This window comes from Rhinolophus ferrumequinum, chromosome 15, assembly GCF_004115265.2.
Source record: "Rhinolophus ferrumequinum isolate MPI-CBG mRhiFer1 chromosome 15, mRhiFer1_v1.p, whole genome shotgun sequence".
Classification (NCBI taxonomy): domain Eukaryota; kingdom Metazoa; phylum Chordata; class Mammalia; order Chiroptera; family Rhinolophidae; genus Rhinolophus; species Rhinolophus ferrumequinum.
In genome coordinates, this window is record NC_046298.1 from 8,594,504 (window position 1) to 9,725,386 (window position 1,130,883).

At 45.7% G+C, this 1,130,883-nt stretch overlaps 19 protein-coding genes, 2 long non-coding RNA genes and 1 pseudogene across 31 annotated transcripts; 17 read left to right on the forward strand and 5 right to left on the reverse strand.

Annotated features, from left to right (window-relative positions):
• The first annotated feature begins 53,993 nt into the window (after nt 1-53,993).
• IRX6 (iroquois homeobox 6) lies at nt 53,994-60,895 on the forward strand. 2 transcript variants are annotated; one of them, XM_033127013.1, is made up of 6 exons: nt 53,994-55,465; nt 56,511-56,768; nt 57,475-57,584; nt 57,787-58,094; nt 58,883-59,491; nt 60,427-60,895. In XM_033127013.1, exons 1-6 carry the CDS (start codon nt 55,421-55,423, stop codon nt 60,429-60,431), a joined length of 1,335 nt encoding a protein of 444 aa, XP_032982904.1. In that variant the 5' UTR covers nt 53,994-55,420; the 3' UTR covers nt 60,432-60,895. The 2 variants fall into 2 exon arrangements, with proteins under 2 accessions (XP_032982904.1, XP_032982903.1); XM_033127012.1 differs by having other exon boundaries at nt 53,995-55,465; nt 60,424-60,895.
• A 123,137-nt stretch (nt 60,896-184,032) lies between these two features.
• Nucleotides 184,033-208,280, forward strand: MMP2 (matrix metallopeptidase 2). Its single transcript, XM_033129072.1, has 13 exons — nt 184,033-184,523; nt 187,122-187,348; nt 188,279-188,427; nt 189,303-189,431; nt 189,644-189,817; nt 192,417-192,590; nt 193,434-193,607; nt 195,447-195,602; nt 196,640-196,781; nt 200,321-200,457; nt 201,546-201,705; nt 205,806-205,915; nt 207,388-208,280. Exons 1-13 carry the CDS (start codon nt 184,368-184,370, stop codon nt 207,489-207,491), a joined length of 1,992 nt encoding a protein of 663 aa, XP_032984963.1. The 5' UTR covers nt 184,033-184,367; the 3' UTR covers nt 207,492-208,280.
• Nucleotides 208,281-210,498: 2,218 nt separating this feature from the next.
• LPCAT2 (lysophosphatidylcholine acyltransferase 2) lies at nt 210,499-265,354 on the forward strand. The gene is made up of 14 exons (XM_033128649.1): nt 210,499-210,826; nt 217,672-217,811; nt 220,270-220,487; nt 221,791-221,903; nt 223,806-223,866; nt 224,792-224,850; nt 226,205-226,239; nt 229,112-229,166; nt 237,226-237,308; nt 239,338-239,463; nt 240,795-240,948; nt 257,738-257,836; nt 261,426-261,561; nt 265,026-265,354. Exons 1-14 carry the CDS (start codon nt 210,656-210,658, stop codon nt 265,208-265,210), a joined length of 1,635 nt encoding a protein of 544 aa, XP_032984540.1. The 5' UTR covers nt 210,499-210,655; the 3' UTR covers nt 265,211-265,354.
• On the forward strand, nt 240,814-252,266 carry CAPNS2 (calpain small subunit 2). Its single transcript, XM_033128650.1, has 2 exons — nt 240,814-240,948; nt 251,305-252,266. Exon 2 carries the CDS (start codon nt 251,333-251,335, stop codon nt 252,077-252,079), a length of 747 nt encoding a protein of 248 aa, XP_032984541.1. The 5' UTR covers nt 240,814-240,948; nt 251,305-251,332; the 3' UTR covers nt 252,080-252,266.
• A 26,499-nt stretch (nt 265,355-291,853) lies between the features above and the next one.
• Nucleotides 291,854-336,902, forward strand: SLC6A2 (solute carrier family 6 member 2). 3 transcript variants are annotated; one of them, XM_033127128.1, is made up of 15 exons: nt 291,854-292,124; nt 292,652-292,976; nt 305,210-305,341; nt 307,079-307,316; nt 316,657-316,795; nt 324,822-324,956; nt 326,632-326,735; nt 327,941-328,065; nt 328,858-328,970; nt 330,242-330,370; nt 330,824-330,923; nt 331,902-332,002; nt 332,510-332,677; nt 334,411-334,482; nt 335,120-336,902. In XM_033127128.1, exons 2-15 carry the CDS (start codon nt 292,703-292,705, stop codon nt 335,141-335,143), a joined length of 1,854 nt encoding a protein of 617 aa, XP_032983019.1. In that variant the 5' UTR covers nt 291,854-292,124; nt 292,652-292,702; the 3' UTR covers nt 335,144-336,902. The 3 variants fall into 3 exon arrangements, with proteins under 3 accessions (XP_032983019.1, XP_032983021.1, XP_032983020.1); XM_033127130.1 differs by having other exon boundaries at nt 330,290-330,370; XM_033127129.1 differs by lacking the exon at nt 291,854-292,124 and adding an exon at nt 292,459-292,565.
• A 9,668-nt stretch (nt 336,903-346,570) lies between these two features.
• On the reverse strand, nt 346,571-370,951 carry CES1 (carboxylesterase 1). The gene is made up of 14 exons (XM_033129073.1): nt 370,820-370,951; nt 367,171-367,375; nt 366,046-366,190; nt 363,543-363,676; nt 361,170-361,323; nt 359,594-359,698; nt 357,692-357,796; nt 355,319-355,357; nt 353,640-353,780; nt 352,011-352,091; nt 351,646-351,793; nt 348,240-348,371; nt 347,191-347,263; nt 346,571-346,937 (listed from the first exon to the last, which is right to left on the reverse strand). Exons 1-14 carry the CDS (start codon nt 370,869-370,871, stop codon nt 346,754-346,756), a joined length of 1,698 nt encoding a protein of 565 aa, XP_032984964.1. The 5' UTR covers nt 370,872-370,951; the 3' UTR covers nt 346,571-346,753.
• A 9,293-nt stretch (nt 370,952-380,244) lies between these two features.
• CES5A (carboxylesterase 5A) lies at nt 380,245-619,971 on the reverse strand. Its single transcript, XM_033127274.1, has 12 exons — nt 619,834-619,971; nt 402,903-403,041; nt 401,317-401,450; nt 399,715-399,868; nt 398,143-398,247; nt 396,132-396,236; nt 394,684-394,824; nt 392,408-392,476; nt 389,605-389,752; nt 383,178-383,327; nt 380,916-380,988; nt 380,245-380,828 (listed from the first exon to the last, which is right to left on the reverse strand). The coding sequence occupies exons 1-12, from the start codon at nt 619,926-619,928 to the stop codon at nt 380,597-380,599; spliced, it is 1,545 nt and encodes a 514-aa protein (XP_032983165.1). The 5' UTR covers nt 619,929-619,971; the 3' UTR covers nt 380,245-380,596.
• LOC117034703 (tigger transposable element-derived protein 1-like) lies at nt 464,869-559,372 on the forward strand (annotated as a pseudogene).
• A 1,849-nt stretch (nt 619,972-621,820) lies between the features above and the next one.
• On the forward strand, nt 621,821-771,609 carry GNAO1 (G protein subunit alpha o1). Of its 2 annotated transcripts, XM_033127275.1 has the most exons (9): nt 621,824-622,692; nt 622,913-622,955; nt 702,605-702,746; nt 745,491-745,651; nt 750,837-750,965; nt 752,876-753,005; nt 766,236-766,389; nt 769,585-769,800; nt 770,844-771,609. In XM_033127275.1, the coding sequence occupies exons 1-8, from the start codon at nt 622,575-622,577 to the stop codon at nt 769,770-769,772; spliced, it is 1,065 nt and encodes a 354-aa protein (XP_032983166.1). In that variant the 5' UTR covers nt 621,824-622,574; the 3' UTR covers nt 769,773-769,800; nt 770,844-771,609. The 2 variants fall into 2 exon arrangements, with proteins under 2 accessions (XP_032983167.1, XP_032983166.1); XM_033127276.1 differs by lacking the exons at nt 766,236-766,389; nt 769,585-769,800; nt 770,844-771,609 and adding exons at nt 757,014-757,167; nt 758,786-763,130 and having other exon boundaries at nt 621,821-622,692.
• A 2,944-nt stretch (nt 771,610-774,553) lies between these two features.
• On the reverse strand, nt 774,554-807,448 carry AMFR (autocrine motility factor receptor). Its single transcript, XM_033128346.1, has 14 exons — nt 806,988-807,448; nt 798,817-798,909; nt 795,634-795,798; nt 794,154-794,306; nt 791,842-791,882; nt 791,550-791,682; nt 789,971-790,104; nt 789,058-789,168; nt 788,292-788,482; nt 786,402-786,505; nt 781,155-781,289; nt 779,451-779,534; nt 776,950-777,134; nt 774,554-776,134 (listed from the first exon to the last, which is right to left on the reverse strand). The coding sequence occupies exons 1-14, from the start codon at nt 807,252-807,254 to the stop codon at nt 775,987-775,989; spliced, it is 1,944 nt and encodes a 647-aa protein (XP_032984237.1). The 5' UTR covers nt 807,255-807,448; the 3' UTR covers nt 774,554-775,986.
• A 3,498-nt stretch (nt 807,449-810,946) lies between these two features.
• Nucleotides 810,947-831,238, reverse strand: NUDT21 (nudix hydrolase 21). The gene is made up of 7 exons (XM_033128133.1): nt 830,979-831,238; nt 827,591-827,791; nt 826,658-826,721; nt 821,978-822,067; nt 817,535-817,610; nt 815,824-815,938; nt 810,947-814,561 (listed from the first exon to the last, which is right to left on the reverse strand). The coding sequence occupies exons 1-7, from the start codon at nt 831,092-831,094 to the stop codon at nt 814,540-814,542; spliced, it is 684 nt and encodes a 227-aa protein (XP_032984024.1). The 5' UTR covers nt 831,095-831,238; the 3' UTR covers nt 810,947-814,539.
• A 182-nt stretch (nt 831,239-831,420) lies between these two features.
• On the forward strand, nt 831,421-862,743 carry OGFOD1 (2-oxoglutarate and iron dependent oxygenase domain containing 1). Of its 3 annotated transcripts, none has more exons than XR_004425125.1 (14): nt 831,426-831,649; nt 833,239-833,384; nt 836,619-836,665; nt 837,309-837,409; nt 839,908-840,024; nt 840,571-840,662; nt 840,864-840,992; nt 841,293-841,406; nt 842,787-842,866; nt 843,146-843,459; nt 846,909-847,031; nt 847,488-847,546; nt 848,042-848,293; nt 862,630-862,743. XR_004425125.1 is itself a non-coding variant. In XM_033127864.1 (14 exons), the coding sequence occupies exons 2-14, from the start codon at nt 833,350-833,352 to the stop codon at nt 848,201-848,203; spliced, it is 1,410 nt and encodes a 469-aa protein (XP_032983755.1). In that variant the 5' UTR covers nt 831,511-831,649; nt 833,239-833,349; the 3' UTR covers nt 848,204-848,786. The 3 variants fall into 3 exon arrangements, 2 of the variants coding, with proteins under 2 accessions (XP_032983754.1, XP_032983755.1); XM_033127864.1 differs by lacking the exon at nt 862,630-862,743 and adding an exon at nt 835,442-835,478 and having other exon boundaries at nt 831,511-831,649; nt 848,042-848,786; XM_033127863.1 differs by lacking the exon at nt 862,630-862,743 and having other exon boundaries at nt 831,421-831,649; nt 848,042-848,786.
• Nucleotides 854,089-878,543, reverse strand: BBS2 (Bardet-Biedl syndrome 2). Its single transcript, XM_033127862.1, has 17 exons — nt 878,201-878,543; nt 873,402-873,629; nt 871,261-871,386; nt 870,941-871,003; nt 870,072-870,149; nt 867,206-867,310; nt 867,037-867,123; nt 864,415-864,550; nt 864,032-864,171; nt 862,976-863,120; nt 862,715-862,886; nt 861,960-862,089; nt 860,269-860,400; nt 859,645-859,782; nt 858,904-859,016; nt 855,269-855,417; nt 854,089-854,557 (listed from the first exon to the last, which is right to left on the reverse strand). The coding sequence occupies exons 1-17, from the start codon at nt 878,315-878,317 to the stop codon at nt 854,451-854,453; spliced, it is 2,166 nt and encodes a 721-aa protein (XP_032983753.1). The 5' UTR covers nt 878,318-878,543; the 3' UTR covers nt 854,089-854,450.
• LOC117034655 (uncharacterized) lies at nt 878,132-889,532 on the forward strand. Of its 2 annotated transcripts, XR_004425127.1 has the most exons (4): nt 878,132-878,233; nt 881,386-881,547; nt 882,769-883,316; nt 889,017-889,532. It is a non-coding gene; the product is annotated as an uncharacterized LOC117034655 (long non-coding RNA). The 2 variants fall into 2 exon arrangements; XR_004425126.1 differs by lacking the exon at nt 889,017-889,532 and having other exon boundaries at nt 882,769-883,342.
• Nucleotides 889,533-903,592: 14,060 nt separating this feature from the next.
• Nucleotides 903,593-906,529, forward strand: LOC117034663 (metallothionein-4). 2 transcript variants are annotated; one of them, XM_033127879.1, is made up of 4 exons: nt 903,593-903,640; nt 904,519-904,585; nt 905,814-905,879; nt 906,414-906,529. In XM_033127879.1, exons 2-4 carry the CDS (start codon nt 904,555-904,557, stop codon nt 906,503-906,505), a joined length of 189 nt encoding a protein of 62 aa, XP_032983770.1. In that variant the 5' UTR covers nt 903,593-903,640; nt 904,519-904,554; the 3' UTR covers nt 906,506-906,529. The 2 variants fall into 2 exon arrangements, with proteins under 2 accessions (XP_032983770.1, XP_032983768.1); XM_033127877.1 differs by lacking the exon at nt 903,593-903,640 and having other exon boundaries at nt 904,481-904,585.
• Nucleotides 906,530-911,507: 4,978 nt separating this feature from the next.
• Nucleotides 911,508-913,190, forward strand: LOC117034664 (uncharacterized). The gene is made up of 3 exons (XR_004425129.1): nt 911,508-911,781; nt 912,028-912,093; nt 912,946-913,190. It is a non-coding gene; the product is annotated as an uncharacterized LOC117034664 (long non-coding RNA).
• Nucleotides 913,191-922,153: 8,963 nt separating this feature from the next.
• On the forward strand, nt 922,154-923,072 carry LOC117034665 (metallothionein-2). Its single transcript, XM_033127880.1, has 3 exons — nt 922,154-922,316; nt 922,588-922,653; nt 922,838-923,072. Exons 1-3 carry the CDS (start codon nt 922,289-922,291, stop codon nt 922,927-922,929), a joined length of 186 nt encoding a protein of 61 aa, XP_032983771.1. The 5' UTR covers nt 922,154-922,288; the 3' UTR covers nt 922,930-923,072.
• Nucleotides 923,073-924,263: 1,191 nt separating this feature from the next.
• Nucleotides 924,264-927,931, forward strand: LOC117034753 (keratin-associated protein 5-3). Its single transcript, XM_033128015.1, has 4 exons — nt 924,264-924,275; nt 926,482-926,773; nt 927,347-927,412; nt 927,697-927,931. The coding sequence occupies exons 1-4, from the start codon at nt 924,264-924,266 to the stop codon at nt 927,786-927,788; spliced, it is 462 nt and encodes a 153-aa protein (XP_032983906.1). The 3' UTR covers nt 927,789-927,931.
• A 1,445-nt stretch (nt 927,932-929,376) lies between these two features.
• LOC117034754 (keratin-associated protein 5-2) lies at nt 929,377-933,043 on the forward strand. The gene is made up of 6 exons (XM_033128016.1): nt 929,377-929,445; nt 929,947-930,025; nt 930,834-930,919; nt 931,317-931,557; nt 932,046-932,111; nt 932,804-933,043. Exons 1-6 carry the CDS (start codon nt 929,377-929,379, stop codon nt 932,893-932,895), a joined length of 633 nt encoding a protein of 210 aa, XP_032983907.1. The 3' UTR covers nt 932,896-933,043.
• Nucleotides 933,044-949,134: 16,091 nt separating this feature from the next.
• NUP93 (nucleoporin 93) lies at nt 949,135-1,039,686 on the forward strand. Its single transcript, XM_033128270.1, is given in 25 exon segments — nt 949,135-949,389; nt 956,531-956,723; nt 967,298-967,415; nt 1,003,154-1,003,216; nt 1,008,856-1,008,984; nt 1,018,858-1,018,932; nt 1,020,989-1,021,078; nt 1,022,622-1,022,761; nt 1,025,792-1,025,924; nt 1,027,380-1,027,537; nt 1,028,560-1,028,725; nt 1,029,009-1,029,102; nt 1,029,850-1,030,041; nt 1,030,663-1,030,789; nt 1,030,906-1,030,978; nt 1,031,265-1,031,309; nt 1,033,001-1,033,020; nt 1,033,022-1,033,109; nt 1,033,861-1,033,979; nt 1,034,785-1,034,813; nt 1,034,816-1,034,875; nt 1,034,878-1,034,900; nt 1,035,340-1,035,423; nt 1,036,903-1,037,031; nt 1,039,522-1,039,686. Coding segments are annotated over 24 exon segments (2,445 nt in total). The 5' UTR covers nt 949,135-949,389; nt 956,531-956,544; the 3' UTR covers nt 1,039,633-1,039,686.
• Nucleotides 1,039,687-1,056,327: 16,641 nt separating this feature from the next.
• Nucleotides 1,056,328-1,090,806, forward strand: SLC12A3 (solute carrier family 12 member 3). Its single transcript, XM_033127107.1, has 26 exons — nt 1,056,328-1,056,620; nt 1,057,047-1,057,193; nt 1,058,485-1,058,560; nt 1,059,288-1,059,383; nt 1,059,702-1,059,841; nt 1,060,240-1,060,350; nt 1,061,292-1,061,403; nt 1,061,609-1,061,739; nt 1,063,339-1,063,423; nt 1,063,947-1,064,101; nt 1,064,387-1,064,494; nt 1,064,904-1,065,027; nt 1,066,788-1,066,889; nt 1,067,759-1,067,914; nt 1,068,603-1,068,702; nt 1,069,746-1,069,857; nt 1,070,068-1,070,208; nt 1,071,246-1,071,352; nt 1,072,807-1,072,889; nt 1,074,012-1,074,089; nt 1,074,654-1,074,755; nt 1,075,714-1,075,825; nt 1,078,025-1,078,111; nt 1,081,004-1,081,139; nt 1,082,690-1,082,757; nt 1,088,456-1,090,806. The coding sequence occupies exons 1-26, from the start codon at nt 1,056,348-1,056,350 to the stop codon at nt 1,088,595-1,088,597; spliced, it is 3,084 nt and encodes a 1,027-aa protein (XP_032982998.1). The 5' UTR covers nt 1,056,328-1,056,347; the 3' UTR covers nt 1,088,598-1,090,806.
• Nucleotides 1,090,807-1,097,016: 6,210 nt separating this feature from the next.
• Nucleotides 1,097,017-1,106,530, forward strand: HERPUD1 (homocysteine inducible ER protein with ubiquitin like domain 1). 3 transcript variants are annotated; one of them, XM_033128253.1, is made up of 8 exons: nt 1,097,017-1,097,270; nt 1,099,920-1,099,997; nt 1,100,086-1,100,160; nt 1,101,158-1,101,288; nt 1,103,450-1,103,572; nt 1,104,139-1,104,489; nt 1,104,830-1,104,935; nt 1,105,765-1,106,530. In XM_033128253.1, exons 1-8 carry the CDS (start codon nt 1,097,136-1,097,138, stop codon nt 1,105,927-1,105,929), a joined length of 1,164 nt encoding a protein of 387 aa, XP_032984144.1. In that variant the 5' UTR covers nt 1,097,017-1,097,135; the 3' UTR covers nt 1,105,930-1,106,530. The 3 variants fall into 3 exon arrangements, with proteins under 3 accessions (XP_032984144.1, XP_032984145.1, XP_032984146.1); XM_033128254.1 differs by having other exon boundaries at nt 1,100,089-1,100,160; XM_033128255.1 differs by lacking the exon at nt 1,105,765-1,106,530 and having other exon boundaries at nt 1,104,139-1,104,332; nt 1,104,830-1,104,909.
• Nucleotides 1,106,531-1,130,883: the final 24,353 nt, after the last annotated feature.

Here is a 1,130,883-nt window from a genome sequence, read left to right on the forward strand (position 1 = left end):
CTTAGTTCCTTCTCACCCCATTAATTCACTTCCATGACGTATCTGCTCCCCAGACCCATCTTCCAATCCCACAGGCTACATAGTGCTTTTCCTGCTGGTCTCCCTGCTTACCGCCTCTCTCCTTCTCTACCCATAATGTTAGTCTTTCCAAGGCACATCTCAGATCTTTTCAGTTTCTTTTCCAAAGCTTTAAATGACTCCCCTCTGCCCACAGAACCAAGTCCTAGCTCCTAGACACAACCCTAGATTCTCACTCTCTTCCAACCCCCTCCAAGTACCTTACGTTCAAGCCAAACCTGACACAAATTGTCCTGCCTCTGGATCTTTGCTGAGACTTTTTCCTCCACCTGCAGGACTGTTGTCTGGCACAACTCCAAGGGGCCCATTTGCAGCAGAGGCAACATCCCTGGCACTCAGTGCAGTTAGTCAGTGCACAACCTGCACAGCTATACCTGGCGCTCTGCTATCCGGATTATATATACCGCCGTACCCATGTCCTTTCATCTAAAGCGGAATTTCTCAGTAGGGGAACGATTGACATTTTAAGCCAGATCGTTCTGTGCTGTGGGGAACTGTCATGTACATTGCAGGATATTTAGCTTCATCCATGACCCTCTCTCCTCCTGGCTGTGACAACTGAAAATGTTCCCAGACATTGTCAAGGGACCCCCTAGCAGGCAAAACCACCTCTGGTTGATAGCCACGGCTCTGAATCCTCCCCAAATTTGAAGCTTTACCCTCAAAGCCACGTACTCCGCAAAGCTGAGTGCACTCACTTGCCAGGGAACAAACACCCCCCAGGAATGTGCTCTCTGGCCCTCCAGTCAAAAGCTGAGTCCTTTCCATTTCAGATTTATGTCTGTACTTCTATCTGTATCTATCCCCTACCAGAACAAAACCTTCTGAGATCATGCTTTTCAACTGGATATTCCTCGAGGACTTACAACAGAAGCTGGGCAAACATGTATCAAATGATTGAGGGCAACGGACAAAACAGTGGCTGTGCAGCCCTCTCACCAGGACAGCAAGTTTCAGACATGCCTCGTGACAGCCGCTGTACCAGTCACTTCAAAGCACAGCCTGTCGCTTGGTTCGATGCAACAGAAACCTAATATTTTACCTGAAACCCTGATTTATATGTAACCACTCTGCTCCTTACTAAAACAGAGCTTGTTTTAGCAAATGGGTCCAGATTTAGTCCATTAGCTTAAAATAAGTGAAAAACTCTAGGGTTTGGTGAAATCACACAATAAAATATCATTAAGCAGTATAGCCTGTCAAGGCAGACGGCAGGGTTGAGTTGAAAGTCAGAAGACCGTCTGAAGTAAAGCAAACTGCACAATGGATGGGAGGGGGGCAGCTGGCTTTCATTTGGGGGAGGTCGTCAGAGGACTCTCAAGTCTGTGATGTAAATGAAGAACAGAGGCCCCGACAATTTAACTGTCATCGGTAGAAATGCTTCGGCTGGCACTGCCACAGGCTCTGGCCTTCACTCCATCTGGGCAGCTCCTGGTCTGCATTATGAGATGGGACCCTGGGGCTGGAAGATGAAAGAACCAGCTCAGACCCTTCGAAGACAGAAAGGTCCTGCCAGGGTGCTAGGCTGAAGGCGGATGGGCAGCTAGTGTCTCAGGGACACAATGGGGGCCACCACCACTTCTGCAGGTCCCTGAGTGAGCATATCTGAATGTCCAGAGTGAATTAGACTCCATTCCCTATTTCATCAGGTTTGAGAGCTATGGGCAGCCATTGGACTCTCCGTCCTCTCTCTCCTCTATCTCTCCGTGTCTCCTACGCTAGTATCTCTCTGTGTCCCTACTTCTGTCTCTGTACGTGCATCTCTCTGTCTCACTAGCTGTCTCTGTCTCTCCTTGTCACCATCTCTGTGTCTGTCTCAGCTTCTGTGTCTGCCCTTGTCTATCTCTCTGTGATTTCTCTCCTTTTCTCTCTCTTACCTCCAGAGAACCAACCTAGAATAGATGGTTTCCCTGGAGATTCCTCACCAGGTTCCTTGAGATGCCAGCAGCACATGGAAACAAACACCCAGCTCAAGGTTTGGAACATTTGGTTGGCTGTTGGCAGTTACGCGCTATGGCACCTCTCTACCCTGTGCGTCTTCTTTACCAGCTGAACCTGTGTAGGCAGCGGACTTAATGTCTTCCCTGCTAGAGTCTCAAGCAGGATCATCATACACACTCGTGTGCCCCGCTGCTCACTCCTGCCCAGTCGCTCTTTCCCAGCAAGCCCCAGGTAACTCCTTCTCAACAAACTGCTCCAGGCTGCTCCAGCCAAGATCAGACCAAACACAGGAGACAGAAAGGATGTGCCACCCAAGACCTAGATAGTAAAGGGCTCAAACTCCCGCAGAAGTCACCCAGCCAGGGCTGTTATGGCATAATAGCAATGGGGGCCTTTGTGAGTACTTGACACAGTGCTATGTGCTTTATAGGTAGTGCTTCAGGGAGTCATCATGAGCTATTATTAATCCTATTACCCAAATTCAAATACCGAGGCTCAGAGAGGAAAAAAATAGCGTCCCCAATGTTACCCAGACAGCAAGTCACCTAGCTGGGACACAACCCCAGGACTGGCTGACTCAGCGTCAAAGGGAGCTGTGCTTCCTCTCATTTCAGCAAAAATACCCTAATCGCTCCATTTATTAAGCACATACCACATGCCTATCCTTGTGCTAAGCATTTCACATGCGTCATCTTGTTTCACATTCAACATACCATAAGGTAGCTACTGTGCCTATCACCTCCCATTGAGCAGATGAGGAAACTAAAGACCAGAGAGGTTAATTCACCTGCCCAAGGTCACACAGCCAGTGAAGCAGCCGAGCTAGGGTGATGGGCTGCAAGCAAATTAATAGATTCCAACTGGCATCTCTAAATTTGTATTTCCGCCTCTACCGAGGTCCCTACCACTGCAAGTAATCCTGAAAATTCGTCACGAAGCTTTCAAAACAATTTATGCCAACAAACCTCAAGCGGAGCTATTTGTATTGGCAACCCATTTTACTTAACCGCCCACAACAAGGAACAGATGGCCAGAGCGCTGGAATCGCCTGCAAAGAAGACAGGAGGGGCAAAGCCCGCAGAAGCTGCCTTCCTTCCCCCGCGCCTGCCCAGCTTTGTGCCGATTACAGGCTTGTTCTTGTTTATGTCTTTGATTCTGTTGTTATTTTATGTACTTGTGAAACCGACCCGGCATTTCATAAGACAAGTTTGTTCAAAGACCATTTGCCAACCATCTTTGGTTACCAGGAGCCTGGCTTTCGACACTGAACTTGGAGTCCGTTCCTGATTGAGCCTTCTGGAAGGGGGCACAGCAGGAAGTAGAAACAGCCTGCAGATGTTGGATTAGAGATTGGCAAAACTTTCAAGGCAAACATTGGGAGAGTCGTATTTACCTGCCTTTTTTTCACCTTTGTTTCAACTGGGCATTTGCCACTCCATGTGGGGACGAGTTCGGGACAGGGAGGCAAATCCTGGATTCAGATCTGTCCCTTGCCAGCTGTGTTGACATTAGACAAGTTGTCTACATTCTCTGACGCCTCCGTGAACCGAGTGAGGCCACCAACACCTCCTTGGCAGGGCGCTTGTGATATTTAAATGATATTTGAATGAGGCATATATCTGAGTGATATGTCCATTATAAAACGCTATTCAACGCCAATTGTATTCACTCATACGAGTCATGTGACTCTCTCCATCACAGGCTAGTTAATCAACCAATAAATATTGCTGAGCACGTATTATTTTCGAGATACTGTGTAATGGGCCTGGAAAAGATTCAAAGAAAATTGAGCCCGGGTGTCCACCCCAGAAGGAAAGTTTCCAGGACTGTGGCAGACGGCATTTTCCAAAGATTGCTGTAACAATGCCTCCCACCCCAAATGCTTCTACAGTGGGCCTTGACACTCTTCCCACCGGGAGGTGGGGTCTATGTGTCTCCCCCTTGAGTCTGGGCAGACTCAGGACTTCAGGTGGGAATGGCATGTGCCATCCAGGCTAGTTCATACTAGGCAATAGTGCTTCTGCCCGGTTCTCTTTGGGCGTTTCCCTTTCGAGCCCTGTGCTGTCACATAAGAAAGCTGATGCTGCCATGATGGGAGGAAGCCCCGTCCACATGTGGAGGCCATATGTAGGCGTTCCAACCACAGTCAGCCCCAGAAGCCAGACATGTGGGTACACACAGCTCCCGGTGGTTCCTGCTGCAGCCATCAAGACACCTGCGTCCTTCACATAGGGGTTCTTCCCAGAAGAGACCCCAGCCGTCTTGGCACAGAGACAAACCATCTCAGCTCTCCCCTTCCTTGCGCCTGACCCACAAATCCCATAAACATACTACAGTGACTGCATTCAGGGCTAATTTGGGGGGTAACTACAATAGTAGGTAGCTGTAAGATGAGAGCAAAATGACATATAGGCACATGAAAAGTTCATTTAGATAGATGATAGATAGATAGATGGATAGATAGATAGATAGATAGATAGATAGATAGATAGATAGATTGATAGATGATAGAAGAAAGATAGATGATAGATAATAGTAGATAGAAGATAGATAGATCAATAGATGGATAGATAGATAGATAGAGGTATCATAGAGAGTAGTCAAGACAGAAGCGAAGAGGAAGGAAGAAATATGTGGCTGGAGGTCAGGAAATAGTTTTGAGTCAGAAAGGCAAGAGTTAAGCCTTAATTAACCGGGTTTTATTTGGACAGGGGAGCACAAGGTGAAGGCTCACTTATTAATAAAAGAACCCATAAGTCAACATGTCTGTAACGATTATAGTAATACAATTATAGTGACCGCTAACGATGTGGGTGATAATTTTAAATACTTACCAATTGTTGTTTGTCCCTGGTATTTCCTGTTACTCCATGACCCCTTCTTACCTTTTCAACAGCCCACCCTATGGCAGCCATTGTGCCGGTGAGAGGATGTGAAAGGAAAAGCATAGAAAAAGATATCTGCGAACCAAGCGCCCGGCCCCGAATCTCCTTAGAAAAGATAGTAGGCTGGGGCCATATTTACTGCCTCCCTGAGATTAGATAAATAGTCCCTGGGGTAGAGGAACATCTGAGGGAATCAAGAGGAGCGCTTCGATATCTCTAGATCAGGGTGAAGGGCCTTAAACTTGACCCACCCAGCCCATCCCCAAGCAGGTATGGGTAAGGAATTCCAAAGCTGAAGATACCAGTGTCCCTGTTCCCACAGAAGGAGCAAGACTCCAGCATGGTGGGAGAGCAGAAGAAAGAGGTGTGTGTCTGGATAAAGGGGCACACAGGCTCATACAGGCTCCCGTCGCTGGCCAAGGACAGTGGGTCCCTCTGAGGCTTACAGCAGCCCCGCGACATGAGGAAGGAAGGGCACGGCGGTGATGAGTATGGACACGTGACCAGAACCCTTGTAGGAAGGAGGATGAGTCAGCAGACCAGCAGAGGTTTCAGACGGCCGCCGTTCTCCCCCTGCACCCTGCTGGAACAGAGACACATGCCAGAGAAGATGGACAGCACTACGTTGGCCGGTGTCTAACTCTTGGCTTGAAATAGATTGAGCTGTTTAGCAAAGCAAAGAAAGTTATGCTTGTTGCACTCTGTGGAATGTGTTTCACTCTGCTTACATCCACGTTTATGGAGCGTTTACTAAATGGGAGGTGCCTCCCTGGCTCTTGTATTTTCTCACTCACCCCTTACCACAACCTTATGAGGTGGGTCCTAGTCTCATTTTTCAGAGAAGGGAAATGAGGCCCAGAGATACTAAGTAACTTGTCCCAAGTCACTCAGCCTCTAAGTGGCAGAACAGAAATTCAAACCCAGGACTGCCTGAGTCCAGAGAGTCTGCTCTTTAACACTCCAAAGGCCCCTCTGTTGTCCACATTGGGACTCGCTTCCATTCAAGTCCCTAAATAAATATTGTAACCTGTGTTCTAAAATAAGCACATGTGCTAAGCAAGGTGAGGTAGGTGAGGCAGCAGTAGCACACGACGGGGCATCTCAGTGCCCTAGCCCAACGGAGGAACACTTCTGCTGGTGTTGCACAGAGGTTGGAAGTCAGCTGGAAGGTCATGTCCATCAAACGCCTCATTCACGGACCCTGGACACTGAGCTCTCCTCTACCCACACGTCCCTGCTGCTCACTTTCTATTGGTCAACACAAGTCAATGCTACATGGTTAGAGGGTGAAGAAATACAGATCTCCCATGCGATGGAGGAGAACTTAGTGGTGACATTGCTAATGACCACCACATGGGACAACTCCAATAATCACACAATTACATGGAACAGTGGGAGGAGAGAAGGTTTGATGTGGCCTCTGACGAAACTTGGCTCCCCAGCAGTTCAACCAAGTGACAAGACCACTGTCTATTTTGACTAATTGTAAACCTTTCTCTGTGGTGACTTCTCACAGTGTCAGAGCTACAAGGACAAGAAGGCTATTTAAAAGAAGTTGCAAATGATATTGAGAGAAATCTGAGGTCCTGGGAGGAAAAGGGATCGTGAAGGACTGACATCTCCTTTCTCCTTCTGCAGGGCCCCCCTCAACACTGATGTGAAACCATCTCGGCTCAGCAGTGGGCCCCCAAATCCTCCTCAGCCCTCTGAAGAGTAGGTATTTTTCAAAGCCACATACTGTTTCAGAGTGGGGAGCACGTTTTCTGCTGATGTTCTAAATGTACCACTTGTCTCTTTGATCCCATCTACCCTCAGAGAGTATGAGCCGGGGATGCTGCAGCTGTAACGTGACTGAAGCCAGGAGCATTTCCCAGCAGTGGCTTCACACGCTCCCAACACACTTCCCAGCCATCAGGAGGACCAGCAGGTCAGCAAGCCTCAGATTGTGGCAAGAGCAGACCCTCAGGTCAGAGATTACAACTTCTCCTGGGGATTTTGGTTACATCATTAACACCAAATGAACGTGAATTCTCTGAAAGGTCTCAGATGTAAATCCCCAGGAACTCTTAATTAACCACTATTGGGATTATGCTAGTTCTGAAACTTGGGAGGAAGTAACAGACACATCCATGTAATGTTGAATTGTGAATGCATCGTTTTTCATACATAGTTTTTCTTTCATCTATCCATCCATCCATCCATCCCTCCATCCATCCATCCATTTCTCATTCAACCATAAGCAAATGTACACATGGTTCCTGCCTCAAGGAAGTTATATTCTAATGGAGATGGAGGGAAGGACAGACATCCATCATACAATTACCACAAATATGTAATTACAAACTGATATGTAAAAGGAAGGTACATGTGGATAGAAGAGCAATTAAAAGGAAACCTGGTCTAGTGTGGAGGACGTTAACTAGTGTTTTCCTCTCCTGCCTGGGCCCTTTGGGGTCTTGTGACTTGTTCTGGCCAATGAAATGTGAGCATAAGTGACACTTTGAAACACATTTCCATGGTTCTCCAGCCTCTCGTTCCCCTTTGAGGCAAATGCGTTATGAAGGTGGAGCCACCAGATGGAAATAACCTGGAGTCACCACATGTAGGAGCAGGGTCTGCAGAGTTGCCTGGATCTGCAGGGGACTTGGCATGATTGAGAAGTAAGTTTTAGCTGTGATGGCCCATTGAGCTCTTGAGGTTGGTGATTCCTGCAGCGTAACCTAGCCTAGCCTCACCTGACTAACAGCCTTAGGGCAGGAAAGGCAAGGGGGTCCAGTAAAACTTCTCAAGGAAGTGGTAACTCATTTGATATTTCCAGGATGAGTAGAAGGTAACTTTACAAGAGAAAGTAGGTCTGTTTCATGAAGTGATCCAAAGTCTCTTCCATGACCCAAGGCAGGTCTCTGAATGGGCCGATGCCAGACAAGAGGGTACAACCCATAGAGATCATCCCTGAAGGCCTGGTCCTACAGGAGAACAAAAGAAGCCCATGGGTGGGGGTGTTTAGAGGGCAGAGGCACTTACCCTCCAATGAGACCCCATCTCACAACTAGCAAGACATCAAAAGCTGAGGCTTTAGGGGAAAAAAGAGAGACACATGACTGCAGTGTATCAGACCATGGTCTAGAACCACACCGTCTAGGTTCAAATCCTGATCCATCACTTTCCAGCTGTGTGGCCCTGGGCAAGCTCCTCAACCTCTCTGTCCCCAGTTGATAATAATACCTACCATCTAGAGTTTTTCTGGGAATTACTATAGGTAATATTTGGAAAGGATTTAGATTGGTGCCTCATACAAAGGAAGTATTACGTGAGATTTTGATAAGTAAAGTAGAAGAGAACAGATACAATCCAGCCCTGGGCGCTAAAGGCCCTTTCTCCACTCTGGGGGGAAATGTGCCAGAGAGTAAGCCTGCCCTGTGCCTCTGCCCACTGCTTCGTCACCTGGTGATCCTGACGTCAGATTCCTCGTAGATGAGGATGCCGTTCCCTGGGGAAGGACAGAGGAGACAGAGGGGGAACTTCTTCCGTCCAAACGCTAAACACCTTTATCGTGGAATAACACTAAACTGGACCTTAAATCTCAGCTAGTCGAACCTCCCCTTTTAAAGTATTTATTCTTTCCAGAATATTCCTATCAGGCATCGTTCCTTTGCTTGCATACCTCCAGGGACAGGGAATTCACTACTGTATGAGTCAGCCTTCTTCACTGGAGCACAAGTTTTGCCGACTGATTTCTGCTCCTTGGGCTTAACTCTGCCTCCCAAGACCCCGTAGGTGGAGTGCATGCACTCTCTTACCTACACTCCTCCAGCAAGGAGAGCGGGTTCCGAGATGGAGCCAGGACCCAGAGCTGGTAGGAGAGGCAATGAGGAGGGGCCTGGATGCTAGTCTCATGGAATGGGAAGCATGGGGAAATTGAAAAAAATAGTGACCTCATCATCTTTCCATTTTAAACAGATCTCTCTCAGTGGCAGTGCCAAGAACGGGCTGCAGGGGCGCAAGGGTGAAAGCAGGGAACCAGGTGCTCAATTACTGCTCATTAATTAATATTGAACCCCCCAGAAAGACTTGCCTGCAGCAATGGCCAGCAGATAAAAAGACACTTCTTTGTGGGGCACCCTGAGCTGCTGGGCTGACTTCTCCCCAAGCTCTAATCACACTGTGCTAATAATTATCTGCTTACTTGTCTGTCCTCCCTTAGAACAGAGTTCCCTGGATGCGACAGCGACGTCTTACACATAACTGCAGCTCACCCCCGCCCCCGACCCCCATGCTCAGGAGCCACAATTTGAGCCATATGCATGGCACATGGTAGTTTCTGGAACAACCTAACAAACGCTAGTTGTTCTGTGGTTGTTGGTGTCATAATATCAGGACCATAAGAGCAGGCTTTGATTATAGCTGGAAGGATATAAGTCATAACCAGTGGGAAATACTTTGGCAGCTCAAAACCCACCTGCCCAAAGATAGGAGGTGATAACACAATTTATCATCTGAACTGGGCCACTTGTGTTGCAGACAAAGGCTAAACAAGTGGGACACCAGGACCACAGGTAAAGTCCCAGGGGTAGACTGGGACTCTCCTGGACAAACGAGGATGGTGATCACCCTACCGGAGACTTGCCCATTGTTTTCTGTCCCTTAAACCATGATTTGGCTTGAAATTATTGTTAATGGCACCACCAATCTCCTACCACCAACCCTCTGATTCCAAAAGCTCAAAATCTTGACTTTTCTTTGTCTCCATCCATCTCACGTGGCAAGATCTGTTCACTGCCTATTTTCCCAGATGCTTCCCACTTCCTGTGTCTCCCAACAGCACCCTCACTGGGGCCTCTGCTACCTTTTGCCCAGACAACCACAGCACAGAATTAGTGAAACAGTTGTGTTCACAGCTGTGAGGGTTAATTTTCTGTGTCAACTTGACTGGGCCACCGGGTGCCCAGATATTTGGTCAGACATTATTCTGAGTGTGCCTGTGAAGGGGTTTTTGGATGACATGAAATCTGACTTGACAGGCTGAGTAAAGCAGATTGCCCTCCCTAATCTGGGTGGGCCTCAGCCAATCAGTTGAAGGCCTGAATAGAACAAAAAGGTTGAGCATCCTGCGAGTAAGGGGAAGTGAGTCCTGTCTGCCTCCCTTTGGGCTAGGACATTAGTGTTTTCCCATCCTTTGGACTTGAACGGAAATATAGGTTTTTCTGTGTCTCTAGCCTGTTGGCATTTAAACTGCAATCACACCATCTGCTCGCCTGGGTCCCCATCTTACCAACTGCAGATCTTGGGACTTGTCAGCTCGTATAATCACATGAGCCAATTCCTTATCATCAATCAATCAAACAATCAATAGCCTGTTCGTTCTGTTTCTCTGGAGAACATTGACGAGTACCATGTTTCCCCAAAAATAAGACCTAACCGGAAAATAAGTAAGCCCTAGCATGATTTTGCAGGATGATATCCCCTGAGCATAAGCCTTCATGCATCTTTTGGAGCAAAAATTAATATAAGACCCGGTCTTATTTTCGGGGACACACAGTACTACAGCTCTATTTCAGTACTAGCGCAGTATTTAGCACTTAGAGCTTGATCGATGCTGGTTGAACGTGGGACCAGGTTTCAATGTGTTCGAGGCCCCGAGCTGTGTCAGAGTCCTGATGTCAGAGTCCCCACCTCTCTATTTGTCATTCAAAATAAAAACACAAAAGATGTGTAAGCAGGCTACAATTTACTTTTTGAAAAGCATATTTCTAGATTTTTGGGTTACAAGAGTCAGGAAAAGTCTGTCGAAGCTGAGCTTTGAGTTCCCCAGCTTTGCTTCTGCCCTTAGCTCAAGCGTGGTCTACAGTGGGATGATCTCACGCTGGTTAAAGGAATGAATATAAGAATGAATGAATGAATGAATGAGCACACACATGTCTCTGGCAGTGCATGAAAAATTGACCTGTAAATTGCACGTTATAATTATTTCGCTCCTCTTCATTCCAGCATTAGCCTAATTCCACTGGGGAGCTTTCCTTTTCCTCTTTTTTTTTTTTTGATAGCACTGGTTACTTGAAACCTGCCCTTTAATTCCTATGATGCAGCGTTTAAACTAATTAGCTTCTGGATCTGACTCCTTCCCTGCTCACCATCTGACCCCGGAACTTGAGCTCCGGCTGGACCCCTCGACAGGGCTCAAGTGCAGATTTCTCCCCGCGGCAGCCTACCCCTCAGGGAGGATGGTGCACGGTGACACTCAGAAACAGTAGAGAGCTGCCTCCTCCCTGCCCCAACTGCGGCCCCCACTTTGCAGAAGAGCGACCTTTCTCTTGGACGTTCTCTCTCGAGTCCGCCCATGGTGGAGCAAGAGAGGGAAACCAGACGCCACTCCGGGCAGTGCGCCCCAATAGGGCACCAGCTCTGAACCAGCCACCAACAAATGACTCTCCTCTGAAGGCCCAGGGCTGATGTTAGCACTTGTACTCATTTTTGCCCTTTGGAGGCACTCATTGTCATAGATGACAGAGGCTCCCGTGGCCCTCAGCCATTCTTGGCTCTTAAAAAAAAAAAAAATAGTGAATGGAGCAAAACCCGGCCTGACTCTCTGCCTTTTGAATCAGCCCAGAGGGAGGCGAAAGAAAATCTCTTCCAGTCAGGCTGGTATGCAGAGCACTCAAAGGCTGTGAAATGGCGGGGTTTTCTCCAGACGATTTCGAGTTGTGTTCCTCGGGTCTTTTCTGAGGATGTTCTCAGCCCTTCACGGGGCATCAGGCGCTCCTTGGAGCCATTTAAAGGTGTTTCGGAGGCAGAGGTGCTCCCTGTGCAACCTTCTGGAAGGTACTTAACTTGTCTGAGCCTCAGTTTCTCCATCTGTAAAATGGGGATGGTAATAGTGACCTACTCCATGGGGCTGTTGTGAGGACTAAATCACTTAACTGCAGCAAAGTGATTAAAATTGGGCCTGGTCATTAGGCAGAACTTAATGTACTTAAGTACCGATTCTCCTATTTTACAAGTAAGGAAGTGGAGGAGGCTCCGGGAGGGTAGGCCAGTTTCCCAAGGTCACAAAGCTTGGAAATGAAAGACTCCAGAGTCACCCACAGGCCTATGTGACCGCAGAAGCCATGCTCATAACTGCTGCTGTTCCATGGTTTAAAAAATCCAGAGGGAGCCTTGCCTTGTGTAATTCAAGGTCTGCTAGATCAAAAGAGAATGACAGATCTAACATGTCACCGCATTAGACTTGTCTGACAGGACATTTTCTATGTGACTGTTCGCCGGAACCTAATACCTTTCCAAGAATGTGCCCCTTGATTTTAAAATACCTCTCTCCGGTTGTTTCTGTTTGCTTTTTTGCTCTGTATGGGATTTAAGCCTCCTATTTCCACACATTGTCCCTTTTCAATACAAAGTTAGGTATTGTGTCTTTCCATGGAATTATATGCAGGTTGGGCCTGGAGGAGGCTCAGTTCACACATGAGGAAACTGAGGACCGGAGAAGGCAAAGGACTGGTGTAGGGTCCCGCAGCCTCGTGATGGGCAGGGCTGGGGCTAGAACCCAGGATGTGCGCCCGAGTCCACGTAGCTCTCAGTGCTGAGACGCCAAGCCCCATTTGCCACCTAATTTCATCCACAAGATCCCCACAATTATGGCAGCCCCTGCAGAGCCTGGAACCACCAAACATGACGAAGAGATAGCCAGGTTTGCCTTTTAGTCTATTATTACCACAATAATGCAGTGACCAGCAACCACATCTTGCCAGAGACATACCACAAGAATGCATTTCCCATGGGACTGGATCAGCTGAGAATTGGCTGATCCTGCTGGGCTCGGCTGCTTTAGGCTTTAGTGCTTAGCTCAGATCTGCCACTCACGTGCTCCTTCTGGGGCCCCAGACAAAGGGGCAGAAACCCCAGGGTCTCCCTGAAAACTGAGACAGGGAGAGCTCTGGGCCAGAAATCGCAGATCTGGGTTCCATTCAGCAATGTGCTTGGTTATGTAACCCTGGGCAGTTTCCTTCCCTTTACTCTCGATTTTCCCTTTATAAATCCAGAGGCATAAATTGCTGCCAAGGAGCTCTGGATTTCAAGGGGAGAAAAGAAAGCTACAGGAGTGGGCCTTTTCTAGCTTGGGCAATAAACAAAGGGCTAGAGGCCCATTTCATATGGTTTAGGCACAACCGTAACTGGATGTGACCGGACAGCGGTTTTGTCCTCTGGAAAGCTCATTTGTCCACCAGTAAACATATATTACATCCCTACTGTGTGCCAGGCAACATGCTGGGCACCAGGGACACTAGAAGTTTCCATGAACATAGTCTGAAAAGAAGAAACTGAGTGTCTGTCTTCCCTGGGTCTGCAGTCAAGGATATGACTGGCAATGGTAAGTGCTAATGTGGCACTACTATGCACAGGCCCTCTGGGAAACACTGTGTGTGTATTATTCCTTGAATCCTCATGACAATTCTTCAATGCGTACGTGTGTTTTCTTTGTTTCCCTTTGCAGATGGAGAAAGCTAGGCAGCAAGCATTCAAGTGACTTGGCCAACGTCACCCAGCTAGAAAGTGACCAAGCTTGAACCAGAACCCAGACGGTATGTTTTAAGAGTCTGTCCCTGAACTACTCCGTCAAGATGCCTCCCGGAACGCCAGTGTGCTGTGATGGTACACTGTGGGGTGAGACCGCCGTGCGGTGGCGGGTCTGGGAAGGCTTCCTGCAGGGGGTGACACCAAGGGGAAATGCTCTGCGAGACCGTACCAGACAGTGGGGACAGCACGAACAAAGGCCTGAGGTCAGGGAGGAACTAGCTGTGGGGGGCCTGGGAGCACTCCCCCCACCAGGTCGATCGCTTCAGAGGGAGACGTCATGCGTTCCTCCACAGACTCAAGCTCCCCAGCAGCATTTGGAAGAGATGAGTTCTGCCTGCAGCTGTCCTCTGGGCCAAGGACAGAAAGCCTGGACCACGCCTACACCCCGTGGGCAACGTGCAGGGTCTGTGTCGGACACTCTCTGCCTCCCTCGCCCCACCACGGTCTCCTCCTCCTTTCATTCCAGGGGACAGCCCAGCAGCTGGGGGTGACCCTGGGGTCTGGATCCTTGTGGTCCACACCTCAGCTCCACCACTTTGCAGCTCTGTGACCTTGGGCATACTACTTAAACCCTCTTGGCTTCAGTTTCCTTGTGTAAAATGAATATTACTAATAATAGTGTCTACTTCATGGGAGCATTTTGAGGGTGACATGAGGCAATGTACACAAAGCACTTTGAACCCTAGCTGACACACAGTAGGCGCTCCCTGGAGGTTGGTTATTGTTAGTCTTCCGCAGGGGGATCCAGGTCCCCATTTGATCTCAGTGACATCCCCAGCCCACACTCACCCCAGCCAAGAGAATCTGAAACACCAAGCTGTTTAGGACACGAGATAGTCCTTTCTCTAGTCATTTGCATAGAAAAGTATATCAAGGAAAAAGGGCAAGACTTAACTCCAAGAACAACTTGCTAATGGCTCCAAAAGCCAAGATGTTGAGGAGTTACTCTGGTGTGTGTGTGTGTGTGTGTGTGTGTGTGTGTGTGTGTGTGTGTGTGTGTGTTGGGATAAGGTACAAATGCACATTTCTTTGCACTTCCAAAACACCTCCTCTGATTAAACACAAAGCCCCCTCTTCCCAAGACGGCCAGAATGGCAAGGATATTCTCAGCAAAGGGCCCACCCTGACTTTCAGGAGGACACATGATGTTTCTAAGAACACATGAAGGGAGAGGAGGGGGACCCCTGCTACATGGCTCTCTCTAGAACCATACAGCTTCATCATGTTCTAGGTTAACCTGGGGCCACTCCCAGTGTTCTCCTCTGACCCACCCGCAGCCAGTTAGAAAGGCAGAAACCCTCCTGCGCCAGACCTGCAGAATCAGAATCTGTGTTATAACAAGAGCCCCAGCCACTCACACGCACGGTACAGTTTGCGAAGTCCTATTCAGAAACTTGGACTAGGTAAAATGGGCCATGAGCACTTTAAGAGGAGTCAATATGAGCCAGGTGTCAGATTGCACCAAGTTTCCTGTAAGCAGGGGTGTTGGGGATTTAAGGAGGCAGGCGAAGAAAACCAGGCACACCGCAGGGTCTGCTTCCGGGATGGAATAAACATGACGGGTAAACAGGAAGGGTCAGGAGGCTGTGACACTTCTTTGGGGTGGGTCTCCCCGGAGGTTCCCAGCAGCCTCACTGCCTCACTGGAGTCGCCTCCCTCTTACAGTTTCTTTCAAACCTCACTGAGTATAGAGTGTCTTCCTTAAGCAATAAGATGGTTGGGCCCATGAAGCTGCACAGTGACAATGTCCTGCAAGCTAGTCCCAGGCACACAGGGAGGCCCCACCCCACCAGTGGAAGCCCCTGTAGCACAGGAGACAGGAAGTCTGGGCTGGGCTGCTTTCTGTCTGCCAGGCATGCTCCAGCCTCTCTGAGCTGGCTCCCACATCCAGACATCATGCTCAGGAGGCTTGTGAAGGTCACATGAGCAGTTTGGCAGGAGCCGTGCAAATTCTAACAGCGCAGCCACTCCCATCCTGCAGTTGCACTTCTAGGAACATGACCTTGGACTCAAGAACACACATCCACAGGAGCTGCCTAGAGGCCTACAAGCAGGGAATTGGGGCATCAATGAGGCTTCTTCATGATGTGTCATCCTAAACTGCATCCATTCTGCTTCCGCACCAGGAAGGGTAGCCGTGATAAATTAGGGGAGAATAAGCACATTGCAGACAGAGCACAGAAACAGTTTGGGTACACTGAAAACATCTAGATGCTTTTTTAAGGGCTTGGAAGGACACACACAGAGCTAGCTGTTAACCTTGGGAGAGAGGTCAGAACAAAGCTTCTCAGTCTTCATTTGTTGCCCCTCAATGTCCCACCAATGAAATTTTAAACACATGTACTATCTATCTCTTAATTCACTGTATGTGTATCTGTGCTTCATACATAGAAGAGTTAGATTTTTTAGACCTCTGCCCCAAGAAAATTTTTGCCCCTTGGGGGTATCATGTTGAGAATGCATAGGTAAAAGGGGACAGATGTCAGGCTTTTTTCCCTTTATTAACATTTTTGTTTCTTGATTAAGTTTTTATTAAAAAAAAAAAAAAGCAAATATTTATATAGCACTTAGTACATGCCTGGCAGTTTTCTAAGCACTTTACACATTTTAAATCATTTAATCCTCATAATGGCCTATAAAGTAGGTGCTATATTATCCCAATTTTATAGATGAGAAAACTGAGGTTCAGTGAAGATAAGTAACTTGCCCAAAGTCACAGAGCTAGGAAGTGACGGAGACAAGATTCAAACCATGGCGGCCTGGGCTCAAAGTTGGTGTTCTTAAGGAAATATAACTGTTTATCACATTTGCCATGAAAGGGAAAAAGGCAGAACGAGGATGAGTTTTCCGTGTGTAAATAGGTTAATGTAGGTCAAAGTACTTTTCAAACTTGAAGTCGTTTGTAAACACAGGACTATATTCATTATCATGATTAATATGTGAATATTGCTATTACACTTATAAAATCAAGTCCAAATAAAACCACAGTCAAACTTAGCGATTTAATATCAAGTTGAGGGAGAGGGTGGGGATGAGCCTACAAAAAGCCAGAGGCAGAATAAAAAAGCCCCTTTAATTAAGATGAACCAGAACATGGGCAGCTGTGGGGACGAACCTGCAGGCAAAATATTTAGGCAGCTGCACAGCGTTCAGATGGCAGCCCTGCTGGTGGGAGCCCAGCTCGCCCCTCCTCTGCCCAGCTCCCCCGGGGTTTGCTACAGCCAGATGGGCCAACCTCTCAACAGGCAGGACCGCCTAGTGGGGAAGTGGGAGGGGAGCACTAGAGCACCACTTTGGCTCATGGGAGATCACTCTGGGGGAAACGAGGAAAGGGGCCCCACACACTCAGCAGCACCCTCCTCCCCCAAATCATCATCTCTGAATCTTCAGGATCCAAGGAACACAGTTCAGAAAACCATGTATCTAGTCCAAAACCCCCTATTTTACAGATGAGGAAACTGAGGCTCAGAGAAGGGATATAATTTGTCTAAGGCCACACAGCAAATCGGCAACAATGTTGGAACTTGAACCCTGACTCCTAACTATAGGATACAGGTCTCCCAGCGTTTGAAAAGATGAGTTAGTTTCCTTTCTCTGGGCCACCTTGGTGAAATGGCTTATCTTTCCGAGTTATATCGAAATTGTTTGCTGAATTCAGGGCCTCTGAACACATCATTTCAACTTCTTTAAAAGTCTTTCTCTGAATCAGTCTGACCTGGTTAGAACTCAACTGGAACTTTTTTCCAGGGTCAAATTTATTAGTATTTCTTTTTCACTTATCTCTTTTAGAATAACCTCGCAAAAAAAAGAACGTGAAAACCTGGATAGATTTTCCAGGCATCCATAAGGCAGACATGCTTGGTATCTTTGAAGTTCAAACTGCTAAACTAAGGGTGTCACTAGAGGTGGATTGACCCCCAGTTGTCCAGTCTCCAAGGTCACATTTGTTCCTCCAGCCCTGAAGTAATCTGCCCATATGACTCATAATAGATGACAGAGAACCCTGGTGTGCTATGACGGCCGCCGATGTGCAGGCCCTTTCCTGTGCCTGGATCGTGAACTGGCCGTGGTACTCTCTTGAAGAACCATGACAACCTCAGAATCCTTCTGAACGCAGTGCTTCAAGCAGCGCGTGCCAATCTATCCGTGTTGACCCTCAAAACGATGTGCACTTGCTTTTCTTGATCTTGTCCAACATCCCCATTTTATAGGTGAGGAAGCAAAGCCCAGAGAAGCAAATTGTGCCAAGCAACCCGGGGCTGTTAAGAATCCCCACAGATTGATAAAGGCTAGCCATGGAATCCCCACAATTTTGTCTTCATCTCATATATTATTCACCTATATGTCAGTATAGGGGGTCACTCAGGCCCCATGTCACCCAATTATTGGCTCTAGACTACCAATCCTGCCTCATGCCTTTGGCGGCGGTTTGATTCTGCATCAGCTAGGCAATCTAGTTCGAGGTAATAGACCCCAAAACATGACGCCTCCAACACAATCAACTTTACTGTCTTTACATAATAGCCTCAAGCAGGTAGGTATTCTGGGCAGTGCCTTCCCTCCATGTCCTGATTAAGAGACCTCAGCTTTTTCTGCTCTGCGGCTCTATCAACCCCTGGCTGGGGGTGGGTCTTGTCCAAATCAGTATGCGGCCAGAGGAAGGGGAAAGAAAGCATGGAGGGGCGTACATCTTCCACATAGTAGCCTTGGCCCAAAACAGCATGTATCATTTCTCCTCACATTCCACTGGCTGAGCTCAGTCACACAGCCAGACCTAAGGGTAGGGGAGACCCAGGAGTGAGGTCCAGCTCTGTGATGGTGACAGTGACAAATGAGGCGGAGGAGGTGAGCAGGAGAAGCAGAGGAGGGGAGAGAGGAGATGATGGGGGAAGGGAGGAGGAGAAAAAGAAAGCGGATTTTTGGTGACTAGCAAGCAGTCTCTACCCCAGTCTCAGCTCTCTCAAATGACTCAGTTTGACTCACTTCTCTGTCTTTTTCCCTAGTTGGACACCCTATTTCTGGTTGTAGTTTCTCAGAACCTAATCCCAATGACTAAGCCAGAGTCCAAACCACAACTAAGAGAATGATTTGCCCAAGTTCACACAGCAAAATGGGACTAAATAATGACTCCGGGACCACCATGTTCCAAAGCTTAATTGAACAAGCATGTTTTAGGAATAAGATCTCCAACACTTAGAACATTATAAATAAGACCCACAATAGCTTGGTATTTACATGAGGAAGGTAAGACTCTTTTATCATTTCCATAATTTTCTAAGTTACCCTCAAAACACAATAATTTTCTAAGTTACCCTCCCATAGCCATTCAGTCTTTGGATGGCATGAGGGAATCACTCAGAAAGACTAAGAAAAAGAAAACCAAAGATGAATACAGGAGAGACAGAAGGAAAGCACAATGCCATACTAAGTAGATGCTCAGTAAAAGTGTTTTGATTCATTTGAAATAAGGTTGCCTCCTGTGCACCGAGAACAAAATAAAAACGCAAAACTACGTATGTGTTTCTATTTTGCTTTGTCTTAAGTGCCTACTTTTAGTTCTAAAGCCATATTCTTCTATTATAAAAAAAAAAGTTTAGAAAACACAGATAAACAAAGGGATGAAAAAAATCTCTCACCACTCCCCACGCTGGAATGGCCACTTTGAACACATCGATGGGCTTTCCGCCAGATTTCATACACATAATACTCAATAAAAATGGGGTGTGGAGCTTTTAAGAGATTTTACCTAATTAGGCAAAAGTGACCGAGTCCCACCCAGCTTCTCGGGAACCCACTAATGTTTTGCAAGCCATGCTTGATGAAATCTTCGAGAGAGCACAGGGGCAAACGCGTGACCTGCATATATTCTTAATATGCTAATTTTTGTTTTGGTTTCCGAACAAAACCCGTCTTTTAAAGAAAAATTTAACAGATTTGAAACCAGAAACCCTGTCCTCCCTGGAGGCATGAAAAATGCAAACTGAAGGCTCCCCATGTGTGGAGGCTATTACCGACTTCCTTCCAAAAACAGGAGAAGTGTTGCCCGGGCTGTAACGCTTGAGGTCCCAGAGCCAGAAACTGTTTGCTTTCCGCGCACTCATTAACCATGGTGTGGGATCCAATAACTGCTCTAATTTCCTACTTTAAATGTTTTTCTTTCCCCCCGCATTTCAAAAATGTCTTTTTATGTTGTACATTTCCATACTCGTATTCAGCCACTTACGCTGATAGGCTGGTCGCTGTCAGACACAATAAAAAGAGACAGAAACCACGGCAAATTACAGTAGCATTAGTGTTGAAAATGGAAATTTAATTTCCAGAAATGAGCCTCAGCAATAAAAGCTCCCTTTGTTGCTGTTCAGATCAGAAATGAATCAGGTCTGAAAGGAAGCTAACGTGCAATTAAAAACATCTCAAAGAGGTATTTGTTATGTGTTAGAACAGATGCGTTGGTCGGGTGTTTTGAACACAGGGGGCCCTGGATGAATGCTTGGGATAAGAATAAAGGTAATAGTAATGCCTTACTTGTGTATCGTGCTTTTAGGTTGACAAAGCACTTTTGCCTTCCTGACATGGGTGGGTTCTCACAGGGAGCCTTGGGAAGGAGGCAATGCAGATGTGGAAACTGAGGCTCAAGGAGGTGAAGTTCCACAGTTTCCCCAAGGTGACCTGGCTAGAACCAGGTCTAGAATGAGGCCTTCAGTGCTCCATTTAATATTCTTCAAATGAGGGAAATATCTCAAGCTTCTGACTAAGTACTTCCCGAGTACCATATTTATCGGGGTTGTGGCATGGGAAAGCCATATTTCAAAATACTGACCCAGCCTCCTTGCTCTGTATTTCCTGTCCTTTCTGCCTCAGATCCCCACACATTCTGACAGCAGTGACCAGCATTCTAGGTGACTGCCCGCATGGTGCAGAAGGGAGAAAGAAAGAGAACATTCTCAGCTTTCAATTTCCAAAATAGACATTAGAAATTCAAGTCAAAAGCAATAGTTAGAGAGAAAAGGGTCTTGAGTCTCTGAAACCTAAGATTTTTGAGATTTGAATATTAAAATATGCAGCCCTAAATATCTTTTTTAAGAGCAAAAAGATCAGCCAGGGCTATCCCCCAACCCAGTACAAGCCAAGACCTGAGGGCAGCAATTGAACCCCCCGAGAGCAGAGGGGACTCCCGAGGGGAATCCCTGTGGTTCTGTACCTGGGTTGAGACCAGGGAGACACTACACCATTGATTGTTTCTTGGGGAAAACATGACTGAATTTACTGTAAATTGGCTAATGCTGCCACCACATCTCGAGTCAGCACAGAAAAAATGGACTGTCCAATATGTGAAGTTGGAACAACTGCACAACCAATGGGAAGAAAAAATAATAATGTCATTGGACATCTCACACCTGGACGTTTAAAATTGATCAAATATTTAAACTTTTAAAATTAAGTCCAAGAGATTTAGAAGAAAACATTGGAAAACTTCTTGATCACCTTGGAAGGGCAAAGATCTTTCTAATTATGACCCAACCAAGGTGTCATTCAAAAAAAAAGATCAATAAGTTTGATTAAGATTTTTTAAATGTCTACAGGATCAAAAAAAAAAAACCCAGCAAAATAAAAGTAAAAACTATTTACAGGACTAGATAAGAAAAAGACAGGCCATCCAATAGAAAAATAGGCGAGAGAAATACATGACTTTTATTGAAAGTGCATTGAGCGACTGTTTTTCACCTATCAGACTGGCAAAAATCTGCAAGTGTAATACATTCTATTGTCAAGGGCAGCGGGTAATAAGCATCCCTCGTACATTATTGATATGAAAATAAGTTTTACAACCCTTATGGAGGGTAAATTGGCAATATTCATCAGAATTACTAGCGCAGGTATCCCTTGATCCAGCAATTGTAATTCTGAGAACTTATCCTACAGATATAAATTTCCAGGGAGAAATGACATAAACACAAAACTATCCATTATAGCATAGTTTATAACAGTAAAACAGTAGAAACAACCCAAACGTCCCTGCATTTGTACAAAACTAAGAAATTTTCCTATGTACAGATGTAGAAAGGTTGTCACAATATATCAAGCGAAAAATATTTTTTAAAAAGTGCAGTATTTTATTAGGAGGGGGATAAGAAAATAAGGTCATATTTATAAGTATGCAAAAATATATTTTGGAGGGCACACAAAAAACAAACGAAAATGTATACCGGAGGAAAGATGGGAACTGAACAGACTGGGGAAAGGGTGAGTGAAAAAAAATTTACTATGTATTTTTAAAGTTATACTCTATGAATGCATCACTGTACAAATGTACTGCTATTCAATGCATTTTTTAAAGTGAATGAAAAATCCTTTAGGAAAAATAAAGATCTATGTTATTATGGGGGATCAAAATATAAATTAGATTAAGCTACAGAAGACACTTTAACAAGTTATATTTTGCACAGCCTGAGTTTCTGGCCAGTGAAATTTGTGTCTTTTACAGTATTGTGTACAAGAAAGATAAAAAATAACAGTCCTGTAGTAAAATATAACTGGAAGGTATTGAATAAAATGAGGCTGCATTAGGCAGACCTTTCCAGAGGCTTAAATAAGCCAATGGGCATAGTAAGTCTCTAAGAGTAAAGTATGGAATGCATCATTGCACAAACATATTTGCCTCAAAAAAATTTTTTTGGGACCTTGCAGAATTTTTTTTTCATGGAGTATCTTGGGGAGTATCTATGAATGAGGGATGAAAATTTGTGCAGTTCTGGACAGAGATGCCCCCTTTCTTCAAGAATACAATATCATCTGCGACCATTTCTAACCAAGATAGAGTAACTGGTACTAGAGTTTCCCTCCCACTATAACCAACTAGAAAACTGGAAGAAAAAAATACATAAGTCATCTATTTTCAGACATTGGACAATGTAGTTCTACAGGCAATGTCAAATTTTGTGATCCTTTAGTAGTTTTGCCAGATTTGGTAAACAACAACAACAACAAAAACATGGTGTCAAGTTAAATATGAATTTTAGATAAACAATGAATAGTTTTTGTATGAATATGTCCCAGGCAATATTTGACACACATTTATGCTAAAAAGTATTCACTGTTTATCTGACATTTTAATTTAAGTAGCTGTTCTGTATCTTATCTGGCAACTCTATCCCTAAGAGAAGAGAGATATAGGAGGTGAGCCCACCTGAGCTTTCTACCAGGAGGCACCTTCTGATCATAAAGCAGGAGAGGAGAATGAAGCAAAAATAAAATATATCTGGAAAATTCTCAAGTATATGGAAATTAGACAAAACACTCTACACAACCTATGAGTCAAGGAAGAAATTAGGTGAAAAATTAGAAAATGATTTGAATGAAATGATAATGAGCATATAACATATAAAAATGGCCTGAAGGTAAAGCAGTTTAGAGGAAAATATTTAGCTGTATATGCTTATATTAAAAAAGCATAAAGGTCTAAAGCTTATATCTTAAGAGGCAAGGGAAATAAATAAGATATTAATCCCAAAGTAAATGGAAGGAAGTAAAGATGAGTGAACACCTGTGAAATAGAAATATACAAACAAAAAAATAAAATAAATGAAACCAAAACTTGATTAATCGAAAAAGAGCAATACAAGTGGTAAATTTCAGGAGAGATCAAAGATGGCAGAGTAGGTAAATACTATGTCTGCATTCTTCCATGAACACATTAAAATTACAACTAAATTATAGAACAATCAACCTGCAGAACCACCTAAAGTCTAGCTGAACAGAAGTCCTATGACTGAAAATATAAAGAAGCCACAACGAGACTGGTAAGAGGGGTGGAGTTGCAGAACAGGCCCCACACCTACCTGTGGTGGTTGAGAATCAGGAGGGGTGTCTCAGCCACCTTGGTTCTCCTGGAGGAGCGAGGGACCCCAGCCCCTCATCAGGCTCCGCAGCCTAGAACACTGGTGCCAGGAAGAGGCGCCCCCACAACATCTGGAAAAACAGTGAGGATTTTGACCATTTGGGTAGGACAGAGGCTACAGGAAACCCAGATGTCCTTTTAAATGGACGGCACACAGACTCATTCGTTTGCAGGCACTCACCTTGAGCTCCAGCGGAGTGATGGTGACATAGAGGTCAGCAGAAACATTTGGAGGAAAGACTGAGGTGTTTGGTTTCAGGAGGAGGACTGGAGGGTGGTCGGCATTTTCCTGGTGCGGGGGCCTGTTCCTGTGCAGCCAGCAGGGGGGCGCCATCTTTCCTATGTTGAGCCCGCCCCCAAGGGCCAAATCTGAATCTGATTGGCCTGTGAGCTCCACTGCTCTGCCCTGCTGACTCAGCTGGGACCTGCTCAACCCAACTCAAACACTGCTGGAGGCACTTTCGCCGTGAGCAGCCAGCCCTTCCCACATTGCACGCTTTCTTGGGGAACTATCGGAGTCCAAGGGCCCCGGGTGGATGGTGACTGGTCGCAGTGTGCTCTGTTCGGGCCACCCTGTTAACCACATAGATATCCCTAAATAAACGTATCCGCATCTGTAAAATGGGGCCTGTGATCATTATGAAATGCTGCATACACCGTCAAATACTACAACCCTGCACATCATCTAACAAAGCAAAATGTTCATCGATGTAAATGCCATACACGTTTCTGGGTGCCAAGGACCATAACCAAGCTCTTAGGGGTGGTCTTGACTGACGTATAACCCCAGTGTTTGCAAATGGCAGCCCTGGTGGCCCTCAGGCACGTTTCACTGGGCTGTTGCATCCCATGAAACTCCAAATTCTAGCCTGGCAGCAGCTTCCTGGGGCTGAGTAAAGGTTGTTTTCTGATGTGGAGACAGGCCCCACCTCTCACAAAATGCACGTGGGTACGACAGCCCGGTGGTTGTGTGTACTGCAACTGCCATGAGCACTTCCATCTTCACCACCTGACATATAACATGCCAATATTGTTAAGGAGTCACAATAAAAGACAAAAGCCTGCTTTCCACTGTATCCATAGTGATCTTCCACATTTGCCCTACCAGCTTATGGCAAGTCTACTGGGCCCAGGGGTCGGGGATTAGTTTCACAAAGGTAGTGATGTGGACCCAGGGCTAACAGAATACAACAGAAGAGGGGCTTGGAGAATGCTGACCTACCACCAGTTCAGGCAGCTTTTGAAATCTTAGGGACCGTGTAGAGGCAAGTAAGAAATTCCCACTGAGCCTCCTGGGGGTGGTGTGGGGTTCCCAGATACCGCCTGCACCCAGAGTCCGGCATGGGCCTCCATACGCGTGAGAGGCCAGTCCTGTCTGTGACTCTCACCACAAATCTAGAGCACATGCCTGTTTTTATTTTGAAAAGCTTTAGTACATTTTCTCTCCCAGATGCTAAACATGAAATGGCAGAGTTGATAGAAACAGACCCATGTGACTTTGATTTTTGCATATGCCATCATGCTCTGCCGGAGGTGGTCCTGGGGGAGTGGGTCTTTAAAGAGAGTCTCAGGGCCCCCCACCCCTCCTGGGAAGAGTCCATGCCCCTCTCAGCCAACAGCAAGCTCAACTGCTTTTCATTCCAATGAGTTGTTTTCTTTTATCATTAATTTTGGCAGTAGAAAAATAACCCTTTGATATCAAAGAAGGCAGGTCTACTAGAAATTATTATTATTAGATTAGTAATAGCAGTGGTAATAAATTGGACCCAACAAGAGTTGATGTAATGGACCCTCCTGGCCCCAAGCACAGGGCTGTCAGCTCTGCTTAACTTGCTCTTCTTTCTGCCCTGGGTTATGAGTGCTTGTGTGTCTGTCTCTCTCCCCGCTGGAGTTGTCAGCACCTGGAGGGCACAGGCCTTGTCTTGTTCACTTTTTTGCCTCCCAGGCCTCCATGGCACAAAACACAGAGAGGTGCTTCATCAATGCACCAAATAGGATATTCAGAAAAGCCTCAAGTATCTGGAAACGTCATTGAACTGAATTTTATAAATTACTCCCTACTCAAAGGAGGACAGGGGAATGGGAGGGGAAGGCTCAAGGATTAGATGGTTTCTCTTCTGGTTTTGATTTTCTCTGGAAAGCTTTTTTAAGAGGTGGCCTGGGGTCTGCACACACTTAGTTCAATCTGTACACCACGTACGTACTTCCTTCTCCAGGCCGGCAGAGTTAGACAGAGGAAGGCCTGATTGAAATGAATCCCTCGTCGTCGCCAAACCATGATGGGGTGGAGGCAGGGAAATAGTTTCAGACATTGAATAAAGGTTTTCCTGGGGCCTACCATTCATTCATTCATTCATTCAGCAAGCGCTCACCCATCACTTACTATGTGCACTGTTCCAAGCAGTGAGGATACAACACTGGCCCCCACATCCTAGTGAGGAAGGCAGACAGACAATCAACAAGGAAATATAAGCGTGCTATGCTAAGCAGTGCTAAGTGCTGCAAAGGAAAATAAAGCACCCTAAAGGAGTAGGGTGGGGAGGGCGTGCTCCTCAGGACAGGGAGCTAAGGGGGATCTCTCAGGAAGGAAGTGAAACCTACAGATAACAGAGAAGAGTTCCAGGCAGAGGGAAAGGCAAGTGAAAGTGGGGTAGTGCCCTGGATTTGGGGAAGGAGCCTGTGTTAGCCAGGCTCCCTAGGAATGAGATGGGTTTTGAGCAGAGGCATAATGTGATCTGATTTACGTCTTAAAAGTACCACTCTGGTGGCTGCTCCTTGCAGGTTATACATGATGGCGACCTGGAGTCACAGACGAGGTGAGAGTGATCAGTTTCCAGATAGCTTTTCATGGTAGAGCCAGCAGGATTTGCTGATGTGTGTGTGTGTGGTGGGGGGTGGGGCGTGAGGAGAGAGTATGAGAGTCAGAGAGAAGTCAAGGATGACTCCAAGGTTTGAGCCTGAGCACTGGAGACCCAGTGTGGGAGGTGGAGGTGTGGGGTGGGACAGGTGAGTTTACCTGTGAATCTAAATGTCTTCCCGGGTAAAATGAAGTGAGGCTATTATCAAGCTTGAATGCGGCTGCTGTGAAGAGTAAAAAGATGTGGGTGAAGACAGATTTTAAACCCATCAGCTTTATGTAAAGGTTAGCTTTCTCCCTCATCATTTTTGTTGATACTCCTGCCACATTCCTTCAGGGTTTCTTACCTGAATCATGGTTTCTCTCAAGGGGACAAATCAGAACTACAAGGGGAGGGTTTTCATTACCCAGATGCCAGGGCCCACCCCTCACCGATGAGTGAGCGTCATAGCTGTGGGTGTGGGTAAGTCACAGAGGTCTTCAGGTGTGTCACGTGTGCACTCTGATAGAGAACTGGAGATGTCAGAGGAAACATGCAAACATGAAGACGAGATACAGTGTCCTGTCTCAGAAGGGGCTCTGCCCTGGGGGTTAAGACCCGAGTTTAAAGAAATTGTATCAGCTTATTATTATTAACAAGATATACTAAGATTCACCCTAACAGAGGAATAAAATTTGGAAGGAGAGGAAGAAATGGAGTATTTTTACTGTCTATATTAAAAGTGATATTAAAGTGATTTTTATATGAGAAAAATATTACTTCATAATTTTACTATTTAATATTTTATTATTATAAATACAGTGGGCTATATATTGGAACTGAGTAAAAAGTCATAATTTCTGGCTATTCAGTAATCAATCACCTCTTCCAAGAGTATAAAATGACAGCATTAAAAATTATATATGTGTATATGTGTGTGTGTATATATATAGATAGATAGATAGATAGATAGATAGATAGATAGATAGATAGATCAGTGAATCTGGAGAGTAGCAGAAAGAACTCAAACTCTAATCAATGACATGACTTTTTTTTTTTAACTTAAAAAACATTTTACAAAGTGAAAATTTACCAACTGCCGCCACTACCAAAAGGCAAGGGTCCTTTTATCTTTACTGTGAAGTTTTGAATTACCTAACTCTACCACTAGGGGGTAGCATCTTCCATTACTTTCTCTCTTCAACCCTCATTTCCACCTGGAATATGGGCCCATTGGACACACAGTAGTTTGAGGTGTGTGGAGGAAATACGGGGCGATGTGTCTTATGTTCCAGCAAACTTAGTGCATCTTTTTATCATCTCCATTCGAAAGATGAGGAAACTGATGCTCAGAGAGGTTAAGTGACTTGCAGGAGGCCACACAGCTGGAACAGAGCTGATGCTGAAACTCAGTTCTAACTGCAGGGACCAATTTGCTAACTGCGATGCTAAGTACCGCTCTGCATCCAGTGAAATTATTTCAATCTGCTGTCAAAGGAGTCCTAAGGGATCAGTGGGTCCACCTACTTGTGATTCCTGAAAGGTTTTTCAAAACGACGAAGTGCTATAGAGATATAAGGAGTTTTATTGGTAATGAAATTGCATCCTGGCTGTTTCACATTGCCCTACCAACATTACAAACGCCTCGAGAATGGGGAGCTCTGCCTTTCCCTTCTCTTAAGTCTGTCTGCTGGTGCCTACACCCAGGGGGTGCACCAAACATACTGAAGTGTTCATCGGAATTTGTCCCTTCTGTGAAATCAGAGGAACCAAAATTAATTCAGTTGCTCTGTATTATTAATGTTGCAGAGATTAATATCAGTGTCGAATGCCAGAGGAGCAGTACTGCCTGTCCTCTAGAATAGGAAAAGAAAGATGAAACCATTTCGAGTTTCCCTAGTGAGGTCCTGCTTCGCATGGATTCATGACTTCTGCTCAGACTTCACACCACAGCCTGCAGCAAATTCCTCCCCAGCTGCACCTATGACAACAGCTTAGACATTATGGGGTGTCTACCGGAAGCCAGACACCGTGCTAAACACTTCATGCATGCATTTACTTAGTCTTGACACAATCCTATGAGGCAGGAACTGCCAAGTAGGATCCTTGTTTTAAAGCTGAGGTTCAGAGAAGTTAAGTAACTTGCCCAGTGTCAAACAGTTGTAAGGCAGAGTTGTGCTTCAAAGCCTAAATTGTTAACCAGAACACTTTCTGACGTCTGGACATCAAAGATGAATCAATATTACGGTTCCTGACCCAGGTCACCAAAATCTGGACATCCAATAAGAAGCCCAAGATCCAGAGAAATAGACAACACCCCCCTCCAAATAAAGCCAAGGAAGGGAGAACTGATACATCTAATTATCTATCTATTTATCTATCTATCTATCTATTCATCTATTTATCTATCTATCTTCTATCTACTATTATCTATCATCTATCTATCTTCTATCATCTATCTATCTATCTATCTATCTATCTATCATCTATCTCACCATCATGACACAAGGTATTTCTTTTGTATGTGAGTAATTTGATAAATTTCGTCTGGTATATTCTGTTTGTACACCACAACATTAAAACGGAAAGGCACTGGATCACTCTTACTTTAATGAATTAAAAAGCAAGGGACATCATTTGAGTTATTGAGGTTCAAAAGTATCTCAAGACACATTTACCACTGAGTTAGGCCTCAGCACTCTCGGGAAACAATGCCCAGGTAATTATTTTAAATGAGCGTTAATTATGTCATTATTAGAAATAGGGAGAAAATGCAATTTCCTTCTGTCACTTCTTGATATCTTAACTAGAGGAATATTTGCCATGCTATTATAACAAGCCACTGTTCGCATAATGGTGCCCAGGCAATAATACAGAGACATGTACATTTTCATATGAATATATCATGCCTAACTAATGAGATTGCTCATTTCATAACTTCAGTTCCATTTTTATTATTTCATAAAACTGGAAGTCCTTATCCATTTTATGAAAAACACCAAACCTTTGTGAAATTCATTAAATAAGCATAAAAAATTCATTAAACAAGTGAATTGCATTCAGGGCTGCTTTGATGCAAATGCCCTTTAAGCAATGTAAAACTCCATATTGATTTAACCTTTCATGTTCTGATATTTCCATGTGGATATAAAAAAAATTCTTTATTCAGGGAATGAAATTAAGTGCTGATCCCTTGATCTCTAGCTGGGCAAGATAGATTGGTCAATTTAAGTAGCTGCCGCTGATCAGCAAACAACTGAATTTAAAAGTATTAAGGCATGTCGATATTTTAAGTATTGTCACCTGCACATCAAGCAAAGGGAAAAAATTATTATTCCAGCTCAATTAAGTTTGTGTTTGCCATCAAGCTGACCTTGAAAGGGCTAGCCCATTGGGCCGTGGCTTCACGCCCTTGGAAGTGACAAGGGCAGCAGTGGCAAGATGTAAAACACCAACAATAGCCTGAATATTTTGAGTTGTGTGGTCAGAGCAACCACAAAATAATTAGCCTGGAGACATGGTCCCCTTGGGGTGTGTCCCCTCATTAGTGGGGACACAGCCTGCAGAGCAAACACTAGTTCAGAGGAGGAGAAAGGGGTTTGCCCTTCACCCAACAAATGCTTCTGGAAACCCTCATTAGGCAAACAGTATAAGGCAGTTTTCAAAGAACTTTAGAGATGGATGGGTTCTTGGAGTTCCTCTAACCACTCATATATATAGATAAATATATATATATATATATGTTTATTTATTTATTTTTCCTATTCTTTGCCAAGTGTTATGCTTGATGCTGGGGGAAGTGTAAATAGCTATGCCCCAGTCCTCCTAGAGCTCACAGATCATGAGAGGAGTTTTACAATGAAGAAGTTGGCATTTAAAAAAAAAAAAAAAAAAAGCTGATCCATAATGTTAGAGGCCTGAATCAAATCTCAGCTCTGCCATTTACTAATTGTGTTATGCAGCCTTAAGCAAGTGATTTAATCTCTCTGAGCCTCAGCTTCCTTATAGTATTACTTCATGAGGCTGTTGGAACAACTAAATGTGAAGTTGCACGTAAAAACCATCAGCAGAGCAGATGGCTAGTAGGAAGTGCCGGCTAACTGGGTCTGCTGAGGCTTCAGGTGAGGCGTGATCCAGGAGCCCAGGGATGTCACCAAGATCCAGCTCCTCTCTCTTGATGCTCCATTTGCTTGGTGAGAACTCCTACCTCAGCAAATATCTTCTCTCCCAGTCCCAGCGTGGCTTCCAGTAGCTTGGAGAGCTTCCTGTTTCTGTGTGCATGTCCTAGAAAGGAAGAAAGAGAATCCTTGTCTCAGCATTCCCAGACGAGGACCTGAAAACTGATATAATCAGACGAGCTGAAGTCACACAGCCACACCTGAACCAACAGCTGCGGCCAGTAGATGGAATGCACTGATTGGCCTAGCCTGGGCTCAGTCACATCCCACCGTAGGCCAGGGGTGCTATCCACCTGCCCAGAATCACAAAATTCAGGGCATGTTGGGAAAGTGGGGAAGGGTAGGAAAATGCATACTGGAGATGTAACCACAGACGTCCTCACACAAACTTAAAAGCCACACGACACTAGAAGGTGAGGATTCCACCATGTCTAACTAGTGTTTATAAAAACAATGACATGAGAAAGAGCTAAGTCTGGATTCCTATCAACACACACTGGACTGTGAGCTGCAAGAGGACAGAGATTGCACGTGTCCTACCTCTCCCAGGACATGGCACCGTGCATCTGGGGTCGTTAAGTTGTGGATTTGTGTCCGGTGAACTGGTAAGAGTCTGAATCCCAGCCCCACTGCTTATGCACGTGAACTCTTATGTGAACAGGGAATAATTCCGAATCTATCCACAGAGCGTTGTAAGGCTGCCAGTGACAGACTAGCTATAAAGAACACAAAGAAACCTGACTAATAAGAAGCATTCAAAGAATGCTATCCATTATTATTATCGCTTGGTACTGCCAGACCCCAATCTGTGCCTTCAGGGATGTCTCACGTTAATCGTGCTCCACAAGGAAAAGATGCTCTCTCCAATGCATCCTCTTGACCCAGTACCTGTGTCCGTCATGTTCCCCTTCTACTCCAGACCCAGAGCAAAACCATCTTCTCTGGGAACTCTTTCCTAACCCCCAGAGCTGGAAACAATCCCCTTTTGCCCTACACTCCCCCCAGATCTTTCTCTCTTATCCCTTCTGGAGCCCCCTTCACACTATATTGCTGTTTATCTCTTACTTTTCTAGAGGGACTCAGAAAATGTTTGAGACAATGCATTAAATTCTGTCTATAGATTAGCCCAATTGTGGTATTTCAGTAAAAGACATGGGGCAACAGAAGGGAACTCAGTCTTTGGGGTTCAAACTGGGGTCTAGATGTTTCTAAATGCGTAGGACTCTCATGGTTGTATGGGCTAAAACCCCAACAGCAGCTGGTCCCGGTCTGCAGCTGGCAGAGTGTAAGGAAAGAAAACAACAAGAGTATGGTTGCCACAATGGGGTGGGGACATTATTCATGAAAAGATGCTCACAGACTCAAAGAATGTTAAGATTTTATAATTTTGAGGGAGTCAGAAATTTACAGAGATGCTACGCCAAGCAGAAGGTAACACAGCATGCACCTACCGGGGCCCCTAATTCCCCAGCTGTGGAGAAGACTACCTGCTCGGAGGGCGGAATTACCAAGTGAAGGAAGCTCCATTTGCCATTATTATGGGGAACGGGATGGGATCAGTGGTTAATACTCTCTGGTCCCCATCTTCCCTGACAGTTCTGCAGCCTCTGGCCTCTTCCATGATCACTCATATAAGTGCATTCCTAAACAGACAGATTGAGTGAATTGAAGGTTGATTTTCCAGGACCAAGTCCTGGAAGTTGAGTTCTCACCAAGCGTTTAACTGCAATGGCTCCATGAGACATGTACGATTATCTTCCTCATTCTATAGATGAAGAAACCGAGACACAAAGAACAATGAGGTGACTTGCTCTAGGTCAAGACTTAGTGACTCTCTTTACATGAGCCCACAGCCAAACCCTCCACCTCCAGCCTGCAGTGCCCTGTGTATTGCACACAGTTGAAGGGAGGGTGAAACAGCCAGGGCACGGGAGGAAGTGGGGAGCAGCCGGTCCAGGTCTGCAACTAGTAAAAGCTGAACAACTAACCGACTCCAGGAGTTTTCTTCCTCCTCCTCAGACAGCCTCAGCAGGTAGAATTCATTTGCTCTCCCTGTAAATGAGAATCCCCGCTGGTTGGGAACATGGCCGAGTTATAGCTCCTGCACCTCGTATCTTGTGGTTCCATTCAATGTCCAGTGCTAATAATCTGAGATCCATAGGGTTCTGTAAGAACTGGGCTGCTCCTAGTTCTTACAGAAGGAAGAAGGAAGGGTTGAGAGGAGCTGAGCCTATAAGACCATAGATTTTCAAACTGTAGCTAAAATCCCAGCTTCTCTACAGAGTTATGGTAAACCAAAAAGATGAAATAAACATGGCAAATACTAAAAAAATGATGAGGTGGAACTAGTCACCAGGGTTATTTGTCGTCTCTAAATCTGCCTGATGAGAAGTAGTCCTGCTCACTTCCAAGAAGAATAAAGCAAGAGATGGGAAAGACAGAAGCATGGCTTCTGAGGCTGGCAAGCCATGACCAGTGAAGCAGGTTATCTAAATCTTAATAACTAGAGCATGCAAAGCCCTTGACTGGCATTACTGGTCCCTCTCTGCCCCGAGTTAGCTGTGTGACTTTGGAGAAGTCACTTCCCCTCTCTGAGTCTCGGCGCCTTTCTCTGTGATTGGGAACAAGTGAAGCTAATAAACACTGGTTTTAAAATTATGTTCTGCTGAGCCCTCAGGCACTCCACAGAAGCCATTGCAGGAGGAGGGAGAAGGCTCAGTGGGTGGGATTCTGAGGCCCCCATCCCCGCTCTAACCAGAGCATTCTGCTTTTATCTGTTTTATAATCAGAGTTCTGCATAATATTTTGAGGGAAGAAAGAGTTCTGAGGCTAAAAAGAAAATGAAAACCACTCTGCCAACTTATTATCTCTGAGACCTTCCAGCCCCTCCCATCCTAGCTGCCCAGGGAGATAATTGTCTGTTTTTTCTAGTCCTTTGGCCTCTTGTAAATGATTTAGGCACCAAAAAGAAACCACATCCAGAGGCCTGTCTGCGTGCTGACTCTGGGGGTAACAGATGGCTGTTACCCCAATGACGATGACGAGGAAATCTCTCCCTTCAGGTGTGAAACCTTTGTAAGGTAAAAGCTTTCTCCTGGGCGGGACCCAGCCCTATGCTATCTCATGGGGGCAGCGTCCTTTCTGCCTTACTATTTGTGTTCCCCTCGGAAAACCCAGCGGAGTTGCGGTAAGATGAGGACTAATTTTCCCTCTTGGCTAAATGGTTTCATGTGTCAGTTTCTTGGTGTCCATGAGCTTGAAATAGATCTTTTAGAGGCCCGAGCAAAACTATCTATTCATATGAGTTAATAACAATTGCTGACAAACATTATCTTCTCCATCGCGCTGATAAACTATGCCTTTCATGATGGACATCTGATTGTAAAGGCCCTTGGCAGTACTTGAAGGCATTTAACTTAAAACCATTATTAGATTTTAGTTCAGCTCTCCCTTGATACCCCAATCCAACACTAAGGCCTTGAGGTACCTCTGAGATATTTAAGTATACGTTGTCTTAGGAGACCACCCTCATACCAAAGGCAAATACTTTAAAAGTTGCTTTGTAATATTAAAAAGAATGAGAGAGAGAGAGCACGCACAAGCGAGAACTGGCTGGGTTTTTCATGATTACTAATTTAGCAGACTCTCAGTTATGTTTTATTGATAGCTCTAAACATAAATTTGCCTTTGGTATACTTTGCTGCAGATGCCTAAAATAAGACGTGTAAGAACACATAATCCTACGCCTACGGCTTTTCGGAATAATGTACAAAGGCTCTTTGTGGCACCCCAAGCAAGAGAGATTTAAATGGAGAAGTGCAGGGCTCCGGCAGTGCTTCAAATGTGGGCAGAAAGAGAAGTCGCTGGCTGCTCACTAGTGGATTGCTCTAAGTCCCAGCGTTCGTGCAGATTTAAACACGATATTTCTTCTAGTTTATTCTTGAATTAGGAAGACTGATCTCGCCCACATTTTATTATCTGCAAGTGGAGAATCATATGTGTGAGGCCCCCAAGTTCACAGGAGAAAAAGAATACATATTGAGGGCACTTAAGAAGGGGGTTATTTATGACTAAAGCCTACCGAGAACAGCATAATATGTGTTACAAGATGCCTTTACATACTCACAGAAACACAAAACTGTGAACAGGGCCCACAACAAGCAATCACTTTAAAGGATTTGCTGTCAGCGTAGTTTTTTGGGTTTTGTTTGTTTTTGGTTTTTTTTTTTTCCTTCTTCCTTTTTAAATCATGAAGTGCCAAGGGATAATCAAACGTATATATTTTATCTTCCAAATACTAATGGCTTGAACACCACGTGAAAGACAGGAGAACTGATTAACGGGGGGGGGGGGGGCAGAATAATGCCATTATAGGCACTATTTTCTTTATAAATAAATGATCTCGATAAAATCTTTTATCCACGAGGAGTGGTACTGTGAACGATTTGATAGCAGTTGTTACAGGAGCTGGACCCTGCAGCAGTATCTTCATCGTGGTGGATAAGTCCATGTTTTCACAAATGACGTGTTCAAAATCAAACCGGTTTGTTTCCGCCAGCTGGCAAACTGCTGGGGATCAGGCGATCAGAAAGACCTCAGTTCAGGCTACGTGTATCAGGGCTCTTCCCAGAAAGACAAATGGTCTCTTCTCCTGGCCTGGTTTCTGCAGGCGGCAATATAGGGCAGGAGCAGAGAGAGAAAGCCTGGCTCTTAGTATTATTTTATAGGAGACAAAGTATCTAATAGTACGCTCTAGGCAAACACACTCTCAGAGACAGATCAGCTTAACTCCCTGGTATCCTGAAGCACAAAGCATTTTAATAAAAAAAAGATTTTGGCTGCTGCATGGGTCTGAACCATGGGCCTCTTTCACAGATATACGTCCTCCAAGAGAGGCAACCGGTAGCATAGCTGATGTTAAATTGAGCATCAGAGCCTCTCCTCCAACGCTTCCTCCCTAGACTGTCCCTATGGCCCTGTGAACCTGACTGGGGAGCAGAGAGGAGGCTTCATTGTTGGCAACATTCCTTGGCAGTTTCTTTAAGCTCCTCGAAGGCTGAGAGAGAGGGCATGAGTTCCAGGGGTACTGGCTGCTTTGCCTCGTTGTAATAAAGGTTTTCTGCACTCCTACTGTGTGCCCGGTATGGTTCTGGCTATCAGTCCCCACCCTCAAGCAGCTCCAAGAAAGAACCATGGTGTAATTGGACCACTAGGTCCAAAGGGAGAAGATAAAATGGAGTCTAAACATAGGACCATTCAGTCACTCATTTTTAAAAGGGCCTACTATGTGCCAGGCCATTTTCTATGTGATAAGGTGTCCTAACAATGAATGAACATGATTCCTATTTTTAGGAGAAGCACCTACTGCAACATGACATAATAACATATGTAATATAATATAAATAACCATCAGAGGCTATGAGACAAAGAGCAATGTTTTAAAGTAGACCCTTCTTGGGAAAAGCCCCGTGTTATTTAAAAGGAAATCTTGATAGGTCACTAGGGCTACATACAGGGCTTCCCCCTGAGAAAGGTCAAGAGAAAAAAATGTGCTACACTAGGCACTTAAGTAAGTCCTTTTAACTAAAGGAACATGTGTTTGCTGAACACTGTAATGATTTGGAAGTTTGGGGCTAAACAGTTCATTCCATTGGTCAGGGAAATAGTAGAGTGGGTAGCGAGGAGAAGAGAAGACAGAACAAGAACATAGCCTGGAGCCAGGTCACTTCTGAGGCCCATGAATACATTACGTAAGATCGTAATTTTAATGACGACAAAGTGTGGCTGATCATAGCAATCACCTTGGGAGCTGATCCAGGACGAGGGTGACCAGGGTGGGGCACCGAGGCCATGTTCACTTTCACGGTCCTGCAGGTGCATGGCTGGCACCTGACAGTGGACACCTCCTTAAATTTGGCAAATTAGGCAGCTCATTTGAGCTTTACCCTAGTCCCACTCCTGTTGGGGAGCTTTAAAAAAAATACTGATTCCTGGGTCACATCTCCGAAGTTCTGATTTCACTGGTGTAGGGATGGACCTGGCCACTAAGATATTTTAAAGCTCCCCAAAGTTTTGTGATGTGCAACCAGTTTTGAGATACAGCAGGACTCCCCAAGCAGGGCGCAGCAGTGGTGAGTGAGCACAGCTGTTCATTATTGAACGTGGAGGCTTGGAGCAACAATAAAATGGTCAGATTCTGAGCGTGCACTTGGCTCTTGCCTGGGCAATTTCGCAAGACTTCAGATTTCCCTCGTCCCATAATGCAGCTCAATCAGAGTAGCCACTGGGCCACCTTTCACACACTAGCTCACTTAACGCTGATGACAAACCTGAAAAATAGCTATTACCATGTTTCCTCGAAAATAAGACCAGGTCTTATATTATGGTTTGCTCCAAAAGACACAGTAGGGCTTATGTTCAGGGGATGTCATCCTGAAAAGTCACGCTAGGGCTTCTTTTCCAGTGATGTCTTATTTTCAGGGAAATGCGGTATCATCATCATCTTATGAAGAGGAAACCTAGGCCCAGAGAGGTACACACAGAAAGGAAGTGGGGTATAGTACTCAACCTCGAGTTTGTCTTTTTTCACAGCAGGTGCTCTTAACCTCCCACCAAGCTACACAGCTTCTCTTCTGAGCAAGTGACCACCTGTAATCAATGGTAATGGTAAACATGGTTCTGAATTTGTGGTCTGGGAGTAACTTACAAAAGGCCCCTTGCCCTTGAGCTAGGAGAAAATAAGCCATGGTGTGCCTTTTTACCTCCAGCCACTACAATTAGCACGTTTCCAGTTCTATAGCCCTCGTCTGTTAAGGCTGGATTTCAGGTTTGTTTCTGGTCCCATGTTGCCATGCCCACACCTCCGGCTGACGGCAAGTGAAGCAACGGGGATGCTAGGTCCATGCTAACTCTCCAGTTTCCAGAGCACTCAGCCAATGGTAGCTGCCATGCAGGGACACTGAGGTGACCACTTACAGGAGTCCCTGGAATGACAGGCCCCTTCAGCTTGGAGATGCCTAACAATCACAGGACATGCTGGGAAGGTGTCCTGATGGACTAGTGCTTGGTTTCCTGAAAGGCTCAGAGGATTTAAGAGCCCGTAGCAAAGGCAGCCCCTGTAAGAGTGTCTTTCAAAGGCAACACCATAACATGTTTTAAAGAGAAAGCTATGCGCCAACACCTTAGTACACTTGAGTTGAAAATGGGGAGAACCGATTGATGTCGGACTAATCGGGATTTGCCTTCTCCGTGCTGCCAGTATTTAGCCACAGAACTATAACCATCCCTTCCTTCTTCTGCTGCTGAGAGCATTGAAATCTCTACAGACTCCCCACTGCCTTCCAAGCCAAATATAACATAAGTTTGGGTTCTTCACTTACCAGCTACATGAACTTGGCAAGACACTCAATTTCCTACATCACAGTTTCTTCATTTATAATATAATAGTAGCTACTATGTGTGGTGGCAGGATGACAATGTGATTTTGCCGCAGCTTCTGTCAAGAGCTGGAGCCCTATTGCCCCTTTCCTTGAATCTGAGAGGATCAAACAAAGTCGTGACTGTGTGTCAGTTCCAAACCGAGACCTTGGAGGCTTTGCATGTTTCCTGCCTCTGTCTCAGAATCCTGCCGCTGGCATGTGAACAAGCCCAAGCTAGCCTGCTGAAAGGATGTGAAAGCATTCAACAGAGGCTGCCCAGCTTGGGTCATCTTAGACCAGCCACACCCACGCTAACCCATCAGTGGAACACCGACTTGTGAGTGAGCCTAAGATGGGCCAGGCTTAGCCCAGATCTGCAGAACCTCTCTAGATGCATGATAAATAATAAATGATTGTTATTTTAAGTCACTACGTTTTGGAATAGTTTGTTACACAGTGATAACTGACTGATACACTACTTCATAGAGTTTTGTGATTATCAAATAAGACCATGTATCTAACATGCTTAGTGCGGTGCTTGGAACAGTGTAAGTGATGAATAAACATCAGTTAGTGCTAGTAAGAGTACTAGTGATTGTACTAATAGTAGCAGCAGCAGAAGAAAATACGCTAAACTTCTTATAATGTTCAGCTATCTTCTTTATCCTACAATTCACTACCTGGATTTAACCAAGACTGAGTTACTCTCACACAAACACTGCACGTCTCGCATCTTAAACTTGATTATACGCTTCCTCTTACCTGAAATGTTCTTCACTGCCTGTGTACCGCCCAAATCATCTCTGACCTTAAAGCCTAAAAGGAACTTTCAATGATGACCTTCAATAGAATCAATGTCCCATTCTTCTGCGCATCCATAGCACTCATGAGATTAGACTTTGTCTTGTTTCGGAGTTAATTATGTCTGTCTGTCCTGCATGATTTTAGACTTTCGGAAGGTAACCCTGGGGACGTGTTCATTTCTGCTCTTCCCCCAGTGGACCCAGCACAGTGCCTAAATCAGGAATGGGAAATAAGAAATTGGGGGTGCAAGTCCACTCTAGTCAGTTGGTCATCTTCCTGGAGTGCTAAATTGAAAAGGATCATGAGTCTGTGTCCAGCTCAGCTAGCAATGTCTTTCATGGGCACAAAATGGGAAAGGGGCTCCATCAGAGCAGGTCCTCAAACGTTTGTGAATTACATTCAGTTTTAAAGCTCCGTATGTGAAACAAACAAACAAAAATATGATACAGGGGTATATTTCTCTAGCATATCTACTGATGATCTCATCTTAGCTTATGACAACCCCGTATTTATTATTCTCCCCTTTACAGAAGAGGTTACATGGCTTGGCTGAAATCACCCAGCTAGCAAGAGGCAGAACCCCCCACTTGAATCTCGATCACCCGCCTCTAAACTCAAGGTTGCTTTTACTGTGGGATACGAATTGTCCTAATTGACATCACAGTCCTGAGTTTATATTTTCATGCACCATGGAAATTCACTTCAATTATGTAAATTGGAATACTTATTTAAAACATAGCGAAGTACAATATAGCCCAAAGCACACATGTGTATGTATACACATAACAGAGAGACATAAAATCAAAGAACTTGCTTTTAGTTCTTTCCTGCTATAATTTCCTACCATAATTCTCTGTGTGGGCAAGTAGGCATGTGCCATTGTTATTACTATAATAGCATTATAAGGTCATAATTTAATGACTGGTTTACTCAGTACAAAATGAAGACAATATTTCCAGTATAGTAGTCTTGGCTGGGGAATAAAAGTATTCTGGGAAATCCAATTTTCTGGTTGATAAAAAGTGACTACATAGAATATTATACAGTAGCGAGGAACAATGAAGTCAATGTACATAGAACAATGTGGACAGGTCACAAACACAGAATGCTTCGTGAGAAAAGTAGAAAAGAGAGCAAAAGTTTCAGGACCATCCAGTTCACATAAATTTTTTTTTTAATTTGTTGGGGTGACAATTGTTAGTAAAATTACATAGATTTCAGGTGTACAATTCTGTATTACATCATGTATAAATCCCACTGTGTGTTCATCACCCGGAGTCAGTTCTCCTTCCATCACCATATATTTGATCCCCCTTACCCTCATCTCCCACCCCCCTCCCCCTTTACCCTCTGGTAACCACTAAACTATTGTCTGCAGTTCACATAAATTTAAGACACATACACAAAACCACATTCCGTATTTTACCTTTATCACCCATATGCTTATCATAAGAAGGGGAATAGAAATGTGAATCATAAAAAGAAAAAGAGAGAGGAAATAAAGGTAGCAAGAAGGGACCTCACTCAAACAGTACTTGGCTAAGAATTGAAAAATAGGAGTCACATGAATTCTATGACAGAGGCCCAAAATTTATTAATTAAAAATAAATGAGTGAAAGTAAATGAACGTTTCTGCAAAACCAAAAGTGGATTCCAAATGTACAAATAGCTGAAATACCAATCAAAAGTGCTTTCCCTCGAAAGTGTTTTATTGAGGAAATAAATTTTTTCTGCCTGCAATTCCATAAATACACGTGGAGCACTTTCTCTGGTGCCAGTGTTGGGAGGACAGAATAATGTAGAATCTCAAGGAATTTAAGAACTGCTAATATTTATTGAGCACCTATTAAATGCTAAGTTCTGCCCAAGGTATGTTACATGGATTGTAATTAATTTTCATAGCACGGTAGCTCTTACGATCTCCTTTTAAAAATAAGGAACCTAAGGTTGACAGAGGGCAAGAATTTTCCCCAAGCACAGCCGGAAAGCAGTAGAGCTGGAATTCAGACTCATATCCCTGGGTACACAAAGTCCAAATTCTTTCCATGGAATCACACTGTGTACAATTTGGTACTGGGGCAAAGTGAGGATAGAGGAATCAAACTTATCCTCCTGTTTTTCAGCATCTCGGTGTAATTATTGCAAACATCTTGTGGACTGCGAGCTCCTTGAGGGCACATACCAGTTCTCATTCACCCCTACATTGGCAGCTCTTGACGTGATGTCTGACTTCACGTTCTTGTCAAATGAAGAGTCAAATAACACTAAGAACAGAAGGGCACATTGCTGGCTGAACTTCCTGGTTAATAGCTTTCCTTTTATAGTAGGTTGCTGCAAAGGTAATCATGGTTTAAAAGGTTAAAAATAAATGCAGAAACTGCAATTACTTTTGCACCAACCTAATATGTAGGCTAGGAAGTTGCTTAGACACCCACAGATGTTGGCACTTAACTGGTATCACATGATAAAACACGTACTGTCCACAGTGAAAGACTATCTGGGTTCTTCCACTTAAATAAAACGGTTGGAATCCAGTCACTACATCCAGCTTCTGAATCACCGTCATCGTCATCATCATCACCACCATCACACCACTGCTATTATTACCATCACTACTGCCGTCGTTCATCAAGCATATCCTATATGCTGAACCCTGAGCTAAGCATTTCACATGCACCATCTTATTTAACAACCTTATGAGTCAATGCTATTATGTATCCTATTTTGCAGATAAACAAAGTAAGACACGGAGAAGTTAAGTTACTTGCCCGAGATCACATAGGTTGTAAGCAGTAGAGTAGTGTATTAGCTGGGATAGGTTAGAATATGATGCACTAACAAACATCTCTCAAATCTCAATGGCTTAATGTTTGCAAAGCTGGCTGCGGGTCTGAGAATCTTAAGGCCACTCATCCTCCACGTAGTGACACAGGGATCCAGTGGCTCCGCTATGTCAACAGGATGCCTGTATACTTGCAGACGCAAAGGAAGAGAAGGATGGGCATCTCATACAGACTTCTGGAAGTGAGTTACATTACCCACGTTTCTGTGGCCCAACTAGGAACATGCCCTTTCTAACTATGAGGAGGCTTGAAAGTGTTGTCTCCAGCATGTCCAAGAAGGAAAGGAGAAGTGTGTATTGATAAGCACAAGAAATATCTACCATAAATTGGGACTTCAAAACCCTCTTAGTCTCAGAGACCTGCATCCACTATGAATGTTAGACTTGACTTCTAGAACACATCCATGGGAGGAGGGGAGGATTGTCACATGTTGTACCTTGACCCAACGCTCAGACCCTTAGAAGACCACTTGCGTGAGTTACCATTTAACTCTCACAATCACAACATGAGAGAGGCACTATTGTCCCCATTCTATAGATGAGGAAACTGAGGCTCAGAGAGGCAAGATGACTTTCCTAAGCAAGAGCTGAGACCGAAAGCAATAGTTTACTGCTTCCTAAACCAAACTACAGCAAGCTCACAAAAGAATCGCATTCACTCATTTGTTACTTTACAAAATGCTTTCAAATCTGTTCTGGAGTTTGCATTTGTGATAGTCCTATGGAGGTTGGTAGGAACACCCCAGCTTCCTAAGTGAGGATGCTGGAGCTCAGCAAGGTTAGGTACATCACCTAAGAGACCATGGGGCCAAGTCCATCCATGTGCAGAGATAAAACAGCCACAATGCAAAGAGTTCCAGTGCTGGGAGAAGAAAAGGGAGTAGGCCCCCGACTTCATTCTGGCAGCCCCATCCCTGGTGCAGAGAAAGCAAGAGAAACTCCAACCTTTACAGAGTTCACGCTCTTAAACACTTATAAAAGCTTTAAGATCTAGACAAAATCCAGACCTAAGTGCAAAGGTTACTTGAGTTGGGATTTTATTACCAGATGTAAATCCATCTTCTCTAAGACCTGCTCCAGGTCCCTTGTGTCTCACTTGAAATATTTCATGTGTGCTGAATGGATTTGTTGGCTCCTGTTGCCTTCGTAAATTATGAAGTCCAAATTTCTTAGGGCCGGGATCCAGCAGGGGTAGCTCTAACTGCCCCCCTCCAAGCACTGAGTGGACAGCTTTGCTTCATTCCTTGGAATTGCCCTGAGTCACTCTTTGGTCCCCCATTTTGGATTGGTGGGGCTGCTGCTTGTCTTACCACAACCCTCTGTGCCCAGTTGAGGCCATCACCCCCACCATTCTGTGGCCAAGCTGCTTGGTGCAGCCACAGATACTGGACCAAAAATGAACCAATCAGATTCTCTCAGGAATATGACACTTAGTAAAAGGGACATTGCTATTGGAGGCTGAGACTCCTTAATGGCAGCCCCTGGATAGAAAGTCCCTAGGCCTCTTGCTAGCTCTCTGGATATGACTCCCCCAGGTAGGATGTCTAACTTGCCCTTTCATTCTCCCTCCTTTTTACTTTTTTGTTCCACTTAGCCAGGAACCAAAGAAAATCTTGGCTAATATCTGTGTTACACGTAATATCTGTGTTAACCCACACACCCTCAAGACAGAGACACATCGTCTTCAGTCTTCTTACTGCCCATGAACTGCTTTTCTGTATTTATCTCCAAAACTCAGTAACTTCACCTATTTTCTTTTGGACACCCCCATAGAATGGTATAGCTGGGTGAGTGGGACAGGAAAGAAGCTGAGAGTGTGTGCCTTGGCAAGGGTCAGCCTTCTAAAAGATGCTGTATCTCGTCAGCGTTGTTATGCACGACCCTGTGAAAATCCAGAGCTGCTAATCAGAGACTCAGTGGGACCCAACACCCTTCTTGGTCTGCCGGCATCAACTTCTCTGGCCCCATCCCATCCATTCCTTCCCATCTATCCTACTACCATGTTTCCCCCAAAATAAGACCTAGCCAGACAATCAGCTCTAGTGCATCTTTTAGAGCAAAAATTAATGTAAGACCCGGTATTATATTATTATATTATATTATATCACATTATATTATATTATATCATATTATACCAGGTCTTATAGTAAAATAAGAACAGGTCTTATATTAATTTTTGCTCCAAAAGACGCATTAGAACTGATTGTCTGGCTAGGTCTTATTTTCGGGGAAATAGGGTATTATGATCCCCAAATCTCTCACTCCCTGGCTTTGCAGCTCTTATTTTCTTTATCACCTAGAATTCCTCTCCTCCTTCTTTGATTCAAAACCTAACGTGTCTGTCACAGGCAGATTCTTTCTTCATTTTCTGCACACAGCTATAAGGCACGATTAGTTAAGATTAATCATTCTCATTGCCCTTTTATGTTTATTCTCCCTCATTGTACTGAACATGTTGTATTATCATTATCTGATTTATTTGTTGTCTGTGCTCCCCATTGGACTAGTTGTTCCTTAAATACCCCCTTCCTTCATAGGATTAATGCCACCAAATCAGCTATCGTGCCCCTCTGTACATAGAGGACATCTGTGTTTATTTCCTTTTTATTTGTTTATTTATTTTTAGTCCACCCTAAAATAAGAGATGCAGACTCCTGGGAGCAAAGTCTGCACAGGCCCAGCTGAAGTAGAACGTATCATCGGTGCTGCCCCGTGGGTGTGCCTGGCCTCACACGTAACTAACGGGGAAGGTGTGCAGGGTGGGATGAGAGCGTGGGAGACGGTGCTGTGTGAAGGGGAGGCTAACGAGAAGAAGGCCAGTCTCAGCAGATCCCCCAGATTCTGTGAGAGCACAAATGCTTTTAATCCTCTCTCAAGAGAGCTCATCAAAATATCCCATAGACGTGAAGAGAAATAAACACCGATGGCCTCCACGCTGAGGGGTATTACTGCACAGGTGTCAAACAGGAGGATTGTCTGTGTGCATGTTGGAAAGATGTACAAGTCAATTGTTAGGCAACTAGGATGATTCTCATTGTACATAAACTAGCAAACATTTCTGAGTGGTTACAGTGTACCAGGGACAGTTCTGTGTGTTTCACAGAGTCATGTATTAAATCATCAGAAGAAACATGTGTGGTAGCCTTATGACCCCCATTTTACTGATGGGGAAATTGAAAAACAGGGACTAAGAAACTTGTTCAAGATCACATGGCCAGTAAGTGGTGGAGTCACCATGCAGGCTGCCAGGATACCATGCTGTACTGTACATCCAGACTCTCAACCGTGCTATACCATCATTGGGTGTGCGTGTGTGTGTGTGTGTGTGTGTGTGAGAGAGAGAGAGAGAGAGAGAGAGAGAGAGAGAGAGAGAGAGAGAGAGAGATTGTATATATCGTTTATACTTTTATGACTTGTATTAACATAGAAAATTTCTGGAAGGCAGCCAAGGAACTGTTAGGAGTCCATGCCTCTGGAGAGTGGGGATGAAATAATTAGATGACTTATTTGTCTCTTTGCGCCCCCACTACACTGTCTCAGGAATTTATTCTTCTGTAAGTAATAGAAAACCCAATTAACACAGACTTAAACAAAACCAGTTTATTTGTCTGACATAACTAGAAGTCCAGAAGTAGTGGTTCATTGGCTCCCTGATTACGGGCTACTCTGTGCAGTTACTTTGGCCTTATTTTCACAGTAACCCCCTTCCTTGCTTTACTTTTTTTTCTTCCATAGCATTTATCTTCATCTAACATCTCTCTATTTTACCTGTGTACCTTATTTATCGTCCATCTTCTGCTTGAGAATGTCAGCTCCATGAGGATGGGGACTTTTTGCTCACTGCTGTATCCCAGAGTCCTCCCTGGTACAGAGTAAGTGCTCAATAAACATTTGCTGAACTAATGAATAAATAAATGCTGCCGTTTCAGTCATCATGTCCACATTCAAGACTCAAAAGAGAGAGGAGGTGTCACCACTGCCTCTGTCCTCTTTTATCACAAAAACAAATGGTTTCCCAGTACCCTCCATGCAGGTTTCCTCTAAGTCTTATTGGCTAGAATTGGTCCACATGGGACGCTCCTCTCTCCTGCAGCAACAGATGCCAGAAAGCCAGAAGCAAGGGGCCATGACTGCATGTGGCCACCCCAGACAGCATCAGGACGCGCTCTCTGGAAGAAGCAGGGAAGCAGGAAGAAGCAGGGAATGGGTGTCAGTGAGCCAATCAATCATATCTGCCACAGGTACCTTGGTCTTTTACTTTGTAGATGTTCTAGTTTTAATTATGATTTTCCCTGGATATAAATGTCCAGGCCCCACTGTAGGCTTGTGCAGAATCTCAGAGCATGTGGCTGAGCATGTGTGCTTTTCAAAGATGCTCAAAAGATTTTGATGCCATCCAGGATAAAAGGACATTTCCAGAGAGCCCACACTTATAGGTGGCAGAAGGGTTTTCGAGTCCTAGAAAAGGAAGTATGACCTGACTCCCATAAAGATGTAAGCCGGAGGGGCCTTTGTGGATCATTGAGTTCAAGCTCTCCATTTTTCAGATGAGTAAACTGAGGCTTCCAGAGGGACAGAGGCTTGTCCGAAGCCTCCTAGGCCTAGATTCCAGTGTTGTCTCTCAAACCAGTGTTTTGCTCCCTTCAGCTTGTAGCCGTCTTATTTTCCATTACCAAGTATTTATTGCCGGGGCAGGACCCTCCTGTTACTCACATTTAACGTTTACAGAGAAACAACCAAGTATATTTTTCCCTTTCTCTGTTAACTGCATAATCTAGAGTAATAAATTAGTCCCAGAGCAGAAAGATGCCCTTAATCCCCACACTTCTTTCCGTATCCCTGTGGTGTTTATAATGTAAAGGGAGTTTTTGTGGTTAATATCTACTCTCAGGCTTTCCCTTTATAAATGTATAAATTTATATTTCGTAATTAGAGTTGCAGGTTTCCCCTCTGCTCTACCCCTGCCCTTGAGCTGGAGAGTGATACAGGAAATGGTTTATGTTCTCCGGTCTACACTGACAGTCTAATCCTGCTCATGTATTTCATGCTGTCTCTGTCAAGTTCATTTTCTCCCAACCACGAGACAGACACTAAGCCCAGTGCCTCCGTCTTCACAGACTCAAAGCAGCATGAGCCTGGAGCAAAGCTGGGCACGGCTGCAGAAAGATGCCAGCTTTGGAGCAGAGGAGAAATGCAGGCAAGGAGACCCACACCAAGGTCATGTTGGTGGATTCGTTACTGTTGGTTAAATGCCTCCTACTCAGTGTCATGCCTGTGTGATTGCTGTGAACACGGCAAACTCTCTTTCTCTTCTCAACTCATGGCTAGAGCAAACCTAAACAACCAGAAAGCAGAGGCATCTGTGGCTTTAAAACTGCCAGGGGAAATCCAATCGCAAAACCAAAATGAAAGAGCAAGGTGTCACCTCCTCAGAGCTGGGAAGAGCTGCAGGGCTACCTCCCAAAGCCTGTATGGAACTCCAAGGTCAGACTTTATGCTTTCTTGCAAAAGCTGCTGAAGCCCGTAAGAGGACCAGGAAGCTCAAAGACCCAGTGATTTCTGGGCTTGTCTCAAATGCCAGTCGGTTATGTGACCTGAACCAGTGGTTTAATCCCTCTGAACCTCAGTTGCTCACCTGTGAAAAGAGGGTAAGAAGAGCTACCTTATTTCACCCCCGGAGGGAGAATGGGAGAAAGTTATGATCATGTAATACATGTAGCAGGTAATGTGCGTAGACTTGAAGCCACCAAAGCACTGATGCCCTAAAATTCCACCCCGCTCTGCTCCCTCCCTTACCCCCTGCAACCAAGATTTATGTGTCTTCCTAATTATTTGGACATTATATATGGCGCTGGGCATCAGTTGAAGGCAAATATGAACAATATCAGCTGAGTGTTGAACGTGTTAGTGTCAAAGAGACAAAGCATCTATTGGCTGCCCCAACTTTTCCATTTCTATGCAGATATTTGGTACTGCGTAGACATAAAAGGGTAGCGGAAGACAACCGCAGGACAGAAAAAGAACAAAGCAGCTCAGGTCAGCTACATATTAAGTGAGTGGTTATTGCTTGAAATGGCATCGTTTCAGCAGTTAAGCATTTAATCAGAAATATGTTACTTTCCCTGGACTTTGAAGCCGGCAGCTTGAGTTTAGACCCCAGAATTTCAATACTAGTTCTATGACACTGGACAAGTTAAGCTCTCGTAGGTTCCAGCCTCTGTAAAACGAAACAAATGATATCTGATTCCAGGTAGATATTACAACCAAACTGTAAATGCCACAGGAGCGGAGATTTTAATTGTCTTGCTGACCACAAAATCCCAGCCCCTACCTCAGTGCTAATAACCAGCGCTCAATAAATGCTTGCTGAAGGAATGCGTAAAGGGTAACATAAAAAGTGCTTAACCTCACGTCTAGAGTCTTACGAACATTCAAGAAACGTTAGGCCACCTTTCCAAATTCTTGTGGTGCTAGACAAATGATTCCAGGATGATGTAAGAATATTTAACTTGTTAGAATGGAGCCTGCATGAGGCCAGGGACCTGTTGTGTTCAAGTACTGAATCCTTGCCTCCTAGAACCAGGCTCGGCATTTAGTAGACACCCAATAAATGCCTGTGGAATGTACACAGACAATCTGTGTGCTACTTGAAGAGAAGGGCCAGCACCCTCAGATTCTCTCATATCCTCACTAGCACCTCGTACTGTGTGTGCACAAAAGGTATTCAAGCATTCAGAGTACCCTAGGACCACAGACTATCAGGGATACAAGATGGCTCAGAAGCACCAAAATCTGTCAATAACAAATAATGGTGACGGGGGGCCATGCAATAGCTTTGACTCCAAAGTAACAGAAATATCTCTATTGCCCCTGAAACTTTTCTGGCAGACAGAATTGCAACAGACAATTGCAACAGAAAATACTCGCTGTGAAATTCCACTACCTCTGTCACTATGAAAAATGTTATGGAAGGTGTTTTTTCTTATAAAACAGCAACATGCAAAAGTAATCAGTGCTGGAAAACTCAAAGATAAATGAGGAAAACAAGAAGAACGGATCCAATAGCTCTGGTTTTATGAATAGACTGTTCCGCCACCCCGCTCATTTGTAAGACCCTCCTGAGATCTTTTTTTACAGTAGGTTATGAATCATCTTCATGATATCTTTAAATGGATGATCAATACTATATTTTCCCATAAAATGTTTGGTTTGAAATCCGATTTTAAGTGCATTAGAGTTTTTGTGCACCGAATGGGTGAATGCCATAATAAATTGTCATCAAATATGAAAGAAATATAGCATAGATTAATTGCCGTATTTATTTATGAGTCTATAAAATACCTTGTGAAAGTCCTGGCACATTTTTGGGATACCAATTTGAACCTTCAGGAAAGTTAAAAGCATTACAAGAGACTGCAAGGAGATTTATTATCAGAATGTTTTTAATTGCAGACCCAAGCAGACATGCAGGTATTAGAATGGCTGTGCCCTTAATGGGTACGTCTCATGTGTTTCTCTCTTTTTTTTCCCTTTAAAAATGATATACTTCCCATATTTTTATTGATTTGTGAAGATTTGTCATAAATTACTGTGGCCAGCATGTGACATCACAAATGGTACCAGCTTCCCTAACGTAGTGGGCCCCAGGTGGCACCCGAAAAAAGGCTACTGGTTGGTTCTAATGCTCAGCTTTAAAAGTAGGAGAAACCACAATGAAAGCGAGTGCCACTAGTAAGACAAAAAAGTATATGGCTTGAAACTGCTCATATTTTAATTGAAGGCTTCAAGTCTATGAAGTGAAATCCTTTAGGGGGAAGAACGACAAAATATCATCCTTATAAACTGTCTGTTAGCGGTGCTGTATGCAAAATTGCACAGTCTTTAGCTGTAGTCAGAGCCAGCACCAGCCCAGCTCCTTTCCCATTTGTCTAGGTCATGACTCTGTTTCTAATTATACACTCAAGACCACACCTAGGCCCTGTCACAAAGGGGAAAAAGGACACAGCATCCTATCTTAGTGAGTCCTTACATGTTGTCCCTTTAAGGTCTTTATTTCTTCTGTGCATTTCTTTTCCAAAGACTCGAGCTTCAAAACCTGTTCGCTGGTTTTCAAATGCATACATCTGCTGTTTACTTTCAATTTTAATTCCTTGAAAACACATGAGATGCCTTGAGCTTATTCGAAAGATGTCACCATCCACAGGATAAAATAATCAAGAATTTCAATACATAAAAACCACTTTGAAAATGAGCACTACATGCCCTACACTTCCCAGTCTACAGATGCAAAAACCAAGATTAAAAAATGTTTTCTTTTCTTGAAAATAGTCACTAACTAAATTCCATTAACTGTTTTTTAAACCAATGTACATATAGAAACATAACCTTGCTTAGATTTTTAGAAGGGTTTGTTTAATTGCTGTTTTATATATATATATATATATATATATATATATATATATATATGTATGTATGTATGTATGTATGTATATATATATGTACACATACATACATATATATGTATACACACACACACACACACACACACACACACAGAGGGTGCCAAAAAATGTGTATACAGTTTAAGAAAGGAAAGAACTTAAAAGGACGCTGATGGGAACCACTCTGAGCACCTCTTATAATTGCAGAAGTCAAACGTGACTTGTATTCATCTTTTGTTATCAGTATATATTAATAGTTTTTTCTTTTCTTAAAATGTTTATACATTTGTTTTTTGGCACCCTCTGTATATTTAGTCACAGCGGGGTCTGCTTGCTGTTTTCCATTTTAATTAATGATCCACACCACATCTCTATCGTATTTCCCCGAAAATAAGATCTAACTAGAAAATAAGCCCTAGCATGATTTTTCAGGATGCTCGTAATATAAAATATGCCCTATCATATTTCTCCAAAAATAAGACCAGGTCTTATATTAATTTTTGCTCCAAAAGACGCATAAGGGCTTATTTTATATTACAAGCATCCTGACAAATCATGCTAAGGTTTATTTTCCGGTTAGGTCTTATTTTCAGGGAAACACAGGAAAACTCCCAAATTATTATATATGTTGTTTCATAATACAGGGTGATATAAAAACACGCAGCAGAGACCCTGAACTTGGGTGCTTACAGTGGCATCTCTTTACATATTTTCTCTGCTACATTATGCTGTGTCATCCAGAGCACTACATGTGAATTCTCTCAGTCCAACTGGAGTTAGCAAGATCCCCTGGCAGTGTCTGGCTTTGTATGTGTTTGAAACACGTTCTTGTGGAAAGAGCCAAAGTCAGGAGGTCTGGATTCTAGCCGTTCCTATGGCATCTACTGGGCTATGTGATCTTGGATTTGCTTCCCACCTCTCTAACGTCCTTATCATGAGCCTTAAATAAGATAAAGCAGAGGTGTTTAGGAAAGCTCCAAAGCATCCTATGAATGCAAAGGCATTTTGTTATTAATGAGCTATCATTTTGAACGCTATGCTCAGGTTGGTACCTGGTTTGCTGACACGCCAGGATCTCTTCCTTCAGTCTCATCTTTTCACTTTATCCAGAAGTTCATTCTTTCTTTCTAGTTGCCACATTCCTGATGGGCAACATCAACACCCTCATCTGGGAATTATTGTCCATTCATTTTCCCCTCCCGATGCCAGAGTCGCTGTTGACAACATGTAGTAGGCAAGGCAGGTGCTCACTGTGCTTCACAATCAGATGCCACGGACACTATTTCTGTCAAAACAATTAGTGTTCATTTCGGCTTTACTCGGGGAGACCTGCGGTGACTGGTCAGTATAAATTATAGATGCATTTGTCCAGATGGGCTCGTTCATCCATGCATAGATTGGAGGGAATTTCATTCTTTTCAATTCAAAAACAGTCCCTTAAAAAACTCCATACTTAAAAATTTTAATGTAGCACATTTTCATCTATGTTTTTATGCCTGTATACTCACACATTCCATCTGTGAGGCATTTCAAGTCGATATGGGGTATTTCTGGGTTGTTATCTGCCCCCCTCACTTTTCCAGGTAAAATCTACTGTCTTTATGAATCATTAAGAAATGATGGATAGTTAACCCAAAATAATGCACCATGATTTGGTTTCCTTTGTGTGTGTGGTACTTGTATTCAAGTTTACTGTCAAAGACACGTCCTTTACTCTGCCTGCTGGAAACTTCAATGGTTTAAAGCAAAGCAACATGGGAATAAACAAGGTGGATTAGTATCCTCTCTGCTCCAAATAGGCCTTTGACTGTTTGCTTTGTTTCATAGTTGTTTTAATGAATAGCTAAAAGAAATATCAGGGCACGCTGCGTAATACAACAAAAGAATCTGTATCGTTGTTTAAAATACTTCAGGTGAAATGACTCCCTTCAATATAACTGGAAGGGTCTGTATTTGATAGGTTTATTTACTTGCTTCAGTAAAATTCTCTGTGTACACATATACAATTGGGCATTTTTCCTGAAATTAAATTAATCAGCGTTGAACAAAGCAATGCAAATCCAGCATGGTGGAAAAGCTTAAAGCACTGGGCTGGGGAAGTGAGCACCTGTCAACAGTCGGGAGGATGAGAGCAAATTCCACAGCCACAACCCTGAATCAGACTTTCCAAGAAACAGACTTCTTTTCTTTCACCTGAGGTCTCTGCCAGATAGAGGTTGATACTGGTTTAAACACTGGCTTTGTTTTGTTTTTGTTTTTGTGGGGGGGAGGGGGTCCCAAATGCGGTCCCAAAATGATGGGATAGGCACACTTCATTAAAAACCAATTTTAGGGAACCCTACTAAATTCTCGAGGTGGTAACAATCACATGTCAGCAGCCCAGGGTAGGTTTGTTATGGGTACAACCTCTCCCTGGGAAAGACATGTTACATCTAAGTCTGCCATGCTTGGAAATGGGAGCCTTCCTGGAGGGAAAGACATCCCTGATACCACAAAGCAACTCTGAAGACAACAGAAAGGTGCCTTCACATAAAGCCTGTCCTGCTGTTTGTTTTCTTTTTCTACAGAAGAAAAAAAGCCAAGTACCTTCATAGTCCTTCCTCCCAGTTTACTTCACCACTGTTCTTCCTCCTCTTTTCTTTTTCTTTTGAAAAATCATGTTGCTTTTCTCTAATCCTAGAGAGCAAAGAGGAGAGGGAGGCCTGCAGGCCCTGCACACGCATTGATAGCACAGAGGTCTTATAAATCAGCTAAAAATCAATACATTCTATGTGGTAGTTTCTCCTTTGCAACCAGATCGCCAGGGGACAGAACTAATGCTTTTTCTCCACCACCATCCCCATTTTTCTGTCATAAAAAAAAAAAAAAAAATCTGCTTAGGAACGAATGGGCAATCAAAGTTGCTGAGTAAGGATTTCAACTATCTAATTTTATTACTTTACAATTGACATACCTTCCCTCTGGAAATGTTTGCAATTAATTAATTAGCAGTAATCTTCCCCAAGGGACTAATTTAATAAATTCTCTCCAATTCTTACTTTAAAAAAAAATAGTTTAGATGTATCCAAGCTGCAAATGCATGCATAGCTCCAAAGTGCATTTTGAAAAATCAAGGGATCTATCTATTATGGTGAATTTTTATCACTAAATCAATCTGGCGACAACTATAATTCTTTTTCTAAGTAGGAGTTACCCGGATGAACGCAAGGTTTCTGCAAGGTAACGACCCTCAGCAGCACAGCCAGGAACCCTCGCTGGGTTTGTTAGTATTTAGAACGGAGTTTGTCCTCCTGTTAATCTCAGGCGAGCCGTCTGCGGTTTGCGGCTTCTTTAAGCGCCTAGCGGTTCTGCAGAATCTGTGAAAAGAAAAAAAGAAGCTAGAGATGTCGCTCTAAAGCGGTCGCTGGCTTCCGGGCCTACCAGACCCCTCTATAAAATGCCAAAGGCAAACTCAGTGGCTAGGCATCTTGGGTCAGGTCCCCAGACCTTGTCAGTTCCCTGAGCTCCTTCCATGCCTCTCAAGGATCCAGGGCAGAGACCTGGGCTGTCCCTAACTTCAGGTCCACATGTTCTTGTGTTTCAACCAGAAAATAAAACTGGGCCCTTGGACCAACGCCTCTGATTATTCCGGGGAAGTGCGGTGAGGGCTTGGGAGAGCGTTTTGTAAACTGTAAAGTGCAGTGACCCCGTGAGTTAAGGGCGAGGCTTTCTAAGGTTGCTGGCCTGCAAATCCAAAAGCGAGTTCCACTCTCCTTCCTGCAGCACCTGCCGAACACTTCACCCCCACCAGACTGGTCGACCCTTTTAACCCCGGGAAGACGCAGGGAGAGGCTCCAGGCCTGGGGGTTGAGCCTTCCGGAGTGCGGAGTCTTTGGTGCTCGCAAACCGGAGCTGCTTATCCGGGGAGACCAGGCATAAAGGACGCAGCCCTCTTCCCGGCTCCAACGAGCTCCTCCGCCCATCAGTGCCCCCTTGAAAACCTCTGGGATGCAGAAGGGAGTGGTCAGACCGCTGGGCCCAGGCAGGCGTCCCGGCGTAGAGCAGAGAATAGGCCGCTGAACCGTGGCTCGCCAGCGCCACCCCCAGCGGAGCGCAGAGTCTGCAGCTCGGCCCCGGCGCCTTCCTGCGGGTGCCCGCTCTGGGTGGACACAGCAGGCGGTGTGCGAGAGGCAGCCAAACCTCGCCTTCCTACGAGGTACCCAGGGGTCTAAGCCCGCCCACTGCAGATGCCCAGGGTCAGATGTGGCGCGTTTTCAGGTAGACTCCCAGGGGACCTGAACCCTGGCCTCGAGGGGGCGCTCTTTGGTCCATTCCAGGGCCAGACCGCTGCAAAGAAGCCCGGAGGTCAAGGCCCTGGCAAAGGCCAGAGCTTGCAGAGCCTGAATCTACCTAGTCTTGGGGAGACTGCGGCGGGGAGCCAGATCCCCGAGGACAAAGACAGGCGGGCCAGTGGGATTCACCGACGCCGCCCAGCGCGGGGCCTCTGGCGCGAACAAACTTTCCTGCAGCGGAGGGCGGGGAGGCTGGGCTGGAAGCTGCTCCCCGGAGCTTCTGCTCTTCTCCACCTGCCGGTGGTCCAACCTCCGCCCAGCCTTCACCCACCCCAGTTCCCTCCCATCCCCCGCCCACCTCTGTTCACTTAGACTCCTCATTTCTCTCTCCTCTCCCGTCCTCCTTTTCCCTCCTGCCTTTCTCCCCCACTTTTCTTCCCTTCTCTCTCTCTCTCTCTCTCTCTCTCTCTCTCTCTCTCTCTCTCTCTCTCTCTCTCTCTCTGTCTCTGTCTCTCTCTGTTTCTCTCTCATTTGTATTCGCCGCCTGGGTTGCTTCTCTCCTCCTAGGGCCTCAGGGAGGAGATAAGTGCGCTGCGCCCCGGGCCTGCGTGGCGCAGAGGGAGGCGTTTCTCCTACTTCTCCCGGGTAATTTGGAGAGATTGTATGCGCGCGCGCGCGTGAGTGTAAAGCAAAAAGGGGTAGGATCCAGCGTCAAGCAGAGAGGGTCAGGGTCTCTGACATTCCTCACCAGCTGCACAAACCTCCCAGAACAAGTGTGAGTGTGGGTGAGCGTGCGCGCGCGCGCACGGGCTGGCTGCATTTGGCACGTTTGGTGGCCCGGGGCCCCAGGGCCCGGGGGCCCGCCTGGCGACCTGGGATTACCGTGACGTCACATTGAGCCTCTGGCCACCTTGGACTAGGACACCTCAGGAGCCGCACAGCCCCCGCGCCGCGCCTCACCTTGCCTCGCCACCGCGCGCCTTTGGGAACCCGCATCCTCTCCCTTCCCCTGCCCATCCATGGGCCCTTCTGTCTTCCGGACCACGCCGGCCGGTGGAGCGCCTTCTGGAGCGCAGGGCTCGGCAGCGAGGCTGCCCTCGGCTCTGCCTCCAGTCGCGCAGAGCAGGCGGAGGACCCCGCGCTGGGCACCCGCAGCCGTGTGAGGAACCCAGGCGGCACACGGCTGGAGGCGCAGAATCAAGGGACCGAAGCGGGAACAAGCAAGAGAAGAGCGAGGCGGGCCGGTGACAGCCACCATGTCTTTCCCGCACTTTGGACACCCGTATGGCAGCGCTTCCCAGGTAAGAGGCGCCTCCGTGGGGGATGGGGACATAGTGGGTGGAGGGGATGCCCAGTGCACGCTCCTGCCCCTGTGCGCTCTCCTCTCGCACGAGTCTCCTGGGAAGCCAGAGGGAGCAAGGACCAGGGTAATGTACCACAGTCCACTCTGACATCCCCAACCACTAGCTGAGAACGTTCAACTCCCGCAGTACAAGCTGGAAAATTGAGTGACCTGAAACTTAGGCACTCTGGGCAGGCCCTCAGAGAGGTGGTTTTGATCTCAGAGAACTTCCAGACAGGCCTCTTTTTGTACAGATATCCGAGGTGGTCCGGGAAATCTCAGAAAAAAAAGACTTCCAGTCCAGAGCGTTCTCCATCTCACCATTTTTCTGTTGTTGATAGTTAACTTCTGTTCTTATCCTCCCCCTTCCTTGGGTCGGTCCAAACACTCTGCTTCTGGTTCCTTCATGTCCCAGACCAGTGTGGGTGTTGTGCAATGACAGGGGTTTCCTGGGGAAATTCTGGGGACACCTACCACTGTTCTCCAGCCTTTCCCAAGAGTGCAGGGTGTATTTTCCTGGGGTCTACTCCCAGCCCGACCTCTGACCCTCTTTGTGATCTTGGACAAGTCTGCACACTCTCTGGTTCCCATTCCCTGTCTATAGAATGGGAGTCAGTGTGAGACGTAATGGTGATCTCTAAGGCCAACTTCTCGCTCTGCCTTTGTGATATCCTGTGATGGAGAAGGTGGGGGGCGGGGGTCTGCGAGGGAACCCGTGAAATTTAGCTTCTGTAATTCGGGTTTCAGAACCTTCCCATTGCCTGAACCTTCTGGGGCTCTGAAGCCCTAGCAACCGCTTAGGAGTATCTATAAGGGCAGTTTGGATCAATTGCAGTTTGGAATTATTCTCAGAATTCCCGTTCCCGTGCTCCGCAGAATGCTCAGCACACAGTGGCATTTAGTTAATGTTGAATGGAGGAGAGATTGGGCAGTTACGGCGCTGGCTCCCGCCAGCCTCAGGCGCCGGTCTCTGACCTCCGGTGCCCCCTCTCTCGCCCCCGTAGTTTCTGGTGTCTGCAAGTTCAAGCGCCACTTGCTGTGAATCCGCCCCGCGCTCGGTCCCAGATGTGGCCCCAGGCTCCACCCCGGCGGCCGCTCTCTGCTGCGCACCCTACGATAGCCGGCTGTTGGGCGCTGCGCGGCCCGAGCTGGGCGCGGCCTTGGGCATCTATGGAGCCCCCTACGCGGCCGCTGCAGCTGCCCAGAGCTACCCCGGGTACCTGCCCTACAGCCCGGAGCCTCCCGCGCTGTACGGGGCGCTGGTGAGTACGCCGGGTGGGGCCTGGGTCTGTGAACCGGAACCCACCCAGCCTGGGGGCAGGAGCGGCAGCCGGGTGAAGTCCACTGTGACATCTCCAGGGAAAATCTAGAAAGGACGCACAACTCAGAGTAAAGGAAATGGTTAGGATTGTGTATAAGGGAAAAATACATCTTTACACCATTTTACAGTCTGCGGAACTCCATACTGTTTAGAAAATATTTGCACTTCTATTAATTGTGTGAGGTAGGCAAGTCATCACTTTCTCAGTTTACACACGAGGAAATTGAGGCGCAGAGGTGAATAACGTACCCAAAGTCACTGAGATACAAAGGGCCAGGTAATAGCTCTGGATGGAGAGTAAGGCAGAGAAGTTCCCCAACTGGTGGGAAGGAGGGCTGGGGGAGACCCAAATAGTAACAGTAATAATAACAGCTAATATTTAACTACCTGCTTATTCTACACCAGGAATTCGGCCAAACGCTCTCCTTCATTAACTTTTAGGTACTATTGTTATCCTCATTTGCCAAGGGGAAACTGAGGCATACAGTGGTTAACAACTGTGCGCGCAAGGTCACACAGCCAGTACAAGTGGTGGTCCAGGGATGTGAACCAGACTTGACCTTAGAGTTTACACCCTTAGCAACTACCCTCCTTTCTTTTCTCCCCAAATGTAAGTAGTTCTGAATTCTTTCTTCCTCCCCCACCAGAATCCACAGTATGAATTCAAGGAGGCTGCAGGAAATTTTACACCTGGTCTGGCGCAACCAGGAGCCTATTATCCCTATGAGCCGACTTTGGGGCAGTATCACTACGACCGGTAAGATGTGGGCCACATCGGTGGCTGGCATCGAAAGTCCTTCCCTCTCCCCTACCAATATAGGGCTGATCTGGACAGAGCAGGAGGAGAGGGGTGAGCAAGGAGGGAGAAAAACAGAAGCTCACTTGCAGGCCGCAGACTGCCTCCTGCCTGCCGCCTCAGGCTCCGAGCCCCAGAACTGTGAGCCAGGTTCTCCCCACAGGTACGGAGCTGTGGAGTTGAGTGGCGCCGGGCGCCGGAAGAACGCCACGCGAGAGACCACCAGCACGCTGAAAGCCTGGCTCAACGAGCACCGCAAGAACCCCTACCCCACCAAGGGCGAGAAGATCATGCTGGCCATTATCACCAAGATGACCCTCACCCAGGTGTCCACCTGGTTCGCCAACGCGCGCCGGCGCCTCAAGAAGGAGAACAAGATGACCTGGGCGCCCAAGAACAAAGGCGGGGAGGAGAGGAAGGTGGAGGGTGGAGCAGAGGAAACGCAGGGCTGCCTAAACGGTGACACCAAAGGTACCAAAAGTGTTCACCACCCCACCTGACATGGGTGTTTCCAGCCATCAAGGAGTCTGATTGGATTTCCGAAGCCACCCTGTGGCTTCGCTTCTATGGAAGGCACTCGTGCTTACCCCTGCACTTGCCTCCCCTACATGCCGCAGGGCCTTTGCCTGCACGGTTCCCTCTGCCAGGAATTTCCTACTGACGGAGCTTCTTTCCAACTTTGAAGTGTCCTCTCTGAAAACCTTCCCTGGCCACCCAAGCCAATGTAGAGTCCCAGTTATTCTCTACTGTCATCTCATTTTATTTCTTCCCCCATACTTATCACTATGACCCCCTCAAGAAGGTCACCTGCACTAGAAGGTGTTCTATTCACTGCTATAGTCCCTAAATTCGTGCCTAAAGATGTCTGGCACATAGCAGACACTCGGTAAATATTTGCTGAATTAAATAATACACACCAGCCACCCGTGGGTGTGAAAATTGGGTCAAAACTGTCCCCTTGCTTTTATATGGCTGAAAAGCTGAATCCCGGTCTTGGGGCAACACAAAGTGTTGGTTTCCTTGGCCTGGGGGTGCACGAAGAGGAGGAGTTTTCCAAGGGGTGAGGGCAAGGCTGGGATGGGAATCCTTCCCCGGGGCAGGCCGCCAGCCCTGGGGACAAGTGTAAGAGGTGGTGTAGCCAGCCTGGTGAATGCCCTGAGTGCAGGGCGCATCTTGCTAAAAGCTTCTCAGGGATGGGCACTCCAGCAGATTTCCCTTGGGGCCTGGGGCTTTTCTCACTCGCTCCTGATTTCCTGCAGACATTGCTACTAGCCAGGAAGCTCGGGGGCTCCGTCTGAGTGACCTGGAAGACCTGGAGGAAGAGGAGGAGGAGGAGGAGGCTGAAGAAGAGGCAGCGGTCATAGCTACGGACAGGCTGGCTGAGTTCCAGGAGGACGCGCAGTGGCTGTCAGCACCATGCGCTGCAGCTCGAGGGGGCCGTCTGGAGCGCAGGGAGTGCGGCCTGGCGGAGTCCCGCTTCTCATTCAATGAGCCTCGGGGATCCGGAGAAGCTGAATACTTCCGGGCGGAGCCAGGGGGCCCCACATTGACCGTGCACTACCCAGGCAGTGAGAAACCGCGCATCTGGTCTCTGGCGCACACTGCGGCAGCCAGCGCTGTGGAAGGTGCACCTTCATCCCCGCCCAAGCCACGAAGTCCGGAGTGCCATCTCATTTCCCGACAGCCTTCAGGCACTGGCAGGCGACCCGCGGTCCCCAGAGACTCCGCGTGTGAGGAGTCTTCCCGCATAGCCAAAGCCTTTGGAAACCCCACGTTTGCCCTGCAGGGGCTGCCCCTGAACTGTGCGCCGCAGTGCCCGAGGCGGAGGGAGCCTGCAGTGCAGTGCCAGTACCGGTCCGGAGCAGAAGGTAGTGGGCCCCCAACGGTGCTGGGAGTGTCTGTCCAAAAGACACCTGCCCACCGAGCTGCCCAGCCATTGCACGCCCTCTCTGCCTCTCGGGCACGCCCAGGTTCAGACCTGGTGCGAGATTGTCCCACAGCACTCTTTGAAATGGAAGCTTAGAGGTAGTATTTCTAGTTCCTCCTTATTATGAAGTCAAATAATAATAATAAGTTCAGAGGGAGACAATAACTTACCTAGGATCACTAAGAAAGTCATTGAAATGATGGGCAACCGAGATCTCTGCACTCATGTCCAGTGTTTGGTCAAGTGTACCAGGTGGGAACCATCATGATCCTCTGGCACAGGTGCCTTTGTTCCCTGCTGTAGAGGAGGGCGGCTGGCCCCTGCTGTGCTTGTTGTACCCAGGGCTTGCTTGGACTGGGCAGGCATAGGGCTTTCTGAGAAGGGTGAGGGGTGGTCCCGACACATACAATTGTTTTATGGCCAATGCTTAAGTCACCTTGCAGCCCTCTGGCCCCACCATGGCTGGGAGTGTAGCCCAGGTGCTGCCGCTGGAGACTATCCACCCCCAAAATTGCAACAGCAAGCCGGTGTGACTGCCAATCAGTGTCTCCTGCTCCTGGGTGGTTCTCTGGCTGTGCCTGGTGGAAGGGAATTTCACCCCACAAAGGGACAATCTCCAAGCATTTGGCAGCCTTCAGCAATTACTGCCAGATTCTGTTCTTTGTAGTAATTTCTCTCAGGATTAGCTACTGGCTTAGAAAATTGGGTTACATTGTTATTTGAATTTACACATAACCGGGTCCAAATGTTACCTCTGGCAAGCAAATTGCTTCTAGACCTTTGATTCCCTTCGGACGAGCCACCACTGACCTCCGATTTCCTAGGAATCACCACCAGTGGCCTTTGGGTTTTAATCAACCTTTCCTCTCTCAGCAGGTTAGCGCAATGGCTGCGATTTGCGATTTGCAATTTGCCAAGAATCTTGGAAATTAGCCCTACTATTGGAATTCACCTCCACGCTAAGAAGCTGGGAAACCTCGCCAGGAACTGGGGGAATCTCCTTTCGCCTAAGAAACAGACACACGGAAACCCTCCTACAGGCCCTCCTTGCACACAGAGCTGGGAGTGGCGGGCAGACAAGCGACTGGTCAGATCCCAGAGGAGGTGGCACAGGGCACCTTGGGGGAAGGCCAAGTGGGAAGGCTGGGTGGGGACTCTGCCCAGTGCACCCCCTGGGTATACCACGTCTCCCTCCCTCCTCTGGATTCAGGGTCTGAAGCTGCTCCCTCCCCTGCTCACCCACCATCCCTCACGTTGTAACTTCTGCTCTGACCTGGCCTCCAAGGACCAGAAGACTTTCGTCTTCTTCCCCTCCCCACTTCTTGTGTCCTTAAAAATAATCAAACCCAACCTAAGCTGTGTGGCCTATCTGTGCCAGGCGTGCTTGGAGAGATGGGGGTGGGAGGGAGGATGGACTGAGGCTAGGGGCTCTGGGGACCCCGGCGTGGGCTGCATCTCAGTGCCTTTCATAGCAGGGAGGGAAACTGACAAGGTACCGGCCAAGACGGAGGCGCCTGCCGCTCAGCCCTCCAAACTGCGGTGTAAGCAGCTCGCTGAGCCCGCTGACGCCCGGCTGCTTCGTGTGTGCGGGACTAGGGGACGCTGGCGGGATATTTGTCTAAAAGCTGCATATGTGTTTTAGTTCATACTTGGGTTTTAAGCTCATTAGGAGGTGTGGCGTGGGGGAGCATCTTGGCAGTCCCTTGGCACGCTGCTGGTACCCCCGCGCTCCTCGGGTGGCACAGAATGGCGAAGTCTGACAGTTGGCCGCGTCGATAGGAGGCATACAGGGTATTCTTTCGGTTTAACCAAGTGTCAGCAAACACTTCCGGTATAGGCCAACCAATGGGAACTGATGGTCGGGGAAGGGGGCTTTGTTCCCCTGGGGAAGCAGTGTCCGGAGTAGGGCTGGGGGGATGAACCGCCTGAGTTCGGTCCAGGCCTAGTGGCTTTGGCTTCAGCCAGCGCACGAGCTCGCCGCTGCTCACAGGGAAAGAGGGAGGTGAACCCGGGACCCAGCCCTAGCCGGGAGCAGATGGGTGCGGGAAGGGCAATTGGGGTGTGTGCCTACCGGCTGGATCCTTGGTAGCTGCGTCTCCACTGCTGAGCTGTAGCCCCACCCGCGCTGGTTGGGGGATGGCCTTTTAGACCAGCGTGGGGGCCAGCCTGCGGGTCACTGAAGCCTGGGGCGGGTAGGGTCCTCATCCTCGGGGAGAAGGGAGGGGCAGACATTTTAAGACCCTTGGAGGTTGCCGACCGGAAGGTGGGGGTTGGAAAACTGGGGAACAGGCGGCTGGCCACCTCCCTGCCCCACTCTGTCTTCTTTCCTGTAGAATGATTGGCATTAGAAGGGGCTTTAGAGATCACGAATGACAAAAATACAAACCCCTTCCTTAGATAAGGAAACTGAGTCCAAATGGGATTGCAAGGGACTGGCTCAGGGTCACACAGAAACTGTGGTGGACGGACCCCAGCTTTCCACTCGGGGTCCTTTTCGGATCACCCTCCCCTCCCCTCTGGGAAATCCCCTCCATGCTTTCCTTTTGCTTCTGGGCAACAGCTGCTCTTACCTCCAGGTCCCAGGAGATCCTCCAGTCACCCTCACTGACCCGCGGCTTAGGGTCCTGAAAATTAAACTGCGAAAAGATAAACATTATTTCCAGTCGGCTTTGCAGGATTAACGCTTGTAATAAAGAGCATTAGCTGGGGGTTTCTTGCAAGGCGCTCTCGACCCCGCCCCCTCCGGGGACCACGTAGATCCTTTTGGAGGCTACAGTCTGCAGAGGCCTGATCCTTCGGAGTGGAGCTCCAGCTTGTCATTTTGTGAAGGGGAGAGGAGCCCTCAGGATCACATTGAGTCAGCACTTGGAGAAGGGACCCACTTAAGCCTGAGGTTACGTGGCTGAACAGGGAGTGGGATCCAGAGAGTGAAAGGGGGAGGGTGGGAGAGCCTGACCTGTGCTCTGCCTCCAGCTATTCGGCCTGGTATAGGAACAGTCAGCCTTGGGAAAGGAGGCCCACCTGGATCTGCCTGCCTTACCACCACCTCAGGAGGTGGTTTCTCCATCTATTGTCTAGGAGGCCTGGGCTCTTCCTGCCTCTGCCAAACCACAGCAGGAGCCTGCAGCCAGGGTTGTTCCCAAGATCTGGGCCTGGTCGGCTAGAGACAGTGAGGTGTAAGAAGGGCTGAAAAGAGGAACCTGGAATCCCAGAAAATGGCTTCACCATCTCAGTCCTATTACTACCTTGCTGTGTGGCCATAGACAAGCCCCTTCCCCTCTCTGTTTCCCCTGATGTAAAATACAGAGGATGATCTAGTTCTCCACCCTGGTGCTCCATGTTTGCTCCAGATGGGATGGTACACTCCAAGAGTACACATGAGGGGCCTGAGAATGGCCAGTCTGAGCCTGCGATTATCTCAGCTTCAGGCCCGCAGTGGCAATCTGTTCCTACCTTCTCTCCCCACTGAGAGCTTCTTGCTAATCTCCCAATACAATCTCCCAGAATCATACTTTGAATACTGTTTTGATTAAACACCCAAGCCAGAGGAGGGAGGTTACAGCTCTGCTCTCCTGGGCTGAGCCTGCTGGGGCCCACGGACAGCTGGCCTGTGAGCTCTGTGAAGTGAGTGTCAGGAAGTGCAGACAGGTGACAGTCTCAGGTTTGGAGTCTGTAGGACCTAGACCTCCCAACTCCCTTGATGGCTCCCCTCCCTCTGCTGGAGAGCAATCGCTGGGGGTGGGGTGGCGGTGGGGGCCTAGGTTGAGATAAGTTGAACCAGGAAGCCACAACACACCCGTGTCTGTGTTGATTCCTCTCCCTCCAGGAGTCACTTCATCAGCATTGGACTGACTAGGTGACCTCTCTGGTCACTTTTGGTCCTTAGGTCCTATGACCCTGGCAGTGATAATAACTTCTGGAGTCCTACCACGTGCCAAACCCAAATCATGTCCTTTAAATGTCCTGACTCATTTACATATCATACCCGTCCTAGGGAGCATTGTATTATACTTACTAGTATTCCATTCAATGAGTGAGGACACGGAAGCTCAAAGAGGTTAAGTAACTCGATGTCAGTCATCCGGCTAGCATGTAAAGAAGTCCAACTCTGAGTATCACTGATTGTTAACCACTAAGCTCTGCTGCTAATAGATTCTATTACTTTAAGATTCTTTTATTCCATTATGAATAAGAGCCTATGTTTCTGAGACTCTAAATGTCTATGAGTCAATTATCTCGTGCTTCTGGAACTCCAGCTCACCCTCCTTCCTTCTCAGGAATGTCCAATGGAAAAAGATGTCAATTGCCTCCTGGACCTACCCCCATATCTTGGCTGAAAATATCTTCCGTCTTTCCCCCTGCCCACATTTCCCTGGGACATGGCTGTCTGCGACACCTTTGATCAGTGTTTGGCAAAATGTAGCTTGTGGATCTCCACCATCAAAATCAGCCCATAACTGGGACTGCTGGATGACCAGCTCAGTTGGTTAGAGAGCGAGCTCTGAACAACAGGGTTGCCGGTTCGATTCCCACCTGGGCCAGTGAGCTGCATCCTCCACAACTAGATTGAAGAATAATGACTTGGAGCTGATGGGCCCCGGAGAAACACACTGTCCCTCAATATTCCCCCGCAAAAAAAATTTTTTTAAAAAATCAGCCCATAACTAAAAAATCCTAACCTGGGAGGTGAGCTAGAATATCTACCTTTGTAACAAGCACTCTAGGTGGTCTGATAGGCCTCTAACCTGAGTAGCAGTGACTGAACCTCAAGTGGCCAGACTCTAGAGTCAGCATGAAGGGAAGACTTAGGGCACCTGCTGTTGGCCAAGAACAAATCACATCCCACTAACATAACAGGTGCAAACATTTCCTCCAGGATTTAATCTGTATTCACATTCAGTCTCATCTGGTCTCATCTGTTTCGGCTCTCTCCTTCCCCATCCCAAAGCTCAAAGGCTTGTTGTTATTGGAGGAGGAGAAGGTGCCCTAGGAAACTAACTTGCCTCTCACAGCTGTCTGAAGACAAACTAACTAGGATTCTAGGGAAGCGTCTTAGGAGTCCCCTGTACCTCCGAGTGTAAGAATTCTATCCCCAAACACAAGCATACAGTCGAGAGAATCTCTACACATTTAGGGAAAGCCAACACTAGGAAGGCAAATAAATAAACTGATGGAGGAGGTGGGCCTCTCTCTGTCTCCTGACACAGCCAGTTGCAATCTCAGCAGCATTGGAAAGTTCTTTCTTTTTTGAACTGAACTCTTTCTCCATGTAACTTCTGAAAACTGACTCCTGAACCAACAAGTCTTAATATTCTCCATGATTGTTTCTTTCTCCTACCCTCTATGCCTCCTCTTCCCCTTTCTTCCTCTGTGGGACTTATTCGGCCCTTATTCTGAAATCCAAATAAGAATGGAATCTAATGGCTATCTCCCAGTTACTTGGCAGAGGACCCCTATATCAGCGTGATTCTCTTCAGTAAGCATGAAGTTGGAGAGGGGACAGAGACAGTGACCTGAGTCCTCGGGCCACTCACCAAGTGTCTCTGAGACTCTGTTTTCTCCTGGAAGGTTGGGATCATATTAAACCATGTAACTCTTTCATAAGTTCCACAATTCTCTCATTTAGCTGCCATGGGGACAAAGATTCAGATTGGTGTTACGTGAATTTTAGTCATTGGAAAACCAACTCCCTGATTTTTGCCAAGAGTTGAAGAGATGTTAAAAACAAGCTAGTGGCTTCTCCCTTGTGGATCAGAGGATTGAAAGGATTGAAAGAGAGTTGCAAAATGAATAATTTGGGTCACTCGGAGATTCAGCATTATTTACTGCGACGACCAACTCACCTCTCAGCTGGTACAGAATCTAGTCTTTGACAAGTAAATCTCTATTAATGTAAAGGGTGATTATTATTGGTGAGATGATCAGAGACTGATGTCTTTTTTCATTGCCTGGAACTGTCTCCAAATTCCAAATGGGTGTCATTGAAAGTTGTAAAGCTCCTGCTCTAGAACAGTGCTGCCAATGTTGGAATGACAATGAGCGTAGAGCAGTAGTTCTCAACCCTGGAGGCCTGTACAATCAGCCAGGGAGGTGTTTTATTCTGTTTTGATTTTTAGTACCGATATCTGATCAGTACCCCAGACCAATTAAATCCACTCTCTAGTGGTAAAGGCCCAGCAGTATTTTTGTTTAAACTTCCAAGTGATTATAACGTGCAGCCAAGGTTGAGAACCAGTGAAGCACAGCCAGGCTGTTTCTCTTACCGGCTTCAGCATTTTCCAGAAGCTGTGTAAGGTGAGGGGTAGAGGTTGGCCGACTGAAAGTCTAGAAGCCTACGGTTTTCCCCTTGAGGCTGTGGATTTCTTGTTTTCCCCAGGGGGACATCAGGTATAATATTTACATTTCCCCACATGGTTTCTGAAGGAGCCCAAAGATGGATGTAATAATCCTGGATATCCAAGGCCAGTGTCAAGCCAGGGGAGACGTCCTTGAGCCCTGCCCATCCCGTATCCCAGCTGCCTGCACACAGAGTGGAGCTGCGGAAGGAGAGTCCTCCAAGCAGGGCATCCTAGACACATGTGCCAAGTCACCCCTGGGGTGGCTCAGAGGGGGCTCTGAGCAGGAGTGGAGGCCCTTCAGAAGTTTTTCTTGGTGTCCCCATTATGTATTGCAGAGGAAAAACCAACCCCAAACTTAATGGCTCAGAACAACAGCAGTCAGTGATTTTGCTCATGGATCTGCAATTTGGGCAGGTTCTGTGGAATGATTTGTGTCTGCTCCACATGTGATTTAAGGAGGCAGCTCGACTGGAGCTGGTGATCTACTCCCGAGAAGGATTTACCCTCTGCAGAGGTTTCCCCTTCTCCATGGGCTGTGTGAGCTTCCTTACGACACAAAGTTTCTTGTTACCTATCCTCAGAAGTCCCAGAATGTCACTTTCATTGTGTTCTGTTAGTCAAGCAAGTCCCTAAAGCTTGTACAGAGTCAAGAGGAGGGGAATTCAACTCTACCACTCGATGGGAGGAGTAGAATAGAGCTTGTTGCCATCTTTACCCAAGTTGGTATCATTGCTGAAGGTACAGTTTTGAATATACTTCCAGACTTTACTCTCCTAGGATTCTGTCTTAGTTAGCTTGGGCTGCCATAACAAATACCACAGACCAAGTGGCTTAAACAACAGACATTTATTTTCTCCCAGTTCTAGAAGCTGGAAGTCCAAGAGCAAGGTGCCAGCTAATTTGGTTCCTGGTGAGAGCTGTCGTCCTGGCTTGCAGATGGTCACCTTCTCATGCTGCCTTCTCATGGTGGATAGAGAGAACTCCGGTGTCTCTTCCCTTCTTATAAGGGCACCAGCCCTATTGATCAGGACCCTACACTTATGACCTCATTTAACCTTTATTACCTCCACCCAGTTCCATCTCCAAATACCGTTCCTTGGAGTTAGGGCTTCAACATATGACTTCTGGAGAACCGCAAACATTCAGTCCACAACAGACTCTAACCAAGGACCCAAGATGGACAAGGCCAGTTATGAGGCAGGTGATCAGGCAGATGGTACTGACTCTCTGTCCAACGGCCTGGGCCAGCCCCTAGCCACAGAGGTGCTGGACGGGGCAGGCATCTGGCTGTCTATCACATTCCCCCATCAGAGTCTGTAGCCTCAATGTGGAAGAGGACGGCAATGACATATACTCAAGCGCTGTTAAGTGCCTGACACTTCATATAATCTCAGAACTCTCTACTCTATAAATGAGAAAACTGAGCCTTAAGTCTGTGAAGTCCTTCGTTCAAGGCCCAGCAGCCAAGAAGTGTCAGAGTTGGGGTTCCAATCCTGGCCTATGTGACCCCAAAGCCAAGGCTATCCCCCAAGCAAAGGTGGAAGGAGGCTGAGTGCACCCACGCTAAGATGGGTAAGAGCACAGCCTCTGAAACCAGACTACCTGGGTTTGAATCCCAGCTCTGCCAGTTACTAATGTGTGTGACCTTAGGCAAGTGACATAACCTATCTAGACCTCAGTTTCCTTGTCTCTGAAATGGGAGGAGTATGAGTACCTGCCTCACAGAACTGTTTGCGGGTTAAACAGTTACTAGTATGTAAAGCATTAGGACTGTGCCTGGCCCATAGTAAACATTGTATAAAATGCAGCTGCAACTCCTCTCTTACTACCATACCTCAGCTGCCCCTGCCACAGGCCTGCCTCCCCACTGGTGTGTCCCCACCCTCAGCTGCCCTGCCTACCTCACTCACTTTGCCAAGTCGATGTCACAGTTCATACGTGTCCCTTTTACCTAGCGCAAAGACATGGGGTCATTCATACGGGTGTCCATTTAGGGAGAAAACTCCCCAAGCGGATTTTATGAATAGCTCACACTTCCCCTTATCAAGATTAATGGCACAATTGCCCACGGTCAGTCCTTCTGTGGTCGCAGCTAATGACTTCAGCCCTCCACACGTTTCCTCTGCATTTGCTTCAGAAATATCATTCTGAACAGCAAGACTGCTTTAATAGCCACTTGGTACTAATGATGCCTTTTAAGTGCATAAAGAGAGTCTCTAAGTACCAAACGGGAGGCCCATTGACTGGTGACAACAGCTATTGACATTGACACGGAGGCAAGGTCAGAAAGCTGCAGACCATGGGGACTGTTACTGGGCCTAACAGTGGGGCTGGTTTTTTAAGTACATTGGAAAACTCCCCCTTATTCCCTATGGCTCCTCACACACATCCACTAGCACCATTTACTGAAGCCTGCTAGGGACAGTTCAGAGTTTACCAGCCTTTGCTAGTTTCCACTTCACCTTCCAGATTCCAGCCATATCCAAACTTGTGCTATATTCACTTGATATTTTTCTTTAAATAGACTCACTTTTACGTTTTTAAAGACGTGTTTTTAAAAAGAAAACATAATATTGCTTCCCGCTCTTTATGTCCTCCCTTCCCTTACTGCATGGTCACCATGACAACGCTCAACTGGTCAAGAGGCAGCTTGGTACCACGGTTAAGAATATGATACAGGAGGCAGAACAAGCTGGGTTCACATTCTGGCCCCTCGCACTCGGCTGATGGGGAGCGAGGGCCTTCATTTCTCTGATCCTCAGCGTCTTCATAAGTAAAACGGGATAAAACTGGAACCTCGCTTGTGCGGTGACGGTGAGAATGAGTGGTAAGTGTTCACTTCAGTGGCGGGCACACGTGCTCAGCAAAAGTTGGCTCTCACTGGACGAGTATTAACTTGCTCCACAGCAGTTGAGCTCCCTGGGGAAGTGACAGTTTCAGCTTGCCATTCCTGTCCCTGCGATGGTCATGACACAGACTACAGTCCCCAGTATCTCATGTGCCACCTCACTGTGAGGTCCCAGTTGTGTCGGCAAAGGTCTACTCCCAACGATGTAATTTGGACATGTGGTGTCACTCTTGGACCAAAGCATTGTTTCACTGCCACACTTTTCTCCTCCTCGGGTACTGATCTCCTCCCTCACCCAGGAGAATGTTCCTTTCATTACCAGCTATTACCTCACCATGATGCTCCCAGGGACCTGGTACATGGTGTGGCGTCCGCCATCTTGCCTGGTCCTTGGTCATTCCTCTCATTCCTTTCCAGGACTCCAACCCATTTCTGAACCACCTGGTTCTGGTCCCGCTTTCTGCTCAGTTTTGTCTTGTCAGTGGTTGGTGTCTAGGCCCTGTCTGTAAGGGTGGGGCAGGGCGGTGGGTGAGAGGCCACCCTCAGGAGGGGTTTCCTGGGGGCTGGTTGGAGCCAGGAGAGGAATCGCTGAAGGATGATCTGTAAACTTTCAGAGAGCAAGAAGAAAGGGGAAGGAATATGTGGGAGAGGAGCAAAGTGGAGCCCCCAGAAGGTTAGGAAGTGAAATGAGGCATGAAGATGAATGGGCCCTGAGGATCCCGGTTCAGAGACTTCGGAGGCTGAGGAAGTTGTGGGGTGAGCAAGGTTGGGACATTAAGGAAATTAAGTCCCTTAACACGACACCCAGTAGTCTTTTTTTAGTGTGCAACATGCTGTGTGTTGAACACATAAGGCGGAAGAGAGTAGGCTATTATTACATTTTTACAAAATGAAATTCTCCAACAGACATTCTCACTGAAGCACACATTCTGCTAACCTGAGATGTGGGCGGTATCCCTTTGTGGTGGGCAAGGGGGAAGCAGGCCCCAGGGATGGGCGCAGAATCTCTGCAGCTCCTCACACACTCTCTTCATCTGATTCTCAGCTACTATTCAGCCCCGTCCCATAACTGTGACATTTGACATATGACACCCATGAGTTTCACTTGACCCCTTTGTCAGGTGCCATTAAATGGCCTGAAGTTAAAATGTTAATTATCATTAATCATTTTTTATGAAATGGCTTTGCCAAGCCATAAATTCAACAGAGAGAGGCCTCTTTCATTTAGCTGACAGTTTATGGAATACTGACCGTCAGTGAAGATACCTGAATATGTGGATGTTTCTAGAGGTGTAAGTTATAAGGAGAAAAACGAATGTCTGTCGGTGGGATGTGAATGATAGAGAGGGACTTGGAACAAAAAAAGAAAGAGATGGCAGGATGAAGGCAGTTAGGAGGAGACCATGAACTTGGCTGGGGTAGGGAGGGGTCAGTTTTGTCCCACCTTGTTCCCTACACCAACCTCAGTGACCCATTCAAGGTAGATGCCAAAACAAAACAAAACAAAAAATGCCAACCAACCAAACAAAAATAACAATGTGGAAAAGTGAATGAATGAGGAAGGTGAGAGGAGGGTCAGAAAAGAAAAATAGGAAAGGACCAAAGGAGGAGGGAGTTTTACAGAAAGTTGGAGAGTACATCAAATCCATATGAAGAGGAGAGTCCAAATTTCTGCTTCTGAGTTCAAGATCCTGGGAACCTCTGGATTTACATATATGCTTATTTGTTTATTTATTTATTTGCTAGACTTCCTAAAGTACAATTTATCTGTCTTATTTCTGCTTAAGAAAAAAAACTTTTTTTAAATCAACAAAAGAGTTGGAATTAATATTTTTAAAAACACAAGCTTGTATTTTAAGGTAAACTCAGAAGAAAATCAGCCTCCTTTCAATAGGTGTAAAGCTTCAGTTACGCAAGATGAGTAAGTTCTGGAGATCTGCTGTAGAACAGCGTATCTGTAGTTAATCTAGAGGACTGTGCACTTCAAAATTTGTAAGTAGGGTAGGTCTCATGTTAAGTGTTCTTACCACAAAACAAAACAAACAAATAAACAAACAGAAAACCCCACAGGACACTTTGGAAAACTTTGGAACGTGATGGATATGTCGATTACCTTGAACGTGGTTTCACAGGCATTTGCATATGTCTAAACTCATCAAACTCTACACATTATATATGTGCAGTTTTTCTGTACATCAATTACCTCAATAAAGCTGTTAAAGTAATCTTTTCGTGGGTACAAATATGCATAGAAAAGCAGATTGCAAGGTCACTTGCCAAAATGAGATCTGAAAGATGAGATTATGGGTATTTTAATTTTTCTGGCTTATACATTTTTTTATATTCCCCAATTTTTGCAAGATTGTGCTTTATAATGAAAAAATACATAATCTTTCTCTCTCTCTCTCTGGGTGTGTGTGTGTGGGTGGGTGTGTGTACATGCACAAATGTGAACAATGAAGGATGGAAGGAAAAGATGGTTGTGCTCACTGGGGCAGTTGAGTTGGGTGACAGGAGAGCACCCACTATTTTGGATCCATTACTTTTGGCTCAGGAGGTCTCCAAGAGAAGGAACACGATGTCCTGCAACACCAAATGCCAGGCCGCTTAACTGAGGAGCCTGCTGTGTGCCCAGATGCTGAAGTGGCCTAGGGACATGTTGGGATAATACCTGAATGAGGAAACTTGAAAACAAGAACTCTTTCCCCAGGATCTGGGATCTGCAGGCGGACCTCAGAAGCTCTCTGAACTCCCTAAAACTGTTTGCATAACTGTGTGCACACATGCAGTGTCCTTTTTTTCCATCAGATTCTTAAAGAGGGACTTGTGATCTCCTAAAAGGACCTCTTCTCTAGAGGGTGCATATTACTTTTAGTAAAAATTTTTCAAAGGTACACCCCAAATATAGGTGTGTGTTGGTTTATAAATTATATGCATGTACTATAGTACATGCAACATAAATACATGCAACGTAAACACATATAAAATATTCATTTTTAAAAGATAGACAGCAAATGGAAGTTCCAATATTTTCATCCCATATCCCAAAGGATCGTATCCAACTCTCCTAGATGCTCTTTCGTGAAAGCCACCTCGGTTCCACCAGCAGGAAATAAGAACTCTGGGGTCAAATTTGACATCTACAAAACACTCCACAGCATCATGAAGATTTCTACGTACTTCCTCCTGGTCTAGTGTTTCTACTACCCGCAGCTTACTGGTTGATGTGTTCACGTTTCCAAAGTCGCAGCACTGTCTCAGCTTTAAATTCAAACAACAGTGGCTTTCATTTTAAGGCTTAATATAACCACACGGATGGAGATCACGGCATGGATGGTCCACCAGGGTACATTCACCTCAACCCCACCCTGAAATGACTGTAGCTGTCACCTTTCTGACATATGCCAGGTCTCTCAATGAATTTCAGACCACGGAGGGGCACTAGCAATTTGGCATCATCCCTCCATTCATGCCGCTAACTGGAATAGTGAAGAGGAATTGCCAGATCAGGTTGATTTGGACCCACTTCTGGACTTAATGTCGTCTGGTTTCATTTGCCCTAGGATTCTGGTACCCACTGTCCTTAGTGAGCAGTAAAGGAGTAAACTCTAGGTAACTTTATTTATATTTCCGTTTGTTTTGGGTGAGTGTCTGATACAAATTGAAATCGTCTCACATGGGGAGGCTCTTTGATTGACGCAGCTCTCAGATTCACCACCTCAGTTGGTTCTCCCCCCAACCATGGGACGTAGGCGTTGGCATATGTGGTTCTGCTCAGACCCACCCAACCCCAGGACTGAGGCACTCCTTCCCTAGCTGCTGGGAGTGTTGGCTGCTGTCAGCTGTCAAGGTCCAGCCCTTCCCCAGGGAAGCTGCACCCAAACGCTGATCTCTTAGGGAGGAATTACAAAGGCTTGGCCACCTTGCCCAGATTTGGGACAACTGTGAAAGTCCATTCCCACTCTCTATGGAATCAGCTGAAGTCTTTGTTTCGATCACATCACTATTCAGCTTCTCCCTCTGTCCAATCCTGCTTCTTTCATCCCTCACAGGTCAAGATCATTCCCTAATTAACCTCAGAGTCTCACAGTCTGCTTCCTGGGGCTTCTCAGCACGCCACAGGAGAAGTTACAACAGCTACAGTTGGGACCTATTTAACCCCTGTTGTAGGTAGAGGTTTCTGGTCTTTTCTAGTTATGGGGCTACCCAGGTATCTTCTCCATGCAGGTCAGAGAGTTGTCACTGCCAGCCTGGGCTGCTCCCAGTATTTAAAAAATATCTTTCTAAAAGCCAACCGCACCCTTACATTTCAAACACAGCACTGACAGCTACATTCAAACCGTGTTATGATGATAACATGTTCACAGCCAGCTTTATAGTTAAGGGCTACAGGTTTCAACCAATTTAGGGTACAGTCTTATAGTGTTTGACATTTTTTGGTAAGGTTTAGGTCTCGGGGTCCTGTACCAGTACAACCAGGAATCACAGGCAAAGATTAGCACCACAAAAAGGGGGGATGACCAGGAAAATATCAGGAAATCCACTCTCATAGAATGTGGGTACACATGTGAATAGTAGGGAGGAAACTACCAAAATTTGGTAACTAGCAAGGGCAATAACTGAAGGCAGACAAAGAATCAATTTCCTAACAAGGGACAAGGGAAGGGCCTCCAGGTGAGACCACAGGGGTGCCAGGGGAAGGTAATTCCCGGAAAGAACTGCTTGGGAGATGTACCAGTGAAGACCCTCTGGAGGTAAGCAGAGAAAGTCTCACTTGAACCAAAAAGGGATTGATTGGAAGCTTCTGGGGAGACTCACAGGATGGAGGGGAAGGTTGCAGAACCAGCCCTGGAAAAGCCACTGACCAGAGCAGCCCTGGAAGTCTGAGCAAGAGGAGGTGTGCGTCAGCCCCTCCGGTTGTGCTGCCAGAGGAATGAGCTTCAGGTGTGTGGTTGCTCTGCTCTTAGTCTGAGCTCCAGAGAGACGGCCTCCAGGTGGGCTTCCTCCACACCATCCTCATCCTGACTGAAGAAACACAGGGCCCTGGATAACGATGTCCTGCTAACTCTATCCAGTGGGACGAAGGTAACATCTCAAAAGGAAATTGGGGTGCTGTGTCAGCCATCAGGAAGCAGAGGGCACCCTTGAAGGGGTGGCTGAGAGAGTTTAGCATAGCACTGTTTACAGAAGTGCAGACCCAGAGAGCAGACAGGAGTGGTGATGTACCCAGAGACTAGCAACCGTGAAAAGCCATCACCGCCCCTTCCACACAACTCCGGGAGGCAGGAGTTATTAGTAGAACCAGAGAGATGCTGTAGGAAAGGGGAGGTGGGTAGAGGAACAAGCCCCCTACCAAATAGCAATTTAGCAGGAACGGTACTGGGCACCTAAACACTCATACCCTCTGAGCTCCTGCTAGCACTTTCCAGTGGTAAGCCAGAGTGCTGGGGAGCTTGGTAATGCAGTCTGTAGAAATCTAACTCAGGGGCACAGAGCAGGACAAAGAATGGGAGCCTGGATTTGGAGGGGGAGCTGGGAAATACCCAACACAGGTGCCATTATCAGAAGAAGGTAGAATGGGTACCAGCCAGCCCCAGGACAGCCCAGACCCACGGCAAGAGGTCACGAGAAGGCCAGGAGAAAACTACCAAGGAAGTGATAGGCGTTAGGAGAACAGGACCTATAGTTTCCCAGCTTGGAGGTCAAGGTAAAAAACGCAACAGCAGAGAAGAAACCTCAAGCCCTATTTGATGAGACTTTCAACTACATGGAAATAGATGACTTTGCTTATTTTTAAAAGCCTGGTTTCATTAAGGTGATTGTATCCAATACATCGAGGTGCCTTTTTTCCCCTGTGGAGAAAATGACACAGGGATAAAGTTTTTTGAGGCAGTCCCAAGAGGTTTCCAGTTGAGTACCTGTGACAGAGAATTAACTGTTTATCTTTGTCAATATACTGAATATTGAAAACTATAATGCAACCGTGTGGACCATTTTATCACCTCCTCCCCGCCAGCGCTAAAGAATAATAGCTATTTGGGATCCTAGTGCAGTAAAAACATAAAAGCAAGGCTCTTAGCTGAGATTGAGGGAAAGTACCACTTAGCGATTACACTTCCTTTACCTGTCAAAGGAAGGCATCTCTGCTCAGTCTCCGTCCTCGGCAAGTATGGGCAAAATTACAGAAACGGAATCTAAACTGATGGCTTGAGAGAAAAGGCACATGGTTTTCTAGCTCACAATATCCCTGTGTCCGTGTAAGGCGTTTGCCGTTTGCAACATGTTTTCACGTGTGTTTTGCCATTGATCCTCACAAGTGGCCCATCTGAGTGGGGATTATTATCTCCCTTCTGTAGTTAGAAGAACTGAAGTTGAAGAGGTTCACACAGCTAGCATCTTACGCTGGATTCCCCCCAGAAGCTAACTCTAACACAAGACTTGAATATAAATGGTTTATTTGGAGGATGATCCTAAGGAATCCAGTGCATGGGGTAGAGGAGAGAGGCAGAGAAGTTAAGGAAGTCAATTCAGAGTGTATTGATGGACAAGCGACCTCTGTGCGATCGGGGTCACGATCCCACTGGGAACCAGTGAGAACCAATGTGAACTATGCGTTCGAGTTATCCTACTCAAGGGAGAGGAAGCTAAGGCAACTCTAATTTGTCCTCCATGTCCAATTTGCACGCAGGGGCATGACTCTCCAGCATCAAGGGCCCGATAACTTGTAGCCAAGAGAAAGCCCTCAGCCACTCCCAGAAGAACACAACTAGCAAGTACAGAAAGGTGAGTGCCAAGGGGATCAGGGCTGGGCATTCTGCTAGCAGACTGTATGTGGTCGTCACTGCTGGCCACCAGTGAGCTGCGTGCCTAACCCCTTCGTCCTGTCTGCCTCTCAGCAAAGAGGCGTTCTTGGCCTCCTCTGCAGCTAAGGGTGGCTTCTTGTGGCCAATGAGATGAAACAGAATGTCCCCTGGGGGCTTCTGGGAAAGCTTTTTCTTTCCAAATAAAAGGAAAGACATGTATAAAGAGACCTCCTGCCTCCTGGTCTCCCTGTGTCTCCTGCCTTTGGACAAGTCCTATGAGGTCATGAGGTTTGGGGCAGTGGCACCAACTATGGTGGCACCTGCGGCCCTGATGTCATTTATATTCTGAACCAGTGCTGAAATGGCAACTATCGGATTTAATGTAATGTAAACAATGACTTGTCCTGTGGGTTAAACCGCGATTGGCTGGGTTTTCTGTTACTTGCAGCTAAATACATCCCTAACCAACACAATATATAATTTTGTCTCTGAATTCAAAGTCCATACCATTGTCCATTTAACTGCTCTTCCGCCTGCTAGGTGATGTAAAATACAAAGACAGTCTTTGCCTGGTATTTGTTAATAATCAAAATGAGGCTGGTGGTTTAAGCAGATGGAAACGTATGTCAAAATTTAACAAATTGCTCAGTCGAAGTAATTAAAATAGAAGAAAGTTATTATTTTAATGAACTGATTTACGTTGTTATTTTCTCAAAGCTCTCTTCACATTTTCAACCTCAGAATTTATTCTAAATTATAGAATTCCTCCCCACAACACACCCTTCTCCCGACCCTTGTCCCTGAGAACACATCACGAATCACATGTACTATAAGCTGATCCTCCATGATGGGAGGAAGGGACACAGGGTAATTTTGGGCAGAAATGAAATCCAAGGTGAATAGAACACAGACAGAAATAGAAAGAAACCAGTACCAACAAAGAGTAAAGTGTTGGTTATTTAAGGAATGTAGGAGCAAGCCTTGGAATGGGGAGGTGGTGGCAGACAGGATAGGGGGTCCTGGGTTTGAGGGGAAGCTCAGCTGAGTACAGATACTGGGCTCTTGGGGAAGTCATTTGCCCAGTCTAAGCCCAAGTTCTCTTCCCAGTAAAATGAAAGGGTCATGAGAACTACCTCTGGTACTCTGGGATTCTAGTAATCTGCCCTGATCTATCTTTATTTTCAGGTTAAATTTTTACGTATCTGTTTTTCTCAAAATGGAGCACATCTGTCATTAGAAGTTACAACCAAAGGCATCACACATCACTTTTAAATCTTCATTCCAAATATTAGTTGGAAAAGTTTCTAGAGACAGAAAAAAAAAATTAATCAACCATGTCAGAAATGGCATCTATTTATTTTAAAGTCTTTTGGTGCTACAAAAGCAGGCAGCATGTTAATATGACATTTACAAATCACCCCCAACCATTCTCTAATTAACTTATTGTGTGCCTTCTCTAAACTAATATACACAGAATTAGAGGAGAAACATTTGTTCTGTTGCTAAGGAACCAATATAATTTGCATAGTGAAAAAAATCCTTAGTATATTTAAGCTGAAATTCTGTCTATTTATAACAGCAAGATTTAAAACATGAGACCAAAATCTCAGCATCATTTTTTTCTCCATTCTTAAGTGAGAAGCCCAAAGCAGCAGTGTGGTTGTACCTAATACATCATATTAGCAAGACGTTCTATAGCACTTTTTGTTACTAACTGCTCCATCGTCACACGTAGGGACTGACCTGAAGAAGGTCAGAATTGTACAAGGTAGGTGGACAGGTGGCTTCACCTGACACAAATGTGTTGCACAACTCAACATACAGCCGGATTCCAAATGAGTTCAGATTGGCTGATTCCTTTTCAGGCTCTCAATACAGATGACTGTATTTCCCCCCTTCACTTTACTAAACTAATTCCTTCATTTATACTTGTCTGGGGATGATGGAAAGAATACTGGATTTAGACAGAAAACTTTGGGTTCGAGCCTTAGGACCTTACCGTATATGAGCTGGGTGACGATGAGCAAGTGTCATCATTTCTCTGAGCCTCGGGTATTTTTGCTTGAAAAGGGATTACTAGAATTATTATGAGAAATAAAAGAGAAAATGGGTCAGAGAGTTTTTCAAAGAAGGAGGTGATGTTTTTCCAGCTTGACTGAGGTATGATTGACAAATAAAATTGTAAGATATTTAAAATGTATTAGGGTGGAGAAAAGGAAAGCCCTGATTTCTAGTGTTGGTGGATTTCTGTAGTGTGAATACTCCTACCATGGCCAATTTCAAGCTACCAATGTGACAGCACACAACATGAAGTTGGAGAGAGTGAGACGCACAGTAGGACTAGCCCATATGTATATACGGATACAAAAGATGTAAATAATCACCAATAGTAAAAATAACTAGGAAGTGATGACTTTTGAGTATACCTTTGTGTTTAATATGCTTTACTGTATGGGTTTGATATGATTTACTGTTCCAGGAGGCTTTCCTGATTTATAAGCTCATGGTGCCACACCCATCTTCTTCATGGCACTCACTCCTGTTCCAATATTATATATTATAATATCTATCCATAAATTGTGTGATTCAGTGATTGTCTACCTCCCCCACTAGACTGTAAACATTTTCAGGTCAGAATATTTTGTTTGCTTTTGTTTTGTTTTCCGTGGGATTAGGGAGGCCTCGTTATTTTATCCCCAGCTCCTACCCCAATTGCCTGACACATAATTGGGGCCCAAAAAACATTTGTTGAATACCTTTGGAGACAAATATATCAACACTGACTCACTAGGAAGGGTTTCTGAATGGGGCATGCTGCAAGTTAGAGCAGCTGTGAGGTTTGGTTTGCTTTTATTTTTGTTTTATGGGTTTTATTTATTTAGTTGTCTATTTTGTTTTATTCTGTTTGTTTGCTTAATTCACGGTTGCCAGAGATAGCAGGGACTTTAGAAAGGACTGTGTTCATCTACCTCTCATTTCACAGACAGGAAAACTGAGGTCCAGGACTGGGGGGTGGGGTTTCTCAAGGACACACAGCCGTTTAGCAGGAACAGGCAGATCCCCTGAATCTCAGTCCAGCTCATGGTCATCGCAGTTGTGTCTCCAGCAAGCCATTTATCATAATCCCAGTAATAAGAAGAGAATCTGAAAAACAAAAGACAACAGCAACAATAACAACACTCCCGCCCATAACACATTAGGGCTAAGAAATATTTTGGAACTTTGATATATCTGAGTAGCTCTTTAATGATTCCCAGTGGCAATTATGGAATCGAGGGTTTGATTTTTTTCACATGTATTCGTGTGAAAAGGCCCAATCACAGTGCATTTCAGAACTACCCTTTTCTTCGGCTGAGAATAGAGCAACCACACTTTTTCCCAGACATGAAACTGTGCTGTGTTTTGCTAACCTCACATTTTAAAGGCATGGCCTGAGTTCAGATGTAGGAGAGAGAAAAGAGGACAGAAAGAGAGATTTGTGTTTGCCAGGCAGACTCTGGGTTTGGTGTCTGAAAATGAGACAGTACAGTTACATAAACAAGAGAATCACATGAGGTGTTGATTAAAAATTGAGATTCCTAGGCCCCACCCCAGAACTACTGAATCATAATTGATGAGGGAGAGACCTCTTTAGTTTTACATGACCACATGGGTTTCATATGATCAGATAAGTTGGGGAGACCCTGGCATAGTGTTCCAGGGTGTGGACTTGGGAGTTGCCAGTGCTGGATCTTACTAAGTGGGTAACCCTGGGAGAGTTACTTAACCTCTCTGGACCTCAGCTTTCTCATCTGTACAATGGGAATAATAATAGCTGCCTCATAAGGTTTCTGAGACTCTGTTTCAGATTTGAGAAAAGTATCTAAAAAAGAGCTTACCTAATGAGTTCCCTAACTAAGACAACTAAATGTGTTTCTACTAAAAAAGGAATGTACATTATTATGGTGTATAAAGGAATGGGGAAACAGTCAGTATGATGGAACTAAGTGCTGGTGTTAGTTACATGGCTGCCAAAAAGCATGCTGTATTATAGGGTGAAATTGAAGAGCATATGCCAATCGGGCAGTGGGGGCTGTGTAAGAGCACTGATGTAGGAAATCTTAGCGTGAATTTCAGCTCCAACACTCACCAGAAGGATGAAATTAAAAAAAAAAAAAAATCTCTGAAGGGAATGATAAGGTGTGCTTTACCTGGGCTGCTAGAGGCTGTAGTGATCAAATGAGATCATAGATGTCGTATGACTTTTATTTTGAAATGAAAGGCTGGTTCTATAATAAACGCTCATTTATATATATATATATATATATATATATATATATATATATATATATAAAGAACCTCCCAAACACAGTTTTAAAGAACCCTTACCTATAATCTACCCAAGCCAAGACAACCAACGATGTGGGTTTCTTTCTTTATTTTTTTTTTTTTTCCTAGCTTTCTGATATGCATGAGCTGCGGTTGGGTTTTGGGGGGTAAAAAATTGCATTTTCATGTTGTGATCCTAGTGGAGGGACAGTTTTGCATCTTACTTTAAAACATTTTTATTGTACTGCTCTTTGAACTCAAATGAGACCTCTTGTTCTCTGTGGAGTTCAATAACTCCCTTGTTTACTCGGGACAAAACAACAAGAAAAGCTCACTGATTCTCACCTCATTGGTTTTGCAGAGCAGGAGGCAGACGGGATGGGAGAGGGGAATCCGGGCCTGGTCCATCTTCTGCCGCTCATTCATTCTTTGACCTGGAAAAGGCATTTTTCTCTCCTTAGACTTCCGTTTCTTCAAGATGGAAACCGAAAGAGCCGCTGGAGCCACTTGGGAACAAAAACCTTTCCTCCTTTCTGTCGTCTGATACTCTTGTGATGGAACGGGGGTTGGAGTAAGACATTCCACGTATCTAAAAAGAAAGTAACCAATAAAATTATGAAGATAAACAAGAGAGAGACATCCTCCTGTGCTTCAAAAGAGAGAGTGGAGTGTCTGATAGTGACCTGATACATCACCCTTCCCTGTGTCCATGCCTTTCGTCATTGTCATATTTGTTGTTTATTTCCCTGACCTTTGACTCTGGGCGGAGCCCCGTGACTCTGGGCGGAGCCCCGTGACTTGCTTTGGCCAATGGGATGTTCACAGTCATGATGTGCTCAGAGGCTTGAAATGTGCTTGAGTGGTTGTGCTTGCAAACTTGCTCTTTGGCTTCTCTGCCACCATTCGAGCATCATATCCTGACCAGCCTGCTGGTCCCAGGAGGAGGATGAGACACAGGTGGCACATGTAGACCCACAGATGCATGGGCAATAATAAATGATTGTTCTTTCAAGCCACTGACTGAATTTGGGCATGACTTGTTACACAGCACTGTTGTGGAAATAGCGAAGCAATCCGGAAAGCACGTGTGTTTCTAGAAAGGAGCATGTATTTGCCTACACACAGAATACCAGATATAAATAAGTTTTTTTTGTTGTAAGATGCAGACATCTAGACTTTTGGTACTGTAGGTAGCCTAACTTGAATTGTCGCCTGTGTGACATGGGGCCAGTTCGCTTCTCTCGGCCTCAGTTCCACATCTGTAAAGTGGGATATCTGTGTAATTAGATTTACTGTGAGGATTAAATAGGAGAGCACATGAGAAACATTTAGCATGGAACATCCTGCATGGAACAAGTACTCAAAAACATAAGAGCTGTTAATTAGTCTACCATTTTCTAAATTTCTAGAGAACTTAGAGGGCATACGACAAAATTCAGCACATATGTAGAAGAATAATGTACATGTATCAACAGATAGATAGATAGATGGATAGATAGATAGATGATAGATAGATAGATAGATAGATAGATAGATAGATAGATAGATAGATAGATAGATAGATTCTGAAGGGCAAGTATTTTCTTACCCAACAGACATAAGCATTTTAAGGGCAAGACTTGTTTCTGCTACCAGCCCAGAGGAACCGGCCACCGAAGGCACTTGGAGTGAAGACAAATCATTTAGTCCTTTTTTCACTTCTCTTTACATCCCTGTGATTATCAAAGAGATATTCTCCACTGGCACTGATACCTCTTTAGCACCTTGCTGACACAGGATAATCTCCCTTTTTAATGAAGAAAGACAAGGCCTGGGGCTCAGAGAGCTGCAGGCAGGCAACAATTCATTGTGATGGTAACTTTGTATTGGTGATAAGTGGTAGTGTTGTGTTTTTTTTTTTCCATTTGTGGAAGTGATACAAACTTTCTTCTTAAAATAAATGTGTTTAATTTAAAAAGTAAGGTTTTTTGAACAGAAAAGCAGGTAAATGATAGTACAAGTGGCTTTTGGATGTGACAAGAAAATCCAAAGGTGGTAGTCAAATGAGTAATGCTCAGAAATTGCTGAGTTAATAAACACTTAACTGATTAAAGCAGAAGTTCTGTGTATAAACGGAAATCAGAAACTAAATACTGATTGGCTCTATTTTCCCAACCCCGAATTTAGCCAGAATAACTGAGCTTGGTGGTGTTGCTGGTCTATACGCATAAGGAATACTTCTTAAAAATTCAGCATAAGATTTCTCGCTTCAACACCCAGGACAGTGACAACCAGCCCTTTTCAATAGTCTGAAGGGGAAAAAAAAAATACAAGTTTTGAGTTTTCCAATATTATTGAAGCAGGCAAGAACCATTTGCACACATGCAGACATGTGGGGTCACACTCATGAGTCCAATAGGCCTGCAAATTAGGCCAATTGTATCTTTGTGTGTACAATTATCAATTCCAAATCATGGAAAGATGTCTGTAACACAGAATCAGAGGGAAACGGAGCTCTCTCTCCTGTCTCCATGCAAACAGCCCTTGTTAAAGACCAATTAGCATTGCTGGAGGTCCCTTCTTCCTGAAGCTTCCACTTCTAGGCTGGGAGCATCTGCTGTACATTTTTCATTTCTCTCCCATTTTGAACAATTTGGTTCCTAAGCTCTGTTTCCTTGTGGCTTCCTGGAGGTTTGATGACAAACCACCATACTTTGTTCCTGTCCTTTAAGGCCTGCAAGGGCACTGGAGAACACATGAAATTTGTTTCTAATTTTGCGTCTGCCAAAACATTCCTTGGGTAACAATACAAGCCTGTAAAAATAGGATGCACTATCCCTCTAATTCCACAAAATAAACAAATCCAAAAGGAAATCAAACACAGTCCTCAGAAATGCACCATAAACATTTTCACACCCATTCCCCCTTTCCTTAACGGATGAAACTTATTTCTGAATTATGATTTGAGATTGCCTATTTATCCTTTTGTGTATACCACGAATAATCATGACGTAAGCAAATGGAAAGAAACGCTAGGGCTTCCTTCTTCTTCTTGGTTTCATGTTTTATAAAATGAATGTCCCCAAAGACAATTTTAAGAGGATATGGAATCCAATTTCCTCACTGGTATGGGGAGTTTTATTTTTAACTCAACTACTCAGAATAATAGACGTTCTCAGTGTACTCTGATTCGCAGTTGGGAGGCACATAGATACAAAGTAGAATCATCTTTCCATTTTCGTGTTTAGATGATTCAGAGTAAGTTAGAGTTCTGAATTCCTGAATCTTGGCCAAGGTGATGTCATTAAATCTATAATGAAAACAGTGTCACTGAGAGAATTAATTCATTATGGTGGAATTAAGTTAAATCCTTTATGATATGCCATTAAGCAGCCGTGCTAACTCGCTTGCATCAACCCAAATGAAGCACATTCAAATACAAAAAAGAAAAACAAGTTCCAACCTCAAACCTCATAGAACATTAGGTAACTTGCAAAGTTAAATTCATTTAACTATTAAAAATATTTATAAATCTCATGGTATTTAAGCATCTTAAGATGTCTTCAATGTTGCAGTGGCCAAATATTTTGTGGTTTATATAACATCTTTGCCTGAGGGAGTAAAACTTCCTGTATAAATCATTATTATGTATTTTATAAATGTTTTTGCCATGTTGCTCAGCTCCTACAATAGCCAAATAACACAAGAATTGCCCAATATTTCAATAATCCTCAAAATATTATCTCAGTCCAGATAAGATAAAACAGTGTTGCCAGAGTTGGAAGTAGCTTGGTCAAGATTTTAAGGACATTTCTCATCCCAAAATTTATCATGTAATCAACAAATACTTATTTTGTTAGGTTCTGCAGAGAGAAATAAACAAATCGAATCTACTTGCTGTCCTCTAGGATTTTATAGTTCAGTCTGGAGCCGTAATGTATTCGTGTAAAAATCTATTCCCTCAAACCTGGGCAGAAAAGGAAGAACGACATAACTATTAACCAGGCACTTACAAGGGACTATTCTGCTTCTGACACCAAATTTCTGCTGAGTGCAGGGAAAGTTCTCACTTCCTCCTATATCCTGGCTCACCACATACTTATCTAGAATAATGACTGCTTATGAAGGGGGCTGAGTTTCTTAGACAAAAAAAAAAAAAAAATTATTTGCTATTCAATATGAAAACTTGGATGTTAATTTTTTTTTTTTAAATAAAGGTTATTGCTTCAAAAATTAGGTCATTTTGTACTGGTGAAAGAACATGCATTTTAAGAAAACAACTGGGAAAAAAATCATAATTCGTGTTCAAAGCATCCTGCTTTTGACACTTGGCTGTTAAATGACAAATGGAAATTTCCTGAGCTCAGTAAAATGACTTGACAATAGGCTGAGTATAGTTTTTACCCACGCTGGCTGTCAAAAAAGTTGTAACAATCACACCCCATCCTTAATGATGACCAGCCAGGCTCTGTCTACAAAGACCATGGACCAAATATTATCATTGCCCATCACTGGCTGTGCAAGACTTTTTTTGTTGCCACCTTCCAAAAAAGAAATTTTATTTTCATAGATTGGCTTTCCTTAGAACAAATATCACCCCAAACCCTTGAAATAACAAAAAGAATTCCGAGGCTTAGCCAATGACTTGCTTGTTTATACAATATTGATAGGACAACCTCTGGACAACAAAGGAATTCTGATGGTGCCTCATTTCTTTTGTAACGGGATTTGGCAAGGATCAGGAAAAGCACGTATTTATTTTTTATTTATTTAAAATGTCCAGTCTGTCTGCTTCTCAAAAGGTTTATGATGGCTTGCAAGAGCAAAAAGGAAAACCAAATCAAAACAGAAAAACCATATGCATTAAGACTGGTACAAATACAAAAATAAAATTTGTTGAGAGAGAGCGAGGAAGGAAGGAAGGAAGGAAAGAAGGGAGGGAGAGGAAGAAAAAAGGAAGGAGGGAAGGAAGGAAGGAAAGAAGGAAGGAAAAGAGAAAGAATAATCAAACACATTAGCCTAGAAAAATACAGCTCATATAATTGAGCATTAAATGAACTTAGATGTAGCATTTCCTGCTCAAGAAATAAGCTACACAAACTCAGCGAGTACTCCAGGAAGACTTACCAGCTGTTTTGTTTTCAGCTGGCATCCACTCCACTTGGTTGATGCTCATGCTGTACTAGTTGTTGTTAAATATTTTTATCATCACCCCAGCAGGCAGGTACAGCATAGGCACTCGATAAATGGTAGCAGTTTTCAATACGTTTGTCCTACATTGTTAGTAGCCATATCACCAGCAACACTCAGTTAATATATGGGGTGGGAGGGGAAGAATGTATACACATGACTTGTATTCATCTTTTGGTATCAGTACATATTGAGTATTACAATTTTAATACAGTTTTTTCCTCTCTTAAAATGTGTATACATTTTTGTGGCACCCTCTGTATATTTGAAATATGCAGAAATATATTTCTGTTTTTCCTTCAAGCAACTGCATGCTAAGGGCTCTCTGTCAGAAAAAGAAAAAAAAAAAGCAGCAAGCAGTTGATCTTTCTTTGGGCCCTATTTTCGTCAATAGGAGAAATTAGTGTATTAGGGCCTCAGCTCAATTGATCTTCACCAAAAATCTGATACTTGGTCTTAGCAGAGACCTTGTACCTACATTATGAATAACCGGAAGACCACAGTGGGGTGCCCCAGTTCTGGTCTGGTGCTGAAGAGTATATAAACTCCATGGACGTTTTGTCAAATTTGCCAAAAATGGGGGTGGGCTGCGGGGACGGGACAAGTCTCTCCTTTTCTAGTTGCCCTTATATTTAAGCTTCCCACCCTTGGAAGATTTCATAGAGCTAATTGTGCATATTCCCCGGGGTGAATAAAGGACAAGGTGTCTGCTTTCACTTCAAATTGCTTGGCTCTCAATCAACATCACCGTAAATGTGACATATGAATATTAAATCCAAATATTTTATTGGTGCAGATAAATATGATTTGTAAAAAGAGTCAAATTAACAATCCATTACATACTAATGGGTTCTAATCAATAAGTTTAATTTGACTAAAAGGAGAGGGGCGGGGGTGGAAAGAGACTCATTTACACCCAAACGGTGCAATTTGAAATTATAAAGGTGACTGACTTGTACAACTTTTGAGCTATGTTCGAACTTGAGGGCTCGTGGAGCCAATGCCTGAGCTATGGTGAAAGCGTATGTGGTTTACACACTCATATTTCCAATTTTTTCTCCCAAAAAAACAGTGCTTTGAATATAAAAAAAGTACAGAGAATAATAAAAACAAACAAGCTCTCACAATCTGGAAAGAAAATATCTTTTAAAATAAATGTCACATGTGCTTCAGATTCTTTTAATAAAAATAAAACCATGTACACAAAACTGGAGTCTCTTTGTTCCCTGCCTACCTCACCGCTTTTCTTGCCTTCCTCCTTCTCAGGAGACTGGACTAAACGTTGTGAATTTCCTTCTTGTCCTTAATTCTGCACTTGTACTACAGACATAGGGAATAGTAAGCCACGCATAGTATTACTTGGTGTGTTTGTAAAATTCTACAATTTGCTTTTTCCACTTGACAGTTGAATTCATCCCTTTTACTATTCCCCTATACGATTTTTAAAAATTATTTTTAAGTTTTTTGTTTATTCATTCCCCCTACTGATGGACAATTAGAATGAGCCTGTTTGCTATGGTTATTCTGGCATCAATTCTGACAAAAATGTGTCCAGAACCCTTGATCACAGAAGTAGATTTCAGGTCCTTGGTCAGGCCACAGCCTCACCTTTGGGAAAGTCTCTATCTTCTCCTCCAGGGCTCACCCGCCACGAGAGAACTGAGAAGAAATATCCCCTCTTCTCCTTGGATTCTGCTCTTGCACTTTATCTGAGTACCCCGTTCATGGACGTTTGGCTCAGTAGACTAGCAGGGGCCCTTGAGCGTGAAACCTGTCCTCCTTCGCTCAGCTCACTCCAGCCCTGTTTTCTCTCCCACTCCGTGGCAGTATATAGAGCAATAGGCAGGAAACAGATAACGCTTCTGCCTCTTCCGACAGGGCGTCTGCGGCACGTCCAAAATCCTGGTGTCAGTCTGCTCCCTAGCGTTCTCGGCTGGGTCCAGCATCTGACAGCAGCCAATGTGAAGCCGCCTGCAGCTCCTTTCTAAGAAGCAGCTCCCAGCTCCAGCCGCCCTCCCCTCCCGCAGAAGAGGAACAAAGCCCAGCGGACTATCTTGCTATCTTCTGGGTGGCAAGGAAATCTCAATTATACACCCAAGGGATGTGGTTTATGGAAAACTAGAAAGAATGTTTGAATTGTATACATAAATTGTTTTGTTATACAAGCTGGGGTAAATCAGCACATTTGCAGCCCATATTTATCTGATCCACTCCCTAAGACTCTTTTCGAATGTGTGCCATTGATGTGGGGTGGGTGCCTATGCAAAATATAACCCACCCCTAAATTCAATTAGGGCATTAGAGAGGGAAAATGGAAATTTTGCTCTGGGGTTAGTCAAGTCGGCTGAGAACTTCTCGGAAGAGTTCCTAGGCTGTAACTGAAGATGGAAATGGAAGGATACGATTTCTAGCAGGATCCCCCGTCGTCAGAACATTGGCCCAGCCTCGCTCGTCCTTTTCGGAAAAAGATGGCACATGAAATGCCCCTTCTTTCACCTGATTTCCAGCTCATTTAAAAATCTATCTTTGTGTTGCCCCCCCAACACAGCATGTTCCACATTCACGCCACAGAACAACCCAAAAATTGGCAAAAAATACCCCAAGGAAAAAAAATATTTGAAAGCAGTGTTTTATTTTTACGCAACTCTTAGCAGAGTGCACCCCAGGGATGTGGTTGATGAAAAAGTAGGAATGTTTGCATTGTATATGTAAACTGTTTTGTTTCGCAAGCTGGAGTACATCATGGTTAGAGGTCACGACCATGAGAAAAGTTGGAGATGGCGGTGTGGCGGCCTCAGCAGGAATCATCTCCTGGCTTTGGCTGAACCAGAATAATCACTGATAACAGCCATCATGCAGCCAAGGAGCTCCACTTCATATCGATGTGGCATTTACTTCTCCAGAAAGTCCGCCACTCCTGTCGGCACTTATGGCAAGATAATTAATAGTCCCCTGAGTTATAGATTCTGAGCTAAAGGTAACAGTACATAATAGAAGTCAAGGTCACCCATAATACGGTAGCTTCCGTAACAAAGGGGATTATTACTGCAATTACCGTCCCATTGGAAAGATTTTCTAAGTTTTCGTCCTTTTAATTTTTAAATCTTCTTCTTGCCCGTGAAGTTTAAACTCTTTGATTTATAACGGTGTGAATAAAAGCCTCTCCCATACCACCACAAAAGCTTTCTCATCAGGGCATTTACATGGCTTCTAGTGAGTTCAAGAGACGAGACAACCGTCAGCCTGTTTAGCAGGCTTCAAAGGCCTTCAAAGGATCTTCACAGGCTGATCTTCTCTCCTCTGTGTTATCCCTTCCTATGAAATGTCAAACATACTAAAACACACACAGCCCATGTTAGATGTACATTTTTATTTTCTGTACAAAATGGGAGAGCATTTTCTAGTTTTGTTTATAACATTGTTTGTTTTCAGTTGATCGTGTTCTTTTTTTCTTTTAGAGCCCAGAGTTTTTCTTTTCCCCCTAGGTCTCACATGTTTGCGAAGGGCCTTGAAAAGTTTGAGCCTCTGGCCCTTTGCCTAGTGTGTCCAGGGAAGGCAATACCTCTGTTTGCCAAGACCTAACTTGGAGTGGAACGCAAGAGCACATTCCCCACCCAAACTATTTAGTGTCTAAATTTGCTCCTGGCTGGAAAAACTCCAGTTCCTGTCATTTCAATCAAACCAAAATAAAACAAAACAAACCTGTTTTAAAAGCTTCTAAAAAAAAAAAAAAAGGTTCAGGTCTAAAAATTGTAATGAATAATAAGATATCCTGCCCACAGCAGATCAGAAGCTATGTGTGCTGTTTGGGTGAGCCCCCTGAGCGTGGTGACAGACAGCGTCACTCCTAGTGCTTTCTGGAATGGTTTCTAACTAACACAGCTCTCGTTTTTATGACCTGGACAGTCTCGCCGTCTTTCTGCTCTGGACAAAAGAGCGAGCGGACACAATCATCTTTTGAGAATGATGGCATCGTCATTGTCTGCATAGCAGGACTGTAATTAAGCACCCGAAATAGGACAGCTGAGAACGGACAAAGAGCGGGGAAGGGAGGGACAGTGAAACGGCGTCGCGGTGAGAGGCCTGAGCAAAGATAGTCGCTGAAACCCAGTACACGCACGGATGAGGTCATCTTGGGAAACAATGTGTGTCCAGATGGAAAAAACATGTGAAGCAGGACAGAGAAAGAGAGGCCCAGAGAGCTGCTCAGTGTTCTGGGCCCAGCTCACATGCCCCTTCCTCCAGGTAGACCTCAGGGGTGTCAATCGGAAGAATTACTCAGGTATCAAAAATTTACTGAGGGTCTTCAACGTACTAAGTATTGTTTTAGGTGCTGGGGATTCTGAACGGGGACTGAGACGAACCAGTCCCCTGCTTTTGTGTGCATCCCTGAATGTTGACCCCAGAAAGAGCCCGTGCATGCAAAAATCCCAGAGAAGAACATTCTATGCAAAAGAGACAGCAATGGCAAAGGCCTAGCATGGGCATAAGACTGGTATTTCCCTGCAGGCTGAAGAAGGCCAGGTGCTAGAGCTGAGGATGCTGGAGAAGGGGGTGAGATCAGAGAGGTGGGCAGGATCTCATCACGTGGGACCTGTGGGCCCCAGGCTAGGAGTCGGAATGTTAGTCTCAGTTCAAGGGGCTGCTGCTGGAGGGTTTTAAGCACGGGGCTTATGAGATCCTTCGCTTGCCTAAAGGCCTTTCTTTCCAGACTCCTGTCCTCCCACCTGGCACTTACACACAATGGACACCCATAGCAGCCACCTGACCACCATGCATGGAGCAGAATAATGAGGTAGGATTTGGTTGACTACATAGGCTGTGAATGCCAACTTGCTCTGTGCCACACCACAGACCTCACTTATACTCAATAGGTTGGTGGATGATGGCAAATTAAGTAAGAACTGATTCTGAAACTAAACTTGCCAGGAGGGTTCAAAAAGGACATCAGCGAAACCTTAATTATCTTTGATTTCTCTCATCTCATGGCTGATGAAGCTACATAAACATAAATTTCTTTCCAGAAATCGAAAGGTCAATAATGAGTCATTTTATACTCACCCAGTATAGAACTTCATGGAGGAATGATAAGAATACATACTTAAGTGGTATGCAGGAAGTGGTTGCATGAATGAGCAAATGAATGGATGGATTTCATCATTTGTGCCTTAGAAGACTCCAAGGGTTTGAGGCCTAGATATTCTGTTTTGGGGCCTGAAGAAAGAAGACTAGCTTATTCCAGCTCCCAGCAAGTCCCCTGAATGATTTAGGGATCCTCTTTAGTGAGCAAAATCATGGGGCATCAGAGCAGCAAGTCTAGGCCCAGTGGGAAACTGAGAGGCCCAGAGAGGGGAAGTGATTTGTCAAAGGTCACACAGCCAAACCAGGACTGGAATTCTACACAGCATTCCTTCCAGTGTGCTCTGCTTCTCCCTTTTAGAATAAAGAAGGACGGGGGGAAAGGCTCAGCATATACACCATGTGAGCATTAACTAACAAAGGATGACTGGATGGCAGATAGAACTCTCTCCCACTTTCCTCACGGGCCCAACTCTGTAGGCCCACCCATAACAGGTCCCTTTCGGCAGGGAACACTAGGCTCCTTGGTTTTCAGGTCATGAACTAGAAGAGAGGCATGGGCTTTGCATGAGCACATCCTTAGTTTCCTCATCTGTAGAGTGGGTATAATTATAATGCCTATCTTATAAGGTAGTTGTGTGAAAAATTAATCTATGAAGAGTTTATCACAATGCCTGGCATGTAATTAAGTCCTAGTAAATAGTAGTCATCATCAACATTATTTCTTTTATGATAGAAAATGCAGAAAAAAACAGACAAAAAAATTACACATTACCCCAAATCTAGAGATAACCACAGTTAATATTCTGGAGATTACCCTCCCAGTCTTTCTTCCAAAATATATAATATAATATAATATAATATAATGATACAATAATCACACATATACATACATATGTATATTACACGTGATCTACACACTATTTCATAATTGCCTTATTAATTTGGGGTATATTATAAACATTTCCCATGTCATCAAATTCTTCTAAAATATGATTTTCATGGCTCTTTTAACCTATCCTCTCTCATTGGAAATTTAGGCTTGTCAACTTTTTGCTATTGCAAATAAGGGCTTCAGGAATTATTCCTGTACATAAATATTTATACATATTTATGATAATTTTTTCAGGAGAATCCCTAAATGTTGAGTTGGTGGGTCATAGAGCATGCATATTATTGAAGCTTTTGATAGAAATTGCCAAAGTGCCCTCCACAAAGTCAGACCACCTCATATTCTCCTGAGCAACGTACAGGAGTCTGCCCACATCCCCACCAACCCTGGGTATTATCCCTTTAAATCCCTTTGGCTTCTTTTACATAGGCCAAAAATACTGCATCTTGTTTTAAATCTCTTGATTGCTATGAAGCTATGAAGGTTGACCCTTCATCTGTGTTGATTCATTTATGGACTGCCTGGTTCAGTCCTTTACCTGTTGTTCTACTGGGGTATTTGTCTTCGAACATAGTTGTGAGAGAATGTTGGTTAATGGAGATGCTAATGTTTTGTCATTGTAGCAACTGAAATGCTGCACCCTTATTTTGCTTGTGGCCTTTTAGTACCTTAATCAAAACGTCGGAAGAACATGAATTTGGCTTGAGGTCCGTCTGGCTCTCACGTTCGGTTATTGGCAAGGAGACATTCTCAACGCTGTTCATTCCTGTTCTCAAAATGGTTGTCCATGCTGGGCAGGAGCCAGTCCTGTAGGGTTCCACCTTTCTGACCATTTGAGTTCATTTTACTTCATATCAGAGCACCACCCACCTTCCTACGAGGACACTTTTTAGGGCTTGTCGGTATCACTACTTGGACTCCTCATGTCCTATCCCCATGATACACACACATTTAGCAGCCAAAGGCTCATGTGGGTCCCAGATAAGCAATATTGTCTTTGGACAAAGTGGGGGGAAAGGAGGGGAAAAGGAAGAATAGCTAGTGGTTGTTTTCTTTCCTTTTTTTTTTTTTTAAGCAACCTAAGTTAAGTGTAAAAATCAACTTTCCTTCTGAACAATGCCAAGAACCTGAAAGCTGTGAATGATGGTGCTAAAGCTAGGGAACTTGTGAGGAAAAGCTTTTATCAAAAGCCCAGGGGAGAAGCTGACTGTTTCTGTGCTTACAAAGGACATTCCTGACCTGTACAGATAACCTGCCAGGCTGTTCCTTAACTCTTCAGGAATCTTTTCATTGTCCCTATCGGTGACCCCTGAACAGAAGCCATGACGTGTCTTCAGTTGCTATAACGAACATACACACCCCCAGCTTCCATTCTCCCTCCTATTAGGTTGGTGCAAAAGTAATTGTGGTTTAAAAGGGTAAAAATAATTACAAAAACCACAATTACTTTTGCACCAACTTAATAGTAAGAGGACTCCCATTTTCCTCTGGCAAATCCCATCCTCGGTTGTTATGTCTGGAGAGAGGTTGGCTCCAACACCAGCCCCAGGGGTTGGGGTTTGACTCATGCTGGGCCAGTCAGAGCGCCACAAAATGTGTGGCCTCAGCTATCTGTGCGGGGATGGGCACTCGACCCAATTCAGACCAGTGACAGTCAGGCCCAGAACTTTGGCCCAAACGCCTACAATGAAAGCCTTCTTTTCCACTGGGCTCAGAGCTATGAAAATCGAAGTCTGGAACTGTTGGTGGCCATCTTACTACCTGGGAGCCCACAGAGAGGAGCAGAGTGGAAGGATGGAGAGAAAGAAACTGGGTCGTGAGGACATTAGTGAGCCTCCTGATGAAGCCAAGCCCACGACCCACCGCTGACTTTTCAGGGGTCTGGGCCATCAGCTCCCTATTTTGATATAAGCCCTTTTGAGTTGGGTTGTTGTCACTTACGATAGAAAGAGTCCTGGTTAACCTATTCCATACACTGGATCTCTGCCTTGAATGACTGAATTGTAGACCCCCATTAACCCAAATCCAAACAAGGTTCCAGGGTTCCCAGCGGTGTGTGTGTGTGTGTGTGTGTGTGTGTGTGTGTGTGTGTGTAGCACTGGCAGCTCAATGGGCTCATAAGAAAGGGACCTGGAAACATGCATGTGAGGAATAGTGGAGAAACACACAGGAGGACTCCAGGGAGATGTGACAGCCTGTTGTCATGGAGACCCCACAGCATAGACCATTAGATGAAGGCATTTTCAGAGCTGGATTTTAACTCAATATGAAGAAAAGTTACTGACTCTCAGATGGGAGGAGGTAGTGAGCTCCCCTTCCCTGGGGGCATATAAGAAGAACGTGCCTAACAGGATGTCATGCAGGAGATTCAAGCATCAGGTACAGATTGAACTACATACCTTGACATTCCTGCTAACCCTGAGCCAGGATGACACCGTTTTCAGGATGAAGAGGTCAATGTTTGAAACAGGTCTTTCTCATTTGTGTCCCAGCTTTTCCAGCAGGAAAATTATGTTTATGAGGGTAGAGTTGCTATGGAGATGATGAAAATGACAGATTCAGTGCATAAAGCAAAGAAACAGAAATTCCCTTTAAGAGCCTGACCCCGACATGCCACCCCAAACCCCTACCCACGTCTCCTGTTACCCAACACTAACACATACATTGGGGGCTCCTCCCAGAGACCCCAAGTTGCAGGCTGGGTAGAGTAGTGAGCAGGGTTAATAATCTGGACACTGCCTTATGGGAGTGTCAGGAGGCCCCTGCTGGGGGTTCCCGCTAAGGGCTCTTTCCTTCATTGGTTCCTACTATGAAATCCTTGGTTCTGCTGCCATTTTCTCTCCTCTCAACCCAGAACCACTGGTTCATTTCCAAAATGGAAGCAGAGCGGTTCAGTCCCCCCACGCTCTCGACATGGCACTGCTGTGTCTTTCAGGCTTGTCACTTTTTGGAGATCTTATAAATCACCATCGTACTGTGCATTCATATTTGGAGCATTATTTTCAGATTGATTTAGTATTGAAAAAGTACTTTTTTTCCAGTTCACGGTGTTTGGTTTTCCATTTGGATGCTTTTAACGTGTGTGCATATGCACGTGTCTGTGGGTGCACAGCACTTGGTTACTGTTGGAGGAGTCCAGTTAAAAGATCATGGAAAAACCATTTCCGAAATACAGATTAGCTGTTTATAGCCTCCTTTTTTGAAAGGAACCTATCTATTTTGCCATGTCAGCCATACCTGAACCACAGGTGTTTTGTGGTATTTTTGTAGGTCTAATAGAACCATAGGGAGAAAGCTGTCTTTACATTAAACTTCCTTTAAAACAGAAATTTGAAGGTTTTCCCTTATCTCGGCATCTTCTACCTCTCCTTTTCCTGTTAGTGATTTTTCCCCTCTTCCTCATTTGGGTAAATACTTACCATGCCTGGGACTCTTATGATCCACAACCCATCAAAAATAAAATGTACAGATGTTTTTAAATGGGCCAAAATGGACACTTTTCACGTCTCCCTCCTCAGGGTATTTTATTGTTGATTTTTATTTTAGGAAAGGGATGTATCATCCTTTTTGGCAATGAAACCATAGCTATTGTCTATCTTTAAAAGCTATGTCCTTGTAACCCTGACGTGAACACCTTGTGTGAATGGACTGGTGATTAGGAAACTTCCTAAAATAAAAATGCCAAAACACACACACACACACACACACACACTCACACACACACACACACACACACACAAAATCTCAACTCTGAGGTGGGAGAAGTGTGATTAATATTTATTTGTAGGTTTATACTTTTCTGTGGTTTCTGGATTCTCTACAGCGATCATGTGGTAATTTAAAATTAATTAATATGTGAATACATACCCTTACAAAAATTAAACATTACGTCTAAGGTTAAAGTCTCCTTTGACTTCACCCCTTCCCATTCTGGTTTCTTCTCAAGAAGTAACCAGTATTATCAGTTTGGTCTGTATCCTTCGAGATCTTTCTTTTATTAATTTACACACACACACACACACACACACACACACACACACACGTAATTATGTATTTCTTTAAAAATCAAAGGAAAAAAACAAACGACAAATTTGGTGAAAGTGTAGCCCGGCGTACGTACAAACGTTAGAACAAGATGGGGTTTTAAAGACTCCCGAGTCCACTCCCTCATTTACCAATCGTGGTCTCAGTCCTCGCGTGCCTCTTTCCCCGTGACACTGCACTCTGATGTGAGCCACATTTTGAAATGTGGGCCTTCAGATGAGCAGGCAGATGTGTAAATACTCGTCTCCCAGGCCTGAGTATGATTTTTAATAATCGAATATGGAGCTCGAGCCAACATTTTATTCAGGCACTAAATTTTAAAGTGGAGCCAAGAGACTTTAAAAAATTTATGATTCCACAAACGCAGAGAATTTCCCCCCACGATCGCTATCTCAGAACGCAAAGTGTAAAATGGGCCCTATGTGGCTTGGCTCTCTTTTCCCGAGCTCCAGCTTAGAGTATTCTTAAGTCTCAAGTGAGCTTTTCCATCTGGGGTCCCTCCAGAGGCTGGATGGGGGGAAACCCTGTGCCCACTCCTACCCCCATCCCTGCCCCAGGCCCAAGGAGACCTCCTGAGAGCATTTGGCTGGGTTACCACCCTCGGAGTAAGTGTCTGAGTAGCCTGTGATAAAGACAGTGTTTAGACTTGAAAGAGTAATTACTGATACACATTACCATTTCCCCGGAAGAAATCAGTCCAGAAAAGAATCCTCTATAAACCTAGGACAGCAAACTCAGCAGTTTATGATGGGTGCTTGCTTTGCTTTGGGTCTCCCTTGTGAAGTAGCTCTGTCTCCTTTTCAAGATTTGCGTCCAAACACCTGCCATGCCAACAACACCCTCAATCCTTCTCATCATACCAGGCCCGTCACCAGGGTCTGGATCTCCAGGGCTGGAGCAAAGCCCTGCATCCCCTTCTATGCTCCTTGGTGACTTGAGGAATACAGCAAACCTTTCCTCTACGAGGCACCAAGGATTGGGCGCCAGTGGATGTTCCCTCCATCCAGAAAGAGGAAGCTCCCTGGACAGACACGACTTTCATAGGTATCCGTGCTTGCCAGGCTTCATTCATTCATTCAACAAGTATTTATAAGCACCTACTAGGTGCCCGCAAAAACAAATATGCATTAGGTCATGACAAGATCAAAAAAGAAAAATAAAGGCAAAGAGGATAGCAGAGGCAAAGGAGTGGGTGTGCTACTTTATAAGTGGTCGTCAGGGATGACCGCACTGATGAGGGGACATCTGAGCACAGACCAGAAGGAAGAGTGTCAACCACGTACCTGTCTGGTGGGAGAAAAGCCTAGACAGGGGGAACAGCAAGTTCAAAACTCCAGAGACAAGAGCAACAAAAAGACAGATCTGGCCAGAGCAGTATATGTCAGGGAGAAAATGGGAGATTCGATTGGGGACGGTGAAGGAGATCATTTATGGCCTTCCCTGCCACGGTAAGGATTTGACTTTTCCTCCAGGTAACAGGAGAAGCCACTGGAGGGCTTTGAGCAGAGGAATGACATGATCAGATTCAGACGTTGACAGAATCATTCAGACTCTTAGTGCTATAAGAGATCGTGACAAGAATGGAAGGAAAGAGGCCAGATAGGAGGTCATTGCTGTCATCTAAGCAAGAGATATTGGAGGCTTGAACCAGGTTGGTAGCACGGAGGTGGTGAGAAGTAGAAAAGGGGCAGATATACATTAAAGGGAGAGTCAGCAGGAATAGGGCTTAAATGATTGGGAGAATGGAGTTATTTTATGAGATGGGGCAATTGCAGGAGGACCAGATTGCAAGGATGGGGTAGTCAGGAATTTGGTTTGGGGCATGCTAAGTTCGAGGTGTCTTTTAGATGCCCAAGTGGGTATATGAGTCTGAAGTTCGAAACAGGTCTCACCTGAAGGTACGTTTTAAGATGGGATTTAAAGCCATGAGATTGGATTATGTCATAGAAATGGCAGCTGTGAGGTGAGATTGGATGAGTAGCCAGAGAAGAAAAATCGCCAAAGGCATGAATATATGCAGAGAAGAGAAGAGGGTAAAGGAAGGGGAGGGCAAGAGAAGGAATGGAGAGGGAAAGGGAGAGAAGGAATCCGAGAATTGAGCCCAGAGATGCTCCAACATTTAGAGGTTGGGGACATATGGAAGACCTCCAATTAAGAAAGGGTTTCCATTGAGGGAGGGTGATATCCAGGAGAGTGAGGTATCCTAGAAACGATGAAGAAAAAGTGCATCCTGAAGGAGAGAATGGTCAACATGTCAAATACTGTCGAGAAGCTAAATAAGGTGACATCTGAGACCTGACCATGGGAAGCAATATGACCTTGACAAGAGCTCCCTCTGTGGAGAGAGGAGTCTGATTGGGCAGGGTTCAAAAGAGAATGGAAGAAGTAGAAGTGATGATAATGAGAAGAAACAATTATTTTGTGAAGTTCCATCACCTCAAACCTAGTGTGGTGAAAGTCACTGAGTGTCAACATGGATTTCCATGGAAGTGCAAGAAACCAGCTGCTCGTTAGGCATTGCATTTCTGGTGCCTGTACTTGAGAAGTTACCAAGTGTCCCAACTATTAAAAAAATAAATAGGAAGGGTATTTCTGAAGAGTACAGCATCCCCTGCACCCTCTTTTCTTTTCCGTAGAGAAAAATCCTTAATGCAAATGAAACTAACCATATTGCTGTGTAGTGAACGGGTTCTGCCAGACACGTTCCTCACTATTGGGGTTTGGAGGATTCTGTAACTCTCGCTTCAACTTTTAGAGGCTGTTGAACAATCTTTCTTTTCCAAACTCAGTAAGGAAAGAAAAATATCTGGTGTTCAACAATTCATCTATAAAAGGAATTGTGCTCCAGGTGTAGTACTCATAACTATATTTGTTTAATTGTTTAGGCTATAGAGTCTTGTGTTTTCACATGGTATCTTCTCAGTTGATCTTCCCAGCTGTCTAGAACAAGAAACAGAGGTTCAGAGGGATTGGAAACTTGTCCAAGGTCTCTAATTCAGAAAGTGACCCTTCACGGACACTACTGCTGGCTCCAGATTCTGAGAGGATTTCAATGCTTCCCAATGCATACCTGCTATGGGATGGGTGGACACAGCACTGGGTATGAGACAGACAACCAGAGAATTTCTCACTGCGCGTTCCCCAGGACCAAGTGGATTTTGCCACATACTGCAATGGCTTCCTCTGCTCAATCTGTATCATGCGCTGACATTGGGTGAGCATGGAAAACCATCTCTACATGCCTCTGCAGGCGCCAGGAAGCAACGTAAACCCACCATATTCTTAGTGCTTCCCCTGACCAACTTGTTTGTCCTTGGCTTGTACAAGTGTCCGATGATGGTTGCCAAGACTTCCCACCAACCACTGGGACAATCAGTCAAATAACTAATTGGCAAACGCAGTGTTTTCAATCAAAGCCTGGATATACCCCTGCACTCTTCTGATGGAAGGCTGCCCAGGCATGCCAAGTCCTAATGCTAATGGGGCCATGTTGGGTTTGACCTCACATCCAAAGTTCTTGGTTTTGAATATTATTAATGTGCAGACATTAGGAATAGATTTATTTTCATCAACCCACTACAGCCATTGTGGTATTGAAACATGAGTAGACAGATGTCCACAAATTAAGAGAAAGTTCAGAAACAAACTCAAAGGTACATATCCATTTGTTTGATAAAAAAGGTATTTCCAGTAAGTTAGGAAATTAATAATGATGTAATGAAATGGGGCCAAAGAAATTAATTATTTAGAAAATAGCAGGTTTGCGTCTCACCTCACTCTCTACGCCCAAATAAATTCCAGTCTAATTAAAAGACGTAAATGTAAAACTAAAATAATACAAGAAACAGATTGCATCATAGGGAGCTTTGTAGCTGACCTTGCACTGGGGAGGATCTTTGTAAATATCTACACAAGGAGGGGAGCCGTATATGAAAATATTGATGGTTTGACAACTTAAAATATTTTTCTGTTTTTATTAAAATAGGCTCTGCTCCCCTTGTCCTTCTCCTTCCTTATTGCTAAAATCCTTTCACCTCCTCCTCACTGTTCAGGCCTTCCAGGATACCAGGGCATCAGGGAAAAACTACTGGCTCATCTTGGAAAAGGGAAACCAGAGGCCCCGAGAAGGGAAGCAACTTATCTAAGAACAAACAGCTTGAGAGCAGCAAAGAGCTAGCAGGCCTGGTTGAATCTCAGCTCTACCATTTCCCAGCTGTGTGATCTTGGGCAAATCACCTCCTCTGTGTGAGCCTTAGTACCCTCATCTGTAAACGAAGAGGGAAATAATACTGTCGTCGTGGTTGGTTATGAGGATTAAATGAGTTAGCCTGAGACATGCTGGGAATAGGGCCAGCGCTATAGCAAGTGCTCAATCAATGTTAAGTGTATTACGAGGCTAGGGTTGGCCTTACCTTATCCTGGAGGACAAAAGTTAGACTCTATGTGTCTTTACCACAGTGGTAGATGCTGGGCTGGCACTGAGCCCTCAACAAATATTTTAGGTAGAAGCTGAGAATTGTGTATAGTGTCATTCCTCTTAGATCTGTTCTTTTGTTTTAGCCTCACAACCACATGGGGATGCAAATGGGCAGATATGATTGTACCCATTTCAAAGAGGATAACACTGAGATGTGAAAGGCCTCGCCTACAGCCAGAGAGGTGGGATTGTACTCAGATATCCCGGCTTCTCTACTGTACTTTTACATTGAAATCTTAAGCCTGCCTCGCCCACTCCCACCAAACAAACAATAGGCATGGTGTGTTTGTTCTTATCATCAAACGCCTCCATGTTTAGAGCTTATTATGTACCCAATCCAGCACTAATAAAGCCCATGTATCATTGCATTTAATCCTTAGAAGAGTCCTGTGGAATATGTGCACATCTTGTGCACATATTATGCATAAGGAATCCAAGGGTTAGATAACAAGCCCAAGGCTATAGAGGACCAACAAAATCCCTGCTCAAGTGGAGGCCTAGGTGATGACAAAGCCCATTCTCTAAACCAGAGCCTGAACTGGGAAGCATGAAGCCCAGTTCCTGCCTTCAAGTAGTCAATAATCCCCCTTGGGAAGGTGGTATGTCTGGAAGTAGGCAGCTCCAGGATTTAGACCCAGGTTGTCTGATCTGAGGGCTTGTGTTTTAGTTCCCATGTTATCCTCCCAATTAGTCCAAAAATTACTAACACTAAAATACTAAACGATATGAAAATACTAACATAATAATACTGAAAGAAATCAGTGCACACCTACTATAAACAAAAGCCCTGGGCCAGGCCATATAGGAACCACGGAGAGGGAGCCATTGATTATGAATACACCATTGTATTAATAATGCTCAATTAATACACCATTGAGTCAACCAGTGTATGCTGAGCACCAAGCCCTGGTCTAGACTCCCAGGTGACATAAGCCACATGTTACCAAAGAGTTTGCATAAAAGACTGGAGAGAAGAAACACAGTTAGAAAACTAGGTAAGTGGTAATTAATGATGAAAGTACTAGTTCAGGAAAAGAAATGCTTGGCTTCCTGATTCCAAGAGATGGATCCGTGGTCCCAGCCCTTAAAAATACTCAAGACCTTTTGAAGGACACAAGACACAGAAATCACCAAGAGATAAACGTTCAACCCTAACTCTAAGCAGTGCAGATGATTGTAGGGAGGCAATAAGTGAATCGCCAAGTGAGGAATTTGAACAAAACATAATTATGGCAGGGTTAGTGAACTTGGGTAGCTGAAGAGGTTTCCTGCAGGCTTTAGGACCTAAGCTGGTAAGTCTGCGGCTTAGATCCATATTTAGCTGTTGTGTTCCTGAGTTTAAATTGAAAAAGAAATTCCTAACATAAAAGAAAAGAGGAAAGATGTTGGTCTCCTTCGCCACTGTCCTTCCTCCCCCATCCTTCATGTCGCATTGTCACTCATCTCTCTCCTTGTTTGCCTGTTCCGTAGACCCCCACGTCTGATGGAAATCGCAGCGGGGAGAAATTGTGGGGACGTGGTCCCTTTGCCTGCCGTGCCCTTCCCCCAAATCACTTCCGACCTCACTGTAAGGAGACAATATTGAAAATAGTCAAAAATAACCCCACTAAAAACATGAATCAAAAAGTCGCAGCTCCTGGACATGTTTTTAAAATTGCTTAGTTGCATGCAAGTCCCTTTAGTGCTGGAAGGACTTTAATAAAATTGATTTTCTGAGTATAGCCTTTTAGCAGCTACTGTATAAGCTTGAAATATGAACCCTTCATTGTTGAAAGTGTTTCATTTTTGCCCTGTTACTAATGATGAAGGGAAAGTGTGGGTTTGGAATTCTCCATGGCTGACATTCTCATAATTAAATAGCGTTAATAATAAAGCTTTGCAGATTTTCAACAAACTGGCACAGAGGTGGAACAGTTTGCCGTATTTCATTTAGAGACACCTCAGCAATTAGCCCTTCATGGATAGTACACAGCCACATAGAAGGGAGTTATTTCTACACGTCGTTTATTTGCCAAATCACAAAAGGCGACATTTTCATTCTGCTGATTGAAAATAATTCTCAGGGTTTCTTCTGAAGGCCCCTTAAGTAATTGCCTAGTGGAACTTAAAAATAAATAAATAAAACGGCAGAGAAGAACATTAATTGCTTTTAATATCTACAGTCTAATTTCGGCAAAGCTTAGTGCGCTAGTATCTCTGGATCTGAAGCCACACAACAATGGATCAAATATAGAAGGCTCATCATTGTTGATATATTTAGAGGCTGATGTTTTTCTTTTATAATTTTAGGAGAGATTTGTTCCCAGGTACCTTGTTACTCCTCTCTGTGAACTGACATGGGGGTGTTTCTGTAGAGGACTCTTGGGTGGGGTGACTGTGAAGTCATTGCCAAAAGGAAAATGACAACGCTTATCCTGAAACTGAGGCAACAAAAAGAGCTGTTGAACGGTCACGGTGGTGATGACAAAGGAATGATTATCCTATTATGGTCTTCCTCCAAGCTTTTGAAGAGCAGGATAAATTATTTTTAAAAAGGTAAGTGGGTTCTAGATCTATTTTTACACACTTGAAAATATTATTTCTTATCTTTGAGACTTGCTTTTCTTATCTGCAAGTGACATGGAGGAAGGAAAGGCAGGAAATACTGACTTTGCTGGGCAAATCCTAAAATCACCTGGCTGCTGTTAAACATAGATTCCCAGTTTCCACATGGGATCTCCTAAATAGGAACTTCCAAGGAAAGGAAAGCATGCTACCGATAGCCGAGCCTGAGTATCTGGTAAGGGTGGTAAACACTTCCTCTGGGATCTTTGGGCCTTTCAGTCCCGCAACTGTTAACAGAGCAGGGCCAGGCTATGAAGCAGCACATGGGAGAAGGCAGGGCTGCCGATATGAGGAAATCACAGGTGTCCAATCTAAGAGAGCGCTTCCAACCTGTCTACCACAGTGCTGCAAATGTCCCCATCAAGGTCAAATTGACCCTTCAAATGTGACTCAGAATAAGCAAGGGTTATGCTGAGATTAATTTCTAGGCCCCAGCTGAAGCCACTCCTGCCCAGGGAGCACGTCAGCAAACGTTCTTGTCCCTGTAAACACCCCACATGACCAGAAAGGCAGTGTATACGTCCAATTAGCCAGTCCCCAAACGCCAAGCCAGCTCTGGGCTCTATACTTACTTCCTGGCTCCTTACTCATTTTCCGTTTTTCCCTTCCTTGTTCCGTACTCTCTATCCTGCAAACGGTTCCTGCCTCCCGCTTTATTTTGTAGTTCTCTGGACCCTTGGGAATGAAGACTGCCTGCCTCATGAAGTGTTAAGTAATTTGTTTGTGTCATCTAAATGGTCTTCTTTAATCATTTTTAACAGTTATAAGGAGCAGACGAAGAGGGAAAAAGTAAGTTTTAACAGGACTGGATGGAAGATCAGCCGAGGACCCCAGGAGGCAGAGACCCCCGTGGGGGCAGGGGGTAGGTGCTCAGTAGGATCAGCACAAAGATAGATGAACAGACAAGAATGTCACAAATGCACCCTCCTTCTGTGCCTTAAATCCCTGAGTGATGTGGAGACCCTTCCACTTTCAAGGCCACAGATTCCCCAGCTGGAGGACGATATGGTTGAACCAGACACCAAAGACCCCTTCAGGTTCTGACGTTACAGCTCATAATGTTTGGCAGCTTTGCTGAGGGCTGGTCCTGACTCCTGCTCGGAGAGTCTAAGCTAATTCTGCCTTCAGTAAGGGCCTGGGTGATGGGCCTTAGTGTGGCCTTCTGGCGAATGCCTGATGGGAGTGACAGAAACAGGCCTAATCGAGGGTGGCCAGTGCTAAACTCACTTCCAGGTGTTAGAAATTAGACACAGTCTTAAAAACTGAGAAATAAGGTAGGTTCCCCCCGCCTCCCCGATATCCTGGTCTTTCTAAATGAAGAAAATTGAAGAACCACCTGATATAAATACCTGTCATCAGAAACCAACCTCCTTTTGAACATTTCAATCTTTTAGTTTAACCTTTTCCCTATCCCTCCTGCAAGGTCCTGGGTAGGACAAGGTCCATATGTCCCAGAGCACCTAGCACTTTATTTGGCACACGGCAGGTGCTCAATATGTGTCAGGTGAAGTCATTGATATGTTAGAATTTAGTACTTCACTGTGTTAAACACTTTCAATGTATTATTGTCCTTTAATCTTCATAATCATCCTTTGAAATAGGTAGGTAGGTGGGAGGTGGTTTCTCACATGCTTTTGATTTGCATTTCCCCCAGTGATTAGGGATGTTGAGCCTCTTTCCATGTGCTTACTTGGCCATTTCTGTATCTTCTTTGGAGAAATATCTATTCAAGCCCTTTGCCCATTTTTGAGTCTGTTTTTGTTTTTATGTTGTTGAGTTGTGGGAATTCTTTATATATTCTGGATATTAATTCCTAATCAGATATATGAGCTGCAGTCCCATTTTGTGTGTTGCCTTGTCAACTCTGTGGATAGTGTCTTTCGATGCATAGAAGTTTTGAAGTTTGATAGTTCTCTTTATCTGTATTTTTCTTTTGCTGCCTGTGCTTTTAGTGTTATATCTAAGAAGTCATTGCCTGCGTGATTTTGATGTAGCCAAATTTAAGGACTATGAATCTGGTCCGCATTTTAAACTTTTTTTAGTTTAAATAGTGTAATACCCAACTCCCTCTTTTGCTGTTTATCCAAACAAAAACTCATCTAGGAAACCTATCTGTAAAAGGGAGAACTGCTTGAGTGAACAGTCCTCTTCCAGAGGAGTAACAGATCCCCATCTTACAAATATCCCCCCGCAGGAACTCCCAAAGGACCTCCCCAGTTTAAAAAACATTGCTCTAGAGATCTAACACCTCAGCTTTTCAAATGGGGACACTGAATCCTAGGGAAGGTAAGTGTGTTTCTAGAAGTGGACACTCCTGCTGTCTGACCCTCAGTGCTGTGTCTGGAGGCAGCTGAGGGAATATGTGGACTTGGCCAGAGGAGACCAGAGCCCCTGGATTCCCAGCTGGTCAAGATGACCAGTTGGTATAAAGATCAGTGAAGAAGATATTTCTGTGTGTACAGAGAGCTTTGGAATAAAAGCATAAAGCTAAGGGAAAGTAAGACAAGTTTTCTGCCTTAAAAAAAAAAATCACTCAAGTTTAACTAGGTAATTAATTAATTCAGAAGTAGGTCCAAAGTGGGAGCAATTACTAAACAATGACTAATGACAAAGAATAAACCCTAAGGTAAGTGATGATCAAGAAGATGAAACAGTTTTAGTTTGGAATCCTATTACAATTCTATTTCAGGATAAATAAGCTGACACCAGAAGCAACCGATTAACCCCAAAGCCGCTGGCTGTTCATTAGCTGAGGCTTTATTATTCATGTTGGCTAAATTTCCATTAAAACCAATTTAGTAAACTGGCCTTCTGATGGGCTTGAAATTAAAAAGAGGAAGAGAAGGCAGGGAGGGGACAAAACAGAAGCCATCATTTGAGCATCTAGGGACTGGAAAGCTCATGGGGGCAAATTGCCACTTTAATTAAAGGTAATGTCTCAATTCACTTTCAAAATGAGCCTCTGGAAAGTGCCTGGGAAATTTTCCCAGGCCAGAGTGCCTGGCGCAGTCACCAAGTGGACGACTTGTTGCCGGGATCTCTGACTACAGGGAGGAATGGCCTGCTCAGTCCCCAGTCAGCTTCCCACATTCCGAGCTCTGCGGAACAGTCTTCCGAGAGCAGAAAGGGCCTGGGCTGGGGAGTCGCAGCTTCATTCTTTGGGCCATTACGCAGCGGGCTTAAGGACTTCTATTTAACATATTAATGTGACCAAAATGCCTGGGACTGGTTTACTTTGCATTTAAGGAGCCCTCACAGTTGACCAAGCCCTGTCCTAAGTATGTTTAAGAATTAACTCGTTTAATTCTCCCGACCTCTCTAATGAGGGACATTCTATTATTAGCCCCATGTTACAGAGGAGAAAGCTGAGACACAAAGAGAGTCACTGATGGTACGCAGCCAATATGACACAGAGCTGGGATTCAAACCCATGTCATCTGACCCTAGACCTGTGTATTTAAACCACTAAGCTACACTGCCTCTTCATAAATCACTGTCATGCAGGGTGTCAGGCGGGGTCTCTGGTCCTGCTCCCCACATAAGAACGCAGGACATGGTGAGGCCAAAAAGGAACACCCACGGAGCCATAGATAGGGGAGTCATACTACTATATTCTCACTGGTGTCACTATAGTCTCACTGGAGGCTGGATCCATACTGTCTGCAATCCGCCTTCCTACGGCAGTTATATTAGTGGCCAATGGCTCACTGGTTACAGCTGACGGCCAATTAGCCACAGCTGATGGCCATCCAATCACAGTTGATGGCCATTTACTACCTGAGCCAGCACCTTTCCACGTGAGGCCGAGAGCCTGGAAACTGCACTCCTGGTTCTGTCCCCACAATCACAAAACAACTTCGTGTGTGTTAAGTACATAAATCAACAGAGCACAAGGCACGAGGTGAGTTGTTAGTGGGAAACAATGCTGCAAAGGTGAATGGGGATCAATTTGTGGGGGATTTTGAATGCCCGGCCAAGTGGTTTGAACTTGATGCTTTGGGGGTTCCCAGAGTACAGTGCCCAGGGCACTGGGAGTCCATGAACAAAATTTAAAACACTGTTTAACAGTTATGTATTTTTAAGTTTATTAGAAATAAATTTAGCTTGCATGTATAATTGGATAAAAAATATAATCCTTATTTAAGAAAAAAGGAAATTTTATTTAACACTTTACACACACACTTTGTATCAGACATTGTTCTAAGTTCTTGCATTTTAACTCTTTTAATTCTTTTTTTGAATTTTTATTTTTTAATTACAACTGATTTTCAATATTATATCAGTTTCAGCTGAACAACATAGTGATTAGACATCTATATAATTTACAAAGTGATCCCTCCAATTAGTCTAGTACCCGTCTGGCACCATACATAGTTATTACAACACTATTCACTATATTCTCTATGTTGTACTTTACATCCCCACGACTGTTTTGTAACTGCCAATTTGTACTTCTTAATCCCTTCCCCTTTTTAACCCAGCCCCCAAGCTCCTTCCCATCCGGCAACCACCAATTTGTTCTCTGTATCTATGTAACTCCTTAGATTCTTATAACTCTAGAAGGTGAGTACTATTGTTTTCTTCCCTTACAGATGGGGAAACTGAGGCCAAGAGAGGTTAACTGATCCTAGATCTCAGAGACTGCAGACGGCAGAGCCAGGATTCGAACCCAGGTGTTTGTCTCCAGACTCTGTTCTCACGATTAGGTTAAGTGATTAAGAGTTAGGAGGATGGGATGTACAAATCATGAAGGTGACTGATGTGGAGTGTCTGCTGCAGGTGGGGCGGGCTGAAACACATGTGTCCTGCTGACGGCCAGGTGATGTTGCTTAGGCCCAGGTGAGAGGCACTGGTGGCGAACGTGTACTTCTTAGTCAATAGGCAGAGTTCCCGGCCCATTTCAAGGATCAGGTGTTCACCTCCGAAACCCACGCCGATCTGGCGCCTCACATCCCTTTGGAGGGAGTGCAGCTTTTCCTTTCATGTGCCTAGACCAGTGCTGTACCCACTCTGGAAGCCAGAGTCCTCGGGGACCACCCAACCCAGCTGCTTTGGAATGTGGCAGAAAAAAGAGCAAGAGTCTGGTTTGGGATGGTTACGATGCGGAAAGTACTGTGCGTCCACAGGAGAAAGACTTGTGCCTCCTCTCAGACCTACGGGAGCTCATGAATTCTCACTCATCAGCAGGCCCTGAGCAGGATGGGAGTCGGCTCTCTACTTCACATCAGTGGATAGTCCATCTTTATCGGGAACCTTATGGCTGGTGAGTTCCCCTCTTGGACCACCCTCGCCGAGGATCCCCACTCCCACCCCAATCCCCCTGTGTCCCCATAATCCCCACAGAGGCATAGAACGGATCATGTGTGGTTACCGTAAGCTTCCGATGCCTGATCCAGAACAGGGTGGCCACCGGCCCAGTCTCTGCCACCCCCTGCTTTTCTGCCTTCTAATTAATGGTCCCGGACAAGCCCCACAACCACTCCGTGCCCATTCTCTTCCTCTGAGAAGCGGACTGGTAGCAGATTGATAGCAGACCAATGTCCTATGGCGGTGTGGCGAGGGTTACCTAGATAACGTGTCTAAAATGTTTAACCTGAGGCCGGGCACATATTAAATACTAAATAAGTAATGGCCATAAGTCCTAATGGTATTAATACAAGTTCCAAGTTCGATGGCCGAGAGCTGGAGTTTGGAAACATGCAGGCCTAATTCGCAAGTTACCACTCAGGCTGTGTTAGGTTTCGCCCCTTAAGCTCCCAGAGCTGAGGCCGCTTCCCTTTAATAGATCTGCTTCTCCTCCTGGCCCCAAAGCCCGTGCTGCTTTACTTAATAGGAGGAGCGATTCTTTGCCAGAAAGCGGGAGACCTCCTTAGAAAGGGCTCTAAAACGCTGCCATTTATGGTGCAGAGAGAAGGCCATAGCTACCCTTTCAATGACACCTGCACAAAAGCTCTTGTGGACACAAATAAGAAAGTTGAATTCTTCGCCCGGTGTAATTCACTTCATTTGTTGACCGGGATTCTCTCCCCCAGCCCCCTATTCCTTTGCATTTGTCATGGGTTCAGAGACCCCTGGCATTCAGCATGATTTGTAATGTAAATTATATAATTGTACTTTCCCATATTTTAACATCAAATGAAATGATTGACTATAGAATCGGAGCTGTCTACAGGTGGGTGTCAATTACCATCTGAATAATCACAGTGCCACACAAGAATAGCATAGCCGCTGAGCGTGACATATTTTTATCTCTATGCATTTCAATGAAGTCAGGCTGGTACATAAAAGGTTATCACCTAGGAAACATATTTTCCTAAGCACAAGTTAAACATGCAAGTGAGATCAGCAAAGATATTCAATTTAGCCAGTCAACCCTAACCTATTAATATTTTAACAAAATCCAGTGAGGATAATTTTTTCCTTTGATCCCATTTCATGTGAGCAGCCGGGAAAGGGAAGAAAAATTAAAAACAAAATAGTCAAGCATACAGAATGAGGTTATGTATTAAGTGGGCTATTTAATGTTTCTGGCATTTCATAGCCCAGGGGAAAGTGTGGATGGATTTAACAATCAAGCGCTGTGTTCCCTTGGCCACAAAGTTCGAGAAACATAAAATAATCTATACTTCCAAGCTGACAAATCGTACCTGACACACAGCTTCATCTCACCGGGACTCCAGAGATCAGCATTAATCATATGTTACAGGGAGTAAAAGGAAAAGTAAATCACGCCATGCTGAAAAGTGAGATGGAAGGTCTTCGGGCAAGGATTTTAATCAATAATGTGGGGGATGATAACCAGAAGCTATTGTTTTAATCTTCCAATATGAAAAGAAACGAATGCAGAACACAAAGCTACCAAGAGCCGACGTGGCTTCCAGGAAGACTCAGAAGAACCAAAAACAGTTTGGCAGCTCAGCTTCCCTTTTTGATTTATGACAACACACAAATGATTTCTTTTTAATGGGCTAGAGTCAAGCCCATCCTTTAAGCTGCCTATTTCCGGAGCCTCAGCTATTGCCCATGTCCTAGCTCATAGGTTTGTTCAGGTTTCCTTGTGTAGTAGATATCTACGGGTTTTGCGTATCAGGTATCCATTCATGCTTCTTCCAAAGGCACCTCCATTTTCTTGGAAACCCTTCCTCTCCCACTGTCAGTCCCTGTGTTTTGGGTTGTGTTGGCTTCACAAACGTGTCTTAGGCCTGGTATCATAGTGACGGTGTGTGAGTCATTGGAGCCCATGAGATGCAGCCTTGGAAGTTCTTGGTAATATTATGAATGAGACTATTATGGGTTGAACTGTGCGTGTCCCCTTTCCCCAAATTCATGTGTTGAAGTCTTAACTCCCAGTCCCTCAGAATGTGACCTTTTGGGGGCAGAGGGTCATTACAGATATGATTAGTTAAGATGAGGTCATACTGGAGGAAGGTGGACCCCTACTTTAATATGACTGGTATTCTTATAAAAAAGAAGAAATTTGGACACAGACAGGCAAACACATAGGGAGAACGTCATGTGAAGATAAAGAGACGGGGGTGGTGCGTCTATAAGCCAAGGAACACCAAAGATTTCCAGCGAGCCGCCAGAAACTAGGCAAGAGGCGTGGGACAGATTCTTAGTCACAGCCGTCACAAAGACCCAACCCTGGTGACATTTCCATCTCAGACTTCTAGTCTGTAGAATCATGAGACCTTCAATTTCTGTTTCTTAAGACACTTAGTTGCGGTACTTTGTTACAGCAGCCCTAGCAATCTAATACAGAGGCCCACTGTCTTCCCATGTACTGAGAAGTTTGAAAATTTAAGCTCGGTACGCGCTGTGCTCTGAATGTGTTCTCCCAAAATTCATATGTGGGAATTCTAGCTGCCACAGATGGTGGTATTAGGCGGTGTGGCCTTTGGAAGGTGCTTAAGCTATGAAGGTGGAGCCCTTATGAGTAGGATTAGTGTCCTAAGAGGCAGGGGAGATCTCTAGCCCCTTCCATCATGTGAGGACACATACAGATGTCTGTGACCTGGAAGAGGGCCCTTACCCTTCTACAATAGCACTCTGAGCTTGGACTTTCCAGCCTCCAGAACTGAGAAATAAATGTTTGTTTTTTATAAGCTACTCAGTGTGTGGCATTTTGTTATGGTAGCCCAAAAGGACTAATATAGCATGGCTGGTATTGGTTACCTGGGAATGAAGCCAATAGTTGGAAAGCTGAGCAAACACGTACAGAGATACATCTGTCAGGCAGACATGGCCTGAGCCCCTGGATCCATCCCTACCTGAAGTCCTACCCCCAATTTTGTGGTTATGTAAGCTGTTCAAGCCCACTTTTACTTAACTTGGTTAGAATTGAACTTTCATCACTTACAACCAAAGGAACCTTAACGATGGATTGTAAAAGCAGGCAGTGTGGCCTTGGGATGAATAAATAGACATGAAGTCGTTACAACAAAGGAAGAGAGCATGTTATTAGGTTGGTACAAAAGTAATTGCGGTTTTTGCATTTTTAATCTGTTAAACCGCGATTACATTTGTGCCACCCTAATAGACCATAGGACGGTTGGGTTCAGTTTGAGCCATCATAGTTTCAAGAGGGATACGGATAAATGTGAGCAGAGCGATAAGGTGGTGAGAGAACTGGACAGTGAATCACAGGAGGTGTGTTGTAGGCAAGAAAAACAGCTTATAGAAAACATGATAAATGACCTTGAACATCCACAGGAATGATAATTAAAGGGAAGACTGGGATTTAGTCACGTGTCCCTAAGGATAGAACTAGGAAGGCATGGGAAGACAAAAATAAAAACAGCGGTTACTAATGCTCCCAGCTATCAGAGTGAGATGGCCCTGAGCATAGCGAGTGCCCTGTCATGGGAGGTGTCCCCGGAGCAGAGGGGAGTTCTGTCACCTGCTGTGTACTCATTGAATGGATAGATTGGCTGGATGACCTTAAAGCTCTTCCAGTTTTGACTTTTGGTTCTGTAATTCTTATATTAAAACCCCAGCGATCTTGGACATGTCCTTCCCCGTTTGGGGACCTCAGTTTCTCCATTTGTGAAATAAGAAAGTTGGATCTGCTGACCTATAGAGATTTTTCCAGCTAAAAGAGGCCATGATATCATGATTCCAAGTCATTTCTTTCTACCTTAACTTCCATCCAGAGCCCTGGGATGTCTTGGGCTCTTCTGAACATACAATGTCACACCCTTGAATTTAACTGAATTTGGCTGACACTGTAGATGTGGGACAGTTGGTGGCAAGGGAAACATAACAAAGCAGGGTTGTTTCCAATCTTTTCCCCTTTGCTTTAATTAAAGTATCCGCTCCCCAGCTGAGAGTTAAGGGATGATATTAAACTTCTAATCAATCTGGTTCTAGTTGTGGTTTTTTTTTTTCCTCAGATGGCCCATATAAGGCACACACTGTACTTGAAATCAATTGGCCAGTTCAGGCACAAACTGAATGAAACTGCATATTGCATCATAAGCCCTTTCTAGTCTCTTTTTGGAAGATCCTGGGACTTTCTACTTAGGAACAGGGAAGGTAGGACATTCAGCTTATCTCACAGCTCCCAGTTGTCACCTTCATTTCTACTGCTACCCTTTGTAGCCCCTTGTCAGATTGCCAGACACCCAACTGACACATCAGCCCAGCCTTTAGATGAGATATTGCAACGCCAGAACAACAACAAAAACCTTGGGCAATGCAAGAGAAAACGGTCTAGTTTTCTTCAGCATAGATGTGGGCGGGACTAACAGGGAAAGAAACTTCTGTTTATAATCGGGAAAGAAATCAAGAGCCGATCATGGGAGAGTTTCCGTCTACTGTGCTGGGGAAGCAGCTCTGAGATTGTGTTCACTGAGAAAAGTCCCAGACATTTTGAAGAGACCCCATGCTATGTCCACCATTTTAACACTCACTTCACTGTCCTGGCCTAATTAAGCCCTTCCTTGATGTTAAATTAGTTTTCAAGACGACAATCTTTTTAAAAAATATAGTGTTTGAAACTCATCCACAGCATGAACAGGAAAGCAAGCTGTTAAGAACATCCCCAAGTTGCTATTATTTTGAGAGTTTCGCCTACTACCGTAAGTGACCCTTTTTCTCAGGCTGGGAGTTCTTGGAGACTGAGGAAGTGCCAGTGTTTTCTCTCAGAAAGGATGAATTCTTCATGAAAATGAACCTTTTGATCTCACATTCTGAGGATCTTTCACCTTAAAGTAGTCTTACAGTGGAGGACTCACCAGAGCAAAAATCAAGAACAGACTGGGAAACAAACACGTAAGGTCCCACGTGCCTGAACGAAGGTTCCTTGAGCATGTGCACACCTGTGCATGAATTGATATTTGTGATTCTCAAAGTGTGGTCCGTTCTGGACAAACAGCATCAGCATCACCGGGGAATTTTCCAGAAATACAAGTTTCTTGGGCCCTATCCTAGTCCTTCTGAATCAAAATCTGGACGGGGAGCCAGACACCCATGTTTTTACACCCTCCAGGTGAGTGTGATGGCACGCTCAGCTTTCAGAACCTCTACCTTAGAAAGTGGTGAAGCATTGTGAGTTTGCCTGAAGGGCTGCTTTAAAATACAGGCACTGAAAATTCAAACTCATCACCTCTGAATTCCATTTCGTGAAGGCCGGAGTCCAAAGCCATGAAAAGCTTGTTATGATTCAAAGCTGCCTTAGTTGGCTCTGAGAACACAGGAATAAAGACTCACACTCACATATAGGCCCGGCCACAAATCCTCTGCCAGTCACTCACCATTGGTGCAGAATTGAGCCCAGCTCAGCTGTGCGGCTGATTATATTCTGGGACAGGGTGACCAGTTACTCTAATCCTGTAATCTTTGGAAAACAAAGAGCCAAAGTCTCCTGGATGTCTGGGGTAAGCAGAGGAGGCCCGAGGGGTTCTGGTTTCATCTGTATTACACCAGACGGACTATGAACGTGTCTGTATGTTCCTTCTACTCCCCGTGCCTGCTCCCTCTCGGATTTAAGCATTCTGCTGAGAGACATATTAATATGCAAAGAAAACAAACATCACCAGAAAGATGGAGAGTACAAAGAGTCAGTGATTATTAAAGTTGGGGGAGCGGGCACGAGTGATTTTCCCCACGCTCAGATGCACTCCAAGGCCCACCAAAAAGCAGGCTGCCATGGAGAGGATTCAATAACCCAGGCCCACCAGGCCTTCCAGTAATGCAATGGTTCGGCACAGAAAATCTATTCACAAGGATTGCGGCCGCAGATGATGCTGGGAAAACAGAAAAAAGGAAGGAAATTGCAGTGTCTTCAAAAGACAGGGCAGTTTAGGACAAAGTTGAAAATTACACGCAATGATATAAACCAAGGATCTTTGCAAAGTGTCCTTCTCAGGCTGCACTTGGCCTAGAGACAAGTCTACGCTACCCTTTGGCCTAGTGCAACAGTTTCTTCTTAAAGGTGAAATTGTTGCCACCACACAAAAGTCAGGAAATTTCATACAAAAATGCTGGATCGCCCCCATCTCAAAAAAAAATAGCAGAAAAGCTGGCTGCACTTCTTCGTGTAGGTCTCCCAATTCTAGCCAGCTGCCTTGTTTTATGTGACCCACCAGACCTCAGCAAGCATTTGAGTTTGCAAGCCCTAATTTAAGCAAACCCTGAGTTTATACTGTTTAGTGTCTAAAACCCAAATTGGTTTTAGTCTTAAGTTGTAGTAGAATTATTGTCTCCCAGGCAGTTGCTTTCCAGTGAGCGATTGGCTTTGAGACATTGGTATAAAATTGGAACTTTTTGAAGCCAGTACATGTAGAAGTCTAAAATCGATGACCCAAGAGGTCTTCATATGCCCTGTTAACAAAATCAAATGAAAAATGTAATAATCTAGGGCCGGCCCGGTGGCTCAGGCGGTTAGAGCTCCATGCTCCTAACTCCGAAGGCTGCCGGTTCGATTCCCACATGGGCCAGTGGGCTCTCAACCACAAGGTTGCCAGTTCGATTCCTCGAGTCCCGCAAGGGATAGTGGGCTCCGCCCCTGCAACTAAGATTGAACACGGCACCTTGAGCTGAGCTGCCGCTGAGCTCCCGGATGGCTCAGTTGGTTGGAGCGCATCCTCTCAACCACAAAGTTGCCGGTTCAACTCCCGCAAGGGATGGTGGGCTGTGCCCCTGCAACTAGAAAATGACAACTGGACCTGGAGCTGAGCTGCGCCCTTCACAACTAAGACTGAAAAGACAACAACTTGAAGCTGAATGGCACCCTCCACAACTAAGATTGAAAGGACAACAACTTGACTTGGAAAACAGACCTGGAAGTACACAGTGTTCCCCAATAAAGTCCTGTTCCCCTACCCCAATAAAATCTTTAAAAAAAAAATGTAATAGTCTACACAATGACAGTTATTAAGAAAAGCTAACCAAATTATTTAAACGTTTCTATGTATTTATGTGTTTATTATGTGCCTCCCTGTGTGACTATAAGCCCTATGAAGGCAGGGACTCTGCTTAGATCATCGCTGTGGGCCCAGCATCTGTAACAATGCCTCGTACACCGTAGGCATTTTCCAAATATTTGTTGTGCAAATGAACAGTAGTTTTGTTGAGCTTTTACTTACCCTCAGCATTGTTCTGAGCACTATTAAGACTTCAGAGAAACTCTTTAACAGATGAAAAACTGAGACAAAGGGCAGTTAACCCACAGGCCGAAGGCTGTCCGGCTGGTAAGGGGGCAGCAGGATAGGGGCAGGCTGCCCCCACCCCGTGCCCAACCACTGGGCTATCCTGCCTCGTCCCTGAGCTCATGCTGTAGCTCCATCCCTTGAGTAGGAACTAATAAACCAAGGTTCCCTGAGCCAGTCCTGGACTTTGAATCTCTTTCTGATGCAAAGTAGGCAATCACCAAATGCTTGCTGAATTTGAGTTACTAAAATTATTATTTTTCTGAGAGTGAGAACAGAAAGGTTGCTAAAGAGATCCTATAATCTAATGAAAACGCAAGAAGGTAGGAAGTTAAAGACCCTCTCAGGGCCGTGTTTCTATGTCTGTTTCCTCCTTAAATCTGTTCCTCAGCCTTGCTAGGTTCCTGTTTCTCCATATATAAAAACTGGGAAAATACTTTCTCTGGCATCCTTTTCATGGGAACATCTGAAGGAGAAATGGAATGGAGGAAAATTCAAAACATGTAAATATCGATAGCAACACAGCTTATTGTATGAGTTTAAAACACTGTTTCAATCCATTATCTCACTGTCATCCTTGCCCCAAAGAACTGTTAACAGAACATGAATAGTTACCTGGTTCCATCAAAATGAAGAAAGTGAGGCCAGAAGCATCGCATCACTGGCCAAACATCACAAAATTTACAAACAGTAGAACTGGGGCTAGAACCAACCGTGTCTTGTAAGCCAAGTGTAATGGTTGAACAAGAACGATCAGGAAAATGAGATATTGTTACAGATACGCTGTGTGAAGGCTGGGGGGGGCAGGTAGGGGGTGGTTCAGTAAACCACAGTACCAGGCAGGATACGCCACAATAAAGAGGAGACAGCAGGCTGCCCTGAGCTGGTGGCCAGCCATGAGCAGGATAAGAGAGGAGACATGAGAGCACAGGATCCAGGTAAAGGCCATTCACAAGGTGATTCAGGGAGGGTTCCAGAAATGTCAAGTGGGAAGGCAGTCTCTGCTTGAGTGAAGAAGCTGGCAGATAGAAGAAGGGACAGAGGAGTTGAGACCTTGAATGCCGAGCTAAGGACTTACACTTCTCTTTTTTTCCCCCTAAACAATTGGAAGCCCGGGAGTGTTTCTTAGTGGAGAGAACTTGGGTATTAGAGGTAGTGAGACCTGGGTTCTAATCCTGCAGCTGCCTCGGTCTGTTTGCAAATCTCGATTTCTTATTGGGTTTGGTTGATTTGAGGCTGGACAGAGGGTATGTCTGTAAACTCCAGAGTCTGGCACTCAACACACAACTGGGACTGGGGAGCCAGGAGAGGCAGGCAGAGGAGATGAGAGGCTCTGAGATGCCCAGCTGTGAATTCATCAGTGATGTGAAAGGAGCATGATGTCCCCCCTCAAGGTTCTGCTGAAATACAGAAGCATCTCAGTCAGAAGGGGCAGGGGGTTGGCGGGGGGGAGGGTTCAGGCTCTGGTGTTGATTTGCGTTCCAGTGTTTTGTACAAAGAGCGCTCTCTCTTCAGACTTGCGCCAGGCCCATAATTGGGGAAACACTGCGATGGGCTCTCTCCCCCAGTTGATTATTCCAACCTTTGCGTCATCTTTCAAGTGTGTCTTTGAGGCTCCCCTTCCCAGATAGTACAGGGGAGTCTTGTGTGAATTGATAATTGCCTCACCGGCACGGTCCTGACCATATTTCCCTTCCCCACAGTTTGCAAAGCTGCCTCTATCATCAGTCTTCTGACGTGGAAAGGCCAGCTTTATTGATATTATTATTTTTTGAGAGCTATAGTCTAGGAAACTGATTTATTCAAGGGGAAACAGGAGCTACTAGGCATTAGAGGGAAGGGAATAAATAATTGCTTTTTAATCCATTATTTATCGCCTATTCAAGTCTAACATCTTTCTTGGGGCTCAGGACTTCAGCCACATTAAAGGCAGCTCTTACTTACCGTTGTATAAATATAGACAATAAAAGTGTATTGGTGGCAAAAGTGGGGATGATTTAAGAAATTTTTGTTCTGCTGTAGAAATTTTCCATACTGCTCTGATTTGAACATTTTCTTTTTGTGTCACGTCATTTCACAGGTGGTAGAAAATAACCTCTCTCTGGGCTCAAACACAGTCCTTAATAAAGAGCATTTTCATTCTCGTATGTTTGCGGGATGTGTGTTTGCCCATGGGCGTTCGTGTCTAACTGTCCAGTGAGGGTTGGTGACTTTGCTGGGGTACAACTGGGGTCTGAATGTGTGGGATGTTGGCTTCACTGAGCTTCCTCTATGGGGTTGAAAACTCTCCAATACCCCATGAGGATGGGTAGGAAGGAAACTCACTGGGAGACTGGTGCTGGCTGCCCAAGCTTTGTGTCTGTGAAGCAGCGCCAAACTCATGCCCTACCATTTTGAAAGTTCTCTCAAGGACCTAAATAAACATGTCTCCAAAGAGGACATACAAATGGCCAATAGACATATGGAAAGATACTCAATGTCGCTAATCATCAGAGAAATGCAAATTAAAACCACAGTGAGATACCACCTCACCCCTGTCAGAATGGTTATCATCAGTAAATCAACAAACAACAAGTGCTGGCAAGGATGTGCAGAAAAGGGCACCCTCGTGCACTGTTGGTGAGATTGCAAATTGGTGCTGCCACTATGGAAAATGATTTGGAGGTTCCTCAAAAAATTAAAAAAGAGCTGCCTTATGACCCAGCAATTCCACTTCTGGGCATTTATCCAAAGAAATCCAAAACGCTAATTCGAAAAGATAGATCCACCTCTATGTTCATTGCAGCATTATTTACAATAGCCAAAATATGGAAACAACCTAAGCGTCCACTAATAGATGATTGGATAAAGAAGATGTGGTACATGTATACAATGGAATATTACTCAGGCATAAAAAAGAGTGAAATCTTACCATTTATAACAACACGGATGGACTTGGAGGGTATTATGCTAAGTGAAATAAGTGAGACTGAGAACGACCAATACCATATGATTTCACTTATGTGTGGAATCTAAAGAACAGAATAAATGAACAAACAAAACAGAAACAGACTCATAGATGCAGAGAACAAACTGATGGTTGCCAGATGGGAGGTGGGTTGTGGAGCTGGGTGAAAATGGTGAAGGGATTAGGAAGGACAAATTGGTAGTTACAAAATAGTCATGGGGATGTAAAGTACAGCATAGAGAATCTAGTCAATGATATTGCAACAAATATGCATAGTGCCAGGTGGATACTAGACTAGTCGGGGGGAATCACTTAGTAAATTATATAAATGTCTAACCACTATGCTGTACACCTGAAACTAATATAATATTGAATGTCAACTGTAATTGAATAAATAAATAAATAAAACAGCTTTTCTACGGTTAAAAAAAAAAGCTCTCTCACATTCAATTCTTCATTTCATCCTCACACCCACTATAGGGCAGGACGATGATCGTCCCCATTTCATAAATGAGGAAACTGAGGCTGGCCTCAGGCCAAGCATCCCATGCTTACAAAAGCCCAGGGCTTTTTCCATTTACCATGGTGGCTGGCTGGCGCCATGACTGTCCCACTGGACAGAGCCACTATGTGCAGAGTCACCTCTACCAACCCGGAATAGACCTACTGCGTGCATGCAAATACATATGCAGTGGCTGCAAGAGTCCCAGGCAGAGGGTCCTGAAAGCTGAAAGGAGACTTCATAATTGCTGAATACGGCAATTCAAACTGGATGCCAGGAACCAATGCGGGCCCCAGCCTTTTCGGACCCATGGTGTTTTGTTTTGCTTAGGACAGTTTTAACCAGTTGCCAACACTGAAGCATCAGAAGGGTTCACGTTAAAATGTGAATCTTTGTTTCTCTTGAGAAGTCAGCTCTGGCCATGCTGGCCCCCTGTCCCGTGGCCATGTTTGAGGGGGGCTGAGTGACAGCTATCCCTTTTGCGAGGAACTTGAGCACCCAGTTCACCAACATCCCCACTGTTCCCTGTTGTTTCACACCCAGCCCATTTCTGTCACTGATGTTACCTATCTGGTTCTATAGGCATTTAAAACATTTTTAAATTCAATTAAGTTATTTAACCATGCACGTGGGGAAGAAACTTCAAATCGTACCAAAGGAACATATGTAGTGCAAAGGAAACCTCTCTCTCATTTTGTCCTGCAGGTTTCCTGGACAACCACTGTCGCCAGTGTCTTGTGTCTCTTTCTAGAGAGAACAATAAGCAAATGCAAGCATAATATGGCATCTCCTTTTTAAAAAAACATAATGCACACGGTACTTTGCTGTTTTATATAACAATTTATTTTAGGCGTCATACCTTATCCCTACATGTCGATCTACCTTGTTCTTTTCAAAGGCTGCATAATATTCCTTTGTATGGATGCACTATAATGTATGTAACCAGTTCCCTGTTGATGGACATCTAGGTTGTTTCCAGTCCTTCGCCATGACAATCAGTGCTAATATGAATATCTTTGTGCCTACCTATCTGTTCAAATGTGCAAGTGCGCCCGGAAGAAAGATTCTTAGGGGTAGAACTGCTGGGTCAAAGAGAATGTGCTTTTAAAATGGTGATATTGTCAAGTGACCCTACAAGAAGATGTACCAATTGTCACTCCCACTAATTAGTAGATAAAGATGCCTCCTAGATCTGGGGCCCCTGATTCTGTCCAATCCATTTGACAGTTGAGGAAACTGAGGCCCAGAGAGAGCAATTGATGTGGTTTGTAAATAGCACAGCCCAGACTTGAACGGATCCAGCATCTGTGATGTTGTTGACCACCCCTCCACTAGGCCCCAGCTATTCTGCTGTCCGCTGTCAAGTCCCCCTTCGTAGGAAACGAAACCAAGGGGCCCTGGGATGAGCTCTGGGGTTTGGCAGCTCGACCCGGGCCAGCTCTGGGGCAGCAGATGTTCTGCTAACAAATACTTCCATCGTGACTGGCACACCCTGTCACCCTGCTCAGCAGCCAGGGCCAAAGAGTAAATGGACCATGGACGCTGAATTACCAGCCCAACCCTTGGTGGTTTTTAAATTATAGATTTTGAAGCAAAGCTAAATATAGAGCCATTAAAAAATGGCTCCATGTTCTACCCCAAAGAACAAAAGAGCTGAACTGGAGCTAACGCAGTGCATGCATGTGCATGTGAAATGGGAGATGAACACTGGGAGGGTCTGGGAGTACAATCCAAACTGCCCCTCGGTTTCTCTGGCGTAGCCCACACATTCCTGCCTCGGGCCTTTGTACATGCAGTTCCCACCACCTGATTGCCCCCTCGTCATTCCATTCTTCTCTTAGCTGTTTTCCTTTCTTTAGAATACAGTCCTCCTTAGATTTTTACCACTCTCCCAATTCCTATCTCAGTCCCATTTTATCCTTTCTCCTGGCTTTCATGACACCAGGACGTTTTTTCACTTATTTACATGTTTTTAGTCTAATTGGCCAACTAGAGCTTCCGTTTCTTCCTCTGTACCATTATTATAATAGTTCCACACTGCCTATTACTCTGAGGACGATTGAGACACCGAAGGCCAACCACCCTCAGGGGTCTTCTCTTGGAATATAATAGGATCTCCAGTCTGTGGCGTGAAATTTAAATCTTCATTTTGTTACAGCAATCCTCTAAGTATACCCAGACGTCTGTTCAGTGGGACATGGAGAAACTTTTAAAATACCTCTCTTATGGCATCTACCCCCTACTGCCACCCTGGTCAAAATGCCATAATTTCTGGGATTATTGCATCATTTCTGTCTCCTCACTGGTATCACTGCCTACCTACCTTGCCTCTTGTTGTCTGTTCTACCCTCAGAAGCCAGAGGAATCCTGTTAAAGAAGCCTGATCATGACACTCCTCTGCTCAAGTCAGACCCCTCCCACGGCTCCCATCTCCCTCAGGGAAAAATCTCACGTCTTTACAATGATCTCCTGACCCTACACCGTCACCACCACCTCCACCCATTCCTTACCCCTTGGGCCTCATCTATTGTCCTCCCCTATGCTCAACTCACCTCTAGGCACATTGGCTCCCTCAAATATGCCAGACGCACCTCGTCTCAGCACCACTGCTGGACCCTATACCTGCACCCTCTTTTCTCCCAGTTATCTTGCATGGGTTGTATCCTCCACTCATACAAGTCTTTCCTCAACCATCAATTTCTCCTGTGGCCTTCCCGGATCACTTTATTTAAAATTGCTACCCACCCACCCCCACTTCCTGTCCTTTTTCTCTGCTTCATTTTTCTTCAAAGCACTTCCACCTTTCCATGTTCCATCTATTTTCCTTATTTCTTTTCTGCATTGTCTGTCTCTCCTACTAGAAAGTGAGCTCCAGGAATTCAAAAATTTTCTGTTTCGGTCACAGCTGCATTCCTCATACTTAGAACAATACATTCATAGGAGCTCAATAAGTATTGTCAAATGAAAGAATGAATCTGGATCTTTGAGAGTGAGCAACGGAAACTGACTCTGGAGAGTGTAAACAGATGCTGTTAGTTCCCAGGAAAGTTGTTGGGGTTCAGAGCCTGAACCAGAGCTGGGAATAGTGGACTCAGAACCAGCAGGAACCCAGCAATCTCCTGAGAGCTGGGCCATAAAACTATAGCAGAGCTTCCTGGCAGAAATGATAGGCAGAAGAGTCATTGCTACTGGTGACAAATGACTTACTTCCTTGAGGTGTAGAGTCACCTGCTCGAGTTTCAGAGTCCAGGGAGCTGTGCCTGACTGCCTAGGTCTGTTTGTGTTTACCACTGTCCTGGCCAGGGAAGGTGGACCAGGCCTGCTCAGCTTCCACACAGTGGGACGTTCCCTAAAAGGGAGATCGCAATGGTTTTAGCAAGGAGGAAGTTGGATGCTGGACAGAAAAAATAAATAACAACAATAAATATTTTGGATATTTATTCTTTATGTAGTCTATTGATAGCAAGTATAGCTGTCAAGAGTGTAGTCTCTGCTCTAAGAATTAAGGGAGAAAAAGATGAAAACCTCCAAAATGGGTAAATCTACTTTGTTGTTCACAGGAAAAGGTATACAAATGGTCTCTAAACATATGAAAAGTTGCTCAATTGAACTCATAATAATAGAAATGCTAATTGGAACTAGACCTAGATATTGTTTCTCGCCTATCACATCGCCAAAAATTCAAAAAATCCTCAACACACTTTGCTGGAGGTGTTGCCGGGAAGTGGGCACTCGCAGGGATTGCTAGAGGAAATGCAAGAAGACGTGACTCATACGGAGGGAATGTGGCACTATCTGACAAAATTATATATGCCTCTACCCTTTGCCACAGCCACCCCCTTATAGGAAAATCGCCCCAAAAATACACCTTTACAAATATAAATACTGAGTTTCTCTGAAAATAAGACCTAGCCAGATACTCAGCTCTAATGCATCTTTTGGATGCATTAGAGTCTTATATTTTACTATAGTCTTATATTTTACTATAATATATAGTCTTATATTTTACTATAATATAAGACTGGGTCTTATATAATATGATATAATATAATATAATACCAAGTCTTATATTAATTTTTGCTCCAAAAGATTCATTAGAGCTGATTGTCCAGCTAGGTCTTATTTTCGGGGAAACATGGTAACATTTATCCACCGTGACATTTTTTGTTTTAGTCAAATATTGAAAACAACCTAAATGCCCATCCACAGAAGACTGGTTGAATAAATTATTGTATAGCCATACAACAGAGTACTATGCAACCACAAAAAAAGAATGAGAGAGACCTCTATTAACTAATATGGAATAACTTCCAGCAAATATTGTTAAGTCATGTAACAAGGTACAAATAAATCCGTATATAACCTTCAGGGCACTATGCTAAGTGAAATAAACCAGTCGTAAAAGGAGAAATACTGTATGATTCCACTTCTATGACCTATCTAAAGTAGTCAAATTCATAGTAACAATAATTGTGGTGGTTGCCAGGGGTTGGTGGGAGAGAGAAATGGAGCATTGTTGTTTAATGGTATAGACTTTAGTTTGGCAAGATGAAAAAGTTCTAGAGCTCTGTTCCACAATACTTAATATTACTGAACAGTACACTTAAAATAGTTAGGATGATAAGTTTTATGTTAGCTGTTTTTTACCACAATTAAACATTTTTTAAATGTATGTAATTTGCTATATTATATGTACATAATATGAGGGAATAAGAACATATATCATATTTGCTTATCTCTGTCAAAAGAAACTCAGGAGAGAACGGTTTCCCATGGGGATGGGCTGGAAGAAGGGAAAATGGAGGGGCATGGGATCCTGAATAGACCCTCTTAAATAAGGCTCTGACTTATGAACCTTGTGACTATTTTAAAAGAACCAAATTAAATTTCAAAAGGTCTAGAAAGCAAACCCTAACATTGAACTCAAATAGAAATGAACTCAACTGTATATAGGCACACGCCTATAAAGAAACAATTCTGGTAACTTTTGAACACAATATTCTGACTGTCCGTCCACGCAGAGTACAGTCTAAGAACAAATACAGTATGAAGAAAGCTTGAACTTCACTTAGAGGTTTTTTTTTTTAATTATTATTAGAGGTATCAATGTAGTAATTCTGAAACTATTTTGTGTGTATTGTAGGATAGGGCAAATGAGTAAATATATCAATATTGTTGGGATCCAGTGTCCTCACTGTGAGAGAGGGGGAATATATATATATATACGTGTATATATATATATGTGTATATATATATATATATATATATACACACACACTACACACACATATATATATTCTGAATATAAATATGTTTGGTGTGTATGTATATATATATTCAGTATATATATGTTCAGAATATATATATATGTGTGTATATATATATATAGAGAGAGAGAGAGACAGAGAGAGAGAGAGAGACAGAGAGAGAGAAGGACCCGTGATTTGCGGAGTCGCATTGAAAGTATCCTATAAACTCAGGAATTGTAACTGAACAGAAATGGCATGAGGTCAAAATTGGTTGGAACTATTCTCCCTAAATATGATTCCCAGAAGAAGCATTCTGTGTACCTTGCTACTTGGACTTGGACTTCGAAAATAGCCTTTGATCCTTTCCATGTGGTTTTTCCTTCATCCTTGGAACTTCTCCGTGCCCTTGGTGACGGTTAGTTGTGTGGCAGCGTGGCTAGGCCGTAGTCCCAGTTATCTCCTCCAACACTGAGCTCGATGGCACTGTGAAGGTGTTCTATAGATGTGATTAAAGTCCCTAATCAGTCGACTTTAAGCTTATCCTAGATGATCTGGGTAGGCCTGATTCAATCGGGTGGAATGCTTCAAGAGCAGAATGGTGGCTTTCCAGGAGAGAAGAAATTCTGCCCATGCACAGCCGTTCCATCTGAGCCTGAGAGTTCCAGCCTGCCCTCCCTGCCAGCCGATCCCACAAATTTAGGACTTGTCTAGCCAGCCCCACCATCATGTAAGCCAATTCCTTGCAATAAACCTCTTCTACTGGTTCTGTTTCTTTGATTGAACCCTGGTTGATACACCTCACAAACTTCTCTTGTTTCTCCCTTAATGTAGTCAGTTGCTGCTACTTATCACCAAGTAATAGAACCCCACTTAAGCTTCAGTGTTGAGAAGGTCCCCATCACACTTCCTGTAGAGACTTCTCAGCAGGGGGACGGTCAATTATAACCTCTACCCCATCAGACGTGGGCTCCTTGTTTGCGAAGGCCCCCTTCTTCCAGATTTGGGAGCCCCACTAGGATTCAATGAATAAATAACTAGTTTTATTAGCAACAGGTTGTAAGGTCAGGCGGTTCTGGTTCCTGCCTCTGTGCCCTGCTGATCAGTCTCAGGATTTGTCAGAGGCCCTGAAATATTCATGAACAACTGCTTCAATGATTTTAACAGCTGCACAAATAGAGAGGGGGCCCACAGGGGAAGCAGGAAGGCAGGGGACCTGGGGTTTTCATGTCATCTTCTCACCTGTTCTCAATCCCATTAGACAAAGAAAGGAACTCTCATAGCCTGACAGTGGAAACTGCTGGAGCCCAGGGGCCAGGGCATCAGCATTCCCTGGGGGGGGGGGAGGCTTGTTAAATACAGGTTGCTGGGCCCCACTGTAGGTAATCTGATTCTGGGGTGGAGCCTGGGGTTTGGCATTGTAACAAGGGATGCTAATACTTTAACCACTCTACAATATTAGAGCAACGGTCCCAAAAGAGAAAAGTGTAGGGAGTCAATGCTTTATCTGTCTGAAGAAAGCCAGCCTGAGTTGGATGCTCTCAGTCTCTTCTCTGAACTGCAGGGTTTGCCTGGAGCTGTTGGAGGTGCCTGGTTGTTCCGGGATGTGTTCAGAAGCCCCTGAGTCATCAGTCTGAGCACCATGTTCATCCAGACCCATCTCACTGTCTTCAGATGCCAATCACTCTTATGAGATCTGATTTCCACCACTTTCTACCTGTGCATCTTGGCAAATGATTTAACCTCTCTGTCCTTAGTCTCCTCATCTATGAAATGGGTGTAACAATAGTCGCTGCCCTGGGGACTGCAGTAAGGACTCCAAGGGTTGATGTGCATATGTAGTGGCTCATGGTGAGCAATTGTACCAGTCAGGATCTGGCAAGAAACAGAATTCAACGCAGAGGGGTCAAATGAGAAGGTTGCAATGAAGGAACTGCTCAGAGATGTGTGGGCAGGGTTGTAGGAACCAGTGAGGGATGTTCAGCCTTCTGGAGGCTAGCAATAGAGAAAAGCCCTTCCATCCCTTACTGTGGAAGAGGCCAGGAGAGTTAATGGCGCTACTGGAGGCCAGAGAGGTCTGGAGCTTGGAGGAAGAAGTTGTAACTACAGAAGGGAGAAGCCATTGCCAGAGATGCTGTGCCCCTGTAGGGAAGTTGCACGGAAGAAATACTCTGGCTTCTCTCTCCTCCTGCCCTCTGGTCTCCTGCTAGGCTTCCCATTGGCTGAAGCCAGAGAGCAATGAAACTGAGAGAGGCAGTGCACAGGAGTTCACTTCCTGGAGCACAGAGTGTGGAGAGAAGGGCAGAGTGAATGGGGGTAGAGCAGTGACAAACAGAGAATCAGGAACAGTGTTTCATAAATGTGAACTGTCAGTACTGGTATACGGTTGTTACTGAATGTGCATCCACCCTAGCTTCCTGGGACAATTTCAATGAATGCCTGTTGTACATTTTCACTCCCAAAGGGATGCCAGTTAGGAATTATATGGTCACCCTACGTATTAGCCATTCCCAAAGTAAGAGAGCCTCTGATCTGCAATGGGAAGAGAGTTCCAAAGAAATAATTTGGTCTTTTGCATGTAATGTGTCCAAACTAATGCTCTCTTCATTGATGTCCATGATGGTTACATGAGTGTGTTCAACTGGTGAACACACACATATAGAACAGGGCACATTTATGTTTTACAGAAAATACTTTTCTGTATTTATAGTATACATCCATAAGTAAGTTTATTGTTTTTAAGTATCTGAGCCACACCACTTTTGGAAGCTATCAGCTTAGCTGAGGCAAGAGCACCGGGGATAATTATATCACGAGAGCATTCTAGAATGTTCTGCAAAAACCCATAACACAGGAAACAGGGCAATAGGTACCCCAGACCCGTGTACAAGAAATTCCCCAAGGAGGCTGTAAGGAGCCAAGACGGAGTTAAGTCCCTGCCTCCACGTCTCCTACCTACTGGCTTTGTCTGTTTAGCAAACTCCCTCCATGCCTCGTCTCCTCTTTGCGCCTGACATCTAGCAGGATCTTTGAAATTTATTTTCTCCTTTTAGCCTGCTGTATTTTTAATGTCTGAGTGAAAGAACAAAGGAAGGCGAACACCAGACAAGATCGTTTCATTCCTCCAACGAGCTGTTGTGTAGCCCAGCTCAAGCTCAGCCAACATAAATGTTTTAAAATTCCGCCCTTGCACGGAAGAAGTGCTGGTGTACTCATCAACTCCAAAGTCAGGCCCCTGTGTCTGTCTTTCATTTGGTGACATGAAAGGGCCCCGCATCAATCATTAACAACCTATTAACACAAGCAGCCCAGAGAAGTTTTCCTGGTCTGGTCAACCGCAGTGGAAGAAATTTCTGTCGTCCAGCTGGCTGGCCATCCGCGTGATCGGCCCGTGCAGGCTGTTTGCAGCTTTGAAAGGGCCTACTGATTCCCCTTTCATCTCTCTCCGAGTAACAGATACCTGGTAGGCCTGCTTTCCCCCTCCCCCACTGCAAAATTATCCACCTGCCTCCTCGGCTTCTGGCGTTAAGAGATGCTTGCACAAACACCGACAATATTGATTGTGTGCAACTGGAATGCAGGGCTGGAAGATGTCCACCCAGCATGTGGGCCAGAACTCAGGGCTGTTTCATCCACGCATGTCAGGATGAGGCGGATCTTCAGGGGTCTCGAGAAGGCACTTGTCTGCCTGGTATTTCTGATTCTTGTATTTAATTGGTTTTCGTTCAAAGCAACACCAATCAACATGAAGAGGTTTTGTTAGTCAGCCCAAACCTGGTATTTTACAAAGCCCATGTGGCTTGGACAAGACACATCCAGGAATGTCGCAGACCTGGAGTATTGGATTCTAGTCTTGATTTTAACCCTGATTCACCAAATGACCTTGAGGACAAGTCCCTGGACTGCGCTGAACTGGTTTCTTTGCCTAGAAACGAGAGGGTTGGTCTCCTCTGACTTGAGACACTCTGACCACTAAGTCCCTGTGACAGCTCTGACACTGACGCTGCCTGAGTGTCTCACTCCCTCAGTGCTTCTGTGTCCTCGTCTTGCAAATGGGGACAATAGGACTGGTCTTTCCTTCCTCAAAGGGCTACTGTGCTGCTCAAGGATGGGGAAGCAGATTAAAGGACATTGGAGGAGTAAGAAATGAAAGCAGCAAGGACTTGAGAGCAGAACACATAGTTACGCCATTCCCTCGCCGCGGCCTGGGCCTCGCAGCCTTTACCTGGAGGCTTTCTCCCTATGCAATTGTGAGTTTCTTAAAAGATGAGATCACATTGTATCCACCTGGTACCTAACCCAGGAGCAGGCACCCAGTAACTAGTACTCACAATATTTGTGGACTAAATTGCCTTGAGAAATGTGTGACTAGTTAAGAGCAATGGCAGTAGATAAATTAGCACATTTACATTAAGCCCTGAGAAAGAAGGGAATGGGCGTGGGGGGAGGAGGCGAATACTATATACGCCACCTGCTGGTTCTTCTGCCTCCTGCTATCTCAGCAGTCGAGTAGTAATTCTTTCTTCTGCACTGCTAAAGTCAATATCCTAAGCACTGCTAAAGTCAATATCCTAACAGCGATATTTTAACCTCTAAATCTGCAAATGAGACAGGATTAACAAGAACCAGTGTTCCAGTTGGGGAACTAGACATTCTACTTGTACACCCGACGTACCCTTAGCACTGTCTTTATTCCCACCCTCTCCCCCTTCCTACTCAGCTGACTCACATGATAACTGCTCTTTTTGAAGGTAAAGACTCTGTCTTCATTCATTTATTCATCCGGCAAGTAATTATCGAAGGCCCCCAGTATGTCAGGTACTATACTGGATCCAGGAGCTAGAAGAGTGAATAAGACATGAGTGTCCGTCAGGAGAGGCGGGCTCATGCTGCAAAGCCAACAAGCTCACCATCTCAGAAAAATAAAACCGTGAGTTAACGTCTCATTCGTGCTGCACGTCCATCACCGGTCATCAAGGGTGCTGTACCTTGGAGCCTCTCAGAGACTCAGGCTGGACAGGTGCGTCTGCATTTCTGCACCAATGGGAAGGGGATGTAGGAAGTCATGTACTTGCTCTTTAAGCGTCCTCCTGGAAGGGACACATGTCACTTTGGCTCACAGGTCATTGCCTATGCCTAACTTTACAAGGGGCCTGGCAATGCAATCCTACCATGTGCTGGAAGAAGGGAGGAGCTGGAGTGTTTGCGATCTGCACTAATGACTCCCTTACCCTCTGGGAGGTTAGAACCTGTGAGAGATTCAGGTGTGAAACTTACAAAGTCCTGGAGCCTGGTAAGGGCTGGGCTTGCCAGAGGGCCACGCAGGCAGCCGTGGGAGGAGAGAGAACGGAGGCCTGGTCCCATGTATCTGCAGCTGCAGAGGTGAAAAAAATAATCTTTATCTTTTCCTGTTTAACGAAGATTTCTGAAGTTAAATGGGATAAAATCTATACTGGTCGATGACAATGAAAGGACATATCGTTTTGGTAGTGCAAGCAAAATTTTTAAACACTTTCTCTGTCTTTCTTATTTTGTTTTCCAATATATTTTCCCTTTTATCCCAAAGGAAGTAAAGCTAAGTTTTCTCTTTCGAGTTTAAAGCACTGAGAAATTTGGAAGGCCTATCTATTGTCCATTTAACAAAGCTATCATGAGCTCTTACAATATGCTAGGCACTGTGCTGTGCTAGGAGAATGCAGTGAGCTAAACAAACAAATCACTCCCTGCTTTGCTGCTTGAAGATGAAGACAGATATTAATCAAATAAACATGCAAATAGCCATATGATTATACATTGTGACAAGTGCTATGTAGGCAAAGAATGGATTCCTGTAAGTTGTGTCAAAGAGATAGATGACAATCTCTACCTGCCAACTTATGAGCTCCCGGAAACCTGATCTAACCTATCATTTATTCATTCAGCCACCAGACATTTAATGTGAACCTCCCATATGAAAGGCCTTGGAAAGGGCAGGGTGGGAGAGGAAAACTCCAATAGGGAAAGAGTTACCTAAATTCAGTAAAACACAGTTCTTGCTCTCTCCAAGTTCACCAGCTCATTGGGAGGCAGAGAGGTAAATAGATGAATGGTGATACAGGGTGGTTGGTGCTACAACATAGGTATTTAAATCGAATGGGCTAAGTATTTAACACAGAAGGAATTTAATATAGGGAATTGATTTCCCATGATTGAGGAAATAAGAAGCCAAACATGTGATTGTGCGGAAGCCGAGAGATTGACAAGAGAAGGATGAAACTATCACCCCTAAACTGGAGAGACAAAGGGAGGAGGCGGGCGTGGAAGCCAGGGACCAGGGTGACCCAGAGAAAGATGGAATTACCACAGGCCTGCTCACTGGGAACTGGAACTATGGAGGAGACACAGCTGCCGCTGCTGCTGCTGGAGGCTCCACCAGAGGCAGAGAGGAAGGGCAGAAATACCCTGGCTTCTCCCTTCCTCCCGCCCTCCAGGCTCCAACAGTGCCTCTCATTTGTCGCATCCAGCTTGACTCAGGTCCTGGGAAACATAGCCTTGGGGCTACGGCCCCTTCTCCCTCTGCCCTGCACTCAGAGTTGGGGAAGGATGGGGAGTGGGTCCTCAGCACCATAGGTATGAAAACAAATGCCAGAGAGCCGTGAAGGATGAGGTACATAGGCTGAGAGAGGAAGAAGGACATGGGTCATAATTTAGGTGTAGCAAAGCGCTTTTTGCCTGGCCCCATAGCAAAGGCATACAGTATGGCTAAGGAGAGGCTACTGTCAGCACACACCCTCACCTCTGGATACTTGCACTCAAACAGTCACGTACACACATGTACACACCACAGCACTGGGTCCCAGTCTTGCTAGAACATGCTCCCCAATTGCAATCTTCCCTCCACCTAAGTCTGAAGTCTCTTTCGTCCTCACTGGGCTCATCTCTGCTCTCTCTTCTTGTACAGTCTGTGCTGTTTACGGGTCAAGATGGCAAAGCAGACAGGGCCCATCACACCCGCTGGTCCTGTCCAGAGGCCTGGAGCAGGCTCCTAAAGGGTTCTGCCATGAATCAACACTTTAGTTGCTGGATCCAGAGGAGATTCAGGAAATCCAAGGGAGGAGACAAGAAAGCCAGGACATCAGAGGCATTCAGGGGGTGTTGGATGCTGTCCCCCCAAAATTCAAGTTAACCCACAACCTCAGAAAGCTGACCCTATTTGGAAATAAGGTCTTTGTAGATGTCATTAGTTAAGGATCTCAAGATGAAAGCATTCTGGATTTGGGGTGGGCCCTAAATCCAGTGACTGGTGCTCTTATAAGAAGAGGAGGGGACACAGAGAGATACACAGAGATGGAGCAGAGATTAGTCATACTGCCACAAGCCAAGGAACATCTGGAGCCCCCGGAAGTGGAACGAGGCAAGAGAAGACTCTCCCGCAGAGCCTTCAGAGGGAGCATGTCCCTGATGACCCCTTGATTTTGGACTTCTAGCCTCCAGAACAGTGAGAGAATAAATTTCTGTTGTATTAAGCCACCCAGTCTGTGGTCATTTATTATAGCACCTCTAGAAGACTAATACAGGAAGGGGCTTTTTACCAACCAGTGATTCAACATTTAAGAATTCGTACAGCAGAATCACAGCATATCAGCCCGCATCTGGTATAACCCTCTTGTATTCCTGATGGAAAACTGAAAGCCAGGATTAACAATGGGTCTGAGGGGAAGACACTGAGAATGCAGTGGGGGACGTCTCTTCTTTGTCCCCTGCTCCTTTCCCAGTCCGCTTCCCCATGCCCAGCCTTCTGGTCTGTTTGTCTGTGCTTTCCCAGCCACCCCAGGCCACCCTGCCTTGTTTGACTGCTAGAACCTCTGCCAAAACCCATATTTAGTTGTTGAAAGTTCCTTGCCTGGGCGCCTCTGAAGTTAATGATGGAATCTTTGAAAATGACATTCGAAGCAAAACATAAGCAGCAGAGACATGAAACCACCTCCAGTCCATCTGTTTGAGCGCGATCCACCTCAGAGCTCCCATTTCCCATGTAAAACAGAAGATATGATTTATAATTCATATCTCACCGGTACAACCCTGATTGAAGCAAACCACTTTGATGAAATGTTGGTTTCATGCTAGTGGAACACCATTCCAAATCAGAGAATATTTAGAACTCTAACTCCTCTGCTGCCACTTTGAAGTAGAAAGATTTGTATTTTATGTGCTTTTTCTAAAAAAAAGAAAAGAAAAATATGTACATGCCAATATGCATGTGGTGGAAATATAAAAACATTTACGTGTGAATCAGCCCCAGAATGTAATTACTGCTTTAAGCACTGAAAATATTTATAGACTCGTATCTCGTGCTGAAGACCTGGTTCCAATAATTCTCAGAAAACTGCAAAATTCATACTTTGTTTTCTTGGGACTAACTTAATTTATTTGAAATCTACAGCACATGAAGAACCAAATCAAAGAGCGTCAACTTTCCATCACCTCAGCTAATGAGCTAATAAAGTTGTTCTGAGTAGATGTATTATATGTGTATACTCGTATATGTATGACTTTGGTTAGCTGAGAAAGTGAGAGACGGAGTCAGAGAGAGAGACAGAAATGGAATAAGAAATAGATAGAAATTTGGAAGACAATTCCTCCTATCCTTATGGGAACAGCTAGAAAAATACCTATTACAATACACCTAAAATATCAGGCAATCAAGTTAAATTTCTTGTTTCCCCCAGTGACAAAAAGCCGCCAGTTTGTTGACATCCTAATCAATAACCATTCATTCCCAGGTGTTCATTGAGCCCCTTCATGCCAGGCATTATTCCAAGGCCTGAAGAGGCTGAAGATTTTGTGGTAAGCAAGACAGCTGGCTCCTCCCCTCCTAGAACATGTATTTCAGTGAAGGGTCAGAAAATAAACAACTACATATGTAACATGCCTTTATAAAATCTATAATGAACAATTTAAAGAGCAGAGAACAATATAAAAATAGAGAGGAAAAAGTGTATGCTATTTTCAACTGGGAAGACCTTTCTGGAGAGATGACATTTGAGCAGTTGCCTGAATTAAGCGAGAGAGACGATCATGCACAGACCTGAGGGAAGAGCATTCCAGGCAGAAGAAACAAGAAGTGCAAAGAGCCTGAGGTTGAAACAAGCTTACATTGTTTGAGGCAGAGTAAGAAGGCTGTGGTGGCCACATACACATTCGGTGTCCCTTGTACAGAGGAGATATGGAGTAGAGCTCCGGCGGACCTACTGGATTTATAGCATGAGTCAGAAATCCACTTCTGACATCTTGACCCTCTGAGATCAGGGAATTGCTTGTTACTGCAGCATAACCTAGCTTATCCTGCCCCTCCCAACCCTCGCAAAAAAAAGAAAAAGGAAGGAAGAAAGAAAGAAAAGAAAGGGAGAAGGATGGTATGACTGGGACATAATTGGAGGAATTGGAATGGAAATGACAATTCTCCTGAGATCTCTCTGGTGCTTCTTTGCAGACTGTTTCCAAGCACAACTCAGCACTCCCAGGGAGTCTCTGCTCTTGTCCCCTCCAAAAGCAATCTGATGCGATTCCATGTGACAGGAAGGGAAGCGAATCTATCTTCAGCAAATGTGGCCTGTAATGGTAGCAAAGTGCTTTGAAGATGAAAAGTTCCCTGTGAGTGCTAAGCATTATTATTCTGTATGAGATGTCAGTAGGCACTTGAAAAAAAAAAAGATTCAATTAAACTGCCGTGCCATTGTTTTATGATACAACCATCAGACATTTTCAAAAGGGTCAAGTCATGACAGGAATATTTAACTCCTAGTAGGAGCAGAGAGTAATTGGAGTGAACTGGAGGATGAGCCAGGAAAGACCGGGTGCTAATTTAGCAGTGGGATTTGTGGGCGAAAGTGTAGTGGAGTCAGTGTACTCGCTTAAGGGGCCTGAGAGTACAGAACTGGGGGGGATGGATTGAAGGGAACCTGGGCCCTAGCCTCTGTACGTGGTCAGGTAAGACTGAGATAACCCATCTTGGACATAAAGAAGCGCGATGGGTGCAGACAGACACACTGGGATCACTGGTGTTTTCTGTGCATCAATGTCTCTGATATAAGAAGCTGGGAAGCTAAGCTGGAACGCTAGGAAATTTACCACCTCAGCCCCATGCCCCATTTCGTGTTTGCTATTGGACTCCTACCGTCATTCCGTGCTGGGCTTTTCATTACAAATGAGATGGAAGAGGATGTAGAGGAAAATTACAACATGGAGGAGAAAGCACTCTTGAGATTGTTGGGTGGCTGGAGGGCGCCAAAAGGTGTAATCGTCTGAGCCTAAGGTTCTACTATTACAGGGTGTGAAGGGAGGCCGTGGCGATTTCAATCATACTTCTACTGTACAAAGAAAATGCACCTGCTTTATTCTGTATGATCGGCTTGATTGCCTGTGCAAGCCTCTTCCTATGGGACATGTGTGTTGGGTGGTAGGTCCAGGAATGCATTTGTTAGGCTTGCTAATTAAAGATGATGCTTCAGTTTGCAGCATCTCCTCTCAGTTCAAATAGTCCCTCTAGTCCTCACGTTTATGACAACGAGGGGAGGGGCCTCTTATCCACACTGTGCCCTCGAGGACTCCCCAGTGCCAGCTGCAAAGTGGCTGCTGGGGTCTGCTTTGCTCCCAGTGATCTATGCCATCTGGCCATTCGAGCTGTTGCTGATGTGGAGATCGTGGCCCCCGCATTCCCCCCACCCTAGGAGGGTGGCCAACACTCCCGTGGCACATGGCTTGCTTCCCTACACGTCCAAGCCCTTCATTGTCCTCTTACTTCTCACCTGGCAGGAAGGGGCGCTCCACTTCCTCTTCCTGCCTAGCATGGACTTCCCCTGCCCTCACGCAATATTCCTTCCCAAGGTGCCATTCACCCTTCATTGGAGCAATCGGGGTGGAACGGCTGCAGACAACGTTATTTATAGGGGAACTGGATGAAAACCACAGGCATGTAAGATTTTAAAAATAATTTTTCCATTACAAGAGGTGCATTCCTTTAGCCTGTGCTCAAAGACCCCTTCTTGCTTGAACCTGCGGCAAGAAAAATGAAGCTCTACCCGCAACCGAGCTCTCATCCAGGCTGCAGATTTATAACATGAATAATCATCTTTATTAAGTGCTAACTATTATATATGCTAAGTGTTGTCTGTATGTGTAATGCTTACAGTACCGAGATGAAAAGGGGAGTTATCAGCCCCATTTGGTAAAGAAAGTGATGATCAGAGAGGTTAAATGACTTGCCCAATGTCACACACTAGATAAGTGACCAAGCTGGGATTTGAACCCAAACAGTCTAACTCTAGAATGGGGGTTGGCAAACTATGGCCCACTCCAACCCACTACATGTTTTGCACAGCCTGCAAGCTAAGAATTTTTAATACTCGGGGAAGGAGGGAGCATATGCAACAGAGACCATATACAGCCCACAAAGCCTAAGATGTTTATGGGAACAAATATATCAAATCACGAACGCCCTGGGCACACCCCATGTGCACACAGCAGGTGAGGAGAAGAGAGGCATATTTAAGTAGCATCTTCCGGGCTTCTCTTATGTTCCAGGCACCAGCTAAGCCCCTTTGTGGTTATTATCTTGTTGGATCACATCACAGCCTCCACTGTAGAGACGAGAAGGAAAAAGAGGCCCAGAGAGTACGTGACGTGGCCAAGGCCATTTTTTAAGGCACAGAACTGAGTCTCTAAAGCTCCTCTGTTCCAAGCTCCTTGCTTTATGGATTCAAAACAGAGAGCAGCCTCTTGGGAAGGCCAGGAGCAGCCCCTATCCTGTCCCTTGACCAGAAGTTTACCCCAATTCTGCTGGTCCTCCCCTCCCCCTCACTTCCAAATCCTTCTGTGTCTACCTTCGGCACAGCCCATTCCCTCTCCCCTCCTGACCTTCCTTCTCACCCACCACTGCTGTGCCTGTGAGGACAACTCCAACTACAAATTAAGTGAAGGGGAAACTGAATTGATATGATCTGAGTGAGGGAAGCACAAGGCCCCCATTTCCTCTCCACATTACACGGGAAGCTCTGGGCTGTGTGGGGTGCCGGCGTGGGGCCTTTTGATGTTTGCCTTCCTGCAAGTAACAAGCAGAAGCACACAAGACACCTTCACCTCCTCCATGCAAACTCTCAACAGCAGGTTTCCAATCACGCTTGAAACAAATCCAGAGATGAAAAAACGAAGAAAGGAAGCAAAGAAGGAAGAGAGAGAGACGATTGTTGTCTCCCTTAAGGACAATGAGACCTTTAAAACTAACTAGAGGACACGTTAAAGAGCTTACAAGCACCCCCAGTGCAGCCCTGGGCTGAGCTCCTGTATCAGCAGAGGAATCAGCTTGAGCCAGGGCTAGGCTAGGCTCATTCAGGTTGGGGACGTGAGACCCTTCTCTACACACCTGAGCTGGGAATTCTGAAAACCAGGACCAGGATGCTGCCACCCGCCACAGTTAGACACCAGCTCTTAGTAACTGGGGACCAGTGTGTGAATATCCTTTGAGACCCTTATACCCAACTTGGGTATTAGTGGTTCAATTTGTAACATGTGCCAGAAGTCATGGTGACATTTGGCCCTAAGGGAAAGAACCAGTGAATCTCTCTCTCTCTCTCTCTCTCTTTCTCTCTCTCTCTCTCTCTCTCTCTCTCTCTCTCTCTCTCTCTCTCTCTTCCTCCTTCCCTCCCTCCCTCTAACTCTTAATTGCAATGAGGTGGAGGAAGGTTAATGTGTGGCTCTCTGAGATTTTTGTCAAAACCACACTGAGCTTATTCTGTAGCACCAGAAGTTCTGGGACTTTCCAAGGTGTCAACTTAAGATCAAAGCTCTTACATCATTGCAATACCTTCCTGTCTTCACTCACCACATTGACACCAAAATTTATTCAGGAACCCTGGAAAAAATACATACAGACAAGAAATAGCAGCAGCGTTTTCCATTCGAAGAGAGGGGGGAATTAAGTAACATTCATTAGTCCCTTCTCTTAGTTGAATCCTTGATGGCATGATTTTTTAAAAGATTTTTATTAAAAATACAGCTAACATACAATATTATATTAGTTTCTGGGGTACACCATACTTATTCAACATTTATAGACCTAAAGAAGTGATCACCACGAGAAGCCCAGCAACCATGTGACAATGTACGATGCTATCACAGTATTATAGACTATATTCCCTGTGCTGTACCTTACATCCCCATGACTTATGTGTTTTAGACCTGGAAATGTGAACCTCTTATTCCCCTTCACCTTTTCCCCCCTTTTTTACTTTTTCAATTACAGTTGATATTCAATATTATTTTATATTAGTTTCAGGTGTACAGCCTAGTGGTTAGACATTTATATAATTTAAGAAATTACAGTCCAGTACCTGACTAGTCCAGTACCCACCTGGCACTATACATAGTTATTACCATATCATTGACTATATTCTCTGTGCTTTACTTTACATCCCCATGACTATTTTATAACTACCAATTTGTACTTGTTAATCCCTTCACTTTTTTCATGCTGCCCCCAATCCCTTCCCATCTATCACCCCAACAAATCCAGCACTTATCTGACACCACACATAGTTATTACAATATTATTGACTATATTCCTTATGCTATACCCTACATCCCCATAACCACTTTGTAACAAACAATTTGGACTTCTTAATCCCCTCCCCTTTTTTCACCTACACCCCCAACCTCCCACCCTTCTGGTAATCATCAAAATGTTTTCTGTATCTATGAGTTTGTTTCTGTTTTGTTTGTTAATTGGTTCTTTGATTACACATATAAGTGAAATCTCATTGTAACTGTCTTTCTCTATCTGACATACTCCACTCAGACCCATCCATGCCACTGCAGAAGGCAAGGACCCATTCCCTTCCCTGGCTGAGCAATATTCCATCGTATATATGTACCAACTCTTTATCCGTTCTTTCATTGATGGACACCCAGGCTACCTCCATATCTTGGCCATTGTAAACAATGCTGCAATGAACATATGGAGGCATATGTCCTCTGGAAGTCTCATTTTGGGTTTCTTTGTATAAATACCCAGAAGTGGGATTACTGGGTCCTTCATTGTCTTTTCTTATAGACTTTGTTTTAAATTCTGTTTTGTCTGATATAAGTATTGCTACCCAGGTTTTTTTTTTCTTCTTCTTCTTTTCATCTCCATTTTCATGAAATATGTTTTTCCATCTCCATCCCTTTACTTTCTGTCTGTGTGTGTCTTTCAATCTGAAGTGAGTCTCTTGTAGGCAGCATATGTAAGGGTGTTATTTTCTTATCCATTTGGCCCTGCTATGTCTTTTGATTGGAACATTTAATACATTTACATTGAAAGTAATTGTTGATAGATATGTAGCTATTGCCATTTTATTACTCATAATTTTGAATTTTTTTTTCCCCGTCTGAAAGAAGTCTCTCTAACATTCCTTGTGACACTGGTTTGGTGGTGATGAACTCCTTTAGCTTTTTCTTGTCTAGGAAGCTCTTCATCTGTCGTTTGATTCTAAATGATAGACTTGCTGGATAGAGCAGTCTTGGTTGTAGGTCCTTATTTATCACCATGTTGAATTTTTCATGCCAATTCCTTCCAGTCTGCAAAGTTTCTATTGAGAAATCAGCTGACAATCTTATGGGAGCTCCCTTACAGGTTACTAGTTGCCTTTCTCTTGCTGCTTTTAGGATTCTCTCTTTGTCTTTAACCTTTGTCATTTTAATTATAATGTGTCTAGGTTTGGGCCTGTTTGGGTTCATCCTGTTTGGGACTCTCTGTGCTTCCTGGACTTGTATATCTATTTCCTTCGCCAGATTAGGAAAGTTTTCAGTCATTATTTCTTCAAATAGGTTCTCAATCTCTTGCTTTCTCTATTCTCCGCCTGGTACCTCTATAATGCAAATGTTGTTACGTTTGATATTGGCCCAGAGGTCTCTTAAATGATCCTCATTTTTTTTTCTTTTTTTGGATTCTTTTTGCTGTTTTGATTGGGTGTTTTGTGCTACCTTATCTTCCAAATTGCTGATTTGATCCTCTGCTTCTAGTCTGCTGGAGATTCCTTCTCATGCATCCTTCATTTCAGTATTGTATTCTTCACTTCTGACTGGTGCTTTTTTTATGGTTTCTATGCGCTTTTGTATACTTTCAATCTCTTTATTGAAGTTCTCACTAAGTTCCTTGAGCATTCATATAACCATTGTTTTGAACTCTGTCTCTGATAGGTTGCTTGCCTCCATTTTGTTTACTTCCTTTTTCTGGATTTTTCTCCTGTTCTTTCATTTGGGATGCATTTCTTTGTTTTCTCATTTTGGCTGCCTCTCTGTGTTTATTTCTATGTATTATATAGATCTGCTATGTCTCCCAGTCTTGGCCGGGTGGCCTTATATAGTAGGTGTCCTATGGGACCCAGTGGCACAGTCTCCCTGGTCACCTAAGCCAGTGCTCCAGGAGTGTCCCTTCTGTGGGTTGTATGTGCTCTCCTGTTATAGTTGAGCCTTGATTGCTATTGGCATGTCAGTGGGTGCGATTGTCCCTCAGGTTGACTGGCTGTGGAGTTTGTCCATGTTCACAGTTTGTGGGTTGCTGTGTGGGAGGCTTACCCCACTGAGTGGGATTTGCCCCAGTGGGCTCTGGTTCCTGTTGAGACCACCCTTTGTGTGTGCCACTTGTGGGGCTAATTGGGTGGTGCTCTGCTGTGGTCTGAAGCCAACCTCCAAGTATCTTGGTTCTGGGGCCTCTTGGGAGGGGAGCCGGTGCAAGCCAAGTCAGCCACTGCCAGTGACTGGCCAAGGGCTACGTGGTAGGAGCTACAAAGTGATCTGCAGTTGTTTGCTGCCTGTGTTAAACCTGGAGGTGTGTGGGAGAGGCCACGCTGTGAACCGAGGATCGCTGCCATCAGTACGAGGCCTGGGGTAACTCCACAAAAAGCCAGGACACCCGGAGGCCTGCTGCCACCTACCAGCTCTTTTAAGGTCCAGCCACTGATAAAGCCTCATGTAGTACGTGAGTTGGGTGAGGCAGGGTCTCAGGAAGTTATTAAAGTGGGAAGACTTGTGGTCACCAGATTAATGTAAACTCTGGTTTGGTACCAGTTCTGAGCCTGGAGCGACTCAGCAAAAGTCTCAGAGAACACCGAGGCCAGTCGCCGCTCACCTGAGGCCCATGGATTCCCATAGTTTTCTAAGAAAGCGTGCAATATGGGACGGGCTGGCTGCTCGCAGAGAAAGTGCCTCCAGCAGTGTATGAGTTGGGTTGACTGGGTCCAGCTGAGTCAGCAGGGCGGAGCAGTGGAGCTCACCAGACCAATCACATTCAGATTTGGTCTGTGGGAGTGGGCGCAACACAGGAAAGATGGTGTCTATCTGCTGGCTGCAAGGGAGAAGGACCTCTCACTAGGAAAATACTGACTGTCCTCCAGTCCTTCCCCTGCAACCACACACCTCAGTCTGTCCCCTGTATGTCTCCAGTGACCCCCAAGTTACCATCCCTCCGCTGGAGCCCAAGGTGAGTGCCTGCAAGCGAGTGAGTCTGTGCACAGGCCCTTTAAGAGGACGTCTGGGTTTCCCGCAGCCTTCTGTCCCACCCAGTGGTCCGAATCTTCACTGTTTTTCACAGACAAATATTGTGGGGGCTCGTCTTCCTGGCATCAGTACTCCGGGCTGGGGAGCCTGATGCAGGGGCTGGAGACTCTAGCTCCTCCAGGGGGAACCAAGATGGCTGAGATATCCCTCCTGATTCTCAACAGCCACCAGTAGGTTTGGGGCCGGGCCATGTCTCCACCCCTCCTACCAGTCTCGACATGGCCTCTTCTTTATATTTTCAGTCATAGGACTTCTGTTCAGCTAGACTTCAGATGGTTCTCCAGGTTGATTGTTCTATAATTTAGTTGTAATTTAATGTCTTCAAGGCAGGCACAGTATTTTTCTGCTCTGCCATCTTGGATCTCTCTTCAGCGGGATTTTTTTTTTTATCTTACTATCCCAACAAACTCCGTTGTTGTTATTTTACAAGTGGTGGAATTAAGGCTCAGAGAAGTTAATTGACTTGTCCAAGAACAACATGTTACTAAGTGATGGAGCCAGACACCCAGCAAAGGCCTGCCTGATTTTAAAGCCTGAGCTTTTTCAGATAATATCCACTTGTATCCATTTTTAAATGGCCATTTGGCCCCTTCACTTTCGCGTATTGTGAAAGCAAGGTCCTGTTGCGCCTGAACGTTCCTGAAAATGATATCAAAATTACTTAGACTTGGCACCTGCCTAGATTTATCCTTGTCAGCATTGTCCACTCTGCCAGCAAAGTTGGGAGGCTCAGCTGGGGCTAAAGAATGCACTTCCAGACTTACTTACATGGTTGTTGGCAGACCTCATCTCCTCACTCACTGTTGGCTGGAGGCTTCAGTTGTTTGCAATCTCTCTGTAGGGCTGCTCACAACATAGCATCTTGCTTTCTGCAGAGCACAAGAGCCAAAGGAGAGAGGCATGGAAGAAAGGTAGAGAGAGGGAGCGTGGGGGTGGTAAAAACCAAGATGGAAGTCACATTCTCAGAAAAGACACACCATCACATCTTCCATTTTCTTTTGGTCGCACAGACCAACCGTGGTGCAATGCGGGAGAGGACCACACAAGCATGTGAATGCCAGGAGGTTATATTGAATATGTATGGGCCATCTTGAAGGTTGGCTACCAACCATGGGTAGGCAAAGGAGAGCCAGGGTTTGGACACAGAACATCAGTAGAAAGAGTTCCTTGCATTCAGGAAGACTGCACAGGTTTAGGAAGGCTGGCTGGCCCTAGACAGCAGCAGAGAAACAGTTAAGGAATGTAACAGAATGTCCTTTGTGATTGCCTCCTGGTACCTACCCTGAGGGATAAATCTTTTTTACTAATGCAGAGAGAGAAAGAGAGAGTTTTACAAGCATGTAGTAATTAGCACTCCTACCCACAATACACACAGCTCAAGCCTCCCCAGATGCAAGGCGAAGTCCACTGAACAGATAAACATCCTGGTTGAGTAAGGGCACAGGGCATAATCAGGGAAGTGAACATACGCGGGACTTTGCCAACTTCTCAAAGACGACTGCTTGTCTTTGAAAGTCACTGATATGGACAAGCCGGTCATTCCAAAGACTGACAGTCTCCACTGGCCTGTTACCTGAAACTGGGGGCCCAATACCACGTGGATGGTCTCAGTTATTATGAAGGTAGTTAAGTGATCACCTCCATAGCCAGATGCCAACATGTAGGCCTTCATGCATGGTGAACTTGGCTCTTTCTGCAGGGAAAAAAATCTTTAGTCTTATTTTCTCCCAAACCTAGGGGTTACTTAGGAAGCCAGCTTTGGTGACTTGTACACAGAGGCTAATTTGTACGGCCATTGCCCAAAACTGGGGGACGCAATGACACGCAAAGCACACTGCTCGAGACAGTCAGCCATTGAATTCGATCTTAGTATTCTAGTCCATGAGCCAGCAGTTGTACTAGAGCCTGGTTTAAAAAAAAAAAGAAAAAGAAAAAAAAGAAGAAAAAAAAAACAGGCAGGAAAAACCCACACACATTCTTTCAATTTCTAAAGGGAAATTTGACTCGAGCTGTAGAACAAAGGACGAAGAAATAGAAGTAAAAGAAAATCAAAGAAAAAGTGATTTGGATTCAAGGGGATCAGATGTTTTATTTATTGCAGGTTGGAGACCTTCAATCAGTCAAATGAAAGGAACATTTGTATTAAAATACCTACGAGGCAGAGAGAAAGGCTTGACCGGGTGCGGGAGAGTTAAGTTACAGCAATGTTGCTGAGAGATATGAACCCACCTTCGAGGCTATCTGTTCCCAATATTGAAGGTTTTCTGTGTTACAAACCTGAGATGAAAGGTAGTTGTTTTGACGTCTGGGTCTGGAAGCCAGACGCTGAAATTAGCAGTGATCTCGAAGTATGTGTTGCAGGGATGGGGAGCCCAGGACGGGGTGAAAATGTAGCTGCTTTATTAAAATGAAAAGACGTTAATGTAACACCAAGGGCCCAAGTCACCCATGCGGGCAGGGTGTGGATAGGGATATGAAAACACCTTCCACCAGATGGGAAGGAGCAGTAGACGGGGTCAGGGTACCTGGGGTACAGTCCCTCCTCCGCCCCTGGGATGGTCACTGCATGATGACCGGGACTTGGGTGTCTGGTGCCCGGCTTACAGGAGACGTTCCGTAGAGAGACGGCAAATGAATGCGTGAATGAATGCATGAAAGTGACCTTGGGAAAGCCCTCCTCCTCTTTGGGCCTAAGTCCTATAAAATGAAGGGGTTGGGTAGCTGAGGATTTCCCCAGGAGCTTGAGTTTTGGTAAACACATATTGATGGGTTTGGGTGATAAACATGAACACAGCATGAAATCATGCTGGTGCATACAGGGCGGAAGGCATCGCTTCGGAACTCGCTTTCAAGATTTCTGGTTCCCTTTAAGAGACAGTCCAACGTGAGTATTCTTGAACAACCTCTCCCATAAACCTCGCATCATAATCATAAGAGTGGAAGGCTCAGGCTCCCATCGCTTCACAGACAACGGCACCCAGCTACATTTCATAACGTGACGTCTTTCCTTTGTACTGATTTTCACCATGACCTATTTATGGTAAACGATAGCTTTTCCTTTACAGAACTTATTTTTTAAGGTTTCATTGTCAGACAAATGTATATAAGTCAGCACGCATTAATGTTAAAAAATAGTTCAAGAGGGATGTAGATATGGCAAACGTCTTGCTGGTGAGACCCGAACGCCTTTGGCTTGGGAAAATCTGTCCCCGAGGACCTCCAAGGTATCTTCTGGAAACACTGATCGTCTGAAGGTTAGGAATACACCTCCCTGATTTGTGTAGTGCTGACTCAGCCGTCCAGCGAAGAGGCAGCTCTACAGCCTGGACCTTAGGAGACAGGCTTCCTTCCTCCATCCACTCATCCATTGTTTCAGAAAATGTTTATCGAGGATATACTGTGTGCTCACTGCTGTTCCATGTACTGGTGGGGGGGAGGACAGCTTGGGGGAAGCAAACAAACAAACAAACCCCTGCCCTCCAGGCGTGTCTGAGGCAACGCAGGGACTGGGGGAGGCATCAGGGCACAAAATGTAAGGAGGTCCCCACTCTCAGTGGCTGCACAGCCTGGCTCTGGCTTAAGGACAGAACCCCACCCTGACCGTAAGCTGACATAGCTGTCATCGTTACGGGGCCCACGGGCTCTGCCTCCAGAGGTTCCCGTGTAATTGGTCTTGGGTGGGCTCCCAGAATCAGTATTTTCCCAGAGTTCTCCAGGTGATTCTGATGTCCGTCATGGTTGTGAACCACTGAGTGAAGACCAAGGGGTTTTAGACCTTTAAAGAGTGTGGTCTGGCATTTTTTCAGTGGCATCTACCTTCTTAATCAGTAAGTCAGAAATTATTTACCAAATGAGTTAATTCATGAGTGAATAAGTCAATATGTTGTCACTCACCATAATGATAAAAATAGCTTCTTTCCTCTGTGTACTTACAAAGTACCAGGTGTTGATCTGCTGTTCATGCTTCTTGCCTCATTTAATCCTCATAACGCCCTACAAGACAGGTATTATTATTATCATCACCCCATTTTGCAGATGAGGAAAACAGAGGCAGAGAGAGGTTAAGAATCTTGCCCAAGGTCATCTAGAAAGCCCACTGTTTCTGTGGGATGAGCTTTGATGCCTGGGTCCTTGGGCACAGGAATCACCGTGAAAATGAGTAAAGTAGGGGGTCATTTGCACTGTAAAGACGGCATGTCAGAGTAGCCATGATTTCCGCTAAAAAATACGTGCTCCCTCATTCTCCAAATAGGAGGCGCAGTCCAGCTTCACTTTGCGTCCATGTTTGTTAAAGCCATCACTATGCAGAAATGTTTCTGTAGGAAAAAAAACAGTGCCAGCACAAAACTACATAGCAACTGTCCTTCCTGCCAGTGTTAGGGGAACTTTCGGGAATGGTGGGTCGTGTGGAAAATTGGGAAGAGGAGCCTGTCCAATGTCTCCAGATCGGACTTATCAAAAGCAACAAGAAATTCGAACTTCGTTGTTAAGACTCCCAATTTTCACATGGGCTCTAACTTACAAATAACGGTGTGGAGCAAATATGTGTTTTGTAAAACATGAATGAGGTCTCTAGGGAAAGGCAAAGCTGGGGAAAAGTTCTTCGGGTCCTGGCCTAAGATCATTGTGCGATCAGGGTAAAGCTCTTGGGTTTCTCTGTGCCTTGAATCTAAAGCTGTAAAAAGGATATAAAAATATTATTTATTTGTTCTTCAAGTTTTAGTGACAATTTCTATATATTAAACACTGTGCCAGATGGCGGATTTAAAGATTAAATCAATATGCTTATCATTGAGAGCGAGACAGGAACAGTGAACTCGAGGTTTACAGGACAAGGGCTGCTGTGAAATAAGAACGTGGGAGCAAGGGGTCGGGGGTGGGGGGCAAGTCAGTTGTTCTGCCTGGAGGAGATGACATTTCCACCAGACCTGGACGGCTGAAGGGGATTGTCCCTAGCAGCAAGGGTAAAAAGACAATGACTCTTCCTTGATACCAAAATGTTCTATATGCCAACACAGAGTGAATCTTTTCTGAGTTCAAATGCATGCATGCACACCCATTAATAGTCTGTAGTGTGCAAATCGAGACTCCAAACTGCCTCTCTGTCTTGCATATCAATTATTAGGTTGGTGCAAAAGTAATTGCAGTTTTTGCAATTATTTTTAACCTTTTAAACTTTTGCACCAACCAACCTAATACTTATCTACCTGTAAAAGCAGACCCATTGGTTTTTCCCCTGAGCTGTCTCCCTTCCTTTGTCTTACAGGACTCATGTTAGACATTTTCAGGTCATCTCCGATTCTTTCCCTCTCTTACCCTCCACATGCAAACCAGAGAAGGGTCCCTCAGGTTAAGTGGGTGTCTTCACCCACCCCCCGCAGTCATGCTGCCACCATTTATTTGTTCAGCCACTTGTCTCCTGGGTGGACTCTCGCTGTTGTCTTCTCTCTGCTCCTCTGGTCTCTTTTCCAGTCAAACCACTGCTGCTACCCTACCCAGATGTGACTACATTGTTCTCTGTAAACCCCCAATGGCGCCCGCTGATCTTAGGACAAGGTCTAGCATGACATCCACAGCCCTTGGCCCTCTGCCCCCCCCAGTCATACTTCTTCGCTGTCCTTTAGTCAGCACCCCTAAAACAGACGCTCACAGGCACCTTACCTTCCTGCCTGCCAGATGCTCCCCAGAAAGTGCCTGATGCTTGTCTATCTTGGCAGCCTGCCACAAGCTCTTCTCTCTTCCTTGTGTGACTTTTCTAACATGTTTAGCTGTAGACCCATGGCCATGTTCAAGCATTCCCTCCCCTGGAAGCTTTCTCTGGCTATAGACCCCCACTCCATTGTCCCCTTCTTGCCCTCACTGAGGCCCAGCAAGCTGGGGATATGAGTTGGACAGTTAAGAAGGTAAGATAGGCAGGGTCTTGAAAATCTGGGAGGGAAAAGCCTTTCTGAAAAGTCATTTTTGCAAAAGCCTCAACCCAGAAAGTCATTTTTGCAAAAGCCTCAACCCGCAGAACCCTTTCACCAAGCATGGAGACCCACCCACAGAAAGAAAGAGAAAGCAATTTCACACGTTGGAAAAAGGCCCGGGGCAGAAGAAATGAAAAGCCACCAGTTGGCAGTAGGTGCTGTGGAGGTTGAGCAGGAAAGCCAGATCAAATGGGAGGTGGGGACGTTTCTGAGAAGCATATGGACCCCAGCCCTGCACAGGCTGACACTGGCTTCCGAGGGGCGGGGCAGCCAGGCCTCCATAAAGCTCCAGCAGCCTCCAGTCCTCAGGCTTGTTCAAGGCCAGCAATGGGGAGGGGTCGCGGGCAAGGCCGTTCTGAGCGGAAGCAGGTAGGCTGACCATTTGAAGGCAGAGCAGCCTGTGTCTGCATTAGTCACCAGCAGGAGAGTAATACTTCCAACAGGACCTCTCCCTTCCTGCCTTGAACATCCAGACATTCTACTTGTAAAGCAAAGCCTCAAACAACACCTGGGCTGGGGGCAGGTGACAAGAGAGAATAATGTCACCTAGCAGGGGCTAGGACGCGCACACTATGGCCGTGAAGGGCTGGTGCTCTCTGCTCAGCTCCCGCTGATTGTCACCAACTCTGCTGATTTTTCTATAGACGTCAGGTATTGGAATTTTCATGGGAAATCTGTTATTAAAAATCTGCTATTTAAAAAGACTGTACAGTTCAAAGAAAGGCCACCAGTGTCTGAACGCTGATGTATAGGCTCAGGTTAAACTCATTATTGGGAACAAATAAACATGGCCTTTCGGTCTGCATGACTCCATCTCTTTAGCTGATAACTGAGATTCTGTCATCGAACTAGATGTTTCTTAATATTTGGCCCTACAGGGTTTGGCCCTACAAGGCTTCAGTGTGTAATACTATTCACAAGTACTTCTCTGTGTGATCCCTGTGTATCTGTATTTCGACGTGAGGGCAGTGTCCATATCATTGTTATTATTTTTAAATTTGAGAACAAAAAGAGCTCTTGGACACCCAGTAGCCTTGTCTCCCTCCGCCATCCCCCCCCCGCCCCCCGCCCCCCGCACCCCGGCCACCACTGCCCCGCACACACAGTTTTAAAGTTCAGGAACCTGAGGTCCAGGGAGGCGACAAGCTTGTTCAGGCCCAAAGAGCAAGTTAGAACGTCCACTCTCCGGCTCCTCCCCCACCGTGTCTTTGCGCACCCCGGGTGTATTTATACAGCGTGTGCACCCACGCGCCGCTGTGTTTGTGTTTTCTCTGGTGCTGAAGAAAAAGCCCACCAGGTTGCCAGATGTGCTGAGCTCAAGGGAGCCTCAGGAAGTGGTTTGCCAGCGATGAGAAGCAGGCTGGTCTGGGATGTAATCTGGCCTTCCCATCAGCCTCGCCTTTCCGCCCACAGGAGATAAGAAGCCAGAGTGGAGGAAACTGACGCACAGTCACGCGCCACAGGAATGGTTTCCTTGGCGTCCTTTCATCTGGGCGCTTTGGAAGGCTTCCCCTCCCCCTCTTAGACATGTACGAAGCCCCAGGACCTCTCAGTACATGTGTGAGAGAGAGGTATCTACCTCTGGTGAGTCCTGTCCTTTTCCCCTTCCTTCCGTTTCTCAGGGTCCCCCCTTTCCTGAGGTCCTTGTTGAAAGAAAGCCCCTGAAACATGCATCTCTTCTTTATGAGTCAGCCCTTGCATTTCTTCGAGAACTTGCAGAAAAGAGGGCCATCCCTAACTCAAAGGCATGAGGTTCTTTTCTAATGGCAGAATCTCAGCGGTTTGGCTGTGAGGGACTTCCCGGTACATGTCAGATGATACCTCTTGAGGGACCCCGTACTTCAGCTTCTGGTAAGATGCCCTGAAGCTCCAAGGGCTCTATCTGTCTCTGCCTTTCTTGTCCCACGTGTCCCATTTATTTTCATGTGAGTGCAGACCTCGGCTACAAACTCCCTGTTTTCACAGTAAATAATACACACATCAGTGTGTGTTTGTGTCTATGTATGACAGAGGGAAGGCGAGGGAAGGAGAGGGAGAGTGAAGCACCTACTATGTGTTCAAATCCTCCCAATTCATCCTGTGAGGTAGGTTTTGTAACCCTCGTTTTCCAGATGAAGACCCCCAAGGCTCCTCTCCTTCTCTCCACCACTTGCATCCATTTCCTCCCCTTCCTGTCCATTCCTCCTTCCTCGTATCAGTGCCATCTTCCCTGGCTAAGTCCAAGATGATCCAGTGTTGCTGGCTGCGTGCACATCACTGTCACACGATGTGGGGCTGCGAACCTAGAGTGCATCTCACCATAGGGTTTCATACCAGGAAGTTTGTACCTGGATGGATGTCTGGTCTTGGAAGATCACAGGGATTCACAGGTTGCTGCAAAATACTCTTTTCCTGGGAAGATGTGGCCACAGAACAGAATACCACTGTGGTCAAGCCTCCTGGAAGATGGGAGCTCCAAGTCTGGGTCAAAGAAAACACGGTGTCCCTGCTGGCTGTGCCACCTCAGGCTAATGGAGCAGCCTCTCTGTACGCATCAAATGGGGCAGTACTAACTAAGACAAGTACTAACTAGTACAAGTACTAAGTAGGACAAGTACTAACTAGGACAAGTACTAACTAGTATAAGTACTAAGTAGGACTAGGACTAACTGCATAGGGTAGTTATGAGGATGAACTGACATAATAGTGTTTTGAGACTAACAGAGATCACAGATGATACAAAATGATTTTAAATGCTGCTCAGACAGGGCATTAAATAACATTGACTCACACAGTAAGTACATTATGTTCTTTCTAACTCTCTCTGGACCCTCCTAATTACATCAAGAAAGTCTCTGTTTGATGCCAGTGTGTCTTGAAGAGGTTCAGAACAGACCTCTCCAAGAGGAGCTACTTTGGCGTGTGGATTATTTTAAGCTGAAGGCAATTGAGATCCTGTAGGCTCAAGAGAAACTTTTACCTCTTTCTTAAAGAATTTAAATTTGGGGCCTTGCCCATAATAAGAGTTATCACCAAAAATAACTTTTTATGGCCTATCTATAGGACATGGAAAACTTCTAATTACTGAACATCTGCTCTTCTTATCATCCTGCAAATTACCCTTCTCCCCTCTGAAGCTCCGAGGCCCCTTACCTCATCCTTAGCTCAGAATGCCACATATGTCTTATTTTCCTTTCTGTCTCTGAAGCTCGCCTATATATGGGGTTCCTGTATGTACATATGTAATTAAACTTGGTTATTTTTTTCTCTTGTTACTCTGTCTCATGTAGATTGAATTTTTTTTTTAGATTGAATATTTAGACTTTCCTAGAATTGGAATCACGCAGTGTTTGTCCTTTTGTGATGGGCTTTTATTTCACTTAGCACACTGTCTTGAAGGTTCATGACAGAATGTTTTTACAGGCATAAAATAAAGAGCATAGGATTACAAAGTAAACAACTTATAATAAATAATGATTATCCAAATAATTTTAAAAGATACAGTAATTCATGGGTTTTTATTAACCTTTAAATAACAACATATAGAGGTGTATCTGATAGTTATAATTTCAAGATAGTAGTGAGTCTATTTTAAGATATCTGATAGTAATTATAATGTGATATGAAATATCTGTGTTTTCTGTTGATGACAAAGCTATAAAAGTCACCCAGATGTAGTGCTGATACAGTTGTGGTTTGTTGCCTACATTTAGAATGGAAGAAAATGCTAACTTTCGGTTAGAAATTAGTACAAAAAAAGTGTGTGTGTGTGTGTGTGTGTGTGTGTGTGTGATATATATACATTTTCCCCATCCAAACTCACAGACCCTCTGAATTCTTCCCATGGATCTTTCAGGGATGCTCTCTGCACCATGAACCCCAAGTTAAGGAGCCCCACCCCAGAGAAGAGACATTTTTATTCTCCAGCAGCTTATTTTAGTCTTGGCTCACGGGTGGGGCAAAGGCCAGATTCTCCCAGCTCCACCTGGCCCCAGAAACTGACCCATTGGCATGGACAGTAGGCAGGTTTCTGGAGACCAAACAACCTTCACTAACCCTCATCCCCACCCCTGGCGTTGTGTTCTTGCAGCAGCCTATGAAAGGGAGTAACTAAAATAGAGAACAAGCCTAATTTTCTCTGAAAGCTGTTCCTTGTGGCTCATTTCTATTTGTGGTACCACAAAGTACTCAGATGAAGATGATGGGATGGCCTGAAACACAGGAGACCCTCAACATATGTAGACAGTGGTTTTCTAACCAACAGAGGAGACCCAGTAGTTAATTTTTCTCATCTGCAAACCCGCTTTGGATAACCAATCTTTAATTAAGATGCAGTTTTGTTTTGTTTTTTTTTTTCAAAAGCAATGTGTTCTAATAAATACCATCTGAGCCAGGGTGGGGGTGCCACAGAAATTATAACTGCAGCTGAAAAACCATGAGACTCGCAGCAGGCTAACCATGGAGGCCTTCTGGAAGGGAATAGTTTCCATGTGCTTCAGAAATGAGGACATGCCTCATGGACCACGTTCCCTGGCTTCAAAGCCAAGCCACCGTGCGGTGGGTTCTGCCTTCGTGTGGGGAGGGAGGAGAGAAAGAAGCAGGGCATTGGCTTAGATGACCTCTGCCCTGGCATTTTATGACTTAAGAATCAAGAAAGTACAGGAGGTGAAGTTGGAAGTATTCTTCCTGTGGGTGAAACTTATCAGCTTCGGGAAAGGGAATTCCTTGAAAAGAAAGTGTTTCTGCAGTATGAAATGTCTTGGTGTCCCTGCGACCTCTTCATACCCCCTACTTAAAGTTGCCAGATAAAATACAAGATATCCAGTTAACTTTAAAATTCAGATAAATAATGAATAATTTTTTAGTATACATATGTCCAATGCAATATGCTAAAAATATACAAAAGCATTATCGTTGTTTACCTGAAACTCAAATTTAACTGACTGGCCTGTATTTTACTTGCTACATCTGGCGACTCTACCCCCACTTAAAGCAGAGTCTGGAACCTCTCCTCAGGATCTTTGTGAATAAATGCTGGAGTAGCCTGAGCCACACCGAGGTCAGCTTAGAGACATCTCCACATTCGGCACAATTCTTAAGAACATGAACTTTGGAATCTTAAAGACGGGAAGTGGCTGCCAATTCGGGCCTGTCTCTTCCAAGGGGGTTGACCTCGCAAAGGTTCCTTGGCCTCCCAGAGACTCATCTTCGTTCTCTGCAGAATGGGGAGACTCAATCACGACGAATGTTCGGCCATAGCCGATGGTACAGCCTGTGCTGCTTGTTTAAAAAGTCAGGTACTTCCCAGGCAAATTTGTAAATAGACTCCCAAGGCCCCCTCCACCTTACCAGCCATGCTGTCTCCTCCTCTAGTCCCCGCAACCCCATCTGGTCTTCCTCTTGCAACGAATCCCTGGCACAGACAAGGGCTTCCAGTGCTCTGCCTGGTGTCCTTCCTGATTGGCAGGTATCATGGTTTATTGATAGTTAAATTGACTATCACTCCTGTTAGGAATCCCCACGTTAAACGGTTGTTGTAAGAGTTAAATGAAATGATGTAGAACTGTGTGGTATAAGAACTGGCCCATAGATGACACATACACACACACACACACACCATGGATGAATGAATCCGTATGCTACTTATAAGGAAAAGCCCTGGTTTCCTTGTAGATAGTGAAGTTCTCTTGATACAGATATAGCGATAGATCCAGGCATACCTTATTGAATTACACTTTGCTTTATTGCTCTTCGCAGATAGGCATTTTCATCAACATCGAGGCAAGACCCTCCTCCAGCAAAAAGATTATGAGTCACTGAAGACTCAGAAGATGGTTAGCAATTTTTAGCAAGAAAATATTATTAAATTAAGGTATATACCTTATTTTTTGGACACAATGCTGTTGCACGCTGAATAGACTACAGTATCACGTAAACATAACTTTTCTATGCACCAGGAAACCAAAAAATTTGTGTGACTCACTTTATTGTGATACTCTGGAATCAAACCTGCAGTATCTCTGAGGAACGCCTGTAGAGATACAGAGAGAGATACAGATTATGTACACACACACGCAGGTATATGTGTATGTGTGTGTGTAAGAAGCAGTCATTATACCGGCTTTAAGAAATCTTAAAACTCATTCTAGTTACAGTTCAGTGCCTTCCACTTTACACAGAGGAAAACTGAGATCTGGCTTAATGTCCTGACTTGTTTAAACAAGGCCATCTCTATGCATTGGAGGAGATTTGGCTTGAAGGATAGCTAGAAAGATTTTTGCTCAAAAATATCCCTTTCATCCAACTGCAACAAGCCTGAAATTCCATTAGCATTTTAGCCGTCTTTTAAAATTGAACTAAAGCTTGCCAAGGTGTTTCTGAAAGCCCACTCTCTTTAAGCTACAAATGACCCAGGGCCATCCTGAGAGACTTAAGCACTGGGCTAGATGGGTGGTAGAGAGGAGATTTTAAAAAAAAAAAGCTGAAAGGACACCTACGACTTGCCAGAGATACATGTAGCCAACATTAAAGCCTTGTGACAGGCTGGCTATGGATTAAATTGTCCCACTGTGACAGTTGTACATTTATGCTATTGCATAATACAGAAGAACAAAATGCATAAATACTAACTGATCATTTCATTCAAAAAAAACTTTGACAAGCAAGCCGGACCCCTTGATGCTGTCGTATGCTACACAAAGCTAAAAGTCTTCCTTATATTGTTGGTCAAGGGTGCTTCAGCTGGGTGAATGGAAATCTTTTTCTCAGATCTACAAAGCGTGGATGGTAAAACAAAGCCTCAAAATATCCAGGGGCAAAAATGTAGCTGAGACTGTTTCTGTTCACAGACACAGGTTGTTTCTCCCACCTGAGTAAATGCTAACTGTGGGAGTTCAGACACATTTGGATGTGTCTTATCTGCTGTCCTTTAATTCAGTCTCCCTACATGTTACACTGGGGATAGTCAGGGAGAGCTATAGATTAGACCGATCTCTACAAAACATAATAAGTATAACCTCTAATAATTTGATGGGTGTAGTTTGGAAGATTGGAGTCCAAGGAAATGAAGAAGGAAACTTCTAGAGAAATAGAGCTAAAATCCTGTCGTTTTCCTCCAATATCAATATTTGCAACTTATTCATTACCGATAGATGATCACTAAACGAGGCAAGACTTTACCCTCAGCATCTAGTTTCATTGTCTTTTTTCCCGAATCCTGTTGTATTCCACTCTACCCGCCGGATGCCTGTTTTAATTAATTTTGCGCCGCATTCAAAGGTTTTGCTTTTGTGCCTCTCTGTTTGATTTAAATTCCTTTTTGCAAATAAATAAATAAATATCAAAGCTAATGAGGCTCTGAAGATTTGAGATGTAAATATCATATGCAGATTCTTTTTGGGGTCCCAGCTCAGCGGAAGACCAAAAATAAAACTTGGAAGTTTGATTAAGAAATCTCAGGCATGTCTCCCTCTAGACAATCCTTCTGCTGGCAATTTCAGTTATTTGACAAAAAATCATGCCCCACACACTCAAAGCCCCGGAAGCAAGTTCCTTTCAAGAGCATCTCAGACGGGCCCAAGACTGGGCTGAGCTGCTGTTTCTGATCCATCTTCAACTGACTGACTCATGTGTATCTTGAGAGGTTTCCTTCTATGTGTGTGTCTATATGTACACATTCACACACTCATACAACTCACCTTCTATACACACACTTTCTCACAGGCACTCACCTACACACACACACTAACTCATACGGGCACAATCTATATACACACTTTCACATACTGTGTTTCCCCGAAAATAAGACCTAGCCGTACAATCAGCTCTAATGCGTCTTTTGGAGCAAAAATTAATATAAGACCCGGTCTTATACTATATTATGTTAGATAAGACCCGGTCTTATATTGTTGTAAAATAAGACCAGGTCTTATATTAATTTTTGCTCCAAAAGACGCAGTAGAGCTGATTGTACGGCTAGGTCTTATTTCCGGGGAAACACGGTATATACACCAAACACGTGTACACACACATGCAAAATCATACACAGTTACACTCAAGCTCCCCCATATTCATACACACAGACACTCACATACATACTCATACAAACTTACAACATGCACATTTACACAACACTCGCACACTCTTCATTCACTCATACCCACGTGCACATTCACACACAAATTCTCTCTCTCTCTCTCTCTCTCTCTCTCTCTCTCTCTCTCTCTCTCTCTCTCTCTCTCTCTCACACACACCCAACACATGTAGCATTGTTTGACCAGTCAAGGTTCTCTCTCAAACCTATGCCATGTAAGTTTGAACCCGATTTCCCAAAAGACATCCCTGCCATCCCAGGGCCCCTCCTTTCGGTGTGTCATGGGGCTGCTGGGGGCACAGTTATTAAGCTATCTGCAGAGCGCTTCCATGGGGCAATCTGCTTTTGCCCGGGATATTCATATCCTTTGCTGAGAAAGTCTGATTCATTTCCCAGAAATTTTCATCTGCTATTAATCTTACAGGATATGGTTAGTGTTGTGATATTTCAGATATTGTTTTCTTGTGACGGGGGGAGGAGAGGGTGGATTTCGCATGTCTGTCCCCTGGCAGCCTCTGAGATTACTCAGTGTTCATAAGCAGCTCAGAATTGTGTGACAGCATTTCCATGCAAGGGACTTACAATCATGTTTCATTAATTCGACGTGAATGAAGCCTCATTTCTGGCCTTGAGGAGCTTAAGATTTATGTGAAATTAATAACAGAACAGATGTCTCACAATTTGGTTCCTCTGGAAAGAAAAAAAAAAAGGACCTGATTACTTTGAAAACTTCAATGCTTTAAAATGCAGACCCAGGGAGTTTTTACTCCAGGGTAAAGAGTTATGCCTTGATATCATCCACATCTCAGAACTAAGTGGAATTTAAATGTCAGATTTATATTAAATAGTCATATTCCCCATTATGACATATATAAACAACAGCTTATTACTTTCATTAATAAGATGTGTTGGACATTTAAACTAAAGCTTCCGAGATAAAGCTGATACCTCATAAGAAGGGGACACTGGGGAGGTGTGGGGGGAATCTGCAAGCAGCCTGCTTTTTAGTTTAGTTTCTGATAATTTAATCATTGGTTCCTCAGAGGAAAACAAAATGCATCTGTGCTCACACAAAACTCACCACTTTATAAAGTGGTTGAGTCATCTCCCGCAGATGTATGTGCTGTGCGCTCCATTTCACGGGGCATTTTAAGTCTTGCCTCTTTGTTTTATGTTTTCCTCCTGCCTGAAATCCCTTTCCTTTATCTAGGCTTCTGTCGCACTAGGTGCCTCTCTAGCTAAATGTTAACTCTCCTCCAGGCTCCAGGGTGGCTGCACACCAGTGGGGGCTGGGTGTTTCCTTCTCAAAGTCCAAAGAGGGGAAGTGTCGTGGAAATGTCAGCCGTGGACATGTTCTGGAGGAAGGGCTGAGAGAACAAAGACCCCCCAGGCCGGGCCAGGAGTACCCATCCCTCTGGCTAAGCAAGTTAATGAGGGTTGTTTTGTTTTTTTTTGGGGGGGGGACATTAAATGGCAAAGCCCAGAGCTAAGGTGTTAAGTTCCAGAATCAGGTCCCTGCAAGCACTGCGATGATCCTTTTCTCTGTTGCAACCTACTGCGTGCCCTTGAACTTCTCACCCTCCCCATTTTCCTCATGGAGAACACAAGAGCATTGAACCCAATCATTGGAAAGCTCCTTGATGTCACATTCCCTGTTTCCTCCAAATGTGGGCTTTCCTGACACTTCTCCTCTCCACCGCCCTCCTTTCAAAGCCGGACGGGGTTAGGGGGTCCCATGCTCCAGTCACCTCCGCTGATTGACCCACAGATGGTGGTCAACGGAAGCTCTCAGGCCCGGCCCTAAGGGTGTGGCCTTGGGCAGGACATAGAGTATGTTGGCCCCTCTGTCTCCTCATCTGAAAGCGGACAGAATAACCCTCACCCAGGGCTGTTGTACAGAGGGTGCTGAAGGAGGAGAGGGTGAGGAGATCCAGGACTCTAATAAGGAGACACACACACACACACACACACACACACACACACACACACGTGTGCCCCATAAATGAGGGTCAGAGCCCTCCACCAGCAGGTTTATTCTGAAGAACCCATCACGTATCTTTCCTTTTTCTCTTCTCTCTCACTCCTCAGGACAGGCCTCTACTGATGCTGGCACAGAGTTAGCACTGAACCCATGTCACCAAGATTATCATTGTTAGTTATTATTTCTAGTACTATTACGTACGTATCCTCACCCACACTCTCCTGGGCCAAACCTAGTCATTAACCCCGAGGTACAAATGATTGAAAGCAGAGGGAGTATGAACAGCTGAGAAGAAGGACCAGAGTTGATATTTTTTATAGGGACCAAAGCCTGATTTCAGCACAAGGCATGAAAGCCCTAATAATTACGAACGTGCTTAGCTCTTTCCAGTGTGCAGACCGCTTTCTTTTCATCACCTCATCTGATTCTTAAAAAAACAACAAAGCCCAATTCTAGGAGTGAAATCAGGAAGGGAAGATTATCTTCAATCACAAGTGAAAACGTGGGGCCCCTGCCCCCTAAAGAAGCATTTACCTAAGGTTTCCCGGGTCCTAAATAGTGGAATTGGGGGAGAACCTGAGTCTTAGTTCAGACGTTTTTCTACTGAATACACGTGTGTATGCGTGGAACACAGACGCTGAAAGAGCTACGCACGTGCAGAATGACTAGGGTTTTCATGCCTTTTGCTGAATTCATGTCCATACATACACTAGTGGAAGTACAGAGAAATAGAGATACAAATTAACTGATGGGTCAAAAAGCCTAGCAAGTCACAAACACTCATAGGGCCTCACATTACCCATGTCTTGAGTCAACTTTACATAAAAGGACCAAAAGCTCCCTGGGCCAGAAATCTTTAAGGCTTGTGTCAAACCAACCTCGATATCAAATTCCCCAACATTTCTCTTCTCTGCTCTTCTTCCGTCACCCAAGGTAGGGCCACTGCACTGATGCTTTTTCTTATTTCCACCCTGATTTATCTCAGTCATGACCAAGAGGTTTCTCTTCCCTTGGCTGATAAGAACTCGATTCATTCAGTTAGCATTTTCTGATCTCCTGGGAGGTAGTTTTTATTATCTCTATATTACTGACCAGGAAACAGAGACTTGAAGCGTTTAAGTAACTTGTTCCGAGTTGTACATCTGGACCCAACCATTTCCTCCTGTCATCCTAGGGCCCAGGTGGGCTGTCATTGATTCTACCCAACTTTCCTCTATTTGAAACTGGAAAGAATGAGGGTTTGGGACCTATCCTTGAAAAAAGTGGAAAGGCAGTGGTGAAGCATGTGTCAATGAGATGACTTATTTCTCCAGAACCTTCCCCAATGTATTATCAAACTTTGTCATATTTGCCACCCTGATCAATGAAAAACAGTATTTCATTTATCTTGAATTGCCTGTTCATAGTCTTAGAACATTTATCTGTTTAGTTTTTCTTACTAATTTATAGGAACTCTTTATATATTCGATAAATTCAACTTTGTATGATATAAACTGCAAATATTTTTCCATGTTTAGATTGCTTTTAATGTTTTTTTTGTTAGGCAGCCTTCAAAATATTTCTTTGTAGGCAAATTGATCAATATTTTCTTTTACGGCTTCTGGTGTTTCAGTCATAGTTTTAAAACTCCTACCTATTTTGAGATTATTTTAAAGTTCTCCAATACTTTCTTCCCATTCTTTTATGTTTTATTGAATGTATAAAAATGTTAATTTATCTGGAATTTATTTTGCTATAAATTGTGAGGTAGGGATCCAACTTTATATTTTTTCCAGATGAGTCCCCAGTTATTCCAAAGACATTTACTAAATAAACCAAGGCGATAGAGTTGTTTCAGATGATACTATCACTCCCAATGCTTGTGAAAACCATTTTGCACAAAATTTAGCTGATACAAACAAAACGGTTTGTAAACAACAAGGGCTGTAAGCACACACCCGTCAGAGGGCGACCTCGACAGTGCGATGGATGAAAGCCTGGTGGGAACACTTCATATCGTGAACTTCGGACTGTGTTCAGGTTGCAGCCACCAAGAGTAAAACTCTGGATACATAATGAGATATGACAGCCCGTAGCTCTGTAAACAAAACCTTGTCAGGTGAGGGTTGAGGAAGTTCTTGTGTGAGGTACAGGTTGGGTTCCATGTGGACACAGCCCCAGCCAGGACAACTTCTGGAACATGCTGTTAAGCTTGTGAGTCCACAGCCAGGAGCACAGTGCTGCCCCCCTCCCCGGGAGCCCACCTCACCCTTGACAACAACCATTTTAATTATTGGGCCCTACCTTGAGCTTGAGGTGAGTCTGAGACTTCTTCCCACAGGAGAAGGCCTGAGTGCCCTTTAATCTTCTTAGAACAAAATTAGAATTTGATATGGCTACGCTCAGCCAATGGAAACTCAGAAACCGTCTTACCATCATCCTGCATTGTGAAAAAGAATCGCTGAGTACCATGAAACATATGAGAACCCCAGGCTTCCATTCATCTCTCGCTTGATGCTAGGGCTGCATATTAAAGTGATTTCAACTTCAGAGCAGAGCTCCCCAAAGAGTGCTCCTGTCTTAATTAAAATGTCAATGAAATACAAACGTGTGTGAGGGACATTTTCAGAAATCGTTCCCTCTTAGCTTCCCATAGCTGGCTGCTCCTTCCCCAAAGCGCGCCTGCTTGTCCACTCAGTGGAAGCACTGGACCCACCGCCTTCTCTGCCTTGGGAGAGCCCTGTCCAGACACTTGACCATCTCCAGGGGAGACTGGAGGGAGGGGAGCTGCAGACACCTGCTTGAGGCTTCCTGTACCTTGAGCCGCCTGAATTATTAGGCGAGGGTTAGCAGCACCTGGGGGCACAGCCCAGAACTGCAGGGTGACAGGTGGGGTGGAAAAATAGGGGGATGTTCCAGGAGAAGACGTGGGGCTCAGACGGGCTAGAGCAAGCATCCGTGAACCGAGGGACACAAGAGTGACACGGGAATTTTTTGAACTCAGGAGTTGAAAACGCAGATGCCTATAAAGCTGGACGCGTAACATAACTGAAGACGTGGGGAGGTGCAGGATAGTAGGGAGGGGCGGGGCTTGTGGTAAACTAGAAATCATTCTCCCCTCAAAAGGGGCAGTTGTTACTCAGCTTCAAAACGTTTTACACGTGGGGATGCAAGCCTGTTATTCCGGTCTTCTGATTTTTTTCAAGAAAATCCAGAAATCTGATTTTTTTTTTAATGTGAAATCTCCTGATTTTGTAGTGGCTCCTTATTAAATATTTAAAACCCTTGTGTGGGATGAGTCTGTGACCAAAATAAAATGTGTATGTAGATGAACTCTGGCTGTCAGTCCTCGAAGGGGACTATTAGACCTCAAGCTTGTTCCTTCCTTAATTTTAACATCCATCCATCCATCCATCCATCCATCCATCCATCCATCCATCTACCTGGGTACCCATCCATCCACTGAATATTAATTAATGCCTTCAGGTACAAGGTAATGTAATAGAAGCCAGAATGAGTCTAACCCAAGTTCAATCTTATCTCTAGCCCCATTCTGGTCTTCTCTTGACTTTAGTGAGGGAGGGAGGCAGACACAGTTTTTAAATAATACTGTGTGTATGTGTTTTAAGCACAAACCAGGGATCAAAAGTCAAGGTCTTTAGCCCTATCTTGGCTTCTAAATTGCCTGTGACGTTGGGCTAATGTCTTCCCTTCTTTAGGCTTGTCTTTTCCTATAGCACTTGCTGGAGAAGCTTTTATGAGACTTTAAGCTGTCACAGTGACATTTCTGGTCTGGTTTTTCACCTCATTTCAGGCCCCAGGCTAATGCTAACCTGTGTGCTGACATCCCCTCGATTTGGTGGGCTCGTCTTCACAGATTCTTCTGCCTGAGTCTGCCATGACTTCCTCCCTGCATCCTGCCGGGACCATAACCACAAGAAATGCCTCCAGCATTGCTGAATTATATGTTAGCCAGAGGAGGACATAGGAACGTGGCATCCATCCTCTCAGAGATGAGTGACTGCTGGGACTTTAGGCGGAAGAACTCCTGCTAAGAGGGGGGACTTCCTCCTGTGTCCCCGAAACTCCCACCTGTCCTCGTGCATGGTGGGGGTGCTGGAGTCTTTTAATAACACATGCAAGGCAGGCCCTATTTTATGGTGGTGGCCTTCCTTGTTGCAGGTGTAAGGACCCCGGCGTGATGCCAGCCCTAAACTATCCCCTACCTGAGGCCACTGATCCCTTGTGAGGACAGGACCTTGACTTCTGCCTTCTCTATCCCCAGTGCCTAGCACAGAAACTGCACATAGTAGGTGCAACATTTGTAGATCAACTGATCACTATCTTCACACACACACGCACGCATGGCACTCATACCTGTCCTCATAATCTTTGCGCCACCTTTGGCTCCTGGAGGCCACTTCTGCAACCAACCCCCTAGGTCCCCTACTCACAGCTCCCAAGTGCAGAGACTGCGCTTTCTCTCACACCTCTGTCAAAAGGTGTCCAGGTTCATGCTAACTATTTGACTTCATTCATGTGGCCCTCCCAGGAAAAGTTGTCAGTTTAGCAGGGAACTCCTAGGCCTCAGGCAGAGGAATAAATCTGGGAGGACATTTCTGCTGATAGGCAGAAAATTCCCCATCATTCTCAAAATCCTGTCTTTGAGGAAGTGTTTACTTCTCTTGAGGCGCGCAGAGGGAACACACCCGTTTGTAGTGTGTCCAGCCTTGACTTTAACAGGAGTAGAAAGCATTAGCTCGTTCACGTCCAGAGTTACAGAACTGCAGCGCAGTGTCTAGGCTATTCTGTATCAAAAGCTCAGGGTGGTAGTGTTAAACCAGGAATGCCTGCTCTCAAGTGTCTGTTTGAGTTCAAGGTTTCCACTTCCCTTACCTGCTTATCTTTTCCTTTACATCTCAGGGGTTGGTTCTCTATATAGGAGATTGACAATTAAGTTTGTGAACTTGTTACAACGTTGCTAACCTTTTATATATATATATATATATATATATATATATATATATATATATATATATATATATATATCAGAGGGATTATTCCATGATGAATTTGTACCAACTGAACAAACAGTGAACCAAGTTTACTCTTTGGAAGTGCTGAAAGCGCTGTGTGAAAAAGTTAGATGATCTGAACTTTTCGCCAACAATTCATGGCTCTCGCATCACAACAATGCACCAGCTCACACGGCACCGTCTGTAAGGGAGTTTTCAGCCAGTAAACAAATAACTGTATTGGAACACCCTCCCTACTCACCTGTTCTGGCCCCCAATGACTTCTTTCTTTACCCGACGATAAAGGAAATATTGAAAGGAAGGCATTTTGATGACATTCAGGACATCAAGGGTAATACAATGACAGCTCTGATGGCCGTTCCAGAAAGAGTTCCAAAATTGCTTTGAAGGGTGGACTAGGCTCTGGCGTCCTTGCAAATCTTCCCAAGGGGAGTACTTCGAAGGTGACCATAGTGTTATCCAGCAAGGAGGTATGTTGCACTTTTTCTAGGATGAGTTTGCTAACTTAATTGTCTGACCTCATAAGTCTCTCACACATATTCACTGATTTGGGGCCGTTCAGGGCCTGTTTTCTACTCATCCAGCCTGGGGCCTTTACTCAACTGCTTTTCAAAATTTATGGGTCTGCATCTTCTCCAGCAGATAATTTGGCCATAACTTAACATTTGTGTTTTTTTCAACTATTTCAAAAAATTCTTCTTCCAAGGTGCTCGCTGCCCTCTTTGAAAGGCAGGGATGGGAGAGACATGCTCAGGTTTGCTCTGTCTTTGTTTAAGCCTGTTGCTGAGAAAGCGTATATATTTTGTTCATCTTATCTGTCTTTCCAGCTTTTGATCAATAGTAGAGTGTGTGTGTTTTTTTGTATAAGAACTAACCAAATTTATTCAACAGATTATACATTCATTTTACCATTATGACATCTTACGAACAGATAATCCACAAAAAATACGCTTTGGATTTCTTAAGAGTGAATTTAATTATAAGTAGTAATATGTGCTAGAGAATTATAATTATGAAAAGTCATGTTGTATAAGTCTGAAATGATGGATTATATTTCAAAGGCTTATTGCAGAGGAATTAAAGGACCCAATTTATTAGTTGTAAATGTATGATTATTGCAGCTTTGCTTAAAACACATACACAGACACACAGACACACACAGGCGCACACACACTCAAGATCACAGTATATTCTAGCTGGATTTAGTCTAATCCTTTCAACAAGAATCGTATTTTGCACCAAAAGCTGCCATTCCATTAATTTGTTTGTGAGACAGAGACGAGCAACTGATCTTTGTCTTCTGATCCCGAATGGCAATAATTTCAAGTACTTTGCAGGTGTGTTTTGCATCCCTCCCGTCCTTGCAAAGTGCTTAAGAAGTGGACATGGATCAAAGAATGGAAATATTATTGTTGTGGAAAAAAATGGAAATATTTGCTGAGCACCTACTATTTTCCAGGCATCGTACTAAGCACATTCTATGTGCTGTCTCAAGTAAGCCTCTCACAACAACCCCCTGAGATAGATATATTGTGAATTTATTTTACAGATGGGGAAACTGAGGCTCCGAGAGGTCATCCAGCAACTTGCCCGGAGTAACGGTTCATGAGCGGTGGAGCCAGGGTTTGACTGCAGGCCTGTCTGGCCCCAAAGCCTATGTTTTCACCGTGGCCTCCTGAGCTTCTTGAAACCATAAGTGACCCACCCATGTGGGACTCACAGCCTCACTGGAGAGAAAAAAGGTGGTGGGCAGCAGGCATGTACGCGGTGAGAAGGGTAAGAGGGCTGCGTTTACAGCACTTTCGAAGGCAAAGGGACAGCATTAACTGGGCTGCGTCAGGATGGGGACGGTGGCATTGGGGGAGGCCCACAAGGATGAAGCAAGACTTTGTAGACGTGACACTGAGCTGGGCCCTGCGGGGAGGAAGGATCCAGACGGAGGAAGAGCATGCCCAGGGGAAGAATCAGCCTGTGAACCAGCCAGATTCTGAGGTGAACAAAGAAAGTGTTTGCAAATATGTGACAAGAGCTTAGGGTGTGAGGGGAAGCAGGGGAGAGGGATGGAGAGCAGAGCAGGAAGTAGGCCTGGAATAGTCACCGTGAAAAGCTGTTGATGCCACACTAAGGAGCTTAGACTTTCCCCTGTAGACGATGGTGAGCCATCGGTGGTGACTGAGCTCGAGTTGGTAGCATTAGGGGAAGAGGTTGCAATTCACTTATCTAACAGGGGCCCGGCGGGTAACGGATATGGGTGATGCAGTCCTGGAGAGGACACCCGTCTAAAGGGTGGCCACCCCTTGGCTCCAGTCCACCGAGGACAGTGACAATCCACATCTTACAACTCGTTAAGAGAAGCTAGAAGAATTAGCAACTTAGGAAAGTGATTGCAAAACTAGTGCACCTCTGTCTTTATCCCTGCCCTGTATAACGGGGTGCCCTAGCTCTGCCCATCACGCACTGCAGTCTGTGTTCTCACCCATGGAATCTGCTTTGACCCACTGAAAGGGACAGAGGTCGAAGTGTGCCTGTTCTGAGCCTGGGCTTCAAGTAGCTTGGACGCATCCACCATCCCCCTTGGAAGTGTTTCCCCCGAGGACGAGCCTGGGCCAGCGTGCTGGAGGAAGGGAGACCTCGTGCAGTGGATCCACAGCATCCCAGCCTGGCCCACCTAGACCAGCCCGCCCCTCACTAAAGTCACCAGCTCTGCAGAAAAGAGAGAGAGCCAGCCCAGAGCACAGAACCACACAGGCAGCCTGCAGACTGACGACAAATAACGTTGGTTGTTTTAAGCCCCTAAGTTTTGGAGTCATTTGGTATGCGGCGATAGCTAACTGTTACTGTAACTAATTCACGTTTTAAAAGCACAACGCCATGCTGATGTTCCCTGCCCCCCAAAATAATGGAGGGATCAGAGACTCAGTCAACAGCATTCCTGGATCAAAAAGCATCCAAAAGTGTTCAGCTCTGAGTTGCTGGCTGGGATGCCTAAGAGCATTTCAGACAGTGCCTCGGTCTCTCCCTCAGCCCTGACCCCCAGCTCCTCTTATCTGGAGCTGTGACACCCCAGAGCTCGGGGCCCCAAGCATTGTAATGTGAAATCTCTCCCTTTTTTTAGATACAACAGGGTTTGAACCCTCTGCAGGCAGCGTCTTCACTCCAGGTGCATTTGTGGCTCAGAGGGCAGAGAGGCTCGGGTCTCGGGATGGGCTCTCAAGCTGATCCTACAGCTGGATCTTACTCTGTCACCAAGGCTGGGCTGCTGTGTGAGTTAGAAATGGCCCCTCCAGCAGACATGAGCAGACACAGCATGCCAAAGGCTTATCTTAGCTGGATGTAAGCCCACTCAACCCCTCAGCTAAGGCCCTTGGTTCAAGGCTCAACACGACATATGTCAGAACTTAAACCAGCCCAGGCTCTCCTGGCACCTGTCCCCCAGCTTGGAATGATTTTCCTCTTCAGTCTTCAAGGCTCCACTCCAGTGATGCCTCCTCTGTGAAGTCCTCCCTGATCCCCTCCCTCGACTGAGATAATCATTCCTCCTGAGCTTCTTGAAACCATAAGTGACCCCTTTTATCAGTTTCTGCCTTGTCCTGGGGGGTTTTCAGCACCTGTTAGTCACCCCAGCAGACTTCAGGCTCCTCTGTGGGCAGGGAGGGGTGGACTTCAGGCTCCTCTGTGGGCAGGGAGGGGTGCTCACTTGTGATTCGTGGGGGGGAGGGGTGCCCATGGGCTGTGTAGCAGAAGCCTAGGGAGAGAGGTGGCATCTCTGAAGGAAGGTGCTGGAAGTACCCCTCCCTTCACCATCACACTTATCACCACCCCCACTCCACTGCAGAGGAGCCAGTGAGGGGTCCTGGGCCGGGTCCTCTGGGAATCTGAATCAAGGGGAACCTAGAGGCTTAAAAAGGAGGCCAGCTTCCCTCGCCCCCGCTTTGCACAGCTTGAGGTGATGTATCTGACGACTATTCCCTCAGGAGGCTGGGGCGTTGCCCCCACAAGGTGCACTTTGGAAACCCCCATCCCTTCTCCAGTCCTCCCCCAAACCCCCAGCTACCCGCCTGCAAGTCCACCGGAAGTCCCTGTCGGGTTCTGGACAGAGCTCTTATCTCAGTGAGCTCCACGAGGTGCAGAAGGGCAGTGCCTGCTGTGCTGGCCGCCCTTAGTGCTGCTCTCTGACAGGGAAGGCAAGGACCAGTTGAGTTTGATGAGCGTGGCACAGGACAGAGAGAAAGTTCCAGAGTTGGAGACTGGGGCACCCAGTTGGGCCTCCAGGAGATGCCAGCCTTTCATGGCAGTCTGTGGTCCCTGGGCTGTGGCTGGGCAGGCAGTGGACTCAGTCAAACGGTCGCTTTTCCTATTGGAAAGGAAAAGGGTGAGGAGGGAGGCTGACGCTCTGGGCAGCAACAGGGAGGAGGCAGGCAGTGTGTGCAGTGACCTCGGTGCGGGGAGGATGGGTAGTGCTTTCAGGAAAAGCGATTGACTGGATTCTTAGAAAAGCAATAGCCAGGGCTTGTTGCTGGCAGAAGGATTGGGGTCAGCAGCTGGATAGTGTGATTGGTTCCTGATGCTTTGGAATTCAAGGGCGGGAGGCGCTTGGGGCACCTGCTAGCCGTTGGGCCCCCCATCTGGTCCCACGCTATGTAGGAAGTTCTGCTTGTCCGTTTCTCCTTCTTTCTCACTTTACTCTTCTTTCGCTGGAGTGTGTTGTGGGGATAAAGTCTGAGGCGTTGCTCTGAGCCATGCAGAGACCTCATGGAAGTGCCCAGGAAATGGACAAATCATCTCACACTCAAAGCCACTGGCTTCCTGGTGTTTGCCTGGGTGCCTGTGGAGGGCAGTCACTTGCCCGTCTCAGAGTCGGGTAGGGGCCTGGCGTGGCTGGGGAAGGGAGACATCCTGGACAGGGGATGGTAGGGTAAAGGTCATCCCTACAAGTCAGAAGCTACCCACACACATCATGGGATCTCAGAAGGGCTGTGCCCGGAGAAGCCACAGGGACCCCGTTGTCCTCAGGACACCATCCAACTCCTTAGCTTGGCCAACCAGCATGATGTGGCCCCACTGACACCCCAACTTCGTCTTTCTTTATTCCTGCTTCCTTTATGGCCTGTCTCTCTTCACTCTACTCCCACATGCAAGCACAGTGACAGCAAGGGCTATAGTTAATAACTGCTGCATATTCAGTGCCCAGCACAGGGCTTAATAAACATTTACTAGGTCAATAAACAAATAGGGAAAAGAGATCCAGACAGGGACGGAGGCGTGGCCAAGGACGCCCAAAGAGGGTACCGAGAGGTCATCGAGGGTGCAAGAGCCAAGCCTTGTCTGCTCTGGGTTCCTGAGTGGCAGTTGGCTACGAGTGTCGACTCAGAGTAGTACATTGTTTGGGTCAACACTCACTAACTGTGCCTCAGTTTCCTCATGTGTAAAGGAATAGTCATCATACTGATATAGTCTCAGGAGCTTGTTTGTAGGATCAGAGGAACTAATACATATAAAACGCTTGGAATAGGCCTGACAATAGCATAACACTTACCAACAAATGTCAGTTATTATTATTCTAAACCACCATGTCCTTACCTTTGATTGACAGGTCAGGGCCCACCCCCACCCAACTGGGATGAAAGACGGCAAGCAAGATCATTATAGTAATAATCAGACAGACAAATGGATAAACTGCAGCATCATGTGACCAGAGGCCAAGAGGTCCTGTCCTAGTGACACCATCTCACCTTTGCAGAGCCTCTGATTTGCAGAGTGCAGGTCGGGGAACTTCAACTCTACCACATGCCACAGAGCTGGGAGAGAAGGTGCCTGCGGGCTCGCTGTGTGGCAGTGGGTGAGTGACTGCTGCTCTCTGGGCCTCAGCCTTCTCACCTTTAGATTGGAAATGAGAATCTCGGATGTGAAGTGGGTGGCGACTTTTTATTACTGAACAGGTGGGGAGTGGGTACAAACACATTGGCCGAAGTCCCTTTAAGGTCATACTTCTCAAACTTAACTTTCCCAGAGTTAAGAATCACCTGGGAATATTGTGTAAAATGCAGGTTCTAAAGATGCACCCCTCCAAAATTCTGATTCAGTAGCTGTCAAGTGGAGTCCTGGAATGGCAAGAACTCCTCAGATGAAGTTAAAAACAGATAGACTGTGATTGCGCATGATTGCCGCTAGAGGGAGCCATGAGCCCAGAAAATGGTCTGATTCGGGCGTCTCTGAGCTTTGAGGCTGCTTTGCCAAGAGGGGCCACCAGATGGCGCAGTCTATCTGCAGAAGGAGCCGCTCATCTGATCTGGAGTGGGGAGGGATAATTCCGCCATACAAAATCAGCATTCTGAGGGGCACACACATCCTTGTCTGCTGAGGTGGTTCTAGCCCTCAGGAGGAGCCCTGAAGCAGGAGGAGGCGCAGTTATATTTCAAGGTGATGGGTATCCAAACCCATGTCCCCAGTAGAGCCCCATCTGCCAGTGGTCTTGGCACTTGCCCCCAGTGTAAAGGCCTTGCATTCAGCAGGTGCTCAGCAGAGACTTTTGATGATTTGAACAGAAAGGCGCATGTGCACACATATACACACACACCTGTTTGGTGAGCCCTGTGGGGAACACCATTATTATAAAGATAATGATCAATTAATTATTAAGTGCCTACAATTGAGGAGGTACCAGCTGCTGGGTGGGGGAAAGAATCTACTCGGTTCTGGCACTGCACTTCTGTGCTGTGTGTCCTTGGTCAAGCTACTTAACTTCTCTGGGCTCACTTTCCCTCACATTCACAGCCTAGTCACAGGGTCATTGAGAGGACTGCGTGAAGGTGACTGCCACAGTTCCTGGTTCAGACTGTGCCCCTGGGGCTTGCTTGTTTTGTTTTCCAGGGAAATCCTTCTCTGTGCCTCAGTTTCCCCATCTCTCCAGGGTGGCCATGTAGTGTGGTGGTGGGGTACAAGGACTCTGCTGTCAGAGCGCCCCGAGGGGTATCCTGCTTCTGATGCTGGGTGTATGACCTTGAGCAAGTCCGCCTCTCTGTGCCTCAGTTTCCTCAACTATAAAACAGAGATGCTAACCATCCCACCTGCTTCAGAGGAGCACGGCTGGAATCCAACCTCCATAAAAGACCCGGCATAGTGCGTGCCCTGCAGTCAGTGCTCAGACTCTTCCAGCAGTGACCTTCATTACACAGAGGTGTGATTGAATCATCTCTAGGATCCATCCCACGCTGACATGCTAGATCGTCTTTTGTTAGTGGCCTCTTCCTTCCTATTTTCTTCCTTCCTGACCACTCCTGCCTCTCATCCAGGGTCCACCGTTAGTGCCCGAGTGCTTGGACAAGCCCTATAACCTCTGGCAATGACCCAGAGTTGGGCCACCCCTCCCCAGACCATGTGTAGCCTCCCATCTTCCCGGAAGGTCAACCTACAACACAGCATACACAGTACAAGAAAGGAATGGGCTACCCCTCCCGTGGAAAAGCATTTTCCCCAACCTGCCCACATAAGGGACAGTGTCTTAACCCAAAGGAGCCCACGACTCTGTGGGGGGATTGTCACAGGATGGATTGCCTGGGAAGCCCAGAATCTGAGGTGGAGATTAGTGAGTGGGAGATTCACGAGGGATGCTATCGGGACCACCCCTGTGGAATGGCAGGAAAGGAGGCAGGATGGGGCCGTGTGACCTCAGCAAGGCCTCATCCAGGCTCCTGGGGAAACTCTAAAACCGGGATGCCCTTCACAGGTATTCAACTGGGGCAAGGAGATGGAGGCTTTATTTATCCTGCTGTACCAACCTGTCATGGGTGCCGGCTGCTCCAGGAAGGGACGTGACCTTGGGGGCAGGGGCCAGTGCTCTTCTGCCAAAGCAATTCCCAATTGCCTGCAGCATACCAGCAGCTGAGGGAAAAGGTCTTCCAGTCCAAGGGGGCCTTGGCAGCCCATCACTACACCCACTGCAGAGGTCATTTCACGGAGGCCCAGCTTGTTTGAACATGTCCAAGTACGGGGAGCTCACTGCCTGCTTTCCGTCAGCCTTGCAGTAACCTGCGCCTGTCAGGGCCACTCAGACAGCAGGGGAATGTGGTCCTTTCCTCGCGGATGCACTGGAGCCCCTGGGGGCTGGATCTCTACTCTGACAGCTCTTCCACCTCGTGGTGCCTAGACAGGAAGACCTGCCCCAGGAGCACAGGAAGGGGTGGTTCTCTGCCTACAGACAGACAGACTGACATTGCCACAGACTGGCACCGCCTCATCCACTGGGGACTCCTACCCCTCGGGTGGCATTGAAAATGTACCCCCAAATTGGACGAAGGCTCATGAAACTGAGAAATCCAAGGCGTCTGATTTTAGGGGAAGCGGCATCCAGGGTCTCAGTGTCCCCAAGTCGGATTTTTGCTTCCTCATCTACTCTACGGGCCAACTTTACCCCCCAGACAAAAATCTGTCAAGTGGCTGCAGTGCCCCCAGGGCTCCGACTGGCCAGGCCTGGGCCACCTGGCAGGGAAGTGTGATTTCCCAAGAGTAGCTGAGTGTGCTGTGAACAGGAGAATGGAGAAGGGAGGTGCAGAGCAAGTGCGAACAACAGCTGCCCCAGCACTACTCCTGTCCTGAGCGTGCCAGCCACAGGCCACACCTCTGGACAAACACAGAGGCTGCAGCGGAGCACAGCAGGGGGAGAAAGGGGAGGTGCCTGGGGCAGAGCCCTAGGGGAGGCAGTGACCCAGGGACTCAGGGACCCCACTGGGCATGGTAGGGAGAGAATGGAGGGCCAATGGGCAAAGTGGGGTGGCAAGGAGAGATATCAATGGCCTACTTGTTCTTCCCAGCCCAGCCTTGATCTTTAAGCTGTCCAAAGGTCCTGTGTCCACCCAACTAGTCTGGGCTAGGCCAAGCATGGTTTTGCCTCTCCTTTGTCTCCCTTAGGGAGTCAGTTGTCTCAGCCTAACTTATGGACCTTTTAAGGCCTCATTTCACTGTTGGGAAGTCCCATCTGAAGTCTCCCCTAAGCTCTTCCTGCTGTTGATCACAAATTAACAACTCTGCTCCCAGACTCCCCAAAGTCTAAAGTGGTCTGTTCTCACCCGACCTCCACATGGAAGAAAGGGAGGAGCTAGGCTGGAGTCTGAGCCTTTATAAGACAAGAGAAGCCCCAGAGTCCTGAGTCATCCGAAATGACTCCTAGATAACCCAGCTCGTGACATTCTAAGATGGAGTTAAGACTTCTATTTGTTTATCCGGATGGTATTCCACCTCCCTCCCTCCCTTAGATGGCATTGCCCAGCTCCTGTGTCCCTGGCTTTGGTCTGGGGAATCCCAGCAAAGGATCAGAGGGAGGGAAGAGAAAAATGCCAGGACGTTTATTCCTGGGTCCCTCCTTGGGAGGTCTCTTGGGCTGGCTGCTTCATTCACGGTACCTGCTCTGTGCGATTCTCTCTCCTTCTGGGTTCCTGTAACTGCCCTCTTCTGTCAGTCCTCAGGGCCTGAGATGGTCACAGTCCTGGAGCTTCTAGCTCGGGTCCCTGCACCATAGGTTGGTTCCCCCTACACCCCACTCACACACTTCGGATTTAATCCCTTTGCTAGTAAGCTTTCCTCAAATTACACTTATCCAGCAGTGCCATCTGCTCCCTCCTGGGCTCCTGACAGTTTTGGAGAGGCCATGGAAGGTTATATAAGGTCTGCTGTCCATGGCAAAGAAATGGGGTTTATTCTAAGAATGAGTTAAAATCAGGGAAGCGTTTTAAGCAGAGAGTAGCCAGACCTGCTGAGCCTCTGAGCCTGGAATTCACAAGTCTGGGCCTGGGTTTGGGGTCCTGGCAGGAAACCCAAAGGTTCCTGGGACTCCCTGGTCCCAGAGAAGGTTCTGTCTCCACCCCTCTCGGGCTGTGTGTGCTGGCACACTGGTGTGTCCTGAGAGTGCTGCTCAGATGTCCCTGGGACCTGAAGCAGAGACAAAATTAGGGAGGGCCGTGACCTCCGGCAGCAGGTCTGACTGGTCCTGCTTTCTCAGCTAAGTCTTTCACTACGTTAGCTAGGGCTCTCTGGTTGCAAGCGACAGAAATTCAATCCACACAGGCCTAAATGAAACAAAACAAAACTGAAAGGGATTAAGAAGTTCAAATTGCCAGTTATAAAAACAGTCGTGGGGATGTTCAGTACAGCACGGGGAATATAGTCAACAGTATTGTAAAAACTAGGTATGGTGTCACGTGGGTACAAGACTCATTAGGGTTAGCACTTTATAACGTATATAAATGTCTAATCACTATGCTGTAACCCTGAAACTAATATAATATTGCATGTCAACTGTAATTGAAAATTTTTAAAAAGAAGAAAGGAATAAAAACCCCACACAAAACATGAAGTTGGGAGGAGGGGATGTATTGGCGCTGGCTGCAGGCCCAGCCGGGTTCAGGAATTCAGCCTGGAGGCAGCGGGAGCTCAGTGTCACCATTGCCACTCTCCGTGGTGTGACTGCACCTCAGGAGGCCTCTGTCCTTATGGCACCACCACCCTTGCGTCACACCAACTTCATTTACAGCTGAAGGTGTAGGCCGCATCCCAGATACCGCCATCGAAAATCCTGGAATTAATTAATCGATTAATTAGAATTAGTCGATTAATTAAATTGATTAATTAAAATTAATTTTCATTGGCTCCAGTGGACTCACAAGCCCAGCTGTGAGACGTCGCCTAGCCAGCAGTGTTAGATCCACTTTTCCGCGAGGCATAGGTCACGTGGACCCAGGAGCCAGGAGAGAGGCCACATCCTCTGAGCCTCGCAGACCAAGAGTTGAACACAGGAGGTTCCCCAAAGGAAAAGCAAGCAGCATCTTCCGAAAGCAGGAAGATGGGGCCTTGGGAAGGCATACACGTGGGTGACCACTGCCTCCCAGAGCTCCGTGTCTTCCTCTGCTCGGCATGTCGCTTATTGTCTTTCTTCTTCTTCAATACAAACGTGATCTTGATGCTGCTGTGCCCCAGATCTGGAATAGTGTTCACGAACGTTCTCCTGAATGAATGAATGAATGACAGAAATGTATGCCATATCCTGGTGTCTCGTAATTGTAATCTGTATTAATTTCCTCAGGCTGCCATAATCAAGTAGCACAAACCTGGTGCCTGAAAACATCAGAAATTTATTCTCTCACCTATCTGGAGACCAGAAGTCCAAAATCAAGGTGCCGGCAGTGCTGTGCTCCCTGGGAAGGTTCTAGGGAAGAATCCTCCCGTATCTCTTCCAGCTTCTGGGGGCTCCCAACAATCCCTGGCATTCCTTGTCTTTCACCTGCAAGACAGAGATTCCGAGCGCGGCCTCTGTGGTCACGTGATCTCACTGTCCGTATCTGTGCGCACAGTCCATCTTCTTATGAGGACACCGGTCATTGGGTTAGAGCCCACCTAACCCAGTGTGACCTCGTCTTGACTAGATTATATTTGCGAAGACTCTTTCCAAATGAGGACACATTTACAAGTATGGGGGCATTAGGACCTGAACTTTTGGGGGGACACAATTCTACCCACTCTATAGCCCCTTACAGCTGTATTAGGACAGACTAAAAGAGGTAGCGGTCACAAAGGAATCTAAAGAGCAAAATAAATGAACAAACAAAGCAGAAACAGACTCATAGATACAGAGAACAAACGGATGGTTGCCAGGTGGAAGTGGGGTTGGGGGTGCTGGGTGAAAAAGGTGAAAGTATTAAGAAGTACAAAATGGTTGTTAGAAAGTAGTCATGGGGATGTAAAGAACAGCATAGGGAATATAGTCAATAATATTGTAATAACTCTGTACGGTGCCAGGTGGGTACTAGATTTATTATTGGAGCAATCACTTCGTAAATCACATAAATGTCTAACCACTATGCTGTACACCTGAAACTAATATCAAATAATATTGAATGTCAGCTGTAATGGAACCAAAAAACATATCCCCAAAATTCAGTGGTTGTTCTGTAAAAGTTTGTTTTTCACTTACAAAGTTTACAATGGGTCTGGCTTCTTTCAGTCTGGGGTTCTCTGCCACATCAACATAGAGCTCCCAGGGTTATCACGGCATGGCAGAGAGAGCTACAGGGGGACACAAGGACACTGGGTGTATCCCATGTGCTCCCCAACAGGTCCGTTACCCGTAGGCTCTGCCTGTGCTCTCCAAGTGCCTTGGGCTGTAGCCATTGCTGGGCACTGAGGCTTCTCTCACTGACAGCTGTTTCTGCAGCTGTTCCCGTCTCTGAACGGGCACCAAGCAGCTACACTGGACACCGATGCCCTTAGAATGCCAAAGCTGCTCAGGTTGTGAAGAGCTACCATCAACGCTGCCTTCTGCCAGAGGAGCCCCAGGCAACGCTGTTTAAGCTCCAATGTCTTACAAAGACTTCTGGGCGAAGGTTAAACATCAAATGGAGTGTCAACGAAAGAACGTTCAGCTGAAGAAAAAAGTCTTATAAGAGTTTATTTGAGCCAAACTGATGACAATTGCCGGGAAGCAAAATCTCAACAGACTGAGAAAATGCTCCAGAGAATGGCAGTTTTGCAGCTTCTTTTATACATTGGAATCAAGGGTAGAGGACATAAGGAGGGTTATGTGAAATACATTAGTGTTAGATTAACAAGGCGGGAGAAAGCAAAGCAGTGAAATCGCTGGGATTGGATAAAAAGTGAAACGGAGAGAGACACACACTTCTCTTACATCGGTGGGTGCAGGAGAGTTAATAATTAACATTTGGGGCACACAGAGATGGTATTCGGGGAACAAGATGATGATGAGGGTGCTGTGGTCTCTAGATGGTGCTTGCAGTTGTGCCGTGAGGGGTCTGGCAGAGATTATGCTGACATTTCAAAAGTATGTTATCTTACAGGCAAAAAAACAACAGACAGGCTCACTTATGGCAAAGACTGACCTTTGTCAAGGAAGCCACAGGCCTAGGACGTGACGACCCGCCATGACCTGCTCTCAGTTAGGAGTTTTTATGTTCAGGGCCCTATGTGTAGGGCCCGCCATGCTGGCCTCAGGTTTAGTGTGTGGCTCCTTTTTTATCCATAGTTCCCCCTTTTGCTTATATATTAATCCAAAGGGTGCACTGATAACCAGCCTTTTGGTTGGAAAATGTGGGACCACAGTGCAAGGAAGGCTCACTTCTAGGAACTCTTAGTGTTGTCATTTGTCTTGCTGAAGGGCTGGACCATTAGAGATGGGGCAAGACCATGACCTTGGATGGAAGTCAAGGTCGAATTTTTCTCAAAAAGGAAAGGGTGGTAAATGGGAGGCAGTCAGACCTTATGGGCCTTCATTAAGTTTTCTTAACACCAAACCCTCTGGGTCATTTCTAACCTGAAAGCTATCATGCAAGTTTTGCTCTGTCTCACTTTCCTGTATTTGGCATCCATTATAACATATAGTTCAAGGGCACGCCATATACCTTTTCAGATTTTATAATCGGACCACGAGATGGGTTCCCATGTACTGGTATTAGTATTGTTGTTACTTTAATATGGCCCACCTTCTGCCCATTGGAAGCGCTCAAGTGTCGTTCATTATTCATCCGATTCCTGCTAGTTGTGCAATTGGGACCTGTGACCTTAAGGTTTAACAGGGGCCGCGGCTGTATGAACACAATGGTTTACATTACAATTACCATCTAAACACGTCCAGCGGGCAGGAGGACAGTGCGGGTTTCATAGGTAAACTTGCTGTGCCTTAGCAGCCGCTATGGGGTGCAATTTTTTTTTCTCTTTTTTTAGCCACTTCAGCTTCCATCTGAATTAATATAGTTAGCAGCAGTCCTTGTTGGGTTAGCGGGTAAGCACGTTCCCATAATTGGGGTCTAGTGTTTACACGTAAAATTCCTTTCTCAATATTCCTTTCCCACTAACCTTCTACAGCTTCCTTTGTTCTTCTCAGTTTGTCTCTTATTTTACTCATTCAAAAATCACCAACTTATTAGGACAAACTGCTTCCTTTTAACTTCTCTCAAAAACCCACACATCCCTTTCCTTCCTTCTGTAATAACATTCCTTCTAAATTTCAAGTGAGAAACTATATATATATATATATATATATATATATATATATATATTACAAAAGTTACCTTATATACCTTCAGCAATGATTAATAGTTGAGCTATATAAGAAGAAGTTTTGAGAAAAGCCCAGAGAACAACTATTATTATGACTGATCGTTATTAGCAGACAGGTAAAGACAATCAAACAAATGGTTCTTTAGGTTCAACATCAATTTGTAGGTATGCAGGCCCTCTCCATGTCTTGGGATAGCTGTCTGGCTCTGAGGACAGCAGCTTCTCATCCTTGGGGACTGTTTCATGTCCTGTAGGCAGAGGCGAGCGTCAGAGGCAGGGGCAGATGTCCGTTCGTGGTTAGGCATCTTTTACTTTTGGTGAGAAATGTGAATCTTTGAGTTAACACCTTTAAGTTCAGCTGCACATGGATTAGTTGGTAATACCTGATAAGGTTCCTTCCAACGCGCTTGGAGAGAATCTTTAACTGATGTTTTTTCCAATGGGCAAAAATCTCCTGGTTGTGAGGCATGGTCTTTGAAGTCTTCCTCTCCCGGGAACACAGTGTGAAGTATATCAGTTACTAATTTATCGATTTCTTTAAGCTGGTTGTTAAGTCCTTCGTAATAATGCAGAATGTCTCCTTTTAGTAAGGTTGGTTCGTATGCCCCTTCATCCAGAGGCATAGAGGGACCAGTGACTGTTTAATGAGGAGAAAGGTTATGTTTACCAGAAGGAGTAGGTCTCAGGTGGAGAAGCACTATCGGGAGAGCTTTTGGCCAAGGGAAATCAGAAGGTTCTGAAATGTTACCTAGTTGAGTTTTAATTGTACCACGTGTACATTCCCCCAATCCAGAGGACCGGGGTGACAGGCGTAATGAAAATGCTGTAGAATGGGCCAAATGTTACCGATGGATTGCATCCTTTGCCCAGTGAAATGAGTCCCTCAGTCACTACCCTGTTTCCCTGAAAATAAGACCTAGCCGGACCATCAGCTCTAATGCATCCTTTGGAGCAAAAAAAGTAATATAAGACCCGATCTGATATTATGTTAGATAAGACCTGGTCTTATATTATAGTAAAATAAGACCGGGTCTTACATTAATTTTTGCTCCAAAAGATGCATTAGAGCTGATGGTCCAGCTAGGTCTTATTTTCGGGGAAACACGGTATGTAACTCAGAAGGAATTCCCCAGTTGGAATTTTCTCCCCCAGTAATAATTTATCTCCCATTAAGGCCCTCCTGAAAGAGAATGCCTCAACCCAGTGAGACAACATACAAATCATACTGAATATACAGTTGTATCCTTGAGATGGTGGCATTTGGATAAAATCCAATTACCATACCTCGAATGGACCTAAAGGAAATGGGAAATGTCCTTGGGACCCTTGGAGTGATTTTCCAGGGTTATATTTTGGACAGATAGAACATCTGCTATACACTTTGAGCTACAGTAGGAGAAGGTTTCCAATAATATTCTTTACTCCATGAAATCATCTTTTCAAGACCCCCCATGTGTGAGCTCCTGCACATGTTGAAGTGTAAGGGTATTAAGTCCCTATAAGTAAGATTGCTTTCTGATTGGGGCCAAGCTACATCTGTTTGTCTGGGTCAAAGGCTCCCCCTCTTTGTTGCCGTATCCCCTTTCTTCTTCTGTAGCTGTCTGTTGGAACCCTAAAAGAGAGTCTCTTATTGATTTAATAGAACACAAGGAGCATTCTTGGGTCTGGATAATTTGGCTGCTTATTGCCGCTTGTCTAGCTGTACCATCAGCTAAAGTATTTCCTTTTGCTTCCACAGTGGCAACGTTAGAATGTCCTGGAATTTTGATAATTGCCAATTGTCTCAGTTGCTGCATGCATCTAATAATTTTGCAACCTGTTTTCCATTCTTCATGGGCTGCCCTGAGAAAGTTAAGAAGGCTCGCTGCTTCCACAACATTCCAAAGTTGTGAGTTTCACCACCGGGACCATCAGTGTACACATTAGCTATTTGATCTTGGGCCACTGACAAGCTCAAGTTAGAGGAATTAATTTAGCTTGTTGTGCAGATCTTATTCAGATAAATAAAAACCTTCAGTGATGTCCACCATGGATCTTATTGCATATCCAGCTCAGTAATGTCCCTGTTCATCTTTCAGATCATCTGTAAACCAGATTATGTCAGCATTACTGATAGGCATTTTCGGTAAATCATTCTAGGCGCAAGAAAGGTGGTCAGTAAGCAAAATGCAATCGTGGATGTCTTCATCCTGCAAAGAAGGTAGCAAAGTCGCTAGGTTAAGACTGTTACATCAAGTTAAGGTAGTATTAGGCACAGACAGCAAGAGTGCTTCATAAGAAGCCAGTTGACTGACAGAAGGGTTGAGTGTGATGAAAGAAAGGTCAGTGGGGATTTAACAGAAAGAGGAACATACATAAAGGAGAGCTGATAACTGTTTCTTCTGTTTGTTTGCATAACGTGGCTGTAGCACAGATGGCGGTCATGCAGGGAGGAGTCCCTTTGGCTACTGAGTCTAATTGTTGACTATAATATCCTATAAATCTAAGATGAACTCTATGTTTTTGAGCTAAAACTCCAAAAGCTGTTCCTTTACTTTCATGTAAAAAAGGAAGAAAGTTTATCAGTAAAGTGTCTCAGAGCAGGAGCTTTAGAAAATTTTTCCTTCGGAGCTTTATAGCTTGTTTCTCTTCTGGGTTCCATTGAATTGGATCAGGTTGAACTGATTTTAATAAGACTTATAGAGGATGGGCGATTGCCGAAACATTTAACATCCAACTGTGACAGTAACCAGTCAGACCCAGGAACCCACTAAGCTGCTTTTGTTTCTTTTAGAAAAGGAAAGGAAATTATTCCTCTGAGCCTTTCATGGTTCATTAGGAGCTCATCTTTAGATGTTAGATGACCAAGGTATTTTACTTGGGATAAACAGAGTCAAAGCTTGTCCTTTGAGGCCCTATGTCCCTTTATAGCTAGTAGCTCTTGTAATAGGTAGATAGATTGTATCCTCCTGGGAATCTACTATATCCCAGAACATAAAGTAAATCATCCACATACTGGATTAGAGTGGAATTTCTGGGAAATTCAGTATCATTCAAGTCAGCATTTAGTATTTGAGAGAAATAGGTGGGACTCTCTGTACACCCCTGGGACATTACTGTCCAAGTAAAGCCCCGATCTTCCCAGGTGAAAGCAAAGAGGTCTTTTTTTTTTTTTTTTTTTGACAGGAATGCCGAAAAAGGTAAATCCATCACTGAAAAATATTGGCAATCCACAGGAATAGCTAATAATAGGGTATGTGGATTTGGAACCACAGGATATCTTTATTTATAGCTCTGATGTCCTGTGCAAATCTCCATCCTTTCCCATTGGGTTTCTTTACTGGAAGGTTAGGAGAATTACAGGGGCCCATGCATGGAGTTATAAGCCCCCTTTTTATGTATCTTGTAGAATGGGCTTAATTCCAGCCAGTTCATTAGGTCTTAAAGGATATTGGTGAATATTAGATAGAGGCAAAGTACTGTCAATAGTTATTTTAATAGGAGTGGCTTAGTCTTGCCAATATCTGTACCGGAAAAGGCCCAGAATTGCATTGGAACGTCCTGTAACAAACGTTCAGTCAGTCTCAAGACTAGTTTTCTCTTGTGCAGTTTCCTTTAAAGTCATTATTTTCTCAGTTGGTTCAGTATCTGATTCATTTAGTTCTAAATACTTTTCATCCTTTTGGGAAAAGGATATGTGGGTGTCATCGGTTTCAAGAAAGTCTCACCATATCAGGTGAATTGGGACAGATTTGACTAGTAAAAAATATATGTATGTTACACATAACATTCCCAAGTTGGAAGGGAACAGGTTCTGATTTAAAAACAGACATTGGTTGATCAGATGTCCCTACCATTTGTAAAGACGCTTAGTCCAAGGGCTAGGACAACTCAGTTGGGTAGTGTTAAGAATAGATAAAGTAGCTCCGTACCTACAGTTCTCTTTACCTACATTCTCTTTTTATGGTAATTTCAAAAGTATTTGTAAGGAGAAGGGGAAATGCCCTCTCATAGTCCTTGGAGCAGCCCAATGCTTGCTTCTGTTTCTTTTCTTCTTCTAGATCCCATTTCAGTTTTCTGCAGTCCTTCTTAAGGCAACCTGACTTTTTAAGATAAGAACAGATTCCTCTCTCCCCTTATCTAAGAGACCTCCGGGGAGGTCTGACCTGATTGCTTAATTGCTGGAGCTGTAAGTTCATGATTTTGGCAGCTTTGTATTTTTGTACCTTTTGAATTGTTTTAGATAGTTGATCAGCCAGAATTACCAATTCATTAGTACACGTGGTCAGCCAGTTTAATTTATGCTGTTTAATCAGAGTTCCAGCTCTTCATCTTGTCCTTCCAAAAAGGCCGAATTTATTATATTAAGGGATCATTTTGATGATCCTTAAACTGTCTGGAGACAGACCTGTGTATTGTTTGAACGTTTCTTTGTAAAGTTCAAGGAAATCAAGCCCTGTTTCATCAGGCTCTCTTTTACATTGCTGGATCTTAGTCCTGTCCATTTTCTGGGGCAAAACATCTCAGATATGGCTTGGTAAAGCCACAGGGCTAATTCTCTGCATTTTTCTTGGTCTGTCTCTGTTTTAACAAGTCCTCTATAGGGGCTTCCCAGTGAACCTTATTTACCCAATCTGTTGCTTTCCTCTCAGAAACCAGTAGGTATATTAACTGGAAAAGGTCAGAATAGCCAGGATCATATGTTCTAACAGTTAAATCAAATTCCTTTGCAAACTCATATGGTCCCAGAGAGTGAGGGAAATTTTAAGGTAGAGTCCTTAATTCTGTTCTAGTCAAGGAATGTGTACAATCACTGGTTTTCCTTTGCCTGGCGTTTCTCCAAAGGGAGCTGCCAGAATTTCTGTTGGATTTTGTTTTTTTCCCCTAGTCTACCGTGGTCTGGTTTTCTAGTCTGAGTGTCCCCTAGGTCAATAGAGAGCTCTGGTGAAAGAGGTGGAGGAGAGAGAGAGAAGGGGGAGGGGAAAAGAAAGTCCAGACAACGAAGTAAAGAGCTACAGCGGAGCAGTTGGAGAAGAGAGAAAAGTGGGGCTGTTGGCACTGAGCAGTGTCAGAAACTTTCCTTACTTAAGAGACAGTCTCTAAAATTTCCTTATTAACTTCTTGGAGATAGTATCTCTGTGCTCTGTTTCAGAGGCTTCTATTTGCCAATTGAGGTAAGCCTCCCATTCATTCTTTTTGATTTTAGAGATGGCTTTTTTCTCCTATGGTGCATGCAAAAAAATAATAAGAATAAGAATTTAGGTGTAAAAATAACTCCATTTCGGTCATCTTAAGTTGATATCACTTCTAGTTAAATCTTTTTTCTGTAAGTACTTGCAAGTAGAGTTTCTTTATGAATTGTACATCTACAAGAATATTAATGGGGCTGGAGGCTGGGGGCTTGTTGTCCTGGGAGGCAAAATTTCCCAAGTTCATTTTAGTTTTCTTCTGAGATCTGCAAAGCCTGAACACATTTCTAGGGCTCTTGGGTAGTGGGCTGAAGTGGACTGCTTATGAGCTCCAAGGTGCTGTCACCTCCCGAGTCACTCCAAACTTCCTATGTGTCTCAGCTTCTTTCCATACTATCTAATAAAACTGTGAGGACCCAGAGCGCGCTAGGTAACAAGCTTTTATATGCGTGTCCCAGGGCAGCCAATTGTTTAATTGCAGGGGTGTTGGAATTTCCTATGGGGCCCTGCTCATTTTGAGGACTACCCTCAAACACCTCCACATAGTTTCTTAGTCACCTCGTACCCGAAATTTGAGCTGAAGGGAGTAAGTGCCCCTTATCTTTGGAGCCGAACAAGTTCAGACTCTCATTTATCCAGCAAAAGGTTTTGTTCAGACTCACAGTAAGTAATTTCCGTTGGAAAGCCGAAATTAAAAACCAGCCACCCGGTGGCTCAGGCAGTTGGAGCTTCGTGCTCCTAACTCCGAAGGCTGCAGGTTTGATTCCCACATGGGCTAGTGGGCTCTCAACCACAAGGTTGCTGGTTCGACTCCCTCAAGGGATGGTGGGCTGCACCCCCTACAACTAGCAACGGCAACTGGACCTGGAGCTGAGCTGCACCCTCCACAACTAAAACTGAAAGAACAACAACTTGGAAAAAATCCTGGAAAAATACACACTGTTCCCCGATAAAGTCCTGTTACCCTTCCCCAATAAAATCTTAAAAAAAAAGAAAAAGAAAAGAAACAGCCACCCATTTCTTTTTCTCTGGTCCCTGAGTTATCTCAACCCTTGTCCTTAGCCTGGGTTATTTCAACCCTTAACCTTTAGTGCCACCTTGAGGATTTATTCCCCCCTAAGATCAGCTCAAAGTCAGGGCCTTAAAAAAACTACCTTAAAATAGGGAGGTTCAGAATTCCAAGAAAAACTCACCCAAGGTCACCTAAGGCAAAGTGGGGAGCCCATAGGGCACAGTGGGCCCCTGCTGGTACCGAGCACCGGGTCAGGGTCCACAGGGTAGTCCTGGGTGGGCTTCTTTGGAATCCTGCCAGCTGCACCAAGTAAATGTCAATGAAAGAACACCCAGCCTAAAAAAAAGTTTTATAAGAGTTTATTTGAGCCAAACTGATGACAATTGCTGGGAAGCAAAATCTCAACAGACTGAGAAAATGCTCCAGAGAATGGCAGTTTTGCAGCTTCTTTTACACATTAGAATCAAGGGAGAGGACATAAGGAGGGTTATGTGAAATCCGTTAGTGGTAGATTAACAAGGCGGGAGAAAGCAAAGCAGCGAAATCGCTGGGATTGGATAAAAAGTGAAACGGAGAGAGACACACACTTCTCTTACATCAGTGGATGCAGGATAGTTAATAATTAACATTTGGGGCATGTAGAGATGGTATTCGGGGAATAAGATGATGATGAGGGGTGCTGTGGTCTCTAGATGGTGCATGCAGTTGTGCCGTGAGGGGTCTGGCAGAGATTATGCTGACATTTCAAAAGTATGTTATCTTACAGGCAAAAAGACCAACAGACAGGCTCACTTATGGCAAAGACTGACCTTTGTCAAGGAAGCTACAGGCCTAGGATCTGACTACCTGCCATGACTTGCTTTCAGTTAGAAATTTTTATGTTGATCATCCTATGTGGTTACTTTGGTCTCTGAGTTTGTCGGGCCCGCCGTGCAAGCCTCCGCTGAGCTTGTCAAGTTTAGTGCGTGGCCCCTTTTTCATCCACAGGGGCAAGTGATGTCAATGAGCAAAACTAAGCTGAGTGAGTCACATGCAAGGCAATAGAGAATGGTGGGGACTGTGGCAAACCAAAATGCATGCCTCATCTAAAAGGAATAGCAACTATTTAGCTTCAGCTAATTGTTGCCAGGTGGAAACCGGATTGCCAGAGCTTTGGGAATTTTTAAAAGGATAGCAAAAAGTCAGATTTTGACATCAAGTTTCCCAAGTTTCAAAATGCTGTTCCGACTGGATTCAGCCCACAGGCCACGAGTTTGCAAGCCCTGCTTTAGTGAGACAACTTTTTCCATTTTCACTCCCAGCTCTGGCCTCTCCAACTTGGCTCTCTGACTCTCCACAGGCCATGGACTTGGGCCAAGTGGGGCCCAGACAGGAGGCAACCCCCTCCCCACTGACCTCAGACTCACCCTCCCCAAAACAGCCAAGGCTTCTCCCTAGATCAGGCTGATAGGCCAGCCTCCCTCTTGCAGGACAAAGTCCCTCCCAAGTGGCTCCTTTCACTCTGACCTCTTGTAGGACAGGAGAACATGCCTGCCAGGCAAGCCTGTATTTTGTTTTAAGCCCACTGAGATCCAAGCTGCAGACGGCTTTTACTGATATTAAGATAAAGGCCAGGTTCATCACCACGACCCCCAAAGCCCTCACAGGCAGATTGTTGCTGACCCTTTCAACCCATGATTTTCTTCCTCAAATTGGACCCTGCTGACTGCCAGGCCCATCTCATCACCCTGCCCCCTACCTTTCTCAGATAAAGGGAACTCCCTTCTCCAGTGCATCCTGCTGTGTTTCATCTCTGGACCTTTGTATGTGTTGCCCCAGACTGTGCCTGAAACATCCCTTTCACCGCTCCCAACCCAAACCTTTGTTTTGTAGCTCTTCAGGTCTCAGCTCAGAAGTCACTTCTTCCAGGAAGCCTTCCCTGACCATCTATACTAGTTTAGAGGCTGAGGTAAGGTGTTGCCAGGACCTGCTGGAGATCCCCCATCACAGCTTAGCACTTAATTATTCTTCCTGAGAGAGGGAGGGGACATTCCTGAGAGACAGGTAGCAGGACTTCTGTGTTTCCAAGTGTATATCTATTAGGTTGGTGCAAAAGTCATTGCGGTTTAAAAGGTTAAAAATAATTGCAATAACTGCAAAGACTTGTGCACCAACCTAACAGCACCTAGCATTATGCCTGAGGCCCAGTAAATGCTTAAATATTTGCAGAAGGAAGAAAGAAAAGAGGCAAAGAAGAAAGGCAGGAAGGGAGGAAGGAAAGAAGGGAGGAAGGAGAGTGGGACACTCCAGTTTATCTGTTTCCATCTGTCGCTTTCCATTTTGTCCATCTCTCTCTATCTTCATCTCTAAACATCTACAATCTTTCTCCATCACGTAGCTGACGTCTGCTTCTGACCCTTCCTTTCCATCTCTGACCCGTGTCCCTGGAAGTGCTGACATTCTTGCCCCCCGGGCGTCCTTCCAAGAACCGCCGTTCTCCAATATCGTGAGTCTACAGTGGTCGTGGCAGATGTTTCCCCGCAGGGGGTCTCTTAGGCTTTGTGCCCGGATTGGTGTGTAGGGGTAAAAAGGTCGCGCCCTGCTGCTGCACGCAGAGGCCTGGAGCAGCAGGCGGCAGGGAAAAGAGGCGGAGAAAGGCAAGGAGGATAAAAGAGGAGGGCGAGTGGGGGAGTGGTGCGGAGAGAGGCGGGCCTGAGCGCCCCCCGCCCCCCCCCACCTCCCTACATTGCCAGCGCCCTCCCAGCCCAGCCGGCCACATCTGGCGGCTGCCCTCCCTTGTTTCCGCTGCATCCAGACTTCCTCCGGCAGCGGCTGGAGGCTGCGCATCTGGGGCTTTAAACATACAAAGGGACTCCGGGACCGGCAAGCACAGGCGGTGGTGGCACGGGCCGGGGAGCGGGGGCCGGACCATGCGCGGCTGAGCGGGCAAAGCAGAGGCCGCCGAGTCTAGTGGTCCCTTGGAGCGCAGCGCTGCGCGGCGGAGCAAGCGCCAGCCAGGAGGCGACTCAGCCACACGCGCCGAGCCAGTGACCCCTGGGCGACGTGTGGGCCCGGGAGAGCAATGACCGATGCGCGAGTGGCCCGGGGCGCGCTTGCCGGCCCCCTACGGGCGCTTTGCGTCCTGGGCTGCCTGTTGGGCCGGGCCGCCACCCGGCCATCTCCCATCATCAAGTTCCCCGGAGATGTCGCCCCCAAAACGGACAAAGAGTTGGCTGTGGTGAGTTGCTCCGCGGGCCTCAGCGAGCCAAGTTTATAAAAACTAGGAGGCGGAGGGTGGGGGTCTCCCAGCCATACCTCCTCCCTACCTCTGGGGACAGACAACATGGGGGAGGGGCTTCAGTAAACAGCTCGGTGGGGGTGGGGGTGGGGGTAAAGTCGGCCTGCTGGAGGAGGGATCTGTTTTGGAAACCATAGGGGATCTTTGGTAAGTGGAGAAGGTCTTTGATAAACCACTTGGCAACTTTCAGGACACAGCAGGGAGGAGAGAAACACTCAGGGAAGGGAAGGAGGTGCTTTGGCAAACAGCTGGAAAAGGCCCCTTTTGTAAATAACGGGGACGTTGTATAGTATCTGGGGGATTTGGCAAGGGGGCTGGCTTTGTAAACAACTTTTGGACACATCTGTAGGGTTGGCTAACCAGGCCCTTGGCTAGCCTCTTGGTAGGCCTTTGGCAAAAGGCCTAAAGGGGTCCCTTTTGTAAACGGTGGAGGATCTTTTTAACCCCCTGCAGCACTTTGGGAAGGGGATTCTTTGACGCACAATTTGGATAAACTCTTGCACACGTTAAGTTCGAGTTCCAGGCCAAGCAGGACTTGGCAAACATCTGGTAACCTTTGGCACACATCTGGACAGGGGCCTTGGACAGACCTGCGTGAGGGAACCTTTGGGCAAATATTCAGGGCAGGAAGGAAAAGGAGAGCGCATCTTTTTTGCCTGGCTCAGTGGACAAGTTGGCCTGGAGAGTCAAGGGTTGGACCTCAGAAAGTTTCCTCGAACTTCTGCAAAGAGGTTGGAGGGCAGGAGAGAGGTGGCCAGCGGGGCGGGGATGGAGAGAGGGGCAGGCGCAGGAGGCCTGGCGCGTGGGGCGGGGGCGGTGGAACCCGCGGGTGGGAGAGTGGCCAGCCAGCCCTCCCTCCTGGCGGGGCTCCGAGCTGCGGCTCAGATGTTGTTCTGAGAGGGAGCACGCCTGGCTCCAGGCGCACCCAGGCCTCAGCGGGATTCGGGGGGCAGCGGAAGGGCACTACCCCTCACCCTGTCAGTGCCTCAAGCAGGAGACCCCTCAAAATGTTCCTTCTAGCCCACAAGACATCTGCCCCTTATTGCTTTAACTCCCTAGAAATCCCCTATGCTCCATCAGCCTGATCCCCAACCTGCCCAAGACAGCACTTTTATGCCCCAGGTCACCCTGGGCACCCCTTCTCAGGATGTGACCCCCCCTTTTCCTGCATCTAAGCCTCTGTCCCTTCTGCATAAATGGGTTGGGAGACTTTACATTTTTAGGGGGCTACTTTTCTCACAGGTCTGGAGCTGGCTGGCATTGTGATGTGGCTCTTGGTTGGGGGTGAGGGTAGAATTTTGGAGCATTGACAAAGCTACCTGGGCCCCCACACCTTCCACAGCGTGTGCAAGTCTATGTCGCCTATAGGCCATGCAGTGGGAGGTTTGAGAAGTGGGCTTCAAACGCCGGAGTGCACTCACCAACTGGCCTAGTAAGTGTGGGCAAATGACCACCTCTCAGTCTCAGCTTCTTGTGCAAAGGGAGGATGATAATGATACCTCTTGGACACTTTGAAGTAGCACATGGTAAGCCCTCCATCAGTATTAGTCATTATTGTTATTATTATTATTCTTATACCCTGTATCTTCCCTTTTCTAACTATCCCCCCAAACAAGGTTATGGCCCCTGTAAAAGGGTCTCCTGACTCCTTTCACCTTTCTAATGCAGTACCCAGCACATATTTAATTTTGCATTTATTTCTGGTCCATCAGCCTTCTCCCATTGGGGTTTGAGCCCTACAGACTAGAAACATCTGTTGTGTTCACCAGTTTATCCCAACACTAGCAACAGGCCTAGAACATGGGACATACCAAAAAGTATTTGTTGAACAAATAAATGAGCTGCTTGGTTCCTGACTCTTTGTACGGGCCTGTTTGGTTTTGGCCTTGGTTTTGGCAGAGCCACTGCACAGCCCCTGAAGGACAGGACTATTTTCTTTTTGAAAATGATCATTCCAGGATATGAACCCAGGTCTCTGCGGCTGGAGCCCATGCACATAGCCCCTGAATCTCTCTATAAGAAAAGTGAGAAAAATAATCCTTATGTCATCAGCAGTTAGGTGGATTAAAAGAGGTGATGGAGGTAAAGAAGGGTGGTGGAGCGTTACAGTTCTGATCATGGCGCTGGAGCCAGATTGCTGGGGTCCAAATCCAGCTCTGCCATTTGTGAGCTGTGTGATCTTAGGCTAGTTTCTTAACCTCTCTGTACTTTAGTTTCTTCCTCTGTATGATGGGGAGAGTAATAATAAGTACATTATAGAGTTACTGTGAGCATTACAGTTACGTGCTAGCTTCAGTGCCTAGGCATATAGTAAGCACCCAGTGCATGGTAGCCATGCTCTCTGTGGCTGTTAAGTCTCTCAGCTAGTGGGTGTCAGAGCTGGTTTGGGAACCCAGGACTCCACCTAGTGCCCTGGGGCCCCTGGATTATGTCCTCTCTGAGCTATGGGGCTGGACGGGGGACTAGTTATTGTAGGGCTTTGGTCAGTACTATGCCATCCTAATGTGGCTGCTTGCCTCTGTTGCTCATTTCTTCCAGCAATACCTGAATACCTTCTATGGCTGCCCCAAGGAGAGGTGCAACCTGTTTGTGCTGAAGGACACACTGAAGAAGATGCAGAAGTTCTTTGGACTACCTCAGACAGGTGCCCTTGACCAGCGAACCATCGAGACCATGCGGAAGCCACGCTGCGGGAACCCCGACGTGGCCAACTACAACTTCTTCCCCCGCAAGCCCAAGTGGGACAAGAACCAGATCACGTACAGGTGCCGAGGCAGGGCTGGGGCAGCAGGGCCTCTGGGCTACGGGACACGGGGTTTCCTTGGGCCTCTCCCCACTCCGGGCAGCCAGGAGGTGACTCAGGAGGACTTAGCATCTTAAGAAGTTTGCATACAAAGTTCTTAGGAACCGGAGTCAGACAGACCTGAACTAGAATCTCATACTTACTAGGTGTGGGGCATTGGGCTACTTATTTTTCAGTGCCTTGAGCCTTGGCTTTCCAATCTACAAGATGGGAAACAAAACCTTCCTCATAGGTTGGTTGGGAACGAAGCTAGGTCACATTTCTAAAGGGCTTTCACAGTGTCCAGCATCTAGTAACAGTGTAATACCTGCTAGCCACCATTGTTACTAGATGGGGTCGTTGGTGTCGGTGGAGGGAGCTGGATGATTGGTTGCTAATTGGTTTTATGTTACAGTATAGAGTGGCTATAATTGGCTGTTGATTGAGCTGAGAGCTCTGTTCTGTACAGCTCATGCTGGATTCCAAGGATGAGGTCTCTGCCCTGTGTCCCATATGCACTATTCATGTCCCTGTGTGTCCCCGCAGCCAGAAGTAAGGGATGGGAGTCCTGAGACAGGGCCTGAAGGTGTTGGCTCATCTAGGACTGCACGGAACCTCAAGCCGTTCTGGGCAGGCTGTCCTCCCCGTGAGCTCTGCTCAGCACACGCCGTATACCTGCACAAGCATGGACACTCACAGGCACACACTTGTGCACACTCCAACGCATGCACCCCTCTTGCTTGTGCACACACCCACACACCTGTGCACATACACCCACCCTTGCACACATTCATGCACTCACACAGTTGCATATACACACACTTGCACACATGCATGTATGCTTGCATGCATGTGTATACACATGTTCCTTTGCACACACGTACACACTCATATGCATTTCTCCTACCTCCAGGATCATTGGCTACACGCCTGACCTTGACTCTGAGACGGTGGATGATGCCTTTGCTCGTGCCTTTCAAGTCTGGAGTGATGTGACCCCCCTACGGTTTTCTCGTATCCACGATGGAGAGGCTGACATAATGATTAACTTCGGCCGCTGGGGTAGGAGAGCTGGGGCCAGCAGGGGTTCAGTAAGGAGAGGGGGTGATCTGGCCATTAGAGAGGCACAGGGTCCCGAGGGCAGCTGAACGAGGAGAGTAGGTGTAGACACTGGAGCGGCTTAGATGGTCCATGTGGATGTGAGGGCAGATGACATGACACTGGGCCTTCCCTGGAGGCCGTGTAACCCTGAAAGAAGCAGTCTTCCTGCATGTCCAGCATGGTAGCCCCTAGACACCTAGGGCTATTTACATTTAAGTGAGTTACAATCAAATGAAATGTAGAATTCAGTTTCTCGGTCACACTAGCCACATTGCCAGTGCTCAGGAGCCCTATGGGCCAGTTGTGATGGACTGAAACAGCACAAAGAACATTCCCGTCGTCGCAGAAAGTGCAGTTGGGTGACACTGGGAGACACTGAGGGACTCTAGGTGTGAGAGTGGATCTGAAACAGCGGAGCAGTGTAGACATGAGTGAGTGGAATAGAACCTGGGGTTGGGGGTGTGAACACTGGCTGTAGTGGAGGCACGAGGGTAGGTAATGTAGACATTGTGAGTAGTATAGTGATGTGGGTAAATAGCACAGCACAGAAAAGAGTGTAGACGTGTGGGGGGTGGTATGGACCTGGGTGGCACAGTGGGCTTGGGGGTTGGTGGTACGGATATTCGCGGTGGACTTGCCAGCACAGTGTAGACCTTAGGATGGTAACCATCAAATCAGCAACTCTCTACTGACTTGCTGTGTCCCCGCTTCTGGATAACAGGACAGGGAAGGGGACAGATGCCAGGTGGGCTAAAGCGCTCCAACTGTGGATGGGGTGTGGCTGGGTTTCAGGGCCCAGCTTGGGCAGCTAGTAGCTGAGACCCAGTGTGTTGCAGAGCATGGAGACGGATACCCCTTTGATGGCAAGGATGGACTCCTGGCTCACGCCTTCGCCCCGGGCCCCGGTGTTGGAGGAGACTCCCACTTCGATGATGATGAGATGTGGACCCTGGGAGAAGGGCAAGGTAAGCGAGTGACCACCCACAGGCCTCCTCTCTGGTCCTCTGCATGGCTCCCTGTAGCCTAGTAAAAGGACTGTGCCTTCCTTAGCAATCTCAGGCACCTCCATCTGCTCTGGTGGGACCAGAGAGATGGGAAGGCGAGAGGAGTCGCGCAGAATTCGGGTCTCCCAGGAAAGGCCTGCAGAGACTCACCCCCATCCTGTGTCACCCCTCAGTGGTCCGTGTGAAGTACGGGAATGCTGATGGGGAGTTCTGCAAGTTCCCCTTCCTCTTCAATGGCAAGGAGTACACCAGCTGCACCGACACGGGCCGCAGTGACGGCTTCCTCTGGTGTTCCACCACCTACAACTTCGACAAGGATGGCAAATACGGCTTCTGCCCCCATGAATGTGAGTCCACCTGGCTTCCCACCTCAGACTCTCGCCTTCCCGGGCTCCCTGCTGTCCCCCGCCATCTACACGCCCCAGGTCTGGCACTGCCAGTCAACCAGCATCTCCCCAACTTTCTTCAAATCCCACTGTCCCTCTCACCTGTACAATTATTTATTTAATGTTGTCACTAAATCAATACTGTTTTAAGTGTCACCAGGAACAGTAAGATTTGTGAAATCACAGGTTTGATATGCTAAATATTTTTTTCTGACATACATTAGAATGAACTTAGAACTATTAAAATGCTTAATGGTTTTCTGTACACCCACACTCTCCCCTCCAGCCAGGATTGGGGGCTCAAAAGCATGAGTACAGGCTTGGGATAGGTCAGAAGTCTAGCAGTAGGATCAGGCGTGAGACTCAGACACCAAGGCTGGTTGGTACCCAACCTGGCTTGGGGATACCAACCCCTGGAATTTCAGCCATTACCCCTGGTTCTGATGACAATTCCAGTGGAGTGTGTGTGTGTGTGTGTGTGTGTGCGTGCGCGTGCATGCAAGGGGACAGTTCATCTGCCTCTTTCCGTTGCTGTCTGTCTTTGCTTGTGTCTGCATCTCTCTATCTTGGTAAAGGCATTAGACTTGACTCAATATTTGTGTGTGTGTGTTTGTCAATGCTCAAAGCATAAAATTTTCAAATATTTTGAAACCACATAGAAGGAAAAACATTTTTAAAGATGTAGGGGTATTGACATACACACTCAATTCTTTTTAAAAATATCCTTGACACACTTTATAATCAGAAATCATAAAACGATAGTATGTATAACTTTATACTTGGTCAAGCTGTCATAGTTGATGATGCTGGAGATTGAAAGCCCAGAACATTAGAGAAAAATGGGAGAAAATCCAAACGTTTTTCTAAATACTCCTTTCTCCTCTATCCTATGAAGACTCGTTGATCTATATATTTTACATGTTTGTGAATCTCTCTGACTCCGTCGCAACTGAACACTGACCACCAGCCCCAGGAAACTTTGTATTAAGTATGAATTCAAGCCGTTGACTATTAATACGTCAGTAATTTTAAATAGAAATATTTTAGGTATCTTGAATTTCCAACAGGGATTCAAGCAGCATTAACCCTCCCATGTGTCAACCCCTGTGATTAGAACCGAATGCCTTGATGATAGAAGTGGAAACAGCTGTAATTCATTAGTTTGGGAAGGGTTTTTCCCTGCATTGGACACCAGCCACGTACTTGGTCTTAGCCAGATGCAAGTACGCACAGCGTGCACGTGTTTGGGTCTTGGGGCAGAGGTTCTGGTGGTTCAGCCCCTCCTGACTGCTGAGTCAGTGTCTGTTTCTCTTCATCCTTGTTGGGGGCAGGATCTGAAAGGATATGGGGGCTTCCTGGGCGGCAGAAATGCAGCCGATGGGAGGCCAGAGGTGGAGGCTGGCCTCTGTGGAGGTTAACTCTTGACCTGTTCCCCCTCAGAGGCCACCGAGGCATCTGGCCTCAGTTTTGCCTCTTTCCTTAGTTCCACTGTGTCTGGGATTGTAGGAGAAGGTCCCTTGACTGGGGAGAGGGGAGCAATGAGGATAAGGGACCCACGTCCTACAATGGGTGGCGGGGCAGGGATTGGGCTCCATTCTGGTCGTGGTGGAGTTAACAGGGGCTGCTGAGGTCACCTCTGGCACCGCTATACACAGATGGTCCTTGTTACTCACTTGTGGTTTTGCTAGTTGGCAAATCTAGAGACGCACCATTTTGTAGCTTTGGGGTAGATGAGGGCACGGGAGCAGGGGGAGAACTCAAGACAGACAAGCCTAGGCTCTGAATCCCACTCTCTCCCCAAATTCTCCAGTCACGGCCTCTGTCGTGGGGAGGTCAGCGTGAGGGCCTGACGTGTGTAATAAAAGGTCCCCGAAGACACCGCCTCCTCTCCCTCCCCTGTCCTCCTCCTCTGCTTCCTGCAGGGACCACAGAAGAGTCATCCAGGAAAGTGCCTGGGGTTTAAAGGAGGTGAAGCTGTGTGTGTGTGTGTGTGTGTGTGTGTGTGTGTCAAAGAGTGAGCAAGACAGACTGAGATTGGTGTGTTTTGTAATTTTCAGTTACACCCTTTATCCGACTCTTCCATTTATGGGACCATGAACAGTGCTGAAACCAACTTTCTTTGTGCCTCAGCTTCCCTACCTGTCAAATGGAGAGACCCTTGTGGTCCTGCCTTCCATGGATGATATATTTAGTCATCCACACAGTGTGGATCAACATCCTCCACAGTCTGCATCAACCAGGCAGAGTGAACAGGGAGCTTGGGGTGGGGGCAGGGTTCTGGAGGCTGTGTGCCGTGTGCCCTGTAGTCACCATGTCACTGTGGGTGGAGGGTTTATAAGGTCCCAGGGAAGGATGGGGTTGGCCAGGAAGCCAGGGGTGGTCCCCAGGAGAAGCAGCAATGTGTAGATGCGTTTTACTATTTTGACCACCTTGCTGGTGTGAACTGGCAGGTTGGTGGCCAGCCAGCTCTGTGCCCACACAGGTGCCCATCTGATTTTCAGGTGGGCAGGTGGGTGGTGTCCCTGACATTCACATCCTCCCCCTCTCTCCCTACTCCTAGCCCTGCTCACCCTGGGTGGCAACGGCGATGGACAGCCCTGCAAGTTCCCGTTCCGGTTCCAGGGCACAAGCTACAACAGCTGCACCACGGAGGGCCGCACGGATGGCTACCGCTGGTGTGGCACCACCGAGGACTATGACCGCGACAAGAAGTACGGCTTCTGCCCCGAGACCGGTGGGTGTCGCTGCCTCTCCCTGCCGCTCAGACAGCACCCTGCCTTCTGATAGAAAGCCCATGAGAGGCCCCAACCTCCTTTCCCCAGCATGGGACACTGGTTAGAATACTGAACAGCTGGCACAGCAGGGGCACTGAAATCACAATAGACGTTGGGTACCAACCGCCATCACAGCCGCCCTGGTGATGCGTAGTGTCATGCCCACCCAGGACCCTCTCCGAATGACCCACACTCTCTCAGCCTCCCTGATAATTGTTTCTCTCTGCTTCTGTCTGATCTCGAAGTCTCTCTTTCCTGCCTCCTTTGTCAGCAAGGACTCTCTTCTGCTTTCCGCCCTTCTTCTTTCCTTCCTTCCTCCCTTCCTCCAAAAGGTATTTATTGAGCACCTACTTTCTGCAGGAGACACAGATAGGTCTCCTGCAGGACCCTGTGTGGTGAAGCTCATGGTTTAGGGAAGCGTGTTGGCACCACTAGCTCCGCCCTGCCCCCTTTGCCTCTGGACCTTCTGTCCCCCATGCATGGGAGGCTAATTAAAGCTCTGGGTTCTGGCTGCCTGGGTTTGAACCCCAGCACTGACCCTCCCTAGCAGTATGTGCTCAGGTAAGTTTCTTAATCTCTCTGAGCTCCGGTTTCCCCATCCATGAAACGGGGGAAACACACGGTCCCCACTGCACAGGGTTGTTGCGAGGGGGCTGAGGTGTGTGTAGAGCACTTAATCCAGTACCCAGGACTGAGCGAGCACTCAGTGAGTATGGTTGTTGACGTCCAGATAGTGTCGTTGTTCCCTGGTGGTGGTGGGCTTGGGTCCTCACTGCCCCTGACCCGTGTCCCTAACTCCACAGTCATGTCCACGGTTGGCGGAAACTCGGAAGGGGCCCCCTGTGTTTTCCCCTTCACCTTCCTGGGCAAAAAGCACGAGCGCTGCACCAGCGAAGGCCGCGGTGATGGGAAGATGTGGTGCTCCACCACGGACAGCTACGACGACGACCGCAAGTGGGGCTTCTGCCCTGACCAAGGTACGAGGCTCTGGCCATGGGGCCGACACACCCCCCCACCCCCACGTCTGGGCTGGAAACCTTCCTGAATCCCCACCCACCTCAGGCATAAACAGTGCCCTCCAGGTACCCACTGACCCTGGCAGAGACATTACTCTGGCTGAAGCCCTGCCCATCTGTGGTGGGGACTGTCCACTCTAGACCCACCTGCCGCAGAGACACGGCCCATTCCTGGTGCGCGCGGGGCTTAGGTCATCCAGGCAGAGACACAGCCTCTGAAATGCGTCCCTATCCAGCCTGGTACCTGCTTTCACTGAGTCTACCCCAAATGTCGTAATGCTGGGATCAGGGTACTTCCCTACCAGGCATTCCCACTTGAATGGACAGCCGCCTCCAAGGAGCTGGGTGGGCAGAAGAAGAGAGGAAACCAGGAAGCACTCATCCCTGCCCCAGCCCCGCTCTCTGTGCAGCACTGGAAAGCCCCGGAGCCCTCCCTGCCCCAGTGGCACCAACCTTTGCCAAGATGTGAGTGGGGGGTCCTCGTCAGCACTGCATGCTGAGGACACAGCCAGCGAGGGCAGCTCTCTGCCCTCTCAGACTTACAGGTGGGATGAGAGAGTGACCAGAAGATCGGCCATGACCGTACTGTGGGGTCAGTGCAGTGAGCAGGGTGCTTGTGCCCACTCTAGTCTGCAAGGCTCAGGGTCACTGGGCTCATGGATGGACCAAGATGGCCAGGTGAGAGGGCTGGTCCAGGGCCGGCCAGAAATAGGTCCGCCTCCCTTTATGTTACTTGTCTTTTTTATTTACAATGAGATGGAACTTGGAGAAGGCCAACGGACAGAGGCTGGCCAAAGGAGTTTTCTTATCCCCGCCAAATGTCAGGCTAGGACATAGCCTAATTTTACCTGCTCTGCTCCAGTTTCTACCTAGCAGTGGGATTCTCCATCTCTCAGATGGTTAGGCACACCTGGGCTGTACATCAGTTTCCTATGGCTGCCCTAACAGAGTATCCTAAACTGGGTAGCTTAAAACAACAGAAATGTGCTGTCTTGTGCTTCTGGAAGCTCGAAGTCTAAAACCAAGTAGGGCCACGTTTCCTCTGCAGGCCACATCACCCCACTCCTGCCTGTCATTACGTGGCCTTTTCCCCTCTGTGTTCATCTCTGTGTCTTTCCTTATAAGGATATGCGTGGTACTGGATGAAGGGCCCATCCTACACCCATCTGACCTCATTTTCACTTATATCTTAACTACCTCTGCAAAGAACCTATTTCCAGATAAAGTCAGCTTCACAGGTATTGGGGGTTAGGACTTGGACATCTTTTGTAGGGACACAATTCAACCCATCAACAGGGTGTGAGATAGGGTTTTCCTGCTGTCTGTGGCTGAGTGTGGACAGCCACTCCATGTAGGAATGGTTTCACTACTTTCCCTGGGGCAGGAATGGCAGACCCTCAGGGCCAGCCTGTCCCCACTCTTACCTATTTGGAGACCCTGCGGAGCAGGTTTTGCTGCTCCTCTGTATAGAGGAACACAAAAAGCCAGGAAGTACAACTTTTAACGAATGGGACTTTAAGTAGAGAATTTGCAGATGTTGCTGCTTCTCCCTTACAGCACGCGTGCAGCCTGCCCTGGAGAGGAACAACAGGGGACTTTGGCTGACCCTGCGTGAAAAGAATAGGCATCGTCTATTAATCCCAGAATTGTCAGGAGAAGGAAAAATCAATACGTGCCATTTCCAGGGCTGTCAGTCCCACCATGGGATGTCGTCATAAGTTTCCATTGCTGGGGCCAGGGCCTGACTCCTCCCTTGTCTCTCCTTGTCTTTCTGCCCCCTCCCCTCTCTACGGCCCTCAGGGTACAGCCTGTTCCTGGTGGCAGCCCACGAGTTTGGCCACGCAATGGGCCTGGAGCACTCGGAGGACCCTGGAGCCCTGATGGCACCCATTTACACCTACACCAAGAACTTCCGCCTGTCCCAGGACGACGTCAAGGGCATTCAAGACCTGTATGGTAAGCCCCAGCTTGGGGCTGTGAGGTGGGGGTCTGGGAAGCTGTGCAGCCTGGGATGGAGGCCCAGCGGGTGGAACCAGTAAGGTCCCATCTATCCAGGATTGCAGGACACAAGTGCAGGAGGCGGGAGTGTTGACCTGGTCTGGGGGCCCCGGGGATAGTCCCTTGCCTCTCCAAGTAACATCAGTGTTGGTGCCCCTGTTGGTTCCCCAGCGCCATGCTGTGAGACAGGTGGGGTGGAAAAGGGGCTGTCCGTCTTCTAAGCAAGTAAACTGAGGCCCGAGAACAGTAACCTTTCTGGCCCAAGGTCACCAGTTTCTAGCAACTGAGTTAGGTTTAGAATCCAGAAGAATTAACTAAATACAGTGTAGAAGTGTTCCCTGTGTGGGGAATGCCCTTAATGATACAGGGGTGCAAGTTTCTAGTTTTCATAATTATTCCTTTATTTTAATATGTAATGGGAACAATACACCTTGTACCTGAGACCAATGATTGATTTATCATTAATGCTTGCAGTGAGGCTAGAGTTTAAAAAGTAAGTCCATGTTTTAAAAACAGTAGTAGATATATGGTACCTGGACCATGCCAAAATAGTGAAAGTGGCACTTGAACCATGAACCTGGGGAAACACTGGATTTGGAAAGAACACGAGACTGAGTGAGAGATGCTAGATTCTAGCGCTGCCTCTGCCACTCACCAGCTGCAAGAGCTGGAGCAGGTCTTTACCTCTCTGGACTCAGTTTCCTCATCTGTGAAATGGGAATAATAATGATGCCGACCTCCCAGGGATGTAGTGCGGACTGATTTGGGTGACGTCAGTGAAGCATGTTATAAAGTGCGAAGGGCCCTGGGATTCTGGTTTCTCTTCAGTCTCCTCTCCACATCCAGGCGTTGTCTCCCTCTCACCCAGGCTTACGCTAGGCCAGAATAGTCTTTCTTCTGATGCTTAGCAGGGTGGGTGGGCGGCCCTGGGGGCTCAGCCTGGTGGGAGAAGCCCTGGAGCTGGGCAGAGTCTGATGTCAGGTGTCCTCCTCCAGGGGTCTCCCCTGACATTGACCCTGGCACTGGCACCGGCCCCACCCCCACGCTGGGACCTGTCACTCCGAAGCTCTGCGCACAGGACTTAATCTTTGATGGCATCTCTCAGATTCGTGGGGAGATCTTCTTCTTCAAGGACCGGTGAGTGCGGGAGCTTGCTTCTTGTCCTCTACCCTCATTCTTCTTGTGTCCCACCCGTTGCCCAGGGACCGCACTGGGGACTTCGCAGAATGCCCTGTAGAGACAGTTTTCCCCTCCAGATCGCAGTGGCTTACCACCCCAGGCATTTCTTTTGCTCTCTCTTCGTCTGTGGCTCGCCTGGGTGTCTTGGCTTCAGGTTGCAGTTTGGGGTAGGTATGCTATGCTTTGCTGTCACTCATTCTCCTGGGATGAGTGGCTACTCGTGGCAGATGGCAGAAGCCCAAGAGGCCAAATCAAACCACATGAGCACATTAAAGCATCATGTTGGAGAATATCCCATTGACTGAAGCAAATCACATGGCCAAGCCCAACACCAGCTCTGGGGGTGGGGGTGGAACTGTGAAGTCACATGACAACAGACATGATGTGTGTTTCTAAAGAGGGATGGAGGGAAGAATTAGAAACAATAATCCGGGCTACCACAGGCCTTCTCCTGTAATGACCTTGACCTCACATAGCCCAAGTGCTCTATGTACAGGGAGGAAGTAACTGGAGGGTACAGAAAGGGGGTATCCTTCATGCTATAAAGGCCTGCACTTAATTGACCAAGCGCCGAGACTCACCCAGCTGCCCTTGGCCTTCTGGGTAATGGCAGACAGGATCAGGACTGCATTAAAGGACGCATCCATCATCCATCTGTACATACGTACTCGTACACATATCCATCCATCCGTCCACCCACCCATCCATTATCTATCCATCATCCATTATCCATTATCAATTCGTCATCATCCATCCATCCATCCATCCATCCATCCATCATCTGTCCATTTATCCATTCATAGAGCATGGTAGTTGACAGAATGGGCTCTGGAGCCAAATTGCCTGGGTTAGAATCCTGGACCTACTACTTACTGGTTACATGATCAAAGGCAAGTTAATTACGTATCTTCTTTGTGTCTCAGGTTCCTCATCTATAAAATGGGACTAACTTTCCAACCTATCTCACCACTCTGTTGCGAGAATTAGATGAGCTTAGTGCCTAGAACAATGTCTGACACAGAGTAACTGTGTTCAGTCCTACTAGCTATTATTATCAACAAATAAGTCCTTGGTCTCTGCTGTACCACATGCTTCTCTAGGCTTTAGGAACTGGGGAGGTGGATGACATGCTTGGGGCAGAGGAGCTTCTTAATGCCTAGATCGGTGTTCTCGAAGAGAGGTCCATGGGCCTCCTACCTCAGCACCCCTTAGGGTGTGAGTGTTAAAAGTGTGGGTTTCTGCTCCCACCCCCAGGCCCTCTGGCTGGTGTCTCTAGGAGTGGGCTCCGGGAATCTGCATTTTAGCAAATGAAGCATCAGGCCCCTGATGACTCTGATGCACATGAGAGTTTGAACATCACCAGTCTGGTTTGGGAAACAGAGGCAGAGAGAACTGACAGTCGTAATACATGGCAGAATGAAAGGAATGTGGTCGCAGAAGCACTAACAGAAGCTTTGTGGACACATCCGAGTCAAGGAGCCTCCACAGGTGAGGCAGCACTTGAGGGGCCTGTAAGGAGAAGTGGATTCGGATGGATAGTGATGGCGCTGACAGGTTGGGAGGGTGTTTGAGACGAGCGGAACTGCAAGGGCAGAGCCGTGGAGAGGTGAAAGTTCCTGGCTTATACGGGGAGGAGCAGAGAGCCTGGTGAGGCTGGAAGCTGTTCCACACACTCTTGGAAAGGGCCTTTTCTACTCCCAGCACTGGGTTTGGTGCTGGGGCACAGATGCCAGCAGAGAGATAACAAGAGAGAGACTCAATGCAGGGAGAGAGAGATGAGACTCAAAATGCAATGAGAAGTCAGGTACCGTCAGGCCTTGAATGCCCAAACCAGGATGTAAGAACAGACGTCCATGCTGTCCTGCAGCCCCCATTACAGGGATGGGGAAGAAGTGAGTCTCGGGGGTCCCGCTTCCCAGCACCGTCTTAGCCTGGAGTTCTTCCCACGAAGGGAAGCCCTGACCACACCTGCTGACCTGAGATGTGTGGACCTAGGACGGGGTGCAGAACCCAGGCCCAGGTGCAGCCATCCCTGACCTGACACATCACACTTTCAAAGGGAAGTTGATGAGTATTTAGTGGGCTCATTAAATTAAGTGGTGACTATTTAAGCACCGATCAAGTACAAAAATTGGTGCTAGGCCTGGGGTGGGGAATGGGAAAGGCAGTACTGCAAGATGATTCAACTCGGACTTGGGAGTGAGATCTGAATTCGAATCCTGGTAACCTCTCTGAGCTTCATTTGCCAAATAAGGATCATTGTGATACCTTCCTGTACCAGGATGTTTTGGCTGCACGTATCAGAGAACCTCAACTCAAACCAGCTTAAACAATGGAGAGAAATTTCTCTCACGTGGCATGAAGTCCAGGGTTAGGGCTGCTTCCAGGGACAGAGAGAGGGCCTGTTATAATTTTGTCCATTGCCGTCCTCTGACTTCGTCCTAAGGCCAGGTTCCTCATGGTTAGAGTGGCTGCCAGTGGCAACTTGGGTGACAGGCTTCCTTGCCCACATCCAGCAGAGGAGAGAAGGAGAGAGAGAAAGAGAGAGATCTCCACATATGAAATATAAGTCAGTCTGTTCAATCTCATTGTGCCAACATAAGCCATATGACAACGGCCAAATCAATCACAGTTGCCAGGGAATGTAAAACTCTGATAGGCTGAAACCAGTGGTTCTCAAACTTTGGCATGCAGCAGAACCATCAGGAAGGCCCATTGAAACACAGTGCCGGACCCAAGCCAAGAGAGTCTGATCCACAGGTCTTGGGTGTAGCCTAATAATTTGCATTTCTAATGAGTTCCCAAGCAATGGTCTGGGGATCACACTCTGAGAACCAATGGCTTAAACTAATCGGAATGGGGATTCGGTCCACCTGCAAGTGATGATGGATCATAACCGGGGGAGTTCTGTAAGGAAGGATGGTAGGAAAATTAATAGATCGTAGATACTGGGTAGACCACCAAGAGTGCATGTTATCTTATGGTGAGGATTACAGTTTACAAGACATATAAAGTGCAGGCACTTAGCAGGCCCTCAATAAACGGGAACTCCTGCCGACGTGTACAAATCCATTCCGTTTCAGTTTAGGAAATGCTATCGAGTGCCATCAGCCCCTGCCTCCGTTGGCTTCTAACATAGTAGTAGAAATAGGACATTTAAAAAACCCATCGAACTATCATTCCAGGCACTCAGTGTTGATGATTTTGAGAGGCTCAGAAGAGGGGGAATACAGTATGGACAGCAGTAGTTAGGGAAGGCTTCCTGGAGGAGGGAGCAAGTGAGGGAGAAAAAATGTTGCTTCTCAGTGCCAGCACCTTGCAAAGGGGGCTCTGCCCATTCTGCAATCCTTCTCCAACCTTCCTTTGATCTTGTTTCCACCTCTCAGGGCGTGATCTCTAGGATGTTTCTGAAGGGGCTTGGGGAGATAGCTGTACCTGTGGTTACAGCTGCAGAGTGACTGACGGGGTGGTTTCCTGTGTCCCTTTCCTCTCCTCAGGTTCATTTGGCGAACAGTGACGGCCCATGAGAAACCCACAGGGCCCCTGCTGGTGGCCACATTCTGGCCTGAGCTCCCAGAAAAGATCGATGCTGTGTACGAGGCCCCACAGGAGGAGAAGGCTGTGTTCTTTGCAGGTGTGTGGGAAGGGTCCTGCCTGGCCCTCGGCTCCACGGAGCCCTGCGCCGTGGCACCTGTGTACCTGTGGGTGCTCCCTTCCACATTATGGACCCACTCTTTCCACCATCATTTCCCAAAGGGTGGGATGCATGTGGGTGCAGACACCAAGCATCAAATAGCACTGGCCCACCAAGGGAACGTTTCATTACCTTTTAATTATTTTTCAGTCCTTTCAGTTCCTTGTCTAGAAGGAAAATTGCAGTTCAGTGCTTGGTGTCTCTACCACCTTTCTAGAGCTAGAGCCTTTGGCAGGCAACAATTTTAGTTAGAATTTTTTTAAAAAGCCAATTTGTTTTTGTCTTTCAATTTTAAAGTATGCTATTTGTAAAGATTTCGTAATGAACTCCTTGAAAGTCAAATATTAACTAAATCATTGTACAAGGAGTCACCGTAAGTGGTAAAAGTCATCAAGGGTCGCGTGGCTAACATTTGGGGAACCCTGCTCATTCAGCCTTTATTTGAGCACTTGCCATGTGCCGGGGACCCAGCCCCTGCCCTCACAGAACTCAGAAACTAGTTGGGGAAACAGAAAAGCAGGCTGTTGTGGGGGAGAGCAGTAAGGGCTGTGGTTCAGGAGGAGGACCGGCAGGGTCCCTGCCCTGGTCTGAGCTGGGGGCACAGGGGCAGCTTCCTGGAGTTGCCGAAGGCTTGGCCAACCCTGTGGGTGCATGTTCCCCAGTTTGGCTCCCCATTTCCTCCAACCCAGAACAGTCATGGGTCAAGGTCAGGGCAGTACTGGCCCCCAGGGCATCTTTGTGCAAATTAGGAAAAGGTGCTTCTTCATGGCAGGCGTGGCACTTAGAGGGCATGGCTTGATGAGGGGAGCGAGGGCCGGGCTCATCCCCCACTCTCCTCCTTGGCCAGGAACATTTTCTAACCAATTCTAAAACTGTCTATGTGGGCTCTGATCTGGGCTCTGAATCTGGACGTGAGCAGGAACTTGTCTCCCTGTTGAGAATGGCTACAGACGATGGGAGGAACAGGCTGACCTGGGGCATTTCAGCACCCGTCACCGTCACCAACACACCATTTGCTTCCACCCCAGGGAATGAATACTGGGTCTATTCAGCCAGCACCCTGGAGCCAGGGTACCCCAAGCCACTGACCAACCTGGGGCTGCCCCCTGATATTGAACGAGTGGATGCTGCCTTTAACTGGAGCAAGAATAAGAAGACATACATCTTTGCTGGAGAGAAATTCTGGAGGTAAGGGGGGTGGTAGAAAGGAGGGCAGCATAGCCGGCTGCATGGACATAGAGGAGACACTCCTGGCTCAAGTTCGGAGGTTGGTGGGTCATGGATGCCCCATCTCTGGTCTCTAACCTGCCAGGGCTGCAGCCCCGTTGAGAAGTCACCAAAGGACGACCCATCCTTGTGCACATTACTGGTACAATTCTGGTTAGAACCTCCCTTCCCTTCTCAGAAATTTTTTGATTGGGCTCATGTCTGTTTGGTCTGGAGTGTCACAATTTGGGATTACTCGCTGAAGAAGTGGGTAATAAAAATAAAGATAATAGTTGCTGTTACTGACACTCTTCCAAGGGCTTTATGAGGTGGGAATTATGATTATCAGTCCCATTTTATAGGTGAGGACACTTGGGTTCAGAGAGGTTAAATATCTAGCTTAAAGTCACACAGCCAGGTAATGGTTGGATTTGAACCCTGGAATTCTGGCTCCAAGAGAACATGCTGTTTCTCACTACTCTACATTGTACCTGAGATAGTGGGGTTCCAAGAAATGGGGGGGGTGGAAGCAGGGATGGCAGAGGGCAAAATAGGGTGAAGACTGACAGACAGATGCACCCATTTCCCTCAGGATCCAGCGTCCATATCAGGCCCCATGGAATCCGCAGGCAGCTTCTGGCATGTCTGCAACAGGCCCATTGGCTGTGGGTGCAGGCTGGCAGGGGGCCAGCTCGGAAGCAGGTAGCTCTCTGCTCCAGGTCATCTAAAGGGAAGGATTCAATTCGGAGAGACCATGGTCAGGGCTAAGGGTCAGGGAGCCCAACATCTAGGAATGGTCGGTGAGAAGCAGCCCAGACCGCAGGACTTTGATTAAAATTCTTCATATTCCCCAGATAAGGAAACTGTGCTCCAAAGAAGTGAAATCATATGTCTAAGTTATTAATATGCTGGTGTGTTGGCCACAGAGCCAGGGTGAGAGCTGCTTCTCCTGTCCTCTAACCCTGTCCCCCTCCACGGTGCCCTCAGGGTCATTTGGTGGGGGGGCGGAGGGGTGGTGGGGTGTCTGCAACCACCCTTCCTCCTAGTGCTCCCATGTTCTTCCTGTGGCTGCCACTGCATCCGGGCCCTTTGTCTCTCACCCCTTAATTGATCCCGCTTTCCTCCTAAGGCCCCACTCTTCTCCCCTTCCCACCACTGCTACCTCCAGCTTCCCTGCATTCAGAAGCTGGTTTTGTCCCAGGTTGCCCGTGTCCGGGTGGAATTCCAGATGTATTGCTGAGATACTTAGCAACGTAGGCCGATTGATATCTCAAGCCTCAAAAATAAATAAATAAATAATAAATAAATAAAGTCAGGAAACCACAGAGCGGGCTTTCTGCCCACAGGCTCCAGAATACTCCCCGGTACTGCAAATGGTGTCTTGGCCTGACAGGTGCTCTGAATCTCCAAATCTTAGAATGTGGACAGTGAGGGCACAGACTCACAGAGACGGGAATCGTACAAGCGTAGAACCCTAGTGTCTTCAAATCATGGTGGTAGAAGGACTTTTATAATCAACCTCCATTGCATTCTGTGTATGTAAACATACAGGAACAGACGTGTCCATGTGTGACTATGAGTGTGCACACCCACGCATGTACACACACACACACACACACACACACACACAATCAGGCTAAAGCAATGCTTTGCTGGGTTTCTAGCAGAATTATCCGCCTCCCAGTTCTTTTCCGAAATAAGCTCACCTCCCAAAGCCAGGGTCCAGGGTGGACAGCCTGCTTTGTAAAGGAAGCTCCATGAAACTTCCTTAAAAGCGGCAGAGCTGCAGGGCCTATCAGAAGCTCTGGGCTGCGTTGCCAGAGGAGACAGATCTCTCTCCCAGGAGAGATGCTTCATGAGCTTGAGGCATTGGTCCTAATGCAGCATCTGTAAGGCTCTTGCGACCTCCTTGCTGGAGAAGGAGAGAAAGCCCTAGAGTGATAGAGGACGAGCAGCTGCCTTCAGCCTGGGCATCCCCTACTTCATGCCAGGGAGTGCTCAGCCCCTGCTTCTGGACGCTTCCACTAAACCCTCAAATATCTATTCAATATCTCCTCTGTGCCTGGCACTTAGCTAGGTGCTGGAAGACAGTGATCAAGAAATAGTCACTCCTCTTTCATGGAGTTTACAGTAGGGTGAGGGAAAGAGACACGTTTGAATAAAATAATAATAGCTCTCGTGATGGGTCCTGTACCACATTCCAGGCTGTGCATTTTACCCGTACATTTCAGTTATGGTAGATACTATTTATTAGCTCCATTTTCCAGGCGTGGAAACTGAAGCTGATGTGCTTCAGAATACACCAGTTGGAAAGCTCAGACACAAATGTCTGTGTTCTTAAACACCTGATTTACTGTAATTTCTACAGTCTCAGAGATGTAGAGGGTGTCACAGAGAAAACTTTCAAAACAGTGTACCAGTGAATGGGAAACACTGTAGGAGGAGACTGTGGGGACAGAGAGGAAAGTGAAGAGAGGTGGTCCCCTTCAGAGCCAGCATCTTCTGATGCCACAATGTCATGTTCTTCCTGCAGGAAAAGAACTTGGAAGCAAATTGATTCACTTATTTGAGCCTCAGTTTCCTCATCTTTAAAATGGAGTTGATTCCTGTCCTCCCTACCTTCTGTGGGTTGAGTGAGAAAGAACTGAGGACAAGTTCACGATCACCGAACTTTGAGCCATCATCACTTTAGAGAGTGTAGTTGGAGGTGTCAGTGGAAGTGATGCAGGTGGTGTGCTGGACTTGGGAGGTGGGGCCCTTGATTTTCATCTCCCAGGTCGTGAGGAGGCATGTTAGGTTTTGCAAAAAGAAGTCTTACGAAGCAGCTGCGATTAAGGAAGGCTTTTCTGGCAGTTTTTAGGGTACTGGGCAGAGAGGAAAGACCCCTGTGGAAGGGAGTTCAGAGGAGAAGCTGTTGTTGGCGTCTGAGGTAGAGCTTGTCGGGCTGGTCGTGGGGAAGAAGGGAGTCGGCTATGAGGCGCTGTAGAAGCATGCGTGGCTGTCACCAGGATGGCATTCAAACACAGATGTTATCTGGTTGACTGCAATATCCACAGGCACATAGTGGGATCTTGTTAAATATTTATAGAATAATTAATAGGTTGAGTGTAAGTGGAGAAACAAAGGAATCAAAAGGACCCCAGCATTTAAAAAGTTCTCCAAAAAATTAAAGACACAGGTGTTACTAGCCAGGAAGAAGTATATGCCAACTAATACTCAAGGTATTTACCTGAATTAAAGGCAGAGCCCAGCATAACGATCAGCCAGGACTGGGTGGGGGAGGTCCTCTTCGTGACAAGCAGGGCTTGGACTCATGCACCAGCTGGCATTGTAACCTCGCTGTCCCAGCTGACGTCATCTCCCAGGACACAGACTGTCATCTCCACCTGACAGATAAAAAAGTAGCAATTTGTCTGAGCTACGCAGGAAAAGAATGATGGGGCAGCTCCCATCCCTGGACTCCTAGTCCAGTGCTCCTCACACTGCACTAGCGATCAAAGTTTGTAAAGGAACTAGTATTTCCCAAATACCCACCAATGACTAGACATGGGGCAAGTCACTCTGCATGTTATTGTATTTCGTGTATCAGTATACATTAATTAATACATTAAATTAAATAGAACCCCATCTTCCAGATGGTAAACCTGAGACTCAGAGAACACCTCACAGCCCTGGGGCCAGAGAGACCTGGGTTGGACCACCACTTCGAAGCTGGGTGTCCTTTTTAAGGGTCTGGTCTGTAACATGGGTATTGGGGTAAGAAGAGTGTCATAGGATTGCCCTAAGGATTGACTGAGGAAGTAAATGAAAAGTGGTTAACACTCTGCTTAAAGATTAGCAATACTCAAGATTGTTTTTCTGGGGCTGTGAAGGTCGTACAATGGCTGAGCGGTGGAGCTGGGATTCAGACCCAGTTCTGACAACGTGTCCTTCCAGTCCAGTCAGCGGCTTGCCTCCCTGAAGGGCTAGGTCTGCTTTCCCAGGCCCACCCAGAAGCCATCAGCTGGGCCCTCCCCTCCAGGTCCAGGGAGGGATGGCTTTTAGGGAGGCCGCACTGCTTCACCATGTCTGGGTCCTTGCAGATACAATGAGGTGAAGAAGAAAATGGATCCTGGCTTCCCCAAGCTCATCGCAGACGCCTGGACCGCCGTCCCTGATAACCTGGACGCCGTGCTGGACCTGCAGGGTAGTGGTAAGCTGCCCAGGCCTCTGTCCGCTTTCTAGGACTCCGCGCCCCCAGCCAGGGCCCAGCTCCTGCAAGCACACAAGCCCTCATTGTGCGTGGAGGCATGCAGTGCCCGGGAAAACAAACCAGCCCCTTCAGCCCAGTGCTGGGAAGGCATCCAGACCCCTGACCTTTGCTCACTCAGTGGGCTCCAGGCAGTAAGACCCAGAAAGGCCCCTCACAGCTGCAGGGCGTGGAGCCAGGGAAGGGGAGGGCGGGAGGCCTGTGGGGGACGGGGAAAACACGAGCTCTGTGCCCTGGATTCATTCCAGGGTTTCATCCAGGCCCTTTTGGTTTCCACAGGAGGCCTCGTGACCGCCTCCCATTAGCAGAAGGATGGCTCCATTTGAGACAGGACAAACTTTGTCATGGCCTCTTGCTGATGTGGCAAAGATCCCCCACTCATCTCAATTTGCCTCAATTTGCCTGAATGAAAACAACCAGCATCATCGAGGGATAGAATTTGGAGTTTGAAAACCATATTCCTAAGGAGGCTTCTGTGAGCTCTCTAGGGTGCTGGAAATGGTCCAGTTTGGCTTTTTAGAGGATAATTTAATTAAATTCCACAAAGCTTTTTTGTTTTGTTTTGTTTTGTTTTTAAGCCCCTATCATACGCTGGCTAAGTACATGGCCCTGACCTCCAGTAGCTAAAGGTCTTACAGGTCCAACAAAAAGCAGTGTACAGTCATGTGCTGGGTCAAGGATTATCTTCAGGAATAAATATCTATTAAGCACCTACTATGTACTAGGGTTTTAAAGGAAATAAATGAGATCATGTATGTCAGGAGTCACAATTCCAAAGCCCATAATGGCCAGGCCAGTAGCACAAATGAGTGAAGTAAGTGAGGCAGACAGTAGGGAGTGGTGGGGTCTGTAGTGAACCAGAGAGCACATGGCTCGTTTACAGGGCAAAGCTGCTTCCCTGCTTCTGGTGGCTGCTGTCCTGCAAGAGCTGGGTCCAGTGTAGCCGGCTGTTCTGGTTCTTTTAAAAGGAAGCAAAACACCTGTGTTTTCATGTGAAATTTCCAGATGTTTACACATTGGCAACTTTTTCAGAATTCAAAACAAAACAAAACAACTTGTGTGAGCCAAATCAAACCCGTCTGTGAGCCTAGTGGAATGAGCAGCCCCCTGGTTTACTGCCTCTGGGATGCAGAACGTGCTTAGTTTGGTGATTATGCACAGTGAAATACTGTTATTTATGTTAATAATAGCATATATTATCTAACTTCATCCTCACCACAAGCCCTACGAGGTTGCTGTCTTTATAGAGAGTTTACTTCCACAGCCATTTCCCTTTCTCCAACCTGAGAGGGGTCCTCTGTGGTTTGAAAGACGCTTCCCTATGGCAGGCAGAGTTTCAAAGCTCCCAAGAACCTTCCATGTGCCAGACTGTCCGAGGATGGGGTGGTCACAGCCTTTCCTCTTTCTCGTCCCAGGTTACAGCTACTTCTTCTACGGTGCCTATTACCTGAAGTTGGATAACCAAAGTCTGAAGAGCGTGAAGTTTGGTGGCGTCAGATCTGACTGGCTGGGCTGCTGAGCTGTCCCCTGCTCCCACAGGCCCTGCCTCCATCACTTCTGCACATTGGGCCTGAGCATCAGGGAAGGACCCAGAAGGGCCTGGCAGCCTTCAGCTCTGTGGTTAATCAGCATTCCTAACCCCACCTGGTAATTTAAGATTCCGGAGAGTGGCTCTGCCCTGTGCCCAAGGAAAGGTGCTGACTGTACCCCTCCCAGGTTCCCCTTCCCCCTTCCATATCCCACTAGCCCTCCAGAGCCACCCCCAAAGAGATGCTTTGATATCCTCCATGCGGCCCTGCCATGGGCTGCCCTGGTGCTGTTATACTTCAGGCTCCTCTCCCTCCACAACCTTCTGTGGCTTACAGCACCCTCAGAGCCAACAGAGACTGTCTCAAGAGGGCACTGGTGGCCCAACAGCCTGGCCTGAGGCAGTGGGAAAGAGGCATGGCCAGGAGACCACCCAGACCCTCGGCTTCTTGCTGCTGGCTGCCTTAGAACCTTCCCTACATTAGCAGTTTGCTTGGTATGCACTTTGTTCTTTTATTTTGATCGTTTTTATTTTTCCACTTTGAAATTGCATTTCCTGACAGAAGGACTCAGGCTGTCTGAAGCCACGGCACGATGCGTCTCAGCCCACCCAGCAATGGTTTCCTTGTTCACTCTATTTAGTATGCTCCCACCCCGTCACTTCCTCCACTGGATGGAGGAAAACCAAGCCATGGTTTCCCACTCAGCACTCCCCTCCTCGCCCTTCAACAATTCCCCATGGGAAATGTCAACAGGTATGAATAAAAACACCAACTGAGTGGCAGTGTTTGCCTCTGTTTCTGCAGAGCCTAGAGAGGGGCCATAGCCCCAGCCGAAGAAGGAAACTTACACCGTCTAACTCTCTGCTGGGCACAGGTGACTTGCTGAAAAGGTTAGAACAGCCAAAATAAACAGCAACAGACCCTCAGAGGGGATAAGCTGGAATCTCTCTGTCCCATAGAAAAAGCCTGTTACTGTAATTGCAGCATCTTGTTCCAGGTTCCCTTCCTCTTTGAGACTCAGTTTCTTCATTAACAATAATCCCAATTCTTGAAATATATGGTGATGGAAGGAGAACTGACTCTGGGTGGTGAACACACAATGGGATTTATAGATGATGTAATGCAGAATTGTACACCTGAAATCTATGTAATTTTACTAACAATTGTCACCCCAATAAATTTAAAAAAATAATAATAAATAAATAAATAAAAATTAAAAAAACAATAATCCCAATTCTAACACTACTAATAATACGGAGCAACAATGTCCCCCTCCATTAATAGAGGGCTTACTATAATATGTGCTGGGCACTGTGCATGCATTACTTCATTTAACCTTGACAACAACCTAAAGAGAGGGCTGCTATAATTAGCCCAACTTTTACTGATGAGGAAACTGAGGCCTAGAGAAAAGTGATTTGCCCATAGCTGTTAGGTAACAACCCAAGTCAAGGCCAAAGATGGCCTAGAGGCAGAGCTTTTGCCCTCAGCCCAGAACCTCCATCAGTATCCACCTTAAGTAAACAGCTAGGGGACAGATGTGGGTTTGCTTTCTAAGCACAGCTAGCACAGCTTCTATTAATGGGTAAGCTCCTTACCCTTCCTTCCCACCAGATTGTCACCCCTAAAATCCTCTTCTCTGTAGAAATTCTGTAGCTGCTGCGAAACAGAAATTTAAGGCCTACGAGTGTTTCAGAGGCCGCATCTGGCTTCAATTGTCTCTTGCTTCAGACCTCTCATGGTAGGGTTGGAGGGAAAGACGATGAGGAGTGGACAGGACTCTAAAGGTGACCTTGGTGGGACTAGAGTCACCTTTTTTCCTGTGGCCCCCCCAATGGCTCAGGCCCTTGAGAGCCCTGGGACCCAGCCTTCTGTGCAGGTATCTGGCTACAAGGGTCTGCCAGCCCATATATGAAGACCCCCGAGGCTGGGGAAGCTTATAGCATGGCTGTAATACACTGTTACTAAGGTTCTCTGTTACACTGAGAAACTTCAGCTGCTCCACAACATAATACCTAAAAGGGGCCATTTCTTGATTGCTTTTCTATGAAAACTATACGTGCATTCTTTTAATTGTTACTACAACCCTATGGAGTAGAAATTTATCTTTTACCATTCCTAGATGAGACTACAAGCTCAGAGAAATTAAGTGAGTAGCTGAAGGCCATATATCTATTGTGGGGTTGGAAGATTCTAGAATTTCCAATAGATGAGTTTGAAGGAGCAGCTGTCCCAGGGCCCGCCGACTCAGATTCTCATCATGCGTACATCCTGCTGTGAGAAGTTGATCAGAAAGGATAAGTCATTGACCCTCTCCATCTGACTCTCAGCCACTCAGGGTTTGACCAACTGGTCTCAGGTTCGCAGAAAACCCCTCTCTGCCCGCTTTCCCCGACCACACATATAGGTCCAGACAGGCAACTAGTGTGGAGGACAGTAGTGGTTTTTGCCTTTTTCTAGTAATAGCAGCTCAATATTCCTTTGGAGAACCATTTCCCCACTGTCAGTCCATGTTTTCAGTGGGACAGATTCCACTCCTGGTATCGATATATTAGGACTCTTTCAGCTATAACATCCAATCAGAAGCCAAAGCAAAGCGGACACCAGATATAAAATCCATCCTGGATATATTATCTTACTTAATGGAACAGCCCAGGGGTTGCTCTTCTAATTGCTGGATTAAGGTTCTGTTTATCTAAGTTCTGCTCATCCCCATTTTACAGGAGGGGCAACTGAGGATCATAGAGACAGTAATCTGGCCAACATTACAGAGACATCAAAAGCGATTGGAAGTCCAGGTGTGCCTGACCCTAAAGCAAAGAACTCTACCGAAACTGTCTGTCATTGGGGTGCGTTGCTCTAAAGGAGAAACATTCACTTCCACGGGGCGGAGCTACATTGCCCAAGAGGAAGAGCCAGATACCTAAGAGGGTGGGGCCGGCGCTCAGGGGGTGGGGCCAGAGCTTGGCCGAGTTCAGAGTCAGGGGGCGGGGCGAGGCCAGATGGCGTTAAGTAACTTCGGCGCCTGCGCTGAGGCCCCGTAGTGGAGCCTCGGGCTGGGACTCCCTTGCGATTCCACTCAGCGTTGGCGGTTTCGCTGGCTTCCCGCGTTCCGCGACGGTCGTTTCTGTCCGTTTCGACGCCCGGCTCTGCCATGAGCAGGTGCGGCGAGGCTGCGGCCGTGGCGGCCACGGTGCCGGGCGCGGACGTCGGGAATGCGGGGCTGCGGCCGCCCATGGTGCCCCGCCAAGCGTCGTTCTTCCCGCCGCCGGTGCCCAACCCCTTCGTGCAGCAGACGCGGATGGGCGCTGCGAAGCGCGTCCAGGTGAGGGGCGTGGATCGTAGAGAGGAGGCGCGTCCAGGTGAGGGGCGTGGGTCGTAGAGAGGAGGCGCGTCCAGGTGAGGGGCGTGGATCGTAGAGAGGAGGCGCGTCCAGGTGAGGGGCGTGGGTCGTAGAGAGGAGGCGCGTCCAGGTGAGGGGTGTTGGTCGTAGAGAGGAGGCGCGTCCAGGTGAGGGGTGTTGGTCGTAGAGAGGAGGCGCGTCCAGGTGAGGGGCGTGGGTCGTAGAGAGGAGGCGCGTCCAGGTGAGGGGCCTGGGTCGTAGAGAGGAGGCTTATGCAGGTGAAGGGCGTGGATCGTAGAGAGGAGGCGCGTCCAGGTGAGGGGCCTGGGTCGTAGAGAGGAGGCTTATGCAGGTGAGGGGCCTGGGTCGTAGAGAGAAGACAGATCTAGGTGCGGGGTGAGGGCCTGAGAGAGGAGGGGCATTCAGGTGAGGGCTGTGAGCCTGAGAGGAGGCAGATTGAGGTGAGGGGTCTGAGAGGGGACCCGTTCTGAGGGGCCGTGTGTCTGTCAGTGGAAGTGTGTCTGGGGGGGCGGGGCGTGAGTCTGAGAAGCAAAGGCTCAGAGGAAGAAAGATGTAAATCTGAGAGGGGAGGGCTTATGCAGGGGCCATGAGTCTGCCAGGGGCAGAGACGTGGGTCTGACGATTGAGGGCACATGGAGCGGGTGTGCGAGAAGATGCAGAGAACATGTGGGTCTGAGAGGAAGGTCCTAAACAGGAGGAGGCTGAGCAGGCCAGTGACAGAGGAAACAGTCTGTGCTGAGAAGGGGGAAGGAATCTGTGAGAACGGCAACTGGAGTGAGAATGTAGTGGGAGGCCAGCCTGCCACAGGGAAGTCTCTCTCTCTCTCTCTCTCTCTCTCTCTCTCTCTCTCTCTCTCTCTCTCTCTCTCTCTCTCCTCCCCACTCCTCCCCTTAGGGAAGGAGAGAAGTCAGTCTGGGTTGGGAAGACGAAGAGACAGTGCAGAGAACCCAGGTCTGGAATTAGAACAAGTGAGGCTGTGAGGATCTAGCTGAGCAGGGGCATCAAGGGTAAGAAATCAGAATCTAGGAAAAGCGGTAACGGGAGGCAGCTTAAGATGTTTAAGGGTTTTTGGTTCTGAATCAGTCTTCACCCAAACCCATCTCCTAGATTCAAGGATAAGAGGGAGCCTAACTTTCTTCCACTGTGAAAAATGGCTATATACAAAAAGGAAGTTTCCTTTCCTTTTTCTTGTAAAGTGCTGTAATGTGTTGCATTCACTCTTTGGACTTCCTCTTTTGGTGAAGTTAGCGATCAAAGAACAAGATAGACTATGCAAGCTACATTTGTCCTGGGTGTTCTGTGCGAAAAATGGTTTTGATGTTTTCCATCTCACACGTTTCTTTACTTTGGATTTGAAGTAGTGTAATTTTTGCCTAGCCTACTTGTATGCACTGAGACCTTTGTTTGCCCTCTACAGTAGAGGCAGGTTAAGTGCTGGGCGAAGCAGCATGGGGTGGTGGTTAGAGTGATGATAGATGGGTGTCTGGTTCAAGAAGGGCGTAGGAAAGGAAGAGGAACATCATGAAGTAATACCTCTTTGTAAAGAACCTAAATGTTTACAACTTAGACCTTCGTGACTTTAAATATCTCAAAACTTTCGAAACACTTCTAAGTACGTTGACTATCATTTAAGTTAATTTTCGTCCTTTTTAGTCAAATCAGTCATACTTAAATGATAGTATGTCCATCTATTTGGCTTTATATTTTGGACAGAGGATCAAAGGGACATACGATAAGTATACTGCTCCTAGAGTAAATTATTAAGTGTCTTTTTTTTCTTATAGCATGGCCTGTTACTGTTTAGAGAGCACTTCCAAATAGCTCTACAAGAGCTGTAATACAATGCAAAGATCACTAGTCTTAGAACGTATCTCAGGCCCTGCCATTTATTAGTTGTATGACTTTGGCCAAATCACTTAACCAAGATGATGAACTTCGCTTTCATCATCTACTAAATTGTAATAATAATACATTAAAGAAGGGTTAAAATTAAACAAGATAATGTGTGAAAGAATCTGGTATTGTTTGATGATCTTAATATTGATATTTATGTTATTTGTTGTCTACAAATTATATACTACAAATTAAAAAGTACTTAAAATTTACTACTTGGGTCGAATGGAATTGAATATAGTCAGGTATTTTTTTAAAAAATTAAAAATCCATACAGACCAGACACAGAACAGGTTTCAATGGCTTAAATGGTCTGGATAAAGGGAAAATTTAAATAGGCATGATTGAAAAACAATGTTGGCTACATTATCCAGTTTAAAAGATGGATATACTTTCATTTAACTTAATATGATTAATTCAGACGAACCTTAATTTGAACTCAAATTTATCTTGAATGATGATCAATGTCTTGCTTAAGGACTGTTTTTGCATCTCATTGTAGGGCTTAGCTTTGCTCCTCCCCTTCTCTTTTTGACTATTTAAGGGTCTGCTACTTAGTGGCATAGAAAAAAGTAGCCTAGCTTTCAATTCCTCCATAGAAATGGTAATTGAAATGAGTGGTAGTAATTGTGCGGTAATTTACCATGTCAAAAACAATTCTTGAATGCCTACTATGTGCCAGACACAACACTAATCTCTAGAGATATAGCAGTGAACAAGAAAAATAAGGACCCTGCCTATCTAAACCTTCTATTTCACTGAAAAAATTAAACAAGTACAAAAATATACAATTTCATGTTTTAGTGCTATGAAGACAAACCAGAAAAGAGGGTAACCTTGACAGAATACTGAAAGAATGCCTCCCTACAGAGATGGCATATTACCAAATGGAAATATAGAAAATCCCCTTAATTTGTCAAAGAGTAACTCAAAATTGGTTTACTGTTAAGTACTATTATTTGTTGCAAACCTGGAAATGGCACAGAAAACAAGTTGTGCAACATTTGACAACTTGTCGATTAAAACCCACCGTTAGCTGCTCATTGCAAATGTTAGTGAATCTTATATGAATGTGTCATTACTTCGTTCTAGCTCTATCTTCCGTGTCTATGCTATTGTCCTTTCTTACAGTCAAAATTATTTCTTGCTCATTTGCAAGGCTGTCTTTATTTGACCTTGGAGCCCACCCACTGTACTCTTTCCTCTGAGGGTGTTTTTGTCAAAAACAATCAGAGGCAGTTCCTTAACAGCACAGCTGCCTGAAGCAGTGAGTAATTATCTGAGCAAACAATAAGCTGGCCCAAAAGCTTACAAGAAAAAGCTTGTGACGGTATGCTATCTAAAATATACACACTTTTGATCCAAAGACCCAAATAGGTTGAAACTCAAAGGATGGTGAAGGTATCCCCTACAAACAGTAACAGAGAGAACTAGAGGGGCTCTATTGATATTTGGTAAAATAGACTTTAAGACAGAAAACTAGAGAAAAAGGAGGCCATTTTATAACGTCTTGATTTATCGAGGAGATATAACAATTGTAACTATGTATACACCTCACAACAGAACGACAAATACACAAAGCGAAACTGACAGATTGAAGCGGGAAATAGACAACTCAAAAATAGTAGTGAGAGGCTTCAATTCCCCACTTCTAATAACGGTAGGACAATGAAACAATATCAACAAGGAAGTAGAAGACTTGGACAACACTATAATCATCTGCACCTAACAGATTACATTGAACACTCCAACCAGTGACAGCAGAAGACACATTCCTCTCAAGTGCCTACGGAACATCCCAAGATAGACAATAATATTAGGCCGTAAAACAAGTCTCACTAAAGTATTACAATAATGCATCGTTCTCCCACCACAATGGATTGAAATTAGAAATTAGAAATCAAGAAGAAAATGTGGGCAATTTGCAAATGTGTGGAAATTAAATCACATACTCCTAAAATACTCATGGTTCAAAGAAGAAATAAAAAAAGCCAGCAAATACTTTGACATGAGTGAAAATGAAGACAATATATAAAAAACATGTGGCTAGCATTGTTTCAAAGTCTGAAAAGATGTTATAAGAAAAGGAAATTATAGACCAATTTCCCTTATGATCACAGATATAAGAAATGTTGGCGAACTATCAGCAGGTCAAATACCACAATATGTGGACAGGATAATATATCCTTCCAAGTTTGGTTTATACCAGGAATACGAGGTTGGTTTAACATACAAAAATTTATATTTCAACATAATTCATCACATTAGCATATTAGATAAGCACATGATCATTTCAGTCGATGCAGAAATTTTAACTTATTTGACAAAATTCAACATCTACTGGTGTTTAAAAAAATTCTCAGCAAAATAGGAACAAAAGGGAACTCTTTCAGTCTAATAAAGGGCACCTATTTTTGTTTGTGTGGAAACAAATTAATTCTGAAATTTATGTGGAAATGCAAAGGATCTAGATTAGCCCAAAAAAAGTTTGAAGAAGAAAAGTTGGAGGACACACACACACTACCTGACCAACAAACACTTGGAAAATGTTCTCAGCATCATTTGTTCATCAAGGAAGTGTGAATTAAAACCACAATGAGGTATCGTTTTTCACCCACTTGAATGGCTGCAAAGACTGACAACACTGAATGCTGGTGAGGATGTGGAGCAACAGGAACTTTCGTCCTTTGTTAGTGGAGATGTAAAACAGTACAACCACTTTGGAAAACAGTTTGGCAGCTTCTTTATATAAAGTTAAGCATACCCTCACCCAACATTTCCACTCCCAATGAAATGAAAATATATGTTCACATGGAGACTTGAACATGAATGTCCATAGGAGCTATATTCATAGTGGCTCAAAAGTTATGATAGCTAACTGTCCATGAACAGTTGAATGGATACATGAGTTGTAATATATTCACACAGCGGAGTAATACTCCACAATTCAAACGGCTGTGCTACTGATACATATAACCGCAAGGTTGAATCTCAAAAACATGAAGTGAAAGAAGCCAGACATAAAAGATTTCATTCACATGACAGTCTAGAACAGGCAAAACTATGGTGAAAGAAAGCCTATCAGTGGTGGCCAAGGGCTGGGGAGGGTGTATTGACAGCAAAAAAGCAGGGGAGAGCTTTCTGGGGTGATGGCAATGTTCTGTATCTTGATTGTGGTGGTGCTTGCATCACAGTACACATTTGAAAAACTCATAATTTGTACATCTACAATAGGCACGTTTTATTTTATGTAAACTGTCTTAATAAAGTTGATATTTTAAAAAGACTCCCAACACCAAGTGTTGCCAAAGATGCACAGTGACTGAAGTTCTCATACATTGCCAGTGACCCTTTAAAATGATACAACCACTTTGGAAAATGGTTTGGCAGTTTCTTATAAAGTTAAATTACGTCTGTGACCCAGCAATTCCACTCTTAGGTATTTACCTAAGAGAAATGAAAGCACATTCACAAAAGGCTTGTATAAGAATGTTTGTGTTGGCTTTATTCATGATAGCCCACAACTGGAAACAACCCAAATGTTCAACAGGAGATTAGGTAAACAAATTGTCATATAGACATACAGCAGAGTAAAATTCTGCAATCAAAAAAATGAATTACTGATATACAAAACAACAGCATTAAATTTCAGAAACCTTAAATGGAAGAAGCTAGACACACAAGAATGCATAATTTATGATTCCATTTATGTGATATTCAAGAACAGACAAAACTAATCTATGGTGATACAAATCCAGCATTGGTTACCTAAGAGGGTAGTGAGAGATATAAGGTGACTTTTCTGGATATGGGTGTGTTCTGTATCTTGATTGGGATGGTGGTTAAAAGAGTATATTTTTACATTTATCAAAACTCATTGAATTATACACTCAAGATGTGTATATTTCCTTGCATGTAATTTTTACTCCAGGAGCGCACACATGCATACAAATAATTTGGCAGAGTGCAAAAATAACTGGAATATTTTTGACATGTCTTTAAATGATACGATCATGCTTAAATTCACATTAAGGGCCTGAAGAGAGAGGAGGACAGCACTGTTTGAGTAGTGTAATGAGCCAATAGACAAACCCGCAATTTGTTATACAGAAGGGCATTTTGTTTCACTTAAAAGGCAATATGGTATAGAATTAAGAGCAAGGGCTTTGTTACCAAGCTGTGTTCAAATCCTGGTGCTGCCACTAAGTAACTGTGATCTCAAGCAATTTAACTTAACTCCCTCGGTGTCACTCCTTTCTTACATGTAAAACAAGGTTGTAAGAATGAAATAAGTTACTACATGCCAAGTGCTTAAAGTGCCTGGTACATAGTAAGCATTCATATATTATTTGCTATTCTTATTTAGTTTTCATTCCTATTTTATTTTATTTTATTTTTTCCTTCCCCCATCTCCATTGGTGTTATTAGTTAAAAAGGATGGGCCAGTATGTAAAACGATAACATTTACCTCTTCACACTCTAATCCTTTCATTAACACTTCTTGGACTTACAGCTCTCACAATGCAATTTGCCCTTTTACCTTGATAGCTTCTGATTGTCTTTTAAGACTGTCCAGCCTTGAACTCCTCCAGGAAGCTTTCCCTGACTGTTAAGTCAGACGCACCTTTTCTCTCTTCCTCCACCATTCTCTACTTTCTGACATACGGATCAAGTTGTCTTATAGTACTTGGTTTTCTTCACTGTTTCTTTTGCTGCATGTGAGGCTTTGTGGGGTCAGCTCCAATGTCTTATTTTCCTTTGGCTTAGATTCCTCGTCTAGTGTAGGCTAATACTCAATTCATCCTTGAGTGACCGCAGGAAGAGTATAAAACTTCCCTCTTCCATGTTTTGGTTTGATGCTACAGCATTAAAATAATGTCCATTCATCTATTTTTATCAACTTTGACTTTCAGATGGTCTTTCTTGGAATTATCCTGCTTCCAGTTCGTGCCATATTGGTTGCAATAACTTTATTACTGGCATGGCCATTTGCTGCAATTTTAACAGCATGCTGTCCTGAAAAGTTGACCCATCCAATAACTGGTTGGAGGAGGTAAGAAATAATTAGATCTAAATGTTAGGTAAATCAAGATGAAGAAGAGTTTATCATAGTTTAGTCGGTGATCCAGTTAGTTTAACTGCTACCTGCTCAATTTTAATCATTTAGTTTTGTTTCTCAGGGGAAACTGTTCTTATTGCATGTAGACATTACTGCCCACGCGCATTCCGATCATCCGTTGAAGTTGTAATTTCCTAATATTAAAATATTTTGTTTTCTGAGTTATTGACAAAAACGATAGACCCCTGCTTCTCAAAGACCCAGTGAATACACCTGCAACCATTGCCACTGAAAATACCAGGATTTCTTTTGCTCTTCTTCCTCAGTTTTCACATTTGCTTTTGTCCCTTTATAATAACTACATACTTAATTCAGTGGCATTATTAAGTGGACCTCGTATAGTATATGTATTCATTACTTCAGTGATTATTATTCGCAGTTTAATTATTAATCAAGATAGCCTCGCTTTTTAAAACATTAGCATGAAGGCTGAGTGGAGCTGCTTCTCAAGCACTATGTAATTACATGGTGTTAGAGAATGCGCCTGAGAATGTATTAATAGTCAGTGGAAAAAGTTCATTCCTACTGGGCAGAACCAACTCGTTGCCATAAGTATGTCCCAAAAGGGAAGGCTTTTCACGTGGACTCCTTGGATTTCATAGGAATGCATAGATGGGTTTCAGGGCACTGTTGACATCTCTGAAATTGTGCACTTTTTTTTTTTTTTTTTGTATGCAAGGGCCTATTCTTTCCATCCAACTCTCAAATGAGAATATGTCCTCCCAAAATTTTGAGAAGCACTGTTCTAGAAAGTTTTTAAGAAATATGCAATTTGCTGCTCAATTCATGTTCTGGTGAACAAAGGTCACCATTAAGTGCCAGGCTGGTTCAAAGTGGAACTACCTCCAAGGCTGGCAGTGCCCCCGGGAAATAATACCACCAGAGTCCTTGCAATGCATACGCATTTGATGTATAACACAAGGTTGTGTGTCATTAAAAAGATACTGCAAGAGACATTTTTTATCACTCACTGATTCCTTTCAATTATCTCTTTGGTTTTTATTGTTGATAGTTTTATGAGAACCTAGTCTAAATATCCAGAAAACAGATGTAAATGTTGGAAAAGAAAGTTCTGCTTTTGTCAATTAAGCCAGTATGTCTCCCTGCTCTCAAACAGGTAGTATTGGAGTTACTATGCAGCAGACCTAGACTATTAGCCATTTTTTTTCCATTTTTTAAAAAAACATTTAAATAGAAGTGTCTAATGACTTTGAATATAGGATACTTTGGAATGTCGTTGTCAGAAGCTACATCACTATAAATCAAAAATAGCAGGTGTGGAAACTCCATGAAAGGGTGAGCTTCTTATCTTTACATAAAAGACCTCAATTCTGAACTAAAGTGCAAGAAGGAGAGACACAGTCATTTGTCTGCAGCCTCTGGAAAAGTACTTGGTTTTGTGTGTCTCACTTCTTTTTACTGTGAAATGAAAGTCGGACCAACTTCCTCAGTAGCTACTTAATTGCTCCTCACAAGGTTATTACAAGATTGTTGAGAGAATTAAATAAGAAGCCCATTTTTAAAGTTCTCATTAGCTGTCTATGGGAAAGATGCGTCGTATTTTATTTTCATGAAAAAGCCGTATGCTTTATTCACATATTGAGAAGTCCATCCTCTGTTTGCCTTTCTAGGAGTCTGTTTTTGTTACCCTACTCGCTTGAGGTTATCAAGGACAGAGACTGGACTTGTCTGTGTGTCCAGCACAGTACCCTGGCACAGTTTGGTGAATTAATTAATCTTTAGTGACAGATTCTTTTTCAAAAGTAAGCAGATAGATTTCTGGCATTGTTTAATTGCATCACTGTTCCAAGGAAGTGAGATGGTGAATTTTCTTGAGTTTCTTGATGATGTCTAAGAGCTGTCATCATAGAGGTACCAAGGCTTACTTTTAAAAAATTCTCCCTAAATCACTTAGAGGACAGTTTCAACATGGGAGTTCTGAAAGTGTTTGGGAGATAGCACCATCTTCCTTAGACAGGTATAGATCCCCCAAGGTGATTACTTTGAAGGGCAATTCTGATTTGAATTCCTCAGAGAGGATGTGTGTTGAAAATTCACTCTCTTCACTTTATAATCACAGAAGAATGGAGCCGTTTATTGGCCACACGCCCGTGGGAAAATTACTTCTCTGTGCCTCGGTTTTCACACCTGTAAAATGGGGGGTAGTAATAAATAATACCTATTTCATAAAATGGGGCTGAGGATGAAAGACATTAATATATGTAAAGGATTCCGAATAGCACCTGGCAGGAAGGGCTCCACGGCACTGTTAGCTCTGCTTCTTCAGTCATATTTTAAAATGAAGTGTTCTGATATATTTTGATTTTCATACTGTGGTTGTTAGCTGCAATGACCAAAGCTAATTCTGTCTTTTTTATATGTATTTTCAAAGGAAAATGGCTCAACCAGTTTTGAAGTTTCTGGGTCACGTCCTGTTCTTTTCAATGGGATTTATAGTTTCCGTGAAAGGAAAGATCGCAAGCCCTCTGGAAGCACCAATTTTCGTTGTTGCCCCTCATTCAACATTCTTTGATGGAATTGCCTGTGTCGTAGCCGGGTTACCTTCTATGGTATCTCGAAATGAGAATGTGCAGGTCCCTCTGATTGGCAGTAAGTACTTGTAAGATAACACAAAAGAAATATTTTCATGCTCATGCTATAAATTTAAGAAAACGTGTATAGTTTACTGGTAGACTTCTAAAATACTTTAAAATAACACAATATTTCAAAACATATTTCCTTTCTTTAATGAGGTACTGTATTGAAAGAATGAATTTATGAAAAAATATTAGAGACTTCCCTATATGTATCCTTATAATTCTTTTAAAATCTTACCTTAATCACTGTACCATGGCAGCTTTCTGTTCTTGTATATGAAAGAGCAGTTTTTCCGATCCCAAACTTGCTTGATTTTTTTTTTTTTTTTGAGAGAGAATTTTACGAAAGAATTTGTGAAAACAATGGTACGTGCTATTTTATGAATTTCTCTTCAGGGTATTAGGCTGATAAACACACTACATTTTTTTCTCTTAACTCTGTTTTCTTCATTATTGTCCCCAAATGTCCACGAGGGACCCACGTGTGACTCTTTGAAAATTATGATGTGGAACAATAAGTGCTTCCTGCCATAAAAAATAATGAAGTAAGGGCAATGTTTTTCCCACCAGATGATTGGGTCTCTCCCTAGGGTATTAGTCTCCATGTAACTGCTCCCAATTGTCCCGAGGTCATAGCAAGCATCAAATGATGAGAGAGTGGGTGTGAAAGTTTCCTAATGTTGCCTTGATACTCTGACGAAATAATAGTTGTTCTTGCAGCTAAGAAGGACACACACTCTTTTCTTTTTTTCAATGTAACTCCCTGCTTTGTGTAATAAGGCGTTTCCCTGAAAAATTGTGTAGCAATAGATTTGTGGTAAATTGAGATTTAGTTTGCAGGGGCTAGGATGTTATGTATTTAGAAGACTGTTGGGCTGAAAATTTTTATAAAATGAATAATAATTGCTTCCTACTCCTGTGTACTAGGAATTCACATGATCAGTTTTCAGGCTATCCCTAAAATAAAACAAGAGAATCATGTAGTACATTCCAAAGGTCTAATGTCAACTGAGGAAGAATACCTTTAGGAGAAAATTGCATTTGCTACTTTTCATATTCCTGCCGCTAACTTCTGTTAAATCAATGAAACATTTTTAGGCATAAATATCCCCCTCCCCTTTCGAAACTGGAAGCTTTGAATTAGAGGGTTGTTTTTCTTTTTTTATGTTGTCATTTTTTTTATATGCTGTCATTTTAATTTTGCATAAAATTTGTTTTATGATTTATTCAGTATTATTTCTTTGGTAGCTTTAGCAAAAAAAAAAAAAAAAAAAAAAAAAAAAAAACCTGGTTGTGAATTTTCATTTATTTTAAAGGACTGTTACGGGCTGTGCAACCAGTGTTGGTGTCCCGTGTAGATCCGGATTCTCGAAAAAACACAATAAATGAAATAATAAGGCGAGCAACATCAGGAGGGGAATGGCCCCAGGTAAAACACAGTAGGTGTTGATTTAAGATACTGAGATTTCATTTATTGTACATTTGTAAGCGTATTCATTTGGATCCACAGATAGCAGTGTCTTGGGGACACCTATGCCAGATGTCTGTCGCATAATAAAAACAGAAAAATTAGTGAGCATTATGAACTCCCCTTCCCATGAGATACTCCATGGAATTAAATGAATCACCCTTTTCTATTCTCCAAACTCTTTGAACCCATTTTTACTTTGTGTTACAAAAAGTCATTCTCTACCTCTAAATTCACCTTTCAAAAGGTGCAATGCTCATGCTCAGTTGTACTCAACAATATGGTGGGCTTACTGAAGAAATAATTAAGATCTTTAATCTTATCTGAAATGTATTTAGATAGTGCTTCTCAGTTCAGGGGGGCCTGTCAGAATGTCAGGGCATGCAGAACATTTTCAAACTTCGCCATCTCACCACCCCCTTCCTCTGTGATGCATGATTTCTGAGGGTGAGAGGGTGGCAACATTTGTGGGATAAAGAAAGCCTCGTGGTGGTGCTGATTAGTATTTCTCTACCTTTGCCCAGGTGCAAACAAATGATCGCTAGCAGAACGAATGGTCTCACGATGATGTGTAGGGGTTAGAATACCCAGAAGACTAGGACCAACCCTTAGGTGTTAGGAACCACGGCGCGTGAGGAGTGGTTAAAAAAGTGACTGGGAAGAAATGGCATTTAGAGTCAGGGTTTTGGTTTTTCTTTTTGGACCCCAGAAATACATCTGGGACTGGTAGATGAAAGTTAACACATAGGTAGATTTCAGCCCATTTTACTCATCTCGAGGAACTTTCCTGTCCAGAAGTAGGATGGTCTGCTGGGGAACCCTTTTCTGGAATTTTCAGGCATTGGCTAAGCAACCACTTGGGGGGGATGTTGTAGAAAGAATTCAAGCATTAGAAATGCTAGATACCTTTTCATGCCCCTTCCAGCTGTAGCGCTTTATGATTCTTTGTTAATAGAGGCGCTATAGACTTTGCACTGAGTGAGTCATATTTGCTATTGTATCTCATTGTCGTAGGAAATGGACTTTTTTTAACTGAAAGATGGAATTTCACCTATTCATAATTTTATTTTACAAATAACCCGTGAGGGTGACAATTTGGCCTACTGATGTTTTCTTGCTCTAATTATTATACAATATATGTCACAAACTACTGGGAGTGCAGGAATTTTCTTTTTTGTTTTATGTACTTAGTAATTTATGCATTGCTAAATTCTAAATCCTTCCAAAAATCAAGCTAGTTTATTCAGCTAATGGAAACTACCTGTACTGCATGTCGTTCACATGGAAGACAAAAAGGAGTATGGTAAAAGCTAAAAACACTGCCTCAAAAAAAGATATTAAATTGTGTTTCGTATGTCAACTGATTCAAAGGAGCATAAAGCATGTTATAAACAGTCCCTCTTTTTTCCTCAGTACGTAAACTGTATGTGGTGGGAGTGAGTATCATTTCATGTGAAAACTGAAGCAAAAAAGTAGGAAATTATTTGGTTAAGGATGTATGAGCAGTGGAAGGAAGAATTTAATATTGCCCAGATGTACACTTTGAGCATGACTTAGGTCTACATCTTCTTTTAAGTCTATTCAGATCTTAAATATCATCATTAAGAAACCATGGCTACGTGTATACTGTATTCAAAGCTCTAAGACGTTTTCTAATTATCTTAATGGTCAGACTACACTTGTTTCAGCAAAAAGCCAAATACATGTAATCTGATTCTGGCTTTCATTAGACTCAAGGGTTAGCCTTTTATTTCGTCTTTGTTATATAAGAATTGGCAGCTATTTGTGAAGTAATAAGAAAGCAAACAACAGGTTAACCTATTAATTGGACTGAAATATTAAATCTATTCCTTTTCTCCCAAGATACTAGTTTTCCCAGAAGGTACTTGTACGAATCGTTCCTGTTTGATTACTTTTAAACCAGGTGAGATAAATTAAATTATGTATTGTGACAAAGCAGTATGAAGATTTCTCAAATGATTTGCTAGAAATAACATAAAATAACTATGTTTGCCCTGAGCATTTCTTCTTTTCTGATAGGATGTTCTAAATGTTATGAATGCATAGGACTTACTCCTTTACCTTCTTTTTTGCTATATAGCCCCTTCTGCCTTGGAGTGTCTGTGTCGGGGTGTGTGTGTTTGTGTGTGTGTGTGTGTGTGTGTGTGTGTGTGTGTCAGACCAGAACCAATCAGTGGCGGATTTTTCTTTTCCTCCAAGGATACCGTCTGAAACACATGGGGTCCTGTGTTATCAAGTAGAAAACCTATTTCAATTATCATTATAATACCTTCAAATGCCTTCCAAGGTTCTCTCTTTTTCTTTTTTTTTTTTTTAATATTATCAAGCCGTGAATTTCACAGTAATGTGTAATTCCATAATAATTGGCACTAGTTTACAATGTCTCTGTATTAGCTGCCAGAATACTCAGAGCCAGGTTAGAACTCACGTCTGGCAAGCCTGGACGTTCTGGCCTCAAGCATTTGGTTTCATCTGGATTTTCTTCTCCTTATTTCCTCTTTCTCTTGTTTTTTGTCACTTCTTAAAAAACAAAACAAAACAAAAAAACCTGTTAAATAATAGGTATCTGCAACATGAAAACAAGTGGAGATGTAAAGAGAAATAAATACTGAATTGCCTTAGGTACATTTAATATCTTGTTCATATAATTCTGAATTTTAAAAATCTCTCATTTTGGTAAACAGTAGGGATTTACTAACGTTTGACAAATGGTTTACGTGTAATTCTTAAGACATTCAGTACACGTGCACCATTTATTATGTTCGCCTTATTTGTAAAACTTGTATTCATAGAAAGAACATGTTATAACACCTCGTTAATGGTTACAGGAGCCTTCATTCCAGGAGTTCCGGTGCAGCCAGTCCTTCTCAGATACCCAAACAAGCTGGTAAGCGTCGTGTTTCACTACGGGAAGACTTTCAAACCTTCTAAACATCACACATTCTCTAGGACCCCTTTTACTTTTTGTAAAAAGTTATGAATAGACCAATGGTGGAAGCAGGTAGGGGGGACTCACGCTCCTTGCCACATTTAGTTTTTAAAAGTTGGCTAGATGGGCAGGCAGTTGTGGATAGCAGCATTCCAGACTGTGTTTGCTCCTGTTGAGCTATAGGAAAGCATTTCCTTGGCTCCTCTGTTGTCGCTGTGATGGTATGAGTAGGTCTCCAATTCAGGATCGCATTAGAAAACTTGCATAAATGTGCGACTTTTATTAAGCCTAGAAGGAAACTTTTCCTGATTCAATCAATAATCATTACTGGTTTAGCAGGACTGAAGTAGCAGCTTAAATTGGGAATAGGCTTGGTGTTTAATGATTGCCTCAGTACTCACGAGTAGCTGTGTGACTCTTGGTAAGTAGCTTAAGTAAGAAAATATCTGGGAAAAACCTAACATCCTATAGCAAGTCCACAGCTGGCTCAGGAAGTAAGTAGTCCCTTCTGCTCCCGCTAGGTTCATTGTTGTCTTCTGCGTATTATGTCACCATTTCCCTAAGCGTAGGTTTTTGGAGGATGTTTTGGTTCTAAGAGGAGCTTTATTTACTAGAGAATTTACACCAGAAGGCAAGATATAATTGTTCATTATCTATGTTATTTCAGATTAAGAGTTCTTGATCAATTCAGCTTTCGATTCGGTGACTAGTTTGTCGACCGTGGACATCTGTAATTAAAAAATTAAAATCTGCCAAACTTTTACTTATTGTACTTCTGCCTACGGGTTTGCAGTTGCCGTTTATTCAGATTCTTTCACTATGAACTTCTTTCCTCTTTCTTCCCCATAACTTTTTTTTGGAGGTGGGGAGAACTGATATATTCTGTTCTTTCACTATGTACTACTATAGTATTTTCTCCCACATAACCCTATTTTTTGGGTGAGGGGGAGAACTGATGTATTCTGGTTTTGTAAGTAAATTATCCAGCTGTGTTCGTATTAGGAGAAAAATCAGTAAGCATGCACAATAGTTTTTTTGTGTGTGTTTCTTTTTTTTAAATTTGTATCAACTTAATTCCATAAAAAGATAGGTAGTTACATATGGAAAACAGCTCTTTGCCATGTAGACATAATCCAAGAATGCATAGACAGGACAGTGATGTCTAATAGCAATGATATGCGTGTTTTGCTTTTCAACATATTGCTTTTAATTCAGAAAGGAAATATGAGAATACCAATATTAAAATAAAGTCTTTGTTTTATGTGGTATTTTTTTCTCTGAACTGACAGTTTAAATATTTTTGTTGTCCTAGGATACTGTGACGTGGACATGGCAAGGATATACATTGTAAGTCGCTCATATCTATTATTTATAAAGTAAAAATTTCTACTCAGATCCTTAAATCTTGTAACTGATAAATATCTGTAGAGAACATAACTATCTTTCCCATTAGCGCCCAGGGTCTCCCACGTGCACAATTCTAGTTTGTCTGTCATGTTCTGATCGGTCTAAAAGTGTTGATCTACCAATTCTTAACAAATATTTCAGTGACCTAGTTTGTATCATACTTAGCTCTGATTCTGTAGTTTCATCTTCATTGCAGATTTAGCATTATCTAGTGTCTTCATCGCTGTTTTACGGTATTGGTTTAAGCAATCTAGAGCAATTTAGTCCTGTGGCCTGAAATTGTTGTGATGTGTCTGATCTGAGTTGAGAAAATGGCTAACCAAGCTTTCAGTTCTGTTCTTGGATGTGAAAAGCACAGGGCTCAGCAGTTTCTAAAAACCTTTAGGAGAGGAATACAGTTTCACTATTAAGCAAGCTGACGTGAAATAAGCCTTTAAATAGAACAGAACATGGAGAGTCTTACTTTCTCTCCGGAAGCCTGTTTACATTTTGGTGAGAACCTGGATGTTAGGACGTTAGCCAGGGTCTTTCCCAGTAATGCCTTTCGATTCTATTATATACAGAATCCACATAACCTTGTCCATGGGTTGCCAGTCAGGTGACAACCACTTGGAAATATTTAAAAGAAATTCATTATTTGCCTTCATGTACAATGTGGCTTTCTTAGATACCTTTTAGACAATCCAAACAACTTCTGAAAGTCAGATTTCTTTGCACTTATTTTCTCCATATTGTGTGTGTGTGTGTATGTGTGTGTGTGCATTTCTTTGAAATAATAAATTTAAATCATAATAGGTAACTGATGGGCCAGCTGTGTCTGTTAAGTGTTTATTAATGTGTGAGACATTTTATGTTCCTCTTATTCTGTAGTCTTTGGGAGCTGAAGTTAAGTAAACGACACCAAAAATAGCATAAAATTTAAAGGATATCTAGACATTATGTTATCTCTAACTCTTCAGGAAATCTGTTTATTCATTTGGCAAGAATACATGTTTCATGGCACTACTGGTTTTGGACGACTGTTTTTCAACTTTTATTCAAGGGAAAATTAGGAGAAACAAGTAGTGTGAGGGCATTTTAGAAAAAGACGTGCCTGCAAATTGGGTGGATAGTGTGTTTGTATTTCCTAAGATGTGCCGTCCGCGGGGCTTTTCCAAGTTAAGTTCCTGAAGGAGACAGTGACTTTGGGTTCACTGTTCAGTAAATAGGACTTTTTTTGGCTTTGCAGCCATCTGGGTAGCTGTGAAGGTGAAACAGGAGAAGGTTTCTGGAAGGGGAAGGAATCAGGGTTAGAAAATAGAGGGCTTTCATTAACCGAGCCTTCTAACTTGGGGAGTGTGAGATAAAGGGGAAAAGACAATAGGAGAGAGAACTCAGAAAAAGAAAGAGAGGAAAAACAGTATTTTCAGAGTTAAAGATTTCTTAGGGCTTAAAAACAAACACAAAATCTTCAAAAGGTACCACTCTGTTTTGTCCAAATACCACATTGCACTTACCTATGGGAACTCACATTTCTACCTTATCTTCTGGTCTACTTCATGATATATTTAGCATTGTGTCTGTTACTTCTAAATCAGTTTCTCAATTGCCCTTGCCTCAGGTTCTAAGACATTCTGCACCAAAGCAGATACCCAAAGTGAGAGGAGTAATAAACTTAGGAAATAAACTTAGCGAAGGGGAAGCAAGCTATGGAAAAGCTGTTTTATGTTGTTTGGTTTGTGTGTCGTGTGGATGAGATCTTAGGTGTTTTCTTTATTTTTTTACAGCATTCAGAATTTTCAGAATAGAATTATCTGCTCAACTCACTGAATCCCAAAGCTCAATTTAAATAATTAAAGAAATTATTATTTTATTGTAGATACTATAGATTGATTTTGTTTGCTAGGGGTTGATAGGAAAGGATTTTTTCCTTTTCAAGATGAAGGTTTTGAGAACTGATACTTGTATTAACAATTTGTAATTAATTATGGAATTGGTAAACCTATTTCCTAAATTCCTTCTTTAACTAAATTCCTTGTTTAAATTCCTAAGTTTGTTTTGGTCTTAAATAAGTCTCTCCAAGTAATCTGTACAGATAAATCATATTTTAATTTCTTAATAGCAAAAACAAAAATGCTTGGTTGGTTGTTTTCATAAACATGTAATGTAATCCGCTCTGCCAGATTTCTGGGTCATCTCTCTAAATAAGGCTAAATAAAAAAATCCGATGGAAATCTTATCCAGAAGCTGCAAGTTGGAACAACCGTTTCAAAAATTATCTTTGAGAAGATTGGTTATAACCACCTTAAAGAAAGCCTTGTCTAGTTTTACAATGAAATTTGAACATTTTCAGAAAATTTCCCCGTAATGAAAACATTTACTAGTAACTCAGACAATTATGATAAACTTTCTACCTTTAAGAAAGACCCTCTGATTATTGTTTTTTAAATATCAGAAAAGAGTTTAGTATTGTACTGTTCTACTCAGGAGCTTTCCTGTAAACACATTTATGTACCTTCAAAGGTGGCCTTGGGGATTTTCTCTAGGGACTTAGGCCTAGGAGCCCGAGTCGTCAAAGAGACTTCACATGTGCGGTGTGGTCTGCTGAGCTGTGTCTCTGACTCACAAATACCATATGGCGTTGCGTGTGGTGATTGAACTTTTGAATGTCAAGAATAGTTGTCTCAGCCCAAGAAGTGTTACAACCACCCTGTGGCATTTATAAACACAAAATACGTATAACGTGTGACATGGGTGCTGCCTGTTTTGTGAAATAATGTTAGCAATACTTGTAACTGCCATATAAAGGGGACCCTCTCTTTCTTATCTTCAGCATTCAGCTTTGTATCCTTACTTGGTGCCAGCCCTTCACAAAGGTGGAAGTTGAGGTAAGTCCTTCACAATGTGGCTGTGGAACTTGAAATTTGGCCTTTCCTTTTATTTTGAATTTCTTGTCTAGAAAGACCGAATATGCAAAGGTTGGAAGTTAAATCCACCGTCTTTAAAATAAGCTCTGTGTGCAAATTGTGTATCTAAACCCAGGCTATCAGATGCAGGCCTTAGAATTGTATCAAGAAACACCTCTAACTTCTGGGAACTCCTACCATGTTATAAGCAGCCTAACCAGTCTGGCTGGTCAGATTTGCATGGCCTGTTCCTATCTTTTTATTCCTTTTTATGCTGACCTCTGCCAAATGGAATGGTACACCTTCACACCCCAACAAAAGGAGCTCTAGAGGTTGATGGGGCCCCACACTCCCGGAAGAGGAGGTTCTGTGAAAGCTGACAGGTGCTGCCTGGGGTGGGAGAAGTGCAGAAGCCAGAAGCCCTCACTTTTGGACTCATTCTGCATAGGGAATGCTTGAAATCATATCTGGGGGGCGGCTCATATCACCATTCACAGGACAGTCTTTTGGTTGGAGTTGCAGGGGCAGGTGGGGGGAGTGGGGGAGTAATTGGATCCTTCTGAAAATTCTAACCAGATTGTTGAGACTCTTAACAGAACTTTTCTTAGTTTCTAAGAATGATGTGGAATGGACCCCTGCATTCAAAATCTAGTTGGTTTCAGTGATACCCCCAGGTAGGCGCTGGAGAGAGAGGTCAGAGACAGATATATATGTATGTAAATTTAACCCTTCCTCTAAATTTACCCCTCTCCCGCTAAAACAAGATCTAGCAACAGATGTGGAAATGCACCTAGAACTGCACTTTTATGTGTAGTATATATCAGGGGTCAAACTGCATTACGACACAAGCATGCAAATTCCTCTTTTTTTCACCTTGACCACTATTACCACATTTTCTTTCCGTGTCATGGCTGGCTGGCTGGCTGGCTGGCTTTTTTTTTCTTTTCTTTTCTTTTTTGTTTTCTTTCCTTCCTTTCTCCCTCCCTCTCTTCCGTTCTCTCCTTTTCTTTCTTCTTCCTCCCTCCCTTCCTTTTCAATTACAATGTTTGTGTTCTCTAGCTCGTTCTTAGCCCTGTTTGGATAATATATTCTGGCAAAGAGAAGAATATACCCTTTGTTCAATAACTTCACAAACAAAATGGCTTTCACACAGTTTAAAATACCTGCATCAGAAGGGATTTTTGATGCCTTAGAATTGTGTTGCAGGGAAACAGGATGGGAATTTGCGACTTCAAATTTGGTATTCTTAGTTTAATCGTAGTATTTTAGATTTTTGATGCTCCCTTTCACCCAGGGGGCTCCTAACAACTTTATGCTTCTTGAATATTTTAATTCCCTACTGTATAGATGAAACTGAAACTGCATGCCAGCAGCTCTTCGGGCTCTAAGCACATCCACACCCTGGCTCAAGGCTGGGCCCTGTCTCTGAGGCGCCAACCTTTCCACCATGTCTGAAGAGGCTCAACTTGTGCTGCCCCAACACATAGTTTAGTTAGAAGTCTCAGCTCACTTAGCTGCGCCACTTTCAGCTGTCTTGGTTGTTCAGTGGCACCCATTTCTCTTTCCTTCTTCTTTAAAATTGATGGAAATCCTAGGTATTATTTTTAATATATATTTTAGAACTTCGTGGATATTAATTAGGTGAACCTGATTCAAGATGTATTATTCGAGAATATGGCATGGGTTTTATGGTTTTTAAAATTCACTCGGAGTGGGTTATTAAAGTGCCCTTTTAGACACTCTGCTGTTATGGTCACAGGTTATCTCACTAGGTTGACTGCTGTAGCCTTTAGTGTTACAAGTCTCCCATCAAAATGATGGCTGTCAAACTTTTTAACTACCCAAATCATTGGGCTTCCAAAATCTAGAGAATGTAATGTTGAGGAATATTTCTTTACCTCCTCTCCTCTCTCCCTCTCTGCTTTCCAGACACAGAGACTTGTTTTTAAAAAGGTTGTTGTTTTCTTGACTCTTTGATCTTAGAAATACAGTAAGTGCCAAACCTCATGCCCTATGTGGTTGGTCTGCTGGGATCCTTGAGCAGTGCTGCCATGTGCGTCTACAGAATGGCCCTGCTCAAGGTCAAGGACCAGCCACTTCACAAGCGTGTGGCTTAGGGGCATAGGCAGTAAGAGAGCTGGTCGGAAAAATTCCCAAACGTGACATAAATGCAGAGCCTGCCAATTTACCTCAAGAGAAGAAGACATGCAAAGTCAGACTCTGTCGTGCTCTGTGGGCAGCTGCTAGTTCGTGAATGGAAACATGGCGTTCATGTTGCCTGTACAGTCCGCTTCCTTCATCAGAGGCCATATCTCAGTTGGCATTCAAAGCATGTGGACTTTAAAGTCCATGCATTATATTGTAAATGCATCAAAGTTTTTTTTCTGTAGGCATGCAGACATATTTTGCTTCAGGAAAGCTCCTTTGCGAAGCTTATGGTGAGCTTCTCGTGGCTCACATTAGACCGACAACACTTTATGGCAGGCAAGTCATTGCCTTAAGTAACAGAAAGAGATTTTCTTTTTTCATTAAAGTTTTTTTCTGATTTAGGACAGGATTGTCATTAATAATGAGTGTCAGTATCGACATTTATAGATTTATATCACTTCTAAAATCTCCAAAGAGCTAATTACTTAGGGAAAGTTCACGTACATTTATGTAGTTTATTTAAATATCCAAATGCACTAAAATAATTTGCAGTTTTGATCCAAAATGAGCCTTTTAGAAAACCTCCATCGCACAAACACACACACACACACACACACACACACACACACACCACCACATCACATCACATCACAAATGTACTTGTTCTAACAAAGCTTATTTCTTCTGGAACTTGGTACAGTTCTGGAATTGGTAAGTCATAGTAGTAGAGAAATGGAGTGTTACAAAATGTGTGTTCACTGCGGTTTTCGTTTCAATTCTGCCACGACCTACCTGTATGTGCTTGAGCAGATTACTTAAACCTCTCCAAGCCTGTGTTTTCACGGGTAAAATGGGGATAACATGTATTTTACAGAGCTGTGAGAATTTAATAAGCTTACTTATGTGCTGGCGCACAGGAAGTGTTTCCTAAGCGTTACCTTATTTCCATTATCATCTTGATTTTTCTGTTCTTTTGGAAAGGAAGCAGCAAATGTTGTTCATAAGTCCCCTCCTTGTTTTGCTATTTATCTTTTTGGAGACTTAAAAGGAGGCTCATGGACGCACATTTGTTAAGAAGGGCCTGTTAAAATTCTTCTCTGTTACTCGGAAAAAGATGAGATTGTATATGTATTGCCATTCATCAGTCTCTCTCCTTCTCATAATCATATTTTTAGGAGAAAGGAATGTGCTTGATGTGGTCAGGAAACAATGAATAAACTAGTTTCACTGGGACCGAGGGTTTGTATAAAGGACTGGCTCTGGATAACAGGTGGCCCTACATAATAGGCTGAGGAATTTTTACTTTATCTTGTGAGCAGCCCAAGAGGAGGGAGGAGGCTCTGGGAGCAAAAGTGCAAGGAGAGCTGTTGGGGTGGAAGCAGGTCAGTTAGTCTCCTCCTCATCTGGGACAGGGTGGTGAGAGTCAGCATTCTGAAGGGGACAGAGGACAGTGAAATGAGGAGGGCAGTGGAGCTGTGCAGCCCAGGTCCGTGGGGAAGGGAATCGCGGTTCACACAGGCTGTTGGAGGGGAGGAAAGACGACCTCTCCTCACCTAGGTTCGATGGCTGGGACAGTGAAATAAATGGACAACAGGTAGATTAACCGGGGAAAAGGTGTTAATATTAATATAAATATCAACCATATTTATATTATATCATCACTATTTTATTAATTAGGTTAATTAAGCATTAAATATTTTATTAATCACCTCACTAAATTATTAGTATTTTATGGATTATTTTAATCATTAGCATTTTAATCGTTGATATTATTAATACTATATTATTAATATAAAATTCATTAATTTTAATATTATGTGCACAAGGGCATCACGGGGTTTAAAAAGTGAGCCCCCACCCCCAAAAAAGTGGTGAGATTTGAGAGCTCATATACCATCTTAATAGAGGAAGTAGTGGGGAGGATATAGGCCACTTAGGAAAAGGAAATGATTCTTAGGGAAGACAAATGGGCCCTTCAGAGACTAGATAGGAGATATGTGAGTGTGTGATAAAGTTTGTCTGCGTGTGATGTCGGCTTCTAGTCTCTTTGCCTCTGGTAAGAGTCAGTCCCTCTGTTGGATGAATCTCCCCAGGAGGGGATTTGTGCCAATTGAGTTCCTTTTGGAAGATCTGTCTTTAGGCAGACAAGGGGTTCAGAGAAAGCCTCTCCCTGTATTTGTTGTTTTTCAAATGCCTTCGGCTTAGCATAATACATATACCAAAGTGGCGTATTTTGGGGTGGCATGTCCTGACCTCCTTCACTGTCTTCTTTCTGAAGTTGAAAGTAAAGTGCCATTGAGATGAAAGTGGAATTCAACCTGAGAAGCATGGACTGGGTTGAAACAGTAAAATATGATGGCAGGAGATCAGAACGGGACGTCAGAGGGTTGCCAGGCAGCAGTGCGATGTGATTTAAGTTAAGTAACTTGATCCTCCCCCATCACAGGGACATTAAGGAAACAGACTCAGAATTAAGAATACATATTTTGGCACACCTGCAAAGGTAAAGGGAGATCTCCGGCAAAAAGAAAACAAACAAAAAACAATTTTTATATTTTGAGGCAGTGTGGTCACTGTGGGAAAATAGCATAGTTTCCAAGCAGCTATGAGGACCCTGTGGGAGTTAACATGGATTTGTAGTAGCCTCAACCCATATGGTTTTGTGCACCCCTCAGCAGTCTGCAATAGGAGTGGGGTGGCAGGATCAGGAGATGGGACCGAGGGTTTGTGCTCGGTGCCATAGGTGTGGCAGAAGTGAGAGAGTCTAGATGACAGAAAGGCCCCGTGGATGTGTCTGACTCCCTAAGACCAGATAGATGGGCAGACAGATGCTGCAGGAGGGGCTGGGTAAAGAGGGGCGAGTGGCTTCTGAGCGTGACCGTCAGGTTCTCGTAGTGTAGGTCAGACTAGGTTAGGGGAGAAGTAAATACTCCATGAGGGGAAACTCTGACTGAAGAACTTGTCAGAGGAGAAGATTAGAGTCATATATTCGTTTCCATGGCTGAGAAGAGTATCTGTGGCCAGGTGAAGGGGCTGTGAAATCAAGATGTCAAATGGTCAGTCAGGGTGGCTACTGCATATAATGAAAGAAGATGGAGGTGACAAGGAAAACTTGGGGACCTGAAGTCACTGGAGTATTTAGATGTGTCTTCAGGGACAGTAATAGATAATGGCCATCATGGTCCCCTATTTTTGGTTGATCTTCCCTCCCAAATAAAGGGTACGTTCATGCTGTGAGCCTTGAGTGGAAATGTGCTATAGAGGGCAAGGTCTGACCCAGGGAGGGATGGCTTTTCATTAGAATTTCCGTTGCACTGCTTCTCGGGAGGCATGGGGGCCTCCCGGGCCCATGAGTGTCAAATCTAGACTTTTAATTATTGTGTCCTCTCAGTGGAATGGTTTTCCTCAAGAATAAAATGCCACGCCAATATGAGAGTTATTAAAAATCATTTTATGGAAACTATTACTTACACTACCAAATCCGTAGTTCATTGTAGTATGTTTGGTTAACAGTATAGCTATAATTTATTTTTCACGGGTTTCAGTATGTTCTTTCATGACCTGCAAATCGAATGTGTTATAAATGATCATTTGGCTTTTTAAAAAAACAAAGAATTATATGGGAATTTAAAACTTTAATTTATTATACTATTTTGTTAGAGATTTTATGAACATTGATTTTAACATAGTATTTTCTTCCTTGGATTTCATACTAAGCAAATATAAGGGATTTTCCTGGAACAGGACGGAAGGAATTTTTAGACATTTATTTGCAGATTGTTGCTCTGGATATATAAGTGATGTGGGGACCTCTGGTGGCTTAGTGTATTTTTCCATTTTCAAGAATAACTGGATACTAAGTAGAAAGCTAGATATAGAATTCTAGTTGGACAGGACCTTAGAAATTATCTAGTCAAACTTTTTCATTTGACAGGAGAGGGAACTGAGGCCCAGAAGGCTAAATGACTTTTCCAGGATCACACAGCAGAGTCCAGGCAACGGTGCTCTTTCTGCAGCCTGCCACGGTCCCCTTAGAGAGGATGTTACAAAAAATAAACGTGCAAAGGAAAATGACATAGACTTGTTATCCTGTGATTCCTAGCCGGTCCATCCTAAAAATGCCACTTGGGTGCTTGCTGTCCTCTACTTCCTCACTTCCTCGGTTTGTGGTCTTATCATCTCTCCAAGGTGATTGCAGATGCCCCCCGCCCCAGGGGTTTCCCCTGCTCCTAGCTGCTTCCTCTTGATTTATCCACTCCCTACAAAGTTATTGCTCAAAAGCTTGGACTGGGTCATGTCACTCCCTTGCTTATCTCTGAGTCACCATTGCTGGAGGCTTCTTAACATGACTAACAGGACTTGAAAACAGGTCCACCTGTTTTCTGAAAGGGGTGTTATTTTAGACAAATCTTTCTTTTAAACTGTGGCTCTGCCACTTGTGTGTGGTTTTAGCTATATTGTGTATCCCCTTCTAGCCACATTCTTCTATCAAATGGAAATTCGATAGAACTTACTTCAGGGAAAGTTAAGAGAGTTAACGGATGGGAGCTGTTCTGGGTGGATGTAGCTGATTGTCATACATTTCTCCCCCACTGTGTGGAGAGCCCTTGGAGGGCAGGGGCTTCACTGGCATGTCTTCAGGGCTTAGTGCAGGGCCTGGCACACAGGTGCCTAAGCAATGTTTGCAGAAAGGAAGTAGCCATGAAATCTTGAGCAAGTCATTTAATCTCTGTGAACCCCAATTCCTTGTGACTAAAACTTGGAGGGTTAAGGAAATGGAATAATGCATGTAAAGCACCTAACGTGGTACCTGGTTCGTCATTATCATTCAATAAGCAGGAGCTGTTGGTGAAATCATGTTTATCCTTAAAAAGCCAAGATCAACTATTAGCTCTTGTGTGTAGCCTCTTTGGCTGCTTTTCCCTGCCCCGTGGCCAAATTAATCCTTTCCTATCCCTCACTCTCATACTCCAGGAAGGATGGGTTAGTGGGGAAAGCAAGGGTTTTAGCATCTGACAGACCTTTGACTGAATCCTGGCGTTGTGACCTGTATGCCTTCAAAGAAGTTATTTAAGCCTTTCAGCCCTATCTGTAATTAGGGGTGATAAAGGTAGTGATACTTAGCACGTGTTATCTCGGTCTATCCTATTAAAATGTCTTCTTTAGAATAGGGATAGAGTCCTCTTGATCTGGTATATAGTAGGTGTGCAAAATAAGTCATGACTTAAATATGACATCAAAACCTTGTTAATGTTAGAAAACCATGTATAAAAACGAGGACGGTACAAATGAGGCATCACAGAATATCAACTGGAGAAAAAAAGTTAAAACGTTAAATGATAAGGCAAAACGTGGTAGTGGGGAAAAGCTAGAAAGCCAGTACTAAGGGTTAAAAAAAAGCAGGTGAAATGACAAAACATGAACTTTGATCAAATGATAAAAAACAGTGGCTGATGCAGGAATGGATAGAGAAGGTTATAAAAGACAAAATAATAGTAATAATAATACTTTCACACAAAGAGGTGGGAATGGTAGAAAATGCAGCTCTGAGAATGAGGTCTTAGTAGCTACAGCTTTACAGCTTCCAGAACTCCAGACACTGGCTCATTTCATCCTCACCACAACCGGGGAAGTAGGTGGTCAGAGCCTTCCTTTTGGAGTCGAGGAGACAGTTCAGAAAAATTATAGGACATATCACTTAACACACAGGGAGACCAGGGCTTGGTGGCAGCTCTCCTGAGTCCAAGCACAGTGTTCTTTCCATTACATCCTGTAACCTATGGGCTAGAAAGGCAGACTTAATTGAATGCTAGATCGCTTATGAATTAATGTATTTAGCATGTAATGTCTGAGGCCTTTTCCATTGTTATAGAAAAGTGTATTTGTCTTTCAGTTTATGCCTGTCCAAGTCCCGAGTGATGAAGAAAAAAGTGATCCTGTCCTTTTTGCTGGCCGAGTCCGGAATTTGATGGCGGAGTACGTGTCTGTATGTGATCAAAATCAGTAGACAGATAGATTGAACATTATTAGTAAATAACATTTAACGCAGCTTTAAGGTTTGGGGTTTTTCCGTACCTGAGTTCCTCATTCCCCAACTTCTTTTGGTAAGTAAAATAACGTGCCCAGGAGGAACACGGTCCCTGAGACAATCTACAAATACTGTCCCCAGCTGCAGCCCCAAACTAATAGAAATGTGTCTTTGCCAGAAGGGGTGCGGGAGGGTACAGTAACCAGAAGAGAGCAGCCAGTGCCTTCCACACACAGGGTGGACTCTCCCAAGCTGGCCGTCACCATCACACGAAGCCTGTGACAGTGGTAGCGTTCCTCCCGCTGCCCACCTTCTGTCCCCGCGGCCTCCGTGGAGCTGCCAGGGCCGAGGGTTTCAAAGGCATCAATGATTATAGCACCAAAAGGAGAACGTTTGCAAGGGAATATAACAGAAGTGTAGAAAAGGGAGAAAGTCATTCCATTAAGGGATGACTATAAATTGAGGATTTAGAAATTGCAAAACGTAAGGTAGATGGTTTTCTACACGGAAAGGAATTTGAACTGGCCGCCATACTGATGAGATAAATCACCTGTCATCCTGCAATGAAAGAATGTGTGTGACGCCATGTACCACCTGGCAGCCTCACGGCCGTCCAGTGTGCACCCGCTCCCCAGCCACCACCTCTGCAGTCCTGTCCAGTAGTAGGTTTGCAGGTAACAGGCCAGTGGACTTTATTCTCTGAGTAAAAACTCGATGGGAACTCTGAATTCAGCTTCATAGCGAAATTTGGCTTTATAGCAAGCATGCACCTATATATTCATATATACACACACACATTTATTCATAGTAATATTCCACAGCAGAATAACTTTACTTTCAAAAAAGAATAGATGTTTAGCAAAAGAAAAAAATTGCGTTACGTGTATCTAGGTGTGCTTGTTTCAGTTACTTCCTTGTCCGACTACAGTTTTGCTCGTATACTGTTTTCTTCCTTCGATTTTCATACCAGCTAATGTCCAAAAGTTAGGAACGAAGATAAGTATTAATATTTATTAATCAAAACATCCTAGTTGTAGATAGAAAAAAGGTTTTACTCTTACTGCATTCATTGAAAATGTAATGTTCTTAGTAATGATTCAACAAAATCAAATACAGGGGAAGACATAATTTTATGATGTTCCCTGACTATCTGTGAATAAAAGTTCAGGGAAGAGGAATCTTCAGGGAATTATTTCATGTACTGCACAGCCTTTCTTCTTGGTACTCAGTGTTTTCTTTTAAGTTATTATTAATGTATATGTTTTTTTTGTAAATCTAGGTCACTAATTATTAGATCTTTCAGCTGGAGGGAGGGAGTATGGAATGCGCTCTCCTTTGAGCATGGAGGATGTTTTAGCTTTGGAAGAAATATGAACTTCTTATCAGTTCTCTTCAGTGTATTTAGATGATTGCTATGTAGCAAGAAGGTGATCTTCATGTTTTAAAAGATGAAAAAACACAGATGGCTAGCAATTGAGGTTGTTCATTTATATTACGTACAGATGCCATTTATCTTTTTAAATGGTTCTTCCACGGGCCATCTTGGTTTGTCCTTAGAATAACCCCGTGGAATAAGTAATTCTTCCTATGTGCGGGTGAGAACAGTGAGGCTTAGGTTAAGTGCCAGAAGGTCCACGGCTGGCGAAAGACTCCCCCAGGACTCGAACCTAAGTCTTCTCGTTACTTTCCATGAGACTGACATCCACTGTTATTATAGTTACAGTAGTTAAATCACAAAGCAAAAATAATCAGCTGACAGAAGCATGCAGACATGAGGAGATTCACTTGGGCCATAGTAAGTCAGTGAGGAGGTAGTAGAGAAATATGTCTCTTTGGCAATAAAAAGCCAAAGCTGCTGGTTTAAAAAGTAGGAAATATGTTTCCATTTACTTTTGCTTATAGACTAGTTCAGGCCAAATGAAAAATCATCACCTTTAAAAATTGTTTGAACTTCAGTTTGCTTTTTAATGCTTTTAGAGCTCTGGGAATTCCAGTAACAGATCACACCTATGAAGACTGCAGACTGATGATTTCAGCAGGACAGCTGACGTTGCCTATGGAAGCTGGCTTGGTAGAATTTACCAAAATTAGCCGGAAATTGAAGTAAGTATGTTTTTAAATTACTACACTTTCATACAGGTGTCCAAAACAGACTTCTTGTCTGTTTATTTTCGTTAATGCTCAGCCCTGGTGTTTATTAGGGAAGCCAGGGTTGTGAATGTATGTTCCATTTAGTTCATCTGGTTTTGTTTTTTCAAGAACAGTTAACTGAAAATACGTGTATTGGTCATAGGGGACCAAGAAATAGTAAATGTGGGTGAGGACAGATCTGCCTCCCTACTCACAAATGGTTCGGAGAAGTTGTCCGTCCTGGCACCTTCTTACAAGAAGGACAGCATAATTGGATGATACTGGCCTGTGGTGATCACACCTCTTATGAAATAGGAATCGACTTGTAGAGTAGCAATTCTGACTAAATTTGAAGTACCCTAGACCCACCTTTTTCTTCTGGGTATGTAAATTTTATTTTTTTAAGGCAAAAACACCCCTTTGTGCTATTATGATGTAGTTTAAACCATTTAGAATATTCCCTTTGAACTATCTGGTATGAAAGGAATAACTCCCCAAGTTCCCCTGTTATGACAGTTCATTCAGTTTTCATCCTTATAGGGATTTGCAGAATTCATTGATTTAACAGACCCTGGCACCCTCCTTAGGAGGGAGCTGCAGAACCAGTATTAAAAATTATATTTTGATGATAACTGATACAGCAAATATTACCTGTATCTTCTACATAAAATGTTTTGATGTTATGTTCACAATTGTCCTATAGGTTTGAAAAGTTTAGATAGTCTCTGAAATTGGAGACAAAAAAGTATGTGTTAAGTCACGTGTTTCATCTCAAAGATAAAGTTTCTGATGTAAGCTATAGTACATTTTCCAGTGTTAATCACCCTGATTTTTCATAACTAATATCAGAGACAGTGTGTGTAGTCTAATGAATCTCCCTATCACAACATTTTCTGACATATGAATTCATTATCAGCCTCATAGCTCCTTGAAAACAAAAGTTGTATTTTTTTTTAACAAGTCAGTGAGTACTATTGACTTACCAAGTAATATTTAGATTAAAATGTGATTTCTTATTTTCTTTTCATGAGTCCTTTGTTCTTCTACCACATTGCTCTTCTTCTCAGTTACTTTTCTTGCCCTCAGGTATTCGGGGAAATTACAGTTACACTAATATCCTTTAAAAAATGAGAGGCCTGAGTACATGTTCAAATGTACTTTAAAATACCCATTTTATTTTCCTTTTCAGTTTTAATACATAAAATATTTTTCCGTCAGACAAATGAATAAAACAGTGTGCATCAAAATATCACCTGGATTGTAAAGCACTGGATTGTAACACGTGTTTGTAATTCTTTGTTTAGATTAGATTGGGATGGTGTTCGTAAGCATTTGGACGAATATGCAGCTATTGCGAGCTCCTCAAAAGGGGGAAGAATTGGAATTGAAGAATTTGCAGAGTATTTAAAGTTGCCTGTTTCAGATGTCCTGAGACAACTTTTTGCACTCTTTGACAGGGTATGTTAAAATTTGATCTTTAACACGCAAACGTTTTTATGCTCCCCTCAGAGCACCAATATGGCAGGCAAGGAAAGCTTGTTAGGTCAGTGTTAGAAGAAGCAAGACTGAGCCTAAGGAGTCATTGCATGATTTTGGTTTTTCCGCCTTAATAGTCATAATAATACGCCTGTGTGTGTGTATGTGTGTGTGTGTGGTTGTGTGTGTGTGTGTGTGTGTGGTGTGTGTGTGTGTGTTTTGTAACAGTTATGATAATGTCTATTTTAAATACCAGGTCAGATATAAATATTGTGACAATATAATCATGTTTGTAACTGGAAAGTTTTATATAACTGGCAAGAATTTTTAAATTTGTATCAAAAGTCATATATTGAGGACCTGGGTGGTACTATTCTATTCTGAAGGTTTCTGGACTTTCTCAAAAATGTGTGACCACCAAATAGATTTTATTTTCAAATAACATTTTATAACAAAGGTTTCCCTTAAAGCTTGGCCACTTGCCATTATATTGGGGATACAATTTCCTGCGTATGAATATATAAGTACATGAAATTAGATAAATCAGTTGTCAAAAAGTTGCCTTTGAAAAGTGTATCAAAATTTCAAGTTCTCTATTTTCTTAATTTGTTTTTAATATATAAAATTCACTCTTTTGGTTACAGATATATGAGTTCTAACCAATGTATAGAGGCATGTAACTACTACCACTACTTTCAAGATACACAACAGTTGCAAAAAAGGATATTTTGCAAAGAAATGATAGCTCAAGGACAGAAACCAGGGCAGGCTTTTTTTTTTCTCTCTTTTCAGAGCACTCTCTTGTTCTCAGTGACTTACTCTGTAATCACATAGATGAACTATCTTTAACAAGATGCAGTCAAGCAGCTTTCTCCTGTATGTGGTGCACAGGCCTCTCTCCTGGGCTTGCTCGCAGCATCCAAATAATCTGTCCTTGTGCATGAAAAACAATCTTCACTGCACCGTATGGTAGTACCGCTCTGGTACGACGACAACGTGTAATGAAGATTTTGGGGAAAGGAGAAGAAAATTATTGGATATAACTGTGCAAGTTGGGAAGACACAGGAACTTTTGTGCTGTTACTAGGGTTTCTGGGAGATTTATGTAGCAGCTCCCAGTATGGCTCTAGAAACCATGCAAGTAATTTTAAAGAAAGTTTCTACAAAGATGAACTTGGTGGCAGGAAGGAATGTAGCAGGGACATGCAAATGAGGACAGAAGATGGGGAAGTGGGAAGTGACATGAACAGGGACCAAGGGGGGGGGGTTTAGAGCGTATCTTAGACTTCCTGCTCACAGTGATTTTTAATCAAAATTAAAAATAGTATCTGTAAAAGTTGCCCTCTCTTTCAGGTGTCAGACTGTCACAACTAGCAGTTACAGGATTGTTAGGACACCAGTTCTGTCTTGTGGTGACTGATGATACCTGCCACCAGCCCCATTGTTCCTAGTGCACTGTTAAGGATGGGAAGATTTGGGAGTGGGGAAGGGGGTGGGAACCAAGGATTAAAAGAACCCCGAATTAGCTGATTGACTGACTCTGAACTGGAGAAGACAACTAGCTCCAGGCAGTCAGAAGACTGGTGAGCGTCTGTAGCCGATTTGGTCAGTCACGTTTCTGCATGGGCTGTTTCAGTCAGCTGGCTCACATATCAATTATAACTGTGAGTTTTCTTCACTTCTTTGTATAGTGTGACTTGGCTTTAGATAGAGACCACGAGCTGGTCTTAAAAGCACTTTTCTTTTGATCTCCAACATACTGGAAGGTAGAGAAAATAGTCTGGAGAATTAAAGACTAATGCATTTGACCTTCCTTCCTTCCTTCTCTTTTACCCCCTCTTCCCTTCTCCCCCTCCTTCCCTGACTCCCTGTCTCCCTCTCTCCCTCTCTCTTTCCTTTTTTGTTTTTAACATACCTGCATGTCTGTGCTTGTGTAGGTTTGCTTCGTTTTGAGAAGACGTTGAATTGTGCACTTGCTGCCACGCCCTGCACACATACCCACTTCCATGCCAGGCTTATTTTTTCAGTCTCTTTAAGTGATTGAGCTGGGGAGTTTTCAGTGGGAAAGACCAGGAAGTTCAGTAACTTCCTAGTTTGTTTCTCTCCGAGTAGCTTATCTTTCTAAACTCAATGCTTCATGAGGGGTGGGGGGCAGAGGGAGGAAGGGTGGGAAAGAGAAAGGGGTGGGGTGTTCCTGTTGCTCTTTCAGTAGCTATCAATGTTTGCAGCGCCAACGGCTCCCAGAAGCCCTTCCCATGCTCCTTTCCCACTTTAGCCTCCTTTTCCTTCTCCTTCTTTTCCTCTCTCAATCTTTCCCCAAGTCCAGTGCAGTTGTGCTTGGTATTTGGCGGATGGAGGAGAGACCTGAATATCTCTCCACATTCCCTTTCTCTTTTTTCCCACTTACATTCTTGGCTCGTCTCCAAAAACATCATCATGGCTTTTGTTTCCATGTCCTAAAAAATATGCTATCTATTTAGCTCCTTCTGAGATTCTGACACGTTCTTTTAGATTCTCAGATGTTTGACAGCAGGTAAGGTCCAACAAAAATATGATATTCATGATCCAAAGCATGGGATAAGTCACTGCTTCGGGATAATCCCCTTGGAGAGAGGTCCAATCTTTGTGGGGAAAAAGAAAAGGAAAAGAAAAAGACCCTTTACATCTTTCGGTTCAACATAGCTTCTTTATTTTCATGAATGTATACTGAACTCTCTAGATCACAGGATAATTTGGGATTGGTCAAAAGTCCAGATGAGTTAGAGTTGGCATTTTTTGTATTCACAATTCAGTGTTAAATACTACATTTTGTGGCAGCACACTTGGAGAGATTTAAATACACTTACTGGGTTAAGAAACCGCTCTGTCTAAATCAGGAATGATTATCAGACAGTCATTTTTACAGCTACAACAATGTCTGGCAATGTCCATGCCAGCATCATCGTTCCTTTCCCCCACCACCCCCCGTCATCACAGTTACTGAGAAACCCATGGGCTGCCCGGCCAACAGTGTCTTATATACCTGGGAGATGAGTCCTCCAGCAGTTTAGTATGCATGTCGTCTTTGTTGCTCGTTTGACAATACACCATGTTTTCTGCCTCTGACCTCTTACTAGTAGCCGAGTCGTATCTCTTCTGCATTGCATCTCACCATACATTCAGCTTGCTGTCCCACCTGACACATGACACCATCACGGTCTGTACCCTCCCTGGTGGCAAAGCTACCAGTATATTCCAGGGGCCAGCGGACTTTTACTGTGAAAGAGCCAGATAGTAAATATTTTTTGACTTTGCGAGATAGATGGTCCCAAACTTTTAGAACAACATGTAAATTGAATAGAAAAATTCATCTATGCCACTCACAAAGATTTCTCTGTTTATTTCCAATCAGTGAAGCCATGTAAGTGCCTTGTTGTAACTCTCAGCATGAGCCTAAAATCAGCATACTGCGGCACCATACCTTCCCTAACAGGAAGGGGCAAGCAAGGATGCTTGTTATTATTGGCACTGATGATTTCACATTTGAACGAAGACCAAGAACAGGGCCGACAGGAAGAGCTCAGGATAAAGAAACGCATTCATTCCACATAATGTGAAACGGTAATAAAAGATCTTCAGAAGTTTACAATAGCCACAAATGCTGGATTGTCAAAGTGCTAAAGTATACTCACACCTTTCCTGTCTAATATTTAAACAGAGTGTAGTCATGCCAGAAGATCCCAATGCCAGTTAGAAGGCAGAAATGGGAAAAATCATGACAGTTTTCAAATTTTTTGCAGAATGGAAAAAGTAGCCATCTACGTTTTATTAGGCTATGGTCTGTTATGCGCATAATGGTCTTGGTAGAAAGAGAGAGTGAGCTCATGCCAGACTTTAGCTTAGGAATTAGGATTCAGTCTCTCTCATCTGTAAAGATAAACGATATTCCACCAGTTAGAACTGTGGGAGGATATCAACAAGAGGTAGACGGGTTAGTCAACAATAAAGATTCGGACTGAGCCCCTTTCAATCAGATGTGGGCAATCCTACAAAGCACCAGTGCTTATGATAAGCGCTGACTACAATCCTCCAGTCCACTCCGTAAGCCTTACCGGCACTCTTGGTTCTCAGCAGCTTACCAGGGGTCAGCAAACAGCAGTCGCTACACCAAATCCAGTCTGACACCTGCTTTGTGAATAAAGTTTTATTGGGACGTGGCCATACCCATTCATCTATGTATCGTCTCTGGCTTTATCGCCACAGTGGCAGAGATGAATAGTTGCCACAGTGAAGTCTCCCATCCTTTACATTTCCCGTTCAGGTTTGATATGTAATAATAATAATATTTCATAGCTCATGTGAAGAGAACTCATCTTGATTCCATCTCAGCTAGCCAGAATTTGTTCTATGAAATCTACTCTATAACGTCTGTGATACAATGAACAGGAAAAGACTATAAACTTTCTGAGTGGGATGGAGGACATTTCCTATTCAGTTGTACAAGTTGCCCTGAACGTTTGGTTGTCATACATGTCGGAGCATTTCCCTCTTCAAGTCTCAGATTCACATAGCCCCCCCTGAATCCCTCATAGTCTGTTCTCTCACTGAGTGTTGTTACCCTAGGAATATCCACTGAAGCATGAGAACTCTTTATTTCTGCCTCCTGAATGCAAGGATACCGAAGAGATGCTTCAAGGAAATGGAAGGGAGACTGCAGCAATGAAAGCATAACTTTTTGACCAGAGCAAGGGAGCAATGAGAGCATAAGGAAGTAAAGAGCAGGGCTTTGTAAAGAGCAAATTGTGGCAGACCAATTTAATGTCCTCCTATGGCAGAGTGACAGTCCAAGGTGGTAAAGAAAAAGAAATAGGTATTATCTCTATGGACTCTAGAAAGGCTTTTGATTTCATCCAGTATGACATTCTCACCCATAAATTAGGACGGTCTGGTCCAGATTGTGGTGCAGTTAGGTACAAACCCCACTGAGAGAAGGGCTTCGTTCACAGGAGGGGTTGTGTGTCCTTCTGTGTTATTCTAGACCTGGTTCAGTCCCCGCACCTTGAAATTCTCTTTAGAGGTGCAACACACTTGATAGGTGGCAGTCAGCAATACTTTTAAAAACCAGACAATGTGTCAAAGTGGGGATAAGGGGAAGTAAGCATGTCTTTGAAAGTTGTGGAACCCGACCAAAGATAAAGAAAGATTGAATTAAATTAATATATAGCATAAAAAGACACAGGCACCAGAAGGAAACTAAGTGCCAGGTAAGAATGCTGCTGCTGTCACTGCTTCATGGCACGTGAAATTCCAGACTCGCAGAATTTTAGAGCTAAAACGACCTTTGATGTCAAAAGCCATCTTCCTCATTTCGCAGAAGGCTGCCAGCCCTAGAGAGGAAGGTGCATGCACAAGGCTGCATAGCTAGTTATTTGCAGGACTGAGACTAGAACTGTTGACTTTGTTTCAACATAACTTTCTTAAGGCAGAGTTTACATACCATATGATTCACCTGTTTCAAGCATACACTTCAATGATTACTTTTAGTAAATTTACCAAGTTGTGCAACCATCAGCATGAATCAGTTTTAGAATAGTGCCATCAACCCAATGTGATTATTTGTGTCTCTAACTGTTAGTTCCTGTCAACTACCTACCCCCCAGTCCTAGGCAACCACTATAGAGTCATGAGTCCTTCTGTGTTATTCTAGACCTGGTCTAGAGTAGAGACTTTCTGTCTCTAGATTTGCCTTTTCTAGACATTTCATATAAATGGAATGATACAATATATGGTCTCTTGTGCCTGGCTTCTTTCACTTAGCGTCGTGTTTTTGACGTTCTTCCATGTCATGGAAAGTAACTCCATGTAAAGGAAGTAATTCATTCCTTTTTATCGCTAAACTGTGCTCCATGTATGGCTATATCACATTTTGTTTTCGATTCACCAGTTGGGGGATATTTCAGTTGTTTCTGCTTTTGAACTATTCTGAATAATGTTGCTCATGGTATGCATGTGTCACTCTTTACTTTTTAAGTCCAATAACACTTCCCCCTCAAATTGAGGTTAATTTTTCCATCAGATGTGGCCTCTTCCCCTACCCTTTTCCTCCAGATTTATATAGTAGAACTCCCCAGACAGCAACCAAAGTTCCTATTAATGTTCTAATAAATAGCCTTAGGGGATTAAAGAGGCCAGAGAAGGAGAGACTTGTTAATCTAATAACTTGTCTTTTATTCTGTGATGGCTTATGAGGGACTGTTAGCCAAATGCCCTCCATCTTCACAGAAAACAAATGAGAGGAATTCGATTTAAATCTCAGCAAAAAACACTTCAGTTGGGCATGCGGAAGCACATTTTATATGCCAGTGGATGCTATCACGTTAATTTCCCATATTATAAAAATAAAGCCCATGTAATTTACTCTGAGTATATGAATGGGTTTAAATCTGTCAGAGGCCAGATGGCCCCTTGTGATCCTTGAAAAGGAAGACAGTTCTGTTGTGGTGCTGCTTCCTTGTGGTTATGGAAGGTATTTGGCCTTTGGTGTTCCCAGAGGCCATTTCGTTGTGCCCATGAGACCAGTTATTGGAGTCATTATGCCATAAAAACCAATCATACGAAAATTTCGCATAAACCACTGGGTGTGGCGAAAGGAGACATTGTTCCCACGTCCTAAACAGAGCCGTGTTCCGCAGCTACTGTTTTCTCTCTTATGATAGTTAGAATCATCATCATTCGGTTCTAGAACTGGACAGTTTACAAAGTAATTTCACATCGAGTCTTCTTTTGACTTCATATTTGAGCTGTCAGGGGTTCCCGCAGTAACCTAGGAGGTAGACTGTCACGTGGGAGTTCAAAGCCCTTTCCGTTCAGTTCTGTGCTGTGCTGCCCTTTCATAGTCCACGTCTATTTGGAGAACTCTGACTCAGCCTAGAGTGAGGCCTACACATCGTCTCTTCTGTAGGCACATGCTCTCTTTCCTTTGCCTCAGCAGAATTTATTGTTCCCCCTTTGGGGACCCATAATGGTTCGATGATCTAGTACAATGTCTTAGCTGTATGACCTTTAAAATGGAGCTTCTCTAAGGATTTCTTTCCTTATTTCAAACACTTTTGTATTCTTCAGAAGAATTGCATGAAACCTAAATACCAAAGAATATTATATACAAATGTCATAGTTTAGTAATGATAGTAGAACTATGAACGGAGAGTTCAGATTGTAATCACAACTCGTTTTCTGTGGGTGTACTTGAGTCTTGAGCACAGCAGGCCTGAGATCGTCATCTTTGGATCCTCAACACTGAGCCCAGATCCTGATCTAGAATAAGTAAGATCGAATCATTATGAAGTAGGTAGGCGAGATACCTCTTATCATCCTTTTGCAGATGTGAAATTGAGGCCCCAAAGTGCTAAGTGATATAATGATTTAGTTCTTAGTCCTGACCACGTTTCCCAAAGTTCACAAATAGAACTTCCAGAGACCTCTGGAGGACTTATACTCTGACTCTACCTAGTATCAAAGACAAGGTTTCTCAAAGTATTGTCTGGGGCTACTTGGCATAGACTGACTTTTGAAGATACATATTAAAAATATAAAATCAAATCTCACAAATATAGCTTTGAGGGAAAAAAAAAAAGCCAGACGCACGAAATGAGAAATGAAAGAGAGGACAATATTACCAATTTTATTGAAATAAAAAGTATTATAAGAGAATACTGTGAGCAACTGTATGCCAATTAATTGGATAACCTAGAGGAAATGAGCAAATTTCCAGAAATACATAACCTTCCAGTACTCAATCATGAAGAAATAGGAGACTGAATCAGTAATTAAAACAAAACAAAACTGTCAACAAAGAAGAGCCCAGGACCAGAAGGCATCACTAGTGAACTAGTTGGAAGTCTTCTCTTTTCCTGATTTCAAAACTTACTACAAAGCTACAGTAATCAAAACAGTGTGATATTGGCATAAAGACAGACATGTAAACCAATGGAGTAGAATAGACAGCCCAGAAATAAACCCGATGATTTTAGACAATGGCGTTAAGACCATTCAGTGGGTAACGACAGTCGCTACAATAAATGGTGCTGTGGGAGAACTGGGTATCTACATGCAGGACAGTGAAGTTGGACCCTTATGTTACACCATATATAAAAATTAACTGAAAATGGACCAAAGACCTAAACTCATGAGCTAAAACTATTATTAAAAAGAGCTGAAACTGCTATGTTTGTCTTAGACAGAAACACAGAGTAAAAGCTTTGTGGTATTAGATTTCTCAGTGATTTCTTGGATCTGACACCAAAAGCACAAAATAAATAAGTAAATAAATAAAAATTAGATAATAAACTACATCCAAATAAAAACTTGTGTGTCTCAAAAGACACTATTAACAGAGTGGAAAGACAGCCTATGACTGGAAGAAAATATTTACAAATCCTATACTTGACAAGGGGTTAATATCCAGAATATGTAAAAAACTACAACTCAACAAAACAACCCAATTGGAAAATGGGCAAAGGACTTGAATAGACATTTCTCCAAAAAAAAGACATGTACATGACCAACAAGTGTATGAAAAGGGGCTTGACATCACTAATCACTAGGGAAGTGTGAATTCAAACCCCAGTGAGATACCACCTCACACACATTAGGATGACTAATTAGGATAGGGAAAAATAATAATAACGTTGCTGAAGATGTGGAGAAATTGGAACTCCTATGCACTGTTGGTGGGAATGTAAAATAGTACTGTGTTTCCCCGAAAATAAGACGTAGTTGGACCATCAGCTTTAATGCGTCTTTTAGAACAAAAATTAATATAAGACCCGGTCTTAATATAAGACTTATTTTTGGGGAAACACGGCATAACCACTGTGGAAAACACTATGATGGTTTCTTGAAAAATTAAGAACAGAATTACCATATTATTTAGCAATTCAACTTCTGAGTATATATGCAAAAAAGCTGAAAGCAGGGACTTGAAGAAATATTTGTATACCCATGTTCGTAGTAGCATTATTTATAATAGCCAAAAGGTGAAAGCCACCCAAGCGTCCATCAACATATGAATGGATAAATAAAATGTGTTATATACATGCAATGGAATATTATTTAGCATTAAAAAGGAAGTAAATTCTGACACATACTACAACATAGATATACCTTGAAGACATTATACTAAGTGAAATAAGTCCGTCACAAAAGGACACATATCACATGATTCCACTTACATGAGGAACCTAGAGCAATTTAACTCACACAGACATAAAGTAGAGTGGTAGTTGCCAGAACCTGGTGGAAGGCAGTATCGGGAGTTATTATTTAATGATTACAGAGTTTCAGTTTTGCGAGATGAAAAAATTCCCGGGGACGGATGGTGGTGACGGTTGCATAACACTGTGAATATACCGAACTCTACACGTAAAAAAACGGTTAAGACGGTAAATTTCATGATATATGTATTTTACCACAGTTAAAAAAAATTTTAATAAAAAAAAGACACAAAAAAGTATTTACTGTATGATTCCATTTATTTAAGGGACAAAAATGAATTTGTGGTGTTAGATGTCAGGATAATGGTTACCCTTAGATGAGGCGCGTAACTGGAAAGAGGCATAAAAAGACTTTGGGGGAGCTGGTGATAGATACTCTGTTTCTTGACATGGGTGTGTAGTCTGTGAAATTCTTTGAGCTATTCCTTTATGATTTGTACAGTTTTCTATATGAATGTTACGCTTCAAAAAATATTCCAAAAATGTAGCTCCTGAGCCCCACAGCAGACTACAGAATCAGAATTGCTACGGGTGGGGCCTGAGAACACTGCATTTTAAAAATTCCCCTTCCAGGTTTTTTCTTAAGAACATCGGAGTTTGGAAATCTTTGCTAAAGGAAGGGGATTCTGTAAATATGCTTCTATTGCCCAAGAATTCTGCTTTTCTACCCTACCCGTAAATATTCCTTAGAAAAAAAATCGTTGCTCTCCTTGAGTCATTTACCCGTGGTTAGGAAAATACATGTCATATTTCAGGTGCTGGGAAAGAGAACTTAGATCAATGACATATGGAAATGTATAGTTTAATAAATTCATTTATAAATATTATTTCTTCTAATTTGTCCTATGTACTATAATTTATGATTATTTATTAGATATGTTAGGAATATTTATGAGAAGAGCTCACAATTTTATTGAGGCCCCTTAAAAATGGCAGGTGCTAGGACCTAAGGGAATCCAGGCAACTTCTGTCTGAGGGAAGACATCACACCGTAGGGCGTGGTGCAGCGTAAGCAGGTACAGAAAAGCCAGTTCTTCCACAGGTACGCTCTGTGGACTCCATTTCAGCTCTCTTCATCTATCTGCAGGACTTTGGCAGTTTGTTACACTGAAAGCATGTTTCTTGCAAAGGCTATTTTGGAAGGAGCCGATCGAGGTCTTGGGGGAGCTCTTGGAGGCCTTCTTGGAGGAGGTGGTCAGAGAAGAGGAGGAGGAGGAGGAAATATTGGCGGGATAGTTGGAGGAATTGTGAATCTTATCAGTGAGGCTGCAGCAGCTCAGTATACCCCAGAACCACCTCCTACTCAGCAGTATTTCACCAATGTGGAAGCCAATGAAAGTGAGGAAGTTAGGCGTTTTCGGCAACAATTTGCCCAGCTGGCTGGACCGGACATGGAGGTGGGTGCCACTGACCTAATGAACATCCTCAACAAAATCCTTTCTAAGCACAAGGACCTGAAGACGGACGGCTTTAGCCTTGACACCTGCCGGAGCATTGTATCTGTCATGGACAGTGACACGACTGGGAAACTGGGCTTTGAAGAATTTAAGTATCTGTGGAACAACCTCAGGAAATGGCAATGTGTCTATAAGCAATATGACCAGGACCGTTCTGGGTCTCTGAAAAGTTCTCAGCTGCGGGGGGCTCTGCAGGCGGCAGGTTTCCAGCTAAATGAACACATTTACGAAATGATTGTCCGCCGATATGCCGATGAGGATGGAAGTATAGATTTTAACAACTTCATCAGCTGCCTGGTCCGCCTGGATGCCATGTTTCGTGCCTTCAAGTCTCTGGATAGAGACGCAGACGGCCTGGTTCAGGTGTCTATCCAAGAATGGCTGCAGCTGACTATGTATTCCTGAAGCGGACACTGAGAAGGCCGGACCCTCCCTGCAGGGCAGGACCACTGGAAGCCTGTCCATCCTGTCTGCACAGAGGCGGACACCCCGTCGCACAGCTGTCACTTCCCGGCGAGCTCTTTCCCCACCCTCCATATGTCTGAACTTGCACTGCTTTTCTACTGCTCCATTAAAACAGATTTTCTTTCATGAAAAAGGTTTTGAGTGGTTTGTATGCCAGCTTTTTGACATACTGGATTTATATGGATTTATATATGTGATGGGGGTATAGGGCAAGCTCTAGGAGAGTAGATTTTAGTAGGTTGTTGCTTATTTGGTGAATGAATTCCAAGGAACAGGAGATTTGCTATTGTCGTTGAGATTGTTACGCATGAAATTGTGGAGAAAAAAATGGAATCAAGAAAGCACTGAGGAGATACATTTTTCCCATTAAAAGGGTGAAGGGGAGGGACGTTCAAAATCTGGTTTTCTCTTAATTTTACATCTGGTCTCTCTATTACATAAAAGAAAGGAGAAGTGTTTTCCTGGAAACCTATTTTGCTGTATAGAAACAGGTTCAGAAATGTGGAATTAAGCAATTTCATATAAGGGTAGAGTTTTTTGGTACGGTGAACAACTGTCTGAAATTCTAGAATTCGTTGTCGTAAAATAAGCATGCAGCAATTTTGTTTTGTTTTGATCCATTTGTAAAGAGGGTCGGGCATTGGAGAATGAACGGGCGTGCCCGTAGCCCGCAATGTCTCTGGCTGCCTTAACAATCAAAGCGATCAGTCTTACGTGTACTTCATATGAATCACATTTGCCCTGCTGTGTCAGCCAGCGCCTGTTATGTCTTGCCCTGCCTTGAAGCAAGGAACGTGTTTTTGTTCCTCTCTGAAAACTGCAGGCAGGAAAGAAAGAAGTAAACAAAGAAAAAAAAGAAAAACTTACATAAACCCTAATCAGTTATATGGTATATAAAGCAATATAGAGAGATGTAAATATATACAAATATCGCTGACTCTTTCTTGCAGTGGTTCTCAGCCCGGGCTACAACTTAGACTCACCTGGGCAGTCACGCCTTTCTTGTGTATGGTTTGGTTTTATCATTTTGATTCAGGCGGTTATAGTGGGGCAAGCAGAACCCAGAATCCGGTTTGTATAGACTCAGCTCGAGAGGCCGCATTTCCAAGAGCTCAGGTCCCTGCCTACTTCGCTGGTTTTTTAATGCATTCCCTCTGTCTCCCAGGTCACTTTGGAGGATCCTCCTGAGTTGGAAGATCAATGCTTCCTCTTTTGACTCCTTTAGAGGAAAGTTCTAACTGTGGAAATGATGAAACGTGCCTGTGAACCGCCCTCAGCTGCCTGTGGGAAAGGCCCAGTGAAATTAGGAGAGGGTGGCATTTGGCCTCCGTGTTCACCTTCGTCACCATCATGTAATATTTATGAAACCACATGAATATAATTCTGCACTAAGCCGAGCCCAGAGGTCACATCCACTTCTCCTCCAGGGACTTGTAATTTAAGCTTGGTTTGGTGTGCTGCTAAGGCCAGGTGTGGTTGTGTAAGAATGAGGCCGCTGCCAACAACCACACGTTAATGTCAGGCTCCCCATTTGAGAAGAAGCTTTCTAATATGTTAGGCTCAGGTGTAGGAACATTGCCTGGAAAGGGGAAAGCTGCCAGCACGCCTTTGAAGGTCTCAGAATATTAAGTTATAATTTCACCTTTCCACACGATGGTTGTGGAAAGGGCAGTGTAGCCACACTTTTCCCGCCTCACTTCGTTTTAAATGTTTTATAATAGTTAAGACAATTATCTCATGCTGAGGGTGGTATGGAGTATTTTTCCCTCGTTCCTCAAAGTTAAGGAATCACCTGCTTTTATGATTCTTTTCCATGCACAGTCAAAACACCCTGAAGGTACCTACATTTTTCTTCTGTTCTCTTCGGGGAACACAAAAGTTTGTATGTTTATACAAACAAATTTTGTACGAACAAAGTTTGCATAAAATTTGTACCAAAATAACCTCAGTCATTGGAGTGAACGCTAGAAAATTTAGTCCAAACTGGATTTTTCCAAATAACCAAATCTTTGGCATTGTGTAGAACGAGTAATTGAGTTTCTTCGTTGTCATCCAATAGTTGATGTTTTAAAGGTGCATTTTCAATGTAAGAGGGAGTATTTATGTGATACTTTTTAAAAAATTTTGCCGTTTCTACATGGAAGACTACCTAAGAATTTAATGAATTTGAATAGTAATATCCCTTGGGTTTGTAGAGTATCTTCAAAGACTCAAGACATTTTCCCATTGGCTGCTGCATGCCACGCTTCTCCGAAAATAAGACCTAGCCAAACCATCAGCTCTAATGCATCTTTTGGAGCAAAAATTCATATAAGACCCGGTCTTATTCTACTATAAGACCGGGTCTTATCTAACATAATATAGTATAAGACCGGGTCTTATATGAATTTTTGCTCCAAAAGACCCATTAGAGCTGATGGTCTGGCTAGGTCTTATTTTCGGAGAAGCGTGGTAGTAGGTTCTGTTTTATGTAAGCATTTTCAAATTATTTTGAAGGCGTTGACTAGCTAATTTGTAGGGATGGTGTCATATCGATTATAACACAACCAAAAGAAAACAGTCCCTGTCCTTGGGAGTCTACCACCTCAATATGTGTTCAGAACCATATCCTTAAATGTTGGCAGACATAAAAAGTAGTAAAAGCATCTGATGCTGTAGGAATAAAAATGTTGAATAAATCCAACGGTGAGAAATCTTAGGGAACTGACAGCTGGGAATCAGACACAGGAAACTCACCATTTATTCCTTCTGGAATTTTAAATGGACCAAGTGGCCTGGACCTTCCTGCTGGTCTTAGAAGCCAGGGGAGGGTGACCGTGGGGATGGAAAGGCACTGGGGTGCTGTGAGCCCTCAGTGAGCCCAGCCCTCAACTTCCGTGCTTTTCTCATCCTGCTGACCGCCAGGGAAGGGATGGGGCCCACTGTCTAGAGTTTCGGTGAGGCTTAGTCACTCTTTTTTTTTTTTTTCTTTTTTTTCAGTGACTCAATGTAACTCCTTGGTTCTAACTCTGGGCTGTCCTGGCCTCCAGATTAGCACAGATTAAGGAGGGATCAGGCCCCCTTTCAGAAAGCTGGTCTCCTCCTTTGAAACGTGGCCCTGAATTATCTTCAAGTATAGACTTTTTTTTTTAATTCACAATTCTTCCTGAGAAGTTGGATAGGTTTTTAAAGGAAAGAACAAGACATTTGGGGAATAATTTTTATCGTGGAACCTATTTGCAATTGAAAACTTAAAGGAGTGTATTTTGCTGTCTTCTTTTTTTCTTCTCTGTTTTTGAATAATATATTTTATCAACCTACTTGCCTTAATTTGAATGACTGAGAGTCAGATTACCTAAATTTCAATTGTAGTTATGATAGTACTGAGTTGTAGGACCACAAGTAAAACATCTGTCTGGTTTTTTATTAGTAAAAATGAAGAAGTTGAATAGATGATTTCTAAGACTTTTTTTTTTTCAGTTCTAAGTTTTATTCTCAATTTGGAACCTTAACAATATATTATTTTATTAATCCAACCATAAAATCTTTCAGAATAATTTCCATGCCGGTGTTTTCCCCTTCACATCCCTAGTATGAAAACTACATATAATTTCTCATGTGATTGATTATCAAGGGTCTGCGTTCTTTTGTCAGTCAAGAACACTCATACATAAGACTGTTAATGAAAATCAGGGATCCATAGATTACCTTATATTTTGAATAGTGGTAATATTAAGGGTCCATTGCATTTCTATTTCTCCATCTGAAAAAAATGAGTTATAATGCTCGACCTGTGTCATACATAGAGTTTGGTAGCATAGATAAAAATTGGATGCCTCACAGTAAACATACAACATAAATTCAATCTGATTGTATTTTCAGTGCCCATAGATCATTCTTGTATCTGTTCTTCAGAACTTCTAGTCAAGATTTCCATGTTGCTTCATGGAGGAAGCCGATTGCCCAAGAAATTTACCTAAATTGAGCGATATATTCACGGTTCAGTGAGCTGTCCCACCTCTAAGATGAATGGACAACAGCCCTCCTTAGTGCTTAAGAAAATTAAATGGTGGCGGCCCAAGGAAATTATGTCCCTTAAAACACTACTTTCTCTGAAACTTCTGGGATGATGAAAATGTAGATATTGATTGTGGTGTATACATTTGTCAAAACACATCAAACTCTACGCTGAAAAATAGATGCTTTTTGTTGAAAGTCAATGGTACGTCAAAAAAGTAGATCCAGGAAAAGGAAGAAAACAGCTCTCTTATAGGTGACCAGACAAAAATGGAAGTCAGATGACCTGAGTTTTTGCCTTAGCAATAAACCCTGTTACTTTAGGGAAATCTTGAAACCTCTTTTGTTTCTGCCTTCTCCGATGGGAAAGTGAAATTAAATTATTGATCTTTTTAGTTCCCACTCTGCAGGAAGATAAAGTAGTATGGTGAAAGTGATGCGTGACCTTTCGAGTCTTGGTTGCTTTGAGACGCTAATAAAAGCTACAAAATTTTTCCCTATTAAAATGTACTACACACAAAAAAATGCACACAATTTCAGCAACTTCCCAGTCTCCTCTTTCCCCGGGCTCACCCACAAAACCCCAGTGAAGCATGCTTGCATTCGTGTTTTAAGTGAACCCAAAGCAGTACGTAAGGATAAATAAGAAAACGCATTTTTAGCACTTACCTATGTGTGCAAGGCAGTCGGAAAAACAGCCACAGCAAGAAAGCAATCCTTGCCCTGAAGGAACTCTTGATGGTTGAAATGTAGACACTTCCTCAGAGTAAAAGATTACGCTCTTATTGATGCCAAACATTTGTTAATCTAGCAAGTACTACGCCAGCTTTGTTGCTACTAGTTCATAGTTTATCTGGGACTTCATCACTTGAAGATTTTTGTGCCAAACTGATGCTAACACCTGGGATTGTAGTCAAAGTGCTGTTTACATTTCTCTTTCTCCCTCCTCCTCCTCTCTTTCTCCTTCTCCACTTTTCTCTTCCACTCCCCATCTCATTTTTAATTTCTCCTCTTCCCCTCCTTTCCTTCCTTTTAGTTCTGTCCGTCTTAGCTCTTGCTTCCGTCCTCCCTCCCTCTCTGCTTTGCCTCTCTCTCCCTTTCTTCCTCCTTTTCTTAAGCTTTCTCTTCTTTCTCCCCATTTCTTCCTCTCAGTGTGTCTGTTAGGTGAGTAGTTAATGTGTAGGGAAAACTCTGCATTCAGCCAGCCGGGGTTAGAATTATCCACCCCTTCTCTTACAGTGTCATCACGAAATACCTCCTGAGGTGATGGAAGTCCTAGATCCTGCCTCCCAGAGGGGCTCCCCACAAGGCCTGAGCTCAAGGACCCACTGGGTGCCATAGAGCCACTGTCATGGAGCCTCAGTGAGGCAATGTTTACATTGATTGCTAAACAGAAATATAGTTTTCTTCCTTCTGAACTGGAAATGAGTGAGCCACCTGCCTGCTGTCCCATATCCAACCGGCTCGACTCAGGATGATGCTGAGCTGCGTGACATACCTGAATCCCCCGCAACTGCACCCCCACCCATCCCTGCTCCGGGGTGTGATTGACAGCAGTTCAGCTGGTGGCGCTGCTCACTGATGTCTCCCGTCCTTTCACAGAACCACGATGGCAGCATCGACTTCCGAGAGTATGTGATCGGCCTGGCTGTCTTGTGTAATCCTGCCAACACTGAGGACATCATCCAAGTGGCATTTAAGGTACTGTCAGCCCCACTGAAAGCATCTTGGTCTGCCTCCCCAACAAGTGTTGACTCTAACTGTGTTATTTGAGAAATCAGTCAATCTATTACATGAGTTTGTAGATCTGCCATGACGGGTACACGAGGGTAATGGGATTAAGACAATTTCTACTGAGAAGAAAGAAAACACAAGCATCAGTTTAAGCAAAACAGTGTCTTTGGAAGCAGCCCAGGTAGCGGCGTCAAGACTCAAGAGCAGGTGATTGCGCAAATTAGCTTAAAAAATTATCTCTTTTCAGCCTCCCTATGTTGAAGCCCCAAAGTGAGGTTTATAAATAAACACCTGTCACCAGTCCTGATTCATCACGTGGAAAGTTCTGATCTGTCCTGATTCTCTCACTTTGTATGTCCGAGATATTGTAGTGGTATTTTCCTAAAGGAGTTTTATTTTGTGGTGGAGGTGTCAGGTGAACTCCATCACAAATGTCCCAAGTTTCCACCCTGCGTGTTTTCCAGTAGTAGCACATATATCCTCACAGCAGTATTGGGCGACAGTATTGGGGACCATGGCCTCGGTCCCCAGCAGAACTTGTTGGAGATTTTAATTATGAGGACTCCAATTCCGTTTATCACTTACCTGAGCCAAAAAGGAGGGAAGAATACATTCCCAATTCCCAGCGTGTGTTTTGGCTCTTCTGAGATGAAAGGTGCTTCGTGTAGTTAGTATTTAAATGGGATGCCCCCTTCGGAGTCCTAATCTTGTGTGGTCTGCTCTACAGTAAAACGAAAACTCAGTCTCCCTGCTTGTCTCACCAAGCCGTGGGTGCTGATCTTACCACTCGGCCACACGGCGGTCCCCTGGCTTCTGTCACCAGGACAGCTGGAGGACCGTCTCTATTCCTGTTGCCCACTCTCATTTCTTCCTGATTCTCTCTGAGAAGAATATCCTGTTGTGACCCCAATAAGTTTTTTTCCCCCCCTTCTATTATCTAGAGTGACTCTGTTCCTCCCAGAGCCCTTTCTGACGTCTTGGAGGCCATCAGGGATAGACCTAGGAATGTCCGTGTGCTCTGTCATTCCCACAGCAGTCCCCACGTGTACTTTTGATGTCAGATTGGTTTAAGGCGAGTTAACTGCGAGACCTGTAAAGAAACTACATGCTGATGCATCGCAGATGGTCAGACGGCCAGTGCCGGGACTTCTCCAAGTTTAAAACTTTTGGCTTTTACAGACTTGTTCATCCCCAGACCTAAAATTATACACGCAGCTAACTTACCCGATCCAGATATTTCTGTTTTGGGATTGTGCGTGTAATTATAAGTTTAGTTGGGCAAACCTTCACTTTTGGTTTACCAACGAAAGACCTGATAGAATGTTTAATCACAGTAATTACTGTTTTTAGAGAAGTCTTGAGATTTTATCTAGCCTAGACCTTGGTTTGGGGCATGGGGGCGAGGAAAGGAGGACCTGAAACTATAATTAGCTCTTTTTTCAGTAAGACGAGGGTCATGCTTTATATTGGGTGTTTTGTAACCTTCTCGGCTGTGTTTACTGTGCTTGAAACTATTTCGGCATACTTCATATGTAGGATCCACTCACGTCCTTTTATCTGGGTAGCACTTCACCGTTCACTTGCCAGCTTTGATCTCATTTCGTCATCACAGTGACCTTGAGCGATTGTAACGAGAGGCATGGACTCCGGCTGAGGAATCGGTTGTAAGGATGGGGAGTGTCCTCACGGGACGACAGACCCGGCCGCTGCAGGGACGTCGCTACACTCTTCCTTGGTCACTTGAGCGAGAATGAGCAAAGTCCAACTCTGTTCATCACTCCGATGGCAGGAGGGTCCAGATGGTCTTGGGCCGTGTGCTCGCTGGGGGGGACAGGGTGTTTTGAGTGTCTTCTGTGCAACGGGGGAAAGTTCACGCCCTCAACAGAAACTGGGGTGTTCAACTTTCCACCAGAGCCCAGAGCCTGAGATCCATCTTAGACCTGGGAACTTTGTAGCAGGGCGACTACTGGGAGTGATGAGTCATGGAGGGAAATTGAGGGGTTTTGTGAAGGGCGCAATGTGGGGTAGTTGTGACAAATGACAGATGATCAGGAAGTCAAAGTCCGCAGTACGGACATGTGCAGGGAACTCATACAGAAGTGAGAGCTGCCAAAGCACCAGATGTGCTTTGGTCGATGAGTTGGTGAGAATCGTTTAGGACTGGAAGACCTTGAAAGGAGCTTAGAACTTGTGTGTCTGTGTGTGGGCTGCGGCCGTGGGGCTGAATCTTGACAGTTAGCATTTGAAGCCCCAGGTCCATAAAGAGTCCTGAGGCCAAAGTTTGCGAAAACAAATGCTAATTCACTTTTCACTTTCCAACTATCTTAGCCTCAATTCAGGAGCTAAGTGGAAGAAAATGGATTAGAAGTCAGGGTTTTCTTAGCTGGGGGCAGTGAATCACAACTTCAAATTATATTTTTCTCCTCCCACCCTAATGGACAATTATAACACTACTCAATATTTGCTTGTTGTTCATTTCGTGATTACCACACCTTATCTAATGTCTGGGTGTTTTTTCTTCTGTTTTTGATCATATATTTGGTCAGAAGTAGATACCTTAACAGCAGGAACTCTAAATATTATCTGCCTGGATTTGGATCCCAGCTCTTACCAGTTGTGTGACTGTGGGAAAGTTACCTGACTTCCTGGTGCCTCAACTTTCTCACCTGTAAGATGGGACTGATGATAGCACCTACCTTACATAAAACTACTGTAAGGGTGAAATGAGTTAGAACATGTAAAGTGATTTGAATACTTTTGATCAGTGCCTGCACAGAACGAGTGCTTATATCATTAAAATTTTTTGATACCCGGGAGAGGATTGAATATGGGATATTAATTACCCATCAGTTATCCTGGTCTGCTGCTTGATGTAAAAATCCTTCCGTTCTATCAGCACCGACCTCTACTTGATATACAAGTCCTGTCTTTGCTTCCTTATAAATTCTGGCCTGTCCTGGCCTTCCTGCTTCTCCACTCCAGACTCTTAATTGGTTTTCCTGTCTCTAGTCTTCTCAACCTTCTGTCCCCGGTCCGTCGTCCATTCTGCCTCACAGAGCTCAGTGAGTTCACGTAGATCACAACACACTCCCTCCCATCACGGCCCTACAGGGTTAGGGGAGGTATTGTGTATCCATCGTGCTCTGATTCCTTTGTCCCTCTTAGCTCCTGACTTGAACCCCCGGCAATCACCTGCCAGTCCTCATAAATTCCAGGAAGATCTCTTCAGGTTCTAAAACCCAATTCAAATGTCCACTGCCCTGTCCAGCCTTCCATGCCCTCTTTGGGTAGGACTCATCTTGTTCTCCTCCATAGGACTCCCTGGTCCCTTTGTGCTTACATGGCTGTCGTAGCCCCTCCTATAATCCTGTCTCTTTTCACCACTAACCCGGAGGGGTTGCAAGGGCAGCAAAGCCCATGCTTTCTTCATGTACGTACCCCTAGCCCTGGCACAGTGACTGTCTGAATTATTAGAGAGGTTATTTTCCAAGACTATTCCGTACCACTATTGCTCTGAGGGAGCTAATTCTTACGTTTTCCTTTCTATTCCCTGCAGCTCTTTGATGTCGATGAGGATGGCTACATATCCGAGCAGGAGTTTTCTACCATTCTGCAGGCTGCCCTTGGAGTACCTGAGCTTGATGTTTCCGGTCTCTTCAAGGAAATAGCCCAGGGGGATTCCGTGTCCTTTGGTGAGTGAGCACTTGGCTTCCTCCTTCAGCTTCCAAGGAGGGCATCAGACTATAGATTGAGACTCTTACAGCGTGTCTTTGCCCTCTACTAATTATATTAACAATAGAAATAGTAGTAATCATGATGATGATGGTAGTAATAGTCGTGGTGGTGTAATGGGGGGAGCTAGTTATTGAGGGCTTCCCATATGCTAAGTGCTCTTCTAAACATTTCGTATACTTGGCTCATTTATTCTTTACAGCAAGCCAATTTAATCGGTACTTTGAATTATCCTTCTTTTACTGAGATGCAAGGAATTTCAGTAACTTGCGTAAGATCATCCAGCTGGAGAATGTCAGAGACAGGACTGTGTGGCTTTGCAGCCTGCACCATGGACCTCCACACCTTAGCTGCTCTCAGATCTCTCAGAGCTGCTGCCACTCCTCTCTCCTGTCACCGTGGCCAAGCAAAATGGAGCAAGTTAACCCACCGGGGTTGTAACCGCACTAGAAACCTGGGCTGAGATACCAACACTAATCGTGGTAGCTAAGCCACCGTTTGGTGCTGACAGTTAGCAGCTTAAGTAAGCTTTCACGTTAAATGTCTCGTGTCATGTTGATGGCACTCCTGTGACAGGGGGCCTATCGTGGAGGAAGACCTTATGGCCGCATGGAAGGCTCATCCATCAGTGACCGACCTTTCTCGCAATGGCTGAAGTCCACATATCAGAACAAGTCCCATAGGGCTGAAGGATGGTGCCTCAGTTTCCACAGATTTCACAATGCAGTTGTTGAGAAACACAGGGCAGCAGAGAGACCTAGGTGATTGATGCCCTGCCTTAGCTTTGATGTGGTCACAGATGGAGGTCGGCTTATCTTCCCTAATGGTCTCCCTTAGGCTGGAAGAGGCTTCCTCTGGAATATCTTTTTCCTTATGGTGTTCAAAGAGTTTGAGCTTATTAAGTTTTATGGGATGGGGGAATTAGATCACGTACTTCTCTTACTCTGTTTTTAATTACTGTCATTTTGGCTGCCCTTTATTCTATTTTAGGTAATTAAGTGCCTAGAGCACTTACTCTATTGAGTTCACTTAAGAAAGACAGGAAGATACAGAGGGAGGGAGAGAGGGAGAGAGGAAGAAGGGAAGGAGGGAAGGAGGGAAAGAAGGAAGGAAGGGAAAATGGAGAACTATATACTGAGATAACACTTACGACTCATAACCCCATGTGTACTAATTCTCCAACCATTTTTCTTTCTTAAGTAAGATTCTCTATTACTCTGAACTACCAAACTTTGCAAAGCTATTTGCAATAATTATGTCAATGGAAATAATACTAAAAATTATTTGTAGGGAATATTTTTGCCTGTCAATTTTAATAATTTTTTAGGGGAAATCTTTGTTTTTGGAGTTCAACTTTTTTTTTTCCATAATGTATAAAATAGATCCTTGTTTCCAATGTTATACAAATCTACTTTTTTTTTTTTTGCAGGAATGTTTGAGCTATTTAAGTATGACTTTATTAAAAAAGAGGTATTGAAGTGTATCATAAATATGACCATTTAAATTGTTTTCATTCTTGGTTTTCCATGAGCCAAATTAATGCCCAAATTCCACTTATAACCACTTCACAGCATTTCTTGTAGAAATGAATTACTCTTTAATGCCACTGATATCCCCAAAGAGGACAGAGCACAAATCTTGAAATTAAAGCTTTTGTTTTCAGTAGATCAACCCTTCTGCTCACTTATCCTAGAAGGCACTTAAGTCCTCAGTGTTGCTCCATAGCTGAAACAGACTTATGCAGATGAACCTTTATTTGGGGTGTTAAGAAAACAATTCGTAACTTGCCTGATTTGGAAATATACAGTTGTCTAGTAATGCAAAATTATGTTACAGTTGCAAAGATTTGGGCTCAGTCTGGTGATTTTCCCATCACTAAGACCTGTTTTTATCTTCAAGTGTTTTAGGTAGTCTGATGCGCAATGACTCTTTGGTTAACAGGATTTTAAGAAAATAAATGGCTAGAAATAGGATATTCGGTTAAAATCCTTTTATTATAGACCCAAATAGCAAGCTGATTCAAAGGCCAGGCTCCCTTTGCTCTATAGGTCAGTAAGTTTTCTCTACCTAAACAGAAGAGGATAGAGCAGGGGCGTCCAAACTTTTTTCAACGTTTTTCACCAAGGGCCATATGCGGTAAGATACACAAACAGCCGGGCCACTCACTCGAGGTGAAGTACGTATTGCCTCACCTGGTTTATTTAAGTAAACTAAATATATTTTTGGAATTTGCTGCGGGCCAATAAAAAATGGATTGCGGGCCGCACTTGGCCCGCGGGCCGCAGTTTGGACGCCCCTGGGAGTGAGGAAGTTTTCTAATTGAGGGTAGCATCACGTTTCAGCATTTAAGGGTTATTGGAGCCTTGCAGTTCAAACTCCGATGGTTAACTTAGTAAGCCCTCTGTACCTCTACCTCAGTTCCTAAGCCTAAGACACCTGAGATAAAAAGAGGTCCGCTACTCAGAGGTTTTGTGATATGATTATTATATATTATATACTCTACTGGTCTTTATGGATGGTAAGTCAGTGCTCGGCTTTTCAACACTAGCTATTTCTATACCAGAATTAAGGGTTACAATAGTTTTAAAACCCAGTAATGAAAAGTCCTGGGTAATTGAATTTTTAAAACTTTTTTTTTATTACTATTACAAAAAAGTAACAAAGATACAGAAAACTGAATAAGATCTAAACAGGGGGCATAATGAAGTCTTGTATAGTGAACACTTATGTCACTACTGCTTCAAGCCAAGATATCGAGCTTTTCAAGAACTCTGGGTAACGCCTGGGGGCCTCTTCCCAGCTCTAACCCCTTCCTCTCCCTCACAGAAGGGGGACGCTGACCTGACCCAGAAAAGAGTCTCTATCCGGCTTCCCCTTAGCCTTTCACCACAAAAGGAGGCATCTTTACTTGTTATATTTTAGTTTTGCCTACGTTTTTGAAATCAGTATCATACACTCATACAGTAGGTGTGCTTTTTGTATCTGGCTTTTTTTCATTCAGCCTTATGGCTTTAAGATCCATTTGCATTGTGACAGCACAGCTATTGCCGTATAGCGTTATGTGCCATGAATATGCCATGGTTTATTTATCCATTTCTACTGCTGACACACGTGAGCTGTTGCCATTTTTTACTTAGGGGTAATATTGGCATGAACGTTCTCATACATGTCTCCCACAATACAATATGCGCAAATTTCTCCAGGTTATACACTTTGGAACAGAATTAGTGGGTCACAGAACATGCGTATCTTCAACTTGGCTAGATCATGGAAAAACTTTCTTCCAAAGTCGTCGTATAAATTTATGAGGGTTGAGTAATAGCATTTGCAATCATTATATTATTAAAGTCATATGTTACTCTGTCTCATTGCCAAAAGAAGATTCAACTCAATTGACTGGATTTTGTTTTGTCTCTTCTTCTAGAGGAATTTAGAAGTTTTGCCCTAAAGCATCCAGAATATGCTAAGATATTTACGACATACTTAGACCTCCAGACGTGCTATGTGTTTTCATTGCCAGAAAAAAGCCAGCCCCCTCCCTCCGTTGCAAGTAATAAAGTCAGTCCTGAAAATTGTGATGAGAGTACCTCAGACAAAAAAGATGACTGAAAGTGTGTATTCCCAGTAAGGAAAGCACAGTGGCCTTTACTTGAAATTGTAAAGTCACTTATCCATAGTATTGTAAGTATGATGACTGAGTAATGACGATGTTGAAAATGGAAAGCTTTTTAGTAAATGTGATAGGTTTTATTAAGATGCTTTCATTCACATGTGTATAGCGAGTAATATTTTTTCTTTCCTGTTACATTTGTGCTGAACTGATTGGTTTACAGATGGTAAATGTTTTTATGGGTTTTCCCGTTTAATTTGCATACCCAAATGAATGCAATAGTCTCATTTACTTCCTGGTAAGCATTAATCAATACTGTAGAGTTTAAAAAATGCAAACACTCTTTAATCTACTTTCCTCTAAGGAAATAAAGTAATAGTGCGTTATCTCTAGTGCCTTTCTATTCTGGAAATAAGAATGAAGAGCCTGAGGAATGAGGCATAATTTTACACCTTTAATGTCACAGATTCATTTTTTCCATTTAAATTTCAGTTTCTTGACTATGGATGGGTTGGAAGGGAGAGCTCCATTAACTAGACGAGACTTCCTAAAACTCATCTTCTCTTTAGTATGCATCCCTATTGTAGATTTCCTTAACCACCTGATGAGGAAATCATACCTTTTTGCTTGATGTTTTACAGACAACGGCTATGGCCAGAGGCTAACATCGATTGCCTAAAGAGAAAATGAATTGTTTGCCCCAGAGTTTCGTTTAATTTGAGTTGGATAGTTCAGAATGCAGTTCTTGCCTAATAAATGAATCAGATTTGCCCTAGTGGTGTAATATTAGAAGTAATATATTTTGCCATCCACGTGAGACTTTTATTTTGTTAAGTGTCCTCTCAAATTTTAGAGCTTGTCTGAAATATCTACAGAGAAAGCACAAAAGGTTCCAAAATATCACCAAAAGCTAGGGAATCCCAAATCCTACTTAATTAATGCAATCCCACACTTTAACCCCCTGGCAGGAGTCCAACGGTGACATTTATACTTTAGGTTAAGCAATCATTTCCCTCAAATGCCTTTTCTATTGGATGTTGTGCATGTGTGCATATTGTCAATATTGTTTATGTTTGGAATTTTGAACCAAGAACCAATTTTTTAATATAATGTACAAAAATAGTTGGTTCAAATTCTGAATTCAGTTTTTGAATTTAAACTCTTTGTTTTGGTTACTGTTTTTGAATACAATGGTGATGCACCCCAAGGTGGTGTTTTAAGGCCATTTTTGAACTTGAAAGTCTCATGAGAGGTGTTGGAGTTCATATTCAAGAGTCATGATTTCAAACTAGTTGTACATATTAAGCACTTAGTGTTCTAATTTAATGAGCAAATATGTATTTGGATAATTACTAAAAACTTCATATAAGTATACATAATTGTTTGCTTTTTCTATAAAGCTATTTAGACAAAGCATTGAATGAGCTGAAAACAATTGCTTACGTAATTAGGAAAGTACATGTTTACAATAGTGTCTGTCATGTGCAATTGAATGTATGTAATACTCAGGTACCATGATTGTCTTTTATCATAGAAAAGCCACATGTTAATCCTATTAGTCATGAAAATAGCATTGAAAATTAAAAACTTTCTATGAAGCTCTTGAAAGTGATCCCATTGTTTTCCTGTTTTAAAACAATATTTTATGCTCTTTAATCCGACTTCTGCCAATGTAATATTCCTATTTTATTATGTTACTGAATATACAGAATTGCTACATAAAATTCTTGGCAATTAAAAAATTCTGGTTTTGCCATTTTGTCTCAAATGTAATATACCTTTTTAATATCATGGTTTGAATTTGTTTGCATATTTATGAATATGATTAATCATTGTTGTTTGCATTTAAGCTTTATGAAATGTCAGACATGATTTTACTCTAATGAAAAACTCAGATTTTAGCCAAAGTTGCAATACTTAGTATTTATAAAGTAGCTGACTTTTCACTGGTGGGGTGAACGTAATAACACAAGTCATGATCCTCCGTGTCACTGCAGATGAGGCCACTACTTTTATGCCATCTTAACAAAGGTTTCCTTCAAAGAGGCTTTTCTTCTCTTAGGGTTTAAAGTAAGGAATTGAATTTCATTAAATCAGTCAAATGTGGTGTTATATCATAATTGGGAAAAATAGATTACTCTTTGAAACGAGAAATACTAGACCCTAAAAACTTATAAACCTTAAAAATTTCCATCAGAACAGTTCTATTGGGGCCTACTGACATCCTGAATGCTTACAGACCAAGTTCCTGACCTCCTCTCCCACTGCTGTTAGAGTTCTGGAAGGCTGAGTGTGATAGCTGGTAGTGGTACCTGTAAAGGATGTTTAAAAGAGACCACCTCCCTTTTAGAAGACACTCGGTCTGCTCTCAGCCTGAGGCGTAGCACTGATGGTATCTGATTCCAGACTTGGGACCTCCCCCTTCAGACTGGCACCAGTGCAAAGTGGTTAACTGACTACAATTGATTGATACCCCAAGGTTGGGGCATTGACTGTATTGGAACATGTGTGCTTCTTATCCCAAAGGTGCTTGTGTGTTCGTTTTTATATAGCAATCACTAAAGAGGATAAAAAGATACAAGGAAGAAACCCTTCCTAGGAAAGCAGACATATTTACAATCTTTTTTTTCTTTTCTGTTCACTTGGATAAACTTTTCAATTTTAGGGGAGAAATTGTTAGACCAGGGTATTAAGTCAGTATGATGTTGTAGCTTCATAGAGGTGAAGGCCCTCACAAACTTCTTGATATACCGGGGGTGCCAAAAAAATGTAAGCAAGTGGACACTTTGTCAACGTTGCTCAAACAGTAGTTTGCTGTAATCAGAAGTGTCTGGATGCTGATGGTAACCTCTTTGAGCCCCTCTTGTAATTGCAGCAGTCAAACGTGATTTGTATTCATCTTTTGTTATCTGTATATATTGAGTATTACAATTTTCATACAGTTTTCCTTTCTTAAAATGTGTATACATTTTTTGGCACCCTCTGTATATTCAATATACATGTTATAAACTAGTAAATAGTGTAATAACCTGAAAAGCTTTTGCTCTTTTCACCCCATTTAATGTAACTTTTTTCTAGGTCATCATTCTTTCCCAACAGAATTCTCAAGTGTCTGCGTAAGGAACAGCGTGTTCTAACAAATTGTTTCCATTACATTTTGACGCCCAGCTTGCTATACTTTTTTCTAACATGTTAACTGTTATCATTCTTATGAAATAATCTGTGCACATTAGAAAAGATAAAAAGTAGAGAAAAGAATAAACAGGAATAAATCAAGTTTACTTCTACTACCCCAAATCAACTATTACTAATTTTCTGACATATTTTATTTTACCCTTTTTTTCGTGATAGTCTTACATTGTCAACATAACAATGTGTATGGTATTTTATATCCTACTCTTTCACTTGCAAAATAGCATTTTCCAATGTCATGAAAATTCTCTGTAAATGTAAATTTTACAAAGTATATCTAATATTCATTCAGATAGCTATGACATAATATGTGTTATCATTCTTCTAATATTGAACATGGGAGTTTGATTCTCATTTTGGAACTATGAAAAATATCCAACTCAATACTCCATAATAGTTCATAATTAGAAATAGTTTTCTCAAGGACTTATGTATACTTTCTGAATTCCAAACTGAAAAATTCACTGAACATTTTATCATTATTAAAATTTGTTTCAAACTCATTTTATTACAGGAAAAAAATTGATATTAGATTATATACAGTCTAGTAATTTTAACTTCAGGTAGTGGTTAACAGGTTCAGTCTCTTAAAGGTAAGTAGAGTTCATGTTTTTAAGACTATTTTTCCCTTTGCAAAAGTAACAGACTTACTAATTATTACAGTCAGCGATAAGAATAATGGTGATAACAATAGCTACCAATTTGGTCTGCTTACTATTTATCAGCGTTGTGTTAAGGGATTTACAGGCATCGACTCATTTAAACACTCAAGCATAGGTATCGTTGCCCCTAGTTTTTGGTAAACAAAACTTAGAACCATCTCCAAGTCACTCAGTCAGTGGCACAGCTTGGAATTAAACCTGATTTTATCTGATTCCAAAGTCCACGCTTCTAATCATTTATATAAAGCAACACAGCTACCTGATCGATAGTTTATAGATTTAGCATTTGCCGTATATATTCCAACTTGTGGGTTCTGGACATCAGATTTCGCCCGTTGTGGAGCACCCCGTTTCCTGCTCTCCCCACCTATGCTTTTGCGCTCTTATAAATTCTCTTGCCGTACAGAAAACACAGTGATTGTTTCAAAGCATAAAGCAGATATCACTTCTCCAGTTTAATTTTTTTCCAAGGTTACCCAGTGCAATTTGGAGAAAATCCCAAATACCCTACAAGGCCCTCTGTGGTCAGGCCCCTTCCTGCAATCTAGGTCCCAACCATCTCCAATCTCCTCCCTCACCTAACTCCCACCACCCAATCTTCCTTTTCCTCAATCTGACTAAAGCACCTTCCAGCCCCGGGGTCTTTGGGCTGCTGTTCCCTCTGGTAAGAGTCTTCTTTCCCAAAGATTGTCACCTTGCTTTCTCTTCTTCATTCACACTCAAAAAACAAATCAAAACAGAAAAGCTTCATCGAGATATGATTCACGTACCATACAGTTCACGCATTGAAAGTGTAAAATTCAGTGCTTTTTTAGCATATTCACAGTTGTGCAACCATTACATCTTTTTTTTTCTTTCAGATTTTAAACCAAATGTCATATTATCAGATAGGAATCCCTCATCACCTAATCACCTAATCAGAAAAGCCCACTCTCTCTACAGACATGCTCAATCCCATTACCCTTTTAATTGCATTTAAATTTCTGTGAAATTATTTGTTTATATATTTATTGTCTGTTATTCCTAGCACTGAGTAGGTATGCGTGACATAGAGTAAACGCTGAGTAATTGATGGATGAATGAATAGCATTATTTTTCACTTGTGCCTTGCAATGTATTAAAATGGAACTCATCTTTACAACAAACTTGAAAACGTGGCATTAGGATTCCTAAAACCTGCTTAGAAATTAAGGCTCAGAGAGGTTTCCTCGCTTGCTCAGAGTTACATAACTGGTGAGTACCACGGCTGGATTTCAAGCCCAAGGCTGTCTGGCTCTAAATGTGGGGACTTTTTTTAAGCCAAGGTAATTTGAACCCATAAAATAACTAAGGAATTGTACAAAAGGCTTCGGGTTCCAGAAACATGGAAACTCAATAATCTGAGAACCCTGTGGGCCACAAAACCCCTAGAATGCTGAACAAAATATCAGAAACATATTTAAAATGCATAGCTAAGCATGTAAAACACTAATGGAAATCCTCAAAGTCCAAAAATGAAAGGGGAGCTGAAAACCAGAACTGAAGGCACCAAAGTTACGGTTGACCTGTGGACACTGGTCAGTCTCTGTAACAAAGAGGTTTATTTAGTATTTTGTGGCCATGGGAGGCAGAAGACAAGGTTTGAATATGAGGTGGGGGCTTGGAACTGACATCTCAGAGTGGGAAAACCAGACATTTCAAGGGCTGCGATCTCAGTAAAAGAATGAACTAGAAAAATTCTTCTTCTGGAAAAGGAAGACAATGAAGACATTTTCCTGTCTCGGCTTGAGTTCTAGGTTGAGGAGGGAAAAACAATCTTCCTCTGATCTTTTTTTTTTTTTTTTTTAATTTCAATTCTTTGAAATGTTTTAAGACTCATTTTATGGCCCGGCCTATGGTATATCTTGGTGAATGGTCCACGTGTACCTGGAAAGAATGTGTATTCTGCAATTGTTGGGTGTAGTGTTCTATAAATGTAAGTTAGAGCACATTAGGTGATAGTCATGTCGCTACATCTTTACTGATTTTTTTTTCCTATTTGTTCTATTAATTACTGAAAGAGGGATGTTGAAATCTCCAACTATAACTGTGGTTTTATCAACGCAGGTGTTCGGAAGCTCTGCCATGAGGTTCATGATCATTTTTGATTGTTACGTCATTTTGATGAACTGACCCTTTTATCATTATGAATGTTCCTCTTTAATTGTGGTGATACTCCTTGTCCTGCTGTGAACATAGGCACGCTAACCATGCCAGCGTTCTTATGATTAGTGTTTACATAGTGTATCTTTTTCATCCTTTTTCTTTTAACTTCTCTGTTTCTTTATTTTAAATATGCACCTCTTAAATGAGTACTTCGTGGTCCTTTTGAGTCTTGCTTTTTTATCTTGTTTGACAATTTCTGTCTTTTAATTGGAACATTTGGTCCACTCCCATTTAATGTAATTATGGATATGATTGGGCTTGAGTCTACAGTCTTACTTCTTGTTGTATTCGATCTTTTCTCCTCTTTTTCTGACTTATTTTGGATTAAACAATTTTTTTTAGTATTTAATCATTTACATTTTCTTTTGGCTTATTAGCTATACCTATTTCCTTACTTTTAGTGATTTCTCAGAGCTTACTATGTATCTTTCATTTAATATAGTCTACTTTCAAATAATAGTAAACTTTTCCACTTATAACATAGGGACCTTGCCACAATACACTTCCATTTTACCCCGTCCCATCACTTGTGCTGTTGTCATGTATCGTCTATGTGTTTTAAACTCCACAGACATTTTTATCATTTTTGTTCTGAACAGTCAAGTAAAAATTTGAGAAAAAAAAGATCTGTTTGTTTACATTTTTTCTGTTTCTTTCACTCTTCATTTCTTTGTGTAATTCCACCTTTCCGACATTTTTATTCAGCATGAAGAATGTCCTTGAATATTTCTTGTAGTGCAAGCATCCTGACAATGAATTCTTTCAGCTTTCTTTTGCCTAAATATATATTTTTTGTTGAGGAGTTTTTGCTGGGTACAGAATTCCAGCAAAATTGACTTTTTCCTTTCAGTACTTTTATTGTCCCTGTGAGAAGTTAGAAGAAATTCTCTTCATAGTTCTCTTGTATATAGTGTATTTTTTAATCACCTGGCTACTTTTAACATTTTTTTTCTTTTTTACTAGTGCTGAGAAATTTTATTATAATTTGCCTTGGCATGATTTTCTTTATGTTTATCCTTTTGGGGTTCATAAACTTCTTTGATCTGTAGGTTTAGAGTTTTCATCAAATTTGTAAGCTTTTTAGGCATTATATCTTTATATAATTGTTCTGCCCCTGATCTTTCTTTTTTGTCTCCTCCATTTACACATATGTTAGACTACTTGGATAATCCCACAGGCCACTGTCTCTGTTGATTTTTTTCTCAGTTTTCCTTTCTCTGTGTCTTTCAGTTTGATCACTTCTGTTGCTCTTTCTTGAAGTTCACTGATTGTTTCTTCTGCAGTGTCTAATATGCACTGTAAATGTTTCACTTCAGACACTATCTTTTGCTTCTAGAATTTTCATTTAAGTGTTTTCATACTTTCTCTTTGGCTAATAAGAAATCCCTCTTTTTTCCCTCAGTATGTTCACATATTCTTTAACATTCTGGAATATATTTGTAATAGTAGTTTTAAAGTCTTTGTTTCATGTTTCATCATCTCTGTCATTCTTGGATCTATTTGTACTGACTGATTCTTTTCCGAGTAATGGGTCATATTTTCCTCCTTCTTCACATGTTTTATACAAATTATTTTGTATACAAATCTGTACAAATTATTTATACAAATATTTTGTATTATATTCTGGACGTTATAGATACCACTTTATTGAGTGTCTGGATTTGTCTATCATTCTTAATAGAGTGTTGAGATGACGTCATAGGAATGGCGGCAGCAGGGCGCACTTTCTGAGTTCTCCTCCGGATCTTATTACAAACGGGACCTATAACTCATCAAAGAACTCTTTGCTCATCACACAGAACAGCTAAGAGACTCGTGGAAGGATTACTTAATAGAGTGTTGAGTGTTGTTCTGCCAGGTGGTTGTCACATGAACTTTGACCTAAACCTCACCTACCCTATACAAAAATTAACTGAAAATGATCAGAGATTTAAATATAAAATTCAAAACTATAAAAATTTCAGAGACAAATATATGAGAAAATCTTTGAGTTCTATGTGTAGACAAAGAGGTTTTAGACTTAGCATAGACACCAAAAGCATAATTTCATAAAGCAAAAATTGGTCAATTGGATATCATCTAAATTAAACTCTTTTTCTCTGTGAAATACCCTGTTAAGAAGATGGAACTAATAAGCTTATGAAAAGATGTTCAACATTATTAGTCATTAGGAAAATGCCTACAATATGATTTCATGTATACGACATTCTTGAAATGACAAGTTCTAGACATGGAGGTTGTCAGAGGTTAAGGGGGATGTGAGAATGGAAGAGAAGTGGGAGTGGCTAACAGCTAATAAGAGCAAAATGAGCAATCCTTGTTGTGATGGAAATGTTCTGTGTCTGACTGTATCAGTGTTATCATCCTGGCTGTGACACTGTACGATAGTTTTGCAACCTCTAGGAAACCTCTAGGAAAATTAAGAGAAAAACAATTGTAGAATTCTAAAGTGGGCACAAATACGTATAGAGAAAGAATTTTAAAATCACAAGAAAATACGATGAAACACATTATGTAAATATATCTGACAATTTAAATCAAATGAATATTTGAAAGAAAACTAACAAATCTAAGAAGAAGAAATCCTGAAATTCTCTATATTTGTTATAAAAATTTAATTAGTAGTTTAAAATCAAGCCTCCCAAAGTGACCTCCAGATGGTGTTATAAACTAGTTTTAAACATTGAAGAAATAGATAATCCCAATATTATACATACCTGACAGAGAAAAATAACTTTGATACCAAAATCCAATAAGGGAAATATGAGAATGATCAGTAACTATTGTGCTTCACTTATAAATATAGATTCGATTGCCAAATCCAATCAAACTGCATTAAAAATTCAATCATGATCAAGTAGATTTATTCCGGGAATGCAAGGATGGTTTAATATTAGGCAATATTGTTGTATAATTAAATTTATACTGTATTAGTTTCCTGTCTGTAACAAATTGCCACAAACTTAGTAGCTTAAACAATTTAAATGTATTGTCTCATTCTGGAGGTCACTGGGTCTCACTGGCCTGAAATCAAGGTGTCAGCAAGGCTGCATTTGTTCCTATAGAGGCTTTTGGGGAAAATCCGTTTTCTTGCCTTTTGCAGCTTCTAGAGGCTACCAACATTCTTTGGTTCATGGCCCCTTATCTCCATCTTCAATCCTAGCAAAGACAGAATTTTTCTTACATCCCATCATTCAGATCTCGTCTTCCTCCGTTTTCCACTTTCAATGCTGCATCGGGTAATCCAGGATAATCTATTTATTTTAAGGTCAATTGATAAGTAACTTTAATCCCATCTGCAATCTTAATTCCCCGTTGCCATGTAAGACAACATTTGTCATGTTTTCACTTCTCTTGAGCAAATACCTAGAGGTAGACTTACTAGGTCATTGAGTAGCCGTAGGTTTAGTTTTATAAGAAACTGCAAAACATTTTCCCCAAGTACCTGTACCAATTTACATTCCCATCAGCAATGGAGAAGAGTGCAGATTGCTGTACCACCAGGGCCTTTGGAGAGAGCTGATGAGACACGAGATGGGAGAGGCTGAGGCCACGTAAAGGTAGAAGTGCTGCTATGACCTTGAATGGAGACCCGCTTAGCTCGGACCCCTCAGGGGGCAGCCCTTGAACCACATCAAAGGCGGGGCTTCCTCAGCCATTGTCTGTGCGTTTATGGATTTGTTCCTGCGGAGGTCACCCAGCCCCAGGGCATTGACAACAATGACGCAAGGCTCCCTGGGTGGGGTCGGCACCCACAGGGGAGATTGAATGTTCTGGGGATGAGAGGAAAAGGCTTGTTTATTTCTGGAGAGCTCCATCGCCAGGCTGGGGGCCAGGGCTTCCGGGCACATTTGGCAGGGGTAGGGGTGGGGCAGTGCGGGGAGGACTGCAGCACGTTGCAGAAGAGGCGACAGAGGGTGATAGCACTGGAAAGAATCCAGGAGGCACCCATCCTAGAGTTCAAGACTTCCCCATCCCACCCTCTATTTTTGCCTCAGCTCACCTTCCTCTAAGGGAACCTGTAAAGCAGAAAAAAGAATGTCAGGGTCAGGATACAGGGTCTTATCCCTGTGTTCATCCAGTGACTTATTGTCACATCCCTTACCCTCCCTGGGACTCAGTTTCCTCATCTGTATAATGGGGATATTAATTCATCTATATACTGTTCACTGAGATTTTCTGAGTCAGTTCAGACCAAACTCGTGTGTGTGTGCGTGTGTGTGTGTGTGTGTGTGAGAGAGAGAGAGAGAGAGAGAGAGAGAGAGAGAGAGAGAGAGAGAGAGACTGGCCCTTCACAGCTGTCCTCCTATATATCGTGCCCAACTATTGAGACACCTTCAGAGTCTGGCATCACTGCCACATCTGATTTCATCCTCAGCTGCAACAAGGAGTCCGTGGGCTCAGACTCACCTTTGCAGGCAGTGCTTGACCTCAAGAGGGCGCAGTGTACCTGTCTGCTTTCTGCTCCGAGCCTCCTGGTCTACTTGCAGCCTGAAAACGCCTGGAAATTGATGCCCTTAGACTTAGCCCCCAACCAATCCTGGGTAGGGGCTGCCGGACAAATATCCTGCCTTCTGTCCGTCAGGGGACAATGTTGGGAGGCAATCTGTACAAGGAGCATCTCCGAGGAACCCCAGAATTGAGCACAACACTGAGAACACCCATTTGTTGGCCTTTCCTCTTTCCCCAGGTCACTCGTCCTGTTCCTTCACTCCTGCTTCCTGGGGTCACCTCCCCAATAAAACCGCTTGTGTCCAAACTGTCATCACAGGCTAGCAAATAAAAACTCTGATGTCAGTTTAAGAAACTCTGATACCAGTTTAAGACTTTCTCGTCTGGAACTATTCAAAACCCCTGTCTGTTAGGAGGCTTGGAGCCACAAGACCTGCTCCCACATCCAACAACTCCATCCTGCTGGCCACCTGTCACCTCTCCCTCTGGGCCACCGCCCCAGCGTCTTCATCCCTCGGGGCTGCTCCCTGTCTTGAGGCCACTTCGCCCAGGAATGGCCACCATTTCCTGGTTCCCGGAAGCATGGTTCATGCCCAGACCCAGGGCTTAACAAAAGCGTTCAGAGGGTTCGAGACCTTTGGAGGGAATTAGATTGGCGAAAACATACATATACACGCATGAAGGGCGTTCACGAGGTCCTCCTGCCCTTCCTGACCCTCTTTCTCAGCGCAGGTGCTGGCAGTCAGCGCACTGCAGCATGGGGGCCTCTCTCCCTCAGAGGGGAGGCCCTGCAACTCCCCACTCTGTCTAGGAGCCTAGAGGGGAAGAGCCACACCCCCTCCCCAGTTGAAAGCCACCACCATTCCTCTCCCTGGGTGGTCGACGGGAGTAGCCTCTTCAGGGGTGAGTCCTTCACTACCCCTCACGGCCTGGGCAAGACCACCCCATGAGTCCCCACATATTCCCCTAAATCTGGCTCTTCCACCCCAGATAAGGCCGGGGAGCGGGCCCCAAGCCACATTCAGTTTCTTCTACAGCCACGTCCTTCGGCTTGAGGGAGAGAAGAGAGTTCTGCTTGCCCTTGATGTGTGTGTTGGGGAAGGCAACACTTTCTGGTCTTGTAATCTGCTCTTGTAATCTGAGCAAATACCTGAAAGCAAAAGAGCCAACAACTTCTCTTTTTTCCGTATTTAGGGGAAAACGATCAGTCCATCAGGGCAGGGTCTTGCCAAGAGACACCATTTGTGTTAACGTCTCTCAGCCTGCAGCCTCCGTGTTTGGGTTTCTTCACTGGTTCACCCCAAGAACAACGGGTGGGGACTCGCTCGCCAGCTATAAGGTTAAGAATGGCCAAGTGCTACCTCTTAGAGCCAAGAGTGCGTTTGGCCCAAGAAAAATGCCAGCTGCAGCCTCCTCAGCTCACAAACACTGCTGCTGGCCCTCAAACGGTGGAGGTCACACCGAGTGACACACCTTCCACCTCTGGCAGCACCAAGAAACCACTCAGATGAGTTGGTCTCCAGCCCCTGGCTCATGTTTGCAAAGTGGAGAAACTGCCTGTTGCCAGGTACTCGCCGGGTTTGGTCTGGGTGCCCTGGGGGTGGTTAGGGAACACCTGGCAACGCTCACGTAGGTAGGAGTTCAGACAGAGGGCCACTGATGGCCAGGGAGGTGGGTGTGGCTGGAAAGCCCTGCGTGCTCATGTAGAGGCAACGCGATGACATTTTCCCAGACAGCTCCCCCCTCATGGGGGCAACGCTGGTGCCCAGGGCAGGGGTTGCAAACTCCCCAACATCGCGGAGGTCAGCAGAAAGGTTAAAGTCAGACCAACGAGAGGGGAGGCGTTTGGAGAGCCCCAGCCCTCTCCAAAACTCAGGGTGGCCAGAGAGAGCACCCGATGCTTTTTGAGAAGCCTGAGACTCAGAATTTTATGTGCAACTTGCTGATTTGTAAGGCGGTGGGTGGGTTACATAAAATACTGAGGCCTCGAGCTGGCCCGCAAGGCGTTGGTTGGTGATTCCCTGTAACGGGGGCAACTCCTTGCACCAGCCATCCTGCCATCTGGCTGTGCTATGCCACTGTTGCCTTAGTGATCGCTCGGGCACCTTCCTGAGTGATTATGAGTGATTAGGGCCTGTCCCTGGTACGAGAGCATGGTGGACCCCTCAGGGGTGATGAGGCAGTGCAAATATTTGTGTTTCACCAGGATGCAATCGGCACTAACCGGATCAGCGAAACCTGAGAAAGTCAGTGGCTGAGGAGGAGAAAGTAAGGTATCCCTGTGGCCTCTTAAGCAGTTAGCTTTGGTTCCCTGGCAGCTGCTGAATTCCAAAGGCAATTCCAGGAGTTTTGATTTGGAATCAGTCTCTAAAGACACTTAAAGGTATCTGTGACAGAGAAAGGAAAACCCAACATGGGTGGGTAGTGATGGGGTGGGACAGGGCTTTTCCTCAAGGGAAAGTTTCGGGGTTGTTTCATAGAAGGAGAGATCAACTTCTCTGTGTGAGCACTCCATCACGGGAGGCATTCAAGTCATGTTAAATGGCTACTGTTTGTGGATGACAGGGCGGAGAGAAGGGCTAATTGCACAATCTCTAGAGTCTGTCCAGAAATTTTGTGATTTACCTAATTACCACACCTTCTGATGTTCATTTGACCAGTTTGGCGGGGGGAGGAGAGGGACTGTCCACTCTAGAGGGACTTGGAGCTCTCAGCACAGAATGGAACATGACCAGCGGAAGGTAACCCAGAATTCTGGTACTTTAGAGGCGAACGTAGCAGGGCATCCTCAACATTGGCTTAATTTGTAGCTGCTCAGAAGAGTTCAAGTACAAGCAACGCTTTTGAGAAACAAGGAGAATGGACAGATAGAACACAGGGGCCTGGAATTAATAAGAAGTCAAATGGCTGAGTCACTGAGCTAATTTCAAAGTCTGATGGTAAGAGAAAAGGAGGAAAACAATCAGACAATTGGAAAGTAATGAAGGCTTTGCCAAGACCCCAGGTGACCAAAACAACAGGAGAAGTCGGGGAAATGTAATTACACACGGACATGTGAGTCCTCTCAGCAGCCGGACCATCCTGCCCTGGCCTTCCCCGCTCGTTTGATTCCTGCCTGGTCGATGGCAGCCACCAACCCCAGGTCCCAATTAGGCAGGCAGAGGGCTCACCATTTGCTCAAAGCAGTCTCCTTCACTCCCGGTTATAGTGCCGAGAAGTCTACCATTTATCTGTCCCTCTCAATAAGGATATAGAATGTCAGAACACGAGTGAACACCGGGAAGCATGTTGCCCATTACACAGAAGGAAAGGATGAGGCCCAACAAGTGATTGCTGTGCTGAGTGCAAAGGGGAAGACGGAGGTGTGCAGGAGTCAATCCATTTTCTCCCCTGAGCTAACAGAAAAAGAAGTTCATACCGCTAAAGTCAGAGCTGCTTCTTCTGCTTTAAATACACCTTCTCGGGGACTAATACAGGCATCTCCTCAACTCAATGACTGGCTTTTCAGGAATAGAGATTTCTCCTATCCCACATACTAAAAGCCACCTTTTTTTGTTGACAGGGTGACATTTGGGGATGTACTGAAGAACAATGAAAATCTGTGTTCTGCCCTGTTCACAGACCCATCCAGAGAGCAGGCCCATTCCTGGGGGGGGCAGGGGCTGGCACCCTTTGAAGCTGATCCAATTTGCCCGACGTTGAAAGACAGAGAGGGGCCCCCAGATGGTTTCCCAGCAGGAAGGGGCAAGTCAGGTAGTTTTCTGAGCCAGGGCAGTCATATCTGTAAAGAACTAGAGAGAATGTGTCCATACGCTTTACGGATTTCTCTATATTTTTTCAGAATCAGAAAGCGTCCCCAGACTGCTCTTACAGGGGTGCTTTCTAGTCACCACAGCCGCCTTGCTTTCCTGCCCATCCTCCTCTTCCTGTCTGGGAGGGAAGCCTCAACCCCTTTTCCTCACCACCTTCTCATGGCTCCCAGTGCCCCCAGAACCTCCTGAACAGCTCTCTGCTCCATCCCAGCCCACGACCTGCACGCAGCAGTGAGACAGAGCCTTTAACTACAATTTCGGTAGTGCTGCTCTCTGTGTAGAGCCGCCAAAGGCTTTCTCCCTGCGTTGAGTAAGCGCCATCCTCCTCAGAGTGGCCAGAAGGCACCTTAAAATCAGGCCCCTGCTCACCTCCTCACCTCTTCTCCCACCGGCCCCGCCCTCTGCCTGACTCACCCCTCCCTGCCCTCTGCAGGGATGGAGTCCTGCTCACCTTTGGTCTCTCATCTTGGGAGGCCTCAGAGAGGGCTTCCCAGAGGCTGGCCCATGGCCCTTCAAGACTTTCTGAGCTAACCTCCTGCTGCGGTATTGTGTCCAAGCCCTTGTCAATAATCATTGCTATCTTGTTTACGTGCTTTATTGTTTCTAGACTCTTCCCCCCCGCTGGAGTTTAAGCAGGGACCTTATCTGTCTTGTTTACCACCAAAGTCCTGGCTCTAGAACTGTTGCTGACACATAACAGTCGCTCAGAAAGTACTTGTGGGAAGAAAGGGAGGGAAGGAGGAAGGAAGGAAAAACAGAAAGGACGGGTGAAGGAAATCTCTTGTATCTACATATTCTAGTTGGTTTTTAGCCTAAAGAGGGTAACAGTGAAAGCAAAAGGGCCGAGCAAGGGCTTTAAGGCGTCAGAAGCAGTAACATCAGGGGCAGGTTGGGAGGGTTGGGGAGCCCCCAAGTGTCCCCTCCCAAGCAGACAGCTATGTCATGTCACCCAGTGGTAGTTCAGACAGGAGCAGGCGGGCGGAGGGTGGGACAAAGGAAGCTGCCAGTGTGGGGCGATGGACGAGATGGAGGAGGTGAGACGTGGGTGTCCTCGCAGGTTTGCAGGACCTGCCCTGCCTAGGAGAGCCTCTGCCATTTTATGACTGCGCCAGGACAAGCGCTGCCCCCAGTAACCTGGACTTAATAAAAGAGTTGGTGCAGGGCAGGTATTTAGGCCCCGGGAGAGGGGTAGTTTCTCTCCTTCAGCTCATGAGCTCCCTGGAGATCGGAGCCAGGTCTTCCGAGGTTGTGCAAAGGCAGCACATCCGCTCAAGCACTGGCGTAGGTTGGCATTCCACACACAGCTGTGCGGTGACAAATGGTGGCCTGGGAGGGAGGGGTGGAGGCTGGTTCCAGGGACTGTGCTGGCCTTTCGTGTTCCAGAGGGCCCCACTCATAGGTGGACACAAGCTACACAAGAGCAGCTGGCCAGCCATCCGCAGACAAGTCTCTTCTAAACAAGAATGCAGACACTGGACAGTCTGCCGGGTGGTGGTGGGGGGGTCTCCCCCACACTGGGGGGCTGGGGGGAGCAACAGGGCTCAGGTAGTAGGGAGGGGATAATGAGGATGGGGGTCGGGGGTCCCTGCCAAACCTCGGGCTCTGTGAAGCTCAGACAAGGTCCATTTTCTGCTAATGCTCAAGTGGCCTCAGAGCCATGGGGTGGGGGAGGGGAAGGTGCTCTGCTCGTCAGAGAAAAGTCAGGTCCCTGGGGCTTTTACTTATAACTTTGTTTGCAGATAGCGAGGCTCTTCCGTCCGGCTCCTCCTCCTGGTCCTTTCTGCCTGTGACAATCACATTATTTAATTTAAACGAGTGAAGTTACCTTAGATCAATTATACTTATTTTTCCTGGGTAATTTCCAAAGCTTAATATCTCCATTCAGGCCCAGCCTGGGGGACAGGTTGTCTAGCAGAGTCCTAAACGATTTCAGCCCTTAATTCAATTGTACTTTTACCACAGCCCAGGCAGCGAGCATAATTCTTTTATCCCTAAGATGTCTCATTAGCAATAATCTAATAGCACATATTAAAATATAGGTCACTGAGGTGGGCTGCCAAGTGGAAGACTTGTCATAACTTGGAAGGCTGGACAGCTGTCTCGTGCCCCCAACAGCACGACGCCCCAATCCCAGGCTTAATTCTAAAACAATCAACTCAACAAAAACAGTTTATTTTCCGCAGTTCAAGGTTAAGGCCTCACCCTGGCTAGGAAACACACTTCATATCTGCGGCTGTGGAGTGGGTGGAGGGGGCCGTTTCTTGCCAACGTGACATAGTGGAAAAGATCTCTGGCCTCAGACATTTGGGGTTGAGGCCCTGGTCCCACGAACTTGCAGAATGACCTGGGGGGTGCGGCTCTTACTCTCTCTGACCTCAGTTTTCACACCTATAAAAGGGGAAAGTAGTGGAGTGAGATCCCCTGTTTCCTAAATTCTGGCTCTCCCGGTTCAACTTGTCTTAGTATACACTTGACCTTTGCTTTAAATCAACTCACTCATCTTAATTAAATACATTTGTTTTAAAAAGGAAGCTCAAGTATCAACATGGAAAAGTCTCAAGAACATTTGCGGAAAGATTCATGAGAAATGATACCATTCGTATAAACTTTAAACATGCACAAAATAATACTTTCTATTGTTTCCAGGCAAAATGAATTACGTCATAGAGGTCAAGACAGGGGTTACCTTTGGGGAAGAAGGAGGAGATGTTGGCTGGGAGGAGGTACAAGGGGGACTTCTGGGGGGGCTGGTCATTTTTGTGATGGCCTGGGTGGTGATTATATGGGTGTATTTACTATGGAAAAAGAACACTTAGGATCAGCGCCCTTCTCTCTGGGTATTAAGCCTTATAAATATACACATACAATTTTAGGAATGTATGTCTCCTGTCTATCTATCTATCTATCTATCTATCTATCTATCTATCTATCTATCTGTCATCTAGTGGAAACATACATACATGCTTGGAAATAATCAACACTGCACAGGATGGGGGCTGGCGGGGGAGGTGGGAGGGAGGGAAATATGACTGAGGAGAGATACACGGGACATCACCCATGTTTCTAATGTTTGTGTTTCTTAAGCCAGCCAGTTGTTATAGGATGGTCTGTATTTTTATGTAAGCCTGAAACACTTCATACATTTTAAGTCATAAAGGTAAAAGTAATAAATCATGGAAAAATCCCTTATGTCACTACCATAAATTGAAAACCACTAGCACGTGCCATAAACAGATGGTAAGTGTGAAAACAAATGCAATGAGAAGAAAACGCTGTTATTCAATTGTACTTTGACAATTGTTTGGGCTGAAGACTCTGCCCCCCAGCCCGGCTTCCTTCTGTTGAAATGGAGGTCAGTGAATGAGAGAGAGGCACGCCAGACATGTTAGACACGAGCTTTCAGTAATCGGGGTTAAAAGGGCTTCCTCCCCATGTGACTCAAAGTCATTTCAAGTAGGACCCGTGTGACCCTGATCTATGGGCCGTCTCATCGACCTGCTGGGCTGCTCCACTTCAGGAAAGGGCGGTGAGGTCTCGTCATGGTCTAACTGTCCTGGCTTCAAAGTGGTTTGGGGGGTGTGGAGAAGTCTTCTTAAGAGAGGGAAGGGTGGCAGGGAGAAAGAAAGAGGTTATTATTAGCAAACTCATTAGCAATTATTAGCAGAATTTGGAAAGCCTTGAGGAAGAGCCCCCTTTTCTCCCATGACCCCTTCCCTGGCCTCACGGCTGCCTGGGAAACTGTCAGGCACACAGTCCCCTCTGTGTGATTTGTCCTCACACTGAGGCTCCAGCTGGAGGCCTCTGGGAGCCTGGCAGGGCGGCCTGTTCCATCCCTGACACAGCCCTGCTGTGCTCCGTCAGCTGGGCCCTGACTCCCTGCAATGTGTCCTTATGGGCTCTGGTCCTGCTCCCGCTCTTGGGCCACACTGAATATAACTGTGACCTCCCTTCTCTGACTGCATGTCCCCCTTGGGGCCAGCAGGTCTGCCCCTCGGCCTTCACCTAAAGCCACCAGGTGCTCATTGCTGCCTCTCCTCATGCTCCTCAGCGCACGTGCACAAATGATACAAATGATACAGAAATGTGTGTTCTATTGGGGGGGGTGCCGAGCGCCTAGACTGACTTCCACTCCACAGCCCCCATCTCTTCATGGGCAGAGTGAACCAGCTCCCCGGTCTCCCCACAGGGCGAGCAGCACAGTGGAGGTTTAGCGTGTGTGCTTCTATGTCCCTTGGAACAAGCAGGGATGGCCTAATGACGACCTGTCTTCAACTCTGTCCTCACCCGGCATCCTACCTGGCCTGGACCCTCTTCTCCCAGGACCTCAAAGTCCTCCCAGCCGCCTCATCTCAGCGTCCCTGTCCCACGCGTCCTTCCTTCAGGGGTGCCCAGACCACCAGTCTCATAAACACTCTACAGCGAGGATGTGGGGTGAGGGAAGAGCCATGCAGTGTCAGGAGCCAGGCTCTGAGTTCTTGTTCTGCCACTAAGCTGTGTGATCTTGGGAGTTGGGAGTAAGCCTTGGAGGCAGCCAGGGGCAGGTTTCCCTGCGAGATCGCTGGGTGTAAGGAAAAGGAGCACGCTACAGCACTAAGCAGCAGGGGTGCCATCAGATGGAGAAGACCTGGACGGGTGGGCAGGCCAGAGGGAGAAAGAAGAGAGAAGAAAAATAGAAGAGAAACAAGATGGTGTTGGGGCAGGGCCTGGAGGTGATGGGTGGGGCGGGCAGGGTGGGAGGAGGTGAATTTGGAGAGGGTAGGACTCTGGCTCCGAGGAGAAAGGGCCAGAGAAGATGGTGACTACAAACAGACAATGCTGGCATTCAGAAATGCATCAGCCACAGCCTCAAGGACCCCAGCACGAATGGGGGCGGGGCCCTGATGAGAATGGGGAGCTAGAGTGTGGAGGGAGGAGGTAAGGAGGACGAAGAGGGTGAGGACCAAATAGGGAGCTACTGAGCCACTGGGATAGAGCAGTGGTTGAGAACATGTACCCGGGAGCCAGCCGAGATCTGGGTTCCAATCCCACCCTCTGACCCATCCTAGCCATGTGACCCTGAGCAAAACATTTAACCACTTTCAGCATTAATTCTTTAATCTATAAAATGGGGACAATAATCGTATTATATGACATAATATGGTGCCTGGAACCAGTAAATGTTCAGGGAATGGAAAGACTGCCAAATAGATAGCATATACCACAGTGTCCTTAGTATGTGCCAAACACTGCTGAAGCACTTAACCACTACCCTAGGAGATGAGCCCCATTGTACAGAAGAGAAAACTGAGGCATGCAACAGCCCAAGATGACACAGATAGTATAACTAACAGAACCAGGATTTGAAGCCCCAAGCAGCCAGCATGAAAGTTACATGCCCCTGTGCCTGCTCCTCACATTAGGGAGGCCAGTGGGTCAGGGGTCTCCTAGGACATTAGAAGGGGAGGGTCATGGCAGTTACCATAAAGAGGGGCAGAAAAGCCCTACCCTGAGCCCTGCTCCCTGGTTCCCTCCCTAAGACTACTCAGCTTTCATCTTGGGGACCAAGGGTAATAGAAGCGGGGGGTGGGGGGGGTGGGGGGAGAGGCAGGCAGGCGTTCTCTGTGTGTGGTCCACAGAGCACGGACTACTGCCTGCCTCTCCATCACAGAGCAGCTTGTTAGATCCAGGTTCCTAGGCACGAGGGCAGAGCAGGACAAGCTCCACCTGGGAAAGCCTCTCCCGGGCCTCAGCCTCACTGCGGACGGGCCTGTTCTGAGGCCTCGTGATGATCACGCTGGTGAGGGTGAGTTCCCCCCTCCAAACACACCTGCTCTGGAGGTTTGATGGCTGCTCCTGGTACCTCCAGGACTGTCCTCCAGTGAGCATGAGGCAGCTTTTCTCCCTTCCATGCCCTAGAGGGCACCCGTTCACACTTCTCAGGGAAAAGACAGCTCAGCCCGGAAGGGGCTGTGTGTTTTTTGCTAAGTGTGCTCAGAGCAAAAGGAAGCAGTGCTGGCACTCAGGTTGGTCAAAGAGAATGTAGATCGCTACGGCCACTCTCAACCTGAAATTGTGGTTTTGAAACATAAGTCACTGATACTGGGATTATTTTATTTAAACAGGAATTAGATATGCTACATATATACAGATTCCTGGATCTCACAGCAAATCCATTGAATCCAGATTTGGGGTGGGGCCCAGGAATCTGCACTTTTACCAATCTGCTAGACTGTCATGAGTTGGGAAAGCATGGAAGAGGCAAAAGGCCTCTAGGAAGAAGCAGTGCCTTTCAAGGACATGACTGCTACTGGCGTCACAGAGCTTTGATAAATGGGTCTCTTCTGATTGTGTTACGAACTCTTTCCCATGGATCATCTTAACTGGTATACTATCCCCGTTTTACAGGTGGGAAAACTGAGGCTCCTCTAGCAGGCAAATAGTAAAACCAAGGTTTGAACTAAGTTTTTTCTTTTTTTAACTCCAAAGGCCTCACTCGTAACTGTTATACCAACCCACATTTGCTATTTCATTCCAGTCTAGGAATTTGAAGTTATTATAGATAAACCTAACTGAAAATTCTGGAGGAGATCCTGTCTCCCACAGACATGGAGAAATTAAACTTCTTGAAACAACAATAAGAAGTGACACATGTGCTATACCAGGCACTGTTCTAAGTGTTTTACATGTTTTCATTCGTTTGGTCCTCTCAACAATTCTACGAAGTAGGTACTGTTAGCGTCACCATCCTACCCATTTTACAGATGAAGAAACCGAGACGCAGAGAAGTAGGAGAACTTCGCCAAGATTTCACAGCCAGTAAGTTATGGAGCCGGCATAAAAATTCAGGCAACGTAGCTCCTAAGTCCGTGCTTTTACCCCCCACCCCCCGTCTACCCCGTTCTCCTCTCCAGGCTGCAGGAAAAGCTGAATTGGGTAAGCCCCCTAGGAATAGATGTCCAAGGGCCAGGGAGACAAGTGGGAAGGGGGAGAAGTGAGAAGGCAGCTGTAAGAATCACTTAGGTCATATTTATTAATATTACTGGCAAAACCATTGGGAAGTGTCTCTTGAGGAAAAAGAAAAGAGCACAGAGATTGGCAGGCAGTCATTTTAAGAAATTCTGAGGTGGAGTTCATGCGGGAATCTGCAAATCTCCTAAAACTGTATTTAAAATGAAGTGTACCTTTAAGATGACAAATACATGGAGGTATATACTGTGTTCATGGATGGGAAGACGGAATGCTGTAAAATGTCAGTTCTTCCCAAATTGATCTATAGATGCAATGCAATGATAGTTGAAATTCCAAAGCGATTTTTCATGGAATTCAGCAAGCAAATGCTGTAATGTGTAGGGAAGAACATTGCTAAGACATTTCCAAAGAAAAAGAGCTGCAGCATCTTGCCCCAAAAGATTGGAAAACTTGTTAGAAAGTGATGTTAGTTTGTTTTCCCAGGTTTATTGAGGTATAATTGACAAATAAAATTATACATATTTGAAGTATACAACGTGATGATATAACACACATATACAGCGTGATATGATTACCATAATTGAGTTAATTAACCCTTCCATCACCTCACGTTGTGGTTGGTGTGTGTGTGTGTGTGTGTGTGTGTGTGTGTGTGTGTGTGAGGGGATATGCAGAGGGAGGGGCTCACAGGGTCTTTACAGGGTCGGAAATTGTTTTTTTTATTTGGGAAAGGGGAACATGACTCTATTGGGGAACAGTGTGTACTTCCAGGACTTTTTCCAAGTCAAGTTGTTGTCCCTTCAATCCCAGTTGCGGTGGGTGCAGCTCAGCTCCAGGTCCAGTCGCCGTTGTTAGTTGCAGGGGGCGCAGCCCACCATCCCTTGCGGGAGCTGAGAAGTCGAATCGGCAACCTTGTGGTTGAGAGCCCACGCTCCAACCAACTGAGCCATCTGGCACTGGCCCATGTGGGAATCGAACCCACAGCCTTCCGCGTTAGGAGCACGGAGCTCCAACCGCCTGAGCCACCGGGCCCACCCTGGAAATATTCTTTTCCTTGCTCTGGGGAGGGTGCTCTTGTGTGTTCTTATCATTAATATTATTTAAACTGTTCATACACATCTTATGTATTTCTTATGTATGGTACATTTTACACTGAATTTAAAAATTCTGTGTGTAAGTGCATATTTCTGGGAGAATTCACCTTTCCTCGGATTATCTAAGGAGTGTCTGGTCTTCTACCAGAGCCCAATGGGGCATAACGGTTTCTGAGGTCCCATCCTGTTTCAATATTCCCTGAATGGACAGAGCCCTTGTACCAGCCTGATTACGGCCCATGCAGGTGGTCAGCCGGCCACAACCCCCTCTGCCCTGAGAGGGATGCAAGTGTGAGTCCCCTGTCTCCATAACTCATGTGACCACCTTAGCGCCTCTGCCCCTGCCTAAGCCACAGACCCATGCGACCCAGGCTTGCCTAGGGTGCATTAGTGCGTCCATAAAGGATGTATTTACTCCTTTTGTGAGAAAGAGGAGTCAAGGTCGACTCCAAGGTGTTTGTTGGGAGGAACTAGAAGGAAAAGGGCATCACCTGGATTGAGGGAGTCAAGGAGGAACAGGTGTGTGGGTGGGTCAGAAAGGGGAGGTTAAAAATTCCGTTTGGAACATCGTGAGCCCCAGATGCCGTTTAAGAGCCATGTAGCTGGATCCAGGCAGAGAATGTACACGTGAACATCAATGATGGACTGACGCTTTTTAAAGCCAGCGCCTGACCTTTTGGAAGAGAATTCAGATCCTATCCCTTTCTCTCTCCAATGGCTCCCGTCTGGTTCAGAATAAAAGCCAATGTTCTTTCACAGCTGAGATAGATGAATGAGAGAATGCATCCTTATGTGGACTTGACAACGCAAGCCCAGGCAGGCTCGCAGCCCCACTGGATAGCGGGAAGTTCAGGTAGGAGCTCAGTAGAGGAGACTCTAAGGACTCCTCTGAGCCACGTCTAAGTGGGCTGGAAGCCTTGAGGAACCCCTGGGAGCATTAGTGGGAGGTGTCCTGAAGAAGACTGATTTCAGCTCATGGGGGGGGGCGGGCGGTCTTTCATTGAGGATATTCTTGTGCTGTTTGTAAATGCAGTGTAAGTTTTCACCAGTGACTAATGACCCTGGGGCAGGTCAGCTGCAAGGATATATAGCTCTGTTGCCCCCTAACCGCCAAACAAACAAGTAAAAACCAAAAAAGAAAGAGAGGAAGGAAACAAATATACAAGCAAACCTCCTCTCTAGCTTTAGTCGCCCCATCAGTGCAGTGGAGGTGCAGGTTCTGAGCGTATCCTCAGCACACTTCCAGAACCCAGCCCCCTGGGTTCCAAACATCCTGCAGTCCAGCCTGTGTGTGTCTGGGTCTTGGCGTCTGCGGGGAGATGGACAGAGCTGTACTGAGAGCACCAGCCTTTGTCTTGTGCCCATGGCCTGTGTCACCGAATGCCATGGTAAGTGGAAGTGACGCCTCCCCAGAGATCATCTTAGCTCTGATAATGCTCCAGCCACCTGCCCACCCACTTGCCCTCAGGCCACCTGGAGGGGCAGGACGCAGGGCACAGAGAGAAGCCACATGGCCCCGTGGCTCTTGGAGCTGTAGGCAGGGAATCGGACCAGAGATGGAGAGGGACGCCTTCCTCTCAGCCTGCCCCAGCCTGGGGTCCTCACTGCTATCCCCCAGAAGTCTCTGAACCCACAAGGTGGAACTCTTAGGACGTGCGGATTGGGCCTCTGATGGTGTGTCATGGGGGTGGGGGATGCCTTCCTCCATGCCTGTAGCAAACAGTTCCAGTGCCCTGCCTACACCCCTCATTATTCACTGTTCCTGCCAACACAGACCCGACCCATCAGCTTCCTACTGCCAGCACCTGGGGCTCTGCTGCAAGTTTTTTTCTGGTGACAGAAGTGTCCACACACCAGGCAGGCTGGAAATGTCAGCAGGTTAGCACCCTAGGAGTAGCCCTAATGGATAAATGCTCCAGCTTCCTGGCCTGGGAGTGGAATGTCTGAAGCATTGTCAATGCAGTCACCCAGGGGTCCCCAGTGGCACTGACCACCAGCTGCCCACAGCTGGAACTGCCCCTTCAGGGTCCCTCTATTGGTTTCTTTCCCTTTCCTGCCTCACCTCCCCACGACTCCACCAGTGTCTCCAGGGGTTGGTCGCCTCCTAATTAAACTACTTGAATTCAATTCTTTCTTTCAGGTTCTGCCTCTGGAGGAATCCAACATAAACCACCCCAACCAAAGACACCAAACGCAACCAACGATGGCGATCGCTCCTGGTGCTATCTTGCACACATCTCTAGAGCACAGGCTGTGGAACCGGATACATCCTTGCCCTGGTCGGGAAGTCACACGGATAACTACTGGACAAATACACAAAGCAGTATAAAGGAAGAGTTTACTCGGTCGTGAGATATCATTATTAGGGAATTATATCCCTAATATAATTAGCTTCGCAATGGAGTTGGCATCGGAAGTTTTGAAGGGTGACTAGGAGTTCCTTAGGTTGACAAGAGAAAGATGAAAACAGCATATTTAGAAACCCAGAGGTATAAAAAGGATCAGTGTCCAGGGAACTACTACTGGTTGAGTATCTCCCATGTTGCTAAAAAATAAAACAAATTTTGGAGGCAGTGAAGGGTTTGTAGGAAGAACGAGGAGAAAATTAGAATAGGAAGAGACATGGCTAATTAGACAGGCAGGATCGTGTCTGTACTGCTGACGGTGTTTAGATATTATCTTGGAAAGATTGGAGGATTTTAAGAAATTGTGGGTTATCTTCTGATTGCAAAAGTATCAAAAGCTCATTGTAGAAAAGTTGGCAAATAAAAAGAATTACAAAGAAGAAAATAAAATGAAACTCAAATCCAGGGTTAATTAAATCGTGTTGCTGTGTTGCTGTCTCTCAGAGGAGTTTTAGACAGAAGCGTGAGGTGATCAGTCTTGAGTTTTAGAAGGAGCTCTGGCAGCTGGTGAATATCATATGACTGGAAACATACTGGCCGTGGGGTGACCAGCTAGGAGGCTGTGGCAGTGAAAGCTGATGGGGTCTTCCATGGGGACGCTGAGGCCTCCCAGAACCTGGGAGTTTCAGGACCAGTTGGATGGAGATGGCATAGAGGAAGGGGAAGGGGACGTGATTACTAGAGAGATCCCCAGGGTTTCCATCCATAAATTGGTGAAACTCAATTTTTTCTGGGAGCCAGGAGACCTGGGTTCCCATCTCAACTTTCTTACTTCCAACCTGTGGCACCACAGACAGATCCCTGGATTCCTCAGAGACACAGTTTCCTGACCTGCAAAATGGAAAGATGATTCCATTCCTGCTTTCCTTACAGGCTTGTCAAAATAGTCCATGGGTCAAAGGAGATCAACATCCTTGACGGATGGGAATCTGTGGTTCCAGGCTCTCCTTTGCTCATCCTTTCCCTGACCTTCTTCCTCCAAACATCAGCTCCCAGAAGGCCAGGACAGACCCACCCCCCCCCCTCGTTTTCCCTTCCTCTCCTCTCTGCATCCTTCACAGAGGACATTTGTCATCCTCGACCCTCTGGTGAAAAATGCTCTAAACACCCCCCTGCACCCTATTAATTCATTCACTTTGAATGACTCTGTGGGGATCCCACAGATCACCTTCTCACATCCGAGGTAATGCATTTATTGGTTAGGTTTCTTGTGTTCCCCTGTCTCCCCCTGACAGTACGTAAGCTCCATCACGTCAGGGATTTCTGAGCAAACTGTCCACTTGTGCATCCCCAGTGCCTAGAACAGTGCCTGGCACATAGCAAGCAGATGTAGGAAAAAGGAGTGCAGGGGTGAACGAATGATAGTTCTGAGTCTCATAGAACAGGGGTCACAACCTCCAGTACCTTACTAGCCTGCCCATAACAAATAGATGTATGAGTAAGGGCTGGGCTGTGACTTTTCAGTTCACACCAGCCAAACAAAACCCACCCAATGCCCTGCCAGCATCAGTTTGGCGTCCTTGGCACTGAGCAGAACGTTCCCATTTTGTTGGTGGAGAAACTCTAGCAGGGTAGTTTAATAAGAGGCCTGACGCGGAGGACAGAGCAGGTACTGAAACCGGATCATTTGCTATCCCTAGTCTTTTCCCGGTCCCCCCTCAGACGGGACTCAGCCCTCAGTTCTGGAGTTCCGTTCTCTTCGCGTAGCTGGGGGTCAGAGTTTGGTGCCTCAGGAGCTGTGTCTGGTGCCTCCGTGCTTGCTGGAAAGGGAATGCCCGCCTGAGTCCAGTGAGTCGCCGAACCCGGGCTCCCGCCACACCCGGAGCCCGAGCCGCGCCCCCACCCCTACCCATCCTCGGCCGCACTGTCACTCTCCATTAGTGCTAACGGGCTCCAGACGGAGCGGGCCCGGCGCTGGGTTAATGCAATCGGCGCGTTACCTGGGGCGCAGGCTACATTACCAGCCCGGCCCCCGACCGGCGCGGCCAGAACCAGCCAGCCCGCACCCCGCCGGCCGCCCCACGCCTCCAGCGCTCTTTGGGCCGCGCCCGAGCGCCACGCGGCGGAGCCCAGCTCCAGCCGGCGCCCCCACAGCTTGGCAAGGCGAGGCGGGTCCCCGGCGGGCAGGGCGCACGGCACCAGAGATCCCACCACTGCCGGACATGTGAGTGCGCCCTGCGCGCGGGACCCATCTAGATGGGCCGAGGAGGCCCAGGCTGAGGCATGCAGAGCTAGAGTGACAGCGATTTTGAAGTGTAGAGGTGTACACGTCTGGGGAGGCCCCTGGGGCTGTTGGAGGTGGCGCAGACCCAAGCTGGGGGGAGAGGGCAGACAGCTGCACTGGTTGGTCCAAGTCATCGCCCTGGGAAACCTCTGACTCGGCGTGTCCAAACCCGGCCGTTTGAGATCGTTTGGGACCCAGAGGGAGCTGCCGAATGAGGGAAGCGCTACCAGGTCCCAAGCCGAACCTACAGGGAGGGCAGGGGCGGTCTCTGCTTGGAAGTTCCGTCTCAGTGCCGGCGCGCCACTACCTGTTTCCAAATCGTCCAACAGACGCGCGCCTTTTGCTGGGAATCCTGCGTCGGTTGAGCGCGCGCTGACCGAGGTACCCCTGGTGCTCCCGGGAAGTCTCGGAAGGCGCAGCAGGGCGGAATGGCTCAGTGACTATATCTTTTCCTTTTATCCAACCAGAGCCTCGGCGTGCTCCCAGTACCGCTGACATCCCTCCCGCCAGCCGCACCCATGCTTCTGGCGCGGATGAACCCGCAGGTGCAGCCGGAGAACAGCGGGACGGACCAGGAGTCCGAGCAGCCCCTGCAGGCGCGCAAAACTGCGGAGCTGTTGGTGGTGAAAGAGCGCAACGGCGTCCAGTGCCTCCTGGCGTCCGGCGACAGCGAACAGCCACCCCGGGAGACCTGGGGCAAGAAGATAGACTTCTTGCTGTCGGTGGTGGGCTTCGCGGTGGACCTGGCCAACGTGTGGCGCTTCCCCTACCTCTGCTACAAGAATGGCGGTGGTGAGCCTCCTGATGGGCTGGGTGGGCGCTTGGTCTTGGGAGGTTACCTGTCCCCAGCGGTGGCAGGAAGAGGAGCTGGGATACACACGGGGCAAGTCTGGGGTCGGGAAGGGACTGGACAGGGCTCACGGAAAAGGCACTGGAGTCCCCAAGGAAGAGGAAGATCGAGGCAGGAGCTAGAAAAGTGATAGGCGCATGGGTGGAAGGACAGAATCTGAGGCACCAGGTTGGGTGAGGACCCTGACCTTTGATGATCCACAGGAAGGGAAGTGGAGATTTGGAGAGGTCTGGAAGGGGCGGCCAAAGTGCACAGGAGGTAACACCCAGGTACACAGTGTCCCTAAATTCAGCACTCTGAGTTTGTAGAGGACTTGGGTTCCTTGGAGGCACTTGGAAAGCCCTGTGCTCTTGGGGACATAGAGACACACAAAGGGAAGCTGGTGTCAGACAACTCCACTCACAGTTGACACTGTTTTGCTGGAGGAGCCAGAGTGCACTGCCAAGGTGGGATTGGTTCAGTAGGTCCCAGAGCTGGCCTGGTCCTGGAGGAAGGAGGCCTGGGTGATTGGGACAGAGCCTCCACCTCCTGGGGTCCTGGCCACAGGGCAAGGTGGAGTGGATCGGGGGCCTGGAAAATACGCCAGTCTGCAGCCAGACTCTCTCCCTCTTGCCCTGCTGGGTGACAGATTATCCACCTGCCCTGGGATGAGAGCTTAGAGATCAACTATAGCCCAACCAGGCGGCAGAGTCCTGGGGGAAGCCGTGCCGGGACAGGATATTTGGGTCTTAAGGCCCTAGCTCCTTTCTGAGGGCCTCTGCTCCTGGGTACCCAGACCACCCAGTCCTGCCCCTTTTGCTGGGATCAGCTCAGGGGTGCCCTGCAGGCAGCCCGGGAAAACTGACCTAGAAGAAGTTGCTGAAGGAGGTCCAGCTCTGGAATGCTCTATCCACTAGACCTGCCTGCCTGGTAGGGCCTCTGGCTCAGGACTCCAAGGGGTCAGAGGGAGGAAGGGCCAGGGTTTGGAGCTGGGGGAAGGGAAAGTTCATGCCCTTGTCCCATACGGTCTGGGACCCAGCTGCTTGCCTCAGTGTGTGCTCTAGACACGTGCTCCTGTCTTTGGGTGAGAAGTAGGAATATGATGCAGAGGTGAAACTTGTCCGCATTTGGCTAATGTTTCTTCTCAAGGGCTTCTGGTCAGGTTTAAGCATTCTGGCCCTTTACACCCAAGGAGGGAAGAAATGGCAGATTCTATGTTACGTTTGCAGGCAGGGAGATAATGAATGAAAGACATACTGGACACGCCATCTCATCTGTCCTCAGTGACCGTCTGAGACTGCTTGTCCCTAGACAACGGAAAGCTCCACCATTAATGAGCAATATTTATCAGGTTCCTCTCGGGGTGCTAGTCTCTGCAGGGCTCACCTAGATGGACAAACCACCCCATCTGCCTTCCAGGAGCTTTAGTCACCTAAGGCCTTCATTGTCATGCTGTTACAAGTCATTTCCACTGTTATAAGTGTTTGTTGAAACTAAAAGCACCCCAGATGGCCAAATAGACACATCAGCTAGGTGGGAGTCCTGGAACTTTCACTGAGACCATGTGCTCACTTGGCCATTGCCACTATCACAGGTAGAGAGCGTCTGGGTCACATACCAGATGCCTAAGGCACACAACAGAGCAAATTGGTCACAGGTTCCAATTTTTAAGCGAAATTGGCTGGAAGCACTGTCTCCTGGGCTTGCTAGCCCTCCACAAAGCTTGTCCCCAGTTGTTGGGTCCTGTGTCTCTTCATGGGTCTGTCTCCCAAACAGGCTGGAGCACTTTCTTCCCTGTATTCCTAATGCCCAAGATGAGGCCTAGGTCCTAGGAAGATGGTAGAAGATGCCCCAAAAACTTGCACAGTGACCCACACTTGAAATGGCTCAGACCCTCAAAAATCTAATGCCTCTCGGGAAACTGGCAGAACCCCTGGTGGTAGCTAACAAAGTGAGGACCTGGCAGCCTGGACACCAGGAGCCTTGGCTGTGGAGTCTAGGGTTCCAATTTCTAGCTGTGTGACTTTGGGTGACTCACCAAGCCTCAGTTTCTTCATCTGTCAAATGGAAATAATGGTGTTTAACTTAGAGGCTTGTCGCGAGGACTAAACGCAACTGTGCCTGTGGAGAGCCTGGCATGGAGGGTGGCCTAGGAAAGGAAGCCGCTGCTGCTTCTCCAACCTTATTATAATGACATGTGAAATGGATGGTGGAGGTGACAAGCCCTCTAAAGGCCTGCTGAGCGGCTGCTTAGGAAAGATGTGGAGAAGTGGGCTGTGATTGGAGCTTAGCTCCTAGGGACCGGAGGAGTAGAGACAAGCCTCGGGAAGAAAGGCGGTATTCTATTTATGCGAGACTACACGTGGAATTAGCTCAGAGACCAGGAGTGCAGGCTGAAGGGCAAGGGAGAGGCAAGTTGGGGCCGAGCCGTGGAGACCTTGAATGCCAGGCTAAGGGGTGGGGAAGTGTTCCCAGTGAATTTCCACTTCTGGCCGGGATGTCCACGTTTGGCACCACAGGGCAGTGCAGCCTCACCTCCGTCTGGGGCAGCTCCTTTTCTGACTTGCTCCGAATCCTTGTGGGGGATGCTTAGTGAGACCCGTCTGGGCGTTATCTCTGCTAGACCTTCAGGCTGCTCTGTGGGCCAGTTCTCATCCAGTAATTCTGAAGTCAGCCCCGGAGAAGGGCAAGCAGGCTGGCAGGTAGCGATTGTGGAAGCAATCAAAAGATACAAATTCGAACCCCAGCTCTGTTACCCTGGGCAGGCACAGCCCCTCTCTGAGCCCAAGTTCCTCTCTGCAGCTAGAGGTGAGCTGAGATGACCCCCCAAGATCCATCCCTCTCCTGGCCCAGCACTGTACCCAAGCCAGGACTCACTGCCCTGTTATTTTATTGCTTGTCGGTATGCTCTCTTGGTACAAGCATTAACATGGTAACCTCCAAGTCCAGTTTACATTGTCCCAGACTGGAGGATGTTTTGAAATTATAAAGGTGCTAATCGTTTAGGCCCCTGCCTAATATCTTCTGAATGAATTACTGGGAAGGATCAGCCTGTCTGAACACCTTCCCGTGGGCCAGCTGCTGGGATGCATGGGTGCGGCAGGCTTCCGGTGGGGAAAGTCGCTCTTAGAGAAATTCCAGGGCTTCGTTCAGAACCCTCTCAAACAGGGAGGCAGCACCAGGCAGTGGGGCTGTGTCCAGGGTTCTAGATTCTCTTTCTGCACCTGTGGTCTTGGGCATGGCCTGTGCTGGTCCCCAGGGAGGAGTGGGTCCCTGTGTCTTCCTCCCTGCGAGGAAACAGGCCACTGTGATTTAGCCTTTGCAAATGGCTGCTTCTGTTTGAGACGTGACCTGCGCTGTCTCTGAGCTGTCAGAGACAAGGCCTTTCGGGTCAGACAGAACTGGGTTTAAATATGGGCTTGGCCTTTCTGGGAATTGTGGCGTTGGAGAAGTCACTTATCCTCTCTGGGCCTCAGTTTCCTTGTGTAGAAAAGGAGAATAACTGTACCTTCCTTCAGGGTGACATGACAGTACGGAGAATACATGCAAAGGACTCACAACAGTGTCACAGAGTAGAAGCTCAGTAAATAGAGTTGTTACAGTTATTTTGATTGTTCGATGATTTTTTTTTAACCATGGGCTAGAGCAGGGGTATCCAAACTGCGGCCCACAATCCATTTTTAATTGGCCCGCAGCAAATTCCAAAAATCTATTTAGTTTACTTAAATAAACCAGGTGAGGCAATACGTACTTCACCTCGAGTGAGTGGCCCGGCTCTTTGTGTATTTTGCCACATATGGCCCTTGGTGAAAAACGTTGAAAAAAGTTTGGACACCCCTGAGCTAGACCTAGGAGTAAGGCAGGGGGCTGATTTTTTTTTTTTTGGAGGCACAGAACCGATTCTAAAAGGAAATTGGTAAAGGGAACTAAGGCCAGAATTAGTCACACCTGGGTCTGGGGAATCAAGAATCAAGAGGCGGGTGTCGCTCTATATTCTGATGGCCTAACCTTGTTTCACTGTAGTTTCCTCACCTGCAGAATGGGGGTTAACATTCCCCCATTTTCATGGGGTCCCATGTGGTTCGGGGTCCCAAATGGGGTTTTCCTCCTTCCCCAAGTAAGCTCAGGGTCTCAGATACCCATACCCCTTTAGGAACCCTCTTGGCCAAAATAGCTGGGTTTGTTGAGACCAGGTAGGAGGTAGTGGCTGCTATGGAGGGCAGGAGTTTGCAAACGCAGTGTCCTTACTTCTGACCTGGCTGTGAGGGGGCTGTCTGCACCCCAGGCTTGCCAGGCCAAGTTCAGTTCAGATGCACGTGAGCCAGGCAGCTGGAGTGGCCTTTCAGCGGACAAGTTTGCAGGAATGAGGGGTTCATCAGGGGCTGGAGTTGAGACCTGGATCTGAGGTCACGAGCATGATTTGGCCCATTGCTCGGAGCCGGCCAAAAAGATCTAGAGGGGCTGTTTCCAGCAAGATGGGATTTCATGGGGATAAATGTTACATCCTGCCCTGTGGTCCCAAACCCAATTGCCTAAGTAAGGATTAGGTCACAGCATGAGTGGAGAAAGGCCCCGGGGAGTTCATTAGCTTCATCCTGTGTGTGACTCACTGCTGAGATCCATTTATTTAACCAAAAAATATGTACTAAATGCCCATCATATGTCAGGAATACCAAGATGAGCTAAAGGCAATCCCTGCCTTTAGGAAGCTCATATTGTAGGTACCCTAAAAGTTAATGTCAGTTTAGATTCTATTGTTGGAGATATTACATCTCAAATGAGGGAGGTGAGGTCCTACTCTGCTCTTTGTGGGTTATATTTCCCTATATAACTATAATGTAGTTCCGAGCATCCCAAAGGCCCTCTAATTTGTTCCTTTAAAAAAGACCGGGATGGAGGGGGTGGGAAACCAGAACATTCAAGCAGCTATATGGAAAGCCCCAGCTCCATTAATAAAAATCTAGTGCAGACTTTGCAAAGCCACAGCAGAGGGAGACTTGTCTCCAGTACTAATTTGCCTGAGTTCCACCCCCATTGCCCTCAGAGGAGGGGGGTTAACCTATCAGGGGAGTGGGTATGTTCTCTCGCTAGGGCTTTTCCCAGGGCTCAGAGCTAAGGCCCAGCGGTCAGCTGGAAGGATCCAAAGTTAAAGTGAGGGAGTGACCCTTTGGGGGCCAAAACAGCCAGCTGTCATCGTTTTGTGTGGCGTTTCCTCTTGGAACAGCAGGAACTCACACGGAGGCTTGTAAAGATGCTTCTGGCTCGTCCCAGTAAAGTGCCGGGGAAGGCATGCGGGGCGTAAGGGCCTCACTGGCACGGAGGTGACAGGGACCCTCAGGCCAGTGGGCAGGGCCCACAGTGGCTGTTGAGGGCCCCAAGGAGAAGATCAGAAGAAGACGAGTTGGCACATGGCTCTGGGTTGACAAACTTGAATGATCTGGGCTTGGTTTATTGTAGGAACTGGAGTGTTTCCCTACAGAAGTGGGCGCAGGAAGCCAGCCATTTAACTGGCAAAGACTCAGAGGGGGACCCTGTACCTGACACCGAGGGCACAAAGAACTGCTTTGGAAAAGACCGATTTCTCTCCTTCTCCAGGGCACTGAGGACAGAATGGGGGCGTAGGTCAAGCAAGGGATGTAGGGAAGGAAGCAAGGGATGTAGGGAAGGAAGCAAGGGATGTAGGGAAGGAAGCAAGGGATGTAGGGAAGGAAGCAAGGGATGTAGGGAAGGAAGCAAGGGATGTAGGGAAGGAAGCAAGGGATGTAGGGAAGGAAGCAAGGGATGTAGGGAAGGAAGCAAGGGATGTAGGGAAGGAAGCAATGCTGGCCAGATGGAGAGGATGGGCTGCCAGGTTCAGCAAGGCCTCAGCTGATCAGGGACCTCCAGACTCGCCCTGAGTTGGGGCGAAGGGGCTGGGACTCTATGTCCCCGGTTGATGGGTCGCTGGATGCCAGCTGCCCCGGGAAGGGGATGTGGCCATGAGCAAAGTGGCTCTCCGCAGCCGAGGCAATTCCCAAACACTGACAGCTGAGGCCTGACCCGTCTCCACTGCGGGGGGCAGGTCCTCATTACTGAGGGGGCCCGTTTTGGGCATGGGGCTGGAGGTGCTTGGGGGAATCTTGGCCCTACACTTGCTCGTGGTCAGCAGTATGTTTGGATATAAGTCTCCCTTGGGACAATGACATGGGGGAGCCCAAGGGACAGCCTCAGAGTCCTCTGTGCTTGCCAGCCTCCAGCAGGCATTTGTGGGTGTGCTCTGCGAGGGCCCAGGCCACCCTCAGCCAGCTGACAATCCTTGGCTTGTGATTTCCAGTGTCCAGAAGTGCATCCCACCTGCTCTTGTGTGTGACGGCAGGACACGATTCCCATTTGTAAAGCACCTACTAAGTGCCAGGTACTCTGGTATCTCTAAGTATCACAGCAAACCAGTGACGCAGGTGTTCCTATCCCCACTTACAAAAAGGGAACTAAGGCTCAAAGAAGTTCCATTTACTCAAGGTCACATAGCCGTAAGTAGCAGGACGGGGGACCAGAATTGTCTCTAGATCCAGGCAAGGGCTAAGAGGAAAATTGTTTATATTTACATGCTACATTCTTCTGACACCAAATGCCTGGGGGTTTCTCCCACACTGACCCATTTTCCAACTCTCGGGATATCAGCTGGGTGTCTTACAATTCGCTCTCTACCTGGAGTTGGTACAGACCACCCACAAGACTGTCCCCACTTCAGACGCCAGTCGCAAGTCCCAAGTTGTCACCCGTGCTCCCGAGCAACCCCTAAAAATGAGAAGTTCATAGAATCCCCTCTTTAGATTTGATAATTGGCTATAATAGCTCATAGAACTCAGGGAAACACTTACCTACGTTTACCAGTTTATTATAAAGGACATGATAAAGGATACAGGTGAACAGCCAGATGAAGAGACACACAAGGTGAGGTCTGGCAGGAGCTTCTGTCCCCATGGAGTGGGGTGGTGTCGCCCTTCTGGTGGATGCGCTCACCAACCTGAAAGTTCTCCAAACTCCGTAGTTCAGGGGTTTTTAAGACGGTGTCGTCACATAGGCATGGCCGGTGTTAACTCAGCCTCCAGCCCCTCCCCTCTCCCTGGAGGACAAGAGATGGGACTGAAAGTTCCAAACTTCCCAACACCGTTTGGTCTGGCGGGTGCCTGCCTCCATCCAGGCACCCACCAAGAGTCACTGCACTAGAACTAAAGGCACTCCTACCGGGTTTCCCTGAAAATAAGACCTAGCCGGACCATCAGCTGTAATGCATCTTTTGGAGCAAAAATTTATATTAAGACCCGGTCTTATTTTATATATATATAGTAAAATAAGACCGGGTTTTATATTAATTTTTGCTCCAAATGATGCTTTAGAGCTGATAGTCTGGCTAGGTCTTATTTTCGGGGAAACACATTATCACCCAGAAAATTCCAAGGGATTGAGGAGCTCAGTGTCAGACACTCGTGTCATCCCCATCACTCGGGAAATGACAAGGATTTAGGAGTTCTATGTCAGGAACCCGGAGCAGAGACCATATGTGTTGTGTCACAGAGGGTGTGCTCTGGGCCCTGCGCGCTAGAGAGCCCTGCTCTGCCCTCCCCCCCCTTCTCACGGGGGTCAGGGCCAGAGGGCTTCGCATCCCCCACCACACGTCAGGTAACTGGACTTAGGAATTCCCTGCTCAAGTCCCCCCGGCCCCCCTGGGGCTGCGTGGGCATTGCCCTCAGTTCCTTCTTCCGTAACATGGACTATGCTACAAGCTGGCCCAGTCTCAGGCCCAAAGGGGGGACCAGGGGCCCATTATCTACAGACGCTGTGAGCAGAGGTTCGATCTGCGGGCACAGGAGTCCACACGTATGTGCAAGAGGCCTCGCACATGTCTGGATGGAGCTGAGGTGGGGATGAAGGGGGTGCAGGGCAAACGGGGCTCCCCCGTGCCTTCACGTTCTAGCCCAGAGCACCAAGAGCTGAGGGTTCCAAACTTGAACTTGACACTGGAACCATTACAAAGGCCTAGTTATCAAGGTAAGAAGATAGAACATGTTTGAGTTAGCAGCTGCAGCCTGATTTGTCATCTTTAAATGTGTAGACGCGTGTGGTGTGCCTTTGGCCCCGGCCCAGCTCATGTCTGGGTCGGCCTGCTGGGAGCGGCACTGTCTCCTGCTGGAATCTCCTCCTTTCCTGCTGATGTTTACTGTACGCTTCAGATGTTTGGGGAGGAGGGACAAATCCAGCTACCCTAGGCCCTGACCTAGGTTTTCTTGGGACTCTGGTCAAAGCTGTGGCAGTGACAACCCATAAGCCGAGCCGTGGGTACCAAGGGAACAGTTCTCTGTGGGATTTTGCCTCTTAGTATATCAGGGTGTGGCCAGAATTCAGTTTGTGGAATCCTGCCGTCAACAGTCTGGGAAGCTGGTCCAGCGAGGTCTCAGGAGACCCTCCTCTCCTCCCTGCAGCCTCTCCCTGGTCACACCGCCTCCTCCTCCCCTCAATTCCCCACCAGGCCTGAGCCATTCCCTCCCCTTTCCTGGGGTCCTCCTCCCCCGCCCAGGCTCTGCTCCAGCACACCCCACTCAGAACTTGGCAACCACTGGGCTTCCCTTACTGAGGACATGGCTTGTGCACTGAGGATTCCAGAACTCCTCTGCAATAGTGGGGTTCCTCTCTAATGGTGGGGTGTCAGGCAGTGTGTGTTGGGCTAGAGGTGATGGACAGATGCTTTCCTTGCTAAAGTCATCCAAAGGCCACTGGTCAGAGTCCCTTTCACAGTTGGCAGTGGCTTTACTCGTGTGTTTGTGTCAGTGTGCAGAAGTGTACGGGTATCTTTGCATGAGTGTGCAGTGTGCTCTTGGGGACATGTCTGTGTGTTGGAGAGACCCAGGAGCTGAGACAGACCCTCGGGAGGTGTGCTCTGCCTGCATTGCTCTAGGTCTGCCCCTGTCACCCAGCACCTGCACAGACAGAACATTCCAGAGCCAGGATTCTGGGCTTGTGGCCCCTGAGCTGAAGCTCTCCACACTCAGGCCCCGTGGGAGGCTGGCTGCAGCTGGCGCCACCACACATGGGGACATAGCAGGGCTGTGGACATGTGATAGTTACAGGCCCGCCAGGGCAGTAGGAAGTGTGCGAGCCAGCCTCGGTTTCCCAGGAGCTGCTTCAGGATTGTTTCCAAGGGAGGCGTCCTCAGCTGACCCCTTTCTTTTTTTATTGAATGAAAAAAAAATTGTTTTTCAGTTACCATTAACATTCAATATTGTATTAGTTTCAGGTGTACAACACAGTGGTTAGACATTTATATAATTGTTCGCCTTTTACTGAAACCGCTTTCTGACTCTTCAGCTCTGCCCTGGCTTCCTCCAGCTCTTTCCGCAAGGGGGCTTGGGCTAGCTCTCCCAGTGATGTCCTCTTTCAGAAGAAGGCACTGGCCACAGGGCAGCTTTCTGGTTTTCATTCATATTTAGCTGTTTCATCCTTCTGGCATGTTCTCGGTCTGTTTCCACCTGACGCCTTGGCTGGCCCACATCACACGCTCTCACAGAGAAGGGGCCTGGGCTTGTGCAGACCCATCACCTCCCTCCTCCCCTCTTTTGGCTAGGACTCCCAGCCAGCACAAGAGGAGACAGATTCCAAATGGGGCGATTCACCCACCTGTTGGCGGTGCCACCCAGAGTTTTAGGGTTGAGAAGACGGGCCAACGTGAGATGCCGGGTTAATTGACTGATGCTGCTCTTTCCCTTCCTTGTGGAACAGAACATCGAATCACCAGTGGCAAACCATTGCCAAGACCTGAGCCATGACTCCTGGCTTTGTCCTTCCCCATAGTCCCTTGGGCCACCGATTCCGTCTTCAGGCCCATTAAACAGTTTCACATGCCTATTTCCCCTACTTTGTGGCTCCAGGCTCCCAAGGGGAGAAACAGGTGGTCACAAGGCAAAGCTCAGACAGAGCCAGGTTTGAAGCCAAGCTACATCCTTACTAGTTTGGACAAACAACTTGACCTTTCTAAGCCTCGGATTTCCTCATCTGTTAAATGGAATTAGTGGTAATTATCTCTCTGGGATGGTTTTAGATGAATAATTATGTAAAAACTTAGTGTGTGGCTTGACATATAACAGCTGCTCCATAGATGATCCTTGTTACTTTCACCAACCCAACCCACCATCAGTACCACCATTGCTGTCAGCAGTGAGGGCAGACATGGGATCAGGTGCCAGAGCAGCTGTGTCTGTGTGGGGGAGGGACAAAGGCGGAGACTGAAAGCAAAAAACGAAGGAGGGGAGAGAGGTTGGCTTGTGGCTGTTTCAAAGAGGTTCAGCCTGAATCAGGGGCTGGAGCACTGGACCAGCCTCTGACCAACAGCCTGGGTGGCTTAGCTGCCACCAGATCCCCAGTTTCAGAACACCCTTTCCCAGACTCTGTCCTTTACCTAGGCTGGAATGTTCTGGAATCTGCAGAATATATTGAGAATGGCTCTGAAGCTCTGGAGCCAGGCAGACCTAATCCCAGATCCCTCACTTACCCTCTGGGTGAGCTTGGTCAAGTCACTTAATTTCTCCAAGCCTCAGTTTCCTCCTCTAAAAAATGGGCATAGCAGTTGCTACCTCAGACAATTTCTGGGAACGGTCAATGGGATCACAGATATCCAGTGCCCAGTGCTCTGCTTGATACATAGGAGGTCCTCACCTCCCAATAGTTTCTTCCCTACTGCCCACCATGCTGCATCTCCTCCTGCTACAGAAGGGACTGGGTTTCAGACCACTGGGGCCAACTCTTCATGCTTTGCCCATAAGAGTCTTGGGCTTCCTGGGAAGAAAGTGAAGAACGGATAGTCTGAGGAGCTGGGCAAGTCTGACCCTGGGTGTCATATGATGGCCACAGTTCTCTGCTAGCTTGGAGTCTGAGTTTTCACATTTGTAAAATGGAAGTATTAATAATCTTTGCATTTTAGGGTTTTTGTGAAGATTGAATGAGACATTGCATGGAAACTGCCTGGAACACAGTATGGGGTGTTATATTTCTAATGTTACCATCCTTAAGTATTTCCCAATTTCTGCACTTTCCTGGTGTGGGCAGGACGGAGAGTGTTTGGTTTCCAAGGTTACGATAACCCAGCCAAAGGCCAATGGTGGGACTCTGCATCTGGCCTGGCCACCTCCAGCCACATCAGGAAAAGGAGCTGGCATTTTACTTTGGTCAGGTTTGCAGCCAGGGCTGATGGGGGCATGAATCCCGGTGTGTGAACTCATAGCATCAGAGCCCACTCAGCTCACTGCAGGCTGCCGGGCACACCAAGAATTGTCTCTGGGACTCAGACATGTCTGATTCCACCGGGAATTCTCCCTGGGATCCGTTGTTGCCCATTGCCGAGGGACCCTCTAGTTTCTGTGACACTCTGGGCAGGCGCGTCACAGTTTTCCCTGTTGTCTGTTTACCTTCCACTGCCTGAATTCGAATTCTGCTTCTGTCACTTACCAGCAGTGCAAACAGCACCTATCCAACTCCTTTCTCTGCCCTCAGTTTCCCCGGGAGAGGGGGTGGGGGGGCGTAATGACCCTGTCTGATTATGTCTGTGCGCTGTTGTGAGGCCAAGAAGAATCCAGTGAGCTCGTGTTGGGGAAAGCCCATGTGACCTTAAAGTGATATCGGTATGAGCAGAAGGAGAAAGTTAATCATATGCCACTTGGGGCACTGTGTCTCCCTCTCTGCTCTCAGCCTTCTTACCTATTAAAGGAAGGGTTTGGGGCAATTGGCATTCCCCAGAGTGATGACTCATGAAGGAGAAGTGTCTGTATTTGAATCAGTGTGGTACAGACTGCACCTGTGATCCTTGTCATGACGCTTCCCAGGGTGCTTGTGTGCCAAAGGCTAGGTGAGTCCTGCAGACGACACACCTAGTTAGCTTTGATTAACCCAAGTTTTACTAATTTGATTACAGAACTTCGTGATTACAATTATTACCATTACTCCAGCTGTGATTATTACTATTATGATTACGTGTATAACTGTTCTGCGTAATTCTATTTACCTGCCACACGACACTCCTTGGGAAGGGGCGGGGCCAGCAGAGTAATGAGGACATTCCCCCCACCCCCACCTTCCACCTATCCCCCCTCCCCCCACCCACTCTGGCCGACATTGGTCCAGTCCGCACAGGCTCTAGGGGCTCACGCGCTGCCTCTGTGTCCCCCAGGTGCCTTCCTGATCCCGTACACACTGTTCCTCATTATCGCTGGGATGCCTCTCTTTTACATGGAGCTGGCTCTGGGCCAGTACAACCGGGAAGGGGCGGCCACAGTTTGGAAGATCTGCCCACTCTTCAAAGGTAAAGGGTGTGTCTGGGGGAGTCAGAGGTTGTCCAAAAGGACTTCCGTGGTGCCCCTGGAGAATCTGTTCCAAAGGTGGGATCTGAGGTAGACCAACTCTCTTGTTGGATTCACAGATACGGGCAAGGTCAAGTACGTCCACCATTCAAAGTTACATGGAGAGCCTTTGGTATTTCAGGAATAAACTCAGCCTAGGAAATCTGGACACCTGGGTCCCAGTACAGGCTCCACAGCTAAGTGACCAGAGAGTATCTGTTTCCTGTAGAGGAAATACTTACATGTCAGAAGTGTCTAGCACACATACCACTACTCTCCCCTCTTGCTCCCATGGCAGACGTGATAAATTGATTACAGACCTTTTTGGGTTCAACCAGAAAGCAGCCTCACAATCCTTAATACCACCGCCATAATTAATTGATCACAGGATATAAGATGAAGTTTACATGCAGGACTTAGGGCACATCTGGAGAAAGTGGCCATAGCAACTGCCATTTCTTGGCCCCTATACAGCTGTGAGAAGGGAATTACTGTCTCCCAAGCACTGTTTCGAGAATGGGGTCCAGATGGCACTGAGCACCAGTGTGACTCCTACGAGCCTCTTCTCAGCTGGCATATGTCTCCTGAGTACCTCCTCTGTGCTCAGTCCTGTAGTAGATACAGGCTGGCATAAGAGGCTTACGAGACATGTGTATAGTTAGGAAATTTTTGTTTAATTTCCAGAAATCCCACTCCAAGTGGCTTGAATATAAAAGAGAATGTATTGGCTTATGATACAATACAGCTTGATCTAGATTCTTGAATGACGTTATCTGGAATCTCAAGTTTGTTTTTTCATCAGCGTTAGCATCAGTCTTAGGCATTCTTCTCAGGTGCTAGCAGAGCTGGCCATCAGCAACAAGATTAAATCCTACTAAGTTTAACAATGACAGAATAACCAAAAACACCTTATATCGACCTTTAATGATAAAGGGCCCAGAAAAGACTCTCATTGGTGTGACTTGAGTCATATGATTATCTATCAACCAATCACTGTGTCTGTAGGGAAGCAGAACTCTGATTGGCCAGGCCTGAGTCATGTGCCTTTAGCTAGATCAAAGAAGTGAGGGATTAGCGTCCTCCAAACCTTACAGGTTAAGAATACTTAACAGCTACTCCCTTAAAGCAATGCTAAGTAGGCAAAGCCATGGAACTAGCTCTCAAGGAGCTTCTGATGTGTTCAGGAAGATGAGATTGGCAAACAAACCAGGTGGTTGAGAATTAGACCCAGAAAACACAGAGGGCTAAAGTTCTGATCAGGGGGTGCTTGTTTGGGGTTCCCCAGAAGCAGGTTCTGAGAGAAGGATTTCAGTGTAAGGAGTTATTTTGGGAGGTGATCCCAGGGAACACCAGCAGTGGATGGGGAAGTGGAGGGGCCCAAAAGCAAGTTCCACTGTGGACCAGGGGCTCATTCCCTCTGGGACAGTGTTAACACACCTCAGAGTTATCCTGCCCAGGGGCCAGGGACTGGGATGCTTTTGCTGCAATGCCTGACCCAGCTGCTCCCCGGGAGCGTTACCGCCCTGGCACAGCTGGCCTGTCCATGAGTAAGCGGAAGGGGATCCAGGGGGCTCTGAAAATCTGCTATAGAAAAGGAGAGGCATAGGGGTCGGGTCGTGGAGGTGGGAGCCAGCTCCCCAGGAGAGCTGGCCCTGGGGTGGCCTGGGAAAGCCCCTGCCTGACCCCTCTGCTGCCACCAGGAGTTGGCTACGCTGTCATCCTCATCGCTCTGTACGTCGGCTTCTACTACAACGTCATCATCGCCTGGTCACTCTACTACCTCTTCTCCTCTTTCACCTTCAACCTGCCCTGGACCGACTGTGGCCATGCCTGGAACAGCCCCAACTGCACTGACCCCAAGCTCCTCAACGCCTCCGTGCTGGGCAACCACACCAAGTACTCCAAGTACAAGTTCACGCCGGCAGCAGAGTTTTATGAGTAAGTCGTCGACCCCTCACCCTGTTCACGTGGGCGCGCTGAGGCTTGTGCTGGCAGGACCGGAGCCACACGCTAAGGAAAACCACAGGAGAGAAGGGGGACATGCCGGTCATTGTTTGTAATGGATACGGAGCAGCCACCACAGGCCTGACCCTGGGCAAGGCTGCGTGGGGAGCTTGTGTTCTGGCTCAGGAGAGTGGGGCTGGGCTCTGGAAGCAAGAACATTTTAGAGAGTGGCAATAAAACACATTTTAGGGAGTGTAACTGTCCTTAAGGAACTAAAACCAGGGATGTGGTAGGAAGTGATTGTGCGGGGGGGGGGGGGGGGAAGGTAGTCAGGGAGGGCCTCTGTGAGGAGGTGTCCTTAGAACGGACAAAGTCAGCCAGGGGAACATTTGGGGCTCAACCGGCAGGTGACAGAGCTGGAGCTTGAACCTAGGCCAATCTGATCCTGAAGCTGTTGTCTGGCCCACCCAGCACTGCTCTTTCTGGGACTTCCATGGGGAAAAGTTGCTGTGAATGAGCTCAGGGAAATTATTTGGACCATGAGAGGCACTGACTGGTGGTGGAAGCCAGAACATCATTTTAAAAAGTCACTGTTTATGTGGAAATAATTTTAGACACAGAGAAGTTTCACAGAGCTCTTTCACCCAGCCTCCCCTAATGCTGACATCTTAGATAACCATGGTGAAATGAGTGAATCAGAAAACTAACATTCATATACTATTAACTAACCTACTGATGACCTGTTTTGAATTCACCAGTTTTCCCAATAATGTTCTTTCTGGTCTAGGATCCAGCTTAGCATCCCAAATGACATTTAGTTGTCCCGTGTATGGCCTGGGGGCCGTGGTTTGCTGCCTCCGAGTCCAGAGCCGTCCTGCCCAGTGAAATTTCCTATGATAATAGAAAGGTTTTATGTCTGCTCAGTCCAGTGCAGCAGCCACTTGCTGCACATGGTTATGGAGCTGCTGAAATGTGGCTGGAGTGACGGAGGAGTTGAATTTCTAATTTTATTTAATTTTCATTAACTTACTTTTAAATAGCCACATGTGGCCAGTGGCTACCATATTGGATGGTGCAGGTCTAGAGAATTAGAAAAGACAAATTCACAGACTTCAGGGTCAGTATCTTCAGTCTTGTGTATTCCCTAAGCCAAGGACCTGGGAGTGAGTCCTGATTATCCAAAGATGGGGTGACTTAAGACTATTTCCATCCCTGCTCTCTCGGTGTAGCAGCGCCAGGGAGATTTGGTTTGGTTAAAAGTGGCTTCTGGAAAGTCTGCGGCTGCCTTGGCTTCAGGGAAATTAGGGTTCTCAGGACCCAATACGACCTCACAGAGGATTTGCGAAGCGTCCTGGACTTGTGTGTCCACCTGCCTCCATCTGTGTTTCCTGTGAACTCCAGTGGGCATGTGTAGTTATGTGTGTTTGGGCATTTTCTGGGAGAGGGTCCATAGTTGTCACTGAATTCTAAATACATCTACGGTCCCCAAAGGATCTGAGGCCCTGCTGTCACTTAAAGCGAGCACCTGTGTAAGTCACAGCGTCATTCCTGGCTCCCTCACCCGGACAGCTAATAGCTTACCGTGCGTATCTGCTAACTTCTTTGTGTGTATTATCTCCACTGAAGCTTCAGACTGATGAGGTTTCTGTGACTCTTACCCTCCTTGCTCACGCCAGGAGGCTGCAAACATGAGCTTCGTTTTGCAGATAAGATGGTAGATCACTGGCCCATGGCCACACGGCTAGTACTGCACAGAGCCAAGATCTGGACCCAGGCAGCTGGCTCTTGCAGGACACCGAGAGTGAGCGTCTCCTTACGCTGTGCCCCGGAGAACTTACTCTCCTCACCCTGCCCCCAGCTTTTCCAGGCAGTGAGACTCCAGAGCCTGTACTCTTAACCTCTCTGTTACATTGGAGTCGAAACTTGGTGGCTGTTAATATTCAGAAATATCGTCATAGTCACAGCTAACATTTATCCAGCTTAACTTAGGTCCCAGCCATTGTGCAAAGTGCCTTTACTATCTTTTAATCCTGACCACTGTGGTCTAAAATCATTGTCATTTTATGAATGAGGAAATAGGCACAAGCAGTAAGTGACTTGTCCAAGGTCATGCAGTATAGAAGTGGCATTTAAAGTGGGTTTGAGCCCCGGCAGTCTAGTTCGAAAGCCCACACTTTTAGCCCAATGATGCTAAAGCCAGGTGGTGCCACCTGGAGGACTTTCAGACACCTTGATACCTGGCCACTATGCCCAGAGATTCTGATGTCATGGGTTAGCGCGCAGCCAGGGCATGGGGACTTTATTAATAGCTCCTCCACGATTCTGATAGCCAGCCAAGATTGAGACCCCTGGTCTTGGCCATTGCACTCTCCCATTTCAGACAGAAGGAGGTTCTTGCTGGGGTCAGGCTGACATCCCTACAGTGTCATGGAGAATCTAGAGCCTCCTTTGTTCTTCTCCTGTAGGAGCATTGCCTCAGAAAATCCCAGAACCCAGAGCTTGCGGGCGGAGGTTTTAGGACTTCCTAGTTTATGAGTGTAGTTTGGACCAGGGGACGTGCAGGATAGTGAGACTGAGGGTACCGCTCGTATGTGTAATTGGTTGCATACTTTCCCCTTTGTCATCTCAGGGGAAAGGAAAACGCCTGATTGTTCTTTTTTCGCTCTTGGCAACCCCTGTTACAAATTAAAATGGAAAAAGATAGCCTCGCCTCTAGTCCAGTTATTATTTTATACCTCCTCTGACGTCTTAAAGGCCAGCAGATCTGCCCCAGCAGAGAGGCACAGCAGGCGGGAGAGGTGAGGTAGGTTTTGAGACGCTGGTTGCTTTCATCACTGCCCTAAACAGCAGAATGTGTTGGATAAAGATGACATTCTTATGTGTGGGCCTGAAGGAGCTAGGGGACATAGTGAGGAGCAGAATCCAAGGCTTATTTCAGCAGCTTTCGCCTCTACCCAGCTGCCCTCTTCTCCTGTTCTCTCTCCTCTCCTGTTCAGCCCTCCACCTTCCCTGAGCTTCATAGCTGCTGTGAGCCAGGCACCGAAGACCCTTCACGTCCAAGTCCCATTTAGTCATCACAGTTTATGTTGGTGAAAAGTATTCCCATTTTATAGGTAAGAATGGGGAGGCTCAGGTTTTAGATAAGAGGCAGAGCCGGGATCACGTCAAAGCTCTCACCCCATACACAGGCCCCTGTCCCTCTTTCTCCTCATCTTGTCAGAGACTCCAATAGGGCGTATCTGGGAGACGCGTGCAGGGGTCTCTGCAGGTAAAAAGGAGCCATCCTTGCATCTCTTGCTCACCTGGAGCCTGCTTTTGTGAGCTTCTAAGTCACTGAGTCATGAGCTGCCTCTAGATGTTTCTTTCAATGGCACATGGCCCTTTTATCCAAATATTTCTGCTTTAAAACAGTTACCCCGTTTCTGTCTGGGGACCCATCAAGTAGGCCTCCTCCTGTGCCAACCCTGAGGAGATTAGTTGTTTCTTTTTCCTCAGAGCCTGCTGGCCAATTCTGTTGCCATCTTGTACTCATTTAAGATGATGGATCGAACATACCATTGAAGGGAACAAAACCATTCTTCTCTCCAGGCTCCAGGCCTGACGCCAAACAGCCAGTGGCTAAGAGAAGCCCTGATGCTCCAGAACTTTATCTGTAAAAGGGCACCTTGGTGAGCATGCCCAGTCATAGAAAGCCTCTACCCCCTGCCTGTTCCTGGCAGGGAGAGGACTCTCCCTCTGCCACCAGCACCCTGTGCTGAAATGTCAAGTGAGAAAGTGAGCCATTTTGGCCCGTAGACATCGGAAAGCCTGGACCGTATGTACACTTCATGATGATTCATTTTCATTAAGCTGCTGGAAAACTCCAGCAAACCCAAACTATGTGTGCCAACCCCCAAGGCTTGAGGCTGCTGGGGAGAGGAGGCTGGGCTCGCACTCCTCTTGTTGGGAAATATATCAGGAGTCTGGCCTTTTCACCAGCGCGATATCATGACAACCACTGCAACCTGCACGTGGGGTCTCCTGGGCCCATTGGGGGGCATTTCAGCCATCTGATCAGTCCCTAGAAGCGTTTTAGTACGTTTCAGGGCAAGAACAGTTGGTTTAGTGCCTTCTCTTCACAATTTTAATTGTCAAATTGAACAAAGGGTTATTGAGCCATTCAACACTTGGCCCATAAAGCAATGGGAAGAAGCAGAATTAAGAATCAGAGGGGTTCAGTACCTGATTCTGGTTCTCTGTCTTTTTAGACAGGCTCAGCCGCTGCCCCCCGCCCCGCCCTCCACCCTCTTCCCCTCATTTCCCTTCTTCTCCTCTCCACTTCCCATTTGTCTCTTTCTCCCTCTCATAGGGCACAGGAAAGGAGCCTAAGTTAGGAGGACATCATTTTTGAGTTGAGACCAGCAGAATGAGAAGTCTGCCAGGCAGACAAATTGGGCTGGCAAGTGTGTTCTAGGCAAAGAGGGACAGACAGTTCCAAGGCAGAGAGTGCTGAGAGCTTCCTCTGATAAGGGAAGGACAAGTGGCTGGCCATTGCCAGGAGCCAAGGCCAGGGCGTGATGAGGCAGGGGACATATTTGGCATGGGACGATTATGAAAGGCCTGAGATTCTGATAGGCTTACATTTGTATCCTTTAGACCAGGATTTCACAGCTTTGAGACTTTTAACACTTTGGGTAGATAGTTTTATGTTGGGGGTGAGTAGTTGAAAGCCACAACGTCCGGCTTGGGGGCTGTGGGGAGGGGTCCCCCTGGGGAGGAGGGACGAGGATATGTCGGACCTTGATCACCCACACAGCTCTGCATGTACGTTCATGCATGCTCACCTGCAGACCTGTATCCTGTACACATCCCCCTTTCCCCAGCATTCTCTCTACCTCACCTGTGCTCCCACAGGCTGGCACAGAAGGTGCCAGCCCCCTCCTCAGTGGAGCCGGCCCCCTAACTCCCTCGGCGAGTTTTCTGGAGGCTCCTTAGCTCCTTGGCAGATGCCTGCTGCTCCAGAAGGCTGGGACTCAATCCTGAAAGTTACAGTTACCATTTGCTGAGCATTTCCTGGGTTCTTGGCATCGTCTCCCATTCTGATTTCATCCTCAGGAGAGAGCCATTTTCCCGAAGAGGGAAGCAGCTCACCATGGGAATGTTTGCACCCTCACCCACTTGTCCACAGCCCTGTCTCCAGCCCCCAGGACACCGCCTGGCTCACAGCAGCTGTGCAGAAAGAGTTTGTGGAATCAGTGAAAGAATCCAGGCCACATTGTAGCTGGTGGTGTGGCAGGGCCAGGACGGGGGAAGCCTGCGTCTGTGTGACCCCAGAGTCAGAATAATCCCTGCCACATTCTTTTATTCCTGCAAATAATAGACACCGATTTTGAATGAATGAAAAAATGAATGAATGAGGGAAGGAAGCATACACAGCATCAGTGGTGGGGCCTCCAGCCCTTCATCTGCCCAGGAAAACATTTTAACTCCTGCCCAAGGATAAGCTGACCAAGTTTCCAGACTCGGTACACCTTCTCCTCCCAAGTCTAGCATCTTCCCATGTCTGATGCACGGCTCCCAGCGAGGACCGCCACCTGCCCCTGATTCTGTGGGCACATTTGACGTCCAGGCTTCCAAAACATTTCAAGCCCACTTTTTATGAGCCGCTCTGCACCTTAGTTTGCTTTAGATCGCCAATTTTATTTTGTCAGGAAAGTAAAGACAGTTTCTGGAAGGTAAATTTGCTCTAAAGAAAACCCATCCTTTGGGCTGGTCTCTAGTTCGGTGAGTCTCACTCAGCTTTGACTGCCCGAAAAATCACTGGGAAATTTAAAAGGCAAGGATGCCCAGGCCCCATTCCTCAATGGTTCTAATTTAATGACCCCAGGGCCCAGATAGTAGTAATTTTTAAAAGATCTTCCGTTGATTCTAATGTGCAGGTTGAGAACTCTGTTCTTGTCAAAAATAGTCTCAAAATTACATTATTTGATCTCATATTTCTCTTTGGGGAGGTAGGTAAAGAGGAAGGGAGGAAGGAGAAGGGAGAGGTAAGGGACAGGGGAGAGAGAGAGTGAGAGAGAGAGAAAGAGAGAGAGACTATGTTGTCTATCTTCTAGCTTATCCGTTGCGTTTGTGTAACTTTCTACCACCAATGTGTCTTTCTTTTGGGTTAAAGCCCCACCCCAGAGACAGACAACATATTAAGCTACTTTTTGCCTTCAGCACTAAGTATGAATGGATTAACGTGCCACTTTCTGATTGGACCCCTGGCCGAGAGCAAACCCTGTAGAATGAGACACAGGGAAGTAAAGCTTCTACATGGGGACATGGGTGGTCCCCCTGGGCAGCATGAGAGAACTGGACAGAAGGGTTGCCCTCCTTGAATTTATGACAAGTCAGGGGAGGAGTTGCTAAGAAGAAGTGCGTGTGGGGGAGACTGACTCTCTTTCCTTCTCAGTTCCCCTTGGTGTGGTCCTGGGTCTCCTTTTTTCTAGAAGATAGGTTGTGAGGTTAGCAAGAAAGGCTGTGAGCCTTTGTTTCTGATCCAGCCATCCTCTCTGAGCTAAGAGGCCTGCCTGCCAGGTCTGGCTTAGCACTGGGGGCCCAGACATGGTTCATCCACCTCCTCATCCTGGGACAGCCTGCACACAGTAGCCCTAAAGCTGGAGGAGCACGCTCTGTGTGGGAAATGAGCCAAGAGCCACAGAACTGACAGGGTTGAAAGATTTCTATTGGGGTGATCTCGGAGGCCTCCCAGAGGAGGTGACATTGGCGATGGGCCTGGAAGAGTGTCTGGAAAGTTGCAGCTGACTGCAGCCTCTGAGTATGAAGTGCAGAGGAGGGCAGAGACCAGGTCTGGATGCCCTTGAAGCTCCCTCGGCCCTCCCAACACTGTGCCTCTTGACTGGAATTGTGGGTTTAGTGCTAACTCCAGTGCTGGAACAGAAGCAGCCCGCCCCCCAAAGTAGGCACTGTGCACGAGCGGTCCCCCAGTGTGATCTGAAGCCCAGGACGGGTCTGCTTATAGCAGGCACCAGAGAGGCATGAATGATTTGGATGCAGAGGCAATACCATTCCAAGCTGTTCCCTCTTCCATCAGAACAGTTCTGCTTTTTTATCTTTCAAAGGCGTGGAATTGTGGTGGGGGGATCTCCCTGCCTTGGGACCTGGCCTCCTATTTTATCAGTTGGTCTTATTTGACCTTGTTTAGATCCTAATAGACTTTGACTAGATACCAATCAGCAGTTGGTCATTTTGTTTGCCAGTCTATTTATTGCCAGTCATACATGCTTCGTTGTAGCATGTATGAGGGGCCTGATATACTTAAGCCTCAAGAACATGTATTCCTTTTTGGGTTTTTTTCTGGAGGATAACATGTTACAGAGACGTGAATGTCATTAAGTGACAGCTCAAGAATGTCACACACTGAACACAGCCATGTAACCGGCACCCAGGTCTGTGTGGACAAAAAAGTAGGCTCGTAGTAAACTTGATAAGCTCAGCAGAGGCCTGCATGGTGGGCCCTACAAACGCAGAGACCAAAAGTAACCACATAGGATGGTCTGAACATAAAAACTCCTAACTGAGAGCAGGTCATGGCGGGTCGTCACGTCCTAGGCCTGTGGCTTCCTTGACAAAGGTCAGTCTTTGCCATAAGAGAGCCTGTCTATTGTTTTTTTGCCTGTAAGATAACATACCTTTGAAATGTCAGCATGATCTCCTTTGCCAGACCCCTCACGGCACAACTGATGCGCCATCTAGAGACCACAGCACCCCTCATCATCATCTTGTTCCCCGAATACCATCTCTGTGTGCCCCAAATGTTAATTATTAACTCTCCTGCATCCACCGATGTAAGAGAAGTGTGTGTCTCTCTGTTTTACTCTTTATCCAATCCCAGCGATTTGCCCCCTTTGCTTTCTCCCGCCCCCTTAATCTACCAGCAATGCATTTCACGTAACCCTCCTTATGTCTCCTCCTTGGATTCTAATGTGTAAAAGAAGCTGCAAAACTGCCATTCTCTGGAGCGTTTTCTCAATCTGTTGAGATTTTGCTTCCCGGCAATTGTCATCAGTTTGGCTCAAATAAATTCATAAAAATTCTCTCCAGGTCTGGACGTTTCTTAAGTAACCAACTGACTGGTGTCTCTGAAGTCCCCACTGTGTCCTGTCAGCCAGACCCACCCCCCCCACCCAGGGTACATCCATCCTGACTTCTAACTTAGGTTTGTTTTTCATGTTGTACTTGACATGAATGGAATTAGACAGAAAGAACTCTTTTGGTTTTGACTTTGTCATAGAATTATGTGTGAGAGATTCAGCCATATAGAGCACATTGCTGAAGAATATTCCATTTTATGCATGCATCATAATTTCTATATCCATTTGCTTTTGATGGATATTTGAGTATTTTGCAGTTTGGGGTTATTCTAAATAATGCTATTATGGACATGCTCGAACGTGTCTTTTGATGAACTTACATACATGTTTCTGTTGGGTAAATACTCAGGAGTGGAATTGCTAGGGCATAGGATGTGCATACCTTTAGCTTATTAGACTTTTCCAAATAGGAGAAACATTACTCTTGTCTTGCTCAGGCTCTAGACAGGGATTCATAACCTCAGCAATGTGGAAATTTTGAACTGGATAATTCTTTGTTATCGGAAGCTGCTCTGTGCATTGTAGGATATTTAGGCTGTTGCGTGCACTGTACGATGTCCCTAGTCTCTATTCTCTAGATGTCAGTAACACCACCGCGTCCCCAAGTTGTGACCATCGAAGACATTGCCACACGTTGCAGTGTCCCCTGTGGGGCAAAATTGCCCCACCACTCCTGTAGAGAGCCCCTATTCTAGACTGCGAGGGCAGGGACCTTTCCGGCTATTTACCAGCCTCTCCCCAGGACCAGATATGCAAGAGGCACTCAAGAGATTTTTGTCACTGTTTAAAAAGCGGCCTTGGGGCAGCTGGTTAGCTCAGTTGGTTACAGCGCAGTGCTCTTAACAACAGGGTTGCCAGTTTGATCCCCACATGGGCCACTGCGAGCTGCGCCCTCCACAACTAGATTGAAACAACTGCTTGACTTGGAGTTGATGGGTCCTGGGAAGAAACGCACTTAAATAAATAAAGTTTTTTTTTTTTAAAAGCAGGCTTGAGCGGGAGGCTCCCCCGATGATTTGCTGGTGCAGGGCAGGGCTGTCCTAGGACAGAGCAGGCACATATGAAGCAGGACTGTGCTGGGCAGCCGGGGACCGTCTCCAACTGTGCACCTTCAGGGACTGGCCTGTGGCCCAGGTCGCGGTCGTCCTCCCTGTCTGATGGCGTCTTCCCTGCTCCCGCCCCTCTCCTCCTGGCAGGCGTGGCGTCCTGCATCTTCATGAGAGCAGTGGCATCCACGACATCGGCCTGCCCCAGTGGCAGCTCTTGGTCTGTCTGATAATCGTCGTCATCGTCCTGTTTTTCAGCCTCTGGAAAGGCGTGAAGACATCAGGAAAGGTAACATCTCTGTTTCTCTTTCAGGTGGGAGGTTGCCCTCAAAAAATTATTTTTTTCTACCGGTAATTATTAGTTCTTGAAAAGAAAGGTGTAACTGGACACACAAAGCTTGGGTTTGCTCCCAGCTCTGCCACTGGCTCGCTGGGAGACCTTGGGCAAATCCCTGTCCTTCCCAAGCCCAGGCTCCCCAACAGTTGGGTGGGGTGGTGCAAGTGGATTCAGGGGTCCCTACGCGTTTCCACCAAACTCCCCCTAAGGGACCTGGGAATGGGGACGGGCCAAGGGCCTAAGGAAAAAGCCTAAAGCAACCTATTGACATGTGTTTGATAAATCTTGAATTCTGGCTTAAAAACTTCATGCAAATGTTGCCTCCTCCTTTGAATATAACCATCGCTTTATGGAGCATCCCCACCCTCTGAATTTTTGAAAAAAAGAGAATGCTCTAGAAGATACTTAGATATATCCTGGGGCTTTGCGCTTCGTCTGACACAGTGCTGGATGCCCCCCAAGGGTCTAGGTGTCCTGGAAAGAGGAGCTCAGGGTTAGAAAACCCAGGAGAGCCTGGCCGGAGTTGGCATTCTGAACCTAGGTGATACTGCCCTCTGTAGCCAGCCCCTCAGTGTGGAGTAAACTCAGGTCACGGCCCCTGTTGACTCTTAGACTTGGATGATGATGGGACCCTGTGATGTCCAAATGCAGCGTGACTGTATTAAAGAGGATATAGCTGGGAGCTGTTCTTTCCAGTGTTTTGGTTAGCTATCGCTGGGTAACAAACCACCCCAAGATGTAGTGAGGTCAAATACCAACCGTTTTATTCTCTCTCCTGATTCTGCGGATGGACTGGGATCAGCTGGGTGGTTCTTCTGCTCTTCTGCGGTTTCGCCTGGGCCACGTAACTGGGGGCTTGACTGGGCTGGAATGTACAACACGGCACACACGTGGATGGCCGTCGGTAGTGGCTGGGAGCCCACCTGGAGCTGTCGACTAGGACACTTTTGTTGCTTGCGCACAGCCTCTCTGCGTGGCTTGGGCTTCTCACAGCATGGCGGCTGAGTTCCAAGAGCATCTTCCAAGCAGACAAGCCCCAATGTGCCAGTATCTCTTTCAGTCTCTGCTTGTGTCATGCTTACTATTGTCCCAGTGGCCAAGACAAGTCTTTTGATAAAGCCAGAGTCGATGTGGGAGGGAACTCCACATGGGCATGGATTCATTGGGGGGGGCGGGGTCACAAGGCAACAATAACCATAATCAGGTATGCGTTGAATTTGTGAGATGCTTCATTAGGCAATGATTGGGAAAGTGGGATACATCAGGGTTCTCTCTGGGACTCCTAGAGTCCTTGGTCAAGCCACTGAAAGCAAAGATAGTGGCAGGAGTCTAGCAACCGGTGGGGATGAAATCTCTCAAGAAGAGCTTGAAATGGAACTCTTATCAGCATGTTGGAGACACAGTGTCTGCCCCAAGGAAGAACCCAAATAGAATGCAGACCACGTCTAGAGGAATTCTGGGATGGAGCACTCACTATCCCAGCATTTAACACACTGTAGGTCTTCAGTAAATATTTATTGAAGGATTAATGAGGAAAGGAGGGAAGGTAAAAAGAAAGGAAGAAGGTTGGGTAGGTGAATAATTCAGGGGAACTTCATTAAGTGTTTTTCGAATTCAGTTTAACTTATTAAACATTTATGGACACCTACTATGTGCCAGGTGTCCTAGTTGTGCTAGTGATGCAAGAATCAGACAGATTTCTTCTTCAATTGTTTTAGAGTCCATGTGTATTACAGACAGGTGTGGGTCAACCAATGTCATTAATTTCTTGAGTCTCTATCCCCCTTTAAATAAACACTTAGTGGTCACAAACTATAGACACTATTATATAGCTTGCTTTTTTAAAAAAAAAAAAAACTTTATCTTGAAGATAATTTCACATTCGGTAGTCAAGTTATATTTTAATAGAAATACAAACTGTGGGTTTTTCACTGTTATTAAATCAATTTAGGGGGACTCCACAATTTTTAAAAAAATGAACCAGGCTAGATAGTAATAACAGAGTGCATCACACATAGTAAAGCAAGAGCTGTCTTGTGGACTTTGTGTTTCAGTTACAGCATCTATGTGTTTATGTGTATTTTGTCTCAATATAGAAGGTATTTCTTATCATGAATTCTCATGGTCAGAGTTACTACAGAGTTAGTGGAAGAAGTTTTTTCAGCTGAGAGGGTCTGCAAAGAGGATAGCGTCTGGCTTAGGTCTCTAAGGACAGATGCAGGTAGAGATAGGATGGAGGAGGGGGTTTTCAATGGAAGGCACTGCCTGAGCAAAGCCACGGAGGAGCGGCACCCCCAGGCCAGGCTTGTCCAGCCTGGCTGCACCCTTCCTGGGGATCAGGGCCAGCGCTCTCCTGGTCTCCTTAGGCCGAGAACTGAAGAAGATGTCTGCATCTTACTACTGTTTCTGCCTGCCACAACCTTCTAATATTGCACTCTGAGATTAAGTTCCCTGCAGCCATGACAGAGAGGTAGAGCCCACCCCACCTAGGTTAGCACTAGACTGGACCAGAGCCTGACTTGTCTGCAGGGAGAGTGAAGCTAAAGAGAGAAGGAGCAGAGTGCACTCCTCCCTCTTTCAAAGGCACCTTTGGAGGAGTCATCCCCTCCCCAGAGGAGAGTAATGAGGGGTGTAGCAGGAGTGCTACACTCCCGAAGCCCCCCAGCTGGAAACACGTCAACAGAAACCACAGCCCACATTTGCGTAAGTCTCCCAGTCCATGGGGAGGGGCTTTGCTCGGCACATTCTTGTTCCCTGTCTCTAATTGTTTTTATAAACTGGCTCAGGAGAAAAACAAGAGCATTGCTTATTTATTCCAGATTGCATCTGGAACAGGACGCGGAGCTTTTCTTAGTAGGCTTGCACAGCCAGAGAGGGGCCTGAAATGAATTACAAATGTTCACACTTCCCATCTTGGCAAGTGAAAGCTCTGCGTCTGGGAAGATGTATGACTCCACTACCAGCAGCCGGGATGGTGGGGAACAGGGTGCAGTCTGAACAGGGGAAAGGGAGGGCTTACCCCAGACCACACATTGTGACCTTGGCGCATTGACCACCTCAGGGTAAAGGGTGGAGATCTGAGTCAGGAGTTAGCCCCAGGGAGCCCGGCAAGTGTGTGCACACCACTACTTCCCATCCTGCCTGCCTCCCCCATCTCAGTCCTTGGCTGAACTGGCCCTTAGCAACTACAAGCCCAGTAAGCCAGCAAATGTGGAGCTGGAAGGTCCATCTCAGGGTCCATCTACTCCAGCCTGGGTCTTGTACAAATGGGGGAACTGGGGCGTAGAGAGGAGCAGGGTTTCATAGCCATCTGTAGCACGGCTAGGACTTGAACCTGAGTTGCAAATATCCAGGAGGACGAGTGATACAGCACAAGGCCTTGTGGTCAGATCCAGGCACCATCATGTCCTACTGGGTGACCTCAGGATTAATGACGCTTGCTAAACCTCAGTGTCCTCACCTGCAAACAAAGTGAGGGCAAGTAATGATGGCGCCAGCTTCTAGGGCTGTTGGGAGGTGGAGTGAGAGGTCCCTGGTGTGGGGCTGGCAGATAGAAATTGCTCGTTAAATGATCCTCGCCTGCCTGTCTTTGTCCCTTTCTTCACACCCCAATCCAGTGCTCTGCTCCCCACCTCAGTGGTTTGCAAACTCTGCAGACTTCCTGTGGGGCTGGAAGGGAGGTGCAAGCCCAGGCTCCTGCCTGCTCTGTTCCCACTGTTGGACTAAACTTTTAGAAACATTGGACTCCTTTGTGCCTGGAGAGAAATCACGACCACGGAACCGGCCAGGGTCAACCACCAAACTCTAACCACTCTACTGCCAGGTTTGGGGCTCTTTGGGGCATGAGGAAAGACAGAATACCTCTTGCATTGTGGCAAGGGTGCTGGGGTTGAGGAGAGAGAAAGACAGACCACTTCAAAGTAAACCCAAGTTCTAGAATATTTAAGTAGAAAGGTCATTTTGTTACTTTTGAGTTCAAGTCATAATTCTAGCCAAGTCTTCTCACTCGTGTGTCAAGACAGGCTGGTCCTGGCTTGCTTTCGTGACTCAATTGGACCCAGTTACAATGACCAGTGTCATTTGCATATGAGCAATGAATGGGCTAAAATATTCACCGCTCAGTGTTTTCTTGAGTAACGTCAGTGCATACCCCTCACCCCATAAATCTTACTATGTCTTCATGATTAGTGCAAATATCGCTAGAGCCCAGTTCCGAGGATTACAAATTCTAAATCATTGGAGGTTAAATTCATGCAGTTTGTAGGGATGAAGCACGTGCATCTATCATTTGTGATTGAGAAGACCTCAGAGGAGACTCCGAGCAGTGCTTCTCATCCTTTCATGCATGTAAGAATCCCATGGAGGGCCTGTTAAAACTCAGAGTCCTGGGTCCCGCCTTGAGAATGTGATGCTGTGGGATGGGAATTGCATGTCTGACAAGCTCCCGGGTGGTGCTGATGCTGCTGGTCCATGGGCCTCACCTCGACCCAGGCAGTCCTTTGCCTAGTACCTGGATCCCTAGCAAGGCTTGCACACCTGCAATGACAGGGACCTCACCACCATACTAGGCAGCTTACTTCCTCTTTAGAGATCTCTATTCATTAGAAAGTTCTTTCTTTTGTGGAGCCAAGATGATTGGCTGTGATTGTCATGGTGATTGTCAGCCATTGAGTTTGGCATTGAGTTTGGGACCATGCAAATTCTAACCTGTAGCCACAGAAGCACAAGATGGAGAAGACTTTGGATTTGAGGTCATAGAATAGTGATCTTCCTTGGGGACTGATGTTGACATTTCCCCAAACCAGTGGGCTTCTCATTGTTCTTTTCATCTCATGCTCAAAGATAGACCAGGTTTGGCTTCTCATGGCCAGAGATGCACGGCAAGTTGAAATTTTGAGAGCAGAGAAGCCTGGGGTGGAGAAGACCCAGTCCAAGTGTTCCCTCTCTTTGCCCAGTGTGCATAGAGGTCACATGTGTGCCTGAGCGAGCTAGTGGCCAAGGACACAAGAGCCTCCCTTTTAACACAAGATCTTAGGCAGCAGAATTCCCTTCTGCTATCGATTCTGGGAACTTTCAACAAGACTTAGATGGTTTCCTTTGAACACGTGTGCATGGACGAGGCAAACTCCTTTTTCTTGATGTTTGAATGCAGTCAGGGTCACCTCTGTCATGCCCTGATGTGCTCCTTGGGGAAAGTGAATCCACATTGGAGCCTGAGGCATGGCCAACACAGGGCTGCCTCCAGACCCCAGGGGACAGTCCTTAGGTCAGACCAGGGGATGTCGTTGTTTTGATGGGTGGAATATCGTTTTCTTGGTGCTCTGCTGGGCCAGCAGCTGTTGACAGGAGTTGTAGGGGAACACAGCAGTTAGCACCCAACAAGAATATGTGAGGGATCCTCCTTGTGCCTGTCACCAAGGAGTTAGGCCCGTGCGTCCCAATTTGGGAAAATAAATCCAGGATTAATGTGAGGCCATCCAGATACAATGACTTCGCTTTCTAAGGCATGTCTTCCTCCTCATTTGCTTTTGGCAATTTGCCCTCCGTGTGCCCCTGGGCCCCTGAAAGAACAGAAAATAGAATCTAAAGCTCATAGCAGCAAAGACTGTCCCCCCCCCACACCATGTAAACGAGAGAGATGTACAGAGGAGACTGTTTCCTCTGCCAATTCCCTCAGAAGATATGACCAACCATTGATGCATTTAATTACTCCTGGACTTATTTGCTCTTTCATTCACTTATTCTTTTACTCATGCTTTGACTTAGTCATTCACTAACTTTCTAATTTATCAATGACCCACTCATCTATCATCTATCTATCTATCTATCTGTCCATCCACACTCAACCAGGTACTTACCTAACCATCCATCTATCCAGTTAACCATCTACCTAACTATATATCCATCCATCCATCCTCCCATCCATTCTTCCATCATCCATCCATCCATCCTTCCATCCATTCATCCATCCATCCATCCATCCATCCTTCCATCCATCCATCCATCCATCCATCCATCCATCCATCCTTCCATCCTCCCATCCATTCTTCCATCCATCCATCCATCCATCCATCCATCCATCCATCCATCCATCCATCCATTCCATTCTTCCATCCATCCATCCATCCATCCATCCATCCATCCTCCATCCATCCTTCCATCCATCCATCCATCCTTCCATCCATTCATCCATCCATTCTTCCATCCATCCATCCATCCATCCATCCATCCTTCCATCCATCCTTCCATCCATCCATCCATCCTTCCATCCATTCATCCATCCATCCATCCATCCATCCTCCATCCATCCATCCATCCATCCATTCTTCCATCCATCCATCCATCCATCCATCCATCCATCCATCCATCCATCCTTCCATCCATCCATCCATCCTTCCATCCTCCATCCATTCTTCCATCCATCCATCCATCCATCCATCCATCCATCCATCCATCCATCCTTCCATCCATCCATCCATCCATCCATCCATCCATCCATCCATCCATCCATCCTTCCATCCTCCCATCCATTCTTCCATCCATCCATCCATCCATCCATCCATCCATCCATCCTTCCTTCCATCCATCCATCCTTCCATCCATCCATCCATCCATCCATCCATCCATCCATCCATCCTTCCATCCATCCACGCACGAGTTCATCAATCCAATCATTCACCTATACAACCATCAAGTCCTTCATCTACTCACCAACCACCATTTTTTTAAGCACCCATGTGTGCCATGTGCTGGGGGTACATTTTGAAAACTATAGGGATTTTGCTTCTAAGGAGCTTATGGTCTGGTGGGAAAGACAGAGGAGGAGGATAAACCCCAGTCCCTAGACATAGCTGGAAAACATGACTTTTCTTTCTGCCTCTCAGTTTTTGTGTTGAGCCCATATCTAAACTTCACCCTCAGACATGTTTGAGGGCTTCTGTTTTTTCTCTAGGGATGTGTGAAGATTCTTGGGGCTGCCAGTGTCAGGACTTTGGGAGGAAGGGCCATCTGGCCCTTAAGTCATATGTCCTCTTGTGTCTCACTGAGTCCTTCTTGGGGCTGGTTACCCAGCCCTGAGCTGCTGTTCTGCAGGGGTACGTCTTCTTTCTGCACGGCTGAACTCCTTGGTGACAGGAACGTGGCTGCCTGGATCAGTGATTTTTAACCTGACTGCACATTCACATCACCAGGGGCAGCTCTGAAAACATACTGAAGTGCAGGCCCCACCCCAGACCAACTGAATCAGAAAATCCAAGAATGGGATCTGAACTTTGACAGGTTTATCTATAACTTCCCCAAGAGTATTCTAGTGTGTATTCGAGGTTGCAGGGGAACACTGGGGAAGCAAACACCACCTACCCTCTCCCCACCTTCCTTCTGTGTTCCTCCGCCTTGGGCAGGGTGGGGGGCAGGGCTTCTCTCTTTAGTCTGGGGATCACCTCTTTCCTTATGGGTTTCTGAACAATGCTGCTGTCCATGCCGCAGACACATCTCCACTAAGATGAAGAAAGGTCAGAAATTTCTGCCCAGCCATTCCCCTCCTTGGGCCCTGAGCTTTGGGGGACGAGATGCTTGAATGAGGGTAGAGGATGGGAGAGAAGTGGGCATACGGGTGGGTGTACTTAGTTCTCCCTGGACCAACTTGCACATCAGGAGAGGCGGCTTGTGGAGGGCGAGGTGTCAGGTGCTGTGAGAACCGGGTCTAGGTCCTCGCACCCTTAGCTCTGACGGCGGCGCTGTGCCTGCCAAGTGCCGCTGACTCCCACTCCGTCAGAGCTGCCCGCGGGTCTGTTCACTCCATCCTGGAGTCTGGCCCAAAGCCTGGCCTAGAGATGGAGCTCATGGCCTGTGCCCTGTGTGGGGGAGGGGGCAGGGTGTGACTGGCTCCAAAGGAGAGGCCTGTGCCCCGCCCCCACCTCCAGCTGCCACCAGGCTGAGGGCAGAGCCAGGCTCCGACAGCGAGTCTGTCCCCTGCTAGGTCGTGTGGATCACAGCCACGCTGCCTTACTTCGTGCTGTTCGTGCTCCTGGTCCACGGCATCACACTGCCTGGCGCGTCCAACGGCATCAACGCCTACCTGCACATTGACTTCTACCGCCTGAAAGAGGCCACGGTCAGTGCCAGGGACCATCCACCCATAGGCCGGGGTGGGGAGGGTCCCCGCGGCTGGCAGGGACAGGAAATCTGCTCCTAGCTCTGCCCCTAACTTTCAGCGCAGCCTGGGACGGTCCTTCCCTGGGATGCAGCTTCTCCACCGGGCCAATGCCAACTGGATTTGCAATGCAGGTCTCCATAAGACCATCCAGCTCTGATGGTCTGGGATTCGGTGTCCATTTAGTGGCCGTCCTAGACCCCTCTTTTCAAGGAGAGCAATACTCTGTCCTGGGTCCCTATCCCTGCCCTGTTCCATGGCCGCCAAACCACCCCAGCCACCCGCGTCCTAACCCCAGTCCTGTTTCCACTTTCTAGTCCCCAACCCAGGCCTTTGCCACTGTCCTGTAATGATGGATAAGGGCCAGCATCAGCCACAGGGAGACCCGGACCCTGCTGACTCTGCCCCCCGTGACCCCTTCCAGCTCCCAAACTGTCCTGCCCAGAGACACAGATTATAATGAAGGGGGGCGAATTTGGAGTGGAGTCCCAAGCGGTGGGGCAGACACAATCCTGGAGGTACCCACTGCCTTGAGCGTCTTCAAATCATGGCTGAGATGATTTCCACGCACCTCCCTCGGGCCCACCTCCGTGGCGACACCTCAGCATTTTCCCTCACGATTCCCAAAGGCTTTTTCACACTCTCTTTGAACCCACGATGGTCCTGGCAACACAGGACTAGGAGGGACGTCTCAATACATACCTCCCTTAGTTATAACGTCCCAACACACCACAGTGTTACAGCACAGGAACCAAGAGAAAAGCCTGTTTTCTTAGCAGAAAGATAACAGCACATGAGGCACGAATCAGCCTTGTAAAACGTCCGACTTCTGTTTGTTCTGCACGTGTTGAAGTATCCTATGTCTTTCCAACAAGTAGACTCTGAGCCTGGGTCTCAGGCAGCAGCTCTGTGTTCCTCCATCAGATTGTCTCTCTCATTATATCCTCTGCTTGCAAAGTAGAGGAGCCTAGAACAATGTGAGTGGGGAGATGACAGAAATCTCAGGAATCCGAATGGCAGCTCTTAGTTCGGGCGGGCTAGGTATAATTATCCCCATTATACAGATGAGGAAACAGACACAAAGAGGAAAGAGGTGAAATTGGCCAGGGCCAGACCGTGAGGCCGAGAGGTTGGAGAGGGGCTCATATCTCCAGGCTTTCAGCCATGTGCTTTCATCACCCAAAAGGTGGAATAGATAAGCTCCATTGGCCCCCCAAGAGTGACCACTGTGTGGGTTGATAGAAGCTTCTAGAAATCACATCCCTTTCTGAAGTTGTCATTTCCCTAACTCCTGAGATTTTCTTAAGCCTTTGCTCTCACTCCATCCATGTTCTAACCTAGAACTGTTACTTTATTAACTTTCTTTGACAATCAAGACATTAAATTGAGCCAGTGAGTTCCTCCAGGGTGAGCTCACTCATGACCACTCAAGGCCGGGAGATGCCAGGGAGACCCCAGCCTCTCTATTTTGTACAGGCTCTGGGGGTGGGAAAGGATTTGCATGGCTGCCATTTCAGGCTCAGACCTTGTTTCCTTGGGTCTGAGCATCCCTGAGGTGTCCCAGCCCTTCTGGAGCCGTAAGGTGGTCCCAATCTCGAGGAAGCAGAAGGTGATGACTTTTGTCTGCTCATCTCAGGTATGGATTGACGCTGCAACTCAGATATTTTTCTCCTTGGGGGCTGGATTTGGAGTCTTGATCGCATTTGCCAGTTACAACAAGTTTCACAACAACTGCTACAGGTAAGATCCTTCTCAGGGCTCCGGACAGCTGTAAATCCTGGGGTTCGACCCTTGCAGGGATGGGAGAGAGGGCGCTGGTGTGGGAGAAGTCAGCTCTTCTTCTTGGGTTTCTTCCTCTGTGAAATGAGGCGCCATCCCGAACATTCCATGAACTCTGACAGGCCCCCTGGGGGTCCCGATGGACTCATTTCAATTCAGGACACTTCTTAAACAGATGCAAGGTGAGAGGCTGGGAACGTGGAGGCCACTAGTGCGGGGAGATCATAGAGGTGGTAGCTGGGACACAGGGACACTGTGGCTTTCACAGCAGACAGCACGACTCGTCTGTTCATCTGATGCCCAGACAGGCAAGGGTAAAATGTCCAGGCGGGTCCTGTGAGGGGTGAGGGCCTGGCAGGGTCAGAGGTAAGACCGCAGGCCTGTTAAGAAGGCTGCACACACAGAGCAGCTGTCAAAGAACCACGCTCGAAGAGCTTCAGTAAGCACTCAGTGCTGCCTCCTGCTGGCCGAGGGCTGTGAGCGCCTCAGACACGAGCCCAAACTGGGCCTGCGTCCATCACTCCCTATCAGAGGCCTAAGACAGAATCACACCCCCGCTGGTACTAGACAGAGTAGGATGGATGTATAGCAGCGGGGCAAGCTCCTGGAAGGCTGAGGAAACGGGGTGATCAACCCTCTGACAGGGGATCAGCCCGTGCATGGAGGTGAGTCTGAGGTGAGCCTTGGAGGCGAGGTCTGTGACCGACGGACAGGGAATGGACGACACGCATGGCAGGGGACAGCACCAGCCAAGCCAGGGAGGTCATTTGGTTGTGGGCCAGCAAGCTGACTGGTTTGGTTGGTTCAAAAAGTACGTGTTGGGGACTCATGGAAAATGAGCCTGGAAGGAAGGTTGGGTCACCTTAGCAAAGGTCTTGAACGCCTGGGTGAAAGAGGTTGAGAGGCGCTGACAGCCATGGAAAGTTTGTTGAAGAAAAAGGATGGTGACTCCATTTCCCAACAAGAATTTGATACCAGACTCTGGACTCAAGGTATTTCCTCCAGAAGTTGTTGACTTATTTCCTGTTACGGGAAGGCACTGGGCTCCACGGGGCAGCAAGGAAACGGAAAGCATTTGAAGCTGCGAATCCCGCAGATGGTCCAGCGGTCCACGAGCAGGGTGGGGGATGAAGGCGGCTGGAACTAACCGTGCTTCTCTCCCCCAGGGACGCCCTGCTGGCCAGCACCATCAACTGCGTCACCAGCTTTGTCTCCGGGTTTGCTATCTTCTCCATCCTTGGTTACATGGCCCATGAACACAAGGTCAACATTGAGGACGTGGCCACTGAAGGTGGGTGGGCTGAGATGAGAACCCCACCCCATTCGTGGCTGCCTGGCTCTCTAGTGGCTGCAGGACTGAGTGGGCTGGACGCAGAGGTTTCCAAACCACCCGTGTGGTGGACCCTCTTTGAGTATGTTGGTGGGAAGTCCAGGCAGCACTGGGCCCTGCGTATGTAACAGAACTTTCCTCTGAGTCTGACGGGGCAGGACAGATTTCGGAGCATCCACTCTATGCCAGCCCCATGCTGAGTGCTTGACATACCTTCATTTAGTTCTCACAAGTGAGAGTGTGAATAGACCCATTTTAACGATGAGAACACTGAGACTTAGGCTGTGTAAGTTGCCCAAGGTCACCCAGCTAGTGAGCAACGGTGGCAGCACTCAAGCCCTGACCAATCCCACTTCCTCCCCACTCCTTCCCGTATTCTTATGGCCACAAAGAAGCTGATACCTGGGGAGGGGCTACCTCTGACGGATTCTGAGGACCACAAGGTGTGAGAGGAAGAGGACCCCTCATGGTGTGCAGGAGGTGGGGTTCGCAGCACGTAGCCCATAGCCCCCAGGCGAGGCACTGCTCTCTGCTCTGGCTGCTGGAGGCCAACCTCCTGGTGACTACCAGGTGAAGTGAGAGCTGCAGCTGGCTTCGCCTGTCGTCTTCAGGTCCTGGTTCTCTCTGTCCACCCATGATGGACCAAGTGCCATGGCTGACCTGGGGCTGGTTGGCCCTCAGAATCTTCTCCTGTCACCTGCAGCTCAGACTGACAGTCCCGGCCATTGAGGAGATTGCTGATGTTTCTTACAGGCGCCGGCCTCGTCTTCATCCTGTACCCGGAAGCCATTTCCACCCTGTCGGGATCCACGTTCTGGGCTGTCGTGTTCTTCATCATGCTTCTGGCTCTGGGAATCGACAGCTCAGTGAGTGACCCTGCTCAGGATGTCCCAGCCCCCCACAGCCCTGGGCCTGACCCCACCACACACACACACACACACACACACTGCTCAGCAAAGTTCCCACCATTGGAACCGCTGGTGAATAGTTGTTTCCAGAAGGTTCTGTTTAAATGCAAACAAGGAAGTAAGTCCTCGCTCAAAAAAGCGAGACTTAGGTCAAAGCCAAGCACCAATAGAAACCCACTGGAATCACGGAAACCCACACCGGAGGGACCTCAGGTAGGCAGCCCACTACTCTCCTCCTGCAGATGGGGAAACTGAACTCAGAGAGGGTGTGGATGGAACTCCTGTTCTCGAGCCAAGCACTCTTCCCATTATATTTCCTCATCAACACCCTACAAAAACGCTTTGAGCCTCATTTGTGTCTTAGAATCTTTTGTTATCCACGTGTTAAGATGCGACCCACTGGCCTCTTTTTATGTCTACGTCCATTAGTATATCATGCCTGGAAGTCTGCAAGAAGTCACAGAGTGGGGCTGGCAAATAGGTGTCCTCTCACTGCCTTTCATTTTCAGTTTGTAGATCTGCCAGGAGCCATGTGTTAAGAAGGGTTCTGAGGCTGTTTCCCGACACTTAGGAAGGAGTGCTAGTTGAGATGAGCAATGTCTGCCAAGGGTACAGGCGACATGCCTGAGGCTGAGGCGTGGCAAGCATGCAGCCTGTCTGCCACCCTAGCCTTGGGGTATCACGTAACGAAACACGTGATTATTACTCAGTTGAGGCCATAAACAATCAGTGTGCCCATAGCTGTGGGCCAGGGGGCCCTTTCTCACTCTGAGAGTGGAGTTTGACGTGACCACTTTGCTTGATAATGAGAAAGGCAGCCAGCATCCCTGTCAGAAGCTGCTGCCCCAAGTTCTTGCCTCTAGAAGCCCTCCTTTGGTAGCTGTGTCCAGAAGGCCCTGATCTACTTGCAAACGTACTACAGGGGAGTTTTGGCATTTTACCCCTCTCTGCTCCCCAGCACCCACTCAGGCTGAGTGAGTGGGACAGGTGACAGGCACCTGTTGATTAGGGGGAGACAGAGTTAACTCTTCACCCTCTCCCATGTAGTTTCTGGGCTCTGAGTTTGGTTGAGAACAGGGCAGAAGCGAGGTGAGATTGCTCAAGAGCGTCAGGGCAGCTGCCGGGGTGCCTGAGTCCCAGGCTGCAGGAGGTCTGAGGGAGCCTGGGGCCTGAGACGGGGGTACTGGGGGCCCCTCCTTCCTGCACCCTACCCTGCCTGGTTCCCTCAGATGGGAGGCATGGAGGCGGTCATCACGGGCCTGGCCGATGACTTCCAGGTCCTGAAGCGCCACCGGAAACTCTTCACATTTGGCGTCTCCTTTGGAACCTTCCTTCTGGCCCTGTTTTGTATCACCAAGGTGAGGAAGGGTGGGCTCTGGGTCACCTGGAGATTGTGGGGCTGCATTTCAATGCAGTCAGATGTTCGCAGCCTGGGAGCTGGGTGGCAGAGCCAGAGTGAGCTCCAGGGAGCCATGGCAGGAGCTGCATCCATTGTCATCTCCCACCTCGGAGCCTGAGGCTCTCCAGGCAACCCTCTTAGCGGCTTATTGCTTTGAGGGGCAGCAAAGGCCTTTTGAGACCCATATCTCACTTTTACCGGCTGAAATACCCACCCTCAGACCCTGTGACTCCGAAGGCCTTTGTTAGGATGCAAACATGTAAAGTCCATGCAATAGCGCCGCAACCCACCGTTCTCAAACTGGGTTCTGTGTGCGTGGGACAGGGGATGGACAGGTACGTTGTGATGGATGTAACCGCCGGTGGCCGTTTCCAGCCAAGGTGGCCTCAGGCTTTCTCCCTCCATGCCCCAGGGTGGAATTTACGTCCTGACCCTGCTGGACACGTTTGCAGCGGGGACCTCCATTCTATTTGCTGTGCTCATGGAAGCCATCGGTGTCTCCTGGTTTTACGGTACGTGCTGGGCCCTGAGCGCGTGGAAAAGCCTTGGCCCCCTGTTCTCCTGGAGCTGTGTCACCTGGGGAGCAAAGTGGCTTCCATTTCCAGGGCAGTCACTGGCCGGTTCCAGACTTGAGCCAATTCCTTATTGGGGTGGCTCTCCCAGCCCCCGGCTCATCTTTTCATGAACCCCCTTTAACGGGCCCCAAAGCCACCCACTGTCAGCTTTTAAAGAGGAGCTCAGAGGAAGCTGCCCCTCCCTGAGCCGTGTAACTCATTCTAGAGTGGGGTTGCCACGTGTAGCAAACACAGTACAAGACACCCACTTACACTTGAATTTAAAATAAACACTGCATAATTGTTTAGTATAAGCATGTCCCAAATAGTGCGTGGGACGTACTTAATTAAAATATTTTTCATTGTTTATCTGAAATTTAACTGTAAGTGGTTCCCTATGTTTTATCTGGCAAACTTACTCTGGAGCTGAACCGGAGAACGTGTTACTAAGTGTCACATGTGCTGTCACTGATTGTTTTTTCCCCACGTGTCACATAAGGGTTAGTCCTGTTCCCACTCTTCTACCCATCAGAAAGATTTCGGTGTGAGTCTGTGCTCCTCTACGAGACCGAAGTCAGGGCAAGGGCTGCATCCACAGTCATCATCGTTCAGGAGAGGGAACAGGAGGAAAAGTCCAGGCTCTGGAGTCAGGCTGACCTGGCAGGATAACCTGGGACAAGTCCCCTCCCCTCCCGAGCCCTGTCTCCCTCTGAAAAATGAGTTGGGGTGGCACGTAGGTGACACCATCCCTGAGTGTGTCCTCTCCCTTGTTCTGAACCAGCCAAGTGCCCCGCCCAGGTTTCCTAAGTGCCAGGGCTTCTCTGTCTTGCCTCCCTGACCTGCTCTCTGCCTGGGCCCAGACCCTCACGGGAGGGCAGCAGAGCACAGCCTGGGGCTCTGTGGCAGCCCCCGTGACAGGCCTGCCTGTGTGCGCAGGTGTGGACAGGTTCAGCAACGACATCCAGCAGATGATGGGGTTCAAGCCGGGCCTGTACTGGAGACTGTGCTGGAAGTTTGTCAGCCCAGCCTTCCTCCTGGTATGTAGTGTGGCCAGGGCTCCCGGGCGGGGGCTGTGTCCCAGGTGGGGTGTGCTGGGTAGATTTGCTTCTCAGGGGAGGAGGTTCTGGGATGCAGAGTCCCGGTCGTGCAGACGGGACCCTCAGGATGCTCAGGCCTGTTGACACATCGTGGGCTTCCACCTCAGTGGGATCCCCAGCCTGGGGCCAGGGCCTGGGGGGCAGGGGAGGGGAGGGCCCGTGTGTGGCCCCCCTCGGCCCAGCTCCAAGGACACCTTTCTGCTCTTCTTTTCTCACTGCCGTTGTCTTGGTCTCCTTTTTGTGATCATCCGCTTCTTGAATTCTTCTCTTGTCTCCGTCTCCTTTCTCTTTCCCCCTCCTTCCTTGTGTCCACTCCCTGTCATCCGTCTCATGCACTGCACTGCTCCCCACTTCTCTCTGATCTGCCCTGCTTCTCTCCCTGCATCCCACCCCATCCCTTTCCTCTCTCCCTTCTCCGTCTTCCTTCTGCCCCCCCGTGTCCCCCAGTTTGTGGTGGTGGTAAGCATCATCAACTTCAAGCCGCTCACCTACGACGACTACGTCTTCCCGCTCTGGGCCAACTGGGTGGGGTGGGGCATCGCGCTCTCCTCCATGAGCCTGGTACCTGCCTACATCATCTACAAGTTCCTCAGCACGCGGGGCTCCGTGTGGGAGGTAAGCTCCGGGCCGGCTTCGGGACGGGCGGGGGCAGCGTGGGAGGGGGCATCTGAGTCACTCCCGTCGGGGACACAGAGGGGAGGCAGAAGGACACGGACACTAGCGTCACACAGACCCAGCATGTTGGCCAAGCCACGTATCCCTGTGAACCTCAGCTTCCGCGTTTGTAACCTGGGGATCGTAACACGGACCTTGAAGGGGACAAGTGTGTTTCGCCGGGTGCCTGGCAGGTGGCAGACGTCCGACACGTGTTACCTGCCATTGTGTTATATGTCATGTGCACTGTGTCCTCCTACTGCCATTCCTACTGTTACTGACGTGACAAGGTGACACGTAGCCCTGTAACCCTCGAAAGGTGAATAAGGCGACAGCCTTCACTGGGCCCGTTCCCGTGCCTCTTTTAGTTTGTCATGGGCCCAGCAGCCCCAATCCTCCCTGTCCGAGCTCACCGTGACCTGCTGTCTTGGCTTTTACCTGCCTCTTTCATGAGCCGGAACCTGTCAGCCGGAACCAGAGATCTCCAAACTCTATTTTCTTCTCTTACATGCATTGCGTACGCACACGTATGTGGATGAGTATTGGAGAAATACCGCGTTTCCCCGAGAATAAGACCGGGTCCTATATTAATATTTGCTGCATTAAGGCTTATTTTTAGGGGATGTCTTATTTTTTCATGTACAACAATCTACCTGTAATCAAATACAGTCACGTCATCTTCTTCTGGAATCGTCATAACACACTAACTGTGTCCGTCTGGCTGACAATCGTAACTGGGCTTATTTTCAGGGTAGGTCTTATTTTTGGGGAAACACGGTAGTGCCCTTTACTCTGAAATTACATCTTCCTCCTCTTTGGTTGTTCAGCTGCCTCGTCATTTACAAATACTGGGAAGGTCTTTTCCTCTCACCCTCACTACGCAAGATACAGATTTCGTTCCTTGATCGCGTTGTCCACTTGTTTCACAGATCATTGTTGAAGGTCTGCGCAGCCCAGGCCGAGTTCTGGGCACAGGCAGAACGTCCTGGAGCTCACATTCTAACAAGGGGACAGATGGACCTATGAGGGCATAAGGGAGCAAGCCCCACAAGAACTTAGGGCAGAGGGGCCAGGCAGGGCTGTGTCCGCCCCTCCCCCAGTTCCTTGTGATGTGTCCATGAAACCTAAGTCTGGGGGCCTCTGGGTCACCTGGAGAGTTCGTGTTCTATGAGCTCATCCCAGACATGGGAACCAGGACTTGCTTCCAGCTTCTTACTCTTCACATGTTGGGAGCGGGGAGGACTTCCCTCCACCTGGTTATCAGTCACTGATTCCAGACACAGTCCCTGAGTCCAGCCGTGTCCGAGGCCGGCCCTGATCCCTGGCAGGGCCAGTCCCACCTGCTGTGCTCTCACTGTGCTCCGGGAAGGACTCACTCCCATCGTGGTTTGTTTGTCCAATGCCTGTCCCTCCCATGTGCTGTGAGCTCCTCCAAAGCAGAGACTGTGTGTGTCTCCTGAACGCGGGCTCCCCAGGGTCTGACTGCAGCCGTTGGCTCAGTTGACATTTGCTGGATGAATGAGTCACAGTAAACTGACCAGAGTGGGGCGTGCTTTGTATGGACCTCACACGCTGTCCCTGGGGGACCTCAGGGCCTAATAGCAGGTGGCCCTTACCCGGGGGTGCCTGCTGGGCCCCAGGGAAGGTGTCCCTGGGTCTAGCTGAGGCCTCCCCACTTCTCCATCCTCTTACAGAGACTGGCCTATGGCATCACACCCGAGAACGAGCATCATCTGGTGGCCCAGAGGGACGTCAGGCAGTTCCAGGTGGGTACAGCCTGGGACATGCGGGGTGGGGGCCCCGGGGAGGGTCCTAGCTGCTCCCTGCTCTGAGCTGGATGCCCAAGGCAGGCCCACATGCCACACACCCAGAGCGGCCGTGGGCAGTAGCCCACAGCGGTGTGGTGTTAGGAGTAGGGGAGGGGCCCGTCCTCTGCCTCCCGCCACCTCCACCCGCCTCTCTGCTCCTTGGTGCTGGAGTGCCAGGTGCCCAAACTTTGCATAGTAGCGTTATTCTCCCACCATGAGTTGTCACCCTGGAGTGGCACCAAACGAGGCTGAAGATTCCTTATCTTGAAAGAAGCGCTGCAGGTACCTCAGTCACTCGGTGAACTGAGTCCTACCTTTTTCACCTTAAAAAACGTCCAGGGCAGGGGGGTGGGGGAGGGTCCCAGTGAGCCCCCTGCTTCAGAGTTGCTGTGTGGCTTTGAGAAGGCTCCTTTGCCCTTTCTGGGGCTCAGTGACAGTTAGGGACTCCGCCTGCATGCTCTCTGGGGGCGTTGAAGGGAGGGGGCTGTTTTCTGCCTCCTCTGGGCTTCTTGCTGCCATTCGCAGCCGGCCCCTGGTCCTCCTGTCCCAGCCTGGCTCGGCCCTGGCGTTAAGGCCTGGCCATCTTTCCCTGCAGTTGCAACACTGGCTGGCCATCTGAACCTGGCCCCGACGGGGAGCCCCACCGCGCCACTGGCCAGGCACAGCATCTGCTTCACCGCCGCCGGACGCTGTCTCGGGATTCCTCTCCTGGCAGATGCTCTTCTCCACCCTCTTCCTCTCGTCCCAGTTACAAATGATTTCAGGATCTGATTTTCCTTTACCTTCTGTTCATCGGGCCTGGGAGCTGTGAGCTTGGACTGGGAAGCCCCGAGGGAAAAGAGGCGAGGAGGGAACAGGAAAATTGACTTCTGTTGAACCTCTTTTGTTTTGGGGATGTTTCACCTACGTTGAGAACTGGCCCAAGCTGAGTCCATGGCTCGGGCAGAATTCCCCACCATGTCTGTCTTTTGGGCCACAGAAGGAATCCTCAGTCCACCCCGCTGGAGGGAGGGTGCTGCTCTTGGTCAGACACCTGAAACCAAATGCTAAGAAAAAGTCCAGCTGAGTTTTTGTTTGTTTGTTTTCGTGGGGGGTACATGGATCTTGCCCCTCCTGCCCTCTCTCCCCAGTTGCCCTCTGGTGTCTGAACCGTGGTCGGGGAGGTTGGCTTCACCTGTCCCTGTCGTGAAGTCCGTGGAGCAATGTTTTGGGGGGTCACGAGCAGAAACCGTCTTAGTTATTTTTCACTTTCACTAACCTGAGTCTGATTTGTGTGTTCTGGAACATTCTTTCGGCTTCTGGTGGTCAGATGGTCCAGAGCCATGGGTGTCCCGGGGACAAATGTAGAGGAGCCCCAGTGAGCAGGTTTCACAGAAGTGCCAGACAAGCTCACAGAGGCCACATGTCATGTGGCTGTCGCTCTGTCAGGCTCGTGGAGCCCAGAAACCTCTCTCTGGACTTCCAGGGAACCCAGCGAGGTCAGATGTGTTTCTGCTGTCCTCATGAGACCAGCTGGGTCCCCAAGGGCAGCCTGACAGCCTGTCTATTGATGTATTGTTCATGGATACCCGCAAAGTCTTTCCCTGGGAATCCCACCCAGCACGAACCAGGGGTTCTGAGTGCTGGAGAGTCGGCCCTGAAAGCTCCCTTTGTCTTTCATCATGGACTAGACTCAGCACCTTCCAGGGCAGGGTGGAACCAAGCAACCTGGTCACTGAGGTTGAGGGGACAATATTCTGAGCTGATAGAACAGGTTAGTGGTGGTTGCAGAGAATTTCTCACTTGACTTCTGATACAGACTCCCAAGTGGTGCCCTCTGGTGGTGGTGGTGGTTAGTTTCAGCTTCTTCGGAGAGTTGGTGGCATCTATGTAGGGTTTCTGTTTATGGTGTGAGTCTCTTATGACCTCGTTGTAAACCTAGACTTTGTAGGTTCTTATTGGAATGTGGGAGCCCCTGTTGCAGAATCCTGGGGGGAAAAAGAGGCCTCTTCACTTCCATTGGGAGTGTAGGGAGACATACAACCAGAAGGTGCTTTGCATAAAACTAGGGTGTCACTGAGCCTGATTGATCCATCAATTGATCATGCCATCTGTGGAAGAAGGTTATGTGAGGGCCAGCTCGGGGCAGGAAGATGATTTTCTGCTGAGTCAGGGCCCTTGGGTCATTCTTTGGAGAAAAGAGGGAAATCAGGAGACTTTTTTGATCTTTCCATATAAAAAGACCAGCTCAAAGTCTGAGGCAACCCGAGTCAGGTGGGGCCTGGGGGCATCCCAGGGAGTGGAACAGTGAGGTGGGGTCTGGGAGATGAGAACAGGGTGACCTGTCACTGATGGAATCTGGCCCTGTAAGTGACTTCAAATCCTCCCAGGAAGGGTAATTCCTCTCTAGCTGTTACATTTCTTTTAATTTTTTTTTTTTTTTTTTTTTATGAAGCTCTTTCACCCACATCGCTTCCCATCTATCCAGTAAGGATTGCAGGGCTGGTTTCTCTCTCCCCATTTCCTAGGTGAGAAAACAAACGCCCGACATTGCAGTTTCTCAGCTACTAAGGGATCCAGTCCTACCCTCAAGCCAGATGTCCTCTCAGCCCACAGCGCTTTGAAATGCCCTGCGCAGTACGGTTGACCCCACCCAGGGCTGTCCTTAAAAAATAAACAAAAATGCAGTCAAGGGGCCAAGGAGTATTTCTTCACAAAGAACAATGTGTTGGAAGAAGGAGAGGGGAGAGGATGTAATTTACTCTTCTCTAGCTGGTTGCCCAAGAGGAAATGATTTAGCTGCTCTCTGATGAAGAGAATCACTGAAACAGTGGGACATGAAAAGCTGAGTCTACTTGGCTGAAACGAGAGCAAAGAGTCAGGGGAACGTGTGTGTTAGAACAGGGACACACTTCAGAGAGAGCCTGCAGTTTGCTCTCTCCACCTGCATGTGGCCCTTGTGCCTCCGTCATTTGTCCCAAAGGCAAATCAATCAGAGATGTGGTGCTAGCTGAACCAACGGCAAACCAACGCAATGGTGCTGCCTTGTGAAGGAAGTCGGCTCCTGCGCCTGGGGTCGGGGGGACCTGGCCCCTAACCCAGGATCCCTGGGGAGGTGGGGGGACCCTGGAAGCCCTTGAATGTTCTCGTGCAGGTGCTGGGAGACCCCTGGGCTCATCTACCCACGCTTAATGGAGAGGAAGTTCGCACTGTATCTTAAGTGATGTCTGATTTCTTTTTTCCAGCTTTTTTTTTTCTTTTCTTTTTTTTAGTAGCAGAGGTTACCCGGGAAAAGGGTGCTCCTGTGTACTATATAATGCACTTTTGATATTTTACCAGATTTTCAGAGAATTATTCTTTTCCATGAAATGTAAAAGATCTGTTTAAGGCCATCGCGTTAACACCTACTCAATGTCTAGTTAGTTAGCGTCCACCTGTTAGTCGGTCTTCACTCAAGAGGCAAATGAGAGAAAGGAGAAAGGAGTAGCCAGCCCTTGCCAAACCTCCTGCCAATTGAAAGTCCTCACAGCTGCCTTAATTCTCAGAGGGGGTTTCTGCCCGGGTGGAAGCGAGTCTCTTGCTGTAGGATCCACTTTGCAGCCCTTGTAACGTCAGACTGAAGCATTCTTGCCAAAGAAGTCATTTCTTAGTAAAGAAGCCCACCATGCTCATTTCCTTTGTTTATTTATTTCTTCTGAAAGCCATGGAATGGAGAACAGAGAGGGAGTGAGGTACGATGGAAACAGCACAGCAGTTAGAGTTGCACAGACCTGGGTCTGCAGTGGACTGGCTGGGTTCCTGATGAGAATGGTTTCATCTCTTTGAAACTTCACAGTTCTTTGTCTGTAAAAACAGCAGTTGGGTCAGATAATCAAAGGTCCATCCAATTAAAAAACAACAAGAATATCTCCATGACAATGTTCTCATGCTAAGTTTATAGCGAAGGAAGCCCATCGTTTATGATAGGACTTCCAGAAGGATCTGGTGACTAATAATCTGTGGAGCAGAGAAATCCCAGATTTCTGGCCTCTAGCACTTTAAATTTTTTGGACCTTCAGTACTTCTTTCTCCAATATTTCTTCAACTGGTGCCAGGAACACTTCATATTTAAAAAATAAAGTCCAGGGGCGGACAGGTGGCTCAGTTGGTTAGAGCGCAAGCTCTGGGCAACAGGGTTGCTGGTTCGATTCCCACATGGGCCAGCGAGCTGTGCCCTCCACAACTAGAATGAAAACAAGTTGCCGCTGAGCTTCCAGAGGGGCGGGCCCAATGGCTCAGTTGGTTAGAGCAGGCGCTCACCAACAAGGTTGCTGGTTCAATTCCCACATGGGCCTGCATAATGCGCCCTCTGCAACTAGAATGAAGTCAATGAGCTGCCACTCAGTTCCTGAGCGGCCAGATAGCTCAGTTGGTTAGAGCATGGGCTCTCAACCACGAGATTGCCGGTTCGACTCCCATCAGGGATGGTGGGTTGCTGCGCCCCCTGCAACTAAGAGTGAACATTGGAGCTTGGGCTCTCAACCACTAGGGTGCCTTTTTGACGCCCCCAAAGGATGGTGGGCTGCGCCCCCTGCAACCAACAATGGCAACTGGATCTGGAGCTGAGCTGCGCCCTCCACAACTAAGATTGAAAGAACAACAACTTGACTTGGATGGAGCTGATGGGTCCTGGGAAAAACACACTGTTCCCCAAAAAAGTCCTGTTCCCCTTCCCGAATAACAATAATTTTTAAAAAATCTTTAAAATAAAGTCCAACCCTTGTGTTTTGAAGATTTTGAAGGAAACATGTTGTCATGCCCTTGTAAGTCCCAGGACCCACAGGTCTGTGAATAGGGCAGCAAAACTGCTGCAATCAAGAAATCGCCAAAATGCTGGTGCACGTGAACTTGACCTTGGGGTACCCATCCTCATTCTGTGTAAATAAGGACTGTTTCAGTGGTGCCCTCTCTGTGTCATGGACTGTTCCAATGTCATGCAGATTTCTATATCTGGTGTGAATTTGTTTTACAGGCTGTTCTCTTCATGGAAAAAATAACTGTACAGAATAATAAAGGATATTTCCCGTGCCCTGTATCTGGTAGTGAAGTCCTTTCTGCCAAGAAGGTAAAACGCTACAAATTATGTAGGGCAAATATGTTTGTTCATGATCATCCCCCAGCTAGTAAAGAAGAGCTTCTGGTCATAGTGGCCCACCTTTCACCCAAGTAACTACGTGTATATTTATAACCCATGATGCAGGACACTGAAGGCAGTTAAAACTATCATCCTAGCTCTGAGATTGACACATATTTTTATTGAAATAGAAAGTGGATACCATATGACACCAGGTGAGTTATCTAGTTTTGCTTTTTAATTTCTAGGGATGAATTTCTCCATCACCCCGCATTATGATGACTTTTCATTTTAACCCACTCCACATCAAATATGTCATTTGTGTTTTGGACAATCATCCTGCAAGCTAGGCAGCACCAAGAACAAAGTACCCACTGGACAGAGGAGGAAATTGAGGGATGGGGTTGAGAAATGACTCACCCAAGGTCACACAGCCACTCAAGGACAAAGTCCATGCTCCCCTCATTGTGTTTGTTGCCTTGTGGAAGTGAGCTATGGGGGAGCTAGCACAGTGATGAGTAATTCACACTAAGAGGTGAAAGACTGCCTTTCTAGGCAGCCGCTGATAGAGGTGGGAGCTGCTGCCTTTCCTTAACCTACAGATTCAGTTCAGGGGTTGGCAAACATTTTTTATACAGATCTCTGTCCCAACTACTCAATCTACTGTTGCAGCATGAAAGCAGCTGTATTTAGAAAACAGGTGGCAGGCTGGACTTGGCCTGTGGTCTGCCCTGATGTGATGGCAAGAACAAAGGGTTTGGAGTCAGACTCGACCTAGCTTTGGATCCCAGCTCCACCACTTGCTGCTCTGGAATCTTGGACAAAGTTACATAAAACCTCTTGATACGGTGCTGGCTGCCTGCCGCTTGCAAAAGTTAAATAGTTAAACATCGAGAGACATGGTTGGCGGAAAGAAAAACAGGTTTACTCAGAATGCCGGCATTCGGGGAGGAAGGGGGACCCCTGTCCAAAGGCCACCTCCCGTCAGAGGGTTTTATAGGCAGGTAAGTGGGAAAGTAGGCCTCAGGGCTAACAGTTGAGAAGTCGTCTCCCGGGGTCTTCTGAGACCTCAGGCTGCCTCAGTGGTATCCTAAATCTCATTGTCTGTAGCCATCTGCGAAAAACTGCTAGGGAGTTGTGATCTTGGGTCCTGACTTCTGGGCGCCTGAGGATGAAAGAAGCTGCTCTTTTCAGGTTAAGACGTTTGTTCATTAACGAGGTGCGGGTAAGTCTTGAAAAAGGGAACAGAGTTCTTCAGTTAGTCAGTGGGAGGAGAAACAAAGAGGAAACAGCTGACTATCAGGATGGATCACACTGCAAACTCGCTACGTTTAATTACATTATCGCTCTACCAAATTTTACCCTTGCACTCTGAGGTGTTCTTGTTTCTGAAGACTGGGAATAAGACTCCAGGAGAGAGCTGTCAGGACGGTCAGACGAGATGCGGTGCCCTGACAACAACCTCCCCGCTGGGCCCGGATACACACCTGGTCTCTGGCACTCACAGTGTGAAAACCTGGGCAAGGTACTTCCCTGCCTTTGCCTCAGGTTATCGACTATCGATATCGGTGGGAAAGACACCCTGGTGAGATCATGGAGAGGATTAACTGTTAACATTGTATTCAGCCTAAGAGCTGCTACACAGCTTGTTGTGCATTTACTATGTATCAGCTACATAATGAACGGTTTCCTCTCCTTCTCACCCACCGCTACCCATTGCAAAGGCAGCCCAGCTACGGCTGTGTTTTCATGTAACCAAAACAATGTCTCTGTCCCCTTGTCCCCTCCTTAAGATGGTGTCCCTGGGGTTTCAACTTGGATGTGAGTAGCCAAATCCAAGTGTCCTTGGGCCCGAGTGTATGAGAACTCCTGGGTAGGAAATTCAAGCTTTGGGGAAGAGCTGTGTCCCTGGACCTCGCCAGGCGCAGACACTCCTGCAGGACTGTATGCCCCGTACGCCATCCACATCAGCCCTCATTAGGCTGCTGGCAAGGGCGTGCTCCTCCACCTGGGCCACCTGTGACCCAGAGAAGGAGGAGATAGAATTGGGGTGACCAGAGACTCCTGAAAAAACTGGCAGCTACCTGGCTTCTGGTGTCCTGTTTATCAGCTCCTGGCTCCGTCAGCCTCCAGCCTGGGAGGGCCTGAGCTGGGCCAGACTAGCAGGGTATGAGGTAAGGGGTTGGGCTGTGGGAAATCAAGGGAGGCCATCTTTGTCCCCAGAGAAAGCCCCAGCAAGTGCCATGGCCTGGACACATCCAGCACCACAGAGCCACGGTTTCTGAGGGAGAATGGCTTCTTACGAGGGGGGACAGTCCCCACACTCCCTGCAGCTTCAAGCTCTAGCCCAGAGTCCCCACCTAGGAGGGGCAGGCTCAGCATCAGAAGAGTTGAGGCCTGAAGCAAGCCCAGCCCCTGGTGTCACACAGGGTCTCAGCTCCCGCTCCCCACACAAGAACGCAGGATATGGTGAGGCCAAAAAGGAATAGGGAGCCATGGATAGGCGAGTCATACCACTATAGTCTTGCTGGCGGCTGGGTTGGAGACACAGGAAGCAGGAGCCGCACAATCCGCAACCTGCCGTCCTCTTCTCTACCAAGCAACGCCCCTCTTACTAGCTGCAATCCGCCTTCCGCTTCTCTGCCAACCAACCTACCAACCAACCCCACCGCCGGTGGAGCCACGCAGTTATATTTGTGGCTATTGGCTAACCGGTAACAGCTGATGGCCACCCAGCCACAGAGGATGGTCATCTGATTACAGCTGATGGCCATTTAATAACCAAGCCAGCACCTTTCCACGTGGGGCCGAGAGCCAGAAAACTGCTCTCTGGGACTCTGTCCCCACACCTGGTCACAGTGCGGCTGTGCAGACTTGACAGCCACGGTCGGCCCAACAAGAGGGTCCCTGCCTGCCGCCCTCCCTGTGTCCCAAGCCATGGATCCGCAGTGCTGAGCCCTCAGCATCAGCACCTTGGACAAGGCCAAGCACTGACGGGCGGTCCATGAGCAAACACGGGTGTGTCCACCTGTGCCACTCTTCCTAGTGCTTTACTGATTGCAACTCCCGGGGTCCTCCTAATACGTCCATAAGGTGGTGTTCTCATCCGCATTTACAAGTGGGGGGAACTGAGACACACAGAGATGAAATAACTTACTAGTTGGTGAGACTGGGCTTTGAACCCAAGACGCCTGGTTCCAGTCTGGTCCCTAGCCATACAGACATGACATGGCCCAGCCGGTAGGGACACAGGTCCTCAACTAGTACCAACACCCTCTTCATGATATTTATATAAAAATAAACGTTTTTATTTACATATACATATATGTAATCTGTACATACACATACATGTGTATATGCATACGCATGCTTAAATATTATATATGCATTATATATAAGTGCATATATATAATGCATATATATTTAAATGTATATATATATTTAAGTGCTTACAGTGTGCTGGGATACAAATGACTTGCCCCCGGCCACAGAGTAGTAAGAGGGAGTCCATCTTGAACAGAGGTCTCCTCTCTCCCGGAGGAAGCACGTTTGCTGGCTTTCTGCAGACATAGCCCAAGCCCATGCTCTCTGGTTCTGTAGGCCAGATCCAGGTTCCTGGGCTCACTATCCAGAAGCACAGGGATGACACATATACATGTTAGGGTGACAAGGCATCCTTGCTTCGGAGGACTTTAGTGAGAGCCTCGGGCTGCACAAGCCCAGGAGTCTGGGGTGGCCCCGGAGGTGCTTAAGAAAGTCATCGAGACTTTCCTGTTCTGCCGTCCATAGCATGTGGTTCTCATGCTCGTGGAGAAAAAACGGCTGATCCACCTGCAGGAAGGAGGGAAATACAGAGAAAAGGAAAAGGGAAGAGGCCGGCTGAGTCGTTTCTCCTCACTCTGGAGGAAAGGAGCTTTCTTAGAACCTCACCCAGATGTCTGCCTGTATCTCATGGCCCAGATGCATGTACCCTGGTGACCTCTGGCATCTGTAACTGGCAACATCGGTGCCCTGGACAGAATCAGGGTTCTCTCAGGAAGAGGACACGGGGAGGACGCTGGTCCTTGCCTCCCTTCCCATGGCTTCCTGCCCCTCAATTCCATCACCTGCTGACAACAGGGGCCCTTGTGGAAAGTACCAAGGCCTGAAGGGCCGTATAATTTCCGTGTCCTGTGGGCTGAGATCAGTGACGCTGTTGCGCTCACGTGAAGGACTCAGGTGTTGCGGGGTGAGGACAGACAGACCCGGCGTCAGCGTTCCCAGAGGCCCCTCTCAGCTAGCTGAGCCGCTATGTATTCTGCTGAGCAAGCATTTCTGGGGACTGTAGGGTGTCTCTCCCCTTCTCTGCCCTGACAGAAGCAGCTGATCAAAGTAAGTTACGGGCACTGTGGCCAGCAGGGGGCACCAACGCACACTTCTGCTGCCAGGCAGAGACAGGGAAGCCAGGAAGAGGAGGGCTCTTTGTTCACTGGACCCGTCTCAGAGCCGATTTGAACCCTCAACACTTCCCGGAACCAGGGAGCTGAGAGCTGGCAGGCCATCACTCCTGCCATATTTTATTGTCAAAGCAAGTCAAGGGGCGAGCCCAGACTCTGAATGAGTAAGCAGCTGTGGCCATTCACATGGACCTTCTGGTCTGTAGGTGGTGACTCGGGGCAGGGAGACCAGAAAGGAGTCTTAGACCAGCCCGGGTGACAGGCAAAGGACAGAGCCTTCACAGAGCAATGCTATGTGAGTGGAGCTTCCTGCGCATTCCCCAGGTGCCAGGAAGTGGATTAGTTTTGTCTTGGAGGCTGGAGAGCCTACCTGGGCCAGAGGATTTAATTTCAGTTTGAAGAAGGAGTAAGATCTGGGAAGCTCCCACCACACAACCCCTGCATGGCTAGGACTCTGGAACCAACAAGAGGCCGGAGTGGATGCTGTCCCTGGATATGTGAGCACAGGCATAGCCAGTGCTACCGTGTTTCCCTGAAAATAAGACCCAGCCGGACAATCAGCTCTAATGTGTCTTTGGGAGCAAAAATTAATATATGACCCGGTCTCATTTTACTATAAGACCGGGTATAATACAATATAATATAAAATACCTGGTCTCATTAATTTTTGCTCCAAAAGACTCATTAGAGCTGATTGTCCAGCTAGGTCTTATTTTCGGGGAGACACCGTATTTGGGGCACCTTGCTGGGCGTCTTGGCCTGGGCCTCCTCCTGGCTCCATCCTTGAAGCAGGGGTGGCTATATAGAAATTGTCCACAAGAGGGCAGCAGAGAACCATCAGCCAAACGGGGAGGTGAAATTAGATATCAGGATAAGCACAGATAAGGATTTTTAAACTATGTGCACGGCAGGAAGGAAGGATTGCTCTGCACTTATGGATTCAGGCTCTGGAGCCAGACTGCCGAAGTTCATATCCCAGCTCTGTCACTAGGGCTGGCTGCATGGGAGGATGTGACACCTGTGCAGACACACACACACACACACACACACACACACACACACACAAACACTGCTCTGGGAAGGGTTCCAGGCTCCACGGTGGCTTTAATGTTCTGCTGTCATCATCTTAAATTCTTAAAATTTTAAAAAATAAGGTGTGCTGGGGTTTTGTTTGTTTGTTTTTTGCACAGCAAATTATGTAGCTTGTCTTACCTGTCACTTCCCAGTTGACTTTTCTTGAACCTTGTGTTGTTCTCAAGCCTATCATATGGTTGCGGTCAAGTACTTACCTCATAGGGTTGCGCTAAAGATTATTTGTATTAATATGCAAAGTAATTTATTATTAAGACACATCATTTCGATAACTTTCAGTAACTATTATCATTATAGGAGTCAAAGGTATAATCAATAGATGACCAAAGGCGGCTGTACACCTCCACCTTGGAAAGACCCATCCAGTGTCCCTCTGTCAGTCCGTCTATCCAGTCCCATTGTCAAACACTTGCTAGCGGACCATGAAAATGAACCTGAGCTTGGCCCTGACCCCAAGGAGCTCACCGTCTAGAAGGAACGCCTCTGCTCACTGGCTAACTGACCTTCCTTTTTATTCTTGGTGCCAATGTACCGATGAACACAAAGCAGCTAATGGCTACAAGGACCGAACTGCTTACGGACACCGGGATCTGAAAACAGACACCTACTCCTATGTGTTCGCTCTGTCAAACCGTCCGTGTGACCTTGGATGGGACATTCTCCCCGCTGAGCCTCAGCCTAATTGAAAACAACCACCTTCCTGCTCCAGGCTTGTCAGAAGACTAAGAGGAAATGCTGGCTGTGAACAGGCTGTATCTGTCACCCAGGGGATGCGTGTGTGGTGGTTACGACCAGATGGCGAGCTCTAGAAGAGCATCCTCTCTTCCACTCCCCTGTCAAAGTCCCAGGCCACCCATGGCTGCCCTAAATGGGGGGGAAATGTAAGTTCGATACAGTCGGTTTCAAGCCCTGGAGCCAGGGTGTGGGGTGGTGAGCCACTGTCGGCCGACACAGGGGGCCAGGCGGTAGAGAGGTCAAGAGGGAAAGGCCATTCCTGCTGAGGGTCAGTCTGGGGACGGCCAGGCATTCGGTTGAAAGAACCCCAGCTTAGGGGTGAGGTGGTCTCCGTGTTGCTCCAGGAGGTGGGACAATGATTTCTGGGCGACCTGGAGCCAGTTCCTTGCCCTCTCTTGGTCCATATGTAGAGGGGGTGCCCTTCTAGCTTAAATAGGGTAGGAGACACTGTCCATGCCCAGCTCATATCCTCTCTACGCTCAGTGCCCACATGCCCTGGGGGCTTCTCTCTCTGCACCTAGGACTCCCCGCCTGAGCCCTTTCTCAGGGGAAGGTCACGTGCTTGACAAATGATAAGGTGACTCTCCCAGCCATCCCGCCAGAGGCACCTTCTGCCCGTGGTACTCCCTCTCTTCATCCTTCTCCCTCTGAGGAGGATGAATTAGTCTCCAGCTCAAGACACAGACACTGACTTGGTCACCAAAAGAACATTATTTCCAAAAGTGAGGCCAATTCCCGCTCCACAGCCTCTGCCCACGGCCACCAGATTACTCGTCAGCCTCCACAACAAGGCGCCTCCTTGGCTCCAAAACACCTTCTGTACAATTACCCATCGAAGTTCCCCTAGATCGTCAAGGCTGGCAGGGCCTCTCATTCACAGCTCAACGTGTTCCGTTTGGGGTGACTTCTTCGCTGTCTCCTTGGTGAGCAGCTCAGTCCAGAAAGCCACTTCCTTGTCTTTCAGCTTCTGGGCTGCCTGCGTGGTGACACCAATCTGTAGGTACATTTCCTTCTGGTCGTACTCTGGCCAATGGGGCAGCCCCTCTCCATTGGGATTCCTGGGAACAGAAAAAATCAAATAGAAATGCCCCAAGGCTACTGTGCGGCCCCAACAATTCTCTGAGGTTTGCAGGGATCTCGTAGCTTCAATCTGCCTCCAGAGGCAGGGAGCTCACCATCTTCTGGTCCATTTTTAGAGAGCTATCATGTCAGAGGTCCCAGGGCTCGGTGACTGACTGTCAAGTGTTAGAAGCTGCCCCTTTCCAACAGATATGCCCTGCCCCTTCCCAATCCTGCTCCATCTTTGCTCACCCATTTCGAGCAAAGTTGGCCCAGAATTTCATCATCATCTTGCTGAGTTGGGTCTCCTCTTCTGAGACAGCCTCTGGAGGGAAGAAGAGAAAAAGCCTTTCTACTCCAAGTGTGGTTACCAGCCAGCAGGTGCTGCATCCCTCGAGAGCTCGTTCACAATTCAGAATCTCAGCTCTTACTCCAGATCTGCTGAGTCAAAAGCTGCATTTTAAGAAGATCCTGGGTAATTTATGTGGACTTTTAGCTGGAGAGTTACTCATCTCGGACTCAGCGAAGGACTGCAGTCAGTCAATCCATGAGCTGGCTCCCCTGTGTATTGTGCCCGCCACCCCTCCCCCTTTAGGACTGCAATGCCACACCGCAGCGTTTCCGCCACAGCCACCCCACCTCCCAGGATCACCCCCCTTTGTGTCTGTTCTCAGTCTCCTTCACCCACCCACATCTTCATAGAGTCTGCAAAACAGAGCTGCAATGACCCTAAGAAGTCACCTGTCCAGGAAATGGTCACAGGCACTGGCATGTCCCAAACAGCCCTGAGGTAAGGCACACACAAGTCACCTGTAACTGCTGTTTGTGAACATTTTTCTTTAAAATATTATATTCCTGAATATATTAAATTTAAGAAGATACGAGCTTTAGATGATAGATGATTGGTAGATAGAAGGCGGGGTAGATAGACAGAGGGACACACATTAGCCCTGACTCAAGGTTGACACCAATTCTGACCTCACTCTTACATTCTGATGTGCTCCTGTGAGTGGGGAGTGACCGGTGGCACTCTAGCCTCTGAGCAGGGCCGTGCAGGTGATCTTATCACCTGGCTTACTGATGTCCAGGTCTGGATTGTCAGAGACCAGGAATAGGGCACATGCACACATTCTCCATCATGCGTGCTAAAGCAAGAGAAAGGTGGGAACCTTTGTAGCTCAACCTGTTATAGTGACTTCAGGAAACTAAGACCTGGAGAGAAGGAGGAACTGGCTCCCCCAAACTGAGCTTTGACCCCAGATTTCCTAACTCCAAGCGTATAGTCACCAAAGGGCCATCACCTTTCAAAAACGGGGCGCCGAAGACTGAGAAGATCTCGTCCCCGTGGTCTCCTATCACCGTCTTGGGTTTCATGTCTGACGAGAAGCTTGGGTGATACTGAAACTCATACATGTAGGTGGGGTTGCCGGCATCTGAGAAGACACGATTCACACACAGTTCACTTTACCAGACGCATACCTGGATGGTGTCAAGGTCTCCGGGGGCGTGAGCACTCAGGGACCAGTGGTACACCTGGGTCCTGAGGACACAACAATAATATTAATAGCAACGGCCCATGTGAGTCCCAACTGTGTGCTGGACCCTGTGTGGCCATGCAGGAAACCCCTGGTTATCAGCATAATAAAGAAACAGTTTCTGAAAAAGTTCTGCGACTTGCCTGAGCGTGAAGAGCTGGTGGCACTGGATTTGAGCCAGCTACTTGTTGAATGAATGCATGCACGAAGACTGAATGAATGAATAAATGAATGAATGAACGTTGAAACCTTGGGTAAATCCACTCAAAATAACTAACATTATAGGGCCCTTTGCCTACTGATGCATTCACAAGAGAACACCGGTACACACACCATTGACTGCATTTCATTGATAACAGACTACTTTTCATTCCTTGGAAGAATACCCGCAGCCCATTAGGGACCCCTCGGGTACAGCAACAAACTTGGAAAATGCAGAAGAAAGGAAAATGAACAAAAAAATCACTTATAATCCCACCACTCAGAGAAAACACTGTTGCTATTTGAGCATTATGTCCCTTCTGTGTAAATAAAAGTGGGATGATATGGTACACATTATCTTGTAGTGATTATCACCATTTCTTACACCATTAAATATTTATCCACCAAATAGGTTAACGATATACGCCATCCCAGCTGGAGGACATAAAATAATGCGTGTGACGGCCTCCCTCACCTCCCATCATTGCACCCTTGGTTTCGCAAGAGGTGTTGTTTGGGAAAAGCAATCTTCTGTGGGTCCAACCCCCTTCTTCAAGGGCAAGCAGAGCTTTCCTCTGCCACCTTTCCTCTGCCACTCAGACGTTTTAGAAATGAGCTCAGAACGCAGCCATAAAGGAAAGACCTTTTGTGAATGAGAACTTACTTTCGGCAGGATGCTGCCCCAATGTTGATGATGTTATTGATTATTTTTATTATTTCTGTTATTGACTTCTGCCTTAAACCACTGAGCTTGGTAAAATTCCTACAATTACAAGTCTTCAAAGGAAAGTAGGGCATAGATTTGGAGAATAACAATTAGGAAGAAGAAGAGAAGCAGAGGAAAGAGAGATAGTAATTGAAACTATGCAAAATATGACAGTGTGATTTGTTGTTTTGTTGTTGTGGAGGAAAGGCTTCTGAAATTGGCAACATTATTATTTTTTTTTTAATCTTAGTATACCAAGCAATAGAGTTAAGAAATCCACACTCTTATGCTCTGGAAACCCATTTTGCAGTCAGCATTAAGAACTTTAAAATGCTCCTGTGGCCCAGGTCAGAGATTTCATTTCTAATAACCAATCCTAAGAAAATTATTACATACCTGGATAAAGATTTATGCTCATAAGAATGAGCAAAATGGTTTTTGTAGCATCAAAATATAAGCAGCCAGCCTAAATATCCAATGAGACAACTACTAAAGTAAATTTTAATCCATGAACTAATGGATGCTTTTTGATGAATTTTTATGGACATTGAGGAAATGCCTACAACAAAGTGTCTATGAACAAAATCAATATAAAATTAATTTTTAAGTTATATATGAGACATGGAAAGATTATTAGAAGAAAATACATCAAAATTTATAGCAGATACTTTCGGGCAGAGGAATTATGAGCAATATCTAGTTTCTTCTTTATGTGTTCCCATATTTTCAAAACTTTCCACAACTGTAAGATATTAATATTATATTCAGAAAACTTTTTTTTTAATCAAAAAGAGAGTGAGACGTGCAAAACATGAAAGAATAGTGTTGATAAAATCTGTGCAGTCCTGGTAAAAAGACCCAGAACTCAAAGTCAGGAGATATCAGATAAAAAACATGAATCCCGGATGGCTGGGACCAGCAAAGGATGCATAAAAGGACACCACAAATTAGATACATAGCAACAGGCAGGACTAAGTTTATGAAAGAGCCGATTTGACCCTTTCATCAGGACCCTCAAGAGGAAGAAGCAGTAACTAGCAAGTACCTGACGGTACTGAGTGTTTTGAAACATAGTAGGTCAGCTGTAGCAACTTTTTATTATAAAGTCTTGAATTTATTTATTTATTTATTTTTTAAGGAGGGCCCACGCAGAGATCGAACCAGCAACCTTGGTGTTATTCGCACCACGCTCTAACCAACTGAGCTAACCGGCCACCCCCAAGACTTGAATGTTAAAACCCTTCCAGCACCGTTAGAGAAAGAGGCCTGGACCAGAGACCCATTTCCTGGCTCACGGACTAGGTGAAGGAGGGCTCCTCGAAAAGGAAGGACCCAGAAGGAGAGCCCTGCTCTCTGGGTGAGTTCCTCCATCCCTGACCTCACACCCCAGCCACACAGCCTTGGGTCAATGTGGGGAGGCCCCGATGTAGACCCAGCACACACAGGAATGGACAAAAGCCGGTCACAGTCATAGCCCCTCTCTAGACCACCTGCCCCCACTCTTCGCACTGCTCACTCCTTTGGGCTTTCTTCGTCCCGGACAATCCTCCTCCGCTTGGCTTCATTCTTTCCGCAGCTCTACTGGTTAGCAAACTAGTTTACGGCTAGCTCTGACCTTGGAAACCTTCCAAGACACATCTTCCAGGATTAGCTCTCTAGCCTCACAAACCACCATCATCTCAGGCCAGGAGCCTGTGACTGACGCTGGTCGGTGCCTCACCATATTCCCAAAGGACGCCCGCCTGACTTCACCTCTGGCGCCTCTAGCTCTTTTGCCTGCGGTCTTTGGCCCCCAGAGACCGCACTGCCCATATGTGCAGTAGGTCTAGGGAATTCACCACCCCTGGGGAACAAGCAGTGACTCGTGGAGATGGCGGATAAATCCCCCAGCTCCCTTGCTGCTCAGGATAACCCTGAGGCCCGTCTTCTGAGGGGTTCCCACTGCTCCCCAGCTCTAGTTGTCCACAGTAGGGATTTGCTAGTCAGTGTAGCTCCCCTCTCTTCCCATGTCAATTCTCCACTCCTCTACTGTGTTTTCTGGGATCACCTCCAGAATAAACTAATAAACTAGCTGCATTGGGATCCTTTGCTCCGAGTCTGCTTTTGGCCCAAACCAAACCAGGACAGTGCCCTACCCCAGGCCATATGGAACTGGCCTGGGGGCATGACCTTCGGCAGGTCCCATAGATGTGTCCATCCTGAGGGGTGGGCGGGACAGAGAGCAGAGTTGGTGTCCACTCCTCTCCTCCAATGGCTGGGACTCACCTCTGTGGCCACGGGCCACAGTCACAGATGGGACAACAAATACCACGTCTCCAATCAAATCCAGGAACAGGTCTTTCTTTTTGACAGGGTCGTCTGTCCCTCCTAAATACCGTTCCGTGGCAAGTGGCGTCAGTTCCTCAGGGATGTTCTGAAATGCAGCAAGAGTGAAAGTGACCTGTGAGGAAGGCTTGTGGTAAAGGTGACCCTCTCAAGTCCGGGCAAACCCCGCCCCTCCCCTAGTGGCAAGGTGGGAAAGGCAAAAAATGGGGACAAAAACCCTCTGGCCCCAGTCCTCATTCTGCTGTGATTTGGGGCCATCCCCCACCCCTCTGTGGGTCTCGGCCAGCGGTTCCCCAGACCCTTACGGTGATGGGGTACGACTTCCACAGCAGTGACGTGGCTGTCTTCTGGTCTAGCTTGCCTTCAGAGAGAGGATAGCCCATCATCTGTTCAAAGAATGGTTTAGCATTTGTGAATTACGAGTAATTGACAGGAAGAACCACCTGACCAACCCGCCAAACCAATGCAGGCTGGAGGTCAACTTGTCGTGTCTTGACAGGCAGGGTCTTTGATGAGCAGGGTAACATCAATGAATCAAATGGACTTATATCCAGAGACTCAAGGAGTGCATACTGGATAAAGCAAATGTTAGCAGAAGCTGTCCAAGCCCTTGGCAATCTAATGCAGGCTACTACTGAAGTAGAGGGCTCTGGGGCAGACGACACAGACCTCACAAATACCCCCACCCGTCTCAGATGACCAAGGAAGCCCCAAATCCTGCCGTTATAGCTTTGGTCCTTCAGTATAACCTTTGAAGCCATTCTGAAGTGAGAACTACAGGACTGCACAAACAGCTGCATGCAAACCTCTGCACTAAGGGGCCTGACCAAATTCTAACACGGCTTCTAGCAGCTTAGGTGGGGTCCCGAGAACGACCCCAGCCCCCCTTAAAATGCCTGCCTGAGAAAGTTCCGTGTTGCCAGAATGCACCGTTTGTTCCAGCCCAAACCTGCCGATAGGCAGATAGGTCCCCGAACCTCCCATTCAAACAGTTTGCAATTATAAATCCTGTCTCAGCCCATGGAGATGTAACTCTACCACCCAAACTGTTTCCTCAAGAACCTGGAAACCATCTCTGAAATGCAAACCCTCAGGTGCTAACTCTTGCGCTCTCTCCCAGTCCCTGTGGGAGGATAATGGCTGAACTTCAGTGGACACCTTGCTTCAAAGCAAACCACTCAAAACCTACCATAAAGACAGGAGAGGTTTGCCTGTCCTCCAGGTGAGTGCCAGGTAACAAATTCAGGTGGCCTGGTCACAGGACAACCCCCGTTCACACCCAGCAGTGCTTTCCCTTAGCTCATCCAGACTTCCAATGGCTCCAGCCTTTGGTTTCAGGGTTTGAGTTCAGTTCTCCCGGCATCTTTTCCCCATTATAGTGGTGTCACTGTATCAAACCCATCCTTACACTTCAACTGGTGCCCAGCTTGGTTTCCCTTTGACAGAAGGGAGCCCTTTCTAGTCTTCAGAAGTCAATTTGACCTCAAGAGGAAGCAAGCTCCTCTGAATCTTTCCAATCTGATGACTAAGAGCGAATTGATGGAGAAACTGGGGAGCACCAAGCACAAGGGGAGAAGCTGCAGGGCCCCAGGACCCCCTCCTCTTACTCCTGAGTTCTTTCCTCTTCCCAGGCCTCAGTTTCCTCCTCTGCACAATAATTACCTCTCTAGGCCCTCCCGGCACCTACATTTCAGGGTTGGAGACACTCGGAGAGTTTGGGAGAGGAGTCCCCAGCACTCCATCACCCAGGTGACAGTTGGGCCATCCCAGAGAGGGCTTCCATGGAAATGTGAAGGGGACAGCTTATGCAAAGGGGACAGCTGACCTGGACCCAGATGGGGGTCTGGAGAGGGAGGAGATCCTGCGACCAGAGGTGGGAGGGTCATGTGACGGGCAGGGAGGAGAAGCCAGTTAAGAGGTGTGCACATTCTCACCACCGGAAGAAGCCAGCCGAACTCTTGCTTATTGACCCCAATGATGTATGGGACATGGTTGAAATCCTTTTCAGCCAGAATCTCTTTAGGCATCTTTGGCAGCAGCAGTCCGTCCACCACAGTGGGCAGGAAGGGTTGGCTCTGGGGAACAGGGTAGAACAATGTGTGCCTCCCCACGGCAGGTCACCCCCACAACCTCCCGCATCTGAGCTCGAGGCCAGCACCACAGACCTGCGTGCCCGTGGGCAGTGGCCAGAGAACTCAGGGTCCTAAGAAAGGGGCTCACCTAAGTCTGTGACCCCAGAGAGCAGAACCAGTCCCCAGGAGACAAGCAGTGGGAAAGCGATGGGGGAAAATCGCACTCAGATTGAAATACATAGAAGTACATTATGTAAAACATATTACATTAATATTTATATGCTCTATAAACTATAAAAATACAGGTTTTATATATTTCAAGGTGAAGTGTGTGTACATCTAGCAGTATCTCTCTAGCTACAGTCGACTCTCATGATTCCCTGTGGTTAAGTTCTGTGAAGTCACTGTGATCTCTGCGCTGGTGAATACCGCGCCACTGCTCCCAGGGGAAACAGGAAACAGCGTCCGCCCCGTCCCTCCCACGCCCTCTTTAGCCTCAAGCCGCTTTTCTCCCCTCACTCCCTCCACTCCAGCCACACTGGCCTCTTGCCTCAGGGCCTTTGTGGTTGCTGTTCCCTCTGTCTGGAACACTCTTCCTCCAGTTTTCCTGACAGCTGGCTCCCTCCACTCCTCCAGACCTCGGCTCCCATGGCATCTTGTCATGGAGCAATTCCCGACCCTGCTGTGTAAATTCAAATCACTGGCAAACTCTGTTCCCATTTCCTGCTTTCTTTTCCTCTGTAATGCTGACCATCATTAAACAGACTACATATTTTGTCTGTTTATTGTGTTCTTTCCTCACTCCAGGAGGGCAGGAGAGTATGTCTGCTTTTCACTGGTATAGATAGTCCCCAGTTCAAAAATCAGCTCCTGGCACATAGAAAGTGCTAATTAAATCCTTGCTGGATGAATGAATGTCATTTAATCCTCACAATGCCTTCTAAGGTAAGAGGTACTGTTCCCAGGGAGAGAGCAGAGAGGACAGGACAGTAAGATGTTGCCGAGGTAATGTCATCAGAACCTGCTGACACTTGGGAGGCGAGAGGGGCAGAGGAAGGAGATGCGGGATGCTGTGGCGGTTTCCTGCACGGCTGCAAGGAGGGTGGTGTCCTCAGGGCTAAGCTTCCTGGCACCCTCCCTGACGGCCCTGCAAATGGTGCCGCTTGCACAGCCAATGCACCCTGCAGACTCCCAGGAAAAGATCTGGGTTCCTTCATGAAAGCTCCTGGAGAACTTTATCCAGGTACCTCCACGGCCCCTTGGTGGTTTCCAGTCCAGCCTTCGCCTGCTGGGGCATTTTGAGGAGCAGGAAATGTAAACGAGAAGGGCTGTAGGCTGGGCCTAGGGAGCAATGGACCAGGAGTTCAGTCCTACCTCTGGTCCTCCTGGCTGTGTGACCCAGGCAAGACACTGTCCCTCTCTGGGCTTCAGTAATCTAAACAAAAGGAGTTACTATGCGTCCACAAGGAACAATTCTTTTATTCCTCCTTAGCTGGAGCTTAAACATATCAAGTTTTAAAACTAGAATCAAAGGTCCTTACCTCTCTGGGGTCTCCATGTAAATCCAGAGTGAAAAATTTCTGTGAAAACAAAGGCAGAGGATATGGTAAGAAGGCTTCCTGGGAGCAAAGCTGACCCAGAAGTATCAGGTTGTCCTCCCGGTGCCACTCTGGCTGGGCCAAAAGGAAGTCAGCAGGTCACTGGCTCCCCGGGGCACGGCACAGGCTGCAGGTGTGGGGTGGGGGAGGGGAGCTCTGGAGAGGATGGATGTCTGTTGTTTGTGCCTGCCCTACCCTCCATCCATTTCTTCTTCTTTTTCTCCCAGGCAACGACACCCCAAGTTTCCTTTGGGGGAACCTCCCTCTTCCCCACTCTCACCCTATGAATCCAGGCATATGTATAGGACGTGGCGTACCCCATTTTCCTGACCACAGACATCAGTGCATGCATGAGTGGGCATATGCCCGTGTCAGGCCAATAGATTTTACCCCAAAATTTTGGCTGGAATTATTGGGAAACAGGGTGTCTAAGCAGGTAGGATGTATGTTTAGAGTGCTGTTGTTGTCTTCAACCTCCCCAGGGGACAAACCTGCCTGGGAGTGAAGCTACCACTGAGAGGTCAAAAGTTGAGGGGTAGAGACAGATTCTTAATAATATGTGCATCTGGATCCAGCCATGCCTGAAACCATCCACTCCGGAACTTGCCAGTTCCCTGAGGATTCTGTTACAACACATTCCTTTTTCTGCTTAAGGCACTTTGAGAAGCATTTTCTCATCTTGTATTAGCAAGTCCTGCCTCATACGAGCTCACTGAAATTCACCCCACCTCACGGAAATTCTCCCCTTCTCTTTGTTGTGTGCGCTCCAAGACTGCACTGATTGTAATGTTATACTATAGCTAACAGGTCTGACCAGGAGGCAGAAAACGACCAGTAGGGTCCCTCCATTATGGGTTGTAGCTCTCCTGGCCAGGTGTGTGTGTGTGTGTGCGTGTGTGTGTGTGTTTGGGGGAGAGTGGACAATCATGGAAAGACTTCCACATGATCTCAGCAAACCTCAGAAGGGTACCGTGAGCGCTGAGTTTTCCCAAAGTCAACAACTCAACAACTCTCCCCCTATAAACTGGGTCCTCTTGTGCCACATGGAATAAATTTGCCTCTTTCTAGGCCTTAGAAAACAGTTGTGTTTTAATTTTTTGAATACACTGGTCACTTTATTTGAGCCTGAGAAACCAGGATCCAAGCCCGAAGGCCACTCTGGACTCAACCCATGGAAACAGCACCAAGTCCAGTGGTAGAGACCTGTCCCTCGGGACCCAGGAGTATCTTCAGGAGCCCAGGGTCCAGACAGAGAGTCCAGGAACTCAGGCGACTCCTGGGCTCACATTCCCAGCTTCCGGTCGCAAAAGGAATAGTTCCCATTGGCCCAGGTGTGTTTTCTCTGGGTGTCTGTCCTGCTGTCGCTTTTCTGTGATGACCCAGGCCATAGCCATCCATCAAGCCTCACATGTCACCTTGCATCCCTGCTGACTACAAGGAAAGCTCCCCTTCTCTGCCCTCCCACCACACTTCATTCACGAAGTGCTGGGTGTGTTTCTCCTGGGATGCTTCCTTGTGCTTCCACGTCCAATTCATGCTGGGATCACCTCCCTGTCATGCGCCCCCACACACTGATGATGGATGGATGGATGGATGGATGGATGGATGGATGGATGGGTGGATTTAGTCAATACATGGAATATAGGTGAATTGGATGGATAAGTGGATAGATGGGTGATAATTAGCATATAGTGATGGATGGATTATTGATTTTAGACAGATGGATGATGGAGTGAAGATATATGGTGGCTAGATGGTGCATGAATGATTGATAATAGATGAATAAAAGTTATGGATGAATTGATATTAGATTGCTGAAAGGATATCAAAGAATTGGATGTATTGGTGGATGGATAGGTGGATATGAAAATAAGATGATGAATGGATGGTTGGACGGATGAATGAGTGGATGTATGGTTATCCTAGAATCACAACCAAGACAGTCTCAAAAAATCTAGAAAATTGGGCCACTGGGTTATGACTGATCATTTCTAAATTAACAGATGAATGTTGACAACCTTTCTGAAAGCCTTTGTTCTTAGTATCCCCATCCTCAGAATTCAGGATGGTAGTTACCTCTGGGCCTAGTAAGTTTTGACAGAGCTGGGGGATTATTACACTAGTTTTCATTATGTTAGTTTTTGACTTCGCTAACATTTGACATTTTTCATAATAAAAAAGAAAACAAGAAATTCCCCATTCAGAGCTAGGGGTGACCCTGCTCCTGAGAGACAAAACACTGTCCCAGGTAGTTATTCCGGGGCCAGGGTTACACGGAGGTGGGCCTTGTGCGGCCACGAGAGTGGAGGCACCTACCAACTTCAGCGACGTCTCCAAGAGCTCGTCCTCGGACTTCTGGCGCAGGCAGTGCACAATGACAGCCGACGTGGTGGTTTTACATCCAGCGAAGGAAGCAATTTGCTGCAGAGATCACAGGCGACAGCAGAATTCAAGAGCTATGTCCCTTCCCTGGATCGATTGGAGGTATTCTATCTGAGCCTCAATTTCTAAAGGCAGCAGGGGGAGCAGAAGCTTCTCTAAACCAGCAGGTGTGGATCCCGGGTGTCAGTCGTGCCAATTACACAACCCCTGTCTCAGTTACCTCATCTCTGTTAAAATGGGCAAAATGATCCCAAAGCTGAATGTCTAAAGAAGGGCACGATGGAGGAGGCTTAAGAGCGTGAACTCTAGAATCACACTGACTGGTTTCAAATCTCAGCTCATCCACTCACTAGCATTTGGCCTCAGGAAAGTATTGGGAACTGCAGCCAGAGGGAAAGATGAAATGGAGAGAAGGCAGGCTCCACGATGGCGGGGCCGTGGACAATGCGCACAGGCTCCCCAGAGCCTGGTAGCGTGTCTAACACAGAATCAATGTTCAGGATGTAGAGAGACAAAGAGAGAGGGAGAGAGGGCTAAAGGCAGGGAGAGAAGGAGGGAAAGAGAAAGAGAGAAATAGAGAAAAAGGGGGGGTGTACAAGAACAAGGAAAAATGTTTTAAATTCCTTCATTTTGCCAATTTCTTGTTTCTGTTTGGTAGTGAAATCCAGTCCGATCTCTGCCACCTGTTTTGTTTTTTTTTTAAATAAGTGTCCTTTCCTGACTTAAGCCTGGTCAAGTGGGCCTCTGTTGTTTACAACCAAAGAGTTCTAAAAAACATTCTCAAAATTTTCAAAATTCTCGGTGTCTTCATTTCCTCCCCTGCTACTTACCAGACTGGCTGTGTCTGGCTGCTCCTCCCACCTCTCCACAAAAGCACTCTCACAGCTTCACGTCACCCCTGTGGGCAGACACCCCTCAGCAGAGCCTCCACTGCTACCCTTCCTTGGCTTCCTAACAATCTCCAGATACAGACAAAGTCTTGCCCAGGGTGCTACCCAGCACGGCCCCTGCCAGTGGCCCCACCTCAGCTGACTCCCGGTTCCCTCTGCTCTTTCTGTTTTGGCCTATGAGATACTTCCTCCTGCCACAGGACATTTGCACAGGCTGTTCCCACTTCCTGGAATACTCTTTCCTCACCAAGTAAATGATGGCTCATCCTTCTGATCTCAACTTTATTACTTTCTTCAGGAAGCTGTTCCTGATAACGCCGCCCCCGTCATGACATTAAGTACTTCTCCTTATGTTCTTGTCACAGTTGACATTTTATAATTGTGTAATTATGTAATCATTAGTCTGTGTCTTCCATTAGAATGGAAGCTTCATGAGCTTGATAGATGTCTGGCTCTATCAAATTTATTTGTTGAGTGAACGAATGACTCAATGAATAAATTCTCCAGGAATCCACCCCAGTCCCAAGGCCCCCAGGAAGGAACCACTCCAGGCCCATAGACTGCAAGGGGGGTCATCAGGACTCAGACCCTCAGAGAGATGAAACATGATGGCAGTCTCCTTCCCCCTGTCTGGCCCAGCACCCCACCCTGGTACACTCTGGGAAGTGTGCTCAGGGCACACTGGCCGATGCTGGCAGTCCAGAGTCATGAACTTGAATCCCAGCTCTGCCCTGATCACTTGCTGACTTGGGCAAGTTGCTTCTGCTCTTTGGCCCAATTTGCTCAGTGGTAAAACTGGAAGGGTGAGGTGTTTCCTTGCTCTTCCGCTCAGCCATTTTTCTGTGATTCTTGGAGCATGTCAGCTGGATCCCACGGCAATGAAGGCCCCTGAAGACTCCAGGGGAGCAAAGCCAAAGGGCTGGGGGCTGTGCAGGGCGAGACCTACCTGAGCTGTGGCCTTTATGTCTTCCGTGACCAGGGCATCAGTGAGGGCCACACCACTCTGAGAGATGGCCCGGTGGAAGAGATTCTTGGCCAGCGGAGATAACACCTGGGAGGACAGTGGAGAGGAAGAGACTTTATGCTCATGGGGGGGCAGGGGGTCTTCAGAAACTTCCCTAGCTCTGCCGTGGCCCTTTGCCCTGAAGACTCTGAGCTCAGTGGACAGGACAGGTCCTCACCTGGGCTGACCCTGGGGCCCAGTTTCTCTGAGAAAACCTCAGCTGAAGGGAGCTAGGGCCAGAGTGAGGAACAGAACAGGAAATATGAGGCAAGTGAGGATTATAACAATCAAAAGTATCTGGAAGACAATTTGGCAATTCCTAGCAAACTTTAAAGATATCATTCTGAGTCTGCATTTCCATTACTAAGAATTCATCCTAAGAAACGTGATCACAGAGGTACACAATGATTTCTAGGAGTTCTCATGCTGTTTATAATGGGGCAAAATGGAAGTGACCCAAGGTTCCAATATTATGAGATTGGGTAAACAAGCTAGTTTTCATTCTTACCATGGAATACCGTGGAACTATAAAAAATATAATTATGGAAGAGTACTTATACTTATGGAAATATTTGTGTTGTGTTGTAATGTTAAGGAAGGTTTTGTTTTTAATCATAGATAGATAGATAGATATGGAAAAAAGGCTAGAGAAATGAGTGTAAAATGCCCATGGGATGATCCCTGGGTAATGAGATTGTGGATGACTTTTTTTCCTTCTTCGGGCTTATCTGTACTTTTCCTTTTCTCCATTGCACAAAATATAAAACGTCACCTCTGAGTGTTTACCTATGAAAGCAAATATGCTATAAAAATGTAGTAATAGCACTGATCCCTGCTCAATTCCACACAGCTGGAGGGGTTCTTACAGCTCTCAGCCCCTTCTAACCTGGTTTTCTTTCTGTCTTTGCCTCTCTCAGTGTCTCTTCCCCCCTCACCACCCCGCAATCCCTTCACCAGGCTCCCAGGTGTGTCTGCTTGCCATACCCCTCCTCCCTCTCTCCCACTTCCCCCAGCCCAGCTCCATCCCTCAATCCCAGAGATTGCCGTCCTCCTTCCTGGGTGGGAACAAACCACCAGACCCCTCAGAGAGGCCTCTGACTGTTCTAAGTGCTCACATGCTCTTGACACGTAGATCTGCTTTTAAGCAAAACAACCACACTCGGCCCACCTCTCTTGGTTACCTGCTGTTATTCATAATATATACCCACCCCTACTTCCCAAGAGAAGTCAGGTGAGTCCTAACATAAAAATTATTAGGAAAAAGAGAGAGCAAGCTCCGCCAAGTTAGGAGAGGAGGAATGCTGCAGGCTGGGCTGGAGCTTATGTGGCCCCGGGATGCTCGCTGAGCTCTGGGCTTCCTGGGGGCCGAAGAGACTTTGGCCATTAGCTCTCCACCGCCTGATTTTGCACAGAGTAGGGTCCGCCTTCACTCTAGGTCTTGTTAATACAGGTGCTCACAGCTAGATGGGCAGGTCTCCCACAGGTCCCGTCAGCAGGACACGGGGCATGGAACACTTACGAGGACAGACACACTTTCACCTCCTGCTGACTCTCCAAAGATGGTCACCGAATCTGGGCTCCCTCCAAAGTTGGCGATGTTGTCCTGGACCCAGCGCAGAGCGGCCAGCTGGTCCAAGTGGCCCCAGTTCCCCCTGCTGTGTTCATCCCCTGTGCTGTGAGGAAGAGGACAGGTGGGGCGGGAGCAGAGACTCATGGCAGGGCTCTCAGGAGCACAGAGTGGGCTGGGGGCTCTGGGTGGGCCTGCCAAGGCCCCGACTCAGGGGTTTCCCCCTGCCTTCCACTCCTGTAGCATTGTTCTCTTCAGGGCTCTACATGCATTCATCTGGCGTCTATTTATGGAGCATCTCCTATGGGCCAAACACTGTTCTAACAGCCAGGAGCACATATGAGAGCAAAACAGGCGAAGTCTCTAACGACGCAGAGTTCATACTATAGATCATGAACAAACAAACAAGTAAATATAGAATATAATGCCATAATGTAAATATAGAATATATGGAAAGTACTTTCAGGAAAAATAAAACAGGGTAAGGGAAAAGGCAGGGGTGGGGCAGTGGGGTTCTGTTTCAGATCATATGTCCAGGGAGGGCCTCTTCGAGGCAGCAACACGTGAGTAGAGACCCGAATGAACGAGCACATGAGCCTTGCAAATATCCAAAGGAGGGAATTCCAGGCAGCAGAAACAGCAAGTGCCAAGTCCCTGGGGCCCAGTGAACAAACGTGTGAGTATAGGACGTGCAGCTCGAGAGGGCCCTGTGGGCCTCAGGAAGGACTTCAGTGTCATTGTGAGTGACGTGGGAAGCCACTGCAGGGGGATGAGATGGTTCTGTTTGTCTGAAATGATCCCTCTGCCTATTATGTGGATCAGACATGGTATAAAAGTGGCAAGGTGATGAAAGTAAGTGGCGATTCAGATGATCCAGGGGAGAGACACAGAGAGCTTTGATTAGGGTGGGTGCCAGGGAGGAGGTGAGAAGTGGTTGGATTCGGACTATATTCTAAACGTGGAACCGAGAGGATTTGCTGGCCGGCTGGAGGTGGGGTGTGAGAAAAACAAGAGTCCAGCCTTGTCACAAGGCTTTTGTGCTGAGCAGGGATGGAGCTGCCAGCAGCCGAGCAGAATGCACTGTGGGGAAAGGAGCGCTTCCGGGGGCGGGGCGGTGGGGGTCAAGGGTCAAGCCTGTCATGTGAAGTGTCAGGTGCCCTTTGACATCCAGGGCAGACAGCAGCTGGTCTCTAATGAGTGCATCTGGGTTTCAAAGGAGAGGCTGGGGCTAAAAATAGGGAGCTGTGAAAGTGCGTTTGAGGTCACTGAGGGAACCAGTGGACACAGACTGAGAAGCACTCTGGATGGGGGAGGGGGAGGGGCCGGGACGGGGAGGGGGAGGGGCCGCCCAGTGGTCCTGAGTGGCCAGGAGCCCAGAGAAGGAAGCCTTTCCACGTGGTATGAGTGACCTTGTGTGGATGCTGCCAAGGTTGGGCCCAGGTCACTGGTGAGCTTGACCAGAACAGTCCAGGGGCGTGGTCGGAGCAGAAACCTGACTAGTGTGGGGAGAGGAGAGACTGGGACGAGTGGAAGCTTGGAGAGTTAATGGAGCAGTGTTTCTGGAATGGAGAGCAGAGAAAGGGGTGCAAAAGATGAGGAGTCTCAATGAAGGAGATCCATCCTGGGACGTGGTAAACCCTCCTCCAGCCCTACAGGTCTTTCCGTCCCCTCAGCCGGCCCATCTGCCATCTCAGAATCAGAGGTCCTGGGGCCGGTGCCGTCAGAAAAGCTACCAGCAACTGTGTCCTAAGGAAACCTGGTTCCTGTCTCCATGGAGGCTTGATGGAGAAGACTCTAGCCTTGACTCATCCATGTACCAAATGCAGAAATGGGGTGAGTGGACCCCACATTCCTCCTGTCCCCTGGGGTCAGATGCTCTGACAACCTCCCAAGTGCCATCTCCCATAAGCATTCACTGAGCTCTTGCCCTGAGTCTGCCCCTTCCTTCCTTTCCCATGGGAGGTAAGACGTGTAAACTGCTGCTCTAACTCCTGTGCTGCTGTCATTTCAGAGGTGTGGAATGTGCTGTAGCAGCACAGGTAAAACGGAGGTGAGCATTTCGGAGCAGGTAACACTTGGGTTCGGCCTTACAGGATGAATAGGAGTCTGTCGGGTAGAATAGGGATTCCAGGAAGAGGGAAGAACACCTGCAAAAACTGAGAGGCAAGTGGACCAGTGTGGCTGGGAAATGAGATGGTAGGTGGAGCCCAATTAGGAAGGGATTTGGATGCCTGCCTAGGGGACTGAGGGCTGCCATGACCGCAGGGGGGTCCTCGCACCCTCGCTTAGGGGCCAATGTGCAGTGAGCAGAGTCCACTGTCTTACCTGAAGAATCCCCAGATGCCCAGGCGGTACTGAATGGTCACCACCACCACGTTTTCATGGGCAGCGAGGGCCCGCCCATCGTAGGTTGACGCCCCACCCACGATCAGGCCACCTCCATGGATCCACACCATCACCTGGACAGGGAGGAGGGACCATACCGGTTACAGGAAGCAGAGCTGGGAAGGACCTCCAGAGCTTGTCTAGTTTGGTCACCTACCTCTCGGCCAGGACTCAAGGAGGCCGTTCTGCGAAGCCCGTCAGTCTCCAGCGAAACTGGAGCAGGCAGGCACTTTCCGCCCCCATCCTCCCGGCTGGGGCCAGGTCCCCACCCCACTCAGGGCACCCTGGCTGCCCCGGCCCCAGGGCAGCCTCCCCCAAAGCTCTTCACGCTGAGAACACCCTCGTGGGAACAGCCAAGGCGAAGGGTGTCGCCTTCTCCCCAACACGCCCGTCGCCTGGACCCCTCACCAGCTCAGCACACTCTGCTTGCATTTCAATCCCTTAATTTCAGAGTCATCTTAGTTACCTCTTGTGTGGTGAATTCAACTTCTCTCGTGTGTGTGTGTGTGTGATTATCTCAAGAAGCATACATGCTGCCAGTGGTATCTCTTCCTAATATTCCTTCCCTCTCCCTCCTCTGCATCCCTAAATCTCACCCATCCTCCAAAGCCCAGCCTAAAAGTCACCTCCTCCAAGAAGTCTTCAGTCATCTGATTAACATGAACCTAGAACCTATAGGAGTCTATAAATAAGACTTGAGGATGAGTGTGGACATCACTCACAATGAATGGCTTTTGCATTTCAAGAGCTCACTTTGCAGGGAAGTGAGAGTGGCTAAAATAATAGTGTAATTGTTTTGTTAACGAAAAAATAAAAGAACTCTTAGCAAGAACTATGTGCCAAGTACTGTTCTAAGCACTTTAAAATAAACCATCCATGAGGTAGGGACAACTATTGTCCCATTTAACAGACAGGAAAACTGAGGCATCTAACCTGTCCTAGGTCATGAAGCTAATAAGTGGTGGAAGCAGGATTTGAAACCACGCAGTCTGGCTCCAGAGTTAGTATGTTGAGCTACCGAGCACTCTGCAGCCAAAGGCCATGGTGCAGGAGGTCAGCTGTTAGGTTAAGAGTAAGACCCTCCCTACAACTCCAACTAACATGTCAGGGGTACTTGCTTTGTGTACTGTGCCAGGCACTGTGACATTCATCATTGAATACTCATATCATTACTCCCTTTTCAAGGAAACCGAGCCAGTCTCTCAGCCAATAAAAGGCAGAAGCAGGATTCAAACCCAGACCTTGTAGTGCCAGAGCCTGTGTCCATAAGCAGAGGTTGTCCTGCCTCTCGGTTCTCAGAGCCCCTCTTCCTCCTCTACCTCTGATCCCGGCCCACCTCTGGGCAGGGAGACTGAGTTCCATCACCTGTGAGCTAAGGCTGAACCAAGGCTGGGCAGCAGGGATTTGCTGAAGAAGCTGGTCTGTCTGTGCAGCCCCGATGGTAAGATCCGCGAAGGCAGGGGCTGTGCGGTATTAGTTTTCTGTTTCTCCTTTCTCCTAACCCCAAGTCCAGCTATGTATATGGGGGGCCACTGAGTACATAATAAAAGAATGAATGCATGAATGAACCTTTGTCCCCACTTCTTTGAGCCAAGTATGTGCAGTGCTGCTTCTAGTCACAAGTTCAGGGACAACCTCCCCAACCCCTGGGCATCACTCCAGGGGTGTTCCTGGGAGGTGGTTGGGTGCTCCCTCTCCACCAGACCCACCCCAACCCTCCAGCCTAAGCCTGGAAGCCTGCCCCATCTCTATTTATTTCAGAAATGCTGACTCATTTCTGTTATCAACGGAGCCAAGGACAGGTGGGGAGGGAAAGTGGCTACAAGAAAATCCCTGAGAGTTGGCCAAAGACAAAGAAAGTGTTTCTTGAATTACCCCAGGCTCTGCCTCCACACCTCTGGCACCTTGGGACTTGTCAAAGCCCCATCTTCGGGTGCTGAGAAAGACCACACACAGGCTCCATGTCCCTGTCTGTGGTGTGAAGGTCAGAAGACTTTGGCTCTGGTGCTGTCAACCCTACAGGGTGACCTCACCTTCGCCTCTCTGGGCCTCAGTTTCCCTATCTGTAAAGAAAGGGCTGGGTTGTTGGCTTCTCCCTGAGATTCCTTCCAGCTCTACCTTTATTGGCAATTAGGCCTCAGCTTCTCTGGGTACCAGATTCCTAATCTAGCAACTAAGAGTAATATTCCTATCCTTCTATTGGCATGAGAGAACTTGGAAAAATTGAGTGTGGGTTACAGATATACAGCAAAGTCTCCCAGAGGCCCTACGGCCATCACGAGGGGAAACCATCATTCCTGTGGTCACATGGCCTGGCTGTGGTGGGTAAAGGAAGCCCTGGGCCCCTGAAACAGCCGTGGGTGTGCTACCCGCACCCCCAGCTGCCTTCCTCCTCTTCCGGTCTCCACCAGAAGATTCCACAGTGCTGGAACTCTCCGCTTACCGGCAGCCTGCTTTTCTTCGTCAGGTCAGCGGGTGTGTAAATATTTAGGTAAAGGCAGTCTTCAGAAATCTTGAAAGGGATGTTCTCCTTCGTGTTGGTAAAAAGCTCTGAGATCACCTGACTGGCCACTGCGTCTTGCGAGCACCTGGGAGGGGTGGGTGGGAAGGGTGGGGAGAAAACAGTCCTGAGGTTCAACCAGAGGTAAGCACAGAGACACCTCCTGCAGCCAGGTGGGGGCTTGAACTGGGGGCTCTAGGCCTGTATCAGAGCTCTAGAGCTGAAAGTACCAGCCTGAAGAGCTTGGAGTGGGGCGGATGTTATCTGGTTGGGGGTGGGGGTGCCTGGGGCTCCCTAAGTTCTCCCAGGACAGTATATAGTGAGAAGTCCTGGCACCTCCCCATTCTGGAGCCTTCTGATGGACTGGGTCAGTGAGACGAGGCTGCCATTGCCCCACCCTGCAGATGATGCAACCTGGCTCTCTGTGGGCTGCCATGGTGGGTGCAGGGGGATCATGTTCCTTCACCAGGAAAACCAGGTGGTCCACAGTCCATGGGAGACTTCTATAAACCATGAGAAGTCACTCAAATGGCAGACATTTGCGGACTGCAACAAGTCAGGGTGGAATATTTGTAGGGTAACATCAGGAAAACTACCTCGGCCACTAATTGGCTGGGCGACCTTGGGTGAATTCCTTCCCTGCTCTGGGCCCCCGTCTGCCAAGTCTAAGTGAGGGGAGTGATTCTTATACGGGTTTTGTGGCCCTGCCATGCTAAGATTCGGTCATCAACCCATCCATCCCAGGCAAGCAGTGCTGGTTGACCTGATAACAGATCTTCAGGATCCGGCAGAGATTATAATCAGTAACATTTACTGAGCCCTCCCAGCACAGCAGCGTGGTCTGAAGTACTCCTTAGGTAGTAAGTCATTTAATCCTGACAGCAGCCCCACGACCCACATTCTATTATCATCCCCAGTTTAGAAATGAGAAAACAGAGGCACAGACGGGTTAGAGAACTAGCCCATGGTCACACAGTGTAAGCCACTCAGAGGCCTGCCTGCCTCCTTCCTGCTTGCCTCAGAGGCAGAAATTCCCACTGAGAGGTGCCAAACCACTGCCTGGCTTACATGGGCGGGTAAGAGGTGGTGTTCTTCACGAAGAGCCAAGGTTCTGCCGGCTGCGGAGGAGCGAACCTCAGGGATCCGAGCGGAGGCTTGGCAAAAGGGACTCCCAGGAAAACAGCCACAGGCTGTGCAAATCCTTCCAAGCTGACATACTTCCCCAGGACCTTGCCCTGCACGGTGTCCACAACAGGTGACGAGGGTGGGTGCCCTGCGGACATGGAGGGGAAATGAGGCCACATCAGCGGTGAAAGGTGTGAACTGGATCCCAGGTGGGTCTTGTCACTTTTGGCAGGTGACCTTAGACGAGTCACCTCAACTCTCAGGCCTCAGTTTCCTCTTCGTTAAAAGAGAGGTGAGGTGAACTCCCCTTCCTAACTCACAGGGCTCTCTGAAGGAGCAAATTGGACTTGGGGGTATGACAGCGTAAGTGAAAAATAAGTGCAAGTAGGATAGCTGCTGGGTGTGAACAAGACATTCGGGTTCCACTCTTAGAAACCTCTGGAAACAATCGCCCATGAGGCTGCTGGCCCTCAGCTGCAGGCTGGATGGAAGCATGAACAAGAGGCAGGCCCTCTTCTCAGAAGCCTGAGCCTTGGAGGAAGAATGAGTCCCATACAAGCTTGACCCTACTGCTGGGATGACAGTGGTCAGTGTCCGAGGGAGAGGTGCCAGGAAGGCATGACAGGGGTTAGAAGAGGGAGCAAGGCCTTCTGATTGGTGCATCACAGAGGCGGTGACCTTGGTGCTGAGCCGTGCCACAGGGGAGGACACAAGGAGCAGAGAGGCAACAGAGGGGATGAGGGCTAAAGCAGAGAGGAGAATGTGCCGAGACCAGGCTCTGAGTCACCAGCAGGCAAGCCTGCCCGAGGCAGAGCGAATGGCCCATTCAGGCCATGGGGATCTATGCGGAGTGGGAAATAGCCCTGGAATGGGAGAGGTTCATGTCTGCGAGGTGCTCGGACACCTCGCTAGGGGGTTGGGCTTTACTTAGTGGGTAAATGAGCAGCCGTGACCAGGTCTGGAGTACGGGAGTGTGACACGATCAGTTTCGAGAAATTCTTCTGGTGGCTCTACGCAGGGTCATCGAGAGGGGAGCGGGCCTGGGCCCCGAGTCCTATCTGTTCTATTCCCGTGGAGCAGGCAGTTCCTCCTCGCTGAGCTGAAACTCACCTCCTCGCAGCTTCCACAGCAGGCCTGGTTCCACCTTCTACGGAGCACCCTGAACTTTCAACACTCGATCGTGCCCACCTGTCACAGCCCCTCTTGTCTTTCTCCAGTGGCCTCGGTTTTTAAAAGCGCTTCCCATCAGAAAGGCTTTCTAGCCTGGCATGCTCCCCGTTGTCCTTCTTTAGATACAGACAACAGGTCAACAGCTCCCTCAGAGTGTGTGGCCAGAACAAGAAAGAATAATCCAGACTTGGTCTTACAGAAGACCATCCAATGACACTGGAGACACTGTACTCAAAGGCAGGTTACAAAACAGCATCCACATCTCACATTATTAATAACCAATCCCTCCGTGTGGCCATTTAGGTTGTTTTCCTTCGTTGTGGTTGCTAACTATTACCACTAACATGGAGATGGACTTCCTTGGAAGGATGTATATCCAGATGTCAACGGGTACTGCAAGTGACTTTTTTCTTTGTGCTTTCCAAGTTTTCTGCATTGAACATAGATTCTTTTTCTATGATTAGAAGGACTGTATTTAATGACTGAATACAATGACGTCGATAATGAATTTTGAAGAAGGGTTTGGTCCCTGATCAGAGGTGGGGGACACAGGAGGGGAAGGAGAAGACAAAGAGCAGACTTGTGATTCTGCTCCATTTCAGACAGACCCAGTGGAGAGGCCAGTAAGGTATCTGGGTAAGAAGACGCCACAGGAAGTGGGCCCTGGAGGACGCCAGGTGAGAGGCAGGGGAAATCATCAACCTGAAGATGAAGGTGCAAACCATGGATGTGTGTGATGTCGGGGGGCCCGTGTGAGGAGAGAAAGAACTGCAGAGAGCACACAGGGAAAGCTGCAGCTGGGACTAAGCCATCAGAGTGGTGGGAGGAGAGACCCATGTGGGGGAGGGAAGGGGGGAAAGGGAGCATCAGGTGGGCCCTGGGAAAAAGCGTGTCAAGAGTGCCGAGTCCGTCAGAGAGGGGAAGATGACAAAGTCTGAGAAGAATCCAGGCTTCATAAAGGCCCGGCCTTTATAACTCAAGGATAACCTTCAACGGAGATGGAGAGACTCGCAGCCGAGCTGGCAAGGATGAAAAAGTGGGCATTTGGGTGAGTTGGCCTAAGCAACAATAGTACCAGCAGCAGTCACCACTCATGTTCCACGTAATGTTTATACACTTCCTAGGAACCAGATGTGCATTCCAGTTCATTTAATCTTCACAAAAGCCTTGCTAGGTAGACATTAATACACCCATTTTACAGATGAGAAAATGGAGGAAATGGAGGCAGCCAGAAGAGACTTTCTAAAGATGGAAATGGGATGGCCTTGCCAGGGCGTAACCAGCAGTTAGGGAATGTTCCACTCCTAATTTGGTTCCTTTCTCACGCTGCCCTTATACTCAGTTCTAGACCTTACAGAGTGTAAACCACCAGAAAGAATATACAATCCAGATGGGTTCTGGGCTATTAGGACACTGATGGCCACAACACTGGGTGTGGATGCAGGAGCCAGAGAGAGGTTCCAGAGCATGATTTTCCAGTTGACATCGGACAAGTACATTTCCCTCTCTGAGCCTCAGTTTCTCAGTCTATAAAATGGCACAGATGCCTTCTGAGGTCCCTTGCTGCACCCGCGTAGTAATCACGTCTTGATTTTCTTTATTCTGATGCACTGACATGTGGAGTCTTGCTAATCAGGAGGGACTGCCCCTCCCAGAATTAGCCAAGAGATAATCATCAACTTGCCCTTCCAGCCAGAGCCCATACCTGCCACCACCTTCTTCCTCTGACTCTCACACTCCAGGCCACTACCATCCTGCTGTAATTACTCCGGGGCCAGATACCTGACAACTGCCATTGAAGTCGGCTGGTTTGCAAATCTTCAACGTGCTTACCTCTTCCTGACTGGCAGCCGCCATACAGGCTCTTGTCCACAGTCCTCCCCTCCCCCCGCCTTCTCTTTCACCTGGTACTTCCCCACACTACACCATGGTGGGGTGCACCCTCCTGGTGGAAACTGGGAGTAACAAACTATTTTTTCAACGGTAGTTGGCTCCTGATCTGTTGGCCTTCCCGACGTCACATTTTCTATTAATACATAACACATGAAAACAACCCCTTTCTTTACAGAGCCTTCGGTTACACTTCCTCCATCCCAGGTGCTATGCTCTTTTGGAAAAAAAAAACCCAACCCATTTCATTCCCACAACAGCCCCATGAGGGAGGTATACTGTCACCCCATTTTAGACAGGGGAAATCGAGGCACAGAAGGGTGAAGGGTGAAGTACCTTGCCTAAAGACACACAGCTAGTAAGTCTGAGCTGGGATTGACACACACAGCCTCGGGCTGCAGAGTCGATTTTAATCTGCTAAACTCCCCCATGATTTGGCCTTATCTGGATTGATGATCACTGGGAAAAGAAACTGAACTCTTCAAAGTCCTCATCTGCGAGCCCCTGCTACTCGTATTTCAGAAGGACTCACCCCAAACCGTGGAAGCAGCGAGGGAGATCAGGCCTAGAGCGAAAAGCCACATCGTGGAAGGACCGCCACCCCGGGGCTTGCAGGTCTCCTTACTGCTGGGAAGAGCTGGACTGATCCTGCCCCCACACTCCCTCCACCACACCCTCAGCTCCAGCCCTCCCCCTTCCAAAGAGTGCCCTGGGCATCACTGCCCTGGACTTGTAGGCCACGCCCTCTTTCACCAAAACCTCCCGACAGAGCTCTCAGGTTACAGAGTCACTGAACAGCTTGCTCCAAAGCGTTTCTCCCTATCAGACTTGAACTTTGGTGCAAGTGAGCGGCCCAAGGCAGGTGGGCATAAGCAGATGACTTTAGGCCAAGGGAAGGCTTTGATCTGGGGCCTCAGAAGGAGTGTAAAAATTTAAAGAACAACTCCCAGGGCCACAGCTGCTCATGGGAGAATTTAGGACAAATCTCCTGCTTGCCGGGAGTGGGGGAGTGGACTTTGTGAAAGCTTCAGAGTCAGTCCCCAGAGGTGATTGCTTCTACAAAGACTGACCTGGGCTGGGGTTCCTCCCTTACTTTCATTTAGAAAAGAAACACTGGTCACCCTAGTACCCATTTCAATCCACCTGGAACAATTTGGGCTGTCTTCTAAGCACTCAAAGAGGTTCGTTTTAATTACTTAGCACAACACACACACACACACACACACACACACACACACACACACACACTGACCTTTGCAATCTGGGAACACAGCCAAGCCTATTAGCCTATGAAGATTGTAGGGTGCTGTATTAGCAAAATATAAAACGTGCAGATGAATTATTCTCCCAATCTCACTGTTCAATCACATGCCCACTTGTGACAGCACCCAACTCCACAAACATGGACAGCCACCTCCAGAGCTTGCCGCGTCTGACTGTAGCCGGAAAGCCCATTTCTGGCTCATGCTGACCCTACAGAAGGGATGAATGAGGCTGGAGTCTACTAAGCCTGAAGGCAGACCTCAGTTTTGCTTAACGTGCATAATCCCTCTGTATCATAGTAGCCATTTCCTTTGAGCTTTAGGGAACATTTTCCTTTTGACACTCAGATCATTGGGAAGAAATCACAATACTGTGTTTCCCCGAAAATAAGACCTAGCTGGACAATCAGCTCTAATGTGTCTTTTGGAACAAAAATTAATATAAGACCCGGTATTATATTATATTATATTATATTATATTATATTATATATTATATTATAAAGACCCGGTTTTATATTATAGTAAAATAAGACCAGGTCTTATATTAATTTTTGCTCCAAAAGACGCAGTAGAGCTGATTGTCCGGCTAGGTCTTATTTTCAGGAAAACACGGTGTGTTCACCCTTCTCAAGGCCTTTCTTAGGTGGTTGGACTCCCTGCTGGGATCCATCCAGTCCTAGGACTGACTGGGGCAGAGCACCTATGTGAAATTTTGGCCTGGGGGTGGGTCCCTGGTGCGGGGAGCTCTGCACTCCCTGTGGGCATAAGTGGTCATCCTGCATGACACAAACTACTGATGTTCAGGCCATCTCCATTTGTCACCTGGAACTGCCTAATTTAGCTCCTGCTGAGTAAGCACGTATTGTGAAATTAGGGTAAACTCCAATAGCAATAGTCCCAGAATGTCAGTGGTTTACTTCTTGCTTATGCAAAGAAGTGGGGTGCTGTTTAGATCAACCCAGTGGCTGTTCTCCATATGGTCACTCAGGGATCTACCAGGAAGTTGACAAAGTTTTTCTGTAAAGAGACAGCTGGTAAATATTTTAGGATTTTCAGGTCATAGGGTCTCTGTGGCAGCTACTCACTTTCACTGTTGTAGCAAAAGCCTCATAGACAACACCTAGGCAAATGGGCATAGCTGTTTCAGTAAAACTTTACTTTAACAACAGGTGCTGGGCTAGATTTGGTACATGGGTCAGAGTTTGCAGATCCCCGACCTATCTGGTGGCAGCTCTGCCATTTTTACCTCCTGGTTTCTAATGTTGTCACGGGTATTGATTCCAGTCAGCTGGCGTGGAAAGGAGCGTGGAGGACAGAGATTTGGGGCTGGCCTGGATGTGGCACTCCTCACTTCCACTCACACTCCACTGGAAAGAACTTAATCGCATGGCCAATGGAATTGCAAGGAAGGCTGGGAAATGTGGTCTGGCTGTGCACCAAAGATGACAGGATGGATTTCACGGACAGCTAGCGATTTGTGCCACAAATAATACCCATTCAATCATTAACTTGATACTAGGGATTCCCCCCCGCCCCGCCGCTATCACATAGCAAAATAAACACATAACCATTATATAAATGCTTTCAAGTTTGTTTTCACACCTTCTAAAATGACCTTGCATAAATCCCGGAATACGTGTACTACACTTTGGTAAACACTGACCTTTTGTATTTTTTTTTTAATTTAAATTACAAGAGCCTGATTGTAAATCTAGTTCCTGTTTGCTAGGGCTACTCTATAAAAGTTTCCTTCAAACTTTTAAGAATAAAAAAGGAAAATGCGCGAAAAACACATAAGAATTTTGGCCCAGAAAAGTTAAGACTGAATTATAGTTTGCAAACGGCTCAGCAAACTCAAATTATTATTATAGATTTTATAGAGACATTTGGGTGAATACAGTGACATCAGACTAAAGAAGCGTTTTGTTCATTTTCTTATCCCAAGAATGGTCAGAGTTTATTAGTACCCCAAACTGGTCCATGAGTTCTTCTGATTATCCTAGGCATTCAGAGGTGAGCAGGATTTGGAGGAACAAAGAAAGAGAAAGAAAAGGAGAAGGAGAAAAAGAAGAAGAAGAAGGAAAAGAAGGAGAAGAAGAAGAACATTAGTAGTGGTGCAAGGTGGGTTTCTTGGGGAAGTCAGCAGGGGCTGCAAGGGTAAATAGAGAACAGAGGGCTTGCATGCCAAGCTAAGGAGAGCCAAGCCGGCTTTCAGCCCCAGACAATAGGGAGCCTTGGAAGGCTTTAATCCTGAGAATGGCAAGATATCAAGGCATTTCCAAAAGTACAAATCTGGCAGAAGCAGATAAGCCACCAGAGAGGCCAAGAAGGTACCTCTGAAAAGGAACCTCCTAAACAGTCATTGGGAGGGTAGGTTCTCTGCATGTGAAAGCTGGGCCTTTGGGGCTCCCACAGGCCTCAGCACGAATTATGACACAGAATCTCCAAAATGGGGGACTGTACAAAGGTTTGCAAATCCCAGGATAATTGATGCTGGTTCTCAGTGCTGACTGGAGTAGGTCACAGGAGTCACAGGGAAGTTGTAACCCTCTGAGATCCCCTAAATCACTGTCTGTCCTGTGTCTTCTTCTCTTTCTATGGAAGCAGGCCGGGAACATATCGGGGGTGGGCAGGCACAAGTGTGTATGTGAGAAGCACGCATCAGTCCACGGTACTCTCCATTCCATCACATACTGACAGTGTCATTTCAGTGCACCAATAAGCATGAGCATCAAGACATGCAGAGTAAAACCAGATACTCAATTTGCACCTAGAGAATTGGCAAGGATTTTTACCCTTACGATTTTAGCAGCCATGCCAAGTGTTGGCAAAGAGTGTGGAAAAACAGAAACCGCACCACTGATATGGGAGAAAAACGAGTGCAGACTTTCTTGGGGGCCGTTTGGCAAAATCTACCCGAACACTTAAAAGGGGCATTTCCGTTGCCTTAGCTCGTCTCTCTCTAGGAATAATTCTGAATGAGCCCAAAGGTGTATATATCCAATGGTTCTCCTCAGTGATATTGACAGTAGTAAACAGTGTGAAATAACCTAGTGACCAAAAATAGCAAATGGTTAAATAATTTATTAAGTATTCCTACTATGGGATGATATGTGGCTGTCAAAAACATAGAAACATATATGCTCGTTAAAAAAGCAGTTCTCCACTTCTTATTAAAGAAGGAACAGACACTTGGATTTACTTCCACTCCCTCTCTGACGTCTTCTAAAAGGATATAAAATAGTCTTTAAAGGCACAAGCCCACGTGTACAAACAGAATGGAAGAGGAGATGATGGCAACAGCATTTTAGAAGTTGGAAAATGAACAGAGCAATGACAACTGCTTTTTGAGTAGAGAAAGTGGAAGTCAGTGCATAGTTGGGGGCAGCCCAGACAAAGGGATTCAAAATGGGGACAGTAGAGAACTCTCTGGGTTTAGAGTTACTAGGTACCTGTGGGAAGGGGCGTGAAGAGATCCCCCACTGTGCACATGGGAATGGAGCTCTTCCCTCCGAGGCCAGCCCCAGGCCAGATTTCCCACATGGGCTCTGCCTCTGCCAGTCCTAGAACTGGACTCCATCCAGGGAATCCAATCACCTGACTACAACAGAGTTCGGAAGCCTTAGCAGCATCAATGTAATACGATTTCTGTCCAGAAATCTGAGTGTCAAAAGGAGGATGTTCCCTGAAGCTCAAGAAATGGCTGTGGTAACATTGGCCCCGATGAAGCCACTGTCCGGTCACCTACCTCGGGGTCCTGATGATGGACAAAGTTGTTCCCGCCCTTATATTGCTAACTGACCGTCAGTGGTCCACTGTTCCCACGGACTCAACTTATTTTCAGGAATGCTATTTTGTAAATCAGTTGTTACGTCTAATAAAACTAAACAAAGAAATACACAGTAATTAATAAGAATAAAGTGTAGCAGTTCTCCAGAAAACACCAAGGACTGACAACAACATGGAGCCGTTGGAAATCTCTCAGTCTGCTGGTAGGAGGGCAAATCTATCCAACCACTTTATCAGGGAATGTCTGATAAAGTTGATGTATGTGACCCAGCAAAGCCACTGGTAGATAAAACTATCCAGAAGAAATGCATTGCAGTAGTCACTAAATGACATGTTCTAGAATATCCCTAATATTCTTTGCATAAGAACCTGAAACTGGAAACTATCCAAATGCCCAACAAGAGTAGAATGGATAATTTATGGCATATTCACACAAATAATAACTCCACAGCAACGATAAAGAACAAACTACAACCAAATACTCTACGGAGAGTGTCATAAACATGACTTTGAGAGAAAGAAGCCAGAGACAAAAGTACAGGATTCAGTGTATATGAAGTACAACACCCAGAAAAATGACAACACGCTGTTAGGTATCAGGACAGTGGTTACCGTTGTGGATAGAGAGGTGGTGGGCAGGGCCTCGAACTGAGCTGAGATGGCTTCTGGGATGCGGTCTTCTGTGCCTTGATCGGGGTGCTGGTGACACAAGCATGGTCAGTCGGTGAAAATTCATCAAGACACACTATATATTGCATATATATAATGTAATTTATATTATAGTATATATTACTATATATATATATAAACACACACACACACACACATATGAGAGGGTGCCAAAAAATGTATACACATTTTAAAAAAGGAAAAAACTATATTAAAATTGTAATAATATATACCTATAACAAAAGATGGATACAAGTCACATGTGACTTCTGCAATTACAAGAGGTGCTCAAAATGGTTCCCATCAGTGTCCACACCCTTCTGATTACGGCGAACTACTGCTTGAGCAACGTTGACAAAAGTGTCCACTTGTATACATTTTTTGGCACCCCTGGTATACACTTCCTTATATGTATATTATATACAATTAAAAACTTAAAGATTTGTACCAGGTCTTAAGAACTTATTATCTAATAGAGGAGACAAGATTGCTATAGATAAAATTACCGAAGACTATAAATTACAGAAATAGAACAGAATGTAAATAGTCTAATGTGCAATTATTTCAATCAGGACTCTATCATCTGTACTAATAGAAATCCTACTTAAATTTACCTATAGCATGTGTTGACTATATTGGCTCTTGTATATGAGAAATCCAGGAGGTAAATAGGGCTCCAAGTGTAATTATATAAAGGGGCCCAGATAATTGATAAACAGATACATGACAGATGGATGGATAGTTAGATAAGTGAAGGATGGATGGATAGATGGATGGATGGATGGATGGACAGTTAGATGGGTAGATAAATTCACCTTTTATCAATCATCCCTCTATACAGAAAGAAATCTGTTTCCTGCAGGTCAAGGTTAAGAATTATTCCTCTAGGCCTCCGAGGTGAGCTCCAGCAACCTTGCCAGTGGCAGCCATGCTCCTGCTTGGTTGGCCGCCTGGCACCACTGTGTATCTGTGGTCCAGCTTCCCCCAAACCTTTGCTGGCCATCCTCCTGTCCATCCTTTAAGACTCAACTTGAGCTCCGACCCATCCATGGAGGACAGCCATCTCTTTGCCAAGGAATTGCTTTGTATTTTGACACAATCAAGTAACAAGTTAGGTTTTCCTCCCCCTGCTCCTTCCTCCCTTCCCAGGGAATAAAATGAGCTGCACTCTTAACACAGATTTTAGCAAAACGCAGGGCTCTGACCCAATAGGTCTGTCTCAGCTATGTGAAGGGAAGTTCACCTTATATATGTGTTACCTGGGGCAGCACCCACATTGCCACCCTCTCCCTACTTCTGCTGAAGGAAAAACTTTGACTTGCAAGCAGGGCCTGAGCTGGGAGGGATCCAGCTGGACTTTGGGATCCAGCAGAAAAGTCCCGAGTCCAAAGCACCCTTGAAGGAAGAGGAAGGAACAGGGGCCATGGGAAGGGACCCTTTCGTGCCTATCTGAGGCATCTGGGGACTTGGTGGGGATGTACAACATTAGGAAAGAAAAACCTGCTGGCCCCAACTTCCGCTCTGCCTGTGGGTTGAGTCATTTCAGTGAGACTTTTCAGGTAATGAATTGGACTTCCCCACTTTCCAAATGTTACAAGGAAAAGGGACAGGATAAATGGTATTGGTTTGTGATTTACCAGTTTGCCCCAGTTTTCTTTTCCTACCAAGTTCTGCAGTATCCATCCCATCACAAACACCTCAGGAGCCTCCGAGTGGAGAACAGCATTTTCCCCTTTTTATGCTGCTGCCCTCTGCTGGACATTAGGAAATTCACAGGGGAAGACACTGGAGTTTTGTTGGTGTTTGATTTAGTGACTCAGGTCCAAGATTGTTTGGGGGAGAAAAAGGATTTTCTGTAACAAATCAATAAATAAATGTTTAATTTACAACAAGAAAGTTGTTAAATATTTTCTGTTTTTACAATGATGGAAAAGTAGAAATGATTATGAAATACATGTATCGGTGTTGCCGATGAGAATGAAGTGATGTGACACTTTAGGGAAGTGAATTTATAGAAAGTAAGAAGAGTAGGTTTAAAAGGACATGGACTTTGGACCCTGTCCATCCTCTCCTGCAAATCCGGGTGCCAGAAATAATTTAAAAAACTAAAATACTCACTCCCAAAGTTGCTCTACAAATTATGTTCACAAACAAATGTCCAGGAGCAGGCTGAAGAGATTGTGACGTCTCCACATCAGGCCGATATGCAAGCTGATTCTTTTAAGATCCTCTAGCAACTTGGAAAATACACATGCCACACTATTAATACTCAGTTCTTAGTCAGGGACGTGCACTGAACACTTAACAACTGAAAATATAGATTTCCAGGTTCCAGCCAAGAAGATTCTGCTTCAGATGGACAAGGGTGTGACGCGGCCATTGGGATTTTGGGAAAGCCCTCCAAGGGAGTCCCTAATTATACACCTGATAGAAATCCCTGAATGAAATGAAGAAAGCAGGATGCCAAGTGGCATTTATAGTTCAATTTTAACTCAGTAATACATCTGATTGCACGTGGACAGGAACAGGGGAGAGCAGAGCCCGGTAGCCGGATGACTTGGAAATACGTTCTCTCTTGCAAGACATCTACCAAAATTAGAATCATGTTTGAGGATGCTGACACTGTGTGAAGTATATAAATCTGTAATGCTATTTAATACGATAGTATTTAAAAAAAAATGAGTTGAGTGATGTTTTCGAGCTGTTAGTTTAGTCTAATATCAATGTAGAAATTAGTCCTCTGCAGCTGCAGAGGCAATTGAAGTTCCAGCTTGCTTGTATGTGGTTCGGTCCCTCTTCCTAGAGCCACAAAGTAGCCTCAGCATCACGATCCACCCCTTCCACAAACACCTAAACCAGAGACAATCCAACAGCCTAAGACCATCTCCTGAGGCCTGGCAGGAAGACAGAAAGAGTCCTGCTCTGCAGAGACAGGAGACCAAAGGTCTGGTTTTGATTCATACTCACTCACTGAGAGATCTTGGGGGAATCCCTTCACCTCTCCACAGATTACTATAAAATGGAGGTCAGGGGTCCTAACTTAAATGCCTTCAAGGGCTAGGCAACATCAGTGAGTGAAACAGGCCAGGCACAAGGCTAAGGGGAAGAGTGAAGACTGTGGAAAGTTGGGAGCTCGTGCCTTTGTAAAGGGAGTAGCCACTACTCAGTTCCTGCAGATTGCTCTATAGGGTCACTGAGAACAGTTGTGTAGGTTGTGCACTGCACAAGGGCACTACTTCAGAGGTGGTGTCATTCACATCATAGACGTAGATATATATCAATGACAGTTTCCCGGAAGATATCTGTAGGGGTTTTGAGGAAAGAACACCTTCTAACATGCACAAAAGTGCTGCATGGGCTGTCAGAAGCCCTGGTTACCATGTGCAGCTCCAATGTTGCCTATTGCCAGCTCTCCTTCCTTTTTCTTCTAGCGTAGCTAGATACACAGCTTTTAATGTGAAATTCATCTAATTTAAAATTAGTTGGAAACTAATTCCAAAACACTTTTTGACATTATGTTGGCAAAACAAAGCACGTTTGGGGGCCAGATTCAGGCTACGAGTTGATCTCTGACCAGATGAACCCCAAGTTACTGACATCTCAGAAACTCTCCTCTGCACTTCATGTGTAATCTTGACGCCATCACAAAGGAAAATGAATTACTGTGGTCAATTATATGAAGATATAATAGGGATTATATGGACAGAAAATGTAAAAGTGTACCCTTTGAATGCAGCTATGTACAATTTTCCCTACCTATCATCCCAACATCTGGTTAACTTTAATTCATCCTTTTTTACTATAAATGTTATTTCTCCAGAGACAACCTCCTAAGACTTCAATTTAAATTAAGTTCCCCTCTTACACTTTCTTAACACACCTTATTTTCTCTGAGTGAACTTATCACATTTACAAGACACTCAGTTGTGTGAATGTTTGCTTCCTGTCTGTTTGCTTATTGGATGATGGATTAGTCTGGGCCCCATCAGGGAAACATGTTTTCTCCTTGGTGTCCCTGACCTGAACTTGCTGCCTAGGGTTTGACTTCTGTGTTCCTGACCTTGGAGGACGTCTGGTTTCCATTGCTGAGAAGGAGGCTCTCTGGCGTGTCTCCCTCCTTCACGTATCTTTGATCCAGAAAAGGAACCCAGTTCAACCTAGTGAGGTTCAGGACGTCCATGCTTGGCTTGTGGCTGAAACTCACCTGGATTGGGAATGGAGGACTCATATTTCCGATAACACACACTGACACCTTCTCTGGTAGACAGTCCACTTCAGCTTGGACGCTGGGGTGGGAGCTGGAGTTTTCAGCCCAGAATTAAATTCTATTCCTGTATCCGTTTTACATTCTGATTTTATTTCATAGGCATAACAAGGTCGTTATCATATCTTGAAGAAATCTGGCAGCCTTCAGGGCAAATTGCATTTTTTGATGTTGAAAACCGTTCCCTAAGGATCATCCCCAAGTTGGTAAAAGATCAGCTAAAGCACGTGATTCCATAAAGTAGCTAAAAACAGAATGAAGTCAAAGGTGGCGAGAGAAATTATAGAAGGAGAAGGATAACCAGAATCATATAAAGATAACTTCTCAAGGAGCAAAAGAGAAAAAGAAAGGCAGGAGCAGAGAAAGGAAGATTAAGGAGGAAAGAGGAGAGTGGAGCACTCCGGAAGTGGACATTGTCAGGGGGACAGTCTTCGTCCAAAAGTCCACATCCTGCTCTTTCAGTCTCTGTCCCACGCTGAGGTCCAAGTCCAGCTGCAGGTACTGCTCCATCTGATCATAGACCGGCCACAGAGGCAGGCCTCCCCCATTAGGGTCCCTGGGAGTGAACGGAAACAGGGGTGAGGCTTCCATCCCCAAACACCCGACCCGGTTGGCTGCAGGGGAGGCCCGGAGGGTCACATACCCGGTCCGAGCAAAGTTGGCCCAGTATCTCATCATCTTCCTGCTCAGCAATTTCTCCTCCTCTGTGGCTCCTTCTGAAGAAGATAATCACAAAATCTGGTTCTCAGTGATTTGCCAGATGCCCAAGGTGCCTCACATTGGATTAAGCTCTTTCACATCTCTCCTCCAGTTGGCTCCTCACCAACCAACCAAATCATGTTATTAACGTTGTATTTGCAGATACTGAGGCCCAGAGCCACTGTGCTTTGCCCACGGAATCACGGCTTCCCGGTGGCGGAGTCTGGACCTTGTCCACCCATTGCTCTCCCAGCCACTCCCACAAGGCTGCAAGTTCCTCAGGGAACAGAGACCACCTCTCTCTCTCTCTCTCTCTCTCTCTCTCTCTCTCTCTCTCTCTCAAACAATGACTTAATTATTGTATTTATTTGAAACAATAATATTTGCTCAAAAGTATAAAATCCAAAATGCAGAAAGAGTAGCTAATGAAAATAGTTTCTCTCTCTTTTCTCGCCACCGTTACCAGCCTCAGAGGTGGCACCATGGCTGCCAGCTTCCTGAGCACCCTCTGAAGACCAGCTAGACATGGACAGGAGTTTAAGCGGACAGGTCTTTACACACACAGTAGAATAACGGACACACATTCTGTAGCTGTCTTTTTGCTAAAATTCTATGTAGGACATAGTTCCACGGGGCTGCCTATAGAGCTTCCATATATATATATATATATATATATATATATATATATATATATACACACACATCTATGTGTATGTATGTGTATATATATGTACACATACATACACATATATATATATAATTGCATGTATATAATTGCATATGCATATGCAATTATATATAAATATATAATTTGTGTACCCACTGCTCTATTAATGGATCTTTATATTATTTCCAGATTTTGCTGATAAAAACAATACTTTAGTTTGCGTGTATATTTTTGCACATGTGGAAAGTATAATTGCACCAAAAATCCTAGAAGTTGAATTGCTAAGGTAAGGATCATATGCATTTCAAAGTTTCATAGTTTTCTATTACTTTATGAGGTTGTCTGTTTCCCTACACCTGCTTGAAGGATTATGCAAAACATATTGTTCTTCCCAACCCTGACCAATGAAAAATGATTCCTCAGTCAAGGTAAGTTTGCAGTCTTCTTGTGGTCAGGGAGGTTGAGTGGATTTTCATGTTTAAAAGTCATTCGTGTTTCCTTTGCTATACACTGTCTATATCTGTTACCTGGTTTTTGACTGGGTTGTTCCTTTGCTCGTTGATTTTAGGAGCTCTTTAGATATCAAGGAATTTAACCCCTTGATGCATATGTCCTTCATTTTTTCCAATTTGGAAAGTCCATGGGCTCATCAAATACTCCACGCTCAATAATGGGTGCTGAGTAATAATAATAGTAACATTTAGTAAGCACTTCTGTGCTTACGACAATTGTTTCATTTAATCTTTATGACAACCTAGGAGGTAGTTCTGTTATTATCTGTATTATAAGATGAGCATAAATAAATGAAACAATGAATAGACCACAGTACACAAACACACACTATGTGACAAACTCTGTCCTTATCTTCAAAAGGCCAGCATGAACTTGTTAAAAACCTGTATGGTACTATTTTTTAAGCTAAATATTTTAGTGACATCTCCTGTGTGTAGTTCCTATAGCTTTCTCTATTGATAACCTCATCTGATTGGCTTGTTCTTTCAGGCATTGGACAGGTTGTAAATTCAGGAATAAATGAGCTAATAACCTCACTAGTAACAGTTCACAAGTGTATACATTAGATCACCTGGATCCAGACACTTTGGGCCAGGATTATGAAAAATGAGGTCCTTGCCCTTTACAGCCCTGGGTGCTAGCCCTGTGGGAGTTCTGAAAAGGGTAGGGAGGGTGAGATCAGCAGTCAGGGAGGTAGAAGAAAGTGATTCTAATATTCTTTAAAAACTGCATTCCACAAGTGCCCCCAAGCCCACCCCACAGGCTTTAGTACAAAGGGAAACATTCATCAAGCAAATATTGGCAGCTCTTTTTCATCCTGGTTTCGAAAAATACGCATTTTCCAGCGGAAGGTCTTGTTTTTAAACCATAGATAAAATAAGTAAATTAAAAGTAGTCCTCCAAGCACTTGCACAGTGTTGGGGCCGGTGAGGGGCATCGTGCAAACAGTGGGGAGTCGTGTTTCTCCCCACGCTTGTCCCAAGCTTGTGTTCCTGCAAGTGCAGCAGCCTGGGGCCAGTTCCTTACCGAACATGACAATGTCGCCCGTGAGGAAGGAACCTCCGAAGACAAAGCGAATTTCATCAGAGTGGTCGGCTTTGACGAAAGCTGGCTTCGTGTCATTGAAACACTGGGGCCGGTGCTGAAACTCGTAGAAGTACACAGGTGCGCCAGCATCTGCAGAAACACAGGAAGGGGCCTGTGGCAGGCAGGTATGCATGCTCGCAGGGGAAGCTGGGGCTGGTCCTGCTTCCCTACCCATCTAGTCCTGGATGCACAGACCCATGGGTGGGACAGCCTGGAGACAAAAGGTGACTTGAATCAAGCTAACATTCTTCTTCCTTATTTGACCCCAGTGTTCCTGCTCCAGGGGCCCTGACATCTCTGGCGACAAAGAATTCACTACCCCTTAGAGCAGCCAGAGAAGGCAAGAGTTCTGCTCAGAAAAGCCCTTCATACTGATCCAAGATCTACCTCTTTGTGACTTCCTCTCACTGACCCCAGGTTCAACTGTCTGGAGACAAACAGAACAAACATATTCTCTGCTTCCAAGATGCTCCGTGCATCCTACATTCATCACCTCTCTTCTACTAAAGGTTCTTGCTCTCTCATTTTCTCTCTCTTTCTCCAATCATCATTTTTTTCTCTACTGGATCATTGCAAACATTCTCTCTCAAACACACATTTGCACACACGCATACAGGCACGCACATGGGCACATACAAACACATGCTCTTGGTCTCCTCTTCTCCTCCAGTGACTGGCTTATTTCTCTAAATCCCTTCTAGCAAGAACCCACAATACAGTTGCCTTGTATTCATTACCTCTGCTTCCTCTCCTCTCATTCTATCTTTTAACTACAGTACCATTTACGGACAATAAAAAGCACAGATTGTAACTATACAATTTGATGAGTTTTTACAAATGTATACACGTTCATGTAACCACCACCCTCGTCAGGATACAGAGTATTTCCATTGCCCCAGAAAGTTCTTTGTGTCTCCTAGTCACTCTACCAAGAGACAATGTTTTTATTTTGCCTCTGTTTGACCTCTGCATAAATGCAGTAACACAATATATACTCTTTTGTGTCTGGCTTTTTTTGCTCAGCATGATGTTTTTTGAGATTCATCCATGTTGCTGCACGTACCAATAGTTGATTCTTTTTTATCATCAGATAATATGCTATTGCATGAATATGGTTGACTAATAGGCTAGGGGTATGTTTAACTTTGTAAGAAACTACTGTTTCCCAGAATGATTGCACCATTTTCTATTTTCACCAGGAGGATAGGATACTGAACATTCCACATCCATGGGGTGGCACTACTTCTTGGTAGGGTTTGGGTTTTTACTATTACTATTTACAGTAGGTGTAAATGGTTGCCTCATTTGGGGTTTACTTTGCTTTTCCCTGATGACTAAAAATGTTGAGCACTTTTTCATACACTTTTTGGCTTTTGTATACTTTCTTTTGTAAAGTGTCTTTTCAAGCCTTTTATTCATTTGGAACGGAATTGTTTGTCGTTGCATTACCAAACTGTAAGAGTACTTCTTCTATTCTGGATATGAATTTTTTTGTCAGATAATTAATTGTACTGTAAATATTTTCTTCCAGTCTGTGGCTTGCCTTTTCATTTTCTTAATAGCATTGGGTTGTTGTAGTTTTTATTTTTATTTTTTGTAAAATACACATTTTAACCATTTTAAAGTGTGTAAACCAGCAGCTTGTACATTCAGGATGTTGTGTAACTATCACCACTATCTAGGCCCAGAGCACTTTCAGCACCCCAAACAGAAACCACAGACCAATTGAGCAGTCACCCCCATTCGCATGGGTGAATCCCCCCATTCATCCCCCTGTAAACTTTATAACTCTCTAGATTTGCCCATTCTGGACATTTCATATAAATGGAATCACACATGAGGCCTTTTGTGTCTGGTTTGCTTCACGTAGCATAATATTTTCAAGGTTCATCCATATTGCAGCACATGTCAGTGCCGCATTTCTTGTTATGACCAAATAATCCATTGTATGAAGGTACCACATTTTGATTACCCATTCATCAGTTGATAGACATTTGGGTTGTTACCACTTTTTGGCTAGTCTGAATAAGGCTGCTCTGAACATTCACGTACAATTTTTGTTTTCAATCATCTTGGGTATATCCCTAGGAGTGAAATTGCTGGGTTATATGGTAATTCTATGTTTAACATTTGAGTAGCAGCCAAACTGTTTTCCACAATGGGCATACCATTTTACATTTCTGCCAGCAGAATATGAAGGTACCAGTTTTCCCACATTCTCACTAGCATTGTTATTTTCTGTTTTTTGGTTTTGTTTTGCTTTGTTGTTTGTTCTTTTATTATAGCCACCCTAGTGGCTGTGAAATGGTATCTCATTGTGGTTATGATTTGCATTTCCCTAATGACAAATAAGGTTGAGCATCTTTTCATGTGCTTATTAGCCATATGTATATCTTCTCTGGAGAAATATTCAATCCTTTGCTCATTTTTGAATTGAGTTGTTTGGGTTTTGTTGTTGAGTTGTAAGAGTTCTTTCTAAATTCTGAATAATAGACTCTTATCAGATATATGATTTGCAAAGATTTTCTCCCATTCTGAGTTATACCTTTACTTTCTTTCTGTTATCCTTTGATACACAATAGTTTTTAATTTTGATGAAGTCCAATTTACCTATTTTTTCTCTTTTTTATTATGCTTTTGGTGTTATATTTAACAATCCATTGCCAAATCTGATGTCATGGAAATTTGCCCCTCTGCTTTCTTCTAAGAGGTTTACAATTGTGGCTCTTACATTCAAGTTTTTGAACCATTTTGAGTTAATTTTTGTAGATAGTGCAAGGGGAGGATCCAACTTCATTCTTTTGCATGTGTCATCCAGTTGCCCTAGCACCATTTGTTGAAAAGACGATTCTTCCCCCACTGAAAGGTCTTGGCAGCCTTGTCAAAACAACAGACCATAGGTGTATAGGTTTATTTCTGGACTCTCAATTCTATTCCATTGATCTATACATCCATCCTGTGCCAGCACTGCTTGCTGTGTCTTGATTACTGTTGCTTTGTAGTGAGTGAGTTCTGAAATCAGGAAATGTGAGTCTTCCAACTTTGTTCTTCTTTTTCAAGATTATTTTGGCTATTGTGGGCCCCTTGAAATTCCATATGAATTTCAGGATCAGCTTGTCCATTTCTGCAAAAAAAGGAATCCCTACATTGCATTGAATGTAGGGATTGTTGCCATCTTAACTATACTAAATCTTCCAATCTATGAACACAGATGTCTTCCTATTTATTCTTCATTTCTTCCAAGAATGTTTTGTGGTTTTCAGCATACAAGTCTTATACCTCCTTGATTATATCTATTCCTAAATATTTTATTTTGTTTGATGCTATTATAAGTGGAGTTGTTTCCTTAACTTCATTTTTGGATCATTCATTGCTAGTGTGTAGAAATACAATCAATTTTTGTATATTGATCTTATCCTGAAACTTTGCTAAATAAGTTTATTAGCTTTTATAGGTTTGGGGGATTCTTTAGAATTTTCTCTATATAATATCATTCCATCTGTGAACAGAGATAGTTTTGCTTCTTTCTTTCCGATTTGGATTCCTTTTAATTTCTTTGTCTTCTCCAATTGCCCTGGCTAGAACTTCTAGTGCAAGGTTAAATAGAAGTGGTGACAGGAGACATTATGTTCCTGATCATAGGGGTAAAGTTTTTGGGTTTTGACCATTAAGTAAGATATCAGCTATGGGTTATTCATAGAAGCCGTTTATCAGGTTTAGCAAGTTCCCTTATATTCCTTGTCTGTAGAGTGTTTTCATCATGAAAGGGTGTTGGATTTCATCAAATGCTTTTTCTGCATCTATTAAGATACTTGTGTATTTTTTCCTTTATTCTATAAATATGGTATATTATATTGATTGATTTTCATGTGATGAACCATCCTTACATTCCTGGGATAAATTCTAGTAGGTCATAGAGTATATATTCCTTTTACTATGTTGCTAGATTCAGTTTTCTAGTATTTTGTTGAGAATTTTTACATCAATACTCATAAGGGATATTGGCCTATAATTTTCTTTTCTAGTATTGTCTTTATCTGGCTTTAATATTAGGGTAATACTGGCTTCATAGAATGAGTTAAGAAGTGTTCCCTCCTTTTTCACTTTTTTGAAGGATTGGTTTTAGTTCTTCTTTAAATATTTGCTAGAATTCACCAGTGAAACCAACTGGTCTTGGGATTTCCTTTATTGGTAGGTTTTTGTTTACTGATTCAGTACCTTCTTTTGTTATAGGTATATTCATATTTTCTATTACTTCTTGAGTTGGTTTTGGTAGTTTGTGTGTTTCTAGGAATTTTCTAATTTTATCTAAGTGCTGTCATATAATTGTTCATTGTATTCTATGATAATCCTTTTTATTTCTGTAATTTCTGTAGTAATGTCCCCATTTCAATTCCTAAATTTAGTAATTTGAGTGTTCATTCTTTCTTTGTTGATTAGTCTCACTAAAAGTTTGTCAATTTTGTTGCTTTTTACAAAGAACCAACTTTTGGATTCACACCCATTCTCTCTATTGATTTCCTAACCTCTATTTTGTTTATCTGTGTTCTAATCTTTATTATATTCTTCTTCTGTTTGCTTTGGGTTTTCTTCGCTCTTTTTTTCTAATTCTTTGAAAGGTTAAGTTATTGATTTGGGATCTTCTTTTTAATGTATGCATTTGTGGCAATAAATTTCCCTCTAAGCACTGCTCTCACTGTATTCAATAAGTTTCAGTATGTCGTGTTTTTGCTTTTATTCATCTCAAAATATTTTCTAATTTCCCTTGTAATTTCTTCTTTGATCTTTTGATCATTTAAGGGTATGTTGTTTGTTTAAAAACTTTTGTGTATCAAAGCGCTTTATCAAAAAAGTGAAAAGGCAGGCCGCAGAATGGGAGAAAATATTTGCAGATCATATATCTGGTAAGGGATTAATATCTATAATATATAAAGAACTCCTAAAATGCAACAACAAAAGAAACAACTGAATTAAAAAATGGGCAAAGGACTTAAAAAGACATTTCTCTAAGAATACATACAAACGACCAAAAGGTGTATGAAAAGGTATTCATCAATAGTACCAGCATCACACATCAGGAGGGAAATGCAAATTGTAACCTCAGTGATACCACTTCACACCCGTTTGGATGGCTATTGTAAAATAAATTTTAAAAATAGCAACAACAAAATAACAAGTGTTGGTGAGCACGTGGAGAAATTGAAAACTTATGCATTGCTGGTGGGAATGTAAAATGTGACAGCCACTATGGAAAACAATATGACAGTTCCTCAAAAATATTAAACATACAATTACTGTATGATTCAGCAATTCCACTTCTGGACACACATCCAAAAGAATTGAAAGCAGAGACTTGAACAGATATCGGTATACCAATGTTCACGGCACCATCGTTCACAATGACCAAAAGGCAGAAACAACCTAAATGTCTATTGATGGCTGACTGGATAAACAAAATGAGTTATATACATACAATGGAATATTGTTCAGCCTTGAAAAGGAAAGAAATTCTGATACATGGTGAAACATGAACGAATCTTGAAGGCATTATGCTAAGTGAATTAGGGCAGGTACAAAAGGACAACTAATGTATGATTTCACTTATGTGAAGTGCCTAGAATAGTCCAATTCATAGTGACAGAATGCGTGGGGAGTTATTGTTCACAGGGACAGAGTTTCAGTATAGGATGATAAAGATTCTGGATATGGATAGTGGTAAGGGGTGCACAACATTGTGAATAAACTGTAATTCCACTGAATTGTACATTTAGAAATAATTAAAATGATAAATTTTGTTATACACATTTTGCAACAATTTTTTAAAATGTAAAAAAAACCAGTGTGTTGTTTAATTTCTAAATATTTGTTAATTTTCCAAATTTCCTTTTATTATTGATTTCTAATTTCATTTCATCGTGGTTAGAGAAGAAACTATGTACGAGAGGAGGGAGGGTGGGAGAGAGGAAGGAAGGAGGGTGGGTTTGTATGCCAACAAGCAATCTTCTCTTTCTGAATGCGACATCCTCCTTATAGTTAGGATGTTTGGAAAGACACTTCCAAACAGAAAGTCATCTGGGAGACTGGCCCTAGAAAATTATGGGGAGGTAAGAATTTTCTACAGGGGCCTGAAGAAGGAGAAGGAACAGAAACAACAAGAACTGATGGGCATTCCTGAACTCCGGAAGGCAGGGGAATTACAAAGGTCAGCGTGCAGGGTTATATCCCAGATGGCCTGGGGAGTCCCTCTCAGTGAGGGAACAGAAGGCAGGGCAGGCAGCCAGTCAGCAGGCAGCCAGGATCCCTGCAGCCAGAAGGCTCTCCACGCTGTGGCCCTGCAGGGAGGGGGTGGGGAAGCTCAGAGACTCACCTCTGTGACAGCGAGCTGTGACCAGCCCAGGGACCACAAAGAACACATCTCCCAGCAAGTCCAGAAAACGATTTCGTATCTCAAACTGGGAGTGCTTGTTGTGGAAGTATTTATCAGCCAGAAGGTATAGATACTGGGTGGGGAAGTGCTGTAAAAAAATCGTGGTCACAGGAGATCCAGGTCAATGACAACAGCAAGCACGTGGAGCATGTGCCTGTGCAGGCGTAACTCTGAGGCCTTTACGTGCATCGTCGTATCCACACACCCACCCTGTGATGTAACTATCATAATGAGCTGTTGCACAGAGGAGGGAACTGAGGTGCAGAGAGGTCAAGTGCTTTGTCTGAACTGGCGGAACCACGATTCTTTCACAAGTGTATCTGTATCTAAATCCCATGCTCTTAATTATAGTACACATGCTTCTCTGAAATGTTTCAGAAACAGCCACCGCTGGGCAAACCTGGCTGGATCCTTTGCAGGGCCCAGTGAAACTGTGGGGGCTCTTGTTCAAAAATTACAAGAATTTCAAGATGGTGACAACAGGACATTCAACCAAGTGTAGGACCCTTCTGAACATGAGGTCTTCTGTGACCGCACAGGTGGCACACCTGGGAGCCCCCCCCCGCTCCTTGTACCAGCAATGCCTGCCGGCCTTTACTCTTCCATCTAAGCTAGTTTGTCTCTTGGAGTTCCCTCATCTATTAGGTTGGTGCAAAAGTAATTGCGGTTTAAAAGGTTAAAAATGCAAAAACCACAATTACTTTTACACCAGGCTGATATAAATAGATGGGTTGTTTACAGGGTTACAAGAGAGGCAGAGAGCAAAGCACGCTGCCTGACGTGGCGTAGGTCGCCAGTTCTGTCGGTTCCCCAAGACCCGTTGCCATGTCCTTTAACAGGGCATCTGTCCCATGCTTTGTTTGACCTGGCACCAGGGTGTCGTCAGTCTTCAATCCCTCAGCTCGCCCCAGAGGGGGAAAGGGAAACTGGGGAAGGTTCAGGGTCTGCCACACTGGTGATGCACTTGGGGGTCTTGTGCTCTAGGAAAAGCTGGGGCAAGTTGTTATACCTCAAACCCCCAATCTAAGACCGAGGCACAGCCCTTCAGGGTTTTCTTTGGGAGTTGGAGGCACCATATCCCACAGCAGCAAGTGCTGCTCAGACTGGTCCGTCGGGTCCTGCAAAGGCTGACTGCTTTTAATCAGGCCCAGAGCACGCGTGCCCCCACTTTTGCTGTATGACCAGCAGACCCCTTGGTGTTCAGGGTACCCAAGGTGGGTACAGATGCTGTGTGGAGCCTCTGGAGAACCCCAGCAGGCAGTCACAGCTCTGGAGCTCTGGAGCAAGGCTATGCCATCTGAGTCAAAGAACAACTTAACATTTGAAAAGCATCACCTGCCCTGCTCCTGGGCCCTGGGAGAGACTGTACGCCCATCCCGTCCTCCTGCACCTTCCCGCACACCTTGCTTCCCACTCCTGGGACCTAGCTCAACACACCTCCTCCTCTTGGAATGCCCTCCTGCTCCAACGTTCCCCTTCCCTAAGGCCGAGATCAACGACTTCCTCCTCCATGAGGCCATCTCCCATCTAGCCTCAGAGATTCCACTGTCTGACATATTTTAAATATCTTTCAAATCTTAGTCCCAACTCTCACCACCAGACAGCCAAGGCTCCACCCACATCCCTTCTAGGCCTTAGGGCCCGAGAGACCCCCTACCTCCAGTCTGGCCCACTCTGCAGCCACAGGGCCCTTTCTCAAATGCATATGGCATCATGTCGTTCCTCCCTGCCAAGTCCCTGGGATGACTTTATATTCCCTCCGTAGTCTGTAAGCATCCGCCACTGCTGCGGCCACCCCTCCAGCTGAGTTCTTCACACTTCTCTGCTCCTAATTGGGCCTCTTGGTCCCTCTGGCTTCCGTTACCCCTGCTCCTCCAGCAGCCAGACAAACCCAACTCTTCCTCCAAAACCCTTCCCCGAGGGACCACCTTCCTGCCTGTGGACACCACGGGGACTCGGCCATCCCTCTGCCCTGGGCTGTGTAGCAATGCACTGAGGTGCTTCGTCATGTATGTTCACAACAGTCTACAGGTTCCTCAAGTGCAGGTGGGGCGCGTGCTTGTCATTGCACCCCAAGGCCCAAAGGGATGCTGGGGCATGGGGATTCTCAATGAATGTTTGTTCAATGGAAAAATGAATGAAACAAACCTGGCACAGAGGACACACTGAATGAATATTTATGGAAAGAAGGAAGGAAAGGAATCTATCCCTATATCCTCCAGTCTAAGAGGTATTTGTGCAGAGAGTGAATGAATGGTTGAATAATGGTCGCTGAACATAGTATAGAACATAGTATAGAACCTGGCTGGCATGCAGGTGGGTGTCAGAATTCAGGACTTTTCAGGTTGTAGATAGGTAATTCAGTACATATGCTACATATTATACGACACGCTGGGGAGAGGGGCAGCACTCCAGGCCCCCCATTAATATGTCCGCAGAGAAACATATGAATAGTGAGATAAACAAAGTGAATGAATGCGTGGAAACAATAAAGACTGATGGATTACGTATCGGTCTAGGTCGTTTGGTTGCCATGTGGGTTACAAAGAGCCTTTGGGTTTTCAAAGCTCTTTGGATTTTGAGATTGTGGATAAACAACTGTGGAACTCTACTTAGTAAAGATCTGTTACATAAATGAATGAATGATTGGGGACCACCTATACTCCCAGCCCCCACCTGAGTGTGATCCAGGGAGGCATGTTAAATGAATCTCTGAGAGTCACTATTGCCCAAGCTCACTTACCAGGATGGTGTGAATCAAGTGCAGGGCGAGAGACTTGTTGGAGCCCCCAAGGATCTGAGGAATCTCGCTCTGTGGAGAGAAGCAGGGCACCAGGTGAGCACATCAGATCACCAGAAGGGAATTGGTCTCCGTGAGGCCCAGCCACCTGCCTCTCAGAGGGGAGGCTGGGAAGAGCGGGAACCCTTTCAGTCCCCAGGGGGCCATGTGCAGCAGCAACACAATTTCTTCTTCTCATATTTGATCAAAGGCAGCCATTCCCGGTCGTATCTGTAGTCTTAAGGGACCTGAGTGGCCGCTTTGTGGAAAGGCCATGCTATGGGCTGGGGTTGTGCTCCCCACCAATTCCTACCTGGAAGTTTTAACCCCAGGGCCTCAGAATGTGACTATGTGTGGAGATAGGGCTTTTAAACAGGTGATTGAGTTAAAATGAAGACATTAGGTAAGGCCCTAATCCAATTGACTAACGGCCTTATAAGAAGAGGAAGTTTGGACGTTCAAAGAGACACCAGGAATGGATGTGCACAGAGAAAAGACCACGTGAGGACACAGAGAGAAGGCGGCCATGTGAAGCCAAGGAGAGAGGCCTCAGAAGAAACCAGACTGGCCAGCACCTTGATCAGCACTCAGTGTCCAGAACGGTGAGAAAATAAATTCGTCGTTTAAGCCACCCAGTCTGTGGTCCTTTGTGATAGCAACCCTAGCAAACTAATACAGGCCACAAATTTGGCCTTGACGCCAAGTTCCAAGAGAGATCAGAAAATCTCAAGACCAGTGGTTTGCTTTTTAAAGACCTTTGTAATCAGGGATTCTGAGAAGTCAGCAGTTGGCAGGCAGCCAAGAACACAGGCTCTGCTTGGTACATAACAAGAGCTATGAGTGATTATTTGTGAAATGGCCCTTCCCTAACCAATATTATATTTTACAATGAAGAGGGTAGAAACACTATTCTCTTGTCAAATGAATTTCCCTGGTACATTTTCTGCTGAAAATCTCGGAGGTGAAGAATCCGTAGGGTAGATATTTAAACCTGTCTGTCTCTTGGAATCTGAGGGAAGCCCCAGCGTCATTCAAGGTATCCACAAATATATTTTAACTACTAGAACCCTCTCTGTATGTTCCGGAGCTGGGTTTGTGGCCGTCAACTAGCCTTGTCACTTGACGAACCTCTGTATTTCATAACCTCATTTCCCCCAGCTTGAAGGGAGGAGGTTGGTCTATGTAAATGAGCTCTGATAGTAGCGTGAACGTGAGGACAGATGAAAGATTTATTTTGAATGTAGAGGGTCTTCTCACACCACAAGGTCAAGAAATCATGGCTCCTTCTCAGCATTCTGGCCTCAGCTCAGATGCTCTTTCCTCGGAGAAGCCTTTGCTGATCCTCCCTCTTCCCTTCAGAAGCCTTCTCTGCCCAGTTTATGTCCTTCACAGCACTTATCACTCATGAAACCATCCTTCCAACGTTGCATTTCATCTGTCTCTGCCCTCGAGAATGGAAGCTTGCAGAAATACGGAATCATGACTTGTTCACTGCTGAAGGCTCGGCTTTTCTAAGAGTTTAGAGCGTCTACCGTGCTTCCCTGAAAATAAGACCTAGCCGGACAGTCAGCTCTAATGTATCTTTTGGGGCAAAAATTAATATAAGACCTGATCTTATTTTACTATAAGACAGGGTATAATATAATATAATATAATATAATATAATATAATATAATATAATAATGTAATACCGGGTCTTATATTAATTTTTGCTCCCAAAGACGCATTAGAGCTGATGGTCCGGCTAGGTCTTCTTTTCTGGGAAACATGGTAGTAAATGTTCAGTTCATTCTTGTTGAGTGCATGACATGATTCGATGACTGTGTAATTTGCAGCAGCCTAGAGAGCATTTTTGGAAGTCCAAATACCAGAATGGAGGCTGGACACGGAAGTGTGAAGGCCTGAAGTGTTTTAAACCTACAAGAATTTCAGCGTGGAAGTCGGAACTGTGCTTGTTTGAAACACTAATTTGTAATGTTTTGAACAAAGCTCAAATGGATCCCATCCTCTCTTGGTGTTTCACAGTCGTTTCTTTCGCTTAAACCTACACAAGGAGCTCTGGCTGACCCCAGTCCTCAGTGACCCTCCTTCAGGGAGAGGAAAGATGACCACCGTATCTATTGGCTGATGGGCTGCAGCCCGCAAAGCGCTTGGTGTCATCTTTGGGAATGCCCCACTCTGGAAGCCAACAGCTGCCTCGCTGCTAAGGGCGCCAGAGGAGGCACAGCTGGAATTCTTACCATAGGCAGCAGGTAGCCACACTCGTGGTTATTGACTCCGATGATAGAAGGAATTGGATTGAACGCTTTCTGAGTCAATAGGGTTATGGGCTCATCAGGAAGGAAAAAACCATCGACCACTGGAGTGAAAGACTTGGTTTTCTGAAATGAGAAGAGAAAAATTAGAAGCTGTCTGTTCACAAAATCTGCTGTCCCCAAACCTTAGCCAGCCTCAGCCAATCCACTCTAGTAAAATGTGGGAACAAAGGAAAAACAAGCCACTCCTGGCCCCATGTCAAAGGGGGCTCAACTTCTCTGTGCCTCAGTTTCCTCCTCTGTTAATCGGGGACAATAATAGCATCTACCTAAGAAAAACTGCAGCCCAGCACAATGTTTCTCAGAGTGTGGCCCCGACGGCAGCATGAGCACCCCCTGGAGCTTCTTAGAAATGCACATTCTCAGGCCCCACCCCATGCCTCCTGAACACAAAACTCTGGGGGTACAGTCCAGCCAGCTTTTAAAGATAAACCCTCCAGGTGATTCTGCTGTGTGTTCAAGTGTGAGAGCCACTGGCCAAACGCAATGGGCAGCGATGGCCTGGTGAGTGGGGCTGGCACCTCTGCCTGAGAGGCCTTCCTTGACTCTGCCTTGGATCTGGCCGGGTATTTCCCGGGTCTCAGGAAGCAACACCTGGCTCCATTCATGGCTTTTGTTGTCGTTGTTGTTTTGTGGTTTTGGGGTGGTTTTTTTTTTTAAGGTCTCTGTTAGGGAGTGGTGGTAGAAGGGAGCACAGAAAAGAGCTTTCACCCCACATCCAGTCAAGGACTTGTTACCCGCTTCCTGGACTCCAGCAGAACTCACAGCAGGTCCTCAGTTCATGCCCAATAACTAGGTAGTAACTTGCAATATGACAGACCTTGCTCGTCCAAGGCCTATCAGAGGATCAGAAGGGACATAAAAGATCATCCAGTTCAATGACTCGGCCAGTGATTGACATTTGTCAACGGTCGTGTGGACCCGCTTGCACACTTGCAGAGGGGGGTATCACCGCTTTCTAGAGGAGCGGCTCCTGTTTCAGACAACTGAGTTGTTAGAAAGCTCTCGGTCACAGCGAGCCACAGTGGCTTCCTAACAATACTTCCAGCTCTTGACCTTGACTTTAGCTTCTGGGGGCGTATGAAACCAGTGTGGTCCCTTTTCCCAGTGAGATGCCTGCAGTGACTTAGGTAAAACTTTTTGTGATTTGCATTTTGCTGGATCTTCTCCAGGCTAAGCAGGTACCCCTGGACCAGCAAATCCCTTACATTACCTCGAAGGGGTCTATAGTCCATATTTGTACAGCCATTACTACAAATCCCCAGCCCCCATCTTTCCAAGTCCCAAGTCAAAATAAACAAGAGAGTGATAGGATTTGTCTCCCACGCCATTCAGAGGGCAGCCCTGCCCCCACACGCTCTCCTCCACTTCACCTTGTTGATTCTCAGCAGCTCCTGGGAGGGCTTCGCCCTCAGGCACTGCAGCAGGGCCTCTGAGTCGGCTGTACTGCAACCACAGATGTCCGCAACCACCTGCAACTATTTCCAGAGAAGGACCACGTAAGAACACGGTCCCGAAAGCCTCCGGGAAAATGAAAGGTGGAAAGAGTCCTGGATCCAGGCTCCTGCCTCTCCACAGCCCCATGTGACTACAGTGGAATGGACACAGCGGGTCAGCTTGGCACTGCATCATCCTTACTCTCTTACCCAACCCTCTTTGTCATCGTTATCAATCACCAGAGCTGGGCGTGGGGATTTGTCAGTCTGTGGCCATGGAATAGAGGCAAGATTCCTGGTCACAGAGAGACATGCGATGTTGGCTCCATTGTGATGTCACAGTCCTGTAATGTCAGCTCCATTGGCACTAGGCCTCACAGAGCCTAGAAGCCCAAGTCTGGGGTGCCAAATAGAGCCAGGAGCCCCCAAGACTGAGGAGCAGCTTTACAAGCTCCTTAGTTGTCTGGTGAGGCATGATTCCAGCTCAGAGTCTCGGCTTGTCAGCTCTGCTCAAGCCTCACCCCCAGCTCCAGGCTGGAATGCCTGATGTCTTTATCTGTTTCCACACCAATTTCACTCCTTCTTTAAGGCCCAAGTCCCACATTCTCCAGGATGTCCTTTTAGACTATTGCAGCCCCTATGAATCCCTTCCTTCTCTGATCTCCCGTTCCCCCAAGGATCCCCACCTTCTCAACCTAGCCCTTTGCTAAACACCTTCTTGCCCTGTCACTGAACTTTCCACACGTGTAGAACTTGTCCCTGGAAAGTGGTGGCCCTTAATCTTCTGAGGTTCGTGGATGCTCTGAGAAGCCAATGAAAGCTCCAGACCCTCTCTTTGGGAAATTGCACAAACATGTAGAGTCTGCACGCAATTGTAGGAGTTAGAGGACCACCTCCCAAACATATCCATGGGTTGCAGGTTTAAAATCCTTCTCACAAAAACATAGTCTTCTCAAGTTAGTATATGCCTTCTCCACTTATAAACCCACAGGCCCTAACATACAGCTGGGAAAACGAGGGGCATTCAATATGTGTGTGGTGAATGAATAAACATATGCACGCACCGACAGCAGCTTGCATCGTGTTATTTTCTATAAGGTGATTAAGAAGATGCACCATTCACAGGAATAATACCCAGGAGATGGCTCCACAGCTCAGTGTTTAATTAATATTCATTGAATCAATCAGCTCGTTTGTGAACTCATTCATTCAGGAAACTTTTATAGTTGTTTAATATACACCAGACATTATTCTGGGACATGAAAGATATAGAGACCAGGTCTCACTATCTGGTAGGGCACAAAGACAAGATGACAGATGACATATATCTGGGACATATGCCTCATCTCTGCCTCAAAATCTCAGACAATATTAATAACTCACAGTGTTGTTTCCCACTGAGCTGGAAACAGCCTCAGAAACTTCCTTATCATGGTACTCTAGGTAAAATAGAGTAGGTACAGAGGATTGTATATACTACAGGGGACTGAGTTATATATAACAAGCAAAGAATAATGGACAAGATATAAGAACTGTCACACACACACACACACTCGTGTGTACCAGCAGTATTGCATTGTGTAGCTGGACCCATTTTCTGTTGAACCAGGCATTCCACGGAGTAACAACTGTGTTTCCCTGAAAATAAGACCTAGCCAGACCGTCAGCTCTAATGCGTCTTTTGGAGCAAAAATTAATAAAAGACCCGGTCTTATATTATATTATATTATATTATACCCCATCTTATGTTATATTAAAATAAGACCGGGCCTTATATTAATTTTCCCTCCCAATGATGCATTAGAGCTAACGGTCCAGCCAGGTTTTCTTTTTGGGGAAGCACGCAGACTCCCCTTGGGCCAGCACCAGGCTCTTTGGCCATGGAGGGTGAGGACAGCCTCTCCTGACCAAGGAGAGGAAGCTGGAAAGTTGCTAACAATATACCTACATCCTCATTTCTCTCTTCATCAGGGGCCTTCATGAAAGGCATGATGGCCACTCCACTCTCCATGATGGCTTTGTGGAATAAGCCATTGGCCATGGGGGACAGAACCTGGCAAGAGAACACAGGAGACCCAGCAAAAGTTATCCGGGGGCTCCCCACCCATCACACATACCATCCATCCCTTCTTTAAAAAAACCTTCCCAGGATGCTTCCTGAAGAGCTCTAACCTTAGAGGTAAAAAAAAAGTCCTGGTTTAGGGGGTTCAATGACAGCCTGTGAAAGTTCGGGCAAATTATTTCCCCCCTCTGAGCCCCAGGTTCTTCATGAACTAAGTTAAACATTCTGGCGTGTGAGTGCCGCCAGCTCCTTTACTTCCTAGCTGAGTAACCCCAGGCACTTTGCTCAATATTTCTAAGCATCAGCTTACTCTCCTATAAAATTGGAGTAAACCTTGAGTCCATGCCACAGAATTGTTTTGGGGAGTACAAGAAGTAATGAATGTAGAAGGCTTTGCCCAGTGCTTGGTGAAATAATAAACACTCATGAAATGGTGGCTGTCATCATACATGTAAAGTTGAGTTATAAGGTTGTTTTGAAGGTTGAAAAAAATACCTTGTATATCGTCAAGTGTTACACAGCAGCTCTCTTAACCCACCTCCAAGGAGCTGATTTCTGTAACCAACAGGTTCACTGATGCCCAGGAAATGCTGCCCACTCGCGGCCAGTCGGCCCCTGTCCATCACCTCTGTTCCTTTCTATTCCCATCAATTTCTTGTCAAGTGCGAGGTGTGTTTGTTTCCAAACCTGTTTCGTCAGTTCCAGTTGCTATTGTAATTACGTAATCAATGAACTATCATGGGAACCAATGATGTACGTGTGTAAACAGAAAACAAAATTATGTGTGTGGGGGGAAAATCCCTGATAAAGGCAGGTAGCTACAAAATATTGCTGTCGAACTAGGGGGTGAACAAGATAAGAGTAAATCATGTGGGGGGGAGGAGTAGAAAACTCCACACGTGTGCTGCATTCACAGACTGTTTTGCAGGCATCTTTAAGTGCAAGCTCGCTGTAAAGAAACTGAAACCACAATCTGGGGGCAAGGAATTCTGTGGGGGGTTTATGCAAGAGAGTCATGCTGGACCTGCAGTCAGCAGAGCGACTCTGGCAAGAGAAGACCGTGTAGCAAACCACGGTGAAGGAAAGTACATGTTATGTTGTAAGTGAAAACAAAATATTTACATGCATCCTTTGTTATTTTATGCTTTAACAGAGTTTTCCTATTAAACAAGTAATTACCGATCCTGATAATATGCTACCAGTGCTGTGATTCTACAAATTTAAATGATTTTTCCTCAAATGATCACTCTGTGATCTTGGGTGATTCATTTAAACTCTCCGATGACAGCCTTCATCCTTAAGATGAGACTGAGCCCCTAACTCACGGTGTGAGCCTCAAGGGAGAGGATGTATATAAACATGCTGGTTTGACATGAAGCACCAACCAGGTGGCCCATCGTCCTCCTTTTTGTAACCTCCCTCCCCGAGGTTCATTCGAGTCCCAAGAGGAGAACTCACAAGGTTGGACACACTTATGGCTCCCGCTGACTCGCCGAAGATGGTCACAGAGTGTGGGTCCCCACCAAAGGACTCGATGTTCTTCTGGACCCAGGTTAGGGCGGCCAGCTGGTCCATGAAGGCCCAATTCCCAGGAGCGTGCTGGTCCCCTGTGCTGGGGGAAAAGGGTGGGGTCAGAATGCCGAGGAGGCCACTGTGTGTTTTCCGCAGCCCAGGGCATTGGTGGCAGAGGCTGGGGGCAGATGTCAGGGCATCACTACTCCTGCTGGGGAAGGGCTGAGAGTCAGAGACCTGGGGTAGCAGGGAAATCCAGGCTTGGTTCTCTCCCTCTGCGGGGATTTGGGTTTGAGAATTTGAGGAAAGCTATAGACCCCAGAAAAATGCACAGGTAACTTTGTATGTACAATTTCAGGGTGTCCATAGGCATCTGTGAATCCACGGACTCCAGAAGAGTCTGCATCAGGGAGTGAGATCTCTCTTAGCACAGAAGTGCCAGTGAATGACTAAAGGAATCATAATGACAATAACTGCAGCGGCAGCACAGTGCATGACACGAGCCTGTAATCCTCCCAACCTGTGAGGGGGGTGACGATGGTTTTTCTCCCTTTGCCCCTCTGGGTTTTATCTCCACCTTCTCCACCCTTCTCCCAAAACTCTCACCTCTGTGAACTGCAGCACCCAGGCTTCCCCCTGTGTGCGATCCGTGGGAGGCACGGCAAGGACTTGGGGGTGGGATATCCAGAGACTGGGACGTTTATTCTACTGCCTCATACCCCTCTCTGCTGGGAAGAGGTTTGGGCAGTGGCTGCATTTCTCCAAGGCCATGGCTCACGCCACTTCCCTTCAGTGAAATCTGCAAGTAAGTGCTAAGGATACCGCTGGATACATCGGCTCCTTCTCACAGACTGGAAATCGGGACACAGAAAGGGCAAATCCTTTGTCCCAGACCTGAAAAGTTGCCGATTCGGGATTCAAACCCAATGAGTCTGGCCCCGGAGGCCATGCTCCTGGCTGTGGCCCCAAGATGTGGCCCGTTTCCCAGGATGGGTGGCAATTGATGGGGAGGGAAGCCAATGCAATGGAACATTTGAGAAGCCTAGAGGCAGGGCCCTGTGGCAGGGACGACTAAGTGCTCACATGCCCTGTGTCCTCATCTTGCAGGGCACACAGCTGGGCTACATGTCCCTGTCTCCCTCGTGTTGGGTAGGGCCATAGACTGAGTTCTGCCAATGGTATGTGACCAGAAGTGACGAGCACCACCTCTAAGCTGACCTGGAAAGACCTTCCTCCCGTGACCTTTCAATCCCTTTCTCCACCTGTGGCCAAATGGAGAGGGTGCCTGACGGATTGTGTGGAAGGATGTCTGTCAGTGAGGAACACTCAACTGGGCTTTACTTGAGTGAGACGAGATTTTTATTGTTCTAAGCCACTTGGGAGTTTTATCTGTTATAGTCGCCAAAATCACACAAGTAATTTGGGTCACATTTGTTCAATGTCACTGAAGGCTCATTTCTCCTCGAGATGCTGAGCACTGAATCCCCTATGGCTGCTGCACAACTGTCCCTTGGGGGTCAGGGGTGTCAATCACTTGGGGACACTTACTTGAAGAAGCCAAATATTCCCAGCCGGTGCTGGGTCGTCACAACCAGCACATTCTCGTAGGCAGCCAGGGCAGACCCATCGAAGGTGGAGGCTGAGCCAGTCTGGAAGGCGCCCCCGGGGATCCACACCATGACCTCAGGAGGGGAGAGGAACCTTCCAGTCAGTCTACCAAGCCCACATATCCCCTCCCTATGCATGTTGGAACCTTCTTTCTTTATGGAAATAGAATGTCTCACTTTCCTTTTTAAATAGCATCAGAGGTTTTGTCTTTTGAAGTAGACCCAGGGTGAAGCCTGTGGGCTCTAGTATATGAGTGCCTAGGTTTGATTCTGAGCTCTGCCACTGACTAGCTGTGTGACCTTGAGCAGATTACTTAACCTCTCTGAGCCTCATTTTTCTCATCTGTAAGATGTGAAGAATGACAGTATCTCACTTAAGAGGTTATCATGAGGTTTAAACAAGATTCTGCCTCTAAGGTTCATAGAACAATGTTGGTACATTTCAAGTCTCAAAAAGCATTAACTAAATATCATTGAATTTGTGACCCACAGGAAGATGGAAATCATCGTAAGCCATATACAAGAGCAAAACAGCATAAGCTGTTTTAATGTAAGGCTTTTTCCTACCTACAAAGAGAAGACAAGAGAGGAGAGAGGAAGAGGGAAGACAAGTGTGGAAACTTTATTGATTAGAAAATTGGGACCAGGAAACATATAACATTATTCCAGTGGTACTATCACTACTTATATACTCAATAATAAATCCTTTCCATTCTCTTTTTTAAGGTCAGGTTAGCAACTAAAAACACTTGGGGCAGGAAAAGACAAGAAAGCCACCAAGGAAAAAGGAGAAGTGGACAAAGCATTGGCTTTGGCACCAACCCTGACGCTTCCTGTAGGTAGAGCAGGGAGCAAATCACTTACACCCTTCCTGTGCCCCATCTTCCTCATCTGGAGAATGGGTCCAATGCTCGTTACCCACTGGGTTCTTGTTGGGTTAGATAACTATTGTGCCTGGCACATAGTTAGCACGCAATAGATGTTGCTGTTGATACAAGGGGACAAGTCTCCTGTGGCAGTGGCACAGGGGAGAGAGGATGACGGAGGGGGTGGTTAAAAACTGGATGGTAAGTTGTACATTTTCCACTCGCTTATACAGAGATATTTTCCATTCTTAACTGAAATACTTCACTTTATTACCTGACTGTCTTCATTGCAAACAGAAAAGCAAGAGAATGCAACTATCCTCTTTAAAACAGGATTTCCCAAACAACAACAAAAAATCAGTCCTTTTAAGTGGCGTCTTTCCTAAATGTTTACAGACCGTTCGATACTCAATGGAGGGAAAAATAAACCAAAATAAAGTCAACGTTTCAGTCGCTGCCAATAAAGAAGCAATCAGAAAACAAGATGAAGGAAATCTGTCATTAGAAGGACTTTGTAAGAAACTTATTAACACGTCAAGTGACTACATTTCCCTTTTACCCAACATGGGGCTGGGTCTGAGTCCAGACACCCAGCCCCTCTGCCTGCGTCCCAGCCCAGGGAGCTGCTAGCTGGAGCCCCCAGCATGGCAGGCGGCCTTACGGGGAGCTTGGAGCCAATGTCTGCGTGGGCCGGCGCATAGATGTTAAGGTACAGGCAGTCTTCCGACACTTCCAATCGGGGGTACCGCACCTTGAGAATGCGTTGACTTGAGAGCAGCCACTCTGTGTCCTGGAGGCACCTTGGAAAAGGGGAGGAGAAACCCCCAGAGTTTCTGTCAGCCAACTTGCCTAGGAGGGGACAGTTCTTGTGACAGCAAGGAGGCCTGGCAGTCTCGTGTGCCTAAGCAGACGGCTCCTAGGGGAGCTCGGGGTACAAATTTAATCATGCAATCCCCACCCCCGTCCCCGCACGGGGGCATAAACAAGCTGTGATCCTCTTTGATCTGGTGCCCGGGTAGGAAAGCACACTGCGCATGGTGATTGTACCCCGAACCCCGAGGCTCCCCTGTGCCTACACTCATCACCATAATCCGACACACACAGAAAGGCTCAGACTGGCTCAGCAATTCCCCAAACTGCAGAGGACAGGACACCGGGTTGCATATGAAGGGCTTTGCTCTGGCAGCTCTCTCTTGTGCCCCGAGAGGAACAAAAGGACGTTTCCAGGCTTCTCCAGGAAACAACTGAGGGCGGTGTGCAAGGAGACTCCTGCATCTAGGCCTTTGCTCAAGCTGGACCCTCTGCAAAGACTGCTCTCCTCCTGTGTCTGTTTGCTCACATACTTCCCTTTCTTTCAGATTTGGTTCCAAGGCTACCTCCTTCCGGAAACCTTCTAAGATTTCTCCGGTTAGCCCAGAGCTCTCTTTGGAAACACCGACATATTTTGTGTTCTTTCCTAGAACTTCGTCTAGACCTATAGATGAGTGCTTTCCTATCCCCAACTCGACTGTGAGCTGCCGGAAGCACAGGACTCTGTGTTAGTCACCCAAACCCCTCGTAGCCCCTCGCACCGAGCCTGACACATGGGAGGATTAAGTGAGATTGCATATGTGAATATTTCTAAAAAGTGCTCCATTAATGTTAGTTTTTTAAATAAATATAATGAATATTGTACAGATTTGCTGCAAATCTACCCCGACAAGTTTTTTTTTTGTTTGTTTAATGCCTTTTTGCCCCTTTGTATGTTGTTTAACAGACACTGAGGCCCTGTGCTTTAACAAAGCCGTCTCTGACATCCCCTCAAAACTGGGCTAGGTGGTTCCCTGTGCTTCCTCAGCTCCCTTCTCTGGTCCTTTATGCTGGCCTTTGTCACTATATTTTAATTGTCATTATTTATGTCCCCCACACCATCACTAGCGTACAGGTTCCTGAGGGCAGCTGTGTCTAACCCACTGTGGTGTCCTCCAGGGCCTGTTGGAGACCTAGTTTTGGAGTTGGTTCTCAATAGATATGAGCTGAATGAATGAATGAATGAGTGAATGAGTGAATGAGTGAATGAACAGATGAGTTTCAACTTAGTGTCCTCTGTCCCTGGGGTCTTCTTCTGTGGCTTAGGGAGATTCCTGGCACCGGGGGACTCCTTCTGTCTGGGACCCCAATGCCAGGAATATGACCAACCAGCGGGCTTCACAGAACCTGAGAGTCCGAAGACTCTTGGGGACTTCCAAGTCTCAGCTCCCATCTAGCACACGCAGCCCCTCCACAATTCACTGGGGAGCTGCTTGCCTACCTAAGCGTGACAGTTTGCAGTGACTGGGGGCTCCTTACCTCCCCATCACCCTGTGTGACAGAGACACACTCGTGTCCTCATTCCACAGGTATGTATGGATTTCCCACTGTGGGCCAGGCTCTCTACTGAGCACAGTGTTGACAGCTAGACCTAACGTCCCTCTAGCGTGACTTCCCTCTATAGCCCTTATCCAGTCTGACCACGGAGACCATGCCTAGCTGAGAGGTCACACGGAAACACCGGACGGTACCCTCCAACCCAGAGTCAGTAAGCCCATCCCAGTGGTTCCCACACCTGACTGGTCTCAGAATCCCTAGAGAGCTTTCAGACACCCAGCTTCCTGGGCCCAGCTCTGGTGATTCCAACTCAGGAGGTCCCAAGGGAAGCCCATGGGCTCTGCATGCTCTGAACGATACCTCCAACAACTCTGCCCATCAGCCAGTTGGAGAGTCATGCGGTCACTGAAGCCACTTCTGTGCCCCCACCCCACCCCAACGCCCTGCTTTCCCACCGGGCTATACGACCTTATGCCTCCTCAATGCTCTGCCCCCACTCCCAGGTCATAGGCTAACCATGGGACCGAGCCTGGTCTTACAATTTAGGGTAGGATGTGGCATCTCGGAAGTCATCCCAGGGCAACGCAGGCTCCGGGTTTGCAAATCGCAGGAGTCCTAGAGGAGGTGCAGCATAGGGGACCCCGAGGAACACATTCGCAGGCATGTCGCTTCCCAGCACAGTGGCTTGCTTTCCCCGGACCCATCCCAGCCTGGTGTTCCTCACTGGTGCATCTGCAGCTGGCCCTGCGGGGACACACGGGGAGCAATCAGCTGACTGCCAAGAGGCCAGCAATAAGCCGGACGCAGAGCTCCCCCAGATGAGCTCCCCTCAGCTCTTTCTCTGCCCTGAGGCTGTGCAACAGGAAGTATCTGGATTCCTTCTCTGGGAAGCCATCAGCTGCCCTCAGACTGCCTGAGAAGTCACCTGCGTCAGAGCACCATCTTAGTGCCTCCTGGGAGCACAGCAGGAAGCCACAGCCTTCACCCCGGTTCCCGTGGGAACCCATCTCCCTTCTGGGCACAGAAGCTTTCCTTTCCTATGAAACTCACACACACACACACACACACACACACACACACACACACACGTGAGGCTCTGTAGGCCCCAGGACTGCACGGATTCATCTGGACCAGAGCTTCCCAGACCAGTCTTTTCCATACCTACCAGCACACATGTCTGTGCGTCATCTCTATGACTACTGACGGTTTAGTTTTCTTAAAACTGCATTGAAGTACACTTTTCAAATTTACCCAGAGGAAGCTTAAGCAATAACACCTGTGGAATTGTGGTTTTGATGAGTTAGGAGTACATTTTTGAATACACATGAAAATAAATATACAGTAAGGAAAATAAAAAATTCTCACACAGATGCCACCTGAAATCAACTCATCCACCTCCAGGGTCTGAGGAATGACACTTCTGAGACTGAGAATGCAGGTTTCTCAGTTTCCACATGCAACGAGGAGCCTTGAGAAATGAACTGCCCGGCTATCTACTTGGCAGGACCCAGGTGTCTCAGTGCTCCCTCTGCTAATGTTATTTCAACAGTGAGAGTTCTGCCTGGGCAGCCAGCATTGCAGAGGCATGGGCTGCACCCCATGCTGCACCCCAGTGCCCAGGACACAGGGCTTTCTAAGCCCCTGCAGGGTGCGAGCAACCCAAGGACAGGAGCAGGTCTTCTATACTTTACCCGTGTGCCCAAGAAGGAGATCTGGCCCTGAGGCTTTCCACAGCCCCCGGACAGTGATCAGCTGACCCTCCGTGGGCCCTCAGAGAACTCTGAGCACTAAGTTCATGTCCGCCAAGGAAAAGCCTCCAATGTGGGGAAGTCCCCCCAACCCCTCTCCTGAGAGCCCACTCCCATTGGGTGTCTCACCCTCGGTGGCCACTGCAAGGATCCAAACAGCCCAGATCAGCATCTGGCCTGGGCGCTCCCACTCCCCAATCCTCTGGCTGGCCTGCCTGATCTCCCTGGACATCCACGGCCGCTGCTGGCCTCAGAGAGCTTCAGTCAGGGACAAAAAAGGGCTTCCTGTTGGTAAACAAATGTTGGGCAGGAAGACCCAGGGCGCAGGATTGGTGAAGAATATCGTCAGACCAAGATTGGAGAGAGGACTTGGCCAAGCCAGACTTTCCTGTTCTGATTTACATAAGAAGATGCTGATGATTAACTGTGGAGCTGCGGAAAGACAATCTGTTAGGCACTGGGCCCCTAAGGTGGTAGAAGAGAAAGGCCATTGGGATTGGTCAGCCAGAGACCTCAACTCAGATGCCTGCAGGGGCTGGCAAGGCAGCAAGCAGCAGTGACAGACGGCTTCAGGAGAGACAATGGGGGCGGGGGGGGGGGCTGTGGGAAACTGGGCAGCACATGCTCTATCTAAAGGGGCAACGACTCCTCAACCCCAGGAAATATTTATTTGGTTTGTGACCATGTAGGTAGGCCAAACCAGAAGTGTACAATATCTCTCAAGTTTTAAATGTGGCTTCAATTAAAAGTCACGATATGTCCAATGCAGCATTTCTTCCGGCTTGAGCTGCGTTGTGGGCAAAGCCGGCAATTCTGATCTAGACCCGGGCCCTCCCATGTGAATATGTGGTGAAAAGCCCAGGGAGGTTCTGCTGGGGCTGGTCCTCAGCACTTTGGGTTGAATGCTTGGCAGCCATTACCTCATTTAATGTAATTATTCCCATTGCATAGATGAGTAAATTGAGGCTCTGCAAGGTAGGATGAATTGTCAGGTATCACAAAGCTGAGAAGCAGCACAGCTGGGACTTGAGCCCCAACTTCCCCCTCCAAACTGCAGGTTTTGCCATGTAGGGAGGAAGGCAGTCAGCAGTGCAGAAACAGGCCATGAGAATCACTTAATTTTCTAGCCAGCTGAGTAAGCACTTGGCATCACCCCCTAGGCCCTTGATGTCCCCATCAGTAGCTTAGACTAGTTGCCTAGAGAGATACAGACCTTTGATGGGCTCTCTCTGTTCTCCCAGATGGCTCTGCTGAAACCCTGAGGGAGAAACTAGAATGACAGAGGACCTCAGTCCAAGGCCTGGCGTAAGACTTACGCTAACCTACTGCTGCTAGAAGACAATGGAGATCAAAGCCCACTTTCCGCTTCTCATCAGGAGGTGGAGGCCAGCCTGCAGGTAGATGAAACGAAGGAAGGATGCTCTGGATATGGAACCAGGTCACTGGGCAATGCCCCTCGCACCCCCATGGGCGCAGAGCTGGACCCTTAGACCTCCTGCTCATAATCTTTCTTTAATCCCAACTCACATTCATGTTAGACCAAACACGTTAATAGGATGTTTAAATCTTTTCCCATCTGCCTCTATCCTGCCATTCCAGATGGCTGCATCATTGCCACGCATCACTGTACCCCCGTCACTGCACCCCATAACTACACCCATCACTGTACCCCCGTCACTGCACCCCATAACTACATCCATCTCTGTTCTCCCATCATTGCACCCCCATAGCTACACCCATCACTGTACTCCCGTCACTGCACTCTGTAACTACACCCATCACTGTACTCCCGTCACTGCACCCCATAACTACACCCATCACTGTACCCCCGTCACTGCACCCCATCACTATACCCATCACTGTACTCCCGTCACTACACCCCGTAACTACACCCATCACTGTACCCCCATCACTGCACCCCATAACTACACCCATCACTGTGCCCCCGTCACTGCACCCCATAACTACACCCATCACTGTACCCCCGTCACTGCACCCCATAACTACATCCATCTCTGTTCTCCCATCATTGCACCCCCATAGCTACACCCATCACTGTACTCCCGTCACTGCACTCTGTAACTACACCCATCACTGTACTCCCGTCACTGCACCCCATAACTACACCCATCACTGTACCCCCGTCACTGCACCCCATAACTACATCCATCTCTGTTCTCCCATCATTGCACCCCCATAGCTACACCCATCACTGTACTCCCGTCACTGCACCCCATAACTACACCCATCACTGTACCCCCGTCACTGCACCCCATAACTACACCCATCACTGTACCCCCGTCACTGCACCCCATAACTACACCCATCACTGTACCCCCGTCACTGCACCCCGTAACTACACCCATCACTGTACCCCCGTCACTGCACCCCGTAACTACACCCATCACTGTACTCCCGTCACTGCACCCCGTAACTACACCCGTCACTGCACCCCATAACTATACCCATCACTGTACTCCTGTCACTGCACCCCGTAACTACACCCATCACTGTACTCCCGTCACTGCACCCCATAACTACACCCACATCTGTTCTCCCATCATTGCACCCCCATAGCTACATCCATCACTATACTCCCGTCACTGCACCCCATAACTACACCCATCACTGTTCTCCCATCACTGCACCCCCATAGCTACACCCATCACTGTATCCCATCATTGCAGCCACTTCTTGTTAATTACATTTCCTCTCCTAAAATGTTTTGCCTTGATTTCTTCACCTGGTGAACTCCTACTTGCCTTTCAAGATCCCATGAAAATACCGTCTCCTCCACGCATACCTCCTTATTCTCAAATGCTAGAACCACTTTCTCCTCTCCTCCTACACACTTTGTTGATGTCTCTACTATACTATTTTCAATCCACCGTCCTAGTTCTATAGCTCGTGTAGCCACAGATAATAATGATGACAATGACGATGGTGGCGTTGCTCCTCCCCTGGCCACTTAACCTCAGCCGCTTCTGAGTCACGTCATAGCCACAGTGGCCAGTTCTGTGCAGGCTGAGCCTCGCCTTGCACTGACAGCGTGCCACTTGAAGCACGGGTGGGCCATGCGACTTTCTATTTTCCACCCCAGCATCTTCTCCCCACGTCACCAGTCCCTCCTTTTTTTGCTCCAGTGAGACTGGAATTACAGGACAATAAAATCCACCAGAAGAAACCCTCACGAAAAGGAGCATGAGGTCTGGGAGATGCATGCTGCAGCCTCTGGAGGCAGTCTGTCCGCTGTCTGTCGGGGGCAGGAGGTCCTAGAGAAACGCGGCTGTCAGCACTCTAGCAGCAGCCTCAGTGACAGAGCCTTATCTTGTCTTTTCCTCCTCCCCTTCCTGCCTCAGGCACTGCTCTCAGGGAAGCAAAGTCAACTGGTGCTAGAAAGGGACCTAGGAAGAAGACCCTCAACGGGGTTCTGTAACTGTCACTCACCAGTCAGACAGTATCGTGTCAGGAAGACTCTCGGTGCTGGGCAGGGGTGCGGTGCAGCTGGAGGGGCAGCGCTGAGGGACACACTGGCCCCACGCCTCTAAGGCAATGGTAATTATAGAGAGGCAATGGTCATTATAAGGATTGCGGGGCGGCTGGACTTGTTTTTAACTTCCTTGGAAACCTTAAAGAAAATAACAGGCTCGGGTCAATCAGCTATCAACAGAGCATGCCATGAAAATGAGAAAGCCTCCTGGCAGCTTTTAAAGATAATTTTATCTCTTTGCCACATCTACTGAGGGGATGAAGACTGTTCTCAGCAATCAGACTGTGGACATTCCAGAAAACGTGGACATCGCTCTGAAGGGCCCACAGTTGTTGGGAAGGGCCCAGCGAGCGGCACCTTGTGGAGGGAATTCAATCACATCAGTGTAGAATTCAGTCTCCTTGGAAAGGAAAAGAAGAGGCTCCACATTGACAAATGGTGGAGAAATAGAGAGGAACCGGCTCTTGCCCACGCTCTCTGTGGTCATGCACAGAACGTGGTCAAGGGTGTTACTTTGGGCTCCCATTACAAGATGAGGTCTGTGTGTGCTCACTTCCCCATCAACGTCGTTCTTCAGGAATATAGTTCTCTTGTTGAAACCCGAAATTTCTTGGGTGAAAAATACATCCACAGGGTTCAGATGAGGTCAGGTGTTGCTCGTGCAGTATCTCAAGCCATTTTAGAAAGATGAGTTCATGCTTGAAGGGGACCACATTGAACTTGCATCAAATTCAGCTACTTTGATTCAATAATCCACAGCAGTTAAAAACAAGGGCATCAGAAAATGTGTGGATGGTAGCTATGTGTCCGAAAAAGGAACAGTTCAGCAGGGTGGTAAAAAAGATCTAAGTTGTCCAGCTACCGAAACACCAATGTTGTCGGGTGATTCCTCAGACTTGTTTGTGATATTTTAAAGATGGAGTAAAACTCATGTATTGAGGGGGGAAAAAAAAGGTAATTTTATCTCCTGGAATCATAGTTAGACCATGCTGAAAATGAGACCCAGGATTTAACCAAAAGAGTGAGAGCTACAAAGAAGGTCGAATGTGCAGCTTTGGAATGTTTCCACTGCTAAAGTCAGAGCCCAGACAAGGAATGAGGAGGACCTGAGACCTGGGATGGAGACATTTGAGAACCATATACACTCAGATTCTCGTAAACTCTCCTAACTAACACAAACAGCCCTCTCCTTCTTACTAGAGGAGAACAGACTTGACCTGTGACGTGTGTCTCACGTGAAAATGCATTTCCTCACCAAGAGCACCCTACTCCACGCATCGCCGCAAGGCAAGAACGAGGGCCACGTCTCAGCATAGCTGGAAAAAGGAAGTACAGTCCCTCTGCTGGGAGCACACGGTTTCTCCGTGAATTAATTGCTTGAGGTGACAAATATGTCCTGGTAGAAACTCAGAGAACATGCGGGAGTAGATTGAAGGTGAAGGTGAACCTGAGGTGGGGTGCAGAAGATCAGACTGGGTAGGAGAGAACGGATGGATCCAAGAGCACATTCTCATGACTCAGGCAGGGTTTATTGTTCCGAAAGATGCCTTGGGCTGGTCTCATATGCTGCTGGGGGCGACTCCTTGAAGCTTGGACATGATAACAGCCCGTAGTAAATGAGATGGAAATGCTAGAATTGCCATGGCAGAGTATTGATGAAGAGATCAAAAGGTTCAGGGTCTATAAGAAAAGATTTATTGCCTAGAATAAGGGAGCCCACCTCTGGTGATGTTTGCCAAGAGCACCCAGGAGCTCCCAGCGTATAGGAGAATAGAGACTACACTAGGGTAGAGGGCGCCCGCACCTTTGAGAAGCCTCATGTGACGGTCCTTGTGAGATCACAGCTGACCGCAGCCAACACCACCATGAAAATCGGCTTCATTCAGCTTCACTGTGAATGAATGTGGAATAGCAGAGGCCAGGTCGTGCTACTTACCCTCAGAGATAAGGTGGAAAGAATTGCCTTAATGTGCAGCAAAGACAAAACGGCAACCAGGATGCCTTGTCTCACAGAGATCTATGACAGCGACTAATGGTATTCCTAGAAGGGAGACAGGCAGGCAGCCAACTGGAGCATTGTTTACCGTGTAAAACCAAAAAAAGTCAAAAGCTGATGAGTAGATGTTTTAGATCAGCCGTAGCAATGACAAAGTACAATCCGTTTCCGGAGCTGTTCGGATCTAAACCACTTCTCAAAACAATGGAGCCCATGCATTAAAGGATACTGGGTCCTCTTAAGGAAGAACGATGCAATGCCACTACACATATATAAAATAATTATTCCCCAACCCTCTCTAAATGGATTTGTGGCCAGGATCCATCTCATAATGGGAAGTTCTACACGCACGGTCAGGTGGGGCCCCTCGTTTAGCATTTCTTCTTTACCAGGAGCCAGTGACACACCAGGAGATGCTTCTCAAAGGGCGTGTCATTCTCTGCAGCAGTTGGCATGGCCACAGTCTGGAAAGCCTGGGGCGGGTATCATGATTCTCCCGCTGGACCTTGCCATAAGCTCCACACTGCTTCTTTTCCTATCCCACTTCTAACATCGTAGGGCCTGGCAGATCTCATCACCCAAACAGCAGGGCTGGTTGCCCCCCCAGTGCCATTTCCTCTCCAGACCTGCTCAAAGCTGGCAGCCTTTCATGTCACCACCCAATACTGGGGCCAGAGCAATATGCCCAGGTGTAGAATGTGATGCCCACAGAACCCAAGGACACCTTGCTTCCTTCTTTTTGACAAAAATTGCAAAGTGCATAAATTTATCTTTTCCTTTAGAGGGGTGATCCTGGTGTGCCCCTACCCACTGGAATGCCCCTAAAAACCTTCACGGAAATGTCCAGTCCTTGAATTTTCATGGGATTTATCTCTTGTTCTCCAACATGCCAGTCACCTCTTGCTCAGCATGCAGTTGTAAGTGTGACCGGTGAGTGTGAAGGGAGTGGGACGCCCAGCAGACTAGATGTCTTTGGACTACACTCTGCCGGACAGTGGGAGACTTAGCCCTGTGTGTGTAAATTGTTTCAGAGCTTCTTTCCCAACTGGAATGGAAAAGACTGAGTTTGCCAAATCAGGGGCTGCATACCTTGTAACCAAGGAATTATTAATCTGCTTGATCAAGGTTACCACACTTAGCATAGCAGCTGCCATCAGGGTTAATGGCTGGTTAAGTCTGGTCGTCTACAGTCATTCTCAGGATCCATTCCATGTCTGCCAGTGCTAGACTTGAATTAAATGGAAGTGTGAGAGACACCGCCATCCCTGCATCTTTTAGGCCCTTCATGGTGTACTAATACTGTACATACTGCTCTCCAGGTGACAATATTATTCCTTTATTATCTTGGTCATGGGGTGGGAGCCTCCTGGATTCTGGCAGGTTCGGAGGTTTCCATTTGGCCTTCCCTGTTGCGATGGCCCTCACTCCATAGACCAGGAACCCAATATAGGGGATTACTTTAATTGCCAAGTATATCAATCACAAATTACGTACTTGGGCACTGGGAAAATGACTACTGGGTGGGGTCCAATGACCCAGTGGGCCCACTATGAGCTGGAATTTATCTCTATTTATTTCCTGACTGCTGAAGGCCCCCACTCCAACGGGGTCAAGATGACACTTTGGGGCTCCACATATTAATGTGCATTTAAACTCTATGTTTAATAGTCCTGGCAATATGTGCTGACAGTCACCCAAGTAAATAGCCATAGGTGCTTTGGGAGCAGAACTAAGGAAACTGTCACAGTATATATTTGCCATAATTCTGCAGTCCTTTTTCTTAGGGACCCAGTAACCTTTTCATTTAATGTTTCCAGATTGGAAGAATTAATATTGTTAAAGTGTCCATATTACCTAAAGCAATCTATAGATCCAATGCAATCCCTATCAAAATTTCAATGGCATTTTTCACAGAAATAGAATTAAAAATATATTAAAATTTGTATGGAACCCCAAAAGACCTCGAATAGACAAAGCAAATCTGAGAAGAAAGAACAAAGCAGGAGGTATTACACTCCCCAATTTCAAACTATATTACAAAGCTATAGTAATCAAAACAGTATGATATTGACAGAAAAACAGACTTGCAGACCAATGGGACAGAACTGAGAGCCCAACAATGAACTCGTATCTATATGGACAACTAATTTACTACAGGGAAGCCAAGACTATACCTTGGGGAGTGTTGGGACCTCCCGTGAACTTTGCTGAGTAACTAATATGTTCAAGACTCTGTGGGCAGAAGGTTGGGGGGGACGTGGAAATGAGGCATAAATGTTGCCTTAGAGAGCTTAGATTCAGGTGAGAGAGTTACCATGTAAATGCAGGTAACTCTAATAGAAAATAGAATGTGGTAAGGGCTCCAGCTGAGATTTGGGCAGGTATGGGGTGCAGAGAAAGATGATTAAGCTAACCCAGAAGATAGCCACTTATGTCTCACCCTGGTACTCTTAGCTGTTGGATCAGTGGCTTCAAGGCTTTTCATCAGGGAGCTCCCAGCCCCTAGCCTGGCCTTTGCCATAGCATTAAGGGTACTTTGCATCCTACCTTCCCACTGTGAGCTTCAAAGCATGGCATCTACCCCCAGGAAACTGCAGGGCTGTGTCAAGGCCCAAAGGGTGTTTGAACCCCTACCAGAAGACAGGGTAAGACGTGGGAAAGGGCTCTAGTAGATTACTGCCGTCCAGGCGCAAACTCATCCACACCTACAACCACCGCCTTGGTATACACTCTTCTTCTACATTGACTCTGAGCCTGGCCATGTGACCGGTTCGGGGCAATGAAACAACAGCTACACAAGTGGAAACTTGAAAAGTGCTTGTGGCTTGAGGTTTGCCTACTCTTACTGCCCTTGGGGACCCACATGTGAACCAGACTAATCTGCTGGCCGAAGAGGGTGACTGGCACAGTGTCCCTGCCACTACAGCAGACAGCCATTCAACCCACAGGTAAGGTCTCCTAGCTGCTGACAGCTGACTGGATGGACTCGTGAGGGAGGCAAGCAAGGAGCCGCAGAACGGCCTGAGCAAGCCCCGCCCACACTGCGGACCCACACAAACGTGAGCTGAATAAGTGGTTATTCTTAAGCCACTGTGTTGTGGGGTGGTTTGTTGCATAGAACTGTATTGTATACAACAGAGACATAAGTTGGTATGTAGAAGTTGGATGCTGTCATACAAAAGCAAATTCATGAGGCCGAATGTTGTGTCATGAGCGTACTCCTAGCTGCTTATCATACGATACAGGATGCATGTGGTGAGGCAGAAAAAGAATCTATTCCTGCCAAACACTTTAGTTCTAGACTGTTGTTTCCGGAAGGTCAGGCCCCAGAGGGGGCAGAGAAGGGTGGGGGAGACGGACAGGAGGAGAAACCTGTGAGTCTTGAACAGAAGGAATCTGCATCATACTTCCTGGCTAGTGAGGGTGAATCCTGGACCCTACAGGTGGAATGGTAAACATGCACCCAGGCTGAAGACCCTCTAAGCCAGGGCTGTCCAAACTTTTTTCAACGTTTTTCACCAAGAGCCATATGCGGTAAAATACACAAACAGCCGGGCCACTCACTCGAGGTGAAGTACGTATTGCCTCACCTGCTTTATTTAAGTAAACTAAATATATTTTTGGAATTTGCTGCGGGCCAATTAAAAATGGATTGCGGGCCGCAGTTGGCCCGCGGGCCGCAGTTTGGACACACCTGCTCTAAGCTATCACACAATTGGCCAAATCCCGTGCCCCAAATGTCACCCCCAAAGGACATGAATCTTCTGGGTCTGTCGGGCCACTGGATGATGGATCCTACGTGGACCAGTGTTTAAGAAGTAGGCGGCCCGGCAAACCTTTGTCCCCAACCCATGCCTTGGCACCAAAGCCCAGGGATTCTGACCTAATCATCAGAATTAGGGGACCCAGAACAAGTTCAGGCTAAACTTTCCCACCATTGGAGCAGAGTGAGTGCTCTGCATCCTAACTTTGCATTATAAGCAATAAAGAAATCATATTTTGGTACTGACTTTGGGGTAGTTACATTACAACACACTCCTTTCCTCTCAGTGATTGTCATGGAATTTAAAAGCTCACCTCGTTGCAATGAGAGGACATTATTTAAATGATATGAGTAATCAGATTAATCTTATCCAATCATTATGTACTATTGACTGTTTTCTGTAGGGGTGAGATTCAGGAAATCAGCAGCAGCACGCTTGCACTTGGCTAGCTTGCGGTTTGAGTCACTGTATAGCTTGTCTAGCCATCTGTAATTAGACTTAATTTGTTTGCTGTTTGATCCATCCTGATATTCATCTGTTTTCTCCCCTCACTGATTAACTGAAGAACTCTGTTCCCTTTCTCAAGGCTACCCGCCCCTTGTTAATCAACAATATCCTAACCTGGGAAAGAGCAATCTCTTAATCCTCAGGCTCCCGGCCACTGGAATCCAATTTTCAACTTCCTGCAGTTTTTACTGGTGATGCATTCAGGTCCCAGGCCTCGATGGCCGAAGCCGAGTCTGGAGTCCGGAGATAACATCGCCTTCAAACAGACCAGACCCCAGGAAGCATGTCAGCCCTCAAACCTGCCTGACTGACTCCCCCTTTCCTATAGCAGTCAGTGCAGCTGTCCGCTCCCAGACTCTGGACTCTGCCCTGGCGACCTCCCCCACCCCTACCGGTGTTTCTCTCCTTACAACCTGTGGCAACCATCCTCTTTTGACACGGCCATGGGCATTTTCTCTCTGCCCTAACTTTCATTAAAAAACTTCCTTTGTAGAGTCTGTGAATGCTTTCATGTTTTGCGAATAACCAGGGGTTTATTCCATGCCACGACATTTTCGTTATTATTATCATGGCTTCCGCTGTGCTTTACATACATTACTTTATTTAATCTTCCTAGAACTGTATGAAATAGGTATTATTATTCCATTTTACAGATGAGAGCTTTAAGGCTTAGGGGAGGTAAATACCTAGTTTCCTGACCTCTGAGTCTGAGCTTTTTTACTCACTACACTATGTTGCAAATTTGTCTTCAGAAGAAATAACTCTGGCTGCACAGATTCCAAGAGAATTATAATCAGGAAGGGTATAGAGATGACCAAAGCCAGACTCCTTATCACAGGGATGGGGAAACTGAGGGATAGAGAGGGAAGGGCTGAGACTTGAGCCTGGGTTCCTGACTTCTGACCGCTGTTCTCCGCACAGATGGTAAAGGATTCTCACTTCCCTACCCCAAGGTGCTGACCTTACAATATGCCAGCAAGTACTGTGGACTAAAAGGGTGACATGCATTGTCTCATGTAATCCTCATGACAACCCCGGGAGAGAGGATTTATCCTCATTTTAAATATGGCAAAACTGTGGTCTCTGAAAGTTATTATCTTGCCCAGGCTCCTGGACGCTGAATGGTACAGTCAGCATTTGCAAGTAAGACTCTTTTAGGAAGCTTGTGCTTTTAGCTCCTATTCTGTCTGCCTGGGGAGAGCAGTGCTCTCCAGGGTCAATTCCCAGAGGTTGATTTTCTGTTAGGTGGGGCCTGCAGGAGCATTTCCACATCTTTAGACCAGCCCCTCCCTCTCCCGCTGCACCGGAGGCCTGGGTGAGGCCTGGCCTGCTCACTTGTGCGCAAAGAGCTCTCATTCTGTTCTTCTCCGGTTTGTGTCTCCAGGGGACTGCTAAGTGTTCTGCTGGCCGGAGGCTCCAGGCTCGTGCCAAGAGCGTCTAACTGCCAGTGACAGCTCCCTGCCTCCCTCTGTGGGAAACAAAGCATTCTGCTTGGGGGCAGGGGAGGGGAGAACCAGCAGGAAGCCAGGGCCTTGGGGAGTGACCTGTTCATTAATCTGACAGAAAGGCCAGGACACCTCCAAGGCTATGGGAGCTAGGGTCTTCCGGGAAGGGGAAGAAATGGTCCTTGGACCCTCTAAGCGACCCAGGGTCCAGGAGGGAGGCCAAGATGAAGGTTTGCTTTGCTTTGCTTAGGAGGTAGTGGGCCTTTCTTGTCAGTCAACACCCAACCCAAAGACTATGGAAGTTTGCCCTGTGGTTAATTTTAGGTGCCAACTTGACTGGGCCAATAGCTGGTAAGACATTATTTCTGAGCGTGTCTGTGAGGAAGTTTCTAGAAAAGATCAGCTTTTGAATTGGTCGACTCCTTAAAGAAGAAGCCCTCACCAACATGGGCGGACATCACCCAATCTGTTGAGGGCCTGAATAGAACAAAAAAGTGGAGGAGGAAAGGTGAATTTGCTTTTAGCTTGAGCTGAGACATCCATCTTCTCCTGCCCTCAGACATCAGTCTCCTGGCTTTTGGACTCAGAAGGCATACCATCGTCTCCCCTGGTTCTTAGGCCTTCGGACACAGATTGAATTATACCACTGGCTTTCCTGGTTCTCTGGCTTGCACATGGCAAACCTGGGACTTCCTCGCCTCCATAATAGTGCATACCAGTTCCTATAATATATCTCCTCTTATATATCTCTCTATATATATCCTATTGGCTCTGTTTCTCTGGAGAACCCTGACTAACAGATCTGCCGTGGACAGGAACAGTACCAGGCACATGCCTGGAGGTAGAGATGCACTCCCAGAACCCTCTCGTGTCCCTGACAGAAGGACCCAGAGAGAACAACTCTTCCCAGCCTCTCTCTCAATGCACAATGGGGAAACCCAGATCCAGCATGAAGCAGATATGTCTGCACCTCCTATTTGCTCAAAAGGCAGTGGCAGGGGATAATGTGTCTTTACCATCAGGCTTTAGAAAGTTCATTTACCATGCATAGCAGCATTATTTCTAATAGTAAAAAACTAGAATCACCTCACATGTCCAGCATTAGTAGAATAAATAAATGATTTAGTAGGATAAGTAAATTGCGATAGACAGGCAGCTCTCCTTTTGTTGTGCTTTATTGTGCTTCATAGATGTTGCGTTTTTTACAAACTGAAGGCAAGACCCTCCACCAGCTAAAGCTTATGGCTCACTTTATTTTGATATTTACTTCATTGCAGTGGTCTGGAACTGAACACTCAATATCTCTGAGGTACGTCTGTATCCATACAACAGAATGCTATATAGCAATGAAAAAAGAATAAATTGCCATTATAGGTCATGAAATGAATGACTCTCCCAGGCAATGTCAAGCTCAAAAAGCCAGGACAAAATAGTATATACTGTGTAAGTCCTATAATGTAAAGTTCAAAATCAGTCTAGCTAACGTATGGCGGCCGCGATCAGAACAGGGGTTGCCTTGGTTAGATAGGTAACGACTGCACAGCTTCTGGAGCGCTGGGGACGGACGGTGAGTTGATCGGTGTGGTGTGGTTGCACGAGCAAAAATGTGTAAAAATTTGATTTGCACTCTAAGTATTTGTACTTTTCTATATGCATGCTATACCTCAATAAAAGGGTAAAGGCACACGGTGAATGTCCCTCGAGTGTGTGTACGTAAAATCATGTGTAGGTACATCCAGAAACTCTGAAAGGCGAGACACATGCTATTGCGAGCGGGTAGATCTTTGCGTCAGAAATTGGAGTGCTTTTTACTTTTGCTAAAAAGAAACCCACATGCCCCCAATTGCATCACTTGTGCTCAAAGCCCACGATACCAAACCGAGATTTAATACCTGATTTCATTGTAGTTTCAGCCTCTCCCAGAAATATGATCTTAATCAACCAGTCTGGAATTTTCTGCTCTAGTACCAGGAAGGTAATCTGTCACCTGGGCCTTCTCATCCCTGACCCCCAAAGGAAGAAGAGGCAATCTGCATGATAAAACCTTGCCTTTCCTTTCCACCCACAAGAATATGTCCTGGTTGAAAAGTAACCCTTTCTTTTCCTTTGCTAATCACCCCCAGCCCCCGTACCTCACCCTTCTACCTATAAAATCCTTCCATATTTTGTCCATCCCGTGAGCACCCTTCCAGTTGCTAGATGGGCTGCTACCCAATTCACGCATCACTTAATAAAGCCAACTAGATCTTAAAATGTACTCGGTTGAATTTTGCTTTTTGAACACCGTTTTCCTACTTTTCTGTGTTGGTTGAAACTTTGTTTATAATGAGCATGTCATATTTTTATAATAAGAAAAAAAGTTACTTTTATCTTGGGCAAGATATAATTGAAGCAATTATGGGGAATGTATTACCCGTTGTTTCATTAGACCTGGACGTGGAGATTCGGTGAGAAGGCCTTTGAAGCTTCTTCTCTAACTATAGAAGAAAGGTTTTAACCTCGTAAAGGGGTGTGTCCTTGGGAGGCATTGGGGCTCAGGAGCCCTGCCCCAGTCTGGCCAGGTCTTGGCCACTGTAGGAGAGGCTGGGCCTTCTTGGGAAAGTTGTCTGAGCACGGAGACTGGGGTGTGGGGGTGCCAACACCAAAATCCTCACAGGCACGGTCACCCTCATGACCACTTCCAGGAGACCACTGTGTGTCTGGCTCTGTGCAGGTATTTAAGTAGGTCATCTATTCTTCAGTCCTACACAGGAAGTATTAATGGCTGCATTTAGTAGATGGGGAAACAAAGGTTGGCCCACGATCCCACAGACGGTGTGGCAGAACCAGATGGAGGCTGAGAAAGAGGTTCTGGGGTAAGGGCTTTGGAGGTACTGCATATGACAGCGTGGGTCCAAATACACACAGAGATGTTTCCTACCAAGCCTGACGCCTGGACAAGCACAGCACGTGCCTGGCCTGCCTTTCTGGACATCCCCATGCTCGCGTACCAGCCATAGGTCCCGACGCCAGCCTCTCAAAAGGCCCGAGTGCCTGAGCCTGTAGCAGGGAGAAGGCAGCTGGGCTTTTTGGGAAAGAATGGACAGGCCCTTTTCAGGATAGATTCGGGAGTCGAGACTATGTTCTCTCGTCGCCCTTATGATGGAAGACTTCCTGGAGAAAGTGTCCAAATGAGGACGCTTAGAAAACAGACTGCTACACATCCTTCAATCTGGGACCTGGGAGCACTGAGGAAGCTGCTGACTAACCCTCCAGAGCCACCTCCTCTGCCTGTCCAGCTAAAAGTCTGACTTGGAAAGACATCTCTGGATTCACATGGAAGCTTTGAACGGAGAAGCACAGGGGCTCTGAATCTATCAGGTTTTAAACTTTGTCTCCTGAAACACGGGTATGTCAAGAGTCTCAGAGGCCACAGAGTATCGATCTAGGTAACACTCCCTCCTACCTCCCTTCCAAGGAACATCTTACTTAATTCTTTTATTAGATTAAACAGTGGGTCTCAACCAGGGGCCGTTTTGCCTCCCAGGGAACATTTGGAAATGTCTGAAGACATCTGTGGCTGCCATGGCTTGGGGAGTGCGACTGGCATCCAATGAGTAGAGGCCGGGGTGCTGCACAGCGCCCTCCAGGCCAGTCTCCCACAGTTACCTGTCCCCAAGGTCAGCCGTGCTGAGGCTGAGAAATCCTGGGCTAAAGCCTACGATATAGCCCATAGTTGACACTTGTGATTTACAAAAACAGTGATTTCATGTGATTCATATTGTGTTGTTACAGATTTCAGTTTGAGAGCTCCAAATTGTTCTTACACATTGCAAACTACACGTATTCATCAAATCCAAACCCCTCACTGCACAGATGGCAAGAATGTGGTCCAGAGAGGATAAGGGGATTTTCCAAGGTCACACAGCAAGTGAGCGTGGATCCAGACCTGAACACGGGCCCTTGCTCCCCTATGAACCCTTCCTGTCAGTATACACAGAAGCCTGACCCCCACCACAGGTTGCTTCCAGCCGTGGGAAATGGCTGCTTCCCCATTTGCTGCTCTGATGCCCGGCCCAGCAGTTGGTTCAGAGAGGGCTGCTTCCTACCAAAAACTTGGTCTGACATTCATCCAGAACGCAAAAGAAAATCTGTTTGCTTAAAAAGACAGAAAAGAGGGAACAAAAGAACCTTATCCGCAAGCAGCCAGCTGGAGGAAATTCAGTGAGATTAATACCCGCTCACGTGGATCAAGAGAGAAAAGGCCTGAGAAGCACATAGAGAATAACAAGGCTTTCCTCTCGAGGAATAAATAGCTTTGCGTCAGATGGACAAGGAGCTTTCACTCGGAAACAATGAGCCGGGTGCCATCCCATAATAAAACCTGGGCAGGGGCCCGCGGGAGTCCAGGGCCACTTGTCCTCCAGGAAAAATACAATTGTAATGCCACAGCCACTTCAAGGGGCTGAGGACACGCAGTCGACAGCAGAGTTCTGCTTGTCAGAGTGGGGAAGAAACTTCGAAATCACCCAGGGGAAAAGATGCAAGCGGAGCGAGGCAGACTTGGGCAGAGAAACACGAGTCCAACTTGCCCGCACTCTGCAGCCAGAAGCCGGGCCTCTGCGTGGCAGTTTACGTGCCACCTTGAACTTAACCTGCACACACGCATTTTAGTACTAGGACACGTAAATTCCATCTACCCGGCGCTTCGCCCAGGCTTTATTTAAATGCTTTTCTAAAAAGTGCTTCTGGAAAGTGCATTTAGTCTCACGTCCTCATTGAATGATGGGGAAACTGAGGCATAAAGAGAGAGAAGGGTTTGACTGAGTCAGGGGAAGAGCTGCTCACCTCTCCTATTTCCCACACAGGGAAAGAAATAGAGGCAAGTAAAGACTTTGGAAGCGTCCTATTCAAAGTTTTGGAGTTTCGTTGTTTTAAAAGGTTTACTCGAAAGTTAAAATAAACACCTACAGCCACAAACACACAAAGCCACCGACCATTCGGTTTGGGAAGCAGGTGCCCCGTCCTCATGGAGGAAGTCTTCCCCTTACAAAATGCACCTCAGCTCTGGCCTCTCCAGATTTCCTATTTATTGAGGTCCCAAATATTTCCCCTAGTGTCCTGAGCACGCGCCCGCAACACTGGCAGCCTGGAATCACCTGCCGAGACCTGGATTCCCTCAGCTTCCCTCTGTTGGTTTCCATGGTGAACACTTGCACCTCCCATTTTACATGCAGGATATAGGCCAACCCGAGGGTTCTTGAAAATGGGTTTTCTGACCCCACTCATGTTGACCCTCTTTTGCTCTTATACATCAATGGGTTTTATTTTAATTTCAAGGTTTACAATTACATTGCAGCTGCTCTGGGATTGTTTGTGAGTCAGCACGTGGCTTTAGCAGCCAGCCACAGCCCAAATTCCTCACCCTGGTTCCTTTCAACAGAGAACGACAGAAGCCTTGGTGAGCACAGTGATGAAGAGCAGGCGAGTTTACTCTCAAATGAAGCCCTTCCGCTTTGATCTCAGCCTTTTTGATTATGCTTTTGACTGTTGAGCGCTGCTTTGATCTTTCACCTGCCAGAAGCCACCAAAGATTTTCCACATCTTCTGCTCTGCGTAGAGTGAAATGGAAATTTCACCACCTGGCAGGCGAGGGCAGCCAGTGGCAGGGAATGAGAAATGTGACCATCCACCCTCTAACGGTGACTGGACACTTTGGGAGGCTATGATCAACGGGGCATAGAATGGGCAGTAGGAATATTCTTACATGCTGCCTTTTGTCCACTTGGGGACAAAACCGGTGGGAAGCGATGGCACAGCTTCCCCACTGAACACCAGCACTGACCTCCTAACAACCTGCCCAGAGAAGACGTGAAGGTAAGTGGAAGAAGAGGTCACTCTGGTTTCTTCTCTCAGTCCTGACAAACGTTCTGTGAAATCATTGTTTATTTAAAGCTTCCCCAAAAGGTATTCACAATGGAGTAGGGTTATTATCAGAGGCATCACTCACAGCTGTCTGTGTCCTGGGCCTGGTGAGGTTTGAAGGGGACTCAGAGGACACAAAAGTGTGGTCCCTGCCAGATACAAAACTTAAGTCCCTTGGTTTACAGGAAAACATGGAGGGCATCATCAGAGTTTCCATCTCCCCCTGCTGCCTAAAATGGCACCGCTGGTGATTTCTTCTTTACCACACAAGTGCCTTAGAAGAGGGTTAGGGGGGGTGAAGCCCAAGGCCCCCAGGTGAGGGGGATGAGTTTTTCAGACCAAAAGAATCCAGGTCAATATGGAAGTACCGGGAAGAGAAGGAAATATGGGGAGGAGAAATTTAAAAACGACATAAGGAAGAAAAGGCAACAAAGACTAACTCTGCCCTTTTTTTCCACAATTCTGACAAAAGGTCAGCATGGGGGACAGTCATTTTATTCCTTTCTAATCTTCAGTCTGAACTAAGACCCCTTCAGACACAGCCCTAGACCAGGACCTGTTTTAAAGATACGCAGAAAAGTTGCAGACCTACTGGACTCCCAGACCTGAAACAAGAAGCAAGTTCAACTCCTAAAGCCTAAGAGGGGAAATGAACTCCTCATGTAAGGTTCCCAGACTGCCAGACCTGTATCCGGTCTAAGAAAAACTATTATTTCTGCCTGGGGCTGTGGCGCATCCCAAGCTGCCTGTCTGTGATGAGTCTGGACAGGTATGGGAAACCCCAGCAAGCAGGACTTGTCCAAGTGATGTGCTGGCTCAGTCAGTTAGTTTGCAATATCCATACGAAATAAGATCCCCCACACATCTCATCATGGGGGCTGGATCTGAACTGGGGGCCAAAGTTGCTGAATGGGAGCACCGCCACCACACATACACACATATACACACAATCAGAGAATGGTGAGCACAGAGAGAAAAACGAAACAAAAACTCTCACCAAAAAATGAGAACTCACAAACAATGTCATGGAAAAGTAGCCAACAAACTCAAGAAATCTGAAAAATTATACTAGCAGAGGAAGGAAAGAGGAAAGAACAAAGAAAACATTAACAAACAAACATAAGGCAGTAAAAGAAAAAAGCATGTAAAGTAGGAAATACAAGATTGTAAAAATAAAACCAAACACAATGGCAATCACAATAGATGTAAATGGCTTAAACTCACTTATTAAAAGTTGGAGGTCATTAAAAGATGTAAATATATGTATTTATATGATGGAATGTTATTCAGTTATGAGAAAGGAGGATATCTCGCTGTTTGCAACAACATAAATGGATCTTGAGTACGTTGTGCTAAGTGAAATAAGTCTGACAGAGAAAGATGAGTACTGTATGATATCGCTTCTATATGGAATCTGAAAAAGTCAAACTCGAAAAAACAGAGAGTTTTTTGGTGGTTACCAGGGAGTAGGGAGTGAGGGAATAAGATTGATGCTTTTTGGGTACAAACTTGCCACGAGTAGTAAATAAGCCATAGAGATCTAATGTACAGCATAATGAATATATTAATAGACAACAATATTGTTCTACAATCATCAAACTTGCTAAGAGACTAAAACTAAACCACTAAAAAAAAAAGGATAATTATGTAATGTGATAGAGGTGCTAAATATGACTACAATGGCAATCATATTACAATATATAAATGTGTCAAATGAACATATTGTACATCTTAAATTTACAAATGTTATGTGTCAAATATATTCAATTAAAAGAAAGTTGGACGTTGTCAGATTGGACTTAAATCTAGCTATATGTAGTTTACAAAAGATACACCTGAATCAAAATAAGAAAGGGGTTGAAAATAAAAGACTAGAGAAAAATATTTCACAATACTGAAATCAGACAAAATGGAATTTAAGTTGAAACACAAGAATGGGGATAAGGATGGATAGTCTATGATGAAAAAATCTAAGAAGCTATTGCAATCATGTAAACAACAATAACATAGCTTCAAAATATAGAAAGCACAATCGGCCAGAAAAATAAGGGGGGGGGGAAATGACAGGTTAATTGACAAAAAAAATATGGGGAAATTGAAGTGGTCTATATTTATAGTGAGTATATCCCATTACATAGAAAAGGAAAGTGAGGCTCAGAAAAATTCAGTAACTTGCCTACGGTAACACAGCAAATAAGTGATGGAGTTGGGATTCAGCCCAGGTTTGTCTGATTGCTCTTAGCCATTACATGACACTGTTTCTTCACTGCTGAAATGAAAACACTCACCTGGCACAGCATACGAGCAACAGACCCCTCATTCTACAAGTCTCAGGTCAGGTCTCCCGGTCCCCCTAGGCAGAAGGCAGCATCCATGTTTCTAGTTCCTACCTTCCCCTCCACCTCTCTAGAAGACAGGGAGCACAAGACTGGCAACTTGTCTTGTCTTTCTCTGGATCCCCAACTCCTATCATTACGTCTGAACCAAAGAGAGTATCAGGATATTTTATTAAATTGAATTGAATAGACTGGCAAAAATAAGCCAAATTCTATCACACCTACACTCCACCCATGCAAATAGAGGCACCTGGCCACTTGAGTCTCAAGTTTTATAAATTTTCTTTCTAAACAGGCTGCTAAATGAGCCAGGTCTTCTTCCTAAAGCAGCGAAGTCTGTCCTCATCACCCATGGTGCTCCTGGGCCCAGCATCCAGGCCTTCATCACACAGGCAATTTCCTCTGCAGACAAATTATGGATGGTTCCCAAGATGGTGTGGTCAAGGGAGCGGAGTTTCGTGGTTGGGGCTTTTGAGTTCCTAGTTTTCCTTTTCTCCAGGATACCCTAGCACCCCACGAAGGATCTATAAATCAGATGTTAAACGTGATTCTTCCTTCCATGACCAGGTCAAACCCCAATTTTGCCAAGAAAGCTCTCTACACAGGTTCCTCTGTGTTCTGCAAGAAGGCCTGGAACGTAGGTAGATTTGGGACTTCATATCTAGCTGCTGACACAAAGCCCTTGTGATTACAAAGCCATACGCTCAGTAGAGAATAAAGAACGCAATCATTAATTAAGAAGTGGGAGGAAAGGGAAGTGTTTTGTATTAATCGCCTGTGAAATCCTTTGATGCTTTAAACAGGCTATCTCATTTAATTATTGCATTATTGACTCCATGTTACTTATGAGAACATTGAAACTCAGAGAAGTTAACCCTCTTCCTCTACGTAGGAGCCTGCAGTCTCAAACGACACAGACAGTACATTCGACAGACTCTGTTACCAGTCGATGGTCAATGAGGGGGTCTCTTGTGTATCACACACTCTCTGGGCACCAGAGAGACATTTGGACTGAAACAAGACAGTATCTTGCTGAGATTGTCCCTGTTTCCTAGAGAGAGCATTTCGGGAGAGGGACGTTGATTGATGTGGATTGTAATAATACTTATTTGTCTGTTAATTACTCCTTGAATTCCAGACAAAATGGGCCCCCCTGAGCTGCAGCTGTACAGAATGTCTGGATTGTCCCACATAGCAAAGAATGGGGGCTTTGCTGAGAAAGGAGCTGAGTGGGGACAGACAGGTGTCTCCATTCAATAAATATGTATTGAATCCATGCTCCACACCAGACCGCGGCGGGGCAGGGAGAGGAATGACACAAAGTCGAACAAAAATGCAGCTTCTTTCTATGTCAACTACATGTTTGCTTAAGAAATGCTGCAATTTAGATAAACAAGAGTGCTTTTTTGCTTTGAAGGGAATACCAGGCACATGAGCGCAAACAGTGCCTCATAATTGAGGTGTGCTGGGGGAGCCAGCGAAGACTTCGCAGAAGAGGTGACAGTGCAGCTAGGTCTTGTAGGCTAGGTCTCGTGTGGCTGTCCATCAGGTGGACAAGGAGCCGAGAATGGGGGCGGGGTTCCAGGCGGGGGGGGGGTCACCTGGGGGGAAGGCTGCGAGGTATGAGTGAGCGTGACATGCAGGGAGTTCACTGTCCTGCCACGTGCTGGCAGAGAGACCTGTTTATTTCTCTGTGCCTCAGTTGCCTCTTTTATGAGATAGAGAGAATAATCGTTCCTACCCATAAGGTTGTCGTAAAGATGAAATGCTTTCTGCACTGTTCTCCCAAACACCGGAGCTTACTCGTCCTGCTTCTTTTCTCATCCTGCCCGAATCCTATAGGTCGACATCTGGGTGATTTCTTGCTCCGTGGCACCCTCTCTAACTACTGGAGTCCACACTGACCCTTCCCTTCTTGTATGTTCAGACTCCTGACCCCACAGTTTAGTACATCTTGGGTGCTGTATCGACCATAAGCACTGACGTGTACGTCTGATTCTGCATGTAGACAGGGGTCCCACAGAGGCCTCTCTGCTTCCCCACCCACACTGGGCACAGACACTCAGCACTAGCCGCAGAGGGTCTCCCCTTCTCCCTTGGCGGCTGAAGGCGACACCCCTTCCTCTCTGTCTCTTCATTCCACATACAAATTTCCCAAAGAGAACAAAGAAAAGCTGCTCTTATTTTTCCAAAGAGAATTAAACATAAAGAGAATCTAGAACAGGGGAAAAGACTCCACATTTATAGGCATAAGGAGTGAAGAAAGGTGATGGGATTTGTAACAAGCCCGCAAAAGACGGTTTTCATTTGCCTGGGTTTGGCTCAAGGCTATATAACCCATGGTCTCTGAGAGACACTGCCCTCCACCCCTCCGGCCACAGTTTTGGGGATGACTATGCCCCAGGGAGCTTGGGTGGACTGCCTCATTCTTTCCTATGTGTCCTTAATCCGCGAAGGCCAGGGGCAGAGGGCTAGAGTCTCCCCTCCACACCACTTCCCACAGGAACAGGAGAGAGAAGGAGGGCAAAGTAGATTTACTGATTTCAATACACTCCTCACAGTCATCAGCAAAACCAACCTGTATCTAGAGGTTAAAATATATCAAAAGTAAAGCAGGAACGACTGCAGTTAGACACCAGGGAGAACTGGCAGACAGTTGTGATAGAACACACAAAGGCGGCAGAGAGAAGCTATGGGTATTGAAGCAGGGAAAGGTAACCTCAGGCCAGCAGCGGTGGCTGAGGATGTACATATGCCTGGAGAGAGAGGGACCCATCTGATCATCTCTTGAGTTCTGTTCTAGTTCTGAGGTTCCATGAATAAGTAAGAGGGGCCTCCAGGTGGAGCAAACGACAGAGGTGGCTGGCAGCTGACACAAGGCCTGCACCCCCACCCCCACCCCGACCCTGGGAAGTCAGGAAATCTGGATTCAGTTTCTTCTGCTGGCCTTGGAAGTTCATTCCTTCTCTGGGCTCAGTGCCACCACCCTGCAAAGAAGGGAGATCTCTAAGGGACCCCCAGTTCTGCCTTCCAAGACAGTCTGAGGGTTTACTGTATGCTGAGACCATTGGACACATTGCCACATGAGTCCCCGGCATGGGCTGGTCACCCCGTGCCAGCACATTAAGAGACAGCGTCGCTCCCTCACTATGGGTGGGCCACAGTTTCAGGGAGCCCGACATGCCACGTGGACATTAGTGGCACCAGGTGTGTGATGAGGGAGACATCTGCTACCAGTCTCCCCACCTCAGAACACAGGGAGCAGCGGCGACGTGCCCGCAGCTGGACCCCCTCCACAAGTCCCTCCCAGCTAAGGGGAATCCTGCAGCCCAGTCCTCTATCTAAATGCATAATGCAGCCGATTCTAACAACTGCTGGTCGGAGAGACACTGCAGTGATACCAGCCAAGTACCTGCTTACTCCACACCTGCAGAGCAGCCATGACCCCGTGACTCAGTGAGGACGCCCTCTGTCTCATCTCTCCAAGTCCTCTCCAGCACATGAAGCTCAGCTTCAGTCTGCCTCCTCCGGGAAGCCTTCTCTGACTACGCCGGTCCACACTCATCTGCCCCTTCTCTGAGGACCTGTACCACTTACTGCCCGAGCCCCAGAAATGACATGGGACGCACACTCTGTTGAGAATCTTCTGCTCTTTACCATTAACTTTGTTGCCCCAATCATGACATAACCTCCATGAATATCACATGGAGTCCAGGAGCTTGGGGAGATGACGTAAAACCCAAACTTCCCACATGCATAGCATTTGGAAGTGAACTTAAACTGCAAAGACTCCTCACTATCTAGTGGTTTGAAGAACATAGAAGTTGATTTCTCCTCCTGAAGAACCACAGCCGCCGCCGCTGCTGCTGGGCTCACACCCCTCGGCTCCCCTTACCTCTCCATGCCCACCAGCCTGGCTCCTGACGGCCAGCATCTGTGTCTTTGGCAGAGGGCTGCCCTTGGGCTACTGGCGTTCACTGTGCCCACAGCACAAAAAACCGGAAGTGCCTGGGAGCTGATGCAGCCCAGGGACTGGTGGGATGACAGTAAACGTGGCCCAGTTCCCTCACCCTTGGCTGGGCCTGAAGGTTGTGTTTTACACTCTTGCCAGAGCTTCCCCGTGGAATTAGGCCCTAGTCATCCCCTGTGGTAGCTAGGCCTTACTGGCTGCCTTCTCTCCCCTTTGTCATCTCCCCACTCACCTGCCAGTGCCCTGTGCCCTCCCCAGCAAACCACACGCACTCAATCCTCTTCTTAGTACATGGGCCCAGGTCCCCTCCATCTTGTTGCTCTGCCACCCTCTGCCCCATCACCAGCACGTCACCTTGCTCTGCAACATGGTGTTACAGGAGCTTCCATGCCCTGGCTTATGGAAAAGAGAAGAGAGAAGACCTCAGGGAAGCCACTTCCTATAAGTGAGTGCGTAAAAGTTGTACCCATCCCTTCCTCTCACGTGTCCTTGGTGACAGCGTCACTGCAGGGAGGCTGGAAACAGGCCCAGCTTAAAGTCTGTCAATCTGGGTGAGGAGAAATGATCGTGGTGGAGGCTTTACAGTCTGCTACAGAAATGGAATAACACCTGCGCATTTCCTGGGCTCCAAAATGTGCCAAAATACAGGTACTCTGCCACGTGCTTTCATGTGCTGCCTTGTCGAACTCTCACAACACAATGAGAGCGTTACTGCTGTCTTTTATTGATAGAGAAACCGAGGCCCTGAGAAGCTCAGTCTCTCACCTGACATTACACATGAGCACTAAGGGGAGAAGTCAGGATCAGAACCCAGGTCCGGCTAATGGATCATTTCACTCCATGTTTATTCTGCTTTTTCGCTCTATAAATGCATTTTATCTGATTCAATATCCTTACTTGGAAGGTAGCAAAATTGGGGGCCAGAGAAGGGCAGGGACTCACCCCAGATCACCCAAGAGCAAAAAGCCAGACGCCAGGGCTCCTGGCCACCCGCCAGCTACTTCGTCCATGGACCCTGCTCTGGGCCGACCGCCTCCCTCAGTGCTGCTATGACTCAGACCAGGCGGAGCAACGTGCATCCATCCTGTGGACTCACGGAGTCCGGAGCCTTAAACCACAGCAGCATGTAAAGGTTCCAAATAGAAAATCTACCAGTCAAGGTGGCAGTGATGGCCCAGTGTCCCTTGTTACTGGACAGCATCCTCCGCGCTCAGCTCCCAGGCCTAGAAGCGGCTCCCTGGCCTCTCCCGGGAGGAGGGGAGCGTTTATTCCCTGGAGTCTGGCTGCAGACAGGCAGGAATTAGATGGGGAGGAGGGATCAGGCCACCAGGGTCCCCGGCTCCATCATGAAGTCATTCCCCTTGCTGTCGTCAGTGTCAGTTGCCTAGCAACTGCCTCTGGCAGATGGTGGCACTGAGAGCATGCCAGTCTCTCCCGCAGCTAAAAATACATTCCGACGACAACGGGTCTATTTTAAAAGATACAATGCGCTCCCGACGTCTTTCCTTGTCTGCGAGGAACTGTGCTGTGCCAGGTCTCTCTGGGCATCTGATTTTGGCTGACAGGGTAGAAGGGAGCATTTGAGGAAAGGGACCCAAGGCCAGGCACCATGGCGGGGCTTAGAAAATTGTCATGGAGCAGGAGGAGGGAGAGGAAGAAGAGGAGGGAGAGGAAGAAGAGGAGGGAGAGGAAGAAAAGGAGGGAGAGGAAGAAGAGGAGGGAGAGGAAGAAGAGAAGAGAGAAGAAATAGCAAGCAGGGAAGTAGACATCTGGTAGTCGGCAACAAGCCCTTTACTTTGGCCGGATTTTTTAACACTCAGGAAAGTGGGGTTAGGAAGAAACATCATGGAATCACAGAAGCCCGGAGCCGGAAGAGACCCAATCCCATTTTCCAGGTGGGAAAGCAGAGGCGTGAGGTGAGATGGGTTGGCTCTTTGCTCTTGCTCAGGGTGCAAGGACGAGGATTCCCAGGTGTGGGCATCAGGCATGAGGCCCTCAAACTCCGTTTGCATTTCTACTGTCAAGTTTTCCCATCCCACCTCACCGTGGGCTTAGCCTGTCCATGTAACTACTAGGTTTCTTCTGTATAAAGGGAGTGGTGAGTCCATTCGTGCCTGCACTTAGCCATTCATTTATCTAACAAATACTTATTGAACACCTACTGCCATATTGTGCCAAGCTCTGGAGATACAGTGGGGCACAAATACACATGGTCCCCGCTTCCTGGGGCTTGTGTCTCCGCAGGCATTGAGCCAGTAAACACAGGGCGTCCCATGCTAGAGACGTCAGAGCCAGATCTCGGTTGAAGCCTGCTTACCAGCTCTACAACCAAAGGACACTTAATTAGGGTTGCAAGATAAAATAGAGGAAGCCCAGCTAAATTTGAATTTCAGATGAACCCAATTTTTAAAGAAGTAAGTATGTCCCCTGTTCTGCATCATCTGATTATGTCCCCTGTACTGCATAGATAAAACTTAGCTGAGTCTCCTGTATTTTTATTTGCTAAATCTGGCAACCCTACACTGAATATGACTATTGATCAGTTTCCTCATCTCTAAAATGGGAAAAATAGGGGTTAAATTGTGGAGTCAATGGGAAAATGGATATCTCTGTGACTGGCAGGTACATGGTTTTCCTCTTCTCTCCAAGTGGGACTTCTCTGGGGTTTCGCCCTGGCCAGCAAGTTAGCCCAGCTCTCCTCGCCCCCCGCCCCCACCTCCGCCATAGGTGACAGGTGGGGGTAGCCCTGCTTTGTCCAAAGGCCAAGCCAGGGAATGAGGGAGATCTGCAAGGTGACAACTGACTTGCCAAAGGAACTAGGAAACAACCCCATTTTGTTTGGAGTGTGGGTCAGAACAGCAATTCTCGGTTGCCTGGGGTGCTTGGTAAACATATAGATGCCAGGGTTCTACACAAGACTTAATGAAGCAGAATGTCTGGGGAAGGATGTACCTTTTAAACAAAATCCCTGGTAATTCTCTGGATTCGAAGGTTTGAGAACCACTGGCCGAGGGCGCGGGGAGGGATGGCTACCTCTGCAGAGGCCTGATCTCAAAAGCCGGCTTCGCAGTGTGGCATCCTGGATTGGATCCTGGCACAGACAAAGGACACTAGTGGGAAACTGAATGAAATCTGGAAAACATCAGTAGTTTAGTTAATGGTATTGTACCCATGCTAATTTCTTAGTTTTGATCATTGTACCATGGTTATGTAAGACGCTAACTTTAGGGAAAGCTCAGTAAAGGGTATATGGGAACTCTCTGTACTATTGTCAGAGCTGTTGTGTAAACCTCAAATTATTCCCAAGTTAAAAAAAAAAAAAAAAGAAGCTGCTTTGGCTCCAGGCCTGCCTTGGGCCTTTTTCCCCAGCCCCATGATGCATCAGAAGGCCCAGCCCGCAGGCCTGCACTGGTTGAGCAAGTGCAGGCAGCTGAGAGGCCCCGCACGAGGTCTGGGAGATCACCGCTTCTCTTCCCTGCCATTCACACTGGGGCTTAAATGTCAACCTCAATGAATTACATTTTAATCCACGGTATCAACCTGGCCACAGCCCTAATTGGATGCCAGGCACACCCGCTGAAGGGGATGCATAATTCATCAGCTGGGAGGGAGGCCACAGAAGGCTTTTCATCACAGGCCAGGAGGAGGGAGAGAAGAAGGGAAAATGGGGTGGGGAATGGGGAGGAGTTGGCAAAGGAGGGACAGCTGGAGGGGTCAGAGGGGAGGGGAGAGAAGGGACCTGGAATAATCTGCCCAGCACCGTGCTAGCCACTCAGTCTTTAGGCCTCTGCTCCAGGGCCACCTCCTCCAGGAAATCTTCATTCGTTCCCCAGGCAAGCTCGGACCCTCCTTCCCTCACTTCCTCATAGCGCAGGACATACCTCTGTCATATTTCACTAATCTCAAGGTCCTATAATGTTTATTTAAATGTCTGCCTTCCCCTAGACCTTGAATCCTCTCCCTACGGGGTCATGTCTGACCTGATGACAGATCACCCCTGCCCCTACACATAGTTTGTTGAGCGACTGAAGGACAGATTTCCAGCTCAGGCCATACAAAGAAACTACCTTAATTAATGAACCTTTCCGTTGGAGCTCCCTGGCTCTGCCACCAAACTCTCTAGCGGTACCCTGTTCCCCAAAGCCATGCTCCATCCTGCCCACCCTCTCTCTGTCTTCTCTCGCCTGTCATCTCCCAAGGCCAAGACCTGCACAGGAAAGCAAACACAGTTACATTGGAACTGAAAGGGAAAGTCCATATTTCTCATGTCTTGTGCTACATAGTCAGGTGGACGAATCACCTCCCTGGCCCACTTTCCTCAGTCTCCTCCAGGTAGGTTACCACTCTGCTCAGATTGCTCTTGTCCTGGTCGGCAAGAGACTCCACGTGGTCAAAGCCAACGAGCTTTCTGTCTTTACCATGACGGACCTTTCAGCAGCATCAAGCCCTCCCTTCTTCTTGACACGTGACCTTCTCTTAACTCCTGACACCACACCCTCTGCTTTGCCTCCTTCCACCTTAGCCACTTCACGTCTACTTGCTCTGCTGAATCTCTCTCCTTTGCCCAATTGTTGGTTGTTGGGAAGACCCAAGGTCCCAAGGCTCATTCCTGGACATCTGCTCTCTTCTGGCTATTGTTTCTACTTCAATAATATTATCCAGTTCCATGGCTTTAAATACCATCATATACGAATGATTCCTAAACATATGTGTCTGCCCTTGACGTCTCCCTTCAGCTCCAAGCACAAATATCCACTTGAGAGTCTGTATCCGTTATCTGTTGCTGTGTCACAAACTATCCCAAATTTAGCTTCCTGGCTGTTGGCAGGATGCAGTTCCCTATAGGTCATTGGACTGAGAGTCCCAGTTTCTCACTGGCTGTTGGCCTGGGGTTTCCCTCAGTGCCTTGTCATGGGAGCCTTTCTACAGATTGCTCACAACATGGCAGCTGCCATGCTTCAGAGAAGGTGAGCCAGAGAACCAGAAAGAACACCCAGCACAGCCAGCCATGGTCTTTTTGTAACCTCATCTCAGAAGAGACATTCCATCACCTCTGCCAAATTCTGTTTGCTAGAAGTGAGTCTCTAAATCTAGCCCACACTTAAGGGGTGAGGATTACAGGATGTGAACATCAGGACACGGGTCACTGGAGGCTTTCTCAGATTAAACAAATCCACGATAGAACTCCTGATTTTCCCACGTGGAACTTGCTCCTCTCCAAGTTTTCCCTGTCCTGGTAACTAGTGTACCAGCATTGGCATGGATTGTGCTGTCGATGGGAATAAGCAGGAACTACATCTCCCAGCATCTCCCGAGTACACGGTTCTGGGATAGAGTTGGCCAAAATGGGAACTTGCTCAAGATTTGGAAGGAGGAAGTGGAGCCTCAGCCATTATTCTCAAAAAATCATAGCAGTCAGATCAATGCTGACGAGGGACCTGGAGCATCTCAGCTTAGCCTCACTCTCCTCTGCTCTGTGTCCAGCTCATCTTCCCAGCCGCCCATCTTGGTGACCAACAGCTACCGGAGGCCCACCTCCAGGTGCCTGACTACAGGCCCAGAGAGGTGGAAGATACACCGAAGCAACAGCACCCCACGGCCCTCTCCACGATAGATGTTCCTACAGATCCAGCTTATCCACCCACACCAGGCATCAGGACTGTTACTGGCTCTAATCCTGGTCCTCCAATTCCTCCTTCCCCTTCCAGACTTCATTCTCTTCCTCGGTTCCTCCCATTGTAAGACTATAATGAATCCTGTGGCCCACAATATTCCCTTATATCTTAATTGAAGTGTCACCTCCTCAGAGAGGCTTTTCCTGAATTCCCCACCCTGTTTTGTTTTAGTCCCTCTAGACCACTGGCTCCTGAATGAGAGAATAGCCAGCCATCTTTATCTCCTTACCATGTCCCACCCACTGCACTATGTACTTTAATTGTGCTACCATGAGTAATTTTAACATCAGTCCTGCAAAAAGGGTGTACTTATCCCAACGTTTTGAATGAACGCATCAAGAGGTGACGTGATTTGCCCATAATCTCACAGAGAAAGCAGCGAAAGAGATAGTAAGAGGGGGATGGCTTCCGCCTGGCTTCTGGTCCATTCTCTTGATCCCGCTGTAAATGCCTCCTTATGCCTGAAGCTGGAGTTGGGAGAGTTTCTCAAGCTCTCACGCTCAGTGTTGTTTGTGAACCACAGGTACCTCAGAGATCGATCGTGAGCATTAAGAGTACGCAATAAACTTGTATCCTTTCCCACTTCCCCACCACTACAGATCTCAAAAGCCAAGGTCGACATCTCCCCGGGGCTGGATTTCCAGAATGCAATCAAGGACACCAGCATTCCTCTGAAAGAGGTTTCTCGCCAAGACTCTGGCAGATTCCACCCTGGAGCCTTGACTGTGCCCCGTCCTACCCCACTCCCGCCTCAGCTGATGGTCTCAGTTGGCTGGTGGCCACACACAGAATTCATAACAGAAGGCCCCAGGCCACGGACCACGCCTCTCGTGTGACTCCCAGGCAGCCTTCATCCTGTGTTCCCCGCACAGGGCTGGGCTGTGTCAGGCCGTCGAGGCCTAACGTGGAGCTCTTCTGAGGTTTGTACAACATGGAAGCCACACAGTTGGAGAAACAGTTCCAGAATCCAGCAGGTAAAGGGCCACAGAGAAGCCAGTGTCCCTATGATTAGCTCTGTCTCTAGTGCCCGCTGGGTAAAGCCCAAAGTCCTCGCCTAACACCAGGCGTCTCTGGGGTCTGTCTTCAGCCAGGACAGCCTGTCCAAATGCTCTGCTCCTCTCTCTCCCTAGAAGACATGAGCCCTTTGTCCCTTTGACTCTCAGCTCAGCGCATTGCCCCCTCTTGGTGAGCTCTCTTCTTTACCTAGCTCCAGGTCACAACCAACCAACTGCTACCCACATACACATGAAACAACCCTTGCGAATGATGATAAGATTTAGAAAACATCACTACTTTTTCATCAATTTACACATTCTAAAAATGTTTTCCCATGTGTCGTCTCACTTGATCTATCAGAAGTTATTAGATGGGGTGAACGTAAAGCAGCCCCACCATAGAGTTGTGGAAATAACTATCACTGATACATTTTGAGCACCTCCTCTTCCCCTGACAGTGTGCCAACCACTTCCCACAAATTAAATACACTGAGTCCTTTCAAAGGCCCTGGAAGGCAGCTGCTGCTACTACCCCCATTCTCCAGAAGAGAAGACTGAGGCTCTGAGGTACTTAAAAACACACCTGTTCATTGCCCCTCAACTCGTAAGTAGCAAAGCCAAGATTTGCACTCTGGTCCCCAACTCCAGTCAACTGCTAAACTGTACCCAGTCCCAAAGGAAGGCTTGTCCTACTCCTCAACACAAATGCCTCTCAAATTTTAGCATGCATGTGAATCACCTGGGGCTCTAGTTAAAATGTATTAAAATTGAGATTTTGATGCTGCTGATCTGGGGAGGGGCCCAAGATTCTGCATCTCTAAGAAGCCCCTAAGCGATGCTACTGCTTCTGATCCAGAAAACACACTTTGAGTAGCAGGCGCTCCACCACCCTGAGGCTGGGGAGTGTCTGCCACCCTCCCTTCCAAGTGGACAGGTAAGCTCTTGCATTAAGCACAGACCGCTCTAGCCATTGTAAGCGACAGAAAACCCAGTTCAAATGTTGGTTTAAGACAAAGAAGGAATTTATTGACTCATGTAACTGAGAAGACTTCAGGCACAGCTGTATCTAGGGGCTCTGATTATATACCAGGATCTGGTCTTTTGTAACTGCTCAGCTCTGCACTTCATGTTGGCTTCATGCCCAGGCTCTGCACAGTGTGACAAAGGCTGCCAGAGGAATGATGACACAGTGGGATGGTCTTGACAACTGAAGCTCGGGCTGGCAGGCTGACACCAGGTTTGGGAAAAACAAAACAGCTGGTTAAAAGCAGCTACGGAGTCCCTCTAGTGTTGTCTCCAGTATGGAAGGTCTGGGTCACATAACCTGGCTGTCCTTGACGTCTGAGTTGGCTAGCAATGCCAATACCACTGGGCAGATATGAGACTGTCAGCTAAGGGGCAGGCAGAGGTGGACTGGCCACATCTTGAGGGGTGGCACCTTTTCATAGCTCCTGGGTTATTTGTGTCTTCCCCAACTGCGGTATGCTGAATTATTGCTCCAATTCTTCACTCTCCTGTAGCAGTATTATATATCCACACCGTAGCCATAGTTGTATGGTGGGTGGAGCAAACGTCCCCACTTCTTGAGTTGGGCCTTGGCCACATGACTTGCTTTGACCAATGGGCGTTGGAACAGGTGAAGTGAGCAGAGCTGGACACCTACTTGCCCAGGTTGACTTACTACCTTGGGCGATGGTGACCATGGAGCAGAGCACATGTCCTGTACCTGTGGCATGAACCTGTAACCAACCTGCAGCCTAGAGCCTGGGAGCCAGCCTCGCCCACCGAGTGGCAGCTGACCTGCAGAACTGGGAGCATGAGCATAAATGATTGCTGTGCAAAGGCACTGACACTGAGCCGCACTGTGACAACAGCTGCAAGAACAGAACCATATATTCTCCTCTCGAGCTCCTCCTACCTGACCTAGTGTATACTCTGGTGTCAGAAACACTGGGGCCCCTCCAGCCTAATCTCCTAATATGACACACGGAAACTGAGGCCCAGAGAGTCAGAAAGGCAATGGGATTTGTTTAAGATCACACTAAGCAGTTAGCCCAGCAGCCAGGACTAGAAGCTGGGTCTGCTGACTCCTGAGCCAGTGCCTTTCCCGTCCCCTCTGTCCCTCTTATTTCTTTATTACGAGCCTGAGCAGCACGCTCCTAATCTGACAGTTTTGACAATCCTACCCATGTTCTTCATACTCAGAGGGCCCGCCTGACTCTGACCTTGCATCATGGGATGACCTTGTAGCATGTGCCCAAGGCCCTAAATGGATGCCGGGATCTGCTTCCTAGCCGCAGCCTGCAGGACCACGGAGGTAGGTTATGCTCAAGGTCTGGGCACAATCTGAGACATAGGTGACACAGACAGGTCCACGCGCTCATGCGGTCTGGGGACCTGTGGCTCGTGGGCTCTGCACAGACCTTACAAGAGAAGTCAGAGCCAGGACCAGGGTTGCTGTGTGGGCTGTAATCAAGGAGGAGAGTGGGTCCGGGCGAGCACAATAAGGGAGCAGATAGGGGCCCATCGGTTCCTGGGGACCACCTCAGATCAGCCCCAAGGCAAGGCCTCATCTAACCAGAGGTACTTCCCACCTCCTGGAAAATGGTTCCTCAGCAGCCTCACCAGGAAAAGTGGGTGCTTGGCTCCCAAGCCGGGTTGGCCGCTCACGGTACAGATGGGCAGCTAGCTGACAACATCCCCCTTTGGCCCCCTCCTCAGAATACATGAAGGGGGACTGAGCAGCTGGCCTGCCTGCACATCTCTTCCCACCAGCATTCACACAGTATGGCTGCAATTCTCACGTGCACTCCTTCCCTCTCACTTCCCCCGTCCACACTGGCCCCACAGGCTTCCACTCCCCACGCGCCCTCCTGTCACCTCAAATCCAGAGCAGGGACTAGGGTGAGGTGGGTGCAGCACAAAATTTACGGAGGCACCTATAGTATCCAGCCATCAAGATAAACACTGTTTTCCTGCAATATTTTTAAAATGCAAATTAACGCAAAAATAAAAGTCCATGAGCAAAATATCAAAAATGTACATAGAGACCACCTTTGACAGGGCAGTGATTGGGTTGGGGTAAAGGAGTCCATGTCTTGCAAGTGCAGTGCAGGGTTAGATGTCTTTATTAAAAATTTTGGTATTTTGCTCTCAGTGGATTTTTTGCGTTACTTACAAATTTTTAACTATCGCATTAAAATATTTATTGTAATTACTGATACTGCACCCAAGGCAAGTGCCTCACTTTTCTCACCCAGGTCCTGATCCTGTAAAACCCAACAGTGGTCCTGTCATCCAGCCTCGTCAGCCCCAGCAGTGGCATCATTGGCCAGAACCAGTCACATGACTCAGTGACTTTGCAATCTGACTGCAAAGGACAATGGGAAATGCAGGGGAGACCGTGGGCTATCTGGTGAGTACTCTACCTGCCACAGAAATGGACTTATTCAAGGTATATTTTGGAAATAGAAGTGATCTGACTTGTTGATGAATCAGCTATAGGGTTTGGGTGGATGGTAAGAGAATGCGAAGAGTAGGGAATAGCTCCCAGATTTCTGGCATTGGCAACTGGGTGTAGAGTTAACATATCCAAAACTAAACTAGTGCTCTCCCCACCTCATGAACCCGCTCTCTTCCTCCATCATAGCAGGTGGCGATTCCATGGTTCTGGTTGCCCAGTTCAAAAACCTTGGCATCTTTCTTGAACTGTATACTTTAAATGGGTGAGTTATATGGTATGTATGAATTATGTCTCAATAAAGCTGTTTACATAGATACACTATTAATATATATTATATACGCATATACTTATATATTTATATTATATGTAACATATACCTATGTATGCTATATATGGTATATAGACATATCTCCAGAATCTGATCACTTCTTTTACCTCCACTGCTAACACCGTGGTCCAAGCCACCACCATCTCTCACCTGAACCACTGCAGCATGGTATCCAGAGTGATTCTGTTACAATACACAGCAAATTCGGTCTTTTTCTGTTCACAGCTCCACAAGGGCTCCTAGCTCACATCAGAGCCACATGCTTTACAATGGCCTACAAAGCCCTACACACTCTGATCTCCCCCTCTTTACTCCTGCTCTCACCACCTCTACTCTCCCCCTCACTCACCCTTAGCCAGCCACTCCAGCCTCCTTTCCATTCCTCACAGGCACCTGCCATGTTCTCACCTCAGGACCTTTGCACTTGCTATTTCCCTGCTTGGTCTGTTCTCCACCAGATATCTGCAAGGCTCACTCCTTTGCCTCCCTCCTAATTCTTTGCTCAAATCTTACCTTCATAGTGAGGCTTCCCTGACTATTCTATTTAAAATTGAAACCAAGCCCCAACCCCAATATATTTAATCCCCTTTACTATACTCAACATTTTCTATAGCATTTCTTGCCTCCCAACAGACTGTATAATTATAGTTTTGCAATTATAATTATTGTATCTATCGTTTATTCTTCTGCCTCTCCTCGCTAAAAGGTAAACCTCAAGAGGGATATGGATCATTATTTTGTTCACTGAGGTATTCTAAGCATTTAGTAGACATCCAGTAAATATTTGTTGATTAAATCAATGAGTAGGTAAAATGTGTCAACACATAGGATGGAGAAACCCTCCCCCCATAGCAGGTGCTCAAGAAACATTTGTTAATTAAATATTGAGACAGACTCAGAACTGTATTCAACTCTTCATGCAGAAAGTGACAAGCACAGTACCCAGAGTAGATTCTCAATACGTATTCCTGTACTACAACTTTGCTTCAAAAATTATGTTCCTCATCTTGAAATACCATCCCTTCTCCTTCCACATATCAAAAGTCCAGCGATTCTTCAAGGCTTAATCAAGAACCACCTCACCTCTTCCTAGAAGTCTTCCAGCTCACGCTCTCCTAGCTCTGAATTCTATGTTTTGTTTTGTTTTGCTTTGTTTTAAAATCAGGAAACCACAGATTTTTTCCGGGTAGATGTCTGCGTGGAACCGCTCTGTCAGTGCATCTTTCCATGAACTCTCCTGGGAATCAGTTTCATTAATCAACGCTTTTTTTGGCAGATCCTCCCTTCTACACACACACTCCACCTAGTCCTCCTGGGGCCCCATGACATATGAGACGAGTGTGCCTGCCAAAGTTCTCATCACAAGGTTATCAGGAATAGAATTTAATAAACATGAGGCAACACATAAAAACATTGAGTCAGAAAAATGACACACAAAAGCTGAAATTGCCTTTGCTGCCAAAATTCCAGTCTGTAGATGGGTCCCTCACAGTCGCCAGGGGAGAGTCCATGTTCTCAGGTCTTTTCTCCTGACTTCAGTTCTGCGTTCTCTGAGGCGACACTTCAACTCCCACACCTCCTTGGGGCCTCTGTCCTCTCCAGTCTTCCCAGGAACCCCAGGAACCGGGCTGTTCTTTCTGGACCACCCTCAGGAGCATCCGTGGCTTCCTGTAATATTTAGAAATCTACTTCCTATGCCTCAAAGGATTAATGGAGAGAAAGAGACAAGAGAGCCCTGGCGTTTGCTTTGCCATCTCTGTAGCCCTACAGGCCAATGCCTTCCCCATCTTAGTGTGTGTGGTTGGAACACTTGCTGGAGAATCCGTGTGAGAATCCACTGGGATCTCTCTGCCAAATCAGATAATTCTCTCATGTTCACCTTCCTGGTGACGACGCTCTCTAGGTGAAAGCACTTTCAAGCTGGAAATAGGTAGGGTTGTCCTATGGCGTCTCTTCAGAGTTGTACCCAATACATCATGTTTCTCTAGCTAGTTCCTAAGTCTCAGAGACAGGCCTTAGACATCTTCTTTTGTGTCTCTGACGTTTAGTAGTAGGTGCTCCTTCTTTCCTGGCCGATTAGTGAGTGACGCCAATACAGATCAGAGAATTCGCGAACGCAAGGGAGGAATGCCCTTTTTGGAGCAGGCATGAGGCCGTTAGAGGCTCCCAACAGCTAGAATAAAATGTTTGCCTTCGATGGGAGGTGACTTGAAGTCAAGGAGCACTTTAATGAAGGAAATAGTATTGGAGCTCATATATAAAGCATTGTACTTTTTAAACATTTACTCTGTGCTCACCATACCCTGGAATCTCTCACACATTGTTCATGCGTATCCATACATATTAAATGATGTAACCCTTAGAACAACTCCAATGAGGGAACACTGTTAGTATAGTCACTTTACAGACCAGGAAACCGAGGCACAGAGAGGTTAAGTAGAGCAGCAGATGGGGTGCAGGAGACCGGGCAGACACGTGGGAGATATCAAGAAGGGCAGAGTAAGGTAAATGTCACAAGGGAAGAAAGTGGAGAGGGCAGTTCCCTTATGTGCATTGTCTATCTGGAGAACTTGAAGTGTTCTTCCGCCTCTAGTTTTTTGAGAAGGCCTTCTCTAACCCCTGCCCCCAGCAGAGATGGCCACTCCCTTCGCTGATTCATCCTGCCTGGGACATAGTGCTGGCCCACCCTAATCACCCTGTGTGACAGTGGCTTCCACATCTGTCCCCTTGCTGGGCTGTGAGCTCCCCGAGGCCAGGGGCAGTTTGTACCCCCAGTTTGTGCCTTCCCAGCATAGAGCATGGCAAAGAATAGGTGCTCAATAAGTCCCTGTTGGATGATACAGCAGTAAGCCAGGCTTATTTGAAGGCCTCCATCCTGAAGTAACCTCCACTCACGCTCCATCAGCCAAATCTAGCCAAATGCTTCTGGTTGCACTTTCCACACCTCAGAACTTGCCTGGTCAAACTCGGCTGTGCTAGGCAGACCCCTGTGGAGACTACCAGATGGATCTGTGACAGACAGGAGAACGGTAGCCAAGCCGAGTCGACATATCCATACTTAGGGACCCCCTCCTCCCCGAAAGGGGCACTTCTGGAAATGTGGGAAAGTTGTAAATGAGGTCTGTATTGTGTGAAAGGACTATGAAAGGAAGGCTTTGGACCACCAATGGAGGAGGCTACCCTGGAGCACAATTCTTATTCAGCTGCTAATTCTCCATATCACCTTAGACACAGCCCTTTCCCTCAAGAGTCCTCCTTCTCTCCATCAGTAAAATATTGGGGTACAAGCTCACGGTCTCCACGATTCTAAGGCTCCGTGATCCTGACAATCAACCTGGGCATATGCTCCACTGACCTGTCAATATTATATACCCCATAGTTTGGGAGCTTGATGAATCTTAGCAAATACAGCCAAACACTACAGAGAAACAGATAATATTCCTTTCCTATCTTTAAAAAGTCTGTCTTTTTTCCACCTTCACCCATTTTTTTTCCTTCCTGACTATTGAGTCCTGGAGTGAATAAGCTATGTTATCTCCAAATTCCCAGAAATTTAGATTCCATGGGGTGAAGGAAAGGAGGGATGAGCCATCTTTTCCCTTTCGTCATAGGAAGCTGAGGAAAATTTCACAAGTAAGATGGGCTTCTGATTATTAAAAATAAACCTGGCCCACAGCCTGCCTTACACATTAATCTTGCCAACAGATGCAGACGTGCACACATGCTTTCTGGCTCTGTGCTTCTCTGACCAGTATTCATGCTGAGATTCTCTAAGGACAACCATTTCTGTTTGCACAACAGTGAAATCAGCTGTTTGCTCTCTCAAGGAAGGGGACTCTACCCTAGGGCTTAAGGGGGTAAAGGGTCCCTAGAATATTGACTAAGGAACTTAAGGGGTTTGAAAGGAAACTTAAGATATGCATTAAGATTCTTTCAGTGTTAAGTGACAGAAACACCATCGGATACCGCCTCATGCAGAAAAGGTAAATTTTTTTTTTCTCTCATGTACCTTACCAGTCCAGAATGTGGAGGTGCCTCTAGCTTCAGATATGGCTGGATCTAGATGCCTCAGCAAGCTCATTGGGAGTTCGTCTTTCTCCCTCTGCAGCCCGCTTTCCTCAGTGCACCTTTTCACTCTCAGGCAAACTCTTCCCAAGCTTGAGAAGATTCTATTCTAGTACTTAATTCTAGTGAGGAGAAATTCTGGTTTCCAATGGTTGCCACAAGTCTCAGAAATGACTCTTGCATAATTTGAGACATATGCCCATTACTAAACCAATCATTGTAGCTCAGGGTAGCATACACTAGCTGGCACATGGAACTAGGGGTGAGGGCCACCATTCTCACCTCACGAATTGAAAGTGTGAGGGGTTAGCTCTCCAATGACAGCTTTAAAACCTGGACAGAATATGTGGAGCATTCTATGGACTCTCTATGGTAAGTCATAACCGGTGGATAGGAAAATAAGACCAAAATTTGAAGGACCACTGAACCAATTGCAAATTACCTTTCCCCCCTCTGGTATCCCTGGATCTGAACGCAACACAGCCTGACACCCTGAAGTGGCCGTTCACATGAACAGAGCGCTCTGGAAAAGCAATATAGTTCTGACTGAGACTAGGAAGGGAAATTCCTAACTGTCACATACAGATGAACCGAACACCACCACCGACAAATTAGATCTTACTGGCCTTCATACATTCCTGTTTTTCCCAAACAAAAGCAGAATACACGTTCTTCAACTTTGTTTTCTCTTTAAATAACTTTCTATTTTTCAATTACAGTTGACATACAATAGTATATTAGTTTCATGTGTATAAGATGTAATTAGACATTTATATAACTTCCAAAGTGATCAGCTGGATACATCTATTACCCATCTGACACCATACACAGTAATTACAATATTATTGACTATATTCTCTATGCTGTACTTTACATCCCCATGACTATTTTGTGACTACCAATTTATACACCTTAATCCCTTCCCCTTTTTAACCAATGCCCCTCACCCCCCTCCTATATGGCGACCATCAAAATGTTCTCTCTATCTATGAGTTTGTTTCTGTTTTGTTTGTTTGTTTGTTTTAGGTTCCACATATAAGTGAAATCATATGGTATTTGTCTTTCTCTATCTGACTTATTTCATTTAGCATAATATCCTCTACGTCCATCCATATTGTTGGCAAGATTTCATTCTTTTTATGGTTGAGTAATATTCCATTGTACATATCCACTTTTTCTTTATCCATTCATCTATTGATGGACACTTAGGTTGCTTCCATATCTTGGCTATCGTAAATAGTGCTGCAGCGAACATAGGGGTGCATATGTCTTTTCAAATTAATGTTTTGAGTTTCTTTGGATAAGTACCCAGAAGTGGAATTACTGGGTCCTTGTTTGTCTCTTGTTATAACCTTTGTTTTAGAGATTATTTTGTCTGGTGTAAGTATTGCTATCCCAGCTTTTTTGTTGTTGGTTTATTTCCATTTTCATGAAATGTCTTTTTCCACCTGTTTACTTTCAGTCTATGTGTGTCTTTTGATCTGAATTGAGTCTTTTATAGGAAGCATATGTAAGGATCTTGTTTTCTTATCTGTTCAGCCATCCTATGTCTTTTGATTGGAGCATTTAATATTTACATTTAAAGTAATTGTTGATGATATGTAGTTATTGCTATTTTATTATTCATTTTCTTTATCTTTTTTTTTTCATCTTCTTTTAAAGAAGTCCCTTTAACATTACTTCTAATACTGGTTTGGTGGTGATGAACTCCTTTAGCTTTTTCTTGTCTGGGAAATTCTTTATCTGTCCTTCAATCTAAACGATAGCTTTGCTGGGTAGAGTAATCTTGGTTGTAGGTCCTTGCTTTTCATTATTTTGAATACTTAGTGCCAATCCCTTCTGGCCTACAAAGTTTCTATTGAGAAAGCAGTTCACAGTCTTATGGAAGCGCCTTTGTAAGTAACTAACCGCTTTTCTCTTGCTGCTTTTAAGATTCTCTCTTTGTCTTTAACTTTTGGCATTTTAATTATGATGTGTCTTGGTATTGGCCTGCTTGGGTTCATCTTGTTTTGGATTCTCTGCACTTCCTGGGCTCGTATGTCTATCTCCTTCACTAGGTTAGGGAAATTTTTGGTCATTATTTCTTCAAGTAGGTTGTCAATTCCTTGCTGCCTCTCTCTTCTCCTTCTGATACCCCATGATGCGAATGTTGGTATGTTTGATGTCCTAGAGGCCCCTTAAACTATCTGCATTTGGGGGGTTCGTTTTTCTTTTTTGCTGTTTTCATTGTGTGTTTTCTGCTGTCTTATCTTCCAAAATGCTAATTTGATCCTCTGTTTCATCTAATCCACTCCACTCCCTATAATCTAGTCTTCATTTCAGTTATTATATTCCCCATTTCTGACTGGTTATTTTTTATATTTTCTATCTCCACTTTTTATGTTTCCTTTCTTTTCATTGACGTTTTCATTGAGATCATTGAACATCCTTATAACCAGTGTTTTGAACTCTACATCTAGAAGATTGCTTGTCTCCACTTTGTTTAGTTCTTTTTCTGGAGTTTTGTCCAATCTTTTGTTTGGGACATGTTTCTCTGTCTCCCCATTCTGGCTGCCTCCCTGTGCTTGTTTCTATGTATTAGGTAGAGTTGTTATGTCTCCTGGTCTTGGTAGAATGGGCTTATGTAGTAGGTTTCTTGTGGGGTGCAGTGGTGCAGTCTCCCTGGTCACCTGAGATAGATGTTCCAGATGTGTCCTTTGTGTAGGTTGTGTGTGCCTTCCTATTGTAGTTGAGCCTTGATTGCTGCTGGCACATCAATGGAAGGGACTGATCCTCTGGCTGATTGGTTGTGACTGGCCATGACTAAAGTGGAGGCGTTGTTGTGCAGGGGTGACCCTATAGAGCAGGATTCATTTTAGCATGGCTTTGGTGCCTTCCCAGTCTTCCTTTTGGCCTTGTCATTTGTGGACATGGTTGAACAGTGCTCTGGAGTGGTCTGAAGCTTAGCTACCAGGTATGTTGGTTCTGGGGCCTCTTGGGAGGGGCTCTGGTGCAAGCCAAGGTCAGACGCTGCCTGTGTCCTTCCTGAGGCCACTTGGTACAAGCTACAAAGTGATCTGCAAATGGTTGCCACTTGTGCTGGGCTTGGAGGTGCCTGGAAGAATCTTAGGTGCAAACTGAGGCTGGCCGCTATTAGTGCTGAGTTTGAGGCTGCTTAGCAAAAGATAGGGGGCATGCTGAGGCCAGATGCTGCTTGGGGTTTGTGAACCTTTCAGAGATTTGTATAGAAAATTTCAGAAATTTCCCATACAAATGGAAAAGCCACTGGAAGCAGGCCAGCAAGTTGGGTGGCCAGCAAGTTGGGTGGGGTGGGGTCTCAGGGAGTCACTGGGGCAGGGCAAATGGTTTAAGCCAGGTTGATGGAGACTCAGATATGGTACCTGCCTGTACATGAAGGCTAGGTGGGAGGAAGCTCAACAAAGGAATAATGGATTTTGCCGGCACATCTGTTTAGGAGAAAACTGCCTCTCTAGCCCTCTCCCTGAAGCCAGACAATTAAGTTCCTCCCTGTATGTCCCTGGTTCCTTTCAAGCTGCTGTACCGGCACTGGAACTCAGAGCAAGTGAGTCCATTAGAGCAAGTAAGTCTGTACATAGGCTTTTTAGGAGGAATGCCTGGGACTCCAACTGCCCTCTGTCTCACTCAGCCACAATCTCTGCTGGTTTACACAACAAGAAGTTATGGGGGCTTCTCTCCCTGGCACTGGAACCCTGGGCTGGGGAGCCTGGTGTGGGGCTGGGGCTTTTCAGGGGAGACTCCTCAGGGGAGACCTCTGCAGCCAAGATATCCCTCCCAATGTTTAACTGCCACACGTTTGCATGGGACCAACCCTTTCCATCCCTGCATCTCCTCTCAGTCTTCTGTATATCCTTAATTGTAGGGTTTCTGTTCAGCTAGACTTCAGGCTATTCTCAGTGATGGTTGCTCTGTAGTTTAGTTATAATTTTGATGTGGTCATGAGAGGAGGCAAGCACAACATTTACCTACTCCTCCATCTTGACCAGAAGCCCCATGCTAGCCCACATGCTCTTCAAGTGCACATTAAATAGCAAGATAGACCACATCCTGGGTCATAAAACAAACTTAAAATAATTGAAATCATAAAGTATGTTCTCAAACTATAATGGAATTAAAATGGAAATCAACAAGAGAAAGAGAAGAGAAAAATCTCAACACTATCATATTAAATAACATACTTCTAAATAATACATGAGTCAGAAAAGAATTCTCAAAGGATATTAAAAAATATTTGAACTGAATGAAACAAAAATACAACATATCAAAATTTGTGGGATGCATTTAAAGCAAATTTGTGGGATGCACTTAAAACAGTGCTTGGGGGAAATTTATAATTTAAATGCTTACACTAATAAAGTAGAAAGATCTCATACCAGCAGTCTTAACTTTTACCACAAGAAACTAGAAAATAATAAAAATAAAACCAAAACAACCAGAAGAAAGAAAACAATAGAGGTTATGCAGAATCAAGGAAATTGGAAACAGAAGGACAACAGGGAAAATTAATCAAGCCTAAAGTTGTTCTTTTCTCAAATCATTTATAAAATTACAATGTATCTTGTAAGACTAACAAAAAAAGAAATATGACACAAATTATTAATATCAGGAATGACAGAGGGGATAATATCACTACAGATGCTGCAGCTATTATAAGAATAATAAGGAAATACTACAAACATATCTATACATATAAATTCAACAACTGAGATAAAAATCAAACAATTCCTAGAAAACCACAAACAGCCAAAACTCACTCAAGATCAAATAGATAACCTAAATGGTCCTATAAATATTAAAGAAATTGAACCTGTAGTTAATAGCCTTCTAAAAAAGAAATTTCCAGGCCCAGTGGTTTCACTGGAAAATTCTACAAAATATTTATAAAAGAAATAAGACTAATTCTACACAATCTCGTCCAGAAAATTAAAATGAAAGGAACATATCGCCATTCATTTTATGAAGCCAGCATTACCTTGATATGAAAAACATACAAAGATAATAAGAAAAAGAAAAATACAGACTAATATCCTTCATAAACATGGAAGCAAAATTTCTAAACAGACTCATAGCAACAAAATCCAGCAATATATAAAAAAATGAATAAAACACAGAACCATGTGAGATTTATAGCAGAAATACAGGCAAGTTCAATATTAGAAAATCAATCAATGTAATTACCACATTAAAACTTTAAAGGGGAAAAACACATATTAATTGATCCAGAAAAATAATTTGACAAAATTCAACACCAATTCGTGATAAAAACTCTTAGTAAGAATGAAAATAGGAGGGAGCTTCCTCAACCTGATAAAGGGCATCTATTAAAAAAACAAAAAAACCTACAGCTAATTGTATGTATACTTAATAGTAAAGGACTGAATGCTTTCCCCTCAGATCAGGAACAAGGCATGGATGCCTACCAGAATGGCTATAAACAAAAAGATCCGCAGTACCGAATATTGAGTCTATTGAACAAAGGGGAACTCTCATGCATTGCCGTTGGAATGATACAACCATTTTGGATATCAGTGTGGCAGTTTCTAATAAAGTTAAACATACACCTATATATGCTCCAACATTCCACTCCCATTTCAACAGAAATGTATACATATATGCATTTAAAATACGTACAAGAATGCTCATTGCAGCCTTAAACATAATAGCCAATAACCAGAAATAGCTCAAATGTTTTCAACAGGAAAATAAACAAACAATGGTCCATACAATGGAATACTAGTCAGCAGTAAAGAACAACCTGGGTGAATCTCCAAAACATTATCGTGGACAAAAGAAACGAGGCCTAAAATAGTACATACTGTGTGATTTCATCCATTCAAAGTTCTAGAACAGGCACAACTAAGATGATAGAAATCAGAACAGTAGTTGCCTGGGGGAAAGGTTGACTAGCAATGAGCACCACGGAAATTTCTGGAGTGACGGAGATGCTGTCTTGTTTTGGAGAGTAATTTCATAGCTGATGACAATTGTCTGAGCTTATAGAACTGGACTGTGCATGTCTATTGTGTATACATTGTACCTCACTGAGAAAAAAGAAACCCTTTCTGAATATAGCCCTTGACTGTCTACAAAACATTTTCACACCCATCCCTTATTCCCTTTCACCCTTTTCACCTTTTCACCCTTATTCCCTCCATCTGATCGTCTCAACAACCCTAGGAAGTAGGAAGATTGGGTTACTTAGGAATGAGGACACTGGGGGAGGGTCAGAGAGAGGACATCACCACCAAGGCCCTCCAGCGTGTGCCAGAGCCTGGACCAGAGCCCAGGTGTTAGGTTCCCACATCCAGTCCTCCTCTCACAATGCCTTGATTTCTGAGCTGCATCCTCCCTCGTGCTCAGGCCTTGCAGAGATGTCTGGGGGCAGTGCAACTGTCCGCCTCCACATCGCTCACCACACTTACCCCTTCTACGTACTTGAGTTCTGCCTAAGATTTCATTTGAACAGTCTGAGAATTGCTGATGTTACAGATGCTAAAACAAACATCATTATCCAGGGGCTCTTCTCTTCCTTTGCACCCTGTGTGGTTTGACTGCAAGACACCAGACTCTGATTTTCACTCTGGGCTAAAACAGTTATATCTGCCTGAACGACTGCAACCTCCACACACCAGCTATTACAGCGGCATGTATAAAATACAAAGACCCGTTGGAAAGAAAAGTCTATAACCATGATTCTGGCACTCTGCGATGTCAGCCTAGTCACTCCCTCTCTGAGTCTTGATTTCCCGTCTTTAATACAAGGGACCTGAACTAGATAAGTTCTAAGCAACTGTCCTGTACTAACGTCTAGCTCAAAGGGGCAGTTTTCAGCCTCTGAAACCTCCCATATGAACACAATTGGCCCAGATATCTCACTTGAGGATTCTCACTCCAAGGAAAAATCTCACCAGTCGTTAAACTGAAAAGGTGGCGAATCGCCTGAGACATCCAACATAAATAATCTTCCACTCCTTTGTCCAAGGAGATTTCAAAGGACCTGACAGTACCTCCAAATATCACTTCTGGGCCAGAAATTGGTATTGTGAAGACTTGGGTCCTAGTTCTAGCTTTTAAGCAAGACCCCTCCCCTGTAGGGACTTGATGCCTCATCCATAAAATAGAGTTAATGACCCCTGCCCACCTCCCTGGATTGGTGAGAAGATCTAATGAAGTAAAAAATATAGGCATGCCTTGAACAAAATAAAAGTCCCTACCAGGCTAAGGGGCTCTTATCTTGGCAAGGAGGGAGGCTAGAGCCATCTTCTAGGTTCCTGTGGTCCAACCTTTTTTCCCCCATGCCTGTGCAGTGCAGCTCAGACCACTAGATGGCGGTAGATGTCACTTACAGATTCAGAGAGAAGGGTATGGGAGAGCCAGGGGGCTGCCTGCTTTAAGAAAACTAGGCCAAAGCCTGCTTGTTACATCACTTCTAATGGAAGCAGCCAGTTAGTCTGGATTTTTCTTTATTGCAGGCGACAATGCAAGGAAACTTCCTGGCTTCTGCGCATTTCGATGCTAATCATTTGGCCTGAAATCAGTCTTTATTTCCCAGGGATTGGTTCTGGAGCCCCTGTCCCACCTTCCCTAGGTACAGGCCTTTCTCCCTCAAACCTCTTGCCCCCTCTCTCCAATTGCTCCATGCCCAGCCCTCAGCCATGTTTGAAGTACATTTCTGTCCTGCCTTTAAATCTCAACTGAATTCCCCAAGCACTTATGTCTACTTATACCAGGTGCTATACTGAATAAATATGACCCAGTCCTTGCCCTCAAAAGAAAGAACTACAGAGTTCAAATTCACCTCTGCTCCTCACTTGCTACCTGCATGATTTTGAGCAAGTCATTCTAATTTCTTCACATCCCTTAATTTTAAAATGGGGCTAATAATAGGCTTTTTAACATCATTAAATAAGTTAATATAGGTTATTATGGTCTTGGAATAGGGTCTGGTACTTTGTAGGCAATAATAATTATTATTTGAGCACTTACTAGGTATAGGTACATTATTTGATTTAATACCCTTCTCAATGGCTCAGAGAGGTTAAACAATTTGCCCAAGCTTGCCAGTCAGAAGTAAAGGCAGGATTTGAGCCTGACTCCAGAACCCCTACCTTCGGTTGCTCTTAAAGAAAGAAAACAAACAGCCAAAAGGGAATCAAGAGACTAGTGAACTTGCAGACTACACTGTCAGTCCCAGGGTGGCTGCAAATCGACCATCTGAAACCGTGCCGTTCGGCTCTCAGCGATCTTTTCCTGGATTAACGCTAGCACTAACTGGGGCTTTGCAATTGGGACAAAACCCCTCGTCGGCGCTCCATTTATTCGTATTAAAATGAGGCAGCTTGATAGGTCACTATTTTCCACCCATGCCTAGTTTTCAGAATCACCTGGGGTCCTCCCTCATTAAACGTACTGAATTTTTGGACCCCACTTCATGCTACTAAAATCGACTCTCCAGGGGAGGGAACTGGACATCTGTATTTTTAACAAATGACTCATGATTCTCAGGACCAGGAGAGTTAGGAAACTATCCTAGGCCCAGACGATGTTAGAGGTTCTTCCAGCTCTGTCCATGCTGATCTCACTACCACTCAACCGGGGTCCCGATCCCCTTCCCTTCAGACACCACCATGACCACCTCGGATCCTCCCTGTCCCTGCGCCCTGCGATCCTGCCTCCTGAGCTCTGCCCCACACCACATGGATTTGATGCTCCTTTCTTCCGGTAAGGCTCTCAGGTTCTCAAGGGAGCTGACGCTGTATAAATAATAAATGGAATTTATAGTAGCATTTGGAATTCACTTAAGCACTAGAAACATCATCTTTTCATTGGGTCAGAAGGGAAAAAAAGGAGCTTCTCCCTTGACATTCCTAATATGCAAAGCAGGATATTTTGACAAGACTTGATTCTAAACGTCCACAATGTCCATTTGGAAGGTGTCATCTCCACTGCCAGAACAGCAGTACCCTGCTACCCCCGTCTGATATACCCAAGAACCCGAGTCAGACCACAGTCCAAGCCAATGGCAAGGTGACCAGCCCCATGTCCTGGAGGGAGGCCTTGTAAAAATAATGGGACAAAAGCCCCAAGGCACAAAGCCGTCCCCAATGATCTCCTCCTGTAAATCTTTTCCATCCTTGTTCTTCTTGTTTGCAGAGTCATCAAATGGCATAAAATTGAGTAACAGGGGCTACCCCTTTTTTCCTTTTTTCTGCTAGAGTCCCTCTCTCAGTCTCCACAAACCTCTGACTTGAAACAGACCTGAAATTCTTACTGTTAGGTGAAGTCTTTGAGTTAAGGGGATGTTTTCTGGGAGAATGAGTGCCCTGGGCTGGGTTTTGGAACACTGTTGTATCAGTCAGCTATGGCCACAATAACGCCGTGTCACAAACCACCCCATTCCTGTGGTTTAAAAAAATCCTTTATTCTCATTCATACATGTGTGGGTTGTCTGGGGCAGCTCTGTTGATCTCACTAAGTTGACCTCAGCTGAATTTGGCTCTGGCCTTGGGTTTGGTTCAGGTCAACTCAGGTAACGCTCAATTCTTCTTGGGCCAGTGGACTAGCCAAGGCATGTGTCTCTTACTGTAATGACAGAAGCCCAAGAAGGCAAGTCTACAAGCAAAGCTTATTTCAAGTCCTTGCTGGCATCACACCTGCTCATATCCCATTGACCAGATCAAAAGGCAAGGACTTACACTCTGCTCCATGTGAGGGCAAAGCAAGTTACAGAACACAAATGGTGAGGGGTCGGGGGGGAGACAGGGGTGCTGGAAAGTTAAAATGGAAGAAGAGATTCAAGTACCATAGGGCTATTCCCTGTAGGTAGGATGACACAGGGAAGGGATCCTGGAGAAGCTGGAGCTAGGCTTCATGTGGGATTCACTCAAGCAGTAGAAACCTGGCTGCAGTAATGTCTCCATGGGGAGGGGGATGGTATTGAAGGAGACAATGTAATTCATAATAATAATAATAATAATAATAATAATAATAATAAAACAACTATCTTCAACTATACTGCATAGCACTGCCTGAACTCCAGCTTTTTCAATGCCCTCTCCCAATCTTCATGTGAGAAAACCCACATGAGCAGTATTTGACTTCTTTTTCATCACAGCTGGTTACTTGCTTTAGACAAGTCACAGCTTCATCAAAGCTCAGAGTAGGAAGGGACCCTGGATGACCATCTTGTCCCACCCTATCAGCTTCCAGAGAGGAAAGGGGGCTTGTGGAAGGTCCCTGGGCAGAATGAGTACTGCCTTGCTTAAGTGATTTTCCCACTCGAGACATCCCCAAACAGCCAGGTAATTGAGACTTCATTTATTCAACAAGCACTTTATTTAGCACCTACTCTGTGCCAAGCACAGTTCTAGACGTTGGGGATAAAGAAGTGAACAAAACACCTCTCCTGAAGCTTCCATTCTATCGGAGAGAGGGACAGACAATCAATAGAAAACAACTAAATGAACTGTATGGCGATACGTGCTACTGGAAAAATAAGCAGGGTAAGGGGGATTGTGAGTGTCAAAGTTGGGGTTGTAGGGAGGGGAGGTTGGTGTCGTATATTAATGGTCAAGGACGATCTCACACGTAAGAAGACATTTGATCAGTGCTGTGGTCTGAATGTTTGTGTCCCCGCCCAATTTCGTATGTTAAAACCCAAATCCTCACGGTGATGACATTAGGAGGTGGGACGTTTGGGACGTGACTAGTCCATGAGGGTGAAGTCCTCAAGATTGGAGTTAGTGCCCTTAAAAAAAGAGGCCTCACAGAGCTCCTTAGCCCCTTGTTCCATGTAAGGACTACAACGAGAAATTGGCAACCTAGAAGACGGCCCTCACCTGGTCATGCTGGCAGCCTGATCTCAGACCTCCAGTTTTCAGAACTGTGAGAAAAAAATTTTGTTGTTTAAAAGCCATCCAGATGGTGGTATTTTGTTACAGCAGCCTGAATGAACTAAGACATTCAGGGTACTGAAAGAAGCAGCCGGGGAGCCATGAAAATGTCTGGTCCTTTTCAGCAGAGGGAACCACAAGAGCAAAGGCTCTGAGTCAGAAACAAGCTTGGCATGGAGGAGGGTGAGTAGGGTAGAAAAGCTTAGCAGGACAGGCTGGGGGTGGGGTCAGGCCAGAAAGGGCCTTGGGGCTGCTGTGGTTAATTTCTGTGTCAACTTGACTGGGTTACAGGATGTCTAGATAGCTGGTAAAACATTATTTCTGAGTACGTCCTTTAGGATGAAATTAGCATTTGATTTAGTAGACTAACAGGATCTACTGTCACCAATGTGGGTCTGCATCATGCAGTCAGTCCATTGGGGGCCCAAATAAAACAAAAAGGTGAAGGAAGGGAGAATTCTCCCTCGATCTTCTTGAGCTGCGATGTCCATCTTCTTGTGCCCTCGGCCATTAGAGCTGCTAGTTCTCCAGCCTTCAAGGCTTATCCTAGCGGTTCCCTGGTCCTCAACCCTTTCATCTCAGATTAAATCGTACCACTGGCTTTCCTGGCTCTCCAGTTTGCAGACAGCCAATCGTGGGACTTGTCAGCCTCCATAACCATGTGAGCCAATTCCGATAATAAATCTCTTTGTATCTATAGTGATATCCTATTGGTTTTCTTTCTCTGGAGATTAAAAAGGATTCCTGCAGCTAAATATAGGCACGGTGGCACTTTATTAGATATAATAATTTCTAGTAAATGCTTAGTCCTAGGTTGGGATCCCCAGGAAGCAGACTCTGAGATGAAGTGTAGCATGCAGGAGATTTATTAAAGAGCTCTGCTCTCAGAATCAACACCCATGGAACGAAGGGAAGAAAGCAGAGTGGGCAGAAGGAGACATGTAGGTAAGACACAGTGTCAGTGGAAGTGTGAGGAGTCCTGAAAACGACATGATCCTTCAGAACTGCTCAAGATGGGACAAGAAGGCTGGGCAAGAGGGCTGCTCCCTGAGAAAATGTGCTCTTTATTCCAGAAGGGGGTCTGGGTGGGACATCACAGTGTCCCCCCATTCCCTTATGTCAGACAAAGGGAGACAGGCTAGTTTCTTTAAGTCCGGCACTAATAATTTATAGCTGGTCAGCAAAGGGTAAACCCATCTGAGTTCACACATATTTCAACCAGAGGTAAGGCAGGAAAATACCTTAGCAATAGAAATAAACATGGGGGGAATTCCTGGTGGAAGGATGCCACCATGGAGCCATGGACTATCATGCAGCTGAAAGCCAGACCAGAGGGCAGACCCAACCCTGGTTATATCTAGTCTCATAACTCACTCTCACCTTTGGAGTCCGTCTCCAGTACTTAAAAGCTTAAGAGTTTAGGTAAAAATTGTGAACCAAGCACAATCTCCACATTCTCTTTACCCTAAACTACAGAAAGAAGGGGGGGAAGGGAGGGAGGGAGGAAATATTAATCACTGATTATGATAATATAATATAAATGTTTAAAAATGTAAGTAAATGAAATGTATAATAACACAATAAGACATAATAAAAATCCATAATAGTGTTGGAAAAGAAAGAAGGGGTGCCCCAATTGGACCAAACAGTATTAGGAATCCCTGAAAGGAGAAAGGCAGATAGGGAAGACTGAGGAAGGAAACCACCTCCCAGTTGCACAAAGTAGAGACCAGCTGCGAAAATGTAGAGGAAGTAGCTCTAGGGGCCCTGAAGTCAGGGGCAGCAGGAGGGCCCAAGAAAGACTGACAGGTGGATAAAATCAACACGAGGGGGGAAAAGTACATTTAACAACTTGAAGAGCTAAATTTAACAAACTGAAGAACTAAGAACCCTTGAAAAGAATCAATGGAACAAAATAGAAAAAGATTCGGGGAAAGTCTAATTAGTATTCTCATGTAAGGGGATATTGCATACATACAGAATAATCAACTAGAGGCCTTGAAAATGATGAATTTGAGTATTGAAATGAAAAACTCAACATATGGGCTGAATATCAGAATAGATAAAACTAACAAATAAATTATTAAACTAGGATTTTTGAACCAAAGACTTCTCTCAGAACAAAGCACAGAAAGCAACATAGATGGAAGGCAAGAAAAATATAGAGAAATGGAAAATGAATCAAATAGTGACAAAATCCATCTAATAGTTCTAGAAAGAGGGAATAACAACAGCAGAGGAAAAGAAATAATCAAGTAAGAAGTAGGGGTAAAAATTATGAGGGAAAAAAAAACCATGAAAGGCTCCAGATTGAAAGGGCCCATCAAGTGCTGAGCAAGTTAAATAAAAATAAGATCTACATTTAGGTATCGTGTTGAAAAATCTACAAGGAAGAAGAGAAAATTCCTCCGTACAGACAAAACTGATTCCTTGCAAACGAATAAGAATCAAACGTCATCAAAATTCTTACCGACACCATTGAATGTAACAGACAATAGACCAATAATAGTCTCAGAGATCCGAGGGAAATTATTTTTAACCTGGAATTTGATGTGCAGTAACACTATCTTTGAAGTAAGAGGAAAAAAATAAAGATATTGTCAAACATGCCAGAAAGAATTCTTAGACAGGATGGAACCATGTAAAATAAAAAAGGAATTGAAGAGGAATTCCCATATTCTGTATCCAAATATGGGATACAAAAAGTCACGTTAAACAAAGGAACCTAAAGAAATTAAGAAATTTTACTAACTGAAATAAAGATGATATTAAAACAAAATCAGTAATATTTTGTAACTAAAATCTCAAATCATATCAACATGGTAAGTGTTGGGGAAGAAAGTAAAAAGAGTAGTAGGAAAAAAGAAGCAGTGTGAAAAAAAATAGTAAAAGAAGTAAAAGGTTTTACTATTTTTCACTAGAAGGATCCAGGTACTGATTGACTCCAGGTATCATTATGCCTCTTAAAAATGCACCCAATCTACTGCATTCAATTGGAAGTATACAAAACCATTAGAGAAGGAAGAATAAAATGAAAATTTATCCAATAATAATAATAATAAAAGATAGAAGAGATAGAGGAAAATACCAAGAATTTATGATAAATAAAATCACCCCAAAATGGCAGGTATAAAAATAAGCCCAAATAGATTAGCAATATCAATAAGTGTGAATGGTTTAAATGCCTACTGGATGACAGACACTCTTCAATTAGGTTTAAAAAATAAAAGCCTGATGTATGCTGCTTGTAAAATACATCTACAGAAAAATGACAGAAGGAGGTTAAAAATAAGAGGATGGAAATAGCTATGCCATGCAAATATCAACAAAATCAAAGTAGGCAGAACTGTAATAATATCAAACAAAATAGAACTCAAGGTAAAGAACAATGAAAAGACATTAGGGCAAAGACATATTTCACATTGATAAAAATTAACATCTACAGAAAAGCTGTATCAGCCATGAACTTTTATGCACCCAATAATATAGCTTTAATACATAAAGCAAAAACTACAAGATATACAAGGAAAAAGTGATAATCCACAATCATGGTAAGAGACTTTTTTTCATAGCTTTCAGAAGTCACCAGATCAAGTAGTTGTAGACCAAGTACAGATAGAGAGGACCTGAATAACAGAGATACCATAATTTTAAAGTGTGATTTAAAAGATAACCTGTTAATAAAAAGAGACTGCTCATTATTTTCAGCCACACATGAAACATTAAAAAAAGTAATTCATGTATTAGGTCACAAAGGAAATCTCAACAAATCCCACAAGAAAGAAATTAAACAGGTTACCTTCTAGATGAAAATACAATAAAATTAGAAATCAATAAGAAAGAAATAGCCAAAAAGAGTCTATGCACCTGAAAATGCTAAATATCTTTTAAATAATTCTTAGGCAAACAAGAAAAAATTAATATTACTATTTAGAAATAAATGACAAGGAGAGGCCATAAAAAACCAGAGGTATATACCTAACTCAGGAAAATTTATACTCTTTTAAAAAAGTTCTTAAAAAAAGAGAAAAAAGTTGAAAACAAAGTAACTAAGCTTTTCAATTCAAGACATTAGAAAAAGAGAAACAAAATAAACCATGAAATTTGAGAAAATATTGATAAAGATAAAATGCAAAAAAATTAACGAACTAGAAAACAAACCAATAGTATAGATTAATAAAACTAAAAGCTGGTTCTTTGAAAACACCAATAAACTAGAATACCCTCTGGCAGGGCTGAGAGACTCGGGATATGGTGGAAAAGAGTGATGGAAAAATACAACATTAAGAACGTTGTATGAAAAATACAACATTAAGAAAAGATACGTAATAGACAAAGCACATTTTAAATTAAAGAGAAAATATGTGCTAATTTATACCAAAGCATTTGAAAATCTATATGAATTGGATAATTTTCTGGGAAACAATAAATCACAGCAATTGGCTCAAAAAGAAGAAAATCATGAAAGACCAATAATCATAGAAGAAACTGAACAGTAATTAAAGCTCTACCCCTCAAAGTGTACCAAGGTAAGAACAGTTATAGTCTCAAATGTTCTACCAAACATTCAGGAAATCCAGAATTCCATGCAACACACTATTCCGGGGCTTAAAAGAAGATAGAAACTACCCAGCTCATTTGATGTGGCTAGCATAACCCAATTCCAAATTGGAAAATAGAAACACAGACAAAAGGGAAAGAAAAACCATAAGCCAATATCATTTCTGAGCAAAAATCCTAAACGAAGTATTAGAAAATCAAAACCAGTAAGTAATGCATTATGAGCAGAAAAAGAAGAATGGTTCAACATTAGAACACCCTCCATGTTTCTGACTAGATTGAAATCATCTCAATAGATGATCTCAATTGATACTGAAATTTAATAAAATTCAGCACCCATTTCTGCCTTAAAAAAAATAAACACACAAAACTTGATAATGTTTTCTACTATGGACCCACAGCACACATCATGGTTAATGGTAAATTATCAGAAGCAACCCTGTTACAGCTGGGATCAAGGCTGCCCACAATCGCTGCTACTTTTCAATATTGGGGAGGGGCACTCCCAGGGAGAAAGACAAGAAATGAAAATAAGAAATGCAACACTGAACAGAAAGAGACAAAACTGTTAGTATTTGCAGTTAATATAACCATTTACCTAGAAAATCCACAGAAACCAAAAGGCTATTCTAATCAAATATGAATTCATCACGGTGAGATATATAAAATCAACACACAAAATTGATATACCATTAATATTATACAAGATAATATAGCATTTGATAACCTTATTCACAAAAGGAAACAGAAGAACCTGAAAAACACCTCAGACAAACCTAATAAGAAATATGAGCAGAAGAAATGTATGAAGCTTTAGGACAGGGAGGAAAACCAAAATAAATATAAAGACTGTGTTACTGCTTGGTGGTGTAGAGCTTAAATAGCTGTCTTTTAAAGCTCCATTTCTTTAATGCTAAGACTAGACTCAGAGAGCAAAGGTCAAGAGCAAAACCCTGTCTTTTGAGCCAAGTATGCAGGGATTTGCAGATTGAGGACTTCATCAGCAATGGAGGAAATTACGAGATGTTCTTTCAGGCAGTTAAGATGAGGGTATGCATCAGGAAAACAAGGGAAAGAAAGGCTGGGGGACATGGAAAATAAAACTTGCCGACTTGATCAAGTTTCTCATTATGGCCTCTGATCACGGCGAGATCCAGGAGTGGGAGAGGGGAGGGTCTCTCCCCACATACACCCCAAAAGCCTTGGTGGCCAAACAGATGGCACGACACATTTTTAAACCACTTTTTAACACTGTTACTTTTTTTGCCTGCTTGCTCTTTCTCCCTTTAGTCAAAAGTCACACCAGCTGTCACTGTCTTGAAAAAAATGTCAGAGGCTTGTGGCTGCCTATGCATCTCCTCAGCTCGGTGGGGGTAGGGGATGGGGGTGCCTGGGGACCTCGCCAGCTGTAGTCCTGGCTGCAGAACTGGTGAAAATGCTGAAGGGTGGGCCCCTTACCCAAATGAACCCACTGTAGAGGTTCCCAGCCAAACCTTCTAAGTATAACAATCCTCCCACAATAGCCCCTTCTAAGTACTAAATGTGTACACTTCCCAAAACACTTCCCCTCCTATTCCCTGGTCTCCTCCCCACACACCACAGAGGTCAGCATTATTATTCCCATTTCATACAGAGAGCAATGAGGAAACCTGGCTCCCAGCCTTGCAATCTGCAAGCTCTGTGACCTTAGAAAAGTCCCTCTCCCTTTCTGGGCCTTAATTTCTCCATCTGCACAACGAAGGTCCTCCAAAGTCCTTCCAGCTCTAAGTTCTGGTCCCTTGTCTAGTCTCAGAAAGACAGCCCTGGTCCTGCCCTCTGCACAACAGTTCCTGCTGCCCCCTAACTCCTTTTTCCTGCGCCAGGGAGAGCCAGCCCACTTACACACCAAGGAAATTGGAACACGGGAACTGCCGGAAGCTACCAAACTAGGTCCCGTTCCCGTAGCTTCTTTTTGCCTCTCCAAACACCAATCTGTAACCTCTTTAAATGGCAGCCAAATAGGGCAGTGGTTTCTTGTGGAATTAAAAAAAAAAAAAAAAAAAAAAAAACAACTTGATGAGTAATTTGCTGAAACTAACACTCTCAACTTTTTAAAATCACACATTTAAACGGGTTTAGAGAACTTTAAAGATGCATTTAAATGTTCTTTCCTCCGTGTTTAACGATATCACTGTCTTCACTCACAGCAATCCTCTCTTGGAGGTGTATGCTTGACTTATTTAATAAATCCTTCTCCACATTTAAACTCATCCATTAGCAAATAAGGAGCTTGATACTCCATTGCCCACAATAAATTTTATTGTCATTAAATTGCCACATGCCGCGTGGAGGAAAGGAGACACCAGGATGGCCTCCCCGAGCCAAGGCAGATTCGGGGCTCAGCCCCAAACCTGGCTCTGGGATCCTTATTCCTGGATCCTCCTGGGAGTCAAGGTATTAATCTAGCCTCCCAAGGGGGCTGACCCAGAGAGAGAAAGTAGGGTGGGTAAATTCACACCTGCTCTAAGGCTCATCTTTCTCATTCCAGTGGGTTTGGGGCTGGGGCCAGGCAGTAGCTGCCTGTGGCTAGGACCAGTTTTGGGGCCAAGGCAGGCAGTAGGCCAACAGAGCAGGGGCCAGACCTGCCCGTGGCCCTGACCCAGTCCTCTCGCAATCATGTACGCAGCACAGCTGATAAAGAAAGGTCTCATGTGTTTCCCACTTTCCTCCACTGTGCCAGCGGGCTGCCGTGTCGGGGCACAGAGGCTTAGCTTACGGGTTGATGACGTCACAACTTATCAGCCAGGGGCAGCTCCAGCATGGGGAGCAAGGACAGAACCATTGACGGGGAGAACCTTGAAGTCGGAGCTGGAAGAGGCCTCAGGGCCATTGATTCTAGGAGTTCTCAAGCTTTGCTATGTGTCAGCATCTGCCGTACATGAGAGAGAGCAGCGTAGAACGCAGGTGTCCAGCAGCTCGCCGTGCAGCTAAGGCACGTATGGGTGAAAAATAAGTACAGCTCAGCCTGACCGGTGACATCCAGGAGGCACTCAATGCCCTGGAATGACAGTCACCCTGCAGGGGATGACCTTTCAGAAAATCATGCACCTAAATGACTCAGTGCTGCTTGTCTGGAGACTTACAGTAGCGAGAGACCAGACCCCTTTTATAATGCTTCCCCCGGACACTCATCAAACAAGTATTGAGGACCCCCTATGGCCAGGGAGCTAATTTGCGTCAAAAGCTGGGGATATGAATCTGAACGATGACATGGTCCCCACCTCAAGGAGACGGGGCAGAGGCAGAGCTGATTTCAAGGGCCCGTCTCTTTCACAAATCCCCAGTAGCCCTTAGGGTCAGAGAGATGTCTCCTTCCATCTAGACCTTTCTTGAATCCATTTATTTTGCTCCTGTCTCATGCTCAGTGCACAGTGGAATAGATGACCAGTTTTACCACGTTTCTTTTGATCACCAACAGGTCTTTGGCTTTTATGGCTCTATGTGACCTTCTGTTTTTCTAAAAGAGTACAGGGAGGAGGAAATCATTGATTCTCTCCTGCCTGATGTGTACCAGGGAAGCTTCAGAGGAAAGGTGGGTATCGAACACGATGAGAAGGAAGCTGGCAGGATGGGGCAGGGCAGTGCTTTTATGCCTTCACACAAAACGATGTCCCCCAAACCCTGACAACCACCTCTACTCATCCAGCCACTAGCCCATGGGACAGCTTCAGGAGCCCCTGAGGCTAATGCTCCACCTCCCAGCTTGCCCCCAGAGGTCTCTTCTCTGTGCAACAGCCAGAAAATCTTCCCAAAATCCTCCAATGGCTTCTCATCTTGCTCACAACAAGGGCCTCTGGTCTGGCCTGTGCTTCCTCTCTGCCCCCTTCTCCCGCTGCCTCTCTCCCAGCTCACTTCTCCCCAGCCACACTCACCTCTGTAATTTTTCTTGTGCACAGACAGCAAGCACCTTCTCTTTCAGCGTCTTTGCACCTTTACTTCCCTCTTTCCAGATAGACGTTCCCCCAAATATACTTCTGGTTTGCTTCCTCCCTTGATGCAGTCCCTGCCTGATTGTACCTTCTGTAAAGCGGTGTGAACACCTCATCTAAAATTGCACAACTCATTACTCTCTCTACTTTCACTGTACTTTGCTTTTTTTCACAGTATCCACCACTTTGTGATAATGTACATGAAGACATTTGCTTGCTCATTGTCTGTCTCTCCTAGAACAGGAGCTCCATGAGGACAGGGACCTTGCCTGTTCCCTAGATAGCAGCACCCCAAAGTATAAATGACATATGACAAATGCTCAGCAAATATTTGTTGAATGGATGAATCCAATACATGAATAAATTGGTGTTAGCTCTTTCTCCAGCAACAACCTACCTCAGCTATGGTAGGTACCAAACGTCCCTAGAACTGTCTATAGGCTTCATGCATCCTTCAAGAAGAGCTGGACCCCGAGACAACATTGACAATGGCCTGACCGCATTTCAGGCCCTCCCTGTGGCTGCTCTGGCAACTTTGTTTAATCTCCACCCTGCATCACAGGTCTGAGGGAGCCAAACCAGGGGCCAGGAGGAGGCGCTACCTTGTGCCCCTAGAGCTACGGTCTCCGGACAAAGCCCTGGCACTGGCGCCTGGACCAGGAGCATGAGTCTAACTGGATTCCTCATAATGCTCTGGGGCCTCCTTCATGAGGATGGCTACCTTGAACCAGTTTCCTACTTGGCATGGGTCCCCCGCAGTCTCCTGCGAAGGGACCTCATGCACCCTGAGAATTTCCCTGAGCACAGGAAGTACATGGCCTTGCTTTGTCACAGGCCCACCCTGTCGAGAGCTGTTCTTCTGGTTCCACGCGAGGAATCTGAATCGCCTCTTCACTGAGGGATGAACAGACCTTAAAAAGGCAGCTAATATAAGACAATGGTTCCAACAAAATGCAGCCTATCAAAGGGACCATAAAAGAAAGTGGGGTTAATGGTTAATGGTTATGCTGCTTAGAATCTAGGGAGCAGCTCTTAAGCCCAACACATTTAATGTTAAGAAAACCTCCCAGGAGCCTACGGCTAGCTGGTCCCCTTGCCTATCCCAAAAACCCGATAAAACTGGCAGGAATCATTCTCTCCACCTCACATATGGGAACATGGATCCTTGGAGATCGGAATATGAACTAGCAGGAAATGGCTCCTTCAAAGGCATCCAAATAGCCCCTTCGATGAGGAAAGTGAGATCCAGAACCAGTGACGCGTGGCACCAAGGTCATACAGCTGGTAAGATGCCCAGTTGGAATTCAAACCCAAGTTTGTCTGGAAGTCCAGTGGTCTTTCCACGACACTGCATGATGATGTGCTTCGTGGCTTGCCCAGGTTCTCACGGTTAGTAGATATTAGAGTGGAGACGACAACTAGGACCTTCCAACTTTTGGTCCAGCCTCCTTCCCACTACCTCTCTTTGAGCGTCAAAGGGAACTTTCACCCATTCACCAGCTTTTCTCCCCATCTTGCTTCACCCTCATAGATGGTCACTCCAGGACTCTCTCCAAGGGTCTTGGAAATGGCGGGTCCACGTAGGATGGGAGACCCCAACACTAATCACCACTCTCTGGAACGACAAGTCCTGTTCTTTACTACACAACCAGGCCGTGTTCTTGAACTGGGCCACAGCATTTATTATTTTGCACCAACTCCAACACTAAATAGAAGAGAAAAAATGGGATATTTTGGAACTCGCTTTCCTCTGTGCCAACAAAGTGCCATTACTTTAACTTCATTTGTGTGGTATAAATGAGAAGGAGATAAATGCCGTGCTCCAGCCAGAGTCTATTAGTGAGTATCAACTGCAACATGGAAAGATTGTGCAATCTGGCCGTGTTAGGAATGGGGAAGAGCTGCACGCAAGGATCTCACCTCTTAAATTCCTCTGCCTGGGATTTCTCAACTGTGATGCAAGATAAAAACCCACACAGTGAATTATACACCTACAGCCAGTTGCCTATAATTTTTTTAAATTACATACAACTTCTAGCGGGGTAACCTTGGGTGTGTCCGTCAACAACTTTAAGCCTTAATTTTTCTCATCTGTAAAACTGAGATAATATCTGGCCAGCCTGGTGCACTGTTTTGTGTGAGAATTAAATAAGAAAGTGGGTGAGAAATTGCAACTGTTCCACAAATGTTATTAATTATGCAACACATCGCATACACACAAAATTATTATGCACCTAAGTAATCTGGATGCATGTTATAAGTGTGCAATTCAAAATAAAATCTATTGCCCTTTCATATCCCTGATGTCACTGAGCCTATGAAATCCAATAGATAAAAGAAATGTTTAAACATTTATTCTTTTGTTTTGTTTGAATCCATTTTCATTAAAGGACAGCATATCATAAATATTTGATGAATTTTTCCAGAGTGAGCACAGTCAGACCACCAGCACCCAAATCAATAATTAGAATAATATCAGCCCTTCCGAAGCCCCCCCATGTCCTCTCGCTCACTACCACTGCCTCTTCCAAGCGTAACCATTACCCTGACTTTTAATATTATACATAAATTTGACAGTGCTTGAGCTCTGAGCAATAGGATCATATGCTGTGCACTTTTTTGGGTCTGGCTTCTTTCAACACCACGTTGGTGGATTTCATCCACATGGTTCTGTGCAACAGTAGCTTACTCATTTTCATGGTTGTACAGTATTGCATTATATGAAAATGCCGTAACTTATCCATTCTACTGTTGATGGATACGTGGGCTGTTCTCAGTTTGGGGCTAATACAAATAACAGTTCACATGTATATCGACATCTGTTGAAGATATAACTAGGCGAGGAATGCCGGGTCACAGAGTAATAAGTGTTCAGCTTTATCAGATATCGGCAAACCATTTTCCAAAGTGATGGTTCTAATTTGTACTTGAAGCAAGAAGGATGTACGTAGAAGTTCCAGCTGCTCTGCATCCTCACCAGCACTTGATTCTGCAAATCTTTTTTATTTCAGTCATATTGCCGGCTGTGGACTAGTATCTCATTGTATTTTTAATTATTCTTTCTTGATAACTAATGAGGTTGAGCAATTGGTCACGTGTTTATTGGCCATTTGGGTCTCCTGCCTTGTGACATGCCTGTTCAGGTCTTTTGCATATTTTTTATTGTGTCGCTGGTCTATTTTTTAATTTGGTAGGAGTTCTTTATATATTCTGGATATTGTATTAGAAAGATCTTCTTCCTCTCTGTGTCTTGGCTTTTCACTCTCTTAATCCTTTGTCTTTTAAAAGATGGGAAATCTAAGGCCCAAAATAGGGGAGCAACTTGACCAAGGTCTCCCAAGTTGGTGATATAATGCAGGGAAAAAAGCTCATAATACTCGAATCCAAGGATATAGCTCTATGTAATAAGAAATGATTTTTAAGTAAAACTTGGGAGAATCAGTGTAATCAGACCACAATATTTTTTCAGAAAGCAATAACAAAAATTAAAATTGTGTCACAGAAAGTGAAATGCATATACAAAGAAAAGTGAGTCAGCTATTGGGACAATTATCTCAATCATGCAAGCCGAAAGCTGTCATTGTTTCAGTTCCTTATTTTTTAATACTTAAATATATTTTAATTCATTTTTTCCATCTTTGTATTTTGAAAAAAGGCAAACCTACAGAAAGATGAAAGAACAGCACATTCACATATACATGTGAACACATGTATTCCTTTTACCTATTAAGAGATTCACTGATTTTCCCACTTTTGCTTTATATAGTATGTGTGTGGGTATAGAAATATATATATATATATTTCTATACATATACATATATATGTCAAGCCACTTTAAAATAAGTGACAGACATCATGACATTTTATTCCTTAATACTTAAATGTATTTCAAAGAATGGGGGCATTCTCCTACATACCAATAATACTGTTATTACACATAAGGAACTTAATATAGATAATATTATATAACAGTCAGTCCATATTCAAATTTCCTCAGTTTTTCCAATGATACCATTATGGCTTAAAAATAATCTAGGATCCACTCAAGGATGGTACATTGAATTTAGTTGTCACAACTATTTCATCTCTTTTATCTAGAACAGTAGCCTTTTTATTTAATCATTGATGACGTTTATATTTTTGAAGAACCCAAGGGTGTAGTCCCATAGAATGTCCTATGTTCTGAATTTACCTGATTATTTCCTCATGATTCGTCTAAACAATTTTGCTGAGTACCCCATTCTGCTTTTACTTAGGTCGTCAATGCTTTCCAAACCTTGGGGTGCATACCATTGGTCATATGTAGGATTGTTTTAGTAGCACCAAGATGATTTGGGGTGGTACCAAGAATAAGCTCTTTTTTTGGGGGGGGGAGTAAAAATAACAGCTTTATTTTTTGTATAATTGTTTTGTTTTCTTGATATATAATTTGTAACAATGTAATTTGCCTATTTAAAATATATACAATTCAGTGGTTTTTGGTGTATTCAGACTTGTGCAACCATAACCACAATCAATTTTAGAACATTTTCATCACCCCCCAAAGAAACTGCATACGCTTTAATCATCACCCTCTAATTCCCCACCATTCCCTTAACTTCCCCCGTTCTCCCTCTTCAGTCCTAGGAAGCCACGAATCTACTTTCTGTCCACACATTTGCGTATTATATTTCATATAAATGGACCATACCATATGTGGTCTTTTATGACTGGCTTCTTTTATTCAGCATAATGTTTTCAAGTTTCATCCATGTTGTAGGCATGTGTCAGTACTTTATTTCCTTTTATTGTTGAGTAATATTGTGTTGTATGGAGGTATCACATTTTCTTTATCCATTCATCAGTTGGTGGACATTTGGGCTATTGTCACTTTTTGGCTATTATGAATAATGCTGCTGTGAACATTTGCGTACAAGTTTTTGCGTGGATGTATGTTTTCAATTTTCTTGGATATATACTGAGGAGTCATATTACTGGGTCATGTAGTAAGTAACTCTGTGTTTAATCTTCTGAGGAACTGCCAGACTGTTTTCCAAAGAGGCTGCACCATTTTGTGCTCCCATCAGTACTGCACGAGGGTTCCAATTTCTCCGAATCCTTGCCAACATTTGTTATTATCTGTCTTTCCTACTGTAGCCATCCTAGTTAGTGTGAGATGGCATCTCGTTGTGGTTTTCATTTGAGTTTCCCTGGTGACGGATGATGTTGATAAGCTTTCTTATTCTTCTTGGCCATTCATATATCTTCTTTGGAGAAATGTCTATTCAGATTCTTTGTCCATGTTTTGTCTTTTTATTATTGGGATAAGGATTTTTAAAATAACAGAAATTACTGCTGTAGTTTTAAGGGTTTCAAATAATTCTTCCCATTTACTTCTTTATTTTTCCTCCATGCAGAGGTTTTAATAAAATTTAATTTATCGATCTTTTTTAAATCCATTTTTTTCTGGTATGGCTTCTAGACTGAGTGAAAAAGACCTCTCCCTCTCCAATGTTGTAAGGAATTCTTCCATTCTTTCTGTACTTTTATGGTTTCATATTTAGAATGTAAGTCTTTGATACCATTGAAATTTTTCCAAGTAGCTATCCAATTGTTCCAAAATCATTAATGAATTGTCCATCCTTTCCACTATAATTCAAGATATCGTCTTTATCATATTCTGAATTGCCACAGTATTTGTATCTATTTCTGGATTTTCTACTTTGTTTAATGGGTATGTTTCATTCACCACAACTACTATGCTTTAGTTATTGAGGACTTATAACATGTTTTTATATCTGGAAAGCCTAGTCATTTCTTTTTGTGTTTTTTCTCACTATTCTAGTTTATTTTTTCAAGTGAAATTTTGGATAAGCTCATCTGATTAAAAACAAAACCCTGTCTATCTTATGATCATATTAAATGTATAAAGTAAATTAGAGATATTGACATCTTATTATGATAACTTTTCCTGTCCAAGAACATAGTAAGTTAATTCCATTTGTTCAAGTCTTTGGTACCCTTCCGGATTTAAAACTTTGTTCTCATACATGAATTGCACATTTTTTATCAAGTTTGTTCTTAGGTATTGTATGTTTATATGTGTGTGGCGAATGTAATGGAGTAGCTTTCCCATCACATTTTCTAATTGGCTGTTACTTGCATACATGTAAGTATTGATTTGTATATATTAGTTTACTTTTATTAACAGGTCAAATATGTTTGGTCTTTGATCTATCATATTATTTGTACTATGTTGCTGTTGAATAGTTCTATTTTTTTTAATCTTTCATTACATAGCCTATAGCTTTTTTAATGTGTCCAGTTATTCAGATGTTTAGGAAGGTTTGTATGTTTGTTCTAATAGTTGCCTCCACAAATATAGTATTACTTTAATGCCCTTAGCTCTCTATTTCCTTAGTTAGTTCCTTACCACAAGCAATAATGGAATAATTATATTTTCTCTTCCTTTCCCCTGTCATATTTCTTAGTTTTCTCACATAGCTCAGAGATGAGGACACCACTGATAATCAATAAACACTGACTAACTTACTGTTTTCTAAAAACAAAACACACCCACACCATGTCAAGACAAAAATGTCTTCATTCTCTTTCCTCTTTTGGATATCCCAAGCTCATTTGTCTAGAACCAGCCACCAGTCCTGTTTGAAAACATTCTCCCTGGACCTAAAGACAGTAATCCCAACATCGTGGGGAAAGAGAATGGTTGTGTCAGTGTAGGAGCACTTGTCACATCTATGTTCTCCTCTCAGGTCCAGCTCTTGACTTCTCTGTTGGCCCAGGCTTTGGATGTGGCATAAAACCAGGGATCCATGGGAAAAATCAGGACTGGATCTCTACTAAGAAGCTGCTGCACGGGTCTGTCCACACCAAACGCAACGGTTATAAGATCCACAGGACTGGAGATACAAGTCATGAGATAGAAGTAAATTTCAGAGACACACCTGATTATCAGAATGAGTCCAAAGGTCTCCATGGTCTATTGTGCCTGCTTCACCTACACATAGGGTGACATAGGTCTTAGTGGACAGGTTTGCTTTATGCCTGTTGAGTCAAAATATTTCAGTTTGGATAACAAATTTTAGTGTCACCCCACCTGTAGACCACACACGTGTGATTGACAAAGGGACCAGGCAGCCCAGCCTTCATGATCACCATAACTGGAAAGCATACACCTTGATCTGCCATCGATTAGCTGCCTTTCTGGCCGAACTTCAATTTCCCTATCTGTAAAATAAAGACCAAACGGGTCTAAGTTCATTGATCTCAAAAGTCTCTTTTGTTGATATATCAGAATTGTATTTTTATGAAGTTGCATCGTTTTCATTTTGATCAAATTATTTGGATCAAGGTTATTGTAAGAGTCAGAATCAAAACAGACAGGAAAGTGCTAAGCTGGGTGACGCTATTGCAACTGACAAGCACCATTATTACTGCAGGAGACTTCCCGGCACTTTATTTCAGGACAAAAACAAAAAAGAAAATTAAACAGTTCTGTTTATTTTTAGAGTTGGGTTCATGCAAAGGTCTTTTTCCACCAACCCAGGGATGTGTACAAGGTATGTGGTGTCCCGAAGGATGTAGGAACTGCCTGAAAGGAACCAGGATTCCAGAGGAATGGCTCGTGGGCTCACAGAAATCTCCAGCACACAAGAGTTTCAGGGGAGAGCCAACATGTGGGAGGCTCTGAGGGCCTTAATTAAAAGGTTAATAATTTTTTTTCAAGGTAATTTTACAGTGTGCATTAAAAGAATTCATGATCTGTTCTCTCCGTTTGAGTGGAGTTCAAACCTACTGAAGCACACAGTTCTGTGTCTAAGGAACAACAAGTAACTAAAAGCATTCGTTAGACAAAAGTAACTGAACCTGACAAATATCCCAGTCCACCCCTACCCCCAACCTTTTCTGTAGAATCTATCTTTAAAGAGGAAAAGTCTAGAGATGAGACTCAGAGCTTTGGATTCGCCTACTATTTGGAAAATTTTTCCAAGTGTCTCATTTTCTAAACATGTTTTCTCTTTCCCTTACCTACCCTGTTTCCCCCAAAATAAGACCTAGCTGGACAATCAGCTCTAATGCATCTTTTGGAGCAAAAATTAATACAAGACCCAGTATTGTATTGTATTATATTATGTTATATTATATTATATCATACCATATTACATTACATTATATTATATTATATAGACCAGGTCTTATATTATAGTAAAATAAAACCAGGTCTTATATTAATTTTTGCTCCAAAAGACGCATTAAAGCTGATTGTCTGGCTAACTCTTATTTTCAGGGAAACACAGTAAAATGAGTTGTGCATTTATGTAATCCCTCTCTAAACTCCACCCCTGTAGAACAGAGGTCAACAAACTTTTTCTATAAAGGCCCACGTAGTAAATATTTTTGGCTTTGCAGACCATATAATATCTGTTGCAACTATTCAGCTCTGCAGTTGTAGTACAAGAACTGTCACAGACAATACATAAACACATGGGCATGGCTGTGTTCTAATATAACTATATTTATGAACACTGAAACTTGAATTTAAATTTCATATAAAATTACTACAGTCCACGAAATATTATTGTTCTGATTTTCTCTCAACCACTTGAAAATATAAAAACCATTCTTAGCGAGCAGCATGTACAAAGGGCCAAATCTGGCCCATGCGCCGTCGTTTGCCAACCCCTCCTCTATATCATGAACCACTTGAAAGCAGGGACTGAATCATAACCATCTTACTAACTCCTCAGCCTTGCTTCAGTTCCTGAGATGTACAGACAGCCACACCCTGGAGGGATAAGCGAGAGATGGAGACCCTAGAAAGGCCAGGAGATGTAGCCATCACGCACACAAAAATAAGCCTTTCACGTGGTCAGTACGGTTGTTGGAAGGGAGAAAGCACAGAAGCTAATAGCATCACTTTGCACTTAGAAAGATCTAGATTTGAATTCCAGCTCCACTATTTCCTGGCTTGGCCCCAGGCAAGTAACTGAACATCAGGATACATTTGTCTGCAAGTAACAGAAAACCCAACCAATGGTGGCTTGAACATGGCAGATATTTACTGTCTCACTTATCAAGAAAGCTGGATGCCATGGTTCCCAGGCTGGTTTAGTGGCTCAACGATGTCACCGACGTTACATACTCTTTCTGTCTCCTGCTCTGACACCTTGAGGCTTTTCATCCTCATGTGTGTCATCTATGGAAACAGATGGCTGCCCCAGCTTTAAGCACCAAATCCAGCGTGGTCAAGCCATGAAGGAGGAGACAGGAAGTGCCAGCTCAGTCTCCTCTGACACTGCTTTATTCTACCAGGAAGCCAGTGTCTTACCTAGAACTCTCTAAACAGACGCCACTTATGTTCTCACTGTCAAGACCTGGGTTACATGGCCACCCATGACAAGGGAGGTTGGTGTTTATTGTAGGAAGTAAGGGAAGATGGAGCTGGCAGGAGCTGGGGGAGACCGTTAACAGGGTCCATCGGAAAGATTCTTGTGAGGACAAGTGAGGTGGCATGTGAAAAGCTTTGGCACATGAGCACTCAGTCGATTACAGCTACTATCAACAGTCGGACTAGCTTAGATGTTTTCAAATCCTAAAATACAGTCCTCACACTGTCGGTAGTAACACTAACTTTTCAGGTGAAGTTAGAAAGCCTCATACCTTTATTTCACAATATCCATAATTACATACAGTTAAAGTGGATGAAGACTGAAATGGAATAGTGTTTGTATATGTGTGTGTGAGAGAGATTAGTCTAATGATTTCTTTTATACTGTTCTATAACAACATATACACCTATATGTACACATATATTGTGGAGCAATATATACACATATATATGCGTTAAAAATAAATGAGAAAAGCCTGGTTTAGTCGCTAGATACGAGGTCTGATAATTAAGTTCACAAACTTGTTTCAATGATGTTGCTAATCTTTTTTGATATCAGAGGGATTATTCATTATGAATCTGTACCAACTGGACAAACAGTTAACCAAGTTTACTATTTGGAAGTGCTGAAAAGACTGCGTGAAAAAGTTAGACGACCTGAATTTTTCACCAACAATTCATGGCTCTTGCATCACGACAATGCACCAGCTCACACGGCACTGTCTGCGAGGGAGTGTTTAGCTAGTAAACAAATAAGTGTATTGGAACACCCTCCCTACTCACCTGATCTGGCCCCCAGTGACTTTCTTCTTTACCTGAAGATAAAGGAAATATTGAAAGGAAGACATTTTGAAGACACTCAGGACATGAAGGGTAATACGATGACAGCTCTGATGGCCATTCCAGAAAATGAGTTCCAAAATTGCTTTGAAGGGTGGACTAGATGCTGGCATGGGTGCATAGCTTCCCAAGGGGAGTACTTCAAAGGTGACCGTAGTGATATTCAGCAATGAGGTAGGTATGTAGCACTTTTTCTAGGATGAGTTTGCTAACTTAATTGTAAAACCTCGTATATGTATTACATATATGTATTTACGTACACACATGTGCATGCATACCTGTGTGTATACACACACACGTGTACATGTACACATACACATGTATGTGTGTATACATAATGTGTATATATGCACATATATGTCTAACTTGGCATACATACAGACAGCCATGAACAACACTTGGTATCTCTGAGTTGAACAGACCACCCAGGAATTGTGGGCTTCTTCACATTCTCACACATTCTTTTTTGAAAACAGGCAGAAAAGCCATTTGCAACCTGTAGTCAAAGATAAGCCTCCTCTCTAGCATTTCTCCCTTACTTGATATCCAAGACCCCAGAATTGTCACCAGGGAGGTGGCCAAGGAATGGAGCTGTGCAGCTTCAGTCTTCAAAAGCAAGAGACAAACCTTGAGGGTTTGATCCACCAGTCAAAAGTGTAAGACACGTACCCGGTTTCTCCGAAAATAAGACCTAGCTGGACAATCAGCTCTAATGCGTCTATTGGAGCAAAAGTTAATATAAGACCAGTTTTATAGTAAAATAAGACCAGTTATTATAGTATATTTTAGTATAGTGTATTATATTATATTATATTATATTATATTATATTATATTATATTAATTATATTAAGACCCAGTCTTATATTATAGTAAAACAAGATCGCATCTTATATTAATTTTTGCTCCAAAAGACGCATTAGAGCTGATTGTCCAGCTAGGTCTTATTTCCGGGGAAACATGGCAGCAAGGGGAACATCCTCAGGATGGCCCAGAAATATTTTAGTAGCTGAAACCCTCAGCCCTTCTGTTGGCTGTTTGAATTACTACTCATAATCTGCTGTATCTCCCCATTGTCTGGAGGAAAGGGTCAGCATCTCAATGTGTGTGTGTCTCTCTCTCTCTCTCTCAGGGTCTCAATCTCTCTCTCTCTCTCTCTCTCTCTCTCTCTCTCTCTCTCTCTCTCTCTCTCTCTCATTTTCTATGATTACTTCCCTGAGTGCAAAATGCCTACTAACTCCCTCACAAAGCTTCAATTCTTCATCTACTCTTTGATTTCCTCCCATTTCCTGCTCTTGCTGCATCTTTGCAATGAAAGCTACAAATGCTGTGGGCAGTAATTATTTAATACATTTGCACTCAATTTTGCAGACCTGACGAGAGTGCCATCCAGGCTCCCCAAGGGCTCTAAGAGTGCTCTCCTAGAAGCTGAGGCCTCTTGCCTTACCCACTACCGCCGGTCCTCAGGGGGCTTAACATCCAATGGGCCTCTCATCACCTGTCCCTGTAATTCACCAGTCTGATTCATCATACTTGGCTGAGGGCCCAGAACTTAATTCAGAAAAGATTTCCAGTGGTATACTTTGCAACTCAATAGCAGATCTCTAATGCATGGCAGCTTGACTTATGGATGGCAGCAGAAATTCAAATGTCTTCGCTCCTACTGGTTTTTGTGAGTGTCTTGGTACATCACTAATAAACGTTTGAGGTCCTACAAATGTAGCTGTTAAAAAAAAAAAATCTGGATTTCGGACACTTTCTGGAGCGAGTGGATTAATCCAACAAATATTTATTGTGTAGCTAAGATAATGGTCTGGAGCAGAGGTGGGCAAACTATAGCCCATGGTTTTTGTAAATAACATTTTATGGGAATCCAGTCACACGCATTCGTGTATTGTTGCCTACGGTGGCTTTCAAGACAAAATGCCAGGCTGAGGACTTGCAACAGAGATCACGTGGCCTGCAAAGCCTAAAATATTTACTATTTGGCCCTGGTCTAGGCACTTGGCTGCAAGTGGCCTGAAGAATCTTACTGGTTCTCCTGCTATTCACTGTAAACTTTGGTGACTCCTAAATCTATAGCTCTATACAGACGCTCTCCCAAGTTCCGTAGTGGGATTTGTGACACTTTTTTAGACATCTCCACATTCCAATATTCTACTGTGCTCAAGCCCAAACCTCTTTGTACAGTGTCACCTGTCTTATGGCATCACCACCACACATCCTGTGAATCAGTCAGTCACCTGGGAGCCAGCCCTGGATCTTCCTTTCCTTCAGCTGCACATGGAACCACCATGATCCCTCCAATATATGGACAAATCCGGCCCCTTTCGTCCACCCTTGCTGCCACACTCCCTTTTTCTCCTGCCTGGACCAGAGTAGAGGTTTCCCCTTTCCACCCCCAGGCTCAGCTCATAACACAGGCCCAGGATCAGTCAAACTGAGGCACAGAAGAAGCAAATGATACACAGTTTTTCATATGTTTTGGGAGACTAGCGCTTAAGGCTCAAAAATAATAATAGTCAACACTTACAGAGCATTTACTACATTCTAGGTAATTTAACATCTTTGATTCTCATAAACATCTGATGAGGTAGACACTCTTACTACCATGTCCCCATTTAACAGATGGGGCCCCTGAGGTTCGGTGAGATTGATTGATTTGCCTAAGGTCACAAGCAAGCAAGGGGAACAGATGGGAGGCAAATCCAGGGCGTCTGGCTCCAGAGTCCATGTTCTTAACCACTGGGCTACACCGCCTCTGCTGAGCCCAAAGCGTTATTTATCATTCTAGAGTCATCAACATGGAACCCAAAGGCATTTCGGGTGACAGCTTCCTTGCAGCCTGGACCACTCCTGAGAAGAATGCAGATAATTCTTGCCCAAAGGACCTTAGCTGGCATGCCAGGAGAGTTGCTACCCAACCACCAGGCCTCTCCCTCCACTGTCAGGAGTAAGGCCCAGGGGCTCATGACAAAGATGAAACCCAGAAACTCCAGTGCCGCATTCCTGAGACAACAGGACTTCAGACCGAGCCAGAATGGTTAGGAAAATTAGAGGCCTTAAGCAGCATTTCTCCTGAATTTGTCTGAAACAAATCCATTACCAAGTTGTCTTTCTGCTTCCTGATCTATGATAAAGCTCTATGAGCTTTTATCATGAATAGCAACATACTTAAATATTCAGCAAGCGCCCTGCAGAGCACTAAATACCAAAAGCACATAGAAAAGGTCATGGTCTCCATCCCTTCCCTACTCCCGGGAATTGCAATTTAAGAGGCAAGACCCTAGCTCTGAACTCTATACAACATGGCTAAAAATGAAGGAAAAAAAATTAGTTCTTGCCCTGTTGTTATTGTTTTACCAGTGACTTTCCTCTGACTTTGTTGGATATTACCAACAAAGGTAAAATAATTCATCTGAACAAAACGTATAAAGAATCTGTTCTGCCCAAAGCTCTGCGCTTAGCATGAAAAGTGATAAACAAGAGTGCCAAATAACTCCTACCTTTGAGAAGTTTTTTATCCAGCAGGGAGAAAAAGTGTATGTCTGCATAAATACAGTGCTCTGTTACTGCCCCCAAAAGGTATACATAACGGAAATAAGAGTTAATGCCCCTGCAGGACCCCTGCTCTATGCCAGGCACTGCCGCAAGCCTCCTGCCATCGCATATGATCTTTACACAACGCGGCAAGGCTGATATCATTAGCCCCATTCTACAAATGAGAAAACTGAGGCTACGAGAAGTGATGTGGCCTGCTCTAAGAAAGAGCAGAGCTGGGATTTAAACCCCACTCACGTAGACAACACAGGAGAGGCATCATTTGAGATCCATTTTTCCCCAAAGAGAGAATCAAATGGCAACAGGATTGACAGGGGCCAGTGTATCCCAAGGAGAGGGAAGAGCTTCAGGGAAAGCCCAGGGCAGAGAAGTGGGGGGGGTTAGACTGGGGGGAGAGGAGGGAATGTGGTGGAAGCATGGCGGAAGGGCAGCTTGTTGAGGGTGTGGCTGATTATGAAGGAGGTTCTGTCATCTGGTGGTCACTGCATAACCAGAATGGTGGCTTCACCAAAAGACCTCACACTTTAGGATACGAAGCCACCTTAGAAAGCTCTGGCTTTTTCTGGTTTTATACCAAATTATGTCCATCTCCCTCAACACTGTTCCTATAACTTTGTTCAACACTCAAATCTTCAGCAATTTGGGACTGAGCCAACATGGACTTCCGGGAGCGACCGCGTGGAAGGACCGCGTGTCCTTGTAATGGGCCTTCATGCTCTGCTGATAGAAGAAACTGGGACTCAGCTGCCCTCCAGCTAATCACTTCTCCCCCCAGACGAGTAGTCAAAGGAGAATCAAATTGGTTTGTAGGCATACTATTGGGATTGGTCTGTGGCACTCGGCATTAATAGAGTGTTTGAAGTACAGTCTTCAGAAAGCACGCTTCCCTTTGTTGTACTTTGTCATCATTAGAGACTCTGAGCTTCGACCCAAAGGAAGAACAGGGTCTGAAGTCTACTTATTGGATGAAAAGGAAATAAGCCGGGGGAAGGGTGGGAGGCAGATTATAGAAGACACCCAATCCATGTTTTTAATAACAATACACACTTCAGCGTTGTCTAGATGATGTCTTCCGAGCAGGAATACTCAGGGTCATTGGAGACAATGAGCACGAATTGACCAGACACATTTCTGCCATCTCTAGTGATGGACAAAAGTGAATGACCTCAAAGGTCAAAGGACTTAGATCATAGAACTACAGCTGGAAGGAACAATGGAGACACAATTGTGTCTCATTTTAAAATTGGACTAAAGTTCAGGGGATGCAAAGACTTCAAGGTCGCACAGATAATTAGCAGCAGGACAAGATTTGAAGCATCTTGACTTCCAGGCCAGGGTGTGTTTCCAACATCATGCTGCCCTCTAGGAGAATGTGACTATAAGGAGAATGTGACTATAAGCAAATGGTAAATGTTTTAAGAAGCCAGGCATCTGAGTATCAGGAAAAAAAGGAAGCAGACTCTTATGACAAAAAAGTTTGCTACAGCAGTAAAATTAAATCCCCTTTCTGGAAGAAATATAAACCCTCATAAGAGATGAGAAATCTAAACCTTTTTGCCCTAGCTTATCTGTTTTAAGAAACCAACAACTCTGAAAGATTGAAGAGAGGAGAAAAATCTTGGTTTGCCTCCCCGACTAAAGGAAGAGTATTTCCTGCCCGCAGCAAGAAACATTTATGAAGCGCCCTGAGGGCTTTATCCCCCGTAAGGCAGCCAGGGCAGAGACAGCTCGGAGAGGCCAGGTTCGGCTTCCCTGGAGGCTTACTCACTCACCAATGGGTGACAGGGAGGCAGGAGTCCTGAGTCACCCTTGCTATTCGTGCTCAGCTCATTGGCCCATAACAAATCTTCCTCAGCCAGAATTGGACGCAGCCTCTAAGAATGGCAGGCAGAGACAGCAGCTAATGTGGAGAAGCAGTTATAAAATGAGTCTGGATGAAAAGTATAGAACCCATGCTTAAAGCAGGATGATAACAGACAGTAAAATACATGTCAGGAGAAAGTAAGGTTGGAAAGAGAAATGAACACAATTGTGTCCAGTTGGTGGGATTACACGTGCTTTTGGAATCTTTTAAAATAATTTTTATTATAATTATATGTGATTTAAATAATTTTCATCAACTGTGTTTGCTTGTCTATCCAACCCCACCCCCAACACATACTAAACCAGTAAAGGAAGTAGGTAAAGTTTATCTTGAGCAGTCACCTCCCACACACCCTCTCCCGAATATCTTCATTTTATACTCTATATTACCTCCCCCGGGCCTATTTCCTAATCCGATGTCAGACTACGCCTTCTCCCTCTCCTTCTTCCTGCCACCTCCCTTCCCAAATATTCCCAGTGTTACAGCCGTCCCAGGGCTCAGTAGTTCATCAGCTAACCTGATGGAGGAAAGTGCTCTTAGAGATGGGTTGCTCTCAGGATAATATATTTGTTCGACAGCTGGATAGTCTCCAAAGACAGACTATGTCAACACCTTCCTTCTCTGTACGTATTTGTTCTTCCCTCTCCTCATAATGGGGCTGACTTTAGTAACCAGCTTGACCAATAAAATGCAGTGGAAGTGACATTCTGGAGCTTCCGAGGCCAGGTCATACGACCTGACAGCTTCCTCCTTGCTCTCCTGGAATACTCATTCTTAGGGTGCTCTCCTCGGAAACCCAGCTGCCATGCTGTACGAAGCCCAAGCCACATGGAGAGGCTTAGTGTAGGTAGTCCAGTCCAGTCAACAGTGTGGTCCAGTCCAGTCAACAAGTAGGTGATCCAACAGCTGGCATCGGCTGCCAGCCACGTCCATCTCGGACGTCCAGCCCTGTCGAGTCTTCAGATGACAGCAGCCCCAGTCTCCATCTGCCTAAACCTGTATGAGGGACCTCAAGTGAAAAACACTCAGCTGAGCTCATTCAGTCCACAAAACCAAGAGCGATAATAACTTGTCATTTTAAGACACTAGTCTGAGGGTGGTTTTGTAATGTAGCAAGACATAAGGAGAACATTTTTAAACACTTTTTTGTTTTAAGTGGGACAAAACCTCAGTGTCTACGGTCCTTGATTTGGTAAAAGATTCTGGGAAGGATTGCTTTTTTGTTCAATCATTTACTTAATCATTCATCCATGCATTCATCCATCTAACATACGCATAATGAAGAAAAACTCTGTAGAAGGCACTGTGCCAGACGCTAAGGGGCATAGCAAGGTGGATCAGAAGTAGCCCACGCAAAAACTGTATTTCATCAAAGGCATTGATATGTGGCAGAAAATTGGCAAAATGAGTTGAATTTGGATGGGCCAGGTGAGTAGGAGGTGAGTAGATGCATTTTGGGGAGCGAGGGCATTGAGGACACAGAAAATGAGAGTAATATGATCAAGGCAAAGCCACTGAAATAGGACAGCAGGGAGCGGGCAAAGAAAGCAAGAGAAACCCCTGCCGTGTGATTAGAAAGTAAGGCGCCCCAAGGAGACCCGAGGGCAACAGGGCAGAGTAGGAAGGTTGGGATCCAGCCCTCGAGCGGGTGTCACCAGGTAGCAGCTCTCTGAGTCACAGTGTCAATATGTCCCTGAAGGCCACGGTCAATGTGATCTATGTTCTCTGCCACCGACCAGTCACTGATTGTTCCCAGCTGCAAGCTCGTTGCTTTGCCAGGAGACTAACGAATGCAAGAATCAAGTCTAAATAAATCTCCACGGCATTCAAACTGCACATTTCCGTGTGTAAATTGCAGCCCCCATTGCATTTATGAGCTGTAGCGGAGTCCACACATTCACCAGCCGTTAGTATTGACAATGGGCCCATGAAGATGCTGTTAGGTGGGACAGTATGACCGTCACAGAGTAATGGGGGAGAGAATCAATCCGATTTCAACCTCTAGGGAAAGGCTGCAGTTGGAGCTGGACGAGGGTTCCAGGCATTGCCCCCAAAGTATTAGCTGAGTGAGATTCCTCACTCTGCTGGTAACTTGCAGTGTGAACTTGGGTAAGTTACTCTCCCTCACTAAGCCCCAGTTTCTCCATCTGCACAATGCAAGCACCTCTGGGGTTGCTCTAAACTTTCACAGTTCTATGGAAGGGACACATGTTAAATGGAATGGAGAAAAGGAAGGAGTGAAGTGTGACCTGACTCTCACACATCTGTCATCAACTTCAAACACGTGCATGGGATTCTGACCAAGTCCTAATGGCCTCAGTGTTTGGCTAGGACCGGGCACAACTGAGTATTTGGGAGGAAGACCAAACTTCAGATCCCTACAGAGAGGACTTTCCCCCCAGGACATCTGGAGACCACGATTCCAAGTTTCTCCTTATATAGCTCATTCTGCATGTCAAAGTTCATTATTGCGTGCTTAAATGTAATCCATTTAGACTTCGCCTCATGCATAAAACATAGTCAGATTTCACTAGGAAAGGGGAAATTCTCTTCATCAGATTTTCTTCTCTCCCTTCTCAGGAATGTAATGTAACTTCATTTCACCGCACCATAAATTTATTTCAATGAGTTGGAAAAACGATGTTCAGCTTCTCATCAATATTTAAATAGCTCATTAAGAGCTTATATTTTACTATAAGCAAGAAGTCATGAAGCTCATGACAAAATGAATTGCCAGCTCACTGACTTACAAGCTGAGTGCTTTCAATTCTTCAATTTGAGGAGACAGTAGAGTCTTATTTAAGATCACGGGAAACCTCATAACAATGCAGGTCCCAATAGCCCCAGGTTTGAGCACTAGGATATGCTTTCTGCTACAGCAACAAGGGCTCCCTACCTCAGGGTTTAAGGTGCAGGTAGAGAGGTACTCTTTGCTAATACTAGGATGTGGTCAGCCTATGCTGCTTCAGAAATGACGTTCCCCCCACCATCTCTGTGAGTTGCCATCCTCACCTGTGTCAGCTGGGCTAGCCCCATGAACCACATTTGTCTCTTGTTGAGCAACCAGGTAGAATTCAGAGGAGAAAATTGAGGATGCCACTAGGACCCCCCACCACCTTCATCAATTCTGACTTGCGAGAAGTAGCAATGAAATGGGCCACCCAAGCAAGTTCACTTTGGACCCTTCACTTTGACATATCCCTTGATGTATGCCCCAAAGCTTTCCCTTCCTTTCTCCTTTGAGAGGGTGAAAGTCTGGGTAAGCAAGGGTAGGACTTGGGGCAAAGACAACTATGTAGGAGAGGGCCATCCTAATTCCTTGTTCCAAAACCTAAGACACAGTTCCAAGAATCAAGAAAAAGTGGCTAACATACTGGAGCCTGACGTTCTGGGTTCAAATCCCAGCTCTGCCACTTGCTGTCTGTGTGATATTCCTTAACCTCTCTGTTCACGGATTTCCTCATCTCTGTAACAGGGAGAATAACAGTGCTTACCACATGAGGGTGCGGGGACGATTAAATGACAACACACCTATGAAGCACGAGAGCAGTTCCAGCACACACTGCATGTGTACTATTTTATTGCTGTGGGGGCTTCTGTAGTTACCAAGATGGCCATAAAATTGAGCTGGTCCCATACCTGCCGGCCTCCTAGTAGAACGTGGCCAGGCAACGGGAATAACCTTTCCAGGTCCTCCCCACTGGAGAACTACACAAGTCGTGAACAGCTCCTGGTCTCCTCCCCCGAGTTGGGAAGGGGGAGTAAGAAGTAGGAGGGTTGGGAGTCGGACCTAGTACATGCAGTGCAGTGACAAAAGCAATGACTGGACCCTCAAGACACTTGGTTTCAGTCCCAGTTCTGGCTTGGATTACACACGGGCTCCCTGCCGTGGGTGAGCTGGATGGCCTCCATGGTCCCTCCCAGTTCTAAGACTGGGACACCCGGGAGTCCAGCACCCTTGCCCAACACCTTACCGCCGGGAAGTGAGGTGCTGACCCTATGGCTGCTGTGCCCTTTTGAAAATCCTGATCTGCAGCCCTCACGTTTGCTTCATCACACAGGATTGGGTGCACTCCAGGATGTAGCTGCCTCAGATATATACCTGCTTCTGACCTAAGGTGAAAGGACGGCGCTGGAGAGTTTGTGTCCGTTACGTCTGCCACGTTTGTGGAATTCCCACCTTCCTAAGTATCCAAAAGCTTCTAGGATCCCATGGACCCCAGCCCATTGACCATGGCCTTTCGGCCTTCAATAAAGTTAGCTTTTCTCAGGGGAAACTCTGAAATAACTAAACTATACTTGCTTTTCTATCCTGCCCAAAATAACAGCATGTTTTCTGGGTTATGGCAGCTCACTGAGCTGTCAAAGACACTTGAGAGAAATCAAATGTTCTTCATGGATGGAGTTATCACACCACACACACACACACACACACACACACACACACACACACACACTGCTCTTTAAATCACCATACAGTAACAGTCAGTAAAAGATGGAGGGTTGGAGTACAGGAAGAGGAGAATTTTTTTTTTAGAATATATTTTTTTAAATACATTTTTATTTTCTTATTCTCATTCTTCTTACTATTATTATTTTTAAAAGAGGGTGCAGGTCACAGTGCCCCATGTGGGGATCGAACCGGCAACCTTGGTGCTACCAGCACCACGTTCTAACCAACTGAGCTAACCAGCCATCCCTATAGGAGAATATTTTATATACACTCACTCATTCTTCCTTCAGGTTGAATCTGTGGGCTTTAAAAATCCAATTGAGTCCTAATTATTATCTGAATCAAGCTGAGTAAAATATTTCACAATGAGAATTCAGTAAGCAACTTCGCTGAGTGGGCAAAAAGGAGAGTGGGCCCCTGTTCACTCGGGCCTTCCCTTTTTCTTGTCCCCTAATATTAATGGGCTATGCAGTGATAGATGGGGACATAGAGTGACCTCCAGCATTTGTACTATAATGTGAATGTCTTATTTTGGGAGCTTTGTTGACTTTTAGGCAGGTGAGTGATAGCCTTCTGACATTGTGAGCTCTCGTCAAATATTTCCTGACTGATGGGTATCTTTTCTCACTTTATAGTCTCTCTGAGGGAATACATCCAATTGAAAAGGACAACACACAGCTTCTACTTAATTAGGCATGTTTCCTCTACAACTAGAATTCTTTATTAAAACATACAAGTAGAGGCATTAATTTGAATTAGCATAAATGACATACTTAAATGGGTTGCTTATTTCAAACCCAGAAATATAAACATATTGATATAATCAGATGCTTTGCTCATTGAGATTTAACTTTCTGGAGTGACTACTATTTAAACAACTGGGTCTTTACCTTATGGATATCCCCGGACATTGTGAGACTCTCTTGAAAGTTATCAACCCCTCCCTGTAAAAATGCATCCACAAACAACATGCTGCTTACATTCTGAAGGTATGCATAGATTCCCTGGAGGCCATCTAGGAACCTCTCTCCTTCCCCACCCCCAAGGGCTATGGACCCAGGTCAAAAACTCCTGACTTGGATTTCAGCTCCAATCCAAGCTTAGATACTATGTCTCTGTCCCCTTGAGTCTTTGTAACATTAGAGTTTGAGCAAAAGCCCTTCCCCAACCCAAATACTGTTTTAGATTCTCAGATTTAGCAATGTTTGGCATCAAAACCTTACATGCATTTTCCTTTATTATGGTTTCAACTGCCCTACCAAATATTTCTTCCAGTTTAATGAAGGATGAGTATTTTCCCTCTGTCTTGGAACTTATTTTTATTTTTTTACCTTATAACCAAGAAAAGACAAAATTGTTAAAAATTAATGTCTTGCTAATCTTCACAAAAACCCATGATTTGCTTTGCTCTCATTAGAAGAGGTTAATTTTTCCTTCTTTTTAACAAACATGTTCAAAATTCCTACACTCCTTTCTAATCAATAGTCTGAAATATGGGTGGACGTGCTTAATCTTTCTCGTCAGACTCCCCTGTGGCATAAGCTCTGTTGCCTTTGGTGTAGGGTTCCTCCACCAACACCTTTGAAAGAAACAATATCGCTTTGCATAGACTAGAGAAAGAGTGTTAAACAGATATGCTCTCTTTGTTAGGCTGGAAATCCTCAAAGTTGACGTCTGAAGAGGTTGCTCAGGCCATTCAAATTGGACAAGGCAGAAAGCGAAGCTCAGAGCATTAGTTTCCTCCTCTGTCGATTACAATACTAACCTTGCAGGGTTGCAAAGGACACAATGTGTGTAAAATGCCTCGCACAGTACCTATCACAGAGCAGCTAACAGAAACTGTTTAATGGGTTCAAGCCAGGACAGCTGTAGCACCACGGACAGCGCCGTAGGGCAGCCATTTTGGAAAAGGTCTTCCCAGACCCGCTGACGGCTGCCTCCTCAGGCAGCCCTACTGTGTGGAGAAGGACTCTCTGTTTCTCTAAAGGACTGTGGCCACTTGGACAAGGAAATCGTCCTCTTCTCCATCTCTATCGGAAGGTGCATTCCACCACCTCCATTGGAAGGGATCTAAGTGCTCAGAGGTCTTGCTGGATTAGATACTTGCGTTTCCTTTTCCCGTCCTATTGCTAACTCCCAGCTGACCATTCTTTATAGATCCTTCCTCCCTTCAGGTGTGTACAGAGGTCTTAGGGCTCTTTGTTCTGGCTCCATCCCTAAAGTCTGTATTTCTTGACTAACATTGATTTCTCAGGGAAAGTGATCTGGCCCCACCCTGCACCTTCTTTGGCCTAATGTGTGGGTTTCAGAGTAATTTCCTACTACATTTAGGACAGCCAGCTCCTACGAGTGAAAATACCAGCCAAGGCACTATCTTTCTAAATAAAACACCGAGTAAATGTTAGCAGGCTTCTTTGTCACAACGGGGCAGGAGCTGTGAGAGGGGGTTGAACAAACATGTGGACGTGCTCTTTGGTGACAGTGACCAGCTGCTTGCGTTCCTGTCAGGTGCTCCTCCGTGTGGCTGCCCACATACGAGCATGTGCAGCTGTGTCCTATTCCCCCATCCCTTCTCTGAGACAGGTTCTTGATTCCTCAGCGCCAGCGCCACTGGGCAGTACAGTTGGGCTCTATAGTTTTGCTCTTGAAAAAAATACATGGTAAAATCAGAATTTTGTAAAGTGAGTGTCACCTTCTCATCAGTTGACATTAGGATTCAGTGCCTCTTTTTAATTTCCAATTGTTCCTGACTGTGAGTGGCTTCTAGACACTTCTGTTTCTGCCTCCTGCCAAGCTAGTTCTGTTGGGTGGTAGGAGTTTGATTGTTATTCATCAACTTTCCCCAAAGCAGGTCTTGTTACTATTTCCATGGACAATAGTAACAGCCTCATGCCTGTTTTTCTACCCTTTCCCCCACCTTCAATCCCTTTACACAAAGACGCCAGATTAATTTTCCTAAAGTTTTCCTAAGCATACATAGCCCTGCTTAAAATTCTTTGTTTAAAAAATATATTGCTCTTCACTGTGTACAAAATTGCATATAAACCCCTCAGCCTGGTATTCATGTCTTTCTTGCTATGGCTTCTACCAGCCTTTCCTCCTCTTTTTCCAAATAATTAGCCCCCCACATACCAATGGATTGATTAATTAGCAAACCCACTCCTAAAGAAGTATATCCTTGTACATGTATCCATGTTCCTCTGTCCTTCTGGAATGATCTCGCCCTTCTCATAAAATCCTCCCATTCTTCAAGACCACAACAAACCCCATTCCTTTGTACAATCTTTGCTAAGTAACAATAAAAGCTAATATTTAGTAAGTACTTCGGATATGGTAAGCACAGGGCTAAGCACATTACAGGCATTGTATGTCATTTATTCCCAGCAAAAGCAACTGATCACAGCCCGTGCTTTGCAGACCAGGAAACCAAAGTTCAAGAAGTTAGGCTTCTTGCCCAAGGCATTAGAACTATTGAGTAGTGAAGCAGGATTTAAACCCAGGCAGCCTGAGCCTGGGGCCCTCACCTTTAAACGGCTCTACTGTTACACTCAACACTTAGCACTTCACTAACGAAGTGCTTGTATTATAATTATCATCTGTGTGTGTGTGTGTGTGTGTGTGTGTGTGTGTGTGTGTCTTCCTTTCTTTCATTCTGGATAGTTAATGCATTGCCAACTTTGCCCTGTTCATCTAACCTGCACAGTGCCTAAAACTTTAGTGGAGGGAACTTTGATAAGGAGGGGAGGGCTGTCAATGTGGGAATTTTGGATGAAGGAGGAAACCTGCTCTACCTCCAGGGGTCTGTGACCCTAAGATAGAAATAGTGAATCTCATTCTAAACACAGCCCTTAAAGAAATGCCTATTTGCTGGGGCAGGTGGTCAAGGAGCTAACATCACTTCAGCCAGGCAAAACCCACAGCCCAGCTGCAGGGGCTGCCTTTTCCAACCAGCTCTTTCCTCCACCCTTGTCTAAAGAGACTGTGATGGGATAATAGCAAACCCACTCAGAGAGCAAGAGTCAGGATGTGGTTCACCTCAGAAAAAGAATGTGTGACCTGAGAGAAGTCAGCCAAGCCTCTGCCGGAGGCAGAGCTATCTGGAAAGTGGAGCAAGTAGAGTGAGGATGGAAAAGAGGAAGTGCACAGAGGACCATTGATACGGTTCCCTCATATCCTGGTTATCTCACTCAGAGTCCCAGTAACCACAAATTGGGTGATTCGAGAAAAGTATAATAAAGGGACTCTCCTCGAGAGTGTGGTAAGGTGTAGTGAAGCCATGGGGTGGTGCTGTGTCCTGGGCTGTGTAACAGCAGATCATTCCCGCCCCCCACCAGGTCTGAGGGCCAGGGAAGGAGTGGGAACGTGGAGACAGACAAGCTGTCTGACCAGAGCAGTGACCATCAGTCAAGGGACATGGCCAGCCCATGGCAACCTTGGTACAAGGTTGCTGGGGGAAATACCCCAACTTCATATTCTTTTCTCCCTCTAGTCTGCTTAGTCATAAAGCAAGGAAGTGCACTCATGTCATTAATAGATTTTATAGAGGTCAGCCTCCCAAGGTACAGAGCAAGGTGCAACGGGGTGAAGGGTGGATTTGTAGGGGCAAAAACAGCTGAGTCAGAGTGATGGGCTAGCCACAGTCAACCAAATACAGACTCTCAGAGCATGTTATGGACTGAATTGTGTCTCCCCACCCCCAAATGCGTATGTTGAAGACCTAACCCCAGTGTGACTGTATTTGTAGAAAGAGTCTATAGAGAGGTAATTAAGGTTAAATAAGGTCATAAGATGGGCTCCGAATCCTATAGGGCCGGTGGCCTTAGAAGAAGATGAGACACAAGGGATGCGCGCATACAAAGGAAGGACCACGTGTGAGCACAGCGAGAAGACAGCCATCTGCAAACCGAGGAGAGAGGCCTCAGGAGAAATCAAACTTGCCAACACCTTGCTCACGGACTTCTAGCCTCCAGAATTGTGAGAAAATATGTTTCTGTTGTTTAAGATATCTTGTTTAAGTATTTTGTTACAGCAACTCTAGCTAACAAATACAGAGCAAGAGTGATCCTTAGAGATTGTCTCTCCTGACACTTAATTCATAGAGGAGGCGTCTAAGCAGCAAGAAGGGATGTGCCTTCCCCAAGACTTCACGGTGACCTACAGGCAGGCTTTGGACTAGAACCCAACATGGCAGACTCCCAGGCCAGGACCCCCCAACACAACTCCACCCGGTGATCATGAGTTTAATGCAAGTTGGACATGTATTTTGTTACACTTGTATCCAGTGTTGCGTTTTAATGAAATTCGTTTCCAACTCGGAAAAATCAGATCTCATGTTAATATCTAGATGTTCAACATCTCTTTAAACATGAGACGATCTGGACCCACATTCTAACCTGGCTATAAATAGCCAGAGCTAAGAGGCAGCTGTGTGCTTCTAAGGCATCCACACAGCCAGCCGTCATCATGCCTTCTTCACTCATTGAGTTACTGTCCAGCCCAATAAGCATCGTGATTATCAGCCTCCAACCACACCCAACCGTTTTTCAAAGGAAACACACATGGACAAGAGTAAGTAATTAATACGCTAACCCCCACAGGAAATACAAGCAGATAATCCAGTCTTTGGAAACAAGGGGAATAAGCCTGTCCTCTGGGAGTAAAACTGTGGAGTCAACCCACAGTTGTGCAGCATAGAGGTAGGGTAAGTTGTCTTAACGAGATAAATGTCACCCAGGTGTGCAATACAGGACGTGGACATGACTATATGCGTAACATAACTAAAGAAAGAATGTGTCAATGGGTGTGGGGTTGGTCAACCATGAAAACTTAGGAAGTGTAGTCAGAAGTGAAAACTGCTGATAGCCACCCAACCACCATTTACAAAGAGAGGGCCATAGTCAGAAATACAGCCCAACCATCCCCAGGGCAGGTAAGGTCCACTGTGCAATGAACCATCTGAATCATCTTACGCTATGGTACCTGTTCTGGGTCCATGCTCACCAAATCACCTCCTCTGAAGACTTTGGTTTCCATGTAGAAAATGCCTGGGCCCCCACCATGCCCCACCAGTTTCCTTGTCCTTCCATGCGCTAGCTTTCTGATGGATTGCATCCGTTTTGGGAGCTTTAACAGACTCATACCTCTGAAGATCAATTTGACTCTCCCTGCCCTGAAAAATCTAGTCTCTGAGCCTGCAAAACTAAGGGCCAGATGTTCCCTGGAGGCCTCTTGGGAGTCAGCAAGCTGGCCTTGCTGGCAAGTTTCCTCTCCCTTCCCCTGTGCCCATGCATATGGCAGAACCCCATCTTTGGCCATATGGCCTCACTTAAAAAAAAAAGTACATGAGCAACTTAACAGGCGTTTTCTAGATACAATGCCTTAATGAAAAGGAGAAAACTTGGATCTGAATGTCCATGTGGCTACTTAAATGAAATGCAATTTAAAATTCAGTTCCTCAGTCATACTAGCCACATTTCAAGTATTCGCTAGCTACAGGCAGTTAGTGATGGCTGTGTCGGACAGCTCAGCTATGGAACATTTTCATCATCTCAGAAAGTTCTTTAGGACACTGCTGATGTTGAAAATGGAATTCAAGTGTGTGTGTGGGGGGAATAAGTGTGAACACAAGCACTTTCTGAAGGCTCTCAAATCACACCTCTTGGGTTTCCAGATGCTGCATCTATGGGTGAGGCCTGGCCACTTGCAGAGTCAGAGTGAGTGACTGTGAGTGGCAGGAGATGCATGTCAGGCTCCCCGGGAGAGAAAGAGGTTCAGGTCATGCCTCACTGGCCCCCAACTTGGGATGAATTGGGAAGGAGTTCTCAGATGCTTCATCACTCCGGCAGCTAAGTGCCGGCAAAATGCTAAACCTCAGACCAAGCTCCAAACACTTCTTTGCTGGGATTGACGCTTTCTGCAACTCCACACAGGGGGTCCCGAGGACAGACGAGGACCAACACTCTCCTCCGGACGACCCTGCAGAGGCTGCCCTATCAGTTAGCTCCTTCCTTCAGCATCAGAACTTGGTGAGGATGGCAGGGCAGGATTACCAAGGCCATTGTACAAATGGCATTGACGCTCAGGGGATTTAGTACTTGGTAAAAGGCTGAGGAGTTTCACTGGACCCAGGATTTGAGTCTTGATTCCCCAAACCCTGGCTTAATGCTTCTGCTTCTTATATCATGTTGCCTCTTTACAGCGAGCTTCCAAGATTGCAAACACATCTTCTCAAGAGGCCGAGGGTTGGGACACATGGTATGCAACCTGGGAAAGGAAAGATGCCTCTGTACCACTGAGCTCTTGATGGCAAGACAAAGGAGGAGAACACCAAGGAGATCCAGCTTAGATTAAGAGGGGATGGGAATGAGAGAGTGGGGGGAAGTGGAGGATGGGAGAGAAGGAGGAGGGCCGGGGAGCTTGGGAAACACACTTTCCTTATGACTGGAGCTCCACTTTCCAGTTCACAGTGTGAGGATGATGCTACTTGTCTCTTTCCAGCCACATAGAGATGGTAGAACCGTAGAGTGAAACCATGGATGAGAAAATCATTGGGAAGATGGGAAGAAGCGCAGAGGATTATAAGCCTCCTGCTTCTCAGAACCCAAACAAAAGTAAAGCTAAAATAAACAGACATCTTTTTCTCAGCCTTTTACTTTCATGAAGGAGATAAATGTCAGAGAAATCAAGCGTACATCAGACAGATTATATATAAATTTTCCCCCGGGAGTCCACGTGTCAGCAGAGGTTCAGCTAAGCCTCCTATATTCACCCAGTTGGAGTCCTAAATAATGAGAATTATTCGTGATGAAGTAACGAGGCCCTAGCAGACTGTGATGGGCTTTCTGAATCACCAGAAGCAGTCAGTCCTTAGATTTTATACAGCAGATTTCACTGTACTATTAGTATCTGGACTTTAGTAATCGGTGTGCAGTACAGATCACTGTCCTCGTTTAACAGAATATTTTAATTTTTCTAATTTTTCAAAATGAAGGCAATTTTATTTTATTACTGAAAAATTATTTAGGTTTGTCATTGACTTTTTTGAAGGGGAGGGGTGTAGTAGGGGAGGGAATCCCATTTTCCCTGAGCTTTAACTTTTGGTGTAGTTTTGTGTTTCCTATTATTTTGGGTCACCATGGACAGTGCTTTAACAATATGGAAGGTGGGCAGTCTCACCTAACGATAGACTTCCAGGGAGAAAAGAGAAGAACAGAAAGGAAAGAAAAAGTGTGTGTGTGTGTGTGTGTGTGTGTGTGTGTGTGTGTGAGACAGAGACAGAGACAGAGACAGAGAGACAGAGAGACAAACTGACCCAACAATAATGCATCTTCTAGTAAATTCTGTACCATCAAGTTCCCACCTGTGAGGGAAAAAATTTCCAAGCCTCCCAGAGAGTCTACAGGGCTTGATCCAATTCTCACAAAGCAAAAGCCTACATACATCTAATAGCCTTCCCAGCCACGCCAATTCCAATCTACACAAGACTCTTCCTGATGCAAAGGTAGGGCAAATAGCTGACAAGGCCAAACTTTACTGAATTTTATGCTGTCTAATGCAATTCTCCAGGTGATATTTCTTAGCTTTTCAGACGGTACTCATTCCAGCTCCATCCTCTTGATCTCCAGCCAGATGATATAGACGCTGTTTACTGAGGTGTTTCAATCAGTGCCCTGTGTTGACTCCCCTTCAGCCAAACAGGGGTCCTTTTCCTTCCACCTCTCTGCTTTCTCCCTTACCTTCTCATTCGAACAGATGTACACCTGGAGGCTTGTATTACACTTCCAGTGAAGTGGCTCTTGCCCTAAATTACCTTGCTGTGGTCTAAATGTTTGTGTCCCCCACCAAACTGATATGTGAAAACCTAACTCCCTCTATAGCTCAGAGACTATTTCTGTTTACTTTGCTTATGTATTCAGCTCTTTAGACTGATGGTTGCCAGAGGGGAGGGGCGGGAGAAGGGGGGTGGCTTAGACAGCACAAATTGGTAACTATAATATTGCCATGGATATGAAAGACAGCTTGGGGAATATAATCAACAATGCTGTAAAGATTTGGTAGGGGGTCAGACGGGCACAGGTCTTATTAAGGAGACCACTTCATGGACGGTGTAGATGCCTGACCACTGTGCTGTACACCTGAAGCTGAAGCTGAATAATATTGTATGTCAACTACCATGTTTCCCCGAAAGTAAGACCTAGCTGGACCATCAGCTCTAATGCGTCTTTTGGAGCAAAAATTACTATAAGACCCAGTCTTATTTTAAAGAAGATAGGGTCTTATCTAACATAATATAAGACTGGGTCTTATAGTAATTTTTGCTCTAAAATACACATTAGAGTTGATGGTCCAGCTAGGTCTTATTTTTGGGGAAACATGGTATAATTATATATATATATATATATATATATATATATATATATATAGTCACAGGATATGGAGTACAGCATAGGGAATAGAGACAATGGAATTGTAATAGAGATATATGATGTCAGAGGGGCCATAGATTGGGGGAGGGGTAATCACTTTGTGAGGGGTGAAATGTCTAACTAGTACATTGTTTTGTGCACCTGACACTAATATAAATAAATAAATAAATCCCAATTCCCAAGGTGATGGTGTTAGGAGGTGTGGCCTTTGGGAGGGAATTAGGTCATGTGGGTGGAGCCCTCATGAATGGGATTAGTGCCCTTATAAAAGCTGTCTAAGACAGTTCCCTTGTCCCTTCTAGCATGTGAGGCCACAGAAGTAGGTAGTCTGCAACCCAGAAGGTCTTCATCAGGACCCAAACATGCTGGCACCCTTATCTTGGACTCTAGCCTCCCGAACCGTGAGAAAGAATTTTCTGCTGTTTATAAGCCACCCAGTGTGAGGTATTTTGTTATGGCTGCCCAGACTAAGACACACCTCTTCTCCCCAAGTTAAAACCATCCCATTCATTCACTTAACAAATGTTTTAGAAACCAAATCCCATTCCTTTAAATTCCAGTTAAATTATTAGAGCTCATCTAAACCTAGTTTAGTGTGTGTGTGTGTGTGTGTGTGTGTAGGGAAAGGGTTGATAAAGTACTGTATTCAAGTGTAAATTACGCTCTGTAAATAGACAAGAGAAAAGTCATTGTGACTATCTAAGTATGAGGTATGATTGAAAAATACAGTGAATGTTTAAATAAAAAAATTATTACAGTAAAAGACACATTAGGATTAATCCCCCTCAAAATACTCCCCTTCACTTTGAACACACTTATCCCATCATTCTTGCCACTTTCTGAAGCAGTTCTGGAAGTCTTCTTTCATGAGTGTCTGTAGTTGCGCTGTCATGGCTGCCTCGATGTCCTGAACTGATTCAAAACGTTTACCTTTCATGATCATTTTGACTTTGGGCAAGAGCCAGAAGTTGCACAGCGCCAGATCCAGTGAATAAGGTGGATGAGGACACACCATAATGTTTTTATGTGACAGAAATTGCCATATACCAGAAGCAATGTATGACACAGAGCATTGTCATGATGGAGGATGAAGTAAAGACACTCTCGAAAGAGGACTTCCGGAACTGCTTCATAAAGTGGCAAGAATGACGATGGGATAAGTGTGTTCAAAGCAAGGGGGAATATTTTGAGAGGGATTAATGATAATGTGTCTTTTACTATAATGACTTTTTAAAAAAATTTAAACATTCACCATGTTTTTCGATCACACCTCGTATTTCTGCGTTTCTCATTATACTTACTTTGCAGTTGGTGATACACTTGCTAAAAGTTTTAGCCATCCCAATATGGTCACCAGGCATTTTTACCTATTTGGACAGGTATATCAATCAGACTACTGGAGAAAAAGAGATGGTACACACACACACACACATACACACACACACACACACACACACACACACACATTATAAGCTGAAGGTAGTTTAATAAAGGGACTATTTACAAATTGCAACTGAGATGTAGAGAAAACACAAAGAGATAGTGCAGTACCCAGGGCCAGTAATAGAGCAATTACGAACCCCGTGCATGCAAGGAAGGCATAGGGACCAGTCGTGGATCCCAAAAGCAGAAACCATCATGTGGAGAGGACCACCTGATAGGATCTGTGATTTTTAGTGGAAGGCAGCAGCTAGTCCATAATGAAACCATAGGGAGAGAGATGCAGAAATAGATACCTTGACTTTGCTTTTCTCCTTGCCCTCAATATTTCCCACCAGGGCTGCCCACTGGCCAGAGGACAGGGAAGCTCTTAGATTTAGTCCAAACAGCTTACTCTCCTGAGTCAGAAAATGATAGAAAATGCACCTGGAGAAGCAAATGGAAGATTTCTAGCACAACTTATCCCAACACTCTTTATTTCTAAAAACTGTCTTGCAATCATCTCCAAAATTAAAGATTATTTCTCCCAAAGACCAACTCCTCATCCTGCCTTCACATAAAATACCATACACAGTCCTGAAACCCCAGAACTCAGTCTTAAAGATTTAGAGAAGTTGTCCAGCCATGTTCATTCTTTCACAACTGTCACTTATAGGAAACATATTCTTGTCTAACTTAAGCCCATTTTGCTGCATGTTAAGCTTATTTTCATATATCCTGTAATTGAGGAGCTGAAACATGGTGACTCTATCGGTAATGAAAAGCACAGTGGATTAGAGGTGAGAAGATGAATTCTAGTCTTCTCTCTGATGCTGTCAGTGGTCCACAAGGCAAATCTCTTCATCATTCTATGCTTCTCTTAACCTTTGGGTATTTCACCAGAAGAAAATTATTGCCTTTTAAGTGTTCTAGGGAAAAAAAGCACACTTATCTCAGGGAAAGAATTTTTGATGACTATGTCATAAAATATACAATTTCTCATGGTATCCTTGAAGATAATCATTAAATATTTCCTTCCACCAAATCATTAATTTAACTTTCCTCAGTTTTTCCTCATAAACTTTGTTTTCAGCTTTCTAGAATTTTCACTTCCTCACCAAGATTTTCATTAATTTATTTTTAGTATAATTTCTAAGAGAATCAATCTCAGCTGCTTAAAGTTTTGCCCTGAACCCCCTCTCGGAGCACTTACACCTCTTGTGCTCTGCTCCTCAACTCACTAGTGACAAATTCTCTTAAATTTTTTTCATTTGAGAATGTCTTGATTTCCCCATTCAGTCCTGAAGGATATTTTCACCAGGTATAGGATTCTGGGTTGGTAATTCTTTTCTTTCAGCATTTGAAAAAAAAAAAATACTGTCCCACTTTCTTCTGGCCCGCATCGTTTAATATAAGAAATCTACCATCATTTCATTTGTTTTCTCCTATAAGTAAGATGTCATTCTCGAGTCCCTTTCAAGATTTTTCCTTTGTTGTTAGTTTTCAGAAATTTAACTATTATACCTCTTGCCATGATTTCTTTGAATTTATCCTGTTTGTGGTTTACTCAGCTTCTTGAATGTATAGGTTTATGTCTCTTGCCAAAATTGGGAATTTTTCTACCATTATTTCTTTGAGTGCTTTGTTAGCCCCATTCCCTTCCTTCTCTTCTTCTGGGATTCTGAGGACATGAATGTTTGCTGCTTTACCATCATCACACAAGTCACCAACGTTCTGTTTGGCTTTTCTTTTTTCAGCCTAATTTTTTCTGCTGTTCAGTTTTTTTTATTTCTGTTGTTTTATCTTCCAGTTCACTGATGCTTTCCTCTGTCACCTCCATTCTGCTATTGAACCTACCCCCTGAGCTCTTTCCTTCAGTTATTTTCTTTTTTATTTTCATTTTCATTTATTTTCATTTTCATTTTATTTTATTTTCATTTTATTTCATGAAAATAAAATAGCCTCAGCTATTTCTTTGCTGAGGATTTTCATTAGTTTCAAGCATGTTCATAATTGCTCTTTGAAGTATTTTTATCATGGCTATTTTAAAATCTTTGTCAGATAATTCTAACATCTCTGTCATTTCAGTGTTGGCATCCATTGATTGCCTTTTTTTCTCTCAGTTTGAGATCTTCCTGGATCTTGGTATTGACAAGAGATTTTTCTAGTGAAGACTGGACATGTTTGCATTAAGTTATAAGACTCTAAATCTCATTAAAATCTTGTATTTTAACTGGCTTTCTCTGACAGCACTCCAGCAGGGGAAGAGGTGGCACCTACTTGTCACTTTCTGATGGAGGTAAAAGCATGCTCCTCAGTTAGCCTTTGTTGAAACCCAAAGTGGTGGTGGTGGTGAAGGAGCTCCTTGTTACTAAAAGGCAGTGGCAGGAGCTCTGACTCTCTACATGGTCTTCATTGACACCATGGCGACATGGCCTCGTCTCTACTGCATGATGGTGGAAGTCCCGACTCTCCACTAGACTTCTGGCACCACTTTAGCAGAGAAGGAAGTAGGCTCTCATTACTGCCAGGTCGAGGTAGAAGTCCAAACTCCCAAGCTCCCCAAGTGGTCTCCACTGATACCATGGTAACAGAGGAGGAGGAAGAGCTGGTCACCAGGTCACAAGATGGAAGTTCCAGCCCTCTATTTGGCTTTCTCAGATACTACCCCTCATGAGGGTGGTGATGGAGGCTCCTCACTTGGCCTGTGCTGGCATGTGTGGGATGGGACCACAGTTTTTCCATGGTGTGTGGCTGGAGTGTAAATTTGTTATTGTCTAAAGGTATTCTGTCTTCCTAGGGTGTCCTTTTCTTGGTATTTCGGTCAGAGAAAGTAGGTTTTTGTTGGGCCTTTGTGTTTATTGGTATTTCTAGGTTGCTGAATTCTTCAATTCCAAACCTAGGGTATATGACATGTAAAGAATACTGAAGGAATTCTCCAACATGTCATGCCTGAGATCAACCAGTTTGTCTCCTCTCCACTTCAGAGTCTTCTTATGCTGGTGTTATATATGGTATCCATGTTTTTAGTAGTATTCAGCAGGAGTAATAGGAAAAAGCATGGGTACTCCATCTTCCCAGAAACAGGAGTCACCCACAGTACATATTTAAAATGTGCATTTATTGGCAACATTTAAAAATCAGATTTCAAATAAAAATCCAGAGATCTAGCTTCTCTTAAACACTTGTTTGATTATCTGGCAATATTGGGCCCATGCTCCAGAAGGGAAACAAACAGCTAGAGCTGCATTGTCCTATGTGATATCCTACTAGCCACATATATAGGTTAATAAGTTAGAATTTAATTTAGCTAAAATTAAATAAATTAAAAATTCAATTCCTCAGTCACACTAGCCACATATGACCAGTAAGCTACCGTAATTGGACAGTGCAGATGTAGAACATTTCCATCACTGCAGAAAGTTCTATTGCAAAAGTTCTGCATGGCAGGGGTACCTGGTAGGGGCTTGTACATCATGGGGGCATACCTGCTTCATTTTGCCAACTCCCCGCCACTTGATAACATATGAGGCCATGTCATTCATTTATCTCAGACGCTGACAAATTTGTGTTTATAATCTTTGGCTTAATGGGCCAGTAGAATTTTTGAGTTGTGGAGATACAGAGGCAGGCACAGCAGGTGGAACGCACAGTGTGACCAATGAGCTAAGGTGGAGGAGCTGTGGTTCTGGAAGTCAGAGCAATTGGATAGAGAGTAGAAGAATCAGGGGAAAAAAACACTGTAGAGATGAGAGTCTTGGTAGAAAGGAGACATGATTGTAGTCTCCCCTTGGCCTCTAGCTCTCTGTGGGAGCGAGCCAAAACATGAACCATCCTCACCTGGGCTCACTCTCCCCTTTGTGCTCTGTGTTTCAGCTGAGTTGGCTTTCTCTCGGGTCCTTGGATGTGCCAAGAAACTTCCTTCTTCAGGGATTTCATATTGCCGGCGCCTCTGCCTGGATCACACTGCACCCCGACTTTCACCCCACATGCTGGGCCAACTCCACATAAGCAGCTGACCTCAGGGAAGCTTCCTGGGACCCTCAACCAGGTGTGATCCCAGCCATCTGTGCTCATAGTGCCACGTTCAACTTCGTGGCATGCATCGCATGTACTTGCATTATCTACTGACATAGGTACTTATCTGTTTGTGTCTCCCTCCCCCTGCACATGGATGTGAGACCCAGGACCACGGCTGTCTGGTTCACTGCTGTATTCTCTGAACTAGCAGAGGGACTGGCACAGAATGAACACCAAGCAAACGCTGATTGCCCGGAGATATGAAAGTTCTTCAGACCTTAGTTTCTGCGTCAGCAAAATAGACCAAGAGTAACAACTACCCTGGTATTACAAACACATTAGAAGGACAAAACAAGGCGCAGAGATATTTTAAAATTTAAGATCAAAAAGCATACACATTTTAAGCATTGAAAGGAAAGCTGGTAACTGTTTGTTATCAACCATGAGACTCTGGTGACCCTGTTAAAAACAGATACGTTTTAGGACTCAGGCTATGTCACATGCTGAAGCCCCGAGTTGTAAAAAAAAGTAGCTGGACAGCCCTGCTCTGAACGCTCCTCTTGTAACATCTGATTGGCTGCCGAATGTTTTGTGTGGCATTAACTATCTCGTAGTTAAGCTTGTTTTATTTTAATCTAAATCCTGATGAAAGTGCCTTTTATGTCCTAGCTAATCACCTCCAAGTCAAAGAATGACAAACCTTCTAGACCTCCACTTCCCCATCTGTTAAGTAAAAATAATAACCCCTACTCTGTTTAACTCACAGGTTTGTGAAGATCACCTGAGACAAGTAATGGGAACACAGTTGACAAATTACAGTGCGCTGTGCAAATGTGCGGTGTTCTTATCTGGAAGCAGTACTTGGGCTTCTTCTCTCAGGGAGCTGTGTTTGCAGAAGTGAGAGGATTGGCCCAAGGCCAACACGAGCTTTACTTTTAAAGAGAATTCAATCAGAGAGGCGCTGGAAAAATTCTGAATGTTGACCCCAATGGGGCCAGGAAGATAAAAAATGCACTGTGAGTGTTGCTAGCACATTCCCGCCTCTTCAGACCCTGCCTGGGAAAGCCTTGGAGCAATGACTGCCTCTGACGCACAAGGAAGCACCTATAACCAAACACCAGGTGCTTCTGCTTCACCAACTGCATCTAAGGACGTCAAAGGCAGAATGGAATGACCCCAAGAGGGGATCAGCGGAGCCTCAAGACAGGCACAGCCTTTTATGTTATCTCCTTGTCCCTGCCCCTATTTGGGACAAGGTGAGGCGAGCACATCTGCAGCATTCACCTCTCGGTACAGCAGAGGGCAGTGGTGCCCTCATCCAGGTCCACACCCAAGCCGGTCAGGAAGGGCGGAGCAGGTCGGGCTGGGTGTGTGCACAGGGCAGCAGCTCAGGAGCAGGCGCCCGGCCCTCCCATACCTGGGATTAGTTCTGACCATCCTCCTCCTACCCAGCCCCAGTGAACACCCCGCACTGCAGCCAACACACACACACACAGACACACACACACACACACACACACACACATACACACACACAAGCACAGTGGAGATTTTCCAAATTAATCCCTACAAACTATGGCTTTAGCCATTTAACATCTATATTGAACCAAAAATAAAAAAAACGGGGGCAATTATTGCTTAAGGTCGGAAAGCCTGGAAGTTTTTATCACTAAGGAAAGAGATGAGCCCATGCCACCAGGCAGCCAGGAGTTGGTTCGATAAAGCAGCCAGGGCGGTGTTGTCTAAGGGTCAGGGGACCTCATTCTAGCTCCAACTCGGCCAGTCTGATGTGACCTGAGACCCATCGCTTCTCTCCCTGTATCCCTGTTGCCTCTAACATGAAATGCAGGCGTTGGTCTCAACATTCCATATTCACTTTAACTTCCGGCCCTGTGCTCTCCCTGCTTTCTTCGTCTTCCGAATGGAAGACAGGGGAGGTGTCCCCTCCAGTCCCTGAGAAAGAAGGCCCTTAAGTGCAGGAAGCCAGCTGGGCGGGCAGGCTCCCGTCCCCCTGTCCAAAGGTACTTAAAATGAGTTTAGGCACCTGTGGAGTACAGGGCAAGTTTTAAGGTATGTGGGTTTATTTGACTAAATTAGAAATCAGGAAAGAGGTCAAAAGGAAGTCAAATGATGATTTTAAAGGGAACTGAATTCATTCTGTCTGTCACCTCTGGCAGTGGGATCCCACAAGGGGCTGTTTCTGGAGGGATGTGGAGTTGGGATATTAAACCTGCAGGGTTTTGCTCTAGGAAACAGGCGTTAGAAGGATGGGCTGAGGGACGCAGGGCCAGATTTCAGTAAAATTATGAGGTTGGTGACATTTCCGTTCCGTTCCTCCCTCCCATTGAGGACACCTTCGTGACCCATTTTCAGGACAGCCATCCAATGGCTTCGTGACAGACACAACTCCCTCCTGACTGCTCCCAGGCACACGCTTCCCATCCCCACAAAACTGCCCTGGTTAAGTCTAGTTCTCTAGATGTCACCTGATTTCAATATAGGGATATGCGTATAGGTCACTAAAAGCCACTTTATTTCAACAAATAGGTATTCCTGTCGATGAGGGGCCAGACCTATGCTAGGAGACAAAATAGGACATGGCCCTGCCCTCAAGGGACAGCTCCAAGGGTGACAATCGACAATGTCCCTTCTCTTCCCTGACAATTCTAGGCGGTGAACTTGAGCACTTCAGGTGGACTTCAGATCCAAGTTGGCTGCAGGCCTGTCCTTTCCCAGTCCTGCCGTCGTCCAGAGGAAGCGAGCGTTCTGCCAGGGCCTGCTCTTCCCATCTCCTTTGAATATTGAATTGCGCGTCTGAACCTAAGAGCTCACCGTGTCTTCTCCATTTCCAATCACAGGATCCAAATGTCCTGCTTATTGATAATGCATTTGGAAATCTGTTTTCTGCTTGCTCTAAGGGAATTGTGTAAAATGTCCATTTCCTCAAATCAAAGCATTTCCAAGAGAATTAGCCAATTTGTCGACTTATTAAAAATAACAGCATAATAAGGGAAGAGATGGCTTGGACTCTACAGGAGACAGTCATAAAATTAATTCTTCACAGACTTTGGACTTTCAAAGCACAGTATTCTATTGTGACAGAACAATAACACGCCTCCCCCAACTTTGCAACTGTCTTCCCCTCTGTCATTCCGAAGACCCGGAAAATTATTCTCCATGCTTTCGGAAGGTTCGGGGCTAGAGCCCTCCTGACAGAGCTCGTGGCTTTGGGCGTTGCCGTGGTTCTGCTCTTGGTGTGCTGGGTGTGGCTGGGAGGTCACAGCAGCCGTGCCCAGTGGCTCTGCCCCAGATATGTTAGTGGGAGGCGCCTGGAACACCAGGCTCTTCATCAGAACCTCATAGAGGGGATGCAACCAGACATCAGGACATTGGGTTCCAGCCACAGCCTCAGCTGGGACCTGAGCCAAGTACCCTCCTTCTCCAGGTCTCGATTTCCTCATCTATAACATTCTGTCTTTGGCTTGGAAACGGGCTACTCTCGAACAAATCCTGGTACATAATAAATTTCTCTGTGAAATGAGGCAAGATCGGGACTATGTAGAGAGTTCCTGTTAAGCCACGTCTGTTAAGTCTAAAAGACTGTCCTCAATCTTGATGTCAGGTCTTTCTTACATGTAATGATAAAACTTTAACACAATGAAGTGACAGTGCAAATGAATGATAGTTTTGTTTTGCTTGGTTTTGTTTTTACTATCTTACTCGGCAAAAAAACAAAACAAAACAAAAAACCTGCAACTCTTTGTCAGTCCTGAACTGTACTGGTCCACCAAATTGAGAGGATTGGGAACCACTGAAGTGGATGCCCTCTAAGCACCTTAGACAAGAGTCCCTCCGGGTCTGATTGCCACACCAGCTGGAGGTAAGCTCAGCACTGCCCTTCCTGAGAAAATGAGTAGTTTGTCTATTTTATGATGGTTCTCCACTATGGCTGCACTTAGATTCACAAGGCAGCCTTTAAAAAACTACCACATCCCCAGCACTCCTTCCCCCCAATCAATTGGATGCGAGTCTCTGGGCGTGAGGCTCAAGCAAGGGGACTTTTGACAAAGCTCCCCAGCCAGTGCTGTCAATGCACAGCCAGTAACAAGAACCACAAACTGAGGTGTTCACAGGCCTGACTGTGTAGTAAAACTACTCGGGAGAACGTTCATAAAAATTCAGATTCCTAGGCTCCACTCCAGATTTACTAAATCAGAAGAAACTCTAAGGGCCCAAGGAATCTTTGTTTTCCAAAGATGTCATTGCAGCCAGACCCCAGACTGCTGTTTAGAATCACAAGTACCTGTTACACACTAAACGTTGAGGGGTCCCAGGAAGGTTCACTGCTCCTCCCTGTGTCTGTCTGACATCAGGGTCACATCTGAAATGTCAACATTTAGGGTCCATTCCTTGCCTCGGAGCCTCCTCCTTTGGGATGTCTCTGTCCAGGACGTCCATGGCTCCATCTACTCCCTTTCATTCCAGAAACCTCTGAATTCATGGAATCAAAGGAGGGATGAGCAGACAATGCAGAAAGACAGGGTGGAGTGCCAGAACACAGGTTTTCCTTTGGCCTGCCTGGCCCTGGGTGTGTCATATATTTGAGCTGCTTTTCAGGAGCTCAGATTTCATGCAAACCACCCACAAAGCCTCCCGCACAGACCCGCGAGCCCCTAAGCACCATTCAGCGAGGCCACTGGCCGCCATGGGTCAAGGTGACTTCCCAGTGACAGCATTCATGGCAGACAACTTTCTCTGCATACAAGAAGTGAGATGTTCAGCAAAGCTCGGCTGTCTACAATTCGTATTTTTATCAGCTTAAGCCTCTTCCCTTAAGGAGGAGATGCTGAGAACTTCGTTTGTTATGTTCCTAAGCAAAGCCCAAAGGAGTTAGAAACCTTCACAAAATTATATTAAGTGTCCAAAGGCTTTTGCATGAATGAAGTAGTTGAGACAAGATCTACTATAAAACAGACCAGTGATAAACAAAAGCAAGGAATTGCATCCAGAGCTCAAAGACCGTGCTTCTGCCTCCAAATCCCTGTGAAACCCTCATGAAAGGACCCAGGGTTGGACTACCGTCCAAGAGAGTCACTACACCCAAAAGGCCTCCAACCAAAAACATCAGCCCCACAGCTCAGCCTCCCCAGCCCCCACGGTTAGGACATGGTTGTTTAGAAAAGGGAGTGACAGATTAGAGGATAGCAAACTGGCCCCTGAGGGAATAAGCATAGAATCATTCATTCATTCATTCATTCATTCAGTAATAATGGTAAGACCAACACTTATTGAGCCCTTACTCTGTAAAAGGCACTACCCTAATCACTTGAAATGTATTAACTCATTTACTCTCACAGTATCTTTTAAGACAGGTTCATCATTAGTTACATTTCATAGAGAAGAAAACTGAGACACAGGTGGCTAAATCGGTTCCATAAGAACACACAGGTACATATTGGAGCCAGGATTCAAACCCAGAGAGCTTGGCTCCAGAAACATGTGCCAGGCATGGAACTAGACTGTTGGGGATATAACGGTAGTCAACACCACAGAGTCCCAGGACGCTAAAGGGTTAAGTCTGAGGCCAGGGAAGCAGTGGGAAGGGTTATAGGAGGTAGATCTCTCACTGATCTACCTCTGGCCTTGAGAAAGTCTCTTCCCCTCTCTAACCTCAGTTTATGCATCTGTAAAGTGAGAGCATGGTCTAAATATTCTCTAAGATCTTCTTAGTGCAAAAAAAAAAAAAAGACCAAAAACACAAAATAATAAACTAGGCAGTAGAACACAGATAGGAGATTTTGTATTAAGGAATTGTTTAAAAAGGAGAAGCAAACCCCAAAGAAAGATGGAAATAGCCATTCTGTCCTTCTCTATAATCTGGGGGGATGATCCACATAAGGCACCGTTCTCTCTAATTTGGAAGACCTGTGTAGGACCCATGAGAGAGGTTAAAGGGAAAAAAACAATGACGACTTTCCTTCTGCTCCCCAGTGAGTTTCCTTTCAATGATGTATCAGCTGTCACCATAAAGGGAATTAGAGACGCAGGGAGTTTGAGGCAGGGACTTCGCTGGTTATTTCAGGGGACATGTTCACAACAGCCACCAGCATCAAATATCCATCCCCATCTGCAGTAACCCTGCCAAGGCACCTGAAAAGTGCACTTGCTAAATACCTCAACATCTGGACAGCAGCCTTTCCAGAGGAATCAGAGCCAGAGAGAGCAGAGCCATAGCTCAAAGTGACAGTGTAACTAGCTTAAGCAGATGAAAGGACAAAGGTGGCCAGAAAACGTTACCCCCGCCAGGCCTGCCGTGGAGTGGAGTGGGCTGGTGCGCGGAGACCAGTTATTTGGCCATGAAGCCCTTCTTTACAGCAATCTCCTTGGCTAACAAACAAAATGTGTTGGTCTCTCTATCTTGTTTCAAGGTCAAAAATGAGCCTTCTGTTCCATTTTTATTCCAATCAGAAGATCTAATTCCAGGCCACTCTGGACTTGGCAAAGCACCACCACTGTCCTTTGAGATGTGCTGTACTTCTGTAGATTAAGTTGGGTTGGTGCCCATGACAGCCACCAGCCTGGGACGCGAAGCTCCCGGCTGAGCATCACCTAGCGCTCCCGGCGGCATCACCACCCCGAACACCCCCTCTTCCTATCTTCCTCCCCTCTTCTCTCCTCTGTCTCTCTGTTTCTGTCTCTCACTCATAAAACTACCATGAAATCCTTTCAAATGAATAGACTGAAAATTGTTTGGAAGTTCCTCAAAAAGGTAAACATCGTGTTACCATATGCGCCAGCAGCGATTCTCCTTCTAGGTATACCCAAGAGAACTGAAAATATACGGGCGTAAAACCGTGCACGTCAATGTCCATGGCAGTATTATTCATAATGGCCAAAAAAGTTAAAACAACCCAGATGTTCCTTGATGCATGAATGAATAAACAAAATGGGGTAAAACCCATACAATGGAATATTCTTTGGCCATAAAAAGGGATGAAGTACTTATATGCTACAATGTGGATAAACCTTAAAAACATGCTAAAGGAAATCAGCCAGATACAAAAAACAAAACACATATGACATGATTCTACTTATATGAAATGTCCAAAGTAGATAGGTCTATAGAGATAGAAGTAGTTAGTGCTTGCTTAGGGCTGAGGGTTGTAGGGGGCTGAGTGCTAGTGAGTAGGGGATTACCTTTAAAGGAGATAAAAATATTCTAAAACTAGGTTGTGGCAATGATTGCACAACTCTGTAAATACAGTTTTGAAAATGAGTCAAACACTCTAAATGGGTGAATTGTATAGGATATGAACTGTACCTCAATAAAGCTATTTAAAATCAATATATTACTTGAATGCACCTTATAATGCAATATAATAAAGTTTACAGGGTATTTAAGTGGATTAAATTCTTACACAGCCTTGGAGGAAATGGAAGGAGATTTTCTATTACCTCCTTCTTCCTTTTCTCACTGCAGAGATGTTCTCACAAAAGTGGGAAATAGTTGCCTAGCACCTTTCGCCTCAAATTTCAAACAGATCTAAAACAAACCTTTTTATGGTTATAGAAGCCCCCCCAAAAAATGATATTTGTTTATCCAAAAACAAGAATGATGGGAATTGGATATATTGATGGATTTCTTTATTTTTGATGTGATATGATAAAATAGACATTTAAATCAGCTACAGAAGTTTCAACCCAAAGAGCAATAGAAAACAGGAAACAACCTTCTATCCTGTATTGCTAAATATTTGCCTGCCAGGAGGCAAGGTGAGTGTCCTAGAACTTCAGGATTCTTCTATCCACACTTCCCCGAGGCAGGGACAAACTGTTCAGTCTGCCTCTCAGAGCAGAGAGGGACAACACCAGAGACATAGAAGCTTCTCTGGTTCTGTCTTCACTGTGGCTTCCTGATTCCTTGGCAGGTTTGCTTTCAGATTTGCAGTTGCTATCTGGTGTCACTGGTGCTGTAGAACCGTGGCGGCATGACCTTGGGCAGCTTGCTTAACTTTGGTGGAGCACAGCTTCTCAACAGGAAAATATTTCCCACCATGCCACCTTGGAGGCTCATTCTGAGAATCAAGTGAGATCATGGATGGGAAACGCTTTGAAAATTATAAAATACTTTTCACATGAGAATGTCTGTTATAACTAATCTCCATCTTGAAACAATGGTAGCATTGGCTATAGGGCATTAACTTTCAGGCCTGATAATATCTACGGCCTTATGGAGGCCACGCCACCGCAACACACACAGACCCATCACTATTCAGAAAACCACAGCCTTGGAATAAAAGAATCTTGAAATCACGAGGAACTTACAAAGCATCCACTTAGCAGAAGACATCACTGACATTTGAATCTTCTCCCCAACTACTCTGACAAACAATGCAGTTCATTTTGTGTTCTGACCAACTGAAGCACCATTTTTCTACTTAGGAGGCAGATCTACCCATTTGAGAGATGCAACTAAATTTAATCCAACAAATCTTTTGTGCCCACATTTGGGCTAGAAATTGGGGGAAAAGCCCTGTCCTCTTGAAGCTTTCAATATGGCTGGAGAAGTAAAATCTCATTTGAGTCAAAAGACAACTCAAGGCAGTATTTAAACCAAACACCAGAAGGGAGGTAGACTCCTTCCTTACATGTGCTTTCTACGGCTATTGTAACAAATTACCATAAGCATGGTGGCTTAAAACAATACAAATTTATTCTCTTACAGTTTTTGGTGTCATTTACTAGGCTAAAGTCAAGGTGCTGGCAGGACTGGTTTCTTCCGTAGGCTTCAGAAGAGAATCTGTTTCTTGTCTCTTCCAGCTTCTGGTGGCTGCCAGAATTCCTTGTCTTGTAGCCATGTCACTCTAATCTCTACTTCCCTCGTCACATGGCCTTCTCCTCTTCTGTAGTCAAATCTCCCTTTGCCTCCCTCATATAAGGAGTTTTGTGATTACATTTAGGGCCCATCTGAATAAGCCAGAGTAATCTCACCATCTCAAGAACTTTAACTTGATCACATGTGCAAAGTCTCTTTTGCTATATAAGGTTCCCTTCACAGGTTTGGAGGATCAGAACATGGATATTAAACATTATTCAACCTACCCCACTCGCTGGCGTCAGAGATCTGGAGGGGGATAAATCAACTTTGGCCAAGAGAAATGACTTAAGGAGAACAGACTTAGGATAAATTTCAACATGCATAGAATTTGATCAAGAAGAGAGAAAGAAGATCATTAAATTGATTAACAATAGGATGAAAATAATCAAGTAGGCTTGAATTAAGCATCATGTACGACCACGTATTTGTGTGAAGTTCCTCCATCTGTAAGGAGACCAAATTCTCCAATACTTGCTCTCTGTCTCAAGAAGCCGTAAGGGATCGGAAGAAGAAACATATGTCACGGGGCGGTGACGAAACTGCCCTGGGCTTCCCACTGGGAAAGGAGAGTTCAGCAAGAGCTACGGTCTGGGCAGGCTTACTGCGAGAGGTGGGCCTTGACTAGGGCATCACCCACTACTTCTAACAGCCACGTGAGGGGTGGGGGGCCGAGGAAGAAGACCAAGAAAGGACCGGCAAGGTTGGTAAGACGAACTCCCTGGAAACCTTGCCAGGGCAGGTACAGCACAACAATGGGATTGAAGCCAGGTTTCAGCAAGTTGAGAAGAGAATGGATCGGTAAGACCTGGAGATCCAGTAAAGAGAAGGGGAGAAAAATGAAAAGGAATGGCTACCAGGAAGAGTGACAGGTCAGAAAAAGGAAGGGGAAGGGTTTAAGAGAAGAGAAACCTGAACAACATAAAAAAGGAAAAACACCAGAGGCAAGGGCAAAATTGGAAATGGTGGAGAGCACGGTAATGCTTGTGGACTGCAGCTTGTAAAAACGGCTTTGGTTGGAAACACCATCCTCAGCATTAGGAAGGTCTGAGAACACGACTCCAGGATCAGTGCTTCCTGTCCCCATCGGTCACTTGGTGAGGGTGGGGAGGCTGCATCCTGCTCGCTCACTGTGACATTTTCCTAAAGTTGGCAAAGTTTGTTTGCAAATACTTTTCAGCTGGCAATAGGGGTAGGAGAGGTAAGAGTTTCCCTGTAACCATCTCAGCTAGATCCAGTTCTAATGAGGTGTCAAATGGACACTGGTCTCATTAGGGAGACCACCTCAGGGATGATATAGATGCCTGATCACTGCACTGTACACCTGAAGCTGAACAATAATGAATGTCAACTACAATTTTCTATATATATGTATAGTTACAAGAAGTGGAGTACAGCATTAGGAATAGAGACAGTGGAAATGTAACAGCTGTGTGCGATGTCAGAGGGGTAGTGGATGGTGGAAGGGGGGTTATCACTGTGTGTGGGATATAAATGATAAATGTCTAACTATTACATTGTTTTGTGCACCTGAAACTAATAAGAAAAAGTTTTTTAAAAAAACTCATTAGCACATGGAGAAGCCTGTCAGCCTTGGCTTCTGAGTTTTTAGAGGTAGTGAAACTGTTCTTAACAGTCTGGTTCATTTGTGAGCAATGTCCACCCTTTTCGGTTCTCTCTAGGGTACAGCTCTAGTAGGGTCTGGCTGGGAACTAGCACATCATTATTTTCACCCCGTTCTATTGGCTGAAACAAATCACATGGTCCAACCCCAAATCAAGGGGTGGGAAATATTCTTCCCTTTCATGAGAGGAACTGCAAAGTCCAAGGCAAAGAATGTGGGTACAGGGAAGAACGAGAAGTACGTTAATACCATCGTCCACACTAAAGATTAGGTGTCTTAAGAAGATAACTCCGCCAACAATGTAGAGTGGATGAAAGGAAGGGAAAAGCACAGGTAGAGAAACTAGTTTGGATTATGGTTATGATTAACCCAGAAGATGACAAGATCAGGAAGTAAAGCAGTGACAGTTGCAATGGAGGAGAGAACAGACTCAGGATGTCTTAACTGCGTCTCCTCTGGGAGACCTTTGACTCTGAGAAATCACTAGGTGAAAACCCATCAATGGGCATTGTGTGCTGGTATTGATTGAGCCGTGTTGGGCTATCAATTCCTAACATTTCTTCCGCAGGTTATAAGACATGGCTATTTATCTTCTGTCTTTGATCCTAGGCAGGATGATTCTTTGCTAGAAAAGTCTAAGAGATAAATGGGGGCTTGCGGTGGCTGCACGGCAAGAAACATGATAGAGCTACCACTGAGGTCGGAAGCTTTACTAATTCTTTCAGTCCTTCCTTGATAGCTATGGCACACAGCTATCACAGCCCCTGTAGCACTTACGGTCTCGGCCATACTTTACGACACTGATTATATTCTATTGTTCTTTCACTATCCTGTGGGTGAACCTGGTCTCATAAAGTATCTTAGGTTTCTCAGTTACAGAGATTCCAGCTTCTCTGCTGGAATCCAGAGTATAGATACAATGAAGGTGGGTTTTTTTTTTTTGCCTTAATTGTCTTTTGTTCCAGTTACTCTTCCTCTCTCAAGTATTATTTACTAATATCTCCCACCTATGGGACACCTGTTGGGAATTAGATTCAGTAGTCAGACTGCAATGTCTTGGGGAAACAATAGGCTGATGTCATCCTCTCAGGAAAGGCTGCCGTCAGTCAGGCTGCCTTGGTATTTCTGAGCCCTGGTGTTGAATTCATTAATGATTCTTCAGTGTGGTGATGGGGGAGAGACCTGAAATTAGTAGCTCCACTCCCCATAACTTTAGTTACACCTTTTTAAAGGTACTGAGATACATTTGGCACCACAGAAAGAGAAGAAGTTTTGGAGACAGATTCAAATCCTCCCCATGTCACTTAGCAAAGAGATATTCATTTAATGTCATTGAGCCAATTGTCTTGAGTGTGAAATGGGGCTACTGATAACATTTGCGCTACCCAATGACTGTTAGAATCAAATAAGATAAAAAAGATGAATTTTTTTATAATTAGGAACGTTCCACGCACAAGCACATTCTAAGAGGTTCTCAGGAAATCTAGAATCTTTCTCCATATCCCAGTTCCTAGCCCTTTCAATCCCAATCAGAATCATTAGCATCGAAGAGGTCTTCTCAATATGTCTAATCCAACCTAGTTTCACTTCCGTTTGCTTGTCTTTCTTTTTCTTTCTAAAGTACAGAACAAATGATCTCAGCTTATTTTTCTTATAAGAGCGAAACTTCCTGTCATATGTGATATTCCATTCTGAGCATGACATTTCAGAAGGATATTGACAAATTAGAGCCACTTGAGAGAAGAGGGTTCAAAATCACAGATTGACATTCTGAAAGAGGGGAAAGAATACCACTTTGCAGGTAGAGATACTTTGACAGATTCTTAAAGGACTCCTGTGAGTTTGGAGGATTAGAGTTTTTTCTGTAGGCCCTGTCTTAGCTCAAGTTTCCTAGACAGACAGAGAACCTGAGGCAAGGATTAAGTGCTGAGACTATGTGAGAGGTGCAATCCCGAGGCATTGAGAGTGAAGGAAAGGGAAGCGAGGCAGGGAAAGAACGCCATGTGATGGGTTTATATACCGAATGATGCTTTATCATGAACCATAAAGAGGCACAGCTGGCCAATTGTTAGGTAAAATTGCTCAATCACAGGTTGTCCCCAGAGCTGAAGGCAAAACTGTGTTTTGGAGGAATCTGTGAGGATATTTACCCTCCTATAATCTGTTTCTCATTGGTCACATTTGACCCCAGGGAGTTAACTTCCTTGCTTTTCCAGGTTGCATCATCTGGCCCCTCAGCAGCTAGATGTGTTTGGAAAGTCACATCCCACACGCCATGCTGTGGCATTTCATCTAAGTCTGGAAGCGGCAGAAGGAACAAAAACTTGAGATGCGTAATCAGTTGGCCACGTTGCACAGGACTTTACTGTGGCAGAAACTAGCGGACCTCAGGAAAGAAGCCCTCATGGACCCAAGCTGAGCCAGTGGCTGTAGTGGAATAACTGTGAATGGCTGCACAGAGAAGGACAGACAGACACAGTGGTGGCGGACGTGGATACGCAGCGGAGGGTCCAGGAAAGCACGGCACCAAGAGAATCAGAAGAGGTACATAGAGGTGTTCTACATAGCCTCCTGTATTCGGCATCTTTTGATCCTACTAGGTACCGGACACGTGCTAAAACCTGAGAATACAAAAAACGAAACAAAACAAAAAACACTAAGTTAGGGCCTCTTCCCCAGAGGCACACACAGCCCTGTATACGCCACCGAGCCATGGGCATATTACTGGAGTATAAAATACATAAGCACTAGGCAGATGTACATACAGGCTACACTGGAGGCATAAGTGGAGGTGACAGAGAGAACACTGTTGCTCAAATAGAAGGAAAAGGTATAAAGATCACTGATAGATGTAGACTGGGCTGTTTCACAAAGTAGCAAATTTCCTGTTCCTAAGGCCTTCAAGCACCAGCTGGTCAGCCACTGAGCTAATGCGCCACAGAGAGGACAAAAGCATCCAACACATGAACTAGGTGACTCCTATGGCCATTTCAGCTCAGGAGTTCTATATTCCTATGATGGATTTAGACTTGACATTCACAGACAGATAATTCAGGTGGTTAGAAACTTTCATTAAATGTCCACATTTGAAGGTCCCAGGTAAGCTTCCAGTTTTGTTTCAATTTTGTTGAGATCACACCCGGGAACCTGTCTCCTTATGTTGTAAACATATGCCCTTGGTCACCACTAGGGAAGGATGAGAGAATGTGACAGACTGTCTTATTGCTCCTACTATGGGAAAAATAACTCTTACCAGCAACAGCCAACTGGCAATCTAACAGAAAATAAAAGATCAGCCAAAATAGCAACACAAGTATAAATATCTCTAAATTAACCTTACAACGGATGGATATAATTTTTATACATATATTTAAAAAACCAAAACAGTTAAAAGGGTATCAAAGAAGATATGAAAAAGTGAAGAGATATGTTATGTTATTAGAGGAGACAACTTAGTGTAAAAATGTCAATTCTCACTAAATTAATCTATACATTCAATGCAATTCCAATAAAACATTCCAGCACAAAATTTTGAGGGATTTGACAACTTGACTGTCAAATTTATATGGAAGAATAATAGTGCATGAATAGCAAAATCAACTTTGAGAGCAAAGAGGGGGTAACTTTTCTGTCAGTATTAAAATATACGACAAGTCAAATATATTTTTTTTTATAAAGGATGCTAGTAGTAACACAGAAACAGAGAAAGATCAAAAATAGAGAACTCTGGAAAAAACAGTGAAATAGAGGAGCATGAAAAACCAGTGAGAAAAGCATAGGCTATTCAGTAAATATTGTGGAGAAAAATGACTGAATATATAAAGAAATATAAAGTTGGATCCCTGCCTCATACCATACATAAAGGTAAGTCCCCAAAATGTTAAGGACCTAAATGTGAAGGAAGAGTAGGGGACACCTTTGTGACAATGGGGTGGAAAAGGACTTCTTGAATTAGATGCCCAAAATCATAACACATGCAAATATTGATAAAGCTACTACATCAGTGCATTTATGTTTGAGCAACAACTCCACAAAGTTAACAAATAGGTGGCAAGTTGAAAGATTCTTTTCATCATCTAAACAAAATGATTGATATCTACACTATAATATGAAGTCCTACAAGTAAAAGGACAGGAAATCCAATAGCAGAAAGGACAAAGGATGTGAACAGACAAATCTCAGAAGCAGAAGTGGCCATATCATTTGTCAAACAAACCAGGACACTTTAAGAGTGAAAATGGGCACTGTGAACAACTGTGCCAGTACAACAAGCAAAATCCTTGGATGTCCTAGACAAACCAAGATGTACAGTCAAACCCTAATAGTTGATAAGTATACGAAAAGATGCTTAACCTTACCAGTAATAATACAATTACATAAATTCAAATTAAAGTAACAATGAAATACCACTTTGCACCTGTCAAGTCTATAAAAATTAGAAAGCCATATAATACCAAGTATTAGCTAAGATGAGTACTGTTGGTGAGTGTAAAACCATGTAGTCTTTCTAGTGAATAATCTGACAGTACTGAATGGGATTAAGCAGACGTATAACCTAGGACCCAGAACTCCAACTCTTGCATATATACCCCAGGGAACCTGTACAAAAGACCACACATGGAGATATACAAGGATGTCCATTTGCAGCACCATGATAATAGACAGTTAGAGGCAATATAGGTGTCCATCACAAGGGGAGTGGATAACAACAAAGTGATAGATGCATATGATGGAGTCTGATACTTCAGAATGAAGCAACGACCTGGATGAATATACAACAACACAGATTTCAAAATCATAACATCAAGACTTATGGTATTCCAGTATCTGCTTGGAAGTCACCAATCCATCCTAATGGCAAGTATAAAGCCAAACAGATTGAAAAATTAACAACTCTTCTTTGATCCATAAAAGAAGTGAGGACAAAGGGCAAACTGCTGTCCCCAAAACTGGAGAGACTGACAGGTGAATACAGGGAGTCACAGCTTACCGGAGCAGAGATTCATGAACAGAAACCACAATGGGAAACAGTGCCTGAAACCGGTTCCTGTCATGGTTGAAAAAACCTGAACCATAATTGGTGAATTGCTAGAGGATCAGTGAGGACAAGTTTGAGAATTAAAAACTCCTGGAGGACCCAGTCAAAGGAGACTCCCACACTTCCATGAGTTTTACCTCCAGGAGCGTGACCAGATTGTCACAGTGAATAGTGGAGGAAAATCCCCTTTTGCTTCCAGCAAGAGTTGGGGGAAAAGACTCGTTTTAAAATATGCCGGAGCTCTCTGTCCTAATAAGGCCTGCCCTCAGGAGAAACTAGTTAACCAGAGCCTAATCTCCTGGGGTATTATCAGAGCCTGATAACCTAGAGGAGAAGAAATATCAGTCAGCTCTAGCCTTCCATGTGGGAGAAAGGAAATACCCAGCTCCAGCCCACAATAACTATCCTGTGCCACCTAAGGGCAGAAAAAACTGAAAAACACATGAAGTTCACAGTCCAGAGGCATAGTCTCAGTAAAAGACAGACCTAATCACAGGAGCTATAGAATGCTTCCCCTCCCACTACACCTCATCACCACAGTCCTAAAGGCCTGTTTACAACAGTTCCTTTTACCTGGTACATCATGTCCGGTTATCAAGGAAAAGTTACAAGGCATACTAAAAGGCAGAAACAAAACACAAAAAAACAAAAAATCCTCAATTTGAGACAGAGCAAGCTTCAGAACCAGACATGGCAGAGATGTTGGAATTGTCAGAATGAGAATTTAAAAGAACTGCGATTAATATACTAAGGGTTCTAATGAATAAAGTAGATAGCATCAAGAACAGAGAGGCAAGGTAAGCAGAGCGATGGAAATTCTAAGAGAGGTACAAAAAGAAATGCCAGAGATCAAAAACACTGTAACAGAAATGAAAAAATGCATTTGATGGGCTTGATGGCTGACTGAACACAGCTGAGGAAAGAATCTCTGAGCTTAAGGCTATCTCAACAGAAACCTTTAAAACTGAAAAGCAAAGAGAAAAAAGACTGAAAAGAGCAGAACAGATTATCCAAGAACTGTGGGACAACTACAAAAGGTTTGATGTATATGTAATGGGAATATCAGAATTAATGTCAGACATGAAACCACAGATACAGGAAGCTCAGAGAATAACCAAACTGATGAATGAAAATAAGTTTTAAAAACCACCTTACACCTAGCATATCATTTTCAAACTTTTTTTTAAATTTTTTTCCTTATAAATTGTATTGGGGAATATTGTGTTTCTCCAGCGCCCATCAGCTCCAAGTTGTTGTCCTTCAATCTAGTTGTGGAGGGCGCAGCTCAGCTCCAAGTCCAGCTGCCGTTTTCAATCTTTAGTTGCAGGGGGCGCAGCCCACCATCCCATGTGGGACTTGAACCGGCAACCTTGTTGTTGAGAGCTTGAGTTCCAACCAGCTGAGCCATCCGGCTGCCCCTCCGGAAGCTCAGTGGCAGCTCGTTGTCTTCGATCTAGTTGTGGAGGGCACAGCTCACTGGCCCAAGTGGGAATCAAACCGGCAACCCTGTTGTTCAGAGCTTGCATTCTAACCAACTGAGCCATCCGGTCACCCCCCATTTTCAAACTATAGAAAATAAAAGATTAAAAAAAAAATCCTAAAAGAAAGCCAGAGGGAAATAATATCTTTCCTATAGAGGAACAAACATAAGAATTATATCCAACTTCTCAGAAACCATGCAAGCAAGAGAGTGATGTGAAATATTTAAAATGTTGAGAGAACAAAACCACCAACCTAGAATTCTGTACCCTGTGAAATTATCCTTCAAAAGTGAAGGAAAAATATAGACTTTCAGACAAACAAAAATTGAGGGAATTTGTTGCTAGTAGCCCCACCTTGCAAGAAATATTAAAAGTTCTTTAGAGAGAAGGAAAATAATACAGGTCAGTTCAGAACTACTTAAAGAAAGGAAGAATATCAAAGGAATAAGTGAAGGTAAAATGAAAAAGTTTATCTTTCTTATTCTTTATTGATTTAACAGATAATAGTTTCCTCAAAACAGTAATAGCAACAATATTTGATTATGTATGCTTATGTATTATACATATCTTATGTATATATATGTATACATTAGATGAATGGATACATATATACATATACTTATGTACGTTTATACTCGTATATAGGTAAAATAAATGACAGCAATGATACAAAGGACAGGAGGAAGGAATTAGGATTCTTTTGTTATTATAAGATTCTCACACATTTTGTGAAATGGCATAATGTTATTTGAAAGGGGACTTGGATTAGTTGTAAATGTATGTTGCAAACTTAAGGGCAACCACTAAAACAGTTTGAAAGAGCAGCATAATTGATATGGTAAGAAAGGAGATAAAATGGAATCATAAAAAATGCTCAATTAAAATCATTAAATGAGCCCATTTGTGTGTACTTTGGGGTCCAAATATTTATCACAAACAAAGCTGGCTGATATCATTGCTTTGATACATACGACCATCATCACCTCTTGTATTTCTCTACTACGTATCCTTCCAAAGTATATTCACAGCTATGGTCTCATTTTATCCTAACAACTCTGTGAAAGAGGAAAGGGAAGTCAAGAATAGATGGGAATTATTCTGATCCCCATTCTAGAGATGCACAAACAGAGTCCCAGAAAGAAGCGACTTTCCCAGTGATGTCATCAGTGAGTGAGCAGGTGGTCCTGGCCTCTGGGTTGCTGCCCAGCACTCTGAGGACTACTCAGAGTCCTCACATTTGAGTAACTCTGAATGCTGATAAGAACGCAGCTCCACATGCCTCTTATACAAACTACCTCAGCTCCACCCTCTCTTGGGAAACTAGAGCCAGCCTTTCACAGGTGACATAGACTCACAATCACACAATGGGTATTGCTTCAAAAGGACACCGATGAGACTTTAAAGATGAAGTAATCGGGCTGATAAAATATTGAGCCCCACAGTGGATAATAATATTGAGCTCTAAAAGGAATACTAGTATTGATCTGCCTCATCAGGTCCGTTGGGAGGATTAGCTCACTGGCAATTGTGAAGGACTTTGCAATGAAGGAACATACATGATAGCACATTTGGGAGTCCCTGTGTCTTCTTCGGGCTGACTCTGCCTGGAGTGATTTCAGTGGTCATCTGGATGCCATGGCAACCAAGACCTGCCTGATGGAAACCTTCATCCCTATATTCCCTGTGCAATTCTGTATTCCTTACCTCAACCATAAGGTGAAGACTTGCCCTTCTTTGCAAAACAAAGCACAGCAAGAAAGCTTTTGCCTTTGAGGCTCCTGGTGGAAAGCAGAGGCATGTGGGAAATTCCAGATGCTTTTAAGAACTCTGCCGAGATGCAATACTCTTGTCTGTGGCCACAGAAGCTATGGGTGGAAGAGTGACCCTTAGAAGAACTATCAGAAATGGCCGGGAGAAGCTCTGCCAAGTGGAGGCTTGACAGAGGCTACGAAGGAGGCACCGAGTTTGTGGCTCTGATCTGGAGTGCCTGTTTACTGCCTCAGGAAAATGTTACTCTCTCTCTCCCCCACTTCAACAGCCAGCCTATGTGGGAAAGCTGCTCTGGGTTGTTTTCGCAATGTCATTTTTATAGTAATACTGGTTTCAGAGTAGGTGTTCAATAAACACTAATTGATGGATGTTCTGGTGTTTGCATGTGCATCGTGTGCTTACTCATAAGCAAGCTTTTCCAATTTTGGCGATGCTTTCTAATGGGTCATGCACTCTCTGTCCCAAGCCCCTTGTGAAAAATACATAAGTGAATGGGCCACATAGCTCAAAAGTAGCAGAACCAAGATGGCCCCAGAGAGGCCAGCAGCGAGCTAGAGCTCCTGCCGGCCAGTGCTCCGTGGCCATGCAGCCAGCCAATCACATGCCTTCGAGGGGGCTGTAATGGAAAAACTACACTCCTGTGCTGCTCCTTCATTCTCCCACTAGTACCTCACTCGCAACACTTCTGACACCAGCAATTGGTTGGTTCCCCACACCCATTCTCTGTGATGCCAGCTGGGTGCCCTGTATAATTCAATTCAATTCTAACACAGGAGTTAGTGCAGACCCCATGGGTTAAGGACTCAGTCCCACAAGACTGCCCCCTATTTCAGGCACCAATGTCAAGTACTAGGTCCCAAGTTACCCACAGATCCTGTCCAACTTGGCTACCAATCAGAGATTCCTATGGCTCCCCTCCTTAGATGACACCATTTGCTAGAACAGCTCACACAACTCAGGGAAACACTTAGTTATGTTTACCCATTTATTATTTAATAAGGGATATGATAAAGGATATGGATAAATAAACAGTGAAGAGATGCATAGGGTGAGGTCTGGAAGGGTCCCAAGTGCAGGAGCTTCCGTGCCCATGCAGTTAGGGTGTGCCACCTTCCTCATATGTGGATGTGTTTACCAACCCAGAAGCTCTCCGAACCCCATACTATGGGGATTTTTATGTAGGCTTCATCACATACTCATGATCAATTATTAACTCCATTTCCAGCCCCTCTCCCTTCTCCCATCTATGGAAAATGGGGGGAGAAAGCTGGAAGTTCCAAGCTTCTAATCAGAGCTTGGTCTTTCTGGGGACCACCTTCCATCCTAAAGCTATCCAGGAGCCCACCAAGAGTCACCTCATTAGAATAAAAGATATTCTTATCACCCAGATAATTCCAAGGCATTTAGGAGCTCAGTGTCAGATGCTCCTATCACTCTGAAAATTACAAAGGTCTTAGGAGCTCTGTGTCGGGAACCAGGATCAAATACTAAATGTTAGAACAAAAGATTCCCCTAGCACTCCTATTTAGATGGGTTTCAGGCGCTCTGTGTCAGGAGCCGGTGGGGGTGCAGGTGGGGGATACACATGTATATATCTTACTATTGTGCAGGACATGTCCCCCGCGCGAAGCACTTACCATTAGGAGCAGCCATAACAGAGCCCAGCCTTCCTGGCACCCCAAGGAGTCCCCTCATGGACACCTGCAAGCCTCCTTTTGCACAAAACATTCCCCTGCCATCCCCTCAATTTCTCCCTTCTCAAAGGCATTTTAAAGAAACGATTTAAAATTGCTTGGAAATTGAAGCAAGATTGTATGGTTATCGATTCAAATTCCAGCATGTTTGACTCAGAGCTGTCTCCCTCATTCCTGCCACCAGTTCGGATGGCTAAAGAGGAACTCCAAGGAGTTGGGCTGCAATCAAATTGCCCAACCCAAGAATCCCCACCCTCTCCCCATGCAGGGGAATTTAATGTTTCCATTCTAGATGAGGCCTCATTGCCAAAATGTTAACTGGGATTTCAGTTTGCCCCTCTCCCTTCGAAGATTTTGCTTAAACTAGTATTTTTGGTTCTGTGCTCCTGTCTCTTGACAGCAGACAATAAACAACCCTGAAAATTCACAGAATGGCAAGAGCTGAGTTTAGCCAGCAACTTGGCAGATAAACACAGTAACAGTGGCTTCGGAAGCACTGCTCTCGGGGATGTGATAGAGAATGTGCTGTGGCAAAGAAATCCTATACTTTGTGTCATCCTCTGCATAGAAAGAGTCTGGGACTATTGTATCTTATAAGAAAACAAGATATTAAACAGACAAGATAATAGTAATAAGAGTCTGTTTGTGTGTTAAAGCGTTTGAGACATAATCATACAGACCTGGATCTACTTATTTTCTAGGCTTCCTTTAGCAAATTTTCTTTGCTTGGTTTCTATGGAAACTGGAAACTGCACACGAGCCAGAGACACTCAATAGTCTCTAGCAGGCGTGTCCATTTTAGGTTTCTCTGCTTTAAGTGATATTATGTTGCAATCACTAAGATTAAAAAAAAATGCTAATCCATATACTGGACTCTCAGATTCAGTGCTGAGAAAGAAGGTCAACGTTCACAGCTACCATTTGCTGAGCACTTGCTATGTTCCAGGACATGTACTAAACAATTAGAGACCTTAATTCAATCCTCCCAATAGCTCTGTGGGTTTGGTTGGTGTCTGTTTCTGTCAGAGTCCATCTAGGAAAATGGAAACCACTCTAGGTCTTTCAGATGGAAGGAACTGAATACAGGGAATTAGTTAGACATGTGACAGAATCAACTGTATAAGGGGGTCGGGGGCTGTGAGGCACCTTATAGACTAGCAATCATAGGAAGCTGCTAGAAAGCGTGGGGCTAGAAAGACAACAGGACAAGGCAGTGTTTCCAGTGCCCATACATTGGTAAGAACTAGAACCACCATGAGGACAGCATGTAGGACCCGAGACCATGGAGAGAGAGACTCTCTGGTGGGCAATGGAGCCATGGAGGGAACACAACTATGACCAGCACTCCCCAGGAAGCACAGAGAGAGCAACAGGGAGGGAGGAATACCCTGAATCTCTGTCAAGACCTATTGAAAAACAACTTGCACAGAAGCCAGAGGGCAAAGGATCCTGGGAAACAAGTTCCCCTGTGATACAGAGGAGAGCACAGGAAGTACAGGGATGGAGCTGCAAACAAACTAGCAGTTGACTAGCAGAGTGTTACTATTCCAGTTTCATGCCTGAGAAAACTGAGTCAGGGAAAGAGTTTTAAGACAAACACTAGCAAGTTAAACAACTGATTATTTGGTCAAGAGTCCGTGTTCTTAACCACCGTATGACACCTCTGTAGAGAGAAAAAGGGCTTCTTCATACTCATGGCATTTCTATATTACAGGCCCAGTTGATTACGAAAACCTTTAGTTGTCAGGGTATGTCCACCTGAAATTTGCTTATTTGCGGGGTTCTGGATATTTACTTGATGTGTGCTTATTCCAGAAGATTCAACCTAACCACATATAGACATCTATACCTTAAGTTATAGAATTACGCAAAGGCCACTTACTCACTGATGACACGGACCTGGGAGTTAGGGGAAAACAGGATGGATGACAAAGCTCGCCTTTCTCATATTTGCTAGAGAACTGGACTGTGATTTCAACTGGTTAGAGCGTTGCAATAAGGTAATGGGGGAAAACAGGCAAAAATTCCCAGTTCTTATCTTCTCACTTAACGTCTAACCATTTGCCACTGCTAAACTTGTAAGAGAAATTTATCAGGGATAAGCTAAGATTTCTAACTATCAACTTCATCTTTTGTCTGAATTGGGGCATAAAGACCGTTAGTTGAGAGACACCTTGGAGCATCTTGGAGAAAACTGTTTCCTCTAATAGCCAGAGTAAAGGCATTCACGTTTTAACAGAGTTTACTTAAAAACCAAGACACTTTCTAGTGTAAGGATCTTCAGTGACTGGTAGTGGAGGGGCACATTTCGGGATAAATCTTTGTACAGTTTTCCTTTATATTTATGTTCTGTATTTGTAACACCAGCTTGTAACAGTGGTCAACTATGCGAGTCAACTATGCGAGTGGCCTACTGTGTGGAAGCTCTGTCTTCCTTCTCCAAGGTTCAGAGTGCTTCCCTCGTTAATGACCGATGAAGCGGGATGTTTCTCTCCCATTGATACCCTGAGGCCTTCTAGGGAAAATGGTGAATTCTGCTCCTTGCAGGCCTGGGACAGCATCCAATCTTGATCCCAGAAAAGAAGCAACTTATGGACAATGGAAGCAGGCAGAGTATATGCCTCCTAGCCCTCTCCACCCCCAAGATTTTTCCAGAACCACTAAAATTTCAAATAGCTTTGCTCTTAACGGCAATGGGTACTTAATGACCAGAAAGTCTTAATACCCACTTTCTCACCACTGACATAATATAGAACACTTTTGAGGAACAAGGGTACCTGTTGATTTTGTCAGATGCTTGCCTAAGATAAAAGGGAGAAATCCCTCATCTATGACTTCCTTGGTTTTCCTCCACGGCTGGGTCCAGGCTTTGTGGGGCCCGATACTTACCCAATTCTAGGGTCTCTCTTTGAGAAAAAGAATGCAGAACAATGAATGCAAATTTAGGTGTGGAGATGGATCTTTAGAATGAGAAAAGAGTTCACAAGAAATTATAAAATTATAAAAAGCTGACAAATCAAAAATCTAGAATATAACACCTTTGTTAGTTAACTGCCTGACACTCCTCTATAATACTTCTTCCTAAATTTTTCACTTTTCAGTCATCCCCTCATATAACAATAATTTTGTGACATTTTCTATCAAGAGGTTAGAAAACTAAAATTCAGCCTTTTCTCTGGCATAGTTGAAGACATTTTCTATTTTCCTTTTGGTAGTTCACAAAAGTTTCTTTCAGCTTTACTTGTTATTTGCAGTGCTGAGTCAATTTTTAAGATTGTGGTCAAATATAGAAAAACTTCAAGTAAGTCTCTTCTACATCTGAGCTAAGATTTCAGGTTTTCCTGTGAAGTGACTAATCTTAAATACCTTTTGAAAAGTCAGCATTTATAATTCCTTGTCCTTGGTACCTCGTTTCTTTACCTGGGTGACTTGACCAGAGGACAGAGGGAGTATTCCTGGATGCCACAACTTAACTAGATTATGAATTAATAGAACACCTCCTCAGTACCCCCGCTAAATCCAAGCTAGTGCATCCCCAGCTCGGCTTCCCCTGGTGCATCCTAAAGTTGCCCAGAGCCACTGCAAAGCCACTTAATACAAGGGGATGGTGACAGGGGGGATCTTGACATGAAAAGAGACAACAGTCTTAACTGGTTGCAGGTAAGAGATTTTACCTTTGCAAAATTTACAAAATATGTAACCAAGTAAACGTTGGTAGGGCCTCTTGCAGGTCCTTGAATGGGGGCCATGCAAGTGAGGACCTGTGAAATTTAAAATTTAAGCTTTCTTAGCTGCATGTTCAATCTGCCTCTAGTTTCATCATCGTCATCCTCATCCTCATCGTCACTCCTGCATCCTGGGGCGTTTGTGGGGATTACAACAAGATAATGCAGACAGAGCTCCTGGACAATAACGGGCTGTTAATCTATTGTATTTATCTTCATCATCATCATCATTATTGTACTTGGTTCTCAAAAAGAGGTGAAGGAAGCCGGGCATGATCAGAAAGCTTTCTGGAGGACGTGGGCCTTCTGCTGGGTCAATGGCACTCCTTTTACTTTTAATACCTGCAAGTGTCTGTCGTCTTTTCAGTCAAGGACAGGCGATAACCAATTTCCAGGATTTGGAAATCCAGATGGGGGCAGAAGATATTTTTGACAGGTACATATTTGCTACAGTTTCAGTCTGGACTGAAGAAAGAGCATTTGATTATTAAAGTTATTTTAAAACTGCTTTGCTTATCTTGTTGAAACTCTAACAGTAACAGAAGTTTAAAAAAAGAATATTATATTAATCTTTTCAAAGAACCAGCTCTTTGTTACATTAATTTTTCTATTATCTTTTTGTTCTCTGTTTCATTTTAATTCTGCTCTAATTTTTATTATTTTCTTCCTTCTGCTGACTTTGGGTTTCATTTGTTCTTCTTTTTCTAGTTCTTCAAGATTTGAAGTTAGGTTGTTTACTTGGGATTTTTCTTGTTTCTTGAGATAGGCCTGTAATGATATAAATTTCCCTCTTAATATTGCAAACTCCTGGCTTGACTCACTAAGGAAAAAAGAAAAGACACAAATAAACAAAATCAGAAATGCAAGTGGAGTAGTTATGATGGATACCACAGAGCTACAGAGGATCATACAAGAATGCTATGAAGGACTATATGCCACTAAATTCAATAACCGAGAAGAAATGGACAAGTTCTTAGAAATATATAACCTTCCTAGACTGAATCATAAAGAACTGGAAAATCTAAACAGACCGATCAACAGTAAGGAAAATGAAACAATCATCCAAAACCTCCCCAAAAGCAAAAGTCCAGGACCAGATGGTTTCACTTAGTGAATTCTACCAAACACACAAAGATGATTTAATACCTCTCCTCCTCAAACTCTTCCAAAAATTGAAGAAGAGGCAATACTTCCTAATTCATTTTATGAGACCAACATTACCCTGATACCAAAACCTGGTAAGGATAACACAAAAAAAGAAAACTAAAGACAAATATCTCTGATGAATACAGACACAAATACCCTAAAAAATACTAACCAATTGAATACAACAATGCATTAAAAAGATTACACATCATGATCAAGTGGGGTGCATTCTAGGGGCACAAGAATGGTTCAACATATGCAAATCAATCAATGTGATACGCCACATAAACAAAATAAAGGATAAAAATCAGATGATCATATCAATAGATGCAGAAAAATCATTTGACAAGATACAATATCCATTTATGATTAAAACACTTAATAAAAATGGGACAGAAGGAAAGTACCTCAACATAATAAAGGTCATATATGACAAACCCTCAGCTAATATGGTATATTAAGTATATTAATATTAATTAATATGGTATATTAATGGTATATTAAGCTTTTCCTCTACGAGCAGGAAAAGGACAGGGATGCCCCCAACACAGTGTTGGAAGGCCTAGCCAGAGCAATCAGGCAAGAGAAAGAAATAAAAGGCACCCAAATTGGGAATGAAGAAGTTAAATTGTCACTTTTTGCAAATGATATGATTTTTAATATAGAAAACCCTAAAGACTCCACCAAAAAAAAAACCTATTAGAAATAATAAACAAATACAGTAAATTTGCAGGGAACAAAATCAATATACAGAAATCCATTGTGTTCCTATCTATTAACAAGGAAATTTCAGAAAAAGAAATGAAAAAAAAACAATTCCTTTTGCAATTGCAACAAAAAAGTATAAAATACCTAGGAATAAACTTAACACAGAATGAGAAGGACCTATTCTCATTGTAGGAGGATTAGTATAGTTATGAATAGTTTTTTTTGATTTAGTGGCTCGTTGGATAGGTGATGTTGGCTGGCGATTAGTATGAGTGGTAGGAGTCAGGTGGTTAGTATGAGCAGGGGTGTTGAGAGGGAGTCAGAAAGGAATACTAAAAAGGAGTTTAGACTATTGTCGGTGAACTGGTTTAGCATGGGTAGACTTAATAGGCTGATTATTAGGCTATATATTGTGGGGTTGATTCAGATTATGGTGTGTTTTGACAGCCACACGAGGGGAATTAGCATAGTTGTGGGGATAATGATTTTTAGCATTGTAGTAGGTTGAGGTTTTGTACATCGTCAACACCATAGGTGTTAGACACTATAACAAGCAGAGATAGGCCTAGGGCTGCTTCGCAAGCTGCGAATACTAATAGTACGATTGGTATTATGCTTGATGTTGTTAGATGTGTGTTTAGGATTATTACTGCTACTATGACGAATATCGATAGTATTATGCCCTCTAAGCATAGGAGCGAAGATATTATTAAAAGAAATTGGAGAAAACACAAAGAAATGGAAAGATATTCCATGTTCATGGATTGAAAGAATCAACATGGTTAAAATGGCCATATTACTCAAACTAATATGCAGATTTAATGCAATCCCCATTAAAATCTCAGTGGAATTTTTTTTAAAGGAATAGAACCAAAAAAATCATCAGATTTGTATGGAATCACAAAAGACCCCAAATAGCCAAAGCAATCCTAAGAAAAAAGAACAAGGCTGTAGCTATCACACTCCCTGACTTCAATTTATAATACAAAGTGACAATAATCAAAACAGCATGGTATTGGCAGAAAAACAAATACATAGACCAATCAAACAGAATTGAGAACCCAGAAATACACCCACATACGTATGAGCAGACAATTTTCGACAAAGGAGCCAAAAATATACAATGGAGAAAAGAAAGCCTCTTCAATAAATGGTGCTGGAAAAACTGGAAAGCTATGTGCAAAAGAATGAAAGTAGATTGCTATCTGTCACCACACACCAAAATTAATTCAAACTGGATCAAAGACCTAAACATAAGACCTGAAACAATAAATTGCATAGAAGAAAGCATAGGTACTAAACTTATGGACCTTGGGTTCAGAGAGGATTTTATGGATTTGACCTCAAAGGTAAGGGAAGTAAAAGCAAAAATAAATGAATGGGACTATATGAAACTGAAAAGCTTCTGCACAGCAAAAGAAACCATCAACAAAACAAAGAGGCAACCAACCAAATGGGAGAAGATATTTACAAACAACACCTCTGATAAGGGACTAATCTCCAAAATATATACAGAACTCATACAACTCAACAACAACAAGAACAAACAATCCAATTTAAAAAATGGGCAGAGGACCTGAATAGACAGTTCTCCCAAGAAAACAAACAAATGGCCAACAGATATATGAAAAAATGGTCAACTTTGCTAGCTATTAGGGAAATGCAAATCAAAACCACAATGAGATACCACCTCACACCTGTTAGAATGGCTATTAACAACAAGACAAGTAATAACAAGTGTTGGGGAAGTTGTGGAGAAAAAGAAGCCCTCATACACTGCTGGCGGGAATGTAAATTGGTATAGCCACTATGGAAAATAGTATGGAGATACCTCAAAAAATTAAGAATAGAATTACCGTACAACTCGGCAATCTCTTTTCTGGGTATCTATCCAGCAAGTCTGAAAACATTTATCTGTAAAGATATATGTACCCCTATGTTCATTGCAGCATAGGGGTGGTCAAGACATAAAAACAACTGAAGTGTCGTTCGATAGATGACTGGATAAAGAAGATGTGGTACATTATACAATGGAACATTACTCAGCCATAAGGAAAGATAAAATACTGCCATTTGCAACAACATGGATGGGTCTTGAAATTATCAGTCTAAGTGAAATAAGTCGAACAAAAAAAGTCGAGAACCATATGACTTCACTCATACGTGGAATATAAAACTGAAGTAACAAATGAACAAGACAAACAAACAAAAAAATCATAGACACAGACAACAGTTCAATGGTTACCAGAGGGTAAGGGAGGGCGTGGTAGATGAGGGCAAAGCGGGTCAAATATGTGGTGATGGAAGGAGAACTGACTCTGGGTGGTGAACACACAATGCAATATATAGATGATGTATTATAGAACTGTACATCTGAGATCTATATAATTTTACTAACCAACGTCACCAAAAAAAATTTAATAAAAAAATTTTAAAATAACAAAGACCTTCAATATTCTGTTTGTTCAGTTGGTTTCGTTTCAAGAAATGCTGTTGATAAAGCGATCCGATCTACTTGCATCAAACTATCCTACAGAGAAAAGCTTTCTGGGGAGACACACACACAGAGAAAATAGGTTGAATCTTTCCTTCTCAGAACCAGCTGAAAATACAGTTTACTTTTTTATCTTATGGGAAGTTGCCCCATCTCAGCCCTTTAAGTTGTTCCAAGAAGTAGTACCAATGGAGAAAAGCCATGTGTCCATCTTCCCGTGGAAAATTCCAGTTGGAGAAAGGGGAGGGGCAGAGGGAAGTTTCCTACCCAGGAAGGCAACCACGCTGCCAACCAGCTCCTTCAGCAGCAAGGGCCTGTCTACCTTCACTCACACCAGGCCAAGCACAGCCACAGACGCAGCACCAGCCTTAGTGTGGCAAACAGCACGGTGCATGGTGGTGACAAAGCTCCCGGGTTCCCAAGGCAACAAGCTCATCCATCTCCCCAGGCCTGAAACTACTCAACTCTTCATACCATTAAAATACCGACGTGGAGAGGCCTCCTCTGGTCATTAACACTCCAACTGAAAGTGGACTATCTGACGGCCTAACTGGACAGCAGGGCTGTGAAAGGACGGGCTGTTCCGGCACCTTGTATGAGCGTCTCCACAACGCTTTGCAGGTCTGGTCTCTGCTGTGATTGGTTAGGCCTCTTCCTCCTGGCACTTCCATACCCTCCATCGAGCTCCCAAATTTTCTGTGAATTCCATTGTCCCAGTCCCTCCTCTCGGCCCATTTATGACACCTATGGAGCCTTTCCAGTCCCACAATGGTCATTCCTACCTCTGACCTCTCATGGCTTTTAGCTTATTTTAAGAAATAAATTACTTGTTACATTGGTTCTTAGAAATGTCTTTATTTTCCCTTTGCTGATTGCTGTGTTTCCACCATATTTATGCTCAATAAACACTTGCTGAATAAATGAACAAATGACAGTTTGGAATCAGAGGAGGTGTTCCAGCCATAGCTCTATGGCAAGTGCCTGAGGAAGGCCCCAGGAAGGCTGCTGGGAAGCTCGGAGGGGGCCTGCGGGTGCCCTAGGGCAGCAGGGGTTATCAAGCAGGGCGTCCCTAGGAGACAAAAGCTCAGGGAAGTGTCAGAGGACTTTGGTTTTGCTGCCTGGAAATATAACCCTAGTCTTGATGTCGCACTTGTCTGAAGTTATTGCCATGTCCTCTCCTTCAGCCCTTCCAAGGCTCTTTCCCAGGGTTCTTGTTTTTGGCAGCAAAGTGAACTGCTGGTGTTCTTTCTCCATGTGGCCCTAGCGCAGCTGTCAATCATGGTGACCAGCCCCCTTCATCACACTGTTGGACCCAGAAGGTGTCACATCCTTGGACACAGTAACTTGTCCAAGGGGTGGACACAAGAATCCAGGCTGATTTGGGGCCTCCAATGGAATCTTTGGATTGGAGGTAGAAAGCTAGTTTTTCTTAATTTTAAATCAGTAAGTGTTCATGGCTACAGTGACTAGGAGCTATTTTTTCTGACATGCGGAAAGAAATTCTCTGATGTAAAAAAGAATGGGATTAAGTAGAGATACTGTGAAACTGAAATGAAGGAAGATAGGAAAGAGAGAAGAGGGAGATGTGTGATGTGAGCTGAACATATCTGGGATTCAAATATAGGGAGGAGGGGAAAGGAAGAAGAGAGGAGAGGGAGAAGAGGGAAAAGAGAGACATTTTCCAGGTCTTTGGTGGGTTTGCACTTTCTGTCCTCGGGTTTTGATTTCTGGAACTCTGCTTCCCATTTTATGAGACACTCCAGTATCCTTCCCACCCATGAAAGCCAGTAATTCCCTTCTTGCGTAAGCCAATTTGAGTTGACTTTCTGTGATTTGTAAACTGAAGGAGACGGCAGGCATTGTTGGGTGTGAGGATTTGCTTAGGGAATCCCTCTTTCTTCCTGGCCAGTCCTCTACTGCCAGCCAGTGACTGGAATGTCAGCTTCCACGCCCAACAACGATTAACCTGCAACGACAGGAACTGAACTCCGAGATGGTAAACAAAAGAGAAAAACCCAATATCCAAAATCGCAATCTTTCAATGGACTTGGAAACACCTGCCTCTTCCAGGCAGACTGCCTGGGCTGAGGGAATAGTTATAATCCCCCTCTCCACCCCAACGCCATACATACCAGACATTCCATCTATATCCTGCTCGTGAGTGCTACCAAAAGGTATTGCCCTGTACTTCAATATGACAGAAACGCCTTTTCTTTGCTTTGCTTATTGATTCCATGGTTGCTATTCTGATGATAACGTATCTTCTTGGGGCAGTTTCTGTGTGTTCTGAATGGCTAAACACTTGTGGCACCAGGTCTAATATAAAAAGTGGGGAGAAATGGATTTTTGATGAGATCAAATTAAGTTGAGAAGGACAGAAAAGAAACCTGACAGACTTCCTTGTTGAAAACCAGAATGCAAGCATTTGAAATAATGTGAGTCTTCTTGAATCTTGTATGTGTTTCCTAAAAGTGAGAGGAAAGACTTGTATTTCTATAGCACTTTTCTTCAGAGGGCATCCCAGGTTTTTTTGGGTTTTGTTTTTTTAATTGGAGGAAAGAAAGCAAAGGCACCTCACCTCATAGGAATATTCCGGTGCCTGTGTGGCAAGCCCATGCAGCTGAGCTGTTATTTAAAGACATGAAAACACAGATCCCTGGGTAGAGTGGAGCTGAGTTCAAAAGCTGGGCTAGGACGGACCAAGGATTGCTTTCAAAGCCCCATGGCCCCACCACGAAGGGCTGAGCTGCTGGGAATCACGGTCTCCACAGGTGCTGCCACAGTTCTCCTCCCATCCACCAGACGCTGGGGTTTAAGAGATGAAAGATGGACCAAGCAAAACAAGGCCAGAGAGACTGAGCCAAGACATGGTTCCCATTATGACTGAAGAAAACAAGTATATCAAATTTGCCAGAGCTCTAATTGGATGGGTTTTATAACAGGCAGCATAGCAAAGGGGGCTATCTTTTGAGAGCTGATGAAAAATCAGAGGTGGGTTTTTTGGTTCAATGACATTTTTATAAATAATAGCTTAAGGTCAAAAAACCACAATGTCCTGGCCACAGTTTCCTCCTCTGCTGATGAAAAGCCCAGTGCTAGTCAAATCTCCTCTGAGCTGCAGGCCTACTGCACAGCTGGAAAAAAATTAGGCTCTGCCATGGAGAAAGGCCACAATGAATTACTTGAACACGAGCTGCCACATCAGGGCCACCCTGAGACTGCAGAGACCCAAACGGAGAGAATCCCAGAACCCCACCAACCCATGGAAGGGTCAGTGAGCACTGTGGACAGAGCTGTGGACAAAGGTAGAAATTTCCACAGGGATAAAAATATCTTACTGGAGATATCAATTATAGGCTAGATGATTATAAAGTTCCCTCACCCCCCAAAAATTCACTCTAACCACAACCACACACATAGTTGGTTACCACCCATTCACTGATGTGAAAATAAGACACACCTGGTTGTTTTTGGTAAATTTCACACTCTTTCTGAAGAGAGAGAGAAAATGATTGGTAAAATTATGGGTGTTTCCTTTTTCTATATTTAGGTTTAATTTATTAAACTTCCTCCCAAAATGTAGGAAGACTCTCCTATAGGACCAGGGCCACCATGTAAGGATGTGCAGGTTGTGCACTGAACAACTCCAGGGTATCCTCACATCGTGGGCAGTGGCCATAAATGACACATCCCATTTCCAGGTGCTATGGTCACAAAACTCCTCATAAAATGTCTACAATGAACAAGCAGTACCAATTGATATCACCACTAACTATAGAGTCTGGGGTTCCCTTCTCTGGGTTTCCAAATAACTATCGAGACCAGGGTCTATTGCCAGAAACAGAGACCTGGGTGCTGTGGATACTGTAGGGTTGTCTCCTGGCAGGTCTGTTTCCCTGAGTCTCCACTGCTTCCTGAGTCTGCAGCTTCCCCCAGCCTCTCTGGGGACAGCCTGGCCAGAATCCGGATGCTTCTTTCCTGATCTGGTTAGGAAATGTCCCATCCCCACCCCCACACCCATGGAGGGTACGGCAGTGCTCTGGCTTCTCGGCGCTGGCTACCTCCCTGGTACCACTTCTGCAAGTGTGCAGCCAACCACACCTGGGCTCTGAGGGCCATGGAAGAAGAGCCTGGAGTCTCCTGAGGGCTCTGCTCTACCCATCCGCGGAGGTCAGCCCCCACTTCCGGATCCATAAATTAAATACACAGTCTAACCTTGTCCCACCTGGTATTCATCTCAAGCTGTCAGCAAAGCCATCGGAAATCTGTCCTCAGAGAATTACACCCCATTCTCCATACAAGAACAGACCACTCACGCTGCTTCTAAACCTCTCCCTTGGGCATTGAGGGGCGTCATGGACACTGGGCACTCACAAACCCAGCACACTGCACGCGGATGTGATATGATGACCAGAAAAATACATGTTTACATTGGCAATGCAACACAGCAGCTGCTTATCCAAGCCTTAAAGACACCAGACATATGAGTTTTGGGTATTCTAATAAAAATCTTTCCGATTCCAACTTTGATTCTTCTTGGTTATAATCACACTCTAGTAATGCCACCTGTGGGATTCTATTTTCTTTCCCTCATCTTTATTTTTGTGAAGATAAAAGCAGTTGGAAATGACTAGTTGAAATTACCTCCATTTAGATCACTCTGTTGGAAGTTGAAATCTCTTTGTTTTTCTTCTTGATTTCTTTGTATATAAACACAGTGCTACATAGAGTTGTCTTTCATGATCAAAGATAATGGTGATGCTTCCCCAAAGACAAATGAGAATGCAAATCGTCATCATCATCACCATCCATCGTCTATCGATGGTCATAGTGATTCTTTGCATCATTCTGACCTGTGCTATCCAGGGTCTGATAGCCTCTGTCAGGTAGCTAAGCATCCTTAAAGCAACTCACTTCTTTAAGCACTTGCGATGTGCCAAGCACTGTTCTGTTTCCGTGCATTATCTCATTTAATCCTCCTGAAATCCTAAAATGGTAGGTATTCTCAATACCCCCATTTTACAGACAAAGAAACTGTAGCACAAGAGGTTGTGTCATTCGCCCCAGATCACGTGGCTGGTAAGGATTCAGACCTAAGCATTCGAGCTCCAGTGCACACAGGCTGGGCTCTGACACTGTGACACCATGAGGCTGTATGAAGAGCCATCCCTCAGCTAAGCTGGAGGCAAAGCGAGGCACAACTCTTCACCGTGTATCCACAGATTCCTCTTTAGAGATGTAGGGTCCCCAAGATAAAGCGAGTCCTGAACCTCCCTGCCTCCAGCATCCCCCTGCACCCCATGGTGGCACCCTGCTGCTAGTCATATGCACTCGCACAAAATGCCCCTCTGGCCTGCCCAGGTTCTCTCCGCATGTGCGATGCCCCCCTCACTCCCACCTATTCATCTTTGAAGCTTGGTCCAAACACCACGTTCCCAGGCAGCCTCGAGAGTTCTGACAATCCACTACCTCCTTCCCTCCCCACCCCACAATCCTCACACTCTCAACCGGGCCACATGTCCCATGCTAACTGCCCTTTCCAAAGTTAACATTTCCAAATGGCAAGATAAGTTCAGAGTCATTTAAAGGGAAAATAGGCGTACTTGAGACATACCATGAAAATGTTGGCCTTTTGAAAAAAACAACAACAACAACAACAACTCATCCTTACCCTCCCTACAGAAACAGTGAGCTCAGGTGGCCTCTTGTGTATTGTTTTTCCCAGGGAAGCCAATTTCCGTTCAGTTCCCACTGTTTCATAACACGAGAGCTCAATTTACAGACTTCCAAACAGAGGGATGGGTGCTCAGTTCTGTTTTATTCTTCCCTCAAGAAAAAGCCTCTATCTCAGTTGCAGGCTTAAACAGACTTAACAGCCATAAGCCCCATAAGCTCTGGCATGCCATAAATAGTCCTTTTCATCCAAAACTGCAAATCACAATTCTCCCATAAAAACCAGAGCTACTCGGAGAGCTGCCCACGGCACTGAGCGTGGAGCTTTGCATTTTAGTGGCATTTAATAAAGATTTGTTGACGGATCGATTTATCTGGGTCTCCCATATCAGGTGTAGCCTGAGTTTCTTACATTTTTTAAAAGGGATTAGAACTAAGATTTAAAAGCAACTCTTAATGCACCAACCTCTCCATTCCCACAGTCCTTTGGGCCCAGAATCGTAGAACCTATTTATAATGCATGACTTTCAAAGCCCCTGTGGGAGCCAGAGGGCAAGAAGGAACACAGGACTGTGCAGTAAAAGCCCCTAAGCCATCTGGACTATGGCACAATGATAAGTGGTGTCCTCATGAAAGCCTGAAGGCCATCAGAAAGGGGCCCTTGGGATCACCAAAGAAAAGAAAACCAAGAATGTGCTCATGACGGTTGAGCGTTTTGCCATGAGGAATCCTGATCCCACCACGCGCGATCCTGAAGCCTCAGGCAGGTTCCTCGGCATCTCTGTGGAGCGATTTCCTCATCCACACCAGCTCCTAGGCTTTCTGTCAGGATTCCATGAGGAAATGTGTGGTAAAGGTAACACTATCTGGCATGGAGAAAGCATCGCTCGTGTTTTAAATCACCAGCTTAGCAATACAGCAAAGGAAATTTCACGGTGCTTTTAATTTTATGAAAATTGGGGGTCCGTGTGTCCCAAGTATGGTAACTCAGATAACCAGAATATTCAGTCCAACAGAACACTCTGCTCCCCCCAAATGCCACACAGACGGCAGCTGACATCAAAGTACTCGCAGGAATCAGGAGTAATTGGGATTGCAAACACCAGGGGTGCTCAAATAAAACCACGTCATAAATGTTTTAAATGAAGTTACAACTTCGGGAACAGGCATGCCACATGAACTATCCGACTTTGTAAAAGCCCTTCCATCACCGTGGCGAGAACGGAAGCTGACTGAGTTACCGTGCTCCTGTTCTAGTCATCAGAATTTAGTAAGAAAAATAAGGGGAGAGGGATGGATAGACACAATCCATCTTACAATGAGGAAGTAATTAAAGCCAGGATAAAAACACAGGTAAGGGAATTCTTTAAAAACTTAAACGTAACAAATAAGCAGGCAGAATAAAATGGATCCCTAGGCAGTGAAGAAACTTGTTAATAAACTTGCTGAACCACCAACAACCCAGAAAAATAATAGTAAGTGAGGACGAGGACATTTGGCATTGATCTTGAAGTGAGTTTGGGAGAGAAAAGCTCTTTGGGCAACTGAGTAACTAACTTTCAGGGAAAGAGGGTCGTGAAAGAACAGGGGAGGAAAGGTGGAGCGTTTCCCTTGCTTGCCCTCCCTCTGTGGTTACCACACCATGTTTCAAGGATGGGTCATCGTCAGGGTTAGAATGACCTGGGCTACATAAAGAAATCAATTCTGTGAGTATTTACTGAGCACCTCCCACGTCCAAGTCACCATGCCAAATGAGAGATACAAAGATGTGTAAGGCTGGTCCTGGATCTCTGGAAACATCTGAACCACAGGGATAATAGCTGCGAACACATAACAGGCAATTGATCTGCAGCAGAGTTACATGCAGCACACAGGGACACAGGAAGGAGGTGAATATCCACCAAGAGTATGAGGGAAGGCTTCCTGCAGGAGGTGGCATTTCAGGTGACCCTGAAGAGTGTGGAAAATGTTTCAGGCAGAGTAATGGCATCCATCCATCCATCCATCCATCCATCCATCCATCCATCCAACAATCCATTCAATTAACAAATAGTTACTGAGCACTTACTATCAGACACTGTGTTACTTGCTGATGACAGAATTTTGAGTTAAAAGAGACAGAATTCTTACTGTTAAGGAGCTACTGGGGAGGCAACTATTCACTGAAGCATCAAACCTTCAGATGTAAATTGCAGTGTGGCAATGCCATGAAGGTGGTCCAAGTTTCTGCCTGAGGTTCGAACAGGAATGTTTGACCTGGCAGAGAAGTCCAGAAAAGTCTTGCTGAGGAAGTGATGGTGGAACTGCGGTCTGAAGGGGAGTCAGAGATGTCCAGGCAGGGAAAGGGGACTGCAGCATTCCCACCTGAGGGAATGACAGGCTTCAAGGTAGGAAAGAAGCGTGATGAGAACAAGGGGCTGAAACTGTCTGGGAGGCTAGAGCATGGTGTGGGGGAAATAATGTGTGGAGATGAGGCCAGGGAGCCAGCAGGGGGTTGTGGGGTCTTGGGGGGGGCGGTCTTGGCGAGGAGCTTCCACCCTGTATTCTAAGAACAATGGACAGTCTTACAAACAGTTTAATTGGTGCCATAATATGGAGGAGGAGGAGGGAGTGGCATGACAAGAGTTTAATTTTGGAAAGATTAACTGGCTGGTGTAGAGACTGGGTTAGGGCTGCAGTGGATGAACTGGGAGTCCAGCAAGAGACATGGTAGTGGCCAGGCCTGGGCGGGCAGCACTGGGGATGGGGAGAAAAGGTGTCAAGATAGTTAGGGGTAAGTCAGCACGACTGGAAGCTCAATGGTGGGGCTTCGGTAAGGAAGAGGGAAGTTTCATGGATACCTCTGGCTTTCTGAACTGAACAGATGGCGGTGCCAATTGCCTAAAAACAAAGGACAATGGCAAAGGGCCATTGTGGTAAAGAGAGATGAGATGAAAGGAGTCAGAAGTTTGGAGGGGTGGTCAATATGTATCTCCCTCAGTAAACTAAAAGCCCTCCGAGGGTAGGACTCTGTCTCTTTTTACTCAAAACTGTGTCCTTGGCAACTAGTACAGTGCCTGACAGATAGATAGCAAGTGCTCGGCAACCGCGTGTTAATTGAGGGACTAGTTGGATCAATGGATGATTTGGGTTTGGGACATGTAAAGTGTGAGGTGCTTTAAGACACCTCAGAGGAGATGTCAGGTAAAAAGCTGGGTAGGTGGACTCCAGCTCAGGAGAGAAGTCAGGACAGGAGCTATAGGAGCGTGATCACATAAGGGGAGTAGCTGGGAGAGAAGACGAACAGGCCTGGCTGGATTCAGCCTTTAGAAATTCCAACAGGTCAGGGCCAGGTGGGGGTGGGGGGAGGTACACAAAGGAGAAAGAGAAAAGGCAGCCAGAGTCAGAGGGAGTATTGCAAGAAGGAGAGAGTGGTCAACGGTGTCGATTGCAAGTAAGATGAGAACTGAAGAACGTCCTTCGGATTTAGCAGCACTGAGGTCATCGGTGACCTTTGTGGGAGCTGTTTCTGTGGAGCGATGGAGTGGGAGCCAGATTGGAGGGGGTGAGGAGTGGGAGGTGATGACACGGTGACAGGGTGTAGACACAAGTCTTAGGAGGAGTTTGGCGGTGAAGAGGAGAGAGGTGGGGCGAAAGCTGAGCAAAGGAGGGCGTGTGGCTGGCAGGTTTAAGTGACAACAGCCCCGTGTGGCTAGAATAGTGAATTTTGTGCCTTTTTTTCTGCCCCAACATCCCCTGAGGAACAAATACCCCAAGTCATTAACAGAATCAGACTATCAGGAGGAGTGATGAACTTGGTTTTGGGTGAAGTAAATGGAGGGGTTTATGGAGGGGACAGGCGGAGAGAGATGTTGGCAGGGTAGCTGGAAATAGGGTGTAGGGCAGCGCGGTCCAGCACCAGCTACTGCCAAATCCAGCCCCCACCTGTTTTTATACGGCCAGCCCACAAGCTAAGAATGGCTATTACATTTTTAAGTGGTCGGGGAAAAGTGAAAGGGAGAATAATACTTCATGACAGTAATAAGTATATGAAGTTCTAATTTTAGTGTCCATAAATAAAGTTTTATTGGAACACAGCCACACTGGTCCATTTATATACCATGGATGGCTGCTTTTGCGTCACTAAGGCAGAAGTGAGTAGTTGCGACAGACCAACTGGCCCACACAGCTTAAAATATTTACTATCTGGCGCGTTACAGAAAAAGTTTGCCAATCCTTGGTCAAGGGCATAGGAAAGCAATCAGAGCAACTTTTTGACAGTCAACATTATGGGAAAGAATCAAGTGAAAGGGGACCGGATTACACTGCACATGAAGGAAAACAGGTGGTTGGCCATTCGTGGATTGCGGACGGGATGGGAACAGCCTAACTAACATCTGTGGGCCTAGGATGGACATTTGTCTCCGCTCCACCAGTGTTCCCTCCCCTTGCTGATGTCATGAGCAGGCCCCCACGAGGCTCAGCCTAAAGGATGCTTCTTCAGGGAAACATTCCCCTTCCCTTCCTGACTGAGTCTCCCAGCCCTCTTAGACAAAGCTTCTGCACTTCTCCTTTACATCATTTATCACCATGGTAATTAAATAATTATTTGTAGAACCCTTGGTTGACTTCTCGTCTCTTCCCCTGCACTGGGAGGCACAGTGGTGTAACGACTGAGGGAGCAGATCGCAGAGATCGGCTGTGAAGTTCAATCCTGGCTGTGCCATTTCCTGGCTGGGTATCCGTGGCTCACTTACTCTCTCCTGGCCTCAGCTTTCTCATTAGCAAAATGGGAACAGTGAGAGTCGGTATCACTCAAGGTTGTAAGGAGTAACTAAGATAATAAGATGCAAAGTGCCTGCAATATAGTAAGTGCTCAATAAATACAGCATCGTTAGTAACTAGGTATGTGGATGAAGGGAGTGTGGTAAAGGAGTGGGAGAAAACAAAGATGAAACCTGAATTCCAGGGCAACTGGGTGGACGGTGATGTCATTTCCAGAGACAGGGAACACAGGAAGGGGAGTGGGTTTGGGGGACTTGCCATGTCTTAGGTGCCTGGGCTCAGCCCAGGCGCTACGAAAGGTGGACAGACGAATGTGGAGGTAAGCATAGTTGATGGGTGAGCTAAGGACTTGGAGAGTGTGAAGGCTTGGAAACGCTGGGAAAAACAGCTGAAACATAGGATGGCTGGGTTGTGTTTTTGGCCCTTGTGAAAATGCCCTGGCTTTATCATTGCTGCTGTGTGATGATCTATCTACACCTTAATAAACATGAGCTATTACTTGCATTATGTTCCTTGAGCACTGGGTCTGGTTTGTCTTGTTAATGACTGGATCTCCAATCCTTCTAGCCCAGTACCTAGCATATAGTAGGTGCTCAATAAATATTTATTGAAAGAGGAAGTAAAGGAGGAAAGGAAAGGAGAGAGACTTAGAAGTACCAGTTTGATTGTTGGGTTGGGGGATACAGCGAATGCTGGGGCCCATCCTGGACATCACCAGCTGTCCCCATACATATTGGCAGCAACATCTGTGTCTGGCTGCCTGAGGGAATTCTCTGGCGACAGGAGTAGACGGCCCATGCCTGAGGCAGCTGGAAGTGCTGGGGAATGACCGCCCTCAGGAAAGAGCAAGTCTCAGCCACTGAGGGATGGCAATTGGTGGATAAATACCCAGCACTCTCAGCCTTCAGTCGAATGTTCCGTGAGCCACGCTCTTGCCAAGGAATTGTGTCACAGTATCCCCTGTCGAGTTTTGCTCCATTTATAAGTTCATTGGGCCCGTGATCACCGCACAGCAGTCAGAATGCGGGATCACAGGAGGGTGAAAGCTACACTGAAGTCATCAAAGGGACTCCCAAACATCTGAACCTAGGTCCTCGGAACAAGGCAAGGAAGAAAACATCGGCTCTTGAGGTGTCTGCTTGGATCATAGCCATATGACCCTCGTCTGACCACAGGGAACCAGCCCCCTGCAAGCCAGGCTGGCAGCTACCTGGACTCTGAGGAAGGTCTGAGACACCTCTGTCTCAGGGCCTGGTCACCCTGGGCAGGCCACCCAGGTTCAGTCTCCTGATCTATAATTAGCAAAGGAACCAAACAAGCCATAGCTCCCTTCGCACCCCCCACAACTACATCCTATTCTCTCCCTGCATTTTGGCGATTTTTGTTTTCCCACACCGCCCTGGCTTCACTTCCCTGGGATCCTTTGTTATTATAATTACAATGTATGTGTCTCAAATAAAGAGGCAACCAACTGAATGGGAGATGGTTTTTGCAAACAGTGCCTCCGATAAGGGGCTAATGTCCAAAATATACAAGGAACTCATGAAACTCAACAACAAAAAAACAAACAACCCAATTGAAAAATGGGCAGAGGACCTGAAGAGACATTTCCCCAAAGAGGACATACAAATGGCAAATAGACATATGAAAAAATGCTCAACATCACTAATCATCAGAGAAATGCAAATAAAAACCACAATGAGATATCACCTCACACAGGTTAGAATGACAGTCATCAACAAGACAAATAGTAACAAGTGTTGGAGAGGCTGTGGAGAAAAAGGAACCCTCATAAACTGTTGGTGGGAATGCAGACTGCTGCAGCCGCTATGGAAGGCAGTGTGGAGTTTCCTCAAAAAATGACGAATAGAATTACCATATGACCCAGCAATCCCTCTCCTGGGTATCTACCCAAAAAATCTGAAAACATTTATCCATAAAGACACGTGTGCTCCAATGTTTATTGCAGCTTTGTTTACGGTGGCCAAGACATGGAAACAACCAAAATGTCTTTTGACAGATGAATGGATAAAGAAGTTGTGGTATATATACACAATGGAATACTATTCGGCAGTAAGAAAAGATGATATAGGAACATTTGTGACAACATGGATGGATCTTGAGAGTATAATGCTAAGCGAAATAAGTCAGACAGAAAAAGCAGAGAACCATATGATTTCACTGATATGTGGTATATAAACCAAAGACAACAAAAGAACAAGACAAACAAATGAGAAACAAGAACTCATAGACACAGACAATAGTTTAGTGGTTACCAGAGGGTAAGGGGGGTGGGGGGTGGGAGATGAGGGTAAAGGGGGTCAAATATATGATGATGGAAGGAGCACTGACTCTGGGTGGTGAACACACAATGGGATTTATAGATGATGTAATACAGAATTGTACACCTGAAATCTATGTAATTTTACTAACAATGGTCACCCCAATAAATTTTAAAAACAACAACAAAAAACAATGTACCTGTCTCAACCGATACTTCAGTGAAGACATTACATTTTCAGTGCCTGATACACTATAAGCACTGAAAATGTTTAATGAATGGATCAATATGCTCATCCTCCCTTTCTTTGTCCCACTCCTGTCCTCTAAACCTGAGAGATTGTCCCCCTTTTCCTGTATATGAGGGAAACCATGACAATGCCGCCTGCCCCACCCTCTTTTCTTTGACTTTCAGTTCTCAAGTCTTCCTGGGTTCTGCAGTCACCTGCCACCTCCTGGGCCCTCTTGCCCTTATGTTTCCAAATCCAATATCTTTTACTCCTGTGAGCATATTGGCTCAGCTGACTCTATGAAGCTCCCTTGGCTAATCTTTCTGCTCGACTGCTGAGCCATTTGTGACCTGCAGATAGAATAAACACAGAGGCTGCACAATCATCAGTCACTCCTGGAGAGAGTCATCTGCGTGACATGACCGGACTCCTCATGAACGTGGCCTTTTATGATGGTTCCAAGACACAATGAGTCTTGACCTTAGAGCTCACAGAGGAAAGGAAGAGTGATCGCCAAACCTTGTAGCGAAGACATTCTGTTCCCAGATGAAGAGGCCCAATGTTTCCAAGGCTTCGATCCTTCCAGAAACGCCTGTCCCGATGTCACGTTCTATCCCAGAACACCAGGAAAACATCCCCGGTGGGCAGACCCACGGGGTTTCTCTATTTTTTCCTGTTTTTGCTTTTTTCTCTCTCTCTTTTTCCTGTTTTGTGCTCAGCACTCAGTTAACTGTCTGATAACCAAAGAAGAAGTTTATAAAGTGGTTCCTAGAACTCTGCTTTTGGTCATGATGGAATAACTAGCACTAACTAACCCTGCCACTATACACTTTTATGATACTGGAGAAAATTTATGAACAATTCTTCAGATATTGGAAAAGAGGTGCACAGGACTGTGATGGCCGAGAGAAGAGAATCCGTCGAGGTGAGTCCTCTGATCACCTCGGCTTCCTGACTATCGGCACTTACTAGATCCCAGGACAGGGAGGAAGAACCCAGGCAGAGGATGGGAGTCTGCCTGAGCTTCACACAAAAGGATCAAAGTTCAGGGAGGTAGAGGTGGCTGGAATTTGAGGGACAGGCTGCCAAAGAAGAAGTAGCTCCAAGGAGAAAGAGCTTCAGACGTCTTCATTAGGTGCCCTTGGTGTAAATAAGAAACTGCATATTTGTAGGCGTGACTCCATAAGACCACACAAAGAACCACCACCAGAGAAAGAACTACTGGAGAGCAATAAGCTGAACAGCTATCAGAACTCACTCCTGGTTGGGAAGCGTTCAAATCCCAACCAACCAGAAAGAAGAAAACTTGCTCAACACCCAGGGAATTCAATAGACACTCTATCCAAGTCAAGTCTTAAAAGTAGTGCTGAATGAGCACTCCTCACAAACCTAACCGGGTATTCACCTCGTGCTAGTAAATGAACTGCCTGCCGGAATAAAACTCACCACTCTTTGAAAGAACAGAAAATTCAATTAAAAACTTAACATTCACAATGCTCTGTGTTCAATTAAAAAATATTAGACGTGGAAAGAACCAGAAAAATGAAAACCGCGACTCAGAAAGTCTATAAAAACAGTGTTGGTGAGGATGTGGGACAACTGGAACTTCACACCTTGTTGATGGTGGGGGAGGGGTTAAAAGGGAGTACCCACTTTGAAAGCAATGTGTCAGTTTCAAATAAAATCAAACATGCTTCTTACTTTATGACCTAGAAATTTCACTCCTAGGTACATACCCAAGAGAAATGAAAACATGTCCACACAAAAACTTGTGCATGAACACTTACAGACACTTTATTCACAACAGCCAAAAATTGAAAGCAACTCCAATATCCATCAACAGGTAAATGGACCCACAAGCTGTGATACAGTCACGTGCCACTTAAAGACAGAGCTACTCTCTGAGCAGTGTGTCATTAGGCATTTTTGCCATTGTGCAAATATCATAGAGTACCTTTACAGAAACGTAGATGCATTGCCTATGGCTCCTAGCGCACAAACCTGTAGAGCATGTTCCTGTACAAAACAACACGAGACTAAAACAAGCACAAGAGAAAAGGATGCAACCAAGAGACATAAACGGAAGATGTATGCAGCTGCTGCCAGTGCAACGCGGCATACTGTTTTACAGCAAACTAGTTTTATGAGTAGAACGAGTACACTCTAAAATAACAGTAGAAAGCATAGCATAGTAAATAAATAAAGCAGGAACACAGTCGTTATCATCATCAAGTATTACGTACTGTGCATATTGTATGCGCTGTACTTTTATACAACTGCCAGCAGCGCAGTAGGTCTGTTTATACCAGCTTCACCACAAATACATGACTGAGGAATTGCATGGTGACATATGACAGCTGTGATGTCACTAGTTGATAGGAAGTTTTCAACACCATGATACTATTACAAAACCTCTGTCATATATGCAGTCTGTCATTGACCAAAATGTCATCGTGGGGAAAATATCTATCGAATGGAACACTACTCAGCAGCAAAAAATAATGAACTGTTGAGACACACAATATGAAAGAATCTCTAAAACACTGTGCTGAGCAAAAAGGAGCCAGATACAAAAGAGTACTCTCTGTGATTATATTTGTGAGGAGTCCAAGAACAGGTTCAAAAGCGAATCTATAATACTAGAAATCCAATGAATAGTTTCCTGGGTCAGGGGGTGCAGGGATCAACTGCAAAGGGAAACAGAAGGATTTCTGGGATGATAGAAATGTTCTATGTCTTAGTTGTGGTAGGGGATACATGGGTGTATGCATTTGTCACAACTTAAACTGAAAACTTAAAACAGGTGCATATATATATATATATACATATACATATATACACACACACACACACATACACACATATATACGTATTATATATTCTACCTCAGTAGAGTGATTTTTTTAAGTGACGTTTGGTCTTCAGGAGACTGTGATTAAAAATACAAGGGAACTCCCTATGATCATGCACAAGCCAGAGCACATTCGACACTAATTTATGCCGTGCACGCCCAGGTGTCATGGGAAGCTGAGAAGAGGGCAGGTGGTGAGGGACTAGTCAGCATACATTGCAGAGGGAAGCTGTCCAGGAGCTGAAGGGAAAGGGAGAATTGGGGGCATGGAGAGAAGGCTTAGACTCCAAGGACAGACTGAGCACATAGAAGTGGCAATATGGGTGGCCTGCATAGGGACCATGCAAAAGACTGTGGCTAGTTCAGATGAGGTCAAATATAAGAAAGGAATCGAGTATAGGGTCTTGGAAGCAAGACAAAGATGGGCATTCTTATGAGTCCCGAGTAGGGCAACGGCAGCGCGGGGGTGATCTGCCTGCTGCAGGGAATCCAAGGCCAGGAATCCAGGAAGGAGGCTCTTGCAGGTGTATATGCATAGATGGATGGGGACCCGGGACCCAAAGGGAGGAGGAGATCTGAGAACATTCTGATGAGCACAAGCCATAGAGAGGTGCTGACTCCTTCTTACAGGACTTTCTGGACCACGGAGAGCCCCCTGTCCCAGTGGATGGAGCTCAGACTCGGAAGTCCACAGCCGTAGTTCCGAGCCTGGCTCCCCCACAGATCTGGGCAAATTTCAAAGCACTCCAAACCTTACTTTCCTCATTTGAGAGAGGGAATAATAATTCTCAACTTGCAGGGTCACTGAGAGGATTGGAGGTGAGGAAGCTGAAGCACCTGGCGCAAAGCAGATAATAAATGATAGACATTATAATTCATTTTGTGATTGATCAGAGATTCCTGGGACCACGACATGAGAAGTCTCCTCCCTTTGGGTCATGGAGTGGAGTCACACCTACACTGGATGAATGAAAAGAAAGAAGTTAACATTCACAAACCCCCAGGTCTACTAATCATGAAGGACAAGCAACCCCAAATGGAAACATCACTCACATATGGCGGTGTGTGGGCCAAAAAAGAGTGAGGTGGGTCCCTTTCACTAGATAACAAAAGGTCCAGGGGCCTGATTGTGGAAATTTGGGCCAAAGGGTTCATAACTTGAAGTTTCTCTATTGGGAGAAGGATGCCTTTTTAATTTGCAAATTGACCGAGAGTAGCCTACTTAGCCCAACTTCTCTGTCATTAAGTGGCCCCCTTGACGCTTTGACGCAGGTATCTGTGGCTCTCGGGGAATCCTAGGAGACCACTGCTCCAGAATCCTGCTGCAGGTGTTGGAGGTGTTGGGCAAGCACTAACTGAATATAGTTTCTCCGATCTAGGGAAGATTATTGTCTTGGTATTGGAAGAGACAGGCATTTACTGAGCATTTATTGTTTATAAGGCAGGTACTACACTAGGGGTTTTACCTGGATTGCCTGGAATAACTGTTCACTTATTCGACAATTATTTTTTGAGTTCGAACAGACACTGTGCAAGACTACAGTTGCACTGGGATCAGGGAGACATAAACGGATCAGAACTACAGAGTGACAAGTGACCCCCGAGAGTGGGTCCAGGGCAGATCGCCAGTACCTGACCCGGCCTTAGTGGTGGAAGGGGTGTGTGTGTATGAGTACAACACCCCAGGCAGAGGAAAGAGAGAGCGCTAAGCCTAGCAGTGAGAGACTGAGAGTGGTTCATTAGGGCAGTTGCCAGCAGTTCCTACGTGCGGAGCAGGAAGTCGGTAGCAGTAACCAGCAGCCTGGTCATAAAGGAGTCATGTGCCTGGAAGAGAGTTACCAGGTTTAACAAACGAAAACACAGGATGTTAGACCTGAAGAAAACTACCTCAGCCAGGTGGTCAAGGTCAACGTCAACACTGATAAATCATGTGGATAATACATCCCCTTAACATGATGGAAGGAGAATGATACTTGATCTCTGTGGTCTTCCACCCCAAAACACATTACCCCTGTCTCGTCATGAAAACATCAGACAGACCCCAACTGAGGGACATTCTACAAAACGCCTGGCCAGTGCTCCTCAAAACTGTCAAGATCATTAAAAAGAAGGAATGACGGACAAACTGTCACAAGCAGGAGGAGCTGAGGGGAACATGTCAACTAAATGTGATGCTGTGATACGCTATCTTGATGGGATCCTGGAACAGAAAAGGACATTAGGTAAAAAGTAAGGAAATCTAATAACTAAATCTAAACTCAATCTAAAAACTAAAGTTGGACTTTAGTTAATGACAATACATTAACATTAGTTTATTAATTGTGACAAATGGATGCTACTGACCTAAGATATTTTTTATGGTAACTCTGGACTACCTTCAGAATTTTTCTATAAATCTAAAACAAGGATCGAGAGTAGCCATTGTGTCTGGAAGCTTCCAGCAGAAGCAGGTGAATACTTCTGAGCACCAAAACTCAGGGCCACTCCAAACACAAGGGCGTGCTTCCCACTGGGTGCCCGCTCCCCACCGATGCCCACTGCCCCCCTCCCTCTCACCTCTCACCATCAAGGTCGAACCAGACATACTCAGAGCCATGAACAGAACATTTAGAAAGGAGCTTCAGAGACATTCATCCAACATCCCCCTTTGAGTAGGATTCCCATCCAGAGCTGTCCCCACAGATGTCACCTCTGTGGTCTAGCTCTTAACTACTGGTTCTGGCTTGTGGTTGTCTTTCCCCATCTTTAATTCCCATTTCCAATCTGCTTAGGTGTGAGAAAGCAGCTTTCCAAACTAACGAGAGCTATATGTTAAGTAAGAGTCAACGGTCTTTAAGCAAGGGCCCAAAAGGCTCTTCTGTGTAGAGCGAGCAACTCTGTAATGTGTATTCCAGCTGCTCAGGGATCTTTCTGTCTTACCTCCTCGCCATCTTGTTCCACATAAATGCTACTATTTTATACCTGGGTTCCACAGAGAGGAGGTTAAGTGACTGAATTTGGCGGAGCACAACCCAAGGGTTGCTTTAGTTTATTTTAGCAGCACATGAGAGAAGGCAGAGGGGCAACAGAAGGATGAGGCGTACTTAACTGGCAAAATCTCCTGCAGGAAATTACTGATGCCAGCCAGCTGCTCCAGGCCCCTGCCGGGCTGTTTCTCCTCCTCTCCCATCTCTCAGGGGATAGCCTTTCCGAGGTGGCTTGCCAGGAAGACAAGGAGGGCAAAGGTCTTGGCCTGCTGTGTGCCCACCTCTAACACTTCCCCCCATGGAACGCCTGACACACAGGGCCCTGCTAGGGGTGGGGATCGGAGGAAGTGTCCGGCAATCCTCTTTTCTTGAGAAATGGGATTGGAAATGGGGTAATCGTCTAAATGGGCAGTCCTGATGAGTCGATAAACATAAGTCCCATTTTTATTACGGTGATAAGGCTGCCTGAGCGAGTGTAATCCCTCTCCCGGGCTCCGAGAAATTGCCAGGCCGCCCGCCGCCAGCCTGCCCTTCACCACGGCTGCATTAGTCTGATGGGAAGAGGCACTGAGCTCTAGACAAACTGCATTTCATAATGGCGTTTAAAAGCATGGATCCTGGGGTCACGCCAGAGCCCAGTACACTGCTGACTGAGCTCACCGTCCCCTTGCCTCTGCCTTCCTGCTCCCCCCGACACTGATGTGGCAAAGTTGGTGCAAATGCAGGGCCACTAAAACAGTGTCAGGAAAGACTGCAATTTAAAGCGGCTCATGGAAACATGGAATAATGGGGAAAACCTCTGGCCTCTAGCCCCAGCCAATCCACTAACTCCTGAGGCCTCAGTTTCCCCAAGTACATTATGTGATTGCTAAGGTCCTTCCCCACTGTCTCATGTAAAAGACCTACAGATTCACGACTCTCCCCGCCAGCCAGGAATTCCAGCCTTACAGAGTAATTCCTCTGTGTTTTAAGGGCTGTTTTATCTTCTCCACCTCCCTACTGAATTACAACCTTCCGTTTTATTAATGAACCCCTTATGGGAAAGGATGACCTAGAGGAGCTGGAAGCGAGGCCCAAAGGAAATAGGACAGGCAGGAGAGGTGTGGCCTTGTGTGCCAGAAAGAGGCAAGGGGCTCAGGAAAGAAGGTAGCAAAACACCCACAGCCCGTCATCGGGGAATCACCCTGTGGGCAAAGCCACACTGGGAATGGATGAAGTCCAGGCAGGTGAACCACAGAGCAGGACAGCTGGTTCTGCTGGTGGCACTCAGGGACCTTCAGAACAAATTACGGCCCTGTGTGCCCTTTGCCTCCTGAATGGAGGAGTCACCTTTCCCATTCGCTCATTTACTCAAGCACCGATCAGCCAGGAGGCCGGGAGGTACAGCAAAATTAAGACTGGATTTAGATTCGGAAACTGGGCCCTAGCTGCAGTGTCAGCACTTATTTGTCACCTGACACTGAATAAAGCATGTCACCATTCTGAGCCAGCAAAATAAGGTGAGTGCCTGCCTTGCACACCTCCAGGGGGTGCCATTCCCATGGGACGCTACGTGAATAGAGCTGGTCAGAACTGGGCGATGTACAACAGGCACAGCTGCATTCGGCCCTACTTGTAGTTAAAAACATCAAATGACGTAAGTGCTACTAACATAGCACTATTATTATATTGGTAGCATTCTAGAAAGAGATACTGGATCCATAAAAGACGTTCACAAAAAGCTAACATTTAGTGGCATCAAGTTTTGCATTCTATCCAATTCGACCATGGTGGGACAATGGAGCAATTCATTTTGTCACCCTAGTGCTGCCGGTATGGTTCAAACAACAGGAACAATAAACAATAAATGAAATAGGAGGTGTGGCCCCAAGCCCAGAGTGAGGCAAAGACCCTTCATTATGTGTGCCCCTGGTCCCAAGACCACGCTACTCTCCACACTATACCCCTCTCAAAATACCCTTCATTATAAGATATTCAGGATGTCTCCATTAAAACAAGCTTCTCAAATCAGAACAGGAAGATGGGAACCAGGCACGTTTAGCTCCAAAGAAGGTTCCCCGGATCTCACACCCCTCACACAGAAACTCACCGTCAGCTCAGGGCAGCGCCCGTTCCTCTCCACCTTCCAGGGGCCACTTTGGCCTGGAAGAGGAGGAAGACCCACAGATCCATGACTCTGCCACACTGCCCACTACCCCACAGACTCCAAACCCCTTCTCACTGGTCCTGCGCATCGGCGACCGTCAGGTCAGACAGGTCAGAAATGTTAAAATTATGTAAAGCCCCTTGATCCACTACTGCCTTTTTCACAGGGGGTGGGGAATGGAAGTGGGAGATGTTCGCCCTGAGAGCGTTTGTCCCCACCTCTCTATTTCTCCTTTCATGGCTGCAGTTCAGCTTGTCCTCATCACATGCCTCCCGGTGTGACTCCCTGGTTCCAAGACCCTTTGCCCGCTACGTTACACCCCTCTCGGAGTTCCTGCTCTAAAACATGCTGTTAGACCACCACATACACGTGTCACAGGCTGCACAGCGTCCTCGTGCCCAGACATCTCAGCCACAACCTTGTTCCCACCTCACCTCTGGCTACTTCCTCCCACGTAGCTTTCATCTCAGTCCCACGGGTGGCCCTACCCATTCCCGAATAAGTGTCGTGCATTCATCCAACGCACGATTAAATGAGAGTGTGAGGTGTATCGGGCAGAGAGCAGGGCCCTGGAAGGGTAGTAGGGAGCAAACCCAGCCAGGCATCCCAGAGCTTACAACCTTTCTGGGAAAACACACAGCAATCACACAAGCACAAAAACAAACGTACGCTCACAAACTGTGACATTTGATAAAGAAATGGGCTCGGAGATGTACCAGGAGGAAGGGCTGAAGTCGTCCGGGAGAGCAGAGAAGGATTCCCTGACGATGTGATGTTTGAGCTGATACGTGAACAGCGAGAAGGAGGAATTAGGCAAATGGGGTGGGAATGGCAGCAGCAACAGGAGAGAGGGTTCCAGGCGGAGGGAGCTGCCTGGGCCCAGGGTCGGTGAGGAATACAAAGAAGGCTGGTGTGTCTGAGGACACGGGGAGGGGTGCTATGGAGCTGGCAAAGGTGCCAGGGGTCAGATTACGAGGAGTCTTACAGGCTCTCCGGAGGATAAGGCTCTTTATCCTGAGAAATGAGGAAGCATTAAGAGGTGTTAAGTAGGGACCGTGGGACATCATCAGACCTGCATTTTGAAATGCTCGTTCCAGCTGCTGGAAGGGGCAGGGGCTGGGGGCTCAGAGCAGGTGTGGGGACCCAGTGAGGAGGACATCGCATTCATCCCAGGCAAGAGATGCAAATACAAATATGGACTGGGGCCTGGGCGTGGAGAGTAAGCCGAGCAAATCAATTTCCCAAACCAGATGGATGGGAGGAGCCCTCTGGAAAGATGGAATACCGGAAGAGGGCCAGATTGCGGTGAAAAGATCCTGAAATCCGTTTGGGACATAATGGGTTTAGGGGGCCTTTGAGGCCTCCAAGAGGAAAGGTCAGTGATCGATGGGTCTGGGGCGGAGACGGACATTCTGAGAGCCATCTGCACACAGATTTTAATGGAAGATGGGGACACGAATGAGCTTGCTGTGCGGCACCGCGCGCGGTCACCTCTCTCTCCAATCGCTCCACCTCCGCCTGCCCCCACACACAGGAAGCAGGTCTCTGCTACCTCACAGAACCCCTTCGGCTCCGTTCCTCCTCCTGCGGCTACAGGGCCTCTTGTATAATTTTATGACCGAGCCCTTACAGCTTCTCCCCACTAACAATCCAAGAACATGCTGGGGACAGAGACACGTGGCTCTCGCCCTGATGTCCTCAGCACACGAAGGAGAGCCTGGCTCTTGGGTGAGCTGTAAGATACAGGCCCATTTTCCTGGTCCACCAAAAAGCCCAGTGCAATGTGGCTCTGAAAGTAGGAGAGAAGCAGGCTCAGACCCAAGCGCCTCATCTAAAACTGGTCTCAGAGTCCTCAGAAGGCAAATGGTCGCATTCCTTACCTCTGCTTCCCAGAAACCCAGATAGGAACTGAAGAGTTTTAAAGGGAGAACGACATGGATGGTTTCCCACTGTTTCTATAGGGAAAGTAAATCTGATATTTACTGGGGATGTAGTTCTCTTTTGTTAAAGACGTTATGTGCAAGGCACCTGACAGGTAAAGAAATGAGTAAGCTCTGTCCTCAAAGAACTTCTAGCACAATCTCTTACAGAACCCCGTGCCCTGATTATAATTCAAAACCAAAGTTGTGCATTATTCCACGTGAGATATCTATAAGAAAATCAAAGCCTGAGTCCTCAAGGTTATACTCTCAAGAAAACATAGGACAAACGTAAAGGAGAAGTTAACTTTACCAACCTACGCAGAGCCACCCTACCTTGTCCAGTGCCTTTTTTGCAATTAGGCAAAGGTACCCTTCCTCCAAGCAGACACTGCCTCTCAGGGGGTCCTATGACTTGGCTGGATTTCAGCCCACGTCCCCTGCCCTGGCCAGATGTCCTTATGCAATGCACATCCTGCACATGTATGTGTGACACCAGTAACGGGTGTCATTCCTGGGCAGGGATCAATACGGGAGCCAGGGAATAGGTAGAATTGACTGGGTAAGGTAAGAAGAAACACCTGCAAGGAGGGCCAGAGGCACGCCCGGTGACAAATCAGGTTTGACCCAGGTGAAGGGTGCCCTGGGGAGTAGGGAAATGACACTGGGCAGTTTGGTTGGAGAGTGATTACGGAAGGCCCCAAACACCAGGCTGAGGGGGTCCCACTTGACCTTGGAGAAGCTGAGCACTGCCTGGGGACAGACCCCCTGTGATGGTTAATTTTATGCGTCTACTTGAATGGGCCTCGAGGTGCCCAGATCAAACACTGTTTCTGGGTGTGTCTGTGAGGATGTTTCTGGATGAGATTAGCGTTTGCATCAGCGACCTCGGTAAAGCCGGCTGCCCTCCCCAGCACAGGATGGCACCATCCCATCCATTGAGCACCTGAATAGGACAAAAGGTGGAGGAAGGGAGGAGTTGCCCCTTTTTTCCTGCCTCACTACTTAAACTAGTACAGCTCAGCTCATCTCCTGCCCTCAGACTGGGGCTGACATCATCAGCTCCCCTGATTCTCAGGCCTCGGACTCAGACTGAATGGCCCCCTGGCTCTCCTGGGCCTCCAGGTTGCAGACAGCAGATGGTGGGGAAAAGATGATAGATAGATATATAGATAGATTAGGTTGGTGCAAAAGTAATTGCAGTTTTTGTAATTATGTTTAACCTTTTAAACCGCAATTACTTTTGCACCAACCTAACAGACACAGTAGGTATCCGACTGGTTTTGTTTCTCTGAAGAATCCTGACTATTACACCCCCTTCCCAAAGCAATGCCATGGAGAGTTGGCGGCCAGCCTTCGTGCTCACCAAAGTGCCCACTTGCATCTGAAGGTTCATGAACGATAACATTGGACAAGAAAACAACTAAATATCATGTGCTGACACGAAACCCTAAATAACAACATTTAATCCCTTGCATTTATAGCCTGCCTAAAAAAATATTTTTTATACCCAGTATATTTATTTTTACAATAGTGTCATTTGATTAATAGATGAGAAAACAGAACAGTGAAGGGCCTTCACGAAGGTCGAAGAGAAAATCCACAGCGGGGAAAAAGTTGGGACTGGGACCCGGGTCTCTTATTCAGAAATCGGGGCTCAGCGCACATGGCTTTCCTGTACTTGCTTCAGCAGGGTCCCTCTTTCACCAGTCACCACACTGATGACTTAAGTCTGCCAGCCCTGGGTCCTTTCCAAGAAAAGACGGAGCTTCTAAACAAGCAGTAATGACATTGATTATGCCAAGCCAGAGGCAAGGGCTTCTGGATTGTTTTCTTAAAACACTTGCTCAGCAGCACCCCGTGCCCTCATCCCTGCCACCCTTCATCCCAAGAAAGAAATATATGGTAGGTGCTTCATTAACATAAAGGGGGAAATAATTCCCTGTGGATTTTTGCAGTCTCATTTTCCTAGCTTGTCAAATGCCAGCAGCAAGCAGGTCTGGCTGCATTGCTAGCTTGGCTCTGTCTCATTTTGTAGTGTTTTGCAGATCGCAGCACTATTTGTTTTTTTCCCCCCAAATGGACAAAAACATATCACCTTTGAGTTTCCTGGTGTATCATTCAAAAGATTTCCCAGTTCAATTTGGACTTTATAATATAGTATTCTCTTTTGCTATCACAAGCCATATTTTTTCCTCCAAGAAAGAACATAAAAAGTTATTTTTAACATCATACTACAAGATACGTGATCAAAATACAATAAAAAAAAAAATCTAAATGGAAGACTTTCCAGTATGTCGTGCAAAGCATGAAAAGCAAACTGTTCCACAGCTAATTTTCAGCTATCATATTCACATTCCTTCCCCCAACCTTTTTTTTTCCTACTTTACCCTTTTCTTACTAAAGAAGCTGGAATGAAAGGAGATTTGTCTCTTTTTCTCAAAAATCCATCTCTCGCTGCTGAGTTTCTCCACACCTGGATTCACACATCTCCCACATCACGACAATTACCTCCATGGTAACCACTCATGACGTCATAAACGCAATGTGACAGCAGAAGAAACAAGAGCTAGTTGAGACCCTGCTGGAGGCAAATGTCCTTTATGATCTAAGGGACTCACAGGAACAAAGGGAATTTTGTCTTGAGATTTTAGCAGAAAAGTAATTCTTAAAATCTATTCTTGTATTTCAGTATTTACTGGATTTCAAAGCTTCTTGCTTCCCAGGAGCTTGTGAATATAGTCAAAGGGCCATAGCATGCTAAAATGGCACCATATCACCTGTACCTGAAAGCAAACTGGTGGGACCAGTGGGTATCAGCCTAAAGGCATAAATCCTTAACAACTGTGAGATCTCACAGGTATTTCAATGGTCAAAAGAGGGGCTCTTGGAATGGCTCCATGGTTTTGTAGAAAACAATGTGTTCCTGGAAAGTCTTTTTGTCTTTCTACCTTTCCTTAGCCAAAATCAATGCCCAAAGCCTCAAGCCAAGGTTAACAGCTATTAATAACTTGGTGGACAGCAGCCAAAAGCGGAGTGGCCACACCAAGAGTATGTGACATGCACACCACACACACACTTCACAGAGAAGAAGTGCTTTGTTGTGAGACAGCAGTGAGATGTGAGATGAATGTTAACATCCACTTTTCACAGGTATTTTTCTCTGCAAACGACCCCAGCTTTAAGACTTAAATTTGTATTTCAAATACTATTAGGTAAATCAGGGCTCTCAAAACATAGATCTCAAGTTGGAGATGTCAAAGTACATTACAGGAATACCTTGTTGTATTATTCTTTGCTTTGTTGCACTTCTCAGATATTGTGTTTTATACACATTGAAAGTTTGTGGCCACCTTGTATCGAGTGAGTCTATCCAATAGCATTGGTTCACTTTACGTCTCTGTGTTACATTTTGGTAATTTTTGCAATATTTCAAATGTTTCATTATTATTATGTTTATTATGGTGATTTGTGATCAGTGATCTTTGATGTTACTGTTGTCATTGTTATGGGATCTCACAAACCACACCATATAAGACAGCAAACTTAATCCATCAATGTTGTACGTGTTCTGACTGCTCCACTAACCGGCCATTTTCCCGTGTCTCTCCCCATCCTTGGGCCTTTCTATTCCCTGAGACACAGCACTATTGACATTTGGCCAATTAATTATCTTACAAGGGCCTCTAAGAGTTTAAGTGAAAGGAGGAGTTACGTGTCTCTCACTTTAATTCAAAAGCTAGAAATGATTAAGCTTAGTGAGGAAAGCACGTCAAAAGCCAAGATAAGCCAAAAGCTAGGCCTCTCGCACCAAACAGCCAATTTGTAAATGCAAAAGAGAAGTTCTTGAAGGAAATTAAAAGTGCTACTCCAGTGAACACACAAATGAAAAGAAAGCGAAACAGCCATATTGCTGATATGGTGAAAGTTTTAGTGGTCCGGATAGAAGATTAAACCAGATGCAACATTCCCTTAAACCAAAGCCTGATCCAGAGCAAAACCCTAACTCTCTTCAGTTCTATGAAGGCTGAGAGAGGTGAGGAAGCTTCAGAAACAAAGTCTGAAGCTAGCAGAGGTTGGTTCATGAGGTTTAAAGAAAGAAGGTGTCTCTGTAACATAAAAGTACAAGGTAAAGGAGCAAGTGATCTAGAAGATCTAGTAAAGATAATTAATGAAGATGGCTACACTAAACAATAGTTTCTAATGTAGACTAAACTGCCTTATACTAGAAGAAGATGCCATCTAGGACTTTCATAGCTAGAGAGAGAAGTCAATGCCTGGCTTCAAAGCTTCAAAGGACAGGCTGACTCTCTTGTTAGGGGCTAATGCGGCTGGCGACCGTAAGTTGAAGCCAACGCTCATTTACCATTCCAAAAACCCTAAGGCCCTTAAGATTACGCTAAATGTACTCTGCCTGTGCTCTACAAATGAAACAACAAATCTTAAATGACAGCACATATGTTTACAACCTGGTTTACTGAATACTTTAAGTCCACTGTGGAGACCTACTTCTCAGAAAAAAGATTCCTTTCAAAATATTATAGCTCTGTGACAATGCACCTGGTCACCCAAGAGCTCTGATGGAGAGGGACGACGAGATTAACGTTGTTTTTGTGCCTGTGGACACGTCACCCATCCTGCAGCCCATGGATAAAGTCGAAGGAATCATCCGACTTTCAAGTCTATTACTTAAGAAATACAGGCAGTAAAGCTATCGCTGCCATTGATTGCCATTCCTATGATGGGTCTGGAAAAAATAATTGAAAACCTTCTGGAAAGGATTCATCATCCTAGATGTCATTAAGAATATTCATGATTCATGGGAAGAAGTCAAAATATCAATGTTAACAGGAGTTTGGAAGAAGTTGATTCCAACCCTCATGGATGACTTTGTGGGGTTCAAGACGTCAGTGAAGGAAGTAACTTCAGATGTGGTGGAAATAGCAAGAAAACTGGGATTACAAGTGGAGCTCAGGCTGAAAATGTGACTGAACTGCTGCCATGTCATGATAAAATTTTAATGGGTAAGGAACTGCTCCTTATGAATGAGCAAAAAAAAAGTGGTTTCTTGAGATAGAATCTATTCCTGGTAAAGATTCTGTGAAGATTGTTGAAAGGACAACAAAGGATTTAGGATATGACAAAGACCTAGTTTATACAGCAGCCGTAGCATTGGAGAGGATTGACTAATTTTGAAAGAAGTTCTGCTGTGAGTAAAATGCTATCAAACAGTATCACATGCTACAAAGAAATTGTTTGTGAAAGGAAAAGTCAATTGATATAGCAAACTTCATTGTTGTCTTATTTTAAGAAATTGCCACAGCCCCCGCAACCTTCAGCAACCACCACCCTGATCAGTCCGCAGCCATCAACATCAACATAAGACCCTCTACCAGCAAAAAACATGATTTGCATTTTTTAGCAACAAATTATTTTTAAATTAAGGTCTACATTTTTTAAACATAATGCTATTGCATGTTTAATGGACTGTAGTAAAAACAGAACTTTTATGTGCACCAGGAAAACAAATAATTCATGTGACTCGCTTTATTACAATATTTGCTTTATTGTGGTGATCTGGAACTGAACCTGCAATTTTCCAAGGTATGCCTCTATTTACTAAAACCACTGCACCTTTCCCCCCCCCTCTTCTTTCACAAGATGCTAGTGTAAAATTCAGGCTACTTTAATCTCTGTGATTGCAAAAGAAAAAGAGCGAAACAAACAAAAACTGAAGCTTGAAGAGGAACTGAACTCACAATCTGGGAGCAAAAAGGTAAACATTACCCAGTGAGCTTCTCAGTTTAATTACTGGCCTGAGAATTTCAATTTACATGTTTTTAATTAGCCACAGCAAAACTCACCTATTATTCCCTGAATACAGAATTTTCAAAGCAAACAGAAAACAGGGGAGGAAAGGCTTATTTAAGAGCCTCCAAGATTTACTCTTTGCATTCTTCTCATTCTTTTTCCCAAATTTGGGGTTAAAATTTGTCACAAAGTGTTTCTATGAACAAAAATTAATTCTGGCCATTATTTTAGCAAACAATTTCAGAAGCACATGGCTGTCGTAGAGGGCTATATAGACTTTTGCATAAACAAAATAACACAACTGTGTTTCCTCCTGAAATGCAGAGAATCGTACTGCATGGGTATGTTTGCTGATTGAGTGAGTGAGGGACTCAGGGCTCCTTCACTCATCCTGCCTTTTCATGTCCTTAATCTTTTACTTGCATTTTTTAAGTATATTAACTTGTTTCTTGTCTATCTTGGGTTCTTCAGCTTCAGGAAGAAGAAGGAGGAGGAAGAGGAAGAGAAGGAGGAGAAGAAGGAGAAGAATGAGAAGAAGAAGAAGGAGAAGAGCAAAATTAATTTTAATTGACTTTATTTTCAAAAATGTGTCATTCCAGATTTCTAAGAAGTAGAATTTTAAAAATGACTGTGCATTGCCAAAGTTTCCAGGAGCCTTCAAATGGCTGTCACTGACTTATCGTGGGCTCACAATGACACCTAGGGAGAAAGTACTTTTGATCATGAAAGAATAACCGTTTTAACTAGGCTACAGCCCTTTACTTAACCCCACTAAAAAGTCCACAATTGTTCAAGCAGGTCTGAGTCCCTGCAATGGGCAAGGAATTCTGCTAAATACCTTGCGGGAGGAAAAAGATGCCAGTTTATGGTTCTTAAGCAGCTTGTTAGGGAGATAGAACACTACAGACGTGTGGAACCCATTGGTTACCATTGACCCGTGCTATGCAAGTTCTAAGGAGCGGGAGACCACTTCTGAGTATGGAGACCATTGTTGCTTCATAGAAATGTCATAGTTAATCTGAGAGGATGCAGCAATAATCAGTGGACAGACATAATAGGTGCAATGAAGCAGAGCCAGATACCTAGGATATACGAGCAGAGGACTCGCTCTGCTGAGTACCTGCTGGGGCCAGGGTGCAGAGCAGAAAAAGGATGTTGCAGGCCAAAGCCATGGACCCAAGAGTGGATAATCGAGTCGACCTATCATTCCAGGATCTGAGCAGCAGTGAGAGGAGAGAAGGAATGGGGTGGCCAGGGCCTCCAGGGAGCGTTTAAAAGGAGACAGCCACAGTTTAACATAGACACACCATCACTGTGAGTTTCTCAGTGACTCACAAAAGGGAAAAGAAACATGGTCAATTATTAAGCTGCTGGGCTTTAAAAAAAATTTTTTTTTTTTTAAATACATTGTCCTGTCAACCTGGAAAGAGTTTTCTGGGACCTCCAAAGAAGCATCACTATGCTTCTGACACTTACATCAACCATGACATACTAGAATGCACTGGCTGCTGCTTTTGGAATGGCCATAACCCAAAGGCAGCTTGTTAGGAACCATTCTCCTGCCAACCCCAAGTCTTCAGGTCTTCAGCAGAGTTGGGGACACTTGGCAAAGTCTTCTGTGCCCAGAGTAATGATGAGAAGAGCTCTGGGCTACATGTCAAGAGAGGGGGTACTGGCTGAACCTGGCCTGGACATTAACTCTTTGTGGACTGTGGACAAGCCTCTTCCTCTCTTGAGGCCCGATTTTAAATGCATAAAACAAGGAGACTGGACAAAATACTTCTTCTGTGTCTTGCATTCTGTGAGTTGGGATCAAGTGACTGTCCCAAGTTCATGCAGTCATACAAAACTGAGAGCCTGGACCAGACCCTGACTCACTGACCCAGTGTTCTCTCCACACTGCTGGGCCACACGAGTGGGAGATGTTCACGGTAAAAACTAACATTCACTGAGTGCTACTGCATGTCAGTGTGTCTATTCTATATCTTATTAGTTCTTATATCAATCATCTGAGTTACATAAATTTGTCAAATCCCTTTGCAGATAAGAAACAAACACAGAAAGATTAAGTCATTTGCCTGTAACCACAAAATTAGTAAAAGCAAAGCCAGAATTTGAAATCAGACAGTCCAGCTACAGGACCCATTATCTTCTGCTCTCCACCCTACACAGCAGAATAAGAAGCAGCAGCAGAGCGACATAAGGGACATGGAATCTTAAAATAGAAACCATGGCAGACTTCCAGTGGTGAATTCGCACTGCAAGTATGAGAGCTTTCAGAAGAAGTATTTTGGTCAGCGTGGCTTGCCTGCATACCTCCTCGTTCCCTCCCCATAGATGACCACATGAACAGTCCCTGGGGGGTCATTTATGATCCAGTGGTCTTAACTGTGGTCTGAATGGAGTACGGAAAATGACCACATAGAAAATCAGAAGCTAGTGGCCTCCTGGCTGACTCCCCCAGCTTATAAGACAAGGAAAACCAAAACCACCACAGATTATTTTTACTACAAAATAAAATCCAAGAGAGGGCATCCTCTTAAAATCTCCAGGGAGCCACACTGACATCAGCCCTAGCCACACAGGTGCTCACTCAGGCTTACCCAGTGGAACACGTCTCAGATTTGCGGCTGTGCCAAGCCAGACATTATTTTAAACACAACAAAGGAAAAGGGTACTTAAAAACTCTAACTCTATACCTTTTTACTTATGACCTCTTAGATGTCAATTCCAGGAGATATGAGTTATTTTTTAGAAGATTTTCCTATTGCTAATAAAAAATGGGCTAGCATGGTTGCCAGAATCCTGGATGAAGACTGGTAACCTTACTTCCAGTCCAGCATTCTTCACCAACTAGCCACTAGACCATGGCTGCTCATTTGACTTTCTCGAGCCCTGGTTCCTCATCTGTAGTGACGGGACTGATCTCAGAGTTCTGTAGCTCTGTGAGCCAGTCAAGGACCAACAGCCCTTGAATTGTCTGTTTTGCTAGATGGATCCACAGAACAAAATTGATATCCATGGGGATTAAATTCAAACAAGAAACAAGAGGCAATGAGTGCTCTTCTGAAAGAGGCATTAAATTCAGATAAAAGTGAGCCTCTGTCTGGTTCTGGAAGCTTGGCTTGGCACTGACCTGCTGCCAGGCTCTGGGGCTTCTCAATCTGTCCGCACAGCAGGGAAAGTGAAGGCTCCCTCCCTGGGGGGATGTTTGCATGAAGCAAAAGCACTGCAATCCTCAGTGACCTCCCTGGAGGGCAGGTTTGCCTCCTTCTCGGGGAGAGCTTCAACAGCACAGACAGTCGAGGACATGAGGTAATGAATTCGGCAGACATGGCCGAGAGGAAAGGCAAGCGTGAGACCCCTGAACCGTTCTGGGATGGGGGCAGGAGCCCCTTCATCACACTTCACGATTCTACTTCATCAGACTATGGGTCTGCCCATAGCTTTGCCAGAAAGACCCTCTGCTGCATTCTTGATGGTCACACACCTGGATGATACATGGCTGTTTCTTCCTAACCTTCCAATTCCGGATTATATTTACCAAAATTTGTATTCTTCTGAGCCTCTGGTAGCAGACTAGCTTTATTCAATGCATAGAGCCATGCTTAGGTACTTTAAAGAGAACTTCCCATTTCCAGCCGTCCAACAGAGGAAGGCACTGCTCCCGCTCATTGCTGCACGTTTTCCTGGACATATACAAACAGAGGAGAGAGGGTCAGCGTTCGGGGCATTGGAGCAGGGCGCCTGCACGACAAGAGGGAGGGCGGACGGCCCAGTCTCTGCCACTAAAGTATAAAGCTCCTGATGGCAGCAATATTACAGTCACTGCATGGGCCCAGCAACTAGTATCGCTTCTGGCACACAGTAGGGGCTCAGTATATGGGATGGATGGATGGATGGATGGATGGATGGATGGATGGATGGATGGAGTCCGACTCTAAAATCCTAGGATTCTCAGATTCTTTGGCCTATATCAATCATACTATCTCCTAAAATCTCTCACTCTCATTCCATCTCCACATTTATCTGGCCTCAGGGATCCCCCACTGGTGGACTGGCTACTTTATCTCTTGATAAGATCACTTTTAAAATAATCATAGCTATCCTTTGTTGAATGCTTAAATAAATGAATCACTATGCTAGGTACTGTAAATGTATCATCGCTTTTCATCTACAAAACAACCCAAGGAGGTCATATTATTACTTCCCAAGAGGTAAGGAAACTGAGGCAGAGAGAGTATATGTTTTGCCCACGACCGCCCTACCCACCTGGTAGGTGGTGGGTTTAGCTTGGAACTCAGGCAGGGTGACTCCAGAGGTAATGTCCTTAAACCCAGACTTGATGTGTAAGCTTCAGCCTTGCTTGTACCTGGAGCATTCACTACAGAGCTTTCAACCAGAGGAAAGGGTGCCCCAGGTGTGTGGGCTTCCAGAATCATCCGGGCACTACATGCTCTGTCTTCAAGGTTCTCCAAGGACCTACGGGCTTCCTCTGTTCATTTTCATCTGACTCATTGAAGAGTATTCTTCAAATAGAAGAAGTGTACGTGACAGCATAAAGTCTATTCAAGACCAGGTACCAAACTTTGTACCTGTTCAGACCTACAGGTAGAGAGAACTCAGTCGGATGAGATGTTTACATAAGCCTTGCATCATCATTGGACACCAACACCTACTATGCTTAGCCTGTAATGGTATTCAATGACTATTTGTGGAATTAATAACTTATTAATAAACTAATGAATGAATGAATAATTTAGAAAAATTCCAGTAAAAAACTTATTTTTTTAGACCACAAAATGCCATTATTCTTTTTGAAACATATATCTTCAGTGTCTGCTGTGTTCCTAGCCCTATACCGACCATTGTAGGAGACAAAGGGAAACTATTCACAGAGACCCTACCATCAGAAACTACAGTTGAAGTGGGAAACAACAGTCAAAGGCTGGAAACAACTAGCCTACAATATAGTCTAACATCATAAAAGCATTTGTCACTATCCTGTGTATCAGGATAATCAAACGTGTTCCTCTAGAGTTTTTTCTATGCATTTAAAATAATTTGCGTTAGGTAAGATCGTCAAATCCACTTTAGAGAGGAGAAAATGAAGCACAGAAAGGTTATTTACCCTTAATCACACATGTAGTAAGTGTCACGCCAGGATGTGAGTCCGTGTGAATCCAGAACCCATTTCTTAATCTCTACTCTCCACACTGCACAATAGAATAAGAGCGACATAAAGTGAAATAGGTCCATTACAAATTCATATACAAATATGTTGTATAGGTAGGTATGGTTTTTGTTTCATTTCTGTGTGCGTGCGTGTGTGTGTGTGTGTGTGTGTGTGTGTGGTTTTATCATAAATGAGATCACACATTATGTACTGTTTTGTGGACTGCTTTTTCATACAACCTATGTCTTGAAGATATTTCCATGCAATTGCAGAATCCATCAATCTATTTGTTTATAGTAGCAGTGTATTCTGCGGTATGGGTACTAATTTAACTTTCTTCCTACTGATGGAAAATTAAGGTTGTTTCCAGTTTTTCAATTACAGTGCTTCGGCTAGCATTTGTCGTGATAATACCCATGTACGAATCGTTCTGCGGTACAGGTTTCTAGCAGTGATATTGTTTGGTCATAGTAAATCCACATTCTTGCAGAGGATTTATAGTAGGATTTTTGCCACCGTGGCCAACAGTGCAGTGCAAGCCACGAGGCTGATGTGTCCTTGCAGAGACAGGCACTGTGGGGGGTGTTCACATACCTCAGACTCACATCGAGTACCTCTCACTCTCCTCCCAGCCTTCACACACATTATCTCACTTATCTTTATAATACATTCTAAAGAATTCTACTCTCAGAATACTGCTTACAGGCAAAGAAACGGAGCCCTCGCAAAATTAAGAGGCTTGTCCAGGGTCATTCATGAATTAAAATCAGAGCTAGAACTAGAAAAAAAGCTCTCCTTTGTAATTTAGGGCTGTATCCTTTCAGACCACAGTGGTATAACAAATTTTATATAATAAAATGTTTGGTTTATGCTCAGCCGTTAACAAATTCATGTATACAAGTTGTAAAAAGTGGACGACATGAGCATAGTTAGGCATTGCAAGTTTTGAGAACAGAAATGTATAAGAGGGTAGAAGGTGTTTTCCAGCTTAAAAATAGTATAATCTTGTGATCCTAGAGAACTAAAAAATAAAATAAAATGAAGAGAAGAGCTCTTTGCTGATAAAATGGGGATAAAAAACAAAAAAGAGTCCAGAAAGGGTGTTGGGCATGGGAGATGCCTACAAAAATTGGTCCCAGGAGTCCCCACAAACATATGCCAAAGAGAAGTCCGCAGAACATACTCACTGTCTTGTGGAAGCCCGAGTAACCCAGACTCAACTTCCACACATAGAAATTTCTTCTCTAACTGAAAGGTGGAAGTGACAATTCGATTCGTGAGCATTCCAAGTTGAATTCTTCTCAAAGATAACTTGCTCCAAGTAAAAGATTTTACTGTTAGATATTATCTATGATTAAACAATAGGTATCATTTGGTAAGAGAATTTTGACGAGAAATGAGTAAGCTTCTCGGCAGAAATGAATACAAAAATCTGTTCTTCATCATCTTGATCAGAGTAATGACAGGAGCAGGAAACCTACAATGATGTTTCAAAAACTTACTCAGTCAGATGCCCTAACATTTACACGTAAGTTTCAACGAAGGATTCTGTAAGGACTTAAGATATCTCAACAGCTATAAAAGACAGACTGCCCCTGTCTCAGTTCCTTTCACTTGGCTAGCACGTAATTTATCTATAAATTGTTACACTCCTCCAGTTCTGACTGTATACATGGCAGATTAAATTAGGAGAGAAATAAATTAGGAGAGAATCAAAGACAAGGAGTCGTGTTGCACAGTGTCTTAGAAGGGGGTCGTCTATCAGTTCCAACCAAAGCTTTTGAAAACATGTAAGCTTTCACCACCAGTCCATGCTGAGGAGGAAATAAAAAAAAAACAAAAAACAGGAAGCATGTCCCTTCAAGAGACATATTTTCTGAAAACAACACTGTTCTTAAGGAGAAGGTCTTGGACTGTGAAAAAGAGTTGGCAAGAGATTGCACCCCATTACTGCATACCACTGGGAGTCTGGGCTAGAATCTACAGTTCTGGCTTTAAGCAGGACACGCAGTGTCCTGTGAACTTTGCCAAGGACTTCTTCACATTTCTGCTGACCAAAAGTTTCAGTAAATGTCTGACTTCCACACCACCTATTCTGAGGTTTTCTGCAGCAGCCCATGGGAAACAAAAGCCTTCATTTTCATTCAGGTATCTCCTTTGACTGGCTCCAGCAAAGAGTCTCCTCTCTAGGGATTCTTGACAAAGATGTAGCTCGTAAGGAGAGCAAGAGAGGGGTTCAATCTGTGACGGGAAGGATAGAATGTATGACACCTTCGTAGGCTCTCAGCAGATGTTCACTGCATCGAGGGCTTGAAGGAACTATGAGATTGTTGTTGCTGTGGCAACCATGCCTGCCCAAATGAACAACAAAATTAATAGTCCTAACAGGCTTTGGTGGCATCAACAGGATGACAACACTTCCCTTTACTGGGGAATGTGTAGATTCAGTAGTGATCCTACTTAGATATGATTCTCATGCCAAGGAAAATAGTGTCCAATAACAGCAAATAAAAAGAATAACCAGCATATACTTGCCATATAAACTTCTCCAAGCCAAGGGCAAGGACCATGTTATTTTGCCTCCCTGCTGAAGTTAAGAGGCAACCTTCAAACTCCCAGGTTTTTTTTTGTGACATCCTACTTAATTTTATCACGCTTTTGCTGGTCTCCTGTTGAGCTTTTGTGGTAAGCAGATAAGGCTAAAGGGTGGTTGAGGGGGAGCAGAACGAGATACAAAAAAGCAAAAGGTAAAATTAGCTGTAGCAAATAATTGGACCCTGCTCGGCCTTGAAGAAGGCACAAAACATGTTAATTAAGTAGATTCATATGTTGCTTGCTAAAGGGGCTATTCTAGACAGCAGGAAGTAAGTTTAAAACAGGTAAGAACTTTTTTTTCTGGATTAAGGTTAGTTGAGCCATTGCTCTGAATAATGGATGAATTTTATCATTAGGTGGAGATAGGGAATGAGAAAAAAATGCTTTCTTAGGATGTTAGATGTTATTAAAAATCCACTGGACTCAGCACTTTTTAGATCATCAGAGAGTCTTCAAGCAGTTGCCCAATCACTGTTATATTAATTGAACTGTACAATGATAATGTTCATTTAATATAATGGCTTTTCAGATAAGGGTAACATTCTGATCCAATTTTAGGCAGAAGCTTCATTCCCCAAATGTTTAATATAATTATGTGACAAAATTGGTTATTCCAGTAGTTGGAATGAAGAAAATATCTCAGGTTAAACAGTTTGTCCTAAGTTTGGGGCAACGTGTGCAGTGGGAATAAAATTCTGTATCAGGTAATCACAAACTGGACATTTAAAGCCTGGTGCTGAGGAGCTGGGTCATAGGCATGGATTAGTTGGCTTAAAACAGAGTTAGGTCAGCTCTACAATCAGACACCCTAAGGCCAGTCAAGTCCACTCAGAATTACATTCAAGCTTGCCACAAAGAGTACGCAAAACACGCAATGAGTGCCATGCAATCCCATCACGGCTCAGAGTATACACATGGCTAACAACAGATTCAAGATTTCACCTTGTTTTAAAAAGAATGAAGCACATACACCTAGACTTACAAATCCATGTAACAAATCATCAAAAAAAAAATGCTCTAAGTCGATATGTGAGTACTGCAGACTGAGTCAGTAACGTAACTATTGCTCTTTATGATTTTATAGTATCAGACTGAACACACACATTAATGTTGCAAACAAATGGCAAATAAGTAAAACCCATCTTCATTAAACAAAAGCAAACACATGCTTTAAATATCGTAGTATAGGGTGGTGAGAGTTGCATATGAGGATAAATTGTCATTTTAAAAGTTTCTTCCCAACAGTATGGAGGTTCCTCAAAAAAAAAAATTAAGAATAGAGCTACCATATGACCCAAAATCTGTCTCCTGGGTATGTGCCCCCAAAATTTGAAAACACTTATTCCTAAAGACATATGTACCCATCTGTCCATTGCAGTGCTATTCACAATAGCAAAGGCATGGAAACAACCTAGGTGTCCTTTGACAGATGACTGCATAAAGAAGATGTGGTACGTATACATAATGGAATACTGCTCAGCCATAAAAAATGATGAAATGTTGCATTTGCAACAACATGGATGGATCTTGAGAGCATCATGCTAAGTGAAATAAGTCAGATGGAAAAGGATAAGAGCGATATGATTTCACTCACAAGTGAGATATAAAACTGAAAGCAGCAAACAAACAAACAAAACAAACTTATAGACACAGACAACAGTATGGTGGTTATCAGAGGGGTTGGGGGTGAGGGAAGAATGAAGAGGGTAAAGGGAGTCAAATTTATGGTGATGGAGGGAGTCTAGACTTTGGATAGTGAGCACACAAATACAGATGATGTATTATAGAATTGTACACCTGAAACTTACAGAGTGTTATCAACCAATGTTACCCCAATAAATTTAATTAAATACAAATAAAATAAATAAATAAACAAAAAAAGTTCCTTTCCCTCTCCACTCACCCCCAATAAAGACTTCCTGTTATTATAAGCCTGTGATGTATTTTAGAGAACATATTTAAGATATAATATAAAAGTAATTATATATTATTTATATTAACATCTTCCATTGTTAATGTCTTATTTCTTGATCTGGGTGCTGGTTACATGACTGTATTCACTTTATGAAAGTTCATCAGGCTCTACACAATTTTCTGAATGTATGTCAGATTTCAACAAAGGTCTCTGAAAACCTTTTCCTGTGTCTGCACTGCTGATGTATACAAATAGTTGTGTTGTTTTAGAGCCAACACATTTATACCTATAAATATAAAGGCAAAAAAAAGTTTTGTAATCATATTTATGTGCAACAAATAAGTTCATCATTTAAATAAAAGAGGTGGATTATAGCTCTGGCTTGGCCACTAACTAGGGGTTGAATTTGAGCTTCTCTGTGCCTCACTTTTCTCTCCTCATTAAAAAGGGTTGGATGAGCTACAATCCAGTGTCTCCTCCGGCTTCCATGTTACTCGACCCTGGGTAGCAGGTCAAAGGAGAAGTGAGAATCTTTTGGTAAATCTTTCCATAAAGCAACAAGCCACTTCTCTTTTATACACAAGAATTTAGCGGGGAAAGACAGCAGGAGTGACAAAAGCCTGATTGAGCCAGAGCCTTGACCCATAGGACTAGGCTCTGTTAACCACAAGAAAGCCTCGGTCTAGTCACTTAATTCTGGAGCCCAAAGAAAGAAGAAGCTACTGAGTATTTCCTCCATGAAAGTCTAAAAATCAGTAAGACAAGGATTAACCTTTTCCTGCCAAAAGAACTGTGCAGGGATTTCAGTGGAGCTAGATGTAATCAAAGGGCCATAAACATTTACTGAGCTCCTGAACGCCAAGCTTCTGGGTAGCTGTTGGGGGTAAAATGGCGGGGAGGGGGGCAGATGGGATCCTACCTAGTGGGTCTGGAGCTTGTGGGGACCATGGACAAGTAACAATTACAGGAGGACCTGTACGTTCAGTGTTGTAAGGGGAAAAATGGAAGGTGTCATACAAAAAAGTAGAGGAAGGGCACATCACCCACTGGGGTGAGGCCGTATCAGAGAGGGTTTCTGGAGCAAGTGGTGTCTAAATCATGAGCAGGAGCCATCTAACTATGTTTAGCTCCCATGCTGGGAGGCATCGCCGCCTAGAGCAGGCTCCAGATTCAAACTGCTTAGCTTCAGCTCTCGGTGCTACCGCTCTTTAGCTGTGTGAGCTGGGGTAGGACTCTTATACTCACTAAGCCTCAGTGTCCTTATCTGAGAAATGGGAATAATAATAGTACTCGTGGGTTTTTGTAAGGAATCAATGAGAGAATCTGTGTAAGCCCTACTTAGCACAGAGCCCAGAGGGGGCCAAGCCCTACTTACCCCAGAGGGGACACAGAATATGGCCACTTGGGTCCTGAGAGTAGTCCAGTCCGGAAGGAGAGAAGAGAGGGTGGAGAAGGCGGGGGGAGAACGCTGGAGCAGAAGGCCGGCACCACAGGGTACAAGGCCCTGCAGCAAAGAGTTTGGAGTCCATCCCAAAGGAATGATGAGCACGAACGTGTTCTAAACGGAGAGGCTCATGATATTCTTATCCACTTTTACCAGTAGCGGAGGAGTGTGCTGCCCACAGAAAAAATATTTCTTTTACCCCAAACCATTTAAGACTGCATCCTTTAGCTACAAGTTGGTGCAAAAGTAATTGCGGTTTTTGCAATTATTTTTAACCTTGTAAACCGCAATTACTTTTGCACCAACCTAATATTTTCCTCTACTGAGGATGAGGCCCAGTTGGAATTTAAAAAGCTCACTAACATCCGGGGATTCCCTTCCCTTGGTGGGTTGGAGATGCTGGACACTCAAATAACTGCATTTCATTCAGGAGAGGTGTCAGCAAAATAGTGTGAGTCAGCCTAAGAGACCCAGTTCAGAAAATTAACATACTATATCTTTTCATGAGCCATGAGCTGCAATATACAGCAAGCCTCTCTCGAGTCATTAAACTTACTCAATTAGATTACAGAAAATCCCAGACAACTAGCCCTGCTCTAGTCAGAGTTCTGCAGAATGCAGATCTTTTTTTTTTTTCCTAGGAGAGGAAAAGCAAATGGAAACCACAGCAGCAGAGCATTGCATAATATGGACACAAGATACACCTTCTCCTGCACCTCCCATCTCTTTAAACCGGACTTCTAAGGAGAACTTTCATAAGAACAAACCAAGGCTTCTCGGGATGAATACGTATTAGAGTCCTAGGGATGGATGGAAAGACTGACATGATTCAACACTTAAAAATGATCTGGAAGAAGAAGTAAGCAGTAAGTCTCTGATGCAGACCACCTAAGTGCTTCTGGGTAGTTTAAGGCCAAGGTGCCATGGACCATTGGCAGGGTGAGTGAGCAAGAGAGTGGCAGACGTGATGAAGTGTATTTGGAAGAGAGCAATTCAAATCCTCCTTGCAAAAGGATGAACTACCAGTTAGCGACCAAAAACAACAACTGAAATTATGGTGTGGCCCCTGTTTGACTATTGGAGCCAGAAAAGTTGGGGTATCACCGTGAAGAGCACTGAAAGCAAAAGAAAAAGCAAGCCACCGTGCTTCAACCCTATCAACCAAAATGGAGGCACATCTGCTCCCGAAACGCTGTGCAGCTTTTGGCTAGGCACCAAGAAATAAAAAACAGAACCTGCTGGCACATTCGCATGTCTCCTGATTGTCCACCAGACTCAATGAAATCATATATAGTATTTTGCACAGAGCAATGAGACTGAAATAGCAGTAACAAAAACCAATCTGTTCATGCATTTAGTGAGTAGTTACTGCAAACTGGCTAAATGCAAGGCACCGTGCTAGCAAAGGCAAGCAATATCCAGGAGGGGATAACACACACTGACCTCAAGTGGCTTCCTGTCTAGTAGATGAAATGAGATATGGACGTCATCAATAACAGAGCACAAAGCAATAAAAACCAGAATAGAGGAGCACATAAAGTGCTATAGAAACATCCTACACACATATTTAAAGAATGTTATTATGTCGGTAAACCATGTATAAGATCTATATTTATTAACCTCATTCATTTTAAGGCTTCACCTGGACAGCGATGGTCACTGTGGTTTTACTGACAATCCCATTTTAATGCCCACAGCCAAGGCCTGATATTGATCAGCAGGTCATAGGGGCATAGGGAAGTTTCTGAATAGGGCGAAACTTGGGGGCTACTATTAATAGTGGATATTAAGAAGATGGACTTTTTTTCCTGACGGCAGAATAGAAGGGAGAGTTCGGTCAGTTTTTGAGTGAGATCTGCCATTCTTTCTGCTGCCTTTGCCCTCAGGTTTATCCTACAACTGCAGCAAGGTGCAAGAGCCAGGCCCTAAAATGCTCTTTAATGGAGGGGAATAAAAGTCAGGCTCATTGTCAGGATAAAGTAGCTAACATCCTGTTTCCAACCAACTCAGCTTAGAGAAGCCATTTACTATATTAATACCAACAACTCTGTCCTCCGTTGCCCTATTCCATGCCAAAAGGTACACACTGGATTTAGGAGATTAATTCTGTTTGTGGAACTGCCAGCTCTCTCCAGCCTTTATAATCAGAGTTCAAGGGGGAAAATCAGTGGTACTGCAAAAGGTGATGAAAGATAAATAAATGTCTTTGGAAGTATGACATTTCTATACCCCCAAAGTAAGATGCGCCAAGGAAACCAGGTATAGAAAGAGTTTTCATTTTGTTAAATACAAAGCCCTTTTACTCCTCTCTCTCTGTGAGCTCTGAGGCAAGAAACAAGCTTATGTTGTTAGCTGCCTTTGCAGTTATCAACGTCTCCTTCATGGGCCTCTTTAATTTATGAAAATAGATAGACTTACCCCCTTCTCCATCACTTCCACAATTATATTTACTTTCGCCTCTGTGTGTTAGTAGAGGGAGGGGCATAGTTATACAGGTGTCTCTTAGTTAATAGAATGCATTTAACTTAGTTAATAAAATGTATTAATCAAGTTCCTAAATGTAATGAAATCACATTTCAGAATAAAGCAAACCTCTTAAGGTCACATATTTAAAGAAAATGAAGATTTTTCAAGCATATGACATTATTAAAAATATTAGCAATGAAATTAATGAAGAACTAGCTATCTGTTTGATTTCTAATGTATCAAGGTATGTTATCAGATGCTATGTAAGATTTTTTTTTTAAGTTCAATATATGGTCCCTATGTTCAGGGAGTTTCTAATCGAGTTGGGAAGACACATTTAAAAATATATGCAAATAACAATAAGAGTCAAATATTAGAACAATACCAACATACCTGCTAAGTCCAGAAAGTTTAAGAAATGGAAAAGAATGAGTGTAAATGCTAAACTTCATTTCAAAAGAGCCTGGAGTTGCTGTAAATCACCAAAGCTTCAGGCGTTTCCACCTTTCAGCAAGATTCACTTCATGAAACAAGGCAAAGCTCATGGCACTACTGGCAAAAGTTTCAGTTTTTATGTTCTGTTTTTGTATTTTGGATACTTTTAATTTTAGGATTCATGTTAAATAATTATAATGTTTTTAAATATTATAATTATTCTCCCCATCCAATCCCTAAAGATAATTATTTTTAAGAAGAATTTCAATTCATTAAGGAATACTTGTATTATTCAAATCATATTTCATCTTGTTTCTTTTATTTTAAGAATGCTTGACGTGAGCGTTGCCTTCTCTGGGTTCTCTAAAATAGTAGGAGCTACAGCATGACCAACTGATTCTGTGCTGAGTAAGCTAAGGATGTTGTTTGGGAGAAGGTAGAGATTCCATTTTTGGGGTGCTTTAATTAACAATTCAACTTCTAACTTCAGTTCAAACAAAATAGAAATGTTAATTGTTAACCAGAATAACTCTTCAACTTGAGTTATAAAATTGTTTGGGATTCTTAGTTCTCTCTCTCTCTTTTCATCTCTAATATGCAAAGAGCCCAGAAAGGTGCAAAACTTAGAAGAGAAATCAATATCAAAGCTGAACATTTGAATTCAAACTGCAGAGGAAGAAAAGGAACAGCTTGAAGAATCACAAGGGATATGACTGTTGTTATTGCTTCAAATCAGTGAAAGCACATGCTGCATTTTAAGTAAGTTATTTGCCTGGTTTGTGTTATTTTTTATAAATAAACATAAAACTATAATCTTAAATGCATGTTGAGAATCCAGATAATTGCTTTTACTTTTATAATTGGGAGTCAGCTGTGTCTCAAAACAGAGAATCTGAAAGGTGGTCCAGGGATGACATACTGTACGCATTCAAAATAACATGGGAGGCGGACTTCCTTTGTAAAACATCAGAGCACTAGTGGCCACTGCATAAGTGTTTCAGAGTTTTTGTTTTATCCTTGTAGAGTTCCCGGAAATATGGACCAAGATGTTCATATGTTGAGAAAAATGAAGGATCAATTGTTTTGTTGCTAAATTAAAATCTAAAGTGTCCCCAAGCTATCCAATTTCACAACCACACACACAAATGATAACATCTTAGTTCAAAGCTTCTAAGTCTAATTACTGTGCCAGTATTAGAATTATAATGCACCCCATTCTTGATTATTCAAAGACTAATTATCTAGGCCAGGCATTTAAGCTTGTCCCTATTCCCTTGGTTTTCTGCCATTTGGTTATTTTAAGGTTCACTGGCCTCTTCACATGCAGGGCAGAGGAAACAATAAAAGATGAAACTCAAGTCAGCGAATTTTAACTTTCCACCTGATCTACTAAAAATTGTGGGACAGAGGAGGAATGGTTATCCTGACAATCGAGGTTCTCTATGTATTTGATTTATTCATAGTGTTTTCTTTCTTCAATGATAAACTGACCAGATGTCTTGAATTTAGTAAAATAACACTTGATTTTGACTCTTTGACCTTCCTATTGTTTCACTCTATTGATTATTTTTGTCCCCCAGATCCCAGTTCTTCCTCTCTTTGTCCTTCCTTCTCCCTTTCCTTCCCAACTGTCAGCAGGAATTACTAAACGACAGTCTTCTTATTTCTGACTTTGAAGGGGAATCCCTAGGATTTCCAGGCCTTTCCCATCATGCTCTTACCTCCACTAGCTTTGCTAGACTAGACCCTCAACTTTCCGTGCTGATACGCTCCTCCTGGCAGAGACTGGGGTGCAGCCCTCTCCCTGCTCCCTCAGCTGCAAGTTGTATCATGTCTTCAACCCTCTACCTAAAGTCATGTCACCTTAGCTATTCTTTAGGTATTTAAGAGGAAACACTGTCTAGCTCTTCCCTTACCCCCAATCCCACCATGTACCTCTCTAAGTGACAAAATTCTCAGCCAATAGAATATAAGTCAAAGCATTACTTCTTTCAGTCCTGCCTCCCCATCAGTGGTTGTTCACCAGCTAAAGCCACAATGATTTTCTGCAGCTCAGACTGTCAAAGATTCAGTCAAAAGCTCAGACCAAAGGGAGGATGGATCCCCAGGGAAGAATATGCCTATGAATAAGATCCCCAAAACTCATAGGATTCATCTTCCATTAATTCCGTGTGGGAACCAAATGCCTGTACTGAACTTGGACACACAAATTTGAGATGTTTTCAAAATACAAAGAAAATTATTATTTAAAAAGTAAAGGGCCAGGAAACACGAAAGAATGGAAGAAGCTCCCACATGTATCTCGTGTAATTCCAGAAGCACGAAATAGAGGAAGAAGCAGAGAGGCATCATTGGCAGAAATAACAGCTGAGAACAGCTAAGAATTTTCCAGGCCTGAGGAGTGAAGAAACACATGAGTCCTTGGAGTAAATGTTTACATCAATTGCTGAGACAGAAAAATAGAAATAAATCCACATCCAAGCATACCATAGTGAAAATTCAGAACAGCAGGGATAACGAGAAAATCCTCAATGCTACCAGGAGAGAAGACAGATTACCTACAAAGAAGCAGTCATTACACCGAAAGCAGGCTTCTCATGGGTGAAACGATGCCAGCAGACAGGGGGGGAATAGCTTCCAAACGATAAGATACAAGAATTGTCTATAGAGCAAAAATCAGTGCTGTGTGACTGCAATAGGTCATGAAAGCATATTCTGCAGTAAGAAGAAAAATGAACCCAGAAGAAAGGAATGGGCGACAAAGAGCATAATTAGCAAAGAAATTAACAAAATGTATCGGTAAATCTATTTAAGTAATGGCTGCTAAACATAACAATAACAACTAATTTTGTACCTCTAAAAACTGGTAAAACTAAAATTCTACATGACAATAAAGTGGCAGATAGTAATCTGTGGATAACTACAGCCTGCTAAATTCCTAGTCTTATTCAGAAGGAGAATAGAGAAATTGAAGACTTACAGACTTTAGCTTGAAAACTTAATGTGTATGTTATAAATGTAAAGAAATCATTTTAAAAAACAGAAATCTAAAATTTTCAAACTGCTGAGGTGGAGGAAAGAATAATGAAAATGTAAAATCCAAAATAGAGCAAGAAGGATAAAAAAAAAAAAAAAAAAAAAAAACCAAGTAGGTAAAAAGCTTGGTAACTATAAAATAAGACGGTAGAAATAAGCCCAACTATGTTATTAGTTACAATCAATGGAAATAGATTCAACTCAGCAAATCAAGAAACTTAACTGTAACTGTGGATTAACAAAAATGTAGTAATGGGCTACTTCCAAGAGACACACCTAAAACAAATACAGAAAGGTGGAAAATGAAGAGATGAAAAAATATAGACCAGGCAAATACTAACCAAAAGAATTCTAGTGAGTAATACTGATAGAAGATAAAATGGAATTTAAGACTGAAAGAAATCACAGAAATAAAGAGCTTCTATTGAAAGTTCACAAGAAAATAAAACTGTCATGATCCTGTGTACATCTACTAATACAGCTTAGAGATATATATATATATGAAAAACTGATAGAATTACAAAGAAAATTGGATAAATCCACAGTTATAGTGGGATATTTTAACATGACTATTGTCGTGCAGGGGATCCTGCCGACTACGCCAAGTGTCATGCAGGGTGTCAGGCAGGGTCTCTGGTCCCACTCCCCACATCAGAACGCAGGACATGGTGAGGCCAAAAAGGAACACCCACGGAGCCATAGGTAGGGGAGTCATATCTCCATACTCTCACTGGCGGCTGGGTTGGAGACACAGGAACCAGGAGCCACACAATTCTCAACCCTCACTGTGCCGCTTGCAGACTCAGCCACCATCTTCTTGCTAGCTCCCCCTTTTCTCTCTTTTCTTCTCTGCTAGCCTCCTCTCCTAGCCTAGCCACGGCAGTTATATTCATGGCTAATGGCTCACTGGTTACAGCTGACGGCCAACTAGCCACAGCTGCTGGCCATTTGATCACAGTCGATGGCCATTTACTACCTGAGCCAGCACCTTTCTATGTGAGGCCGAGAGCCTGGAAACTGCTTTTTGGGGCTCTGTCCCCACACTCCACCCCTACAGGCTCTCGCCTCACAATCTACGCGACAAGCGTCTTCCGCGAGGGGCCCTGTGCGAGGAACCTGGAGGTGAATGCTATTTCCTGGACACAGCCAAGCTCTCTGGTCACAGTCAGGGTTTCTCAGGGCACCACCAGTACTCCTGGGCACAGCCAGACTTCCTGGACTTCTTAGGGTACCACTAGTCTCCCCGGGCACAGCCAGGGTTTCTCAGGGCACCACCAGTACTCCTGGGCACAGCCAGACTTCCTGGACTTCTTAGGGTACCACTAGTCTCCCCGGGCACAGCCAGGGTTTCTCAGGGCACCACCAGTACTCCTGGACACAGCCAGACTTCCTGGACTTCTTAGGGTACCACTAGTCTACCCGGGCACACGAGGGCCTCTCAGGGCACCGCCACTCTCTCTCTCAGCACAGCCCGGCTTCCTGGACACAGCCAGGGCCTCTCAGGGCACCGCCACTCTCTCTGGGCACAGCCCGGCTTCCTGGACACAGCCAGGGCCTCTCAGGGCACCGCCACTCTCTCTGGGCACAGCCCGGCTTCCTGGACACAGCCAGGGCCTCTCAGGGCACCGCCACTCTCTCTGGGCACAGCCCGGCTTCCTGGACACAGCCAGGGCCTCTCAGGGCACCGCCACTCTCTCTGGGCACAGCCCGGCTTCCTGGACACAGCCAGGGCCTCTCAGGGCACTGCCACTCTCTCTGGGCCTCTCAGGGTACCGTGCTGGAACAATAGCGACTCACAGTCAAGGTGCTTACATATTCTCAATGGTGGCCGGTCAAGACACAATAGCAAACATCCGCCAGTTCCACTACATGGTGGTATGTTCCCAAACAGTCAAGTGGTCCATTAAATTAGGGATGGAAGGCAATTCCCCATAGTCCATAGTCATTCGCCAGGGCTGTCCTGGGGCTGAGGGATGACCTTGACCTCACCCTCAGCTCCCACAGAGGACTCAGCAAGCGTTTCCTCCTGGGACCCCTAGTCCTGCATCCGGGCTGCCTCAGCAAGCACTTTCCAGCCCACGGGGCCGCAACAACCTTCGCTTTCTCCGGCCTTTGCTGGTTGGGGAATCGTCCATGTCTTCCCACCCCTCCACAGGGATCCAACTCTCAGGCAGCTGCTCCTCCTCGTCTTCCTGCAACTGAGTGTTCATATGCACAAACCGCTCCACCGTTCTTCGGAGAGCCTTGGCCGACACCGTACCCTGCTCGCTGCGCCATGTGTCGTGCAGGGGATCCTGCCGACTACGCCAAGTGTCATGCAGGGTGTCAGGCAGGGTCTCTGGTCCCACTCCCCACATCAGAACGCAGGACATGGTGAGGCCAAAAAGGAACACCCACGGAGCCATAGGTAGGGGAGTCATATCTCCATACTCTCACTGGCGGCTGGGTTGGAGACACAGGAACCAGGAGCCACACAATTCTCAACCCTCACTGTGCCGCTTGCAGACTCAGCCACCATCTTCTTGCTAGCTCCCCCTTTTCTCTCTTTTCTTCTCTGCTAGCCTCCTCTCCTAGCCTAGCCACGGCAGTTATATTCATGGCTAATGGCTCACTGGTTACAGCTGACGGCCAACTAGCCACAGCTGCTGGCCATTTGATCACAGTCGATGGCCATTTACTACCTGAGCCAGCACCTTTCTATGTGAGGCCGAGAGCCTGGAAACTGCTTTTTGGGGCTCTGTCCCCACAACTATCTCAGACACTGATAGATAAATTAGACAAAGAATCAGACAACACAACTAACAAACATGATATATTGGACAGATACATTAAAAGAACACTAGACACCCCCATGTATTGGAGAATATCATTTTCATGTATATGTGGCATACTTACAAAAAATTAAGTCACAAAGAAAGTTTCAACAAAATTGAAAAAGTTAATAGCATACAGTTTGCATACTCTGCCACACTGCAATTAAATTAGGATCAAGGAGAAAAGAGAGCAAACATAAAACACCCTTATATTTTGAAGTGAAAATTGCACTTTTAAATAATCCAAGGTTAAAGTGAAAATTATAATGGGATTATAAAAGATTTAGAACTAAATGACAGTGTAAATGAAAACATTTGTTCTTTGAAAGTGTTCTTTCAAAACTTGTAAGATGCCCAATACCAACCCGGGACCTTCTCCTCCAGCTCCCGCAGCCCATTCTCCTAGAACCAATGCTGAGACAGGCAAATTTCCTTTCTGCCTACCTAGAGAATGCAGAGGGTGGGAGGGAATATGGATGGTGTGGGGAGTCGTGGGGAGAGCAGGGTTCCAATCACTGTATGGGTCACCTTTCAGGTCCTAGACTTATCCTTTAATCCAACCATCTTGCTTCGGACCTAGGCTTTCTCTCCTGCTCCCCATTAAGGGTCTATTAAAATTGAAGTTCAAAGGATAAAAACAAGGGAATCTAAGAACTTTCCTTATTTTCTTTCAAGGTTCACAATTCATCCTGAGATTTTTTTAAATGTTTCATTCATCACTTTAGATGTTTGTATTAGAAAGGATTCTTGGGATATATAGTCTACCATTTTGCCCAAATGGAGTGTCACCATTAGTCCAGTTACCGATCCCCTCTGTGTCTCACTTTTCTCTTCTATAAAATGGGGGTAATAATAAAATCTACCTTCTAAGTTTGTTGTGGGAAGTCAATGAGGGAGTGGAGTGCATGTAAAACTCTTGGCACTAAGCAAGTGCTCAATAAACGCTGAGTATTAGCAGAACAGTTGTAGTATGAACTTGGTATCAATAAGGAGAGTACAAAACAATTCAGTATCATAGAGCAATCTCACCTATAAATATACATGAAAATTTCTAATTAAAAAATAAAGTTAAGCAAATGAAATCAAGCAGGATATAAAAGAGTGCAAAATGGCCAGGTGAGTTTATCTCAGGTGGTTTCACATTTAAAACAAAAAACAAAAAACAACAACAAAAAAAACTAACCAATATGGCTGACCGTACTAAAAGATTAAAGGAAGAAACTACATGATCATCTTAATAGATGCAGTCAAAAGAATAGAATTTAATCTTCGTTCATTACAATTACTGACAGCAAAGTAGAAGAGAACCTCCTTAAATTCATAGAGCAGCCACAACACAGCAAGAGCAAACATCAGAAATCAAGGTGTTATCACTTTGTGAGGGGCGTCAATTTCTAATCAATATGTTGTTTTTATACACCTGAAACTAATTTAAAAAAGAAAAGAAAAAAGAAACCAAACTCAATCTTTAGAAGGATTTCTGCTGAAATCACAAATAAAACAAAGAAGTCTACCTCCACCACGATTATTCAGTATTATACAGGAGTTTCTAGACTATTCCAATAGCAATGTACTGAGAGCTACATGTGCATTTTTAAATTCTCTAGTAGGCATAGTTTTAAAAAAGTAAAAAGAAACAGAAGAAATTAATAATATATTTTATTTAACCTAATTATTATATCCAAATGATTATCACTTCAACATGTAATTAATATAAAAAATTACTAATGGGATATTTTTTCATATTACATTCTTCAAAATCTGGTGTGTATTTTTACTTACAACACAACTCAGACTAGCCACACACATTCCAAGTGCCTAATAGCACATGTGAAAAGGGGCTAAATTTCACATGTGATCAGGGAAACCTACCAGTTTGACAAAAATTTAAAAGTCTGACAATGGCAAGTATGGGCAAGGATATATGTAGAGGACTCTTACACATTGCTGGTACAAGCATCCTTGGAGAACTATATTGGAAAACAATATTTAATATCTGAAAATGTGTATAATATTCAGCCCAACAATTCCATTTCTAGATACCTACTTTAGGAAAATACTCTCCTAAGTGTGTAATTATTTTTGAGGATGTTCTTTCTGTTCAGTATTGTTTGTAATAGGAAAAAAATCGGAAACATTCTCAATAACTATAAAGAGAGATAAATTGAGGTATACTCATGCAATAGAATAATCTATGCAGATAAAATGAACTAGATGCACGAAAAAGGACCAAGCTCAAAAACAATAATAGGACAATATGTATAGTATGATAGCACTTATGTAGAATTTACAAAATGTATAAAAATAATACTACACATATTTTAGCCATATTATATAGTTAATAAAAATCATAACAGTGATGGCTCTGGTAAGGAACAAAGGGAGGGAAATGAGAATGAGAAAGGAAGAGATCAAAGATTTATCAGTAAAGCATTACTTCTTTGATTTTAAAAAATCTGAAGCCACTATAAGAAATATCATTTGGAAATTCTGCTGGATGGCAACATAGACATTTCACAGGATTGTCACTGGCATATTTCTGTATTTTTTGAAAGATTTATAATTATAACCATATAATGCTTCTTTCTATCTATCTATCAAGGATGAAAAATTCTTACTAGCTCCAGAGAATCAGAATAGCTGCCATTAAAAGGAAACTTAAAGGAAATGAAATTCTGTGTGTACACAAAAGTAAAGATCTGTGTCAACACCTACATTGGATGCACACGTGTAAGTGGCAGAGGCCCAGTCGGGTATCAGACATGCCACCGCCTGTGTGTAGCGACGGTGGCACATAGCAGACACTTACTCCATCAGTACTGGTGCAGTGAATGCATAGAGTGTGTTGCACTGGTGGGTGGGACCTTCAAGTTGATCTGCATGAAAGGAGGTTTGCCACTGTTGTGCTGTGATAGCTTAAGATGGCTTTGCAGGTACATCTGAGGGTTCACCAGGGGGAACAGAATATGTTACCTGACCCGGATATTGGTCTTTAGTCCAATAAGGTCATTGCTTTATGGAAAGAGGAAGTATGTCTAGGCTACAGGGGAAGTGACTTTTCCCCATGTTACCCTGAAAACAGCAATTGTACTTTGGTAAACAAGTGACAAAGTGTGTCGCACACTGAATGAGCATGTGTGAATCGGAGCAAGGATATTTTCCCTTCTTCCTCAAACCCAGCATGACTTGGCTCAGGTAGGACTCCAGAAGACTCCGATTTCCTTTGGTACCTCAAGGATTCGCTACAGAAAACTGTATGTATTTCTACTGATAGAGCCCCCATGGTAACTTGACATGGCGTTAGATAGTTTTCAGTATCTCCACATCAAACCACTTCCCCACATAAAATATTTATGTACCATAAAAGCTGATCTAACAACAATTTGTGGAAAGATATATGAATAAATGAAGGATAGGAAATAGATGATATGTAAAGAGATGATAGATAGATAGATATGATATGATATATGATATGATATCGAGATACCTTTTCTCCTACTGGAGATTTCCACTCTATTAGATAAAATTTAGCTGCTAAAACATTGAACAAATATGCCAAAAACTCATGAAAATTTCTGTTTAAAACAAAGATCCTCAGGAATGTTTCACAATTAACTATGTTCCAAGCATAACAAACCTAAATATGAGAATTGGCAAGCAGACCTACAGATAGTGGAAAGAAGGGGGCTTTGAGTGCTTCACGTGGTCTTTTTTGGCTCCAACTTAAGAGGGCCAGGATGTGGTTGCAATTTTGAATGTGCTAATTATGTTTGTCAATTGTGAGCTTTGCTTAATTAATTAGTCATGCAAATTTAACTTGAGTATTTTTTGCACATCTAAATCATTACTATAGCAATTAAAAGGCTGCTTTGATTAGCTCCTTTCACAGTGTGTAGCACAGCATAGTTTTGTCAACTTCCTTTGGACAATCTAGCATTTGAGTACTAATATTCTGTATGTTTGGGGGGAAATAACAACTAAGACAGGTGACAAGAAAAGTGGCCTAGCAGCAGAAGGTAAGTCAGCAACTGTCGGCACCATAAAAATCAGTGGCTACAGACTGGCAATTGTAACAATACGTGTTCAGGAGGAGTTCCCGGAGGTGGAGAGATTTGGTGTGCTGAATAAACCAGGAACATGTTTCTTTTGGTAAATTAAGGTGTGAAGAAGTTAACAGTCAGAGATTTATTGGTCTGGAACAAAATCAATGTCAAAACCTATAAAACACCATAGGAACCAGGCTTGTTCCTGTCTGGAAGACCTAGCCTGACTCTCATAATCACTAATAAATCCTGTGTCCAGGTGAAGCCTGCGCCAACTCAAGCTCTCCCCAAGGACCATTTCATACTTTAAAACAAGCCCAACTGTCAGGAACATGATATGATATTAGGTTGAACTTCCTCTTAATTGATAAATAGGTGTTGCATTCCCCTATGAACCACTCGCAGATGCTGTATCTCTCCTTTCTGCAGAGTGAGAACCTGACACATAGTGGGATTTAATATATTTCTCCCACCCCACACTGGAAACGAATTGCAAATTCAAGAACAAATATAGGCTTTTAGTCCCCCATTCAGAACTACCTGTCACACAGAACTTCCCATCCATTCCCCCACCATCAGTCCTACCCGCAAGATCATGGGAAACAACAGCTCACCGCTTACTAAATATCCAAGAAGTGTTCAAAGCACAGAACTAACGGCAACTATTTAGAGAATAGAATGCCATTTCTCATTTTAAAGTCATCCCAAAGGCTAGTAACTTCACATATCTGGTTTGTCTCAGAAGGTCACCAGCATCTTTGACAGAATCCAGCTGTAGAAAAGAAAATAATATTTCATCCCAAAAGTGGAAGATCGTTTGGTGATAAATAAAAAAAAAAAAAAAAAACCAATGTTGAATGCTATAAGGTACATTGAAAGCAGTGGGGGGAATGGCTTTGGGTGACACATGGAAAACTCAGCACCAATGAGAATAAAGGGATGGAAAAGGGTGAAAGAGGAAAGAGTTTTTCAAGGCGCCATCAATGATAAAAATGTATGCATTTCCTGAGCCCTCCGGGACAAATAACTAAGGTATCAGTTAGGCTTAAACAAAGGTGGCCCTGTTTTTGAGAAATCTGAATATCCTAGAGAAATTTAATAACTAAACTGACGTGATTTGGATTCCAAAGTTTCTTAATAACCCAAATCCTCCAGTACCCTGATAAAACTGAAATTTATTTTTGAACTTTTCTCAATAAATTTCCCCAAAAAATACCCCAAAGATGTGGACATGCAGATACATGTACACATATGCACTGAATACATTCCTATTCAATTCTTTTATAGTTAGGGCTTCTCAATGAAGACTGTGCTGGAAACTAGTTCCCTCCCACCTGCTAAGGGGTCTCCCTTAGCAATTACATACACACACACACACACACACACACACGCACGCACGCATGCACTGCATTATCTTCAATTTCCATCCTTCTGGATTTCTCTACTATGTATATTGATAAACTCATGCCGTCCACCCCAGCCTTTTCTCTAGCAAACATACTGTCGTGCGGGGTGTCAGGCGGGGTCTCTGGTCCCACTCCCCACATAAGAACGCAGGATATGGCTAGACCAAAAAGGAACACCCACGGAGCCATAGGTAAGGAAGTCATACCACTATGGTCTCACTGGAGGCTGGGTTTACACGACATGCAACCTGCTGTCCGCTTTGCTGCCAACCGACCGACTCTCCTCCACTCTCCTCCACTCTCCTTCAGTCTCCTCCTCTCTCCTCCTCTCTCTCCTCGACTTCCCTCCGTAGCCGCGGAAGTTATATTAGTGGCCAATGGCTCAATGGTTACAGCTGACGGCCAACCAGCCACAGCTGATGGCCATCTACTACCTGAGACAGCATCTTTCCACATGAGGCCAAGAGCCTGGAAACTGCTTTCTGGGGCTCTGTCCCCACACATGCTCTCTCCCTTTCTGCCTTCACAGTCATTCTCATGAAGATAACTAGTTTTACTGCCTCCACTTCCTCACCACTTCCTCACTTCTCAGCCCACTGCAATCTGGTTTCCACAAAAATGATCCCGCTGAAGTCATCCAACCCTCTCCATTTGCCAAATCAAGTGAAAACTTCTCGGTCTATCTCATGAGGTCTTTCTGAAAGCAGTGGACTACTGATCGCCCAGGCTTCTTTGGTGACACTCTTTCCTTTCTCTCTCTCTCTCTCTCTCTCTCTCTCTCTCTCTCTCTCTTTCTCTCTCTCTCTCTCTTCTCCTTCCTTTGTCCTCCAACCCTCCCACTTCCTCACTGGCTCTTCCTCTTCCAACATCTCCCTAAAAGTTTAAAGTCCCAGAGTTCTTTCCTTATAGAACATACATTCATCTAAGTCAGAAGCCTGGGACTTATCCTATGCCATCATCTTCTTCTTCACACTGAATGTGCCTCAAGTCCTGTTGATTGTATATCTTCATTTTCTGCCTGACCTCTGGGCTCTCTAACCTATTGTCCAAACTACAACTACAGTGAGATTTCTAAGAAGCAAATCTGATCATATCACTCTCTTGCTCAATACTCTACAGTGGTTCCCATCAATTATCACTGTGGATTTCCAACTATTTTTTTTTTAAAAAAAAGGAATCTTTTCTGCACTGGGAAGCTATGAATTATGTATGGCAGCACAATGCCTGGCAACTAGTATATGCTCAATAAACAACTGCTGAGTAAAATGAAGTCCAACTGAAAACATGCGCACATGTAGGGCTGAGAGGTTCCTGCTGCAGCAGGGGTAGGAGCCAAGCCCCTATCGCCCCACCACCACCACCCCGCTGGTCCTGATCGCACTCCCACGGACACCTCCGGCAGCCCTGTGAGTCCCCTGCTGCTCTGGGGCATGTCTGGCAAGCTTCCCGGCTTGGCGGTAGATTCTTGACAATCTGATTCCTACCCACTCTCCAACATCGTTTCCGACTGCTCTCCATCTTTACCCTTCACATCAGCCTCGCCAAGCTGAATTACTTGCACTGGCTGGATGTGTCAGGGCTTTGCACATGTAATTCTTTCTGCCTAGAATACTCTCACCCTCCTCTACGGCCTAGAAAATTCCCATTTACTCCTCAAGGCCAACTAAAAGAGAAAGCCTTTCCTGATTCCGTAAGCAGAATGCATCATTCCCCTTGTGCCATAAATATACCTCATACATATCTTTATTATAAACCTTGTCACATTAGGAATCAATTTTTATTTACAGGTTTATCTCCTCTACTGGGCTATGAAGGCAAGAATTATTTTGGATTTATCTTGTAACCCAGGGCCTAGCAAAGTGCCTACTATTCAGGGGGTACTCAATATATATTTGCATAACAAATAAAATTCTACTGGAACAAATCATTCTTTTCTCTCATTTCCTTTTTGTAATGAGATGGAGAATAAACATTTCTTAATCCTTTCTATCATTTTGCAGTCACAGGGTGCCCCCTGTTAAAAATTGGCCAGCTAATCTTCTATTATCTATGTTTCGACAGAAATAAATCAGAATTAAGCCTTGTGGATTCATCTAAACATTTAGAGAGAATGTTAGTCTTTTTCATTGAAATTGAGATGTCTGAGATCTAATGGGTAATGCTAACTGTCCATCTCTTGGGCTCTATTGAAATAATGTCTTGCATCTTAGATTTTAAACAATGAAATAAGAAAGGAAAAACATGCAGATCATGTTTATTTAATGTGGGCGGAAAAAAAACAGAGCACAAAAATCTGATCCCTTAGCAGATCGGATGGGTCCATCTCTTTAATGATATAAAATCGGAAATGAGAAACATCAGGTGCAGTTAGTTAAATATTTGATGGCAAAATTTAATTCGAGCTACGTGAATCAGACTTTTCCCAGGCAATTAAAAAACATTCTCTAATTCTCCACCAGTCTCCAGGGTCAGTGTTTCTGTATCAATTTTTGTATTAGTTTCCTTATGATTCTGAAACACCAACGTGTTGGTCTTCTGGTAGATGATTTTGTCTTCCACTTTGGAGCAGTTTTGCAATCATGTAGTAGAGAATCATATTCATCTTTGACATATATCATTCACTCATACTATGGCAACAAGTAGTTTACCTACCATCTTATTAACCAAAAAAAAAAAAAAAATATCTAGTATAACCAAGACTTCTGCACATACCAACATAATGTACTTGATGTTCACAAAGACGGCATTGCGGGACTCTAAAGTACCTCTGAACCACGGAAGAGAGGTGAATGAATCCCTTGAGACTTGTTTCATATCCAAGTGTACTTTATTGTATTTTAATTCCCTGAAAAATCATGATTCATATAGAGCTTATACAGAGCGTGGATTGTGGATGTGTGGAATATTTGTTTGTAACATCCAGTCCACCAACCGTGACCCATAATAGAAATCTTAATCTAAATTAGGGGTTCTCAAAGTGTGCTCTAGAGACCCTTGAGGAAACTGGAAAACCTTTCGGGAGCTCCACAAGGTCAAAAGCATATTTGTTGTAAGCCTATGATAGGATTTGTTTTTTCCATTCTCATTCTCTCACAAGTTGGAGATTTCCAGAGGCTACATGATATATGATACTGGAACATATTGAATGTGGAAGCAGTTATGAGAATCCAGCTGTCTTCTATTAAGCCAGACATTAAAGATAACAAAATATAAAACAATCTCACAAATTTTTGGTTTTGGAAAATAGAGTTATATTTCATAAAAATGTGTTATTTATGTTAAAATAAACTAGGAGAATTTGGAATTTATGGTGCCTCCTGAATCTGAGGAGTCACATCTTTTACCTATTCTGGAAATGTTTCACTTATTTCTTCAAAATTTCCTATTTCCTCCCATTCTCTTCTCCATCTAAAATGCTAATGCTACCTGTTTGTCCTTTTCAAGCTCACATGTTCAGTGTCTTTCAGAAATATTTTCATCCTTGTAACTTGGTTTGCACTTTGAGTACTTCCTTCAGAGCTTTCCAGTTTGCTAATTCTTTTTACAACTGAGCCTAATCTTATTTAGCCCTTCTACTGCATTCTAAAATTCAATTATCATATTTTTTATTTTTAGAATTTCTACTTTGTTTTTTAAAATCTGTCAGGTCTTGTTTATGTGTGTGTTCTTAGTAACATTTTACTTCTGAGATTATTTCCTTAAACCTCTTAAAAATGTAAAACTCATTTTATATTCACTATCTGATTGCTCAAGTATCCAAAGATTCTGGAGGTCTAATACGACCATTTTCATCTATTACATTCATGCCTGGAAATCTGTTTCTTCCTGTATGATGCAATTTTAGGTTGTGAGTTTATGTTCGTTCAATTGAGCCTTGTACCCATGGGAATCTTATGCAGCCTGGGTTGAAGACCCACGTCTTTAGAGAGGATTTGCATTTGCCCCTGTTAGGCATTCGAGGTGCCTGAGGTACTAGATATTAGAACCCCTAATCTACTTGAGGGGAGGCCTATGGTTACAAATTCTAAGGAGACACTATTTTCCCACTGTACTATCAGGCCAAGCCAGAGAATTTGCCTTATCATCTCCTTTTACTGGTTATTTTGTTCTAGTGCATCTTTTCATGGCAGATGCAGTGCTTGAGGATTCCAGTTTCACGTGAGAGTCTTGGTTCTCCACTTCGTTGGGCCCAAGGGCTTGTCTTCCTGTGGCTGTTAAACACTGAGCACATGATTACCTGGAAGAGGAAAGGCTCCTGGACATCTGTGGCTTCAATGTCTGCTTCCTTTCTTGGTTTTCAGCTTCTTCTTCAGTTTTGGACCCTGTGGAACTGCCTTACTTTTTGCAAGCCTAGCTCTACAGATGAGATAGTTATTTAATACTCCAGGTGTTTTTTAGAAGGTTTTCAGATTATCTAGTTTGCCACATTGCCCAGGAATATAAATTGGTACACTTCTGAAAGGTAAAAGGTACATACCACTTGACCCAACAATTATTCGTCAAGGAATTTATTCTTTGGATGGAAATTTGCAATACCTCCCAAAGCTTAAAATATAAATAACTTTTAACCCAGCAATTCTGCTTTCTAGAAATTTATCCTATATACTTAAACTTATACCAAATGCCATATAAATATTATTTGTTGTAGCAGGTGTAGTGAGAGAATGAAGATTGTAAACAACGTAGGTATCCATCATTAGAACAGCTGAATAGACTGCTGCCCACAATATTCTGAAATAGTTGAAAATAACTGAAAAAATCCATATGAGCTGATATGGAAAGATGTTTATGATGCAAGTTGCATGACTTCTTTATGTAAAAGATACAAGATGCGCTGATATGTGCTTCTACATTCATTTAAAAAGCTCCTGAAAAGATACACAATTAACTGTTAATAAGTCTTTAGAGAAGAATTGGGGACTGGAATTGAGCCATTGTTATACAAACATTGTTTGTAAATGACAAACAGGCTAATATGAAATGATTTTTTACCCATTTTTAAATATCAGCTTCCTACTGCTTCATTATCATTAGCAATGTTATTGGAGGCATTTGGAAATAGCCTTTCTCTTGAGAAACTGTTCTGCAACTCTTATGTACTACCTGTCTGTCATTCCTCACCTGCCCCTTACCTGTCAATTATTATTCCAAGTAATCTGTCCTCTGCTGACTTTACTAGGACACTCATTACCTAATGCTCTAAATATAATGGTAGAGACTGAAATAGTTAGATTTCTTACTTTCACCTGCCCTGAGAAGGAAAGACTTACAGTGTCTGTGAAGGACTCAAATATTAAAATGCCATACGACTGCAGAGGGAAAGGAAGGGCTCACTGAGAACTAAGTGAGAAACCAGACCTATTACTTTAGCTGTGTCATAGCTTGATCAGCAGGAGATACTCATTTCAACATCTGAGCCCAGATGTAGCTTCTAGCTGAAGCTTGAATTTTCAGAGAACCGCTTAATTTGTAAGGACTAGTAGCTGAGTTAGGCATTTATGCAGCTGGGAACATCTTCTGGCATGAGCCTGAAGTTTTGTTTTGAACATCTTCATTCTTTCACATGATGAACTCTTGGTGATAACAGTCACAGCTTCAGTTACTTAATTTCCCAGTAGATTTAAATGCATAAATATGACAGAGCCCATGTCATTTTCCCAAGCCTTTCAAGTACTAAAACGCTATTTCCTTTTTCATTCTCCTTAAAATAGGCTTCATGTTAGTGCCATGATGAAAGCTGGCCCAGATATTATTCTACATCTGGACTACAATTTTCACCATTTTGTGATGCTATGTCATGAGTTGTATGTTTAAGATGTTTTTGTAAAACTAAGTTGTTTTGATTATGGAGGCGAAGTTATTTGTTGTAATGTTTGGGTTTTTTAGGTTCAAAAAACCTTATTTTACATTATTTTTTTGAGAAAATTATCAGAAGACAGTTTTCCTTTTAGGAAGACAATTATTTCCCTTTTGAATTTTTAAAATAACATGATACCATTTAAATAAAATTTAAAAACATACGGAAGAATCCATTGTCTCCCGTTAGTAATAAAACCACACCTGCCTAGAGCAGGTATGTTTTAGACTGCGTTCCCCCCAGCAAGGCCTTGGACCTAGACTTGGGTGCGAGGCATTTACTGAGGGTGATCCCAGGGAGTAGAAGTGAAGGATCAGGGAGAGTGAGATAAGAAAAGGAGAAAAGCCAGCACAGGGTGTGTTATGGAGGTCACTGCTTTAGGCAAAAAGGCTCCTCTCCACTAGAACTGGACTCTGGGGACTATCTCTCCTCAGGGCACATGCAAGGCTCTGACCTCTTTGGTTCACATTGTCCCCAAAGGTGTTAATTCTCCTGCACCTCTTTTCCCCTCCAGATAATAGTTCCTTACATGACTTTTTTTTTTTTTTTGGCTTTACTGAGGTATATTTGAGGAATAAAATTGTAATATATTTAAAATATATAACAAGATGATTTGATAGACATACCAGATCTAACAATTAAGATTGAGAACTTGTTGCAACACTGTTGCTTACCTTTTGTGATATCAGAGGGATTATTCCTTACGAATTTGTACGAACTGGACAGTTAACCAAGTTTACCATTTGGAAGTGCTGAAAAGGCTGCAAGAAAAAGTTAGACAAAAACAACCTGAACTTTTCACCGACAATTCATGGCTCTTGCATCACGACAATGCACCACCCCACACGGCACTGTCTGTGAGGGAGTTTTGAGCCAGTAAACAAATAACTGTATTGGAACACCCTCCCTACTCACCTGATCTGGCCCCCAATGACTTCTTTCTTTACTCAAAGATAAAGGAAATATTGAAAGGAAGACATTTTGATGACCTTCAGGACATCAAGGGTAATACGACGACAGCTCTGATGGCCATTCCAGAAAAAGAGTTCCAAAATTTCTTTGAAGGGTGGACTAGGTGCTGGTGTTGGTGCATAGCTTCCCAAGGGGAGTTGTTGTAATGTTTGGTCAACTTTATGGTTGACCAAATGTATATAGTGATATTCTGCAATGAGGTATGTAGCACTTTTTTTAGGATGAGTTCGCAAACCTAATTGTCAGAACTCATTATAATTTATCCTAAGAATGCAAGGCTGGTTTCATATTGGAAAACCTTTTAATGTGACTTATATGTATCACCTAAAGAAGAAAAGTCATTAAGTATCTTACTATGTGTAGAAAAAGCATGATTAAATTTAACTCATCATCATAATAAAGAAAAACCCTCAGAAAATCAGGAATAAAAGGAAATTTTCTAAATCTGACAAAAGCATTTTTTAAAGCCCTAAAGAACACATCATAATAGAAACTTTAGAAGCACTTCCCTTAAGACAAGGAAGAAGAGAAAAATAACTGTTATCACTACAGCTATTCAATACCCTTCTGGTGATTCTAGCCGGTGGAATAAGGCAGAAATAAAAAACAAAGAAATAAAAAAAAAAAACTTAAATTACAAAGTAATCATTATTATGTAAGCCTGTCTAAAAAATTTTTAAGGCCTTTGGCTGATTTTGATATTTCTGCAACAAATTTGTCTACCTTTCTATACTAGAACCCCAAAACTACATTTTTTTGCTGTTAGGTGTAGACTTGTAATTTAGACTTTTCCAATCAGAGGCACTCACTAACGGTTTTTATTCAGAACTGGTGTTGAGTAAGATTAATATTATAATTATTAATAATGCTCCCTTTCAGACTCAAAAGAGTCCTGATTTGGACGATAAATTATACATTTATCTCAATTACATGGGCAAAAAGCAACATGCAGACATATGTCTGGCTAATACAAATCATGACAGAAGTGGCATGGAGCTGGAGTCCTTTGTTATGAAAGACTGGATTTAGCAGCTTCAGTATTATGGTGGAGGGTATACAGTTGCACAGCCAGCAATCTGTGTTTTAATAAGCATTCCAGGAGATTCTGATGCATGCCAAAGTTTGAGAGCCACTGCTCTCAAGCAATTCTTGCCCATGTGCCCAGGAGAAATATATAAGGATGTTTACATGGCATTATTTGTAATATCAAAGTACGTGGAAACAACCTTAGCATCTTCAAAAAGGGAAAAGATAAATAATTGACTTAGTTATACAATAGATTCTAAATGTCAGTTCAAATGAATGAACTATATCTCCATGGATAAATCTCTAAAATCTAATGCTAAACTATTGTCTGTGTCTATGAGTTTTTGTTTCTCATTTGTTTGTCTTGTTCTTTTGTTGTTTTTGGTTCATATACCACATATCAGTGGAATCATACGGTTCTCTACTTTTTCTGTCTGACTTATTTCGCTTAGCATTATAATCTCAAGATCCATCCATGTTGTCACAAATGGTCCTATTTCATCTTCTGACTCTGGGTGGTGAACGCACAATGGGATTTATAGATGATTTAATACAGAATTGTACACCTGAAATCTATGTAACTTTACTAACAATTGTCACCCCAATAAACTTTAATTAAAAAATAAAAAAAGGAAAAAATAAAAAAATAAAATCTAATGCTGAATGGGAAAAGCAACTTGCAAAAGGATTTATATGGCATGATACTATTTATTTAAATTTTGAAAAACACAAAACCATGGAATATATTATTTACGATATTTACAAAATTTTCAAAAAACATTTAGTGAATACCACATACCAATTTCAGGATAGTGATTACTTCTAAGGAGGAAGGGAAGAATATAGCTTAGGGGTATTCTGTAATACCTTATAGGAAAACATGACAGCATTTTAATATTTATTAAATCTGGGTGATGGGTTCATTGATTTTTGTCATATTCTCTATATTTTTATTCATATTTTTAAAAATCATACCGAAAATACATGTTTATTTGTTTTAGGTTAACTTTCACTTAATAAAGTGGTTTTATAAAACATCCAGTAATGTTGCTATATTTCATTTCCAGGGACCTATTGTCAGATAGAAGCTGAGTCCAAAAATCAAAGATAAAATGCTATGTCAAGCACCAGTAAATATGTATTTCTAAGTTCAGTTTTTGTTCAACTTGGTCCCTGGAATGGATGGCACTCAACAATTTAGGCAGGACAAAAAATATCAATCCCAGATGAAAACTACAAGAGTAACACATGTACAGGTCTAGATTGCTTTGCATATTACAAGAGATATAATGTTCCTTAAATAAGAAGTCTGGGTTAATCTTTTTGTAAAATAAAGAATTATTCTTGAATCTCTTTGTAAGTTCCCATTTTCAAGTGTTTTATTTTCCTGAAATATTACACACCTCTAAAAACATATAAATTAGGAACTAAGCTTTCCAGCATTGTTAAACTTCCATGTCACTGAAAGGGGTAACTCAAGAATAATTTGGAGGAAGAAAGTCAAAACATGAGACTAATCTATTCATCCATCTATTTACTTATCTATCTACAATTTTCTTCCTTCTTTCCTTCCTTCCATCCATCAGATGCTCAGGTAATCATCTGAGATGGCTTTCACATGCTCATTCCAGACTGTGCCACCATTTAGTATTCAAGTGAAAATCCACGACTGTTAATTTATAAGTACTACATTGACAGACAGTGAATAACTGTAAGAATTGTATGCATTTCTAGGATTTTATTCAGTTACTCTTACAAAATCAGCTAGAATTTCTACTAGGTAACATTAAAGTGTATCACGTATGTGAACTTAATAGAGTGTGCAAAATCATTTTTACTAATCTAATGTGTATCAAAAATGTATGTATTAATATTTAGTTACCTAATCAAATATTTAAAATTATTAAAGTAATGCAAAAAATGCTAAAGTGTGAAGAACTCTGAGAAATTGTCAGAAAAACACTAATGGAACATCAGAGAAGAGCTCACAGAGAGTAGAAGATTGAAATGAAGCTCTAGGGGAAAAAAATTAAGTTAGAGAAAGTTGAAGAAAGGGAATCTCTGAAAATGACAAGCGTGAAGCAGTGTAGTAGAGACCTTCAAAGAGAAGTACCAAACACAAACCCTTAACTAGCTGTAAACAATGAAAACAAGTGTAACATAAAAGATGAGAGTACTACTGTACAAGTTACTGGGACAAAAGTTAAGTGTATCAAATAAATATATTAAATGTGGTCATGGTTGGATATGTCACTGAAACATCTACTTGTTTGTGAGAGCTATTTCACTGCATACATGAGAAGCAAAATTATCTAGACTATATATATATATACATATATATATACATATATACATACATATATACATATATATATACATATATATACGAGGACATTGAGAGGGCATCATTGTATCTAGTCACAAACCCCAGGACTTTCTCAAGTTTGACAATTATACGAATTTAAGTATCGTATCTAACATAGTTCATTATGTTTCCCATGCAATATAAGTAGATATGAATAAATAAAATTAGTTGCAATTTTATCAATTACATTTAAGAACTAAATATGTTCAGTAATTTAAGTCCTGAACCTTTTGAAATAGCAAGAATCATAACGCAAACTTCCACAATGTATCACAGGTTGGAAATAGAAACGGGAAAACTTCCCACAACTTTAAAGTAGAAAGAAGATAGTATCATCACAATCTTACAATCAATGTCTATCAGTAATTGCTTTTCAGCCCTAAGAAGACTGATATGTCAGCTTCACTGAAGGTGTTGACTATGGCACATATAAAAACCCAATGTCCCTGAGGATCTTCCAAGATTAGACAGGAAGCAAATGAGAGCAGCCTTGAACCAAGTGAAATATCAGGTTGGTTCAGGTGAAGTTTGAAGTGTGTTTGCTTTTGTTTTTTCCTAGTTTAAGCCTTTAAATACACAATATATTTTTTTCTAAATAAACTAATTTGTTAGGTGGATTTATTTTTGCTTTTGTTGGAGAGAGACTGTTATTCAAAAGAACCACCAAAAAAATTGGGGTTATATTCCACTCCCCAAAGGTGAATATTTTCAAATATTTTAGCTGCTTCTCTTTGTGTTATCTTTGTATTTCTAAATAATGTGCTTAAACTGCTGTATCTTGATTCATTAATTTCGGGCACTCACTATGGACTTGCCACACTATTTTGGTGAGAATGTAGCTTACTTACATCCATCTTCCTCTCCACATTTCTCTATCATAAATATATCCCATTTTCTAGTCAAAGTAATAGTTGGAGTTTACATTCATTGGACATTTAAATATCATTCACTGAGTTAAGAAGTGCACTATGATTACCTCTCCTTTTCTGTGCAACTTGTTTTTCTGAAATCAGTAATTCCTCCCTAGAAATAGCTGCGAGTTTGTTGTTGTTGTTGCGTTGTTCTAGCGGCTAGACCTTCCTACACCCTCTAACAGCATTCCATTCAACTTTCCATGTGATAAAAGCAGCAGCTGATCCTTTTTTTCCTGAGCCTCCACACTCCTTCCAGTCTGGACTGGTTACTCTCCAGGCCTAAAGCTCAGCTGTCATCCTGGGATTTTCCTTCGGTGTCATCCTGAAAATTCCCTACAATTTCTTCTGCTTCCTGAACCCAATACCTCCTCTGTCGTGGTTTAGTCCCTCGTTAGGGTGACGCACGTCCCCCTGTAGCTTCCTGAGAAAAGATAAATGGGTAAGTTGAGGGATCTCACCATTCAAAATGCATATTTTAACTTCAGCTCCCTGTTTTCAGTCTAGCATCTCACTCGCTGCCCCTTGTCCTCAGTTTTTAACTTCTGGCTTTCATAATAGATTCCTAAATAAAAATTATTTCAGAAACAGTAACTCTTAAAGCTGAAGCTTTATTTCATTCACAAGAGCCAGGGTTTGTTGTAGGAAAAACAAAAAGATTTTTAGTTCCAAAACTGAAAGTATTCAGACAAAAGGTTCTTTACCATAAGTCACAGAGTAGGATGGGTATCATTTATGATGTCAGGGCATTTCCCAGTACACAGGTAGAAGGAAAAGCCCTTCATGAGCTGGGGAAGGCATCCAGGAAGGAAAGCAAGGACTCAGTGAAGGCCGACTTTCTGCCTTGCCATCATGGAACCGAAACCTCAAGAGATAATGGAGACTCACAGACAGACCTTAGGAAACTTGGGTGGGCGTGCTCGTGCTTCGCTTCTCAGAGCACAGTCCAGGGAGCTGCACTGAGAGCAGAGGGCCAAAGCAAAACATGCTGAGAGGACAACCTTAATTTAAATCTGATTTCACTCGTATCAAGTTAGAAAGGTGGAAGAAAACACCGTGTTATATGCCTTGGTTTCACTCCTCCTGGACGTAGCCTTAGGTTACACACCGCGATAATACAGTTGTTCTAAGTGAGGCATTTTGTGGTAGTGTGGTGAGGGTGAGCCCGGGCGGGCAGGTGTACCGAATTTGTCAGTCAGCATCCTGAAAGTTGGTGACACGCTGCCAGCATGGCTGAGGATGTGGAAGCTGGGCATGATTGCAGATTGTCCCGATAATACCTTTTAACTCTATCTAGCTGAAGTGAAAACGGAGTTATTCTAGAACACAGTGGGCAAACCTGTCAGTAGGACTTAGATAAACAACTTGCTGGCATCCTCCTCAATACGTCAGAAATCCTGTCCCTTTTCCAGAGCTCATAGGAAAGGTCGGAGACTTTGAGGGCAGCACAATGATGGCCTCATGGTAGAAAGAACGCCTGGACTGGAGCTTGCAAGAGTGGCTTCTACCCTTGTGCACCGTTGGTGGGAATGTAAACGGATACCGTCATTATGGAAAACAGTATAGAAGTTCCTCAAAAACTAAAAAGTAGAACTACCATCTGATCCAATGATCCCACTTCTGGATATATATCCAAAGAAATGAAACCAGTATTATAAAGAGATATCTGCACTCCCATGTTCACTGCAACATTATTCACAATCGCCAAGATATGGAAACAGCCTAAATATCGATCGACAGATGAATGGATAAAGAAAATTGTAACACACACACACACACACACACACACACACTCTGGAATATTATTCAGCCTTAAAAAAAAAAAGAAAATCCTTCCATTTGTGACAACATGGATGAACCTGGAAGACATTATGCTCACTGAAATAAGCCACAGACAGAAAGACAAATACTGCATGATCCCACTTATAGATGGAATCTAACCCCACAGAAGCAGAGAACAGAATGGTGGTTGCCAGGGCCTGAGGGGAGGGTTCAGAAATGGGAGATTTTGGTCAAAGGGTGCGAAGTTTCACTTATGCAAGATGAGTAAGTTCTGGGGATCTAATGTACAGCATGGTGACCATAGGTTCCTATGGTAACAAAACCGTATTGTATACTTGAAATCGGCTAAGATTTACACACACACACACACACACACACACACACACACGTGAGGTGATACATAACTAGCTTGATTGTGCTGGTTATTTCACAATGTCTATCGAAACATGTTTAAGGTGGTCTACCTTAAATATAAGCACATAGTTTCTATTTGTCAATTATACCTCAGTAAAGCTGAAAAAGAGTGGATTCTAATCCATTCTCGGTAACTAGCTCTGTGACCTTGAACCAGTCACATCCCTTCTCTGAGCTTCCATTACTCATCTGTAATCGAAGGGGTCGTGCTGTGCCTTTGTCGGATGGGTCATCTGAGTGCTTCAGCAGGAAAAACAGCTGAACATTTTTAGGTGGCTGAAATGAATAAAAATTAGACTCCAACCACACTGCTGTGATGATTAAAGGGCTACCTAATCAGAACTCTCTTACATCCCAAATTAATCTGTAATGATTTAAATTGTAACTTACAGTTTCAAAGTGCTTGCTTCTATAGTTTCCCCATTTGCTCCCTCCAGCCCATCTGAGGTAAGTAGGGCAGGTATTATATCTCCATTAGTTTCCTCCTTGGGGGAACTCACCATAATCCATAGCAGCAATTCCCAAAGATGGTCATGGACCACCTGCATCAAGATGTCCAGAGAGCACCGATTACAAATTCTTATTCCTGAAGCCTTTTCTAAACCTGCTACATCAGAATCCCTGAGATTGAGGCCCTGTGCTTTGTTTCCATTAATGACAAACCACCGCCAGGTGATTTTTATACACCCTAAATTTGAGGACTAACTTACAGAGAAACACTTGGTACCCTATTATGTGTCAGGCACTACATTCGTTTCTCTACATAATATATTCTTTCATTCAACCTTCATGACAACTCTATGAATTATATACTGTTTTTTAACAAGTTTGTTAATTGGGAATAATTTTCGATTTATGGAAAGGTTGCAAAGATAGCAATGATAATATATCCCTCACCCAGTTTCAGTTGCCCCTATTGTTATTATTTACATTACTGTGGTTAGTTGGTCAAAATTAAGAAACCAACATTGGTAAATTAGTGTTAACCAAAATTAAAATTTGATTCCATTTTCACCAGTTCCTTTCATGAATGTCTTTTTTCTGTTCTACAATCTAGTCCAGGATACTACATTGCGTTCACTTGTCATGTTTCCTTAGTCCCCTCTGGTCTGTGACAGTATCTTAGTCCTTCTCTGTTTTTCACGATCTTAACGGTTTTAAGAAGTATTGGTCACGTATTTTATAAAATGTTCCTCAAATTGGGTTTGTTTGATGTTTTTCTCACAATTAGATGGGAGTTATGGGTTTTTAGAAAGAGCACCACAAAAGGGAAGTGTCTTTCTCATCACACGATATTAGGGGACAAATAACATCCATATTACATCACTTGGTGATGTTAAGATGTTTATAAGCCCAATTCAACCAATTAGGAAATGGAAGTTTATCAAGTCTAATGTTCCACAACTGCTAAGTGATGGAATTCGGGTAAAATTTAATTTCTTTTCTTTGCCATTTTGGTTGCAAGTAAACTATTCAAGCTTTATCCTCACCCCACCCCCCAAACTCTCCATTGCAGCTTGGCGTGCCATTCCTCTGCGCTGTTTTATGCTCGTCTCAACCCCAAGCTGACAAGTTTTCCAAGTCCTTCAGTGTTCAGCTCAAATCCAATCTGCTCTTTGAAACTCTCCCTGACCCCCAACATACTCTTTTGATGAAATCTTGAAGCACTTATTGTGTGTGCCTCAAATTCTTCACTTTGCATTTTCTTAACCTCTGTCTTTCCAAGCTTCAAGTGGAAAGACAGTGGAGAGACCAACCCGCATGTAACCCATGTGCTCCTGAAATGAAGGAGTTTGGTGTCTCACCAACTGGCATTTTACCCTCTTCAATCCTGCACACGGTAGCCAGAGGCATGCTTCTAAACTGCAAATGTAATTATACCACTGACTTGCTTAAAACTTTTCAGTGACTCCCCGTGATTTACAAAATAAGGTCCAAGGGTCTGATTCGAACATTAGAAGGTCCTTCCTGATCTGACCGTCGTCCACAATTTCACCGTATCTCTAGCCTTCCCGTCACACTCCACTCTGCAGTGTCCTCCATGTCAGGCATGATGAACTACTGGCAATTTCTAAGTGCCCTGTGACCTTTCTGGGCCTGCGCCTTTGTATCTGCGCTGTTAACAGTGAGGATACCACTGCAGAAGATTTCCATTCAAACTGGCTGACAGAACAGCGACAATTACACCACCATGTAACAGCAAGTTGGCAAGGAGGGAGAGTTGTCCAGCCACTCGACAACGGCATCAGTGACCCAGTCCTTTTTTTTATCTCTTTGCTTTGCCGTCCTCAGAAAATTTGATTTGCCCTCAGGTTGGCTCCCTTTATAATCACAAGATAACTGCAGTAGTTCTCAGCATTCCCTCGAAGCATAGCAATACGGACTGAACTTCTCTGAGTCTCAGGTTGTTCATCTGTAAATTAGGGATAATTTTGATTCCTATAGTTGTTTTAAAGATTAAATGGGATAATATATAGAAAACACCCAACACAGTACTTAACACATAGCTTCCTGTATATTTTTTGGAGAACATGTATTTATCTTGTATTTTTTAAATGCCGTCCTCCCACCCTTCACACACATTTCCCAGCACAATGTTTTGTGCAAGGATAGTTGCTCAGTAAGTGTGTTGATAGTATCTCAATCTAAAAAAATAAATACAGATTATTAAACCAATTAAACAACCAGCTCAGTTTGCCATGTCCTAATTACCGTATTAGATTAGCTGAGAGGACTATTCGATATCCTTTCCTAAATTCTCTATGAACAGAACTCTTCTCTGAGCCTCTCCTGCGACCCTCCAGGACATTAGATCAGTGCTCCGGCTTCAGTGACCTTTCACTAGGAACGCCTCTGCTTTTCCACTCCATCCTCTCCAGTACTCTGGGCTTCGTTTCAGATCTGGCCTTCTGAGGTATGTCTTCCTCCCCTTCCTAACACTTCTTTGTTGCTAAAAATAGGTGATGTCCCTTCGGAGCAAAAACACTTGGCAAATCAGTTAGCTTTTATAGGTCCAGCTTCACACTGGTCTCTGTGAGACTGGGGGATGGATGGATTAAATAAAGGAAGAAGCTCACAACCATCGCCTCTCCATGTATCCTTGCATTCCTCAAAGGAGTTTACAAAACTTATGTAAAAATAGCAATATCATGCTCATCAAATATGCACAAGCTACAGGATGCTAAGTGAGACTTTGCAGAATGCTAAAGAGTAAATAAAACAGCCAGCTCAGAAGATCACCAGAAAGCATTTTGAGGAAGCATTTAATTAAAGGACCCTAAGATCAACCCAACAAACCAAGACTGGAGCTGTTGGTGATCATGATTTATTAACCACACCCCTCCAAGGAAAACAAGAGCACATGACGTGGGCCAGTGTCCTTTAGATTATGATGGATACCTTTAGGACTTCTCTCCTCTAGGCTAGCTCTTGGTATACTGCTCTTGGTATGATACTGTCAGCTTGGGTTCTGCATATACACAATTCCTTATACATCCTGTGAAGTTTTGTGACATTAACCCTGAAAGAGGCATCAGTATATTACCTAAAATATTCTTCTCATCCCCTGGATATTCAACTGCTTTGAAATAGTCTATTTCCTTGCAAGGGAAAAATTTCTATTCAATACAATATTTAATCCTCCTTATATTTGTAGTGTGAACGAATGTATATATGGCTGGATCTGTATTTCCATGGTATCAAGGCAGGAACATATTGTTACATATTCATGGACAAACCTGTATATGTACATACTTGAAAATGAGTGTGTTTTTACCACTTTGAACTTCTAAAACTCATCTCTGGAGTTGCATTGTCCTAATTTCTTTGAATGAAAGTAGGAAAATTGCAGCACAAACTAAAATTGCTCAGAGGCCTAAATTTAAAGGTAACTAGCCCAATTTAGTATTCAATTAAATCCTCTTCTGTCTAATCTATTAGCAACTGTGTCAACCCACTTGTCAACTACTATCTCTGATTCTTCTATCCTCAGCTCAAAAATCATTCTACCTTCTCTTTACTTTCTAGACTTCATGCCAAATTCCCTGCCTGCTGTTCAGTATTTCACACATATCCTTAGGCCCATGGTTCTCCTAGCCTGATTTATAGGCCTCTGGTTATCTGTTAAAAGATTATTGTGGTGTATAAATAGTCCAAAGAGTGAGTCACACAAAAATGGATATGAGGGAGAGGTATGCATGAAGAATTAGAAGTATTCTCTAGTGAAAATTGACATTGTCATAGAATCATAGAACAAAAAGAACAGATCAGCGTTCCAACAATATTATCACTGATGGATGGCCATCCAGCTACTAATTTAATATCTCCACAGCCATCCCAAGCATGTTTCCCTTCATGACTACCCACTCTTATACGTTGAGGTCACATCTGTTTTCCTATAACTTCTACCATTCAAGTATTCATCCATTAGAAGGCTAACCTCTAGAGACTAACCATTGAGCCACTGACCTTTGAGAATCTAATGAAAATAATAGACCTTCTTCATAGAAAACTGCATGTGAAGAAAGGATTTTTCTTAGAATTTCAGGGAGTGCACAGTCCTGCAAAACCCATTCATCCATGGGTAAAGAATTCACTAGTGTTGTGTGTGAGTAGAAAAATAGAGGAAAAATAAGCCATGTTTTTTTTCCTCCTTCAAGGAGCTTACTTTCTAATCCCAAATGCTTGTAACACATTTAATTGTAATAAGGCAGTATACAGTCGAGTTCTGATTATATCCGGGGGACAGAACATTCCACTCTTGCCTGTATAGCCAGAGGAAAGTCCCTGCAAAGGGCCTCCATGCATTCATATTCCATAAGGGAACTAAAGGCCTTTGCAGGGTTCTCAGAACCATCATAGGATGACACAGCACCTAAAAAGCACAGAAGGGTGCTGGTCATGGCCTGGTACATAGTACTCAATAAATGTTTGCTGAATGATCTAAGAATAAAATGCCCCTTGGCCTTCCAAAGATGAAAGTTGAAAAGAACAATAAAAATGTTTCATTAGCCTGCAAGCTTCCTTAGGAATAGCATTTCTGTACACTTTAACACTTAATCTAAAAATGTCAAAGCATTTCTAAACCCAAAACAAACCTCTATGAGACATGTTTTAGATGAGCTAAGAAAGGTTAAAAAGATGTGTCCAAGGTCACAAAAGCCAAACTACAGAATAGAACCCAGAAGGTTCTCCAAGCAAATCGTAGGAAGGGGAGCACGGGGACTTCCATTTCAATTTCTTAATAATGGCACCTTCTAACAGAATAATTGAACAGTTTTAAGAAGAGGTGATTAATTTTCTTTGAAATCCAGATGTTACTCTGCTTTCTTTATATGACGGTGACCTTGAAAGTTCAGTAAAGAAGCTTCATCAAATAAGATAACAGGGGAAAAAACCTCTTAGCTGGTTCACATCACTTCAATGTGTGCTGTAAAATTGCTCTGTAATGAAACACAAAATGTTTCCCTTCAGCTGGGATTGTTACTCTTCCGTACTTTATACAAATGTTGCATATGGTAAGGATGGTTTTGCTTGGTGTCATTTTTGCTTCAATAAAAGGATCTTACTTCAAGACAAATAAAATTTTGGAAAGAGAGTCAAAGAATTTAACACTCCACCACCACCAATCAGTGAAATATTCCTTTAATCCCTTATACTGAATGCCCTTTCCCAGATAAATCAAAGAACTAGTGTAATACAACAGGGGATCAGAAAGTATGAGTTCAGGTCCTGGCTCAACGACCCAATAATTGTGTGAATTTGGTCAAATCACCTACCAATTTGAGCGTCCATTTTATCTCCAGTAAAACCGAGGTAATAAAACCTGCCCTAATGCTCTCTGTGGCCGAAATGAGTTTTATGTGAGATTAGATCTTTCTCCACGTATGTAAATCTCAGAGTCTTAGGAGTCAAATTGGAGTAGCGAGTATAAGAATTAAGATTACTCCCAGACATACTTCTCTTTTACCTTCTACTGTACCTCAGCCCAAGCACCACTCAAGTCCTAATCAGCTAAACAGCATCTGAGCTGCCCCTAATTTCATGAACACTCAAAGCTATTTATTTTGGGGAAAGGTAAGACATATATAATGACTTGTTCTAAAGTCTGATGTTAGAGTAAAAACAGTCAGCAACTGAATTCAGAGACCCCCGGGTTCCCGGTTATTCAATAGTCAACCATCACTAATGCACACTAGAATATAATATAAGCACATCCTTACGAAAGTCTTCATACATGAACTCGAACAAAGGGGGAAACAGTCCTTATTTTTTAAATTAACATACACAGAATCAGGCGAGTTCAGAGAAAGGCAATTCAGAGGTGTAATCCTGAACAGACGGCTGCTCTCCACATGCTACCTCCGAAGGGGATATTTTCAAGGTAAATAGAAACAACTGTTTGGGTGCATTGTACACCAAAATATTAGATCTCACAAGAAGCATTTTCCAGCATGAAACAAGTTTCTTATTAATCACATTTTTATGACAAAGACAAAAGCTGGTTTATGAGCTAGTTTAAGGCATTCACTCTCATTTCATTATTAAATTATGCTTATGAATAGACAATATGTTCAGTTACTTCTATGATAGTTAAGTCATTTTAAACCTGCTATTGCCATTCTACCCCCTCATTTCCACTCCCCCAACTTAGTTCCTAACAACATTAAGCCACAAAAGTAGTGTGTCTCCCTTTAAAACATTCCTTTTGTAACCAATAGTCTGAGAGCTTTTAAGAGAACAATATATATTGTTCTTTCATTAACTAATTTATTTAACTTATGTATTTCAGGAACCTTTACTGTGAAAGGGTAAAAGATACAAGTCCCAATTCTGTCATCAATTATAAGACATTAAAGACCCTCATAACTTCTCCTTGCCTCAGTTATGCAAGCCATCAATGATCTCTGACCTGCTCACCCACATGAAATGCTCATTCACTGTATGAATATGCTCATTCATTCATTTATTCATTTATTTAATTCAACAAATATTCATTGAGCCCCGACTGTGCTGAGCCCTGGCATGGTACTGTAGATATGTTAGTAAACCCAACAGATATGGGCCAAACCTCATGAGCTTAATATATAAAAATTAACAGAAGGAAACTAAAGTGAAAGGTCTTCTTTGAACAGGAAAGTGAGAAAAAGACATCCCAACTTAGGAGCCCTTAGGGTGTAGCCTCCTTTTGCTGAGAGCTTCAGGTGAGGTTCCAGAGGAATAGAATGGATTACAAGAGAAAAACTATCAACTGTACAAAAAGGGACCACCTCATAACTGCTTTATATCCATACAGGCCCAAAATATGAGTTAAAATACAATGCAAAATGTTTCTTCGCCAAGGTGTGCTTTTCCCACTGCCCATAATTGTTCAGAGTGGCTTTTTTCTCTTTTGGAAGGGAGCTGTTATAACTTTAAACACAAATGCACAAACAAAAGCAGCACTCTAAACAACACAGGACAATGTGACATATTCTCTAGTCCAGTATTTCCCAAAATGTGGTAATGTAGACCACTGCAACACATGAAATTATTTTCAGGTGGTACATAGATAAAACGTTCTTAATGGTTATGTGTTGACTTGAACATGTATCCAAGTCATTAGCACATCCAAGCCATGATTTCACTGACACATGAGCTTTGCATGAGGCTACAGTAGGTGGCACTGTCATCACCCGCTTTACACAGCCCATGTGGGTCACGGGATCAGGGCTCAGGTGTGTCCATGGATGCTTCCAACCTGCCATCATCATTTTAGAGGTACAGGAAGTACAAGTGCTATCACTAGCGATTGAAACTCTCATCCTGAATGTCTATGTGTATTGCAGCAATCTTGTCTGAAATAGGCCATGCTGCTACTGAAAATAACAACAGCTCCAGAAATAGTCTTGGGAAAGTGTCTCAGCCTGGGTCACTTCCCCTCCTTAAAGCAAACATTATAGTTAGTGGGGTGGGGGTCTCCAAGTGGGCAGGCAGAAAGCTTTGTTGCCTCCTCTGGATCCTGGGTCTGGAGCAACCCCACCTAAACTGTATGGATTGGCACTGGAGGAGATGTGGTTCCACCAAAACAATCTGAGGAATTATTCCTTATATGTATAATACAGATAGTAATTCTCATGTTATAGTATTGTGGTGAGGAGTCAATGAAATAAAAAAGGTATTTTGCCTGACCAACCCAGCAAATGGCTCAAAGCCAGTGCTCAACACATGATGGTACTAGTAGTAGTAATCATTTCACTATTGTTTGTTAACATGATGATTATTTGTTGTTGTCATAGTAGTGGTTCGCTAAAACAATTTTAAGGTCACACTTGTTAATTTAATTATTTTATCAACCTACAAACAAAGGACAACTATTTGAATATAACCTCTGGAGATCCATTAAGTCAAGGTAGCACTGCCTTCAATTATACAAATATCCTTAATCCGTTCATCATCTCCATGCACAATCACGGTATACTGAATTACCACAATAAAATTATCATTGGCTCACCAAACAGCTTTTTGTTTCATTCTTAAATGACACATAGTTTTATCATGACACAATTTTATCTAAACGATTATACACCAATAGTGTTAGTATTTATAGTTATGCCGTATTTACAATAAATTTCAATGTATTTTTCATAAAGCCAGTACAATATTGAGTTAATTTACTGTAAACTTTATGAGTTTCAAAATTAAAAGTAGTGATAATAATAAAACAACAGCATCAGCAAGAACCTATTAATGTTGCTGGAATCTTTACTTTTTAAAAAGCACTTTATATGGTCAGGGAGAAGAGTTAAAACAAAAATGAAAATTGAAACTAACAAAATAAAACCGGTTGTCCCTCTGTGGATCAAGAATAATACTGTTTATACCCTTTAATTAACCCAATTCATTGAAGATTTATGATACATAGACTAGCATAAAATCAAAAGTCAACCAAAATATTTCTAGTAAAACAATATATAAATAAAACATATTTGGTTCATAATTTTATGAGGAAAGATTTTCACCTATTAAGATTATCATGAAAAACACATTTAACAAATATGAAGCATTGAAAAAGTTTCTTTGGTATATTAGGCCCTCAACAAAATATAAAAATTAGTCAACTTTTAAAATATACAGTTTATTTTAACCTTCATTACTGCAAACCTTGACGAAGTTCAGGAGAAACGAGACAAATGTGGGTGAAATATTATCTAAATATCATAAATTTAACATATTCTGGAATAAGTCATAGAAGGAATTTAAAAATCCTAGAACTACATGTGGTAATTACTGATGTTTTTCAATGTAAAAGTGATGTTTTTCAATGTAAAAGGAAACAAAAATGAGCTCACCATAAAGTTAAATCCTATCCAGACTGTCAAATAAATGATCTATCAGCAGAGGTGGCCAGCCTCCTACGTAGTGAAGGCAGCTACAAAGTTCCCAGGGGAAGGGGTGGAGGTGGCAAAGCCATTTCTGTTTGTGGCTTTTTTTTATGTTCTAGTGCTTCCTCACATGGAATTAGTTTCTTAGTAAGAACACCAGATACCAAAATGCGTATCTATAGCATATGTTTTATTAGAAATATAAATGCATGTGGCTTTCTACCAAAAACCTCAACCGAATTAAGAGAGGCATTAGCGTTAGGTTTTTGCTTTTAGTAAAGGATTATGAGTTCCTTTTTCTAGAATGTTTGCATCTATGTTCATGAGGAATATTGGTCTGTAATTTTCTTTTATTGTAATGTCACGGGTTATGGTATCAGGGTAATGCTGTCCTCATAGAATGAGTTGGGAAGTATTCCTTTCTCTTCAATTTTCTGGAAGAGTTTGTTAGAATTGGTATTTCTTTTTTCCTCCTTAAAAGCTCAGTAGAATTCCCAAGTGAAGCCATTTGAGTCTGCCATTTTCTTCATGGGAAATTACAAATGCAATGTCTTTAACAGATAGAGGATTATTATGGATATCTATTTCTTCTTAAATAAGCTTTGGTAGTTTGTGTCTTTCAAAATGAATTTGTCTATTTCATCAAAGTTGTTGAATTTATTGGCATCGAAGTTGTTCATAATGTTCCCTCATTATCTTTATTAATATCTGCATCATCTGTAGTAATGTCACTTCTCTCATTCTTGATATTAGTAATTTGTGTCCTATATCTTTTTTTTAACTTATCAGTCTAGCTAGTTTATCAATTTTATTGATCTTCTCAAAGAACTAGCTTTTGGTTTCGTTTAGTTTTCTCTTTTTCTGCTCTATATTTCATTTATTTTTGTTCTGATCTTTACTATGTCCTTTCTTCTACACACTTTGGGTTTAATTTACCCTTCTAGTTTCTTACGTGAAAGGTTAACTTACTGATTTGAAACCTTTCTTCTTTTCTCATTTAGGTATTTAGTGCCGTAAATTTCTTTCTAAGTACTGCCTTAGTAGCATCACACAAGTTTTGGTATGTTTTCATTTTCATTCAGTTCAAAATATTTTTTAGGAAGCAAGAATTCACATTGGGGTAAACAGTCTATTCAATAAATGGTGCTGGGAAACCTAGACAGACACATGAAAAACATGAAGCTGGACAACCTCCTTATACCATATACAAGAATAAATTCAAAATGGATTAAAGACTTAAATGTAAGATCTGAAACCATAAAACTCCTAGAAGAAAATACAGGAAGATAATTTGTAGACATTACCCTTAGTAACATTTTTACTGATATATCCCTTTGGGCAAGGGAAGTAAGAGAAAAAAATAAACATATGGGATTACATCAAACTAAAAAGTTTTTGCACAGCAAATGAAACCATCAACAGACAAAAAGGCATCCTACTGAATGGGAGAAGATATTTGTCAATGATGCATCTGATAAGGGGTTAATATCCAAAATTTGTATTTAAAAAAACTCATTCAACTCAACACCAAAAAAAAGAAAACAATTTAAAAAATGGGCAGATGACATGAAGAGACATTTTTCTAAAGAGGACATACACATGGCAAACAGACATGAAAAAATGCTCAGCCTCACTAATCATTAGAGAAATGCAAATTAAAAACGACAGTGGGATACCCGCTAACTCCGGTCAGAATGGCTATCATCAGTAAATCAACAAACAACAAGTGCTGGTGAGGATGTGGAGAAAAGGGATCTCTCATGCACTGCTGGTGGGATTGCAGATTGGTGCGGCCACTATGGAAATCAGTATGGAGGTATCACAAAAAATTGAAAATGAAACTACCTTATGACCCAGCAATTCCACTATGGGGTATCTATCCAGAGAATTCCAAAATGCTAATTCAAAAAAATCTATGCACTCCTATGTTTATTGCAGCGTTATTCACGATAGCCAAGACATGGAAACAACCAAAATTCCCATCGGTAGATGACTGGATTAAGAAACTCTGGTACATTTATACAATGGAGTATTTCTCAGCCATAAAGAAGAATGAAATCTTACCATTTGCAACGATATGGATGGACCTATAGAACATTATGCTAAGTGAAATAAGTCAGATAGAGAAAGACAAATACCATATGATCTCACTTGTACGTGGAATCTAAAGAATAGAATAAATGAACAAACTAATCAGAAAAAAAAATTTTTTTAATTCCCTTTGACTTCTTCTGACCCCTAGTGACTTAGAAGTGAGTTATTACGTTTCCATACATTTGGTGATTTTTCTAGACACCTTTCTGTTACTGATTTCTAATTTGATACCACTTAAAGAACACACTTTGTATGGTTTGAATCTTTTTAAATGTATGAAAATGTGTTTTATGGCCTAAAATATGTGCTTGAAAAGAATCTATATCCTGTATTTGAGGAGTTAAAGTGTTCTATAAATGTCATTTAGGCCAGGCTGGGTGATAGTGGTTTTCCAAGTCATTTATATTTTTATTGATTTTCTATCTTATGAATCACTGAAAGAGGAGTGTTGAAATCTTCAACTATATGTGTGGATTTCTCCTTTAATTTCTGTCAGTTTTTGTTTCACATATTTTAAGGCTGGGTTATTATGTGTACTACTGTTTGAAATTGTTGTTTCTTTCTTGGTGAACTTATCCCTTTATCATTATAAAATGACATTTCTTTTCTCCCTTTTCTCTGAAATCTACTTTGTCTGATATTGGTCAGCCCCTCCAGCTTTTTTTTTTTTTTTTGATTAGTGTTAGCAAGGCATCACCTTTTGCATCCTTTTACTTTTAAACCTATTTGTGTCTTTATATTTCAATTGTGTTTCTTATAAACAGCATATAGTCTGGTCATATATTTTTTAATCTTTTAAAAAAGATTTAAAAGATCATTTCTGCCTTTTATTGGTGTATTAGGCCATTTATATTTAATATGATTACTGATATGATTAAGTTTAAATCTATCATCTTACTATTTATTTTGTTTGTCCCAATTATTCTTTTTCCCCCTTTCCTATTTTTCAGCCTACTTTTGGATTGAGTATTTTATATTATTCCATTGTATCTCCTTTGTTGGCTTATTAGCTATAATTCTTGTCTTACTATTTTAGTATTTGCTTTAGGATTTATAGTATACATTTTTAATCAGAGTGTACCTTCCAGTGATATTATGCCAGTTTATAAAGAAGAATCTTATTTGTTTATTCTGTTCTTTAGATGGCAGTATAATACTCCACTGTATAAATGAGCCACAATTTCTTTATCCAATCATCTATTGATGGGAATTTTGGTTGTTTCCATATCTTGGATATTGTGAATAGTGCTGCAGTAACATAGAGATGCATATATTTTTTCGAATAAGTGTTTTGGCTTTCTTTGGATAAATACCCAGGAGTGGAACTGATGGGTCATAAGGTCGTTCTATTTTTAATTTTTTGAGGAACCTCCATATTGTTTTCCATAGTGACTGTACCAATTTGCAATCCCACCAACGGTGCATGAGGGTTCCCTTTTCTCCACATCCTCGCCAGCACTCGTTGTTTGTTCATTTATTGATGATAGCCATTCTGACAGGAGTGAGGTGGTATCTCATTGTGGTTTTAATTTTAATTTCTCTGATGATTAGTGACACTGAGTATCTTTTCATATGTCCATTGACCATCTGTATGTCCTCTTTGGAGGAATGCTATTCAGATCATCTGCCCATTTTTTAATTGGATTGTTTGGGGGGTTTTGGTGTTGAATTGTATGAGTTTTTTTTTAATAAATTTTGGATATTAACCCCTTATCAGATGTATTACTGGTGAATATCTTCTCCCCTTCAGTAGGGTGACTTTTCGTTTTGTTGATGATTTCCATAGCTGTGCAAAAACTTTTTAGTTTGATGTAGTTCCATTTGTTTATTTTTTCTTTTGCTTCCTTTGACCAAGGAGATATCAGTGTCAGAGAGTGTACTGCCTGTTTTCTTCTAGGACTTTTATGGTTTCGGGTCTTACACTTAAGTCCTTAATTGATTTTGAGGTTTTTTTCCTTATATGTGGTGTAAGAAGGTGGTCTGGTTTCTTTTTCTTTTTTTTCTTTTTTTGCATGTATATGTCCAGTTTTCCCAACACTATTTATTGAATAGACTGTCTCTACCCCATTGTATATTCATGCCTTCTTTATCATGATTAATTGACCATATAGGCATGGGTTTATTTCTGGGCTCTCTATTCTGCTTCATTGATCTGTGTGTCTGTTTTTATGCCAGTATCACGCTGTTTTGATTATTATAGCCTTGTAGTATAGTTTCATATCAGATAGTATAATATACCTCCAGCTTTGCTCTACTTTCTCAAGATTGCTGTGGCTATTCCAGGTCTTTTGTGGTTCCATATAAATTTTAGGATTATTTATTCTAGTTCTGTGAAAAATGCCATTGGTATGTTGATAGGTATTGCATTGAATCCATAGGTTGCTTTGGGTAGTATGGATATTTTAACGATGTTAATTCTTCCTATCCATGAGCACAGTATATGCTTCCATTATTTGCATCTTCTTCAATCCTTTCTTCATTGTCTTACAATTTTCCAAGTACAGGTTCTTTTACATCCTTGGTTAAATTTATTCCTAGGTATTTTTTTATGCAGTTGTAAATGGGATTGTTTTTAATTTCTCTTTCTGATAATTCATTATTGGTGTGTAAAAATGCAGCCGATCTCTGGATATTAATTTTGTTATCTTGCTACTTTACTGAATTCATTTATCAGTTCTAATAGTTTTTTGGTGAAATCTTTAGGATTCCCTATATATAGTATTGTGTCATCTGCAAATAATGACAGTTTTATTTCTTCCTTTCCAATTTGGATGCTTTTTATTTCTTTTACTTGTCTGATTGCTATGACTAGGACTTCCTCTTTTACTTCTCCTTGAGTCAGTTTCAGCAGTTTGTACGTTTCACCTAAATTATCTAATTTGTTGGCATACCACTATGCATAATATTCTTTTTTAGTCTTTTTATCTCTCTAAGGTCAGGAGTAATATTCCCTCTTTTATTTCTGATTTTAGTAATTTAAGTCTTCTCTCTTTTTTGTTTGGTCAGTCTGGCTAAGATTTGTATTTTACAGATCTTCAAAGAACCAATTTTTGGTTTCATTGATTTCCTCTGTTGTTTTTCTATTCTTTATTTCATTTATATCCACTCTAAGATTAATATTTCCTTCCTCTGTTTGCTTTGGATTTAGTTTGCTCTTCTCTTTTAGTTTCTTATGGTGGAAGATTAGGATATTAAATTTAGATATTCTACTTTTTGATATTAGCATTTACAGCAATACATTTTCCTCTAAGCATTGCTTTAGCTGTGCTTTGGCATGTTGTGTTTTCATTTTGATTTATTTCAAAGTATTTTCTAATTTCCCTTGTCATGTCTTCTTTTCCCCATTGATTATTAGAGATGTGTTATTTAGTTTTCACATATTTGTGAATTTCCCAAATGTCCTTCTGGTATTGATTTCTAATTTAATCCCATTATGGTTGGGGATTAACTTTGTTGATTTCAATCCTTTTAAGTTTATTAAGGCTTGTTTTGTGTTCTATCATTGGTCTAGCCTGGAGAATATTCCATGTGGTTTTGAGAAGAATGTGTATTCTGCTGTTTGGGGGTTCAGTGTCTGTTAGGCATGGCTGATTTATGTGTTGTTCAAGTCTTCTATTTCCTTGCTGATCTTCTGCCTAGTAATTATCCCATTACTAAGAAGAGGATATTAAAGTCTCCAACTATTATTGTTGAATAGTCTAGTTCTTCAATTCTGTCAGTTTTGCTTCATGTACTTTGAGGCTCTGTTGTTAGGTATACATGTGTTTATAATTGTTAATGCCCAAATGTTATAATTTTTTATCTTCCTTATATCTTTGTGTTATCATTATAAAATATCCCTGTCTCCAGTAACAATTTTTGTCTTAAGTCTATTTTGTCTCGTATAAGTAGACCTACTTCAGCTCTCTTTCGGGTACTATTTAAATGGTATATCTTTTTGTCCATCCCTTAGTTTCAATGTATTTGTGTCTTTGAATCTAAAGTATATCTCTTGTGGACAGCATATAGTTGGATCATGTGTTTTTATAATCCATTCTGCAAATCTCTGCCTTTTACTTGGAGTCGTTAATCTATTTAAATTTAATGTAACTATTGATAAGGTATGACTTATGTCTGCCCTATTTTTAAAAATTATTTTTCTCTGTGTTTCATTTTAGATAGTTTATAATTTATGCATAAAGCTCATGAATATTTTCTCCTTTAATGTCTAATATGCTGTAGATCCCATACAGAATTTTTTCATCTCAGAAACTGTAATTTCCATCTCTAGAAATTTAAATTGGGCCTTTAAAAAAACACATTCTAAGTACATACCTACAGATAGGATGCAGTTATAATTTTTTGAATGTCCTTGTTTGCTGATTCTAATATCTGTGTCAGTTCTGACTTGGTTTTGATTGAGAGATTGTTCTCCACATTGTAGGTCAGATTTTCTTACTTTTTTGTATGTCTGGTAATATTTGTTTGGCTGTCAGACATTGTGAATCATTACCTTGTTGGGGGCTGAATAGTTTTGTACTTCTTTAAATATTCTTGAGTTTTGTTACAGGACACAGTGAAGTTCTTTGGAAACTGTTTAATCATTTTGGATCTTGCTTATTAGATGGAATCAATATGACATTTAGTCTAGAACTGATTATTCCCCACTACTGAGGTAAGAGCCTTCTGAGTACTCTCTCCAACACTCCATGAATTATGAGACATTCTAATCCAGCTAATAAGAAAGGGCACTATTACTGGACCTGTGTGAGTTTTGCCACTGTTCCCTCTAATCCTCTCTGATGGTTATTTCCCCAGTCTTAGGTGGTTACCTCACACGCATGTGTCAGTTACTCTGAATATTCAAGACGGACTCTGCAGATATCAAGTTCTTTCACTGTCCATATCTCTTCTCCAATACTGTCCTGAGAACTCTAACTTCCTTGGTCTTCCTGGATTCTCAGCTCCATCTCCTCAAACCAGGGAGTCTGTTGAGCTCCATCTGGGTTCCCCCTCCCTATGCCACAACAACCTGGAAATTCCCTCAAGGCAGTAAGCTGTGGCAATCGAAGGGTTACCTCATTTGTTTCTGGTCTTTCAGGAATTACCATCCTTCATTGTCTGATATCCAGGGTCTTGGAAAACATTATTTCATGTATTTTTATCTGTCTTTTTTTTCCATGTTGTTTCAGTTGGTAAGGTACATAAGCAGACTTGTTATTCCATCTTGACCAGAAACAGGAGTCTTTCCCCCGGTTTCTTGATGGGCCCCAGATTCCAAATGGCTCAGAATTTTTCTCAGCTGCTGGAAGCACCTGGTGACACACTTGATATAGTGTAATAGGAGGTCCACAACATGCCCTCTGAAGTATTCTTTACAAAATGTTTGACCTGAATCTGAAGAATAGTGCATCTGGGCCAGAGTAGGCCTCACATAAGCCACTACTGTACAAGAAAGAGAAGTTCTCCTGTACTGTACTCCTCCTATGTCCAGAGTTCCTGTGTCCAGCTCCTTTCTCTTTATGCCAATCTATACATGAATTTATGTTACTCATATAACGGCATACATAGACACATTGATGATAGCAATATTTAGGCATGAATTCAAACCCAAGAGGAGAAAAACACTTTCCTCATTGCCCTAAAATGCAGGCTGCTGATGGAGACATTGATTCATGAATTTCTAAGACACCCTATTACTTTTACCAGAGAGAAGTCCAAGCCCAAAGCATGAGGTAAAACATGGACTCTTGAAATTGTGGTATGTTTGAATGATTTACTAGCCTGATTTACTCAGCAATCTGAGTATTAGAAGCTGTGTAAAGTTTCCAATAAGGAGAAAAATGGAAACAAAAATAATATTCTAAAATACAACAATCATTATGATATTCATAAATTCCTCATGGAAAAATTAATTCCTCATAATCTGTCAAAATCAGACTTGGTTAGTGATAGGAAAAGACTGATAAGGAAAGATCAAGTCCCACAGCCTAGATCAGGCTTCTTAAAGTGTGGTTTTGTACTACCTACCTCACAATTATTTAGTGGTATATGTTTAAATGCAGATTTCTAAGCCCTGTTTCAGAGTTACTAAATCACAATGTCTAAGGGTGGAGCCCCAGAACCTTCACTTTTAATAAGCACTCTCGGTAATTTTTATGCACATTGAAGTTCGAGAACAACTATAGGCAATCCCACTGGAGCCATACAGGATATCAGGTCTACTCAATAGTTACCAAAAGGAAAAAAATCCAAATATGTGGGCCAGGCATGGGCCTGACATTAAGTAGCTGGTTCATGTAGACCATTATGGGGGTGGGAGGAAGGTCCTTCAGTGTCAACAGGTGGGAATCCAAAAGGGAAAAGATGTGTTAGGAGTCAGGTATTGGCAACAGGTACAGTTCCAAACAAACAGATGATGGGCATTAGAGATGTAGCAGGTTGTAGTAAGGATCTAGTCATACAGATTTAGGTTCAGGGATTGAGTTCTAACTTCCCTGAGTTTGAGGGGATCAACGTAGAATACAATCCCAAAGCAGGGTCAAAGTCAGACACAAGAGGACCTAAACGAGGGCTATGACTGGAACTAGCCACCAGGACCAAGGTAAGAGCCTACTTCCTGGGGCCAAAGTTAGCTGCAACAAGGACAAGCACAGAAACTGATTTGATGCTTAGCCACCAAGTAGCACATCTAGAGGCTGTGACAATTTTCTTGTTCATGACCTGGATCAGTCTAAGACCTGTCACAATGGTTAGTCTGCCCCCAGGGAGCTAAGTGCTCCCGCTGAAAGGACTGGAAAGAACCTGTCTGACCCAACTTCTCATTTCCTACCTGAATTCCGCTTCAAATATAGCCTCAGAAAGTTGTCACGGGGTTGACAGTGTTTTCTCTCAGTAGTTATAGTGATGGCAGCTGGCTGTAAAAGAAGCTGGTTCCTAAAAAGAATAGCTCCCTAAGGAAAGCAGGAGGTAACTGGATTCTGCAGCCAACAGCAAGTTGTCTTCACCCCAAGAAATTCTGAATGTCACAGCCTAGTTACTCTATGGCAGAGAACCCAGGTATTCTCTATTCAATTCTACTTTTCTTTACAATAGATTACTCTTGTAGTGAAAGAAAAACTTTAATTTTTATCTATGGGATAAACCTGCAAATCCTTGGTGCTTTCATGCTTAGCGACTGTTATCTCTAAGGTTCCTGAAGCATTTACTGAATTCCTCCATTAACTTGATGAAATCCTTTCAGCAAATAGGCAGGGAGCAACTGGTAATCACTAACCAAGATACACGTTAGGGGTTTGGGAAGTAAATGAAGAACTGGGAGAGTAAGTGGAGAACTGTTAGAGGCAATGCCCGAAGAACAGGACTGGAGATCTAGTGGAGGCTGTTGGGAGAAGGCAGACCCCTTGTCAAACTCATGTGCCCTTTTTATTACTTACACTGGCTGTCTCACTCCTGGATCTATGTAACTCTCTTGGCTATCCTTCCCCAGCACCATGGGATGTTCCTCACTCATCCTACTCACCTGCGAAGAAATACTGTGCTCTCAGAATCCACTGGGTGGTGATTATGAACCATTATCTGTCTGCTGTGCTGAAAGGGATACCAGGCAATCTGGAGAAAACCATTCACGATGGGCTTTTTAAAAAATTCCAGTACTTTTAGAAGTGGTGTCACTTCTAAGTTGAAAAATAAAAGTCAAGCTACAGTCCTTTCATAATATTGGATTGTTTTGTTTACAAAGGTGTTATATTTCTAAAGCAAATGCTATAAGAAGTATGAAAGATACATTTTTGATTTGATGGGAGGAAAAAGGAAAAGGGAACACATTGTGATATATAGATGATATATTATAGAGTTGTACGCTTGAAACCTATGTAACTGTACTAACCATTGTCATCCCCAATAAATGTAATTAAAAAAAGGTAAAGAAAAAACAAAGGGAACCATTTCAACAGTGGAAGAGATGCACACAGATTCAAGGCCTGACCGGATTTGTAATCTTTTCTCGCTTTGCCCTGCAGAGGGGCCTATAGCTCTGCCTTCTATCGTCTCCCCAATGTCAGTCTCCAGGTTCTCTGTCCACTCAACTCAGATGTGGAATTGTGGGTGTAGAATAGAAAAGATATCTAAAATTCCATTCCTTAATTGAGGCCTAGGAGGAGAATTGAATTTCCCAAAGTTGGCTAAACCAAGACTAGTAATTCTGTCTCTTGAGTCCCAGTACAGTGTTCTTTTCACTTTGCTGCCTTTCTTGGTGTTACTTCCCTTTAGTTTTAAAAATCACTTTCATTTATTATTTGTCCAACTCTATTGGGACCGAAGCTTCCCGCTATCTTCTTCTAATAGCTGCATATGACCTACTCCCAATTTCTGGTGATCTTTATGAGGGAGGGGGTGTTCCAAAACATGGAGAGTATTCTGATAATTATGCACTACAAAGATATCTATTCTATATTAACAGCTAGAAATAATTTATTGGAATGAATATCATAGGATCACAAATTGCTTGGATAAATTTCATTTATAATGATCAATCATATCTGACAAAGGGGGAAAGGATTATCGAGTAAAGTAAAAGCTAACTAAAATATGAATACTATAAATATAAAAATATTTAAAAGAGCAACTTAGATATATGCTCTTTGAACCTTGGATCTTAGGGAAATAGCATGATGTGGCAGAAAGGCCACTGTCGTGGAACTCAGAAAATTAAGATGACCATCCTGATTATACAATATATCAGCTATGTGACCTTGGGCAAATCACTTGTACTTCTCTAAGATTAACTTCATTATGCATGAAATGTAAATAGAAACCTTGGTTATTTCAAAGGGCTATTAAAAGAATCAAATCAAACAATTATTAAAGATGGCTGTAATTCAAAGATCAGAGACTATATGCACCATGTTGGCAGAGGACCGTGTGTGTCATATTCAACAGTGTATTTCCAGCACCTAACACAGAGACTGGCACACAGTAAAGACACAATAAATACGTATTAAATAAATAAATGCAATGATGGGGAAATATCATTCTTATCACAATGGGTTTTGCGGTGGTTTTTTTTTGTTTGTTTGTTTTTTGCTGAGAAATGTTTATGGGGGGGATAAAGCTAAATATAGAAGTGGAGCAGAGATGGAGGAGACAAAAGAGAAGAAGGAAAGAATAATTGCTGTCACTTCTTTCCTAGAACAGAAATAGAGGTTGTGGAATCAAAAAAAGGATGATCAAATTGACAAACCCCCAAATCTACCCTTTTTCTTTCTCTGTCCCATTCATCCCACCTCTCAATCCAGGATCCCACCATTGACTTTTTTTAAAGATTGCCTTGGGGGGCCAGCCCGGTAGTTCAGGCGGTTGGAGCTCCGTGTGCCTAACTCCGAAGGCTGCTGGTTCGATTCCCACATGGGCCAGTGGGCTCTCAACCACAAGGTTGCCAGTTCAATTCCTTGAGTCCCACAAGGGATGGTGGGCTCCGCCCCCTGCAACTAAGATTGAACACGGCACCTTGAGCTGAGCTGCCGCTGATTTCCCAGATGGCTCAATTGGTTGGAGCGCATCCTCTCAACCACAAGGTTGCCAGTTCGACTCCTGCAAAGGATGGAGGGCTGCGCCCTCTCAACTAGAAAACGGCAACTGGACCTGGAGCTGAGCTACACCCTCCACGACTAAGATTGAAAGGACAACTTGACTTGGAAAAAAAAAAGTCCTGGAAGTACACACTGTACCCCAATAAAGTCCTGTTCCCCTTCCCCAATAAAAAAAACTTTAAAAAAAAAAAAAAAGATTGCCTTGTGGCATCTACCTCATTAATTTCAGTCATTGTTCAGCATTACATTCAGTGTTTTTACTGATATCTGTATATATCCTCTCTTTGGTCATTAGGAACAGTGCTGTTTTTAATATATGTTCAATGTAACTAGTTCAAATCCCTCTCTCCTCCATTTTGTTTTTCTTTTCTCTTAGTCCCCTCCAAAGGCTACAGTGGCCCAGCAGACTGCAGGGACAGATAGCTCAAGAGGAAAATCAGTTCAGTTCTTTTTCTACTTCAAACTCTGAATTGATTCTAGCTAAAAGTCCTTTGGGATAGGTGTCTGGTTGAAAACGCATCTCTTTCTGAATTGCTCTTCTTCGATTTTATAGATGTGCTCCATCACACACATAAGAATTTCATAAAAATGTTTTTCTCTGCCACAGAGGTCAGGGTTTTGCAGGTCTTCGGGGAATAGATAACACGCTCAAATGTCAGCTCAACTGAAGAACCATGTTACCTCAATGGGACATCACGTTGTTGGTACTTGGCAAACTTTGGGAACACCCCAAACCACATGTATTTTAGGGGATGCAGTCACAAAATTATATCAGTCTAGTCGGGCCTAATACCCCCAATCTTCTTCTAATAAGTTTGAATTAATTGATAGCCTTACCCTCCCACCAGTCACATTTGTTACTGCCAATTCAAACTGGTTCTAACTGGGTTCAGATAAAATTCACCTACTTTTTGCTTTCACAAATACAACTGACAGGAATAAACAAAAACAATTTCTATCTTGAAAGAGCAATGCAATAATAAAACTTTGGACCTTGAAGCTTTCAGAAGACTAATAAGATAAGATAATATCTAAAACGTGTTTGAGCTGCATGTGTGAAAGGCGCTATGGAGATAAAAAAATATATATACGATAAATAATGCAAGAAACCTTTGTGTCAGGAAATCTCCTGTCTTCTGGAGGACTTAATAAGTATTAAATAAATACTTACAAACAATACCTGCTAATCTTATCTGTTTAATCCAGTACAGGTAGGTTGAAAAGTACTATTATTCCCATTATAACAAATAAGAATATTGGTTTCTAATGAAAAATTACATGAGGGACGACGGCTGTTAGGTGATACCTTCTTATTAAACCAAGCTTCCAACTTCAATTTCAGCTCTTGGTCAATCTTACCAATGTGAAAACACTAGTCCTACCCCCTCCAACTTTCCACACAATTCAATCCAAATGAATCCTTATGGAATTCTTTTGCCATCCTAAATTGAGAAAAATCATGAGGCACACCCTCTTTGGAGTTCTTGAACCATCAAAGTACAACAAATAATGTTCTGAACAGTGACCACATAATGGATTTCAATAACTTAAGAGCTCAATTCAATTAGCTACAAGCCTTAATCCGCTCCTTCATTCAAGTCCCTTCATTTAAAAATACACAAAACACTTCTTTCTTCCCATAGCATCTTTTATTCCTACCAATTATAAATAAAGAACCTAATTTTTTTCATGAACTCTACAAAATAACAAATGAGACGCAAAATTTAGCAAAGAATTGTTTGATGGAAAATTCAAAAACATTTGGCATACACTTTTCTCACACACTGCTAAATGCCAATAAATCTCCCATTTGTTTGTTTAAAATCAGTACTGTTTCATTTTTCAGAACCTTACTTGAAAACAAGCCATTACCTTTTTGAACTCACCCAATCTTTAAAATGTTCTAGAATCATCAAGTCACAAAATTTCTATTAGAGAAATCAAAACGTCTCAGATCTGGAAAGAACTTTGATATATGATCTGATTTAGCCTTTGCCTATAAAGAAGTGAATTTAATTAACAAGTATTAAAATGATGATCTGAAGACAGTGGGCCATGCTTGAGCTTTTGGGATAAATACAAAGTGATTAGACAACTCCTTTACCTCAAAGGAGTTTACAGTCCAGTGATGTGTTTCTCAGAAGGCATCGGTTTCATGGAAGGGAGGTCTGATTTTAATAATGAACATTTTAATAATGATTTGGAAATTCTAGGCATGGGACCCAGGAATCTGCATTTTTAAAAGCATCCCAGGTAATTCTTATGCACAATAACATTTGAGAACCACTGCTTCAGTGGGTCTGAGAGATGTACACAAAACAATATCGGTCAGAGAAGTGCTGAATATTTGCTAAATAGGGGGTCTGTCTTCTAGGGACATAAACATATTTGATCAGCATCTTCCCTCATTAATGCCGGATAATTTTCAGAAAACACTAAGTTATCTCTTAGTCGTACCCAGACATTCTTCTAAATTATATTGACCACTAAGTTAGATTGTGAGCTATTAATTTTATAATTAGAAACCTTTAGTGCAGAAAACCTAAAATCTCTAGCAATCTATCATTCTCCCTAAAATGCCTAATTCACTTGACATTTAGTTTGGTTTCATTTGGCTCATGAACCACACATTGTAGCCTATTTTCTTCCCATGATAGTATTGTTCATAAGGAATAGTAATTTTCATAATTTCCTTTGACAGAAATACAAAAAACTAGTAAACATAAAGAAAAGTTGAATTCAGAAACATGGGAGATATTTGGATTTCTAAGAAAGTAAGCTCCTAGTGGAATTGGTACATACAGAGTCTGTATAAGCCCTAGCACTTTGTGTACAGAAAAATCACCTGGGGAGTGGCTACCAATACAGATTGCAGAAGAGTCTAATTTGGTAGAAGGGTAACTGAATTTTTAACAAGCACCCAACTAATTCTGATGTGAATGGTTTTGAGAAAACATTCTAGGGATTTCAAGAATCTAAGCTCATATCTAAACCTCCCTTTTAGTCTAAATCAATATATTAAACACAGTAGATTGTCAATACATGCATATTTAATTAAAGCAATAACAAAGGGCAACAAATAGAGAAATTCAGTTCATCTAATCACAGCCCACATTCTGTAAGTCAGAGCTGAGAGATCTTGCTTTTATGACTGTCTCCTGAATTAGAAGCCATATGTAATCAAAAAGCAACTTAATGAAGGTTACTTTTGTTCCTTTTAGAGAGCATATAAAGCATTCTAATTACCTACTTTTAAAATTAAAAATATTTTGAATAGTGTGTGTGGCAAGGGGGACAGTTGACTGAGGGTGGGTTAAATGACCATTATTCTCTGGCCAACAGCAATAATCAGAGAAATACAATTCTGAAGATCATATAAAATAAAACCAAATAGATTTGATCATTGCTGATGTGAGGACTGTAACTTCCCCATTCCCACAGGAATTAATTGTGGACAAATATCATGGTGTTCGCTAATTACTAATAACTCACAGAGTACTGGAATGTTCTCATCCTTACTTCCTTTGGGGGGACAAAATACAATCAATCAGGTTCTATAATTGTGAGCTTTCTGTGAATCTAGGAAGCATGCTATAAATATATTTATATAACATGTTATTTATTTATATATTTATATACTTATATAACATATGATTTCTCAAATAGTCAAAGGAGCCCTGGCTTATTACTGAATGACCGTGTGACCTTAAATAAGTTATTCAACCCCTCAGAGGCTCAGTTTTTTCAGCTGTAAAATGGGTATGCAGGTCGATTTGGATTCATGGTCCAGGCTCTTTCTACTCAGGCATGATGCTCCCCACATCACAGTGCCTAACTGAGGTTTATGTGAGAGGATCACATGAGATCATTTTTATAAAAGTGCTCTGTAAGCTGTAAACCAGTATACAGATGAAGCGGATTATTAGTCTTTTATGAAACCCAGCTATAAAGATGCAAAGTGACCCAGAAAAAGAAAGCAGGGTAGACAAACCTGAAAAACTACACCCATGTTGCCTAGGACATTACCCTGTACATGGTAGGTAGGTGCTTAATAAGTATTGAGTGAATAAAGAAAAATGCAAAACACAGCTTTTTGCCTCCACCATACTATGATATCAAGAAGGAATAAATATACCTAAAATCAAGGATAGTTTGATTCAACTATACAAGCCACAATCCCCCAAGAACCTCAGATCTTAAATTAAAAATTACTTGACACGAAAGCATTAAAATGTAAAACATAACTCACTATCTGCAAAGAAATCATTATATTCTTACCTCTTTAGTCTTTCAGACGCAATCTGGCAGGGATAGCAGAATCTCGGTGAGGTTGCCGAATTTTTTCCCCATATTTGATAGATCTGCATAATCATCCTAGCAAATTTACAAGAAGTAACAAATTCTACAGATCTGCATAATCATCCTAGCAAATTTACAAGAAATAACTAATTCTACAGAATATTGGGTACCTCAGCTCTGTTTTGTATCTGGAAGGCTGATTTTTAGCGATACCCTGATTTTAAGCAAACCAGATTTATCCCCTAAGCTCCCCTCCTCAACACACACAAAAGGTGACTGGAATGCAGGTGTGTGTGTGGGGGGGTGGGGGGAGATAGGGAAGAAGTTATTTACTTTATAAAGCAATTCTTTATAAGAGTCCTTTGCCAGTTTCCTAGCATATGTAAGATGTGGTTCAAATTTAAATATTCAAATTACATTACATACCACTTTTGACATATTTGTGGAATGAGGTAAACCCATACTGGGAAATAACAAATTAAAAAATTCGGGGTTGGGGGGGAAATGTTTTCTTCTGGGTGGGCCTGAACTGCCTTTTTTTCCCCATTGCAAATGTATTTTTATGCTGGGTAACATTTCCAAAACCGGGGTGTTTTTTTTCTAATGTTGAAATGAAACAAACAAGTTTGCTTTCAGAGTCACAGAAATGCCCAACTGTTAGGAAAAAAAAAACAAAAACGTTTTGCTCTGGCCGCTTGCCTCTCCTGTCCCCAAGCAACCTTTCCTATTGGCCCTTTTCTCTGGGAGGGCCCCTGGGGCTGTCTGGTGGAACTGATTGTAAAACCTTTTTGTGCAATGAGGACTAGTTTCTTCAAAATCTCAGAGACCACCCAGAACATGCCCGATGTTTGGCAAATGTGTATGAGTTTCCTCAGTAAGCTGAGCAACTGACTCGCGGTCTTTACTTGAAAAAAAAAAAAAAAAAAACAACACGGGGAAAGATGTTTTACAAGATGAGGAAAGGAAGAAAATCTATTCAAAATCCATTTCATGAATTTGTGTTTGGGAAATGGGCAGGACAGGAGAATTCAGTGCAAAGACCACAACCAAGCTAAAGCATCCAAAATGAGCAAAAGCGCTTCAATTGTGTTGGAGTAAGCATTTGCTAGAAGCGCACTCGCAGGAAAACCTGGCCCTCCCCTCCGAAAGCTTCCCAGGGTGGGAACTGTCTCCTGCGCTGACACCTACGGCTGGGAATCTTGGAGTGGAGACCGCGCTGGCAACGGGATGCAGAGGCGCCTAGATAACAGACCCAGGCTTTGTCTTATCCTGTTGTGTTCCTCTCTCCTCATAGCCATACTAGGTGCTCAATAAATGTTTGTGGGACGCAGGAAGCGAAAAATCCGAATCTGCCCCCACGCTTCAGGGGCGAATTATCGGGAACTCAGGTTTCCTCAGAACCACTGTCTCCTCGCGTTGGCTGAGGTCACTCGCCCTCAGCTGCTACGGCCCCAGCAGCAGGAAAGCAACCAAGATTGCGAACCGCTGGAGCCAAGATGGAGAAGAAGCCGAAGGAGAGAGGCAGGCAGCACGGGACGCGAGCCCAGGAGCCCACCTGACGGCCGCGCGGGCGGCTGGGCCCTGCGTCCCCATTGACAAGGAGGCCGCCGCAGCCGGCGCACCGGGATGGGGCTGGGAGGGGAGGGGCCCCGGCGCGCGCCCGGCCCTAGGCCCCGCCCCCACCAGGCCCCGCACGCGCCCATCCCGGGCAGCCGGGGGCTTGTGGGGGGGCCACTGGGGGTGGGGAAACTGCACCGCGCGCGCGTCGCCGCCAGCTGACGCTAGCCCCGGCGCGCGCGCGCCTCCCCCGCTCCCGCCCCTCCCGGTCCCGGGGGCCCGGCGCGCGGCCCTGCTGACGTCAGCGGGCGGCCGGCGGTGCGGGGTGCGCAGAGCCGCTGGCGCACTCGCGCGCTGCGCTCGCCCCCTCCCCCGCCCGGGCTGTGGCGCGCGCGCTCGCTCGCCCTCCCTTCATTTTTTTCTTCCCTCCCTCCCAGCCTCTCTCTCTCGCTGCCTCTCTCTCCCCCTCGAGCTCCCGGCTGCCCGCGGCTCCCTGGCGCTCTTCCTCTCTTCCGTAGGCTCCCCCGAGCGATGCGAGCCCTGGGAGACAGCGACACCGCCCCCCGCTAGAGACCTGCCCCCCGGGCCGGCCCCCTGCCCAGCCCTGCCCAGCGCGCGGGGGTCGGTGAAGGCGCCACGGACGCACCGACGGCTGAGGACCGGCGATGCACATGCACTAGCAGCACCCCCTAACTCACTCCCTCCACACCCCGCGCCGCCGCCTCCTCCTCCTCCTCCGGCAGCAGCAGCAGAAGGAGCCACCCTGCCCCCCACCCCACCCTCCGCCGGCTCCCGTGCGGCTCCTGCCTCAACTATTATTTTATTTTGGGTCGTGCACAAGCCTCAGTGCCTGCAGCCCGCGCCTCCTCGGACCGCGGGCGCCTCCTGCCTCGGCTCCGGAGCCCCAGCCCCGGCCACCCTCGCCTCGACACCCCCAGAACCCCGCCAGCTTCCGCGAGTCTCGGCTGCTAGAATCTTGTTAGCGGCTGTCTTTTTCGGGGGTTCTGGTTTCCCGACATTTTTGTTTTCAGCCAAGGGGAGGATATCGTGATTTTTTTTCCCCCTTTGAGCCCAGGCTCTGCTCTCTGGGGGGGTGGGGGGCGCGCCGAGCCGGGGAGCCGTGCCAGCCTAGTCGTGCGGGCTGTGGCAGGGAAGGGGCCACCATGGGATGTACTCTGAGCGCAGAGGAGAGAGCCGCCCTCGAGCGGAGCAAGGCGATTGAGAAAAACCTCAAAGAGGATGGCATCAGCGCCGCCAAAGACGTGAAATTACTCCTGCTGGGTAAGGACCGGGCTGCCACCCCCATCCCCCGACCCCGGCCACTCCGCACCCCCCTCCGCCAGCTCCCCCACCCCACTCGCGCCCTGGGAGACCTGCTCCCCGAGTTGGCACCACCATGTACCCCGGATCGCCCACCCCCTCGCATGCCTTACCCCACAACCCTCCCCGGTTCCCCTAAACTGACACTCACCAGTTTATCCCCCCCTGTCTGTCCCAACAGGGGCTGGAGAATCAGGAAAAAGCACCATTGTGAAGCAGATGAAGTAAGTCCCCTGTGGCATTGGGATTTGTACTTTTATGAAGAATAATTTTTTATCATTTGTATTACCTTGCTCACTCCACATTGCTCTCCAGGCCGGGGTTTTAATTCGTGTCCACACACACACACACACACACACACACCTACACCTGGATTTGCCTCCCCTCCCCCACACCCTACGTTGGTTCTGGGTCCTACACCCCACCTCCCAGGGTGGGTGTCTTTGAGGGAGGAGGGCTAGGGAGCGTCTGTAGTTGTATGAATGACAGTATCCGCCATATTGATCAGAACATCACACTATTGGCAAGATGATGATCATTACTCTTACTTGTGGGGTGTTTTGTGTATCGCTGCCTCCATTTTTGTCTGTGTCTCTGTTTCATTCTGTCTCTCACCCCTCCTCCCTGCACCCCCCCCCCCACTCTACATCCATAATCCCATTTCCCTTACTCTTCTCCTGGGGCAGTGATTTTTGAACTTGGCTGAAACATGGAGGGGACCCAGCCCTAGGTGGCTGGGTTGGAGGATCAAGTGTCTGCTGTTCATAGATTTGGTGCTGAATCGGAGGTTGTGGTTTCTGTCCCCCACCCCTCAAAAAAGCGGATGAGGGTTAGGGGAAGGGGCATGTGGTAGGGGAGGGGGTGGGTTTCCAAGTGGATGTAACTGGCACAGCTGTATCCAAGGCAGAGGTGGAAGGGGGATTTTGGCTGTGCGGCTGAATGCCTGTCCCTTGTTGCCCCCCCTTCCTCCCCCACTCTGCCAGCGTTTGCTGTCCTGACACTGGCAGTTTTCATTCACTTTATGGCCTTTATCAATGTATTTATTTACATTCTGCATAGGCCATATTCCATGTAATCTACCCACAATGCGGATTGCAGGCCCTACTTGCTGCCGCCCCCTTCTTCCTTAGATATCAGTTTCCCCTCCTAATTAACTGGAGGTGGATTTGAGTGATGGTTGAAAATTAAAACAAAATGGGATATTCCTTCCCTTCCACACTTTCTCAGTAAGAAACCTCACCCCTCCTTCCCACTCTTAAGCTCGCTTCTTGCCCCATCCACTGGGCAGTTCCTGGTGAGCCCACAGACAGCGTGTTTGGGGAGGGGGTGGCCTGTGGGAAAGGGGTGCGCGCTCTCCGGGCCTCCCGGCCCTGCTGCTTTCATTGACCTGTCAGTTCAGGACGGAGAAGTTCGTTAAGACCGTTAGCGAGTATTCCACGTCGCTTTGCTGTGACACCTTCGTGCACACACAGTTCCTAATTAGGGGTTGCTGTGCAGTAAACAAAAATGATTATTTTTCAACTTGACAGAATAGCCGAAGTAATTGCATCCCGTAGGAAAACAGTGGAAAATAAAACCCCTTTCGTGGAGGGGTGGGTGGGAGACGAAGCATGCTTGCGGTTTTAGAACCAAGATGGAAAAAATCTTGTATGTGTAACAGGCATGACAAGCGGGTTCTAGGCGGCGCCATGATGGTTGGGAGTAGCGACTTGGAGACAATTTCCTCCGTTTGCTTGACATGGTCTTATTTTTGTCCGAGAGCTCCCTGGGGTTTTCTTTGCAGAGGCCCCCTCGGCTTGCCGCACCCCTCTGAGCCACGGGTAATTTGGCCTGGGGCTTTTCTGGAGCTTGTGCAACCCAGATGGATGGGGAGGCGGGGCCTGGGGAATTGCTCTTTGCAACAAGGTGCATGTTGCATCTGCCTAGAGCCTTTGCAGGTCGGTAAATGCAAGCAGAGCCATCCCTTTCTCCGCCAAAGGAGACGTTTTAAAACTTCAGGAGTCTGTAATCTGCAGTGGCGGGCTCAGAGCCGGGTAGAAGCCCCAGCCACCGGAGCTGGGTGAGGTTTCAGGCGTTGCGAGTGGTGGACAGCGCCCAGCCGAGGCCAGAAAAGTCGATGGGGCTGAGCTCGGCGGCGCTCGGCAAGGCTCGGCGCGGCCTGGCCGCGGAGCTCGGAGGGAGTCGGCAGTGTTCGGAGCCGAGTCGGGGCTCCGGCAGAGAGAGCCGAGTGCTTCGGAGGGGGCCGAAGGCATTCGGCAACTCACAGGGACGGGGAAGAAGGAAAGGGAGGTGTGCTAGAGACTGCAAATTAACTTTGCATCCACCAAATCAACTCCTTGCCTGCTTTTCTTGAACATGCCTCATGAATTAGGTTGGTTTAATAAGATGTTTAAAAATACATACTGAGTCCGCCTTTTTTTTTCAAAGAGAGCTGAGGAGATAGGTGTGCCATTTTAGAATGAAAATTCCTAATTATGTACTGAGACAGGAAATCTTAAATGAAGGCTGTATGTAGACTTAAATGTAGACTTTCCCGAGAAAGTCTCATGTGTCTCATACTTGGTTACACTAAGGAGGGGGGCAAAAAACCAAGCTTTTGATGTTTGAGGTAGTTAAATCAGATATTTGATCATTTTTTCTCTTCCCTGCACTCCCCCTCTTTTCTCACTCCCACAGGACACCTTTTTAGAAAAAAATGTCAGGCAAAACTGAGATTTTTGTAGGTAAAACTATTAATATTTTTAAAAATACACCAACTCTCTTTAGATAGGCTAGGTTTGCTCAAAAGGTCAAAGAGATTTCTGGCTCATGCAGATTTTGCTACAAGGGACCCTGGTGTCCTATCTTCCAGAGCATTCATGAATGGCAGCTTTTTCTGTAAGTCCTCCAACTTGGCTTGAAATAAATCAGATCAGGGCCTTGTGCCAAGCTGGATGCAGGACTTGTTTTATTAACCACAAAATGTGGGATTGGTGTCACTGTATCCTAGTGACAAATTCTTTTGAGTCTTCCCTTGCAGAAATGATTTTCCTGATTGCCATTTGGCTGAGAGTCACTTGAGTCAGGAGAACTGTACTGTAGGTGGGGCCAGGCCTGAAAATCTAGGTGGCATTTACAGAAAGCAATTTTGGACTTGCCTGTGCAATACGATTGGTAACCAACCCACCTATCAGACCGTACGTATGAGTTAATTGGGCTGCTATTTTATTTCACCTGAGCAGATGAAATTAGAGAGTTTACCGTGGATAATGCCCTGTGAGAACTTGATTTCCTAATGGGGTCTGGAGTTTAATAGCTCGGCCTGTTGGACTGACAGGAAGAATATTGATATTCAGACATCTACAGACCTTTTAAAATCAGCTTTTCCAAAAGAGCAAAGAGCTATTCCATTCAGCCCATATTGTCATCCATGTTGTATCATGCTGATTAGAAGAAGGAATAGGCTTCCATATATGCATATGTCTGTAGTAATTGAAATAATATGATAAAGGACTGGCTGGCAAATGCTGCTAAAACAAAATTCTTCTGCTTGATACATGTTGTAATGACAAACTTGCATCCACTTAAGAGGTGTCATTGATTAGACTGTCATTTTAAAAGACTGACTCTTAACACTGTATTAAAAATTTCATTTGAACATAGCCTTCTGGGAATTTTTTTTTTTTTTTTTTTTTGTATATGTGATTGTGAACTAGAACAAGCGTTTGGGAGCTCTATGTCAGACAATCCAAAACATTTTAGTACTGAGAAATAAACAATGATATTTGAGACAGCACAATATAATTTCACACATACCATGAATAATCAGTGTCCTTTTTTAACGTGTGGCGTTTTAAATAATTTTGTGTGTTAAGAGGTTGTGGCATTACCTGTGATACAATTTGACCATTTTGCAATCAGTGGGATTCTTTTATTCAGACTAATCAATATTTTAAAAGGAAAAGTTAATTTTATTTAATTACCAAAACCTTTACAAAGAAATTTCTTAAGGAATTATATTTTATAAAGTATGGAATCAACAGAATATCACTTTAAATGACTTCCTGTTCTGAACAAATAGTAACAACTGCTTGGCCAGCTAGCTACCCGATGAAAATGCAAAATGAACTGTGGAGTTACCATGACCACTACAGTTTGCCCTCATTTGAAGTGTTGAGTTTTTTGTGATGTCGAGTCCAAGCTCTCTGTCTCTGGAGCATGAAGTGGATTTTGAGGAAGATGGAGAGTTCGAAGGTGGCAGTGAGGCATGGTCTGCAAGTCTGTGTGCTTTACAGAAATGGACACAGTAAAATGGAGCACTTTGGATGTGTGTTCGTTCCCAAGGTGCCTGCTCAGTGCCATTGTAAAACAGATTGAAGGATTTGCCTGACGAAGACGTCATGCTCATATAAATATGTCAGGCCTGCCAGTGGGATATGATTCCAAGGACAGACGCCACCCTATCAGGGAAGGAAGTCTTAAGACGTCACCTGCTGCCAGAAGCTGGTGGCTTCCTCCTACCAGCTTACCCTGCTGTTGCAATTAGGGTGTCAGCTGTTTGGCTGGGGTTCAGGGCACGCCTGTGTTCATTGAGCACACCGCTGCTCAGCACCTACGAAGTGGTAGTCATGAGCAGAGGTGAATGGCAAGTCTGACAGGGCATTTCCTGCACATCCCCAAAGAGGCCCATGTTGAGGCAGTGCTCCGTTGAGAGCTGCTCTTCTAGATCTGTGGACTTGTTATTTCTGCGATCATCCCCTTGGCTGCTTTGCTCACCTCCCTTCCTCCTGTCTCCATGTTTATTCAAATGGATGCACCTTGCTCTCTGGAGACAGCGTAAGCGTGAACAGAATGTCAGATCAAGTAACAGATGAGTTCTCCTTTGCTGATGGATGATGTCGCTCCCTCCTTACTGTTCACTGAGCTGTAAATACCAGCAGCCCTTCCTGCCAGAAGAGGAACAAAACAATCCACCTGATCTCCTCAGGAACGAGCTACGGAATTCTTGAGCCTCTGTTACCTGTTAGATTCTGAAATAGAACCTTTCTGCTTGTTGAGAACGTTGTTGCTGATAAAATAGATGAGGCTTCATGGGGGATTGACACGACTCAAAAGGAATCCAGAATTTCTGTTCTGTCTGTGTGGGGATAGATCGATGTACAGTGCCCAGAATCAGAGTGCTGCCTTGTTTCCTTAGCACTTGGAACTCCCCAGGTTAGATTGTGCCTCTTAGCATGCCGCATCTACGTACTAAAGAGAGGACAGGATCACTCATGTTTTTCAGCTGCTCACAGTACCCTATTGCTGTTAACTCTGCAGATTTAATGTGAGTAGAATAAGGTACTATTTTTCTGACATGTACTCAGTCCATTTGGATGCAGGGACTTGGCTCCCTGTCTCCCAGGGTGTTTTCATTCTCTCATTTCTTACGAAGCTAGACAGACCATTATCACAAGAGCACATCTTGAGCTGAAAGACAATAGGAAGGCTGGTGAGGGGATGATTGCAAACTGAAGGAAAAAAAATTTTGGAAAGAATTAGCCCCACATTTGACACTAGCAAATAACAACTTTCGATTTTGAAAATAGAAAAAGAAATGTGTGTACATGTAGGAGTGTGTACACACCTACTAAATGGATTTTAAAATAACAGCCGCTATGAGAAGGGCACTTTCACCTCGCTTCCTTATTGATTGCATCCTCATAAAAAGCTTGAAGGTATTCAGATGAACTCCAGTCTAAGAATTTGTTCGAGTTTGTATCACATTCTTATTTTATTCTGTGCTCTCATTCATGCACAATAGTGGTTAGAAAAGAAACCATCCAACAAATCAGTCATCAGCATAGAGGGGAAGGAGAGGGAAGAATAGTGGCCTGTTACCAGTTCAAAGAAATAGGTAGTTTCTTATTTAGAGAAGTTGTTTAGCACACTTCTCTGAAATTGAGAGGTAATAAAAAGCATGGACTCTGTAACCAGGCTGCCTGGCTTCAAATCTTGACTCTACCACTAACTAGATGTGTAACCTTAAACATGTTACTTAACTTTTTGTGCCTTGGATTCTTTGCCTGTAAAATGGGGCTGATGATAAAAAGAACTACCTAGTAAGGTTGTTGGGAGCATCAAATGATATAATATATGAAATGCCCTTATACTAGTTTTCTGGAAATCATTACATAAATGTCAGCTGTAGTTTTAACTTGATTGATTAGTGGGTGTTCCCTTCCCATATGGAGTTTTCTTCTCAAGTACGTGAGACTTAGCTGCCCTGAGAGCCAGAAGTGGGGTGCTGTGCTTCATGCTCGTGGCTTCTTCCCCTTGCCTGCTCTGCAGCACCAGTTATATAACAAACTGTGTTGTCATAACTGATGTGACATTTTTGATGGCGCAGCTGCTTCAACCCAAGAGGCTGGCGTGATACCAGAAAGACTGGGAAAGAGCACTGGACCTAGAGTCAAGACAAGTGGTGCTGCCCCTACCTCTCTGGGGCTCCGTTTCCTAAAAAGTTGGACTAGGGCTACCCCAAGCTCCTTTCCTATGCTAAGTGTTTGATGAAATCGGGAATTAGCTTCATTTCCAGGGTCTTGAGTTCTCTTAGGTGAATTTCTAAATGTAAAAGCATCGATTATGGTTCCATCCTGCAGGGGTAGGGGGGACCCATGAAAACTCTTTTTAGGCCAAGATAATTGCAGAATAGCAGCCTCAACCCAAAGCTTTGTCAGCTAGGAAAGTCATAGTCCTGAGAGGCATGTTGAGAAAACCACTTCTAACCAAACTTTTCATGCAGACGTGGTTCTCAAACCAAAGAGGAGGATCCGAAAGTATCCTGTTAGTAGAAATAGAATGTTTCCGGGCGGAGAGACCCAGTGACATGTTAGAAGGAGAAGTGGTTTGTCTGTGGCTTCCAGAACATTTAGAAATGGAGACAGCCCTAGCTTCTACCAGAGATGGCTGCACGTAAAGGGTCTTGCCCGGGTTCAGGTGCCTGAGATCCTGAACCTGGGAGGCTGCAGACTAGTAAAGGGAGGATCAGGAGAACTTTGTTTTAAGTTTGATTCATTCTCTAATTTGATTTTGGGCAGGTCATTTAGCCCCCAATTCATCTCTTAATTAGGATATGGGCTTTCACCATAGAATGTCTCAGGCCTCTTTCAGCTGTAAGACACAGTAAATGCAAAGAGAAACCGAGAAGCCTGAAATGCAGGGAGGGATTGTGGGAGTATTTACTGCCCACAGCTTTTATCTGCTGAGCCATCTTTAGTTCTAATTTTCTTTACAGAGAAGAGGAAAAACATTGTGCTTTTCATAGCACAAAAAAAAAAAATTAAAGTAAAATACTGCAAAGCTAATAGGGAACACCTTGAGTTTGTCCCCCTACTCACTTGATTTCTCAACCAAGAATGGAGAAAAGAGAAAAGGGAATAATAATATACAAGTATAAGGAGGGTGCTCCATGGTCAAGGATTTACCCTGGATTCTCTGCCTGTCTTCTGTGGGAAATTTTTACCTATGGGGATGGCTTCCCCATGCAGTAAAATCAACCCTGGGTCACCTGCCTCCAGGATCTCAAAGCACTAATGTTTGTTACACGCTGTAAATCAATTGGGTGTTTATGTGTCCCTTGCTAGTCTGGGTGTCCCCTCCCTACCAGGGTTCTCTAAAGCAAGGATGATAACTTATTCTTGCTCATAATGCAGCACTGAGCCCAATATCGGGCACAAAGGAGGTGCTTAATAAATGTTAGTTGAAGAAAAGAGAAAAAGAATTACATCCTAAGAATGCAGACTTATTTCTATACAAGCCAAAGTAATGATATTGCAAGCCTTTGCTAGTCATTGGCTGTGGTCATCACTTTCAATCCAATCCATTTTCCTCATTTGTTTTTTCACATCGGATGAGGAACTGAGACTCAGAGAAGTAAGGTGGCTTGCTTGAGGCCATACAACTTAGGAAGTGACAGCCATGCATTCAGACCGTGATTTGTCTGATTCCAAAACCTATGTCCTTTCCATTCTAAGCACACACAGTTCTTACTACACCACCACCAGTGTGGGCAATGGAGAGCTGGCAGGCAGGGACCCAGTACCATCAGCACCTGGGCTGCACTAGCCTTGGCTGAGCTCAGTCGCTGAGAATAGCAAGTGTCTGATTGGTGTTGGATTCCTCCTGGAAGTGAAGGCGATGGTGGTCATCGTGGAGCACATTGCTTCTGACACCAGAGTGTTTCCTGCCACCATCTGGGCAGCTCCATTTTCCACTCCTGCCTCAGAGATGTGGGTCATTGGCAGGTGGCAACAGAGAAACTGCCACAGAAGGCTCCGGCTTGGGTGGCAGCAGATGGCTTGGAGAAGTCTTGGAAGAGACGGGACAGTAAGATATCCGTCCATTCAACCATTCGTCCATCTGTTGATCCATCAATCCATCTGTCCATCCGTAAGCGTTTACTGAGTGCCTACTGTGTGCTAGGCGTGTACATGGTGTCATGGAGGTAGAGGGGAAGGTCTCAGTCTCTGTCCTAGAGGAATTCAGCCTAAAGGAAGTCGTATGTAAAAGACACTTACACTTCAGGGCAGGAAGTGCCACAAAACTATGGGAGACCAAAGGGCACCTTCTCTAGGCAGGAAGTTCAGGGAGGTCGGCCAAGAGACAATGACATGTGCGCGGAGACCTAGTTAGCCAGATCGAAAACAGGACTGCCGAGCAGAGGGACCGACATGTGCCAAGGCGCTAAGATATGTCACCACGTGGAACATGTCAGGAATATAACATAATTTGATTTGATTACAGCACAATATGTAAAAGGCATTTCAGGAGATGAAGGGTGAAAGATGAGACAGAGAGCAAGTCATGAAGGACTTTCACTGTTGTGCTAAGGACTTTGGATTTTATGCTGAATATAATGAGATGCCACTGGAAGGGTTTAAGGAAATGGCTGTGAGGACCAGTTTGCACGTCAGAAAGATCACCTGTGCGGACTGGACTGGATCTGGAGATGAGGAGGCCAGGTGGAAAGTTCTCCCTGTGATCCAGGCAGGGAAAGATGAAGAACTAAATTAAAGCAGTGGTAGTAGGAGTAGCAAAAGGAGACAGGTTTAAGAGAGAGTGGGCGGTGCAATAATTGAACTTACTTGATGATAACTTGGGGTGAGGGACACTAAGGAGGAACTCACTTGTCAAGGATATAGCCAAGAATGAGTCCACGGGGGGTGGGGGGGGACATTCCCGGAGGTAGAAAATACTGAAGGCGCAAGAGTGAAGACTTGGGAGGAGAAACAGTGACTTAGTTTGGTCATGTTGCTGATGCTTGGAGATTGCTGGCAGGCAGTTGCACAGACTCGTGTGGACTAGGAGAGAGGACACCCTCGGGGAGAAGGGTCAGTTGGGATTCTGCGGTGCTATGGGAGTGAGAGCCATGGGAGTTGGTAATCTGACCAGGCTGCATGAAAAGGGGCGATAAGGCAGAGGCTGCCTCGCCCACCACGTGCACAGCACCCAGCTCCAGGAAAGGAGAAGCTTTTAGAAAGAAAAGTGAGGGAACCTGAGAGGGAGTGGTCTGAGAGATGGAAAGAAAACCCAAGGTAGAGCAGGATCAGGAAAGCCAAGGAAGGAAAGAATTTCCAGAAGGCCAGGAAGTGGTTAGTTGAGTCAGATACTGCAGTCGTCAAAACTGATGAAGACTGGCAGGTGGCCAGTGGGTCTGGAAAGTTGTGACCTTGGCAGGAGCAGTTTCAGTGGAGTGGCAGGAGAAAAGCCAAAGCGCTGTAGGAGGGAAGCATGAGGGGCACGGAGGAAATGGAGGCCATAAATGGAGACTCCTGGAAAAGAAACCTGGGCTGTAGAAGGATGGGGAGCAAGGGAGGGAGAGAGCGAGAGACGGAGGGGATGGGGTTCAGGGAGGGTTTTATTTTGATTGTTCATTTGGCTGCCACGGAGGGACTGGAATCCACTGAGAAGCTGTAAAGAAAGAGCCCACGTGGAGGGAGACATTGCAGGTCTGGGAAAGAGGAAGTGGGAGAAGGAGCAGGGCGCCACGAAGATGGGCAGAGAGTGGGGCAGATGTGGGTGGCAGCTTGCTCTGGACCTAAATGTGCGTCTTCCTCCCGGAGACTGCCAGGAGGACAGGAAGGGTGGGGCGTGAGCAGAGAAATTTGGGGGTGGGATGGTGGAGACAAGAAGTTGAAGGCGTTCCTGTCTTACCATTTATTTTTCTCTGTGAAGTGGGAAGAATTAGAAAGCAACCGTGCTTATTTACCAGCACACCAAGGACGGGTCGTCTTTATTCTAGTCGAACTACTTATTCATTCACTTACCCAGTGCTTATTTAGCACCTAGATAAACAGTGGTAGGCGCTGTTCTCGGTGCTTAGAGATTCAATGGTGAGCAAGTCAAGGCCCAGGGGCATCAGGCAATAACTTTGTTAACAAATAATTGGACATCATAAATGCAGATTGTGAAAAACTCCCGGAGGCACAGCTTTGGGTGAGGCCTCATGCCGATCACCAGGGAGCCAGTTTTTGCCCTCAGTTGAATCAATTGGAGGAGACAAATCAGTGCCAGTGGGCACAGAAGAGGCAGGGATGGAATTTAATTTTCACAAAGACTCACGATTAGGCCTCCAAGCAACTAGGTGGAGAAATGAGAGTTCGGTGGACACTCTGCCCAGCTTCACTCATTCCAGTCTATTTTAGTGGGACTGCTCGTCAGAGTAGATAGAAGTGGGCGTGGCTCAGGCCTTGCCGTTCACAGTATCCCATTCTCCCGGCCACAGTGATTGGCCCAGGGACGGGATGCGAGTCAAGCCAGGCCAGTGTCCTTCTCTAGAATTTTATAGTTACTATGAAACTCTTCATCTGAGATCCCAGCAAGGTGCTCACTGGATGGGAATGATGAAAGCCTGGAGCTGTCTATAGACGGATCTCCACATCGCCATTGCTCTCTGTAAGGAGGAAGCTTGTTTACCATGGGAGAGACTGAGGCTTTGAGAGATTGGGAGATGGGGGAGGGAATGGGGCAGAGAGAGGAAGAGAGAGAGGAAGCCAGAAGGACATTTGATGTCATTATTGTAATCTCTGAAGCTGGCTGTGTAGACCAGACAGTTAGGGAGCCAGTAAATCTCTTCTTTTACTTACACAAACCGATTTGAGCTGGAATTCTCTCCTTACAACCAGAATCATCCTGATGAAAAGGGTTTCTTCTGCCTTTCGGGAAGAAGAAACAGGATGAGCTAAAGCACAAGAGCGGGACGCAAACATGCAGGGCACCACCAGGGAGTGGTGGGCAGTCCTCTGTGCCTGGGGTCGGGGGCTTTGTGGGAACATGAGGAGCAGTAATAGGAAAGGGACAGTGGGGCAAGGCTGTGAGCTTCCCTGTCAGTTTGCTGAGGGGCGTAGACTTGCAGTACATCCTGCCCATGGCAGGGCAAGAGGGGGCCAAGTCAGGAGAACTTGGAGAAGGGAGACCAGAGAAGAGGCTGAGCAATAGAGAGAATTCTGTTTGTTTTTTGTTTTTGTTTTTGTTTTGTTTTTGTCTAACCTAGGGAAATTAGAAAGAAAGTCAACAAGGAGAGATTTTGGAGGCAGAAGAGGTGAGGCCTGGTGTCCAGTTGAACGTGGGGAGAAGAGAGTAGATCAGAGGAATCCTCCCAGTTTTAAACCTGGGTGATGGAGTTTAGTTATGTCATCAAGCTAGGAAGCGTAGGACCAAGGAGAGAGGTAGCAGAAGGAAGATGGCAAGTCAAACCACGGGCACGAGTGCAGGTCCTTGCAGGATAACTTGTGTTCAGCGGTTCTCGCAGGAAGTCATTCCGGTGTTTAGCAGAGAAGTCGGGGCTGGAAGGAGAGTTGGGCCACGAGTGGGTGCAGGGCCCCTGGGGTGAGTATGCAGATGGAGAGATGGGGGCCCAGGGAAGGAGCCCTCCCTCCCCCGGGAGGTGAGCAGGGGAGCCTGCCTTTGGTAGACTCATCAGTAGCTCCAACTGGGGAAAGGGGCTGCGGCCAGATGAGCAGGAGAACCCCGTCACATGGGGAACCCAGGGACGACATGTGCTTCAGGAAGTTCTGTGTGGCAGCCAAGTTAGATAAGGACTGAGAAAAGGCCATTGTTTTTGGTGATTCAAGCTGCTGCTGGCCTTTGAAAGAGCAGTTTCACTAGAGGGAAAGTGGTAGAAGCCAAACTGAAGAAGATTTGAGGGTGGAGGTAAGTCTGGACCGGGAGTACAGAAACGGGAGTTCTCCTCCAGCTCGGTCCCTCCTTCGCTTGGGGGCCCCAGGCAAACTCCTGAACTCCTTGAGGACCTAGTGTCGTCACATGAAAATTCAGAAACTGGACCGAATAATCTATAAACTTCCACTCAAGTCTTAAGGTCCTAATTTACATTTTGCTGTCCAGCAAAACAGATGTTCTCGTGGCAAAGGAAGTCCCCACCTTCTCCCTTGGCCACCCCCAACTGAGATAATCAATTATAACAAAATTAAGCTTTCAGAAGTCTGATGCTAATTGAGAAAGAAAACTGGGACATCAGCCCCGGGATTGGTGGACACCAGTGCATGTGGGATCCACGTGTGCTCTCCGCTGAGAGTGTGGAGCCCTGCAAGGTAGGACTTTGTCTCGTGATCCTGTCACGGTTTACGAGACCTGGACGGTGTGCTGCTCTGCCACGGGCAGGAGTGCTGAAGATGGTGCCAGGGCCAGAGACAAACAGCCCCGCCTACATGAAGGAGCTCCAGCCAGCGTGGGTGAAGAAGACCTGGAGGAACCCTGCTTCTGGAGAGCAGCACGCCTGAGGGCACCAGGGGGCAAGGGCAGGAGAGGCACTGGCTCTGGCTCTAGGTCACTCTGTGGCCCCGTGGGGGTTGGGGAGGGGCTTTGGTGAAGGGCTGGTAGAATGGCAGTAGGGAGACACTGGTTCTGAGTTGTGACCATTCTTTTTTCCCACCACGTGCAACATAAGGCCTGTTTCTTCTCCGAATCCTTTCCTTAGAGTTTCAACCATGGGCACCTCACTGTTCCCTAACTCTTTTGGCACCTGTTTGTTCTGTGAACACCAGTGGAAGACCAAACAAACATGTGTTAGTGCTTTCAAGGTTTCTGGGAATAGAGCTCTCAATAAGACTTGCAAGCTTGCTGCCCTCAAGAACCTTATGGTTAAGCAGGTCGACAGTAAATAAGTAAATGAATAAGCAAAGTCACTTCATGTAGTGATATGTTCTAATAGGAAATCGGGGTTAAACAGTGGAGAGTGGTGAGAGGAGATGAGGGATAAAAGAGCAGGTCAGGAAAGACCTGAGAAAGCTGGAATCGCAGATGCAAAGGCCCTAGGGCAGAAATGAGCTAAGAGAAGGCCCAGGAGCCTGGCCCATAGGGAAGGAAAAGTGACGCAGAAAGGGGTTAGAGGCGGGGAGAAGCCACCGTGCAGGGCCTGGTGGCCATGGAGAGGCATTTGGGTTCCATTTGGAATGCCATGGGGTGGGGAGGTTTGAAGCACAGGACGACTTGACCTGTCATATTTTAAAAAGATCCCTCTGCATTCTGGAAAAAGCAAACCCATAGGGACAGAAACCACGTCAGTGGTTTCTAAGGATGGTAGGGGAGAGAGATTGACTACAAAGGGGCACAAGGGAACTTTGGGAGGTGATGGAAATAGTCTCTCTTTTGTAGTGGTGTTTATACTACTGTTACGTTTATCATCAAACTGTATTTTTCATCAAACAGTAGGACCGTCACACAGTCAGTCCACGTGGTGCATCCACTCGTGGCTGGTCTTATAATTTAGCCTGTGTCCCGTGCTGTTCCTGGTGGCTCCCTTAAATCAGTTTATTGATTTGTGTTCCTAGTTTTCCTATTTACACAGCTTTCCTTTACAATTGGCATGAAAGCTCAATGTGGGTAGAAACCATCTGCTTCTTTTGTGTGGACCCGTGGTAGAGGCTTATGACATGTTTTTCCTTATATTTGAGGCGTGCTTTAACGTTTACAAGCTGCTTCTCCATTCGTTTTCGCCTTTGAGCCTTACAGCAGCCCTTTCGGGCTACGCAGACGTCCCCATTTTATAGATGAAGAAACTGAGATAAAAGAAGTCAGTTCACAGTGTCAGAAGCATGAATTTCGGAGATTTTGGCTTTGCTGCTTTTTAGCTATAAGTGTGATTTGAGAAAATTATTTAATCAATAAAAAGTAAAAATAAACACATTGAAGACACACTGTGGGAATTAAATGAGGTAACACAGCTAAAAGTACGTAGTTGAAATTCACTAACTTGTAGCTATTTGTATCATGTTTTCCTATCAGAGAAAAGTGATTTATTTGAGGTGATGAACCAGGTGGCAGTTGTTCTGATTTGTGTGTGTCTCCTTCCGTCATATTGCTCAGTACGTTCTTACTGTTTCCAGTTGATTGGTTCAGGGCTAATTACTTTTTACTAACTCGGAGCCTTTAGTGCAGTCAATTATTAATTAAGCACCTACTTACTGAGCACTCGCTATGTGCTCAACATAAGATATAGGGGTGAGCTGAGACAGGCTCCGTCTCTGCCCTCGAGGGCGGAGGTGCCCTGCAGGTAGTAAACATGACCGCCCCTAAGCGGTGGAGGCTGCGGAGGGAGTACCTGCCTCGCTTTGGAGAATGGGAAGACTTCTGGGGAGGTAACATTGACACTGTCTTTTTTAACACAAAAAGCATTTCTGTTGTGACATAGATCAATATACATGCAAAATGGGCATTTATCTTACATGTTTCACAAGTGTTTTAGAAATCACGTAATCCTGTAACCATCGGTAGGTCAAAAACTCGGACATTGCTTGTACCCTAGAAAGTCCCTCCCTCGGGCCTCTCCCTTGACTGTCATGCTATTTCCTGGCTTTTCTGTGGACTTTATCACCTCTGTGTGCATCTTCTGATATAATTTATTCTCACCTGGTTTTGATATAATTGCAATCACACTATTATGTATTAAGTCTTATATCCTCCTTTAGCATTGTGTTTGTAATATTCATCCAAGTTGTATGTAGCTGTAGTTCCTTCATTTTCATTGGTATATAGTATTCTATGGTGTTTGTCTTATGAGTATTTACAATTTTCCTATGTAACATTCACAAATATTTGTACATATTCATGAATGTGCTATATATTATAAACTGTATTGCTGTATACTTTCTTTGTTATGTACCTGCTATGACCGTACTGTAATTTATTATATTTATCCATTCTACTGTTAATGTGCCTGTAGGCAATTATGAAGGGTGCTGCTATGAAGACCCACATAGACGCGTGTCCTGAGGCATGTGCATTTGTGAAGGGCTCTCTGAAGTGGAATTGCTGGGAATCTCCAACTGTAATAGATAATACCACATTGTTTTCCGAAGTGGTCATTCCATTTTTACATATGCAGTAGCAGAAAGAATTCCTGGTGTTCCAAATCTTGCCAAGATTTGGTATTGTTGAACTACTTAATTTTTGCCAAACAGATAGGAAAGTACTAATCTCTCGTTGTGGTTTTACTTTATTATTCTAGATTGTTAATGAAGTGAACAGCTTTTCATATGTTTACTAGAGACACTGGATTTCCTCTTTTGTGAAGCACCTGTCCTCTTGTCGCTTTTTTTTTTTTTAGGTTGTAATTTTCTCACTAATTTGTAGGATTTCTTTATATGTTCTGGATACTTGTGTTTTTCCAGTTTTATTCATTACACATATTACTTCCCATTCTCTGGCTTGTATTTTCACTTTGTTCATGGTGTACTGTGATAAAAAGATGTTCTTATTTTTAATGTAGTCAGATTTTTTCAGTCTTCCCCTTTGGTTAGTATCTTTTGTGTCCTATTTAAGAAATTTTTCTTTATCTTGAGGTGGCAAAAGCTATCCTCTTTTTTCCGTCTTCAAAAAGCTTTGAAGCGTTTTTCATTTCATATTTTGGTGTCTAATTCACCTGTAATTGACTCTTACATGTGGTGCAAGATAGAAGTGCAGTTTCATTTTTTTCCCCGGAATGGATACCCATTTGTCCCAGGGCCGCTTGTTGAAAAGGCCATTTTTGCAGTCACTGTTTTGTAGAGTCACCTCTGTCATAAGCCAAGTGTTTATATATGCAGGGACCTGTTCCTTGGCTCTCTATTCCATTCCATTGGACTCTTTACTCCTATGTCAGTACCACACAATCTTGATTCCTAAAGCTTTAAATGTGTCTGGATATTTGATTTAGCAAATACCCCACCACGACCACCTTGGTCATCTTCATGAGAATTTTGGCTGTCTTCAGCCCTTTGTGTTTGCATGTAAATATTAGAATCACTTTATGTCTCTCTCTCTCACCCACACACACACACACACTCACACACTTTCACCTATTGGGATTTTGATTAGTATTTCTTTGAATCCACTAATCTGTTTGGCTAGAATTGACATCTTTAAATCTTGAGTCTTCTTGATCCACGAGCATGCTATGTTTCACCATTTGTTTAAGTTGTCATTAACTGCTTTTAAAAATATTTATAATTTTCCCCATACAGGTTTTATATACTTTTTGTTAGATTTATAGCTAGATATTTGATCTTTACAATGGTCTTGTAATTGCTTCTTTTTGTGAATTGCATTTTGTATCTGTTGCTGATACATAGAAATACGATTTGTTTTTTTGTATATTGATTTTGTATTTGTCGATCTTACTTAATTTTATATAAAGTCTAATGGTTAATCTGTTGACTGAGTTCCAGAGAAGGGAGTGACCTCTCTAGTTCCCATGGCTAGCTAGTAGTAACAGAGCAAGAATAAGTGTGGTCCCATTTCTCCTTAACTTCCCAAGAGAGGATATTCAGGAAGCATTGGGGAAGTCAGCTGGGGAGAAGGAAATAACATTTATTGAGCATCCGTAATTTAAGATGCTTCATACAAATGATCAGCTTAACTCACGATCAGGTTATTGGTTATCCCCATTTTGTAGGTGAAGAAAATGAGATTCAGAGAGGTTTTTCAAAGCACGTGTTCAGGGTCACCCCTCGGTTCATCACTGAGAGGACATTCTCGAGTTGGAGGAGTCCTGTCCTGTTGCTTTGTCACGTATATACCAGTCAGCATGCCTTCTGCATTCAATGTCGACACCCGCGGAACTCTCTGGGCCTCCTACCCTTCACCTGCTGTCTCCCAGGGCCCCAGCCCTGTGCAGACCTGGGGCTGCCACTAACAAGCTGTAGTAGCATCTTTGGACTCACGCAGGCCTGCTTATTGTCAGCTCTTGGGGTGAGTTCCTACCCGAGGTCCCGAGATCAGTTTCCACCCCTGCCTCCTTACACAGTTCCCTCCCAGCTGAGAAAATGTGCTCACAACTTGTTGGGTCCTAGGAACCAAATTAGGAGTTGTCCTGGGCATCTTTTCTCAGCCCTGACTTGAAAACATGGTAGGGATTTTTATGAGCCTGCTTTGTTGTACAGCTGACTGGAGAGGATTTATGACTGCAGGCCTTCCCAGCACCCCTTCCCCCAGTCCTGCTGATTGTCAGGAGCTGCCTGCAGGCAAGGAGGTTGCTGTGGCTGGCTGTGCAAAGGAATTGTGAAGTGGTCTGTTTGTGAGCACAGCCCAGCAGTCTCTATTCAGCGTGACAGCTTCCTACTCTGCAACACATGGCCCTTCACTGGATGACTGTAAATTATGCAACTCCAGAGTTAAACAATGAGGAGGGATGGCGAAAAGGAAGGGACAAACTGGATTGCAGCCGGGATCTGAAATGGAGTGTGCAGACTTAGGCTGCTTGGCGATTGATGAGAGGAAGGTCTTTAGCAATTGGGAAAGTCCAGGAAGTCCTGTCACAGGGCTACTTGTGAGCATGGGTTTTACTTTTTAAAACATGTAAATGTTCTTTTCAAACCCTGTTTACTAATTCTGGGAGCGTTTTAGAAACTAGGAGGGACATTTACAAAAGAAAACAGTCGTATGGTGTTACCAAACGTGAGTCCTGATGGCCCCAAGTCATCATTTTTTGTTATTGCTTTGTGCTAAAAAATAAGTCGTGCCACTAAAGGGCAATTGATGAACCGACGATTTACCCCTTGTGCCCCCACCATGGTCCTGGAAGGCAGTTCCCTCTGCGTTGATATGCTGTGTGTAACGTCCCTGTCTCTTCTCTCACTGTCATCTGTCAGGCCTTGCTGCTTGCAGTGGTCCTACCTCAAGCAGTATTCCCCTTCCACTCTGAATCTGCAGTGGCCCGGAAAGCTACATGACTGGGTTTGTCACAGTAGTGTGTAGGACAACAGTAGATAGCTCTAAGTGAGGAGCTAAGGAACTCTCCTAGGCCGAGATGCTTGTGCTCGAGGGCCTGGACCTTTCTGCATTTCTGCCTGTTTATGACACGGGGTTAAGTGTGTGAAAGTGGATTGACAGCTGTACAGGGATGGTGACAAGGTGTTCTTGTGCAGTGTGGTGCTCAGAGTTCTTCCTTGTCCTGCAGGGCTGAGGGCAGGGTTTCGATTCGTAGCAATTGCTGGACAAGCAGCTCCCAGGTAAGAGTGATACACTGTCATTTGTTGCAAAAGATGTTGGGCTGCCATTAGCCGCGAGGAGGCTGGTGTGAAGCATCTCTATAGCAAAAGTACTCTGCTGGGCCCTTTCCATAAAAGGACGTGGGCACGCGTGGGTACCACCCAGGCTCTGACTGGGGATCTGCTCACCTGCCTGAGAACTTAAGGTCACTCACCTGAGCCATCCAGACCCTGTACTACTCTTTGGTCAAAACCCACATGAATTCTTTCAGGGAAGAGAGAATGTGAACTTAGCTGTTTTCAGATGTTTGCAGCCCTCGCACTAACGTGTTGGAAACCACTTGGATAAAATGCTTTCTACCAACATTATGGTTTGTTTTTTGTTTTTTTTTCACTCTGCAGATATTTACTGAGCGCCTACTGTGTACCCAGCACTGTTCTAAGTGTTGGAACTGAGTCAATTCCTGCCCGCGTGGAGCATTCTTACATTCTAGTGGTGGGGACACAGGCAGTAAGAAACAGGTGAAATGTATAGTAGGCCATCTGGTGATAAATGCGATGGGGAAGAAGAAAGCAGGGAAGGGAGGTCAAGAATGGGGAGGAGATGTGACAGTTGTTAAAAGATGAAACGGAGCAAAGACTTGATGGAGATGAGGAGCCAGCCTGGTCCAGTGGGGGCAGAGGGGATAGAAAGTGTGAAGGCTCCAAGTCAGGAGGGCACCGGGTATGTGTATGAGGGGCCTCAAGGAGGCCTGTGTAGCTGAAGTGACAAATGAAGTGGAAGAGGGGCACCCTTATGGAGTCCTTCATTGTCTGGAGTGCGGTCTCACTTATAGGTGGGGTCAGAAAGGAAGCTCCATCACAAACCTGCGTAGACCTGTGTCTGTGGGCATATGGACGGTTACTTGCCTGCAAGGCCAGCTGCTTGAGGGTGTGTGTGTCTGTGTGTGTGTCTGTATACACGTGTGCCCTGACAGAGGAGGGACATGAGAGGGAAGGAGCCCTTCCAGGAATGGAGTGGCTGACTCTGCATGGCCTCGGGAGGACGTCATTTCTGGCTGGTCTTTCAGAGACAAGCACCCAGAGTGTGCGGGCTGCCCTGTGCTGCTGGTCTCCTAGTGGAGGAGGCTCTGATCATTGGCCTTGGTTCTGCCGCCTGCTCTCCGGCTCCCCCGGCCCCAGAACATGAGCGCTGAGGCCTGAACAGGAGGAGGAGGGTGGCCTGCAGACCCATCAGCATTGTTGACCCTGGTACGGCCTTGGCAAGCAGATTTGGGGTTGAGGTGCAGATCCCAGGGAGCCAGGCCCACAGGGCAGGCTTCCCCAGGTGTGGCTCGAAAGTTTAGTGGCATACAAGTGAACCATATAGATTGATATGTTTATTCAATGTGTTTTAGGACAAAAGACCCCTCACACATCAATACCATGGTTTTACAAATAAATGTGTTTAGGATGAACTTAGAGTAAGCAGGGCATTTTTTAAAAGGCAATAAAAGCCAGGAAGGTGAGGGAACAAAGCTGTTTGGGGCAGTGCTGTCCTCAAACCTGCCCTCAGCATGGGGTTTCCGACCGGGTTCCTGCCCTCTTAAGGACAGGAGCACCTTGGAAGGGCTCCTCCTCTTGGGAGGTCGCCTTCTTGGGAGGTCGCAGCAGTGTCTCTGTTCCAGCCCCAGGTCCACGGGCTGCCCCCTAATTCCCACTCTGTCATCTTCTTCCCGGTACTACCTGCCGGGTGTGTGGGTGTGTGTCCCCATGGCCTGCACCTGGCCGGTGCCCCATTGCCACCATCTCTGGCTCATCCTTTCTCCGGATCTGTGGCATAGAGTCTCCTTAGCTGTCTTTCAGGAATGCTGATTTTGCCCTTCCCCACCCTGCACAGCCACCTCATGGTTTCTGTTCACCCTCTGCACTGGGCCTGAAACCCTTGTCGGCTCTGAGAACGTACCACAGCCCAGGCCACTGCACACACACACACACACACACACACACACACACACACACACATACACACACTGCTCCTGAGCTGCCTCTCCTGCCGGGGGCTGCCTCTCTTTCGCACCCACCCACACGCCTGCCTCCATTATCTCCCCAGGCAGCCTTCCTCTCTCCCTTCATGTGGAGATCCAGCCTCCGTGGGGTGTTCCTCGGAACGCTAACCCACAACAATCTCCATCTTTTAAGTTATTTTGTATATGATGTCGGCACCACACCATCAGAGTTTCTTAATATGCTGTCGGGATCCCATAGGTATTATCGCTTCGATTCTCTGGGTGTCACAGACACACACGTGCACACATGTGCACTGTTACCACATAGACACACGTGCACACGTGCACTATTACCACACAGGCACACACCTGCACACACATGCACTGTTATCACACAGGTACACCCGTGCACATGTTTGCACTGTTACCACACAGGCACACACCTGCTTACGCGTGCACTGTTACCACACAGACACACCTATGCACACATGTGCACTGTTACACACACATGTGCACACACGTGCACTGTTACACACAGACACACATGCACTGTTACCAGACACACATGCACACGCGTGCACTCTTACCACACAGAGATACACGTGTACACATGTGTACTCTTACCACACAGACACACATGTGCACACTCGTGCACTGTTACCACACAGACGTGCAAACATGTGCACTTACCACACGGGCACACACCTGCTCACGCGTGCACTGTTACCACACAGACACACCTATGCACACATGTGCACTGTTACACACACATGTGCACATGTGCACTGTTACACAGAGACACACATGCACTGTTACCAGACACACATGCACACGCGTGCACTCTTACCACACAGAGATACATGTGTACACACGTGTACTCTTACCACACAGACACACATGTGCACACTCGTGCACTGTTACCACACAGACGTGCAAACGTATGCACTTACCACACGGGCACACACATGCACTCTTACCACACAGAGATACACGTGCACACGCGTGCACTCTTAACCACACAGATACACGTGCACATGCGTGCACTCTTACCACACAGGCACACCCGTGCACACGCGTGCACTCTTACCCACAGAGATACACGTGCATATACGTGCACTCTTACCACACAGACACACACGTGAACTCTTACCACACAGGCACACCCGTGCATACGCGTGCACTGTTACCACACAGACACACACGTGCACTCTTGCTCCCTGCGAGACTAGCACACGGCTGTGCCGTGAGCTGACTGGAGAGAAGCAGTGTGAGCCTCATGGTCAAGTGCGCCACAGTGTCGGTGGCGGCCCTGCCTGGTTGGCATCCGGGCTGTGCCACCTTCCAGCTCTGTGACCTTGGGCAAGTAGGTCTGAGGATTATGTGAAACACACTAGAAAGTATTTAGCCCAGTCCTAGGAACGTAATAATGATGATTGCTGTTGGCAAACATTTGGATGTGTAGGGCTTGGTTCCTCATCTAGGCTATAAACCCCTGTGGAGAGAGGGAGAATTCCAATACATACTCTCTTCTAGCCCATCAGCCAAATAGGTCCACGGAGCACAGTGAATATTCAGGGTAAATTTACATAATAAGTAGAGCGGCCGATTTTATCATAAATTGACTGTTAGGCATAGAAGAAGTTTTTGCGACGCTTATATGAAACTTCAATAAACATACATGATATGTGTTGTGTATTTGGGACCCCAATGGATTAAGAACTGCTGAGCCTATCAAACGCAGCTCTTTATTGAGCACTTACTGTATGCAGGGAGAGGGAAGGGCTGTGCTCTCCATCCTCCTGTTTAGACGCCCATCTCAGACCGACCACCCATCTCCTTTCTCCACAGCCTAGGCCTGGGACCTCTGCTGCTTTTCCCTGCAGATCTTGGAAGTTTCAATTTATTCCCTCAGATGCTAGGGCCGGTGCTAAGCAATAGAGCAGTTTTTGGCAGGGCTATAATGCTAGGCCCTTCCTTCCTGCACTTCTACTGCTAGGGGCAAAAAAACCTAAAAGAAATTGTATCTTGATCTAGGCAGTGTTACACAAGTTATATCTCTATAAAAATCTATTGAGCTGTACATTTAAGATTTATATGTCTTACCATATGTAAATTATATCTCAATCTTTTAAAAGGTAATAATAGTATTTTTTGTTAAGTGAAGGAAAACCTGAGAAATTAAGCAATGCCCCTCTGAGTCTGCCAGCCTCAGGAGAGTCTGATTCTGCGGGGAGCAAGGAGGGGTGCTCTGTGGGGGGAGGTGTTTGATCCCTCAAAAAGAAGGGCACGCCCCAGACAGCCTAGTGTTCCCTACTCAGCTGCTAGCATCAGCCATCTGTGAGCCTCCTTCATCCCCCACGTGTGCAACTGGCAGTAACCAGCCGGAGGAGATGCCCCAGCAGCCACTTTACATGCCCTAAACTGCCCGGCACACGCGTTCATGGCTACAGCCCCACCTTGGGCACAAACCACTTGCCTCTGTGAAGCACAGGATTCAAGTGCTGTCTCTGCCATTTGCCAGGCTAGGAGTCAGCAGGTCCTCACCCTCACTGAGCCACGGGGGTTTTACCCCCTGTAAAATGACCTGTGATATCAGTCTCCTGCGCCTGCCTGCGAGGAGAAGCCAGTGAGGTCACGGATAGGAAAGTCTTGCAGGACCGTGAAATAGGAACTATCGACAACATACAGCCCCAAGCCCTGCTTAATTCCCCCGATATTTGAGAGCCCCAGGTTTTCAGGGGCAGTAAAGCCCAGTAGCTCCGTGTGCAGACTCTAGAGGCAGACTGCCTGGGTTCACTGGTTGCTAGCTGCATGACCTTGGCAAGCTGCTTACCCGCCTGGTGCCTCAGTTTCCTCAGTTGTAAAATGGGATAATGACATCACTTACCCCACAGAGTTGTACTAAGGATTAGTAAAATGAGTTAATCCAGGCAAAGCACTTCACTCAGGGCTCAGGTATGCAGCTAAAATTACCATGGGCACAGCTCTCTGCTAAGGCTTGAGAGGACATCTTCATTGGACAGAAACCAAAATTAAACAAAAAAATAAAATAAAATAAAAAACAGAAAAACCAGAACAGGTCTCATTGAATAGTAACTGCTTCATGTACTAGCCATATTGTCTGTGACTTGGGACTTGAGATTGATTATTGCCTGTATTTGGTAAATTTTTTCCATCCTAAAACCTTTCATCTTTCGAGTTGAACTAATACAGAAAAGTCCCCTGTGACGTGGCCTTGCCTTCAGAGTTTTGCTGCAGCATCAATTGTGAGCTCTCTGACTTACAATTCAGCAAAAAAGTGACAGGCTGGGTATTCTTGTTCAATCAAGGTGATTGCTGCATAGTCATTTTTAACAGGACACCAGATCTAGCTGAACGCTGGCAGTGGCGTAGTGTGCATATTAAATTCAGGACTCCGGTGATACAGATTGAGCCTCTGCGTCTTTCTCTCATGAGCATGGTTTCTAAAAAATCGTGTACAGCTGACATAGTGGCTTCTGTGCTGCCTGAGGGGGTAAGTCAAGTGTTGGCTCTTTCTTCATCCATTTTTTCAAGTGAGTATTTGTAGAGCCCTGGGTTGGGCACTGTGGGGAATGCAGAGAAGGGTAAGAGGACCATACTGGGGAAAGGCTGCCAAGCTCCTGGTGTTTGCATGCATTGACATGATTTAGTACCAGGCATTACACCAGGAGTTAGGTATTATGACTCCCGTTTTACAGGTGAGAAAACTGAAGCAAGGTTAAGTTAATTCTCCAAATTCCTTCTCTTGGATATAGCCAGATGTGACCTCAAGAGCTTTCCTAGGCCCCTGTATTGCACCATTCCATGGTTACCATTCCCAGTGTTACATATGAATGGCACCCCCAGGATCTTATTCTTGAGGAGCTTAAAACGAAATAAGGCAGATGAAAAACGTCAATTAGTAACAGTGCGTGGTAGAGTCCAGTAAAGGGACAGAGAATATGCTGTGTATGTTCCTTGGAGGGAAGAGGCACTTACTCAGATGGGGTTTGCAGGGGAGATGCCAAACAACTCAGAATCTGAAATCAGTTGTGTTGGGCTGTGCATTTCAATCCAAATGCCCAAGTGTTATTTCTGATATTTGAGAAATTGCCAAAAACAGTTAAGAAGCTGTGCCTAGCCCCAGGTGGACCAGGAAATCCTCTCAAGTGTCCCACAGTGGCTTCCCTCCTCCTTGCCCTTTGCTGCAGATGGAAAATGCCCCAGGACAGGAGAGTACAGCTGCTCTCTCCTGAAGCTGGATGCCCAACTGGCTCCCACTTCCCTGAGCAAGGAGGTGATTGTATCTGAGCCTCAGCTGCCTTTCTGGGTTGGTGAAGATAGACCATCACCTACCCTTCGGTTCTTGTAGGGGAGTGAGTTGTAGGGAGGAGTAGGATATGAGGCACCTATGTCAGTGAGAAAAACAAAAGTGGAGCGTTAACGTGCAGTCAGTTTGGCAAGAGAGGTTTCCAGCAGATAATTTTCGCACACAATGAGAAATGTGCACCGGGGGCCCAGCCACACCGTCCCCTGTGGTAACTGACTCCACAGCCCTGCTTGAGCAGTGCACTTGCTCGGCTCCCACCAGAGCTCAGGGGCAATTTGCTGACTCCTGGCTGCCTGAGACCCTCAGACAGTCTCCAGGCTCAGCGTATTCTGGCCCTGCCCACCTCTCCAGCCGCTTACCTCGCCGGTCACCTCCTTCTATGCTTCAACCACACAGATCTTCTTCAGTTTCTGAAACATGCTCCGTGTGCTCTCTAATTCATCTCCAGGCCTTTGTCCATGCTGTGCCCTCTTCCTAGAGTCCTTTTTGTTCTGTTCTTTGGCCAAATCCTACTTGCCATCCAGGCCTCAGTGCAGATGTCACTTCACAGAAGCCTCCTCAGAACCCACAGGCCACTGGTGTTCCCATCGCACATGGAACAGACTGATCCTCTGCTCCTTCCAGTATCTTTTTATTGTGGGCATACGCCCACACCCATTTTCAAATGTGAAAAATACCAACTTGAGGGCATGTGCTCAGTTGGAGCCGTTCCTTACCTCCACCCCCAGCTACACCTCTGAGTGGACCCATTCCAGAGAGAGGACACTGCACCCTAGAGATGCCACGGGGCACGACCACCTACCATCAAAGACGCGGTCACTGGTGGAGAGGTCGGTGCACTTAGGGAGTGCACTGTTGCCTGATCACCATGCCTGTTCCATCCCCTGGGTCTTGGGTTGAAACCACCACGTGGGGTTAAGATCTGGTATAGTTAACTTTTCCTGTCCACCTGCCATCCTGCAGCTCCAGAGACCTGACCCTGAGTACTCACCTCGTCCTCCCCTCTCTGGCACCCCCCCAGCTTAGGGAAGAAGTTCCCATGTGGCTAAGAAGCCCCGGGCTTGGAAAGCTAAGGTGCCCCATCACATCTTTGCAGTTCTCACAGCAAAAGGCTTCTTGGGGAGCCCTCAGTTAGTCAAAGCATCACGACTGTAATCGCCTTTCAGAAAGCCAGAGGCCTTTAAAGAGTTTTCTTTTGCATCAGGTAATAGGAAATCTGTCCTTCTCCCACCCTACGCCCCATCCCCCAGATAAAGACACACTAATACACAAAGAGGAAATTTAAGTCTTCCTGGGTCACACAGCCAACCAGAGGTCAAGACTTGAATCGTGTCTCTTGACCCTTGATGTAGGCCCTTGTCCGTTGCCACGTTCTGACTCGGTCGTGGCTGATTTCTTCCTCTGGTCTCTGGAAGAGTCCTGAAAACCCCAAACTGCAAAATAGCCCCATAGAAAAGCATGTGGAGGTACGTGCTAAATGTCCGGGAGCAGGGAGCCTGCCACGCAGCTCCTGGTGGTAAGCTAAGGCTCTCGTGCCTTAGGCTCCCCAAGGTCTGAGAATTTGAATTTCCAGAACTAGAGAAGGCCCTCATCAGTCCAAAAATGCAGCAAAGAGGAGGAAAATTATGTCTCAGTGTGATGCTGAGAAAGAGTGGGACTGCAGTGGTACCCCCAGAAACTCAGCAGGAAGAGCAAAGATGGGGACCCTGCCCTGCGCTGACCAAACTCCTCCGCACCTGTCATTTTTGTGCCCCCCGCCCCCACCCCATGGCTCCTTGGACAGCCATGCAGGACACGTCTCTGGCTCTTCAGGTAAAGAAACTGCAGTTGGAGGCAGACCTAGGGCGCAGGTCTCCTAGCCTGGGATACTGCCGTCATACCCACCGGCCTGTAAAAATTCACCCTACCTCCTCCACTCTCTTTGCTCCTCCCATGAGGTCACCTTGGAAGGTGCTTGGAAAAAAAATTTTTTTTTTAAATCGTTTACTGAGAGCCTACTTTGGCCGGGTTCCATGATAATTCCAGGCTTCCAGAACAGAATGATACTTGAACTTCCTCCTACAACTATTCAGAGCCTCCTGGAGGAGGTTAGGGCCTAAAACTGGCGTTCTGACTGTCTTTTGGGTCACAGGCCTTTTGAGAAACTGATGGAAGCGATGAAGAGTCTCCTCAGAAAAATGATCCTGCATCTTTGAATTTGAAAAGTAGGTTTGTATACCAGGGCTGATGGTCTCCCAAAGGCAGCCCACCCACCTGCCTCCGGCGTTCATGGATGGCAGATTAAGAAACTCTGGACCAAGTAAGGAGGTGACGGTGTTGTTCCTTGAGAAGAGTTGCTAATGCTTCAAAGGCAGCTGGTCACAGGGAACAGAGGATGGGAGCACGCGTGTGACGTTGTGCTCATTATTATCATTGTTTTGGCAAAGTTGGACACGTGCCTGCGTCCTGTAGACTTTTATTCGTCATCCCAGGAAGCCAAGGCAGAGAGAACGGTGACCACACCGGAGCCAGCTTACATTCCAGGAGGATATAAGCGCTGCGCTTCTGTGTGGGACGGCAGGGTGCTGGGTGGAATGTGGGGGAAACTTCGGAAAGGAGCTGGGAGTCAAGCACAGAAGTTTTGCAATGGGATTTAACAGGGTTTTTAAGAGAGCTCAACTTTGAGATGAACAGGAGATTTGAAGCCTTTATTAGGTCTTCCTAAATGATGCTGACAGCTAAGAGTGGCATGCCCCTGAGAGTCTATGATTATCTCGAAGGAGAGCTCTTTCTGGGAGCCTTATTAAGAACAGAGCATGTCAGTGGGAGGGAGGGAGCAGCAACGTGCTCACGGTTCCGGAGGGCAAGTGAGGCAGCCTCCTTGATTTGCAACGTGCTGTGTAGTCCTTTTTCGTTTTTTCTGCAACAGACCCATGAGGCTGGTAGAGAACCCTTCTGATCCCCAGAAATTGCAGGACACTAGAGTTGTTGCAGCAGGAGGTAGTGGGCTGCCCGTCTAAGGTATCCTTAAAGTAAACCCTTGAATGGGCCCAGGGTTTGCCCCTCTACAGCCAGGGTAATGTGATGCGATAGTCTAGATTAGAATTCCTCCCTAAACCCTGGAGTCCTGCGAGTCCCTAGATTGGTGGCCTCCAAAAAAGAGCATGAAAGTCATGCCCCCTGTGAGATCTTACCCCCTCACGTGTGCTCACCCGGTGAAGGGAGTTCCATCAGCGCGACTGAAGGCTTGAGGCTCACCTTGGAGCCTGGGAGCCTGAGCTTCCCACCTCAGGTGGAAATGCAGAAACGGAGCGAGCCAAGGACCCAGGAGACAGAGGCGGGGAGGGCATGTAGTCCAGTCCCTTCATTTGACACATGGGGAAACGATGTGACATAGCTTTGCTACTCGACTGGAAGAAGTGACGATGAAAGTGATAATAGTAGCTAACATATCTGGAGCACTTGCAGCATACCAGGCCGTACCAGGCACCTGGACTGGTGCCGTTGCGTGCCTTCGCTGGGAGGGGGGCATCGCAGTGTGGTTGAGGGTCCATGTTCTGCACAGAGACGCCACGATAGGTATGGTGCTGGCAGCTCCACCACCTGGGTGTGTAGTAACTGGATCCACTTCCTACTGCTGCTGTTCCACATTACCACAATGTTCGGGGCTTAAAGCAGTACAAATGTATTATCTTAGAGCACGTAGGTCAGAAGTCTGGTGCGGGTCTCACCAGACTAAAATCGAGGCGTGTGCAGGCTGCGTTCCTTTTTGGAGTCCCTAGGGGAGAATCCATTTCTTGCTCCTTTGGATTGGTGGCAGACTTCAATTCCCTGTGCTTATAGGAGTCCCCCCCCCCCCCCGTTTTTGTCCTGATTGTAAACGGAGGGCTGTCCCAGCTTCTAGAGGTCGCTGCATTCCTCGGCTTATGGTTCCTTCCTCCATCTTCAAAGCCAGCAATGACGAGTCAAGTCCTCCATTGCGTGTCCCCGCTCCCTCTTCTGCTATTGCATCTCTCTCTGACCCAACTGGGAAAGGTCCTCTGCTTTAAGGACTCGTGTGATTAGATTGGGCGTACCTAATTAATTATCCAGGATGATCTCCTCATCTCAGTGTCCATAGCCTTACTGACATCCGCAAAGCCCCCTTTGCCATGCCAGGTTCCAGGGATTAGGTTGTGGTCATCTTTGGGAAGAAGGCCATTATTCCCTTAGCACAGCGACCTAGGGGAAGAACCTGCCTTTGCATTGTGAGGGCTAAATGCAGAGGCCCTGGCACACTGGCAAATGTTTACTGGGTGTTAGTTGTGGAAATTGTCATCAAACCTGTTTCATAGTTGAAGAAACTGAGACATGGAGATGTTAAGTAACCTGCCCAAGGAATAAGATTCAAAACTCCTTGAGAGAAAAGACTGTATTTTATTCATCTCTTTCATCCCCCATACTACCCATAATAGAGGGCCTGGCCCAGAAAGATGCTCAGTAAATGTATAGTGAATGAATGACCAAGAACCAGAGAGAATGGGTGACTTGTACGAGCACCAGTAGACTCGGAGAATGTCAGAGATGGAGGGACTCTTAGAATCATCCGCCCAGGCTGCTGGGCTGGGAATCTGAGCTCAGTGAGGAAGGGACCTGCCTCAGGTGACAGGTAATGGCAGAGCCCCAGAATGTAGCCAGCACGTTTTCCTCTGCACCAGGCTCTATTCATTTCTGTAGGGCTTTCTCCTCCTTGTAGTGTCAGCCGAGCCAGAGGCCAGTCCAGTGGGGTAGAGGTATTGACTCTGGCCCCTGGTTCAGCCTTGGAGAGAGGAACTAACGAGCAGAGTGAGAGCCCCACCCTCCCTCCCTAGAGGTGGCCTTCGGCAAAGCTTGTCTGCTGCTGTTCCTCAGGCTTCTGCACATTCCCAGGGGCAACTGCCCAGTGGGACAGCAGCCTGTCCTGAGACCCCTCGTGCCTGCGCTACTGCCCCTCTCCTCTGACCTAAGACTGCATGGCATAGTCAGGGCACTTGGGTTTAGTCTGCCCGTGACACTTACAACGTTATGGGACTGGGGACCATGTGGCTCCTCGGGACTCAGTTGCTCCATCTGTAACCCATCTGAACACCTCCGGGATCCCAAGTGACAAGCCTAGCTTTCAGGCCTCTTGCGGAAGGGTGGCCCGAGAATGTTCAAATCAGCCTCAGGGACAGAGACGCACTGTTGTCCCAAGGGCTCCTTGGCTCTGCTTCGGCTGAGTACTGCTTGGCAGCCAATGAGATCTTTCTGAGCAACTGGTAGTGTCCCCTATCTCCACGAGAGCCAGCTCAGTCAGGATGGGGTGGTGCCCAGTGTCTCTGGGCCCTGAGGCTGTGCCAGGCTGCCCCTGACACGAGACAGCCACAGGCAAAGCCATTATGTCTCCATGGAGCAGAATGGGGCATTTATGCTATCTCATTGGAATTAGGCTTTTGTCGTTGTGTCCGGGTGTTTGAGGAGAACTGAGCAAACTCGGAATTATTCTTTCCTAGGTAAGAAATGTCAAGTGTCACAATGTCAGGGGTACCAGGCAACTTGTTAGAAGAATGGAAGACGTGGTGGGTGGTATCTTGAAAGAGGAACTAACGTGCGTTCCTGTTGGCACTTTTGTATGTTCCTAACTTTGATTTACACGAATCCCCTGAGCAGGTATGCTTTTCCCAGTTATATAGGGAAGGAAATGAAGGTCAGGAAGTGGTGACTCTCCCTGGTCACCCAAAGGGTACCAGCAGGAATTATTTGGGCTCTAACTAGTTGAATCCAAGCTTGATTTGGTTGTGCGGTCAGCACCTGGGGGCGTGTACTGAGTCCAGATCTGATAGGGCTGGAGCCATCTTCCCTGCCTTGTGATGGGAGCGTGGGGTTCATTCTAGCAGAGAGGGCAAGGTGAGCCGGGGTCATCATGATAGCCCCGTTTGTCAGGCAGACAGGAAGTACTTACTGAGTGTCGGCTGTGTGTTCTGTTCTAGGTTTCGTTTCGCTGTAAACGAAAGAGTCAGAGGCCTTGCCCTCAGGGAGCTGCCATTTTCGTTTCAGGGAGACACGCAAGCACACAAATTACAAGTTGCAGGTACTGGATGCCACGAAGAGAATCGGAGAGAGAAGTGCGGTGGAAGATAGCTAGGGAGCTGCTTTAGCTAAGGTGGTCAGGGACGGCTTTCTAAGGAATGCAATCTGAGGTTAGACAGGGGCAGCCATGCAGGATCTGAGGAAAGACCTTCCCGCACAGAAGGAACAGGAATGCAAACACGGAGGTCCTGGTGAGTGTGTGATGACTTAGAGACAGAAGGCTACCAGAGTGGCTAGGGCCAGATGAGGGGGCAGGGAGGGGACCGGAAGGGAGGCTGGAGCTCTGGGAAGGGGCTGATGGTGCAGGCAGCGCCCTCAAGAATTTTTTCTGAGTGTGTTGAGAAACCTTTGGAGGGAGTTAATTATAAGAGAGAGATGATGTGATGAATAGTTTGAAAGTTCACTCTGGCTGCCGTGTGGACGATAGGCATAGGAGGGGCAAGAGAAGGAGCAGGGGGACAGGGCGAAGGCCACCGTGGCCTTCCAGGTGGGTCAGTGGGGTGGCGACGGGGCCACAGGCGGGAATCAATAAGGCCTACTTCTGATTAGGACAGTGGTGTGCCGGTAAGCCCAGCCTTACTTGTCGAATATGCCAATTTGCGTGATGTGATAGTCTCGCCAGGCCTGATTTGAGGCTCCTAATCTGATAGTAAACGTTAGCTCTGTGAGCCAGCTGAGCCAGCTGAACCAGCTCTGGCAACTACTGCTCGGCTGTGGAGGGTGAGGAGCCGAGAAGACCCGGGGAACATTCCAAGGCCTTGGGTCTGAGCAACTGGGCGGGTGAGCAGTGACATCGCTGAAGTTGAAGAGCCCAGAGGTGCAGAGAAAGAGGAGAGGGCAGCGGTGGGGAAAATGGTCTGTTCTGGCCATTTACTCCTAATGCACTTCAGACATCTGTTAATAAGCTCTGGGCACTGGTATCCTTCGTCTCTTTCGAATGCTAATCCTTCCAGTAGCTATCAGTTTGGTGGTTTTTTCCTCCATCGACAGAACAATAAACAGAGGATAAAAGGGGCTAAGAAACTTAACTGAGATTTCATAGCCAGGAAATGGCAGAGCTGAATTTGAACTTAGTTGGGTTTGACACCATCCCAAGAGCCTAACCATTACACACGCTGTCCCCAGAAGCCACCCCATCTTCACTGCATTTCCTGGGAGTTGAAAAGTGGGTCTCTAGAAAGTTTTGGAAAGCCTTTAGACCAGCGTAGAGAATGCCAAATGGCCCCCCAGAGAGCACATCCCACACTCAGGGGTGTTGCACGGGGTGTGGGTAGGTTTTGTGATTGTGTTTGTTTTGTTGTGTTTTTTTGATGAGGGGGAGCTTTCTGCTCTTCTTGTTTGTTTTATTGGCCTGGACAGTATTTTTAAAAAGAAGAAGCAAGAAATGTACTTGCTTTAGGCAAGTGTGTCTTCTCCAGCCACCACCTCAGGCTCCTCCAGCCCCTCCTGTCTCGCCACCTGCCCACTTTACACACGTGGGACTCGCTGCGCTTGGGAGCCCTTGCAGGGTCCCTGGCTCTGGAGAAGCCCAGGTAGCGGGCTCCCGAGCTTGGCCCCGCACAGCAGGGAGTGAGCGCATGGCTCCCACCTCCCCTCCCAGATCCCTGCACTGGAGCCTGGGGGGGGGTGTGTGATTTGCACCCTTGGCTGCTCCCTTCCTGAGCAGCACCAGCAACCGAAGGCGTCACTGAACTTCAGCAGTAAGAACTGATCTTTCTGACTCAACAAATGCTGAAAGTCCACCCGCCTCCCCTTTTCTGGCCGTATTACTGTTATTATTTTGCTAAAACAGTGAGGCTTGGGCGTGTTGTCTTTCTCCAGCTGCAGCCTTTTGACCTTTCTTTCTGGTGATATAATCAATGTAACAGTGCACCTCACCATCGCCAGACACAGCTAGAGCTGAGTGAAATCTGCAGCCAGGGAGGCCTGCCCCCCGCTCCCCCGCCGTGGTAGCTGCCATCTGCCTGGCTCCCGTGGACCGAGAGCGCCATGCTGGGCTTGGTTACCTGAAGTGGCATAGCAGGATTGACAGGAAGGTCTCACCCCGGAGTTGGCATGACCAGGTGGCCCTGAGCACTGCTCCAGGGCTGATGGCACTTTCCAGAGGCGGGGGAAGGCCAGCCTGCCTCCACCTGGACAGGCTCATGTATTCCAAGTGCAACCAGAGAGGAAAGTTTCCTCAGGCTTAGTCAGGGCCCCAGCCAGGCTGGACTGAGAGCAGCAGGGCTCTCCAGACATTTCCGATTATGCATCTCTTTAGTAGATGTTTGACTGTGTGTGTGTGTGTGTGTGTGTGTGTATATGTGTGAGTGCGTTTGTGTGTGTGTATGCATGCATAAGGACAGGTAGAAAAATACATGTTAACTAAAAATTATTATAACTAGAAGCTGTAATGTTTTCTTCTGTGCCCTGTCGGTCACAAGGCACCCCTACCATCCACCCCTACCCTCAGTGCCAACTTGAGCCTGCTGGCCTGGAGCTAGTGCAGAGGAGAGAACACTAGGTGGTCAGAAAACTTGCTTCTGAGTCCCAGGTCTGCTAATTAATTTGCTGCATGCTGTGAGCACATCTCCTCGGTCAATGCCTCACTCCTTCAGGTCTGCATAAATGTCACTTCCTTAGGTCTTTTCAGACCACCTGCCCTACCTACATAAACTAGCATCCTGTCCCACTGGTATCACCTCTTCTCTTACCCTGCTTTATGGTTCTTAAAAGTACTTACTGCTACCTGACATGTTTATGTATTTTTTGTTTGTTATCTAAGTTCCCCAGTGTGTGCTCTATGGGAATGAGAATTGTTTGTTCTGTGCTGAATGACCGGCACATAGTAGGAACTCAGTAAATATTTGTTGATTGAATATATAACCTAATACTGCTTAGTAAATTTTGATAATAGAGGAGAAATGGAAAATGACTTTGGTGCCTCCAAGGAAGATTTAGCGGGTGGAGGTGGAATCCTTTTAAAGAATATCTGCTTTGATGGAAGACACCATTGTTGTCTTTACCCTTGGTTGGGGGACAGAAGCTGCAAGTAATTGGACCTCTGCTGGATACCAGGCACAGTTCTAGGAGGTGACTGACACATACACACATACATACATACATACACACACACATACACACATATACCCACACACACATACATACACACATACAGACATACACACACACACACACATACATACACATACATACATACATAAACACATACACACACATACACACATATACACACACATACGTACATACACACACACACATACAGACATACACACATACACATACATACATACACATACATACATACATAAACACACACACATACGTACATACACACATATACACACACATACATACATACACCCATACATACATACATACATGCATGAAGAGATGGAATTAATTTGATTTTCAAAATAACCCAGTGAGGTAAGTTTCATTATCTCCACTTTAGAGCTGAATAAATAAAATATCTTGAGGCTCAGAAACTCAAGGCCTTCTAACTCCAAAGTGCCTAAAACCATGGCACGCACACAGTGAGTATCTGTGGAATGAAAGAAAGCCCAACTCTTTCCACTCCTACAGCTTCTCAAGCATTTCTGCCAAGCAGCCCCGTGGAACAGGGCCGTGAGTTGTGCCCAGGGAGATCTAAGAGCATTTCCTGACGCAGCCAGCTTCAAGACCAGAGTTTCTTTGACACCTGGCTCCTTATTTTTAAAATTCATGTGAACTTTTGCATTTCCTTTGTATAGTAAAACAAATTCCTCTTGTTTTTGGTTTGTTTGTTTTTTTTACTATAAAAATGATGCTTTTGATTATCTAGCCACTTACATTACATAAAAAAAAAAAAACCCTTCCTTTAAAACAGCCACTCTGCATTTACCTCATGGATGGTATGCTCTTGGTGTGAGCTTTGTACACCCAGGAGTCGTCCAACTGGTGTGCAGAGGCCACAGTGGAGCCTGGTGTGGGGCCTGGTTTCTCCCTGCCCCTCAGCAGGATCTCCTGCCACTTGTCCCTGTGCAAACATGGCTTGTCCAGAGGAAACGAGGTATTCACTTCCAAGCCTGGACCATCTGTTGTTTCAGACCTGGATGGTGGCTGCACCTGGGCGAGCGGGGCCTTCAGCAAACAGTGCCGGGCCCGGCCCCCTGATAAGGGGTTGCCTCTCAAGCAGATTTTATAGCTCTGCCCTTCATCCCCAGTCAGAGAGTGGGTGGGGAGAGGATGAAATATCCCAGAAGCTGTTGGAATAACCTTTATAGTTTGTTTTATATAAACCAGAGGTCCAGTGTGGTGTGAGAAATGGATCACTAAGAGTCAGCCCACCAGACTTTGATGTGGGAGAGCTAAGGGCCTCCGAGAAGGACCTCTTTTCAGGGTAATGCTTCAGGGGCCGAGTTTCCGATCGTCCTATCTGATGTGGGCATAAAGGCAGTCCACTGACTCTTACATAAGGTTTCTTCACTCCTGTGTCCTTGTTTGCCTCTTTCTGGAAGCCCAGACCATGCAGGTCCAGAGTCATGCAGTGGTTTAGAACTGGAAGGGGTCTTAGAAACCATCCAGCCCTCGCATTTCACAGATGGGAAACTGAGGCCCAGAGACAGAAAGGAAGGCTCCACGTATCGTAATCTATTGGTTTGCACCTTCACAGTCCAGGGGCTGTGGAGCTGGTGCCCTAGCTGTCTGCTCTGTCCGGAAACAGCTGAGGCTTTATTCGGCTTTTCCTGTTCAGCTCACCCCCACCCCATGGATACCTCATAAAAGCCAGGACCCAAAGACACCGCAGCAAGTGAGGAGAATGAGGCTGTACAGTCCATAAAGCGGCTGTCACCAGGACTTGGCTGTTTGGTTTACTCTCTGTGAAGGACTCGCTCGGTCCCTGTTCGGACCCAGCCCAGCCCTCCGAAACCCAGGGTGGCTGGCTTCGAGAGCCATTGGGAGGCGGCTCAGAACAGACTCACTCTTACCCAGGGAAGGGACTCCATTCAGGTCTCTGCCCAAATGTCACCTCTTCCAAGAGACCTTCTGTGACACCCTTTTAAAATAACGTTCCTGATCGCTCACAGTCCCCTTACCCTGCTTAATTCTTCTGCACTTATCACCACCTCTCATGTATTTATTTGTTCACGTTTTCCCTTTCTAGCATGTGTGTTCCCTGAGAGGCGGGTCTGCATCTATTTTGTTTACTGCTGTGTCCACAGAACCTAGAAGAGTACCCGGCATATTCTATATGCTTAATAGATATTTATCAAAGGAATAAGAGGAGGAATGGGGGATTGTGGGGAATAGAAAGAACTGGGCACAATGTAAGGGAAGAATTGGGCAGTTCTGGAAAAGATCAAGAGGTAGGGAAAGAAGGAAGTGTGTGGGACTCGGGGCCCCGGCAGGATGCGGAGCCCCTGGAGGTGCTTAGAGACTGGTAGGTAGCAGTGGGAACTGGGGAGGAGATGGCAGAGGGGTGGAGAGATAGTAGGATTAGGCGAAGTACTGGGAGGAGCCGGATCTAGGAGGAGAGCGACCACCCCCTTCCCTTCTGAATGCGGATTGTGTTCAGAGCTGCTTCAAGGGGCGCACCTGTGCCTCTCAGAACTCTCTGGGCTTGATACTAGGCACTAGCCTCTGAAGTCCAGGATGTTTGATTCCCTGGTGGCCCAACCTGTGTTTCCCAAGGGGCCTCTGTTCCTTTGAGGCTCAACACTCTTCCCGCCCAGCAGGACAGGGCCATTGACCAGGGGGAGCCGAGTCCCAGGAGACAGGCGTATCTCAGTTACAGGGTCATCCCCACAGCTGCCCAACGGCACATTCCCCGTTTGGGTGGCAGATCAGAGCAACAGCGAGAATGTGGGAGCTGGAGGGACCCCCCCCCCCCCGACCATCTGGTCCAATCTCACCTATTGCAGAAGGCTGAATGGCACTGAAGCTCAGAGAAGGTAAAGCACCTTCCTAAGGGCACACAACAAGACCATGGCAGAGCCCAGACAAGAACTTGTGCTTTTTAACAATTTGTTACTTCACTATTGCTGATCCTTGATATTCACTCCCTCCTACAGCCTCCCCTACAGAAAAATAAAATCTCCAAAATCTTGGCAAGGGTGATTGCTTTAGCATGACTGACACTCTTGAGCCTTATAACTAAGATAGTTGCTGGGGAAGTTCGTGCATCTTCAGAAATGGGCCGGTGAAACAAATGGTATTTCTGACTACAGAAAGTGGTTCCAGTGAAGCAGGTATTTCCCAGGCTTGGATTCCTCGGAATTCTGTTTCCATGGGCTTCTAACATGTGTTCTACATCTACCCGCCCCCCCAAAATTGTAAGGTCAAGTAAGTGTAGAAAACGCTGCCTATTATATCGCTGTCATGGAAAGACACAGCCGACTTGAACATATGAAAGGCTCTGGGAAATTCTGTAGTTAAGAAAAATCCTAGCAGACAACTCTTTTTGTGTACAATCCAGAATTTCCCACACTTGTTTGACTTCAGAGTTCTTTCTGCATAAAAAACTTTTGGCCCCTCACAGAGCTGACCTTCTTCACAGACCAGCTAGATCACTCACACAAGGTATTACCCAACTTTTCCTCTTTATTTGATAGAATCCTGCTTTTTTCTTTCATAGTAAAATGCGTTGGGAAAACACGACATTCTAGTCCTGCTCAAAAGGGTCGGGGTGCCCTCCAACCGGCTTTTTGCTCCTCTAACTAGAAAGACAGAAGAAAGGCAGCTTCACAAAGACTCCTCTCCTCTGTACCCTGTGGTTCTGTTTTTATTGTCCTAGGAAAGCCTACAGCCTCTTTCCATTTTGTGAGTACAGCAGAACATGTCCTCTACACAAATGGCTTTCAAGACAGCCCCAGAGAATTCACCATTAGGAAATTACGTCAGCAATGCTCACAGAGCTTGGGGGGCAGAGTATCATTGAACTTCAGTGGGTTTGAATCCTGCCGTCACCAGGGGCAATTAGACACAGTACCTAGCTGTCTTAGTCTCCTCACCTGTAAAATGAGGTACACACAGTACCTGCCTCAGCTTTTTTGAAGGACTACATGAGGTCCATGTCTAGCATTTAGAATGGTGTCCAGTGCAAAGCCAGTACTTACTGAGCACTTACTTGTTAATGTTGTTACCGCTAGAATGAGAGCTCTAGGTAGGCAGTGACTTTGTATTGTTCTCTACTGTACCCCCAGTGTCTAGAACAGGGGCTGGCACGTAGCAGATGCTTAGTAAAGATTGGTTGAATGAACGAATGAGAAAGTGAATGAATGAGAAAGTGAATGGATGGTCTTCCCTGTCTGGAGAGCAGAGCACGTTTCTGAGAGTCAGCAGAGTAGGCACCAGGTTAAAAGGGAGCTGCTTTCTGCAGGGCAAGGCTTTTTCCTCCCCGCCCTACTCTCTGTGCATGAATGAGGAGCCAGCACCCAAGAGGATGCAAGTCACGGGGTGGAACTCAGAAGCAGAGTGTGAGGTGATTTCCTGGAAGGTGACAGTGTCATCTGAGCGTTTCGGGCCTTGAGGCTCCAAGCCTTGTGGACTTCTATTCCTGGTTACTACACACAGGTGTGCGTTTGCCCCAGCGGAGAGCTGCCAGCATGAGAACTGTTTCTCTTTGGAGTTTCCCAGAGAAGATGCTGCCTGTGGAGCTGCTCCTGGAAGGGGAAACACCCTTAGCTGTCAGAGCAGGACTGAGAGCCCTTGGCCACCGTGATCTCTTGTCCCCCAAAGGCAAAGACTCATATTCCCTCTTCTGCGAGTTGGCACCACCAAACAGCATTCAAACCCTTGGCCTGCTGATGTTGATTTTACCCCCTCTTGAGGAAACATAACCAAGGCGCTGGACCAAAATAATCAGGCCAGACTCCCGGGCTCTCTCTGTCGGGTAGTGTGATGTTGATTTGCTCCCACCCCTCTGCTTTCAGCAGCCTAAGCTCCGCCAGGCGCCTAAGCTGGGAGGTTGATTCCACTCCATGTCAGGGCAGTGTGTTCATGCATCCAGCCATGCCTGCATTGTTTTATTCCTAAAGGAACCAGGGTTTACTCAGAGTTAAGTATTTTTAAGGACTGTGAGTGACCCAACCCTCCCAGTCTCTGGCCGGAGGTGGGAGGTGACATCCCAAGGAGAGTCTGCCTGTCTGACCCTCTGCGGCTGTAGCAACCAGTCCAGGGAGTGGCACAGGCCTGAGCAAAACTTGTGTGACCAGCCAGGCTCATGGCCTTGGCCCTGTGGCCCAGAATGTTCTTAGGCTGGGGATACTGCCAGGTGGGGGAGGGGTGCATATCAGGAGAGGGGGTGGGCACGCACTGAAAGCTGTTTTTCAGGAAGAGCAGGGATTAGCTGTGATTCAGCCAGGCCTGCAATTTCTCCTGCTCTCCTGTGGGATTCTTGTAGCCACTTTGGGGAGATCTCACTGAAGGAAAAAGCCTGGATGAGCCTGTGTACTATTTCAAAGCTGACTCCGCCTCTCCCGTCTGCAGCTTCCGTTTTCCCCAGTCCCTGGGACGTTTGTTTCTCCTTTCCAGAGTCTTAGAGGGTGTTGGATTCTTGAGGGCAAGTGATTCAGAACAGGAGCGGCCCTCCCCCTCTACTCCCCAGTGTGTTCTAGTGACCTCACTGGATGTGCAGGGGGCCCTTGCCTATTCAACGATTCCCCAAGAGAACATATTCTGGCCCTAAGAATTAAGGAAACCAGTCTACTTCTCTCCTCCTAGTCTTCTGTCTGGGTCAGAGGCCCTGTTTCACTTGGGGTGGTGAGCACATGGCCACCTGTAGCTGCGTTGTACCTGTCTAGTTAATGTTCAGCCACCAGCTTCCCCTGAAAATGTTACCTGTGTCTCTCAGGGAGTTTAAATATGGTGCCAGGTGCTTGGGGGCCACAAATGACGCCCATTCTCTGACCAGGTAGAGATGCTTAGCCACAGCTCACAGCTCTCAGGGTGCAGTTGGAGGGCGAGGAGAGGAAAGGGTATCAAGTTCATGCCCTCTTGAGGGCTGATGATTGAGGCAAGGTAGTCCTCCTAGTGTTTGGCTCTCCCAGAGAAATTCCGGGACTTTTCTTTTGATTTGTCGGTGGCTTCAGGATGTTAATAAAAGTCCCAATAGTCCAGGTAGATCATCCAGAAACTTGATACAGACTTAGAATCTTAGAGAAAGCATGTAGCCCAGCCTGTTTACAGATGAAGAAGCTGACGCCCGCAGAGACCGCAAGGGCACAGGGAGAGAGAGCCAGAGCATCTGCAGGGCAGCCCAGGTGGGTGCTCTCCCTGTTACAGCTTCTGCCCCTCTTCTCTTTTCGCTTGGCTCCTGGGGCACCCCGAGACCACACATCAATCTAAAACTTGTCTCTAACGGCAATGCACATGGTGTAATCCTTGCTAAGAGAGAGCCTTCCGTTTTCCACGGGACTTTGGTGGAGACGTGGCATGTGCCCTGCCCTCCTGAGGTCTCCCCAGCTGTCCTGCTGTGTGACCCCAGCCTCTGGGTCCTTCACCCTCTGCCGGTACCACTCTATCCTGTAGCTAACAACCAGTAAGCCTACCTCGTAGGTAGCCACTTGTCTGTTGGACTAAGATGCATGTGCAATGATTCTGGCAGGAGATAAGGTATTTACCTTCATCATTTGACCTCTGTGGGTCCCGTGGCCAAGTGTAAAACAGGAAGGGAAATAGAGTGGCACTTTATGTACATGACTCAGGTGAGTCTTTGTTATTTGAAATTATCGCAAAGAGTGATCAAGACTCCCGTTTTTACCTGAGATGGTGACTGGTCAAGTCATAGCCCATTTGGACACAGGGAAGCTAAGCATCAGTGTGAACATAAAGTCTTTGTCCGCTCAGGTCTCCCCTTGAGTTCAAGTGTTCATTCTTGGTCCCACTTCTTAGAAAGGAAGGAATGTTCTCCCATCGTTGCTTCGCAGATCTTTCCTGAAGCTGCTGTCCTGGTTGACTTGCTGGCAAATCCACATTGATCTACTTTGGGGAGAAGAAATGAGTGGTATGGGCAATTTGGGCTGTAGTTTAAATTGAGTAATCAAACCTTAGGTCCAGCTGGCAAAACAGAATGTGTTAGAACGTGCTTGAGAAAGGGGAGCCTGTGTTAAATGGTCTCTTCTCTGTTCCCCCCACAACACACACACACACACACACACACACATCATTCAGTTTGAATCTGTGCACTTAACCTCAGAGGTGGATTGGAGGAGGGGAAGGGAAAGTGCCCTTCTTAGGGACCTTAGAGATTCCCAAATATAACTTCCAAATAGGTCTGAACTGCACTGTCCAGGCCAGCCCACTCAGCTCCGTTGGCCAAGGTCAGAGAGATGAAGTACCAGTCCTTGGTCGTCCTGTACACAAACCTGCTGACTCCCAGTCCAGTGCTCCGTTTCACTATACCATGTTACTTCCCTCCTGGAGGGACCTTTTCCAGCCGGTCTAGGACTCACCAGAGCAAACTGGTTTCATGGCAGGATGGTCACACCGGCCGCTCTCTTCCCAAACTCAGTGATCTTCTGTAATCATCACATACCTTATGGCTTTGAATGACTTTAGTTTGCTTCACAAAGTCAGACTCACCAATAGAAGATGAAATTTTACCATAATTAAATATGTTCAGATTCTGAATACATCCTGAAAAAGGCAGGCAGAAGTGCTTTACCAACGGCCGTGTTGCTGGAGTGTGTGGATTTATGCATCTGGATTTCTGTGTCTAGTCCTACTACTTCCTGCTGGGTGATCTTGGATAAGGTTATCTGTCTGTGCCTCAGTTACCTCGTCTGTAAGATGGGAATATTAACAGAACCTAGTTCGTCAAGTTGTGAGCATTACGTGGAACGCCGTCCAGAATGTGTTCAGCACGTTGCCTGGCACATAATAAGCACTCAGAGAAGTTGCTGTCGTTTTCGGTTTCTTCTTCTCTTTTGTTTTTAGATTGGTCTCTCTCATAGTTGTAGATGATATCAACCAGTGCAAATAAACGTGGTGCAAAGAATACAACGAATTAAGGAGTAATGGCATTAGTGTAGTGGGGTTTGTGCAGCCATTCAACAGATATTGATGAACCACTTGCTATGCACCATACATAGACCTGCATATTGGGGTCAGTAAGAGAGATGTGATCCTACCTTACAGGGGAGACAGGCATTTAACAGGTAATCACGGGGTGTGAAGTGTTGCCACATGGATGCCTGCATCGGAGAGAGGAGAAATCATGCATTCTGGTGGCCACCCCACTGTTCCAACCAAAAGAACGCAACAATCTCCCTGAATATCCATCTGTGTAAATTTAACTCTAGGGGGGAAAACACAGCCGTTCCATTTCCAAACTGAAATTCTCCCCCCATGTGTTTTTGGGAAGCACAGATGCCTTGGCGTTTTCCCTCTAACAATAACAGAGATTGTTCACAATTATGAATGGTTTTGGTTGACTTCAGCTCCAGCAAAACCATGAATCATTCCATAACTTCTGAAATTGCAAAGAAATAACAAACGCTCTGGCTCCAGGGGAAAAAAAGGGACATGTTATGGAGCACAAAGTCATCTAAATTAAAATGTGAATCCTTTTTTGTTTGTTTATTTAGCAGCTTCACATTCATTGCAAGGCCCGCTGGCAATGGATAAAAAAGCCAAGTTCAGTATCTAGGTACCTGGGATACCACTTGTACAGTTTAATCTGTGAAATCTATAACTGGCCACAATATAACTTCCTTTTTCCATCTTTCTCAAAGCTTTGAGCCAGAAGCATTGTTTCGTACATTTCACCGTGTTCTGAGGAAGTAAGGGTGAAAGGGGATGCGTGTGACTGAGGGAATCCGTCATGGATCCCCATCACAGTGACCCACGGGCACATCCATCCTTTGGTGGGTCCCCTTTTTCTGCCAGACCTGCTGGATCCTTTTGACACTCGGCCACAAGATGAGGTTCTCAAACGGTGGGACCCAAGAGGGTGAGGCTTCTCCGAACTGCAACAGCCTGTGAGGTACCAGCAGCGCCTAGGATTTGAGCAAGGCTGAGATACAGGTTGCCAGCACCTTCTTTTCCCTCTTTTCCCAGAAAGGTGCACCCTCTCTTAAAAAGGTGCATCCTGGTCATAGACACCCAGATGTCCTTGCCTGGGCATGCATTCAGAGGCACCCCTTCTAACTCTCGGAGCTGAGACCAGATTGGGGGGTGGGGGCAGACACTTGAGAACCCTGCCACAGCCTCAGAGTCTTGCTTTCCCATCCTATTGACACTTCTTTCTTCATGTTAGTAATGTCCACGTAGCTATAAGAATTTGTTGAAAAGTACTTCTTTTGGAAAAGAAGCTCAGGGGAGTCATTGTTACTCCCTTACTGCTTCTACTCCTGCTCTGGTTTCATTCTGGGGATACAAGACGGGTAGCAATAGTCATAACCAGTGGCATAGCATGTCCTTCCACATACACATTTATTATCACTAGCATTTTGGTCCCACAATTAGTACTTGTTTATTACAGATAAATTGGTATATACAGACTTTAAAATGGAAGAAAATAAATATGACCTGTATTCCCACTGCTCAAAGGAAACCACAGTATATATATTTCCAGACTTCTTTCAGTTCATGTGTACGTGTTTTTAAAGACTAATTAGTATCAAACTGAACACGTAATCTTGTTACTCTTCCTTGCATTCAGTATACACTGGGTACATTTTCCTATGTCAACAAATATAATTACACATCACTTTGTATGCTCGGTGGATCTCTTGGAAGATCTCTCGTTTCTTTCTCCTTGCATTCAGAGATGGAGACAACAGAAAATAGACTTTCCCATTGCATCACAGACTCACATCTGGGCACCTTGGGAAGGTTTGCACTCCATCACAAACTCCACCTGAGACCCTTCTCTCATTGAGTTGTGATTAGGAGTCTGCCCACTCCATCAGCCGTTGCCAAGGTAAATGCCAGCTTTGGCACCATGGAAACCATGGGGGATTGCCTTGGTGCCACTCAGAAGCACTGAGCAGGTTGTCTCAAGAAAGAAAAAGGGGAGTGTGTTTTAATAGAACTCCCTTTGGTAATCAGATGTTTTAATGAAAAGCGGCCAGGTCCACGTTCCCCTCCCCAGCCCAGGCTTCGTGCAGCTGGGAAAAACCCTCCAGGGATAGCGAGGGTTCTGGGGACATACTGGACAGGCCCGGTCCCCAGCGCTGAGCCCACAGGGACTGGTGAGGCACTACCAGATAAGAATATCTGTTCCAGAGATGCTGAGACACCATGTTCTTCAGGTTTTAATGAAGAATTGTTTCAGTGATGAGTTCTAGAGATAATTGCTGAGTGTGTGTTGTTCCACGAAAACAGTTAAGAATTTCCATATTTAGAGCAGATTGGTTAATGTGGGAACTACTGCGTATAATCCAGGTGCTGGACCCTTTGTAAATGTCATCGTTAGTCATCCCTGGAGCCTTCAGCCATGGAGCTCTTTCCCAAGAAGGTAGATGAGTAAGAGTGTCACTTATTCCTTGAAAGGTAACAACAGATAGCATACAGCATCTTAGAGTAGGTGCCTCGGCAGAGTGGCAGCGCCTTTGTGGGGTGGGGGCGGAGGTCTCAGCAACTGTCCTTGAGCCATTCAGAAAAGGAGTGCTGTGTCCACAACAGTGCTCACAGGTCAAGCTTTTGAATCAGAAGAACAACTTGCTGTTGTCTCCTGAGGCTGCAGAAATGCATGAGTGAGTGGTCCGGAGAGGAAGAAGCAGCACAGGGCTTCACGTAACACACCCTGAACTCGGGGCGGGCGCACGGCCAGCCCCTGGTGTTATTTCACAGAGGAGATGGGCACTCCTCCTCATCAAGTGCGTCTGAAAGCCACCTCAGCAGCCTCCAGGCATGTCTTCCCATTGCTTTCAGTTCCACCTGTGCAGGGCTCTTGCTTTCTCTGTGGACACCACTCCCTGGACCCTCCTTGTCTGAGTGGTCACGGAAGGCATTTTGCTGTCCCCCGTATCCAAATTCAGTTTAGCGAACCGTCATTGGGCACCCCCGCTGCTGCCTCACCTCCAGGTGTCTGTGGGGAGCCAGGTGTGAACACCAGTAACTTCCCTGCCTGGGGTCGTATTAATTTTCAACCACTTCCCTAAAATGGCTTCTTTTTGGTCCCATCAATCAAATCCATCATGGCCCTGCTTAATGTGGCTATTGGGGGGTGGGTCCCGTATGTGAACATTTGAGCATGTCAGTGTGATGGCACTTCTTCTGTTGTCTTGAACTTTTATCTGAGCTTCATGTCGAAATTAACTTTTCCCTCTTCTGTAGCCTTTTGCCGATTCCCCTATGGAAGGCCTCCACAGGCTCCTCCGTGGAGCTCCGTGACTTGATCTTGGGTTAATTGGTTGGTCTTAGATGGTGGTTCCCCTCCCTGTGCAGGCTAGGGCTGCTCATGGCCAGGTGCTGAAAGTGGCGAGGCAGTGAGCAGTGAAGCAGGCCAAGGTGTGCTGCTGGACTGGGTCGTCCCACAGAGCCCAGGGGTCAGGGCAGTGCTTGGAAAACTGTAATAGGACAGGTTCTTCACGGGCTCTGGTTTGATTTGTCTCTGCTCAGGAAGGCGACCCTTGTGCAGGGGGAGAAGGCAGGTAACCGCCAAGGGAGTGGCAGCCAAGGCCAGGTGCCTCCAGGGGAAGAGTGCTGCTTCCGGGAGGTGGCACTGGCACCACCCAGCTCTCTCTAGGGCTTTGTGCTCTTCATACTCTGTGTGCTTGGTGGCCCGGGCTCTGCTCACTGCGTCGTGGAGCAGGGCCAGACCTCGAGACCCAAGCAGTCCTGCTGCTGCAGCCCGAGGGAGGCCGTGCAGGCTCCTGTACAGACCCCACCGCGCTCTGACGCTGCTCCTGCGGAACTCGTCCCCACACACTCAGTGGCCTCGGGGTGGGCGATGATGCCTGGGTCCTGTGTTGTGATTCCTACCGTCTGGAATGCTGGCGAAGGGGCTGAAGCATTGCTCCTCAAGCGCCTTCCTCAGCGTAACGTGCAGCAGTCGGCGTGCCAGGGTGGCCGTACACAGCGCACCGCTCCGTCACTAAATGGGGGGAGTTCTCTTCCCGTCCTTCCAATCAAGTCAAGGAGACTGCCAGTTGGCACCAGGATGTCTAACGTCCTTCTCAAGCTTGCTAAGCTTCCTTTTCAGCATTGAGCCTTTTAGTATATGGGTCTATTATATGGTTTTGTTTCCATTGTATTTACTTTTATGCTTATCTCCTATTTAAAGTATGTGATACTAGTTTTCCATTTTAGGCAGTGATGTAAAATTTTTAAGTAATAAGATAGTTGTTTCCAGTATGGAGAATTAAACTACTCAGCTAATCAAGGATGGTGGTACATGAAAATGGCCAAAACTCGTACGAGTGGTCCTTGAGTGACTAAAGTTTGAGAAATGCTCAATCAGACCTGCTTCTTCCCTTACCGTGCAGTCCAATGTCCCTTCTGGCCGGGGCAGCTGAGAGGGCGTATTGATTGAGTGTGTGTGGATTACATCACTCACAGGAGCTCCCGACTACAGGCCTGTGGCTGCTGACCACGAGCAGAGGTCATACCGTCCGCTGGCAGAAACCCCGGCCTGAGCCTCAGTGCGAAACCACACTTGGGAAAATGAAAATCCCTGGACTTGGGAGTTCCCTGCCCCATACCTGGGTGGTCATCACTACATCTAGGGGGTGCTGTGGCAGTCATTCTGCCCACTCTCCTGATAGCCTCCAGGGCACAGCAATAATAGCAAAAAGACTAATAGCAAACATATATTAACTCTTACTCCATGCTGGCACTTCACACAGGTTATCTTAGTTACTCATAATGCTAAAGGGTATGGTAGTAGTGGTAGTAATAAGAAAAGGAGGAAGAAAAAGATGATAAATAAGTTAATATTTGTTAAGTAGTCTCCTCAAAATGATCTACAGATTGAACACAATGCCTATCGGAATCCCAGATGCCTTCTTTGTAGTAATTGACAAGCTGATTCTAACACCATATGGAATTTCAGGGGACCCAGAATAGCCAAAACAATCCTGAAAAAACAAAAAGTGGTTCTTATACCTCCAAATTGCAAAACTTACTGCAAATCAACAGTAATCAAGACAATGCAGTACTGGCACAGGATGGACATACAGATCAATGGAATAGAATTGAGAGTCCAGAAATAAATTCATGCATATACAATCAACTGATTTTTTTTACAAGGCTGCCAAAACCATTCAGTGAGGAAAGAATAGCCTTTTCAACAAACGGTGCTGGGACAATTGGATAGCCACATACAAAAGAATGATGTTGGACCCTTACCTAACACCATGTACAAAAAATATCTCAAAATATATCAAAGACCTAAATGTAAGAGCAAAAATCATAAAACATAAGGATAAATTTTCATGAGTTTGGTAAAGTGCTCTTAGATACGACACCAAAAGCACAAGCAACAAAAGAACAATAGATAAATTGGACTTCATAAAAATTAAAAACTTTTCTGCTTCAAAGGACATCATCATAAAAGTGCAAAGACAACCTAAAGAATGAGAGAACATATTTGCAACTCATATATCCAATAAAGGATTTGTATCCAGAGTATATAAAGAACTTTTACAACTCGATAATAAAAACACAAATATCTCAATTAAAATGATGGTCAAAGGACCTGAATAGACACCTACAATGATTATATACAGATGACCAATAAGACATGAAAAGGTGCTTAATATCATTAGCCATCAGGGAAATGCAAGTCCAAACCATGAGGTATGGCTTAACAGTTGCTCGGAGGGCTAAAATCAAAACATCAGATAAATAGTGTTAGTCAAGGATGTGGACAAAGCAGAAGCCTCATACACCCATGGTGGGAATATAAGATGGTACAGCAAAATAATCCAGCAATCCCTCGAACAATTAAACGTAGAGTTACTCTGTGGTTTGACTTTATGACTTCCTGGTTGGAAAATAACCCAAACAGACAAATAGGTAAACAAAATGTGATATTTCCATATAATGCAACATTATTCAACTATAGAAAGGAATGAAGCGCTGACACATGTTACAACATGGATGAACCTTGAAAGCATTACACTAAGTGAAAAAGAAAAAAAAAGCCCGCATGCTGTAGTATTCCATTCATGTGAGAGTCCAGAACGGAGAAATCTTTGGAGACAGAGAGTAGATTACTGTTAGCTTAGGTATGAGAAGGGGCATGGGTTGGGGCTGGCGGGGTGGAGGGAAGAGGAGTGATAGCCGAAGGCCACGGCATTTCTTTTTGAGGTAAAAATGTTCCAAATTTCTGGTGATGGTTGCCCATGTCTGTGAATATACCGAAAAAGTCATTGACTTGTACACTTGAAAGAGGAGAATTGTGTGTTAATGTGAATTCTGTCTCAATACTGCTATGAAAGTATTCATGGACTACTAAATGCCAGGCTCAGTTCTGAGCATGTTAGCTATATTACCTCATTTTAGCCTCACAGTCACCCAGTGAGGTAGGCCCTATTGTATGAATATTCCCCAGGTTGCAGCGGAGGACACTGAGGCAGAGTTGCCCCAGGTGCTCTTCTTCTTCCCTTGTAGCACGTCAAGAAGAGGAAGCAGAGTCTAAGCGTGGTGTCTGGTCATGCAGAGTACACGTGGAGGCAGGAGTGCAGTCTGGTACCAGACCCCGCCTTGGCCACGCTCTGTGCTGTGCTAGGGGTAAAGGAAAGGGTCCATGTCCTCGGGGACTCACCAGCTACTTGACCACATGTCCAGAAAAGAGAGAGAAGCCTGAGAAATACTGTCTGGATGACCGTGTACTCTACTTCACTCAGGGACGTTAGTTAAGGCACATTACCGGGCCGCAGTTTCCTCAGCTCCGAAAGCGTGTCTTGGGCCAGATGAACGAGGGCCCCATCCTGGGGTTCTTGAAGGTACTAATACAGGTCTGTGGACAATCTTCAGCTTTTCAAAACAACAACAAAAAATCTAGTAGGGATTCTATCGGTGATCAGGCCCCACAGGCTAACAAGACGGCGGGGAGTCTTTGCTGTCGGCTGGAATTACATCCGACCGGGCAGTAACCCTGGTTACCTCAGGCTGATGGGAAGCTCTGATTAGCAGTTACATATCTGACTCTGCTGAGTAAGAATAAGAAATTGAATCCTTCCTTGCTTGAGAAGTGCTGTGTGGTGGAACAAGCCTGCAGAGCCCGTGTTCTGTGGCCGCTTGGTGGGGACGGCCAGCTGCAGGTCTGGGGGCTTCCACCTCTGTGTCAGACTGTGATTCTCCAGGGTCATTGGATGCCCATGGGACTCCCTGCCCTGGACTTGCAGCTTCCTCTGGTCCCTCAGAGCCCAGCTCAGGCGGCCTTTCCTCATCACACCCGAGTTCCCTGTGGAAGGCTGGCGCCGAGGCGGGCACTGGCTGGGTGGGCTGGCTTGGTGCTCTGTGTCCCCACCGCTTCTTCCTTTTCCCAGGCAGAAGGCAAGGCCCGGGACCCACTCCCTGGCCCCATCCCCAGCTTTGCCTGGAGAGCTCTCCGAATAAGCCAGATGGGGAGTAATCGAGGTCTAGGCTGTGTTGAGGTCTCTCAGGTCCACTCTAGCACCGGTGTTCTCGGGCACTAATTTTCAATACATGTTTTACTAAAACGTTTTCCATTGAGGAAAATAGTGCCTGTAGGATCAGCCTACGCTAGAGTATTAGGACAGCAGAGCCAGGAAGAAGCCCTCGAACAGCATTTATTTGTTTTATACATGAGGAAAGCCTTTGCAAGAATGCCTCACCTGCCACCGCTGGACCAGGGAGCTGTGGCCTCTGTGGGCTCTTGCGGCTGCTCTGATCCTCAGGATCCCTCATCTGCTTGTAGAAATTGCTGCGCGCTTCTTCTCCCCTGTGCAGCTGCTTAATTCAGTTAGTATGGATTTGTCTTGGAATCACAGCCTTGATGTTCCATGTGATTCACTTGGCTGGGGTGAGGCTCAGGTCTGCTGTACAAGGGTTCATGGCCCTGGCCAGTTACAGGTGGCCTGCCCTGGGGCAGCCAGGAAATCCTGTTCACCGACTAGTTCGTTAACTCCCGGACACAGCAGGCATTGCCCTAGGTGTGCAGGAAGGATGAGAGAGGTCTGTGTGCACATTCCTGAGCCAGACGGAGCTAATGGCTGTGCCTGTCAAGGCCACGGTTTGGTACATACGTGCACTAATCGCCCTCGTGCAAAGGCAGAAAATACGTGGGCCGCATGGAGGGCTGGGGCACTGGAATAAAAGGAGCAATGATTGGGTGCCGAAGGTACAAGGGAGTTTGCTGGAGGAGATAGCATTTGAGCTGGCCCCTAAGGAATCAGCAAGATGTGGGAACTGATATGGTGTACTTTCTCTGTCAAAACATGGCGCACTGAGAACAAAAAGCTTTGCAATTGAGACAATCGCAGTACCAAGTTTGGAGGCCGGAGCTGGGGGTTGGGGATTTCCTTGAGGATCACCAGGGTAACTCACTTCCCCTCTCTGTGCTGGGTTCCTGTCTGCCAAATGGTGGGGTTGGTGAGACAGGTGGTCAGCTGCTTTCTGCTCTGACTTTTGAAAAGCCAGTCCCAGCTCCCTGTTTTTGAGGAGCGCTAATGCGTAGCTACCGTCCATTAGGTGCCCGCGTTGGGCACACACTGTGCTGAGTGCTTTGTGTGCACCAAAACACCCAGTGAGGCTCAGAGGTCAAGGCCCTTGCTCACCAGGTTCATCCATTCACTTAGCAAACAGCGGGTACGTCTGTGTGCCAGATCCTGCCCTGGGCGTAAAATGATGAGTAAAGCAAACATAGGCTGTGCCTTCATGGAGCTTAAAAGATTTATGGAGGAGAGGGACAATAAACAAATAAATACACAAATGAATCTAATAAATTGCGAACAATGCAGGCATTTTAGGAGAGAGACTGAGAGTCGGTCGTGTTGCGGCACGAGGCAGCAGGATTCAAACCCACATCTCACCGAGTCCAGAGCCCATCCCAATGACTCTACCCTGCATCTTGCCAGCTGAGATCTCTGCAGGTTCCCAGGGTGAGTCGGGCAGCGTGGAGTCTCCCAGCCCCCTGGGTCAGCCTGCTTTCCTCACAGCCTACACCCCACTTGGGTGACTCCCTCAGGGCACATCCCTGCCTGTGTGACTGACGGGGAAACGTGGCTGACTCCACACATGGCCCTAACACCCAAACTTCTCCTTTGCATGCAACTTCTCCAGCCTTACACGTCTCAGGTCCTTCTAACACAGTTGCTAAGCTTTCTCCCAAGGTTATGTTACAGAAAACCCCAGCTTAAATCTGCCAGCTGCAATCACAAAGGCCATCAGTGAGAAACCCTCTTCTATAGCATGTCTGTGTACATGGTAACATGCCCAGATCACAATCTGGGACACGGAACCCTGGACACAAAAGCAAGGATCCGGTTGCAGGCGTCCCCAGGCCCTGCCATTGCCCGTGACCAGAAGGTGTTCTGGACGCTGAATGATCAAGGTCAGTGTCTCCTGGCTAAATGCAGCTTTAAGAAACTTCCTGCTGGGGCCAAGAAAGGCAGGGAGCCAGTGTGTTCATGAACCAAAGTCCGTTTCCTCTGCCCGGGGTTTTCCTGAAGTCACAGCTCAGCACCACTCCCCCTCCGGCGCCCTGCTGTGGGCCTCATTCTCTGTGCTCTGGGTTCTCCTCAGGCACCCTCCCCAACCCGCGGTCCATCTGTGGCCAGTCTGCTGCTCTCCGTCCTCCCCTGCTTGCCCCTCCCTTCCTTTCCTACCACCTTTCCCCTGGTGTAGCCCTCTCATCTCTCTTCCCTGCACATCAGCCCCTTCAAAAAGCCTTGAAAGAGCAAAAGTTTAATTTATATTTGTTAACTGAGTTAATCAAATAGGCCTTTTTATTGTATAATATTTTGTACACATAAAAGAATGTGTGACACCAACATAAGGTATTAATAATAAAATGCCCACTTTGCCAAGTTAAATCCCCTTTGTGGCCTGCCCCTGGAGTAACAGACTCTTTAGCCATTTTTCCTCCTCTGTCCCCGGTCTAATCCATTCTCCACATGCCTGCTGAAGCAATCTTTGCCCAGCTCAGCTCCCCTCAGTTGCACACACACACACACACACACACACACACACACACACACACGTGGGCAACGCGACTGTGCTGCCCGGAGCGAGCACGTGGGCTGGGGCTGGCCGTCCTGAGCAGAGCAGAACTGCGGTGTGCGCCCTGCCTTGAGGTGCGTGGTTTCCTTTACCTGGTATAACCCCACCCACAAGTCCCACCTCTCTGCCTGTCACGCCCACCTCTCCTGGGCCACAAAGTGTCATGGTTTTCCCGGAGCTGCACCTGTTTCTCCAGTCAGGTGTGCTTTCTCTTCCTCAGCCCTTTAGAACACGAGTAGTTTCTCTTTTCTCTTGCAGCATATCTGACAATGTGCTGCTGTTGATGAAGGTTAGTTTTTTCGAGCTCTTAGCTCACATGCTAGATGTGAAGGTCCTTGTGGGCAGCCCCATGTCTTTGAATTTTCAGGGCCTCCCTCGTAGAGCACCTTGTACATATTCGATGCTCAATAAATAACTGGATTAGAACAACTTGAACGTCCTCCCCCAAAGCTCAAATCACATCACCTTCCCTGAAATCCTGTAAAAATAGGCACTCATTTGTCGCCCCAAGGAGATGGGGCAGGAAAGTGGTTGCTTCCTGATAAACACTGGCTGGAAAAATGGGCCTTTACAAACAATCTGCCCAAGCTAGAGGATTGGACTTAATGCTTTCGAAGGCAAAAGGAGAAAAAAAATGCTTAACCTTTATCACTTCTTGATAAGTAACTCCCACGTAACATATTTGGAATTACAAATTAACTATCACGTAAAGAGACACAGTGATGATACTGAACGTCCATTTTCACATGCACCAGTGGAGGACGGGGCTCTCAGAGAGTCAGTCATGAAGGTTTGAAGTCTCTCTGTGGATGTCTCTGAGCATGAGGAATACTGAGGGGGATTCTGTCTGTGCAGTCTCACTTGTCAATGTCTAACAAGATACAAACTGCTTTGCTATAAACGGCAATACTAAGAAAACCATGAACAATTCTTGGAAACAATTTTTAATGGTGTAACATTTATGCCTTTTAATTGTACTGTCATCACAAAGGTTAGAGAAATTATACAAAAACTTCTACCACCCTGTAGCTGTGATGCTCTTTCACTGTGCTACTCTCCCATCCTTGTCCATATGTAGCAAAAAAACCTTTCATTTCTGCCAGAAGTGAAATCAAAGTGCTGACGGGCTCCTATTATAAACATGAAGCTTAGTAGGCAAGTTTGTGAGCACCTCCAGTGTACAGAGCCCTGCGCAGAGAGCAGCAGGAGGTACAGGAAGAGTGTGTCGCTGCAGGAGTATTTACTGAACGCCTGTTCTGTGCCTGGAGCTGCTCTGGTCTTTGAGGGGTAGTGCTGGATCAGACAGAGCCCAAGCTCTCGGGGATGGGGAAGCAGACACCAAACAGATAGGAAAATTAACATGTCAGGGGAAGAAGGTGGGCTATGAAGAAAAATAAAGCTGAGCAAGCCGGGTAGAGGGAGATGCTGTTTTATGATAGTGGCCGGAGACATCCCTCCAAGGTAGATTTAAGCAGAGATTTGAAAGAAGTATGGAAGTGAGGGAAGAGTGTTCCCGGCAGAGGGAACAGCAAATACAAAGTCCAGAGTCCCTGAGGTGAGAGCATTTTTGATGTGTGTAAGGAGCAGACAGAGGCTTGTGTGGCCGGAGTGCAGTGGGGGTCAGGAGAGGGTACAGGAGGCTAGGGTTGGGCCATGTTGGAGGCTCTGGGTTTTTATTCTGAGTGCTGTGGGAGCCTTGCCAAGTGTTAGTGTCACTGTGGAGAACCGTCCAGGAACAAGGATTAGAGGCAGGGAGATGGTTAGGGGACCGTCAAAGTTATTCAAGGGAGAGACTGGTGGCCCGGAGCAGGGACATAGGGAGTTAGGGAGGTGTCAGAGGAATCAGCTTCTAGATATGTTTTGAAGGAAAACCAACAGCGTTTCTTTTCATAGTGATGTGGGTATGAGACAAAGAAGGGAGTCGAGGGTGAACCCAAGGTTTGGGCCTGAGTAACTGATGAAACGGAGCTGTTGCGTAGAAGGAAACAGGAGGAACAGGCTGGGGCAGCAGAGTCAGGAGTTTAGTTTGAACACATGAAGCTACTGCATACGCTTTCTCCTGAGTTCATGGCAGGCGCTGCCACAACTCTCCTCCCTGCTCAGCGTGGCCGGGTGTGGCCTCCACGTCTCCTCAACGCTGTGCTTCCCAAGCCCCTTCCTAGAGTGAAACACTCTTTCCCAGTGTTGACAGAGACTCCAGTGAGTGGACAGCAGGGTGAGCAGTGTGGGAGGAGGACGTCCCCATGGACTGACATGATCTGGGGAAGTTCCGAGAAGGAGAGACGCTTGAACTGAGGGGGCTCTTTGCTGCAAGTAACAGGAAACCCAGCTGCAAATGGCTTAAACCATATAGGGAGTTATTAGCTCACATACCACGAAGTCTGGAAATTAAGCAGTGCCAAGGTTGCCCAAGGAAGCCATCAGGGACTCAAGTCTTTCTGTCTTTTCCTCCTGCCTGTCTCAGTACATTAGCTGGCTCCTTACTGCAATAGCTCCCGACCTCATGGCTTCACACACCTAAATCTAGGGTCGTTGAAGGGCCTAACCCTTCCTTGTTTCAGAAGCCCTTATGTCTCATTGGACAGATATCTACCTATCTCTTCTTAAGCCAGTCACTGGCTAGGGGGATGGAGTCACATGAGGCTCTTAGACCAATCAGGAAGCGTTATAGACAACGGATCACCAGTTGGTACTTGCCCAGCAAGGAATAGAGGGAGTATAGTGGATGTCTTGGCCACCAACAGTGTGTGCCCAGCCTTGAATCGTGGGAGGAATTTGTACTGAGAAGTGGGTGCTGAAGCTTGGTGTGGCTGATGGCTCACGGGTAGAGCACACAGGACAGAATGTTTTCTGTTGGAAAACATAGCCAAAAACTGATACTGGTTCTTAACCATCCCTGCTTTTATTCAGATTATGTATCAGACCCTTTTGGTTGCAAATGATAGAAATCCTACCCACACTGGCTTAAATGAAAATGAAACTTAGCAACACCTGTCACTGGAAAGTCTGGACCCAAGGGCTCCCTTGATATCAGCACTTGATGTGTCTCCTCTCTGCTTTCCTCTGCGTTTACTTCACTCTCAGGTGGGCTAACCCCTCAGGGCCATGGGAAGGCTGCCTCAGCCTCAGGCCATCCACGGCCTAAGCTTCAGATGCCATGGAAAGAGTGAGTTTCCTTCTGGATATCCCAGGAAAAAGCGTACTGCTTATCGCTGACTCTGATTGGCTAGCACTGCCATCCCTGAACCAACCGTGTGGCTTCGGGGAATGCCTTGTGCTCAGACGCCCCCTGATGACATTGGCCAAGACTCCGGGAGGGGTGGCGCTCCAAACTCATGATGCTGGCAGACAGGTAAGAGGATACTAGGTCGTTCCGAGCTACAAATATCCAATCCAAGATTCGACCCGCAGGTCCAAGAAATATCTACCATGTTGTGTTTCAGCATCCCGTGATGTGTTTTATAGACAGCTCACTTAATTCTCATCGTATCCCTCTAAAGGTGGCTGGGTGGGAATTATCCCGTTTTACAGATGAGGGTCAGAGACACTAAATTTTATTTATTCAGGATCATCCAGATAGGAAATAGCAGGCGTGGCCTTTGAACCAGGTCTTCTGATCCCAAGTCTGGTGTCGTAGCCTACTCTGCTTGCAAAATTGTCCATTACAGTTATGACTCACTGGAATCTGCATGCATGTGTGAAGAGAGAAGTTCTGAAAACTGCACAAACGAAATCAGGTTGAAGAGTCAGCTCCAGGAGTTGCCGTCACTTGAAGGCTTGCGATATGTAAATGGTGAAGGAACATCATTAAGCTCAAGGGCATGTTTTAATAACAGTTAATTAACTCTTACAAAATAGTCAGCAAACATTTTCCCCTTCTGCTCAGGCGGGTCCTAGGAAGAAGGATGGTAATATGGAGCCCCAGGTGGTCAAGTACAAGTTGGATTTTCCCAACAGCCTCCATTATGAGGGGGAGCGTGCCTGTGGGTGATCTCACACTGCCCCCCCCACCCTCCCCCTGCCAACGCAGGAGCCACTGTCAGCCCAACGGTCGGGGCAGAATTCTGTCTGCTCCCAAGGTTTGTCCGTGAGTTTTTCCCTGCAGGAGTCGTTTCAGTACCTAATGGGATCGGCTGCCCACCCCTCATCCCATCCTGGACTCCAACTCCAGTTGGTCAGACAGGCTGCCATTTTCTCTGATTATAAAGCAGCTCATTAGATTTCTGGATTTATGCGTATTTTTCCTGGGGGCCAGATAGTACCAGCTACCATCTCCAATTCTCTGAGGCCCTGTCATGAGGACAACAAATTAGTCTTGTGTTCTGCAGAAGGAGCAATGGGCAGAAATTAGAGGGAGAGTAAGAAATTATCCTTCCACCCTCATAGTATGGCCACCCCGAGAAGGACAGAGGGAATTCCCGTGTTAGGTGAGCTGATCAGGCCAGTAACTTGAGTTTATGATTTATTGAGAACATATACAAAGTACAAGGTAAATTATAGCTGTTTCCACTGGATATTAGTCTCTGGATGGCAGAGCAATAGCAGGACTGGGGGGCACAGCCTCTGTGAACTCAGGCCCCGCAGCTGGTTCCCCCAGATGCCAAGCTGCTGGCAGGACCCTTTCACATGAGGGCTGGGGAAGCAGAGAGTCCTGTGCTGCCCTGGCCACCTTGACAGGCGGCAGGCTGCAGGGAGAGCAGGGCCAGCTCAGGAGGGAGTCAGGAGGAGCTGAGGCATTAGCGCCCGGGCAAGAGAACGGGCTTTGGAATCTACCAGAAGCCTGCTCTGCCACCTGTGTAACCTGTGTAACCTTGAGCAAGTGAGTTCACCTCTCTCAGCGTCCACTTCCTCCTCTGTGACGTGGGGATAGTAATAGTGCCCTCCTCAAAGAGCGGTGAAGATGAAATGAGATGTGCATATAACTCACTGAACATGATACCAGCACAAGGCAGCTTCTCAGTATATTCACTGAGGCCGTTCACTCTTCCATCCTTCATCGGAGCTCCGTGTCCTCCCTAGGGTCTTGGGAGTATTGCTTTGGGTGCCAGCCCTCCGAGGATCCATATTCTCACTGAGTCGTCAGACCGGGAGCCGCTCAGGAATATTCAAGAGGACTCCCAGTGCCCAGCCCGGCCTTGTTGGACCTCCTCATGGCACTTGGGTGAGCCCTGCCTTCGTAAGGGAGAGACTCCCTGCTGCCTTGGGGTGCACTGGCCTGCCCCCCTATAGCTCACAGGGCCCTTCTGGCAAGTGGAGTCCAAGTTACCCTGAGGAGGTGCCATGCTGGAACCAGATTCTGAGGCTGCAGTGAAGATTAGGGGTGATGGGCTGACATACTTGCCTCCTGCCAGGAGTTCAGCTGGGGAGTTGCTCTCACCTGACCTTTGAGTGTCCAACGAGATAGTGGCGGCAGCAGCCATCTCTGGAGCCAAGTGTTTGAGCAGGGAACAGCTTTACCTCCCTCCAGGCCCCCTCCAGCCTGGGCCAGGTTCTGGCCAGCTCTCCCAGAAATGCTCCCTCAAGAACCCTGGGTCTGGTGCCAGGACCCGTCACCCCCACCATTCCTCCATCTCACCCACAGCAGCTTGTGACTCGTCTTATCGTGGAGATTAGCAGGCAGGACGCCTGGGATGTGGAGTCAGAAGACCACTGTTAGAGCCCCAGCACGGCGGCTTGCCAGCTGGTGACCTTGAGCAAGTCACGTTACCTTTCCAAACTTCTATTTTTTCGCCTGGAAGATGAGAAAAGAACAGCTGTCCTTTCTCCCTAATAGTGTACGTGTGATGACAAATAAGGTAATCATAACACAATGCTTAGTTGTTTGAGAAACTTTTAAAGAAAGCCAGGGGTGAATTTGAGAAATGAAAATAGTCTTTATAGCCCAGAGGGCAGATGTTGACCACCTTTCCGCCCATCCGCTGTTGGTGGGTGACAGCAGGCAGGGCCCTCACTGGACCCCCTGTGGTTTCAGCGCTGACCTCTATGTTGCCTGCTGGGTCCCTCTCACATGCAGCCCCCACGCGGAGGTGTGCTCTGACGTGGAAGGTCTCTGAGGCTGGGCTCTGACCTAATGGGCTGCATGCTCCTATTCTCTTTGCAAGCAGAGCTGGGGGAGGCGTGAGCGGCAGAGTGGGATAGAGGGGCCAGCACGGGACCTCTGCCTCCTTCCCAGGCTGGGAGTGGGAGAAAGACGGCAGGTCTTCGTGGGGTTGAACTTCCAATTTAAAAAATAAAACAAACAAACAAAAACCTGTTGAAATTCTAAACCTTGTTGAAATTCTCATTAAAATTTGTATTAAATTTCAATATACATGGGGGGGTATAATAAATAGTAAGTGCTCCTATTCAAGAACATAATGTCTTCTAATCTGCTTTCATAGCCTTCAGTAAAATGTCTTTATTTTTTTGAAGTAAACCATACCTATTACAAAGACACGAATCCCAATGTACAGCCTGATGCATTTTCACAAAGTGAACACAGCCGGGTACTTACCACCCAAGTCAAGACATAGAACCCGGCGAGCACTGCTCTCCCCGTCGTTGCCGCACCTGGGAAGCCACTCTCTTGCCTTCCAACAGCATAGACCAGTCAGTGTTGCCTGTTTTTGCATTTTATGTCAACGGAATCATACTCTTTGGTTTTGTCTTTCTCTGAACATTCAGGTTTGTCTATACTCTTGCATGGAGTTGCAATCATTTCTTCTCATTGCTGTGTATTAATTATTTCACTGTATGACTAACCGCAGTCCTGTTCACTCCTTCTCCGAGTGATGGGGGTGACTTCTGGTTTTGAGCTATTTCCAGTAGCGCTGCTAGGAATATTCTTGCATATATATGCCTTTGGGGAACAGACGTATGTGCACCTTTCTCTTGGTATATACCTAGGAGTGGAACTGACGGGCAGTAAGATTTTTGTAGTTTTCCTCATGTAAGTTTCTTGTGTAATTTATCCCTAGATATTTATAATTTGTCACTATTGTGAATGGGCTATTTTCTTTATTTCCTTTTTCAGGTAATTGTTACTAAGGGGAAAACACTATTAATTTTTTTAATATCTTGGATCCCCCCACCTTACCAAGTCTATTATTAATTATGGTAGACTTTCTGTTTATGATGGTCTCTTAGGTTTTCTGGATACCCAAATATCACCAAAAAGCTCATTTTAGCTCTTGTTTTATAACATTGCTATGGTGTTCTGGCTTTACGACAATCAGTAGTAATAGTAGATCATGATAAATATTGATGGTGGTTACTGTCATCCCTATCTAGTTCTAGATTTTAATTGAAATGATTTTAGAGTGTCACTGTTTATAGTCATATTTGCTGTTGGGTTTTGGTAAATGCTTTTTTTTTGTATACATAAGTAGCTTCTATTCGTGGTCTTTAATTAGGAATGCTCTAAATTTTACCAAGTCCCTTTTCAGCATCTATTGATGTGACCATATGACTTTCCCCTCTTTGTGGTTGTTACAGATAATCCTGTTGAACTACTTCACATTCCTAGAATGACCAGGCTTAGTTGTAACATTTTCTTTTGATACTTGGCTAGATTCAATTTGATAGATTTTTAAAATAAGTTTGCATCAATTTTAATAAATGAGACTGGTCTGTAGTTTTCTTCTTCATTCTTCACGTTTTAGTAATTAAAGTTATGGTGGCTTCATAGCATTAGTTGGGGAACTCTCCATCTTTTAGAATGATCTAGAATCCATGAAATAATGTTGGAATTACCTGTCATTTAAAGGGTGGGTGAAATTCACTGAATCTGTCTGGCACTAAGTACCGTTTAGTGCCATTTTCAATAGTAGATCTTTGATCACCTTTCCAATTTTTTCTATGCTAATTTGTCTATTCAGATGTTCCTTTTCTTCTTGGGTCATTGTAATAATTTATATTTGGCTATGGGCTCATCAGACTTTCCGGTTTGTGGCCATGGGCTGCGTGTGGCGTTCTTTTATGAGTTGGTTTTTCTCTTCTGAAGCAGCGGTTGGGGGTCCTTTCTCGTTTCTGATCTTCGTATATTTGCTTTTTCTTTTAATCAATCTCATCAAGGTTTTATTTTACTTTCAGTTTCTATATTTATACTCTTCACGATTCTATTTTTAATCTTATTAATTCCACCTTTTAACTTTATTAATTTACAATCGTATTTTCTTTGGTTTTGGTTCATTCTTTTTGTAATTTCTTAAGAGGGCTAAGTTCCTTTATTTTTTTGTATTTCTTCTTCAATCATAGAGGCTTTGAATTTCCTGAGTATGACTTTTGCTCTGGCCCATGGGACTTTTTATGACATGCTCTCTTTAACTCCTTTACAGTTTGTCATTTCCCTTTTGAGTTCCTCTTTAATCCAGATTTATCTAGGCGGCGTGGTTCTTAATTTCTAAGTCAGTATTTTTCTTCTCACCTTTTTTTAATTCCTAATTTTATTGATTGTGATCAGAGATTATGGTCTATAAAAGTTTTTCTTTGTAAACTTTGTTATCTCTGTGACCCAATGTATGATCAATTTTTATAAATGATCCAGATCCCTAAAATAGTCCATTCTGTATTGAGGTCCTGCATATTTCTAGATTAATTCAAATTATATTACCATGTTCTCTGTTATCTTAATTACTAATTTTTGCCTTCCTGTGTTGTCCATTTCTGAAATACATACACATCTTTGAAATTCCACACTAAAATTTTATTTATCTCATTGCTAATACATGCTTTATGTATTTAACTTCTCTGCATATAGGTTTCTGATGGTGGTAACTTTTTCATGATGTGTTCCTTTTATCATTACAAATATCTTTGTTCATCCTCTGCAATATTTTTCAAGGTAAATTCCCCCTTATCTAATTAATTTTGACACTCCTGCTTTCTTTCTGTTTGTATTTGCCTGTTGTCTATTTGCCTATGCGTTTATTTTCAACATTTCCACATACTGTTATTTTAATTAGTTTTCTTACAAACATCGTGTACGTTGGTTTGGGTTTTGGTTTTAATTTTTTAACCCAATCTGACATGTTCTGTCTTTTGGTGAGAAATTTAGTCCATTAACTAATGTATTTGATTTTATTTCTTCCATCTGATGGTGTGTTTTTAATTTTCTTCCATCACTATTTCCGTGTTTTTCTTTCCTCCTGTTTGTGCCGGTATGATGTAGTTGCTTTGCATTTCATTTTTTCCCATGGCAATTTGGAAGTTCTCTGCTTTTCCATCTTATTAAAGCTTACATTCTTTTCCCCTTAATTCACAATCAAATACATATTGCTCTACTATCATTTGAAAACAAGGTAACACGAAATAATTACTGTGTTTCCCTGAAAATAAGACCTAGCCGGACAATCAGCTCTAATGCATCTTTTGGAGCAAAAATTAATATAGGACCCGGTGTTATGTTATATAAGACCCAGTATTATATTACAGTATATTTATTATATTATATTATATTATATTATATTATATTATATTATATTATATTATATTATACCCAGTCTTATATTATAATAAAATAAGACCTGGTCTTATATTAATTTTTGCTCCAAAGATGAATTAGAGCTGATTGTCTGGCTAGGTCTTATTTTTGGGGAAACACGGTATTTCTCCCCCCAGTCTGCTCCATTCCTTCCTGCTTTCCCTACTTCACTGGGATGAGGCCCTTAGAATTATTTCCTTGTCCCCTACTTAAGACAACACCTTAGAACACTTTCACTCTCCTCTTCTTCAACTCTTTGATTTTCTTAGGATAGTGAATATTTTTAGCTTTGGCGTGTGGTTGGAATTTCCCTTGTTGTATAATAAGTCCCCTGCTAGTCTCAGAGTCCTTATTTAGCAGTTTCCTTCCCAGGGAGTCCACCTTTCTCCATTTAGATTTAGGAGAAAGGGGAGGGAGCAGGTGTGCAAGCAGGCTTCTGTCCTCATCATAGTTTCCTGAACAATGCATTTCCCTCATGCTGAGGCCTGTGTTCTGGTGCATTTGTTGTTTGTTGCTCTAAGCGTTTTCCATAGATGGGATATGTGGCTGCTCAACTCTGTGAAGTCTTGCATATCAACAAATATCTTTTGCCCTGAAAAATGATGGGCAAAGTATTTGGCGGCCTTTGGCTCTCTTTTCTGAGTAGTCTGGTGGATGCATTCCACTCTTTTCAGCACATAGTGCTAAAAGTCTGATATGGTCTGAATTTTCTTTCTCTCCTAGGCAATATGTCTTATGACTGAGAGTTTTTAAGGTTTTGTGTTCATCCTCACAGTAAGGAATTTTACCAGGATAACCTATGTGTGTGTCTCTTCTTGGCATCCTGGAATTTTGTGAGCCCTTCCAATATGCAGACTCGGGTCTTTTTCAGCTCAGGGAATTGTCTTCTAGTTGTTATTTAATACTGGCTCTCCTCCATCAGTTCCTTTTTCTTCTTCTAGAACTCCCAATATTCTCAAGTTAGATCCCCTGGATGTGTCCTCCAGCTCTTTTACTTTTTCCCTCATGAATCTATGTCTATATATTTTTTGCTCTGTACTTGGAGATTAACTTTTTCATTTGGTTTTCCAGGACACTAATTCACATCTCAACAGGGACTCATACACTGTCCTTGGGAGACTTTGTTTTAGTATGCAGAAAGTCTTTTATATCTGTCCTGAATTGCTTAGGGCACATGTGATTTTTCTATTTGACTTGCCATTTGTGTCCTGAAGCAGCCCTGCTTCACTGGATATGTGCACGGTTTGTTGTTCTGACTGATCTTCTTCTGCTGGGTCTTTGCAGCATATTGTGAGTGTTCTTTGTTCTTTGTTGGTGCCTCTGGTTATGGAGTCCGGAGTGGCCAGCACTCCACTAGGTGTTGAGGTAAGGGAGCCACCAGTCTGCTTCTGGGGCGTCTGCAGGAATCCTTTCTCCCTGGCCTCTCTGCTCTCCTTCAGCCCCAGGCAGGGGGTATGATATAGCCGACTTGTTCAGCTACTTCTTGGTCGCCTGGGATCCATGGAGACCTGGGCCAGTCAGGCAAAGCCAGTTTCAAACTCCCCTCCCCTCCGGGGTCCACAGGTCTCTCTTGACCAGGCTCTGTCCGATGTCTGCAGCTTTTGATTCTTGCTCCAAAGCTCTCTGAAGCTGGTCTCCAAGTGAAAGGGAAAGGTCCCCACACAAGTTTTTCAGTTGTATCTCCCATGTGTACCCCCACCTGCCCAAAAGCCTCAGCAATTCTCTGATTCAGGATGGGCAGATATACATTAGAGATGACAGTCTTTTCAGGTTGCTGTTCCCTGTCATCCTGTCTCAGGTGCCAATGGATCAGCTGAGACAGGTAACCCCCTACCCCTCCATTCCTCTGGGCAGGCTGTTGCTATGACTGGCGCCCAGGGACTCTAACCACCCCCCATCCCCCTAAAGCTCCCCCTTTTGTCTGCTTGAATCAGATGAGACACTGGACTAGATTGCAGAATCATGAGGTCCAGAGTCCCTCGCAGTGTGGGCTAGACTCTGGCGATGCCCCCACAATGATTTGTGATGAAACAAGGACCTAGCATCAGTAACATTGAATCTCATGGTGGGAAAGTTCTTTTTTCAGTTCTTCTTATATGACAAAGTTTTGAGTTTCCTGTTACTATGTTTTTGACACCTCTTTAACACCTTATTAATCTCCCTTTTAACAAAAAAAAGAACAGGTGTCATGCTGAGAGTCTGGTAGGCAACAGTATTTGCCTTTAGCTGGGGTGGGGAAGCCCACAGGAGAGGAGATCAGGAGGGAAAAGAGCAGGTCAGTGAGGGACCTATCTAGTCTGGGGTGCCAATTGCACGTCCACGTGGCCGATGATGAGTACGTAGTGCAAGGGCTGAGCCGGGGTCTCTCCAGTGTTTACAGATTGATTTCTTCCTCATTGCCAGCCAATGCAGGGGTCCCTTCCCCACTGATTGGCTAAGTGCCTTTGCATTGGCTCACTCAAGAGGTTCGCTTCCCATCACTTCTGGGCCACTTCTCGGCATCCGAAGCCACATGATTGTCATTAGTGTTCCATGTGTCTGACCAAGCAGCACTTAAGTGCAAACATGGCTTGTGGCCAAACTTCAGCGTGCAGAGCCTTCTGGGCAGCCGTGCAACCTGTCAGATCCTGGCGGTTGCATGGTATGTATCCTCCAGTGAGGCTGCATGAAAAGATGGAAGCCAGCTGGACCCTGGTTCACAAGTTTGGAACGTGGTTCACACTAAATGTTCCAGATTCATTGGACCTGTCAAATTCCTGGCTATTGCCCATATTTATTAGGCTAACAACAACAACAACAACTGCCGTTAGGTCAGCACCCTTCCTTCCTACCAACGTGCTGGAAATGCTTGTTCTACCAGGAACATGTGGCCCATGCCACTAACCGGCTGTTGGAAGGCGTTGCATGCCGACAGGGCCAGCAGGCAGTGGATCGAGGGCTGCGGGTCACTGGAGAGGACTAGTCCTGCCCAACAGGAGGCAGACGGACTCGGGTCCAGCCAAGAAGGCAGAGCAGCATCCGAGTTTTTCAGAAGATCAGGATCTTTTTATGAGAATTCTCCTGGTTTATAAACATTTGCTCTCATAAAAAAACTAAACTAAACAAAAAACTCAAAACCACTGCAGGCCAAACAAAACACATCTTTCTCTGGCCCAAATCCAGGCTGCAGATGGCCAGTTTGAGACCTCTTCTCTGGGACAGTAGGCAAGCCAGTCACTCTGATTCTCATACCTCCCCCCGTTTCTGTAAATGGAGCCACTACTAGGGCTAGTGGAACGGAGGTTATGGAGGGGACCTTGCTTCAGTCCCCAGTTCTGCTGCTTATCAGCTCTGAGACACTGGCCCAAGCAGTTGGTTGACTTCCTACTAAGCCTCAGTGTCCTTATCTGTAAAATGGGGATAACTGCTACTTATCCCTGAGATGAGTTGTGAGGGTGTTAAATGGGATAACACACATAAATGCCTAGCACAAAGTTAATCATTGTGCAAATGCTTCTAAAACCTAAAAGGGAGATGTTGGGTATTTGCCACCGTTATGGGAAGTGGCACACCAGCCAGATGAGAAAGCCCCTCGCTATGTCTCTACAACAGTGGAAGCAGCAGGGCTGGACTGCAAATGGCCTCACTCAGCGTTCTCACCTTTATTTTGCCCACAAACCTGCGGGTAGTGATGATAGTCCTCAAGTCCTGGAACCTGCTGTCCAGGAAGACCCAGCACCGTGTCCCCACGGCTTCCCTGCAGGCTGGGGTCAGAGGTCCACACGTTGGCCCGGACATATTCACAGCCTCTGGGGATCCCCCCACCCCAATCACAGGATTGAGGGGTACTGAGGAGACAGAGGGCAGTTCTGTCATCTCCTTTCAGAGAAGTAAGGGATTGGGGCCGACTCTGGTCATTTTTTAGGCTGAAAGTTTGTCTGGATTGCCACATGCTGCCGTGGACGTCACCGTCAGGGCCACCCTATACAAAGAGCTGTGTTGTTGTGGAAAGCGCAAGCCAGGCGCATGCCTGTCTTCAGACGGTCTGTATGTGCGCCTCAGAGGGTGGTCAGAGTCCTGGACCAACAGAACTCACAGGAAGAGGATTCGCTGACGCATTCTTGCACGACCAGCTGAAGAGCCCCAGGGGCGTTTTGTGATCCGTGTGAGTCAGGCAGGTCCCTGCCGGAGCTGGGAGTGCTGGAGCTGCACAGGAGGGGTGGCCTGGTTCAAGGACATGGGCCGCACCTCCCAGGAAGGCCCATAGGGAACTGGAGCTGTACCCGAAACCGGACCGAGTACACTGGCGCCTCACACCCTGGGGATGCCACCTCCTCGCTGGGAAGTGCGATCCACACCAAGAGGCAAAGACCATGCCTTGCGCTTAGTAGGTGTTGGGAAGTGTTTATTGATTGAATATTGTTCTTGGGAGCCCGATTTGTGTCCACATTGGATGCTGGAAAATTGTGCGTATTCTCTACCCCCTCCCACCATCCTTCCTGGTCACTAACCAACCCTGCGCTCCGACATCCTCATCAGCATATGTTGGAACATTAAAGCACAGTGGATACAGAAGTGACTTAGGAAAGTGCCTCAGCAGCTGGCTGGCTATGGTGATGGGAACAAAAAACCTTCAGTGCTGGGGACAAGCGGCAGTCTCAGGGTCTCCCAGGACAGACGCATGGATTCACTCATTGTTCGCTCCTTCGGCAACCATGTGTCTGCCTTTATGTACAGGAATCTGAGCTGGATTCTGCCTTCAAGAGGTTTTCAGTCCAGTGAGAGAGCTGAGACGCATCCCAGGGAACTGGGATATCAGGTAGAGAGTGGGGAGTGGAACAGAGGCAGTGCCGGGCCTGGTCAGCAGAAGGGGCAGGGCAGCGAGCTCAGTGAATGAGGAGTAAGCTGTGACACCGGAACGATGCTTAAAGAGGGTAAGAGTTTCCAGTTAAGGGGCCGGTGTGGCATTAGAAATCTCCAGATTGTGGCGCGCCTTCTTAATGTGGAAATGCTTTTCCCTTTCTGTCCAGTTGGTCAGAAGTCTTGTCCCTCTCCAGCCTGGCCTCCCTCCTCTGAATATGCTTGAGGTCATCAGTAGTCCCTGGAGGTTGTGGTCCATGGGCTGTCCATACAGTGGTTAGGAGGTTGGGCTCCTGGGCACACCTGCGTTTACCTGCTGCATGACCTTGGGAAAGCTCATTAACTTCTCTGTCAGCCAGGTCCCCCCTCTGTAACATGGAGCTTGCGCCAACACGTACATAGCTCGATGCTGGGCCGGGAGTTCAAGGTTGTTGGAAGGATTAGATATGTGAATGCCGTCAAAGCCTCAGCATAGACGCTGGCTGCCGTCGTTCTTTCCCAGGACCCAGCCCCACTACGCCATGTGTGGCCGAGCGGTATAGATTAGAGAGGGCTTGGACACTAGGCCGTGTGCATTTTCCTTCGGTCTTTATCCTGAAACCCTAATGAGGAGAGCCTGGCCAAGTGGCGTATTCTCAGAATGGAAGCTTGAGAGGCCCGTCTATCTTGGACAACGCTTGTCTTCAGTGTGAGCCAATTTCAGGCTCGACTCATATTCAGAATCCCTCAGCTGCCAGCCGCTGGACCAGAAGCAGGTCTTCTCCTCGGACCAGAAGCAGGTCTCCTCCTCAGCAGGGTTCGGAGACCATCATGAGGGACCAGGTACTACTAACCGTCCTGTTCGCCTCACAGACGAGCAGCAGAGCCATCCACTGAGCCCTGGTCCCGGCCGGGCCAACCCCAGTCATGGCAAAAATAGGCCGACAGGGCACGGCTGGATCTACTCCACATACAGCCCGAATGGATGCCTTTGGCCTCAAAAACAAAGCACACTGCCCTCCCCCCATCCAACATCCCTAGAGAGTGGAATCAATGTGGAAGCCCACAAAGTGATTTTTGTGGACTCGTTTTTTGGGCCATGACCATAGCATAGTGGTTTTTAATGAGGAGCTTCCATCCACTTGAGAAAGGCTGGGGTGGGAAACCCGGGAGGCCACGGCGGGGCTATTTAAATCCACCGCACAGAGACTGGCGTCCTTTCCGGACCACATCCACAAGGGGAGGGAAAGCTGGCTGGGCTGTGTGTCCTTGTGCCGGTCTTTCTCTGGGTCTGGCAAGACGTGCCCTCACCTGGAATTCTCCCTCCCGCTCTCTCTTTCAAAGACCTAACAAAGGGGTGACGCTGGGGGAACCAGAAGAATGTGGTTAGTCAGAGAGGATCCTAGAGGGGCCTAACTGAGTGCTGACATGGCCCTCTGCCTGGCGAAAGTCAGTGTGGCAACTGACCACTGCTGTTTAGTTTGGGGGAGATGCGAGTTACCCTGGAGAGGAATGTGGATTCAGACTTGCTTTTGGCAGGCTTGGCCACAAGAGTTCCCCCCAGAGGGCGTGAGAAATGTGATTTCCCCAAGGGCCTGTGTCTGTGATCTGTACCTTTTGCCTTGAACTTTCCTCGGCAGGGAGCTGAGAAGGGTGTTTTTTCGTCCCTTTGTTTCATAACAAATGCTCACCTAGAATGGCCCACCATCTGGGGCGATGCTTGGGAGGCACTGGGGCCAGACTCAAAGCTGTCCCCTGCGTGCATGCGTGCCAAGAGGTCTAACCCAGAGGGGTGCGGAGGGCTTTTCATGCCCCTTTGTCTCTGGGGGTTGGCAGTGGTGTTTTGGTGTCCTTCCCAGTCACGTGGTAAAAAGAAGAGAAACAAGTCCTCATTTTAAAAGAACAGGAAGTGGAAAACCAAGAGCCTGTGAAAAGCTACCTGGGTCTGTAATCTAGAAGAGAAGCCAGGGGAGTGAGGTGCCTGAGGTTTTTGGCAGGATTGTGGGTCAGTGGACAATGCTTTCTGAGCCACTGGTCCCTGAAATGCCTTTAAGAGAAAGTGACGTGCAGCCTGACGTGGCACTATAAAGTGAGGCTGGAGCAAATGCTTTCCTGCAGCGGTGTGACCCTCAGAGCCCTCAGAAGTTATGCAGTAACCAGACACCCCCTTTCAGATCAGCACGGTCACATGGCTCGTCCAGTGCAATGCTGCCATCTTCCAAACACACTCTCAAGGTCTGTGCAGCATTTCTGAGGTCCTCGAAAGTCCTGGTTGCTAAGAACAGAAACCTGCCTCAGAGTGACGGCGGCACAAAAGGAATCATGTTGGCTCATAGCACTGAGAAGCCTAGAGGTGCACTAGCTTCAGGCACGGCTGGCTCCGGGTGTGGGCTATGCCGACTGGCCGGGTGTGCGTCAGCGGCTCACCCCTGGAACTCAGGCTTGGGAATAGAGAGAGTCGCCAAAGTGGGAGGAAAGATGGCTCTCCCAAGGAAGGGAGAAGAGAAGCAGGGCAAGCACGAACAGCAGCTGTGCACTCCAACCCTCCTGCCGTTTGCAAAGCTCATCCTCGCTCATAGGCATATTCTGCAGTGAGAGTCACCACGGCACCCCACAGCGAGTGGAAAAGGAGCTGGGAGGAACCCAGACAGGGGCCCTCCCACAGACTGGCAGAGTCCCGCCTGGCCTGCTCAGATGACAGCCTTTTGCACGTGTCCACCTGGTGTCAGAAAGGGAGGCGTTCTAGGTTGCTCGGGTTGGTGGGTGTCTTGCCTGTGAGCTGTCAGCCAGAGGCAGCAGGTTCTGGGGGCCTTTTCTCTCTTTGCTGTGGTTCATGGGAATGACGGCTGATGAGCAGGGAACATAAATAATGAACATACTGTAAGCAGGAAGGCAGAAAGGTTTGTTGTTGTTTTTTCCGCCAAGGACCAAACAAGATGAGCACAGCTCTGCAGCCTCGCTTGTACATTCTCCACAAAATATAATAAAAAAGCTGTGCAAACTGCCCCCCAAAGAATAATACTGTTCATATATTAAACGTAATGTTCTAATAGGAATACTTCATTTCATTATGTCAGCAGAAGAAGAAAGGGCAATCCAGCAGCTGCCCTAATCAGGCAATGGGAACCCAGAAACGTTACTTAGATTGAGGCAGTAAAATCGGCATTGAACCAATTTGCCTCACTCACAGGCTTTTACTGTGTTTAAGGAAAGCTAATGTCTTTACATAAGGCATTGTAAAAAGGGCTAGGAAACCATAAAGCTCTCTGTCCTCTCCTTGTGACATAACGAATGAATTTCACAATTGGATTTCAAAGAACGGCTTTGGATTTTCCCAGAAGTGAGTGTGCAATGGGCACTAGAAGATGGCCGTGCTGCGTTGGCTCTGAGAAAACCTGAGAACGCACGTGTTAGGTTAAAGGGGATGAACCCATGCCGGGGAGTGAGGGCGTGATTGTAGTCATCACCACCAAGAAAAGGGCTGCAGATTCTGGGCCCTGAGGGAAGACTACTCAGTAGCCAATGTGAACACGGGATTGGCAGCCAGGGGGACCAGTGGTGGGTCCGGGAGAGTTGTACATGCATCCTGGCCCACAACTTCAAGGTAACCTACAGTCACAAAAAGGAGTCATGTAGAGTCGAAGAGGTCCTGAGCAATCACCTGTGTGATTCAGCCATTCGACCAACATTGACTGATCATTCACTGTGAGCCAGGCACTGTGGTCTGGGAACCACAGGCCAGAGCCCTGCCCTCATGGAGCTCACCGGCATAGAGAGGCGGACTGTATACAAGGAGATACCCACATGAGGTCATTGTAAACATGACAAGGCAGGGTGAAGACGGAGCGATGGAAGCAAGGGGGCTCTTTTAGCCAGAGGGTCTGAGGAGCCTGAATTCAGTGAGGTCTCTGTTTCAGAACTGCTAGGTCTTTTGTCTGCCAGGAGCCCCTTAGATTATTTGCTCCATGTTTTGTGAACTGTTATATCCCCAAAACACTGCATTCAGCAAAGACATAGATGCGACCGTGGAGCTTGGTTAACCCGAGTAAACCAGAGTGAGCACTGGTGTTTGACATAACCCAGGCCCAAAGCCTACACCTGAGCTGCCCGAGGGGCTGGGGCGACACACGCAGGAAATGACTGACGGCAGAGTCCCAGTGACTTGTCCAAATTCACACCAACTGGTGGAAGAGCTAAGACCAGACCCCAGGTCTCCTGAGTGACAAAACCGGGGTATAAGCTGCCTCAGTAAGTGGCAGTATTTCCTAAAAAGAATTGCATGGGAAGGGTGAGTGGCTGGAATCTGAGGGTAGGTTAGGAGACCGAGGGTTGTCCCCATAGGAGGCTGGCAGAGCTGCCTCGAAAGACTTCTTATGACACCGAAGTGGAGCCCCAGGCGTGGGCCCCTGATGCTGAATTCGGGAGGGGTGGCCAGAGGCCCAGCTCTCTCGGTCCTTCTTTTGTCCACTTCACCTGGGGTGGTAAAGCTTGATAGCGGCCAAATTGTGTAAAAACCTGGGTCTCCTGCCTGCCTCCAAGTCCAAGGCTTGATGTCTGTCGTCCAAGGCCAGAGTCCCAGGATTCAGAGCAGCCACACCACCAAGAGGAAAGAAAGACACGGAGCTCCAGAAGGCAGCGCTCGGGGCAGCACACCCATGGAATGGCTGGCATGTGACCGCCACCCTCAGCACCCAGCACTGAGAATCTTGGGAAAGGCCAGGGGCCACGTTGTTTTCCAGATAATGGCAGCAGCAAAGGCTCTGTACTGGGATCACAGCAAGTCCCGGCCCTGCCCCCGGCTCTGTCTGGTGACAATTGGCAGCTGACATCTTTGCTTCTGGCCTGAGTTACCCTTTATTAAAAATGGCATCTTTATAACAGATTTCTGCAAGTCACTGCCAACAGGACACATCCTTGCTTTGTACTAGTCGTTCCCCTGAGGGATGACTCGCCTCATACTATTATTTTAAAATACCCTTCTGTTCTATATCATTCTAATATTAGAATATCAGGTTTTAAATATAGTACTAATTACTAAGGGATCTCATTTATTTTTTAGATAATTTTCCTCATACCATACAACTTCACCCCACAGTTAAACAGCTGGGTTTGTAATTGGGTCTTTCTCCTCTTCTCTTCAAATAGCAGAGAGATCCCGCTTGTGCTGACATGCTTCACTCAAACCCACCGTGTAAGGCCAGCGGTCGTCCTGCCTCTGGCTTGTTCTGTTTGGGTCTTGTAACTTTCTGCCTTCATTAGGAGAAATGGGCTCCTGGTCAGGGAGCCTCCCCAGCGCCTCCCATCCACAGGCAGCCCTAACGTCCACTGATAGGAGTTTGGTTGAATGACGCAGGGCCCCTCCAGATGACAGCACACCAAGCAGCCAGTGACAACTGCTGGGTGACACAGAGCCACTCAGTGTGATTCCATTTCAGGGAAAAGAATATACCTGTGGACTCCCAGGTAGAAGGACTGAAATACACACCAACAGTCGTCCAGAGGATGGTGCTTCCCTCCAGGTGGGGGAATGATGGCTAACTTCCTTTGCTTCTTTTTTGCTTAGCTGTGTGGGTTGGAATCCATAAGTGTCCCCAGAACAGGCGTATCCTCCAGGCTAAGGAAGTCAGAGTAAGAGAAGGGGAAGCTGCCATTTAAACGGGATTCACACTTACAGCAGAACCCCTGGTGGGAGTCAGAATGCTTTGGAGAGGTACACAGATCAACTTTATTTTAATAGGTGATTGTTTGTTTTAATGTATATTAAGAAAAAATATACGTAGTACATCAGCCCTACATGTTCGGGTTCCTGCTACCCTCACTGACCTCATCCCCCACTCTCTCTGCTACTCTTCTAACATATGGCTCCTCACCATTCCTCTAACACGCAGGGTGCCCCAGGACCTTTGCATTTGCTGCCCTCTTGGCCTGAAACGCTCTTCCTCAGGGTCCACTGCTCTCATCATTCAGGCCTGAGCTTCACATGTCACCTCCTTTCCTGTCTCCTAACTCTCCACCCCCACCCCACCCCCCATACTACCCTTTCGTGGTTATCACTCTATAATATTTGTTTACTTCTTTGTTTTCTGTTTTCCCCTACTGGCTTAGAAGTCCTTTGAAGTCAGGGCCTGCGTCTGCCCTGGTCACCACTGTCTCCTGGGTGCTGTATGAAGTGCACCTGGCACATAGCAGTCAGTTCTGTGGTTTAGAGGAGGCAGAAGCCATTGGTGGGAGATTGAAGGAGGCAGTAATTTCAAGGCTCGCTCCAGCTCTGACAGTCAAGGAAACAGCCGTTATGCCTAGAGAAGAGCAAAGCTTCTCACCCCCCATCAGGGACCTTCAGGTCTCAGTGCCTCTGCTCGCTTAGAACTCTGGGAAATCAGAAATCAAGGTCCCAACCTAATTACTTTGGAAAATACACACATCTTACCTCTGCCAAGCCAGTGGTCCTGAGCCAGTCGTCCAAAACATGGACACCCTCTGGCCCTCCAGCACCCTATTCATTTAGGTCAAGGCACTGCTGCACTGGGTAGGAGGGGGACCCATGGCCTGGAGACAAGGCAAATGGTGTAGGCCTGCTTTGGCACTGATCAGTCTGTGACTTAAATAATACTGGCAACTGGTACTTACTGGGCCCAACTGTGTACCGGGCCCTTCCCACATGTTATTTAACACTGATGGTCGTGTGAGGGACAGTTATTCTCCCCGTTTTACAGAGGAGAGACCCAGGCCCCGAAAGGCTGAACGTGCCCTTTGGGCACACGGTTAGTGACTAGAAAAGGCAGGGTGTGTCCAGCTCCTAACAGGTGCTCAATCTGTATTTGTGGAATGAATGAATGAATGAATGAATGAATGGATGGTGTCCTGTAGGGCAGGTCCTGGAAACACCCACTGCTTGACCCTGCCCACACCTTGTGTCCTCTGGACCATGGTTGATGGTTGTGCTTACTCCTCACTGTTGGTGGCATCTGCTGAGTCAGGGGCCACGGTCTCTCCTGGATGTCAAACCCCACTGGGCACAGGACTTCATCGGGTAGAAGGAGATACAAGAACAGAGTTGGTGGGAGCACTGAGAGAGGGCTTTCAGTAGGACCCTCCCCCCAGGTCTCCTCCAGCTAGTCTGCTGATCCTGCCAGCAGCCTGTGCCTCGCCGGTGTTTGTGACACTTCCCTATTGGGTTAACTTGCTGTTTACACCTTTTCCATGCAATCCAGGGGAAACCTCCCTCAGGAAGGAACATCAGAGCTACGCCAGCGTCAGGTCCACAGCGGCCCTCCTGACTGGGCTCTCTGGCTTCTGGTCCCACCTGCCAGCCCATGAAGTGCCTTCTGTTCATTCAGTACATGTTTCCTGAGAGCCCTGGGTGCCAGCTGGGGGCTCTGGAAGCCACACAGAGACCACGCAGAGTACACCACCTTTGCACATACTGTTCCCCTGTCTGGAGTCCTGTCTCCCTCCCTGTCTTTCCAACCAGCTGCTCCTGTTTGACTTTCAGTGCTGCTTCCCGAGAGGCTGGCCCTGCCCCCACCCCGCACCTGTATTGTTGGTCCTCTTGTGTCTCCTTCAGGTTGTGCTTTTCTTTTTGGTAGCACTTACTCCAATTATCAATTAAATAACCATTTGTAAAATTAAATATTAAATATCTGTTTTCTGCATTAGAATGCAAGCTCCATGAGGGCAGAGACTGTGTCTATAGGTTCACTCTTCTATCCCTAGCACTTGATACAGTGCCTGGTACCCAAAAAAATATATGAAAAGTGAATTTGGGAAGGAAGGGAAGGTAGGAGGGAGGCAGGGAAGAACCTTACAGAATACCCTCTAAGAAGACTCCAAATTATTGGGCCCTACAGCTTTTAAGACAGAAGGGTGAGGGGAATCTTCCTGTTTTGCAATTGATAGATGTTTTTCTCACGTAGTATCACCACCCATCACCTCCCCTGCTTCAGGGGAGCGCCAAGGGAGGGAGAGGCCTTTGGCACAATGGAAAAGCCTCTGGGGATTTTGTCCCTGCTCTGCTACAAGCTAACCGTGTGCCTATAGGCGAGTTTCTTCTAAGTCACAGTTACGCTCCTGGAAAGTGACTGTGTCTGTGTGGGCTCTGTCCCATGCAAGGGGCATTGTGTTGGGAGCACGATCTTTGTTATTTAGCCCCAGGATAGATCTGGCAGTTCGGAGATGTCACTAGGAACGCCCTGTACACCTTTGATCTGCTATCGTCAGCGTGGTGGTGTTGGCCAGCCTCATGGTCACACCGTGGCTGCCATGACTCCAGTATTTACTTCCTCATACAACCACACATAAAGGCAAGAAGCCAGGGAATTGCCAGTGGGGGCGTAGCCAGAGGCAGGGGGGCAGTGGGAAAGAGGGCCAGGACAGCTATTCTCAAAGACCTCTCTCTTTGGGCCAGGAAGGAGAACCCTTTCTCAGAGGCATTTCTAGCCAACACCCCTTCAGTCTACTCACTTGAACTGGATCACCTGGTTACTCTTAGCTGCAAGGGAGGCAGGGCAAGGAGCTCACCATAGTGATAAGGGAGTGGCTTTTGGGTGGCAGCCAAGATGTCTGATACAGGTACCCTTCAATTGGACCTTGGCACATGCCAATTATATTGTTAACTTTCATGTTCTCAGTACTAGGCTTTATCATCTAGAATGAGAGCTCCTGAAAGGTAGGGAAGCCACTATGGAGGCAGGCGTTATAGGCTCTGAGGTCTGATGAGACCTTACACTAGGCTGAACCCAAATGAAACAAGGCAAGAAATTCCTATTCATTAATGACTTTACCCCATTTTGCTCTAGTCTTCTCTCCCCGCTGTTAAACATGAAGTATCTATCTCCAATTGAAAAAGACCTTTTCTTTTGGTTAACAGATGCATTTTTTTTAATAAAACAAACGTATAAAGAAGAAAGTAAAACAAAAATCACAGAATGCCACCACCCAAAAGTGATGGTTTGATGTTTTGTGAAGCATCCTCCCGTATCATCCTTTTTCTCTCCCTCGTCTGCCTGCACATCCCCTCCTCCCACCAACACCATCACACAGAAACAGAGTTTTATAAACATGGCTGCCCACGAACCCTCTTAGACTATAACCGGTGTTTTCATTTCACAATCCTGGCCAGGTCAGGTGCTCTGGCACTTCTGCCGAGACCCTAGTTGCTGGTATGTGGCTCATTAACCCGCTGGCATCTCACTGTTTGCTGTTTGCTTACAAATGTGTTCTATGACGCCACAGTGGTCCTTTCCCACCTCTGCAGGGAAGGAGTGTGGCTCCAGGGCCATGTCCCCACAGCGCATCGGGTCTCCCTGATGATAGGAGAGCGTTGTCGGTGGTCGCACAGCTGAAGCCCTGAGCACTGACCCTGACCGGGGCCGCCAGCTTGGGGACCTCCAGCTGTGATCAGAAACACATTTTATAACATCACTAAGCCGCACGCCTCCCGCTCCTACACACACGTCAGGAAATGCAGCTTTTCAACCCACTACTACTTCTGCGACGTCCGTTAGGTAGATGAGCAGATTCTCTGCTCCAGTCCAGGGGAGGCCCCACTTCGTGGCTGTGGCCTTGGCTGTGACCCGTGCTCCCTCCCACGGCTCCCCAGCCTTCCTGCCCCGTGGACCTGGGTAACTTCCTCTCCTCAAGAGGGCCGACACAGGACACACAACCAACCCACTTCCCCGACCCCACGCCCCACTCACCAAATATAACAACAACAGCTAAACTGGGTGAGTGCTGTTCCAGGCACTCTTCCTTCTGTGAGTTAATTCTTTGTGATCCTGACCATGACCCAGTGAGCATAGTTAGTGTTAGGAGGCCCATCGCCATGGAACAGCGGAGGAAGCTGAAGCACAAACACTTCAGCGAAGTGCCCAGTCATCCAGCTCGAGTCTGGCTCCAGACACTCCCCCTTAAATCTGGATCCTAAAGGGATTTGGCAGAGGATGGAGAAAGGCCCAGGACACGGGAAAGGGTGCTGAAAACAGGAAGCAGAGGAGGGGCACTTAACCCAGCCCAGAGACGGAGTGGGAAAATCATGGGTTCCGGTAACTGAGGGTCTGTGGGTTCATGAACCTCCAGAAACTGAGGGCAAAACTCTGTGTGGGGGTGCATTTGTCACAATCAGAGGCATCTGTGATTCAGAGGAGAATGGCTGCAGGGCTAGATGATCTTTCAAGGTCCCTTCCAGCTCCCAAGCCTGCTACTGTGACCATATAAGGCCACTGTGCCTGGGGAGTCTCACTGCAGCCCAGTGCAGTCCTGCACTGAGAGGGGAAGCAGAGAGCAAAGAGAGCCCCAATCTGAGCCTCCTGCAGGGTCCCCCAGGCATCAAAGAGAGGAGCTGAGGGTGGGGAGGTGGGGGTCCCTCCTCTGTTGCCTGTTCCCAAAAGCTCAGACCCGCCGGTCTGTCTCCCCTGCCCTGCTACCTGCCCTGTCTCCCCATTTCTACTTGAGACGTCCTCCCTCACTGCGTTGCCAGGTGTCCAGAGTGCAGCTGGTGGCTCCTGTCCCAAGCGAGCACTAGGGCTGCAGAGTTTCTTCTGGTTTGATGGCGGGGAGCACCTCTCAGAGCCCCTGAGTGTGGGGTGGGCACCCAGGCAGCATCGAGCTTGGTCTCCCTTTGCTTCCTGGCACTGCGGACATAAGAAACCCGGTGGATTCCCACCCCATGAAGAAGGGCGGGGCGTGCATCTGTGTACCCCTGGCTCATGTGGTTATGTCCCACTTTCTCTGAGTGCTGTCCAGAGCCAGCCCTGTGCTGGGTCGTATGGAGACGGGGAGCTGAAATGTGGTATCTGACCTCTAAGAGCTGACAGGCTGGTGGTAGAGACAGAAAAAGTAATAAACAAGTCTACTAGGAGATGACCTCTGAATATTGTTGTCAGCAAGGTGCAAAATGTGACTCTTGGTGATAAGTGACAGAAAGCGAAGTCAAATTAGGCTATGCAAAGATAAGAAGGAATTATTTGGCTCATATCCCTCAAAAGTATAGCGACAGAGTTGGCTTCAGGCATGGCTGGATCCAGTGGCTCAAGTGATGTCTCCAGGACTTGATTTTGCACTCTGTCTCTCAACCATGTAGATGAAGATTAGTTTGCCCGGGGTTACTGAAGTGTGAGATGCCCCTGATTATAGCTAAGGGGTCCCATGCAGCCCCACTCCTGCTCTCGCAATCCAGGACTCAGACCTGGGTTGTCACAAGAGACCAGACTCCCCTGGGCTGCCTCTCCAACCAGACACCTCCTTTCCTTGCCCCCACACTCCTTGGGCTGATATTGTAGGAGGTGTTCTGATGCTCACTCTGGGCTCCCTGGGAACCTGGACACAGGGACCCAGAGCAGAAAAAGCAGCCCTGCCTCTCACCATCGGCCTGGTGATCACAAGCAGGGCCTCGAATGCCATTATGACACTTACCCAGCTGTGTGACCTTGAGTATGTGGCTTAACCTCTCTGAACCTGTTTCCTCATCTGAAAAAGGGAACATAGTTTTTATCTCCTAGAATTCTTTTGAATATTAAATGAGATGGTGCATGTAAAGCACTCTGGCTGGTCAGAACTTGAACATCTCCCAGCCTCGTGTAAACTTTGGGAAGTTTCAACTTAATACGCTGCCTGATACTTGTTCCTTGCCAAGCTTGTGAAGTCTCACCCTATTCAGCCAAAGACTCAACGGGACCTGTTCAGACCCCTCGCTCTCTTTCTGTAGTTTTCTCTCTGTGCTACTCTGCACCTCAAGCCTTCCTGAACTCTGATCTTTCTCTCATCAGCTCAGTAAGACCACTCTGCTCTTCTTGGGTTCTCCCTCGGCACTGGGGTCTGGTAAACTCCTCCAGGCAGAAAGCCAGGGCAGTCCAAGGACTCACCACGTTCGTGTCCCTTCTCTTTGGGATCACAGTACTGCACTGCCCACTCTCCAATGTCTGAAAATGCTTGTTTCATGTATTTTGTCCAGTTTTCTCATTGTTTACAGTGGGAGCTAACAAGTTCCTTGGAGATCTCTCTGTGGCCGTGCACCAATGATCCAGACTGGGTTATACTCCCTCAACAGGCTTGTACAAAAATGGATTCAGGGCTAATAAAAGTCAATGAAAAGTCAAGAGGGTCCTTATGATCTGTTTCTGTGAGAAACTCAGGATAAAGACCCACAACCCAGCACCAAGTCGAATTTTGCAACAGGAATCGTTCGTGTCCATCAACTGATGGATGGATAAATGAGATGTGGTATAGCCAATGAAAATAAATGAAGTCCTGCTCCATGATATGCCATGGGTGAATCTTGAAAACAGTACGCTAAGTGAAAGAAACTAGTCACAACAGACCACATCTTGTATGATTCCATTTACATGAAGTGTTCAGAATCGGCAAATTTATGACAATGAAATGCAGATTAGTGGTTCCCTGCTGCTGGGTTCCAGGATGGGGAGTGACTGCTGTGGGTACACAGTTTCTTTTGGGGGGACAAAGATGTTTTAAAATGAGATTGCAGGGACCAATCGTTACCTAACATTCTGAATACACTAAAAAACGTTGAATGGGCGGATTGGACGATATGTGACTTATATCTCCCTAGAGCAGTTTTAAAAAAATTGTTAGCAGTTTTCTCCTGTAATGAAGGAATGGAAAGAGGCTGTGACGAGGTGGGAGAGAAGTCTCAGCTCGGCTCTTATACTGAGGTGTTTGCGCATTACCCGTGGTGTTCAATCTCAGACTGGAAAATGGGACCACAGAGGAGTTTACGCAGCTTATGAAGGGATGACCAGTGTTGCATGTTATTCTTGATATTCATTTGCTTTCTTAGTTACTTCACCTGTATGAGTTTTCGTACAAAGTTTGGGTTTATCCCCTCTTTCTAGCTTCCTCTCCTCTCTGGAACCTTGTCAGCAGTGAGCATGTATTGAGTAGCCACCATTTGCAGGGAGAAGGGACATTAGGGCGTGTCTAGCCTTAACCCTGATCTCAGAGGGACCTGAAAACAGGAAGGCAGGGAGCACGTGGCCTCTGAGAACTGTTAGGTCACCTTCATGGCCTCTGTGTCACTGTTCAGAGCCACTAGAATGAGGGTGACACAATGGTCAAATCCCAGCCATGGATGGAAGACTAGGTAAACTTGTCCTGTTGACTGTTCTATTGTCAAAGATAAAGATGGTTACTTCTGAGTGGTCCTCTTACCTTCATTAAAAGCACTGTGAGTTTTCTGTGAAAGAAAATGTGTTGTTCCTTTGCAGGCTTCTTGTAGGGGCCTTCAAGAGTGTACTCCTGAGTAGATACTTAAGACCCTGAGTTTAATTTAAAGTTATTAATAACTAACATTTATTGAGTGCTTAGTGTGTGTCTCTCCTGTTCTAAGTGCTTTCAAGTGTTATCAACATCTTGTTGACTGATGTTTCTTTCACATATATAGAGAGGATGTAAAATGGCTGTATTTCTTTGTTCCACTATTCTGTTTTTCAGATACATTTTTCAATAATCGTGGTAGATTTGTCCTTCATATTTTATGGTATGAATGCAGCAGCTCAGTTACTCAGCATCCAAATTGGACCTAGCCCTCAGCCAGCTAAACCAGGAAGTTGGCCCAGGGGCTTCACATGCCCGGTGCTCTTGGGGCCAAGTGACGACAGGGCACTCATCAGATGTGGTGTGTGTGGTTTTTCTCTAGGATTATCCATGAAGATGGCTTCTCTGGAGAAGATGTGAAACAGTACAAGCCCGTTGTCTACAGCAACACTATCCAGTCCCTGGCAGCCATCGTCCGGGCCATGGACACTTTGGGCATCGAATATGGTGACAAGGAGAGAAAGGTAGGTGGCTGAGCCCAGAGGCACAGCAAGGAGAGGGCCTCTCTCCATTACCCCATTGCATCCTTTTTAGAATGCCGGGCTGCCGGACAGGGACAGGAAGAGACTGTGCTGTGTGTGAGAGAGAAAGCTAGCCACCGTCCTAAGCCGGTATACCAGTCCACCTGGCAGGTGCTAACAGGCCCTTGGCTGCTGGGCAGACCTCCCAGCAAAGCCGCCAACAAAGACAACAGCCACAGAATTCCAGGGCATATTGTGCAGATAAGAAAGGGTTGGTGACTGTTCTAAATTGGGATTCCCACAACACTGTCCAAGCACTTGCCCTTGTGCAATTAACTTGAACAGGAAAAATGTTTTTTAAGCATAACAGTCCTACCGGACTACCACCCGCTCCTTAGGTGGGGGTGGGGGCAGCTATGTGAATTGACTCTTTCCTCTACACCGAGGAATGTGTTTTCTGCCTCTCGGGGTGAGTCTGAGGACCGAAGGGGCTTCCCTTGCTGTAGGAAGTGGACATCTTACAACACAGACTTTCTCACTTGAGTTTCTGGGCATCTGATAAGTAGTGGATGGAATAAGTATATAAAAGCCTCTTATTTGCAAACATTTGCATTAACTGTAAGATTGAACTTTATACAGCTACACTGGTAAAGCTAAATTGAAGGGAGGGAGGGAAAACAACCTCAGAAAATTCTATCCAGAAGTGGCTCTTGGTCCCCTGGTGGGATTCTGAATCCCAACAGTCCTTGCCTGTGACCTGGAGCAGGGGAGCAGGTGGAGGCCTCTGAATGCTTGGGCCCCACTTTGGAGCCTCTGGATGGAGAGCGTTGACCTCTAACTACTGTGTGATTCAGTTGTTTGTTATACACATATCCTGTCTTTGCTAAGAATCACCTCCCTCACAGAGGAAATCTATCCTCACCTTCTCCCGGTCTGATAAATCATCTGGGACACATAGCTTTAAATGTAAAATTCAGTATTTTGTGCACAGATTTCCAATTCCATGGGGCAGAGTTATCCCAGCTTAGGCATTGGCTCCTCCAGGGATGGGAATTGGGTAACAAAGTTGTCCAATGCCAGCCTGGTGTGGGGAAGCAGGGCGAGGGCAGGAGGGCGAGGGCTGAGACGGGAAGCTGGTTCTGCAGAGGACGCACTCCTCCCCTGGGGGACAGGCTTTGGTTGGGGTCATAGAGCCAGGCCTGTGGAAAGAGGCCGTGCTAGGTATTTCAGCCTTGTTTCCATTAAGCATCCACTGAGGGCGTACAGTGAACCAGGCATTGGCTGGCTGCTGGGGCTAAGGAGTACACACAGGGGGAGTGGTGCCCAGAGAAGGCGGTCAGCAAGGACCTGCTCACACCATCAGAATAGCCAAGATGGTTATAGCTTCATCCATTTTACTATAACGGCCACAGTGGTACGCAAACAGCTGTCATTCACGGAGCACCTACGAGCTGCCAGGCAGTGCTAAGCACTTTACGTGTACGAACTCATTTTAATTAACTCAGGCACTAAAGCCCAGAGCAGGAAATGCCTGGTCTGATCTTCAAAAACGGGACAGGCCTCAGGCCTTTGGTCTCTCTGCCTCCCTTTTAGCCAAAGAAAGAGCGTGATGCCTGAATCTCAGTGAACCAGATGACAGACGTAGTGCAAAGACTCGTGTATCCACAGCACAGCCCCAACACACACACACACACACACACACACACACACACACGCATACACATACACACACGCATACACACACGCGCACGCACACACAGCTTGCGAGAGTTTCCAAGAGTGTTTGTGTTCACCACCATGCTGTTTGGATGTTGGGAGAACCAGCCATGCCAAGCAGACCCAGCTTGGTGTCTTGGTCTCTAAAGAAAAGATTTCCTTCCCTCTCTTGGCGTCTCCACCTCTGCCATCCTCCCCCACCCATCATGGGGTATCTGGAGGAAGACAGCCCCACCCACACCCGGCGCCTGCTTGAGCCAGCCAACTTTGCACTCTCCATGCAGAGAAGCATCTAGAAGCTTCCTTGCTGTACCTCGTTAGAACAGACGTCCCTGACTTGTCCTGGCAGCTGCTCACCACCTGCCCTGGCCCCCCAGTGGAGAGAGGACAGACTAGTTTCTCCCTTGAACTCTGTGCTACAGATTCACCTGAGGTCACATGACGTCCATGAGCCCAAGCCTGAAAGAGCCTCCATGTGAGGCTCACAGCAGGGACCCCTTACATCAGCCTGAGTTGTCCACACTCCGTGCCCAGCCACCAGACCACAGACCCCTCCCCAACGACACCAGCATGCTGTGCCCCCAGGCTTTGGCTCAGGCCATTCCCCCTGCCTTTAATGCCCTTCTCTTCTCTTCCTCCTGGAACTCCTCCCATTCAGTCAGGACCAGCTCAGCCTCCATGTCTTCCGAGAAGCCTTCCCTCTTCCTTCCCCCTGACAGCTTAGTGTTTTCTCACCACTGAGCATATGTCTCCTGCACGAGTGTGAAGACGGGTCGTTTGTGTCACTCTTTCTTTAGAACAGTGTCCCTTGTATATTAGGGTGGTCAGCTCACATTAGGGTGAGCCTCTAATGACAGCCACGAGCCTCCTCTCCAGAACAGCGCGTACATGCCCACATCTAGGAAATCCCGCGCACGTTTCCAGGGCGCTCTGGAACTCACGCCGCCCACCAGTGGCGCCTAGAATAAGAGCTCCTTTATAATTAGGGGTCCTTCTTTCTGCTCAAGGCCTGCGTCATTCACCTCACCCCGACAACCAGCACAGCGCCCAACACATAGCAGGTCTCCAACATTCCCAATTTTCAGAGACAGAAAGAAAAGTACCTGTGATTCATTACTGCCTGAATAGATGCGACTGAGTACCTACTATGTGTAGGCTGTGTGCTGAGCCCTGTGTCAAGACTCAAGGTGTGTGAGTGGGCCTCTCAGGAGTCGGTCAGCTTCGTGGGAAGATGCGCTCAGCCATTCCACAAGGTGGCCAGGGAACGCTTCTCAGAGAAGTGAAGTTGGAAACTGACCTCAAAGCAGAGGAATGGCTTGGCAGGTGCAGCTGTGAGCGAGGGAAGGGGACTTGAACAGGGAAGAACGTGAGTGGAGGCCGTGGGTCGGTGGTGACCAAAGGAGATTTGATTGACGGCCAGTGGCCAGAACACAGGCTTAAGATATGGGCGAGGTGGGAGAAAGTTAGAAGATACAGTTAGGTCCAGACTGGGTGGGCCTTGGAAAGGATGCCAAAGAGTTTGGGGTTTGTCCCGTTGGCAGTAAGCAGCCGTTGACAAATTTTGAGCTGGGGAAGGATAGGATGAAAGAAAGTGAGCTATGGGAATTGTGGTGAAGGCATGTGCAGTGCAAGATGGAATTGGGGGGAGGCAGGGATGGAGGGTTGGCAGGCTGGGACACTACAGGCATCGACCCCCAGGAGGTGTGAGGGTCTCAACGGGCGGGGCGTGGAAACAGACAGCAGCTGCAAAGTGGCATGGTGACAAAGAAGGAGACTGGTGACTAATTGGCTACTGGGGCAAAAGGATAAGGATCGGGAGACCGGGACTCTAGTGTTACCAGCCTGGCTGACTGAGAACAAGGTGAAACCTCAGGCAGAAAGTCAGGAGATGGGGCTGGGCTGGGCCAAATATGGTGAGTCCAGTTTCAACCCAATGCTTTGTCCTGGGTGGGAGTGATCAGCCAGTAGATGGGCTCAGAACTGACGTTTTCAGTTTTTTATATTCCAGGATCTGTTTAAACTATTCATATGAATTAAATTATTTAATCCTAACCATTCACTGTGCAGTAGGTGCTATTGTTATCCCCATTTTACAAGTGAACAAAATGAGGCACAGAGACACTAAAAAACTTGCCCGAGGTCATGCACCACAAAATGTGTACGTATATCGTATAGACATGTGACCCTAACGAAACTATAATCTATGTGGTTCAGGTCCAGAGCAGAGCCCCATTTCAGCAGGCACCTGACAATCAGGCAAAACAAATCATTAAAAGAATCCGTATTTTTTTCCTAAGTCCCTCTAAAATATGAAAAGAGACCCAAAGGATAGCTCCCACTGCTTTTCTCACAAAGTCTTTCTGTCTTCCTCAAGTCTGTCCTCCCCCCAGCCCAGCCCCACTCTCCTGAGCTGCTCCAGAGACCCTCTGTCTACCCCCTGGTCTGCAAGACCTTCCCTCTCTTGCCCTCTTCCTCCTCCTCTCTCTCCCACCTTCTCCTGCCGCCTTCCTCTCTCTCCTCTCTGCTTATAAGGGGGTCCCTCTCTCCCTCTGCCTCCCTTCTCTCTTCCTCTGTTCCTTCGGTTTCTTTCTTCCCCCTCCCTCCACCTCTCTCTTGTTCCCCTCTCCTAGCTCCCTCCCTTTCTCTCTCTCCACCTCCCTCCTTTTCTGACTCCTTTTTTCCCTCCCTCTCTCCTCACCCTCCAACTCATTAGCATGTAAATTGTCTTAACCTTTTAAGGGGAGTCTTGCCTGGTCCCCCTTCCCCAGCCCTGGGTTGCATCTGCATCACAAAAGCAGAAAAAATTGTCTGGAACTGTCTAAACTCAGACACTGGGAGAAAGCTGCAAGGAAAGTAGACAATTACAGGATTAGAAGGTTCACTTAGAAAATCTGTGAGCAATCCCATCCCATGTGAATGAATTTACACACAAACACACACACAGATATATATATATATATATATATATATATATATATATATATATATATGTGTGTGTATATATATATATATATACACATATATATATATATATATCTGTGTGTGCGATGTGTGCATGTATATACTTGCATGTATAAAATATACTGTGAGCTAAGAAGACAGTAGTGAAGAACTAATGCCTTGAACTGTGCGGTTTTATTCAGTTGAAAATACTCATTTTTTTCACCATTTGTGCATATGCATATTTCACTAAATTAATTGTAAACTCCTTGAAGGACAAAATTTAGATCTTACTCATCTAGTACAATGCCTTACCAAGAAGTATGGGCTATTGCATTCAGTTCCCAGTTCTACCACCAGCTTTAAGACCCTGGGTAAATTATTTAACTTCCACAACCCTCAGTGTTTCTGTCTGTAAAATGGGCATAATCCAAATACCTTCCTCATTCATCGACTGTAAGTTTAGATGAGATAATGCATGTAAAGTGCTTAAGATAGTGACTGACACATAGAAAGTTCTCATATTAGCTCTTGTTCTGTTAATTATTTGTTTCAAAGTATTACTATTGATGAAATACTGATGACGTACCATCACAGCCATCTAGTGAGGAAAGGGTAAGGTTTTACCTGCATTTTTCAAGGCACTTAACTGGCTGCCCAGAGCCACTGACCTAAGCAGGACGAACGATGGGCAGTGGCTGGAATTGCTGCCCAATGCTCTCCTGTCCCACCCAGGGGCTGCGTTAGAGCTGTCCCCCCTCGAGGGAATGGCAGCTGCTTGGGGAGGTAGGATCACATGTCACTTCGTTTCCAGAATGTCATTGGATCTCCTCCGATAAAAGAAATCTTGACATTTAAGTCACACAGTGGAGCTCAGCACACGATCTTTTCTAATCCTGGTGCTATTTTGGTGCTGTCTCCACGGCGCGGTGCTCTTCACCCTGTGGTTTGCACTAATTCTGAAACTGACAAAAACAAGGGTGCTCTCTGGCCTGAGTTCCCTGGGGCCTGGAGGAACCTCAGTGGTGGTGGTCAGATCTGATGGAGGCTGGGAGAGGTGACAAACCTGGGCCAGGAGGAGGCTCTGCAGCTGTACCAGCCCAGGACCAGCCCCGCTTGTCCCTTTGCCTGCCCAGATCAATAGAGCTGGAAACTCCTCCAAGGAGGAACATCCAATTTTGCTGCTCCATTTTGCAGATGGGGCAAAACAGGCCCCATCTGGCCCAAATAGGAAAGAGACTTACTCAAGAGATGATGTGGCAGACCCAGAATGAGAACTTTGTGTTTTCTGAATCACTGCTCAGTTCTCTTTCCATCTCACCAAGCTGCTCAAATCACCCAGTCACCATGGGGCCTCGTTTTCATTCATTCATTTGGTCAGTTAGTCATTTCACAGATACTTACTGAGCATTCATGCTCTGGCAGACCGTGCGCAGGGTGGCAGGGTTGGGTACCAAGATGTAGGGCGCCAGGGCTTGGGCAGAGACCACATCCTTGGGATGAGAAGGTGGCCTCCTTGTATCGCAAGGTCTCTTACAGGTCTGACTCCAGCTCTGCAGGACTCAGTGCAGCAGGTCAGCCCACTTCCTGGGGTGTGAGGCCGCACAGGGTGGAAGGGTTGGGTACCAAGATGTAGGGTGCCAGGGCTTGGGCAGAGACCACATCCTTGGGATGAGAAGGTGGCCTCCTTGTATCGCAAGGTCTCTTACAGGTCTGACTCCAGCTCTGCAGGACTCAGTGCAGCAGGTCAGCCCACTTCCTGGGGTGTGAGGCCGGAGCAGGCCCAGGCCCCGGGTTTGGGGCAGGCATCCATGGTTAAGCCCTGCCATATCAAGCCCTAGACCAGGCCACTGGTACCTCGGCCCAGGGTGGCAGTGCCAGTATCTCTTCCTGGCCTTCCTCCCAAAGGAAGGACCGACTCAATGGAATAGCAGTTTTCAGGATGGGAAAGAAAGAGGGGCGACTCCGATTTTTGAAATGTTCCTCGATGCCTCCCCTCCTTAGAGTCTTCTTAGGTTTCCTCATCTGAAATGGTTGCTCCCTCCTCGGAGCTGCAGCCCCAACTGTCGCTGGCACCTCCTTCGTGGTGTCTCACCTTTGCAGCCACGCAGTAAGCCTAGACGGCCTGGACAGCCTTGTCCATCTGCGTGTTCCCCACGTCACCGTGCTCAGTGCCAAGCCGCGCTCAGTTCATGAGTGACACCGTCCATCAGCAGGTGTGTGCCTCCTCAGGCCAAGTGCTGGGCGAGGCACTACATATGCCATAAACAGGCCAGACACGGCCCCTGCCCCGAGCAGGTGCCTTTATGGAGGAGTGGAGGAAAGAGGCAGAACACGCTTCTTTTCATGCCTTCTTGATTCCCTCAACAGCCAGAGCCAGGGTGGTGGAAGCAGCCTCGTGCATCCCCCCATTCGTTCGTCTGTACAGGCTCGTGCAGTGGTGCTTAAGACCCTGTCCGCGCCCCCGAGGGGCGCAGGCAAGGAGGGCAGACTCTTCAGTAGACAGGGTACTTTATTCTCATGGAAGTGTAACAGTGAGAGCCCCCAGTGGGTGGTGATGATGAAGATAATGATAGAGACCTACCCCAATGTGTTGTCTGAGGACTAACTGCCTAAGTACAAGCTCTGAGAGCAGGGCCTGGCACACAGTAGGTACTCAGGAAAGGTTAGCTTGTATTAGCATCGTGTGCCTTGAAGCAAAGTGAATGGTGACTGTAGCTGATTAGGCCTTACAGATGAAGGGGAGGGAGGAGGCAGACCCTCGTGGCCGAGGCGGCGGGGGCTAATGTGTGCAAGGGCCAGAGAGCATGTGGGAAGAGCTGCTTTTCTCCTCTGGGCACACTGCCTGGCGTGGAGCCCGCGAAGCCTGCAGAGGTGTGTGGGGTGATGGATGGAGGTCCTCACCTTGAGCACAAGGGCAGCCCTAGCCTCCCTGCTCTAGGAGACTTCAGGGGGACCCTCCTCCAGGCTCCGTGCACCCACAGAGCCTCTGCCTCCCCCAGGCCTGCCCCCAGTCCCTCACTTCAGCCCCTTCTGGATATTCTGACCCCTACTTCCTCAACCCCAGTCCTGGCCTCAGTTTCCTCATCTGTGAAATAGGGATGATTTTATACTTATGACAACCAACTATCATGGACAGGGAGCATTTGCAATCCAGCATGCTCCTCCAAACACATCATGAACATGTCACTATACCAACACCCACAGACCCTCTCTGGCCCGGACAGCAAGCTCCTGTCTCCCAGCACAAGTGTGAGAAGTCTGGCTTTCTCTCCTCCCTCTCCCTTGTCAATCTTGGAGCAGCTGACAGCTTCCTGAGATGTGGCTTCGGAGCATTTACACAACCAGACTCCCCTCCCCCAGGATCTCTGGTCTGAGGTCCCCAGGGCACAGTCCTGAAATAACTCACTGCCAAATTAGGTCCAGCTTTTCCAGCGCTGTGGGTGTCCCCCCCTGCACTGCTTCTTGCCCAGCCCTCTGTCTTCCTTCCGTTCACCTTCCTGCCGCACTGCCCTACCGGTGCTGAGACCAACTGGTTCCCCTGATGACAAATGCCCAAGAAGAGGAAGGAGGCTCTCCAGGCTCAGAGTGCCTGCTGGGTCCTGGGCCAGGCTGGGGGCTCCGCCATTGTGTTCAGGGTCTGCGCTTGTGCACCTGAATGGTGAAGGACCCCAACTCCCAGGCACCCCTGCCCCGGGACCAAGTCCAGGAGTTCAGCTCTGCAGCAAGAAGCGGAGGATGAGGTCTTGCTTGGACTCTTGTATCTTCTCCTGGAGGACCACACTGCACAGCCTTGAAGTGACACTGTGTGTGTGGTGGGGGTTGGGGGTGGTGAAGGGCACAGGCTTTGGAGACAGACAGGCACAAGGTCCTTTTTCAGCACTGTGACCTCAGGCAGGTTCCCTAACTACCCTGAGCCTCAGTTTCCTCATCTGTAAGATGGAAATAATACCAGTGTATTATCGGTCAGGTGGAAAGACTGCTCCCAGGGTCATCGTCCAGAGCGTGCCAGGAAACAAGCCCAGAGCACATCCTTAGGCACCGAGTTCTAGTAGTTTCCAAGTTGGGTGGGGAGAGGAGAATCAGGCCTACACTCTAAAAGGAGGTTGTTTTCTCTTGGGAAAGGGGGGGGGGGGGGGATCAGCACTCCAGCCCCAGTCCTTACCAGCCACACAGCTCGATGGGAAGAATGGCCAGTATGGGGGCCAGTCTTCCCTCACTGTGACTCAGGAACTCAGCATCAAGGGGCTGGAGTCTTCGTCAGGTGAGGGTCCATCTTGAAGCAAAGGCGTGCCAGGCCTCAGCTCAGTGGCAGAAGAACACTGACCCTTCACGGAAAAGCCAGGCTCCAGGCCCAGTCCAGGTCCCTCTGGCTGTGTGACCTCAGACACATCCCTCGTCCTACAGGGTCCTACAGAGGAACCAGATGGCTTCTCAGATCTCCCCTCTACCCACCCCCTCCATTTTGGTTCTATAAATTCCCAAAAGTTCTATAAATTCTCCTGGCAGAACTTAATTACTAAGTTTAGGCAATTGCCAAGCGCAAGCCTCTTCCTTTGTATCCAAAAGAAAAAGAAACCCGAATTTCAAAGGCAGGGCCCCTGTGCAAACTGAAGGCTGACTTCCCTCACAGAGGGAGTTGCAGACTGTGAGCAGCGCAGGCAGCCCCACGCTGGAGGGAGCCCTCCGCCAGCTCGTACATGTGGGCACGGGCCCGGCCGATGAGAGAGCTGGTGTGGGCACCCATAGTCCACCAAGCCATGGGGATGAAGCCACTAAATCAGGCAGAAAAACACTGTCAAGTGCTACTGTTGCTGCATCTGTGTCAAGGGTAACCATGTCACGGGGCGGCCGGGCGAGATGAACAGCCTCGTGAAGCTGTCAGTTTCGCTCTGATCAATCTGGAAGGCTCCCTGGCTGGTGGGGAGAGGGAAGTGGATTTCAGGAGCTGTTTGCTCCGTGACAGTGAGATGGCAGAGCATACAGAGCGGGCCGAGGGTGGGAGTATGATGCCACGGACGCCTCTGGGCACTGTCACCAACATTTTGCACACGTGTCATTGATCCACGCCTCACACCGCAAGCACATGGGCGGATGTCCCGTGGCACCGTGAGGGCGCCTGGGGCTCAGCAGTGGGACATGACGCTGCAGACACATTCAGTGCCCTCCCCCCCTGGTCAGCAGCCTCCTCTCCTGCCTCCCATAGTCTGTGCTCCAGGCAAGAGCCGGCCTGAGCTCTTACAAATGTCTATCTAATCCCGTGCTGTAAAGCCCCCAGGATACAGCCCTAGAGCCGTGGGTCTGTGCTCCTGCCACAGGGCCTGATTCTGACGCTTTAAATGCTGCAGACTCGCCGCCCCAGGGCTTTGTGGGACCATGGCCTCTATAGGAGACATTGTCCTGCAGCCCTGTGCCCCCCTCAGAATGGGCTATACTGTCCCCAGGAAGCCTTTCCTGGTCCCCCAGATCAGACGAGGCCAGGTCTTTTGCCCTGGCACTCTCAGAACCCTGGGAGCTTACTTCAGGGCCTGTCACATGCGTAAATGTGTGTGTGTGTGTGTGTGTGTGTGTGTGAATATTTGATCAGTGTCTGTACCCCTGCTGGGCCCTAAGGGGAAGACACTGGGCCTGTATGACTCCAATAGGAATCAACACCCAGCACCCAACACAGTGCCTGGTCCAGAGTGGTGGGTGCTCAGCAAACTGCTCTGTGGACAGTCGTCTGCTCACAGTGTGCTGAGCTGTCTGCTGGGGCCAGAATGTGCATATCTCTGGTCCAGCCTTCCAAAACTGAGAGGTCCTTTCCACTCTTGTCGCTGTGCAGCCCAGGAAACAGCTACGGGCAGGCTCTGCCCGGCCCAGCCCCCTCAGCCTTAAGGTCTGGCTGCACTCAGGTGCTCCAGCCTCAAACAGCAGCCTTCCTAGCCTCGAGCATCTCTGCAGATGCTTCTGCACCCCAAGGGCTACAGGCTTGGCGAGGTCGCGGTCTCAGCCGTCCAGCCAGGCCCATTGCTCCTCCCCATGTCTTAGCCTAAGAAGAGTCTGGGGAGGGTGTGAGCTCCGGGTTTCAGACCCGGCTTTGTTCATAGCCAGCTGTGTGGTCCTTTGTAAACCCCAGAACACATGCTTTCACTGGATCTCTTGGCCAGCTGACTGCATGGATGGATCCTGAGATCCAAGGGGCCACAGCATCCTCAGATGTGCGGGGAGGCGGCTTCCTGTGAGTATAGCAGAGTCACCGAAAGAACCAACCAGAATAACTTACAGAAGCGCAGCCCACTGACCTGGATTCCCCACAGCACTCAGAGACCCTGGGTTGGGGTTTAAAGACACACATACACGCACGCACGCATGCACGCACACACCAGGTATGGGATGAGAAGACAGACACTGCTCTCTGTGTGGGAGCCAGAGGCCCTGGTGGCCCTGGGATTCCTTGACCGTCATCGTCCTGGGCCTGGACACTCTCTCCACCCTCCCTCCAACATTTGTAGAGCACCTGGTCAGTGCCAGGCTGGCAGCCCATGCACACAGGGAGCTCACAGACTTGACTCCCATGTCCGGGCACTGAGCAGAGGGCTCAGGCTGACACACCGTGCGGCCACCTGCCTGCTCCCGGCCTGCAGTGTGACCTGGGAGAAATTACCAATCCGCTCTCAGTTCCTTTTAAAGTGGGGATAATAATGGTACCTACATCATACGTGGGACAATGTAAAGGGCTTGAACGGTGCCCAGCACACACGTATGTGGAAGCTCTTTGCATTAGTCTGCTCGGGCTGCCATAACTACACATAGACTGCGTGGGGTCAACAACAGAAGTGTATTTTCCCACAGTTCTGGCGGCACGAAGTCCAAGATGAAGGTCCCGCCCCTTCAGTTTCTGGTGGGAGCTTTCTTCCTAGCTTGCAGATGGCCACTTTCTCGCTGTTCTCACATAGCCTTTCCTGGGTACATGTCTTCAGAAAGGGAGAGAGAGAGAGAGAAAGCTCTCTGAGGTCTCTTATGAAGGCACTAATCCTGTGAGATCAGGGCCCCACCCTTACGATTTCATTTAACATCAATTACTTCCTTACTCCAAATACAGCACACAGGGCGTTAGGGCTTCCACACATGAATTTTGGACGGACACACATTCAGGCCGTTATCACTAAGAAGATTTAGTCCTTATGATCCTGATGTCACTCTTGGTGATAAACTTCCCTAGCATGTCTAGAGGCCATTACCAATTACACAGCTCTGTGATGAGCCCCCTATGAGGGCAGGAACCCTTTGTTTCCCAGCTCTGAGCCCTGGGTTTGGCACAAAAGGAAATCGCTTTCACTTCCACCATCTTTTTATGATCTCTGGACCTCCCACCTGTAAGGCAGCTGTAACCAGTGTTTACAGATGAGGAAAGTGAGGCTCAGAGAATTGAAACGACTTGCCCACAGTCAAGCAGCTAGTCAGTGGCAGAGCCATTTCATAACGAGATATTTTAAAAACTAGCCCCTTGCCATTTCTACTACCAGCATGGCCCCATGAAATCAGCAGAGGGTTGTTCAAAATAGATCATGGAGAACCAGAGAGAGCTTGGAACCTGAATTCTCAAGCCAGCTTGTTCATAGGCCGCCTCCCAAGCCACTTTTCCAGCTACTGGATGGAAACCAGAGCCCCTCCCCTAGTACTGCCCAGGAAGGGGAGTGGGGACCACACGGTGACATGTGTGAGAGGGGTGCCTCTTGAAAGCTGGCTCTGTGCATCTTCCTCTGGAACTTGGCCCCCCAGCAGACAGGGCACAGAGCTCAGGCACCCCCCAAAAGAAACCCCATTCCCATTAGCGGTCACTCCCCTTTCACCCCACCCCAACCCTTGGCAACTTGAGTTCTATTTTCTGTCTCTATCGATTTGCCTATTCTGGACACTTGATAAGAATGAAATTGCACAATAGGAGTACGTGGTCTTTTGTATCTGGCTTCTTTCACCTAGCATAATGTTTTCAAGGTTCATCCATGTCGTGGCCGAGTCCTATTCCGTCGTGTGGATACACCAGCTTTCGTTCACACATTCATCGGCTGGGTGGATGTTTGGGCTGTTTCCACTTTGTGGCTGTCATAAAAATGTGGATGTTCACATATAGGTTTTTGTGTGGACTCCTGCGTTCATTTCTCTTGGGTGTATACCTAAGAGTGGAACTGACGGTAATGTGGTAAGTCTGTTTGAATGTTCCAGGGAAGTGGCAAACTGTTGTCCAATTTCTCCACATTCTCACGCACCTTCATTACCATCCGTCATTGTTATGATAGCCATCCTCGTGGGTGTGTAGGTTGTACCTCTGTGGTTTTCATTTGCCTTTCCCTAGTGACTAAGGATATTGAACATCTTTTCATATGCTTCTAGCCATTTGTATATCTTCTTTGGAGAAATGTCTGTTCAGAACCTTTGCCCAGTTTTTAATTGGGTTATTTGTCTTACTTTTGAGTTGTCAGCATTCTTTATATATTCTGGACACCAGTCTTGTGTCAGATATATGATTTGCAAATATATTCCCCCACTCTGTGGGTTATCTTTCCTTTCCTTGATGGGTCCTTTGAAGTCTCACCCACTTCTGAGTCCGCCCCTGCCCCTGGCCCCTCATTTGCACCTCCCTCTTTGCTAGGCCTGCTCATCTTTCTTGCCTGCTCTCCTCTGGGGACTCACACTCTCCTGGGGCTGCAGGCACTGGCTCTTTCCTGCTCCATGGATGATATTCCCGGCCGGTTCTCGCCCCGCTGACAGCTTGAGCTGCACCCAGACACCAGCCATCCCTAGGTTTGGGGGTTCTGAGGCTGTGTGATGAGCCGTGTCTACGGCCCCACGGAGTGAGTGTGGCCGAGGGGGAGGAGACCACCATATACTGAGCGTCCACTCTGGACTCGATGCTTTGCATGCATTGTCCCTCTGCATCCCCAGAACAATCTCCAAAGGTACTAGCATTTTGTCTACCCAGTGGGAGCTGGGATTTGCCCTCCGATGTGTCTGACAGCACAGCACGTACACAGCTCATGGGCAACAGGGCTACCTCTACTGTCCTACTTGGTAAATGTCCACTCTGGGAGGGGCCTGGTCATTCAGAAATACCAGAGAAAGTGTTGGTATTTCCCGAGGACTAAGTCCCAGTGTGGTGGCAACACCAGCTCCTTGACAGTCCAGAAAATGTCTGACCTCACCTGCTGTAACAGACAAATCCAAAATGCCAGTGGCTGACACGGTAAAGGACTGTTGCTTGGAGAAAGGTGGGGATGCTCTGGTCCCTGCAGTCACAGCTGCCTCCTGGTCTGTGGCTTTGCTGGCCCCTTAGCTTCAGGGTCTGCTGGACTCCTGCCGTCAGGCGAGCAGAGACAGGAGAGCACGTGGGAGGTTGGAAGGGAAGTTCTAGGGGCCAGACCACGTTCCACTGGCCAGAACTTGGTCACTTGGTCACATCTAACTGCAAGGGGGTCTGGGAAATGTCTAGCTGTGAGCTAGGAAAGAAAAGTCAAAATGCTCTTTCCCCAGGGAGCCAGTCTCTGGCACAGCGCTCAGTTGTGAATTTAGGCAAATCCCTTCTAGCTCCTCAAAGGCCTGCCTCCATGTGGTGAGAGGTCTATTTTCACCGCTCCTTTGGCCCCGTTTCCTGCTCCTCACTGGGGACCCAGCTGAGTTGTGAGGCTGGAGCAGTTGAAGAGCACTGCTCGTCTGCGACATGATGGGGCAAACCTGAAAATACACTTGTGGGTGACGTTGTGGTAGATAGAGCCTCACCTGTCTGTCCTTCATCGCAACTCTGTAAAAATGGACTACCACCCGATACCGACCTGCGTGACCGCTCGGAGGCTTTGATTCCGCTTGCCGCGTGCCAGACAGTGAGTGTCCTAGGAACTTCTCCTGTGGCTCAGCAGTGTTTCCCGGGCATGACACACATGCTTTGGTGGATACGAGATTATTTTAAGTGGTGCCTATAAACCTTTTATTTGTACTTTTGTGGTTATATATCTATTGTAATGTGTGTTAGGGAAAAACTCACTTCACATCAAACCCATGATTTCACATAAATTATCATTTAAGATGAGACTAATTTTGGGGCCCTCCTGATCGGGGAAAAGATTGACACATGAATGTCGGCGTTTGGGAACATGGCAGAGGCTCAGAGGCTCCACTGCCTTGACGAACGGGGGTTCCGAGGGCTTGCTCGCTCCATGAGCTCCCCTGTAGCATGTTGTCATCATGTTTACAGATGTAGCGTGGTTAGGGTGTCAAAAGGCGGGCAGCGGTATCTGGCACACATTAGTGCGCAGTGGCCATACGGGTTACCACTGTGGTTACTAGGAAACACCGCATTGTCTCACTTAACTGTGCCCACATCCTGTGATGGTTGTTAGTACTGCCATTTTACAGATGACCAAAGAAAGGCTAAGGCACTTGGCCAGTGCGGAGCAGAGCTAGGCTCTGCGCCCCGCTGTGCCTGACTCCTAGGCTGGGCTCTGCGACACGAGTCCAGTTACAGTCCTGACTCTGGCTCTGAGTTAAGAGGACACTTTCAGGCAGGCCCCATCCCTCACTGAGCTTCAGGCTCCCCGTGTGCACGGTGTGGGGGAGCAGCTTAGTGCCTTGTGCAGGATCCTGGGGGATGCTAGGGTCCCTTCAACCACAGTAGAAGCCTTTGCTTAAAAAACGAGAAAACACTGGACTGGGTGTGATGTAGGTGACCGCCTCGTAGCTCCTCTGCCTGCTCTGGGTTCTTGCTGCTGTCTCTCTCCATAACCCCTTGTACCTCACTGGGACCAAGCTTCCAACTTACCCCAAGGCAGAGAAGTCAAATTTGTGATGGACACTTGAGTTATTTCCATTCTAGAGCTAACATGAGTAATACCGCTAGGATATTGACGTGCAGGGTTTTGTGTGGACGTGCATTTTTACTTCTCTTGGTAGAATGGCTAGGTCATATGGTAAGGGTGTGTTAACCTTGATAAGAAACTTCCAAGCTGCTTTCCCAAGTGGGGTACTATTTAGAATGTTTGAGAGTTCCTTGTTGTCCCATGTTGTCATCGACACTTGGAATTGTCAGTCCTTTTCGTGTTAGCTATTCTAGTTTGTATGTAATTGTATTACATTGTGCTTTTAATTTGCATTTCCCTGATGACTAATGATATTTAGCGCCTTTTAATGTGCTTTTTGTCCATTTATGTATTCTCTTTTTAAAGTATCTGTCCACATCTTTTATTCTTCCCTTTTAATGGGTTGTTTGTCTTGTTCTTAATGAGTTGTGAGAGGTTTTTAAAGATACACCCTGGACACAAGTTCTTGTCAGATATATGTACTGTGAATATTTTCTCTTGTCTGTGGTTTGCTTTATCATGAACATTTTAAATGAATTAACCATTGATTTGTTGACTCTCAAGCTTCCATCTCTCACCCGTACCTCCCTTCTGAGTGTTGGGAGCCCTTTCTAACTATTTTGATTTGGCTGTGAGATACCCTTATCTACAGGAAAAGAGGTGGTGTGGCATTAGGGCTTGAGCTTGTGGACTCTGGAGTCAGACAATCCTGGGTCTGAGTCCCAGCTCCATGGCTCACCAAACATCGCAGCTATTTCACCTCTGCTCTCTGAGCCTCACTTTTCTGGTCTGTACAATGGGGACAGTAAATGATCATCCTCTCGGGTTGCTGTGAAGATTAAATGAGATGATGACTGTAAAGCACCCAGCAAGGGCACACAGAAGCAGAGCTGTACCTGTTAGCAGCCTGGTTCCTAAGGCCCGTCAGTACCCCAGCCCCGGCCCAAGCAGAACCGGCCGCACAGAGCTGGCTTCCTCTACCTTCCTTCTTTGTGTTGAAAACACCTCCTTCCTCTCCGCTTCTCAGGCAGAAAACCTTGGACTCCTCCTTCCCTTCCTGTGTCCCACTTCTCATTCCAGAATGGCCCTTGCCTTAGCCCCTTTCTCTCTCTGCCCAGCCCCTGCCCCAGGCAGGCCTGCTTCCTTCCCACAGAGCTACCAAGATGGTCTCCCTTCCCTCTGCCTCCACATCTTCCACCCTGCGTGTGGCGGCCACCATTGCTGAAGAAATCAGAAACCCAGGGCTCCTGGGGTGGGTGTTTGGGGGACATCACTTTGTAAGGGCAAGGCTTGGCTCTCCCTAGCCTCTCTAGTTATAAATAACAGGCTCTATTCTTAGTTCTCCAGCAGTTAGTTCTCCCATACCTTCCAGAACCGCCTTGGCTGTCCTTACTGGAGACAGGCCATCCCTTGGCCTTTGGCAGGACCCATTCCTTTGATACGTGATCAGAAAATTCAATTATAAAACCAATTACTGATTTCCTGAGCTTTACAAGGAAGACATGAAAGTTTGATTAAGTTTGAATTCCTGTTTGGCTGATTGCCAGACAAGGCCAAATGGGCTTGTGGGAAATTTTTGTTGTTGATTCTGTTTTGTTTTGTGGCTGTGCTCTTGAGGGAGGGGGCATATTGGTATTGTGTTGTGGGGTTCTTCCCCCAACTTGCTGAATGGATGTTCCCCTGTTGCGATGGATGAGATGTAAATCCCCTAAAGACTGGTTGCCAGGGTGACGGGCTCCGGAATTGAGCCCAGCTAAACAAGTCCTTCAGCCTTGAAAGGAGAAGCGTTTGTTTCCCATGCGGAGTGGAGTTAGAATGGCCCTGAACTAGGCTGCATTGAAGGACGCCTGCGAGAATAGGGATACAGAAGTGGCTCACTGGTCACTTTGGAGCAGTTTCCACAGTGTGGCTGGGTTCTGGCTGCTTCCAGCCCCTACTCAGGGAATAAACACACAGCTGCTGAGGCTAAGGATCCAGGGGTCAAAAGACTGGGGCTCCTGGGGTGCCTCTGCACAGGTGGTCTTCTCTCCCCAGAACCTGTTGAGGCCGAGCAGCAAGGGCCCAGGGCAGGTGGGGGCTGGAAAGCAAACCCTTGTCTCCAGCCAAAGCACCTTGCATTTTCAGATAATTCTAGGAAACTGAACAAAGCCTATGATGGGAGCTGCCCCAGGCTCCAGCTCAGAGTCTGAGTTGGTTCTGGGGCCCAGGTTCCTTCTCTAGGAATAAAATGAGAGAACTCCCGTTCTTTGGAAGTTGTCGCCATCCCAGAACTCTTCCTACAAAGGGCATATTATCCAAGCATGGTGCTGGGGCCCCACTCAGAAGTGTCTCCCCCATACACAGAATGCCCCAATTGGAGATGGAGCCCTTTGGGTTTTAAAGGTTTTTAGGTCTCTAAGAATCCTGCTTAAAGTACTGGTGCCCTTGGAGGGAAAAGCATCTCCCAGTGGGGCTAAACCATCAGCTAACTGAGAAAACAACCTGCGGAGTAGGACACAGGATACCTGTGCCCAGGGTGGGGTCAGATTAACTCCACCTGCCTCCCAGCTCAGTCAAGGCCCCGCCCAAAAGTGACCCCCCCACACACACAGCAGTAAACACTCCCACCTCTGATGTCCACGTGATGCCCACACGTCACACAACACTCACACCCTGCCCTGCCCTGCCGCTCTGCACACAGCAGCCTCACCTTGGCCCCCAGGCTCAGAGGTTACGTTCCTGCACATTTTGGATTTGGACCTGGGACTTCTGAGTCCAACCCACGCCCATGTCTCTGCACACAGAGGCCACACACTGTGCACCCCCTTTGTTTGATTGGCTTGTTTGTGTGTTTGTGTTTACAAGGTGAGCATTTTTTCTAAGGTGTGACTTTGGGTTTTTTCTCCCTTCCTTCCTTCTTTCCTTCCTTTCTACTTTCCTTCCTTCCTTTCCTTTCTTCTTCCTTTCTCTCTTTTTTTCAATGAAACCATTACAGCTTCCTGGTGCAATTGTAATTAGGAAATTCTGGGTTCGTCAGCTAGGCAGAACTGACAAATAAGCAGGCAGTGATGGATGGAGTATTTTTCCCCTCCTTAGAAATTCAGGTTTGCTAAATTGAGGGAGAGGGAGTTGTGAAGATGTGTGCAGCTGGGCTAGGCAGATTCCCTCCTTTATGTAGAACCAGATAATTTTTAAAATGTTATCTTTGTGTAGCACGATTATTTATATGTGCAGACATGAGGTGATATGGAAAGGTGGGTGTGGGGGACAGGGACAGGTAAAGGAGGAACCTTGGTTGGGGTCCAGGCTTTGGCCGGAAGGGGATTGTACCCCACATGGAGGAAGGGTTCTTTCCTGAAGCAGGCGCCTGGACAGACCCCACTGTCACCCGCTCCTCCACTTGCATTTCTGAGTGACAGTGATGACAGCAGGGTAACAACTACGCCACACGTGGAGCAATCGCAGGCCCGGCTCTGTGCCAGACACTGTTGTTCTGCTGTTACCCTACCTGACATTCTTCACTTTAATAGTGATGTTTATTTTAATGTGAATTCAGCAAATGAGTAGGTAGCCCATCTAGCTCACAATCACCCAGATATTAGAACAGGCCAAAGCAAATAGAGGCTTCGTGGTGTTTTTTAAATGAGTCAAGTAAAAGAAACTGGTGCACATAAGGTCAGGAGTCTTACACAGAAACTGAAAGTGGAACAGAAAGGACTGAAGTATGGGAAAGCTTGCCTTATCCGTGTGAGCTAGGTAAGTGATGCGATTATGCTCATTTTACAGATAAGGAAACTAAGGCTCAGAAATGTCGAGCACCTTGTCCATGGTCACACAACTGACAGGTGGCAGAGCCGGGGCCAAGACCTCAGGCCTGCCGGACTCCAAAGGCGCATCAGCAGCCCCAGCAAGGCCCAGAGCCCACAGTCCAGGGACACGTCCTCACCTTCACGCTCCAGGTGAAGCCCCAGTGCTGGCTTCCTGGGGCTCTCCACTGGAGAAGGAAGCCTTTCCTGGCTCTTTATGAAGGGTTAATGGAGGCAGATTCCTCACTGGGGAGGTAGGTGGGGCCCTGGGTCTGCTTTCTCCAATTGGCTGCGTCTAATTCTCTCAAATAGAAGCCTTTTCAGAAAGGGCCTGGCGTGATGCTGCATGTGACCCAGGAGGTGCCCGTGCCAAGGGCTCACTCTGGGGCCTGCCCCGCCCAGCCCCACCCACCCAGAGGGCCCTCCTCTTCTCCCAGGCCTTTCTTCCCTGGTCTCTCCCAGCCCTTTCTTTTTTTCTTTCTTGTCTCAGAATCACTTTTTCCAGTAAGCTGTTGACTCAGTATATCAAATAACTCCCTGAATGATTTCGGACAGCCTCCCTCTGATAACTGAAGCCTCAGACTTAGAAACACATATTTATGTGGGACCGAGGTTTCAGAACATTATTAAATTTGCTCTTAATAATGCGAATTATTAAATGCAAGCGAGCGAGCGAGCGAGCAGAGTGGCCTCTTCCACACAATATAGACAGTGAGGGAATAGCATCTTCAGCAGGAGGGAAATAGTCCCACAAGCGACTTTGCCAGGCTTATTACTCCACCGGAATAAATCAGCCCAGTTTAACCCAAGGGTTAGGGAGGGGCGTGATCACTCCAGACAATCAGAACAAATCTTGTGACTTAGAAACCATTCAAGCCCCTGTGTGTTATCGTTGGCCAGGTTTCACCAGGGATTCAGGGGCTGCAACCCCAGAAATAAAAGGCAGCTTGGTGTGTGTGTGAGTGTGTGCATGTGTGTGTGTTATGTGTGTGTGCACATGTATATTTGGTTGTGTAGTTCTGTGTGTGGGTCTGTGTGGGTTTGACTATGTGCCTTCCCTAAAAAGAAAGGTTCTAACTCTCCTCACATCTCAAAGGGGCCTCCTACAATCCTAAAGTTACACCAAAAACTTATGCTGTGCCAGACATGGAAGCTGCTAGCTGAGGCCTCTGAGAAGAGTAATTCTCACAAAGCTTCGAGTTTAGAGAAGAAAAACAAACTAACAAATAAACGAGAAGAGCCAGGGAGTAGTCCTGCAATGCAGAGGGCTTAAGTAAATGGATGCAAGAAATGGGTGACGGCTTGAAGTCAAGGTGGTAACCACCTGGCTTCTTGCCACAGCTCATCCTTGGCCAAGCAGGTGACGCAGTAACAGCTGACATCTACTGACTGCTCTCCATGTGCTTATATTATCGCTTGTATTATTTCCTTTCCTCCTTACAGCACCCTGGGAAGTTGGAACTATTTAACAGATTCGAATGCTAACGCTTGGCAACGTCACATATTTAGTGGCAGAGTCAGGAAAAAAATCTAGGGTTACCGACCTCCAAATGCCTCACTAGTTAAAATACTTTCCTCCTCAGACTTCACTTTCCTCATCTATGAAATGGATGCTTTCATATTTGGCTCACCCCTGAAAAGCAAAAAAAAGAATACTTTTTAAAATCTAAGCTTTTATACCAAAGGTGTGAAAGTCACACCCCTACGTTTGGCTCAGGAGCACTTGAGGGAGCTGATGGCACGTCAGTGGCAGGACCACTGAGGTTCTGAGTTTTCCTGGACTCCTTCAGGGAATTTTACTTAAACCTCATTTTCCAAATTAGAGAGCTTGACTTGTATCCCACTAACTTTGTCAAAGTTCTGACAAACAACAGTTTTAGTTCCAGAAGCCTGGCACTTGCCACCACTGGTCCCCTGTGGTGACGTTCTCACCAACCCATTGTGGGGACAGAGTCCCAGAGAGCAGTTTTCAGGCTCTCGGCCTCACGTGGAGAGGTGCTGGCTCGGGTAGTGGATGGCCATCAGCTGTGACTAGTTGGCCATCAGTTGTAACCAGTTAGCCATTGGCCACTAATATAACTGCTGTGACTGAGCTAGCAAGGGCGGATTGCAGTTAGGAAGGGGTTGGTTGGTTGGTCGGCAGAGAAGTGGGTGGTGCATGGCGGGTTGTGTGGCTCCTGCTTCCTGTGTCTCCAACCCAGCCGCCAGCGACACTGTAGTGATATGAACCCCCTATCCATGGCTCCGTGGGTGTTCCTTTTTGGCCTCACCATATCCTGCGTTCTTATGCGGGGAGCGGAATCAGAGTCCCTGCGTGACACTCATTCACTGCCAAGTGGCCTCAGGCTCGTCTCTCTGAACCCAGTGCAAGGCCGTCTCCCCTCAGCCATCTGAGAGCTGTGACGGTAGCCGGTGTGGCCAGCGTGAACACAGGCCAGCTGACGTTGACAGTGGTTGACGCTTGGACACTGGGTAACAATGTCAAATAGCTGTCGTGGTCTAGAAAATGGAACTTAGCAGTACAGGTGATTGAGTGGTTTTGATTTCAAACCCCCGAGAATATTAATGGACTGTGTGACATACTTCATTAAGTATATTGGGCTGACATGGACGTGCTTTTCAGGATTAGGCTCTTACAGATGTGGTGTGGTAGAGGCAAAAGCACAGGCTTTGGGGGTCAGCAACATGAGACACCCCAACTCTAGTGTGCCGCTCTGGAACCTTGGACCCGTCACTCATGTTCATTGGCCTTGCTCTCAGCTATTTATCTGTGGAATGAAGAGGCTGCTGTAGGTGGAGCTGTTTTTTCTGTTGACCCTGTAAGAGCTGATCACAGAAGCGGGTAACTTTTTTCATTATTACGATGTGTGTGCCTATGTGTAAAGGCAAATTGTGGGGTTTTTTTTATTTATTTAGTTGCAATTTTTTGTTTTGTTTTGGTGAGTTATTTTTAACCAAACCCCTGATTTGTACTTGTTTTACTGTGCGGTTCTTCCAAGTGGGACATAGCTGAAGCATTCTGCTCGATTGACGGTTCAATCACAGCGGTTCTAGGTTTATGTGATTAATAAACTCCAGTGGCCGTCATATTGAAGTCTTACCAGGGGTCACGCTCAGCACTTGACTGCGCTCATTTAACACTCAAAGCATCCTATGAGGTACATGCTTTATCATCCCCATTTTACAGATGCACAGACAGGCATCCCTCAGAGATATTGTGGGTTCAGTTTCAGATCATCACAATAAAGCAAGTGTCACAATGAAGCAAGTGTCGTAATAAAGCGAGTTGTAATCCTTTCGCTGACGGAGGGTCTTGCCTTCACTTTATAAAGAATGCAACATCTGTGAAGTGCAGTAAAACAAAGCATGGCTGTCCCGAGTCTCCGAGGCTCCGCCAGCCTGCTTCCAGCCAGGGTCCGGTTACTCTCGCAGTGTTGCTGTCTGGAGGAGTGGGTGGGCCCAACCTCCTGGGGGCCTGAGTGCCCTCCTCTCAGGTCCTGCCAGCCTCATCTGGACAGTGCCACCTGTGTCCAGTCCCACATCGATGCGAACAGTCTATTTAATCTGCAGCTCAGAATCTGCTCCTTCTAAGCCTGACACCCCCTCTCCACCTGCGATGTCCAGTTCTCGGGAACCCCAGGGCCACCTCAGGGCCACCCCAGGCCGGCTGAGGTTCCCTGAGCTCCAGCTACTTGGTGATTCAAACCGTGGCCTCTCCCTAAAGGGTTTTCACCACCACCTTGCTACCTCCCTCCCACAAGCCTCGCTTCCCAACTAGCCTGAGCTTGCTCCCACCGTCTTGCCAGGAGCCACCGCCAGCTGAGCCACCAGTGACCCTAGAACCTTGAGCTAACCCCCTCCTCTGTGCCTCAGTTTCCCAGTTTATGTGGTGAGGGGTCATAGATGGCATCTTTTCCGAGGGCCCATCCAGCTCCGACGGTCCACACTCCGCTGCAGCTCGCCTGATGATTGCACCAGCCTCCCGGTGGTCACGGTGACCCCTCTCCAGCTCCCCCAAAGCAGTCTGGCTGCACAGCAGCCACCGTGAGCTTTCAGAACCCGAACATCATTTGCCTCCCCTCCTGTAAGCCCTCTCATGACTTCCCACCACGCTGGGAATAAGTCAAACTCTTTTCTGGGGTCAGCAGTGCCCTATGTGACGGGGGCGCCACACTGGCTGCTGCTCAGAGGTGCCCTAAGCACAGCCAGCCTGCCTGCTGTTGGGCCTGTCACCCATGTTACTGATACCATCACTGAGTGTCCTGCGTCCTCACCCCACCTGTGTCCTCAACTTCTTCTTTATGGCTTGCCCTGACATTTCCCTTTTCTGACACGTCCCAAAGTATTAAATACAGCTGCTTTATAATGACTTGAATGAATCATGGAAAAAACACTTTTTTTTTTTTTTGTCTATAAATAATTCTACGTTAATTTTTTTCTGGGAGGCTAAACTCCCGTGACCCACCTGATGCATGCCGTCTGGCTCCCCAGCCTCGGCTCATGTACTTCCAGACACTGTTTCTGGAACTCGCCCTGCAGCAGGACCTCCCAGGTCAGTCAAGGTCAGATCAGTAGAGAAGGGCCACAGGAGTCGTGAGCAGCCTTCGACCCCTAATTCTGCCACTTCCAGACAGTTGGACACCATATCACCCCACGTTTGGTGCGTCCAGCTCTATACCGGTCCCATGGCTGGGGTGGGGTGCACCAGGAAAAGACACAGCTTCTGCCCTACACGGAGAGATCACTGTCTTGTTTTCAAGACCGACTCATGGAAGCTCATTTGGCAACTAACTGATGCGATTCAGAGCCCAGTGCAGGACCTCAGAGGACAGCCAGGTATGGAGGTGGCACAAGCCTTCCCAGAGCGGAGGCTCTCCACCAGCGTGTCACCGCATGGGTGACAGATGTGCCCAAGGAAGCCCCTCCCGTGCTCACTGCAGGTGCTGTGTAGGTGCCGTCGTTTCTACGGAGACCCGACATGGGAAAGGTTGGGAAGACCATCCTAGAGGAGGTAGAGCGTGAGTTGGCGTCTAGGTGGCGAGGCCTGGAGTAGGGGTTTCACCTTCTGGAGCAGGAGAGACCCTCGTGACTGTCGGCACTGCACAGAGACTTGCATGCCTGTTGCAATGTCACCAATTGTGGTGGTTGACAGTGACCTCAGAAAGGATCATATCCAAGGAGGGGCACGGCTGTGGCCACCAGCCCCTGTCCCGGGGATCACTGCTGTCAGTCACAGCACTAAGCCTGGCCACGGCGTCCTCTCAGGGCGTCCAGCACCCCAGCAGCCGCTGCAGCTGATCAGAATTGGCTCTCAGGTCAGTTTGCGTCTCTGGTCGACCTGGTGCAGCTCCCTCACGTCACAGAGCACTGCAGGAAAGTCACCTGGATGCCCCAGAGGAGAGAACACAAGTACTGCAGCCCAGGGCTTCTAACTCCCTGGTGCCGTGCTTTTCGGCACTTTCCCTTCCGAGCTCATTCATTCAGCAAATGCTGACTGAGCACCTGCTCTGTGCCCAGCCTGGTGCTGGGTCCCGGATGCAGGAGGGAACCTGGTGTAGGAGCCCAGAGTCCAGGGCAGAGACCTGGAAACACGCCCTAGAAGATGGTGGGGGCCACACTCGGTGCCTCCTTCATCCTGCTCGCCTGGCGTCAGTGAGTCCCCTTGTCTCTGCGTCACTTGATCCTCAGGGACCTTGCCCACCATGCTGGACACCTGTGTTTTCTTCACTCCTGGCTGAAGTTCTTGCCCCAAATTCCAGCCTTGTCTCCAGGGCTGCCCGAGACCTGTGGCCACCGCCACCAGGAGGTTCACAGGTCCCTCTTCATGCTGGCAATGTTGAGATGTTTGTCATTTGTTCAGTGGGCCCTGGGAGACACTAATTTTCTATTAATGACATTTTTTTCTTCACTGTTCAAAATAAGGGCCATGTAAGATGCACTGTACTTACCATCACACTTTAACTGTTGGGGAGCTGGCGTTCATAGTCATCAGCCATAACAAGAGAAGAAGACGGGTTCCTCACACCTCCTGAGCAGGGAGGAGCCCATGTGAACATAATTACAGAGTTCAGCTCAAGAGTCAGTTTCTAAGTTCCTTTTTTTTCTTTTTCTTAAGTGTAGAAAAACATTCTCCACTTTTCTGTAGTTCATGTTCCTTCTTCCATTTTTGCTTGCGACATTCCAAACCAGACGACTCCTTAAAAGGAATATTAAAGGGTTTGAAATGTAGTTAAATCACTTGACCCTTACGAACAGCCCTGTATCGTGCATGACTCAGTTTCAGAATTTCACTGGCCACCCATCTTGGACTGGTGGAGAGTTGGAGAGCTGGCCTGTTCCTGCACGTGCATTCCACACGAGATTCAGCTGATGTAGGTACTGGCCCCTCTGCGGGAGCAGAGCCAGCACCCGCTTCTCCAGTTGTTCTGTGCCATCCAGGACAACACCCTATTTCTGCTCACATCTGTGATGTCTCAGCTCCTCTCCCGAATGGTCTACCCCCTACCCCAGCTCTCCTGGGTTTCCTGTTGAGGTGAGCAGTGACCTCCTTAACAACCAGCTCTGGGTGGTCCCTTCTCTGCTCCCTGATGGTTCACCCTGGTGTTGTCGGGCCTTCCCAGGACAAGGAGATGGCACCTGGTGCCCATCTCAACTTATGGCCTAGAATTCCTTCATTCCTTCCTTCATTCCACAAGCAACACCTTGCAAATGAACCGTTATAGTCAACAAAGCAGAAGCAGGCCCTGCCCTTAGGGAGTTCACAATCTCCCTAGAAGGAGAAATAGTCAACCAGGAAACAAACATATCTAATTACACATCGTGATAAGCGCTGTTAGAGAAAAGAATGCTAGCATGGGAATCTGATTTAGATGGGAGGTATGGGGTGCTATCAGGGAAAACTTTCGGGGTGTGTGTGGCAGTGGGGGGCATTACATTTAAACTGAGACTGGAAAAATAAGAGGGAGCCAATCTCACAGAGATTTGAGGTAGCAGGAGGAACCGGCACACAGGCCCTGAGGTGGAAATGAACTTGGGGTGTGTGTGCAAAGCCTAGAAAGGGGACAGGTAGCTGGAAGGTGGCAAGTGAGGGCAAGGTGCCCCAGGATGCGGTTCAAGGGGAGATAGGATCCGGACCCTACGTAGTCTCGTAGGTAGAGTTTGGAATGATGGAGAGAAAAAGCCCCACTTCCAGCCCCAAGAGCCCGTCTTGGGAGCTGTATTGCTAGGGCCCCATAACGAAGGGTTACTGGGTGGCGTAAACAACAGGAATGTATTTTCTCACAGCTCTGGAGGCTGGAAGTCCAAGATCAAGGTGTCGTCGGAGTTGGTTTCTCCTGAGGCCTCTCTCCTTGCCTTATATATTGCCGCCATCTCTGTGTCCTGTACGGTCTTTCCTCTGTTTGTGCCCTAGTCTCCTCGTATAAAGACACCAGTCACAGTGGATCAGGACCCACCCTAACAACCTTTTAATTTAATCACCTCTTTAAAGACCCTGTCTCCAAATACAGTCATATTCTGAGGTCCTGGGGATAGGGGCTCCGACATATGAATTTGGGGGACACAGTTCAGCCCCTAACAGGGGCCTTCCCTGACCTCCTCTTTCAGGACAGGGATAGGTTGTGGATCAGCATATTGAAAATGCCTCCGAGGCCAGAGGGGACCAGTCCTAAGTAACCTGTTCCCTCTTTGTTGAAGGGATGATTAGCAAGTGTTTAGGGGTGTCGAAGACATAGTGGTACCAAAGTGAGGCTTTTTCACCCACCATCTGTCAGAATCCGTGAGGGAGAATTGTGTGATGCAGTGGAGTTCATGCAGGGTCCCCAGTGGCCCACACTTTGGGACACTGTCCTCCAGCCAGCGGTCTAGGCAGGGAAGAGACTGATAAGCTCAGTGAGGAAGGGGGCCGGGGCCGCCTGGTGAGTGAGTGGGCTGCTGAGGGGCGTGGGGGGTACTAGCCAGGCCCATCCACGCTCCCCAAGGGGAAAAGGCCCAGAAAGTGCTGTGTTGAATTAAATGGAGGAGAGAACCCCAACAGACCTCACGACCCTGCCTTCCCCAAGAGCCCTCAAGTCCAGTGTGTTTTCAGCCTCCAGAGCCAGAGGACAGCCGGCCCCGAGCTGCTGGGGAGCTGAGGAGTCTGCAGACCTGTGGATTAGCCTCAGCCATTCCTCCACCTCATGCTAAAGATAAAAATAACTACATGGAGGGAAATGTCCTAGAGAAATTACCTTGAAATTTAGAAAACATGAAATCAGGCTCCATCTAATTAAGATGACATTTTAAAGGGGTGGGGGGTGGAGGGTGGGAAACCCGGGTGGCATTTTCAATTGCAGGCTGATTGTGCAGCCTCTGTAATTCTGGTTCTGAGCAGAGTGTCCAGTTGGAAGAGAAGACCTGACTTCAAAGGCACTGCCTCCTGCTGGCCGGGCACAGGGAGTGAGAAGAGCAGCACGGGGCCTCTGGGCACAATGTGGCCCAGCTGGGAGCAAAGGCTCGGGGGCCGCAGGGGGCCCCAATCCTGGAGCCTCTCTGCCTTTTAGGGCATCACTGGAGCTGCCCCTGGGAGGAGAGCTAATTGAGGCAGTGGCCTTGGTCTTGCAGAGGGAGTTTTTGTCCAGCCTGGGCTATTTTGGGGCCACTCACGGGGCAGAGTGATGGCCTGGGCTGGTCCCAGGCATCCGGGTCCCATCCCAGTCTCCCCGTGGTGCTACAGAAACAGGCCGTCTTGGGAAGGGGGCTGCTCCCTGCTAGCCTGTAAGGTCCACCAGGTGGAGAAGGCCTGCTCCGTCCCTCCTAGACCCTGGGACGAGGCAGCCCCGGTCCCTTTCAACGTAGAAGGCAGGTGGATGAGCCTCCGAGTTTGAGGTATGTGGCCGGCAGGCCCAGGGAGGCGCCCAAGGCACCAGATACTGTTCTGCTCTATGGACAATGCAGGGAAAAGAGCCCCAGGTACGTGAGGGGCCAGCTGCCCTCAGAGGCTCCTGCACAGCCCTGTCCACCCCAAGTTATCTCACAAAGACGGCAGACTGCTGTTGTTGATACTGTCACTCATCCTGCTGACGCAGATCTGCACACAGGCACATACGCGCACACACCACGATTTAAGCATTCCGTGGTTCAGAGAGCACGTTCGCCCGGCCTCTCACAGAAACCCTGGGAGGAGGGCATGGCATGGACATCACCACCACGTACAGCTAAGGAAACTAAGTCACAAAGAGTTGAAATGACTTGCCCACATCTTTGGAGGCCAAGTCCTGGCGTTTTCCCCAAACTCCACGTGAACTCACCTCACTAATTCCCGCCTGCTTCCACTGGGCTCCCCCCACCCACCTGGCTTCTGATCAACCCCCGGGGTATCTGTCCCTTTCCTTCCCTCCGTTTGCCATCTCACTCTCTCAGCAAAAGTCTTTCCCCAGTTCCTCCTCGGGAAGGGAGCAGGATGGTGATGTGGCAGATGAACATGGGTTAACAGATAGAATGAGCTCGAGGTGGCAGGCCAGGTGACCTTGGTGCCATCACAGTGGAGAGTCGGTAGATGAAAGGGGGAGAGAGCCTGGAGGCCAGGAGACTGGTCTGGACGCTGCTGTCATCCATGCAGCATAGGTGGGGGTGGCCTTAGAGGTGAAGGGGAAGGGTCAGAGTCTACCCCTTTCTGGAGACAAATGACAGTTCTGGGAAGTCAGTTGGCTGCAGGAACAGAAGAGGAGAGAGTGGAGCTGACTTTGCGGTCTCTAGCTTGTGATGGGAAGCCCAGAATTGTCGTTGGAAAGAGGGTGTGTATCCGCTGATTTTATGAGTATTGTTTTTAGGATAAACGGAATCTTTAAAATGAATCAATTTAATGTCATTTTTTTTCTTTTCTAAGTAAATAGCAGCAGGCGTGTGCTGATACGGCAGAAATCACTAGGATGAGATGGGAGGAATGTTGTGTTAGAGACCGGGAAAGGCAGCCAGGAGCAGGGCCGACGGCGATTGACTGAACGCTGGGTTGAATCTAGGAGCCCGTGAAGCAGAGGTCAGGTGGGGTCACGCAGCAGCCCCTGCTCTGAGGAACACAGGTGAGATCCGGCCCAGGGAGAAGGTGGCTTGAGAAAGCAAGACCGGGTTTGAGGACGGAGCCCTCGGGAACTTCAGTGCACAGGAGCCCACAAGGGAAACAGGAAGCCTTGCATGGACACAGCAGCTGCGTCCACAGGGCCCCGCATCCAGAGAGAAGAGGAGAAGTGGACTCCTGGCAATGGGGAAGGCACGGAGCGCCGTGGCAGGAGACGGGAAGGGAGGTGACAGGGTGGGGTCAAAAGGGGTAGCAGGGAGGACAGTGGCTGAGGGGAAGCAGGGTCAGAGGAAATGTTCAGATGGACATGCCGGAGCATGAGTGTAGAGAAGGCCCCAGAGAAGGCGGGGATGCAGATGAAGAGTCAGGTCCAGAACCCCCCACACCCACCTTTTCAGCCGGTCAAGTCTAACGTGGGATGTGGGGCACAGTGATTTTCCTTTTGGAGGTTTTGCTCAAGTTCATTTGGTGGCTGATGGGTTGGAATGGGGCAGTGCTGGATTTGGCTTCAGTGGCTCTCAGAAATAGGTTGTCTCGGCCTCACACAGCCTGTGCATGGGGGACAGCGGGACAGGCCACCTCACTGGAGGGCAAGTGCCACTCAGCCGCGGGGCTGCTGGGGACAGGAGGACAGGATGGGGGTGGGGGGTTCCTCCCTCCCTACTCCCTTCCAACTTCCTTACTGGCCTTGGGGCTGATCATTCACCTTCCTGCTCCACTGTTCTAAGAGGAGGTTGGCAGCTAGGAGACCAGAAGTCGCCATGACAACAAAGCTCCGTAGCAGGCCAGAACCCCCAGTTCCCCTGCGTCGTGTCCAGGCAGTGTAGGGCCATCAGTTCTCCACAGAGGTGAGGTCTCAAGTTGGTTGCTGGAGTTGGGGGGTGAGGGGTTGGAGACAGACTCAGTGTTGCCGCACCCCGCACACAAGGCACGCAGGGCATACATGCCCCTTCTCCCCTTCCCATGAGAATGCCGACTCCTATGAAGCTGCGACCACCAGGGAGTGTATTCCCTCTTGAAACCAAACCCAAAGAACCAAGGCAGGAAAAGGAAACAGGAGGGCTGCGGCTGATGGAAGTCTGGAGCTAGCGGTGCGCCCCGGTCCTGAGCTATGCTCACCCGCAAGCAGTGCACACTCCCGGGAAATCAGGGTGGTACCTCGGGCCTCACACAACCCAAAGCCAAGGTGCCGCGGGTGGGAGGAGGGCCAGGGCCACCAGAATGGGGAGGGGAGGTGGCTTGTCTCCAGCCGCCACTGCCTAGGGGCCCACCGGACTCCTCTCCCCTGGGCAGGCTCACACTGCCTGCCTCACGCTGCAAGCTTCCCGCGTGGGTGAAGTGGGTGGATTGGAGCTAGCAGGAAGGATGAGCATGTGGCTTTTATCTCAGTAGTTATGAACTTATTTCAGTGCTTATTAGAAAAAGATAAAAACTAGCATATCCAGCATCCTTTTGCAGATATTATTGTTAATGATACGAAATTTCCTTGCTCTTGAAATAAGTGTAAGTGGATGAAAGTCTCAAGAAAAATATTAAGTACATTATAGTACAGGTGATATATAAACACAGCAAAAATTTACCATCATTTTTTGAGCTCCTACTGTGTGCCACGCAGTATTCTGTGGATACAGTGGTGAACAAAAATTGTGCCAGTGGTAGGTATGTGAGTGACTGAGGCTTGGGCAATGCCGTTTTGGGGCAAGCCTTTCTCCTTTGGCTGAGGAGAGTGGGGCAGGGAGCACAGATTCTTTGGTATTCCAGAAATCTTACCTCTGCCCTTCACCAGCTTACAGTCTTATCGAGAGGGCAAGCTACTGATCATTGAAGCAGTAGAAGAGGGACAGTACTAGATCATCTATAATCTAGGACTAAATAGAGGCCACATGTTACCCAGGGAACAAAAGCCAAGAGAGGAAGCACACAAACGTTGTATCAGTAAGAGTACCACTAGCTGCTGTAACAAACACACCCCTGACATTTATTTCATGGTTCAAACGCAATGGAAGGTTGTTTCTTGCTCATCTAATAGTCCGGGGCAGGTTCTCTGGGTGGGTGGACGGCTCTCCTCCACATGGTGACTCATGGACTAGCTCCTTCCATCTTATGACACCACCCTCCCAGGACTTTTTCCTCCTCTGTGTCCAGGGGGAGTTGGGGGGAGTAGAGGAGGGAGAGGACATATTTTCATCTTAAGAGCCTTAGCCCAGAATGGGCGCACTTTACATTCACACTCCATGGACTGCAGCTCAGTTACATGGCAGTCTGTGACCTGTAGGACAGTTCCTGTGGCTTGCAGGGGCCACAAGAGTGCTGAAATCTCGCCTGCCTTCCCCTTACCAAGCCATGCAGTTAAAGGAAAAGACTCCTTTGCTCTCACTCCAGCCCAGATGCTCTATGGACTGGCTTTTGCCCTGGCCAGGGCTGGAGGCAGAAGGGTGCGGAGAAGGGGTGAGAGGAGAGAGAGAGGGATGGAGGAAAACAGCAGTGCCTTGGAAGGGAGTGGAACCTGAGCCCAGGTGGCACCAAACGGCATCCTCTGTGGCCCTGCAGTTTCAGAGATTAAGGGTCAGCCTGAGCCAGTGCCTCAGCCCTCTCCGGCTGGATAGGGGGTTCCATTGCCGCCCCCCTCGCTCAGTGAGCCCCGTAAGGCTCTTACCCAGCACAGGGCAGAGTGGAGGCCTCAGGCGCTGCCCTCCCCATCCCCAGGTCTGTGTAGTGGCACCTTGCCCACAGTCACCCAGTGTCAGTGTCAGGGAAGGAAGGCCGTGCACTCTGATCCCAGGCTTTGGAAGACACTGCCGAAGTGGCAGCACCCAGGCTGGAGCAGCTCCTGTCACCTGGCCCTGAGCTGGATGCTGCAGACCCTGTAGGGTGCAGCTCCTCCTCCTCCCTCCCTGCTGACATAATGTGAGAGACAGGCCCCCAGAGGCTTCACTCAGCCCAAGCTCCTCCACCCCCTGCTCTTCTCTGTGGCCAGGTGCTGGGAGTCAGGGGAGCTGGCATCCAGCCTGGTCCCACAGCACCTTCCACCTCCTGCCCTGCCGAGGGCGGCCCACTGGGACCTCTGCCTGGCTCAGCTGGTGCCCAGCCACAGGCACCATTTGGCCTCACCTATGTTTTAGTTGATGGGAGTATTTGTCACCCTTGTTTTTTTACACCTGTCACTATCCCACCTGCCTCATGTAAACACTGCCAGCATCAACGAGCTAACACTGGGTCCCCAGGTGGACACAAGCCAGGTCCCCTGGGAGCTCTGTCCCCTTAGCAGCGGGGCTGAGGAGAGCTGTGATGGCAGCAAGAGAGCGTCCCAAGTGCCCGCTTTTCTAGACCCTTCCCTCAAGGAGAAGTCTCCAGATCAGGGCTCGGCCTGGCACTGCCCCCAGGCTCACTGGGTGACCTTGGACAGGCCCCACCTCCTTCAGCAGGCCTCTGTTTTCCCCTGGGAAGATGAGGTGGTTAAAGCAGAGGGAAAACAATGCTGCACGGGGATTACAGAGCGTGAGCTCTGGAGGCAGACAGCTGGACTTCAGTTCCCAGCTCTACCACTCACTAGCCGAGTGACCTTGGGCCAGTCTCATAACCTATCTGAGCTGTGGTTTCTCTGATTATAAAAGGGGGAGAATAATAATACTTGTGAACATCAAATACAACAAAGCCCAAAGGAAGTGCTCAGTACATACTAGCTACTGTTATTATCTCATAGGGGTCCTCCTTGACCTTCAGGGTTCTGAGCAGCTGTGTGTGCCTGTGTGTGTGTGCCTCTGTGTGTGTGTGCCTGTGTGCGTGTGCCTGTGTGTGTGTGCCTCTGTGTGTGTGTGCCTGTGTGCGTGTGCCTGTGTGTGTGTGCCTGTGTGTGTGTGTGCCTGTGTGCCTGTGCCTGTGTGTGTGTGCCTCTGTGTGTGTGTGCCTGTGTGTGTGTGTGTACCTGTGTGTGTGTTGCCAGCTCCAAGGCTCATTGCCGGCAGGATCCTGCTATAATTTATTATTAGTGTTCTGCTTCCATTGTAGTTAGCTTTATGGGTATCTTCTATTTAAAACACTTCACACAAGTTTTTCATTGACCACGGGGATATGGTATGAAGTTTATAAAGTACAAAGATGTGCATGAAAAGTAGTAAGTGATAGTGACCAGGTGGAACCGGACTTTGGCAGAGGTTTTGAAGGTGTTAGAAAGTAATGTTTGGGAAAAAATGATCTGGCCAAGGAGTTCTCCAACGTTTTGATTTTGAGACCCCTTTGCAATCTTTAAAATTGAGGACCTCAATAAGCATTTTGTTTATATAGGTTATAACTATCAACTTTTATTGCATTAGAAATTAAAACCAAGAAAATTTAAAATATTTATTCATTTAAAAATAACTGTAATAAACCTATTATACATTAATATAAAAAAATACCTCTATGAAAAAAACACTATTTTCTAAAAATATTTTAGTAAGAAGAAAGTCATTGTTTTACATTTTTGAAAATCTCTTTCATGTCCGGCTTAATAGATGATCAATTCTCGTATGTGCTTCTGCATTCAGTCTGTTGTGATGTATTGTTTTGGTTGAAGAATATGAATAAAATTTGGCCGCACACAAACACATAATTGGAAAACGAAGGACGAGTATTTTACTAGCCTTTTCAGATAACTCTTCTTTGAAACTCACCAAAACTGGACAAGGGTTAGTTTCTTAAAGGATAGTTGCAATCTGAAATTATATCAGTGACCCTTTCCTATTCTGCTACATTAAAATCCATTGATTTCTTCAACAAATAGTGCTGGAACAACTGGACATCCACATGCAAAAAAGAAGAAAAAGAGAATCTAAACACAGACTTTACACTCTTCACAAAAATTGACTCCAAATGGATCATAGACCTAAATGCAACACACAAAACTATAAAACTCCTAGAACATAACATAGGAGAAAACCTATGAGATAAATCCTTTTAGATACAACAGCAAAGACACAATTGTGATAGAAATCATTGATAAGCTGGACTTCATTAAAATTAAAAACTTCTTCTCTGTAAACAACAGTGTCAAGAGAATGAGAAGACAAGACACAGATTGGGAGAAAATATTTGCAAAAGACACATCTGATAAAGCACTGCAGTCCAAAATATACAAAGAAATCTTAAAATTCAACAATAAGAAAACAATAGGCCAAAACCCTTAAGAGACATCTCACCAAAGAAGATATACACATGGCAAATAAGCATATGAAAAGATACACCACATCATATGTCATCATGGAAATGCAAATTAAAACAACAATGAGATTCCACCACACACCTATCAGAATGGCCAAAATCTGGCAATGACAACATCAAATGCTGGTGGGGACGTGGAGCAACAGGAACTGTCATTCATCACTGGTGAGAATGCAAAATGGCGCAGCCACTTTGGAAGACAGTTTGTTAGTTTCTTATAAAACTAAACATACTCTTATCATACAATTCAGCAATATACTCCTTGGTATTTACCCCAAACATGTGTAAACTTATGTCTACACAAAAACCTGGGTGTTTAAAGCAGCTTTATACATAAATGCCAAAATTTAGAAGCAATCAAGATTTCCTTCAGTAGGTGAATGGGTAAATGAACTGTGATACATACACACAATGGAATATCGTTCAGCCCTAAATAGAAATGGACTATCAAGCTATGAGAAGACATGGAGGAACCTTACATGCATATTACTAAGTGAAAAAAAGCCAGTCTGAGAAGGCTATATACTGTCTGATTCCAATTATATCATTCTGGAAAAGGCAAAACTATGGACACAGTAAAAATGTGAATAGTTTTGGGGATGAGGGGTAAGGGAGAGATGACTAGACAGAGCACAGAGGATTTTTAGGGCAGTGAAAATACTCTGTATGATACTGTGATGGTGGATACATGTCGTTCTACATAGGTGTGAACCCACAGAATATACACACCACCAAGTGAACTCTAAGGTAACTACCGACTTTGGGAGATTATGACGTGTCAGGTTCATCCTTGGTTTAAGAAAAAAGAAAAATGCATCATGCTGGTGAGATGTTGACAACGGCGGAGGCTCTGCCCGTGTGGGAGCAAGGGGTACCTAGGACATCTCTGCACCTTCCTCCCCATTTTGTTGTACACCTAAAACTGCTCTTAAAAAACATGAAGTCTTTTAAAATATCCTTTGTTCTACTTTGCACTTTGAATGGGTCTCTGACACCCATGATTTTAACATCGTGTTGGTCGTTTGGAAACTATTGGTTCACTGAGTTTCGCAGGTCTTCCAAATGTGGGCACGTGTTAGCATACAATATCAAAAACTCACAGCGGTTAACTGCAACACTGATTAGATCTCGTAACAGTCTTTAGATATTGGGAAGCTGACAGGCGTACAGTGATAAATACAAGTTCCAAAATTCTGGCTTTTCACTTGAAAGCTGGAATTTTTTCATTTTGGTAGCAAATGTGTTCGTTGTTTTCCCTGAAGTGATAGTCTTACTTGGTTCATTTTTAGAAAATGTTTGCCAAAGACCCAAGTCTGAATTACCATTGTTTGTCAGGCATTCTTTCAAGTAAAAGTGGTGTCCCATGAAAAAAAGGGACTATCACAGTCGGCAGCTCAGCTTTTCCTCAAGATAACCATCATCCTTTGGTTTGCAGCGGAAGTGTTTTATGCATACTTTGTCCCATAGAATATGAAAAAGATGTGTGTACTCAAGGGTGGATATTTTTTAATTCACAATTTTTACTACATCAAGGACAGTCTTGAGTAAAAGGGGAATTCCTTTCACTGTGAATGCATGGTGGCAAAGAGGACAACGGCAGCTAGTGCCAGTTGGTGTCGCTGCTTCCTGCTGAGGGGCTAGCAGTTTTATTTACTATTGGTTTCACACCTTCAGTGCAAACATTAACTCTGTTAGGAAGACCAGTAATGCCTTAGTATTGTCAGAAAACAGTTTTGATCTTGTGAACCCCTGAAAGGGCCTCAGAGATCCCCAGGGGTCCACAGACCACCCTTTGAAAGCCACTGATCTAGCCAACTCCTCCCTTGCGCGTTTGGGAACACTGAGCCCCTGAGACGAGATGAGATCTGACCAGGGTCCCCTAGCCAGTCAGAGAGTGTAGGCTGAATTCCACTTTTGACCCCCGATGCACCACTCTAGGCTGTGGCCCTGAGATCCTGGAAGCAGGGGGACACGCTCCTTTTCGAGAACAAAACAGTATCTGATCACTTTAATGGATGGGAACTGATGTCTTCAGTGACAGGACAAGGGGACAGGAAGGGGTGTCAGTGAATCAGCCTGAGGGGGGCACCAATCAGCCAAATCTGTCATCTTTAGGACTTGCCCGTCTCCTCCCGCCCCCCCAACCCCCTGCCATGTGTGTAGTGTTCCAGCATCCATCTTCTCTCTCCCATAATTGTGTTGCTAATATCTCCCAGCCGAGGCAGCTCTAATTAAACTATTCACCATCGTCACTTTGTGTTCTGAAGAGACGAGGTTGGCCATTATCACTTTTCTTTCCCTTTGACTGAGCTCTGTGTGGGTAATTTCATTCTGCCCTTGTTCGTTTCTTAGAAATTTAGTCTTTCCAATTTTAGTTCTTTTCTCCTGTCTTAGAACATTGAGCTTAGGAAAAAGGAGGCAGAGGGTGAGGGCATCATGGATTTGGAAATTCTGCCCCTTAAAGTTTACTTTTGACTGAATAGTGCCTGCTTGGTCGTTCGCCTGTCCACTGTGCCCCTGTCTAGGAGATGCCCAGAAGGTATAGACGGCAGGTCTGGGCCTGCAGGGGGAGAAGGACTTCAAGAGAAAGTGGCTCCACATAAGGTTGTCGCAAGTGGTGATGGTCGGAACTGTGGACAGGTGGATCCCCACTCCATCCTCGGGGATCTGAGGTGACCACTGCCCTTGAGGGCCCCGGACCCCCGGACAGCGTCCATTCGGCATCCCCCTGTCTCTGCCGGTCACCAACCTAGAACACGGGGGCATCCGCACTCCAGCAGGCCAGTCTCCTCCACCACCACCACCCCCCCACCCCATTCTGCACTGGCCTCGTCATTCCCTGTGCAGAAGCTCTGGACTAGCTGCCGCCCTGTCCCCTGCCCGTCTCCCTACCCAGCCCTGGCACGGGACACCCAGCTGGAGTGGTTTTAGGAGCTACATGAAGTGAAACGGCCTCATCTGAGAAGGGCGAAGCAGGGGAGGGGCCTGAAAGCCCAGAACAAGGGGCAGCCATGTCCCCCGAGGAGCAGGGAGCCCAGGAAGCACAGGCAGAGTGAGAGCTCCCGTCCCACACCACACCCAGGGAGCGTCAGCATTTTCTCTGTGGGAAGAGTTTCCACACCCTCAGAGCTGCCCCACAGTGGGACCCCAGACTGCCTCCAAGCCCCACCCCACTGGAGGTACACAAGTCCACACATGTGGGCCATCTGTGCAGTCAGGTGGCTATTCTTAGTTAGATACCTAAGGGCTGCACAGACCTCCAAGCCCCGCCATTGTCCTCAAGCCCGCAGATGGCTGGCGAATGTGGAAGTTGTTAAGGCCAAGACCCCACTCAGTAGTTGGTGTACAAAGGATAAATGAGGAAATGGGTGGATGGATAAATGGGTGGATGGATAAATCGAAGAGGAATGAAAGGAATGGGTGCACAAATGAATAATTAAGGGATAGACAGATGCTTTGGAAGATCAGAAGGGAGGTAAAGGGATAGTGGGTGGGTGTGGAAGTGAGTGGTTGGATGCACGGGGTGGCTGATGGGAGGTGACGTAATGGGTAGGTGGGTGGATGCACGACGTTAGAAAGGTGGGTAGCCTAGGTAGGTAGAACAGGGGTGTGTGGATGGATGGGTGGAGACGGGATGGGCAGCTTTGAAAGGAGGCAGGATTGGACACGGCACCAAATCCTTGGTTCTGCTGTCGGACCCCTCAGGGGAGCTGGGAAGGGTTCCTTCCCTAAGGCAAGTGGTAGACCTCTGAGGACTCCCAGCCACCACCCCCACCCCAGAGACCCTGTGACCTGGCAGCATGCTGTAGGCACAGGCCTTGCGAAGACCCCTAGGCCCAAGCAAAGAAAGAGCCCCAAGCTCACCTGGTCCCCAACCACTAAATGCCTATAGAGCCCCAATTATTGCCACTAACAAAGACACTTCGCAAATGTTGAAAATGACCCTGGGGTGGCACTACTTCACTGAGAGTCACAATTACGGAGCGATCTGCCAGCCCAGGGCTAGGAAAGCAGGCCCCTGCCCAGGGTGTGAAGAGTGGGCCCCCCTTTCCACTGCTGCCCCCCACCGGGCCGAGGCCCCGCGGCAGAAGAAGGGAGGGGTACTCACTCCCCTGTGTGTGAGAGAGAGAACATGACTGCTGCGTTTCCTCAGATGTACGGGCCTAGGTGGCATGGGTCTGGCATAACTAAGTACCCAGAATGCTCCTTGCTCCCCTCCCCTGCCGTTCTCCATGTCGGCCAGGCCTCTAGCAGCTGACATCTCTCTGCCTCCTCCCCTTAGCAGAGTTGGCAGCCAAGAAAGGCAGTTATGCCCACTGGGCCTGGCCCTGCCCGGTCCCTTGGGCTTGGCTTGTCCACCTCAAGCTCCCTCTTTCCTTGACCTGTGTGCTTCTGCCCCCTGGTGGCAGCTAGGACAACTATAATGTACAGGGCAGGGCAGGGCAGGGCACAGTGAGGCCTGACGGAGGCTTGTCCCTGCAACTAGAGAGAGTGTGTGTGTGTGTGTGTGTGTGTGTGTGTGTGTGCGCGCGCACGTACTCACACTTCACTTAGCCTAAAAGATTAGAGATGGAAGAAAACGGAAAGAGCCAAAGTAGCTCCTCAAATGGAAGAGATTATTATTATAATTACTATGATTATTGTTATCAAATCATCATGCTGGTCTGCAGTCTGTACAAAGCAGGCTTATTTTACGTCAGCTTGTTGTTTGTGTCTGAGGGATTTCATCTTTGCTTATAATAACTAACATTTGCAGGGCTCTTTATGTTGCCAAGCTGTGTCACATCTTTAGCCTGTTTCATCTGCACAAACAACCCTGTGAAGTGGAAACTAATAAGACCAGAGGTTCAAAGAGGTTAAGTGGTCTATCCAAGGTCACATGGCTAAAAAGCTGCAGAGCCATTTTGAACCCAGGTCACCTGACTGAAAATTCCTATTTACTTCCCACCATATTTGTTGCATTCATCTCTTCGGAGAGAAAAGGCTCTTTATTACACTTTAGCTCCAAGCCCCTTTGCCACTGATGCTTATTGGAAAGGCCACATTGCCCTGAAGAGAAGGGAAGCGTTTTGAAGAACTGACTGTTAAAGTGACGTAAGCCATCCCAATCTCAGACGATGAGTACACCTGGGCACCTCCAAGGCCCTGGCAGTGGATGGAAACGTGTGGCTTGGGAGGCCAAGGTAAGGAGTTTGGAATTTAGGAATGATGGAAAGGTATTGAAAGAGTTTAACAGGAAGAGTTATTACATCCATTAGGATTGGATTTGACTGTGAATACTTGAGACTCGGAGAATGACTTGAATAAGATAGGAGGTGATTCTAAATGTAAAAAAAAAAGCAAAACAAAGTCCAGGTGGTATGGAGTGTCCACAAAGTTCTTTAAGGATCTAGGCTGTTTTTAGATTACTGTTCCATTATCCCTAAGGTGTAGATATTGTCTTCATGATCGAAATTGGCTGCTGGAGCTCCAGCTATCACATCCAAGGTCCAGGCTTCAGGAAGAAATGAGAGGAAAAGAGTGTGCCTTTCCTTTAAAAAGACTTTTCCCGAAGACCTCACTACACTTTGGTAAAATTTGTCACATGGTCACGCCTAGCTGCAAGCAAAATTAGGGAATGTGGTCTTGTAATTGGATGTCAGTGTACCCAGTTAAAGCTTGGGAGGTTCTTTTCCTAAGGGAGATGGGGAGAATCGATGTTAGGAGGAAAGTACTGGTCTCCTGTGTGGGGAACAGACTGGAGAGAAGCAAAAGGAGGCAGGGAGTCCTTGGGAGGGGACATGGGGCAGCCAGGAGAAAGGTGTTGGCGGCTTAGACTCGGGCATGTACGAAAGGAGATGGGGAGAAGTGGACTGACTGAAACAGACTTGAAAGGAAAACCAACAGAATACTAGACAGTGGAGGGAAGTGGCAAAGCCGAGAAGACTCCTAGTCTTTGAGTTTGAGCAGTTGGACCCATAGTGGTGCCATACACTGAGCTGGGGAAGGCCTGCGGAAAGAGCTAGGGTGGGCCGGGGCGCCGCCAGCACAAGACCTCGCGCCTCAGTGACGAGATGAAGCTGGGCAGACAGCCCCGGAGCCCTGGCTATCCACTGGCGAGCCCCAGGACATCGTCTAGTCCAACCTTCCCCAGGCTGTGTCGGCTTCCTGGGAGACTGCAGACACATCGCAGAATTGTCTCCCTGTGAGGACCAGGAAGCTGGGGTATTTGCCCACCAATTCCTGTCCATCCTGGGCACTAACTCCCAAACCGTGCAGCCTGCGGCACCCAGAAGGAGAGGCAGGAGGCCAGTCCACCTGCAGGAGCCCTCTGAAGGCAGGAGCCCCTTGGGGACAGGCCCAGGTATAAGTGGGCTTGGCCACAGCACCTGCTTCACATTCACTTGCTCCGATCTAGACAGTAAATCAGTGGTCGTCTCAAACAGAGCACAGACCTTTCTGGAAACACGTTACCCTTGGTGCGGACCCCTCCGTCAGGCATCATTTGCTGGCAGTTTCTGTAAGTTGGTGACTGCTCTCAGCACGTGTGGGTCTGTCCTCTGTGGTGTTAGGCTCCTGATCTTGAGTCCCAGCTCTGCCACTTAACCACCTGTGAACACAGGTGATTGCCTTCTCTCTCTGACCCTGTTTCCTGACCTGTAAAATGGGGATAGTAACACTTACAGCGACCACTGTACTAGTTAGCTATTACCACAACAGTGCCATCTCACAGACCTCTCACAAACCTCCCCTAACTCAGTCACTTAAAACGGCAATCCTTTCTTTTCACGGGGCAGAGGTTCAGCTGAGCATCTGAGACCCAGGGTGGGCTCAGCTGTGCTCCGTGTACCCCTCTCCATCTTCCTGGGGTGAATGGGAGAGCCTGGGCAGGTCCATGATGATGGTAACGGCCCAAGAGTACAAGTGCAAACATGGGAGGCCTCTTAAGGGCTGGGTGCAGAACTGCTACATCTTTCCGTGGGCTGGAGTGAGTCCTCCGGCCACGCTCACAGTCGAGGAGAGAGGCAGTACATTCTGCCTGTAGGGGAAGGAAATGCAAAGATACTGGGCAGAGGGCAAGGACACGGGTCCTGCAAAGACTCAGGCCCATAATGCAGCCTCCCGCAGCCCCTCGTGACGTGGTTTGAAATTCTAAGCAAATAGTGTGTGTACACTGGAACGTCCTTTGTAAACTGTCACACGCTACATGCGTGTGTAGGGTGCTGGTGACGGTGAAGTCTGTGACTGTAAGAGCCTCTGAGTCCTCAGGGACCACCACCTTCCTGGTTTAGGTGGTTGTGCATTCAGTTGTAGTTTTTTAAGATGGGTGACCCGTTTGGTATCCAGGATGAGGGGAAGAGGAAAGACACCTGCTCATTACGGAGTTCTTTGTCTGCAATTCCAGCAGAGTCTCGGCCGCCACGCGTGTGTGCCTTACGCATGTTGTACTCCCTCCGACAATGGAGGAAGGGGCAGGAGGCAGAGGAAGGGTGTGCTCCCTGCTCACTGTTCACCTTTCACCTTGCCCTTGTTTAACCAGGCCTGGTTCCTCCTGACCCCAGGGAAAGGCAGGCGACAGACCAACGGCAAACAAGTAACGAAAAAGTTTTAACTTCAGGCCAGCCAAGGACCTCAGCTCTAGAGATTTATGATTGATTTAAGACATTTTCACCATATGCCCTGACTAGGGAACGGATCTGGATGCTCCGCACCCCCAGGGTACAGCTCCACCAGGCCCTGTCCCTCTGCTACTTGAATTCTCAAGTAACCAAAATGCCCAGTTCCAGAGACTTTGCCCCTCCTGGGGTAAGAAGTCTAGAAACTTACATCAGCCAAGAACATTGACACTTTTTCCCCCAACAAATACTACGCAGAACCCCAGTTTTCAAAATAAATGAAAGCAGAGCTGCTCAGCTTCCTGGGGTTAGAGGGTGGAGAGCAGAGCCCCGCAGACTCCCTGTCCTGCCGGCAGAGGACCCTAGGGGTGCACGGGGCATGGTTGGGAAGTGCTGCTTCAGAACTTCTGCGATACAAGGGCCTGAAGGCTGGAACAGTGACACTCGTCCCCCCAGGGTCCTAGGAAACCAGACTGCGTGTATCCAGAGGCACGGGGCATGTTCAGATATTGGCTCGCTTCTGACCAGGCTTCGGGCTGAGTGTTGTCCTGATGCCCTGGCAGGTGTCCAGCCAAGGCTTCTGTCCCCACTGAGGCCTCAAAGCTACCACCCATCTCTCCTCACAGGCCGATGCCAAGATGGTGTGTGACGTGGTGAGTCGGATGGAAGACACCGAGCCCTTCTCCCCAGAACTGCTTTCTGCCATGATGCGACTCTGGGGTGACTCAGGAATCCAGGAGTGCTTCAACCGGTCCCGGGAGTATCAGCTCAACGATTCTGCCAAATAGTGAGTGTCCCAGGCAGGAGGGTGGCTGCCCTCACGGCGGTGACGCAGGCGTGGACAGGGATGGGGATGGGTGGGGCTGAAGTCACAGCTGCTAGAAGATCTGCCACAGGTGACAGGAGGGAACAGGAAGCGGCTTCTGCTGCTGTCCCCGGGATGCGGAAGAGGCAGGGACCGGGGGCACACAGAGAGAGCCAAACAGCGGGACTCCCAGACGGACAGCAGGGCCTGTCACATGCTTGCTCTGGAGAACCCCTGACCCCGGAAATGCAAATCAAGAGCCATATAGGCAGAAAATAACTTACTTGGTACCATTTTGTTTTATTTTAGAGAAAAAGAGCCTTTTCATTCCTCTATATTTAAAATTAAAAATAAGGAAAATGTAATCCATCCAATAAACATAATAAATAATCAAACATAAACTTTAATACTGGCTTATAACTAAATAAGAGGAAGGAAAGCAGAGAGGAAAGAGACGGGAAGGGAAGGGAAGGGAAGGGAAGGGAAGGGAAGGGAAGGGAAGGGAAAGGAAGAAGAGGGAATGAAGCCATGGGAGGAGGCTTAGTAAAAGCCAGAGGAGGGGGAGGAAAGGACAGGCAGAGAAAGTGACTTTGGGACTCTTCGTGTGACAACAGGATCCCAGGACCGCCTGCTGCAGCTTTGTCACCGCAGGCATCTCTAATGAGGTCCTCGCTGGTGACATGCCCTTGGCCCCTAGGTTCAGTCCCTGGAATGGTCTGCATTGGTCGGGGACATGTCTTCTTCTGTTTTGGAGACACCTTGATTGCACCCTAGCTTTCAGGAAACGTGTCCCACTTTTGCAGTCTCGCGCTCAGTTTTTCAGTGGGAGCCTCTGGGCTTAAACCTACTATTTTAGGCCACGTGTGCTCTGACACTGATCTGATTCAGGCACCCTCACCAGGGCTTCTCAGCCAGGGCCACCCTGCCCCCAGGAGACATTTGGCGATACCTGGAGACATTTCTGATGGTCATGATTAGGATGGTGCTATTGGCGTCTCGTGGGTGGAGGCCCGGGATGCCAGCAAGCCCCCCACAGAGCACTGGACAGTCCACAACAAAGAATTATCTGGCCCCAACTGTCAGTAATGCTGAGATTAAGAACCCCTGGTCTACACGATGCTGATGTAGCAGAGGCCAGGGCCACAAAAAGAGCGTTCCCTATGGGCATTGGGACTTCTTCTCTGGCCGTGACAGCGGCTGACAAATGGGGGACTTGAGGACGGCCAGAGCACCTTCCCATCTGCACACCTAGATTGTCCACAGGGAAGTGCTTGGGTCCTGGGAGTCCCAGCCCCTGGTGAACCCTCAGGGACACCGTGATGGGCAGGGCTGTGAGCCTCGAGCTCGTGTCCACAGCTCCCTGTGCTCACTCAGGTGACAGACCTCCACCCAGCTCTTCCCTGAGCCACTCAGGCCAGAGAGTCCTCCCTCCTTCTCCCGCTCCCTGCACCCCTGCTGGGCACATGTCCAGGGCCTTCCCACAGCCCCCCACAACCCTCAGTGGCCTCTCAGGGCCAGCTGGCCCAAGTCTGTCTCTAGTGACTCTTCGATTCACACGCTCCATTAACATTTTTTACGCATTTAACCAATTATAACAAAGCCATTGGAAAAAAAATCATTTTTTATAACACAGAAATGTATATAATTAGTAGTAAACTTCCCCTCCCAGGACTGTTCCCTCTCCCACTCTTTACTATTTCCACTTATTTGTCTGAGCAGTGTCCAGGAAAACCTGGCCCTCCTACCGTAAATAGTATGTACCACCCTCCTGCTGTAAAATTTGGAGTATTCCACTTTGCTCCTCTCTTCCACTTCCACCCCGTTTTTTCTCTAGTTACAGGATTATTTTTAATTCTTCCAATAGTTACTTTTATAACTTTAAATAAGAACCTTGAGTCCGTATTTGTCAACTCCCCACTAAGTCAGCCGAGGCAATCGGCCTTCCTTCTCCCTTGTCCCTGCCTCCTTGCCCATTTCCCACTGCCAAGGTGATAGTGTTGGCACTCTGTCCTTCACCTACGGTTAGGTCTTCTGTGTTTCATCTTTTTTTGTGGGGACAGAAGAGAGAGGGAGGCCTACTCGGGCTGTCTGTCTCATGGCACAATTCCAGGGGCTCCACTTACATCTCAGACTGTGTGAATGGCTCCCCGAGGCCCAGAGCCCCAGTCGCCATGCACCCCAGCCCAGCCCCCGGAGGCTGGAGGCAGGGCACCAGGGCTCAGGAGAGAGGGAAAGGTCCAGTGCTGCCCTCTCTCTTTTTCTGAACGTGGCTGGTTCTCCTGTCCCCTCCGAATGAGGACCCAGAAACCCAGAAACCTGAGCACATCCAAGCAAAGATTATAAAAGAAACTTCCATGGCTTGGTTAGGATTGGCTTTTCCATCCAGCTCCCCGCCAAGCGTCAGAGGGCTTGCTGTGGAAGTGTCCGCCCCCTCACAGCAGCACTTGACCTTCCTTGCAGTGCCGTCCCCTCCGTGCCTGGGCCTCGCCTTCCGCACTGGCATCCCTTCCTCAGACCCCCTCACCACTCCTTGCCTGTCCCCAGCTGGAGGCCCCAAGCTCGGCCCTTCCCCTCCATGAACCTCTTCCCCTCCAGGCCACCCACCGCGTGCCTGGGTGATCCAGCCTCATTGCTTCCAAGTCCTCGTACACCCAGAAAACTCTCAGCTGACATCGCCAGCCCAGCCTTCCCTCCTGAGTCCTGCCTACTGAGCATCCATGTGAACCTGTCAGCGCATGTCAAGTTAACACGTACCAGCTGAACTCCTGCATCCACCCTCCCCGCAAACCTGCTCAGCCCCCGCTTCTTCTCCCACAAGCGCCGCTCCATTCAATCCACGGAGGCGGCTTTCACTGGCTCTTCCTCCGGCATCCCACTCCTTATCCCCTATACAGCTACCTCTGTGGGGAGGACTGCCCTCACCTCACCTGGATGGCTGCGGCCACCTCCTCACAGGCCTCCCGCCCCCACTCTCCTTACAGCTGCAGAGCCGTTGTTTCCACGCTCTTCCGGTCAGAAGCTTCCAGGAGCTCCCATCTCACTCAGAGTCAAATCCCAAGTCCTCCCAGTGCCCTCCCAGTGCCCGTGCTGTGCCCCACCCACCCCGTCACCCCCTTCCAGTCTCACCTGCTCCCGGCTCCACCTGCTGCCACTTCACCACTCCCCGCCAGGCCTGCATCCCAGTCTCCTTCTCTCTCCACTCCCAGCCTCTGTGTGCCCGCAGGCCCCTCAGCTGGACCATGGGAGGCTCACCTCTCACTTTTCTCAGCCTCCACGCGAAGGTCCCCTACCTGAGAAGCTTTCCCCCACCATCCTGTATCACATAGCAGCCCCAGCAGGCCTCCCTCCCAACTGCCTGATTCTGTCGTCCTGATACCACCTTCTGACAGGTTATACATCTTACTTGTTAGTTATCACACACACGCACACACACACACACACACACACACACAAACATCAGCTCCAGGAAGATAGACATTGCGTCGGCCGTACTCACTGCCCCATCTTCACCTCCCAGGACAGTGGGGAGGTAGTGCACACAGTAGGTGCACTTCCCACTTTGCTCACTCTCCCCTCCCGTGGCCATCTTCCTGAGTGAGGCTCGACCAGCACCAAGACACAGAGCACCGGGTTGTGTATAAGACCAGAGGTGTCGAGCTGGAGATGACAGGAGGGTGTCATTTTGAAACCAGCCCGGGTTCTAAGCAGAGGCAGTGAGAGCAGGTGCAGGGGGAAAGGGGGGGACACGCACAGAGGGGTTTAGGATTGGGAAGGGCTGGGCGGGGCTGCTGCAGGCCGAGGCCAAGGCCGCACCCTCAGGCCCTGCGGGGACCCTCTGAGGTGGCCAGAGCTGCCAGGACTGCACTGCAGCCTCAGCCCCTCCGTCCACAGAGCAGAGGGGCCCTGGGAGCCTGTTAAAGAGCACGGGCTCTGGAGTCCGATGGAGCCCGGCTCGAATCCCAGCAGGGTCCCTGTCCTGGCGCTGGGACTGAGGCTGGGAACCCACCATTTGGTTTCCTTTTCTGAGGGAAAATTCTCACAAGGATTTGAGGCAGGCCTAGGGTAATGGTTCACCATTGGGCCCCTCACTGGGGAAGGCAGCCGCCTTTCCCAGCACCATGGACATCCATAAGCTGGGGAGCTGGTCCCCAGCGGGTCCCAGGGCCAAGTGCTGACACAGTGTGGCCCCTCCACATGCAGCCTAGGACCCCTCATCGTCCCGTGCCTCAGACACTCGGGGCTCCTCCCCTATGGGCTGCTTCTACCCCCAGGCATGAAGAATAGGTGTCCGGCCCATCCTTCAGGTCACTGAACCTTCCTGCAAGCCTGGCTCAGCTCCTTCCTTCCTGATTTCCCAGCTTCTACCCTGGCTTTGGGCTCAAACCTAAGCCATACAGACCCCAAGGCCCTTTCAATGCTTGGCCTGGGTGGGTGAAGTCCAAAGGCCTGGTCTGTCTCCAAAAGTGGTGGCATGGGAAGAGAGCCCTGATGCCAAAGAGCTGGTCCCAGAAGGCCCAGCCACTGGCCAGCTGTGTGACCTCTGAGCTTCTGTTCCAAGAGCATGAAATGGGAAGAGGCTCACAGACCCCCCAGGAAGTGTGGAAAGAGCGGGGGGTTGTTCAGGGAGACCTCTCGGAGGCACCCTTCAAACTGGTCCGAGCATGAACTCTGGGGCCAGCAGCCCAGGTCCAAGCCCCAGCCCACAGCCGAGCACGGTGCTGACCTTCACTGGCCCGGTCTTCCAGTCTATAGATTAGTATGTTTAACTCAGAGCTTAAGGATGAAGCATGATCACACATGTGAGGAACAGAACCTAACTGTTGGCAGTTGTTATTGCAAGACGAGGAAATGATAAAACAGCATTTTAAACTTGTTGATCTCATTGAAAAGTTTGATCTTGTCTGGTGTACCTGGAACTGTGTGCATAGCCCCTTGTGGTCTGAATTAGAAGCTCTTTGAGAATGTGTGGCCGGGACATAATGTCCCTTCCTACTCAGTCACCGCCCACAGCCCCTGCCCCACGTGGCTCTGGACAAGGTGGTGCCATCATTCCCACAGTGGCCTGCGAGGGTCCCTGATGGGGACTGGGCCCTGAGGGGGTGGCTCAGCAAGCCCAGAACAGTGCCCAGAGCTTGGTCCATGGTCCCCTCTGTGTTGCTGTCCCCAGCTACCTGGACAGCCTGGATCGGATCGGAGCCACCGACTACCAGCCCACTGAGCAGGACATCCTTCGAACCAGGGTCAAAACTACCGGCATCGTAGAAACCCACTTCACATTCAAGAACCTCCACTTCAGGTGAGGCCATGGGACTTCCCGAGACCCAGCCAGGGTAAAGACGCCAGCCTGTCAGCCTCAGCTCGTCTGGAGCACCCAGATATCACCCTGCCTCTGGAGCTTTCATGTTGGGACAGTTAGATTTGAGAAGGCACCTGTCTGTAGGTCTGTTTTCCATCAAGTTGAGGGCTGCGGTGAGCAGGGAGGCTTCCTGGAAGAGGGGTCCTAGAGTGGGGCTCTGAAGAATGTGGAGGGGTTAACTGGAAAAAGGAGGGGAACTTGTCCCCGGGTGACATCTGAGGAGGAGGAGGATGGGTTGCCTCGAAGGCCACCAGTGGGGAGGGGTGGGGAATGAGGCGGGACAAACCCAAACAGTATCTGTGAGAACCCCAAGGACCCACATCATCTCAGAGCTGGAAGGGGCTTATGGATCAGCTGACCCATCCTGTCCTGGTATAAATGGGGAAACTGAGGCCTGGGAGGAGCACAGCTGTCCCCAAGCACAGGGCATAACCTGAGCCCAGGTGCTCTGAGCACCTCAGAGCAGGGCCCTGAGGTGTGTGACTGAACTTCTCAGGCCCTGCTGGAGGGCTGTGTCCCCACCTGGGTGACCTCCATGCACAGAGGCCCCAGCCTGCCTTCGAGGTGTGGTTGCTGGGTGTCCAGAGGAGCCAGAAGAGGCCAGGAGGGCAGGGACAGCAGGGATAGACAGGTGTAAGGCCCTGTTTCCTGGCCCTGGCCTGCCTGGGAGGGCTGGATTCCAGATCGCTTGCCACCCATCTCCCCAGCCCCAGCCTGGTCCTGTACAGACTAGGGCTGAGATTCTGTCTCCTGGGCCCTGGGCCCTGGGCAGCCTCTCTGCAGGGCTGTGGGAGCTGCACTGGGTGCAGGTGCCTCCAGAATTCCCCTGAGCCTGGGGAGCACAGTCATGGGCCAAGTGACCCCCACGAGGTGCCTCCCGCCTCCCAGTCTCCTCAGTCTCTGCCACTTGCCCCGCAAATGCACAGGGTGGGGACCTGGGCTCAGCACTGCCCAGCAGGCAGTTTGAGAAGCACCCTAGGGGCCACAGAGGCCATCAGCCAGCGCCCTGTATTTCAAAGCAGGGAGCAGGATCCGGGGTCGGTCATGACAGACAAGAACCAAACCGGTCTCCCCGCTCCGAGCCCACTCGGGTCTCTGGTTGCGGGCCTCTGTCTGGAGGGCGTGGGGTCCCTATGCACGCAGGGCCAGGGCCCAGCCCCCCGCAGCTGTGAGCCCACAGGCTTCCCAGGCCGAGGAGGCTGCAGAGTGTGAGACCCAGCTCTTCCAGGCTGTGGCCCGACCTGCCCACAGTCTCTTCCCACAGTCCTCGTGCTCTCTGAGGGCTGGTGTCTGAGAGGAGGAGAGGCGGGCACCCACCTTCCCAGGAGAGGTGACGCAGGACAGAGGTCAAAGGCTTTGTCTGCCAACAGACCGGGGTCAGACCCCAGCTCCGCCAGCACCCTGGGCACTTAACCCCTACGTACCTCACTTGTCCTTCACAGAACAGGTGACAGTCCCTGCCTGCCTCCCTCCCAGGCTGGTTGGTACTTTTCCCAAAGCACAGACACCCTCAGAAAGCCTGGAACAGGATGTGCATGTTGCCCTGACAGGAGGACCTCGCAGAGAGGTCTCCTAGGGGGCTACCTAAGGATCACCCCTTAGCAAAATTCTTGAGATTTGAGAGCAGGTCTTTGAGTCACTACATGTAAGCACAGCCCAGTCATGGGACAGACAGCAGTGGTGGCTGCCCCCACCCCGAGGATGGCAGTGTGAGTCTCTCAGCACCTGAGGCGGGGCTCCTGGGGGAAGCCTCTGGGCAGGTACCCCCCCAACCCCTCGGCTTGACCAGGCACCCATTCACCTGGCTGGGCCTCACCGCCTCCACTTCAGCTTCCCTGTCTCTCTGGCAGGCTGTTCGACGTCGGGGGCCAACGATCAGAACGCAAGAAGTGGATCCACTGCTTCGAGGACGTCACGGCCATCATCTTCTGCGTCGCGCTCAGCGGCTATGACCAGGTGCTCCATGAAGACGAGACCACGGTGAGTGGCCTGAGCCCACCTGGCTGTGGGGGCACTGAGAGAACTGGCCGTAATCAGCCTCAGTGGCCCACGTGGCCCTGCGGTAGGGTGGCCAGGGGTTCCGTCATTGGGCAAACGCCTGGTGACGCAGTGCAGGAAAGGCAGCGGTGGGCCATCCGGCTCAGAGTCTGTGTACAGCCTGATCACGCGCAGGTTGTGGGTCTCAGGCAGTAAGTGCTTCTTCAGTAAACACAGTGGAGTCACAGAGGCCGTCAGGCCAGAACCGAATTAAGTCGGTCCTGAAAGCAAGCAGGGTGCAGTCGAGCAAGAGTGAGCATAAGACAAAAAGAAGGGTTCTTAGCCCTGACAGCCGTCCCTGAGCGTGGGCCAGGCTGCTGCCAGGAGAGGTGAATGGGGTGGGCGGGCAGCAGGCTGGGGCACCTCCAGAGGAGGCCAGCCCAGTTCTCTCCTTTGATGACGAGTCGCTTTCAGTCTGTGACCTCGGAGGACAAGAGTCAGCGTGGCCTGGGGGTGGGGGGCGCTCACCTGGCGTGTGTGCTGCGTCTCTCTGGGGCTCATCTTGGTTTGCTGCTGAATTCAGTTACTGCCATCTGTCGAAGGGGGTGACAGCAGTACCTGTCTGTGGGGCCACTGGCGGTGGAGGGGAGAATCTGCGTACAGTAATTGGAACCGTGTCTGGCACAGCAGTGCCGATTGGTGATTGTACTGTCAGAGTTGGGGGGTCCACTGAGAGTCCCCCTCTGGGCTGCAGCCCACAGGATGGTGGGTCTGTCCGTAGAGCCTGTCAGGGAAGCCGGGCGTTGGTGTGGGGCAACCACAGGGTGGCCAAAGACAATCCTACGGCACCTGCTGGGAGTGGGGCTCCTCGGCTGTGGGGTCCCATGCTCAGGGTCCCACCCGTGGCATTGGTCAGCTCCTCTGTCTGCAACACTCACAGATCTTTCGCTGCAAGTGTCTCAGGGTCAGCACTGGGGTTTGGAGCTGGCCTGCGGTCACCGTGGGCCTTGGACAAGGCCTGTGTTCTCTTTGGGTCTGCTTCCTCATCAGTCCCGCCTGCTGGTCCCGAGGCTGCTGTGTAGCTCCAATGGGCTGCAGGGTGTGGGCTGTGGGGTACACGGTGCTCTGGTGGGGAGGAGCCGCCGTCCTGAGGGACTAACACAGTGATGGGCCTTTTATCAGACCGGAGCCGCTGCTGGGGACTGATCCAGACTCGAGCCACATGCTGGCTTGTCCACCTTGCCCTTCCCCTTTCAGGCCCAGCTGCACCCCTGGGCCTGAAAGCCCCCCAAGCCCTGCTTTGTCCTGGAGGAGGCTCCCGGGGCCTCGGCTGTACTGACCCTTCTGGTAACACTGTCATCATTCCCGGTGGCCTCGGGCCGGTAGCGTCTAAGATCACCAGAACTGAGGGTGGGCCAGGGCTGTGCTTGGACCCGACTCACCACAAAGCCCAGGTCGGCTCCTGGACACCCCCATAGTGCCTCTGTGTGCAGGGGCTGCCCTGGTACATCTGTCACTGTTCCATCGGTCAACTGCTTTTTGAGGCACTGTTCACAGTCTGACTGGCCACCCTTGTCTGTGGTCTGCGCTCCGTGGGCTCATGTCTCCCCGAAACACCGGGGAGTAGGAAGCAGAGCCGGTGCAGTGAGCACAGTGCTGGGTTTCGAAGAAAGTGACCAGGACTCTCCCCTGGGACCTGCCTTGCCAGGCCTGCTCACAGCTTAAGTCCAAGTCCCAGGCCCGTCAACCGTGGGGCAGGGGCTGTTCCTCACCGCTAGAGGACAGAGTGGAAGCACAGGTGTGTCTGGGTGCGTCTGGCAGCCACGGGGCCCAACCTCCATGGCTCTCGAGTCCCCATTAAACATGGGGCTGGGCAGGCCTTGCTCTCGGGCAGCCTTCCTGCTCTGCCCGCCCTCGCCCTGTGCAGCCCGCCCAGCCCTCTGCGAACTCCTCACCGACCTTTGCTACTGAGCAGGACCCATGACCTAGGGCGCTTTCCCTCCATTCTCCTCCGCCTTCCTTCCCTCTGCTGTTCCTCTCCCGCCCTTTCTCTCACCTCCCTCCTTCTCCCCAGTTCCATGGGCTGGAGCAGAGGACCCTGGGAAAGCTAAGGCACATGGGCCCAAGCCAGGAACGGGCTCTCCCTGGGGCCCTTTCCTCCCCAAGGCGGACCAGCTATGTGGCCCAGGAGAGCGCCACCCCTCCAGGAGGCAGGAATGGGCTTTCAACTTGACAGCAGCCCACAAAAGTGGCTCATTGCTGGTGGCACCAAGAGCATCACCGTTGCTGCAGAACTAAGCCAACGACTGTGTCTGGGACATGTGGCAGCACTGGGCAGCTGGGGAGCCAGACAGACCTGGCCCAGGGTCCAGCGCTGGCCCTGCCACTGCGTGAGTGTGGCAGCCCCTCCACTTCCTCTTCCTTAAAGTAGCAATGGTTGTGGGAGCACAGCCTCCCTGCCTGGGAGGGCAGCTGTGAAGAGCCTGGGCTCAGAGCCGTCAGAGAGCCTGTACTCGGGACCCCACTCAGTAAATGGCCATTGTCGGGCTCCTCTGTCCAGGCTCATGGCTAAAGGACAAGCTGTGGGCTACAGACACTCTGCCCCTGGGAGCAAAAGCTAGGTCCTGCTGACCAGCCCTTGGTCGTCAGCCTTCCTCTCTGGTCAGCCCTGTGTGTCCCTCCAGGGCCTGGGGCGAGAGTTGGGGCTGACCAAGACACAGGTGTCTGGAGGTGGCTCCTGGAGCTCGGCCATGGGCCCTGGGGCTGGTGGCTGCCTGCCAACCAGCCAGCCACCCTGTCCACCGCACCCCGGGGCCCCAGGGCCTCATCCAGCCCTCGTACCTCAGGCCGGTGGCTCCAGCGACACTAGGCCTCAGCCTGCCACAACTTCTCCACCACCACTACCGTCACCACCACCTACAGGGCCTTAACTTGCCAAACCAAGGCCAAAACCATGAGCAGATTCTGAGAGACCCTCCAAGCCGGGCAGGTATGAAGCACCTCCCTCCAACTGAAACCGTCAGCTAAGAGTTGAAAGCAGCAGGTTCTCGGGGCACCTTGGGTGACTTTGCTGTGATGCCTGGCCCCGCCCTCTCCCGCCTGTCACCTTCCTCACTGGCCGCCTGGCTTAGGCTGGTCCTTTCCACCCTCGCCTTCCATCTCCAGCCACACAGCCCAGCCCGCAGTCCCAGGGTGGCGCTGGCCTCTGAGCCTACACAGGCCTCAGGGTGGACTGGCCTTGGTTGACTCCCTGGCCCCGAGACTGGTTGAACCAATTTTTCGGGTTTTTCTCTCTCTTTCTCTCATGTTTCTGCTGGGTTTTTATCTTCCTCTCTGTTTTAATCTGTTTTGCTGGGTTTCTTGTCGGGGTTCTTCTGGACCCTCTCCCGAGAAACCAGCCCCAGTGAGGAGCTCTCCCAGAGCTGCCCCGCCCAGCCATGGCCCAGCCAACCAACGCAATCCCCAGCCATAGCAAGCCACAGCAAGATCACCCCCCAGACGCTGTCCCCGGTGTCTGCTTCCAACTCGGGATTAATTCGAGGATCTCCTCGTCCTCGGTTAATGTCCCCCACCTGAATGCGTGCCTCCCACCCCCGCTGGCGAATCCAAATGAAACCCCGGTACAGAAATCTGCATGGCCCTCGGTTCCGTGTAGCCGTGTTGAATGGTGGTGCAGCCCTGCCCCTGAGTGCATGGTGCATGTCCTCTCTGGAAGCTGGAGTCCCTCCAGTGACTCGCTGTCCCCATCCCGGGTCAGCCCTCTGGGGGGGGGGAGGCTAAGGGCAGCGTTCCCCACCCTGCCCACCCTGCTCCGCCCCACCCTGCCTGTGTGTGGAATGACGCAGGGACCACGTCCCGTTTGTCCTTGTGGGTCCTCCCATCTCCATCCCTCCGTGGTGCATCCGGCCGTGTTGGTGGGCCTTTCCTCGGCTTGTCCTGCTCTGTGGTGGCCGTGGTGGGTCAAGGCCCCAGGCTCCGCCGGCCTCACCTGCACCCCCCACTCTGTTGCAGAACCGCATGCACGAGTCCCTGAAGCTGTTTGACAGCATCTGCAACAACAAGTGGTTCACAGACACGTCCATCATCCTGTTTCTTAACAAGAAGGACATATTCGAGGAGAAGATCAAGAAGTCCCCGCTGACCATCTGCTTTCCCGAATACACAGGTAGAGACTCGCCGCCCCCGCGGGGACAGCAGGGACCTGCGCTGCGCTCCTGGCCAGCAGACTCCCTGAGGGAGCAGGCCCCCTTCCCCAAGCCCAGGTTCCCTGTCCTGTCCTTTGTGGATGCTCAGGACTTGACCGCATAGAACCCAACACAAAACCGAAGGCCACTTCTGTCACCAATCACCGTTACTACCTAACTGTGGGGTGGGTGGGCAGCCAGGGGAGGCAGCCTGGCCAGGGCCTCCTTGGAGCAGTGAGGGTGGCTAGAGCAGCCCAAGTGCCCAGCGGCTCCTCCAGTTGGCCAGGGTCTGGTCAGAGGTGAGTGGGCATCCCTAAGCTGACCAGCGCCCTGGCCTGGAGAGCACAAGAGCAGACAGAGTCCCAACAAGGCACACCTGCTCGGGGAGCCCCCAGCCTGACCCCACTTCCCTGAAAGGGGACATGGAGGCCGTAACGTGGGTGCAGACAAGGCACAGCTCACTCTGTCTCCCCCTTTCTCAAGATCAGGCCAACTGCCCAGAAGGCCAGGCCCCCAGCAGCGTGCCGCCAGAGGTGGGGGGCGGGGCTCGGCAGCCCTTGCACCCACCCGTCAGCCTCCTCTTAGCTATAAATTGGGGGTCTGTGGGTCCCACCCTCGTTGACCTGGCCTGTGGCCTGTGAGGAACAGAAGCAGGCAGGGTGGGTCAGTCACCGAGGCTGGTTTGGGGCTGACGAGGCCGCAGTGATGACCAGGAGGTCTCGCCCTCACCTCCAGCCCAAATTTAGGAAAGAGTTATGATGTGGCAGATCCTCAAGGCCAGGCCTGTGCCCAGATGCGTGAGGGGCTGGAACCCCCGCCAGGCCCGCCCCTCCCAGGTCTCCAGTCTGCACAGCAGCGACCCCAGCTTAGCGCCATGTCTCCAAAATCCAGCCTCCTCCCTTCCCACAGCGGGTCGTGGCAGCCCTGCCTGGGCCTGGGCCCCAGTTCCTGGAGCCTGTGGTGGCTTCCGTGCAAAGCCAAGAGTCTGTTCTCCTCCCCAAACAGCAGCTGCTCCCCTGAAACCCTCTGCCTGGGCTCACCCGGGAACAGTGACATGGCACAGCCCAAGGGAGGCAATAAGTCAACGAGCCAGACAGTGTTAGTCCCCGGATGGTGAGCCTGAGAAGGGGAGGGGTGAGGAGAAGGAGAAGAAGGCCACAGGTGCCACACAGTTTCTACCCGCCTCGCCCAGCAGTGGCCAAGGGAGGTGACATCTTGGCCTGCTCTGAGGGATCACAGACAGGAGAGGACCTGCCTTCAGGGTGTGGGTCAGCCAGGGGCTGGTTCAGACTGCCTTGAGCCGACTCACAGTAAGAAAGACCGTCTGCGTGGGGAGGCAGGTGCCTTATAAAAGAACAGGAGTTTCATGAAACAGGACTCACCCTTAACACAGGTGAGGCACGGTGAGCTTTGAGATTTTGCTCTTTTCATTGTTTTTAAATTGGATGTGGACTACTGACTTGATTTCATGAGCCACAATGGATTTAGCTGAGGTGTCACATTTCTCCCCACCCATCAGGGTTTGCCTTCAAGGTCGTCACCGAGAAGCCCTCAGTTGTGGCCTCACCTCACCCGCTCCCCTCCTGGTCTCTCCCACAGGCCCCAGCGCCTTCGCGGAAGCCGTGGCTTACATCCAGGCCCAGTATGAAAGCAAGAACAAGTCCGCCCACAAGGAGATCTATACCCACGTCACCTGTGCCACCGACACCAACAACATCCAGTTTGTGTTTGACGCCGTGACGGACGTCATCATTGCCAAAAACCTCCGGGGCTGTGGCCTCTACTGAGCCCCGGCCTCGCTCCCAGTTGCCCACCACCCTACTGCCCACCCGGCCTACTGCCCCTCACCCCCTGGGACCTGAGCTCCAGCACCTCTCAGACCACTCTCTGCACTTAGCAAAGAAGCACCGCAGCTGGCACCAAGGGGGCAGGAGGGGAAGGCTCCATGGCCGCCCCACCCCCAGACCTCAGAGCGTGTGGTAACACGGGCTGGGCTGGGTGCTGCATCCCTGCCCCACGCCCGAGACGGGCCACGCGCTGCCTGCCTACCACTCATTGGTCTCTGCTCCTTCTTGGAGTGTTTTACCCCAGGGAGAGGGGTGTGGGGGCCCAAGCCGCCATTTGGACGGCGAGGCCCTACATTTGGTGACACATACTTGAAGTCCCAGGGTCTTCTCCTGTCTTCTGGGGTTGTTTAGGTGGTGGGGGTGGCCTTGGGGCAGGGTGCTGGCAGGGGTGGGGGCAGTGGCAGCCACTGCTCAGCTTTTCCTGGGTTCTCTCTGGTCGGGGGCAGCTCCGTCACCAAAAGGCAGGGTGGGACCAGGCCAAGTGCGCGTGGGACCGAGGGCTCGGGCCTTGGCAAACGCCTCCTTCCTGCCTCCCCTTGGATCTCAGCCCCCTTTTCTGGGCCATCCTTCCTTGCACACCCTTGGGGCTCCCCATGTCCTCCTGGGGAACCCCCATTCGTGACGCCTTACAGGTCTGTAAATGCTTTTGAAACTGACGTATTACAAAGGGATGTGGTTGATGGTGGGAGGGCTCGAGTCCCGCGATGCCTGGACGGAGGTGGAGGCAGCGGAGAGGGGGGCTGAGGGACAGTGGCTCCTGCGTTGGCTGCGACGGGGCCTCACGCGCAATCCTTGCAGGGCCAAAGGTGACCCATGTACCTTCTCCCATCACCCAGGTGTCAGGCAGCTGCTCCAGATATGAGTAGACATGCTTTTCCTTCTCAAATTCACAGTAAATCCAACTCAAACGGCAAGGGCAGGCGGGCCTTGGCACTGGGTGGGGTTCTGCAGTGGGGGAGGCCCAAGGGGGTTATGGACACGGCCCCTGAAGCTAACACCCCAGCTTCCTTTTTTCTCTGTGAAGAAACCAGAGAGTTTGTCCACAGGCCTTGGTGTCCTGCCAGCCCTCGGGGGCAGAGGAAGGCAGATGGATGGGGCCACCACCCTGAAGTGTGCGCTACCAGGGGCCATATCCCAGGCCCCCCCCCCTCCTCTGGAAAGAGATTCCTAGGACCCTTTGAAGGGGATTTGTTGCGGAGATCCCTGAGCAGAAAGGCATGGGGTGACTTCTGGTGACCCAGGCCCAGGCTGGCGTCAGGCAATCAGCACTCCTCATTCTCACTCTTAGGCACCTCCGGTTGGCTGATGCCACCAGCCGACAGACACCACAGGCAGACCCTGTGTGCTGTGTGGCAGGCTCTGCCTAGGGAGCCAGATGTGCCCATGGAGGAGAGGGGCTGCCCCTTGAGAGGTCTCTGGCCCCCTCTTCAAGCCCCCTGCTCTTCCAGCCTCCACTCCAGGCTCTGCTCAGTCCCAGGGCGAGGCAAGACCCCAGGGCTCCCAGTCCTTTCCCCTGACTGCCCTAGAGCCAGCAAGGACCCCACCATGCCAATAGCTCTGGGCTTCCTTGTTCCAACAGGCCCAGAGCTCTGGGTGGTGCATGGGAGACCCATGGCACCGGCGCTCGTGCCAAATGCCTGCAGGGATGGGTTCCGCTGGGTGAATGAGCCCTTCCCTGGCCTGGCTCTCTTGCTGCTGCCCCAGCCTTACGGGAAATCACAAGGCAGCCAGGCTGCAGGAGCCACCCCGCCAGCCCAATTCTACTTGGTTTCATTCACCTTGTGCGTTGCACCTGGTCCCGTTTGCTGGGTTGTGGCCCCTGGAGCCAGCAGTCTCAATGTCCTGTCACGGGCAGCCAGGGCCAGTTAAGCCATTTGCCCAACATTGAAGACATAGCAGTTGTTTCCTGATATCACCACCCTGGGAGTGGCCAGCTGTGCCCCTAACTCTGTCCTGTGACTCCAGACTCAGAAACAGCTGACAAGAAGGGAGAATGCTGGCCCAGCTCACCTCCAAGGACAGCGTCCAGGCCCACGACGCTCCAGTGCCCACAGCAGCCCGAGCGCCAGGCAGGAGTCAGGCGCCCCCGCCCCGCCCCAGCTGCAGCATTGGGAGGCTGGGGGAGCAGGGTGCCTGGGGCCTTCCTGCCCTTGAGTCCCCTGGGCTGCCTTCTCTCTCCCAGACACTCTGCCCTGCTCTGGCCCGCCCGCCGGCATGTTGAGAGGGTCCTTGGCTGTCTGATGGAATCCCTCGAGGAGAGGGTACCCAGGGTGTAATTCCTTTGCTGTCCACTGCGTCGCCCATGCGTGGCGTCACCGGCGGCTCCACCATGGGGAGGAATGTCTGGGGGTGACAGACGAGTTTTGGCTCCGTCGTGGGTATGGGCGTTGGGGGCAGATGTTGTACGTGAACAGACATGGGTGGGTCTCCAGCACAGTGCTAGGGGCCGTGCGTGAACTCTCTGACCGGCTCTCATTCAGCAGGCCAAGGGGAAGATGGTTTCTAGGAGGGGCGCCTTTGCCACACCCGTGAACACTGTGCCTGCCATCCCGAGCTTGCAGGCAAGTTCCGTGCCCTGCACCAAATCCCTCCACAAGAGCCAGGTCTCAGCCTTCACACAGAGAGCGGAGAGAGGTCCCCATTGCTCTCTGGCCTGACTGGAGGGGACGGTACACGAGGCCCAAGGAGGCGCTCTGTTGAGCCTGTGGACTCTGGCCCTGCCCCCTCCCTGAGCAGAGAGCCCAGCTTCGACACTCGGGGTTCCATGGCCACCTCCCATGGAGGCCTTATATGCCCAGTGCTCTGGCCCTTCCTCTTCCCTCTGGCCCCAGCAGAGCCCAGGCAGAGGGCCAGCACCATAGCTGGTGCCAGCGGGCACCTCTGCCTCCCAGCCCAGCTCCACGCCCCACTGGTGGCAACTGGAGAGACAACTGCGCTGGGGCATCAGTGAGTCTCCCCTGAGGTAGGCCCCAGCCGCAGGTGCCCTCCCCACCCAGAGCCCCATAACCAGGCTGTCTGGGAGCCCAAACAGGGAAGGCGTAGGACTCGTCTCACCCAAGCCCTTCCCTTCTGCCAAGATGAGACCTACCAGGGAAGCTTGCTTACCTCACAGCTCCCCCTACCACAGTCCCAGTTTATACCCAGTGGCTACTTCTGCCCCACCCCACCCCGCTTTTCCCTTGGTCTGACCCCATGCACTCTTCAGCCATCTTGGTAGGTAAAGCCATCACAACCCAGGCCTCAGTCTCTTTCCTCTGCCTGCCCAGCCCCCTCTGAGAAGCCTCTTCAGCTGCTTCTGCTCTTCTCTGAGCCTCTGGAAGCCTCTCGGCGCCACCTGGCAGTTCTCAGGAACTGTGGCCTGAGCTCCGGCTGTGGCTACTAGAGATTCAACTGGGGTGCCAAAGGCAAGCGCCCCCAGACAGTTTCCCCTGTGGGCCACAAGCCTACAGAGTGAAGGGTTCCAGAAGCCCAGGGCAGAGAGACTGGACACAACAGCCAGACCAGGGAACAGGGCCAAAGTGTGGGCTGCTGCCGTGTATTGGTGGTCAGGCTCCCCACCCCCCCGCCAGTGAGGCGACTCCAGAACCTCCATGCCCAGGAAGCAGAGCAGGGCCTTCCCTCTGGGGCCTCTGGGCCTCCAGACAGACCACACCCCAGCCAGCCAGATGAAGGCCCCTGTCAAGGGAGGGACAGGTCAAGGCAGAAGCAGAAAGAAGGACCCCCCAATTTCTGCTGCCTCCCTGCAGTCATGCCCTTCCATCCACTTCTCTCTGCCCCTCTTGGTTCGGCCCCAGCCCCTAGCTGGGCCCCCATTGCACATGTCCTCTAACCCCCAGACCCCCTCCCGGTTCTGCTGCTGCCACTCTTCTCCCCTCCCCCAGACAGGGATGGGTCCCCCCGCCCTCCTTAGCAAACCTATCTTAGGTGCAGTAGTCCCACCTCCCAACCCTACCACCACCAACCCCCCCTTATTAACTGTAATTTTGTAAGTAGAGTGACTTGTTGGTTTAATAAATCTCTAGTTATTGTAATAATTTATTGGCTGCCGTAATGTATTTATTAGTCACCCATCGTTAATAAAAAGTGCCAGCTTTTTCTAGCGTGAGTGTGGTGTGTTGTGTCAGTGCCCAGGAGCTTCCGCCAGGCGTACCCACACTTGTGCCCTGCCCCATTTGGGTCCTGGGATGAGGACTGTGGGCTGCCTGGCGGAGGGGGCACGCCCTGCTGGGGGCAGAAGGGTTTGGGTGACTGGCCACCCTGCCCAGCTCTCTGCATTGTCAGGAGGGCGGAGGCTGTCCTGGGCTGACCCCACCTTCCTGTCCTAGCGTGCTTGGTGCCAGCCATGCTACCGCTCTGGGTGCTGGCACAGCTTTGCTGCAGCTCTGGGCTCTGCTGCAGCCTGGGACACACGGAGGGCTGAGGAAGACAGGAAGGTGACAGCAAGCAGGGGCGGATGGCTGTTGGTTGGCGGTGACCCTTGGCTTCTGTGATGTCTCCCATTTTGACTTATCTCAGCATCTGTTTTCTCTGGGGAAGCTTGTAAGGACAAGCTGTGCTCTTGGCTCCTTGGCGATGGGTTCCAGTTCGTGTGGCAGTGGAGGGCTGGCAGTCAGGCCTACGGGGCATGGTGGGCAGGGGTGCGTTGGTGCCGGCGTCCCTGTCTCTGCAGCAGCTCCCCTTCCCACTGCCCTCCCCACAAAACCCGGTCTGACCTGACTACAGTGTGTCCTCTGCCTCCCCCTGCCCCCCTGCTCTGTACCCCTCCCTTTTCCATGCACGTGCATTCTTTCTCCCCAGCTGGACTGTGAGTCGCAGCAGCAGGAGCTGGGCTGGCTGTCCCTGCAGCCCCATAGCAGCCCAGCAGACACACCCAGTCGGAATCGGCGCGAAGAGTGGTGGGGGCGGCTGTGCAGAACTGAGCCTTAGCACAATGGGACTGTGGATCTCAGGTGCCAGCCGGGATTTTTCTTCCAGACCTAAGCTCAGAGGCCTCTTGAGGGAAGGCCCTTCGGCCCCGCCCACACGCCAAATGGGTACAGTCCCCGCTCTCAGATCGGGGCACCCTGCTGTTCCCACCTGGTCCTGGGACTGCCCCAGGCATATACCCCACTACATCCTCCAATGGCTGTGCTTGGGACAGTTGTGCAGTGGAGCTGGGATCGGGAGCTGGCCTCAGGCTGCGGGTTTCTAGCCCTTGGTTGAGCAGCTGTGGGACGAGGTGGTTCTGTGTGGTGAGAGGCCTTTTCCTGTTGAATGCTTGGGTCTTGGATCATCTCGACTCGACTCTCGTAAGTGGCCCAATGAGCCTGAGTGTTCGCAGCCCAGGCCCTGAAGTTGGCCTCCCAGGTGACCTCCACCTGCCCTTTTCTGAGCAGGCTCCATCGATCGGGCAAATCAGTCTCCTCCTCCCTGAGTGGCGTTGTGCAAACGACAGGCAGACTTTTGGTGAACTGAGAATGAAATTCACTGGTTGAGGCTAGATGGGTAATAAAATCGTATGACTTTGCTAAATTTGTTTAGCAGAGTAAAGAGGCAATGGCATTTACTACAGACCCTACAGTAAGGAGTAAAACCATGCCAGTTGTCTAGGGGCTCCCAAGGGGCAACTGAGAACTGAAGACAGCCCCCCCACACACACACTGGCCCAGCCACAGGAACAAGGGTTTGGGGCTTGTCCCTTACCAGTCCCTGGTGTGATGATGCAATCATGGGACAGAGGTGACTAAAGACGCATGGACTCCGTCATGACCCTCATTATTTATCCCTCTGACAGCCACGGGACTCCTCAGAGAAGTAGAAACCCATCGCACTGCATAAGCTCAGGGGCTGGCCCAAAGCCAGGTGCAAGTCTGTTCTTCCAGATCCCGGCTGTGTCACTACTCAGTGCCCCCTAAGGGTTGATGAGGTTAAATGACACAAAGCAGGGAAGCACGGGGTGCAGTGCTGGCCGAGTGGGGTTTGATAACCAGTGGTGGTCACTTCAGCATCTTCTTCACCCTCCTTCTGCTCAGATAGAGGAACTGGGCCATGGCACCTGCACACGCAGTTTTACTCCACTCCTACAGCCCGCTCGTCCCCAGGGAGGAGTCCATCTCTCAGTGACTAAGGCGCAGAGACGCCCACACCAGTTATCTGCTCTTTCTGGTTTGCTTCAGTCTTCTGACTTCAGAGGGAGAACGTAGCCTGGAATTACTTCCTGGCTTGACCCGTAGACCTAGGGAGCTGGGTTTCAGATGGACAAGTTCCCAGGGCTCAGACAGTTCTTGGAAAACATGAACAGCTGTTCCCTCCCTGAGGCAGGTGCATTTCATGAAACCACCTTCCCGTGCAAAAAGGGGTTTATTCAGAGGGAGACATACTCCCCGGCACTGCCAAGAGACACCACCCAGCTTCATGCGCCTGGCATCCCACAGTAGGCTCAGGTAGGCCTTGCCCAGGGCAAAAAGGCTGCCCCCTCTCTTCTGATTTATTTTCAGTGCCCATCATATGCATTCATGTGCTAAACGGGCTTCTGTGTAGTGCTTTGCGGCTGCACCGCTTAAAACTCCCTGCAGGTCAGGCCCAGCCTGTGGGGGTTTTGCCAGTCCCATCAGCACTGCTGCAGGCAGCATGACAGAAGCTTCTCCCCCGAGGGGCAGCCCCCCAAGGATGCGGTCAGAGGCTGGCATGATTCCTTCAGATTACAGGTGGGGCCTGGAGTCCCTCACTGCTCCCAGAGGACTTCCCCCACCCACAGATTGGGCCCAAGAGGAGAGGTCTGGACAGGAAGGGCCGAAGTCCAACTGCTCCAGCAGCCCCCTACTCAAAGCACACACACACACACACACACACACACACACACACACACACACGGGCACGCAGACCTTCCCATGGCCGGGGACTTTGCCATGGGGAGAGGCCACCTCACCCCGTCCTCAGCCTCGCTTAGGGAGCAGTGGTTCGTCCCCAGTCCAATCTCCGCCATTGGCCCCGAGATGAGGGGTGTAGACTGAATGCCAGAAATGAGAAGCCCTGTGCTGCGTTCCACATGACATCTAATTCTATCCCTCAGCCTTCAGAGGAGCCACGGGCACAGGAGCCCCTCCTGCGCTGCCCCGTAGCCCAGGTCCTCTCTCAAACTTAACTCTCTCTTCTCTCTCCCTGTCTCCGTGTCCCCCTCCGGCTGTCTGTCTCGCTCTCTCCCCTCCCGCCTGCGGCCACAGAACCGCATGCACGAGTCCCTCATGCTCTTCGACTCCATCTGTAACAACAAGTTCTTCATCGATACCTCCATCATTCTCTTCCTCAACAAGAAAGATCTCTTTGGTGAGAAGATCAAGAAGTCACCTTTGACCATCTGCTTTCCTGAGTACACAGGTGGGTGTCACGGCAGCCCTGTGCAGGAGGAATCCGCACCCCTGCCAGGGACCTGCGTCGCCTCCAGAGGCACGAACCAAAGCTGCTTGCTGCCTGTGGCTCAGGGAACAGGCTGCCGGGCCAGCCCAGCTGGCGGGCAGGGTGCCACTGCATGGGTCTGGCCGGGGTGCAGAGGAAAACACCAGGGTGTGACCAGGTTTGGCCCTTCCCAGGACACAGCCCTGGTTGTGGTGGGAAATGGAGCCTCTGATCCGTATGTTTTGTGACCGGGTGACTTGGGAGTGACACGGCAGAGGAGGCAGGACAGGACCACAGGTTGCCCTTCCCTTTTCTCCCTGATCATCCTGGGTGGCTACCGGGTCATGTAGCACCTTGGTCTGCACGTGTGGGCACGTGGGCTGCGAGTGGGGCACTGTGAGCAGCATCCCTGCCTATGCCCAGCCATCCTTCCACCCCCTCGGCCATCATGCCTGCTTTCTCCCCCTCTTCCAACACCCCTGGATTTGTCCCCTTATCAAATCACTCCAACTCTCTGCAAGCCTCCCCCTTCCCTGCCTGCTGCCTCTCTTCCACCTCCTTAGGGACTTCGCCTCCGCTCTGGTCCCAGACCCCCACAACGGAGCTCTTTTCTGTATGGGTGGATGGGGTGTCCGGCTGCCTGACTGCTCAGGGAGGGGGCTGCTGTAGAAGTGCCCGGCCCTGGGCTGCTGCTAAAGGCTACAGAGGTGCTGGCAGGCTGCCAGAGCCCAGCCTTGGTCCCTCTGCGGACTGGGCAGCCTCTAGGGGCCCCTTTGCATGCTGAAAACAGAGACCAGGACCCTACAACAGAGCAGGATGTGTCATAGCTTGGCTCAGCCAGGAACCCATTCACTCACAGCCCCAGAGAGAGTATGGGCTCAGCTCCTAGGGCTACACGGGTCCCCAAACCCCCGCCAGGTTCCAGAAGAGAAGGTTGCTGGCCCATCAATCATTCTCCACTGCTGAGAAGAGTCAGCCCTCCCTCCCTTTGGGTGTGGAAGGGCCCATTGGCTTATTCTGAGCCCGCCTATCTCCTCACTGATACTCCATGCTGCTTGTCACTGGGTCCCGGGGTGCACGGAGATGGGGATGGGGCATGACAGCCATCAGGAGCCCAGTCTCCAGCAGGCAGGTGGGCCAGGGCAGCCTCTGGGGCCAGACCACCTGCAACTTTGGGCAAGCTAATCCCCTGTGCCTCGTTTTTCATCTGGGTGCCGTAGTAGATACAATAATGCTTACGGTATGGGGTGGCCACAGGGATGGGTGGAGAGAACAGAGCCCGGGGCCAGGTCTACCTACCACTGTCCATGGCTGAATGAATAATACTCAGAGGATGGAAACCAAGGAAGGGGGAACTGGCCATGGAGGGGGTGCACTCTGCATGGTGGAGCAAGCCCAAGAGGTACAGGACAGGCCCCAAAATCCCCGGGCCGAGAAGAGCCCCACCTGCGGGCAGAGCTGGGCGGCAGACCTCTCCCAGCCTCGGCAAGGGCCCTGAAGGACCGACTCAGGTACGCAGAACCAGATGGGTGGTTGTGACCAGGTGGCTTTCAATAGCCGTAAGCGCTGGCAGGCCTTCTGAGGCCAGTGCCACCCTCACTCAGGCTCTTCCTTGTCCCCAGGGATCCGGCCCCACTGGAGTCCAATTTGGGACCGGCCCAGGGAGTATCAGTCTCACTGCTGTGCAGCACTAGGCCTTGAATGCCTCCCGAGAAAGTGGGTCAGAATGTGGGAAACATCTCAGTTCCCCAGGACCCCCGAGGGGTCCGACACCACGCTGTTGTTGAGTTCAGATACTACCAGGACGGATGACAAATGGTCACCAGTGCCCCATGCAGTGCCAAGGCCTGCGGAGACATGAAACAGGCGGAAGGGGCAGGAGACAGGCCGGGGCCAGGGTGAGGTCTAAGCGCCTGCCAGGCTGTTATGGGCGCAGACTCAGCAGACACTCAGGAGGCATTCCCGAGTCACTCCCAGGCACTTTTCACCTCTATCAGTGCCTGTCTTGACACTCTGGGTACAGAAAGCTTCTTGATGGCATCCACTCTGGTGCTGGGTCTAGTCTGCGAGCTGCCACTCACTGTGGACTCACCGCTGAGTGCACTTCTGCTGTTGGTGCCCGGCCAGTGGGCTGCATGGAGCTGGTTTCCGCCCAGAAGCCCACCCGCTTCTCCTGATCCTCTCACATTTGCTGATCTGGCTGCAGAAAGCCTTCCAGCGGCCCGAGTCCCAGCCTCCCCATGTGGCTCACACACAACTGGAGAATGGGGCAGGGCAGGGCAAATATTATTGTCCCACACCCTTAAAATCGGAATGTATCATTTCCGTGCTGCCCAGATCCTAGTGGCACTGAGGAAAATGGGGCACCTTCCTTTGATGGGTTTTAGGCAATTCTGTGTCGATCCATATTTTGTGGTAATTGAAAGCTGTGTACAAGGCGGAGCCAAAGGGCCTTGGGGGTGCCGCTGATTGGAAAACTGTCCACAGGTATCCCCACCAGGACCCAGCCAGGATCAAGGGGACAGCCAAGGAACTGGGGGCGGGGGGGGGGGGCGGAGGGGAAGTGGCGCCCAGTTGGTATTACCCACACTGCTAACCCCTTAAACTCCCACCCAGGGGATACCAGTGCCCCAAGTCCTGGCCATTCACCCAAGAACTGGGACTGCGTAGGGCCGCTCCCAGCCCTGCCAAGTGGCTTCTCGTTAGAGGGAGCCACCCGGGGAGGAGAAGTGCAGGTCCAGCTTGCTCTGGGTCCCACCCTCCCGGGAGCTCTTCCTCAGATGTCCCTGTCTTGCTTTATCAGAAGCAGCAGGACTGGTTTAGAGCAGGGTGACAGCTGTGAATGGCAGACCCGGCCTGGCCACAGGATGCTCACCGAGAGAGCAAAAGGGACCTTCCGTGCTCGTTGTCCTCCCAGGGCTCCTGGGTCGATCCAGTGTGAAAACAGAGTCAAGGACCTTGAAAAGTCAGAAGGCGGCCAAATGCTAAACCGCGTGGGGTTTTTGATGGAAAATGCGACTACGCCTAGGAGGACAGCCTGACTGTGGCCCCCTCTGCTCCCGGCATGTCTCACCTGCGTCCCGCAACACACCACGGCCCCATCTCACCTTGCTCTCCCCAAGCCGCTCCGTCCCGCTCTCACCTGGGCCTCTCCTCTCTCCTTCTGTGTCGTTACAGGCCCCAACACCTATGAAGATGCAGCCGCCTACATCCAAGCACAATTTGAAAGCAAAAACCGCTCACCCAACAAAGAAATCTATTGTCACATGACTTGTGCCACAGACACGAATAACATCCAGGTGGTATTCGACGCGGTCACTGACATCATCATTGCCAACAACCTGCGGGGCTGCGGCTTGTACTGACGTCTTGTCGTGTGTAGCAACCTATTTGGTAATGATTCCAGCACTCACAGAAAAGCGTGTACACACACACACACACACACACACACACACACACACGCCAACAAATACAAGTTGGTAAATAAACTTTAAAAAGGCATAACAAAACCTTATATATATATACAAATCTATATTAAAAAATTCTTTTTAGTTTGTATTAGAGAGCTTGGGACAGAACTGACCACCACCCCATAGATCAAGGTTTTCCTGGGACAGCACATGAGCACGTGTGTGCACGTACACACACACACACACACACACACACACACACACACACACACACGTTGTGATGGGAGTCCTAATTTGGGAGACCATCCTTTTAAGAACAGCCACGTGATTTTACTGAGACCCACCTCTGAGCAGGGGGGGCAAAGAAAGGCCTGGCATTGGTCCAGCCTGTCTCTGCTTCTACCACTGAGGCAGCGTATACTCAGTTCTGTCCTGCTCTGTGCATATTCCAAAACCCTTTAATAAATGGCCAATATCCTATATATCTCCCTGCCCTATACCCCGAAAAAACAACAGAAAAATGAAGGACGCTACTCTTTTGGGTGGTGGTGGTTGCTAATTTCAAGAATTTAGAAGAATCATTGCTCCGACCAATCCACTGTCTCCTGAGTTTTCTTTATTCATGTCAACAAGGCAAGAGTCGGAAAAGGGAGACTTGGTCTGCTTTCTGAAAGCAGCGAGTAGAGGGGACATGCAGACCAGGGCTCAAATTCACCTGTGAAGTGAAGCCCCTACCTCCAGGAGGGCACCAGGGAAGAAGGGGAGAGAGATGGAGAGAAGGGGACAGGAGTGGCCACGGGAGGGCTGGTTCTGCAGACCTGACGTGGTCAGGGGCTCACGGATGAGGCCTCCCAGTGGCCTGGGCTGGGCTTCCCTTGGGGACCCGATCCTTCCTATGATGCTGCCCCGTCTCACCTCACCCCGACATGATGGAAAATATGCTAGGGTTTGTTGGTTGGTTGGTTGGTTGGTTTTTAAACTCAAAGAAACTGGTCAGACTGGACCCCCTTATCTCTCTCTCTACAGACTGCTTCACGGACTCTTTGCTGTTGACGTTGACCTCCTGGTAGCATGACCTTTTGGCCTTTGTAAGACACACAGCCTTTCTGTATCAATCCCCTGTCTAACCTACGACCCCAGAGTGACTGACGGCTGTGTATTTCTGTAGAATGCTGTAGAATCCGGTTTTAGTTGAGTCTTCACATTTAGGATTTGAAAGGAAAAAAAAGAACATTTCTCATGTGCTTTGTAGCTTAAAAAAAGGAAAATGGAAAACTCACCATTACATCCATATTACTTTGTTTTTTGGAATAAAGAAACATATATCTGCACCTGTGCCCTTCTCCCCCACCTGTGGCAGGGCCCCCAGCACCCCTGCAGGTGCCAGGCCTGTCTGCGCCCAGTTCCCAGATGTGCTCAGGCTGGCCATGCTTTCCAGAACATTGTGGGGTACTTCTGTGCCCCACGCCACCCACACCTCCTGCCCCACCCCAGCCACTCCAACCACACGCTCATTCCAGGTTTATATAGAAAAAGCACAGCTCTCACTGGCCCGTAGCTACCAAAAAGAATACCAATCATGTGTATAAATGAGCCCTATAGAAAACAAGTTTCCTGCCAACACCCCGTCTACAGAATCCCTTTATAATTTCTTTTCAACTGTTTAGTTTTTGTTTAATTTGTGTGCTGATGAGCACTGTGTACTGCATACCAGATCAGCTTTCCTAGTCTTTGGGAATCGGGGTTGTGGTTTTTTCCTTTGACCGTTTTGCTTCTCAGTCTCTCAGATGGATGCCCCCTCTTGTGTGTGTGAGTCCTCTCCACCTTTTCCTTTGTTGCAGTGACCTGTGTTCGCTCTTTCTCATGTGGGGATGTTTGTGCTGCAGACAAAAAGAACAAAAAAATTTTTTAAATACCACAAGATGGAAAAAAAGAAAACCACAAAAAAAAAAATTAAAAAAAAAAAAAGATGGAATGTAGTGTTTACATGAAAGCCAGTTTTCATGACCAGTCCTATGTCATTTCTACTTTGACTCGTATCCAAACCCCAAACCTCTTCACGGTTTCACTTTTAAGACTTAATATTTGCTGAAGAAGACCAAGTCACAGCCATTTCAGATAAAGAGGAGGCAAAAAGACAAAACACACACAAAATTAAAAATACAGAAAAAAAAACTTGAAAAATAGGAAAAAAGAAAAAAAAAAAAGCCCACGGGTCTTTCTAAGCCTTTCTATTCCCAATCGGTGAGGTTTCTGTGGTATCTTACACACTGCCAGTCTACTTCTCTAATGGAAAATTCATGTGTAGCTCAATAAAGAGAATGTTTGTCTGTATTCCTGAGTCTCTCACCCTTGGGCTTCGTTCTGACAGGAAAGGGAAGGAGGGATTTGGGCCACAGACACTGGGAGGCTGGTGACAGGGCTGTAGGTGCCATAGAAAGAATCCCCTCGCAGGACCTTCTCCATGTCCCCTCTCGTTGCTGCCATCTAGGGGAGCCAGGGGAGCAGTCGCCTGGGAGCAGGGAGTTCAGAGGAAAGGGACAGCCTGCCCGCAGATGCCCTCTTTCTCCCTGGTTGCTTGTTTTTGAGAGTAGGGTGGAACTGAGGATTGGAAAAGCAAAAAATAAAGGGAGGGTGGGTAATCCCAAATGTCCTGATAATACTGTTTCTTCTGTTCCCAGTGGTTCCACCCCAGTAGAACGGGTGGCCCCAAGAACGAGGCCAAATTGCCTGGGCCCTCTGCACCCAAGGGGTCACACCTATTCACTTGAACATATTTGAAAGCCTCCGCTGCTGCACCTGGATGCCAGGAAGGCCCTGCAGGCTGAATGAACACAAAGGTTAACGGAGACCAGCACGGCTTGGCACACGGAGTCCGATTCTTGTCTCTGCCAGGCTGCAGGTCTCACTATCTGCCCCCTAGGTTGCCAGGTCTTTCTGTAATAACTAGCAATCGGTTGAGACTGTGGTCTGGAGGGAACACAGCCCACCCAAGTCCTTGCATTGCGTCCATGGACCTCGTATCAGCCACGTAGTCAAGTGCCACCTTGTGCCATCCAGGGAGACGAGAGGGCCGCGGAGGTCAGCTCGCGGGCATCTCTCCACCCCCCAACAGATGGGACTGAGCAGCCCAGGGAGACCTCCCCTTGGCAATTCCAGTGGTCTTTTGAGTCTAGTGGGGGTTGGGTGGGGGTAGAGGATGATACTGCTGCAGAGACCACAGGGTAACAAGAGACTAGCTCCCTCCTGTTATAAAGACCTAACAGATCGGGGCACCCCTGGAACCTCCCAGCCAGGACAAGCCCGCTAGGCGGCCATGCCACACCTCTCTCAGGGCTTTTCCCAACAGCTCCGCTCGCCCCACCTTATCTGCAGCAGGAGGTTCATTACCACCTGTTCATGGGAAGGTTACACTCCTGGCCACAGCTTGACTTCAGGCCGGTCTGGGGGGCAAACCAGCAGGCAGATGCAAGGCTACAGGATGCCCGTGACTGTCGACATACAGCACACCTGAAATTCACTACAAATGAGCCATATTCTAGCAGGTTCTTTCCCAACTTTCAAATGAGTGTTGCAGATCAAACCAACAGAACTTTCTTTGCCTTATCTTCTTTAAAATTCAAGTTAGGAAGCGTTGTTTTGGGAAGGACGCAGGGAGAGACCAATTCAATTAGAACGAGGAGGAGGCGGCAGAACTCATGTTATCACGGGTTCTGAAAGCCCCACAGGTGACTCTAATGAAACACTTCTAACCTAACAGAAAGCAAGGCGATGAGATGGAGGGAGGCGTCCAGATGGAGGGCCTTCAACCCCATGACAAGCTCCTGGGCTAGGCTCCTTTCGCCTGCTGTGGCCTGCTTCAGCATAGCTCTCAGCTTCCTTCCCCGGAGTGGGGAAAGTCACACCCAGAGAGGACCACGGGCTAAAGATTAAACAGCATGTTGTCTACACAGCTCAAGTGGAAAATCAGGTCCAAGTGAACACCATGGAACCTAAGATTTCTATCAACACAAGGAAATGATGGACCATCATTCTCTACGGTACATAAAAGCCTCAAAATTGGGGGGGTAAAAAAACAAACTGTGGAGAACCCAAGATGTCAACAAAACAGGGCTGATAAGAAAATGGAGTGACATAGACTACTTCCAAGAAGGCAACTCAACCACCATTCAACAGAGCGCCTGGCCACTGCTTGTTCTCCGTTTACAAACCTGAGCCAGCGGCATGGCCTCAGCTCTGGGCTACAGGCGCTGAGAACAGGAACAGGTTCCCTGGCCCTGGAGACTAGGGAAAGCAGTCATGAGCTAGGGACCCACCCCGTGTTGGGACACTGGTCTAGCTCCCGCCACTGCCCTTAGCATCCCAGATGCCCACAAGTGACAAAAGCCACGAGAAGACAGGGCCCAGAATATTTAACTATCCAGGTGCAAAATCTAACAGTGAATTTAGGACTTCTCTTCTTGGTCATTGTGAGGCGTGTCTCCACTTTGGTCACTATTATACTGCTATATTCCAATGTCTCAAGACCTTCTAAAGTTGACTGCAAATAATTGTCTCTTTTCACACGTCTGAAACATAAGAATATATAGAATAGTGTCATCTTTACCGTGTACAACATGCAAGTATAAGGATGGAAAAAAACCCATCACCCAAAGTGGTACACACATCAAAATGGGATCGAACATTGGCTCCTCTGAAAAAGCTGCGTTAGCTTCCAACCACACACAACACACCAGAAGAGTTTGCTTTTTATTATTATTACTATTTTACAATAAAAACAAATACCTATGCTCTCAGCAAAACAAAACACATTTAAAAAAAAAAATCACAGAAATTTACTAACAGCATTTCAAGGTAAGGCTTTTGAAAGACTTATTGAAATAAATTATCTTGGCCTAAACATTTACTTATCACTTTTTTCAATTACTTTTTGACATTCTAAAAACTTTCAGTTATGTAAAATACATTTAACTTTGCCAATAATTTTAGATAATACTGGATTCTCCCCAAAAGGGACTACCATAAAATTCTGCTTTGAAATATTAAAAAAAAAAAAACTTAATCCAACAGGACATAAAAAACTGAACTATGAACCTACGATTGCGTGTTTCAAATCCTTAAAGTTAAATGTGTGAAGAATTTGAAAAGGGTCAGGCCCTGGGTCTACTCCAAGGCAGGCGGACTCAACATCTTAACCTTCCTATGTTTAATTAAACCAACAGGAACAAAGTTATGAAAATGAATGGCTCCAGGGAAGATACAAAAGATATCTTTTGTTTCTTCAATAAAGTCCTCCAAACTTTCCTCTCCCATCTTAGAAGGGCCACATTTTCTCTAAGGACCACGCTCCCAGCCTTTGGGATTGCCTAATTTGCCTGACCAAGGTACTCAAACCAGAAACCAAAACTGGCTGCTCAACCCTTTCAGTGCTGATCTTCCCCCATGTCCAGGGGGTCACGAAATGCTGAGAGGACAGACATCCAGGCTAAACCCGTGAGATGCAGGAGCACTGCGTTAACAGGTATGAAGCCAGCTCTGCTAAGTCCCAGAGGGACCGGGACACAATGGGTCACCTGCTCACACTCTACAGCCCCGGGCCACGCCAGGTAACAAACCGAGTTGTTTTCCAAGACGCCTTGCGGCCCAGCCGGCCCGGAGCCCATGGGTCCGGCCTCACAGTCAGAGCAGCAGTTTGACAAGAGACACTGTCCAATGGTGTGGAGTCAGGCTCCTGCTGCACGTCTGCAAGCTGTTCTGTGTGAATCCTGCTTCCTCCCCGCTCACTTCCTGCAGGACTTGGAGCTAAGACACCAGCATTTGTTGGGACTTAAGTATAAAGCAATAATCGAAGCTGCTGGCTTCAGGGCCTCTGGCTGCCCACTTCCTCTTGACCTTCCCCCACCCTAGGAAGTCTGGTCGATGCCAGAAGAGATCATGCCTAGAGTTAAAATGTGCACTGTTTCTAAAGGGAAAAGAAGTGTCACATAGAAAGTATTACAAAAAAGGATTAAATTTGTCAGCTGTCCAAACACTATTAAGACCACATGCTTTATACAGCGGCAATGCAGTCAGGCCCACTTCTCACACAGCAGGCGGAACGGGGCCGGGCCTCTTCCGGGGGGCACACGCTCCGCTCGGGAGGCGAGGCGCTGAGGAAGGCCAGGAAGCGCTAGGAGGTCTGCTGCTTCTGGAGTCTCCGTTCAGCAGCCGCAGCCAGCATCCTTCGACGCAGGGTCATGGGGTCAGAGGCCGTTCCTTCTGAGGGGAGGCAGCTCTCCGAGGCTGAGTCATCTTCTGAAGTTCTGTTCAAGAAACGCCTTGAACAAAAACCCAAAGGATTTACATGAGAGATAAGGGAAGTTCTGGAACATATACATACAGAAACATACAGTGTATGTTTCTTTTTAATCTCCCCATACTCCAGGCACCTATGAAGCGGTCACCGAGCACCATCCCATCGCTGAACAGAGCAGCGAACGTTCTCTGTACCAGGGAGGCTCGTCACATGGCTGTTCAGCTCCTCCCTCTGCGCTGGCTGTCCCCTCCCTGCACGGCCGCGCAGCACAAAGTCCCCACTCACAAGATCGGCCGTATAAACACAATACTGGCCCTGTCCCCAAAAGTTTAAATAAAAAGCCCCTGCCCAGCCACGTGCTCCGGGGGGTTGTGGCACACAGATGCACAGGCTGCGCTCCCAACGCTGGGCTGCCAGGCGGAGTGGCCAAGTGGCAGGGCTTGGGGGCTGGACTTCTCTAGGCCTCAGTTTCTTCAGTTTTAAGTCTGTCAAATGGGTATATTTACAGTGCTCCCGCTTAGAGGTGTCAAGAGAATTAGAATAACATAAAGGCCTCAGAACACGCTGGCACGAGGGCTGTCCATGCACGTGTGGCTGAAGATGCCCACAGAAGACGGGCGACAGTACCAGCCTCCAGAAACTCCTCGCTGGGCCCAGTATTACCAGATGCTCTGCTTTTTCAAGAGAGGTTTGAAATCAACTTTCAGGTGAAAGGAATTGTTTTTCAATGTTGGCATCTGTATAAAGACGTGCTATGGGCCTGACATGACAAGGGCCTCCAGACCACTGGGTTCTGACCTGAGACTTATGCCAGCACCGTTTGTAGAACCAACTTACTTCCGAGCTTGCTGCAGGAGGTCATCCTTGCGCTGGACTAACATGCGCTGTCTCTCATCGGCGGACTTGGAGAAGCGGCTCCCCCGAGCCTCGAAGTCTTCCCCCTCACTGGGCTCTGCCTCCAGCTCGCTGAAGTCCAGCGCCTCTTCCAGCCGAGGGCTGACGTCCAGAGGCACACGCTCCGTCTGGACACGGAGGAAGCAGGGGCCACGTGAGCACAGGCTGCCCTCCCGGGCAGAGCCCGCCTGGCCTGAGTGTCCCAACCAACCAGTGTTCTTCTGGACCCAAAGAGAGGCCTGCTGCCAGGCAGGGACCCACGAGCGCATGTGTGATGGCAGAAGTGGGTCCTGGCGGGCAGGCCGCCACACTGGGCTTGGGCACCACTAAGAACAGAACCCGGCTGACAGTAGATGTTCAATGTCAGTAGAATAGGTAAATGATTACCTGTCCGAAAAACACACGCACCCCAAGACTGCACTCTTAGAAAATAATCAAGTTAACCGCTAGTTTATATTCTGGGAATTTTCAGTTCAATTCTTCTAAGTGCTCTAAAATTTAAACAAGTCTTATCACATTTACCACATAAATTTGATATCCTCACCTGACTCTGAAAACAGTCAAGCAGATAAAAAAGGCAAATACTAAAGATCCTTTTTGAAATACATATAAGATCATGTGGTTCCCTGTGTAACAGGTTATTAAATGGGATTATTTCCATTTTGGCTGAAGCTCAAAGGCCAACACAATGCCCGGGGGCCCCACATGCTTAGGCAGACGCCCAACCATCTGTGCTCGTGCCACCACGCAGAGCCAGCTGGCCAGGTCAGCACAGTCCTAGGCAACGGCAGAGTTCAGGTAGAAAAGGCTGAGAGAAAGGCCTGTTTTTAGGGGTTCCCAGTGTAGGCACCTTTCCATCATCCCCCTCATCACCTCCTCCTCCCTTCAGCCACGCAGGTGAGGGGACATCAAGAGAACCATGTGGCCTCTGACTCATAGTCCCTGAAGGCTGGGGGACACGGGAACTGGTGACTAACACACACCTAAGAAATCTAAGAGAAAGAAAGTGGCTTGTAGCTGATTAACAAAAGGCTGCAATGAGAGCAAGTCGGATTCCACTGACTGTGAGACACGGCCGTGTGTGTCCTGGGGAGCAGGCCTGGGTCCGGCTGGAGGGAACCTGCCTGAGGCTGCTGAGACAGACTCTGCCCAAGAAACCACTTGGAGGGGGATGTGCCCCCCATGAAGGTAGGGGTGGTCACAAATAGCCAGTCCGAGTTCAAAAGAAGTGTAGTCGAGAATTCTGGTGCTAGATGGGCAAGATCTCTAAGATGACAACTGTAAAACACACGTGCGTACACAGACGCACGCACGCGCACACATACACACCCGGGGGTCACAAGGCCCATCCTAACCCTCTCTCTTCCTAAGGCTGACCCTACTGGAGGCTGAGAAGAACAGGTGGTGAGTGCAGGAGGAGATGGAGGAAGGAAACAGCAGCCCCCCTCAGGCTGATGCAGGCGGAGCTGGGGCCGGGAGAGACTGAATTAAGTGGTGAGCAGAGCTGAGGTGATGACTGCACTAAATTGAGGTTTTTATTAACTGACTGTCATCCAAGGACTTTTTATTTCCTGAGAACGCCAAAAATGTTATATGGTAAGCTTCCTCGTCAAACAAGTACTCCACTACGTTAGAAAACAACCAGAAAAATTCAGGAATCTTCATACTAACTCTAAAAACAGGGTTGGGGGAAGCAAGATAGGAATCAAACGTGCTATACCCAGCGATGCCCCCAAGCCAGTCTGGCACTCAAACCTAAGCTAAGCCAGCTATGCAAAACCCTGGAAATGCAAACAGGAACCTATCAGAAGCCAAGCACCATTTTACAAACGCTCAACCCAATTATGAATCTGGATATCAAAAACTGAACTCAGCAACAGAATTACAAAGGTCTCAGGCATTTTTACTGTTTCCCAAGTCCCACAAAGTGGATATCCAGGCAGATTTGCTTCCCAAGACAGCCACACTTCTCGCACCCCCTCACCCACTCAGGTGTCTTGTTTTTGTGAAATGCGTGGAAACACCTGGAACTGCCAAGTGGGACAGGTGAAATGGGGGAGGATAACTACAGTTTCAGCTCTAGAGAGCTGAGCCCCGGTCAGTGCCCCTCTGGGGAGCATGAATCCAGTCCCCCTGCGTCCTATGGCCAGCTTCATTCTGCCCTTCCTCGTGCTACCACTCAAGCTCAAGGTGGCAGAGCTGGCCCGGGGGAGCATGACCCCTTTCTCCTCCAGGTCCGGAGGGCAATCCCCAGGGAGTGGGCTGCAGGCCCTGGGTGGAAATGCAGGCCACGCCATCGGCACAGTTTGGTGTGTTCACCTGCAGTATCGAGGCACATATGGCATCCAGCCTTCTTTTACACTCTTGCCCTGGGCCCCACAAACGTCAGAGCCAGGACTGTAGCCACCGCCAGGTACCGCACTGTTCTGGCAGGTCGACCTTACCTGAGCAGAAGTCTCTCCCTCCTCCTGCTCGCCGTTTGGCCTTTCCACAGGACTATTCAGTGCAGGTCTAATGCTCTCTGACCGCTGAAAGAGAAACAGGACCACTCAGCACCGGGCCGTCCCGGCCGCGCAGGACAGGGACAGAGAAATCCTGGTGTGCAAAGGGGCAGCGGCCCCGCCGGCAGCGCCAACAGGCCTCTAGCACCAAGGAGATGGAAGTGCTGCTCAGATGACTGCAAGCAACGGACCCTCAGTCTGACAGTCATCCCCTGGCTCCACACTTACTTTCCCTTTAAATAACAGTAACTGCACAACGTGAGAAAATGACAACAGCACATAACACCGACTGAACACTTTGTGGAAAACCCCTGACGTACCATCTCACTTATCTTAACATCCTACAGAACAGGGCCTGTTGTTCTTCTCACTTTCGGCTGCTCTGAGATCCTGGCCAGCGCTGTGGCCCCCGTAGGTCTTGGCCCCGCAGTGCCGGCTGCCAGTTTCTGCATTTCATTGCCTGAGGACTCACTCCGGCTGCACGAGGGGACTTTGTGCCCCAGAAGGAGCCCTCAACCTACCATTTACGGGACCTGGTGTATAAACACTCAGCTCCTCAGTTCTCAGGAGGCACGATGCGTGCTGGGCTGGATCCCAGAGGACCCCAGGGGATCCAGCCCGTCACCCCGACTGTAACCTACTGCCTAACAAACCCTTTACTAGCCGCCTCCCTTCTCCATCTCGCAGCCTCACCAGCTGCCAGCGTTTCCTGGAACACTTCCCGTATGAACTACTGGCATGGGAACCCTTGTCTCAGGGTCTGCTGCAGGGGAAATCCAAAGCCAACAGCCAGGTCAAACAGGTAAGGGCTGGTGAGTCACAGCTAACATCCCAGCCCACTTGACTCCAAAGTCCACACTATGCCCTCTTCACGGATTCTCAAGTTTTAGGATTTTAGTAACAGACTTCCATGTTTTTATATACTGACGCTGAATACTCTCCTGGTAGACGAAGCCCCAGTCCTGCCAGAAAGCTTCTCTAAAATGTTAATACTTATAGTTCCCATCAAAGCGGTTACACATGATGGGCCAGGACACCTGCCTGACTTTTTTGAAAAGTCCAAAGCAGAAGCCTCACATAGCTATTATACCTAACGGAAAACCACGTCATGTGCAAAGCCACCCAGGGACAGATGGCATTGTCTCCTAGAGCCAGTGGTTGGCAAACTACAGTCCGTGAGCCACACTTACCCCTCCCTCTATGTGTATCATTCATGTTTTACTGGAACACAGGTACATTCATTTACATACTGTCCACGGCTGCTTTTGTGCGACAGCAGAGGTGAGAAGTTACAACAGAGGCTGCATGGCTCGAAAGGCTAAAATATTTCCATCTGCCCTTCGCAGAGAAAGGTTGCCTGCCAGTCCTTGTCTAAAAGGAACCAGTACTACGACCTCCTGAACTGGCAAGAGTAAGCTGGTCGTAGTGCATATCTGGAAAACATGACCCAAATACATTTGTTTTTGTCTTAATCCAAGCCTTTTTGGTGGGTCAGTTCTTAGTCATAACTTGGAAAGTTGGGGAAATTACAGAAACCCTTCATCAAACCATAAATAATATTCAGTTATGAGAGTAACTAAAAATGTCTAAAGAATTAAATCTTTGTGAAGACAGAATCCATTTGTCCTGTTTAAAAGCCCAGCTTACCTGTGTGGGAAAAGGTACTTGAATCCGTCCTTCTAAAATGTTGTCTGTTGTTATTTCAACTGAGCGTGTCAGCTGGAGGTCCTGCAGCACGAGGTGGTATGGAACCTGGGGGAACATTTCTTGAATCTGATGGGCCTATCAGAATACAAACACAAAAGGCCACAGGAACGGTCACTCTCAACAGCTACTCAGTGAGGTCATGGTTGTGGCAGGCTCTGGGCACTGCACTTGGCATTCTGCCTTGAAAACAAAAGTAAGGGGCCACTTCTAGTCTGCAGATCACCAGCAAACTATACTCCCTTTAATATTTTTCCAGGATGCCACACAGATAACTTGAGACAACAACAGTTTCAAAATAAAAAGAGCACAGAAATCCAGCTGTATCCCAAAATAGGCTCAACTAGAATATTCTCATTTTTAAAAGTGAGCATTTTAAAGCTTAGTAGAACTCGGGTATAAAAATGTGTTCTTCTTAAAGGTAATTCCAAAAAGGAACAAATGTCTGATATATACCACGTGGATGAAATTCAATGTATTCTGTCACGTAAAAGAAGCCCGACTCAAAAGGCGATGTAGTGTATTCCATTTACGTGACATTCTGGAATAGGCAAAATTATAGGAACAGAAAACTGATTAAGTGGTTACCAGAGGCTGGGGGTTAGGGAGAATCCGGGCACAATGGAATTTGGAGGGAGGGGACATGGAACTGTTCTGTATCTGGGTTATGACGGTGGTCACACAACTGTATGAGTGTGACAAAACTCATAGAACTGGATACTAAAAAGGGTCAATTTACTCTATGTAAGTTATACCTCAATTTGAAAAGGAAAGATTACAGGTAAAGAATGTGAATTCCTAATATTGCTCTGGAGCTGCAGTTTTCAAAGTGAACTCTCGAAATGTCTCCGAGTCCATTTCGGTGGGGCTCCAGGTCGGGCATGTGCCTGGAGGGGAACAGGCACAGGTTTCAGCAGACTCCCACCCACACTGCCCTCAAGGAGGCTCCAGATTTTGTTTTTCATATACGTCTGTTTATTTTACAGTGCTTATGCTTAAGGCTTTATTTGCAGAAAAGTCCCAATGATCAAAAGAAAAAAAGAGGAGGAAAACCAAAATTACTTTAGGGACACAATCAAGACTGCTATTGGGACAATGGCTCCTAAGGAACATGTCCTTACAAGTGACAAAGAGGAGGACGAGTCTCACCGTCAGGGCCTTGAGAGAAAAGACCAGGGTGAGACTTGCACAAAGCTTTGCTTAGAGTCACTGCTGTGGAGGGAGAGAGCAAGACAAGCAGAGCAGAGCAGAAGCACCTGGGATTCCCTGCGTCCTGCGATCCCCTTATTGTTGATTTGATTATTTTTTCCTGGGTCCAATCAAACCCACTGGAGAAGAGTCCATAAAAACCTCAATAATCAGATAACATTTATCTGTATTCTTTTCTTTTTTCTTTCTTTTTTTTAATAAATTTTATTGGGGGACAGTGTGTTTCTCCAGGCTGTTGTCCTTCAATCTAGCTGTGGAGGGCGCAGCTCAGCTCCAAGTCCAGTCACTGTTTTCAATCTTTAATTGCAGGGGGCGCAGCCCACCATCCCATGTGGGAATTGAACCAGCAACCTTGTTGTTGCGAGCTCGCGCTCTAACCAACTGAGCCATCCGGCCACCCCCTTCATCTCTATTCTTAAACAGTTTCCCCTTCACTTCCCCCACCCCCAAAAAAATGCCCAAGACTCATTTTACTAGACCAAAACTTTCCTTCCAGAAAATCCAGTAAGTTAAATATTGGATCTTCATAAAAAATGTAGTTCCAGTGAATTCAGTGTGCTAAAAATAGGCCATTCCAACCCATCATGGAACTGGGGGAAGAACACCAGAGCCTGCTTAGAATTCTAAACACACCAACTCCAAGAACATAATTTTTATTCCTATGAGGGTTACATACCCACAAATCCTGAGTTTTACAAGGAGGCAGGTGAGGTGACCTACCTGCAGAGCCCAAAGTGTCCATGAAGAGCCTGACATGAGCCAGTCAGTGGCCGCTTAGGCAGCAGACCAGCTATGCCACCATGATGCCATCTCACTCTGCAGAGGACCTGGCTGAGTGCTTCACTAAGAGAGCAGAAGCCAGCAGGCAGGCGGGCCTTTTGTAATTGTGGTCAAAAACATAAAATTTACCATCTTAACCACTTTTCAGTGCACAGTGGTGTTAAACTACATGCACGTTACTATGCAACACATCTTTAGAACCATTCGTCTTATAAAACTGAGACTCCATCCATTAAACGGCAACTCCCACTCACCCTACCCCCTGGCAACCACCATTCTTCTTTCTGATGTTAAGAGTTTGACTAATTTAGATTCTTCATATAAGTGGAATGATGCAGGATTTGCCTTTTTGTGACTGGCTCATTTCATTTTGCACAATGTCCTCCAGGTTCATGCACGTTGTAGCCGGTGACAAGATTCCCTTCCTTCTTAATGGCAGAATAATATTCCATGGTATGTACAGACCACATCTTCTTACTCCACTCATCTCTGATGGACATGTAGGCTGCTTCCACCTCTTGGTTATAATGAACCATGCCTTCTTTTTAAACCAAACCTCAAAAACATGCCCGTAGCTACTCCAGCCCTCTCCTAACAAAGGCGAAGGTGTCTCTCCGGCTCCAGCTCCCCTCCCCACCCACCCTCCACCTTTCAGTTAATTCCTGTTTGTTCTCTTCCATCCTTCCCCCCGCCCCCACCAGCGATCATTCCTAGCCACGTACCAAACATGCTTTAGAATCTGCTTTAAAAAAAGACTCACGGGTACTCAAAAGAATTGAAAGCAGGGTCTCAAAGATATTCGTATACCAAGTTCACAGCAGCATTATTCACAATCGCTAAATGTGGAAGCAACCCAAGTGTCCATCAATGGATGACTGGATCAGCAAAATGTGATCCATCTATATAATGAAGTGTTATTCAGTCTTAAAAATGGAAGGAAATTCTGATACCTGCTCCAATGTGGATGAACCTCAAGGATATTATGCTAAATGAAGTAAGCCGGTCATAAGGACAAATACTGTATGATTCCAGTTGTTATTGCAGGCGGGGGCAGGGAGGTGGTGGTGGAGGAAACGATGGGAACATGACTTTACTGGATACTCCACCATAGGTTTTGAAGCTTGTGAATAAACGACCTTTTCAAATATCGTTAAAAAAACCCAAAACTCTTAAAAAAAAAAAAAAAACCACCTCCTGCTGCCATATCCCTATCTAGCTACCACCTATCACTTCTCTGCTCCCTTTTATTACATACTGTCAGGTACTGTCTATTTCTTCAGCTCCCACTCATTTTTCAATCCACCACAATCCAGTATTCAACTCCTCTAGCCATAGAAACAGTGAATCAGGTACCGCCACGCTGCCAAACCCAACATGTGTTCTTCTGACCTCGTCTTCTGAAAACTGCCACATGGACTTGCTACCTTCTCCAGGTTTCCTTCCTTCTGTCGCCAACATGGCTCCTCCCTCTCGGCCAGACCTCAGCCCTGAGCCCTCTTCTCTTTGAGCTACATCATCTCCCTGGAAGATCCAACCCCTGCTTTGAATATCACCTGTAGACTTAAAACTCCCAAATGTGTATGTCCAGCTTGGTCTCCAGCGAGGTCCAGAACTGACGACGTGCATGTCTCGTAGCCACCCACTTTCCCCAGCCCGACCGGACGCTGAGTGCCGGACCCCAATCCTGCTTCTCCCCCCGTCTCGCCTGTCTCTGTACACGGTGCTGCCTAACTGAAAAGCAACACGTCAGCTTTCATTCCTCCACTTCCTTCACCCCACGACCCCTACATTCAAATCAAAGCATCATCAAGTCCTGTCAGTTCAGCTTCCAAAAATATCTTAAATTTGCCACTTTTTTCATCTTTATTACACATACCCTTGTCCAAGCCACCACCTTCTTTTGCCTGAACTACTGCAACAGCCTCCTAACTGGTCTCGCTGCTTCCATTTTTGCCCCTCTACCATTCATTCTCCTCTCAGAAGCAAAATCATTCCTGTCAGTCCCCTGGGGGGACGAAAAAGCCTTGAACGGCCTTCTAATACTTTCATGATAAAACCTAACCTGGACTGTGGCCTGCAAATCCCTGCACGACCTGGCTCTACAATCTCCATTTATGTCACAATCTTGGTCCTCGATTTGCTGAGCTCCAATCACAATGACCGCTCTGTTTCCAGAATTTTCTCACCTGAAGGTCTTTGTGCCTGTTTCCCCTGCTTCCTTCCCTGATCTGCCTCCTTCTCATCTTTCATGTCTCAGTTTAAATATCACCTCCTCAGAGAGAACTTCTCCAAATGCCTCCTCTAAGACAGCCTTTCCCACCCCCACATGACCTGCCTCACTACCTTCAGAGCACTTGTTCATAATCAGTCTCCCCAACTAGAATTTACTCGTCTGGAGAGTAGGGCTCACATCTACCTTGTTTACATGGCAGGTGCTGTGCAATTCGTTTTACTGCCTAGTGGCTGTCACAGGAACAAGCTTTCAGTATAAACTTGTGAATAAATACATTAAGGTTAATGACTGAATGAACAAATGACCAATGGCCTTCTTCCTGAAGTACTGGCCAGGCTTACCCAGGCCAGTCTGAGGCCTACTCAAGCACGACTAAGGTAGCTGGCATTTTAACACTCCTGTATTTATAGCACAAAGAACACGGAATTTCAACAATGGTGAAACATGTTTCTCCAACACTGTAAAATGAAAACGCACACCATATGACAAAGCTTTAGAAAAATAGAAAGAATCAAAGTATTTAAACAATATCCTTAAGCCAACAAATAGCATGCAGTGTGTGTGTGTACATATTTGTTTGTACACAGGGGACAGGGGTCAAAAACACACACTTGGTACGCCTAATGTAAACTTGATAAAAGGCACATCATTCACTCCAGTCTGTAATCCCCCCAATATATTTTGCAAAAATTAAGGAGAGTCCAAGATGGTCCCAGACCACAACAGAATAACTGTAACAGTGCTCAGAAAAGGTCAGATTTCTGCCACGCAAGTACAATGAAAACTGGTTTCCAAACCAGTTTCGAATTTTAAAACAGGAATTTAAGAGAATAAATAAAATGCCCCTAAAACTCCTGCCATTCTGCCAAAGGAGAGTAAGACCAACAAGGTCACAGCCTGTCTACATTGGAGCTCTCCTTTCCCTCCTGATCATTAACTGTGTTCTTAGAGCGGTCGGCGGGCCTTACCATTGCGTTCAGCTGCGAGTTGCTCGCCTGCGTGATGCCTAGAATGTTCGTGGTGTGCATCACCTCCACTGAAAAACTCGGCAGCCAGCTCGCAATCCGGGACCCTAGAGCAAACGAGAATCATAATCCAGCACAAGTTTAGAGACCTCTTTCCCCGGACCATGTACTCCAGAGCTGGCCACTCCACGGTGCCAGCGGTAGTCACTGAGGGCTTACTTTACGCCAGGCCTTCTGCACCAAGTGTTTCACATGGATTAGCTCATTCAATCCTCACGAAAACCCTACATGGTACCTTCTAGCATCATTCCCAATTTTACTCTTCTCAGAGGTTTGACTCTAGTTGCCTTGGTCTTCGGCAACTTGCCCAAGATCACATAATTTAATAATAGTGGCCAGGATTTGAAGCCAGAGAGTAAGGTTCCAGAACACTTCACCACCACTAGGCTTTCCTGCCTTCCAAGGGCCCTGGATCCACACCACCTCAATCCACTCGCTCGGCCTAGAATGTAAGGAGAGTTTCCATGGCTCTAAAGCTGCTCCAACAGATGAGTGTTTGCCCCTTTTTTTCACACTATACACAAATACTATTCATTTAGAGATGTTTTCACAATTATTTTCATGAAGTATTTTCTCCTTAATAATATGATTTAAAGACCTGGGTTGTCTGATTCAAATTCATTTCAGAGAGTTCTTAGACACAGGCTTGTGAACTAATGACACCAAGAAGTCTGCTGCTTCTGCTATTTTTCTAAGAAAAAGGGATCCTAAGATATAACGCCAGCAAGTATTGGCTGTAAAACAACTCAATATCAAGCCACACATTTAAGGGTAATTTTTCTTTCCTTCACAAAAAAGCACTGAAGCATGGAATATAAAAACAAGTTAAATGGTCATCTCAAAGGTCTTGCCCAACAAAATGTGCCCATTAAAAACTGGGTACTTATTTCATGTACTTACTATGGAGAAATAAAGTTGATTTTTCTATTTTGACCAAGTTTTTAGTAGTAATTCATATAACAGTGGATGACAGAGTCAGGACCGTGTCTAAGATCTGCTGGTATATTTCAGAAGTCTTAACTGCAGCAGCCTTCATGAATAGCCACCAAAGCAGCCCCCCTAAACCCTCCAGCATCCTCGTCCCAGCTGGCCAATCCGCCCTCATCGCCTCTTCTTAGAGCTTGACGCTACTCCCCTCCATCCTTCCTTTCGGGGATTTCACCAACGCACCACCACTCCCACCATGCTCCACCCTCGGAAGTTCAAATTAGAGATTTGAACAGTACTCCTAACAGAATGCCCGGGATTCCTGTTTTACAGTAAGAAGTATGAGCTTACAGAATTTAGTGGTATTGGAACCGATTAATTCAACAACAACTCGATGTAATATGAATTAAGGATGATCAATCAGCCCCTGATATGGCACCCACGGCCTTAGAATTTTAAGTGTGGTTTTTATTCTGACTCCTTTTACCACTGCTGGTAGGCAGAATATTCATATTTTATGGGCATACAAACAAGGTGCCAACTGCTTCTGCTTCTGACACTCACTGGAAAGGCTACTCAATGACCCTTCATCAGATGCTCACGTACTACACCAATGCCATAAATTATTACCAGCAGTTACCTGTTAAACTGATCGAGTGTGCTCCTTGCAGGCGTGGTTGTACTACCTCCTCCCGCTACCTCTGCTTCACCCATTTCACACAGAATCCAGCAAAATGCCTGGTGCAGAATAAGCCCTCAGTGCTATCGATACCTACTGACCACTTTCAATTACAACTGAAATATTACATTAAACGGGCCTGTTCAAGGCCATTTATAATTAAAACAGCATCCCGCTAGGAGAGAAAAACCCCTTGGGTATGGTTTTAGTGATTGAAACCAACTAACCATCGAAGTGGAAGAAGTGATTGTGTTGGTTTAAGCGAGGTCTGCCTTCAGCTGCCGCTACAGGAACCAAATTCTCATCCAAGTTCTCTCCCTGATGGTCTTCCCTGACACGATTATTGTCAGCGATATTAAGAGACATTCTGCATGTTGGGCAGGAGGTGTCCTGTTCTAGCCAGGAACGAAGACAGGAACTACCAAAAAGGGCAAAATAAGAGATCCTTAGCATATTTTATGAGAGTTCACCAGAAGTATATTCTGAATGTATCAAATCTGTTGTAATTTTACTTTCTATTTACCACTAGTGAGATTTAAATGTTGAGAAACATTTGCTGACATTACTTCTTACCCTACTTCATTCTCATATACTTCTAGTATGTTCTGTAAGCATTAATTCGTTAATACACGTGGTCATCTATCAAGCTCCTGGTCATGACCCTTCTTCAGTATGACTTTATCACATGGCTTACCATCTACCTTTCCAACTCTGTCTACCTGAAAATCCATGTGGTGGAATCATCCAAAAACCCTGGCCTATCACGTCTTTGAGTCCTCTACTCCAATGATCTATTCTCTCACTCTACTCCGGCCACCAACTACATATGATAACCTTGGCCCGCTCTTCAAAATCCTGAAGAGCGCCACGGCCCGTCTGAGGTAATGGCCCCACTCCTGTGCCAGGATTAGTCTCAAGTCCCGGCACAAAAAGCTCCCCCACACATGGCCTAGACAGAATTGCAGCCGCAGTGGCCCTTCCCGAAGCTCCTACTTGTGGAAAAGATGTCCACAGGGCAGTTTCCTGGCAGCCTGCATGGAGTCCCAGCAGATGGCACAGTCGTCATTATTGACAGCCAGCTCCTCGGGAGTCGCAACCGCAAACCTGTAAACACCAAAACGCGCCCAGCGGGAATCAACTCCACAAACATAGACTGAGCACCACTTTACAGACTTCACCTTTTTAACACACGGTTACAGAGGAATTCAGTAAAAAACTTCCAACCAACCATCAAAAACATTACACCTGCTTTTTCTTCATAGTTTATCACAGAGCAAGGAAGGAACTTGTACACAGAAACTTTGTCTTAACAATGGCTCCTGTTAGTGACAACTTGAGGGAACATTTCTGGGCAAATTAGAGGAGTTAAGACCCCCAGAGAGCCAAACAGTCCCTTTGGACACAAAACCAATACCCATTCAGCTCACGCTTTTAGGCTTGGTTTGGCCTCGGATTGGCAAGTAAGTGTCCCCTTCCAAGAGCTTAGAGTATGTGAGTGGGAGTGTAAACATGCCTGTGTAAAGAACAAGTGAGACCCATTTTCATAAAATAGAGGGCAGATGCCCAAGGAAGCTTCCATTTCGTAACACTGAGGGTAAAAATAATGACGTAATATATTGAGCACATACTACATACCCGGTACTAGGATGCTCTAAGGATATGACATGTATGATTTCACTGAATCCTCCCAACAGTTCCAGGAAGACGGTTCTGCGTCACCCCTAGACATGAAGCAACTGGGGATGAAGCAAACTGCCCAGATGACACAGCACTGAGGGAGAAGCCACACCGGGCGGCCTGACTCCAGAGCCTACACTCTTCAGCAGTCGGGTACCAGTTTGCAAAAGCAAGTTCTCATATCATCGGGGACCTGTTATTATTAAAGATCTAAAATGTGCTGACTCACCTGGCTTCCATGTTCCCGACGACTCGCAAGTAGTTCTTGTGCCGGCGGACCCGACGCTGGACCTCGTGGAACAAGTAGCGCAGCTGCATGAAGATGACCAGGCTGGCCATGGACAGCCAGATGTTGCCAAACAGCTCAACAAGGGGGAAGAGAGTAAAACACGCAATAAAATCAACGTGAATTCACTAGCAAGCTGACGTGTGCCCCAGAAGTCTCGACTCTCGGTGAGGGGGAACTGGAACAATCTTCCAGGGAGCAAATGCATGTATTTATCTCACTACCATCTACAGTGTGCCTGCTCTTCGGCCTAGTCAGTCTGTCACCAGCGATCTCTCCTGAGGAACTAATCAGAAATATAAGAGCTTTGTGCAAAAAGATGTCTAGCCACAAAATTATAAAAAAGAAAATCAGGAAATGAACAAAAGGCCCAGTAGGGGAATAGTTAGGTTGCAAGCTTATGTACATAATACTGTATAGTCATTAATTATTAATATATTTATTATAAAATATCATCACATATTAATGTTTATTTTATATATAACATTTTTAAAGATTAATTACATGGGAAAAGAATACTTAAGTGAAAAGAGCAGGCTAAAAATCACTTAAGAAAACTAACACGTGATAAAAATTATGCAAAGATGTGATCTTGCAAACAACTGAAAACAATCTAAAGACCTCATTATGGGGGTCGGTCAATTAAATCACGATACCTCTATATGGTGAAATTTATCTTGAAGGCATTAAAATGGTTTAGAAGAATTATTACTAGCATAGGAAAATGTTCATAATACATAAGCTAAAAAACCTAAACTGTATGTCCAAAATGTGATCTCAATTTATGAATGTGTTTGAAAATATAAAGAAGCAGTAAATATAACAAAATGTTAATGTGATCTGTAGGCATTTGTGGGGGCGGTTAACAAAAGCTATATATGTGTTTTTTTTAATGTTTTCAAAGTTACTTTCGAAAAGTAAACTTACAAATGCACTGTGTCTAAAACTAAATAATTTTTAAATGCTACTTTGATACGCTTGTAATTTAAATAAACTGCCCACCAAATACGTTGATTCTCACCATTATTATTAGATCATTGAAGTACTAACCAATGAAAGAGGTGTTCAACATTGTAATTTCTTGCACACCAAACTAAAATGTAGACAATGATATGGGAGGAATTAAATATAAAGACTTGGTTTTAATTACAAAGATAGAAAATTTATGAATCCACGAAGTAGCTAACGCTGCGAGAATTCCCATTACCACCTAACAAAGTAACGACTAAATATTAGAAGCCATAGAAACTAAGGGGAGAGGAATCCCCTAAATTTCATGCTAAAAGAATTATCTATTAACTTGGCTGGCTGAGTTAACTAAGTCGCCTAGGAGATTCAGCCCACCCTCTGAGCTGGCCATCGCCAAAGTGGTTCCACAACACAGCTGTATACCCAAGAAGCAGGGGCACAGCTGCATTCATTTTTTATTGTCTTTGAGAGGTTTATCCACAAATGTTTCATTTGTTCATACTAACCAGGGTTCCTGATTCTGAAAAACTTAGCTCCTTCTGAGGAAACTTACCAACATGTGAATATGATGCATGAGGTCCAGGGACAAGAGAGTGAGCTCCATGACAAAATCTGTGTAATAGACATATGTTCCCTTTCCTTCCCATGTCCCTTCGTGGTTGAGGTCCCAAAGGTGGATGACATATCTTCAGTGATAGAGAAAAATCATTTTAAGAACTTATTGTTACAATTGCATTTGGTTTAAGTATGATAGAGGATAGTCACATTTTTATATATTTTATATATTATCTTAAAATCAACTGTATGAGTAGCCCTCAATCACCTCCCTCAAAATTTCTACTCACCGTAAAATCACATGAGCCGTCCTCACTGTCACAAGAAGAGACTGATAAAAAGAGAGAACTTTTTTTAGTAAAATTTAGGATTCCTCAGGCCAAACTTACTTTTGCAAAATGATAAAAGACAAACATTTTTCAATTCAATTAAAAAGCAGGTTATTCAAGGGGTATGGAGGACGGAGGAAGTGGATGAAGGTGGACCAAAGGTACAAATTTCCAGTTATAAGATATGTAAGTACTGGGGATGTCACGTACAGTATGACTATAGTTGTCACTGCTATACGGTATATTTGAAAGTTGTGAAGACAGCAGATCATAAAAATTCTCATCACAAGGAAAAAACACTTTTTTCTTTTGTTTTGGTATTGATAAGAGATGATGGATGTTAACAAAACTTATTGTGGTAATCATTTCATAGTGTGTGTGTGTATATATATATATATATATATATATATATATATATGTCAAATCATTATGCTGCATACCTTAAACTTTTACAGTGCTGTATGTCAATTACAACTCAGTAAAACTTAAAAGAGAAAAAAGGCAGGTTGTTCAAGTCAACCAACCTTTTCATTTCATCTGCTTCAAATTTCCATGGAATATTTTCATGAGAGACCCAACTTTTTTTATTGAGCCCTTTTCTATTAATAGGTGACAAGCAATTACACCTGTCCACCTCCTAAGGATGCCTTCTACACTCTGGAGGGTCGTTCTAGTAGATTGAAAATCACTTCTATTTTATACAGCATTAAGTCACTATAAATGATCACCCAAGAGTGTTTTGTAAACCTGGTGACCCTACACCCAAAGTATAGGTAAGCTACTACTATCCTAGATATGAGTACTTGCTCTCTACATCACTCCATATGCACTCCCTTTGCCCACACAGAAGAAAAGAAAATTAAGAAAATCAAAAACAAAATCAGGCCCTCGTGGTATTCTGTATTACAGAAATTTGATATTAAGAACAGTTTCCTCTTAATATCCCAGAACTGAACTGCTGTATTATTTATGTTTGAGATGAGAAAACTCCCAGTTATAAATGGAAAATATTTTACCATACATAGAACACACTATAAATATAAAAATGTAATTTAGCTTAACATATCAAATCTATAACACGATAAATAATCTTAAAAGAATAAACAGTAAGGAGCTAAAATAAAAATATTACTATAGTATGACCCAATAGGTATACCTTGTTCAAAGTTTGGCCTAACATTAATTAAAACTTAGAGAAGCGAAAGGAAAACACAGTATTATTCAAACGGTGATTTATAATAAAATATTTCTAAAACAAACTAACACAAGTCAGTGTAAAATTTTATACCGATTTTTTTCATGAGGAAATATATAGTTGTATACTTTTCACATTCAGAAAGTATTCAACCAGGATTGCAAATGTTTTTATTAACTACTTTTTCTTAACTTTATTAATGTTAAATGTTCCTTTCTTAATTTTACTTACACTACTATATTATACTCTGAAATGAATGCTATTAAGCAAAATAAATTTTAACCCTATTCTAACGAATTCCCACTTAGTTTGAACTCAGTGTTTTTGATATTCGTTAATTAGCTTCAATATATCTATTATTTTATTTTTTCATTAATAACAACAATTATGGGCAAGATAAAAGTATTTTGTCTTTGGCCTGAGGGAAGACAAATATTGTCACTGACTATAAGCACAAACAGAAATTTTTGATTTCTATTGCATAGAAATTGGTATTTTCAGAAAGGTTTAAAAAGTAAATTTTAAAATACACATGAAATTATTCTTTCAAAATAAATATGATTTACATATTATTCTATAAAATCTTAATTCATGCCCTACCTTAAAAAAACAATTATAGAGTACTCCTTATTGAGCACCACCAATCACTGCTTCTATCTTAAGGGAACTATCCTTCCTACCTGGGAGTCACTGGACTTGAATTGTGCCACGCGCCACTTTGAAACCCTAAGCATTTCCTTTACCCTCTGCGCCTGTTTCCCCATTCGTGAGCAGGAATAACAAAATGAGTCAATACATGTAAAACAAGTCAACACAGGTAAGGTATTTGGAATAACTCCTAGCGCACAGTAAGCACTATTTAAATGATGGCAAAAGTAATCACTTTTAATTAGCTTGTATTTGAAATAACAAACAAAAGCTTTCAGTACCCGGACCCAACACAAAACAAAGGACTCCAAAAGGCTTGTTAAAATGAAAAGACGGAATTTCCACTTCATGGGTGGAAATGTCAATAACCCTCTAGCTTCCTTGACATACTCAGGAATGTAATCAGAGCAAAAGCCTGTCTGCATCTTACCTCCGCAGCCATGAACGCCAACGTGTGCATTCCATGTGTGTAGCCTGTGACACAACAGACAACCGCTAATCCACAGCAGGAAAGCAGCATAGCGATCAACAGAGACAGCACTCGACCGTGGCTACTCATCGGTGTGGTGGGAGAAAAAGAGAGCTGAAACATACAAAACAGGAGAAGGAAGCTCATTCTTCTGCACGGCAGCGCTAAACTTCACTGAGAAACTCAAGGTTAACCCTGGTGGCTTTGCTTGCGGACCTGTGCTTAGCTGCCTGGCCAAATGCAAAGCACAGAAAAGCATCCCATTCCCAGAGGGCCAAAATTTTACAAACAACCTAAATATGAGTATGAGCTGATATACAGAGATCTTAATCACTTAAGTTACCAACTGTAACAATATACATTATATTTTCATCTCAAATTTTCAAGGATCCTCCTACTAGTGGAACTAGAAGCTTCTAGAAGCAATTTTTCAAAGGTACGTAATTCTCTCTTCTAACATTCAACAGGAGTCAGGACCCCACCACGTTCTGTTTCTTCCTTGATCTTGGTCTAGTCCTCCTCCCCAAAATTCACTTGGAGGACACTCCTCATCTGTTGAGGGAAAGCTGAAATGTAATCCCAGTGCAGACTTACCACTCCCCTAATGCTCTTGTAACAGAACGCAATGAGAGGCAACAGCTTGGAAAAGAAGGCCTGGAGCTGGAGCTACTGAGCAGGAAGGAGTAGAGAGCACACCAGGTGGGGAGGATAGCAGCTCCTGTTCCTGCCCCTGAATGGGGGTGGGATTGTGAAAGAGCTATAAAGACTGTGAGACTGAAATTAATTCACATTGAGGTGCAACAGCCACTGGGCCATGATGACCGGGCAAAGAACGGGGCAAACGAGGCCCTGGAGTGGGTTTAACTGAAGAGCAGGACTGTAGGTTCATCTGGGCGGGATCCATGAAACTAGCTCAGGAGCACTCATGAGTGGGGGTTCACCTGCACAGCTCTGATCTGAAACCAACAGGCAGATCTTGTGCCCAGACATTAAAGGATTCACTTCTCCCGGGACCAAGGAAACTAAGAGCTAATGTAGTCCTCGCCCAGGGGTAGAAACAGTGTAAATAGTCAGAAAGAAGAGTTCCAAGAACCAGAGTAAGAGGGGGAAATAATGGAAGGAGACTAGAACAGAAAATGTCTGGAAGAGACCAGCTTTTATTCAGTTTATATATTGAGGCTTTCCTGCGCTGAGGTCAAAACACGTCGTGTAGGTGAACTGCCCCCACGTGGGCTGTAATACACTAGTGGTTAGGCAGGAAACCTCGCTCAGAGACACTGATCCTGCATTCCTTGGCGGCTGCAGAAACGGGCAGTAGGAGCCTGATCCGACTTTCCCTGGAGAGCTCCCCAAACGTGCCTATCATGGCTCATTCGCGTTACATAATTCAACCCTGGCAAATGTGTGACAAAGCGAGCAAAGAGCTTGGCTGAAAACTCACATATTCAAACCGGTCCTTGCAGAGTTGAACCATCAGATGCAGAAACACAAGTCCAGCAAACCAGAGGCACCACATGACCACCTCTTCCACGGTCTGGACATTCAGTACACCAAAAATGAAAATGAACTTGTAGAAAATAAAATTCCAAAACTTGTCTTTCAGGTGCTAAAAAGAAAAATGTTTATAAAGGTGAGTACTGTTACACCTAACCCATTTAACAGAAGGTAACATAACAAAAGCTGACTTCTATGGAGAAAAGATTCTATACTCAGCTTTCTAACACATGACCACAAAAAAATACAAAGCAAAGACAAAAATAAGCTTTCTGAAGAATAGAAAGTAATTTCTAGACTTTGGATTGTAACCCTCAGTCAGTTATGGAATTTTAGCCATTAAAAGGGGAGTGGTATCAGGCAAATACCTGGAATGTTAAATGATATGTATACTTCAAACACAAAATAAAAAATAATGAGGCTTGCAAATATCATTTTTAATATGTCTGCTCGCTGGATTCTTAAAACAATAAAAAAGATTAGATATTTTTTACATCCTTCAGATTAAAAAATAACATGTTCATTTCCCAGCCCATAAGCAATAACATGAAAAAGTACAAGGAAATGTTAAACAAAAATGAATGATGCCTTAACACATTTATGCATTTTTCTTGTCTTCTTCCTATGTGCAAAGCATTGATTTTTGTACACTGCTTTATTTCACTTATCATATTGTCGGAACCTTACCAATGTCAATAAATATTCTCTGAATATACCATTTTAGTGGTTACAGATGGACACTAAAACTGTTTTAATTTTTTACCATTCAGAAAATGTTGCAATGAATATCTTTTTACCAGTTTCTATTTCTTCAGCATTATCAAACCAGAGGTTAGAGATGTTTTTATGGTTTCTAATAAGCACATCCACCTGACTTCCAAAGGGTACACTCCCTGAGCAGTGTATCTGCTTCATCCTCTTCCTACACGGAGGATTTCCAGTTTTAAAACTCCGTACTGTTCTGGGGAAAAAAGGGCAACGAGGGGCATCTAGCCAACAGACATTAAAATATACTATCAAGCCATCTACGGAAGGGTTGGAACTGAGCAAAGAGGATAATAAGGATGAAAACATGAGCTCTAAGCATACTTTTATATATAGTTTTCAACCTTGTAAATATTTCAAATATTTCAAATATTTCAAACCTTGTAAATAAAGTAAAACAGAAAAAAAGCAAAATTGAATAAAAACTGAAATAATTAAATCTAAATGTGTAACAAATTGATACACGCCAATTTAAAGAATTATTTTGAGAACTTTTGCACACTGTATCCTGACTGTACAACCTTTGTACGGAGAACAAAATGAACAAGGAATCCTTAGTGAATGTTGTTTCCAGATCTGGGACAGGGTAAGGCACAAGGTAAACCTAGGACATTGTGTGCCCTGGTTTTGAATCTTTGCTGCACCATCTATGTGCTGTGTGTGTGACTTTGAGCAAGTCACTTAACATCCCCGTGCTGTGGCTTCACCATCTATAAAAGATAGGTGGTTAAAAGATCTGTTAAAAGATAAAATGGGTCTTTTAACAACGGCTTATATCTCATACAATTGTTGCGGAACTAAATAAGTGGATATACGCACAGTGCTTAGACAAGTGCCGTAATGGGCATTAAGTGCTTAAAAAATTCCTTGTTCTAAACTTCCACTTCACAGCTCAATATTTGTTCCATTTTAGGTAGTCAAGGTCTTTGCCTCTAGCTTACTCTATCTTGAACTTTAAGCACTCACAGAGCAAACCCATGTCAATTCTGTTGAATCCTAACTCAAAATGGTGCTTAATAAATGGATGACATTAGTCAAAAAATGAGTCATCACAGAACAACATGAAAAATGTGCTCTCTACTGAAAAACCTGAAAGCAGAATTGAGAAACAAGTGTGTCCATTATGATTACCTCTAGGTATTGCAAAAATCTCTGTGACACTCCAAAGTTGTTTTCTATCAATTTCGAAAACTTCTATCATTTCAGAAAAAGAAAGCAGTGCCTAAGGCCCACTCGTGCCAGCTCAATCCACCAGCAATTAGATGGCTTGCCTGGCCTCACCAATTTCTGGCCCACAAGTCAGAAGTTTTTCTTGAAGAAGAAAAAAGCATCAAAAGGAGCTTTTAAATCTACATTCTAGTGATCCATCAAGGAGACCTCTGAAGTTGATATTCTGGAAAAAGTGATGATACTCACTAATGAATAATCTCTGGGAAAACAAACATTCCTGCTCCTAACAGCATCCAAGAGCTCAATGACATAGTAACCGCATTTCAGCTCTAAACTAGGACCTCAGCTGATCTGATAAGAGGAGATTTGGGTTGAACAGGGTAAGTAAGGAGTGAAGCCATTGTACCTTTAACGTAGTAGGTTCCTGTGTCTTATCACTGGGATGAGATAAACTAAAATTTATTGTTCGTGTGTTGTTGTTTAAAGATCAGTTCTAAATTCTTACTTTAAAACATACCGTTCTACACTCTATCCACTAAAATCCTTGAGGAACTTCCAGTCTGTACAGTATTCTTACGGCATAATTCTTTATTGAAAGCATGTCCTGCTCGCATGTACATTCTAAGAATAATGTTCAGACTATCTCACCTGAAACAAGAACTTTCTGTTTGTAGAACAATAAATCCTAATTTACTTTCCAAAGGAAAAAATTAAAATCTCTCAATAAATTCCTTTGGAAAAGAACCCATATTCTAAAGAGTGATATTCATTATTCAAACTAAAACAAATCTACGCTTCTTTAAAAATTATATTCATAAAAGTCATGGGGAAAACAGCTACAAAGACTGATACTGGGCAAACCTAGCTACGCTGAACATGGACTGTGGATTATGTACTTTATTTATGCTGCATTTCCTGATTGTTGTGCTATGTTTATGGGAAGAAAATGTCCTTGTTCTTAGGAAATACATACTGAAGTATGTGGAGATAACTTACTCTCAAACAGATCAGGAAAAATAAGTATATGTAAACAAAAGGCAAACGTTAAAGCAAATGAGGTATAATGTTAACTGTGAATCTGGATAAAGTTCATAGTATTCGTGCAACTTTTTTGGAAGTTTGAAATTATACCAACTACACAGTTTAAAAAAACACATTCTGGTTGCAAGAATCCATCCTTGCTGTCTGGACTTACCTGTCTCTCACTCACCCGAAGAGGGCCAAACACAATACATTGGATCAGCTTCGCCACCAACATCAAAACACAGCAAGCAGTGTTTACCAGAACCTGTACACCAGAAACAAAGAAAGTAAGTTTATTTCCTCCTGTTGAGAAACAAAAGCAGCTCTAAAAATTTTATGTCAGGAATTCAGCCGTCACTTCTAATGATCGAGCCTTTCCAGTTCTCCACCAGTAAAAGGTAAGTGATACTTGAAGGGGCACTCTTTTCTACGGTGCTGTGGACGGGATAAGGAGTGGGCAAAAGAGGCCCCATGGACTCATGGAGCCCTGTCCCAGTACGTACCCACCAGCAAGCCGTGTCCCCTTTCGTCTTAACTGAACTGTGTGCAAACTTTGTACTATGTATAAAACTGCATGTACCTTACCAACTGTAGGTATCTCCTACGTACAGCATTTCTTACGTTAAGATTTTGATAGCCTTGAAGAAAACTTTTCTAGAAAATGAAGTTACCATGAACAGTAAAATCCTGCACTCAAATATCCTGCCCTACCCTGTCAATTAGGAGGTGGTCACAAAAAGTCACAATAGCCTGAAGAAATGAACACCAAAATATATATGTATATTTTTAAATGTATTGTAGTGGGACAATCTGCCAACCAAAAGGTACTGTATGTTTGGTGTTGGCCTTAATGTAAAGGTTTGGGGCCTCAGAGGGGACTGGAATTGACAAACCAGAAAGAAGGAACAACACTGGTGGGAGGAACGGAGAACTGAAGGCAACCATGAGGCGCCAATGCAAAACCCAGGCCGTCTTCAACGGGAGGTGGGACACTGAGTGTTCGGTGTTTCACTGATTAAGAGCTGGACATCCTTATACCTAGAAAAATCTAATGCTTACCAAATGAAAAGTGGGCTGCCCCTCACCACGAGGCTAGTGCGGCACATTACTGATGTTCATAGATTTTTAAAACATTGCCTGACCAAAAGGACTTTGATAAAGACCAATGAACGAACACCAACTCAACGTAAAGGCTGCTTCCGTCTGATTCACTAAGTTTACAGGACGGTGGCCAGATTCCTCTTCGCAGGTGAGTCTTCCCTCTACTTTTAAAAGAAGGAAGGAAGGAAGGAAGGAAGGAAGGAAGGAAGGAAGGAAGGAAGGAAGGAAGGAAGGAAGGAAGGAAGGAAACGAGGGAGGCAGGAAGGAAACGAGGGAGGCAGGAAGGAAACGAGGGAGGCAGGGAGAGAGGGAAGGGAGTAATAAAAGGAAGCAAGCTCCCTAAAAATCTCTTCATGTTCCCCTTAGTATGTCACACCATTCACCTTTGATAGAACAGCCCTGATTCATTAGAAAAAGATTAAATTATGTTTAGTTCTATTCTGCCTGTTCAATGGGACAAGAAAGTGTGTGACATATTTTTATAGAACTGAAACAAAAATATTTCTGCTGAAAAAGAAAAAAGAACTATTCTGGTAATTAAATCCTTCAAATGGCCAGGAAAAAAATCCCAATTAGTTATCCAAAACATCTACTTATCCCTAACTTATGACTCAGTGGAACAGCCCCATTCAAAACATTGCAATGACTTAGAATCCTAATGTTTAGAGATGAAATCAATGTTAAAAAGGCTCGTCTCCACTGTGCTCTAAACCAGTCAATGGGAACCTCAGTTGTATTAAGAAAAACGTCCTAAGATAAAAACCACAACCACAATCCCTCACACCATATCCCCCAGCTGAACAGAATTTTTAAAATCAACCAAATGCCCCTCAGCCTAATTACAACATACTTCTAAAAAAGAATTCTTCCTGTTTTTGCACGTAGGCATATGAAATAAAGAAATAAATTCAACACCTTTGGCACCTACTTGTTCAAGGCATGTGGGAGGTTAAGAGAAATGAGGGAGATCTGGACCCTGCACTCAAAGAGCTTTTAGAAGCCACAAGACACAGAACCTGGTGAGCATCTAACAGACAAGCGGGCTGCTGTGAGAGCAAAGAAGGAAAGAAATCAAATTCAGGGTTGCTTAATCATTGCTCTTCCCAAAACCATATGCCTGAACATCTTGGCTTGCAAAACAAAAAATAAAGTATTACTTCCTATTTCTCAGTTAAACTTTATAAAAGAAGTTTTTCTAAATTGAAAAATTAGCTGTAAAAATGGTGTATCTTTGATTTACTAAAATAAAAACAAAACAAAAAGTGAAAGTCCCTCATAATCCCACCACCCATACATAAGCATTTCCTATTTTAATTTAAATAGAAGAGTTAAAAATTAGCCAGGGAGAGAAGAAAAAGAGGCTTGAGAAAGTATACAGGTGTCAGAAAGGGAAGTTGTGTAAAAAGAAAGAGATAAGCATTTGTGAACTTTAATGGAAAGCTAAAACCACACAAAGTTGGAAGCAACTAAAAATTATTTTAAGATTATGAGCAAAGTGTTTGTAAAAACACCTTAACAATTATTAACAATTTATGTTATGCCTATTTATAAAGAAATGTCTTAATTTTAAAAACAGAGTGTCATTCCAATAAGGATGTGATAAATTCTCAACTTTAAAACTGACAAAAGCTTGAAAAATTGCAAATATGGGAAGAAACATAATTGTATCATTCATTCCTCATTTAATAGCAAATCCCAAATCAGATCCCACTAGGTCACCAGTGACACTTCCAGAAACAACACTTCAGCCCAAATTTCAATCCACAGAACCTGGACAAACCTCACCTCCAAGTATCGTAAGGGGGCTCGCCTCCAGCAAGCCTGGTGGGAACCACTTTATCCATGTAAAGGCACAGGCCTTGTTTTATCTGCTCTACACAGCTAACTGACTTTTCCTTGTAGGCAAAATCCAAACTTAAATGTAAGTATAAGGGGTTCGCTGGAGCACTGCTGATCACAGCAGAAAAATGGAAAACACGTGTCCATCAGGAAGAGTATATCAATAAACTGTAAAACAGGCAAAACTAACTCAGCAGCTCTGTATTTACTACTGTTATATGGAAACTGCAAGATAACTTGTTCACTTAAAAAAGGCAAAGTATGGAAATGTGATTACTATGCTACCTTCTGTGTAAAAAAGAAAGAACACGTATACATACACGTTTGTATAATAGATAGATGTGACCTGTGTCAGGACTTGAGCAGTCTGGGTTTTCTTAGTCTTTTACTTAACACCAGCACTAATTACCAGTAAAAGACACCAGTCACGGCCACTTCTTGGGGAGGAGAACAGGGAGCAGGGAGAGAGGGAAATTAACTTTTCGCTGTATATCACTTGGGTACTTTTTGAGTTTTGTACCATGAGCACGCATTATTTCTTTCTTTTTTTTTTTTTTAAAAGTTTAGAATCTATTAAACTAATCGGACCAGTTCTGAAATTCCACATTATTTTTCTCATCATATGATGGATGATGGACGATGGATGCATAACCAGCCAAAACTGGGTGGCCTATGTTACAAGTTAATGTTACAACAAACAATATTTCAGAAACGTTTCTTGTATCTATAGCCCTGTAAGAACTTTGTATAATATTTTTTTAAAACTTTACCAAATGCCTTTATTTTTTATTAGTCTACACTAAACAGAAATAAATCTTGCTTGTCCCTGAGCAGCCTGTAGCAGAACAGGTCAGATTATAGTGACTCAGGGAACTCCTATTTAGGCTTAAAGGCCTTTACGGCCCCATAAGAAAATTTCTCTCCCAAAATGGTTCTACTGTTCTCCTTGAGAAAACAACAACTAAATTATAAGACAGTTTGGCCTTCAAGGAAAAGAGAAGAGGGTGACAACAAATGGCTTGGCCACGTTTATCACTGGGTACCCCTGGAGGTATTGTTGACCCTGTAAAATGCTGACCACAAACGGGGCACTATTTATGAGCTTGTGATGAAATGTGGTTAAACTACCAGGCACTGCTTCAAGGACCTGAGCAATATGGCTATTTCTTAGTCTCCCATTTAACACCAGTGCTTACTACCCTCCCACCCAACACATACCCCTTGTCTTGTCCGTCTCCTCCCTTGAAGGACAACTGGAGGATGTCACCTCCCTGCAGACTCCCCGTGACAAGGATAAAATGCCAATAAAATGCAGAGGCGTACCCCACCCCCCATCACATTTGTGTCTGTCTTTTCACAATACCAGGGAAATAAACGAGATTATGTACACAAAGCGCTCAGCACACATCTGGCCAGCAATCAAATAGCCGTCTCCTTCCCCCTCATCCTGAAGATTTTCCCTATATTAAGTTGTTTACCTAGGTCTATATCCCATTTTTTATGAGTTTAGTCTTTCTCTTCAGCTGCCCCAACATTTATGGAGCTAACATTTTTCTATTACTTTCTTTGAAATAATCTACTCATAAAGTCTCAAACCTCGTAAACTACTTCCAGGTCTGAAGTTGAATAATTATGTGAAGATAGGGTCCTTAAAGCAGGAGTCAGCCATTTTTCCTCTAATAGACTATCAGTTAGTAAATATTTTGGGCCACACGCTGTCATGTATTTTTCCTTTAAAAAAAATACCTTTAAAGTATAAAAACCATTAGTAGTTAATAGACTGTATAAAAACAGCCGGGGTCAAAGAGGCCACCACAGTTTCCCAACCCCTGCTCTAAATGGCCAGTTCACTTTTATCCATTTTCATTTCTGGTGATTTCTTTTCCCCTTGAAACTCCTATTTAAATTATTTGATTTGCATACAAATAAGTCAGAACCTTAACACCTGTTTCATAGTTCTATTTCTCCATTTTACCGTGTTCTCTCACAATTTTAGAAGCAAGTCCGTAAAAAAAGAAAGAAAAAACCAGAAAGGAGAAAGTAATGAAAACAATAAGAATAAAGAAGTGGAAAAGTCAAAAATACCTGAACAATTCAAAACAATGGTGGACTGGATCAAGAGGTACTTTAATGGAAGTGACATCTGAAAAATGTAAAATAAGCTTAGAAATGAGTAACAAAATAAAACCAAGTCTGGAATGAAACTTTAGAATGAAAGTTCTAGAAAGACACGAGGCAAAAAGTGTTCATGTCAAACTTGGGTATTTGTTAGTATAAGACCCCTGGAGCCTCCTCTCAAACCTGTTCTCAACGTCCATGCCAGAGGGCCACCTGGAGAGACCCTGGAGGGCAGAGGTCTTAGGTTACTACATCTCGCGGCCTCTTCCTATTCTGCATAAATCCATCTTCCCCACTCTAGAAGGGCATCCCCAGAAAAAATCATCTCATCATGACAGAAGCCTCCTCCCCTTCCCTCCCACTTAAACCCAAGGCCACAGAACAACATCCATACTCCTTAGCACTGCAGGGAAGCTTTACACACTCTAACATTAGCCCCACACCCCATCCTCTTCCTAATCAGATTCTCAACCAGTAGAATCTGATTGAGAGTGCCTAAAATCGCCAAGGACATTAATCAAAATGAAGATCCAAGGCTCCGTCCTTCTCCCTGAAACTGATCCTCAGGCAGAGCCTGAGAAACTACATTTTACAAGCACCCCCGTGACAACAAACCAGGTTGCCAGAGATCCACACTTGGAGAAATATACCTCAGAGGGGCTGCTGGCCTCTCCCTTTCTCTCACACAGCAGGGTCATTTCCCCCCACCTCCTGGGTCTCCCCTTCACCCTCCCAACCTCACCGTGAAATCAGAGGAGCCAACAGAGCTTTATTTTAACAGCCCAGTTTATGCCCTGTCCACGCACCAGTCTGAGCGTCCTAGGCTGTTTTCTCTACCTGGAATGCCCTATGTCGCTTGCTGAGATTCTGCCCACCTTCCAAGACGGGGTTCAAATACCACCTCCCATGCATCCTTCCTCAGGTCAGTTTCTCTCTCCTCCAAACTCCACATTTTCTTTATATGTCTATTACCACTTATCAAATTTTGCCATACTTGTGTATGGATTGCTTTTCAGGGTAGGGGGAAAGCGTTCACAGCTATGCCCTCCAGAGTGCCTCAAACAGTACCTTTGAAAGGTTTTGAATTGGGTTTATTAATCAAAAACCTCCTGAGATGCCATCAGACATATTAATCTATGTTGTGCTCTCCGAAGGTAGTTTTAGAGATTCCAATATGCCAAACAATAGATAACAGGATTTGCAAACTGGCAGAAAGATCAGTTTTGTTTTATCTTGCTTTGTTTTTACAAAATGGAATCTGAATGTTTTGGGGCAGGGAGCAAAAAGGATCCATTTTGACAAAGGCCCTGCCATCTATTCACTCAAAAATGCTATCTGTCGGGCCAGGAGGAAGTCTTCCAGACTGTGACTCCTGCTCCGCTGCTAAAGCAGAAACTATGTAATGAGTGAAGAGGAAAACTTAGGATGCATACTGGAGTCTCAGAAACCAAGGAGGGCCAAGATGAAAGTGTAAAACCACAGAAGAAAGATGGAAGAAAAACAGTATAGAAGGTCAACTGAGAAAGGAACAAATCATCAACAGACAGGAAGAAACAATAAACTTGCATAAGGCAAGGCTTCAAAGAGCCGGGGAGAAAAGGAAATTCTCTTAAAATAATTTTCACAGGAAAAAAATCAACAGCTTTATGTTTGTTTTATGAAGAGGTGTTCACATTGGAATTTGAAACTGGGTTTTGTAAAAAAAAAACTAGGGGGAAAAAAACACGAAACAATACTAGTAGTTGTTATTTATAAAGACCATAGTGGTTCCTTCTCAAAGGCTTATTTATATTTATATACACTTATTTATATACACTTAAAAAAAATCAAAACTACATTGTAATCTTAACATTTGGCAAAAGCACTCTTCACATCACTTTAAGTCGTTTACCTGCTAACTCAAACGCAAAAATAGATATGAAATTAAGTAAGAGATGTGAATGGAATTCCTTCTCTTCTCCCTTTTCCGGTTCTGTATGGTTCAGCTTTACACAAAAGTGCAGGAATGGAACTTTCCCCTCCACTGCCTTCTGCTAATCTCTTCATCAGAAGGACCAGGAGACTTAATCCACAGCCCACAGAGTTCGCAAATCCCACTGCCTCCTGATGAAGCACAGTGGGATTAATTATAACAAATGAGTTGCCTATCATTCTATACACTTGGAATATTAATCTCAGTCATTTACAGCCTACTCTCAACCCCAAATGGGAACTTGCGGGCGGAGACAAGACCCAAGACGCCACAGTAAACCCAGGTGACACACTGAAATCCTGGAGCAACTTTCCTGATCACTGTGGGGTTTACATAAGAGGCATTCAAAGCCAAGGTGGAAGCAAAGTTCTTTAGCCAAAGTAACTGTTGATCTGCGCAGCCGGAAGTTATCTGTTCTAACAAGCAAAACCAGCATTTCTGCCTTGTTAAATGGTGCTTATCTTGCATTGACAGACACACTGGAAACCGTGTTTTAAAATGGACCACTAAAAGAAGAAATTCCGAGTTTAAATGATGAGCCGCCCCTTGAGTCCGAATGTTTTGCTGTCTTCAGACAGCAAAGGAAACCGTCATGAATCATCACGTAAAAGCGACAGGGAAGGAAGCAGGGTTTGTATGTTCGTTTGACCCAGAGAGGACCATCACATATTAAATGGCAAAAAAAAAAGTTGTGGGAGACAGCCTCTCTCCGAACAGGAATATCCAAACACACCCAAAGGCCCCCAATTCTCCCACACTCAACACCTGAATTCCGTCTCGGCCCCCTCCTCTTCCCTGAAACCCGCTGACAACGTTCCCGGGCTTGACAACCAACTCAACCCCCTTCACAATTGTAATAAGTCTTTCCCTGGGAACCTCCTCTTAGAGGTCTTCCAGTTTCCTTCCCCACGGTCCCCCAAAACCCCGACTCTGCTCCCACCTTTTACTCCCCGCGAGCACTTTACTTCCTCTCCCTCCATCTGTCTTCTCCTCCCCCTGGTTCCCGCCGCGACCTCTGGCGCCCCGACCACTTTCTCAAGTCCCTTGGTCCAGCGCTCAACCTCTGCCCGCCCTTCCGGCTGCCCCTCCTCATGACCCCAGCAGATCTGCTTCCCACCCAGCGGCGACCCCAACCCCTCACAGTCTCCTTCAGCGGCGCGCTCGCGGGTGGGACCCCGCCCCCCCCCCGCCTCGCACACGGAGGTCAGTGGGGGGACCCTTGCCCCAGCCACGCCCCCCACAGATAATGGGTGACATGGCGGCCCCCGCCACCCGCCCCGCTCCTCCACCGCGGCCCGGACAGCCTCGCTTACCCACACGAACAGGCTGTCGGAGAGCAGGTACTGGGCCACGTCGCGGGCCCCGGGTCCCCCGGCGCTCAGCTGGGCGACCGCGGCCGGATCTGGCTGCACCGGGGCCGTTATCGGCTCCCGCTCGCCCGGCCCGGGTCCGGCCTCGGCCTCGGGCGGGCTGAGGGAGCGGTAGGCGCTGACGATGGAGCCGAGCAGAGCCAGGCCGCTGAGGCCCGTGTAGGTGCGGAGGCTGGGCCAAGGGAAGCGCTCGAGGAAGAGCAGCGGCATGGCGGCAGCGGCGCCCTCCAGCCCGCAGGCCTCCCCGCTTTGCGGCCGGGCCCCTGCAGCGGCCTCGCGAACGGCGCCCACGGGCTCTTGCGTAGCTGCAGCTGCTGCCGCTGCCGCTGCCGCGCCGGGCCGGGCCGGGCCGCTCCTGACCGCTCGCGCCGCTCCCGCTGCTGCCCCTGCCGGCGCGGAAGAGCCTCGGCTGGCTCGGGGCGGGCCGTCGCCTCCTGCCGGGTGCGGGCGGGATGGGAGCGGGGGCGCGGCCTCCGTCCCCCGCCCCCAGCGGCCGCGCCGCGGCCCGGCCAGGGAAGGCCGCTGCGGCAGGCCCTGGGGCCCGGCACCCAGCATTATCCTCCGCCGACTGCCCAGCTCAGCTGGGCCGCGGACCCATGGGGCACCCGCCGGGTCCGAGCTGAAGCGCGCCACCCAGGCCCGACGGCACTGACGGGCGGTCAGACCCAAGCTGTGTGGCCCGTTTGTAGGATGCAGGGACCCGGGCCACCAGGCGTGTCTGGCCCCTTGCCCCTTCGTTACCTTTAACCCCCATAAGTAGGTTATTCTTGAGCACACCTGTGGGCCTAGCAGCTTCCCCGATGGACAAAAGAGACGGGAATAATAGAGGAAGTAATAGAGGCCCTGATCCCAAAAGAAAGTATTAATCAAGTCGTGAATTTCTCGCCAGTAAAAAGCTGTCAAGTTTCTGCTGCTTACTAGTAGTCTCGAGCAGAGTCTAAGACGAACCTAGTTCAGCAAGAAGTAAAAATGTGTTCCTTCATACACCAGGTAGGAATGTAAAATGGTGCATGTACTTTGGAAAATAGTCTGTCAGTTCCTGAAAAAGTTCAACGTAAGAGTGACCATTTGACGTAGCAATTCCACTCCTAGGTGTGTACCCAAAGAAATGAAAACATGGGTCCGCACAGAACTTGTACACAAATGTTGATAGCAGCATTGTTAATAGCCAAGGGTGGAAACAACCCTAATGTTCATTAAATGATGAATCCATAGATAAGGGATACAATGCAGTTTCATTCCGCTATAAAAATGAGCGAAGTACTGATATGCTGCAACCTGGACAAACCTTTAAACCGTGCTAAGTGAAAGCAGCCAGACCAAAGGGCCACATGTTGTGATTCCATTAATATGAAATGTCCAGAATAGGCATAGATTAAGGGTTGCTTAGGGATAGGGAGATGAGGGACCTGGGGGGTAAAAGCTTAATGATGAAAATGTTCTAAATCTGTGGTGATGGTTGCACAACTGAATATACTAAAAATCATTTCATTGCACACTTTAAATGGTGAGATAGATCTCAATTTGTGAATTACAGCTCAATAAAGCTGTTAAAAAAAAAAAAGTGCTGCCAAACAAAAGCATGACCTTGGGGGTCTTATTCTTCATTGTATCCCAAAGGCCTGTAAGTGCCTGGCCCATGGTAGGTGCTCAGTATGTATCTGTTGCATCTAATAAACTTTCAAAAAGAAAAGGACTATATTATCTTCAAGGTCTTTTATGCCTAATAGTTCAAAAATCTATTAATTAGAAAACAAAAAAGATCTCTTAAGGTATTGCCATCCACTTGGAAATTTTTAGAAACATCCTATTAAAGGGCCTGTGATGGAACACAACAGTTCAGCTTTTGGCAGAGGGCAAGTGGTTCACACACACACAGTCATGAAGTCTATATTAGACTTCAGTTCCCCATGGTTCTCCCCACTGCCATTTAATTAAAATGCTAAACTTTCAACTTTATTGGTAAAATAAAGCTTTATTTGGAAAAAATGGTAATTTTCCAGGGAAGTAACTGTTGTAGTTTGAGTCCCCATAATTTCTAAACCACACTGAGATGATTTATATTCAGTCCAAATCACAATAGTTACAAAATGCCACACCAAACTTGTCCTGTCACCATGAGACAGCTGATGATAGATCTGCCCATATTATATTACAATATTCCACCACGTTGAATTTCAAAGTGCTGCAGTCCTTTGAATTATATAATCACTACTTTCAAAGTGTTAAAAGAACTTTAGGCAACCTGTTTTCTGGAATAACTTTGTAAAGTGTTTAATAGCAACTCTTTACTTTTGCTTCTGAATACATAAAAACTATAGTCTAAATTAGTCTTAAACTTTTAGAGGCTTAAACTTTCTGAGGATTCAATATGAGAATAGGTGAAATTAACCCAACTATATAAGGTTATTTTTTATTTGCATTTTAAAAGATTTCAAAGGTTTGTGTCTGGATATTTTACTAGGATATTTGTTCTACTAAAAATTTTCCTCTCCCACTCCAAGGAGGCTTTTGCATATCCTTCTTTGAAGGATTTTTTTTGGCAAGGACATTACCCACTTCTAAAGTCAACTGGTTCTTCGGACTGGATCCCACTCCATCAGAGGACCAGGGGAGGAGGCAAGACAGAGGGATAAAGGGTGTGACCAGGAAGGCTGGACCACAGGTTTAAGGGGCTACCTGTCAGTTGAGGCCCAAGGGTGGCAGGAAGGCAACTGCACCAGACTTGAAGGGGCGTTCCAACTTGCACAAGAACGTATCAGTGGGGTACACAATGAAAACGAGCTCTCCCCACCCCCATCTTCATCTCAGAGTACCATTTATGCCTTCTGGATTGACTCTTGTGAGACTTTGGGTAGGTAGCCCCATTGCCAATGAAAAGACTGAATTTCCTGCCATCTTTGTGAGATGGTGGCTAGATTTAACAGAAATAAATGTCATTTCAGAGAAACCAGAATTTATGTGGAGTAAGATTCATACCTACATACATTACTGCTTTCATTTTTTAAAATATCTGAAACCCTTCATGATCTCATTTGATTTTCACTGTCCTGTGAGAAAGACTGAGTAGTTTTAAAATTCTCAGCGTCCTAGGAAGTGAACTTCCTTATCTAATCCAGTAGCCTTAAATGTATCTCGCATGGAATTCTGATTTCATTAGCTGGACCACAGTGTTCCACTACGAAATCCAGCAGAAGAGGATAAAATAACCAACTTTTCAAGTTTATATGGAAAACACAAATGGGTATACTTTCAATTTTTAGCTTTTCTTTTCAGAATATTCATAGCTCTTTGGTGGCTACTATGAACTACCTATAGACAAGTAGTCAAGTTTTCAGAACTTTGCAGTAACTTTATCAGGTTTTCTTCAACTTTTGTTCAGATATAAAGCTTCAAGACTATGGTTTTATTACACATATATTCTATTTTGGGTGTGTTGTTTCTATTTAAGATGCTGAAATTAGTATTACACAAGCAGCAAGCATAGTGTCACAGAACATGACTTCCAGGTAAGTTTGAGAAAAAAACTATGAGTCAACAATCTCTTTATAGGTGAAGAAACGAAGTCCCCAATGATATAATGACACACCTGTGTGGTAAAATAACTTCTCAATAGATAGGTAGACCCCATCCATCCGTCCGTCCGTCCTTCTGTCCTTTGGTTCCAAATCCAGTGTGACCCCTTCACACTGCAGGATACTGAGTCTGCTTAGGAACACTCCTAACACACACAATGGAGGAGTGCGAGGGGAGGGCAACACTGACGGCTCAGGTCTTCAGGCCCTTGCTAGGATGCCAACCTTTCTCTTAACGAATGGCCTCTGGCCACTGACAATGACAAAGAACCATTCAGGACTTCTGATGACATACTAAGGTTAGCAGCCACACACACAATTACAGAGTCATTGTTTTATCATTGTTTTAATTTTTTTAGTTGAAATGACAGTAAAATGAAATTTTTAAAAAAAGAACAGTGACCATTATAATCCGACCTTTACAAATATAAAAATATAACCAAAACTCCAGTTTTTTATACATTTCCCATAAACTTAATACAAGAAAAATTCTCAAAGCTAAACTATAAATGATGCCTGTATTCTATGATGTAAGCACAGTAACCAAAAGCTTAAATTTTAAATACACTGTTTTCCCTCAACAGAACAGCATAATACATTTTCCCAATTTGTCTTACGATACAATCCATAACTAAAATACGAATTACATCTAAACTGGCTTAATCTAGACTTACTTACATTTTAGTCTGTTTTTTCACACAAAAACAAGCTAATATTAAAATGTGTTTTATGGCTCAAGTCAATGACATTATTAGGTTTCTCATCACATATTTAAACAACAAAGGGAAACTGAAGTGAGTCCAGTTTAACCCAAATAATAAATGATAGCAAACAAACAGAATAATTATAGAAAATGAGTCTTACAGTAAAAAAAACACTATGCCTTCTCTGGCCATGCGAAATACGAAATTACACTCTCTGAAATAGTCTTAGCGATGGCATGTACTGTTCCAAACACTATGAGCTAGTAAAAACATTAAGTTTGAGGAACTCCAATGTGGAAAAGCTGCTCCAAGCATTTCATCTCAAGCGACTGAGCAGGTACTTAAAAAATAATCATTAAAAACCTGAGAGTCTAAGAGTCACATCACTTAAGAAAGGGAATTCTAAACTGACTACATGCTGGCCTGCTGAATCTGGAGGACCTCACTTCTAATTACGCATGGAAGAAAAAAAAATGGACTGGCTAATTTGGTGGTTTTATCCAAATAAAATGCTAACTTCATGGAACCCTTAAATACCCAAAGTAATAACCAAACCACTGTGCTAGTTACAAGTTAAGACAATAGTAAAAATCCAGATCTGCTGTTATAAGTACAAATTCATATACAGAATTATCATAATGCCATTTTATTATCTACTTTTTAAAAAATCACAAGTCTTCATCACTTATGAAAAAAACAAATTTCACTTTTCTTCAAAGGGATATCAATGCTAACAATGATTTAAAACATCTGAGTAAGACTTTTTCCGTATTTTTCCTCACAACCTATTGAATTGTTTTCTAGTACCACTTAGTAGTTGTATATAGAATATGCACTACTCGGATTACTCAGGGAAAATAACCTCACAATACTGTAGTTACACAATACAAAAGAGGGCTCTCATTTATAAACAAACCCGGAACACAGAAGGCAGTCAAACATGTCAGTTAATCATGAGCTCATTTAAAAGCTATTCCACATTTAGCATGTAGAGAATTGGAATGCATGATTTAAGACGGTTGGTTCTTGAAGAGGTGTGATAAGAACTTACTTATCAAAAGACCTTAGTGTTAAACAGTGCCCTTGTACCCTCTTCTAGTGCTGTAGGAATACATCAGATTTGAACTTCCCTAGTTCTATTTCCTGCAGGAAACCAGAACAAGAGTACTGGGACACAACTGCAACTCAACAGTTCAAAACAATTTAAAAGATTTGTGTTAGGAATTGTATATTCAAAACCAGATCTCTTACATTCCAAGGTTATTGAGCCAGGCAGCGTAAATCAAAGGTTTTTCTCACCTAGGCCCCAGCATATGGATGACCGAATCAAGCACTCATACTGGGAGGTGTCAATCAGAAAGAATTTCTAGGTCAAAGCTTAAGTTACAAAGGATATGAATGGCCTTGAATCAGAGGACTCAACTCACACATTCCTTTAATGACAGCACTTAATACATTACACCTAGAAAAAGTCCACCCACCCCAAATGGCAAGAACTAACACATATAAATGTGGTCACTGAAGCTTTCGCTTGGATGCCGGAAGCAATCATGGAAGGTGGGCTGGATCAAGCCATCTCCATTTCTGCCTTCCCCAGTCTTTTAGGACTCAGCTAACCAGTGAGTTCACCAATAAAATTATCATTTAGAAATATGAGAGTGTAACCAGAGGCTCAGGACTGTCAGTCCTTAAGGGAAGAGGACTATCCACAGAACTAGTGGCTTTTTCAAAGGAAATCACTGGTCACTTTTGGTCCTGGAGCCTGGTGCTCACCTACTACTTAAGCGTAAGCACGTGTCCAGTCACTACTTGATACATAAGCATGTGAAGGTTTGACAGGACCTCAACAAATAAACTGAATGTTTATAAATAAAATTGTTCAGATGCTCTTGGTCTGATTTTCTCGTCTAAATAGGGAAAAATACATGATATACATTTCACATCACCCAGTAGCCCTGTGATCAGTACCATCAAGTTGTAAGAACTAATCAATAGTTCATTTCTGTCTATTAAAAACTTACCTATGCCAATCACTTTGAAGTAGCTGTATCTTACCAGATTTCCTGTATATTAAGCCTACAGTCAACAAGTTTGTAATAAGGCATACACAATATACTTTGACCATTAAGCAATGAAACCAGCAAACTCCTTTGCCCTAAGATTCTTTTTTTAATTCCTCCAAATTTGATACTAATTTAGCAGTATTTTTAAGGTTTTTAACTTTGATATTTTTCTTAGGCTGACTAAATCTATCCCCTATCCTGTCCTTAGATTTCAAATTATGCCAACATATTTTTGAAAAGGCTTTGTGTCACTTGCTAAAGTCAAATTTTCATCTCTATGGATGTAACTTCGAGTTAATAGAAATAACTAACTTCACAACCCAAGAGATCAAAACCTAACAGACCCACTTTTAGAAATTTCCTTCACAGATCACCATTTTACCATGGCCCTAAGAATAACTAAGACATAATTTCACAATAGCACAAACAATAGCTCCATTATGTGTGGGGGGGAATAAATTCTCAATGAGCTCTAGACTGGGCTCTTGATGACTTGACCACTTCCCATGACTTTCCCCGAGCAAGCCAATTTTAGTGATTTCCCAGATGTGTAAGGTCCGTTGCTTATGAACGAAATTCTAGCTGTCCCAATACAAAATGCACCAGTCAGTAAAATACTGGGAGTTCTGCTGCAATATAACTCAGAGTGTAAAATTTGGTGCAAGGGTTGCACTCTGGACTCAATCAAGCAAATCGAGTTCCTAAAAGTAGAAGATCCTCACCACAAAGATCTGTAACATGTTCTTGGGGTGCACCCCCAAGAACGGCACCAGAGCAAGGGTCCCATAAACTCATCTAAACCTGCCACTGTCTCTTAACATGCACCAGCCTAGGCGGGGGGAGGAAAAAACGATCTTCGCTTGTAAGAATTTTACAATTTTAATGTGAAATTTTAAAAAATGGAATACAAATACAAAGTCCACTTTCTTTAATGTTGTACAAAAACATATGAGTAGAAACAAAAGCAAATTAAACATTATCACGTGTTTACACCACTATCTAGTTCTCCATATTAACTTTACTATTCAAACAATAGAAAGCAGGAATTGGGAAGGAGATAAAACCAGAAAACCTTTTCTACCACATTTATACTACACTGTGTAGAGCTGTGCTCACAGAGACGGCTTCTTTTACTTCTCCACTGTGCAGGAATTCAGTTGTATATAAAATTGAACCTGAATTTTAAAAAGAAACATAGCTTTATTAAAAACAGTATTATTTCCATAGCTTCTATCTTAGGTAACAAATTTATTTGGACATTTCTACCCTCCCTCAACATTTCTGGCATTTTCTACACTAAAACAGACTCCTCTCACCCGTCACATATTACACATTAAATAACAGTGTTGTTGAATACTTACAATATAAAAAAATAAGAGTCTAAATTTGATTAATTATCCACTAATAAGTTCCTTGAGTAGAGGAAAAGTTTTTGTACCTGATTGTATTCTGACTACTCAGCACAGTTCCTGACACCTAATAGGTGGTGCTTAAAATCAATGAACAATGATTCCTTTTTTTTCATATCCCATAGTTTAACTTGTGACCCATCAGCAGACCAAAGCGGAGGAGTAAACGATGAAGTTTGATTAGTGTGACTAAATAGAAGGACCAATTTTACTCAACAAGCTTTCATAGAAGGCAAAAATCACTGCTGGACTTGTTTTTAAACCAACATTTATTAAGCACTTACCAGGTAGCTGGCGCTATCATAACTACTTTACATGTGTTATTTCACTTGGCTCTCACAATTCTATGAAGTGGGGACAACCACCCCACTTACAAATGAAGAAAGAGGCAAACAGGTATAACTGTTTGCCCATGGTCACACTGCCAGGGAGAACTGAAGGTGGAATTCAAAGCCAAACACTGACCACAGAATCTGTATTCTTAACCACCATGTTACTCTGATTCCTAGCTATGAATGGCTCTATGGACCTCGACAAGTACCAGTCAACTTAACAAAAAATGCATTTCTCATCACTCTGCCTTAAAAAAAAAGAAACCTAACTCCATGTAAAACTTCAGGACTTAATCCCACATTCCCCAATTTGGTCCTAAATACAGGAGGTTCCAAAAAGGTAAGAGAATTATTACACCAAGCGATTCAGTCTCCATATTTTTATTGGAGCAATTACATTGCTGATTACTATTTAACCATCTCTTCTTTGAATGAAGAAGACTTCAAGTTTAACCGTAGAGAGTTATCAGATTTGGAGAAGAGCAGTTACACAAATGCTAGGATGTCACCCCAAGACTTAGGGTCACTTTTAGTCAGTCATATTTAATCTACAGCTTACATATGACCTAAGGGTCCATCTACTGTCTGAACTTCCTTAAAGACAAAATTCATAAACTATCCCTTCTCAAGAGCTTCGGAGTATTTTAAATCTGGCAGGTTAGATGAATCAACCACAAAATATCCAACTTTCCATACCTGCTCAAAAGCTGAGGGAGACTAGAAATGATGGGTCCATATCCTGGCGCATTGTCATACAATTCAAACAATGGTGCAGCTACCAGCTTGTAATTTTTAGGGACAGCAAACAAGGCTAAAATAAAACAAAAAGCATTCATTTTCTATAATTTCTTATATAATTACTGCTTCCATTTCATTTGTAAAGTAATCACCAATTTTACGTCTGAGGAAAACGATAATTCTCATTAATACATTTTGGTTGTGTCTTCTAAGCAGAGTTCATAGTGGGAACTTTGAAATTGACTGTAAAGTGATCCAAGCTATTAACCACCAAGAGTGCCTTATAAATTCTGGTCCTGGAAGAAAGGGGAGAAGAGAAGTGCCTTGGATTTGTAATTTATTTTGGATTCTACTTTAAGAGTATAAGAAATAAAATAATTACTTGTCAAAATGCACAACAGGCCTAAAGATGCTTAAAAAAAAAAAAAAACCCATTCATCTTTGTCCTATCATTTTCAGTTTATTCCACCATGGAAAATCAATACCAGCAGCTAAAGTTACTAAAAATACTATAATCTGCCGGGTAGGCATTTCTCCAAAGAGGACACACATATGGCCAATACACATATGAAAAGGTGCTCAACGTCATTAATCAGAGAAATGCAAATAAAAACTACAATGAGAGATCACCTCACACCTGTCAGAATGGTCATCATCAATAAATCAACAACCAACAAGTGTTGGAGAGGACTGGGAGAAAAGGGAACCCTCTGCACTGTTGGTGGGACTGCAAACTGGTGCAGCCACTGTGGAAAACAGTATGAAGGTTCCTCAAAAAATTAAAAACAGAACAACCTTATGACCCAGTAATTCCACTCCTGGGTATTTATTCAAAGAAATCCAAAACACTAATTCAAAAAGATATACGCACCCCTATGTTTACTGCAGTGCTATTCACAATAGCCAAGATATGGAAACAACCAAAATGCCCATCAATAGACAACTGAATAAAGAAACTGTAGTATATGTATACAACGGAATATTACTCTGCCATAAAAAAGAATGAAATCTTACCATTTGCAACAACATGGATGGACCTTGAGGGTATTATGCTAAGTGAAATAAGTCAGACTCTCTGAGAAAGAAAAATACCTTATGATCTCACTTATATGTAGAATCTAAGCAACAAAATAAACAAACAAAACAAAAAAAGACCTAAAGATACAGAGAACAAACTGATGGCTACTAGATGGGAGAGGGGTTTGGAGGCTGGGTGAGAAAGGTGAAGGGATCAAGCAGCACAAATCGGTAGTTACAAAAGTCATGGGGATGTAAAGTACAGTATGGGGAATATAGTCAATAATATTGTAATAACTGTGTATAGTATCAGGTGGGTAATAGACTTATTGGGGTCATCACTTTGTGAGATATATAAATGTCTAATCACTATGTTGTTTTGCAGACCTGAAACTAATTTAAAAAAACAAAAAAATAAATAAATACTATAATCAGGCATTTTAGGCTCCAGTTAAACATACTTTTCCCCTAATTGCATAACTGGCACATCTATGAGAAAAACTAGGTAATTCTGTATAAACATGGTAGGTGGTTTTAGTTTTACAATAAATCCAAAAATTCAAGGAATTTGGAGAAAACACAAATAGAGGTGTCCCTAAAATTACTCCACAGAAATTTTTAGCTAGTTGCCTTCAAAAACAAAGTAGCTTACCTTTCTCTTGAAGTTGAACCAAAAACAACTTCTTATGTTCCTTAGGTTTTGTAATATGTGCAGGAATATAAGGATACTAAAATAACAAAAGAGAATAATTTGTTGTTGCCAAGACATCCCTTATACATCCATGCATCTATTTATCAACTCCTATTTCAGACATCAAAGCCAAATACCAACCCTCTGAGACCAAGTTTCTCATAACCCCAACACAATTTTAACATATCAGTATATTTCATGGCTTCATTTATTTCTTTACATGTTTATTCCCAATGCAATATAAACTGCTGGGAGAAGTAGAATCCTTTCTACTTTTACCAGGATCTAGCACCTAACAGATGTACTAATAAATGAATGCTTTAATAAATATAAAATAGTGGTAAACCATTCAGCCATCCAAGACAAACATGTAGACACAGCATTTACAGCTTGAGAAATTTACAGTATAATGAAGTATGATATTAATTAGTGCTTTTTAAAAAGTTTTTTTTGTTTGTTTGTTTTTGTTTTTAAATATCACTAGTAAGTGATCTAAATTTTCTAGAATCCTGATGTGGACATGTTTACTCTATTAAAAGTTTAAATGTGGCCTGTGAGGTATTTGACAAAATGCTCCTACTACCGCCAACAACCCGCCATAAACACGCACACACAGGCACGTGTGCTTCCGCCACACCAGACGAGCAGAGTAAGTGGAGTTCTGTCAGCTGGACAGAGTCAAACTGCTTGGGAAAACGGAGAAAATATTTTGGAGAATTTAAAGGGCTAAAGAGAATAAGAGAGAGGAGGTTGCTATGTGTGAAAGAAGAATTTTAGCAGAGCACTTTAAAAGTCTTAAGACAGAGATTCCTTTTTGTTCTACTGTATGTTAGAAAAACCTCTCCTATTTCTCCTCACAATAGCTGCAGGAAAAAATCTGCTTTTGCTTTTGGAATTGTACTTGAAGGCATGAGAATTAAAAAGTGCTGAATGTAGAAATAAGGGGAAAGTAAGATAAAAACGGAGCTGCCAAAAGGAGGGATTATCACTCCTATTTTACATAAGAAACTTACGTTCAGAGGCTAAGCATTTTTTCCCAAGATGACACAGCTAAGTAGTGAGGCCAGGATTCAACCATATCTATTCAACTCTTACCTAACTATACAAGTTTATGTTATCTCCCACTATGCTGTCCCATTGGCACCTAACCAATATGCAAGTTAGAATAATTACATAGGGCATAATGAATCAAGATGACTGTGCCAGGCTTTGGAGGTGCCCTATGCTATCTTGAAAACCAGGCACATCAGCAGCAACAGAGAGATGAGAAGTAGCCTGCATAGCACAGGCTAAAAGAGACCTGGGGCTCACATATCACAAAAGTTCCCAAACCATGACCAAACCAAAGGGACCAGCATTACCCCAATTTTCTTTTTGTTTTAAAAGAGTTGATCTTTTTTTTTTAAATTTTTATTAGGGAATGTTGGGGGACTGTGTGTTTCTCCAGGGCCCATCAGCTCCAAGTCCAGTCGCCATTTTTAATCTTTAGTTGCAGGGGGCGCAGTCCACCATCCCATGTGGGAATTGAACCGGCAACCTTGTTGAGAGCTCACGCTCTTAACCAACTGAGCCATCAGGCCACCCCACCGCCCCCCACCCCCAATTTTCTTCTACGAGGCTATGTGTTCCTTTTCTTTTAAGCCTTTCTTCTCCAGTCCTCCTTTTGGTGTTTATTTTAAGCTAGTTGTACTTTATACAAAAAGATCAAGATGGGGAGCTGATGTGCTTTTCCCACCGGTACCACCCAATCCTCCCACCAGTACCACCCAAGTTTACTAAACACACCGCCCCTATATCCTACACCAGCAGAGCCAACACGAGCGTTCAGTGAACTAAGGGAATTGTCGTAGGACCATGGTAGGGGAGATACATGAGGATTCAGAAAGCAGCCTGGAAAGTTTTGGGGTTATTACCGAGCATTTTCCAGTTAAATCAAGGAATGTTCAAGAAAAGTTTACCATAGTGGTTCTGTGTATCTTTGGACCAGGAGCTTCACCATTTCCAGATGAAATGACATATTATTGAAGCTAAGTGAACACAATTCTCAGGTAGTTGCGCTAAGAGCAGCTTCACAGCACCTTACCTTCCTACCCCTCAGCTATGCTAGGGAGCCAGAAGGAAGAGGACAGACGACAATCTTTAGCTTGGCCATATTTTGTGCAATTCTTGACCAGGGACATCTGGTCATGCAAAGAAGCTATCAAAGTCATAGAGCCTGGTTAAAAGAATTCAGGATCCAACTTCAAGAGTCTCCCATTAGCCAAAGATAGGAACATTTACGCACCAGTAACGTGATCAATCATTACAATAGATTAAAATTTGTTGTACAATACTTTAAAAGGTCACTCAAACAGGTGCTTTTTGTATACCTCTAATCAGTTTCTCACTCCACCTCAGATTTCAGGGCAGCTGTGTTTCAAAGTGTCAGAAAGCTCCTTGCTTGCTTGCTGCCACTGTCCCACTCTCCATTTTTCAGCCTCAAAGCATTTGCAAAGCCCTGGGAAGTCTCAACCAGTACTCAGACGCCACATGAAAGTGCAAGGGAGTTAACACAGCCCATCTAACGGGGGGCAGGAGTCCCTGGCCTCCTACCTTCCGATGGACAATTCTGAGGAACCAATTCCAAATGGTTCCTCACAGGCCTTGGCAGGACCACTCCAGCTGTCCACAGCTGTAATAAGATCAATTATGTTCCCCCTTTTGACATCTGCTGCTTCTGGTCTCTCTTCCCCTGCACTTTGCTGCTTCCTGGGATCGTCTCCCAAACACTGTCTGCACCCAAGTCTGTCTTATTCTCTCTTTTAAATAAAGTCAAATCTTTGGAGGACACTAAGCAATTAACTCATTCTTCTGAAAACTGGAAGGAGAGGAAAAGCAGTATCTATTCTTTCCTACACAAACTACACCTCAGGGTAACCAAGTAGTTGATGAGAGAAGTTTCTCTTTATATAAGAATCACAATCCTAGTGAGTTAAAAGATCAAGAAAACTATTGTCAGTGAGCTGCTAACATTACAAAAAAAAAACCAAAGAGACATTGTAAAATTCCTGCTGGAAGTACACAGGGCTACTGCAGTAGCCAACCTCCAAGATGACCCTCAATGGTCCCTGTCCCCTGGCAGTCAACCTTGTGTAGCCCCTGCCACCGCGTACTGGGTGGGTTTGCCCGAGCAACAGCATACAGAAGTGATAGTATGTCACAGGCACAGCCAAGTTTGGTTCTACCAGAGTGTAATAACCCAGCGTCCTGTTTGGGCACTCTTTCTGTTGATGTCTCTCTTGGATCACATGCTTTGGGAGAAGCCTGCTGTCTTACTGGGAGTTGCCCTATGGAAATGTTCTCATGGCAACTAAGGAAGGCCTTAGGTCAATAGCCAGCAAGGACCTGAAGCCTTCAGTCGAACAGCCCAGGGGAACTGAGAGGTCTGCTAACTGAGCTTGGGATCAGATCCTTAAGCCTCAGCCCAGACTTGAGATGATGCAAGCCCAGCTGACAACGACCATAACTTCACGAGAGACCATGAGCCAGAACCATCCAGCTAAGCAGCTCCCAGATGCCTGATCCTAAGAAACTAAGATAATAAATGTTTGCTGCTTTACTCTAAGTTGTGGAGTAATATATTATGTAGTAATAGGTAAATATGCCACCTGACAGGTCTTGTACACCCACCCAAAAAACAGAATCTGAATCCAATCTACTGTTCTAACCACCAAATTCCAGGACACAGAGGAGAGACAGCTACAGGATCCATGACAACAGGGCACTGCAATCAGCAAGGAAAACACTCCAGACTTTAAATGGCCGTTTTTTATTAACAAGTAAGTTACAAGGAGAAAAAAAAAAAGAAAGATGGGGAACTCTTCTATAGATATAAAAGAGATTTAAGAGACTATCCTAATTCAAATAAATTACAGAAACAAACAATAAATGTGAAACTATCAGGGATATGTGAATAATACTACATATTTAATGATATTATGGAATTATTTCTTATTTTTAGTGGTAGCACTGTGGTTATGTTTTCAAAAAGATCCTTATCTTTTAGAGATGCACACTGGAATACTCATGATTGAAAATTATACCTAGGATTTGCTGTAATAATAATCTAAGGTGAGAATGGGAAAATGGGGCAGTGGGGGAGAGGGCTGATGAAGTCTGACCATGAGTTGCTAACTGCTAAAGGTAGATGACAGTATGGATCTACGTTTCCTATTTTCTACTTTTGTATATATTTGGATATTTCTTTTAAAAGAAAAAAATGCTTGTCTTGTTAATTTTTTACCTAAATTAAGGAGGATGAAAAGGAAATTTCTAGGCAAATTCTACTGTGATTTTTTTAAATAGCTGGAATTAAATCAGTTTCCTACTTCCCCAAATGCCCAGCAAATATAAATGAACACTGACCTGAGGAGGTTCAAAATTTGGTCTCCACCAGTTCCCAATGCAATCATCAATGACCCAGTCTTGCAGGACTCCATCTTGACGACCCAGTATCTGTCAAAAAGAAATGATACAGCAAGTAAACAACTAAATACACACACCCATGAACACCCTTCTTCAACGAAGAGAATTTTTTTGGGCAGCACTCCTGACAGAGACGTGGCTAACATGCCTTCTTATATGGATTTCCTTTCTATAATGTTATTATGTGTATCACTCTGCCCAAGACAGACACTATTAGTTCAAAACTGGCAATCTAACATCAACATAACCGTAGAGGACCAATGAATATGTTGTTATGCCCTGGCTATACATGAAAAACCAAAGTTAATCAATTACCTCCATCAGCCAATGGCATACAACTGTTGTTCTAGCATCAACTATAGTTTCTCTATATCACCCACCTGACCAAGTTATAGAAGTGTGCAAAACTCACGATTTCTCTTTTTATGAGTCTATATAGCGTAACATGACATTTAAGTTGTTTTAATCAAAGTTATACTCTACATTTTAATTGGGTCAAAAATGGTTCTACGAGGTTAATAATGAGAAAGAGCAGTTCCCTGACCCACTTCACCCAGTCCCACTGGCTGTAATTTTCAACTCTTAGCTGTTTTTCCCCGATATTTGCCTCTATTTTAAAAAGCATTCTTCTTGTTTTTAAATAAACTGTTTTAAGATTTACAGAGAAGTTGCAAAGATGGTACAGACATTTCCCATATACACCACACCCAGTTCCCTTATTATAAACATCTTAAATTCGTACAGCACATTTGTCACAACTAATGAACCAATACTGATACCTTATTATTAACTGAAGTCCACACTTTATCCAGATATCCTTAGTTTTTATCTAATGTCCTTTTCCAGTTCCAGGGTCCCATCTAGGATATCCCATTATATTTAGTTGTCCTATCTCCTTAGACTTTCCTGGTTTTTGATGATCCTGACAGTTTTGAGGAGTACTGGTTAGGTAGTTTGTGGAATGTCCCTCAATTAGACTGGGGTTATGGATTTTGGAGAAATTAGGAAGGAAGATCACAGAGATAAAGTGCCCTTCTCATCACAGCACTTCAAGGGTACATTCAACCAACATGACTTATCACTGATGTTAACCTTGATCACCTGGCTGAGGGAGTGTTTGTCAGGTTTCTCCACTGTGAAGTTATATTTTTTTAAAACATATTTTTATGACCATTTCTTGATTACATTTCATTTTTAAAAATCTAAAATAAAAACACGATTAGTACCCTCTATTGTGGATAAGAATTTAGATCTTAAAGCCACACACCCCCCCATTCATACTTTCTCTTCCACCATCCTCCTATTATTAATATTTAAGCCAATGTTCAGCATTTAAATTAATGACACAACAGAGCATTTAATAACTATGATTACACTTCCTTACTTCTAAACTATCCCTTTTTTTTGGAGCTAATAACTGTGTCATTTCATTTGCTATCACTAATTCATCCCCACATTTTCCGCAAGAGCTTAAATTTCTTCTCAATTCAAACATCAGTTATCCTGTCAATTTCATTTTTGTTCTCCCTAAGAGACATTTTTCTATCATCCTGCTCCAATCTGTAGATGCTCCCAGCTCTGCTTCACAGCCCAAGTCCTAGGGCTTCCCTTCGCCTCTCTCCTGTGTTGGTAGATCCTCTTTCAAGTCTGAATCCCATTATCTTGTTTCTCAGTTTATTCTTTCATTTTGGTGAACACCCTCTACTATCTTCCTGCGAAAAGGTACAAGAGATATCACAGTTTTTGAAACTGTATGTCTGGAAATAACTTTATTTTACATGCACACTTGATTTAGTTTGATTAGACTAAAAATTTAGAACAGAAATCATGTTGTCTCCCGTCTATTAAGGCATGCTCCAGGATCTTTTAGCTTCCAGTATTATTTCTGGGAATTCGATGACATTTCTGATTTTGATGCTTTGTATTTAACCCGCCTCCCCTCCCCATCCACGAACTTTGGAAGCTTTTAGGATTTTCTGTCTATCCTGATTGATTGAAAATTTCATGATAATATGCCTTCGTGTGGATCTTTCAACATTCGTTCTACAGGGCACACCAGTAGTTCTTTTCAATCTGAAAATTTATGCTCTTTTGAGTTCGGGAAATTTTCTTAAATTATTACTTTGTAAATTCTTCCTTTTCTATTTATCTATACAGTTGACCCTGAACAACACAGTTTGAACTGCATGGGTCTACTTATACGTATTTTTTCAATAAATAAGTATAGTATACCTATTTTTTCAGTAAGTACAGCTAGTACTATAAATGTATTTTCTTTCCCTTATGATTTCCTTAATAACATTTTCCCTCTAGCTTACTATACTGTAAGGATACAGTATACTTGCTCTCTACAGGGGACTTTCCCTCTGCCAGCATCACATTGGCCAGCACTAACTGAACTCCCCAAATTTCCATGCCCGCCTCTGTTTCCACACAAGTGAAGAAAGGAGGAGAAACAAAATTTTTTTTGCTTTAGAGAAGCAAATATAATATATATAATATATATATAATACATATATCATACAAAATTATGTGTTAATCGACTGTTTATAAGGCTTCTAGTCAACAGTAGGCTATTAGTAGTTGTTTTTGGGGAGTCAAAAGTTATGTGTGGATTTTAGACTGTGAGGGGAGTTGGCGCCCCTGACGATTGTGTTGTTCAAAAGGTCAACTGCAGTTTATGTAATATATGGCCTTCTAAAATGATCTACTAATTTTATCTTTTCTTACCTACGTTCTAGCTTTTTGTCTACTTTCTGGTAGATTTCCTCAACTCAATCTTTTAACTCACTACTGAATTTTTCATTCTGCTAACTTTTTTTTAAATATTCATGAGTTCTTTTTTGTTGGCTGAATAGTCTTTTTTAATGGCACACGGTTCCATAGATGCAATATCTCCTTTTACCACACCAAGAATATCAATCATGATTTCGTTGATCGCTGATCTTTGTTTCTGCCAAGTTCCTTTTGATTCTTTCAATCTCTTTCATAAGAGGCTTTCTCCAAAAACCTGATGATAGAAGGTTATCTGCTCACAATTAGGGCGAAAGTAATAAGATGCTTAATTGTCACCTCTGTGTGCGTAAGTAATAGGGCTCCACTATTTCTTTGGGAAGATTCCTAAATATCATCTGGAGAGTTTTTTATTTCGGGAGTTTTGTTTTTGTTTTGATTAGACAATTTCTCCAGAAACAAAACCTCCAACCTCCAGCCAGGGGCAAAACTAGTTGTCAACACTCTATCAGCCTAGTAGGAGAAGTCTAGAAGTCTCACTAGTCAGGATATAAACCTTTGATTATTCTCCCCATCTCAATCTTTTCATTGCTTAGTTTTTTTGATTCAGTCTCTACAGAGAATCCATCACTAGCCAGACTTTGCCTAACTGTACACAGTGGGGAAGACGATCTAGGTATACAAATACATCCTACATAGATTGCCAGTCCAGTTGTCAGTCCAGGCACAGCCCCCCTTTCATAGGCAGCAGGTGCCTACGTTTCCCCAGCCTTTCTGGTACCGTGCAGTGTTGGGTCCTGAGCTGCACTCCTGCTGTGCTGAGGTTTCTGCTATGTCAGTTATGATTTCTGTCCATCTGCTTTCCAGCTTCTAAATTTTTTTTGTCTCATCTTGCACTCCCCTCAATCCTACTGGATTTATACCTTTTTAAAACTGCTTTTTTGGTGGTTTTGAGAAGGAGCTGAGGTGAGCAGATAGGTTCAATCTACCATATGTAAACGGACACCCAAGAACAGCACAATATTTAAGAGTTGTAATACATTTAAAAACTTACTGGAAAGACAAACCAATAGGTCAAAGTGGTAGAATTAAAGGTAATTTTAGTTTGGTTTCTCCTCTTACTTTTCTGTATTTGCCAAGGTTTTTGCACAAAGTATGTATGAGTTCTGTAATTAAAGGTGTTGGGGAGGGGAGGCAGGTTGCATGCTAACAAGAAAAACATTTAATAACGAAAACCACCTATAATCTCAAAAACCTCCAGCATCTATGCATTTGGCCCCAAATCTTCAGAGGCAGACATGAGAATGACTTTTAAAAAGTAGTACAACTTGAGCAATGCCTAAAAGATATGTGCAAAAATGAAAATAGGTAAGTAACAGGAATCATTCTCTTGCCAAAATTCTAGAGGCCTACTCTGGAACAAAACTACCTGCATTCAAATCTCCAGCTCCATGACATACTAGCTGTGTAAAATCAAGCAAATCACTTGAATCCTCTGTGCCCCAGTTTCCTTATCAGTAAAATGATTAATAATAATACCTACTTCCTAGGGCTGTTGTAATGAAGGTGTTTCTGCACGTAAAACATTTAGTGCCTAGCACAATAAGTACCGAATAAATGTTGGCTTTTATTAACCATTATTGTTACATCAGCATTTCAATGAAAAAAAAGGTAAAATGTTAAGATAAAGCAAGTATAAGTTCAATTCATAGAAAACAAACATTGTACATACTAACACTCTGGGATTTAAGTTTTATTTATTAAAAAGTAAATATTCAAAATATCCTTTTCACAAGACATAAAAAGCCTAATTATCCATTAAGTAGATGATATTGGACAATAATATTCAGATGGACAATAATAAAACTGTCAAAAACAGAAAAATACCTCTGTCATTAAGCGTTTTAGTCCTTCAACTTCATCTTCTCCTGGGTTAAGTTCACCACCAGGTCTGCATAAAGGTTAAGAATTTCAGCTTTCAACTTAATACAATTTTGGAACAACAGGAAGAAGACAGTAATAGTTATTTCTATCAAGTAACTGAATAACACATTTCAGTGTCACATGATAAGGCAATCACAGCAAACAAATGTCAGAGAGGGGGAAGAATGTGCTAGAAATTGAAAGCTAAATTCATAATGTTAATTTACCAGACTAACAGTATACAAACCCTAATGTTAAACAAACAAAATATGTACCATAACATAAACATCACATAACTGCTGGCCACCAGTCCATCCTAATCTCTTTTCTTATCTGGTGATAATGGAGTCTAGAAATGTCCAGAGAGCAATGACTCATATTCTTTAGGTCTGAAGAGTAGGGCACTTTTTTCCAGAACTCCAATCTAAACATCTGACACCTCTCTTTTGGTATAATCTGGTCAAACAGTTGTGAACTAAATGCATATTGAAAAATGTATGAGCTTTAATGATAAAACTAAATCATTATCTATAAAAATGTAAGCCATTTTAAGAATAAGAAACATGATTCATCCTAAGAAGTAGTATCAACTGTTCTTAGTAATGCTACAATGACACCTAGGTGATAACTGAACCTGGGCCAATCTGTGTTTAGCAGGGCTCCTATCAAGCTCGGTCATTAACATCAACAATATACAGAAACATGCAGATTTCTAGTTAAGCAGTAAATGAGCACAGCAATGGAGAAAAATTACTTGTGATTTTCTCTCTCTAAAGACTCCATTAACAGCCGTGTTTGTTGAGATAAATGACGAAGGGCTAAAACTGTATTCCAAAGCTCCATAAAACAGCAATCCTATTAAAAGCTGTCTTGCTGTTAATTTCCAATGACACTTACAATTTGAAGAAAGTTGTTCCCAGCTGCAGCAGTAGCACGTGCGGTAGTCGGTGCTCATGTACAATGAGAACCCCTTCCACAGTCCTCCTCATTCCAATTTTATCAAACTCCTCCCTCATGCGCTGAAATCTGGCTGCAACAGAACTGTCCTTCTCATAGAGGGGCTCTTTTGTACCAAAAGTATAATTGGTAAGAGGGTACCTGTGGTCCAAAGACAAACATCTAACATGAGAATTGAAGACCATAATTTACAGTAACAGATACCAACACATTAAAAAGAAAAAAAAACACCCTGGTAAAAAAGTACATATTGTACTCAGAGACATAAGATTTGACCAAAGTTATATAACTAGTTATTGCGAGAGCAGAGACTAGAATCCAAGTCTTTAGACTCTAAAACCAGAGCTTTTATTAGATCAAGCTGTTAACTCCACACTTGAACTTTCAAGTGTAGTAGATAGCACTATTCTGAAGGCCCTTCGATGCTTAGAGAAGTGGCTATCTGGACATCTGGTAATCCTCTGGTTGTAGATCATGGCTGCTATACTGACACTGCCAACCAGCTAATGTCCCCTTGGGCTCCTCTGACTACTAATCTAATCAGAAATTCTATTAGTTATGGGTGATAATGGCTCATCTCTTTTTCTACAAGCGGAGCCACCACTTTCCATCTCTCCTGCTGTTTGCCATTTCTCTCAGTCAACTATCCTCGGACTTTTTTGGGAGCACAATCCTTTCCTCTTCAGATGAACTCCCCCCCAAACTTTTAGCCTTCTGCATTTGTTTTCTATTCATTATCGTTATTCTTCCTTTCTCCTCATTCAAATCGTTTGCCCATTATACCTAATCTAAATATTCTCTCCTCCTTTATTAAGAATTCACAGTAAGGCTCTTATTGTTGAAGACCATTTCATTGTGCCTAGTAAGATTCAAAATTTTCCTTAAAGATATACCACACTTTTTTAAATTAAAGTTTACTGGGGTGACAATTAACAGTAAAGTTACATAGATTTCAGGTGTACAGTTCTGTATCACATCATCTATAAATCCCATTGTGTGTTCACCACCCAGAGTCAGTTCTCCTTCCATCACCATATATTTGATCCCCCTTACCCTCATCTCCCACCCCCCGCCCCCCTTACCCTCTGGTAACCACTAAACTATTGTCTGTGTCTATGAGTTCTTGTTTCTCATTTGTTTGCCTTGTTCTTTTGTTGTTTTTGGTTTATATACCACATATCAGTGAAATCATATGGTGCTCTGCTTTTTCTGTCTGACTTATTTCACATGCAACCTTGGAAACCCTCAGTCATAAGCCTTACAGTAAGAAGCCTTTGATTACAAGCCTTTGAGTGAGAAGGTCTGGGCCACACCTGCCTATCCCCAAGGTAGCTATTCTACACAAATGTCTTGACATTAAGTCAGTAACTATATAATTCATCTACTCTGCTAATTCTAAAAGGGGAACAAATCAAGGTTGCCAAAACTTAAAAAATTAATTCCAAAAGCCAAATTCTAAGCATAAATGAAGAAGCACTAAAATATACCATTTCCAGGGTGGATTAAAGATTTTTAGAAAGAACTAGGCCTAATACTGAATCTAACTCTGTCATCATTAGCGGCAGCAATCTCACACAGCACTATGAACCAGGCAATTATTAAAAGCTGCTTTATATATATTCTTTAGTTCCCACAAACCAAGTTATAAAGAATTAAGGAGAGTTATAACACATCTCTACTGCAAGAGCCAGCTCTCACATCAATGAGGAGACACAATCATTTTCAGCTGTGAAATCAGAGTATCAGCCTGGACACATATATTATTTCCATCACACTGTGAGCTTTACAAAGAGGGACTAATCTTACTTCCTCAACACTGTATACCCAGCATTATGTCCAGTGCCTGGTACAAAGTAGGCATTTATGCAGTTATTTCCTAAAAGAAACTACAACGGGGGAGAAAGAACTTACTTTCAATTTAGATCATTACTCACCTAGAGGAGCTGAGTTCACAACACAATGATTATTTGTAAATACTGTATTTGGGGGGGGGGTGCAGTACTGTAAATCCATCAACCCATAACTTCAATGGAGCAAAACATTTTCACCAAGTTAATTCTACATAGTGGCTTAATGCAAATTGATCCAGTAATCAAGCAAATTAAGGGAAAACTGTGAGTCCTAGTTCTAATTACCACTAAAGTAACCCAGGAGCTGTGCTTTCACATTTTTTAAACTGAGATCATTTGCCTTTTCCACTTCAGGGGAATCTTATGAGGATTATAAGTGATATGAAATTAAAACGTTATGTTAATGCAATAGGTAGAGACATTAACTTGTACATATGCAGCTATCTACTAATTCCAGATTTCATAAACTCAACATTTTTATTATCTAAATTTCCAAGCCAGCATCTGTTTTGTTAAATAAAACAACAATCGTCTCTTCAATTTCAAATCACTTTTGAGTGGGAAAAGCTCATTTATTTGAATATAAAACAGAAATACCCAACGTGTCCTACCGAAACACTGGTGTCAGTACATCCTCGCACCTTTTAAATACCGACCAGCAGTAAGTGGCCACTTTCCTCCATTAAGGTCAGCATCACAGTACCTCACAAACGCTCAGGAACGATACAAGAGCATACTGACAATTTCCTGATATAGTCACAGCCCAAATGCCAATTACCTGCCACGGCAAGATTACTCCCGAGACTGACCTCGAAATGCAACGGCTTTGAAGTGCTTAAACAGAAAGGTGTGGACCACAAAACGCAGCCACAATGGGTCCCCTGGGGCTACATTCTGGTCCCCACCACGGTCAGAAAACCCCACCACAACAGCATCCACCCTCTCGTGAGGGGCGGCCTACAGGATGCGCGGATGCTCTTGCTGCGGCAGAGAATACATGTGAACGCACAGAGCAGGCCAGTTAGCCCTAAGCAGACGAGTAAAACGTGTTCACGAGCTGAAATGCAATACAGCACTTACGAGGGAAAAACGACGTCTACGCGTTATAAGTAGGGCTAGAGAGCTTATCGCCAGAAAAACAAACACCACGTTTTGCGGGGAGTTATCTCTAGAGAGGTGCGGAAAAGGCCGAGTTCAAAGCAAACTTCCTATAATGACTGAATACAGAGGCATGGGAACAAGCCTTCTTTCCCGAAAAGGAAAACGCTCTCAAGGAGGACTCTAACCCCTTAGCGCTGGAGGACAAGAAATAGGCCTGCGGGAGTTAGAAAGGCGTGCACTTGAGGGCGAAGTGGAGGTGGTGGGGAGGCCAGGAACCCGCCGAGGGCCGGGGTCGCGCCGGGAAGTCGGAGACTTAAGGAACTCTCCCAAGAAAGATAAACCGAGAAGGCAGCGCGCGAAGGTCAGGACGCACTTACAGGTTGATGGTGCGCTCCAAGGTGAGGGGCTTGGTCTGCTGGATGTACTTGTTGCCGAACTGGTTGACCCCCCGGGGCCAACCGGTCTGCGAGCGATTCGGCGGCACCACGGACATGCTGGCGAGCTGGGGTACTGGCGGCGAGCGGAAAAGGGGAGGCAGGGAGACTTTCCCGATGCCAGCAGCGGTTATCTTCGTCCCGCTCAGCAGCCGCCGCCCGCCATTAACATGAGAACGCAAGAGAAGGCGTACGCACGCCGGAAGTGCATACGGAGCCTCTGGCGGCAGGAAGTAGGGAGGCGGGGGCCTGCCAGGCTGAGCACCATTGGACCGATCGCTAGTGGGATGGCCTCAATATCTGGAGGTCCCATTGGTAAATCAGGTATGGGTTCCGCCTTCTCCTACTTTGATACTTCCTATTGGGTGGTGCTGGGAAAGGGGGCATTCTGGGAATTGTAGTCTCCATAGGAAAAATAACTGCTTGATCTGCGTGGCGTGGGTCTGTAGCTTCTGAGGAGATGGATGGGAAACGACCCGCTGAGCCCGGCCTGGGCCGGACGGGGAAAAAGAGAAAGAAGGAGGTGATGGCGGAGTTTTCGGATGCTGTCACTGAGGAAATCTTGAAAAAGCAGGTGGCTGACGCCTGGAGCCGCAGGACGCCGTTCCGTCACGGTAATTGGGTGCTGTGAAGCGCAAGTCGCCGCGCGGTGGTCTAAGGGCCTCTGAAAGTCTTGGCACTCTAGCCGAGCTCTGGGCAGTGGGGCCACAAGGGAAGAGCTCTTGGAGACAGCGTGACTTTGGCCACCTGCCACTCCCCTGCCTGGCCTGCTGCTAACTTTCATTCCAAGTTCAGTTTGGATTTAGAAACTTGAGAAGAGGAAGAAATGTAGGCCGTAGAGTTTGGGGAAATAAAAGGTAGGCAAGTTCATAGTTGAATTCTGGAACCAAGGATTACTGAGTTAGAATCCTCTCCACTGATTGTGCGTCGTTGTCAATGGGCTTAACCTGTTAAAATTTCACTTCCTTCCTATGTAAAATGGAAGCTGATAGCATTTACCTCGGAAAGATGTTGAATAAGATTCATGAGCTAATGCATGTATGCAGAAAATTTTTTTTCCCTGGGTAAGGACCAATAAATATTTAGAGACATATCTGGGCGGCTTCTGTGATATTTTCCTGCGCGGATAATGCTCGGTTGTCCCATGATAGTGTAGCCATAGTATTTATTATGAGCTGCTAGGTAGCAGGCACCTGAGCTTACACATTTTTTGTTAAGGTGCCTATCGTTCAGCGGCATGATCTATGAAAATAAACGTGTTGACAAAGGGAAGGAACCTACAATGAACGATTCCAACCTCAGTTTCACATTATCACCATATAGGATAAGAACTCTGCTTAATGCATCATGCTTTCCCTTTTAAAAGTTCGCCATCATCCCAATAAACTTTAATTTAAAAAAAAAAAAAGTTTGCCATGATTTTTGTTTCAGTTAGTGCTTTGAAGAGGTGAGTCCTTGGTGCTCTAGGTATCCATGGAATGTGAAAGTGTTTTAAGTGCAATTTCTGTACACTCGGGAACTTCTCAATTTCCTGATCTGTAGGATGGAGATAGTGATAATGTCTACCTTAGAATTGTTGAGAAGGTTAAATGAGATAATGCGTCTAAAGCACCAGTGTGCCGTGTGCTTGGTAGGTGGTGGTGATGATTTTTAGAGGGGTACGTAATGTAGCCCACCAGACGGGGTAAAACGCTGGGGGAGAAATCATGAAATTAGAGGAAATTATGCCTGAACTGATTTAAAAATATATATATATATAAGTGTGTGTGTGTGTGTTGCAACTTCCTTAGACAGTAACTTGGGGAAAGAAAAAGAATTGAAGGAAAATTGCCAGACAGTATTGCTATTCTCATTTTTAATTGGCTACTCTCATTTTAAGTTTTGGGGGAAATAAATTAAGACTCTAAAATACATTCAACAAGTAACCATTGAACTAAAACAAACACCAAAAAACCCAAAAGAGCAGGAACCTTACTTTAGCGATATCCCTTGTACTCATATTAAGGACTAATATTTTAAGCACAGTATCTTTAAAAAGTAGTATTAAGTGGATAAAGAAAAAAGGGAAGAGCTTCTCATTCTCCCCCATATCTTAGACTTTAGGTACTCGGTTCCTGAAAATTTGTGACCATCCCCTTTTTTATTCTCTTTACTATGCTGCTCAGGGGTCAAAAATACAACAGGAATGTTTTCTTTCCAACAGAAGCCATTGTCATGGACATGGACCCCTTTCTTCACTGCGTGATCCCAAACTTCATCCAAAGCCAAAACTTCTTGGAAGAGCTTCAAAAGGAACTTTTGAACTTGGACTTCCATGAAAAGTATAACGATTTATATAAGTTTCAGCAGGTATTTATGCCCCTTTCCATTAGCTCTTCCACTTCACAGATTTATTATTCAGTAGCTTTAGACTTGAGGTTTTAGATTGGGTTTGCCTTGGAGGGTCCTTGCCTTGATGTTAAAAGCATTCATTCTTTTAACATAAGCTTCCTGAGTGTTAATTATGTGTTAGGTGCTATCATTATCCTTTGGGAGTCTTTGCCAGTTCCTGCCCTTATAAGACTTTAAAATCTAAAATAATAAAGGTGACAGTGGTGACGGAGAGTCAAGAAATACAGTCAGCCAAGAATTACATTATAAACAAAAGCATATTTTGGGGAGTGGTATACTGAAGAGGGTTGGTTGTACATTGGAAGATAATAACCGTTTAAATGTTTGAGTTCATGTCTTTGTTTAGGTGGCTTGATGTATTGCAGTACACTCCACTGTAGTATGTCCTGTAGAGAGAGAGTTAGAGCCATTCTTTTTTTGGTGGGCAATTTAATTTGGCAGAATAGACTATCTCAAAATCAAGCTTGGTTTTTCTACTCTTAGAAGACAGGCCCAAACTAGGGATAGAAATATATATCATCGGTTTCCCCAGTTTGGGGAGATATCTTTCAGTACATACTATACATCATTCTTAGAAATCCTTTATAAAACTTCAAGGACATCAGCCCTTAGGAAAAAAAATCAAAAAAATAAATTAAAAATGAAAAAGATGAATTGTTTTGTTTTCTTTGTATTTTCCCTTTGATTTCTCTTTATCTGAGATGAGATTAAATAATGTGTTTCTTTTTCTTGCTTTTATTCTTTTACACTAGAGCTGATTGTCTGGTCAGCGGGTTGTGGCCCATCTCTCTTGGACATGTGATTGAATTAACCAGGTTAAACAAATGAATGATGTGACTCATAATTCTAAAAATGGAATGAAAATTAACTTTCATGCATAGTAAAGTTGCGTAGGTTAATTAAAAACCATTGTTGTTTTCGTTTTTAATTCTATCAACTTTGATAACATTAGGTCTCTTTTGTTGATTTAGAGCTAAATACATCTCTGATTACTAAAATTGAGAAATCAAAGTGGTTTTCACTTAGTGCAATTTTATAAGTGAAAATATGTCTAACTGTGAAGTCAGTGAGAGGCAAAATAATAAAAAGGGCCTGGGGTGATGAGGGGGAAAAACCATTACCTTAGCTCCCCTGGCTGTTTGGTGAAACTCTGCTGTGAATACTTTTTACTGTGCTCACTTTGGGACAGAACTTCATCCTAAGACAGTAAATATAAAAACTGTTTTCAGTCTCTAGTCCATTCACACTTCGCCTGTATCCCTTTTCCTTTGCTCATGCTGTGAATTGACTTGATACTTGGGTCTCTAACATCTCCCAATGCCCTTAACCAAGTTTGTCATTAGAAGTAGCCTCAGATTCTGTATTTATTTTAAAGCAAGCATTATTCAGTGCCTGCTTTATGCCCTGCCAAGTGCTTTATATTTATTAATCCATTAAATGCTCATAACAATCCTACGATGGACATACAGTACTATTCCTGTTTTACAGATGAGGAAATTATACATCAGTTTTTCTTTCTCTTCTGGATCATTCTCTTCAACGTACAAAAAAAAAAGCTCATCATCTCATCTTAAGGAAAAAAAATGCTCTGGATCTCCCTGTCCCCTTAAGCTACCACCCCGTCGCTCTGCTTCCCTCGACGGTAGCATCCCTTGTGAGTTGTCTGCACTCTCAGATTCCTCTCCTCCCATTCTGTTCAGACCGCTGGGGTCAGGCTTTCACCTAGGACACAGCACAGAACTGTCTTCAAGGTCATTCACAACATCTGCGTCAATAAATGCAATCACCAGTTTCAGGCCTGGTTGGTTTGGGTTTTTTTTAAGGAGAGCGCAGCTCACAGTGGCCTATGCGGGGATTGAACCGGCAGCTTTGGTGATATTAGTACCATGCTCTAGCCAACTGAGCTAACCAGCCACCCCATTCAGGCCTGGTTTTACCTGACCTCTCAGCAGCATTTGACCGACTGTGTTACTCCTTCCTCCTGGAGACATTTTCTCTTTTCACTTTCCTTTCAGGATACCATGCTCTGCTGGTTTTCTTTCTACCTCACTGGTGAGTCCCTCTTAGTTTCCTTTGGTAGGTCTTCTTTGTGTCCCTGACTTAACGATAAAGTACCCGAGGGCTTAGCCCTTGGACCAAGCAGAATTCCAGGAGCCCCTAATCTTGCTTCTAATCCTGGATCTCTATTTAGTGTCTCACACTTAAGTCCAAAGCTAAACTCCTGATCTTCTCCCCATAAGGCTGTTCCATCTGCAGTTTTAGCCATTCCGGTTAATGGCAACTCGATCTTTCCACTGGCTCTGGCTAAAAACCTAGAGGTCATCCTTGATTCCTCTCTCAAACCTCATACCCAGTTCATTAGGAAATTCTACCTTCAAAATATATCCAGAAAAACCCACTTCTTTCTGCTTCCACTGCCAGCAGCCAACACTTGGTCCAAGCCATCTTTGACTCTCCCCAGGATCATTCTATTAGTGTATTAACCACTCTCCCTGCTTCTACCCTTCCCCCCCACACACAGAGTATTCTTTTAAAATGAAAATGGACCCAAGAGAATAGAAAACATGTTCACATAAAAACTAATACACAAATGTTTATAGCAGCATTGTATTATTCATAATAGCCAAAAAGTGGAAACAACCCAAATGTACATAAACTGATGGATGGATAAACACAATGTGGCATATCCATCATAATGGAATACTATTCAGCCAGAGAAAGGAATGAAGTACTAATATTGCTACAACATAGATGAACCTGGAAAACATGTTAAGTGAAAGAAGCTAGACACAAAAGGCCATATGCTGTATGATTCCGTTTAGGTGTCATGTCAGAATAGGCAAATAGAGAGGCAGAAAGTAGATTAGTGGTTGCCAGGACCATTTATCACCTTTTATACTAATAATCGACTTTTTACATTTATCATCTGTCTCCCTCAACAAGAATATAAGCTCCACTGTAATAGTATTTATTGAATGAATAAGACCTAGAGAAGCTAAGAGACTTGCCTTAGTGACAAACTGCCAAATGGAGGGGCCACGCCTCAAACCTAGGCAGTTTGGCTTCAGAGTCTTAGCCACAGTGCTATACAGGCTCTTAACCACAGTGCTTACTGCCAGAATACTCACTGACATCTTCTCCTGTGTGCATCTAACGTGAAAGAAATCCTTTTTTTCTTTTTTCATGATCAAGTCTGACGATTTGAAGAAGAGAAAAGAGCCTCACATCTGTGCTTTAAGGTAAACAAGTAATCATATTTGTTGGGTGCCTAATGTGTGCCAGGCTGGCTAGTAAAATGCTTTAAATGTTATGTCATACAATCTTTGCTGACATTATTGTCCCATTTTCTAGAGGAGGAAACAGACTCTGAGAAAGTAAATCACTTCTTCAAGGCTGCCTAGGAAAAAACCAAGGGAGCTAAGATATAAACTCAAGTCTGATTCTAAGACCCAAGTTCTCAATGATAAAATGTTCGACCTTGTTAGTAGTCAGGGAAACAAATTAACACTGAAGTTACCACCATTCACATATTAGGTTGGCAAAAATTAAAAACAAAATCTCCAGTGCTGGCAGAAGTGTAGATAACCTCTGTACGCTGCTGCAGTCTTTCTTAGAAGATGGTTTGGAAAGATGTATCAAAACCTAAAAATTAGGCTTATCTTTTTGTAGTGTAATTCCACGTATAGAGTTTATCCTGAGAAAATAATTAAGGATGTGCCTGGGAATATTAGTCCTAGACTATGTGAGTTTAAAGTGAGGACCATTCTCAGGAATGGATCTCTTGAGTAAACTACAACCTCCAGGAAGATTGAGTTGTGGCATAGATTCAAATGGAGCCCACACCGTGGCATAACAAGTCATCTCTTTTGTTTACGTTTCTAGGAAAATTCTGTTTGAAGATTTCCGGGCTTGGCTTTCTGACATTTCCAAGATTGACCTGGAATCAACTATTGACATGTCCTGTGCTAAATATGAATTCTCAGGTAAGAAAGATAAAGCCCTGATGTCTGTAAGATTTAAAGGCTTTGACTAAATAATGGTGGAAAGATAGTGTCAGTGTATCAAAATCCTAGGCCATGAATCCCTGCATAGCACTAAGACCTTAATAAGGAAGGTCTGACCCAGCTCATACAGAAATGCCCGTCGTATTGGAAGGTGTAAGGCAGTGGTTCTTAGGGAATATGATGAAAGCTCTTGACCATTTTGTCAGAAAAGTGCCGATAATGCACATACAAGTACACACCAACTTGCCATATAATATCAGGAAATTCAGCAGTGATACTGTAAACTCCCCTCTTAGACTTCTTAGGGAACAAATGTCTCCCCCAGTGTCATTTTTTCTTTTTTCCTTTTTTTAATTTTGAAGGTAATAAGTGAATATACTCGTAAGGAAAAAAATTCGAACAACATAAAGATATACCGTGTAAACCTAGATAGTTCCCTTCACCTTCTCCTTGCCCCCCCTTTCTCTACAGAGGTATCCAAACGTACAGAAGAGTGGCAAACATAGTACATATACTTTCTCCTGTTTTACTTGAAAGTGGGATGCCATTATGATGCTCCATGACCCCTGAATAACTTCAGTAATTCCTACAAGGACAGTCTCCTACGTGAAAATCAGGGAATTGGAGTGACACAGTATTCCCATGTAATTCACAGGCTCCTTGCAAGTCCCACCATTTGGTCCTTCACAGCCGAAGAACGCAGTCCAGTACATACTTGTCTCTTTAGTCTCCCTCAGTCTAGAGCAGTTCCTCAGTCTCTTGTTTCATGATGCTTCTGACGATCTATAGATGAGTTATTTTGTAAAACTTCCCTCAGTTTCGGTTTGTCAGTTGCTTCCTCATGGTTAGATTTAAGTCATGCATTTTTGGCAGGAATATTACAGATTTATGTGTTCTTCTTACTGCACCTTATCAAGTGGCACACGGTTTCTGTCGTCCTACTAGTGACAGGAACTTTGATCACTTAACTAAGGTGGTGGCTGATACGACATTTGTCTGTAAATTGGTATTTTCTCTCTATAAGGTGAGCATTTTGTGAGGAGATACTTTAAGATTATGTACATTTCCCATTTCCCCTCAACCTTTGATTCACTTGTTCTAGCATCCACTGATTATTCCTTGCTAAATTATTAGTATGCATGTTGCCAAATGGCGATGTTTACAATAAGATCATTTCTTCTGCATTCATTAGTTGTCACTCTACTGTAAGGACAACTTTTTCCTCTCCCCACTTATTTATTCATTTATTTAGGTCAGTTGGGATTTACGGATTTACTATTTATATAATGGGTCATTAGTTATTGACATTTTATTGATGCTCATATTGTCCCTGATTTGATCGAGGGCAGCACCTTTAAACTGACTCATGTGTCCTTTTGATAATGTCCCCATCATTCTTAATATGTCTTATTTTCTGGCAAAACAAGATTTTCCAGGCTCATCTTACGTTTCCCCTGCTCTACACCTGGAGTTGGCTGTTCTTTCAAAGAACCCTGGTTCCTTTAGTGAAGAATGATACTTAAAAATCAAGATGGGGACTCCAGGTGTTTTTGCTATTAGGGTGTCACTTCTCCCAGACCCTTTTAGCGGAAGGAGGCAGGAAATATATGTATGCATTTACATTTGTATTTCTGTATTTGTAGTTACATCTGTATATTTACATAAACATCTATATAGACATATAAGAAACTGAATTCACACTGATTCCTCCAGTTCCAATTCAACATGATAGGGTTCATTCTAGATTTCTCCTTTCCTCTGTGTGGAATTCCTTTCTTCAACAGTGAGAAATGTGGCTTCCATTATCATCAATATATTTATCGAAACAATCCCTCCACGTGTGAACGATCTCAGTTTACCGTCGTACTCCCTCTTCCACTCTGCATGGCTGCATGCCTTGCTCAACTCCACCTAATGGCTTTAGAAGTTTAACTCAAGAAATTAATGGGAACAAGTACAAAAAAGATCTCTGTGTAATGATGTGCATTAAAGCATTCTTAATAGACAAGAAATGGAAACAATTAACAAATAAAAGAGTGATTAAGGGGGGAGGGAGGTAATTCATAATCCATATAGTAGAATAACTGCAGCCAATAAAGAAATGACAAGTGTGTATATTGATATCGAAAGACACTTGCCACATAATAAAAAAAAAGCAGGCCATGGAATAAACACTGTAGGATACCATTTTTTTCAAAAGCAAATACATGTATGTAGAAAAAATATTAGATTATATGTAAAGATGTTGTCAGTGATTATCTCTAGGTCTAACTACATATGCGTTCTTCAGTGTTTTTTAGAATTTTTAATATTTACAGTTTTCTCTCTTTAATTATGAAAGGAGAAATCCGTACCATTTTAAAGCTGGAAGAGCTCACATTACAATGAGTATCAGATGGACTGGTATTAAGTGCAGGGTCAGGTATCGGCTGCTCAGTGTCTCTGCAGGGACATTAAGGTGTGCGTTAAACTTGCAGATGCCCTACTGTGCCACGACGACGAGCTGGAAGGGCGCCGGATTGCCTTCATTCTTTACCTGGTTCCCTCCTGGGACAGGAGCTTGGGGGGCACCCTGGACCTATACAGTGTTGATGGTAAGACAAATGTGTGCTCTTCAACACCAGTAGCCACTTCTGAATTCTCACATGCAATGTCTATATGTCTGAGAGGAGATGGAAGCCATTGATTACGGTGACAACCGCAGGAGGGCTTACTGCTAGCCCTGACAACCACCACTCTCACTTGTACTTGAGATACTCATTACTCGAGATAAAAAGTTGTCAGACCTGGCTTCTGAATACAGACCAAGGATAGAGAGCATGTAAAGTGCTTGTGGCTGTCGATCTGCCAGGACCTGTCCATTTGACACAGTCAGGGTTTTTTATTTTAATCACTGACCCCAGGGGTTGACTCCAGGAAACTTTCAGCCCTCATCAATAATATATGAGTGGTATAATGAAGAACAAATGTCAGCTGGCAGAACTAGCAAGTATAAGTGAAACAGATAGAAAGGGATGGTATTTGGGGATCTGAAGAGTATATCTTCAGAAATTTGAGTATCGTCCAGGTGAAACGAGGTGGCCTGGAAGTGGTTAATGATAATGAAATCACATTCGTGGATGTGTTCTCTCCTGGTACAGAACATTTTCAGCCGAAGCAGATTGTCAAGTCTCTTATCCCTTCGTGGAACACACTGGTTTTCTTTGAAGTATCTCCAGTATCCTTTCACCAGGTAAAGACTGTAAGCCACAAATAAATAGAGACCTAAGGATCATGCCTTTTAGTCACCCATTGTCTAAATGTGACAGCTTCCTGTTGGACTTAAGTGGCCAGGTTGTTTTCACACCTAGCGTGAAGGGTCCTGAAATTAGTGTGCCTCGGCAGGTAATGTTTCTCCTATTCTTGTGTTGATGTGTCGCTGGTCTCCTTGCAGGTGTCTGAAGTCCTGTCTGAAGAAAAGTCGCGTTTGTCTATAAGTGGCTGGTTTCATGGTCCTTCTCTGACCAGGCCTCCCAACTACTTTGAACCTCTCATACCTCGGAGCCCGCACATCCCGCAGGATGTAAGGATAAATTCTTGCTGCCGGGATTATTATCTTACGAGCTGTAGCATATCATTTGTTTTTCTGGTTTAAAACTGCTATTCCTGATAATGAGACTAGACTTTGAGCTTGTCCTACCACTCTTCATAGGTAAACTTTTGATAGTGTCTTTCTCAGGTATAGTTTACCATCACTTTATGTTGAACAAGGAAACTGTTAAACTGTGGGGATTTGCATATACTTTACTAGTATGAAATGATGTAAGAACAAAAGCAATAGGAATTATTAACTCACCTTTTGCATCTGCTACTGCTTTGCAAGCATGAAATTTTGTATGATTGGATCAACCCTACCTATCTGGACATGGATTACCAAATTCAAATTCAAGAAGAGTTTGAAGAAAGGTCTGAAATTCTCCTGAAGGAGTTCCTGAAGGTAGGTCAGCACATCTTGTCTGGTATATCTTGTCTGGTATATCTTGGGTGGATAAATAGGTGTCACCAAGAGTTTTTGTCCTTTTTTTGTTGTTCTTAGTTACAATGTTTATCCCATCCTCTAATTTAAATAAAATATAGAAATGATCATAACTAACATTGGTATCAGCTAGATGCTTAGTGGGTTAAGAGTCCCTTGCGTATTCCACAGTTCTCTAGAATCTTAATGGTAATAGACACACAGAGAGGCTCCTACACTGAGAATCAGTTGTGTGTAGTCCCCTTCCTATGCACTTGAATATGGTGCCTACTATTTTAATGATAGGTTACTAAGCGATCAACACTATTACTGAAAATACAACGATGATGAGGCAGCACATTAGGGTGAAGAGAGAACTAGATCAGAAGTCAGAAGACCTTATATTCATGTCCTGGCTCTGTGACTTGACTAACCTGACCAAATCCCTCAATCTCTTTGAGCTTTTATTTCATCATCGTTACATGGAATAACACCTGCCATGCCCACCTTTGAGAGTTGCTGTGAGGCCCAAATGAGATCATGTACACTGGTGCTTCAAAGTTGACCTTGGATCCCATGAGGGACAGTCCCAGGAGCTGTTTCTCCATGAAAAAAAGGTTGAGAGATAATACATAACGTCTCTCTCTCGGAATTTTATAGCTGACATTGGTGTATTAAGGAATTTGAGTTGTAGTAAATAAACTTGTTTAAGCCTATTTAATTCAGTTTACCTAAACCAGGCTTTGGGGTCCTTTTTCTTAAGACTGGTATGACGGTTGTTTTGAGAAAACTCCTTAGGAAACTGCATTAAACAAGTACGTATATAGCCTCCTGTGGAGAATATTTCAGTAGGTTACTCAGCTTCTGTACTGTATTTGACTTTTAAATTTAGAATGCTGACTAAATAAAGGGAATGAGCTGAGGCCTAGGGAATCTGTGTTGTTATATAGAGATTTTTCATTGTAATGACACTGACTTACGCAGTTTAATTTTTTTCCTTATACCTTACCAATTAAAGAGTCTGTATTAAAAAATAAAAATAATAAAACTTTTTTTAAAAATTAAAAGAATATTATCCTCATTTTATAAATGCAGGAATTGAGAGGTTGAGCAATTTGACATAAGATAAACAACTACTTAAGGAAATGGCCCAAATCAACACTCAGGTCTCTTGGCTAAAGCATGCTGACAATTTATCCAGTCTTGGCTCTGGCTTCACCATATCAAGACTGGGGAATCTTGTGTAAAAGGGATGAGAGTTAACTGACCACTTTAGAAGTCAGCCAGAATAATTCTGCAGGGCGCAAGACCAGTGTGGGATCACAAGGAGATTTTTAACTGCTTTATTTGCTCATTTTCCAGCCTGAGAAATTTGCAGAGGTCTGTGAGGCTTTGGAGAAAGGAGATGTGAAATGGAGCAGCCGAGGTCCCCCTAACAAAAGGTAGAACCCATCATCCAAGACATTTGCATCTGCATTTGGCACCTGCCTGTTTGTCTGCCAGACTCACCTTCAATAATAGGACATTTGCCCTAATGATGTTTGGTACTCAGGGACATCCAGTAGCATGCCCGAATCGAATCTCACTATTATAACAACATGTGCTTTAGTAAGCTATGCCAAGATTTAGGGAGAGAGGTACAAAGCTAATGATCAGCTTTTGTTCCACGAGTAATTTGACATCTGTGGCTTTGATGAACGACTGACATTGCTGCTTTTCAGGTTTTATGAGAAAGCTGAGGAGAGCACACTTCCTGACACACTGAAGGACTGCATGGCATTATTTCGCTCCGAGGCACTGTTCTTGCTGCTGTCCAACTTCACAGGCCTGAAGCTTCACTTCTTGGCCCCTTCAGAAGAAGATGAGGTTGAGGATACAAAAGAGGGAGAAGCAGCCTCTGCTCCTGATATCACTGAAGAAGGGACGAGCTGTAGCTCCTCTGAGCCAAAGAGTAACCTGGAGGCCACTGGCAACAACAGCCAACAGAGCAGTGAACAGACAGCCCCAGAGCCAGCGGAAAACGAAGCCCAGACTGGTAAGCTGTTGTTACGACTTGTCTCTGTTTTCCATTAAGCATTCACCATTCAGTCATTTATTCATTCAACAAATATTTCTTGAGCATCTACTGTATACCAGGCCCTGTTTCAGGAGCTGAAGGAAAAAAACAGACGCAGTCTCTGCTCTCCTCAAGCGTACACTCTAATAGGAGAGGACAGAGCTTAAATATATATACCAACAATTAGGAAACATCAAATAATGATAAATGCTGTGGAGATCATTTTAATAGGGTTGTGTGCTGAGCAGTGACTGAGTGGCCGCTTAGGTGAATGGGCAATCTGGAAAAGCCTGTCTGAGGAGCTGTCAGCCAGGCTCACGTCTGAATGACAGGAGGGAGATGCAGGAAGAGCATTCTAGTAGGTAGGAGAAACAGCTAGTACCTTTTATCAGGCTAACGATAGTACAGATAGTGGAGAGAAAGGACTGGCTTTGCCTACAATTACTCTAAAACACAAGAACATAAAAGAGAAGAAGGTGAGCAGCTTATTCTGCTAAGGACCAATAACAGACTAAGAAAAACTTGCTTGAATTTGGACAAATAGAGGGAAGGAAGTTATTAAAAGAAGAGAAATTTAATCATCTACAAACAAGATGGAAAAGAGAAAAATATAGGAAGTTTAAGAAGTAATGCTTCTGTGGAGATTTTGGCACCATTAACTGAGCAAGTACAAATTCAGCTTAAATGTCACAGCACCTACTCAGATTAGAAAATCTGTTACCCAGTTCCTCTCCTCAGTTTTACTATCCTCTGCTTCCACTCTAATTCCTTCACAAGGACCCTGTGCAGTTAGAAGAACAAAGATAAGGGAGGTGGTACCTGTGGAAATAAAACCAGCAGTGCGAGATGCTAACCACCAGCAACATGATTCAGATTCTGTAGTCTCCCAAACTGATGGACCTGCCACCATAGGGTCACCACAGATATTTAGAAAAACCAGACCCAGGTGTCTTTCTGTGCAGTTTAATACACAAGAAAGCCTTATTTTGAAAGGTTGGTTTTCCTTGGTAATTGATACTGGCATCGATACCTATATCCTAAAAAGAAATCAGGTGAGTGGGGCCGCAAGGGCTTTTTAAAAAAGTATTTGTCCACGTCTATTCCTTTTTGGTTTTGTTTTTATGTGAACCTGCAACTTGGAAGAAAATGTATATAGACAACCAAAAGATGCTTTATCCTGTTATTGAGCATCTACTGTATGCAAGGCCTTAGGCCAGAGCTGAGTCGGGAATACAAATGTAAATGAGAAAAGCCACTGTTTACAAAGTTTACCATCTTAAAGAAAAGTTGTAAAGCATTTTTAAGTAAAAGCTGAAAAGCCGCTAGTCATGTAATAGCAGTGTTAATGTTCGCTTAGCTAGGGCACGTTCAATAAGATATCCAGAACCATTACAGACCAGACAATTAAGTTTCTGTTTTTTAAAAAATATATAAAAAATAATGTTAATTTCAGAATGTTTGGAAAACAAATAAGTAAAAGGAAAATAATCACCTATTTGTGGCCACTATTAACATTTGAAATATATCCTTCCAGTCTTTTTTGCTATGTAGGCATATACATATATACACATATAGGTAACAAACTCTTCGGCTTTTATCTGGGAATGTCTTAATTTCTCCCTCACTCTTGAGGACAGTTTTGCCAAATACATAATTATTGGCTGACAGCGTTTTTTCTTTTAGCATTTGAATATACCTGACCTCTGCCTTCTGGCCTCCAGAGTTTCTGATGAGAAATCTGCTGATCTTATTAAGAATCCTTTGTATGTGATTGACTTCTCTCTTGCTGCTTTCAAGATTCTTTGTCTTTTGAAAGTTTCATTATGGTGTGTCTTGGTGTGGGTCTCTTTCAGTTCAGCTTACTTGGAATTCATTGAGCTTCTTGGATGTTTATATTCATGTCTTTCATAGAATTTGGGAAGTTTTTAGCCATTATTGGTTTAAATATTCTCTCTGCCCCTTTCTTTCTCCCTTTTCCTTTTCAGACTCCCACAATGCATATGTTGATCCAGCTGATGGTGTCTCATGGGTCCCTTAGACTCTACTCACTATTTTCTAATATTTTCAAGTTTTCAAGGAAAACTGTTCTGTTCCTCACTCTTGGTAATTTCCATTGTCTCATCTTCAAGTTTGCTGATTCTTCTGCCTGCTCAAATCTGCCTTTGAATCCCTCTAGTTAATTTTTTCATTTCAGTTATTGTACTTTTCAGCTCCAGAATCTCTTTTTGGTTGCTTTTTACAGTTTGTTTTCTTTATTGATATTTCCATTTTCTTCCTACACAGTTTCCTTGATTTTCTCCACATCTTTAGTTTTTTGAGCATCTTTAAGACAGCTGTTTTAAAATCTTCTTCTAGTGTATCTGCCATCAGGTCTTTTTCAGGGACAGTTTGTGTTGACTTTTTCCCTTTGAATGGGCCACTTTACTGTTTCTTTGTATGTCTTTTGATTTTTTTTCATTGAAAACTGGACATTTGAATCTAAAGTGTAACTTAACACAATAAACCAGCTAGATCTAACAGACATGTACAAAACACTCTACCCAATAATAGCATACACATTCTTCTCAAGTGCACGTGGGACATCTTCCAGGATAGACAATATGTTAGACCACAAATTGGTCTCAATAGATTTTTAAAAAATAGATAATCATACAAAGTATCTTCTCTAACCACAACGAGACGAAGTTAAAAAATGAGCTATCAAGCCATGAAAAGACATGGAGGAAACCTAAATGCATATTGCTGAGTGAAAGAAGCCAGTCTGAAAACATATTGTGTGATTCCAACTATGTGACATTCAGGAAAAGGCAAAACTAAGGAGAGTGGTTGGAAGGAGTTGCGGGGAGAGAGGCATGAATAGGTGGAGCATAGGGCGGTTTAGTGGCAGTGAAACTGTTCTGTATGGTACTGTAAAAATGGACACATGACATTAAGCATTTGTCAAACCCATAGAATATACAATACAAAGAGAAACCCGAATGCAAACTATGGACTCTAGCTAATAACGTATCAGTATTGATTCATCAACTGTAATAAATATACCGCACTAAGAGTAGATGTTAATAATGGGGAACTGGAAACTGTACTTTCTAGGAAGATTTTCTGTAAACCTAAAATTGCTCTAAAAAATAGCCTATTACAAATAATATTCGTGTTTTAACTTTTTATTTTGGGCAGCTAAGTATCTACTCCATCTGAAATTTTCTGTAAAGAGAGAACTAGAAAGTCAACTGTTTTTCCCCAAATAGTCACACCTGGTAATTTCTGACAATCACTGACGGCTAAGTAGGTGGAACAGTAGGTCAGCTGAAGGTTTATGGCAGTGGTTTCCATTAGTGCTGTATCATTCCTAATGGTCATTCCCTTGCAATCTAGCAGCAGTATCAAGGTTATTTTAATATTTTTCTGGTCTTCTGTTTTTTTCTTAGAATCAAGTGTTCCCACATGCCAGGGGGAGCTGAGGCACTGGAAGACTGGTCACTACACTTTGATCCATGACAACAGCAAGTCTGAATTTGCCCTGGACTTACTTCTTTACTGTGGCTGTGAAGGTAAGAGGGAGGCAGAAAGCAGTGTTTCCTTAAGAGGGGCATCTGTCCTGGGTGCTCCTCTCCAACTGAACCAATTCAGAAGTATTTGCCATGGCCAGGGTCTCAGATCACAGGAGCTCAGTGTTGGAAGGGATCTTAGGGGTCATGAATTTCATTCTCCTAACTCAAAGGAGGATTTACATCTTTGACTATGAAATGGGAGATGGACCAAACCACAATTTCCCTCCAAGAACGCGAGCTTTTGTGTAATTGTCTTCCAAGTACATTTTACATGTAATTCTTCATTTTCAGTTCTTATTCAGTGTTGACTAAATGGTAAAATCAGGCTCATAGTGTTGGTTACTACTGAACTCCCAGACCCTTCAGTTTTAAACAGCATGGGGTCAGTGATTTAAGCACATGGTGTAACTCTTGCATTGAGAACTTTCTGAATGCTGTTTGTTTTTCCCTTGTAAGGCTGGGAGCCAGAATACGGTGGCTTTACTTCCTACATTGCCAAAGGTGAAGATGAAGAGGTAAGTTGCTTCTGATAGCACACTATCTTTTAAGTTCTTGAGGATGCTTTCATTCTTCAAAATCCCAATTTTTATAAGCTTCTACCAATGTCTTTAACTGACAACTCCATGTTGGTCTGCCTGACAGTGGTCTAATTTCTAGTAGAATGTACTTAGCATGGAATAAAGATGCTAAAGAATAATCACTAAACATTCTACCCTGAGGAATTCCAAATAAATTAAAAGCTACATAGTATATTCCCATTAATCTTTCAATGTAGTAAGAAATAAATGCATTAGGTAAAACCTTTCTGGATATGTATTGTAAAGGGGGTTGTTAGAAAACGTCTTGACAGCCAGAGCAATAGGTCTTCCCTAGTAAAGGATCTTTCGTGTCCCCTGTCCCTAATCTGAAGTACTTGATATGGAAGCCATCTGTTCAGAAGTGAATCATTGAAGAAAAGAGTTAAGAATAAGCTTCATGTTCTGATGCACTGTTGTATTTGCCTGTTTCAGCTGCTAACAGTGAATCCAGAAAACAATTCTTTGGCATTGGTCTACAGAGACAGAGAGACTCTTAAATTTGTCAAGCATATTAACCACAGAAGCCTAGAACAAAAGAAAACCTTCCCAAACAGAACAGGATTCTGGGCCTTTTCATTCGTCTATTATGAATGATAGGGCTGGGCAAAGCAGAAAAAAAGAGACCCTTCAGTACTGGAAAGTCTGGAAGAGCTAGTCTGGCATCGAGTGGAGAGGAGCTATAAGGTAATCTGTCTGGCAGTGTCCTTAAAACTGTGTGTGGTTGTCCTTTAACAGGACTCACGGGATTGTCCTTAATCTAGACCTCCAGCTTGGAGATACATACTTATCTCTTCATTGAAAAGTTTCTGTCTTTTTCTTTAATATTCAGTTCTTCGTTTTCCATATTGACTTCTTCGGTGATTTAAAAAAACAAAATTGTGGTAAAATATATATAAACCATTTTTAGTGTATGGTTCAGTGGCATTAAGTACATCCCTACACAGTTGTGCAGACTTCACCACCATCCACTTCCAGAACTTTTTCATCTTCGCAAACTGAAACTCTGTCCCCGTTAAGTAGTAACTCCCACTCCTTCCTCCAGCCAGCATCTTGCAACCACCATTCTATTATCTGTCTCTGAATTTGACTACTCATATTCCTTGTGTAAGTGCAATAGTACAATATTTGTCATTTTGTGACTGTCTTATTTCACTTAGCATAAAATCTTCAAGATTCATCCATGTTTCCAAATTTTTTTTTATACTCATAAATGACTGCATCACCTTCCTAATCACACTGGTTTAGAAAATGGCAGAACCTTACATCTTGTTCATGCTGAGCCCATTACACTTCTTTCCACTGCCTCTGGCTGTGACTCTCCCAGGACAGTGTGGACTTAGATGATGTATAATATTCTTCCCTTGGAAAAGGCCTAGCCTAAAACATCATGGCCTCCAGAGACTTCTGCCTAGTAAAGAAGATACTGCTTGAACCGTATATAATCTTTCCAGGTGCCCACTGCTTTTCATCCTGGAGTTATGGCTCCTGTGTAACGCAGTGGTTCTAGCCTGACATAGGGCTTTCGTCTTCCCAAATACTATAGGGTCAACTGTAAAACTGGTTGCCTTTTTTTTTCTTTGTTTTAAGAGACCACGTGCTAAAAGTCCTCATCAGAATGTCAAGAAGCTATCCCTTTTATTAATTCCTTTTTCCCTGAACTGTTCTGGGGGTTATGTAATAACTATTAGGTTAGTGCAAAAGTAATTGCTCTTTAAAAGAAATAATTGCAAAAAAAAAGAATAATTGCAAAAATAATTGCAAAATTCTTTTTGGACCGACCTAATGGTACCTATGTGTGTGGGTGTGGATGGGTGCGTCTTCAGTTGAAAGATGGTATTTTCATTTTATTCCAATACTGTCTCCCTGTTTCCCTTTTTACATTTATTATTAGCTATTGCCGTAGCTTTTATTTTGGGTTTTACTAATTAATAGGATAAACATTGGGCTTTTATCTCCTTTAATCTCCTAAAACTTTGAGTACTAACTATTTTCTAGAGTTTGCATTTAAATGAAGAAAATGAGTTTCACTTTCTTTTAGGTTGATGGTTTCATAAATGTTTTGATTTTGCACCCCAGTCAGCAGGAAATGTTTTAACATGTATGTCCATTACATGGATATTTACCTATGAATTTTACAGATGTACTAATATTCAGTATTGTTATGAAACAAACACTAATTTTTAAAGGATGAGATAAAAAGAAATACCTAGAATTAGTTCTGTTATTATCTCCCCACACCCACAGCATATTGGGCTATTTCACATGCCTACAGTTTTGGAGACCACACTTTTTTAAACATAGTGTAGTGACACTCAAGTGAGATTGCAACTACTTTGTTACTAATAGTTTAAATTTTAAATTTTAAGGCTTGTCTTTTAAGTTTCTGCAGACCAGAGGTCATCCCTATAATATTACTTTCATTCACTTATTTCTGATATGTTTTCATGGGCGGGGGGTCGGGGAGAGAGAGATTGAGGTTCTGGTTAACACCCTGTCAGAGGCCTAACCCCAGGAAGGCCCAAGGAAATGTGCTGGGCAGGTGAAACCGTCATGTGCCACGCTGGGGAAATAGTCTGAGAGTCGTGGCTTTAGGTGACATCTAAGGCCACCCAGCTTTGTCAGTTCTGCAGCGCTGGGCCTAAATCTTAGCACACTACACAGTGTTAAAATGTGTGCATTCGTTTCTCAACGTGTTTATGGTCCATCAGCAGAGCAGAATTTTCTCCACACTACAAAAAGGGATGGCAGTGTCCGAGGGGAGAGGATCCCTGAGAGCCCGACTCTGCTATTGCTGGCAGTTACATCATCTGCAGCAGCACCTCCTGGACTGTGAGCGACGGCGTGACTTGAGGTCACTTTCTGCACTAAGGATACCCAGTGATTGCAAAGCTGCTTTTCCTCAGAGAATAGCTTTATATGCATTGCAGATTAGATAAACAATATATGTTCATTGTGAAGAATTAAAACATGTAAAATTATAAAGTAACGGTCACCTGGAATCCCACCATCTTCGGACAACCACTGTGGTGCTTTGTAACACATCAATGTGGCTAGACTGAACTACATTTCCCAGCACTTCCTTCCGTATGCTTCCAGTTAGAATGAGCTACAGATTCTTATGCAGAATGTGGAGGGCCAAAATGAAGAGTAGCCATTTTATATCTCACATTCCTTTCCGCTTACCTACTGGCTCCCCTCGTTGGTGTCAGTCAGTCAGCAGCTGGGCCTATTCCTGTGAATCTCCCTTCAGCTTCTCTGATCAAGGGTCTCAGTTTCTGCAGGATGTCCACACCATCAAGGTCAGACCCGACGCACGAACCGACGCAGATTTAATATGTCCTCATGCGCTCCAGCTCCTGCCTGTCGGTTCCAGCTTGTTCTCGTTCTTCCCAACTTTACATCCTTCCCAGCTGCCTGTCCTATGGACCCCAAATTCCAGACTCAGACAGAGTGCCGCCTTACAGACACTACTTGGCACTTCCTCTGGATTGTGTAAAATCAGATCCCATAACAAATCCCCTCTATATGTTGTCCATGGTAGAAATAAAGAAAATTTTCATAAAGTTATTTTGAGAGCATATTAGCATTTCTGTTAAGAGGAGGAAAAATAAACTGTTTAAGGAATAACCCTGTAAATAATCTAACTTCAGTCCCTCATTTTAAAGATGTGTTAAATGAAACCTAGAAGAGAAAGAGGCTGTTAGGTTTTGAACCTGGCTTTTCTGCTGTTCACTGATTGCCTCCCAGACTCCACTCAATGTGGTGGTTTGTTTCCACAGAATACCAAAAAATATCAACGTTTGGGCTATCCCAGATCAGTATTTTTTCAACACGAAGTTTTATGGTTGCGGTAGCTCTTCAATCCATTATATACTTACCATTACTAAAACTGAGTGAGAAAACACAAACCCTGTTAAAAGGGTCCCATCACTGATAGAGTGACACCAGAGGCAGGCTCTCCAGCTTTCATGAACTGGCCATTCCTACAAAAACATGATTCCTTCTCTGACTGATGAAGAGTCAGTCCACATGGACAGTTCTGAAAACTACTTAGGAATTGTCCATGTGGCGCCATTTGGGGAAAAGCAGATTTCTGTACCATACAAATAAGAAGATAACTCAGGAGCTAGAGCATATAGTGTGGGCAGGGGCCAGATGGGAAAGAGGCAAAATGCAAAACACCAGGCTGCAATGGGTGTCATCTTGTACTTTCGTTTCAAAGTGAAATTGGAGATAATTTAGTTCTATCACAGGACTCTGCACTGGCAGATTTTTAACTGCTAATTATAAAATTTGAAACTTTAATAATGTTGAAAATCATTCTTGTAAAGCACTTCTAGGATTGCATAATAGTTATAAAGTTCCTAGTTCTTTGATTTCTGAAGCTACTGACAGGCTGACTGAGGACAGACAATCCCATGGAGCACAGCAGAAGCCTTTCTGTGCTGAAGGCATACGCTCGGCACCATGGGAAGGATAAAGCTGATTAGAATGCAGACCCTGTTCTCACTTAATAGGAGATTAAGATTTATGTAAACATAGAAAGTAATGAGGGTTAAGGAGTAGACACAGGCGAGGAAAGGTCTCCTAAGGAGAAAGCATTTCAGCTAAGCCTTGATGTATTTGGACAGGCAGACAGGGAAATAATAAAAACCATACTCTCTCTAAAATATTGAGTACCTGGTGGTGGTAACTTTTTAAAGGGGATGCTCAAAAAACGACTGGAAAGCTTCTTCCCAGATGTCAGAATCCTCAAGACCAATTTTTAAATGAAGGGTGAGTATTGTTCACTTAAAGCTTCAAAAAAATTCCGCAACGAAATAGAGCTTAAACTGTAGCTTCCAGAAGGCACTCAGATTCTATTAGGATAAAAAAATAGGATAACAAAATAGAGAAATAACTGATAACCAGTTTTTCTCATCCCTAAGCTGAACATGATGACTTCTAACAGGAGAAAAAGAGGTGATTGAATGTTTTATGAACATTTTCATCTCATCCAGTCTTTCCAAGCTTGGGAAGTTCAGAATAGCAGAAAGAGCCATGACTACTTGCTTTCAAACCTCCACACTGCAACTTATAAGCTGTGGGATGCTGTAGAAAATATTCCGCTTCGATGAGCTCAGAAATACTAATAACAAGAGGATCAAATTAATGTGAAAATAACCTATTGGTAACCTATAAATCAGGAGTACTTAAAAATAAATATCTTGCTGCAGGTCGACCCCTTCAAGCCTTGTGCACACAGATAATTTTTAGGAGTCAGAGGAAGTTTTCTGGCTGCAAAACAACAGAATGGCCTTTGATGAGATTATTCTGTTAAATGAAAAGTGCCATACAATTTAAAACCAACACCAACTAGGGATTTTAATCGCAAAAGGTATAGGTTAGACTATGGGTAACAGAAAGGACTCAACGGTGGGACTCGAGTTTTGCCAGAAGCTCTGTGATGACACGTAATGAATCCCTGCACTTCCGTTTCCTCACCTTTGAGGCAGATAAAGATTCTTTATGACTTCGGGGATTACTGAAAGTAACAGTATATGTGGATGTCTTTTGAGCTATAGGTTGAAAATGCAAAACAGACATTACAGGGAATAATCTCATTAAAATTAGCACTCCATAAAGCTCACATTTCATAAATAGAAGAGAAAATCCTAAATGGCCAAATGGAGGAAACGAGCAAAATTAATTTATAATACCTCACCGGCAAGGCCCCTCCCCCTCATCTTCACATGGATCCTATGAGATGTGAAAGCTGACTAATGTTTTAGTCAGTAAACCAGTCCTGCAATATACCTTAATGCAAAATTGTAACTCTTAAGGGGAAGGAGCTGCTAGCTTCTGACACAAACCCCAGCTTTCTCTTCCTTGTAGGCACACAGATAACATTTCCTGGTCTCCTTGCAGTAAGATGTGGCCATGTTGGCTACTGGAATGTGCGTGGAAATGACAGTGACATTGCCAGACTAGAGCCTTTAAAAGCTTTTCCTTTTCTGCTGGCTTCGATATAAAGAACTGCAAGGACTCAGGGCAACCCTTCTCAAATAGGGGACCCAGGGGAGAATTAAGCCCAATGCCATCATGTCTTCATTGTATGCAACGAATGTGAAAATGTCACCCAAATCATTTGCCTGAGGCTTATTTCTCTAGAGAATTCAGGTTGAGAAAGGCTGCCCTAGTGGATAACACAGCTACATGACTAAAGGAATCTGGGTCCCTGAATAACTATAGAGAAATCCTTACGTAAATGAGAAGTGGGTCATTAGGAATTTGAGGTCTGTTTGTTTCAGCAGTTAACATTACTCCAACTAACAGATCACACTGAACTGCCTCTCCTGTAGTACAAATTTGTTTACACCCACCTTTCAGTGATCAAAAAGAAGGCACACTAATACCCACTATTTTTTCTCTATGTAACAACATACAGTTTATGCAATTCTGTAATGGTAGGGATTTTAAAATCAGTCAGTACAAAGTGCAACACCTTTAAATTTTAATGAAAACGCAGATAACCCATTTTAAAATTACAAATTCAATTAGAAAAAAAAGATGTATCTATACACCAACTTTACATACATACAGAAAAACTGGACTTTGAGGCCCTAGCGTTTCAAAAGTATTCACCTTCCTCCCTACAAACCTAGTTTTATTTGGCAACTGTACTATGAATTTTAAAAATAGAAAGTGAATAACCTTTTCAGAAGCAATGCTTTGTCTTTCATTTGTACAATTCACCAAGGTGGTTTTCATTCTTAGCACCTTGGGTTCACCAGGATGTGATCCAAAGCAAATTTTTAGGGAAAACACTTTCTAGGAACTTCATTACCTATTCTTTCCTCGCCTATGAAGAAGCTGTCCCCACCCGCATGATTCTGAACAGCATGTTGGTGTTGTTGCTTCGAATCGCATCCCGACAAGCAGTAATCACCTGGTTCTTTGGTTTTCCAACTGTATGAGAAGAAACATCAAATCAGTACAATCCAAAAGATTATTAAGAGTGAAATTATAAATGAGAGCCAGCTTTAAAACAGCATAAAACTAGGATAGGAAAGAGTTACAGGCAGTACAAATTCAACTAATGTATCTTACCACTCCCTAAAAAGATACCTTTGTGAGGGAATTTATCATAAACCAAAACTAGAATCCATCTCAAACACAGAAACCAAAAGTCAGTGTTACCACAAAAGGATCAAAGCTCATATTCACCTACCAAAGATTATTTCTAAAAGGAGGTGAACAGCACTGACCCAAAACAGATTTTAGGTATAAATCTCTGGCTATGTTTCTGCTTCCTTTGGTTTACTGTCATTCTTTTTCTACATTTTACTTTAAGTCGGACATTTAATTCATTAATCTTCAGTCTCTCTTTTTCTCTAATAGGGTATGTAAGCCTTTCCTCTTGGGCATATGCCACGAGGTTTTTCTTTAGAGGATGCAGCACAATCTAAGAAAAGTTGCTAAAAGCTTTCTTTCTCTTTGAAAACTGGAGACTAACTAAAGCCAAATAACAGTCTGACTGAAACTCAAGTGACTGGTGCCAGCTTGAGTATTAAAAGTATCTTTATAGATACAGGCCCCAATATGAATTTTTGAAGCTACCAGAATCTTCAATGGTTCTCACCCCAAAATCTCTAATTACAGTGCTACGAAAGGACTCACCACGCAGCCGACCTGCTCTTTGAATTGCTTGATTTACTGCTTTGAGGTTTCCCAATAGCTCTGTGTGATTGTTACAGCGAATTTTATATCCATTTATCAAATCTTTATTAAGGTCGTAGAGTTCCATATAGCGATTCTTCATTGTTTTCCTGTGTAACTCAATAAAAATGTAACATCACTACCTCAATATGGCAGGTTTAAGTGAAAAAACTTGCAAATGTCTTAGATTCATAAAGAAGGCACCAAATTTTTAGCTGTATTATCAGTAAAACAGGGTAACTGCTAAAGTTTACTTTGAAAACACTGAGAAGTCTATCAAAATATTAATATTTCATCCAAATAGGTGGAAGACAAGTGGTCTTCCTTGGTTATTGGTGCATGGGTTGTGTAATTTAAGAGCCAAGGATTATCAAGTGCCCACTGTGCTGGGGCGGGGGGTGGGGGTAGAGAAAAGTGAGCAAGATGATAGACTGTCTTCCAAGTTTCAGATTAATACTCATTAGACAAAATGCACCAATTCTTAATCAAATATTTTTAGACAATTAACAGATTCAGCTTCATAAGCTTAAAACCACAGTGAGATATTATTACACAACAATTAAAATGACTAAAATAAAATAAACTGGTAATACCAAATGCTGGCAAGGACGTGGAGCAACTGGAACTCTCGTGCACTGCTGATGGAAATGCAAAGTGGAACAGCTACTTTGGAAAATGACGGGGCAGTTTCTTACAAAGTAAAATATATACTTACTATACCACCTAGCAATCCCATTACAAGTTATTTACCCAAAAGAAATGAAAACACGTCTGCAAAAATCCTATAAGCAAATGTTTATAGCAACTTCATTCACAATCATCAAAGTCTGAAAACAATCCAAATGTCATTTGGTGAATGGTTAAACCAAGTATGGTTTATCTATACAATGAAATACTATTCGGCAATAAAAAGGAACAAACTACTGATACGTGCAACATGGATGAATTCCAAAGGCATTATGGTAACTGAAAAAAGCCAGACTCCAAAGGCTATATAATGTATGATTCCATTTATGTGACATTTTGCAAAAGGAAAAATTATAAGGAGGGAAATCAGTTCAGTGGTTGCCAGGGACTGGACGGCAGGAGGGGTACCAATGCAGAGAAGTGCTAAGATGATGGAATACTCTGTCTTGACTGTGGTAGCAACAACACAACTGTATGTTTCTCCAAATTTATTGAAATATAAACGTAATAAGGGCTAATTTACTGCATGACTTTAGAAAGTAACAGCAAATATATACACGAGAGTCTCTAAATAGAAAATATCAGAATGAAAGGAATTTAGAGGTTGGTGGTCACTTTCCTCCAGTTTAGCACAGTTAAATGCCTAAAGTCGGCAATAGCTCTTTGACTTAAAAAACTAATAAATAAAGCCAGAGAGAAAGGAAAAAAAATGGGCCCTAGAGATAAAGTTGGCCAGAAAAAGCAAATATATACCTTGAAGAAAACAACTGGAAGCAAATGAATTGGAAAGTTAAGAGGTAAAATTATTTCAATTACAAACGATACAAGTATACATCTGGAATAACTCTATAAACTATAAGAGTTTAATAAAGTAGATTATAAAAATCAACATATAAAAATCGTGTTCAACAAATGAAAAAGAAGATATGACGTGGAAGATCCTATTTATAATTGCAAAAAGAAAATATCTAACTTTAAACTTAATAAGAAATGTCCAATACCTACATAAAGAAAATCACAAAACACTCCTGAAAGACATAAAACATGACTTGAACAAAATTAAAGAACATTTACCATGTTCTTAGCTAGTAAGACTGAATGAACATTATTGTAACAATGTTAGTTCTTCCTAAGTTAATAAATGTAACATGATCCCAATAAAAATACTTTTGCGGATCTAAAAAAAATTTATAATAAAATTCACCAGAAAGAACAAACAAGCACAAGTAGCCAGGAAAACATGAAAGCAAAGAGCAACAGATTAGGGGAGGAGCACCTAGCCATATCAGATACTAAAACATACAAAGCTTCTAAGAAGAATGGTACCGTCCAATGAAGAGACAAGACTGACCAATAGAACTGTATAGAAAATCCAGAAATAGATTCACTGCATGTGGAAATGTAAAGGCAGCATCTCAAATCAGTGGGAAAACAGACCTTAAAGTAATAGTATTAAATCTGTGATAATCATAGAAAAGGATAAAACTAAATTTATTACTTACACTGAACACCAGGATAAACTCTTAACTGGAACAGAGACTTAAATGTAAAAAATGAAAACATACAAGAAAACATAAAAGAAAGCACAGGTGAATTACTCCATAACCTGAGAGTTAAGAAAACTATTCTAACTTTAACTTAAAATGTAGTAGTATTAAGAAAAAGACTGGTCAGTTTGACTACATAAAATTTTTAAGAAGCTTTTATAAGACAAAACCAAAAATGAAACAAATTTTTTAAAAATCTAAGCAAAGGGCTCATACTATATATTTGTTAAAGGCCCGTTGTCTGAAATATTTGTGGCTGAAATTATATGATGTCTGGAATTTGCTTCCAAATAATACAGTGCCTGGAATAGAAAGAAGGTGAATGTAGAAATGAAACACCAGCTGTTAGTTGACTATTGAAGCTAGGTGGCTGCTCTATAGGAAATCACTATACTATTTAATCGACTTTTGTATGTGTTTGAAATTTTCAACAAGTATTTTAAAAATCATTTACTTCTGGACAACAGCATTTTAATTATTTGCCAATAATTTGGTCCTTTCAGGAAAAAACACAAGCAGCACCTTGGGCACACTCTTGCCTCTAATATATACAAATAAGCCTCATCTATTTGGTCAACTATTTTAGTGAATCCACCTCAGTACATTTTATTGCCAAGATAAATTTTGCATCTAAACAAGCAAGAAGCTAGACCTGCACGTACTTGTTTTCACCTTTTTATTATGTAAAACACATTCAGGAAAATTCACAGAGCAAATGTTGGTTAAGCAAGTCAAGAAAAAGGACACTTCCAGCATCCCAGAAGCTTCCTTCCGAATGTGCTCTTTCTGAACATCCCTCCTCCCCAGGAGAAAATACTATCTTGTATGATAATCTCTTCCCTGCGCATCTGTATATTCTTACCATCTGTGTATGCTCTTCAAAGGATACAGTTGCGTCTATTTCCAAATGAATATAAATGGAAGCATTTTCTACGTATTCTTTTAAGTCTTCTTTCCATCTCCATTACGCTTATAAGATTAGTCCATGTTGTCACATGGCACTGAGACACCTGCATTCTCATTGAGTGTGGTTCTCCACTGGACGGATATATCACAATTTATCCATGATACTGTTGATGCTAGTTTGGATTGTTTCCACTTTGCGATTTTTATAAACAATGCCTTTGTGAACATTCTTGTACAAATATCCTGGTTCATATGTGCACGAATTTCTCTGGGTTATAAACCAGGAGACTTGCTGGGTCATAATCATGCACATTTTCAACATTACTGATTATGCCAAGTTATTTTCCGAAGTCCTTGTGCCAATTTACACTCCTGTCAGAAGCATCTGCGAGTCGCTATTCCACGTTGCTCACATTTTTAACCTTGTACCTGTTCCTAGCGACAGTAAATACTCACATGTCCCTCATCAGACGAGCATCCTCAGCTCGGACCAGCAAACTCCGGATCAGATTAGAATTATCAGCCATGTCAGCGCTGAGCTTCTGATGCATTGAATGGTACTCATCCACCTGGAGACCATGAACACTCAGGAATTAAACCGGCCTCCCTAACTAGACAGGTTGAGAAGACACTGTCCACCAAAACCAAGGCCACTTTCTTCCCCGTTTACTTGTACCATCTTAACTCCCCATTATTTCACCTCCTCCTCAATGAAATAACTGGTCTATGCTGCCTCTAACACTCAAGATGCCATTCCATGTCTTAGTCTCGGTAGCCCTAGCAACACACATATTAACATTTTAGGGGTCTGGGGCGGGAATACTGTTATAATTTGGGGCCAATCACGATTGTTCTTTTTCTTTTGAATTTGTGTTGTTGCAAAGCATTAAACCAAAGAGTAAATAAATACAACAGATAAGATGAAGGGTTAGCAAAGGAAACTGCGATATATTTTTTTAAAGTATTCCCCTAAACCAAACATAGAAGGCAGGGTGGTCAAGAGCTAACCACTCACTTTTGTAAAAGAAATCCTTTAATGAGCTCTCCAATACTAGTTCAATTTTGATTTTAAGAATTTGCAAAAATTATTTAAAACATGACTATCACATAACATACGTACAGTTTCCTAAGAGAAACACTTCAAACACTATTAGACCTACCACATTCTCACAATTGCAGCCACCCAGGTGCCCTCACCTTAACTAGCACCTTTCGTAATTCCTCAAAGTAGATGGGGAAATCCGCTTCTACCTGAAGGTCTTCAATAGCAAAAGACGATGCCATCGACTGGATGATATCACCAGCCAAATCAATATCATCAGTATTTACAGTGATCTATCCAGAGAAAAAAGGACAAGTTGAGCATCCTCAGATATTAAAGACAAACTTAGTAGAAATTACCTGAATTTTCCCATAATCAACACATTTATTGAGCATAATTTTATATGGGATGATGAAGATAGGCTTTAGCCCTCAAGGAAATTACAAACCACATTTGTTATTTCTAGCAGTAAACTAGAAGACCAATCCTTTAGCCTTATAAACAGCCAAATCATTCAAACAATGAAAATGTTTCTGTTCACCTCTGTATTCCTAACCCTTCCCAAATTAGACGAGGACAGGCTGAAGGGAAGGAGGAAAGGAGGGAGGGAGGCAGAAAACCACTGTTCTAGACTATACCCCAGTGTCTAATATGATTAACACTAACAGACTAAGTTGAAACGCGTGGTTTTCAACCTTGAGATTGGTGTAACCCACCTCACTTTGCACTAAATGATAAACACTACATGAGAAATCTATGCCCATGATAGTAAACATTACCTCTCCACTAAGTTTTATTTTTATATACAGCTGGCCACCATTCCGTAAGGAGGTGAAACACACTTGAAATGGAGCATTCTGAATGTTAGTGTCTTCTGGTAACAGAAAGTTCTGGTTGAGCCATATAACAACCTAAAAAATGAATAGGATGAAATGAACGTCCATTTTTAAAGTACAATCATTCTTTTTTTTCTTAAGATTTTATTGGGGAAGGGGAACAAGACTTTATTGGGGAACTGTGTATTTCCAGGACTTTATTGGGGAACAGTGTGTTTTTCCCACGACCCATTAGCTCCAAGTCAAGTTGTTGTCCTTTCAATCTTAGTTGTGGAGGGTGCAGCTCAGCTCCAAGTCCAGTTGCTATTGTTCAATCTTAGTTGCAAGGGGTACAGCCCACCATCCCTTGCAGGAGTCAAACTGGCAACCTTGTGGTTGAGAGCACACGCTCCAACCAACTGAGCCATCCGGCCGCCTGGGAGCTCAGTGGCAGCTCCGTGGCAGCTCAGCAGCAGCTTGTCATCTTCATTCTAGTTTCAGAGGGTTCAGCTCACTGGACCATGTGGGAATCGAACCAGCAACCCTGTTGCCCAGAGATCACGCTCTAAACAATTGAGCCACCCATCCGCCCAATTGAGAGTTATCCCTCTTTCTCGTTTCACTGGTTGGTAAACAAAGAATACCTTACCGCCACCAAGAAAACACTAACCACATTCCCTTTTCCCTCCTCATACGTGTTCTTAAATAGCATTCATAATTGTGTCTGGCCCCACAGCCTGCATCATTTACTAGCATTTTCGACTTAGACAATCTTAAATGCAATGTAGAAACGACTCAGGTATGATGCTAATTCTGTTTACACGATAGCTCTTCTATGGCTATATCATGGACAACGTAGTCTGGTTAAAGCTATTCCGGTCCATTCTTTAAAAACTTTTAAATGAACTATGTGTGCACAGACAGAGCTACGTCCACACGATAAGTAAACAATAAGCTTCCATATTAATAATTGTACTTTACAATGGTTTGTAACACAGGTCCCACATCAGAACCCCATGAGACCTTTTGGAAGGTCCCACTTCCACAGACTGGGCAGGGGCCTGAGAATCTACATGATTAAAAAGCCTCACTGAGCATTCTGAAGTCCAGCCATGGTTCACATCCACTGGTGTCAGCCCTTTAAACCTTCAAGGTGCTGTCACATCAATTATGTAATCTCCAGGGGCCCCTGTGAGGTAAAAATAGCCTCACACATAAGGAAATTGAGGCTCAAGACTTGAGAGGCATTCCCCAAGATCACTAAGAATTTAATCAGTTAAGTTAATTAGTTAATTTAATTCGTTTAATTAGTATTTGAACCCAAAAATGTTCCCAGTGCCAAGGCCCACTCTCTTGAAACACTAGGTCAGGACAACCACAGTAAGATCGTAATGAGAAACTGGGAATTAAAAACTGGTAAGAATTCATCGGTAACTAAGGATTGCTCAAATAAGGTGTGCATTTTTTCAAAGTGAGAGGAGATATTTTAGCAATATTTTTGTTACAGACTATAAACCAACTCTAAGCAAATAACTCTGTCATGTCATATGTACTGCTGCCAAACAACTCATTTGTGTAATTCCTCCCTTCTAAGAAATAACATCCAAAGGATTCTAAAGTGCAAAAGTATTGAAAGAAAAAAGGCAGATGCTCACTCTCGGGGCCCGCTCTGCGATGACAAAGTTGACATAGCTGAGTGGCTCGCGGGCAGAGTCCGGGCTGGTCAGCGCATACATGGAGAATCGGGGCAGCTGTCTTGTCAGTTCAAATACATGGAACTGGGTGCTGTGGCCAAACAATGGAACAGAGACAATAGTTTCCCGTGGAATGTTATTCCAAAGTGCAAGTCCCCCAAAAATAAAGTCACTACTGAGTCATCAGGTTGATATTTAAGGGTTTCATGATGAAAAAAATCCCCCCAAACTTGTACAGTACTACAGTAATGGGGTTTGGGATTTAGAGAGAACACGAGTCTACATACACGCATACATGTGCCAAGGGTTTAAAACACCCTTAAAGGAATGTGAAAAGGCACATTCCACAAATCCAGTGGTTTTTCTTCGCTAGCTGAGGTTATATATAATTCTAATATATACATCCCAACCCTATAGTCTTAGTGGTCACAACTAGAAGTTGGCAAATCATCAATTAATTTCTTGAACTTTTGTGATTATAAAATCATCAGACTAAAACCAGAAAATAACCATCTTAAACTTAAACACCTTTTTTTTTTTTTTTTTAAGATTTCAAGTTAGGGATATAAAAGGTTGTGGGAAACCTTGCCTGGGTGGGTAGAACTATTAAATGGCTCGTCTGGCCCCACAGAATCCCTGGCATAGTGGAAAAATCTACAAGTCTTGTCCTCCGCTGAGTGCTCTCTGGAAGTGACCTGTGACTCGCAAAGGCTCACCTGCTTCTGTAACCCACGAAGGTTTTCAAGTGCAGATCCACAGGCACATCTTTGGGAGGCGTGATCGGGATGCGGATGGAGCTGGAAAGGTTGTGAACGCTGGGGTGTACCACGTGGCTTTCACCTAGAAAAATTCCCTCAGCAAAGATCAGCACCGCTCGGATGATGGTGTCTGCAGGGAAGAGAGAACAACAAACAGTTCAAGGGCCACTCCCAGATGGCACAGGTACCTAGAAATGCCAGTTGAAAATCGCTTCTTACCATTCGACGTAGAAATGCAGAGTTCTGCGTGAGCATCCTGAGTCTCGTTCCCCAGATTGACTGAGAGGGCGGTGTGGAGCTTTGTGTTGGCTGGGATGACGCCCCGCTGCCCATCCGCCTCGTTGGGTGGACTGCTCAGTTCAGCCTGCAAAACAGCCCACTGGCTTCCAACTCATCCGTCACCAAAACAGCGAACGAATGTCCACATTAAATAATACGGTTATTCTGCTTCAATAGACGCACTGGTCATGATGCTTTGGAATTCAGAGGACTCGCCTCCTGAGTGCCCCCTTGCTCCACCTGGCCTGTTCCCAAGCAAAAGTACCCTTGTCCCTTTCTGTGTGTAGGCTCCACTGTACCCCAGCATGCCTTTTACACTTTGTTATACTGTCCTATTAAAATACCAAAATAAAACTCACTTAGTATAGCAAATTCAAATACAGGTATGCATGACAGGACAAATTAAAATCCTACTCCCTAGCTCGTCCTCTGGCAGTTTGATACATACACGTACATACACACACACACGCACGCACGCACATACACACGCACAGCTTCTGTAGCTGTCACTTTTTATGTTTTTGAAAAGATACAAGATAGTCCATACATATTGTTCCTCTGTTTTTCACTTTAATAATACCACAGATATCCTTCCATGTCAGTCCAAGTATATATATATATATATATATATATATATACCTCCCTCTTCTGAGCTGCTTAACATTCCCCAGCATATACTCCCCTACTGCTGGTCAACATGTAAGTTGCTTCCCACTGTTCACTGCTACAAACAGAGCTGCCGTCAGTGTCCTTGACCGCTCAGGCAAAGACTTCTGTCGTTCAGCTGCCTGGAAGTGGAGTTTCTAGATGAAAAGAACCATGCCCTCTCAATTCTGACTCAGGCGAAAGGGCTGAAGAGATCTGCCCTCTGCCAGCGGGTCGGAGGGAGCCGCTCGGTGGCAGACGCTGCCATTCTCATTCTTCTGTCACGTTTGCTAATCCTCGTGGTCTTCCTCAACTTTTCAGATGCCATTTCCCCTTCACGATAGGACCTACCTTGGCATTTTCTTCATAGTTATGGAGTTCCAGCAACAGATTCTGTTTTTTCTGACTCAGCTCTCGGATCAAATCCTGCTCTATGCTGGTGTCCATGAGGTTCCCTCTCGTCTCAGCCGTGCCTGGCAGGTAGCCCCGGACTGAACAGAAGGAAGAAACACTCACCACACTACGGAAACTCCCAGGGATAGCCAGGTCTACTTTTAAGTCACCGATTACCTGGTCTTACAAACACACACCTAGGTTCTCATTTCCCCAACTTAGGGGAACTTACAGGGACAAGAGGATATCAACACAAACACTTCATGATGGAATTTCCTGATGTTCTGACCCAATCAAATGGAAAATCTGACTTCTCAAGGATTGTTCCCGTCCCAATTTACTTTCTCCGTCCACTGAGCAGCAGATTAACTCGACATGGCCATCCATCCGATAATCTCCCTCGACCACTCCAGCAATTGCAGAAGAAAAGTTGTCTTTGAAGATGACCTCCCCAGTTCGGTCACTTCGAGCATCAACCTAAAAATAAAATAAGAACTTGAAAAATCGCTTAGGCTACAGTTTTTTTAAAAAAAATAGCATTTTAAAGGTCATTTCGTTTTGCAGTTTTCAAGAGTACTCTGTGGAGCCCTGTGGCTTCTGAGGAGGCACCTATGACCACTGGGTCCTGGGGGGCCCAAAAGAGGCCTTCACCAGCTGAGGTTTCCTCTTCTTTTGAAATAAAAATTGTCTTCCATATTGGCCTTTACATAATATTTCATTTGGAGATGGGCTAGCTGAGAGGCAGCACACACAGTATATACAGCAGAGGGCAAAAGCCCAAACTGCCCGGGTTCTAATCCCAGCTTTGCTGCTTACTATCCGTGGGCCCGTGGGCAGGTTTCCTAACCATTGTGTGCTTGGTCTGCTCATCAGGGGATCAGTGACAAGAACATGAGGACAGTGAGGTCACCTACACCTCTTAGGGTTGGCGTGAGGCCTGAAGGACACATGTGAACCACTTAGAAAGGGCCAGGCACACAGAGGTATACGAGAAATACGAGCTCTCTATACAAATTTTACCTTTATTATGTATACATATGTACAGTTATGTCTAAAGTTTGAAAAACGCCAAACTAGCCCAACCCTCCACCATATATACAACCTTTTATAATAACCCTGTTTAAGAGTACTTCTTCCACATCAAAACTACCGAGATACTTGAGAGAGTCCTCCTATCCCCTTTGATCTCCTCTTCCCAAGAGAGGCAAAGAATTAACGGGCTCATCAGAAACAAATGCATCCCAAAAACGACAGTGAAGGCTAACCATTTAAACTGATGATTTTGTTCTAAGCAAGAACACGTATTAATATAATCAATAAAAGGCTAGCGATAGAAAATCTCGTGGAGAGATCATCTCTATGACCAGTGCCACTCGCTAATTTTGTCTTTTCGTAAACACCCATGTGGGAAAAACTTGGCACCGAAGAAGTACTTTAGGTCATAGCCTATTACTACTCCTACCCCTTGTCTGGAGAATATCACATTCATGTATCCATGTTATTAATAACAACATCACGGAAGCCTGAAAATTATGGATGTTAATGCCTGTGAAGTAACAAATGGCCTGTATTTTACCAAAACTCAACAATCAACACAACCCGCTAACTCAGACTGAACTAAACTCGCTTGTTTCTAGCTACTTAAAGGCTTTCAGGACTGTATTTCCATAATATTTAGCAAACGAGCGTTAACAGCTAACTAAAAAGCAGGGCTACAGATTAATATTTCTGTGGATATTCTGCTTTTTTTGCTTTATCCAGCATGGAGATTTTGCCCTGGAAAAGCAGATGGCCCTCTGACTCCACAAATGACCTGCTAAAGACCAAGTTAATTGGCTGGTTGTCTTTATTTAGTATTTTTTTCATCTACATTCACATGTTGTATTTGTACATTTTCCTTTTCTATGCTTTTTCTGTTAAGTTTAGATATCAGCAGTTTTTCTACTTATATAATGAACTGTGTAATTTTCTTATCTTTTTTGTGTTCAGGAACAGATTATATAATAGAAATTCCTTAACATTTTGAAAGTGTTTAACTATAAAAAACATCTAGCCCCAGAATTCTGTTTGGAGGTAACTTTTGATAACTTCTCAAGTCTAGTAATTTCTCATTCTTGAATCAATCTTAATAATTTATATTCCCCCAGAAAATCCATTTTATGGATTTTCAAGTTTCTTAATAAACAACTACATAGTCTTCCTTTATAAATTTTAACCCGTACCAAAGACAAAACCAAGTGAAGAAGCAGGAACCAACATAACACTTTTAAAATCTGTTCCTCACACAATACCAAAGGAAGGTTACAAGGTACTGGCCAAAAGTAAAGAAAAATCAAAGAAGAAAAGATAGAAATTAGCTGATCTCCAGGCAATGCAGCACTGACAGACAAGAAAGCCAGGGCAAATGGTAGCCATGGAGATCTGGCAGCTCCTTTGGCAGTTTCTAACAAGACAATCCTGACTTGCCAAAAGACTGTAGAAAATTTCGATTTAAAGTTTAAAATTAGGAAAGAAAGCAAAAAAGATTTTATTTTGGAATTATGGGAAAATAGAATGATATGATTATTCCATTAATTCTAGGTTTGCAGTCAGTTTTAAGATTAGAAAAGAGCTATACAAAGAGTTCATTATTCGCTTATTAAAATTCCTTTTTTTACTGATCCATGCCTACGATCATCCTGACTTCATGGATTCTTATTCCTTCAAGGGAAAAATTTAGGAAGACTCTTCAGGAGATTACCCCCCAAATAGGGCCATAAGACCAAAAGGACACTCACTCACTCTGTAGTGTTCAGAACTATAGCAGGAAGAAATAAACGTGGAAAGATGATGAAGTTAAATTTGAAAGCACAGCCAAGGAATGCAAGTTTGTATCCTCATGTTACTGTTCTCAATCATACAGCCAATATATCTCAGATCGTTATTACTTTGAATTATAGCTGAACTCTGCTATTTAAACTTACCTTCCCATTGGACCAACCAGTTATCAGTTCACAGACTCCATCAGAATTAAGGTCAAAAGCATGAATGCTCATGGCATGATTTTTGGACTGAAAAGGAATTCCAATAATTAGTGCAGAAGTCTCTCAATATGTATAAAATCCCTGAATATCCAGTCTGAATCTTACTAACTTTAATTCTCCAGTATCGGGCTGTTTTGTCGTAAACTCCAACTGTGCCATTGGAAAGGGCATAACCAAATCGACTACCATACATGGGGCAAAGAGAGGTGATTATCTGCAAAAAAACAAAACAAAAACAAAAAAAAAACAAAACATAAAAACACAACAACTTTTCATTAAGGGTCAAACTAATGTGAAGAATGGCTTTATAAAATTGCATGCCTTGCTACAAGTGTGTTAAAATTAGATTTAAATGCACTTTCAGTCCATTAGTGGGGAATGTATTCCTCTTCTCTGTGACCATGTCATACGTTTCCAAGGTGGATAATCAGAAATAAACTCACAAAGTTTGCTATTTTAGATCAAGACTACATGGTAAGTTTCAGCAAATAATTTAAAAAACAATAAAATTGAGGGATTAGGGAGGAAATAAACTGAATACACAAAATCTAGAGTACGTACAACAGATGTTCTACACAGTAACCCAAACTGTTTTAATGATTATTCTAATTTCCTTAACTTACAAAATCCCACAGTCTAAATTTTAAAAAGACTTATAAAATCCATAGGTGAGTATCTTTTAGGTGTCTACTTTTCTATGACAATTTCTTTTTTTGCTAGAGATGAAAGACATTTTTCAGAAAAAAATATAATCCTTCCAAAAGTGAAAAAGCCAAGCACATGGATCTGTGTATGTACGTAACAATATACAGAATGCATATATTATACAGAAATATTTACAGGACTGTTTGGGGATTTAACATCTCAAGAAGGTAAAATTTTAGATACCAAACAAAATTACCTTTTAAAGTTAAAACCAAAGCTTAATAATATCTATGATTCTGCGGATCTACTTTCTAATTCTGAGCCGAGTACAAGAGATATTAAGAAATAAATTTTATATAGCAGAAAATCGTTATATAATTTCCTCTACGCCTACAGCTTTTCTACAAAACCACCCACATCACTTAACTCTGAATACAAAGTGCTGTGTAGGATTTCAGAATTACTTAGTTCAAGGCATTCTTCTGGAAATACTTAGTATTGTTCAACCGCCAAATGAATTATGATTTTGCTGATCTGGGAAAAGACATTTGAGCTAGGGGCAAAATCAAACTGAGAGGAAATGAACCCGAAATGAACAGTTTTATAAAGTCCACATATTCATAAATTTGGTCCTATACTCCCTAGGCCCCTTAGCCCTCCTTAGTTCACTAGTTTCATTCTTTTGTGGACTAGAGGATCAACTGTCACCTCAAATCCCTAGTTCTATTTTAAGTTCTCCCTGCTTTTTCTAAGATTTAGGAAAAAGGTGTTTCAAAGAATGCATTCCCCTCACATCTAGTATCGACAATAAACAGAAAAAAACAACCCTGAATGATTCCTACCAAATGGGAAAAGATTTACTATAAACTTGAATGAAAGGGAAATAATAATGCAGGACATAGCACCTACCGGCCAGTAAGTCTCAGGGTGGTGTTTCTGCAGGGGGGAGGGGGAGGTAGCAAACCCCTCTAAGAGGCTAATGAAAGCTAAGGACCCTATCTCCAGAAAAATCACATGTTTAGCGCATACATACAACAGAACCGGATGTACAGATACACATCTTCAGACTGCTGCTTTTGGCACTCATCCTCCCCTTCATTTCTTCTCTGTCCACAACTACCACTTTACAAGTATAACTGAATATATAAATAGTAGGACCACGTAAACATCTATGGCTCTTGCTATAAGATAAATTAGTTTAATTCGTTGATAACACTTTGTATATCAATGTGCCAGTTTTGCCTTTTGGTCTCCTTTTGTAGTTAGGGGAACAGAAGCCTGACTCTCCTAGACAGCTTTTATAAGTGGCAAGAAGCAAGGACAAATGGTCAAGTGTGTGTTTGAGGCCAGTGTCCCCAAGCTTTTCTGATAGACTCCCAAACACCATTTGACTAAATTATGCAGAACTCCACCATTCTAACCTCTAAGACTCCCTTCTGTTGTTCCTTTTTTTCCTGTTTATTCAGTGTTCAAATCCACTGCTCCTTGCATCCTCTTTTCCTTCCTTCATTGAGACTACCCTAATTCTTTTTTCTGTTTCCATCTTGCTCAATCCTGGAAAACCAGCAGCTATATGCTAAGAATGTCAAAACTACAAAGAATAAGGGCAACCTTAGGCACTGCTTTAAAAAATGAAGTTTAAAGTCTTCAAGAAACATTATCAGGTTCAATTATATGAAGTAATTCTAATCACAAAGAAACTAGCCAAGCTCTCTAACATCTAATTTTTAAGTTCACCTACAGAGAAATGTGCCTAAGAAGTACTTAATTTGAATGAAGAAAAAAAGTATAAAAACCTCATTTATGCACTTTATTCAATCCCGTTTAATACACATGATGAAGAGAAGGAAGATAAAGCACAAAAGTTCAAATCCTGACCATGCCACTTAATAGCCAGGACCTTGTATGAATAACTTAAGCAACATGACGTCAGTTTCCTCATCTGTAAACTGGGAATTATAATATTTCCTTCCTAAGAGGGTTTTTGTAGTGTTAAATGAGTTACTTCATGTAAAGCACTTAACACACAGTGCCTGGCATACATCAGGTGCTCAATAAATGGTTGCCATGATGATGATGAAGACGACGATGTAATAACTCGTTAAATGTCTTTGTGCTCAATAATCTTCCCCTATTAAGTCAGTCTTTTCACAATATATCTTCCACAAGATTTTAAATACTTCTTTCTCTGTAATGTACAGCTCTGTTTAATCCCCATAATTTTCACCCTAAAACTAGATTGTGAGATGTCCCACCACTCTCTTTAGATACTACACTTGACGGATCCAGCTTGCCTAAGGTTACCATAATTCTGAGGTGGCACTTCTTACCTCTGTTTCTGTCATTTCTGCCACAATCTCATCTTCTTTAAAAACTCGGATGTCAAAATCCTCAGATCCAACAAGAAGCTGAAAGGGAAAAGAAAATAAAACATCATGCATATTTAGTTCAGCAAATGAACACAGAAAAATTTCCATAAATAAAACAAAAAATTGCATAATGTTTTGTATGTTGCTACTGCTACCCAAGAATTCCCGTCTCCCAATAATCCAATGATCAGGAAGGTACCTTCTAATGCGCAGGTCAACAAATTTAGTCAATGGAGAAAATTGGCTGCTAGAGATTTTATCCTGCTACATGGGCTACACATCCTACCAGACTGAAGCACCTGAAAATGCTTCCTGGTTCAGCCCTTTTCTGCCTGCAGATGGAAGCCCCGTTTCAAAAGCCAGAGCCCGGTATCCATGGACAAGAGAGGGGTAAGTCACTGCCCAACACAGCACTTCCCTGGCTGCTCAAGAAGCTAATTTCTAGAGTAAGCATAACAATAATCTCAAAAGCTAAGAGCCAATCTCTAAAACATTGACATTCCTGAAAAAGTTGGCCAAAATTGAAAACTACTTACTAATATGGTCTCAAAGCATCAGAAGCAAGTTATAAGATCGTGAACACGACTGTGGTCCCTCTCCCCCTGTCCTGTGTCTTTGAAACATCATGGCCTTGATTTTTGTATTAGACAAAGTGATTTATTGTTCAAAAGAGAGCAGAAAGACAAATGAGGCCAGTTAGCTCATCATTTAGGCAACAGAGCCCCAAAATCAATCATGAGAAGCTAACACTTCCCTCAACACAAATACCACTGTCACAGGAGAATTTATTCAGCTGAACACACAAGAGAAGTGTCTCCTCCCCCACGTACCTCTTTCTTCCCATCACCATCAAAGTCACACAAGGCCAAGGAATGAACATTATCTCCAGTAACCTGAAAATCAAACCAAATATCATGAATATGCCATCTTTTTTCACTTAATTTGAATATATTAGCTACATGAAAGAGTAGATTATACAAACCACCAACAGGTGTTATTCAAATTGCATATCCTTTAACATGCAGAATTATAAACATGGTTCCATTTTGTTTTACTCATTATAGTCAGTGGTAAAACACAAACAAAACATAAAGAACGTTAAAAGTAAACATATTTAAGAATACTAAAGAGAACGTTTTGTTCTTCATACCGTCCAAAAGAGATCATTTCCTTCATGATCAAAACCCTGCAGAGCACAATTCCCACCAATAATTGCAAGAGGAGAGGAAATGTCTCCCAGAATCCCCAACACAATTGTGTTGGCCCCATCTGCTACCTAAGAAGGAAAAAAAGATAAAATCTCAGATAACGGTGCACAGGTACACTGAAGATAACACACGCTTATCTTCATACTCAAATTCCTGTCATCATTTGTGAGAAGCCACATGGTCACCTGAGAGGCAGTGCAAGGCTGTCCGCTGAGGACAGGCACTGGCGTATGTGTGCTTCTGCACGGATGAGCAGAGGTCCTGCATACACGCAGGCCCTTGGCCTTATACATGGACCTGCTACAATAAGCTGCTACAAAAGCCAAGGCTCTCTAGGACCACCAGGTTTACAGGCAAATTGTTAGAGAGTTAAGACTTAGGCCTTTAAAACACCCAAACTTTTCTCATCTATGTTAACCATTTTAAATGGAAATCATTTTAAGACTTATTCCCAGTTCTCTTACTAGTAATCGTTTTCATTGTAAAGTTACTAAAAAGTACACAGAATGATAAAACAAACACCTATAGTCCTACCATCCAGAATTAATACATGTCCCAGACTTCTTGAGTAAAGTACAAAAGCATAATTTATTTTTGGAAGATTCAAGGACATCTTTGTAAACGCTAATTGTTTATTGTACAGAAAAACAATCTTTACTTACACAATCTTTAAATGGGAAAACTATTCTAAAAAAAAAAGATTGGCTATAAAGAAAAGACTTCATAAGAAATCAAAACTGCCAAATGGCCAATCAATCAAAAAATAAAGTTAAAAAGTAAATGGTAAACTGAGAAAAATAATTGCTATACATAAGACAGTTTTTAAATATTTTTTGTTAATAAGAGTTACTACAAAGCAAATAAATAAGAAAAGGCTCAATTCCCCAAGCAAAAAAAATAAATAAATGGAAAATTCATTAGAGAAGAAATATAAATAGCCAACAAACATGAAAAATGTTCGTTCTCACAATGTATCATTTTTCATCTTTCAGATTAGGAAAGATGAAAAAGAATAATACTATCTATTGTTGGTTAGGGTAGGATAACAGGCACTGTCCCTGAGTTCATTAACTTTATGTGTCAACTTGACGAGGCCATGGTACCCAGATATTTAGTCAAACATTATTCTAGATGTTTCTGTGAAGATATTTTTTAGATGAGAGTAACATTTAAATCAGGAGACTTTGAGTAAAGCAGACTGCCCTCTGCAGTGTAGGTGGGCCTCATCTGGTCAGCTGAAAGCCTTACTGGGAAAAAGACAGACCCCTAAAGAAGGGAGGATTCTGCCACCAGACTGCTTTAAGACTTGAGTTTCAACATCGACTCTTCCCTGGGTCTCTAGCCTGGTGGCTGATCCTGCAAATTTTGGACTTGCCAGCCTCCACAGTCGTGTGAACCAATTTTTTAAAATAATCCCTCCCTAGCCCTCTCTCTATGTACATATGTATCTACATCCTATTCATTCTGTTTCTCTGGAGAACCCTGACTAATCTAGTCCTAAACTTAATTCTAGTCTTGTACAAAAACAGGAAGCATATCTATGTGACCAAAGATTTCTTAGGACAGAAAAAGCACTAATCATTGAAGAAAAAACAAAATGTATGATCAGCTGGAATTCATCAAAATTCAAAACTTTTTCTCATCAAAAGATACCTACCTATTGGAATAAGCCACATACTGGGAGAAAATATTTGTTATATATAAATTTGACAAAGAACTTGTACCCAGTATATCCAAAGAATATCTACAAATCAATAATACACACAAGCTACCAATTAAAAAAAGCAAGCAAAAGACTTAAACACTTCACAACAAAATAAGACATAGAAATAGGCAGTAAGCACCAAAAAAGGTTCTATGTCACTGTTTAGGAAGGAAAAGTAAAATGAAACTGGTTATTAACCATGACCAAACAAGTAAGTGTCAAGCAGATGTGAATGGCAAAATCTCCATGTTGTTTAACTGCACTATAACAGCCACCTAACAAACCAAAATAAATGTCTGATCTCTTTCAAGCATTAAAAAAAAAAAATGACCATTAATGGGTAATGGGAATTTTATGATTATAAAGGGGTATACTTGCCTCTCTGTAGAACAAATCTGAATTATTGTAGACATCGTAAGCCAAAAGATTAGTCTGTGTCCCCACTAAAAGAGTATCATAGCCAAGTTGAGGGTTCAGTACTCCTGCAGTCAGGCAGCTGACTGCCTGATTAATGTTGAGAAGCGAAACGTCAGACTCCAGGGGGCTCTGGAAGACCCTGGATGCACTGAAATGCTGGCTCCGTGTATGAGGATTGTGAATAAAAACCTAAAACAAAAATAGTTAATTACATTCCCTTAACACCAAAATGTAAAATTAACATACATTTTTTTTAAAAAGTCTGCAGGTTATTAACAGATATCAGCATTAACAAGAAATCACTTTAATAACCTGCAAAACTTGAAACACTCGCAATACAGTTCTGTGCATGGCTAGCTTCCAGTCCCTCTCAATGGTGGAAGTGCAGTGGTTCTCGTAAAGAACAAGGAAATGGACAAGATCCAGTTGCCGCGTACCGGGGCAGCTTACATGCTACCCACCAGCACGATGACATTAGAGCACTCTTACAAACCAGCCTTTTCCTGATCAACCTATAGGAAGCTGCTTCCAGCTACAATGATTGCTACACACCAAAAAGATCACAGGAAACAGACTAATAAACACTTCCTTTAGTATCTTTCATCCAAGTACCTAATAAATTCACTTCCTAACTGTTAAAATAGTCTGGTAGTTAGTAAATCTGTTTTACAAACTTAAACTGAGTCATACAAATCAAGCATCTTGAAAGCTTTCATATTTGTCTATAGTAGTAAGACAAATAACCCAAAGTTAAGTAAGTTAGCAGTTTCAACTATCATAAATATAATCACCTGAGTGTTTTCACAAATCATTGAATTTCCTTGGGCTTCATCTGTAAAAAGGAGGTTTGGACTAGAACATGCATTCTCAAAAAGGGCGGTATCACTCCCAAGAGGGGTAACTGGGTTTGGGGTGGGGGGATCTTAGATATTAGAAAGGCCTGCTGCCCCTACAAAGGGCCACAGTACAAAAACAGACATACAGTGTATCTGTGGTATTAAAATTTCATCAGGGAAATTTTCATTTTCTTAAAAAAACTCCATGGTGGGGGGCAATATGAAAAAAGAAAAAGAAACGCTGGACTAAGCCCTTTTCAGTTCTAAAATTGACTAATTTTAAATGAGTATTTCATCTCTTTGGTTTAAATCCAAACAGGATTAATTTCAAATTATTACCTAAACAGGTAGCCTATTCAACAAAATAATTTTCAAAAGAATTGATTAGAAACATTTAGAAAGGTGTATAGCCACTGAAGACTTCAATCATGTTTCATTTGTGTAATACGTCACAACATGCTTGTGGGGACAGAGCCCCAGAAAGCAGTTTCCAGGCTCTCGGCCTCATGTGGAAAGGTGCTGGCTTAGGTAGTAGATGGCCATCAGCTGTGGCTGGTTGGCCGTCAGCTGTAACCATTGAGCCACTGGCCACTAATATAACTGCTGCGGCTACGGAGGGAAGTCGAGGAGAGAGGAGGAGAGAGGAGGAGAGTGGAGGAGAGTGGAGGAGAGTGGAGGAGAGTGGAGGAGAGTGGAGGAGAGTGAAGGAGAGTGAAGGAGAGTGAAGGAGAGTGAAGGAGAGTCGGTCGGTTGGCAGCAAAGCGGACAGCAGGTCGCACATCGTGTAAACCCAGCGAGACCATAGTGGTATGACTTTCCTACCTATGGCTCCGTGGGTGTTCCTTTTTGGCCTAGCCATATCCTGCGTTCTTGTGTGGGAAGCGGGACCAGAGACCCTGCCGGACTCCCCGCATGGCAATGCTTTTACAAACGTTACTGTGTGTGACCCTCACAAGCAGCCCTGTTTGCAGATGAGGTCCGAGGGATTCAGGCCCTTTCCCAAGCTCTCCACCTGGAAAGCGACCGGGCTGACATGAAGCCTGGTGTCTGGCTCCAGGTCTGAAGCTCTAGCCACATCTCACTTCCTTTTATAACAGGTGTGAATTGTTACGGATTCCTCTAGCATTTAGATAGGTTGAAAAAGAACAGGAGGGGAAATAACTTAGGGACTTCATGTTCACTGTAATTGGAATGGAAAGAATTTGGGGTTTGCTGCCAAGAGCAACAAGAGTCCCAAGAGTGTGACTTCTCCCTAGCTCCCCTCCTGCTATGTTCTCCGCCACAGAAATCCGTGCCCAGGAGACCTCCCTGTCCCAAAGGCGAGGACAAAGCCAAGCTCAGTCACACAGCAAATGGATCACACTCCCAGTGTCTTCACCCAAAAGACTGGCTGAAGTTCCCACATTTGCTCTGGCTGCTGACAATATAAATTCAACTGGCCCCTCAGCTCCACGGTGAGAGAAGAAAATGTCCCCAGAGGAAAAACACTGATGCCATCCTGCAAGAAACCCCTTTTAAAAGTATCCTTGCTCAGGCTCAGAGAGCACATCCCAGCTCTACTTTCACTACAGAGTCCCACTTATAATGACAAAATCTGGAAACACAGGCGCCAACATTCAAGAAGGGCTTTAGCCTTACCTGGAATGTTTGTTTTTAAAGGAGAATATATTTGACTATTTCTCGAATCATAAAATATTACCAATTTTTTAAAAAGTCTCAAGATAAAAGATCAGGTCAGAACTTTTCAGGTTTAATGTTCTGAACATAAAGTGTCCAATTACACAGGACACAGATCGATCGATCTCTCTCTCTCTCTCTCTCTCCCCCCCCCCCAACTTCAGAAACAGACCTAGAATCAAGTGTTCCTGCCTCCTACTCTAAGTCACATTCTAACAAAAGGGCCCCACAGAAACCTCTGCCTTATCACCTTCCTGCTTCCACTCAGCTCCCTGAATCTCTCTTGCAGCACCTGCCAAAGTTATACATGAAACCTAACCCAAATCCCACCACCCACTTTAATCAAAACCAAGGTCTTCACCGGGTCTAGAAGCCCTGTATGACCTGGCCCTTGACTACCTTACCACTTCCCTAACTCCATCCCCAGCAGCCGCCTTGTGTTCTTAGAACACACCAAGCATATTTCCACCTGAAGCCCTTTGCACTTGCTGCTTCCTCTGCCAGGAAGGAACTTACCCCACATACCTGCAGGGCTTATTTCCTCCTGTCCTTCAAATCTCTGACCCACAGTTATCCACAGAGGCCTCCCTGACCACCCTGCCTAAAATAGCACTCTCCCACCATCCCCGCCCCTTCCTCTTGGTTCTCCTATGGAGACACTGTGTGTGTGTGTGTGTACATTTTGCTCCCTGCTTATTGTCTGTCTCTCAGATAGAAGCTCCAAGAGGTGACACTTGATTGTCACATTCACCCTTGCACCTGCAGAGCTAAGAACAGAGCCCAACACATAGTTAGTCCTCAATAAATTAGGGGCTGAGCTAATATCAATGGGTCCTTTTCGGCCCGTTTATTTAGCTGCTTGCACCTACAGCAGAACCAACATGAATCTCTTTTTGGCATTTGTCAGTGCCTCTCAACAACAACTAACATTATTATGTGCCAGGTCCTGTGCTAAGTGCTTTACTTCATTATACTATTTAATGAAAATGAATCGTTACTTTTTACTTACATATCCCAAGGCACATCACATAACATACAACATAGGTGGAAGTGTCTTCAAAACTACAAATCAGATAAGTGTTAGCTTATTAAATCCACACTGGGTCAGAGAACATGGACTCTAATCTCATTTCCACAACTTTCTAGTTGAGTGACCTCAAGTATTACTTTGAACCTCTCTGAACCACCATTCTAGTCAGTAAAGTGGGAGTAATAATAATAATACAAAAACAGCTAACAATCAGTGACCATTTCTTATATGCCAAGTGTTTTACAAGTATTAACTTATTTAGTCCTGGTAAGAACCCTGTGTGGTAGATACTATTATTAAGCACCTTGCCCAAGGTCATGAAATCAGTAGGTACTGGAGCCAGGATCCAACACACCTGTGCTATGCTGCTGCCCTTGGCATTGTAGCAAGGATGCTGAGATAATGGAATAAGGCTTTGTACCTGTTAGAAGTTATTACACTTGGTGTCAGTGTATTCCATGTATGTGGGGCGTGCCTCTATCAATACAGTGCCTTGATTTGCCTTGTCTGTTGTCCTTCTGGACTATAAGCTTTCAGAAAATAGGGATTTCAGCTTTATCTCTGAATCCCCAACATCTAGCACAGAGGTGTTCAGTGAAAGTCTGGTGACTGTTGAATAACCATATCTTTACCATCTCTATGACTCCCACACCTTGCACAGCACCTGGCATATAGTCATCATCTAATAGGTAGTTAGTGCATAAACTAAGGGAAAAGATGTGAATGTACGTGGATAAAGGTCAAAAGTGCAATCAACCATTTAATTTAGGAGTCTCTGTATTCTTTCTTTCCGTCAAGTTGTTTGGCTTGAGGCAGTATGAGATCATGGGAGGAGTTCCAGAATGACAAGCAGAGAGGCCCTGGGCTGGAACCTGAGGTCTGCTATGGTACTACTGCTACCCCTGACCAAGCCCCTTCCCTTCTGCGGACTTCCCTTCCCTAAAATCCCTCTCTGCACAGGGACTCCAACATTGTCCACGTCTAAGTACCCGAAGACAAGTAAAGTTAACTACTCAGAGAAGCCCTTCTTGTGAGACACCATTATTCGCTAGCTATTCTGCGCAGGATTGAGAATTACAGGGAGGCTACCGACCGGTTGCCGGGCAACCCTGGCTGGGGGCGGGGCCGGAGACTTAGGGGCGGGATCGCAGGGTAGAGGCCCGCGGAGGTGGCGAGGACTCCAGGAGCCCAGGCACCGTGCGAGTGGGAGCTGTTACCTTGCCCGCTTGGGTGGCGGCCGCCAGGCACGGGTGAGTCCCGTCGTAGCGCCCTACGGCCACCATGCGGGGGCTGATTTTGTGGCGCAGTTTCAGGGTGAACACGGGCAGCAGCATGACGGCGGCGGAAGACGCCTCGCGGCCCGAGGCAGGAACAGCGGAACCAGCCTCACCTGCCGCAGTGAGGGGCGCAGGGACCAGACCAACTTGGCTCCAGCGGCCTCAAGCCGGGAGCAAAACAGCGCGCGACCGAGATGCCCCCCCTCGCCGGCCGCTGGCTACTGCTGCGGCTGCGCAGACCCGCCCAGCTGCTTCTGATGCTGCGCGGTGGAGGCTCCCCCTTGGCCCAGACTGAAATTGGTTCCATCCCAGTGATGGAGACGTGTGTTTTGTTGCTGTAGCTTATCCAGCTTATTTTCGACCCCACTAACGTGTCTGCAGTGGCTGTGTCTGAAGCCGTGCACCCCCGGGGCTTCTAGCACTACAACTAAGCTGCCCCCCTGCAGATTACGCACACACTGCTACTGCACTCCGAAGAGTCATCAATTCAAGAAATAGGTGTCCAAGGCCTCTTCAGCCCTTACTTTTGACGGTTGTGTTGATACCACAGTAGTTAACCTGCACTAAGAATACCACTCCTCACACACACAAAAAATTCAGATTTTAGACTCACGTTTAAATAGTCCACCAACACTTGTAGGATTCCCTATATATTTTTAAATGCAAATAAGCAAAATTGAAAAGTCATGAAACTTCTCAACATTCATTCAAATATTTTTTGAGGGTCACTATGGGTCCGACACTGGTCTAGACAATAGAGATATAGCAGTAAATATGCTATTTTACTGCTCTCCTGGAGCTGACAAGCACTAAATTTAGACAAGTCAGCTGAGAAGCACTAAATAAATATTAATACATACAGTAGGTCATTTGGTGGTAAACACTTTTAAACAACAGGCCCAACGGTGGTGTCCTTTGGCCTAAGATTTAATTGCAGTTTCAGTCCCCCCCAGGAATGTGACCTTAAACCAATGAGTCTGGAATTTCGCCATCAACACCAGTGAGATAATCTGCTTCATAAGACCCCTGCTACCTTTCCTCAAAAGAATGGTGTCCTAGCCTAAAACAATCCTTTTTTTTTTTTTTTTTTGCTACCTTTCTTGTCCTGCCCAATTTCTGCCTATGAAAACCTTTCATTTTGTACAACTTCTATTTGCAACATGGGATGCTATCAGATTCATGAATAGCTCAAGAAAGCCAATGAGATCTTTAAATTTACTGGATTGAATTTTTGTTCTTTAACAGCACTATAGAGGTAAAGGAGGGAAGAGGGATAGAGGATTAAAGGGATTGCAATTTTAAATAGAGTGGTAGGGAAGATAAGAAAGGGAGGGAGCCAGCCTCGAGGAGGAGTGTTCCAGAAGAGGGAATTCAGGAGCAAGAGCATTGAGGGATCACTCTGGCTGTCTTCTGGAAATAAACATTTAGGGGTGAGAGATGAGATGAGTAGGAACTGTTGAGATAAGAACATCCTAACTTAGAGGAAAAATTTTGTAAGAATTTATTTGAGCCAAATGTTTGAGGACGTGCCCAAAAGCAAGATCTCAACGGACTGAGAAAATGCTCCAGAGAATGGCAGTTTTGCAGTTCATTTTATACATTTAGAATCAAAGGAGAAAACGTAAGGAAGGTTACATGAAATCCTTTGTTGGTCGATTAAGGAGTCAGGAAAAAGCAGAGAATTGGATAAAAAGCAAAACGGAGAGACATATCCTTCTTTTACATCAGTGGGTACAGGATAGTTAAAAATTAACATTTACAGTAACATAGAGATGGTATTCGGGCAACAAGGTAACAATGAGGAATTTCGTGCTATTGGTGACTCTGAGGAGTCCGGAAAAGAAAATTACTGGAACATTTCAAAGGTATATTATCGTAGATGCATGAGAATAACGGACAGGGCTGCTTCCCGTAAAGATCGACCTTTGATAAGGAAGCTATGGATCTGAGACATGACTACCCTCTATGACCTGCCCAGACCAGATAGGAATTTGTGATCAGACCATCCTGCCATCTTCATATCAGTGAGAGCAGGGGCTCCTGACAGCCAAGGACTTGTCAGGGATGAGCTGGTGGGCTCTAGGTTGGCAGCACTACATAGTGGGTAAGCCCACAGGTCTCAACAGCTTGCAAACCTGGGTTCAAATTTCTCCTCCATCAGTCACTAGCTGAGACTAGAGCCCATCGTTTAATCCTAACACTCACTTTTATTGAGCTCCTTCTCTGCGCCAGGCACTTGACACACACTAACTCATTTAATCCTCACAGCCACCCTTGGAGGGAGATTCTGTCATCATCCCCATTTAACAAGAGAGGAAGCTGAGTCACAGAAGGTTATATAACATAAGCCTGAGGTCAGAACTAGAATGGCAAACCCAGGTGGTCACCTGAGCTGCTAACCACTGCACCTATTGTCCCAATGAACTTCCCAAGCACCAGTGACCTCTTCTAGAAAAGAAATATTAATACTACTACTTCTGAGGAGTGTTATTATGAGAATCAGACAAACTAACGTAAATAAAACAAAGCAATGCCTGGCGCTTACTAAGGGCTCCCATAAATGGTTATTATTACACGGTTATTATTATTACCTCCAGGTGAAAAGGCTGCCTTTGAACTTGTTGAGGTTACTATTGTAAAAAATCTGATGTCTTTTTTTGTACCAGGTAGCATTGGTCCAGTTTCCCTCTCAGCCCTGATACGGAAAAAAACCAACCTAGCTAATCCAGGTCTGGTGCGAACTCGGTGGAACCAAGAATTTAGACGTTGACTTGGCCACGCCTGCCGCCTGCCACTTTGGCTCCCTGTCCGCACTTTGCTTTGCGTGTGCAAAGCACCCCCACTAGAGGGTGTGCAGGTGTAAAGAATAGAGGTTAAAGCACCTTAGGACTCTGCGTTAAAGGCTGGAGGGAGGCAGGGTGAGAGGGCCCCCCAGGACAGGAAGCCTCTAACAGTCGCAGGGTTGATTGCTGGGGAGGGGACTGGGGCAAGGCAGCCAGCTCCAGCAGGACTTTTGCTGGAGAAACTGAGTAAAAGTTCAGGAGATCTCTCTGTATTATTTTTATATCTGCATGTAAATCTACAGTTGTCACAGAGTAATAAATGGAAATTTTTAAAAATTCAAGGGAAAGAAGAGAGGAGGATCAGGGAGCAGCCTGAAAGGCACTGAAGAAAACAGAACAGATGACTCGGAAGTCACCGTGCCGCAGGGAGGAGAATTGGCGTGACCATTCCAGATACTTCCATACATCCAGCTTTAGCAGCATCTAAAACTGGCACCGCAAAATGTAGATATCAAGGTGCTTTCTCAACATGAATCATAGCCATCAAATCACAATAGAGATAGCACAGATCAGAGACCAAAAATGAAGGGCACGCTGACCAGGGTACCACCCTGCCCTGTGCTGGTTTCAGAAAGGTCTAGAGCTGTGGCCTCCTAGACGGTAACGAAATGTCACAAGTGGCTGTTGAGAACTTGAAATGAAGTGAGTTCCAATAGAACTAAGTTGTAAGTGTAAAATGCACACCCAATTTTGAAGAATTAGTATAAAAATAATTTTAAATATCTGGTTGATATTTTTGTATTGTTTACATTTTTAAATGATACATTGTAATATTTTTGACATATTGAGTTAAGTAAAATCCATTATGAAGATTAAAACGAAAACAACAAAAGGCCTGGTAGAAACTCTAAAAGTGAAAAAAAAATTCAATACTGACTAAAGAAACTTGCAGTATTTTTTGCCCTCTATTGGATCACTTTCATCAACATACAAATATGCCATCATTTCTTCCATCTTGAAAAATATCTTTCTCTATAAATAAATGATTGAATAAGTAAACAAATGGGAGACGAGGGATAAATCTTTCCTACAAAATTCCAAAGAACATATGTAAATACGCCCTTGCAGAAGGCAGGACTGACCTGCCTGCCCTTTCGAGGGTGGACTGGACTCTGTGACTTATTCCAAAGAGTACAGTATGGAAAACAGTACTTTTATATAATATACTATCATATAGTTATAGTACATGTAATATATATTGTAGTACATATAATACTAATATAATTCCTGTAACAACACAAGAAAAAAATCGTAACTGTATAGGTGAGAAACCAGGCAGACACCATCTAACCAAGATACCAAGATCGACATCACCAGTGGTAAGTCATGTTATCACACAGAGCACTTCACCTCTGTGGTATTCTTCCCCAAAACCCATACGCCCTGTCTAACCATGAGAAAACATCAGGTAGACCCAAAATAAGGGTTATTTTACAAAATACCTGATGAGTCTTCCTCAAAAATGCCAAGATCATGGAAAACAAGGAAAAACTGAGAAATTGTTGTAGAGTGGAAGAGATTAAGGAGACGTGATTCGTAAGTGCAATCCTGGATTGCATCTTGGAACAGAAAACAGACGTTCATGAGAAAATTAGTGAAATCTGATTAGTGTTCATAGTTCGGTTATTAATGTTGTACTCATGTTCATTTCTTGGTTTTTGACAGATGTACCATGGTCACGTCAGATGGTAACATTAGGGGAAGCTGGATGAAGACTCTACAGGAACTCTCACCTAGGACTGGGGGTTGGGGTGAAGATAGGAGGAAGGATTGATATAAAGGGGCATGAGGAAACTTTTTGGGGTGATAGGAATGTCATATGTTTTGTTTGTGGTAGTGGCTACATAGATACGTACATTTGTCAAAACTTATCAGACGGTACATTTAAAGTAAGTAATTTTATCGTATGTAAATTACGCCTCTAGGAAGTAGTTTTGTTTCTTTTTTTAGTTTTAATCAAAATATTTGGCCTGCCCTGTGCCCCAGCTCTCTCTCACACACATCACACTACTTTCTTTTCTTGATGGCATCTACCTCTTTCTGAGATTACCTTGTTTATTTGTTTCCTTTTTTTTTCTTTTGTCTACCTCTCCACACTAGAATGCGAGTCTTGGCCACTTCTGGTAGGGTAACCCAATAACGGGCAACTCTCCCCACCTTGAGAGGGAGATAGAAGTCGGGCAGATGGAAGCTCACGCATTCCTTTATCCCAGGTAAGAAAGGATAATGGAGAATGTGATTTCTGAGAATGACCGTCCTTATCCTGAACGCCAGAATCAGGGAGATGTGTTGACCACTGGAGAATCACAGGCCAAATGCTGGGGCAAGCCTCTTTCAGCACATGTCAGGGAGGAGGCAGGCTGGCTCTCCAGAGGAAACGGAGCTACATGCCCCAGGAAACAGAGCAGAGCCACAGGGGCGAGAGATGCCAGGATTGTTACACAATAGTCTGGCTCCCTCCACAAGAAATGTTCTGGCCTAATATCATCCAAGTCCCTTCAACAGTTATTGGCACATAGCAGGTGCTCTTTAAATATTTGGTCAATGAATGATTGTCTATTAAATTAAATCAATATTCACATCTTAAATAACTCATTTGGCAGGACCTACTACACCCCTTTATAGTTCTCTCCGCCTAAAATACTCAGCCCTCAGATCCTTTTAAGTCTGGCTCCCACGTGCCAATCAAATCTCAGCTCAATGCTCCCCTTCTCACAGAGGCTTGTGCTGAGCCCCAAATATCTCTCTCTCTCTCTCTCTCTCTCTCCCCCTCCCTCCCTCCCTCCCTTTCTTGTTACCTTGCTTTATCAATCCCACCCTGTAAGATTGGCCTACATAACTTCTCCCCACTGAAAAATTCAAAATAGATTGTATGGTTTTATACTAACGTGCATTGAGAATTTCTTCTTGTTTTGCACTGCAACACCCACAAGACCATGCTTAAGAATCTGGGCACGATTCTAAGCATGACTCATGACTCTGGGTGAGCCAGAGACTCTCAAAGTGACATTTAAAGACTCTTTAGAAAAATAGAGAAAAGATTTGCTCTAGTGGGATTCAGATATCACAATAGCCTTGCCAAAGCATTCACTCAAAGAAACACATTTTGATTAATTTTTGTTAATGTTCTTTCTAACATTCTCTGGCTTTAAACATAAGCTTCTGCTTTTCAAATACCTGCATAACTGACATAAATTGTGATCTTTATTTTTAATCTACAAATGTACTCTCCTTAATCGTTTTTGTTGTTATGACGGATGAAAAGCTCCTCCCATGTTGATCTCTACCTGCCAAGCCCACAGTGCTATGGACAGGAAGGTATGACCGAAGGTATGCTGACAATGACAGGAAGGCTGTGCCAGGCAAGGAAGACCCAAGAGTCTTCAAATGCTTTTGAAATTAGAGGAGGTCACAGCAGAATGCTATCAGCCCAGCACCCAAGGAGCAGAGGAACTGGCTCCGGGCCCAGCCGTCAGGGGTTCAGATTAAAGCTGATAGCTGGAGTCTTACAGTTTCCAAAGAGGGCGCCCTTTATAGTCCCCTGGAGCCATACCTGGGCAGGGCAGCATCAGACGCTGGCTGAGGCTTGACTCAGCGACCTATTTGGGCAGGAGGCCCACCTCTGGGACACCTGCTCTGGAAGGCTTGCGTGTCTCTACCTTCATATGAACTTCTGCAGCTGAAAGCAGTGTGGGCAGCTTTGCAAATCTGAGCTTCTTGTCTTCAGGGGACCGAGCAGGCTAAAGGCAATTCCAGGTTCCATTTCCAGGGTCATGACATTTCCAAGCAGGAAAGGGCCAGAGAGATCACCAGCCTGGGCTCTGGACCAAGGCAAGAATCACCATTCAGCCCCAGTTTGAACACTTCCTGTGACTTGGATCTCACGACTCACGTGGAGGCTATTACATTTAAACACAATTTTCAGAAGTCTCTCACTTATGTGGAGTCCAGTGTCATGACGTCTTTCTGTAGGAAAAGGCAGATTGACTTTATCACTCTTGCATGTCAGCCCTTTCGCTATTTGAAGATGTATCATCTTCCCTCCAGGGTTTCTTTATTCTGCACACGCCCAGGTGGGCCCTTCCAGGGTTCCCCAGGGTGGAGGGATGGAATGCCTAGTTCCCTTACCCAGCTGGGCATACTTTATACCATTACTTCTTCCTTAAGGGGCCTGCTCCAAGAGAACAGGACTTAAAGGCAGAAGTGACATATTGTGAGCCCCACCACCACCAAAGAAGTCCTTTCCCTCCACCTGCCTCAAGCTCCCCAGGTATAATCCAGAGGTGACAAGAGGAATATAACCCAGAGACCATGCACGTGCAGCAACCAAAGAATTCTCCAGTAAAAACACCAGGAAACAAAGATCAGGGCTATTTTTTTTTTTTTAAAAAAAGACACAAAAGCAAACTGGACAAGGTGGCTAAGGCTTGACAGGTCCCTGCAGGACCCAGAAGGCAGGCTCAACCAGGATTGTGAGAAACTGAATACAGGGATTACAGAGTTTAGGGCAGGACTCGGGAAACCAACACAGGACAAAGAGACAACCGTGGAACGTGTGGCCACCTGTTAGGAGCTGAATTGTGTCCCCTTGAAAAGATATGTTGCGGTCCTAACCCCCAGTACCTGAGAATGCGGCTTTTTATAGAGATAGAGTCTTTGCAGCGATAATCAAGTTAAAAGTGGACATCAGGGTGTCATAATCCAACATGATTGGTGTCCTTATAGAAGGGGAAAATTTGGACACAGACACACACACAGGAAATGCCTTGTGAAGATGAAGGCAGAGATCAGGGTGATGCTTCTACAAGTCAAGGAACTCCAAAGATGGCCAGTGGGTCACCAGAAGCTAGGGGAGGGCATGGGACAGATTTCCTGTCACATCTGTCAGGAGGAACCAATCCAGTTGACACCTTGATCTCGGCCTTCTAGCCTCCAGAACTGTGACACAATAAATCTCTGTTGTTTAAACCATTCAGTTTCTGGGACTTTGTCATGGCAGCCCTAGCAAACTAATACACCAGCCCTCAACCAAGAGGTACAAGGGAAGGGAACTATGTTTCAGGAGCCCAGTGAGAAGGCACCTGGCTGAAGCTGTGTTCATAGAGGTGTCAAAGGTGGAAGGGCAGTGAAGACCCCGCCCTTTTGCTCCTCCCACCCTCCAGGCCCCTGCACCCCTGAAGCCAATGGAAGCCAGCAGGCAAGGGAGGTTGGAGATGCAAACCTAGGCTGTTTACTCCATCAATGGTAGCATACTAGACACAGTTTTATATTTTGCTTTTTGCACTTCACAATGTGCTTTGTAGGGCATCCTCATTCTTCTTTGAAGGCCACGAAGTGGTATTCCTGAACAAAGCCTTTTATCCAGAAAGTATTCAACTAACAAAAGTTGACACCATTTGCATATGAATAAGGCGCAATGCCTTAACTCCAGAGAATGGATTAAGAATGGTAGAAATACAGACACGTGTGTATGCATGAAGAGGGGGTGGGGATACAGTCTTTTCAGTTCAGCTTAACATTTATGGAGGCCACATCAGAAAAAAGGTCCTGTGCCAGATGCTGGTATAATAATAGCCAACAGCTGTAAAGCTCCAGGCCTGTGGCTGCTAGTGTTCTAAGCACACTGTCTTACTTCACCTTACGACAACCTTGTCACGTAGGTGCCATTATTAATGATTCCCATTTTACAGGTCAGGAATGTCAGGCGTGGGCAGGTCACCTAGCTAATGAGTGCCAGAACTAGGACTGCGCCCACAGAGTGGCCTTGTTAACTGTGCCACGTGCTGCCTCTCCCGCATGCAAAACCTTGATGGAATTTCATGCCAGGCCCTGGGCTTCCTAGTGAGAGAGAGAGAGATAATGATGCCTTAGACATAAGCCCCAACTGCAAGGAGTTAACGACTGCACCAGGGGCACGACTCACCCTAATGCAAGGCAGAGAACTGATCCGTGTTCAGAGAAACATAGGAATGTTCTGGAGGTTAGCAGAGGGATGATGAGGAATGGAGGAACGGAATATCTGGGCTCCCCAGTCACCTTGTGCACTGCAGCCAATTACCAAGTCAAAAGTACTTTGAAGATGACAGTGGCCTTAAGAGGGCTCCCAGTTGCAGGCAGTGGGGCAGAAGGGATTGTGGAGATGACAGTGTAAGAACAGGGTAGGAATTCCTGGGCGGAGAGGGACTTGAGCAAGGAGGCTGAAAGTCCACATCATTCCAAAAATTTCCTTCTCCAGCCCCTGAGGATGCCACCACCTGGGAGCAGAATTGCCAAACTTCAGTCTTCCGTGAATCACTCTCCCCCCAAATTTGGCCATAACTTCATTCTGCTCGTGCTATGATTTACTGACTCTCTTCATTACATTGACTCCCTTCGAAATCATTCAGCCTAAGCAGGAACCTTTGTGAAATTATAACTTCCACGTGCTCGTTGCATTTCTTTCTCGTTATGCATTGAAGTCCACGCAAACTGCTAGAACAACAAAAACAAACTTTTCCCCCCCGCACACCATCTAAAAGCCTCGCCCTTTTGGGGCCCAGGCTCGGGCACCTCTCTGCTTGCTGAGCACAGCGTTCCTAACCCCACTCTGCCTCTTGCGCCACGACCTTAGGCAACGACCTTTCCTTTCTCTGGCCTATACTCTTCAAAACTGGTCCTGAGAAAAAAAGAAATGGGGAGGGGCTGTGATAGGTGAAAGGAGAATTTTTTTAAACGACACCTAAATGTAATTGTGTGGCCCTGGATTAGATCCTGGAAGAGGGAAAAAAATGCCATAAAGGACATTAGTGAGACGATAGGTGAAATTTAAATGCAGTCCGTAGACTAGATTTTATTGTATCACCACTACATTTCGGATTTTGTTGATGGCGTATGGCTGTGTAAGTCAATGTCCTTATTTTCAGGAAATGCGTAGTGAAGTATTTAGTAGTAAAGGGGCAATTTACTTTCAACACATCACAGAGAAAAAACATACATAAACATATGTATATACAGTGTGCGCACATATTTCCACATATATGTAGAAAGAGAGAGAGGAGAGATGAGAGAATGACAAAGCAAATGTGACAAAATGCACTGAGTAAAGGGCAGATGAGCGTATTTTGTACTATTCTTACAACTTTTAAGTTTGAAATTCATTCAAAAATGATAGAAAGATATGAGCCAAAATCGTATTCGTGCTTATTTTGGGGTGGTGAGATTGTTATGGAGGATTTTTTCTTTTCTTTCTATATTTTCTTTTTTTTCTTCCCTCCTACCCTCCCTCCCTTCGTTCCTTTTCTTTTGAAAAAGTAAAACAGGCATATGGTAAAAATAAATCAAATGCTTACATACCTTCCTGAACACACCATTCTGTACCTTCCCTTTCCTCAGTTAACACTATATTTTCATAATCCTTCTTTATCAGGACACGTAGAGCTCCCCCCGCTTTTTAAGGGCTGCCTGGAACTCTATTGCATTGATGTGTCATAATTCATTGAACCAGTCCCTGTGGTCACGAACATGCAGTTCTTTTTCAATCTTTTACAAGCAGAATTGCAGTGAATTACGCCCACGTCTTTGTGCACAATGTGTAAATAAATATATAGGATAATTTCCCATAAGCGGCGTTGCTTTGTAAAAGCACGTACGTCTTTTACATCTGGCGCTACTGCGGGTGTCGGCACGGCACCACCCGTGTTCGAGCACACCTATTTCCTCACAACCTCCCCACGCAGTGCTCTTCACATTCTGGGATCTCTGCCCATCCGATAGATTTAAAAAAATGATAGCTGGTTGTAGCTTCAATTTGCATATCTATGATTGGATGTGTAGATAAGTATCTTATCACTTGTTCTAAAAGTGGTTTGTATTATTTTTTTCTCTCTGTCACCTCTCCCTGCACTTGTGTGAGTGACCTAAATTTCCTGCCACAGACCCAGCCCTCCCAAAGGAGAAACCCCTGCCATTAATCCCAAGCTGAGCCCTCTTTGGCCCCCTGCAGAGGATGAAAGAAGAGACCTGAATCTCCTGGTGCCTCTGGACTACAGTAATGCCCAATGACTCGAGTGTCCTTTCAGGATTTCTAACTGTAAACCAAGGGTGATAATTTTCCACTGGGAACCTGACTTAGCCCAGGTCCAGGGTCGCTGCGGCTTTCCCACCATGGCAGCCCGTCCTGGGACTTTGCAGCCCACCCGCCTGCCCACCCCCGAGGAACAGAACGTCTTAGTCCTTCTGAGTTTCTGTTTTTTCCCCACATCTTAAAAAACGGTGGTGGGAACAGAACACTTCATACAAAGGAGGTCCTGAAATGCCCTTTTGTGCTGCGTCCTTGCCAGGAAGCAGCTCAGGGTTCCCGGAAAGAGAAAGACTTGGACAAAAGCTGGCAGCCTACGTTTTTTCTATTCTCTCAAGACCGTGGAGGTCAGGCCCGCTTTCATTAGCCACTGGCATCCGTGCCTCATTAGCACGTAAACACTGCATGCCGATTGGTATGCAGAGCCCAGCTTCTGCTCCTGCTCAGAACTCCCTCGACCCAGCTCTGTGCACATGTTGACTTTAGAGGTGCCATTTTTTCCCTGCAGCACCTAAAAAGAGAGCTCCACAGATAGGGACTTCTCCCTGGGGACGTGACAGGCAGGTCATTTCCAGGGTGTTCGTCATTATCTTGACCACACCTACATTGAGGACAGAGTCAGGGTTTGCAACCAAGTAGACCGGGGTTCAGATCCTCTCTCTGCCCCTTCCTGGCTGTCTCACCTTGGCAGGTGACCTCTCCGAATTAGTGTCCTCATCTCAAATATGGGTTTACAATAGTACCTACTCTGCAGATGATGTATGATGTGCTGGTGTCTTGGGATGCAGAAAAGGGGCAAAAAGGAGATTTGGAGATCACAGAAAAGGAGAACTGGGAGGGTTTTGTTGGCCAGGCTTTTCCTTAAGGAGCTGAGACTGTTACTGAAACATCTCCCAAAATTCTGGTTCCTGTGTGCCATGCACAGATAAAGCCAAACCTGAAACACCGGTGTTTAGAGATAGAGAAAGTTTTATTCAATATGGTCAAAGCAAGAGGACAGGACAGCAAGATCTCTCAAATCCGTCTTCCCCATAAAGCAAAAGTAGGGAGATTTTACACAGCCAGGGAGTAGGGGAGGGGTTGTTCCAGGGAACCAAGGGAGAAGTCTGTTTCTTCAGTCTCAGAAAACACCTTGTGCAACCAGAATTTTGCGTGTCAGCAGGTGGTTACAACTTTCTTGAAGGCATTCATTCCTTCGGCAAAACAAACTCAAAAATTCTCCTTGTGACCCTAGAGTTATTTCTCCCTGCTTGACAAAGAAACAGGACATCAGCAGCTTAAAATGAACGTTGTGAGAACAGGGGAGCTGGGCTGCAAGCCAGCGGTGAGCACATGCAAGCAAACGAAGCCCTAATCCGTTTGTGCCTACCTAGCTACGTTTTTCTATTCTCTCAAGCAAAGTGTACTCTTAAACATTTCTCCTGGAACTTGCTTTTCAAGTTCAGAACATGACTAACATACTCTCCAAATCTTAGACTCTAAACTAGGTGACAACCAATAAAATTGAAACATTTAGTTAAAGCCTATACCTATCCTTCCTGACTCTATGATCGAATACCTAAATACGTTCACTGTTAACTGCCAGTTTCAAGACCAATAACTAAAGTCTGACAAAAATTTAATCAAACCCTAACATTTCCTTTTGGGTTGAAATTCAGTAACTTCTTATTACCCTCAAGGTGAAAAAAAATATCCTTGCCCTGGTTCCTAAGACCCACGAGAGCTGGCCGCAGTCCTCCCTTCTCAGCCTTGGGTGCTGGGGCCCCAGAACTTGGGGTGTCAGTCAAGGTCTGTGAACACTCAGAGCTCCCTCACGCCTCCTCCAACCTTTGATCCTAGAAGCCCCCTCTATTTGGACTGTCCCCTAGTCTTCTCTCCACTCTGGCTAACTTTTCCTCAGCTGTCAGGTTTCAGCTGCAGCATCGCTTACTCGGGATGGGGGGTGTTCCTGAACCCCTGGACCGATTATTTGCTCCTGTGATCCCCTGCAGGTTCCATCTTGTAACAGGCACTGCATGTGTAATTTTTGACTCTGTTTTCCTTGCTGAGCAGCAAGCTCCACAAGAATGCATTCCTCGAGCTGGCACTGTGATGAAATGTGGCTGGCACCTCAGTGGGGCTCACTGAATACCTGGGCAAGGAAGGAAAGGGGAACAGAGGGAGGGAAGGAAAGGACAGGCTGGTGGGGGACACCTAGAGGTACTGGGGGCTCCCTGGAATCCCACTGGCATCCCCATCTGGGGAAAGGCCCCTGGAGATAGAAGACGGAGGGAGTGTCACATATACATGATGGCACTTCAGGGAACAAGCCTTTTGAAATTGTCTTTAAAGTTTGCTGGCTACTTCACTCCTGGAAGCCTCAAAGTCATTTTCAAACCCTAATTATCCCACATACTGTAGCCCCAGGCAGGCCCCAAACTTGGCCTCAACCCTCCAATTGCAAGTTAGGAAACTGAGCCCCACTGTTAAAAGTTTGTCTGGGGCCAAAGAGGAAGTCAGCCTGAAAGACTGTTCATTCCTCAGGAAACCTTCTGATGGAGCAAGAGCTGGAAGCTGAGAGTACTTTGGCCTCAGTTTACCTAAATGAGCTAGGGGATCGTCCCTGCTCTACAGTTCCTTAATTCTCTGCTGTGGATTTACACCAGCTCAGAGGCTGCAAAGAGGCAGCACCCAGGCAGGCCGCATTTGGCCCTCAAACGTGTTGTGCGGATCTCTGTGGTTATTTTTTTATTAGATTTTGTACAAAAGTCTAGATTTGAGGATTCTCTTGAAAAATCAAAAGGTCTGACCATACTGGACCCATAGATTCCATCTCCACATGTGTAAGTCTGGCTGGAGCTAAGCAGTGCTGTCTCTTTTACACTGAGCATGTGTTTGCCAATTTGCCACAGTGCCCGCTGCTCTCTCTTATCTCTGACCTGGCTCACTTCACTCGTTCATGAAACACACTGAACCCTCTAGGCATTTGAATCACAGCTCTTGAAGCATCTCTTTCCCCCTTAGTCACTACTACTAGCTGTACTGGCCTTCTCTGGGTTTCTCTAAAAAGCCAAGCTCCTTCCAGTCACAGGGCCCTTGCATATGCTCTTCTCTCTGCCTGGTACACCCTTCCCTCCATAGTCTCAGCTGAAGGGTTGCCTCTTCTGTCTGAATTGGGTTCCCCTTGACATATCTGTAGTTAGCTCTCATGTCACATATCACAACTTGTTAATCTTTTTGAGTATGCTTTATTTGTTTTCTGTCTCCCCTATTAAACTAGAAACTCCAGGAGGGCAAGGATCTGCCTGCTGTTACTGAGTGCTGCACCTGCAGCATAAAGCCCGGAACCCGACACATCTTAGGAACTCGATAAATATTTGTGGCACAAAGGCATGAATGAATACGTAACAGAGATTCTGGCAGGCCCATTCAATGACAAACCAGTCACCCCTGCCTTCCTGCAAGGTTGGTAAAACCATGCCGTTTTCCCCTCCCTGTGGGCTACACTCAGGCCCATGTATTCCCTTTTCCCAGAAGCCCTGGGATGAAAGGTGAGTGGAAACACTTAGGGGCATTTGCATTCAACCCTGGGTATAGTTGTCAGGCAAGTACAGATGACTAAAGTGATCAAAGGGACAATGAGATGACAGAGCTACAAAATGAGTCTTCTTCCAGATGCAGAAAAGAAGGATTGGCTTGAATGAAATCTGTACAGTCCCATAGTGGATGCAGATGGAGGGACGATGGACACCCAACCTCAACTATTAGAAGGAGAGGTCCCCCTTGAAGTTTAAGGCAAAGAAAAGCCACACACTCCCCAACCTACTTTGCTCAGAAAGACCTTACAATGTTTTCTACCCTGAGAGGTAGGATGGGCCAAGAATGAAAAACAGAGAGGTCTTGGAAGGCTTCAGATTGCTAGGTGACTGATCTGTGTGGTCAGTGTTTGGCGGATGTTGAAAGAATAAGCGATGCCATGAATTTCATAGAGACTCTCTCCCCCAAGTGCCCAGCAGATCCCGGGCAAAGCAAGAGTGCCGGGCTAAACGGATTCAAACAATCATTTATTTGATGCTTGTGGCTTCTGCAAGCTGTACCTGACTCATTTTGAAAAGGGTCATCTTCCAGGCTTGGGGGTCAGCCATTCAAAGAGGGTCTAGAGGGAGAGGATGGTGACACGAAAGTGAAGTAGACATTCAGGTTTGGCGTTTTGTCCCGGATGAATGAAGGTGATCCCTAAGTGGGCAAAGGGATGAGGTGGCGTCAACATGAATCACCGGGATCTAGCCAAGAATCTGCTCCCCCAAATCTCACATCCCAAGAGGAATAGCTCCTGCTCATTGGCCACCCGCAGCTTCTCTTGGCCTCTTGCAGCAGCTCTACTCTCTCTACTTTAGCAAAACAAGAGGATTAGCCAGAGCACAAATGGGACTTGTGGGCGAAAGTCAGGGGGCATGGAGAAGACCGCTAATGAAAAGCGGCAACTCATCACACACACAAAAACTTTACTGAAGATGAGTGTTTTCCCAAAGGGCTAGGCTATCTCCAAAAGTAATGAGCTCCCTGTCACTGGGGGAGGACAAGGGAGACCCTGGAGGCCACTGTCATGGCGCCTGCAGATGGAATTCCAGCATCAAGAACTGCCAAGTGTCTTCACTTTGGTGGCCGTGGATGACCTTCAGAGGGAGGCTACTCAGACCCCCTGACATTGTTTGTAGAATAGTTTGGAGATGAGCATCTTTTTTTTCCCTAAGGAACGTGTTGATAACTTTCTTCAACTTCTCAAAAGGGTGTATGACTCAAAAAAGATTAAAAATCACTGACAGGAACTGATGAGGTTCACCATTTCCCAAACCTGGCTGCACATCAGAACTGTCTAAGGAGTTCAAAAAGTATGAGACCTTCACCACTCCAAGCCCACTGATTCAGACCTAGATATTTGTGTTTTTGAAAAGCTCTCGCTAGATGATTCTAATGCCCTCAACCAGGGATCAGTCTGAAGTCTCTAGAAAATAGTAACCGAAGGCTTTGGTAAATGTGGAAAGAGTCTGCACTCCTGAAGCTTTGGATTCCAAGACAGAGGTCACAGAACAGGACCCTGTGTGTGGGCCGCTCTGGCCTATGGATGTGTTGGTTCATGAACAGAGTGTTTAAAAATAATAAAAAGCAACTCTTAGGGTGTTGAAAACTGGAATATTTCATACACACACAATCCGGATTTTTAATTTCTCTTATAAAATCAGAAGAGCTGACAAAATGTAACCCTCACTCTCAATCTCACCATTCATCTGGAGCTCAGTCAGTTGGCCACAGTGTCCACCGCTCCATATTACCTCCAATCAGCTTACTTCACGCTTATGCTTACTTCACGTAAGCCCCTTAGGTCGCTTACATTTGAGACCCCTATGTGAAGTGTTCCTGGAAATTCACCGGCTTGAGGGATTATTGCCTCTAAGGTGATTCCCAAATTGAGACAGGGGCCATCTGCTCTGGCTGAGCTGGGAACTGAGGGGCCACAGGTCCACACTTTGCCTGGACATCTGTCCACACTTACCCTGCTGTCATCTAGGACTTGTCCTGTGATTCCAGCACTGACGCCAAGAACTTCAAAGCCAAACAAGCTCCAAACTGAGTTGGCACCAAACCTCTTCGGCCTTGGCCTGTTTTCTTCTGCCAGGCAGAACATTCCCGCCTCTGCTGGCTTCCTATTAAAATTAACAAGCATTGCAGACAGTCATCAAAGGCAGGGTTATGCCTTTAAGATTCCAGGCAGGCCCAGGCTATGATCACAGTCCCTCCCTCATCTTCCAACTGAACTGGCGACGATGGTTCAGCTGGGAGGGCCAGAATCAGAAGTTTGGCCATCCTCGTCGGATTGATATTTGCACCCAGGAAAATTCCAGTGCAAGTAGAACACCTTCACAGTAATTTTCTTCAAAGTGACCCGCAAAAACTGGCCAATTATTTTTAAGAGGCACTCATAGAAGGGTATATTTTTTCCCCATTTTATTGGCAGGGAAACTGAGGTCAAATGGCTTGCTTGCCCAAGGCCACACAGAGAGAGAGAGAAATCAAAATCAAAGCAGTGGCAGCATAAATCTATGTCCATCTGAGGCTCACTCAGACCTACATTTGGCCCAGGAATTCTAGCACACCCAGGCTTTCATGCCCAGCGGGTTGTCATGGCCACCCCTCCTGATTCTCACGCTGGGCTTCCCAGACCCAAGTTGTGCAAAAACATTATGTCAGTGACCCCACAGGTGCTGAGGGGGGCAACAAGCTCTGCCATACACCCCTCTACAACACAGGAAATGACAACAGTGGATAATTACTCTCCTTCTATACAACCCTCAAACTGTTGTCTTTTCTCCCTAGTATTACTTGGGGATGATCCAAGTAATTTGCAGAGGACTATGTATTTTAACTATGGTTCAGAGTTATTAGTGAAATTCCTGACAGGTGGGAAAGGGCTCTGTGGTTTCAGCCTCGGTCCCTCTACCTGAAGGACCTGTTCAAACAGAAGTCCTCAGAACCCCAGGATTTGGACCTGAAGGAAACGGAGACTTGGCAAGCCCACGGTTGGGAGAGCACATGTGGAGGCTGCAGGGCCCGAGCTGCTTCATTCACTCTCATATCTTTGGAGGAAAAGCATGGCCAAAAAGAAGCCTGCAGACAATGAACAATTAGTGAAGTTTCTCGAAAAAGTGGCTTTGATCCCAATATTTTCGGGACATTGGCTGAGGGGGTTACCCCTCTAGAAATCTTAGACACAGGCAATTCTAAACAACAGTCTTTACCAGCACCTGGAACAGAACTGGGAGAGGCCTGAATGGTCTTCTAGCTATGGACACCTCCTTGTTGTTTGGGGGAAACTGAGGCCTGGGGCAGGGAAGTGAACTTGTGAGCAAGTGATGCCACTGAGAGAATTTAGAAGACTCAGTTGCCCTGAGTCCCAACCTGGTCTTCTTGTACTAAGAGAGAGAAAAGAAGATACGAGAAAAAGTGCGATGTGGGAAGGTAAAGAGAAAATGAGAGTAAAGAAGGAGAGAGGAAGAAGAAGGACAGAAGGAGAAGGGATGGGGTGTGAGAGAAGAGGCCCATACCTGAGGCACCCTAGTTTTCACCATCTTAGCACACTGTTCTGTGATGCTCGCCAATGGTTTCTTCTCTGGGGGGTCTCAGCATCCCAATTATACCATAAAACCTTCCTCTTTGCACCCCTGGGTGAGGCATGTGGCACTGAGCGGGGCCCTCGGCAGTTGCTTAATCTGCGAATGGCCACACTCTATCATCACCTAGGAGGTTTCAAAGGCCCTGAGAGGGTTTCTTCCTCGTTCCTCACCTCACCCAGCTGACCACACTGCGGGGGCATGACAGGCAGCCACTTCTCCTCTTGGCCTCAGGCTCCACGTCTGTAATCGGTGTTGGGACAGAGAGAACTGTTTGGACCACATTATTGCCCTTATTGCTCTGGCATTTTAGAATTATGTTAATTCCAGGAGTTCTGCTTCCCTCTCTCTTCAGGTCTTCCTGAGAAGCATTACTGAGCCACGTGAGCACTCCTGGCTGTGACTCCATTCCAGCCAGAAGGAAGGGTTTCTAAATACAGGGGAAACAGTGCAGGAACCTAAGACGAACTTTGCCAATTTGACCATTCCCCAGTGGCCTTAGTGCTGGCTTGTGGGGGTCCTAAAGGCTGAGGATGCAGCTCTGACTGCCACCCCACTCCCCACCCCTTGAGTGTTCTCCTGGGAATAGACCAGGAGGTTCGTCTCCATCCCCCAAAGCCACTTGGAGCGTCTTGTGCGAACTTAGTAAGAACCAGGAATGGGGGAAGGCAGAGACATGCTGCCTGTCCGAGAAAATAATGTAAATTGATCCCAAAAGGGGATTGGTGAGTGCTACGTCCCGCCAGGCAGTCATGGAATGCAGCACGTTGGGGAGAATACTGGACCACGTAGAGGACAGCAGAGTGGCCCCAAGGAAATGCCACTTCGTATCTGTCAGACTGACAAAAATGAAGTCTGACAAGACCAAGTGCTCACAAGGCCGAGGAGAACTGGGCACGGCCGTGGGTCACGGGAGTGTAAACCCCTGTGGGGCAACCTGGGAACGCCTAGTAAGGTAGAGTACGCTTCCTTTCCTTCAAGCCCACCGCCAGTTATACCCCCTAGAGAAACTCAGGCACGTTTTCCAGAAGGAAACATGTATCGTGGATAGTCGTGGCAGCAGTGTTCATAATCACAAAAAAGCGGAAATAGCTAAATGCTCATCAACAGGATAAATTGTGAAATAGTTATGTAATAGAATACAATAAAACAATTAAAATCGTAAATTTCAAAATGCCGAGCAAAACAAGCAAAACAAAAAAATTGTAAAAGGCTACAGAGAGAACGATGCCTTTTTATATAAGGTTTATAAACCTGTAAAACATAGGTATGTAATTTTTATAGATACATATATACATATGCAGTAAAAGTAGGAAAACAGGTGTGGGCATGGTAACACTTACTTACTTCGTGAAACTGGTTCCTGGGTTTGAGGGGGGATAAGAATGAGAGATGGGAAGTTTACACAGGTAGTTTCCTCTCCCTTGATTGTTTTGTTCCTTTAAAAAAGTTTACAACATGGATGGATCTTGAGAGTATAATGCTAAGCGAAATAAGTCAGACAGAAAAAGCAGGGAACCATATGATTTCACTGATATGTGGTATATAAACCAAAAACAACAAAAGAACAAGACAAACAAATGAGAAACAAGAACTCATAGACACAGACAATAGTTTAGTGGTTACCAGAGGGTAAGGGGGGTGGGGGGTGAGAGATGAGGGTAAGGGGGATCAAATATATGGTGATGGAAGGAGAACTGACTCTGGGTGGTGAACACACAATGGGATTTATAGATGATGTAATACAGAAATGTACACCTGAAATCTATGTAACTTTACTAACAATTGTCACCCCAATAAATTTAAAAAAAAAAAAAAGAAAAAAGTTTAAGGGAACTTTTTGTTCCTTTACAAAAGTGAGATGGATGGGACTTAACATTAATATTTGCGAATGCTGGAAAATTCCATATTTAATTTTCTATTTTTATTTGTTTTTAAAATCATTCAGAATTTAAACAAACAAACAAACACAATAATTTAAAGCAAAGAAAACAAGGCCGAGCATCGGGCCAGAATCCTGACTGGGATTCCAGGAGCAGACCTGCACGTCCCCACTGTCCCCTTCGGCAAATCCACTAACTTCGAAGGCAGGGCGTATAGTCAGGGGTTTTCTGACTGGTTCTAGTAGCTGCACCCCTCCACACACACACATACACTCCCCAGATACCATCATTATGTGAAAAGTGGGGGGTGGGAGGCACAAGACAAAACAGATTTTAAAAAGAGGAGATGCTTCATTTAAATAGGGGAGTGAGGGAGAGATGAGACCTAGCAACCCATCTGCAGCAGCCCCTGGAATCCCCGAGGCTCTGGAAACCCCTGGTCCAGCCCAGCATTCTATGAAGAACCCAGAAGTTACCTAGACTAGGGTGAGGCAAGTAAGGCACCTAGGGCACAAAATTTAGGGAGGCGCTCGCTCTCAGGGTCATTCGAGTGCCGCCCTGCACTTGTGTGACCTCACAGAAACCTGCTTGCATTCTCCTTGTCTGATAGCTATGGACATGTGTATCGTCCCCACTGGAAAGCAAGCTCCTGAGGACCAGGCCCTGTGTCTGGTTCACTTACCCCATTCAGAGGGCTGATCTGAAGCCTAATATATACTCAGCCCTGCATATGTTTGCTGAATGATTGATTAAAGGAAGAAGGATGGAGGGAGGAAGGGAAGGAAGGGAGGAAGCAACCTGAGCCTCCTTCCCCCTCTCAAAGCTCTAATCTGGGCTGCCAGTCAACCTGGACCAGCTGCTTTGCTGCTGGAGGCAGTAAGTGTGGGTAATTGTCGGCTTTGCCCTTGCTCATGCTTCCTCCGGGCCGTGTGCAAAGTGGAGGGTTTCACTTGACCAGTGGGTACTGACTTGCAGCTGTTGAGCTGGAGTCCCATGTAATTAACCCGCAGCTGCAAGCCCTGCAAATTCTGTGAAGCCTGCTGAATGCACAGGTGACTAGGCTGAGCAAAATGGCTCCTGATTAGCCCTGGCCTGATTGTCACAATCCACAACACTGGGACCCACCTCCTGGGTCCCACTTTACACACCAACTGGGGGTTCTTTACCAGGGCTCCAGGAGTAGAATTTTTGTATTTTTATAATAAAGAAAACATGGAAAAAATCCCAGAGCAAGGGCAGACACAAGGAGGCGACTTAGGAAACGAGTACTGAATCTTCACGGGAAATGATGCTGGCTCAAAACAGGGCGCGATGGTGGGAGGATCTGGTTGGAGGTGGATGGCAGCAGGTGCTCCGCTGGGGAAATGTCAAGTCTGAGGTGCTGCTTGACATCCCCGTGGAATGTGCAGTAGAAGCAGGCAATATGGGTCTGGAGTTCAAAGGAGAGGCCCAGACTGAAGAAGTAAATTGGGAATCCCCAGCGCATAGATTTCCTGTAAAGCCATCCACCTGTTAATTTTTTATTTCCTGTAAACAAAAGAGTTGCAGCAAATATGATAGTGTTGACATCTGTTCATGCTGGGTGGTAGATACACTGTGATGTTTGTCATACTATTCTTTGTACTTTCTAGTATGTTTGAACTTTTTAGTAAGAAAATTAATAAACAGTCTGTAAGACCACAAGCTCCAAACCACTGGACGGTTCTGTTGCGAGTACCTTAGACCTGACGCATGGGAGCTGGCAATGAGCTGAGGAGCCCGGTCCAAATCCCCCTGTCACCAGCCTAAGCTCAGTGGCCAGGGGTTGACCCTGTTTCCCCATTCGGACAACAAGAAGCTGGCCCGTGACTTCTCAGTGTTCTCCCAGTGCTGACCATCCAGGGCCCAAGCGGGTGCCCAGTAGGGCCCCCCTGCCTGCTCGGATTTTGTCCCCCCACCTCCCCATGCCTAGTCCTCCAGATGAGGCCAGAAATACTCCATAAGAGGGCTCTGTAGATGGAAAGACAACTTTAACTCCAGACAGATGGAAGCTGCAGCAAGGGGAGCCAGAAAGGACAGGGCCCTGTGGTCCCCAGAATCGAGGACCTAAAAAGAATTAGGTTGAGCTTAAAAGCAGGGAACCCAGAGACTAAAACTCTCTACAATATTTACTGCTGATGAACGCATGGACCCCAGGACTGGTCGAAGAAGAGTCTATGAGCCTGAAACATACAAATGGCCAGGTGGCTGAACCAACCTGCCAAGTTGTGATAGGCACAGATAATAATAATAGTAATAGTAAAAATAATCTGCCAGATTCTAAACTAAGGGCTTAATATGCATTCTCTCACGTAACCCCCACAACAGTAGGGCCATGAGGTTATCATTTTTGTCAGCCTGACTTTGCAGATGAGTAAACTAAGGCTCAGAGATCTAACACCTTGCCCCAAATCACACAGCAAAGAAGGAACAGAGCCTGCATTAGAACCCAGGCAGCATGACTCCAGATCTCAAGCTCTTGACTGTTCTTGGTGCTTGACAAGGTCCTCTAAATCTCTCCAACAAGAGCCACAGAAGACAGCCTCGATGTAACTGTTAATTGAACCACTACTTATTCATCATCAGCCCATAAATATTTATTGAGCACCTACTGTGTGGCAGCACGCAGTGTGCCTGGCCATGCGGATACTAAGGTTAATAAGCACAGTCTCTGTTCTTGAGAATCATGTGTTCTGGAGAGAGAGGTCAGTTTATAAACCAGCGTAATAAAACCAATGGCTTCAGACTGCTCCTGAAGACACATATGTCCAGAAGGTCCCAAGGGAAAAAACCAGAAAGGATGGTGATCCCAAGAGCAAAGCATGGACCAGGGTGTGGCATCATAGCCCGGGCTGTTTCTCTGCCATCATCATGTGGCTGAACCTCCATTCCTAGGCCATGAGTCCCAGAAACTTCTTTCTGGCAGAAACTGCTGGGTGCAGGAACAGCACATGTTTAGCTTTTATGGAAAGGGGAGAAGATGAAAACCCTGTCATTTTGTGTTTTGTGAGAGGTGGAGCATTAGCTGCTTCTTTGGATCAACCTGTTTCATGGTTCTGGGAAAACCACTTGGTATTACTTATGCATAAAGTAGAGACCATAAGTGGAGAAAGAGCTATTTAGGGCTCAGTGGCTCAAAAGAGCTACAACTGCTGTGTGATCATAGAAGAAGCATCGCAGGCAGGACTGCTTCTTTGCAGAAGAGCTCTTTACTCAGGACCCTGGCGGGGCGGGGCCACCAATGGGATTTAGGAGAGCTATAAAATCCTTGCACTTGTGGGAAAGTGTTGTATATTTGTGCTTTTTTTTTTCCCCTGGGAAAGAGGGTTCAGAGCTTTCATTAGATTTTTCAAAGGGCTCCTTGAATCCCCTGAGAAGACTAAGGATCGTGTCTCTGAAGAAATGTTGATTTCCAAAGTGTGGATTTGAGCTATGCCCTCCAGCCACTGCATGTTCCTGGGCTGGCGTGTGTGTTCTTGCTTTCCCGCCGCCAGGAAAGAGATCAAGAGCTGAGGCCTGGAAGATGGCCAAAAGTGCAACAGGGACCTGCACATGCGGGCAAGGACTGTGTAGAAGGACCTGGGTGGCCCGCGGCACAGCTCAACATGCACTCAACTGCCTGAAGCTACGCATGGTCATTTCAACATGCACAGCCCAGAAATCGGGGGATATGTTCATGGCTGGGCATTGGACGTTGTTATTATTCACTTGGAGCATTAAGCAACATCACAGCATAAGTCGTCTGAGGAAGAAGCAATGCCTAGACAGGCATTGAGGAAGGTAGTTCACAGGGAATGAGTTCACAGGTGGAGAGTAGTGAGAAGAGGTGGCTTAGATAAGGGGAAAGGAAAATCCCTATATCTCGGCTCGCTCAATTGGGCCAGATCTTCTAAGGCATTACTATCTGTGAGAGGGCACACCCAAGTGTAGGAGGAAGCTGACCCTGCTAAGAGATGGGCTGAGAATACAGGCCTGGGAAGATGGTTCCAGCCTCTGGACTCTGAGAACAGCCCTGTCCAGTTGTGGGTTTCCTGAGCTGAGATGTCCTCCTGACCTTCTGACCCATCAGCTCTATTTTCACTCACCCTTGGCTCCCAGTACCCAGCGCAGTGCTGGCTTTTGGAAGCTGTTGAATGAACGAATATGCCTGGGTCCCCTACTCGGCTGTGAACAGCTTTCTGGCAGGGACCATTCTGGGATCACTACAATATTGCCCCTACCTAGTCCGCCTTTTTTTGCCTTTCTGAATGGTGACAGCATTTTTCAACAGAGGTCCTCAGTGCCCGCACGCAGGAGATTTATGCATGTGTCCACGCATCCTTCATTCACTCATTCATTTGTTCACTTATGTGCTCACTCGCTCTCATTTATGTCTTCAGTCATTCAGCTATTCATCTCATTGATGGATGCAGTCAGTCATTCAGTCATTCAGTCAACATCCACTAAATGTTGTACAGAACATGGTGTGGATATAGAGATGCTTCAGACGCAAGTCTTTCTCCTGAGAGCTGCCAGATTGGGGCGAGGACCATGAGAACCATAAAAACAAATAATTACACAGAGCAGAATAGAAATGTCATGAGTAATGTACAGACACATCACTGAGGGGCCACAGAGGGAGAGATTTCTTCCGGCTGAGAGAGGAAGTGATCAGCGGCAGATTCCTGGAGGAAGTGTAATCAGTGGCCACTCCAGAATTTCGGTGGAGAGTGAGTGAGGATGGCAGCTTGTGAGAGAAGCTTGATGCTGTATCATTTGGAGGGCTCTTTACATCAGACTTAAAAGTAGTCAGCTGCCTCTCTCAAAGAATGGGGTTATGGTGGAGCTAAGGGGGCTGCTGGAATCTCCCCCAAGTTCCCTCTTGCTTCCACCAACCAAGAAATGGCCTTTGAGTTCATGCGTTGGTAAACGGGGAGGATTTATTTGGACTCAAGGTGATAGGGAGAGTATGACCCCCGACAGGAGCAAAGGGCTGGAGGTGGGAAAGTTCAAGGCCAGAACAGGGACCCTGGAGACCTGCGGTTTTAGTGGAACAGGTAGAAGGGAGTAGTGGGCAATGAGTTTGGAAAGGTAAGTTGAGCTTGAAATGCAAGGTTAAGATGTTTGGGCTTTATTCAACAGATGCGGGAAGCCACTGGAGGTTTTGAGCCAGAGAGTAACGGCCAATGCTGTTTTTAGTGAAATATCTCTGGGGCAGTAGAGAATGAACTGGAGGGAACAGGAGGCTGTCCCAGGCCCCTCCTAATGTTTAGTGGGCAAAACAAGAGTACAAATGGGGTCCATACACCACCTGGCTAAAATATTTAAAAGTTATAAATCAAATTAACAAATCTAATACGTTCTCTCCTCCTACCTTGACAGAGAACTTCACAGCAACCTGGAGGGCCAGGTTCAAATGTGTGATTCTCAGATCCTGACGTTGGAACACGGAGGTGCTGGAAGCTCTGCCCAGTGGCCCCAACCCCCAATCCGTGACCCTTCTCTTCCCACCCCTAGCTCCTTCCCTCACTTGAGAAGCCTCGCACACAAACCTGTGGGCACCCAGCCCACATATCCAAACTCTGTTCGCACCCCAGCAAACAGCCACCCCGGCCACCCCATCAGGCCTAAAGGGACACATGTATTGGCTAAACATCTGCCCTTGGGAGCCGGGGGAGGAAGATTAAGCAAACCTTTGGAAGCAAGTGGGCTTGGATGACAGAACATTCCTGAATCCTGGGTGCTCCATGCCTCTTCTAAAGGAGAGGTTGCAGGCTCTAGGTGGGCACATGCCCCTGACTTTTGTCCTTCTTGCCCTCGGGGCCTGGGAGTCACATCCAGGACACGACCTGAGTGGGGACTGCTAAAGCCCAGAACCTAGGATCAGGCCCCCTCCTGCCCGAGGTCAGAGCTTTTACAGTCATCCCGGGGAGGCAGAACGAGGCCTGAGCCAGGGTGGGAGCAGCCCCTGTGAAGGAGGGAACAGAAATGGCAGATAATAGAATGCGTAGGACGGGGAGACCAGATAATGAATGGAGCTGCCAGTGTGAGCACTGCAAGTGCCCATGGGCCTTAGCCTGGCTTCCTGACACCTTGGCATGTGGGCAGTGGGTGGGTGCAGCCTTGTAATGAAAACCACCTGAATGACTACCACTCTCACTGCCCTCTGCCCTCCTTCTACCTGCCCTCTGCAACCCCAGCCCACGGTGTCTGGCTGGGCTGTGTGTAAGGCGTCTAGCCCCAGGGAGAGGTAGGGTGAGCCTCCACCTACACCTACGTGGCTATAAATACGCAGCCTCTGGTGGCTGCTCACTCAGCCTCCCTTCTGCAGTTGTGACAGCATCGGAGCCTCTCGGACACCTGGACCATGGACCCCAGGGAGTGCCCCTGCATGTCTGGTAAGGCAGGATGCCCACCCTTGGGCTTTGGGACCTTGCACCAGCTTCCTACAGGGAGCCTATTAGACTCTGATTCATGCCTCTCTTCCTGCAGTTAGGAGCCACCAACGGTGTTTGTCTCAGACTGGAGACCTCTGGGGTAGCTCCCACTCTCCCACTGGTTGGCTACCAGCCAGATTTGCTGGAACTGATAGCCTGGCTCCTGAACAACAATGGGAGGGCCTAACAGAAGGCCCCTCGGGGCAGCCACCAGAACAGGGGAAGACCTCCAGGCCAGAACCTGGCAACCTGGTTAGGGTCCATTGCTGCCATCACCTCTGACACTTATGTACAGGCCTCGGTTTCCTCATTTGAAGACTAAGTTACTAATCCCTGCTGCCAGGGTTGCTGTGAAAGTGGTGGAATCATAAAGTACTTGCAGACATTGGGGGAGTTATTTGAAGCGTGTGTGGACTCACAAGTGTCGGAAACCACTTAATTCCACAGAAGCATGTTGGCCAGGAGGACAGGGACTGGGGTTCAGGGTCATCCTGGATTTTACGGCTTTGAGACCTGGTATGAAGTAGTCCCACAAGCCTCCCCGGTCCTTAACAGGACATGTCTGTACCAAAAACTTGCCAAAGAGACAGAAGCTTCCAGCATCTTGAAATGCAAAACAATAGGTGGTATGATTTTGTTTTTAAGTGTAGCTGGTTTTTATGATATGGAAACAAGTAGTGGCCGTGGCTCTCACTTTGGGCTTGTTTATATCCTTTGCTCTTCCTCCTGCCAATTCAGGGTGTCCATCTTGCCTGGTACCTGAAAAAGGTGAGAAGGGTACAAAAGGTTTCGACGGTCCCTGGGGGACCTTTGGCTTGGTGGAGTTGGCCTGATCTACTGGTTCTCAGACCTGATTGTACATCAGAATCATCTAGGTTGCTTTTGAAAGATGCCGACTCCCTTTTTCCACACAGATCTACGAATCAGAATATCTCAAAGGCTGGTCCCAGGATTCGATGTTTTAACGAGGATCCCGGGGGATGCTGAGGCAGCCACCCCAGTTTCCGGGTCTGGACTGGGACTGGGAACCCCTGGATGGTCCTCGCCACATGGGGTGATGCTTGGCCCTCTTGTCCGGCCACTGCCCAGGGACAGCCCAGAGACTCTGGCACTGTGAAGGTCTGCAGCACGCCTTGTGTTTCCCACTCCAACTCGATCCTCACGTATGTGGTTCTGTCCTCTCTTCTAGGGGGAATCTGCATCTGTGGAGACGACTGCAAATGCACAACTTGTAACTGTAAAACATGTCGGAAAAGTGAGTATGGTGGCCGGGGCACCGCGGGATAGGAGCTGGGAAAGTCTGTTCCCTCCATCCTCCACCCTCCAGCCATGGGGGGCACGGAGGGGACCTGGATCACTTTTACCCCTTTGGGAGTGATCTGAAGTGAAAGCTGGGCTTCCTAGGGCTGTTGCCCACCTGGCGATGAGGACACCACAGTGTTTCAGGTGTTTGGAGCAGGAATAGGACTGAGGGAAGGTTCCGGCCTGCCCAGTGGTGAAGGGGAGAGAGCAGTGGCCTGCAGTCAGGAGCCCTGGGTTTTGGTTCTGCCACTGTCCAACTACCTTAGGCAAATCCTTCCCCTCTCTGGGCCTCTGATGAATTCAGCATGACCTCTGGGGTCCCTTCCAGCTCTAACATCCCACAATTTCCTGTCCCAGGTTTTTTGGGACTATGGGTTGAAACCTGTGGCAGGCTCTTCTTTTCCTACTTTCTCTAAGTGTTGGGCGGGGAAGTGGTAAGAGGGCAGTATTGACCCAAAGCTGATTGTCCCTCTCCTGACCCTTTCAGACTGCTGCTCCTGCTGCCCCCCGGGCTGTGCCAAGTGTGCCCAGGGCTGCATCTGCAAAGGGGGCTCAAACGAGTGCAGCTGCTGCCACTGAAATGCATTCATTGTGCTGGGGGTGCGTGTGTACAGTGCATTAGTTGAGAAGTTGGAATGATTGTGCTTTTTATATATTTGCCCAAATGAGGTGTTCGTGACATTCATGTAAAGTGCTTGGAGCAATAAAGTTTTCACTCGTGGTTGTCTGGTGGTCAGAGCACTGTTTTACCCTAACCCAGAAGGACCAAGAAGGGCTGACTCTGTTGCAGATTCGGTCATTGCCAGCCTGCATCCTCTCGCCACATGCCTGCTGACTGCAGGGTCTTGCAGCGCTGCCAGAGTTCTTTCTCCTGCTGCCTGAGCTTTCCTGATGCAGACGCAGGGTAGGCTGGGAGGACTGGAAAGTCAAGGCCATGGGGAACAGCCCTTAACCAATGACAAACAGGAGTTACTGGATAAAGACCCCCGCATCTTTATCTTACCTTGGGACAAATCCGAGGCATGTTCCACGCCGTCCCCCAGAAGTCCCCAGCCTCACTGAGCCCCAAGAGCCCACTGCGGTGACCTGTTCACTAACGTGCCCCATGTTGGCTTCCTTCCTTCCCTGCCTCACTTCTCCATTCTCCTACCAGTGCTTCTGGGGGCCTCCACCCAAAGAATCTATTTGTACAGGGTCTGCTTCCGGGGTAACCCAGACTTCGCCAGGCTCTCCTGGCATCGTGTTGGCCCAGAATGCCTCGCTGTGTTCACGGCGCTGTTTAAGGGATTTTAAACATTGAATCAGCCATGAACAGATAAGAGGTCTATGCTGATTTGAAGAAAATTCTCAAGGCCAAGATGCCAAGGGCATTAGCTGCCCTGGTTTGGTTATTTAGGTCAAACTTCAGGACGGGGTAACTGGGCAGACGTGGACCAGAAGAATTCGGTGCTGTTCACTGAAGTTTTTGCATTTCCCAGAAGTCAATGTAAAGAGAAACCGAGGTCTTTGTTGTTTCCCCCAGGTGGCTGACACCACGCCAGCGCCAATGCGGTGAAGTTTTATGATAAATGCTGCCACTATGGGCGACACTGATAATGCTCCAGCCACTGTCTGAGCATTTTACACACGTGCTCTCACTGAATCCCTACAGTAGCCCTGCAGAAGGGTGGGTTGTCTGGGGGAACGCTTGATTCTCAAAAAGTTATTGTAAATAGATCCACCTGCCCAATGTGCAAAATACAAAAGATACAAAGGGTAGAAGTCTCCTCACTTCAATGCCGAGTTCCTCTTCCCCAAGACAACTACTGTAATGACTACTGGTGGAACCTTCCAAGGGTAGCCCACGCCTGTACAAGCATGTGTGACACAGTCACACACACACACACACACACACACACACACACACACACACACACCAGTGGACTATATGCCCCGGGAAACTTAGCAAGCATTTTCCCTTATACAGTAAACTCTTTGCCAAGTCCTTTTATTCCACTTAAGAGAGCAGAAAAAGTAGAAGGAAAAATTTTAAAGATTAAACCACCAAAAAATAAAGTGACAAAATAAGGGTCTGCGCACACAGTAGGTGCTCCACAAAGAGGGATTAGTAGGGCTGCAGCCTGGCTTAGGCTTCTGCTTATTAATCTGAGAAGGCCTCCACCAAGCCACTCTGTGACCGCAGAGCTCTCAAGCCCCTTGGGGAGGACGTGATGGGGGCGATGATAACTTCCAGCAGGCAAGGCCGTCCTGTTATAGCCCTCACTTCACAGATGAGGGAGCTGAGGCTCGGGGAGAGTCAACGGCTTGCTCCATGTCACGAGGCTAGTGACAGGCAGAGCTGGGACCCGAACTGGGGGCTGCTAGACTTAGAGGCCGTGCTCCTGCCCAGGCCTATGCATGGGGCAGAGAGAAGCTACAGGTAGCATTGCCTCGAGCCCAGGCCTCAGGGGTCGCTGCCCTGGGCCTTGGGCTTTAGAGCCTACATGTCCTAACAAAAAAAAAAAACACAAATTGATTAAAGAATACGTGGGGGACTCTGCCACTCAAGACCTGGTATTCGTTTGGCACTGTGATGTCGATTAACCCGAAACATCTGCTCTTGTTAACCAACACTGTTCCCCAGGGAAACACTTCTCCAGCTCTTGCCCTACGTCCTCAAAACAAAGAATGGGCCAAAGCCTTCACAGACACCTCACCAAAGAAGAGATACAGATGGAAAATAAGCACATGGAAAGACGCTCCATGTCGTAGGTCTTAATCTTTGCAAAAACCTTGCAGGACAGGGGTTAGTATCTCCATTCTACAGGCAAGGAAACTGAGACTCTAAAAACCCAAACTCAGGCAGGACTAGCTGAGAGAGAAGCTTGAAGACCCTGAGGGAAGAAAGTTTGGGGGAAAGCTGAAGTGGAAAGTGAGTAGACTGGTTACAAGTGACTCTGAAGGGGTAAAACTTAAGCACTGCAAGGAAACAGATTTTAGGTAGAAAAAGAAGAGTGATCTCACGGCCGAGCTGCCTGCAACAGGAAAGTGCTGCGTCAGGAGACTGACACACCATGAATTGTGTTCCTGTGTTGCCTAAGAGACAACGGAGATTTCCGAGAGGCTGTTACAGCATACTGTTACAGCATGCTCAGGCCATACTGCCAACTTGGATGGAGACCACAAGAGAGGGCCAGGAATGGGAAAGGAATGGAGGCCAGATAACCGGACGGGGAATGAAGTTCCTCGTGTGGACTGCAGGGGGCGCTCCAGGCCCAGGGGCAGCTGCAGCAGGAGTACTTTGAGCCCTTGGGTATTGCACAAGGGTTGATTGAGGGGGCTGTTCCCGTCTCTGGCTGGGTTTGGGATCCAAACATCCTTCCAGAATGGGTCCTAGGTCTAGAACCCTCCGCCACCACTGCTGGGAGGATAAATCAGGACAAGCTCTCCAAGCTCTCTCATTAAGCCATAGATGTAAAAGGCCTTAACAATGTGTAAACAATCCAGAACAACAGGGCATAAGGCTCTTAAAACAACTTGGCAACATACATCAATGAACCATAAAAATGTTCTTCCCATTTGACCCAGTAGTTTCAGGAAATCTATTTAAGGAACTCACCACAAATTTGGGGGCGGGGGAAGGAAGCTTCATTCGTTCACAAAAAGGTTCATTGCAGTACTATTTACAATTGTGAAATACTGGAAACAATGTCAAGTCTAAGTTTGTGAAACTGTTCAAGTACGCTATGGCCCCTGCCCACAAGAGGGTACACAGCCATTAAAAATGCAACAACACAGGAATGATTATGGCAAAATCTTAAACAAATAAGAAGCTACAAATTAGAGTTTTAAAAAGGAACTACAAATTAGTTTTAAAAAGAAGCCAAAATATGAAAATGAAATATACTAAAATGTTAACAGTGATTGTGGTCAAATCATAGGTCTATTTCCTTCTATTTTCCTGAATTTTCCAAAATTCACTGAAGTAGCATTTTAAAAAATAAGTAAATATTGTTTGAAAAGGAAAAAAGAAAGTGTACTTTGAGCCAGAAATTCTACTTTAAAGAATGTATTCTAAGAATGAAATCATGACTGTTACACACACACACACACACACACACACACACACGTTACCAAAATGTTTGTCACAGCATGGATTATAATAGTGAAGATTTGGTAACAACAAAAATGTCTCAAAGTAGGGGAATTGGCTAAATAAATTGTGGAATGAATCTACCAAAATAAAATTGTAGAAGTGAAACTTATTTCACGGCCAGATGTTTATAATCTACTGAAAAATACAGAAAAAGAAAGTCATTCATAAATCAGTGTGTGCTGAATGACTTGAGAGCCATTCATTCATTCAATAAATGTGTTGCATGTCTCCTGTGTACAGAATACTCTTTTCAGTCCTTCGGATGTGTCAGTAAACAAAAGCAATGATTCCTTATAGGATCGTGGTGCTTAAATTCTAGCAGGAGAGACAGCACATAACCTTTACAAATAAGTAAATTATTTAATTTGTCAGAAGGTGTTAAATGCTATGAAAAAAAGAGAGATAGAGCAAGGTGTGGGGTTCGGGGGGGGCTGGGGATTTGAGATATGTGTTGCAATTTTAAACAGGTGATCCTGGTGGGCTTCATAGGCACAGTAAGATTTTAGCAAAGACTTAGAAGCAAAGAAAGAAGGGAGTGAGCTGTGTGGATATCTGGGGGAGTATCACAGGCAAGGAAACAGAGACAAAATAGTTTTAGGTTGTGAGAATTAACAAGGGGTCAGAGGGAAATAAAGGTGCAGGTAAAGGGGACCCTCTGAAGCAATACACCTGTATGAAACATTCTTCAGGGATCATAGAAGCTGAGAACTGAAGGATGAAGGGCCCAGCCCTGCGAAGAATGGGGGGAGGGTATTTTAGAAGGATGTTGTGGTTTTCAGACCCCTCAAAATCCTGGCCACCTTTGGATGTGGGAGGCCTATTAGTCAGGGTTCTCCAGAATAACAGAATAGATAGATAGCTAGATAGCTAGCTAGCTAGATAGAGATATTAGATGTACATATATACATATATAATGATATGAGATATATATTCTATATAAATAAGCATATATATTACATATTTATTATAGGAATTGGCTCACACGATTATGGAGGCTGAGAAGTCCCACAATCTGCCATGTGCAAGCTGGAGAACCAGGAAAGCTGGTGGTGTGATTCAGTCTGAGTTCTGAAACCTGAGAACCAGAGCACCCATGTCTCTAGCAGGAGAAGGTGGATGTCTCAGCTCAGGCAGAGAGTATTTCGCCCTTCCTCTGCCTTTTGTTCTATTCAGGCCCTCAACAAACTGGATGATTCCCACCCACATTGGTAAATGCAATCTTGAAGCAGTCTAGCAATTCAAATGCCAATCTCTTCTGGAAATACGCTCACAGACACACTCAGAAATAACGTTTTCGGCTATCTGGGCATCTCTTAGCCATCAGGGTGGGGCGTGGGGCGTGGGTGGGAGATTGCTCTCCCAGTTCTAAAGCCTCACTTTCAAGGACGTGTCCCCCAAGCTGAGCACACACGGGGGTGGGGGCGTGCACTCGGGCGGGCAGTGTCCTCCCCTGCGCATCGGTGGCTGCGTGCACGGCTGGGAGTTGGGGAGCACGCACGGGGAGGGGGGACTGCTGCCGCAATGCGCGCCTCCGCCGGGGCCTGGGCAACCAGATGGAGCGAGCGGGCTGTGCTTGCGCTCCCCGCCTGGGGCTATAGCGGCTATAAAAGCTTCACCACCTGCTTCCACTAGGGCGTCCGGTTGCTTGAAGGAGCCAGTTCACTTCCTCCCGCCGCATCTCCGCTGGACATGGACCCTGAGACCTGCTCCTGCCCTACTGGTGAGCCCCTGCCCCCATCCTGAGGCACAGTGCGCCCCCTTACTTGTAAAGAACCCCATGCCCTCTGCTTTCGCTCAAGGACATTTGGGGGAAGGGACACTTATTTCTCATTTTGAACCTCGTGAGGGGTGGGCATGGCTATATCCCAAAGGACACTGAGATTGGCACCCACCTCCTCGTTTTTAGGCCTGACCCCCACCCCGAGTTTTACCACATGAACTCTTCCTGTGGCACCTCCCTCTCTAGGTGGTTCCTGCACCTGTGCCGGCTCCTGCAAGTGCGAGGGATGCAAATGCACCTCCTGCAAGAAGAGTGAGTGTGGGGACCCCCTCTGCCCCTGCCCCCTTTGCTTCCCCAGTCTGTCCACCCAATATGGTGAGACTCGCGAGGCCCCTTATTACATTGCTTCTGACTCTTTCTGGGCCTGAACCACCTGGGGAGTCCTTAAGATGCAATCGCCGGGCCCCCACCCGCCCCGTGATTGATCCAGGAGGCCAACTGGCAAGATGTTTTGTAAATTCCCAGCTGATTCTCATAGGCAGCTGAGACTGAGAACTGTTACCCTGGCCCAACTCCTCCCCCAAAACCTACAATGCCTGGGGAAGGCTGAGGCTTGGCTCTGGAATTTGGGTCCCTTGGCCCCTCTCAGGCCTTTGCAGATCCCCTCAATTTGACCTCCCCCAGATCTGCCCAGAAGCAGTGTAATATGCATGCGGAGTAGGAGGTGGGAGGAAAGCTCCCTTTTTCCCTGGTGTGTGAGACTGGGTGTGGGTGCCCCCAGGGATCTCCTGGACCCCCCACACCTGTACCATCTCTGTTCCTCCAACTTTATCCTTCAAGCCTCTTTTCAAGGTCATTTACCCTGTGATGTTTTCTCCTTAAGGCCCAGCACTCCCCCAGCCTGGGCCTGACCCTACCATCCCTGGGACTCCCCCACACTCACCACCCACATTACTGACCCTAAGGGGCTATGACTAATTACTGGGTACCCTTCTCCAGTGACAGCCCAGTATGCAGCTGACCTACCATAGATGCTGAGTCAAACCAGGCGTGAGACTAGGAAAGGGACAATGACCCTGCAACCCTCCTTTTCCCGCCTCTCTTTTGATGAGGACAGAGGAGGGAGAAGGCCATCAGACTGGGCGCCCCCTATTTTATCTGCAGGCTGCTGCCCCGCAGAGTGTGAGAAATGCGCCAAGGATTGTGTGTGCAAAGGTGGAGAGGGGACAGGCAAGGAAGCGGAGAAGTGCAACTGCTCCCAGTGAGACGAGGACATGCCTTCTGTGTGAACCATGTGTAAATCGTGCTGTGTGGCCCAGTGCCACCTCTCCCTGTGCGGAGGCTCAGCTGTGTTTTCCCCTCCCATGCTAGCTGCTGGCATGTGACAATAAATCCTATGACTGGCATACGCCAAGGATTGGTCTCTTCTTAAAGGGCATGGGGGCGGGGAGGTTAAGGGTATGTGATCTGAGGGAACTGCCTAGTTGAAAAATGAAATCCTGAGACTTGGCTCCTGTTCTCTTTGGGGCTGGGACGGAATCTGGAGTACAGCCTTCTCGGCTTCAGATGGCCCTTGATCCTCCTGCTAAGTCAAGCTCAACTCTGGGGAAAGCAGGGAGACCAGGCCCGTATAGGTTTGTCTCTCTCTCCCTCCTCTCCACCTCACTTCATCTGTACAGTGGGGTTGGGAGAAGTTAAAACGAGCCCCCTGCCCCAAAGGTCTGTTGTTTCTGGAATTTTCTAGTTGCTCCTGCAAAGTTGCTTGTTTTCAGAGTCGTTAGAATCAAGTCCAGGAGGCCCCAGTAAACACTGTCTTGGCAAACTGTCAGCTGCATTTCCAAGGTCACTGCCCTGAATAGCCTGTCTCCTTGAAACAGAGTGTTCAGCTCCTTTACAAATCTTCTCATTTGGCAGTTTGTCTCTAGCTCCTTCTTTCTTCAAGGGGAAGGAGAGTAATAAGAGCTTTTATCCAGGTGGTTGTGGTCTAGTCTATGATGAAAGGGAACACTCAGATTTACCTGGGTTGGCTGAGAAGGGAGAAATAGAATTCTGGGAAAGAAAAGTTTCCTAGTCAGAGGACAATACTGTAAACATGTCAGTTTTCCTCCAAGTTAGTTTTTCTGGATAAGTCCATTCAAAAGCCCACAAGGATTTTTTTTTTTTAAGTCTAAAACGATTAGTTTAGAAAAACAGAGCACAAGAAAAGCCAAGACAGTTTTGTGAAGGAACAACAACAACAAAAGGTTTGCTCTAATCTGCTAGCACTGCTTGTTCTAAAGCCCTGGAAAGTGGTGTCGGCTTGAGAACAGATCATTTGGACAGAGAAGACAATCCAAAAACAAACCCCTGTGTAGCTGGAAGTAGGAGATGATCAAATCAGTGGCGAAAGGATTCACTAGTCAGTGAAAAGTGTTGGAACAATTGGCTACTCCTTTGACTATCCTATAAAAAATAGTTTTCAATTGATTTAAACACCCAGGAGCAAAATCAAAGTTATAAAAGAATTTGGAAGAGGAAACTAGGATAATGCTTATTGCTGTGGCGTAGAGACAATTCTTTTAAATAAGACACATGAAAGAAAAGACTGATAAATTTGAGATTACCTTGTGCTCAGTCCTCTTAAGTACATTATTTTACTTGATCCTTAAACTCTAAAAGAACTGTATGATTTTATAGCCATTTTACAGATGGGGCAACAGGGCTTAGGGTAATTCGCATGAGGTCTGTTTAAAAATCCGTGTATCTTCTTTGCTGACATCTCTGTTAGAATATTTTGCCCATTTTTTCCCTCTTATTTTTGTTGTGGTGAAATACACATAACATAAAATTTACCATTTTAACCATTTCTAAGTGGACAGCTCGGTAGCGTTAAGTGCGTTCTCATTGTGTAAATGACACCAGCATCCATCTCCAGAACTTTTCCATCTTTGCAGATTGAAACTTTGCACCCATTACACACTAACTCCCCATTCTTCCCTCTCTGCAGCCCCTAGCAACTATCATTCTACTTTCTGTCTCTATAAATTTGACTTGGTACCTCATATAAGTGGAGTCATACACTATTTATGTGTCATTTTGTGTCTGGCTTATTTCATTTAGCATAATGTCTTTAAGGATCATTTATGGTGTGACATCTGTCAGAATTTCATTCCTTTTTCATGCTGAATAAATTTTCATCCATCAGTGGACATTTGGGTTGTTTCTACTTTTTGACTATTGTGAAAAATGCTCCTGTGAACATTGGTGTACACATACCTGAATCCCTGCTTTCACTTCTTTTGGGTATGTATTTTTGCCCATTTTTAAATTGGGTTGCTTGTTTTATTACTGGATTATAAGGGTTCTTTATATAGTCTAGATACCAGTCCTTTATCAGATACATGTTTTGTATGTTAAGTATTTACTCCTACTGTGGCTTGTCTTCTCATTTTCTTAATGGTATCTTTTAAAGCACAAAAGTTTTTAATTTTGAGGAAGTCCAATTTATCCTTTTTTTAGTAATGGCTTGTGCTTATGGTATCATATTTAAGAACTCTGCCTAACATAAGGTCATGAAGGTTCTTACCTGTGTTTTCTTCTAGATGTTCTACAGTTTTAGCTCTTAAATTTAGGTCTATGATCCATTTTGAATTAATTTTATGTATGGTATGAACTAAAGATCTAATTTCTGTCTTCTTTCCTTCCTTCCTTCTTTCCTTCCTTCCGTACTTTTGTCAAAAATCAATTGACCATAAATGATGATTTCCTTCTAGACTTTCAGTTCTGTTCCATTGATCTATATGCCTATTCTTGCGTCAATTCCACACAGTCTTAGTTACTGCGGCTTTATCCTAAGTTTTGAAATTGGTTAGTGTACATACCCCAACTTTGTTCTTTTTCTGGTGGCCTTCTTTATTGTTTTCCATCATTCAGCCTTTTAATGGTAATCTTTTCCATTTTTCCATGGGTTTTTGAGCAGGCATAGGAGACATATATCTCCACGGAGTCTGCCATCTGAACTTGGCCTTTCAAACCACTGCATCGCCAAAAAATTTATGGATGCTGGACACTGAGGATAGATGAAAAGAAATGGTCTCTGCCCTTCAAGGAGCTTGTGAACTTGTGGGGAGGGTAAAACCATTGCAAGAATATCTAGATGTCTTAGAACTGGAAGAAACTTACAGACCATGGCACCCAAGCTCTCCTCATTTTAGAGATGGAGAGACTGAGGCCCAGGGAGGGAGGGGAGGCACCAACAAAAGCTCTGGTGGCTTTAAGAAGGAAGAAACCCCACCAGGTTGGAGAGTCAGGGAAGACTCCCTGGAGGAGGAGGCATTTAAAATGGGCTTTGGGATGGTAGGAGGGAGCAAAAACCCGACATACGGAGTGTAAAGTGTATTTGGAGAAGGATACCCTGATCCTAGGGAAAAAATACTTGGCGACAGAAAAGGGAAGTTGAGGCCAGATCATTAAGGAGAATGTGATGCCGGAGGTGTTTAGCTTTCTGAATGCAGGCTTTCAAAGGCAAGCCTCACCCTTCAAGGAGGCTTCTTACCGGCTGCTTGCAGGATTCAATTTTCTCCATTCTTCTGCATTATTAAGCAGCTACAATGAGCCAGGCACTGTGCCAGGCGCCAGAGCTAGGACATGAACACAACAGACACAGTCCACAGCCGAAGGGGAGTCAAAGATTGAACACAAAGAAGCACATACAGCACTAGTTGCCAGAACAGGCTCTGTAGCAGAGTAGCTAACGGCACAGGCTCGAGCTAGACTGCCTGGTTTTGCCCCTTACTGGCAAATGACTTTGAACAATATTACTTAACCTCTCTGAGCCTCAGTTTCTCCCACTGGAAAATGTGGATAACAGTCCCTATCTTACAGGGCTCAAGTGAATTCACCACACACGTAAAGAAAGCACTGAGCACCTGGCATAGGGGATGGGCTTTGTAAAATGAGCTGTTTAATTCCTAGTAACTGTCATCATAATAAGGGCTACAGAGAAGGGGTGCATTTTCTGGTACCAGAGGGATTCTGCCTATTTTGGGGTCCAGGAAGGCTTTTCTAAAGAAATGGCCTTTACACTGAGGCCCAACAGATGAAGAGGAGAGAAGGGTGGAGAGAGAAGTCTAGGCAAAGGTCCTGACGTCAGACATACCACTGCCCTTGCCCCATGTAGCCAGACTTTTAAGACGGCCTTCAGTGATCCCAGTCTCCTAGTCATGCCCTCGTGTGACCGCTTCTTCTTGAGTGTGGCCTGGACCTAGTCACTTGTGTCTAATGACTAGAGTACTATGAATGTGATGGGATGTCACTTCTGCAATTCGGTTACAAACGACTGTGCCTTCTGTCTTGCTCATGTTCTGTTGTTGGCGCTCTCTTGCCCTCTTGTCTGTTCACTATCATGTTGTGACATGCTCTACGGAGACAACGCGTGGCAAGGAGCCAAGGGAGGTCTCTGGCCAACAGCTTAGGAGGAACCCAGGCCTCAGTCAGTTACCCACAAGAACCCGAATCCTGCCAACAACAAATGAGGGGACTTAGAAGCAGATCCTGTTCCAGTTCACTCCTGAGATGACGGTAGCCCTGGATGACATCTGGCTTGCTGTATGTCAGAGACCCTGAGCCCAAGGGCACAGCTAAGGCTCACCTGGATTCCAGACCCACTGGAAGCTAGGAGGTAATACACGAGTGTTGTCAGTAGATTTGAGGTAATTTGTTACGCAGCAACAGGTAACTAATATAATTCAAAAATGAAGGCAAGGTCAATAGAAGGAAGAGGAAGAATTAACATCAGACAGATGGTACCTGTGATGGGAACCGTGAAATCACAGGATTTCCCCAAGGAGGAAGAGACCTAACCTCTTTCTCTGCCCTCAACTAATGCTGGAATCCACCAGCCTCTGTTTCTATTGCTGTGGTGATATCTCCCAAGGTGGTCCCTTTGGGTTGTGACCAGCTCTAATTGCAAGAAAGGCCTTTCTTACCCAGAGCAAAATCTTTATTCCTGCAGCCACCACCCACTAGCCTGGTCCTGCCCTGGGGACCACAGAGTACAAGACTAATTTCCATCTCTTCAGTGCCTCATCTGTAAAATGGAGACACTAAAAGCATCTGCCTGTAGGGCTGTGCTAGGGTCACGTGAAATAAATGTAGAATGTCCTTAGCAAATTCATCGACGGCTCCCATCAAGACATGGGGTCTTCATCATGTCCCCTTGAATCTGGGCAGGCTCTGTGACTGCTTGACAAAGAGAATGTGGTGAAAGTCACCTGTGCTAGTTGCAGGGCCCAGTACACAAGAGACTCACAGCTACCACTCCTATCTGTTGATCTGCTCACCTTTGCGGCCCTGAGCTGCATGTAAGGAGCCTGATGGCCCTAAGGCCACCATGCTGAAGAGGCCACATGTGGGAGTTCTGGTCAGTAGTTCCAGCTGAGCTCAGCTCTCCAGCCACCCCTGCCAAAGTGCCAGATGTGGGAGTGAAGCTGTCTTAGATCCTGCAGACCAGCCCATCAACCAACTGAATGCCACCAAGTGACCTCAGTCAATGATACATGAAACAAAGGAATCACCCAAATGAGCCCGGCTGGAATTCCTGACCCTCAAAACCAGGAGAGACAATAAAATGGTGTGTAAGCTGCTAAGTTTTGGGTGATTTGTTGCATAGCTATAGATGATCGGAGCAACCGCTCTTCAGAGGTAACTGTTTTCTTCCAGACTGAACCTGCCCACCCCTCTCAGCTATTGCTCAGATAATGGGGTTTTGAGTCTTAGGACCATTGTGATCAACTGTCTTCTGGACAGTGAAAGTGCAACAATGAACACAGACCTCGGAGTGGTCTGCTCAACTGTGCCAGTTAGGACTCTATCCAGGATGAGTTAACAAAGGAAATGATTGTCTCACTGTGGTTTCAGGTATGGCTGGATCCAGGAGCTCCACTCATGTTTTCAAGGTCCATTTCCTTTGTGATGACTTTATTTTCAGGATCTTCTCATGGAGACAAAAGGTTTTAGAAACTCAACTTCTCATCTTCTCAGGTTCAAGTCTAGATGGAAAGAGTAACTGCCGTTTTCCCAGCACAAGTTTCATTGATTCTCTTTGGTTCATGGTTGAGTGACCAAATCAGAGCCAATCACTGTGGTCAGGGAGGTGGAATGGCCTGGCAGCCCACCGACATCCAAACCATATGGACTAAGTAAGAGTGGGGAGGAGTGATTCTCCAAAGGAAAACTAACAGTACTGTCACAGAAGGATGAATGGATGGATGCGCACAGCAGAACTATAAATATCCACATCAGCAGTAAAAAGAAGAGTGAAAAATCACTTCCCTCATTCTAGATGGCATGCTCCTATTAATACGGGTTAGGATCACATCATTGCCTCACACTGAGGAGTCACATCAGCTTTGCAAGGGGATGTTTCTCCTTACTCTAATGCTGTTTGGCTTCATTTCCCTCACTCCTACCATGTCAGGGATGCAGACATTAGAAAGTCTTCCCTCTCCACGTCTGTCTCCAGTACAGGGAGGCTTTCAGGGCAAGACTAGGCCCAGGTCTCCTTTACTTTGCTGATTGGTCATGTCTCCTCTCTCAGAGTCAAAGTGATTCAAGGGAGACAGATGAGACCCGGAAGGCAATGTTTTTGGCAACACTGATGACCCAAACCCAGGGCTAGATTTAATACTTTCAGGGCCAAAACAAGCCCTATTGCCTCTTCATAGACTTGGATTATTTCCCCTGAGTGGACAAGTTACCATCTGATTTATTAAAAACCAGGAATTTTGTGTATAATGTGTGTGCACTTGTAAATATCAACCACAAAATCTACCCACTGCCAAAGAGAAGCCCGTCAATGTTCTCAGTCCACAGGGCTGCCCAACACAGTGAAATTTCCAGGAATTTGGCGCTAACATCAGAGAACATTTGCATGTGATCCTCGGTTTCTAGTACAATCTGATCATTGAACAGATGAGTAAACTGAGGCTCAAAGGGGCCCTGGCACATAACAACCCCAAGGTCATCAGCAAGTGAGTGGCAAGTAACCACTAGACTTTAGTTTTTCTGACGGCTCAACTCTCCTGCCCTGCTTGGAGTTTTTATTTGAGTGAACACATAGGTACCAGGAGGGTGAAAAAAAAGTTTTTACTTTCATTTTGCAATTGGCCCTAACGCAAGGTGGGGACTAGGAAGGGAGGAGCCATGGAGGGGATTACCCCAATAATTTATTTGACAAATATTTGTTAAGTGCCTACTGCAAACTTGGCTCTGTGCCAGGGGCTAAAGACACTTTTTTTTTAAAAAAAGATTTTTTTATTGGGGGAAGGGGAACAAGACTTTATTAGGGAACAGTGTGTACTTCCAGGATTTTTTCAAAGTCAAGTTGTTATCCTTTCAATCATAGTTGTGGAGGGCGCAGCTCAGCTCCAGGTCCAGTTACCGTTGTTAGTTGCAGGGGGCACAGCCCGGGTGGAGCTCTGTGCTCCTAACTCTGAAGGCTGCAGGTTCAATTCCCACATGGGCCAGTGGGCTCTCAACCACAAGGTTGCTGGTTCAACTCCTCGAGTCCCACAAGGGATGGTGGGCTCTGCCCCCTGCAACTAACATAGAGACACGTTTTGAAGGCAATGACTGCCCTTGGAGTTTTCAAAGGTTTAGGGAAGGACACAGATATCAATCCAAGAATCACATAGGTCCCCACATGTTACAGACACGCGAAGGGCCAGTAAGGAAAAGGACAGGATGTTTTTCAGCATGTTCCATGGGCATCCTGACAGAGCACGTGGATCAGGACAACATCTCTAGAGAAGTGACATTTGAGCTGAGCTATGAAGACATTTCCATAGGACCTTACATTAAATGTTTGCAAGAACAAACAGCCTGTTCTCTAAACTCTAAACTACCTCCTCACTAAACTTTCCGCTGAAGCAGCCAGCATTCCCTTAGCCTGCCAGGAACCTTCCAGTAACCTGTCCCCTGACTGGTGACACACTCTGGGCATTACGAGGTTGATGATCTAAGACATGATGTTACACAGGAACCAGACTCCTGTTGACAGGAAAGCAGGGTGTGCCTCTCCAGAGAGGAATCTGGACCCACCCCCACTCTTCCCCTCAGCATGCTCTGGGGAAGAAAGTTCTTGTGGCGTTTTTACTTCCATGTGTTCCAGGGTGATGCCAACTTTCCAGCCAGCTGCTTGCTCTGCTCCTTTCCTTCCCCTGCCTGACAGAAACCTCACCCTCTGTACCTCACTGGCCCACATCCTCCCAGCCTGGATTGGGTCTCCTCCTCTCTGCTCTCCCTGCCCTAGAGGGTGCCCTCCATCCTAGACATGACCCTGGTATCACCTTTCCTGTGCCCTCATGACACTGTCCCCATGACCATGAGTTTCCTGAGCACAAGGTTTATAGCTTCTTGATCTTGATTCTCCCTGCGTGTGATGTCCACCTTAGAACACTTCTCACATCGGCGGGCCCTCTGGTTTGAATCGACAGGTTCTGCCTCTCCCCGGCTCTGTGACTGTGGGCAAGTGACGGATAAAGATGAACCGGAACTGTAAGGAAACTGATCAGGAGAGAAGGGGGTCTGTGGGAGGAGCTGGGGCTTGTAGAAGTTCAGGGGAGAACACCTAGTCAAACTCTATGGTTCTAACTTCCCATCTTCCTGCCTTCAATACCCTCCATCTTGGCACACAAGCCAGAATGTGCACATGGCTTGCCACGTCTGCATGCGCTGGGTTGTAACCCTTTTCCCTTTCCTTTTTCTTTTTCCTGAATAAATCATTCTGGTGATGGAATATCTAGTAGGTATTATTTTCCAGTCGACATTACTTAACTTTTCTGGGGCTCCATTTCCACCTCTTTAAAATGGGAGTAAGGCATAGTCCTTACCTCACAGGGTTGATACAGGATTAAAAGACAACTCACACTTAACTCGCTTTCTACACTCACTATTGCATACTAAAGCACTGTATACACAATGGCTTGATGTGTCATCAATAACCATCCCAGGGGTTTAATATAATGCTATACAATTATCAAGCCCTGTACAAACGGGGCAAGGTACAGTTTTTGTAATCTGTCCTCGCTTTCAATGGATTATTTGTCCAACCAGGATCCCCAAGGCTGGCTTTCAACCCCTCGGGTTCAAATACCGGGCGCGCCTGGCAGGAGCTATGCACACAGCAGGAGGGCAGGGACCGGGTGCTTGGCGCACGGCCGGGGCTGCCCCGCGGGCCACGTCCTGGCTCTGCACCCGGCCCCTCCCACGCCGAGGTCACCTGGGGAGCAAGTAGGGCGGCTCTAGGAACTGGGGCTTGGCGGCTGTGCGCACAGCCCCACACTCCAGTGACTCAGCACGGGGCGTGTGCAGGTGGCACCCGGCACCGGGAGGGCTTTTGCACTCGCCCTAGCTCCTTCCTCCTATAAAGGCAGCCCCCGCCGTGCGCTCTGCCCAACCACACTTTCTCTAAGTCCTAGCCATCCGTCTTGCAGCTGTCCTCGGACTCCAGCCACCACTTCAGCTCGCCATGGATCCCAACTGCTCCTGCGCCACCGGTAAGAGGACCTGGTCCAGACTTGGGATGCCGGGTGTAGACTGACTGTAGAGCTAGAGAAGCAATTTCTGACCCATCGTGTTCTTCCTGATCACTGACTCAGGGTCTTGGTGGCTCGTTTCTAAAGCCTTTGGTCTGCCTTTCTCTACTGGCCCCCATTTTACTGATAAGGAGATCAGAGTTCATGACATGCTCACCACCTGGTTGTAGAGCTGGGACTCCAACCCCGGCTCCAGGGACGAGACTGACCTCTGTCTTTCTCCTCCTTGCAGGTGACTCCTGCTCCTGTGCCGGCTCCTGCAAATGCAAAGACTGCAAATGCACCTCCTGCAAGAAGAGTAAGTGGCATCCTCTCATCTACTCCCTAACTGTCCCCCAACCCCTGACAGGAATGTAAACAGGGCAGTTGACATCCCTTAGGGAAGGTGACACTTTCACAATGGTCCCCTGTCGGGAAAAATGGAATCCTTATACATCCTTTGTCCCAGGCGCTCATCTCTTCCACTTCCTTCCTTTCCCCAGGCTGCTGCTCCTGCTGCCCCGTGGGCTGTGCCCGGTGCGCCCAGGGCTGCATCTGCAAAGGAGCATCGGACAAGTGCAGCTGCTGTGCTTGACATCACAGAGAGCCTGCCCCCTGATGTAAATAGAGCAACGTATTCAAACCTACATTGTTTTGTACAACCCTGACCTGTTTGCTACATTCATTCCCTTTCTTTTTTATAAAATACATGAATGATAATAAAAGTTGCTGCCTTTATTCTGATTGTTTTCCTTGGCGTGCCCACCAGGGCTGGCGGGGGGATTGGAGGGGTTCATGTTGATGGTACCAAAACTTCTCAGTCAGGAATTCTCATTCTCTCTGGTTTTCCTGCCCAACTTCAGGTCCTCAGTGGGTTTAGGGCTTAAAAGCGACAAAAGAGTGCAAAACAACTCCCCACCAGCTTGGTTCCTACATGGGCTTAAAAATCCTTGTAGTAAAGGGTCAGCTGTGTTTTTTTTTCTCTATCCATCCCAGACCTAAATCTTGGTAATGAATAATTATTATGAAATGACATAAAAGGACAATACCGTGCCCACAGTTCTAGATTCAACACAAACAATTTCAATAAATATAGGAAGAACAACTAATAGAGATTTTTAAATGCTGCACATTGTTCATCAGAAGTGTGCACCGAGCACCGGAGACAATTCATAAACGCCCCACGGTGTGGACCCCACACCTGGAGTGGCACTGCGCCCAACATCCCCTCAGGGAACCGTCCCCTTTGGCTTGCCCCACATCACTGACAGGACACCTGCTACCCCTGAGAGTTCCCTGTTTTCACTTGGCTCTGAATCTTTGCAGGTTCCTCCCTAGGTCAGGCTGAAATCTGGGCCTCCATCAAAATATAGCCTTTGGCTCCTTGAAACTAGCCAAGTTCCTAGGAATTTGGGGGAGAATTGCCTGACCTTTTCTCAGCCACAAGGAGCATACCTGAGAACTGGTTCCAGATGAAGCATTTCCTGTCAGCCTGTGCAGGGTGATGGGGTTCTGCAGTGTGGAGGGTGTGGTGGTGTTTATTAGACAGGAGTGAGGGCCTGGTGACGTATAATTAATGCCAACGGTTAGCTCCCCTGGCTGTTTGTGGAGGGAGTTGCTCTTTGATGTAAAATCAAAGATAAAGACAAGTCACGTGGATGTGAAGTCAGGACCACACTTGTCCACAGGTGCCCCAAGTGAAGAGGGGGTCACAAAAGCCAGCCTGTGCCAAGACCATGGTGTTGGTGTCATGCATCCTGGTTCATAACCTATTCTGCCACAAGTGGTGTGGCCTGGGCAAGTCACTGCAACTCTCTGAGGCTCCATTTCCTGATTTGTAGAAAGGAGATTATCTGAGGAATAAACAGGAGTGGCCTGGCTCCCGGCTAGGGCTTCCTAAACTGTGGCCTTTACAATCGCTATGTCCACATGACATTCATGGTGAGAGAAGCCCTGTTAGATCCCAACAAGTTCTTGGGTAAAGGCTCATTGGTTTAGAAGCATTACTCTAGTTGGAGATTAAGTATGGGGTGGAAATTTGCGGACCTGGTACCAGGGGGACTGTGGATAAACTCCTACAATAAGCCACCTGGGACGAGACACTGCCACAGCATTTGGACAGACACAAAAGCCTTCCCCACCCTTCATGCCATTTAATCCAGACAGGAGCCTGGAAATGGAAGGGTTAAAGCGATTGTGCCATTTTCCAGTGAGGTTAAGCAACCTGCCCAAGGTCACATAGCTCAGAAGTCACATGTCCAAACCTATGCTACAGGTGGCCTCACTCCCTGGCCACACCTGGCTGATCGTGTTGTCATTGGATGCTAAATCGTGTCTCTCTCTATTCAGAGCTAGAAGGGCCTTTTGAGAAGACCCAGTTGTGTCCCTGAGTTGAGACATGGAAAACGAAGCCCAGAGAGATCACAGAGCTATGCAGATGGCCAGTTATCTGCTCTTCCCACTGCTGCCTCTGGGCCAAGTTTCAGCAACCTCATCTTCTGTGTGAAGTCAGGGTGTCGAGTGGTGTGGAGGGCATGATGCCGCAGTCAGCCTGCAGAAGTGCACGTCTCACCTGCATCGCTTAGAGCCCTGTGACATACCCTCTCTGTGGCTCAGTCTCCTGCACGGTAAAGGGGCAAAATAAAATCATATGGTCCACAGGAGTGAAGGAGTCCATACATGCATTGAACCTTCTATGGGTCTTGGCACATGGTGAGTGGTCCATCACACTAGCTATTTCCCTGTGATTATTCTACATAGCCTGGGAGAAACTTATTTACCTCCAGACAAGTAAGCCAGGGCTGTGTGTCCTGTGGTTTCCTCACCAACTCCATAGGGAAGTGACCTGCAGACCAGAGACTCCCTTCACTCTTCCCACAAAACTGTCATTGGCACTAAGGATGTCAAGTCATGAGGAGGATGCCTTCTCAGATACCGAAAGAAACCTGCCATTTGTCCTACCACCTACACCATATTTTATTTAAACATGTGCCTTGAAGTGCTTCATATTTTCTTAAATATATTTATATGGAAAGCAAACCTTTGTCACTACTGATAGTGAGTATCTAATTCCAGATATAGAAGATGGCCAGATATATAAAATAAAACTATTTATATTTCAGTTATGGGTCACCTGTATTGCTGCCCATCATGGTTGAGCTGGCAGCTGGCTCTTGTTTGAATGACTTCAAGCAGTAGAGAAGTGCTATGAACAAACCTAGCCCACAGGCTGGTTTATCAGCCACCTTCTCTTTCCCTGACTGGATTCAATTTAGTATACAAATGCCTAGCTCTGTGACCTTGGGAAAGTGATTTAGCCGTCCTATTAGTAAAAAGGGCTCATAAGTAAAAGCATTTCCGTTTTGGGGTCCTTGGGAGGGTACAACGATCTAAAGTGATTAAAACAGGGCCTGGCATAAGTGCTATGTCATGGTTAGGAGAGGGAAAGGAGAAATAACCACTCTTCCTGCTGTGTTATTCAAAGCCAAGTCTTCCCATCATCTAAAATGATCCCTCCTTTGGGGGGACGCCACACTGTGGGAGCCGCCTGGATTGGGGTGTACTAGCAAGCTGTAGGGAAGAGCATTAGAGTTTTCTGAGAAGGATGAGGACAAATACGTCCACGGATCCCTTCAGGTGGAGACTGGAAGGAAGAAAGGAAGGAAGAGGCAGAGGCCAGTGTATGGCAGAAAAGGGGCTGAAGGCCCGATGTGGGGGTGGGGGGGTGGCAGGGGTGGGGGGACAGGGAGAAGAAATGGGGGTGGGAGGCCAAGGTTCCATTGCAGGCTCCTCCCTATCGTCCCTCCTCTGCTCCCGTCCAGTCAGGAACAGGAGCTCTGGAGCTTGTTACACGTGGGTGTCTGGAAGAGACAAACGTGAGCACAAGTGCCTGGGGGCTAGGAGTGGGAAAGACCGCTAGGTCAAAGGGTCTGGATTCCAATAACAAGGACATGGAGACCGCAGTCGCAGCTCCGGGGGAGGGGGGGATTGGAAAGGGCCTGGCAAGAAGCTTGGGACACCGTGTGCATCGCTACACAAAGTCCCTCCTCCTGATCGGAAGCCAACCCGGCCATCGGCGCTGAGAGCACAGGGGCTAAAGGCGATAAGGGAAAGATGCGCCCGGCCCGGCCCTGTGCACTCAGCCTAGCTCACCGCGCTGCGAGCGCACGGATTCCGTGGGGCGGAGTGCAAGAGCCGGGGCGGGGTGCAAGGGCTGGGGCGGGGTGCAAGGGCCGGGGCGGGGTGCAAGAGCCCGGGCGGGGTGCAAGGGCCAGGGCAGGGCCTCTGCGCCCGGGCCGCCTCTTCTGGTTATAAAGAGAGCACGCGGGCTTGTAGGCGCCACCACGCGTCTTACCAGCACAGGTTCCTCTTCGCTTCTCGCTTCCGATCTCCTGCCTCACCTCTGCTCGAAATGGACCCCAACTGCTCCTGCTCCACTGGTAAGAACCCCGGCCCTGGACCTCAGGAGGCCCCTTTCCCAGCCAGTGTCCCTGGGATGGAGGAGCGAGTATTTTGAGCTTGACAGGAAGTGGACTCCTGTAGATAGCAGGTCCTGGACTTTCTCCCTGGCCAAACGCCGTCATCCCCGGTCTAAGCATTTCCAGCCTCTCAGCGGCTCCTGTTTCAGAGGACTAGAGGCCTGAGGCTCAAGGCTGCCCAGCTCCACACCATGCAGGTGTCAAGGGGCTGCTGGACCTGGCCTCAGTGCTCTGCCCAGTCTCTGCCTGTGCTGGGTGGGAGGCAGGGACAATGCCTCTTTTGGGGTCAAGACATAAGCCCCCAGCCCCAGCATTCCTGAACTGGGTCTGGAGCCTGGCACCATCCCTGTGGGGTAAATACAAGGGAGAACCTCTGCCTGCTCCTGCAGGAGGATGAAGAAGGTAGGGTTAGGCTTGCATCGGTTCTTCGCGGGACAGGAGTTCCCAGAGCTGGACCCTGCTCAGAGGAGGAGGTGCAGAGAGCTGTCTCTCCCACATCACACATCTCCTTACATGTCTTTCTCCTCTTTGCAGGTGACTCCTGCACCTGCGCCGGCTCCTGCAAATGCAAGGACTGCAAATGTACCTCCTGTAAGAAGAGTGAGTGAGGGGCCTTCTCTGGGAATCCGGGGGTTGGGCTAAGACAAGGGAGGGAGCCCAGAGCTGGTTGTGAGTGGATGGCCCTGGGGGGGTTGGTCTTGCTTTGCCCCTAGGACCCTACAATTGCTGCTGCAGGCTTCCTGCCCTTCCTGGTGAAAGCCAACCCCCAGACAGATTATGCTTTTCTGTACTCAGGGTCCTCCGAGACCCAAGGCTTGTGATAAGCCTCATATTGGGCGGGGAGTTACCTGGTAAAGTCTCTGACCTACCACTGCTCTCCCCAGGCTGCTGCTCCTGCTGCCCCGTGGGCTGTGCCCGGTGCGCCCAGGGCTGCATCTGCAAAGGAGCATCGGACAAGTGCAGCTGCTGTGCATGACGTCACGGAGAGCCTGCTTCCTGATGTAAATAGAGCAACGTATTCAAACCTACATTGTTTTGTACAACCCTGACCCGTTTGCTACATTCATTCCCTTTCTTTTTTATAAGATACATGAATGATAATAAAAGTTGCTGCCTTTATTCTGACTGTTTTCCTTGGCGTGCCCACCAGGGCTGGCGGGGGGATTGGAGGGGTTCATGTTGATGGTACCAAAACTTCTCAATCAGGAATTCTCATTCTCTCTGGTTTTCCTGCCCAACTTCAGGTCCTCAGTGGGTTTCAGGCCTAAAAGTGACTAAGAATGGAAAACAACTCCCTACCTGCTTGGTTCCTACATGGGCTTAAAAATCCTTCTATTAAAGGATCAGTTTTTTGTTTCTTCTATTCATCCCAGACCTAAATCTTAGTAATTAATAAATACTATGAAAGGACAATACAAAGCCCATGTTTCTAGATTCAACACACACAATTTCAATAAATGTAGGAAGAACAACTAATAGAGATTTTTAAATGCTGCACATTGTTCATCAGAAGTGTGCACCGAGCACCGGAGACAATTCATAAACGCCCCACGGTGTGGACCCCACACCTGGAGTGGCACTGCGCCCAACATCCCCTCAGGGAACCGTCCCTCTTGGCTTGCCCCACACCTACAGGACACCTGCTACCCCTGAGAGGTCCCTGTTTTCACTTGTCTCTGAATCTTTGCAGGTTCCTCCCTAGGTCAGGCTGAAATCTGGGCCTCCATCAAAATATAGCCTTTGGCTCCTTGAAACTAGCCAAGTTCCTAGGAATTTGGGGGAGAATTGCCTGGCCTTTTCTCAGCCACAAGGAGCATACCTGAGAACTGGTCCCAGATGAAGCATTTCCTGTCAGCCTGTGCAGGGTGATGTGGTTCTGCAGTGTGGAGGGTGTGGTGGTGTTTATTAGACAGGAGTGAGGCCCTGGTGACGTATAATTAATGCCAACGGTTAGCTCCCCTGGCTATTTGTGGAGGGAGTTGCTCTTTGATGTAAAATCAAAGAGAAGGACAAGTCACGTGGACCTGAAGGCAGGACCACGCTTGCCCAGCAGGTGCCCTATGTGAAGAGGGTTTTCAGAAGCCAGGCTGTGTAAGGGTATGGGTTCTGATGTCAGCCATCCTGGTTCACAGTCCACAATGCCACCTCCTGGCTTTGTGACCTGAACAAGTCCTTTGAAACTCTCTGAGATTCCAATTTTTTATTTGTATAAAGTAGATTATACCTCTCTCTATGTGAGGAATAAATAATGGCGTCCTGGCTCCTGGCTAAGGCTTAACAGACAGTGGCTATTACGATCACTATATCCACACTGAATCCTTTTAGCTCCCAACAAACTCCTGGAGAAAGGCTCAATGGTTTCAAAGCATTAGTCTGGGTTGGAGACTAGAGATGGCATTAGAACCTGGCTGACCCAGTGCCATGGGAAGAGTGGATGACTTGCCTTAAGTCCTCTGGGACAAGAGGCTGCCACAGCACTTGGACAACACCAAAGCCTTTCCCACTCTTCAGGTCATTTGATGCACAGGAACCAGTGAGAGAGTGAAAGTCCACAGACTGGAGTGATGGGCTGCCTTCCCGAGAGGTTAAGCCACCTGCCCAAGGTCATACAGCTGGTAGTCCCAAGTGTGAATGTATGCTACAACTGGCCGATTGTGTCGTCACTGGGTGCTAAATCCTGCCTCTTGTTATTCAAAGCTGGAAAGGTCCTTTGAGACAGTCCTGTTGCGCTCCTACCTTGAGATATGGCAAACTGAAGCCCAGAGAGGCCACAGAGCTATGCCAGGGGTCTGACTACTCAGTACTCAGTGCTCTTCCCACTGCTGCCTCTGTGCCAGGTGTTCGGTGTCCTCCTTTCATGTGAGGTCACGGTGCCAGGTGGTGGCCGAGGGCAGCCGGCATGAGTACCAGTCCCACCCGTGTCCCTGATAGGTGGGTATCATTACCTATGTGTGGCTAAGTCTCCCCCAGTGTAAAAAGGGAAAATAATAGTGTGTGACTCTTAGGTTTGAATGATTTAATACACACAAAGAACTTAGAATGATGCCAGGTACACTGTGAGCAATCTATAATAATAGCTGTCTATTAATTTATATTGATTACTCACAGCATAGGAGACATTTTTCTACTTGCAGACAAAGAAGTCGGCCTGCTGTGCCTCTCACTGTGTTGCCCTCATCAACCGTGTGGACAAGAGCCCAGTAGCCCTGACAGGTGAGCCTCTCTTCCCACTAAAGAGGACCAGCACTACAGATGTAAAGCCTGAGCAACACAGTCCGTGTGTCATCACAGACACAGAAGCTTCTGCCATTTCCATCACCTGCACCAGTACTTTACCTAACATTGTTTTAATCCATTCACATTTTCTTAAATGTATTTATATGAAAAGCAAACTCTTTAACACTACTGAAAATGAGAATCGGTTTACTTCCAAACATAGACGGTAGCCACAAAACTATATATATACAGATATAGATATGGACATATCTTTATCTATCTATATCTATATCTATATATCTACATGTATATATATAGATATATTCCTTCTGTATGTATCACTTTGTCACTCTCAGAATTGAGCTTGACACAGTAGAGCTGGTGAAGACATATCTCTGGGCCAAAGAGAATGTGCATCATTGACTTTCTATTGGAAAGTGACAGGAGTCAGGTCCAGGGCACCACTTCCCAGAATGTCACGTGGGTTAGTGGGTTAGTTACATCAACTCCTTGTGCTGTGTGTAATTCTAGGATTTCCCTTTAGAGTTGTTGTTAGGGTTTAAAGAGGGAAAGTGATTAACTAAGGCTTGGCACAGACCAACTATTTTGTAATTGTCGGGAAAAACTGAAAGGGAAATAACTTTTCTGGTTATTTATGCCCAGGTGGCCCAGCACCTAAAATTATACCTTTCCTCGCGTGGCATCCCACGCTTTGGGAACCTCCATCCTGGAGTGGGTGGAAGGACTAGGCTGAGGAAAGCCCTGTAAAGTTGAGGCAAAGGAATGTGCCCATTCACTCCTCCAGTCACGGAGGATGAAAGGAAGGAGGAAGGGGCCGGTGTTCGCGGCTTTGCTGCGTATTGGAGGGACAGCGATGTTTCGGGGGCGGGGGTGAGGGGGTAAAGGTCACGTCTACCAGCGGTCTTTGCACACAACTCCTGGACTCCAGCCAAGTCAGGGACGTGAGCACAAGGTTGGGCTTGCACGTGGATTCCAGGAAAGGGCGAACCTGAGAACAAGGACGCGGGGACCAGGGGTGGGGGAAACTGGCAGGACTCAGGGGCTGAGTTACCAGAATACCCGGGACGGGGATGGCTACCCCCTGGGGAAAACTGGGACGGGTGAGGCCGGGAGGCCAGGACACCGTGTACAGCCCGTTACAGAAATCCCTCCGCGTGATCTGGAGCCTAAGGGGCTGCACGTGCGGTGCGCACGGAACCCGAAGGCGATGGGGGGGCAGTGATGCGCTCGGCCGGGCCAAGTGCGCTCAGCCCAGCCTCACGCGTAGCGGGCGGCACGGATTCAGTGGGGCGGAGTGCAAGAGCCGGGGCGGGGTGCAAGGGCCGGGGCGGGGTGCAAAGCTGGGCGGGGAGTCTGCGCCCGGGCCGCCTCCTCTGGCTATAAAGCGGACACGCGGGCTCGTAGGCGCCACCACGCGTCGTATCAGCACTGGTTCCTCTTCGCCTCTCACTTTGGACCTTCTGCCTCACCTCTGCTCGAAATGGACCCCAACTGCTCCTGCCCCACTGGTAAGGACCCGGCTCTTCTGTGCTTTCTTCCTAGCCAAGCTCCTGAGAGCATTTCCAGTCTCCCTTTGCCTCTGTGTTAGAGTTGAGGGTACGAAGACCCAAGGCTCCCTTCTTGAAGTCAGTCAGTGGGTCAGGGGCCTGCCGGACTGGGACCAGTGCTCTGTCCAGACCTCAGAGCTGCCAGGACTTGATGGGAGGTGGGGACTTTGTTTGTTTGGGGTTCAGGACATAAGACCCTGGTGCCATATCAAGTATGCCTGGACTGTGTCTGGAGCCTGGGACCTTCCTTGTTGGGTAAAATCAGGAGGGGACCTACCTTCCTGGCACCAAGAAAGAAGGTGTGGCTTTCTTTTTCTGCTCTGAGTGGGCAAGGAGCTCCTAGTGCTGGGTCCTGACAGAGGAAGTGCAGGGAGTGATTGCTGATTGTTGATTGACTGTTAGGTCTGCCACATCACACTCACATCTCATTGCCTTTCTCCTCCTTGCAGGTGGCTCCTGCACCTGCGCCGGCTCCTGCAAATGCAAGGACTGCAAATGCACCTCCTGCAAGAAGAGTGAGTGAGGGGCATTCTCTGGGATTATGGGGGCTGCTGGGCTGAGTCAGGAGGACTCCCTGAGCTGCACAGAAAAGATAAGGCCAATGACCCAGTGTCCCCCTACCACCCTTTTCTCAGCACAAGAGTCAGAATCAGAGCCAAGAGAGCCATGGAGGTGGTTGAGTCCAACCTCATTCTAGTACGGGGACACTGATGTCCAGAGAGGTCACCAAATGATGCCAAGGATGGAGCCAGAGCTAGAACCTGTGTCTTTCTGAACCCTCTAGTGTCCTGAGCAGTTTATGCACATGAACTTGGTGACCACGTGTAGTTTCTCTGACCTCCTGGTACAGCCTCTCCTGTAGAGGCAGCCCAGAGCTTTCCTGGCCCTCTGGGTAGGAGTTTTGCCCCTCTCTGATCTTGAGACCTTTCCTTGGTACATTGTATTGTTCTAGGGGGTGTGGAGCTGACTTCCATTGTCCCCAAGGCCCTGTCACTGCTTCTCCATGCTTTCTGCCCTGTGTGGACTCAGAAGGAACAGGGCGGCCGTTTTCCAAAGTTCTATAGTAATTGTGGCAGGACAGTGCATGCCATCTCAAACTCAGGGTCTTCCGGTTTGGGAGGGTGGGGCACTTGTGCCCAGCCTGCTGTCGGGCAGGGAGGTGCCTGTCATGTCTACTCTGACTTCTCCCTCTGCCGTTTCTCCCCAGGCTGCTGCTCCTGCTGCCCCGTGGGCTGTGCCCAGTGCGCCCAGGGCTGCATCTGCAAAGGAGCATCAGACAAGTGCAGCTGCTGTGTGTGACGTCAGGGAGAGCCCGCTCCCTGATGTAAATAGAGCAAGATGTTTAAACCTGCATTTTTTTATTTTTTCATAAACCCTGACCCCATTACTACATTCCTTTTTGTATGAACTATTGGAATAACAATAAACGTATCTAGACTCTTCTGGCTCCACGTTCCTCATGGTGTTTTGGGAACGAGAGACTTGGTTCTCGTTGGGCTGTCAGGGAAACTGCATTGGGAGAAGTTGAGGGTGGATTTGGCACAGGAATTGCAGGGCGAGGTGTAATGCTTCCTGCCATCTGGCCTGGCCTTGGCTTTTCTTGGTGAGCTGTGGCAGAGCATTTCCTCTATCTCCTTCTAGAGTTAACTGGTCCCTGCCCTTTTTGTGTATCTGTGTCACTTCATATATTCATTCGGTAGCCACCTATGGTGCCCCTACTATATACACAGGCATTGGGGTCTCAGTGGTGAGGTGACATGGGGCCTCCAGACTGCCGGGGAGAGACAATTACCGCACAGAAGAAACACAATGGCTATGACTGAGAATGCTGTTGGGGTGTGCCTAAGTGAAGACAACTTGACACTGAGATCTGAGAGCTGCATTCCTGTCAGGGGACAGCTTGAGCAAACGCCCCGCAGTAGGAAAAAGCTTGAGGTGTTCAGGAAATAGAAGGCCAGCATGTCTGAGCTAGTGTTGAGGGGAGTAGGCTAATTACACTTTGGAGAGGGGAGAACAGAGACCATGTCTTCATTCATTTGAGTGACCTTCCCCCCCACAACCGCTTGTGCAGCTGAATCGCTTGGTGAGGTGGCAAGTGTGCCAAGCTGCCATCCCACGTCCCTTCCCAGCTCCCGATCTGATTTCTTATGGGCCAGGGGAACCTGTGTTTTTAACAAGTACCCAAGGTTGCAACCCATTGACACAGTCACATGGACTCAGTGAAATGCAACGAGCTTCTGCCAGGAAGTATTTCCACCCCAGTTGGTATATGAAGCCAACACCCTTAACAAGTAACTATCTGCACTGGTGGCCCAGGGAACCTGGAGGGACCCAGTTCTGGTCTGTCTGTAGAGGGAGAGGCAGGCAGGATGTGGCAGGTGCCTTCTTAGAGAGCAAATCAGACTGAAAGGGCAGTGCAAGCCTCCTTGGAGACTCACACTATGAAAACACTACGCGATATGGGTGGGCTGATGTCCCAGCTGCCTTTTCCTGGCAAGAGAGCCTGGCACGGACCTTGTGGGGCTTGGGCAGGAGTGGGATGTGGCACTGCCTGTTTGGTCTGGAAGTCCTGGTGCCAAGGTCACAAATGTGCCCATTTGTTGCTCTTTCACAGTTCTGCTTTTGGGAACCACAGCTGCCAAACTTCTCCAGGGAAAGGGACATAATGTCTTCACTGCACCCGAGAAACACAGTCATCCAACTTGCAACATTTTGTTTTCCAAGTCACGTGTGAAGTGGCGTCCTTGCTCTATCCCTCAGATCCATCTCCCCAAGGGGTGGGTGGGGCATTAATTTATAGTAATGTTTTTCTAATTTGAGATGGCTGCATCAGAATGATTGTTTAATTCCAGAAGTGAATACCTTGTTTAACTGGGAAAGCCGTTAAATGTGTCATTTCTGGGGCCAGACTGCCTGGCTAGAAGCATAGCTCTAGCTATGTGGCCTACTCAGGCAGGTTATGTGGCCTGTTTGTCCTCATATTTCTCATCTGGAAAGTGGGACAATAATAGTACCTACCCCACAGGGTTGTTGTGAGGTTAAATGTGGCTAGCAGTCTCTGGCACCTAATAAGTCCTTAGCAAGTGCTACTTCCCTCTAGGCCAGGCACAGCCTGACCATCAGTAGGTGATCCATAAATGCTCTTTACTTGATGCCATGAACACTTATTGGACCCCTACTGGATGTAAATCATTGTGCTGGGCACAGAGAAGAAAGATCGCATATAAATAAGATCCAATCCCTTTGCTGGAGGAGGTCTTATTCAAGTCCCTGTTGAATTCAGGGAACATTTATTTATCACTTCAGGGTGCAGCTGCTGAACGGAGGCAAAGAATGATGCAGTCTGAACATTTCTGCTTTTCAGGAGAATGGCCCTGTTCCACTCTGACTCTGGGACAGGCTAAATGTGAGACAAGCTAAGACAGGTGTGGAAGCCTCAGGAAGAGGGTGTGATTCAGTCTGATGGGAACGGCAGGAGAAAACTCTATTCCTTCATTCCTTCATTCATTCACATGGTCACTTCTTGGCCAGAAGTGATTAGAGCATTGGTGGTGGATGGGCTGGAAAAGTGGGAGGCTAACTCTTCTGGGGAAAAGGGGAAAGCTGGCACGATAGCCCTTCCTCCAGAACAGATGCTTAGTGTTGGATGACACTGAACCAATCAGATCCTCTCTCCTGAGAAGTGTAAATTCAAGGTGCAGGTGGCCGGAACAAAGGTACCTGGAACCACCTCATGGGAATAGTAAAGAGCCCACCCTAAGTGGCAGTCACGAAGACTACAAGCTACAAATCTGTTTCTGTGAGAGTGGTGGTGCATCTCTTGCGACTCAGAGAGGCTGAGCATCTGCTGAGCCCAGGTCCTTCCTGGCCCCTTCCCTCCTCCATGGTGGTCTTCTTCTCTTCCTCTACAAACTCTTCTATTTAGCAACGGTGGGGGGTGGTGGGGGAGTATGCTGTAAAGGTTGGCTGGGTTTTGCCACAAGGCCAGCAGTAGGGACTTCTCAGTGGGCAGAGAGCCCTGCTCTGAGCTTCCGCGTGATTCTCGAGTGCTCAAAGGAGGAGTCTGAAACAAGTGGGGAGTTGGTGCTGTCCTCAAGGCTTGGGTGCTATGTAGGGCTCTGTGGACTAACCCCTGGGATTCCAGCCGCGCAAAGCTGGGGGATGGGACCTGGGTCCCTTCATCAGCCACCTAGCCTGCTTGACCCCTCGTCACCATTGCTGGATGTAGGGGTACAGCCATATGCAGACTGGACTCTACTGTCTCCAAGGTACCTCTTTCTCCCACAACCCCCACAACCAGACTAAGCCAGAATCTCCACCAGCAGTTCAGTGATCTCGGGTCACCCCAGCCAGGAGGCTTTCTCAGCTTCACGTGGTCCTTCAGAGGACAAAGGCAATGTGTTCCCCAGAGAAGTCACTCCCTGGGGGTGGACTGAGGTTTATGATGGGCACTGACAAGTTTGGCTATCTGGTATTCATGCCCCAACTTCCTTTTGGGGAACTCCTACCACCCCTCTATTGTGTGCAGCCTTGGAGGGGGATCCAGGGATCCAACTGAAAACCCTAAAGGTTCAGACCCTTGCTCTCGAGGGAGCTTCAGCCAATCAAATGTTCCCCCTGGGGTTAGAGTGAGTTCCCAGAACATCTGTCACAGGCACATGCCCCGACCAGATTCTTTGGGCCCCGAGTCCAGGCCTGCAGATCCTGCATCCCAACACTATGACATTTTCTTGCTCCTGCCCCTTTCCAAGCCTGGTCCTGCAGCTCCACTCATCCACTGACCCCCTTTTAACCTTCCAGCAAATGAACCTCAGCTTAATTCTATTGCTGGGAACCAAGGAGTCTGGAGACGACGTTGGTGGGGCAGGGGTTTCCTCTGTAAAATCACAGGACCACCGCCCAGGGCCCGAGACTCTGAGGGCAGGACAGGATGGGGGTTTGGATATCACCTCCCATCCTGGGCCACTGTCCTTCTTGCCTGGGCCTGTGAGACACGCCCGCCTGCCCAGCGTCAGGCTTTGTGTGGGTAGGTGTTTCCTGCCCTTGGGGCCTGCCACTCTCGGGCCTGGGAAACTCCCTTTCCTGGCAGGGATTCAAAGTCTGCGCAGTCAGATGAGGCTCCTCATAGCACTGTGGGTCCCAGCGTGCCGGGGCCTTAGTACCGATGAAAAATCGAGACAAATCCCCAAAAGCTTCCCTAGAGGAAAAGAGCCCAAAGAGGACATGTGTGCAGGGCTCTTGGCTGCCCTATCTCTCCTTCCAGCAAGCCACCCCAGTCCTGAAGGAGAGAATAGTATAAGAAAAGGCTTGGCGATGGGAAAAAGAGCCTCGGGGAGCCATAGAGGATTAAGGGGCAAGGGGACAATGGGATTGGGCCTGTTCATTGTCCTGGGCCTGTGACAAGCACTGATTAATAGTGATGACTATGGCAGTCTGCCTACCTGGGTCCTCAGTCCTTGGCGTGAGTGCGGCGGGTGGCGGGTGTCAACTACACAAATTCAACATGGGGTGATACAAGACAGTGCAGCATCAAGCAGACGCCCACTTCCTGCCACCCTCTTTTGGAATGTTGGACGTTTCAATTTCTGCCAATCAAGTGGGTGTAAAATGGTATCAATCAAATGGGATTATGAAGATAGAATAACACCGTGCCCAGAATATAGTAGGTGCTCAGTAAATAGTCGATGCTATTAAGACAAAGCCGTATGGCCTTCCACCAGATTGACATTGATTTTAAAGTTTGACGATATCAAATGGGGACACTCACCCATGGCTGTGAAAGACCAAAGGGACGTTAGACTTACCTACAGGGTTCTGATGTTTTGTTTTCTTTTTGACAAGCAAATGAGTTCATGCATTGCTTCTGGAATTAAAAACAATTCTTTGTGAAAGAAAGCTGGATCTACACAAGGTCACAAGGTGGATAACTGCCCAAGAGGCTCCCCATTCGCTGTCCGATGCTCCCTTCACAGCAGCTCTCTTCAGGGCACTCACATTGCAGTGCCAACCCATTGTTGTCCTGTGGGATGTGGGCTTGGTGAGGCCAGACCTTGCAAATTTTATAGGACAAACGGGAAATCCAGAGTTTTATGAAAAATATCCAGGTGTTTAAGAGATTGTATGGAACCTTAAAAGCATTTTGCTACCTGAAATGAGCCAGACACAAAAGTGTATGATTCCATTTCTATAAAGTACCTAGACTAGGGAAATTCATAGAAACAGCACATAGAACAGAGGTGACCAGGAGTTGGGCAGGGGGAAATGGGGAGTTATTGTTTAATGGGGACAGAGTTTCTGTTTGGGATGATGGAAAAGTTTTGGAGATGGATGGTGGTGGTAGTTGTACAACAATGCGAATATTATTAAGGCCACTGAATTGTACACTTTAAAATGGTAAATTCTATGTTATAGATATTTTACTACAATGAAGAATCATATTAAAAGGAAAAAGAGAGAGAGAAAAAAAGAGCAAACAATTGTCAGAGACTCAGATTTGGCCAATCTGCAACTCCTGGCTGGGGCATCCCTGTCTGGAATGATTACTCCAGCCTGGTCCGCCTCCACCTACCCAAATTCCACTCATCCTTCCAGGTCTGGTCCAAGTGTCACCCCTTTCCATTCCCCAAGGTGGAAGGTCCAGCAACACTGGGCCCATTTTCCTGCCTGGCAGCATCAAACCCCGTAAGAGCCACATTCTCCAAGTTGTCACAGTCCCACTGCATTTTATTCTCTTCTGGTCCACTTTACCCGCTTTTATTACCTCTGTGGCCATGTAGGCATCCAAGTTTTCAACCCCCACAGACTGTCAGTTTCTCGGGGATGGAGCAGCTTCTCCATGTTCTCATACGATTCAGTGCTGCAGCATTACTGAGAGCTCCTTCCCTGCCAGACCCGGGCCCCAGGCCCGGCTACAGAGAGAAGAGATCCAAGGAGCCCTGTCTCACTTCATGAGGGGCAGGGCCTTGTCGTCTGTTTGTTTAATCTAGGGTGTGTAAGCCTGGGCCCCACTGACATCTTGGGGTAGGTAGTTCCTTGTTACACAGGCTGTCCTGTGCATGCATTTAGGCTCTTGGGCAGCCTCCCTGGCCTCCATCCACAGGATGCCAGAGCACTCCCCTAGTTTTGACAACCAAAACTATTTCCAGGTATTGCCAAACGTCCCCTGGGGGAGCAAAATGCCCCCTGGTTGAGAACTGGGTTAATTCACTTATTCATTTATCTAGTAAGTGCTTTCTTAAAATCAAGATTCCAGATAAGGTGTGAGGAGGCTCGTAGGCAGTTTGAAAGGTAGGTACATTTTTAAAAAAAAAACCTCAGCAGCATAGTTTAACTATGGCTCCCAGAATTCTAAGCACTTCCTCTCCCGGTGTCATAGATCCCAGCTCTTCTGTTCAAGTTTCCAAGTCTGAGCACTTTACAGTTTTAAAAGATTGACTTCGCTTACTCGGTGTTTTCTGCCACCTTGTGGTCATTTTGTTTATTGCAAGCCGGGAAGCGCCAGTTCTGTTCACCTGTTAAGAAGCGTAAGACAATCAGACTTGCTTTCCTCAGATGCTAGAAAGCAGTTCTAAACTCACAGCTATGACAGAGTGAGAGATATGCAGATAGGCCCTCAGGGAAGTAGTTTGGAGTTAGCATGAACTGTTATAAGCAATGTTCCGCCAATTTTCCTAGGGCCTTAGTTTGAAATTTTAAGACACCAACTTTGCCCCTACCGTGTTTCCCCCGAAAATAAGACTTAGCCAGACAATCTGCTCTAATGCATCTTTTGGAGCAAAAATTAATATAAGACACGGTCTTATTTTATATTTTTTGACCTTGCTGGACAATCGGCTCTAATGTATCTTTTGGAGCAAAAAATATAAAATAAGACCGGGTGTCATATTAATTTTTGCTCCAAAAGATGCATTAGAGCCGATTGTCCGGCTAGGTCTTATTTTCAGGGAAACACAGTACCTTCCCCACCTTTTCTACTACTAAAAGTCCTGTTTGCAATGCATTTATAATTTATGTCAAGTGCATTTGAATTCATTTTTGTGAACATATTTTTGAGAATTTTATAGTACACTTGGAGATAGACACATTTAGGGTGCCATAAAATGAGGGTATCTTGAATTAAAACAGTGTTTTCCAAATTTATCTGATGTCAGAAACAGAGTGATGCAATAAGCCCAAGGTTGGACGCCTCAGCGATTGTGCACAGCAAAGAGGTCTCAGTGTCATGGGGTTTCAGAGCTGTCGCTATGGTGATTCGGCGTGCTGGCTGATGTTGAGCATGGTAAATATCCCTGAGACTCAGTTTCCAGGCTTGTGCCACTTCCCTGTCCATCTGGTCCCAGGTAAAATGGTTATTCAGGGCTCAGGTTTGGGCAGAAACCAACTTCTGCAACTGTTAATAATATGTATAATATTTAATAACAATAACGAAGTTTCGAGAGGCTTTGAGAGAGTTCAAGTGAGCACAGCCAGACTTTAGTCTATTCTCCACACAGCAGCCAGACTCGTTCTGGTAGAACACGTCCATCTTCTGTTCTAAAACCTCCAATGACTCACCATTTCTCTTGGAGTCGAAGCCAAAGTCCTTACGTTGGCTCATAAGGCCCTACATGACTCCCTCCCACCAGCTCTTTTGCCTAGTCCTCTTCCTCAGGACCATCAAGAACATTCTGCCCCAGGGCCTTTGCACCTCCTGTTCCCTGTGCCTAGGATGCTGTCACTGGCTCCCTCCCTCCTCTACTTCAAGTCTTCACTCAGCTCCATCCCCCTTCCCACCTTTATTTTTTTCCTGAGCATTATCTAACCTCCTATATTTGTATTTGACAATTTGTCTGCCTTCCCTAACAGAATGCACACTCCATGAGGGCAGAGACTTTTTTAACGGAAAAATTCTTGTTTACTGCAGACATTAAATGGCAGGGCGCATACATAAGAAATAAGTCAGACAAGGCAAACTTGCAAATGAAAGATCTCTTTGGAAATAGAGACGTTCCTTGAAGGAGACCGTTTATAAGCCATTATAGAGTCATTGTAAAAGATGTCTTATAATCATGGTAAAAAATATTTGATCTTTTTTACTTAGCCTAGGAAGCAATATGATAATCTCACATCTTGGTTTTATTGGCTCAGACAAGATCTGATCTATAGTTCCTCGTTTCCTCTGCTTGCTTACCTTAAGGGTTTAGTCAGTCAAGGAAGAAACGAGAACAGTGAAAGGCAGTAGTTTCCGTGGACTTCAGAACAACCACATCGGAGAATGGGTGATGAGAAATGAATCGTGATTGCTGGGAGGGCTCTAATATAAACAAGAATTTAATCATTGATGGTTCTGGGGTTAGTATCAGATGTGGCATCTGAAGGCCTGGGCACAAGCCCTGTCTCTGCTGCTTACGGGGGCATATCACTATGGGCTAATCCCAGTGCCCAGAATAGCGCCCAGCGCATAGTAGATGCTCAGTGAAAAAGAAGCCAGAGTTGGCAATGCACCCTTGGAAGGCAGGGAGCAAAGACCCCTCTTTGCTAAAATATCATAGATTGCAGTAGGTCTTCTCTAAGTGTTGCCAGCTGGTGAAATGAACCAAGACAAGTTAAAGTTGGGCCACACTACAGTTTCAGGAAGTGCTTCCAGTGTCCAGTAATGTGACAGAACCACTGACCACCAAGACAGGGCCACCTATAGGAGTTGGCCATGCCCTGCTGTGCCATGCCACTGTTAATCTCACTTGGGGCCAAATGCTGGGGGTACCAATTCTATTTGAGAAATTCAGGGTCTGCCTTCCAGCATAGTTGATAATTTGGGGGCTGGAGCCTCCGTTCTGAGAGTCCCCTGGCCGTGGGTCTTAAAGGGTCTTTTTCAACTAACACTCACTGAATGCCTTCTGGTGGAAGTAAAGCTGAACATGCCATGCTGCTGCCCTCAGGACTTCCAGTCTAGTCAAAGTTATGTACATTTGCAATGTCCTGTGATGTGTGGGTGTGTGTGTGGGGTGGGGGCGTGGGGACTGGCAGCTTTGTCCTGGTGGGTCAGAGAAGCCTCTACTTAATGCTAGAGTATTGTGGCAACAGGCTTTGCCAGAAATAAAAACAATTAACACTAACTGAGCACCTACTACATGCAAGACTGCTCTAAGCTCTTAACGCACATTAACTAATGTGATCCTTAGAACAACACTTATGGCAAATGATTATTATGCCTACAAGAGTACCCACAATGTGAAAGAGGTAATCCCCCAATGTAAACTGGGGTGTTCTTGGATTCAGTTACCAAAGAAAGGAGAACGAACAGTGGGAAGTTCCAAAGCCACCCATGCCCACTATGGTTCGCCACATTGTTTACTGATAATAGTTTTCTCCCGGATTTTCAGAGAAGGGTAAAGTCTTCTGGTTTCTAAGAGGGAGAATAACTACAAGTCTGTTTCTGTTTTCTACTTTCACTCTTGGGGACACTTTTATTTTGTCATTCAAGTTTGGGCTTTTTCCTCCCAACCTCCAGCTGCAAATACTTTTAATAATCAACCACAACAGAGCCCCTGACAGATGGGCCTTGAAACAGATGGTTCCATTGAAAGGCTGCAATCGAAAATGGAGGGTAATTTGAACCAATCAAGAAGATGGGGTCTCTTGGAGGCAAAGTTTCTGCAGAGACTGAAACCATATCTTCCCCCAAGCTCCTTTGGTACATTTTTTTCTCCCACAGATAAGCCTTCCTGGCAGTGGACCCAATTTTTTTTTTTTTTTAACATCTGGAATGTTGAAAAGGAAGAGAAAAATCCCGGGGACTTGTCAATCAAATTCACTTTTCTTTTGGCAAATTCAGCATCAGTGACAAATTGTGCACTGTAACGTAAACAAAGTTGATAGATGTCGTCGGCAAAGCTGTTTTTAAACAGCAGCCATGGAGAGATGTGTAGGATGGGGTGTTGTTTTTTTTCCACTCAACAGTCAGTATGTTTAATAACAAATAAAACAACCAGATGTTTAAAACATCCTACCACCTTCACGATGTCATCTGAGAGTTTGCAGCTGATTAATGAGAATGTGGGATTCATTCCAATCCCAATTCAAAAAGTTGGCAATCAAGTCCATTTAAGGACGTCACTGGATGGCTCTTATCATGGTTCAGGAAGGCTTCTAAGTTCCCTTCTGAGGCTTTCTTGGACTAGAGAACACTGGCCTTGATATCAGAAGACTTGCACGCAGGCCCTGGTCTGCCACCACTTCCCGGTGTCACCTTGGGTAAGTCATGTAATCCCCCCAAAGTTTAGGTTTCCCCCAGGATACATGGTGATAATCAGCCCTGCTCTGCCTACCCCAGGGTTGTCGCAAGGGTCAAGTGCAATATTAGATGTGAATCACTTTTTCTTTAATTTGAAGTTTATTGATATTTTTATTGAGGAGTAATTTCATCTGCTAAAGTGCACAACTCTAAGTGTACAGCTCAATAATTCTTACATTAGGTATAACCTGCATTGCCTCTCAGATCAAGAAAAGGGTATTTCTTGAAAAGTTCCTTTAGAAAATTGCTAGTTTTCCAAAACGGTTGTATAATTTTATATTCCCTCTAGCAATATATGAAAACGAGTTCCTCTACTACGGTACTTTGCCAAGCTTATAACCTTTAAACTGTAGCGCCCTCTGTAGTGTCAGGGATATTATTATTATTATTACGAAGGAGGAGATGTAGTGTAGGGATTAATATAGAGGACGGGATCTGGAGTCATGTCGGAATCATTGTTCTATGCTGGGCTCACCAATGTGTTTGAGTAAGCCACTTCACCCCTCTAGCTTCGTTTTCTGCGTTTGTAAAACGGGGCTGTCAGTAACACCTCTCTCAAAGGGTCGTTGTGAGGGCTAAATGAGAAAAATCATGTAGATTTTAGCAGGGGGGATTGCACACAGTGAGTTCACAGGTAATGATCGATGTGCTCTGCATGTATTTAGTATTTATTTATTTATTTCGTCTACGTGTGGACAGATCTCAGTTGGAGAGAATAGCTTTAAATGTCACATGTCTGTCAGGAGCTCTGACAGAGCCCAGGGATTATGATCCGTTTTATAGGGTACGAGCTACCTACCCTCTTTGACCAGAACCATCTTTACTACCCCAAAATGGAGTCCACACCAAGGATGGCGAATCAGAGGGGTGGGAAGATTTGAGTCCCTAGAGACTGAGCTGCTAAATCAACCAACCTGACATCTTACTGCCAAACTTCGAATTAGGTTAGATAATCCATTTCCTTTCGTTTAGGCCAATTTAAGTTATTTGGTGCTCACACATCGTGACTGACGTACCAAATGATCCCAGCATTCGTCCACTGAGTCTGGATTTGCTCTCAGCAGCCTCAGCGCAGGACTTCTGGTAAAACCACCTATTGCCAAGAGCTAGTGTTCGCGTGAAAGCCCATTTGCTGTCCCTGATAATGCCAAGTCACCTTTTGTGCAGCTGAAATTAAACCCATCTGAAGTACGAAGAAGCTTCATTTTTAAGCTTTTGATGACTTGTAAAGAATATTGCTGATCACTCACTCAGCCACAGATCACAAAGCTTTATGTAATTTGTTGCCACCCACTAAGAACCCATCTCTGGCAGCAGCAGCTCAACGTAGGGGGCAATCGTGGAGCTGGATTCTGTCTGTCATTTAAGAAGTATTTCTTGCTTGCCTTCCATGTACCACATGCTGGGGATTGTGGGAAATACCAGAGTAGTACAACAAGGTTCCAGACTGCAATCAGTTGACGAAGGGGAAGTGATCTAAGTTCTGAGTAGCAAAACTATTTAATATTCTACAGTGTAGAGAATAATTTGCTTTCTTTTTTACTTTTTTATTGCAGTCTACTGAATAATATATATGTGGTAAAATGCACAGATCTTAAATGTGCAGCTCGATGAATTTTTAAAATGTGACTACATCCATGCACTCAGCATCCAGATTAAGAAACAGAATATTGACAGATCTCAGAAGATTCTCTCATTTCCTTTCCTAGTCAACACTTCCTCTCATCAGAAGAGCCACTGTTCTGACATCTGTCACCACGGATTAGTTTAGTCTGATTTGAACCTTCTATAAATGGAGTCAGACTTTTGTGTCTGGCTTCTTTTGCTTACCACTATGTCTGTGAGATTCATTCATGTTGTTGTTTGTGGATGTAGTCCATTGTTTTGGTTATTGCCATTTTTTGTTATATGACCACACCATAATCTATTTATCCACACTTCTGTTAATGGACATTTGCATTGTTTCCACTTTGGGGCTAGTATAAATAACAGTGCTATGAATAACACGGGTTTTCACAAAAACCCGTGTTATTCATAGCACTGTTATTTGTACATATGTATTATATGTACATTATATGTATTATATGTACAACTCCACTGTACAATTCCACTCCATAACTCTTTCACCTTGTAAAACTGGAATTCTGTCCCCATTAAGCAATAATCCCCCATTCCTCTCCCCAACTAGCCCCTGGCAGCCACCATTTTACTTTCTGTGTCTTTGATTTTGGTAATTCTAAGCACTCTAATAAGTGGAATTGTACAGTATTTGCCTTTCAGGAACTGGCTTATTTCATTTAATATAATGTCCTCAGGGTTCATCCATGTTGCAGCATGTGTCAGAACATCCTTCCTTTTTAAGGATCAATAATATTCCATTGTATGTATATACCACATTTGCTCATCCATTCATCTGTTGATGGACATAGAAACAAAACCCTACAATATAATTCTGTTGTCTCTGCCAAGTTATGATGTCATTTTGAAACAAAAGGTAATGAAGATAAAAACAAGATTTTCTCAGTTTCTTTCTTTGCAAAATGAAACTGTTCAATGTTATTTTTTAAATGTAGAGAACAAAATGTAATGGGATGCTGGAAATTTTCTTCCTCATGTCATTGAAAATACCACCTTCTATTGCATGTGAGGGGCAAGCACATTCAATTGGGAGAAGTTGAGTTCTGGCCTACTAACCTCGTAACAAGCATGTTGAATGAGCTGCTACAAAGGTTCAAGTAATACCTGCATCCTTCAGGATTATTCTCATTACAAGTAACAGAAAACCCAGCTGAAACTGAGCAAAAAATGGATATTTTTTTCCTCATGCAACAGAACATCCCAGAGGTAGGGTTAGCTTTAGTTTGCAGAGTGTTGAACGGCAGGTGTCCACTGGAGACCTGCTGTCAGGTAATACAGTCCAGTCTACTAGATACACATCCCATGTACTTAATGAGTTAATGTGAAGACTATCTGAATTCAACCAGACAGGAGCACAAAGGTTCGCATTTGTTTAAGATGATCATACAGGCAAAAAAGGTAGTTATATACACTTTTGCATGTAAATAAGACATGCAAAATCTGTATGATACATAAGTGCTCCACTGAAGATTTCCTTTGAAAAAACATATTCTGTCGTTAAAGACTGTTTGGAAACCTACAAGGCTAAATGGGGGAAGTGGAGGAATTCCTGCCGCCCCCACCCCTGACAGCCAGATCTTGTTTAAACAGGAAAGAACACGCAATTCCCCAGCTCAGAGAGAAAATGCAGGTCTTACAGGGACCCTGGAGCATATTTCAGAACAATCCTAAGACAAAGTTGCTTAGAAAGTTCTCAGCTTAGTTAAAAGTGATGTTCAAGAAAGCTGTTTCAAACTGTGTAATTCACTAACAGACAGAAACAGCGCTTTAAATCACACTGATACAGACCTTGTTATCAGAAAAAGAAACGTTTGGGCAAGAGGACAGTTTGAAGAAGTGGGGTTGGAGGTAAGTTTGGAATCCTCAAAGGAAATTCTTTAAAGTATACACCTGGGTAAATACCGGGCTGCTGACGTTTGTTATTATCTTGTTCAAAGAAAAGGAAAAAAAAAGTTTAATTATTTTTTTCTGATTATGGGAGTAATACATGGTCATTTCACTGCAGAAACTTTGAAAAGTGCACTAGCTTTTAAGGGCTTACCTGTCGTTCCACCACCCAGGAAAGAGTCTGTTCCCACTTTATTATATTTCCTTCGTTCTCTCTCTCTAAAGTGTATTTTTAACATAGTTGAAATTATAGTTATCTTGTTCTTGTTTCCTCTTCTTGGGCATTTTTCCTTTATCGTCTAAAAATATTATTTCACACATACAAATTATTTCTATGTTACATAATAATAATAGTAATAATAACAATAATAATAATAATATAAACAACACCAATGAACCAACTCCCCAACCCAGGGACTAGAATACATCCAATATCTTATATCTCCCCAGGTAGTCTTACCCATATCCCTTCCTATTCCTAGAGATAATTACAGTCTTAAATTTCCTATTTATTATTCCTATGTTTTATAGTTATTTATCTATGAATAAACAACATATTATTTGGTTTCACTTGATTTTTAATTTAATTAGAAAATTTGAGGTCATACTATGTAGTCTTCTGGTACTTGCTTTTTCCCTTTAACATTATGTTTTCAAGATTCATCCATGTTGTGTTTGTAGCCATTAGCACACTTATTTTTCACTGCTGTGCAATATTCCACTATAATAATACCTACAATTTATTTATCATTTTTTGTTAACGGAGATTTGGCTTGTTTCTTTTTTTTTCTAGTATGAACTGTGCTGCTATGAAGATTCTTGCTCATATCTCCTGGTGCTCACGTGTAAGTTTCTCATGGACATCTATCTAGGAGTGGAGTTGTTCAGCTTAATGATATGGAAATATTCAACTTTAAAAGGTAAACGTTCCGGTTTTTCATTTGGCAATGTTTCATGAGTATTTGTCTATGTCATTAAAAATTGTTCTTTATATAAAGGAAAAAACCAACATAAAAGCAAAAAACATTATTTGAATTCAAGATGCTATTATATTTGTGGATATTGTTTGACCACAGCAGGATCTAAATACATTATTTAATAGCTTTAGGACAAAGGCTACCCTCATACATATTGTCAACCAGCACCAATCGTTTAAAGAGAACCCACAATATGCTGGTGTTAAGTGTTAAGATAAACAAAGCCAGACACTAGTTAAAGTGCTAAGCACTTACTTTAATCAGCAATATACTATTTCAATAGAGAAAAGAGTCCGGCGTGACCTGAACTCAACTTTGATTTGCACAGAGGTAAGTGGACATTTCAAAAGGAGAATGAGAGAATAGGGAGGGGGTGAACAGTGGTGGGGGTCTCAGTAGACTCAGAGAAGTGAAAAATTACAAGTGAAGAGGTGTTGGTCCATGTGAAACCCATCCAGGTTGGCTATGAGCGCTTAATGCAGTTAGGCTGCTATCCTCCCACAGAGGTTGGTGGACGGGGGCCTTCTCTCTTGGTGTTGGCTGGAACAAACAGTAAATTCTTTTGGCAGCCTTGAGTTTTCTCAGGCGGGCACTTTAAGAGTGGATAGGATCCCCTATGGATGTAGCTTTGAGCCATTAGAAACTATACTATTAGTGTTTTGTTCAAGTCTTTATAGGCCAAGGTTGAGGCCTAGAAGAGGACTCAGAGAAGCCTGGCTAGAGCCCTGTCAAGGAGAGAATCTTTGTCAGAGGTGAGGAATGGTGCAGTGAGGGAGAGGAGAGCACCATTTCTTCCCTCTCCACCTTTGCTTACTTCATTCCCTAGACCAGGAAAACCTCCCTCTCTTTGCCAGGCTAAACCGTACCCATCCTTATGGCCCAGTTAAGGTGTCATTTCCAACTCACCAGATTGGGTCAAACTCCATCAGTATCCTTACATAGCTCTGCCACACACTTAGCATATTAAATTGAAATACAATCTGTTTTATGTACTTGCTTCCTCATCAGATCGTAAGGACTGGGCCTTACTCACTTGGGGCACATTGTGAGCACTAATGTATGTTTTATGAGTGGACACTGCAACAGGCCTAGTCCAACTAGCCTTAGGTGCTGGACAAAGCTCCTCTCTGTTCCCTACTAGCCATTCTCCACCGAGAGCTAGAGGGATCTTTTACAACGGTAAGTCAGCTCATGTCACACCTGGGCTTCACACACTGCAGTAGCTTCCATTTGCATGAAGAATAACTTTAACTTTCTTGCTATGGCCTAAAAGACCTGCTAAGTCTGGCCCCAGCCAGCTGTGAGTCTTACCCTACCTGTCTTTGCTCAACTTCTGCCAGCTATTCGCCCCTTCTTTCTATTCTTCACCAAGCTTGTTTCCCAGTGGAGCCTTCCCTCTCGTTCCTTCTGCTTGGAAAGTTCTGCAGAGCAGACTGTGCAAGGCTGACCCTTACTCATCATTCATGTTTTAGCTCAGATGTCACCTCCTCAGGGAGGCCTTCCCTGACCACGCAGGCATTGTCTCTTCCATCGCCTTGCTTTTTTGGTCATAGCTCTCCTTACAAACTGGCAGTTACTGATTATATTTCCCCCCCCACCAGCCTGCGACTACATTAGGGCCGGGATCTTGTCTGTCGTAGTCGCCACTGTGCCCCCAGCGCCTAGAATAGTGTCTGGTATTAGGATGGCGCTCAATAAAGGGTAAAAAAATCCCCACAAGTAATTGTGGAATTGCTTTCTGGCAGCAGAGCCCACTCTAACCACGTGGGAGGACTGAGGGCGGTGGCCCAGGGCGTGACGGGAGCGAGAGACAGATCAGCCGAAGGCCCCGCCCCCAGCCCCGCCCCTGTCCTTGTCCTACTTTACGGATCTCCATAAAGTTCAGTTTGCGGCGCGGCGCGCGGGGTCTTCTGGGAGCGGCCTGCCTGGGCCAATCAGGAAGCGCAGACGAGCGGCGCGAGAAGCGGTGGCCGCGTTCTCCAGCTCGGGCCTCAGCAGCAGAGACGGCTGCGGTGCCAGGTAAGGGTGTCTCTGGCCTTGTCCTTCCGACCCGGGGCTTGTCCCTGAACCCGGGACCCCAAGGCTCGGCGGACCCGGGTCCCTACGCTCGGAGTCATGCTGCTCACACTTCCCTTTCACCTCATGGCCGCCGGGCACGCCTGACGCCGGCGACACAGCCCTGTCGAACCGCCCCCATGAGAGCGCCCGGGGAGTGCTTTCTGTCTGCTCTCTTTCCGAATACCAAGCCTCGGCCCCCCGACTCCTCTGTTCCCCACTCGCGCGCTCGGCCGCGGCGCGCCACGCCCCCCACCCCGCTGCGCGAGCCCCACCGTTGGCTCGATCGGCGCCTCCTCCCCACCACGACACTCCCCCATACCCGTCACCTTCCTGACCGCGCCCTGCCAGCTCGCTCGCCCCTCGGGAATGCGCCCTGTCGCGAGGCGTCGCCCTCCGAGGGAACGGGTCTGGGGGCGCGGGTGACGACCCTGTGAGCCTCCCCCAACCCTTGGCCTATTTCCTCTGCCGGCATCTCGGGGAACGCTCCTCCCCATCCAGGGAGATGCCAGTGATTAGAACCTGGAGGTGGCCCGCACAGCACCTCATCCTCTGCAAAGGCAATGCTTAAGTTTACAGGGTCTGTTTTTAAAAATATTATGGGGCCGACTGCACGGATCTTTGGTCAAAATTTGAATGGCCCATTGACAGAACCTCTGGTCGGGATTTACCCCTCTGTACGGTGGGAGAAGGAGGGTTTTTGTTTGTTTCTGAAATGGCTTTCAGCATGCAAGGGTCACCTTTTATATTCTTCCTGGGAGACTGAGAGGGTGTCCCTGGGCATCATACATTTTCTTTCTTTTAACTATAATCTTGGTGCATTTGTGTTTCACGTTTTCATTCACGGTGATCTCCTTGAGACTCATAGTTTTAAATACCTATAAGTTAGGCTGACATCCCATATTTCTATCTCCAGTATGGGCATCTCGACCTATATCCAGCTGCCTACTTAATATCTCCACTGAGATGGTTGATGGGGAACTCAGACTGAACATGTGTTATATGTCAATTATAGCTCAATGAAGCTGGGGGAAAAAAGTAACGGAAGACACTGCAAAATACAAGTATCTCTTGACATCCTAATCTTGTTTAAGTAATGAGAGTTTGGATAGCATATTTGGAGAGTAAGGGATATCAATATTACATGTACAGTATTTGGTTTCCTGAGTTTTTGTTAGGGAATAGCAATAGTTGGGATAATGAGGAATACCTACTTGCTTTCTTGCAAAAAACGTATGTGCATCTGTTTGGTGTTTGAGTCTGGAGAGTAGAGAATACCTGTAAATAAACAATCCCAGGTCATGCACAGATGTGAAGGAGAAGGATGAGTTAGAACCTGAGAGAGAGAGGCCAGGGGACAGACGTGGAGGAGGTGAGCACCTGGTGGTGGTGGTGGTGGTGGTTGGGGCTGGATAACTGCATTTTGAGACGTAACTGTGTGACGGTTATGTGCTTGAGTGGAAAGGCACAAGTGGTGCCTGGAAACTCCCCTTGCAGTGGCAGTGCAAGGAGCAGGCTGGGGGGGTGGATTCGACAGTCATTGCCATCGAGGATTCAGGGGCAGTGCTGGGACAAACACTCCGAAGCAGGGAGTTCAGAGCAGTTTAAAAATTGACAAGTTGTTAAGAATGAGAAAGGGTCACATACACTCAAGGAAAAGAATCCAGACTAACAGAGGGTATAAAATGAGAAGGAGAAATCTCCCACCTCTTAGCTTTGCTCTCTGGAGGTAATGCTCAGTTAAGTTTCTCGCTATGCTAATGTTACGTTTCTTGCTATTTCTTCTAAAAACTACCTGTGAACAAACCTGAAGTGTCTAGTTCAATGAATTTTCACATATTCGCTTACGTGACCATCACCGTATTGAGATCATGGAACATTTCCCATACCCCAGGAGTCTTAGCTTGGGTTTCCATAACAAAATACCATAGACTGAGTGGCTTTAAACAACAGAAGTTTGGTTTCTCACGGTTCTGGATGCGCAAGTCCGAGACCAGGGTGCCAGCATGGTTGGATTCTGGTGAGGGTCCTCTTCCTGGCCACCATCTTGCTGTGTGCTCACATGTTCTTTCCTCAGTGAATGCGAGTGGGGTGGAGGTGGGGGAGAGAGGAAGCGAGCTCTCGTGTCTCTTTAGTAGGGCACTGATCCCATTGCTGTGACCTCCTCTATCTTAATTACCTCCCAAAGGCTCCTTGAAATCCCCTTACACTGGGGCTCAGGACTTCAACATACGAATTTTAGAGGGACACATTTCAGTCCACAGTACCCAGGAAGTTCTGTTGTACTCCCTCCCAATCAATCCCCTTCCTTCCCAGGATAACCAGTGTTCTGATTTCTGGCACCATAGATTAGTATTTTCTGTTCTTAAAATCCATATAAATGGAATCCTGCAGTATGTCCCTTTTTTGTGTCTGGTTGCTTTAGTTCACCATTATGTCTCAGATTCTCTGGACACCAGCTGGGTATCCTACAATTTAACTCAATTCTGACACTGTCTACCTGGAGATAGAATCAGATTCCACAGGCTAAGGGTTCAGTCCCACAAGACTCGGCCCTACCCCTTCAGGAGCCAATCGCAAATCCAGATTGTTACCTGTACATCTGACCGACTGGCTGTACATCTGAGGTTCCGAGTCCCTCCTCGGGTTCAATTAATTTGATGGAATGGGACACAAAACTCAGAGAAACATTTACTTACATTTGCCAGTTTATTATACCGGTTACAGATGAACAGCCAGATAAAGAGGTCCATAGGGTGGGGTCTGGAAGGGTCCTGAGTGCAGGTGATTTTGTCCCCATGAATCCGCCACCCTTCCAGCATGTGGAAGCATTCACCAATCCGGAAGCTTATCAGATCTCATTTCAAGAGTTTTAATAGAGCTTAATCTGCAGTCCCCGCCTTTCCACTTCCCACAGGTTGGTGGGTGGGCTCAAAAGTTCTAGCCCTCTAATCACTTGGTCTTTCTGGTGACCGGCCCCATCCTGGGCACCAGCCCCCACCCTTTGAGTCTAGCTCAGTGAATTTTCTCAAAGTGAACAAACACACTGTTAAGCAGCTCGCAGATGAAAACTCAGAATATTACTCCCCCCCCAGTAGCCGCGCTTCTGTCATCCCCCCTGCAAGGGTAACCAGTCCTTCCTTTTAACAGCAGTAGTCAATGTGCCCTTCGTTTGAAGGCTTTCAGTGGTTGAGGAGGTCTGTGGAGGCCCAGTAGGACCTGCCAAGTGGCACGGGAGAGCAGCTCGTTGCTCAGAGCCCTGGTGTTCTGTGATGCCCTTTGAGGCACCAGTCTGCTTCCACGGGCCGCACAATCAGGCGCAGAGGCGCTGCTGACAGAGAGGAGCCGTCTTGCTGTGAGTCTCTCCTTGCTGACTGTCCCCCTCCAGCCCGTTTGCCGCATCCCACACCCCTCTTCCATGAGTGTGGCTTCTTCCTGTCCCTCCTCCACAGCTCCACAAGGGTGCAGCTGGCGTCCAGTCTTTGCATGTGTCCTGGCCAGACTTTCCCAACACAAAACTTGGACTTCATCTCTCCCTCACCCCCATCATTTCAGTTCTGTCTACTGGACAAAGCTAATGAAGTTATTTGCATGATCAGTGTTCAGTATCTTGGGTCAAAATTGATATTTGGTTACTTTAACTTCTATATTTTATGGCTAACTTGATGTTTATTTTGCAGAGGGGATAAAAATGATCTGTCAATTGATGAAATTCACCATAAATTAAAATATTTTAATGAAATGGGATGATGACTACATCAAAATATAGATTTGGAAACTTGAATAACTTTTGTAAATTAATTTCCACTGATCAGTTCAATGAATGCGTTATATATTATATCCATATCTCTCTTCTCTCCGAGATCACAAACAAGCTTATTTTCTACTCTGAAGTAATGTAGCACATTTCTTTCTATATGTATATTTATTCTTTTGGTTTGGAATTCTGTTCACCTGAAAACTGGGCCGTTCTAAAATACCACTGGTTTTATCTGGGTCTGTAGAAGGAAAGCACTCGTCTGGACTAAGTGTGATCTGAATTCATGCCATTTGTATTGTCACTGCCGTATGCTCGGCAGCATCAGAAATGTTAAGTATCAGTTGGTAGTCAGAAGGGAATGTTTTTGCTCTGGTCTTTGCTTGCCAGTGGGTGCCGATTTGGCAGGGGAATGCAGGAAGCCTTTGAAAAAGAACAGACTCTCCACAAATGGAAGAATAAAACTGCTCCTGTTCATTCAGCAAATGTGCACCTACTGTGTGTGCCAGGCACTGTTCTAGGAGCTTGGGGGGAGGGACATCAGTGAACTAAGCAGACAAAGTTCCCTACCCTGTGCGCCTTCCCTTCTAGCAGGGTGACAGACCATACGAGAGATGGAGTACCGGGGGTGGTTACAGGTTGTACTCTGGGGTGTTTTGTTCTAGGTTGGCATCAAAGGCAAGGTGAGAGTTTAGCTGAAACGGAGAGATAGGGAATTAGGCTTGAGCGTAACTGGGAGAGGAGTTTTCCAGGTGGAGGAAAGTGGGGGTACAAAGACTTGAGGGCAGGAATGTGCCTGACAGCGTTGTGGGGTCCAGCAAGGAGCCCAGGAAAGGAAGGGAGACAGGGCGGGCCATGAGTCTGGGAGGTCAGGGGAAGGGGGGCTGCTTTTGTGGGGCTTCACTCTGTACAAGAGGTTTAAGGAGAGGAGGCATGTGATTTGACTTGAAGAGATTTACCCGTTGGTGGGTTGAGAATAGACTGTAGGAGGTGAGGGCTGAAGCTGGGAGATCGGGAAGGAGGTGATTGTGCCTCGGATGGCTGGAGGTGGTAGGAAGAGGTAGGTTCTGGATGCATTTTAGTAGATTTCAAAGGCTCTGCCAGCCTATTGGATATGGTCTGTGAGTCATAGAGGTCTGCAAAGATTTTGGCTGAAGCCACTGAGTAATGGAGTCTCCACATTGAGAAGTCTTCCAGGTTTTGTAGATGAAAGAGGAGAGCTCAGTTTCGGGCATATTAAGTTTAGGATGTGGTTTAGAGATTGAGGCTTTGTTTTTATCATGGTCAAACTCGTTCTATGTAAATAACTTTAGAAAGTCTTATCTATTGGACCATATCAAAGTAAATCATGACTTTTATTTGCATGTATTGTTTATACTCAAATCCATCGCTCTAAATTTTTGTGATGGGCAGGTCTTTGAGAAGTTGAGCATTTCCTTTTTTGGAATTTGGCTTACGTGAATGTAAAATGCTATTCTTTTTCCTTCTTTTTTTTTTTTTAAAAAAAAACAGATAAATTTTGTTTAGTTCTTTATTCAGGGAGTTCCGAAATTTTCCTTATGAAAGAAAAACGGTATTTCCTTCTCCTTGGCTCTGTTAGACAAATTATTTTTATCTTTGAGTGAAAAAATCTGTGGGGAAGAGGCAGCATATTAGTTTTTCTTTCCTCTTTGTGGTCAGCGACAATGTTTCTGATAGCAAAATGTTATTGGCCTTGTAAGTTTCTGAGGAAAAACGTTTTTCCATCAGGCAGGAGACATTTTAGAATATTCTTCTGTTTCTTTCTTTTTCTGTCCCCGAGAATAACTTGCTCATTCTGCCATCCCCATTTTCCCACAGGTAGAGATAGATTGCTTGGGTCAGGGGTTGGGGGGGAGAGGGAGTGACAATGATTTTCTAGAAACTTTAGGTAAAGAATTACTGTGCATATGACTTTTGGTCTAAAGATTAAAAATCAGTTTAGCACTTCATAAAGAATACCAAAGTGTTTTCATATTTACTCCGTCTGAGCTATTTTTGTTTTAGTCTTGTGTCCTTGCCTTTAAAATTAATGTTCTTTAATGATCATTTAAAAAAGTTCTTATTTTCCTGCTGTGGATACCGTGCCCTTTTAAGATTAACCCATGCTTCATAGCTGAAATATAATTATATATTACATGAACTACAATTCTAGGCCAGTGGGATTTTGAACGTTCAATAGAAGCCATGGGTTTTGAACAAAGTAGAAAAGTATAATCAATACGAGCTACTACTTAAAGAATTTTGTTATTTTTCAATAAATAATTTAACCTTTTAGCAGTGTAAATTTTTTTAAATGATGGTGATACTGTTTATCTTCTGTTAATTTAAATAGTGGTAGGAGTTAAAATATTCTCTTGGTCAAGAACCTTATGCAAGGATAGGACAGTATATGTAAGATTCATACATAAACATACAATATCTATTAAATATCAACACTGTTTATAGGGCTTTTCTTGGTCATTTGTTAGAGAAACACGTGGTCTCGTTAATAATATTCATGGTCTAGAAGCCAGCTGCTATTTATATTAGTATAATTAGTAGCAATGGTATTTCTAAAAGTGGTAGGTACGAGTATATTAACAATTGTCTAATAATTCTGAACGTCATAACAAGCAGACACGGATCTCTGCTGTCAGTAACCTTGTAAGTTAAAGAAATGTGAATGGAGACTTGGGCATGGATTTAAAGAGAGACTGTCTTATCTTAGTGGAGGAGCAGGTGCGTGAGAATAACGGGATTCGTCAGAAGACCTGTCCTCTGGTCTCGGTTCAGCCACTTTGTAGCAGAGAGCATTTGGGGCACAGAATTGAGCTCTGTGGACGGGAGTGGTTTCTCCTGTCTGCTCAGGAGTCTCACAGACTTGCTGAGAATCATGAGATTAGGACCTTATAAATTGCCCAGCGCTCTGCAGTGGTCGGTCGTGTTTTACTAAGACGGATGGAGAAATAGGAGGTGCGGGGTGATTGCTCTTTAAGTCCCCCTGAGGTTGGCACTATGGCTTCCATTTCCTGTTGTCTTTGAGTCCATGGAAGGAGGCAGGAGTTCTGGTCTGTGGCTTAATATCTTTGCATTTGTTCTGGTGGCAGAAATCAATCATGGGGCTGTCGATATGCACAGAAATGATCTATTCCTTCACAGTCTGACTCATTTTCTCTGTCAGGCCTGTTCTTGGGCTATGTTCAGGAACAAATCCTGCTTGTTGATGAGCTGTCTCCTTGTCTGTTTACAAAAAGTCCTAGTGTTTCATTAAGCTTGTAACAGATTCAGGCGTGTTAGAAGCCTATCTTTCCGTTCATTTAGGTGTCTTCTTTTTTCTCCCCCATCTAGGATCTCTACCTCCAATGGATACTGAGGGGTTTGGTGAGCTCCTTCAGCAAGCTGAACAGCTTGCTGCCGAGACCGAGGGCATCTCAGAGCTTCCCCATGTGGAACGGAACTTACAGGAGATCCAGCAGGCGGGCGAGCGCCTGCGTTCCCGAACCCTCACACGCACGTCCCAAGAGACAGCAGATGTCAAGGCGTGAGTACTGGTGGGGAGGCAGCATTGGTGCTGGGTGGCTGGGGGCAGGATCCGTTTCTTCTTTCCTGCCTTGAATTTGGATGCAGTCTGTATGTGACAGACACCAGCCAGATTCTCAGGAACTCAGAGCAGTTTCGTAAACAGGTCAGCAGCCTTGCTTTATCTCTCTGCCCAGTATTCCAGCCTGTGTGCCTGACTGAGCAGTGAGTACTGCACAGCATACACAGACAGAGATGATCAGGGTGGGAAAGGGGGAAGAGCTTTGCACAGCAGTTCCTGCTTGGGTTCACCGATTGCTGGGTCAGAATGGTTCCCATAACTATATCAGTCAGTGTGGGCCACACAGATAAGTGTTACCTTCTGGGCCAGAGAACGCTCAGCGATAAGCAGTTTTGAGGAGCCTTTGGAAGAAATTGATGAGCAGTCAGTGACGAGAAGCCATCCAAGTGAGGAGTGATTCTGTCAGTGACCCCAGAGGCCGCCGAGCTTGCCCGTGGATTGTAGCACAGGACTGTGGGTGAGCCGCCAGACAGTGCAGCTGGAGAAAAGTGCTGACCAACTGTCCGTCTGGCCAGTGGCTCCTGCTGCCACCCAACGTTGACTGGGCTGTTGATTCTATAGACACGTTTTTGAAGTTGCACTGTGCCAGGCTTGGGCCATCTCTGAGGCTCTAACCATGAATTAGACATGGTCCTTGCCCTCAAGGGGCTTATAATTTGGGAGGCAGAAAAACAAACTTTGCTGCTTTCCGTAAGAAGTGTGATTTACTGATTACGTGCTATGTGTCAGAAACTTGGCTAGACTTAAGATTTTGCTTAATCCTCACAATGAATATTAGGACTGTTGTCCCCATGTTACAGGTGAGCAGCTAAGGCTCAGAGGGCAAGTAATTCTCAGATCACTCAGCTGGTGAGTGGTGGGTCAGGATTCAAACCCAGTGCGGCCAGCACCTGCTCCTTTAATGACGGAAGGGTCCTGGGAAGATGCAGGGGTGCTGCTACTGTGACCTTGATGGGTCTGGAAAGTCACTGCAGTTCTGGGTGGGGGATGTGGGAAATCGTCTGCTCAGTCTTCATTCCTTGATCTTGAGAAACACCCAAGTGCTGGTGTTAGCGTGGGTACATTGTTTTGGGTGCATAATAAATGTCACAGGAGTGAGTATAAGGGCAACATTCCTTTTCCAACTCATCTTGAGAGCTGACTGTTTTGGCTGCTCCTTCTGAGTCAGTCAGCATGTTGTAGAAATTCTTCTATAGGCCTCCCCAGAAGTTTATTTTTAAAAATAGTGCTAGTTAGTTTTGGTTCTGTTGGTGTTGGTGAAGGCAAGTCAAAGGAACCCTGGCAGGGATTTTCAGCTATCCAGCCCTGCAGCCAGCCTCTCCCCTGCACTGTTCCCCAGCACCCCAACCAGCCTGTGGCCATTCCTGCTGACTTGCCCTCCTGCAGGCTCCTTACTGCTGCTCCTCGTGGCCTGCAATCCCCCTTCGTCTTGAGCACGCAGGCTCGTGCTTGTGTGCGAAGATGCTGCTGGAGCAAGAGGCCCGCCGTGCCAGCTGAGTTGCTATAGTTATAATTTAATCAGCTTTACAGCCCATTAAGAGCGAAAAGGGAAAATGTTTTCTTGGTAGCAATTATCAGTCATGCTGTCTTGTAAATTTCCATTCTTCCTCATCTCTTTCTACCTTAAATTCATTATTTTAGGGAGGAGGAAGTTGAACATTGAAAGAATGGATAGAGGGTGGGGCAAGTGCCTAAAAAGAAACCAAGGGGCTGATGACTGTATTTTTCCATCTTGATGGGCAGAGACATAGTGTCAGTATTTTAGTACAGGATGAGGGTAGAGGAGAGAACTGAGTAGGAAAATTTTTCTTACATGAAATAAATTTTGAAAAACAATTCTGTCTTTAAGGTTTTAGGTTATAGGTTTAAGATTAAATTGTTCTGTGCTGGATTCATTTGTTTAAATATACTTTGTTGGACATTTGAGGGAACAGATTTGATAGCTTTTTACTTGTGTATCTAATGTTTTAAAATTGCTAAATTTCTTCAGACATGAAGAAGAATATGCACAACATATATAAAGGTGTAAGTCAGGGGTTGGCAGACTATGACCCATGAGCCAGACAGTGACTGCCTGTTACAGTCTCATTGGAACACACCCACACGTGTTTATGTATCGTCTGTGCTGCTTTTGTACTGCAGTAGCAGAGGTGAGTAGTTACGATAGAGACTAGATGGCCTGCAAAGCCTGAGATATTTACCACCAGCTTTTAACAACACACGTTTGCTGACTCCTAGTGTAAATAATAGTAAAATGAATGAAAACCCATGTGAACATTGCACAGTTAAGACATAGAATATTATCAGTAGCTGTGAAGCCGCCCCTGGATATCTGTTGTCAGTTGTAGCCCTCTCTTCTCGCATCGGAGATGCCTCATTGGATTTTTTCCATTCAAATTCAGAAGCCAAACAACCTAGAAGTATATAGAGAAAAAGCCAGCAATCTTTCTCCCTAACTTTACATTCCAAGGTAACCAGTGTTTTTAATTTGCTTATTCTTTCACACTTTTCTCCATGTTCATGCAAAGCGTATACAAACAATTATTTATTTGCCCGAAGTTGCACAGCAAATTATAACTTCACTTAATGACAATACTACTAAGCTACCTTTTTAAGCCCTTAATATTTGTCAGGCACTGTGCCAACCACTTTGCATGCCTTATATAATTCCTTCTTAAAATAACGCTGTGAAATAAGTGTTGACACCTCCGTTCTATAATTGAGGAACGTCAGATAGCAAGTGGCCAATTCAGACTTCAAATCCACCTTGGTCAGTAAGAATCCCTCACATTCATATAGCACTTTTCAGTTCCTAAAGGGTTGTCACAGGCGTTCTCCTGACTGGTCTTCACAGGCCTGAGAAGTGGGACGGGCAGGGATTTTGGTCCCCATTTAACACAGAAGAACAATGAAGCTTGGAAAAGTGATGTGTCTCAGACTTTCAAGCAGTAAGTGGCAGGTGGGACTTGAATGCAGGTTCCCTGACTTTTTTCTGCTCCCCATGTGTACCAAGAACAGTTGTTGCCCTCCTGCTCTCCTAGGACTGGAGTGTTTGACTCTAGCCTCTCTGGCTTTTCGCTCAGGAGAAGCTGCCTGGCTTATGGAAATCGGGGCAGAGGGCAGGGAACCTTTGGGTTTTTCCATCCTTAGAAGCTGAAAGTTTCTGGTACAGCCTTTATTTGTAAAACCATCCCTATGCTCAACTCCCTGCCGCCTTCATTAATCCTTCCTCTGCCTCCCTCCCTCCGGGCTTCTGCATGTGCACTGCACAGTTCCTACAGGCTCCACCCACTTAATGAGCTTTCTCTTTTAATACTTCTAATAGCCAGTTTTTAAATTCCAAGGTTCTCAACACTGGCACACCTTAAAATCACCTGGCCACTGGGTACATTCTCACGTATCATTGGTGGAGATGGAGCGCCTATGGGACAGAATTTGACAATATCTAGCAAATTTTCCCTTAACCCAGCAATCCTACTTCTGGGGATCTGTCCCAAAGATACACTGGAAAAAGTATGAAAAGATGAGTTCACAAGGATATTCATTGCAGCATTATTTGTAATAGGAAAACTTGGAAACAACTCCAACATCCATCAATAAGGGGGCTGGTTAAATAGGTATGGTACATGTGTACAGTGGAGTAGTTTTCAGGAGCACAGAGGAATGAGAATATACACTAGGATAGAGTGACTCTGGGACATACTGTTAAGTTGGACTGTACAGTGCATAAAAAATGCAAGGTGGAGAGAAGTGTATAGTACTCTTACTTATTTAAGAAAGCAGGTGAAAGACATCTAGTGATCATGAAATCAGAAGACTTAATATTTTTCATTAGATTTACTGGGATAACATTCGTTAATAACATTATGTAAATTTCAGGTATACAACTTTATAATATAACATCTGTTTACCCCATTGTGTGCTCACTACCCAAAGTGGACGACTTAATATCATTAAGATGTTAATACTCCCCAAATTGATCTATAGATTCAATGCAAGCCCTATAAAAACCCTAGCTGGCTTTTTTGCAGAAATTGACATGTTGATCCTAAAATCCATATGGAAATACAAGGAACCTAGAATGGCCAAAACAATCTTTAAAAAGCAGAAGAAAGTTGGAAGACTCACACCTCCAATTTCAAAACTTGTTACAAAGCTACAGTAATTGGGTATTGGCATAGGATAGACATATACAAGTAGATTACTTGAATAGACTTAAGGGTCCAGAAATAAACTCACGTGTCTGTGATCAACTGATTTTCAGCAGGACTACCAAGACCATTCAGTGTCTTTTCAACAATTGGTGCTAAGATAACTGGATATGCAAAAGAATGAAATTGGATGCTTTAAATGTAATACAGACCTAAATGTAAGACCTAAAACTTTAAAATTTAGAAGAAAACATACTAATAGGTACAAGTATAAATCTTCTGAGCCTTGTTAGATATAAAACCAAAAGCATAAGTGACGATAAAAAATCGGTAAGTTGAACTTCAACAAAATTAAAAACTTTTGTGCTTCAAAGGACACCATCAAGAAAGTGAGAAAATAACTCACGGAACAGGAGAAAATATTTGCAAATTACATATCTGAGACGGGACTTGTATCTAGAATATGTAAAAAACTCTTACAACTCAATAACAAAAAGACAACCCAATTTAAAAATGAACAAAAGACATGAATAGACATTTCTCCAGAGAAGATATGTAAGTGTCCAATTGGCAAGTGAAAAGGTGCTCAACATCACTGGCCATCGGGGAAATATGAATCAAAAGCACACTAATATACCACTTCACACACACCAGGATGGCTATAATAACAAGTGGTGATGAGAATTGGAAAAAAGTGGAAACTCATATACTGTTGGTGGGATGTAAAGTGGTGTAGCGACTTTGGAAGACAATCCAGCAATTCCTCAAAAGGTTAAATACAGAATTACCGTACAACTGAGCAATTCCACTCCGACGTGTATACCCACGAGAAACGAAGACAATTATCCACACAAAAAGTTGTACACAAGTGTTCTTAGCAGCATTATTCAAAATAACCAAAAAGTGGAAACAACCCGAATGCCCGTCAACTGATGAAGTGATAAAATGTGGCATATCCTGGGTGGCTGGATGGCTCAGTTGGTTAGAGCTGTGCCCTCCACAACTAGATTGAGGACAGCGAGCTGCCGCTGAAGCTTCTGGAGGGGCGGCTGGATGGCTCAGTTGGTTAGAGCGCGAGCTGTCAACAGGGTTGCCTGTTGAAGTCCCGCATGGGATGGTGGGCTGCACGTCCTGCAACTAAAGATTGAAAACGGCAGCTGGACTTGGAGCTGAGCTGCGCCCTCCACAACTCGATTGAAGGACAATGAGTTGGAGCTGTTGGGCCCTAGAAAAACACACTGTTCCCCAATACTCCCCAATAAAAATTAAAAAAGAAATAAAGTGGCATATCCATATAATGGAATATTATTTGGCAATAAAAAAGAATGAACTGCTAATAATGCGTCAGCATGGGTGAACCTTGAAAACATGCTAAGTAAAAGAAGCCTGTCACAAAAGACAACATATTGTATAGTTCCATTTTTGTGCAGTGTCCAGAACAGGCAAATCTATAGAGATAGAAAGTAGATTAGTGATTGCCTTGGGAGTGGGTGGATTGGGGGACATAGAGTGTGATTGCTTACGGGTAGGGTAGGGGGTTTCTTTTTGGGGTGAAGAAAATGTTCTAAAATTGATTGCACAACTCTATGAATAGATTAAAACCACTGAATTAAACTCTTTAATGGGCTGATTGTATAGTATGTGAATTGTATCTCAGTAAAGCTGTTAAAATGTATATACGTATCTGCTGATAAAAAAGGAAGGTGTTTAAAAAGTACGTGGGATTTGCTCTAATCAGGTGTGGTAGGAAATACAGACATGGAAATGAATATCAGGAAGGAAGAGCTTTCTACTCAGCGTTCTAGAAACAGGAGGCAGGGCATGCCATGCAGGGCCACAGGGGATGCACTGGGCTCAGTCAGGAGGCAGAGGGAGCAAGAGGGAAACGTGGGCAAGAGCCTTTATTGTGGTTTCTGCTGGAGGGCAAGGCAGGGCAGGGAAAGCAGGCTTAGGATTGGCTGATTGGAATAACGTCCGCAGGTGCAAGTATATGGCTGTCTGTAGTTGTCTGCTACCAAGCCCTGGAACCACTAGGGCAGAGGATAATGGGCCAGCAAAAGAGGTGGTTCGGGTGTGGGCTCTGGATTGATAGGTTTGCATATGAGTTTGTGCTGGAAGTCCTCCAGGAATTAGCTAACCCTGGGCGGGGCGGTCCCTCCAGTGTCAGCAAGGTCCCAGAGGTCTAAGCACCAAATCCAGAAAATAACAAGGCATGATTAATACAAAAGGTAAACAAACACAAGGTTTCCTATAGGAAAAGGGAGGGAATAAAATAGAGAAGACAGGACTTTTATTTTTTTTATAAATTTAATTTTGGGATTGTGTAAATATTTTACATAATCACAAAACAGAATTCAATTTCAAAAAACAAGAATTCCTAAAAAGGGAAAATAAATGCTTATCCAGTTGGTGACATAACCACACAGAGAGGAACAGTTCCAAGTAATATCTTAGTCTGTCTTCAGTAGTCGTATTGGGTTGTTACTGCTGTTTTCAGACTGTTTTGTGTGTAGTGTGGGAGAGAACAAATGAGTGGTTAGGGAGATGATGCTGAGAACTAGAACTTTTGGGGTGGGAGAAAGGCGATTGCAGATGGAAAAAAAATCTATGAAGTTAATCCAAAACCTTGCATTGTTTTTTTTTTTTCTAAGATTTTATTGGGGAAGGGGAACAGGACTTTTATTGGGGAACAGTGTGTACTTCCAGGACTTTTTTCCAAGTCAAGTTGTTGTCCTTTCAATCTTAGTTGTGGAGGGTGCCGTTCAACTTCAAGTTGTTGTCCTTTCAGTCTTAGTTGTGGAGGGCGCAGCTCAGCTCCAGGTCCAGTTGCCGTTGCTAGTTGCAGGGGGCACAGCCCACCATCCCTTGCGGGAATCAAACCGGCAACCTTGTAGTTGAGAGGACGCGCTCCAACCAACTGAGCCATCCAGGAGCTCAGCGGCAGCTCAGCTCAAGGTGCCGAGGTGCCGTGTGCAATCTTAGTTGCAGGGGGCGGAGCTCACCATCCCTTGCGGGAGTCGAGGAATTGAACTGGCAACCTTGTGGTTGAGAGCCCACTGGCCCATGTGGGAATCGAACCGGCAGTCTTCGGAGTTAGCAGCACGGAGCTCTAACCGCCTGAGCCACCGGGCGGGCCCCAAAACCTTGTGTTTTAAATTTTGAAGTGGAAGTATCAGTATAAACTCACGATGTAATTTATCCGAAGAAAATGGAAACAAAAGTACAAACTGCATTTCTAGCCCTGCCTATTGAAAAGACCTAGAAAGAGTGCAGCAGTGAGCAATCCTAGCGCCCAGATAGTGGTCTCTAAGACTGATTTCTTAATAAAAGCAATGGGCTCTTTGGAGAGTTGGCTGATTCCAGGTCTGGGGCAGGTCTGTATAAGATGCATGTGAAACATCTTGTCATACCAGATAGCAAGGAAGTGAGTCGTGTCAAAAGAACTCAGAAACCAACTTGAAAAGGTCTCTGCTGGGCAAAGATGAGATGATTTGAGCATCATAAGGATAATAACTACAGTGGATTGAAAGCACATCAAATATGTTTAAATTCATGAGTTTATAAGGATGTTAAAACAAAACTCATCAGTCACCTTTGGAGGATACTACAGAACCAGCTCATTATTCAGAGTATCCACATAGTTGATGAAGAGAGTTTCTCCGAAAGGAAATATTCCAGCTAATAAAGATAGAATACTACCATTTTGCAGCCTCTAAGGAATTAATAATAAATCTAAGCAATGATCATCAGTGTCTCCTACCATTCCAAAAAAAGACAGCCAGACATTACATACCTTTTGTTGAAAGTCTGAAGTAATCTAACCAAAAAAATAATGCCACCTAAATCTGATCCAATGGTTAGAGTTTGCTTTCAATTTACAGGAAATATAGAGGCCAAAGGAACATGTTAAATGACATCACGGGAGATGCAATCAGTAAAACCTGTTCTGTGGGAAACGATATCCTTGCTACTTTGAGTGTAGTCCATGGATCATAGGCATCAACTGTGAGATTTTTAAAAATGGAGAGTCTCAGGCTCCATCCCAGACCTACTGAGTCAGAATCTTCATTTTAACCTGCCCAGGTGATTCACATGCATATTTCAATTTCGAGTAGCACTGCTCTACAGGACAAATTATCCAGCGTCTGCAACAAAAATTGTACAGGGAAAAAAAAATGAGATACACAGGCAACCTTAAACATTAAAAGAAATTTAGGAGACACATCCATTATTCACAAGTAGAGACCTTATTTGTATCCCATTCAAACAAACACAAAATTCAAAGTTATGAATTAATTGGGGAATATCTTGGGTGTGTGTCAAAATAATCTGGGTGGTGGAGAGGAAAGTAGGAAAGTAGGTGAGGATGTAGATGGAACAGGATTGGCTGCGGCATGCTGAGTGTTGAAGTTGGGTGATGGGTACAAGGAGGTTGACTATTTTTATTTTGTATTTAATTTTTTTTCTATAATAAAAGCTTAAAAAGTTGGACTTACTGAGATGGTCAACAAAGGTAATAACAAGTATTGGTGAGGGTATGGAAAAAATTAGAACCCTGAGACATTGCTTGTGGGAATGTAAATGGTATAGTTGCTTTAAAAAATAGTCTGGCAATTTTTCAAAAAGCTAAACAGAGTTACTATATGATCTAGCAGTTCCACTCTTAGGTATATACCCAAGAGAAATGAAAACATCTTTTCACACAAAACTTGTACATGAATATTCATGGCAGCATTTTTCATCAGAGCCCAAAAATGGAAACAACCCAGATGTCTCTCAACTGATGAATGGATACATTCGTACGTATAAACTGTGGCATATCCGTAAAATTGAATACTATTCAATAATAAAAAGAAATGAAGTATTGATACATGTTACAACATGGATGAACCTTGAAACCAGTATGCTAAGTGAAAGAAGCTCATCACAAAAGACTACATATTGTATAGTTCCATCTATGAAATGTCCAGAATAGGCAAATCTATGGAGGCAGAAAATAGATTAGTGGTTGCCAGCGGTGGGGAGGCTTGGGGGACGTGGGGAGTGAGTGCCGATGGGTAAGGGGTTTATTTTCGGGAGTAATGAAAATATTCTAAAATTTATTGTGGTGATGGTTATACAACTCTGTGAATATGTTAAAACTCACTGAATCGTACACTTTCAATGGGGGAATTGTATCTCATTAAAGCTGCTATAAAAAATAAAAAGGAAGGAGGGTGTTATACTGATACCCCAGCCTCAGGCTTCACCCAACACTAAGCAGGATCCTCGAGAGGAAAGTTGCCCAGGTGATTGTAGTGTGCAACCAGGGCGGGAAGTTGGCTGGTACGGATGCTTAGGGGACGAAGGCAGATTATCGGTCTGACATGGTGGCCTGGAGGGGAAGCCCCAGGGATGGCATCACAGTTGACCTGTCTCTGTGGGGGAGACAAAAGTCTACAGTGGGGAGCCCTCCGGGGGCACCTCATCTATTTCTGAGGTACTTAGTAGAATAGAAATAAAGACGAGAAGTCCTTCCTCTTCTCCAATAAGTCTGTTCAGGACTGGAATTTTTAGGTGACACGCTATAGATATTAGGGTTACTTGTGCTGCCAAGTGGTCTAGCTTCTAAGTTACTCAGAATGAACACAAATTTTGTCACTGGGATTTTGGGGTCCTAAATCATAATCCAAAAACAACAATCCAAACAATCTAATTGCCCTAAGTTTCTTTCAACTTTTCCATTGTTACATTGCCCCAGATGAGTAGAATTAAAGCCAGCTGTATTATTCCCATTTCCCTTCAAAAGTATTTATTAGTCAGGTGACATCCTCCTGCATTGTTGGACCTGGCAGCAAAGAGGGAACTTGAAGATGTATTGTACATGACATTTGGCTTTTCGTGGCTCACTGTATCCGTCTTTACAGAAGCTGTAGATATAGGATGGTTAAGAGTTCACTCTGGAGCTGGATGAGTTAGTTCTGCTCTTTCCTCGCTCTCTGTAACTTTGGATAAGTTGGTTAACCTCTTTGCACCTTAGTTCCCCCATCTATAAAATGGGGTTGAGAATATTACGTGCCTCGTGATTTTCTTTACTGGAAAATGTTTGGAGCAATCTGGCCTATTTAATGATACACCGTCAGTTTATTCTAGACAAGTCCCTCACTTTAATTCAGGCATGATCAGAACTTTAATACTATCAAATGCAGTGTTGTGTCTGTTATTCCAGATGATAGACCTTTGTGGGAAGATATAAAACAACCATATAATAGTGTCTCTGCAGTATATAGGAAGTTTTGGATAAAAAATGCTCTCTGGTATTTTATGAAGCTTACTAGGTGTCCTAATCCTACTTTTTCCTCCCTGCCCTGTTTCCTCATATAGGTCAGTTCTCCTCGGGTCTCGGGGACTTGACATCTCCCACATCTCCCAGCGCTTGGAGAGCCTGAGTGCAGCCACCACCTTTGAGCCTCTTGAGCCCGTGAAGGACACAGACATTCAGGTAAGGGCTGCCAGGTGTCAGGACTGGTGCACGTGGAACCCTGAGTGAGCATACAACCCAGGCGGAAGACCCTGGTTTTGTTTGACCAGCTGATTTAGGAATTCCAGATTTCTCTGTTAATTCCCTTCTTCCTCTGATATGAAGAGAATGGGAGACTCAGCTTTGGACGTGTATTGGGGGAACATTGGGTTACTTTCAGAGTTCTCTGAGGCTGAATTGAAGAAAGCAATTCAGACCTGCACTTGGAGATTATTATAATTAATTACGAGAACAGATTTCTTTTCCTTCTTTGGGCTTAATCCAAGGCACAGAGACACATTAGTTCTAAGTTTTTCTTGCTTTCTTTGCTAGATTTCAAATAATTTTACTATTCGTCTTCCACTTTTTTATGTCTTGCTTGTATTGGTTGGCAAAGAGCTGGGGAGAACTTAGAGTACTATTTACTAAAATCTACTCGTCGATTTCTAGGAAGTATTTAGCTACATTAGTGGCACCAGGAAATGGTCTAATAGAGCACTCCAGTCTCATTTAATCTAACATGCCACCAGCACAATTGATTGCTATTTTAATCTAATCAGAACCGGATTGGGGTGTGTGTCTGTGTATGTGTGTTTGGGTACTGAAAATTGTTAAGGAAAAAACTTGTGATCCATTGAGTTTTGAGGAATTTGTGTTAGAGTAAAGGGACAGTGGAGTAGTGTTTTTATTACCGATTTATCTTTAAACTAAAGGATGCAGGTCCTACAAAGGCAAATCCTAGTACAGATGGTTACTAATTGTGTTATTATTTGGAATTAATACACTCTACCCTATTACCCTCCCCAAGAAGGGTTTTAATCCACATAATGGCCACAATTCTGCATTTATTCCAATTCAGAAATCTAAACCCTACACTTTGAGTTGAGAATTGACTGACTATAGATATTCATTATTTTTCCTGTTATTAATATGTTCTCAGAGTATAGAAATCCAATTTTTGTACAGGTTTATATACTAAATCATATTTGCCTGTCACTTTACAGATGCCTTCTCATTTCCATGTAATCTTAAAATGGCATGTACACTTGTCACTGAACTTTTTTTCTTAAGTGTTAGCTTTCTCCCACCCTTCTATTTCAACTGCTTAGTGCTCTATAAACATATACTTATAACAGGGATGAGGTGGGTAAATGGGATATAGCTCAAATAATTGGAATAATCACCACATATTTTGGTGATTATCTTTCCCTAATAGTATGGAAAGAAATGGCACTTGCTGAAAGTGCCATTTGTTTGTTTCTTTGAGTGTTTTTAATGTTTAAAATACCAAACAGGTTGTTTATTTTAAAAACTAACTGCTTAAAATTTTTCTTTGGCATGTTTGTAATACATATTTGGAATACTCAGCCACATTTAGTGATGTTCTTTTATAAATTAATTCCCACTGATGTGGTACTCCATTTTTTGCTTTGAGAGATATTAATGACAGGTTTATAAATGTATAATGATCATTCATTCTAACCTTCTACTTAATGTATGCACACTTTCCTTCAACACCCCCACTAGATGGTCTCCTAGCAATGCATGCTCTGTCTCATTAAGGAGACTTACTTTTTTGATTTGGAAAGAGCATGGCTAAGAATTTTGGTCCTGCACCCCTGGGAAATCTTTGAGAGGAAGGATGCTTTTGTTGCAAATTTTTATCACTCAGTTTTGCGTTTTTCCAGAATAGCTTCAGAATGCAAAATGTTCAATCCAAGGTAGCTTTCGATTGATTGGGAATTGATCATCTAGACCTGAAGTAAAGATTTAAGACTTACTAGTTGCAAAGTAAGTCCTCTGTTGACTTCATCTTCTTGCCAGAAAAGGCTTAAAGGATAAAACTTAACTTTCAAAGGGCTGAGGCTTTGGCTTGATCTGAGGTGGCTCCAGTTACTGGTAAGGACTGGAAGTTACTGTAAATTGTGCTCTGTGGGTCAGCTGACCGATGCTTGTACCTCCTGTACACACAGTAGCAGGTCCCTGCCTGAGTCAGTAATCAAGTGTAAGAGCCAGCCCAGTTTTCATCCTTAGTGTGGAGCGGTTCTCCTTTTAATTCTTTCAAAAGGGTTAACTTGGACGTGTTCAGTTTTTTGTTTTAGAAAAGCCAGATACACTTTTTGGTTGGCATTTTTTCTCAGTAAATAGTTGTATTGAGATAAAATTCAAATACCATAAATCTGTTTGGATTTTGTGTATGAACTTTCCAACCAGTGCAGTTTTTGAGATGAGAATGCACCCTAATCCCCTGTGCCGAGTATCAGTCAGAATGAATTTGTGTCCGAAGGAAATGCTGAAGCATCGTTTGACAGATGTTGTCCAAGACTTTGTACCACCCATTGTTTGCATTACTTATTAGCTCAAAAAGGCATTTTCCCATGTATAGGTACGTATACAGATGCATGTATAGTCCTTTTCTGTTTGGTGAATGTTGATTATATTTCCTTTTGTTGCTAATGCACCTTGGAATTAATATGAGCTTTTTGTTGTTATTGTTTTGTTGTTTGTCACAGTCAATGATGTTGGCAGGTGTTGAGAATACATTTTTAAAAGATTGCTATGGCCAGCAAAGGTAACATATTCTTTAAAAACCCACTTAGATATATGTATAGCTGATGCTAGTAGAATTTTTTTTAATGTTTATTGATTTAATTTTTCGGGAATGTTTATAAAGAAGGCCTACGCATTTGTATAATAGAGGTAATGGGCAATAACTATGACCAAGATGTGGGACCAAAATTACTGGACTGCTCTAGTCTAATTCACTTCACTGTGCGTGCGAGTACAGGTCGTCCCACGGAGATCTGCTTGCTCACTTCTGTCTTTGGAAAAAACTACTGAGGGCAGATTGCACATCTTTATTATGATCTGAACGGACCTAATGTACTATGGATGCTGTGTACTGTATAGTATTAAAGTGCAGATTTACACAGTTCAGTTCTAGTCTGGGCTTTTTCGCTAGATTACATGTATATAGTTCAAGAAGTCAGTGTAGAAATTGCCTGAGTTGGCCGTAAAAATGGGAGCTGCAGTTTCTCAGCATTGGGCCATAATATTTCCAAATGGCATTAGATCAAAGTATAATAATATTACTGTACTTACTGCATTAGATTCCTAAGGCTGCCATAACAAATTACCACAAACTTAGTGACCTGAAACATTATAAATTGACTCTCTCACAGTTGTGGAGGCCCGAGTTTTGAATTCACGGTGTGGGCGGCATCATGCTGTCTCCGAAGGCTCTAGGGGAGAATCCTCCTTCCAGATTCTGCTGGCTCCTAGCGTTCCTTGGTTTGTGGCCACATAGCTCCAACCTCTGCCTCCATCTTCATAGGTTTTTCCTCATGTCTGTCAAATCTACCTCTCCTTTGTCTTATACGGGCACTAGTCATTGGATTTAGGGCCTGGCCTAAATCCAGGATCGTCTCATCTTGAGATCCTTAACTTAATTACATTTACGAAGACCCTATTTCCAAATAAGGTCACATTGCCAGGTACAAGGAGTTAGTACTTAGGTATGTCTTTTTTTGGGGGGGACACATTTCAACCCACTATACTTATGGTGCCAGAAATTTTAAACTGTAATTAAAGAAATATCTCCAAATTTAACTCTTTAACAGCTCTATGGATAAGAATCGGGATACGGCCTCTTATCCTAGGTGTTCCAGTGACTGCAAACCTCAACCGAGTGTTGCTCTCCATCTCAGCATTCTCTGTCAGGTCTTTGGAAGGTGAGGCCGGCTACCCATGTCTCATGCCAGAGTTCAGCAGTGCTTACTCTCTCCAAACAGGTTAACACTTGGTAATGTGTTTGAGAGATTTCTGTAGAGACAGTTTTCAACTCGACAAAGCCTGCTTTTTAAAAAGTATTAAATACCTAGTTTTTAGGTATTAAATTATGGTACTTTCCTAAGGTAGCAGGAGCTGTGTATGTGTGTTTGTATTTCTACGTCAGCCAACCAGGTTGCCTAAGCTTTTCTCTTTTTTCTTTTATACGTTAGGCCTTTGCTCACCTTCCTTTAGCATGGAGTAGCACCTGAAATGTCCAGGCCCTGATTTCAGTCTGACACTCTAAAGCTTTCTTTAGATGCCATCCCCTTAATAGTCTTCTCAGACCTCTCTTCCCCTTGGCCTCTAAATTTAGTATGTTGGCTTTACTGCTTAAGAAGAAAACAAAACTTTCTGAATGTTTCTCCATGAAATAAACGAATTTAGAATATGTTGTTGGAATTGATTTAGCAGCCAGTTCAAATCTTAGATAAGTCAAAATTTAGCTCTTTCTAAAAAAAAGAAAACCTTATACTGAAGGTATTCATAATCTGCCAAAATTTCCACATGGAACCCTGTCCTGTATGAGTAAAGAGAAAAAGAAGTCTTAAAATAACTCTAAAAAAATAATTAAAGTCAGGGAAACATCTATCACGTATAAGACTAATGGTGCAGTAATAATTGACTTTAAAAACTTGTTTTGCTTACCACACTTTATCTATAATAAAATATTCATTATTTCCTTCCTTTTTCTGACGTTGGCTTGCAAATGTAGACTATGCTCAAACCACTCTTAGCTTATCTTTTAAATAATCGGAAGAAACTAAATGGCTTTGATAAGTATGAAAGTGAATCACTGCGTAACCCCTATTGTTACATAAAGTGTTATTTTTATGGTTTATCTTTTAACTTTGTATCTTCGGAATTAAGATACTGCTGCTTAAATGCAACTACTATATGTAACAGCTAAGAGGAAAAGCAGTTGTGTTTGCTGATTGTGTGTTTATAGTACCGGCAAGTTCTTGGTAGGGAATTGGTTTCAGAAATCCTGTCACAGTTTGTTGGAAAGCGCGGGTCTGACTTAACTGGAACGATTAGTGTGCTAATAGCAGCTCTTCTGGAATATTACTGGCAAAATAATTAATATTGAGGAAAAAGTGCAATAAGCTTTTCCTTTCTTGAATCAGTTGAGGGTAAAGTGCATTCTGAATGGATGAACAATATCATAATTCTGGGATTATTTTTAAAGAAATGAAGTTGTCGTTTTCATCTGTTGCTAGAAATTGAAACTGCTAAGCCTGTGTACCGAGGAGAGGTCTTACCAGAGCTGCTTAAGTAAATGTAAGGCAGAGATGAGGTTCATTCATAAGAGTCGCACCTATTTGCATACTGATAATTTGTATAACAATTATGAGAACCGGTTTAATTAAGTAGGCAAAACATACCTATCTTCCTTATTGTTTCTGCTCTTAATATGTTTAAGGAGGCTTTTCTGCACATAATGATAATCCAGGCCAAACAGATTATTAGATAGTTTGAAATGATGGACTCTGAAGGAATGAGACTTCGCTCTTTAAACGTTTTCACATACAAGAATATATAAGAGACTGTTGCATGGAATCTAACAGTGTGAAGCAGTTGTTTATTGACCTCGTTTGTTATATTCCTCTTGCCCCTAAAAGTCAGTGGGAAGTTCATGGTAACCTTTCTTTTGAGTTTTTAGAGGAATTTAATGGATATTTGAATCTTGCCCTTCCCCAGCTTATAACAGCTGCCTATCATGGACTTAAAACAACCTATAGTTAACGCTCCTGGGACCACTAGCCAATGGATCCAGTGAGAGCTGGATTCAAACCGGTCAAAGAGAAGCCCTTTCCTGGAACAAACACCGGGTACATTTTAGGCCAGGATTCCATTGTGGTTGCCGAACTGCGTGTGGAAGAGACACACCTCACTGTGCCCTGCGTTCTTGCTCAGAATGGCAGTTGTGCCAGGCGGTGTCTCCTGTGTGAACACTGCAGTGTCCACAGACTCCTGCTTAATAAACATATTTGCTGTTCCTTGTCATTAAACCCTGACCGAGTGTAAAATCTCAGAGCTGGTAAAAAGCAGTAAACAAGTAAAAAAGAAAAAAGTGCTGTCTTCACAGAGGAGGCACGTTAATGTGCTGTCCGGCCTCTTGAATTAAGTAGTCTAATGCTGATTATTTTGGTAGGTACTGAAATGATTTAATTTTTCTGCCTGTTTGTGATAAGGGAAAAAGTAGGCCCTGTGGTCTGGAGGCAAAGTATGCAATTACATTCAAGTCTCCTGTGAGTGGAATTAAAAATGGCTCGCTTTGAAATAAAGATGGGTGTTAAGGCATCCTCTGTGGAAAATGTGAACAACTGCTTTTATGGGAGCCAAGGATATACGATTTCAGCCTTTTGACTTGTCCATTCACATCTACTCCTGAATGCAGGGCTCTCACAGCAAGCGAGGGAAGGATGCTGAGTGCATTCGGAACAAACAGGAAATGACAGGCTGCTTTGTCTTCTCAGAGGTTTCTTAATATGCCGTTGTGAGCAAGGGTACATCAGTTACCATGTGAAGAAGTTGGACGGGGTCTGTAAGTTTTCTGGGAGAAGCCCAAGGCTAAAATCTTCATCTAACAATTTAGTAGAGCACTTCAACTATTGGCCAGGCCTCTGCCTCTGACCTGGAGTTCAGTCATCCTCCCTCCTTCACGAGGTGTCTCTTAACCTGCTGCTATCTGCTGATGCCCCAGCACTCTGGGCACAGGGACCTGACGTCATCATCTTCAGTCTGGTATCTTTCAGTCGCTTGGTTGTAGGAACCAGGAATGGGCACGTCTTTTTATCTGCAGAGCGATTTGACACTGGAGTTGGTGTGACTTAAACGGGTTAAAACCTCCTTGAATGCATTACTGTACCCCAGTCTGTCATTCTCAGACAGCAGCCCTTGACCCTGTAAGCACTTCGAGCTGCTTGCCACAGCTCCCTGGGATCTCTTATTTCTGTTTGGGAACGTTCGATCCTAAGCTTCTTAGGCTTGTAGCCTGATGTGCGGCTCCTTCCACTCGTGGTGATTACGAAGTGTGGCTTCTCAGTTACAAAATTTGGGACCTGGGTTCCCACCATCTTCACTAAAAATCCCCATTCTATGAAAGAACCGAGAGAGGGGCTGAGACAGGGGAGACTCTTGGTTTTGCTTCTTTTTGTTTGTTTCATTGGTGGGAACCAGGAAAAGCGGCCGGGAGGTAGAACGGGGAGCTGCTGTCGAGACTCGGCCTTAGAATTTCTTTTGCTGCAGAGCTCTCAGACACGGTGTGTACTGCTTTCTTTCTAAGCATTTTCCTGTCTCACAAATGCTTGCTTCCGATATGGAGAGGTTGAGTGAGTCCCCCAAGCTCGGGTTGCTGGCAGCCGCTGGTCTCAGCATGAACAGCCGGCAGTGATCCGCGGTGGTGCACGCGCCACCTTAATTATCCTGGAGGGCGGAAGGCGAGTCCTCACTTCTCACTGTGGAGTGGCTGAGAGGCTGCGATGCCATCAGCAAAACCCTGCCTGTGCTTTCCAGAAAACTGCAGCACTTGAAGCACTGCGGCCGGATCTGCTGAGCAGGGTGGGCATGACACAGCTGCCAAGGAATTGTACAGAAAGAACCCTTGTCTTAGAAAACATCTTCATGAGGAGGACTGGGCTGTTTAATTTATAAAACAAAGGGGAGGATTAGGTCAGCAGAACATACGCAGGAGTATGGGTTTCCTGGCTGATTTTTATCATTGCTACCTGGTTTGGTTTATTTCTTTGAATGGCATGAGCAAAAGGATATAGGGGGAGAGTTTCTTCCACTTCTCCCTTTTCTTCTAAAAAATTATTGGTCTATTTGAAAATGTTGTCACTACCTTAGGGACAGGTAGAAGCAACCACGGAAGGATATAATATGCTTACGAAAATCCCAGGGTGTGAGATTATCTGGGAGCACGTTCTCCTCTCTCACTGGATTCTCTCATCCACAGTGCATGTCAGGCTGTCTCTGCAGGACCAGTCTCTAAATGAGCAGGTGGATCCTTGGAGCTTTACGGCATCCACAGTAGTACTTGGTTGTGGTATGAGACTGGCCAAGACATCTCCGTGTTGAAGGAGTATGATGGTGGGTGGTGTTTACTGAAGCTGCTTACTGAATTACTGCTTCTCAAACAAGCTTTGCCCCCTAATTTTATGTCAGACTGAGAGATACTTTTATAAAATACGATAAAAATGAATTACTAAGAAAAATCTTGAAATAAAAGACATGTAAAATAGAAGTCCTCGTTTTAAAAATTAAATTCAGTAGACGTGAAGTTAGTCTGTCAGACCGCGATAAAAGTTTCTAAATGTTTGTTCTCAGTTTTTGTCCTTCTCTGCTGCAGGCTGGGCACAAACTCTTTTCGGACTAGTACTCCTTCAGTTCCACTTTGAGTCGTGCTAGTTTTCTCCCTCCCTGTCTCCCTTCCCTTGTTTTGTTTAAGTGTTCCCTGCTGGTACAGTGAACTATGGCATCAAAGATGGGTTTGAGTTCCTGTCTTCTGTTTTATCCAGCTAAAGTCAGGGAGGCGAAGCTAAGATGTACTGAACGTTTAGTACGTCCAGACACTGTACTAAGCGCTTTCAGGGCCTCGTTCCATCCTTTCAGGAACCGTCTGAGGCAGGTGCCGTCATTGACCCCATGACCCTGATGAGGACCCGAAGACCCACAGAGGCTCCGTGTGCCCGTCTTGAACTCCCCTCTGTTGGTTTGAGTTCACACTGTGCTCTTAGCCCCCTAGGTTTTAAATTTCATTTGTAGACTAAGAGCATTTTAGTAAAGGAGTGAATTTGCCGGACATGTTTGAAGGAGGAAGGCAGTGGACATATGAGAAAGAAGTATATACTCGATTGCTCATTTAGAGCAAATTGAAGCGTAGAAAGCAGTGAATGGATGTGGTGGGCATTGCTCTTGTTTGCATCAGCTTAGTAGTAAAATAGTGTTGATTGGGGGAGAAGCAGGAACGTGCTTTCTAAACCTTCATATGAACCCCTGCTTGTTTTGGGGGGCGAGATGAGTTTTACTGGTAGGCCGAGCCTGCTTCATCTGTTTATCTCCAGGTGCTTGCTTTTTCTTGCCATAGTCTTCTGTTTTCTGAGCTGTCAGTTTAATTTACTGTCTAAAGCTCTGCCTATTATTTCTCAGGTTTGCTGCCCTACAGGTACACTGTAAAGGATTTCTGTGAAATCCTGGAGCAGCTTTTCGTTTTGAAATGCCAAGGCTTTTTGCTTTGAAAAGAGGTTCTTGCTTGATCATTGTTTTGTTTTGCTTCTGAAGCTGAGCTTGAGTTAGAAGGTTGATGCTAGAAGCAATTTAAAGGGCACATCAAATTTTTACTGTAATCCTGAACTATTGATTGTTGACTTATTTGTAGGTTGAATGCAGACCCATTTCCTTACTTAGCGTCTGACTGGCCATTAAGCTCTGGCAGTGTGCCGGAATGTTGAAATCTTGTATCTTATAATATGATTTGGCTGTCTAAGGGTATTATGTGTGTTTGGTTTTTAAAGATACAGACAAAGCCCTCAATTTTATGTGTGTTCCAGAATATAGAAAAGAATTTCTGTATAGCAAAAGTAGTCACTTCTGGGAGATAGCACTGAAGTGAGGAGTTGACATTGAACAAAATGGTAAAACCTGAAGTCATACAAATTGGTGCCCTTTGGATTAACCGGCTCTTTTAAATAAATGAAAGCGAACAGGGCAGACCCTTGACAAGAAGACCAAGCAAGCAGGGAGCCAGAAAGGCACGATGGTGTCCTAGAGTACATCCCAGTTAAGCACTCCCAATGAAGTGGCTATCTGTGTGCCTGGTGCCACTGTCCCAGCAGGAAGTGGAAATTAGCAGCTAGCTGAGGGGCTGGTCCGGTGTCCTGCTTACGGAGGGAGTTGGGCTCAAAGTGGTTGGAGGAGAAGGAATCATTGTCTGTAACAGACGTTTACCCTCTCCTTTCACAACCTGGACACCTCCTAACTCTTGAGTGAGGGCTGAGGGAGTTAAACATTAAATGTGGGATTTTGAGAGTGTGAGAACTGAGAGGCTTTAGGTTTGAAAATTCACTTTTCCTCCTAATTACAAAAGTAAGACATGCTTAATTCAGAGAACTCGGAAAATGACTCAGTAGTTCTTTCTCAAGGGCTATACTGCCCCTCGAAGTTGCTGGACAGCCACCATTTGGGAGTATTAAATTCTTTGGACTTGGTACTTGAGACTGTAGAACATGTGTTTGAAATGACAAGGAAAATAGATGTATTTTAACAGAGAGGTGAGGAATTAGTCCATGAAGCATGTGTTAGAGATAGACTATAAAAATGACTCTCATTGTTTAGAATTGGTCAATTCCTGTAAAATGATACGGTCTTTTCCTTTATTCTGTAATGGAAAAGCTTCCTAATGTGTGACAAGGGATCTGAGACATGCAGATTTCATAAGCAACCATTACATCATTTCACTGTCCCCCTCAAACCGTTTGGAAGAATGGTTTTCGAGAAAGTTCTGTGACTTTGCCCTAATTTGGAAGATTTAGGGGGAGGTAACAAGCCAGGAATTTTATGTGAAATCTGAGGAGCACAGCATAGTAACCCTTCCGTTTGTGTAACACTTTGCAGTGGGTGTATTAACCCACCACCGCCTTGTTCCTCACTGCACTGTTCGAGTGGGTGTTGCCATTCTCTTTATTAGAAGGGGAATAAATTGAGACGCAGATAGAGAGATTAGTTAATATCAAAGGTTGAACTTGAACCCAGATACTTCTGATACCGTGGCCTGTATCCATATTATCACACCTTGCTGTGGAAGCCCTAAGGGTGGACTAGTTCAGTAAATTCCACTTTTTTTTTTTTTTTTTTTTTTTTTTTGCCAAGACACTAAGGTAGTTCTTTTACCACTGGTCAAGTTTCTTGATGTTTTGGTCCTTTCTTTCCTCTCCGACCTATTTCTTACCTGTTTTCTTTGAAGAGACATTTCCATTTATTTGCATTTGAAAGGTTTGCTGGTTAAGAAAACCAGTTGTACGGATAAAAATGCTACTTAGAAGAGTAATACTATAAACTGAGTAGTGACAAATCTCATTTTTTCCATCTGGGATTTACTTGGGAACAAAAAGTGATTCTGCCGTTTATTGCTGCTGCTGCTGATACAGTTTCCAGATGCCCTTTATTTGAAGGGGCCCAGGGTTTCTTCAGATTTGTCACAGTAGAGCTTTGCAGCCTGGTTTATGCTGTATGAGTAGGTCATTGGTCCAAGCACATGCAAAGTAGCGAACTGGAACAAATGTCATATTTGAAACTAGGTGGGCAAGACGGGCTGGCAGGGTTTACGGCAGATTGGGGGACAGGATTTCTGTTTTTGTTTTTGCCAGTTTTTTGCTTTCTGTTCACTCTCCCTCCCTTCCTCCCTGTGTCCTTCCTTCCTTCCAGCTATCCTCCTTTCTTCCATCTTTTTGTCTGTTATTTTTGTCTTCTCCTTTGAGTCTTGCCGTCCTTCTGTCCTTTGCGTCCCTTTTTCTCTGTCCCTCTCCCCACATCCTTTTAGACTGGCTGACAGCCCGAGCAGCCATTGCTAATGGGAGTGTACCTCCTTTTTTGCCATCAAGTATTAGCTGTGAAATCGTAGCTGTTAGATGATTCCTGCAGCCTGGCAGCAGGTACCCCTGAAGCTTGCTCTGTAGAGCGAGCACATTCTAGGTGTAAGTTTGAAGTGGGCCTCTGGAGAGACTGGTTCTCTGGGGGCCTGGCCAGGGCTGGGCTTCTTCCTCAGGTGCTCCCGGTACTTGTGTTTTCTGCATTTGCAGAGCCCCAAGAAGTGGAATTTAGTTTCTCCATCTAGCTAACCTGCTCATGTTTGGCTCTTTTAATGGGTACCTGACGTGCGTTGCCTTATTTTGGGCCCTTGCCTAAAGCGTCTGCTAATATCCTACATTTGTGTTTTTGGTGTCTGACTCAGCTTGCTGTCAAAGGTGTATAAGAGTTTTCTGTTGTGCATAGCAAAAGGATTGATGACACGTTAAAGCCAAATCCTAAGTAGAGGGCATGATGGGGAAGCAAATGGCCAAAGGATATTTAATTTTGTTTCTCCTGTGTTAGGAATGAAGTTACAAATTAATCTAGCTCCCAGCTTCATATGTGTCCTTCACCATTTGTTAACTGTTCATCCCACTAGCTCATTTTGTGGGGAGGGGGAGTGTTAAGGGATGGGGTTTATTTTGGAGCAGCAGACATATTGCAGAGCCCTTCAGGCATCTCGGTTTTTCTCGGGGAGTTAGGAAGGGACAGGAGCTGCAAATGTCGTCTTTGTCTTTGGGTTGCTTTCTACCTCTAGTTGGTGTCATTTCTTTCTCCATGCTCCTCATGCCCTCAAAACCTTTGGCGGCTGGAAGGACGCTCCTGCAAGTCATTCTAAAGAGCGGTCTGGACCAGCAGCTTCAAGCATCACCTGGGGACGTGTTAGAAATGCATATTCTCAGGCCCTACTCCAGACCTGCCGTATCCAAATCTCTGCAGGTGGGGCCCAGAATCTGAGACCCACCAGGTTAAGTGATTACAGAATCTAGGGCAGGTAAACCCTGCTTTTCTTGCCCTGTCTGCTAACTTTTAAATTTAACCCACCCATGGATCAGTGCTGAGCTTGCAGCTTGCAGAGCCGTTTATTTAAGTGTTTGAGTCTGTAAAGAATTTGATACCATCCTTGTTTTTATCACTGCTTCATCAGGACACAGTGGTTCATAAAATACATGTTTAAAACTTATCTATGTTTAAAAACTTGACTTGGTCGTTGATTGTTTTTTCACCGTGGAGGTGTTGACTGTGATACTGAGGTGTGGTAGCTCATAACACACGCCTGGAAGACAACCGGAGCCAGAGAGGAAGGGAGAGAGGGAGACAGGAAAGGGAAGCGAGAGATTAATAATCCCATCCTGGTCAGTCGCCATTATCCTCTCTGACTGCTGGGAATGGAGGTGCTGGGGTTTCTGCAGACGTTAATGATTCCTGGATGGACTGTGCCAAAGGGAGGCCTTAAACCTGGTGTCTCAGCAGACTGAGTCCACGTCCGCCAGCCGTAGGAGCCAGGAGAGATGAAAGATGGACTCGGTTTTATTCACTAACCCGATTTTCTTTGCCTTTGTCCTTAGCTCCTCTCATCCTCATTTCGTTTACCTTTTCATTTGTTTCTCTCTGTGCCCGCCCCCTCCCACATTGAGTGAGTTCTGGGCCCTTGGGTCTACTGTTAATGACATTAGCTTTTACTTGTCCTTAGCTGGTAGTGACAACAGATGCCATGAGAGAAAGCAGAGAGGCAGAATAAGTATTTCTTTGGAAATGTCTAAATCAGTCTGCATATTTGAAAAATGTATTAAAATGTGCAGACTGTGTTATAAAAATCACTTGAAATGACTTCTCTTTGCTTTGAAGAGTAATTCTATTGTATATGCAGTTGAAGATATACAGTGTTGTCATTTCATGTAGGTCTGATGGCATTTTCCCATTTTACAGATGAGAAAACTGAGGAATGAGGTGAATGGCTTACATAGGGTTACCTAGAACCCACTTCATTTGACTGCAACTTCAGTATGCTTTCCATTAGACTTAATTATCTCTTGGTTTTTAGAAATTGTATAGTATCGGGGATTAAATAGAACTTACTTAGATTAGGCTCAAATAATATATAGGTAGCTACATAGGAACACTTCAGATTAATTTCTAAATGGAAATTTGCCGAGAAGCACCACAGTCAGAAATGTCATGACAATCTACATTTGTGTTGACATTTCCAGAGCTTCTGAATAACAACCTTCAACAACTTAGAGGTTAATAAAATATATGTTGAGCATTTAACTCTGTGGATGATGCTTTGTTAAGCACCCTAAGTCGACTTAATAATAGTCTCTGTCTTCAGATTTTCAGTGTTTTAGGTTTACTTGACAGGGATTTGGCTACTTGAAATGTCCCCGTATCGACTTGAGGATGTGAGATGGCAAAGTAGTAGAACTGGAAGTGTCTTAGTGACCGCACTGTTTTGCTGGAGGACTTAGTGGTAAGAAGCATGTTAATAAAACTAGACCATTGTTTTAAAAATGATTTCCACCCATGTAACTGCTGGAAGGCTGGCAGAGAGAAGAGTGGTGTGGGAAAACAGATTTTAAAATCAGCCTAATTTTCAAGTACTGTTTTAGAATTGCAGATCCTTATGTTCTCATTACAGAGATGAGAAGGCTGCCATATAGAGAGGAAGACCTGACCCTGTGTTTTACAGGGCAGCATACGTTCCAGGGGGCTTAGGCATGACCACCGTGTCACTTGCCTTGATTGTTGGTCCTGACCTGAATTGGGGGGTGATGAAAAAGGCACACCTCCTCTCTCCTCTCTCACCCCTTCATATGGGACCAGCATCCTACAGGGCATCACTGTGCTTGCTATTTCAAATTCTTTCTGTTGGTATTTCTCATGTAATTTTTACCCTGGTTATTTTCTTTCCTTTTTTTTCTTAAGGTTTGCATGCTTGCATATAATTTTATTACATCTTGATTTCAAATTTTATTTATTGCTTTGAGGAATGCTATATTCAACTTTATAATAGGGATTAATGAGAAAATAGAATTCTACCTGCAATTTTCCTTCATAGAAAAATTTCAAGTACCTGTTTTATATGTCAGTGAATTTGAAATTCTAACCAGGTAATGGAATACAGTTTTTCCCTTGTTTAAACCATTGCGGATTGGATAATTTTAGTAATCCTTTTTCTATTGAGGAGTTGGGTCTTTTAAAAAAAATCAGTTTCTAGCCTCATCAGTGTTTTCTAGCTAACAGCAGAGATAATAAATATGTATAGCAAAAAAAAAAAATAAGGTTTTAGTGTCTTTTCTCTAAAATAATGGTAATAATACGGTGAACTCTGCCTGCTTTAGTAAGCAAATCTGAACTCTCAATATCTGCATTTACAAAAGAAGTCTCAGAAGTCTCGGGGCGATACTTAGCTTTAGTATTCCTTCAAATAACAGCTTCCCTGCTGAATTTAAAATAGAATTTGTTTAAAAGAATTCTATTTACAATCAACCTGGTAAGAGATACATCTGTTGTGTAAAGTACATTGGTAACAAGAACTAGCAAGCTAGAAGCTGTTCTTTTGTATCTACCACCATCCCCCATGTGATAACTTAAGATTCCATGAAATCTGGGGCTCGGGCACACCCCAGAGCAGTTTTTCTTGGTACAGTGTCCCATAGTGCTGTGCAGAGAGGTCCGTAAGCAAGAAACCCAGATCCTGAAGGACCTGGACCAGGTCACTTTGTGACCTCAGCCACAATCTGAGTTCCTCTGTGCTGTGTTTCGTTAATCTGTGCCAGAAGGGAAATGAATTGCCCCTGAAATTTGATGGCTATGACTGTGTGATAAATCTTCATATACTTTATTATTTCGTTTATTTTTTTATTGAGGTAGAGCTTCTACATATAGTCTACAAGTTCTTGCCAAAATCATGTGTTCCCTCTATCGAAACACTAAGGCTTGATAGATGCTGTGTGTGTGTGTGTGTCTGTGTGTGTGTCAGAGAGACAGACAGACAGACAGAAGCGGACTGCCAGCTGTTCTCATTCTGAGCTTCTGAAACCTGGGACAGCAGTGAATTGCCCCCGAGCAATATTTGAGGCGAGATGCTTCCTCCTCCCATTTTATCCTGTTCCATTAGTAACTGCATTTACTGGGGAACTACTTCTTGAAAACATGTTTAAAGTGGCAATCTTTCTTCTGAAATTACTTTCACCCACGAGGGTTAAGCTTCCGGCCCACCTCTAAACCCTGCTCCCACCCTTTGTGGTTTCTGGGCATGCTTGGGGCAGAGGAACTCCTCAGCTTCTCCGGGCAGAGAGAGCTTTCTTTTCCCTGTTGTTTCTTGACCTCTGGGGAGACAAGTTTGCATATGAGCAACAGAGAATCACCATAATTTGTTTTACCGCTAAATAAAGACATGCAGAAATCCCTTGATTTTTATTGACTGCCCAAGTCTGGTGGTCCTCGCTTAAAACTATACTCAAGGTGCAATGTCATTGATAAAATTAGCAGATTGCTGTTTCATTCTCAGTTGATTGGGCAGGACAGACTTTGAGCCAGGACCAGCTCGTATTCCCTGAACCTCCTTGGCTCTAGATGCAGCTGAGCAGGAAGCCTGCTTGGGAATTGAATACGGTTGGTAATGATGCTTAGTCACAAAGAAGAGTTTGGTGCCTCTGCACATTGGCCAAGAACCACATCAGCATTTGTCCTACTACCTACGGCTGCAATTAGCTCAGGGAACTGAAGAGATTTGAAAGAACAAACAATAAGCAAAAGTAATACTTAGCTTCCGTTAAAGCCGTTGTCTGCATCTCCCGCGGAGGGGGCCTCGTGAATACTAATATAAATCAATGAAATGGTTTTGTTGAGTGCCCATTAAGGACGGCACTGTGGTGGGCACTGAGGATGATTAGAATAAACATAAATTCTATAGACTGCCCTCTGGAAGCTCATTGTCTTCTACCTGGAGAGCCAAGACTAACCTTCCTATAATAGGATTAAGCTGTCCGACACAGAGTAAGCGACAGGCATGCGCTGCCCTGAGAGTCTCAAGTGCCATGGGAGTTCAGAGGAGAGGGAGGGGGTCATGATGAGTGAATTTGGCGGTAGTTGGGGTAGAACCTCTGGAACAGACAGGCTCCTAATGGGCCTTGAGAGATTCAATGGGTTTAGTTTGCAGGACGTGAAAGAGTAATAACCTGCTTAAAGACAGGGAGGTGAGAACAGAAGTTATATGCTAAGAAATAAAATGTGTCAGGAATGGGGGCATCAAATGTGGAAGGAGTGACTGCCAAGCAGTGGAGTGTGGGCATTACTAGCTGTTGAAAGTTTTGGAGCAGGTGAGTGTCAGGAAAGGCGGGAGGCAGTGGAAGTTGGCGTGGCCGGTGGAAGGATACCTGCTGAGGTGTTCAGAGGCAGTGGTAGTAATCCAGCCACGGTGAGGACGGCCAGGTCCAGGCTGGTGGCTGAGAAAACAGAGAGGACAAGATGTGTGAGACACTCGGAGTAAAACATCCGCCACCCTGGATGCCTGGTGGACTTTAGAAGGATATTCAGAAGCAACTCGAGGTTTGTACCAAGGAGAAGGGTTGGTTATTGGTCGTGGCTGAGAAATTAGGAAGATTAACTAGATCGAGGGTTGAGATTTAGTATGAGTTGTTGATGTTCTGGCAAGACATCACCATGAAAATGCCCCTGAAACATTTAGAGATGGGATAAGAAAACACCGCTCAGAAAATCGCTCCAGAAAGAATTTTCCAGAGCCACTGGTCTAGAGGTAAGAGTTGCGGCAGTAAAAATGAATACGGTGTTTCCTCGAAAATAGGACCGAATCTTATATTAATTTTTGCTCCAAAAGACACATTATGGCTTATGTTCAGGGGACGTCATCCTGAAAAGTCATGCTAGGGTTTATTTTCCGGTTAGGTCTTATTTTCAGGGAAACTTGGTATACGGGAGGGGGAATACGTATATAGCATGGGGTAAGGGAACAAGGTCTCAGCGAGGACAGAGGAGCCAGCAGGCTGGTGATGGTGGGCTGGGAAGGAAGCCAAGATCCAGCTCTGCCTCAGAAGCCTGCAGGCTGGGGGATAGCAGTTGCCCAACCTCACATGGCCTCTCATTCTTAACTCTTAAAAGCACTTAGCCACCAGTGATATTACTTCCCAGCAGCCCACTGAGCCTGGCAGAAGGCAGAACAGAGCTCACCAGGGCTCTGTAAAAGTTTCATTTCTGGGTAAAGCCATTTACAGTTCAGCTGGTGATTATCATAATTCTACCGAACCACACAATCTCAGTGACTTCCCTTTTCTATTCTATAATCTTGTTTAGTAATGGTAACAGGTAAATGAAAAGGGGGGTACGAAAGCCACACCTTCAAAAATGTCTCGTCATCCTTGGTGTGTTTCAAGCATGGGCCTAAGGAAATTGGAGCTATCTTCCCCCTCTTTTTTTTTTCCTACTCAGAAATTTTTCAAGCCAGTTAACTGCAGGAGGGGAAGGTCAGAAAGTCTGTGGAATCTGAATATCTTAAGTTGGAAGAAGTGTTCCTACTTTTTTAGGAAAAACTCTTTCTTTCTTGGTTCTATACCTGGACTTACTTCACTGAGTTCTTTAATGGACTCATTGAGAGACTCTAGAGAGAGATGAAAATAGAAATAACACACTTGAAACTTTTCTATTAAAGATTACAGTGAGCTCAAAGGAACTATCTGAAGGCATGCTTTGTTGGAATCTTATTGGAATACTGTTTGAAAATTCAAGCCATCACTTGAAATTTGGAGATCTTTGAAATACAGAGGCCTTAATATACTTTGGTCATTGTGGTAGTAAGATCCATCTGTCTTTACACTTTTGGGTGTCTGGATTTTTTGTATAGTGTGTGTATCTGATGTCTAAGTTAGCTGCTGAGTCGTTCAGAGTGGTGCAGTGCACAGAGGATTTCAGAAAGCTGGTGTCAGATCCCCTTTGGAAGAAAGGATTACACATCATCTCTGCATTTGTAGAAGCAAGCCCGTTTTTAATCCTTATATTAACAAATGCTGGATCCGCTAGTTGTCTCCCTTTTCTCTTTGTTTCAGTTTTTTGGTGCTTAGGGCTATGTAAAGCCAAAACACAAAATTAAACAAGGACGACTAAATAGACATTTAGGAATGGATCCGTTTATGTGCCGCTCGTGATCAAACAAGGGAGAAGCACCTCCTTTGTAAGGTGGCTCCTTCCCAGCGCATTTCCGACCTCCACACACTGGTATATACTCAGGCATCGGGGCTGAGGCAGGTTGGTTACTGAACGCTTCTCAGCACCCTCTGCTCAGAGGTCCTTTGCAGTCAGAATATTCTGCCACTCATCTGGTTTCCTTGGGAGACTTACTCAGAAATTGGGGGAAGATGGAGTCTGAGCTGATTTACAATTCATTCTATGTAGCATAAATATCCTCTCCATTTATTTGTTGGCCGGACTGACGTGGAAAAAACCTCTTAATAGTGACTCAGCGAGGGTGTGTGTGTCTCTGTGTGTGTGTGTGTGTTTATATTTTTAAGTAATTAAAGGGGGTTTTCTCACTCCCCTATAGTGAACTTCACATGGCTCCCACAGGAATAGTTTTAGCCATCGGTGAAATGGTTTGACTATAACTACACTGGGGTCTTTGGGTTCTTTTTTTCCCTTGTTCCTTCCATCCCCAGGCAGAGAGAGACACTATGCTCCAATGCAGTATTTATTTGATCCCAAACAAAAAGAGTTTGCTTCTTGCACTGGTTCAGAGAGAGGTCCCCCAGGATTGTCTTTTGTTCAGTAATTGGAGCATAAGCTGAGCCTGGTTAATTTCAAAGCTACCCCCAACGCAGTTTCTCCCCCCTCCTTGTGCAGTTTCTGAGCTGCTACTGGTACCTTATATTGGGTCTGGAACAAAAAAAGCTTGAATTGTTGAATGTTCACTACAACAACTGTGACATCTGCTATGGCACCGAGTAGCACTGTTGGTGCAGTTAATTTTAAGTTAGGGGAAGAAACAAAACTAGAAGGCTCTTCGGCTTTACAGCGCTTGTTAACACGTGCACCCTCAAATTATGCATTTGGTGCTATCACAATGAATAAAACAAAGGAAATCATGACTTGATTTTTATGTTAGTAACATAAGTTCTTTCATTGTTATTCACTGTTCAGACACCAGTGTGTTCCTATGTTCATTCTCTTTTGCTTAGTTTTCTCTTTTTTTATAAAGTGGAAATGTCTGAAACATCTCAGCTCTGAGCATTTAATTGGCAAAAGTTCTGATAGAAGAAATATAGGTTAAACTATATTGGTTGTTTTTCTTTTAAAGCAGTGAAGTTAGTTCTTTAAGTTAGTTCTGCTTCTTTAAATAACCAAATGGATGATTGTACGTGAATAAGAACCTTAAGTATCAAATTCTAGATGCTAAGTAGCCAAGTTAATATTTGTATAAAAATACATTATGAAATTGGCAAATACCATGTGTCCTTCAGGTTCTGCAGTATAGGTGTTGGTTTTGCAACCAAAGATTGCAATCATAGGATTTGTGGGTTTTGTTTTTGAAGATGAAGATGAAAGGGTCTTTCTCTCGATTTTTCTTTTGTAATCTGCACATAATGACAGCCCACTACCTGCCTGGCCTGACTTTAATCATCTGGTGCCTGGTTCTTAGTACGGTTTCATCTTTGCTTTTTCACAGGCTTCCCTGTAATTGCACAGTTGTTTGCGGCATTGAATTTATTTTAGTGACAATGAAAAACACATGTTAGTATTTTAATGTAGTCTTTAATTTTTAGGTTGTACATTAAAACATGAAGGGGAAAAAAATCCATTTCTGAGGAACACTTTTAAAAACCATTATGGTAGAATGGGAATATTCATTACTTACACATCATATATTTTCCCCTAAATGTTGTACAAAGAAGTGACAGTTGAGCTGAGCATATGTTAATAAAAGGTCTGCATTTTCCTGTGTCACTGACAGTTTCATTGGCTGTATATTTCTGCAATGCAAATAACCTCGGTTCTGTTCAAAGCTATAATTAATCTGAATAGTTATTTAAGCAGTATCGAAATCTTTTAACTACTGAGAGGCCAAACATTTAAAATGGTGAATTTACGGTTCTATTTGAAGGACAGTGCCGTTGATGAGGGCACAGTCATCTTAGATGCTTGTGTATGTTCGAGCTGTACGTACTGTAGGCTAAAATGGCAGAATCTGTCTGCTGCTGTATAAAATCTTTTAACTACCATTTATTTTAGCATCATGGCATGTGCAAATTCCTGCTGCTCAGTTAAGGGACCAGCTTCACAACTGGTGTTACAATCTGTGGCTATAGCACTGCATCACAATGCAGCAAATGCATTTTCCACGTTAACCAAACATGACAGCTGAAACGATTATTAACCATGCAAGATGTCGGAAGTCATCAAAAATTCACATCAGAGTAATTGCAGTGGCTTGGGTCGGGGAAAAAAATGTATCATAGCATTCCTTGCCTACATGTTGTCTCTCCCCCTCTTAAATCTTAACTTGGTACAGTCCGTTAACAATAAAATACCCTTCTGTAACCTATAAACTGTTACTCCCATCAGTTTGTGCTTTCAAACTGGTGGCTGACTTCTCTGAATTTGTGTAGAGCAGCACGGATGGGATGCAGTGCCCTGCGGGCTGCAGGGCACCCTTTTTAAGGGGACCGTGCAATCTCATTGTCTAATTGCAGCCTTTCGTGCTCCAGTCATATCAACCTTGCAGGGTATTCTCTTCCTTTTCCTTCTCTCTTCTCACTCCCCCCCCCCCTTCGTCAAATTCTGGCTGTTTGGAGTGGGAACAACTTGAGCACTGCTTCCAACAGAGCTCATCCCACACAGAACGTATGGAAGAGCTGCAGTGACCAACAGAACAGCCTCGACCGGTCTGTAACTCCTTCCATTTCAGAGCTTGCAGGTAGGATTGCCTGTATTGTGTAAAGAAATGAAGATCAATACGCCCTAGTAAATAGAGTGACAGCATGTTGTTGCAGTACCTCTGAAAAGCAAGGTCTTAGTTTGTTTAAAATTTTGAGATAGATTCAGAAATGTTTAACTCATTTGATAGAAAAAGTACTTGATTCTCCTGAGACTTGTTCAAATTTGTGCCTTGTCATTCTAATATTTTTCTTTAAAAAAAAAATCTGTTGGGTGGGGCAGAGAGATATTTGCTTAAAGATTTAAATGGTTACTTAGGATTTTTGTAGACTTCATCTTTAATAAGTAGTGTGGACTTTCTTTAGGATGTTTTAAAAAGATCCACGTAAAGTGTAGAATTCTTTATACGACATAAAAATATTAAGGTGTAATTTCTTTTCTTTGCTAAAACCAGATCCTTCTTTGGGATTGTAGGTGAGTGAGTGAGTGTGTGTGTGTGTGTGTGTGTGTGTGTGTAGGATACCTGACCAAGGAATTCAGTCATTTATATTTTGTTGTAGGGAAAAAGTCCTATTAAAGATACTTGGAATTATCTCCCAGGAAATGCTTTAGCATAAGGCTTTACATGAAAAGAAGTAAATAGTAATTCCAAAGTTGTGGATTCTTAAGTAGTATTAAGTATAGGCAATTTCAATTAAGGTCGTTTCTATTCCTTTTTTAAATTCATCCTCAAAACAGTGTGTTATGAGTCCTTTAAGTATGTTTCAAATTTTTGGTGTAGAGAATGTGATTTCTGTAAGTGAAATGAAAACTTCCTAAGTCATGTAAGCATTACCTGGAGGGTAATAAAATTATAAATGTTGCCTTTGACACTTTTAATACCTTGAGTAATATCAGAGATAAAATGCTTTTAAATTCAGCGTTAAAAAACAGCTTACTTTTTGTCTTCCCGTAAAAACATCAACAAAAATAAGACAATGATGTATAGCTTTTTAGCCCAAGGAATGTATTTGTATCATGGGACCCATAGGGTCTGGACTTCTTCCTGAAGCATGGACTTGGAAATTGCTTACCTAGTTGAGAGATTTAGCTCCCTTCAGAGGTCTGGGACTTTCTGTACGCTTTAACAATAGGAAGACTTGAGGAGCTGTCAAGTGGGGAATGGAGGAGAGCAGCTCGGGGAAGGGAGAGGAACCGTGAGAATTTTGCTGGTCTGGATTTACCCAAGACTAAGATTCCCTTAAAACTCTGACCCGGTGCAGCTTTGCAAAGAATTGATTTCTGAGATGAGACAATGAGCTGTGGTTTGCATTTTGTAAAGATGGAGGGAATCTCTAACACTGACCCTGGATGGGAGGTGACTCAGTTATCCGTGCCTTGGTACAATTGCAAATTATTTTCCTTTGTCTGAAGTGGGTGGGTGCCAGCGCCTTCATCAGAGCTCCTTAATTTAATGTATGGAAAATATCTCAGCCACCATTTTTAACAATTAGCTGTATCATGGTAGAGGTGAGCTGGGTTCTGAAGGCATCTGCAGGACCATTTCATTTACAGTAGGTTCTGTGCCCTGAGAGCTTTGTTACTGTAAAACTCGGGAAATGAATTTGCACACTGCATGGAAGAGTTCTCTAGGAGGGTGGAGAACATTGCCAGAAAGAAAATGGAATCCTTTTGTCTACAGTAAGTATTTCTCATACTTACATAGCGGTGAGAGGTTGAAAATTTGTCTTTGGTTGAATGGGCAAAAAAAATTTTTAAATGAATGCTGCAAATATTAAAGGTGTAACAGAGGTTCTTGGATATATTTTGTTACATATATGTTAGAGGCCAAAGGTGATATATATACTTGAAATATAGGTTTTATGAATGATTTTAACATACGCTTTTAATTAATTATTCATTGGTAATTTAAGTTAATGAGAGGTATGAATTTATCAGTAGTCAAAGATGAAAATGACACTTGAGAGAAAAAAGAAATCTAAATATGATATATTTAAAAGAGTTCAGGCTTCTTTTCACTGCCTTTCACACTTTGTTTTCCATTCCTGAAGAAAATTGCTAGATTTTAGGTTTTGGGTTTTTTTTAGAAAACACTTCCATGATTTATAATAGCTGATTAAATATATAAGAAACAATGTTTTAACACAATAAGATTTTATCCTAAAAGAGTCAATAGATTGGGACTTTCACTCTTATTAATGAGGCTTTTTAGTGCTTTCTGTTTAATTAATATTAACAGTTGTGACTTCAGAGCTACTTGTAGGAAACTCTTCTTTGTGATTGTAAGCTTAGAAATCTTGAGTCTTAAAATTAATTGGATTTGACTGGCTTATTCCTTTGTTCCTTTATGTTGTTACTAAGAGGAAACAAGTGGATTTTAACTTTGATTTGTATGTTTATCTTTTTAAAGGCACTTAACCCTGAAGACTTTATAGTAAATGCATTTTACAGTAAACTGTACCATGAAGAATTGGCTCAAAATGCTTTCATAGCTGTTCCAGGAGTTGAATCTTCACAGAACTGGGTATCTGAGAATCCTTTTAATTGATACCAAATTTATAAAGGCAGCTGTTCTTTCAAGTCTTGTTGACTAGCCGTTGTCCATCCTATTCATTGAATGTGATTTTCTCTAATTAATAGATGTTTTTGAAATAGAGGAGAGGAGGATTTTCACATCAGTCTTTTCACTGAAATACGAAGGCTCAGTTCTCCTAAGCCCTGTTTAGAATCTTACAAAGATTCCATAAAGCTTGCAAAAATTTCATGCTTGAAGTATAAAAGCCTAGATCCCAATATAATTCTTTTACTTCTGGGAGGGACATTTGATATATTAATTGTTTAGATATATGGTATATAGATATATAGAATGCAAAGGGATTCTTTCCCCTTCAACTTCATAAGACTTGTGCTTGGAAATAAAAGAGTTTCAGGGTAGCAAATTAGAACTCCATTTTAATTGCAGTTTTGCTTGCATAAAATATTTGATCAGATGGCATAAAGGGACTCACAGTGACTTCCTTTGAAATTTTTAGAATAAAACGTGGTTGAAGATTCTGGTCTAATTTCCTTTCTCTGGCTTTATGTAAGCTGTGTGTGTACTAGGTACTCTGGGGTGATAGCAGAGGCCCAGGTACTTCATTTTCTTTGCCTCCACCACAGTGTACTCAAGTTTGGCTACTGGGAAGAGGTTCTCTTTTCTGGTACTTGTAGGGGATTCCCAAATCTCTTCAATCTGGAAGCTCTTCCGTTTTCTCAGGAAGTGGTAGCCTGGCTAGTAGTCAAGAGTCAGGGGCTGGTTCTTTGGCTATTAAAAACAAAACGTATTCCTATCAAACCCTGGAATGCTCTGGCAGTGCCGTAATGGAGACAGGCAAGCACGTGGGCCAGCCCGCTAGGCACTAAGATGGCAGCGAGGAAGGAGGCAAATGGCGGCACCAGAGCACTGTGGGAAGAGGTGAGCTGCACGCGAGTTCTTTTCCTTCAGTCAAGTTTGAAGTCACCTCTAGTAGCACCGTCTTGACCAATTTACAGTTACTTTTTATTCTGTTAGATGATAGAAATTTTGAAATTTTCCTGAAGTAAAGACCTAATTAGCACTTATATGTAGATAGCTTCTGATTGATGCTTTTAAGAAGTTGTTGACAAATATGGATAAAGTAAATTTTAAATAGGTGTTTTATGTAAACACTTCTGAAATTCCTTGCTTTGTGCGTTCTTCTTCTTCTCCTCCTCCTTCTTCTTCTTCGTTTTTAAAGTAGAAGCTTACTCCTTCCAATATAGAATGGATATTCAGAAAACAGGACTGTATGCTTCTCCTTTATGGCAAGATGAAACTAGCATTCCTGTGAAAATATGCTATTTGATTCTGATTTTCATTCTAGTGCTTTGTGGGCTTTGGTTATTTTATCTTTAAAATATATGTCAACTGCCTTCAAAAACAAAGTTTATCGTAATTTCAAGGTATGGGTTAATTTGGAATAAACTATAGTTTTAGAGGTAGTGACAATGCTAAGTCCTCACCTATTCCCACCTCTCATGGAGTTGGAATTTCTGGAGTTGGCCTTAGAGTTTATGTAGCGCAGTCAGTTCATCTTACAGTGAAGTAAAATAAGGTTTTCTGTAGTTAAACAACTTTCTCAAGGTCATACATCTGGAAAGCAGTCGTTTTTGCCCTAGATCCAGGCTACCTGACTTCAAATCTGTGCTGTGCTGTGTCTCTGTCTGCATTTGTGTCCATCTCTCTCTGTTTGTGGGCTCACTGGTGACTGATAGATGTGATGGGTTGAGCTTCCAGCAAAGTCCTGCCAAAAATGACTTACTGAGCTGTGTTTGGAGTCTTCCTGGGCCTGTGCTGTAGATGATATGCATGAACAAATTTATCATTTATAAACAGACATTTAAAAATAAGGTATATGCTGCAAGTCGAGCCTTTGGGTCCATCGTGTTGGCTCGGCACGAAGGGTGAAGTGCTTCTCTCCCAGGATGGGCGCGGGGCGGCACATCCATCAGCTCTGAGCTGCTGTGGAGCGGGGCCTCCTGACGTGCCCCCCAACAGATCACTCCTTTGCCTCTACGCCGAGGGGTCCCACAGTGCAGGGTTGCCCCTTGCCCTCCTAGTATGGATGGGCTGGCTGGAAGAGTCTAGCTCCCTGTCAGTTTCGGGCAATTTGTATTTGAAAAATGGTCTTGCCCTCTCTGCCCCTGTTGCTTGGGTTTGCCACTCCCGCTCAGCAGTGTGTGATGTTTTCTGTACCGGTGGTGACAATGGTGAGTGGTGCATCCTGCAGTAGTCCCTCAGCTCTGACAGGGTAAAGTCAAAACGTTTTCCGACTTCATGAATGTTTGAGAGAAAGGGTGAAATTCCAAGTACTGTTTGCAGAGGAGTGTCATGACAAATTCCACTTAAGACAATGGGAAGTTATAAAAGAGATGGTCTCGTGTTTGTTTTAGTGGTCTCCAGACAAAAAAATTTGGAAAACATTTCTGAACAAGAGGAAGCCGCAGCAAAGCCAACACTCTTTTCTGTGACAGCCATGATGAGCAGTGCCCCACTCCCGTCAGCATAAGCTGTGCTGCATAGCAGGAGGAGCTGGCATTTTCGAGTGCAGTGTAAATGACTGACACCGTGGACCAGCAGGGAATTAATATGGCGCGTGGCTCCCAAACAGCGTCTTGACTAATAGTGCTCCTGTGCTTGCTAAGTGGAACCTGAGGCTTAATCCTGAGCTCTGTGGAAACCAGACTGGGGAACACCGCTCCGCTCCCACCCGACTGGCTCCGGGACCCGCACTCTGCTATCTGCCCTTCTCGCAGCCCCAAATCTCGCTTTTGTTTCCTGTTTCCAAAGGGAAAACACACTAAGTCTGACAAAGCAGGGGATCTGTGGGTTTTTGTTTTTATTTAAAATAATGTAGAGCTGTTTTAATGAATTGTTTGAGTGGGTTTGGGCGGCAGTGGCAGGGGATGTTGGCCCATGATAAAGGCCGTTATGGATGCATTTCCATTTTATACTGTGCGGTTTTGGTACCCAAAGTTCCTTGAATGTGGACTAATCCATCTGTCAGATGGAGATCAGTTCCCCAAAGACAGTAAAACGTTTCTGTCGTCCCCTAATGTATCCTCCTCGTCTTCTCTTTCTATCACCTTAAGAGTGGCTGTGGGATTCGTATTGTTTAGATCCAGTCATACCTTTGGGTGAGGAGAAGGTTCTGCTGCTGCTTTTTGACGCCAGACATACTTTGACTCACTGTTTATTCCATTTGCAAAGCTAGGTTGGGAAGTTTTCTCTTCAGAATCCTCCCTGTTCTTGTGTCCCCCAAAATTAGCCCTAGCAAGTGTGCTGGGTGGGGGTGGGAGTGGTGGGGAGGAGATAAAATGCTCAGAGTCGCTGTCCTTGCTTTCTCCCACGGGGCCACCTTGGCAGTCAGAGAGAAGTTGGCTAGCTGCCCTCCCTCTCCCTCTCGGCTTCTAGTGTTCCTGCTCCCCACCACCCTGCCCCATTCAGGAGTGGGAAGAGGATGGCCGGCGGAGGCCCAGCCGCTGCAGCCTGGCACATCCTGCTGCATCGTGACCCCTCTGATGAGGGTGCAGACTCTGGGTCATGTTTTCTGTAAGTGGTGAGGTATCAGCGCTGAGCAAGTCTCATCCTCTCCCCAGACCTCTTGTGACTAGCAGAGGAAAGCAGCTTGCACAACCCTGAAAGGTTATTTCAGGGCTTTGCTGGATTTGGGAGCAGGGGCAGTTCTGCGGAAAAGCATTTTATCTTCCTACTGCCTAAATGGCCGTCATTTATCATTTCACTCATTTATATTATGCCCTCACTAGTTGTTCCTTCTCTGCGTGGAGTCTCCCAGTGACTGAGCTGGACAGATTGCTTTTCTTTCCTGGATGGCCAGAGATAGGTAACATATAACAGGAATGCCCATGGACCCTAAAGCGGGGCAGAACTGGCTCTAGCAGTAGCACAAGAGACTTAAATGGCCCCCACAGGGATGCAACCCTTAACCTTGGCCTTACCTTCTTTCCAAGTGCAGCAGCCGGATGGGCTCAGCAGCCCTAGCTTGATGCCTTGGTGTAGAAATAGGAAGAAGCATCTAGTAGTTTTGTGCCTATATTGTGTTGACAAGGGAGGTGTGCTAGCCTCCCTTGCACCCTTTACTACTGCACCACAGGAACGGCGTGTCCCCATTCTCAAAGATGACTTTCCCTTCCGGGTCATGGTAAGTTCTACCTCTTATATTCTTTCTTTGCCCAGTGCTGAAACTCTTGGAAATTGGGTTTTTGCTATATGATAGTCTTTTCTCTTCTTTCTATCTTCCTTCCATCCTTCCTTTCTGTTTTTGGTAGGGTGGAGAGGCTAACTCGGGAGGGGTCCACAAAAAGGCAGTTAGATGGACTTACATGAATGGCTCTCTCAAAGGCCGGTGGCTTGTCCAGAAGGCGCAGGTGAGAGGAAATTGTATCATGGTTGTATTGGGATGTCCTTGAAGAGACTGGGCGTGCCAGTACACTTAAGTCAGAATGCTGCTCGTAAGGGTCTGGGCACGTCCCGAAGGAGGCACTGCTCAGAGCTGTGTATTCTTGGGTTTATAATCTTCTTGCACACACTGAGTTCTCTTCAGCCTGTGAGGATCTGTAGACCATCCTGTAAACCGATTCGAGTTATAGGAGCAAGTGATTTGTTTTGCTTTAATGGACCCAAATCCATCACATAATTTTGTGACCCTTTGTTTAGCCCAGTAGCTGAAACCATGTACAAAATGGGACTCTGCAGCCTGGCAGTGACAGATGGCCTGGTGCCCACGCAGCACCATATTCTAGTGCCAAGGTCTGCCACCTGTGGCTCCAGAGCTGCCTGCAGACCCATGGCTCTGCAGAGCTGGCAAATGGTGGCACTCCACAGCCACTCTTGCAGGGTCTGCTGCCACCTGCTGAATGAGAGCAGCTAGGCTTTTGCATGAATGCACAGTGAGAAATCATGCAACAGCATTAAAAATAGATTATAATTGGTGTGTCAGCTCTGCCAGCTTAGCACTGCTTTCAACAGGAGGATTTTTTGGAGATATATAGATATATATATGTATTTTTTAATGCAATCTGAGCAAACAATAACTAAAATTTTTGCAGAAAACAAGCAGTAGGACTTACTCTAAATATCTGAGTAAGAGAATATAATCTTGATTTGCTGTTTAGTCTGTATTCCTTGCAAAAGGAGACTTAGTCTCTTGTGGGCCTTTTAAGCTGACATTTTATGTATTTTTATTTTATTACATTAAATATTGGTCTAAGAAAATAACTGAAAATACTATAAAGCATATGAAAGTTTCCGAAATCCTGAAAATGCCCACATTTTAAAATTTCTGTCTCCATCTTTTGGGCTTTATCAATGACAGACATTACTTTGCACCTGAAAGATTCCTTGAGGCGCTCGGTAGGCTCCACAAAGGGAGCTAATGAAAAGCGTGTCCACACCATCTGATAAGCCCAGCTGCGGAGGCTCCAGGCCAAGGCTCCACGGACTGGCAGGATTTCTGTGTGCTCATCTGAAAACAGTATCTTGCTTTGTCCTTCCTCACTTTCTCCTTAGGTAGCACTTTTACTGTTGTAAAAATTTCACCCACGCAAAGGTTTCAGAAGAGGTCATTCGTTCAGAAATTGGGAGGAAAATTTGGGAGATGTTAAGGGAGTAGGTATTTTCCTCAGGAGGAGCTGAAGCAAAACAATGGGCACAATTCATACTCTTGCCGCTAGAGATCAGACACTTCTCCATTTCACTGTCTAAAGTTCTGACAAATACTTGCAGTGGTGCTTGTTGGAATTCTTGTTTCATCTTGGAGCAGATTCTCTTGATTATTCTTATATTTTAAGTTTATGTTTTTGTTCCATCTTCATTGCCCTCCTAGCTATTGCTTGTGTCTTGGCAATGTCATTGTCAACCGCAGTGACTGTTTTCCACTGTTACTGCTTTCACTTGTTAATATTATTTTGATTTGGTATGTTGGTTACAGATTTCTATTGTATGTATTAAATGAGAGAAGATACAAGATTTTTATAGCACCCACCATGTGTTTTTGTCTTGTGTCAGATACCTTCTGGTAGAAAAGCCGGCCTGCTGTGGGTGCCTCACTTTAAGTGTTGACAAGGTGGATTGCCAGTTGGTCTGTTGAAGGGGAAGGGATATGAAATGGCCTTTTGTGTTTTGAGGGCCATGTAAAATACGGCTTTTGCTTTGTGGGGCCAACTTATTTTAGACTAATTATTTTATCTTTTTTCCATTTTATTCTTCAATGGTCAGGAAATTTGTGTTTTTCCATTCTAACCGTTTATGTAACTGTCCAGCAAATCACTTATTTGTTGTAGGTGGGAAGCAAAGAAGTGTGAAGGAATCAGTGTCAGCTCTTTTTTTTCCCATCTTACTTTCCTCACTAAAGCAGATACTGAAATTTTTCTCACAGCGACCCTTATTTCTTAACAGTTTTCACTTTTGGAAAGCAAATAAGCTAAGAGAATTTGGCCATTTGACAAAACAAACATCCTTTTGCTGATTCTCTTTTCTACAGTAGGAGTTAGCTGCCACTTGTATTCTGAAACCCAGAGTCTGAATGATGATTAAAAATTGCGGTTTCATGCCTATCTTTCTCAACCTGAGCCATTTAAAAGCCAGTTTGGCTGCTAGGTCCCAGAGATGTGACCACACATTTGATGGGAGAATCGGCTTACCTTGCGGTTACGTTCTGGGTTGTTCTCGGCTACTATCCATTGCAAGGCAGCTCACTTCCTCTGTTAAAGATGGAACACGTGACTGAGATATTGCTTGGGCAGATGTAGAGTGTTTATTATTCCACAGCAATGAATACCAGTAATATTTAGAACGCTATAGAATTGACATCTAGAGCAATGATTTCCAGCTTTTTTTCCTGTGACTCATAACAAGAAATACATGACCTACTTCATATATACAAATAAGTATATATAATTGAAAAAAGTTTCACAAAACAATATTTACCTATACGATATATCTCTGTTGTACTTTATTTCATTTAAAAAATTGCTGGTTGATTTTATGACCCAAAGGTTCTGACCAACATTTTGAAAAACACTGTTCTAAAGGAATGCCCAAAACTTGACATTTATTGTCTCATTCCTCCCCCAACTATATGAGGTAGGGGGAAGAAAGGAATAAATTATGCAGGTGTAACATATCTGTTTACCCCAGCTTCATTTGCTGTGATGAGCGAGAGACAGCATAGTAGAGTGGAAAAGGTAGAAAAGGGGTCAGAAAATTTGGGTTCTAAGCCTGAGCTTTGCTGCTTAAAAACCAGGTGATCTGAATATGGAAACCCAACATTCGAGAGTTGGTAGAAGCTCCAGAAACTGTCTCGTTCAGCTATTTCGACATTTAAATCTATATTAAGAACACTTTAAAGTATGGTCCAGTTAAGTAGTATTGAGAAACAGTTCAGTGTTGGGTTAAAAGTGAGAACTAGAACCAGATTTGTTAACACACACCTAGCACGCAGTACCCACCATAGCTCTTAATAGTACTGGTTTAAGAATTAGTATTCTTTGAGCTTTTTACTTCGTCATCTGTGAAGGGGAACTAATAACTGATGAAGAAAACACATTTAAGGATATTTTTGCACCCCTCCTGGACTCCATCCTTTTAGAGAGAGAAGAAGAAGTTTTTCTTTATTTTCTTGATTAGGAAACTGGTGCTCTCTTGAGAGTTAGAACTGTGTTTGAATTCTGCTTGTTCCTGGATGGGAACCCTTGGTCAAGTTAGTTAAATGCTAAAACCTGCCTTTTACCTGTAAAATGGGGTGAGGGTGAGTGGGGGGCGAGTGGGGTGATCATGTGTACTCTTTAATATTGTTAAAAGATTAACAGCTATGTCTTTGAATTGCCTAGAGCAGGGTCTGGCCCTTAATTGCTTCCTGAATGGGAGCTATTATATGTTAGAGAAAGCTTGAAACCAAAACCCATTCAAGGAGCAAGTTAGAAGAGGGTCTGTTCCCAGGACTCTGGCAGTGAGGAACAGTATACAGATGTGGACATCAGGAGTAGTTGTCTTATGCAGCAGGCCTGCAGGTGTTTACAGAATGTCCTTTATGTAGTGTCAGCAGTAGAAGGGCTGGGTGGGAGAATGAGCATTAGAAAGGGCTTGTTGGCAAGAAGAGCAGGTATTATTGATGAGGAGCTCTGAGGGTCACAGTTAGATGGCTGCCATCTCCACATGGGAGGTGGGCAGTTGGGCCTTCTCTATGACAGGGGGCTTCAGTGTGGCAGGGAGCTCCACCCAATAAGAGAAGGCTCCCCGCAGTTCACCCTTTCCACCCAGCTGATGTCTACGGAAAACTCGGAAAACTCGTGTTCTGATAAGCTATGAAAGTACCTCTCTGGGATGAGGGCCATGAGCGGTGCCTCACAGTAGGAGCTGGAAGGAAAGGAAACAAACATTCACGGAAAAGGGAAGTCGAGGAAGAGATCTGTGGGCAGTTGGGGCTGACGTAGGTATTTTTCTGCCCAGCTTTTTAATTCTTTGTTATTTTTTTCTTGTGTGTCCTTGAAAAGAAACTAACTACCACTAGATGGCACACCGATCCCAGCACTGTTCTGACTGTATATTATTTTTAAGATTCTTTTCAAAAGATAGGTCACTAATGTGTTGCTTTTAAAAATAAAAATATGACTTGTAGCCTATTTTAGTGTTTCATTTTAGAAAGGAATAAAGGATGAAAAATCAAAATGCAAAATCTATATATTTTGTCGGCTTATTTTGTGTTATTGAGAAAGGCCAATTGTTGAGGTTTACAATGGCAGTGAATCTTTTAAAGAAGAGAATAATCGTCCCCAAAGCAATGTCTTTCTTCTTCTTTTTTTCTTCTTAACCACTACTTGAAATTTTATTTCTTAGAAATTTTTAGAATTGTGTTTCTTATAGAATATTATGTTGCTTTTAAACAAATGTGTCTGATTATTGCTTTGCATTTGCGTTTTAATTGTGTGGATGTGTATGTGGGTTGCATTAGGTTGGTGCAAAAGTAGTTGCGGTTTTTGCAATTATTTTTAACCTTTGAAACCGCAATTACTTTTGCACAAACCTAATATGTTGACATGAGTGCAGTCAAAAGCATGGGGTGGGCCGATCATTGATTGGGAGAAGCAGAGGAAGCCCAGAGAGCGGGTGGGGCACTTGGGACCAGGCCTTGTCAGGCAGTGGTTATCACCCTCCCGTGCCATCCGGCAACGTGTCTTGTTTAGACAATTGCTTCCCATAGGAGCGGCCATGAGAAGGTGCAACAAAGCAGTCTGTGCTTACCCTTTGTTCGGAAACAGCATTCAGTGATAATAGCTCCATAGCTGTGTTTATCAACTGTGACACTACAGCCTTTAGCTTTAACCTTTGAAGACCGCTCAAGAAAGGGAATTCATAACAGAGGTGTGTTGACTTGATGTAATCATTTGCTGTGAAGGGAATAAACAAGGTCCATTAAAATCCTTCCCAACATTTGTTGTCTGGTTCCCCTGCGATGCCCAGAAGCAGGCGTGATGTGGTGGCAAGCTGCCTGCCCCCGTGTACGTGGACACGGAGTCCTAGCTTGACGTGTTCTGCTTCATTGAGGCTATTGCAATGGTAGGCAAGTGACCGAGGCCTCGGCCCACCACAGCCCCACACCAGTTACCAATATGGTGGGTGTTTGGAACAGTCTTCATGCTGTGTCCGCAGAGCTGCTGGGAGCTGCCTCAGGGACTGCCCTGGAGGAGCCTGTGCGAGAACTGTTTCCTGGGCTGCTGGCCATGGTCCCTGCCCATCCCAGTGCACTCCCAGGTGGGGGTGTGGGACAGTCGTGGGCTAATACAGAGGGGACCTGGGGAATCGAAGGAGGTTAGTAATACGTACATTTATACCCCCAGTCCTACCCAGGCCCCCCCACCCGTTATTTTTAAAGAACCAGCAGCCTCATAGCTGGGACTGTTTGAACAAAATACACTAAAATGTCACAGTTGTTAAAACATATTAAGTGATCAGAAATTAATTACTTAACCATGACACCAAGTTTTCAAGAAAACTGTCAAATATTGTTTTTATCATGTCATTTTAAAAGCCTCCGCTTAATTTGACTTTGCATTATATTCCCTTGGGGAAAAAAGAGTAAAAACGCAATTCTGGAAGAACAGGTCATTTGGGACATGTACAGAGTGTGATCGAAAAATACGGTGAATGTTTAAATTTAAAAAATTTATTACAGTAAAAGGCACATTGCCATTAATTCTCCTCAAAATACTCCCCCTCACTTCAAACACACTTATCCCATCGTTCTTGCCACTTTCTGAAGCAATTCTGGAAGTCCTCTTTTGTGAGTGTCTTTACTTTTCATCCTCCATCATGACAACGCTCCATGTCACACATTGCTTCTGGTATGGCAATTTCTGTCAAATAAAAACATTAGAGCGTGTCCTCGTCTACCATATTCACTGGATCTGGCACCATGTGACTTCTGGCTCTTCAAAGTCAAAATGATTCAGGACATGGAGGCAGCCACGACAGCGCAACTAAAGACACTCACGAAAGAGGACTTCCAGAATTGCTTCGGAAAGTGGTGTGAACAATGGGATGGGTGTGTTCGAAGCAAGGGGGAGTATTTTGAGGGGGATTAATGGCAATATGTCTTTTACTATAATAAATTTTTTAAAATTTAAACATTCACCATATTTTTTATCACACCTCCCACAAAGCCAACAGTAATAGTGTGCTTGCCATGCAGGTACCTTGCAGACAGAGTGTAGGTGGATCCATGTGTAGGCTAACTTGAATCCTTTCCTATTATGAGGACTTTGATCTCTACCTAGTTGGTGGATCATCTTCCTTGCCCGCCCCCCATGCCCTAAGCTGTGGAAAAGAAGCTTCACCCATGTGTGAAGGGCAAGGTGTCGGCATGGAGGCAGGCACGGAAGCGCACTCTGTCTGTCTGTAGCTGTGGCCGTCTGTCAGGACTGCAGGACAGTGCCCCTCTCCCTCCTCCTTAAGACCTCAGCTTGAGCAATGAGGGCAATGAATGGAAACAAGGAGGTCACCCTGGGCATCTCTTTAATGTCACCAACGGATCTAAATCTAATTGATTCTAATAGTGGAGCTACGTGTACTGAACCTTGGGCCAAGCATTTGATTAGATTGTCTCATTTACTAGTTACTTTACATATAAGTAAACTAAGGTTTAGAGTTTGGGTGTCTTGGCTAAAATCATGCTATTAGTAAATGGGGCCCACAATTTGAAAACTAGGTCTCTCATTGTGCTGTTGTATAGTTACATTTTACAGGTATTTATTTAACCCTGTGCCTATTAAACCAGACCATGTCTCCTCTTCACCCTACCTCTATTATAAAAGTAGCAGACATCATCGGGTCTGAAATAAGAAGTGCACATGGCAAAAGCCCAGCAGAAATGTGTAAATAAATGATTTTTCGGGTATTTCAGCCATTGACAAGTGAAAAACACCCAGACAGGTGAATAGAGATGGCTTCCTCAAAGTTAGGAAGAAATTGAAGAAGTCATTAAAAGCAACAGAGAAATACCGACTAAGGAACAATTAGTCTGGCTGATGGTCAAAGCTGTATCTGTAATATGGGCCATTTAGGAATTTGAAGGGCAGTCCCGACTGTTCACATTTTATACATTTACAGGACGTGAAACTTTACACTACTGCTCCATGGGAATTTTACCTTCTGTTGGTCATCATGTGTTCCCAAAATGAAAGAAACTAGGAAACATCTGTAAAAGCCATCTGTTTTGATATTTTCTAGTTGAGAATTTTGTGAGGGTGGAGGTGGGCAGGTTAGCAGATACCCTTGCAGTTATTTTTTATCCTACAGTGTACTTCTGATGATTTGAAGGTTCCTTTGAGCCTGAGTTGTGTCATTTCTCCCCCTTTCCTAGGGCTTCCTGAAGAACGAGAAGGACAATGCCTTGCTGTCTGCCATTGAAGAGTCCCGGAAGAGGGTAAGAAACGAACCTGAATATAGACACACAACCGTTGTGAGGGTAGCATTGTATACAGGGAGCGCAGGTTCTGGAAGCTGGAGCCTGTCCAAGGCCCAACTCTCCTACTTAGACAGTGAGTTCACCTGAGGGAATTCTACAGAAACCGTTTTGGAGAAAAATGCCATGCTTGTAACTCCACATGTGTTTAGCGACTGAAATGCATCTGAAATACTGGGCTGGTCAATTAATTGTTCAATTAATCTTAAGATGGAAGGGCCAGACAATTCTTTAGTTTTATTGTTGTAGCAAAAAGTAGTATTTTGGTTTCTACTGAATCAGCAGTTCAGAAAAACAATTACGATCATTGATAATTTTCCTCAATTTTTTTCCTTTTATCATCTAATTTGACTTTCTATGCCACCTTTTATTTTTGCTATTTTTTTTTAAGTTAAAGTGTAGTTGACATATTGGTTTCAGGTGTACAACATAGTGATTCAACATTTATATTCCTTATGATCACCACAATAAATCTGGTAGCCATCTGTCATCATACAAAGTTATTGTGATAATACTGACAATTTCCCTATGCTGTACATTACATCCCTGTGACTTTTTTTTAAATAAATGGAGATTTGTACTTTGTTCTCTGTATCTATGAGTCTGTTTCTGTTTTGTCTTTATTTGTTCATTTGTTTTCTTAGATTCCACATATAAGTGAGATCATACGGTATTTGTCTTTCTCTGACTTATTTCTTGGTCCATCCATGTTGTTGCAAATGGCAAGACTTCATTCTTTGTGCTGACTTTTATATTAATTTCTCCAAACTCTTGAAAAAACAAAACAAACTAGCTTAGCCCTTGGAAGGACGATAAATAAGTCAGCCAGAGCAGCCATTGTATGTGCAGCAAAGTTTTGCACCGAGTATTCCCTCAAGATACTCAAAGGTCACTTACTTACTAACACGTGAGTTACCGCCATGTGTGTCTGACAAGGATTAAAAGATGAAAACCTTTCCAGAACATCCCATTATGGAGTAAGAGATTTTCAGGCCACGGGGTCTTTCGGGGAGAAAGGAAGAAGGTTAGTGATCATGTGGAGTTGGTTCTAAAAATGCAGCTTTTCCCAGGAAGGAAGCTGGAGGGTTCACGCTAATCTGCCAGCAGCAGCTGCCTCTGCAAAGGCCAGTAGGGGTGAAGGGAGACCTTTGTTCTTCTGTTTATTTGTATAATCCATATAGCAAGTGAAATACATTTCTGTATTTATTAAAAAATAATAATGTAAAAAAAATGCTCCTCAGTGTACTTTATTAAAATATTCTGTGCAGGTAGAAATGTCTCAGTAGGGCTGATGTGAGTGAGATAGGACAGCATGGGGCCTTTCCAGCTCTCATTTATAAGAAAATGTTCCAAAGGCATTATTAAAATGACTGATGGATTTAATTATCAGAGTAAAAATCCCTGAAATTGCATTAATTATATTTTTGGCAATACTGTGTTTCCCCGAAAATAAGACGTAGCCCGACAATCAGCTCTAATGCATCTTTTGGAGCAAAGATTAATATAAGACCCGGTCTTATATTTTGTTATATAAGACCGGGTCTTATAATAAAATAAGGCCGAGATCTTATATATTATATTATATTATACCCAGTCTTATATTATAGTAAAATAAGACCAGGTCTTATATTAATTTTTGCTCCAAAAGACGCATTAGAACTGATGGTCCGGCTAGGTCTTATTTTCGGGGAAACACGGTAGTATGTATTTCTGGAAATAGAGAAATTCACTTGATTCCGATGTGAAAACATTTTTTTTTTAAAGACTTTTGTTTTTTGGTTCATGCTTTGAGTGAGCTCCCAACTTTGATTCTCGTGCTGTAAGGGACTGGTGAAATTAAATTAGGACTGTCGAATGCCACTGAGCCTTCTTAATCCATTTACCCTGCAGAATGTGTTTCTGGAATTGGCAGTCTCTGAACATTGTGCCATACTGAGACTAAATGTGCAGCCAGCCAAAACATTTAAGTGACATACCACAGTGCAAAATGTGTGCATATGTGTTTGAGGGAGATGTTCCGATGTGGGGAGCCCGTCGGGGGGTGGGGAGACCCTTCACCTGACGGGACACTGGGAGACTGCCGCTGAGCAAGAGCCATTTTCAAACAAAAGGTGAGCAGCTTCCTGGCATTTCGGTGGTAATTTCATGTTTGAAGAACTTGCCAATGTCCTGCTGAAATGCCAAGAAAACAAGCTACAAAACCACAAATGTGTCCTATCTTTTCCCATGTGGTGCATCCTCGCAAAAACAGAACAACATTATCAGAACATATGTAGCGCTTCTAAAAGCCAGCAACAGCTCAGTAATAAGCCGGTGTGAAGTCAAAGCATATTGCCCTCTTCCCTTTGTGAAAAAGGGGTTTGAGTGCCCCCCACCTGTTCTCAAGTCAGTTGCCCAGTTCTCTCCCTCCCTTCCTTTCTTAACTCTGTTCAAAGAGATATATATCCACATGTAGTTTGAAAGATTCCAATTTATAATTGTTTCTCCACTGCTTTGTCATTTTCTGTGGTTTGTCTTATCGTCCTCTTAACTTAGACCTCCACACACCCTTCTAGGTTACCCCTTTCCTCTTCCCGTGGGTTTCTTTCCATCTGGTTCCTTCTATTCCCGACCTCCCACCTTTCCTCAGACCCTCACTGTCCTCTTCTTCTCTTAGTTTTTAGTTTAGTAGCTCTGTTGATTCTCTCATTAGCTCCTCGACTTGACATTCTTCTTTGCACCTAATCCATCTGGTGGTTCAGATGTGGGTCTAAATGAAATAGCCTGGACTAGGGCCGATGGGTGGCTGATCGTTCTGATTAGCCCACAGATTGGATGGTCCATTATCTAATGTAATTAAGATAAGGTGGGGGTGGCATGGTCATGGGAAGAGAATTTTAATGTCGGGCCATTTATTTTCCTTCGAAGCTCCTTATCGCACTAATGATGAATGGAACCACAATGCCATTCATTCCGGTTGTGGGGCTGTTTCTAAATGAGTAGCTGGCAAACTTCTCAGATATGTCTGAGGATTTGAGCTCAGAAAGCTGCCAGTTTTTAGAGCACTTCCTGTGTTTGCGAAGCAGGAGTCCTTGGCACACAGGGGGGCAGCGTGATTAACAGGGCATGGTTAATGCCCACTCTTGTCGCTCTGACCCTTACGTGATGCTGGAAATCTGCCCCACTATCCTCAGCAATGTCTTTGGGTGGCAGATTGTCTGTTTTCTTCAGTTGTATTTACTACTCTGCCATTCTGTATCAGCCAGAGGACTTGTCCTTAAGAAAAACTCTTGTGATACTGGGTCCTTGGTCAGGGCCACAGCTTAGTGCCTCGTTTCCTCTTGGCAAGCCCAGAAAGCTGTATGGGATGCCATCCTTCCCGCACCTCCTTGTTTCTACCCAGCCTGGTCCTTGTGCCACGTGGGCCTCCATCTTCCTTTGCTGGGAGAATCTCAGTGCTAAGGAGGTGGTTGATTTCAGCATTAAATAGGAAGAGTTTTAGAAGAAGTTGCGGTTCCTAGTGCACTATTTCTGGATACCTTCCAGGAAAACTACCAATCCCCCCAACACCCTTTTTGTTCTAACATACTTCTCTCTATTCAAAATGCATAGCTTTCCGTTAAAAGTCACTAATGTAACAAGAGAAAATTATTTTTCTCTAGCTATTTTTTCAATACGGCCCAACTGACTGGCATGGTCCATTCTGCCTGACGCTCAGTAAGAAGAAAACTAGGTGGAATACTAATTTTTAAACTTTGTGATTGTCATTTTTCTGTGTGTCTTCAGAATACATATTAGAAAAGGGATCCATTCATTGATAGACCAAAATCAAACTTGTAAGATGTGCCAACCTTCTTCCTAATCATTTTTGTGTGTGTCTGCCTTTTTCACATTTTAATAAATATTGGTCCATAGTCAAACATCTCATTTATAAGAAGAGTATATGTGATTTTTCAAAGCTTTCCCAAAGCTCATGTATATGGTTATTATCAGTATAAAATATCTGCATTGCCAAAAATAAAGCAGGAATTCCTAATATTCATTCCCTTGGTACAGCCTCATTAGGTGCCAGTCTGATTGTAATCAGATTGAAAATGAAATGGCTTTCTGAAAAGTGGGCTTAAGCCGACGGGAACCTGGCCTGCCAATTAAAAAATAATAGACCAAGAGTGGTCATGTTTCAGTATATCTCTTTAAGTTGCTTTAATTCCTTCCTCAGAGGTTTTATTTTGTCCTCTTTCTCCTTCCCCTCCCCTCCTTTTTTCTTAGTCTTTTTTCCTTTTCCTTCTGAGTGCCTTTGTTTTGGTAACAACTGCAGTGTCACAGCAGACAGGAGTGAGGTTTGCCAGACATTTCAGTAATGACTGAGTAGATGGGTAGGAAACCTAAGCACAGAAGGCTCCATTTTTCTTTTACTAGTTTGCTTCCTCCTATGAAAATATTACTGTTTCTTAAAAAAATAAAGACACTGGGAGAATATTTTGTTTTTTCTTAGATGCTTATTAAGTCTTAAGATAGCATTGATTTTATAATCTATTATGTACTAAGTACTATGTAATGTGTACTAAGTACAATTGTAATATGTTGCCTAATTTCAGAGGTTTAAAAATTTTATTTGGCTTAATAAGCATGTGAGAAGATGCTCACCATCGCTAATCATTAGGGACATGCAATTCAAAACTATGAGCTACCACCTCACCCCATAGGATTTCTACTGTCAAAAAACCAGAAGATAGTGTTGGCAAGGATGTAGAGAAATTGGAACCTTTGTGAGCTATTGATGGGATTGTAAAATGGTGCAGCCTCGATGGAAACCAATCCTCACAAAAATAAACAGAATTACCATGTGATCCAGGAGTTCCATTTCTGGGTATCTACACCAAAGAATTGAAAGCAGGAACTTGAAGAGATATTTGCACACGCATGTTCATAGCAGCATTATTCATAATAACCAAAAGGTAGAAGCAACTCAAGAGTCCATGAATAGATACATGTATAAATAAAATATGGTGTATACATACAATGGAATATTATTATTCATACTGAAAGGGGGAAGGAAATTCTGACACCTGCTACAACATGGATGAACCTTGAAGACATTATGCTGAGTGAAATAAGCCAGACACAGAAAGACAAATATTGTATGATTCCATTTACATAAGGTAGCTAGAAGTAGTTAAAGTTATAGAGACAGAAAGTAGAATGGTGGTTGTCAGGGGCTCGGAGGGAGGAGGAAATGGAGAGTTATGATTTATAGGGGACCGAATTTCAGTTTTGCAAGATGAAGAGTTCTGGAGAGGGATGGTGGTGATGGTTGCACAACACTGTGAATGTACTTCATGCCACTGAGCTGTCCACTTGAAAATGGTTAAGATGGTAAATATTATGTGTATTTTACCACAACAAAAATTTTTTTTAACGTGTTAAACTTGATGATAGATATGATATGTTGCGAACAGTTATCAGTAAACTTTTTAAGGATAATTTTTAAAGTAGATTGCTTTTGCTCTACTTATGGAAAGATGGTAGATATGGGGGGCTTTGCATTTCTGTTGCACTTTAAAGGAAATGTGTTCTTTGTGTTTTCGTCTGGGTTGTCTCTCTCTGCTTGTCTCGGACAGACCTTTGGCATGGCTGAAGAGTACCATCGAGAGTCAATGCTGGTCGAGTGGGAGCAAGTGAAACAGCGAATTCTCCACACACTGCTGGCCTCAGGAGAGGACGCCCTTGACTTTACTCAAGAAAGTGAGGTCTGTTGAGCTCCGAAGATAAACTACTGTTAATAAAATCCGAGGTCAAAGAACACCTGTCTGCTTGACCACTGGCAGTCCTGGCACAGATGACCACTATCTCCCCCCGAAACTCTTTCTTCACTTGGCTTCTAGGACACCAACATTTGCCTGGATTTCCTCTAATATGTCTGGCTGCTTCGCTCAGCCTTCTTTGCTGACTTTTCCTCAAACTCCTTCACCTCTAGGTTTGTGAGTGTCCCAGGGCTCAATCCTTGGCACGTTCTTGTTCCTCCCTCAGTCACTGCTCTGTTGATCTTGTCTGGGCTGGTGGCTTTCAATACCATTTATATGCTAAAGATTCACACTTACGTTGCAGCCCCAAACCCCAGACTCATTTGTCTGGTGGCCTTGGCTGTACTTACATGTGTCACGGCCACCTCGAGCTAAACATGTCCAGAATTGAGTCATGATAGCAACTACCCCCCACCTCCCCCTCGGCGCCAGCTTCTCTTCTCACAGAGTTTATCAGCTTTATAAATGGCAACTCCAGTTTTTCACTTGCTCAGATCAAAACCCTCAGATTCATTTTTGTCCCCTCCTTCCCCCACCTAGTCTCTCGCACATGTTGGTAAGTGCAGTTAACCCTGCTCTCAAAATATACCCAGAATCCAACCACTTCTGACCACCTCCGCTGTTAGCACTCGGTCCAAACCACCATCGGCTCTTGTTCAGATTACCGAACGAGACTAACTGGTTGTTTTAGTTATCTGTTGTTCTGTAACAAATTATTCCAGACCGTAGTGGCTGAAACGAGCGTTCAGCTTAGCTGGTTATTTCTGATTCAGGGTCTCTTGAGGCTGCCTCTCGGGGCTCGACTCAGGACAGACAGAGCCACTCGCAAGCCCACTCGTGATTCTTGGCTTAGGGACACAGTTCCTTGTCATGTGAGTCTCTTGAGTTGTGCTGCTCACAGCGTAGCTTACTTCCCCTAGAACAAGAGTGAGGGATCCGAGGGATAGCTAAAGTGCCCCCATGATAGAACCCAGTCTTTCTCTAACTTAGTCTTGAAAGTAACACCCTATCCCCTCTGCTCAAAGTAAGTCGCTAAATCAGCCTGTACTCACGGGGAGAGACTTACACAAGGGTTTGACTCCCAGAGGTGGAGATTGTTGGGGGCCATCTTAGAGGTTATCGACCACACTGGTCCCCCTGCTTTTGCCCTTGTACAATCTCTTAACACAGCAGCCAGAGTGACGCTATTAAAACAGCTTGGATCATGTTGCTCCTCTGCTCAGGACCCTCCAGTGGTACCCACTCACGGAGAGCAAGCCGCGGTCTTCACCACGACCTGTGAGTCCCTGCCGGGCATGGTCTTATTGCCCCTCCAAGCTCATCTTGTACTGCTCTCCTCATTGCTCCTGTTGCTACAGACAACGTGAGCGCCTGACAGTTTCCTTGAACAAACCTGGCAGGCTTGCTGCTGCCTCAGGGCCTCTGTGCTTTGTGTTGCTTCTGCCTAGAATGTTCTTCCCCTGAATAACTCTGTGGCTGTCTCCCTCACTTCCTTCAAGTGTTTTCCCAGTGCCGTCTCCTTGAGGCCTTCCGAGGGCTTGATACCTGAAATCCAAACCAACCTCTCCATTCAGCACTGCCTGTATCCCCTTTTCTAGCTGTATTCTTCTTTTTAGCATTCCCTTCTCCGTACCATTGTATATGTTTTCTGTTTTTGTATTGCTTGTTGTCTGTGTCTCACATTAGAATATATTGATTGGTGGGGTGACCGGTTAGCTCAGTTGGTTAGAGCTTGGTGCTAATAACAACACCAAGGTTGCTGGTTCTATCCCCGCATGGGCCACTGTGAGCTGTGCCCTCCTTTAAAAAAAAAGAAAAAGAATATATTGATTGGTGGTAGTGCTAAGTTGAGGGTTTACTCCTCTTGAGAATTAATTTTTTAAAAAGGCAAGGTATTTATAATTCAAGAATTAAAGTCCCCAGTCCCCAAAAGCCCATTCATTCCCTTCCCCTTTTGCCTCCCCCAGAGTCAATCGCTATTTTTACTTTCTTGTGTATATTTCCAGTGTTTCTTTATATGAATACAAGTACATGAGACTATATATTCTTATCCCCCACTCCTGCTTACACAAAAGTTAGCTCACTGTATGCTTTGTTCTGTATCTTTCTTTTTTCCCTTGACTTATCCTGGAGATCTTTCCTGAGACGGATGTTGAGGCTGTACCTTGGGACCAGCAGAAAAGAGTGTCTTGCCTGATTAGTGATGTCTGTCCCCATGCCAGGGGTGCTATGGCTTGATTAGTGATGTCTGCCCTGTGCCAGGGGTGCTATGGCTTGATTAGTGATGTCTGCCCTGTGCCAGGGGTGCTATGGCTTGATTAGTGATGTCTGCCCTGTGCCAGGGGTGCTATGGCTTGATTAGTGATGTCTGCCCTGTGCCAGGGGTGCTATGGCTTGATTAGTGATGTCTGCCCTGTGCCAGGGGTGCTATGGCTTGATTAGTGATGTCTGCCCTGTCCCAGGGGTGCTATGGCTTGATTAGTGATGTCTGCCCTGTGCCAGGGGTGCTATGGCTTGATTAGTGATGTCTGCCCTGTGCCAGGGGTGCTATGGCTTGATTAGTGATGTCTGCCCTGTGCCAGGGGTGCTATGGCTTGATTAGTGATGTCTGCCCTGTGCCAGGGGTGCTATGGCTTGATTAGTGATGTCTGCCCTGTCCCAGGGGTGCTATGGCTTGATTAGTGATGTCTGCCCTGTGCCAGGGGTGCTATGGCTTGATTAGTGATGTCTGCCCTGTGCCAGGGGTGCTATGGCTTGATTAGTGATGTCTGCCCTGTGCCAGGGGTGCTATGGCTTGATTAGTGATGTCTGCCCTGTGCCAGGGGTGCTGCGTTTTGCCACACAGTTACCACTCCTGTGTTGGGGAGAGAACAACCTGGGTTCAAATTCTAGCTTCATCACTGACTAGTTCTGAGACCTTGTCCACATTATTAACCCTGTAGACCTTCAGTGTCCTCGCTGTGAAGTGGATTATTGGGAAGATTAGTGGTAATGTAAAGCATCTGATCCATAATGGCCATCTCTTACTACCAGGTTTCCCTGAAAATAAGACCTACCCGGAAAATAAGCCCCAGCATGATTTTTCAGGAGGACATCATCCCCTGAGCATAAGCCCTAATGCGTCTTTTGGAGCAAAACTTAATGTAAGACCTGGTCTTATTTTCGGGGAAACATGGTATTGTTAGAAAGCAGTTTCAAATAACTTGGAGGTGCAGATTAAAAAATACAATGTTAGACATTTCAAATATTATTACCAGTGCTTCCTGATAAGTCTTTTTCCTAGAAGTTGTTTCATGGCTAGCTAGCATTCTTTTCTCAAGAGAGTTTAGGACAACTGAGGCTCAGAGAGACGTATAAAGTGCTGATGAGACCTAGGACTGCTTCTAGACCATTATTCTGTTGACGTCTGGGTCAAGGGTAGGTAGCTTGGCAGTTTGTCACGCCTGCGGGTTGACTTCACACATCCCATATCTACAAATTCACTCCTAATTTAAAAACCGGTTTTTCTATTAAATTAGCCCCAAAATAAGTAGATGCTAAAGTCATTTGTCTTAGGGAATTACTCCTTAAGGCCCCTGTTCCACATTTCTTAGACTCAAAGACTTCAAAGACTCAGATCAGAGTCTTTGGGAAAGAACTAATGGATAAAACCCTAGGCCAGCCTGATGTTTCTTTCTCAATTTCTTGTGAGTCTGGGCAGATAAATAGAACAGCTCATGATCTTATAAACTTCATTTTTTAAAATGGTGTTAATAGGCTGTGGTCTGTATTGGGATTTAGAAGTAATTATAAGCTGCTAATGAGATGTTCTTTCTTGATTGTTCTTCTCTTAAAAATAGACTAGTCTATTTAGTAGACTCTTCTTCCTTGACCTCGAGTCCCCTTGGAAGGGAGTTACTGACACTTTTGCTGTTCTCTGTTGTGACATCTGGCAGAGTGGGTAGCTTTACTATTAAAGATGGCAACTGAGGCAGATGGTTCTCCCTTCAGGTTATCCAGGGAATTACCATTTTCTGGCTCTTTCTTGTAGGTTTTGATGTTTGTTACTATTGTTTTGAACTTTTTCCCTACAGTATAACGTTTATACAGAAAAGTGCCCACATTGTAAGTGTACAACTCAATGAATTATCACAAATGGAGCACACCCAGAGAGAGAAACAGAACATCAGCAGCGCCCCCTGTTGTGACTTCTAACATCATAGATGAATTTTGCCTGTTTTTGAACTTTGTGTAAATGGGGTCATACAGTATGTAGCCTTGTTTCTTCATCAATTCTGTATGTATATCGTTGCATGTAGTTGAGGGCCATTCATTCTGATGGCTGGACAGTATAACCAAGCTGTTTTTCCATTCTGGTTTTAATGGACATTTGGTTAGTTTCCAGTGCTTGGCTTTTATAAATAGTGCTATTGTGAATATTCTTGTACGTGTCTTTTGGTGAACATCTGTTGGGTATACCTGAGAGGGGACTTGCTAGGTCAGAGGGCATGCATATGTTCAGCTTTAGTAGATTCTGCCAAATCTGTTTCCAAAAAGGTTGTATCGATGTACCCACCCACTTCCAGGATGTGGGAATTCCATTTGTTCCACATCCTTGCCACACTTGGTATTTTTTGTGATTTTTAATTTAACCATTCTGATGGATGTGTGGAGCGATGTGTTTTTATAGGCTTTTCCATAAAATTTTCTTCAAAATGATGGAAAGATGATATTGTTTCCATGTGAGCAGGCACTTTCTCTACCTTCTTTCCAGGAAACCACATAGTGTGAAGGCCAGAGACAGGCTTTGGAATTCGCAGGCCTAGGTCCCCGGGCCTGGGTTTCCTCGCTGTAAAAGGCCTCTTAGAAAAACTGTTGCGAGGAATGTAGAACGTGTAAAGTGCCCAGCTCCGTGGTGGCACAGAGAGCACATTCAGCACATCTTAGCAGTATTTATGGTGAGCTACACACCAAATATTGTCATTTTCTTAAGCATCTGTCCCTTTGTAAGTACTTGTTGTCAGGAATAAGGTTGTTGGAATCCAAAGAGTCATTAGTTAGGGAGGAGGCTTCCAGTCATTTTGAACTGACCTTCCATTTGAAGGAGAATGTCCAAATTCGGATAATTTAATATAAAGAGAGGCTGGAGCCCTGGTTTGTTTGTGGGTTTTTTTTAAGCCAAAATGAACTAGCTTATGGTGCTTCCTGAAACATTTTTCCCCCAAGCCTACTGATAATAGAAAAGCAGCGACACATTGGTAATATCTGTTCCTGACAAGTTTTAAGAAAGGAAACAATGCTTCAGTAGCATAAATTCAATTTGGGAAATTAATTTCCTTAGGATATCATTGAAGAAAGAGGTATAATTTTTAAAGGAAGGAAGGAATTGAAAGTTTGCTAATAACTTCTCAAGTTGTGGGCTGAATAAAAATGATGTGCTTTAAAGCAAGAAAGAGACTCTTAGCTAAGAAGCTGTGTGCCTTCATCTCCGCATCTGGTCAGTGTGAGGGAGACCAGTGGCCGTGCTTGCATGATAGCACGTGGGGTTTGAGCAGTGTTGGGAACGGTTGATACATACCTTCATTAACTTTTAAAACAGCATTTAAAAGTTATCCAACCTCAGAGTAGTCTCGTGCCTGTGTTGGTATTAGACATAGTCAGTGGATGGTCCTTTAATGTATTGTCTGGAAAATCACTTAGCCTGTCTCTCGAGCCTGTAGCTTGCTAGGCCAAGTTGTGGCTTACTACTTATAGATAATGATGGTAACTGTATTAAACATAGTCTCCGAGTTTGCTAACTGACTTAATACTGTATTTCATCAATTCCCAGTCACGTATCTTTTCTACATTTCAACGTTTCTGAAATCAGGATTTGTCTTAAATTCAGTGCTGTGTCGTCCTTTAATTGACAGCGGTTTTTGTTCCTACATAAAAAACAATTTGTCTTGCAGTAGGTGGTGTATTACATTTAATGGAAGACACTGAAATATAGACCGACAGTTTGAATTTGAAAACCCCAGACGAGATGATTTCATACCGGATGTATTTATTTTATGGCTCCCTGGTAGTTTCCTAGGGGGTAAATTTGTTTCACTTACTGGAATTTGAGTCGGATTTCAAGGATAGAAAGTGCTCTGCTGGTCTTTCAAAAAAGTTTAAAAACCCCAATCAGCAGGTCCTTCATTTTAACATCTTGATGTGTCCTCCAGAAACACTTCCTTCTTGCACGGTGTTCTGATGGGCGCGGTGTATAGACCCACTATGAAAACTCTGTCGCTGACCTCCAGGCCCACCCAACATAACTGTGACAGTGGTGCACATCCTGTCCTTCCAGCTCCCTCTTAGATCCTTATGGGCATACTTATACATATATGTCCATATGATCAGTTCAGTATAAGTTAGTCCATGTAGGTGTCTATCATTCCCTAGTGGCTATAATAGGTTTCATTGTATAAGTGGCCCACGTTTACTTCTCATTTCATCCATGAGTAACAAGCCTCCAGGAAAGTTAGATGTCATTGCCCTAGGTCACACAGTTGGGTTGCATTTAGAACCTGGGTCTTCTGGTCCCAACTTGGTGTTTTTTTCTAATAGTCCTGGGTTTCTGTGTACAGATTTTGTAGCCAAGTATTGTAAATTAATCACGTTGGTTCCATTTTTGCTTACATAAAGCCAAAACATTCCACTTGGAAGTGAAAAATTCCCTTTCTTCTATAGTCTCGTCATGTTTTCTTTTCACTCTGCTTATTTTGCTAGGCATGCTAGTTCCCCTCTTTTCTCCCTGACTAGAATATGTCCTCCCTGGGGAACGAGTTTCATTCATCCATGGATATGCCTTGTACAAAAGTCAGTTCGTGATTCCCTCCTGCCACTCTCCAACCACATCCTGCCTGTTGTGAAATGCTCTCTTGGAATGACTGTTTGGGGAACATAGTGTACTCTGAGAAAACCCTTCTCATGGCTGTGCTCCCAGAGGTGGCTGTCTCTCCACCTATCGCCAGCCTCCTGCGTGAGCCCCTTGTTGTCTTCTGTGGCCAGGCCTCTCACCTCCCCTGCCTTTCTGATCTCCCCACTAGGGTTCAGTCTGGCCCCAGTGCAGAGAAACCCCGAGGTTTGAGGAGTTTGAAATGTTACTCCCACACAGCATACTGGTGTCTACTTTCCCAGCCCTCAAGCAGCGCCTGGCTTTGAAATTGTGATGAACGTTTGCTGGTTCCTGTGCTCTGGAATGTGCACGTACACATCCTGTTGATGGATAATTGACTTTATGTGTGGTGAAGTGGAGGCTTGGCCAAGGGCAAATGAAGGAAAGGTGCTTTTGAAAACAAGAGCATTAAGCAAAATTAATTTAAATGGAAATTTGAAACCTGAAAACCAACTACTTTTAAATGGATAGTTTTAAAAATTAGGGTTTTAGTACTGGAAAATATTTCTCAAGGCTGTTTGTGTATATTGAAACAACTATGTCCTTGCAGAAATGTTTTAGTGCTGTTGCCCTTTTCATCCCCCATTTATTGTCCCGAGTTACGTTACTGGAATTAACAAGCTTAGTGCTCTGTTCTTTAGAAAGACTTTGGGACCATCGGCTTTCAGATGGTTAGTTCTGTTCCGGAAAGGTGGCTGTCTTATAGAATAGCCCTCACCCCAGTGTTACTGGGAGCGCTCAGAGTCAGTCCAGATGTAGAAAATGAGCCGGAGGGCGTTCTGTTCATACAAGGAGTGTGTGTTCATTGTCGAAAAATGAGAGGCGAATTTCCAGCCAGCACAAAGTAAAATACATTAGGTTCTGTTTCTCTCGTGTCCATATCTATCCATTGTCCAATATTGGATTTATTCCTGTCTTCATCGTGGTTGTGTATTTTTTGTTTAAAAAGTGGTAACGTCTTGCGTTTACCGGCCGGGTGTTAGGCACTGTGCTGAGCGCTTTCTACTTACTCCTCCCAACAGTTTTGTGAGATAAGTACTGTTCTTCTCCCCACTTAATCGTCATCGCACACCTATGAGATGGACCCCATCACTCCCCCTGTTTTACAGGTAGAGAAACGGGGGCTCAAAGGAAGCAGGAGACGCAAGCAAGGTCACGCAGCTAGTGAGTGGTGGAGCCAGGATTCCTACCCACTGCTCTCTCTTGTTCTTGCGTGGCTGTCCTTGGAAAGTTGCCCTCGGCTGCCCTGGCAGGCAGGCAGTGTGATTCCGACTTTGGATTAAAACCATGGCTCCACTGCTTCCTGTTGGAATGACCTTGGGCAAGTTACTTCCTGTGTGCTTTGCTGTCTTCATCTGTAAAACTGATATAATAAAAGTATGCATCTCAGAGGGTTGTGGAGGTAATACACGGACATTAAGACAGTGCTTAGCACAGAGTAGGTGCTCAGTAAGTGTAGCTATTGTTATTGTAACCCGGTGGTTTTCAGGAAGTCAGTGTTTCCGAGAGAAATGACCATTGGGTATATATTTTACGCCATATGCCAGACTGAAAGGTAGCAGAGGGTAGAGGTGAGAGGTAGGGGTTTAAAATGGTCTTTGGTCAGCCAGCCAGCAGCGTCTACCACGGTCAGTAAAGTGTTTGAAGCTTTTTAATACCAGTGATTGCAGACAGAGCTGAGGAGGACCGCTCGAAATTGTCTGAGACAGCTCCCTTCATTCAACTGATGGGAACCCAGACGCTCTAAGAGACTATGCCAGACCCCAAAGCCAGGGAGGAAATGGCCCTCCTGGAACCCAGGTGTCCTGACAGTCCAGCTCATTCTCCAGAACCTGAGGGTTTATGTCCCCCCTTTCTGCCTCCTGCCATTCTCTTGCCTACTCCCAGGGCTTCCTGGGAGGAATACACTGGTATTCCTTTACGAGCTGTGGTAGAGCTAGGAAGTTTTGCTGCTATCTCCCATTGGTTTCCAGGAATCCTATTTTACACTGCTTTGTTTGGGATTTTAAAGAATAGAGCATTGGTTTTTTGTTTTTTATTTTTATGAGAGAAGCTTAAAGAATTTGATCTCTGCTACAGCACAGTTCAAACTAATGTATTGGAAATTTAAGAATGTACCTATAGAATATACCTAATTTGGTTCCATATTTGTTTACAGTAAAAAATAAGCTTAGCTAGAGAAATAAGATTAACTCTAGTCTTTCTAAAAAGAGACTAATAAACTTTTCCATATAGTTGTGCCTAACTCTCCCCATTAGACAGTAAGCTCTTTGGGGACAGGCTCTATGGATGACTTACTGTCATCCCTTTGGGGGTGAATGTGCACACAGCTATGCACATGGGCAGGCGGGCACTTGGCAAATGTTTACTGAATGAATGAATGACCGCCTAACTTAGACTGGCTTCACATCTTCAGATGCAGAAAATTAATCAGCAGCTGTTGTCTTAGTGTGGACTCCAGACTAGAAGTGTCTGAATCCTGGTACTGTGACCCTATAAACTCCATTCCCTCAGCTGTCTGACATGACTGATGGAAATAGGAAGCCCACACGTAAAGACCACCGCCTCGCTGGTGTGAGGCCATGGAGAGGGGTGGTGTGCTGGAGGGGGCTTGGATTGAAACCGCATGTTGGAAAAATGTGCATGTCTAGAAATGGTCATTGAGATACCCTTACAGCCTATCCAGCCTCTCGTTATTTTTGAGTTAATTGAGTCCCATGCCTGCTCGGTGTCCTGAGTTCATGGTAAGAGAGTTGCTTTCTGTTGAAATCCCTAAAATCATCATTTTGAAGAAGTCTGGCTAGGAAACAGACTCCTCACAGCTTTTAAAGAGAAACCTACTTTTATATGATTTTTTTTTCTTTCCATGACAGAATGCTGATCTTAACCAAGTCTCATTGTGTCTTTATCTACAGCCAAGTTACATCAGTGATGTGGGACCCCCTGGTCGAAGCTCTCTGGATAGCATCGAGATGGCCTATGCCCGGCAGGTGAGCGTGCTCTGGAGGAAGATCGAATCCAGGAAAATCCTGCATGAGCCCTCTGGGGAGTAAAAGAGAACAAAGCCTTCATGTGAAAGGCAAACCCTGAAAGCAAGTTGGGTTTTCATTCAGAGGGCTGGTTAATATTTTACCATTTAGGTCACTGGAGAAGTCCATCAAATTGGCTAATAGAATGACTCAGATTTGATTCAGGGAAATTGAAATCTGCCCTCTGCACTGACCAAGGCGTCTCATTTTGCATCTGGCAGTAATAGCCCAGGTACAGCAAAGCCTTGAATAACTGCCCGGTTTAGCAAATGGAGTTCTGTATTAACTGAATTACCTGGTAGGCTGATGTTATTATCAAAAATCCTTCTTCACCCCTTGTTGTTGAGAGAAATTTTCTAAATGCTTTTCTGCCTTGATAAGTATGGTGCGCTTACCACTACCGAATATTGTTGTCCTGGGGAAGCTCCTGAGATGTGGGGGAACGTGGTCCCAGTTGTGTATCATGACCATTCAGTCGTATGGGAATGGATTAAGGAGCTTTGTGGTAAACACAGGGCCACACTGGACTGAAACTGCCCTGAGGACAGTACATACCTGGCACTGCCTTAGAATAAAGCAGTGTTGGCCACCTGTGTGTTTATTCTAATTTGCCCTTTCCCTGCACAAAGTATCAAAAAGGAAAACGATCTTGTTTTTGAATTGAGGGTGGTGTGCTTCCATCCTTCTTGCACCCCTTGTTGAGAAGAATTTTCTGAATCCTTTTTATTTTTTAAGTCTCTCTCCGTCAGCGTGCCATCGCCACTTCTAACTAGGCAGCCGAAGCCAGCCGCATCAGCTTCCCGCACATGAGTGCCCCTCCTTCCAAATCCCTCTTGTTTTACCACTGGGCCCTCTTTTATTTTCTGCTCCAATTTTTAGATCTCTCCCCCATTACATCTCCATCTTCTAAATTTTGCCTTCATTGTATGGCTGACGTCTTCATTGCTACAGCCACCACCAGAGTTTAGGCCTAATGAAATTATAAGCTTCCGAGGAGGAAAACTATGTATCTTCTGTGTCTGTGAAGACTAAAGCTTCATAAAACAAACAGTTTCAACTTAGCACTCGGATAGCATCACGTCACGTCGCTGTTACATGGCTGTCCCTCCAGGGGAGAGGGAATCTTACTATCCCAGGTTGAGCACAGTACCTTGCAAAGGGAAAGCCCCCTGTGAATGCTTGCTAAGTGAGTAAACGCCACCGTGTAGTTTAAAAAGCATTTGATTTCATCTTGATAACTCCCCGGAGCTGACATGATAGCACCTCCCATTGGAAGTAGAGGGAAGTGAGGTCCAGCGGGGTCCTAGCTTGTCTGATGTCACCACCTTGTTCGGTCCCTGGTAGAGCATGGACTTTGGGCGCAAAGAGGAGGGTTTAGTAGTTTTTCCCATCATGATTTCAGTCCTTCTAAAGTGAAATTCACAGTAATAGTGGTTTTTCCATAGCAGAAACACCATGTAGTTCCTTTTCCTTGAGAGCCTTTTCCTAAGGAGCAAGTGGGTACACCAGATGTGCATCAGCTGCTCTTCTCACTCAGAGGGCTGCCCCTGGTGCTCCTTACTCAGCCCACAAGCCCTGTTCCCGGGGCCATTCAGTCCTTTTGCTAGAGAGATTACTAGACTTGGCCTCGGGTTCTCAGGGAGCGGCAGCGGGGGTCCTTCTATTGTCCCAGCTTCCCCTTTGGTCCTTGCTCACCGGGACTGAGGGTCTGCAGGGCGCAGAGGCCCAGGATGGCTTGTAGTACTTCCCCCAGGACCACCCTGTGCCCATTCAGGTGTGAGGAAGGCCAGGGAGCAGCTAGCTGTGGTGCGTGTTGATGCTGCTGCCCAAAGCTCCAACGCAGAACTGGCCTTGCCCTCCGGCTGTGTGGGTAGCTGAGCCACTCTGAGGAAGGAGGAAAGGTTGGCTGAAGCTTTGCTGACCACTGGGCAGAAGCTGGCTTCAAAACTGCTTCGAGAGGTTTTAAAAAGAGATGAAAATAGAAGTTGTGCCATTTACTTTGCTTTCATGATTTCAGATTTATATCTATAACGAGAAGATTGTAAACGGGCACCTGCAGCCTAACCTCGTGGACCTCTGTGCTTCCGTCGCAGAGCTGGACGATAAGGTAACGCCTGGAGCTAACCCAAGTGAAAATGGGGTCCGCTGTTCAGATGGGATTAGCTTGCTGACTCGGCAGAGATGTGCTGAAGAGACACTCTGTTCCACAGAATGAAAAAAAAATGTTAGCTGTCCTTCAGAGTATTGTAAATAATTTTGGCACCCCAAAATTATTTTGGATAATTATGCTACATATGTATGTTTAATGCATCTTCAGAAGGCTCAGCCAGGATCAATTAATAGTCATGAGAGTTCTTGAGCTGTATTTGCTTTGAAGTCCTGTCAGGCTCCAACTCTTCCCTCACCGGTTTCCCTCCTTAGACAGACTAACAGGCTCTTTCACGAGAGCTGAATCGTAAAGGTTATGTGGTTTCCCCTCTGGTGAGCCCCTTGAACTTGAGTCAGGTGGGGTCTGAACGAGCATTCTTCATATGCCACCAGTTCCGTTCCTCTCTGACTCCCCATCTTTGTTCCTGTCACTCAATTCTCATCCTTGGCCAATTTTCTCCCCTTGGGGTGGGGGGAGGGGGAGAGTGGATAGATGGATTGGTAAGTGGTCAGGAGAAGGGGAAAAGGAAGGAAGGCTGTAATGGAAGCAAGCACTCATATATAGATTTATTTTTTCGTCTTCAAAAATACAACTTTTTTTTTTAATAGTAAAATATAAGGCAATACAAACAGATCTAAAGAAGAAAATAAGTATCACCTACTATCTCACCACCTAGAAAGAGTTACATTTGGGTGGATATTCTACAGTTTTAATTTTTGAGAGAGACAATGAAAACATGATCTTTTCTTTTCCTTTGGAAAAGGGGTAAACCTGCTTTTCTCCAATCAGAGCTGTCTTCCAAGGATTCTTAACGTTAGAATATTGCCCAAGTTCCAGGAACACATTTTTAAGGAGAGATTTACAGCCAGAATTCTGGGGAGAGGGAGTCCCAGCTGTGTGCTGGTAACACAAAGGACAGAACGCCCGTTCTTAGAGGCTGTCATGGGAGGCGTCTTTTGAGGGGAGTGAGTGGGAAGGAATATGGAAAGCTGTGACACTCCCAAAATGGGGTAAGAGCAATGGCCCCTGGAGAGTCTCTGGGTGGACAAAACCTATATTATTTAGGTTAAGCTCTTATTTTAAGCCTTAAAAAAACTCAAATGACCTTGTAAGGACTGAAATGCAGCTGCTTGAGTTTAAACTCCTAGAGCGTTGGACGATTATAAATGTATTCCCTCTCTTGTAAGGAATAACCCACTGAGATTCACTGTTCTTGTTACTTTTATGTGGTCTTAATTAAGTGGGTGGTTATGTCAGACCCGGAATAGTAATTGATCTGCAAAGGAGCTCGGGACGGGGGTGCTTGTTGGAAGGTGGAAGCCTCGCAGCTGGCCGGGCAGAGGTGTATCTTCTGTGCTGGGCGGAAGCCTGAGGGCCTCAGACAGGAGACATTAACCTCCTCCCCTTGCCCTCCTGCCCGCCTTTGGGGTGAGTGCCGCGAAGAGCCAAACAGTCTCTCCAGCCCCACAGCATTGTCACGTGTCATCTCCTTTACGTGCAGAACATCTCTGACATGTGGACCATGGTCAAACAAATGACGGACGTGTTGCTGGCACCGGCGACGGATGCCCTGAAGAGCCGCAGCAGCGTGGAGGTGCGCATGGAGTTCGTGAGGCAGGCCTTGGGCTACCTGGAGCAGAGGTAAGGCGGCCACAGCCCCGTGCCAGAGCCAGCCGTTTCTCAGGTTTCCGGCATCCTCGAGCCAAGTGCTCTGTAGCTGGCATAATTTAAACAAGGGTGAGCAAGTCTGAGAGGTGTCATCCTGTTCCCGGAAGCACTTCTCTACCAGGACTAGTTGTGCAGCGATGTAAAATCATGGGACATGGGAGCACTGTTGGACTTTCTCTTTCTCCGCTCTCTGTCCCTCATTATGGAGACACGATTATTAGGCCACAGCGCCTGGTCAGGATCCTGAACCCAGTGGCATTCAGCCGTCACTCCTTAGGTTGTTTTGTTTTCTCTCATCATTTTAATTTTCACACCCGGCAGTATCGCCACCTTCAAACCTTAGGACAGCCGTGTACCTTTATTTTCCTGTGGCTTTACTCCGTTAATCCCCGTGCGACCGGATCCTTCCCAGCTGCTAATGCCTGTGATTTGTGCCTCAGCTTCTTTGCCACACCCTCACTAATTGGACTTGGTCACTGAGGGGATGTGGCTCTGCCCTAACTATTGTCCCCTTTGTTGGTGGGACCCGTGCCATTCCCCCTGCCTGTGGACACTCCTTCCAGCTCTGAATTGGCCAGCAGGGGTTGTCATGAGTGTGCAACAGACCCTCTTTATTTCAGAGACAGGGTGCTGGGCCGCTCTGCTGGCTCGAGAAGAAAAGCCGAGTTGAATACACCTGCTAAATTGCAGCTCTTTGCCACTGAGCCTGCGCAGCTGCCAGTGGCCTTGCAGTGCGATCGCCCTTTATCCACAAAGTAATACTTTATTAGGAAGTCATAAGATTTCCTTGTGTGTAACTGAGGTGATTCAGAGAATAGGTTTTTATACAGTTTTTATACTGTATTAATTATGCAATAGCTACATGAGATGAATACCATCAAACATTAAACTCACTAGCCTCCGTTCCCTTGTTAAGAGAAATCTGGAACTCCAAATGGTTATTTATCCCTTCTGGCAAAGGCACAAAAGAGTTTATAGAATCTGTCATTAGGCTTTGGCTAAATTTTTGTAACATAAGTTTTGCGTGTATTGATCTTCAGCCATAAAGAACCTAATGTATGTAGTAGTATGTATTTGCTAAAAACCAGCAAACTATGAATCAGAATTTCTTACAGTATGTAATAACCTTTAGGAATTTTTTTAATGGGTTTACATATGATTGCTCATGACTGCTTTTTCCTTAACAAACCCAATCTTTAACATTGGTGCTGAACTTCAGGGTACCAGGCGGCATGCCGTGGTTTCATATCATTTTGTACCAAGAAATGGTAAGCCATTCCATGTCTTTGATTATTCTTTTCATTTAGTTTTTTAGGGTTATTTTAGAATTATTGTCCCACTGATTCCTTTAGCAGCACTTGGAGCTACTTGGGAGTTTCCTGTCCACAATTATTGTAACCTTACTTTTTTACACTGGTGGCATTTGTTTTAAGGATTCATCGTCACATTTGATAAAGGGAATATTTTAGAATAATTATACCCACTTTTATTTTTGCTGATGCTGATCTCCCGACAGTGGGGTGTGGGGGAGATGGACCACATGGGTGAAGGGAGTCAAAAGGTACAAACTTCCAGTTATAAAATAAAAAAATCATGGGGAAGTGATGCACAGCACGGTGACTATAGTTCATAATACTGTCTGCATGTGTGAAAGTTGCTAAGAGAGTAGATCTTAAAAGTTCTCATCACAAGAAAAAAATATTCTGTAACTGTGTGCTGATGGATGTTAGTCTTATTGTGGTGATCATTTCACAACATATACAAATACAAAACCATTGTATCGTACACCTGAAACTAGCATATGTTGTGTGTCAGTTATACCTCAATTAAAAAAAAATTGGGGGCCGGCCCGGTGGCTCAGGCAGTTGGAGCTCCGTGCTCCTAACTCTGAAGGCTATCGGTTCGATTCCCACATGGGCCAGTGGGCTCTCAACCACAAGGTTGCCGGTTCAGTGCCTTGAGTCCCGCAAGGGATGGTGGGCTTCGCCCCCTGCAACTAAGATTGAACACGGCACCTTGAGCTGACCTGCCTCCCGTATGGCTCAGTTGGTTGGAGTGCGGGCTCTCAACCACAAGGTTGCCAGTTCGATTCCTCGACTCCCGCAATGGATGGTGGGCAGCGCCCCCTGCAACTAGCAACGGCAATTGGACCTGGAGCTGAGCTGCACCCTCCACAACTAAGACTGAAAGGACAACAAATTGACTTGGAAAAAAGTCCTGGAAGTACACACTGTTCTCCAGTAAAGTCCTGGTCCCCTTCCCCAATAAAAAAAAAATTTCGAATGTGGCTTATAGTTTAGATAATACAATATATTAATATTGAATTTCTTGATCTCATAACGGTATTGAGGTTAGGTAGGAGAATGTCCTAGTTCTTAGGAGATACATGGTGAAGTGTTTACAGATGAAGTAGCTGCTGCTTTCTATATTTCTGATAACGTTTTAAAAGCATTTAGAAAAAAATATGTATCTATATTATGTATATAGATATCTACTGTATACACACATATAAGTAAATACACGTTTACATATATGTGTATGTGTGTGTATGTGTATATATATATATATAAAATGAGAAAAAACATGCACACATATGTTATCAATTGGTGAATCTAGGTAAAGGGTATATGAGCATTTATTGTACTACTATCCTTTTAATTTTTCGTAGGTGGAAATTTTCCCAAAGAAAAAGTTTAAAAAGTGCCCAATATCACAGTTAGGCTGTGAGCTGGAACAATTATTATTCTGCACATTAGCCCTTATGCATTTGAAGTCCACAGGTATGCTCCTCCAGGGGTTTTTTTTGAGTCTCCACAGTGACCCACAATGAATAAATGATTCAGTTTGCTTCGTTAAGCATGTGCTGTTTCCTCTTCTACGTCAGGTTGGAAGCCCAGGTCCTGCCCTGCAGAGGTCACAGTCTAACATCATGGATATGGACAGCTGTATGTGTAATATGTATTTTCAACCTCCCTTGTTTTTTTTTCTTTTAAATTTTTCCAGTTATAAGAATTATACCCTTGTGACTGTCTTTGGAAATTTGCATCAAGCCCAGCTGGGTGGGGTGCCTGGGACTTACCAGTTGGTTCGAAGTTTCCTGAACATTAAACTTCCAGCTCCCTTGCCTGGACTGCAGGTATTGGCAACTTTCTCTGTGTGATCAGTTATACCCCTAGAGTTTTCAGTTAAATTAAGGTTATGTGTAGAAATTGCTGTATGGAAAAGAGACCAAAGAGGGGGAGAAGAAAAGCTGGGAGACTTTGGGAGGCACATAGTGCAGGAGTCCAGCTGCTGCTTGCTCAGCTTAGGGGGGAGGATGGCGGGTGTGGGGTGTGTGGGTGGGGAGGGGTGTCTTTGGGTCCTAGATGTGTTTTGATAGTAGAGCCAATAGGACCTTGTTGAAGAACTTGGATGTGGGTATTAGAGGCAGAGTCAGGGATGGGACTTCTGAGATCGTTGGCTCTACCAGCTGGAAGAGTGGAATTGGGTATGGTTCCTAGGATGTGGTCTCTCTTCTCAGCTCACAGTCCATTTGGGGAATTGCCTTACAGTCATTTATCATACTGTATGCAAAGCGTTCCATGGGAGCTTTGTACCAAGGGTAGTGGGATACGCAGGAGGCTGGCATCATAAAGAAGGTGAGGTTCACACTTGTGCTTGAAAAACAAGGGCTCACCAGCCTGAGGGCTTGGAAAAGGGTATTCCAGGAGGAGGGAACAGCATGGAGGCAGGAAAGAGTGTCTGGTGTGTTGGGTATGTGGTAGGGCTTGGCAAGCTTGGGCCAGCTGGTGAAGGCCTTGAGTGTCAGACTGAGTGGGCACTTTGGATGTAAACAGCTCAAAGGGGGGTAAGTGGTGAAGTGACACAATCAGATCTGGGTTTTAGAAAGAGTCCTGCAGGGAAGGGTGAAGGGGCCAGAAAGGAGGTCCCTGGTTCACTTCTCTGGAGGAGCTGAACAAAAGCAGAGAAAGAAGAGTAACCACCGCCTGCTACGCAGTTGGTGACAAAGCCAGATTTAGGATAGATAAGCTCTGGTCCTGGGAGAGTGGAAAGAGAACTGCCTTCTCAGATCCCCAGCACCTAGCACAGTGTCTGAAACAAAGACATTCGGTAAGTGGGTGAATGAGCAATGAAAGAAGGAATGAAAATGCCAGTATCCATGTGGCTAATCATTAGTAGTTAGCACTTTGTACCCATGAGCATGATAATGATGGTCTCTTATTGGTCTGTGAACGTCTTTAGCCCTTGCTTTGTGGAGGTTGCAGGAGTGCATGTCTGTAAATTATGGAGGAACACGTTATGTGATTACTGCAGGCCACTGGGCTTCCATGGAGAAACCACAGGCTGGTTTTCAGGTGGGACACATAGTGCTTTGGAGGAAAAGCCAGATTGCCACTTACCAGCTTACCTCGAACAAATTACTGAATGTTCCAGTACCTCAGTTTCCTCGTTTGTAAAAGCTGCTGGGGTTGTGGTGAAGATTAAGTGACCTAATACAAGAAGAGGGCTTGGCTGAGGGTCAGCGCATCAGAGAGCCGTCGGTGAGCTTGTGTTTGCCTGTTTCTTTGAGCACCTTCCCTCTTTTCCGTAGGATGGAGAGGTGGAAGGCCATCCTGTGTGGGCGTTAATTTATTACTGCATGCGCTGTGGAGACCTGCTTGCTGCCTCACAGGTGGTCAACCGAGCCCAGCACCAGCTGGGAGAGTTTAAAACCTGGTTCCAGGAGTACATGAACAGCAAGGACAGAAGGTATGTACGGTGAATGAGGTGGCACAGCCAGAAGCAGCCAGCTGGAATCAACAGGGTGGGCTCCGCTGGCATTGCTCTTTTCCCTGTACGCGGCTCTCGGAGTCTCTACTTGGGAAAAATTTAAGTTTAGAAAGCAAGTAAAACTCTCTTTAGAATAACAGGTGAAAACATTAAAAGAAGAGTCCCCTTCTGACACCCGTGTCTAGACTTCCACGTGTCTATGTTTGGGAATGTTCTGTCCTAGTGTGTTAGCGACTGCGGGTGAGAGCGTGATTTGATTTACTCTGTAAACCCAGACACATCAGGGTGCTTTGTAAAATGAAACTTGGTTGTATTACACTCACTTATTAACACTTCGTGCTTCTCTGGTTGGCCCAGTGTTGTTGTCATGCGCTTCATGGCTCAAAGGCTAGAAGTAGAAGTGAGTTTAAATGTACGGACATGTACGTAGAAGAAATGGCAGTGCTTATCCCAGTTACACCTGTGGAAAACTGGGCATAATTTGTTGGGCGATGTGAATAATGCCATGTCCAGAGATTGTCTTCAGCCATAAACCCCTGTCTTGCTTGTCCCAGAGTTTAAAGTAGGATTAATGTCCTTGAGTTGCTCCAGAGGGAGACCCTGAGGCAAGGATTTGAACACAAGTATTTGTTTGGGACGTGATCCCTTGTGGGTGAGGGAGCGGGAGGCCCGGGGAGGCGGAGACAGTTAAGGGAACTTGTTCTTGTCCGTCGCTGCTTCAGGGCCGCTGGGGGCTGGGGTGGGAGTATTAGCTCCCCAGGGTTTCTGACCTGCCCCGAAAGCCTCTGTTAGAGGGAGCTGACAGGCAGAGAGACGTCAGATGCTGGTGGTTGTGTCAGATCAAAGTGACGGCACCCAGGGCACATGGGCAGGACAGTGCCTGTCACCCTCAGTGAAGGAAGGCTTCATAATTCTGTGATGTCATTGGGGCCTGGGTGCTTTCAGGTGCCCTTAAGAATCTTTGGTGAGTCTAGTGTCTGTCTGTCCCCTTGTGTCTTTAGACTGTCCCCAGCTACAGAGAACAAGCTCCGGCTGCATTACCGCAGGGCCCTCAGGAACAACACGGACCCCTATAAGCGGGCCGTGTACTGTATCATTGGCAGATGCGATGTTGCCGACAACCAGAGTGAAGTGGCCGACAAAACTGAGGACTACCTATGGCTAAAGGTAGGCTCTGCTCTTCTTGCCTGCACAGGCCTTCAGCCCCTTCCCTCTGCTTGCATTCCTCACACAGACTTGACCTCCTGGCTGTGTGATTAATGCCCAGGAGGTACTGGGCTAGTGGACTTCCCGTCTCCTAGCTCCATTGTCTTTGTTACGTGATTCCTGACCACCGGCCACAGCCATTAGTGCACGCTGCCGAGCAGCTGCCGCGGCACGGCTGGCCCAGGACGTAGGAGTGCCAGTGCACGTGTTTGCACCAATGCACGTGTTTCTCTTGGGGGTTTAGTTGAACCAAGTGTGTTTTGATGACGACGGCACCAGCTCCCCACAAGACAGACTCACTCTCTCACAGTTCCAGAAGCAGTTGTTGGAAGACTACGGTAAGATATCCTGAACGTAACCACCTTTCCTCTTACCCACGTCCGGTTACTACATACCTTTCCTTTGGGAAGATCCTTCATCTCTGAACTCTATCTTTCCTTCAAAACACAAAACAACGATTTCACATTCGAGTCGAAGCCATGTGGCCTTAAGCAGTGTGTGTGACTTATGGTCATTACAGTAAACTGTTGGCTCTAGTTCTTTGAACTGCTCTGGTTGACATGTGCTCAGGGAGAGACCTAAACAGGACTTGCCTGTTGCTTCCTCGCAGATCTCTCCTTGACTGTGTCTGAGCACACACGAGGGAGAAATAGCTCCTCACCCCCCATTATTTAAGAGTTCTGGAAAGAAAAGATTCTAGCTAGTGGTCAGCAGTTGTTGGATTCAGGTATCTGTGAATTTGAGTGAACTGAAGCACCTTTGAATCTTCGTTCCTCTCCTTATTGGGTGACTCTTAGGATAAAGTTGATGAACAGCCCCTTCTGTATTACGTGTTCAGCTCCTGAACTGTTTCTCTCCCACCTGAGCAGGGAGTTTGGGTTTTACAACAGGACCTCTGCTTGCCAGTTGTGTTGTGAGGTCCAGAGGAGGTCGGGGAACCAGTTGGGATTTCCGTGGTGATTCACTGTGTCCAGGGCCCCCTTCGTCTCGCCCAGCAAGTCCTTTAAGCACACGGGGCGTCTGCCTGGGGACAGGGCCGCCAGTGGCCTGACTCCCTGAGTCGGCTTTCTTTCCTCCTCCGCCAGGCGAGTCCCACTTCACGGTGAACCAGCAGCCCTTCCTCTACTTCCAAGTGCTGTTCCTGACAGCGCAGTTTGAAGCTGCAATCGCCTTTCTCTTCCGCATGGAGCGGCTGCGCTGCCATGCCGTCCACGTGGCCCTGGTGCTCTTTGAGCTGAAGCTGCTTTTAAAGTCCTCAGGACAGAGTGCTCAGCTCCGTGAGTATCTGCGGGCAGGGCATAGCCACAGCACGTCCCCCATCGGGCGGCAGTGGACTCCTGACTGCAGTGAACAAGGATTTGGGCGAATGGCCCATTCGTTTCAGAGCATTGTAGACAGTGCAGTACAGAGTGCTGGCTTTGCAGCCACTCAGTCAGGCTGCCTCGAGGACAGTGCAGGAGAAGCCGTCCCTAGAGGCATGAGTCTGGTTCCCGTTGGGGCTCTAACATGAATCATTGGGACCCCACCCAGCCGTCTTCTGTGCAAAGCTGCCTGCGGTGGGAGTCAGAAGAGGGCGGAGGGATGGCTCGGGCCTCATTACTTGGTAGTGCAGCAGAATCACCCGAGAGCACTTCCCGTAATGGTCCGTGGTCTGCGTCTTTTCATTCAAAGCCCTGTGTACTAGTAATTTACTACAGAATGCCGTCATCTCCACTCTACTTGGAAAGAAACTGAGGGCAGGGCAGTGAGGGCTTGGCCAAAGCCGAGGTCAGCAGACGAGTGGTGGCTGGGCTGCAGGAGAGGGTGCTGCTGGGTCCTTGGACGCAGCGCCATAGTTCCTGGTTGCCCTGGGTCGGGGGGCAGTGTGGTTGTGACCGTTGTGTCCCCCGCGGTGGCTGTCAGCCACGAGCCCGGGGACCCCCCCTGCCTGCGCCGGCTGAACTTTGTGAGGCTGCTGATGCTCTACACCCGGAAGTTTGAGTCCACGGACCCGCGGGAGGCCCTCCAGTACTTCTACTTCCTCAGGTAGAGCGTGGGTTTCACCATTTGCTTCAGCTGCTTTTCACCTCTGACGTTCTGAGAAGCACCGTCAGAACCCTCGAGTGCACGCCAGAAACCAGGTTGCTCTTGTCCCCTTGCAGGGACGAGAAGGACAGTCAAGGAGAAAACATGTTTCTGCGCTGTGTGAGTGAGCTCGTGATAGAAAGTCGGGAGGTACGTCCGTGTGCTCTCCGCCCACCCGTGACTGTCAGTGTCCATGTCCTCATGCTAATGTGGTGCTTGCAGGTCCCTCAGGATGCTTGCCTCTGCCGCAGCCTGGGGGACTGCGAGTTTTCTTTGGTTTCTGACACTGAAAATATTGATTCAGTCTCACTCTTTTCTAGTTTGTGTAAGACTTCGCCACCTTCCTATCTTCTTCCCCTCTTCTGTCTCCAAAAAATTGTGGTTGATGTGTGTATCTCTGTCCTGTAAATTGAGTAAACTTTTTTTGTCTCCACAGTTCGATATGATTCTTGGGAAACTAGAGAATGATGGAAGTAGAAAGGTGGGTTAAATGAACCTCTAGAGAGATGTTAGTTTTGCATTTGGGGATTTATAATTATCAAAAGAATACGGTGATTTTAAGATTCAAGGTACTAAAGATGCAAATCTGAATGAAGTTGCTTAGTTTGAAAATGAATGAATGTTACAGGCCCCAAATGATGGCCCTCGATTTTATACATATTCTACTTCTCCTTAGAATATATAAATGTGTAATTAGGTAGCTTTTTTTAATATGTTCAGAGTACTCATCTGTTCACACCTGCCATTTTTTGAGTTGAGAAGTCTGCATTTCTGTCATTCGGGGCTAGGAAATGTGCAAGAAAATGATTGCTGCCCTACTCTCCCCACATGAAAATTTAGAAATATGCTTGCCGTCTCTCAGAAGGTAGTTTCTGAAGGCTCTGAGGACCCTGGAGATGCAGCTGATCCCATGAGCCTTAGCGATTCCCCAAGCCCATCACGCCCATTGGGTGGTAGGAGAAGGGGCAGAGGTCCTGGCATTAAGACTGTCCTGACCCCACTCAGCCACTCTCCCTGACTGTGGGAAAGTCACCTGCCTCTCCCAGGGACTCACTTTCCTCACTTGTAAAAATGATGTCTTTGGACCCAGCGATCTGGAGGTGAGCTCACAGTGCTCACACCATCCAGCTCAGAGTGAGGCCAGTGACGGTGCTGAGGACGGTGGCCGTGCTTATTGAGCAGTGACACTTGCCCGCCACTGGTGCCGAGTGCATTAACAGGTATTTTCTTATTTAATCACCGAATTACCCCACAAGGTGGAACATTTTATCTGTGTTTTCCAGTGAGGAAGTGGAGACAAGAGGTTAGTTATCTTCCTCGAGATCACACAGCCGGTTAGAGGGGGCGTGGGGGTTTGAACCAGTCCTTCTTGACACCAGAGCCCACGCTCTTCACGTGATGCTGTGCTGCCTGTGGGGTGGCAGGAGCAAGTCACCCTGACTTGGCCCACACCGATGGAGAATCACGACAGCCCATCAGACATGACGCCACCCGCCCTAGCTTTCTGTGGTTCCTAAGGCCTCTCTCATACTCTCCTGACCATTTGAGTGATGATGGTGTTTTTAAAAAAATATTCTGACACCACTTGCCATATAATTGAAGCACTGAGTTTCTTTGCCATCTGTCTTAGAAAGCAAATCTAAAATCTTTCAGATATTTTCTCTGAGTCTCCTGATTTTTTTCCCGTAGTGCCTACTCATTAGCAAAGTTAAAACCATTGATGATTTTATCTACTGTGTTTCCCCAAATTAGACCTAGCCGGACATCAGCGCTAATGAGTCTTTTGGAGCAAACATTATAAAGACCTGGTCTTACATTAATGTTTGCTCCAAAAGACGCATTAGAGCTCATTGTCTGGCTAGGTCTTATTTTTGGGGAAACAACACGGTAATCTCTGGGTCACTTTGGAAAATTAGAAAGCACGAGTCTTATTGCTGACGCCTCTGTGCTGGCTGGTACGTCTGCCGCTTCACGTGTAGTTTTCTTTGTCCCTTTCATGTTTAAAAGCCCTGGATCTTCAGAAAGCAGAGCCTAGCTGATGAAATGATATGCATTGACCAGGGCAAGCATTTTCAGTTAACGTAGTTTTTCGGATCCCATGGCTCCTCTGCCTTTAAAATAACAGCTCTGTGTACCCATCTCTCTCCTCTCCCCCCATAATTGTCTTGTCAGCCTGGAGTCATAGATAAGTTACAGTGATACAAAGCTATTATCAACAAGTTGCTTCTTCGCCGAAAATAAAGGACTATTTGAGGAAGCAGCAAAGCTTTACACCTTGCCAGGTAAAATGTCCCTTTTCCTCTTCTGCACTTCATAGATTGTCGGCCTTTTGCATGACAAACAAAACACATTCCAGTGACGCCATTGTTGTACCACCTCCCCCTGCTGAGGCCTTTTCCCCTGGTGCTTAGGCCAGTTAATGGTCCAGTCAGGGTGAAATTCCCATTTTCTAGAGTATTCTGTTCATAAGGCATTTCTGGCCAAACAGGAGTGACATATTGAAGGATATGCTGCAGGCACTGATGGCTGTCGTCTCACTTGGCAACAGAATAAGTGTCTCGTCACATTTTGATGGCGCAGCTGCTGGTGAAAATGTCTTCATGTTACCTCCGGGCATCCGCAGACACACTGCTGATCAGAGTGTGTTAGGGAATTGTACGACAGCTGAGGCATTTTGAGGGAACTGGAATAATACTTCTACATAAAGACATACGACTACTGATGGCTGTGTGGCCTAAAAGAGTTACATTCTCCTCAGGTTATCAACTGAGAAAAGTGGAACAAAAAAGGGTGTTATAACTCTTTTTTTTAATAATTAAACAGTGTTTTGATGAGGTCTTATTAAGATGTAGAAAAATGTATAAATATTAAGTGTACAGCTTGATGAGTTTTCCATAGGAATATACCAGTGTAAGCAGCACCCAGATCAAGATACAGAACATTTCCATCCGCACCAGAAGTTCCCTCTTTTGTCGGGCCTTAGTTTGGCCTTTTATTGATTATGTGATGCCTTAATTTTTTAAAAATTGAATAGAATGCCGCAAAGTGCTGGAGTGATGAACAAACTGCTCAGCCCAGTGGTCCCTCAGATCAGCGCCCCGCAGTCCAACAAGGAGCGGCTGAAGAGCATGGCACTGTCCATCGCGGAACGGTAAGGCCGGGCCACCAGTGCCCGTCCGGCGTTACTAGTGACAGCACGTTCCCAGAGTGGCCCTCCTGCCTCACCGCCCCAGCAGCGCTGTCTGAGAGTCTCCCCCATCACGACCAGCACTTGGAACCGGCAGACTTAAAATTTTTGCCAAAAATAAGGGTTTGAAAGGGATCTCAGCGCTTTAATCCTGTGCATTCGTTTAATCCTAGGTTTATATCATCTGTTCTGTTCAGCCATCCCAAAGGCATGTGGGAACAAAGCTAGTGATGGACAGAGGGCGAATTCCTAGAGGGGTGGTGCCCAGTGTATCCAAACCCACCCTCCCCCCAGTGAGTTACTTGAGCGATCAGACTTGAATCAGTGTAAACCCCAGGCTGAGGTGACAGTCATTGCTTTGGCCTCTACAGATACTCCTCAGAAAGTGGACCCAGAGAAACCGAACTGGAGATGCTTTCCTGGGGCAGCGCAGAGCATTCTTGGCCAATGAGATATCTCCCTTTAGCAACAGTCCCCAGTCATGGCTTGGGGTTTTGGGGCCACAAGTCCTCCCATTCGTCCTGGGGATTTGGATGCTGAAATGGGCTGAGGCTAGAGAACCATGCTCCATGGAAAATAGTATAGGAATACTATCAAATCCACTGTCAAACGCTTGGCCATTTCACAAGAAACAGTATTTTCCACTCCTTAATTCACCTCATCGAGAGGGTTCAAGAGGTTTTGGCATTTTCAAATGCTAACCTAAAGTTACAGATTGCACAGAAATTCATACTACACCCCTGACCCCACCCCTTTTTTTGTCTTTCAGGTATAGGGCTCAGGGAATCAGTGCAAATAAATTGTGGACTCTACATTCTATCTCCTCTTGGACTTGATTACCTTTTTTGATGAATATCACAGTGGCATATTGACAGAGCCTTTGATGTAAGTGTCAGGAGCCGTGTTTGAAGTGCAGGTTAATGAATGCCCTTGAAATTCAGAATACTTCATGGGATTCATTTCAAACAAAGGAAGCGTCACCAATGTACCTGTTAAGTGAAGAAGTACAAGTATTATCCTGGAAGCTTAAAGGGGGTTTCTGCATTGCTCTTTTTCCTTTTTCTTTTTTCTATTCTTTTCCCCTTTAGTCTGAAAACAGGTTTCTCGAAGTAGTTTGAAATCTCTGAATTTAAAATGGCCTCTGTAAATAAGGATAGGAATTAAGTTAAGTCAACAAGTTAGAGCCTTTGTGTGTATGAGGGGAGTAGCGTTTCTTGTTAAGAAGTCCTTTATGAACGTGTTAGGTGCTGACTTGGTGTGTAAGGAGATAAATGACAGTGATGGTTGTATCATATGGGGGCTGGTGGGTTTTTGTTTTAAACAGATAATTGATCGCTTGAAGCTGGTGCCCCTGAATCAGGAAAGTGTAGAAGAGAGAGTGGCTGCCTTCAGAAATTTCAGTGATGAAGTAAGTCCTTTTCTTCCTGAGTTATGGAATTCTTTTTTCCCCACTTCTGCCGAAAGCTTTTGTTTTAAGGTAGCTAATAACTTAAGAGTCCAATACAGTAACCATCAGACTGAGTTTTGTAAGTTAAGTCCAATTTCCGGTGTCCTGGGCTGGTTTTCTGTGAGTACACATATCTCCATCAGATTATTGTCCCAGTTCCTGACTCAGAAAATATAGTCACTTTAGTGATCAGACATGTTCTTTACAGCAGATTTCTGATTGATCCTGTGATCTTCCATAAGCAGTTCCATTGGGTACATAAAACATGCATCATGATTCACTTCCTTCCTCCCTTTCCCTCTCTGAACCATTTGTTCTTGAGAAGCAGGTGCAGTGACCATGGACTCAGTGATCAGCCTTTGAGCCCCAGTGCAGGGTTTCTAGTGCGTTCCCACCATTTAGACCAAGGTGCTCAGCTGGGCTGCACACTGGACTTGCTACTATGAGAGCTTTAAAAATATCTTCCAGGCCCTACCCCCAAAAACTCTGGTTTCTCTCATCGGGCTGCAGCCTGGAACTCTCCCAGTCATTCCTATATGGAACTGGGGTAGACTGTTCTCTAGGACCCCAGACCTCAGGGCCAACCGCTTGTTCTGAGATGTCACTAACAGTGTTTTTGTTTTTCTTTTTTTCAATTACAGTTGACGCAGTATTATTTTATATTAGTTTCAGGTGTACAGCATAGTGGTTAGACATTTATATAATTTACAAAGTGAGCCCAGATAAGTCTAGTACCCACCTAGCACCATACATAGAGGAGTGTTTCGATTTAAAACTGTTACTCAGTAAGCAAATACCTTTTATAAAAGCATGTTTCTGTTTTAGAGGAAGGAGGAAGGCTGGCTTCTGCACATGGGAGGGGGCAGCCACCGACTGGTACCTGCAGTTCCCGTCTTACCCCTTGCCAGCCTTCCCATCATGCCTCTGTCGAGTCTACCCCAGCACTTGTTATTTCCTTGTTTCTTGCCTTTCTTTGGAAACATTGTTCACAGCATCATGGACTGAAATGGTGCACCAGGGCCTGTCTGTGTAGATGCCCCCAAGGGCTCCGGTAGGGCTGTGAGGGTCCAATGGAGACAGTCTGGGTGGGTCTGAGACAGAGGGGAGTATCCTACCACTGATGTTCAGAACCAGACTGTTTTTGGTAGTTGCTCTGCTGGCCAGTGCAGGCCTCCATACGGTCAGATGGGTACTTTTGGCTCGCTGCCCCTGCTTAGGGGGGATGGCATTAGCAAGGGAGCAGAAGGGTGGCCCGCCTGATCGGCGGAGCGGCCGTGCCTGGGCTTTGCCCTCACACTTGCCGTTTCAGTGCCACCAGCTCCTGGTTGGTGGCTGTGCAGCTGAGGGGATGTGGTGTGACCGGGCCCACCTGGAGGTCCCGCTCCTCTTGTCGGCCCCGGAACTTGGTTCCTTTCCCTCACTCCACACGTTTCTCTGCAGATCAGGCACAACCTCTCAGAAGTGCTTCTCGCCACCATGAACATCTTGTTCACACAGTTTAAGAGGCTCAAGGGGACCAGTCCCTCCTCGGCATCCAGGCCGCAGCGAGTCATCGAGGACCGTGACTCTGTAAGATCCCAGCGTCAGCCAGAGCCATCGCTGAGAACCTCCTTTCTGGTTTGCCTTCCATTGCGCCTCACGAGCCCACTGCTCATGACCCCACACTGCTCTTTTCCCTCACTGCCTGCAGCTGTGTCAGGAGGCTCCCAGAAGAAATCAAACATTAATGGGATTGCTGTTCTCAAGCTGAAAAAAAAAAGCCAAGTCTGCGAATATCACCTTTTAAAAAATCAAGCAGAATGTTCATTTATAGTGATTCCACAAGAATTTTCTGCTCATTTTAAATAGAAGGTTATTTTGCGAGTCTCAGATCAGCACTTTCATCAAAACCATACTTACTTTGGGGCAACGCATTAATTTGATGCAAACCCTTGTTTTGTTCTCATCTGAGCTCAGTGAGCCCAAAGAGGTACCTAGGGCAGTCGTTGTTATGCCCATTTTACAGCAGAGGAAACTGAGGCCTGGGGTCAGGAAGCTTTAGTGGGCCCTTCCCATGGTAGACGAAGGGGCCCTGTCTGGAAGCCAAGTGAGTCTGGCACCTGGGCCACTGCCCTTTCCACTCGCTGCCTGTTACCTCCCCCATTGCACGGGTCAAGCAGAATCTAGGTCGATAGACTTCTGGGGCTACTCAGCATGTGTTGTCCAGCTGGTTTGACAAGAGGGACCATGAAAACTTAGTGCAAAATTACCTTTCCCTTAGCTTTTCCACCTAATGTTTGATAAGGCTCTCAGTATGGCATGTCATAAAACATACCTGATTTGGGCAGTCAGGAAACTAGAGCCTTGAAAAACCCTATCTTCAGCCTCCCAGGATGTCTGTGGGCTCTCTCTGCTGTGACTCCCACGGACGCTGTTGTTGACAGACCTGCCCCGTGAGTGGGGGTGGAAGTTTCAGCTCTGACAGCATAGCCAGCAGTGCTCGGGGGTGGTTCACTGACGTGGCGGGCCCATCGTGTGTGTGCAGCAGAGGCAGCCGCTGGTCTGCCATCTGCTCTTGGACAGGCAAGAGCCCAAACAGTGTCAAAAAAGTGTCAGGAGATGTGCCAGAGGTGCGCTCCTGTGCTTGGGCCTTGGCACCAGTCGGTGTGCCGTGTGCCTGATGAAAGAAACGTGGTACAGGGCTGTTGTGAGGTCCAGGACTGAAGTGGCGGGGGTTTCTGGTCCCCGGTGAGCTGCTGCCAGGTCAGAGGAGGCCTTGCCCACAGAGAGTGGAGCTGGTGGCCTGGCAGGCCCGTTTTCCCCACCGGAAGGGAGCTATCTGGAGACTAGCTGAGCTCATAGTCTGTGTGTTTTAATCTCTTTTTTAGACAGTTTTTACATGTCATAAATAAAGCCGTTCTTCTGTCTTCCTCCTGCCCATCACTCTTCTTTTTTATGAGAGGTAGGGATGGGTAGCCTCCAGGAGAGACTTACATGTACGAGCGACCTGCCCAAGAAGTGGCTTCATGGTCTGCAGTGCTCCCAGGAAGGGCATGGGGGCCCTTTACCTAACACCCCGAGAGCTCATTGAAAGTAGCTTCAAATCAGGGATGAGAGCCCGTGCACTTTTTGCACTTCGAAAGAAAATTGAATGGGTACTCTCATAGGTAAGAATTTTTTTTGGTTTGGACATTAGTTAGGATGTACACGTGCCAATTGATTTCACATATCAGGTAAAAAGCACTTGCCTTTCAGTTTTCTTCTTGAATGGGCCTTAAGCCTAGTAAGTGACCCTTGAGTTGTCCTTAAAAGTCTATTACTGGTAAAAACGATGTTTGTAGACTCTCCCTTTCTATTCTAGATACAGTTTCCTTTCTTGCTGTTATAATCATCCAACATATTTCTCTTTGGAGCAACATGAGCCTGTTCTCCAAAGTTTCTTTATTCTTTGTTCGGTAATTTATCCTTTTATTTTATTTTTTTCCTGTTTTTAGAAATACCTGAGTTACAATCCTTTTCCTTCCTGGACCAATCCAGGAATCCCATAATTTTGTTGCCTGGGAAATGAGGGCCAAGCACTTAGGTTAGGAAGGAAGAAATGGAAGAAGCGAAAGGACAGAAAAGGGAAGAAACAGGAGAGGAAGAGAGGTGGAATGGGACTGCACTCAGACAGCCATGGTCTCTGGTTTTGCAGGTGCTTCCTGGGAGCCCCAGAAACTCAGATCCCCAGGGAAACTGGTGAACAGAAACCAGCTAGGGGAGAGAGCACAGCTCTCAGCTAGGGGAAGGAGAGCGAGCAGTCTGAAGCCCAGGGCCGTGTCAGAAGCAGGTCTGCTGTGTCAGGCGAGGCAGCTTGCCTGGCAAACCCATCTATCTTGGCTTAGTAGAAGGGCTTTGGAACTGAGGCCCCAGTAGACAGGCTTTGCTAGCTGTGCACCATGCTGGGGACAATGGCTGTCGTCTACCCCCCAGGAATCTGCCCCGACACCGAGGGGTAGAAAATGGCAGACCCTGGTGGTGGTTCCAGCACAGTGCCCTGACTTGAAAGTTCACTGCTTTTCTTCTCCCCCTTTCTCTCAGCAACTCCGCAGTCAAGCCCGAGCCCTGATTACCTTTGCTGGGATGATACCCTACCGGACGTCCGGGGACACCAATGCAAGGCTGGTGCAGATGGAGGTCCTCATGAATTAAGTGCATGCAAAGCTTTGCGGGGCTTCTGGGGCTGCTCTTCAGTACCTCGGGGCGTGGGCCCGCCGGGTTGGTTTCTGGTGTTCTGTTGTGTTGGTTTGTTGTGTTTGTTTTTTGTATTAGTATGTTTTGTCACACCTCATTTCTTTGAATTTTTTTTTTTGATTATTTTCTTTTTCTTTCTTTCTTTTGTTTTCCTTTGAAATTTTGTTTAAATTTTTATTTGTGTGGGAGGAAATGTCTTCACTAGTGCTTGGGGCAGAGAATGATAGGCTTATATAGGCATCTGTGATTTGGTTCAAGTTGACCTTAAACGATTAAAAGTCCACCCAAAAAGAGCAAGGAAATGAGGCTTTGGGAGTTACTTTTATTTAGATACAATATTCCATGTAGCAGGGTCACGGTTCCTCTTTCACATTTTTATTTGAATGTGAAAGTCGACCTCAGCTTTGGGTGAGTTGAGGTTTGTGTTAAATATCAGGCGCTCCGTGTCCTCCCTTTTCTGTTGGGCCGTGCCTTTGGGGTCCAGGTGGTCCGAGACATCCTCCAAATCATTTGCTGTGATTCCAGGATTGATTAGCTTGCTGTTCTGTGAAATCCCACTGGAGATGAAAACAGGCTTAGTAAAAGATAGCCTTAGAACGAAGGTTGTAGGCGTCTTGAGGAAGTGCAGACCTCACCGCTTCTTCCCTCTGTAGCAGCACCACTGAGAGGTGAGCCCCTTTCCCTCCTCTCATGGGCAGTTCCTCTGTTTGCACAATGAAGCTGCTTGGTGGGCAAGTTCACGGGTCACATTCCCAGTGTCTGACACCATTGGGGCAGCACTGTGGGGATACGGTCCCTGAGCAGAGGTTGTCCTTCCTCACTGGCTCGGTTCTTCTCCTGCCACCAGGCCCAAGGCCTGGACTGAAGTGGAGAGGAAATGAGGACGAGTGTTCGTTCCTGAATGGGCCAACTGGGGCTTGCGAGCGGGTAGGCAGTGGTCGGCTCTGCTGGTTTTATGAACTGCACCTGAGGTGGCCTCTCCCACAGGCTCCAGAGGTGCTCTTTGCTCCTAGGGAGAAATCGCTCTCTTGTCACAGGACACAGTGACCCATGCCATCCTCTGGTTGTGAGAATAATTGTTACCTTTGCGAAAGAGCTAGTGTATCGATAATGGGCTCATCTGTTTATTCGCTGGATTCCATCTATCCAGGATGCCCCTCAGGGCCAGCAGGTGTGCTTCTGCCTTCCCCTCCAGCCCCAGCTATTCACCTGGAGCTCTCACCTTCACCAGAGCTTTGCTAAGAAAGTCCTCAGACGGGTGAGCCCTGCAAGGGACTTGAGTGGGCCAATTGTGCCGTTTGTATGTACTTGATTTATATTTTCAACAAATCAAATGATTTGCTTTAACAGTGCTCTAAAAAATCTACTCTGCACTTTTCATAAAGTGTGGCTTAGTTTTGTTTTTCGGTTTAATATTAGGTCTTGTAGATGGAAATGTAATGGTACCCTAAACGAGAGAAGGCTCAAGTTGTTTAAATATGTATTTGCTCCTTGCTCGCCCTTGCTCTTCGTTCTAACTGTGCAGAGTCGTTGTGAGTCTGCCTGTCCTTGCATCATGCCGTTCTGCCAGCTCCAGATAGGAGAACCGCACGTGAGCTCTGCATGGGGGGTGAGGTCCTCTGCCCTCAGATGAGACATAAATCCAAAGGAAGAGGAAGGCCACCACACCTTGATCTGCCCTGATGGGAAAGCTGCGTGGACCTGAGAGAAAAGTCCTCCCTGGGCTTGAGGGCTTGCCCGGAGAGACATCCGTAGGAGAAATAAGATAACTGGGTTCATGCCAGAAGGGCCAGGCCCATGGAGCTCATCTCATTGCCTGTCCCATCAGCTGGTTCTGTGCTAAAGCACGGCCTACTGGGGCTAGAGATGCAGGAGAAACAGGCGAGTTTGCAAGTTCCTGTGTACCCATGTGACAGCAGGCGCCCAGAAGTCTTGATGCTGTGACAGGTTTTTAGCTTAAAAGCATCCTCAGCTCACCTGTTGGGGGAACTCAATCTTTTCCCTCGATATTGGTCCATGATTTCACCATTTACCTGGAGAAACAGAGAAAGTGACACTGGGACTCTCATCTTCCAGGGATGAGTCCAGTCTTGCCGACGAAATCGGGGGCACTTGGAGACTGACAGGGTTAGTGCCAGCCTCAGAGTGGCTCATAATAAACTCACTGAGACACTGAAAGGGACGCACTGACTTGATCTGGGGTCCTTTCAGAGGCCTCGAGATTTCAAAGAATTGTTCTTCAGATTTTTTTTCTTACAAACAGATCTGGCTGCCTAACTTCAAAGGGAAAACTGGAGTGAGCTCTCTCAGAGTTAATCCTGAGCTGGCTGGACTCATCAAAGAGCAGGGAGTGCCCATTCACACTGGGTCCAGGGTGTAGGTAGGGGCCTGATCCTACCCTCTAATTAGAGACTTCAGCGGCAGCCACTGGTACTCTTGATGCATCATTTAAATTCTAGCGCTTAGGTTACTTGAAGCACAGTACTACCGTGTTTCCCCCGAAAATAAGACCTAGCTGGACCATCAGCGCTAATGCGTCTTTATAAGATCGGGTCTTATATAAGACCCGATATTATATTGTATTATATTAGTATATTATACCAGGTCTTATATAAGACCGGGTCTTATATTAATTTTTTGCTCCAAAAGACACATAGACCTGATGGTCTTGCTGGGTCTTATTTTCGGGGAAACGGTACAGACCCCCTTCTCACAGCATCCAGCGTTTGCTGATTTTTTTTAAAAATAGGATATTTTTGGTCTGCATTCTCACCCTGCCTGCCTCTATTTGAGTAAACTCTCCTGATCAAAACCTTAATATGTACTGAATTTTGCCATTTTTGTGCAGATGTGGCAATGTCCCACTGCTTTGTTTCTTCTCCGTTAGGCATCAGAACCTTTGTCTAGCTTATTAGATAGTTCATATCACTGCCAAATTTCCATCATGCCACTCAGTAAGTGACTAGAGCATGCTGAATGCTGAATAAAACCCCTGGCTGGTGCATTACGCCAGGCCTGCCAAAGTGCTAGCGGGACCCACACTGCCTGGACTGACTGGCCTCAGTCAGCCGTGGAGATTGAGCCCTGGATCCAGCAAATTAGGAGAAGGGGTTGCCTGTATAGTCCTAATGGAAATGTGCATTTTATGGTGTCATTCAAGGTGCTCGTTATATATCCATAAAATACGGCTTTTACTCCTGCATTTTGGGATATCAGAAAAGTCAGCAACTTGTTGAACAGGAGTTGTGTAGAACGTTGAGTGAAATGAGACTTTTAGGGTCCTGAGTGTCCTTGTTCTTCATTCTTCTAGGCTGAATTCAGAAGTCACCTGCATCCAGCCCATCTTCTGATAGTTTCCTAATATACTAGTACCCCTCAGAAGGCAGGGAGAGGAGGGAAGTAAATCTGTCTTCTTGCCATTTGTTTCTAACTGAAATAGTTGGGAAAATGCTGAAAATCACCAACTAAAATGGTTTGTAAAGAATGTCAATTGATCTGTGCTTCTCCTTGCCTGTGCCATCTAACTGCTGTGATTGGCAGTGGTCCAGGGCCTGGCTGACCAAGCCGCTGTGTTGATGTTAACCCAAGTTCAGTTCCGCACTGCAGATGCCTGGCCGTGCACATAGGTGGCTGGGGACAGCCAGGTAATAAAATCCCCATCCAGGTGTTGTTCATAAGTCTGAAAAAGAGGGCTCGCTCTTCTAGCCTGCTTTGCCAAGATCACCTAAGTGGAAATACTGTAGTTCTAAGTTGCTAACCCAGGAAGGAGAAAATTTTCTGTCCTAACCTGACTTTGAAGTAGCTTTTGTGTGCCCTGTCCTGAGCATTTATGCCAAAATGGGTTGTTCAGCAAATGTTTGAATGAGCAGATTCTTTGCTTTGGCGTCCTGGGCCAGCGCCCGCCCCACAGCTCCTGTACAGCTAGCTGCACGTGCTGGATTCCGACACCGGTTAGCTTGGGGGTCCTTACTAGGCATTCCACGTGAAGGAGGGTGGAGAGGAGTATCTCCTGTGGTCAGATGAAACAGGGCTGGTCCTTCAAAAAAGGAAACTTGCAGAGCTGCCCACGCTCTGCAGGGAAATGTTGAGAGGAAGGGGGTGGGAATTTTATTTACTGTTAATAAAGACCAGATCTTTGGGGCGGGGGGTGGGGGGGGCGCTGGCAGAAACTAGCGTTGCATTGGCATATCCTGTCCTCCCTGTTGCCTTTGGCCTTGGAGTCCTTGAGAGTCTGTTTCTTGGGGATGGGAAGGGTAAAAGAGTTGCCTCAGACAGTGGTTTGAGCAGTGAGTGGGGGTGGGGGCAAGTGGTCCCAGAGGCGGGCTTCTAGCAGAGAAACAGACATACCAGAGCCCTTTCGTGCCCTAAGCACAGCTGGCCTAGGCAGGCTCTCAGGTGGCACCCAGGGCTGCAGGGCCTGTCACTAAGGCCCTTTCATCCCAGCCAGATTTGGCAAAGGAAACAACAGGACTCCCAGTTAAATGTGAATTTCAGATAAACAACAAATACGTTCTTAGTGTAAGTATGTCCCGGTTTTTTTTGGCTTCTCTCTCCAGGCTTGCCTGTGCAGGCACTTTGCTGCCTACAGTTTCCAGGCTTGCCACAGACTGCTAGAAGCGCTCCAGCTAAATTGGATTACCCTGATTTGTTGCACTGCTTGTGCTTCTGTGGGCAGCGGAAATAACAGTGAGATGTGAAGTCACTTGAGAGAGGGCAGTAACTGGAATTCAGTTTTGAAGAATCGGGCAGGCCGAGGGGGTGATTGTGGGCCCCAGGTGACCTCAGCTGCTATCATCTACTGGGTACTTTTCCATCAGGAATTTCAAATGTGCATTCTGTAAAGAGAAGAAGGAGGCAAAGGATAGCTTTTTCTCATGTGATCAGGAACTTTTATTAGAAATGCAGTGGGGAGAATTCTTTGCTTTCTTCAGTTGACCAGTTATTTTCTTTTCGTCTTTCCTTTTCTGACATTGTTTGCTCTGTGTGTGTTTGTGGGGAGAAGGGAAGGGACAGGGTGGGAGAGAGTTCGTGTCTGTGTTCTGCATGTTCCTTTCTGTACAGTAACTTCTGCATTTACTCTGTTTAGGATGGTTACTTCACCACCACCCCTGTCTATAGCCAGTAAATTTCTGGAATGTTCTCCCAAAGTGCCGTGTACCCCCTTTGTTCAGTCCTTCCTTGGAGCAGAAATCACTCTCGGGCTCCTTTCCTGGGAATGTCATTAGCTGAGGTACAGCCTGGGCCTCCTCCGAAGGCAGCAGAAGGGCCTCTTCCCAGCCTCGGGGGGCCTGAGCCAGACCCTTTCTCCACTCTCTGCAAGGAGGGCTAAGGCTTGCTGGGTGCCCAGGGTCTGCGGAAAGTCCCGCCGGGCCTCTGTAAGTAGGGGACCGCCAGCCCAGCGCCTAAGCCTTGCTCTCCTCCCACCAGCCTCAGAATTCAGTCCCCTGACCAGGGGTCTAAGGAAAGTCAGGATCTGGCTGGAGGTGTGACGGGACGATAAACCAAGAGCGTTTTGGTGATGAACCCAGCGTGTGGCATACATCCTGGGCTGGGAGCTGTGAACAGTCTGTGACCGTTTCTTTGAATTCTTACTGGAAACCTTAATGGGGGTTGAGAGCCAGTCACTGGCCTTGGGGAAGTGGAGGCAGAATTGGGGGGCTGTGTTTTGGTCAGATGGTGCGAGAGATGTGGGCCCCTTCACAGGGTAGATGGCTCCTGCTCTCTTGGACAGTATCTGCCTGTGTCTCTGACCAGGAGGGATGTTTTCAGGGTCTGGGATTCTGCTTGGGGACGTGCAAATGGCTGAGTGGGAAGAGGGTACTTATTTCTCTCCACTGGCGGACCTCGCCCTAAGGAGAAGATCTGAAGTGACTTGGCTCCAGTGTTCTCTCCCTGCAGGGGCCACATGGAAGAATCTCAGCCCATCCTTTGCATGGAAGCCCTCCACTTGTTCTGGGCCCTGGGGCCTAGGGGAGGTCATTTCCTGATGAACCACCTGGGAATCTGGGCCTCATGCAAGCACCCTACTGCCCATCCCAGGGTTTATCGGTCTCTTCTGGGACTCGCCAGCACCTTCTGAGGCAGGCCTGCTGGTGAGGGGACACTGTTGAGAAGCAGGGGGCAGAGGGAGAGATGGCTGCTGCGGTAAAGCCTGGCCCTGTTTATCCAGGTCTCAGACCTAGAAGCTTTTCAGTGGCGTCCTCACTTAAAACCTTTAAACTGCCACCCAGGTGGCAGGAAAAAAGGACAAGGTTAGGGCCGTTGGTCCCCTCAGCATAAGGGTTACCTTAGCTGGTCCTTAGGAGCAGCCAGGTTTCTGTAGCCGTCCCGGGAAGCAAACCTCCTCAGAGAAGTGTGAGGATGGCTGGTGGGAGGTGAGGCCCGAGAGCCTGGGGAAGCTTCATGCTGGCAGTGCTGTTGCTGGGCAAGACGTTTTCCCTGGGGGCCTCACCTTCACCACCCAGCTGACCCTCCTGCACTCAGTGTGGGTCCTGGGCTGAGCTTTCGTGCTGATCAGACAGATCAGCTGGCTTGTATTTTAGGAAAATTAAACCAAACCAAAAAGGGCACTTGGATTCCTCCACCACGGCACAGATGTTGGCGATGCGGCCCTCTGGTGGCCGGCAGCAGAGATCACTTGCTTTAGAAAGCACAAGCTGCCCAAGGAGGAGTTGGAGACTTCGATGAAAACTAAATTCTAAAAGGAAAGAGCTCAGCACCAGTGGGGGCCAGGGAAGAATAATGGGGAAACAGCACAAGACAAGGCTCTCAGAGCCCAGAGCCCCGAATGGAATAAGCGGGCAGCAGCCCCACAAGGAGACAGCCACAACTTGGAGCTGGTCTGCAAGTTGGGTTAAAATCCTCTCTTCACCATCTGTAATCATACAACTGAAACAAGTCATTGGAGCTCTCTGAACCAGTTTGCTCAGATACAAAGCAAGGATCCCAGTTTCTATTCCACCAGCCTACTGGGAAGATAAGTTAATAGAAGTCGCCTACCTATTGCCTGTCACACCGTGGGCCCTTAGTAAAGGTTAGTTTTGGCCCCCCTGCTCCTAGCCTTCTTTGGACAGGTCTCTAGGGCAATAGGTATGCCCTCTACCATTTGGCTTCTGCCCTTCACAGTAGGTCTTTCACATGGGTGCAGGCTGGAATTGAGTATCCCCACCCCAGGGATGGCTTTCCTTTTTTTTTTTTGCGAGTGACAAAATTAGGTCAAAGTTGTTAGGCTAAATATTTGCTATTAGGGGACAGACACTGATGTGTCAAGTTCAACTTGTGATTCCTGTTGATTTGGTGACTGCTAAATGGAGAATGCAATTCAACAAATGTTTGCCCATCTTGCTGTACCAGGCATTCCGGACACTGAGGACGCAGCAGTGGAATGCATAGAGACCCTGCTGTCAAGGAGCTTCCATTTTACTGGGGTGAGACTGACAGCAAAGGGCCTCTTCCTATAAAAGTGGGTCTCTCCCCACAGGCTGGTTTGAGAGCTTCACCATTAGCACCCAGCAGAGGCCTTAGGGCTGAGAGCTGTGGGGTGATTTCTGAGACTGAGGCACAGTCCCTGCTTTCTTAGGCTTCTGGTGGTTGGGGAAGAGAGATAAGCAGGTTTGTGCATGCGCGCACATGCACGCACCCATAATAAAATAGGAAGTCTTAAGAAATGCTGCAAGAAAGGGCCAGATAAAGATCAAAAGCAGGATTTCCTGGGGCTGGGGATGTGGGAGCCATCTGCAAGTGACCAGGATTCAGACCTGCAGAGGTGGGGGGCATGGTGTGATGTGGCCATCCTGCTAGCCCAGGGTACAGTGAGCCCAGCTCCCTTCTTGGCCGGACCCCAGCGGTGTCAAGCAGCTGTTTTCACTCTTACGACCTTGAAGCAAAAGAAACAGCAGGACTCAGGTGAGTTGAGGGGCCCTGGAGCCAGGTGGGGACCTGCCAGAGGTTGAAGGCCTTGTGTTCAGGCCTCCCTGGCCAAGCTGAAGCCTGACAGTAGGGCATCCACCTTCAAGAGGTGAGTATATGGGGGTGCGGAATCACGTGAAGGTGTGTGGTCCATAAGGCAGAGAGATGAGGGTGGTCTGATTTGAGGGGCACACATTTGTCTGTGCAAATCGATAATTAAGGGCTGCCTGCTGGGCTTTGGCAATGAATCCAGATAAACAGCTGGTGGCCAGTTATGAATTCATGTGTCTGCCCAGGAGACATAAGCTCTTTAAAAACCTCTGACAACGTGGAAGATAATTTTTCAGAAACTAAATCAGCAATACCTTTATCAAGCAGAGCCAGGCTTTGTGCTGCGTACAGCCTTAGTCAACATCTTTCCTCTTGCTTAGAACTCCAGCTCTGCCATCCTCAACCCTGGCTACATGTTAAAATCTACTGGAGAGCTCTTAAAGGGGGGGCTAGGCACTGACCGTACTTTTTCAACACTCCCCAGGTGATTGTCATGCCCTGGGTCAAGAGCAGGGTCAAGATCCCTTGTTCTGACTGGAAGCAGGAAATGAAGTTGGCTTCTGGGCCTCTCTAAGTGGGGAACCTGCCCCCGCACACACCTCACCACAGGTTTTTGACAACCCATTGAGTATCTGAGCTGCACTAAGTAGGAAGATGAAGATTCTAACTGGTGAGGAAAAACAGGCACGATAGCCAGGCCTATTGGGTCAGCTTGCCCGTTGTGTACCCACCAAGGTCAGAGCCAGCTGTCCAGCATGGTCTTTGATGTTGGGTGATTAACTAGTAAAAATGCCATTATGCGTATGTTGGTGGAGATGGTATCGTATTTCCCAGGAAATCATAAGAGAATGACGTCTGACAACTGGTTAAATCCCTGGCCCTCTAGGATCTCTTTCCTTGCGTCCGACTGCCCCAGCCTTCCTACGTCCACCATTGGCAGGCACACGCCTCTCGAATGTACATGCTCAGTGCTCAGAGCCACTGCTAATGGAGCTCCCTGGGGTCAGGGCCCACCTTCCACTCTACATGCAGCCCCTCAGACTTCCTGCTGTGGGGCTCCATATCCCGTGGGACCCGCACCCAGCCAGAGTGACCCAGTCTGGAGGGGAGACTCCCCTTGGATACAACACCCTTTTCTCACTTGAGCTCAAATGCAGCCCGAATGGCAAGAGCCATCTTGCAACTGAACCCTGGGGCACTGGGTGACCACCCATAGAAGGTCATCTGGGATTCTGCTTTGGGCTATTAAGGAAGTTAGCACCTTATTCCAAGTGTGTGGTAAAGGGGCAACCAGCTGATGTGGGAGCACCTCCCACTCGGAGCTTCTAGGATCCACGGAATGGTTGTCTCTGTCAAAGCCTGAGCTCTGATGACTGCACACGACCACGGCCAACTCTCTGGCTTTCTGATCCTGAGCAACTCTTCCCATCCCTCCTCTTCATGCCCCAAATCGTTCATTTGTTTTTTAAATAAACTTTAGCAGCTTCCCTTATCAGAAAACACTGCTTTAAATAGTTGAGGACAGGTTGGTCTTCTTCCACCTTTCTTTTCTGGTAGTTAAAAAGCTGGAACCAAATATGTATACCGGAGGTGCCAAAAAAACGTATACAAGTGGACACGTTGGTTGAGGTTGCTCAAGTAGTAGTTCGCTTGACACATCAGAAGTGTCTGGACGCTGATGGCAACCAGTTTGAGCACCTCTTGTCATTACAAAAGTCAAACGTGACTTGTATTCATCTTTTGTTACCGGTATATATTGAGTATTACAATTTTAATACAGTTTTCCTTTCTTAAAATGTGTATACATTTTAATATTTAAATATATGTATTTCCCTATATTTATATGCTTACATATATTTATACATCTCTGCATATGTATATATTTGCATATATTTACATATAATATTTGTAGAGCACTATTAATGTCCTCTGAAACACTTCTTCCACAAGTTTCCTCTTTTGATCATCAACGACCCACTGACTGAGAGGAGTTACCCATTTGACAGACGATGACCCTAAGGCACAGGGACAGGCCTGAGGTCAGCAGGTAGGGGGTGCAGAGCCAGGTCCAGCCGTCCTTTGGCTCACATCCTTCCCACTAATCCTTGTGTCTCGAGCCGGGCCCGGTGCGGGAGCTGAGCTTATAAAAGCAGCTTCATGATTCTAGGTGCGCTGCTCCCTGCTGCAGGAGCAGGCAGAGGCTCCCAGGCTCCACGAGAGCCCATTAAAATGTGTTCTGATTAAAAAGGCACCCGTGGGATTCAAAATCAAGCACCATGGCCCTCTTTCCCATCTTGCTTTCAAGGCAAAAAGGTTTCAGGAAAGTTAAAAAAGCAAAAAGTGTATTTTTAAAATGAAAAGTCTAAGCTCCATAGCTTAGAAGTTAGAGCTCCGGTCTTATAAAAATGAAAGGCTGGGGGCAGGAGAAACAATGGGTCTGGCTCCTTTGTCTCTTAGAAGAACACATGATCGTATCTGTTACCATACTACTGAATTTTTGTTAGAATTACTGCTTCAGTTGGTGTTGATGTGGCAGGACTGAACTCAGGCTGCTCCTGTATTAGAAATCTTCTCAGCTAAGCCTGGATGGAGGGATAAAGAGTTGGTAGAGATTTACTTTCTTTATGAGAAGAGGAAGAGAGGAACAAATGAAATCTCACTCTTTTATCAGATAGTCACTATTGATCATGATTCCATTTTTGCATTGGCTGCCAGGAAGCTCCAAACCTAATATTTGGCCATTTCTCTCCTTAAATGATTGCGTATCTTTTTGCTTTTATTCTAACTGTGCTATTTCACACACCCCACTCTATCATTGCCCCAGCCAGAGGAAGTCATCCTTCTCTGAACTCATGTAGCATTTTATCCAGGAATTTATGCCTTTATGCTTTGGCTTGTGGCTATTGATGGCTTTACCACCTCTGATGAACTATATGCTCCTCGAGGACAGTGATCATGCCTTGTCCTTCTGTGTATCCTCCAAAACAGCCAGACTGTGTCCAATATATTACTACCAACTACATTTACTTGTGGGATGGATGTTGGCTAAATAGAAAAACAAAACAAGAGTCCCTCCTTTAACAATGAAAATATGTTAACTCAAAAGCATGTTTCCCTTTTTGCTTTAGCTGCCAGTAGCTTCAAGGTATTTCAGTGTCCAGCTGCTATAACACTGTCCAGGTAGAAGGACCAGGATTGTAATAGACACATTTATGTGGTCCACAAGGCTCAAGAGAAATCCGTTTCTTGGTCCTGGTTGCTGGAGAGGTCGCAGTCCAGCTTCGGACTTTCCAGCCCTTCCAGGAGCCTGGGCCCTCTTCTGTCGCTCTGCACACCCCCCGTAGGGTTTTGCTGTCTGCACCCCTCTTCCCTCTACCATCAAGTCTGTGAGCCCCGCCCGCGCCACGGGCAGGGACCCAGCCCCCATGTTCACAGCCCTAGGTCCTGGGGCTGTGCCGGCTGGGGCAGCCATCGGTGTTTGCACAGGCTGGTCGCTGTCAAAGCCACGGAGCCACGTCCCGAGGAGGAAGGCGGCGGCGTTCTGGTATTGTTGCTGCAGCTGGTGTTGTGAATCAGGCCGACGAGCAGTGCATCCTCTTACCCGGCTATTTCACGACACCAGGGTTGCATCATACCCATCCTCTCCAGGCGAGCCTCGTGGGACCGGGCGGACTGGCACGTGGGGTGGGGTGGGGGGCAGTCTGTGTAAACGAGTGTTCTCTTTAGCCCGCGGGTTCTCAGTCACACCGCTCCTCAGCATCAGGTGGGTGGGGAGCTTTCCCAAAATGCCTGACGCTGGCTCCTGGGCCCCTCCTCCGCCCCAGCCCCTGGAATCTCCTGCGGGGGGCGCACGATTAGCATTTGTTAGAGGGCCCGGGGTGAGGCTCAGTCCCGCTGCAGTCAGGGCCGAGTCCCTGACTCCCAGCTGGGGCAGTTGCCACAGCCCTGCCTGGCCCTGTTCTTTCTGCCTGGCACTGCTCACCCACCACTGCTGCCCACTGCCCCCCCACTCCCAGCAGCTTTCCAGAAACTGAAGGGATCTGATTCCCCAGCACAAAGGCCAGGTTTCTTGCCCTGGCATTCAAGGCCCTTCTTTCCAGGTTTCCCTACCCGGAAATGACATCACATTTGCCATACACTCCTGCCAGGTCCCTTCATCTCTCCAACACCTGCCCCATCCGAATCCGTGTGCTGGTTCTGTGGGCTCTGCCTTCAGAGCAAAGCTCTCCGCTCTGCACACCTCTCACCATCCTGCCACCCACAGCTCCCCTGGCCTGACCCCACCACCGCCCTCCTGCGTTGGCCCTGGGCTCCCACAGTCCATTCTCCACACAACGGCCAAAGTGATTTTTGAAAAATGTAGATCTGACCATCACATAATAGAACGTGAAACTTCTAACCCTGGCTTACAAAGCCCAGTGCTCCCCATCTCCTTGGTCCCACTGCTCCAGTCATAGCTGCCTCCTTTTGTCTTGAAGCCCCAACCGCACTCCTATCCCAGGGCCTTTGCACATGCCCTTCCCTCTATGCTCATTCCTACCTGCCCACATGTGGGTGGCTCCTTCTCATTGTTGGAGCTCGGCTCAAATTGCTCATTCTCAGGGAGGCCTACATGGCCCTCCTTAAAAAAAGAAAAAAGGAAAAGCTGTTTTCTTCATAGCACAAATGTATTATATGATTGCTCGTCGATGTACTGTCTGTCTTCCCAGTAGAATGTGAGCTCCAGGAGGGCAGGGGCTTTGTCTTGTTCCCCATGGTGCCTCTGTCGCCTAGCACAGGGCATGGTATGCAGTAGGCACTCAATAAATGTGTGTGAATGAAGAACCAATCAGACCCTTTCGGCCTCATCTCCCCCCCATGTCTTCCCTCCGCCCCCAACCCCCACCCACCTCCTCCCTTGCGCTGACCACGTCCTTCCCACACCCCGTGCCCCACAACCCCCTCCATCCTTGCCTACGCAGCTCCCGTCCCTGCTCCGCTCTCCCTCTCCTGGGCAGCTGGTTTGTCTGCCAAGGTAGGCTGTGAGTTCCAGTACCTGGTACACAGGAGGGGCACAATAAATGCTTAGGTGCCCCTGTGGCCCTGAGATGCACCCCTGAGGTTACAGCAGCACTCCCTCCACCCTGTCCCTGCCATTTCAGCCCTTCTGTGTCTAGAGTTTTCGCGTCTAGGAAGTTTCCTGACTGCTGAGTCTCAGTTCCTTTACTGCCCCTGTTCTCCGTCCTGAGAACCGGGAGATGATGAAGGGGCCCTCAGTCTCTCAGCCAGGGACTGACACTGCACAGGTGAGCCATAACTGACACCGGCTGTCATTTCCATTTTGCTGCTGAGAACGCCGAGGCCCAGGAAGGTCAGGTGACCTGCTCAAAATCACACAGAAACCGAGAACTGAGATAGAGCCTGAGACCCACCCAAGGCCTCATTCCAGGGCTTTGCTCAGGCACCTCCGATTCTGAGTCCTGGGTCTCAGATCTGAAAGGCTGTGGGGCCGCCTGGAAGCTACGAGGCAGGAGCTATGTCTGACCCCGCATGTTTCCCCATCAAGAAGCGGGCCTCTGGAAACAGTTCTCAAAGGGATGAGATTCCATCCACATGTAAGAATGCCCTTACTTGGGGGTCTGTGCTTTGGGACAAGGTGTTCTGACAGGCCCTTCAGCTTGTTCTATTGATAAGCCTTTTGAGGGGTCCTGCATATATCCCATCCCACCCCAGAGAGAGTGGAGGTGCAGGAAAGGCTTCCTGAAGGGACCTGGCATGTGACCTGGCCTGGGTATTGTGAAGGGAGGAGGAAGAGACTTGCCCAAGGTCACTCAGCCGACTTGTGGCCCCTCACTCTCTCTGCCCCTGGCCCTGGCTCCTTCCCATCCTTTCCTCTCCTGAGATCTTAATCAGGCACTTTCCACAGCTGCTCCAGGGGCAGGGTGTGTAGGAATGGTGTAAGGGAATGCTGGGCAGCTGTGATTTTTACCAGTCAGGTGGCAGTTTAAGAGCAAGCAGGTGATAAGATCTGCCCCGAGGCCCCAGGAGAGGGAATGAGTAACTCACAGGCCCCGTGGGGGATGGGGTGGGGCCGCAGTGCAGGTACAACACTGACCAGGACGGGTCCTTGCTGGGGAGTCCTCACCTTTGAGCCTTCACCCCCCTGGCAGCTGGCGTGGGGGTGGAGGACATACTCCTGGGGAGGGGCTGGAACTCCTGGGAAGGGGGTAGGCAAGACTGGGGGTCATTAAGAGTCTTTAAAAAAAAATTAACACATAAAGTAAATATATAAACTTTACAAAAAGGTACACAGTGATCATGACCTTTTGGATTTGTCACCAAGGTCCTGTCATCCTCAGCTCACCTCCATGCCCAGCTGAGCTGTTGAGAACCCCAAGAGCTGACCTTGCCCAACTCTGCCCACCTTGGGGTAATTCTGTCCACCAAGGGTTCCTATAGCGGCTGCTCTCCGCCCTCTTTGATCTGGTCCCCTTTGGTATTCACTCAACAAGCATTTATTGTGGACCTACTCTGTGCTGTTCGAGTTGCTTGGAATCATCACTGAACATGATAGGCCCAGATCCCTGCTCCTGTGGGCTGGCCTTCTAGCAAGTTGGATTAAATGTATGTCCCCCTTCCCAGAAAAATGCACTTAGGTGTGAAAACTTGTCCACAGTTTTGTGGGGCTCCTGAACCCCAGTGTAAGCCCTCATCCTGGAGGGTGACTCCCTAATGCAGCTTGCTACTCTAACACAATCTGAGCATTTCCACCTGCCCACGCTGCCTGGCTCTGTAGCTGGGCACACGTGTCTTGGGCCCTCTGGACCTGGATTGAGGGGGGCCGCATGAGCCAGCCAGGCCCCTCTGTAAGCTCAGGCCACCGACTTGCTGTTGGAGGCCATGAAGTCCCAAGGACTCTGAGCGTCTCAGAACTGGTCTTCCGGGGCCTATGTGACCTCTGAGAATCAAGTCTGAGAGGCAGGGCAGGAGGAAGAGAAAATGTGTCCCTCTGTGTCCCCCCCCCGAGGATAGCCAGAGCCTGAGCATAAGCCAAGCTCAGGTGCCTGGAGCTGGTGGTGGCCTTGCCTTGTCTCCAGAGGAGCAACTTGCCCTCAAGGCTCAGGTCCGGGGCTGTCCTGTCCCTGACTGTCCCCGCCTGACCCTCCTCCTGACTACTCTCTACCATTGCTGCCCTCACAGCTCCCTGGTCTGTTTCCGTGTCCATTTCCCGCACTAACTCAGCAGCACTGTGAGTTCTGGCTCCTGTCGCCACCCATGGCGTGATGGGTGCGGGTGTTAAAGGTTTCTTGGGTAAATGGCTGAAAGATGCAACACCCAGCAGGGGTGACAAAGAAGTCAATAGTTTTCTTGTGGGCCTCTAGGCCACCCTCCCCAGGAAGACTGAGACAGAAGCGAGCACGGGCATTCAGCAGGGAGGGTTTCTGGGGTCCAAACCTCTGGGAGAAGGGAAGGCAGCGGGACTGAGCAGAGGGAGGAGCGGCTGCCTCAGCAGTCCTGGGGGAGCTCTAGAACTGGGGTGGCCCTGCACAGGTGGGGAAAGGGCACCAGGCCTTTACACCCTACATCCATCAGTCACAGCATACGGGCCCCTGGGGGAATGGAGGCCACAGGCATGGCCATTGCCATAGGGACTGACGCCGAGAACCCTCACAGCATGTGGGGGAACAGGCCTTCATTTCTGGTGGCACATCAAGTGTCCACCACACTAACTCTTCTACCCAAAGCCTGACGCACTTCTGGTTCCCACCTGCCCCCACCCACTTCTGCAATGGCTGAGGTGCCTCTGGTGGCCAGCGTGCTGCTCCTGCCACTGTGCAGTCAAGGAGTGGCCTCAGGGCTGCTGCCCGACCTGGCCCAGCACTGGAATGGGGCCTTTGCCCCCTACCTGCCGTAGGAGCTGGGGGTGCTCTCTCTGGGCTGGCCTGGGGGCGGGAGGAGGCGCTGGCTCCTTGGGCTCTCTGTGCTGGGGGCCCTATTGGCACCGCCCAGGGAAGCTGTGGGGCAGGTGTATGGGGTGGGTGCCCAGTTGCCGGGCCAGCCACAAGCCGCAGGGGCTTGTCAGTCCCCACTGGTGGCTGCAGACCACACCTGGCCCCTGCTGGACTCTGTTTAGGGGTACTTATACATAACGGCTTATACGTACTGGGGTGTCTCTGGGAAGATACGCAAGACTGGGAGTCAGAGGTCTGCGTAAGACGCTAACCTTTACGTGTGTATCTTTTTAAATGTCATACCATCCATCCATTGAAAACTACTAAATAAATGAAAAATAGAGCTAAATACCATATACTAAAGTGAGAGAGTTTTGAACCTCATCAGGCTATCTCTGCGGTCCTTTACAGGGTCGCTAAGGGTCCCCCTGGTGACTGCTGTCTCCTGGCGTCCTGGCTGCAGATGTCTGCTGCCCCTAGACTCAGAAGAGCCTCTCCAGGACCCAGGGACTAGGCATGGCTCCCCCCTTCTCCACTCTGTGCCTGGCTCTGAGCCAGCCCAGCCCTCTTGGTCCCAGGCCGGCCGCTATCTCAGCGATCAAATGGTGGGCAGGACAGCAGTGGGCACGTGCTCTGCCTCCCACCCTGTCCAGGACCCTGCTCACCAGCTGTGGGCGGTTTGGGCCAACCTCCCTGCCTCCTCCTTGCTGCAGGCCCAGCCTATAAAGCCACTCTGCATGTCCCCGCCGACCCTGGCCCCCTCCCCTGACACCCAGAACCACAATGGCAGAGCTGGCTGTGTCAGAGACACCCGGGGACCCTACTCTGTGCAGCGGGCGTTTCACCATCAGCACGCTGCTGGGGGGCGATGAGCCCCCGCCACCAGCTGCCTATGACAACAGCCACCTGACCCATGGCAGCACCTTGTACATGCGAACCTTTGGTTACAACACCATCGATGTGGTGCCTGCCTATGAGCACTATGCCAACAGCGCTCTGCCCGGCGAGCCCCGAAAGGTCCGGCCCACGCTGGCCGACCTGCACTCCTTCCTGAAGGTAAGCACTGTCTTGGAAGCCTGGCTACTTCCCTGCTGTGTGACCTTGACCCAGTTACCTAACTTCTCTGAGCCTCTGTTTTGTCATCTGTGCCATGGGGATAAGTGTCTTCCTTCTGGGTTGAGAGGCCCAAATGAAATGTAGACATGGGAGCTGTAAAACTCTGGGCACATGTTGTAATGCTTATTGTCTAGTCACTGGTGACCCCATCAATCAATCTGGGGCAGCCTAGAGAGGTAATGAGCATCCAGTCAGTGAAAACATGAGAACAGAGATTGCACACCCCTGAAAGAGGTAGGGGAGAGGAAATTAAGGGAGGTCTGCATCAGAGAGGAGGCTTTCTGGGTTTGCTGCCTGAAAGGCTGGATTGTGAGGGTGGAGGGCTGGGAGCTGGATTGTTATGAACTGTGGCCTCTGGGCTCCCAGCAGGAAGGCAGCCACTTGCACGCCCTGGCCTTTGAGAGCCGGCCCAGCCATGAGATGACGGATGGGCTGGTGGAGGACGAGGCAGGCACCGGCAGTGAGAAGAACACTGGGGAGCCCGTGCGCTTTGGCTGGGTCAAGGGGGTGATGGTGAGTGGGGTGTGGATGGGAGGGCTGGGAACGGGAGTTGGATGGGGAGACAGACCTCCATCCAGGCTCAGCTCTGACTCTCGACCTTAGTGGCCAGGGCAGATCCGAGGCCCAGCGGGGGCCTAAGTTTCCCCATCTGTATAGTGACATCAAATGTTCTCTGGTTTTGCACTTCCTGACCTCCATTTACCCCTCCCCAGACTGAGACCTGGTCCTGAGGCAGATCTCTTTTTGGCTACTCATTCGTCCTATGACTTTGTCTGTGCCTCAGTTTGCTCATCTGTGAAATGAAAGCATTAAGTTAATAGATGTAAAGTGCTGGGATTAATGCCTGCCTTGGAGTTACCAGAAGAAACTGTTTCCCAAAAGGGCCACCAGGGGGCAGCACTAAACACACAAATCCAAAAACTGTTTTTCTCAATCTCCATGATGGCAAGGGGAAGGAAGGTTTGCAGCAGTGCCGAGCACCACTAAGTTCCCAGACAGCAAAGAATCGAGTGAACTTGGCTTTCAAAGACATTATGGGACTTAACAGAGGCGATTGCATGGGATCTAGGAGAAAGCGTTAGCCCTGCTCTGGGAGGCAGGCGGCCTGGGTTCTGACCTTAAATCTGCCAACTGCCTGCTGGCTGTGTCTCCGTTTCTCCATCTGAACAGTGAGCCCCTCTCACCCCCCCAGAGGCTCATATTCAGATGCTGGACCTCCTTCCTGGACTGTGGTGGCCAGAGCCTGGCGTTGCCCAGACGGAGGGCCTTAGAAATCTCCCATATGCCCCACCAGTCTTGGCTGGGGCCAGTGACCACACCAGCCCCTTCCATAGGGAATTTCAGCCTCAGCGGAGGCCTCTGGCTTTGCTTTAAATTTGGAAGCTGAAGTCACCGCCACCTGAGGTCTGATTTCTGCCTGTATGTGGGGCATTGACTCAGCTGGCATTTGCTAGCTTCCTGTAAATGCCAACGGCTGGCCACTGAGGCCATATGTGGGGCTCCCAGACACAGGAGTGGAGGGGGGGTGATAATGTTTACAGCCCATCCTCGGACCTCTATGGGAGGGCAGGAAGCTATGTGGGAGGCGCAGGTGGGTCTCTAGGTTCCCTCCCCTCCCTGCCCCACAGAACCAGTGGGGCACTGACGTGGGAGCCCACTGAAGTGAGTAATGCAAAGAAAGGACCCAGATGTCCCCTGGGCCTAAGCGTTTGATGCCATGCTGTGACTAGGGACAGGGACTTGTGTGTTTGGCCTTGGGGTACCTGGCCCACTCAGGTGGCCTCTGACCCCCCTCTCCTCCCAGATTCGCTGCATGCTCAATATCTGGGGCGTGATCCTCTACCTGCGGCTCCCCTGGATTACGGCCCAGGCGGGCATTGGTGAGTGCCGCTTCTGGGGGGGAAGGGGAAGGCATGTTCGAGTTCTGGTCTTCCAAGTCCCCGCAGGTTCAGTCTTGAACTTGGGCTGCAGAGACCACAGGCCCTTGCAGTGACAGAGGTCAGGGTGGTGTGGCAAAGGAGCACGCGACGTGGAGTCCGTAGGCGTGAGGGCTGTCCCTGGCTCTGTTTGACCTCAGTAGGTCATTTAACCTCTTGGAGCCAATTTCTACTGCAGAGCACCTGGGTTAGGAACTCACAATCTGGACAGACCAGGGTTCAGATGCTAGCTCTGTGCCATGCTGCGTGACCTTGGACAAGTTTCTTAACCTCTCTGAGCCTTGATTTCCTCATCGGCAAAATGGAGGTGAGTTATCCCTACCTCTCAGACCTATTATGGGGTTTCTATTATACACGTAAACAGCACAGGATTTGGCACCCAGAATTGCTCATGAAGTGGTAACTATTACTTTATTTTTTATTTTTAAAAAAGGGTACCTTCCCATCCATACCTAAAGATCCGTTACATGTTGGCTCATCAGGTCCCTGGCTATTCCGAATAGACCAGAGACCTATTGTTTTCAGATGAGAAAACTGAGGCTCAGAGAAGGGAAGTGACTTAATTCACCTGGTGACTCAGGTGGCTGACTCAGGTTCCTCATGTGGCTCCTCGCCTGAGAAAGGCTCCGACTGAGTTTTAGGGTAACCACATCCCCGCCCACCCTCACAGTCCTGACCTGGATCATCATCCTGCTCTCGGTCTTGGTGACCTCCATCACGGGCCTGTCCATCTCGGCCATCTCCACCAACGGCAAGGTCAAGTCAGGTGGGCCCCCCCACCCAGGTCCCTGCTGCTGCCTTTCCCCCCCCACCAAGGTCCCGCTCCTGTAGGCTCCCAGTCTTCACCCTGGGAACGGGTCTCTGAATGGCTTCCCACCCCCCACCACCCCAGGCTGCTGCTTTGGTTCCAGGTGAGGGCTTTGGGCACTCTGCACACCCATTGGATGGCCTGGCTTATCTCCTGGGTTGGGGGCCCCATGGGCCCCGTGGTCCCCTTCTCCCAGCCTCAGCTTCTGCGTGCCCCACGTCCATCTCAGCTGGCTGACTCCTCTGATTTCATGGCTCCTGGCTCTGTCCCCAATAGGTGGCACCTACTTCCTCATCTCCCGGAGTCTAGGCCCAGAGCTAGGCGGCTCCATCGGCCTCATTTTTGCTTTTGCCAATGCTGTGGGTGTGGCCATGCACACCGTGGGCTTTGCGGAGACCGTGCGGGACCTGCTCCAGGTGAGGCCAGGGCTGGACCCCGGGCAGAGGGAGCCCGCAGCCTACCTCGTTCTCCGTCGTCACCCCTCCTGCGCCCGGCCTCCCTGCCCCTTTGCCCAACTACCCCCTCAGAAATCAAGGCCACAGTCCGATCGCCATGGGTGGCCATGATGCTCTCATCAAAGAAAGGCCATCCTCAGAAGTCCCTTTCAGGGGTGCATGTTGCCTTTAGGGCCAAATTGTCCAGGCCCCTGCAGCAGCTGCTTTGGGGGGTCTGTTGACAGAAGGTGTTTGAGTTTGTATTTTCCTGTGAGGGGGCATCCAGATTCACCTGTCAGGTGAAACCAGGTTGAGGAGTCTGGTGGGGTGGTGGGTTGTTCAGAGGGCAGCACGCAGCCTGGCCTGTTCCCCTCCCCCAGGAGTACGGCACCCCCATCGTGGACCCCACTAATGACATCCGCATCATTGGCGTGGTCACTGTCACCGTGCTGCTGGCCATCTCCCTGGCTGGCATGGAATGGGAGTCCAAGGTGAGGAGAGGCTGCTGGAGAGGGGCTGTGGTTGTGGTTGGGGGCGGGTGGAGAAGCAGAAGCTGCTAGACCTGGTCCCGGGCCTGGTTCTCCTCCTCTTCTGTGGATTCGGCTTTACGTTCTGCTGCTGTGACAAAGACTCTAAGGAGGGGCCTTAAACAAGAGTCATTCATGTCTCTCTCATCTAACAGCCCAGGTGTCCCTGGCTCCCAGGACTCAGGCACCAAGACCCTTTCCATCCTGTGGCCTCTCCATCCCTAGGGGCGGCTCTCATCCACCTGGCCCATGATGGCCACCACCGCCATGTCCAGGGTCCAGGCAGCAGGAAAACGAAAGAGGGGGAAAGGAGGGGCTTCCCCCTTATCTTTCTTTCCCCAGTACAGCCTGGAAGTTGCACATATCCCTCTGCTCACATCCCATCGGCTGGAACTTGGTCCCATGGCCACACCTAGCTGCAGGGGCGCTGGGCCTTCATTTGAACCCTTTCCAGCCAACAATCAGAGGGTTGGCACTATGAAATGGGGGGCAGAGGGATGCTGGGCTGCGGTTGGCGGACCTGGCCAGAGCTGGGCCCCACCGCCGCTCCTCTCCCCCTCGCTCTGACCTGCAGCTACGCCGACCTCCTCGCTGCTCCTTGCGTGCTTCTGCCCCAGTCATCCGCCTCCTTTCGGTCCCCGGAAGACACCTTCCCTGGCCACCCTGCTAAAGTAGCCCCCAACCCAGTCCCATCACACCCCTGTTCTTACTCTAGATTCATGTTCCTTGTTTATCCACAAGATGAGAGCTTTGCGATATCGTCACCTCCTAGGAGAGAGCCTGCAGCATGATGGGTGATGAACAAATGAAGGAGAGAGTGAGGGACGTCGGGCAGGTTCCTCCCTGCTGAGGTCCCCTGAACAGGTGGGGCCAGACCGTCTGACATTGAGGTCCTTTGCCCACAGGCCCAAGTGCTGTTCTTCCTGGTCATCATGGTCTCTTTTGCCAACTATTTGGTGGGGACTCTGATCCCCCCATCTGAGGACAAGGCCTCCAAAGGTTTCTTCAGCTACCGGGGTATGTGCAGGTTGGGGTCCCTGCCCGTGGCTTTGAGGACAGGGACAGTCTGCCCACCCATCTGGCCCATTCTGTGGGTACTGCAAGGATGGACACCCCAACTCCACGGCCAGGAGCTGGCAGCAGCGCCCCCTGCCTGCCTGGCTGGGCCCAGTGAAAGGACCAAGCCTTCCAGGGAGCCCTGACTCAGGCCTTGGTTTTCCAGGGGACATTTTTGTCCAGAATTTGGTGCCCGCCTGGCGGGGCGCGGATGGCAGCTTCTTCGGGATGTTCTCCATCTTCTTTCCCTCAGCCACGGGCATCCTGGCAGGGGCCAACATCTCCGGGGACCTCAAGGTAAGCGGCGCGCCCCACCCTCCTGCTTCCTGGCCCTGTCCCCCAGCAGGATCTCCCTCTGGGCACTGAGGCCATGGGGCCAGAGCTTCTAAAATCCAGTCCAGTCCAACTCAACTCAATCCAAGCCAATGCCACTCACTCTACTCAGTTCTGTGGGTGTTGGTTGGCACCAGCGCACTCTAGGCCTTAGAGGATTCTCCACTGTCTTGCTGCAGGCAGGCTTCTCGGCCCAGCATTCGAGACCCCAGCCCACCGCTGCCACTCCCAGACCCCGGCCCCAGCCCTGAGAGTCCATTGCGGCTACCTGTGCCCCCGCCTCCATGCCTTCGCCACTGCTCTCTGGGACCTCCACCCCTTGTTTCTTTACCTCACAAAGTTCTGTTCCTCTTTCAAATAACACCTCAATATTTATGTCTCTCCCAGTCTTTCTGTCAGAGTCACGGTTCCCTAGCATAATGTGTCGGGCCACTTATGTCTCTGTCCCGCTCCATCTGGATAACTGAGGCCTCCCTCTGTGTCCCTTTTCCCAGCTAAGAGTCAGACACATACTCGGTGCTCTGTACATGTTTGTTGAGTGAATAGTGGTGAACTATAGTAAATGGGAAGCGTGAAAGCAGATGTCCAAAGTGCTCTAAAGTGGGGGAGGAGAGGTGGATGTGAGCAGAGGCTGTAGCAGAACCTCTGAGCAGAGGAGGGGCTGGAGCTGGGCTTCGAAAAACGAGAAAGCTGGTGGAGCCCTTGCTGGCAGGAGGCTCAAAGGAGACTGTGCGCAAGGGGGTTGGATGGTGAGGAGCCTGGCTCAGTGCTGGAAACCCTTACCCTCCTCCCTCTTTAGTCCACTCGAAAAGTGCTGCTTGGTGCGTTTTCTTAAATGAATTAACAATTGTGCATTGGAGACAGTCTTGAACTCCAGCCCGGCTCTAACTGGATGAGCCCGGATGGGGCAGAGTGGAGCCTGGAGATTGGAGAGCAGCCTTGTTTCCCCCGCCCCTCTCCCTTTTCTGGGGAGCGGCCAGCAGAGGCTTGGTCCACCTGCCCTGAGGCCCCTGCTGTGCTCAGGCTAGTGCTCAGATATAGATCATCGTAGCCTGGGGATTTATCTAGATGCTTCATCAAGCTTCTTAGGTTACAACTGGCCCACTGTTCAGGCGTAAAGGCCAGGCAGCTGTCTCAGAGCTGGATGAGGAGGGCACCCTGGCTCTGTCCTAAATGCCGTCAAGCCCTAAAGGAGTTCTTCCCTCCTGGATCCACCCTCTGCCCATTCGTGGGACGGCATGTCCTCCACAGAAGAGCAGCTCCCGTTCACAGAGACTTCATGCAAGTCCCTTAAAACCTCTCTGTCCTCAGCTTCCCCAACTGTAAAATGGGGCTAATAGTCCCCGCGTCACAGGGAAGGGAGTAAGAATCCAACGTGCTGATTTAAGTAAAGTGCTTAGAACAGTGCCCAGCACAAAGGAAATGCTAAGGACTGGTTGTCAAGGCCATGGTCATTTTTACCATGTGGCTAGTACAGTGCCTCCTTCTTTACAAACATTACCCTTGGGGCAGCCTAGGAGGCCCAGAGACTGCCTGATGTCCTCCCTCTCTCCCCTCCCCCAGGACCCTGCTGTCGCCATTCCCAAGGGAACACTCATGGCCATTTTCTGGACCACTGTCTCCTACCTGGCCATCTCAGCCACCATCGGTAAATAGCCAGCCCAGACCACAGGAGGGGGTCACAGGGTGGGGTGTGGCTCTCTAACAGGGAGAGCTGGGCTGGAAGGACTTGGCAACCCCAGGAAGTAGAGGTTTGGAGGCGTATTTGTGGTGACTAGAACATCTTCGTGAGGGTGGAGTAATGTGTGGTGGAGATGGAAGGTGATCAGACCAGGTTCCTCAGTCCCTTCAAACCTAAGGTTACAGATTCAAGGGTGTGAGCGTCCTATAGGACAAATCATGCTCCGACTAAAGGAATAATAACGATAATGATGATACTAGCAACTGACTTACCAGGTGCCCAACGCTTTACCTGCCTTATCATATTTAATCCACACATTGTCATTTCCACCATCTGCAGAGGAGAAAACGAGGGCTCAGAGAGGTTCAGTGACCTTCCCAAGGCTGTTGGCGCTTGCTTCTCACTGAGGTCCTCACAGGTGCTGTGGCTCCAGGAAACCCCTTGTGAGGAAAGCTGCTCACATGGGGCCCATGCCCTCCTTCCTCCTCAGGCTCCTGCGTGGTTCGTGATGCCTCGGGGGTCCTGAATGACACAGTGACCCCCGGTTTGGGCACCTGCGAAGGGCTGGCCTGCGGCTATGGTTGGAACTTCACTGAGTGCTCCCAGCAGCACAGCTGCCGCTATGGCCTCATCAACTACTACCAGGTACACGCAGCCTCGGGGCGGGGCCGGCCAAGGATGGAACAGACTGGGAAAGACTTGGTTTGGGGGTCTGGGTCCCAGACTTGGGGGAAGGAGCTTCTGGCTCAGGTGGGGGGCCCATGGGCCCAGTCTCTGCCTCGGTGGGCACTGGGATCCCTGGGTGACAGTGGAGGACGCAGGTGGAGGCGTCAGCACTCTATCCTTGCCTCAGAGGGGACTGAGGTGCCCCAGGTGGGGACTCCAGGCCCATTGCTTCAGCATGTGGGACCTGACCCCATGTCCCTGCAGACCATGAGCATGGTGTCAGGCTTCGCACCCCTGATCACGGCCGGCATCTTTGGGGCCACCCTCTCCTCTGCCCTGGCCTGCCTCGTCTCTGCCGCCAAAGTCTTCCAGGTGAGGCTGCAGAAGGGGAGTGGGTGGTATGTAGGAGGCCCAGGTGACTGCCTCAAAGGCTGGACATGACAAGCACATCTGGGCTGGAGGACAAGAGGGCTAGTGAGGGAACCCCTGCAGGAAGCCGCCGCCTTCTGTGGGGTGCTTGAAGAGCAGCTGCATTTTCCACCAGCCTCTCCTGTCTGCATTTCCACCATCGACCCCTCTCATTTTGCCCTTTCACTGTCTTCCTGGTGAGGTGGGGAGGGCGGGGAGATCCCTCCCACTCAACAGAGACGGAAGCCAGGACCCACATGGGGCAGTGCCTTGTGGAGATCAGGAGGGAGCAAGCCCGGGCTGGTGTTCAGGTGGCTACAGGGGAGGGGACAGGGCCCAGCCACGGGGTGAGCGCGGTGTCCTGTACCCACAGTGCCTGTGCAAGGACCAGCTGTACCCTCTGATCGGCTTCTTCGGCAAGGGCTATGGCAAGAACCAGGAGCCGGTGCGGGGCTACCTGCTGGCCTACGCCATCGCGGTGGCATTCATCATCATTGGTAAGAGGCTGCCAGGGCACAGAGGGGCCATGAGGGACATGGGGGCGGGGCTTCTCTCCCTTCTGCTCACCTCTATGCCCAGTACCCAGCCAAGCCTGGCAGGAAGTAGGCACTTGGTGAATAACTCTTGAATGGGTGAGGCCCTAGCTGGAAGACTTTGGGAGGTCACGTGGTCCCTCTCCCTGCCCCCAGCTCCAGACAGGGTGGCTCCCACACCATGCCAGGCAGGTGGACAATCCTATTTTGTTAGGAGGGACCCCACCTGCTTCCCTTGGTTCTGCGTTCTCATGTCCTGGCAGCTGGGACTCCTTCCCTCCCAGGTATGAATTAGCCCCCGGGACACCTTTGGAGCATGGGACAAGCTGACTGGTCCCTCCTTGGGAACTGATGCAAACAGCTGGATCAAGCTCTCTGTAGGTGTTTAAACTAGATAAACCTCATTTCTTAGACTTTGGGCTGATAGATCCCTTGGTCTTCAACGTAGGAGATGCCCTAGGAGAAAGATCCCAACTAATCAGTTAGTTAGATGACCTTCTACCCTGGCTTTGCCGTATGCCAGCTGTGTGACCTTGGACAAATCACTTCACCTCCATGAGCCTCAGTTTTCTCATCTGCAAAATGGGAGCAGTAAATAACAGGTGTGTCCCAGATGGGCAGGAAGAACCTGCGGTGTACACACACACACATGTGCACACATGTATGCGTTCATATGTGCACATACTCACATGTGCATACTCCCCACTGCTTCCTGCTTGCTTAGCCAACGAGGCAGAACTCACTAGGAGAGAGGTGGCCCCTCCAAACAAGGGCAGTGGCCATGCCATGGCATGATGACCCCCTGGGCCCTGCTCCCTGTGCAGGGGTGGAGCAGGGTCGGCTACTAGTGGTCCTGTGGTCCTGCCACAGCCAAGTCCCTGCCACTCAGGCTGGTGTCACCAATCCATGAGACTCACCCTAGCAATCTAGTCACTTCCACTTAGGGATAACTTTTCAGACACTGGACACTCCTGGATCCTGAACCAGATAGGGAGGTGGCAGGAAAACACCCAGGAGATGGAAACGTCTAGTCAGGCCTGGTGTCCTCGACCCATCTCTGTTTCCCGCTCACCCTGCAATCCACCGTCTGGGATCTGATGTCCCTTTATCTAGGGGGTTCTGACTGGACTTCAGACTGAGGACCATGATTTTAGAAGCTCTGGGGCAGGATTCTGTGTCTATTCGGTGGAATCATGTACAGAGAGGAGGTGCTTGTCTTGTTTTGGGGTCCCCCAGAAGCAGGCCCTGAAACAAGGATTCACATGCAAAAGTGTGTCTGGGGGTGGCAGGGAAGTGGCAGGGGAGGTGCACAGTGAGACAGGGAAGAGAACGAGCCAGTTCTTGAGTGGGTTTCCACTCCGGGTAGAACCGTGATGTGGTCTCAGGGTTTCAGATAAAAACATGTGTCCTGGGTCACATTGTAAAATGTATTTCTTACTGTAATTTGTGGTCACAAAAAACTGTGATAGCCACTGTCCTTGGTTATGCCATCGCCTGATGGGGTCTACTCTCACACTGCTCTCCGTCTTCTTAAACGCTGCAGTTTATAGTTTACAAAACATCGGCCCTTTCAGCTCCACAAAATGGTGGACCCATTTCACAGATGAGAAGGTTGAGACCCATTGAGCCTCGGTGGCCTGTCTGGGGTCCCCCACCCTATGAGTGAGGGTGCCAGGCGGCTCCTTGGCGGAGCTGCCTAACATCCTTCCTCTCTCTCCCTGAAGCTGAGCTGAATACCATTGCCCCCATCATCTCCAACTTCTTCCTGTGCTCCTACGCCCTCATCAACTTCAGCTGCTTCCACGCCTCCATCACCAACTCGCCCGGTAAGCAACCCCTCACCCCTCCATGGGAGGCGGCACCCAGAACTGGGATATGGAGATGGGGGCGGAAGGCATAGATGCAGGTGGGCAGACCAAAGTCACCTCTCACATCAAAATCAATTAAAGGCATCATTCAAACGATAACAACAATAATAATAGCTATCCTTTGTCAAGCACTTACAATGTACACTGTACATGGATTCATGTACTGCTTAGAGCGTGCAGAGATGTTTCTGTGCCTTCCTCCAACTATTTTACAGGAGTCAGGAGTCTGACTCCTCAGAGAGGGAAGAGAATTAGCCCACGTCTCAGACAGGGTTGTTGCACAACTCTAGGGGGTGCTACTCACAGATATTGTAGATTTGCATGTTTATTATGAAAAATTTCTGGCAGATGGCAGTAAAGAGTGTTGAGGAAGACTTTTTCTAATTAGCCCCAAATTGCCAATGGGCCGGTCGCCAGACTGCCTTTTCCATAGACCAGGGACTATGGCACCCCAGAGTTGTGCTGTGGAGCAGCTGTCATTCGTGGAGGCCCCAGTGTGGCCTGCAGGCAGAATCACATCTTCCCCCTGCATTTTACCCCCTTGGCTCTGCACCAGCCATGGGAGCCCGTGCTATTGCTGACGCTGGACGTCTTGCAGCCATATTTGGCTGGAGCTGGATGCCCCCTCCTTGGTGTACCCTGTCAACATGGCAGAATGCCAGCCAAGGCCAGCAGGTGGTCCTCCCAGAGCCTGCAGACCCAGCCCCAGGAGGCAGAAGTGGGGGTGGGCACTGCTAGCATTGCCACCAAGGCCCTGCCCAGCAGCACGGGCCCAGGAGGAAGCCCCTGAATGCTGAATGTGCCCCCTGACCTGTGTCCCCACCCAGGGTGGAGACCCTCGTTCCGATACTACAGCAAGTGGGCAGCACTGTTTGGGGCGGTCATCTCTGTGGTCATCATGTTTCTTCTCACCTGGTGGGCAGCGCTCATCGCCATTGGTGTGGTCCTCTTCCTCCTGCTCTACGTGATCTACAAGAAGCCAGGTATGCAGTTTCAAGTTGCTGAGGGGCTCAGGCACCCCTTCTCCCCCTGAGCCCACCAAGCAGGCCGTCCTGCCCTGCAGCCCAGCTAAAGAGCCTGCATCGGGCTCTGCTCTCAAGGGCCCCCCTCTGGCCCTCCAGCCTTGTCCCTCCCTGTGGGAAACGGAGCCTGTGGGAATGTACCCGCTCAGAGCCCACATCTCTACTTCTAGAGTAGCCCCTGGCATCCACGAGGAGTTGCCTGCCCAGGTCTAACCTCCTGAGAGTGGCCAGCTGCCGGTGCGCACAGCTAGACCTGAGGTGTGGCCAAGGGCTGGCGACTGAAGGGCAGGTGGACCAGGCATGGACACATGGGCAGGGGGTCTACCTGCACGCAGGCAAGAATGCGGGGTGACAGTGATCTGGGGACGGGCTGTAGAACTCCCGGGAAGCCTAGAATTCAACATTCGAACCCGGCCTTCCAGGTCGTCGTGAAGGTGTGTTTGTCAAGGGAAGAGAAGTTTTCTGTCCAGTTGAATACCTTGATGTATAACAGTTAAATTTGAGCCACATGAACAGATGAACAAACTGTTCGCCTGCCAGGTGGCCCTGCTCCCGTGGGTGCTCGGTTCCTAAGGAAGGCCGACATCCCTCCCCTCTGCTCGTCTGCTTCCCCGCCATGATCGCTAATCTTGCGCTCCACACCCCCCAGAGGTGAACTGGGGCTCCTCCGTACAGGCCGGCTCCTACAACCTGGCCCTGAGCTACTCGGTGGGCCTCAACGAGGTGGAGGACCACATCAAGAACTACCGGTGAGCGCAGCTTCTGGGCCCGCCTGGGACCTAGGGCCTCCACGGCCCTGTTCTGGGAGGCTCCAGGCCCAGACCTGTCACCTGACACAGGCAGACCCAGGCTGGTCACACACCCCTCCCCACAACTCAGAGAGAGAACCACCTGGCTGTCAGGGAACCTGGGTTGACATCGCCCCGTGGGAACCAAGCAAGTCGAATGACCACTCTGTATCTCAGTTTTCACAGCAGAATATGCTCTTCGAAACGCAAAGGGCTCCATCGGGGTGATCTGGTGTTGTAATTCCCATCACGACAATTCATGAGGTTGATTGTGGCGAGCCTTTCCTGGCCACTCATCATAGCTGATTCCCCCTTAGTGAGGAGAACCGTATGCCCAGGACCCACTTCCCCCCAGATCATAATGCTAGTCATCAGCCGTGTCTATCCATGGTGTATTACGGCGTGCAATGCCTTACACTGTCCCACCACAACCCTCGGAGGTGGATGAAATTACTAACCCTATTCACAGGTGGGAACACTGAGGCACAGAGAGGTTAAGTAACTGGCCCCACGTCACACAGCTGGAAGTGGCCAATTTTGTCTGGCTCTAACTGAGCCTGGCAGTCGCCCTTGACCACAATCCTCAGCTACCTCTTGACCCACACGCTGAGTCACCCACCCAGGTGACACAGTGAGTTCGTAAATGGTGGGCCTCCCACTACCCATCTTTATTCTTTCCACCACCATGCCAGGCCGGGCAGGGCAGGGATACCAGGTGGAGTAGCAAGAAGGGTGGTTTGCCCAAATGGAGCGTTTGGTGGCGTGAGCAAAAGGACAAGGGAGACCCAGTGTGGTGGCCACCACGGGAGCTGGATAGGCCCCAAAAGTTTCCCTTGAGTCACGGATGGGAAGACGAGGCCCAAAGGCTGGAGGCCACACAGCGGTTCCCCTGTCTAGCAAGGGAGACCCAGGAGGTAGAGAAATTGTGGGGTGCCTAAGTTGGCATCCAGACCCTCATGTGCTCTGTCCTGATGGCTCATGTCCTTTTTCCTTCCCCTCCTCAGCCCCCAGTGCCTGGTGCTCACGGGGCCCCCCAACTTCCGCCCAGCCCTGGTAGATTTTGTGGGCACCTTCACCAGGAACCTCAGCCTGATGATCTGTGGCCACGTGCTCATCGTAAGTGCCCCCTGGAGGTGGCGCAGGGCTGTACTCCTGCAGGAACCTTGGGGTTCGAGGACATCCCCCCACCCTTTCCCTCCCCTTACTCCGTAAAGGAAACCAGGTACTGCTGAGCCTGTGGGGCAGCCTCAGGGCAGGAGGGGGGCTGAGTCTCAGGCCAGAGGGCATACGCAGCCCCTGATGTCACCTGCACCCCCACACCCACAGGGACCCCGCAAACAGAGGATGCCTGAGCTCCGGCTCATCGCCAACGGGCACACCAAGTGGCTAAACAAGAGGAAGATCAAAGCCTTCTACTCGGACGTCATTGCCGAGGACCTCCGCAGTGGGGTTCAGATTCTCATGCAGGTTGGGGGCCTCACCACAGGCCTTATTACTTGGGGTGATGACCTGGAAGGCAGGACATCCTGAGGGGCTAGTTGAAGCCCTTTTTTGCTGCAACAGGAGTCCCACCTTTTTCACCCCCAGATATGCTGCTTCAGGGCACTTTCTTAGAGCTCCTAGGACCTGGGGAAACTGACTTGGAAGCCTGTGGGGGCCTGTGTGACCTTAGGCATACCTTGTTTGTTTATTTTTTTAAAGATATAATTTATAGAGAGCAAAGTGAAAAAATTAAGCGTATAGTTTGATAAATGTTTATATACATGGATGCCACTCAATGGTGTGAAATCACTACTCAGGTCAAGTTCTAGAACGTTCCACCAGGCAATTCATTTTGCTGCTCAGTTTTTTCATCTGTAAAATGGGATGCATGGATAAAATAACAATTGTTAATTCTGAGTCAACATATGAGAATCCTTTTTAATAGCTCGAAATATTTCTCAAAACTTAAAAAAAGAAGGGTATACAGGGTCTCCTTTTGGGGTTATAAAAATATTTTGGGAGTCAATAGAGGTGATGGTTAAACCACATGTGAATGTACTGAATGCCACTGAATTATACACTTTAAAATGGCTAATTTTTTTATGTGATTTTCACCTCAAAATATTTTTAAAAAATTAAAACATTAAACAAAGAGAGAATTATCAAAGATGTATGGATCGGATGATCCAGGAATACTCCTAGCTTGACATCCAAATTCAAGTCCCTTGTTATGAGAAATAACTCACGAGAGAAGCAGGAGCTGGGACAATCCAGAACTAATGGGACAGTCCAGTCGTTGGCCCAGACTTGGAGAGGCCACAGGGTGTGACTATGGCTGTAGCTTCACCTTCCTCATGGGTGTGTCCAGACAGACAGGACCCTGAGCTGGGGCCTGTGATTCCTGAGCCCTTACCACGTGTTGGAGAGGGCAGCTGGGGCTGACAGAGAGCCCCACCCCAGTCACAGAACAGGGCCCACACGGGGTGTGAGACCTGATCCCCCAACCCCCACCTCCCCGGCAGGCCGCAGGTCTCGGGAGAATGAAGCCCAACATTCTGGTGGTCGGGTTCAAGAAGAACTGGCAGTCGGCCCACCCGGCCACGGTGGAGGAGTACATCAGCATCCTGCAGTGAGTGAGGGCACGGGGGAGGCAGGGCCTGGGCTCTGTTTGTGTGGGCCTGTGGCGTTTCCTGAGCCTTGGGAAGTGAAGGGGAAGCAGTGGCGCCATACGAAACTGAGTCACTGGTTCAAAGTTGAAGAAGAAACAGACAGACTGGGGGCTCCCCACCCTGACCTATGGGTCATGGACACGAAGATCGGCAAGGATCAGGCAGGTAACAAAGAGCAAAGTGGCCCAGGTGTGGGACGATAGGGAGCAGTGGGGACTGTGGCAAACTGGAGATTGCAGCTGTTACTTGGCTCTGGCCAGTTGTGCCCAGACAGATATGTGGGCCCAGTGTTGCCAAATCTAGTTTTTCAGAGAAGTTGAAAATATGGGTTCTTAGGTGAAAATCTTGTGCTCTTTTGTGGGCAGCAGAAGACCTGCAGATAGCCAGCTTGAGAGCTGTGAGGTGCTACGACTGAGTGAGAAGTGGATCCAGGCCTCTGAAGAGGCGATAAACGTGGGGAATACAACCAGAAGATAAACTCCCTGGGGCTTTCAGGGTTAACTTCAAACTCTTTCTCCTTCAGCTCTTATTGTGCAAGTTCCAGAAAGTACTTGTCTCAGTTGCTTTTCTGCATTGATATGGTACTGGGAGGAAGTGTGCTGTGGCATTTAAAGGACATGAGGCTGAGTGTCAGGGACCTCGGACTTGCTTCCAGGTCTGCTGTTGGATGGCTCTGAGCTCCGCCTCTCAGCTGCCTCTAACAGAGGAGGTGATGGGACACCTGCTGTCCTCTCCCCCAGCTCCAGCATTCCAAGACTCCCACATGACAGGGCCTGAAAGGTCCCTGTCCCAGAGATGTGTAACTAAAGTCCAGGAAGGACAATGCTTAGCCTGTTAGATCAGCCCTAATGGTGGGCACTTGGGCACAGTGTCAACCGGGCAGTAAATACCTTTCTGCAGCAGGAATCTTCTAGACATTCCATAGAGACAACCTACTGCTGCCTTCTTGAGGGAGGCTGTTCCTGTGTGCGTGCCTGCCCTCGGGCAGGATTTATAGTCTCAGCTCTTTAATTCTAATCCCAGCTGGCCACGTAGCGTGTGATCATGGGCAAATCACTTCCCCAAACTCAGCTTTTGTGTCTATAAAATGGGGATAATTATCCCCATCCCCACCTCTGTTGGAAGGGTTGTGAGGATTATCCAAATGTATCAGGAGGACAGGGCCTGGCTCAAAGACCGGCCTGACTCAGTTTCCCCCTGAGTACAGGGTCCACAGGACACACAGTGCCTCGGACCGCAGAGCTAGAAGCGTCCTGGGGACTCTCCAGTTCTGCCTGCACTTTTCACAGATGGGGACTGAGGCCCTGAGAGGAGAAAGGGGGTGGGGAGAGGCAGGCGCAGCTCAGATATCTGTTCTCCTGGGGGCTGGGGCCTGGGGCTGCGAGGAGCCTTACCCCACTTCCTCTCTTTCCAGCGATGCTTTTGATTTCAACTACGGTGTGTGTGTCATGAGGATGCGTGAGGGGCTCAACATTTCGGAGGTGATGCAGGCGCACAGTGAGTACACACCCCACGTGCTCGGCACTTCTATCAAAAACCAGAACAGGATCCCAGAAAGTTCCAGAACCCAACTTTTTTCTAGTGATGGGGGAAGAGGGGGGAAATGAGTGGGGAAGGTCGCAGACTCCTAGAAAATCAGCTTTTGATGGCCCCTTAGAGCTCATCAGGTTTCCAAATGGAGAAACTGAGGCCCAGAAAGGGGAAGTGACCAGTTCAAGGTCATGCTTCCAGCTGGGGACAGAACCGGAACTCAGAGCTCCCTGAATCACGATCAGTGGTTTTGTAACCAGAGGGGGTAAGGAAGTTCTAATAGAGAGGGAAAAGGAAAAGAGGGAGAGGAGAACGCCCACGTAAAGACGTGTGAAATGTGAAAATACATATAAAGGCCATGAAAACTGGTTGTTTTGGTCTCCAAGACAATTGCTGGAGCACCAAGTACGGATATGTTTAACATTTAAAGTCACAAATGAACATGCAGACTCTGAATTAGTAATACTTAGAGGTGTGAAAGAAACAGCATGTACGAAAACAAATGGGGGTGCCGGGACAACTGTGAGGTGTGGACGCTGTGTGTCTCGCAGGCAGGGCCCAGGTCCTGTTCATCGGTCACTGAGTGCCGAGGGCAGGCCTGGCACGGAGCAGTTCAGTGAATATTCACGCAGGCAGTATTTACAGAGCAGCAACCAGGCAGGTCTAGGCCCTGGGGCTACGGCAGGGAAGAAACTGAGTCTGCTCCCAGGGAGCTGATATTCTGTTGGGAAACAGTGGACCCGTGAGTCACTTCAGACAGTGACACTGACACAGGGCACAGGTCAGGAAGGTCTCTCTGAGGACGGGGACTTTTGCGGAGAAGGGGGTGCTCGGGAAAGTTGCTTGTGGCTCGGGGAGCACCCCCACACCGAGGACTGCGGTGACCAAGGGGGCCCTGTGTAAGGAGCAGAAGGAAGCCTGGTGGGGCTGAGCTGGAAGAGTCAGGTCCAGAGGGAGGCGGGGCCCGATGGAAGGTGAGGTGCTGGCACTTCCTTCCTCGTATGGGAGGGAAAGCCGGGAAGAGGAGGAATTGGAAATGCCCAGGCGCCAGGCACGGCCAGACTGGAACCAGCTGCCCCTCCCTTGCAGTTAACCCTGTGTTTGACCCGGCAGAGGACAGCAAGGACGTCAGCGCCAGCAGGTCCCGGCCCTCCGTCTCGGGCACACGTCAGTCGCCGCCCCACTCTCACCCTGTGTGGCAGCTAGCGGGGGCCACGCGGGAACTTGGTTAAGGGCAGAAGGCGCATGGGGCCCCTGGGGTTGGGTAACGGTGAGGTGGGGTGTGGGTTTGGGCAGGATGAAAGACTGCAGCCCTACCGGGGCACTCTGAGTGTGGGCATCGTGGGAACCCCCCCCATGGGGACTTTGTCCCCCTCCCTCCAACACCCTCTGGCCCTGCTCAAATTCTGGGGAAGGGGCAGGGGTCTCCTTCAGTGTTTTCCCCCAGTGTTCTGAGAGGCAGGGGAACCTGCAGTGCAGGGAGCTGGGGGCATCCTGTGGGCATCTGTGAGGGGCAAATCAGAGTCGTGGCGTCACAGGGCCCGTTGGTGGTGCTCTGGGCCACGTCCCCACCCTCTGTGTGCGCCCTCAGCACGGTGCTTCAGGCATCTGTGTGCACGGCCCAGGTGACAGACAGCGAGGCCACCTCACAGGGCAGCTGGCTGTTCTCAGACAGACTCAGGCATGTGACTGTGCTGTGCTCCGAGGTGACCTGCCCCTTTGCTCTTGCAGTGGACCCCGAGGCCCTGGTGCGGGAGGAGCAGGCCAGCACCATCTTCCAGTCAGAGCAGGGCAAGAAGACCATCGACATCTACTGGCTATTCGACGACGGAGGTCCGTGCCCCTGGGACACCCCCTCGCCTCCAGGCCATCTTCCCTCCGTGACTCTTTGTCCCTTAGCCTGCCCTTCCTGGACGCTCTGGGCAAGGCCTCTGGTGGGACCCAGTGCCCACACATGGGGATGGAGCCCCTGGACCCTCACTGGGCTTGGGGGACCCTGGCTGGGCCCCTCTCTTGACCTCCAGTTTTTCAGCTGTAAAGTGGGGATTTTAGGGGAGGATCTGAAGTCAACATGAGATGGAACCTTCAGATTGGACAGGCCTTAGGGGTAACAGCACATGACATAAACAGGGGAGATGGTGCACAGGAAAGCTTAGAAATTCTTCACTTCCCAAAGAAATGCGCTCTCTCCCATTTTTCTTAAAACGTATGAGTCTCAGCTTTATTGTTTCCACCTCTGATAGCATCCTAGACAGAGAGAAAATGTTTCTACTCCAATAGAATATGTCCTACGAATGATCGGTAATGTGCCTGGGCACTTACTATATGCTTGACATTAAATGCTTTGCGTGGATTAACCTAATGCAATCCCCAGGTAGGAACTATGATTAACCCTCTTTACAAATAAGGAAACTGAGGCACAGAGTGGTGTGGTAATTTGTCCAGGGTTACGCAGTCGTAAGTGACAGCCAGTCCTTGACCTTGTATAGAGAGATGATGGAGGGACAACGGCTCCCATCCACTGGTCAAATTTCAATCTTCAAAAACTGCCAGAGATCCTGATTTTCATGTGAAATGCCCCAATTATTAAATGCCAGCTCACTTCTTTAAAAACATCGTGCAGACCAAATAAACCCTGGCCCCAGAGCCCTGTGTGCTACTCTGGTTTAGTCAGCATGCTCATTATACAGATGGGTAAACTGAGGGCCAGAGAGGGGAAGGGGTGAGAGCGCACAGAGCACTCTACCCTGAGAGCATTTTCCTCCTGATTTATGGGGACCCTCCTTGCCAGGCCTCACCCTCCTCATCCCCTACCTTCTCCGCCGCAAGAAGAGATGGAGCAAATGCAGGATCCGAGTGTTCGTGGGGGGCCAGATCAACAGGATGGACCAGGAGAGGAAGGCGTAAGTGGGGAGCGCCGGTGGGGACCAGGGCCGTCCCAGCTCCCTTCAGTCTCCGCCCCCATCACAGGTGGCTCAGCTCTGTTCCGGTCACAGTGTGGTGAGAAAGTTCTGGAAAGAAGCAGGTTTCTGTCTGTTTCAGAAGTTGTGTTGGTGTCTTGTGCCCCTAAAGGGGGGTGCAGACGCCCTAGTTCCAGCCATCACAGGGAGGGGTGTTAAATTTTAAAACCAGAAATCTGCTCAAGGAGATACCTGTGTGAAATGAAGGATGGAGAAGGCACTTCCACTGGAGAAATGAGGCAGAGCTTAGAATCCTTGGGGCAACATCCCCCAATGCTTGGGTTGCCATGCCTGACGAGACGAGAGGTGCCTTTAGTGGCCAGGAGATGGGACAGCAAATCCTACTGGATAAGCGACTTTTAATTCTCCTCCGACTGTGTGGCTGATTGTGCAGGAAAAGGGTTCTCTGCTCGGGAACCCATGCTAATATATCTAAGCAAGAGAGGGTGGGCCTGGCTGGGGGCATGGCAGATGATGGCGTTCAGCCAAAAGTTAGTGGCATTCTGGTTTATTTACTTGGGTTTTATTGGTTACCTCTTTCTGGCAAGAGAGGTTGGTTTTCTGTTTAAAGTTGTGGCATGGAATTTCCTTTTGAGATATATCTAAGCAAGAGTGTCAGTTGATTTGAGCTGAAAAGGAAGTAAATGGTAAGACCGGTACACAGGTGTAGAGGTGGCAAGAATCAGGCAGGTGGCACATGTGTGCCTAAAACTGGGTAATTGTTGCTTTAGGGAAAGGTTCAAGTAAGGTCAAAGGTGGTAGGATGGAGGCTTGCTAGTACAGGCAGACAGGTTCAGGAAGATGGGGTAGCCCCCCAAGGTGGTGCAGTTAATTAGCCAAAGAGAAAAAACTCTGCCCAGTCTCTAGTCAGGACCCCGTGGCCTGTGCCACCCTAGTCCTATGCCAGGGCCACATCCCCACGACCCCCTCAGTCACCTCCTATGTGCGTTCAGGACGACCCAACAACCTCATCTGGTTGTCCTCACCCCTGTTGAGGACTTCTCCACCGGAAGGCCCTTCTCAGCAATGCCCAGCAAGGGATGCTTGGGCAAAGCAGCAGCCGGCTTCTCTGTGGCCTCCCAACAACAGATCAGCCTCAGCTTCCTGTTCCAGCTCCGAATGGAAGCAGGGCTTAACAGGTTTAGTTTGGCTCCAGGCCATGGCACTGGGGGGCCATAGGGTGTCTACCACGTGAAGGTTGTGAAAGCTCCTCCGCCTCCCTCTGTCTCTTGACCGGGTCCTCCTCGTGACTTGGAATACAGGCCTGCATTGCCTTCTGCCCAGACCCTGCCCAGGCCTGCCACCTCCGTGCTGCACACCAAGCCGTCTGCCCACAGCCCTGCTTTCCTAATTTCACTCCCAAGTTCAGGAATCAGCAGTGGCTTGATGGCCAGCCCCAGCCTGGTCCTTCCCCTCCCCCAACCCCTCACTGCTGCCGCTCCACCCCCTGCACCCCATGCCTTCACTCATTTGGACTTCCCTCCTCCCTGCCAACTAGAACTGGGGTATCCCCAAAGCCATATCCCACTCAGGGATTCGACACAATGGGGAGCTAGGACAAAGGGAGGTGTATTGTTGACAAAGCTCCTTGGGTGATTCAATGTGGACACCTTGCCTCACCCCCTTTGGCCTATAACAATCTTACCCACCGTGCACCATCCAGCCAGATTGACACCTCCTCTGTGAAGCCTTCCTAGACTGCTGCAAACCAGAGTTGGCATTTTATTCCCCATTGGATGCAAAGTCAGCGCCATCTGGCTTGGGACTCCTGGTTCTATACTTATTGCAAATGTGTTATCTTTGCTTCCTCAGCCACCCTTTGATATCCTGTAGTTCACCTTCCCATCCCTTAGACCCTTGTCTCTCAAAGTGTGGTCCATGGACCAGCAGCATCGAATCACCTGGAAGCTTGTCAGAAATGCAGAATCCCGAGCACCACCCCAGACTTGGGAATAGTAGTCAATTACTTTTCCATGCCACTCGTCATCAGCTGACCTACCTTATCAATATTCATTTATCGTCCGCCCCCCTCCCAGCTTAGAATGTAAACTCCATGAGGGCAGGATTTAATCTGTTCTGCTCACTGCCATGAAAATGAATTGAATGAATGAATGCATTTTTAAAAAATCTCTTGTCTTCCAGGATCATTTCTCTGCTAAGCAAGTTTCGACTGGGATTCCACGAAGTTCACGTTCTTCCCGACATCAACCAGAAGCCTCGGGCTGAGCAGTGAGTTCTCTGTATTGGGGGTTCCAGGCAGAAGGGCCAGCTGTGTGCCTGTCGCCCCTTTCTGGTGAGCCAAGGGCAGAGGCACTGTCCTTCCCGCCCCCTGCCTAGACTGGGCTCATGGAAAGGAAGAGGAAGGGTCGGAGTTTGCAGCCGTTTAGTTTCATGTTTGTATTTCTTCCTTTGCATATTAGAGCTCTGATCTTTGCCAGAAACACACCTGCACTAGAGGCTGATGAAAGTTGACATTGATGCCTTTCTTAGACCAAGTGTTTTTAAGCTCTTATTGGTGAAGGTCATGGCTGGTCTGTCACTGGAGCAGAGGCTGGTGTTTCATCCACAAGATTCCCTCTGCCCTCACCCCGCCCCCCCACCACACACACAGAGACCTGGGGGACAAAGGCATCTCTGGTTACATACTTTACAAGCCCAGGCTGTTGGCTACTCATAAAAGGCTGATTTTACCTCCAAAGGTGACTGGTTTTGTAAATTTTCTCCAACCCCGGAGTGTTTTCATAAAGTAGTGGTTCTCAAAACTTGGCATGCATCAGAATCACCTGGAGTGCTTGTGAAAACACAGCTTGCTGGGTCCCACTTTCAAGATTCTGAGCCAGTAGGTCTGGGGTAGGGCCTGAGAACCTGCATTTCCAACAAGCTTTCAGTGCTGGTCCAGGCACCCCACTTTGAGAACCACCGCTTTAGAGACAATCTATGTGAAGTGCTTAACACAATGCCCAGCCCAGAGTCAGTGTCCAATAAATGCTGGAGTTGTGGCTTTTGCCTACTCGTGTGGCTTCTGAGCTCTGCATTCTGAGTTTTCTGTGCAAGCTGCTTCCCTTGCCAGGCATTGCCTAATTTAAGTTCCTGAAAAAGGAATGTGACTGGCCCAGCTTATCCGTTCCTGCCAGGCCAAGGTAGAGGTTCCTGGAAATCCTATTTCTTGGCTACCATTGGTACAGTGGGCCATGGCTGGGGATGGCAGAGTCAAATGCACCAAAACAGCTGGAGGGCAGCTCCTTCTGCAGGGGCTGCAACAAAGTCTCGTCCCCTTCATGGGCTGAAAGATACTGGAGCCAATGGAAGATGCAAAGGCCCTGATGTTATATTAACACATTATAACATGGTGCATTACCCACCATGCACCATTCAGCCATGGTGGGTTTGGAGTGGGGAAAATGTTGACCTGTCTGGGCAAAAATGTCCCTCTCCCCTGTGCAAAGGCAGTGTGCAGACTTTATGCAAACCCTGGTGTGAACTGTAGCAAGGCTCAATGGTGGGGTCATGTACTTTGCCCATGATTCAATTTCATATTCTTAAAATCCGGTGCTTCCAATAGGATTTGCTTTATGGAAATCAGTGTACGTACATGAGCTTTTCCAGACTCTATCTCCTTCCTAAAGTAAGGTTGGTCCTGGTCTCTTCCCCCTTTTCCCTTATGTCTCCCATTACCTGGAGAGGAAAGAAAATCAAGATGGGTAGAAAGGAGCTATTTCATGGGGATGGGTACATTGACTCCTACCATTTGCTCAGGGCTCTGCTTGGAGCTGCAGCGGCAGAGATGAGTAATCTGCAGCCCTGCCCTCCAGGGTTTACCCTGGCTCAGTGCAGGACGTCAAGAGCTATCAGAATAGCAGGGATGGACCAGAATGCAAACGAGAAGAGGGTTGTCTCTGTTGGTGGAGGAGCAAAGCCTTGAGAAAGGCCACCAACATAGAGGGATGGGGAAGACCTTCTGGGTGGGGAGGACAGGGAGGGGCCCACAGACCCCACCCAGCATCTCTTTTCTTTCAAACCACCTCCTTTGCCCCTGCTTCCACCTGGACCATTTTCTCCCCTCCCTTGTCAAACTTCTCCAAAGAGGTGGTCCACTCCTTTGCCACTTCCTCCCCAACCGTCCTTCTCCAGCCTTCTCCAGTCTGGCTTCCACCCCACTCCTGCACTGAAATCACTCTCACCAGCATCGTCAGTGACCTTTGCCCTGCACAGAGCCACGTCTGTCCTCACCTCTCTGCCTTTCAGCCATCCTTCTTGAAACATTTCTTCTTTTGGCTCCCAAGATGCCACCCTCTACTGGTTCCATCCTACCTCAGTGGTCTTCTTTCAGTTTCCTTTGCTGCCTCTTCCATCTTTACCTAACACTCGTTGGCATCCTAGGGCTTCAGCCTTGGACCCTCTTCTCTTGAGAATTTCTGTCTAATAATGGAAGTGAGATCCCACAGAACACCCTTCCACAGCTTCCTGTCTCACTCAGGACAAATAATGAATGCCTGCCTGACCTGGCCCCTCAACCTGTCTGTCCCTGCCTCCCCCCACTCTCCCCTGCACGCACCTTGCTCCAGCCACACGGCTCCTCTGCTGCTCCTCGAGCAGACCAAGCACGCTTCTGCTCAGGTCCTGTGCACCTTCCGTTCTGTTTGCTCCAGCACCTCTTGCCCTGGGCATGGCTGGCTATGGAAGGACAGGAATCCTTTCGGTCCAGAGGCCTTCCCCTCCCCTGTTAGTTCCCATCCCAGTGCCTCCGTAAAATGCCTGATCCTATTTGTCACTCAGCAGATCGTGCGCTCCATGAGGATGGGAGACGTTCTTAGGTTTGTTCACTGTTGTGTAGCCCCGAGCCCGGCACAGAAGGGTGCTCAGTAAATACCTGGGAACAGGCGGGGGGGGGGGGGGTGGGGGTGGCGGTGGGTCCCAGGTCAGTCGTTGTGGAGGACTCCTGGAAGGACCATCAGTGCCAAGTTCAACACGGAAGCTGCTTTGATGTCAGGGCAGTGTCAGAATGGGTTTCAGACGGAAAAGTATGTCCCTGTGGCACCCACCTCCATCTCCCTCTGGGGACCTTATTCCCCTGGAAACTGGGCCAACTCATCTGGTCTCACCTGCTCTCTCTGTTCCCAGCACCAAGAGGTTTGAGGACATGATTGCACCTTTCCGCCTGAATGACGGCTTCAAGGACGAGGCCACTATCACCGAGATGAGGCGGGACTGCCCCTGGAAGATCTCGGATGAGGAGATTAACAAGAATAGGGTCAAGGTGCAGGAGGGACAAGGGGCTTGCTGGGGTGGGCTGAGGGGGACAGGTGCTCTCCTGGATCGGACCCGGAGCCCTTCTGTCCTGAGCTTCCTGAACACCCACGGCCCCTCTCCGCTCCCCTGCACCCAGCCTCTGAGGTCTCCTCAAGCCACAAACGCTCAGTCTGACCAGTAACCACCTGCGGGTTGTGCAACTCAGAGCCCTCCTTGGCACAAGACCCTGGTCCTCCTGCCCACTTTGAGTCACCCTGGCCATGGCGATGCACTGCCTGGCATCCTTCTCCCTCTCTTCCCCCATTCCTCTGTGCCTAGGACTCATGAAACAAGTGTTGAAGGCCAAGGTAGAATGTGTCCTGTAGGCCCACAAAGCTGCCTGGTCTTCTCCCCTGAGCCTGTAGACCCCAGCCCAGATGTGGCCCAAAGCCATGGCCGACCGTGCCCAGATGGCATCTCAGGGCTCTAATGAGAGTGGACAGTGGTGGCTAAAGGACAGTGGTGGCTGCCGTGGCCATTTTGTGGTAGCAAGAGCAGTTTGGGGAGCCAGGGGATCACAGTTCTGTTCTCTTTGTGCCCCGGGTCAGTGGTTCTCCTCCAGGAGGCAATTTTGCCCCTCAGAGGACATTTGGCAACCCCTAGAGACATTTTTGGTTGTCACCACTGGAGGGTGGGATTGCTACTGTCACTTAGTGCATAGAGGTCTGGGAGGCTGCTTAACCAACAGCCCACAGGACAATTCCCACAAAGAAAAACTCTTCCACCCAAAATGTCAGTAGTGTGAGGTCGGAAGCTCTGGTCTAGCTTAACTCACTTGCCCTCAGTTTTCCATTCTCTCAAATGAGGTGTCCGTCCACTATCAGAACCTGAGTGTCAATCATTTCTGAACAATTTGGAGACAGGCCTTGGGGTAGGAGGGAGTCTCTCCCGCCGCCCAACCCCACACAAGCTTTAGGGAGTTCCCTGATCTGTCAGCCTTGAGGTCCCACCCCACTGGGCAGGCACAGCTGCCCGGCTCCTTGGAAAAAGCTGAATAAAGCATCTGTGCAAAGGTTCTCACGAACCTTGTTATGAAAGGGGAGGAGTGTGTGTCCCAGCCCTGCCCCCACCACCCCATCCACCTCATCAAGCCTTCCCAGCCAGGCCTCCGCTCTGTGCTTTTGTATAGGTTACCTCACTCCAGCTTCCTGAAATGCCCCGGATGTTCTCGTACTCATTTTATAGAGGAAGACAGTGGCCCTCAGGAGTCAGCATGCCTGGCTCAGGTTCTCTCTGTCAGCTCTCCCAACGGCACATAAGGTGCTCTGTCCCCCAACTGTCCCGCTGGTCATGGTAACAAGGTCAGGCGAGGACAACCAAGGAGGGCTTCGCAGGGAGGTGAGCTTGGCACTCATGTACTATGAGGGTCCCCTTTCTTCTCGGAGGCAGGAGAGTCTATGATAATTGAGAGGGAACAATGCACACATCCTGTTAGAAATGTTGAAAGAGGCCCCTGGGCTTGGTGGGAACTGTTCCCAAGGATGTGGAAAGTGACCACGTGGTTTTTCCTCACCCCAGTCTCTGCGGCAGGTGAGGCTCAATGAGATTCTGTTGGATTACTCCCGAGACGCCGCTCTCGTCGTCATGTAAGTAGCACCGGGTCAGAGGAGAAGCCCGTCCCAGAGGCCAAGGGTGTCAGCTCTGGGAGAGGGTGGCCACCAGCTGGGGACCTACACCTTCCCCTATGAGACAGAAAGGCCCAAAGTGCAGTTAAACACAACCCCGGTGGCTTTTCAGCACGTCCAGGGCCTGCGTCTGCCTCACTTTCTCACCTGAGAGCGGTTAACAAAAATGTGAACTTCCATGGCTGAAAGCCATTTCAAAAGAAAGGGTTTATTGGACCATTGATAGCAAAAAAAAAAAAAAAAAAAAAAAAAAGGAAAAGAAAAGAAGACCAGATCCTGGGGCATGGAGTCTAAACTGCCAGCAGCAGTGGCAAAGCCAGCACGTCCGGCGCCTGGAATTGCTGAGTGTTTTGTACATCACGTAGTAGGGAGAGAGGTGTACACTGTTTTGAAAGAATCCACACTGGCTGTAGACCAGTGTGGGAGAAGGAGGTGGGAGAAGGCGAAGCGAGGCACAGAGTCCACAGGGAAGCAGCCTCCTGTGGTTGGCTGTGGGCAGCGGATTGGAAAGTCCATCTGCAAATGAGCAGAAGCTCCTGGGGCTCGGTGGCGCCTGGCTGTTTCCTCTTTTAGATAATCATGCAACTGGCCTCCTGGAAGTTAATCCAAAATTCCAATATACACTCAGGGGTGGGGGCAGTCTTTTGTTGGTTTGGCCCTGCAGTTGTTCACTGATTAACCCCTTCTTGTCTCTTCCCTGGACTCTCTGGCCTGCTCTACTTTCATTTAGGACATCCTAGAATTTTCTCCTTGTCAGTGCCAGCCTGGCAGAGGTCGAGGGTCTCACATGTCCCAGGCCTCACCGACGTCGCTCACCACTGCTTTCCCCTTATTTGTCACCTTTTCCTGGGCTTCTCAAAGGGGACCCAGCTCATTCCAGAAGAAAATCGATTCCTAGTTGTTTGGGAATCACCCCGCCCTCTTGGGCCATTGGTCACCCACAGTTGATGTGGGTGTCAAGCCTGGCGTCCCCAGCTCAGCTGCTCCAGGCTGCGTGCCTATCCGAGCTCAGGCTTCCAGTGCTGCGGCCTGTGTCCTGTAATGAGCTGCCTTTGGTGGATATTGGCCAAGGCTGAGGGAGTGGAAGGTGGCAGTGGCACAGAGAGTGTCTCGCAGTGGCTCTACTCTCTCAGAGGCCAGGAGGGAGAATATGGCAGCAGTGCCTGCGTCCCCTCTCCCAGAGAGGCCAGCTGAGAGGGAATTGAAGCAAACACTGGCCTTTCTTACATTTCCTGGGGCTAGTCACCTGGGAATTGCACAGGACAGCCAAGAAGCCTGCAGAACCTGTTTTTTTTCCTACCCTGAAACCAGGACAGAGCACACAATTTGTGAGGCCCGCTGCAAAATGAAAATGTGGGGCCCCTTGTTCAAAACTTATTAAGAATGTCAAGAGGGTGACAGCAGAGCAGTAAACCCAGACTGGGGCCCTTCTAAGTACAGGGTTGTGCAGATGTGCACGGTGCATGCTTTGAAGCTGGCTCTGCCTGAAACTGTTTCCTGTGGCTTTTCTTTTTTTTTTAAAGATTTTATTGGGGAAGGGGAACAGGACTTTATTGGGGAACAGTGTGTACTTCCAGGACTGTTTTCCAAGTTGTTGTTTGTTCAATCTTAGTTGTGGAGGGTGCCGTTCAGCTTCAAGTTGTTGTCCTTTCAGTCTTAGCTGGGGAGGGCACAGCTCAGCTCCAGGTGCAGTTGCCGTTGCTAGTTGCAGGGGGTGCAGCCCACCATCCCTTGTGGGAGTCGAAACCGGCAACCTTGTGGTTGAGAGGATGCGCTCCAACCAACTGAGCCATCCGGGAGGCGGCTCCGCTCAAGGTGCCGCGTTCAATCTTAGTTGCAGAGGGCGCTGCCCACCATCCCTTGCGGGAGTCGAGGAATTGAACTGGCAACCTTGTGGTTGAGAGCCCACGGGCCCATGTGGGAATTGAACTGGCAGCCTTCGCAGTTAGGAGCACGGAGCTCTAACTGCCTGAGCCACCGGGCCAGCCCTCCTGTGGCTTTTAAGGAGATCATGTTTTGTACAAAGAAAATGCTTCATGTTTTCTTTGCCATGGAAACTGTGATAAGGAAAAGGGCTGGATTTATCTCCCAGTCTCTGGCCAATACCCTGCAGAGAATGTCCCTAGTTCAAGGTTGGCCTGGGTGAAGACTGGGTCAGCATGCAAGGCAGTGGACCAGCTCATCCTGGGATGGCTCCCCTGCCCTTCCTTAGTTGTGGTACCTGGGAGTACCACCTGGGGTGCATGGACGTGCCACACCACCTCTGTCCACAGTAGGCTTGCATTTTGTTGCTGCTATTAGCCCACTGTGTGACCTTGGGCACGTAACCCTACTTCTCTGAGCCTCAGTTTCCCTGATTATAGAAAAGAGTTAAACGAGATTCTCTTTCCCCTTACCATGTTATGATTCTAATTTTCTTTGCCACTATAATGAGTCAGGCTCTCAAGACATAAGAGGAGGAATTTCATCTGGGGAGATGACCACCGACTGGTACTCTCCCAGTCCGCTTCCCCACCCCGCAGACTTCATTGGGAAAGCCGAAGGCTGCCCACCAGCCTTTGTGGGATTAGCTGATACAAATAACAATGAGCCCAAATCAGCTTAGAGGAGAGGCCTGCACACAGCGTCCCCACCCCATGGTGGCAGCTACAGCTGTTGCCCAAAGGGCACTGGCTGTTGGGCCAACCCCTCTGGGAGGGAGCGCATGGCAGCTGCATTTTTGCATCACCAATCTCCAACCCGAGACTGCTGACTCCCCCCACCCCCTACTTCTAAAAGCTCACTTTGAGGGTCACCTTCATGAGAACACCAGGAGACCGTGGAAAATGGCAAATTCCTCCATTCCTTCCAGATCAGGGTCTGGGGTAGAGTCCAGAAACTTGCATTCCAGAAATTCTGAGGAAACAAAAGTCCTCCCAAGCGTCGGTGACAAGACAAAAGGACATTTGCCAGCATTTTGGAGAGCATACCAGAACCGTTTTCTAGAGAAGGCTGGAGGCAGAATTTGGTCTTTGGCTGCTTACTATTCAGCAGTTTATCTGATTAACGGCAAGTTTGAGTTCAGCTTAATCTGCACAGCTGATAAACCAGCCTTGTAACCAGCCCCACAAGCTTTGCCTGAATTAACAACCTCATTTCTGGTCTTATTTTGGGGTCTAGATCACTCTTTTTTCTCTAAAGACTTCCTCCTCAAAACCAAATAGTAATAATCAAAATAACAATCATCCACGTTGCATTTTATTGATTGAGCCTCTCTGACACTCAAGACATTGGGCCTTGTTCATTTTCAAAGCTTTATCAAGTGATTCTATTTTTTACCCTTCCTCCCCCCTCACCCCCCCACTTTTGGAGATGAGGAAGTTGAGTCTCAGAGGAGTTAGCAGCCTGCCCAGGATCTCACAGATGTTGAGCCGGGATGGGGTTTTGAAGCTGTGGCGAAGGTTCTGACACAGGGTTGCAATTTGCATCTCGGTTAGATCCCAGGCTGCTTTTCTTTGGGGCTAAGCGATGCAATTCTGAACAAAAATTCCTTTGTGCTGGAGTGGCTTTATTTCTAAAGATGAGTAGCTTAAAGCACGCACACCCTGTGAGCAGGAGTGGAGAGTTGTTGGCTGGCCCTGGGGGTGAGTGTCAAGGGCGCCTGTCCAAGGTGGACAGGCTCTGCTGGGGGAGGGAATTTCACACTGAAGCTTAAAAGGCCACAGCAGGAGTGATGGGTGTCCCCCGCCCCTGATAATGCAGACACCAGTCCTCTCGTGACCTTGGAAATGTTCGAATTCAGTCCCTGAAAATGATGTAGTCGTTACCAGAGAGCGTTATCAGCCTTTGGCATAACTGTTAAATTAGGAAGTTTGGTTTCAATGTACCCACTTCCTTTTCCCCTGGAAAGTCACCAGACACAAACACATTCTAACTAAGGAGACACTCACTTAATGAAATGTCCTTGTTTCCCCCCTGCCTTCCCCAATCCTGAAGTCCTTGCTTTTTAAAGGAGGGTAGTGTTGTCCCAAGTGAAGCTTTGAGGATGGAATTTTCAATAGGGTAGCTGTTTCGGGACCCCAATTCACCTTCGCTGAGGAGGTGGGGGTTGCAGCGAGCAGAGGCAGCTGGGGCAGGAGATCCGAGGATGTTGGTTCGAGCCCCAGCTCTGCCACTCACCAGCTTGGTTGTCTCATGTGGTAAATAATGACAAGTGGTAAGGGTACTAAAGTGCTTGCTAGGTGCCAGGCGGTGTGCTGCCCTTTGTGTGCTTGTCTTCTGCAGAGCTCACGAACATGCTAGGAGGGAACTATGTGCGCCCTCCCTTTACAGAAGAGAAAACTGAGGCTCAGGGACAATGAGCCATCTGCCAAAGCCACAGGGCTGAGGAAGTGGTGAAGCTATGACTTATATGGCTGCTCTGACGCTATTGCCATGTTCTAAAGCCCAGTACCACACAGCACCCTCCTTTCTGCCTGGGTTCCCCCAGCTGGGGGAGACGGCGGTGCTGGGGGCCCTGCCCTTTCCCTAGGGTTGCTTTTAAGTTCGGGAGAAATAATACCTGTGGATGTACTTTGGGAAAACAAAGTACAGGCCCATGTCGGGTGCTGGTGCCCCAACTTCCTGTAACTCCAGCTGGCTTTGTGAGATGCTGGCTTCTCTCTGAGCCAAGAGCAGAGCAGCTGTGGTTACTGCGATGCATTTTTTGGAATCTCAAGATGGTGGAAAAGTCACTGCCAGAAACAGCCATGGAAATATGGCTGGACAGCCTCCCCAAGGCACCTCGTTATTTGCACAGCATTGCAGTTCAGGCAAGGCGCCCTCCCAAGGCAAGGGCAGAGACCTGCTCCACGGGCCTTACGTACAGGCCAGGAGGCAGGACAACGACACTCAGCTGAACCGGAGGAACATATCACGTGTGGCCACTGGCAGCTGTGTGGCTGGAGAGGCAAGGCTGGCTGGCTTCATTTGCGTGGCCTGCTGGGTGGGGTCACCCACTTAACATCCCAACTGTGTCAGACCGTGTCCTAGGCATAGGGCAAAGAGTGGTGAAGAAGACACACCTGGCCTGCTTGTGAGTGAACATACGTGTTAGTCAAAGGACACAGACAGCAAATAAATGAAAAGAGGATTTTGAGAGTGTGAAATGCTGTGAAGACCATAAAACAGGGCGATATGATAGAGAGAGAGGGGAGGCCTGCTCTGGAGGGGGTGATGAGAGAAGGAGGTACACTTGAGCCAAGATCTGAGTAATTCAAAGGAGCCAACCAGGTGAAGAGCTGGAGGCGCTGCCTCCTGGGTGGAGAAAGATCAGGTGCAAAGGCCCTGCGGCAGGACCAAGCTTGCCAATTTTTCAGGGATAGTAAGAAAGCCACTGCAGCTGTAGGGGTGTGAAGAAGGCTGAGGGTGGTAGGAGGTGAGGCTGGGGAGGCTGGTAGGGGCCAGATCACGGGGGCCTCCCTGCAGGCCATGGCTTCGCTCAGAAATGCTTCGTGGCCGAAGGTACGTTTGGAACCATGCCTTTAAGGAGAGCAAGAGGTCATTCTTAGGGTGGCTGGGGAGAAGTGGCTCTGAAAGGGTCACTCAACAGAGTTGCTGTTCAGAAAGCAAACCATGAGCGGGGCTGTGGGCGGAAGGCCTCTCGGTAATTGCTCTCCTGCTTCTTCTTCCTGTGTCACAGCACCTTGCCCATAGGGAGGAAGGGGAAGTGCCCGAGCTCGCTGTACATGGCCTGGCTGGAGACACTGTCCCAGGACCTCAGACCTCCAGTCATCCTGATCCGAGGAAACCAGGAAAACGTGCTCACCTTTTACTGCCAGTAACGCCAAGCTTGGCCAGGCCTGCCCGAAGCCGAGGGTGCGTGGGACGTCCACCTCTCCACGGGGATGAGACTCATGCATGCCCTGTTGCACTTTAAGCAGTAGCCTCTGATGACCCGATTGAGAAAGCTGATAGATTTCCAAACTTTGGTTGGACCCCACTCCCGTTGAACACGTCCTCTGGGCTTTGTTTTATGGGCTGGAGAAGCAGCATTTGACGTTGTGTGGAAAATGCCCTGGCGTTCCTTTTATTTTCTTTTGATCTTGATTACAACAAATTAAGATGCTAGTCTTTGATTTATACATAAGTTTGAGTCAGAGTGCTGGGTGTGTATCTTAGCAGTTTCTACACACTTCCCTGGAATACTCCGTCACCATGCCTCCCTCCTCCTCAGGTCAGGAGAAGGGGTGCCCCCTGCAACACACACACACACACACACACACACACACACACACACCAGTAGCCCTTACAGGAAGAATGCAGGATTCTTGGAATCTCCATAATAATGCAAATTTCTTTAACCACGTCTCATTCCTTTCACTTTCAGTAATAACGGGTCGTCAGTGTTTTGGCTGGTTCTCTGGTAGACCAGGGATTTTCTAACTTTTTGTGCTGCAACCCACAGTAAGAAATATATTTCACATTGAGACTTAGAGCAAACATACACTGAAACAAAAGTATCACAAAGCAATCGGTATCATTACTATGGGCAACACGCACTGGTATTTTCTGTTCTCGCTCTTTTTCTCCTTTGAATTTTGGTTGCAATCCACTAAAATGAACTTGGGACCCCCTAATGGGTGGTGACCCATGGTTTGAAAACCACAGTTTAGACTTCCCTTTGTGCCCTGCCTTTTCCTCCTGCACAGCAGGGAGTCCAGCTGATGTGGAGAAAGGTCCTGATTGGCCTCACTGTGATTTCTCCCTCATCCCAAGGGAAGAAAACGGAACTAAAAAAACACTCAAGGAGGCATATTAATGCTAAGAAAGAGCTTCAAAGGAGGGACAAGATTTAGGGAGTCTCTTGGAAGGGTGTTCAATTTCAGATTTGGTTGGGGATAGAGGATGGAGGTTTGGTGGGTCAGGAATGGAGAAGGCAGGGAGGGGGTATAAAGATGTCAAGACGGGGCAAAGAATCAGAGAGCTGCATACCCAGCTCAAGCCTGGGTGAAAGGACAGGGGAGAAGAAGCCACTGGTAAGAGGTAGAAACACAGCAAGTGGCAGAGGGGGCTGTGGAGTGGGAGTCGTAAGATGGGGGTCAGAGTTGAGAGAGAACCTGAGGAAGATGGCCCTTGCTCATGTCAAGGTTTCGGGTTCCTATAGATTGAACAACTCCAGAGAGCTTGCACCAACCAAGCTTGGATGCAAGAGCAGAAAGAACTTTAAGAGGTGTCAGTGCCAATGGGTGAGGCTCCCTGAAAGGACATTTTAGCTCTAGACGTACCCATGCAACACAAGGGTGAATGGTTGGCAGACACGGCTGGTGGGGCCTTTTCCAGTAGCACAGGGGAAGCTGAAGGAACCAGGCATCTTTGAATCTTGTCAGCCCCCTCCAAGCCCAATGAAGCGCCTACCTAGTCATAAAGGCAAAAATCTCTTTCTAAGGGTTAGGACCCAAAGGACTTCAGCATTTAATGGGCCATGCCACTGCAGCGACCAAAGGCCCTGGGCCCCAGGGTGTCACAAGCCCCACTGCTCTCTGTGCTCATCAGGACGTGCTGAGAGAGACTCAGAGCCTGGCTGAGTTCATTGGGGATGGCTGGTCTGCTCCCCAGGGACCTCAGAAGGAGGCCTGCCTCTGAGCCATTCAGTGGACCGGGGACCAACCCTCCCCCTCCCCCAACTCAATCAGGGAATGCTTGCCTTTCTAAAACCACATGGAAAGCCATTTCCTGGCATATGAGTGCTCCCTTTCCAGACCTCTGGGAGACCTTGATCCAAGAACAGAAAATGCTTTGGCTTCAGGCATTTAAAACAAAAAACACAAATTTTTCACTATGTTGGAAACTGAGTTTTTCTTTTTTGGAAACTGAATGTTTCACAATGATGATAGCTTTGGAAAAAAAAAAGAGTTAACAGTGAGGTCAAAACAATGAAATGAATAAAAAATATATTCACTCGGTCAACAGAATTTATTTGTGTAGGAGGAACACATTGCTTTTCAACTCTGCTGAGTGTTTTTGGAAAAACTAACTGCGTTGTTTTTTCAACCCTGGATTGAACTTTTCTCTGAGATTCTGCTGGTTCTGTAGATTATGTGGCTAGATTTCTACATGAGTATTTTCAGGAGACACTTATTTTCCCTTTGCTTTCTTACATGTTGTGTGCAGACTCACAGGGAACCCATTTTCTTTAGTTTTTATAAAGGTCTCCCAGTATTTTCAATCTTGCCTCAAACTGAGAGGTGGAGAGGTTGAGTGGAAAGAGCCACTGGGTAACCACCAGGAGAACCGGATTTGAGTTTGTCTCCCCGCCAAAACGGGCTGTGTGTCCTCAGATACACCCCTTATCCTCTCTGGGCCTCAGTCTATGAAATGAAACAATTGGACCAGAACAGGTGTCACTAGCCAACTGGCCAGCTGATGACTGAGTTTGGCCCGTGCATGGCTGGTCAATATTGTGGGTGCTGGGGGTGGGGTGGAAAACATGTTCTTCAGTCCCCCCATCCCTTGGCACACCCCTTCCTACTGCCCTGCTGTGTGATCAGGGTCTCTGAAAGGCTCTCCAAGTCATTGCTGGGCCTACTGGGCATGAGGACAGTAAGACATTTCAGTCCATGGTGTGTCTCTCTCTGCCTTTGGATGATGAAATGCTCCATGTTCATGAGTTTCAGTGGTGGGAAGTATTATCCGTGTCATAATCCTTTAGCACTGTGCGTGGAAAACCTGACCCTCGGAGGGGTGGCTCATCAGGGCCAGAGCCGGGCCCCAGCCAGCAGCCACACCTGCCACGGCAGCCGGCACTCCTCATTTATCTCCCCTGGATCCACTGCCCAGTTCACTCCCAATTTTCCCCTTCAAATTTCCTATCCTCCTTTAGTTCCTGTCCAGACTTGTTGTGCCTTTACAGTAAGTACAGTACAGCCCATTTTTCATCCAGTAGGCTCTCTGAGCTCCACCTCCCAGGCAGAAAGCTGTGGCCTCACTAGTAGATGGAAAGCCCCGTTTGGACTGGAATCCCCTTTACATACCTGCCTGCCCTCTCTTGGGTGGCAAGGGAGAAGTGAGTTTCACAGGGATGAGACCAGCTGGAATGTTCCAGAAGAACCACCTGGCTGGAAGGCCCCCAAGCACATGCAAAGCAGCCAGGTTTCGCTTGTAGCTCTATATAGCTCAAGATGTCAGAAAAAAATGCTGCCAATTTCAAAAGCATTCACCAAAATGGGGCCCAGGAAAGCCCAGCCTTTGTCTTTATTGTAATTCCCCACTTGAAATGAGGGTTAATCCTGTGACCGAAAGCTGACGCACATCCACACCCACACCATAAGTGCCCTTCCTGAAAGGGAGCCACAACAAATTTAGTTCCTAAAAATACCATGTGGAGAGAGCCTTGAGAAGAACCACCTGGCTGGGAGGCCAGACAGCAGAATGTCACACAGATGAATGACAGTGGCAAGAAACGACAAGTGATTTTCATGTCAGCTTGTAAGAGAGTCACAGAATAAAACGGGGGGATGTTCAAGTGTCCAGTCTTGGAAAAAGGTGGGGTTGGTAAATGTGAGGAGGTTTTGGGAAACAGGGCAAAGTGCAGAGGGAGAGGGCTGGAGACTGTTCCCAAAGAACCAGCCCCCAGCAGGAGTTCCTGCAGACCTGAGTGATTGGTGTGGCCTCGGATGGGAAAGACTGACCTGACCAGGTCAAAGATGAGAGCGTCAGAGGGATGAGTGGACATGTTTGGAGGGCTGGTTAAGAGGAGAAACCCGGAGGTGAATAGAAGGGCTGAGGAAGCAGGATTAAATTCATGGAGAAGATTTAAAATCCCACCATTTTTACAAGAATGTTCCTATAAATGATTTCTATTGTCTTAAGCATCTATTCCTAAGTGCTAGGTCTAGTCTAAAACCAGCTTGGGGAAGCTGGATGTTTCGCTAGGGTAAAAAAGAAACTAACACACAATCAAAATTCTATGTAGGGTACAGGAAAGATTCTGTGCTCATGAAAAGATACTACGAAACTTAAAGTAAATGAATTTTTTTTCTCTTTAAAGTAAAATGCTGGCCTGCAATCGGATTATTTAGACGAGGGAGGACAGTAGCTGTGATGGGGAAATGCGGGCTCTGAGCGTACCTGGGCCTCAGCCATGAACCAATCTGTGTTACAATCTTTCTCTCCTGCTTTATTTCTGCAATGTCTTTTTTTTTTTTTTCCACTTTTCCTTTTTTGGGCTATTCTAGCGCTGGTCCACATTTCCTCTTGAAGTAGGGTCTCCTGGCCCCAAGTCTCTCCCACTCAAAGCCAGACTCTGTAATGATGCAAATCCATGCTGATTCTGGTCATGTCCCATCTGCTGGTCAAAAACCTCCCATTGCCCACAAATAAGGCCCACACGCTCAAGGGTGACCATGCAAAGTCTTTCCTGAGCTGGTCGCAAGAATTCTTTCTAGTCTTACCTCTCACCGACACCATCGTTATTTAAAAAGAAAACGTGTACTTACTGTCACACTTGACCAGTCGTTTCCAAACCTGGCCCTTGAACCAGTTACCAACTTGGATGCATCAGGCCCTGTTTGGTAGACTTGACACCCATCTTATTATTTTTCACACATTTAGTTCAGGTATAATGTATACGTAGCGAAAAGCACAAATCTTAAGTGTACAGCTTGATCCATTTTGACAAATGCCTATGGCCTGTGTAACCCACACCCCATTAAGACAGAACATTTCACAAAGCCAGAAATTCCCTTCATGTCCAGTGTTGTGTTGGTAAAAGTTTAACAACTGATTCCCTGGGGGGAAAGCTCGGCTTTTTAGTCTTTGCTCATCTCTGGAGTTAATAATATTCCCACCATGGCCAATGTGAAGCTAGAGGCGTGGTGTCCCTGAAAGCAGTGTTGGGAAGAGAAGCTCACAATTGGTTCTGTGAACCGTGTAGACAACTGCCGCACACTATGGGCCTGCCTCTTCCACATCAGTCTCTGCCACCCTCACCCCCAGACAACCACTCATTGTTTTCTGTCACCATACATTCATTTTGCTTCCTTTACAGTTTCATGTGAATGGAGTCATATAATATGTATGCTGTTTGTCTGGTCCTTCTACTTAGCATGGTTTTGAGGTTCTTTCATGTTACTGCCCATGTCGGTAGTTTGTTCCTTTTTATTACTGAGTATTACACTGTATGATGGGTACAGTCTAGTTTGTTTATCCAGCCTCCTAGTGATGGACACCTGGATTGTTCCCACTGTTTTGTGCTATTGTGAATAAAGCAGCCATCAGCATTCTCATGCAGTCTTTCATTTCTTTTGGGTAAATCCCTATGAGTATGATGGCTGGGTTGTAGGGTACGTGTACGTGTTTAACTTTAAGAGAAACTGCCGTACTGATTTTCACAGGGGTTGTACCATTTTACACTCTTTCCAGCCACGTAAGAGTGTTCCAATGGCTCCATATCTTTGCCAATACTTGGTGTCATAGGAATCTTCACTTAAAAAAAGAGTGCCCTGGGTGATTCTGTTTCACAGCCATGTTCAGGAACCACGGGGCTGGACTTACAACGATTCCGTAAATATTAATGGCTAACATTTCTTGAGCACTGACTAAGTGTCTGGATCTGTCTTGAGACCTTTAGCAATGTTATATCATTTAAGCTTCACAATAACCCTGTGAAATGTATACTATTATTATTCCAGTTTTACAGAAAAGGAAAATTAGGTACAGAGAGTTTAAATAATTGATTAAGGTCACATAGTTCATAAGAGCCAAAAGCTGGGTTTGAAAACAGGTAGTCTGCCTCTGGGTCCATGATTTTGACCACCGAGCTACACTTGCCCATACAAGTTCTGTATACAGGTACCCTATTGGGCTTAATCAATAATTACTGCCATTATTATATTTATTCAAATTCCACCAATCCTTCAACGTTCAGCTCAAATTCTACCTCTTCCATCAAGTTTTCTGTCTTGCCCTTGTCTCCTCCTGCCTCTATGTGATTCCTTGATATGATCATAAGTCCTTCAGAAATGTAAGAGACTTTTGGGTTGTCTTTTATTTCTGTATTTTTGTATTGTCTTATCACCCCCATTATGTTTGTAAGGTCACTGAGAGCAGAGTCACTCATGTTTATCTTTCTATTCCTGGCACTTCTGTTGACTTGAAATTAATATTTTTCTAAATATGCTTTAGGTAAAATCACTACAGTCCCTTTAAGGGGGGCTCTCTCGTTGGGACATAACCCAAGAGGGAATCACAGAAATCGGGTTGTTTCCCTAGGAAAACCACAACAACAACACCCCTTTATTTTCTTACTACCAAGTGGACATGGACGTGCTGTCGTAAGGGGCCCTGACGCTTGTCACTGCAGGCTAGAGGAAACCATGCTCTGTAGCATGCTTGATATCCCAATGAAGCCGTTATCCTGGCTGTTCCCCTAAGGCCTCTGATTGTTTTATCTGGCCTGGCCCCACTGGTCAGCTTCTAGTTGCAAGACTACTAGATCATAATCAGTCATTTTCTTCCGTCCTGATGTGTGAAAAGCAGGACCAGCTACATAATTTGTGGGACCCAACGAAAAGTGAAAACGCAGGAACTCCTATTCAAAATTTATTAAGAATTTTCAGATCTTGACGGCAGAGCATTAAACCAAGGGTGGGAGCTATGCCCATGAAGCCAGCCCTGATGAAAAGACACAAAGCTTTCCTCGGTGACAAAAAAACAATCCCAGAGAACTGAGTGTCGGGAAAAACTACCTCCAAAGCCCTCCACCTCCCTTCTTCATATAAAGTCAGCTGAAAAGAAGCCACCCCATGTTCTGCGTCATGTTAAGGCCAATGTTATGGGTGGAATCATGTTCTCCAAAAAGATGCTGAAGTCCTAACCCCCGGTCCCTATGAATTTGACCATGTTGGGAAATGGGGTCTTTGCAGATGATCAAGGTAAGATGTCATTAGAGTGGGCCGTAATCCAATATGAGCAATATCCTAATAAAAACGGGAGAAACTGGGACACAGAAACAGACGTGCATAGAGGGGAAATAATGGGAAGGCACACACATGGGGAGAATGCCCTGTGACCATGAAGGCAGAGATGGGGTGATGTAAGCTCCACACCAAGGAACCCAAAGGTGGCCAACAAACCACCAGAAGCTAGGGAAAAGGCACGGCTCGGATTCTCCTTCAGCCCTCAGAAGGAACCTTCCTTGCCCAAGACCTTGATGTCAGACTTCCAGCCTCTGGTCGTGTGAGACGATACAGTTCAGTCCTTCAAGCGCCCTGTTTGTGGTACTACACCCACCAACCCGACCAGGTTCCTCCTGTTACCCTCCTGCCCTTGCCCAAAGCTCCTGACACACCTGGAAAAACATGTCCCAGCAGGCCTGGGACAAGGATGGGGCCAGCACAATGTCACTTTAGTTTTTTTAAGACCTTCTGCCCTACAGAAGGGAGGGAAGGAGAGTCTACGTCAGAGAGGTCTTTGTAGTTTTATTTTTAGGAAACTTGAGAACCGTGCCCTCCTCTCTCAGCCCCAATGTAAAGGAAGCGTATGTTAGTCGCCCATACAGTGGGGCCCTTTTGGAGGGTCTCCAAGTGTAAGCGGGGCTGTGGTGTCCCACACTGGAGGGTGTAACGTTCGAGTCTGAGGCCTCGATGAATCGGCAACAGCAGATTGGATGCCTCCATCCTCAGCTCCAGGAAGAACCGCCCTGTTTCCTCCTCCCCCTTCGAGGGAGCCCTTCCTGGTGGACTCCCAAACAGGGTCAGCCCAGCTGTACTTGGAGCCGAGGCCGGGGTACGGGTGGGGAGGCCTCCCCTGCAGGGGGGGCCCGCAGGGCCTGACGTCCCTCTAGAGGGAAGAGACACAAACTGGGTGTTGACGCCTGGGGTCAAAAGGGGCGTGGTGCTGCTTTGTGAGGAAACAATTTGCAGAGGCTGCCAATCCCGGAGTCGGCCGGGAGGATCTTGCCTAAGGGGCCTTAGGCACCCGAGCTAGGGAGCAATCTACTCTCCTCGGGACTGAAGGTCCCAGATGGCCGCAGGGCACCCAGATATGGCCGCCTGACCCCGGATCCCGCACCTCAGCCGCGACGCGAAGTGACGCAACGGCGGCGGGTTGCATCAGCCGCGCCCACGTGCTCCGCCCGCCCCCCTGCCCACGGATCCGGCCGCCGATTGGGCCACGTCTGGGCAGTGGCCTCCGCGTCAGCCAATGGGCGGCAGCCACAGAGGGTTCTGTCTGCAAAGCTGAGGCGCGGGGTACCTATAAAAGGCACCCGAGGCGGGGGCGCGCGCCCCAGAGACACAAACTGTAATCGCGGAGCTTGCGGGCGGCAGCGACGCCGCCTGCCTGGCATCTCGGAGCGCAGCCGAGCCCACAGCTCAGCGGACATGGAGGCCGAGCCCGTCACGCTGCTGGTTAAGAGCCCCAACCAGCGCCACCGCGACTTGGAGCTGAGCGGCGATCGCAGCTGGAGCGTGGGCCACTTGAAGGCCCACCTGAGCCGCGTTTACCCCGAGCGCCCGGTGAGAGGGGCCCCCGACTCCCGCTGCCAACGCCCTCCTAGCCCCGGCTGTCATCTCCCCAACCCCCTCTTCGTCCCCCTAGGGATGCCACGTCTGCTTCCCCTATCCTATAGCCTCTCCCTTTTCCGGCCTTTCCCCCGACCTCGGGTCCTCATCAGGTCACCTCCTCCAGGGCTGTGGACTTCCCCTTCTTGCCCTACCGCCAAAGGCAACTCCTGTCCTGGCCCAGTGGTTGTCACCGTGTCGTAGGCTGCCATCGCCCGCCTTCCTGACGGCCTGCCTTCCCCTGTCATTTCGCCTTCCAAGTCCTCAAACCCCCAAAGCTGTTATCCTCCTGCGCCGCCTCTCCAGACCCCTTCCTGGTCCCCTAGATCTGGCTTCCAGCCTTAGCCAAGCCGCTGAAACGGCAGTGTGACCTTGGGAGAGTCATTTCACCCTTCAAAGCTTAGTTTCCCCCAAAACCACAGGGCAACTAGGTGTTCCTGATGGGGATTGCATCCAACGGATAGAAATAAAACATAAATGCCGCAAAATGAGTTTTCTGAAGGTAGCCTCTCATTGCGGAGAAGACAGGGCAGGTGCCAATCTCAGGCCACTGGCTAGGGAAACATGGTGAGCGCCCAGGAGTGTGTACTTAAGGTCCCACACCCAGGAGCGAGACGTGGCTCTTCCCCTCCCTATCCCTTCCGCCATGGGCCCCTCCCTGCCGTGCGGGACTCCACAACCTCTGCTTAGTCCCAGGGAGGAGCCCGTGCACTTTCTGGCAAAGATTTGGGTGAGACACGGGCGGAAGGAGTCCCGAGTCTTGGTCTTACGACTTTGGTTCCTCCATTACACAGACTTCCTTGCTTTGTTTTGGTTGACACATTTGTCAGTATCACCCTTTGCACCGCCCTCCTGTCCACCACGTGATGGAGGCAGGGAGCTGGACTGTATTTACTTTCTACTCTAATATTATGTAAGTGTTAGCAGTGTTGGTTACTGCCCACAAGTGTAATTCTCCATCAAACAGGAGAGGGCATCAGGGCAGGCAAAGATTGTGAAATTGTTCCCTCTTATCTAAAGAGTTGCAGTGTGTTCATGGGTCAGGTTGTTTTTGTTCCATGTTTGTTTAATGGTGAATGTAGAAGTGAGTTTTCCTTCTGAGTTGTCTTTTGGAATTTGCTTTTTTATTTATTTGCATTTACCTGGGGACTCCGCAGTTTCACCATCGCTGCTGCCAAGAAAGGAGGTGGTGGTGTTGCTGTAAGAATGGCTGTTAGGTACACAAATTGGCAAAGCAGGTGTAGTCTCTAGTTGCGTCATTCGGTAAAAGGCAATATTTTAGAGGAGTTTTCCTAAGGTCTTCCTTGAGTGAGAAACATCACTCCTATTAAGTCTGAAGGCCCAAAAGTTGTAAATAAAAGGTGTCCCAGGTATGTACTTTTATAGCTGGAGAATACCCATTTGTTTTCTAATGTGAGAAGCCTTACTTTATATTAGTTTGCTTAACATGTTTAATTTTTATCAAATGAGCCCCTGAAGAAAGACACAGAGCGTCAATTCAGTCTTTTAATGAGGAAGACAATTTAAGTCTCAGACCACTGTGGTTTTTGAACCTTTTCCAGCATGGAACTTGCATGCTCGTGTGATACAGGACCCACCTCTTCAATAGCATTTTACAAAATCATGTGCACAGCATTTACCAATGAAGTCAGTCAGCGAGAACAGTGGTGAACACAGCATCCAATACAGTTCTGCAATTTGCTTTAGTTGCATAGTTGTAAAACTCCGGATTTGTGCATGTAAATAGACCCAGTTATGTTTTGTTTGTTTTAAACAGCTTGCTTTATAATCTTGGGCTACTTGGCAGTTTTATTCTAAGTTTTGCATTCTGGCGAGAGTAGTTTGACAAGTTGGTGGTAATCTTCAGTGTGGTGCCTTTGGTATATATCATTTGAGGTGGTTATTTCTAAGTAAAGTTTTTAAAGAAATTAAAAACAGTTCTTAAAAGTGAGATTTATATAAAAGTGTGGAGTCCCTGTGGTTTTAAAATCATTGGAATGGAGAAGAGAGATTGGAATCTGGACTCTTCAGCAGCTGGTGACCTTGGACAACTCAATTTCTGACTTCCCCCCCTTGAAATAAGGGTACCAAATCTCACAGCATTGCTGTGGAAATGTTACCCACACACCACCTCCTCTATAACTGCATTTGTATGTCGGGAAATGTCTCTCCAAGGGCTGAAGTTTAAAACTGCTTCATGTTATTTGGGGCCAGTACAAGGTGGTTTTGGTGAAGGCTGACCTTGGGAGTACTTTGAGACCAAACGGGTTTTGAAATTAGTTGCTATAGGAGCCCCAAATGAAATCTGTGTTTTTAGTGGCAGAAAGCTGTTTCCCTGGGAGTTACGTCAGGTAGGTGGCTGTAGGTTTTGTAGACTGGAGATAATTTGCATCTAACTTTATTTGCATGTGAGAGACCACTTTAAATTCAAATGCTTTCTAAATAAAAATTTTGTATATGAGGCCTTTGAAAAAAAATGTTTTCCTGTGACGCTGGGGCAAAAGCACACATATTTAAATGGTATGTATAAAACAGTGTCTTTCGTGTTTGGGAACTTGTAGGGGTTAAACGCTGACCTATGCTACTCTTCCTTTCCATGATAAGCGTCCAGAGGACCAGAGGTTAATTTATTCTGGGAAGCTGCTGTTGGATAACCAGTGTCTCAGGGACTTGCTTCCAAAGGTATGTCACTTCCATGTTAATGTTTGAACGTTTGTAAGCTCTTGCCAGGTTGCACTCAGGACCTAAAGTTGCTCCGTATCACTTTTAGCAGGAAAAGCGGCATGTTCTACACCTGGTGTGCAATGTGAAGACTCCTCCAAAAATGCCCGAAACCAGCGCACAGGTTTGTCCGCTTTGTCATCATGAGAATAATCTGTGTCATTCAGAGTCTCAAAATAGGAATAAAGGAAGTTGGATAAAACTCTTAAGAGAGATTTTAAGCTTCTTTATCAAGTAACATTTTGTTTCTTCCCCAGCGAGAATCAGGAATTAGAAACTGTTATCAATACAAGTGAGAGTTCACTCTAGGTCATAGTAGGAGACGGTTCGTTCAGTGTTACGGTGGGAAAGTGGAGCTCTGTCTACATCACCCGGTCTTCTGGGGGGAGATTTGACCTACCTGCTGTGTAGCCAGATCACTGAACTAACAAGGCATTCTAAAATGATTTTTATGGAATTTGGCAACCACTAGTTTTTATAAAGAGGGAAGAAGTGAATATATTTTCTTTGGAAATTTTCATTGTGATTATTTATTTATTTAGTTGGATAGGAAAAGGCCAGTCTCTATGGAGTGACCTCTAAAGATTTATATTTGACAGTCAAAATCATTTATTTTTCATTTCACAGTGTTGATTCAAATAAACATGCAGCATTAATAAATGTGCATTTACCTCTAAATTTGCATTACCTCTGCATTACATTCTGAAACATCTGTACATAGCATAGAAAATTCTTCCCTTTAGGTTGCTGGCTGGGTTGTATTTATGAATCTTGTTGGTCAGATTTAATTTCTTGATTTAGTAAATGGAGCACCATAAGATATACCAAGCACTATCAGGAAGCTTTTTCACCCATGGTAATGTCATTGAAAGATTTTAATGAAACTACAGCATCCTTACTCTAGGAAAAAATATAAATGAAACTTATGTTGAAATATACATTGAAATTGTGTTGAAGAAATTTCAGAATATTTTTTACATAACGTTGCATCTGTTTAATTTTGTTGAATTCAGAGGTGGGGGTGGGGGGCATAAGTCATTCACAGCAAAATAATTCTTTTAGCTTGATTTCAGCCAGTTGCATCAGACCCTTTGTTCTTTGTTCACATTACACTTACGTAGGTTGCTGAAGCCACAGAGCAGCCCGCAGGTCGTAATCAGGGACAGTACCCTGGGGATTCCGCAAGTGATGGTTTAAGGCCAAGGGAGGTTCTTCGGAACCTTTCTCCCTCTGGATGGGAGAACATCTCAAGGTGAGTGTCACAGTAAAGAACCAGGTTTATACAACTTGAATGTGCACCGTTTGTATCAATTTAAGAATAAGGTGTGTTTATACTATATAGTCATAGAACTTTAAAATGTACAAAGTATTACAAGGGTTTCACTTTAAAAATCTTTTATATATTTAACTTACTACACAGCCAATATTTTAGGAACACATAAAAAAGTGTGAGACACATGTATTGAAAATGTAGGCATTTCCCGTCCTACAGGATATGCTTGGCATGTGCTGGCCTCATGGGAGGAGGTTAGTGCTGCTGCAGAAAAAACAGCTGTTGAAGCATCCTGCAGCTGCTTTTCTGAGCAGCTTTGTGCTTTGTCTGTCGTAACAGTGGGTGACCAAAGATGAAGAAACTGTTAAAGAAATGCTCTGCCAAAGGCTGTGTTGGTGGTGCTAGGAAAAAAGGTCATTTCTTTAGAATGATTAGAGCTTTTCTTTAGAGCAAAAGCCGGAAGTGACTAAGTGCTCTAACGTTTGGATTTCATAGCTCTTGGAACACTTTATTATGAAAGTTCCTATGGGAAAAAATAATGTGTTAATGACGAGTTGAAAGTCTATAACTCCCTAATTCCCCTGCCTTCCTTTTCCTAGTAGTTTTTAATACTTGATTGTTGGTAAAGCCAGTTTGAAGAATGAGGAGTTTCTTGTTTTCTTTTTTAATTAGTGGAAATTTCAAACATACGCAAAAGTAGAGGGAACTGTACCTGAATCAGCACATAACCATCACCCAGGCCCAATGATGGTCAAGGTTTTGCCATACTCATGTCATCTATTGCCCCTTCACTTTTTTCCCTAGAGTATTTAAAAGTAATTCCCAGATATCATGTCATGTCAGCCCGACATGCTTCAGTATATAACGGTAAAAACCTTTTCGTTACCTTGCATATTGCATTGCCATCATCATCAGAGCTAATAAAAGCACTATGTTGTCCTCTCATTTCAATGCACTGTAATTTTTTAAATGATCAAAAACGGTATCATACCAAGACCTACTTGTATTGAAATACTATTTTAGAAATACTCTGGGTATGGAATTTGATTAATAGACTGTCAGCGTATAAATTGGGTAAAAAGTGGATTCATTATTGGATCAAAACACTTAAAACTGCTTCCTTTATTCTGGCTATACAACTTGAGAATTGAGGCCCATATCTGTGTGAATGTCACTGTAATAAACTTGTTGATTTCATTCAACAAATCTTTATCGAGCAGCCAGTACATACAACTTTGGTTAAGGAAATGAGTTGACCAGCAGAAATGACCACATAACGAACTCCTGATCTTCTGGCAATTCTATTAGTTTCACTTTTGTGAAGTGCTGCCTAAGGACTTCACCGTGTAAGGCTCACAAAGCCACTGAAGAGTCCCACAGGCCCTGCCTCCTCCCCCACCCCCACCCCCTGGGCACGTTAAGGCTGTGTGTCATGGTAGAAGAATGAGTTTGGTGTCAAACAAACAGCTCTCAAATCCAGCCCTGCTGCTTAACTAGCTCTGACCTGTGCAGATAAATCTCTTGTCTTGCCTGAGCTGCACTCAGTTTCCCCTCCGTAAACTGGGGGATAGAGCTCCCTCCACACAACATTGTTGGGAAACAGTGAGGTAACAGCCCAGCACCTGCGCAGGGCACAAGTGGTCAGCAAGCATGCATGGGTGGTGCCACACACACATACCCACCCCCTATAGAGGTTAAGATGCAGAGGCAAGGGAGAAGTGGGTATGGGGAGGAGCGGGGAGTTTCCTTCAGGAGAGGCTTTGGGAGAAATGGGGCTTTTCTGAGCTGCTTCCTAAAGGATGAACAGTGAGTTTAGACCTTCAGTGAGACTTGGCAAGTCATAAATGGGATGGGAAGCCACTCAGCCTGCTTGTTTGCGCACCTGCCGCGATGGCGTGGTGAGAGCCAGCGCTGTGTGCGGCTCTGGTGTTCCCGTGGGGTCTGGGCCGTGGGAGGAGGGCTTGGTCAGCCAGCTCTGTGCTTGTGCTCACAGCTGCATCGCACACTCGTCTGTGTGTGGCCATCGTAAAGCCCATTCTTCTGTCACTTTGATTTGAACTCCTGGTTGTAATTTAAATTTAGTTTTCACTTATTCATACTAAACCAACTCAAAATGAGTATTTAAAAAAATCTTCCATAGGCCAGAAGCTACCCAGCTGGCGTTCCAGGGCCTGGGGCCTGGTTTCTCAGGCTACACAACCTATGGGTGGCTGCAGCTCTCCTGGTTCCAGCAGATCTACGCTCGGCAGTACTACATGCAATAGTGAGTTCTTCCCTGCCTTGTGTGGTGGGGGGAGGGCTCCCGGGAGCCGAAGGGAATCCCATCCTGTTACCTAGAAAGGCAGGGATGCAGGGACGACTGTTTTGATCCCTTTCTGCAGAGCCCTGCTCTGTCTGGTTCTATGGATGGGGCAGAGTAGAAATGGAACTTCCACCTAATTCGTGTGCTTATGCAGGGGTGCTTATCTCTGATACATAGTTCGATGACTTCATTTAAGAATGTGTTACTTTCTTTTCAACATGTGGTATCGTTCAAGTTTTGTGAAAATTTTAGTTTGCTTCTGCACCATACTGTTACAATAGCCTTGTTTAATTCCAGGTGAAATTTATCATGTGGATTCTCTCAGGAGCAGAAAAGCCATGTATAGATATGACTGTTAGTAAAGAAGTTCTTCACTAAGTTAAAGAAAAATTAAGTTTGTATGTACCTACTTACAATACTTAACTGTAAAAGACCCCTGAGTAGATCAGTGACCTGTGACGCAAACCACAATCTTCACGGTGCTTTGTTCTCACAGTATGTATCTGCCTCTGTCGTGTCTATTTTAGTTTAGCGGCCACTGCTGCATCGGGGACTTTTGTTCCTTCACCAAGTGCACAAGAGATACCTGTGGTCTCTGCACCTGCTCCAGCCCCTATTCACAACCAGTTTCCAGCTGAAAACCAGCCAGCCAATCAGAATGCTGCTCCTCAAGTGGTGGTTAATCCTGGGGCCAACCAAAATTTGCGGATGAACGCACAAGGCGGCCCTATCGTGGAAGAAGATGATGAGATAAATCGAGATTGGTTGGATTGGATCTATTCGGCAGCTACGTTTTCCGTTTTTCTCAGTATCCTCTACTTCTACTCCTCCTTGAGCAGATTCCTCATGGTGATGGGGGCCACCGTGGTCATGTACCTGTAAGCAGATGATTTTGCTTTCCTCTTTTCCCCCCTTTACTACAAATTGCGCTTTACATGATTCAAGCACTTATGGAGCACATACTACATGGCGGGTGCGGTGTATGTTGCTGAATGTACAATGATGAATGAAACGCAGCCCCTGCCTTCAGAGCCTGACAGGCCTGCGAGAAAGTCTAGGAGATGGTGTGATAGAGGGTGTCTGCAGATGGGCCTTGCCGTGAGCTTCTAGTCAGGGTGCTGCTCCGATTAAGGGAGGCGAACGAGGGGGGCCTTAAATTCTTGAGTAAATCTCACCGTGGTGTTAGCTAAGATGGACTTTTATGTGCTTCCTTTGAAGGCATCACGTTGGGTGGTTTCCATTTAGACAGCGGCCAATTCAGAACTTCCCGAATGATGGTCCTGTTCATGAAGCTGTAAATCAGGACCCCAACAATAACTTGCAGGTAAGGAGCTTCCCGTGCAGCCCAGCACGCTCCACGTGAGATGCTAGGCTCTCGCATCATTGAACTACCTGGTGTCGTGGTTTACCATTTTTATTAGGCTAAATATTTCACGTGACTTTTTTTTTGCTTTTTTGTTTTTTCCAAATCTATTCTTAGAACAGTAGCTATTTTTAAAGCATTCAATGTGTCATGGCATCTATCAGGTATTTCTGTCCTGTGGCTGTGGCAATTTGTTTTTTGGCATATGTAAATGATGATTCTTTAAACTCACTATTTTAAGTATTCAGTGGTCTAAAAGAATGTGTTAGACCATGGAAACTGCTAACGGATAGTTATTATTAAGGACTAAGCGCATAAGCATGTCTCACAGAATAGATTTCCTGGAAATTACACACAGAAATAGAATTTTTATGAGGCAGTTTAATGCATACTTCTAAAGGGTATTGTTTTATAATATACATTGGCACCCTACTGTCTGATTTTAGAACCCTGGGTTTCCATTTTTAGTTTTTTTTAACTCAACACTGCCAAAATTAGAAGAATATCCACATTTAATGAAGAGGTTAACTTAATTACTCATTTAATAATAGTTGAAGATCTAGTTACTTCATTTGTTCTGATACTTGCTGCTGGAAATCTTTAAGCGGTGAGAATGTCAGCAGCGCAGTTGTGCTGTGGAGGAAAGAACTCCATCCAGCCCTGGGGGCCTGCCTGCCTGGCTGCTTCGCATCTGGCGCAAGGGCCGAAGGATTTACTCTGCCACTGTCTGACATCACTTGGTGTATATCACGGTCCTAATTGTTTTCTCATTGTGTCTAATTGCCTATAGGAAGGCCCTGATCCTGAAATTGAAGACCCCAACCAGCTCCCTCCAGATAGGGACGTACTGGATGGTGAGCAGACCAGCCCTTCATTTATGAGCACAGCCTGGCTCGTCTTCAAGACTTTCTTTGCCTCTCTTCTTCCAGAAGGGCCCCCAGCCATAGCAAACTGATGCCGTTTGCTCTCTGGCTGCTGGAGGCTTTGATAGGCATGGACTGGATCATTTGACTCCAGCTAGATTTCCTCACCCGGACGTCGCAATGGCACAGGATTAGTAAAACAACCGACAAGGAGGAGGATATGCTTTTGTGATCAAGCAAAGGCAGAAAGTAAGACGTGAAGCCGTGATACAAATTGATGAACAAAAAATGCCCAAGGCTTCTCATGTCTTTATTCTGAAGAGCTTTAATATATACTGTATGTAGTTTAATAGGCATTGTAAGTAGAAGGTATTAGTGTCGCATGTTTATGCCTGAGGAACTTTTCCAGATGTGTGTGTCTGCATGTATGTTTGTACATAGATGTCATAGATGCAGAAATGGTTCTGCTGGTACGATTTGATTCCTGTTGGAATGTTCAAATTACACTAAGTGTACTACTTTATATAATCAATGAAATTGCTAGACATGTTTTAGCAGGACTTTTCTAGGAAAGACTTCTGTATAATTGCTTTTTCAAATGCAGTGCTTTACTTTAAACCAAGGAGAACTTTGCAGAGGTGGAAACCTTTGCTGGGGTTTCTGTTCAATAAAGTTTTACTATGAATGATCCCGGCAGCGACTCTTAGCAGTTTACTCTGTGTCCGTTGTCGCTAGAGCCTCAATAGTTGCTGATTTTTAAGTAACCTGAATGCTTTGCTTCTTTTTGTAAAAGGCTGATTTGTACTACTGAAGAATGATAAGGTAAGGCCATGAAAGTTTTAATTTACTAAGAATATACTTAAGTTTGCCCCATTTCCTGATTTAAACAATACTGGCTTACATAGTAACCCATCAAAGTTAAATTCCGCAAATTTAAATTTAGTGGCATTAAGTATCTTCCACCTTGGCAATGCTAAGGAATTTTTTTTACCTCCTCAAATGTTGTGCTTTTGTAAGCTGGGCTTACTTTTGTGGTTCTAATCCTTTCTTTAATTACTAGTTTTGAGACTAATCTTAAAAGCAAAGGTCTGTGTATTTTTCACATATAGGTAGAATGCTCAAGGCCTGGATGGTGCTGTTTTGGGCAAAGTACCATATTTTGCCGGGTATAATGCGCTCCCATGTATAATGCACACCCACGTTTTCAGCCCAAACTTTCAAGGAAAAAATATCTTTCATTTTAATTTTTAAAGATTTTATTGGGGAAGGGAAACAGGACTTTATTGGGGAACAGTGTGTATTTCCAGGACTTTATTGGGGAACTATTTTTTTCCCCAGGACCCATCAGCTCCAAGTCAAGTTGTCCTTTTAATCTAGTTGCAGGGGGCCCAGCCCACCATCCCGTGCGGGAATTGAACCGGCAATCTTGTTGTTGAGAGCTCGCACTCCAACCAACTGAGCTATCTGGCCGCCCCTATTTTAATTTTTTAATTCAAATTTTTATTTGTTTACATTTAGGTACTTGTTTTTTGTATTATAAAGGAATTTTTAGCATTTATTTTTTTAACCTATTATGGTACAAGAAATTTTATGTAACAAATGATCACAAAACACAAGAACAGATAAAAGGTACAAGAAGTTTGTACCAGTAACAAATTTACGATATTTATGCATCACAGAATGCTGAGAACTCCTTGTCATTGCAAGTTTGTCGTAAGTTAAACAAAACCGATTATTGCATTCCAGGGTACTAGTTTGCATACGGATATCGTTATTGATTTCTAGAGTTACACTTTTAACTCATAAACATAAGTAAAAGAATTACAAACATTTATATAGATACAGAATTAGTACTACCCGTTTATAATATGCATCCTTATTTTTCCCCTCACAAATTTGGGCAAAAATATGTGCATTTATACACGGCAAAATATGGTAAATCAACTTCAACTTCTCATATCATGGTTGTGATCATTTAAATTAATCATTACTGGAAACATCATTACATCAAATAAACATTCATTGAACAATCCATAACAAGATGCTGGGTAGATACAAAGGTATTTTATGTATGGTTGTGTTTTAAAAAGCCAACTAAGATAATTATGTAAGGAGTTAAATGGTATAATTTCAAATAACTACCTCCAGAACAAGGAACTGTCAGAAGGCAGTAATTACTGACAACTATGACGCCAGTCTTTGCTTGAAAGGAGAAATGACTTGGGATTGGAGGTTTTCGAGTTTTACGAGTGAGTAAGTAGGTCGGGAATAATGGAAGGAGTCTGAGGAGCTGGAGAAAAGGGTCTCAGCAAAAGCAAAAACACAGAGATGAGATTTGCCCCTCCTGCCAAAAAGCAGGAATCCTGACAAACTTGATGATATATGAAAGTGACCATTAAGAGTTCATACTAAGGCCTTTTTTTTTTTTTGCAAGAGAAAATAACCACATTTATTACATACATGTATATGAGAACCCCGTGTACATGAGTCAGAGACCCCACATGCAGGAGTGGTTCAGAGATGGAAAGGGGGATTGAGGTATGCAAGACATTCTGAGCTAGGGATGAGGTAAAGTGCCTTGGGGGCTTCAAAGTGTCCTTGCTGATAAGAAGGGTGATAAGAAGAACAGAGCTTACTTAGTAAATAGAAGTTTGTCCTGCCCTATAGATGAGTCAAAAAAGGTTACCTCTGATAATCTCTTGTGATGGGCAAGGCCCCTAATTCAAGTTCTTCTGTGTAGTTAAGGGAGGGGCAGAAGTTTCTCTTGGGCCTATGGCTAAAGTTGCCTTTAGCCCAAAACAGTCTGCATACCACAGTGGCACACTTTGGGGTGACTAGCTCTGAACCCCCACAGTTCCCTCCTCTGAAACTTCCCTGGAAGTTTCACATTCCAAAAGTTGTGTTGGTAGATCATTCTGTATCTCAGTAAACCAGTCTCAGTCCTGAGAAAAGTTCAGTTAAAATCGTGTTTCGTTTCAGGAGGTGGTGATGCTGGTGGGCTCCCGCAGTGAAGCCTATGGTACAAGCAGTGAGGAATTTGATAGGAGGCATCGCTATGGAAACAAAAGAAAAACAAAGGCTAATGATTGGAGCAGACTATGACCTCGGCTTCTGATTTCTGAAGGCAGGCAGTCAAGGAGATTTCTAGATGTCTGTCTTGGATCATCTTCAGATGGCCTGCCTGCATGCCATAGATTCTCCTGATCTGCTGCTGGAATGTCTCTGGGTGATCTTTCTGCAACAGGCACAAAGATTGTCCATAGATGAGCTGCCGTGGTGATTTCTTTGAAGTCTATATCAAGCTGTCTTACGTTAACGTACATGGCTTTGGGAAAAGAGCAATTTTAGTTCTGAATGATTCCAAGTCAAAGGATGGGAAAATGAAAATGTTTTTTGGAGGGTTGCCGCCAAATATTTAAGAAAACTAGAAAAATTCAGGATCCAGTCCAGTTTATAAGTAGGGAAAAAAAAATTCAAAAGACAATGAACAACATTAGAATCTAATATCTACAAAGGTATTTATAATTTCTACTGAAACTATTTTTCTCTCTAAAATCATCCCATTTTTATTACCAAAGATAGCCAAATTAAGATTAATTTATGTGCAAAATAAGTCTAGTTTCAATAAACTTGGCCTGATTATTTGTATAAGCCCACTAAGAATAGTAATTGCAGCCACTATGGAAAACAGTATGGAGGTATCTCAAAAATCTGAAAATGGAACTACCCTATGATCCAGTAATTCCACTCCTAGGTATCTATCCGGAGAAATCCAAAACTCCAATTCAAAAATCTTTATGCACTCCCATGTTTATTGCAGCATTATACACAATAGCTAAGACATGGAAACAACCGAAATGCCCATCGGTAGATGACTGGATTAAGAAACTGTGGTGCATTTATACAATGGAGTATTACGCAGCCATAAAGAAGGAAATCTTACCATTTGCAACAACATGGATGGACCTAGAGAACATTATGTTGAGTGAAATAAGTCAGACAGAAAGATAAGTACCATATGATCTCACTTATATGCGGAATCTAAAGAAAAGAATAAGTGAATGAACTAATCAGAAACAGTTTTGGAGACAAAGAGGAAAAACTGAGGGTTGCTAGATGGGCGGGGGGGTGGGGGTAAGGGGGAGGGTGAGGAGATTAGAAAACAATCAGTAACCACAAGATGGCCACGGGTTTTGAAAATTAATCTGGGGAAAGTAATCTAGTGGTTACCAGAGGGTAAGGGGGTTGGGGGGTGGGAGATGAGGGTAAGGGGGATCAACTATATGGTGATGGAAGGAGAACTGACTCTGGGTGGTGAACCCACAATGGGATTTATAGATGATGTGATACAGAATTGTACACCTGAAATCTATGTAATTTTACTAACAATTGTCACCCCAATAAATTAAAAAAAGTAAATAAATTTAAAAAAAAAGAATAGTAATTAACTACAAAGGCTTTTTTAAATCTGCTTTGCTGGAATTTTTCATAAGGAATCTTCAGATTGACTTAAAAAGACATATCAAGGCCAGAAAAGCCAAGGCAAGGAGTTGCCACCAGACGTTGCCTGCAGTACCAAGTGAGTTCTTCTCTCCTCGAGGTCCCCAAAATACTTTGAGATTCCTTCTTTGCATCTCCCAGGAAGCAACCTTCGTTCCTTACCTGGAAAGACTGCTGTGAACCATGGAAGCAAAGTACCAGGCTGTTTTCCCAAGGGGCTTTTGTTGGCTTCCAAAGTCAATCATAATTCCTTAAAGCTTTCTGGTCATATCAGTGTATTCATGAGTCTGTCTCTCTTTCATTCCAGTCAAAGCCTTGGTAATATAACTAGTTTCCAATTGTGTCCAGTTGTAAGGAGAACAGATTTTTATTGAACTTATGTAAATAACCATATTGTTGTGAAGATAAGAATACTACGAAGAGTTTCCAAGTTCTGGAGGGATCAGGTAGGGAGAAAAATATAATAGTTTCAATCCTGCTAACAAAGGTATAATTTATCAAATTGCTAATTAATAGGTAGTTTAAGAGAAACAGGTTTCCTTTTATCTGGAAAACAAAAGATTTCTTTTTTTAATTAAAGTTTATTGGGGTGACAATGATTAGTAAAGTTACATAGGTTTCAGGTGTACAATTCTGTAATACATCATCTATGTATCACACTATGTGTTCATCACCCAGAGTCAGTTCTCCTTCCATCACCATATATTTGATCAACAAAAGATTTTAAAAATCAGCAATATTTCAAATTAAAAAGTCATAAAATTGTAACCCTTCTCATCAGTTCACTCAGTCCCATGTAATTAAACTTGTTCTACTTGAATCCAGTTTTTCTATTAGTTCTCTTGACTTTGCCTGATAATTGAGGGTGATAGAGTCAGTGATAATTCCAAGTTTGCAAGGTTGTCCATCAAAATTCATATGATTTGCTCAGTGAATTGGAGATTGTGGAAGGTATACGCCAAGCAGGAAACACATTTCCTAACAGTTTGCCATTGTAAGGTACCTTATGGCAGGGGAAATCTTCAACTCACCAAGAAAACATACATACAGCAAAGAACATGTTCGTAACCCAAACTAAGTGGCAGTTGAATGACATCCAGTCCAAATGTACTACGAAGAAATACAAAAACCGAAAAAATGCCAGGGAGCCAGGAAGAACCAAGCGGCCATCTTGGGTTTCCCATAGCCCCAACTATTCATTTAATTTACAGTCATTGTTTATCCATTCTAATTTCCCTCATTCAAGAACTGACTGTTAATGTGTTACAAGAATGTCAGGATGGCAAAAGTGGCAACAAGGGGTCATTTTTGCAAAAACAAAATGGACTTCATCCAAATTTGCTACAATTTTGATGACAGACATCTTATGCCAGGACATCTCAGATTTTCAGGATTTTCACATATGTTTCAGAAACAGTTATAACATATACAAATACAACATAATTATTGTTTGTTTACAAAACTTCCCGTGTAATTTTAGTATATTAAATAGGCATAATTAGTTTAACCTTTCTCTAAGGACAGAAAACAAATCTTTTGAGGTATTCCAGGGACCCTTCTGAAATACATCAAGGTTATCTCCAGGTCAAAACTCTATAATTTAAATTTTGGGAAGTTTCTCAAAATATATCAAAAGGTTTGGACATTTAATAGGATTATGGCATTATGATACAATACTTAATTAACCATTTAACCAAAGTAACAATAGAAGATTTCAACACAAATACAGAAGTTTACATAATTGTTAGCAAAACTTAGGTCTTACAATTGAGGAGATTCAGTGTTCTTGGGTAACCAAGGACCTGATTAAGAAAACATGACTCAAAAAAATTATTTTGATAAAACAGAATCTTTGCTTTCTAGGCAGAAAACCTTTTCATAAAATCAGAGCAGAGTGATAGTCCTTTTTAGCAGAGAGAGAAAACCAAGCTTTTGCATTAGCTTATTTTTGATTTTCAAGTTCACTTACTTGCTTAAATTTATTTCAATCTTATTCATTTTGACCTCACATAAAATTTTCCTTTTTTTATTATATATATATTTTAAATATTTTTATTAAAAAAACAGCTTCTCAGGGGGTAGACCATAGCTATTCAACATTTATATATACCTAAAGAAGTGATCACCATGATAAGTCCAGCAACCACCTGACATTGTAGCACACTGTCACAATATTATTGACTATATTCCCCATGTAGCACATTACATCTCCATGACTTATTTGTTTTAGACCTGGAAATTTGGACCTCTTACTCCCCTTCACTTTTACCCCCTTTTAAAATTTTTTAATTATAGTTGACATTCACTATTTTATATTAATTTCAGATGTGCAGCCTAGTGGTTAGACATTTGTATAATTTAAGAGATAATCCCCCTAGTTAGTCTAGTACCAACCTAGCACTGTACATAGTTATTACCAGATTATTGTCCGTATTCCCTATGCTTTACATGACTATTTTGTAACTACCAATTTATATATCTTAATCCCTTCACCTTTTCACCCTGCCCCCCCAAACCCCTCCTGTCTATCACCCCAACAAATCTAGTACCTATCTGACACCGTACATAATTATTACAATATTATTGACTATACCCTTTATGTTATACCTTACATCCTCATGACTACTTTGTAACAACCAATTTGTACTTCTTAATCCCTTCCCCTTCTTTCACCCACACACCCAACTCCCCTCCCATCTGGTAACCATCAAGATGTTTTCCGTATGAGTTTGTTTCTGTTTTATTTGTAAATTTTGTTTTTTAGATACCACATATGAGTGAAATCACATTGCATCTGTCTTTCTCTGTCTGACACTCCACTCAGCACAATACCCTCCAGGTCTATCCATGCCGTCACAGATGGCAAGAACCCATTCCCTTCCCTGGCTGAGCAATATTTCATTGTATACATGTACCACGTCCTCTTTATCCATTCTTTCATCCACAGACACCCAGGCTGCCTCCACATCTTGGCCATCGTAAACAATGCTGCAATGAACATATGGATGCACATGTCCCCTCAAAGTAGAGTTTTGGGTTCTTCAGATAAATACCCTGAAGTGGGATACTGGGTCCTTCATTGTCTCTTCTCATAACCTTTGTTTTAAAGTCTGTTTTGTCTGGTATAAGTGTTGCTACTTGAACTTTTTTTTTTTTTTTCCATTTTCATGAATTATCTTTTTTCATCTCTTTATTGTCTGTCTGTCAATCTGAAATGAGTCTCTTGTAGGCAGCCTATGTAAGGGTCTTGTTTTCTTATCCATTCAGCCCTCCTATGTCTTTTGATTGGAGCATTTAATCCATTTACATTTGAAGTAATTTTAGACAGATATGTAGCTATTATTCATAATTTTTTTCCATCTTAAAGAAGTCCCTCTAACATTCCTTGTTATACTAGTTTGGTTGTGATGAACTCCTTTAGCTTTTTCTTGTCTGGGAAGCTCTTTATCTGTCCTTTGATTTTAAATGATAGCCTTGCTGGTTAGAATAGTCTTGGCTGTAGGTACTTGCTTTTCACCACGTTGAATATTTTGTGCGAATCCCTCTGCAAAGTTTCTGTTGAGAAATCAGCTGTCTTATGGGAGCTCCCTTATAAGTTACTAGTTGCCTTTCTCTTGCTGCTTTTAGGACTCTGTCTTTGTCTTCAGCCTTTGCCATTTTAATTATGTGTCTTGGTGTTGGCCTGTTTTGGTTCTTTCTGTTTGAGACTCCCTGTGCTTCTTGAACTTGTAGGTCTATTTCCTTCTCCAGGCTAGGAAAATTTTCTGTCATTATTTCTTCAGATAGGTTCTCAATTTCTTGCTTTCTCTCTTCTCTGTCTGGTACCCCTACGATGTGAATGTTGTTATGCTTGATGTCCCAGAGATGTCTTAAACTACCCTCATTTTTTTGGATTCTTTTTTTTATTTTTGTTTTTTGCTTCCAATTGGGTGTTTTATGCCACCTTGTCTTCCAAATCGCTGATTCGATCCCCTACTTCATCTAGTCTGCTGGTGATTCCTTCTAGTGAATTCCTCATTTCAGTTATTATATTTTTCACTTCTGACTGGTTCTTTTTTGTGGTTTCTATGTCCCTTTTTATGCTTGCTATCTCTTTGTTGAAGTTCTCACTAAGTTCCTTGAGCATCTTCATAACCAGTGTTTTGAACTCTGTCTCTTGTAGGTTGCTCTCCTACATTTAGTTTATTTCTTTTTCTGAGTTTTCTCTTGTTCTTTCATTTGGGATGTATTTCCTTGTTTCCTCATTTGGCTGCCTCTCTGTGTTTGTTTCTATGTATTATGTAGATCTGCTGCGTCTCCCAGTCTTGGCCGGGTGGCCTTATGTAGTAGGTGCCTTGTGGGGCCCTGGCACAGTCTCCTTGGTCACCTGCTCCAGGTGCTCTAAGAGTGTCCCTTGTGTGGGTTGTGTGTACCCTCCTGTTATAGTTGAGCCTTGATTGCTATTGGCACATCAGTAGCTGGGATCAACCCTCAGGCTGAATGGCTGTGGGGTTTGGCCACATCCATTCAGCAGCTTAAGGGATGCTGTGCAGGGGGCTTACCCTGCTTAATGGGATTCACCCCAGTGGGCTCTGGTGCCTGTCGAGACCACCCTTTGTGTGTACTGCTTGTGGGGCTAATTGGGCTGTGCTCTGCTGTGGTCTGAAGCAAACCTCCAAGTATGTTAGTTCTGGGGCCTCTAGGGAGGGGCTCTGGTCCAGACTCAGGTCACCTACTGCCTGTGACCAGTTGGGGGCTACCTGGTAGGATCTACAACGCTATCCAAAGTTGTTCAATGCCTGTGCTAGACCTGGAGGCACGTGGGAGAGGCCATGGTGAGAACTGGGGCCTGCTGCCACCTGACAGCTGCCTTAAGGTTTAGCTGCAGATAGAGTCTCACGCAGTATGCAAAGTGGGTGAGGGAGGGTCTCAGAGAGTCACTAGAGTGGGAAGAGTTGTGGTCACCAGGTTAATGTAGACTCTGGTTTCACGCCATTGCTGAGCCTGGTGCTACTCAGCAAAAGTCTCAGAGCACACCGAGCCAGTCACTGCCTGCCTGGGGCCTGCCAGACTCCAATCATTTTCCAAGAAAGAGTGAAATGTGGGTTGACTGCTCTTGGAGAAAGTACCTCCAGTGTTAGGGGAGTTGGGTGGGGGTGGGGTCCCAGCGGAGCTCACCAGACCAAACATTCCGATTTGGCTGAGTGGGGGAGGGCTCAACACAAGAAAGATTGCACCCACCTGCTGGGTGCACAGGAGGGGAGGACCCCCCACAGGAAAAATCTCGACCATCCTCTAACTCTTGCCCTGCAGCCACACGCCTCAGTCTGCCCCCTGCATGCCTCCAATGTCCCCTGCGTCACTATCCCTCTGCCGGAGCTCAAGGTGAGTGCCTGCGAGTGAGTGAATCTGTGCGTGGGCTTTCAAGTGATCATCTGGGTTTCCTACAGCCTTCCTTCCAACCCGGATGGTTGGAAGTCCCACTGTTTCTCACAGCCAGAAGTTATGGTGGTCCCTCTTTCTGGCACCACCACTCTGGGCTGGGGAGCCTCACTCCTTTGTGGGGAGCCTCTGTGGCCAAGACATCCCTCCTGATTCCCAACCACCACATGGAGTTTTGGGGCTCATTCCACCCCTCCCTCCAGTCTCCACGTGGACTCCTTCTGTATTTCTAGTTATAGGACTTCTGTCTGGCTAGACCTCCGATGATTCCCCAGGTTGGTTGTTCTGTAATTCAGCTGTAATTTTGATGTGTTCACAGAAGGACACAGGCACCGAGTTTATCTACTCGCCATCTTGGATCTCTCCTCCAAAATTTCCTTTCTTAAGATTCCTTTTTCATACATTTTCTGTGTCCATTTTAGTACAGTCTTGTTCTCTCACCCATTCAGAAATAATCAGGACACAATTACTTCACTTCCTTTAACACGAACACCTCTCCGTATCTCATACCACAGTCTGGTCTTTTTAAAGTCTTGGGTGGAAAAGCCTAATTCTTTTCAGAGGAGTGGACATCACCATTTAGCAAGGGGCCCAGAAGCCCAGGAAACGGGCGGTGCCCATATTTCATTTCTAAAGGAGTGGAACCTCTCCCTGTAGTGTAGGTTGTGACAATTAAACTCCAGATTCCACGGGCCCCAAATAGTTCCAGGAAGAGATGCTCCTGAACACAGCTGACAAATGTTTAGATTGGCCCAAGCCCCACTAGAACAAGGGGAGGAAACTTCAGACAACAAATACAACTTACGATGGCTGACAGGTAGACGGAGCAGAAATATCAGTGCTTCCACACAGTTACTAAATGTAGTATAATAATATACTACATTCCACTATTAATACTTAGGAAATTATTGGTTTGGATCTCCATTATTAAGCAGCAATTAAATAGCTAAGTACACAAACTACTCCCAAATTTCAACCCAGGCCATAGCAGCTTATTAAGTTTGCATTTTCCAAAGTGTGGTTTTTTGAACCGTAGTTTTATAGAAGAAACATTCCAAAAAATGAGCCTATGGTCAAGTAAACTTGGAAACCTCAGGTTAATCCAGGTTCATAGGTTTCTTCCCTGTAGGACTTCTGGGGTCTTTAATACACTGATGTGCCTGAAGGGGGCTTGTGGTCTTCAGCTTCGCCTGTCCTGTGAACAAGCCTCCTGCGGCTGACCCAGCTTTGGGGAAATGCAATTAAGTTACTATTAACCAACAGCTAAACAAACCTTATTTGTCATTCGAAGTAGCAAACAGATACGTGGTTAGAGGTAACAGTTTACATAATAACAATGGAGATCAATATTTTTTATATAGCCAGGAGGGAGAGGAGAAGCCACGCAGGTCTGCAGTCGGACTGACAAGGGAGAGTTCCCAGGTCATCTTTGCCTTTAGAAGCGGCCTTTCCACCCGTTTCTAAGGAAGTTAACCCTTTGTTTGAAGAACTGTAATGGCCTCCCCTAAGGCAGTGACCTTGAAAGATACTGCTGATTCTTCTTAGGACCTACTCCCACCCCAGCCCTCTTTGCTTCTAGAGCATAACTAGACTCAAGTCCCAGCAGGCTTCAAAGTGTGATCCATGGTTTTTCCAATTTATGCGGACAGAAATCTGGGGGTATGTGTGGGAATGGATTTTAAGGGGGTGGGATAATGGTGGAAGGAACATAAAGTTGGATCAGGTTGAATGTATTAATATGGGCCCAGTAAATAGAGGTTCTGGATTTATTGATTTAGTCTGAGGAGTTAGAAACGTCTCTAACAGTTTGGTTGGTTGATTGGCTGAGACATAGACTAAGTTACATTAAATGAAGTTGACATGCTGGAACTGCCTTGGTATACTGTAGAGGAAGATATTCAAAGGCTTAGGGAGATTAGAACGTTAGAGTGGGTTTATCACATAAGCCCTGTTCATCCAACAAGGGAGGGTCCAGAGGAGATAACTTTCCCCACGACTAGGAGAAATAAATTTGTGAGGGGAGCCCTTCATCTCTGAAGAGTTCTGGGTCACTCGTGTTTGTGGGTCAGAAATTACAGTGGGAAATGCTGGACTTCTACCCCTAAATACAATGGGTCCCAGGATGACAAGGGCTGAGTGGTAGCACTTAATCCAAGGACAATGTGGCTGTGGTCACCATAGTGGACAGCAGAGTCAAAACGGAAATCAGAATAGTATGACTTGCAGAGACCTGTGGCGTTGGCGAGTTGATCATGGTATCCCCTGGAAAGAAAGAAATGGACAGTTGTAGTGCAGGGGATCCTGCCGACTTCGCCAAGTGTCATGCGGGGCGTCTGGCGGGGTCTCCGGTCCCGCCCCCCACACAAGAACGCAGGACATGGTGAGGCCAAAAAGGAACACCCACGGAGCCATAGGTAGGGGAGTCACACCACTATAGTCTCACTGGCGGCTGGGCTGGAGACACAGGAACCAGGAGCAACACAATTCTCAACCCGCCGCTTGCAGACTCAGCCACCATCTTCTTGCTAGCTCCCCCTTTCTTCTCTTTTTTCTTCTCTGCTAGCCTCTTCTCCTAGCCTAGCCACGGCAGTTATATTCATGGCTAATGGCTCACTGGTTACAGCTGACGGCCAACTAGCCACAGCTGCTGGCCATTTGATCACAGTCGATGGCCATTTACTACCTGAGCCAGCACCCTTCTATGTGAGGCCGAGAGCCTGGAAACTGCTTTTTGGGGCTCTGTCCCCACACTCCACCCCTACAGGCTCTCGCCTCACAATCTACGCGACAAGCGTCTTCCGCGAGGGGCCCTGTGCGAGGAACCTGGAGGCGAATGCTATTTCCTGGACACAGCCAAGCTCTCTGGTCACAGTCAGGGTTTCTCAGGGCACCACCAGTACTCCTGGGCACAGCCAGACTTCCTGGACTTCTTAGGGTACCACTAGTCTCCCCGGGCACAGCCAGGGTTTCTCAGGGCACCACCAGTACTCCTGGGCACAGCCAGACTTCCTGGACTTCTTAGGGTACCACTAGTCTCCCCGGGCACAGCCAGGGTTTCTCAGGGCACCACCAGTACTCCTGGGCACAGCCAGACTTCCTGGACTTCTTAGGGTACCACTAGTCTACCCGGGCACAGCCAGGGTTTCTCAGGGCACCACCAGTACTCCTGGGCACAGCCAGACTTCCTGGACTTCTTAGGGTACCACTAGTCTACCCGGGCACACGAGGGCCTCTCAGGGCACCGCCACTCTCTCTCTCGGCACAGCCCGGCTTCCTGGACACAGCCAGGGCCTCTCAGGGCACCGCCACTCTCTCTCTGGGCACAGCCCGGCTTCCTGGACACAGCCAGGGCCTCTCAGGGCACCGCCACTCTCTCTGGGCACAGCCCGGCTTCCTGGACACAGCCAGGGCCTCTCAGGGCACCGCCACTCTCTCTGGGCACAGCCCGGCTTCCTGGACACAGCCAGGGCCTCTCAGGGCACCGCCACTCTCTCTGGGCACAGCCCGGCTTCCTGCACACAGCCAGGGCCTCTCAGGGCACCGCCACTCTCTCTGGGCACAGCCCGGCTTCCTGGACACAGCCAGGGCCTCTCAGGGCACCGCCACTCTCTCTGGGCACAGCCCGGCTTCCTGGACACAGCCAGGGCCTCTCAGGGCACCGCCACTCTCTCTGGGCCTCTCAGGGTACCGTGCTGGAACAACAGCGGCTCACAGTCAAGGTGCTTACATATTCTCGATGGCGGCCGGTCAAGACACAAAAGCAAACATCCACCAGTTCCACTACATTGTGGTATGTTCCCAAACAAATAGTCAAGCTGTCCATTAAATTAGGGATGGAAGGCAATTCCCCATAGTCCATAGTCATTCGCCAGGGCTGTCCTGAGGGTGAGGGATGACCTTGACCTCACCCTCAGCTCCCACGGAGGACTCAGCAAGCCTTTCCTCCTGGGACTACAAGTCCTGCATCCGGGCTGCCTCAGCAAGCACTTTCCAGTCCACCGGGCTGCAAGGACCCTCGCTTTCTCCGTCCTCTGCTGGTTGGGGAACCATCCACGTCTTCCCACCCCTCCACGGGGTCCAGCTCTCAGGCAGCTGCTCCTCCTGGTCTTCCTGCAACTGAGTGTTCATATGCACAAACTGCTCCACTGCCCTTCGGAGAGCTTTGGTCGACACCATACCCTGCTCGCTGCGCCATGTGTAGTGCAGGGGATCCTGCCGACTTCGCCAAGTGTCATGCGGGGCGTCTGGCGGGGTCTCCGGTCCCGCCCCCCACACAAGAACGCAGGACATGGTGAGGCCAAAAAGGAACACCCACGGAGCCATAGGTAGGGGAGTCACACCACTATAGTCTCACTGGCGGCTGGGCTGGAGACACAGGAACCAGGAGCAACACAATTCTCAACCCGCCGCTTGCAGACTCAGCCACCATCTTCTTGCTAGCTCCCCCTTTCTTCTCTTTTTTCTTCTCTGCTAGCCTCTTCTCCTAGCCTAGCCACGGCAGTTATATTCATGGCTAATGGCTCACTGGTTACAGCTGACGGCCAACTAGCCACAGCTGCTGGCCATTTGATCACAGTCGATGGCCATTTACTACCTGAGCCAGCACCCTTCTATGTGAGGCCGAGAGCCTGGAAACTGCTTTTTGGGGCTCTGTCCCCACAACAGTCTACTCAATTCTTATTTGATCTGGATAAGCAGAAGAGTCCTAGGTCAAGTGAACAGACGTCTCGCTTGAATCACCACAACAGAGAATTGTGGCTCCTCAGTCAACTCCCAGACTTGAGCCAGGTTACAGACTCTCAGAACCCCCTGAATGAAGGGGGCTAGGTCTCCTTAAGGAAGGACCCTGCAACACTGTAGGAATTTTATATTGTTACTATTTCTCCCAGCCTTCCTCAAAGGAACCTACAGCTTTTTACCAGGGTGACTGTGCACTGGGGAAAAGGAAATAATCAGACTTCAGGAAGTACTGAATGCAGGCTCTAAATTGACACGAATTCTAGGAGACCCAAAACAGGAGTGTGGCCCACCAGTCAGAGTACAAACTTATGGAGTCAGGTGATCAATGGAGTGTTAGCTCAGGTCTACCTCACAGTGAGTCTAGTGGGTCCCCGAACACATCCTGTGGTTATTCTGAAGTTCCGAATACATCATTGGACTAGACATACTCAGAAACTGGCAGAATCCCCATGTTGAGTCTCTGAACTTTGGGTTGAGGACGATTATTGTGTAAAAGGCCAAATAGAAGTTACTAGAACTGCTCCTCTAGGAAAACAGTAAAGCAAAAGCAATACTATCTCCTGGGGGGGATTACAGAGATTGGTGTCACCACCAAGGATTTAAAGATGCAACGGTCGTGAGTCCCACATCTCCATTCAACTCTCCTATTCGGCCTGTGCAGAAGACAGATATTGGAGAAAGATGGTGGGTTATCATAAACTTAACCAGGTGCTGACGTTTGCCAGCAATCCTGGCCCTTCCTAGGCTTGGACCTGCCTCACTCCAATTTCTGCCTTCACATGGCCTCCTTCCCTCTGTTTCTGTGTCCCTGTGCATTCACATGACCTTCTTCTAAGGACACCAGTTGTTGGATGTACACCTGCAAAGATCTCATTTCTAAATAAGGTCACATTCTGAGTTTCTGGATGGACATGAATTTTGGGGGGACACAGCTCAATCCACAACAGGGAGAAATGATTCCACCAAGAGACAAGAATGAGTCCATTGAAGTGGAAGCAAAGACTGCCATCTGGCCACTTTGAACTTCTCATGCTGTGAATGAATGAACAGGCAAAGACGGGAGTTACTCTCCTGGCTGGAGTGATTGGTCCTAATTGTCATAATCCTGAGTGGGCTGCTCCTCCACCCGAAGATAAGGAAGAGGGTGTCTGAAATACAGGAGACCCGTCAGGGCATCCCTTAGTACTACCACACACCGTGTGATTCAAGTCAGTGGAAAACTACAACAACCCAACTAAGGCAGGACTCCTAAGGGCTCAGGCTTGTCAGGAATGAAGGGTTGGGTCACGCTACCAGGTAGAGAACCATGACCAGCTGAGGTGCTTGCTGGGAGCGTGCATGGAATGGATAGTGGAAGAAGGTCACACCAACTACATGTGACCAGTTGCAGAAATGAGAACTATAATTATCATGAATAGTTCTTCCTTATTTGTTATGCATATGTTAGTATAGTCATAGGCAAACTTGGATATTATACATTGATATATAACGCATATAAAGCAAATCTTTTTGTTTTCTTCCCTCTCAGCTCCTTATCATTTAACATAAGAGGAATTCATGATGGTTAACTTGACATTTAGGTTACAGGGTATGAAGGAGAAGAGTGACCGTCACCCAAAGACTTGGCATCCTCTTCTAAGGAAAGGGTCCAAGTGTTTTTGGTTATACGCAGGTTAGCTGCATCAGATAGCTTCGCTGGAAGCATGACTTTGCTCCTGTCTTTATCTGGACATGAGTTGTGCTTTAAGAACCTGTGACTAAAACAAACAAAAAGAACCTGTGAATGGGTACCAAGTTGTCAAAGGGGGAATTGTGAAGATTAGTTTTATGTGTTAACTTGGCTGGGCCCAGTTATTCAATCAAACACTAATCTAGGTGTTGCTGTGAAGCTATTTTACACGTGATTAGCATCAACAATCAGTGGACTTGAGATAAAAGAGCTAGAACTCAGTAATCTGCGTGGACCTCATCCAGCTACTAGCTGAGAGGTCGGAAGAGCAAAACAGGTTTCCCAGAGCAAGAAGCAGTTGTGCCCTTGGACTACAGCCCCAGCCTCTCCTCGATAGTTTCAGCCACTGGCCTGCCCTCTAAGTTCAGACTTGTCTCGCCAGCCTCTGCCGTCAGCCTCTACAACCAGATAAATCCATTCCTTGAAATAAATAAACAAATAAGTAACTAACCTCCTACTGGTTCTGTTTGTCCGGTAGAACCCTGACTGATAAAGATTCCCAGCTTTGGGGGTTATGGGGTCCAGCTCCTTATCCTTGTGTAGGGTATTGGCCAATGGGGGGTTGCTTCCAGGCAGGCTGTGTCACTTGTTCAGAATCCGGTGCCCCTCTGGCTCTGCCTGAGCAAATGAATGCGGGGGCGGCTCCGGGGAAGGTGTGAGGCATTGCTCTGGGCCCTGAAAAGTCTTCCCATTCGGGGGAGTGGGCTTAGGTGGGCTTGCCGGAATAGGTGGGATATAAATGACGTGGGAACTGGGGAGTGGGATAGGATAACTGGCTCTGATTTGGTGACATCCAAAAGTAGCTTTGCCCACAGTGATGCCCGATGTCCCGGCAGCAGAGTCTGCCTCTCTGATGCCTGTTGTACGAGTCATAAGTTACTGCACCTCTCTGAGCTCAGACCCCTCACCTATAAAATGGAGAGAATGGATGCTGGCTGCTTATAGGGTTATCACGAGAACGGAATAAGATAAGGCACGTGAAGAACTCAGCACAGCACTTGGCACTTCTACTCTATTGAGGGCCTACTATGTGCCAAGCACCTACTATTATACGTAAGGATACAATGCAGCCAAGATTCTGGCTCAAGGAGCTCACAGTCCAGCAGGCCCATAAGAAGAGCTCAATGAACAGTGGATTTTATTATTTAGCAAATAGTCACATCGCCTCCTCGTTCTGAGACGTGGGGGTAAGACCACAATACATGAGCCTCAGACCGTTGCTGTATCTTCCACTACAATGTGGGTCTGTGAGAGGAGGGGCCAGCGGTTATCTGGTTCCCCTACCCCTGCATCCCTGCCTGAGGTCATCTATTGAATAGATGCTCCGTGAATATTTGTTGAATGAAGAAATGTGCAGAGGAATAAAAGGCTCGCTAAAGGAAAGACTCCCTCCCCACTCCTCAAAATAAGATTGTTTTAGGGTGGAAGGACTAACAAGTGATTTGATTTCCTTTTCTCTATATTATCTTGACTATGCAGGTACCCATTTTATATTTTAAAAATTAATAGATTAATATTAAAATTTTAACAGCACAAGAGTTCATCCATGGTAGACGGTGCTATGTCCGGTGACTGGTACAGACGAGAATTCAGAATGGGAGGGGAAGATAAAGACAGGTGGTCAAGGAAGGCATCTTATAGAGCATCAGGTAGAAACTAGCCACAAAGACTGACACCTTGGCACTCAGAGCCACGGTCAGTAACAGGCCCACTTCTGTCACTATCTTAGGATGTGGGCTTGGTTTCAATGGAGGTCTGCACTCCACTGTCTCAGCGTTTTCCCAGGCCTCCTGCCCCCTGGACTTAGGTACCCCAGACTTCTCGAGTTGCATCTGTAGGGTGTCAGGTGAGTGCCTGCACCTCCCTCCCTGTGTTCGTTCACCTGTCAACAGAGCTCCAGGGGCCACTGTGTGGTGGGTGTGCAGCGTGGCCTGGGTGTGATAAGCACTCACTCAGAGTTGTTCTCCTGTCTCTCTTTCTTCTGGAAGGTAAAGATATGGGAGCTCTTATATCCCATATAAGATATAAGGTGACTTAGTGCATATCAGGCAAAGGCTGAGTCCAGACACCTACAAAATTCTGATTCTGGGCAACGAACAAAAAATGTTCTGATTCACAGCAAAGAACACTTGAAGTTGCCAACCCGGGGGCCGGGGGTGTTCTCCTTATGAGCCCCCCGCCTCATCCTGCCCCAAAGACAGACTGTTAGTGATGGTGAGGGTTTGGGAACCTCTAAGGAGGGCAAAAGTGCTGGGAGAGGGCTGGTCAATGTCCCAAGACTTGAGCACCCACATTGGGGGTGAAGAAAGCCCCGGCTCGGGAGGCTCTGTCACTGACCGCTGCGTGGCCTTGGCCAGCTCCCCTCCCCTCTCAGGGCCTCAGCCTCTTGCTCAATACAGTAAGGGCACAGGGAAGCTAAATGCAATGGTCTCTGAAGCAGAAGATCCCAAAGTGGGAGCCTCAGGACAGTAGACTCAGTCTGTATTTGGGGGAAGGGGTGTCGTAGCGTGGTCCAGTAAGGCAGGGCTTGCTGTGTGGCTGGGCTCAGGCGCTGACATTTGACGAGGATCGTGGCATGCCTGTGTGTCAGGATCCAGAGGCTGGGGTATGACCTGACCTTGGACCTGGGGCTGGGGGCCGGGGGCCTGGGACAGGGCTCCCTCTGTGTTCCCTGAGGAGAGCCATCTAGCTTAGACAGGGTTACACCCAGTCTAACCCCTTGTCCCAGAGAGGCCGAGCAATGGCCAAGGCTGACGTAGGGGGCTTGGCCCGAGCCTGCAGCCCCTCACCGCAGCCCTCCCTTTGGTGACCCAGGAGACCACCAAGGTGATCCAGACGGCCTTCCAGCCAAGTAACGACCCAGATGTCAAGGGCAGGAAGCCATATAACAAGGTCAAGTCAAGGGTGGTCTGCACAGATGAGTCAAACCAGGGCTGTGGACAATCTGGGCTTTGGGAGAAGTCACCTGACACTTGTCCCCCACCCCCAGCGATGAAGGGCAGCCCAGAGAATTCAGGCCTGTCCACCTGACTTGGTACCAGGGGCAGAAGCCTGACACTCCTATTCCCCACCCCTGCCTCACAGCCACGCTTCTTCAACCCCCCACCAGTGTCCCGTGGGCATTTATTGGAGGATATCAACCACTCCCACAGCCCCAGTAAGATTCAGGCCTTGGAAGGACCGTTTTCCACTGCCCTAGGCAGATGGAGGTCTTATTTGGGGGAAAGGGAGGCAAGGGAGAAAGATTTCTTGGCAAAATGGGTCTCCTCCTGACTTGACTTGGGCTGAAGGTCTGCTGAGGGCCAGGAACCTTTACAAACACTATCTCATTTTACATCCATCACATTCCCCCTGATAGCCCTGCTTACCAAACGAGGAAACGTGAGCTCAGAGAGGTTAAGCAGCCTGGAGGTCACACAGTGAGGCCGGCTCAGGTGCCAAAACCCAGGTCTCGGCACAAAGCTTGGTCCCAGAAACACATGCACTTTCTGGGCCTCTCAGGCTGCATGGGAGCCGTGGGAGTCTGTGTGTCTGTCTGAGGCCCCAGGGGTTGGAAAGGCACTCTTTATCGACCTTACCTTTTTCCAAAAACCAGCCTCCTCCTCCCCAGGCCCCACAAACCAGGCTCAGTGTAGTAGATCCTGCTTTACACGGATCACCTGGTGCTGGAGTCAGTGTAGACATTTTATAGCCACTAGAGGGCGCTGGTGATGCTAGAATGCCGCTTTATCTTCTGTGGGAGAATCTCCTGTCACAGGGGATCAAGTGGGGGTGTCCCAGGTCCAGGGGGGCTGCCCCAGCCTTTTACTCTCTGTGTGGCCTTGGGCTTCAGTTCCCTTTCTTAAAATGAGCCATCCTAGACCTACGTTACAGAGGTCAGAGATGGCAAAGATGCCTGAAGTTAAAAGAAATATTATCCTTAATAAATGTTCTATTATTATCCTTAATAATTCCCTAAGACCAGATGGCCATGGAATAGATTTCATTGCTATGTAACTGATATCCAACACAGACATAGGTGGAGTAGAGATCAAATATGATTGGCCGTGATTGATATTGGGTGAAACTGGGTGATGGATGCAATGAGAATTCTTTATACTAGTCTCTCAAAAAGGAATATAATAGAATTGAACAGAACAGAGAGGAAAATAACAGGTACACCTGGATTCTCCTTGCTGGCACAGTATAAACCGTGGCTTTATACAGGATCTGGGTTGGGACAGACCCGGGATCAAATCCCAGCTTTGTGAAGGCCTTTTAAGCCTCGTCAGTGCTCTGAGCCATTTCCTCTCTGTTCAGTGGGGACAATAATAGTGACCACCTTACAGGGGTGGTTGTGAGGATCAAACTAAGAAATGCACGCAAACCCTCAGCACAGCCCTTCTCACACGGTGGATACTTGGGACACTGTAGCGGCTTCTGTGTCATATTCGGCAGGCTGCAGCTGGCCCCAGCAATGCACCCCGAGTGCATGTGTTCCAGCAACCTCCTACCTCCTTGCTCTAGTTTCTGCCCTCTGGCCTTTGCTTCCGGGGGCTTCACTGAGACTCACATCTGATTGTGCTCACCCCTGAGACCCAAGGCCCGATTCCTCACCTGCTTTCAGGGCTTGCCCAGGCCTGGCTGAGACCACCGTCCTGAGTGGAAGAGCCTCCCACTGACCCCCTCCAAACCTCCACCTATCCTGCTCAGCTCTTGCACACTTTACTCGGTGTCGCCTCCTCAGAGAAACCCTCTGTGTCAGTTTCCTTTTTGCAGCTGTCACAAATTAACACAAATGTAGAGGCTTAAAACCACACCAGTCTAAGTCTTGCAGGTCAGAATCTCACTGGGTTAAAATCAAGATGTCAGCAGCACTATGTTTTTTCTAGAGGCTCTAAGAGAGAGTCAGTTTCCTTGCTTTTCTTAGTTTCTAGAAGCTTCCTCCATCCATTGGCTCATTCCCTCTCTACCCACCTTCAATGCCGCCAATGTTGTGTCTCTCTGACCTTCTTCCCTAGTCACCTCTCCCTCTGACACTCCTCTCCGGCCTCCCCCTTCCACTGTCAGTCACCCTTGCGATGAACTGGGTCCACCTGTGCAATCTGGGGAAATCTTGAGCCTCCAGGTCCTCACCTTCATCAGATCTGCAAAGTTCCTCTGGCCTGCAAGGTAACATAGTCACAGGTGGTGTGGGTGAGGACGTGGACATTTGGGGGGACAAGCATTATCCTGTCTATGGCACTCTCACCAGTCCTTGAGGCAAAGCTGGAGCCTCGCTCCTTGGGATTCCTGGATCATCCTGTCAGCGAGGATGACTCTCCCTCTGGACTCTTAGCTCCAAGAGGACAGATGAGGTTTCGCCCACTCTAGGCCCTTGGCAGGGCAGGTTGACAGAAGTGGAGATGTGACAAAAACACCCCTTGCCCCTTCCCAGGCCCCACGACGCTCTGCCTTATTTCCAGGTCAGCCACTTGTCCATCACCAGCAGCCGGGAAGAATTGGTGGAAGACAAGTCCATCGATGTCTCCGTTCAGAACGCATCTGTGATCTTCGAGTGCACCTGCGGATAACCGTCCCCACTCAGCTGACGTGTCACTCCCAGGCCTTCTCTGGGCTGAGGGCAGAATGAGGGTCCTCTGGGTCCTCGGCTCTTTGCAGGTTGAAAGTTGATCAGTCTATCAACTTTGAGATGCACACGCAGCTGAATAAGTGTCCTGCTCCTTCTGGGGAGGCAAGGTGCTGGACTCCAGGCATTGGCTTCAGTGGAGAGGGCAGGCCACGCCCACAGAGCGTTCCGAGGCCGCCAAAGGAGGCCCAGCCTGGGAGGTCTGTGGGCTGGGGGAGAGCAGAGCTGGCTAAGCTCCTGCCTGGCCTGCGCAGCACACGGACACTGCCCAGAGGTCAAGGCTGACCCATGTGGCGTTGGGGGACTCTGCAGCATGCAACTCTGGCAGTGTGTCCTGATGCCCCTGACTGCTACACGTCTTTCCAGAAGCTGTTACTGGTCCAAGGGGAGTACGGGTCAGTGCACAGTCTCTGTAGCTCCCATTTCTGCTTGTGCCACATCCTGTTAGCATGAGCCCCAAGAGTGTGGGAGGGTGGTGTTTCCGCTGCCCCTCCAGGGTCAACTCCAGACAGGGCCTGCCTGTGGGCAGCCAGACCTGGGGGAATCCCACCCCTTCACCTAAAAGGCTGGAAAAAATCATCTCTAACAGTTACTGAGAACTTGCTCTGTGCCGAGCAATTTTCCAAGCCCTTTGTATGAAGTAATTGTTTAAATCCTCACAACCAACCCTAGGAGGTAGATTTTGTTATTATCCCCATTCTTATGTACGTGCAAACTGAGGCACAGAAAGGTTAGGAAGGAAAGAGAAACTCATATCTACTAGCATCCCAGTACTGTGTTTCCTCGAAAATAAGACCGGGTCTTATACCGTATTTCCCCTAAAATAAGACTGGGTCTTATATTAATTTTTACTCCAAACGACGCATTAGGGTGTATTTTCAGGGGATGTCTTATTTTCTCATGTACAACAATCTACATTTATTCCAATACAGTCGTGTCATCTTCTTCTGGAACATCGTCATAACATACTAAATGCGTCCGTCTGGCTCACGATTTTAACTGGGGCTTATTTTCAGGGTAGGTCTTATTTTCGGGGAAACACAGTTGTTCACAGTCTTCCAGAAGCTGGCTCGGAGGCCCAGCAGGGGTAACTGGGAAGGACAGCGCAGGTGTCCAGGCTGCCTCCAGCTTTCTCCAGAGTAATTTCATCCACAGAAGTTTTCAGAAGACATCTCTCTCTCCCCACCTTCTCGCCCACACTGCTGGGGGACTCCTGTGTGCTCTATTTCTGAATCTCTGAGCAAGTTCTCAACCACCTGGCCAAGGCTGACCTTCCTGGAGGTCCACCGCACACTCAGCCTGCCCTGGAACGAGCTCGAGGTGAGCGGGGCGGGCCCGGCTGCTGGGGAGTCCATGTGTGCATATGGGGGAGAGGGAGAGGAAACTCTAGGTGCCAGACAACCCTTTGCTGGAGCAATAATACTAAAGGCCACATTCAGTGTGGCCTACTGTGTGCTGGGTACTTTAATCCATATAGCTTGGCACATAGTGGGCAGGAAATGTAAGCTGATATTAATACATATGCTGCATTTATTTATCTTTGTCACCCTGTGAGATGAGTCCTATTGTTACCCCCATTTTGCAAACAAAAAAACTGAAGCTCAGAGAGAGTAGATGACTTGCCCAAGGTCACACAGCTTATAAGAGATGACTCCAAGGCCTGTCCCCTTCACCTGATGCTACACTACAGATGCTTACATGATCTTTAGTCCATGCCTGTCATTGAAGCAGTGGGGAAACTGAGACTCATAGAGGGAAAGTGACTTGCCCAGAGGGGCACAGCCTGTGTGTGGCAGAGCAGGGACCAGAGCCATGCCTCCTGAAGCTGGCCAAGGGTTCCCTGCACCACACCCTTCCCACAGCATCTCCAATCTCCCCTGGGGGTTGAGTATAGGAAGGAGTCCAGTCCCCGACACCCCGCCCTCTCCCTGCAGTTTCCTTCTGAGGAGTGACCTTCCTGCTACCCCTACCCTTTCTCAGTCTCTTCTTAGGCAGCGCTGGAGACGCAGGGATTCTGCACCAACCAGGAAATTCAGGAGATAACTGCCCACCCCCAACTTGGGTTTTATCTCACGCACACCCAGTCCTGCTCTTGTTTCAGAAACCCCCACATAACTAATAAAAATGACAGCAACAGCTTACGCTAAGCTCCTAGGTGTGGGGCACTGAGCTCAATGCTTTACGGATATTACTTCATTCCGTGTCCTCTTGTTCCCTCCGTTTTGCAACCCTCTGACAACGCTCTGAGTAAAGCACTTTCATGATCCTTACTTACACACAGCACAGCTGTTAGGAAGTGGCGGAGTTGGGCTTGAGCCCTGCCCTGATGTCCCCAAGGACGACACTCCATGCCCCTGCCGGATGGGCATTAGCCAGGCCATAGGGACTCGTGGGGGGCTGGAACCCCATGATCAACCCCAGGCTCAGAGGGCCCCAGAGATAGGATGTGACTGTTGGTTCCTTCTAATTCCAAAGCCAACCTCAGGCAGGCTCCTTGGAGGTCCCCGCCTCGGCCTGCTCTGTCCAGTGGTAATGATGTCCATCATCCACTCCTTAGTGCAAGGTTCCACTAGGAATCCATGATTCTCTACCTCTGACAGACCCTCACCCTTTCCGGGTAAGCCTCCCTCCGCTCTCCGGTCAACCCACTTCCCCACCCACAGCAGTGGCAACCCCAGTCTCTCCCACCTTCCAAAGTCCAGCTGCTCCCTCCTGTCTGTCTCCCACCTCCCTCTCCAAACAGCCTCGCCCCCTACTTCCCAGAATGCTGAGCAGTGCCCTCAGCAGAACCCTTCCCTCGCCTTCCTGCTCCCAGTCCTCCTGACTCACTCAGCTGCCTGCTGGGTGTCTCCTGTTCCAATAGAGTTTGGTCCTCTTCCCTTAGGAACTGCAGCCTACCCTTTCCAGCCCATGAATTCAGCTGTGAACGTCTCTATCCCTCCAGGTCTGCAGCTCAGAATCTTGGCATGCCCTGACCTGCTCTTCTCCCTCATCCCCATTACTGAGTCCTGTCCATTTCATGTCCTCAATACTTCCGGAGTCTGTCCC

Coding starts and splice junctions, on each gene's coding strand:
- MMP2 (XM_033129072.1), top strand. CDS start 184,368: ATGACCGATGCGCGAGTGGCCCGGGGCGCGCTTGCCGGCCCCCTACGG. Junction 184,524..187,121: donor CGGACAAAGAGTTGGCTGTG/GTGAGTTGCTCC, acceptor CATTTCTTCCAG/CAATACCTGAATACCTTCTA. Junction 192,591..193,433: donor CGGCTTCTGCCCCGAGACCG/GTGGGTGTCGCT, acceptor CTAACTCCACAG/TCATGTCCACGGTTGGCGGA.
- CAPNS2 (XM_033128650.1), top strand. CDS start 251,333: ATGTTTCTTGCAAAGGCTATTTTGGAAGGAGCCGATCGAGGTCTTGGG.
- LOC117034665 (XM_033127880.1), top strand. CDS start 922,289: ATGGATCCCAACTGCTCCTGCGCCACCG. Junction 922,317..922,587: donor CAACTGCTCCTGCGCCACCG/GTAAGAGGACCT, acceptor TCCTCCTTGCAG/GTGACTCCTGCTCCTGTGCC. Junction 922,654..922,837: donor ATGCACCTCCTGCAAGAAGA/GTAAGTGGCATC, acceptor TCCTTTCCCCAG/GCTGCTGCTCCTGCTGCCCC.
- OGFOD1 (XM_033127863.1), top strand. CDS start 831,496: ATGGATGGGAAACGACCCGCTGAGCCCGGCCTGGGCCGGACGGGGAAA. Junction 840,025..840,570: donor GGACCTATACAGTGTTGATG/GTAAGACAAATG, acceptor CTCCTGGTACAG/AACATTTTCAGCCGAAGCAG. Junction 840,993..841,292: donor GCCCGCACATCCCGCAGGAT/GTAAGGATAAAT, acceptor CTGCTTTGCAAG/CATGAAATTTTGTATGATTG.
- GNAO1 (XM_033127276.1), top strand. CDS start 622,575: ATGGGATGTACTCTGAGCGCAGAGGAGAGAGCCGCCCTCGAGCGGAGC. Junction 750,966..752,875: donor TTCAAGAACCTCCACTTCAG/GTGAGGCCATGG, acceptor TCTCTCTGGCAG/GCTGTTCGACGTCGGGGGCC. Junction 757,168..758,785: donor CTGCTTTCCCGAATACACAG/GTAGAGACTCGC, acceptor TCTCTCCCACAG/GCCCCAGCGCCTTCGCGGAA.
- LPCAT2 (XM_033128649.1), top strand. CDS start 210,656: ATGAGCAGGTGCGGCGAGGCTGCGGCCGTGGCGGCCACGGTGCCGGGC. Junction 220,488..221,790: donor GCAGGTCCCTCTGATTGGCA/GTAAGTACTTGT, acceptor TTTATTTTAAAG/GACTGTTACGGGCTGTGCAA. Junction 261,562..265,025: donor GGGGGATTCCGTGTCCTTTG/GTGAGTGAGCAC, acceptor CTCTTCTTCTAG/AGGAATTTAGAAGTTTTGCC.
- AMFR (XM_033128346.1), bottom strand. CDS start 807,254: ATGCCGCTGCTCTTCCTCGAGCGCTTCCCTTGGCCCAGCCTCCGCACC. Junction 791,683..791,841: donor ACGGCTCATGTGATTTTACG/GTGAGTAGAAAT, acceptor CTATCACTGAAG/ATATGTCATCCACCTTTGGG. Junction 779,535..781,154: donor AAGTACCTTTTCCCACACAG/GTAAGCTGGGCT, acceptor TTTCTCTTTCAG/CGGTCAGAGAGCATTAGACC.
- LOC117034753 (XM_033128015.1), top strand. Junction 926,774..927,346: donor CAACTGCTCCTGCTCCACTG/GTAAGAACCCCG, acceptor TCCTCTTTGCAG/GTGACTCCTGCACCTGCGCC. Junction 927,413..927,696: donor ATGTACCTCCTGTAAGAAGA/GTGAGTGAGGGG, acceptor TGCTCTCCCCAG/GCTGCTGCTCCTGCTGCCCC.
- LOC117034663 (XM_033127879.1), top strand. CDS start 904,555: ATGGACCCCAGGGAGTGCCCCTGCATGTCTG. Junction 904,586..905,813: donor GGAGTGCCCCTGCATGTCTG/GTAAGGCAGGAT, acceptor CCTCTCTTCTAG/GGGGAATCTGCATCTGTGGA. Junction 905,880..906,413: donor CTGTAAAACATGTCGGAAAA/GTGAGTATGGTG, acceptor TGACCCTTTCAG/ACTGCTGCTCCTGCTGCCCC.
- IRX6 (XM_033127012.1), top strand. CDS start 55,421: ATGTCTTTCCCGCACTTTGGACACCCGTATGGCAGCGCTTCCCAG. Junction 55,466..56,510: donor CGTATGGCAGCGCTTCCCAG/GTAAGAGGCGCC, acceptor TCGCCCCCGTAG/TTTCTGGTGTCTGCAAGTTC. Junction 56,769..57,474: donor CCGCGCTGTACGGGGCGCTG/GTGAGTACGCCG, acceptor CTCCCCCACCAG/AATCCACAGTATGAATTCAA.
- HERPUD1 (XM_033128253.1), top strand. CDS start 1,097,136: ATGGAGGCCGAGCCCGTCACGCTGCTGGTTAAGAGCCCCAACCAGCGC. Junction 1,097,271..1,099,919: donor GCGTTTACCCCGAGCGCCCG/GTGAGAGGGGCC, acceptor TTCCATGATAAG/CGTCCAGAGGACCAGAGGTT. Junction 1,099,998..1,100,085: donor TCAGGGACTTGCTTCCAAAG/GTATGTCACTTC, acceptor TATCACTTTTAG/CAGGAAAAGCGGCATGTTCT.
- CES5A (XM_033127274.1), bottom strand. CDS start 619,928: ATGATTATGCAGATCTATCAAATATGGGGAAAAAATTCGGCAACCTCA. Junction 396,237..398,142: donor ATGAAGAGAGAAATGAGGAT/GTAGGTATATTG, acceptor CTCTGGAAATAG/TTGCAGGTGGTTGCGGACAT. Junction 380,989..383,177: donor GGGCGACATTGTCATGTTCG/GTAAGGAACTGG, acceptor TATCTTCTTCAG/AAGGAGCCACAGAGGAGGAG.
- BBS2 (XM_033127862.1), bottom strand. CDS start 878,317: ATGCTGCTGCCCGTGTTCACCCTGAAACTGCGCCACAAAATCAGCCCC. Junction 871,387..873,401: donor CAGATTTGTTCTACAGAGAG/GCAAGTATACCC, acceptor TTTCCTTCTTAG/GTAGCAGATGGGGCCAACAC. Junction 862,090..862,714: donor TTCGTGGGTTACAGAAGCAG/GTGAGCCTTTGC, acceptor GTTTGGCCACAG/CACCCAGTTCCATGTATTTG.
- SLC6A2 (XM_033127128.1), top strand. CDS start 292,703: ATGCTTCTGGCGCGGATGAACCCGCAGGTGCAGCCGGAGAACAGCGGG. Junction 305,342..307,078: donor GATCTGCCCACTCTTCAAAG/GTAAAGGGTGTG, acceptor TGCTGCCACCAG/GAGTTGGCTACGCTGTCATC. Junction 324,957..326,631: donor ACCGCCTGAAAGAGGCCACG/GTCAGTGCCAGG, acceptor TGCTCATCTCAG/GTATGGATTGACGCTGCAAC.
- NUDT21 (XM_033128133.1), bottom strand. CDS start 831,094: ATGTCCGTGGTGCCGCCGAATCGCTCGCAGACCGGTTGGCCCCGGGGG. Junction 827,792..830,978: donor TTGGAGCGCACCATCAACCT/GTAAGTGCGTCC, acceptor TTTGGACCACAG/GTACCCTCTTACCAATTATA. Junction 817,611..821,977: donor CAAATTTTGAACCTCCTCAG/GTCAGTGTTCAT, acceptor TTGTTATTTTAG/TATCCTTATATTCCTGCACA.
- CES1 (XM_033129073.1), bottom strand. CDS start 370,871: ATGTGGCTTTTCGCTCTAGGCCTGATCTCCCTCGCTGCTTCCACGGTT. Junction 361,324..363,542: donor GGCATCTGGGGATTCTTCAG/GTAAGACAGTGG, acceptor TCTTCCTCACAG/CACAGGGGATGAACACAGCA. Junction 355,358..357,691: donor TGGAGACGTCGCTGAAGTTG/GTAGGTGCCTCC, acceptor TTGTTTTCACAG/AAATTTTTCACTCTGGATTT.
- LOC117034754 (XM_033128016.1), top strand. CDS start 929,377: ATGGGCTGCCTTCCCGAGAGGTTAAGCCACCTGCCCAAGGTCATACAG. Junction 930,026..930,833: donor GAGCCCAGTAGCCCTGACAG/GTGAGCCTCTCT, acceptor TCACTCCTCCAG/TCACGGAGGATGAAAGGAAG. Junction 930,920..931,316: donor GCGATGTTTCGGGGGCGGGG/GTGAGGGGGTAA, acceptor CCTCACGCGTAG/CGGGCGGCACGGATTCAGTG.
- SLC12A3 (XM_033127107.1), top strand. CDS start 1,056,348: ATGGCAGAGCTGGCTGTGTCAGAGACACCCGGGGACCCTACTCTGTGC. Junction 1,061,404..1,061,608: donor AGGTTTCTTCAGCTACCGGG/GTATGTGCAGGT, acceptor TTGGTTTTCCAG/GGGACATTTTTGTCCAGAAT. Junction 1,064,495..1,064,903: donor CTGCCGCCAAAGTCTTCCAG/GTGAGGCTGCAG, acceptor CTGTACCCACAG/TGCCTGTGCAAGGACCAGCT.